The 991,373-nt window shown below is 38.0% G+C and overlaps 10 protein-coding genes across 21 annotated transcripts; 2 read left to right on the forward strand and 8 right to left on the reverse strand.

Annotated features, from left to right (window-relative positions):
* Nucleotides 1–60,704: 60,704 nt before the first annotated feature.
* Nucleotides 60,705–536,953, forward strand: LOC134532271 (uncharacterized). Its single transcript, XM_063368690.1, has 11 exons — nt 60,705–60,812; nt 67,113–67,191; nt 121,875–121,979; nt 122,327–122,379; nt 425,608–425,775; nt 440,644–440,769; nt 444,020–444,134; nt 522,476–522,595; nt 525,332–525,459; nt 534,701–534,852; nt 536,003–536,953. The coding sequence occupies exons 1-11, from the start codon at nt 60,705–60,707 to the stop codon at nt 536,184–536,186; spliced, it is 1,338 nt and encodes a 445-aa protein (XP_063224760.1). The 3' UTR covers nt 536,187–536,953.
* LOC134531834 (uncharacterized) lies at nt 444,400–472,868 on the reverse strand. The gene is made up of 7 exons (XM_063367807.1): nt 472,687–472,868; nt 466,875–466,941; nt 466,411–466,586; nt 465,884–466,045; nt 464,744–464,898; nt 456,667–456,746; nt 444,400–449,259 (listed from the first exon to the last, which is right to left on the reverse strand). Exons 1-7 carry the CDS (start codon nt 472,721–472,723, stop codon nt 449,238–449,240), a joined length of 699 nt encoding a protein of 232 aa, XP_063223877.1. The 5' UTR covers nt 472,724–472,868; the 3' UTR covers nt 444,400–449,237.
* On the reverse strand, nt 476,225–489,050 carry LOC134531836 (uncharacterized). 2 transcript variants are annotated; one of them, XM_063367810.1, is made up of 4 exons: nt 488,810–489,050; nt 487,974–488,272; nt 483,402–483,557; nt 476,225–481,065 (listed from the first exon to the last, which is right to left on the reverse strand). In XM_063367810.1, exons 2-4 carry the CDS (start codon nt 488,245–488,247, stop codon nt 480,827–480,829), a joined length of 669 nt encoding a protein of 222 aa, XP_063223880.1. In that variant the 5' UTR covers nt 488,248–488,272; nt 488,810–489,050; the 3' UTR covers nt 476,225–480,826. The 2 variants fall into 2 exon arrangements, with proteins under 2 accessions (XP_063223880.1, XP_063223879.1); XM_063367809.1 differs by lacking the exon at nt 488,810–489,050 and adding an exon at nt 488,452–488,630.
* On the reverse strand, nt 492,875–507,236 carry LOC134531835 (uncharacterized). Its single transcript, XM_063367808.1, has 4 exons — nt 507,093–507,236; nt 506,594–506,716; nt 504,749–504,901; nt 492,875–496,378 (listed from the first exon to the last, which is right to left on the reverse strand). The coding sequence occupies exons 1-4, from the start codon at nt 507,226–507,228 to the stop codon at nt 496,119–496,121; spliced, it is 672 nt and encodes a 223-aa protein (XP_063223878.1). The 5' UTR covers nt 507,229–507,236; the 3' UTR covers nt 492,875–496,118.
* Nucleotides 536,954–540,400: 3,447 nt separating the features above from the next.
* Nucleotides 540,401–747,873, reverse strand: LOC134531832 (solute carrier family 2, facilitated glucose transporter member 1-like). Of its 4 annotated transcripts, XM_063367798.1 has the most exons (10): nt 747,760–747,873; nt 738,100–738,302; nt 563,651–563,749; nt 558,927–559,152; nt 552,996–553,129; nt 552,056–552,269; nt 549,851–550,038; nt 548,644–548,856; nt 545,288–545,491; nt 540,401–543,180 (listed from the first exon to the last, which is right to left on the reverse strand). In XM_063367798.1, exons 2-10 carry the CDS (start codon nt 738,292–738,294, stop codon nt 543,037–543,039), a joined length of 1,617 nt encoding a protein of 538 aa, XP_063223868.1. In that variant the 5' UTR covers nt 738,295–738,302; nt 747,760–747,873; the 3' UTR covers nt 540,401–543,036. The 4 variants fall into 4 exon arrangements, with proteins under 4 accessions (XP_063223868.1, XP_063223871.1, XP_063223869.1 ...); XM_063367801.1 differs by lacking the exons at nt 738,100–738,302; nt 747,760–747,873 and adding an exon at nt 706,023–706,108; XM_063367799.1 differs by lacking the exons at nt 738,100–738,302; nt 747,760–747,873 and adding an exon at nt 653,877–654,053.
* A 16,099-nt stretch (nt 747,874–763,972) lies between these two features.
* On the forward strand, nt 763,973–779,886 carry LOC134531839 (zinc finger protein 771-like). 2 transcript variants are annotated; one of them, XM_063367817.1, is made up of 6 exons: nt 763,973–764,295; nt 766,409–766,551; nt 768,531–768,601; nt 769,078–769,151; nt 770,803–770,866; nt 774,838–779,886. In XM_063367817.1, exons 2-6 carry the CDS (start codon nt 766,420–766,422, stop codon nt 775,724–775,726), a joined length of 1,230 nt encoding a protein of 409 aa, XP_063223887.1. In that variant the 5' UTR covers nt 763,973–764,295; nt 766,409–766,419; the 3' UTR covers nt 775,727–779,886. The 2 variants fall into 2 exon arrangements, with proteins under 2 accessions (XP_063223887.1, XP_063223889.1); XM_063367819.1 differs by having other exon boundaries at nt 766,412–766,551.
* Nucleotides 779,887–784,338: 4,452 nt separating this feature from the next.
* LOC134532272 (zinc finger protein 418-like) lies at nt 784,339–789,338 on the reverse strand. Its single transcript, XM_063368691.1, has 3 exons — nt 788,851–789,338; nt 784,959–785,098; nt 784,339–784,388 (listed from the first exon to the last, which is right to left on the reverse strand). Exons 1-3 carry the CDS (start codon nt 789,336–789,338, stop codon nt 784,339–784,341), a joined length of 678 nt encoding a protein of 225 aa, XP_063224761.1.
* Nucleotides 789,339–792,597: 3,259 nt separating this feature from the next.
* On the reverse strand, nt 792,598–794,092 carry LOC134532273 (zinc finger protein interacting with ribonucleoprotein K-like). The gene is made up of 2 exons (XM_063368692.1): nt 793,605–794,092; nt 792,598–792,742 (listed from the first exon to the last, which is right to left on the reverse strand). The coding sequence occupies exons 1-2, from the start codon at nt 794,090–794,092 to the stop codon at nt 792,598–792,600; spliced, it is 633 nt and encodes a 210-aa protein (XP_063224762.1).
* Nucleotides 794,093–794,377: 285 nt separating this feature from the next.
* LOC134531837 (zinc finger protein 660-like) lies at nt 794,378–911,360 on the reverse strand. Of its 6 annotated transcripts, none has more exons than XM_063367812.1 (12): nt 911,188–911,351; nt 900,319–900,446; nt 877,284–877,348; nt 876,046–876,101; nt 873,299–873,426; nt 871,578–871,633; nt 867,782–867,831; nt 866,071–866,195; nt 849,203–849,255; nt 842,204–842,253; nt 838,566–838,626; nt 794,378–803,612 (listed from the first exon to the last, which is right to left on the reverse strand). In XM_063367812.1, the coding sequence occupies exons 1-12, from the start codon at nt 911,261–911,263 to the stop codon at nt 802,733–802,735; spliced, it is 1,728 nt and encodes a 575-aa protein (XP_063223882.1). In that variant the 5' UTR covers nt 911,264–911,351; the 3' UTR covers nt 794,378–802,732. The 6 variants fall into 6 exon arrangements, with proteins under 6 accessions (XP_063223882.1, XP_063223883.1, XP_063223886.1 ...); XM_063367813.1 differs by lacking the exon at nt 794,378–803,612 and adding an exon at nt 824,835–826,289 and having other exon boundaries at nt 877,284–877,339; nt 911,188–911,360; XM_063367816.1 differs by lacking the exon at nt 794,378–803,612 and adding an exon at nt 824,835–826,289 and having other exon boundaries at nt 877,284–877,335; nt 911,188–911,350.
* Nucleotides 911,361–936,767: 25,407 nt separating this feature from the next.
* LOC134531840 (uncharacterized) lies at nt 936,768–970,434 on the reverse strand. Of its 2 annotated transcripts, none has more exons than XM_063367821.1 (10): nt 970,376–970,434; nt 968,007–968,145; nt 964,753–964,817; nt 964,486–964,541; nt 960,910–961,884; nt 958,080–958,204; nt 955,383–955,438; nt 954,106–954,155; nt 944,762–944,828; nt 936,768–941,857 (listed from the first exon to the last, which is right to left on the reverse strand). In XM_063367821.1, the coding sequence occupies exons 2-10, from the start codon at nt 968,097–968,099 to the stop codon at nt 940,978–940,980; spliced, it is 2,367 nt and encodes a 788-aa protein (XP_063223891.1). In that variant the 5' UTR covers nt 968,100–968,145; nt 970,376–970,434; the 3' UTR covers nt 936,768–940,977. The 2 variants fall into 2 exon arrangements, with proteins under 2 accessions (XP_063223891.1, XP_063223890.1); XM_063367820.1 differs by having other exon boundaries at nt 970,025–970,434.
* Nucleotides 970,435–991,373: the final 20,939 nt, after the last annotated feature.

Raw genomic sequence — 991,373 nt, forward strand, 5'->3', positions numbered from 1 at the left:
GCGCTCCACTCACTAATGCTACACTGTAAGTTATGCATGCCATTTTGATTTATATGCCGTTATCGTTGCAATTTACGTTATTTTCACCACTTTCGATTCTAGAAATGTTGCTATTTATGTTACAGCTGCGCCTCGAAAATCCGTATTTTTAATAATAAAAATTGGGGAAAAATTTTAAAATTATAAAAAATTAATTAAATTTTAATAAATATAACTTCCGCCATTTTAATTTTGTCCCTCATAATGAAAAACCGTAATTTTTAAGCAATAAATTAAAAAAAAATTAAATTTATAAAAAATATATAAAATAAAATTTTAATAAAAATCACACTTACATTATGGGGTCCTTGGCTCGTACCCGGTGAGCGCAAAATAAAAACAAGGTGACGGATACTTCCTCCACGGAAGCCACCGGCCTACTGACCTCCCACTGCTAATACCAAAACATATTACATCAACCAGTATGATATCATGACGGCCATCTTGTTTTCTTCTGCTGGAGGCTGCTGCCAACATATTGTTTTTGTCTGCTAGAGGACACTGGTGCCATATTAGTTTTATTTTCACCCGCTAGAGTGCAGGAGTAATTTATTGCCAGGATGCTCCGCCATCTTGGCACTTGGCCGGCATCTTGAAAATTTGTAATTATTAAGCTGTAAATTCGGAATGATTTACAAAATACATCAAAAATTGTTTCTTAAAAATGATTGATTGATCGATTACAGTGTTGGTTCGATCCTTGACTGATACAAAAAAATATAATTGTTAGGTGAGAAACTTTAATTTAATTGGAAGTAACAAAAACGCCTGATTGTAAAAAAAAACACCACAAAATAACATAAAAAAATTATAACTTAATTTCTACAAGAACTAAAAAGCAAGCAAATTATTGCCATTTCTTGATTTCTGAAATCTTCTTAAAGTACGAATCAAGTCATTTGCATGCCTTGACAAGTGTCCGCATGACAGTCAATGAAAACCACGTCCAGATGCTGGCTAGACGCACATAGCAAGTTGACCAGGCAAATCCAGTCAGTGGCCAGCCACATCCAGTTGGTTGTCTAGGAACGTCAGATAGATTGGTCAGAGCGCACGTTAAGTCAATTGGTCAGGCTAACACCCTAAACGTGGTGGCAAGATACGCCCAGTCTGTGGCTAGGCTTGTCTGTTCAGTGGACAGGAACATCCAGTTGGTAGCCAGGCGCATCCAGTAGGTGGTCAAACACATCCAGTCAGTGGGGACGCACCACAACGCCGAAATACCACAACGCCGAAATACCACAACGCCGAAATGCCAAATTGATCACAACGCCGACAGTTAGAAAAAACTGCTGTGTACCACAACGCCCAATTACCTCAACGCCGAAATACACTAATGCCGAAAAATATCATTGCAGGACTGCCACAAAGTTTAGGTTAGGTCAGGTTAGGTTAGGTTTATTTCGGCGTTAAGGTACATTTAAGAAAGACACACAATTTCATTCAGTTGTTATTTCGGCGTTGTGGTAATTCGGCGTTGTGGTAATTCGGCGTTGTGGTACACAGCAGTTTTTTCTAGCTGTCTGCGTTGTGGCCAATTTTGACATTCGGCGTTATGGTATTTCGGCGTTGTGGTAACGACCCCCAGTCAGTCACCAAAAGGTACAGTTTATGTACAAAATCATGCTAATAGGACAAGCGTCTCCGAAGCACGAGTCCACGTCATGTACATCATGCGCATAGTCCAAATGTCTCCGAACCAACAGGTATTATTCAAAGATATACGGACGACATTTTAAACAACCCATGTTAAGAGTCAGGCGTATATACAAGTCGTCCCTGTTCCAATATGTCAATCATATCCTGAGTGCAGATTCCATAAAAAAGAAAGCACATTTGGAAGCACACTCGACAAAATGGAAGCATATTTGGAAGCACATTAAGAAAAAATAAGCACATTAAATAATAAGAAGCTTTAATACGAGAACTCTGTATTATATACAAATCAGATTTCGAGAAATTAAACAATCATTTTTGAAATTCTAAATATAATGTTTGTTTTTTTTAATTTTATAGAAAGGAAGGTTAAACAAGTCATTATTGTATGTAGCAAGCTTTTCCTAGTTCTTTAAGTATGAAGGTTAAGGTCAAGTTAATCCAAGATGGCCGCCGTGACATCACTATCCAAGATAGTGGCGACATCACCGACACCACAACCTGGAACCTGTAGCAGTAGCCCCTTTTATATACTACTCTCGAAAAAACATGGATCATAAATGCAAAAAATATCCATAGCCATGTGTTATATTTAGATACAATTTATTTCTTGAATTATTACCAGCTATTACTAGGCAACTGGAATGGTTTGTAAAAGGACAGCAATTTTTTTATGTTTACGTGAAGTATGCCTATAATGTGTAGGACATAGTTATGCGCATTCGAATGATCATGCGGAAAGCACGAACTAGTCAAGTAACTGAGGGAGCTAGTAGTTGAAGTTTCATTCACGATTACTCGCAATTTATCCATGGAGCCCGTGGGTGGAAGGGGACCATTAAATCGCCATATCCCTTAAGAAAGGCGACATCGTACGAAAGGGATCCTCTGATTCGAAGCCCTCCAGGAAATAGGAACGAATCAGACAGAAGAGGAATTGGAACTAGAGTTGATACGCCCGAGCGAAGCTCTAGCAGTGGACGAGATTTGGAAGAGCCGCAGGAAAATAAAAATTGGCTTTGGTGTCTGTAATGTTTGAATCACAATAGCGTGGTGGACGCGATGTGATGGACGCAACACGAATATTTTTATTTTCTTTTAATCAATGAAGTTCGACACATCGACACATCTGTTACGTCCTAGCGGACGATAAAAAAATGCCGGACGCGGCATACTTTCTGATTAGAAACATTTTATATTTCCATCGCGTCACTGGCCTGCAAACATTGATTGATTTAGTATGTTTGATGCTTAAATAATTGCAAAAAAAAACTTTCATTCATTTTTTATGTGTAACAGCTTAGCACTCGTTATACGGCCTTTGATATGAGTAATTTCGTTAATGAAATGGAAGTCACATAGAACGGATATGTGTAACCACGTTCAAAAGCGAAAAAGACTTTAAAAATTACTAAACCCCTGCTTTTAGACCTAAACATGCTATACTTAAAAAAGGGGGGTTATTAATCAGTTAAGAGATACCCCAAAAGTCAATCACATTAATAACTTTAAATCTGTTCTTGGCGCAGTTAGTTTGGCATTTGTTACTTATTCGGGAATGTGATTCCACCTATCGTATTTATGGAATTCGAGAAAAAGTAATTATTCGATAAAACTTTTAAATGTAATCATGTTTTTTTTATTCCTGTGCGCAAATGCTGTCACTTCAGCAGGCAATATCCCTGAAAAAATAGTAAGTCTTGGCAGAGAAACAATGCTTGTTATTTTCGGTTGCATCAGTACAAGTTCTTTACAGCCTTGGGGTACCAAACATCGTAGGAAAAAAGGTCATGGCCAAATGGTTTATTCATGCAAAACGTCTTTCTCCAACTCAATCTTCCAACAAACTCCATTGTCTAAGAGTATACTACCAGACCATGATATGGATGAGTACGGCTAGCGAGATGAATTCCTTGGATTGCGGGTTGGAAACTTGATGGGGATGAACTTGTATCTACCAGTAATGTGCGATGAAAATTTTCCACCAGGCAAACTACTAAAAATTAAAAATTGTATTTGTAAAACTGGCTGCAGTGGAAACCGTTATAGCTGCAGAACAAACTGACTTCCTTGCAGTTATGTATGCGGATCTTGCCAAGTTAAGCATTGTGACAACCAGGATTCACGTGTACTAGAGGACAGTGATGAGGACTAGGAAACAGCGAAGTTTGGTGTTTTATACCAATACACTGCTGCACATTTTCATTAAAATTGGCTTTGACAATAATTGATGTTTTATATTTACAATTGTCATGTTTACATATAGTTAAAATTTTGTTGACAGTAAAAAGATACAATGAAATGACGTGTATAAGTTTAAACTAATAGAAGGTATTTTAGCTAGATTATTCACTGTTGGTAATAATTAGGTCCCATAGGCAAAACTTGGTTCAAATAAAATTCTTGACCACAAAAAACATACGTTTAATAAAAAAAATTGTTATTATTATTAGGTTATAAATAAGAAAAATAAGACTTCCGATTTTGAAGGTTATTGGTGGCCATCTGGAAACATACTTCCGTTTGCCAGATTTTGGTAGAATTTTTTCTGGTGATACGTAGAGACGAAAACAGTTCACAGACTTGTGGTAATTTATTGTAGATCCAAATGTTATATTCACCCTAATAACATTATAATAAAGGAAGAGGTCTAGCAACCTCACATTGCCTTTATAAAAAAGAAACTTGCAAGAATTTGTTCGTAGTGCTTTATTAAAACCAAAATATTATTGCTTAAATAACTCTAGTAGTCATAATCACTTCATTAAAATCGCTAGGAGCTAGGATTTTTAAAATGCAAACTAAATTTTTCAAATTTGTAATCCGTTTAGTCCTTGTTTTATTATGAACTGTCCGCCGAAATGTTAAAAATGTGACGTAGGCAATTAATTGTAAAAAAAATTCTGTGAAACCATTTTTTTTTCAATCATGAATGTATGGTCACTTACAAAAAAAAAAGCAAGTATAACAAGCAATATTACACGCAAATATGAAATAACGAATTGCTTAAAAATATAATCGTCGCAGGTCAGCTAGTGAAAGGGTGTGGTTCGACCTTATGGTTATTCTCCGCGGTGCAATGTCACGTTGAATTCATGCAAATGCATTACCACTATACATAAGATGCACGTCAAGAATTTTGCAGAATTGAGTTTGCCAAACCAAATAATAATTTGAACGTTCCAGAGATAACTGAAAGCTTTTTTAAAAAAAACAATTGATCTACATTACAATGTTACAGGGGCGCCCCCCCTCCCCCCAATATATAAGAAATAAACGTCTCTCAAAAAATAAAAAAATTAAAATTAAAATAAGTTAACTGGTCGAATTAGATATCGTCTACTGTAATTGAAAAACAAGGCAGCACTTCGTTTGACAATAAATATAAAAGGTACTTAGGTACCTCAAAAACAAATATTTATTTTATTTTTTTAAATTTTAAACAAATAAAGAAGTGTGCTGTAAAAAAATCAATTTTATATCTAGTTACTTAAAAATCACCAACATGATTGTAGTATTAACACAATACCTTGTCCTATCCTTTTTAAAATTGGTAGTCTTTCAAACATTTTAGTACTTTCATAAGTATGTAATAAAATTTATTAACTCTTTAATCTATATTTGTTAAGAAAAAGTAAAATTTGTAGAAAAGTTCCCTATTGGTATTGTACATTACCCATAAAATGAATTGGTTATTAACACCATTATTGGTTTATAAACGTTACTAAAATATTTTAACAGTGTAGGATTATATGTAGTTTAATAAGCTATGTCTAAAACACAACATTTTCAGGGACAAAAATATTATTTATCTTAACTTGGAAGTTGTATGGCATTTTATGTGTTTTCTGCATCTAGTGTAGGTAATGTTTGCTATTTTTTTAAATCTAGATTGGAAATTATATCTAAATATTTTTTTTTCTTTCAAAAAATGGACGTTAGTTTTGTTTTAATTTGAGCGTTGCCATTCAGTATAGTTTCAGACGAATAACTTAAACATTGCAGAAACATTTCAATGTTTAAAAATATTTAGTGGCACGTTCATAGACTGTATTAGAAATATTGTAATATTGTAATTACTTTTTTAAAATATTACTTTATTACTTATATTATTATGTATTTACTTATTGAAATATTGCTATTTCTTTTACTTAACACTGAAAACTGGTGTGCAAATATAAAGGTTAAGGAGTACTGAACTACATCCAGAGCTCCTGCACAGAAGTTTAGCTGCCAAGCCAGCTATGCCGAGGAGGTCGGCTGGATTTGTTGAAAGTGTGAGGTATGCGCGTGAACGAAAAAAAAAAAGGCATGTGAGGTATAATTCAGCAGAACATGACTGTACATTTTAGGTATTATGTCGTTGGGGTTAGAACAACGTGTAAGGTCATATAATTTTTTTTTTTCCTTAATGAAATATTTTTCCCACTTTTGGCACAAATTTTGCACATTGAGGAATTCGGCATAAATTTTCCACATATATATTTTATGATCCGTTTAGAAGTAAATTGTGCGACACTATGGCAGCTATCATGTACATAATAATTGTTTTCTACCATTTATAAACTTTTCTGTCGACATTGGTTTTGGGATCCACGGGCCATGAAACATAACAAAAACGTTGAATTAAATTATTTCTGAATGATAGTAAGGAAATTAACATCGCGTCAGAAGTTAGATATTTATTATTCAAAAGTAATGAATGTGATTTATTTAAGTTCACGTATCGTTTGGAACTTTTGGTGAGCGACACAGACTCACGCTTCCCCGGTTTCTGTTTCATTGCTTGTAAAACGAAGTTTGAAATTAGATAGTACCGTTAAAACTATTTTTTTTCCCCCGGTATTTGTTCAAACATTGAAAATATGAAACGTATTCCCGGAATGTTGAGTAGAAAGGCTACATTTTTGTGTTGCTTAAAGTAAACGCGGGAATTTAATCTTGTCCCCAGATTTTTTTTAGAGATATTGTTTTCAGAAATCAGATTTTATCTTCTCTCGAGATCATTATTCAGGCTTCTAAAAGTATGATGTTATAATAAGCAGAAAATAATGAGGAAATATTTTTATGGAGTTATTTCTTTGAGTAGGTATTTAAAAACTTCACAAGCTATTTTACAAGAAATAAATGGCAGCCAACTTAAGATAATCTTAGGCGAAGAAACTCGTGTTGTGTGACACATTCGTTCTTTTTTTTTTTTTTTGCACTGGCTGGTACTAACAGTTTTTTTTCTTTAACTGAGGGAAAGTTTTAACACGAATTACTTAGTATTTGCGAAAGCAATGAAAGTTGATGACAAAGCGAAAGGAAGTGGGGACGAAGAGCCAAGTTTCCCCCCCCCACTTTTCGGCCTTGTTTACCGAGAAGCGAACAATACAACGCCTAGCCTGTGTATTTCCAGGGACAGAAACTTCCTCCTGTTTGTCACGCCGAGGAGTCTTTCCTTCGCAGAATCTCTCCTCTCTTTCTCTCTTTCTGGACCCTTCCATTCTCCTTCGAGACCCAGCAGTTGAGCCTTCGCCTCTCTATCTTTTTTTTTTATTGTTCCACGAAAAACAAAAGCGCAACTTTTCACTAATTTATTTACCTTCGAGGCTTCTGGATAAGTGCACTCCAAGCTGTTTTTTTTTTACTTCCGGAATTATATTTTTTACGAATCCGGACAGTTTCGGAGAACTACGGGGTAAAATAAGCTATATATGCACACATAATTAATTACTGGTGAGTCTACTCACCGTGATTGCTGATAATATCAGCTTTTAATATCAAAGTTAGGTGAAACATGCACATTACTTTGCGGGAATACTACTTTTCGGAGACCTGTACAATATATGATCCTGATACTTTCTACTTTTTCTGTGGGTTTCAAGCTGTACAACAATGATAATTGTCAAGAAGTACTGGTGTGAGAAATTATCGTTTCTTATATTTAATTAATAATCTAACAATAGTCGAAATACGCTTTGGATTTTTTTTTTGTAGAATATATTGTTAAGCAACAGTAGTATATAAATGGGGTTCCGGAAACAGGATGCAGGATGTGGATTGTGATTGTCGGTCCGCCATCTTGGATTGTGACGTCACGGCGGCCATCTTGGATGGTTGTGACCTTGACCTTGACCCCGGCGGCCATTTTGGATCCGCCATCTTGGATCCGCCATTTTGGATGACGTCATTGTGTTCACGAACATTCCGGTGAGGTGTTTTCCGCCATATTGGATGATGACGTCACCGTTGCAATTTTCGTTACGGTCGCCATCTTTAACTTTTTTATTTATTATCCAATTTTAATGAATTTTTTTAAATTCATAAAAAATTAATTTAATAAAATTTTAATAAAATATTTAAAAAAACATACCGTACGACACGGAGCTCGGAGTCCTCGGTTCGAACCCGGTGAGGGCAAAAAAAAATGGCGACCGATCCTTCCCCCGTGGTGACTGCTGGCAGACTAACTCCCACCACTTTTTTCCAAAGCATATATAACATCATCTAGTATGACGTCATGACCGCCATCTTGTCTTCGATGCTGGAAGCCATCATCATCATTGTATCGTCGGCCTGTGACACCCGCCATCTTGTCATTTGGCCGCCATCTTGGAAATCCGTAATTATTTAGCTAGAAATTCGGGAAAAGTTCCAAAATTCATTAAATAAACTGGCAATAAATATACTGATTGATTCGATCGATTCCCGTCCTCGGTTCGATACCCGATCGATGCAATAATTTTTGAATTTCATGTAAAAAATAATAATTTCAATAAACCATGTTCAACATTCGTAAAGAGACTTTAAATCCTCTACTACCGTCATCCTATCAGACATCAAGACCACCATATTGGAAATGCGTAATTTTAATGCTAGAGATTCGGGAAAAAGTTTAAAATTCATTAACTAAATGTGTAATCTATATACTGATTGATTAGATCGACTTAGGTCCTAGGTTCGATCCCTGGTCGATACAAAACAACTTTAATATTTTAAAAAAGTACCACTAAAGTGACAGGTTTGAGAAAATAAAAACACCGCAAGTTCTGCTAAAAAAACGTTTATTACATAAATACAACACTACTACAAGTACAAAACAATACACAGACAAATTACTAAAGTCTTGTGGATTTCTCGACGTCTGCATCTGCCACCCACGAATTAAAGCGAGGTGGAAAGCCCCACCACTTGACGTAGGACAGTCCATTTCTTCGTTTTATAATCTTCTCCACCAAGTACGTATCGGGATACAACGTAGGCTGAATCTCTTCGGCATAGAAGCCGCCATGGATAGGTTTGTGGTCCAAATCTTCGAGGTAGTAGGTCCTAGGCTCTGATTCACGAACATGTGTCACACGGAAAAGTTCGGGACTCCAGTTCGCAGTGAAACCTTTCTCGAAGATACCTTTCTGCTTGGAGATTCGCACAATGTCGCCGACGTTAGCTTTACGCTTTCGTGGATCTTTCTTCTTCGTGTTGGAAAACACTGTTTGAAGCAGGCGATTGTCCTTTACGTCCTTTGGCTTCATTTTCGTGGTAGAATGCACCGTGGAATTATACTCGCTTATTAGTTTCGGCAAGATGTCAAGCCACTTGTAATTTCCGTTAGCCGTGAACTGCCGCCACATCTTGGAACGCAAAGTTCTGTTAAACCTTTCGACAACGGAGGCTTTGACGTTACTAAATGTAGAGTAGTGTTTGATGCCATACTTCTTCATCAAAGCCTTGAAGGTTGCATTGTAGAATTCTTTCCCGAGGTCCGTTTGCAGGTGCGACGGTACACGTCCATCACGCAAAATATTGTTCATGGCCTTGGCTACTTCAGTTGCAGTCTTTGATTTGACAGGTCTAGCCCAAGCGAACTTGCTATAAACATCGATGACTGTCAACATGTACTTGAAACCTTTATTCAATCGGGAATACAGTATCATCTCAACAAGGAGTAGTGATATTAAACTTTTTTGCCTATGGATAGGGGCAGGCATTTTTCGCTAATAATTCTGAGAGATTTCTTTCTTGTGATTGGCGCCCGTCTGCGAGAGAAGTCGTTGCGTTATTTGACCGCGCCACTCAGGGCGTGTTTGCTTCCGCGCTGAGTTACTGTGATTGGTGTTGTAACAATCGATTTGCGCCTGGAAGAAATTCACCCAATCATGAAACACAGACGATGCTGCAGTGTTTTAACGTATAACTAGAGACCCGTGAATTTCGTGGATTCAATGACCTCCAGGATAGACTCCAATATCCTCCAGGATAGACTCCAATATCCTCTACACACTCGGGCAATGCCAACTGTTCATTGACTGTTGACTTGTGAGTCGTCTCGACTGGGTGGCCTGAGAATCGACATTTCTATGAGTGAGGGTCTCTAATTAGCCCTCAGTCCTCCAGATTAACAGAGAACCAATGACAGAAGCAGCACTAAGGTATAATTATCTTAATTTTAGCATAACACGAAATGAATCCGCGAAATTCACGGGTCTCTAGGTATAACTAATCTCAGAATCTTTTCGCGAAATATGCATGGCCCTACCTATGGATTAAATAACTTAATTGTGTATTTATGATTTTATTTTGTAATCACGAGAGATTTTTTTTTTTTAACTTTCGGGTGCTGGCTGCAGAGCGTCGTTCTAGAGCTGCAAGTTCGGATCACAATGGTGTCTCTTGACCTCGCCGCGACTGTCGACGCCCGTCGTCTTCTCTGACACTTCACAGGACGGAACACTTAGCCAGATTAGCTCCCTCTCACCCCCCCCCCCTCATTTTCCACCGCCACTTCCCGTCGACCTCCCGACGAAACAATGACCTTCGGCCGAGAGAACTGTTCCCGCCCGCACCCTGTTGAGCGCGCTTTCAAACTATCCCATCATCGCGCCCTTAAAACAGTTGTGACGCGGAAGCATCCTTTCGCGGTTTGGTGCTTCTGAGCACGTTCCTGGCACCGGCAGGTCATTGCTTCTGGCCGTGGTGCTAGCGGTCTTCAGGAGACGTCATGCACTGTCAGAAAATTTAATCTTACATTTACGAGGGCTCTGCTGGTTACAAATTATCCAGCGATCTTCATAATTTTATGGTTTATCCTCGAAAATTTACGGCAGTGGATTAGCTTATTTTAAACATGAATTAACAATACTTATGTTATTATATTAACAAAACATTCAAACTCTTTTTGAATATACAGCAAAACCCAGCTTCCCCCTGCCCTTACTCTCTTGTTTATCTTATTTACAAAAAACACTAAACTTGAAGTCGGAATCAGGAGTGGTTTCTACAAAGATGCAGTTATCTGAGATTACGAATACCACTTCGTTTATTTCAGGTTCATTTTTCGTTGAAAAGTCCGTAAATATACTGCCATTTCTAACTGTGTGCCTTGATTTGGTTGGCGTCTCTTTCTACCTTGCCATTGCCGTGTTGCGACACCCGGAACATTGTCGGAAATGGTGCCTGTTCGTGGTTGTAAGTACGAATCCGAATCTCCGACATTAAACATGGTAAATTCCATTATATACAGTAATTAAAAAAAAAACTGTTTCAACGACGCAAACATTGCTCTTCAGCCAATGTTCTGGATGTCCCGCAAGCATCTGAATGGATGAAATGCTGCTTCGGGCTGTTTCCATGTAGTAATGCGTGCATTAATTTAATACAATTCCTTTTACATACGCCATTGCAGTTTTGCACTTGTCATGGGAAAAATTCATAAATGCTAAATAATAATAAAAAAACGAAAACATAAACTCACAGAAAACAAGCCTAAATCAGCTGATGCCAAACAGATAGTCCTAACGATGAACCTAAACATATATCATTGGACGACACAATGATAACAACACAGACGTACACATTATAATTTAAATATCAGACAGCACAAGAATTCCGTGGAAGGAATTTAGTCATGAAAAAAAAAATAACAGCATAGTGGGCTAATAGCGACGAGACAGTTTCAACAATAACAGTATAAATTCATACATACAACAAAACCTGGCAACGCAGCAAATATGCGAACACAGCGATGATGATAAACAGATATAATGGACAACACCGACGATACAGTGGGTTTTGTCTAAAAGTAACTTTGAAAACACGCGTTTTTGCCCTTTTCAGTCTCCTAAAAATACAGTTTAAAAAAAAAAGTACGGAAACAGAAATACCAATTTTCTGAAATACTTTTCGTAAAGATGTCGCTCGGATATCCTGAGCAGTTTTCAAATCGCGTGGTTTTTTTCTGAAGCTCTGCGCACAGTATGTGTGGCCGGGTAGGCGGGCCCTTAAACATGTTAAATTTGTTGCTACCATCCTGTTTCATCTTGACGTCTCTTTTCACGTCAGTTCTCAGGAGCCTGCCACTGTGGCGGAATAAACGACGAACGGATAGATGACGTTATTTTAATTTTCATCAACCTTCACAGAATACGGTTCAATCACACCCGCCTCCGGTGGAAACGACTTTCCGCCGCACTCATGTGAACTGCGGCTCTGCGGCGACTACGACCGATCAATGCTGCGAGCGCGCGCGCTTCACATCGGTGCGTTTATGCGCATCACCGTTAACTACAGGAGTATTGCGACTACACCCCGTGTTGATTTAGCATTTTGATGCGAAAAGTCTCATAAATCGGTATGCCAATTTGAAAAGTAGAGTGCTGCGAAAATAGGATGGATTTTAAAACGTTTTGATCTATAAACTGGGCTAGAATATTCGATATGTGCATATATATATATATATATTCATATATATAGGTGTAGTAACGGTTTACGCATGCGTTATTATACACAGTTTATGCATATTTACTGGTCACTACGAGCAATAGACAAGTTTATCGATCGTTCGATTAAGGGTGAGTCATCTACTTTGATCACAGATATTAGACACTCGCATTAACTAATTTAAATGTTTTTTTTTGCAAAAAAATAGTGAACTTTTTAAACCACGATATACCAACTGAGAAAAAAAATTTTTATGAAGAATATTGAGGAAAAAAAAATACATTGACGAGGTATATGGCGAATTTATACAATCGTAATCGCAAGAAACGATGATTAGAATAAAGAACATCTGGTGACGATTCCAAGAGGGTGCCGAACGGTACCAGACTGTGCTAGGAGAGGGAGAAAGTAAGATGGCGGACGGCACCCGGTCTATTACGAGTGCAGGTATTACTGACAGTGATATGAGTTCCAGTGATAACCGCAACGATGCTCTTGTCTCCACTGCTGTCGACCGTTGATTGGAACTGTGTTTTTTTTTTCAACTTCCCCTTTACACGACGTATTCACCTTAAGAGCCCGGTCTACCAGGACACACATTGTGAGCGGAGCTTCAGAAGAAACAGCGTGATTTAAAAACTGCTTGGGACATCCGAGCGAAATCTGTTTACGAAAATCACTTTGTATCACATATTGTAGATATTTTTAGAAGAGTGTTGATGGCTAAAAAAAAAAATCAAGGCATGACACACACAATAACGAAATTTGAAAGATCTTAGTTGTCCGTTAAATGATGTTTTGGTTGTCGCTCAAATACCATAGTTACCCTATTCTCGACGAGAAGACTGCGCGCTTAGAGGCGGCACCGCCTTAGAAGCACCAGCGAGCGTCGTAACAAACACCAACAATTTCCCTGGCTAGGCGGGCACTTTAAAGAGGACGTGTCACAGCAGGCCAACTTCCTTCCAAGTTTCTTTTTTTTTTCCCCGCACGCTTCATTCAAGGTCGTTCAGCTGAGCGAGTGTGCGCGATGTAAAGTCGCTGAACTCGCATTATGAAAAGCACGAGTTCGAATCCTTATCCGTCCGGCCAGGCAGATGGCAGGTGGTTTTTTTTTTTAATGCAGTATATCCGGGACCTCTCTTTACGATTTCTTGTCCAAATGCCTTAATTTGATATGTTTCTGTGTCTGTTAGTAATAACACCGTGTCGATAAGATGTAAAAAAACACCACAAAAAAAGTGAGCGAGTCATTCAGCACTCGCCAGTAATGTGTAACGTATAACCTCTGTAACGAGCAAAATAATGTGTTCTCGTGGATCAAATACACTTAATATTATGAAACTCGGACACAATATTTAACGTATAATTATTTAGAATAATCCCGAGCGTGATAAATATACGCAAATTATGTTTTCAACTATATTTTTATACGCGAATCACGCGTGGTTTCAGCAAACGCCGCTAGAATTTGCTGCCAGAGCAGCTACGTTAACGATAGAAAAATTCGATTTGCAGACTGAAATGTTAATGTATATAATCAAACGGCTCCAATAAAAGCAAAAAAAAAAAAAATTGAAAAATAATGCTTAACCTATTTTTTAACCTGATTTTAGACTAGGAATTTTAAATTACTGTCCATTTTGTTATGATTCATTACCAGGTGCAATATTGAGCGAAAATATAAAGATCTTATATTTTAAACCTTATTTAAAAGATGTCATTAATAAAATAACAAGTATCACTAAAATAATATAACTTTAAAGATTATTGTGGTGAAATCTCTCTAAACAGTCAAACGGTTGGGTGTCTCTTACGCCTTGTGTGCGTGTGTGTGTTTTTGTGTATGTGTGTGTGAGAGAGAGAGAGAGAGAGAGAGAGAGAGAGAGAGACAGAGACAGAGGGAGAGAGAGAAAGGAAAATACCAATACTCTGCCCGTTCCGAGAAGACGGGAACGCCGACAAAAATAGACCCAAACAACCCCTCCCCCCTCCATCCATCACCCAAACAGTTGGTGGAGAGGCCGCAGCGCCCGATACCTTTTTCAGATCAGGATGGGATCCAATCTCGTAATGGACATATCCGCCGCGATATAATGGGAGTTCGGTACGTACGTGACCCGGTCACGAGCGGTCCCAAGGGCAGCAGCTTCCCCCTTCCCCCTCACCCACGTGACGTATGGCCCTGCTGCCTCTTTACTCGTGGAGCAGTTGAGTCCTGCAGTACAACAGCCGAGATAAGATTTTTCATATATATATATATATATATATTTCTTGTGTGCGTGTGTATGTCACTGAACTCCTCCTAGACGGCTGGACCGATTTTGATGAAATTTTTGTGTGAGTTCACGGGGATTCGAGGATGGTTTAGATTCACAATTGGATATTTTATCTCGATTCTGAGTTAAGAAAAAACTAAAAAAACACGCTTTAAAAGCAAAAAAACTAAGCATTGTTGATAATTAGCTTCCTTGGCAACGGGCTTTTGCATTGTTGTTGCCTTCTGCGTAAACATGGGAAAGGCAGTGGCGTGCCCAAGAGGAGGGGTATGTATAATGAGAAGATACAAAATGTCCAGCGTAGAAATACTTACCGCCATATGTACATTTGGGTAGAACAATGTCTGTCGGGTCCGCTAGAAAGATATATAGAGATATATATGTAGAAAGATATATAGAGATAGAGATATAAATAGAAAGATAGAGAGAGTTATAGAGATATACATAGAGGGATAGAGAATTAGAGAGATAAAGAGAGATGCTTAGTATACTTTTAAAAAATTACAAAAAAAAATTGATTGAGGCATTGCAACGCATGCCGGGCATTATCTAGTACCTATATATTTCCGTACATGTAAATAACCCTTTTTGATGTGTATACCTCTAGGTCATTTGGTGGGAGTGTGTACAATGATGCTGCCATCTGTGGCGGATGGCGTAAACCAAAGCACACAAAGCCAAAGGGCAACTTTACAGTATTAACAATTTTAATGAATTTTAACATGTCGGGCAATATTTTAATTAAATTCCTTGTTGATAATCTGGTCCAATTTCGGGGTGCAGTATTTTTAAAAGTATTTTTTTTTTTCGCCTCTATCGGAGTCGTTTCATTATATATTTTAAGCTTTCGCTTTGCAAATCGAATGATTCATTAGTCGACGTAGCTGCTTCGGAAACGAATTCAAAGCGGCGGGTGTAGAAACTACGTGTGATCCGCGTCCAGAAATGTAGCTAATTGAAAACACAATTTGCGTATATTTATCACGCTCAGCATTATTGTAAAGAATTATACGTTAAATTTCGTGTCCAAGTTTCGTATACTAAGGGGGGAGGGGTTTGTTTTCGATTTGCTCGTTACCGTGGTTAGATGTTTCACACGTGTGGCGAGTACTGAAAGACTCAATAAAATTATTTTTTTTTTCTTGCAAACCTGAAGGTTCCGTTGCCGGTAAAAAAAACATAATAAAACGGTAACAAAATTCGTGACCGTTTGGAAACAAACATCAAATAACAAATTATATTTAAGGAAATTTATTTATGCAGACTATTTCAAGTCATGTTGAGGGGAAAGGAGTGGAAACTAAACGATGCCATCTTGGTTTAAATAATTTCCTGTCAAATATTTTAAAAATTCGGCTTAGTTAAATAATACTATAGAATTTTCTTTATTTAATAGTGACTGGCTGTTACAAATTGTTTCCTCCTGTAAAGTTATTTCTGTTTAGTACTGAATTAATACTTAAGGATGACTAAAACTGTAATAATGCTGTCAATATACATTAAGGTTTGATGTTTGATAATATCTTAATGTTTTCTGTATTCATTTATGAGGGACATTTCCCTAATATTAAACATAAATAATTGCAATGACTTCAAAACAGTTGATAATAATATTGAATTCTCTTCCCTTAATCACATGGTGACTTAACTATGTGTCCTAGATGACGAGTGTGTGTAAAATGTCTGTCCTAGATGACGAAAGTGTGTCAAACAGTGTGTCCTAGATTATTAATTTGTGTCCTAGGTGACAAATGTGTGTCCAAATATGTATCTTTTTGTTGAATGTGCATAGTTAATTCTTTAGTCAGGAGTGAGGATTTAAAGGTTTAGAATCTCGTCTTGAAGTAAGTATAAAACTTTTTTCAGGGATGCTTGGATCTATTGTAAGTGTAAAACACACCTAGTCAGTTGGTCTATATGCCCTTAATAGGTTATATCCATACTGTAAGTCTAGAAGTTTGGAGGCTCTTTTCTTGTTTGCTTCAAATTGGCCACGGCTTGTTTGAAAGTCATACTTAGTATTGACAAAGAAATCCGCGTGTTCGGAGAGAAGTTTGGTCCATTGGCCCAACATTGTACATGACCTGGTTGAAATGAATACCAAGTATAGAAAAAGAAAGCCTCGTGTTTCGGATACGCTCGATCTATATGCTTGTAATTGTATTTTGCTTGGAGGTATTGTATACTTATTAGGTACTGACAAAGAATACCTCATGGTTGGAGAAGCTTGGCATATATGCTTGTAGTTGGCACTCTAGTAATTATAAGATGCGCCGAATACAGCCTCCATGGTAGGCATAGTGATATCGAGTAGCTTATTTATTTTGTCGGACATTTGTATTGTATGAAGTCATTTTTGTTTTGTAATGATGATGATTCACAAACTCTTAAAAATGCAGTAGAAAATATTAAATAATGAGTTTAAGCTTCATTTAGTCTTAGCCGTAACTAAGGATTGAACCAAGGACGAAAATCTATCAAGTCAATAATGGTATTAATAAATAATTTTTAAAATAAATTTTAGAATTTTTTATATATTTTAATTTTATTAATTACAGATTTTCAAGATGGCTCCCAATATGACGGCGGCTTACTGGCGGCTGGTAGATGGGGAATTTAAGCCAATTGGGGGACTTATCCCCATATTTTATTAAATAAGAATCTTTAGGCTAAAATAAAAAAAAGTTTTTTTACATTGACAAATACTCGAATAAAGACTGAAATTGATCAAATCAATCAATATATTTAAAGGTGATTATTTCGATGGATTTCAGAATTTTTTTTTCAGAATTCTAGGTTAGTAATTAGACATTGTCAATGTGGCAGCCAAGATGGCCGACAAGATATTTGATGCTAAAACAGCTGATGATCTGGTGATTGGCCCCACGGCACTCTAGCAGATAAAAAATAAACCAATATGGCGGCAGCGATCTGTAGCAGACTATGTATGCTCTACGTGACACTAGTGCTCCTAGTGGCAAGTATTGAAAACTAAGATGGCGGCAGTGCCCTCTAGCATACGATGTGTTTTCTACGCGACACTAGCGCTCCTAGTATCAAGTATTGTGGATCGGCCTCGAACAGGAGTTACTATTATTTCTTCACATAAAAATAATTTACAAGTCCTAATGTGTTATTTTTGTATATATCTACTTAATTCTCAGTTTGGTAAATGTCTCGCTGGCCGTGTGGACTACGGTGTATGTTTTCAATTTCAGAGGTACGCACTGTAATGGTTCGAATCACCTTGCTTCCAATGTATTTTATACAAAAAAATAAATTTAATGTCTATAAGGTCATAACACTGGTAGGTAATGAAACATCGATCTTATGTGCACGAGACAGAACGATGCTGGCGCACTCTAGGAACTACCAGAGGGAACAAAGATGCGGACATTACATCATCAAAGATTGCTATTCCAGGAGAAAAAAAAAACAAGATAGAGGCTGTGCTGTCATCCTAGATGGTGGGCTTCAGCCGACGAAAACAAGATGGTGGCTGTGATTTCAGAATCAAATATGGTGGCTGTGAGATCATAATCCAAGATGGCGGTAAGTTATAGACCACAAAATGGTGAAACTGATGTCATAATTTAAGATGGCGGGTCCCACAATCGCAATCCACACCTTGAACCCTGGTGCCGGAACCACTTTTATATTCTACTACTGTGAGACGACGTTATGAAGATAAGCATGAAAAATTTACAATGTCGAGGTATACAGGTATGGTGAATTAATACAATCGGAATGACAAGAAACGACGATTAGAATAAAGAACAGTTTGTGACGATTCCAAAGGAACCTACTTCTCACCGGTACCGAACGGATCAGACTCTGCAGTAAGAGAAAAGTTAAAACTTACCATTAACACGACGTATTTACGTTAAAAACTTGCAACCAGTTTCGTTTGCCGAATTTCTACCTACCCGTTTTTTTTTTGTTTTTTTTTTTTGTTCAAAAGGCGACAGTTTTGTGCACGTGAATCCACTGTGGAGCTACTCACGTGTCTTCAGTTCAGCCGGCGACGTGTGCGGTCCAGTCTGCGACGTGGCTGGTGCTCGCGGGCGACGTGAGTAGCGTTGCTTGGATCCTGACGGTGCGAGATCTCCGAGTCACTCGTCCTGGCGTGGTGTCTCCTGCAACCAGGACACGTCCTTTCAAAGAAGAAAAGACGAAGATCGTGAAGAAGAGGAAATGATCGTGAAGAAAGGCAGACAAGTATCGTGAATGAGAGCAGACAAGGATCTCGTAAGTAGTGCAGACAAGTATCAATGAGAAGAGAGCAGAAGAGGATCGTGAGGAAGGTCGGACAAGGATCGTGAAGGAGATCAGATATGTCTCGTGAAGACGAGCAGACAAATATTGACGAGAAGAGCCGACAAGTATTGCGAGGAAGGGCTGACAAGGATCGTGGAGAGCAGACAAGGATCATGAATAGGAGCAGACAAGAATCGTGAAGAAGAGCATACGAGTATTGATGAGAAGAGCAGACAAGGATCGTGATGATGATCAGAAATTTATCGTGAAGAAGAGCAGACAAGGCATTTGAAGAGGAGAAAATAAGGTTTGTAAAGATGCACATATAAGTATTATGAAGGTGAGCAGAAAAAGTTTCCCGTATGAAAAATATCTGAGAAGTACAAATAACAGTGGACGTATATTAGATCGTTATTATTACTCTTGTGTAACACACTTCGGGAAAATATTTTACTTATTTTATTGAAATAAATTTTGTCTATATCTTTTATGTGGGTTAGTCTAACAATTAGCCGCACCATCGTTAACAAAGTATATCATTATAATAATCACAGTAGGCTATACACGACTAAGAATAACCAAATAGTTTAATAATAACAATATTATAGTAAAATAATAACCAAATGTAAAATAATTGGTAAATACCTACAACACAATCATAAATATATAGTAACAAAAACTAAAAGATCGCGTGTGTAACACATAAAGATGATACAACATTTTTGCTATCCAGATGGTAAAAGGTGATGGGGCATTAGACTCAAATCATCAACATGGCTAATATTGCACACATCCACTCCCTAACTGCTTACAACCATGGTTTTAACAGTTTTAGTGTTTTATCCGAGCGCTACCACAGGTAGCTGGAAGTCGGAGGTTCGTGCGTCGTCATTCGCAGAGTCTCTTCGGCGACGCCGTTACGAGGCGCCGACCCAGCGGACACACGGCGCGGGAGAGATGCCCGCCCACACGCGAGGAAGCGAGCGACCAACGCAGCTTCTTTATTGAAAGTTGGGGCAAGCTGGCGAAAAGAACTGTGTCAGGTAGCCTGCTTCCCCCTCACACCGCGCCAACCCGGCTGTTGAACGCGCAGGTGTGCTCGGTCCAGCCTCCCAGAGGGTCCACATACCCCTTTTCCGAAGTCGAGAACTTATAGCGTCTCTACATCCTCGTTCGCGACGCCGTGCTCTGTTCATTATCCCCGCCGTTGTGTGGAGAGAGAGAGAGAGAGAGAGAGAGAGAGAGAGAGAGAGAGAGAGAGAGAGAGAGAGAGAGTAGACTTGTGTGCCAGATATACAGGGGCGCACACACTACCCGACCGAACCTCGGTCAAGAAAGTCCAAGAGAGAAGGTAAGTCAATTGAAAAGTGTTCTTTATGGCTTCGCGTGGAGATAAACTTTTAACATTTAGGGGGCCCCGCCTACCTGGTAACACATACGGTGTGCAGAGCTATACAAGGAAAAAAAACGCGTGATTTAAAAACTTTCCGAGATATCCGAGTGGGGACTGTTTACGAAAAGCACTTAGGATACGAAGAGTGGGGATGAGTAGTTCTGTTTCCGTATTTAGTTTTTGAACTGTATTTTTTAGCAGAGTGAAAATGGCTACAGCGCGTGTTTTTTTTATAACAGTTTGAGAGCACAGAATACCTGGTACAGATTCTTGAAATCACTCCTGAATTTTAGGCCAGTTGCTGTTATGGTCACCACTCAAATCTCACATAGTTGCCGTGTGCACGACAAGAAGAATGCCCGCCAGTCCACAGCCTTGTGCTTAGAGGCATACCGCGCTGAAAGCGCCAGTGAGCGTTGCGCTTATCATCTCGCCTCACCAACACAAATAAACTTCTGACTCCGTGGGCGATTGGGCCACAGTGCATTTCGAAATTTGAAAAATTAATTTTTTTACACGCTCTACAAACAGCAATGAATTTTCCAACACTCTTAAAGTTCTTTTAGATATATCATATTATATGTTTAGTCATCCGCATGTTGTGGTGAACATCTATAAAACCAAAAGGGTGGACGGACTTAAAAGACCTTGCCATCTCGTAGCGTGCTGTATTATATGACACGACTGTGACCAATGTTATGTGCCCATTTCCTAATCGTCACTTGCCATGCATAGCGTGATGTCTGTCTAAGAATACTGACAATCACACGAAGTTGCTTAGAAATACTGTTGACGGAACAAGATTTGCAGAAGGAGACGTAAACATTTATACTAATCTTGGAAATTGTGAAATCTGACAAGTTACTTGAAACAGGCTATTGGAAACGTTCGTCTGAAGCAACTACAACTATTTTCTAGTCTGAGCTTCATCAGCTAATCTTTCGGCCGACATTCTTTTATCTTTTTTTTATGTGTTACATATTAGCTCTCGGTACACGGCTGCTGGCACGAGTGATTTCGTGAACGGAACGTAAGTCGCGTGGAACGGAAATGTGTAACCATGGAGCTGCTATGTGTGGCTCAAGGCGCGAACCAAAGTTAAAAAAGGCAAAGGGAAACTATAGTATTAACATTTTAGTTAATTTTAACAAGATGATCAGTAGCTATTATAGTAAAATTCCTCATTAAAATCCAGGTCTATAGTGGGGGTTAAGTTTGTTTCAAGTCTTTTTCACTATTATTGGAGCCGTTTCACTATATATAGTTTAACATTTCGCTCTGCAAATCGAATGATTCGATAGTCAACGTAGCTGCACCGATAACGAATTCTAGCGGCTGGTGATTTCCATCCAGACATTAAGTTGAAAACACCATTTGCACATAATTATTAAGTTCGGGATTATTCAAAATAGTTCTATGTTAAATTTCGTGTCCGAGTTCCGTATTATAATTGTATTTGCAAAAAGTGAACACACGATAATTTGCTCGTTACCGAAGTTGGATGATAGCTACACGTCTCTGGCGACTATTGAAAGATTCGCTAACATTTGTTTTCTTCTTCTTCTTCCTGTAACCTGCATTCGAATGACCGACTTCAAGACTTTGTATGGTTTGTGTTTCTTTTTTTATCCTTCTCAATTTCCTCCTTTTGCTTCTCGGCGGGTTTCGCTTCGTTTGTTTCGGAGATGGCGGCCATCCGCCCGCAGTTCTTCGCAAAGCCACCGCGTCATCTCGTTGTTGGATCCGCGCGGGAGATCTGTATCGAGCGCTCTCTTCCTTCTCCTGGAGCGTCAGTCCGACATGTTGAAGGTCGTGAGGTGACGCGCGGAAACCCGACGGCATCACGGCCGCCCTTGGGTGAAATTGCCTTGTCTTTTCGGAGTTTCGAGTTGATTGATTGCTTCCTTCGAGACCCAGAGAATATTAAAACAAACAAAAAAGGTGTTTTCGAACACACGTAAGACTTGATGGAAGCACTATGCTGTTCAAGAGCATTTAAAATGGATTTCATGCAACAGTTGGTTGTAGGTAATAAACGCTGTAAGTTGACGCCTTTTAAACCGTTCTTGTGTAATATGTTCTGTGGTAAACTTTAAAAAAACGACATATATTAAATTAGTATGTGTGTAGTAGTTGTAAATTACTTGTGTTTTAATTTTTCGTTTAAATTTATTTTACTACTCCGTTATAAGTAGAATGCCAAAATCATGCTGCCGTTAAGGGGGAGATGCAGGAAGAAAAAGGTTTTGCATTGGTTTTAATATTTATTTTTTATTCCGTAAATATGTTTACCATTTAATATTGAAAATTTGCTTTCGTTAAGGCAAAGTCCTAAATTTAAGAATTTTTAAAGTTTTTTTTTTAAACATAGGTTCTATTGACAGTATTAATACAGTTGTATAATTAAAAAAATCAAATACTAAATGCCATAAACTTCACTGAAAAACTATTCGAGTAGGCAGTCACTATTAACTTCAGCCATTCTGCTAAATTATGTATTATGCTTTTGCGAAGCAAAATTTTGAAAATCGAACAATGTACATTCTCATGGCTTTCAAAATGTTAAAACATGATTGTATATATTTGGTTTTCTACTCCTTAATAATTTAGGTTGAAATTTACGAAATACGTGCATGTTCCATGGTAAAATATATTTTGGTTACGTCAAAGTCGTGTTAGAAGTTCTGATTCCACTCAAATATATTTTGTTGCATAGATAATTTTTAATGATTTCCTATAAACATTTAGAACATCAAGCTAAGTTTTTATTGAATTATTGAGACATTGTTTATTTTCAACTTACATTAGAACTCTCTGCTTTACTTATCTCTCATGGATCATCATTATATAGATTTTATATAGGTATGTAATTTTGAAAGTTTTTTTTTTTGCTCTTAGAAAGTGCTCCGAAGTAAGTTCGTACACTTTCAGACATAAACACATTTAGAACATTATATAAGTTTTAACATTGGCTTGAAAATATTAGGGTTAAAAATGCTTATGTTAAAAATAATTTACAAACAGGAACTAAAGATAATATATGTTTACAGATTTATCTAAAGTCTGAGGTTGTCGATCATCGATGAAGCATTTGTCGTATGCTCAATCGGAAATTTTTTCTTCTGCATCCGTGAATCAGGCTAAAATTCATTGACTTCAAGCCAGTCGTCTGAATAATCTTTGTTCTTGCATCTTTTAAAAGGTAAATTAAGCCTTTTACACAAGCAAAGTCCTCAAAAAAATACTTTCTTTTATTTTCCACCAGGTTTTTGCACTTAAGGTGTTCGTAACGGAAATGAAAGGTTCATTGGGTTAGATCAAATACATGAAATATAGAAATTAATTTATTTAATTTTACTTCTTTTGGCGTATTGATGGTGAAATTTTATCATGCAACGGAAATACAATGCATGCGCATTACAAAACGGAAATTTAACACTGAAGTCGCATGTGGCAACATGCACCCGTATATAATCACTTTCGTAAACATCAGGGGATGCAGTAAGCGTGTTGGTGTGCCAAAATAATCTTCAATGATAGTGAAATTATCCTGGAATACATTTTGGAAACTTTAATTCTGATAACAAGACATAATAACAATAATTTAATAGCCAAGGAAATTTTTTGGAACAAACATGGCGTCAAAGATATTAAACTTTTTATTGGTTCGCCATAAAATTACGAACTTGGCATTATCATTTCTATATTTTTTTTAATATAAAAGTTGCAGTCAAATAGATACATTAAAAAAACCTAACTTCTAATGCGTTTACTTAGTTACACACATAATTTTTTTTTTGCTCCACGAGCGAGTGGTGAACTTCGGATGTGTTCGGAGACTGGTCGGGAGTCTGTGAGTCCCTGCTCTTCCTGTTGCAGGCACCCGTCGAGCTCTGCACGTCAATAACGCAGGTCTCGTCCGCGGGTGGAGCAAAGCTTTAATTAGTCGAATGAGGGGGGAGGGGGGGCGACCTAACCCTCTCCCGGGAGGAGGGGGGGAAGGCAGGAGCTCTCGAAACGCGCTTTGCGAAGGCGTCTGGAAGCAATTAAGAAAATTAAAGTTTCCCGTTTCCTCCTGAGCCCACTCCTCTCTCTCTCTCTCTCTTTCTCAATCGCTCTCTCTCTCTCCTTTTTCGGCTTCCGAGGCGATCTCACAAAGGTCAGCTCATGCGAGGATGGGAGGTCAGGCGGGGCTTGATAAAGTTCCCCACGCGATATCAAAATCCATGCGTCCTTTCAATCTCTGCCCCTCTATTTTTTTTTCAGAGACGAGGTGTCGCCTTTCTCCCCCTTTTTTTCTTGTTACGGTTGTGGGGCTCTTTTGAAGTGTCGAAGTGTAGGTTGTTATCACACTGTAGCGCCACGAGCGTCCTTGGTGCTCGCTGCAACAAGGGCTTTCCGAGAGCGTAGTCTGCAAGAGCATAGTGTCAATTTCTTGAGAGCGCAGTGTGCCCTTCCCGAGAGCTGTGTGCACTTTCCGAGAGAAGTGTACACTTATATAAAGTTAAGTGTATACTTACCGAGAGCGCAGTGTACATTTACCGAGGGCTCATTGTACACTTACCGAGAGCGCATTGTACACTTACCGAGAGCGCATTGTACACTTACCGAGAGCGCATTGTACACTTATAGAGAGCGCATTGTACACTTACCGAGAGCGCACTTTACACTTACCTAGAGTAGGCCTACAGTGTACACTTCTGGAGAGCGCAGTGTGCACTTTCCGAGAGCGCAGTGTGCACTCACCGAGAGCATAGTGTGCTAGGTCGAGAGCGTTGCCAACCTCACGGAACTTAAAAAAAATTATCAAATACGCGTTGCCTACTTCAGAGTCAGTTACACGATAATTGCATAAATAACTTCTAGACTGTTTCATAAAATACAGGAATGGGTTAAATCTGAATTTTTTTTGTAAAACAGAAAAATCAATGACTTCTGTAAGATAAAAAATACTTCATGCCCAAATTTATAAGTTAATTATCATACATCCTAACAGTAATGTCAACAAATGTTATTGAAAGGTTTTTTAGAAACAAATCATTATATTATTGGGTAGGAAAAAATAGTGGATTAAGGGTCATAAACCAATAATAACTCCTTCAACAGGCACAGTATCAATTCCATTTAAAGTTACTGCAAACCTTGTAATTATTTTCAAAATCGCGTTAAACATTTTTTTGATACGACCAACCGTTACTGCAAGGGGTGATATTTGGTTGCAAGAGATTGGGTTCCTTTTGTTCCAATGAACAGAATTATGAACCACGAAATACGTCGGCCTAGCCGAAAATAATTTTTTTATTTTCATATCGGCCACCAGCGCACATGCTCCTATTTGCCTGATACAAATATGAAATAAAAATAACATATCTACAGATTTATCTGCTGACTGAGGTTGCCGATCATCGATGGAATATTTGCGTGTGCTTAATCAGATACTTTTCAGAAGGTTCTTTATCTGCTATTTGCAAAATAGTATGATGCTAAAAACTCTGCTGTGATAAACTGAGTTTCCCGATCTACCAAGTTTGGTGTATTTTGCCTAGCGAGTATTTTTAGCTATCTCCATGAAAGCAATATAGACAAAATTGTCAGGTACCTACTCAAGAGTGACTATTTTAGTTCTTGAGTTTATTTTAGGTATACACATCGTCTTTAGTTCTGCAGAAACAGGGCACTGTTACGCATGCTTGTTTTCCACCAACGTAAATTTTCACTACTATACTCGTATTAGTAAACTGAAAAAAAAAAAAATCAAATTGGGATATAAAATTCAGTTTTCAGTTTTGGCGTCAATGATAGTATACTTTTGAAGAAATGAAATATTTATCCTGAATTAAATATTTTTTTTTTACCTAAACGACTTCAATATTTACACAAAAGCACATTATGAATTTATATCAAAAATGTATAAAATACAATCTGTTATTTAACTTACGGAACTTATTTCTTTGCCAATCATGCATTTTTTTTTTTTAGCGCGATAAGAAAACAGTTGGAATTAAAAGTATCGATTACAACTTATTCGAAGTTTTGTCAATATTTAATGTCCACATTTCCTAGTTATGTTGAGGGGTGGAAGGTAATTTGCCCTCGCATTCTTAATTTAATACTAAACTTTTTATTTGGATACATATATAGCCGATGGGTATCGGAGAAAGTTGTCCTCGTAGGTGACTGCTAATGCAGAGAGTTTACTTAGAATTTTGGTCATTTTTTCTTAATGAATATATAATCCCAATTAAGAATCCAAAATTCTCAACTATGGTAATATATATGCATGTATGTATGTATGTATGTATGCATGTAGGTGCAATAAATGTGATTGTATGAACTGCATCGGACTTCGCCGGCCTAAGAACGCTTCGGAAATGGCCGTGTTCGACTTCCTAAGCTATAATGAATGCGAAAAATTCTGTATTTGGTATGTGCCAAGATCAAAAAAAAAATTTTTTTTTTTCACGTTCCTTGGATTTGCGAAACATGTCCAGCAATATAACAGTATTATGTTCACATCTGCTGGTGGTCCCTGCACGTGTTATGGATATGATATAAGTATATCGTCTCTCAGTCCAAAATAATTTCGACACATCCATTCAGATTAAGGTTGAACCGTGAAACTGCCCAGCTTAACATCGTTCAGCCAAAACTAACCCAGCCTTGAAATCGTTCCGCATAGGCCCTACTTTCTTATTTTCTCAGCGTTAACTCATTCTGCCTTAAATTTTTTTTATTTTTTTATTTTTTTAGCACAAGATCATTCATGAGTGAAGTGTGCAGATCGATTTTTAGTGCATGCCTAGAGACCCGTGAAATTCGCGGGTTCATTTCGTGTTATGCTAAAATTCAAATAAATATACCTTATTGTTGCTTCTGTCATTGGTTCACTGTTAATCTGGAGGACTGAGGGCCAATTAAAGACCCTCACTCATAGAAGTGTCGAATCACAGGCCACCCAGTCGAGACGACTCACAAGTCAGCAGCCAATGAACAGTTGGCATTTGCCCGAGTGTGTAGAGGATATTGGAGTCTATCCTGGAGGTCATTGAACCCGCGAATTTCACGGGTCTCTATGCATGCCTGACCTGTCGCAAACAAATCAGACCAGCGAGCGGCGGCGAACACTTAATGAATAAGTGAATTCACGGTTGCGCTGGATGTATGGAAGGAGCAGGCCGCGGACCCAGTGTTTAAGTTGCGGGTGGGGTGGAGAGGAGGGGGGGAGATGGCTATTTGTCTGTGGTAATCCCGGCAGCAAGGGGGGGGGGATACAGGCGGACGGACCCACGTATTACACATTCCTCGCCCCGGCGTTGTGGCGGTGTGCGGTATCTCCGTATTAACCCTATTCCCTTCGGCTACCGCCCAACTCCTCCTCCTCCCCCCCCCCCTCTTCCACGACCTTCCTTCTAAACCCTCGTTATTTATCCACGAACCTCTGCTCTCTTGTAATTACAACCGAGCGAACAGCGACCACAGACCCTCTGCCGAACTACCTTCACGTCTCGAACGCCCCGGCTAGGCACACGTTGAAACGTCTTTCAACGTTCGGAACCAGCACGTTGATGGCGGATTTAGCGATTCTGAAGGATCATCGAACGCCAATATATTGTTAATGGGAAAACTAAGAAAAAAGTGTAAACGAGTCTTTAAATACTCGCCAGTGATGTGTAAACATCTCACCTCGGTAACGAGAAAATTCATGTGTTCTCATGTTGCAAATTCACTTATAATACGAAACTCGGACACGAAATTTAACGTAGAATTCTTAAAAATAATACCGAGCCGATAAATACGCGTAAATTGTGTTTTCAACTACAATTATTCACCAGCATCACACGCAGTTTACGCAATCGCCGCTAGAATTCGCTGCTGGAGAAGCTACGTCGACCATCAAATCATTCGGTTTTCAGAGAGAAATTTTGAAATGGCTCCGATAAAAAAAGACTTGAAAAAAAAATATTAAGCCTCGGATTTGGATTTTATTTTCGACAAGGAATTATATTAAAACACTGCTCATCTTGTTACAATCCATTAAACAGCTGAATACAAAGTTTCCCTTTTTATTTGTGAATTTTTGGTTCGCGCCATCCGCCACAGATGGCAGCACCGTGGTTGTTACACATTTCCGTTCCTTGACTTCCGTCGCATTCACGAAATTACTCCCGTCCAATGTTGCATACCGAGAGCTAAGATGTTACACACCGGAAACTTGTAATACTTTTCTATATGGCTGTGCACTGTATGCACGCAGTTGTTATATCGTGGTGTGACCAGCTAGTAAACGTGATCCTATCCGGCGACTCGGTCGGTCCCGGATCACAGAACGCCGAACCGAAGAATGCCGGCTTTAAGAGGTCCAATTCTACTTACAAATGCTTCGTGTAACTGCGCGAAGCTCTCCTCTCGGGTGTCGCATGTGCAGAAAGCTTTCATCCTGGTCCATCGTCGGCGGCGGTACTCTCTTTTGGCCACGAAGCTTCAGATGCTGAGCCGATAGGGGCTTGCAACTTGCATTGTCCTGTCTCGCATGTTCAGCTGCGCAGTTGTATGAATAACTTCGATGTTCGAATGTAAAAACCTAAGGTGTGCGTTAAAGGCTGGTGTTACAATATACGTTCCTGCCGCTGCAACTAATTATTCCGCGGCGTTTAACTCGGAATATTCTTTCGATCGCTTTTCTATCAGTGCACAGTGCTGGTGGTCTCTCTAGAATGTACCAAGTAAATTTTATGAATATCCAACATGTAACAACTAATCTATAATAAATCACATACACGGAAAATATTTTTTCTGTGCTTTCACAAGGATTCCTTTGGAAACCAGTTATCAAGAAATAGTTTGTAATACTACAAGAAAGATACTGTAACTTTGTACAACACCTGGTTATGGTTATTTTGTGCACATAAGAAATAGTTTTTCGAGATAATACCATTGAATATATATATATATATATATATATATATATATATATATATATACACACAATGATAATACTAGGTATTTTTTACGAAAATTGGTGTGTAATTTTGTATTTTATTTGACCTTTCATTAAAGCACCAAACCAATTGAAAAATAACAAAATATTAAATAATTGGACTTTATTTTGTTTCATTATGCTCTATAATGCGTGCAGTTAATACTGGAAAGCTATTCAGGGAACGATTTACTAATAACTTTAACTATTGGAGGTACTGGGACAGCACAAATGCCTAGGTAAGAATCCGAACCCAAGGTTGCTGCGAATACTGTTTTGTAGTGATGCAGTTGTTTTCATGTAAAAGTTCAAATATCTGTTATTTCACAGGAATTATTCTGCTCCATTTATAAAAAAAAGTTGACAGTGTAGTACAAACTGGAAATCGCTCCGTTTCAACCACACAGTGTGACACCGACCTAAGTACATCGACGTGAAGAGACATCCGCGGTAACGGTTATCGTTACTGTTTTTGTTTTCAAATTTAAAATCGAGCTTTACGACTCGTCGAAAGCGATGCCATCGGAGGCGGAAACACGTGTCTCACGGGACGGCATCACCCGCGGAATACAACAAGGAATCGCCGAGGAATTTGCCTGGAGATGCAGGAATCTAACCAAGATACAGCGGCTTGGATTCCAAAGGAATCTTTTATAAAAGAAATTTTTTTTTTTTTAAATTTTTTAGAAGAGGCTGAAAAGAATTCGCGGTTTCATTGACCGCTAGGACTGATATCCTGCTCAGGCTAATGCCGCTTGCTCTTTGGCCACGGACTCGTGGAGATCTGTGGTTTGACAGTTATCGTGTTGAAGATTTCTCCATTTGCTCAAGAGTCCTTCAGATAAACTTTAGTCGAGTCACTGTACCATCATGAAGTTAAAAATGTCTAGATTTCCAGCCGAATGCGAAATACATTCGCGCCATTTTCCGGTCTCTAGACATAAGGATTGTCACAAAAAGTCACCAATCATCTTTGAGCTCTTCGACGTGGGGGAAAAAAATATGTATATTACTGATATTAATCATCGGGAAATATGGTTATATATAGACTAACTCAGAGAATATTAAAAAAAGATTTATTGTGTCTTAAATGCCGACTAGTTGGTAAGAGCAGGGAGGTGTTATTAGGGTCGGGTTTGGATCTCAGACATACCACGGATTTTCCATCGTGGGCGATGCTTCAGGGTAACGTTATGACGTTGCTGGTCGTCGCGAGAGGTGCTTGATCCCTGCTTCGCACGCCATGTAGCTTGTCAAATGAGCTATCTCGGGCCGCGCAGCTTGTCAGACGAGCTATTTAGGGCCTGTTGCGGCCTTCAGTGACGCCTACAGATCCGCCGTGCCTCTCGGTTGCATTACGTTTGTTCCCGCAGGAATTTAATAAAAGCGGGGCTCTGGCAGGAGGGAACAGATAGTCGGGAAAAACGGGTGTTCGGATAGTGGGGAAAAGGAAGATGAGAAGTTATTCTGACAACTACCGCGCTCAGAGTTTTTTTTTTTTTTTTTTTTTTTAAGAAGGATGGTGAAACCCATTCGTAATCCAACAAGAAAACGCACTTTTATTCAAGAGAAGCTGCTGCGGCTCACATAAAGATGTTAAATATTTTCAGAGTTTCTCTTGTTATACGAATTTTTTTTTTCTCATCTGAGGAAACTCTTGGGAATTCACGATTGCGTTTCAGGTTGGCCCGGGGGGGGGGGGGGGGGGAAAGTCGTATAATTTTGGGTCGTAAAAGAAGGGACTGGAAGCCATGATACTAAGAATGCTAGGTAAGCGCCTGCGCATCTCTCCCCCACTCCTCCTGTGCCCGCTGACGTCACGCGGCATTCACGTCACGAAAGGGACCCCAGTCACGGCTGTCCAGCCAAGCGCGGCTCCAGAAGAACTTCTCAGAGGGACTGTTCGTACAACGTATGTGGATGCAGATGCAAAACACGACATTATTAAATAAGTCAGAGTTCGGCTTGGAATATTTGCACTTTCGTGATTACAAATACTAAACTTAATATTTTAATACAACTTTTGATGTAGTATAAGTTTAATAAGATTTTTATTTAAGTATGTGAGAAAACCTTCGCTTATAAAGCATGAAAGTCTCAAGACATTACCTTATAACTTTAAAATGTAAAAAAATTAAAAAAAAAAAACAATTTATTCCCCCAGATTCTGTTGATAAATGTGTTACATGTTCCCAAGCAGTTTAAATAAACTAAAAAAATTAATAAAATTAATTGGCCAGTTTAACCTCAAGAAATGGAAAAAAAAATTCTAACTAACACTGTAAAAAGTTTTATTGTAAATTTATCATTAAATATTGTAATTATTATGTTCGTACGTAATATAAAAAAATATAATATATGGAATTTAACACACACAATTGAGAAACCAGTTGCCAATAAATAGTTTTTAAAACTACAAGATAGATATTGTAACTTTGTACAACATATGGCTATGGTTATATTTGCACGAATGAAATACGCTTTTCGACATAATACTGAGTACTTTTTTTATATAAAAAATTGCTTATATTTTTATATTTTGATTGATGTTTAATTCAAGAATAATTTTTTTCAAACCATCGAAAACGTTCGTCGAATATTAAACAATTGGTTTTTATTTCGTTTTATGTGTGCTGTTAAAAATCTATCGATGAACGGTTTAAAAATCTTTAACTATTCCGAGGTAATAATTCGAACACATTATTACTGCGAACACTATTTTGTTTTCATGCAAATTTACAAATTTGCTAGAATATTTCTGTTCCATTTACAAAAATAATTTACAATGTGCCATAACAAAAAATATATATATTATTTTAATCATATGAACTATAAAGCTTTGATATAAACTGTATACGCAATAAGGAAGAATTACCGAAAGGAATGTTTTTTATGGGCGAGGGGGGGGGGGGGGGTAGTGTGGGTGTTTGTGACGGTGGATGGGGGCCTTCGAGGGGCTGAGAGTGGAATTCTGTTCGCGAAGCCCCAACGTTCGCATCGCCCCGGGGGCAAGTACGAACGGCGGAAGTTCGACAATGGCGCCGGGTAATGGCGTCCACTGACAGCGATCGCTTCCTGCGAAGAAACGCCGGCGCGCCTGAACGTCTCTAACCCCATGCGCACGCCCTTATGCAATTCCCTGGCGCTCCGAGAATGCGCGAAGCAGTTACACATCTTCTCAACAGATAGAAATTCATGTGGTTTTGGTTTATTTAATGAAGCATTGTCTGAATGCCCAAGACCCTAAAATAACTTTCAAATTTTCCCACTTACGGATGTTGTTTAAAAAAACAAAAAAAAAAACAATTGAACCAGTCTTTCAGTATTTGTCAGTGATGTGTAACATCCAATCTCGGTTATTAAGAAATTCATGTGTTTTCATGTTGGGAAAAAAAAAATTATTAATAGGAACCTCAGACACGAAACTAGACCTTGAATTATTTAAATACTTACTAATTTAATCACTTATTAAATAATAATATAATAATATATGTATAATACAAATAAATAAATACATTTGGGAACAAAACCTTACTCATATAAATACACATAAAAAGTTTATAAACACAATTTATATTAGTAATATTTACAATAACATATGATTTTAATTCTATGGAGCAGTATTAAATATCAAACTCTAAAGTATATGATTTAACAGCACTTATAGTTATAGTTTTTATTTATATATAGCCTTTTATATCCCGTCAAGTTTTGTTGCATTCCGCGCGCGCATCGTAATAATTCATGATCATAATTTTTTATAGCGCGCCTAACTAAGAATAACCTATCGTCATTTATATAAAAACACTTGAAAAGGTTTACTAACACAATTTATACACTAATATTCACAATAAAGTTTTTAATGATATGGACCACTATTCGCTCACTAGAGTATAAGCTTTAAAAGCACATAAGTAATTTTTATTTGCTTGTAGCGGTTTTAAAGTTATACTTCTTTAAGCGCGTTGTGAAGAAAGGATAAGTGAATGTTTTCGATGCGCGCTCACAAGGCAACGAACTTTTCATAGAATACAAAAAAGGGCTACATACAAAAAAATGGGTGCGTGTACTTATGTACGCGCGTGAGAAGTTATACTTCTTTGGCATCATTAAAAAATATTTTTTATTTGCATGCAAATAATTAATTACTTTAAAATAATAAAAGGGCTGGAAAAAGATAGTCAACACAGTAAATAAAGTTCAGTTTAAATTTGAAAAATTAAATAAATAAAATTTAGAGAATAATAATATATATGACATAATTTGTACTAAATATTATAAGATTCGTAATTTTAAATATTTATTATTGATTATTTAAAATTTTAAAAGAAAATTTAAAAAAAAATTCAAAAATGTAATTGCAGTTTATTCATTTTTTAAATATTTTTTATTTTCTTAATTTAATATTCACTTTTCAGTTTTATCAAAAAGTTTTATTAAATTTGTTCATATACTTTTATAAATATTTATTAATTATTTAATTTAGTAATAAATATTAAAAATTAATATTTTAATTTGATGTTCGATTTTAATTTTTATCTCAATTTTTTTATTATTATTTTTATTTCTTTATTTTGTAAATATTAAATAACCAATAATAAATATTTAGCATTAATAATTTAATAATATATAGTATTAATTATATTAAATAATATTTTATTTTATATCAATAAATAATACATACGGATTGTTAACCTCAATTATATTGGAGCACTTAGAAAAGTATATAAGCACAATTTTTTTAAATATTTACGAATAGTAAATAATATTAATCAAAATATTCAATTTAAATCACTACTGAATATAATTTATTAGCACTTGTATGAAACTAAAACACGTATTGTGAATGTATAAACTAGAAACATGTGGATAAATATTATAAATATGAAAACAGTGATCAGAGGCGACGAGCGTGCCAACATGCGCGAGTAATAAAGGTTCTATTTCTATTTTGTTGGTAGATTTTTTTCGAAACTTAATGAACGGTTTAGCGGGCAGTTTCAACCTGTTAATTTTGTTTTACAGTGATGCGCGCGGATCTTAAAATTTCACTCTCATTATTAAAAAAAAAAAGAAGGCTTTATAGTTCATACAAATAACTGCTTCTAGCGGAACGATCAGTAAATATCTGTGTCTTCTTTTTCTATCTTCCGTTTTCTCTCTCTTTCCTCCATTCTCTTTCTCTGTCTCTTCAAACGCCATGGAAGTGTTTGCGCTTGCTGACACGCTGCAGCACAAGCGCCAACTTTAACCCCGCACCGCGCGCTTCTGGCTACTTACTGTTACACATTTCCGTTCCTTGAATTCCGTCGTCCCACCAAATGCCGTTTACAGAGAGCTAAGATGTTACACGTCAAAAAAGTAGGCTGCGACCTTTCATAAAGGTCGCAGCTTTTCGCGACCATTGTGTGAGGTTGCTTGTCTTGCTTTGCTGTTAAGTATTACGGAAAATCCGTAATTATTACTGATTTGTAGCCTACATGGAGTCACGGATTCACGGATTGGGTATTTATTTATAACGATAACATATGGCACGTCAGTAATATTGTGTCTATCGGCATAAATCTTGGGCATATTTTTGTTCGGCTGTACACTGTATATATGGCACAATAATTCTGGTATAGTACACTTTGGTTGAATTCAGTTCATCTTACCATAGAGGAAGACTTAACAAATGCTTTTATTTTTTTGACATTGCAGTCGCCGTCTTCAGGGTAGAAGTTTCTGCAGTAGGAGACTGCTACTTTAAAGATTGATTTTGCATTGTCGGCCTAAACGTTGGTAAACCTTCGCCATAAGCCAAGCAACCAACGAAATATATTTGACTTGAAAAAAAAAAACACAGTATCGTGGCTCACGTTATCTGTAAACTACCTGGGGGTTACTTTGAGCCCAGGTGAAACTCCACAAATTCATCGTGTAAGCCGAGAGCACGCGTCCTCCTTAATGCGAGTTTCCTGCTGTGACGCAAGTCGCGTCGCAGTGTATTAAACCCCTAACTCCCGACGCGGGAGGTTAAATGTGCCCTTTTACCGGCTTTCACTTCGCTTGAAATGTTACCCCCGCGGATGTGTTCGCACACCGCCAACACTTCCTTCCAACTCCCGACCTGGTCCCGTCCCTCGGGTTTACAACTTCACGAGCTGGCTTCGCCGAGCCTCTGAAACATCAGTTTCTGAGACGTAAAACACGTGGCGTCACTAGACGCCGCAAGGGCGCAGGGAGAGTCGTGGTGACTTTTAACTACCGTTGAGCATTCGACATCCATTTTCCAACGTGTGACGTTGGTTAAACAAGCCCCGGGCTTACTCGTTCTTTGACTGATTCTTACAACGAGAAAGAATGATTGAAAAGTTTTTTTGACGTGACAACGTCTAATAAATCGATGAACGCCGGCTGCACGCACGAAAAATCGTCCCGTTGCGCACATTGTCCCGTTACGCTGTGTCACGTTACGCTAATTGTACGCTTGCGCCGCATCTATCTCTCTTCCACTCGATTGGAACAACCATCGATTTGACTTTTTCGAGGTACATTAAACTGGAAACACTCCCATTCGTTTCCTACTTTTCCTATCATCGTCCTATACGTAACAGAATAACACAGATTGTAAGAAGTTAAATAGCAAACATGTATAAAAGTTATAGTTAAAATAATCTCTTCGTTAAAGTAATAAACATATTTGAATTAATGAGTGCAAATAAAAGTAAATTTATAAATTAAATTGTAGATTTCATTTCACTCCTTTGTATCCATACAAAATAGTGATAATTCAATAAAAATGATTCAATTTTATTCATGAAAGTATGCAATCATTTCATAAATGTTTTGTTATGACGTCACGTTAAACTATCGTCCGTAAAGTGACTTTACAGACAACCAAATTTTTTGTATTAACGCCATTGCTGACCGCACTTAACTTCAATAACGGACAAATAGATGAATTCACAGAAACACAGAAAAAAAACCAAGCCAAAATCAGCTTTAATTTACATGCGTAGACTGCACACAGAATTCCGTGGAGGGGAACAGTCAGGAAAAAAGGGCACAGCGCAGAAGAACACAGTGGGCTGACAGCAACAACAGCAAAAAAAGGACAAAAATCGTCCTAGGAACAGCACAGTGGCAATTAGACGAACCCAACATCGATACTGACATATAATTTGGGCACTCAACGACAACACAGGAACGCACAGATTACCTAGCGATGTGACTAAACAGATATGTTTCCGTCATCAGCCACTAACATACTATTTTTTTTCCAGGTATTTATTTCAATTTTATTAATTTGATTGAATTTATACTTTAACAACCGTATTTATAACATCACTCCAGTCATTTTATTATTTTATTTCTATTAATTGTATTGAAAAACTAAAAAAATTAATTTTTTATCTCGTTCAAATTAGTATAACTTCTAACGCGCGTACATAAGTACACCCACGTATATATATATATATATATATATATATATATATATATATATATATATATATCGTTGAAGTTCGGCTATTCGAAAAGTCTACAAGTTTAACAGTGTTAAACGTAAAAAATAAAATGAGGACCTGGAACAGGACATACACCCTTAAGAATTATATTGTACGAGACATAAAAACGCAATAGCGTGGAACGGTGTTTAGGTTCTGTTTCATGCGAAAGTAGCTGAACGGATCGCGGGATCAACAAACGTAGCACTGCACGTGCATTCGCACACGACCTCGCGGGGCGCATTGCTCGACTCTTGTCCTGCTCGTTGCTCACGTCAGCCATGACCGAGGACCACTTCACCTCTTCACCCTCCCCGGCCCCTTTGTGCTCTTCGCAATTAGGGAGCACTGCAGGTGCACCAAAGCCTCGCCCCGCTAATGGATTTGTGATATCGCTGTCCGCTAATTACGCAACCACGGCGCGGGGGAAAGTGTTCGGAGGAGTTTAAGCAGCGTGGGAGGAGCTTCCAGAGGTCACGCCAGGGGCGCTGCGGGCGCACGAAACACAGGCGATCTGATGAGACCGTTCCCCGGGCAGATTCAACCCGCGGAGGCTGATTATAGGCCAGTGGTCCGAACACTTGACTCTTTAACGGGAGAAAATATTTTTAGAGTTATCAAGGCTGACAGTTGTCTCGAAAAAACGAAACCTAAATGAACCACTGGAAAAAAATACACTTACCTCTATTTAAACCTGTTTTTATGTGTGTCCATTGCTGCGTTTAACGGACGTTTGTGGATCACATAAATTGTTGAAATCACGAGGCGCTATATTTTACAGATATTTTTTTTCTCATTCGTATTTTTTCTGGATTTAAATTTATTGTGACCTTAATGATGAAAGCAAAGAAATTATATATATTTATGGTATGACTTTTTATGAGATATAATGTAAATTTGTATACATGATTATATTTCATTTAATTACTGCAATATTACGGCTTACTTACAGCTGATTGTAAGCACACTATTGTGCCAATTCAAGAGGGTTGAGAAACTCTGGTCGGTGGGGTCTAACTCTTATTTCTGTCCGTTAATGTGTGTTACCTAACGTCTTTAGGATTACACTGTAGACTTGCAACAAAAGAAAGTTCATAAAATTAGCAAGGATGTTAGTGATCTTGAGAACTTCAATGTCAAAAAACTTTTGGAAAAGGTGTGTATTTTTAATGAATACATCAAAAATCACGTATTATATTGTATTATCAGACGGACAGTGTTTTTGTTTGCTTTTGTTGCTGCGATTATTATTTTTCCCAAATATAGTATTTATACTCCCATATGCACAAAATTGTATAAAACTATTATCGGGAAATTACAAAAAAATATTTTTCCCAGATTTGAAAGGTTGAGATTATAATTTTTTATCACTATATTGTAGATCGCTAGAAAGTGCTAAAATATTTTTGAGATAAGTTTACGAAACACATAACGAGACTTTTTCATGCATTCACAAGTTTCAATTTCAATTAAGTTTCATTTAAAAATTACTATACCTAAGAAAGTTTTATCCTAGGAAAAAATTAAATATAGTTATTTCGGCACAAAAATTACTCAAAAAGTAACCAAAATAATTAAAAAAACAGTACTTTATAAACTTAACTCAAAAGTGCATATACGTGATAAATTCGAATGAAGGTCGTATCTCGTACGATTGCACACACAGACTTCAAATAAGTCTACCTAAACTAACTACAGTTGCGGCTCGGGAACTCTGATATTGGCCATAACTACGGGCGTAACGCAGCAAATTTCTTTTGGAAGAAGACGAAATTTTCTACGTTATCATTTGAACTTGAATAACCCGAGAGCGCTCGCTGATAGCTATGAATGCGACATTACAAAAATTGAAATCCGCAAACTGGTTTTCCATTTTGTATGTACAAATCAATAATGTACTAAAATTATACTTATGATAGCTGACTTATTCATTGGCGTCACATTTTATGTCATTTCAATATAGCTCACGGAAGTCACATTTTATTGGTGGAATATGGCAAGATCTCTACATGTTTTACTAACGTATGCTTAGTCGTTTATCAGCGTTGTTGTTATTTTTTTACAACTGCGCTAAAACGAACCAAAAAAATCTGAAGGGTCGCGAGAAAGACCTGCACTTCATTCGTTGGCCGCTCCTGATTCAGACAATAGCCGCGCAAATCAGATAATATGCCGCTTCCCCCAAGCATTAATATCTTTGTACACAAGACTTCTCCACGGGCAGCCCGCAGGCCAAGGAGATAACAAGCGTCGTCAAAGGAAGGGAGAGCAAAACGGCCCACGGAGATAGCGTCGATGTACCGCCTTAATTTCCGGGGGCGGGCTGCGCCTCCCGCCTACCTCGCGTGCGTGGCGGGTTGCCGGCCGGGCTCCGGCCCAGGGGCACGCCAGGAAGCGCTGCTCACAATAAGTGGCGGACACAGCAATTCTTTTCGGTGGGGGGATGGGGGTTGAAAAATATAATAAAAAAAATTTTTTAAGCTAAACACATCAAAAAATATTTTTTAATTATTATTGAAGTGAAACTTGTTTGCTGATGGAGCTACAATTTGCGAGTGTTACGAAAATTCCGATCGCACGACCGGAATATTTAGGTACGTGGTAGGGGAACCAAGAGAGGAGGGGAATATTTCGTGGTGGGGGACCGGTAGATGAGGAGACGGCAGGGGTGAGGTATGAAAACTTGCATACTTACGCAATAGCATAATTTAGCGATGGCATACTTGCATATATATATATTTTTTGATCTGCGACTCAGACAAGGATAATTATGTTCCTTATACCTAATATATTAAATATATATAAATTAATAAGCAGAAAGCTTCACTTTGGTCGCGCGTGGACTCCACGAACACATTTTTGTTTTAAATTAACGCCGCACTGACATACGGGCCTACAGTAGTAGCCATATGTGACGTATGTGACGTGACGTCTCACACAGTAACATGCTGTCTTCACTGATATTTTGCAAATTTTTTCATATCATTTGGGGGAGGGTGGATGTGGTTAAATGTTCCCCAGTACTTATGAATAAAATATTCTAAATGATGTCTTGCACCTTCGATCCGACTTTGATAAATAATGGTAAACCATCTCTTTTTAAATGAGAGTTCACATGGGTAGAGTAAACGGGATAACAACTAGGGGCGAGTAACAGGATAGGTTATACGGGTGGAGAAAAAGGGATAGCATTACCTGCCCTAGTTGCTATCCTGTATTTTATACCTGTGAAATCGATCCTTTAAAAAATCCAATCACTATCCGGTTTTTTAAAATCTAATACAGTTCCTGAGATTTTAACAAAAATGTGTTTTGTAACTTCATTTAGGTATATTTATTTTTGGAATATTGTGTAGTTTCAGTGACATGGTGTCAATACTATTTTTTTTAAATAGCCCCATATTAAAAAAAATATGGATGAGTGTATTTATGTACGCGCGTTATAAGTTACATTTAGGTACTTGCCATAATAAAAAAACTAACTTTAATTGTGCATGCAAATAATTGATACAATTACATTAGTAAAATAATTGGAGTGATATTATAAATATAGTTGCTGAAATAAAATTAATTAAAATTAAAAAAACTCAGTATTCAGTATGAACTTAAACACGTTTACAAAATTAATCGTTTTTTTATTAAAATAAATATATTATTTTTAACTAATAAGGAAAACAATAAATATGCTCAACATTAATTTTAATTATTTACTAAATAATTTAATGTATAATTTATAATGCAAATAAATTATACATACGGGAACATAATCTTACTAATAAGTATAAATACACTAGACTATACACTCGAAAAAAATTATAAATACAATTTATATCACATATATTCACAATAAATTTATTTATTTTAACTATACGGACCGTTGTTTAATATCGATCACAAAAGAATATGATCTTAAAGCACACATATATAATTTTTATTTGCGTGCAGCCTTTTTTTTATTCTGTCAGTTTTTTTTTTTGCTGCATGGTACGGGAGAATCGTAAAAATTCACTCTTATCATTTTCCCACATGGTGCCTTAAGAAGTACCGTATAACTTAAAAAAAAAGGCATGGCGCACAGAGCGGGCTGCGGCGCGGCAGTGGCGCGCACGCGCGATAAGGCGCGATAAGGCGGCTGTCTCCTCGCCGCGATAACACGTCGCGATGGTGATGTAAGGACGGAAAGGGAAGGTGGGAGTAAACCAGAGTGATGGCACCCGAGTGGCACACTTACAAGTCGACCGGCTAAAAGTAGCACTCTTCGCAGCGATGAGAGATAATGGCAAGATGGTGAGGGGGATGGAGAAGGGGGGGGGGTGTTTCACGTCTCGCCGTTATCCTTGGGTGGTAAATGACTTGTTTTTACGACACATTAATTTCGCGGCGCCAACAATAGTGCTATACTTCAAACGTGCCTTGCGCAGTCTGCTTTATTTGCGATACATCTAAACTTGAAGATAAAAAGTATTCGTGTAAATTATCACTGTAAGCTAACGATACATCAATTATTTAGGTGCGATGTTTAGTGAACTATTCAGTTCACTACAAAACTAAAACTCTTTGCGTCTGTAATTTAAAACAAGTAGCAATTATTACAAATGAAATATATTCATATGTATTATAGAAGAAAGTAGCCTATGTTAAATATTTTTATGTTCCCCTTCCTTCTTTTGAGTAGAAATTTTTTGGAGTGCACTTGTAACAACCCAGATTACAGCCTTCTTCATACAATCCAGTAATAATAATTTGTTATAAATTTCTTGTTTTTTATATATTTCGGGTTAGATGTAAAAAAAATTCCTTTCGAAGTTATTGTGATCGGGTTTATTGTTTATGAAGTATATTTTATGTTTTGGAGTATATTTTTTGCGGTCTTTTTTGTGTGGGAAGGCGTGCTGACGTAATTCTCCTTCGTTTTTCCATGACCGAGGCTTTGTTTCTCACGCTAGGCGTGTGAGTCACGGTCACGGGAGAGTGTGAGAAAGAGACAAAATCGCTGCGTCGTGGGAACAGAAGTAAGCATTTAGTGGGAGCTTCTGTTGCCATGCGCCGTGATTGGCTGAAAATTACGTCAGCGAGCCCAGGACACTGCCCGCACGAAGGGAAGGAAGGCTGTAAGCTCAGTCATTGTCCGAGCGCCGTGCCGAGCGGTCGTTGTTCGGGCGGCGGATCGAGCAGGCCATGGCAGGGCGGTGGCTCTATGTTTGATCTTGTTTCATGTACATTTCAATTATGTTTTGTGTTCTGTTTGTTCTGTCGATATTTTGATTTTAATTAAATAAAAGAAAAGATCGAACATTGTGTATAAATTTCTTCTTTCTTCGTGACCTGCAACCTGTATGTTCCACTCATCACCTAATTTGAGCTAGCCGGAGGTGGTGAGTGATAACATACTATATAATTTGAAGATTAGATCACTTAGTGGATAATCTCCTTCGTTTCTTTACTTCGATAGTTTGCGTTTTTGCTCATTATATGTAATATATTCGTGATATGACAACAATTTATTGTTTATGAAAAGTTTCCTAGTGGAGAATTTAGATTTCAATCCTGGAATTAAATTATGCCTTGATATCGTGCAGTTTTCGACCAATTAACAACAACGTTTCGAGCGAAAACTTTAGTTCTCGCGTAATATGCGAGTCATGCAGTACGCAACTGCTGATACGCTGGATACACACTGCGAAATGACCGGCGAATTAACTCGTGCTCTGAGTATTTCAACGGTCAGTCAGGAACAGGGTTCGTTAGCGTTGAACTTTGTCCACGCGATAGGAGTGTGCTTTGCTTTTGTTTCGAACCGAGAACGTGGCCCGGCCAATACGGACGCCGCACGCGCCCATCCTTCCATCAAAGAGCGAAACACAATATTCGCTTCCCAATCCGACGGCGCCACACCCGTAGTATGCACACGAATTCCAATGAGACCGGGCGCGGCGTGTTTACACAAATATTTGGACTGGTAGGTACTGAATTATTAATTCGAACTGAAAACCAAAAGGCCGCTAATACTCAACACATTTCAGCTCGCAACAGGCAACTTAGTTTACGAAAAAATATAATGAAAACCACGTAAGCGAGTATTTCAGTACTCGCCATTCAAGTGTAACATCTGACCTCGGTAAAGAGCAAATTCGTGTTATCTTATACTGCAAATACATTTATAATACGAAAGTTGGACGCGAAATTTAACGTAGAATTCTTTAAAATAATGCCGGGCGGGATAAATACAAATACAAATATTAGCCTACTCTATAGAGACGATTATAAAATAGAAAATGAAAGTGTAACTACAGAGTTGCATTTTAATTAGGCTACAGCTACATAAGTGGAACATGCCTCAATTATTAAATTAAAATGATGGTTATATTCAAAAATTTTAATGCTTGTCTAGGCGCCTTATGAATAACTATGCTTGCAATTACTAAAAAAAAGCTTATATCTTAAAAAGTTTAGCTTTAAATGAAAAACGGTGAAAATGTTTCCCCTTTTTGAAATCTAAGTTTGCGTCACTGGGAATCTTTTGATATTTTGCATTTTGTTCTTATGCCATTTCTAAAAGCTTTGTTTTTTTTAAATATATTTGTATCTTTGAATGTTATATTTTATTTTAACAAAAACCGTTGTATTTTTGTATTTTAGATATGTGTGTTTTTACGCCCGAAAGTTATATTGGCAGATTTGTTTTTTTGTAGTAACGCCCTTTTAAATTTTTATACCATATTCTTGATTGTGGTCACTTAATTCTTGCTGCGAAAGTTATCGGAAAATGGCACACAAACTTGAGAAATATTTTTTATTTCCACATTATTAAAACAAATTAATTCTTAATAAAAATTATTAAAAGGTTTATTATATTCATTATTTCTCAATGGTCGCTTTAGGAGCCTTACAACCTCCTAGTTTGTGATAGATTCATCAGTAACTATGGTTTATTGTTTATGCCTGTAAAAGGTTTTATCGATTAAACATATGTTTAATTAATGGTCAAAAGAACCTTAATGGAAATTTTATATTCCACCCCTACCATGAAATTAGACATTGGTATCGTGTGGATTACAGTTTCGAATTAACCGTTCTATGCAGGTTAGTTTTTCATTCGTATATCGACAATATTTTTTTTCCCCCGGATCCTAGAAACCTGAGTTTCTCAATGATTTAGGAAAACCAATTTTTTTTATTGATTTACGAATAATTAAATTAAATTCAAAAATTAATACAGTGTGATTTTGTGATCGCAATTTATGCTAGGATTTTAAATATAAATTATTCTGTACTATTTCACTGGTTTTGTTGATGAAACTTAAAAAAAAAAATGTTTATGTTGTTAATTTATTTCAAAACCAGGAATTAAAATGGCTAAACAATTACCATTCTACCATTTATTGTTTTTTTTGTGCATAACCTGTTAAAGTAAAATAAAACTTATATTTCACTTAAAAACGTTTACGGCTCTGTATTATTTTCACCGCTGATTACTAGATGTTTGTTGTTTAAAATACAATTTACGCCCACGTTCCATGTGCAACTTTTTTATGTTCTTGATATAGACAAGATTTAAGTCCCAATAAAATGAAATAAAAATGTACATAATATGATTAGTATTGGGAACTGGTATGGACTGGAAAATAAAATTAGGTTTGTGAGAACCACGAAGAATTTCCTGATTATTTTCCAGTTATTAATATCTCTCTGTAGTGGTAACAATCCCATAATATCGTACTTGTAGCAAAGTGGTTTGTGAGAGACCACATAATTTCGCTTGGCATTAAAAAATTGTTCTGTATGCCACCAACAAAATATATTCGATAGGATGTGTAGTTAGAACTGATGGACTTAACGGTATTTTTTACGGACGATAGGATGATGCGTCATGTAATATTTTTTTAGCAGCCAAATCACGGCTGTTTTTTTTAAATTTGGTAACTGTGACGTATGTGATCAAGCGCTTGAGTGGGCTAGTCGTTAGTCTTTGCCTGTCTGTCGGCTGCGTGGCGTCGCTCTACCGTTGAGGCGAGAGGCGCGGCACAGCCGGGGCAGTCTCCATGGCGACGTGACGTCACGTTCGCAAGCACCCCCCCCCCCCCTCTTTCGCCCTCCCTTCCCCTTTTAGAACTACCAACCCCTCGCAGCAACCTCTCACCGCCCGGCTGCCCCACAGACGCCGCGCGCCGGCACACACATATATTTCGTTCGACGTGTCTCGAGAACTCTTTTGGCAGTTGCGGTACATGTGCAGCCTTCCGCAGCAGCTGGCGTCTCTTTTCACACGCAACTGCTGTATGGATTACCCCTCCCCCCCCCTACACTTCCCATCTTTCCCCGAAAAAAAAGGGGGGGGGGGAAGAAATATTGGCACGCTGGGGAAAGTGTTGGCAGAACTTTCGTACCAATGACCGCCTCTCCACATGTCTGATGAAATATTGCCGCCGCCTTCCTGGAGCGATTATTGGCAACCGTGTCGTGCTGCCGTACTGAGGGTCTGCGAGTGCTCGCAAAATATTATCATATTCGAGAATAGTTTGATGTTCCGATATTCGTGAATATTTTGAATATTCGATATTCGTGAATAATTTTTGATGTCGATTTGACATTTTGAATTGAATTTTTTTCTTCAAATTATTTGTTACCAATAGATAGGCCTACACAATGTCGGAAATATTCACAAAAAAAGTTTCATTGAAACATTTGGTTTTTTACTGCAACATTATTACACACTATTTTATATTGTACAAATAATCAATGATTACTATTTAAAATTATTAATAATATTATATTTTATCTATGTAACCAGATCAACAAAACATTTTTCGAACTTAAATTGTACTGGTTTAAGAAAAAGCATTTGCCAGGATTATGTTTTTTAAATTTCCTCTATTTTATACCTCATTGATATGGTCCTATATACATTAGTCTCTTTTTATCTTACTGTATTTTGGATCAATTTTTCTTGGATTTATGTTAAGTTTGAAAAAAAAAATCACTATATGTTAAAAATCGATTTTATAAAATGTTCGTTCTTCGTGAATATCGTGATATTCGATTAGAAATTCGATTTGAATTAAGAATAAAACAGCCTACTGCCTACTGCCAAACCGAAGTTAATATTTTATCTGACCGTCGCGAAGACTTGGGTCGCCTTTGACGTAAGTGCGCCAGAAGAAGCTGCAGAAGCTGCAGAAGAAGCCATTTTTACTCCAAGTACATCGTATTTGGAGGGTGTGTTATATAGTTGCAGTCACTCGGGTTGGCAATTGGTTCACCAAAAAACAAACCATAAATATGAATGCTAAAAGTATATTTAATAGCTTTGTGAACAACTCGCTAGGCAGAATAATAAAAAATTCTTTCAAAAAGCGGGTGTTACTAAACAAGATTTTAAAATTGTATCAGGAAATAATTAGCATTAGACATGGTTATAAAAAAAACAAAATGGTTTAACTATCTATTTAAAATATTGTTAGAAAATTCTTATGATATTAAATCAGCTTGACTATTTTTTTTTAGTTTAAAATTTATTTTTGTTTTATAACCCGTTTTCCTACCCTTTTGAATTACTTTTGAATTTAAAAAGAAGAAAAAAAGTCACAATGTTTTCTTGTTATTTTATTAATGCCTTCTTTAAAAAAGCCACTCAAAAGACGACCTACCACTACAATTGGTACACTATTTTTTTTCATGGAACAGAAATATTCATGTAAAATTACAGATATTTGTACATTTGTACATTTACATGAAAACAAATGTATCACTTCAAAACAGTGTTCGCAGTAATACTGGAATCGAATGTTTACCCGGGCCTTTGGGTTTTGTGTTGTCTCAGTCATGGTTTAAAATAATTATGCCTGAATAAAACATCAATTAAAATTTTAAATTGAGTGGAAATTTTCGTAATAAATACTCAGTATCATCTGGAGAAACGTATTTCATACATACATGCATGCAAAGATAACTACAGCCATATGTTGTACAAAGTTACAAAATATTTCTTGTAGTATTGCAAACTATTTATTGGCAACTAGTTTCCAAACGAATCTTTTGCAAAAGCTTAGAAGCATGTTTTATGTGTGCTCTTCTCAGCAACTCTGCTGTCTCGATAAACTTGCGAAGAGCACAAGAGAAGAGAAAGTTTTTTTTTCCTTGGTTGGTGTTTGTCGTTGCTGTTCGAGAAACCGAAATGAGGCAGGAGTGGATCTCAATGCATTCACACGGGCGTATTGTGACTCGTATCACGCGATGGAGGAACGTGGACGAAGATTTAAATCTTCCCGCCACAAAACGCCTAAAAAATCTTGTGGCGAGGCGGAAAAGAAAATTTCCAGATCGCATGTTCTACGGAGAAAAGTCGCAGGAGGCTAAAAGTAATTACTCCAATTTTTTTTTTTCCCGAGCGTGAATTCCGGTTAAGCGAATAAGGAATTGCACAGTGCTTCTGACTTTGCATGTTATTTTTGGAGTGTTAACTAAACCGTATTAGATTCTAAAAACGGAGAGTACGGCCTTTCCTGAGGGTGGTGAGATTATTATTCTTCTCATTTATTTAATTGAAGTTTTAATTTTTTTTGTATGTGTATCATTCATTCTAAACATTTTAACATCAGCTTAATTTTTTTTTGGCAATTTATTTTATATAAAACCCAACTTTCTCATTTTTCTCCCCTTTAGCGATCTAATTTCGAAAAATAAAATAAATAATACATCAGTATTTATGTATGTTATTTTTTTTCTTTTTTTACGCCAACCGGTATGACGTTATGGCGCCAGTTGGAGCAATTGGAAAAGTTGTAGCAACATTCGAATATGATCTGTAAATATTCTTTACTTAAAATTCTATAAAAATTAAATATTTTAATATTTATATTAAAAAATTGTCTTTGTTTTTACTCACATATACTAGTCACTGCGATGAGCAAGTACGTACTAGACTTTTGGGTTCTAAGTTCACCTGTCGCTTTGGCAGAGTGAAGATTGACTTTTGATGATTGTATTTTGTGTTGAGTGACTCAGCATTACCAATTTTTTACTTCGATTGAAGGAGTTTTTCTTTCAACCGAGATATAGATGTTAGCGACACGGACAAACTCGGAGATTTCGAAGGTAGCGGCTTCAACACCGCCTACTGTTTTAACAGCACAGACGACTTGAACAAGTTTTGTGTCGCCTGCAGCTAGGTAACCCTTGTGCCAAAAATGTCATCAACATTGGTGAATCATCGTCGATGACTGTCGGAGGTCCACCAACATCTTCCGAGCATCGATTTCGTCACTGGAAAGATGTTCTCCAGCAGCAACGTCGACGTGAGAAGGAAGAATGTGCGAAGAATCCACCTCGCTTTGGCTGTGAGAAATGCCCCAAGCATTATGCTAGTAAATATAATATTAAAATACGGCTACAGAAAGTAAAGGTTTCGGCACAATAGCATTACGCTTAAGAGTACAACGGGAATTGGTACAACAGCAAATCTACAGAGTCTGGAATATTTAAAACGATATGCAGAAAACTGTAAAGGTGATGTCCATGCGCCTGTTGTAAAACTACCTTCGAACATTTTGACTCCTCGGTTTAGGTTGGAGACTCGTATGCGTACAAGCACACAAGCGGATGTACAGCAACCGATAGAGATGACGCTTGAACATGAATCTAAACCTAAGTCTGTGTTAGATGCATTACAGGTAAATTATAATTGTGTTCCACCTGGCGGAATATGCATTTGGTGGAACATTGATATACTACTATTATCTAGGCCTATATACCTTTAGTGATCTTGGTGATATCAAGCAGAACATAATCCATCAGGTTACTGACGATGTAGCAACATACTTATCTTTAAAATATAACTTGGGGCTGGACTGCGTATGCAGTAAACCAGAGACGTTTGATAGCCAAGTGAATAAGAGTGCTTTAAAGACAATTCATTCTACCCTTTTCAATTCCGACGAAGTGAAGCAGTCTGTTAAACACAGTATAGAGAATCTTTGGCTTGAAGAAAAATACTACATGGGAAAAGGATCTGGTCGGACGCTGTCTGCTGTGAACTGATTGGAACTGAGAATCAGCCAGTTAAAAGTTTTCGTAAAATTTTTCTATTTCTTGTTATCTCATGTAGTATTTATTATAGTATTTCGATTTTTCCCATAAGTTTTAAAAATTAACGGTTCTGAAATCATGATAATAATTTCTGTGAAGCGGAATCATATTTACCACCACCACCACCACCACCGGGGTAATGATAGGGAACACCACCAAGTTGTGCTCACGATCATGCATGGGCCAACAATTGGAAATTCCACTCGGACGTTGTTGCAGGCACGGTAGGTTTATCATAACTTTGTTTACATGGTAACTTTCAATCAAAAGTTTTGTTGCATTTCAGGTGAAGGTGTAAGGCACATATTCATGAGGCACATATTCATTGCTTCGCGATTTGGATGACAGTTGACATTCGAGGGCCACCGCAGATTCTCGCCGGACGGCGACCACGCGCCCCATTAGCCAAAATCGCGCTAAGTGGCTTGCCTGCTGCCTGACCTCAGCCCCGAGGGCAACGGCCGAGTTTATCGACGACGTAAACCCTTGCGTTCGTAAACTAAACGGGTCTTATTAAGAAGCGTAGCGAACCTGAGGATATCGGCTGTTTACGATCGATAACCCATTTTGGCGCCGTCTCGCGTGATGCCGTCGTAATAACCCCAGTAATTTTCGCCACACTCTCCGCCGACGGTAATAACTTTACCTCGCCTGGCGCACCGCTCATAATACATACAATATTTCTTTCACGGAGAATTTAATGCTGTTACCGAAATGCACTCAATTTAATCGCTCTTACAGAGTTACCGCAGACAATGGGAAAATCTGGGGAAAAAACACTCTCGTTAATTTTTCATGCAATGCAGTAATTTGATTTCTTTAACCAAGTATATTTTTAAATCATAAATTCGTATGCTGTTAATATACTTTACTATTATTACCTAATTAAACTTAAGGCATATAAAAACATTCGTGTCGTTCTTTAAATTATTCTTATGGGAAAGTTTGATGTGAAACATTTTTATTGGTATACGGCATGACTGGTTTTTACTGGATTAAAACAGAAACGAATTTACCACAAACAAATAATTGCAAACCAACAACCCTCGCAGCAAGACCCCAGCCAGTAACAGAAGCTCTTAGATGCGCGAAAAATGAGGCGAGTGCTCGTCTGTCATTGGCCGCGCCAGGAGAAGGGTTCATAAACATATTTTTTTTTTTTTTTTTTTTTGTTTTTCAATATCAATGTCAGTCTGTGCCTGATGACGGAACAGATCTCAGTTCCCGAAACGACACAAATGCTTTGTCTTAGGAAGCCTTCTGTGTTCGTCTGTGCCGTCGCCGTTGTGTTCTTTGACATGTTCTTTGTATCAACGTTTGCTTCGTCTGTTTGTCACTTTGTTGTCCAAGGTTGTTGTTTGTCTGTATTTTCTGTTCTTCATACAATGTCTCGTTGTTGAGAGCCCATTGTGTCGTGATATATTTTTTTTCGACTTATTCCTTGCATGGAATTATCTGTTCTGTCCATTAGTTCACACATTCGACATCGGCTAATTTTGGCTTGTTCTTCTGTGTGTTTGTGTACTCAGCTTTCTTGTCCATCATCGTGGTTTCTCTAAGACATTCAGTAAAAAAAAACACTAATGACGTATTTACATAAAAACGTTCTATATCAAACATTTTTATTTTTATATTAGTTTGAAGCACAATAAAAATATCTGTAGTCTTTCGACTGATCACGATCAATAATGTGTTGTTTGAAAACTCGTTTCCTTTCTCAGAATGACAGTGTTGTTTACGTTTAATTATAGAAATAGGATCAGTGCAGACAGGAAACTTAATTTTATAGTCAGTTCTGCATGTTATGTGTGGTTGTAAAGCGTTTTGATAATAACGTGAATTGTAATAAATTTGTTTTTCGATTTTGTTTTACGTGAAACGTCTTTAAAATAACAAGACATACGGGTACCAAGAACAGAAATTTGTACCGCAACGAAAAGGTCTATATAGTCTTGCCTTAATAATTGCCTAACTACTAGTCTTAATTGACGTAAGCTACATGGAGGAAAATTCTAGGTGGGACAGAAAAAACGGGGAGTACTCGGGGAAGTTGTTTGAAGTAAGAGGGTGGTAACTCTGCTATAGTGATCCAACTTACGATAGTGGCTTGCATGTTTTATACTTGCAGAGTTATTCCTGCTACACGACTTTATGAAGAACTAACTGCGCGAATGGAAAATCGAAGCAACCTTGTTCTGTGTACATGATCGTTCTGTGCCAACATTCTATTCCAGCGTGATTTGAACTAAACGGAAATTTGGTTCAGCCTTTTTTTATCCTCTTCTGATTTCAATTTACAAGATTCAAACGGTTACCAACTGTACCCATCTTACTTCATACAGCTAGCGTTGATTTGCAAAACATTAAGTTTGTAAAAACTTCTTCATAGCTAGTACTGTAAGTGATACGATTTCATCAGAGCGTAACGAAGAACCAAAAGTGCAATGTTCATCAGTGGGGCTATAGATGTCGGAGAGGGTAAAGGGGGAGTTAGAACAATGTATAAAGTATAGCGTATGAAAACTGCATGACTCTCTTTAGTTTTTGTTTGCCATTGTTTGTAACAATTTTTGAACATCCTGCAGTGGTCAGGTCCCGCTACTTTCAAACAGCGCGCCGGGGCGTCAACTGCCTCTCCCACCCTCCTTTTCCCTTCCCCGCTGTTGTGATGTTTCTTGCTTCTAGCCTCCCCTCCCGGGGTTGGCGCATGCGCGGTGGTCCGCGCAGAGTAAGAGGTCGCTCAGCTCTTTGAAGGGCTTACTAAATTTTGTTTTTCATTTAGGGCACTTCGTTGATATGCCGAGGGAGCCATCTCCGGGGAAAAATAATGTATGTTCAAGTTATTTCTGGGAGTTAGGCGGTGGCCCTACTCATAATGTAGTTTGCGAACTATAAATTTATTTTGTCTTTTCTAAATTCTCTTTTGGCCGCCACCTCAAAAATTACGTCTGGATATAATGTTTTGTCCGTGGGATGTAAACGTTTCTTTTTGGAAATTCATTATTTTGACTATTCTGCCCCGTGAGGTGGACTCGTTTGCAATTGTTCTAGTCTTAGTATTATTCTCTTTTGGAATTAATAAGACATTGTACACTTATTATTTATTTGTAACCGTTCCTGCGTTATCTATTAAGTATGGTATCGATATTCACGTTTACCGTTTATGGGCCTAGTCCCATTCAATTGAGCGTGATAGGGCTTGATTTCCTGTCGTACTGCTTGCGCTTCAATGTATATTTATAGGGATTACTACGTTAGCTTAACGGGATATGTTACCCTTTCACAGTTAGTTTAAATGTTTTATTATTTCAGTGTTGCTGTATTAAAATGTACTCCTTTGTTCTAGTACACAAACGTACGGTAATAATTAAGCGAAGTATCTTTGTTAATCCGTAATGTGTAGGAAAGTGTAATTTGTACTCGTTATTAGGGATTTCTGCGCTCCTATTCTGTTGTCCCGCGCGCATACACACGCGTGCAAGTTTTGTAATTCTTATTGAAGCTTATAGAGAGTTGTTTTTCTCTAGGGCTGTTTGCACGTCTGTAAGTATTTGTTATTGAGAAGTGCATTAATTAAATGTATCCTCATATCATTAATTTTTTTGAATCTCAGGTTTCTTGTGCGTTCACCTTTAAATGCACCTAAAATACACGATTCGTGCTGAATATTTAAATTCATCCCCTCCCCGTTACCCCTTGATATCTTGTCCTGGCAGTTGAAAGCCATGTCCAGGATCCGCTTAGTTAGGGCTTTGTAAAGGCTTTCAATCCAATGTAATCCTCCATTCTGTACCTTTATATTTTCATACTTCAAGTGATTATTAAATATTCTGTTTTATCGTTCAAGTGAATTATTTATAAGTGATGTTTCACCGTGTTGGTAACGCACTAATTATTCATATTTAACTTTGGTACTATTTTAATTAAATTAAAATATATAGTTATACATAATAAAATTCCAAAATAATTGTTTACTTGGTTATACAAAGAGTCAATATTTTTTGCAACCATTATAATTTATCGAAAGTTGAAAAATGCTCTTACTTTTCTACCATTGCCGTTAAATGAAAAAAGCTTATACACTTGCGTGAAAAAAATTTATCCGTCAGCACAACTAAAAATGTTATCAGTGCAAGTTTTGCAGAATTTTAGAAAAAAAGTGAGTGGAACCCATTTATTTTCCAAAAATATTTTGCGTATTGGATGTCACACATATCAGGATTTCTTCTGTAAGTGGCAAAAATTTGTTGGCTAAATGTTTTCCGATTTTATTTTTTACGTGAAAAGTCTTTAAAATCACACCAAAACATACGGGTACATAGAACATAAATTTGTACCGCAACGAAAAGGTCCGTATAGTCTCGCCTTAATAATTCTCTAACTACTAGTCTTAATTGACGTAAGTATGGTGTCATTACCTAACGTATACAGTCAGCTCACTGATATCTTCGAGCTTGCGTCACGAGCGGGTGAGTTTGTTGGGGGGGGGGGGGGAGGGGAACCGCGTAGATTGGTCAAAACCGGCACACTCGCTCCTTTCTCCTCAGTGCAGTTCTCACTCAGACGTGATAGCGTGGTGATTCATGTGTTCGTGTGTACAGTTAATTCATATAAATCGATTTAATCCAAAAATTGTGTATTTTGGACTTTATTTATATGTGAAAATGTAAAGTAAGCCTATAAAAATGTAATAAAAGACGATATGTCAGCCTCAGCCGGAGACATGAACCCGGCTATCGTCGGGAAGAGCAGGCTGTGGACCACGCACAGGCGCCGAGCGAGCGAGACTGACTCTGTAGTCGCACAGCCGCCGCGGCGCTCAGTGAAGGACGCCGACCCGCGAGCCCCTCCCCCGCTGCTGTGCCTGCACCAGTGGACACAGCGCCAGTGGAGAGCACCCGCACATCTGTCGAACACGTCTCCGAACTGAGGGATACGAACATCAGTCGAAGTGAAGTGATGCAGGTACACTGGCGTGCAGCGGACGAAAGCTACAGTTTTAGTACGCGGTCTACGCCTCGTTTTCATTTCAATCCATTACACTAACAGCGACTCGCTCACACGGCCGTTTCAAATTGGTATACAAATGGCTTAAGGTAAAATAGACAAACAATGATATATTACTAAAAATAATATTCAAAACAAAACTATATTTTTTTATGTAATCACGTAATATTAAAATGGTATGTCATTTTATGTATTTTATTCTTAAAGGTCTAGATTTTTGTCTACCAAATGTACAGATTATTGCAATAAAACGTACTATTTGTTTGATAGAAATACTTTTTAGGTACAAACACAAATACCTACAGCACATGCAGAAATATTTTGTTAAGCTCTTAACTTTGCATATAACAGAAGTCTGCAGTTTTGACACGTGCCTAAATGCTTGAATACATTTAAATTTCTCTCAACAGGTATGGGCACTTAAACTAACAATGTTCAAAAGAACACTAACATAATATATAATAGTTAACGAAAGCCCCCAAGTTTTTCAGTCTAACATTAAAACATGTGTGGGCTTTAACTTGAAATATATTTGCTTTAAAAACTCTTCGTTGGTTCTAAGACCCGCATTACATCTTCACTATCTATACGTCTAAGCATTGTACACAATTCACTTAAAAAAATTTATTTCCAAGGTTAAAAGTATGTTTTTTCTACAAGGCTTTTACGTAAGTATCTTTTAAGCTATGAAGTCCGAAGAAATTAAATTGGTAAACCAGAATCAGTACTATATTTATCCAAAAAAGAGAGTGAGATAAATACTTACGTTCAAAAAAGAAATATTATTTAGAAGAAAAACCCTAAAGGTAGACAATACTTAGTACATTACTACAAGAAATCTTTATAAGTCATGAATTTGAAACAAGAAAAATCCTAATCAATATTGTGGGGATGAGAGTTTGCATAAAACACGTTAAAAATACACCCAATTTAATTAAATTTTGCGGACGCCTGGTAAGGCGGTTAGGTTGACAGTAGATATATATGTATGTATATTTGCCAGGTCAGACTGGGATGTTCTTACGACATTAATATCTAAACACTCTTATTCTTAAAAAAAACTCCCAGTTTATACTTTTTATGCCTTAAAACAAAGAACACTTCCGAATATAAGTTTTATCTTTCAGGGGTTGGTCACAAGGCCCATCTTTGCGAGAAAATTTACGACCTCTGCGGTGGAATATTCTCGGAGGAGGAATAAAATCCCTCGGTTTCCACGATATGACTCTATAAATTGACCACTGAAAGATAAAACGTTGTAAGTCCTGCACGACTGGTGTGAAAGGTTTATAACTTGCTACGCTCTCAACCTTGCCGGGGTAGAAAAAAATCGCCTTGAAATCGCTTTCCTAGCAGTTTTTACACCCAGTGGTCGTAAGACTACCAGTTAATATTAATGAAATACTTAACTGCGTTAAAGAGTCTTAAAGGAAAAAAAAAATCATTGGTCGGAAGAATTTTGAAAGCAACCTATCGTCTAACATTTTGTGTATAATAATTACAGCTTATGATTGACAATCGTCTAACATTTTCTAAGCGTGTCATTCGTGCTTTAACGACTAACAATAGATCATCATCAGATCACGAACATTCGTAGCTACTGATCACGAACATTCGTACCTACTGATCACGAACATTCGTATCTACTGATCACGAACATACTATGAACTGTTATACGTCGATCGAAGTTGATTCCGTGTGATACGTATCGGACGTAAGCACTCATTGCAGTTGAATGACACTTACTTGTTCTTTTAACTGTTTTTATATCGGCTCTACACTTGCGACATTTTTTTTATTTGTTCTGTGGGTGTTTGGGGGATCAACATGCCTTCCCGTATTATGTCTAGAAAGGCTGTTTTAGCGCAAGAACTGTCGATGGGTGAAAAGCAGGAACCCAATAAAATAATGATCCGTGTATTTTTTCCATTGAGTTTAGAGGAATACAGTTTGGTAGATTTTTCGTAACAATCGATGGAAGCACGTAAATATTTAATAGTTGAAGACCTCTAATGGAAATAGTGATACAACCAATGAGCAGAGACCTGTAAAATTCGCGGATTCATTCGGTGATAGGCTAGAATTCAAACACATATACCTCTTAGATAATTTTGCTATTGGCTTACTGTTCATCTGGACGAATCTCAACCAGTTATAAACCCTCAACCAAAGAAGGATCGAATCACAGACAAACCAGCTGAGACGACTTACAAGTCGGCAGCCAATGAACTTGCGTTATTTTCCCGAGTGTACAGGGATATGTGCAGTCTATCCTGAAGGCCATCGAAACCGCGAATTTTTTGCAGGTCTCTACCAATGAGTTATGAATTATCAGGAGACGGCATGTTGTGATATATAGTTGAAGCCATTTTTTTCCTCGCAATCACCATTTTGTTTCGTTCCAAACAATTTGTAAATGGTGTTTGGCCATGTCTTATAATAGTAAGTATGAATTAGAATCTCCGTTGATACTGAAAAAAATTGCGCCACCCGGTTACCATGCAATCAATATTCTTGACAATTGTGGCCATGGTGAAGTCAACTTGTAGGAAATTAGCGATAATAATTTTATTTACGAAGCTTTTTTCTTTATATATTTTGTGAACGAAGCCATAGATAATGTACACCTTTTACGATCAACACTTAAAACGAGAGTTCCTCTCTTTTGAGGGTTATCACTGTTTTCACCCGAGGTCTTCAATTATGTGCTGCCAAATCCTTGCTGAAATTTATAAGTTGTACCTTGGGAACTGCTGGAGTAGACGGCCGCCAATTACAACAAAGAAAATGTTGATGGGGTATACTTTATTGCTGTCTAACGAGCGCTGAGATTGTTTTGCGAAAAAAAAAAAACATGCCCCTACCATAGCGATTGTTCACTGTCATTGACGAAACTTCGCCACGCTTCTTTTGAGTGATCGCGGAGGTAAAATCGTTCCAACTAACATTGCAACAAATTTTTTTTTTTAGCTCGCTCTATGCCGTTAGTATTATTTTATGACGCAAGTGAGATAGTTTATATTTAACATCGTTACACGAGCCACGATTATGCACAGAGACTAAACAGGTCCACCTAGATATGTATGTATTTGTATTTGTGAGGTTATATGATAAGAGTGACGCTCGCTGACGCTTTTAGCACTGTATCGCCTTCAAGTGCTGGTCTGTGGTCTGGCGCGCAGTCTTCTATTCTTTTTTAGTGCAACTATGAGATTTGAGTGGTAACCATAACATTATACGACGTAGAAATCAAGATAAAGGCGTAATGCAAGTCCCATGGGTGCTTTGAATAAATCGATACCGGTTGTCGAATGAAAACATGCTCATTCGCCCTAATTGTATTATTAAATTATTTTCGTAAACAGACTCCACTCGGGAATCTTGAACAGTTTCCAAATCGCTTGATTTCCTCTGAAGCCCTGCGCATCGCATTTGTGACCTGTCAAGCGATTGTATTGGGATCCGAACTACTCCGAAGTCAACGTAGTGCTCGTAAGTTTGAGTCGCGGCCGAGGTTTCCGGGATCGAACCCACGGCCCTGTAGCCACGCGAGCTCGACTCTACTGCGTTCACCGAGGGAGGGACCCAGCTCAGCACACGAGCTTGGTCCATTCATCACTGTCGGGTGAGATGTCCGGGTTGTTTGCGTAACGCGGAGCCGTAGCGGCGGGGTGGTTTTTTTTTTTTTTTGCTGACGGCTGCTCTGTGGGTTTCAGGCGATGTGTTCATCCCAAAACACCCGTGACGTGATTGCCGGTGTGGCCGCCGCGAGCGGATATGACACACGCATTCGTCAAGCATAGTTCGTGACCGCTGAAAGCTGCGTTAATACACCGCAAAAAACTTTCATGCGTGTTAAAAAAGTTACGATATCTTTATTATAGAATTACAAACTGTTTCCTGGCAACCGGTTTCCAAAGAAATCTTTTGTAAACTTACAGAATATATATTTTTTTTATCCTATAACTAGAGACCTGTAAAGTTCGCGGATTCATTTCGCGATAGGATAGAGTCCAAATACTTTTGACGTTATTTTGCTCCAGTGATTGGGCCACAGTTTATCTGAAGGACTCTGGGACAATGAAAAATCTTTAACAGAAGAATTAGCGAATCACGATCATTCCAGTCAACAGGTGTTACACGAGTCGGTAACCAATCTGCAGATGTAATTTGCACGAGTGCGTGGAGGATCATGGAGTCTATCCTTTAGGGATTTGAAATCGCGAATCTTACAGGTCTCTACCTATAACAAATCGCGAGTGCCAAACCGGACCTGTAGTCGCAGCTCCTCGACCGACGAACACAGATATGTCTTCCTCCAGCACGCCGCAGGTAACAGCAGAACGTCTGCGTTACCGAGATCGCTAGTATATTTACACAGTATGTCCAAAAAAAACAGACTGTCCCAGTTATGAAATTCAGTGGTATCAACAATAAGCATTGTAAGGTCACAATTAAAGAGTAGCTCAAGATGTTTTAGACAAGCGCAAGCGCGAATACTTCTTTGTTGTTTTCTAGCTTGCTCGTCTTTCCCCAATTAGTAGAGGCTGAATCTGTAAACTTTATTTATCATCAGAATGTAGGCCCCTCCACCATGGGTGATAACCATGCTTCTTGTATATCCTTGAGTCCGGAATATGGTAGGAAATTTGCTTGAAGTCGATTACCCCGCTCAAGGAAAAAAAAGGGGGGGGGGGGGTGCAAAACCACAAAAAAGAAAATTTAAAAAATCTATTCTATTTCGATTTGGATTGTTTCAAATCCAAGAGGCCCAAGCATGGTGTAAAATGATCCCGGGGGTTCCACTTACCTCCCCCCCCCCCATCCCCAGCGAAGGGTTGTCACTCTCCCGTGATTGTTCGAAATTCAGAAACATTGAAGCCCGTTGATTCTGACGTGCTCCCAAGGTCTTCAGGCGCCACCAGACCCCCTCGGATAAGCCCTCGTGGGAAGGTGTAGGGGAGGGGGGAATCATTTTCCTCCGAAATTTTCGGAACACTGAAAATTGATTTTATGGTGCATTTCGAGGAGTATTACGAAGCGGAACGTCGGCGGTTCAAACCCTCCCCCCTCCCCCCCACCCTGCCTCTTTCTCAGGGTGATGGGTCCTGGTCCTTTTCAACAAAATGTTCTTTTGTTTTTTTTTCTCAAAACATACTTTTAACTGGGTCACTCTTTTGGAGAAACATATAACAAAATTTATAGAATACTAGACAATGCCCGGCATGCGTTGCAATGCCTCAATCAATTTTTTAATTTTTTAAACGTATACTAAGCATCTCTCTTTATCTCTCTAATTCTATATCTCTCTATGTATATCTCTATAACTCTCTCTATCTTTCTATTTATATCTCTATCTCTCTATATATCTTTCTACATATATATCTCTATATATCTTTCTAGCGGACCCGACAGACATTGTCCTGCCCAAATGTACTTTTTGTGAGATATGGATATGGCGGTAAGTATTTCTACGCTGGACATTTTGTATCTTCTCATTATACATACCCCTCCTCTTGGGCACGCCACTGCCGTTACCAAAAACCTTTCCCATGGTTACGCAGAAGGCAACAACAATGCAAAAGCCCGTTGCCATGGAGGCTAATTATCAACAATGCTTAGTTTTTTTGCTTTTAAAGCGTGTTTTTTTTAAGTTTTTTCTTAACTCAGAATCGAGATAAAATATCCAAATGTGAATCCAAACCATCCTCGAATCCCCGTGAACTCACACAAAAAATTTCATCAAAATCGGTCCAGCCGTCTAGGAGGAGTTCAGTGACATACACACGCACACAAGAAATATATATATAAAGATTGACTTACAGTATTATCATAGAGTGATATTGTTTCCATAGAAGTATCATTAGTCTATGAGTATCAACATGCTCTTTGTAATTTATAGTTTTATCCATGCTTCTAATGACTCAAATTGATTCTTGGGCGCATTTCCAGGAAATTATAAAAAATTTAATTAAATATGAACTAAAAAGTAAAAAAAAAAAGAAAATTGTATTTTAAAAACAATAAAACACGCTTTCGATGTTGTATGAACTAAAAAGTAAAACATTATCTTTAATTTAAGTAATTAGTTCAAAAGCGAAAGAATGAACATATCTTTATAACGTAATTTTTGTAATAAGCTTGATATTAGTTGCCTTATATTTTCTAACACTGATGTCCATTCGTTAAGATAGTCATTTAAAAATGAAAGAAGACAGCACACCACGGTTTTTTTATTAAAATTATTATTTATTTATTATTGATTTTTATTTTAAGATTATTAAATAATACGTTATGAAGAGTTGTAGTTCATCCTTTCACTTTTGAACAATATACTTAAATTTAAAGATTTTTTTTAGTTCATACACCATAGAAAGCGTGTTTTTTAAAATTTAATTTTACTAACTTTGGAGATTATAATGAATACTACGTAATTACTTAACATATATTGACGTTATCAAGCAAAAGTTTTGGTGAAAAAATATGGCCTTGCCGAGGTTAAAAAGTGACTTCAGCTACGTCACAGCATGTTATCTCCTGATTATTCCTAACTTCACGGGGGAAACGTGGTATACAAACGCTAACAAAATTGGGTAGGGCTGTTTCGGAACACACTGCCGTTGGCTCAACGTGAGATGTCTGTGTCAGCGAGTCGCTGTTAGTGTAATGGATTGAAATGAAAACGAGGCGTAGACCGCGTACTAAAACTGAGGGTATCGTCCGCTGCACGCCAGTGTACCTGCATCACTTCACTTTGACTGATGTTTGTATCCCTCAGTTCGGAGACGTGTTATACAGATGTGCGGGTGCTCTCCACTGGCGCTATGTCCACTGGTGCAGACACAGCAGCGGGGGAGGGGCTCGCGGGTCGACGTCCTTCACTGAGCGCCGCGGCGGCTGTGCGGCTCCAGAGTCAGTCTCGCTCGGCGTCTGTGCGCGGCCCACAGCCTCCTCTTCCCGAGGATAGCCGGGTTTATGTCTCCGGCTGAGGCTGACATCGTATTTTATTACTTTTTATAGGCTTACTTTCATTTTCACATATAAATAAAGTCCAATATACACATAAGTAATGACACCGCACGAAAACTAGTAGAGAATTATTAGGATAACACATTATGGTACCTACGTCTGTTCTGATACCCAATTGTTTCAGTGTGATTTGAAAGACGTTTTACGAAGAAGAAAAAAGTAATTGCAAAAACTAAATGAAATTTCGAAGAAAAAAAAACCGCTTTGATGTGCCAACGGACCCCGCCTTGAGGATGAACGTGCCGAGGTTCGTATTTATAGGCTTTGCACGTTCCCGCGCTACGCGAAGTACTAACGGACAGACAGACAGGCAGACAGATAGACGAACTCTCTCCTTCATTATTGCACTAGCTGATGTACCCGCGCTTCGCTTCGGAAGTCTACAGGCACTATCGCACTGCTCATTATACATGACATTCTTCTTAGGTATGACTAGGTATGACATTGTCCTTCCTCGTCTTTGCGCCACTGCCATGCCTCAAATGGAATGAAATAAACCAATTGTTAGAGACCTGCAAAATTCTCGGTTTCGATGGCCTTCGGGATAGACTGCACATACCCCTGTACACTCGGGCAAATAACGCAAGTTCATTGGCTGCCGACTTGTAAGTCGTCTCAGCTGGTTTGTCTGTGATTCGATCCTTCTTTGGTTGAGGGTTTATAACTGGTTGAGATTCGTCCAGATGAACAGTAAGCCAATAGCAAAATTATCTAAGAGGTATATGTGTTTGAATTCTAGCCTATCACCGAATGAATCCGCGAATTTTGCAGGTCTCTACAAATTGTGTTTTGAAAATCAACTTACGAAGCAAAACAATCGCTAGAACTAAGATAAACGGGAAGAAAAATTAAACCAAATACCTACCCTTTTTTAAGGGGATTCATAATTCGCATTTATTTAACCAACACCGTGTCGATATGATGATAAATATGTTTACGCAAAGACTTTATTACTATCCGAAAACCAATGAGGCGTCTAAATTGCGGTACCCGTTGCCAGGGAGACGAATAAATTATCATCAACAATTCTACATCCGTTACCAGGGATACGAAGAAAGTATCATCAACAATTCTATAGCATTTACCAGGAACACGAGAAGAAAGTATCAACAGTTCTACGGCGGTTACCAGGGAGACGAAGAAAGAATAATCAACAATTCTACGCCCGTTATCAGAGAGACGAAGAAAGAATCATCAACAATTCTACAGCCATTACCAGGGATACGAAGAAAGTATCATCAACAATTCTACGACCGTTGCAATGAAGACGAAAGAAGCATCATCTACAAGCAACGGCTATTGCCTCGGAGTTCATCGGCAAAACGTGGTTCAAAATCTCTGAAAAATAAAATCACACAAAAATAATTAAGACGAATTTCTAAAAATCATCGTGCCAAATTTCACTGTTCCTGGCCTCGCCGTCTGCGCACTATGCGAGCTACAGACAGACAAACTCTCTCCTTTGTTAACGCTTCCAATTATTAGTCAACTGAAGTGGACAATTTATATATTAATGATACACGGATTAATTAAACTTTGAATGTTTGGGTCATGGTGTAGCCTAAATTCTAGTCGATAGTTGACACCATTCTTTAGGGTTGTGAAAATATTATATATTAATTAATATAATATTAAAATCATATACTAATATGTACTATAATTAGAACTTAATATTATTTGCTATATAAAAATCAACAAAATAGTTTCGTTAAAATAAAAAAAAATGTGAGCGAGCCTTTCACTACTCGCCAGTTTTCTCATGTTGCAAATTAATATACTTAAGAGTTACTTACGTTATTGCGTAGTTTATAAACCAGGTCTAGTAAAATCACATGTCAATGCGTTGCGCTGTTCATTGCCGAGCGTGATAAATATTCTCTTTTCAAGTACGTACTTACTTTCTCCTGCCGCTAGAATTCGCTGCTTGAATCGTAATCGTTGATTGTCACCATCAGGCGTAGATGGCAGCACGAAACAGCACGAAACTGAAGGAAATTTTAAACTATTAGAAAAAGCATCAATAAAAACAACAAAAAAAACTTAAAAAAATTATAAATCCCGGTTTTGGAGCTGATTTTCGACAAGAAATTTTATTAACATACTGTCCATTTTGTTAAAATTCATTGCACAGTAAATACTTTAAAGTTTTCGCTCACTTTAGATGTTATATAATATATATATATAATATATATTATATGGAATTACTAACATATTAACCTGAAACATTTGGAACACTTATTGTAACACTAAGTATATGTTTATGATTAAACAACTGAAATCAGTCTGTAGATAATTACTACAAGCAAGCTTTTATCCTATTGAACTGATTAAACATTTTTATATATAATATATTTCCATGTTATTAAAAAAATTAAAAGAAGGAAATGTTCCACTGACGAGATTCGAACCACGTCCATTGCGGTTAACAAACGTTTGCTCTTCCGCTGTGCTACCGAGCACTTTAACGTAATGAAAGGAGAATATGTATTATATTCATTGTAATGCAAGTTTTTTTTTGTCATTTTAAAACTCGAGATTATTTTTTTTACTTGCACTACTTTAGTTTTATCAAATATATTCCGGGGTAGTTTCACTATAGTAAAGTTTCTTTTGGCATACCAATACGTTTGGTATAGGGTGTCCTATTTTTTTTTTTTTTTTACGAGAGTGACTATAAACGCGTTTATGTTGCTACGCGTAGGTAGGTCTCCGGCATTAATGTGCGACATTTCCGTTCATCGTCTTCCGTTCCGTTTCCACGAAAACACTCCTACCAAATGCCGCGTACCGTGAGCTTGGATGTTTACACATCATTAGTTTTCTTTTTTAATGTTGGCAAGCCGGGTAATTGATAATCTGGCGACAGTGCTCGCCATTTTCTCCGTACAGGCTGTGTGGCTCCCCTGATGAGACAGATCGTGGGGTTGGTGCGTGCCGACTACTTCTTCGCTCTCTGCACGGACAGGTTCTCCCCCCCCCCCACCCCCCCCCAATCACAAGTGAATTAGCATTAGACGATAAGGTCCCAATTAACAACGAATTTGAGGAAAGGTGAGAGACGAAAGCAGGCACACTAAACATTGTATTGCTAATGGAGCTTATTTATCACAGTGAATTGAGTACTGTGTGCTAGTTTATGCTATGCAAAACATATCGAGATGACAGCTAATTAATACCCATAACTATTTGAAAAAAATATATATCGTTAGATCGTTCGAGCGGGCAGCGACGCAGCCTCAGAGGCGGGTGGCTGACACGTCCGCGCGAAGGAGGAGTTGGATAACGGATAGTGCGCCCGTGGGGGGGGGGGGGGGGGGGGGGGGGAGAGCGAGAACCCTCGAGTGTTATTTTGCATGCATGAACCTTCCTTTTTTTTTCTCCCCCTCGTACCACCGCCTCGCTGCAACCCTTGTCGAGAGAAGGGCTCTCGGATATTGCTTCCTTTCGCCGCCACCGGGAAAGAAGTCGGCGAGTGGTTGGAGTGGGGGGGGGGGGGGGGGGGGGAGAGAGGTGATGTTTTAGTAACACCGCTGAAGATTTCTTCCAGCTGTCCGGTCGCATTCTGAGAGCGAAGCCCAGGCTCCTTGCCACGTGGTGCCATGGCTCACCACTTGGCTTTCAGTTATCAGTCTGTGAAAATGGTTAATATCCTCCTCACGTCTTCTTGGCTTCTTCGGAAACGACGGTGGGCCCGATGTTTCGGCGCGCGTCGGCGTAATCATCTTTGAAGGCGATGTTATTGTTTTACGTTTGCACCAAAAAAACAGGCACTCCCCGATTAATGAGTTGGCAGAGTCTGACCAAAGACTACCGATGTCGTAGTCTTACATTGAAAATGTTTTTGAAATTTTGTGATTTTGAAAAGGGGATTAACCGGGAGAGAGGGGCTGGGAAGTATGGAGTAGTCCTCAGGCCCCCATTTTGAAAATTTTCAAGCAAATCTAAAACTCCAATATAAACAATGGTTTTGCTGATTTGTCTTTAACATTTTTGAGAACCTTTCCTAATAAATTATCCTGCGGTTATTTTTATGAATTCCTACGATCAAATTGTGTTACAATTGCTTCACCATAGGAGACAATAAAATATTTGAAAGTTTTTCTAATACGATATTATGTATTTAAAATAGGTATTGATCAGCGCTTTAAATGATACGTGCTAATAACTCTCTAGTTTTTCTGTTTCTTTTCGTGTCCAAATATTTAAAAGAACAGCAGAAAAACAGGGGAAGTAAAAATGAAATTTTCCCTGGCCTGGAGCATGGCTAATCAGATTGGCCTCAGTTTTAGAACATCCCCCCACACTATATAACTAGCACTTCCATGGACTGGTACCTCCATGGACAGCTACACGGCGGCCAGCGGAGGACGAAATGTCCGCGAAGGGGAATGCGGCTGAAATATGTTCTGTAATTCGAGGTTGGGGTGCACCAAACGAGACGGATGGTCGTGGCGGATAGGGTTGTAAGGGGAAAAATAAGGGTGGGGGGCTGGCGTGATGCATTCGCGACCCGCTGGCCTGGTTACATAATTTTTCCCGCGTCTCGGGTAGGGGGTTGGGTGAGGGGAAATGGGGAGACTTTTTGGAAGCCCGCCAAGCAATTTGAATGCATCCGCGGCATGGAACGAATCCTCCAAGGGGGCTCGCCTTTTGTGGAAGAAAATAAAAGTAGTGTGTGTGTTTGAAGAGAATTGGTGGGGAGGGATGGAGGAGGAAATAAAATAAGAGTGGCTGGTTGGGCGCGAATAACGTCATCGAACGGGCTAAGGCTTTTTTCTCCCATAGGGCGTAAGGCCCTCCGAGTGCCGAAGCAAACTCGTGTGCGAGTTGTTCGTCTGTCCTTGCACCCTGGCTGAGAGCGAGGTCCTGAAGTTCCGCTTCCGGTAGTACAAGGGGAGATGTGGCCCATTGTTTTAGGATACTCACCACCTGAACAACACCCTAGAAAAAAATAGAAATAAAATTAATGTTCAATATCTTAAACACTACTGAAACACAGACCAACTGCGCAGTTAAAATTACCAGCCATGCCTCAGATTAGTTATTTTTATAAATATTTTAAATCCTCATAACTTTTACATTTTCAGTAAGAATCTCAATTTTTGTCTATATCCGACTGCTAAACAGAAGCTTGAACAAGGCTCGAAATTCTATTAAAATTATATACAGCTTCTAAGTGAATCAGTTACTTTAAAATAAACTTCTCTAAACCTGACACTTTATTTCAAAACTGGAGGTTGAGAGCGAAATTCCCCGCTGGCGTCGTTTTTTTTTTTCAGTTTTCTGCAGTCCGTCTCACACTTAGTATGCAGTACAGAGCAAATGGCGCGACTGTTGCCAGAATGGTACTATACGGCTTGTTAACATTATCTTTCTTATTTTGTATACTATCGATAATAACAAGGCATTCCGAATTTTTTGGTGTAGAGAAACAGAAAGTTCGCTGATCCTTTTGGTCGCAACGTGGACTGCAAGCACTTATACCTTTGCATTAATTTTACTATTGAATCAAAATTCCCTTGACTCCCCTCTCTACGACTGTGGATCAGCCAGCTATCAGCCAGCAAGAGAGTGACTGAAGCACGTAGACCCACTCAGAGGAAGGGGAGGGTCTACAGTAAGAAATACAGCCAATAGAAAAGAGCATTTGAGTATAGTTTAAATAGGACTTTGGATTTTGAACCTGTCACCAAATGAATACATCGGAATTTTTGGACCTCTGGTTATGTGGTATGGTCAAATAGAGCCACTTTTTATATTACAATATCTAAAAAAAATTGAATGACAAAATTGGTTGAAACCAAGACGGCGTCTTTCAGTTACGTTTCCTCAGAAGAATTTAATATTAGTGATGATGTTCTTAATGAAAAACAACAAGAAAATGTATTTCCAAAATTTTCATTTGAAATTTTTTCTTAACAAAATAAATAATTTAAGTACATTAAACAACTATAAAGTTTTTTAAAACTTTTGTGTTCTTTGCGTGTATCTGTCTCTGGCAACAGTTCACACCGAAACAAGGACAGTACTAACAGCAGAAATCTTCCATTGGAGAGAGAGAGAGATAAAATGCCCATTAAGATGCGCATTGCAAACTGAGATTGAGACGTGACATAGTCCTGAAATTCGGATCGCTAAGTCCCCAACTGCTGTAATGACAATACAGTTTGCGACACACTCTGTCGCATTGTTGCTATTTGAAGCAGCTGGTTCGAGCAAAGGCCCTGAAGGTCATCTCGAGACATGCTGTCAATGTCAAGATGGAGACAATGAGCTGCACACGTGAGTTTTCAAGTCGAGACTTTCGCTCCATCTTTGGATTAGTTGTTAGCTTTAACGTTATCTTGTTAAAACATACGAAACAATCGAATAAGTATTGGTTCAAACAAATAATATTTTCGCTTATGGTCTCAGGTGTGGCTACAATAACCGAATATCAACCAACTTTTCAATGTAACTTTTGATATTTCACATGCATGCTACGATCTTAATAAAAAGTGATTGAAAATTTAATGAAATTTAAATTCAGTGCGAGATTATTTACTTCATTTTTCTCTCTAATTTGGTGATATGTACTGTAATGATTACGTAATCTATACTTATATTATAAAGCTGAAGAGTTTGTTTGTTTGTTTGTTTGAACGCGCTAATCTCAGGAACCACTGGTCCGATTTGAAAAATTCTTTCAGTGTTGGATATTACATTTATCGAGGAAGGCTATAGGCTATATTATATTATCAATAACATTAGGTATCCTTAATAAAAGTCCAATTTAAAATCAAATGCGTTGTAGGGGGTTAGATACAACATGCAGTACACGTACGAAGTGTGTGTTGACAATGCCGCAGGCGCTAGAAGTTTATTAAGCGAAATACCACTCACTGACTCACTCATCACGAGATCTCTAAAACTATACACCCGATTGACTTGAAATTTAGCATAGTTACTCATTTTGTGATGTAGACGCTCACTAAGAACGGATTCTGCGGAAATCCGATCCCAAGGGGAGTTTCGGGGGCGTAATATATCAAAATTTCCAGTTTTTGGTAGGAAATCACCATGGCAACGGCTGTTGCTTTGTTGATGCTTCATTCGTCTCTATGGCAACGACTATTTCATTGTTAGTGCAGTCCTCATCACCGTTGAAATTTTGCGGGTACTTTAAATATCAAAAATTGCCCTTTTTTTCAAGTATGTATATATATTTTACAGATTTGTAACTTCACAGTAATGTTCCTTATGTTACGCAGGATGACATTTTTCGAAAATTAGATCCCATGGGTAGTTAAAACCAGACAACAGTGGGTACTTTGTCTGCATGAAAACAGGATTTTGCATTGTTCATGCCTTCTGCGTCTCCATGGCAACGGGCATCGCGCGGCAGTGGCGTACCCACAAGGAGGGGCATGTGTAATGAGCGGCGCAAGAGTGATCTGCCTGTAGACTGCCGTAGCGAAGTACGGGTACATCAGTTGTACGTTGCGTGCACGAGTCGGGAAACCATCGGTGCTATTCATTTTCTCTCCGGTACATTATACGGCATTGTAATAAATTTTCACGGAATTTTTTTAATTTACTATTACTGTAAATGGGAGATTTGGCTTATTTTTTTCCATTAGTATAGCCGTGCAAAGCCGGGTCGGGCAGCTAGTCTAACTATAAAATACTAACTAAATCTGTATGATGCACAAAAATACCATCTATATCGATTAATTCACTGTTGAATAGTTATATATGCCTAACAGGTAGAGAAAATTAATTGTACACAAAAAGTAAAAGAACGTACCTACTGAAAATTTACCTTTAATTAAAACGAAACCGTTCGTAAAAAACATATTTTTAAAGTATATTAATTTGGTGTATTTATTTTGCACTTTCGTTGTTAACAAATCTTAATTTTAATAGTACGTAGAATACAGCTTATTTATTGAAGGGATGTTTGAAGACAACTGTCATAGTCCAAAAAACAAATCCAGGAAAAGCAAAAATTTGAGAGATATGTATCCTATTAATATTTCCCATTTCAAAGTAGTGCTGTGTTTTGTTTATATTGCTGGAACCTAAAAAAAATAAGCATGATATTAATATGAACCACTTAGAGAAACATAAGCGAAGCCTAATATCAATAAACAGTGTACAATTGTGGTTTTAATTAAAAAAAAATTAATAACCATGTTTCACTTTACATTAAGAAATGTCTAAAATTCATAAAATTAACCTTTAGACCACAGTTCACAAAATTTAATGTTTTTTATCACGGTTATTTGTTATTTTCAGTTCCATCAGCAGCAAACAATGTTTTATTTTATGTTTTAGTATCTCTCTATAAGTATGCAGATTTTTCAGCCATAAACTAAGTACAAAATATTGTTGTTTAATGTACAGTCAATTTTCCATCATAATTAATGTTTGATGCTATTCACCACTACTAATGTTATACTTGTCAATTAGTCTCGTACATCTTCATATCCATGTACGAGAGACAAATTGAAATAATAATTCTTTGTTCACTAATATTGTGCCAACTTTTTAATGTCTCTCAACTTAGCTGGTTTCGGAGGCAACTGTGAAGTGTAGAGTTCCGTTACATGTTAATAACTCCGTAGTTTCTGTGTGCCTTACTTTTACATGTGAATACTCTTCTGAGACTTGCAACATGCGGGCACCTTCAAGCTACTTTGGAAGGCGGCTTTGGTTTAGGAAGAACGGTTTAAATGCACTGCGAAAGTCGTAAAAATCTTCACATGAAGTATTAACTCCATTAAAAGTCTCAGCAAAAATTTTCCATTGCTGTTGACGGTGCATCTCCTTTTACCTTTTTTTTTATTGATTAGTGCTCGTTCTGTTTTTCTCATTATGTCTGTTCCTTGGTGACATTTTTGCAGCTGAAGTCAGTTTAATGCTGCCAGGTTGGCCAAAAAATATTATTTCTTTTTCAAACGTCCCATTTTTATAACTCAACGTTCTTTATAATGAAGAGTGTTACCTAATATTGTTTGTAACGGCGGACGATTTTCGTTTCTTTGATAAAACTGCCATTGTTCAATATAATAGTTCCTTTACTGAAAGTCAACGTGGACTATCATGGTTTTTTTTATCAAAATTCCAATATTTTGAAATTATATAGCATTGGATTATGGTTCTTTTGAATGCTATAGAACATTTCAGTATATATCAATCATATGTTTGTCTCTGTTGGCAAAATATTATTTTTGTTTTGTTTTGAACCATGTTTTTATTTTTCTCTTAAAAAAACCGTCAATCACACTTGGATATTTGTAAACCAGCTGATTTCTCCGTAAATTTACGGGTACTGCTTAAGCGAACTGTACACATGTATTTATAGAGCATTAAAAATCTTGATATGTCATTGGCGGACTAAATGTTACGCTTCCCACGTGGATATTTACGAAGAACCTGTATGTAGGATTTCCAATACGTGATTTATACGAGGTGCCTTCTTTGTTTAAAATATTGTAAAATTTCAGTAATTTACAACAGCGTGGCAAGGAACTGAGATAAATGATGTACACCCCTGGCGAGGGTAAAAAAAACTCAAGTACCGCCGCGGGAAAGGACGAGCGGAGCTCGCCACACTCTTGCGTGCAGTGAAACTGTAGCACGTCTCTTGCGGGAGGAAGGTTCCCTACGCGCCTTTACGGGGCCGCGAGTATGGTTTTACGAGCCGCTGCGGGCTTCATACGCGCGGATAAAGAGGATGGGAAAATCTCGTAGTTCTGTCCTCGAGTGTAGGATGTGCAGGAGAAGAGGCTGATGTAAAATGCTCCCTCACACAGAGGGAAGAAAAAAAAATACATTTTGTACTTTTACAAAGTATTCCACTGGAAACCAGTTGCAAAGAAATAGTACGGCAAATATAGTGTATCTCTGTACAACACATGGCCGTGGTTAAATTTTGCATATATAAAATACGTTTTGCGAGATCATCAGAAAGTTGGCACACAATTTTATATTTAAATTAAGCATAATTTTTTAACCATGCAAAAAAATAATCGACTTTTCAGAAAATTGACTTTATTTTGTTTTATTATGCTTTTTTGATGTGAGCAGTTATAACTGGAAAGTTATTCAGGGAACAGTTTACAGTTAACTTAAACCATTGGAGGTGCTGGGACAACAAGCATAAATGTCCGGGTAAGAATACGAACCCAGTATTACTGTGAACGCTATTTTGTAGCGATACAGTTGTTTTCATGTAAATGTGCAAATTTACAAATATCTGTAATTTTATGCGAAAATTTCTATTCCGTTTACGAAAAACTAAAATTACAGTGTAGAGCTGATTCCCCTTGTTCTCAATCTTTGTCTCTTTGTTTTATGGAAGCCTCATTTGGCGCAAACTACGAAATACTAAATGCGTGTGGAAACTCTTTGGTAGTCGAAGAAAAATTCCCGCATGAGACACTATATACGCAGTGTATTTGCGCATGCATGTCATAGAACTGCAACGGAGTCGGGTCTCCGCATGCAATACGGTAGGAGGGGCGATAGAACCCAACTGTAAAAGCCCAAGTAGAAAATGCATTCCTGGAATTCAACTGGCGAAGCGCTGGAGGGCGGTTTTCCAGCGCGCGCTCGATCGATCTCTCCATGTCTAGACTTTTTCCTGTGGGGTCATGCGAAGAGCCTCGTCTGCGATGGAAGACCCGCCAATTCGGACGAGGACAACGCTACTGGCCCCCACGCGTGTCTCGCCTATGGTCCATCCGCCAACCTACCGGCCATCATTACATCGAGGGCGGATTGAAGCGAGCATCTGATGTTGTGATGTGGTGTTTATGGTTTTTGGAAGTTGTTTGATAATTAATTAAATCTTAATAATAACTTCCGCCATCTTGAACAAAGATGTCACCAATGCACTTTTCGTTACGGTCGCCATCATGGATTCTATAAACGTAGCACTTTACGTTACGCCCGCTATCTTGGATTTCATCGTTGTACTTTTTGTCACGGCTGCAATCTTGGATTCTAGAATGTTGAAATTTTTTTGTTAAGGCAACCATCTTTAAAATCCGTAATTATTATCCGATTTTAAAGGTAAAAAATTTAAATTAATAAATAATCAATTTGATTAAATTTTAATTTTAAAAATTTTCTTGCACCATGAAGTCCATGGTTTAAACATGGTGAGGGCAAAAAAAAATTGCGACGGATCCTTTCTCCTGAAGAGCCACCGGCAGACTGACCTTCCACCCACCACTAATCCCAAGACAGATATTACGCTAGCCAGTATGACGTCATGAGAGTTACCTTGTTTTCGCCTCCTAGAGGCTCACATCTTGGATCCGACATATTGTTTACGTCCGCTAGAGTACGTTACCAACTTATTAGTTTAAATTTCTACCCGCTAGAGTGCATGATTAATTTATTACTGTGGCGTCCACCATCTTGACATTGGGGTCCTATCTTAAAATTATCTAATTATTAAACTAGAAATTCGGAAAAAATATCAACAAAAAAATATTATTACTTGTTAAAATAATGATTGATTCGATCGATATTCGTCCTCGGTTCAACCCTTGAACAATACGGAAAAAATTAATACATTTAAAACACCAGAAAATTGACAGGTTCAAGAAATGAAACAATAAAGTATAAACAAAAATATTTATTGCATAATTTCTACTCTACGACAAGAACCAAAACAAGGAAATTAAAAGCGTTTCACGTTTTCTACAGTCTTCTTAGAAGGTGAAGCGAGTCCTTTACGTGAAATGACCTGTGTTTTCAGAGAATTTTCACATGTAAGTCGATTAACCAGACACGTCCAGTTGGTCGTTAGGCAAATTCCAGATTGTGGTCAGACTAACAAGACCAGTTAGTAGCCAGGCACATCCAGTCGGTGGCCAGACAAATACAGTTGTTGGCTATACACCTCCAGTCAGTGACCAAGCACATCAGTTGGTTGATAAGACACGCACGACCAGTCGATGGGAAAGGCTATCATGCCCAGTTGATGGCAAGGTACGTCTATTCTGTGTCAGGAACACATGGCCAGGAACATCCATTTGGTAGCCAGGCGCGTCCAGTAGGTGGTCAGACACATACATTCAGCGGCTAAGAGGTATTTTTCGTCGATACTCGACGAACATTTTAAACAGATCCCGTACAAAATCATGCACCTAGCCCAAGCGTCTAAGAGGTGCTATTCGCTGGTACGCGACCAACAGACGTATAGACCAAGCGTCTCCGAACCACGAGGCCAATCATGTCCTGAGTACAGACTTGTCGATGAACAATCGTCAAAAAGTATGAACATTGAAAAAAATAAAGCACACATGGAAGCACATTAAAAACAAGCACATTTGTAAGCACTATAGTAAAGTACATTTAGAAGCACATTCGTTAAAAAGGAAGCATTTTCGGAAGCACAGTCAACGAAAAGGAAGCGCAATTTTGGAACCCCATTCAAGAAAAGGAATCAAATTTGGAAGTACATTAAAAAAAAGAAAGCTCATTCGTCAATTATGAAGCCTATTTGGGAGCACATTAAATAAAAGGCAGCATATTTTGAAGCACATTAACGAAAAGGATACACATTTGTACGAAAATTAAACTTGGTAGGATACGATCTCGCCACAGGGATTAGGTCTCATTAGTAGGATACGTTAATACAGGCTTGACTACATACATTTAATGAAAAGGATGTACATTTTCACGAACATTCAACACAGTAGGATGCGGTCGTTAATTTACGGTAGGCAACAAAGCCTCCAACTGTCTTTGACTCCAACTGTCCTTGGCTCCAACAGTCTTTGGCTTCAAATGTCACTGGCTCCAAAACTCATTGGCTCCAAAAGTCTTGACTCCAAAAGTCTTGACTCCAAAAGGATTTCGCTCCAAATGCCATTGGCTCCAAAACTCATTGGCTCCAAACATCCTTGGCTCCAAAAGTCTTTAACTCCAAAAACCATTGGTTCCAAATGTCATTGTCTCCAAATGTCATTGTCTCCAAAAGTAATTGACTCCAAAAGTAATTGACTCCAAATTTCGTTGGCTCCAACAGTCTTTGGCTCCAAAAGTCTTTCTTTGGCTCCAAAAGTCATTGACTCCAGCTGTCTTAGGCCTAACTGCTCCAACAAAATTTGGCTACAAGTCGACTTGGATACGTAGCTACCAGACTACAAAACTACGAGTTTACAAGACTCTAACAGTTTGTCTCCAAAATACCTAGTAGCTATGTGATATGGGTTTACAGCCTTTACACCCCCGTACTCTGCGTTTTAGTAGGTTTTTTCTTAGCTCTCATCATCATAAATCATTCAACCACTCACTACCTCCGCATCCGCTTTCATCTTCGTGCCTGTTCGCCGAGCATAAATTATGCATGACTCGCGTGCGAGTGGCGAGGAGGCCATCCTTAAATGCTGGGTTCGAGGTCACTGGTTTGTGTGTGAAGAGCATAAACTAACCTTTCGACTGTGTGTAGCCTATCTCCAAACTTTCTAATAGTTTTCTGTTAACTGAAAAAAAATTAATGCTGTGATGAATGGTCACTCTTTATTGACATGATTTTTCGTTTGAGAGCAATGTCCTAATTTACATAATTTATGTGAAAATATTTTTGTTGTGTTTTTTTCTTCTGAAATATTTGGTAATATTTAAGTAAAAAAAATATGAGTAGGTACTAATTTTTACTGTGGGAAAAAAAATTTTAAATTACTAATTTAGTTTTTAAATAGGCACAAGTTGCAGGGTGATAATTGAAGATGAAATCTATGACCTCCAGTCATATAAATTTATGGTACATTTTTATCTTCAATCTATATCGTTTTTCACCAAAGAAAATTTAAAAATAAATTTTAAAACTTTACTTTTTCTAGGGGAAATTCCTCATTTTTTCCTGTTTGAAAACTATTAAATGGTACGTCAGTAAAATGAAAATGCGTCGTATGAGGTCATCACCTATACCTTGACACGTCATTATTTTGGGTAAATATTAATAAATATCTAAAGATATTATGTTATAAACGTACTTCTATTTGGACTTCGGAAGTTCTCAGTTCGGGTATAAAAAAATTCCCATGGGGGCTTTCCGCAAACCATGCCATAAACTGCAACCATATTGCATCCAACATATTGAATCCTCTTTTCGTCTGGTAGAGTATACATGTGTCGATCGCAGTTTTACTTCAATTGCTAACCGCTAGAGAGCACTAGCGTCTGTCACTTAATCGTCAGCATTAATAGCTTCCACCATTTTGTCGGTCACCTTGAAAATCTTTAAAAATTAAAGTACGAAATCCACAAAAAAAATTATTTTAACAATATCTTTATAGATTGGGGTTTTTGTTTCAGTATACGGCCAACGCGAAAGAGTAAATGTTATTCAAATTATGTATAAAATTGTATTAAATTAAATCCGCCTCACTGAATGAAAATCCCTTCGTCATATGAAAGATAAGGTCCTGGGTTGTGCACACAAATTATCTTCTAGAGGGTCTTAGCAATCAACGTATACTTCTAGATAGCTGTCGATCTCCTGCATAGATTCTGAAATGGAGTCATTTTAAAGACGACCTCCCATCTTCAAGTGTGTGCAGTGACTTTAACAAGTTTTTATAACAATCAATTGATAAATTGCATCGGCGGCTTTAGTCTCCTACAGTGGTGAAATGCCTTACAATAGTGACTTCCTATTCATCGCTGCGGGCTTTTCCACAAATTAAAAAGGTTAATTCAGATTTAGTTTTCGTAGGGGGAAAACCTGGCTACGCTTCTTGGGGTATCTTTTGCTCTGTGAAGAGTTTAATTTATTTTCAATACATTGTAATTTTTTTTTGTAAATGGAACAGAAATAATGATGCAAAATTACAGATATTTGTAATTTGTACATATACATGAGAACATCTTTATCACTACCAAATAGTATTCGCAGTAATACTGGGTTCGGATTCTTACCTAGGCATTTATGCCGTGTGTTGTCTCAGTACCTCAAATAGTTAAAGTTATTTTAAAACCGTTTTCTGACTAGAAATTCAGTATTAAATGCCCACATATATAAGCATGATTCAACAATAATAAGTCAAGTTGTTTAAACGTCTATTATGTTTGCATCGTTTTAACTAAAATATGCTCGAATGTAACATCACTTAAAATATAATATTATGAGCCAATTTTCGTGAGAAATACAGTATTATATAAAAAAAACGTTTTTCATACATGCAAAAATAACTATAGCCATGTGTTGTAAAATGTACAATATCTTTCTTGTGGTGTTACAAACTATTTCTTGGTAAAAGGTTTCCAAAGGAATCTTTTCTAAACGTACAGAAAAAAAAAATATTTTTTCTGCTCACAAATTTAAGTTCGGTTGAACGCAAGCAGAGAGAGAGAGAGAGAGAGAGAGAGAGAGAGAGAGAGGTTTGAACATGATGTCCCAGGTTTTGGTTCTGAAGGAGATACTTTCAAGTCTCTCGCAGTTTTTTTGGTCAGCTACGTTTGCCACTTGGGAAGATTCTGGGCTGAGCCGCCTTTTGTAAAAAAAAAAAAAAAATCGAAATAATGAAAAATGTAGTCGGTAGATAGTGGAAACGGTTCGTCAGGTGACGCGTCACAGAAGTAACTTGCTCGCAGGTGAAGATGACCGTTTCCGCTCGCTGCTCTCCATGATTGATGACAGGATGCTGCGGCGGTTCAGCCGGTGGGGACCCCCCCCCCCCCCCTCCCCCATCAACTGCGCGGTCGGACGTCGTCGTGGGCAATTCACGACGCGGTCGGCCTCCCCACGGACCAGGCTGGTGAACCATGCAGCGAATGAAGCCTCCCCCCCCCCTTCCTCCCGCAATCGAGGGTCATGGATCAGTTTCTCATCCGCCATCGTGGTTTATTACATTTCATACGTCGATTTCCGGCAGGGAAAAATAAAATTATCATGCTGTCTATAAAAAAAGGTAAACTAAATCATTAAGAGACCCGCCTATATAGGCACATGAAAGTTGTGCAGAGCAAAAAAAAAATCTTATTTTAGCGATTTGCAAACTGCTCGAGATATCCGAGTGGTGCCTGCTTTCGTGTTTCTTTTTTAAACTGTATTTATAGGATTGCGAAAATAGCTAAAAGACGTGTGTTTTCAGAAATTGTTTTTAGAATTCTTGAAAGAACTCAAGGAACTCACATTAAACCTTTATCTTCATTCCTCCGCCACATAATGTTATGTTTACCGCTCAAAACTCATAGTTGTGGGTACAATAAACGACGAGAAAATTGCACACTAGCTCAGTGCCTTGCGCTTAGAGGCGATATCGCGCTAGAAACACCAGCGAGCGTCACACTAATCATCCCACCTCCTTAACACAGATACTACCCAGTCTCGCGGGACCCTTCATTAAATAATTTTAAAATAAAAAATACCGCGAATTCGTTTGGCTTGCGTGTTCTAGCCGCGACGAAGGAGAAGATTTCACCCGAAGTTCCAATCGACATTGCAGTCGCCGTCTTCAGGGTAACAGTTAGTCAAGTACCCTGAAGATGGCGGCTGCAATGTTGACCGAAACGTCTTGTGATATTTTTTCCTTCGACACGGCTTGAGTCCACAAGCCAAGGAATTTAATAGAATGGCCGTGGGAGCCTGCTCTTATTATTAAATAAAAACATTTTTAAAAACAGCAGAGTTTTCATAAAGGTTGCGAAAACGCACTGTGTAGTCGCCTGTGAGACAAGTATAATCAGTCTAGGACAGCGTTCGAAGTATATTCACTGGGTACTTGTGAAAATTGCGTCTTAAGCGACGACAAGTTAGATTGTGAATCTTTGCACTATTTAATAAGTAATTTATATTTTTTATTACGTATTTAATGACTCGCCTTGACAAAAACGAGCCAATGTTATTTTGTACAAGTTGTAGGCCTAACTGGTAGTAATTTATTTGACGGATTATCGAACGTCAACGTAGCTTTAGCAAGAATACCAAAGGAAGATTAATATACAGTAATATGCTATTTAATGCAAGTGGCAAAAAGCTGCTCTTCGATGGTTACTGATTAAAAAATTGTATCTGGTAACATGTTGCGCCAAGGTCAACAAGCGTCCGGATACACCCGCAAAAATCCGAACTCGAGAAACTCGATCGGTGCCGGATTACAGAATGTGCCAATCCAAAGAAAGCTGAATTTAGGATCGCTGAACGTAAGGAAATTATGGCTATTGTGCCGGGTATTATGTATATAGCCTGCACATATATATTTTTTCTCTTTTGAATCTGCAGTGACGTAACTTTGTAGAACTAACTAAATGCATGTTAAAGGCCCCGTCGTACATGCAAAGTATTTTTTTATTTTCATTTTCTCATCATTATTATTGTTTAAGGGTTACTTCTATTCTCTAAGCTCAACACGATATTTTTTTTCTACGTATTCTTTTGTCACAAATATTATCAACAATCATTCACCAACTGAAATATAACGGGTGTAAGATGTCTCGCTAATAATAATAATAATAATTACTAATACTTCACGACATTTTAGACCCGTTATATTACACGTAGCGGATATATATTAAAATTATATGTGAGAGAACAACAAAGTAAGTATAGATTTCGTTTTGAAATATACATGAAGAGCCCCTAGGTCAAATAAATGTCATTAAAATTAATTTATAAACTTTCCCGATGTTTAAGACGCTCGCTGACTTCTCCTCTTTGGCAGCATCTCAAAAGCTCGGACGCCCTCCTCTTCCTTTGGTGACGAGGCGTGGCCAGTTAGAGGCGGCGTCCGTAAAGCATGTTTATCACTGCGCAAACGACCTCGGGGCGATGAGCCGCTGGTGTTGATGGCCGCTTGTTCACGACGAGTTCTGCGGGCGCGAGACGAGCGCATTTACTGCTTTAATCGCTGTGCAGTCAATTAAGATCTACTGTTAGGGTGACCAGTTCAGAGAATTGTGCGTTTTGCAGGAATTACAATAGAGCTAAACAACTATATCTACTTAATAAAACTTTAACACATAATTACAGACAACGCAATGCTTAAACAGGTGTATATATAAGCATGAAATTATGCATAGGATTTCCTTATATAACGTAGATGAGCACTAAGAAAGTACTTTTGAATGTTCGTCCTTTATGGGGGTTAAATAGGGGTTGACATCTTGGAAAAATCCATCGTGCAGAAGGCTATTTATTAGGCGGGTAAAATGTTTCTAGCTATTTCACGTCCACCAATCATACAACATAATCAACGTGTACACGATTATATGAAACCAAAATTCTTGAGATAAGTATTTTTTAGTAAAAATTTAACATTCATTAATAAAAGTAACTGAGTGAACAAATTAAAAAAAATTCCATAGTTAAATGAAATTTAAAAATAAAAATTAAAAAATCAATATTTTTTCTTAAAGTATTAGCAAATAACTAGCCTGTCACTAAAAAAAAAAAATCGTGACACGCATTTCAGTAACGTAGAGCGCGATGGAAATGGAAAAAAAAATCTGTCTGATCTTGTAATGAGGTCGTGCCCGCAAATTCCTCTCGCTGACGTCACAGATGTGTCAAACATTATTGACGAGGAAATTATTTTATTCACGTCGCATCGCTTTTCACCTGTCGCGCTATTGCGATTCTAGAATAACACTGTTATAAATATTAAGGTTAATTTTATAAGTTTGCCTACTTACAGTTTGTTCATGATTATTATCCGATAACTCTTGAAATCAGCCTTTTTTTCTTTAAGAAAAGGCTTTGCTCGTAACCGCATACACCCCAATTTCAACCCAAACATTGGCATTGCTGGCAGCAATTCAATAAAAGTATCTCCACGACTTATCGTCTTATTGGACATGCTACGCGAAATGTTTATGGCCACTGAAATATATTTTATTGTTAGTTATTAACTTGGTGTAGAGTTAATTTATTTGCCTATATTTTTCATTTTTATATGGTGGATTCTTACTTTGAATTTGCCATTTGGCGGAGGAACTAAATGTTTGTCAAGGCTTCCAAAAAATGTTCATCTGTAGTTGAATTGATTGTACTTCAATTTCTGACGTTACAGCTCAGTAATATTTATTTATTCGGTTGGAATACTGTCCGAATGCGCGTGTTGGAGCAAGTAATGGTTCCGATTTAAACTGATCAAAAGTGTGTTCCTCACAATTTGTGTCAAGTTGTAGTTGGTGTGCACGAACATGCCAGCGTTGTTTCTCTAGTCCAGAACATAATCTTGTTTATCCGCGTACACCTGCAAAAGCTATATGAAATATATCTACATATTTATAAGTGAAAGTATAACCACCGAAGCAATACTTGTGTACAGTGATTCAAGTAAAGTAAATAAAGAATGAGTTTTTTTTGCGTTACAAATCTTAACATGTCTTCAAATCAGATTAAAAATATCATACGCGTTAAATTCGCAATGAAATTCGCAGCTTAATTAAATAAATGAATACTTTATTCTCTGTCTCAACTCTCGGCCGTGTAAGAGGGTCTCTAATTTGTCACTGGTGTCAATTTTACTTTCCATGCAAACATGGCTACGCGTAAGCATGATTTTATTCATGCTTATTTTTATGCTTCCCCCATTCTACAAAAAATATAAATAGGTATATGCGTATTATGCTCAATTATTTATTTTTGGTAAGTAACATCTTTGCTCTTGGTATACGGCATTTTGTAGGAGTAATTTCGTGAATGGAACGGAAGTCACGTGGCACGGAAATGTGTAACCACGATGATACAATATAAAATTTCGACTTACTAATGAAATGATTCAACGTAGCTGCTCCGGCAGCGAATTATAGTGACACGTGCGGATTCTACGTGTGATTCGCGAACAGAATTGTAGTTGAAAAACACCATTTGCGTATATTTGTCACACTCGGCATTATTTTAAAGAATTTTACGTTAGATTCCGTGCCTAATTTTCGTATTATAAGCGTGGTTGCGACATGAGAACACGCGAATATGCTCGTTACCGATGTTACACATCTGAAAGATACGCTTACTTTAAAAAAAAAAAAAAAATTAGGTATGGGTATCTGATAAAACGTGACTTTTAACGAAAGTGACCAGATTACCAAACTAACCATCACTTTGAATGGGGTTTATAAAGGTGATATGTGTGGCCAGCAGTCGGGATATGTACTAGTAATTGTCCTGTTTGGGGACGAAGAACCACTCAGGAGGTAACCATTCCTTTTTCAGCGGCTGAGGTCGAGGTCACGACCTCGCTAATGCGATTGGGCACAGGCTGCCGAGGGTAAGAACACGCCTGATTGGTTGCACAGTTGCTAATTTCGACGGAGCGGCGGGTCGAGCGGAGAGATGGGTCTGCTGCCCTTCTGATCCGTCCATTGTACCTCGGAGTTGACTGCTGAACTAATCCGCGAGTACTTCGCTTCGGGAGTCGACGCCAGCCTGTAGGGACGTAGTGAATCAGTAGTCAGCGGCTGTTGATCTCAAGGTGTCTTCGCCTAATGGCCAGTTGCATCATTCTGCTCTTTGATCCACGTCAAAATGAACTGAGCTCAAGAATGATCATTGTCTGGATCATCTAAACGTTGAGCCAAAACTCTCTACGACCACACGATCTTTGCCGGCGTGAACCGAAGTTCATATATTTTAAATCTGCCACAACAGTGTCGAGGAAAGGCTATGTGCATTTCTGTTGGTGGGCTGAAACGATATGAAGTCGCTATATTCGATTTTTACACGGCGAGCAAATAAAATTGATTCGGTTGCCGCAAGATAGCGGGCTATGCGGCCGTTGCCTCATCTCTGTTTATTATTAATAACGACTGAAAACACAAACTGGTATTTGAAAGTTATTAAAAAACGGAGCAATCTGAAATATAAAGCGCTTTTGTTTTGTAAAAGTCTGTTTTTATAATGGAAAGTAATTCTGACGAAATTAAAGGAATTAATAGAGCATTAAACTTAAAAAAATAAACACTTGGGCCCGTTTTACAATGACACGGAAACGGAAACGGATCTCATCTCGGCAATGCTGAGCTCTTCCGTTTACGTTGCTCCGTGCGACTAATATAAGCATAGTACTTGGCCTTGGTGGTAACCATGTTTGTTTATGTTCTAAATACGTTAGAAATTGTTTCAAGTACAATAAAGCTAATTCCAAATTATAACTTTTCCGTTTATTTTTATTATTTATTTAAATCCTGCCCATGCTATGATTTCGAAGCATAACATTTAAAAAAATTAAATTAATATTTTGTATCCTTGAAACGCAATCTCATTGGTTGCCTTTTGTTACGTTTCCATGCATTGTGGAAGCAGCAGATGCGATAGTGAAATGTTCCCGGGGATCCGCCTCCGTTTACGTGATCCGTCTTCGTTTACGTGCCATTGCAAAACTCGCCTTTTAAATATTGGTATTTGAGACACACGTGTCCAGTCGGCCGACTGTCGGTGGTGACGACGTGAAACAGCGCTTGTCCGCAGCTGGTCCGTGCGTTGGCCGTGCGGTCCGTCTCAACATTGCACAAGCTTGCACAGCTTCGGAAAGAAAATGTTGGGAAAGGTTTGCAAATAGTGAATTATGGATGGTAGCACTTGCTTCAGCACAAGAAGAAGATGCACTGGATACCTACTTTCTTTTCCCTTAGATTAATTTTTCTACTTTCATTTTAATATTAATAATATATTTATTATTGACGTGACAACGTCTAATAATTCGATGAACGCCGGCTGCACGCACGAAAAAGGATGACTCATTGTACCGTTACGCACATTGTCCAGTTACGCTTTGTCCCGTTACGCTCATTGTACGCTTGCGCCGCATCGATCTCTCTTCCACTCGATTGGAACAACCATCGATTTGACTTTTTCGAGGCACATTAAACTTGAAACACTCACATTCGTTTCCTACTTTTCCTATCATCGTCCTATCCCTAACAGAATAACACAGATTGGAAAAAGTTAAATAGCAAACATGTATAACAGTTATAGTTAAAATAATCTCTTCGTTAAATAATAAACATATTTTAAATAATGAGTGCAAATAAAAGTAAAATTGTTAATTAAATTGTAGATTTCATTTCACTCCTTTGTATCCATACAAAATAGTGATAATTCGATAAAAATTATTCAATTTTATTCATAAAAGTATGCAATCATTTCATCAGTGTTTTGTTATGACGTTGTCACGTTAAACTATCGTCTGTACAGACAACCACTTTTATTAAAATAATTTAATATTTCAAATAAAATTGAAAGCGAAAAGTTATAGGGATTGAAACTTGGAACACCGCGCCGTGTCCGTCGAGAAGTGAACTGAACTAGTCGATGGCAGTTGCAGCCCCGGCGGTGTCGTCGCGGTAAGGTGGGGGGGGCAACGCGGTACTTTCCCGTTGTGCAGTTCTGTCGCCCGTGCTGTGCCCAGCACTCGGGAGTCGCGCGGTACGGGCGCGGTGCGGTCACGCGCGTCTCGGTGGTGGTGCTTGTTTGCTCTCCTGCTCATTACCCCCCCTCTCCCCTCTCCTCAACGGGACAATGACGCCGACCTCGGCCGTGATCGATGTCCCTCGACGCACTTGGCGACCCTCTCGCTGCGCTGACGTCGTCAAGTCGGAGACCGCTCTCCTGTCTCATGTCCTCGGTGACGCGGAGTTTGTGATCGGCAGCACGCGTGGTTGAAGTCACTTCCAGCCTCGCCGCCGTCGCCACAACACTCTTCGGAACATCGCGGATGGGGCCCCGCTTTACCTCGGCTCCCGTACAGAAAACAACACGCGATTTTGAAAACTACTCCAGATACCGGAGTCGGGAACAGTTTACAAGAAAACAAATTTAAGAATACTTTGAAGCGGATGAGTAGTTCCTTTTCCGGATTTCGTTTACAAACTGTATTTTTAGAAGAAAGAAATTGGCTAAAAAAAAAAAAAAAAAAAAAAACGCGTGTTTTCAGAATAATTTTCGGGCGTGAAACATTCGGTAGAGATTCTAGAAAGCACACGAGGAACTTGTACTACAACTTTAGCAACATTAGTCCGCCATATGTTATGATAAAAACTCAAATCTCATAGTTTTCCTATGCATGACGCCACAAGCACCAGCGAACGTAGACCATATCATTCCACCTCACACAAATACGCCTTGGTCACTTCCATGAAACAAGGTCCTTCAAACCTGTCTCTAAAATTCCGAAATGCGAGCACTACACGTCGCCCGATGTTTATGTTGTCCTGCATAAATAGCGCAGACAATCACCTCGAAAAGCAGCGCCTTCAAGCAGTATACATGTAGCAAGGCTTTAGTGGTCACCCTCCGCTCAGTGATGTCAAAGGTAAAGGTGTGTGGGAGACGATGAGAACCAATCTTGGTGTATTGAGAGTCCAGTTACAGAAGTTTAAAAATTTTATTCAAATGATAACGCACATGTCCCAAGGACAGAAATCTCGCGTAAAGCAAAAGGGCAAAAGCTTGTTTGATCCGACGCTCAGTAAGATTAGGAACTGCGAAAGAACGGCCTATTGATCCTTTTGGCTTGAAGAGTTTTCGGCAAGAGGTGTCAGGACAGGTTATCATAGGCATAACTGACTTGTGGCGGCCAAACGTTCATAGCAATGTCGCTTTTTTGATCCTTCGATGTCGGCTCTTCCTATCATTGTGAAACAGTATTCTGTAGTAGTATATGAATGGGGCTCCGAGATCAGGATGCAGGATGTGGTGCCGGTGCCGGTGTCCACCATCTTGGATTCTGACGTCACGGCGGCCATCTTGGATTGTGACGTCACGGCGGCCATCTTGGATAAGCGTAACGGGACACAGTGTAACGGGACATAACGTAACGGGACAAGTAGATCACGGCGGCCATTTTGGATCCGCCATCTTGGATCTGCCATTTTGGATGACGTCATTGTGTTCTAGAAAATTCCGGTGATGTGTTTTCCGCCATATTGGATGATGACGTCACCGTTGCAATTTTTGTTACGGCCGCCATCTTGAAATTTGGACGCCATCTTGAAAATATTTAATTATTATCCGATTTTAATGAAAAAAATTCCAAAATTCATCAAAAAATTAACTTATTCAAATTCTGATTGATTATATCGATCACCGTCCTCGGTTCAAACCCGGTGAGTCCAAAAAAAACTAAAAATGGCGACAGGCTCCTTCCTCAACGGTGGATGCAGGCAGACTGACTCCTAGCACTTTTTATCAAAACATATATATCGTCAGCTGGTATGACGACATGTCCGCCATCTTGTCTTCATCCGCTGGAGACCACCATCTTGTTTTCGTCTGCTAGAGTGTGCCGATAACATGTAGTATAATTATCTGGTCACCATACTTCTGTCCTCAACTGTCGACATTGAACATTGACCTTGACCTTTGTCCTTGACCTTGAACTTTGACCTTGAACTTTGACCTTGACCTCGAAATTTGACCTTGAAATTTGACCTTGACCTTGAAATTTGACCTTGACCTTGAAATTTGACCTTGACCTTGAAATTTGATCTTGACCTTGAACTTTGACCTTGACCTTGAAATTTGACCTTGAACCTTGACCTTGAACTTTGACCTTGAACTTTGACCTTGAACTTTGACCTTGACCTTGAAATTTGACCTTGACCTTGAAATTTGACCTTGACCTTGAACCTTGACCTTGACTTTGAAATTTGACCTTGACCTTGAAATTTGACTTTGTCCTTGTCGACCATCATGGATACGACATTTTATGTTCAGTACATGCTACCAGGAGCGACCACATGCTGGAGTACACCATCTTGTGCGTGTACTTGTATTATAGAGTACATTTCCATCTGGTTAATTTTATTCTAACCCGCTACAGTACAGTTATCATTTATTACTAAGGTGTCCGCCATATTGAAATTCGGCCGCCATCTTGAAATCATGTAATAATGTAGCTAGAAAAGCGGGAAAAAATCCAAAATTCATCAAACAAATCACTCATTAACTTACAAATCGAATCGATCGATCCCTGTCCACGGTTCGATTCTTGACCAGTGACAGTTGTAACTAATTATTAAATAAATGTTAGGTTCTGTTTTCCATTACCTTTCGCGGAGTTTATTAATCATTCGCTCTACGAAAAACAACTCAAGTCAATATACCTGACCAACGAATTAAATCAGTGCCGATTAGCCTATTATGAAAGTCTAATTTTTCAATAATCTGAATAACATATAAGCCGTTCATGTACAAAGCCACACATATAGATCAATTGTCTTCAGTCCATAAGACCGAGTCATGACATTATCAGACGTATAGGCTAGTCATTTCAGGACCACATGAACTTCGTCGTTATCTAATTATATTCTATTAATCCAACGGGACATTTTTTAAACATACTAAAGGACCAAGTAACCTTGAAAAATATTTTAGTAACACCAAGAGGTTTTAAATTAGTAAATATTCAATCACTACATTTTGTACTACGCGCAATCAACAAAAGGGAAGCACTGACAACGAAAAGACAGCACCACCAACGAAAAGGCAGCACATTTGGAAGCACCGACAACGAAAAGGCAGCACATTTGGAAGCACCGTCATCGAAAAGGCAGCACATTTGGAAGCACCGACAACGAAAAGGCAGCACATTTGGAAGCACCGACAACGAAAAGGCAGCACATTTGGAAGCACCGACAACAAAAAGGCAGCACATTTGGAAGCACCGACAACGAAAAGGCAGCACATTTGGAAGCACCGACAACGAAAAGGCAGCACATTTGGAAGCACCGACAACGAAAAGGCAGCACATTTGGAAGCACCGACAACGAAAAGGCAGCACATTTGGAAGCACCGACTACGAAAAGGCAGCACATTTGGAAGCACCGACTACGAAAAGGCAGCACATTTGGAAGCACCGACTACGAAAAGGCAGCACATTTGGAAGCACCGTCATCGAAAAGGCAGCTCATTTGGAAGCACCGACAACGAAAAGGCAGCACATTTGGAAGCACCGACAACGAAAAGGCAGCACATTTGGAAGCACCGACAACGAAAAGGCAGCACATTTGGAAGCACCGACTACGAAAAGGCAGCACATTTGGAAGCACCGCCATCGAAAAGGCAGCACATTTGGAAGCACCGACAACGAAAAGGCAGCACATTTGGAAGCACCGACAACGAAAAGGCAGCACATTTGGAAGCACCGACAACGAAAAGGCAGCACATTTGGAAGCACCGACAACAAAAAGGCAGCACATTTGGAAGCACCGACAACGAAAAGGCAGCACATTTGGAAGCACCGACAACGAAAAGGCAGCACATTGGAAGCACCGACTACGAAAAGGCAGCACATTTGGAAGCACCGACAACGAAAAGGCAGCACATTTGGAAGCACCGACAACGAAAAGGCAGCACATTTGGAAGCACCGACAACGAAAAGGCAGCACATTTGGAAGCACCGACAACGAAAAGGCAGCACATTTGGAAGCACCGACAACGAAAAGGCAGCACATTTGGAAGCACCGGCAACGAAAAGGCAGCACATTGGAAGCACCGACAACGAAAAGGCAGCACATTTGGAAGCACCGCCAACGAAAAGGCAGCACATTTTGGATGCATCATCGAATAAGGAAGCACATTTGGAAGCTCAATCAACTAAAAAAGGCAAAAAGGAAGCACAAGTTACGAGATCTAAGTCTTAGTAAGAAATCATAATACAAGAAATAAAAACATTACATTCTTATAATTTAAATTATTTATTTTATTGCTTTACATTATACAAATGCAAGTAAAACAAGTCAATATTGTATGTAGCCAACTTTCCTCAGTTCCTTGAGTATGAAGGATATTTCTTTGATGCACGAATAGTTTCCTGCACAAAGCGAACCATGTAGTAGTCTTAGCCGGTCAACCAATATGTTTGGATCTTTCCATGATGTGTAATCATTCTCTTCTACCACCATCTTCCTTGCACCTTTATAATAAATATTATGATCTCTGGTGTCTTCCGTTTTACCACCAACCTCAGGGTAACTTTCATGTTTGAGACGGTGATCATCACAAGCTTGATCAGATTTATTTAATATATCACGTCGTTTCCATCGTTTCGGTCTCAGGACACCGCCACATTCTTCGATCTTGGCAGCTTTAGGTGCTTCATCATAGTCTATGTCTTTGTCAACAGCCTCAGAGTCACTGTAACAATCACCGTAGAAGGAATCGTCTTCACCCAATTTACCGTAATAATTCGATGTTGATGATGTTGAAGTGTCTTCATCGTCTTCGTGCTTCCTTTTTAGGAGTCCATCATTTTTACAAAGTAGGAAAGATCTACTTGAATTCGGCTGGAATATATTCTCACTTTTAACGTTAAGGATTCTTCCATTGTCTTCATTCTTCCGTAAATCATCAACCTTCTTCAATTTAAGTTCTTTGTCGAGATCGGAAGAGCCAAGAAAATTATTGTCGTAATGCAGATCACTCTTCCTTAGGCTAGTAGATTCATCGTTGTCCTCTAACTTGTAGCGCCAAGCCTGCGTACAAGCTAGAGGACAACGATGAATCTACTAGCCTAAGGAAGAGTGATCTGCATTACGACAATAATTTTCTTGGCTCTTCCGATCTCGACAAAGAACTTAAATTGAAGAAGGTTGATGATTTACGGAAGAATGAAGACAATGGAAGAATCCTTAACGTGAAAAGTGAGAATATATTCCAGCCGAATTCAAGTAGATCTTTCCTACTTTGTAAAAATGATGGACTCCTAAAAAGGAAGCACGAAGACGATGAAGACACTTCAACATCATCAACATCGAATTATTACGGTAAATTGGGTGAAGACGATTCCTTCTACGGTGATTGTTACAGTGACTCTGAGGCTGTTGACAAAGACATAGACTATGATGAAGCACCTAAAGCTGCCAAGATCGAAGAATGTGGCGGTGTCCTGAGACCGAAACGATGGAAACGACGTGATATATTAAATAAATCTGATCAAGCTTGTGATGATCACCGTCTCAAACATGAAAGTTACCCTGAGGTTGGTGGTAAAACGGAAGACACCAGAGATCATAATATTTATTATAAAGGTGCAAGGAAGATGGTGGTATAAGAGAATGATTACACATCATGGAAAGATCCAAACATATTGGTTGACCGGCTATGACTACTACATGGTTCGCTTTGTGCAGGAAACTATTCGTGCATCAAAGAAATATCCTTCATACTCAAGGAACTGAGGAATGTTGGCTACATACAATATTGACTTGTTTTACTTGCATTTGTATAATGTAAAGCAATAAAATAAATAATTTAAATTATAAGAATGTAATGTTTTTATTTCTTGTATTATGATTTCTTACTAAGACTTAGATCTCGTAACTTGTGCTTCCTTTTTGCCTTTTTTAGTTGATGGAGCTTCCAAATGTGCTTCCTTATTCGATGATGCATCCAAAATGTGCTGCCTTTTCGTTGGCGGTGCTTCCAAATGTGCTGCCTTTTCGTTGTCGGTGCTTCCAATGTGCTGCATTTCGTTGTCGGTGCTTCCAAATGTGCTGCCTTTTCGTTGTCGGTGCTTCCAAATGTGCTGCCTTTTCGTTGTCGGTGCTTCCAAATGTGCTGCCTTTTCGTTGTCGGTGCTTCCAAATGTGCTGCCTTTTCGTTGTCGGTGCTTCCAAATGTGCTGCCTTTTCGTTGTCGGTGCTTCCAAATGTGCTGCCTTTTCGTAGTCGGTGCTTCCAAATGTGCTGCCTTTTCGTTGTCGGTGCTTCCAAATGTGCTGCCTTTTCGTTGTCGGTGCTTCCAAATGTGCTGCCTTTTCGTAGTCGGTGCTTCCAAATGTGCTGCCTTTTCGTTGTCGGTGCTTCCAAATGTGCTGCCTTTTCGTTGTCGGTGCTTCCAAATGTGCTGCCTTTTCGTTGTCGGTGCTTCCAAATGTGCTGCCTTTTCGATGGCGGTGCTTCCAAATGTGCTGCCTTTTCGTAGTCGGTGCTTCCAAATGTGCTGCCTTTTCGTTGTCGGTGCTTCCAAATGTGCTGCCTTTTCGTTGTCGGTGCTTCCAAATGTGCTGCCTTTTCGTTGTCGGTGCTTCCAAATGTGCTGCCTTTTCGATGACGGTGCTTCCAAATGTGCTGCCTTTTCGTAGTCGGTGCTTCCAAATGTGCTGCCTTTTCGTTGTCGGTGCTTCCAAATGTGCTGCTTTTTCGTTGTCGGTGCTTCCAAATGTGCTGCCTTTTCGTTGTCGGTGCTTCCAAATGTGCTGCCTTTTCGTTGTCGGTGCTTCCAAATGTGCTGCCTTTTCGTAGTCGGTGCTTCCAAATGTGCTGCCTTTTCGTAGTCGGTGCTTCCAAATGTGCTGCCTTTTCGTTGTCGGTGCTTCCAAATGTGCTGCCTTTTCGTTGTCGGTGCTTCCAAATGTGCTGCCTTTTCGTTGTCGGTGCTTCCAAATGTGCTGCCTTTTAGTTGTCGGTGCTTCCAAATGTCCTGCCTTTTTGTTGTCGGTGCTTCCAAATGTGCTGCCTTTTCGTTGTCGGTGCTTCCAAATGTGCTGCCTTTTCGTTGTCGGTGCTTCCAAATGTGCTGCCTTTTCGATGACGGTGCTTCCAAATGTGCTGCCTTTTCGTTGTCGGTGCTTCCAAATGTGCTGCCTTTTCGTTGGTGGTGCTGTCTTTTCGTTGTCAGTGCTTCCCTTTTGTTGATTGCGCGTAGTACAAAATGTAGTGATTGAATATTTACTAATTTAAAACCTCTTGGTGTTACTAAAATATTTTTCAAGGTTACTTGGTCCTTTAGTATGTTTAAAAAATGTCCCGTTGGTTTAATAGAATATAATTAGATAACGACGAAGTTCATGTGGTCCTGAAATGACTAGCCTATACGTCTGATAATGTCATGACTCGGTCTTATGGACTGAAGACAATTGATCTATATGTGTGGCTTTGTACATGAACGGCTTATATGTTATTTAGATTATTGAAAAATTAGACTTTCATAATAGGCTAATCGGCACTGATTTAATTCGTTGGTCAGGTATATTGACTTGAGTTGTTTTTCGTAGAGCGAATGATTAATAAACTCCGCGAAAGGTAATGGAAAACAGAACCTAACATTTATTTAATAATTAGTTACAACTGTCACTGGTCAAGAATCGAACCGTGGACAGGGATCCATCGATTCGATTTGTAAGTTAATGAGTGATTTGTTTGATGAATTTTGGATTTTTTCCCGCTTTTCTAGCTACATTATTACATGATTTCAAGATGGCGGCCGAATTTCAATATGGCGGACACCTTAGTAATAAATGATAACTGTACTGTAGCGGGTTAGAATAAAATTAACCAGATGGAAATGTACTCTATAATACAAGTACACGCACAAGATGGTGTACTCCAGCATGTGGTCGCTCCTGGTAGCATGTACTGAACATAAAATGTCGTATCCATGATGGTCGACAAGGACAAAGTCAAATTTCAAGGTCAAGGTCAAATTTCAAAGTCAAGGTCAAGGTCAAAGTTCAAGGTCAAGGTCAAATTTCAAGGTCAAGGTCAAATTTCAAGGTCAAAGTCAAAGTTCAAGGTCAAGGTCAAAGTTCAAGGTCAAAGTTCAAGGTCAAAGTTCAAGGTCAAGGTTCAAGGTCAAATTTCAAGGTCAAGGTCAAAGTTCAAGGTCAAGATCAAATTTCAAGGTCAAGGTCAAATTTCAAGGTCAAGGTCAAATTTCAAGGTCAATGTCAAATTTCAAGGTCAAATTTCGAGGTCAAGGTCAAAGTTCAAGGTCAAAGTTCAAGGTCAAGGACAAAGGTCAAGGTCAATGTTCAATGTCGACAGTTGAGGACAAAAGTATGGTGACCAGATAATTATACTACATGTTATCGGCACACTCTAGCAGACGAAAACAAGATGGTGGTCTCCAGCGGATGAAGACAAGATGGCGGACATGTCGTCATACCAGCTGACGATATATATGTTTTGAAAAAAAGTGCTAGGAGTCAGTCTGCCTGCATTCACCGTTGAGGAAGGAGCCTGTCGCCATTTTTAGTTTTTTTTGGACTCACCGGGTTTGAACCGAGGACGGTGATCGATATAATCAATCAGAATTCGAATAAGTTAATTTTTTGATGAATTTTGGAATTTTTTTCATTAAAATCGGATAATAATTAAATATTTTCAAGATGGCGTCCAAATTTCAAGATGGCGGCCGTAACAAAAATTGCAACGGTGACGTCATCATCCAATATGGCGGAAAACACATCACCGGAATTTTCTAGAACACAATGACGTCATCCAAAATGGCGGATCCAAGATGGCGGATCCAAAATGGCCGCCATGATCTACTTGTCCCGTTACGTTATGTCCCGTTACAATATGTCCCGTTACATTGTGTCCCGTTACACTGTGTCCCGTTACGCTTATCCAAGATGGCCGCCGTGACGTCACAATCCAAGATGGCCGCCGTGACGTCAGAATCCAAGATGGTGGACACCGGCACCGGCACCACATCCTGCATCCTGATCTCGGAGCCCCATTCATATACTACTTTCTGTATCTTGTGTGGTTTTTGAAGTACAACACCCATTACCTTTCTCGGATTTATATGATATTTGGGTTAATTATATAACATTATTACAAACAGCAGAGCATTTTATGATTGTAATAAAAAGCTCCCGTGTATAGCAGTTGAAAATTATAATTTGCGAGAATATGTAAGGGTATTAATTTAGTTATCAGTAAAGCATTGCCAGTGAAAAAAAAGGAGGGGGGGGGGGGCTCGCTGGCCATTGGTTGGTCACCACAGAATTATTAAGCCTGTTTGCACATTCGGGTAGGTTAAAAAAAAACCAATGGACACGAAAGTTAACGTATAAGTAATGCTTTAAAATAATGAAGAGCGTGATAAATATATACACACAGATTTTGTTTTCAAATACATTTTTTGACGCGAATCACACGTAATCTGTGAATCACACATTCGATTCGCAGAGAAATAATTTAAAATATGTATTGAAACGGCTCCGATAAAAGCGATTAAGACTTGGAAAAGAAAACTAAACCCCCGGCTTTGTACTTGATTTTCGAAGAGTTTCTATAAAATGTTTTGCATAACAGATGGGTTCTAAAATATCTAAGATATTGGATGCAATCAGCCAATCAAATTTCTGTCTGTCTAAAATGGAAATGACATCCGTTTCCGTCACAACAAATCTTTAAAATGGCGAAGACTACATAGGTGTTTAAAGAGGTTATAAAAGTGAAATAACTAAAATTATTATAACATTAATGTCGTATGCGAAACAATCTTATATGTAAAAAGGAAATTTAATTTCTATAACTTTAAAAAACTCTCTGAACTTTTATTTTTATTATGACGCGAATATTATTGCGAGTTAAATTTATAGATGTTAAAAATATATAAAAATGCACAAATACCATAATAATTTTAAAAATTCCAGTACTGTGAAGCGTTATTTAATTCCAAAATGAGATTTAAATTGAAAATTTTGAGATAGCTCATTACCAAAAATAAACATGATTTAAAACATAATTGAGGTTAGGTATCTGCCCAAAATTACTTTACGTAAAAAAAACTAGAAGCAATTTTCTGTCCAACACTGCCCCTCCAACTTTATCGTAAAATATAGTTCGATACTAATATTTGACAGTATGACATGGCCTTTAAGGAACAGGCAAAGTTGCTTGGCAATTGCTCTCCTCACGGACACCTCTTTGAAGGACCAACAAATACTTCTTAATTGGCCATTATTTATATTTAATCAAATAACATTCATGTTGACATTAATGAAATGGTATATTTTGTTCAGTGCTTTTTTTTCTCTCATTTTATTTATGTTTTTTTCTACGAAATTCGAGTTATTATTAGAGTCCGAAATAAAAAAATTGCAAGTTCAGTGACCTCTAGGATATCCACACACGGACAAACGTTTCCTGCTCATTGGTTGCTAACCTGTAAGATCGATTCGGAAAAGTGTGATTCCATACTTCTTTGTCCGAGGGCATCTCATTCATTGGCTCGGAGTCATCCAGATGAACTTTTAACTGAATAGCAGAGAAAGCACAAAGATATGAGTAGTTGAATCTTAGCCTATCGCGAAATTATCGCGTATTCTTCCAGTCTCTAGTTATTATTTTGCCACAGACTTGATGGCATTTTTATTTGTTTGCAGGTTGTTTCAAACACGGTCGAAGGACGATAAAACGATAATAAAATACCTAATTTTTTTCAAGCACATAAAATTCGTGCAAACGGTACAATGTCATCAGCCATTTCACTGGCTTGTGTACAAATATGGACTCTAGCGAATTTCGAAGGTCTGTATTTATCACATACGGAGATTACTAACCTGCCACATAGAACAAGGAGGAAGATATAGAAGTGTGACTCTTACAGTGGAAACTAAAACCATGTTATGCGTGACATGTGGCCCTATCTGTTGGGTGGGCCCATAACTACTAGCAAAAAAAAATAGTAAATATGTTCGGGCGGGAGATTCAAATCCAAAGTTCATAGTGTTAATTTACCTACTTGACGACTTATAGCTTAGTAACAGAGATTTAAACTGTGCGATAAACATTCAATGCTGTTTTGTAATAAAAAATAAATATGTTCTATATAAATTAGTAGGAGATGCAACATTTCTGGTAAGACACACCACAAAATATGTGGCTACTAAAATAAAGTGAATTAGTTTTCAATGGTATGTTTAACTGACAATAAGTTATGCATTACTTCTCACAATCAATATATAATTATTTCAGTAACATATAATGAAAGCTGCTGTCTAGCGGATGGGCCCGAAACTAATTCAAAAGTCTAGGTCTCAGTCTCCGCAATTATGTGAGTTTCTCCCCCCCCCCCCCCCCCCCCCCCCCATGACCTGCCGCAGTAGCTGCAGAACCGGTGAATCACTGCACTGAACCATGCCGAACAAATATCCTGCGAACACGCTTGGTTCCTTTCCCCCCCCCCCCCCTCCTGCCAGTTGCTAAGCAACGCTGGCGGATGTGACGCACAACCTGGCGTGCCCCCAAGCAGCGCCGCGTCACTTCCTGCGCGGCGGGTTCGCTTCCCGCGGCTTCCGTAAACAAGAGAACCTTATTGGCTCGACGACGGACGTGCCGGGGAAGACAAGTCTTCAAACTATTTACCGACGCCGCGATTAACGCTGGGAAATTGCGTGGCAGAAGTTTCAAACCTCCACAGAAAAAAAAATTGTATTTTTACAAAATAGATGTTTGGAAACCAGTCGCCAATAAATAGTTAGCAATACTACAACAACAACAAAACGCGTCGTTATTTTTATTTTTGCATGTATGAAATACGTTTTTTTAAGCAATACTGATTATTTCTTGTCGCGCTTGCGAAAATTGACGCATAATTTTAAAATTTGACATAGAATTTTACAAGTGTTAATTTTTTAAACCATGGCAAATATAACCGAATAGTCAACAATCTATTGTATTTATGAATGTGCGTGGTTAATACGAGAAAGCTATTTAAAAAATACATAATGTAGGTACTGGGAAAACACAACCGGTTAAAACAGTGACAAAGAAATGTAACGTGTATTCCTATTGGTGGGCTGGGACGATATGAAGTCGCTACAATCGTTTTGTGACACAGCGAGCAAATAGTTGTTGCGGTAGTCTCATCTCTGTTAATATATTTATTTAACCACTGACCACCACTAACCAACTACCACTAACCACTAACCACTGGTATACCAAGGTTATTACTAATCGGAGAAGTCTGAAATCTGAATATATTTTGTTAAAAAAAAAAAACTTCATATAATGTTAATTTTGATTCTGACCAAATAAAAAGCTTTATTAAAACAATAAACTAAAATAAAGAACATTTGAAACTCTTGAAGTGTTTGTATTAAGAAGTGATTGTGACATTAGAAAAAATTATAATTTTCCTTATATGTATTATATATTCTCTGAAATTTTGTAAATGATTATCAAATATTTACGTCTGAATACAATAATAATCATTGTCATGAACCGCCAGATTGGTCGGTCCATCTTGAAGTTTTCAATGATCTCCGTTCAGCGCTCAAGAACACAAAGGTGCAACAGAAAATGCGGTAAAACCATGATCATGAAAGGAAAACATGCTTGAACTGTAATGGTGCAACTGGACACGAGGGAACTAAAAACGTTGGCAGCTTAGTGACGGTCAAGGTAAACAATCGCCTTGTTTCCACCCGAGAAAAAAATAATTTCCAAACACGATCCGATCGACCGGTGTCGAATTGCAAAGCACGAGGGATGTTTTGTAAGTAAGCACCATTTTGACATTCGGCCATGGCGGCAGCGCTGCGGTCGGCATTCCGCGCATGCCAACATCTTCTGGAAAGTCACGGAGGCCATTGCGGAATAATTCCACTCTGTTTGCGTTTGTTTGTATTTAAAATTCCCCCGCCGGGGGGTAGTGTTGGACGGAAAATGGCTTCCAATTTTTCCCGTAAAGTAATTTTGGACAGATAAACTCAAATAGGTTTTAAATCATGTCACACTATCAAAGATTATTTTTGGCCTGTGAAATACAAGCTGTAATTAGTTTTGTTAGTGCTAAAGGCACGAAAGAAGCTGAAATCCATCGTCAGATAAGTGAAGTGTACAGAGAAAACATTATTACCCATGGAATGGTACGAGATGGGTTATAGCTTTTAAAGATTGTCGCACGTATGTTCACCATGAGAAACTAAATGGGCGACCTTCTGTCATTACTGAATATTTGGTGCAAATAGTTGAAAATATTTACAATGTCACTCTATGAGTTAGTTCCCTCCATCAATTAAATCAGGTGGCAGATTTATATGAGAGTGGGATTCAATAGCTAGTTTAAGATACGATAAGCGCCTTAATATATGTGGGAATTATGTAGAAAAACATATTAAGGTACAGTACAGGCTTTCATGTAAAATTGAAATTTAAAAAGGATACTTACTTTAAAAAAATGCCTCGTTTACCGAGCCGAAAAAAGCTGGATTAAAGAACGCCGAATGTATATGTATTTTCTAAGTTTTTAAATATTTAAATATGCTCAAGCATAATGATTTTTCAAAGTATATATTAAACTTTGAGCGATAATTTTTTTTTTCAAACATCATTTGACAAACTTGTAAACTCTAATACCTGCGTTTTCACACTACGTATAAGATAGTTATAAAAGTTTACAAGTTTGTCAAACGAAAATGTAAAAATTCCACACTCAAAGTTTAATATTTACTTGGAAAAATCATTGATTATACTTGAGCATATTTAAATATTTAACAAACTTAGTAAATAAAACTTCAAGGACACATGACTAATAGTTGTATTATCCAGGCATCAGTTTAGCCATCGCACTGTAAATCAAAATTTCGATACTCATTTCAGTAACATCGCGCCCGCGACGCAATCGGAATAGAAAAAAAATTTCTAATTCATCCGCGAATGTAGTCTCACTGGCGACCGAGACATGTTGCTTGTGATGGGTTAGAAAACCATTTGATTTCATGTCTCGACCGTCGCATCATCTTGATTCCAGCATCGCATGAATGTTTATTCAAGCGATATCAGGCCCCGCCTTCTTGGCTTTTTTTTTTCAAGAATTATGAATTTGAACTATTTATCCACATTTTTTTGGCATGTCAAGGCATAAATAATATCTCCCAGACCTTCTACACCTGGTTGCAACCACATGTTTACTCACAGGATCTAGTCTGTAAGCGCCGCTTATTTCACGCGGGCGAATACAACTATCATGACATCACACCAGTTCACAACTGTTGACTTTAACAAGTAGCCAAAACTTAGTCATATGCCATGTAAAACGCACGGAAGCTCTATTGCAAGCGGTATTTACAATATTTGAAATTGAAAGGTGGAGAGGCCTGATCCGTCTTAAAGGTGAACCAACAGTAGCAGATGGCGCATTCACAGTAAGACGGTCGGCGTTCTCCGGCAAAGACGATAATAAGACGGCAGCCCTTAAATTTTTTTTGGGTTCAATATTTTTGTGCTGTCATCATTTGTGGTTTTTTTTTCGTTCTCTTCTGTTTTGGAAAACTATTGTGTTTGTTTCGTCTTTTCGTTTTGACGTGTTTTTGTCTCGTTTCAACTGTTGTGCTGAATTTTTTTTCGTGTTCAAAATTTGTGTGCTGTCATCATTTGTGAGGTTTTTTTTCGTTCTGTCAGTCCATTTTTCTTTGTTTTTCTTTGTTTGTTGACCATATTCCTGTTTTGGAATATTATGTGGTGTTTATATCCTGTTGACAACAGCAATTTTTTGCTTCATTTGTTTTTTTTGTATTTTGGGTTTTTTGTAGTTTTCTTCTACAGACATACATGTGCTTAGCAATGGCGTATGTCCAAAAGCTTCCATCAAGTCATGCACTCCCATTGCACAAATATTTCAAAGATAATAGCCCTTAAAAGAGTTGCCTTCCCCGACCATTCCCGCGCCAGTCAACGCATCTGCCAATTGCACGCGTGACCTTTGTGCTGCAAGTCTTCATTCCCTCGAGATCACGTGGTGCGATGGCGCCTGCGGTCCTTCACGGGCCGGTGGGCGGTCCTACAGTCCCGCGGCTCGTCGGTGCAGGAGATCAGTTGGGGGCCGCTCCGAGCAACTTATCATGCAAATGAACGCCTCCTTTCCTGATATTGTTCTTTCCTTCCCTCCCTCCTTCAGTAATCATAGGCTTCTCTCCGTCGCTTTTTTCCCCCGACTCCCTTGTCCCATTTCGTCTTATTATCGAGCGTCAATTGGGTTGTGGAATACGTGCCCTTTTTCAGGGGCAACCTCGATCAGTCCCGCTCGCTCGTGCAACTTCGCCGCTCGTTCGTGTAACTTCGTGGACTGGTTAGAATCACCAATTGGCGAGATTTCTTCCTCTTTAACGATTTTAGAGTATTTTAAATGTTGGCTCACCTATCCTTCCCGGGGGGGTGGAGGGTTGGAAAAAATCTTTTACGATAATTTTAATGTGAAAAAATGTTTTTAAGTATTATTTAAGTAACAGAATGAACCTGAAAAACTGTTTTTTTTTTGTTTTTTTTTTTTAACTTTTATAACAAAGAAAATCTGAAGTTGTATGAAATTTGATTATTTGGGCCTCTGATTCTGTGTCGTAAATTGTAGATTCAACCCCCCCCCCCCCCCTTCATTATTTTCTTGTCAAAAGCCAGCTGCCTGAGTTCTTGCCATAAAGCTGAAGTCTCAATGCCACGACGGACACGACACGACAGGCCCGACACGCTCTGCAGCCAATGAAAGACATGGTCGCCGTGACGTCACACCGACAAAATACGCGCCCAGATGGCCCGCATGGAATAGATTCTATTTTTAATTTAATCGTGTCGGGCTGCCCAACAGAAAGCAAAACGGAAACGGAAATCTTACAGAACTAAACTTCAAAAATATAGGTATACCTACTTGGGAAATCTCTATGTTGAAAAACAAAATTTCATTTTATGTGTGGGTACTTTTTAATATTTGTAGCTTTCGTTCATCTGTTCGTATAAACGTATATCAACGTGTTTATGGACAATGTTGTTATTGTATATTTGTGAAGATTTAATTTAAGAATGGACGAGTTCAGCAAAGGACTACAGAAATCTGCCAAAAAAAATGTTTGGGCTGAGATATCATTTAATTTTTCTCTTATATACTCTGTTTTTTGGTGTATTCTTTACTGCATTTTATGGAATAATTTGTCTTGGAACGATTTGCCGACAGTCAAATCAGAAATCGTCTTGTTAGTGTTGTCGTGGTGTTGTGACCATACGCTATTAAATCTGTCGAGCTGAAACTCTGTACGACTGTTTGTCAGGGTTTGTCGTGTCGTGTTCGTCGTGGCATTGCGACTCCAGCGTAACAGCGACGTTCGCGCGTCCTTGCATCTGAATCAATGGGATGATGATGATGATGATGATGACGACTGTGGACTTCTTTTGACGATCCGTCCATCGCAGGTTAGTTAGTGCGCCTCAGCGGGTCTCAGTTTTAAATGCGAAAAGGTACATAAACAAAATCAGGAAAATTCATTTGATAATACAATTTTTCAGTGAGAAACATTCTGCACTTCAGAACAAATGAGCCTAAGTCATAATTGGATAACTTCACAGGCGTATATAAAAGAAAAAAAAATTGCTCTTTCAATGATGATGTGTTTGCCATCAACCTCCATATGTGGCCAGTAAGAAGGTACACAACATTGTAACTGGGCTTACGTTTGTCTGGTTTAACTAAAGTTTTGTACTTCAGCTCTTATGACTCTCGCTAGAAACTTAAGAAAACGTTTTGAGTGCGTTATATTTCAATACGCAATCTTTAATAAAATAAAAATCACCCAAATTTGCACTACGGCTTATTTGGCCCTTAGGTAGGTGCTTGTTTATAGCAGACATTCATAGATTCATGTGAAGCAAGTCATTGTGTAAGTGCTAGAAAAGAATACATCATGTCTTCAGGTATAATACTTATACACTACAGTATAAATAATTCTTTTGGAGCCATTATATATGGCATTCGTTGAACAAATAAGTTTATAATTTTGCTTCGCAGAGAAGGAAACAGTTTTAAAAGCTTTGTTTTAGGCATAGTTTCAAAATAGTGTCTATTTTGTGGCAGTTTTTCCCTTGTTTAAAAATTGGCGTGACTGATACAATGCTACACTCAGAAATTATCACAGTTACTGTGATTTATTGATTATATCAGACGCCTCTCAAAAAGGTGATCCGTATTCGGTTCCTTGCGGAGTCATTCCAGGATTTCTTTACACAAGTGAGGAACATACGTCTCCGTGAGCTAGTAGGTTGTTCTCGGAGTGCTCCCGTTACACCCACCCGTTAATTCCACCATTAGTCCTTTATCATCTGATAGTGTTACAGCGGAAGTTTAAACTGGATTACTTTACTTATTGAATATAAATGAGAAAGTATTTAACATGGAATACTTAGTGTTTCCATAAAGTTTTTTAAATTTTAACATAGTTCTACAACAGCCGCAAAATTTGTTGCTGTTGTAAAATTATTTAATTGAAAATCTCAATTTTTTTTCTGGCCTGTTTTTATCTTCAATTATTATAATTAACGAGGGAACAAGTTTTGGGGCGGTTGTATAGGTTAGGTTTGACTAAAAAAAATTCAGCATTTTATTGTTGTATCTCAAAAAATTTAGTTTTAATTTTTCAATAAACAAGTTATTCAGCTCCAGCTTCGAGATCCTCGGTAAGAACATAAGGGGTTATGTCCTATTGCAGGTCATTATTTTATATTAATGTATAATACGGTTAAACTTGTAGACTTTTTGAGTGGCCAAACTTCAACAAAATGATAATATGTATGTATGTGTGTATAGTGCAAACCTTTTGCAAAGTCACCTGTTGAAGTTTAATTGCTAATTTTTTTTTACAGTAGATATAAGGAGAACCAAATAGAATAAATAACTACATTTTTTTTAGGTTTGAAAGGCAATGCTAGTGGCTACTGCATGATATGGTTTTAATTTTCTGAAAAAAGTGTAAAATCATAAAAATTCTGAAGGGTTTTAAAACGTTAAGTTAATAATCTTTTTTTCGGAATGAAATTAAACCATATCACATAGTAGCCAGGTAATTTACTTTAAGCTTAACATATCCCTGTTTCATATTCCATTTCATTATCTTTATCCATACTGCAAGAAAACGTTAAATATGCAACTTTTCAAGCTAATTATCGCAAAATGTATGCGACATATATATTTTTTTCTTTGTGTGAAAGTTCAGCTTCTCAAAAATTCGGCAAATTTAACTGTGTGGCACGTAAATATAAAATAATGACATGGAATCGGACGCACTCACTTAAGGCCGTAAGTTTTATAAAGTTTTGACTTGAATTTCCGACAGGAATACAGATGTCTTTAATCGCAGGTTGGCTGTCACTTCTGCCGAGGAAGTTACAGAGTTTGAAATGAATATATCTCATTACAGCAGACTTTGCTCGTGGTCATTACGTATGACTCGCCCGGTTAACATTTGCAGTGAGTGATGTATGATGTAATGAGCGTTGGTGGGGAGCGGCGGGGTGAAGTCGGTGAGAGCTGTGACTCCGGAAGCAATGGACCGATTTGCATGATTTAAACTTAAATTTGCTCGTGAGTAAGCACTGAGTGGTGCTAGTTGAGTGGAATAAATATAAAGTTACTAACTTTGGTTTGGGAGCCATTAATCGCAAAAATGCCTAAGCTGAAACAGTTTATGTTGGAGAAAAGAAAGAGAACAAGTGAAATCGCCCGAGCAGAAGTAATGAAAAATGTAGAGAAGTGTCGTAGATATCGAATGAGAACAAAAATTAGACGAGAGAAACGAACCAGTGGGGCAAAACGAGCCCCCGAACGAGACGCGAAATTGGCGCTCGAACGAGCCTCAGTCGTCTACCTCGCGAGGAGCGACGAGGAGCGATAATGTTGATGTGGAGTCTGTTTAGCCAGTTTGTCGCGGTTCGGAAATTCATGAAACAAATCCCTTTCTTTCGTGACGAGCGCGCAGGCCGGAGCTGGTTGGTGAAATCCTGCCTGATCCCGCGCGTGTGTGCCTTGCCCTGGCGGGTGCAGTCGGTTTGGGGTCACCGCAATGCAATCCCTGCTGGGGCTTACCGCAGATTATGTCCGCGGCGAGCTCTCCGCGCGTGGGAGAGACGCCGTCAAGGATGCTGATTATTTCACAGAGGGATAACCGCCAATCACCATCATGTACTTACGTGAATTTAACGGTTAATGCAAGGCTCCTAAAAGGCGGTCGGAGGACTTAGCGACAGAGTGTGCGGTGATGACGTGGCAGATATTTCTCCCGAAAAACCGAAGTTAAAAAAATACCCTCGCGATATCGCAGTAGGCAAGTATAGTCTGTGACACGTCACTTTGTATCCAACTTTGTTTCATTCCTCAGAAGTATAGTACCAATGGACTACGTTGTTCCGTTTTTGGTAGATTTCAAAGGAATACTACCTATTGTAGCCGTTACCGTTGTGCAACTTTCATAAAATGTTTATATAGTTTTTCTTGTCATGGTCCATAAACCCCAAAACCATTGTCAACTCAAAAGTGTATATATACATTTATATATGTATATGTATCACAATTTTGTGGACACGATAACTGCCGCAATTTTTCACAAATATCTTCCAAACTGATACATAAAATATAATTGTTAAAATTCTCGGTCGTTTTCGTTAATGAAGAATTTCTGACCAAAGGGATAAAAATGGAGGTTTTTTTTTGAAAATGGAAAAATCTGTGTTACTCCCATAATATGGAAAATGTCACATTAATTTGAACGTATTATACTCGTAGGAGCAATACCAAAATCGATTTTCTAAAAACATTTTTGATACTACCAACCATAACTTCAAGGGGTGGAAAAAACGAGGGTTGGAGGACGAAAACGTCATAACTCTGTTCGTAGGCACACCATCTAATTAGTTCGAAGTGTTAGTAAATCTTATATGTTTTAAATAAAACCGTTCCTGAAATAATTTTTGATAAGACGATCCATTGCCTCAAGAGGTTGAAAAAATGGTGTTACAATAACAAAAAATTAATGAAGTCTGTTCCTTGTACACTATTAAATCCATTTTTATCTATTATAAAATAAATTATTTACAACTTTTGTGTGAAAATATTTTTTAAATGACCAACCATTACTGCAAGGGGTGGAAAATAACAGAGGTTGAATGACAAAAAATATCGGAACTCCCTTAATATGCACATTATTAAATCAGTTTGAATTGTTTGTAAACAGAATATATATTATCTAAAACTTTTGTTTGAAACAATTTCTTATATGACCAACCATAACTGAAAGAAGTGGAAAAACAAGGGTTGGAAGCCAAAAAAAAAATTCATAACGCCCACAGTAAGGACACATCTAATCCGTTAAAATTGTTAGTAAATCTTATAATTTTTATCTAAAACTTTTGTCTAAAATTATTTTGCTGCAAGGGGTTGAAAAAAGCAAGGGTATAATTATTGTAAAAAAAATATAATATCCGTATCATATACACTATCAAATTCGTTCTAATTTATTGTAAAATCTTTAATTATTATCTAATACTTCAGTCTGAAATAATATTTATGCGACCTGCAATGACTGTAATGGGTTGAATAAACAGGGTTTGAATGACTAAAAATTCATAACCCTCTTATTATAACCGTTCAAATTTTTTGTAAATCTTAAAATTTTTATCTAAAACTATGTCTGTAACAATTTTTGATAAAACAAACCATTATTCCAAGGGGTTAAAAAAAACCGGTGATAGAATAAGAAAATAAATAAAACTATCCTTCCATGTACACTACCGAATCCATTCTTATTTTTTGTTTAACTTTCTTAATATTGACTAAAACTGTTGTTTGAAAAATATTTTTCTAACAAACAAGTAGATTTGCTATAAAATCCGTAATAATTTATTGTTAAGATCCTAAACTTCATTTAAAGTTTTGGCTGAAACAATTTTTGATGAAACGAATTATACCGTAAAAACGTGGGTTGAAATTAAAAGAAATTCAAAACTTTCTTTGTATCAAATTCGTTCGAATTTATTAAACCATCTTAATATTATCTTAAACCTTGGTGCAAAGCAAATTTTTATGCGACCACGTTATTAGTGGAAGGAATGAAAAACTATGTTTTAAGGTCAAAAAAATTAGTCACCTTTATGGCATATAATATGAAATTCGTTCTAAGTTAGTCAATGATAGATACACGGAGTAAAAATATTCGTAATATTTTCGCTGCATAGAAAATAAGCAAATATTTAATCGTTCATTTTATATTATATATTCTTAAAATGTTTCAGAAGTTTATACAAGTTTCCAATATATTTCCAGAATAAATAGGTACTTCGAAATTTACCTATGCCTGTAGGCTGTGCCAAAAGGGATTTTTTTTTACAGTGGAAGTTTGAATTTGATTATTTTTCTTATTGAATATAAATGAGAAAGTATTTAACATAGAATACTTAGTGACTCCATAATGTTTTTTTTTTTTTTAATTGAACATTGTACTACAACCGCCGCAATGTCGTAGCTATCGGTACTATACCTACTGTATTTGGTGTGAGTGATTTCGTGAATGGAACGGAAGTCTCATGGCTAGGAATGTGTAACCATGGTGTTGCCATCTGTAGCGGATGGCGCAAGCCATAGTTCATTGAAACAAAGGAAAATTTATAGTATTAACTGTTTAATGAATTTAAGAATTTGATAAGATTCTTTGTTGTAAATCAGATCCATGGCCTTCAATGGTAGGCACAGCGACAATGTATTTATTTCGTCGGTATCTTGTATAGAGTAGTTTTTTGTAGAGAGAAAGATTAATAAACTCCTTGGAATGTATTAGGAAACAGAAATTAATTTTATTTAAACTAATTTACTCTTATCACTGGTCGAGAATCGAACCAAGGGCGAATATCAATCGTGTGAATCATTATTTTAATCAGTTTATGATGGATTTTGGAATATTTTCCGAATTTCTGGTACAAAAAATTCGTATTTTCAAGATGGTGACCATATCAGCTTACTGGATTCTAGTAGATGAGGAACTTAAGCTGCCATTAGGGTTTTGAACATGATTTATTTAATAAGTAATTTTTACCTAAAATTAACTTTTTTGAATCAGTGAAGGATCGAACCAGTGATAGGATATCGATCGAATCAATTAATGACTAAACAAATGTTTGTTTAAAGATTTTTTTTAAATTTATAAATTAATAATTTGAGTATGTCCAGATGGCGCCAAAATGTCAAGATGGCGGACACCACAGTAATAAACGATTCCTGCACTCTAGTGGCTAAGAATTGAACGAATATGGTGGCAACAAGCTCTAACAACTGTCGCATGTACTATGTGACACTAGCGCTCCTTGTATTGAATACTGAAAACAAGATAGTGGCAGCGCTCTCTAGCAGGTGAAGTGTGTTAACTAGCGCTCCTGGTAGCAATTGCTGAAACTAAAAATGGCAGCTACACCCTCTAACGGGTGATGCTATTGTTCCTTCATATAAAAAAAATTACAAGTGCGAATATATGTGTTATTCTCTATATGCCTATTTAATTCTCGGTCTGGTAAATGTTTCGATGGCGGTGCGGTCAAATCGTATGTTTCAATCCAGAGGTTAGAGCTGTCATGGTTCATATCACCACGGTTCCAATATATTAAAAAATAATAATAATTTATTGAGTCGATAACAACATTAGCAGGTAATGGAACATCGATTTTATATGCATGAAGTAGTGTGAACCTGGTGCTCCCTAGGAACAAACCGAGTAACAAAAATGACGGAATCCAAGATGGAGGCATCTAGTGGAACAGGAAAAAAAACCAAGGTGTCGGTCTCCAGCAGACGACAAAAATATGGCGGCTGTAGCGTCAGAATCTAAAAAAAAGTGGCTAGACATCAGATACAAGATGGCTGTCATGTTATTAGAATTCAAGATGGAATCCGTAACGAAAATTGCAACGTTCTGAGATTGGGGCGCTCGACGAAAAAATATGGCGGAATCCAAGGTCATTGTCATCAAATATGGCCGCAGTGACGTCATCGGTGATGTAGGTTCTAAGGCAGAAGCCGCCACCTCACACCTCGGACCTACATCAGGCGCAGGACTGCCATTCCTCTACTCAGTACCTCCATTCATATACTACTATACTTAATTGATTTTTTTTTTTCAAAATGTGTTTTTCAATGGTGGTCTGACTTCTTACAGAGAATAAGCACACAATATAAATAAAACTAAAAACTATTAATTATTTAACATTACATATTAAGCTATTTAACTTATCACACAACATGTATAGGCCAACCATAGACAAACGCACATACACACTCGTGCCGAAAGTTGCTTAAAAAATATGGAAAAAAAAGTATCACAATCACTGCTCATTTAAGGTTAATATTTTTCGTAAGTATTTAAAAAAAATACTTTCTGGAAGCTGAGTGTAAATTTTTTTTGCCTTACTGGCTCTTCAATCCCTTACCCGAGATTGTGATCTAGTACCAAGTCGCATGGTACACAGTTGTCCCAGCCGACTAAGTGACAAAGGTCAACTGCGCAGCACTTGTACTACCGCGCCGGTGCAATCAGTTTCTGCGATAACGCGTGGGTAATGTCGCAAATGCATGCTCGTTTATTTTTGCGCTGCACTATGTTCGTGCGAGCGGGCAATAAACACTTCTTCGTTCTCGACATCAACCACAGAAATAATAAGGGTAAACGAATGTTATTTGTGTGTTAGTCAATGCTAATGCTAGTTGATTCATAGACTCAGTTTAAACACAAGAAGAGAAAAGCACTTGAGCGAAATGTGATTAAGATCGTTGTCTCTTTACACTTTAGTATGCCTATAATAAGATAAGATTTTACTTAATGATATAAATATGTGATATTAAATAGTATTCTCAAAGAAAAATCTTATGTACTTTTTACGAGAGATTTCCTTGGGAACCATTTGCTAAGAAATAGTTAGTAATACATTGTAATATATTGTAACTTTATACAACACATGGATGGTTATTTTTACAATCATGCAGTATGTTTTTAAATACAATACTGAGTATTTCTTACAAAAACTGGCACATAATTTTATATATTTATTTATGTTTCATTAAGATTTAAATTTTTTAAACCATGGATTGGATATTCCAACATTAAATAATTTGAATTTTTTATATTTTTTTATGCTTATTAATGAGTGCCGTTAGTACTGGAAATATATTCACGGTACGGTTTACAAATAACTAACTACTGGAAGTACTGGTTCATCACAAAGTATAAACGCCCGGGTAATAATCCGAAATCAATATTTCTGCGAACACTATTTTGTAGTAATACGCTTGTTTTCGTGTAAATGTACAACTTTTCACATATCTGTAGTTTTACGTGAATATTTCTGTTCAATTAGTTAGTCTTCGGTATGTAGAAAGACGCGCACCACTGACCGGACCTTACAAAGACGGTTCGTTTATTGCTAGTTTGTTCAAAGCAATTTTTTATCACGTTTTTAGTAACTAGATTTCTGTTCTGTCTGCTCGTTTGTCTGTTCGGTACAAATTTCGCAATCGTTTTTAAACTAACTTCTCGATAAGCTAGAGACTTGAAACTTTAAACATAGCTCAAAACTAGATGACAATGAACACACAAGACTAAAAAGCAGATAATAATTATTTAAAAAAAAAAATGTTAGTGAGTCTTTCAGTACTCGCCAGTGATGTGTGAACATCTACCCTCGCTAACAAGCAAACTCATGTGTTTTCATGTTGCAAATAAACTTATAATATAAAACTCAAACACAAAATTTAAACTGTAATTCTTAAAAATAATGGCGAGCGTGTTTAATATACGATAAGTCTTCAATTTAAGGATAATCTGTAAAAATGTTTCCCCTTTTTAAAACCTAACTATAATTCTGTTTAACAAGATGGAACTATTTATTTCTCAGAGCTAGCCGAACAATAGGAGTACCGATCGCGTCGCATGTAAATACCTCAACGCAGAACCTGTGACATTTCCCCATAGACAGGAACTATAACTGCCTGCGTTTTTGAGGCTATACGTTTTTAGGCGTGTTGATGGTGGAATTTTAGTATGCGCCAGAAATGCACTGAAATAAGCACGTATTACACAACGAAAATTTGACAGGTTGAAAGTCCAAAATGCATGAATGCAAATATGTTGTAGAAACGAGTCTAAGTCTTCAAGATGGCGAACCCACGTGTGGCAACACGAGAACTTTCGCGAACATCGGGCGATTTACTAGCGTTTTTGGTGTGCCAAAGTAAACTTTCTGGTAGTGACATTACCGTGGAATAAATATTGTAAACTTAAATAGTAACAATATACAACCCAAACTTTACAAATACCAATAATTCATTAACCATGAAAATTGTGTGGAACAAACATGGCGTCAAAGACATTTAACATTTCCTTGGTTCTCAAAATCATTACAAATGCGGCGTTAAAAGTGTTAAAAGTTATACTTGTATCTCATTACTAAAATATTATCCTGAATCATTTAAAAAACACATAATATAAATTATATGTTTGTTTATTTGTTTTTGCTTAAATAACTGAAATAATTCTGTAAATAATCTTTACAAATAAACCTCAACCTTATTGAGCTGATCAACATTATTATGTAAAAAATATTAATATGTTATTGAAAAGTAAAAAAAATCCAGTGACGAGCTTTTAATCACGCGCGTGTAATAACTCTACGCTATCAGGACTATCGAGGTGGGAGGGAGAATACGAATTCTTATTGTAATGCCAGTTTTATTAAGTTTTTTTAAACTTGAGATTACATTTACTGTATGACTATTTTAGTTTAAAAAATATGTTCCAGGATAGTTTCACTATCATAAAGCTTTGTTTGGCACACCAATACGTTTGGAATGTACCACAATTTTTACGAAAATTACTATGTACGGGCTTAAGTTGGTACACGTGGATCAGCCATCTTTGATTAACATTACCGTTCATGATTTCCGTTTCATTGTCACGAATTTACTCCTACCAAATGCCATATACCGAGAGTTAGGATGTTTACACATAATTTTTTTATATATTCCAAGTTTTTAAAACGGATTTAAAAGTATAAAATAATTTCTCCTAGCTCCATTCAGATTCTCAACCCCATACAATTGACCTGAAAATGTTTGGTGGAGAATTTTTAATAACTATATAATACTTGTAGGATTTAAAACGTAAAACGTAGGGAGCATGCATTATGTTATAATTAGTAAGCAGTATAGGGAATATCTGTTGTTGAGAAAACTCACGCCACACTTCAAATAATTTGCAGTGCAATAAAATCGTTAGTGACTTATCAGTTATCTACTGACCGCACCCTTTTTTCGGCTTTAAATCTTACAAGTATTTTCATAGATATTAAAAATGCACAATCACAAAATTTCAGGACAATTTGTATGGGGCTAGGAATCTGTATGGGATTAGGAGAAATTATTTTTATTATCTTTATTCCGTTTTTAAAAACGTGGTATATTGCAATTTTTTATTTAGATAATGTTACGATTTACCTGCGGGTTCGTAAAGGATAGCCCAATTAAAGATTTTTATCACACACACAATTTTATTTATTACCACTACTTGTCACTTACAATTAATCTTCTAAGATGGCAAATAATTAACTACACTTAAAGAAATGTCTATTCCCCAGTTACTCGTTACACACACCTCGCTGGGCCGCACCTCTGGCGCAACTCTCGCCGCAGCACCCCTCGTGGGTCTCCGCCGCAGGACTCCACCGCCACACTCCGCCGCCGCCGAGACTCACTTCCTCTTCACCGAGATCCCACTCGACTCCTCGCTCGCAACTTCGTTCGGGACTCCGCCGCGCCCGCGACTCTATCACCCAGAAACTCCGCTGCGGGAAAACTCCCGACTCCACAACTCACTCACTCCCTGCCCTGGAACCTTCGTCCAAGGACTTCGCCACTCTGCCGCACCCGCGGTACTATCGCCCGGATCTCCGTCGCGGTAGAACTCACTCAGTCTCCGACTCAGACTCTCTGCCCTGGAACCTTCGTCCAAGGACTTCGCCACTCTGCCGCACCCGCGGCACTATCGCCCGGAAACTCCGCCGCGGGAGAACTCCCCACTGAACTCCTCCTGAAGGTCGGCCCAACCTCCTTATATAGCCCTTGGGTTCCCGTCCAGAACAATCGGGCATGTCTCCGAGATATCGCGCGACCTTCGCCGTCGAAATGCCCAGAAACGCGTCGTGAGTCCTCGAAGGACGCGGCGGCTGCTCAAAGAACGCCGATAAACTCAACAAGCATCGGGTTCCCACAAAATGCGCCGATAAACATGTCTAAGTCCTTTTATTCCGCAGTGCGGCCTCTTTTAAGTAACTCGATCTGAGGCAGGTGCGCGCTGCGACGGTCAGGATGTTGCGAGATAGTATGACACGAGATACCAGGGAGAGGATGCGGGTGGAAGGGGGCGCAGACAGGCCGAACGAGCACGGCGATGCCAAGCACTGCAGCCAAGCGCGATCGTAACAATAATTTTGTCGAAATCAGCCCTTTTCAAGCGGCCGTAGAAATGCACTGTAAGTAAATTATGTTCAGGAAGAGGTCATCCATGCATTACCACGTGGACTACACTGTTCGAAATTACAGTAAATTTACTAAATTTTCAAAAAAGAACTTAACTCAAACAAACGAAGAGTTCTTAGTAATTTCAAATATCCTAATATTCGTAGAAACTACACCTTATTTCAACATCCGAGTTTCGTGTTTCGTTCTAAACAAAGTAAACCACACACATGGACAAAATAAGAATGCTGTTAATGTGGAATAATAATTTATTTTAAAGGATTTTTTTTTAATATACCATGAATATTCTTTTCGATTCATATTCAAAGTAAGTAAACTCTGTGTCCGAAAAAAAAATACGAATAAAGCAGTGAGATGATGAAGATCCCTGAATAATTTGTAGCCAGCGTTCTTCGTAAATTTAAGGTCAAATTTTTTAACAGTGTACGTAAGGCCGACCTTTGTCCAGTTGGCGCTCAGCGCCGTGCTTGCGGGACATGCGAGACGCAGTTTAAATGGACTGTATTTTATGGAAGCGACTGTGTTTAACCACGGATACGCCGATTCATCACAGGTGTGGTAAGGAACCATTCCCGCAATGATTTGGGGTGATAGTAAGATGTAAAGTGACTTCTACTAAGCCACAACATGCCATCTCCTGCCATTTCCTAACTTCGAGGTTACATTAAATTTACGCGGCACATTGCATATTTGGTCCTTTTTTTTATTTTTAACTAACAAATGTTTGAAAGGGCTTGTTGCTCTTTAGTTGCATGTCGCTTCCCTTTGACTGTATTTACAATATATATAAGTTAAACTTATTTAGGCGCGTTATGAAAAAATCATGCACCATGCAACGAAACTTTTACAGGATAAAAAAAAGGGTACACACAAAACAATTATAGCCTACATGTGATTTTAAATATTATACTTCAGTGATTGATATTGAATACCGGTTCATATCATTTAAAACATTTATTTATTGTGAATATTAGTGATAGAAATTATGTTTATAAACTTTTTCAATTGTATTTATGTAAGTCCGGTTTTTTTACCGTAAGTATAACTATGTCAAGTTGCTTGTAAGGTTCCACTGTCGCTTGCAGGGAGTGTCTGTGGAAGGTTTAGTAGTCTCTTGGCCGTTTTCATGAGATTATTTGTGAGGTTATTCCGGTTGGTATAATTTATTAGCGTTATTAATGATTAAATTATTAATTGTTGAATTAAAATTAATAAATCAGTATATTTATTTTCATTAAAATTAGATTTTATCTCGATTAATGATATAAATTCAATAATTAATTATATAAACGTGTTGATATTAATATTGAATATTGACTATTTGTTTTAATTTAAATTTTACCAAAAATATTTATAATTTCACTCTAGTCCTGTTTTTTTTATTTTATTAATTTTTTACATTCAGAATTAAAGTTAGTTTTTTAGTACGCCAAGTAAGTAAACTTCTAACGCGCGTACATAAGTTCACGCACCCATTTATTTTTTTATTTTTATGTATTTACACAAAACTATATTTTGTTTGGCTTTCTTTTTCACATGACAAACACTAACATGGTTAACAATTTGCCTATCCTTTTTATTTATAAGATATATAGAAAACATAATTGAGATGCAATTATGATATTGATGATAAGGTTCAACTAAAATACGATTTTGTGATTAATATAATTTTATGCATAGTGTTTTATATTTTCTTCCTTTGATTTTAAATTTAACTAGGGTATAATAAGTATTTTAAAAGGTCGCACATATCGTAAGGTGCGATACATTGACTATTTCTTTTTATTTGTGATGAATATACCTAGAGTTTGGATCTTTTTAAATTTTATTTATTATATTTTGTTTCCATAGCCGCTTCAGGCAGGTACCAGTCGTACATGCCACTGTACTTCAAGATATACTTAGGTGAAATTTTATATTTTTTATGTATTAATAATTATCAATTATTACATTTTCATATTTTATATGTACTAAAATATTTTTAATTGATCAGCAATGTTAGGCCTTGACTCTTGCAGTTATAGGAAATTACAGAAAGTTATAAAATTACAATTAATTCATTGTTATTATAATTTTTTCCCTAGTACTTTAATAAGTAATTAAAGAATAATTCGACCAAGTGCAATTAATCACACGTTCACATTTTCACAGATTTAATGTTTTGGGTTAAATGAACTTGTGATTTGATTCTGGACCATGTGCGCAGTGGTTGAACTTTTGGCTCCTTTTCTTTTTTATCGCTGCACACCACTCCGTTCGCTTCTCAGCCATTTTCTGACCTCAGACCTCTCTCGAAACCTTTCAATTTCCGTGTTCATCTTCCTTGAGATCGTGTGTCCGATTTGCGCGAACGCGCCCTTCTTGATTTATTATTCCCTTAGCGAAGCGCAAAGGGGTAGAGAGGCGTTTTAATTTTGAAGACAGCCTCTGCCCCAGCTGTGTTCCTCAAGCATTTCCTGCGTCTAAAGGGCATAAAAGCCAAAGGAAGACTCACAAATCATTCAACAAATTGTATCTCATAGAAAATTATGTATTAATGAAACCAATATTCATTTTAAAAAAACTACGTTTTCTGTTATTTGTTCCCTTGAATACATTTGACCAAATTTGAGTCACTTAAGGCATAAAAGCAATACGTTTATACTAAAGTATTACATGTTTTACTTTAAAGAAATTTTTACAAGTGTAGATTGTGAAAGTATACCAATACAAAGATAAAGTATGATTAAATAGTAAATTAATTTTAATGTTACGGGTTAAAACAAAATTTATACTATAAAATTAAGCAGGGTGGTCTTGTTGCCTTCTTTCTGCGGTTATAGATTAATTTGTATAAGAGTATACATGTAAAACATAAAAAATAATTTTACAGCTCTTATGTAATTTAATGAGGTTATTTTTATTTTCGAGTACAAATAAAAATATAAACTTTAATATTCTGGTGTAGGGTTAGCCAATCATTTGATACCAAGAACCAGTTAAAAAAATTACAAATCTAGTGGGTCAATATGTACATTATAATCATTTGTCGCAACAACAAACGCCTTGATTGTATGGCAATTTGATTTGCGATAGAACATGAGTATATAAGCAACTGAACGTCACATCAGTAAATCCACAGCAGATATGATTTAAAAAAATTGCATTTAGCAGGGATATGGTAACTTTGTTTGATTTCAATCTATCTACCAGTCGAGTTCCTGTTGGTGTGCCGGGTCTCTGATTAAGGTATTGGTGGTAAAAAAAAAATGTCAAAGCAGTCATGAGGACTGCCAACAGAAGTGAAAACTTAAAACTATAAACAAACAGTTGTTATTTTTGGATATCCAAATTAATTTTTGATAAAAATCAGAGACATTTTCGCAATTTTTACGAAAAAATATTATCACACAACAAATTTGTTTTATCACGTTAGTAAAATATTTCCTAAATTACTATAAAATACGCATTGCATAGTGATTGTAGGTATTAAAAAATAAATAATGATGTTCTTAATTTTTAGGTTATATTGCTACAAATACTCCGTTTTCTTCGTTATTAAAACTATATATCTATATTAGAATATTTTATACTCACTTTTTACTGCATACACACATTCGATTCACATATGCACAGCACTGATGTACAGGGACTGAAGACGCGTATTAAGAAGATATGTACTGTTATTATGTCGTGTGCATTACTTGTCGACCTGTGATATGTGTACTGGTGGCGCGCGCACCACTGAGTGTGTGTGTGTGTATATATATATATACACACATACACACACATTCACAGCTGACGTCACGTGACCATGTAGATGACGACTTACATGAATTTACTCCCTATCCAAACCTTCCTATAGAAGTTTTCACTCCAAAAATCGGTACGCGGGCCATGGGTTGGGCGACAATTACCGTACAGGTGCGTCAGATATTTTTTTTCCTGTTTCCCTTAGGGTTGGCGATGAGAAGTGGTTTGGTTTTCTATGGGGCCAGACTAGTCGGGGGGGGAACGTGTGTAAGTGAGGCTGCTCGCTGGTGCTTCTAGCGCGGTGTCGCCTCTAAAGCCTCGGTCACATTAGGCTGGTTTGCCAGCCGCTGCTTGCTGCTCGGTAACACGAGACACCTTGCAGCGCAGTGTGTACACTCAGCAGCTGCCGCTTCTGCCAGCTGACGAGTGCTTTGTTAGAAAACGCAGTGAATTAACGGACTTCTCAACGAACAATTGAACTCAAATAAACGAAGAGGTCTTCATAATTTCATATAACTGAATCTTCGTAGAAACTACGCCGTATTTCAAATTCCGAATTGTGTTTTTAGTTCTTAACCAAGGTAGACACACACGTGGACAAAAGAACAGTGTTCTCACTGTAGAATTTATAAGTTTTTGAATGTTTTGTGAATACACCAAGAACATTCATGACCTAAATAAGTGAACCCAGTGTCCGTACATTTACGAAGTTAGCCGTAAATTCACGAAGGTCCCTGAATAATTTGTAATCAGCGTTCTTCGTAACTTGAAGATAAAAATATTTAACAAAGTGATTGGCCAGAGCTGTATCAAGTAACGCATGCTCGACTGTCAAAAGCCACGGGTGAACACGAGGTGGTCAGGTGACCGACACTGCTGGTAGCGACCCACCAGTCAGTCTGAGCCTCATCAGAGCACAAGTGGCTGGCCGTGCAGCGCTGCTGGTAGCGCAATTTTTCGGTTTCGTTGTTCGTACCGAAAGGTACATTGTTCCATTTCACGATAAAGGAGATAAAGAGGTCTAAAAATCAAGTTATTTTTTTGAAATGCATGTAAGATGTGTGAGTGCTTATGATGGGAAACTTCATCCAGTGAATACCCTGCATTAAAAGAAATTATAAGAACTCAGCTTTCAAGAACGTGATAAACGAATTAAATTCTTCGGAATTAAAGTTTTAGAAAAGAAATCTTTCGAGAAACATTTGAAACTCTGGTCTTGGTTCTAAAGAAGAAATTTTCCACACCATGCTCGTCACAACTGAATCGTTACCAGCCACTGCTGCTGACTCTAGTTTGCACTCCTTTCAGCTGCAGCAAGCAGTGGCTGGCAAACCAGTCTGATGTGACCGAGACTTAAGCACAAGGCTGTGAACTGGCGGGCTAAGGGCAACTATGACATTTGAGAGGTAACTATAACATTAAATGGCGGAGAAATGAAGATAAAGGTGACTTGTAAGGTGCTTTAGTAAATCGGCATGATTCTTTAATCTATATGATAAAGTTCTCCTAAATCACTTTTTAGTTTTTGAAAGATTTGTGCAATGGTAGTGCATGACTTGATGTAAGCTTTTGGACATACGCCATTGCTAAGCACATGTTTGTCTGTAGAAGAAAACTACAAAAAACCAAAAGACAAAAAACACAAATTAATATTCCTGTTATGGGATATTAGGGGAAAGTCGCGTAAATTGGACCGGCGCATAAATTGGACCACAGGTCTATCTAGCACGTTTGTGGAATGAGGTGGCATCTACCGGCGTCAACATGAATTACTTGCCCAAGCGAGCCCTTCGTTCCTTTGTGAGCGCTGAAATGGACGCGGGCTCTAGTGTGTGAAGGTAAACGTGTTTTCTGTTCAACGAAAGTAAAATTTTATGAGTGTTTCTAAGAGAAAACTACCAACTAAGGTAAGAAATTAATATGATTTTATAAATATTCGTAATCGTCATATATTTTTAATTCAATTCGATGCCTAGTATATAAAAATATTATGCATTCATTTAATTCAGTTATAAACTTGTAAAAATGGCCGAGTTTCCTCATTTGGACTGTTTAAAGTTTCCTAATTTGGACCGGTCCAATTAAAGTAACTTTAAAAAAAACTCATTCTTATTTCTAAACAACTTTGCTGACATTCATAGAACAGTTTTTTTTTAATTTATCTGGGAAAATATAATATACTTATTAGTTTAAATGAGTTCCTTTCAAGGATTTAAACATAAAACTCAAACACATCGACTACAACCACTTGACGTAGCCTTCTTCAAGTCCCTACAAACCTACTATGATCAAGCTGTGCAGAAATGGTTGAGAACCCATCCTGGGCTCACTGTCACCATGTTCTAAGTTGTTGGGCTGTTGGGAGAAGCATACGAACGAGCTGCGGTTATTTCAACAGCTAGCTTCAAATGGTTTCAGAAAATCAGGAGTATGGCCATTCGACCGCACAGTGTTTAGTAACCAACATTTTACGGCATCAGATATTTTAAACCAAAGCAATGGACCAGATTCAGTTCCCTCTACTTCGTCTACAGATAGGCCTATCATTGCTCCAGTAGCAAATACGGCTGCACTTAGTGACAAGCACCTGACCCCAGAGAGAACAGCTGTTTTAAAAGTTACGCTGACTGACATATCGCCTGACCCAGTGGTTGAAAGAAAGAAGGGGAGGGCGAGAAGTTCAGGAATAGCAGGTGAGCTAACAGCAAGCCCGTACAAAAACAGCCTCATCAGTGCCAATAAGAAGCGACTGCGCCCATCAAAAAGGTTGCGCTCTCCTACCCAGTTACAGGAAGTAAAACAGAAAAGAAAAAGCCAGGGTGAAAGTACATGATTCTGCAATTTTCGTGAAGAGGTAAGCATTGAAGACATGATCCAGTGTATGAAATGTAAATCATGGGTACATTCAAAATATGCTGGTGTCAAGAAAGGAGTGAAGAAGTATTTTTGTGGTCAGTGTAAGGACAAAATATAATTTAATACATTCTAGTGTCTTTAACAGAAATTGAGAATATAACTTTAAGGGTGTTTTGAAGATAACGTGAAAATAAACAATTTGAGTATTTTAATATCTATTAAACATTAAGAGTATCACTTGAAAAAGTATTTTGTGAACATTTTGAGAATTGAAAACAATTTAGTTCAATTTAATATCTCTTACAGACATAAAAAATATAATTTTATGAGTGGTCCAATTAGAGATACCAGTGGTACAATTTAAGAAACCGGTTGCCTAAATTGAACCAATTGCAGGGTTTTGGAAAAATATTTTTCCCACAAAATGTATAAATGTTTTTTAACTCTATCTTTATATTATGTTGTAGAAATGTATACTAAATAATAACCAAGTATTATTTTCTTGAAAACATATGTTGGATTCAACAAAATTACAAAATTATGGAAACTGGTCCAATATAGGAGACTTTCCCCTATGTTGTGTACATATCCTGTTGACAACAGCATTTTTTGCGTAATTTGTGTTTTTTGTCTTTTGGTTTTTTTTTTAGTTTTCTTCTACAGACATACATGTGCTTAGCAATGGCGTATGTTCAAAAGCTTACATCAAGTCACTTTTTATAGTTATTGAACGTGTTCCGAAAACACCAGAAACATTCACAAGACAAGCCCTCAGCGCGTTCTTAAATGCTTTCGTAAACAGACACCACTCGGATACCGTGAATAGTTTTCAAATCGTGTGGGTTCTTCTGGAGATTTGCTCACCGTCCGAGTGCCCAGGTAGGTGGGGCCCTCAATTAGAATCGACTGGCATTGTATATCAGTGGTAGAGGAAGGGCTGATGTAAGATCAGACGGCTATGGGACAGCGGGAAACCTGTGGAAACCACCGGTCACACCGCTCCCTTTAAGAGTGTACGTCCCGTTCCAGCTCATTATTTTATATTTGTGTTCCACACGGGTTAAACTTGCCGACTTTTTGAATGGCTGAACTTTCACTATATATATATCGCCTATTTTTCATGTAATAAGCTGGCAAAGTTGCAATTTTAAAGTTTTTGTGGAGTATGGATAAGGAGAATGTGTTTATATTTTATGTCAGTTTTACTGGCTGCTGTGTGATGTAGGTTAATTTCTTTCAGAAAAACATTTCATTTTACCTTGCCTTTGAAAATTACAGAATGTTTATAATTTTAAAAGGTTAAATAAATTTTATTTTATTTTCTAAAGGAATTTTGAACCATACCACGCAGTAGCCACCAGCATTTACTTTAAACACAAAAATTTTCAGTTATATATTTCATTTGGTTCTCATACATATTTTAAAAAAACACTAAAAATTCATAAAGTCTACAAGTTTAACCGTGTTAAACGTAAATATAAAATAACGACCTGGAAAAGGACAAACGCCCTTAAGAACCGCTCAGGACAGATCTTTTCTGCCACGCCCAACTCTTCTACCGGACAAACCTCTTGCCCTGAATCCATCCTGATTGCTTAAATGCAAGCCATGTAGCACCCGGCATGATTTAGCCCAGGGTTCCCCACGTGTCTATGCTATTTTTTCTCTGGGTCCACCTGAAATAGTTATAATATAGAATTAAGATAGAAGAGTTGGCAGTGGCGTCTAATGCTGCCAAGAGTGGTCAGTCTCCAATCGAAGCACACGATGCATACTACATTTCCTGCCTGGTTGATGCCCAGCATGATTAGGTGTACAGACTTTCCCTAACCCGGACCCTTCCTAAAAGTATTACAAATAAGCTTAAACTTAGGCTGGGGGGCAAAAAAAAAACCATGAGTTTCGGGCCCCGAATATTCTGACTGAAGGGAGGCGAATGGGTCTGGGATTTCTATAGTGCATGAGTTTGTTCAAACTAAACAAAAGCAAACTCGAGTGCAGTTCAAGTGTCTCAGAAAAGATTTTTAAAAATAAAATTGATACTTGTGAATTAAACCAAATACAGTGCATAAAAAACATATGCTAAATTTAAAGGCAACAAACACGAGAAACTGTGAATGTCTAAATTGCATGTCTAATTGCAGGGCTCAATTGAGACTACTTGAGCAACCAGTGGAAATTAATCTTATCAATTTAGAGTTAACACTAAATAAACTTATTTATTGAACCACAGGCATATATGTTAAGACGTCACATGAGCCTGCAACCAATGAGCAGATGATTTTTTTTTCTGAGTTTGAAAAAGTATTTCGGAGTCTGTTCTAGAGTTCACTGAAACCCGCAAATTTTTCAAGTATCTATATATAGTCCGTCCAATGAACCAGTGTACATTTTTGATGGATTCACATGAGCAAATTAAAGCAAACTCATTTCTCAGAAATGATGGAAGAATATAGAGGAGCAAAACCAAAAATATTTGATGAAGTAACTTGTAGGAAATAAAAAAAGAAGAAATCGTTCGTGGGATGTGCTATTAAATTATTTCTTCGTTTTAAATCGATTGTGCTGGGTTTTACCCCAGAGCCTGGTTTTATTTATATACTAACTGAGGACAACCCGCTTCTCTGGTTTTCTTTTTAGTACACATCTGCAGTTCATTCCGGTCCAGTTCATTCGAGAATGTTCTGGTACATTCTCACATCAATGACGTGTGTTTGGTGAGCGGTGGTCGCTAGTGGGTATTCGGTGGCCGGTTGACGGGTGATCGGTGGTAGCTGTTCGGTGGCCAGTGGTCGATTCGAAAGCCCCTCAACCCCCTCAACCGCACGCACAAAAACTGGAGAAATCCCTGAAATTATAGGAGAGTGAACATTCTATAGCACACTTTAGTCGGAATGTATGAAAATGCCTGAGTTCGACCACTTTCAACCACCATATCCCCCACATTACCACAGCTAACGACACATGACCACCATAGAGACTCGAAGTTACTAAAACACCCAAACACCAGTGCTCTCCGGTGGGTAGTTGTGTCTGCAAATATATACGGACATATCTCTCTCTCTCTCTCTCTCTATATATATATATATATATATATATATATATATATATAGAGAGAGAGAGAGAGAGAGAGAGAGAGAGAGTTGTGTCTGCAAATATATACGGACATATCTCTCTCTCTCTCTCTCTCTCTCTCTATATATATATATATATATATATATATATATATATCATGAATCATTTGTCGTACTTTTTCATGTGGTGAAGTTAAGGTGCTGACTGCATTGTCTTATACTTAAGCACAGGAAAAATTAACATTCAACTACTTTTACAAATAAAAACCAAAATTAACAAGAATAGTAATACTATATTTCAAAAATATTTCAATTAAGAGAATATCTGACAACAAAGCTGCTGAACTAATAATATATTAAGTATTATTAAATAATAAAATTTGTTGTCAATATTATTTTGTAAACGTCAGTAGGTATAATTTCGCATTAAAAAATGAGATGGTATAATCATAAAAAATTACATGAATAAGGACAAAAACAAAGATTAACAAAAGAAAAAATACTTGTGTAAACTACAGTGTACCACATTAAAAACTTACAAATATATATTCATCATTAATTGTAATATTTTTTTAAAACGATTTTACTTATCTAAAAATAATGAATACCAAACACAAACACACAAAAACTTATTTAAGTTACATGTAATGTCCATTACCCTTTTTTTTAAATTACTTTTTGACGTGACGTCTAATAAATCGATGAACGCCGGCTGCACGAACGAAAAAGTGTCCCGTTACACACATTGTCCCGTTACGATGTGTCCCGTTGCGATGTGTCCCGTTACGCTCATTGTACGCTTGATCCGCATATATCTCTCTTCCACTCGATTGGAACACCCATCGATTTGACTTTTACGAGGCACATTAAACTTGAAACACTCCCATTCCTTTCCTACTTTTCCTATCATCGTCCTATCCTTAACAGAATAACACAGATTGGTAGAAGTTAAATAGCAAACATGTATAAAAGTTATAGTTAAAATAATCTGTTCGTTTAAGTAATAAACATATTTGAATTAATGAGTGCAAATAAAAGTAAATGTATCAATTAAATTGTAGATTTCATTTCACTCCTTCTTTGTATCCATACAAAATAGTGATAATTCAATAAAAAAAATGATTCAATTTTATTCATAAAAGTAAGTATGCAATCATTTCATCAATGTTTTACTATGACGTCACGTTTAAACTATCGTCCGTAAACCGACTTTACAGACAACCGATTTAAAACAGACCTCTGGTAAGCTGAGTGTGAGTGTGAGTGGGAGTGAGACTAAGTGGCTCTTCGAGCAGCCCCAGAGTGGTTCTCCGCCTCCCGGGAGGTCCATGACGTGACTGCGGCGGACGTCGAACCCAGCGACTCCGAGTCGCGGCGCGCGGATTGTCACTTCGCGTCACGTACCCGCAGCTGGCGTCGTCGTCGGGGCGTCGAGCGTAAAAAAAAAAAAAAATCTCGGCCCGCGCCATTACGGAATTGGAGCACGTTTGGAGGAGAAAAAAAAACCCTCCTTCAGGAGGTTGTTGAAACGACGACGTTCGGAGCAGTTCGCCGAGGTACTTTCTCCGTGATGGGACCCCGACACCTAGCGGGCCACTTCCCCTCTCACTCCCCCTCCTCTTCACACACGCGCACACACAGGCTCAAACCCCCCTCTCCTTCTAACAGATGCAGTTCCGCCCGTCATTCTGCATTCCCTGACGTCATGCCGCTGGCGTCTGTTTAGCAGACGTCTCGCGTGCCCCAGTTTTTGTTTCCATTTCCTCTTCGGGGTTGCGTCAGACAACTGTGCTGCGCAGGGTGAGTCCGAATTCGACCGACGAACTTCGGCTGCAATTGCATAACGGGGGTGAAAAAATTATCTCGGTGAAAACGTATAATACCACATACGGTCTAAAAAGCTTCCCAAGGTCTGTGAAGTTGAAGCTGAACCGTTTTATTGCAAACGACAGAGAAAGTCTGCTAGTCGAAAGCTCATCTATCTATCTATATATATAAAAATGAAACCCGTTTTCCTTGGTCACGGCATCACGCGTGAACGGCTGGACCGATTTCACTAATTTTTTTTTTGTTGTGTTTGCTATGGTCAGGAGAAGGTTCTTATGAAAGAAAAAATTAAGAAAATTGTGCGGAAAATTAGAAAATTTAAGAATAATGAATTCCTATTTCCCTTGGTCACGCCATCACGCGTAAATGACTGAACCGATTTCACTAATTCTTTTTTTGTTGTGTTTGTTATTGTCACGAGAAGGTTCTTATGAAAGAAAAAATTTAACGGAAAATTAGAAAATTTAAGAATACTGAACCACCATATATAAAATTATTTCCAAACTAACCCAACACTTTGTACAATATAAATATTTTTAAAGTAACCTTATGACGTTTGACATAGAATTGACAGAATGTTTGCTGCAAATATCTTCAAAGAGGATGCAAAGAAACTGTATCGTTTAGGAAATATTTATCAACATTAACGTTTTACTACATATTGTACCGGTACATTCGGTACAGAGCTGCTGGCACAGGCTATTCTGGCTGTGTACATTCTGCCTAGGCCATTGTCATGCCATAATTCGTTATTACTGTGTTGCAGTTTAGAAATAGAAAAACAAATAAATACATTATGTAAACATTTTCTATGTTTGTTTTTGTGTGATATACTTGCTTATAAAGAAGAATACAACCGTTTTCTTTAATTTACAGTTGAATTTTCATTTTTGAACTTTTTTAATGTAAATTTATGTCGTTTGACATATAATTGTTTTAAAGACTAAGAAGATTTTTGTTTGTTAATAAATGTTTGTTAATCATGGTAAGTTCACAGCTTCATATTGATTTTTAGAACTTTTTGGTGACTACACAATACTATAATTTGGTATACATGGTTATACAGAAAATGTATGAGAGCTTTTTATTTTCAGTTGGATTTTCGTTTTTAACAATGCCACCAACCAGACGTACAAGCTTAGGCCGCAGAACTCGAAATACGGCAAGTCAAAGAAATATACGAGCAAATCAAAGTGATGAGCAACGCGAAGCGCGAAATGAACTTGAACGGAATCGATATCAAGATAGGAATGTTGTGTTTAATCCCCACAGAGCTGCATTCAGTTATAATGTGGCAATTGATTACAGTTCAGAGCAAATTGTTGCTATTGGACTAATGAATATTGTGTGTCCACATTGCAAGGCATTGAAATTTAAAAATGAAGCCCCTGGATTGTGTTGCGCCAGCGGCCAAGTCAAATTCACGCCATTTGTACCGCCACCTAAGATACCTAAGATAGGTCAGCTATACAAAATAAAGTAGTGCATCATTGCTACGCTAAGGCTGTACGAAGTTCGCCGGGTCAGCTAGTAAAAAATAATGAAGAAAAATATTTTTAATTAGTAGATAAGATGTAAGTTTTTAGATGTAACTTATACTAAACTCTGAGTTTAAAAATTAAATAATTATAATATAATTTATTTTTTACGTTTGACATGGTTACAACTTGTAAAATTTTTGAATGGCCGAATTTCAACACAATTTAAGTAAATAAATATATATAGTGCATACTTTTTTTTTTGCATAATTTTATGGCACAGTTAATTTTTTTAACATTTTTTTTGCAGTATGGATAAGGGAACCAAATCAAATTAAAAATGGAAAATTTTTGGGTTTTAAGGCAATGATGGTGGTTACTGCGTTGCATGCATCAAATTTATTTCAGGATTAAATTATGTAATTTTATTTAATCTTTTAAAATTAAAAAAATTCTAAGGATTTTAAAAGACTAGCTACAATTTAAAAAAAAATCTGATAGAAATTAAATCATATAAAATAGCATCCAGTAAAATTGGCTATAAATATAACCTTTTTTTATATATTCCATTTCATTCTCCTTACCCGTATTGCACATTACGGTTAAAAATGCAACTTGGCCAGCTAATTATGCCAGAAGACAGAAAGTTTAACCGTGTGTAACTTATATATAAAATAATGACCTTGGAATATGAAATGCACCCATTAGAAAGGCCATGCCAATAACGAATATGCAATAATTAAAAAAAAAAACACTAAGCGTCTGGGTAAAGCTGTACAGCCACCACCAAACGTTTTGATGTTTGAAAATTATTTCTTTAAAATAATTGGGGGTATGAACTTGTTATAGAATTGTACGGAAAATAATAGTTTATACAAGCCTTAAGGGCGCCGTCTGTTCGGGGTGTTTGTGTGTCAGTGAGGCGGGATAATAAGCGCGACGCACGCTGATATTTCTAGCGCGGTGTCGCCTCTAAGCGCAAGGCTCTGAACTGGCGCGCAGTCTTCTCGTCGTCACAGGAAAACTGTGAAATTTGAGCGGTGACCGTATCATTATATGGCGGAGAAATTAAGATAAAGGTGTAATGCAAGTCCCTTAAGTGCGTTCAAGAATCTGTACCTTCTGTTTTACACCTAAAGATGACTCCGAAAACACGCCTTTTAGCCACTTTAAATCTTCTAAAAAAATAAAAAATAAAAACAGTTTAAAAACTTCATCTGAGATCAAAAGTATTTTTCGGCCCTCAGCGAATTCTTAAGTGCTTTTCGTAAACAGGCCCCACTCGGATATCTTGAGTAGCTTTGAAATGTCTTTTTTTTCTCCTGAAACTCTGCGCACTGTATGTTTGTCGGGCAGACGTCGCCCTTAGAAAGCACTTTAGACCATAAGTCGTACATTAATTTTCTACTTATTTTTTGTGATGAATCTGCAGCCTAAGTGTGTTGGTGGATTTCAGACTCATACTGTACAGTCGTCATCTGCTAGTCGTACGCTCACGAAAAGGACATAGAGTAAATATTTTTAAGGTAGATGATATAAAGAATCAATTTATGTTACTAATAATAAACATTGATGTGAGATAAAAAAATTAATAATAATTGAATTTAATCTTTGCTGAATAGGAATTCTTGATCGCACGAGAAAGGTTGTGCAAATAACGAGAATGTAATAAATTCAGTTCTGTTTTAGAAGGACAATGCCTGAAGATGGTGGAAGTTTCCATGCACCGAAACGTTGATAGATTTTGTTTTGTCGAATAAATTCGTTGTTTATTTTCTTACTTCCTTTTTATTTGAACTGTGTAACTCATGGGATTTGGTTTTTTTCTGCGTTTATTTGAACTGTGTTACTAGTGTGGTTTTGTTGCTGGATTTTATTTGTTTATCAAAGTAATTTTTTTTTTATCACGCTACTGTTCGCTTTATTTCGTTGCTACATTTTTGACAAGGATTTATTGTCTAATCTGTAATTATTGTGAATGTAGATAGCGTTTTAAATTATGTGTTCTTCTCTTCATGAATAATTATTTTGAATGCTAGGGTATCTGCTGAAATCTTACGTCTACGTCTTTTTTACCCTGTGATCTTTTTACTTATTTGGGTTGTTATACGTCGTTCGTAATATTTTTTGAATCGTGTGAGTAAAGGAAAAATACAGTTTCACATAGCAATAAATTTATTGGGAACAACCAAAACAAACAGCATGAAGAAAAGATTGTAAACCCCTTTTTTCATACATATTTTCTAGCTGTACAGGAAAAAAAATGGTGGCCATGAAATCTTCCAAGATGCGACGAAAACAAGATGACGGACATGTCATCAGAATCTAAAAAAAAAATGGGTTGTGACATCAAATCCAAGAGGGTGGTCATACTTTTAGAATTAAGATGGCGGCCGCAACGTTCAGGGATTAGGGCACTCGATGACAAGTTGACGGAATCCAAGATGTCGACTGTGGCTGAAAGTCAAGATAAAAGGTCGAGGTCAAAGTCAAGGTCATTCAATATGGCCGCCGTCTATCAGAATTCAAGATGTGGCATCAGTAACGAAAAGTGCAACGGTAATAATTCAATTGTTCGCCGAGACGTCACAATCCGAAGATGATGTTTGACACCAGCGACTCACCCAGAACCCAGCGCCAGTATCCTCATTCATATACTACTTTTGTCATCATATAATAAAATACAATAATTATATGTCAATCAGGTTTTTTATCGCACAATCGCGTGGATTGACAGCATGGAGCTGTCCGATATTGGTTTCCAGCGCATTTTTAACACAAGCACGCGCGAATAGGAGAAACTGGAGAAAATGCATTCTTTTTTTACGCTAAGCCACCCACGTCGCTGTATATACGACGGGTGGTAAAACTTGTGTCGGTCGTCGGTCGTCACTATCACTAACACTCCCCCCCCCCTCCCCATTCCAGGGGTACGTCAGCCCCGTACACCTCTCATGTCCACCTTGCTGCGGTCTGTTGCCAACGGGTAACCTCCCCCCCCCCCCCGCCCTCCATTACAAACAATGTCCCATACGTCCCTACGCCATCTCCCTAATCCCTGGCCTGGCGGGGTGCTGATATCCGGACGGCAACCTCCCCCCACCAAGCTGTTCATCGTGACCGGTCCTCGTTGCAAGCTGCAACTACGCGATACTGCAGCGCGCTTGCACAATCTCCTCCAAAATATATCCCCCCCCCCAATCACCCACAACACGTATACAGCCATAAATACTAGCGCACATGGAAACACCTCCAACCCCTTTAAACATGCTAGCGCCGTCCCAAACCGATTAAAACCTACCCCCGTCAGCATTACCACTGGGCACAACTCGCGGACACCTAAAACATACATACACACAGATATATGTATATATATCACATCACCCCTTGGTTCGTTAATTTCATCCCAACATGACGGTTCAAAATACGTATACCGTTCTGTACTCCTGCATACTGACGTTCGCAATACCTAGCGCTTTAAAAGATAACACACACATGCATTAGTTTTAGCTCACACCCGCACGAAAAAATTCAATAGGGCTGTTTTCTTGTAAGTCACTTTATGACCCAAAAAATAATTTCAAAAAATTAAATACCAGATTATATGTATATATTTTGCAGATAAGACTCTTACGATGTGCCCCCCCCCCCCTCCTTTCCACCTTTTTAAAGGGGTATTTTATGTGTTAAAATAACGCATTTTTACACGTCATGAATATTGTTCTCTATCAAAATGTGACTTATTCGAAATTCAATTTTTATTTATTTATTTTTATTTTTATAATTCAACCTATCTTTATAAGAAAATATCTACTTGCACTGATTTCCAGGTTATAAAACTTTTTTTTTAACCTACGGTTTCATAGCTTTTCATAGTTTTAAAATTCATATTTAATATTTAAGTATATTTTAATATTCATCGTTTATTCATTTTGAAGTTATCAATTTGACTTAATTTTAACTTCTATGATGAATAGTCAAAAAACGGTTTCTCGCACAATGTGATCGCACAAAGAAACAGTTATAATGAAAAGCTTTAAACTTAAATATTTATTTAAAAAGTAGGCCTAACACATAATATATTCATATGTAAAGAAACATTCTCAAGAGGGTGTGGTAACTCTTAAATTTTCATGTGCCTCATCAATAAGAGCGCACTACTTTATCTCTTTGCAAACCAACCTAAAAACTAATACGGTGCTAGTATGTTAGGTGTCAAGAACAGACTAATAAACTACACTGACCACAAAACTTCTAGGTACTAAACGGGCAGGTTGATTTTCGGACTTGAACTGGACAACTTATAGTGGCACAAACTCCTAAACGGTGGTATTAATTTCCAACCAGGAATTTAATTTACGAATAATTTTATTTTGAGTTTTCCATTATTATAATAAATTAATGTTGTAACCAATAATGATTTAATCAGGGACAACCCGAATAAATGTATCTTTAACTGTTTGATCATAGAATTTTTACAGCAGAAAAATACATATGTGCTTGAGCTCGATTGTATTTTTGTGTTGACAAAACTAAGTAAGCTTATTGTAAAAGTAGAGTTGTTTGAATAACCATACAAACAAATTTTTTCCCTAAATGTAAACAACCTTTGTTTATTTGTGAAATGCATTAGTCTTTATTCTTGTGGCTGGAATCTTTGTGTTAAAAATTATCAAATAGCTACTCTAAGCAAAAATAGCGGACAGCTGTATGTTATTAACAAATGCGAGAATGGGACGAAATAACCTTGCAACGAATGAAGGTGACACTTATTTTAGACATATTTAAAATAAATTCTACATTTGTAGCCGTTATCATGATGCGACTTTCGGAAAATTTTTATATAGTTTTTCATTTCATGGTTCATAGACCCCAAAACCATTGTCGACTCAAAGTTTAAATATATCACAATTTTGTGGACAAGATAACTGTTGCAATTTTTCACAAATCACTTCCAAACTGATATATAAACTCTAGTAGTGGAAAATCTCGGTCAAGTTCGTTAATGGGCAATATCCGACCAAAGGGGTAGAAATGGGGAAGGGTTTTTGAAGAAAAAATAAAAGTTCCGTATCTCGCATAATATAGAAAATATAACATCCGTTTGAACGTATTATAAGTCGTAGGAGTAATACCAAAATCTTTTGTCTGAATAAGTTTTTGATACGACCAACCATAACTGCAAGGGGTTTAAAAAAAACAAGGGTTGGATGACAAAAAAAAAAAAAAACACAACTCCCTTCGTAGGCACAACATCGAATTCGTACAGGTTATGGATTAATCTTATTCTTTTTATCTAAAATTTTGGTCTGAAACAAATGTTAATTGGTGTGATTATATGTCACAAAAACTGGCCGTCACCATGTTCCCGCGCTCCGCAACTTTCCGCGGGAAATCGAGCCCTCCCTGGCCGGGTTGCAAGGGAGTGGAGTCAGTCGCCATCCAGCACTCACCAGGGCCGGCGGCCCCGCGCACGGGGAGCCTTCAACCTTCGCGCCAAAACCAGCACGGAAGATTTCATTAGACGAACCATTGCTGCAAGGGGTTGAAAAAATAAAGGGGTAGAATGAAAAAAAAACACATGATTTTCGTACCATGCACACTATAAAATCCGTTCTGTTCTATTGTAAAATCATAATTATTATCTTCAACATTCGTCTGAAATAATTTTTTTTTCTACGACCAACCATTTTTCCAAGGGGTGTAAAAAAACGGACATTAAATTACAAAAAAAATAAATCGTAACTCCCTCCGTAGGAAAACCATCAAATTCGTTCAAATTGTTTGTAAATATCATAATTTTTATTTTAAATGTTTGTTTGAAATTTTTTTTGGATAAAACGAACCATTGCTGAAGGGTTTTAAAAATAAAGGGTATGATTAAAAAAAACTCATGACTCCCTTAATAGGTATACTATCAAATCCATTCAAATTATTTGTAATTCTTATAATTTTTACCTATAAATTTTTCTGAAATAATTTTTGATAGTACAAACCATTACTGGAAGGGGTAGAAAATGGGTTGAAATGAAAAAAGAAATAAAACTTTCCTATCACGCACTCTTATCAAATTAATGTTTATTTTGTTTAACTTTTTAAATATTATTGATAACTTTTGTTCATAGTAAATTTTATATTACAAATAATTACTGCAGTGGGTGGAAATAAGAAGGGTAGAAAGCCCAAAAGTTTTTTTTCTTTTTTTAAATAAATATAAATATATACCTTCAATCCATAATAATTTGTTGTAATACTCCTACACTTTACCTAAAACCTTTGGCTGGAACATTTTTGATTCAAAGATTTATTACCATGAAAACAGGGGTTGAAATAAAAAAAAATTCAAACATTGTTAGTATCAAATTCGTCGGAATATATAAATAACCTTAATGTTACCTTAAAATTGTGTCGAAAAAAAAATTATGACCACGCATTAGAGCAAGGTATCAAAAATAGTTTTGTAGATCAAAAATAATTGCCTAACTACCTTAGGCATAATACGAAATTCGTTAAGATATGCATTTTTGCATGATATGCATTATGCGTTAAGTTATAAACATTCAAAATATCCTCGCTGCACGAAATATGAGAAAATGTTTAATCGATCTCTTCTTTTTTTAAATTTTGGCAAACATATAGGATGTTATGTTCATTATGTTTTTAATGTGTTCCAGGTGTTTATAGAATTTTACAAAACATTTCCAGAAGAAATAGGTATGTACTTCGAAATCTACCTGCGCCTGTAGGCTGTGACGAACGGTTTTTTTTTACTTATATTAGGCAAAAAAATGTGAAGCACAGTTTTGTTTATATTTAATATAAATTAGTTTAACTATATATATATATATATATATATTTGAGCTAGTCTTTCATTACTCACCAGTAACGTGTAAACATATCATCGGTACCGAGAAAGTTTATATTTTACAAGTTAAATAAACATAAAATTCTAAACTTGGTCTCGATTTGTACCCTAGAATTCTTTAAAATAAATCCGAGAATGATAAATATATACGCAAATTGTTTTCAGCTGCATTTGAAGACGCGAATCACACGTCGTTTCCGCACCCGCCGCTAGAATTTGCTTCCGGTGCGGCTACGTCGAAATAGAATCATTCGATATGCAGAGGTAAAGGTTAAACTATGTTATGAAAAGGCTCCGATAAAAAAAAATAAAAAACTTGAAAAAATTCTAGACCCCTTAAGACCTGATTTTCGACAAGAAATTTTATTAAAATACTGCCCATCTTGTTAAAATTCATTAAACCGTTAATACTCTAAAGTTTTCATTTGGCTTTGAGAACTGAACTATGGTTCACTTCATCCGCAATAGACGGCAGCATCTTGGTTACATATTTCCGTTCCATGAGACTTCTGTACCATTCACGAAATTACTCCTACCTGATGTATACCGAGAGATTAGATGATTACACTTTTAAAAGGTTTTTCTAAAAAAAAAATATATATTTTTTTCCTTTGACATAATGTTTGTATTGTATATTTATTACACATACAAAGTTGATCCTAGCTATACATAATGTCATATTTAGAATTAATGCGATGATAACAAGTTTTTGTCACAAAATCTCTGAAAAGTACGGTATTATTTGCTAGATAATTTGCCTGTACACGCATTCGTCGGGCTTAAGAGGATTATTCAGAATAGAAACCTTGACATATCCTCATCTTTCACAGTAATGCCCTTGCCCCATCATGGCTTCTTCTGACCTCATCAATTCTTTATCTCTTCTGTCTCTCTCTTGCTGACCTTTGACGTGCGTGAGAGATACTATTGCGTACCCTACACATGAAAAAAATTAATGTTGAGCATTATCTTGCGTACATGCGAACGCTATGCAAAGATTTAAATGGCAGCGCGGGATCGTAGTGTTTTAATTTTTTATTCGAACATACTACGTACGCTACATGTATGTTCTTAATCTAGTTTAAGACTTGGTGTCAATCGCATTTGATTTAATTTGTGACTGACTCTTTTACAAATAGCACATAACACATAGCATATATATGGTGAAAATATTTTCTACGTAAAAAAATGCGTTGCTCATATATTATAACATTAGTGTAATTTTTCTAGATAAAAAATAATGGCAAAAGACAGAAGCCTCAAAATGCCATCTTGGATTCAACACTTTGATGGTAATAACAATTTGTTATAATTTATTATTTGAAATTTGAGCTCATTAAGGCATTTAAGGCAATTTTATGGATTGCGTGAAGTTGACTATGAATTAATGCAACGAATAGTTTCCCCCTGTGAATTAAAGCAATGAAGTTCATAATTTAATTAATTTGGAATGATACATATTTGTTATGTTTCATTTATGTATTATCCTTTTTTAAATGTATGGTGACGTTGAGGCGTTAAAGAGCATTTTAGTAACCTCAGCCACAGAATACGCTCTTCAACTGTTCATGAAATGTTCATGAAATCGAACAAAACGTATAGGTTTTACATACATTTTTGCATGATTAGCTTCAGAACTCACTTTCAAATTTTTTCGGCATTAATTAAAACCTACAATGAAATAGATTACATATATTTAACATTATATTTAAAAAGTCAACACTACTAGCTACTTCATGACAAAATCGTTATTTTCCTTAAGAAAACTGAGTTACATACATTTGTTTTAAGCACATAATAATTATTCCATGGTTCTGTAGTACATTCAATCATATGTATGGGTAAGCAGCAAACATGTTTAAAATGGAACTTTGACAGCTAATTTTGTTTAAATAATATAATATGGATTTTTTAAAATTTAATACAAGTGCATAACACCTTTAATGCCTAAGCACTTACTCCATTACGATATCAAAGTTATTCCGAATAGCCCTCACAAAAAAAAATCGAACTATTAAACAGCACGTCACTGAGAACAATGGGTAAGGGTTCCTGTCGATTCAAATGTAAACCAACTCACGCTAAAATTATACAGTCTGCTGCAGCTTCGTTGCATTATATTCTCAGTCAATTGAAAGGATATAAATATGTAGCAATATAGGATAATGTAATATAACAAATACCTAAACGGTTCATAGTCTTAGAGGTACAACATCCTAAATTTTACAAGGATTGAGCCCTATTTAGCAACACGAATTTCAAAGGTATCATACAGCTCAACATGAAACAGGGTTTGATATTGGACACTTTTTGAAGTCAATGTTTTTGGCCTTGTGCAATCATCATTTCTCTCAAAATAATAAAGTATCCAGACAAGTCTCCTAACTTCAGACATTATTAACATCGTAATGAAGCATGGAAGATATTGTTACGAACGTGAGCAAGGCCGGGACACGTGCAGGTGCAGAGCTGGCTGGCGGCTGCCGCAACATAATATGCGTCGCGCGCGCTTGGAAGATAACAAGGATTGTCGCTTTTCCCCCTCCTTCCCACCATTCCCCACGCGGCGCCCTGCCTTTTACACGTAACTGAAACCTGGCAGCTGCGGAGTTACGCGGGCCGCCGAAACGTGTTTCGAGAAATTTCTGCCGTCGTGTCGGTGCGGAATGACGCGACTGGCCCCGGCCGCGCTTGTGAGTTCCAGAAATGGGGGCTGATATATAAAAAGAGGACGTCGGCCTCAGCAAGAGAGTTCAGAGAGAGAGAGTTCAGGCTGGAGCTTTCCCGCTGCGGAGTTTCCGGGTGGTGCGGCAGAGTGGCGAAGTCCTTGAACGAAGGTTCCAGGGCAGGGAGTGAGTTCATTTCAGTGATGTCGGGAGTTTTCCCGCGGCGGAGTTCCGAGCGAAGTTCCGAGCAAGGCGTCGAGTGGATCCTCGGAAAAGGCAAGTGCGTCGGCGGCGGCGGAGTGTGGCGACAGAGTCCCGCGGCGGAGATTCACGAGGGGTGCTGCGGCGAGAGTTGCGTCAGAGGTGCGGCCCAGCGAGGTGTGTGGATTATAAGAAACGAGTGACTAGAGGAAGAAACATTTTTAAGTGCACTTGATTATTTGCCATTTTATAAGATTAATTGTAAGTGACATAAGTAGTGGCAATAAATAAAACAGTTTAGTGATAAAATCTTTAATTGGGCTATCCTATATGAACCCCGTGGTAAATCGTAACAATATTATTGAAAGTTACTTACATGCTCAAAAATATATACGAATATTGCAGAGTAAACGTTCTTTCACAGAACAACAGCATTATCTTGGGATGAGGAAGAAAAAGAAAACAGGAACCTAATCCTGAGAATACGTGCGGAATAAAACCCCACCATCTCCGGAATGCAAGTCTCACTTGTCTAAGCTCACGTACTCTCCTATATGTGGGGAGGATACACGATTCCGAAAAAAAAAACGTGAACTCGGTTGGTATAGTAAATCTGGCATTGGCAAGAAGTAAAGCTTTGGTTGTCAGAAATGTGGTGATTTCACTACACGAGTGACACAACACAAGACAAAGACGTTTCTGGTATAGTATAACTAATTAGTATGATTTCTTGGAAAAGGTACAGCTCCAGCTACCAAGAAGTATTGTAGGCTACTGTGCTAAGTTGTATCTGAAAGCGAACTCCTCCACTTTGTCCTTCTACAAAAAAACATAAACATCCACAAATATTTTGATTATAAATGTGTTTCATGTACGACGTTTCTCACTCCTCGAGTAACGCACGAAGGGAACTCACCTCACCAGCCGTCTAATTAAAGACCCGATTCACCAATTGTTTCAGAAAAACAGCTGAGTGAGCTCACCGCATGTTAATCTGTGGTTAATGTGTAACCATTGAACCAAATGTAAAATCACCTACTACTCAGTTACGTGTGGATACATCAGTTTCATATTAGGTCATATAATGTGTCAGTTACGCGTGTGTGCATCAGCTTAACAATTGGACCAAATCTAAAATTTCATACCATATCATACGTGCATGTATTGGCTTAACCATTGGGTCAAATGCATAATGACAACTATTCAATTACGCGTGTTCGGCGTCAGCTTAATATTAGGCCATATGTGTAGTGATCTATTACTCAATCAACTACACGTGTATGTATTGAGCCAAATGCTTAATGATTTACTACTCAGTTGCGCGTGTATGCGTCGGCTTCACTGTTGGGGGCACTGTTAGAAATTGCAGTAAATGTACAGACTTTTAAACAAAGAATTAACTCAAATAAAGGAAGAGTTCTTCGTAATTTCAAATAATTGAATCTTCGTCGAAATTACGCCTTATTTCGACATTCGAGTTTTATGTTTCGTTCCAAACAAAGGTGGACAGAAGAAGAGTGTGTTTGCTGTAGATTTAAAAAAGTTTTTGAATGTTTTTGTTAATATACCAAGAATATTTTTTTGGTATACTTAACCCAGTTTTCGTAAATTTACGAAGATCGTTGTAAATTTGCGAAGATCCCTGGATAATTTGTAACCAGCTTCCTGCGTAGATTGAAGCTGAAAATTTTTAACAGTCGATTGTGCGCCTGTGTGTGTCAGGGAGTCGTTCAGTCGCTAAATAAGAGCCGACAGGTGCCTGCCGTGACTGCGCCCGCAAGCCACGTGCCGTGGGGAAGGCGGCTTAATAAATCTCCCGCCAGAAAGCGTCGTGCGATATTTCATCTCCCATACACGTCGCATGCCTCGAATTCCTACTTCAACGAGCACAAAAGTGTCGTTCGCGAAGGGATGTATAGGCGGACGTGTACAAGAGCCATAAATCAAGCTGTCATAATTGTTATGCCAAATTGGGTTGGATAGTGACGGAAAAGTGTCTGACAAAGCATCCTCTTTTGCACATAAATCTTGACACGAGATTTCGAATCAATGCAGGCATAAAATTTTTCAAGTATTTTATCATCCAATCTTCCTTTCTGTGGGTGTCAAAGAAGTCATTCATATAACTTTTTTTGTTAACTATATACAGCTTATTTTTTATATATGCCTATTAGGAAATTTGCTTTTAAATTAAAATATATATATATCATTGTCAGATTGTAGACTATTAGCCAGAATTCGAACGACCAACTTCGACTGCAGGTTCATCACGAAAACAGTTAGAATTGAAAAAGAAAGTTTACAATTTATTGTTTAAATTGCTTCCCAATGCATGTATTCACTTTCGAAGGAGCTGAACAATTTTTGTATTGCAAATAATAAAAAAAAGAATTTAAAATGTAACACTGGGCATCTGCATACTTTTTGAATTGAGAAAGTTGTACAATCATGACCAAGCAAGACCTGTCGCTGTCGCAAAATTATTTCATTGTTACTAATAGGGGTTACAATAGCTATGTCGGAAAAATGTATGGAATATAATAGAATTACATCCAGTTATTTCAATCAAATAATTTTAAGAAAGCGACAAGTTTTGCGTTAGTTGTAGAACTTATTTTAATCAAACAATATACAGGCGTTTAGTTTCCCACATTTAATACTTTCTCTGTAATTTGCCATAAAAATAGTGTTATCAACTACTTCGTTTTTTTTTCGTAATGATTCTGCAGTCATAATTTGTCGGTAGAATATTGATTCATTATCTATTAATAGTTATAATTTAAATCCTTATACTATTACCAAACCATCTTACACTCTACCATATGTGAAATAAATATTCAAATAACTACGATTTTTTAAATCTTAACTCTTCAATCAAGGCGTAAATAAAAAAACGTAGCTACTGCTGCTAAATTAAATTGGGTGTCAAGTCAAATTATTTGTAGGCCTGCTTACAAATATGTTTATTTCTAAAGTTTGATTTCAAACGCGTTGAGTAAATCATGCAACGAAAAAATAAATAATTCATTGTCTTTAATTAATAACTATTTAGTGAAAGTTCCAAAATACAGTAGAGCCGTTAAAGCCACTTGCAGGGTCATTTCCCATGCTAGTGGGGCTCCTAAAATAAACCCGAGAGTATGCGGCACGTGAAATCCTGTTAACTAATGGATGCATTAGCCAGGATGCAAGCGTGTTAGCAAGGGCGCAATCCTTTCAAAATCTCTCTCTCTCTCCCCCCCCCCCCCCCCCAATCTTCATCAAGCTACAACTTCCCCCTCTCCCGAGGCTGGCTGTTCCACTGGGCGCAGAGGGACCCTCCACCCTTGCTTTAATGCCGCCTTGCTTGAGTGTACTTACCAACTCGTTCCCACTTAGCTTTGGTTTGGCGGTAACAAAAGCTCCAGCTGGGCTCTCCCTGCTCTCACGAGAAATATCAGTGCGTTTTAAGTAATATTACGCCTCTCCATCTTGCAATTTCAAACGTTTTGATGCCGCTTGCAATAAAGCTTCCGTGCGTTTTACATGGCATATGACTTAGCTTTGGCTATTTGTTAAAGTTAACAGTTGTGAACTGGTGTGATGTCATGATAGATGTATTCGCCCGCGTGAAGTAATAAGTTATTTCCTTGCGGCGCCTACAGACTAGAGCCTGTTAGTAAACATTTGGTTGCAACCAGGTGCAGAAAGTCTGGGACATGTGATTTATGCTTTTAAATGCCAAATAGAAGTCGGGTACTTGGCTGCGGTGGTAGCCATGTTTGTTTATGTTCTAAATGCGATAAAAAATTGTTTCAAGTACAAGAATATCTACTGTTCTATTATTTCTTGGTCGTTTATATTCATTATTTTTAAAAATTCTACCCATTATATATTTTTTAATTAAATTAATATTTGGTAATCTTTAAATGCAATCTCATTGGTTGTCATTTGCTAAGTGTCCGTGCATTGTGGAAGCAGCAGACGCGATAGTGAAATGTACCTGGAGATCCGTCTCCTTTTCCGTGCCATTGTAGAACGGGCCTAATTGTCACTCGACTCTAATAGTATCCATCTATTTCGGCCTTCCTGGAATATACCGTGACGATGTCGACTCTTTACCGTAATCACTTTAATATTTTTCCAAAGTCCTAGTTTGAGTGGTAAAGATACTGAGGTTTTTTTTTTATAAATTGTTTATCCCTTAACACTAGTGTAGACATGACGGCTATTTTTTCCCCACAAGTAAACACGTTTTTAAACCATCGTCAAAAAACTACTCTAAGCCTAGCTCTGAAGTAAGCATCGTGGTTCGTTTACTTGTGGATTCATAATGTGTCCTATAGTTTGCGGAATTCGTACCGATTATTGTTAAAAAATAAATGCAAAGTATATCCAGTATTGCATCGGGAGTTTCTCATGGTTGTGAGCGAAAAATGTAGCCTACTTAAATTTATTGTGTCCTTGTATAGCTATATAAATAATAATGAGGATCACCTGATATATGGTAGGGGAAGGCTATGTCTTTTATTATTGGTTATTATTTTATTACGAGACTTAAAAACTATTGCTTTATTATTAAAATTCCTTTTATATGCAAGAATATTATGAAATAGATTGCATTATTTAAAAAATCTTAAAATTTACTCTATTGCAGAGATTCTAGCCGACGACTACCCTCGATTTTCGAAGGATTACTACAAACATTATCATATTGTTTTGAAATTTTGAATTAAATATTAAAATAAGTTACGCGTTTCAGTAAAATAAGTGGACACGCTTGTATATTTATACATTTTAAGTAAAATTTATTTTTTACGATCATAAAATACTTTATTACTTTATATATAAATATATTAGGGAGTACCTATTTAAAAACTATTTTTCGGTAACTATAAACGTTAACGTCTTAAGGTAAAATGCCCTGGATCGTGTGCTAAACTCCGTCCCTAATAAAAAAAAGTATTACTTTATTTAGACACTGCATTTAAACTCCACATAAAATCTTATTTAAAACTATTATAGTGATATGAGCAGCCAAAACTGAAAATGAAACACAGGAAAAATAATAAAAAGGACTAACTGTCCGTCTGTATACCTACTTAAACTGCAAATTACGTTGGTGAATTTATACCTGAGAGTTAAAAAAAAATATTTATATTATTTAAGCATTAAATATTCTCAATGTAAATACTTCTGGTTGGGGTAGCAGTCAGTAGACCGAAAGTCATTTGACCGGAATGTCTGAGAAACGTATATCGGTCAAATGTTGGGTTAAATTATTGTCGGCCAAATAACTGTTGGTCTATTTGCCTTTCTATCAACTGCCTGTTGACAAGAGTTAAAGCATTTTTACAGCGAAATAAACTTTCGAGTTTTCGGTCGAAAGACTTTTCAGTGAGATTATTGTCGACGAAACGACTATCGGTCTACTGTCTGCCGGTGAAATGATTTTCAGCTGCGTAGACGTGGAGTTTTAGTTCCTGACGGATGACTCCACGCGCGAGTGCGTGACATATTTTCAACCGAGTCACAGATACAACCAACGTGCGTGGCAACACGTTACGCATTACGTTTGCAAAGTGACCCACAGCCATAGACGTACACCAATGGATCGATGCGATACGGAAGCTACGCAAAGACCGACTAGAATCAACACAACTTAGATGACGGACGTACTTTCTGAAGCTGTTTTTTCAATTTGCTATGCGAAAGGATTCTTTCACGACACTAAACGGAACTGTTTACGCGATCACCAATCCCGGAGAATAGATGCAGGTAACCTTCGATTTCCCAGTTGAACCAGGCAGTTCAAACTCCTGACTCGCTTACACTGTAATTTTTTTTTTTGTAAATGGAACATAAATATTCATGTAAAATTATATGTTTGTAAATTCGTACATTTACATGAAAAAACTTTATCATTACAAAATATTGTTCTCAGTAATACTGGATTCGTATTCTTAACCGGTCATTTATGCTGTTTGCTGTTCCATTATCTACAATAAATTGTTAAAGTTATTTGTAAAACGTTCCCTGAATTGCTTTCCAGTATTAACTGCGCACATAATAAGAATAATAAGAGAAAACAAAGTCTAATTATTGAACATACGATTGTTTTTTATGGTTTAAAGAAACTTTAATGAAATATCAATTAAAATATAAAATTATGCGCCAATTTTCGTAAGAAATGTTCAGTATTATCTCTAAAAATGTATTTCACATATGCAAAAAAAAAGTAGCTATGTTTTGTACAACGTTACAATATCTTTCTTGAAGTATTAAAAACTATTCCTTAGCAACTAGTTTCCAAAGGAATCTTTTGTTAAAGTACATAAATGGTTTTTCTGTGTACACGCAGGTTTTTGAGAGGTGATGTGCAGATTTTGTCCTGCGAGTGTACTTGCAACTATGGGATTTAAAAAATGTCTGTAGAGGAGTTTTAAAGTCACTAGTTTTGTATGAATTAATTATAATGTGCAAGGAACAAGAGTAAAAAAAAATCGGCAATTTTAAGATGTCAAAGTTTAGTGTTTAGTACACATGCACGACTTAATATGGTCCTTAGTGCTTCCCAAGGTTTGAATTTGAAGCCAAATTACATTTTTATTTTATTGAAAGTAATAGAGAACATTTTTAAGATGTGAAGTGTCTAAAGAATGTTCAATTGAACGAAATATCTTGATACAATAACAAAAACGTTTCAATGAAATAATCTGTGGTGAAACATTGTTTTTAAACATTTTCTGACGTGTTTTGAAGATGCTCATTAGGCCATAAATCTTGTAGACCTATTTGTTTTGAACTTGTTATTATTCTTGATGAACCTGCGGCCGTAGTTGGTCGTTCAAATTATAATGTGCTTTAAGACTTGCGTATATATTATACAGGATGTATATTTTCTTGTATCATTCCTAGCTTGAAAAAAAACGTGTTTTCAAAGCTTTTTACAAGTACCAACAATTTGTTTCCTTAAAGGCTTAAGATAAACACGAACTAGGGTGGAGGAAAGAATCCGATAACACATCGCTGGTGTTACGGGGTGAGACGAGTTTTGGCATTCATCCAAACTTCCGCCACTGCTGAGTATCCATTTCCGGAGATGTTGCAGCAGCCATTCCCGTCTCCTGTATTGCGCGATACCTTTTGCCTTAAAATATAGCCTAACCTACATCTCATGGATTTCAGTTTGTAGCTGGTGGAGTATTGAGTTTAAGAAACGATATGCGGTACAAACGAAGAATAAATTATTTGAAATCATAGCTATTCCGTAAGTCTTGTGGAAATGTAACACATTTTTTTTTTTAAATTTAACTGTGTTTTTCGTTAGTTAAAGTGATAAATAAACTTGGTCGGTAGATAGCCGTGAGCAAAATGTTTATATTTGCAATATTATCGTCAACTCCACCGAAAGTAAATTATGTATTAGAAAACCAGGTTATTTTCACTTTGTAATTGTATTGTATTGTTTTTGTTTGTAATTTGTTTTGTAAAGCTTGTTCTCTGTTTTACTTTTGTGTTTTTTTTTATTTTTGCTGTGGATATAATTTTTTTTTTTCCAGTAATGTGATGGACAAGTAAAGACAGCGTTTTACGTTTTCTTTTGTGTTAATCAAAAATCTGAAACAGCATTTTTTATGTAATTTTCTTTACAAAAGTAACCTAATAAATCATGTCTTATTGTTGTAATTATAGGTACTGTTTAAAATTAGTATTTTAGGAAGGCTAATATAGTTAAAAATAACATCATCAGATATCAAGCTTAATTTTACTTTAAAAATCCAGTACGGTAATAGCATGTGCCCCATTTTGTATGTTATAGTAATGTAACTCTTTAAGTTTTTAAAATAACAGTTTATAAACTTTTAATCTAAACAGCTTATCGTAAAAATTCACTATAATTTTTTAATAACGCACCTAAAGAAGTATGACTTCAAAAAGTTTTTGCACGCACATTCCATATATTTATATATATAGGATGCATAAATTCCGGGATTCAACATGATATCACACAAAATTAGGGTGTGTTGTAGCCTGATTTGGGGGGGGGGGGGGGGGGCGGAAATCAAAAACGTAGCTTTGCCAAAATACGTTTTAGTAACGTTAAATTTAATTTATTGGAGAAATTACGTAACTAGACTCAAAAAAGACTCTGAACTATATAATTAAAAATTAAATGGTCAGTATTGTGTTAAAAAAAATTCTATAGTTAATTTACGAAGATACTGGTTACAAATTATCCAGGGATATTCGTAAACTAACGGATATCTTCGTGAATTTACGGGCACTGAGTTTATTTACTTTGAACGAGACTTACAAGAATCATCTTGGATTATTAACATAACCCTCAAGAAATTTTCAAGTTACACAAATTCACTCTTCTTCTTTCTACATGGATGTATTCCCTGTCTACAACTGAACACAGAACTAGATAGTCGGAATCGCTTAGCTTCTATGAAGGATTCAGCTAACTGGGACTACGAAGAGAACAATTAGTTTTCTTTTCACTTTAGTTCTTCGACCAAAATTCTGTAAATGTAGCTCAATTTACAACAGTGTGCGTGTGTACGGAAACATTAAACGTAACATAAGAGACAGCCTAGCTAGATGAACGAAGCGGAGAAAAACAACTGAATTTACAGTTTATAATTTTACGCTCGCAGAAAAAAAAATCTATCTAGTATCCTGTAGCTCAGTCAATTTGTAACCCAATAAAGAGTTCGACCTTCGATAAGGTCGTGGAATTTATTTATTATTATTTAATATGTTGTTAGGAAATATGCTAACAGAAAGAGTTAAACGTTTACTTCTTCGAAAGACCTGTGTTAATGCAAAGAAAAAAAAAAAGCAACATTTTTGACATTTTAAGATTTTTGCTCAGTGTGCGTTTATCGAAAACATAATTTTTTTTAAGTAGGTTACATTTTCTACCATTAATTCCAAACCGAGTTCCGTTGGGTCAGAATAATCCAAGATACAGCTCTTAAAAAAATTGCAATTGTCTTCTTTTTCAAGAGAAACGCTCATTTCACGAGGAAAGTCGTAAAAAATGAATTTCTAGTAAATTCATTTAGCTTTAACTTAAGTTAAAAATTACTCCCGTAGACGCAATATTTCTCCCAAAAAGGGCATAAAACAAAAATTCTGGGGAAAAAATTAATATTTTTGGGGGAAAATTAATATTTTTGGGGGAAAATTAATATTTTTGATCTGAAAATTATGTTCACTTGCGAAATAAATATCAAATATTTAAGGATATAAAATATAGTATATTTCGAACCCACGTGAGTGCTAAGGGCCTGCTTGCCTTGTATTGTCGACACGACACGTTTATCATGCTATATCTGTGACAGTTTGAACAGCAGCGTGTGCAAATAAAAGCTATCTATTTGGTGGTTATTCTCCGGTTTTAGTTACAAGCACTGCTCTCTCGTACGGAAACTTATTTTAATGAATAATCACCTATGTTCGTCTGCAATAATATAATTGTGCACAGTTACACAATTTTTAAAATTGGTCCAGTAGTTTTCAATTTTCTTCTTATAAACAAACTAAACTCTTTTTTTTTCATTCTCTCTCTTTTTCTATATATATTATTCGTTAAAACCATATATATAGCACCAACAGATCCATTACGCGTTACAAAAACCACTGACTTTTAATTAAATGTATTAAACGTTTAAAATTTACCAGTAAGTTGTATTCGTCACACCATCTATTTAGATGAAAAATGTAGGGTGGGTTCATAAAACCCTTAGTCACTAAATTATATTTATATAGTTTTGTATAAATATATATTTATTTATTTTTTTATATGAAAGTCTTGTTTTGGTGATGCGATACATTATTTTTACTGCGCACCGTCATCGACATTTTTCCGTCGTGGGCCGGTGTCTAACTAGTGACTTGGGAAGGGGAGGGGGGAAGGTGGAAATATTTCCCATTAATCGCCGACAATAACAACTGGAGGGCTTGTCAGCTTGTCCTGCGGACACGATGGATCGCAAGGATATTGTTTTTGCCATCGTTATTATCATTTCTGCGGCTAGACCTGCGCCGGACACCCCGATTCTGGAGTGCGGTTAATGACCTGCCCTTCGGGGGACCTAGCTCGTCCGTCTTGTCGCCAGTCTTCTTTCCTCCGTGGCCAGCGAGATATGGACCGTGGAGCAGAGTGGCTCGATAACGTCCACCTTCCTCCCCACACACACACACCTCCTTCCTCTCTGGCCACCTCTTTGTCGCCGCGGCCTCTGCCTGCGGCCAAGAGGGGTCGTTGCTGTGTGCGAGCGGGGATACGGGGGAGGGGTGGGCAGAAAAGGGGCGAAATTGCGGACGACCGCAGGAAGAAAATTTCTGGGGGAGCTTAGACACTGATACCTCTTTGTGCGTGCGTTAACTTTCGTGCGCGCGCAATATCAAAGCGACTGCAGGGAATGGCGAGTACCTGGCCCCCTCGTAAACTGTCGGGAACGGCCGGTCGTCAGGTTATTAACAATTCCGTTTTATGTTTTCTTTCGTGAGGTTGGTATTCCGCGCCCAGTTTTCCTCTGGCGTTTCGTACAGGAATGAAATATTTTTTTTTTCTGTGCACGTCTAGAGTAACACATAGAATTGAAAAAAAAAGGGGGGGTTGGGTAATTCTAAAATTTGCACTGTCTTTACTTAAAACATGTGTTATAAAGAGCTAACTCGAATAAGAGAAACCATTTCATTAAGTGGAGATTTTCACATGCAGCAAACGTTTATGTACAATATAAATTATTCCTTTTTTTTTTTCTGTAAAATTATTAAACAATTGTTAAGCATTAGGGCGCATTCCGTTTCGTTTAAATGCAAAAAGGGCCTGTGAAAAATGCATTTGGAGAGAGATTGGGGTCTGTTATTTTGGAGGCACGCTGACTAAGATTATGTGTACGCAAAATCGTTTATGGTACGAGAATAGTAAAATATTGCTAAAACAAAAAAAAATTAAAAAGCACGTTGTCTGATAACGGCATTTAGCGTGGCTAAATGCTAAAAAAATACTTGCATCACACTACACACGTACACACACACCTACACACGCGCGCGCGTGTATACACAAGACACGCACGCACGCGCGCGCACACACATACACACACACACACACATATATATATATATATCGCTACTACGGTTGCAAATTATTTGTTCTTAGATTTGTTGTCAAGTTATTTGTTGCATAAATGTGTTTAAAATGGTTTACAGTTGCTATTGAAGGGTTCTGGCATTCAAAGAATCGTTTATAGTGTATATTCTCTACAGTAGTGACTTAAAATAATTTTAATATAATAACTTCTTTAACAAATATCTTAAATTCCTTACTGCGTACGTAAATTATTTTAAATAAAAATAATACATTATCGTAAATATGAACTCATAACAATTCGTCCCTTAGAATGTTTCTTTCGAGCACTTAATATTAGAGCTATGATTATTTCGCGGATTTAGTTCACTCCAGGCTATACTTAAACTGACTTGATATAGTAAAGCCCTCCAAGAATGCTCATGTATCGATATCAAGGTTCCAGCCTTTGGCGAGGTTACATGTTTTTGAATAACCACTTCTTCTCCTTGTGTATAACTGTCTCAGGGTCGTCAGGAACACAGTAGTCCAATCACCGACGTGGCAGATGTAGATGTGCTCCTCTTCTATTTTGCTACTCGATGAATCCATGGAGTAATATTGGCTCTACTGAATAGTTCTTGTGAAGTCGCAACGCCCAAAGCCTCGTGAAATTTTCAAAAAGTCTTAGAACTGCATCTATCGAACGTATTGTCAAGCTTTATGTCCTCGTGTTATTAATTACATTCGCTCTAGTACTCGTTTACAGGTACAGGACTCTTGTTTCCCTGAGTGTTTTATTTCGCTAAGTCACGAGATAAGTTATTTGTGAAAATAACAAGTTATTTTTGAAAATACCCGCAGTATAAATTAATTACAGTAACAACTCCACATATATGTAATCAACTATTAAAAAAAAACATTTAAAATGTGTTTCATAGATTGTGCATTGCGAAAATGTTTTCACCCGATAAGTAATGTCCAAATATATTAGTCGTTTAGAAATTATAACTCAGTAACAACTTGTAATAAAATAAAATGAAATTAATTGGGCTTCAAGTCATTGTCAAAATCAACGACTTTATAGACGTCGCAAGGTGATGAGATGCTAGTGCAATTTTGACGGAATAAATATGTGCGGGGATGGATAGGGAAACGGCAGTCCCCCGTGAAAACCCACATGCACACTGAAACTTCCAGCCCGTCTCCCACATTAAAGATGTTAAACATTTACAAACATACCTCACCCGGGACTCGAACCCAGAAGGTCTAATAATGAAAAACATATTTATTTGCAAATGCTTTACTAGTAAATATTACATGAACTATCTGCAAATTGAGAAGTTATGGAGAAGATGGACTTAGAGTTTTTCGCCTTAAAGATATTGTAATACACATCGTGATGTAAAACGTAAAGTCCTTTCTTCTAGTGTTAAATCGAAAAAAAAAAAACATTATTAAAAAAAATATTTTGGATATACGTTATTCCTTGTTAACACTGGATAACGGACAAAGAATAGAGAACTACACAGAAAAAAATATATGCATAGACAGCACAGAGAATTTCGTGGAAGGAATTATTCAGAACAATATCACAGCACAGACAAACACAGATGACTGGCAACGACGAGACAGTTGCTCAACACAGACAAACAGCACCTTTGGACAACACAGCGACAGACAGTGGGACTCTACGACAATACGGTTACGAGTGGGAAGACAGGCTTGAAATGGATAGCCCAACTAAATAAATGCAGTTTTTATTTATTAACTACCTACTATTGACACCATTAAAAAAAAACTACAAAACTTAAAGTGTTTGTACACAAAATATTCACTCTTCCATTTAGTCCACAGTTTACTCTCCCCACTGTAGCTCGACTTGACAGTGGCTGTCCCTGCTTTACACCCCTGTCCCAACTTACTGCCTCGCGCTACTCATTCGTCCGCCGCACACAACACAGTTCCGATGCACCAGTCTACGATACACGCGGCCCGTCGCACGCCAATGGGTCACTCGCCCTCTTCACTTCACTGCCTCGGAGGCTGTTTAGCCGTTTTTATACCCCTCAATCCCTTTCTCGAATGGTCTCGCGCCCCTTTGAAGTTTCGTATTTATCAGGGGTTGACTTGACACCCGAAAGCTCCCAGAACAATGGCGTTCTAGTTACGTTACTTCACATAGGTGGGGATCTGGGAAACCTGCCAAAACCCCTCTAGAGCTGCGAAGTTCAATGAAAAAGCTAGATTTAGGTGAGAAGGGCGGTATCTAGGCACCGCCGCAAATTGAATTAGGCATGTAGCGATGATAGACCGCGCCCCACCAGCAGATGAGTGAGCAGGCTGGCTGATAAGCTGGCCTATCTTGTTGCCTTTCAAATACTATCCTCGTAACAATACTAAACAAATAATCTGGACCACATAACGAACCCAGCTATGAAATTAAACAGATGTTCTGGCAACACAACGACGAAAGCCACAGAAGAACACAGTAGGCTTCCTAAGAAAAAAAAACGTTTTGGGATCTGAGTTTAAAACCAATCATCTCTATTGCAACTATCATTCAAGGAACGATATATGTGTTGCTTAATTATAATACTCTTAAATTATTATTAATTTCAAACTATTTGGGGAAAGGGGCCATATCACTACAGGTTAATTAACCTAAGAACGATAATGTTATTATTAATGAGAGGCAAAATGTTCGCTACAAATTTATCGTATGTATATATTTTACCGTAATAAATTCATTTTTTTTTCAGAAACAAGGCTTTGGGGGGAACGCGTGTATCGATCAAATCCTTGGGAATTAAATCATTTCGTCTCTGTAACGCCAGTGTTGGCGAGATTGGGTTTCCAACGAGGTGGGTTTGTGTTTTGCCAGGTGCTAAGCCGCTAGCCATGGAATCAATAGCGCGCGGACGTCCGTCCTATGGGAATGCAAGGGGGCGGGAGGGGGGGAATTTATCCCGTACATCACACCGGGCCCGCGAGATTGGATATATGAGCCGTATTTCACAATCCCTTCCTTCTTTTCTCCCTTCCCCCTTCCTCCATCCATTTTCCTTCCGTCTTCTCGGTTCACGGGTGGTTCCGTAAAGCGACCGCAGTCATTGCGCCGTACGTTCTCTTTTCGGCAGCACAGCCTCTGGGGTAGAGTCCGTCTGACGTAACTTGTCCCAAATTTGACGGTTGTCAAAAGTAGTACCGATGGTCTGCATATTTCTCCGCCACTGTTGTTCCGTCGGCAGTGTTCGTAAACAACTTCGTGTGGTTGTCAACGTTCGCTCAAACGTCGTGCGTTGCTTTGCAAAAGTAACAGTTGCGAAATTGGTTACAACCTACTGGTGTTTCTATTGTAAATTGTCGGTTAATATGTCAGTAATGTTTCAGAGGAAATATTACTTACTACTTCAAGTCATAATTATCGGGTAGAAGATATAAACAGTTTACGAAGGCGCTATCCGACCTGAAACATTACTCTTTCGGCTTTTAGCAATAGATCGTCACCGAACTAAACGTTCTTGGCTGATACTATTGGTTTAAGTTAACTATACGGGAGAAGGTTTTCAACTAGTAATTTTCTTCTAGGATATAATTGATTACTATTGGCATGCACCTTTGAATGGCATTTGTCGGTCTGTTCCCGAATTCGGACCCACAGCTGCAGTCGGCTGTAAGCCTGACGACGGGAAATGTCTCAGTTCTCCAAACGTCGCGACCGTCTCGTCGTATGAAGACTGCCGTGTTTTTCCCGTTTTGTCTCTATTCGTTGTGCTGTCTTCATTTGTGTTTGTACTTGCTGTGTCCGAATTGTTAGTTGTTGGTTACCTATTCTTTAGTTTGAAGGCTGCGTTCAATGTGAGAAAATAGCGGTGAAAGCTTATCAGAATTTTTTTGACACTAATACAACCTGGTGTATTTGACAGTCATTTGTTTGCATTTTCAAAATTTTCACCCTTTTTTTGTCACTTAATTTTCAATGTATACCCGTTTAAGATGATAATCAAAAAAATACCCGTATATATAGAAAGCAATTGATGGCTGGCTAAACAACAGATTACATCTTATCTTGACAACAAAAATGGCTGACATATAATCCTGTAAGACGCAATTTATATAATTCAATTGTAACTACCTAAATGTGTACATTTAATAAGGTAATTTTTTCCTAAATTATTTTACATTTATTTCTTTGTTTATATTCTTTCGTGTGATTTAGAGTGATCAATAGTATAACTACAGTTAATAGTTTAAAAACATTTTTATCACTTCAGTAAGTGCTAATTTATTATTTTGAGTACCTAAAAGCCCAATTTTTATTTCAATCCTAGCACGAATTGAAAGTATTAATACCTGTGGTATATAGTTTTCAATTAAATATTTGTACGTATCTTTTGTAACATACTCTATAGGTATATTTAGGATATCTTTCATGATAAAATAAAAATTCGGTGTTACCAAAACCTTGAAAATCTCAGTTTTCTATGCTTTTTGGGAAATAATTTTTATTTTGTTTACAAATAATAAAATCCTAAAAATAAAGAGTAATGCGATGAAGGCTACATACGAAAGTTTAATTTAAAATCATACAACACGATTAAATACTCTTTGTTCATGCTGGAATCATAATATAAATTGGCCTTAAAGTTTCTCAAAAACATGAAAAAAAGTTATCAAATTGATAAAACCGTTTACAAGAATTTATTCATGATTGTAATTCACAATTATTTAAAATCATGAGCAAAATCACGAATTTATAAAAGCATAGTAATTTAGGTACTACCCTCTTATATTCCCTACTCCGTTGAGTAAACCCTGCACTTCACCACCAAAAAGGGTTTTGTTTTGGTAACGTATAAATCAGTCTCAGAATGAAAACAATAAGGAAAAAAAATAACTTAGTGTTCCCAGCTGCGACGTAAAAAGATACCTCCTTTCATATTCAAGGTTATAGCTACGCCGTTGTTTTCTGCAGATATGTTTTTTTTTTATTCCAAATCGACGCTGCAGTCGGTTTCAAATATTTCTTTATTCAAAAAAGTGATGGTACTAAAATGAAACAACAGTCGCTGGTCGCAGTTTTCCATTTTATCGCTCCGGTGAAACGACACTATCAAAGCTAAACTCACATGGGATCCCTAGCTGGTGTAATCTTATTAGAGCGCATCTTTTATATCTGCGATATATTCAAGAATGTTCTTTGTCTAAAATCAAAGGTCGTTTTTATTGATCGTCTACGCTTGGACAATAACACAAAAAATGGTTTATCAGTGAGTTCTTAAACCATTAAGCTAGTGCTATTACTGAAAAAATTCCTTCATTAAGGCCAAGAGTAGGTGTTGATTAATTAAAGTTCAGATACTGTTAAATAGTAATTATTAATATTTTTATATTTGTGGTTATTCTTGAAAGTAAATAAATATTTTTGTTGCCATTCAAATCATTTTCATGCATTACATATTACGTTACGGTGCTGTCCCTTAATTAAATCAAACTTGCAATAACAAAAGATTAAAAAAAGGTTCTGTGGGCCAAAGAAAAGTTAAATTCCAGTATTTTTGTTTCCATCCCTCCGCCTTGAAGAACGGCAAACAGTCGTATTGGTTGCTAGCTGAATGCATAAAAGAATTCTGCTACGAGCAACATCGGAAACTGTGTTTTCACTCGTGAGCCCGGTTAAAATGAGAGCGTCCTGGTCGGGGTCGGATTACAGAATGTGCCGTACACAGAGAAAAAGGTTTGTTTGAATCAAACAAATATTTGTTTATATATGGGGAAACAAATATTTACTTGGTGGAACAAAATATTTCGTTAGTTTAACCAAACTCGGTAAGTAACAAAAATAATTTGTTAAACTTAACCAAATATACATTTGAGTTGACAAAATCATTTTGTAGAGTCAACAGAATATTTCCTAAAACAAAATATTTGTTTGAATTAACAACATATATTTATTTCACCATATATAAACAGATACTTTGTTGAGGCAAACAAACCTTTCTCTCAGTGTACCAGAAGAATGGCAAAATATATTTTATTTCTCAGAAATGATAAAATAACTTTCAGCTGTGAAACTGAAAGCGTCCAATATGTTACATTTCAGGAAAGTGCATTAGTTTGTGCGATGTGTACTATAGTAGAACACCGGGAGAATCCGCAGATTTATTTGGTGACGAGCTGAGATTCTAACCCACGTAACCTTTGTACTTTATCTATAATCGGCCCCAGAGTTTTTTTTCTTTCGAGAATTAAAAATAAGCAACTATGCCTTTGCGAATATAAAGTATTAGAATAATAAAAGTGAGGAATCTTTTTTTCTACGCAACTTTTTGACCATAGTTTATAAGCCATATTTGAATGAATACATAGACATAATATTCAACTCTAATGGTTACAAATACTTTAAATCAGCTTTACGAGAAGTATACTTTCGAATTTACAGCGAATTGTTTGTAGTGGTGCGAAAAGCTTATTGCTCGCTTGTTTGGTTTTCAACTTAGCAACACATTTCTGGACTACATAAACCCCCAGTCCAACTTCAAGCGGTTCTGCTGACTACTGTGCACACGTTGAAGTATGTTTGTACCCTGAGATGTACAAGTTTATGTTGTGCAATCGATTGTTACGTGTTATTTTGAAACTGTTTTACTACTTTTCGAACACAAAAAAAAATTCTTTTTCTTTCGAGTTGTAAATAAAATCGAATCGAATAATAATATATTTTTTTTTGTTTTCATATTTCGGTGTTTCGAATTTTCGCACATTTGATTCCGCCGAGACTTGCAATACTCAACAGCCAATGAACGCGAGACATCAATCAATCAGCCCGTGTGCGCATTGAACTGTGGTGTCTAACCGTGCAGCCATTTTTCCTACCCTTCACCCCCAAGAGAAAATCACCTGAAATTTATGAAGTATCGTTGCTACAAAAAATTATCTACGGGTCTCAGTGCATTTTTATTTTCGATTTATAAGAAGTTACAAGAACCATACTGGAGTGTTAACAAAAATTAACTGGTTAATTTCACAACAACAACAAAATACACACTATTCCTATCCAATGCACCTGTTTGTGCCAAATATTTACGACGGAAACATAGACTTCCAGAAATCTGAATTCAGCATAGTGTCTACGAAGAGCCAGTTGTCTAAAAAAAAAGTAAATATGAGCGAACCTTTCAGTACTCACCAGTGATGCGTAACATCTGACCTTGGCAACGAGCAAATTCTAGTGTTCTCGTGTTGCAAACACACTTATAACATGAAACTCAGACACGTAATTTAACCTAGAAGTCTTTGAAATAATGCCGAGCGTGATACATATACGCAAATTATGTTTTGGACTCAATTTATGTACGCGAATCACGCGTAGTTTCCACACTCGCCGCTGGAATTCGCTGCCGGAGCAACTACGTCGACTAAGGAATCATTTCATTAGCATACCGAAAATTTTTAACTAAATAATGAAAACGGCTCTGATGAAAGCGAAAAAGACTTTATAAAATCCATCTTGTTAGAATTCATGAAGCAACCTAACTCGATAGGATATATGATATAGTTAATACTATTAAGTTTCCCTTTGTCTTTGTGAACTTTGGTTCGCGCTATACGACACAGATGGCAGCACCGTGGTTGTTTGTTACACATTTTCCTACCAAATGCCGTATACCGAGAGATGAGATGTGGCACATCAAGAAGTCGGACTTGGGGGTGATGACGGAAGTGTTCAGGGCAGCCCGTTAGCAGGGCGCGGAAGACATTCGGTACCTTCTTCGCGCTTCTTCGCCTCGGCGAGAGCACAGTGCACGGTTGGGGGGGGGGGGGGGAGAGAGAGAGAGAGGGGGGGAGAGAGAAAGAGCTGACGGCCAGCGAAGTGCGCAGTGTGCAGTCTGATTACAGAGTGCTGCTTGAGTTCCGAGGAAAGTGCAAGGGGTGGAGGGGTTTTGGTTTGGAGGGGGAGGAGGGTTGCAGGAGATCAATACTCGCGGCCTTCTCTCGTGTCTTGGGGTTGCCGCGCTTGGAAGACTCTGCGAGGCATACTACACATTGCTATGGTCATTTTTGTACCTATGCATGATATACTTTTTTTTTGGATGCTATATTGAATATTTCTTGCCGCGATTACGAAAATTTGCATATAATTTCAAGTATTCTTAATGTTTCATCCATGAAAATATAGGTAATCGAATATTCAGTAACAATATTTGGTGATGCTTATTTGCTAAGAAGGTGACGTCTACAACTAGATCATCAAGGACACATACTGGAGGTGCAGAGCTTCAGGAAAAAAATAATCATGTAAACTGCTCAAGATAGCAGAGTGGTGATGTCGTTTTAAGAAAATCATTTAAGTTCTGTTTCCGTACTTCGTTCTAAAACTGCACATGCGTGTTTTCAGAATTTCTCGAATGCAGTCAGGGGACTTGCATTAACACATTTGTCTTCATTTCTCCGCCATATTCTGTTATGGTTCCCACTCAGATCTCTTAGATGCCTCTGCACGACAAGAAGACTGAGCGCCAGTTCAGAGGAGACACCGCGCTTAAAGCAAACTTGGTTTCTTGGTCTGGCCATATTGTATAGACACTATCTCAGCGGTCACCTGGAGTGATTTCGGGTGAGAGAGAAAAAAAAGGATAATCCAAAATTACGAATAATTAGCAGGGATTCGAACCAACGCCCTCCCGCAAGCAAGTCTTACGTTTTAACATCACGTCGCCTCTCTTGGATCCATTTTCAGTGTCTTTAAGATTCGTTAACAACATGATCGTTAAAGATGAAGACAGTGCAGGAGACCTAACACAATTCAAATAAATAAAACTGTGACGCAGAAAGAAAAAATCTCCCTGAAGCTAAACGGCGGATCCTTAGATACAAGCTCAGTCAATAGTCCATCGGCTGCCCTGGTCTACGGAATAGAGCTTCTGCCTAATTGGCTACTCCGCGCGTTGAAAGTTCTCTTATTGGTCGCGTCAGTCACCTGGCTAGTTTCTCCTCTAGTGTGCCTAGCTGTGCTACTGTTGGCCGGCTCGGCCGTTTTTAATGACTAATGGGCTGAGGCTCGGCCATTTTTGCTGATTTCTGGAGTTAAGCTTTGGCCATTTTTGGTGACCTGTAGAGCTGTGGTTCGGCCATATTTGTTTACATGTGGAGATGTGGTTCGACCATTTTTGTTTACTTGTGGAGCTGTGGTTCGGCCATACTTATTTACCTGTGCAGGTGTGGTTCGGCCATATTTGTTTACCTGTGGAGCTGTGGTTCGGCCATATTTGCAGACATCTGGAGCTGAGCTTCAGCCATTTTCGGTGACGTGCGGAGCTGTAATTCGGCCATTTGTGTTGACCTTTGGCCATTTTGGCGACCTGTGGGGCAGTGGTTCGACCATTTTTTGGTGATCTGTGGGGCTGTTGTTCGTACATTTTTGGTGACCTCAGCTATTAAAACTTTTTTATTTAGATATACTGTGATCAGTGTGTGTGTGTGACTGACACGCTACTTAAATCCATCTCTACCCCTACTCGTGGGTGCGCTACTCTCCTTCCTCGTGAGTACGCCACTGCGACGCTTCGTGGTTCCGCAACTTCCACGGCCCGAATAAAAAAATACTGTATCAAAGTGTTAGAAACCATCTTATAAGAATATATATTTACTTTAAGAATAAGGATAAGTTTTAAATTAAATTATCCTAAACTGTATTCAACAATATAAAGTTATGAGAATATTTAGTTATTTGTATTACACATTAGCCTTTGCTAAGGCAGGGAGAACGCATTAGTAATTTACACAAAAATACCACAGAGAAAGTTTTAAAATATAGATTGCATTTACATTACGTTTCGGAGTAAAAATAGTGTTTACTGCCACACACGACAGCTGTAGAGAAAAAAATTTCACTGTTTTAAATACGCTGCATATAAAACGTTACAATTGGAGCAAACATGGTAGAAAAGAATCTGACATTTGTTTCTTTACTTAATTAAATACTCTCATGAAATATTGTGGAGCGAAAACCGATAGTTATAAGCGAAAATATTAAAATTTTTAAAGTAAATTGAATTTTGAACAAATCACTTTAATGTGCAAAAGGATACGCTCCCCTCTTCCCTCATAATTAATTTATGTACCAAATTTCACGGCTAAGCGAAAGATAGAAAGACGAATTCTCTCCTTTCCTTTATTATATAGATTGTGATATATAATATGCATTGGCTAAAAAATACACCGATTGTAACTTACCAAACAAATGAATAATCTTAAGGGAGGCTTTAGAATATGTGTGTAACGTGCAATTGACGTATCCGCAACCACAAGGACTCGCCACAGCCAGTTTCTCGTTGTCGCCACAGAAGTTCAAATGGAACAGACATGGTTCCAAATAGCAATACTGTTACACCATTCGCATCTTGATCATTACATTAACCGTAACGTACTGAGCGCTGCATTTTTTCTTTAAGGGGGGTATTATCCGAAATTATTTTGCTTCCATAATTTCGGGTTTTTGCTTATTTTTTAAAATAAATTCTTGATATAACTATCTTTAATTGTTTATAAATTATTTTATCAATTTCATTCGTGTTTATTTGATGGATTGTTAGATTTTCACGTCAACCCCAGCATGAACTAGAAGCATGTCATCGTTTTGCATGCAATTTTAAATTATTCATTTGTGTGTAGCCTGTGTTTCATAACTTATTTTGGATTCCCCAAAACCCTGAAAACCTAAGGTTTGTTCAATACTACCCCTTTAAGCTACTTTTCGTTGCGTACTGATGACGTCATCGAATTGACTTACCCTGTGGGATTTAAAATGTTTCACTTCAATATTTTAAAATTAAAATAGAACTTGTAATTAATTTTTTAAAAAAAATTCACTTGCATTATCGTCACAAAACTCAAATAAAGAGAACTGTTGATGTTTACCCAATAGGTAAATTTGGCAATGATGCCTTACTTTATATTCATCGTTTTACTAATAACAATACAATCCTGTTTAGTTTTGTTTTACATGTTTTCAAGTACGATTTGGCAACAATTTATTGACTTTTTTTAATTTTATCGGTTTCGCGTGGTTGACGAATGGATTCACAGTGCCTAACACAAATTATATATATATATATATATATATATATTTCGTGTGGCGAAGGAATATATCTGATGGCACAAAAGCACATTTTAATCAGAGCTTATAAAAAAAATAAGTTCAATTGAACGTGAATCTTTTTTTTTTTGTTTCGGGCGAACAGCGACTGAGTTAAAAACGCGTAAAAGCAAATGACATCCAATGGACATTTGTTCGGTATCGGGCCTGGGGGGCGGTAGAATGGCTAGGGGAAGGGGGGAGGGGGAGACATCGACGGTCGAACGGGAAGCACGCGCCAGTGGCGTGAACTGAACTGAACCGCGGCCGATAGTCGTGTCATCGTATTGCTACAGCCCCCTCCCCCACCTCCACCACATTTCTCGCCACACCATCACCACTGTCTGCCCATTCTCAACTCACCGCCCTTCCTGGAACCCCTGTTCACGCCGACGAGCTCTGGAAGTGGGTCGGGAACAACGAGAAGTTGGGGGAAGGGAGAGGGGGGATGAGCTTTCCGCCAAATGTACCGCTAACGATGGTAGGGGGGAAAAAAACGCAATTTTTATCTCTTTTTTTTTTTTGTATTTTTCATTTTTTCCTTCCGGCAAATGTCAAATCCCTCCCGCCATTGAAATGGTAATAAGTGAATACTTTTTTCTCTCTCTCTCACACACTCACTTCTTCATCCTGCTGTGCGGGCGCATGCAAATTGATGAGTTGCGAACGTTGGCCGGTAAAGAGAAGGATGGCCTTGGGGGGGGGGGGGGGGGACTAACTGTGAACTCTCGACATCTGGAGAACCTCCTACCGCCGCCCTCCCCCCCCGTGTTCCCCTGCTCTCCGGCCCGAGTGCCTCAAGAACCTCGCCTCGTTCCTGTGCTCAGAATTGGTTTATTCCAGTAAATAAGGGGAATGCGGTGCACAGACAAACAAAATTTTCTGTACGTTTTACAAAAAGATTCCTTGAGAAAAACATTTGCCATGAAATAGTTTGTAATACTTCAATAAAGATATTGTAACTTTGCATGTACGAAATACTTAATTTCGCGGTAAAACTGATTTTTTCGTACGATAATTAGCGCATAACTTCTTGTATTTAAATTAATGTTTATTGAAGCATATTTTTTTAAATCACGGATAAGATGATTTTACAATGATTGGAATGGACCTTGTTTTACTATGCTTCTTAATGTGAGCAGTTAATACTTGAAAAACTATTCAGGCAACGGTTTGCAAATAACTTGAACTATTGGAGGTACTGGGATAACATAAAGCATAAATTTACGCGTAAAAACCCGAGACCAGTATCTTATAGTGATACAGTTGTTTTCATGTAAATGTACAAATTTACAAATATCTGTAATTTTGCATCAATAATTCTGTTAAATTAAAAAAAACAATTACGGTGTTGACGAAAAAACACATGTCGTCATGTCGTCGAGTACTTGTTAGGTTTGCAAGGTGCAGTTTTAGAGATGATGAATGATGCCTGCATTAGATTACAGTGTCTGACGCAAGAAGGTGGGGTATAGGGGGTATATATCCCCTCCTGAAGTTACGAGAAAAAAACAGTGGGATCTCGTGGGAAAGGTTCTTTGATATTTTGTGTAATTTAATGTGAGCTGTTACAACACTTGGAGTCACAAACCACAAAGGGTCAAGATGCATCACTGCCTTTGTGGTTTAGTTATGCTGGGACCAAATTTTGTTAAAAATTTAAGAGAGCGAATTATGGTTTTCTGCGCTCACTATCTGTAGGGGCCCGCCTAGACAGGGGTGTAATTTATTTGTGTTAGGCAGGATGATACGTGTGTCGCTTGCTGATGCTTCTAGTGCGGTATCGCCTCTAAGCGCAAGGCTGTGGACTGGTGCGCCGTCTTATCGTCAAGTATAGGGCAATGAGATGGCGAGGAAATGAAGATAAATGTGTAATGAAAATCTCTTAGGTGCTTTCAAAGATGAGTAACGTGTTTTTCATGCCTTAGAAAATTATTCTGTAAGCAAGGTAGTTTAGCCGTTCTCACGCTTCTAAAAATTAATTTAAAAAAAAATAAACTTTTGCCTTCGGCGCTTATTTAAATGCTGGAACCAGTTTTCAAATTGCTGGGTTTCACTTACTGAATCTCTGTACACCGTATTGTCTGGCCAAGTAGGCGAGGCGCTGAAGTTTTATTCTTATACCGGTTATTAATTTTATCGCGTTTCTTCATACGGATAGGATAGCAGGAATTTGACATTAGTATTCAACGGCGTAGCGCACCAGGATTCGCCGAAGGTAGAGCCGAGAATCCCCTGCCGGCAACTTCCCGCTGCACTTGAACCCGCGACCTTTCGAACGATCCGAACGTGACGCCGTCTCAGTTTTCCTGCACCGCGGAAGGCAGTCTCGGAGGACGTCTGTGGGGAAGCATGCACTTTATTGGCCCCCGGTCAGCCCCGAACACGTCTCAAGTTTCACCGCTCGCTCGCGCAACTTCGCGGCGAGAAACAAAAATATGATTGAGTCTTACAGCGCTCGCCGGAGACGTGTGACATCTAAACTGGGTAACGAGAAAATTTACGTGTTATCATGTTACAAACACACTTATAATATGAAACTAGGACACGAAATATAATGCAGAATCCTTAAAAATAATGCCTTGAATAACAAATATACAAAAATTGTGTTTTCAACTAATTCAGGAATGTGCAAAAGGTACCAAGTCCACTTTTTGAGCAAATTCATGTTATGCGAGATTCCGAATCTCCAAAGTGTTCTCTTTGCTGTCAGCAAGAAAAGGAACCAAGTCCTGTATAAGAAATACGATAAACGGACTAGTAAATATATGTGGAACTTGCAAAAGGTACAAAGTCCTGGACTTGGTACCTTTTGTTGAAGATATCAATCTCCAATTTAAAAAAAAAACTTGAAGACATTCACAAGTGTTTGCGGTACATTGCAGTTCATGATGTAGCTCTCACATTCTACGACAATATACATACTACATTGGCCTGCCACAGACTAACAGACATGCCCATGTATGCCACAAGTGCATTATTTTGTTTATGACTTACATTATTGTTTTTGAAGGATCTGTTTTCATGTTGTTTGTAGTTATTTCAATAGCATGTACTAAGGTTCCACTAATCTATATCAATGACACTATGCATTCTCAGATGTGTAAATATAATACTTATTTCTTTATGGGTAAATGGTATCAGGTGGTGGTGTTGTAAAATATGTTTTTGTGTACCCTATCATATTATTAATTTTTCATTATAATATATCAGAACTGTACTATTATCTAACCAAAACATTATGTTTTATGTGCCATTGTTTGTGTACCAAGTCCACTGACTTTATTGATTTTTAAAATATTTCAGACAAAAGTATATATATGTGAATTACGTTTAAAATCATCACACAACCACTATACTTTCAATTGATCCATTACTGATAACCTGTTTCATTACCAGGTGAAAAATAATATGTTTTCTGTTGTTTCCCAACAATCTACTTACTTGGACTTGGTACCTTTTGCAAATTCCTGATTCAACTACATTTCTTGACGTGAATCACACGTAGTTTCCGCACCCGCTATATGTGTGTGTGTGTTAATGCCGCCACATGCAGTGGGATGTCTGGATGACTTCGGAAAGTTGGTATAGCAGAAAGAAACACGCGCTTTAGATTTCGCCGTTTTAAACGTCCGGCCATTGTGCGCGTGCATTTCATTACATTTCCGTTGCTTACATAAATTTCACCTCAAAACGACTAAATAATTATAATTCCAAAAAGCCCCTCTCTTTGGAGGCAACTGTAACTTGTAATGGGAATGATAAACATAATAAAACACAAACTGTTTTATGTTTTATGAAAAACATTTTGAATATTATAAAGTTTTCCGCTTATTGCTTGTCTTTAGCAGCTTGCGGGACTAATTTGTTTGGTAACTCCCACGCACAAAGCCCTTCTCCATCCAAAAATTATTTCACTTTTATAAACCTACATTATTCCATATTGACAAGAGCTATGTTTTCTTTAAAAAAATATTGAAATTTTAAACGTACAGGAAACAAATAAACTCTACAAATATGGAAGCGCAGGTATAAATTGAGTGTGCATTTGATAAATTTTCTTTACTTTTGTTATCTGTTCTAATATATGTATATACCTTATTTGTTTAGTATTATAAAGGATGAATGTAAGTTGGTTCGTGTTTATAAAATAATTCTATAACAAAATCAAAAACATGCAGCAGGAATTTACCTTTTACTATAGTAGCTATTATTCTTAAAGTGAATAGTTTTTAAAGGTTAAAAAGTACCTATAATAATACCTTTTTATAACTTAATCTATTCGTACGAAGCCAGCTACCAGAACTTTTATAATGTTATAATCTTTAAATACTACAAGACAAAGTCGCTATCCGCGTCTGTTTGTTCGCTTACGTCTTCTAAACTACACAATGGATTTTGATGAGATTTACAGCATCAATTAGAGAATTTCTTCCGGAAAGTTTATATGAATAAGACATTCATATTAAAGTCAAATTAAAATTAAAGATGTATAATTAATTTAAAATTGTGTAATGAAGTCGTAAAATGGCGGTTTTAGGACGCTTACATGGCTTACGCTGAGTTATACATGATTGCTAAATAAAATAAATATACTACAAAATTGTAGGTCTTAAAAAGGCTTACAGAAAAGTCTGCGATAGCGTATGTTTATCTTCTAAAGATGACCCGCAGTAACCATTTTTATCTTTCAAAATTGGTTTAACAATAATGATTTATTTGCGAAGCTGTTTTGACCGACATGGTATTAATCCTTATCTAAAAATATGTTAATTACCTTAGACATTTAATTTGTATCAAAATTTACCTTTACACCATATCATATGCGATCAATCAAACCGTGCTTTTTTGAGCAAATATTAATTGATAGGTACCTTATTATTTTTGTTGGTTTATCTGTAGCGTCCGGATTGATATTTCTCAACTTCGTCGCTTGTGACTTCTAAACAAATTCTGATTCTGTTCTCATTAGAAAAAAAAATTAAACCGTGTTAACAAAGAAATTATTTAGTTATGTGCAGAAAATGTTAGGTTGTTCTTTTTTTTTCTGAAACACCGGAAACTTACTTACTAATTAAATCTAAATGACGCCGCATTAGTAAATCGCATCTGTGATAAGCTGATGATAAGGGGGGGGGGATGTTGGTGGTTTGCTAATACATACATACCATGCATACATACATATATGTTACTCATACATAGAACAGTTTTTCTGTACTTTTACAAAAGATTTCTTTAAAACCAGTTGCCAAGAAATAGTTTGTAATTCTACAAAAAGATATTGTAACTTTGTACAACACATAGATAATGGTTATTTTTAATACTGAACATTTCTTACCGAAATTGGCAAATAATTTTTAATTTTAATTTATGTTTCAATCAAGCTTATTTTTATACCATGAAAATACAATCGTCTATTCAATGATTGGGCTTTATTTTATTTTACAATGCTTATTATTTAAGCAGTTAATACTGTAAAGCTATTCAGGGAACTGTTTATAAATAAACTTTAACTATTGGAGGTACAGGAACAACACGAATCATAAACGCCTGGGTAAGAATTCAAACCCAGTATTACTGCGAACACCATTTTGTAGTGATACAATTTATACAGATGCACATACACAAATTTACAAAAATCTGTAAGATTACATGATTATTTATGTTCCATTTACAAAAAAAAAATTACGCACTTCAAAACCCCCACAACCCGCATCGCCAGGCTAAACCAACACTCCTGGCTGCTCTGTCGCGCTGTCTGTAGCTCCAGACGGTTATCGACATCCGTCGCCTGACATCAAGTCACCACGCCTCGCGAGATCCTTATTCTATTTTCCTTCGTGTCTGGCTTCGCGTCTTGCCGACGACGAATATGTCAGAAGCGGTTAAGCTTTGTTCCCACAAGCCAAACAACGACTTTTTTTTTCCCGTCATCACCATCAGCTAAGCGCTAGTTCTGTAAATTTAACAGTTTACCTCTCTTGATTTAGTTGTTTCATCACTAATATTTCCAAAGAAATTTTACTAAGTGTAATATAAAGAGTGTAAGAAGTCGCGCACGTGATAGTGTTTGTATTACACTTGGTGAATATCTGTTGAAAATACTTGTGACAAACAACAAATGCAATTTTTTGAGAGTTACCAAGGATTTTGTATTATGAGCTATCTGGGATGTTGGTGAAAGATGGATAAAACACCAGAAAAAACTTATATTCAGATACCAAAGCAGCATAGCATCTTCTTCAAAGATCATTAAGTTACCTGGGAAACCATCTCTGGAATTACATACCAGACACCCTCCAATTGAGCAACGCTGTTTGCAAAACACTTTACATTTCAAAAATGTTACCAGGAATCATGCCACCTTAACAGAGGCATCGCACTGGCTGTCTGACCCTTTCCGGATATTATTATCAAATATTAAACATATGATGAGGTATAATGTATGAATGCAAAATTTTAAATAGGTAAAAGTGGATTCAATACTTTATTTAATCATTAAGTTCCATAATGGTGTTGTATTGCATATAGTTCAAAATTTTTCATTGTTTATTAACATTTTATTATTTTTACAGTGTAGTAACAACGAAAAAATTGTAAACTGGTTTAGGATAAATTTTTTGTGTATAGATAAAGTGAAAATTTACATAAATAACCATCTGTGGCGGATGGTGCGAACTAAGTTCACAAAGCCAAAGGAAAACTTTACAGTATTAACTGTTTAATGGATTTTAACAAGAATGGCAGTATTTAAATAAAATTCCGTGTCGAATTTAGGTCCAAGGCCATGGTTTAGTATTAATTCAAGTCATTTTCGCTTTTATCGGAGCCGTTTCATTATATCGTTTAAAATTTAAGTCTGCAAATCGAATGATTCAATAGTTGACGTAGTTACTAATTCTAGTAGCGGGTGCGGAAACTACGTGTGATTCACGTCAAGAAATGTAGTTGAATCAGGAATTTGCAAAAGGTACCAAGTCTAAGTAAGTAGATTGGTGGGAAACAACAGAAAACATATTATTTTCGACCTGGTAATGAAACATGTTATCAGTAATGGATCAATTGAAAGTATAGGGGGATTGTGATGATTTTAAACGTAATTCACATATATACACTTTTGTCTTAAATATTTTAAAAATCAATAAAGTCAGTGGACTTGGTACACAAACAATGGCACATAAAACATAATGTTTTGGTTAGATAATAGTACAGTTCTGGTATATTATAATGAAAAATTAATAATATGATACACAACAACATATTTTACAACACCACCACCTGATACTTTTTACCCATAAAGAAATGTTAAGCATTAAATTTACACATCTGAGAATGCATAGTGTCATTGGTATAGATTAGTGGAACCTTAGTACATGCTATTGAAATAACTACAAACAACATGAAAACAGATCCTTCATATATATATATATATATATATATATATATATATATATATATATATATTCGCTTACGTAAACATCGGGGTACGTACCAAGCCTAACGGCGAGCAAAATAAATCTTTGTGATAGCGGAAAAAACTCTCAATACATTTTGTAATAGTTAATAGTCTTACGGAGAAATAATAGCAATTTTTGAAAATACTTTATGATCCTGGGATTACAACATTGAAAACCAAATATTTTCTGCCTGATACTCTATTATTGTGTCCATATATCTCAGTGGTTAATTGTGTGATATCGGATTTACACTTTCTAGGTTAAAATCCCGTCATTGGAGATTTTTTTCCTTCAATTTTTTGCACATAACTTACTATTAATTCCAGGGGGTGGCACCCCTCTACGCCCATTAGCATGGATAAGAAAATGTTTGAAGATCTCTGGATGATTTTTATCGAGTTCCGCTTCGTAAATTTAAAGTAAAATTATTATTTTTTTTACAGCGTGTGGACGGATTCACAGACTCCCAGCACGGAGCTGGGTATTTTTCGCACTGTCACCAAGCCGTCAGCGGGCGGAACGGGCTCCCGTCACCCGGGCCAATCACAGGTGGACGTATTGATCGACGACACAACGTAGTGACGTTGGTGGGTTGGGGGGGAGGGGGGTATGGATTGGGGTGATGTTCTCATGCCGCGTACCGACGATATGCTGCGGTGCTCGGACAACTAGTGGTGGACGCTTAGTGGGTGGGTGAGGGGAGGGTGGGGAGTAGAGGGGGATATACCTCCTCCTCCTCCTCCATGATTGAAGTTTGAGTGATGCAGGGTGAGCTGTTACAACACCTGCAATTACAACTGTGAGATAAGCCACGTCGTCTATGGCTGCTTCTATACCGCCATATGTAAGTGTCAACAGGATTATAAGTTTTTTTTTTAATTCACATTGAAATTAAATTTTTTTTTTTTTTCAAATTTTTTTTACTCCCACTTTCTAAAAAAAATGGACAAGAATTTGTAAAATATCAATTAAGGCAGTAAGTTACTTTGTGTTAGCAAGATGAGCTGTTGTAGCGTCTTCAAATTCGACAGTGAGAGAAAACGTTTCGTGTATGGCTTCTACTGTGGGCCCATATATCAGTGGGTTAGTGTCAGTAGGAATGTAAGTTTTTTTTAATACAAGTGTTCAAAATTTAATTTTATAATCTAGTCATGTTAAATCTCCCGAGAAAAAAAAAATCCTTTATCTATCACTCAATGGAGCTTTATTTAGATCGTAGCGTAAATACTGTGTCATGAAACTTATCCAGAATTTGATAGTTCTCAGAAGTAGGCTAGTACCCTACTCACTTCTTTATCTGTCACTTGCCAAGCGGCACGTGATGTTTGCTTACGAACACTAACAACCGCATGAAGTTGTTTAAAAAACTTTGACGGAACAAGTGACAGTAGGACACATAGCACCGTTGGTATTACATTTGAGGACTGTAAAATTGGAGACAAGTTACGCGGTACAAGCTATATCGTCGTACGAATATGCACGTAGGAAAGAATGTTTTCATTAGGGTTCGAAATCAAGGCAGTTTTGAGCGCGACAAGTAAAAAATTTCTATGTTGTGGACATATTCAGTTTTGACAGGTTTTATTTAGAAATCTATGGCATAATTATGCTGTTAACTGGAAATCATATTGCAAAGCTAAGTGATTTCGTCATTTAAATTAAGTATTTGTCATCGCTGCAATACAAAAAAAAAATCCTTTCCGGCACAGCCTACAGGTTGATTTAGAATGGTACCTTTATTTTGGAAACTCGCATGATCATGCACTGGGATACTTGCATGCATTCTTATACACTCGCATACTTTTAGCTACACTCGTCTTAACACTCGCATACTTTTAGCTACACTCGTCTTAACACTCGCGTATTGGCACGCTTGTACACGTATCTGAATAAATCGATCTGTGAAGTTAGACTTTGAGCGCTATTCACGGCCACGCATCCGACTTTTTATGTATCACACCTTAGCTCACGGTGTACGGCATTTGGTGGGAGTAATATCGTGAATGCGACGGAAGTCACATGAAACGGAAATGTATATGTGGCGGATGGCGTAAACCAAAACTCACAAAGCCAAATTGAAACTTTGTAGTATTGACGTTTAGTGAATTTTAACAAGATGGACAGTATTATAATAACATTTACTGTCGAAAGTCAGGTAAAAGGGCGGGGTTTAAGATTTTTTTTTTCAAGTATTTTTCGCTTTTATCGGAGCTGTTTCATATATAGTTTAAAATAATTTCGGTCTGCAAATCGAATGGATCGATAGTCGACGTAGCTGATCCGGCAACGAATTCTATCGCCGTGTGATTCGCGTCCGGAAATATAGTTAAAAACACAATTTGCTTATATTTAAAGGATTCCAAGTTACATTATGTGTCAAGAGTTTCTTATAGTTGATGTATTTGCGACACGAGAGAGAACACACGAATCTGCGCGTCGCCGAGTTTAGATCTTAACACATCTCCGGCGAGAACTAGAAGACTGGCTCTCACTTCTTTTTTGACGTGACAACGTCTAATAAATCGATGAAAGCCGGCCGCACGCACGAAAAAGGATGACTCGTTGTCCCGTAACGCACATTGTCCCGTTACGCTCATTGTACGCTTGCGCCGCATCTATCTCTCTTCCACTCGACTGGAACAACCATCGATTTGACTTTTTCGAGCCACATTTAAACTTGAAACACTCCCATTCGTTTCCTACTTTTTCCTATCATCGTCCTATCCTTAACAGAATAACACAGATTGGAAGAAGTTAAATAGCAAACAAGTATAAAAGTTATAGTTAAAATAATCTCTTCGTTAAAGTAGTAAACATATTTGAATTAATGAGTGCAAATAAAAGTAAATTCATCAATTAAATTGTAGATTTCATTTCACTCCTTTGTATCCATACAAAATAGTGATAATTCAATAAAAATGATTAAATTTTATTGATAAAAGTATGCAATCATTTCATCAATGTTTTGTTATGACGTTGTCACGTTAAACTATCGTCCGTAAACCGACTCTACAGACAATCTTTTTTTATTTATTTCCGGCTGCACGGTATGTCTGCCGGAGCGAGGCGCGGGCGCGGTTGTTCCACGTGCGCCTGCGACGGCCGAGAGTGTTTTATGCGACAGGTTGAAGTGTAGGTTCCTGGCGAGAGTGTGGGGCCGGCTACACAGGGTGTCCCACACCGCAGCAGCGGCGTGAGCTTATTGGCGCGCGCGCCGCGTGGGGAAGGAGTGGCGTGAATTAAGTCATCTCGGGTAGGCCGACAAGATTGGAGGGCCACAACCCCCCCCCCCGCACACCCATCACCTTAAATGAAATTTATGCCGCCGAGTGGTCGGGTTGGCTGAAGGAGAAAGATCGGCCGAGGTCAGTCAGAGGTCGGGTCGGGCAGAGGGTGGTAAGAAAGGAGGGCGAAGGAGGAAGAGAGAGAGAGAGAGATAGGCCAAGTCGATAGCCTCGTGCGCCATTGTGACGGAAGCTGCCCTGGGAGATTGTGGTGCGCCGTTCGTCGGCCCGGGGGAGGAAAGGGGTCCAGGGGTGCGAAAGAACTGCTCTCCCTTCTCCTGGCTCACCGCGGTCTCTCGGAGGCTGCCTTCCCGCGGCCTTGGGAAAGATCAGCATTTTATATCACCCCCCCCCTCCCCTGCACCAACCGCCCCCAGCACTTGATCTCCGTAAGCCTCCGGTACGACTCTGGTTGCAGTCGGGGACGTATTCCGCTGAGCTGGGCGCTGCTTAAATAAAGCCGGACCCTGGTTTTTATGCGGGGCCTCGTAAAAAAAAAAAGTGCGGCCCACCCCAGTGGGCCATGTTGAGTCCCTTGCCCCCCCTCCCCCCCAACTCCTCCGACTGTACAGCTGCCACCGCACTGACTGTGTCTAGTGCGGAATTATGTTCTTGCAAATACGGCCGGAGGATTTCTCTCCCCCCCCCCTTTTTTTTTTCCCCCTTCCAACACAACTACCCCATCCCCTACAGAAACTTCGATAGCATGCACGTTCCTTTTTCTGTGGATAAATGGAATGTTCTGTCAAACCGTACTCGAGAAAGCAATAGAAAGTTTTAACAGTTTGAGGCTCGATCTCTGACGCCATGTTTATTATTTTCTTTTAGTTTCCTGTAATAATATCCCGATAGCTCACTTGATTTGGTTGTCGGGTCGCTAATATTTTCGCGCCAGATCTTTATTTGCTAAACTCTATTTTAGATCTGTAAAAGGCCATGCAACTGGTCATAACTATTAACACTTGCGTGATGTTTTACCGCTATTAGGTAATATTTAGTACATTGCTGATAATAAAACATGAGGCGAAACGTAAAACACAAGAAAGCTAACGTAATAAATTTAAAACAAGCCCTCTGATAATAGTAACTACAATACTTCTTGAGCAGTTACCGTAACTTTATATTGTGGATAAATGATGATAAATGTATATTACAAATCCTTTTTGCTTTTAAGAGTCTCTGCCAGGAATTTCGTATCTAAATATTGTTACGATTTATAATGTGGCAAGAACTAGTTTGCTGTCTGGCCAAATTGCATCCAACTTACACTAACTTACCAGGCTGGCACCAGAGCTGTTTCGTCGCTTATCGCGTGCTCCCATCAACGGGGAGGGGACCCCTCAGGACTTGCTCTTAGCGATCAGAGCCACTAAGTGAACTGGCATATGTGTCCGTTTATAATCGGCATTCGTCTGAATATCATAAATATTATCCCTGATGTGGGGATCCTATGATTTATTTTCTTTATATTTTGTTTTTCATGTCCCTTGACTGTCTTAGATATTCTTAATAGTTAAGTCTTCCGGGGCTTAAAATAGACGAGGTGTCTAGATATATTATGAACTCTTAATTTCTTTATCAATTCTGACTTTTAATTTATATATTTATATAAATTTTTATTTTATATGTATTATTTTGTTATTATTAGCACACCAGTTTATTACAAACACTATTATGAACGATTTTAAAACTAAGTTTAAATACAATTTTTTTTTTCGTATGGATCAATGATACGATTAAAATCGTATGAAATCGTGTAATATATAGCCTAACCAGAATGTTTGATCACTCCTTTGTGAGAAGAACCGCCAACAAACTCGCAAGGGCAGTTCTAATTTAAACTCATGTACGAGGGTTTCTGAAAAGTTTCAGACCTCAACATAAAGATGAGAGCACTCGTCAACAAAATTGGGGAATGGGTTTGCTCTTGCTTTGAAATATACCCTCTGAAATTTCAGGCATTTTGGAGGAACAGTTGTTGCGCGAGACTCTGCAAAATAGTTGTTTGCGAAGGTGATGGCCTCCTCATTCGACAAAAATCTCTGTCTTCCGAGCGCAACTTCTAGCCTAGGGAACAAAAAAAAGTCAATTGGGTTTAGATCTGGTAAGCAGGAAAGGTGGTGAAGTAGTTCAAACCGCAATTAGTAGATTTTCACCATGGCAACCGCTGAGGCCTGAGCTAGTGCATTGTTTTGGTGAAACATTATTTTTTGTTTCTGCAAATGTGACCTTGTTCAGCCATTTCTGCCTTCATCTTGTCAAGTACTGATGCGTTGTATTCTCCTACCATGTTTTTCATTCTTCAAGATGATTGATTAAGACAGTTCCATGACAATCCTAGAAAAACATTCACCACTACTTTCCCGGCCAAAGGGGCAGTTTTTCCCTTTTTGGAGCTGATTCCCCTTTCGCAGTTTTTGGTGTCGAAAAAGTTCATCGTCACCCACGCTGGTACGGCCATGTTTGAAATCAGCTACCCAAAACATCACTTTGGTAAATGATGGTGCAGAGTCTTAGTACGTTGATTTAGCGTAGGCGTATTGCTTTTCAAAAACAAAAATATTCAATGACAGCTTGGTACTCCATTTTACATTTTTACAAAAAAATCGCATCGAATTACGTAATTTATTGTAAAAAAATTGGTTGTCTGTAAAGTCGGTTTACGTACGATAGTTTAACGTGAAAACGTTATAACAAAACATTGATGAAATGATTGCATAGTTTTATGAATAAAATTGAATCATTTTTACTGAATTATCACTATTTTGTATGGATACAGAGGAGTGAAATGAAATCTACAATTTAATTGATAAATTTACTTTTATTTGCACTCATTAATTCAAATATGTTTATTACTTTAACGAACAGATTATTTTAACTATAACTTTTATATATGTTTGCTATTTAACTTCTTCCAATGTGTGTTATTCTGTTAAGGATAGGACGATAGGAAAAGTAGGAAACGGATGGGAGTGTTTCAAGTTTAATGTGCCTCGAAAAAGTCAAATCGATGGTTGTTCCAATCGAATGGAAGAGAGATAGATGAGACGCAAGCTTAAAATGAGCGTAACGGGACAAAGCGCAACGGGACAAAGCGTAACGGGAGAAAGCGCAACGGGACAAAGCGTAACGGGACAATGTGCTTAACGGGACAATGGGTCATCCTTTTTTGTGCGTGCAGCCGGCGTTCATCGATTTATTAGACGTTGTCACGTAAAAAAAACCGAACGACCAAAATTGATGAAATTTCAGAGATTACATTCCAAAACATAAGCAAACACATTCCGCAGTTTTTTTTCGACGAGTGCTGCCATCTTCATGTTGAGGTCGGAAACTCGCAGCGCCCGAACGCCGGCCCTGCCACCGCGGCCTCCTCGCGGCGGGGAACCTGGTCGTGACAAGCCGTGATGCATAGAGGTAATGAGGCGCCAGGGAGATTGTTAGCCGCGCGGAGACTCGAATCGATACTCGCAGCACGCCCGCGATAATCAAATCAGTTTATCGGTAATTTTCCGAGGCGCAATTTCCACCGAGCGGCGAAAATTTTCACCGCGTCCAAGTTTTTTTTTTTTTTTTTTTTTATACTGAATCGAGGGTGTTTCATTAGTGAGCATTAGTTAATACGTAAGCTGCTGTTTTAGGGGAGGAGGGGGAAAAAAACTGGTACGCCCAATTTCGTGGGGCAAATCTGTTGGTGTTAAACCTGCTCGCAATCGGCAAGAAGCTACTCATGTTTGTTTTTCGTAATACAGTAAACTGAAGTCGCTCGACATAATTAAAATTGTATGTGTATATATAATTAATATATATTAAGGATCCATAGAACAGTCGGAATGTTTTTTTAATTTACGAATTTTCTTCCATTAAATAATAAATATATCATGTCGTATAATTTTGTGATCGTAGTCACTAACGAGTCGTGATCTTGTGGCGATTGTATTCAACACGTTTCTTCAACATGGAAAACACACTCTTAAGACGTTCTGTTGAAATACATTTCTAATTAATTGCGTTTGCTAAGCTTATATTCAATTTAAAGTTACAAAACATATCTCAAAATGCAAATTTTTTAAACGTAAATAGACATATATGACATTTGTGTAGGTGATAATGAACTTTCTTGCTGGCGTTTTCCTTTTTTTTAAAAAAAAAAAAAGTAAGGATTCTCAGTCCTGCAGCTACAATAATTGTTGTAAAATGCTGTAGGTATGCAAATTGGTGCGTCGCACGTGAAATGGATCATACAAATCGTAGCCTATGCCATCCCTAGATTTCCCTTGCGACAATTTGAAAAAATAATAGGTTAGTGGTTTGCTAAAAAAAAATATTATTCTTGTCTTAACGTTTTATAAAAAGTCATACTCTTTTAAAATGATGAATACTAAATTAGATTTTAGGTTTTTACCTTGCCTGGTACACTCTCTTCAGTCACTAGCCTCAAGGCTGTGCTATGCTCGATTTGGCATATTTTCTAGACAATATTTCCGCGTGATCAATTTTTGTAATAAAAATAATTAAATTTTTCGTAAATTCGTTTTTTGCATTTTCTATCTAAAGTAACTCACAAAATAACTGCAAAATTATGGATTTCCTAATTGTTTTAATCTTAAAAAGAATATCCTGTGGATGTATATTACTTTTTTTAACTCTAATTTACGTGTTTTGAACAAAAATAAATGTTAAATGGCAGTTACCACAATAATTAGCATAAATTAATTTTTGCTATTATTTTAATGAAAACTAGTATTTCGGAAATTACATAACTGGTTTTGAAGTATTAAAACAAAATAATTAAATAACACTAGATTCTTGCTGTAGAACTCTTTCAATCTATTTTCAGTTCTTTTATAATAATAATAATGAATCTGTTAGAAATTTAAGAAAAGAAAATTTACGGGTTTTTCAGCTCAAAATGCGCCTCCAATAAACGAGTGTTTTTATAGTCGTAGATAACTGAATGTTCTTAGAAACTACGCCAGATTGCGACTTCTGAGAACTGTTTTAAGGTTTCGTTAAAACTCAGAGTTTAATTTTGTGGGATCATGTTCAAAGTAACTCAAATCAGTATCCATAAATTTGCAAATATATCTGTAAATTTACAAATATCTCTGGATAAAATTGTAGCTAGCGTTATTTTTATATTTATGATTTTAAAAAAATAACGGCGAATGCATCCGAATGGAAAACGGTGCCAAATTTCGAAATCTCAATAATACGAACTGACCAATATTGGAACACTGCCTGAAAAAATGGTGGATCTTCAGCAGAGCTCCTGAAGATGTTCATTTCATCGTGAACCGGCTACAGTTGCGGTCTGCGGTGTAGTGCGTGTGTGCAGGGAATGATACCGAGAGAACGGAAATAAGTTTCTGGACCACCGAGCCGGATAACCCTGCTTGAAGAGGAAGTTAGGTTTGGGGTGGGGGGGAGGAGAGAAAGGAAGTAGAACTCGATAGCAATGTTTTCGGATGGCCAAATGTTTCATCATCATTGTTGTGGATACAGTAGTGGCGAAGTGTAAACGCATCGTCCAATCTCATCTTCATCCTAAGCCTTCAAAGCCCTGATAAATCTTGCTTCTTTCCTCTTTTTTGTGTCTAACTTCCATATTATGTTCTTTGAATGGTTCCTGTAATGTATAAGATTGATCTAAAAACAACGGGAACAGTTCTCAGTCGCCAAAACGTTGCAACTGTTTTGTCCCTTAGGCAGCTTGCAGTGTTTGTTTGTGCTGTGTAGTCGTTGCGGCGTCCAGAATATATGTCTAGTCTCATAGCAGGGGTCTCTTGCACATTTCTTTGTTGTCGTTGTGTGGTCCAGGTTATCTGCTTTAGTATCATCGCTGGGTTCGTCTGTTGTCGTAGTGTTTCCCAAGGTTGATTTTTTTAATTACTATTGTTTTTGCAACTGTTTCGTCGTCTACAGCCCAAGAGGGTCCACCATCTTTGTGTCACATTTCTGTTCATCAACTTCCGTTCCATTTTCGCAAAATTATTCCTACAAAATGCCGTATATCAAGTGTTACAATGTTTACACATTTAAAAAAAAATCCTTACTTTTTTTTAACAAAAGGTATAAAAAAGCAAGTTTCATAAAACATATTAATGTTACCCTACTTTATTTTTTGTCGGAGATGTTTTATGTTGAATTTCGATATCTGTAGCAGTTGCGTAGGTTTTCTTATTAAAATCACCCATAATGCATGGTTTTAGTTCCCGTTGTTTTAACTTGTCGGGCACCTTCAATTCATCTGTCCTATAAAACAATACAAATAATTGGTAGTGGTATATTTTGGTTCCTCCGGGGACTAGGTCTGGCCATCTGGGATTGTGACGTCACTGCGGCCCTCTTGGATGACCTTGACCTTTGACTTTTACCTTACCCCGGCCACCATCTTGGATTCCGCCATTCTGAATTATGATGTCACATTCGCCATATTGGATCTATTACCTTGTATTCAGCTATCTTGGATGACATTGACCTTTGACCATGACCTTGCTCAAATATAGTCAAAAATCGCCAAAAACTCCTCAAAATTTGCCAACGATCCGACAAAATCTGCTAAAATACCTACCTAGTTTTAGGGGACAAAAATTACGCCAAAAATTCTTTAAAAATCAGAAAAATAAAACTTTCCATACAACGAGGGGAAAACACCCTCACCATAAATTCAAAAATTTGGATTTCGAAAAAACTTAAAAGACTTTTGCGTTATAAAATACAAAATGACCTCAAAACGGTTTAAATTCCCCATGGGCAAGCCGCCCTAAGCCGTCGAGGTTATGACCTCGACGTTTAGGATGTCACGGCCGTCATTTTGAATTTTTATGCAATCTTTTCAATTTTCGTTATATTCACCATCTTGAAAATCAGTATTTTTTATGCTATAAAATCGGGAAAAAATTTATAATTATTAAAAAAGTTAATAAAAAGTTCCGCCATTTTGGAATTACGCTATTACGTTGCCATATTGAAAAACCATAATTATTATCAAAAAATTTAAAATGTATAAAAAAATAATTAATTAAATCTTAATTAAACACGCACTTACGTCATGTAGCTTGGAGTCCACAGGGTTCGAACCCGGTGAGGGCAAAATAAAAATTGTTACGGATCCTTCATCCATGGAAGACACTACAGACTGACTCCATGACGATACGTCCTCCATCTTGTTTTCGAATACTGGAGGCACCCATATTGGATTAAGACATAATAGCTGCCATTTAGTTTTTGTCTGCTGGTGACAGCCATCTTGTATTATGACATAATAGCTGCCATCTTGATTTTGTCTGCTGGAGGCAGCCATCTTTATTTTCAGTACTTGCTACCAGGAAAGCTAGTGTAATGTCGTCTCGTCTGCCAGAGTGCACTGCTACCATTTTAGTTTAATTTCTACCTGCTAGAGGGCAGTAATAATTTATTGCCAGAGCACCCACCATCTTGTTGCTCGTCCTGGCTGCCATCTAGTAGTTATGTAATTATTAAGCTAGAAATTCGGAAAAAGTTCAAAATTCATAAAAAAATTCACTTATTAAAATAATGAATGATTCGATATATTTATATCCTTGATTCGATATTTGACCGATGTAAATATTTTAATTCTTAGTAAAAAGTATTAATTGATATCAATATGGTAAAAAAACTTAAATATTATAAATATGGGAAAAGTCCTCAAAGAGGCTTAAATTCCTTTACTACCAGCCTCCAGTAAGCCGATGATGACATATTGACCACCATCTTGGAAATTTGTAATTATTTATATAGAAGTTCGTAAAACATTTCCAAAAGTAATCATACAAATCACTCATTAATGCACGGTTTGAATCAATGGATATACTTCCTTGCTTCGATCCTTGGTCAATAACAAAATATAGATTTAATTTAAAAATACCATAAAAGTGAATGTTTCAAGAAATAAAACAACACAATTATAAACAAAAATATTTATTTCATATATACTACACTACTACAGGAACACTTGCTAAAGTTAGCAATCTAATAAATATTTAGTTCTACATTGGCTTGAACTGAATAAATCTTATCTCAAATCGTATTACTGAAGAAAGAGACCAGCCAAATCCTTTAACTACATAGTATTTTTCTTCCCGACAGAGATTCTTGATACTGTGTTTAACAGACTGCTTTACATCGTTGAAATTATAAATGTGAGTATTCATTGTCTTGAATGGACACTTCTTCACGATGTCATCGAATGGATATGTTTTGCCATATACACAGTCAAACCACAAGTTATATTTTAAAGATCCATACGTTGCTACCACATATATAAGCTGATTATGTTCTGCTTGATATCATCAAGAAAAGTTCAGATGTATTTTGACTCACTAAATGTATTTAGATATTAGTAGACTTTCGACGTTCCACAAAATGCAGATTTCAACAAGTGAAATCCATTATCATTTTCCTGTAATGCACCAAGCACATATTTTTTTGGCTTAGATTCGTGTCCAGCCATTATCGCAATTGGTTTCTGAACATATTATGGTTTTGTGCTTGTACGCATACGAGTCTCCAATCTAAACCGAGGAGTCAAAATGTCTGCAAGTAGTTCAACAGTAGGCACACGGACTTCCCCTTTGCAGTTTTTCGCATTTCGTCGCAAACTGTAATACGTGTAAACCAAACATGGCACTCATCGCAGCGAAACTTCATACGAGAAGGATTCATCACACATTTGCTTCACTCTTGTCTTCGTGCATCATGGGAAAATACGAACGACATACCGCAGTAGCTGCAAGGATGCCTAGTTGATGAAGAACATTTCACGCTCGAACCAGTTGATGATGTAACTGATGTAGTACAAATTTCCATTGTACTATTAAGCACATCAATCATTCGCTGTTGTAGCGAAACCTTTACTTTCTGCCGCGCAGCTGGACCTTTGCATGTCTTCAAGTATCTTTTAGACTTAACATTTCTGGCAAATTGCTTGCGAAATTTTTATAGCCAAACTTTTTGCGAGGTAGATTCTTAGCACACGCTCTCTTCTCGTGTCGTCGAGCATTACTGTTGTTTGAGAAATTCTTGTCACAGTAACGGCATCGATGCTCGCTAGTTGTTGAAGAATCGCCAACCATTGTAGTCTCCATCGACGGCGAAACGTCATTCATCGAGGTTACATCTGCAGCCAGCACTGATGTCATTAAAGTCTCTTCTTCTGGTGGAACCATGCATGTTGAAGTCTCCTCTAAGTGTTGTTGGTGACGATGATACGCATTTCATCGCGATCTGCGTAGTTGCTGACGAGATCTCCGCAATGTATTCTCCAGCGTCCAGCAAGGTCTTCGTGGTTGTCGTCGACGGTGCCAACGAGATCGGCTTTGCCATCGTCGTCGCTGCCGTCGTAGCTGCTGTCAGGGTTCCCGTAGACAATGGTTAAACTTACATCGAGTTCGAAGTTAAAGATGGTAAAGATGCCATCATGATCTCAAAAATAGGTAATTACACGACTTATGCATAGGGGCAGGTGTTTTTCGCGAATAAATCTGATCGCTCGTTAGACTGCAAAAAGTTATGTCCGCGTTAGCGATTGTTTACTTGCGATTGGCTGCCTTCTGCGAGAGAAGACATTGCCCTGTTTGGCCGGGCCAGTAAGAACATGTTGGCTTCCGCAATGAACGACTGTGATTTGTGGACCGACAGGAAACATGCAACGGAAAGAAACACAACCAATCACGGAACACAGACGATGCTACAGTGTTTTAACACAAAGCTGGTCTATAAATCTTTTCGCGAAAACTACATGGCCCTACTTATTCACCATATGAGACACACTAGGTGATATTTACACGGCCATAGCCAGTAACAACCCGAGAGTCGCATCGTATGAGACTTGCTTATATTTCCGCGATTGTCGGAATATTATAAAAGTCACAACACGAACCATTTACATTAATTAATACACGAGTCAAGGAAACATTAGAAAAAAGGAAGCACATTTAACGAAACGACAAAAATTCAACAAAAGAAAAGGACGGGCAATTGACACACAATTAATACAGTACACACACTTGACACGCAATGTGCACACAGTATACATGCAATGGACACGCAATGGACACACAGTACACACACAGTACACGCAATTAACACACAGTATACAAGCAATGAACACACTTTACACATACCAAGGACACACATTTGACTAAAAGGAAGCACATTTAGACAAAAATTCAACTTAGTGTGATACGATCTCATCACAGGGATACAATCTCGTCGCAAGGGTACGAACTCTTGGCAGGGATACAATCTCATCAGTAGGATACGATAATACAGGCTTGACTACGTACATTAAAGAAAAGGACGTACATTTCTTAAAATAGGGCCAACGTCGCCAAAACGCAAGGAGGTTGGATGTTGAACGATGCTTGCGTTGCTTTATTACACGTTCCGTGGTTTTCAAACTGGTACTCTGTAATGTGGTTGCTGAACATTTTTGCGTATTGCGTTCGTTCGTCCTTGCGCAGAGTTCGTAAACCAGGCTTTTGGCGCGCCGTCGAAGGGACCTCATTCCAGGGTCGGTTCGCCTTTGTTCAAGAACACAGTCGACAATCGTCAGGATTCCCAGACATCCCGCAAAGGTCGTACCTACTCCGTGGGACAACTCCCCGCGAGTTTGGCGCCGCCTCCTTCGTGTCGTCAGCTTCCACAAGATGTCTTCCCCCAACCGGCCGAGGAAACGAAGATAAAGGTTCTCGCGTAATTACCTCCGTAGAGAGTGAGGTTTTGCTTCAGGGCTAACTTGGGTCGTTTACCGTGGCGTGGGGCAACACCGGGTTCGTAAAACTACGCAAGAAACGCAACACGCAAAATAATCAATAACGACGTTTTGAAAACACCCATTCGTAAACTACGCAAGACAAAAAAAACGCAAGTATCGTCCAGCTTACAAAATATTGTGATTTTGTTTTGGGTTTTGGCCTTCCAAATTTGAAGTGCAGTGTTCCCAAAGCTTTTAAAGGCGCAGATGTATTATTTACACAGAAGTCCGCGATGTCGTTGTTTATTACGTAAGCCTAGAAGACATTTTCACTTCTTAAAACTTTCGCTCAGTGAAAGAAAATAACACTCCTAAATCAAATTAATCACTATTTAATATATTTTTATGATAAACAAAATATGATTGGTGAATAATTTTATTTCTATGGTTTTTCAATTTTTACCTTTTCAGTTAATTCCTAAATTAGTCTTTTTTCAATCACACTATTTTTGTATATTTTATGTAGTAATAATGTAACGCTAATAACATTATTATGTAACATATTAAATAAATAAATAAACATTTTGTAACTTGATGTAATTTTTTGGACATACGCCATTGCTAAGTGTACCATTGAGATACAAATTATCCACTTCAGTAGACGAATAGTCTATGTGTTAAGACTTGCGTGCTTAACAAACGACCGTGGTTCTCTAGCTTCGGTTTCGTGCTGTGGTATTGCGTCGTCGCGTTCCTTGCGTTGTTTATAAACCCCGGCCTGAATCCGAGCTGGGATTCACTTTCCCTTCCCTTAACCAACCGCTTCCTTTTATCATCTCTGTCTCCTGAGACCTACCCACGCGCGGCCTGGCTAGAAGTGAATAAAATAGAAATTTACGACGTTGCCGCGTTTTACGTGCGCGCGTTGTTGCTTTGTTGGGGGAATGGTCCCTGCGGGGGGAGGGGGGGAGGGGGGTTCCAGAGAAACTGCTATCTCGCGAAAGTGGTCCAACGCGGTCTGAGGCTTTGGGTGCGTCGAATCGCTGAGACTGTTTGCTGAACAACAAGGCAACACTGCAACAGTGAGTGCCGCGGACTGTGTTGTCATCATAGCAGATGCGTGCCTCGTGGCCCGTATGCCTGAACTATGCATCGAACCCAGGGCCTGCGATGAGTCCCAGGTCTACCTACTGGCACTGCCTCTACGCGTGAAAGTACGCGTGAAAGTTTGATTGCAAAGAGAGTGCGGACATTAAGAATTTTTTAAGAAGTAGTTTTTTTTTGTAGCACTTCGAGATGATCAGAACTGAAACTAACGTACCAGTTGTGCGTGCCATTAGAGAATTGGAAAATGCCACGTTATAATTTGGTGAACGTCTGCAAAGCAATTGTGTCCACACTAAACGTACTCTTGTTGAAGTGAAACATTTTTGCTAAGGGGGGCTACAATCTTCGGGCGTTACGAAAATACCGATCGCACGAGGGGAATAGTGACGTACGTGGTGGGGGAACCGGTAGAGGAGGATAGTGTGTCAGCAATAACGCCACTCCAACGCATGCTCTAGCGGTCGAATGGGAATATGGCGTGAGGAAGGGAGGGATATGTACGTAGCGTAGCATGCTATATGCTATTTGTAACGGCCGGAAGGGGAGACGGCAGGGGAGAGGTAGAAATGACGCAGTAGTGATGCTACGGAATTCTAGTGCCGCTGCTTGTGTTTGTCTAATCCTCAGATTTCCTAACGGCTAACGATTAACGCTACCATACACACACATACATATATATATACATATATATAATTTGAGATCATATCAGCATCCTAACAATGATCAATTATTATCTCGTGTTCAGTAATAATTACTAATATGTTATCTCTATCTATACCTAATAAAAAAAAACAGTTTCACTTTTGTCGTGCGTTGATTATACGCACACATTTTTTTTTAATTATTGGATTACCAAATACTTGACGTCGCATAGCGTGACGTTTAGTATAATATAATTAAGAAATCATAATTTTTCAATAGATTTTAATGAATTTTTTAAAATCATTAGGGACCTGCCTAGTGAATTCTTAAGAAAAGTGCTCAAAATAATATTCAGTCAACAAAAAAAATTCTGCGGAAGTTTTAGCCTCAGTGTTAGAGAACGCATAGTTGTGACACTAGCCTTTGTTGCTGCAAAATGAGTGACTGATGTTGGATGTCTTAATGACGAAATGAAATTTGGGCCTTCGGATAATTATAAAAAAAAGAAGAGCCGTGTACATCTGGTGTCAATGATGATATTGTCTCAGAAATCGAAGAAGATAAAAAAAGCCAGTTTGCTTATCATGGATTTTTTGATGTGCATGTTGACTATTTAAGATGGCCAACAGAAAAAAAAAACAACAGGAAATTTAGAACTGAATTTTAGATTCTGCCACCACAACTGCCAATAGCGTTCACACATGCATTCGGAGGTTTTCTTGCAATATGTAACGGGTACAGTAACACGGCGGTAGAACGCACGCTTGTTTATTTCAAGGGACTTGCTTTGAATCTCGTCACTGACTTTTTTACCCTTTTTTTAATTTTTAATAACATTGTAATATAATGATAGTGTTGTATCAGCTCAATAAGGTTAAGTTTTGTTTTTAGTAATTATATACAGTCTGATTTCTGACATGTAAAAAGATATGTAAAAATATACATAAATGAATTTTTGTTGCGTTCGTTTTCTTTTTTTATTTAGATAAAGATGTAGATAGGAATATATAAATAGATATAGATAGAGCGGTATAAAAAGATAGAGATAAGGAGAAGTAACAGATATATAGAGATATAGTGAGGGATATATATGTAGCGAAATATGGATAAGAAGATAGATTGATATATAGATATAAACATAAATACATAGAGAGATAAAGATTGATATAGAGATATGGATAAAGATATATAGAGATAGAGATTTAGAGATATTTTTGTATATATACATAGATTTATAGAAGGACATGCATGGTAGGTTAGAGAGGGATGCTTTGTATATGTGTACCTACTTCAAACAAATTACAAAAAACAAATTGAAGAGGAATAGCAATGCATGCCGGCCATTAGTCAGTATGTATGTATGTATGTATATATATAACTGGGCATCAAGTGCGCTTGTTCTATCTCATCTTGACTCCATGGAATTTCCCCAGCGCCGTCCCTAGCTGCGCGCTGCGCCACGTGAAATATGCATCGCGCCCGCCGACCCGGGTTACGGCGCTACGACTCCGTTCCTCCGGCTTCCCGCCCGCGCGGTGTGCATAACGGCCGCCGCTTCTCGCGCGCATACTTGGACCCAGCAGATTGAATTTATAAACTTCTCTCGGCTCGTTCTTGAGGCCCGTTTCTCTTCACGCTTTTCCCCTCTTCCTCACACCCCTTCCCCATTCATTCGATCCTTTTGTTTCTCTCCGTTGGAAGCAGCCTCTCGGAGTGCCACAGGCTGCAGTCCTCTTGCGCTGCCTCCGTACGCAACCCTCACCAACCCTAACTTTACTTATTTTTGTCCAGTTATGTACGGGCCTTAATGGACCGTTGTAAGCCCATCGATACTGAAGGTAAATTACTCTCTTGTAACTAGTGTGCTTGGCAGTGTTATCTGCAAAAAACTATCTTTTTTTAAACTAATGCAAACCTGTGTCAATTCTTATATTTGTTTGAGCTGTACATTTAGCATTAACATAGCATATTGCCGCTGTAGTCTCTACCGAACAATCGAATGATAGCCGCGCGGATTGGTTCAGGATTCAAGCATACATACGTAACTACAAAAATGACTATTTACATAAATAACTACATTAATTCCTCCATCTCTTCATACCTCCATTCCACCATTCCTTCAATTTTTCATTACGTCATCCCTTCATTCTTCCACTCATCCCTTCATTTCTCCCTTCACTCCCATCATTCCATTAATCTCTCATCCCTCCAACCTGGTTTACTATTCTTCCATCCTTTATTCCCTCTTTTTATCCCACCAACCCTCTATTCTTACCTCTATCCATACCTCCATCATTCCAGACCTCCATCATTCCACTCCTTCCGTCAATCATTTCATCCACATACAACTCCCTCCTTTCATACTCTTTCCATCTCTATATCAAACTCTCCCTCCAACTCTTCATCTATCTCTCTCCCTCCATCCCTCCATCCATCTCTCCATTCCACCATCCAACTCTTCCTCCATTCCTCCATCCCTCTCTCCATACCTCCCTCCATATTTCCACCCATCCCTCCATCCCTTCATCCATTTCTCCATCCATCTCTCCATCTCTTAATCCAACCCTTCATCAATCTCTCCTGTAATTCCTCCATGTATTAATTCCGCCCTCTGTTTTACCTTAATTTCTCCATCCTCTAACCCCTCTTCCATCATCACATCTATCCTTCCATCCCTCCATCCATCGCTTTCTCCAACCCTCCATCCATCTCACCCTCCATCTTTCATCTATAAATTTATGTCTCAATTGCTTTCATCACTCTCACGCCACACCATTTTAGTGATATTGCTTTAGGGGCTGGTTATTTTTCTTTACCATATTGGCAATCACCTCAAATATAACATTTATATAAACCCCCTGTTTCTCAGTGTCCGATATTAGTCTTTTTGTGCTTGATGACGGAAACAGATGCCAGTTTCCGAAATGTAGCAACTGTTTTGTCATAAGAAACCTACTGAGTGCGTCGGTATTGTCGTCGTAGTTTTGTCCATAATACCTGTTTATTTTCATAGTTGTGTTTGTTAGTATAGTTTAATGGACTTTCTTTGATACAAATTTTGTTGACATTAGTTAAATAGTAAATACGTAATTGATTAGCAAACAATCAAACTCACAAAGTTTAACATTTATTTATTAAAAAAGGTTTTGTTTCTCCTAAATGAATCCAGTAATTTTTGTATTTGAATAGTATTATTTTTTAACAAATTAATTAATTAAAACAGAGCTAAATTATGTATTTTCTATTTTTCTTCTTTTCACCATGTGATTTGCACTGTGATACGATATTTTTCTGAGTATTTAAAGGGGGCGTAGTTAAAATACTGATATTAATTGAGAGACTTAGTAAATGCACCATGTTCTTGAATGTGATAAAATATATATTTCAATTTAGATTTCACTAACCATTTAAAATTGGTTTGTCTAAGGAGGAGTCACGAACAAAACATTTTTTTGTTGTTGTTTAGCTTGGCAGGGATTGCATATTAGGCTAAGGTGCATTACCAAAATAACTTTATTCTCCTCTTCGCCCTAAACTTGCCTCCCACTTTTATATTATTTATCAAAAAAAATATTTTTTTTTGGTTCGCCGTCAATCATTCCTTCCCATTCTTTGGTTAGTGAGTAAACCATCTTTTCTATCGCAGTACCCAAATCCAGCTACTCTTTATTTTCCTGATTCACACCGACTGTGCCTTTCTTATGGTACTCTTTTTAATACCTCGCTTTTCACTCTAGTCTTTTGAGTTCTCTATTTTCTTCCAGTCAACACTCAGAAACTACACACACACACACACACACACATATATATATATATATATATATATATATATATATATATATATATATATTCATCTTGCCGAGCCGTCAGTCTCCGACTCTGTGCGTTGCCACATTCCCAACGTACAATTGCTGAGTTTCTCTCTTGGACCTTCGTTGAATGGGAAACATGTTATGATCCTTTTCTACTCTAGGACATAGATTTTGTGCAATTTTTTCATGTTATATTGTTTAATATTTCACAGTATTTAGTTTTTCTTTTGGATAAGGGGGAGAGGTAAAAACCAAAATATACCATAAAGGTTTCAAAATGTTTTATTTCCTCAAAATTTTTAATCGTTAATATTGAACATTTTCCCTCTTTTTTAGGCAGATATCATAACACTTTAAGGCTCTATCTCATACACAATGTTGATTTTTTTTTCGTTCTTACTTTTATTTGAGGGCTATTTATAAATTTTAACTCTATATCCTCCCTTGAATTTGTTATTCTTACTCAAATATTTTCAACGCCAATTTATTCTCATAGTGTAATATACAGGCTTAAAAAGTACGTAAATATGCGCAATTATTATCACTTGGGCGCCTCTTTAGACACATGATATTATACCAAGTGGATATCTGTTGGAAATATTTGTGACAGAACAACAAAGAGAGTTTTCAACTAAACAAGAAAAGTTCTTAAATAAAATTAATGACGAAAAAATGATACAGAGTGAGAGAAACTCAGCCTTAAGATAGTTTCAAAGACTTTAACTAGGTGAATTTTAACGTTAATATTACATTTGCTGACATTCCCAATAATAAACGCAAATAAGTTCACAAGGAAAACTTATTTGTAGCAGCCGTTAGTATTAACTACAACATTCCATTAAATCATACCCTATTATTTAACTATTTACAATTTAGAAAAACAAACGATTAAAAAAAATTTCATGTCTTAAAAATAGTGGAAACTAATATAGCGTCCTGCAGATCCTGTCTCCCCCCCCCCCTTTTTTTTTAACGTTTCGTCGTTAGCGAAGCGAAGTCATTACACAGAAAAAAAAATTCTGTAGGTTTCCAAAAGATTCCATTGTTATGGTTATTTTTGCATATACGAAACACTTTTTATATATAATACTTAGTATTTATTATAAAATCGGCGCATATTTTTTTTATTTTAATTGATTTTTCATTCAAGCTTAATTTTTTTAAACGATATAAAATATATTTGAATATTTAATAATTGGAGTTTTTTTTATTATGCTTATTGATGTCCGCAGTTAATACTGGAAAGCTATCCAGGTAAAGGTTTACAAATAACTTCAACTATTGTAGGTACTGGGACAACACAAAGCATAAATGCTGGGGTAAGAGTCCGGACTCAGTATTACTGCAAACACTGTTTTGTAGTGATACAGTTGTTTTCGTGTAACTGTACGAATTTACAAATATCTGTAATTTTACACTTATATTTCCGTTCCATTTACAAAAAAAAATACTGTGTAAAGACTGATAAACTCAACAACTCAGCTTGAAAATCTGGGAAAGGAAAGTTTTGGTAGGAATTAAATACGTTTATTCCTTAAATAAATTCAAATTATGTCATGAAGTTACAAGAACTTAGCGTTTAAACCTAAAAAAATTTCGTTATTTATTTTTGTTTAATTTTCCTCGTTGATACTGAACTTTGGTAGCTGATTATAAACATTTTTTATTATTTTGTAAAAAAAATACATATTTTAAAGTTTTTAATGATAATATAAAATAATGTTCTGGCATGGGAAAAATCCTCTTCGTGAAATTTTTTTTTCAACTTTATTTGCAAAACTTGTTAAAAGTCTTACAACTTACCATGAGCACCTTCGGAAAACTTTTTTTCTTGGTTTGTTAATTATAATATACATCCGAATGTTACGAATTATTTAGATTGAGATTACAGCGAAACTTTGTCCTAAAAACTTTATTGACGACCAAAATATATATTTTATATGTTAGTCGTGATTCGCAGACCGATAATCTAATTTCTCATTAAGCACTAGGATCAACACATTCGCATTTTAAAATACAACACACTCCCCTCGGTAAATACATTACTCAACAATTAGGAGAGTTATAAGTTATTTGTGCGACGCGTTTGTGTAAATATTTCACGTCATTAAGACTAGTAGGTACTTACAATGCTCAGGTTTATGTCTATCACTCGCAGTCATTTTAAATCCTGGAGAAAAATACATCTTTTCATCTCTGATTCAAGTAGTCGTTTTTATTGTATTTTATGTCTACGTACAATTATTTAATTTTTATGGTTATTTCTTATCTATAACCATCACTCGAACTACGAATCGATATAATTTGCAGTGGGTAATTAACACTATGGAATGATCATAAGATTACCCACCGTAACATTATTAATGGGACCATAAATATGACTACAATTATTTTTAACACCATAAGAAATATTATTGAATAAACTGTGAATAACTGCATATCAAGTTAACTTTTGATGTAAGCATTTCAATTTTTAAACGCTTAACTTTTATAACTGTTGAATTATCGAGCGGTGCCATTAATACTACATTTACATTAACCGTCAGGCACTTTCATAACTGACGATGAACGCGAATCCATGACGTTGCGATAAAAGGTTATTTAGTTATGACGTCTAATAAATTATTCTGCACGTTGATATAAGGCGATAGTAAAAAGTTGTAAAATTAAACTACATATTTTAATCTGATTTAAAGTTATTTACTATCAACATTGTTTTAGGTATATTTCGAAAAATACTGCCTATTGTAGCCGTTACCATAGTGCAACTTCCAGAAAATTTGTATATTTTTACGTTTCATGGTTCATGGACCCCAAAACCATCATCAACTCAAATATATATATAGATATCACAGTTTAAGGAACACGATAACTGCCGTAATTTTCACTAATCACTTCCAAATTGATACACGAAATATAAATTTGGAAAATCTCAGCCGAGTTCGTTAATGGAAAATATCCAACCAAAGGGGTAGAAATGGGAAAGGTTTTTTTTTAAAACAGAATAATCGCTCCAACTTCCATAATATGTTGTATATTACATCCCTTTGAACGTATTATAACTCTTAGGAGTAATACCACAAACGTTTGTCTAAAACATTTTTGATACTGCCAACCATAACGGCAAGAGGTGAAAAAAACTAGTGTTGGAGGACAACAAAATCATAACTCTGTTCGTAGGCACACCATCTAAATCGATCAAAATGTTTGTAAATCTTATTTCGAACTAAAAATTTTAACTCAAACAAATTCTTATAAAACAAACCATTGCTGCAAAGGATTTAAATAAAAGGGTTTTAAAATAACATAAATTCATAAAATCTGGACCTTTTATACTATTAAATCAATTTCTTTTTATTATACAACAAATATATACTATCTACTATTTCCATTCGAAATATCTTTTTTTATATGACCAACCATTACTGAAAAGGATAGAAAATAACAGGGGTAAAAAGACAAAAAAAAATCATAACTCCCTTAATATGCACACTATAAAACCGTTTTAATTGTATGTAAACTGTATGGATATTATCGAAAACCTTTGTGAGAAACAATTTTCTATATGATCGCTCATAACTGAAAGGGGTGGAAAAAATAAGGGTTGGAAGCCAAAAAAATAAATTTGTTACTCTCTTAATAAGGGCACAATCGAATCCGTTCATATTGTTTGTAAATCTTATAATTTTTATCTAAAACTTTTGACTGAAACAATTTTGATAAGATGAGCCTAGGCTGTAAGGGGTAAAAAAAATAACGGTAAAAATTAAAAAATTCTTACTTTACGTACCATTTACACTATCAAATTCGTTCTAATTTATTGTAAAACCTTTCATTATTATTATCATAATCTGCAACTTCGGTCTGAAATAATTTTATATATGACCTACAGTGACTGCTACGGATGTAATAAACAGGGGTTGAATAACAAAAAATTCGTACTCCCTTAGTAGGCTCACTATCAAATCCGTTAATTTTTTTGTAAATCTTATAATCCTTATCTAAAACTTCTGCCTGAAACAATTTTTAATAATACAAACCATGATTGTAAGGAGTTTAAAAATTGGGGGTGGAATAAGAAAATAAATAAACCTTCTCTACCATATACTCTATCGAATCCATTCTTATTTTTGTTTAACTTTCTAAATATTGACTAAAACTATTGTTAAAATAATTTTTTATCTAATCAACCATTACTGAAAGGGGTGAAAATAAAGTTTGAATGTAAAAATTAATCATTACTTTTTTTAATATGTACTATCAAATCCATTATAATGTAATGTATAAATGCTAAACTTCATCTAAAACTTTGGCTTAAACAATTTTTGATGAAAATAAATATTACCGTAAAAACAGGGGTTGACATTTAAAAAACTTCAAAACTTTCTTAGTATCAAATTCGTTAGAATTTATTTCAAATCATCTTACTATTATGTTAATCCTTGGTGCAAAGCAAATTTTTATATGACCACGTTAATTGTGCAAGGGATGAAAAAATAAAAAATTAAAAAATCACCTTAGTTGGCATATAATATGAAATTCGTTCTGAGCTAGTCAATGCTAGATTGCTAGATATACTGTGTTAAAAATATTCGTAATGTTTTCGCTGCATGGAAAATTAGCAAATATGTAATCGATCATTTTGTAAAATTGGAGTAAATGAGTATGTTATGTACATTAATTTCTTAAAATGTTCCAGAAGTTTATAAAAGTTTCCAAAATATTTCCTGAATGAATAGTTACTTCGAAATCTACCTACGCCTATAGACTGTGCCGAAAGGGATTTTTGGTTTCTGTACCTTCATTGGAAGACCACAAATTGAACATTTTTGTGGTTTTTTTAAAAATAATACTTTCATAAAATATTTTATGTATTTCATGTTTTACTGACTTTCCAGTTCACAGTAAACCATTCAAAATTATTAGTGGTGCAGTTTTATGTACAAATTTTTGCAGAATACGTTTTGAACATAAATTTACAGGTTTTGGTTTTTAAAATTATAATTGTTTAAGAAGTTTTAATTATTCCTCACATGTTTTCGGAGTTTCCAATAGAATATGACGCTCAATGAAATAGTACTTGCTAAGGCATGAAAGAAGAACGCGCGGTTTATGCTAATTAAATATACAAATTTGTTTTTGTCCCTTTGAATGTTCGAAGTATTATGTTCTAACAGCAGTCGTGTGTTGGAATGTAAAAAAGAAAGTAAACAACACATGATCTAGATCCGCCTTTCCATTACGCCCCTGAATTATCGGTTCCGGGATAAAAGTCAACACCGGTTTACTGCGCTACGTTTAACAACCGTATTAAGAGCACCTGCTCCTCGGACTGGGAAATTGCTTTCCGTGCCCTATGCCTGCGCAATCCACAATCTCTCCTCCCCCCTCTCCCTTCCTTCACTGTTTGAACTGAGGCGGTGATACCAACCGTGAGCTAGCTGTGAAATTTACGGCTGGGCGGCTACTCGCGCATCGGGCAACGCCAACAAAACAATCGAAGAAACTGTTACGAACGCGTAAATAATTCACATCTTGAGCTATTTAAGGGTGTGTTTCGCACCGCCGTATTTATCTATTTTTGATTCTCTCGTCGTCGCTCTTAATTAAGGGCTATTTCTGTGAATTTTACACTACACCTCTATTGAATTTTTTTTTTTCTGTCGCCAATATTTTCAACGGATATTCACTGAATGTAAAATATCTTATGTAAAAGTCGCGCAAGTGATTATAATAACGAATACTTGCGCCACATTGTACATCCATTATGTTACACGTAGTAAATATCCGTTGAAAATATTTCTGGCAGAAAAACATATACAAGACAGAAATAGTGCTAAATTTAAAGATATAGTTCTTAACTAATAGTAATGACTATACAATTGACAAGTAAACATAGTGAGTGAAACCCAGCCTTAAGGGAGAGAAATAAGAACTGAAAGCCACCATCTTCGTTTCCGCAGTTTTTAAGCTGTAACCGTTTTCCATTGTATAATTTTCGTAGCTTGTCTTCGTTTGTGCATATAATATAAATAGTGGAAAGCCTTAAGTTAATAGCGCCTGTTAGCTACAAATGTTTTTCCCTTGTGAAGTTCTTGGCGTTTAGTATTTAATTGATTTGTTGAAATTATGGCAATGTAATAATTATAAATTTTAACATTATACTGTGGTCTTTGAAGATCTATTGATGTGTCATTTCTATGTTAGTGAAGATAAATTTTCAAGATTAAAATAAAAATGTTATGGCATAAAAGTTGTGGAAAATAATTTTGTGGTCTTCTGATTTTTTTCTCTTCTACTTATAGAATCAGTCCAAATACGCTTCGCTGAAGCATTCAATAAATTCGACAGCCCATAGTGATTTCAATCAGCGGAATGATAATAAATTAAAATCCTGCTAACTGTAAAATCAGTAGGTTTCACTTTAAGAATCGTGATTTATAATTATATCAATCGGAATATAAGTGGAATTCACTGGAAAAATTGCGAAAGCCTCTGTTCATCCAGTGAGATTTAGATAGTGAAATCTTTTGTAGGAATCGAATGATTTAAGTTGAGAAGGGCAAAAAAAAATATTTGCAATCAAAGTCCACTGATTCGGAGCAATTTTAACTGGTTAAGATTTTTAATGCTGGCAAGATTTACCTACCGCCAGTCAGTTAGCTTGCTCGTAGCGACTGTCTTCAGATGCTGTCTTCACCTGCAACAGAAAAAATAAAACTAACATTATAAACATAAATACTTTTGTTCTGTAGATTGTGGCAAACATTTCAAGCACACTTTCAGTTATACATATAAATTTGTATACTTTTTATGTCGCTAAATGTTTACTGCATCGTTACGCGAAACTAGTGAAAAGTCAGCATGTTTTGTTAGTTATCACATACACGTATGTATACAGGCAAAAATTGAGTTAACTTTGTGTAACTTGCCATTAATTTTGGATCATTTTCAAAATAACCTATTTTCTGCGGCAAAGAAATCATTTTATATGCACAAAATAAGCACACAACAACCTTTTCTATTACACGATTTAAAGAACCATAGAAAATTAGCTTTACAGGGTTTTTGGAAAACCTAATTTGTATTTATTTAAAAATGATATACTTAAAAATAATATTTTCAAGACTAAGGCTTTATAAGAAAAGTTGATTATAAACTGTATACCACATGCATGTTTTAATGCTTTCGGTACATCCTAGGTCTGACGTATTAATTTGCCTCTAAGTCATAAGAACTAATAATTAAAGATTTGTTTATTCAATACGACCTTTTATAAAAAAAATTACGTAAGCCTTTATTATAAATTTATTTTAAATCATGAGCAACAACACATAATATTAGAAGCAAAATAATAAGGGATACTCCCATTAAAGATATTTTAAAAATGTTTTCATAGAGACTATTATTACAGTTGTAGTAATTTAAAAAAATCAATACAAAATGCCACTGATTTCACAGCTGAACGTACTTTCCGAAGCAAGTCGCTATTGCTTTCAAGCATTATACAAATTTAAATTACACGCTGTTACGTAGAAAATTTTGAACATTAAACGACAGAAGAATTGTATATCCAAAAATCTGTTTAAACCCATATTGCGTCTTTCGTTTCTTACTCCTTCTCTTTAGCTTACGATAAATTTTTCTCATATTTACAAGCCGAAATTTACCTACTTACATTTGACCTGTAATTTTCCTTAAGATATCGCGTGCTTTTGGCCTTTCAGAAGAAGAAGAAGAAGAACTGTGAATGAAGTTCTACGCGGAGAAAAGTTTGCGTATGATTTCAAAATGGCAATTAAAACTTCGTTAACTCGTTTCACCAGAGATAAAAGCAGCCCCGGGTACGGCGAGCGTGTCATTTTGCGATGAATAATGCGGATTTCGTCAGTCACGAAGCGGTCGGAACTTTGTTCGAAGCCCGAATGTCAGTCTTTAAATCCGCCGTTGTGATAAACACAGGTTCCTAGAATTTAATCAACTGAAACAGTCCGATATTCGATTTGACCAGGAAAGTACCCGTTATTTTACTGCACTAATGTGTAAAAAAATAAACATAATAATTAGCAATTGGGGTTTGTCTATAAGAGGTAATTGCAATTATTCCCCCCAATAGATAGCACCTATTTAATAGCTTTACTAAAGCCTTTCAATAAACCAGAAATACACGTGTACGTATCCCAGCACCATGTTACAAGTAGTTGAAGCGTGGTAGTTCTGCAACACTTGTTTTATCATAATTCTTAAGATAAAATACCGCGCGTACGTTAACACTAGGGCCACGTATTTTTCGCGAAAATATTTTGAGATTGTTTGTTCAAACACTATAACATGGACTTTAGTTCGTGATTGTTGACTTTATTTTTGACACGCGTCTACTGTCGGAACACGAACCACAGCAATTCAGTGCGGGAAATAAGGCAATGGTTTGTCTTGTAGATGGCCGCCAAGATCAATCAGAAACCGCTGGAACGGTCGTATCTAACTGCAGTTTAAATGGGGCTCTGGGATTTTTTTTAAGCGAAAACGTCCTGCCGCTAGTTATCACATCTTTCATGATCCCGCATCCTCTCGCATCCGAGAGCAAGCTTGCGTCCAACTGCCGCAACGCTAGCGGAAACACAGGCGTCAGCACAGGACAGTGGGACAGCGCTTTGTTGCGAGACCAGCCTCCGTTGCCGGAGGGAATGGGAAGGGGGGTGGGGGGCAGGGACGAGATTTGGCAACACCGCCGCGGACCTGAGGATTAAAATATGGCGGCCACGTCCAAAAAAGTGGCTTTTGGGGAGGCCGAGACAACGCGACGGGGCCCCAACTCTCTGTGTTGCCTCTTGCCGCCGCATCCAGTCTCGTCGAGAGTCGGCCGTGAGCGCGACAGAAGAACAGCGAAGATCAGAACTTATATACGGTGTGATAGCAAGGCTCTTAGGTTCTAGACGGGTGAAGACTTCGGCTCATGTAATAATGTGATCATCAAAATCCGACAGCAAAGTTAATGTCGAGCCTCTGTTTAACAGTCTTTGATTCCCCTCAAGACACCAGTGGGAAGAGAAGGACAGCGACATAACAAATCTGCTGCTCGACTGCCGTTGCACCGGAAGCCCGTAACAAGACTCGAGGACTCGTCGATGGACACCCCTGACCAATCACCCAGCCGTGGTGTCGGTAGAGGCGTGGCTGCCAACTCCGCGAAACCTCGCTTCGCCTATCTAGTTTCCCCGACTAACAACAATGCTTTGTTTTAATAATGCGTCCCGCGTTCCCAATTCCACTCGCTTAAGCCTCCCTCAAACACCCCTCTTCTGTACCGCCTCCGCAGGGCCGCCCTTTCGAATTCCATTACCGCTCTAATTTCGTAATGGAACCGAGCGTTGCTACGGCCCGTGTTTTCCCATTTCCTGCATTCAGTCCGGTGGCGACTGATGGATTGCATTCTGGACCGTAGGAGCATCTTCCCCCCCTCAACCCCGCACCTTCCGTAGTGTGTTGTGTGTGATTGGCTGCCGTGGTACGGACAAGCATCCCGTCTGTCCGCAGGTATTCAGCCGCGCGCGATCCTCATGCGTGTTGGTGTGCTCCACCATGCTCGTCGGGCATGCCATTCCGAGTGCATTCTTCAGCTCGATCATTGATTGAACACTCGCGGTGATGACTCCGTCCGATTTCATTTCTCGGGCATGCCTGTCACACTGGACGATGAGTCATGAAAAACTGGAGATTAAAAAAAAAATAAAAAAAACAGGGAAAAAAATTTCGACTGAAATTTTTACTAATATTATAAATTTTAAAGTGTGTTTGTTTGTTCTTCTTTAACGGAGCAAAGGATCGACATGATTTGTTTTGCATATAGATATTTTATGGGCCTGAGAGTGACGTAGAATACATATAACTTATACAATGCCATCCCTAAGGGAGTTAAAAAGTAGTAAATTCAGTTTTATAATAAAAAATAACTGGAGGTTGGTCATAGACACACAGTGAGTTTGTGTCATTTCTCTATGTCCACCACACGGTCATTAATTAAGGTTTGGCAATTACCTATCCTTCTCCTTGGCGAAACCCATCCGCTTAATGAAGATCGCGACTGCTAGCGAACTAAAGGCGTTAATAACAGTTTAGTTTAGAATTTCGTGAATAGATTGCGTTGCCTTGAAACTGTAACGCACTATCATTTGGTGCGTCCGTCACGTCTTGCCTAGGGGTTACTAGCTATTCCACAAAATGAAGCTGAAGATTGGCGTCCCAGTTTTGCTGATGCGTAGCCTTGATGCACAGAGATTGTGCAGTCAATGGGCCTTAAAAATCAAAATTTCTAGTTTTTCAAGTGGATGTCCTACACACTTGAAACTTGGTAGTGATGTTCCTTCTATGATGATGTGTTTAGCCCGGACAACTCCGGGTATTTCAGCTTGTTTATTTATAAACTGGTCAAGCTCTAGCGCACCCGGAATGTTTCGTATGTTACTTAGATTTATTTATTTATTGCCAACCAATAGATATAAAGTCCAAAGCACAATTACAAACATTAAAAAAAACACAAAATAGTTTGTGAAGGGCTGGCGTTACAAAACAGATGCAATTAACATACAAAATAAAATAAATACTACTAAACAATAAGAGGTTAATTAAACTATTAAAGTATGACATCGGGTTTTTAGTGTTAATGGAAATTACCATCCATAAGTGTTGTCAGTACTGTTTTAAATAGATTAATACTAATTATTATAATAAGCAAATCAGTCTGTGTCGGTGGCTAATATAACCTTTATAAATAATAATTTAACTTTGATTTATGTTTATTGTTTTTTCTTACACCTGCTTTTGAATTGCTTTTAACTTTTAAATATAACTTCGTAACTTCGTGGAAATCATATGTTCTGTGAATGTAGCTAGTAAATTTGAATTAAATATCAGAAGGAACATATACTGGATAAACAAAAAATAAGCAGATTTTCTCTCACTGTGAGAAACAAGACAGGCTGTTTACTTGGAAATGCGCTATTGCAAGAATATCAATAACATTTTTTAAGCGTACAGGATGCAGAAAAACAAACACATATGCTCGAGAAGAAGCGTGCGTTAAGCGGACGCAGGCGAAAAGAAACTAAATGACACTTCAAATAAAATAACAGCATTTACTGCTAAAATAGTCGTCTGATAAAACTTTGCATTTGAAATATTAAAAAACGTGCAATCTTTTATCTTTCTGATTCCATATCACATTGTTTAGTGTTTCTCTATAAGGTTTATGATTTTTCTGATTTAAAAATTGTGTTACTGATATAATGGAACATATTCATTCCAACTTTTTTTAACATATCATTTAGTAACAAAACTAAAGAGTGTTTCCAATATTTTTTATTTTAATTTTTACGTCTCCTAAAGTAAGAAATTTTGGCCGGTCGTGTGAAAACGATTTATTAATATTTTTACAGTTAAAACATTTGAATTACCACAGGAAGTTTTTTTTCCGTAACATTTACTTGTAAAATGTTCAATGCGTTATATGTTTTTGCTTGGTTTTAAAAAACGTTTCGTCTATTTAGTTCCGCAAATGTAAGGGGCCCGCCTAGTCATGGATGTATTTGTGTTAGTAAGGCGGGATAATTAGGTCTACCCTCGCACGGTATTGTCTCTAAGCGCAAGGCTCTAGACTGACGAGCAGTCATCTCGTCATGCATTGGGCAACTATGAGTTTTGAGCGGTAACCATAGCATTATATGGAAGATAAATGAGGATTAAGATGTAATGCAAACCTCGAGTGATCTCAAGAATCATTTCCGGATGTTAAATGCACAAGTGTTATTATATAAACACGGTTTAAGAAATTTTCATTCTATAAAACTACAGTTAAAAAACCAAATCAGGAAACAGATCCACTCATCCGCCTTGACTTATTCTTAGATGCTTTTCGTAATCAGACACCACTCGAATATCTTCAGCAGTTTTTAAATGGCTTTTTTTAATCTTTTCTTTAAAAACAGTTTTGTTTGCTGCCGTCGACATATTTGAGTAGTTAAACGTAGAGATCTGAGCGACATTAATTAATATATATATATTTTTATGATAAAAATAACCTGGGACAGTTAAACAACGACAAATAAATGGATAGAATAACTGCAGCGTTTGAGACGCCACAGTTTAAAGACTAACCACTAACACCAAGCGAAGAGGAACTGCAAGTAAGTAGCTGCTACGTCTTGTAGCGTCGTCTTCGTTGCCTCGCCTCACTAACCCGCGATAGCTTCCCGGCTGTGGCTTCGAGAGTATCGGGTTAACTCGATCGTGTGTCCGGGTGGGTTGGAATGGCTAAGGAGATGGAGGGAGGGGGGGGGGGGCGATGTAATTCCCAGCGCTCGAGGTCCACAGGCGGACGTAGAGAAACTGTTCCCCGTACCCGAGATAACTGGGTAAAAGGTCACAGGTGGTAACTCGCTGTTCCCAAGACGAACGAGCCCTCCCCATGTCGAACGCGATCGATACAAACACGTCAGGGGACGTAGATTCATCGGAGTGGCTGCTACGTTGCGAGGAAATGCTGGACAAGCGGATACAATTAGCTGCAAAAAGACTGCAATTGTACCAAAATACATTTTGATATCGTTTTGTCCTTTACTGTGCGCAATCAAGTACGCAAAGAATGGACAAAATAAAGGAAGTGTGTACTTAGGTACACGCGTTATTAAGTTATACTTCTATGGCTTTGCTAAAATATTTTAACATTAAGTATATGCATGTATATGTGTTTTTGCTTAAACGACATAAATTCCACAAACAAACCGTAACCTTATTGAGCTGATTCAACATTTATGATTTAAAAGCGAAAATTTATTCATGAAATTTTTTTCATAGCGTTGAATATATATAGGTTAACAATTTTTTGTGTCTCTACAGTATGGTGAGCCCTGCACCATCTCTACATTCCAATGTTAACTAAGGTTTGTAATGCCAGGATTCTAACGTATGTTTTTGTTGTTATTGTCATTATTTCTTTTTATGATGTAGTTTTTTTTCTTCAATATTATGCTCGGTGTAAATTTTTTGATGTTCACTAAAGCAATATATACGGATGAATCACGTGGGTCGGCCATATTTTCGAAATTTGTAAGACTTCCACAGGTGGTAGCACCGTGGTTACGCATTTCCGTTCATTCGACTTCATTTCCATTCACATTCACTTCCGTTCCATTACTCCTACCAAATGCCGTACGTATACCTAGAGCTAAGATGTTTACAAATAAAAAAAAATACAATATAATGTCTTGTGACACTTTTCTGCGGGCATCGTGAAGATGGCGACTGCAGTGTTCGCCGAAACGTTCGGTGATGAGCGTCTTCCGGACACCCAGAATACTTCCTACGATTGCTATCATACAAATAAAATATGTTGCATCCGAAATCGCTTTTTTTTTTGCACCAATTCGTATTGGTACATTCGCTTTCTTTCTTGGAGTACCACAGGTTCTGCCCATCAAAATTGGAATTATATGCAGTTTCGAATAGTCGGTGCTCGCCTGAACTGATCACAGCACGATGTTCCGTCTCAAGATAGTGGCGTTGGACAGATAAAAAATATATTAAAGGGGATTCTGATGTTTTTTCCCCACTGAAGGTGGAAGTGGTCGCTGTGAAATATGCGAAGACACCGCAGTGATGTATGGCTCGCAGCATTGTGATTCACGCTCCTTGACCATCTTCAGCTGTCTTAAGTCATCCCCTTTCCCCCTCCAGGTTGTGAGTGGCACTTCACCTTTTCGTTCAGGCAGCATGGTGTTGGTAATCAATGGGGTGCATATGTTCTAAAGTTTAAGTTACTCTGGCCAACTCTGGACTACCCGCATAAAGGACAATATGGACTTAAAGTTTCTTTAATATCTTGAAAGGAGTTCTCTAGAAAAAAATATCTTAAAAAAAAATGCCCTCATTCTGAAAGAGTGGTTAAACAAACATTTTAACAACACATAAACAAGGAATCAGCATCAGACTTCATTATAACCACAACTGTTTTGCAATCCACAGTTTCAATCTGAACTTAAATTGTTATATTTTAATTACATGACAAAGATTCCACACGCCTACCACGTCAGGACGCACCAGTCTCTGTACTTGTACTCTGTAACAGTATTTATACGTTAACAACAATTTGGTTTTAAATGTATTTTTTTAATATACATAACACGTTAACATTTTGAAAGAAAAAATACGTTTTAAGATCTGATTGGCTGCACTAAATGTAATTAAAATATAGTAATTAAACAATATGATATTTTTAAAATAGTAAAAAAAAATAATTTACTATGGTAGTGCTTGCAGTAGTACCTACCTACTTACTTACATGAATTCAGTATATTGTATGTTTTCATGTTTTGTGCACACAACTTGATAATATAATTAATATAATAATATAATATTTAGTTGAATTGTTTTCGGGACTGAATTGATTAGTGTGAAATATTTTATAATGTATTAACTCCTAAAGAGGGCCCTAGAAGTTGATAAGATTATGAATTGGAACATTTTATTTTGTCAAAAATATATATAGTAAGTTTTAAATTAACTCTATGTTTCCAAAGGTATGACATACTAACCTAAATATTAGGTTAATGAAATTTTTTTTGGTGTTGAAAGTAAGAATTAGGTGCCCTGAAAATCAGTGAAAATTCACTAACTCTGGTTTGATCCTGTGTTAAGATACACTATTTTAATTCATATTTAATTAAACTTGACAATGATATATATGATATAAGTGTAATTATTTATACCTACATTATGGTTATAATGAAAGGCAAACTTAATAATAAATATTAGTACATTGATACTATGGGAGTCGTCACTATTGTTAAAACTCTAGGTCTGTGTGCACCTGATAAAATTTACTAAATACTTGTACTTACAACTATAGTCACAATTATTTCGCAGGTTATTTTTGAGCTAGACATAATCACGCCATTTAAAAGTGCACATTAACCGATACCAAAGTCAGAGTTTATTCGTCTTTGGATTAAGTAAGCACGTGGTTGGGTCAACAATTATTTCCCTTGTTTGTTACTGACTCAGGGACATTCAGTGTTAAGAGATCTATTGTCAATCACCAAAGAAAAACACACATATATAGCTATGTAGTTGAAGTCTAATTTGCAAAGAAACGGATACACAAATATTCTCGTGCCTGAGCTTATTTTCACTGAATACACGTGCATGCATGATTGAGATTAATGCATTATTAATAGCAATACACTGTTTAGTGAGTTTTTAGTTTGTGATGGCTTGGACATGCTCTAACAACCCGTATGACTCAGAAACATATCGATACCAACTGTTCTATTTCCCGCGCAGTGCGAAAATTACAGTAAATGTAGGGAATTTTCAACGAAGAACCAAACCTGAAATAAATTAAGTATTCTTCGTAATCTTCGATAACTGGATCTTAGAGGTGAAAGTTTCGTTGTAAACAGGTTAAACACAAACTTGAGAGAAATAAATAATATTTTTATAATTGCCGTATATTCAACAAGATTCTGAATTTTTTTTAGAATAATAGGATTGTTATTGTTCATTCATTCATACGTTAACTCAGTTCCGTATATCTTCGAAAAACTCTGGATGATTTGTAACCAGCGTTCTTTGGAAATTTGAGGTGAAATTTGTTAACAGTGTATTTGGGAAATGAAAGGGAACGGGAAGAGAATAAAGTATGCGTGCGGGTCAAGAGAATGACGTTTGTGTCGTGGATCTCATCTGCCAGGAGTTGCGACGCGGCAGGAGGGGGAGAAGGGCAGCCAGATGTATATTTGATAAAACCGCTGCAGCGGTTGGGAGGATCTCTATAAAGCTAGCAGGCAGTTTCTAAAGTGGTCGATACTTTGAGTGTTTGAGGGGGGCTTTTACCCCCTCCTTTTAGCTTCGAGTTCATTTCGGTGAGGGCGTTCCAGACGTCTCTCATGTTCACGAGACCAGACTCCTTCCATCACGGGAGTCCAAAAAATATTAACTGTCATGCATGTGATGCTTTGAAAAAAAAAAACTGTTACAAGTGTTTTAAAAGTATATTCTCAAGGTATTAAAGTCTGCTTTAAAATATATATAAAAAAATTCTGAATTAATTAATCTATAAAATTTTTTTCTGAATTAATTAATCTATAAAATTACACTCTTATGTATTTATAGTTTTTTACTAATTACGACATCAAATGACTCCAGATTTGTTTACATGTAATATCTAAATTCCACCCCCAAAATTACAGAACCATACAAAGAATATATTTTAATTGTTATTAATTGTGCCACCCTCTACGTTCATTGCTTTATTGAACACTGTCCTTGTTATTTTCCTCTCCCCTGGGTGTTCAGGCTTCACTGCTACGCCCCACGTCAGGCCGCGTGGCCGGAGAGCCGTCGACCACTTGACACCCGAGCTCTTCCGAACGAGAGTTCGGAAGATTGTTCTCAGCTGTTCTGGAAGCTGAAGTTGGTTTGGCTCGGACGTATAGCTCTATATATATATATTAATATATACCCCTATGGAAGCTATAGTAGTGCGCAGACGTCTACCAACAGTCCAGCAGTCCACCACCGACTACGCCGTGACTACGCCGCCCGCAAGGAGGTCGTCGTACTGTCCGGGTGCAGCTACAACCGATGCCAAGACCTGGCCTCTACAGGCGCTGCTAACGTACCACGTCATCGCCTCTGGTCCCTGGTGGGCGAAGGAGGCGAAACACGGGGAGTGAAGTTCTGCGACTGACGTTAACCTTGGCAGTGTTCGGAGGATCGGTGTTGGATCAACTGCGCGCCAGTCTCGAGTGGAGGTCGTTATTACCCCAGGGCTTCGTGGTGCGTCCCGAGTCATCTCGTCTGGAGTTGTCATCGAAGACCAGACGTCCGTTCAGAAGGGAAGGAGGATGGAAGCCGGCCGCCGAGGTCTTCAGTGAGGACGTCTTGATGCACTTCGCCGTCGGAGAAGTCGGTGAATGATTTCAGGCGAGTGTGACAACCGCAAACACCCAAGTACAGTGAGGGGTCATCTACAGTAATTATCTTCGGTCGTCACTCCAAAGACACACTTTGCAAAATGCCTAGTTTTGCCACTCACTCATCATTCCTAGAAATAAATAATTAACAGTAATAAAGTTGCTTAAGATTGAGTTGCTGAAACATTGAAATATTTTTGAAACTACTGGTTTGAATAGTTGTAAGAATTTTTCGTGAAGTGAAATATTTTTATCTTTTATTGAAACTCTTCTCTACTTGAATATTTGTTGTGATTTTTAATTGGAATGTTGAAACTGCCGGTAGCAGAAACATATAAATTATATCTTGTTGTAATTTTGGGTAAATACAATATAATTTGTGGTATCATAGCAGGCAATGATTCTTTGTGTTTAGCCACTGATATTTTAATTTTATCGACTTAACCTATTTTGTGTGGTGAAGCTTAGGCTTACCCACACAAAGTATACAAAGTAACGAGAAATAATAAAAATTAACGCGTGTAGCTAAGCTAACCTAAAACCCATTTCTAAATAAATTATTAGCAAATAAAAAAAATGTTAAACAAATTACAAAATTCTTAACTAGGTCAAAGATAAATGTTACCACGCACCAAACACTCAGAGCAAAGACGTTAGCCAGGGCTAATAAGTAAGAATATTAACTTTATATTTCTATATACCTATCTACGAGAGCGAGCTACTCGCCAATCATGAGGGGAAGCTAGTGACAGGAGAACATGTGCAATGTCCGGGTTACATTTCTGTTTGTTTTGTCTGACGCGGACTTTCAAAAAAAAAATTATTTTTTTCTTTGACAAAGTCGTTCTTTAATTAAAAAATATCCTTCTTGTTGTTCCTTCCGAGGTGCAACATGTGTGCATTTATCATTCTTGGTTTAGTTTTAAAAGAATTCTATCTTAAATTTCGTGTCCGAGTTTCGTATTACACGTGTATTCGCAACATGAGAACACACGAATTTTCTCGTTACCGAGGTTAGATCTTACACGTTTCTGACGATTACTGAGAGACACGCTCACGTGTTTTTTTTTCTCTCCCAACGGTGTAAGTATCTGCCAAAACAGTCTCGCCCGACTGCGGCAGTAACTTAGAGGCCGACGTGGAATTACAGTGGCCGACCTTTTGCAGAGGTATTCATGAGGTCGGTCGAAACACGTCCCTCCCCGCCAAGCAACTACTATCCCGGGGGGGGGGGTGGCGGGGGGGGGGGGGATTTGCAGGGAAAAGAACTGCGGACGTGGCTGCTGCCTCGAAGACGTCACGTTTATTCCGGGCGAGAATTTCTCGTTTTCGGAAAAAAAATCTCGAACGCCAAAGCCATTTTTACCGACGTGGTTCCATGTTTCCTCGCAGAGAAGGAGATCGCTTTATCACGAAATAGCCGCAAAGTGCTATGTGAGAAAGGGCTTTACCCAACGGAATTCTTAAGGAGGGTCAGCCAGTTTCCCTCATATTTACAAATTCTGCTGAATTTTTTTTTGCCTATTTTTTTTACACAAAACATAAGTTACAGCTTTTAAAGGCCTTGTGCAATTTTTTGAAGTGCGTACAACTATAAATTCAATTATGCATTTTTTCTGATTTGATTTTATGTATTTTAAGTAAGTAACATCCTAAGATACTTTGAATCTCATATTTTTGAACATTATTTTAAATAAATTGTTAATACAACGATATCACTTATTTTTTTAAGCGAGCAACAGCAGAGGTTACATTAGGCTGCAAAGTATCCAAAATTTGATCCAATGGTTAGTTGAACCATATATGTACTCTTTTTTCTGTACTGCAAACTGCGGACAATTTTTTATGTTTGTAACATCTTAGCTCTCGGTATACGGCATTTGGTAGGAGTAATTTCGTGAATTGAACGGAAGTCGCATGGACGGAAATGCGTAACCACGGTGCTGCCATCTGTGGCGGATGGCGCGAACTGTAGTTCACAAAGCGAAAGGAAAACTTTATAGTATTAACTGTTTTGCGAATTTTAGTAAGAATGCCAGTATTTTAACCAAATTCATTGTCTAAAGCCAAGGTTTAGTATTTTTTTCAAGTCTTTTTATTTTTTATATCGGAGCCGTATCATTATATATTTTAATCTTTCGCTATGCAAATCGAATGATTCGATAGTTGACGTAGCTGCTCCAGCAAAATATACTAGTGGTTGCGGAAACTACATGTCTTTCGCGACAAGAAATATAGTTTAAAACACCATTTGCGTATATTTATCACCTTTGGCATAATTTAAAAGAACTCTACGGTACATTTTTGTGTCCTAGTTTCATATTATAAGCATATTTGAAACATGAGAACACGTGAATTTCCTCGTTACCGAGATTATATGTACACATCGCCGGTGAATATTGAAAGACTCGTTCACGTTTTTTTTATATGAATAAATATTTAGAATATGAGAATCAAACCGGGGTTCAAATGAACTCACAAAATTTTTGTGTCAAGATATATCTTAAAACACTGTCGCTTCTTCGAGTTGACATTGGGCGATAAGTCTATAAGCGCAAATGTTACAGTTGGACTTCCTAAGTACGAGTTGATTGACACGACCTGAAGGAATAGGAGTCACGGAAAAACCCCTAGGAAAACATTTCATCGAATTACGTAGACTCGGAGAGAAGGGGAAACCCTGCAGCATACTCTTGTGAAACTGTATTTTTTTTTGTAAATGGAACAGAAATATTAATGTAAGAATACATACAAATTTAAGTTTGTAAATTTACATGAAAACAATTGAATCACTGCAAAATAGTAGACTCGGATTCTTGCCCGGAAATGTATACTTTGTGTTGTCCCAGTACCTCCAATATTTAAAGTTCTTTTTAAACCCATGAATAGCTTTCCATTGTTAATTGTGCATATTAATTAGCATAATAAAAAAATTAATTCCATGTATTGATTATTGGATTATATTTTGCATGGTTTAAGAATTTACTCTTAAATGAAACATCAAATAAAATAATAAAATAATGCGCCAATTTTGGTAAGAAATTCTCAGTATTATCTCGAGTAGGTGGCGTTTTTCATATGTGCAAAACAAACCTTATCCATGATTTCTAAAAATTGACAATACCTGTCTTATAATATTACAAAACTATCTTTTGGCAACTGGTTTCCAAAGGAATCTTTTGTAAAAAGTACAGAATTTTTTTTTCTGTGCGTAGAATCTGCTTGATCACGCACCCGCGTGTGTGATAGCCTTGCTCCATAAAATAAAACCAATTTCGCAAGTCCTCACAAACTGCAAAAAAAAACATTTACGAGGTAGGTTGACTAACGATGATAAATCCGCGATAAATCACAAACTCCAAGTACAGTGAATGGGCTTTGATCCCGCTGTTATATGTTTCCGCACATTCTGCATCCAGCATCAATCAAGACGCTTGCGTTGGAATTATTTTTTTTTTCAGGAGGATTTCTTTTTTTTCTAGAGATTTAGGGGCGCAATTTTGCACAACATTACAACTGTTCACGTACTTTTTACAGCCATAAAGTACCTTACCTTATTACAACTTGTTGTAAATAATATTTTTTACTGAATAATAAATATATTTTTTTTTTGGTATTCCCGTGGAAAATGTATTGAAGTTCAATAATCCGGTAAATTTTCTTATCTGACCTGACAGTGCCGGATTACAGACATCTCAGCTGTAACTGCGTAATTTGTTTAACGTGCTGGATTTGATGTCGAAGAATCCTTGGTGAGAGTTGATTACCACCAACACGAACTCACTGGAGCCACGGGGAAATGACTTGATGTAAGCTTTTGGACTTACGCCATTGCAAAGCACATGTATGTCTGTAGAAGAAAACTACAAAAAAACGCAAATGACAAAATCACAAATGAAGCAAAAAATTGCTGTTGTCAGGATATAAACACCACACAATACTGCACAACAGGGATATGGTCTACAAAAAAAAAGAAAAACAAAGAAAAATGGACGAACAGAACGAAAAAAAAAAAAAACACAAATGATGACAGCACAAAAATACCGAACCCAAAAAATTCAGCACAACAGTTGAAACGAGACAAAAACACGACAAAACGAAAAGACGAAACAAACAGAATAGTTTTACAAAACAGAAACAAGCGACGTTTCGGGAACTGCTATCTGCTCCCGTCCTCAGGCAGACACGCACATGGTACGAAAACACAGGTGCGGGAAATGGATACGCCGAAGGTTTCTGAGGAGGAGCTACAACGAGAGGCTGAGGCGACCCGTCAAAGCATCACTGCCACCCACTAACCCGTGGTTGAATCACAGCAAACCCCACCCCAGGGAGTAGTAGCTGCCATCAAACCCAGCACACGTCGAACACACGACGCAGCAGTCGCAGCTGGGCTGGCCGTGCCGGATTACAGACGTGTCACGTGAACCGGGCATCAGGGCTCGGGCCACGCCAGCGCACGGTAATTGGCCGGCGACCAGCGGGGCGGGGCGGGGCGGCGCGGCACGAAACACACGAGGGCGCGCAAGGTCGCAGCTATCTGATAACACCCGCCCGGCTTGCCCTTTGCGACCCCGAGGTCACTGCCGTCGGCGGCACAGCCGTGTGCTTGAGCACCGAGTCGGTAGCTGTCAGAGGGGATAAGCAGGCCCGGCGCGTCCGTGCAGGCGAACTAGGCAACCGCCCAGGGCGCCAAGTAGCTGGGGGCGGCGCAGCACGACACACAACAGCTCATATCATATGATTTAACGATTATTTAAACTAGATGAAAATTGATTTTTGTAACCGTTTGGAATGTTTATATTGGTATAAGTAATTATTTAAAGTCCACGGTGACCTGTTTATGATTTGTAATAAGTAAAAAAGTAAAAAAAAAGAAACACAAGCCTGCTTACATTTGATTGTTGACAAAATCTTAGGCTTACGTGATGTATTTTGAGGCAAGGAAATTTTTTTTTTTGGGGTGTCCGGCGGGGGAGGGGGGATTAAGGTTTCTCGCCTAGGGCGCCAATTTACCTTGCACCGGCCCTGGGGATAAGGCCCCGCCATCTATTTTGCTTTAGGTCTAATATTTTTATAGTCATTCCAATTCTCGGTCTGTGAAGGCATAAATAATATCTCCCAGATCTTCGGTACCTTTCTGCAACCACATGTTTACCAACAGGGTCTAGTCTGTAGGCGCCGCGAGGAAATAACTTGTTACTTCACGTGGGCGACCACAACTGTCGTGATAACCACACCAGTTCACTAGAGTTGACTTCAACAAGTAGTCAAAGCTAAAGTCCTATGTCGTGTCAAACCAAAAAGTTTAGCACAGAAGCTTTATTGCAAGCGGTGTCAAAATATTCGAAATAGCAAGATGTTGATGCTTAATTACTATCCTGAATTAGTTACATTTTATTTTTTTGTGTTTTTGCACATGGTTTTATATAAATTCACAATATAACCATGTTATATTTTTTTATAGAAAAAAAGGTATTTCTACTAAACAAGTTCTTAAAGAACTTAAAGGCAATTTTGTATGTCAGTACTAAAATGTACTAGAAAGCATGAAGTCACAGTTTAATCGATTCAGTTAAATTTTTCCTTATGGTTGTGATAACCCCAAGTGTAATGTGTAAGCGTGCATTGAGAGCGAGAAATCACGTGTTGTGCAAGTTTGAGATATCAGTTTGTATGTAGCTTTGGTCGTAAATCTGTTAATTTATAAAATATCATTTATAAATAAAAATCCTGTTTTCCAAAATACCCAAAAATCTTAGGTGTCTAAGTTTTTAAAACTTGTTTCTATTGATTTAATAATAAAGAGTTTTACAACAAATACCGCATGAAAATATTTCATAAAAATATCTGTAAACATTACTATCGGATTCTCTTTCTTAATGCTAAGATTGAAATACAATTTTGCTTTAAAGATTCTCAAAATCATTAAATTTAAATTAGAAACATTTTATAAACGACTAGCTGAAGTAGTCATCGTTACCCAGGCTAAACACATCATAATACAAGGAACATCGCTACCAAGTTTCACGACTGTAGGACATACACTTGAAAAAACGAGATATTTTGAATTTAAAGTCCCTTTTATTGCACAATCTCGGTGCATCAAGGCTACGCATCAGCAAAACCGGCACGCCAATCTTCAGCTTCGTTTTGTGGGAAGGCTAGTAACTCCCTAGGCAAGACGTGACGAGTGCACCAAACGATTTCGCGTTACAAATTCAAGGCAACGCCATCTTTTAGCAAAGTTCTAAACTATATTAGCAGTCGCGAGCTTGACTAAGCGGAAGGGGTTTTCGCCAAAGAGAAGTATGGAAAGTTTTCAGACCTTACTATATGACCGTGTGGTGGAAATATAGAAATGATACAAAATCACCGTTTGTATGTCTATGACCTACTCCCTGTGATTTTCTATTATCATACTAAATTTAAAATTTTTTTCACTCCCTTGGAGATGGAATTTCATAATAGTCTATGTCACTCACCGGTCCATAAACTCTTATGTACTTAAGCTCCGTTGCTGCTTGAAAGAAGGACAAACGGACAAACACGCGTTCGCGTTTACAATATTAGTAGGGATTGCCTGTCGTCAGAGTTAGGGGCATGCATATTTCGCGAAAATATTCCGAGACTAGATGAAAGTTAATTCACCATAGCATCGTCTGTGTTTCTTGATTGGGTGAGTTTTATTTCAGGTCAATGTATATTTTTACAACACCAACCACAGTGAGTCAGTGCGGATTCAAACAATTCCTGATTGGCCCGGTCAAACAATGGCAATGAATTCTCTCGCAGACGGCCGCCAATCGCGAGGAAGAAACCATTGGTACGGGTATACTTTGTTGCGGTCTAATAGGCGCTCAGATTTATTCAAGAAAAATGCCTGCCCCTAAGTATATATATATATATATATATATATATATATATATATATATATAATCATACGTAGAGACCCATAAAATTCGCGGGTTTATTTCGTGTGATGCTAAAATTCAAATAATTATACCTTAGTGCTGCTTCTGCCATTGGTTCACTGTTAATCTGGAGGACTGAGGGCCAATTAGAGACCATCAATCATAGAAGTGTCGAATCACAGGCCACCCAGTCGAGACGACTCACAAGTCAGCAGCCAATGAACAGTTGGCATTTGCCCGAGTGTGTAGAGGATATCGGAGTCCATCCTGGAGGTCATTGAATCCGCGAATTTCACGGGTCTCTAATCGTATGCTTCGCCGCGACGCAGCAGCGTGCTAGTCGGGCAGCTAGCTACCCCGATGAGCGACGAGCATCGCCAGAAGGCGGTTGGCATCGACCGAGGATTGGACCGGCGCCCGCTGGCCTCTGGAAGCCGCGGCGACCGGGATTTCGGCGTGAGCGGGTCCGCGGGAAATGAACCTCCCGGCGCGGCGCAGCGGAAGTGGATTCGCCCGGAGATAAATGCATCCAGGCTCCATTTCGTGCATTAATTCTCGTGACGTTCGCTATGCGACATTGCACCCGGCGTCTGCTCCGTTTCCGTGAAGTTTGATGGATATCTATTAAGTTCATTTGAAATCAGCCCTACGTAGCATGAATCTACTAGTTATTATTATTATTTTTTTCGGTAAATGGACGCATTACAACAGACTAAGATAATTATAAACGTATTCTTTAACCCCCTTCCCAACGAAACTGATTTTTTTTTCTCGTTATTATGAAACATAATCCTATGTAAGATAAGATTTTAACCGGGTGTAACACATTAACGAAATTGAACTTCTATTTAATAACTCGTTTTTTTATCATTTACTCCACAGGCGGTAACAGACATTTAATAACTGCTTGCTGTTCAGTCGACTTTGTTCGACTTGACGGAATAATTCACACAGGTTATTTAACTATAAAATACAGAAAATTTTAGTGTTTTAATATGTACAATAAGTTAAATATTACCTTTAAACTTCCCTGTAAACTAAAGTTTTGTATAAATTTCAGGAGAAAGCACAAAAAAATAATGATTGGAACCACTAAGTCGAGAAAATGATACTTAAACATTTACCCCCAAGTTGAAGGAAAAATTTAATTTTTTTAAAAACGTACTAAAAAGTTATTTTAAAATATGTTACTACTCATGATATTCCATGATATTTATGTATCAAACTTACAGATAAAAAATGTTGTTTTATATATTTATTGGGATGCTTTTTTATTTACAAATTAATCATGTTTTTTTGAAGTGATTTTAAATATAATAAAAAGTGCTAACTGTTAGATTTTAATATATAGTTATTTTATCTTTATAACCGTTTGAGGCATCACAATAAAATTAAGATTGTTTCATTGTGAGATTACTGTCTAACAATTGTTTGAATTTAAAGTCTATAGCATCAACCGTTTTTAAAATAAGTAATTTCGTATGGACAGGCAAATAGCTCTTAACGCTGTATTTGGTTTCGGTATCTAATTTTCTTACAGAAAAAAAATAATAAGGAATACTTCGATAATAACAGACAGAAATTTCCATTTTAATTATTTGTATTGATTTTTTTTAACATGAAACTTCTTGGGAATAGTAACATATAAAGTTATTCTTGCTCGCACAGGCACCGTGCACGGCTGCGAACTAACGGCGCTAGTAGTATTGGAACACATTCTTAACATTGTGTTAAATGGGAGTATCGTATATAATACTTATAATATTAGTGCTAATTTCATCTCAGTTTTTGAAATATTTTTCTAGATTTGTATTTTTAAATTTTGTTTGGGTGTTTGGTAAGTAGCTAATCCGTTCCAGTGCCTTAAAATTTATCCGTATTTGTTGTCATTTAATCTGAAGTTGTGACAGATACGGCTACAGCTCAACACCGTAATTTTTCTGCTAAACTATAATTTTAAATCTTAAACGAAGTAATGAATGGGAATTTTCTTTGGCGTTCATGCTTGAGTTAATAAATCCATGTTGCGATTTGTATATAACTTCGTTGTAAAGTAATTCACCACATGTGTTAGTTTGTATTACAAGCATTTAATGGGTGAACATTTTGCAGCAACCATACGTGAAAGTGAAAAATATTCTAAGTTCTTTACATTTTTTTTAATTATAACCTAATCAAGTTATGTCTCAAAATAAATTTTAATTCTTAAATTACATTCTGGGCACAAAGTACATCATGAAAATGACATAATATAAAAATAACATTCATCAAAGAAGATAATAAATTCCATTAATTATAATGCCTAAAAATGGTATTGTATTAAACGAAGATCTTGACTACAAAGGCTAAAATAAAGAAGTATATATTATCCTTTAGGTTATGACTAAACAAATCTATCTTCTACTTACTTACAATTAAAAGAATTACTGTATTTAAAAAATTACTTTTGAAATAATTACACTTGCTTGAAGATTAAAATGTATAGCCAACGAATATGCTTTATTTAAATACGCAAATAACACTTAAAACATACTTTCTTATGGGAGATCCCTTTTTCTTTTCTTGTATCCACATTATCAAGACGCCAACTTTTAACTCACAATTGCTGCAAAGTTACATGTCATTATTAAGTGTTTAACCCGTACAATGCTTCCAAATAAATTAAAATTCATAAACTTAACTGAAGTTTAAATCTGTACAGGGTGTTTTTTTTCTTTTCAATTTTATGGGTTAAATACTTGGTATTAACATGTAACTTTGCTGCAGTAAAATAAAAGTATTCTAACGTAAAGTGAATAAGTGACATATTCCTTAAGACAGATCGAAGATACCCTGTACCCGCTTCTACTTAAGAGTTAGATGCCATTGCTGATATTCCATGTAATTTGCGTCAAATATTGCAAGCAGAAAACAGAACAAGAGTGTAACGGGAATTTAAAAGCGTAGGTAATTAATTTGTTTTAGTATAATCAGCGGAAAATTCCGTACTGCTAGACGAGTGTAGAAATATAACTACAGAAGTCTTACGCAATCGAAGTAACTATTAACTACGAAATTAGCTCTCAGACCATTGGATGAGGGGGAACTGACATATTACTAAAACTACGTGTGTGTTAGTAATGCAAAGGCACTTACCATTTCTGTAACAACATGCGACCAGGGAGATAAAAGCGAAAAAGAGTTTTATAAAATACTAAACCCCGATTTTGGTCTGATTTTCGCCAAAGAATTTTATTAAAATACTGCCCAACTTTTTTAAATTGGTTCACGCCATCGAGCCCAGATGGCAGTACCGTCATTACACATGTCCGTTCCATGCTACTTCCGTTACTTTCACGTAATTACTCCTACCAAATGCCGTATACCGAGAGCTAAGATGTTATATATTAAAAAAAAAGCATATCTTAAAAATGGTAACCGTATTTTATAATTAGTTTTTTTCTCTCCTTTGTTCTAATACGTAACACATACTTGCTTTGTGTTTATGAGTTCATGAAATAAAATTGAAATTTTATTTTTTACGAAATAACAATTTGTGGTAGTTAAGCCCTTTTTTCACGCGCGTAGGCTGTAGACGATTAGAACGTTTTTACGGTCGTTTAGAAAGCAAAGCGCTATCTTGCAAACACCATTTGTCATGCCCTATATACTCGGTTGAGTGCGAAATGAAGGTGGAGGAAAAAAAAGAAGAAAGAAACGATAAGGAAAAATAACGGGCTCGCTTTGGGGAAGGTGCATGAGGACTCATGAAGCAATAAGAAACATTTTTTTTTTAATGTCGCTCCCCCAGTTTGGAGTACCCACCCTTGCCCGGTGTACCCACGACCCCACGGGGTTGGCCGTTCATTAATCATGGCGCGCCCCGCCAGGTGGGCAGCGAAACGCGCCGAGAGAACAGAAAGAAAGGACGAGAAAGAGCGAGAGAGAGAGAGAGAGGGAGGGAGAGAGGAAAAGTCTCTGAAGCGGCGGGTGCGAGGAGCCGAGGAAGCGTAGTTATAGACCCTCTCACGCTTAGTTTGCAGTAATACACAGCAAATTTGCCCCAATGTTGCCAGATTGACACTACCCAGCTATTTAACGCTAACATTAATATTTTTTATACTAGCAATAACTATAATTCTTTTCAGTATAAATTTTACTATTTTTTGATTTCTTTAAACCAAAAAAAATAGGGTCGTTTCATTGTATGTATTATTATAGTTGTATATATTATATAAGCTACATAATCATTTCACAGGAGTCAAACAGAGACAATATTGAAATACTAAATGATACAAAAATTAATAAAAAAATTCAAACCAAGATAGCGCCTTAATTTTAGGTTTCCTTAGACGTAAGAATTGAATATTATTTGATGGTGCACTAGATAAACTACAAGAAGAAAATGTGTTTCCAAAATTCTTATTACAAATTGTCCTTTTAAAAATAAAATTTTTAAGTACACTTAAAATATTTATTACATTAAGTTATCGCGCTCTTTGGGTACATCTGACAACAGAACACACCAAAAGAATAACAGTGTAAACAGCAGGATTCGTGCTATTGGGAATAGAAAGAGAGGGAGAGTAATTACCCTTTCGAACGCACATGGGTAATTGTTCCTTATTGTGTATGCAGTTTAAATCAAAGTTTAATAGTTGATATTTTCAAATCATATATATATTTATATATAGTTATTGACCCATTCAGCTGTTTATTTATTTGTAAAAAAATTACGTTAAAATACAATTGGATATGTTCCACAGAACGATTGCTCCAGGATACAATTTTCCTCAAAGTTTTTAAACATATTTTCGAAATCAAATAAATTTTGCTAATTACACAACTTTGCATCACAAACACATCCGATTCTTTTCTTTATTTTATACATTTAATGTTGAAATGCAACTGGTTAACGCAACTAGCCGCACTGCAATCTAAGGACGAGACACGCTGTAGGAGAGGCGTTAGCTCAGAGAACACGTTTAGACGCCCCTACGCCCCGACGCCCGCCCGTCCCAAGGCGCCCGGCCATTCGCACGCCGAGCACACGAATTATTTAAACGGTCGGAGGTTGGCACTCCGCAGCGGGACCCCGTATTAAGACGCGAAAAAAAAAAAAAAAAGGACGGTAAGGGGGAATTATGGGGGAGAGGTGGAGACACGATACGGGAGGCTAAGGTAAAATAAAACCCGTCTCGGCAGAGCTCCGAAAATTAAACTGCGCGCCACTCTACTATTAAAGCGCGTTTTAAACACACGTTAAAAATTCAGCGCATGGCAAACAGCTCAGGAAGCGGCGAGTAAATTCGTTAAAAGGAATTTAAAGTCATAATAACAGAAAAAAAACAACCCAGTGCGTGGCTACCCCGTGACATGTTATCATGTCAAACTATATTAGTTATTTACAGACGAGTAAAATTCATAATATTAAGACACCAGCTAGGCATCCAGAACATCTACATATTACTTAGCTCGGCATTCCAAGGCACAAAAATAAGGGTTTGGGTTGGTGAACATGCTACGCCTGTACGCTAACCGTATTCCTAGTGCAAAAAAACCGCTCACAAACCCTTAGATAGGACACTGGCAGTCCCTTATTTTCAGGGAACGGATTTTGGTGTCCCATCCGTGACCTATATGTTGCCCAAACTTCCGCGCATGCGTAGAGCTAACTCGTTGATATGGCGGACCCGCGTCTGGCGCCGTTAACTTGTATTATTGGCGTACCAAACGAAACTTTATGGTAAGAAAATTACCCTGGAATGAATTCTGTTATGCCCATTAAAATGGTCATTACAAGAAATAATCGCTACTTAAAAAGTGCTTGAGAAAATTAGAAAGGTGGTTGGTTCTATTTTTGTCCGATGGTGCTGCTATCTCCAGTATTTTTGCCGTAACAATAATTGTATCGGTGGATGCGAAATGTCTGCTAGAATGTTTTGGTACACGTTTCTAGCCTCGCGCAGTGCCACCGTTTATTTAAAACGGTTGCCGATATGATTCCTTACAGGGATTCGGTTTGGACACGTTTTGGAATAGGTCCCGCGAGCTAAGTTACTGTCGTATCCCAACAAGGCAGTCCTTATTTGCTACCTCACCCGAACGTCTTGGAGTACCACCCAAGTAGGATCGGGAGAGAGAAAAATGAGCTGCGATATATAAATATATGTGTGTGTGTGTGTGTGTTGGTGTGTGTGTAAGTATATTTCGCGTTTAGGTAAGTTATTAAAATGCAGTTTAGAATAATAACCCCACCAATGTCACACCGGGAAAAATATCTTAACTGTACAAAATATTTTGTGTTGACAATAAAATAATTTGGTAGGTACTGACCAAACGATATTGGTTAGAGACCGGAGCTTGGTTTATTACAATGTGACAGTTTTTCTCTGCGTATATTGAGTACCGATAAAGAGTTTATAAATATAGATTGGTTGCAAGTTCAGCTAATGTTTTTTTAAAGAATCCTGTATAAATCTAAGTTATATTTTCAAGTATCGGTCTTGATAAACAGTATTACTCGAGCAACCTGACTTGCACGACCATCTCTGAAATAGCAAAATATGTCCGATAAATCTTCGCTTCAATAGTATCGGATATCTGCCATTAAGTATTTTATGACTGTTCCTCTTTTCTATGATCCAATTAAGAATAATTAAAAAAAGTTCTATATGAAAGCAAAATAACTATTTACCAGTAAGTATTTTGCGACAGTTCCTCTTTTCTATGGTCCGAATAATATTTGTGGCGTGCGAATTTTTTCAGCTATTTACCAGTAAGTATTTGATGACAGTTCCTCTTTTCTATGATTCGAATAATAATGGTGGCGCACAAGTCGAGAGAGGTATAGAGACATAGAGAGATAAATAGATAAAGATATAGATAGAGAGATAGAGATATATACATATACATAGAGATATAGAGAGATGGAGATATATAGAGAGCGATAGGGAGATATGTCGAGAAATATAGAGGGATAGAGAGGTATGGAGAGATTTTGAGATAGCTTAGAGAGTTAGAGAGAAATATAGAGAAATATAGAAATATAGAGGACTAGAAAGTCACGATTTGTATATGTGTACCTACTTCAAACAAATTACAAAGAAAGAAGAACTTCAATGCATTTCGGGCAATAGCTAGTAATAAATAAAATATACTGTGTTACACATTTATGTTTTGTATTTAACGTAATTACTCTTTTGTGTATTATAAATAAGTTGTTCATAGATTTTTAAATAATTTTTTTTGAAATCCAGATAGTACGCATAAAATTTATCAATCAGACCATCTTCTTGTTTGGATTTTTGATTCCTCTAAAATGTTACATATTTTATTTTGTGAAAGGTACGTTTTGCAGTTTATGCTCTCCTACAGCCTTAGTAACACATCCCATACATTGTAAGTAAAAAAAAATAACACTACTATCCTTTACGTCACTGATCTTGGACGTTTGTAAATTGACAAAAATAAATGAAGAACAAGTCGTAGGCTAAGTTGGCCTACTTATTCATTTTCCACCTGGCTGCCATTGTTTCGTAGAGTGTAATAGTTAGTGGTGATGATCAAAATAGAAAGGAAAAGCATCTATTTTGGGCTCATGTGACCGACGCGACGTGTAAAAATATCTCCCAGCATGAATTGAAACAAGTATTTTACGACTGTCTCCATACTTGGCTTATTAGCTAGTGTGTATGGCTGGTGGGCTAAGGGGCCCGGGTTCGATTCTCGGCTGGGGATGAGGGATTTATCAAACCTACTCTATGGGTTAATGAGTGGGTGATTGTGATGTACGGTTCACCTTCATTCCGCGGGAGGCAGGGGTGTACCATCGCGGCATCATCCTGCCTCGGCAAATATAGGGCCGTGACGGCTACCAGCGCCGTGGAGTTGACTGTGCTGACGAAAACAAGTAATGAGTAGAGCCACGGAATTTTCGCGCATTCATTTAGTCGCAAGCTAGAATGCAAACCTCCGCACTGTCGCACTGTGTTCATGATTGAACCGCAGATATTAGGACACGCCCCTCTACGACCGTGAGCCAATGATGCCCAGCTAGGAGAGAAGTAAGCGAATCAGGTAGTGCCAAATAACAAGGATAAAAATGTTCTCGCCAAGAAATCAACCAATGGGAAAGTAAACATGGGTCGAGCACACTTATAACTTTGAATTATATCCTGAGGCCAGAGGAATCCGCGAAATTTCCGGGACTCTAGTAATGGGTAAAACGACTTATTATCATCACATTATTATTGGAGAGAGAAGTGACAATAGATTCAGTGGAATATGTTCACACTATTAAAAAAAATTTATCCGGATAAAAACGTATTCTTTGCATCAAAGACAACCAATGAATTACAAAAATTCTAGTCATATTTTAACTTTTACGTCCTGCTTAGTTCTTCCCTCTAAACCTCGTTTGACCATTAGTTCAGTCTTAGGAAGCCAATGTACTCATACGCCTTTTTTATTAATACAACTTCATATCGTTTTAAGTCAAGGCAATAATTTAAAAAATATATATTATATCACAAATTTTCACATCAAAAATTAATAAAAAAATATTTTTCCCTATTTTATCCTGTCGTTTCTTAAAACTTCTATGTGTTGTCAACATTTTGGAAAATAATTAATTTTCCGTCAAGTGTATTTCCCTTACGATTCTACTGACACTTACATGGCCAATGCAGAAGTCATAACATTTTCCAAAAGTGTTGAAAATTAAAATCTTGGTAATTTATTATCATTATAATAATATGAAATCTTAATCTTATTCGTGGGACCAAATTTTCCCATTAAATACAGAACTAGAAATGACGCGGTGAAATAAATAAAATCACACCAGAAGGAATTCATCATCAACAATATGTAAATAAAAAACCAATTACGTCATGCATTATTTTCCATAGCTGTAAAATTCTACAGATTAATTTTTGAAACAAATTCAAACATATAAAATGCTCTTTAAGGGAAAAGTAATTTGTTTTTCCCGCCTTTTTCAAAGCAACTGTCGCGAGGCAGCGCTGGTGTCTAGTATTGAGCTTCGTAGTATTTTCTGAACGCGAGTAGAGTTATTATTAGTGTAGTCATGCTGATATATAAGTGTCAAAGTCTTGCTGTTTTATCATGTTAAATCCCAATGTTTTAAGCTCTTAAAGATCACATTGATGGATTTCGAAGCAAAATTGCGTAACTCGGAGGTTTCGCATGTTTCATTTAGCCGACATAGAATACCGTTTGAATTTTCCCTATTTTCCCTATTTTCCCTATTTTCCCTATTTTCCCATTTACGTGTAGAGTTTCATGATTTAAAGGTTGTGTAGTAATCGAGCTGCCAATATTTCAAATATTATTGTAATCGGTTTAGTAGAAAATACGTGATTTAGTATAAACCATCCAAATCCACAAACTCACATTTATACATTAAAATAAATTTGTATCGCATATTTATCTGTCATAAAATTATTTTTATTTTATAATAATAGAATATCCATAAAATTCTTGATGATTACTTAAATTATTGCTTTTAATTTTCTGCCACCCCAGAATATATGACAATAGTTTATTTTATTTTCTGATAGGTTTTTTTTTCTTTTAGTAAATAGTGGAGTCGTTTGGGACCACCCTCATTCCTTAACAACCTATAAACTCTGTATTTTATAAAACCTAAACAAATATAAACATCTTTTTTAAAAAAACATGTAGGACAACTCTTATTTATTTGTATGTTTTCTTCAGTGTCAAATATTAATAAACTAATTTTATTCTTGTTAACATTTCGAGATATTTATATTATTGGCGAAGCGTTCCCTGGAGAAAATACGACGATGGTGTGAATAAAATAAAATGTACCTTTGAGTCGTAATATTCTGCAGCAACAGAGTGCGAGGTTTATTCTGAAAGATTGCCCCTTATCTACACGCTTCCCGGCGTGCAGCCCGGTGATGCAGGCGGAGTGCACATTCCTTTCGGGGGCTGCCGCTGCGCGAAGCACAGGCGCAGGAAGAGATGACTCAAACGCCGATAAGCCCCAGAACCCTGAGGGAGGGGTGGCGGGTGAGAGAAGAAGGGACCGCGACAGTAATGAAGGGATTACGAGGGGGTGGACTTGGCGTAGAAGGGAGGGGGGCTGAGGGGAGGTTCGGAGCTATTCGAATAGCGCCGGAGGCGGCCCAGATAGGAGGAATTTCAAGGCGGGCTTCGACGGCTGAACGGCGAAACTTGGATATTATTAAGGCGAACGCCCCGGGTCTACTTCGTCACTTTGAGGCGCAGAAACAGCGGGGTGCTAAGGGCAACATTAGCGCGCGCATCAAATGCTCCTAAGTGCTTTACCGTCGGGCTGACACTTTTTTTGTCTACCTTTGTGCAACCCTGCAATTTTACTGGAGCAGATAATATCAAATTACAGGTAATGCGGTCAGGTAATGCGGTAAAGGATGGTTAATATGACTATTATGCCAGAGTAATGTATAGAAACCATGTGAAGTTTGAACTAATATAATACTCATGCCATTGCTTTGGTTCATTGTAGGTTGGAGAAAAATCTTAGAAATTATGTTTCTTCAAAAATGATGGTATAATGTTTTCTGTGAATCATTTTTTTCTAAACCTTTTCTTTATTCTTCTGTCTTAAATCCTTTCAAGTTTGATACAGTATAAAATATTATGATTTTGAGTTACATGTGTATCCATCCTGCAATTTTATTTTTCAATCCTTAAAAATAAAAGTGTCCCGGATTTAACTTTATTTGAATTGTATTTAGAAGTTATATAAATTTGTGTTTGATTTTTATAATAATTAGATCGTTACAAACATCTTTATTGCAAAGTGTAAACAATTATGGCCCCTTCAGGTTTGTAATACTGAGGCGCGACGGTAGACATGTGGAGTGACTTGAGCCGGCCGGCGGCAAGACACTAGACTCGCCTTTAGGACGCCCAAGGTTCGAATAACGGTCCGACCATGCTGTCTTCGGTTTACCGTGTTTTCCAGAAATCGCTCCAGGCAAATTCTGGGATGGCTTATTGCTACAGGCCAGGCCTTGGCCTATCCACTTCTTCCAGTTTCCTTGAACGGTGAGATTTGGTGTGTCCGTGTCTAATGACATCGCCTTCGACGAAACCTTTAGCATGAATAAAGGACAAATAATCATAATATTATATGTCTAGCCAAGTTTGAGGTTTTAAAACAATTACGAAGGTCCAGTGCTTAAAAAAATAGATGTCTTGATAACTGTCTTTGCTATCATGTTACTAACACGCGTACATTCAAACACCCTTCAAAGCACTCTGGTTGGAGTCCACATAAGAATTATGGTGTGTTATAAACCTTTATCGACATTATTGCTCCCCCTCCGAAGAGAAAAAAATAATATTACTGTTTCAGCACACATTTAACAATAGTGCACATAAAAGAGGACATTTAGTTCTCAATTAAACTTTGTCAAAAAAAAATCGAGATGGGAAACAAAGAATGGTGGCAACGCTGGAAATTACGAGCTGTGCCTATTCTATCTCTCCCTCCTCATTTCTCTCTTACTATTTCTGTATATTTGTCTTACTCCCTCTCTCTCTCCCTCTCCCTCTCTTCACTCTACATTTCTACTTCTACCTCTCTATCCCTCCCTCACCATCTCTACTTGTCCCTCTCCATCACTATCTCTCCCTCGTCATCGCTATCTCTCCCTCTATCTCGCTATCTCTCCTTCACCATCTCTATCTCTCCCTCACCATCTCTACTTGCCCCTCTCCGTCGCTATCCCTCCCTCTCCGTCGCTATCTCTCTAACTCTGCCTCTCCCCTTCAGTCTCGACACCGCCCTCGGTGTCCCTGGAGTGCTGCCACGCGGGGCGAGCGCGACCCCGCGACACGGCGGACTGATTGATCGGGAGGCGCGCAGGGACACCAGGTGTCCTTGGCTGGCTGCCAGCGCCGGTCCGGGCTTGCTGTCCGTGCGCCGGCCTCAAGCCAGCGGCCAATCAAACGCTAATGATCGCATCTAATTAATGGCTGGGCCACCAGACCTAATTGTTCGTCCGTGCGTCTCTGTCCGCGCGCTCGATAAACATTAACAGTCGCGCGCCGCGACAGGCGGCAATTACACGAACGTATATTTATTTTCCCCATGCGGTTCCACGTCGCGGCTAGTTTATCATCACCACAAACAAATTTAAAAACATGGGTTAAGAGAGAAACTTCACGGTTAGAGGATTAGGAAACTTGCAGAGTACACAAATATTTCAAATGCGTGTAAATGTGTGCAAGTATAAAAGCTTACAGGTATGCGAGTGTACAATAATGTATGTGCGGGAGTATGTGAACGAGCAAGAATGTGAGTGAGCAAGTATGAAAGTGTGCCGGAGTACAACATGCCATCAAGCGCTGTTGCTGCTGGCATCTATGTGCACGTAATTTGATAGCAATACGGTACACGGCGGAGTTTGGCGTCGAAGGTTCACAATAGTTGTAACAAACATGGAGACAAAAACCCTTCAAAGAATTCTTACAATTTTGTCTTTATTCGCTCTGGGCGTTAGGGGAGAGGGGGGAATACCACGCATCATAGTTTCTCAGAAATGGCGGTCAATGTCATTTGGTGATTAGTGCTGGTAACTATTACCCGTTCCGAAAAGCAGCAGTCATGTAAAGAGACACATTTTTCTTCTCCATAAGTTTAAAATTTTACAATTTTTGTTTTTATATGTTACGCTTTTTATTGTTTTAAATTTAACGTAATTTTTATAAAAGTTTTATAAAAGTTTTTTATGGTTTATAATTTTTATATTTTAAATTGACACGGTATTTGTTTTAAATTCAAAGAAGCTATAAATGATCGATGGATACCCCACGTCACGGCTTTGGAAACTCTCTAGATCCATCCAAAGGTAAAATTCATTACCACGCCTGAGGAAAAAAAAAAATAACTTTTCGTTTGTCTCGATTGCACGGCATTCTTGTGTTCGAATCAGAACTGTTTGTCTAACGATGTGTCCTTTACCAATAGAGCCTTAACCAAAGTAGCATTTAATTTCAAGCTTACGTTCAGTGTAAAACTAGCCGTGAAATGATATCCTAAGTCTTTCGACGTTAAAACAACCTCATGTATCAACAAATAATTTTTATTGCCTCAGTGATTAGTTTCGTTAGCAAGTTTTTCACACTAGCTAATTTGTTTTTGTGTATAAACATCTTACGTAGCTCTCGCTATACGGCATTTGGTAAGAGTAATTTCGTGAAAATGGAACGAAAGTAGATAAATGGAAATTTCTTACAAAGATGGAGAACGCACGTGTAGTAACATAAAAAAGTATATAGTAATTTCGCAAGCATTCGGAGACATGCCAAACATATTGGTGTGCCAAATGTAACTTTATGAGAGTGAAACTGTCCTGGAATATATTTGGTTAACTAAAATAGTCAAAGTAAAAAGTAATGACAATTTTAAAATACATGAAAAAACGGCCATTACAATGAGTATAATATATATATTCTCCTAAATGCCTAAGAGGTGTACTAGCTCAGCGATAGAGCGCGTTTGGTAACTTCCAAGGGGTGAGGTTCATATCTCGTGACTGTATTTTTTATATATTTTAATAAAATGATAATTGAATTATAAAATAATGTTTTTTTTCAGCTCAATAAGGTGAAAGTTTGTTTCTAGGAAGTATTTATAGACTTATTTCAGTCGTTTAAGCAAAAACAAATGTACAAACATTATACTTAGTGTTATAATATGTTTTCATATGTTTTAGGTTAGTATTTTAGTAATGACATAGAGGTATAACTTCCAACGTATATGGAAACTTTATAGTATTAACTGTTTGATGAAAGTTTACAAGGTGGGCAGTATTTTAATAAAATTCCTTGTCGAAAGTCAGGTTCTAGCCAGTGTTTTATTGGAGCCATTTCTAATAGTTTAAAATTTCCTGTTGTTTCGGGCTGCTAATTGCTATCTGCATTTGATGGTGGCAAGCAACGTTTACTATTCGGGCAGCAAATTTTAACGGTGGGCGCAGAAAGTGTGTGTGTGATACATATCTAGAATTTTTGTTATTGAAAAGCGACTATTTTATTTATCAGTTTATTTATCAGGCTCGGCATATTTTCAATGAATTACAGTATCCGAGTTGCTTATTATAAATTTATTTGCAACATAACAAAATGAGAACAAATGAGTTTGCTCTTTACAGAGGTTAGATGTTTGTTTACATATCACTGGCCAGTACTGAAAGACTTGCGCGCTTCTTTTTACGTTCAAGTCAATAATTTTACATAAATAGATAAACATAAAAAGTTGTAGACATCAGTTGGCTGACTAAGCAACAGATTACAGTGTTACTAAAAGATAGCGCCACAAACCCATCAAAGTCTACAAGGAAAAGGAACGTCGCTCATCCTTTCACGAAAAGCTGCATCGGTGATTCTGTAATGACCCTTGCATCTACTCTGAAGGTCAACATAAAATTACTGACATACTTCAAGATGGACTGATGAAGAGATTTAATAAATATTACGTAACTTTAAAGTTTATAAAAATTAATGTAAGATTTCTTAAGTATATTTTGTTTGTTATTTGTCAATCATTACAAGTTTTAAAATGTTCAAATTAGTCAAGATACCGCACGTAGATTAAAGGTACTATTAGATGCACTTACACACAGGCTTGTTTTGTCAGTGCTAAATTTTCCTATTTATCCTAGTGAATTGTAGTCAAAGTGTAAAAAACGAGGGGGAAATGTATAATTATTATTATTACTTTTCGAGGATACCTTAGTTGAAAGGAACTTTTAAGGAAGTATTCGGAAACGGAAATGTTTAGAATGTAAGTGGTTGTTTATTTTTGTTTCGGTGATGTGACGACTGTATTTTTTTTTGGTACGTAACATGCTCAATTGTTCTTTTGTGATAAGCGAAAGCTTTACTTACTTACCTTAATTTAATACATTATAAGATTGTAATTGTCACTTGCTCAATAAAACTATATGCCCCAATCAATTACGAGCTTGACACACGTTAAGAGCTCGTGACAATGTGTCCACGTCAAGCTGTTACAGGTAACCTAAACAGGGAGATAGAGAAAATACATTATTTTCAGGCAGTTTTCACCCGGTTAGATCAGCTAATGAAACAGAGCTTATTTTGATTGACAGGTACAGTTTTAGTACACAGAAAAAAAATTTTTACAAAAGATTCCTTGTGAAAACAGTTGCCAAGATATAGTTTGTAATACTACCAGAAAGATATTGTAACTTTGTACAATAAATGGCTATGGTTATTCTTGCATATATGAAATACGTTTTTATAGTAATACTGAGTATTTTTTACGAAATATGGCGCATACGTTTGTATTAAATTGATGTTTCATTCAAGCAAAATTGTTTTTAAACAATTGAGAAGATAATCGTATATTCAATAATTTTATTGTATTTTGTTTTATTATTCTTATTAATGTGCGTAGTTAACACTGGAAAGCTATTCAGGGAAGTGTTTACAAATGACTTTAACTACTGGAGGTACTGGTACGGGTATTAATCCGAATCCAGTATTACTGCGAACACTATTTTGAAGTGATACAGTTATTTTCATTTAAATGTAAACTTTATAATTTTACGTCAAATATTTCTGTTCCATTTACAAAAAAAATTACCGTGTTGCTGATTCATTGCCAGAGCTGCCAGGGGAAGAAATACAGTCAGTCACCCCAGGTTGTACGTGTAACAAAGATACAGGAAATGATTGATTAATCGTCCGTCCACCATCTGAGATCAACGTCCCAAACCTTTTTCTGCGTTGGTGTTTGTTGTTAGTCCGTTGTCAGTTCCGCGATCCATTGATGTCTATCTTAAAATAGCTTTTTATTTTTATTCACGTCGAAATATCATTTATTCCTTTGATCCTTTTTACGTCAATTTATCACCCTACGGCGCTTTGATTCACTCTCTCGCAAATACTTTTTAAGTAATCAGTGTGTTTGCTATTGTAAGTTTCCGATACACATTCGTTCTTATATTTATTCTTATAAGATTAATAAAACAAACAACTTACTATTATTAATACCTTTAGTTATCATACATAGTGTCTTCTTTATGTCTGGGTTTTGAGGTTTCGCAACTTAAGTTTATATAACTGGTAGAGCCGTGGCTTCGACGCAAAGTTAATAAAATGTCACCGTTTATCCCGGTATTGCCCTCATTAAGTGCCCCGCCTTGTCACGGGTGAATTTGTGTTGGTAAGTGCGACGCTCGCTGGTGCTTCTGGTGCGATATCGCCTCTAAGCGCAAAGCTGAGAACTGACGCGCAGTCTTTCCGTCCTGCATAGGGCAACTGTGAGGTTTGAGTGGTGACAATGAAGCGAAGCCTAATGGAAGGATCTGTACTGGATGTTTCATGTGTGAAATTCATTCTTAAAAGGTTTTAAAACGAAATACGGGAACAGAACTGCTCACCCGCCCTCGATGTATCCTTAAATGCTTGTCTAGAACAGATGGCACTCTGATATGTTTCCATTCCATCCCGACCACGCTTCATTCTCATCTCGTCACTCCTCATTCATCAACTCATTCAAACTAAAGAAGTGTCGAAATGATGAAAGACAGGATAATTTGAAGACCTGGGTTTCAAATATCCAACATTCTTGTGAATTTCGGCCAAAATAAAGTTAATATTTAAAAATTATGTGAGTTAAAATGTCTTATGAAGATTTGTTCTTTGTATTTTTGGGAAAGACATCGTAGATAATGTACTTGCCTATCCTCCCGGTCAACACTTGAAACGTTAATTTAATTATTTTGGGGGCGTACCACTATTCACACACAAGGTCTCCCATTAACGATTTATGATACTTATATATGCAGTAATACAAGGCAGCACCAAGCCTTCTACCCGAAGATAAAAATTCGAAAGGCAGTAAAAGACCATTAGACTTCTCATTGTTCTGAAAAAAAAAATGTTCAAAGCGACTATCACAAACTCTTTTATGACTAATGCAGTCAATGATTAAGTGCCAAGTGTCTTCATTTTTATTTAACCAAGTCGTGCTCCTAATACGCTGTAGGTACCCTAAAGTACTCGGTCGTAAAAAAAAAGTTGTCTCTCGATGACCTTTGCAAACCACCTGGCTGTTCCGTCGGCGAGGTCGATATCGCCGATTTATCTGTGTCGCGGCGGGTTTGGGCGGCTTCTGGGACGCCCCAAGACCATAGCGCTGCAGTGGACGTGTTTGTTCGGGGTATTGCAGTCACCGATGGCATCGATTCATCTTTAATTTTAAAAATTTCGGTATAGCAGGTCAAAATGTCGTTATTTTGGCGTCTATATTTCAAAGTCCATATATTTTTACTATTGATATTTAGTTCCGATGATATCGAATTGCAATAAAATAATAATTTAAAAAGTTTTTAAACAATATGGAAAAATACAAAATCTCACATCGATTCTACAAAAGGCGTAAAGATAGTGAGACTCTCAGTCTCAAAGGCAGCTGTTCAAAATTATATTTTCTTTGTGAAAATACTTAAAGTAATTAAAAATCATTAAAAAAATACTTTAAAACTAAACAGAAACTTGGCACAAAAAAAATTGAAAAATTGAAAATTCTGTTTTATTTGCTACTTAGAGCCAAACGTTTACTAGGTAATTTCATAACGAAAGTTTTATATGTATCAAGAACTTAATGTGACATATACTCAAATATTATTTTATGGTAATCAATACAAGGGTAAAAGTTTCTAGAAACTGATTTAACACATGGCTAGTTATATTATATATACTAGATATGTCTAAGCCGATATTTTATTGTCATCAATATCATTAAAACAATATATTGATGGACCGATGTATCGATCTGCGAAAATATTTTGCCATCCCTAATCGCAATTCCCTCACGCACGGTCTAACTCAGGCTTAACAAAAGACAGTTAGGACCAAATAAATATTTTAACTGGTGGAAATATTGGTACGTAAAGGATATCCCAATTAATTAAATACAATTTTATTTATTACCTAATATTAACACAATTCGTTTAGTTATAATAATTAAACGTTCTGTCCATAAATTAATCACTCTTCTATTAAGTCCACAATTTTCTCCCCCCACTGGAGCTCGGCTCGACAGTGGCTGTCTCTACTGCTCGTCTCTTACGACGCACCTCTGTCCCAACAACAGTAGTGCCTCGCACTACTCGCTCGTCTACCGCAAATACAACAATCGGATGCTTCAGTCCCCGATGCACCTGCCGCTTGCCGTCCGCTATCGCTCACCGAGAAGTCACTCATTCTTTTCTCTTCACTGTCCCTGTCGCTTAGTCTCTCCCTTTCTGTACTTGTCAAGTCCTGCTCTGGAACAGTCTTGTAGCTCTCCGAAGCGTCGGGTCATCATAATCCCCGAATTAACGCCCGAAGCTCCGAGACCAACGGCGGGCTAGTTACGCCACTCCACGCTGACGGGGACTCTGGAACGTGCCGAACCCTCCAGATCCGCAGAGAATTATCCGACATCAATGGGAAAGCGCTGAGAGGCTAATAGGACTAAGCGTGTAGCGGTAATGGAGGATGGGCAGGCTCGCGGGATGGCCGGCCAGCATCGTCGCTAGAGTCCTCGTAACAATATAAATGGACATACTATAGACAGAGAGTCCCACTCTTAGATTGCATTGCGGAAGGAAATGGGCAATTTCTTTCTTTTTCTAACACATGCCGACTGCCGTAAGCGCTGTCTTTTTTCTGCTTGCGCTTTTGCCATGTTTACGAATTTTTCATTGAACTTTGGACTTAAGCGGTTTTTTTTAATATTAATCTGAATTGATATATTCGTCAGGCAATGCATATTCCATACTCCAGGCCATTCTAAGGGTCTCTAAAATTAAAAAAAAAGTATCTTTTACACCGGGAACAGTTTTGATGAATCCCGAATTGTATCACACAAAAAAAAAATAACCTATCGGTAAAATCCATCCAGATTTTTTTTTCTGTTTGTAAATTTATGTTTTTGGACGCCACTGAAAAAAAACCTACAGACAAAAACTCTCATTGTTTCAGTTACGTTAATTTGTTTTAAATCCTAAATGGTATTTCCTCATACACTGTCACATAAAAATGTTTATCGCTCCAACCATATTCTTCTGGTCAGCCTGCGCTACTCTTTTGAAAGGAGTATCAACTTGGTCAGCGGTATCAACAGTTACTGAATATGTGTTGATATTAATTTCTTAATCAAGTGTACATTACAATTTTTGAATGAATTCATTTCAATGGTTGTGTGTGTGTGAATTGTCTAGTGTTGTAAGTTAGAGGTTTTTAAAATGCTATTTATTTAAAGATTTATTAGCGTGCTATAACGTGCATAAAGTTTCATAAATTACTAGTTCTTGAAATGCTTCTTGTTCACTCATAATTCCAAAGAAGCACGTCTCCTGAGCTTCTTAACGTGGTAGATATCTGGCGCAACGCGCTACATAAGTCGCGTTCTGCAATCTAAGCGTGATACGATATAACATAGCGCTCAGTTTGTGTATTGTATACGGGGTCAACGACCGACTATTTTCTCGGATTTAGATGACCTTGACTTTGACCTTGACCTTGAAATAAAATACTTCAGCTAAAAATGTTAACACTTAGGGTGAAATTTGGTACCATAATTACGTTTTCACTATAAAAAACTGCATATAAAAAGTTATTTGTTGCAGCCATGTTTTGGTCGTCATCTTGAATTACACCATTTTGAATTCACCGTTTGCTGGCGGAATATATCTTTTTTCGGGGTGCTCCTGTTTCCTACAACTACACATTCCCTCGCTGCTATCACTTCACGCCACTCTTTAGGCTCCCAGTCTTTATGTTTTTTTCACACCACAATACTTGGCGATAGTAGCGACCAAAATCACCAAAATCAGACCCAAGTCATAATTTGGTGATTCTCACACCTTCACACGAATATATACGTATGGGTTGTCATTCCATATAAGTTACTATAGATATTTAAGTAGAAAAAATTCAAGGATATATTTTGTGCGTAATAATAACTTATTTTAAAAAACGTACTGCAATGTTTCACGTTGGTGCTATAATTATGGTAGCTATTACAATAATTTGAAATTGGGAAAAATAATTTGAAGCAGTGGACTTACTCTGTAAAGTGACTAAGTTAACTACAACATGTTGGTTTAACGACGAAGTTTCCAAAAATAATTTTTTTTCGTAATTATTTTGAAATGTGGACTTGTAGCCACGTGCATAGAGACTGTTACCCTGATGATGGCGCCTGCAATGTCGACCGAAACGTTTATGAACTCTTCACTTTTGACGCGGCTAAAACCCACAAACCAAGAAAAACCAGCCAATGGCCGTGAAAGCCTGCAATCATTATTAGTACATGCATTTTGAATCAGTTTAAAGACCAAGGTCCTGTACAGCTTTTGAGATTGAGATACGTAAAGCGTATTACAAACTTTTAAGAACTCATTTTTTTTATGGGAGAAATATTAATTTGTAAGCAATAGCCATAAAATCAACATAAAATAAAATACTTCTGTACAAAACATTTTTTTATGTTTGCTCTTAAAAATAAAATAATATTATAAACTGAGAGCTGAGTTCCAACCCGGTACCGGGGATTTCATAACACGTGATACTTGTAGAGAACATGTGGGCGAATGCCAAAGCTATGATATTTATTCTCTTTGGCATAACAGTTTGTTCGTTCAAAGTAGAAATTTTAACAAATTCTGATCTACTATTTAAAAAAAAATGCTGCTAAGACTTTTGGAAGTTTCACATTGGTGGCGTCCCTCTAGAACCTCGATGCGCGCGCACGTCACAAACACACCAACACACACACACACATCGTCTACTCCTGGAGTGCGTACCATTTTTGATTGGCTGTTAAAAATACCCTTATTCCTGCTTATCAACTGCTTTCTTGACGCAAACTAATTTGGCTTTTAGTAAAATAAATATCATACATAATACACATAGAATATGATATGGTTAAAAAAATAATCTTGTATAAGTATTTTAAATTTTGTGTACTAGGTTTTTTATTTTATTTTTGTAGACAATGTGTTTATAACCAACTAGTTTGTAGTTTTAACACAAGAAATTGTATAAAATTTGGTCAATAATATGAAAAACAATATAGAGGTTTTTGCTTGTTCGTGATTCATTGGTTAATACAGTATCATAATTTTGTTTTATATGTTTGTGAGAAGGCGGGTGGGAGAGGGGGGAAATTGAGCGATTTTGTAGAAAGCGACACCTTTATAGTTAGCTTCGTCGTACAAACCCGAGATAACGAGAATAGAAAATGGGGGTTGGGGGGGGGGTAATATCGAGAATTGAGGAGAATAGCAGGCTTTTAAGATAGGTAGAAATGATGTTATATTGCACACAAAAAATCAAGGGAAATTTTTTTTTTTTCACCGGACGATCAGTTTGTGACATATTGCGTCAATCTACGTGAGACATTCTAACAAACGCACTATGGGTTCGGGGATGTCAACGGTTTCAGTACGTCTGTGACGAATGCTTATGCTGGCACAGATGATTGTTAAGCGATTTAAAAGTTTGGCCTCTGTAATCATCCGCTTCGAATGTTCTTATCAATCACGAAGCAAAGTGTTACCGTGTTGGCGGCAAAGGAAATTGTAACTTTGCAAAAGTCATGCTTATCCAGCAAATGGCGTGCACCTTACGCCAGGGTAAGAAAAAAATATCTGGATGAACAAGGTTTTTTTTTTACGAAACTGGAATCTGGCCGAAAACTGGACGTGCGCTCAATACATCATTCCTCTCCGTCGGCAAGTTATTTCCGGTCTTTGAAAAGCTTTTTCCTCGCTCTCGCCCGATTCCGAGTAGCAGAGCATTTTCAGCACTATCGTATTACGAAAATCGTTCATCCGAACATGCCGTCTTAAGAAGTATTGTTTCTTCCTAAGACTCTTAGAACAATGCGCAGAGAATAAAATAAAATAATCCTGGAATGTCTTTACATAGTTAAAAATTTTCACCTTATTTTACGAAGAACGCTGGGTACAAATTATCCAGTTGTCTTCGTTAATCTACAATTATTTTCGTTAAATTAACGGGAATTATTTTATTTGTACTGATCACCGATCCCCAAGGATAATTTCGGTACAACACAAAAAAAAAACATTAAAAATATAGTCAAGTAAACAGCAAGACCTTCCTTGCACTTTCCTCTTTATCATTTTTATAGCCGAGCACGGAACTAGGATATCGGAATACGGAGTAGTTATCTGAAATAACGAAAAACGCTTCGTTCATTTCAGGTAATTTCTTCGTTGAAAACTTAGTAAATTTTCTCTATTTTCTAACAGTATCCTCGATAATTGTGAGTGTAGAGTAGTAAATTTACTGCCAAGACACTCAATAGATTCACTAGACACACCTATCCTTCACGCCGAAATAAATAACTTAATTTTATAATTTAATAAAATATCTTAAACTATGACGATTTTGAGACCATGTCTAAAACATCTTTGTAAAATAATTCATAATTGTACTTCTAACTAGGTAGCGTTTGAAATTTTGTCGATTGCTTGCTACACGAATGAAAAATTCATGACGGATAACTGAACGTTGAATTAAAAGTCAATTTTTTTTCTTTATGAATGTGTTGCTCGTTTTTTAAATATTAAATGAAGAAAAATATTTGATACGGCTAAAATTTACGTCGTAAAAATTTAATGGTCGGTACTGCCCAGTGATATATCCGTAAAATATCACAATTTGCCATTTGGCTTAATAGCCGATGGTGTATAGTGTGAGAGATTTAAAATATGTTTTGTGTACATTCGCCATTGCTGGGTTTCATTGTTTGTCACAGAGCAACCTTAAGAACGGGAAGAAAAAGTTGGATACACAAACACACAGAAAACAAGCCAGTATCAGCTGATGTTAAATGCATAGACAGTATAGAGAACACCGTGGTAGTAATTAATCAGAAAAATATCACATACAGCGGGCTGACGACGAGAAAGTTGCAACAAGAACAGTAAATACAGACAAACAACAATCTTGGACACCACCGCGACAAACAGACGAACACAACCCGATTCATTTAAAGTACGTTTAGTGGGATGGATGTGTGTGATAAATTAGCGAAATGAAAGGCAGAAATTATCTGCGCATGTGCATGTTCTGCTCGAAGTACTTACATCTTATTCTGTATTTATTTTGTACACGGTCCGCGCCAAAACAGTGCCAGAACGCTCTGGTTCATGAAAGAAGCATCATTGGAAACGTTCACTGCGTCACCGCCGGGACGAGTCTTTCTATCTTCCAGACATTAGCCCGGGCGGCACGAAACGAGATTAGACCAGCGAGTAAATTGCCAGGGCTATGGTGGTGGTGGTGGTGGTGGAGGGGATGAAAGGCGCCGATCTACCGCAGCGGGAACGTTTCGGCCCTGATTGTATCGCTCTTTGAAACCAGATAGACGCCCTGCCCGCGGTCACCCCGTGGGGCGATCGGATTGGCCGCTGGAAAACCAATAGCCGTGCGACGCCACCTGCTCGCACTCCCTGCCCCCTCTCCCCTTCTCATCCCTCCTCATCCCAGGGAGGACTTGACCATCCGGACCTCCGAGCCGTGACATCTCGTCCCGTCGGCATCGCCGCACGCTCACGTAAACCACGGGAAGCCTTCTTTTCACAGACGAGAGAGCCAAACGCTCGATCGTGCATCTTCGGTTGTTTTTTTTTGTTCATTGTAAAAGGTTAGGTTAGCTACATTATAAATACTTTAAAACATTGTGGACGGTTGATTTGGTTAGGATAGCTACAGTAAAGATACTGTGAAATCATGTAAACGGTTTACTAGCTCTGGATAGCTACATATTAAAAGTTATTTGCTAAGCAACCATAAAATGATTTTACAGTATTTTTAATGTAGCTATTCTTACCTAATATAACCAACCATCCGAAATTTTTTAAAAGTATTTATAATGTAGCTAACCTATCCTAATCGACCGCAAAATTTAATGCCGCACCGGTTTATACAATGAGATAGAACGGGGGAAAAAAGCGAGTATGAACTTCGGGGAACTTCGGGTGTGGCTCTCTCGTCTGTGAAATGAAGGCTTCCCGTAAACCACAACCCACGACGCACGCACATCGACAACAGGGCGACCTCTGATGGGAAGTAAACACATCCCCGGCTGTGGTCCCGGCACGCCGAGCACATGGAGCATCCCAGCTCCCTACCACTGCAGCTCACCTCCAGGGTTCTCCCCCCTCCCCCTTTTTAACCATAATTCCACACTCGGCTTGCCTGCGCTGCGCGCGCCGCCCTACAGCCGCGAAGAGCTGACACACTACGACACGCCTATTTGTCAGTCACATCACACACACCAAGAAAAGGCCTCGCATCAGTTCATCCACCCCCTCCTCCTCCTCCCTCTACTCAGTATGGCCCCACAGACTCTCTGCACTCACCTCCATCAAAACCGAGCAGACACATCTGATAAACAGAGGAGACGGGTGGCTTTCCGCGGCCTGAAGCTCTTTGCGAGCCCCCCCCCCCCCCCTCAACCCCCAGCTCACCGACCCATAGATTCGAGGCACACGATGACACCACAGCTGGTGACGCGTGAGCCGCTGATCCGAGCCACCTAGCTGCTCGGAACTGCAACCCTGGTAGCCTGGTAGGTAGTCGCGCTGTTGAATCCCCGAGGTCGCCGGGCATTATTTAGCACCAATTCCACTGTTCGATTCGCAGGCTCTCGCTGCCATTTTCCGGAGTTGCTTGGCTTCTGGGTTCTGGCTGTGTCGAAGACGACGCTTCGGTCGACCTTGCGGTCTCCATCTTCAGAGCTGCGTTCGACACGGCTAGAACCCAGAAGCCAAGGGACGTCAATAATTGATGGTCATTTGTAAAGATAACTTGAAACTATCTCCGTTTCAACATATTATTAATAGATTTGTATTAACAATCATACTAATTTTGTAGCGTAATTTTTTTTTTAAATTTGGATTTTTTTTGAGGTTATAAAATGGTTTATCTTTAACCACAATATATTTTGTGGTTGACGCAAAAGTCCCCCCCCCCTCCAATTGAAATAAAGTGTCAGAATTTAATAAATTTCTTTTTTAGTACTGAATTACATTGATATAGTTGCGTGTAGACATTCCCCACAAACTTTACTCAAGAAAATAAACACTGCTACCAATGTAAACTATCCATTTGCATGTACGAATTAAACTAATTAAGTGATTTCCAACCCCCCGCAACGGAGTGGCAACGGCGTATGTAGTCCAGCACGATAGCTGGCTCTGCTAGCGGCGTTGGCACGAGAAGCCTTTCGACGACGGTCCCTCGTTTGCTAATTGCCAGCGTGCGGATGAATACGTTACCGCCGCGTTAGCCAGGGCGCGCGCGGGGTGTCCATTACTGACTATATCCGCCGCGCCGCATTCGTACCAGGACGTGGCGACGGCTGAGTTATCGATGACTCACAGCTAAACATGCAGAAAAAAATTTACATCGTTACCGCAACACGAGATAATTACGTATACATTTCAGTGCCGAACTCCGAATGGTAATGATACCACATCTGCATTTGTTAACGGGGTCTACTTTTTTCTCTTCATATTATCGGAAACAGAAAATTTTGCCTGTCCCTGTATTTCATGAGCCCCGAGTAACTTGATTATAAAAAATTTAAAAAAAATTAAAAATATGTTTTGCCTAAGAACTGCCTAGGAACTGCAGGGAATACTTGCATTTGATTACGCTCATAAATCTTAATTGACAATTCTGATCGTCATGTCTTCTAAAATTATATCTTGCATTCATAGTTTTCATAATATTGAAATTTTCCTGTTTAGTATAATATAGACACGGCCTTCCTTTAAACATACTTCTGGGCCCAGTAGTATACAGCTTTTATTGAAGTTGCCTAACAAACTATCTTGGCTTTAGAGTTTGAGCTGTGTCGAAGTGGTGGATTCAGTTTATTTCTCAACCCTGAATACACCTTCTACAATGCATATAAGGGTGGCAGAATGTTTTTATATACGATATATCGATACTGTGATTATCGTTTGAATGATATAGATACTGATGCAATATTGGTTTGAAAATAATTTCTATCTATCGGTTTATCATGATACAAAAAATTTTACCCTTGCTTTACATTTTATAAAATAATTTAATATAAAATATTGAGTTGTTTACATATATAAGCTGTTATAATGAAATTTCCTCAACCAAGTCTGGCTCTTACTAGCAAAAAATTCTAACAAAAATATTTATTTTTTATGTCTCTGTGTGGGTTTTTACCTAAAGAATATTATTTTATTTTATTTCGTTATCAATTTAAACAAGTTATGATTGTTTTTGTTTGGCCATGCGTGTTCGCTTTAAAAACAAATAATTTCAGTTTTATTTTAATCTCGTGCTAAAAAACTTACATCGAACCTTTAATGTTTAAATTACCTACTCCAGATTCTACTACAGACTGTATTAGACTAAAAGTTACATCAAAGGCATAAATATTATTGTTAAGCCAAATAAAAGCATATTTGCGTGAATTATATGTATGAATGACGTGAGCCAAACAGCTAAACTCCATGAGTTTTTTTCTTTAGTTAAAACTTAGTAAAATTAGTTAGTTTTATTTATAACTTATCTACACTTTAGTCAGTATGCATCAAAAAGACCAATTAAATAAACACCCACGACATTTTTTGGAGACATAACTCAGACTTTACGCACAGCAAAACTAATCTTTAAAATTGATTGTGTATGTCTGGATTACTATGTAATTTGGTGTAAATCACATCTTTAAATATGATTCGTCTGTAAAATCATGTTTGTTATATAACAAGATATTTTGCAGAGTGAATAATACAAATATTCGTTTTCTAGCCATTCTGCTGCAATGTGGCAGCAAGAGTACACTCTCAAATAAATAAAAAAGTGATTAGCTGCAAAACTATTGGAAGATAAACTATTCATTATCAGAGTGAGAGAAAATGAGAGATTGTGTGAGAGGAGACATTCGCCAGTTTACTTTTCTTCCTTCGTATAAAATTGTAATTTATTTTCTGAGTTCTACTGGCAAATTGAATTATTCGGAAATATGTGTTTATATGTACGGGTTTCATTATGTATTAATTATAAATTGAAAAAATATATAGAGAGTTCGTGTTAATTATTCATATCGAGAAGAAATGTTCTTTGACATATCTCATGAATGCAGAATTGATTATTTCAAAGTTTTTATTTGTGTCCTAACATTAAAATTAAAATTTGTTGGGAAATTAGTTGTGAACAATTGAATTTCGTGAGAAATTTTGTTGTACAGTAATTGCTACAATGCGTTTTGGTATACGTCAAACATAAGCATATTCTGTATAGTTTGCCGGGAAGGATTTCGAGTAACAAATCTAATATACTCCAACGCCACAACTTTTTTCTCGCCTTTGGCTAGCGAAATATATATCTTCGGGATGCTCCTGTTTCCAACAACTACACATTCTTTCACTGATCCATCACTCCACGCCTTTCTTTAGGCTTCCAGCTCAGAAATATGCCACTCAGTGGACAATACTACACCCCAAACAGACTTGAGGGCTTTTTTCACGCCACAATAATTGGCAAAAGCAGCAACCACAGTGTGCATAGAAATACACACGTTAGTTATATTGGGTTAAGGAGGGGGTTTTCTCACACCCTCACACGAATATATACGTACGAGTTTTAATTCCACATGCTATACCTGATGGAAAATATATACAGAATAATTTGTTTGTGAACTATAACCATAAAAAGTACCATAACATTTAACGTTTGTGCCATAGATATGGACCATCGCACGGTAATTTAAGGTGTCATACCTTAATTATGATACCTCTCTACATTTATCTACACCTTTTACTTTCCATCTCATTCAGAACGCCATTATTATTATAATATCCAAATTTAATAAATAATAAATGACTTTCAATATTATAACTAGAAAGAATAGCTTAATAAATACGTATGTTAAAAATTATAATACTTACTGTCACAAACTTTTACTGGAAAGAATATCAAACACAAATAAATTTTAAAACTATTGTAATATATATTTTTAGTTGGTTTTTGTCATTATAATTTAATATATTAGTATTCTTGTCATAATTTTGGGAAAGCTATTAAAAAAATTAAACACGAATATTGTTTTAAAAATTATTATAATTAACGATTTTAGTTTTATTTTTACGTAAAAATTTCAAATATATTTGTATTATTATCTTAATTTTTAGGAAATCTTTAAAAAATTAAATAATTTCTGCTATAAACTTTTTTTACATACGTGTATTTGTCCGTGTGATGTGTTGTCACATGAGTTGTTACTGTAGACATATTTTAAATGGTACGTTTGTTTAAACAGTGTTTTTTTTTAACTGTGTGTTTTGCATGTTAGTGTATGTCTTATATGTTTGAATTTCTGTGTCATTCTGTTAATGGCCGTCAACTGTTGGATGGCACATAAACTAAACCAAATAAAATATATAATTATTACTATTTATGGGTGTGGGAAAGAAGGGACAACAGAGGAAGAATATTAGCTTTACTTTGACTTTCCAATTTAACTCGCTATAGGTTCCTATCTATTAGTAAACTTGTGAGGTTGCAGCGAACTCCTGGTGCGGAGAAGGGAGGAGGGGTGTTGGGTTTGAGTCCTAAGTAAGGCAGGTGCATAAATTGGCAACTGTCTAATTAAGTCACAACACTTTTAACCGTCACTTAAATTATAAAAATACAAACTAAAATCTTCAAAAATTCGTCATTTAAAGGAATGGTTGACTCGTTGGTAGTGAAATCATTAACCAGCGAGCCGATTATTCGACGGTTTCAATCCTGAAACACTAAGACACACACCTTTCTGAATAAAGACACATACTAAATTATGTAGATCAATCATTATTTTCTGTTTATAACCCAAGCTCAGGCAAATGTATTAACCTTACATTGGTTAAGTTTCAATATGGTAATTATGCAAATCAGTTTGACCGTCTGAAAAATGGAAGTTATAAAATAAACAACTATGATCAGTAATTTTTTTAACGGATCACATAAATATTAATATGATTTATTTTAGCATTAGACACGTTTTACGTACTTATGATTTGTTATTTCTGCATTTCCATAACAAGTGTAGGCAAAATACTTTGACTATAAACTCGCGTTTGTACGTTGTTTTTGGTTATAATTTTTATCAACTTTCTCCACATATATACTGAGGTAATACTTGAAAAATGTGTAGTCATATTTTTCATTTCTGTTTGTTTTTTCCTTCACTTTCAATGTAATTTATCCATTTTATATTATACCGTATAAATTTCAAAGAGTAGTTATACCTATGTTTTTACTTTTGAATAATTTTTTCCATTACAAAAAAAATGTAATTTTGGTTTGAACCCTAAGAAAATATTTACATGAGCAAAATCTTTTTTTAAATAATCAAAATTTTAACTATTTTTTTTTATATTTTGGTCCTGAAATGTATAATGTAGAAATAAATGTAAAACATGAACGGTAAAGGCTAAAAAATAAAGGAGGTTTCAAATGCGAGGATAAATACGTAAACTAGCTACGTAACAAGCTTCTAGGCATTCGTAAAATGAAGCTAAATGGGGTTTCGCGATTAATGTGGGTCATTTGTTTGCACTGCGTCGATTATCACCGGGAAGTATTTGCATCGTGCAATCAACGTTAAGCTGCAAAGACCCGCTTTAAAATGTTACGCAACACATTTGCATGAACCAGAAACAGGCCATTTTGGGTTTAACCTGTTCGCACGAACGTAAATACCCTAGTCCATTCGTAAACAGTCCCTTGAAAAGAAAATATATTTTTACAAAATAATTTTCGCTTATAAACAGTTGCTAAATTTATGCGTGATAGTTATCTGTGATAACCGACGGGCCGATAAATATTTTACCACGGAAAGTTTCGCTATAAAAAATTAAATATAAAATTCATGTCAAGTAGCAAAAAAAAAATTCGTTGTCTGCTTTTCAATTTGAAATTTATTTAACCAATGCTGTGTTGATATATTCTCAAAGATAATTAGATTAAAAATGGATTTAGATATTAAAAATTCTGCTTACTTGCAAGATATAAATTATGTAAGGATAAAACATGTGTTTGCTCGCGTGGCAATGTTTAGTTTCTGTAACGTTGTCATCGATGTAACCAAACAGTGTAGTCAATTTTTTTCTCCGGTTTTAGTTAGAAAGGTTACTAAATCTTAAAGATTCATTATATTTATTAAAAAATCAAACATAGCATATGTCTCTTTCGAATAATGTAGCTTTATAACAATAAAATAATTTGTGCAATTGTTCCAATAGTTGCCAAGTTAATTTCTTACAAACAAACCCATACTATATCTTTTGTCTACCGAACGAAGCAAGTTATCCGTAACAACTAAAGCGATTGGCGTTTGTATGTTTGTATGTGACTTTTTCCGACGAGTACTTTCGAACCGTTAATTGGGTTTTCATAAAATTTTGTAGGTAGGTAGGTGTGGCCTTTGGAATTTTTTTAGCGCGTGTATGAGCAAAAACTGCAGAGATATTTTTATAATATTTAATAAATACACATGAAATTTTCAAAATCAAACACGTTACTTTAATTATTTCTGGCTTGGAAGCCAAGTATAATAGTGTCCACAGATATCATGACACTGCATGCCTCAAAGTGAACTAAAGAAAATAACAAGCAATTTAATGTAATTGAATTATTTATATCAATTACTTTATAACTCTATAGTTATATATTATTTCAGTGTATCCATTACTTCTTTTGGACTGTTTTTATTGAAAATTTTCCACAATTATCTTGGTATCATATTATTTCGTCTGTAGGCTGTCGATTGCATTGTAAATATTAGTTATTAGTTATAAGGTTAAAATTTACAGTCTCTAAAAATGGAACATAAGGTCTCAGTTTGTGGCGAATCACTAGTTTAGTTAGTTATAGGTAATATCTAGATTATTCGTTGCACTGTGATGCCATCTATGAAATCATCCGGCTGAATTTTATTGCACATGAAATTGGCTTGTCACTGTGAGAGCGAGGACTGTGCATTTCAGAAATTCCGTGAGTCCTGATAAGCCTGATAAGCACGAATCCAATAAATCCAGATTTGCGGGCGAGAATGTTCAAACCAAAATTACACAGGCTGGCGCCCTTAACAGTTGAATATGAGCCCCGGGTAAAATATTTTTACATCGAGTACAACATAATTAGGATTTACATGATTGAGTCTACGGAGAGTGAAATAATAAGCGTTCTCTTTTTTGAATGCATTCTTTCAACTAAATGAAAAATATTTGTAATGTAACGTAGTCAAATAACAAAACAAATCAGCACTCAAAAAAGGAAATAAAATAACCTTTATATATATTTTAATTTTTATACCTACAGAATCTACAAGTAAAATTTTTGAAAGGTATACTGGTTTTTTAGCCTTTGAAGTGCATAACAATGTTCCGCAAAGCAGTAAAAAAATTTGCGTTATTCTGAGCACAATATTAAAAAACATTTGACAAATATTTATGGTTGTATGTAAGCACGAAAAAAATAGGATGTGGTCTTCCTGGAGGATTTTGACATTCGCTTTATTGCCATCGCATTAACACAGGCAATGAAGAACCAATACGGCAGGTCCCTCGACGGCTGCCTATAGAAAAGTTAGAGGCCAAGAAGATGATTACAGATATGATTATGGGTGGGGAAATAGAGCCATCAGCGAGTTCCTGGACGTACCCAGTCGTTCTGGAAGTAAAAAAGGATGGCAACTAAAGTTATGTGGGAACTTCTTTAAGCTGCGTCACATTATTTCAGTAAAGTATGTAGTAAAATATAAAACAGTTTTTTTTAATCTTCCAATAAGTAGAATTCTCCTGATTTGCAGTCGTTTTAACAAATAATTTTTAGAGTTTACCTACTAAAAAAAAAATTATAGACACTGAAATTAAGTTTGAATCGCGTAAATCCCATTTGATAGAAACAACATTTTCACATGAATTATGGAATAGCATTACTATAATTTTATTTTGTGACACGTGGCTGATAAATACATAAATAGTAGGAAGAAAACCTTTATCAGAAATTCGGGAATTGTTCATGTGTTAAATTTAGGTGTAAATATCCACCACCTTGTTTTTTTTCTTCAAGTTTATATATTTATAATAGTACAACATTTCATTGGCCCTAGCTTTGTAATATGCTGAAGTCAACTTTCGTCAACTAGTGTTTAATAGGACACACACAGGCGCCCGCTTGAAATAATCTTTTTTTTTTACTTTTGACGGTTTAACCGGAGCCTTTAAATTAAAAATTGTTACTTAATTAAACTTAGCCCTTTTTTCACAACTGAAGAACAAAATATCCATATTAATAATTTATTGTATCGCAAAATACTTGAACTAATAGTTAGAAATACAAACTATAGAAAAATTAATACAAATGAAAGACCAGGGATCTGAATCAATAACATGTAGACACACAAACAATTCACCGGTTTGTTAGGCGTCATGATAAACTGGATAAGCAGATTCTTTTTGTTTTGTCCAACACCTTTCTTTACTGCATTAGCCTCTTTTTTTAGAAATCAAGTGGCTTTTTTTTACTGTTGAGGTTAACGTTATTTGGCCACTATTTACAAACTTATTTTTAAAATCAGAATTCAGCCACGAAAGAATAATATACGTGTTAGTAGTTCGGGATGTACCTCTACCAATTGAATTAACAGAATTTAGGTTGCCAATCCCATGTTTAACCTCGTCTTGCATAATCGGCAAGACAGTCAAACGTTTGACTTGGGAGGAATCAGATTATAACTACGGTGCATTCACCTGGATTTAAGTTTTCCATGGTTTCTTGCCCCAGGTCATGGAAGATTCCCTCTCCTTATTCCCCTGACACGTACAGGGTTGTCCATCTCCAACTACCCGCCTTACCGGGCAACACATAGTGCGCAGAGCTCCACAAGTAATCACGTGATTTGAAAACAGAATTGGTTCTCTTCAACAAAGCATTTAATAATTCACTGAGAGCGAATGAGTTTTTCCGTTTCCGTATTTGGTTTTCAGACTGTATTTTTTAGGAGAGTGAAAAAGGCTAAAATGCTTGTTTTTAGAATGATTTTTAGGCATGAAACTCCCAGTACAGATACTTGAAAGCACTCAAAGGGCTTGCATTACTCCTTTATCGTTATTTATATATCATCTATTGTTATGGTTACCACTCAAATATCATAATTTCCCCATGCACGACGAGAATACTGCGCGCCAGATCACAGCTTTGCGTTTAGAGGCGATACCGCGCTTGCAGCACCAGCGAGCGTCGCACTTATCACCACGCCTCACTAACACCGATACAACCCTGACCAGGTGGACTCCTTAAGGGGTCTATGGGACCTTAAGCAGTGACCCTATAATTGTATGCAGGGATATTAAAGATAAAGGCTCCTTGCACTGCCCTATACGTAGGGACTGGAAAAATTTACACTTTAAATGACTAGGATGGACTCCACTAGCTTGTGTATACTCGGTAAACTTACACCTGCTCGCTGGACGCTGACTCGTGACACCTGTTACCTGGATAGCTTTGATTTGATTTGATTCTTCTTTTCGTGAGGGTTTTTCATTGGCACGCAGTCCTACAGGTAAGCTGTGACCCAATCACTTGAGCAGCAAAAAGGGAAACATATTTTGATTCTGGTATATAGCGAAATGAAACCGCGAATTTTTTAGGTCTCTGCCTATACCAATTACAACACTGTGTGAAGAATTTTTCACACCTAAAATCATCCGTGAAAACACCCTTTTAGCCTTTTTCACTGTCCTAGAAGTACACGTTATACACTAAACCACGGAACGAAACTTGACAAGTGCAATGAATCTTGAATGCTTTCCATAATCATACATTTGAATATGTCTTGTGTGGTTTGTAAATGGTACGTTAACACCCGGGGCTCTGCATGCCGTGTGATTCCCCAAACAGGCGGACACTTCAAGAATATATTAATAATGATAAATTAACTATTTTTTATGAGGGATTGAAACAATAGAGGCGCCTCTCAGCTCTCGGTGGGATCACAACAGCGCGACGAGCACAATGCGATGAATGCGATGCGTATTACATTTTTTTCCCCTAAGCAATCACGTTCCATACATCTCTATATTACGTCAGCGCGACATAAAGGGTTGGCGTGAGACTTGCATTTCTATTTCCATTGCGTTTCGGGCGCCACGTTTCTGAAATAAGAGCGAGAATATTTGATTTTCGAATTTTGATTAAACTGGCGCAGTAGTAAAAAAATCATTAGTTATGTATTTTAATTTTTTTTTTCTTATTTTGTTTTGAAAATATATTTAATACGTCCACGTAGAGTTAAAGGGATAAATATTAAACTAAGATCAAACTAATTTTTCTCAAACGAGTCAGTTTTTTAAAACTTGTACCTAAACATTGATCGCTGTCGAGTATGGGTTGCGTGTTTTGATTGCAAGAAACATTATATATATATATATATATATATATATATATATATATATATATATATATATATATATAGGTTTGTTTCCGTTTTGTCGCGCGTTAAAAAAAATGGCAGTTTCACAACAACGCTATGTTTTCTGTCGCTTCTGTCACGGTGTTGTTATCCCAGCATCACACGCATGGCCCTCGACTCGGCAATTTACGAAAGTGTCCAAGGTAGGGACAAGACAGTTTGTCTCCCCCCTTCCCCCCTGTCAAACCTTTTCCCTGAGGTGGTCCAGTGGTTATACGTGACACCGGCAGTGTTTTAGCCGGCATCACCGCCACCTTAATCCTCTCCCTTATCACCCTTAATGACTTGGTGCTTGTTAGCAACTGCCCATCCGTCACTTAGACTCCCCTGAGTCACATACTTGAGCCTATAATCATGCTGACCAATTAAAAACATTCAAAAATCTAGCAGGCCAGGTTTTAACTTGCGTTTTAGTCTAAATATAGAATAACACCCTCACCTTGTTCTCACCCCCTAACCACTTACATAATTTAATTATGAATTATAACACAACAAAAGTGTAAACACCTATCTTTAAAATCTTAGTTATTTTCCGTAGCAATTTAAACGTATGATTTTCAAATGTAAACTTTCCAAGAATGTGCAGAATTTTTTTTTATTGAAATGTGTTTGAGCAGTCAATCAATTATTGATTGCTGGTCAGGGATGTATTAGTGTTAGTGAGGCGGGATGATAAGTCTGAAGCTCGTTGGTGCTTCCAGCGCGGTATCACCTCCAAGCGAAAAGCTGTGTGTAGACTGGTGCGCAGTGCCGATTCATTATATAGTGTGGTACGCGTCAAGGAACGTAGTTGAAAATACCATTTTAGTGTATATTTAGAATGCTAGGCATTATTTTAAAGAATTCTACGTTAAATTTCGTGACTCAGTTTCGTATTATAAGTGTATTTACTCGTTACCTAGGTTATATGTTACACATAACTGGCGAGTACTGAGGCACTTTTTTTTTTTTTTTTTTTTTTTTTTACGGATATGGATGCAAAAGAACTGGGAGCAAATTATGCCGGTAGCTAAACTACATACATTCAAGCTGGCCTTTCAAAGTGACACTCGCTTTGCTCGAGAAGAAAACATATTTAGAATAGAGGTTTCCCTTAACAAATGAACAAGAATATTTTAATTAATCTCTACATCGTGCACCCGATGACCTGGTCTACACAAGAAGACGTATGATTTGAAATTTTATAAGTCTAGTACTATCTGAGGAAACTGACCAATTACAAGATATGCGACGAAATTTCGGCATGGCTGACTAAGGACAATTTGAATTAATTATAATATTCAAAGAGTTTTTATTACATGTCATTTAATATTTCAGTATAATAGCATATTAAAAATTTTATAATACATTATATGAAGTGATACATCATTCTTTTCACAAACAGTAGGCTACATACATGAGCTCTTAGTTATTTAGACACAAATGACTCAACATGACGCCGCCTGAGTATTGGAGTGTTCTATGTCCACTTTTTTAGGTTTTTTATACTATGGACACGAAATTAATATTAGTATTCATTTGTACTATATCCACACACGTCCACGCACATAAAAATGTTTGTTCTTAATTTAAGACCAATATTATTTTGTTCTATGTCATGCTATTCATAGTTATTTGAACTTTCAAATGCTTATATCTCAGTTCCTACTTCAATGGACATAGAACACTCCAATTCTCAGGCGACGATGGTGTTGCCATATTTGTTTGTAAAAATCATGTGTGCTATGACCACAAATATGTGAGCAGAATCGCGATTTCCAAATCGAAAAATATAGTTTTAATTTTAAACAATTTTTTTTCTTCTTATTTCCTAAAAATATTTATTCAGTCGCATGGACTGTTTTCTGAAATGAATTATTCAAATGTGAGCAGAAACATGTGACAACTTAATTACTACATTATCTTATCTAGTCTAAAGAGTAACGAAAAGTCAATAATATCAAGAATTTAAAATATATACATTATTCATCATTGTGTTGTATGGATGATTTATACTTCATTTGAAATATTTTTGTTATTTTTTATTTTATTATAGTTATTTAAAAGTATACTATTTAATATCGCATAACATAAACAAATTTCTTCTAATCGATAAATATCTATGATTTTAATATTATAAAGCTAGTATGACATTCTTATTAATTATTATAGTTGATTTCCTCCTAACATTATATATAATTATATAGTCTACTTACTACATTAAACCGAAGAGTTACACATTAAAATTATTACAAATAAAAAATTACAAATAAATTACAATTAAAAAAGGTTCACGTAGTCATTTACGAGAACAATTATATTTCATCGCCACGTACAACTAAGTTTAACATTTAATATACTTATATAACTTATATCGCAGAATTCAAATGTTAAAAAATATTGTTTTTTAATCGCATTAAAGGTTTTTAATAACAATCATTTAGGACTCTTCAGCAACAAACCAAAATTTCAAAATATTTAAATTTATCATTTAAAAATTTGTCGAGGTAGATAGCGAAACATGCTATTCAAAAAAGCTTTAGCTTTATACTTTATTGGTTTCCTTCGAAGAAACGTTTTCGGAACATCAACCGTACGTCTTTGACATTTCAAAGTAGCTTGTGCGTTGCAGCAGCTGTACTCTTTCTGCATGGATGTCGACATCTGGATTGGCAGCAGAAACACCTTTTCCTTTCTTTTTATCTTCCTCTCCCTCTTCACGAGTGTTGTTTTCGATTTGCGAGCAATTGTTTTTTTTTCCTTGCATGCGCTTTTCGTTTTCTTCTTATATCCCCTCGCGAGAGAGTTTCGGGCGCTCTCGGGAATAGCAGGTTGGCAACCCTGTAGTCCTGGCACGTGACGTGAACTTAAAAGAAAAAAAAACTTCTTTTCCTCCGCGGGTAGAGTCTGTCTCATGAAACTTGCCTTATATTTAACATTCCCCAGCTGTAGCTTGTCAGAGCAACACATGGTTAGACATGCGGAAATAACGTGGATTTATTTAGTGCCAGACTAAAAGGCACTGTCCTATAAGTACCGTACCCTAATATATGTTCCTATTGGTTGGTTTATTTTGTAGAACCTCCCCTTTTCTTGAGTGGGTCGACATGGTTTCGTCTCTCTACTGCTAGCTGGCAGTTGACCAGCCCCACAGTCGTAGAGGGGAATGGCGGAACAATTATTGTGAACCTATCGTTAAAGTCCGGCTGAAATTAAAATACCTATATATTTGTGCTTCTTCTGTCATTAGCACACGGCTTTTCTGGGCCAAAGAAGTGTGGAGGGGATATTCGCTCATATATGCAGAGGACTGTGGAGTATCTCCTGAAACAGCGAATTTTTCCGGTTCATACCTATCGTCAAAGCAATGCTGAGGTATAGGTGTATGCAGTTTAACTGTTGACGAAAAGAATCTTCAGAATTTCCGGGTCCTGACATATGATTTTAGTTCTTTCAAATGCTGACAATCACACGAAGTTGTCGACAGAAAAACAGTTGCAGAGGAACACACGGACCTTTGTAACTACTTTGGAGAACTGTCAAATGCTCAACAAGCCACGTGACACAGACTGTACCTGCACGAACGTATGAGCTGCACAGACATTACATTTCCTGCGCGGAGCGTCTACATTGTCAAAAATTTTCACCTTCAATTTACGAAGGCGCTGGTTAGAAATAATCCATGGATCTTCGTAAATTTACTGACACTGACTTCACTAACTTTGGACACGAAAACAAAAGAATATTCGTGGTATATTAACAAAACATTAAAAAAAATGGTAAGGTCTACAGCAAGAACGCTCTTATTTTGTCCATTTGTATGTTTATATTTGTGTTGCAAGATAGTTTCAGTTCCAATTACAATAAAAAATTACAGTGTGGCCACCGCCCGTTTAAGGGGATGGAAACAATTTTCCCCAAGCGGCAGACGGGGTCCGGTCGAACGATCATAAGTCTGCGGACTAAATAACTGTCTGCCAGGTCACGGGTGGTTGGGTGCAGACTTCTTTGACCCCCGCTGGGGTTGTGCTACCGTTCCGCTTCCGTTCCCCTGCTCTTCCCCAGACATTGGTTCGACTGTGGTGTCCTCTGGAGCTGGGGCGGAAACACAGCGGGCATGTAGTCCAGGAAACGAAGACATAAAAAGGCACAAAGCTGTGAAAAATTTGTCAAAAGCTGGATTTTTGCACAGTGGTAGAGACGACTATGCTTAACAACATACTGAAAGTTTACTGCTTTCGACATTGTGCATATCACTGAAAACGAACAGTTAAGTCCTAGGTAACAGTGACTTACAGCAGTCCATCAAACTTTCGGTATGTTATTAAGCTTAGTTGACTCTAGTACTGTGCAAAAATTCAGCTTTGGACAAATTTTTCACAGGTTGAAACCTTTGTTACCTGGGCTAATGGTATAGTCGTCAGTACCACGGACGTTGTAAGATTACAGATATTTATACATTTACACGTTTACAGGAAAACAACTGTACAAAATAGTGTTCACTGTTATACTGGGTTCGGACTCTTACCCGAGCAGTTATGATTTATGTTGTTCCAGTACCTCCAATAGTTAAAGTTATTTGTAAACCGTTCCCTCAATAGCTTTAACTGTGCACAGTAATAAGCACAATAAAACAAAATAAACTCCTACTATTAAATATTCTATTATATTTTCCATGGATTAAAAAAATGCTTGAATGAAAATATACATTAAAATATAAAATTATGCGCCAATATTTATAATAAATGCTCAGTTTTATCTTGAAAAACGTATTTCTTATATGCAAAAATTAACCATAGTTATGTGTTGTACAAAAATACAATTTCTTTCTTGTAGTATTACAAACTATTTCTTGGGAACTGGTTCCCAAAGAATAATTTGTAAAAGTACAGAAGGTTTTTTTTTTTTTTTTTTTTTTTTTTAGTACGGTGGGGTTTAACGGGACATGATTTCGTGGTTTCAACCACCAAATGTTGGACATGAAAGTTATGATGACAAATTAACTACCCATTTTCAAGGTGCACACTTTGTAGACAGTATTTGGGATCCGAGGTTTTATTTTATTAGAGCACCAGCGGTCAAGTGACAGAAAACATACTTTATCTTAAAACCTTCCAACTGAGTATACTTGCAAAAAAAACCCAGTGTGTTCTTTCAACAAGTTTTGCATAAAGGAATATTAATTAAAAATAATTTAATGGACATACGCCATTGATTGTTTTCACTGGTTGTCAAAGAAAAAAACTTTTCTGTGCCTGATGACGGGAACAGGTATCAGCTCCCGAAAAGTTGCAACTGTTTTGCCACAGAAAGCCGCTATGTTAATTTGTGCTGTTGTCATTGTTTTGTTCACAATATCTGTTTATTTTCATCACTGGTTCCTATGCGCGAGTCTCTGTGTTTTTCAAGGTTGTTTTGTTGCAAATGTATCGTCGTTGTCAGACCACAGTGTTCGTCTGTGTTGTAGTTTCTTCCTTTCACGGAATTCTCTCTACTGTCCAGGCATGTAATATTTGAAATCAGGCGATATGGGCCTATTCTCATACGTGTGTTTATTTCTTCATATTTTTGTTAATTGTTGCTGTTTAGTCTATGTCTACCAATGTAAAGCAGCAATGGCGTATTTCAATTAAACTATTTTAAAATAAACTGTCTAGGTCTGCGCATTGAACTCTGTGCTTTGGAAAAGACATTTGAGGGTTGGTAACCGATGGTACTAGGTTTGAAAACTGTGAAATTTGAGACAAGTTACAAGATAAACACAATTTATAATTCAAACTATAAAATATATTTTATTTGGAATTATACTCATAAATTTTTTCTTGGCATTAGCAATGCTTGTTGGTAGTTTGTTCATGAGTTTTGAATTTAATTTTTTTGCTTGAGTACTAATAGTCTGTTTCGAGAAAATATTGAAGACACGTGTAATAAACCACTTAATCATACCTGTCCTTAAAGGCATAAAAAGTAACTTAAATATATATTGGCTTACACTTCTACATCTGATAACACATAAGGACATATAGTTCAATATTTCAGTGGAGTAATCACTAGAAAGAGACGACCAATATTAAAAATATATATATTAGCTGAAATGCACTGGAGTGTTTCGAAGAAAACAGTGTGAGGAAGAATTGTACTTTCGCCGATTTGTTCATTGTCTTGCCCGTAGAGACGACTGGGAACTTGACGTTTATACCGGTGTCGCCCTTTGATCTTACCTGAATCTTCGCAAGTCACAATAATAGCAACTCAAGGTAGACGGGCCAGATATCCAAGATCATAACGGGCTCCGAGCTCGGTGATTGTAAACCTGTGTTTTCCAAAGACCCGCTGGGAAATTGTTTTTGTTTGAAATTCAGATTAATTTATTTTTATTGCGTGGAAATAACAGTTTTGTGTCTGCCGTTATATGTTTTTTTCTTTATTTACCTTGTAAAAGTTTTTGGTGACAACGAAATATTTTGTAACATCCAAAACGAGTATGATGTGTTAATGTATTAATTTGTTACAAACGCGGCTTTTGCATATAAAATGTTTTGAAACGTTTCTAAAGCTAATTTTTAGTTTCTCTAACTATTCTTGTAGGTCTTTAAAACAGTATTGCGGCATTTCAAAATATTTACGGTAGAACTGTAGTTTTCCTTTTAATCGACTGGTAAGACTAGGAGCATTAAAAAAAACTAAATGCTGCTTTGTGGGACATTCAGGGTATATTAGCTCAAAAATAACATTTTCGAGTTTTTGTAATTTTTTTTTACGCTGGTGTCTTTATGTTAACAAATCACATTTTATTTGTGTCACAAATGAGCCTCTAGGTAAACACTACGAAATTATTATGCTGACAACACACTACATTTGGTTAATTCTATGTTGAAGATTTTATTTCATGGCGGCAAAAAAAAGAAAACTTTTTGTGATTTCCTGTTCCTTTTCCTCGAATGCAATCTGCCTGTAAAATTCCACTCTTTCTTCGGCCGCTGGCCACTTAATCGGGATGCCTTTTCCGCCGACGTTGAAAAAACCAGCTGATTCGACTTCGGAATTAATTCGACAATTGCAGGCGTTTCAAACGCGCGGAACGTTCTTCCATGAGAAATGGGGATTGGTGAGGGAATGAATTAGTGACGGGCATTAGAAGGAGAACACTATCCAGCGTCAGCGCTTTTAATTAGAAAGTACAGACGCTTTTAAACCCCCTTCGAGGGGTAATGGACGGGGTGGGGAGAAAAGGGAGGTTGCGCGACAAACGGCTTCCTTTTTTTTTCCTCCACTCCCTCATCGACACACCATACATACACACACACACACACACACACACACACACACCGCTTTTTTCTCCCTCATCTGAGGACTCTCTTGTGCGCCGTTCGACTCGACGCAGATCTTTTCAAGAACTTGATGTAGGACGGTCGGTCGAAGGCATTGTCCGTCCCCACAGACGCAAGCCGGGGCCCAAAGTGCTGTGCATTAGAGGAGAAGCATTGTGGGTTTATAAACTTCCTTTGCCCCTTCATTTTCTTCCTTTTTTTATTTGCTTGTCCTTTGCCGCCAGATCACCAAGTACCGCGAATTTTTCGCAGCATCAACGCACTCTTTTGATCGCCGTGGGAGTTGGTCCATGTTGCTCCAATTTGACACTTCCCAGAAGTAGACTAGCGGTGTCTGATTCACAACTGTCGCTTACGTGTTTGCAAAGCAACGCATGATGTTTGTTTGCTAACACTGACAAGCACATTAAGGGCGGTATTCCAAACCGAATCCCAGTAAAGAAACAAATCTGCAACCGTTTTAATAAACGGTGCCCTGCGCGAGGCTAGAAACTGGTTCCAACGCATTCTAGCGATCTTTTTACAACATCGATACAATTATTACGTCAAAAATACTAGAGAGAGCAGCATCATCGCACAAAAATAGAACCGCTTTTCTAGTTTTCTGAAGTACGTTTTAAGTTGCGTTTTCTTTTTTTATGACCATTAAAGTGTACAAAATGTATTCAAGAATAGTTTCGCTATCTTAAAGTTTCTTTTGGCACACTAACACGCTTGGTACGTTCCCCGATGATCACAAAAATGACTACATAAGAGTTAATGGCGCCAGACGCGGGTCCGCCTCCTGGACGAAATCAACGAAAAAGTGAGCTCTGCGCATGCGCGAAATTTAGGCAACAGATCTGCAACGGATAGGACACCAAAATCCGTACCCTAAAAATAAGGGACTGGCCGTGTCCTATCGTGCACTAAGAATACGTCTATGCTACAGATGTAGCATAAACAACGCCTAAAAACTTATTTTTGTATCTTGGGATACCAGCCTAAGTGAAACACTTTTGACAGGACAACAATGACAGAATGATACGTACATCATTGCTTCTACTTCTGAGAACTGTCGATTTGGAAACGTGTTAAATTTCACAGACAGTATCCTAGTTCCGTTATCCTTGCACGGGAGTGTTCCTTTATTTAAAATCCTAATTCATACGATAGGATTTTGTTCAAGTGTGTTAAACCTTCACAACATCAATTTAAAAAAAAACTGATAGAGATAGTTTTTAAAATTTTCTCATCAGTTTTAAAATATTTCCAATTAACAGTTTTAAAGTTTTCCAAAAAAAATACCTTGGTTATTATGGATCAGAGTGGCCAGCATCAGGGAAATTTGGAATGGTCAGAGAATTTTTATATTCTGGAAATATCATGGGCTAGTCAGTTATGTCAGGGATTCTAAATAAAATTTTTGGATAGAGGCTGAGGTTTATTCTGTGTCGCTAGCTCATTAACTTTGCACGTGCATATTGGATTCGGGTTTAGGTTTTGCTTATTGCAATACCGTTATGCGAAGTAATTTTAGCTACGTTGTAAAGCTGGAATACGTTTTTGACGGTGCCTAAGAGTGCAGCGTAAGAAAAGTCACTTTGAGCTTAGTTTATAGGCTTTGTGTTACTGTGTAAACAATTTTGTCCCTACTCTGAAAAATTCGTAAGAATGTTGTGGCTAAGGTAGTGTTAGGAAGAATTGCAAAAATCTAGATTGATTTTTTCCATAAAAATTTAATATTACATATTATGGTCAGTAAAAAATCTTTTTAAAAAGACCAGGAGAAGTCAGGGAAAACTCACGAAATTCCGTTTGAGAATTTTTCTGGACATACATAGCTGCTAGAAGCTTACAGAAAACATTTCGGTAGCCTCGCGTTAGAAAACAATATTTTTCAGTCCCTTACATAGGCCGTGTGTATATATATACGTGTATGTATACGCATATTTATATCTATGTATACTGCTCCGAAAGAAAACTGAAATGCGTAGCTTAACACCTTAATTGTCTACTTATCTAAAGAAAATGTAAAAATAATAATAAAGAAAAATAAAATATTATTAAAATCAAACAAATGTTTTATTTATATTTATACTTATTCGTTCTCCCCACACACTTGTTATTGCGGCCCTTGTCAAAATACTTTATTTTTGTAAATTATTTTTTTATTGGCTATTCCCTGAGCAACTATGCGTATTTACTGAATCTAAAGTACCTACTATGTTTTAATTCAATGCTTAAGCTGACTGTTCTAAATTTAGTCGTATTCGGGTTAGTAGTAAAGACAAGACTGAAAGAACACGCATAGAAGAATGGAATTTTTCACATAATAATGGAATGTATTAATCCAGTGCATTTAATATTTTTTTTTCTATTTTATTCGCTTAAGAGAAATGATTTTTGTATTAAAATATAACTTATATCAGTAACTATTTTATCCTGCTAAAGATCTAATTCCGGTAAATGAAAAAGACACTCTACGAATATATTCATGCTTAGTTTCTTATCTTTACCTTTAGAAGATTTGATCAATTTAACTTTTATTTATAAAAATAAAACAACCCTATTTTCATGAACTCATGGTTGTAATTTCATAAATTGGCAAAGAAATAATTGTAGTTTTAGTGTGTTCATCCACGTTCTACAACCTGATGGAATATCAATCTATCTGACATGATATGTTATCAGATAGAAAAGTGTAAGCCAGGATATTTTAAGTTACTTTTTTTACATTATGGGATTGCAAACGTTTACTCTAAGTGTTTTCATTTGCTGGAACAAACTTTTAACATTTATTTTTAGTCAAGCATGAAAACAAAATGCATAACTAATGGGGTTAGTCGTGTATACCAAACTATTGACAAAAGTTGCAAATGCCAATAATACAGTTCAAGAAAATTGTCAAGAGTGGTATTAAAATAAAATATGAATTTTTAGTACGAATGAGTTTACGAAAATTTTGAATATAATATAAATAATACGAAAAAAAATATATAGGCCTATTGTATGATGAAAATCTTGTGATATTTAGTGTGATTCAGTCAACACTTGTATGTGTTATGTAACGTCGCAAACGATAATAGTTTTCAAAAGTACTGTAGGGCCGCGACGTCTTGGCGTGTCGTTTTGCGGGGAAGCGGGGAAGAGTAAATGAGAGGGGAAGCAGCTGCGCGCGCACATCAGCCGCTATGCGGTTCATAGCAAAAACATCAGGCGCCACGCTCTCAGTCTGAAGTGAACAATGGAGCCCGACGCAGGACGTTCAAGATACAATAAAGTAATACATAGTGGGGAGAGGGAAATTAGAAGTAGTGTAATCCAGTGTTGTGATGAAGAAGCTGCCAACATATGTCTGCTAGTACCTCTAACAAATGCAACCGAAAGAGCTGCGCGATACACAGGTATAAGCCAAAGATCAGTTTCGCGCATCCGAAAACACAACAGAGAGACGCCAAATAAAAAACAAACAACAACATTATAAGTTTTTCAACGCATTCCCCGTAATTTCACCCGCGGTTTGTTTGTTTTGCATTTGGCAATTTTCCAAACTTTCTGCACCGCTTGTTAGAATATTTTTTATCTACAAGTGTAGCCGATATTGCTACACATTATATTGCATTATATTACATAATATTATATTACATTATATTCTTTATATATTGCATTATATATTTTATGATATATATGATTTTATGATATATATTAATGTATATTATATTAATACATTATTTATTTACAATTTATATGTTTATATTTACATATATATATCACTCCTTTATTTGACCGTTAAACAGCCTCTCATGTTTAATTATTCATTTCAAGCCAAAAAAAAAAAAACTGGGAAACGTTTGTTGTCAGTTGATGACTTTGATAGAAGAGTGATCAGAGACACTAGCCACGAATTTTATGCAGTAAAAAAACGACAAGGAAACTACTGCCAGATTTGAAAGAAAAAATTCGGATGGAGTTAGGGAAAGACATCGCTGCGTAAAATACTCAAAGAAATGGGTTTTGTGTGGAGAAGAAGCCAAAATAAGCGAATGCTTCTTCTCGAAAGATCTGACGTTGTTGCTTGGCGATAACGGTAGCTGACTCAGATGAAACAGTGCAGGGAGACTGGGAAGAATATATTTGACATGGATGAATCCTGGGTTGACACTAATTTAACCTTTCAGAAATGTTGGCAAAAGAAAGGTGACGTTGAAGGTGTAGGTAATGGCAACAGGAAATGCAGCGCACAGGCTGATAGTTTTAAGCGTTGGTTCTAGGCAGGGTTTCCTTCCTGGAGCCTCTCTTGTTTATAAAGCAAGCACAACAACAGGAGACTATAAAATACGCGAGGATGGTTTGTTATAAATATGGTTTTCGGACCCCTCGAAATTACTAAAATGGTTCTTTCAGAGTGCTGTTATGGAAAAAATACCAACCCGTGTTAAGGTTCTTGAAGTGCGTGAAAGTGTCATGTCGATCGTCTTCACATTTCAGCCAAACCAAATGGAAAAGTAAGCATCAGCGAGGGAGTTACATGCAAGTCTTAATTAATTGTGTTTCCTACAGCAACCCACAATTACAAATTTAGTTCTTAACTTTAAAGAATTGTATAGCTATGTTTAACTATGTTTAACTAAGCTGTCCAGTCGAGCAAATGGTGCACTACCTTTAAATAATAAATTACCGTAAAGCATTATCGCATCTCTGTATCATTAAGATCTGCGCTGTGTTGCACCGTACGTGAGATTGTTCTCGACCAATGTTTTCGGAACGGCATGGAGACTTCCAGGCCGTTGCTATCAGCGGAGCAGACAAGGCGGGACGTGTCGATTACAAGGTCGCTGAGCTCTAGGGAGTCGACCCGCCAAGACGTCGCGGCCTTACTATAGTACCAGTAGTATCCTACACAATCTTCGTTTGTCATCTACAGTACCACATAGTGTCTGGTTGTGAGCCCTGATAAACACATGAAGTTGTTTTCAAGCATTTTTGATAGAACAACGGCACAAGGATAAGTAGAACATTGGTACTGTTCTCTAGAACTCTGGCAAATTTCAGACAAGTCACGTGACGTATAGACTATAAAATTGCGGCACAAGGCCGCTGCTGTTCCATTTGCCTGTCAGTTCCCATGGTTATATCCCCTTGAAAGCAGCGCGTACGTAACACAGATGGGTTCGTGCCTGCGTTTAACGTTCATCTGACACGAAACGTGAAGTAACGGCGACGTACTCACGTTTCACGAGCACGTATTTCAAACGAATGAAATAAAAATTCTTTTTTTTTATTGCCTGGTGTTTCATCCGTGACATATTCCGTCTGACATCATGCATCATACTCGTCGAATCGTTCGTTACGATCGTGGAGGCATTATACCGTGTCTATTAAGTGTCTATTTTAATTTGGGGTCTTTCCTGTAAGCAATCGGTTAGCAGAGCAAGTCGTAGCTGTATGAAAGTGTAATCAACCGAGTAGAGATAGGTCTCTTCCAAACAATTAGAGCGTTTGGCGTTTGTATTTTTGCATGTATATATATGTATGTATGTGAGTTCGTCTGACTATAACTTTCGAACCGTTGGTTGAATTTTCGTGAAATTTTGTAAGTAGTAATGACGTTTTTAAGTTTGTGTATGTGCAAAATCGGTGTAGGGGTTTTTGATATCTACTTCATACTGCAGACAACGGACAGCTTAAACCGGTGGGGATAGAAGAATTAAATTTAGCATAGGAGTTCCTTATATAATGTAGGTGAGTACTAAGAAATTATTTTCGAAAATTCGTCCCTTAAGGGAGATAAAAAGGGATGAAAGTTTGAATGGAAGTATGTCATTTTTTTAATTTACAAATATAGAAATTGGAGCTTCTATTTATAAATAAAAGTCAATCGTAGTTTTAGTACATTATCGAAAATGGGTATCAAATACTTTTGAAAAATTGTATGGCTTTAATCAGAGGAAATTCATATTTCATGGTGTTTCTTCTAATTTAAGAAAAAAAAATTTCTGTAAAGAATTTTTGTCAATGTAAGGTTCGTGTATTTGTCAGTCATTTCAGGTATTTTTCAGTCGGTTTGTATACACATATTTGTACACATAAAGTTGTACATCTGACACACAGAAAGTATTTAATAAATACAAAAATAACTTTCAAAATTTGATAAAGTTTTTTGGACATACCCCATTGCAGTTTTACACTGTTTGTAATGGAAAAATTCCAGAAATAAAAAAAACATAAAAAATATGAAGGTGATATATTTATTTTTTATTTTCGTAATTTTTCCATGAGAAACAGTGCAAAACTGTAATGGCTAGAGACCTGTAAAATTCGAGATTTCAAATCCCTAAAGGATAGACTCTATGATCCTCTACGCACTCTTGCAAATTACATCTGCTGATTGGTTACCGACTCGTAACACCTGTTGACTGGAATGATCGTTATTCGCTAATTCTTCTGTTAAAGATTTTTCATTGGCCCAGAGTCCTTCAGATAAACTGTGGCCCAATCACTGAAGCAAAATAATGTCAAAATTATTTGGAATCTATCCTATCGCAAAATGAATCCGCGAATTTTACAGGTCTCTAGTAATGGCGTATGTCCATAAAACTGCATTAAATCAAAATTCTCCGTTACATAAATAATTTAAAGAACTTTAAAAATTAACATGCATGACGTCTTGGAGTCTAAAGACAGTTTTGTCCATGGAAATCATGATACTACATGTCTAGAAGCGAACTAAAGCGAATAGTAAGCCATTAAATGTAAATTCATTTAATTTACGGCTTGGAATCCAAACAGGTTAGTGTCCATAGCGATCATGATAGTAAGGTCATTACAATATGTAAATTTGCGAGGTCTCCGTTTGGGGCGAACTACTAGTTTAATAGTGTTAAAGGAACTCGCTAGGAATAATCGTAAAAATTTATGTTGAAGTGAGTATTGTAAAAAAGCGTTTTGCTATTCATATGGGTTGGTCGTTTTAATTTTTACTTCAATTATTAACATGACAATAATTCCACACAACAGTGCCCTAACTTAACTCCTTGATTCCGATCGTACCTATGTTACGAATTTTCAGTTCCGATAACTTTTTTAGTTTTGTTTCGGTCACGATAACTATTGACAAATTTATTGAAGTTCTCGGAGGAAGTTGTGTTGCATTGTACAGGCTATCGTAAAAACATTTCTACTCCGTATTTCGTGGTAACTTTATGTACCTGTCGAACTTGATTTTTTTTTATCTGATACAAGACAAACAGGGGAAATATTCTTTGAAAATTTTTGTGAATAATCTGACAGTTTCTTCTTGGAGAACCCACATAATATTCACATGATAAATGATTCAAGCTCGGCCAGGTTAATAGTTTCAGACAATTTTCCAGAACTGATAAGGGTCATTCACAAGGATTATTGTTAGGATTTTATTAAAATGAGTTCTGTTGTTATCTCGTATTTGCCTTTGAGGAATTAGTGTCTTCCAATGTTTCAACTTATAAAAAATAAAAAGCAATTTGCAGGCATTTACTTAAAGTAGTTGTAGCTTATTACTCTCATTATTGCTATACACATTTCTGTATATTATTTAAAATATTTCTAAATACATTGTGTTATGGAAAGCTACTGATCTAAAATTATGGCCCAATTTGCAAAACCAAGTAATGTCGAACTAAGTCTAATTTTAACATGAGTCATTAGTAGTGATGTGATTGAGAAAATGTTACACAGAAAATCTTCAGTTCGGAATGTTTTATCCATTACTAACACGGCTTTTCATTATTTAAGATAGGTTGATATACGTTATACAATATTTTTATTTTTCTGCATATTGGTAGGTGTAAAAAAATTATTTTCCTATCTGTTGGTAGAGGGTAGTGTGGGTCCTTCCCAACCCTCAAATATTAGGAGAGCCATTGGGTGATAAATAAAGACAAATTGTTATGTTTTATTTGGTCCTTTTTGTACAAAAGGTTTATAAAAAAATTTCCCTGTGAAAAATATAACTTGTACGAAAATTTTCACAAAAAATAATTTTTCTCCCGGAAATCTTAACATCTCTAGTCAATAAAACTCACTAAACACGTTGCGATGCAAGCTGGCACCACTAATTGGCTGCCTCCATAGTGTAGTCGGCAACGCCCCGGGTTGCGGTGCGGGGGGCTCCGGGTTCGAATCCCGGGAGGCACAGGGATGTCCTTATCGTCTCCTTGGCACTTACTCGTACACCAACATCTACAACCACAATTACACAACGACTAAGGGTACATAAAAAAATACAACATTAAGGTACGGTGGAGGGGGGAGGGTTGTTAGCTCACTGGTGACTGTCAAACTTTCCAGTGTGCCACTTATCGTTAATAAAAAAAACCGTAAAACTTCCTACTCGCGTTCTCTGAATTTTTTGTTTTCCATGGTTTGTCGAAATCACTCCAGTTTAATGCTGGGTTTGGTTACTTACCGTATGCTTAGAGACCGAAAAAATTCCCTGATTGACTAAAATTCAAATACACATACATACCTTTGATCTGCCTTCGCTTTTGGCTCATTATTTACCTGGAGGACTCTGGGCCAATGAAAAACCCTAAACCAACGAAAAATCCAATCACAGGCAGCCCAGTTAAGACTGCTCACAGAGTCAGCAACCGATGAACTGGTGTTATTTTCCCGAGTATACAGAGGAATGTACAGTCTACCCTGAACGTCATTATATCCGCAAGTTTTTCCAGTCTCTCCGTATGCTAGGGTCCGGTGGTAGTCAACTGGCGGACCGCGGGCCACATCCGGCCCACGACATCATGTACGGTCCGCTTCAACAATCTTTCAATAAAGAAATATCATCAAGTTGGGTATTAGCCATGAGTAGAGACATGCAAAATTCGCGGATTCATTTCGCGATAGGCTAGCATCAAAACAACTATACGTTTGTACCGCTTCTGCGATTGGCCCACATTTTATCCGGGCAACTGTGAGCCAATGGGAAACACTAAACCAAGAAAGTGCCGAATTACGGACAGCCTAGTTGAGACGTCTCACGCGTCAGTAGCCAATGAACAGGTGTCATTTCCGCGAGTATTTAAAGGACTGTGGAGTCTATCCTAGATGTCAATGAATCCGCGAATTTTGCAGGTCTCTAGCCATGAGTGTTTGCAAATGTAGACTTCTTTAACAGCAGAAACTCTTTTTAAGTCACTTTGTTCTCACAGAATAATTGAAAATTATTATTTTTATTTTTGTAATCCATGTCAACTATTTAAATGGAATGCAACTTTATTGTAAAGTATGTACTTATAAAAATGTTGCTGTATATATTTCAAACATTTACTGTTTTTAAATTAAATGAGATCAATAAAATATAAGCATACCTTATTTAAAGAATTCAGTAATGGACTTTTGTTTTAATTTTGTCAATCTTGACTTTGCAGAAGTGTCCCTCCACTTTTTTGCCCACAATACGTCCATTGGGTTTGCATTTGGATGTTGCTCAATGTATTTCAGCGCAACTTCGAAGGCGTCCTTAGCAGCAGAATGACTCACTACGTTGTCACCGGTGGTTTCGTCTTCATCCGAGTCGATATCTTCTTCCACGGCTTTGTTCTGCACAACAGCGATAATTTCGTCGTCATTTACTTCTTCATTGGTGTCTTCCGAAACATCAGCTTCAACAAACCTCTCTTCTACATCATTCATCTGGAGATCATGCTGAAACTTTTTCCAAGCCTTCTGAAGGGTAGTTTGATTAATTTCGTCCCAGGCTGCAGCAACGGTGTAGATTGCGTCTTTTATGTTGAAACTTTTCATCCCCTCAAAAAGGTTACCTCCTTCTTCTGTTTTGTCCAGCAGAGAGCCGACATATTTTCTTCTGTATCTTCTCTTTAACAACTCGATGACGCCCTGATCCATAGGTTGTATTAAAGGTGTAACATGGGGCGGTAAAAATAAAGCCTTGATGTTTCCTTTATTTAATTCACATTCAGAGGGGTGACTAGGAGCGTTATCTAACAGCAAAACAGCACGAGCAGGTAAGTTTTTAGACTTTAAATGTTTTTTTACTGCGGGGACAAATTCGCCAAAAAACCACTCCTTAAATAAATCGCCATCCATCCAAGCAGATGATTGATTCCGATAGAAAACTGGAAGTGTTGCCATGTTTAGATTTTTGAATGCTCTTGGTTTCTTAGATTTTCCTATGACGAACAGTGGCATTTTGTGGCTTCCCGTGGCATTGCTACAAGTTGCAATTGTGAGCCTGTCTTTAGCCAGCTTTGTTCCTAACACAGGTTCATTTTTAGCAGCTAGAGTGGTTTTTGGAAGCATTTTGTAATTTAGGCCTGTTTCATCTACATTGTACCCTTGTTCGGGTACAAGTTTCTGTTCTGTGACCAACTTCTCAAATGTTGCTACAAATTCTGTAGCAGCATTATCATCAGCTGAGAGTTTTCCCCCCGCAATAATAAGATGTCGTATGCCATGACACAACTTCCATTTATGTAGCCACCCTTCGCTAGCGCTAAATTTTTCTAGATCACCTCCCAGCTTTTCATGCAATTTTATGGCTTTTTCCTTTACGATGGGGCCTGACAATGGTATTCCCTTGCGCCTTTCCTGACAAAACCAAACCCATAATGCTTCATCGACAAGTTTAAGTTTTGGTTTTTTCAACATTTTTCTACTTTTTAAGGCATCTTCTGTCTCAACTGTTGTTGAGTACGTTTCCAGATCTTTACGGGTTTTTTTCCCAATCTTTTATCGTAGTCACCCCTACACCCAACTCAGAAGCTAATTTAATAACAGACTCTCCATGGCCCAATCGTTGTAAAATCTCAAGTTTTTGTTGCAGAGAAACACAAACACTATTACGTTTTTGAGTTGCCATTGTCACACACGTAAAGCACTACGTATTGCACACTTTAAATTCTGTAGTCGTGAATAAATAATGGGGAAAAACACAAACAGTATTGACGTTAACAAACACAGAACTGTACAAGATTATAGTCAGAGCACATTACACATCAAGATTCACGGCTGAACTGACAGTTTTTGATACGAAAACAAAGCATATCGTAGATGAGAAACTCCTTCAAGCCTAACAGGCTCACCAACCGGAAGCGCGTGTGAATCACCGACAGTCGGACACTAGGTCGGATATCGGGAGGAGTCGGTTGTGGGAAGGTCGGATATGCGAGGTTCTACTGTATATATATATATATATATATACACACGCCATTTATTTATAAAAGAAACTTGCAGTGAATAAAATAATTGTCCTGGAAAAGGGAAGGAGATATATGTTTCTGAAGTGTCCCTGTCAGACCACTTAAGGGGCCCGCCTAGTCAGGGGTGCATGTGTGTTAGTGAGACGGGATGATAAGCGCGACGCTCGCTGGTGATTCCAGCGCGGTAAAGCCTCTAAGCGCAAGGCTCTGAACTGGCGCGCATTCGTCTCGTCGGCACAGGATAACTGTGAAATCTGAGCGGTGACCGTAACATTATATGGCGGAGAAATGAAGATAAAGGTGTTATGCAAGCCCCTTAAGTGCTTTCAAGTATCTGTACTGATTGTTTTATGCCTAAAAATTACTCTGAAAACACGCGTTTTAGGCATTTTAACGCTTTTAAAAATACAGTTTAAAAACTTAATCCGAAATTAAAAGTACTTTTCGACCCTCAGCGAACTCTTAAATGCTATTCGTAAATAGGCCCCACTCGGATATCTTGAGTAGTTTTGAAATCGCGTTGTTTTTCCTGAAGCTCTGCACACCGTTTGTGTGCCCAGGTAGGCGGGCCCCTTAATAACGCCTACCAATTTTTTTTTTCACAGTATGGTTGAATATTCATATCTCACCTCTCTTCCAAAGTCTATCAGAATTCGCAGGGATTTCCGAAGCATGCAAACGCAAATGGACGATGCCGCGAACCTTGATACTTTAACACACAACCACCCCCCCCCCCCTTCCCAACCCCCCAGTACTCCCTCCACCAACACACACATCAATTCCCCAAGGCCAAAGCTTTTTGTTCGCTGTTCTGTCTTGTTGTTTCGATCCCTCATCTGTCTCTATAATTATCTAGCTGTCGGCGCCGTGGCACAGAGTCAGTGACTGATACAGGAATTTTTTCGGGGTGGGGGGGGGAACAAATTAATAAAAATATTTATTTGAAGCAGTGTATATTAAAAACTGACACACTATTGACACCAACACACTGACATACGGGCCTTATGCGACGTGGCTTCTCACACAGTAACATACTGTCTTCGCAGACTTGTTTTGACGTGAAAACGTCTAATAAATCGATGAACGCCGGCTGCACGCACGAAAAAGGATGACTCATTGTCCCGTTACGCACATTGTCCCTTTACGCTTTGTCCCGTTACGCTCATTGTACGCTTGCGCCGCATCTATCTCTCTTCCACTCGATTGGAACAACCATCGATTTGACTTTTTCGAGGCACATTAAACTTGAACCACTCCCATTCGTTTCCTACTTTTCCTATCATCGTCATATCCTTAACAGAATAACACAGATTGGAAGAAGTTAAATAGCAAACATGTATAAAAGTTATAGTTGAAATAATCTCTTCGTTAAAGTAATAAACATATTTGAATTAATGAGTGCAAATAAAAGTAAATTTATCAATTAAATTGTAGATTTCATTTCACTCCTTTGTATCCATACAAAATAGTTATAATTCAATAAAATTGATTCAATTGATTTCATAAAAGTATGCAATCATTTCATTAATGTTTTGTTATGACGTTGTCACGTTAAACTATCGTCCGTAAACCGACTTTACTGACAACCAATTTTTTTTTTCAATTGTTTCATAACTTTGAAGGGAAGTTATGAAAAAATTGGAAAAATGCGTTTGCCACTGCACCCAATGAAAAAAAAAATCAGCTCTCGCGCCTTCGCGTCAACGTTCCGATGGGAATGTTAGAAATTTACCGGACATTTTCCACGAAATTGAACAGTAAACACCCAGGCATTGCACAGTATACTCCCAGAAATTTCGTAGTAAACTTCCAGGCATTGTAAAGTAAACTCCCAGGAATTTCACAGAAAATTCACGAAACACTGAGCCTCAGTGTCAAAAACCGGATTTTAGCTTTGTATTTTTTTCGGATACAGTACCTACTGTAAGCTTCGGGAGTTGAAGACAAAAATTCCGAAGGAACACGAAGCCATCCACACCCTAGTGTAGTCTGAAAATTGATCGTTCTATTTGCATTGCAGAAAACCACACTACTTGCATTTATATTTTGCAGTATAAAATTGTGGCATAAACCACCAGGAATAGGTTAACAAACTTGAATGTCATCAACAAGACAGAAAACTGCTACTTTTTGGAATTACATTTGTTCGGATTTTAACTTTTCGACTTACACTGTATATAAAAAACAAATGGTAGCAGGTAGAGTATGGAATTAATGTTAGTTTCATTCAAGTTAAAACCTGAACCATTTAAAAATTAATCTTAGTGAAAATAAAACGTTTTTGCATTATTTCATTTAATGAACCACAAAAATTAAAAAAAAATTAACGTTTCCTAGATCTGCGTTATCGCTTGTTTAACTGAAATTTCTTTACTTTCGTTAGGGTAAGGATTAGTCGAGGCAATGGCATGGTCAGAGTGTTATGAAAAGTATAACGATCAGGAAAAAGGTTTTTATTTGGCGGCATGTTTGTTCCACTCACACTTCTATTGCAACACCGAGCAAGTGGTTCTGTTTCCGTAGTTTAATTTAAAAAAATAATAATAATAATCGTGAGAGTTGAAACGCGCGATTTCAGAATAATTTGGCTACGCATGAAACGCCCGTTACAGATTCTTGAAAGCACATAAAGGCCTTGCATTACACCTTTTGTGTTCATTTCTCCGCCGTGTAATGTGATGGTTACCGTTCAAGTCTCATAGTTGCTCTATGCACGACGAGAAGACAGCCTTGTGCTTAGAGGCGACACCGCGCTTGAAGCACCAGCGAGCGTCGCGCTCACTATCACACATACATGCCTGACTAGGCGGCGGCCCAGTGGCGTGCGAGGACCCCTTGTCGGCCGAGCAAACACCCAGGCAGGGCAACAAGTGCCGGAGAAGACACGGCTACGCCATTAACTAATTTGGCCGGTCGCACGGGCCGGCCGTTGAAGAGTAGCAGGGATACTTCGAAGCGAAACTGGTTAGAACCGTGCATTTTTCACGGGAAGGGAAAAAAAATATATTTCCAGACCAGCTGTACGTTAAACCTTTGTGGCGTTGTCTGTGTTTCGTGGTTGCCTTTTTTTTTAATTTCAGGCGCATGTCTGCTGCCAGCACGACACTCATAATCATCCAGTGAGGCAAACGCGTCCTGAATGCCGTGGCCAAACAGGGCCATTGCTTCTCTTGCACACGGACGCCAATTACAAGGAAATAATCGCTAGTGCGGGCATACCTTATTGCAGTCTAATGAGTAGAGACCTGCAGAATTCGCGGATTCATTGACCTCTAGGATAGACTCCACAGTCCTTTAAATACTCGTGGAAATGACACCTGTTCATTGGCTACTGATGCGTGAGACGTCTCAACTAGGCTGTCTGTAATTCGGCACTTTCTTGGTTTAGTGTTTCCCATTGGCTCACAGTTCCCCGGATAAAATGTGAGCCAATCGCAGAAGCGGTACGAAGGTATAGTTGTTTTGATGCTAGCCTATCGTGAAATGAATCCGCGAATTTTGCATGTCTCTACTAATGAGCGATCAGAATTTTTTTTCGCGATAAATAGGTATAGTGAGTCGAGGGGATGACAAGTGCAACACTGAAGGGTGTATTGCTCGATGACGTAGGTGAAAGGGAATAACGAATAAATTATAAAGTCAGACATGTGTAAGTCTCTTTGCAGGTTTATCGTCGCAATGTTTGTCACAATTGATAACCTCCGTTGTGTACTTTAATGCGTAGTTTTATTGTTGAAGTAAATTATTAATTTTTTTTTTTAATCTTTCAAATATATTTTCAAAGTTTGCAGTTTCACTTTTAACGTGCTTGGTGGTTACGCAACTATTTCACTCACTCACACACACACACACACGCACACACACCTACACACGCACACACACCTACACACGCACACACACCTACACACGTACACACACCTACACACGCACACACGCACGCACACACACACACACACCTTTTTTAATTTGATCTCAACCTTTATTTTAGTGAGGTTACTTAAACGGTAAAACAGAACCAAAAATGATACGATGAACATTTTTGAAGGAATCATCCACTTTTTTAAAAAGTATTATCCCGAATTTGTCTGGGAGTGTTCTCGTGAAACCATTAGACAATCTAAATCTGCTCCATTTGACTGTCGAATCCTGCAGTTTATTTATATCCATTATCGTAACAAATTTTTGATTATATTTTAAAATTCCCTTATGTGAAAAATTCCATTCTTCTATGCGTGGTCCTCAATAATGTCTTTACGACTTAATTTAGAACAATCAACTTAAGCACTGCATTAAAACATATTGTATTTTAAATGTTTAAAACTAAATTAAATAACGTGCGATGTACAGTGTACATATCAATATAACTCACACTTGCTGAACGAAATTTAAAAAATTCTGATAATATTATATACACTTTTTCATGATAATATTTATAAATTTACATGCGTTACTGTATGTTTACATTGACGTCAAATAATGTTTGTCCCGCGGTTCATGGCTGTTTTATGAGGGTACATGGTACCATAGACTATAAAATTAAAAACATTAATATTATATTAATTTTTATATTTATTAATATTAAATAATTGTCGTTTTCGAGTTAAGCATTTTTTCAAAAGATTTCTAATTCTTACCCTCCACCATATTATTAGTTACGTGATTAAAAATGTTATATTTCACATTCATAAATAACCCTTATATGGATAACAATTAAAAATAAAATCAAACATGCTATAATTTTGGAGGAAAAAGGTTTTTTATGCTCGACTTATGTTGCAACCGTTTTTAATCGGGAAAGTTTTACTGTTTACACTGTAAAAAACTTGCTAACTTAGCAGGTTGTTTTTTATTAATGAGCCATCTTTTCAAATAACTTGCTACGTTAGCAAAGCATTTTTTTTTCAGTGTGAGTAGTCAAATTTACCGTTTATAATTTTTTGCCGCATAAGTCTCCCAAATATCCCCCCTTAAAATATAGCATGTTTAATTTTATTTTGAATAGTTGTATCAAATGTAGATTTATTTATTATTGTGGAGCAAAATTTTTTTAATGACATTATCTAATTATTTGGTGCAGTGCGGGGATTTAAAAATGCCTATACCTTGAAAACTGGCACTTTTTGAATTTTAGGTTTTTTTGTTTAAGTACCGTTATTTACTGACCTATCAACCATTTTTGTAGCAAAAAAATTTATAGCTACAGTATCTCATAATTTCGTAAAATGAGGAGAGTTAAAACCTTTTCAATAAATGCTTATAACTCGCAAAATACGACATTTTTTTGAATTTTTGGGGTTTTTGATTCAGAACCGTAATTTACTGTCCTTCAACTGTTTACGGCCTGTCGTAGTTTTATGGGATATTCTGTACAGTGTAGCAAGTTAAAGTGTTTTAGTTAAGATAAGAACTGCAAGGTCAAACCTTTTTGTGACATGCTATGAATATTCAAAAACCCATACTTCCTCCAGCGCTCATTAGAAATATTCCTCCGGTGCATTTCATATCTGGGTTCATAATTCTTGCTATTTTGCATCTTTACCCTGCTAAATAATCCTGAGTTTTACTAACTAAGCAAACATAGCTTCAAAACGCAACTTGATTAAACTCAGGGGATCTCACAGTGCTCGGCAATCGTCAATTAAGACTTAAGGCGCCGACTCGGAAGGAAAGTGTAAAATCTTAATTAAAGAGGTGTATAAACCAGCAGTTAAAATGTCTACATGAGTACAGGCTGCGTAATTTTAGACCAAAATTTGAGCTGGTAGCGTTACATGACAAAATGAACAAAAAATAAATTTGGTTCTTGGGTAAATTGTTTGGATGGAAAATTTTACGTTCTCTTTGTAATTAATAACTCATCACCTACTCACAAAGAAAAATTAATCAAATAAGTTGTACGTGCATTGCTAGTAGGACCAATTTGGTTCAGGGACGTATAAATTTGTTATGCCCTTTTTTCTGTCTATATGTGTTTGTAAGCGGTTGTGTTTTTGTAAATATTCTCCCGCTCGACCAATTTAAATGGAAAATCATATCGATAATTTTTTTCTGCTTCTAGATTTGAATATTGTTTATTTTGACATAATTGGTTTGCAAACAATATATATTTTTTCTTTTGTCCTAAATTGAGAACTCTACAGTAACTTGGCGAATTAAGCGCCGCATGAACAAAATTGTGTGGAATAAAAGTTTCTCATTTTGTTTCTTTTCCGTAACAGCATCATATTTTATCGAGGATGCAAACATTTTGCCTTTTTTTTAGTCAAAAATAATATTTCAACTCTTCTTGTTAACAAAATTCTAATTAATTTCCTATCTAGGAATTTTTCAATTTAAATATTGTAGTTTTATATATAATTTTTTTTTTTAATTTTCACTTTACCTAGACCCTAAATACCCAACTCTGCAATAATTTTCCTAAATATTATTATAATAATTTTAATAAATTTCGGTTTTCTTCCTGTAATGCTGGTACTATCCCCATTTGCTCCACATAATTTTCGAAAATAAAGGTCATGGTCTTTTCTCAAACTTTTAATCACAACACGTTTCTTAAATTCCACTTGGTTTCATAAAGTTTTACCTATTATATATTTTAATTTATAGTCAAAATCACTGGCACAACAAGACATTATTGATTACTTCCCGAGCATTTTTTTACTGTCATTGTCTGGGTATAAATTGCAGTATGAAATTATTGCGTAACACAAAGCCACAAAAGTTGATATCAGAATGTTTTAAAAGCTAGGTCATGTGGTTTGTCGATCCATATAGTTAAGTAATTAGTCATTTCAGGTGTGGCTGATATTTTAAAAATATTAAGACGACAGAGCTCGACTCTGTTCAAGATAGCCTTATCATCCACTAAGATGAACTGCTTTTTTTTGTCAATTCCAGATTTTACACAGAAAAAAAATTGTATTTTTATAAAATATTCCTTTGAAAACAAAGTTCAAGCAATAGTTTGTAATATCACAAGAAATACATTGTAACTTTGCACAAAACATGACTGTGGTTATTTTTGCATATTTTTAATACGTTTTATTGAGATAATACTGAGTGTTTCTTACATAATTTGGTTCATAATTTTATATTTTAATTGATGTTTCATTCAAGAATAAATGTTTAAACCATTGAAAAGGTAATCGAATATTCAATAATTTGACTTTATTTTATTATGATTATCAATGTGCACAGTTAACACTGAAAAGCTGTTCAGTGAACGGTTTTCAAATAACTTGAACTATTGAAGGCACTGGAACAACACAGAGCATAAATGCCCGGGTAAGAATCTGAACCCAGTATTACTGCGAACACTATTTTGTAGTGATACATATGTTTTCATGTAGATGTACAAATTTACAAATATCTGTAATTTTACATGTAATTTTACTGTTCCATTTACAAAAAAAATTAATGTATGAACAAATGTTTACTGGAATATATAAGTAAATATGTATGACTTAACTATTTATTAACTTGGTGGGGAGGTGGAAATGCAACCATTATTCTCTACATATTTTTTTTGGCGAGTTATTGCCCCAAATTATTTTTAATAAATCATCCATTTTGCGATCGCAATAGTTTTGCGGTGTTCAGTATTCCATCTGAAATACTTCATCTCATATTTGTAATAAAAAAAATATTTTTCAGCTCCAACTTCAATGTCGTGTTTATACCAGAATTGAGGTACTAAGGAGGGGGGAGGGGTGGTCCGTTTACACCTCGAAGACATTTTTTTTAAATTCCACTTAGATTTTTTGAGTCTTTTAATTATTATTGATAAGTAGTTAGAGCTGCTAGCTAGTGAGCCGAATATTCCGGGTCATATTCACGGCCATGTCAAGTTTTTTTTCAACACTAGAGAAATATTTATTTTTCTGGGTCCAGGAATGGACGTCAACGTCGTCGTTCGCCTTCGTACTGCGAGAAGGCAACAAGAAGCCTCTGCAGCATCGCCCAGCGCGTGGCAGGCTCGGTGCGCCGCGGCTGCGACCGCACTCAGAAATGGCAATCAGTCAGGAGTCGGAGCGAGAAAAATCCGCAGGGGATCGCTCTAAAGCACAAAAAAAAAAATTAATTGAAATTAAACAATGGTGGGGAAAATTCGAATAGGGGAAGAATTTTTTTTTTTAATTTTTAAATAGCATGGCCCACCGAATTGAAATGAATGTCCTCACGGGATTCACTTTCCGCCAAAAGCGGAAATCTCACGCGCCTCTACGGAGGCCTCGTGGATAATGGAACGCGCGCATAATGGAGGGGACTCTCGCTTTGCCGCCTGCCTCGAGTTGCTCGGTGTCGGAGCGTCAGACCGCAGACTTCTCGGGGCTGGTGCATCCCTTCTCCCCCGGTCTCTCTCCTCGCTTCAACTCACAATCCCCGCAACCCCCTCTTTCTCTCCAGCAGCCTCCCCCCTCTCCTCCCCCATGAGACACCGCGACTACAGTCCCGACCAACGACATACACATCACAGACCCAGCATGGCACAGCGAGCTCGAGGGAAACTTGTCTCTACGATTTATGTGGCATAGTGTGACGAAACGGAGATAACACCGAACTGCCAGCTATCACATCCATAGAACACCGAAATCCAACTGAAATCACTAAAAATCAGTATTCTCTTAAAGCTTAACTAAAATATTTTTATATTTTAATGTAATAGATTAGGTAAATGTCATTTATAATCAGTGGGTTTTGTACCGAAATTTATACACGAGAAATATTTTATATCTTTTTTTACGTTTCACTGACTTGCCTGGCTCATTTTTACATTACTTTACCCTAGGCATTTTTGCAAATTAGTTTGTTTTAAAGTGCATATCGTACCACAGACACTTTACCCTATTTTTGTGAAATAATTATTGTTACGATTTGTTGCGGGTTCGTAAAGGATAGCCCAATTAAAGATTTTTATCACACACACAGTTTTCTTTATTTCCACTACTTATGTAACTTACAATTAATCTTCTAAGATGGCATATAATTAACTACACTTAAAGAAATGTCTATTCCCCAGTCACTCGTTCCACACACCTCGCTGGGCCGCACCTCTAGCGTAACTCTCGCCACCGCACCCCTCGTGGGTCCCACCTCCTTATATAGCCCTTGGGTTCCCATCCAGAACAATCGGGCATGTCTCCGAGATATCGCGCGACCTTCGCCGTCGAAATGCCTAGAAACGCGTCGTGGGTCCTGTCGAAGGACGCGGTGGCTGCTCAAAGAACGCCGATAAACGCAACAAGCATTGGGTTCCCACACAACGCGCCGATAAACATGTGTGAGTCCTTTTATGCCACAGTGCGGCCTCTTAAGTAACTCGATCTGAGGCAGGTGCGCGCTGCGAAGGTCAGGATGTTGCGAGACAGTATGACACGAGATACCAGGGAGAGGATGCGGGTGGAAGGGGGCGCAGACAGGCCGAACGAGCGCGGCGACGCCAAGCACTGCAGCCAAGCGCGATCGTAACAGTATTAATAGATATTTCATTCTTTCATTTTGTTAAAACAAAAACAATATTTTGCGAATAAACAGAGTTCAAAAATATTCAACCGAAAGATTTTTAAAAATAAATTTGCCCAAAAATAAAACCATAAAATCTATACAACATTCATTAGGTTATCTAAAAAAACTACAGTAAAAAAGGTTAATCATCTTCCTGAAAAAAATTAGAATGAGAGGTATGTATTTGACTGCGTTTCTATTACAGCAACATTCTAAAAAAGTAACGCTTCACCCAGCATACATTGTGCTGTGACTTGTGCTTGTCTAGTTGCGTTCTATCAAATACATTTGAAACATATACCAGACCGCTTGATACTAACAACACAGGGGAGTGTAAAAAAAAATAACCTAGCGGTAGGAGGTGTGCCTATAAAAAATTTATAGATAATTTGTTAAATTATGTATAATATCCTGTGTAAAACAAGATTATATTCTTTTTTAATAAATTCGTACCATTGAAAGTTTAATTTTTCCCCATAAACATCTATAATTATTTTTTTTTATTTTTTCCAAGACAAAAGTTATTTTCGTTGTCATGTCTTACGTATCAAACATATGCATTGTTCGTACTGGACATACCGTCTGCCATCTATCGGACTGACGTGACAACAACGCCAGGTTTTCACACGGAAATCTTGGAGCGGTCCGGTTTTAGTCTCTTAGTGTATTTGTTTCCATCGCCACCCATAACGTATGGATCACGTATTTTGAAGCAGCCCGTGTGCACGTCGTCGGTCCCGACGGCGAAGCCGGAACACCGCCTTGTTGAAGTGCCCTCCTGCCCGGAAGACTGCCGCGGCGGCAGCGTCGTGATGGGCGGCTGAGATTATAACATGAATAGTTTACACCGCTGCCACGCGCGGCGCTAGCGTGCGTCTGTTAGCGGGAGGCTAACGAATATAAATGTGCTCGCGTGCACGCCGGGTTGCCTGCCGGCTCGGGGCTACTACCCTTTATCCTCCTGCGGGCGCGGGCAGAGAGCGTGAATTAATGAACCGGTGTTGAACGTCTGGTCGACAGATTAGTCTTTTAGAGGCTGGAAGAGGGGGTGGAACGATGATTTGGATTGTCGGTTTTTGGAAATGATCGGAACGGCGTGGGGTAGGGTGGAATGAGACCATCCCGATAAAACCTATTGGCTTACGGCAAATTTTTCCCACGTGCAAAAAAAAAATTTGTCTGACTTCAAATTCCTCCTTTACATTCAAATTATTTTTTCTTTCTTTTTCTGTCTGTATAAAACTGGTAGCAGGCACTAGACGGAAAGTCATTTGACCAAAATTTCGGAGAATTGCCTTTAGTTTTAGTGCTTTTAGGTCTAGTGAATTTTGGTCTACTGCCTGTTTGGTCTATTGCCTTTCGATCTAGTGCCTTTCGGTCAAGTGCATTTCGGTGTAGTGCCTGTTCGGTCTAGTGCCTTTCTTTCTAGGGTCTTTTGGTCTGGTTCCTTTCGGTCTCGTGCCTTGCGGTCTAGTTAATATCTTTAAGGAAATTATTCTATCGTCCTCTCGAACGTTCTTGAAGTTCCTGTGTGAACGTTGCACATTTTCCATCATATTTTCCTATTCTAGAAACTTTTCAAGGGCGGCTGTCGGTCGACGCGGTCACTGCGTCAAGACGTCGTGATAACGAGGCTCCAGTTAAGCCCGCAACGCGGCGAGCGCACGCGGATAGACAGTCAGCAAGCGAGGGGGTGTGTCCGTGTTGGTGAGGCGGGATGATAAGGGCGACGCTCGCTGGTGTTTCTGGCGCGGTGTCGCCTCTAAGCGCGAGGCTGCGGAGTGGCGCACAGTCTCCTCTTCGTGCACACGGTAACTACGACATCCGAGTGATGATCTTAGCGTTCAAAGGCGTGTCTTCACCCGGGAGTGTCATGCGTAGGAACACGCGTTTTAGCCATGTATACTGTCCTAAAAATACAGTATGAAAACGAAATAATATAACAGAACTTCTCACCCCTCCTCAGCGTATCCTTGAGTGTTTTACATAAACGGACCCCTCTCGGATTTCTGCAGCAGTTTATAAAAAGCGTGGTTTTTTCCCCCTAAGTTTCTGCACATCGCATGTTTGCCCGGGTAGGCGAAGCCCTTAAGACACGGCCTCTCAAGCCATGTTGTCTTTTCCGTTTTTTGTCATTGATTTTTAAGGGCTTTTTCTAAAAATTTTAAAACTATTTCTCCCTTGCATTTATTGTTCTTCCACAAATATTTTACATATATATTCACGTAGTATATCTTGGTTGTAAAAAATTCACGCAAGTGATGATAATTACGAACACTTGCGCGCCTCTTTACACTCGTGGCATTACACTAAAATAACTAACCACAATACTTATTAAGAAGTGGAATCGAGGTGACGTGCCAGTTTTATTTACTAGCTAATGCCTGGCATGCGTTGCAATGCCTCTTCAAATTATTTTGTAATTTGTTTGAAGTAGGTACACCAAAAAAATCAATTTTATATTTCTATATATCTCCCTCTATATCTATATATATATCTAACTCTCCCTATATATTTCTATATCCCTAACAATATATCTTATCTATACATCTCTATACATATCTACATCTATATACACATATCTCCATATCACTCTATCTTTCTATATTTATCTCTATCTCTCTATTCAGCTCTATCCATCTCTATTTCTCTATCTCTCTATATTTCTCTCTATATAGGCCTATGTCTCTATTTCTCGATCTCTCTTTGTCTCTCTCTCTCTCTCTCTATCACTTTCTATTTCTCTTTATATCTTTGTCTCTCTCCCTATCGACTCGCGTGCCACCATTATTATTCAGACAATATAAAAGAAGAAAATTCATAAAATACTTGCCGAATCAATCCGATGTGCCACCATAAATTCTTCTTTAAGGGTTTTCTTTTATAAAAATCGCACCTAGACAGCGACTTTCGTGTTTCAAAAGTCAGGTTGCAAAGGTTGCAAAATTTCATCTAGATCGGATGAACGATGCGCGAACGCATAGAAGACTAACACACATTCATGTATACACACACACATTTGTTTAAACGACTCGCGCGCAACATATTCTTTATGTCACACACGAACTTAAATGTTGCTGTTTGTATCTGATTCATTTCAATTATGTCATACGTGCACACTCATACCCCGAAAACGCACGAATAGCATCTAAATTTTATGAAATACACTCATTTGTAGAAACGATTCGCGCGCCAACTATTGTAAAATGGTTGTACTGATACACAAACCTACGCGGGCATGCACATAACAACTCACCAAAGTTTTATAGCAATCGGATGAATAGTTTACGAACGCATACAGGACAAAAAAACATTCAAATATATATATATATATATATATATATATATATATAGAGAGAGAGAGAGAGAGAGAGAGAGAGAGAATTTGTTTGGCGATATTGTTCTCGACTTAACCACACAAATGTTTACAAAGTACATGAAGAATGATGATAAAATAAAACTTATACAACTCAGTTAACCCTAATGAAAGTAGCCACAAAATACAATAACTTACTTATGTAATACAATGTAAATAATCAAACTCCTGGAAAATTTCAAACTTAATAAAATTTGTAACCTATAGGACACTAAACATGACTTAACGTATGAGATACAAAAAAAAACGGAAGTTTAAAAAACATTACGTTATTACAGACAAGATAAGTAAGAGTGGAAAAGTTTTAAAGTCTATCTCATTCTTTGATTTAAACTCCAGCCAAACATATTTTGTGATAGAACATTTTTATTTAAACAATCAAATAAAGACTGAACGGCCAAAGATTAAAAGTACAAAATACAAATGGACAAATATGAATAGGCCCTACCTACCACAGGGGAGTGTGAGTGGAAAAAGAAGTGGCTGTTTGATAGTCAGCATTTGTTTCTATTGACGTCATCGCCTGCATGTTATATTGTATGCAGAACGGTTAGTTTTCACCGTAATAAAAAAAAGGTCCATCATAAAGCTGTGTGTTTTCCTACAACCCTCTGCTAAGCGCCCGTGTTTACCGACGTGAAGTAGGGGATGATAAAATTTGATTGCTTTGCAGTTGCTGAACGTGTGTGGTTTAAACGTAGTCGAGTGAAAGGCTATTAAACTGAAAATTCTAAAAAAAAAAAAATACTGTGTACATAATACATAAAACGTGAGATCCACACAAATAATTTATACCTAAACGTTTTGTATAACAAAGGGGGTTTTCTTTATTGGCTTAATGTCATGTATTTACATATGTCTCAAAAGTAAAGACGTATATTAAAAGAGGTTATTAATGTTGAGAAAAGAAAACTTATTTAAAGTTTCTGCGCTCTTTTTTTTTAATTACTCTACGTTAGAGATAAATCGGAAACTTGTCGTGTTCGGGTGCCTATCTCTTATAGACAAAGACCGATGGAGGCAAAAATTCAGAGCGAATAGGCCCTACCACTCTCGTAAAAAGTCGTCGCATTTAGCTGAAAATCTGAAACGTGAGTTATTTTTTGTTTTAAATTAAGGCACTAGAGCACTGTCGTTCCTGAGAGCAGTGAATAGTTTATCACCGTTGTTAAGGTATCTGTGGAATTACATGAACAATTCAGCCAAAATATGCTGTTAGTTCCAATTCGAGGTTCTGTGTCTCAATCCTGAGGATGAAATGCGAAAGGCAGACTCCAAACAGTAAATGTGTAGTTGATGCCTTGTGTAAATATATATAAAAAAATGTATAAATTTTTAACCATCAAGGGAGGCGAACACATTGACTCCAACTTAAAGTTGAAGACCAGCGGTAGGTTTAAGATAATGTTTTGCTTACAAACTCCGGGTACAAATTACTTAATTTCAATAATTCCAAAACATTATATGTTAATGTGTTTTTGAATGAATAATTAGTATAAAGTATTAGAATTAAGTTATTATTTAATCACGAAAACATCAATCATATTTCTATAAAATCTTTACTTAAAAGACATAGTGTATTTTTTAATTGAAACTGTATTTATTTTTGTATATTTTGAGAAATCTGTATCTAGTAAAAAATACCTCTCGTAAGAATACGGTTTTAAAAATCGTAATTTGTAAGGAAAGTTAGGTACATTAAAAAAGCAGTCCGAGAAAATAAATATCGCGTGCATTTAAGTTTAACATGTAAATCCCTATCCAGCCATTTGACTGGCGCGGGCATGAACCTAGCCCTTAAGAAGGCACTCTCGGTAGACAACTAATGGATGGTCGTTCAGAGATACAAAATAAAAAGGTAAATGGGAATCTTCTAGAAGCCTTTTAATCCACCTACATGAGTTTCTTTTTTTTTATTGTATGTTTTTGAACAGTGAATATTGTTGAATGGGATGATTTTAGATGTGAAAAAATTTTACACGCAATATCTTAAGTGACGTAGGTACGTAGACCGTAGATGACATAATTATAGGAGTGTAGTTTGAAGTCTCGTAGGGGTGCGTTACCGACCTAAAGTCTGCCTTGTGCCAATTTAGTGCCTCATGCGTAGAGACGTGTTGATACGCGCGCAGCAGCCGGTGTTGCCTTTTATAGGCTCGTAAGCCCGGCAGGGATTAACTGTGGACCAATCGTCCAAGCGCACAGAAAAAAAATATTTCCAGTGCTTTTATGACAAAAGAGTTCTCTTTCGATCCAGTTGCCAAGAAATAGTTTGTAATACCACAACAAATGTATTGCATCTTTGTACAATACATGCCTATTTGCATATATGAAAAACATTTTTCGAGATAATACTGAGTTTTTCTTACAAAAATTGGCAATTCATTTTTATTTTTTACTTTAACTTATCTTTCATTCCAGAATACTTTTAAAACCATGTAATAGATAATCGAATATTCAATAATTAGAATTTATTTTGTTTTATTATGCGTAATTAATGTGCTTAGTTAATAGTGGGAAGTTACTTAGGAAACGGTTTGTATAAATAACTATTGGAGATACTGGGACAACACAAAACATAAATGCCCGGGTAAGAATCCGAACCTAGTATTACTGCGGACACGGTTTTTTAGTGATACAGTTGTTTTACAATAAACGTACAAATTTACAGATATCTGTAATTTTACAATAATATTTCTGTTCCAATAATCTGTGTCACGGGACTTAACTGTAACTAAAAACTTCTCGAAAATAGTTTCAATGGTCCCCACGTATCCTTTTTGTCACTCTTGTTCTGTCGACAGTGTTTGCACACAATTTTTCATGCGATGATTCGCAAGTGACAGTTTTTAGGAATAGGTAACACAGGAACTACTTTCGAGAACAGTCAGTTTCGAGACACGTTACTTGACACAGACTGTATACGCTGAAGAATGCGGTCGCGTCCTTACGTGCAACATTTTCCCTTCGCAAATGCCACCGGCGGAGTCGTAACCTTTCACGTGGCGCGCACCTCGTGCATACGTCAAAGGCGACGTGCTCGCGACTCTGACGCCCAGACCAACCACATTTCCGAGAAGAGAGTGGTCCTCGGTGCTTTCTGTCTTACGGCGGACAATCACACAGAAAGTAATTGCTCTACTTTTACAAAAGATTCCTTTGGAAACCAGTTGCCAAGAAATAGTTTGTAAATACTACAAGAAAGATATTTTAACACATGGCTATGGTTATTTTTGCACTTATGAAATACGTTTTTGGAGATAATACTGAGTATTTGTTACGAACATGGACGCATAAATTTATTTTTTAATTGATGTTTCATTGAGGTATAATTTTTTTGAACCATGGAAAATATAATTTAATATTCAATAATTTGAATTTATTTATTTTGTTATGATTATTAATGTGCGCAGTTAATACTGGAAAGCTACTCAAGGAACGTTACAAATAAATTTAACTGTTGAAGGTTTTGGGACAACACAAAGCATAAATTCCCGGGTAAAAATTTGAACCCAGTATTACTGCGAACACTGTTTTGTAGTGATACGGTTGATTTCATGTAAACTAATAAATTTTCAAATATCTGTATTTAAATATGACTATTTATGTTCCATTTACAAAATTATTACTGTGTACTATGAAATGGCTTATGTTCATAATTTTTACACCACATAATATTTCCTTAAAAGGGCAAAATAGCTTTTTCAGTACATCTTTAAGTCAGTTATTTACAGCTACGTAATGTTATAAAAATATTTTGATATAAACTCTGTGCCGAAATACTTAAGCACCTTCAGATCTCGTAATTGGTTGAGTTTATTTCAGGCTCATGTCTACAGTCGGCACTCGAACCACGTCCGTTCAGTGCGGAAGCAAAACGCATCCTGAATGGCCTGTCCAAACAAGGCAATAGCAGCAAACCTTGTTGCAGTCTGATGATTGTTCGGTTTTTGTTTTTTCGCGGAAAATGTGTGGTATCATAAATTCGTAGTAAATACTTGTTCTAAATTGAAAAAAATTGTTGTTATTATTACTTTTTACATAATCGCAGTCAGACTAAGTTTTTATGGAATTTAACACTTACTAAAGCAGGCTTGTGTGTGAGTGTTACTAGTCTCTTTATGCTTCGTGCGGTGTTTTAACTATATCATCCATGTAATAAGATTTTTTGTTTTGCTTCGTTGTTGTATTTTTTAACTATTTTTAATTAATTTTTAATAAGCAAATATTTTTATTATTTATGTTAAGTATTTAATTTATTCATTAAATAATACATTACATTTAAAATCACAATTAAAGTTAAAATAGATATGTGTATGATACCAGAGAAGAGAAAACCACATATATTATAGGGATCTTGTCATCAGTTAAATTATCCAGCCAAAGATTGATAAGTGAAATAACACTCACTGACTCGTTCTCCACGAATTCTCTGGCGGCACACTCTTCGTGCAGAGGGTAGTAGCGGGATCGTAGCGGGCTCATTCGATTGTGTGCCAGGACCTCGGAGCACCGCCTTTTCCCCGCCTGCACAGGGCGTCAATCTCTTTAAATTTTATTTGAGATAACTATTTAACGAAAAAAAATTGTTTTGCGCCCTTATAGGTTGCAATCCATAGTTATTCTTCTTGCTCTTGTAATTGGAAGTAATATATACATAGATACTTATTTTGCGACGTAGGTATTGTACTACGAACCACCGACGTTCTATGTTGCAGTACGTGTTTTCCCATTGGCTGAGTTAAATGCGAACAAACTTCTTCCACCGAAAAGAGCCAATAGTACAATACGTGTTTAAAAAAAAATACGGACACATTGCGTTGTAGTATATAAACAGTCAGATTTTTCCCGCTACAAATCATCAGCTGCATCTATTATTTATAAATTGAAACGGTCACACATTTTGCTACACACTTAATATGATTGTGTTTCGAATATTCACCATTAATTTAAAACATTAATGCTATTGAATGAATTTTTACTAAAGCTGTAAAATATATTTCCGTCAGAATTTGTTTTGAAGTAAATTTAGCAGGTTTTTTCCAGTGACATACCAATGATCTGTAGTATTTTCCATACTTAAAATAGTTTAGAGTGTATAATTTACCTTATCACACGTCTCTTGACAAGTAACGTACAAAAAGACCTCGCAACACTGTTTGCAAAAGAGTCGTTCCCATAGTATCGGCAATTGAACTGTTTCTTTTTTGTTTCGGATCGACAGAAAGGAAGCTCTAAGGCTCGGTGGTGATGTATACTGCCTTTCGGTGATGAAGGGGAAATGTTGAGCTTAGAGTCTCCCGGACTTCATTCAGGTTTTGTTCCCTTTTATTCCATTTTCCCTACAAATTTAATTAATTTATCTAGTTCCCTTCCCAGCCCTCCCATCTTCGCCAGCTCATTGACGTGTATTTTTGTCTGAGGTAATTAACTATTAATTATCCGTGGGCGTACTTTCTTCCTTGGTTCCTGGGTGGTATTAATTTCCGTTCTTACGTCAAGCCGGGGTGGCTGTGCCACGGAACAGATATTTTCGCTGACGCACCTCGGTAGGGTTGTATTTCAAGGACGCTAAAGTTGGAACAAAATTGTTACTATCTCATGACGTAATTTTATACTAGTTGTGGAACCCAGCTACTGGCTTTTTTTTCGCAGATCAAATTTTCCTTTTAAGAATTACTGTAAAACCTGGTATCTAAATTAAAGACAAATGTCCTATCCATTGTTACTCCACAAGATGGCTCGCAAATTTAAAGCATGCATTGCTGTTCTTCGTAACATACTCTTAGCCTGCTGTCATGGACAGTCTAGATACGTAACGGTATTTTATGCCCGTACATGGGTTACAACAGTGTTCCTTTTCTTGAATATTTATAGCACTGTAAAAATCTGTAATCAACAATTCAGTCGATTTGGTATTTTTTCTTTAGTTTTTACAAATAATATTGCTATAGCTTAAGGAACCATAATATTTTTAATACATACCAGTCAATGCCCATCTAAACTAATGTAGACTTAAAACAGTGAAATAACTTTTTAATCGGTCCAGTAATTTTCAAATTAAATTCTTATGAACGAACAATTAAACGCACACTCTGTTTTTGTAATATTAGAATGGGTTATTTTTGTTTGCTGGAAAATATCGCAAGGCTATAGAAAAAAATCGTAGTCAAATGTCTTTTAATCTGGTATTTATTTACTGTATAGTTCATATTTATTTTAGCAAGTATAGTTCTGTGTCATTTAAGAAAGAGAAATACTTTTAACTACATTTTTCTATTAGCCACCAACTAAGCTTCTTCATTGCTGCTTTTGTGTGTCTTCCTGACACTCCTTACTTTGAAAAATAAAATGTTTGAATGAAAAATTTCAACTACCTTGATTTTAAGTAGTTTTTTTAATTGCGAGTGCTGCGTGCAGTGGTGTGTTTTCTTCGGAGAGAGTCAAACTGCTTGTCAGCTTCTGGATTGGGGCCACGTACGTATGTCAAACATTTAAGGCGTCGTGACCACATAGGCGGATCATAAGGCGAAGTCAAGGGGGTGTGTCCCGTCCCGGATCAATATTTCACATTTACGTTCCACGCGGTTAAACTTTCCGACTTTTTCAAGTGTCCGAACTTTCACAAAATGAAAACAATGTATAGTGCATATATATATATATATATATATATATATATATATATATATATTGCATAATTAGCTGGCAAAGTTGCATTTTAAACTTTGTGTGTGTGTACATCAGTATGGATAAGGAGAATGAATTGGAATATAAAACTGGAAAGTTTTAGGGTCAAGTCTGCTATTTGTTGGGGTTAAATTTTTTCAGGAAAAAAAATTAATTATTCATGGTCTTTTAAAATCATTAGATATTTTATGATTTTAAAAAGTTAATAAAATTTAATACATTTTTGAAGGAATTTTAAAGCTTTCCACGCAGTATCCACTAATATTTCCTTTAAATCCAATAATATGTTATTTCATTTGGATCTCCCTATCCATATTGCACAAAAATGTAAACAATTTTACTTTACCAGGTAATTATACCAAATGTATTCATTATTTTTGTTGAAATCTTGCCACTCAAAAAGTCTACAAGTTTAACCGAATTAAACGTAAAAATAAAATAATGATCTGGAACGGAACATACATCCTTAAGAGGCCACTTCAGTGTTTCAGGGGCACTACGCAACCCGCGTTAACCTCATAAGATTCAATGCTATTTTCATTTTGCTTATAACTAATTAACTAATGTAGATTTCGAAATGATGCTTGCTTGATATGTAAGACAACGATGCTCTTATCAAAGCCCCTTTCTTCAAAAACGTGCATAAATTATGGTTCAAACCTAGACAATACACGTTTGCATATTAGTAAAGATTAGTATAAAACCATAATCTATGCACCTTTTTGAAGAAAGGGGCTTTGATAAGAGCATCATTGTCTTACATATCAAGCAATCATCATTTAGAGATCTATATTATTTAATTAATTATAAGCAAAATGAAAATAGCATTGAATCTTATGAGGTTAACGTGGGTTGCGTAGTGCCCCTGAAACACTGGAGTGGCCTCTTAAGGTATCTAGCCACAGAAGCCTACGATATAGAATTAATAGCCTTTGTTTATTCGTCGCTAATTTGTCTGTAAACCAGTAAAATATCAGGGGAAGGGGCAGTTGGGAGTCGTTTGTCGTAAAGGCATTTGTCCTAAAGTCTTTTCACCGGAAAATCAGCCCTAAGCGACCGACATGTATTCGTGACAACGGGGTCTCTTCAGGATCATAATTGTTGACTTCCGTAACTGGAGTACTTTCAATTAAATTATAACTTTTAAATTAAACATAATGAACTCGTTACTTCTGTTATGTATATATTACACGATTTTTATCATCTTTACATTAACAATTAGTTTCAGTCTTTTTAGTCTTTTTATGATTTTACAATTTTATTTTGAAGGATAAAAAACATAATTCGCTCGAAGCTAGTCAAACTTAATAAAAGTCTTGCATCATGACCTGCTTCTTTATGGCCCTAGTTAAAGACTATACAATGAACTCTCCACTCTTAAACTTGCTAAAAATGAAGGTTTAGCGTACCGTTCGGAACTTCGCAGTATACGTGAGCTACCTAAAAAGGCGACGCTATCCCGTGTTGCCCAGGTCTCACCAGGGTCACGCGTCATCATGGCGTCCCGACGTAAAGTCGGAGCGTCCTTCTCTTACGTCCATCGAGAGACAGTCGCCAAAACTCTTTCTTGGCCTCGTACAGGCCCGTCAGGCCCACACACCAGAAATTTCAAGATTTGTATTAACGTGTGGGCCTGGTCTATTATTAATAGAATTCATAGGAAGCGGTAAGATCACGTTTACAGTAATGCTCACATATTTATGTATTTTTAATCATGGGATTTAAAATATGTACATTAAATAACAGGGAGGAATCCCGACAAAAATGTTTTGCCCCCCGGGGCCCTTAATTTTCTTTCGACGGCCGTGGTCTGCTCATCTCGTAGTCCTGCGCCTCAGCATAACACTTGCCCTCTTTATCCATCTCTGTCTCTCTCACACTTTTACTCTCTCTCGCTCTTTCTCTTTCTCTATATCTCCCTCTCCTTCTGTCCCTCTTATTCTCTCTCTTTTCTTCACTCATTCTCTCATCTTATTCACACATACTGACGCATTCGTGCACAGCTGAAACACTGACTTCCATGTAACAATCCCCCAGTACTGGCTGCCCTCGTACCAAAAAAAAACAGTTGGGACCATCAAAAACTCGTGAAAACGAGTGACCAATGTGAAATCTTGGCGCTATCGCAACTACTTAATTTAAAATCTAACTTGTTTCAAACTAACTATAGATCTTAAGAAAAAAATAAAACTAGAATTTAAACCTAAAAAATTTACTTTTTGACAATATAATTATATAAGATTTAATGATCACTCGTTTTACACCTATTGAAAAAAATTATTTTTCTGTAATATCTTCTAAATGTGAATTTTTTAATTGGTATACGCTGAAGATTATTAATTTGACGATAATAGTATTAAGTATTTATTTTTCTAACAATCTCACACACGATCATAACTCCCCTAATTTACACTTCAATCTTGTGACCGTACAGTAGCGCCAGTAACGGAATAACAAATATCGTGTTAGAATAGTACGAGAAACTTAGGCGAATAAGCTTTGGCAAAGTGCGATTCACGTTAAGTGCATTGTTTTCTAGATATTTTTCACTCCACGCCGCTAGATGCCACTATTGTTAACTAGTCTCACTCACTTTGGACACGTGTTTAAAAAAAAGGCATATTCCACACCAACAGGTTTGCTAACATCAATTGTCTCGCATTTTTTGAAGTGAAACTTATTTACAGCCGGTAGGGTAATATTATAATCGCAGGGTTACGGACGTGAGCAGGGAACGGAATTTAACTTGTGTAACGTATGTAACGAACATTGCTCTATGGAGCGTGGTTTAAACAAAAGTTTTCGAATGGGAACATCTTTACAGCCGGTTACAGACGGCAGCAGCAGCGCATGATTTCGTATACTTTCCAATATTTTTGTAAACGTTTACATACATTTGAATACTTTTGTATACGTGCGCATACTTCTGCATACTTTTGCAGCTCGTAATTCGCAACTCTATAACTTTCAACGTTGAGTTTTGGATCCGGTGTTAGCATTAGAATTCTAACAATTGTATAGACTTTTTCAATATGGTTATATATCATATTTTAGCTACCATTAACCCATTAATCATTCTTAGATTCTGTTGAATAAATGGACAGACACAAGTAAATGAAGGTCTATTATCAACCCATGAAAACTCATGTTTAAAATATTAGAGAACTATAAGATATCCTATCCTTCTGCTCCAGGAAGTTTCACTTCTAAAACGCGTGGCGACCACGCAGCCATTTTATTTTTTGCGTGTAATGTCTTAGCTTTAGGTACACGGCCTTTGGTGGGAGTAAGTCTGTAATGCGACGGAAGTTGCATGGAACGTAAATATATAACCACGGTGCTGCCATCTGTGGCGAATAGTGCGAACCGAAGTTCACAAATTCGAAGGGAAACTTTATAGAATAAGCTGTTTGGTGAATTTAGATAAAATGGGCAGTATTTCAGTCAAATTATTCATCGAAAATCAGCCCCAAAACCGGGGGGGTTAATATTTTTTTCCATTTTTTTTTGTTATCGGAGTCGTGTCCTTATATAGTTTAAAATTTCGGTCTGCAAATCGAATGATTCAACAGTCGACGTAGCTGCTCCGTCAGCGCATTCTAGAGGCGGTTAGGGAAACTACGTGTGATTCGCGTCAAGAAATGTAGTTGAAAACACATTTAGATTTATCACGCTCGGCAGTATTTTAAAATATTCTAAATTAAAATTCCGTGTCCTAATTTCATATTATAAGTGTATTTGCAGCACGAGAACACATGAATTTACTCGTTACCGAGGTTACATGTTACACATCACTGGCGAGTGCTGAAATACTCGCTCACTTTTTTTTTTTTTTATATAATTTCAGATGATGTTCCGCTTGTGTGGCGTGCAATGGAATGTTGAGGAGTTAAGGTTTGATTGAGACTTGCGCACCGAATGTAGGTTCACCCGTGTGATGAACGTCGGCGCTGGGGATGTTACAGAATCCTCTAATCAGACTCCCTCAAAGGGGGGAATCGTTGAAACCACGCAGATTGTGGCTTCCTTGTGATTTCCCTTCGCGGGCGCTCAACCTCGGGTCCTCTAATTCAGGCTTGGTATCGCGCGCCATTTGGTTTTTTATTACGTGACAACGTCTAATAAATCGATGAACGCCGGCTGCGCGCACGAAAAAGGATGACGCATTGTCCCGTTACGCTCATTGTACGCTTGCGCCGCATCTATCTCTCTTCCACTCGATTGGAACAACCATCGATTTGACTTTTTCGAGGCACATTAAACTTGAAACACTACCATTCGTTTCCTACTTTTCCTATCATCGTCCTATCCTTAACAGAATAACACAGATTGGAAGAAGTTAAATAGCAAACATGAACAAAGTTATAGTTAAAATAATCTCTTCGTTAAAGTAATAAACATATTTGAATTAATGAGTGCAAATAAAAGTAAATTTATCAATTAAATTGTAGATTTCATTTCACTCCTTCTTTGTATCCATACAAAATAGTGATAATTCAATAAATATGATTCAATTTTATTGATAAAAGTATGCAATCATTAGTTTCATCAATGTTTTGTTATGACGTTGTCACGTTAAACTATCGTCCGTAAACCGACTTTACAGACGACCAAATTTTTTTTCATGCTTTCGTCATTGCTTTTATTTAAGGTCTATTTTTAAAACGTTAACTCTATTCCTCCCTTGCACTTGTTCTGTCAAAAAGTATTTCCAACATATATTCACTTAGTGCCATTGATTGGGAGTAAAAGGTTGCGTAAGCGTTTGTAATAATTTATCACTTCCACAAATGTTTCCACCCATCATATCACACTAAGTGAATATCTGTTGAAAATATTTGCGGCAGAACAACAAATTCAAGTGAGATTTCGATACAAATTTTAATATATAGCCATTTAATTAATGTTATAACAACAACAGCAAAAATTCGGCATTGCGTGCAAGACCGGATCCGAAGGGCCTCGCCTACCTGGACACACGCAGACGAAACTCAGAGCTCCAGAAAAAAAAACCAAACGATGTTTTTTTAATAATGTGCTAAGATATCCAAGAGATGTTTGTTATGAAAATCATTTAATAACACGCTTATATCGGATGATTAGTTTAGTTTCCAGATTGCGTCGCTAAACTGTATTTTTTAAAAAGTGAAAGTATCTAAAACGTGTTTATATATAATATAAAATTATTTATGATAAAATTTTTACTGTTAAATCTGAAAAGTTGAATCAGCTTAATAAGGTTAAGGTTTTTTTGTAGGAAGTATATATAGGCAGATTTCTGTCGTTAAAAATATATACTTGCTTATACTCAGTATTTTTATAAGTTTTAAAAATTTTAAGGTTAAGTTTTTTTTAATGATCTATTGAATTGCAGCTTTAAATTTTGAAAAATACTTAAAATATAGCGCCGCGTTGAATTGTTTTATAGAACCATCAAAATGTTAAATATCTTTGGTGCCATATGTGTTCCAACAGATTTTTTTTGCTAATAATTTATATGTAATTTTTAAGTTCTGTACGATAACATATGGCACAGAATATACTGAAAACATTATTTTATTGTAAATTCATTTTATTGTCAGTTGGCCATACTCGCCGTTTATTTATATTGACATACACCATTATAATATTAATCAGAACTCGTATTTTCTAAAATCCTTATCGATGCTTGTGTAATTTTCGAGGGGAAAAACAAAGCCAATGTTCGATGCCGCACTCACGACACCAGCCGATAAAAGCGCGACCTCACTCGATGGCGTCTACGGTAGAACTCTACAGGAATGAACTTGACACGGTGTCGCCTACACCCCTCCCTCCCTCTGCTCCCTCGCGTAGTTGGTTTCCGCCGGGCTTGTGGGTCGGTCGCGACCGCCCGCCAGGGACCAATCAGCTCTGCGGTCTCGATAGGAGCGCGAGACCCTGATTGGCCGCTGCTGCTGCTGCGCTCCGGCGCAGCGGTCTCTCTGCGACCACGCCACTGCCGGTCGCCGACTGCTTCGCTACAGTTAGGGACACCCGTATTTCGCGAATACATTTCGTGTCAAGGTATGTCACAAAACACTGTAGCTTTTTCTTAGAGTAATGGCGAATCGTGTGCGTGCAGCAGTACGGTATCCACATTCCCATTGGCCCCGTCAAGTGCGGGAAAACACCTCTCGCCGACCACAGCCAATAACTACAAGAAAAAACTACTGTGTTTTGCGATTTACCTAGACACGAAATGTATTCGCGAAATACAGGTGTCCCTAGCTATAGTCTGTGCCACGTCACTTTGTCTCCACCTCGACACTTCCCTTAAGTACAGGGTGTCCTTGGAAGAATGTTCCGGTTTCAATGGTATATTATAACAGGTTATTTTAGACTATTTGCGACAAATCATAAATATAATTGAAGTTAAACTAACCTAGTTTTTCTTAAAAATGTTCAATATGTGCACTTTTAGTTATACGACATGCATCCAACTTCCCACAATTTGTTCAACAAGTCCGAAGTAATGGAAGCAATAGCCTCTTCAATTTTGTCTATGAACTCGGGATAATCATTAGGTAGCGGAGGAACGTAGACGCGATCTTTTATAAAGCCCCAAACATTGCATGGCTTTATGTCAGTTGAACGTGTTGAACGTGGAGCCCAACGGAAAAAAGCTCTGTCTTTTCAAATTGCAAAAACTATCGGCGAATATTTTTGTCACATGGGAGATCACAATTAAAATTTAAACGAAACGCACGTTGAACTTAAACTACCTATTCACTCTTTGCAAATTGCAGAACTCAAAATGCTTTACGCTCAGGAGTCGCCATTTTGCGCAGGTAGCGCTACAAGCCAGAAAAAAACAACGCAGTACTTGCGCTTTCGCTTATCTAAAACTATGGTAATTACTCTTTAATTGTGACCTTGAACCAATACTCTACACCGCTTACAGTTGATACTATTAAAATTTATAACTGGGACATTATTTTATGGACACACTTTAATATTAACGAATGGTTTACATATCCTTCTGTCGCAGTTGTTCTGTTGGGAAGACTACTGTGTTCATCTGTGCTATACTCGTTTTGTTATCCAGATTATCTGTTTTTATATATCATGGGTGGGTCTGTCGGTTTTGTCGCCGTGTTGGTTGCTAGTCTGTATTTTCTCTTCTTGTTACAACTGTCTCGTCGTTGCCAGCATACTGTTCGTCTGTACCTTGATTTTTTATTTTTATTTTCTTATTCTTTCGTGGAATTCTCTGTGCTGTTCTGCATTCATATAGTTGACATCAGCATATTTTAGCTTGTTTTTTTACTGTGTTTTTGTGCATTCATTCGTTCATTCCTTCTTGTGTATTTTCTATGACATACGGTGAAAAGCAGCAACGGTGTACGTTCACAAAATGTTCTTAAGCAATTGTATCACTACAAAAAAAATGTTCGCGGTAATACTGGGTACGGATTCTTGCCTGGGCTTTTATCCTTTGTAATGTCCCAGTACCAGCATAAAAGTTATTTGTGAACCTTTCCCCGAATAGCTTTCCACTATTTACTCCTCTCATTATTAAGCATTATAAAACAAAATTAAGTCAAATTGTTGAATATTTGATTATCATTTCTATGGTTTAAAAATTGTATGCTTCTATAAAACATCAATCAAAATTTAATATCAACGAAATTCCGTAAGGCTCCTTTCACACTGTTTTATATATCGTCCGGAAACCGGAAGACAATATTGCCGGACAAAGTAAATTGTTTCGTCACTGTCGCACTACACCATATTCGTCAGGTATTTCATCGGTTATTCCAATCATGGACAGCAGACAGTAATTATGCACTGTGCTAAGTTTGGCCCAAAGGCATATAAAACCGAATTAGACTGTTTTGGTTATACATCTTCTGTTAGTGAGATGTGATTAAATAGGAGCGTTTCTTATATTCCAAGAAATATAAAGATAAATTTAATCTTTTGTAAATTTCTAAAGTTTTACTCCACAAGTCAAGCCTTTCTTAAGCTAAACAGATCAATTTGCCGACATCAGTGTCAAGTTAACTCATATTTTGTACAAATGTGGAACAACACTTCACTCGTATTGAAGGTTATCGCCGGACGAACAGCCCGTTAAACTGCCGGCCCAGTATTCTGCTACACAGTTATCCGGATGTTTCGCCGTCCGGTTACCGGACGATTGCAGTGGCAGTCCCAGCGAGTCTTCAGGCAGGCGGACGGCGAAACTGTTGGTTGTTCCAAGTATGAACGCGCTCATGCCCCTCAATGTATCTCGCTGCCATCCGGGAATCGGACGGCAAAAAAAAAACCGGATGTGTGAAAGGACCCTAAGCGTGACAATAAATGTTCTGTATTTTTTCCACAAACGTATTTCAAAATAACCATAGCAATATTTTACACAAATTTACAATATTTTCCTTGTAGTGTTACAAACTAATACTCGGCAATTGGTTTACAAAGGAATCTTGTGTAAAAATACAAAAATAAATAAATCTGAGCCGTGTTCAAAACGAACATCATGGGACGCTTTGCAAATGTCTTCTTTTTTTTGTAAACTGTCAAAAGTCTTTATCCATGCATCGCAAATCTCTAACCATGTGTACACTCAATGCACAAATAATAAAATAAAACGATGTTTTTCGTTTGTTCTGCAGGAATAGTTTTAAAAAAATAGTCGTGTTTCTTTTATGTGTTTATAAACGTTACATTCAGGAGAATAAATACTCAAAACAAGTCAGTCAATCAGAGGCCAATTAAGCCTTTAGATGAATTGGCGCCGAACTATTGATGAGCCGCTTTACAATTTGCTCCCTTTCACCATCCTTCTAACACCTCCATCCCCCAATCAAGCTTCAAGCTCCCGCTACTCGGACTGCACTGGAAACACACGCTGATTGGATGCAAAAAGAGTGGTAGGGGAGGTGAAAGAGGAGGTCTTTTCAGTTCCAGAAGCCGCTTCTGACGCACGGACACGTGCTTATTTCCGTGCTGTGTGAGAACACGGACGAGTGGGCGCTCTGTGTAATGTTTTGTTTCGTATGCATGAGGCAGGGACCGTGTATCGACGACGCGTGAAAAGAAAGAGGGGCTGGAGGGTGACAGCTCTGAACATCCCGACACACTCGTGTCACTGCGAGGTATTTAGCGAATTGTCACCTGCGAGACGGAACATGCGACGTGGCTCAGGAACTTCAGCATGCAGTTCGAACAACTAAACATATATGCACTGCAATTTGAAAACTTGTACATTTTCATTAAATAAACTCTATCGCTACAAAAATAGTGTTCGCGGTAATGCTGGGTTCGGATTCTTACCCGGGCTTTTATGCTTTGTGTTGTCCCAGCAGCTCTAATAGTTAAAGTTATTTGTAAACCATTCGCTGAATAGCCCTCCCGTATTAACTGCGTATATTTTAAAACAAATTAAAGTCCAGTGACACATCAATAAACATCAATTAAAATATAACATTGAACGCCAATTTTCGTATTAAATACTCAGTATTGTTATTAATTAAATCACCACACTTAATGTATGTTCACAAATCACTAAGTATCTGTCAAGTCCACAGTTCACACTCCTCACTCGAGCAGTGGTTCGCCCCTTACCTCGCACCTGTCCACACACACACACACAGTCTCGCGCCACTCGGTCGCACTTGCACGGTCCCGTCGCTCGCCCAACTCGCACTTCACTCTATCGTCTGTTGGAAAACCCGCGGAGGCCGGCGTCGCCGCTTTTATACCCGCTGGCCATCTTTCTGGAACTGACTGGAGTGGTTGTGACGTGTCGCGTCATCCCGGGCCGGCCCGACGCTCGAAGCATCCAGAACAGTGGCGTGTTATTCACGCCACTCCACGCGGTGGCCTCTGTAAGCCCGCGGAATTCTCAGGCCGCTAGGGGATAGATGACAACTCTGAGGAATGATGGCGTGGGGGATGACGGTGGTAAGGTCGGGCCGCTGTAATCCCCGAAGGTATGCGCGGGTGACGTCAGAGGCCGTGCGGGGCCGCCAGCCGCCCGGGAACCACTGGCTCGGCGGACTGACCAGCAGGCACCTGGCTCGCACCGCGGCCCTCGTTCCAGCACGCTTTGTAATAGTATTATCTCGAAAGATGTATTCCCCCTATGTAAAAATAACAATAGCCACGTTTTGTACAAAATTAATATATATTTCTTGTAGTATCACAAACTATTTCTTGGCAACTGGTTTCCGAAGAAATCTTTTGTAAAAGTATAGAGAAATTATTTCTGTGTTGTTGATTCGCCTATTTACAGTGTATATATTATAATATATAACTGCTGTGTACATAAATATATCTTGGCTTCTGGGTTTAAGGTGACGTCCGTGGGAATAATGGTGTGACTTATTTTTCGTCATGTCTTGCTACAGCCATCATTAAGGGCCTTTGATAATCATCCTTTGTTAATGACTCCAACAATAAATACCGAAACGTCAGGCACACCTCATGACTCTGCCATGAAAGCCTGCGTTCTGGTTTGCGGTGTGCATAACCAACAAAATTATTTCGCATGGTTTTTTAATGGTTCTTGCATTCGGAAAATCGATTTTATCTGTTTGTTTTTTTTTTCATACTCCATTGCTGGTTAGACTGTGTGTCATCAGAAACGTCAATAACGGACAAAAATGACTATTTAGACAAACAGATAACAAGTTAAAATCAGCATTTGTCAAAAAATAAAAACAAAATAGCAGAAAATTCTGTGGAAAGAATTAGTAAAACAAAATTATTACAGCACAGATAAATGTAGTGGGGTAACAACGACGAGACAGTTTTAAAAATAACTGTAAATAAAGACAGAAAACCACCCTGGACGATAATGCTAAGCAGATAATTTGAACAACGAAACTACATAACAGACTGGAAAACAGGTGGTATTTATAACTCCAAACTCCCTCAACTGGAGCGGCCAATGACAGGCAAGCAGTCCTCTGATTGGCCGGGCACCTGAGAGCTCATTTTACTAGCTGGTGTCTTGCTGCAAGGATAGGTTTGCTTTTTTTTTGTGTGTAACCTAGTTTCAGTTGTGATTAAAGTTATCTATATGTATTTTTAATTTAATACTTTCTTGACTGATAACATTTTTATTGCTGACAATAGAGGTTGATTAATTTTTTCCCCTTTTTCTTATTGGGTGTTCTTCCTGTTTGAGTGCAGTAGCATTGGCTCAGAGTATTTCATGACCGTGGTCTCATGTATGTTCGATAATTCCAGATTTTTGAGTTCCGGCTTTTTGTCTGTTATAGAAGGTTTCTTATTGCATACAGTGTAATCATCATTAGTATGTAAAAAAATACTTAAATTTACCTTGCATGATTTTTAAATCCATTTTTCATTTAACTATGTATGATATAACTATACATTGTATTGATAGGGCTTATATCAGCGTTATATGCGTTTTTCAAAAATAAATTAAACCTGCTGGCTAGTAACTTCAAAGCAGTCTTCAAATCAGTCTTCAAAACAGTCTTGTTACATTTCATTTTCATCCGGCTTCTAAATGCTCAGTTTTCTTTTAAAAACTATGTTTCTTTTGGAATGTTGGGAAGGGCGAAGAGGGAATTCAACGTCGAAGATCTATTTTCAGTATTCATGTTCTGTTTATTCCTTAGTTTAACAAATCGAAATTAAATTTTAATAAACAGAATTTTGAGAGGTATTAAATAAAAAAAGGGAACTGTCCAAATAATACAGTAGATCATATACACGTCAAAACACGAGCTACATATTATCTCATATTTATAAACTACAGAAATGAATTGTACTCGATCTGAATTGTTAAGATAAACATAAATTCAACTATTCAAAAAGCAATGCCGTCTAAATGTTTGCTGTGGTTCTGAAATCACTAACACACAAACCTTTCAGAAAGGCACACAGAAACATTTTTCTTAACTCGCAATTTGTCTTATAAGTAGAGACCTGAAAAATTCGCGGGTTAATTTCGTGTTATGCTAAAATCCAAATAATTATACCTTAGTGCTGCTTCTGCCGTTGGTCCACTGTTAATCTGGAGGATAAAGGGCCAATTAGAGACCCTCACTCACTGAAGTGTCGAATCACAGGCCACCCAGGCGAGACGACTCACAAATCAGCAGCCAATGAACTGTTGGCATTTTCCCGAGTGTGTAGAGGATATTGGAGTCTATCCTGGAGGTCATTGAACACGTGAATTTTTCCGGTTTCTACTTATAAGATTATATTATAAAATGTGCCCGCAAGATGATTATTTTAAAAATTCGCTACCAAAACTTATCACAAAATTATAATAGAAGTGGATGTTATGAAGTTTCAAACAGTCTTTTTCAGACTAGTTGGTTATGTGGGTTACTAAATTGTGGGACTTTTGGAATAAATATCACTATTTTAAATATTTACGCAAAAAAAATTTTTTTAGCTGATTTTGTTCTGACTGTAAATTTTTTCCCGTGATTGGTGTCGGAGAAGTTTCGATGTCCTTGATCATTGATTATTTACTCACAACAACATTAAATCAAAATGAGTTATTGCTTGAATAAATTGTGCAAGCAAACCTAGGTTTATTTTTGCGCCACTTGTTTAATTCATTTTCGAAAACACTGCGTTGTTCTCCGGATTACAACTAACAGAAAAAAACCTTTCAAAATATTGGCCCATGTCTTTTTTACTCTTCTACTCCTGCGCGAAAATTTTTTTTACCCCGTTTGAGGAAAAACCAGTTGCATAAAAATAATTAGCTTTCAGATCAGTTCAAGGCAGTGCTAAAACAAAAAGTAAAAATAACAATTACCATGAACTGGAAAGAGAGAGAGAGAGAGAAAAAGGAAATAATGAAATCGAAATTTGATATTACCTGCTCTTTGGCATATAAAGATAAATTTTAAGTTTGGATAAAGAACGAATGGTTACAAATGTGTTTTTTTTTTGCCATCTGAAAATAAAAAATATTCAGACCACGAACTCAGTTCATGTGACCTCATTCTAACACACAAAAAGAATAAAATTACAAAACAAAAAAAAAGGCGCAGTTCGGGTCGCGCCGTAGATTTTTCGTGGAAACGTTGGGATGGAGTATTAATATGTAATTTAATTTTGGGTCTTAGCAGTGCTCCGAAAGCTCCTCACAATGACACTCGCATGAATGTCTTCGCTAGACGCGTTCCCACACTACACCAATTTGTAACTATACACAAAGCTTATTCGTCACAATCACGCAAATGCGCCTACACTAGTACGATGACTAGGCAGATCAAATACTGCGCCACAAACACCTACAGATATGATCTATCTGTTGTGGGCTCAACCACTGTTTACGCATTATTAGTCTCGGAGTTATTAACGATTCAATTCTGATGGTATTTTGGCACACAAGAAAGTTCGACCGACCATCACTGTAACAAAAAAAACACTTTGTGTGTTTTTTTTTTATTCTGAACTAAATCTTCAACTTTTTTTGTACAAATATTCCTCATTATTCTAAATGGCTGCGAACACGATAGCTTTCAGCTTGCACGGAAGCAGGCATTAAAATTCCATGAGCCCTCTGACAACCTCCATCCGCAGCTTTCAGAAAGTAGCTTACTCGCAACGAAAATAAAACATTAAAAATATAATTATAATTTAACAGTAAATGAATTTAATTGATAAAAGGAATTTCTTTGAAAACCTGTTGCGAATTTTATTTGTAATTCTGCGAGGAAATTATTATACATTTTCTTACGCATTGCAGTTGACGCATAACATAATTTGTAACTCCGTGTTTATTATGATTTAGGTGACTAAAATAATTGCAAGTTCACTCCACAGGAGAGTACTGTAAAATGACTATTTATTTCAGTTTATTATTAAACGTATATGTACTTTGAACGGTCTGCAGGCTATAAAACATTCTAGCGAAATTGTTGAACACGGGTTAAAATTATTTTTGTAACGTTGAAAAATATGCATGGAAAGTTACAACCTGTACAGTGAGTTTCATGATGAAACAGTTACGACTTTTGCAATAAACCATATTTATATTTAAACTTCATTTTAATCGACTATTTTTCTTGGTGTCAGCAATAATCATGGAGGTAAGAAGTCAGGGAGTGTGTGTTAGTGCAGTAATTGCAACTGTTAACAAATGACGTCAAAATGAGAAAGACTCCCCTCCTCTGTCCCACCCGGAAAGAAGTTATTTTTATGAGTAACGTCTTAGCTGTTGGTATACGACATTTGGTAGGAGTAATTTCGTGAATCGAACGGAAGTCTTGTGAAACGGAAATGTGTAACCACGGTGCTGCCATCTGTGGCGGATGGCGCAAACAAAAGTTCACAAAGCCAAAGGGAAAGATTATATTATTTATAGTTTAATGAATTTTAACGAGATGGCCAGTATTTTAATAAAATTCCTTGAAAATCAGGTCAAAAACCGGTATTTAGTATTTTTCAAGGCTTTTTTTACTTTTATGGTAGCCGTTTCATTAAATAGTTTACAATTTTGGTCTGCTAATCAAATCATTCATTAATAGATGTAGCGTCACCTGCAGCGAATTCTAGCGGTGGGTGCGGAAACTACGTGTGATTCGTGTCAAGAAATATAGTTTCGTATTATAAGTGTATTTGCCACAAGAGAACGCATGAATTTTCTCGTTACAAAGGTTAGAGGTATTCATATCTCTGGCAAGTACTGAAAGACTCGTTCACATGTTTTTTTTTGTTATAGTGATCCTCTTTGTAAAACATTACGTACTTAATGGTTTTCACTATTTTTCCAAGTATTTTAATTTTAATGTACTAAACAAACTTCTAGCATTAGTCTTATACTTCGTTTTACTAACCACAGTGACTTCAACTGTGGAACAGACATCCACTCCATAATCTAATACCTCCATTCAATAGCGACATTCCAGCGAGGTCATGGCCACACTGAAGCAGGTATACTTCAATTGTACTATTCAACCAACCAATTAGATTACTTGTGTACAGTAACCGGTGTTTCTCAGCTTTTCCTAACTTCCAATGTTGGTGTGCGACTCGTTTCGGGTACCAAACCTTTAGTTGCCTAACCAAAGTTCCCCTGTGGACCTGGCTGCCTTAAGAAATGTTTTCCCCTACAATTAGGATTGAACTTTGTGGCGGATGAGTTTAATTAAACTCGTAGTTCCCGTGCCCCGAAAACTTCCCTCGGCGTCCGAACTTCGACCACAGAGTGTGCTTTCGCCCGCGATGAGTTATTTCCCCGCCGCCAACAAAATTAAATTAAAACGTGGAACAAGACCAGGGTGTGTGCTCGAACAGACTGAACGTTAGGTTTGTTTTGGCTCCAAGCCCAGCCGAGATTTATTTAGTGGAGTTTCAGACCTGCGATGGTCAGGTCTTCTCGTGAGATAATTAGAAGCGTGATTCGTCCTCTTTAATCCCTGCAACCTGTATGTACATTGTAAAGAGTCCATCCATGTCGGGAGATAGATATTAGAATTTTCTAAATGAATCATTAAACACAGGAAATAATTTTCTGTACTTCTACAAATATTCCTTTGTAAACCAGTTGCCAAGAAATAGTTTTTAATACTACCAGAAAGATATTGTAAGTTTTTACAACACATGGCTACGGTTGTTTCTCATATATGAAATACGTTTTTTTTTTCTTCAAAATTTACGAAAGTTGAAGCATAATTTTATATTTTAATTGATGTTTCATTCAGTCATATTTTTTTTTAACCATGGAAAAGGTAATCGAATATTCAATAATTGGACTTTTTTTTCTTGCGTCATACTTATTATGTGCGTAGTCAATACTGGAAAGCTATTCAGGGAACGCAACGGTTTACGGATAACTTCAACTACTGGAAGAACTGGGACAACACAAACAGTAAATGTCCGGGTAAGAATCCGGACCCAGTATTACTGCGAGCACTACTTTGCAGTGATTTTTTTTCTAACCCAACTAAAACTAAGTGTATTTTGGAGGGGTCCGGGTTAGGGAGGGACCTAGGTGCGTCTCAGGCCGAAGCCTATACGCCTAGTCATGCTGGGATTAGCCATGCAGGGAGAGGGTCGCATGCATCATGTGCTAGGAGGGGATTGGCCAGCCATGGCAACGATTGGCGCCATGACTAACTCCCCTCACTCTTAAATCTAGACTATAACTAGAGATAGGTTGGGCCCAGGTAAAACCTGCATAGACACAGGGAAAACCCTGGGCACATTCATGCGGGATGCAAATTGGCATGCATTACGTGTAGGAATTTACAGGAGACAGAGGATGGTCTGGATGAAGTGTTGTACAGAGTAGAAAAGAGTCTACCATGCGGGGGTTGGGCACTTGGACTCGTGGTCCGCTTTGAATTTTATTTGTATCTGGAATATTTGACTAGGGACGCAAGCGCCACTCCGCCGCTAGTCAGCACCTAAAAAACTAAGAAACTAAAACAGAAAAAGATAAATGACTTACAAACTAGGCATTTCGTTACGAAATATGCAAACACCCAACTCAGGGTTGGGCGTGCAGTGCTTAAGATAAAACTAAAATAAATAATAACTCTTAAGGTAGCCAAATGCCGCGTCATCTAAAACAAAGCATCGAGATGGCCTCAACATGGTGATTTCTGCCCAGTGCCCTGAATGTCAACGTGAAGAAATTCAAGCAAGCGCGGGTAAACAGCGGGAGTAACTATTGTGCAGTGAGATAGTAGTACAAATTTAAAAAAAAAATGCTGTAATTTTTCAGGAATATTTCTGTTCCATTTACAAAAAATAATATTACTGTGTACCTCTTCATTCGCACGCGCGAGGCATTGGCGTAGCTTGCAGTCTTCCTGTCGGCTATTCCGCGGGGCAGCGCCCGCACGCATCACTGAATGTAGGCCGTGGGAAATATTTCACAGCTGGATACGTTCGTGAGTGCACGAGTCCTAGCTCAGTTCACTGTAAAAAACGTATATTTATTTAAATTTCAGCTTAAAATTAAGGAGCCTTCGAGCAGTTTTCAGACGGCACTTAGAACACTACAAGCTGTTTGCCGTCTCTTCCTGGCGTAAGTAGGCTCGCAGAAAGTCTGTTTTGTGCATGACCGTCAACCAGCTATATATATATTTCAGATTTAGGGTAAGAAAAAATTCGCAGAATAATTTCGTGATGGGATACAGTTAAAATATGTGTACTACATATAAGCTGCTTCCGCTACTGGCACACAGTTCATACAGAATACTGTTGGCCAATGATAACTGCCGAATCACTAGTTGCCAAGTTGAAACCATCTCGCCATTCGGCAGCCAATGAACAGGTGGCATTTGCTCGAGTATGCAGAGGATAATGGAGTTCATTCGAAGGATCATTGAAAACGCGAATTTTTTCCGGTCCCGACTTATGGTATTTCCATAAAATACGTTGAATTAAAAAAAACGTGCCTCTTCTCTACGTCTTCCCCACGACAGTAAATTGTAGATTTGTTTATCAAATACAACTTATAATGTTTCAATAAAAAATAAATAATGGCACGATTATTTCGCTGATTCGTTAGGTAGTATTCGTCTGCTTCACGATGATGATAGAACTATACTTCTCTTTGACACCTCCCTAGACGACCCTGAGACAGTTATGAACAAGGAGAAAAGATGCTTGTCCAATCGCGTATAACCCGCCAGGGGATGTGATCTTTCGACGGACCAGTCTTGATCATGCAAGTTTCGTCTAGCCTTAAGTGAAATGAATTTGCGAAATAATCGTGCCTTTGAGCTTAACTTGATTACAGTGACGCCAGGGATTGCATGAGAATGCTGCGATTTTTTTTGACGGAAGATGTGTCGGGGCGTCGGCTCTTTGGAAAGGTTACGTTTAACTTCTTCACAATGATAATATTTTAACCCCATTTTCTGGTTTTCAATGCAGGGCGTAGTCTCTGCGGTCTGATAGCTTCGCGTGCAGCCATTTGACTGCCGGTGCGGATGGCACATCGGCCTATCATCTTCACCTCCCGGGACAGCCGTCGAGTTGTGTGAACAACCGTGTCATGCAGCTGTGTGCACAGAAAATAAAATGTGCTTTCGCAAAAGATTCCTTTAGAGACCAGCTGCCAAAAAAAAAAATAGTTCGTGATACTACTAGAAAGATATTGTAACTTTGTACAACACGTACATGTATGAAATACGTTTTTAGAGATAATACTTACGAGTATTTATGTCTCATAATTCTATATTTCAGTTGATGTTTCCTTCAAGCATAATTTTTTTGAACCTTGGATAATATAATAAGTATTCAAAATGGGACATTATTACGTAGATTTCGAAGAAAAACTACCTGTTTTAGCCGTCACCATGGTGCGACTTCCGGAAAAATTTAATATAGTTTTTCGTTTCATGATCCATATACCCCAAACCCATCGTCATCTCGAAAGTATGTATGTGTGTGTATATATATGTGTGTGTGTGTATATATATATATATATATATATATATATATGAACTCGACCAAGATTTTCAGTGTTTATATTTTATTTAACAGTTAGGAAGTAATTTGTGATCAATTACGGAAGTTATCGTGTCCACAATAATGTGATATGTATAATTATATATAACATATTATTATGTGATATATATATAATTTTATTTATATAAATTACTAGATAATGCCCGGCATGCGTTGCAATGCCTTAATTTTTTAATTTTTTAAACGTATACTAAGCATCTCTCTTTATCTCTCTAATTCTCTATCTCTCTATGTATATCTCTATAACTCTATCTTTCTATTTATATCTCTATCTCTCTATATATATTTCTACATATATATATTTCTAGCGGACCCGACAGACATTGTCCTGCCCAAATGTAATTTTTGTGAGGTATGGATATGGTGGTAAGTATTTCTACGCTGGACATTTTGTATCTTCTCATTATACATACCCCTCCTCTTGGGCACGCCACTGCCGTTACCAAAAACCTTTCCCATGGTTACTCAGAAGGCAACAACAATGCGAAAGCCCGCTGCCATGGAGGCTAATTATCAACCATGCTTAGTTTTTTTGCTTTTAAAGCGTGTTTTTTTAGTTTTTTCTTAACTCAGAATCGAGATAAAATATCCAATTGTGAATCTAAACCATCCTCGAATCCCCGTGAACTTACACAAAAAATTTCATCAAAATCGGTCCAGCCGTCTAGGAGGATTTCAGTGACATACACACGCACACAAGAAATATATATATATATATAAAGATATATATCACATTATTGTGGACAACAAAATAGTATCAAATTTACCTGAATTTATTTATGACCTTCTTAATATTACCTTAAACCTTTGTCCAAAAATATTTTTATACAACCACGTATTAGTCCAAGGGATGAAAAATAGTGTTTGGAGGTCAAAAATAATTGCATAACTACCTTAGTAGGCATATAATGAGATTAGTTAAGGCATTAAATGCTGGATACATTAATTAAAAACATTAAAAATATTTTCGCTGTATGGAATATAAGAAAATTTTAAATCGATAATTTTTTTTTTAATTATGGTGAACATATAGGATGTTATGTAAGATACATTAAGTTCTTAATATGTTGCTGGAGTTTTAGGAAGTTTCCAAAACAGTTCCATATTAAATAGTTACTTCAATATCTACCTACGCCTGTAGGCTGTGTCGAAAGGGATTATGTAGTTTTACAATACTTATTATGTGCACAGTTAATATTGGAAAGCTATTCAGAGAACGGTTTACAAATAACCTTATCTATTGGAGGCACTGGGACAACAAAAATCATAAATGCCCAGGTAAGAATCCGAACCCAGTACTATTGCGAACACTATTTTGTAGTGATATAGTTTTTTTCATGATAATGTACAAATTTACAAATATCTGTAATTTGATATGAATATTTCTGTTCCATTTACATAAAAAAATTCTAGTTTATGATTGCTAGTCAGGGCCGTCGGGGGAATCCAAGGTACGGGGGTAAAAAATTTGGTTGGGCCGCCTTCGTATTGCTTTATGTACAATTTTTTAAAACCCTATAGTTTTAAAAAAATTGGCTGACTGTTAAGTCGGTTTACGGACGATAGTTTAACATGACAACGTTTGCATACTTTTATGAATAAAATTGAATGATTTTTATTGAATTATCACTATTTTGTATGGATACAAAGAAGGAGTGAAATGAAATCTACAATTTAATTGATATATTTACTTTTATTTGCACTCATTAATTCAAATATGTTTATTACTTTAACGAAGAGATTATTTTAACTATAACTTTTATACATGTTTGCTATTTAACTTCTTCCAATCTGTGTTATTCTGTTAAGGATAGGACGATGATAGGAAAAGTAGGAAACGAATGGGAGTGTTTCAAGTTTAATGTGCCTCGAAAAAGTCAAATCGATGGTTGTTCCAATCGAGTGGAAGAGAGATAGATGCGACGCAAGCGTACAATGAGCGTAACGGGACAATGAGCCTAACGGGACAATTATTCATCCTTTTTCGTCGTGCAGCCGGCGTTCATCGATTTATTAGACGTTGTCACGTCAAAACTATAAATGCTGTAAGCGTTACCGTGACCAAACTCTGAAGTAACCTATTGCTACTGGTACTGCATAACTTGTAAGAAGAGGTTCAGAAATTTCGCCGATTCTTGGCCCTAAGGTAGACTGCAATTGTGTATAACTTACATGATGCATTGTTTCGATGATTGGATCGCAATGCTCTCGACACTTCCCTTCCCGTCTGTGAGCCAGTTAGCCACCAGCCAGCAGTGGAGTGGCTGAATCATATAGACCCACTCTAAAGAATGGCAGTTTCTGCAGCAATGAATCAGCCCACAGGCAAGCAAATGTGGGTTGGGAATACACATGACAGTGAATTTTGAGACGGGAACCAGATGGCTCCGCGAAATTGTCGGGTCTCTACTTGTAAGATTACCAATGAATTCTGTTAGCGATTGACGTGAATTCTGACCCTAATATCAGGGTGATAACCCATACATTAAAAAAACATAATTGCATGGCCCCCACCACGTGCGTTAGAAGTGAAACTTCACAGATAATAGGGACAGGAACTGTTTAGGGTACTCTGACATTTTAAAAACGCGTAATTATGCGTTGAAAATATACAGTAAACTCCCTATTATCCGCGCATGCTACGAAAAAATACAGCACATATGTAAATCTGTATTTTATTACAAGTGAGCAAATTTGAACTCTACTGACGAGTGTATGAGTGTATTGTGTGCAGTATACAGTAAAACGCCACAGGCCTTCTCGGAACTCACGCAGTAGGCTGACATGTGTTGCTATTTTTGTCTCTGTCGCACTTTGTTTCTAGTCGTATGATTGAGCACTTTTATGTTTACATTACTGAAATGTATTGTATTGTAATTATTCAGTAAAATACTAAAATTTTAGCACCATTAAATTTTTTTACTGTTAATTGTAATAAATGTTTAGATTTTTAAGTTGAAATTAATGTTTCCTTTTTTGTTTCCCATTTTTGGCTCTTTTGCGGATTATCCGCGATTTTCACTATCCGCGGTGGCCCTGCCACTTAATTTCGCGGATAATCGGGAGTGTACTGTACATTTATTTACTTGTGTCTTTCCATGTGTTCAAGGGAAACTAGTAATTATTAACGGGTTTAAGATAGCTGAAATATGATGCATAACCCTATTTGATAGGTATATTAACCTGTCACAATTCTAATACTAACACCGGATCCAACCTCGGAGTTCAGAGTTTGGAAATGCGAATTATGAGTTGCGAAAATATGCAAAAGTATGCAGTAGTATGCGAAAGTATGTAAACGTATACAAAAGTATTGGAAAGTACACGAAATTTCTGAGCTGCTTTTGCCATCTGTAACCGGATGTAAGGTGTTTCAATTCAAAACTTTTTTTTTACTCCACGCCATCGAGCAATATTCGTTACCTAAGTTAACTCCATTACTTACAATGCTAGAAATTACAATAAATTGACGTACTTTTTAACTAAGAATTTAACTTAAATAAAGGAAGAGTTCTTCGTAATTTAAAGTAACTGAATCTTCTTGGAAAGACTATGTATTTCGACCTTCAATTTGTATGTTTCGTTTATAAAAAAACTAAACACACACGTGGACTATAAAGAATGTTCTTGCTGCATATTTAACCAAGTTTGGATGTCTTCTTAATATGCCAAGATTATTCTTTTTGGATTCAAGTTCAAAGTAAGTGAAATCTGTGTCCGTAAATTTACGAAGATCCCTGGATAATTTGTAACTACACTGTTAAAAATTTTAAGCTTTAATTTACGAAGAACACTGATTACAAATTATCCAGCGATCTTCGTAAATTTACCGACACTAAGATCACATTCTTTGAACATGAATCCAGAAGAACATTCTAGGTATATAAACAAACCTTTCAAAAAACTTGTTAAGAACACTCTTCTTTTGACCACTTGCTAGTTTATTTTTGTTTAGAACGGAACATACAACTCGGAAATCAACATACGGTGTACTTCTAAGAAGATTCAGTTAAATATTTCGTTTGTTCGAGGTTTATTCTTCGTTGATGAAGTCCGTAAATTTCCCGTGATTTTCTTACAGCGCAGCAATCTTCGCGAATTGAAAGTTAAATTTTTAACAGTGTACTCACTACCGTTAACATGTGATTCTAATATTACTCTACCGGCTGTGAAAATTTTCGTAACCGAACCGGGGCCTGGGATGTTTCCCCCTCCCTAGCCTCTAGCCGCCCCCCTCACGACTCCTGCTGATAGTGAATGTTACGTCCAACCGCTACGCCCCACGCACGAGGCACCCTGTTTGCCGTAACAAGGCCACCGGAGCCTGCGAGGGGGTAGGGGGGGTTGCGACCCGCCTCGTTAGCGAACAGCCTCAGGTAAGGGAGGCGTGTGGCGTTTCAGCGGCGCTGCTATTAGGACTTACTACCCCCCCCCCCCCTCCTCTAACCCTTTCATATCATGCCATTACCGCGCCGGCCCTCGCGCTTACTGGATTACTGATGATGACGTCATACACTGTCGATTATTATTATTTTTTGCAAATGGAACAGAAATATTCCTCCATCCCCACGAAGTAAGTTTAAATTTAAATTTCTTGAAAAATGTCTCCCCCTTCCCCTTTTCCTACCTGGGTTCTAGCCTGTGAACGGGTGAGGCATTAAATTTATCATTCTTTACGATCTACCTAATTTAGTATATAAAAAAAATACTTGGTTTTCAATGTAATTTGTCTAGCCAACTGTTCTTTGGTTCGGCTGGGTCGGGATCACGGCATTGTCGGACTATCGTAGGGCGCTTTGGTTTTAACGGGTAAAGAACCAAAGTAAAATTATTTAACGTACATTTATATTTAAAACATGTTGTACTTCCATGGAAAATAAAAATAAAAAGTCTCTGATATCAGATTGCTTCCGAGGTCATCAAATGTCTTAAGTGGGGTTGCTTGATCTGTGCCGGATTACAGAATGTGTTATAACCTGAATAATGCCGAATTAAAGAGCGCCAACTAGCCCAGTATGTTTAGCAGAAATAACGGAAGTGTATTCACCGGTCAGGCTTTTTTTCGAAATAAAGTACACAGTTATGCACTTGCGAATCCGTATACTTAAATTACTCTTGTGGTATACTCGTTTAAGGCTTCTATAAAATATGGTATTAGCTAGCGAAGAGGGTTTATTTATTACTTCAATAAATAAATTTAATTAAAAGAAAAAAATTATTTTTAAAAAATAGTTTATTTTTACATTCAGTTACAAACGCATCCATATAATATAATTTTTTGTAAATGTAACAGAAATATACATGTGAACTTACAAATATTTGTGAATTTTTACACTTACTTGAGTACATCTGAATCACAAAAAAATAGGGTGACAGTTATACTGGGTTCTGATTCTTACCCAGTAATTTATGCTATTTGTTGTCCCAGTACCTCCAATAGTTAATGTTATTTGTAAATCGTTTGTTCAGTATCTTTTCAATATAAAATGCGCATATTAATAAACAGGGTTAAAAAAAATTCAAATTGTTGAATATTACATTATCTTTTCCATTGTTTATAAAATTGTGCTTGAAGGGAACACAGATTAAATTATAAAATAATTTATTAAATATACTCAGTATTATCTCAACAAACGTATTTCATGTTTGTGTTGCACAAAGTTACAATATCTATCTGGAAGGATTATAAACTATTTCTTGGCAAATGGTTTCCAAAAGTTTTCGTGTTTGTGTAAGACAATTTGCTTGGTTCCCTATGCCTTTTTTATTTGTAAGATACAAGCGCATATGAGTAATATTTTGTTTAAGCTTTGCTATAAACCTGTTAAGAGATTGATTTTTTATTCATTAAATATATAAATCTGGGAATTATAAAGCTGTACCAGTCTTTTTATTACTAAAATGTTCAAAAAATATAACTTACCTAATGCTTTTTTTATGGCACTATTTTTGCCTCTAAGTACGCAGATTCGTTACTTGCATACCTGCATACATCACTTCCGAGTCTTCGTAGTGTGACTTCCGGGACAAGTACACACAAGAATATACTTCAAGTGAATTTTGAAACGTCCTGAAAATTTTCGTAAATGTACTTGTTAGTGGGACATTTTGCATGGATTTATCCAATTTTACGACGCGTACGGATGTAAGCTAAATTGGGAAAATATTTGAGTGGTTAATAAATAAGCCTTGCAAAAAAGTTTCACAAGAAAAACTTCTATATATGTTAATTTTAATTGAAACATTTAGGTCAACCAAACTTTCTAAAACCAACGAAATAGTGTTAAAGGGTTTTGTCGTGTCAAAAGTCCATGCACATTTAATGAGCTTTGAACCTGATTGCAGCTAATTTGTTTGATGAAGTACGAATGTTGTTGCGTTGTCATTACATGCACACTTGTTTGCATTGGCCAAAATTAATTTCCTTCTTTTTTTTCTTTTTGTTTTGTACATTGTTCTCTCTCTCTCTCTCTCTCTCTCTCTCTCTGTTTAACTTGTGCGATTTTGAATTTGATTGCACTTAAATGATTTAATTTTTTTTAGTCCTGCAACAAAACACACAAAAAGGCTTTCTGCATATAAATTTAAACTGAAGCAAAGAGTTTCATTAGTAATTTTTAATAATACTTATTTTACACTTTTATTTAATAGTTTAATGAATTCCTTTTTTGCCCACGACTTCGTTTGCATGGAAAGAATTATTTACACGGATTATTTAAATAGAAATATGGGTAGTTATTGTTCATTGCTATGTATTGTACACAGATGTTAAAGTTACATTAAAGCTTTCCTGTAAAATATTTTTTTTACGTACAAGAGCAAGCAAAATATAGTGTGCCGTCACTAATTTGAAAAAATGCTACATATCCTAGTTGATTTAAACACATTTCCAGGTCTACGACAATACTGAACAAATTTAAAACAACTTAAATAAAATTTTATTTAAAAAGACATAATTCTTAAGTTCGTAAGCTATTTCACGAGCTTTATTTATCAAACTTACAAATCAATCGTCATTTTTTTTAGTTTTCTAGTTAATGTACTTAAGGGATTTACTTATTAAATTACAAATCAATCGTAAGTTTTTTACTTTACAATTAAATATAAGTAATTATACTCGCTATTCAAGTTTTGTATGTAATTATTATCATCATGTTCGGAAACGTTTGAGATATAACAATAAAATTAAGACTAGGCTATCTAAAACGTGTTTAGATTTCAAGTCACTAACATGAGAAAGTTTTAGTTTTTGGTTTAGGTATATAATTAGCTAAAAGTAAAAAAAAAAAAAACATTTCATATGTAATAATTCGTAAACCACAAACAGACATTTCAATGTTTTTTTTTTTTTTTTTTGCATTGAATTGGCTATACTTCTACTACGCTAGGCTTTGCAAGTTCTTTTACTTAAGCACAATGTGTACTGACCTGACATATTTGATAAACAACAAAATTTGTTTCTTTAAAATCCTTATATCTTACTCTAATTAAATTCTTCTTTCTTTTTGTTTTTGAAAGTCGCATCTTGACATTAAATTAGTATTTGTTGAAGCAGCTCTTTAAATTTGTTTTCGACTATTCTAACAAAAATACTTTACTTCGGTTTAGTAACTCAGAGTGATTATTATTTATTTCTGAGTTTCGTAGCAGAATTTTATAATGTGTGGTAAAAGTGTTGCATCGCGGTGCGACTGACATTAACATCGTTAAAAGACAGAAGGTACAGATGGTTATGTTTTATATAATTTGCTACTCGTAGTTAACGTGGAATTTTTTTGTCTAACCCGAGCGTTGTGTTATTCAGCCAGCTCCAACTTCGTTTTGTCCTCCAACCAGGAGTCTCTGCTTTGCGCTGCCACCTTTATCTCTTCATTATCTGCTGGCCCCTCTAGGTCGTTCGTCATTTTAATTCCATTTGCTCCCCATTTCCGGCGCCGTCAACACAATCCTCCAGAACCACCCCCGACTGCCCGCGCCTACTCAAAACGTAACCATTTCCGTAGCTCTTCTTCCGTCTCTTGTTTCTAATATCTCTGTTTATTTTGTGTGTTTTTTTTAAAGTGATTCTCATCCTTCACTTATACATTTTAAACCACTCTTTTCTTTTTGTTAATATCTACATTTCAATAGCATCACAATCTGCAAGGAATAATATTTTTTATACGTTTATTTGAGCAAACTCAGGTTTATTTTGCTGCATAACAGATTCTTCTTTATAATGAATTCTTTCATCATCCTCGCATCTGTCCTAATAGTTTTTCGACCGCGTCTCTCAATCAGTTTCACGTTATTCTTTCACCATTTATTTTACCCGCTTCGTGAATCTTTTTACCTCCTTCAGTTCTTGTTTATATTCTACAGTAACGCATTATTCCTACAAAAAAAAAGCGAAATTATTTTATTTCGGCCTTTATTTTCACTTGATTACCAGGTCTAAATTTAAAATTCCACGAAATTACGATACATTTCATGAGAAGATACCTTTGTGAGTGATATTTGCTTAAAGAACAATAAACAAGATTTTATTAATCTCCAGAATTTAAAAATCCTAATTATGCAATAATGTCGGTGTAGGATAAATGAGACAAAAATACAGAATGTCCATAAAATAATGTCCCAGGTTCAATGGTAGCCTATATTATAACAGTTTAAATTAGACTACAACAAATACATCAAATTGAAGGTAAACTAACTTTTTTTTTTACAAATGTTCAATAAGTGCGCCTTTAGTTATACGGCACATGTCCAACCTAAAGTCCAGTTGATCCCACACTTTGGTTAACACGTCCGGAGTAATGAAAGCAATAGCTTCTCCATTTCTGTGTCTCATCTCTGGCAAATCATTAGGTAGTGGTGGAACGTAGATAAAATCTTTTTTAAAGCCCCAAAAGAAAAGAACACATGGCGTTTTGTCAGGTGAACGTGGAGGCCAGTGAAGAAAAGAGCTCTGTCGTCTCGATCATTTCTACCTATCCAACGGTCATGGGTTTCGACGTTCAACCGCTCTCGTACAAAGAGATTCCAAATAAATTTCACAGGTTCACCCTCTGCTAGTTGGCGAAAGAGCCATTTTTGTCGCGCTGCAAGCGAGAAAACAACAAAGCAGTTTTCACACATGCGCTTATCTAAAACTATTTTAGTTACTCTTTAATTGTTACCTTGAACCAACACTCTACAGCGCTTACAGTTTGGGACATTCTTTTAATGTACAGTAAGAGTACATTCAGCACCAAAGGAAACAGAGAGCTGAAGAAAGGTCGGGTCAAGAGAAAGCCAAAGAACGAACGATCTATTACGGGAGCACGGAATACGATTGGCTGAGGCCTTTTCAACCGCAAGCGCGCCCACCGAGTCCGTATTGATATTGAAACAAAATACTTGCATTTCTTTCCCTAAAGTCCCACAAGTTAATCAAGATCGTCGCCCTAAATCACGGACACGATCGAGCCACCCTAATCTTTGTTCAGACAATCGAACAGTTTCCTCGCTGCAAGCCTATACGTTGAACATTGCCGGAAGAGGGGAAAAAAAATATTCTTGAATAGCACCTCTGTGTCTGTCGTTCTTTCCAGTTGGTTGTGTTCCATCAGTAACTTTCCTCATTTCACACGAGTGAGTTTCGAGCTCACTGAAGCATGAATGTGATTGAATCTTTTTTCTTTAGGTTGCTCTCAGCCTTCTTTAACTCTCCAACAGTATTTCTTGTTTCGGATCCACTGCTAAATGTGTAGGGATTACGTGTTATTTTGTTTAAGCCGGTAAAAAGTTATTGTATGTTCAGTATAATAATTCTGGGACAAAAGTCTCTATTTTCACAAAGAATAATTTTAGGATTCATAATTTTTCTTCATGTAAAGGTTTTTTGACTCGTTTTTATTATATTCCTTGTTTGTTTGTTTGTTTTTTTCATACAAATTTTGCACTCTATTTTAAACTAACTTCTCGATGAGCTAAAGACTTCAAACTGTAATCATAGCTCATAACTGGATGAAAATGCATACCCAAGACTAAAATGAAGAAAATAATTATTTATAGAAAATTTATTTAAATATACCACGTTTTTGAAACTGACTGAAAAGTAAAATATAATTTATCCTACCCCCAATCATAATTTTAATTTTTAATACCTATGAAAATACTTGTAAGATTCAAAACGACGAACGTGGGGCGCATACAACGGATAATAGTAACGAGTGTAGGGAGAATATGTCGATGAGAAAGCTCTTGTATTTTTAGTGACTCAGGTGAATTATTCATACATCAACTATCTATTACATGCGCTCGACGTTTTTCGTTTTAAATCTTACAAGTATTTTCATAGGTATAAAAAAATTCACAATCACAAATTTTCTGGACAATCTTTGTGGGGTTAGGATCCTGTATGGAACTAGGAGAAAAAAATTTATATTTTTAGTCCGTTTTAAAAACGTGTTGTATTAATTATTTAAATAATTTTTCTTTGCAGCAATCTGAACGGATGACAGTAAGCATACCGGAAGTAATTACGTAGAGACCTGAAAAATTCGCGGTTTCGATGGGCTTCAGGATAGACTGCACATACCCCTGTACACTCGGGCAAATAACGCAATTTCATTGGCTGCCGACTTGTAAGTCGTCTCAGCTGGTTTTTCTGTGATTCGATCCTTCTTTGGTTGAGGGTTTATAACTGGTTGAGATTCGTCCCAGATGAACAGTAAGCCAATAGCAAAATTATCTAAGAGGTATATGTGTTTGAATTCTAGCCTATCACCGAATGAATCCGCGAATTTTGCAGGTCTCTAGCTAATTAGTCCAAAATGTTGGAGGTCAAATGAAATTTTTGTTTCAAATGACATTGGGCGCACTGCCTGTCAGGCTAGGCCTACAGCCGTGTCACCTCGTGACGCCGCAGAATCATGAGCGCATAAAGTGACGGAACAACGTTTCGCAGTTCCGCCCGTTATTGCGGTCCGTGCAGGAAGCGGAGTCCGCTGGGGGCAGTACACAGTCGGCTCGACATTCCTCTCTACTCTCTGCGCCTTCCCCTCGTTTCCACTGGCTGCTGGAGGCGCGGTGCTGGGAGGTCGCGACCCCAGCGCAATTAGTCGCCGACATGAATCTCGTAATTTGTTTTTTTTTTATCTGGATCCTGCGGTGTTCGCGTGTGTTTGTGAACTCGCCCCTTCTGGTATTTCCCTTGAGGGAGCATCGCAAGATGGCGCCCGCCCACAGCCGACCCGTTAAGGTGGGTTTACGGTTGAACAACTTTAACAATTACAAACCTAACCTGTGTGCCGATGAGCTCACGGTTAAGTAACACCGCGAATATACAGTTTATCATTGACTTAGTGCTGGTAGTTAATTCTAGCCAATGAAAACTTGCGAGAATTCAGCAATGTTATTTAAGCTGAATCTTTGAATTTGTGGGTATCGTCTGCATTTTGAGTACATTTTGGTTAGGAATCGTTGCTGATCGATAATTTGAAATATCATACATATGGCTTTAAATTGCATTTGAGCTCGTAACCTAGAATTTGAAAACAAAACAGAATCATATAAATACTATGTCATGTATTCCGAGCCAATATAAAATTGCCACACAGTTAAAAAAAATTAATTAATTTTTAATTAGTACATTTTATAGACAATTACAATAGCCCAAAATTACCAGAAACAACTCGGAATAATAATTCCCATAAAAAATCCGGTCAGATTTTTAAAAAAAATACTGTGCAATTTTATTCTAATGATATTTTCGTTTCGTAATAATAATAATAATTCCTTGTTTCCTACTTCTTTTAGTACTATCTCACAAACTACTTTCCCCAAGGCAACAAAATTTCTGACCAACAACACGTTCTACTATGCTCTGATTGGTGCTTCCCATAGTTCTTAAGGAAAAATAGAAAATATAACCTTCTTCTGTATTGAAGTCTTAAGACGAAATATGATTCTCACACGACCTTTCAAAGCTCCTACACGACAAGTCTTTTTTTTTTAAAGACTCCATTTTAGTTGTGACAGGTTTCTCTTGACTACCTGGCAACATGTCATCATCATCACTGTTGTCACTGTCGTTCTATATTTGATGTTGATTCAACATCAAGTTCCATGTTTTCAGTACTAGCCATACCAGCAGTCACTTTGGGTACGTCTTCCTCATCACCTTCTATGTCTTGTCTCTTCACGTTTTCATCTATAGTGCACGTAAAAGTCATATCGTAAGTACACGACGGACTAATTCTTAATTCCTAATTTACAATCGTAAACCCGTTTCAGGGAAAGTGGGTTGGTTGTTTGTAATCTAGTCTCTTGCCCTCAGCTTATAAGGATTTTCAATATGGTGGCCGTAACGAAAAGTGCAACGTTCCAGAATCCAAAGGCTTGGTCGCACACGCCGAGTCGTTTACTTAATTTTACTGTCATTACTATTAACGAACTGAATTTCCTGCAAATTATACCCGACATCCCTAATGCATATGTTTTTGAGTCGCGAATTTTTCTCACTAGATATTTACTGAACGTTAATTTTGGAGTTGTAAAAGCTCACGCAAGTGATAATTACACTTTAAAAAATTTAGTAAGTTGAACTGAAATAATCATGTGAAATTAAAGATATTTGTAAGTTTGAACATTTAAACGAAAGCAACTGTATCGCTACAGTAAAAAAAAAAATCGCCGTAATTCTGGGTCCTTATTCTTGCCCGGGCGTTTATGATTTTCTTTGTAGTCCCAGTAGTGTACTTACAATAATTAAAGTTTTTTGTAAACTTTTCCTTGAATTGATTTCCAGTATTAACTGCGCACATTAAAAAAAAACATAACAAAACAATATAAAATCCAATTATTGAATATATTATTGCTTGAGTAACACATCGATCAAAATTTTAAATGATGTGACAATTTTTGTAAACGTGGCAAGAAATATTTGGTATTGTTTACAAAAGGTATTTGAGATATGTAACAATAAACATAGCAAAGGTAAACTTAGCAAAGCGTTGTACAAATATAAAAATATTTTCCTAGAAGTATTAAAACTAGTTTACAAAGGTATTTTTTTGCAAAAGTACATAAAAAAATGTTTTCCTGTGTATGAACACCCGCGTAAACGATTTTTTTTATGTATTGAAAATAAATATTATTTGGTAAATGTTAGTTGAGAAAATTTGAGAGGAAACGTAAATGAAAGCAAGCTATTGTAAAAAAGTCACAGTAATAGTCGTTGAATGACATTAATGACAAGAAGATGAAATAACCAACACGTCGCGAGAGATTGACTTGTATGGCCCGTTCGTTCCAAAATGACGCGTAAACGTATAAACGGAGACGAATCACAGAAATGCAAGATATTTACGTTTCGCTATCCGTACGCAGCATCCACAATTCAAGCCAATATAACAAATGGCAAACAATTATATTGAATTGCACTGTTACAAAATATTGATTTCATTGAGAAAAAATCTGTGGCATGAAAACATAACACTGTCGTCGGAATTTGCATTTATCATACAAATAAACCACGAATAAATGACATAATAGTAGATATTAGTGACATTAAACATTTTTTAAGGTATTTACAACGGAAATAAACATGACTTCCACCGTGGCACATTATTGAGCTTTTATGTAAACGAAAAGCTGGGCGTTTTCGAGAAAATGCGTACGGGTTCGTGACCGCTTGCGTGCCATTGTATACACTCCGTTCCGTGAGATAGGCACTTTTCCGTTTACGTGATCCGTCTCCGCTTCCGTGTCAATGTAGAACGGATCCTAAGCGAGATATTAGGCCCAACCATCTTGGAGTATCAAATATTTTGCCGCAGAATGCTATCAAGTTTTCATATTAACATTTTTATTCTTGACACGGCATTTTAGTTTTCTTTGGGCACTTATTGTAGTCAAAATTTGTGATTATCATCACTATTGTAGTAACTCCCCCCCCGTGAATAAGTCAGTTATTATCTGCCATTTATTACGAACTGAAGCTTTAGTAAATCACATATTTATGAAGGTGGAATATCTTGTAAATACATTATGCTTGCCTTTTCATGCAAAACGAAACTGGGATAAGTATTTCAAAGGGAAAATTAAAACAAAATACGTTGACAGGCACTCGTTCCCTTATAAAAAAAAAGTTCATACTAGGGTAGATACGGGTGCGTGCGGGTTTGTGACAGTAATGATAAGTGCGACTCTTGCTGCACATTTAGATTTTTTGCATATTTAACAAAGGTGCAGTTTCCTTATTATATGTCACGGCTCTTTTTTTATATGTGACCTAGTTTAGGGATCTTTTTTTTTTTAGTCTGCATTCGTATGACTGGTGTAATCAATGTGGCTCTAGACCTGAACAGTTTGCGTTATTATTTGGAAGGAGACTGTTCTGTATAACAATAATCACATGAACTGCGTCCCGATTGGACCATAGGTAGTTTTTACCCGTCCTCAAAATAAAGAGACCAATAACAGCATTACAAAATTCAAATGACCCTATAACATGTTATCCAGCAGCCAATATACAATAGCAACCCACTTGTTTTTGTACAATTGTGTGGAGATCATCCTGGTATCTGAAAATAACGCGAATTTTTCAGGTCTCTAATTATGACAGTTCTAGTTGATGTCTTGGTGGGTACGTATAATTAATATTCCACGGGGCCTCTTTTAAAAGTGTCACCCTGGATATGAGTTATGCCATAATATGCGAGAGATCTGGATGTATAATTTCAAAATGTAATTACTGCAACTAAGATGGAAAAAAATGCCATGATATCCTGGCCTAACACCCTGAAGCTACACCTAACACCCTGAAGCTACACCTAACACCCTCCAAACTACACTGTAATTTTTTTTGTAAATGGAACATAAATATTCATGTAAAATTAATTTAAATTTGTACATTGACTGTATCACTATCAAATAATGTTAGCAGTAATACTGCGTTCGAATTCTTACCTTGGCATACTGTCATACTGTTGTCTCTGTACCTAACAGTTAAGGTTATTAGTAAACCGTTCCCTGAATAGCTTTCCAGTATCAACTGCGCACATTAATAATCACGGTAAAACAAAATGAGGTATAATTATTTAATATTCGATTATCTTTTCCGTGGTTTTAAAAGAAATATGATTGAATGAAACATCAATTTAAATATAAAATTATGGACCCATTTTCATAAGAAAAACTCTGTATTATTTCGAAAAACATATTTCATGTATGCAAAAATAACCATAGCAATGTGGTTATTTACAGTAGTTTTTTTTCGTGTATTATAAATTATTTCTTGAAAATGGTTTCGAAAGGAATATTTTGTAAAAGTATACTTTTTTTTCTGTGTAGCATGTGTGGAACTTTGAATGTTGCATCTCTAACAAGTCGTATAGGTTGGGCGTATGTATATTATATATTATGTCACTTATCTCTATAGTAGTACAAAATGTCGCGTATCATTCCGCCGCTGTTTTTCTGTCAACAGAGTATTTTAACAACTTCATGTGTTCTTAAACATGCGTTGTTTGTTGCAAACTACATGTGGAAAAGGTACTAGTTGTTTCAATACTTTTGAGAACTGTCAGATTTATAACAAGTTACATGACACAGAATACATGTTTTACAGTCTCTAAAGACCCCCCTTTAGAGACGACCATCCCAACTAAATACATATAGTCCATACATAGTGAGTCTGGATTCAACCAACAAACTTCGAACTGCTGGTTCATACACGACAAAATAAGTTGGGTTATGGTTTATAGAGCTTTTCAAGACTGGTATACGTCTTTGAAGTTGGGGCTGAACAACATTTTAAATGGAAAATAATAAAGAAATTTCTAAATATGTAACACTACTAAGCGCCTAGGTAGTGGTTAACTGAATGAAGTTCTACAAACACCGAGAAATTTGTCGTTGTCACAAAATTATTTCACTGAAATAATTGGAGTTAACTTCTTTAATTTTCTCAAGCATTTTTGACGTGTTACTATCCGCAGTTATTTAATTTAAATAATATTTTGGCAGCAACAAAATAGGCGCTGGTTGAGGATAGTCATTCAATGAGCATAATCTGTTTTAAATACTTTCTCTATTATTGCAATAAAATCGGTGTTCAGCCCCAATTTCCAAGACGTATACCAGACTTGGAAAGCACTTAAGACCATAAGTCTTATAGAGGTTTTCAACTTATTTTGTCGTGATGTCGAGAAAGAAAATTCAAAGAAACATATTAGAGGAAATAAAGGAAATAAAAAAAATTAACATTGATAACCTCTAAAATTTACAAGTTCAATATTTTTCTTCATACCTATCCTGTTAGCATACCCCAAGATATTGGGTTTTTAATATGTAATTCTATAAATAAAATTAATTCATGAATTAAGCATTCAAAAGGTTGAATGTTTCAACACCATAGTTAATATCTTTCGTTTCTTATACGTACATTATTTTTAATGTGGCCCCATGTGACCTACATTCGGATTCCAGGGGTATATTGAAGTACTCTTTGGGATTCTAATTCGAGTTTGGAATTTGACCCATCACTAGTATAAATGTAAATGTATTCAGACTTATCGTGTGTATACATATATGCGTGTGTGTTTTGTTATTTCTTTTGTGATTGGCAACAAAAAAAACCGGGCCAAGTTTACATTCGGATGTCCACAGACGTATCGTCTCTACAACTGCCTCTGTCTTATTCATGTGCTGACGAGTATTGATGGTCTGGTTGCCATGGCGACCGGTCCCACAGACGAGGAAGTCTGGTGGGGGTGAATGTGGGAGTGAATTGGGGAGGGGGGGAGGTGGGAGCCCCTCACACACACGCCAGTCGTTCCGTTTTATTATTGGAGCGAGGGCGGGGGAGACAGTTGCTAGCAAAAACGTGTAATTACGTGCCCTGCGATCATGTGCTGCTCGTGTGTGGGTGTGGCCGCCGGCTGCGATGACGGCAGTGCGATGCTTTTTAATTGCCAGTGTTCAGCTTTAAGTTGTTAACTTCCCTGCGTTTAAGGTGGTGCTTTTGGTTCAGTGTACACGTTGCGTGATTCCCTCAGACAAGGAAAATACTGAAAACGCGAAACACTTGGGTAACGTGGCAAACACAGTGAGAAATTGACAATTTCTTTTTTTCCAACGTTAAGAAATGTTTAAATATATTCTTACCAATAATAATAATAATAATAATAATAATAATAATAATAATAAACGCAAGGTACAGTCATTCAATATTAGTTTGACAAAGGAAACAGGGAGTATTCAAATAAATTGGCTGGATTAGAAGTGTGGAAAGCTGGTTAAAACCGGTTAAAACCATGCAGGTTAATTTTTGAATAAAGAATGTGAGTGAGTCTTTCAGTGCTCACCAGAGATGTGTAACATCGAACCTCGGCAACGGGCAAATTCATGTGTTCTCATGTTGCAAATACACTTAGGTTTAATATGAAATTTTACGTAAATTTCTTTCTAATAAATGTGACATTGCGTGACAATAAACGCAAACTACATTCTTTGACACGAATCACGCGTAGTTTCCGCACCCGCCGCTTGAATTCGCTCACGGAGCAGCAAAATCGACTATTTAATCATTCTTTCTGCACGCCGAAATTTTAAAATACATAATGAAACGTCTCTGACAAAAGCGAAAAAAATATTCAACAAAATACTAAAACCCGACTTTGGCCATGATTTTTGACAAGGAATTTTATTTAAAATATTGCCCATCTGGTTAAAATTCATTAAACAGTTAGGCCTAATATATTAAAGATTCTCTTTGACTTTGTGAATTTTGGTTCGCGCCATCCGCCACAGTTGTCAACATCGTGGTTACACATTTCCGTTCCTTTTCCACTTTCGTTAAATTCACGAATTTACTCCTACCAAATGCCGTATGCCGATACTTAAGATGTTGCAGATCAAAAAACACTTTTCCGTGATTCTATATTATTTCAAGTTTGGTCAGAACATTAGTACCTTCAATAAACCTAGCATTATGTCAGTAAACTTACAACTAACTCTCTTCTATAGAAACTAGAAAGTACTATTTGCAAGTAGGAATTTCTGCAAAAGTGTGCTATTAAATTTATTTAGCAATCTAATTGTGATTTCTTGTTAGTGTGTGGTGCCATAAATGGCCCACAGTCCGAGGGGTACGAATGTTCATTCGCACAACACCAGGGGTGCATGTAGATAAAAATCCAAGCAACCAACCAACTCATGGTAGAAACTTTTCTGCCCAGCCCAACTCTTCTACTGGACCATCATTTTGTCCCGTACATAACCTGCCTGATTAATGTATGCCCTTTGGCACCCCACGTGACTAATATGATTTACCCAAGTGTCTGTGCAGAATAGGATACGGGAGAAGTCTCGCGACTTTAATCGCTGGCGTGGCTGGCCACTCCCCGATTAAAGCACGCGATGCTTGTTGGCTTCGTCCTGATACGCACCTAAAGTCTTCCCTAACCAGACCTCCCCCAATACAACACACTAAGACTAAGTTAGATTAAGAAAAAAAACCACACGCTGGAATATGTGGACGGTAGGCATCAAGTTCTGGATAACCCATCGCATGTTGTCGGATGAGGTGGTGGTGGTGGGGGAGGGAGGTGAAATTTTGGTTATGGAAAAGGAGGACATTATGTTGGACTATCTTCGCCCGCTGTGATTAACAGGACTGGACCAAAGTTTGTGCACCGTCAAGTTACAACAGTCATTCTAACAGTCCAGACCTTTTTGAGAGACCGCGTATCGGCACCACCAGTCAGGCACTGGGGACACCCTTCTTTGACGTCAACAGTGCCTCCACCGGAGCATTCCTATGTGGGGAAGGGGCTGAACCTCTGGCTGACCAAACCACCGGCCAGCACCGACCCATTGTACTGGCCCTTACACCTACCACAGGTCAACTACGTCTTCTCAGGTCTCCCAGTCCAAGCCTCATCCAGAACAGAAGAGGATGTGGATCATAACTCACCCACATGCGGAAGGAGACACGAGGTTCATGCAAATATAAATTGGAATTCCGTTCGTTCGACTCAAGTAGTGACGTGAGAGGGGATTCGGTGGCGGGAGAATTGAGAGGGGATAGACACCACGGCCCTCACACTCACGTCCGTCATATCAGTGTCGCTGCGATATCATCAGCGTCAGGGTGCAACCAGTTTTTTTTTTTGTTTTCCCGCCAAAGAAGGTGTGAAATCGAGTGAAATCATGACGTTTGGTGCTACTACGCTGAGCGAAATCCAAGTGTTCGATTGGGCCCAGAAATTTCGGAATGGTCATGATAAAGTAGAACATCAAAGCCATGAACGGCGTCCGGCGACCAGCGTCGATGAAGACACTATTCAGGCCGTGCGTGAGCTTGTGGAAGGTCCGTTGAAGGAGGCGTTAGGAGGGAAACGATTTGAAGACGACGTTGTGGTCAAATAGTGCGTACGCAGTTGGCTACCGGGGCAACCATCTCTATTTTTTTTTCATGACGGAATCAAAAAGTTTCATATCCGATGGATAATTTGTATTTCTGTAGAAGGGCAACTTAGTAGGAAAAAAAAGGCATTTCATTTTTATTTTCATTAATCTCCAATGAATCTGTTTAAAAAACAATTTCGGTTTTTTATTTGAATTACCCCCGTACACATTCCACTCACAATCGGGTAAGCCGTTAGAGCCCCGGCTATGAGGCTACCCATCCCAGCATCATCACCACCAGGAAACCCCCCTAGCTCACTCAGCTAACCCTAGGGTCACCAGTACTGCTGGCGCACACCCCGATCTACCTCTCCATTCTGGGACCCCTCAGTCACCCAGGGAAGCCGTGGTCCGGTTCGGGGCCTATCCAACCTCTCCTAGCTGTCCGGGCTAGTGTCGCTACTCACTGCGTCAGCTCTCGACAGGGCCGGGGAACTCCGTCAGCTTGCTCCAAGCGATATCAGCACCGCTGCCTAGTGCGAAGCTGACACCGATCTGATCCAGGGCCAGGGGTAGGGGGGTGTCGGTGACCTCCCCTCGCCGGTGCCACGGCAAAAAAAGAAAGAAAAAAAACTTTTTACCTTCTTTTTTTTTTTATATCGATCCGCCGTTCGGCAGTCGCTCCGGGGGGAGCGGATAACATCGGCCGATCTCAACCCTCCGCTGCGTGACGTCACGCAGGTATCCGCGCGGCGATTGGTCGATCCGGGCGGGGCGCGGGGCTGCGATCTGCTCGCCGTGGTCCGCGCCACGTCACGTCACGTCACTTCGTCTCGAACCTGACAACTCTCGAGAGTGTTTGTGAACGGAACTGAAATGATCATTCAAGATTACAGATATTTGTCAAATTTGTACATTCACATGAAAGAAAATTATTATCTTTGAAAGATTTGTGCAATGGGAGTGCATGACTTGTAAGCTTTTGGACATAAGCCATTGCCAAGCACATGTATGTCTGACTGTTGTGCTGAATTTTTTTGGGTTCAATATTTTTGTGCTGTCATCATTTGTGGTTTTTTTTTTCTTTCTGTTAGTCCATTATTCTTTGTTTTTCTTTGTTTGTTGACCATATTCCTGTTGTGGAGTATTGTGTGGTGTTTATGTCCTGACAACAGCAATTTTTTGCTTAATTTGTGTTTTTTGTAGTTTTCTTCTACAGACATACATGTGCTTGGCAATGGCGTATGTCCAAAAGCTTACATCAAGTACATGAAAGAAACTGTAACGCTACAAAATAAATGTTGGCAGTTGTGCTGGGTTCGAATTCTTGGCCGGGCATTTGTGCTTTGTGTTGTCCTAGTTTCTCCAGTAGTTAAAGATTTTAGTATACCGTTCCCCGAATATCTTCCAGTATCATCTGCGCGCACTAATAAGCATAATGAAACTAAATTAAAGTCATATATTTGAATATTCAATTTTCTTTACCATGATTTAAGAAAATTATATGCCTCCATAAAAAATCAATTAAAATATAAAATTATGCGTAAATTTTCTTGAGGATGTCAAGAAATATTCAGTATTGTTTACTAAAACGCATTTCATACATGCAGAAATAACCATAGCAATGTGTTCTACAAATTTACAATATTTCTCTTGTAGTATTACAGGATATTTCTTGGCAACGGGCGACGGGTTTCCAAAAATATATATTTTTTTAATGCAAAAATTTATATTTTCTGTTTAGTAGGTAGGGATAGTTGAAAAAAAAGGGGGGGGGATGGGAGGAATTAATGGGCAACTGTACTATTGATGAAATATTGTGTACAATAGATACATAATACTTTAAGTGTCACTGGTTTTCTTCAGCATTCTAAAAAACAGAAATAATCAAAAGTATATCATTTAAAATAATAATGGACTTTTTATAAATATTATGAAATTCAATTAAAATAACTTTTCACTAGGTAATTATCGCATTAAAAATGGTGTAACTCGATTCTGTCTAGTTTGGGTTTATGACGGTATTGTTTTTGGGCGTGTGATGTAATATTGGTGTTTATGAGAAACTTAGGTTTAGAAGACAGTGTTGAAGGAGCTGGAAAATAGCCTACTATCTTAATGTAGATCGTGGTGTAATGAATTCAGTGAATTCCTCAAGTTTATAATTTATGACGAAATTATTCAACCTTTTTAAGCCTCTGGGTCGTTAGCATTCAACCAGAATGTATAACAAAGTTGCTGTGCTGTATTTCTCTCGATAGTTTTAAAAGTTTAAATCCAGCAATATTTCCCAAGATTCTGCAACATTTGATTATGAATTTATTTCTTTATACTAGCTTATGTATCGGTGCTTCGCTATAGACGATTACAGGCAGAACATTATCTCGTCTCGCTCTACAAACATGAGGTTGTGAAAAAATAACCTTATTGTTAACATGATATTAAATTGTACTCCTGTACAGTTTTCTTCCAAAAAAGTTTAAAATGAGAGATTTCTGACTTTATTTCTTGACCTAATTCAAACATTTTAATAGCTGAAGGATAAGTTGTCAGCAAACACTGTTATGAAGCCATGGTATTTTCATAGCAATATAGAAATAGATTTTACTATAATATTGTTTCGTGGTAATACTGTTTACATGAAAACGTTTTCTTTATTATTTATATTTTCTAAATACTATGCTATAAATAATAATATTTCATTTATTCGTGACATGCACAGAAAAAAACATTGTCTGCAATTTTACCAAAGATTAGTTTTCAAACCATTTGCCAAGAAATAGTTTGTAATACTAAAAGAAAAGATATTGTATTTTTGTACAAAAAAATGGCTATGGTTATTTTTGCATATATGAAAGACTGAGAGATAATACTGATTATTTATTTCAAAAATTAGCACATAATTTTATATTGTAATTTATGTTCACTCAAGTATAATTTTATAAACCGTGGAAAAGACAATTTAATATAAAATAATAGGAATTTATTATTTTACTATGCATATTGTGTGCGTATTTAATACTGGAAAGCTATTCAGGGAACGATTTACAAATAAATGTAGCTAATGTAGGTACTGGGACAACACAAAGCATAAATGCCAGGGTAAGAATGCGAATCCAGTAATAGTGCGAACACATTTTTTGTTTTTTTGTACTTATACAGTTGAATTTACAAATACCTGTAATTACATTATTATTGTTCCGTTTTTTTTAATAATACAGTGTGCCCCGTCTGTATATTTTGGTTAATTTTCAGGATAAAACAACAAGAAAATCTTTTTCAGAAACGTTCTGGCTCTCAGATTGTTTTGAAAAATGATTTCTGGCTCTCGAAAAAAGAGAAGTTGGCCATCACTGTCTTAAATCGTGGGACATTGTTATATTTCAACTTTTTATTTCGCATAACCATCCTCTACAAAGGAATGTAGCAGGAAATTAAATCTGGCGAACTTGGCTCGTCTTTGGAGTTCAAAGGGTTTTGAAACAATAATAGTGAAACAGAGACATTTTATTCGCTGATTGCGCTGCACTTTGATCGGGAAGATGTTGGCACAGAGAGAGAGAAGAAAAAGAAGAAAATAAATAAATTCGAGGAAATAAATCACGGCGGATAAAGAGGTGATAAGTGGACTGTCGACTATCATTCACGGGCTGTAACTCCGCCGCCGCAGTCCGCATCTCCGACACGGCGATAAATCACAAGTCGACACGTCTGCGCGGTCGATAGCTTTTACAGGCGGCCGGCTGTTTTCCCCTTCTCCACCCCTCTTCTTTATCCATCCGTCTGGCTTGTTTGTTAAAAGTGAAAAAGCGGACTGCTGCCCTTGTTTTGATGCATCAGTGGACTGTATGTGTAGTAGCTTAGCTTAAATTGCGATCGATTGAGCAATGCATCATTCCGATATATATATATATATATTTCTTTCCCCTTGTTATGAAGTGTTTCGTCTCTTCTTTAACTCGACTGTTGGGCTTTAAAAAAAAGACGTTTCTCAACAGCAGATAGTAGTTTTGTAGTTTCGTTCGTCTATCCCACAGATAACACTGAAAGGACCGTAGCACGGCGAATGGCAGAACGGCCTAACTTGTGTTAAAAGGTTTTGGATGAGAGACAGTAGCCATTTTGAATTTATATAATTTTCGTAATTTTTTTTTCTAACTCTAAGTAATCAAAAATATTGTTTAGAGTGTGACTATAGATAATTTTATTGAAGTCTTAAAATATATTTTTTATGTTCGCATAATAAATGAAAAAATACTGAAGCCAATCACAATCAATAGAAGAATCATTTCGCGGATTCATTGGGTGGCTACAAAGCTCTCGACACGCCCTTGACGACTCTGAGCCAGTTACAAACAAGAATAACAATTGATCACCCAGTCACGTGTTTAGAATTAGCCCGTGTTATCGACCAATGAGCACTCTAAGAAGGCTTGCTAATATGTATAGGCGAGTTGTGTCTAGCCTGGAGTGAAATGAATCCGTGAAGTAAACGTAGCTCTTGTTATCAAGTGTTTCTTCTCGTATTGACTCGTCTGTTGAGATTTTTTTTTTCCAAGTCTCAGGAGTAAATAGTGGATTCATTCGCCAACAACACAGGCAAAACAGAGAGGGGGCAGCGCGGAGAATGGCGTAGCTTGTGTTTGGCGGTTAAAGGGGATGTTCATTTGCCGTTTTGAATTTTAACACTTTTCTTAATTTATTCAAACGTACCTAGACAAGAGATTTTTTTCTTGAAGATTGGTCGCTCACGTCGTGTTATTATTTAATTATCTTGTCATTACTCTATTAATAAAGGGTTTTTCCTTTTAAATTTTGTTCTGATAGCTCTCTTCGATCTGTTTTGTTGCGTCACAACTTTCATCACAATGTATTTGCTACACGTTATTTTGTTTTTCTTTTGGAAGGTCACACAAGTTATTAATATTGGGATCTCGGCGAAGGGTGTGACGGCGGCGGCGGAGTACGGCGACGGAGTCCCGCGGCGGAGACCCACGAGGGGTGCTGCGGCGAGAGTTTCGCCAGAGGTGCGGCCCAGCGAGGTGTGTGAAACGAGTGACTGGGGAAATGACATTTCTATAAGTGTAATTAATTATTTGCTAATTTATAAGATTATTTGTAAGTGAAAAGTAGTGGTAATAAATAAAACTGTGTGTGTGAAATAAAATCTATTAATTGGGCTATCCTTTACGAACCCCCGCGGTAAATCGTAACATTTTGGTGTCAGAAGTGGGATAGCCCTAATTAATAGATTTAGGATTCAGTTTTATTAGAATAAAGTTAAGAAATAGGATTTAGTTATTTGAGAGTAAAGTTAGCATTTAGAACTTCAGTGAATTTGTAATTTTCTAGAGCTAGTTTGAGTATACTGTAGTCAGTGTTAGTTTTGAATGTAATAGAGTTATTGTTAGTTTAATTAGAAGGTTTGGCTAGGTCATTTAAAAATTAATAACAGTATTAGGAAAAATAATTATTTAGGTTGTTTAATTAGTAAATGCTTTAGAGAGATGGCTGATGAAGAGTTTAGTGTCGAGCAATATAGGGAGATAATGGTTGCCCTGGAAGAAATAAGAGCCATTTGGAGGAACTATAACAAAGAAATGTTAGCCAGTATGAATAACTGTAACGAAAAGTTAGCCAGTATGATTAACTGTAACAAAGAAATTGTAACCAGTATGAAGAACTTTACAGAAGAAATGAAGAGTGAAAGGAAGAAGAGTAAGAACCACCATGAAGAAGAAAATAAGAGTGAGTCAAATAATAGCCTAGAGGAAATGAAGAAGGGACAGGAGGAAATAAAGGGTCAGGATGAAATGAAGAATGGCCAGGAAGAAGTAAATAATGAAATGAAGACCGAATTGAAGATAAGCATAGAAGAGAAGAACAGCGAACAGAAGACCGGTCAGGAGAATAACAGCGAAGAGAAGAACAGAGAAATGAAGACCAGCCAAGAGGAGACCAGCCAAGAGGAGACCAACCAAGAGGAGACCAGCCAAGAGAAGAACAGCGATGAGAAGACCAGTCAAGAAGAGAACAGTGAAGAGAATAACAGCGAAGAGAAGAACAACAAAGAGAAGAACAAAGAGAACAACAACAACAAAGAGAAGACCAGTGAAGAGAAGACCAGTGAAGAGAAGACCAGTGAAGAGAAGACCAGTGAAGAGAAGACCAGAGAAGAGGAGACCTGCCGAGAGGAAAACAGTGAAGAGAACAGTGAAGAGAACAGTGAAGAGAACACCGAAGAACACTGCGAAGAGGAAATTAGCCAAGGAGAGGATAACAGCAAGGACATGAAGATGAAAGAAGAGCTGAAGAAAAGCACAGAAGTAGTGAATATGTGTTACAAAGTAAGGAACATTGAACAAGAAGAAATGAAGGTAAACGAAAGAGAGAGGGGAAAATGCCACGAAGAGCTGAAGAAAAGCCGACAAGAGATGTACATGAGTCAAGAAGAGATAGAGAAGCGCAAAGAAGAAACGAAGAAAGACCAAGAAGAGACACAGGAAGACCAAGAAAAGGTGAAGAAGGACCAAGAACAGGGGAAGAAAGACCGAGAAGAGAAAATGAGAACACAAGAAGTCATGAAGAGGGTACATGGAGAAACTAAGTGCAGTCCAGGTGAAACTCAGAAGAACCAAGAGGGCACGAGTAACCAAGAAGAGTCGAAGAAGAGCCGGGAAGAAATGCTGCACGAACAAGTAGCTGCGAGAGAAGAAACAGAGAGAAAAAGGGAAGAAACAAGCGAACCATTGGGAGGCAACGAGCAATGCTCTCAAGAGTATCGGGTCCGTCCAAGGCAACGGTCGGCCTGTCTCGGGCAGCTGACTGAACGACATTGGGCATCAGCAACGCAGAAGTGTCACTGGGTGACGAGGGAAGCATTATCTACTGCGAGAGAGGGTTACCTGGTGAGACTGTACAGCCCACGATGGAGAAAAGGCAGGAGGCCTAAACTTCGAGTAGCATGGGGACCTCCAGGAGGAGATGCATTACCTGTTCGGGACGAACAGGTTTAAGGAGGAGGCAATGTTACGATCGCGCTTGGCTGCAGTGCTTGGCATCGCCGCGCTCGTTCGGCCTGTCTGCGCCCCCTTCCACCCGCATCCTCTCCCTGGTATCTCGTGTCATACTATCTCGCTACATCCTGACCGTCGCAGCGCGCACCTGCCTCAGATCGGGTTACTTAAAAGAGGCCGCACTGCGGAATAAAAGGACTCAGACGCCTTTATCGGCGTTCTTAGAGCAGCCACCGCGTCCTTCGAGGACTCACGACGCGTTTCTGGGCATTTCGACGGCGAAGGTCGCGAGATATCTCGGAGACATGCCCGATTGTTCTGGACGGGAACCCAAGGGCTATATAAGGAGGTTGGGCCGACCTTCGAGGCAGTTCAGTGGGGAGTTCTCCCGCGGCGGAGTTTCCGGGCGATAGTGCCGCGGGTGCGGCAGAGTGGCGAAGTCCTTGGACGAAGGTTCCAGGGCGGAGAGTCTGAGTCTGAGAGGGGAGTTCTCCCGCGGCGGAGCTTCCGGGCGATAGTGCCGCGGGTGCGGCAGAGTGGCGAAGGCCTTGGACGAGGGTTCCAGGACAAGGAGTGAGTGAGTGAGTGGAGTCGGGAGTTTTCCCGCGGTGGAGTTTCCGGGCGATAGAGTCGCGGGCGCGGCGGAGCCCCGAGTGAAGTTGCGAGCGAGTCGTCGTGTGGGATCTCGGCGAAGAGTGTGGCGGCGGCGGAGTGCGGCGACGGAGTCCCGCGGCGGAGACCCACGGGGGGTGCTGCGGTCAGAGTTGCGCCGGAAGTGCGGCCCAGCGAGGTGTGTGAAACGAGTGACTGGGGAAATGACATTTCTATAAGTGTAATTAATTATTTGCTAATTTATAAGATTATTTGTAAGTGAAAAGTAGTGGTAATAAATAAAACTGTGTGTGTGAAATAAAATCTATTAATTGGGCTATCCTTTACGAACCCCCGCGGTAAATCGTAACAATATGCATCGGTACTTATAGATGATGGTTAGTAAATACCTGTGTTTGTGACTGTTGATAATTTTACTACAGTTGTAATCATTCTTTTAAAATATAGCCAACCGCGATCAACGTGTGCCCTTAACGAAATAAAGTAATAAATTGTATAAATTATTATTACCAAAATCACCTTGATCCAAGATGGCATCCAACATTTCCTCGTACGGGTTATTGCATATTTACGCGCACCTTTAAATTTGATCCAAGCAAATTTCTTCTGATGTACCAGTACGTAAACATTATTTTTTTTTTTATCCTAAAGCACCTTTCTGTCAAACATACGTGACTACTTATCAGCTTCTTTTTAAAAGCCACGCAATTATTCATGACCGAAATTTTTCCCCTGACTAATTGAGTTGTACAAACTCGCTAAAAGTTCATTTTCTGAAATTCCACACCTGGATAACGCATACAAAATTGATTGCATAATCTTTGACTTACCGAAATACCAAAAATGAAATTCAACTTCATTGTTTTAAATGTCTAGGCCACCTCCGACACGTTTCCGAGCAAAAGAATACGAGATAGCTTCGGTGTGACTACTTCGAGGATGCGTGCGACCGGAATCTACCAATCGCACATCGCACTGCTTGTCGACGGGTCGATATCATGTCGAGGGTCAACATGAGAAGCTCGCTCAAAACTGTAGTCTGTGTCATGATGGTTCTCAAAATCAGTGCAACTGTATCCAATTTCCAAGTGCCGCTTACGAAGCCACACATGAGTTTGTTTGTGAACACTGACGATCATATTTACGATCACTGATTATAGTGACAGTAGACACATGGGTACGTAAAGCATTGGCAGGCACTTCTTCCTAGAACTGTTTAATAGACAAGTTATATGTCACAGACTATATACAACTTCTGCTTGCGCGTGAAAGTCGTCAAAGTCCATTTATTTACATATATGGCATTTCTCTTCAAAGAAAGGCTTTTTCAAAACTTTTGGGGTTTTTCCTTGTGTGTCTGTGTTTACATTAAACTGCAATTAAAAACAATTTTGACCTTTGAGACTAAATATCTAAATATCACTTTACTACGAACATGCAGTTATCAACAAACCAAAAAACAAACAACTGTATAGGCATATTAAATGTTTTATGCCTTTATAGTGGCCCTACATATACGACAGCCATAAAATTTTATAATTTGGTTTTAATTGACCGTTTAAAAAATTAAGTTTTTAAAATATTAAATATTTGTGTGTAAAAAGTCATTGTACGTAATGTCATTGGTTAGAAATTTGTACATTTTTCCGAAATGAGCCCGAAATGTTTCAATCTTGCCACTGTGTTATTCGACCTTTCCGAGAGTGGGTCTTTGAAAAGATTTTGAAAAATAGGGGGAGGGTTTGATGAGGGGGGGATGTGAAGACAGTGGGCAGAATCGTAAAATAGAAATAGAAAAGAAACGCTGACTGTTACTCGAAGGCAACAGCGTCTGCAGATGTGCTGATCTCTTATCTCTATACCTCTCTTCATATCTTCTTCTCATCTTTTTCTTTTTCATCTTCATTCATCCTCCTTGGATCGCAGGCTGCTGACGGTTGCAGCGCATGAAAGAGGTCCGTGGGAAAGAGGGAAAAATGGGGGGGGGAGGGCGAGAAGTGGATGGCGGAACCGTTATGCCGAGGCCGGTTTTATTAATTCTTTCACTACGCCGCGCGTTCGGGAGCGAGGAAAATGTTCCGCTTTCTATGCAATCCCCGAGATTTCTTGGTCGGAGGGGAGGATGGGGAATTATAAAATAGCATCGCGGGAGCTAAAAAGTTTGCCCTCCTTAATTTCTTTGCTCCGCGAGATTGCGCCCATGAGTCTCACAGTTATAGAGTTATAACTCTCTTTAAAAAAAGAAAGAAAGGATACGTGGTGTCTGCTCCATTGAGCCGGGCTCTCGCTCATTCAAAAAACATTGTTCGCGTGACGTCGAAGTGACGAGAGTTGACACGGGCAGTTAACTAAATATTACGGAGTGATTATATAGAACATAAATAACGCAGAATTGCACCATACAACACCGAAATGCCAGTCATTATGCCACACAGAACCGAAATGCAACCAAAATCATAAAATAATTTGAATAATGTAATAATTTTAAACACTAAATTTGTTTATTTTTCTTCCAAAATATGTATGGTGCACATTGAAAAAAAAATAGTTTTACTTTGTTTGATCTTGCACCTTTTACCGACTTATTTTATATAACTGACGTTCGTACATTTTTGACACAGAGTTGCATGTTGATTTAATTTGCTGTTACAGTTACAAATTATTTTATCGTTTTAATTCATCATGTATTAGCCAAAATTACAAGTATTTAGATTAAAATTGTGTTAATTATGTGTCTTATTTGTTGGATACAACACTGGAATAAAACTTGTAAAATTAAATAACATATAAAAAATTCAAAAAATAAATAAATTATTATAAGAATAAAAATTAAAACAATAAAATTTCTTGTTTAAAAAAACTAAATATTCCTAAAAATAACCATAAAATATGTTATCTACCTTTAATCCTTTTATTATCTGTGTGATAACATACATGTAACGTTGCTTTTACAAAGCAGTGGAAATAGCTAACATTGCGACACTTGGATTTTTTTTATCATTTACAAAGTATCGAAGTATTTTTACAAGGATTTAATTGAATTCTTTGAAGTACTTATAAATTGTGTCTTACTAATGCTATAACACATGTATTATAGATTAATGCTAACTTTTACGTTGCTTGGTTATTTGAGGCAAGCGTCCAGGATAATTTCAAGGTTTTAAATACTTACACGATTACGTGTTGCTCTTAAATGTTTAGTCATACCACAAGCTTAATGTTGTACAGCAAACGAATTTTAAAAAAATTATTTACACGAATAAAAACCTAAATGAAAACGTAATATCATGAGGTTTTCTGTATCGTAGTTGCATAGCATTTAACATGCGGGGTTCTTGCGTTTAACATTTTCTTAACTTGAGGGTGTTGGCTACGAATACGAATGCGAGAAAGCTCGCAATATGACTTTGAAAATCTATCTGATCATTACAATTATTTGAAGGCTTTTTCTGTCTTGCATATTAAGATTCGCCTCAAATTTTATCAACTTATATTTACCAAAGATTACCTAATAGCATTATAAAGTCATCCAAGCGTTCAAATTCATGATTTTTTTATAGTTTGAAAATAACAAAAATATATTGTGAAAAATTTTTCAAACCAATAACAAAATCAAGAGTTATTGGAATAAATTTATAGGAAAATGCCTTGGTTAGTAGTAAAGACAAGACAATGTAGTAAGCAACGTGATGCGAGAAGAACTCTCAAAAGACGCGTTAATTTACACGGAATCTGTGTACTTTTATCCCTATTTTGAGTTTTTAGAATATCAACCTACATTATGTGTAAAATTACACAATGGTGTGGTAATATTTTGCACAAGAAATATTGCCTGATACACACACACATATAAGTAAGTAAATTTACACTTTCAATCATTGTTTTCAAATGCATACTCTTTGTGTAAAATTACACACACTCCGTTGGTGTATAACTATCAAAAAATAGCATGTTATTTTATGTTAAATAATTTTATTATGACACTGTGGGTGTAACATTTTCAGAAGAATCGTTAATTACAGGGCAACTGAGAATTTTAATTAAATGTAATTTTTTTACAATATCAACCTACAGAGATTGTAACATTACACGATGTAGTAGTAGTTTTTTTACACAAAAAATATGTTAATATATACAAACTGTATATGTTTTGCGAATAATACGACAAAAATTAGCAAAATTTCCTAATTGTAAAACAGCTGCAGCCGATCAGGAAACACTCCACTCTAAGGAGAGAATAACTACAGGATGATTTTTAAGAAATCCAGAAGATAACTGCTACCCTGAAGATGGCGACTACAAGGTAGACCGAAACGTTGGTGAAATCTTTGCCTTAGACTCAGGTAGAAGCCACAAGCCAAGCAACTTTTAAATTATAATATCCTTCAAAATTAATAGTAAAACTGGGGCTTGGTTAGGGACTGTCTCTTTATTCTTTATTCACACCCCCCCCCCCCTCCCTCCTTTTTGGAGTCGCGTTTGAGCTATGTCCGTTTCGCGTCTAAATGAATTCTTTACTGTTCATCAGTGTGAATCCTTCCGCCGCATAACAAAAAAAAAAAGCAGGGGCTTGGGCGTCGAGGATGTATAACGCGAAACGGCGATATTATCATAAACATATTCTTGCTATACCAATTATTATATGTACAAAACGAGTCACACATTAAAATAGTCATCAAATAAAACGTGTCATTTTTTTTAAGGTGTCAAGACGTGACATTACTTTTGTAAGGTTGCTGGCATGCTTTTAGAACGAACCGAAATTTTAAAAACGTTTCAATAAACAAAATGTACTTCAAATAAACAAAGTGGTGTTTGTTCGTAGTTCCAGGTTAAGTGGATCCTCGTAGAAACCACTCTGGTTCCGACTTCTGAGGTGTTCTGCACGCAGTACATTTTTTTTTTGTAAATGGAACATAAATATTCATGTAAAATTATAGATATTTGTAAATTTGTACACTTGCATGAAAACAATTGTATCACTACAAAACAGTGTTCGCAGCAATACTGGGCTCGGATTATTACCCGGGCATTGTTACGCTTTGTGCTGTCCTAATACCTCCAATAGTTACAGTTATTTGTGAACCGTTACTTAATAGCTTTCCAGTATTAACTGCGCACATTAATTGGCATGATCAATCACAATTAAGTCAAATAGTTGAATTTTCGATTGTATCTTCTGTGGTTTAAAAAAGTTATGCCTGAATGAAACATCAATTAAAATATAAAATTATGTGCCGATTTCCGTAATAAATACTCAGTATTTTCTCGAAAAACAATTAGCATATGTGCAAAAATAAACATTGCCATAATGTACAAAATTATAATATATTTCTTGTAGTATTACAAACTGTTTCTTAGGAACTGGTTTCCAAAGGAATATTTTGTAAAAGTACAGAAAATTCTTTTTTCTGTGTGTTCTGTATTTGTGTACGGAGTGAACATCCAAGTGCAAATCATTAGAGCAGGCCTTCTCAGTTACATTTACCTTCAAGCCACTTACATTATTATTAAAATTGCCTAAGGTTCTGGGAGACGAAAAGAAAAAAAAAAGAGCGAGTATTTCTGTATTCGCCAATGATATGTAATATTTTACCTTTTACCTCGGTAATGAGAAAAATCCCTGTTACGTTACGAGCAACTTTTCACTGCCTTACGGCTCCCGTTGGCAACTTTTTCTCAAGCTTACGCTGCCTGCATTCTCGCTTGTGCTATGCTTTTGATTTGCCCATACAAATAAATTAAAATATTAACCGACTATTATCGATTCAGGAAATTATTTTTAAGGAAACTGTTTGTTTCATAATTAATTCGTTAATTTATTATGTACGAATTTTAAAAGTATTGATTTACACTTTTTAAAAGGATTGAACCTCTAATTTTAAAACGGCATAACATCAATTATACAACTTATTTATTATCACTCACTTTACACAAATAACTTCCAGTAACGAATTAGTATCACAAACTATGCATTAACACAGTGCGTATTTTAATACAACACTTATAAAATTATTGCATTTATTATATATATTAGATGTTATTATTTCACCACGTATTTATAACGTATACGAAAAGCCAAATGGCAATGCGTCGCGCTGGTCAATACTGCTGTTCGCGGAACGAACCGTAAAGAATGTGTTTTCTCTCGCTTTCTCCCGTTCTCTCTCTCCCCCTCTCTCGTTCTCTCTTTAAACGCCATGGAAGTGTTTGCGCTCGCAGACTCGCTGAAGCACAAGCGCTGACTGTAGGCCGCACCGATAAATTTAATGGCGCGCGCTTCTCCCTAACTCCTGTTTCACATTTCCGTCGCATTCACGAAACTACTTCTAACAAATGCCGTATACCGAGAGCTAACACGTCACACATAAAAAAAACAGTCCAGTCACTGCTGTCTCGAGCGCTGGCTCACAAAGTCACGTGGTTTACTAGGACATGTTTATTATGCTTTCTCGATAATAAAGGGCAACAATTTATCAAGTACTTGTTGAATGCAAGCCGGTTACTTACCCCAGTAATAAAGAGATCATCAATTGACATTTAAGTAATATTTTCTTTGAGCTAATGTCCTCGCGTTAATATTTTCATGACGGGTCAACATAAATTCAGCCCGGTCGACCGCCTATTCATAAGGCCTACATTAGAGTATCTTTGCTTTGTTAATTTTTTAAGTTTGGTTAATACTTCAAAATAATTATTGCGGGGTTCGTGTTCAAAGTGAGTAAACACTGAAATCATAAATTTACGAATATATCCATGAATTCACCCAAGTTCCCTGGATAATATTTAACCATTGTCCTTCGTAAATCCAATGAGCACATTCCTTAAAAGTGTGACTAGTGGTAAGTTGTTTCCTAGTCAGTCAGCTTTAGAGGTGCTCGGCTGCAGTACTTTTTGTCCGTTTTACAGGGAAATTCCTGGGGAACTCAGTTGCCAAAGATATCATTTGTAAAACTGCAAGGCAGAGCTCTGTAAAACTGAAAATGGTACAAGGCTCTGCCTTGTAAAATTGCAAATGGTACAAGGCTCTGCCTTGTAGATTTACAAATGATATATTTGGCATCTGAGTTTCCAAGGACTATCCTTGAAAAAGTACAAAAAAAAAATTACATTGTAGCTTAGGGGTCGGTCTCACTCACGTGTTGATTCTTCCGTTTGTTCCACATTACCTTTCTTAAGTGCTATTTATAAAATTTTAATTCTATACCTCACATTTGTGTTCCACCACACGTATTATCAACAAATATTCACTTAGTGTAATATCATGGGTGTAAAAAAAAGGCGCGCAAGTCATCGTAACTATCATCACTTGCATGCCTTTTCTCACCATTATTTTGCACTAAGTGAACATCTTTTGAAGATATCTGTAGGAGAACTACAAATACATGGGAAATATGGAGTGAAAATTTTAGAACAGTCATTAAAAAAACATGTTAATAAGTTTTTCAGTACTCGCCAGAGATGTGTAACATCTAACCTCGTTAACGAGCAAATTCACGTGTTCTCATGTTGCGAATACTCTTATAATACGAAACTCATACACGAAATTTAACTTAGATTTCTTTTAAAAATATAATGCAAAGCGTGATGAATATTTACGAAAATTTGGTTTGCAACTACATTTCTGGACATTAATCTCACGGAGTTTCCGCAACCCGCCACTAGAATTTGCTGCCGGAGCAGCTACATCGACTATTAAATCATTAGCAGATAAAAAAATTTAACTTTATAATGAAACATTTCCGACATAATTTTTGACAAGGAATTTAATTAAAGTAGGTACTGCTCATCTTGTTAAAAATTCATTAAAACAGTTAATACTATAAAGTTTCCCTTTGTCTTTGTGAACTTTTGGTCGCGCCATCCGCCACAGATTACAGCACCGTGGTTACCCATTTCCGTTCCATTCGCTAAATTACTCCCACCAAAAGCCGTATACCGAGAGCTTAAGGGGCCCGCCTCGTCAGGGGTGTATGTGTGTTAGTGAGGCGGGATGATAAGCGCGACGCTCGCTGGTATTTCTAGCGCGGTATCGCCTCTAAGCTCAAGGCTCTGAACTGGCGTGCAGTCTTCTGGTCGTCAATTGATAACTGTGAAATTTGTGCGGTGACCGTATTTTTATACTACGGGGAAATGAAGATAAAGGTATAATGCAAGTCCCTTAAGTGCTTTCAAAAATCTGTACCACTTGTTTTACACCTAAAAATTACTCTGAAAACATGCGTTTCAGCCATGTTAACTCTTCTAGAAATACAGTTTAAAAACATGATCCAAAATTAAAAGTACTTTTTCTGGCCTCAGCGAACTCTTAAATGCTTTTCTTAAACATACCCCACTCAGATATCTTGAGTAGTTTTGAAATCGCGTTGTTTCTCCTGAAGCTCTGCACACCGTATGTGTGACCAGGTAGGCGGGCCCCTTAAGACGTTACACATCAAATATAAAATGATGGAAAAAAAAACGGGAGTTAAAACTCAACATGTCGTGTTTGATCGAACTCTGAAGTTCACTTTGCACTCGAGCGACGCACGGCGTCGTCTGTGACTTCGCCGCTCGAGGGGTTGCGTCGCGCCGACTTGTGACGGCCGCGTTGCCAGGCAACCGGCTCTCTGACGGCGGAACTAGGGTTCCCTAGACGGCTTCGTTGATTCTCTCCCTCCCCCCCCCCCCCCCCACACTTGCTCTTATACAACCTGCAGCCGCCTCTCCAACAATCTACCTGGTGCACCAGGGGACACCACTGTTTAAACAATTTCCACTAAAGGCTTGGATTCACACCCCACCTGATTTGTTTTAAATTGTTCATCATTACCTTTATTTAAGGGATACTCTTTTTTTATACGTGTATTCGGCATTTTGGTATGAGTAATTTAGTCCGAAAATGGAACGGGAATCGACGAACGGAAATGTGACTCAAAGATGGCGGACCCACGTGTAGCGACATAAACCCGTGCATAGTCACTTTCGTAAACATTAGAGTACATACCAAACGTACGTATTTTGGATTTGCTAAATGAAACTTTATGATAGAGAAACCACCCCGGAATATATATCTTGTAAACTAAAAGAGTCATAGTAAAAAGTAATTTAATGTTTAAAAATACCTATGAAAATTGGCATTTTAATAATTACATACTATAATACGTATTCTCCTTGCGATATGTAAACGGGTCTTGGTATGCTATCCATTTTTGTAACTCTCCATTAGATGGCGCTGCAGCGTAACAACTTCTTTATCATTAACCGATCGCTATGGGTAAATTCATTTTTATAAAAGAAAACTGTAGTTCATAGAAATATAAACAGTGAGTATGTGTCATTTCTCTGTGTCCGTCGCACGGTCATATAGTAAGGTTTGGCAACTTCCTATCCTTCACCTTGGCGAGACACGTCCGCTTAGTGGAGCTCGCGGCGGCTAGCGAACTAACGGCGCTAATAACAACAGTTTTGATTTGAACTTTTTAAATAGATGGCGTTCCCTTGAATTTAAAACGCACTAAAGTTTGTTGCGTCTGTCACGTCTGGCCTTGGGTTTTTCCTAGGATCTCGATATTTTCTTTTTTGATCGATTTGTGTTATCTCTTTTTCCAACAATTGACTTTTCACCACGCATTTTGGATTAAGCTGATTTTGTTAATTATCGATCTAGATAATCAATAATAAATAAGACAATTACTATCAACATCCGATATCGAAAAAAGTCCCCTTCACCTTGTGTTGAGCCCGAAGAACACAGGGTACTGCAGCTAGTAATATTATATAATAATAATAATGGCGAATCATCTCAATGAGGTTAATGTTGGTTTGTATTAATTATTTACAGACTGATATCAGTCATTTTATCTATATATATATATATATATATATATATATATATATATATATATATATATATATTCAGTTATAATGTGTTTTTTTTAATGTTTAAGGATAATATTTTAGTAATACTATATAAATATAGCATCTAACGTTTTGGGAAACTATAAAGTATCTTACGTTTTATTAAATTTAATAATATGGACAGTATTTTAATAAAATTCTTTATCAAGAAGTTATTTTAGCAACATTAACAACATGAGAACACATGAAATTGCTCGTTACTGAGGTTAGATGTTTACACAGACTGGCGAGTACTCAAAGACTTGCCTCACAATTTTTTTATTTTTTTTTATTTTAACTCGGTAACCCTCGCGCATTTTTTATCGTCACAAATATTTTTGACAGATATTAATTTATTTTAATACATTAGGTGTAAAAGTAATTCTTGAGTAATTATTTGTAATTATTATTACTTGCGCGACCTTTTACACCCACTGTACTTCAATAAATGAATATATGTTTGAAATATTTGTGACAAAACATTAAATGTCAGAAAAGTGTCAAGCTCAAATATCAAAAAATATCCTTTAAATAGAATAAATGAAAAATGAAAGGGGGAAAAAAAGGCATTGCGTGTGGGACGAAGCCTTCACTCTTACACCAGGTTGGTGATCCGGTTTTCTTGCTACATGTTTAAGGGATGTTCCGGTAAAATCAATGAGTTTGCTTGATTTTAAAATAAACTTTTAGGCGTCATCTTGGATTGTGAATATAGCCTTCTTAAAAATTTTTAACATGTGTATGTTTACCCTGTTTACAACGGAAATCTTAACTTATTAGTCGTAATCAGTAATGATTTATACGAAGATGATTCTGTTACTTGATTTAATACCTATAAAAACAGTAGCGCTCATAATTTCTTTTTCTTTGGGGATGTCCAGATAAAAGACAGTATAAATTATTCCACTTCTATTTTAAATCTCACACTAGAGCCAATTGCTTATTGGGGGTATTTAGAATTTTATGTATGTGTACTTTAATAATAAAAAGCTATTTCAGTAAACTACTTACGTTAGTTTTAGGCTGTTTGGTATTATATTTCGAAGCCGTTAATGGAGTGTATGAATCCATTGAAAATTAGGGCCTATCCCCTTTTTCCTTTGTTTATGCGCTCCTAACGAAGACCTCTTTTTTTTATATAAGCTGCATTCTACATTAAAAAGTACTTTTGCGTACTAAAGTATGGCGAAGAAAGTGCGAGCGAGAATTCATGCAGTAAAACTTATAATTCTTCACTGTTAACTGTTATTGTATTTCTACTGAGGCGTGGTTTATGTGATTCTGGAGATTTTTATTTGCTTATTAATTTATTTATTTATCTACCGAGTTCTGTTGACCCCTTATGGAGTACTTGCTCTTGAATAAAGAATATATTAATATAGTATGCTACGTCCTACACTAGTTTTACACAAACACTTATGGAAGTCACAAAGCCGACAAAAAGATTTTAGATTTCAAAAACATATGATACAAAACAAAATAACAAAAATGCTATCTCGCTGAACTACAGAAGTTATATGTATATATTTTTAAATGTAAAAAACACTGATAATAAAATTGCCTGTAATAATTATTTATAACAACCACTGAACACTTTACAAAATCAGCTGGGACTGACTGTGGTCAGATGGCGCAACAGTGAAACGATGAAATGATACCGGTGAGATTCTCGATCCTCAATTCCTTGCTTCGGGTTTCCTTGATTTTTCCAAAATCATTCCAGGTCAATGCTGAGATTTTCCTCAAATTTCCCTGTATTTTATTCGTGGCATGTGTACATTTATAACCACTACGCAAGCATAATAAATTTCTTCAGTGGTTCTAATCGTTTGAAAATACTGGAAAACAATATGTTGGCTATGCAAAGAAAACAATTAGGTCTAAAAAATGATATTAATAGTTTAACAAAACCTAATAATCTCCTAAAATGTAGACCGTTATTTATATTTTTTATGGGAGTCACTTAAATATGTTCCGTATGAATGAAACACTCTGCCATCATTAGGTTTTGAGTGTTTCAAGAATCGATGTGATGATAAAAAAAATATTAAGTATTAATTCACTGTTGACTGCAGCAATATGAACTAGCTTTTATATGATCTGCACCGTAATTGGTCATTTTATGTTTAATTGAGTGTCAGGGCTTGCATTGTATGTTACTATCGTAAGATTATCGTTTCATGATTTTTTATGATTCGCAATCATTAAACAAGGATATACTCTTGGCGTTGTTATAATTTCATCTTTAATATAGAGAAATATTGATTTATAGAGTTAATATTACGTTCTGGAAATAACACAAATGAATCTGTGTTATATCTGAAAACGAAATCTGTTACATATTTTTATCACATGACTACAATACTTACAGTAATATTTAAAGAATATTTTCAGCTACATTTAGGAATTATTTTTGTATCACGAAACACCTAAGTGTCCTACAAGATGTATTAATTTTTACCAGGAATCGGAACATTGATATTTCTAGAGGCTGAATTAGAGCAAAAAAAATTTGTTACATAATATAAGGAAAAGGGCGTGGCCTATCCTTTTGTCTTATTCACGGTCTGCGAAGTGATCATGTCATCACGTTCTCAACACGTTATATGGTCACAATGTTTCATTTTTGTTCTGTTGTTCGGTTAACTTCATACCATAGTCCACAATATTATGACAAAGCCTTCATAACACACTATTTCCGAGTCACTCAAAAGTACAGGTAGTCCCAAAATGTCCGTACACACTACACCGATTTATTTGTATTGTGCTTTGTCTACCTATAGAAATATATGTCACCGGGAATTAAAAATTGACGGTCTTTTTTTTACTATTAGACGATAGTACTTTTATATCCTCACGAAGCCTGAATAATTATTAAAGCAATACAATATTTTGTCGTAATAACGTGAAGGTTAGATACAGAATAGTGTTTTAAATTGGACAGTTATTTATATACGTATTAGTAATAATATTTTGAAAAGCAGGAACAGCAGTCTCGCAAGGTTCTGTTAGAAAATTGAAGTTAAAATGAGAACGACCCCCCATATGAATAGCAAAACCTCGTTTTTATTTTGTTTTAATGATGTTTAATTACCCATTTCTTGCTGTTGTTCAAATAGCTTTTTTTTTAATTATAGCATTTTTCTATTCTTTCTAGCAATCTTGCTAACCAATTGCTAACAAAAGTGAACTCGAGTTCAGAATAGACACCCGCTCCATAGACCAATGCCACAAGGGTTTTTTTCCCCTCCTCTCTTCGTCCTACATCCCACCTTCGCTTTACAACCCCTCGAGACTTAACACGAGTTTCATTTTTTTCCCCTTCATGCAAGTGTGAGGAGAAGGTGGTAGAAGGTTGTGTTACTGCAATAAACAGGTTTACGACCGAGTGTACTTTTTTATCAACGCGAACTGTATCGTGAAGGAGGTGGTGCAAGTGTTTTTTTTTTTTTTTTTTTTTGGTGGAAGGGGGAGAGGTGGGGTTAAGGAAAGAGGGCAGTCGTGTAGGTTTCCACCCTTGACCTTGTGTTGGGGTGGGAGTAAGTCGAATTACGGTCATAAATATTAGAACCCTGACCTGGAATCGGGGCGCCACGCTATTGTCGGTGGCTAGCAGGGAGGGAAAGTGGTGAGGGACCTTTATCGGCCGTCGCGCGCGCTCGCCGCCGCTGCAGCGCGTGTCACGTGATTGGCGGCTGCCGAAGGAAAAGTACACGTGGCTCTCGGGGGGGGGGGAGGGGGGGGTGGAACTGACAACCCATAGGCACATGCGAGTACATATCAGGCCGATCACCACCTGAACAAAGTCGCTTCGCAATTGAAATATTACTGTTTATTTTTGGCCATTGAAATTTCGTGATGATGCCGACATCTGTTGGTAGTGTCAGTAAATGAAATAGGTAGTACTAAATGATTGTCCCGTAACATCTGACCAGCACATTGTGAGCACATTTTCCCAACATATAAATAATATATTTGGGTTATGTAAAAATTTTTTTTGCTAACAATTCTAACCACAAAACAATTATTGTGATGTGAAACATCTGAGCTCTCATTATACGGCATTTGGTGGGAGTGATTTCGTGAATGGAACGCGTAAAATTCTAACAACCACGGTGCTGCCATCTGTAGCGGAAGGCGTGAACCAAAGTCCACAAAGCCAAAAGTAAAATGAAAAAATTATAACAATAAATTGTTATTGAATTCTACGAAGTTGGGCAGTATTCTTACAAAATTCCTTTGTCGAAAATCAGTTCCAAAACCAGGGTTTAGTACTTTTTTTTTCCAAGTCTTTTTCGCTTTTATCAGAGCCGTTTCATTATACAGTTTAAGTTTTCGGTCTAATAATCAAAATATTTAATATTCGACGTAGCTGTTTTAACAATAAATTATAGCTGCGGGTGCGGAAAATACGTGTGAGTTGTGTCCACAAATGTAGTTGAAAACACAATTTGCGTATATATTTATCACGCTCGGTATTATTTTTAAGAACACTGCGTTAAAAATCTTGTCCAAGTTTGGTATTATAAGTGTATGTACAACATGAGAACAGGTAAAACTGCTCGTTACCGAGGTTGGTACTGAGTGCTGAAAGACTCGCTCACTTTTTTTGTATTGCTAATGACACAGAAACTTGGTTTAACTGCAAAATGCTTAAAGTGTAGGGCGACCTCTGTACAAAAAATGTGAACTATAATTCTAACAACATTCAACATTTGCATCTGTGATTGCTTTCATTTGTATGCTCCTCTTTACATCAGTCTTAGACTGTACTATTATTATTATTATTATTATTACCAAACGTTTCACTTAAATGAACATAACTCATTGGGTACTTGACAAGGAAAACAAATATTAATTTTAATGATTAGAATTTGAATATTTTGAAAAAAAAAATAAAATATACTGGTTTTAACGATAGAGTGAGAAATCAACAACATTCGAAATATTAGTACATTTACAAAACATGAACACCTGACAATCATGCGTTAACACACTCTTGGTTATTATCTAATTTTAATACATAAAATATTACAATCATAAAATTACTCCTATCTTTTCCTTGTAAAAATAATTTAGATGGAATAATAAAATCTCTGACCAGCATGGCCAGTATGATGGGTACACATGAAGCAAGTGTTCTAACCTGTCGAAAAGTTCTCAAAATAAATGTTTTATGTTTCAAATTTGTAACAATTGTGTCTCAGGGTAATTTTATTAAAAGCTCCTGCAAAGTTCAGGCCAGTATCGTAATAAAATCATATACTTTAGACTTCAAGACCTGTAATACTCGGTAGTATAAACATTTAAAGTGACTTTTAATATTTGGGCAGATATTTCCACATATATCTAGTGACAAAGTATGCGTTGAAGATTTTATTACACATTAAATCAAGGTTCAAATCGCTAAACACGTAATATAAGCACAAAACCGCGATGGCGTCACTACATTTTGTTACCTGGCTGAGTCAACTACATACTTTTTAAGATGGCCTACTTAGAGATGCAGCTGATATGAACCATCTAATTACTTAAGTAATTTTGCATCACAAGCCAACTACGTCACACAAATACAAAAATTCTTGGCATATCACCACAGTGCGTCGTTTGCACATTAATGCATGTACCACAGCAACGTTTTCGCTGTAAATCGGGCCAGGTAACCCCACCTGACAGGTGACGCTTAAACGTACCGGTATAGACCCGACTCTCTCCAGCATTCCAGTTCCCGCGATGCATCGCCCATGACGCTTGAAAGATTCAAACAATCGAATTGTTTAGTTTTTTTAACGCCGCGCCATCGATGCAGCAGCCAATCATATGATGCCAACTGAAAATTGGTAAACAAACAAAAATATTATTCCCGAAACGGTCATTTAGTATAGTTTTAAAAAAACATAAATAAACAATGTTTCAGTACTATGTGATAATGTTTTATTAAAGTCTCGACCATTTTATGTCACACTGTGATTGACAACTACAAACAGCTCTCAATTCCCGCCAAAATGCCACCCTACTCTTCTCCCGTTGGCTGTTGCGCTATGCTTCCGTAACAGAATAAAATATATTGTTACGAACGCGAGAGACCAGGCCTAGATGCCAGGTTCGGAGATGGTTGGCGGCCCTGCACGTACACTGGCGTCATGCGCCGGGCCACGTGCGGTCCATTGACGTAAGGCATGCCACGCATGCCTGGTCAGATTACAAGGGTCGTCGCTACCGCCCTCCCCCCTGTGCACCAAGATCATCGCCCTCCCTCGGCGCGGTTATCTATCGCTGAGTGGCCTTGGAAATTCCGCGGACCGCCGCGCGGAGTGGCGCGAATAAACGCCTACCCTTCTGGACTGTTCGAGCGTAGGGGCGTCCCGGGATACGCGACTCATCACAGCCGCGCTCGTCGGTTCCAGCAAGACGGCCCTCGGGTACTTAAAGCAGCGATGTCGGCCCCCGCGACAGTTGCACGACGAGTTCCGTGCCCCCCCCCCTCCCCCTACGAGTGCCGCGACAGTTCCGGAGTTCAGGGAGTTCCGTGAGCGAAGGGAAGTGCGACATCGGCGAAGAGGGTGAGAGAGAGAGACAGCCCCCCACCCCCCTCAATCCCGAAAGTGGCGCGACGCGAAGTTCGACTGGATCGTGAGAGTGCGACTGAGTGGCGCGAGGCTGTGTGTGTGAACAGGCGCGAGGTAAGGGGCGAACCACTGTCGAGCCTAACTCCAGTGAGGATTGCGGACTTCGGAACTTGAAAGACATTGGGTGACTAGAGAATAAACTTTTTTTTAGTGCCAGTGATTTGTGATCGGACTTTTAAGTACAATTATTTGTTATTAATGTAAATATTATTAATTAAAATAACTGTAATACAACTTTATTGGGCTATCCCTTACGAACCCAGTTCTCCCCAAATAGGTCGTAACAATATTTATAATATTTGACCTGTGCGCACGTCTAATCTGTGTGTTATTGTGAATCGGTAAGTTTGAAGACATGGCGATCAGATCTAATTCACATTAATGTTTTTTTTTTGTTTTTTTTTCAATTGTGAACCTACATTTCACTGACTCCCGGGTCGGATGCTCGATATATCCGCGTCCATGCATTTCCGTTGTTTTGAAGTGACAATTGTTTACAGTTGACACCATCCCCACACCCCTTTGTGAGCATGAGGTGACGTAGTTAAAATCATTTTTTTTTCTTTTTACTTCTCCGTCGCCATATTGTTCCGCCCGAAAACATTGTTGGAAATGTTGCTTGGCCAAGTCTGATGATGGTTAGTATCTAAGTATAAATTATAAGCTCCGTGGTTGAACAGTGTTTGTCGTCTGACCAACATGCTGAAAAGAAAGGAATCATCATTTATGCCATCTTGGCTTTCGAAGATGTACCGCGTACACGTAGTTTCGCTCTGCACTGCAGCAGGCATCCTCAGGACTGACAAATCAGCTGATTATCAGATGTTAATTTCTCAATCCTGATGATACCTGCTGCAATCCAGAGCGAATTTTCAGTACCTACCACCTAATTCATCGGTACGGCTCAACTTTTAACGCTAATATAGATTCATTTTTTATGCGTTTTCTCATGACTTGCGAGTTACGTGTTCTTAAGGCTCGCTCTGTCACGCCATGTTGATAATTTTTTTGTTTGTTTTTTCGTCATCACAATTTTTTAAAGGCTATTTATAAAAATTTTAACTCGATACCTCCCTTGAATTTTTCATTCTGCCACACATATTTTCAACAAATATTAATTTAATATCATGGGTGTAAAACTTGCAAGTGATAATAATTAAGTAGATTTGCGCACATTTTTACGCCTATGATATTTCACTAAGTAAATATCTGTTGGAAATATTAGTGGCAGAATAACAAATGCAAGGGAAGTATCTATTTTAAATTTTAGAAACAGTCGAGCCTTAAGGGTCGGCTAAGCCTCAACGTTATAGATATTTGCAATTTTCTCAAGTCATTAGCTTCATTTAAGGATAATTCCCTACGACATTGGTTGCCGAGTTGGTTGCCAGCTGTACGTACATACGCAACATTGGGTGTCCACTGTCCATTGAAGTCTCCGAAGAACTAACGAAATTGAATGACTGGTCACAAAAGTCATGAAAAAAAAAACCGTTAATAAACAGTAACTTAGTGAAAATTCTTGAAACTTTAATTTCGAGCGGCCTTTTTCTGAACTTTCGTTTTGTTTTTATGCCGCTCTTCATTTTATAGTTTGAGCCAATTCACCTAAATCATCCCATCATCACAGGTATATGAAAGACGCCGCTGAAATACGGTGTCCAACCGGCGATAGCAGTAAGAGAGAGGAGGATGAGCGGTCCTTTGGCGAGCGATAGCGGACGACGAGAAACGGGCTTTGTGCGCGAAGATTAATGCATCCGTGACGGTGTTGTATGTGCGGCGGACGAGTGGGTAGTGCGAGGCAGTGTGTTGTGACAGAGGTGCGCGGTAAGAGGCGAGCAGTAGGGAGAGCCCAATGTCGAGCCAAGCTCCAGTGGGAAGAGTAAATCGTGGATTTAATGAAAGAGCGATTAATTTTTTGTCAGAATTTTATATTGTTATGACACAACATATAGTGTAAATATCAGCTGATAAATAAAAATGCAATTAATTAACTAGGCTATCCTTTTCGAACCTTTTCCCCCACTCGTAACAATATGTACTTATTTGTTATTTTACTAAGCTATCCATAAGCTTACGAAAATCCCTGAATAATGTGTTGCGAATTTTTTCTTGTAAATTTACGGTGTATTTGGAAAGAATACCAATAACAGTTGTGAATCATTCCATGTTGCCATCAGCACTGTATAGGTATATTTTTTTCTAGATTTAAAATAAAATACGAAATTAAAGTGTATTTCTTGGATTCAGTGTGACACATGAGATTGTATAGCGGCTTATGAAGCGGAAATCTTCCTCCGACTCTTATCGGCTTTGAATACTTCGTTTTACTTCGCAAACGATATTTTCCTACGCTGAAGGGTTCAGACACAAATCCTCGTAAGCGAAATCCCTCGTTGACCTTACAATAAAGCTCTGTTTGTGAAGCGAATATAAATAATCTCGTCAAGTTTTTTCCCTCAAAATGTAGGCATATATATATGTGTATATATATATATATATATATATATATATATATATATATAATTCTTTGCTTCTGAGTAAATAACGTTTCCTACTTTAGAACACTCTGTCTTGATTTATTGACATTTCAAAGTTAGTAGGTACGTTGTGCGTGAAGAGGTAGAGTCCTGATTAGACGTCTGAATATTGTCTCTAGTAAGTGTGTGTGTGTGTGTAGATCCATCACATCTTCTAGCTCTCTTGCTCATTTCTCAAACCTGTAGATGTCTGGTGCAATGCAGAGTAAAAAACGCGTCAGTACAATCTACCACTTCGACACAGGCTCAAACTCGAAAGCCAAGAAAACTCGAAAACTATGACATTTTTATATATATATATATATATATATATATATATATATAAATTAATTCAGAACCGTGATTAATTGGCGTATTCGCTGTTTGGGTTTGACGTTGAGCCACAGGGGACGTCCTGAATAACGATGGCGCTGTTTATGGGAAGAATCACGTTCGGTGTGGATGATTTCGCCCCGCTGGAAATGTTTTGGCAGTCAGTCACCCGTGCACATTTCCGAGCGAACGACCTCTGAGCGAACCCTGCAGGCACCCACTCAGCTGTTCTCGGAAGTTCCGCGCAACCGTCCGCCTGTGATGGACGCCTCCGGGGCCAGTTCTCCGGCGCCAGTGTGCGAGAAGTTTTAATGGCTGCCCTTTCTCCCTCTCCCGTTCGCGCTGGGCCGATATCCACCCTTCGCCCCAAGGGACCGGTCAGTCCCAATCAGCAGGGAAGGGCGGGGCTAAAGGATGGTCCTCCCCCCCCCCCCCTCACCCCCACCCCCTCCTGTCAATTAGGCGGGAAACATGTTCCGAGGAATGTTGCGCTTACTCTCCCGCCCTGCTCGGCGGCCAATTAACGCGGGCCCGCTAAGCCTCTTACCTGAGCTCGCTCCAGGGTGGGGGGGGGGGGTCTCTGTCCCTTCCTTGATTACCGAACACGGGCCGGGCGAGTTCAGGATCCCAGCGCGGCCAGTAATCCCTCTCGCGGCCGCTGCTTCCGGTGCCCGACACCCCACAGGCCACAGGCCCGGTATTCCAACACATAAGAATAAGGGATTAGGAGAGGAGTACGCTGCACGTGTACCCTAACAGTATTCCGGGTGCACGATGGGACACGGGGCCAGACCGCCCATGTTTTTATTTTTAAGGGACGGATTTTGGTGTCTTATATCCGTTGCCGATCTGTTGCCCAAGTTCCGCGTATGCGCGGAGCTCACTTAGTAGTAATGAGATGCTGCATATAATTTGTCTTAAATTTTATATAACTAATTTTAGGATAGTCATTACGGAAATGGTAGGATATTTACAGTCAAACTAAGATTTTAGGACACAGTCATTACGAAAATGAAAGAAGAGAGAACCCCACGCTTTTAGCTTATACAGAGATGTGGTGCATTATTCGGCTGTTGGATAAAAAATTAATTTTTTATTTTCTTCCCGTGCTTTTATCAGCCTCACCTGTATGTATGAATGAACTAAAAATATTATAAATGTGGTTGAGAATAAAATGTATAGTAGTTGAGTTACTTTTTAAAATGTGTAAGTATAAATTGTAGTTACAATTGTTTTCGTGCTACAGTTGGGGTCCTGAAAATCTTAATATAACATTTTTAGGTGTGATTATTTTAACAGTGAGTAATATTTATTGTTAATTAATCATTATTGATTGATCAAATAATTATTGATATCCTGAGCAGTTATTTTAAAATGAGTAATAATTTTGTTAATTCATGTTTATTTAGAACAATTGTCTTCTTACCCTCTTTTTCTCTTTCGCCGTTTTACACCTTACTATATACTTACGAGTCAAGGTTTGAATTGCTAACGAAGTTTCACTTCTATCACGTGTACTGAGTTACACGCGCTCTTTTATTATTTATTTTTTAAATTTTTATACACAATTTAAGTTTTATTATTTGCATAGCTATGTACCTATAGTATAAACGATGATAATTGTATCTGGCACCAATTGAACCGTGCGTGAGCAACGTGTATGACCTGACGTCACGAGGAACTAGCCAGTGGAGTCCGTCCATAAGCCATTCGTCCGTCAGTCGCCGAGCGATTTACAACACTCCGCTCATCCGTAGAGACCGGAAAAATTCGCGATGCCAATGTCCTGTAGGATATACTGCATGATCCTCTATGCACGCGGATAAATTACATTTGCTCATTGGCTAATGACTCGTGACACCTGTTAACTTGGACGCTAGTGATTCGATACTTTTTTTGTTAAAGGTTTTTCATTGGCCGAGTATCATTCAGAAAAATTGTGACCCAATCACTGATGCAGCAAAAGGGCAAACGTTTTTGGATTCTAGACTATCACGAAATGAATCCGCGATTTTTTCCGGTCTCTACTCATCCGTCATAACAGTTTTCCATTTAAACTCTGACAACTGTTGAGAAAACCTAAATCTTGAAGAAAGTATTTTTTCTTATTTAATCAGATTAGTTAATCATGTAAACTAAGCACTTATAATTTTTTTTCATTTTGGTATGTATTTAAAAAATTTAGAGTTAACATGCGTAATAATCACACTTCTGTGACTCGGACAGTTTTTGTTTAAAATGAAAAAAAAAGCAGGCTTTTAAAAAGTGTTCAAACGTAAGCTAAAAAGTAAGCAATTAAACAAACGTCAATACCTTCTAATATAGATTTGACGTGCACAAATATAGCTTACATTTGGAGTTATAATTTCATCTTTCCGTCCGTAAAAAGTGCGAAGTTAAGCCGGAATTACAATAGCCCGTCGTCTCCGTATGTCATCCGCCCATCCGTCAATTTTTGGTCCGTCAACGAAACGCAGCTAGCCAAGCAATTTGCAACATGATTTCATCCGTTCGTCAAAATATTTTACCGAAGTAAGTGCTACCAACAATCAGTGTTTTTTTTTCTTCTCAGATACTTATTTCGATGTTGTTTACTATTCATGTCGTGTTTTTTTTGTACGTGTTGTATTAGCTCATCCTCTGAAAAATTCAGAGTCACGAGTGAAACTGTATCGACATAAATTTTCAGAACAGAAATGTTACTACAAAACATCTGAACGAACTAATACAAACACCACACACACACAGGCCTGTATTCTGGTGACAGTTGACTGCCGCAGCTGAAACATTTGACGGGGAAGCCTTCTTTTCACAGACGAGAGAGCCAAAACCCGAAGTTCCCCGAAGTTCATGGTTTTTTTTTCCGTATCTTTAGTGTAGCTATCCTAACCAAATCAACCGTCCACAATGTTTTAAAGTATTTATAGTGTAGCTAACCTAACCTAATTGACCATTAGTAGGGCCATGAAAATTTCGCGAAAAGATCCCGAGAGTAGCTGGAAGTTAAAACACTGTAGCATCGTCTGTGTTTCGTGATCGGGTGAGTTACTTTGAGGTGCATGTCGATTGTTACAACAACCAATCACACTAATTCAGTGTGGAAGCAAACTCGTCCTTAGTGGCTCGTGCAAACAAGGCAACGACTTCTCTCGCGGACGGCCACCAATCACAAGGAAGAAACCGCTGGTGTGGGTATACCTTGTTGCAGTCTAGTAGGCGTTCAGATTTTTTTCGCGAAAATTTCCTGCCCCTAACCATTAGTATCCTTTCATCAACACCGTCATATTTATTTACAATGAACCAAAAAAAACCGAAGATGCACGATCGGGCGTTCGGCTCTCTCGTCTGTGAAAGGAAAGGCTTCCCCATTTGACGGGCCGACGGATGAAATTTTTTTTTCGGGCGCTCCGATTGGCTGCAGGTCACGTGACCGACGCGACGGACTATATTTCCGGAGCCTCGCGCAGGGAAGCGACAGCGAGCTGGACGCACCAGAGGGGAAGCCTACAACTCACGTAGTTTCGGTTCCCTGTAAGAATTTCCGAAGATTTCCGAAGTCTTGCGTTTTGGTACTAACGCCACTTCAGCCGCTAAATCAGAAGTTTCCAATGAAAACAAACATGTCGAGACTGACCTAACCTAACCTAACCCTTCGATATTTTTTTTTAATTTCAATTTTTTGAGAGGAATCCGAAGTTGCACGAACGTGGTAGGGAACCGAAACTACGTGAGTTGTAGGCTTCCCGCACCAGAGAGCGCCCCTCGGGGCAACAAGGTCGTGTCCGCCGCCGTCAGCCGTCGGCGCAGCGAGCCGCCGGCGGGTATTTTCGGCGCGGTCGATGCAAGTTTTAATGATCGCCCACTCCCGCCCATTGTTCGGACAGGACGCGCGCGGCTCCACGGGGTGTCCTGCCGGACGTCCTGACTATACCCGCGGCATGTCCTGTGCTTTCACACAAGGCAGTTGCCGAGAAATAGTTTCAAATACTATCATAAACATACTGTAACTTCGTACAACACATGTCTACGGTTATTTTTGCATCCATGAAATACCAGACCTGTAAAATTCGCGGATTCATTTCGCGATAGGATAGAGTCCAAATACTTTTGACATTATTTTGCTTTAGTGATTGGGCCACAGTTTATCTGAAGGACTCTGGGCCAATGAAAAATCTTTAACAGAAGAATTATCGAATCACGATCATTCCAGTCAACAGGTGTTACGAGTTTGTAACCAATCAGTAGATGTAATTTGCACGAGTGCGTAGAGGATCATGGAGTCTATCCTTTAGGGATTTGAAATCGCGAATTTTACAGGTCTCTAGAAATACGTTTTCCGAGATAATACTGAGTATTTCTTACGAAAACTGTTGCATATTTTTTTTAAACCATGGAAAATATAATCTTATATTAAATAATTGCACATTATTTTGTTTTATTATGTGCGCAGTTGATTACTTTAACTATTGGAGGTACTGGGACAACACACAGCATACATGTCCGTGTAATAATCTGAAACCAAGTATTGCTGCGAACAATATTTTGTAGCGATACAGTTGATATCGTGTACATGTACAAATTTACAAATATCTGTAATTTCGCATGAATATGAACCCTATTATGGGTACAAGATTCTTGCGTGTAAAAAAAAGTGTTAAGCGGCGTTACCATTTGTCACTTGAAAGATATCACGTGATGCTTGCTTACGAACACTGACAACTGCATGAAGCTGTTTAACACTGTTGACGTGACAACAGTGCCTGTAGGATGCGTATACCGTTGATACTTATTTTTAAGATATGTCGTATTTGAAACAAGTCACACTGCACGGACTGTAGACGAAAATTACCTACCAAATTCTATCGTGAAATATTCATATTCAGCCGAGTGCCCTGTGAAAGAGCCGATTGCAAAATCACCCTTGAGGCAAAAGGAAAATTTACTCCATTTACTAACCTGCAAAGTTTTCCCTTGGATTTTTTCGCTACCTGACTGCGAGCATGGAGGTAAGAACACAGAAAAACATTTACTGTACTTTTACAAAAGATTTCTTTGGAAACCATTTGCCACGAAATAGTTTGTGATACTACATGAAATATACTGTAACTTTGTACAACACGGGGTATAATTATTTTTGCATGTATGAAATACTTTTTTTTTCCAAGATAATACTGAGTATTTCGTAGGAAAATTGGCGCATAATTTTAATGTGCGCAGTTAATACTGGAAAGCTATTCGGGGAATGGTTTACAAATAAATTTAACTATTGGGCGGATGGGAACAAAACAAATCATAAATGTCCGGGTAATAATCTGAGCCCAGTATTAATGCGAACACTTTTTTTGTAGTGGTATAGCTGGTTTCATGTAAATGTACAAATGTACAAATATCTGTTATTTTACGTAAATTTTTCTGTTTCATTTACGAATAAATATAGTGAAGATAAGGGACTTAATACGTGCAATATTTGACAAGTTATTACTTGAAGTCAAAACCAAAACCTCTCTCTTCTACCTAGCAATACATTTTTTTTGTTATAATTAAGTACTAATCTAAGTCCTATGATATGTTTTATTATAATGCCTGTTTCACATTACTTACATTATCGCATTGTTACGATTCTCTTTAGTGAGTTCGTTTCAAGCTATTAAACAAACTTCTAGTATATTAGCCTTTATGCAGCTACGATTTGTTTTGCTATCCCGTTGCTATTTATTTGACTCTAACATCGGAACCTCGATGTCTGCAAGCGGCCGTAAGTCTAGATGTTATCGGTCAGGAATACTTCACTGTAACCTCCACCGACGCGACGTGACACGACTATAAAACATTATAAATTTTTGATGTGTAAACATTTACCTCTCGGTGTGCGGCATTTGGTAGGAGTAATTTCTTGAATTATTGTACGGAAGTCGCATGGAACGGAAATGTGTAACCACGGTGCTGCCATCTGCCACGGATAGTGCGAAACAAAGTTTATAGCGACAAAAGGAAACTTTATTAAGTGTTTAATGAATTGTAACCAGATTGGCAGTATTTTAATACAAGTCCGTGTCGAAACTCACGACCAAAGCCGGGGGTTTAGGGTTTTATTTTTCAAGTATTTTTCGCTTTTAACCTTTCGCTCTACAAATCGAATGATTCGATAGTCGACATAGTTTCTCTGGCAACGAATTCTAGCGTCGGATGCGGAAACCACGTGTGACTCTCGTCCAGAAATATAGTTTGAAACACAATTTCCTCGCGTTTATTACGCTCGACATTATTTTAAAAATTGTATGTAAAATTTCGTGTCCGAGTTTCGTATTATAAGTGTATTCGCAACATGAGAACACATTAATTTGCTCGTTACCGAGGTTTAGATGTTACACATCTCTGACGAGTACTGAAATACTCGCTCACTTTTTTTATTATTCGGGAGAAACCGGGTTCAAATCCTCAGCCCAACTATTCAGATTTCGCTTTTCCGTGATCTCATGCAATCACTCCCTTGCATAACACTATAGCCTATTTCCTCCCCGAATCCTCTTGCAGGTACTTTATTTGTTCGTCTTTAATCGGGTAGTTTCCCTCAGTTATATATACATCTTCTATAATTGTGGAAATTTTTAATTTGTGTAGTAATTAAAAAGGTATGACATAGGTTTAATGTTTGTAATTTTGTTTTATCTTTTCGATAAGTATTTACTTAATTGTTTTGTATTTTAACCCTAGTATAAATTGAGAGCATTAAATAAACCGGTGCATAATTTTAAACTAATCGTTTGTATGTAACCGTTGTGAAACTGTCTATTTTTAATAAATCATTAATAAATTAATAGAAATTGGTTTTACCCGAAACACTAAAAAAAAGGAAATTTTCTAAGATTTTAGTAAAAACCAAATGTTTACTCATTATGAAAAATGTCCTAAAACCAAAGAGTATACCGACAAAATATACATCCCAATGGCTAATTTAAATCTGTACATCATTATATTACGTAATTTCTAAAAAAAATCGATAGTACACATTTATATAAAATCATTGAAATATTTACTAATAATAAGATGTACTTAAATTGTGAATTTATTTAAAATCGTGGTCAAAACCACGTAATTTTAGGATACTACACCCCTTAATGACTTTAACCAATTAGCTGGTTTCTATTGAAATTTAATTTACCTGAAGCTCTTTTAAGGTTTACTTTTAGTGTATGTTAAAGGAGATTTGCTTGGTTCATTTATGTTTTTTTTTTTCCTTGGAAAATTATCGATTATTTTTCGCTTAGTGAGGGAGTGCGTTCGCGATCAGACCACCCCCGCTTGTCGTCCTCACTCGCGCCGGGGCCGAAGCTTATCGGGCGAAGAGCGATGGCGGCGCTTAATCCCGAAGTGTTCCGAAGTCTTCTCCGCCGTATCGGTAAACGCTCGGGACATCAGAGTTCGCAAGCGCGCAGGAAACGACACATGCATCATAAACCCCAGCCTTTCACGGCCTGTGCTGCCGACATTCCCGTTCGTTGTCGTCGCCCACCATGGCTGAGGGTGTTATTTTACTGTTTTTGTAACGCCACAAGCGCACGCATCTTTCGATGGGGGAAAAATATTTGTTAGTAATTGTACTGCGTTTGACTGAACATTTTATGGAGATTTTAATCTAAGGAGTGGGTTTATGTTCGAATGTTGAAGTCACACTATTTAGCGATTTGGCTAGCAGAACAAACCTTAGATGTATTAAGACTAATACTAGAAGTTTGTTTGATAGCTTTAAAAGAACTCCCGAAGTAGAATAGTAAAAATTCCACCATAAAGTGAGTAGCCTATTATGAAACAACACTTCAGTAGGGTATTAGCTTTAAACTTCATTGTAACCAAAAATCTTTTACTTTCCAGATGTAAAACTGGGTGGGTGGTCGTTTTCATTTTTACTTCAATTGTTAACATGGCAAAAATGGCACGAATCCGCACCATAACGCCCTACCTAATAATAAAGTTTAAAAAATAAAATTCCTAGCAGTATCCTTAATGCAGCAACGGTTATGTTCAAGGCCGTCGAGAAAAACCAAGAGCCCGAGGGCAAATAATTTTGTAAAGACTTATGGTTGCCGTGGCGATAACTGTAAACATGATCTGGAAAAAAAATTTCATAACTTGTAAGGTTTCCAATTAATTTTATTAGCAACAGAATTGTAAACTCAAAAATTAAATAATATTTCGGAACTCAAAACTTGTCCCGTAGGTGCTCGGGCCCCAGGGATTATCCCCCCCCCCCCGGCCCGGGCCCTTTATACGCTTTTTCACGTCGGCCTTGGTTGTGTTTTGCCGACCAATTTCTGACCAGGGTGACTTCAACTCAAGAACAGAGCCCACTGCAAAAAACTTATTCCTCCGTGGGTCACGTCCTCGTCATCGCAGAAGCGGTGGTTGGTGGATCGGCTAGGGCAAGGGGGGGGGGGGATTTAGAGAGAGACAGAGAGAGATAGAGTCTGGAATCAATAGCAAGGCGTCCTCGACACGCTCCAGCCGGGATGACATCTCTTTGGCGATAATCCTCTTTGCCGAGTGTCGTCATTTCCTCGACGAGGGAGTCAGCGGCGAGCAAGAGAGAGAGAGAGATACAGAGAGAGAATGTGCTCGTGCTCCAATAGCTGTCGTCCACGTGAAAAGGACGAGCATCCGGTACAACAGTCTTGTCACTGTTATATGTGTGTGGATGTACGCCATTGCTGGTTTGCACTGGATGTGATGTCCTCAAGAATGTACGACAAAGATGAATTCCTAAAAAAAACCCGCCGAAGTAGAAAAAAATGGGGGAAGGCACTCTGTGGGTCTGGTTAAGATTTGAGGCATTTTTTGACGCCTGAGTTTACACACATATATTATAAGTCTTATTCTAATAAAATTTATTGAAAACCTTACAAATTATGAGAGATACACTCGGATCACATTTATGGCTATGGCCACGATCTTATATGTAAATTGTGAAGGGTTTGAAAATATGTGCCTAGTGTTATGGGGAGGGGGCCCGAGCAAGTTAATTACCTGCTGTCCCTTAGTTTCTCTGGACGGCCTTGAACACCCAGAGAACAAGCCAATATCAGCGATTTCAAATTTTAATGACTATTAGAAAATTGTAAAAAAATAAAATGAAACCGTACATACCAACACAGTATTATGTTTTCGTCTTTGTAGTCCATTCTTGAATGTTTTCTGTGATATCCTGTTCAAACCAACACAGTCATCCCCGTCACTATGGCCGTTCAAAGGGCGAGTCTGCTGTCGTGTGTCGTTATTAAACTCAATAACTTGCACGTCGTTATAAATTACATTCAATTTACGGACATCTCAAACAAGAAAGCGCTTCAAAGAAACAAAAGGTTCTTCGTAGAAACTACAACGTGCTATGACTTGGGGAAACCTTCGATTCACAATTACTTTCGTACACGCACGAATGCTTGCTTTCGTGTGACTTGGGATTTTTTTTAATTTCACGTGTTATTGACAGTTTTAACGTTTAGCTGTGTAGTAAGGCGGGCATCGCCATGCGTGATTCCCTACACAGAAAATACCTTCTGCACTTTTACAAATATTCCTTTGGAAACCAGATGCCGAGAAATAGTTTGTAATATATACTACAAGAAAGATATTGCAACTTCGTACAACACATGACAATGGTTATTTTTTCACATATGAAATACTTTTTTTTTTAGCTATTACTTAGTATTTCTTACGAAAATTGGCGTATAACTTGATATTTTAATTGATGTTTCATTCAAGCATATTTTTTAAACCATGGAAAAGAGAATAAATATTCAATAATTGGACATTTTATTTTATTATGCTAATTATTAACGCAGTTAGTACTGGAAAGCTATTCAGGGAACGGTTTCCAAATAACTTTAACTATTGGAGCCCACGTATTGTGCCTGCAAACAGCTTGCCTCAATAATGACAAGATACTTTAAAATCTGAACCTGTCGCGTATAGACAGGTATCAAGTGACGTAACAAAGATACTTGCTGCAATTAACAAATCAACATTTTTTCTCGTTTTTAACTTTCTTTGTTACGTCACTTGGTACCTTTAATCGTGTTTTTAACCTATGTGTTTTTTCAACTTAAAAGAAAATTCCGGAAGTTACATTAGCACAATTATTCTGGCGTACTAAAGGATTTTTTAATCGTAGGCATAATTTCGACTTCCGCATTACCTTGTAAGCAGGTTAAACATACACGCGAAGGGAATAAAAGTGTGAACTCAATTTTTAAAAGGTTTCGTTAACAAACCAGGATTATTCTTAAGAGTTAGTGTTTAAAAAAGAACCCCCTAATAACAAAAAAAGCAATTGTAAATTTGCATAATTTCTAACTAGTAGACTTTGTAAATTTCCTATGGAAATTGTGAACAGTGTAAAAACAACACTGAATGTTAGCTTAAATGTAGCCTGCCTTAGCTTTTCAGATGTTCCAACTGACCAGGTTTTAGGACCAACTGTTTCATAGTTTGTGTCACGTAAAAAAATATATATTGAGCAATGATTTTAACTTGTTCAAATTAGCTTTAATGCGGTATATTTTTTTTTCTCACATCAATCACTCCACATTATATTCATACAACAGTATTGCAAACACACTTTTTTTAATGGTCTGTAAATAAAGATAAGTCTGTGTACTACAGTTTTGTGCAAAGTTGATCACACGAATGAGAATCGCCTGAAAATGTCTTACTTACTGTCTTGCCTTCATTAATTTCAACAAACGTGCCACCATATATTCTACTTCCGGAAAAATCTCGGAACTCTGTGAAGGTAACAGAAAGATTGTATTGAGTACAATATTCATCCGCTGGAGCTATGGTGTATAAATGTAGCAAAAACAAAGTATTTTTAATTTACTAATGACAGCTTCTTTGGAGATCTATGAAGACTACAGGTCGCGTGGTTATTACTAGCTATTTCAGTGTAAGAGGAACAAATTAACATTGGTAGCGCCTACTGTACCCACTGCCGGGAGTTACACATAACTTTGTAAAGCCAACATAATTAATGAAGTTTTAACTGTAAGAGGTACAAAACAACAATAAGGCAGCATCGAAATGGATGGTAAGGTCTTCTGTACCGTACTTCTAGGAGCTATACGCAGGGTGAGTCTGAATTCAACAAACAAACTTCAGCTGCAGGTTCAACACAAAAAAAAATTATCGGAAAACATTACTAATCATGGCCTAAATTACTGCCCAAGGCTGGTATACTCCTTTAAATTTGGAGCTGAACTACGGGGTTATTGCAAATAATACCGAAAATATCAACACTAAGCGTCTGGATAATGTTTAATCAAACAGAGTTTGCAGTCTCCGCAAACTTGTTGCTGAAATTAATTTATTTAATTAAAATAACAGAGGGTAGAAACATGTCATGCATATGTTGAGGACGTTCCCTAAATATTTCAGCAAGGTGGTTAAGCTACTTGTACTTGTTTCCTCGTGTCTGCAGTGTAACCTATCTCTCTTCGGAAGATGTCTTTGTCCATTAGCTAGATTAACAGAAAAACAACACGCTAGTTTTCGGGCTGCTGCACTTGTGATCAGCAGCAAAATTACCGCCCGTTATAGTTAACTAAAACACTGAATGATTGCGCTGTTATTTAGAGCCATCACCATGTTAATTATCGCTAACCACTCATCATGGGTGTGTCCAGTTCAAAGACACAGATGTCGCAATACCTCAAGTTCATAATTAGTTTCTTTCACATTCTTTGAGTACCAACAACCAACCTGTTAATATTTTTATTACGTAAAGAAATTATCCTGTTTATTCTTCTTTTTACACTTCGGAAGAATACAACTTTGCCCATATAAAATAAATCTATTTTCTTGGCTGTAAGCAAGAGTGTTGTATGCAATATCACTAGAATACAAGAAATGTTTAAGGTTCTGAATTATTTTTTTTTCAGAAGATTTTACCTGCTTGCAGTTTTGTTTGTATGATAAATTAGTTTGTAGTTGCCAGATATTAAACTTCCAAGCAACCACACTTGCCGATTGTTCTGCTCAGGGGGTGGTCACATCTGCGGGTACACAGGTAGAGCCGTTTTTTTTTCCAGCTCTTGGCCTGCGCCATGTCGGTTGGACGCCCAAAACATTGGCTAAAGTTTAGTGTTTGCATCGCAGAAACAAGTCTTAAATGGCTGTATTTTAGAGGAGTGGCGGTGTTTAACCACGGAGATTCTAATTCATATTTACCAACCTTCATCAGACTTGGTCAAGCACAATTTCCGCAATTTTTTAAGCGTGACAATATGTTCACGTCGAGGTAAAAAAAAAAGTGACTTCAACTATACGTCACGGCATGCCGTCTCCTGACAGTTCCTAACTCCGTGGTTCTGCTTCTTCGGCATGTCTCGTTTTTGTTCCAAAAAGCGCAGCGATACCCCGAAATTTAAGACCGCGACACTAACCCAAAAACAACGTCCGCAGCTTCGAACGGGGTCGAGCTGACTGTCGGCATTATCGCGGCAGGGCAGAACTCCGCCTGCAGTCATGCCGCCGAGACACGCTTCCTAGAGCTGTTAGCATAGCGCCGTAGTGCAAGCGTCGGCAATACCTTGAAAAAAAGAAAAGATAAAGTCACCTTTCAGAAAAGAAGTCGTGTTCGTGGGCGAGCTACTTACGATAAGTATCCCCATTTGTCATAAGTCTTTCTGGGTTATGATCCATTTGCATTTTAATATCTAGCAGTTTGTACTTTGCATTTTCCTGCCGTTTTCTTGGCAGACACGCTCTTCCCCATCTCCAAAAATCGTTAAAAGAAAAGAATAGTTGTATGAAAAAAAGCGTGAAATCATGAGGAAAAAGAAATGAAAGGTAAAGCTAGGCAGACTTTTACGTCACATGGTAGGCACATAGGCTTATGTGACGGAACGTTCAAGATTTATATTAGACTTCGTTATAGAACCGGGAGGGAGATATAAAAGTGGAAACTGAGACCATGTTTTGCGCGACATGTGAAGCTGTCTGTTTGGTGGGCCCATAGCTACTATTAAAAAAAACTCGAGCGGGAGAGTTAGTTTTATAATGATGATTCCACCAGATATCGAAATAGGACAATATGGGAAACTCTGGGCAATTATCATTGGCGAAGCGCTCGAAAATTTACTGCATTGCTTTCAAGCTATTTTCACTCCACGCCACTAGATGCCATTACTCTCACGTACTTAAAACACATTGTAAAAAAACGTAGTTACACTCCACGCCACCAGGTTCGTTAATATCACTTGTCTCGCGTGTTTCTTACGAGTTTCCTCTATTGCCCTGATTACAATATTTGATTTAATTTCTTGATAACTAGTTGCCTAGGAGAAGAAATTTAAACTGTACAAAAAAATTTAACACGGTTTTGTAATAAAACGTCATCCTACTAATATTATAAATGCGAAAGTTTGTAAGTATGGATGTTTGTTACTCTTTCACGTAAAAACTACTGAATGGATTTTAATGAAACTTTACAATAATATAGCTTATACATCAGAATAACACATAGGCTACATATTAATATGAAATTACATTCTTAAGAAGTGAAAAAGTGACAATTTCATTTTATAACAGAAAAAATCATAGGTCTTAGACATACAAATAGTGAGTGAGTGTCATTTCTCTATGTCTACCACACGATCATACACATAGTAAGGTCTTGCAAATTCATATTTTTCTCCTTGGTGAGACCAGCCCGCTTAGTGGAGCTCGCAGCGGCTAGCAAAATAAACGTGCTAATAACAGTTTGGTTCTTAACTTCGTCAATAGATAGAGTTGCCTTGAATTTTAAACGCACCTTCGTTCGATGCGTTTGTTATGTCTTTAATTTTCGTTTGTTTGTGCCGTATGCGTTCCTATACCATTTATCCGATTTCGATTAAATTTTGGTAAGTTGTTATGCGGATGCCCGTGAAAGTTTCTGAGACGGTATAACTATTTTGCAATAGTTGGAGCACGAATCGTTTCAAAAAATATGTTTATTTCATATTATATAGCGGCACTTAGTCTGTTTTTGTTGTCTAAGTGCGCACGCATGAGACAATTTATTTCAATATAAAAGAGAGACAGAGATAGAGTGATATATATACAGAGTGAGAATGAGAGAGACAGAGATATAAGTTGAGATAGAGCTAGGTATAGAGAATGAAATGGGTTAGATAAAGAGATATATAGATGTATAGCGCTATATAGAGATTTATATATAGAAGAGATAAAGATAGTGGGAGGTTATATGTATATATGTAGATATAAAGAGATAAATAGAGATAGAGAGATACATATATATAGATGTAAATAGAGATAAATATATATTTAGAGATATGGATGGATGATTTGTATATGTGTAACTACTTTAAACATATTACAAAACAAAACTGAATGAGGCATTGCAATGCATGCTGAGCATTAGCTAGATAATGGAATCATTTCAATATTAGTAATCTCTTATTTTTCAGTTTTTTTCTATAGTGCTTTATAAAGTCCAGATTACATACAGACCACCAATTGTTCGATATATACAGGTAAATAACTATACACTGGCAAAACAACGTCTGTCGGGATCTGAAAGTGATATAAATTATTTTGCACACTTGACATTCAAATTAAGAATACAATTACTAACTACGTCTGATTTCGAAAAAGGTCCCCTTCACCCTGTTTTCAGACCGGGCAACGCCGGGTACTGCAGCTAGTATTCTATATAAATGAGTAGGGTATGCGATATTTCTGGTACCACAAAATATGTGGTATCTAGAATAAAGTGAATTATTTTTCACTTTTCTTTTCTGATAACAGCTGATGCATTTCTACTTTCAATCAACGCAGATATGTATCATTATATTATTAAAGCCACCATCTAGCGGGTGGGCCCAAAACTAGGTACTTCAAAAACTAGGTCTCTGTCTTACAATTAGAGTTTTTCCCCTTCGTACTACTTGGCTAACCAACACTCATTTCATTCGCTCGTGCGGAAACCACTGGCTTAATCATTCCTGTGTGTTCAGAGAGGTTATAGTTTGTTTCATGCAACTTGTCTCAAATTTTTACACTTGGTAAAAGTATTACTAGTGAAACCATTTCCCAACTGCCACCTGCAAGGCATCACGTGACGTCTGGTCAGGAACGTTTACAACCACATGAACCACACGTTTACACGGTTGACAGAAAAACTGCTGCACAAGGATACGTATATCACTGGTACTACTTTTGAGAACTTTCAAATATGAAACAAGTTACGTGTTAAAGAATATAGGTGGTAACCGAAGCAATGGTTTCACTGGAAAAGCTGTGCCATTTAAATATTTGCAAGATAATCAATTAATGTGTGTTTTTATATCCCAATGAACTTAATTCCAAAAAATATATTTACCTACAGATGATAGTGCAAAACACTCTTTGGACACTCTCGTATCGTAGCTGAAAGGTTTTGGAGAACATACTGATTGGTGAATTCAGACAACCATGACGGCACGTGAAAGCTGATAGGTTATAATTTATTAGGGGCACGTATTTTTCGCTCATGAGACTGCAATAAGGTATGCATGCTCAAGCGATTGTTCCCTTGTAATTGGCGGCCGTGTTAAAGAGTGAAATTTAGAACGCATTTACTTCCGCAATGGTTTGCTATGATTGGAGTGCTGTCAGTAGACATGTCCCTGAAAAACCCAGCCAACCACGATACACAGGCAATGTTACAACGTTTAAAACATAACTGGTCCGGAAATCTTTTCGCGAAAAATACATAGGCACTAGTTATTAAGTTATTCGAAAAGAAGTGCAGCGGTAAGTGAACCTACATACTTGCAAACCATTAGTTTATAACAGAAACAACAACAAAAAGAGGGATTATTTTAAAATTTGCATCTTAGTGTCAGCAACTTTCCATCCTTCTCACGTCCACCTCATTTTATTCCTTTTTGATTTGTGATGGAAATCCGGTGCAAACAATTGATCAGTAGACCTATAAAATCATAGCTCTCGTTAATGAGAACTGTAAAGTATATTTTGCAATATGAAATTTTGCAAAAAAAGTGTAATAATTTTTAATTAAAATTTATTTAGTATAACGTAGCATTTGCTGCTAGTGCGTCATGACACTGGTCTAGCCTTTGGGCCTAAATTGGCTCACTGGCCATGGGTTGGTCGTATGTTTCATAATCTCCGACAAATCCCAGTTACTTGCAACCAAATATGCAGTTCAGAGGGAAGGAATATAAACTAAACCAAATTGGTCTAAATCGTTCTCATGCCATTGCAAATTTCTAACGTTTAATGTTGAAAATAGGTCTGTTTTTAAGGCAGAGATCTCGATTTGGAAGATTTTATAAACTCTGGTGTAGAGTATTGTTGACACTATAATTACACTGTAAAAAAATTCCATCTTCACAAGGATAGTCCTTGCAAACTCAGTTGCCAAATATATCACTTGTAAAATTGCAAGGCAGAACTTCGTACCATTTGCAATTTTACAACGCTCTGCCGTGCAGTAATTACAAGTGATATCGTCAACTGAGTTTCTAAGGATATTCCTTGTAAAAAGTTCCAAAAATTGTTTACAGTGTATAGTTGTAGCCGTGCCCGGAGATTAATTCAAAAACTAAACGTCAATGACTTCACAAGGAAAAATACTATTAATTGCTACCAGTCATTATTAACTTGTGGCATTCCATGGAATTATATAACTACTAGCTGGAGTACCCGCAATTCGCTACGGCAGTGAACAGGCACTGCTCGTTACCCATGCCCCTCCTCGTGGGTACGCCACTGTCGTTTCTGAAGCATTTGCCATGGATACGCAGAAGGCATCAACAATGTAAAAGCCCGTTGCCATGGAGACGTAGAAAGCATTAACCTCGTAATTGCAAAATTTCGTCAAGAATAATTAAATTCTACTTTAAGGGTGGTTTCCTCCGGCCCCATATGTATAATAATTTTTTTATTTTAATCATAAGCTTTTAAACACAAATATTTCATCAAAATCGGTCAAGTAATTTTCGCGTGATGCTCGAATAAAAAAACAAACATACAGACACACACTTATATTACAGTTTTATAATAATAAAAGTTAAGTTTTAACGAAGCATATTTTTTGAAGATTAATCGATAGAGAACTACGATTGCTTTAAAAAAGTTGGAACCAAGATGCTGACTTCAGGTTCCTATCTATCCGCCTTAAACAATTTGAAGATCCATCTAGCGCATAGTTTAAGAGTGACTCCTAAGAGTAGCTCTACTGAGCACTCAGTGTGAGCTAGAGATAGTTCGTACACGTTTGCTTATTCCTTTGATTATCTACTTTTTCATGTGCCATTTTTGTAGTTATATTAAGGGTTTCGTTCATCTTACACGTAACTCAAATTGCGTTTATTTTCGCTTACGCCACGTTTTTCTAGCATACCTCATAAAAATTATAATGTTATTATATTTCTCAGTCTCATCATCGTCCTCTTCATAAACCTACAACCCAGTAGCAGGAAGGGAAATTGCTACGAAAAAAAAATAAATAACAAGCATCCGCCTGGAATAATTATGGAAAAATTACGTGGGAAGAAATATTCCCATCGCAGCCGGTCTAAAACGAGGCCTTAGCCACCGGAATGTGAGTAGCCAGGGGAAATAGCAATTATCATTTAAAAAAATCCCCTTGCTGGATGTTTCGTTGTTAAAGCTCCCGTGCTCACAACGTAAGCCGTAAATTTTTTTTAAGGGCACGTAGGTATGTGTATATTTTTACTTTTTTTTCCTGGAAACATATCCGTGTTGGAAAAATACTTCAGAAAAACCTTAAATAACTATTCTGGAGAGTTTTATTCCAGCTACAAGACCTGTTGTTGTGAATGTATTGTGGCCTGCGTGGTGGCTCTTTGCGACGTTGTAAAATGTACCTTATTTACAACGGCTATGGGGGATATGAAGTTGCTAGGGATCTGGGTTGTATCCGCGTCGAAGGCGAAGATTTTCCCGACGTTTCAGTCGATCTTGCTGTCTCCATCTTCAAGAAAGCAGTTGCACGGCCAGTAGGTACTAACTAGCCCGTGAACTGCTACTCTGAACGTGGCGACTGCAAGTTTTGACTGAAACGTCGGTGAAATTTTCGCCTTCGACGCGGCAGAACCAAACAACTTAAGACAATGGCTGCGAAAGCTTGATGTCCTTACCAGAAATATATTTCCTTCAAAGTAAGTACTAGATCTTGTACATTGATAGATTTTTACTGTTTTAGTTTAGTCACCCATAGCTGTAGTAATTGTTTTTAATTCAAAAATTTTGCAGTAGAGCAAGATGTTCTGTGCCTTCTTTTCATCAACAGCAACTGAAGAACATTTTCAGCAGTGATACTAAACAAAAGTAAAAAAGAGAAACAAATTTCTAATTCCATTGGGCGGATGAGCATTTGCGTTTCCGTGTTTAGTTTTCAAACTGTATTTTTCCTAGTGTGAAAACGGCTGAAACGCGTGTTTTAATTTTTAGACAAGAAACGCCCGGTACAGATTCTTAAAACATTCCAAGAGACCTGCATCACACCTTTATCTTCATTCCTCCGCGATATTATGTTATGCGTATCTCTCAATTCGCATAATTTCCGTATGCACAAGATAATACTGTGCGCCAGTTCAGAGGCTATACCTTGTCCAGAAGCATCAGCGAGCGTCGCATTTACACCAACACAAATGCACCTCTGACTAGGCGGGTCCCTTAAACAGTATCCGCGCACCTTACTCTGAGAACAAACCGCCCCACCCCCACCTCCCCTCATATAGTACTGACTGTGGGTCTGCGCACAGCCTTCCAGCCATGCGGATTGACACCCTTCCTAGCTATAGCGTGTGTCTCATCCATAGATTGCAGTGTGCATGCAAATGGACATTTAGGGCGCGGTTACACGGGACTCTTGAACCACTCCAGGTAGACATCTTAAACTTTTGAGTGCGGCGTTACGCACAGTCTGAACATGTTCCTCAGTCTGCATAAACAAGCTGGCAAAGTAGTAGTTCAAAACGACATCTCGTCTGCATGAACCCCTAGTTGGCCGTTGAGTGTTGGGAGTGTAAACAGTCCTTTGCGAAAACATTGGAGGATGGAGAATGTCCCTGACACATGTTCGTGTGATATTTTACCGACTGCAACAAAAATATTAACAGGTAAATTTTTTAGTGTTTTAAAATTAACGCTTATGGCAATTCTCTAACAGAGGTACAATTGCCCAGATAAAAATAGGATATACAACACATTCTTTAGATGACAGTAGACAAACTGTTTTAGAGTTGAACATCATGTATACAAACTGCCGTGTGACCATACACTTAAGCGTTTATAAAGATTTTTTACTTGAACCTGTTCACCTGAAGTAGTTCCGGTGTTACGTGTAACCACGCCCTTACACTCGCTGTCCAACGCACGATTAATGCCATTAGCGCTGTCCTTGTTTCGGTGTGCTCGGTTGCCAGACAGATACGCCAAAGAGCGCAGAAGTTTCAGACACAACTTTGTAATGTAATGAATAAATTTTAACGTATCTGAAAAATTGTATTTTGTAAAGTAAATTTTGGAATGAGAATTGTGAACATACGTTTTCCTGTTGTATTTCATCAAGAGCATCATCTGATAATATTCTCTTTTTATATTTCTAAGGAGACGTAATTAAAAGACGCCATATTGTTTCAACCGTTTTTTTTAACAATTTGTTTACATCATTCTATTTTTTTTTTCAATTGGCAATTTTGTGTATAGCGCGTACTTTCATGAAATGCCTTGTTATAGATAGTGACTGAATGCTTCAAATAGTTTCTCCTGTGAAATCATATTTAAAAAAATTGTTGAACCTTATTATGAACAACGTGGTATACAAAATATATTTTTAAAGTTAATAAGCCGGGTATTATCAATCTGGCAACAGTGCTCGCCGCTTATTCTGAACTGAATCCAAGCTTAAGACATTCTATAGACCCAACTTTGACAGCAAGCCATGCGGCGACAACATGCCTCTTGTAAAATTGTGACCTTTTTTGTTTTATGCCAATCGGTATGTCAATCCTCAGTTTATACATATATCCAGTTGTTATCTTGGGAGTGGGCTTGGGTACCATCCCTCCCTCCCATTTTTTTATTCGCTACTGCCCTGCTATTGAGTATCCCCGACAGACAAACCCTGCAGGTAGCTCGCAGTGACAGTCACAGCCGGCGCAGAAGGGCTTATAGCTACTTGGTCTTGAGGGTTTGAAGGGGGGGGTAGCAGAAAGGTATAAGGGCACAGGAATATGCAGGGGGAGGGGCAATATTTATGGGGTCACAGGGCACACCGCTGGAGGGCTGGATAGCGGGGTGAAGAGGAGGGAGAAAAAGAAAAAGAAATTTCGTGCCGTAGAGCATTCATGAATAAGAATGAGGATATATTATTGAGCCCAGGACTGCGATTCCGTTCCCAATAGCGCATGGGCGCACGGCTATTGGCGCTGCTACTCACTATAAATAGGCGGCGCTGTGCCTTTCCTTGCAGCACACCGGTTCTGTTTTTTTTCTTCTGATATTAGCTACTTGCGGAATTAGACGCGTGGTACAAAAAAAGGTTTCTGAAGGAGCGAACGAAGGCCAAATTAAGGGGGAGAGTTATGAACAGAATGGTGCCAACTTAGTTTCTACAGTTTTTTGGCCATAACAATTGGTTCTCGTTTATTACTGAAAAAAAAAATATATATATATTAGGGCAGAGAACACACATTGAGAAATGTTATGAGACTACATATAAAATAAGTGGATATTGACAGTATTACTAAAACTATAGTCCTTCCAAAAAATGAATTCAATACTAAACGTCAATGACTTCTCAACGGTAGCTATTTGTGGCAGCCAGTAAATATTAATTTCAAGCATTCCTTTAAATAATGCACTATGCGTTAACAAAGCCAAATTTTCAAAGCTAAAAATAAAATTTTTGACGCCTTTAAAAACTGTTGAAACTAAGATGGTTGCATTTCGATCCTAATCTCTCTCCTTTAACTTCTATATAAAAACTACGCGAGGAATAAAAAAAAAATTTGATAGACACTCGATAAGTTATCGCGTGTAAGAAATAAAATCATAGATACGTACCACAAAGTGAAGTACATAATGTTAACTTTTCTTTTAAAATATTACCACACATTTACACCAACCGTTACAAGTGTCCCAAACCATTAACTCCTGACGATCAGTGGTACACATAAATTAGCAAAGCAGTGGATGACCCGTTGAAAATATTACAAAAAATTAAACAGTACTTGGCGTCACAAAAATCGCACGTCTTCGAAAATAAGTTTCAGTGTTAAGTTTCCCCGAGCCAGTAGCCTACATCTAACCCAAACAGGTTTCCCAATTGTTTCAAGAGACCCGGGGCATCGTCCGGAGGCACTATTAGATGCCAAAGCTGCATTTTTAACTTATTTGCAGCATTGATAAGGAGGGCCAAGTCAAATAAATAACCGCTATATTATAGATTTAAAGGTTCAAAATTATTTCAGAATACCTATTTAATGTTACCTTACCTAACCTTTTAGAATTCTCAAAATATAAGTAACATTAATTTTCTCTATGAAATTTAAACCATATCACTTCTGTAAATCATACTGCACAAACACGAGAGACATTCAACTTTGGTAGCTAATAATGCAAAAAGTATGCAATATATGTTTTTATTGTTTTTTTCATTAGGATAAAGTTAAGCGACCCCAAAAATTATTCAAGTTCAACCGTGTTCAACGTAAATATTAAACAATTACCTGGAACGGGAATACCCCTTGAACCAAGCATGTGCATTCCCCATGATTTTAAACTGATTTTTACTAGTTTAAACATCGAGAATGTCAATTTAAAAAAAATTATCTTAGCTCTTGGTATACGGCACTTGGTTGGAGTAATTTCGTGCATGCGACAGAAGTGTGTAACAGAAGGTGCTGCTATCTGTGGCGGATGACACGAACCAAAGTTCACAACGCCAAAGAGAAACTTTATAGTATTAACTGTTTAATGAATTTTAACAACGCGGGCAGTATTTTATTCAAATTCCTTTTTTTTTTTCGAAATCAGATCCGAAACTTTGGTTTAGTTTTATTTTAAGTCTTTTTAGCTTTTATCGGAGCCGTTTCATTATATAGTTGACTTTCGCTCTACAACTCGAATGATTAATGATCGACGTAGCAGCTCGGGCAGCAAATTCTAGCGTCGGTTGCGGAAATGTATTTGAAATTCACAATTTGAGTATATTTACCACCCTCGGTATTATTTTAAAGGATCATAAGTTAAATTCCGTGTCCGTATATTCGTATTATAAGAGTATTTGCAAAAAGAGAAATTCCTTTACTCGTTAAGGGGGATCAGGCCCCGCCAACTTGTATTTTCACCCATCTTTTTTGCCATAATTCTAATTTTGAACTAGTTATCCCGATTATTGTCATGTCAAGACATAAATCATATCTCCTAGACCTTCTGTACCTTGTTGCGACCACGTGTTTACTAACAGGTTCTATAGTCCGTAACCGCCGAGAAGGGGAAAAAAAAACAACAAACTTATTATTTCACGCGGGCGACTGCAACCATCGTGATGATCACACCAGTTCACAAACGTTGACCTCAACAAGAAGCCAAGGCCGTGTTCTATGGCATGTCAAACCAAAAGCTTTGGCCCGGGAGCTTTTATTGCAAGCGGTGTCAAAAATATTTGAAATATTGCAAGATGGAGAGGCCTGATCCACCTTGACGAGGACAGATGTTGCACTTCGGAAGACTCGCTGCAGGACCTCTGGAGGGGTTCGGACCTCACGCTGCGGTCTGCCGGTGTGAGCGCAGGGTGTCCACAAGGAAAAAAAAATATTTCGTACCAACTTAGGCGAGAAAAAAGTACTAGATTTGAAAAAAAAAGCACTAAATTATAATTTGTTAAGGTTTTAACAATATAGGAAGTTATAATGAAAATGCAACGCTCTAACTTAAATGTCACACCACACACACATACATTCCATATATTTTTTTAAATAATTACGCTTAATAATAAAACATATTGGAGTTACTGTGATATTATTATATTAAAGAAGGAAAAAAGTACTAGATCTGAGCGTAAATGTACTAGACCACTAAAAAAAAAAACTTATAAAAGGACTAGATCTAGTAGGAAAGTACTAACTGTGGACACCCTGTTGTGAGGAGCTGTGACCGCGAACGAGCGAGCGCTCAGCGCCGGAGCGGCGATTGTGACGTCACTCCCCCCCCCCTCCCCAACCAACCACACCGCGCGGATGCGGTGTGGGCGTGACGCTGCGCCGTGGTCGTCACTCGGTGGGGTTGGCAGCACTGCCGCACCCGCGCACCCGCCAGGAACGGCAACATTTCCCCACGTATCGAGACATCGGCAGTGTTTTCAGGGGCGTAGCCAGTGGGGGGTTTTAGGGGTTGAAACACCCCCCCCCCCCTTAGCACCAAATCTTTAATTAATTTCTTATTCATCACTCAAACAAATTTCATATTAAAATTAATAAAATATTTACCATTACAATATTTAAATTTAAGTACCGAAAACTGCTAAAATAGCACTATTTTACACCTTAAAATTCTAATTTTCCCGGGCCCCCGCTTTAATACGGGGGACCATGCTTCTTAACACCCCCCATACACAAATCCTGGCTACGCCACTGAGTGTTTTTATATTGTTCGAATTATATCGACGCCGACAAAACATCCGTTGAAAAATATCGATATTTTCGACGTGTCTTATCTTAATTTTCGGCTCTACAGGTTTATTTACACACACAGATCTTAATATGAACAACCACAATTGTACATCAGATTGATGATGTCACTTAGACATTAAGAAAAATTAGGTCGTGTTAATTTTAGTTTTAATTTATTTTGACGTGACAACGTCTAATAAATCGATGAACATCCGGCTGCACTCACGAAAAAGTGTCCCGTTACGCACATTATCCCGTTTCGCTGCGTCCCGTTACGCTCATTTTATATTGTAACATTTTCATTGCTCTTTGCTAACCCGTTCCTCCTAGCATTGCTGCAGAGTCCGTGGCGCAAATATATTATTTTTGACTGAATTTTGGAGTTGGGTAAGCCATTTTCCTTCACATCATCCTTGAAACACTCCCATTCGTTTCCTACTTTTCCTATCATCGTCCTATCCTTAACAGAATAACACAGATTGGAAGAAGTTAAATTAGCAAACATGTATAAAAGTTATAGTTAAAATAATCTCTTCGTTAAAGTAATAAACATATTTGAATTAATGAGTGCAAATAAAAGTAAATTTATCAATTAAATTGTAGATTTCATTTCACTCCTTCTTTGTATCCATACAAAATAGTTATAATTCAATAAAAATGATTCACTTTTATTCATAAAAGTACGCAATCATTTTGTCAATGTTTTGTTATGACGTTGTCACGTTAAACTATCGTCCGTAAACCGACTTTACAGACAACCAATTTTTTTTTACTTAAATATACTATTCTATTCAAAATCGATATATTTGGAGCAAAATATCGGCGTAAACTGTTCGGATGTGGCTCTCATCCCTGTGAACTTTAGGCTTCCCGCAAATTTCCGCGTCGCTCTCAGCAAAACAAGCTTGCCAACTTAAAGGGCCTCCCTAGTAGCATCGAAATTTAGTTATCACTATATTTTTTTGGAAAATGATAGAACATTATTTATCGACACTATGAATCTCAAAAATTTTCTCCCACGAAAAGAAACTACAACAATTGTGGGTATTTATTATTTTTTTTATTTTATGTATAAAAATATAAAATAAACCAATGTTCAAATTTCAATCAATTTTGTACTGTTTGGGCGAATGAAAGAAAGAATGTAGAACTATATGCAGAAAAATAATTTTTTTCTGAAGGAATTGATGTATTAAAAACCTCTAGTCATCGCTTTAAATTTCGAGATTTCTTTTTCACTGTTTCTGAAAATACGTATAGTAGTTTCCACCCGTCTCGTGCTGCAGCTCGGCGAAGCCAGTCAGGGAGCTGGGTGGGGGAACACCGGGGCAGAGGGGAGGCAGGTTGTGTGTGCGTGCGTGGGGGAGGAAGATAACAAGATAACGGGAACGAAAACGATACCCTTGTAACTGAAATGAATTCTCAATGATAGCTCTCGGTATGCCTATCCTCAGTACTGTAGGGCCGCGACGTCTTGGCGGGTCGACTCCCTAGAGCTCAGCGACCTTGTAATCGACACGTCCCGCCTTGTCTGCTCCGCAGATAGCAACGGCCTGGAAGTCTTCATGCCGTTCCGAAAACATTGGTCGAGAACAATCTCACGTACGGTGCAACACAGCGCAGATCTTAATGATACAGAGATGCGATAATGCTTTACGGTAATTTATTATTTAAAGGTAGTGCACTATTTGCTCGACTGGGCAGCTTAGTTAAACATAGTTAAACATAGCTATACAATACTTTAATGTTAATGTACGTACCCTACCTACTAGGTCTCTCAGTTATTAATCAGTTTATATTGTGCAGTTACTTTAACGGCTATGCCATTTACTTGTATTGACACATAGATAGGTATACACATACATTTATAGGTAGGGATACAGTTGGCAATAAGTAGATTACAATATCATAAAAACACAATGGTAATTTTAATTATTTATTAATGAAAGTCAAAGTATCTCAGGTTTATATCAAAAAGTAAAAATATTTATTCCTTTCAAAATCATAACAATTGTTGGCACTGCAGAACACGTATATATTGGAAAATGTCTGGAGTGACGATGCGCACATTTATTAAATAATGAAGTGTTTCTTATGTTCGGGTTCGAAATCTTATACACAGATTCAGTATATAATTATGATTTACATAAGTTTTACCTCGGCTAGATCAAAGTAATTTAAGTTGGTAAAGCTTTGATGCTCTCTCTCCCAGACCACTGGGTAATTACAGTTGTGTGTTAAAATAGAGTGCCAAATTAGATTCACGTAGTTAATTTAACAATATTTCAGTTTCTCAATGTTTTCCTTGAAATTAGGCCGCATAATAACTAAGTATGGATGTGATACGTGCTTCGTACTAACGAAATGGAGTAACAGACACAGTCATTTCTTACTCACGTATTTATACACTCCTAGTATCTTTATCCTTTTGGATAAAGCCCTATTACTATACACTGACACTTAAACAATCAGTTCCTTTCATCCTTTAGTGCGGATGCCTAATTCTAATTTGCTATTTTTCAGGATAAATTTCCGACGATGTCTGATACGTGTCCATTCATTAATAGGCCATTACATACTTCTTAAAAACCTTCTTAATTTAAGTAATTTAACAATGCGTGCCACATTAAAAATACTTCTCCTGATTGGCCAAGAACTAATGATAGTTATATTATTTTAAATAAAACACATCAATCCCGCGCGCAACAATAGCGCGGAACACAAAATCTCACATTAAATTCAAAATAAAATCATATAGTAATAACATTTTACGTTTATAAACACGGTGTCAAATTAGCAATTTACCGTTTAAATTTCAATTGTTCCTAGAGGGGTCCTTGCAATTGCCCGTCTCAAACGTTCGTTTTAGTCATAGTTTCAATTAGGTACATAGATATACCTACGTATTAAATCCAAAGAGTTTTCAAATAATAAAATATATAAATAGAACGAAGAAATATAAATTAAAATAAATGATTAGCTTAATCTGGGCTGGAAATATACATAGTTGTAGTACATTAAGAACTAAATTTGTAATTGTGGGTTGCTGTAGGAAACATAATTAATTAAGACTTGCATCAGGTAACTCCCTCGCTGATGCTTTCTTTTCCATTTAGTTTGGCTGAAACGTGAAGACGATCGACATGACACTTTCACGCACGTCAAGAACCTTACCACTTTTATGCACTCGGTTGGTATTTTTTTCCATAACAGCACTCTGAAAGAACCATATTAGTAATTTAGAGGGGGCCGAAAACCATATATCTATCAAACCATCCTCGAGTATTTTATAAAACATTGACCCATAGATAAACGTATATTCTTTTCATGTACAATCCTACTGACAAAACGTTTAGTACTTTGACTCAAAAAATAACACGAATGACATGCTATTATAACACTTTTTAGCAGCCTGTAGAGAATTAAGTTAAGATGAATGACAGCAGTGTTAAATAATGTTAACATTAAAAACACGATAATAGTAACATTGTTTGGCAACAATAGTATTAAAACAAAAAAAATAACACTATCATAACACAATAGTAACATAATATAATAGTTACAGCGTATCCTAGCAGACAAAGCCGAAGTACTCTGAAAGAAACACCTTTTTTGACAAATATGTTTTAAAACATTTGTATTTAGATTAATAGAACTCTCTCAAACATAAAAGTATGAATTTTGGCCATTATATTTGAAAGATTTGTGCGATGGGAGTGCATGACTTGATGTAAGCTTTTGGACATATGCCATTGCTAAGCACATGTATGTCTGTAGAAGAAAACTACAAAACACAAATTAAGCAAAAAATTGCTGTTGTCAGGATATAAACACCACACAGTACTCCACAACACGAATATGGTCAACAAACAAAGAAAAACAAAGAAAAATGGACTAACAGAACGAAAAAAACCCCACAAATGATGACAGCACAAAAATACCGAACCCAAAAAATTCAGCACAACAGTTGAAACGAGACAAAAACACAGCAAAACGAAAAGACGAAACAAACACAATAGTTTTCCAAAAACAGAAGAGAACGAAAAAAAACCCACAAATGATGACAGCACAAAAATATTGAACCCAAAAAATTCAGCACAACAGTCAAAACGAGACAAAAACACGACAAAACAAAAGACGAAACAAACACAACAGTTTTCTAAAACAGAAACAAGCGACGTTTCGGGAACTGCTATCTGCTCCCGTCCTCAGGCAGAGAGGCACATGGTACGAAAACACAGATGCCGTTTAGAGAATCTGAAATAAACAGTTTTGACTAGCAGCATGTACATGAATGTCACAATGGGACAGCAAGAACAGATTCATCACTACTGTCAGTAGTTGCGTCACTATTTTCAGATGCAGTGTCATCGCTGTCATTACACACATTTATTATAAAACCTTCCAATACATCCTCCATGACACAGTCCTTTTTCCAATACTCATCCTCTTTACTGACCACGTGTTGACAGTAACCTTCCCAGTCGGTGCTTGTGATGGAATCTAAGGCCCTGGTGGTTTGCGACTGCAACGCTTGCAACGAAAGTTCGCCAGAAGTATTGTTCTCACGAATTAAACGCTTCATTTTGGCCCACGCGAGCTCAATAGCATTTAATTCACAATTATAGGGAGGCAGACGAATTACACGATGACCATGTAGCTCAGCTAACCTGTCTACTCTGAAACGTTTTTCTCTTGGTCGATGTTTTTCAACCAGTTCGGCAAGTGTTGTTTTCCGCATTTTATCGTCACATTCTATACCTTTTCTCTGCAACCAAGCTATCATTGCACATTTGCTGTCGTACTTGGATGGCGGTTTGTCTTCCTGCTTGCAATGGTATGGAGCATTATCCATAACCAAGACTGAAGCCGGTGGCAAATTTGGAATCACTTTTTCCGTAATCCATTTTTCAAAGTTTCCAGAGTTTATCTGGCCGTGGTAGTCTCCTGTTGTTGTGCCTGCTTTATAAACAAGAGAGGCTCCGGGAAGGAAGCCTTGCCTAGAACCAATGCTTACAACTATCAGTCTGTGCGCTGCACTTCCTGTTGCCATTACACCTTCAACGTCACCTTTCTTTTGCCAACATTTCTGAAAGGTTAAATTAGTGTCAACCCAAGATTCATCCATGTAAAATATCTTCTTCCCAGCATCCCTGCACTGTTTCATCTGAGTCAGGTACCGTGATCGCCAAGCAACAACGTCAGATCTTTCGAGAAGAAGCATTCGCTTATTTTGGCTTCTTCTCCACACAAAACCCATTTCTTTCAGTATTTTACGCAGCGATGTCTTTCCCCAACTCCATCCGATTTTTTCTTTCAAAACTGGCAGTAGTTTCCTTGTTGTGGGAACCACTTTTTTTACTGCATAAAATTCGTGGATAGTGTCTCTGATCACTCTTCTATCAAAGTCATCAACTGACAACAAATGTTTCCCAGTTTTTTTTTGGCCTGAAATGAATAATTACACATGAGAGGCTGTTTCACGGTCAAATAAAGAAGTGTAATATATATGTAAATATAAACATATAAATTGTAAATAAATAATATATTAATATTATATACATTAATATATATCATAAAATCATATATATATAATAAAATATATAATGCAATATATATAATGTATATGTATCTATGTATAATGTATGTAATGTAATATAATGTAATATAATATCATGTAATATAATGCAATATAATGTGTAGCAATATCGGCTACACCTGTAGCTAACAAATATTCTAACAAGCGGTGCAGAAAGTCTGGAAAATTGCCAAATGCAAAACAAACAAACCGCGGGTTAAATTACGGGGAACACGTTAAAAAACTTATAATGTAAGTATAATTATTTAAAGTTATAATTACCTTTTTTTGCCTGGTGTTGTTTGTTTTTTATTTGGCGTCTCTCTGTTGTGTTTTCGGATGCGCGAAACTGATCTTTGGCTTATACCTGTGTATCGCGCAGCTCTTTCGGTTGCTTTTGCAAGAGGTACTAGCAGACATTTGTTGGCAGCTTCTTCATCACAGCACTGGATTACACTACTTATAATTACCCTCTCCCCACTATGTATTACTTTATTGTATCTTGAATGTCCTGCGTCGGGCTCCATTGCTCACTTCATACTGAGAGCGTGGCGCCTGATGTTTTTGCTATGAACCGCATAGCGGCTGATGTGCGCGCGCAGCTGCTTCCCCTCTCATTTACTCTTCCCCGCTTCCCCGCAAAACGACACGCCAAGACGTCGCGGCCCTACAGTACCACGTGCTTGATGGGGTAACCATTTCGGAACTACACTGCTCACTATAATTGTCACGCGGCATTCATGGCGGCCTGCCGCGCGCGCGATGCCACAGGAAGAACACTGCTGACACGCGCACAAACTGACACAACTCGAATGGGTTTCCATTGCGTGCGCGCACATTTGTACCTAATAAGAACATGAAAAAATAATCAACACATTTCTGAGTTTCTAATAAAATATTTAATCATCCAGCCATGATTTTGCAACTCTTTTTTCCTTGTGTGTTTTCATAAAAATAATGTAACAAACTTATTTTTAATATATGTAATTAAGAACAGTATTTCATTTATTACAAAAATTATTAACCATTTTAAAATTAGCTGTAGGTATTAACAGTTGGTATGTTCAATAAAAATTAAGTACACTTTCATAGACTTATTCCTACAACTCTATTAAGTAATAAAAAGGCAGGAAATACATTTGTTTAACAGCAAAGTATGTAATATATAGTTGAAAGTTTAATTGACTAAAATTGATTTATTCAAAAACCAAATTAAATCAATATTGCCAATACATCAAAACAGGCAATAAATAACCTTGCAAATAATTTGAATTAAATGAGTTATTTTGCATTCAACTTTTTAATTTGTTTAATACTTCATCTACTTATAATAATTCTTGAATATTTGCTGTATGGTCCTGTACGTCCGATTAAAGCGCCTGTATAAGTTAAAACGCTTTCTGTGATCAAGTTTCTCGTCTGTTGCTGTAGCTGCAAGCCGGAGGGGTATGAAATAAATGATTTTACACTCGTGACATTATAAATAAATATAAATATTCATGAGTTAAAACAACATGCAAGTATTCTGAGTAACTTTGTCCCAGTTCGACGTCCCGATGCCGAGAGTCGGCTACGTGGAATATCAGCGTCTAGGATAGCGCTGTACGACTACGAGACCGTTTACGAAATGATGGATTATCAGGAAAGTTAAAAATTTGTTTAGATACTTTGAGCCCCTCTTCAAAATTCATTTTAAATTGGCTACCGCTAATACCTGGAGGTAACTTATCTTCCGTATTCTACCAAGAGAAGCAAACTCTAAATTAATTACTAACCGAGGTATAATATGTTAACGCAGAGTCCAAGAGCGAATTTGGTTACTTTCCTCATGCTAGGTTTTACAAGATTTTGCAAAAGTCAATTAGATTAATCAAAATCGTGTATTTTTGCTGTTCCCGCATTGTCGATATTGATTTTTAAGTTAACATGAAATACCAAAGGATTTTCATGCGATAATGTTTTGATAATCGTGTATGTAGTTTTAAGAAACTGTATTGTGATTTGTATTATATTCACTTCACGTAATGAATTAAATAAATTTAATGTTTTGAATGCCGTTTATTCGTTTCGTCTTTCTGTGATCTGTAGAGTCTGTAGTTAAAACTGAATACATATGCCCTTCCTCTTTGCTAACTCATGTGGCATAATTGACATTGAAATATAGTTAACGTTGTTTGAACATATGAAATACTTGTTTAATAAAAATTATAAAGATTTTATCCATTTAAATTTCTGTTAGTGTCGTACAGAAATTTCAAATATTATGCAGCATTCCTTAATTTTATGTATATTGAAATTTGTTCGTTTGTGACCTTGTTCGCAGATAACGCGGCAACTGGTATCCAGCATATACAACGACAAAAGAGACTTCCCCTCCAACCCTCCCAACAGTCTTGCCCTTGCTTCTCTCCCCCCCCCCCCCTCCTCCCAGGAGAAGCACAGATATTTCGCTCCGCCCATCCACTAGCTACAGCACGTGGCCAGTAGCCCCGCGCGCTAAATGTTTTTGGGTCTCACGCGCCAAGTTTTGTTTTTCATTTTTGACGTGACAACGTCTAATAATTTCTATGAACGCCGGCTGCACGCACGAAAAAGTGTCCCGTTACGCACATTGTTCCGTTATGCTGTATCCCGTAACGCTCATTGTTCCGTTACGCTGTGTTCCGTTTCGCTGTCGGCGAGTGCAGTAATAATAGGTTATGTTACAAATGACTAAAAAATTATGGTGATTCATATAATTGATGATATATATTTGATTACAGTTTATTTATATGAAAACTTGTTCATAATTATACTTAAACTTTATAGCTAAACGCTAGTTTTTAAAATTAATTACAAGTCATCTACACGTGAGCTGTTTCGTCGACTGTTTATAAAGTGAAGTGAAAAGTTAATGTGGTTTTCATTGCTTATTACAACAACAATTTCGGCATTAAAGGTTAATTAATCTTGCATTTTAAAAATCTGATTACTAGTATAATTTAAAGTATTTATTATTTTATTATTAAAATTAAAATGATTCAATTTTATTCATAATAGTATGCAATCATTTCATCAATGTTTTGTTATGACGTCACGTTAAACTATCGTCCGTAAACCGACTTTACAGACAACCAATCGTTTTTTCTCGTCATCGCTATCAACAGAGCGAGTTTCCTGTGAGTTCAGTCTGAGAGCTCGCTGGCATTTGTTGTCTGATCCCAAATTTCCTCACCAGATTTTTTACTAAACGTTATTATCGAGCTGTAACATGTTCACGAAATTCAACATGATTATGAACATTTGCGTGATTTTTTTTTTCTCCTGGTATTAGGTAAAACTTATTAAATGGCTGTTGAGGAAATCTGAAACTAAACACAAAATGCAAAAAAGCTGCCGGAAAAAATTTGCATGATTTTCCCTAAATTATTAGTAGTGACCAGAAAAATGATACAACCAACATAACGTACGAGACAGAACCTTAAAACCTTTATATTTAAAAACCTATTTAATTATAAACTGTAAATAATTACTATGGTTAACTATAATATAACTACATCAAAGACCAATCATTTCTATGTGTTAAATCATTTACCAAATTGTGCTGGCCAAAATATTTTCGTAAGATGACTAAAATGACGTGTTCTCCCATTGGTTGACTGGAGGTCTTTGAAGACCCCATCGAGATATCCGAGTGGTGTCTCTTTACGAAAAGCATATAAGAATACCCTGAGGGCGGATGAGTAGTTCCGGTGTAAGGACATTTACATTGTAGACTATCACAAATTATTAAAGCGAATTTTTCTCTACCAACGAGACGTTAAGTCCTGGAAGTACTTTCATTGATTGGTTGATTTCAATGGTGTTCAGTTATGTCAAAATGGACTGTGCACTTGAAGCGCCCGCCGCGCTTCTGTGACGTCATCTCCGTGCCGCAGCCTTCCTTTCCTTCTCCCCTCTTAACCCCTCTCCGCCTCAAGGTGCCAATTTCCCCTTCCCTTTCTTTCCCCCTAGCCTCTCCTCAATTGTAGCGACTGCAACGCCATCTAGCGAATAGTATAAATGAGCGCGTATAACTTTTAATTGTCTATTTCGTGGGTCTCTCTTGGTGGAAGCAGGTCGTCTCTGGCCCGGTCGAGGGGCAGCTCGTCTAGGTAAAATTCTTCAGGAGACGGAGTTAGTGTGTGCACACGATGGCCGTGCGAGTAACGTAAATATTAAATATGCTTGCCAGCCTTGATTTTCATGTAGCCATCCCTTTTGACTTTGACCTTCACTTAATTTATTTTCTGTGTAATATTTTCTTTTGTTTCTTCTTTCTGCTGGAAGCATTTGCTTACTCCCTCCTGCATGTGGTTTTGATTTTAGTTGCTGCGCGACTTGCATTGTCGGCAGTGGACTCTTAACTTATTTCAACGGCATCCAGACCACGCTTTGATTGCTTTTGGTTTAGAAGTAAGCACGTTAAGTGCCCGATGCCGCCCTTGTATTTTTTTTTTCATAAGAGCTTTCAGCTCCGTATGACGTAATTTTACGCATCGTTTTGCCCTCTTTCTTTTCCTCCCAGCTGTACCCCCGACCGGAGCCATTTGGTTAAGGCATACCCCCCGTGATCTAGCATATTTTGTTTGAGCGCTTCTCTGTATTACGCTTACCTAGCCTTGGCAGTGAATGTCATCATGACGAGACCCACTGAAAATTGTAGCTGTAACAAACCATGTAACCGATCCCTCGCTTCTCTCTTGGGCTTGCATTTCTGTCCGCGGGACTACGCTCTCTATGAGTAATAGATATTTAATATGTTTTTTTCGAGGAGTGCACAATTAACGTTATATTAGGTGTTGGTTTATTTTGTAGTACATAATTCCTTGCCCCTACACGTGTTTGGACCGCTCGTATAGTCTGTATGTATATTGAGTCAGTTCCTAAAGTTGTTAACAGCAACGTACGTCTTGTGAATCACGTGTGTAATGACATAATGTTCACTATGATTTTGGTCTTCGCTCGCCTCCGGGCCGTAACGTAATGCGTACGCACGTATACTTGAATATTGGTTTCTCTCCTCTCTTATAGTGTGTGGTAACTGAGTCATAATTTCGCACAGAAATTGAGAAAATGTCTATCCCCATTGTCAGAGGCGACTGTTTTATACTGCATGATCCAGGGCATGCCTAGGAAATTCAACTTGTAACGGAGAGAGAGAAAGAATATTAACTTGTTGCTTGTTGCTTGTTGTTTCGTACGACTGTAAGAGATACGCAGTAGTAGTTTGTTTGTTGAATCAGAGTACATTGGGCACAAGGTTCACCCTAGTTTTTTCCATAAGTAAGGACTCAGTAAAGACATAAGGAGTGAAAATCATTGTGAAGCGAATAAACTTCATTAAATGTATGCTAATTTGTATTTGCTACGCACATGCCTCTAGCTGGCATCGAATCCGTTGACAGTGTATGTATATGTGTTAAGTTTGCGAAATTATAACGTTGTTGAGTGCGACTCATGTTCTTTATTTGTATTTATGATTTATCACTTTCTGCTTAACTGTCTTTTCTAGCAAAGACCCCACACACGATTTTCTTGTGCCCCCATACACTTCGCTTGCATGAGTAGGATAATCAGTAGGAGTGTTTGGTGGCGCATGGATGCACCCTGGTGGTATGCTTAACTGGATACCCCCACGCTGCACACTGTTAAAAAGTTTTCATCTTAATTTCACGAAGGACGCTGGTTACAAATTGTCTAGAGATCCTCTTTAATTTGCGGTAATCTTCCTACATCAACGGGTAATTATTTCACTTACAGTGAGCAAGAATCCACAAGCATAATCTCGGTACATAACAAAATAACCCTTCATCCTTACGTTTGCCTGTTTACGCTGTTTACAGCGGAGCACGGAACTAGGAATTTGGATCTGTGTGGTTTTTACGAAGCTTCAGCCGTCTGTAATTACTAAGAATACTTCATCTCAAGTAATTTCGTATTTAAAAAAAAGGTCCGTGATTTTAATGTTTTTTTCTAACAGTGTAGAGAATTATTGGTTTGTGTCATCACAAAGGTAGTAAACGGTTTACGTACAGTTGGGGTTCTGCTGTTCCGTCAAAAGTTTTTGTAAACAATTCTGTGTGTACGTAAACAAACTTCATGAGATAATTTGAAAGTGGTAGTTTGAGAAATTAATACCGTTGCTACTACTTCTGATAACTGTTAAGTCTGGAACGAGTTGCGTGACGCAGGGTAAGGGTGTGGGAGTATAGAGCCGGAATTATTTCCATGCGATAACAAAAAATATAAAATCTGTCGTACTTGGAGTTATCGTTTTAACCGGGATGTTTCCTCGCCTTTGCGACGAGTATCCGTCAGGGGTTACGCGTCGTGTTTTGAAAGACAACATTTGTGCAGGGGCTGATTCCCGGAGACTTTGTGAAGCGGCTTCTGTCCCGCTCCTCTTTGTGATAGACATGAGACCCGACACTTACGATATATATATATATATATATATATATATATGTGTGTGTGTGTGTGTGTGTGTGTGTGCGCGTGGATGTGTGTGTGTATTAAATAGAACAGATATTTTCATATAAAATTATAGATATTTTTAATTTTTCAACATTTACTGTATCACTAAAAAATAGTGTTCATAGTAATTATGGGTATGATTTGTGTTGTCCCATTACCTCCAATTATTATTTGTAAACCATTCCCTGAATAACTATCAAGTATTAAGTACGCACATAATAAGCATTATAAAACAAAAAAAAGTTAAGTTGTTTAATATTCGATTATCTTTTCCATGGTTAGAAAAATTCTTAAATAAAACATACATTAACATATAAAATTACTCGCCGTTTTTTCGTCATAAATACCCAGTATTATCCCGAAAAATGTATTACATTTATGCAAAAAATAACCATAGCCATGTGTTGTACAAAGTTACAATATTTTTCCTGTCGTATTAAAAACTATTTCTTGGCAACTGGTTTCAAAATGAATCTTTTGTGTAAGCACATAAATTTTTTTTTCTGTGCAGAGTGATCTCGCAGGAAGAAATCTAGTGGAATTTAAGAGGGAGAGATAAGAACTTTAAGACAACTGGTTAGTTATAACAGTTTTAATAATAAATATTATTTGGATTAAATTATTTTTAACATACACCATTGCGTGCTGCACTGTATGTCATAGAGAAACCTCAATAACAGACAAAAAAGACGAATATGCAAACACGCAGGCATCAAGCCAATGACATCGGCTGATTTTGGCTCTTTTCCTGTGTGATTGCATATTCATCTTCTTTGTTTGTTATTAGGGTTGCTCTATGACATGCTGTTTAAACAGCAATAGCGTATGTCTAAATAAAATATTTTTAAATCATTCTTCCCCACTGCGAAAATCATTCAAAAATCGTAATTTTTTTATCGTGTAATATTGGAAATTAAGGCAGATAACACACTTAAAAGTTTTGCAAAGACAATGCATATTGTCTATTGGCAGTATTGTTGTAGTTATACAGTTCTAGAAAATAGATTCAGTACTAAAATGTAATAACTTCACAGGGGAATATTTTGTAGCGGTCAAACACTTCAGGCATTCCATTGAAATTATACTTTAAGCTTCGACAAGGCCAAATTTCATTGCCAAAAAATGGAAAACTGTTTGTCTCCTAAAACATGTCGAAACCAAAATGGCGTCTCTGGTACTCCAAACTTCGTGATGAGCTGCAATAGAAAAAATTTTATTCGAAAAACTGTTCCAAAGCTTTACAGAGATGTCTTATTACGATAAGCTTTCAAAATAATTTAGACACATCCATACAAATTATTTTACTTAAATTTATATGCAATTTTTATGTATTTTTAAAGTTATTAAAACTCATGTTTTCATAAACAAATTCATTACTAAATAATTAATGCGAGTGAAATCGATAAATGCTTATACTTAGTTACCAATATCAAGGGCACTACTCAAAGTCCCAAATTTAAAAAAAAAAAAAAAAAAAAAAAACCTTTCTTTGTTTCAATGTAAATCAAATATCAAAAATTTTTTGTTCAACTTTCATAAATATACAATTAAATTAACTATAATGAATATTTTAGTAATTATTTATATGTTTTATTTATTTCATTAATAATATTTATTTCGGTTACAGTAGTTTGTCTTGTAACACAATGTTTTCTTTATTGCAATAAGTACTAACTTCGGCACTAAGAATGCTCTTGCACTATTTATGTCAGTGAAATTTTACTGTAAACTTAGACATCAAACAAACATCTACTTGCATGCTGGAGGCGAAGGGGCATGCGACTCGTGAACTAATGTATTTAAGTCTTTAGGCCCCACATGTCCAGCCGTTCGTTTGTTACAAGAGTTTTATCGTCTCTAATAGATGATTGTCGCATTGCTGCGGAAACATCCAGAATTTTCAACTACAAATAAAAAACAATTTATATAATTTTATATAAGATAACTTTGGAAACCAGTTGCCAAGAAATTGTTTGAAATACTACAAGAAAGATACTGTCACTTTGTACAACACATGGCTAAGGTTATGTTTGCATATATGAAATACGTTCTTCTAGATAATACTAAGTATTTCTTAAGGAAATTGGCGCATAATTTTATATTTTTATTGATGTTACATTCAAGCATTTTTTTTGTACCCATGGAAAATACAATTGAATATTCATCAATTTGACATTATTTTGTTACATTATACTTATTTGTTGTGCAGTTAATACTGTAAATTTATTCAGGGAACTATTGCCGGTACTCGGACAACACAAAGCATAAATGCGCGGGTAAGAATCCCAACCCAGTATTACTGCGGACACTGTTTTGTAGTGATATAATTGTTTTCATGTAAATGCACTAATATACAAATATCTGTAATAATACATAAATATTTCTGCACCATTTGCAAAAAAAAAAACAATTTACCGTGTAACGATGAAATTATTAAATTTGTCTCCAACTGCTTGTATGTTTTTTTAACAGCCAATTTTTTTTTTCTGAAAATTATTCCCTCTTTTAACTTTTCGTACTCCTGTTGAAAGATTTTATATTATCATTTTGAAATTACGTAGCTTGGGTAGTTGTGTTTACAACATGAACCTCAACCCGTATTATACAACACCCTCTTCATAGTAGATAAATTACGTCGTGGATGTTCTAAAACACGTGTTTATAGAATAAACTGTAACTTGAATTATATGAACTGTACGCGTATGAAGCTTGCCTCTAACTTCACCGAATAACGCAAACACAATTTACGCCAATGAATGCTCAGCACCACTGCCTAGAGTCCCGCAGTTGCGCAAACATAAATAAAAGACTGCAAGCTGGTCCACTGTCTTGTTTTCTATTTGTGTCAGTTATAGTCTACGAGATTAATGCTCGAGACCTCAAATTAAAAGAAAAAAGCTTATAGTGACCTACTTTTAGTTAGTACTTACGAACTGAATGGACGTTAAAATCATAATAAGAAATTAAATTAATAATTTTTATTTATTTCTTTTTTATCTTGTCATTCCAATTAATGTGCAACAGTTCTAAAACGAGCCACATGATACACGTCTCGATGTCGAAGAGTGAATGTTGACGTTAGCTCAGGTTTGCAGCGCTTCTGCCAGCATTAGCAACGAATAAGTAAAGACAGAAGCGTCGTCTGGTGAATGTAGCTGATTGGTTTACCTTGGTATCAGCCATCAGCAAGTGGGGGAATGTGCTGATGACCAATCAGAGCGCGCGCTCGCTGAAATCAACGAGACATACACTCCCCGTAGCTCATGTCCTTACTTATTCTGCGGCATTAGCTCGTTGGACGGTAGCGCACGGGGGGTGGCTGGAGGTAGGAGACATACCACCTCGCATCTAGGTCACGAACGTTGGAGCCTGGGAGACAGTGGAGAAAGCGAGAAAGTGTTTTATGATAAAACGCTCCCTATTTATGTTGGCGTAGCCCCCAAGGCGTGGGTTATAACTTTTCACGTCACGCATATTGCTCCAGGCATCCAACGACTCGTGTAATTTGTTCGTTCCGGATGGCTGATATATCACTGAGTCAGCAACCTCCCTCCCCCTCTCAACCTTATTTTAAATTAAGTATTTCACCGGCATTTTAAAATCTCACACTCAGTGTATTATAAAATTCTCGCCATCTTTTTTTTTGGGTTGTTTCGAAGATCAAACTTTGAAAAAGTAAAGTATCTTTCTTGCCCATGACCACACCGAATGTAACTTGGCATTCGATTAACTCATAGAGTGCCTAAGTTTGCCTAATCAGCAAAGCTCAATGTTTCATTTTTTCTGTTAATATTGTTTCTGCGGACAAGAACATCATTAATCTATAACTGCACCACAGGGTCTATGTAATGTGTATATATATATTTGTTTTATTTCTGTTGTGATAATACTAAACATTGAAGTACACGCCCTATTAATCTATGCAAACATGTACATTAAAAAGAGTTAGTCCTTGTGAAGTAGCATTAATGATTTGTTAACGTATTATTTCTTACACATATATATAATACCTTAAAAAGTGTTATAAACATTCACGCATTAGCTGTTGTTTATATTGCTCAACAGTGAGCAAACATTACTGTGTAAATCATAAACCCAGTGGTAAAAAAAATATTTCAGTCAATTTTATTTCAATCGTATTACAGGAATGAACGAGATAGGCATAAGAAAATAGTTCGGCCAACCTGTCGTAAAACACTTTCCGTTATCCTGCTCTCGACGTCTGTGGCCCGTGATGCACCATCTCGAGGTTGTTTGAATGTCGCACCAGCGACAACGAAATGAGATTGGATCAACACAATGAAAGGGTGAGGAAAACAGGAGTACTCCGAGAAAACCCATTGGCTCACGGCAACACCCGTCACGTTTCCCAGCTTGCGTAAACTCCGGATCGGAATTATAAAAATTGAAAATCTAGCGTTTTTTTTTTTTTTTTGTCAGGCTAGAACCCACTAACCTGTATGTAACCAAGTCGATGTAATGTGTTCACTTGCTACTGGCACGTGTCACTTTCCGGGGTCGTAAAGTGGTCGATCAGATTTTTTCCCTTGTAAATTTTCATTTGCTTGAGTGATTCAGGGAGTGTGAAATAACCAGGACCCAACGATACAGTCATTCCAGTGTACCAACATTTGCATTATATACTGTCACCAAAAAGTAAAATTAAATTTTCTCTATAAATGAGACTTTAAAAAATGGAAATATTTTTCATGAATTGTTACATAATGACAAGGTCTAAACCTGGCTATGCCTTGGATTATAATATGCAGTTAAGGACATTGAATTTTTTCCAAGGTCGATTGCAATAGTGTTCACATAGAAAAAAATTGTTTGTAATTTTACAAAAGAGTCCATTGGAAACCGGTTGCCAAGAAATAATTTGTAATACTACAAGAAAAAATTATTGTACCTTGAACAACATATAGCTATAATTATTTTGGGATATATGAAATACATTTTTTCAAAATTATACTGAGTATTTCTTACGAAAATTGGCGCATAATATTTTATATTAAGTTGTTTTTAATTAAAGCTTAATTTTTTTAAACCATGGAAAGATAATCGAGTATTCTATAATTTAATTTATTTTGTTGTGTCATGTTTATTATGTGCGCAGTTAATACTGGAAAGCTAGTCAGGGAACGGTTTACAAATAACTTTTAACTATTAAAGGTACTGGAACAGCACAAATGCCTGGGTAAGAATCCGATCCCTTTATTACTGTGAGTGATATTTTGTAGTGATACAGTTGTGTTCATGTAAGCGTAAAAATTTACAAATATCTATAATTTTATATTGATATTACTGTTCAATTTACTAAATAAATACAGTGCAGTTACCCCTGAATGGACTGTGAAGAACTATAGTTTGTGTCTTCTCATAAGTAGTATCAATAGACAAAGTAGCCTTCTTCCCCTGACGTTGTTAACAGAGTTTATGAACAACCTCCTGGTGTATTCAAGTGTTCGTGAACTAACCTCATGCGTTTTTCTGCAAGCGACAGTTAGGAAACGACTACCTTTGGAACTGCTCTTGAGAACTGTCGAATTCGTGACGAGTCAATTCAGACAGGCTTGAAGGAGTATCCTAAATTATTTATCTTCCATAATTTAGTGTTTTTACTCATTATTTTAAATAAATTCTTATAAAATATCGTTTATTTTTGTATAATGTTTTGAAAGTTTAATAAGTATAAGTGTAATGCTTTTTAGAAACTTAAAAGCTAATTTTGATGTCAACCTTAGTATGAACTAAGAGCAAATAATCGTGTTGTACACAGTTTTGAAATAATAATTTGTGATAACCTTTGTTGTGTGTTAGTTAATTTTTTATACGGTATCATTCATAATACAATTTTTTTAAAAGATGGGTTTCCCTAATCCCTTTCAGCGTTTTCTGAAATTGAAATTTTGATTGATTTCTGAATGATATACAAAAAATTAAGTAATGCATGTTAAAGGCCTTTAAGGTTCTAAAAACCTTTAAATCAATAAAGCACTGAATAAACAATAAACGATATTTATATTACGTGTTTATTTTAAATAACGAGCATAAACACAAAAGTATGGAAGCAAAATAATTGAGGTAGGATACCACCCCCTCAAGCGCGGACCAGTTATAGACGTCGCTGCGGCCACGTGACGCACGCCGGAGGGGGTTTTCTTTTTTTTTCGGGGGGTGGAGGAGGAGGAGGAGGAGGGGGTGTGCTATCGACCCCCGTGCGCGACCGTCCGCTCTCGCGGGCACAGAACGAACCACGTGATACAGAAGCGGAACATGGCGGCGCTCGGATCCTTCGATGCGAGCGCTCTAGGGTAGCCCATCGGGACTCTGAGATACCGCATCGCGTCTGTTCATCCCCGCTCAGTAAAAATAAATGGGCGCGTGTTAAAACTTACACTTACTTGGCTTCATAGAAAAACTAAGTTTAATTTTGCATCCAAGTTATAAACAGAAATAAAATATTAAAAATATTGGAGTGATATTACAAGTACGGATGGTATATTATATATTCAATCGAATTAAAAAATTTCGTAAAAGGGCATACCATGGTCCGATGGACTCGGGAAGTTGCACCTAATGCCAACATATGGCAGTTAGTGTTAATTGCAATCCAGGCATTTGTATTGTAATTTGTTGTGCTCGTCACCACCGAAACCCAGTAACTTTATGTTCGCTATCTGGTCTTAGAAGGTGTGTTTGCCAAGTCATTAACTGTTCCCCCGATGATTATTTATATTTCCTCTGCGTGTGTGCGTACCGGTCGAATGTAAGGTACTTTAGTACATTATCATGACAATATGATAATTTGTGAAGAGTTCCTTCTTCATTTTAAATTTTAAAAATCGCATTGGTGAAACTTTGTTGGTTTTAAAGTTGTGTATATTGTGTTAAACCCAGGGAAATTTTACGGCAGATAATTGTTACCGGCTAAAAAAATCTGGGAGGAAAAATATGACGAATGGCGAGGTTAAAAAGCGACTTCAACTACGTCACAGCACGCCGTCTCTGAAAATTCTCAACCCCGTGGCCTTGACAGCAGCGACGACAGCGGGTACCCAGAGAATTATGATTTTAAAAAAAATTGTGTCGCTTTTGTGGCAAAATAATCCAAAATGTCTCGTCCGAAACAAGTGACATCTGAGCGGCGCGGCGTTTAAAACAATGTGGAAAACACGTTTGCCAAGCAGAGGGGAGACGGAAAATGTATTTCACATCCCTGTGGTCTTTTGACATCCACGATCCTCCTGTCACGCAGTACAATGGTTCCCGCAATAAAGTGGACACAAGGGGTTAAAACTAATAAAAAATTGCCACGTTTCTGTGGGCTGTGTCATTTCAGAATATGGAATCCATAAAAAAGTTGAGATTAAAATATAAAGGTTTTTTTTTATATTTCGTGCTGTCAATTTGTTTTCTCTAACTATGTTTTACAATAAAATTTGAGGTGTAATATTGGGCGCATTATACCTTTAAAATTTCTCCAACCTCAAACATGTTTTAAATTCTGCCACGCATTATCAAAGCTTATTATTGGATTGAGATTGTTCAAGCATTTCCATTTTGGTCTTATTTCTAAATTAATTAATTTTTACAGTAGTCTGCTGCATGAAATACTAAAACACCAATATATTATACATAACACATTATATTTGTATGTATTTCTTAACTTTTAAAAAGATTGTAAATTTAAATTGCATTTACATTTGTACAGAAAAAAATGTATGTTCTGCATACTTTAAATAATATAGAAACTACATTAATTTGTTTTCCAGGTGAATTACTTTACTTGCGACATTCATATCAACATCATTAATTTCCCCTGTGACTTTCGCTATTTTAAAGATTCGTTGTAACACCAAAGTCCGCCATTTAAGTTTCAGCTGGGCATTGTTCTGATCGGCTGATTCTGTCAAACGTTCAAATTAATTAAATTCAGTTCTTTACTAAAAATATTTTTATGGAATCTTAACTGCGTTAGTGACAATTTCTGTGTCGTCATAACCTTCCAACATAATTTGATAAACTTAATTGGAAGGTTTTTTTTTTCAAATAAATGACGTGTGATTGTGGTACAGTATCCGTGTCAATCTGAAAACGTTTGAACACAACTTGTAAAAGAAAATTCTCAGTTTGTAACTGTAGCTTTTATAAGCCAAATAATATTAACGCTGTCCCTTATATTGTATCAAAACATTTAATAAATTATTTCCGCACCATAACTTTGAGTTCTTTATAGAAACAATTTCTGGCATGACACGATGTATATTTTATACTAGGCTTTTAAATTTAGTTAAAGCATAAAATTTACCAACATGTGAGAGACTGGGAACTCCAAAATAAAATTACTAAACGGGAGCATCTACAACTTTCTTAACCCTTATAGAATTCCCGAATTCTGACATAAGTGTTTAAAAATCCGTAAATTTAACAAATAAGCTGTACTTAAATATTTTCCATAATATTTTAAAAACAAACATTATGGGCCTAGTCTCAATTAATGTTGTGGCATTTAATTATTATTTTTAAGTTAAAATACCTTATAGTGGTAAGATAAGTCAAGAGTAACGGAAAAGAACGATCAGAAAGAGAGTGGTCTGACGTGACTGCATTGCTATTTGGCGCCATGTTTGTTCCACTTGCACTTCTATTGCTAATGGATGTGGCTAGGCTTTGTGTTCTGCGGATACTATATTTCACATTAAACGCACTATTTTGAAGATTTTTAACAGTTCTATAAACTGAATCTTCGAATTTATATAAGTTTTAAAACACGTAACCTGCAATTTAACTGTACTATCATTAACCGAAACTCGACTCGTGAACTATTTGATATCAAGTTACTTTCCGAAATCACATATGGCAGTAGCAACGGTGCCTGCAGTGACGTTGGTGAACTACAACCAGTCTGTGAAGTTTCACTTCAAATGCATGTGGCGGCCAAGAGTCTTTTTTATTTTATTTATAGCAAACTGAAAATAACCGTAACCTTAATATGTTTGTGTTGATTATTTTCTTGGTTCCACATTATCAGCGCATGTCCTCGCATACATCACAAAAAGAATTAAACTTTAAAGAAACGTCACTATTGTTTTAGTTTTACCTCTTCACGCGAAACAAAACCGAGTGTTATAAGTCGCCACCAACCTAAGCGTTGCATTGCAAGTAGGAGGGTGATCGTGGATGTAAGGGGGTATATTCGTAATTCGTATATTTGGCATTCGATTTTCGCTCCGTTTGATCATTAAAAAAAATTATCTGGCAAGAAAAAAAAATATTATTGACGCTTTTAGTTTACAACATATCTACTTCACATGTTCACGTAATCGACATTCAGTTCCAAGCACTTTTCGCAACTCTCTACTAGTTTATTTAACCCCTCTGCATAAAGTTCGCCGCCTGGGAATGGAACGGACGCCTCAGCCATATGCATAATGGACTTCGAATTCGCAGTGCGTGTAGCTTAAGTACAGGCGCTTAGCAAACATTTCCGGAAAACATTTAAGCAATCTCCGTAGAATAATGGCTACGTACTTTTTTTGGGACGTAAAGAGCGTCATTTTGGTTGTTTTAATAAAACGTGGATCAACAATTACAGCAAACACTACCAAAATTACGATTGTCAACTGGTTTAATTTCCAGGCGGCGAACCTCTATGCAGAGGGGTTAAAGAAACTGGTGCAGCGTTGCGGGAAGTGCTTGGAACTGAATGGCGATAATGTGAAGATGTAATGTATGTCTGTAGTATACTAAAATTGTCAGTAAAAAACTTTTTTCTTTCTTGTTTATTCTTTTTTCATGATCAAACGGAGCTTACTTTACAGATATCTCTCGTAATTGGTTGTTATCCTGAGAAGTTCGTTGGTAGAGACAGAGAGCAAATGCATTATGCCGATTTCTTTGCGGCTGTTTTATCTTGCTAATTTCAAACGTGTTTTTTTTGTTCGATATTTTCTGGTTTGTTGTTTGCGATTCAATTTTATGCATTCCTTTGTCCTGTTTTCACTAATTTCTTTTATTTTTTGCGTTTTTTTACTGATAGATGGTTTATCTTTATTTTCACTCGTTTTTTCAGTACTTGTTTATACTTTTTCACCTTCAGTTCTGATATTTTTGTCGATGTGTTTGTCACTGCTACGAACGTCTTAGCTTGCAAGCTCTTCAATGTTTTGTTCTGCTGTCGTATTAATGTGAGTTGTTCTACATTTCAGTTTATCTGGTTGACTAGAGTTTGTAAATGAAAGAAGTCCGATTAAATTCGTATAGTGTGCATTTATGGGTTTTTATTTGCCAAAAATTATTTTTGTTGGTGTTTACAAGTCAACGCCCGAGTACAATTACATATTTTAACTGGGGATTTTTTTTTTACTTTACAATAATTAACAGTGAAATAAATGCACTCACGTCATTAAGAAGTTCGTTGGTTTTGGCCCTTGGTCGTCTATCGGCAATGAGTCTGTTAATTCCCTTTGAATCGTTGTTCTATAGCTCTTGTCCACTCCGAGAGGTGCAATGAGGAATATTCTGTTGTTTAGAGGAACAGCATTATAGCTGGCGACCCGCAAGCCGGATACAATCAGCGACATTATTTAATACGGTCCGCTTAAACAATCTTCTAACAAATAAATATTATTACAGACGTATGAAAATTATTACACTCAAGATGTTTTTTTTTTTTTTTTTTTTTTCATAAAATGAAATCATTTGTACCCTAAGATCATATTTTTTTTAACTCTTCAGGGAACGGTTTACCAGTAACTTTGACTATTGTAGGTTCTGGGACAACACAAAACATATATGCCTTGGTAATAATCCGGACCCAGTATTATTGCGAACACTATTTTTTATTGATAAAGTTGTTTTACAATTATCTGTAGTTTTACATGAACATTCCTGTCTTATCTACAAAAAGGGTCACAGTGTGGTGTGGTGGAAGGCAGTGTAGAGGCGGCTCGCAGGAGTGAGCGACTCGCCGTGTCGAGCAGATGAAGAACCCATCGGAACGGAAAAAGAGATGATTGTTCCTGACCGCCGTCACGTCCGGAGCTCGCCAAGCGCTGGCCTGGATAGACGCCCCGTTCATACGGAAACAATCCCCTTGTACATTAGCGCCGTGCTAAAGTAGGTTTGCGGAGAAGGGGGGAAATACCGTAGTCGAGGTCAGGTTTTCTATTTTAGTTTCCTTATGTAAGTATTCCTATTTATACTCCAAGCTAGCTCTGTTTGCCCGGCTTCGCACTGGTGGATAAAAAAATGTGTATGACTGAACAAATTTTTGATATGTAACATCTTAGTTCCCGGTCTGCGGCATTTTATGGGAGTTATTTCGTCAGTGGAACGGAAGTCGCATGGAACGTAAATGCGTAACCACGGTGCTGCTATCTGTGGCGAATTGCACGAACCAAAGTTCACAAAGGCTAAGGGAAATTTAATAGAAACCATGCTGGGCTGCGTTTTAATAAAATTCCTTGACGAAAGTCAGGTCCAAAGCCGGGGTTTAGCACTCGTCCAAGTCTTTTTTCACTTTTATCGGAGCCGTTTCATTATATATTTTAACATTTTTTTCTCCCTGCAAATCGAGTGATTCAATAGCCAACATAGCTGCTTCGGTAACGAATTCTATTGGCGGGTGCGAAAACTACGTGAGATTCGCGTCAAGAAATGTAGTTTAAAACACAGTTTGCGTTTATTTATCACGCTCGGCATTACGTAAAAGAATTTTACGTAAAATTTCGTGTCTGTGTTTCGTATTATAAGTAAATTTGCAACATTAGAAGACACGATTTTGCTCGTTACGAGGTTAGATGTTACACATCTCTGGCGAGTACTGAAAGACTAGCTCACGTACGTTTTTTTTAAGGAATCTATATTAAAAACTTTTATAAATGAATGTCAAGCTCCAACAATTTTTTATTGCGTCTGGCCTTCAAACTCATATTTATTTAACCAACACTGTATTAACATGGTGGCAATGCTAATAACAGAATGACTGGATGAAGATACGATAATCATGATAAATTGCCAGGTATATATAATATACATAAGATATATGAGGTACATAACATAACATATTTCGAACACACGTGTGCACCACATGTCGGCGCGACATGGATGTTTTGTTACACCTTTAACGGTTTAACCAGTGAGAGCCAAGAAAGTAAACAATTTGGTAGGTTTTTTCCGCTCCTGTTTTACTCAAAAACATTGCTATGTCTTACGAAAACTTATTTTTAATAAATAAAATGTAACCCTTGTCAATTCTGAATATTGTAGCATTATAACAGTGAAATCATTTGTGAAATCGCTTCAGTATTTTTTATATTTTACTTCTTACAATTAAACAAACTCACTCTCTCTACTCTCTATCTCTTTATAATATTAATATATATGTGAGCCTGAATACAATACTCGAGTTAGAAGCACAATTAAGATGTATATTTTAAGCCCGAAAATCACGGTCTTTTGAATTCCATGGTTGTATGTTTTGAAAGTATTAAAAAAAAAAGACAAGAATGATTTTTTTTTAAATTTTCTTCGTGGAATTGCAAATCATACATTTAAATTCCTCGAGAGAGTTTAACTGTTGTTGTTTCATTAAAGCTGTATTTGCACGCGTAGCATTTATTTTGTTTGAATCACTCCATTGCTTGCGTTCTCATGAATATTGCTGCCCCTAACGATTGCGACATAATCTCTTTGTAAACTGTGAGTGTCCTCAGTGGCCTTGATTGCTAAGGCGCCGAGTTTCCGTTGTTGGGAATAAAACCACGAATTGGAAAAAAACAATCAAATGCGCATCATTAAGTATCACAAAATAACTTAAAATTCTATTTTCAGCCATACTTGAATTTTTTTTTTTTGCTGAACTACTGAAACGTTTTGGTAAAGAATTTTATAAACCTCCGTTAAATTAAAATAAATCTGTACGTTATTCATTTTATTATTTTATAATGTTTTTTTTAAAGAAATTGAATTTTAAAAAAGAAGTTTAATTTTCGTGACCAGACAAGTGCATTGTTCAAAAATAAAAACGTAATTGTTTGAAGTGGTTTTTCACACAAATTATTTGTCTATCGCTTCTAATTATTCCCCTGGCACTCATGCATGCATGAGTGTGAACACGTCGAACTCGTCCCAGGGAAATGAGAGGTGCGAAGGCCACCTCATTCAAAAGTGTCCATGAGCTATATTGTATTAAAGCTCTGGGGATGTCCCCCTGAAATTATTGTGGGAAACCACGCCCTCTTCCCCCCCCCCCCTTCTCTCTCTCTATCCCCCCCCCCTCCCCGTAAGGTGATAATTGGACTTGGGATAATTTTCGCAGCTGGTATTAATTGTGGATTGTGCATAGTTGTGGTACGTGTCTTACATGACATAGCAAGTATAGTATACATTTTAAGAATTAGCCTATTATTAATAAAAAAAAATAGTAGCTGATTGTGGTTGTATTGAGGACATTGAAGCGTGTTCGTGTTTGTTTTTGTTTTTTTGTTTTATTTTTTTGCCACATTTTCATACTTCAACATGTATGTGCAGGTAAATGCATTTTGACCACGCTGCAATAGCGACAGGCATGGTCAAACTTCACCGGTGTGAGGACGCTTCGTGTACTCTCGACAGTGTTCGTGTTCCTGGCTGTGAGAAATACTGGAAGTAGGTGCCGTATTTGTGAATTGTAGAGATCAATAACCTTTTTTCTTTTAATTAAGGCCCAGGTTTCCGAAAGGTTACGGGAATTCCTTACGTTGCTAACTCGTGTTCACCTGGCATACTGTGTGAGATTCTAATGGTGTACAACACCGAACCCGCACTTGGAGTGCTTCGGGGTCGTCGCGTATCTCTGTCTAACCATTCTGATCTGTACTTACCGAATGGTTTCCTAAAATTACACCAGGCAAACGGTTTCTGTTTAGGTTTCTTATAATAGGCCATGGCCCACCTCTTCACAAATTTACCCTAATTGCGTTCCTGTACGTGTCCCTCCCTAAGGACTTCGCTATGGAAGTAAAGTAACTACCCCTCCCCCACCCCCACCCAAAAAATTAAATAATACCTAACCGTTTTATCGATAAAAAGATATAAATTAGAAGTGTTTCTATGTGATTTAATAATTATTGCATATTTCCTTTTTGCAAATTAGATTTAGCGTTAAAATTATTCGTACGTCTGTACAAAATGATTAAGCGTTATAATGTTTTGTATTTCTGTACAAAATGATTTAACACCATAACTGCTGATGATATTAGCTTGAAATTCAAGAAAGGTTTGTATAGTAACCCCAGAATGATCATAGTCTTTTTCTCTTATTTATGATATATCAAACAGTTCAAAAAATATGATGATAAATTAATTTTAAAATCTTATAACAAGTTTCATTATTTATATTTTTAACTAAAAATTTAAAAAATGACAATTTATTTGAAACTGATAAATAAATCTCGTTCAGTAACTTAAAAAATTTCAATTTTAATATAATTTTGGTAAATAAATACTATGCAATAAATTGAATCATTGTGTATTTTAAATAATTTTTAATTTTTTAATCTATTCACTTTTGTCGTCAACTTGATAGTAAGTAGGTGAATTATCAGGTATACATAGCATGTTTTCGAGTTAGCAACTCTACTTAATTATTTTTGCTTGCTGCTTAGTGTTGTTTCAACTTTAGTGTGCATATTAATAAAGGATAACTTTCCAGCTCTTCTCTCTAGATAACCTGTGTGAATTATTTTGTCCACGCGCACGAATTATCGGGGTCAGCATGTAGTAAATATAAAGTTTTTGACCCACGGTTACGCCCAGAGGCTTAAGGGGGAGATTTAGGAACTGAAATAAGCCAAATTTGTTCCAAAACCTTTTTTTTATACCGTAACGATTTTGTGTCATCAAGATTTGGCTTCGTTGAAGCATGTTATTCAATATGTTCGCAAATTTGCGGGGTAACAATTTAATGGATGACAGGGAATGAAAAAAAAAAAAATAGTAATTTTTGTTAAGGGACATACGTCCGGAAACGAAACCCTGCAATGTTACAAGCACGAAGAGTAGCGTGCAATTTTTTGAATGTTGTGGGCTTCAGGGACTACTCCAATGTGACTTGAGTCTCCAAAAGTTCATCGCAGACTTCCCGCGGAGCGTCCAGTTTGAACGCCACTGCACTGCGATCCCGCGTCATCTCAGCCAATGGAGTAATCCCCTCAAGCCCGCCAAATTCAAATTTGAGCGTTACTGTTCGCGCCTGTAACTATGCAAGGTTTAGTTTGCGAAAATATGTTCCTCAACAACTCTAAATGTGTGTGTGTGTGCATCTCTTGCCGTCCATTAAATTTGTGCTCCGCAATCCGCGAACATTCGGTATAACTTATTGGAATGCCAGAAGTCAATAGTAGTTGGCCGCTACAAAAAATAATTTCCCCCTTTTAAGTCACTGGAATTTAGCATTTAATTAAATTTTTAGGAATGACTGTAACTGTAATGGCACTATCAGTAGACACTATGTTATGGTATTTTAAAATCTTTAAATGAGTTTTCTTTACCGTGACGAATAGAAATTATGATTGTTCTTTACCGTGACGAATAGAAATTATCAGTAATAAAGGTCAAAGGAATTATTATGGAATAACATAAATATGGAAATCAATATGGCGTCCTTATCTTCATACCCTTCCGATGACATAGTGGTGTCAGGGCTACTTGGAAACTGACTCAGTTATCATGAATTTAGGCCATGTCGGCGTGCAGGGATCTAAAACCCGACTCTTATCACACGAGTGTGATTAGCTATCGATCACTGCCACCGAGGAACTTAAACACCCTTCCGCACGATCAAATGTTTATTGAATTTGATTCATTGAATTCGATCTATTGACGCAAAACTAAGAGTCGATGAGAATTGGAAATGGGTTTTGAAATACATTTCACACACTCTTAGAGTATATTAACATATTTAGTAATTATAATTTACCAATTACACATTTATCTTGTTTTCAAAAAAATATATATGTACAAACTTTATCATTTTATTTTCGTTAGGCCACCAAAAAGGGTGTTTAAGTTCATTACTCAAAATAAATTATATCGTTTTCGGGATACACAGGCCTACCATTGTCGTGAGTACACTAAAACCATTATATCGCATTCAAGAAAATTTAGAACATGCCCGAAACGAAAATCTCTTTTAATCTCTTGAATGAAAAAATGACTGCCGTTATTACGTTAAAGGACGTCATCTGGTTTTCAAGAAGATTTCATTTAATGCACTTTGACTGAGGTTACCAGCAAAATTTTATCATGTCAATTGGTATTTAAATTATTTTTCTTCTGTAATTTAGTGTTTTATTAATGATTTAAAACCAATTTATAATATAACCATTGTGGCTGTTAATAGTTTTGATCAATTTAACTATAGTTTATCTAATGGTTTTAACCCTACTATAAAGTTTACTTTTTTTAACCTTTCGTATGTATCCTTGTTGTAAACAATTTCTTTTTGACGTGATAACGTCTTATAAATCGATGAACGCTGGCTGCACGCACGAAAAAGAACCGGCCAACAACCGTGCGAGAAAATTTTCTATAATATCAAGCAGGTTAAGGCGGGCTTTTTTAAAGCAGAAATTAAATTTTTTTATTTATTTGTTCAATTTCGTCATTTCAAATTAACAATTATTGACATTGATTTCAGTTTATTTCTATAACTAATTGTTCGTGATTTTATTTAAACAAATTATTTAAATAAAATTTGCAAAAAAAGTAAATAATATTTGAAAATTAAAAAGTATGCAATTTTTCATCAATGTTTTCTTATGACGTTATCAAGTAAAATTATCGTCCGACAACCCTTTTTTTTAGTTTATCTTTCATAAATCGATAAACATTCGTTTTTCCAAAATAATGTATAGGCCTACCTTAATTTTTTTGAGAGTTTTAGAAAACAAAATTTGTATCAACTTATGAATTATATAATCCGCCTAAACTAACAAAATTTAAGTCTACATACCATCGGTTCATTATAAACTACACAGGTACCATATTTTTTTAATATTCAATATGTATGCCAATATTGAAATAAAAATTAGCCTTTAATGTTTTCAAAAGTATTGATCGAATAAACACATATTGAATTTATGTAAACATTTCATTAACTAATGCAAATAATAATGTTATGATGTTTTTTTGAAAATCGTGAGAAACTTCGTGAATTTATAGAAGCAAAATAATTTAGACACTACCCCTTAAAGCACGATCTTTCACGTCGAGTTGGTGATTTCACTTCGGCATTGCCATTATTGGCTATTCCTTTAAATTCATTACGTTACTCTTCGTGCAAATTGTGCTTCGTCTCAAATGTTCTCAACAGATATTTACAAACAATTGTTTGATAGCTGTAAAAATGTACACAAGTAATCATAATCATTACGAGGCGCGTTCCAAAAGTAATACGAGTGATTTTAAAAACTGCGTAATTATTGAAAAAAATTACAATTCAATGTTATCTCCTTTAAATTATGATCATTGAGAAGTTGTGCAGTGCTTCCAGAAATGTTTCCACTCTTCGTAGCAATGGCCGAAGTCATTTTATGTAAGTCTGTAGAGAGTGCTCGTATAGCTTGTTAAATGTTTTCTATTGTTCCAAAATGAGTAGAGACCAGAATAATTCGCGGATTCCTTTCAAGACAGGCTGGAATCCAAACTCTTTTAGCATCTTTATGCTGCGTCAGTGATTGGACCGCAATTTATCTGAAGAACTATGAGCCCAATGGCAAACACTCAACAAAATAAGTATCGAATCATAAGAATCGCAGTAAACAAGTGTCCCGAGTCGGTAGCCAATGACCAGGTGATAGTTGCCCGAGTACATAGAGAATTGTGGAGTCTATCCTAGTGGTCATTGAAACCGCGAATTTTTCCAGTCCCTAAAAATGAGTCCCCTGGACTGTATGGAGCGACATCTGGACTGTAGGGTGTCTGCGGGGGATTGTTGGTACGTTTTTTTTTTCAGAGGCAAAAATTTGCGTACGGTCAGGGAAGTGTGGCAGAGCGAGTTGTCGTGATGAAGTATCCATGAAGAGGCCATCTCCGGCCTAGCCCTCAAAGAACTCTACCGCAATAGCTTAAGGATTTCTCGGTCCAGATTGATTGAGTTCCACGCGAAATTTAATTTCATAACTGTGTTGGCGGGAGAAAGCTGCATGCTGCCTTGTGACGACCAGAAAATAAGACCACACACGCGCGCAATGGAAAATCACTCGACTGAAGGTCGCAGAACTACCGACGGGTGGCCGGAATCTCTACCTGAAGACCCTCCCCCCTCTCAGACCACCTCGGTGGGACCTTTGAATATATATACTGTATATAAGTCGCCAGCCCAGGTTAAAAATTTCTAATACTGTTTGAGGTAGTTGGTTAATTCACCCCCGCAATCGCCACCATCTCTAGGGCATCGACTTGTGGTGGTCCCTAACGGAGAAGTGTCTAACTCTTCAAACACCCCTTCCCCCTCCCGCTGAACGACCTTGAGCTGCAGTGAATGATGGATGGGGGGTGCGGGGAATGACAGCGAGCGACAGTGCTGCGCTCTAACGGGTAAATAACAACTAAGACGATACAGGGCGTTACGGCAGCGCACTGCAGCGGTGAAGTTCCCAAGCTGCTCATCATACGCTCCTGAAAAACGTAGAGTAAATCCTATCCACTCGCGACTTCTTTACAGTATATATATTCAAAGGTGGGACCCGCCACAGCGCGTAGTGGACGGTACTGAGATCATCCTCATAACTTTTGGAACGCACCTCGTCTGACCACTTGCTTGACCTTCTACAGCTCGGAAATAACGTTTGGTAAATGCGTGTTTGGGAAGACCGTGACCATGTAACAAATGCTAGAGAGCCATCGGAATAGATTTACTTGGGAAATCCCTCGGTGGGTATTGGTGACAAGAAAATGAGGTAACCCAGTCGACGTCCTAGAACCACTCTTCAACGTGAGCTCACGCTAGGAAGGCTAGGGCAGCAATGGCGGACGTCGTGCGGGGGATAATCACCCGCGCGGATACGCGACGGGGAAAAGCCCCCTTGAGGCACAAAGTGTGTGCGTGCGGCACGCCAACACTGCCAAGTCAAACACGCGACACGGTGACATATCGTCACGGACTCCGCCAGGCGTTGTCGTTTATTGACCACCGGGTAGCGCTACCCATCCCTGGCTTTGAAATAAGCTCTGGGTAAATGTGACCCCTTTTTTTAATGAAAATTATATCATGGACACACTCCGTTAAAAAAAAAAGTCCCTTTTGGCAGAGCCCACAGGCGTAGCTAGAGTTCGTAGTACCTATTTCTTCTGGAAATGTTTTGGAAACTTCTATAAAATTATGTAACATTTCATGAACTCAATGTACATAACATTCTATATTTATGTTCTCCAATATTACAGAACGATTGGCGTAATATTTTCTCATATTCCATGTTGCGAAAATATTTTTAATATTTTTAACTCAATGCATCAGGCATTAAACTAATATCATATTACGCCTATTAAGATGTTATGCAATTTTTTTTTACCTTGAAACACTACCTGTCATCCCTTGCACTAATTTGTGGTAGTATAAAATTCAAACCAAGGTTTAAGGTTTAAGAAAATTATAAAATGGTTTAAAATAAATTAGATAAAAAAATTTTTTTTAGTTTCAACACCTGTTTTTACGACAGCAATTTGTTTCATCGAAAATTGTTTCAGCAAAAGGTTTTATATAAAGTTGAAGAATTTTACAAGAATTTATATCGGATTTTATATTTTCTATGTAAAAAAGTAATTACTTTTTTGTCTTTCTAACCTTGATATTTCCACCCCTTGCAGTAATTTTCTGCTACATAAAATGTAATGTATACAAATTTTTCAACATTATTTAAAAAGTTAAACAAAAATAAACATTAATTCGATAGAGTAGGTAGGTACATGGTAGGGAAGTATTGTTTATTTTCTTATTTCAACCCCAAGTTTTTTCCACTTCTTGCAGTAATGGTGTGTGTTATCAAAAATTGTTTAAGAAAAAGGTTTTAGATAGAAATGATAAGATTTACAAATAATTCGAATGGATTTTATGGTACGTTGATGGTACGCCTTCTAGGGAATCAATAATTTATTTTTGTATTCTAACCCCTCTTTAAACCCCCCTTGCAGCAGTGGTTGGTTGTATCAAAAGTTATTTAAGACAAAAGTTTTAATAATATTTATAAAGTTTATAAACAATTTGAACAGATTTTATGGTGTGCCTACTAAGGGAGTAACTTTTTTTTGTCATTAAAACCCAGTATATTCCACCTCTTGCAGTAATGGTTGGTCGTATAAAAATTATTTCAGAGGAATGTTGTAGATAATAATTTAAGTGTTTACAATAAAACAGAAAGGATTTAATAGTTTACATGGTACGGATATTATGATTTTATTTTAATTCTACCCCTTTATTTTTCTACCCCCTGCAACAATGGTTCGTCTTATCAAAAATTGTTTCAGACTAAAGTATTAAATAAAAATTATAAGATTTTAAACAATTTGACGTATTTGATAGTGTAATTACTAAGGAAGTTATAATTTCTTTATATTATACCCCTCATTTTTTTCAACCCCTTAGTTCATCTAATCAATAATTGTTTCAGACAAAAGTTTTAGATAAAAATTATAAGACTAAGAAACAATCTGTACGAATTCAATGTTGTGCCTACGAAGGGAGTTATATTTTTGGACTCCAGTCCTTGTTTTTTTTCAACCCCTTACAGTTATGGTTGGTCGTAACAAAAATTTATCTAGAAAAATATTTTGGTTTTATTTCTAATTGTTCAAAAGGATGTGATATTTTCCATATTATGGAAGATACATCGATTTTTCGGTTTTTCAAAAAAACTTCCCCATCTCTACCCCTTTGGTCGGATATTGTAAATGAACGAACTCAGCCTAGTTTTTCCACTATTAGTTTTATGTATCAGTTGGGAAGTTATTTGTGAAAAATTGCGGCACTTATTGATTCCACAACATTGTGATATATATGAACTTTTGAGTTGGCGACTTTTTAGGTATTTATGGACCGTGAAACGAAAAACTAAAGAAACTTTTTCTGGAAGTCGCACCATGGTAATGGCTACAATAGGTATTATTTCTTTGAAATCGAACTAAAAATAATTTGATTGCTCATTAGACTGCAACGCGGTATGCATGCGCTAGCAATTGTTTCCTTGTGATTGGCGGTCGTCTGCAAGCGAAGCCATTGCCCTATTTGGCCGGGCCATTCAGGACGCTTTTGCTTCTGCACTGGATGGTATTGATTGATGTGCATTCAGTAGACGTGTACCTGGAATAAACCTAGCCAACCACGAAACACAGACTATGCTACAAAGTTTGAACGCACAAATGATCTCAAAATACTCTCGCGAAAAATACGTGGTCAAAGTTATTTCTAGAGACTGTATAGATAAAATCGAAGTGTCGGTGTGTGATTTTTGAATTATTTCATATCAAATAATTTTCCTACTTGCAAAATTATGTATCTAAATGCAACAAAAAATGTTTGGGTCTGTACGAAATTATGAACTGAAAATCTGTTCATGTTATTCAAACAAGTTTTATACAGAAACCCAAATATTACGAGGTGTGATAAAAAGTACGGTGAATGAATTTTTATAGCAGCAACTGCTGAAGCCAAATATATTTGAAGCAGTGAACCCGATGGCTGATCCGCTGAGAGAGTCAGTGTCAAGTTTTAACAAGCTGTGATTTGTCAGTCGGCTTCCAAAGCCGGAAGAGTGAGATCGTGTTTACAGTGTCTTGTCACGCGTCATAAATAGAGACCCGAAAATTTCGCGGATTTGTCTGGCCTCAGAGTATAATTATTCAAAGTCATAGATGCGCTCAGTCAAGGTTTGCCTTCCCGTTGGTTGATTTATTAGCGACAACCTTTTTATCCGTGTTAGTTGGCACTACCCGATTTGCTTACTTTTCTCCTGGCTGGGCATCGTTGGCTCACGGTCGTAGAGGGGCGTGTCCCAAAAACTGCGGTCCAATCATGAACACAGTGCGCGAGTGTGAAGGTTTAAATTCGAACTTGAGACCAAATCAATGCGCGAAATGTCAGTTTTTTTAACCATGAGTAGGGACTGGAAAAATTCGCGGTTTCAATGACCACTAGGATAGACTTCACGATTCTCTATGTACTCGGGCAACTATCGCCTGGTCATTGGCTAACGACTCGGAACACCTGTTTACTGCGATTCTTATGATTCGATACTTCTTTTGTTGAGTGTTTGCCATTGGCTCAGAGTCCTTGAGGTAAATTGCGGTCCAATCACTGACGCAACATTAAGCTAAACGAGTTTGGATTCCAGCCTGTCTTGAAAGGAATCCGCGAATTTTTCCGGTCTCTAACCATGAGTTTCGAACAACGCGTTTGTTTACGAAACGGAGACCAGAAAAATTGGGTCAATGGCTTCCTTCTTCGTGACGACAGCGTGCCGAGACACGCCTCTCTTCTGATACCGCAAGTTTTTGGTCGAACCAAAGGTTCCTGTCTGTCCACGTCCAGAAATGCTTCCAAACATTAATACATTAAAATAACATGGGAATATTTCGAATGAGACTAGTTCAGATTTGATGTAGGCCTATTACTTTGTTTGTAATAAAATTATTTGCCATATTTTTGATCACATAACGTAATTTTATTTTTTTATTGTGTTATTTCAAATTATTCCGAGGATATAACAATTATGTACCAAAGATTGATTTATTACTGGGTTCTGGAATCGAATCATTGACTCTTGAGACACTTCAATTTTCAAACTTAGTACGCAAATTTTAAGTTGTTTTTTTTATGTATTTTTTTAACATCCTAGCTCTTGGTATACGGCATTTGGTGGGAGTAATTTCGTGAATGGAACCGAAGTCACATAGAATGTAAGTGTGTAACCACAGAACCTACTGCAATCTGTGACGGATGGCTTGAACAAAAGTTCACAGAGCAAAATAGGAAAGTTTAGAATATTTACTGTTTAAGTAATTTTAACTAGATGGGCAGTATTTTAATAAAATTCCTTATCGAAAATCAGGTTCAAAGCGGAGGGTTCAGTATTTTTGTCAAGTCTCTTTTTTTTTGCTTTTTATCGGAGCCGTTTCATTATATAGTTTAAAATTTCGTTCTGTTAGCCAAATGATTCAGTAGTCGACGTATCTGCTCCGGCAGAGAATTCTAGCGACGAGTGTGGAAACTACGTGTGATTCGCATCCAGAAATGTATTTGAAAACTCAACTTGCGTAAATTCATTATTTTAAAGGATTTTATATTAAATTTCGTGCCAGAGTTTCGTATTATAAACGTATTTTCAACATGAGAACACATAAATTTGCTCGTTACCAAGGTTATATGTTACACATCACTGGCGAGTGATGAAGGACTCGCTCTCATATTTTTTTTTATCTCGAACCGTTTCGGCGCCCGCATCTGTCCTTCGCTGCTCGACGCCAGCGCTCCACCGCGTGGCGGCGAATGAGCGAACTAGCGGGTACAAGCGCGAGCGACGTCAGTAACGAGCGAATGCGGCTGAGTGCGGAATGCGTCGTTATTTCCTCGATGCTTCGCTGATTCTCTGCGATATGTTATCGTGTTCGCGTTAGCACGGCGAGAAATCGTTGGCTGGGACTAGCTGGATAAAGAAATTCGCTGTTGCAGCCATGAAATTATAAAAAGGGCCGTTTCATAGTTTTACTTCTGTGATTTTCTATTCTTGCTTGTGAATTAAATTGAATCGATAACGTAACTCCAGTTAATATATTATATATGGATTTATAATTTCAATATGTGCTATTTAATGGTTTCGATAACCTTTAAAGGCCAAATTATATTTAAATTTTTTAGCATGAATTAAAATAACTGAAATCGTTATTCATAAATATATAATAATTCTGTGTTCCCAAAACCTGAATATCTCAGGTTTCTGTTTTTTTTTTTTAATTTCTTATTGGTCAACGAAAAATATGTAAATTTGTTACAATGTATACATTCTAACGTTTGAATAAAAAATGTATATATCACTGTTGCATGCTCTTAATTCATACTAGAATTGAAATTTAATTGGCCTTCAATACTCTAAACCATTACCAAACAAAGACATATTAAATTTTGAAAAGACTTCATAAACATCAAACGATATATATATCGAAGAAAACACAAACACAGATGCAAAAATATTCATGATACCGCACCCTAAAGGCAACATGTGTAAGAACCCACAAAATTGGCGTTCCTATTTGGCGACTGACTATAGTGAAAATGCTTGTACACCTTAATAATCTATCTCAGTGGTTCACAGGTATTTCACTCCCCCTAAATTGCTAGAAGCTAATCACACACCCATGAGTAGAGACCCGGAAAATTCGCGGGTTCATTTCGTGTTATGCTAAAATTCAAATAATTATACCTTAGTGCTGCTTCTGTCATTGGTTCACTGTTAATCTGGAGGACTGAGGGCCAATTAGAGACCCTCACTCATAGAAGTTTCGAATCACAGGCCACCCAGTCGAGACGACTCACATTTCAGCAGCCAATGAACAGTTGGCATTTGCCCAAGTGTGTAGAGGATATTGGAGTCTATCTTGGAGGTCATTCAAACCGCGAATTTTCCGGTCTCTACCCATGAGGAAACATCATACCTAATCGACTTGATTAATAATATGTTAATGGAGTCTAACTTGACACCAGAAAATAACACAAATTTCGCAGGTGTCCTAATATGTGCTATCGTCACATTTTATCTGTGTTATCTTTTTTGTTTCATTTACTGTCAAAGTGCTTGATAATAGAATAATTAATTGAACAATTTATTAATAACTGTTAATGCGCGTAATGAAATTTCAATGCTTTGATTATTAACATGAATGAATTCACATGTTAATATTTTTAATACTTTTTTATTCTGTTGTATAGATGGTAAGAGTTATTTTGTAACTGGTAAATTCTTTTAAGTTCACCACAAAGTTTTTTAATTCTTATTATTTACTTTCACTTTCGAAATTCCTGGTAAGAGTCTATGTGGAAAACTTTCATATTTAGTTAAAAAACGTTATAGAGTTGGTGAAAATGCTAGCCTTCTATGTTTTAAAAGTTGCTTTTGTAATGTAGTAACTTGGTATGAGAAGGGATCGGAAAAATTCGCAGGTTAATTTCGTGATAGGATAGCATAACTTTCAAAAGTACATATCCCTAAGCTGCTTCCGCTATTGGGACACAGTTTATAGGGAATACTCTTGGCCAATGAGAAATCCTCAACTAAAGAATTACCGAATCACAATCTATCCAGATGAATCGTCTCACCAGTCGGCAGCCAATGATCAGGTGACATTTTCCCGTGTGTGCAGAGGACTGTGGAGCATATCCTAGAGGTCACTGCAACTGCGATCCCTATTTTTGTACTCGTTGGTTCGTATCATGGTTATATTATTTGGTGGGTTATAAGTTATAGGATAAAAACTTATTTTTTTTTTTTGTTTACAACTGTCCGAAAGTGGTCAAGGGTATGTCAAGAGCACTGTAGTCCAACCATCAACGTGAAGCAGATGTGTCTACTTTTTTTTTCCTTCAATGAATGCGCGAAATAATGTATCTCTAGCTATTAAAGACTATTTAGTAAATATCTACTGGCTAGACACCAGAAGAATTCGCGGACACATTTCGCGATAGTATAAAATTCAAATAAGCACATGTTTGTGCTTCTTCTGCCATTGGCACACGGTTTACCTGGAACACTCTGGGCCAATGAGAGATCCTGGGTCAAAGAAGTGTCGAATCACAAGCAACCCAGTCTACACAACTCTCGAGTCAGCAGCCAACGATCAGGGGATATTCGCTCAAACATACAGAGGACTGTGGAGTCTATCCTGAAGGTCACTGAAACCACGAATTTTTCAGGTCCTTAACTATTGAAATATTGATCAAATCTGCGACAAAACTTGAAAGTGCAAGAGGCAGGGACTGAAAAGAAATGCGCGTATTAAATAACCTTCAGGACCCTCTCTACATTCGGGCAAATAACGCCAGTTCGTTGGTAGCTGACTTGTAAGCAATCTCTACTGGGTTGTCTGTGATTGTATTTTTCTCTCGTTCAAGGTTTCTCATTGACTCAAGTGTCCTCCGGGTAAATAAATTAGCCAAAAGCGAAATCAGCTGAAATGTGTGTATTTGAATTTCAAACTAACGCAAAATGAATGCGCGAATATTTCCTGTCACTAGCAAGAAGGCTATCGAGACAAGAGTTCAGGGATAGCCCTATAACCAAAGAAATGTCATTAAAAATGAAACAACCAATATGGTGCGTGAGACCGAGACTCAAGTGTGTATCTGCTTGGTCGAGGACATTTAGGCCATTATTTAGAACCATGGAGTTCCGGGTTTAAATCCAAGACTGATGATGAGTATTTGTGCCGGTTTTCGGAAGTAAGTTCAAGTTGATTTTTTTTATTAGCCGCTTTCCATTTCTCCCAAAACCCCTAACATCGTTATCCAATTTTAAACAGGGTTATCATTAAGCCTTGTAAGATTTAAATAAAATATATAAGAAATATTCTGGGCATTTTTATTATTATTATTTCATTACATTGTGCTGTCACCTACAGTGTATTTGCTTCAAGAGAATGCAAAATTCGCCACGGACTTACCGCGAAGAATCTGAGTGTAAGCCATGTTTCAAAAACCATATGATGCCACCAGCAAATATCGGCTTTACAGCTGGAAACGTTGTATTTTGCAGGATATTCTGACTGCCTGTTAGACACGAAACTTTATCAGTTGCCAACGGTGAGGAAAATTCATTTTTGACCAGACAGTTAAAATGTACTAAGATATGTTTTACTGAAAGTTCGTGATACGCCTGATAACAACAACACCTTGTTAAAAATGAGTCCACCCGTCCAATGTATTCCAACAAATCTATGGATCAAATAGTCTAAATTCGCGACAAATTTCTTTGTTCTATTTTCGTTATAAATCAGTAAACTCTAAGTCAGCTCGCTATTGATAAAAAAAAGAACACTTTTGTAAATTCTGTAATTCCGTTAAGATTATAATCGTCTTTCTAATTGGCACTGAGGCACTAAAAAAATCATTCGAAAATAAATCGGAGATTTATCATCAGTATTACAGTGAATATTTTCGAATTAAAAAGAACTAATCTAGCTTACTTTGTTTGTTTATTTTGTCGGAGTTTATGTATTCGTATACCTGAAACAGTGAGGATATGCTTGCCACTTTAAGTGTGAGTAAATGTTCAGTTTTTTTTTTTTGCAAGTCACTCCCTGATTAGCAACAAATAAAAATACCGCGGATAGGCCAATCAAATTCTCAAATCCTCAGATACAATACAATTTTGGTATTCTAAAGATTTGATGTTCGAAAAAAATAACATATATTAAGAAAAGTATTTTAGGAAGGGAAATCAGATATTGGAGTATAGTTGACAAGAACTGTATAATTTATCACTTGCGAAGCTACCAGTGAAATGTCTCTTTTCTGCCACCAACTACAATGCACTAGGAAAGTTATTTTAGTTCTGCAGGGAACTTTGTGATACAATAAAAAAAACAAGAATTTGTTTTCATACTAAAGGTATAACTAGCCCTTTTAATGTGTTTTAAATTTAATTTTACTTCAAAACTTAATCATCTGTCTTTTTTCTCAAAATATTATTTCATCCCTGACTCTTTAGATCTATATTTGAATTTGAGGAACTCTTTTAAGAATATTAATTCGATATTTAGATTATAGAAAACGTGGATTCTACTCATTACTTAAAAATATCTACATTATTAATTTGTGGGCCTTTTCAAAAATAAACTTAGAAAATGAGGCACTGTTCATGGTAGACTTATTTTGAAGATAATTACAGACAGAATATGTTCGTGAGTCCAAGATTAAAGTGTGCATATACTTTAATTATACTGATGCAACTGCAGAATTATAATTATAATAGCCTACATTTGTATGAACAAGTGTTAAATGAGTCGTGGTTGAATCGTTTAAAGCCTTGTAATGGTAAAGTTAAAGAAAAAAGATCAACTTAAATTAATTCTATCATATGTCAAGTGTACATTCTAAAACCTTTTTGTACTTTGAACAGGGAAAATTCGCGGAAACCTAGTTGCCAATGATATCACTTGTAAATCTGCATGGTAGAGCTTTCTAAAATTGCAAATGGTACAAAGCTCTGGCCTTGAAGTTTTACAAGTTATATCGTTTGCAGCTGAGATCCCAAGGACTATCCTCGTAAAAGTAAAAATATTACAGTTTAGAATCACAATCGCATATAACGCGACGAGAGCCAATTAAATTTCGTCTACTTTAAGTTCCATCGTTATATGTATCGCTAGTCCAACTCTTGGGTTTTTGGGGTTACAGCAGCTTCTGGTAACGTAGGGCGAATGTAAAACCAGTTTCGTTTGTTTGTCATTATAGTTTCAGGAGTTCATTCAGCGTTTGAGACTGATAGACATGAATTTAAATTGTAACGGAGCGTAACGTAAGGGCAAGCAAAAATTAGACGTTACAAAAGTTGTAAATTGGTGAAATGGTGTTTTTAAAGTCGCTATGTTTCACTATCGGTGCTTCCATAACATGCTCGTTATCATGTCACCTGTTTCTCGGATATAAATCACTATTAGGCAGCAACTTCAGGAATCATCGTGCCTCCAGCCCACGATTTCTCGCAATGTTATATTATAGAGCATCTTCCATTTTCTCAAAGCCATAAATAAGCAAATGCATCATTTCAACACAGCCGGGCATTTGCTATTCGGATACTCCGTAATTAGTAATTAAGGGCTCTTGTGAATAAAATTTCTTTAGCGGGGACATTTTGTTCATGTTTGTGAAATAAGTATATGTTTGCGTCAAATATCAAATTTTTATTTATATGTTTAATGTGAAAGTAAAAATGCTTCACTTAGCATACTTTTGATATGCATTACATTCAAGTGACGATTGATTTTGTACAGCGTTATTTTCGCGTAGAGTTTTTTTTTTTCTTGAACGTCGAAAATTTCTGGTGTGTGTGTCTCTGTATATATTTATTTAACAGTGTGCTTAACTGAAAAGTAAAATTCATTTACTGTTCAAAATATACTGCAGTTAACTGTCTTTTGAAATTTTTCTGTCACGATGAAGAGTTGTATGTCACATTCCGGGTCATTATTTTATATTTACGTTAAACTCTGTTAAACTTGTAGACTTGCTGAACTTTTTCAATTTTACAAAATGGAAAAATGCATATTAGCGTATATTGCGTAATAAGCTGCCGAGGTTATGATTTTAAAGTTTTTGTGCAGTACCAATGAGAACAAATTTTCTTACAGAAGTGACTGAAATTACTTTGGTTTAAATGCTTTTATACTAGCTACTTAATATACTTCAAAACATAATCCAATGTATATTTTTTTCGAAAAAATAAATGTATTTTACTTTCTTCAGTTGTCAAAATCTTTGTAATTTGAAACTTTGAAAGGCTAATGAAGATTTCAGAAAACTGTGGAAGAATTGTAAAAAAATAATAATAATCATGCAGTAATCAGTAGCATTGCCATTGAACACAAAGTCTCGGCTATAATACATAAAGTCCTTCTTCATCGGTACTAGACGAAAACTTTTAAAATGTAACTTTGGCAGCTAACAACGGAAAAACTTTTGCAATATATATATATATATATATATATATATATATATATATATATATATATATATATATATAATTTTGTAGAAGCTAAGCCATTAAAAAAGTTTACAAATTTAACAGTGTTTAACATTAATATGGTAAGGTGGGGTGCGTATACGTGGTAGAGTAAATCGGAGATGAAATTTTCAAAACGTTTCGCTCACTTTTACGTTACATGCATTAATTTTAAAACATGCCAACATGTATAATTTATAAGCAACTTTTTGGCATATTTTTAATTAATTTAAGTACCATATAAGCGTTGGAAGAGAATATTTGACAATTATACCTCAGATTAACCCCACCACCAATCTACCCCATTTTACCCTATAAATTATTATCTGTAACTGAACTATTTTCCTCCCCACCCCATTTTTTTTCGTAGCCCAGAAAATAATTATTCAACCTTTACCACATCGTAATTGGTTTTTAGTTATTTTTTCTGTCTTCATCCACACGATGATAAAAAAAAAAACATTAACGGTCATCAAAGTGTGAAGGAAAGTAGCCATAATTGCAGTTCGCCTAACTGTTCGTGCAGCGCGCGTTCATTTTAACAGTCCATTGATTTTTTTCTTGGCGACCCACCCGTGGTAATTGATCCATCGCAACCCCTGCCCACCTGCACTGTCGCGAGCGGAAGGCCAATGATTCCGTTGGGCATATGCCAGCAGCGCCGACGGACAAAATCGGTACCTCCGCTCAGGGATCTGTCTACCTTGGGGGTAGACGCCGATGGTTTGTAAACACGTCAAATGAACCGTTTTCGGCAATCGATTTTCTTCGTAGCGATTGTGAAATGTATTTTCGTCGAGTCGAAAATTTCGCGACTCGAAAAAAGGTGTTGTTGATTATATGTATGAAGAGCCTGTGCAAAAATTTTCAACGCGTTGGCGTTAGTTTTTCAAAGCACCAACCAGTTACCCCGAGAACCACTTGGGTTAGCGAAGATTATTTTTTTTTTCGTGACGTCAGTAAAGCTGCTCGTGTTGTGGTTTTGGAAGCTGTGAGTGGAAGGGCGCGGGTCGAAATCCTCCACACGGTCCGCCACCGCTGAAGACAAGTGCCTGCGGACGCCGCGGCGCACTCACCTCCCGAGACGTCCGCGGGCTGTCTCCTCCGGCAGGCAGGGTCACTCGTGGCACACCCCGCGTCAAAGAGAGAGACGGAGCGTGGGGGGGTTGTGGTGTGTCAAGACGGCGAGAGGAGCTAGAGAGAGAGAGAGACTGGAGGTACCGGCGCGCCCACGGACCACCGCCGAGCTACCCGGTCGCGCAGCTGCTGCGCCCACACTGGCCGGTCGGCACGCCCTGCCGTGTTGCCTAGCGACCGGGCGGCGGCGGCGCTGGAGTCACCTGGCGGCCGGACCCCGCAACTAGCCAAACACCCCCCCCTCCCCTCCCCGGTCACTCCCTCCCTTCCTCCCTCCTATCGGTTATAAATAACTCTCTGGGTACCGGCTCCCGCTAATAAGTGCAACCTGCATTATCGCCCACGTCGACCAGGGGAGGGCTGTACAGTCTGTCTCGCCTCTGATTTGACAGTACTCAAAATTAGTCTCCTTCCGCCATTGTTGTTCTTCGTCGTGTGATGATTCAAAACAATTTGTTTTTATGGTCATACGCCATTGGTGTCTTATAGAAAACACAATAATGTACAAGAAAGATGATTGCACACACGCAAAGAAAGACAAGACAAAATCAGCCTATGTAAACAGTTAAATTCATAGACAGCAACAGATGATTTCTGTCGAAGGAATTATTCGGGGAAAATATATATATATATCACTGCACAGACGAACGTATTTGCCTGACAATGAGGAGAAAGTTACGACAGGAACAGAAAACTACAGACAAACAAAAATTTTGAGCGATACAGACACGCGCAGGTGAACCCAGCTATGTGACTAAACAGATATTCTGGGCAACTCAACGACGACGGCACAAACACAGCGGGCTTCTAGGATGAGATGCTTTGCAAGTGAAAGCTGAGAAATGGGCGCCACTGATAACTGTCAAATTTGAGACAAGTCACGTGATACAGACTATATAAAATGCGAGCTCCCTTGCGTGACGAGTGAAGCAAAGCGTCAGGAGATTTCGTGGATGAAACACAAACTTTTTTTTTTAAGTAACTTATTATTGTTTACGTGCATTGCTGAATAAACTTGCGAACTGCTTCACTCAGACTTATTTGAGGTTTGGTCTCGCCAAATGTTGGTTATTTCATTTACTTGGCATTTTTTATTAGGTATATAAGGCATTTTCCTGTGCTTTTATTACAACAGCGCTTTCATGTTTCGTCTAAAACTTTATCACCACGCAGAAAAAAAAATGTTCTGAACTTTTACAAAAGAGTCTTTCTTACGCAAGTTACCAAGAAATAGTTTGTAATACTACAATGAAGATATTGTAACTTTGTACAACACATTACTATGGTTATTGTTGCATATAATAAATATGTTTTTTTAGTGATAATACTGTTTCTTACGAAATTTCGCGCATAATTTAATATTTTTATTGATGTTTTATTCAAGCATAAATATTTTAAACTATAGAAAAGATAATCGAATATTCAACAAATTGACATTTTGTTTTTGTTTTACCGTGCTTATTAATGTGCGCAGATAAAATTGGAAAGCTATTCAAGGAACAGTTTACAAATAACTTTAACTATTGGAGGCACTGGGACAACACAAATCACATGTTCCCGGGTAAGAATCCGAACCCAGTATTACCACGAACACTATTTTGTAGTGATACAGTTGTTTAATTTAAATGTACAAATTTTCAGATATCTGTAATTTTACATGAATATTCCATTTTAAAAACATTTTTTTCGGAAGTTATGGTTCCATCAGTTGTCTCGCTCGCTCTCAAATAGCCTACTCAGAAGAAGATGTGAAAAACAAACTCAATTTCTATATCTTTTTTATTGTCATTACTTCGACTATATATTAAAATTTATTGTAGTGCCCTAAATGTAATGGCTACGATACCAAAACTCCGTAGGAATGTAACCATAACGCGTCTCATCGTTAGTTTTCAGTGGGTACTGTAATGGAATACACGATTTCTTCACTAGCGTTGTCCTTGTTTCGGTAAGGAACATAGAGCACAAAAAGTTTAGACATAGCTTTGTAATGTTTCAGAAAAATTATGATACTGTAAGAGTTCATGAAACATTATTGAAAAACATCTGAATAATTGTATGCTGTAAAAAAGTTTTGTAAGTTTAGAGAATAATGAAAGTTCTTGTTGTATTTCGTCAAAAATCGTTAAATAATTTTTACTTCTAAGGAAACAACCGAAAGTGGTCATCTTGGTTTTAAAGGCATTTGTTAATGCCATTTTTTATATTTTATATTGAATACAATTTTAATTCAAATTTAATACAGATATACCTAATATTCAATACAATTTTAATATTAATATTTTAAACCTGCTCGAGCATAGCGCATGGTTAAATTTAATGCCTGAAATTAATAGTGACAGGCTGCTACAAATCGTTTCTCGCGTAAAGTAACTGGCATTTAGTATTTAATTGGTATTTTCGGAATGACTACGACCGCAATGATACTGTCAATATACACTATATTTTAGACATAAAAAGATTGAAAAAGTTTTAATTTAATGACTATAACTTTATATGTAATTTAAGTTGGGGAACAAAATTAACATTTTTAGGGTGTATAAGCCATGTGATAAATTAGTGGGATGCAATTAATCTATGTCGCCGAGTATAATCAATCTGGCAACTCTGTACTTCAAACCAGGGCCGCAAATCTGTAGGATTCTCAAGAGGGGCCCGTGGAAATTTCCAGGGCGGGTGGGAGGGTGGCCCGAAATTTTTACACGTGGGGTTAACCGACTCGTCATCTTTGAATTGTATGCTTGTATGTTGTATACTGCCCATATATTTTGGCCTACATGAATGTAATAAGCAGAAAACTTTTAAAAAATCGGTACAGAAAGTTTTCCATAAGATATAGTTTTGACATCATAACCTTTTTATAGTCACGCTTTTGCAAGTGCAGACAGGCCCCCTTCATTGAGGAGCTTCTTAATTCCAGGGTGGCCGGCCCCCGGGATCTGCCCCCATACTGCAAACTAAGCGTGACGTCATGGTGGCAGCATCCTCTAGCAGATGAAAACGATATGTTGGATCCAAGATGACGTCCTCCAGTAGACGAAAGAAAGATGGCTGGCGTGACGTCATACTATCCTACGATATATCTACCTTGGTAGTGGTGGTGTAAGGTCAGTCTGTCATTGGCTTCTGTGGAGGAAGCATCCGTCGCAATTTTTTTTCTCTCCGAGTTCAAACCGAAAACTCCATGACGTGAGATCATTTTTAAATTAAAATATTTCCTGAGTTTCTAGCTAAATAATAGCGGATTTTCAAGATGGTGGATATGACTTCATGATTTTAAATTTGTGGACCGTTTTTATTAAAATTTTATTAATGAATTTTTTTTTAATTTTAGAAGTTTTCCCAGTTTCCAATGCGGATTTTCGAGATGGCGACCGTAACGAAAAGTTCAACGGTGATGTCATGATTCAAAATGGCAGCCGTGACATCTTAATGGTCGAGGTCATGACCTCGGCGGCTTAGTGCTGCTTGCTCATGGGGAATTTAAGCCACTTTGGGGACATCTTGAATCTTTCTTGGATGATAGTGTTTCTCAGCCATCTCAAGACATATAGTAATTGGCTCAGTAAGAATCTCTTTTGTTTGAAGTTCCGATTCTGGCAACAGTTGGTGCCACATGCTGTGTTGTGCAGACAGTCACTGTTTTTATGTGGGATGCGGGATGCTCACTCACGATCGCAAGAGGATGGGCTTCGCTAGACGTCAAAGAGAAGTGAATTCGACTAGAATGAAATCGGGAAATTTTCCCTCAAAACAGTAATTTTTTTCTTCGAAATAGGGAAACATCTAGGAATTTTGTGTCATTATTTTTGAGGTAATTTGATACCAAAATGGCCGCCGTGATGTTAGAGTGCAAGAAGGCGGTCGACATCACCTCCACCACACTCCGACTTCTTGCGTAGGAAGAACATTTACATACTACACATAGCTACGTTCATAATACTTAATATATTTCTAATGATTGCTTAGGAATTACTAATTTACGCTGTATCCACCCTAACCTAACCAACCGTTCACACAATTTCACAGTATTTTTAATGCAGCTATACTAACCTAATCAAGCGTCCACACTTTTTAAAAGTATTTTTAATTTAGCTCGACTATTCTCTAATCTATCCTTCCCCATTAGTCTATGAAAGATGAACGGCGACATGGACATATTTCATGCGCGTATTTATCCCGAATAATGTGCTACTGAATTGCTCGTGCAAGCGGTGAACTTCGGTAATCTTCGGGGAACTCCGGAACTATTCGGGCCTGGGAATGGACTTGTGTGAACTGGTTGCTACGCTAAGTTTTAATTCCAAAGCAACAATTAGAAATAATTTTACAGTATTTTAAATGTATCTGTACCAACCTAACAGTCCACAATATATTAAAGTATTTTTAATGGAGCTAACCTAATCCAAACGACCATTCTCATGATGTAACAAATTTGTGACATTTGTGCCTATTCTGTGATTCTCCACGTATACGAACGTAAAACAAAATGGCGACGGCTGCATCAATGCGTAGGTATTATAATGTTATCTTTAAATGGTGATTTTTTTTAGAAACCAGTTGGAAAAATAAAGACACTGTTTTCAAGGTAAATACAGGAGCGTTTCCAGTTTTCGAAAGAAGTATTTTCTGAATGTAATTATGAATTTCCGTAAAAGCCGCGACATGAGAAAATTACCCTGGTTGCTCGTAAGCGCCAACGATTGCGGCCCTCCGCAACTGCTGCTTCCCGGAACACAGCGAGCAACGCCTGAACTCGTTCCTCCGCACTCGCCTAACCAGCAGGACGCGAGTACGGTTGCCACTCGCCCCCTCGTGTTCGTCGTCCGTCACTGACGATGGCGACGTTTCAGGTGCGTGTCACCTTTGAATATTATATACTGTATAGAAGTCGCCAGCCCAGGTTAAAATTTCTAATACGGTTTTGAGGTAGTTGGTTAATTCACCGCCGCAATCGCCACCATCTCTAGGGCATCGACTTGTGGTGGTCCCTAGCGGACAAGTGTCGAACTCTTCAAACACCCCTTCCCCCTCCCGTTGAACGACCTAGAGCTGCAGTGAATGACAGGTGGGGGGGTGCGGGGAATGACAGCGGGCGACAGTGCTGCTCTCTAACGTGTAAATAACAACTAAGACGATACAGGGCGTTACGGCAGCGCACTGCAGCGGTGAAGTTCCCAAGCTGCTCATCATACGCTTCTGAAAAACGTAGAGTAAATCCTATCCACTCGCGACTTCTATACAGTATATATATTCAAAGGTGTCACGATTAGTTTTAAGTTGTCGGCCATTAGGTGGGGGCCGCCTCCCAGAGAACCACGACAGACACAGCGACCAAGCCACTGTCTTCCTCGCCTCCAGCCGTCCCAAACTCCTTGCCCACTCCGCGCGATATTGCTATCCTGTATGAGTTTAGTTTTCATTAAAAAAATTTTTATAAATGCACATAAATATGCGTTATAATAAAATTTGTATTGTGAACCGAAAAAAAAAATCCGAATTCAATTTCATCATGAACAATATTGTTACGATTTACCACGGGTTCGTAAAGGATAGCCCAATTCAAGATTTTATTACACTACACAGTTTTATTGATGGCCACTATTTATGTACCTTACAATTAATCTTCTAAAATGGCAAATAATCAATTGCACTTAAAGATAATGTTGCTTCCAAGTGCGCACGGCACATCTCATGTTACGGCGGCATGTGATGCAGCCCAGCTAGCTCTGCACCTGCGCGTGACGTGGCATTGCTCACGTCCGTAACAATATTAATAATTGTCGACAAATCGCAGAGATTAAGAAAGTGGCATACACAAACTATTTTGATATCTGTTAACTCGCGTATTTTTACAAGGCAAAAATATTACTGAGGAAAAACACATCAACTTTTTAATTTTTTTCCCCCAGCTTGTGTGGACATTAGGGATTTCGTGTCTGTGTTGTCGATATGCGTTTTGGTTATTAACTAGAAAACATCTAAGTTAACAGCAGATATTACGCTGAATTTTTCGTTAGGTAATATTTCCTACGTTTGAAACCATAAAATACTTCTTATATTAAATATTATAATACGGTTGCAATAAACCTAGTTTTTATTATTATCATCACCTCTTGTTAAAGATTACTTACTTTTTTTCTGTGAAATTTGGAGAAATCGGCAAGACGTTCATGTGAGTCTTGCTTCTGACAAAGTAAAAAACGGCATTCACCCTTGTAACGAATGAGGTTGTCTTCACCGTCACAATTCTTTAGCATCGTTGATAAATATTATTTATTTACTTCCAAACGATAGGTTCCTTCAACCAAATGAACATAGCAACAGGTCGGTGTGGTTCAACTATCGCTGTTTGCCGCACACAAAAGATATATATGCAGAGCAAAAAAAAAAACTCATTGCATGAAACCACGTCGTTAGCTTCCTAATTGCCTTGAACTCATTTAAACTTTTAAAAATTTGCAGCCATCTGGTACTTAATTAGTGCAAAAAAAATACGCTACAAGGAAATGCTTCTCGTTCTACCGAGAAATACAGCTGTTCCACTGTCACTTTTTATTTTTTATCTCAAAATGCCTGTACTTTTTTACGAATAGTTATCCAACAGAAGCTAAGTTTTTCAAACCCAACAACAAAAGAAAAGTTTAAAAACTTAAATTGTAAGTCCCAAACAATTTTACTAAATTAGCATACAATTATTTTTCTGTGTTATAACTTAAAATTTATTAGGTTTTTCAAACAATTTTTGTTATTATTACTAGTATTTAATGGCTTTTGATGCAAATCTACCATGGAAGCTATTTCGTGATTTTTTGGTTGAAAATTGTTCCACCAGAGTTTTAATGAACGTGGTTTGCCGGCTCAAAACATCACCCAAGTGATCGTTATTACGAACACTTGCTTGTTTTTTAACTGGGCTGAGATGTCTTAGTATTGTTGATGAATCATAAAATAAAAGAGAGAGCTATTGTGACGAACATACCGGAATAAGTAATGCAAATAAAAACAAAATTACTATCTTGAGCATGCGAGACAAATTTTTAACGGCGTAACAGCGTAAATTCTTTTGCTTCTATTATTTTTGCTATTGCTCATAATTTTAAATTATTTTATAATATAATCATAAGTTCTTTATAAAACGTTTTTCTACTAACCAAGTCAATTTTGAGTGGCTTTTATGCACTTGACATAAACATTTCCCTTTGAGTTCATAAAAACTTAAACTAAGAACGTATTTAGTAGGAAAAAAACTTTTTTTTAAACAATTATTTGTGGTTGTATTACGAATTTATCTAAAACCATCTGCAGAAACACGAATTTATGTTAGGATACTACCTCCTTAAGAGTAATGCAACAGAGAGAGAGAGAGAGATACAGACAATGCCGCATTACCGTGTCGCCACGCCTGGTGTGGGCGAAGAGGAGTGCAATGTGTCTAGTTTATGTATCACGTATAATGGCCTCTGACAACCGTATAACGACTTACCGCGTCCTCGCAGGACCGAATCTTTCTCCTTCTTTCCATACTGGCCATCGGTAAATGGAGTGTAAAAATATCAGGATAAAAGGTCATTGGTCTGTCTTCGATGAAATAAGAAGGCCATTTCGTGGGGAAGTCTGTATGCCTGCAAAAATTGAGTCCCAAGTATCTACCATTTGTGCAGGAAAAGGTGGAAGGAGGAAAGTATTCGGTTTTCGCCCACAACGTACTCGGCTTTATCTCAAACACCAAGTTTGTCATATTTTTTTTCGTCACTATTATTCAAGGGATATTTCCATAAATTTATTCCAATTTGTTGTTCGTTCGCGTATTTTGAAACTAGATTAATAGAGACCGGAAAAAAATTTCGGATTTATTTCGCGATAGGCTAGAATCCAAACGATTCACCTTCATGCTTCTTCGGTGATTGGATCACAGTTTACCTTAAGGACTCTAAGCCAATGAGAAACCCTCAACAAAAAAAGATTTCAGTTGACAGGTAGTGTTCAACAGGCTGCTCCCAACAGCTACAACTAGTATTCAACAGACTGCTCCCAGCAGTTGCAACCAACCCGCGCTCGCTACGGTAGTGGTTTTCTCTGACGTCACGCGTATGTTACATCCCAATGGAGCGAGCACCCCCCGCATACTACTATTTGGGAGTATCTAAAGCATGTGACTCCTCATGCCAAGGGGTGGGATTACGTTTATTATTCACTTTTCACAGTTAACGATTTTGCAAGCGCCTATTTTCCCACACAGTGAGTTATTTTTAATTCCAGAGGGCACTTCCCCCTGCCCCCCCCCCCCCCCAAATCACACACGCAATTCACAATTCACGCCAATCCCTCATGTGCATCAAATAAACGAGCTACGAGAATAAAGTATTTTCTATGCTGTCTGTTTGTTCCCAGCAGCAGTCAATAACTGTGCGTTTTCCCGCCATGAATACTGTGCTTAAGGCCGTGTTACGCTGTCAGTTTTTTTTTCTCCAACTATATTTGACAAGAACGTTTGAGAGAATATTGGTAGAAATATAGCTTCAAAAATTTTTTCTACCAAATAACGTTGTACGGCTAGATAATTTCAAACATGTTTTGAATCCGGTCGCAATTTCAAAGTTATTATTGATCTGAGTTAACTCAAACTTTTCAATATTAAACTAATTAAAATTAAAATAATGCTTCACGTGCTTTGATTTTTATGCATTTCTTAAATTTCAAAACGTTTGTAAAATTTTATCGCATGATACTCGTTGCACTCTGCGATCTTAAAACGTTATAGATAAATTGTTCCTATTTACAGATGAATTACTTTAAAAACAACATTCATACTAACCTTATTTTGCCTTTACAACTTTAATAACCTCCCTTGCATTATTTGCCATTTTAAAGATACGTTCTGACTAAAACGTCTTTTTCGTTTTCGTTTGGCATTATTCTGATTGGCTAATTCCGTCAATCATCCAACATTGTTAGAACTAGCCACATATACACAATATTTAAGGAAACTCAAGAAATCAGACGTTTCCAAAAAAAATGGCTTCGCTAGTGACGTTTTCGGTGTCGTCATAAGGCCCCACATCACCTGACTAACTTTATTGGAAGGTCTTGAAAGCGAAAGTTTGACTGTGTTGCCTACATTAGGACGTGGTGGTGATAAAGTCCCGTCTTATTCTTCACTATGTCTGTATAGGCCTAATCCAGTACGTTCGGTTAGGTCACGTTATATTAGTTGGTGCGAGCGATTCGGAAACGCTGGTAATATCAAGCTAGTAATGTCTTACTTTACTGTGTTGTAGTCCAATTGTGTACTTTATGTATTTAGAAAAACGTTCATCTACTTAAAATTTAAACACATACTGTAAAAAAAAGTTTGTACGGTAGATTCTTGCACGAAAGCCTCAACATTGCATTTTTTTTTTTTTAAGTTCTAATAGCAGATGTGATTATAAATAGAAGGTTTGGATCTGCAATGAGATATTGAGGAAGGCAGGGCAACAAAACTGAATAAAATTCACGGTCACCAGAGCTTTCTTGAATTGTGAGTTATAACCGCGTTGTAGGCGAAGAGTTCGCCGACGTTTCGGTCTAAATCACAGTAGTCATCTTCAGGAGAGCAGTCTCCTACTGAGGGTTTTAGAAGTTTATATTACCCTAAGATACTTTCGCCTGATAGTATTTTAAAGCAAGAGAACTTCATGAAAAACTTCAATAGGAGATAGATACCCTGAAGATGGCTATTGCAATGTCGAGTAACAGGCGATTTGCCTAACGGCGGTTTGCCTAAACATGAATTCGTTACGGCGATTTGCCTAAAGTCATTTCGCCTAAAGGCGTTTTGCCTGACGGCGATTTGCCTAACGGCGTTTTCCCAAACGGAGTTCTGCCTGACGGCGATATGCCTAACGGCGTTTTGCCTAACTCCGATTTGCCTAACGGCGTTTTGCTTAACGGCGATTTGCCTAACGGCGTTTTGCCTAACGGCGTTTTGCCTAAACGGTGTTTTGCCTAAACGGCGTTTTGCCTAAACGGCGTTTTGCCTAAAATTAGGCAAAACGCCTTTAGGCAAAACGACACATGCCCGCAATGTCCACCAAAAAGTCGGTGATTTCTCGACTTCAACCCACAAACCAAGCGACCTCGGACAATGGGAACGAAAGCCTTCAATCCTTATCCACAGCTTCTAAATCAATTTTGATTTATGATTTGAACGAACAATCTTTAGCGTACCTACTTGGTTTGGAATCGGACCCTTGATAACCGAGTAAAAAATATCCATAATATTTTAAAGGAAGTGGCTAAGTTTGCTGATTCGTCATAATAGAATCCACGCAGAGTCAATACCCGGATTTTTCGCAAGAGGGAAACGTGGCGGACGTTGCCTTGATACGGTGAAGTTTCTCGGGATACTCCCGTTTTGCCACAATTATTTCATTCCGTCAGTGCTCCATTCTCATCTCATCACCTTTCATTGTCTCTGATGACCCTCGATTAGAAGAACATTCATTCGTTCGGTCATTCTATCGTTTGTACTGAGTCTCCCAGCTCAAAGATTGGTCATGTATGTAATTTATAATATGTTTACGACGTTATTTAGTTTAAGGGATTCCCCTGTATATTTATCTCTATACCGCTCTTGATTTTTTGTTGTTTGCTAACACATTTTTTCCACGAAATAATTTACCAAACGTAATTTACGTGTTGTAAAGTGTCGCGTAATTTATCATAATAATCATGACTTCTGGCCGCTATTACTTACACACTTAAATTTACGGCCAGCCTGAAAAATGCACCAGGTGAGGCGATATGGGTGAGCATCGTGGACCGAATGCAAATGTTGATGGATAAACGGGAGCATACCGAGAAAACCCATAGGCTCACAACAGAATGGTGTTATAAATTTTTCAAGCGGCATAAACTAATAAATGTTTCTATTTTTTTTACAAATTTTCTGAATTTGATACCGGCAATAAAACTTTGTAATAGGTAGTCATTTAATAATTAACATATATATAATAGCTTACTGTTAGAGACAATATTTTATGGTAAATTACGACAAAAAATAAATGCTAGTTAATACACCATATTATAATATCTAAATGCATGTTAATATGCGTTGCAACACTGAAATTCACGTTATCATGAAATAAAATCTAATTAAAAAAATTTAGTAACATCTAAAATTCAATTATTGTCATTTTTTACTATGTAGTTTGTAAATAAATGTACAGACCAAGAGGATTGTAAAAATTAATTATCGTCCCTGATTGATGACATAATTAATTTCAGTTAATTGAAATTGAAGTACCTAATGGTTTTGGTTCGAACAGTTACTGAGATTCTAATTATGTGGGCCATCATAAATATTAAGTTAAGTTGAACCACTGGATTTGAAAGCATACCTAATTCTATCATCAAAGACTGTATTAACATATTCACACTACTATTAACACATATTTTCTGCACGAGCCTAAGAAATAGCACTTTTCCTTATACGTGAAATTAAAATTAACTAAAAATAAACAATTAAGTAATGATACCACAACTGGTCATATAAAAAACATTCTTGTAATTGAAAAAAAATTTAAACGTCTCTCCATCCTTAACAAACATGACTTCTACCGCGGTCAAACATTCGGTTTCTGTTAGTCACGCGGAGTAACTTAAACGTGAATCCGCACGCGTCTGTGTATTCATGCTTGCCAATGGACAAACTCTGTTCCAAGGGCGTATCCAAAGGAGATAGTTTCCACCCCCCACCCTTTCTCCCTTCCTTTCTAGGTGGGAAAGCAAGGAGGAATGAGCTGTAGTTAGAAAAATTGTAACTGAATCCTCACAAAATATTGTTCAAAAAATTATTATATAAAATATTTTAATGTTTTTATTATTATTGTATGGCACCACGGACTGAATTCCAGGAGAGAAAAAAGTCTCCTTGCTCTGTCCCGTGATTCACATATTCCTTTACGTCATTCCGTGTACGTCATCCGTGTCCTCACTTCAGAGCGGACCGTACGACCGGGCAAGCCGGGTTCTGAAACTCAGCTCCCTCGCGCCCGCCTCGGAAGCCGTGTGACGTCAGCTGCCGAAACGGCCCCAGACGTCTTCGTTCGGGGGCTACACCGCCGCAGATTTTCGGAGGGGCGGGCGGGGCGTCTGTCTTTGTCTGCTGGAGCCAACAGCTGTCTGTTCCTGGTCTCTGCACCCCTTCCTTCGCTGGGCCGTGTTGCCCCCGGCCCTCCGCGCCCGACCCCTCGGGTCGATAACCCCCCTCCTCCACTCCCTGGGGTGAGATATGGAGCGTAATTAGGGCGAGGGCCCCGCCGCCGTCAACTGCTGGAGACGGCCTGCTGCGAAAATTCCACCGCTTCGCCGTGGGAGGGTATAGCCGGGGCTGGCGTCGCGAGACATGTCTCGCAGTTTCGAGAACTGGTGACAACCGGGCCTCGTAAAGTTAACCGTGCTGTACGATTGCTTCGCGTGGAAGCTCTGCGCCGGTCGCCATTTTGGATTTATATTTCGTTGTTTCCCTTTTTTTTTATTCTCGGCGTTTATGAAAGAAACTAAAAAAAAAACTTTAATTACAAATATTTGTCCAACTTTTTTTTTTATTATTTCACTAATAAAGCTGGACTCACAATCATTTCGTCCCATCCGTCCGTCACCAGTCCGTCCGTCAATCACGTGACCTGCAGCCAGTCAGATGGACCGGAAAAATTCCATCCGTCCGTCCGTCAAAACCTTGGCCTAGCTTTAACTTTCGACGGACGGATGAAATAACCTCCAACACATAAGCAAGACACCTATTGCCGGCGACCTTTACTGTCTTGTAAGGTTTTTAGGTATATTTATTTGTTTAGCTGCTTCCATTAAATGTTATTAACATACTTTTAATTACTGAAATTATTTTAATAAATATCAGAGCGAAAAAAAAATAGAATTTAATTATTTATTGAGTGCTTAACCTAGAGATCAGAGCTGCGATGGTTCGAATCACAGCGCTTCCAATGTATTTTGCATAAAAAATTAAATTAAATATGTCGATAAGGACCATAATAGCTATGGTAGGTAATGGAACATCGACCTTATGTGATGAGACAGAGCGACGCTGGCGCTCTCTATGAACAAACAGCAGAAACAAAGTCGATGGTATCCAATATGGCGGCCTCCAGCAGAACAGAAAAAAATCAAGAGCGACGCTGGCGCTATCTAGGAACAAACAACAGAAACAAAGTCAATGGTATCCAAGATGGCGGCCTCCAGAAGAACCAAAAAAAATCAATATGGCGACAGAGACGAAAATTTCATCATAATGAGTGGGGCGCTCGATTTAAAGATGGCAGATCCAAGATGGCTGATACAATATGGCCGCCGGTGTCAAGATCAAGCTCAAAGGTCAAGGTCAAAAGTCAAGGTCACACTCATCCAAGATGGCTGCCGTGACGTCACAATCCAACATGGTGGTCGGCACCTCAGGCACCTCAGCCTTAAAGCCTGTCCCCGGACATACGTTTACATACTACTTATGTAGTATGTGAGTTAAAATAAAAACACTTTTAAACACGAATTATAGTTGTTTGCAACTCACGGATATATTCTTGAGTGCAACACTAATCATATTTTTCAAATGAATAAACACTGTTTGAAAAGCAAGCAAGGCGATACGAGAATTTGATCCTGCTGGTGTATGTAGCGGTAGGCAGCTCCCCACCTTGCAGATAACGCAGTAACTGGACTCCAGCAGATACAATGACAAAAGAGCCTTCCCCTCCAACCCTCTCATTCAGCCACGCCCTTGCTTCTTACCCCCTCCCCTTGTCCATAGAGAAGATCAGATATTTAGCTCCGCCCATCCACTAGCTGCAGCACATGGCCAGTGACCCAGCGCGCTAACAATTTTTATTAGGGAGTTCCCTTAAGGGGGTGCCTCCCATTTCAGGTCATGATTTTGTATTTATATTAATCACTGATCAACTTTTAGACTTTTTCAATTGTTTAACTTTCACGAAATGAAAAATATATACAGTGCATACTTTTTGCATAATTAGCTGCCAAAGTTACATTTTTAACGTTTTTGGGTTGTACAAATAAGGAGAATTTAATTTATTGCAGAACTGAAACTTTTTAGGTTTAACTGCAATGCCACTGGCTACTTCATGATATGGTTTGCATTTCTATCACAAAAACTCATTTCATGTTTCTTGGCTGTCAAAATAGTAACAAATATGAGAATTTTGAAATGCCAGGTAAAATTAATTAATATTTTCTGAAAGAAATTAAAACCATTTCTTGAAGTAGCCAGTAGCATTGCAGTTAAACCTAAAAAAAAAAAAAATAAGTTCTGCAATAAATTAAATTCTCCTTATTTGTACAATCCAAAAACGTTAAAATAATAACTTTGGCAGCTAATTATGCAAAACGTATGCGCTGTATATATTTTTAATTTCGTGAAAGTTAAACAATTGAAAAGTCTACAAGTTTATCTGTAATTACAGTAAATATAAAATCTTTACCTGAAATGGGAAGCACCCCCTTAAGAGTCGCACTTCTATATCTACTCCTTGTTCTATGATTCCTCCTCCCTCTCCAACCCTCTCCACCACCCCACCATCTATCGCCCGATTTTGAGCGTTACACTTTTCATTACGCTCCGATGATTCAACAATCTCGACTTTACCTACCGCCTATAATGAAGTTCCACTTCAAAAGTTAAAAAATAAATTAATTGCACGGACTGTTGGCCGGCTCGTAACGCGCGTGGTCGCGGTTCTGTCCGCCGCAGGTAGATGGCAGCACGCACCGCGGCCTCGTGAAGCAGTCGGCCGGTGGAGTGGGCAGGAACATGGCGGACGCTCTGGGCAAGATGAACGTGTCTCCTCGGCCGCTGCTGGTGACCGCGCTGGGGGCAGACGCGATGAACGCAGTCGTCCTCCGCTCTTTGCGGCATTTGGTAAGCTCTCCCGTCGTCAATTCCCGCACCATTAGTGTATTTTTTTTTATTGGGTGGAGAGTGCTCAGTGGCGAAGCCAGGGGGGGTTAGGGGTTCAACCCCCCTCCTTAGCCCCAAATATTTAATTAATTTCTTATTCATCACTCAAACAAATTTCATATTAAAATTAATAAAAATTTTACTATTACAATATTTAAATTTAAGAACCGAAAACTGCTAAAAAAATCACTACATATTTTACACCTTAAAATCCAAATTTTCCCGGGGGAGGACCCCCGGACCCCCCGCTTTAATACGAGGGGGGGGGGATGCTTCTTAACACCCCCATACACAAATCTTGGCTACGCCACTGACTAGTGCTTAATAATTAGGGGCAGGCATTTTTCGCGAAAATATCTGAACGCATATTAGAGTGCAACAAGGTATAACAGCACCAGCTGTTTCTTCCTTGTGATTGGCGGCCGTCTGCAAGAGAAGTCGTTGCCTTACTTGACCGAGCCATTCAGGACGCGTTTGCTGCCTCACTGAATTATTGTGATTGGTGTTGTAACACTCAACATGTTCATGAAAGAAACTCACCCAATCTCGGAACACAGACGATGCTAAGGTGATTTAACTTTTAGCTATCCTCGGAATCTTTTCGAGAAATATGCATGCCCCTATTAATAATACATTTATTTCATGATGTGAAAAATCTTAGCTTACAGTATACGGCATTTGACAGGAGTAATATCGTGGATGGCAACGGAAGTCATTGGAACGGAAATGTGTAACCAGGGTGCTACCATCTCTAAATGATGGCAGACCCGCGTGATTCATCCATATACATATATTAATTTCGTGAACATCGCAGAATTTACACCCCGCATAGATTTAAAAAATAAAACTTTATAATAGTACAACTATTATTTCATACTTTATGTTATAATTTATATTCATAAAAGGAAACAGTGACAACTTAAAAAAAAATTTATAAACCTATCATTACAATTTTGACAACCCTTAGTTAACATTGAAATGAAAAAAAATAGCGCAGTGTTCATAATACTGACACAATGATTTTTTAACCCTACGTATGTTCGATACCATGAAAAATAAAATAATTTCGTGGTTCAATTTTTACAGTTAAATCTTAAATGTTCAATCAGCTCAATAAGGTTCGGTTTGTTTGTAGGAAGTAGCATATTTACAGACTGATTTATGTTGTTTAAGCAAAAACAAATACACAGACATATGCATAGTGTTATATGTGCTTTAAGATGTTTCAGGTTAACATTTAGTAATGCCATATAGAAGTCTACCTAAGTGCAAACTTTTTTTTTTACGCGTGTAAACATCTTAGCTCTCGGTATACAGCATTTGGTAGGAGTAATTTCGTGAAAATTGAAAGGAAGTCGATGACACAAAGATGGCGGACCCACGTGTATCGACATAAACCAGTTTAAAGTCACTTTAGTAAACATTATGGTACATACCAAACGTATTGGTGTGCCAAATGAAACTTTATGATGGTGAAACTACGCTGTAATTTTTTGAACTAAAATAGGCAGGTATAGTAAAAAGGAATCCCAAGTTTTAAAATACATAAGAAACGGGCATTACACGATACCCCCAATAGTCCCGACAGCGCAGTTTCGGGCGGGTCGACGCCGAGTGCACATTGTGTTCCGAACGCGGCGCGGATCACTCGAGTGGCAAACGGGGTAACGTCTGTGAAGGAGACGTGAGTTCCAGTTTGTGTCACTAATAGTGTCAAGTAAACACGTCAAACGCTCGAGTCAATTCTTTGTCGAAAGGCCATCTGCCCATGAAATAAGCGAGGTGCTAGATATGCTGTTTTTAATGCGTAACGGAAGACCAAATTGAGGCGTTGCAGCTTGACGGTCACCAAAACTGTATATTCTTGACATTTGTTCGGTCGGGACCACGCGAAGCCATTCTGCGTTCCACCAACGGACTGTCATCGTTTATCACTGCCGTCCAAGAACGGATCAGCGTCACCACTCTACTGCTGCTTACTGCTACTCTTGTTGGTGTATGCTGTGACTACTGGTTGTTTTTATTATTATTTATTTGATTTTGATTTGACTTGTTACTGCTACCAAATTATAATGAAATAAATATTGATATTATAAAATTATTTGTTTATGTAAGTAAAATGCTTGACTGGAAACGTGTCAGGATAAACCAGCCTCACAACAGAATACACCTCATTACTTATAATTACTTAAGTCCAGAGGAACTTAGTTTAGTAAATTACAACAACATACGTATCTTCATCTATTAGTGGTGATATATTTAGTTAGAAAATACGTTTAAAGCTAAACAAAAAAAACAATGACTCATCTGAAGAGGTAAACAAAAGTCATAAAATTATAATTAAAATGGAATATTTGTTATCAATAGTAAACCTAGGGTGCACCCAAATTACAGGCTAATAATGTTAAAAATTACTTTATATTAGTTATTTAGTTTTTATAATAAATTTAAATATCATGTTATATCCATAATTAGGATTTTACTAATTGAGTCTATAACTTTAAATGTAGATTAAAAACTTATTCAGGAACAAAACAGAACATATAACAAAAATACTTCATTTAAGTAATTAAAGTCCTTTTTTGGAAACATTAGGTAATTAAAATTTTTTTGCCCAACATTAGACGACGAAAGTCTTTTTCTTTTGTAAGCGTTAGGTGACGAAACGTTTGGACGACAAGCAATAATAAAAATTCATTAAAAAAAAGGAACGGACTTAGCTGAAGATGAGAAATATCCATGACATGTTCAAGACGAAAACTTGTACAGCAGCCGGCGCAGAACCGTGCTTCCCGGGCCGACAGGACGTAGATTCAATACATAATGTTTGAAGGTAGGTTAAAGAATAACCCAAAACGTAAAGAACTTGAAGAGGATCCAAAACGATAACCTCCTGCAACATAAGGTTGCAGAGAAACAAAAATTAAATAAAAAAAGGCAACAACAAAAAAACACTCTCACTCTCTCTCGTGCTTTCTCGTGACTTACCGAAATCGGAGGCTGAAGAAATTTACACTGAACTTCACGTCATCTTTTAAAACCAAATAAAAACACCACTTCTACGTGAGATGTCTACCAAAAAAAAACTTTGGTGCGAAAAAATGCATTAATCAACCACCATCACTGACTGGAGCCATCTTGGCGAATGCCGAGAACAACGGACGAAGCGGGTAAGTAATTATAAAACAATGGAGCATCGGAAGCTTACCGAACTGCCACCAGGTTGCGTGGACGGTACTAAAAAAAAAATACTCTAGGAAAAAAAATTGTCTAGAGTACAGATTTTTTATATGAAATCACGTGAAGAAGCGAGGAGAAACTGCAAGCAACTGCTGACAATGACGTGGACAGCACGCCGGGACACGGTGGACAGGCGGGCGTTACTAGCACAGAACATCCGGCGAACAAATGGAAGGTTTTGACTGAAGCCAAACAAAAAATAGAATTGTGTGCTTAATGGAATATAATACAAAAATTTAAAGTAAATATCATTAATAAAATTAAATTAAAAAAAACTAAATTAGGTTTAAAATGTAATTAAACACAAGTAAACATTATAAGACTCAATATAAAATAATTATTAGGTACAGAAAACAAAAATAATTTTACTATTTTACGAGTGCCGAAACATGAAACGGCACAATGCTTACTGCTGGCGCCAGTACCATTAATTGTACTCGTTGATTTATAAATAGACCCTTTTGTTGTGTGTGTGTTGTCGGGACGATATACACTGGCTGTCACTATTTTTCAAAAAAATATATATATATATATATATATATATATATATATATATGCATATTTACATGTGTCAATTGTACTGTTATGCTCTTGTACTGTGACCCTTAGAAACATGCATAAAATGTTATTTATCATAAAACACACACTCTTGGACACAGGTAGCTAGGAACATATATCAACACATAGGGATAGAATTCAGGTTTTTATTATTAAGAATAAAATGGCTATTCATCAGGGACAACTAACATATGTGTAGATAGAATCAATATTAATATAATTAGATAAAAATCACAGAAAAACAATCCTAACGATACTGAACATGACTCGTGGATATGCGCTTATGTAAATTAAACATCAGGATTATACGTAGCACACATGAATCGTTCACAAAAGTTCGTTAGTGTAAGTTCAGAAAATTAATCAAATAATGTTTTTACGGACGCATTCTTACGTAAAAGAAAGATGTTTGAAATCTTAGCACAATTTATTAGTTAGTATGATTACTTGTAACGTTTATATTTGGGTCGTATTTGCCTTGGCTTAACTCAGTTTATATGGTAGAGACACGAAACTAGTACTCCCGTTTCACCTCTGGGTATCACAAAATAAAATAATAATTTAAATCTTTTAAATAACAATTCATGACGTAGTTCATGATAATTGACAAATTTTACGTGAAAACTAATCAGTTTGTAGTCAAATCGGAGTGATTTACGACGAAATTACATACAGCTGGGTCTATAGGCGATACGAAATGCAAGATCTTTACTTACAGATTTTCACTCCTAATAACATATCCGTCAGAATATGCCCTTATAATCTTACACATTATTTATTTATACGCCGATTAAGCTCATCCTGAGTGTCGGGTGGCATAATTTAGCTAGCTATCTTTCAAATTTAAAATAGGCCTCGCGCCTTTGCGTCGGCATCAGACGCCTTCATACAACCATTCTTTCTTATTAATTAAGACGTTCTAGACGCCTCACCTTTAAAACACGGCCTCTCATTGGCCGAAACCAAAATCGGTTAGCGTAATTTACAATATAAATACCGTAAATAACACTGATTAATACAATTGAAAACACAGAAATGCGGTAAACTTAAAACGAAAATTTCCAACAATGAAAATTTCTTAAAGTAATACCCCGAATAAAATCATCGTTCATTCGTTAAGTTCATTAGTCCTTAGAGGGGTATACTCAATTGACTGTCCATATAAATCGATTTCAGGTCATAGAGCATAGCTCTCGTAGATATACATAATTAATAAAAATATATTTAAATAACTTTTGCGGGCGAACAATATACAAATTAAATAATAAAATTTCATAATAATAATAATAACAATCTAAATAATAAGTTTTATAAATAATAATATCATTAAAATAAATCATTACTGTGCATTCTGAAAATAGTAACAGCACACCACTGAACACGCCATTTACAACTTAAAAATGGTAAGAATCCTCAACCTCCCTATGGAAATCGAAAATCATAAAATTCGTACAGAACTAGCAGGATACGGCCGTGTTGTAACTTTGCAAGACGAGGTTTGGAGCACGAAATACAAGTATAAAGTAAAAACGGGAAATGGAAAATGGAAATTAATAAAGATATTCCGCCATACGTAACAATTGACGGTTAATATCGTGGTGTAGTCATATACCCGGGACAACCGCAAACGTCTAGCTACTGCCAGCCCACTGCGCACGAGCGCATTGCTTGCCCGAGCCTCCAGGAGGGATACGCGCGTGTCACGCGTCGGTGGGGCGCACCGACCACAGTTGAAGACAGATCACGCAATCAGGCTAACGTGACTGTCATGTCCTCTGGAGAAGAGGATTTTTCCTCCATTACACTCGCGTGACCGGGAACCACCAGTGCAAACGCCTACTGCGGAACTGCGGTTGAAGGGCGAGCTGTCAACCGTAACTAGCTTTTGACCGATGCGCATAAGGCAAAGACGAGAGAAACAATAGACCCACACTCCATACGAAACGAAAAAACAGAAAACACACAGGTTGGTTCGATAATTGTTAACATATTGTTACGAACGCAGACAGGACCATGACGCGCGCGCAGGTTCGGAGCTGGCTGGCGGCCCCGCATGGCCACTGACGTCACGCGTTGTCCATTGACGTAAAACGTGCCACGCGTGCCTGGCCGGATTACAAGGGTTGTCGCTAACACCCTCCCCCCCTCTTTTCCCACCCGCTCCAAGCGCACTGTCTTTCCTCGGCGCTGTTGTCTATCGCCGAGCGGCTTTGGGAATTCTGCGGGTCGCCGCGCGGTGTGGTGTTAACGAGCGCCGCCTTTCTAGATTGATCGGGCGTCGGCGTCGGCCCGGGATGACGCGACTCGTCATGGCCGTTCTCGTCGGTTCTAGAAGGGCGCCCAAGCACTTAAGCAGCAACGCCGGCCTCCTCGAAGAGTACCGTGACGAGTGCCGCGACTGAGTGCCTCGTGAGTGCCGAGTTCCGAGCGAGTCCCGCGACAATTCCGAGAGTTCCGAGAGTTCGGAGAGTTCCGCGAGTGAAGTGAAGTGCGACATCGGCCCCCTCGAGATTGGCACAATGCGGAGTTCGACTGATCGCGAGAATGCGACGGCTGAGTGGCACAAAACTGTGCGTGTGTGGATAGACGCGAGGTAAGGGGCGAACCACTGTCGAGACTGGCTCCAGCGAGGAGTGCGGACTATGGAACTTGACAGACATTGAGTGACTTGAGAATAAACATTTATAAGTACCAGTGATTTGTGATCGGACATTTTTAAGTACAATTGTTTATTATTAACGTAAATATTAGTAATCAATAAAACAGTATTAAAACTTAATTATGCTAGCCCCCACAAACCCAGTTCTCCCCACATTATAAAACGTAACAATGTTGGGAAGTGGATTGTGGGCGGATGACATGGACTTAGGTGAAAATGTAAACACGGACACACGAAAAATGATTAAAAATACTGCGCGAGATAAACGACCTCACGAACGAGACAGAAGAACCGGGAGCAAAAGCCCAGAAAGGAAAGCAATGGCACTGTTCCAATCCGAAAAACCCGAGCAAACGGACCGATAAGAATCTTTAGAACTTGCCAAATCAGTTATTGAAAAAAAATGTGTAGTTCAAAAAGAAAAGGTATTCCCGCAAACAGGCATAAAAAACAAACATTACGGAGATAAACAAAACTATATAACTATTTCCTCAAATCTGCCGGACTGGTTCATGTTTACATCAGTTACGAGAATTTTTGTGTATTTATGGATTTTGTGTGTGTGTTTTTTTCTTTTCATTCATTCATCATTACAGGTCTAACCATAGTTACCTTAAATATTTTTGCATTCTCAGTCCCTGCAAAAATGTCAGCTCTAGAAACATTTCTTAGAACACATGCAGTCGATATTGCATTCTAACAAGAAGTTGTGACACACTTTCAATATGTCTACAAATGGCGATTGGGGTCAGGGAACAGCGATAATAACTCGCGCTGGACTGGAAATTCAAGACCTCCGTTCCCATCCATCAGGCCGGGTGATTGGCAGGACGTACCAACGATGTACTGCTTCTGAACATTTATGTGCCCTCCAGAACTCAAACGAGACGGGAAAGAACAATATTCTTCGAAGTTGATTTGGTCACTTTCTTTGACCCTGCTTGCAACCAAATCTTTTTTGGTGGCGATTTCATTTGCATCGCCCAAGCAGATTATCACCACGGAGGCGTGTATGCAACAAAAGCGGCTCTCTCCACAGGTTCAGTACAATTACAGGTTGTTTTTAAGTTTTGTGTTTTCAAATTTATATACAGCTGAAAATCCAGTTTATAGAATTTTCAAGAGGCTTCAGAGTAATGTGAGTAACGTACAATTGACGCAGCCACAAGGTCTCGCCATAGCCAGTTGCTCGTTGTCACCACAGAAGTTCAAATGGAACAAACATGACGCCACTATTAGTTCACTCCGCATATCTTCTTGGTGCGCAGATACCAGCTCGTTTCACATATTAATGTTTACATTTTCCGTGACAATATTGTTTTTAAATACGTAAACACCTTAGCTCTCGGTGTACGACACTTGGTAGGAGCAATTTCTTGAATGGAAGTGAAGTCGACTGGAACGGAAATGTGTCACCACGGTGCTGCCATCTGTGTAAGTCTCAGTAACCGGGAAAATATGGCGGACCCACGTGATACATTCATGTATGTTAACTTTCGCGAACATCTGTGGATTTACTAAGCGTTTTGGTGTGCCAAACGAAACTTTATAATAGTACAATTTAATTCAGTATTTTAGTAATTTATAGACATAAAAAGAAATAATCACAACTTAAAAAGTTTGTTAGAATCCTTGCATTAAAACATTGAAATGTAGAGACAGCGTGGCGTTCATCATACTGTGGAGACACAACACATTGTTAGCCTGCATATTTTCTGTGCCATAAAAAATAAAATAAATTTTCCTTATGAAATTTTTACTGTTAAATATTAAATGTTGAAATGGCTCAGTAAGATTAAAGGTTGTTTGTAGGAAGTATAAGTATTTATAGACTAATTTCTGTCGTTTAAGCAATAACACATATACATAGGCCTACATGTACTTAGCTTTTGTTTAATGTATTTATTTGACTGCAACTTTTAGTTTGAAAAATACTTAAAAGATAGCGCCGCGTTTGTAATGCTTTAGAGAACCAACAAAATGTTAAATATCTTAGGTGCCATGTTTGTTCCAACACAATTTTTGCTAGATGATAAATTATAGGTATTTTTAAGTTGCGATTATATCTTGTTATGACTATTCAAGTATACAAAATACATTTCAGGATATTTTCACCCCCTTAAAGTTTCCTTTAGCACACAATATGCTTAGTATATCCCAAAATTATTCGGTGAATATCGATAGTTTGTCATGGCATCCATTGCTGCCATGGCTGGCCAATCCCCTCCTAGCACAAGGTGCATGCGACCCTCTCCCTGCGTGGCTAATCCCAGCATGACTTCGGCCTGAGACGCACCTAGGTCTCTCCCTAACCGGGACCCTTCCAAAATACACTTAGATTTAGTTAGGTTAGGGAAAAAAATTGAATATCGATAAAACCGAAATAGGAGCGAAATTGAAGTCAATCACCACCAAATACCGAAATGGAAGCCAATATACCCGATAGCACTGAAATGCAAGTCAAAACACCAAATAAAGTGAATTTCGCCTCAATAAGCGCATTTTAACTATTCAAATATTTAATTATCAAATTAATTTCATAACTCTTTAGTTTAGGCTTTTATTTAAAAATCTAAACTATTATATGGCCTACTATATAAAGAAAATTAATTTAGTTTCTCTGTGTGATTTTTTAAGTAAATTATTTAAAAGAAGTCTATATAGCTGATACCATGCAGATAAGGTCTACAGAAAAAAACATCACAAGAAAATGTAAAAGTATAATGATTTTGGGCTTTAAAGTTTGTTTGTGGATGTATTGTTTCATACTAATAACATTGAAATAATAAGACAGAGACAAAAATCCAAATCATAATTTGAAAATATGTAGCCACCAGAAATAAAATTAAACGGCACAATCGATAAAAGTTTCTATTTAACTTACTCTCATAAAAATATATACCTTTGTACCTAGTATTGGTTTATCTACACATTTTAAGTCTTACCACGAATTTTTGAATCAGTTTGTCAAACGTAATTTAAATATTCTTATTGTTAGATATGTTTTAATTTTCGATGACGATAAAGAATATGTCCACTATTTTTTAATGACGAAATTTTCTTTTTGATAACACCTTAAAATCTTGACTTTGGTGGTATGTGAACCAGCCGCAACTTAAGCGCCCCATACACTAGCGGATATGCCCGCCGACTTGGCTCGACGAGCATATCCGCTAGTGTATGGGCTGGTCCGGCCTCTGTCAGACCGAGCATGCTCGGCTCGCCGTCCGATGGCAGTTCCCTCCGAGCCGAGCCCCGGACCGAGCATATCCGCCAGTGTGTGGCAGGTCCCAACATGCTCGCCCCGAGCCCACAGGGAGTGTGCTGTCTGTTGCCGCAACATCATGTCTTCTAATTACAATAAAGTTTTTCTGGGAGGAGTTCATAAATTTACATCGCACTCTTCGACAAGTGTGGGATATAAGGAGTAAGGAATATGTCAATAGGCATATCAAACGAGAGTGCTACGAACAGCTAGTGAAAAAAGTCCGAGAAATGTTTCCAGACGCCGACCGACGTCGACTTTGTGAAGAAGAAAACAATTTGACAATTTACGTGCAAGCTTTTGTCTTGAACTGCGAATAATTAAAATATCCTAAACAACAGGAAGTGGAAGTGATTATCTTTACCAGCCGACATTGTGGTATTTTAATTTACTACATTTCACTGTTGGCCAAGAATGTGTGCGCAAAGTAATTTCCTCATTGCAAAGAGGAGTGCTGAAGACTATGTTGCAGAGACAGATGATGATCGAGAAACTGAAGATGTATACAACAGCCCAGTAAGTGTATATATTAATTTCAATACAAATACTATAAATATGGCGAAGCAGGTCTCCGGAATATTTCGTCCAAGTAGCTGAGGAGAAACAGCACAGCTGAACTTCAAATCTTCGTAACTTCTGCCAGTAGCTAGGAAGCGCAGGGTAGCAATTAGTCGTTCTTCTGGGCTTACTGAATCTCGTAGCTTAGTGTTCATTTTTCTAATTTTTTTTAGTTACAAGATTTAACGAAACATTGACTGTATGTACATTTATCCATCCTCAAATAATTATGTATGTCTGTTGGCTCTGATATTTCCAGCTCTCTCAGCATTGACATGTCACTATAACGATTTCGTTCCCACAAGCCACATTTTAGACCAAACTCTTCGTTTCTTTTTTAGTGGCTCTTCATCCAAACAAAAAAATCCGCCAAACAGTGCAGTGCTACTTGCAGCCATTGTGCAAGTACAACACCGACTGTCTTTATAGGGAAAGAGACGATCATACTCGTGTAGTGTGTGGTAGCGGCCATGCGCCGAGCATGCTCTGCGAGCATATCTGCTAGTGTATGGGGCCCTTTGTGTGTAGTCGTTATTGCAAGGTTTGCGACCAAATATAAGTTACTGTTTTGTACACAATACAGTCCTGCGTACATGTTGCGGCTATTTTAAAGCTATGTACTATTAAATTTGGGAAGACTGTGACTCAGTAAAGTAAAAAAAAAGTACATGCAAAAATAAAGTGTAAGTAGAACGTGCGAAACGCAGGTAGAAACTAACCGGACCTAATCTTAAATGCGGGTAAGAGTTGGCACTACAGATTGAAGAAGGATGCTTTTAATTTTGACCCGGAGACATCCGTTTGAGACGTTGTGTCTTGTGATGTATGTAGGGGTGGGAGTGCTAATGAAGTACCCAGTAATACAAGAACTGAGTTATATAAGTTCCTAAACGAATGTTAGCATAAACAAATATTTGTACACAATGCCACCTTGAGGGACGGGAAAAAATATGGAGGGGGGAAGCAAAATCCCCGGAGACCCGGTTGAGTTTTGAGATTTTTTTTTTTTTTTAATAAATGAGTTGACGCTGATAATATGTTGAAATTACAAGTTTGTTGCTAATAGAACTCATTGGGAACCTTGACAATACACACACGCCCACTTACAGTTATGGCGGCTGTACGTTTAATTTTTTTTTTTGTTAAATTGTGGGGTTTGAAAAAATTATTAATTAATGGAAAGGAGGTCTGACAAATTTATTTTACCCCGGCTCCTCAGTTTCTCTCGATGGTTCTGTTTGATGGTTTCATTAGTAAAAGAGAGCCGTTTTTACGAAAACCTCACTTTAGTACCCCCGACTACTGCCTACCTTTTTTTTTTAACTCGTTACCCGCGAAGAGGGTTTATTTTAATTTCTGACTTGAGGTTTCCATTTTGTATGACGGGGAGGCTTCATTAGCGGCTGCTGTTTTATTCATCTTCTCCCCTTTCACATGCCTTGGTCCTTGTGACGCAGGCATTAGTGCGCTGCATTGAGAAACACAGGCTTTGGACTGTGGGCATTGGTGTTGTGTTGGATTATATGTTCTGTTGGTGCATTAAAAAAAAAACCTATCCAGAAATGCTTAGTTTTCCTTCGTGTGCTAAATTTTTATTTAAAGATAATAATATTATATTTGAGGCCATAACTAGGGACTGTGATCCATCGAAATATCTTTTTATGCCAAGGTAGTCTTCAACACACTGTAACTTATTGTCGATCACACAGTTGGAAAAAATTATTTTTAAGTTGTACTTCTTTAGGCGCGTTATGAAAAAATGAGTGAAATTTTAAGATGCACGCGCATCACTGCAACACAAAATTAACAGGTTGAAGCTGCCAGCTAAACCGCTTATTAAGTCTCGAAAAATAGCTACCAACAAAATAGAAATAGAACCTCTATTAGTCGCGCATGTTGGCACGCTCGTCGCCTCTGATCACTGTTTTTATATTTATAATATTTATCCACATGTTTCTAGTTTCTACATTCACAACACGTGTTTTAGTTTCATACAAGTGCCAATTATATATGTGCTAATAAATTATACTCAGTAGTGATTTAAATTGAATATTTTGATTAATATTATTTACTATTCGTAAATATAAGTAAAAAAATTGTGCTTATATACTTTTTCAAGTGCTCCAATATAATTTAGGTAAACTATCCGTATATATTATTTATTGATATAAATTTAAGTATTATAATTTAATATAATTAATACTAAATATTATTAAATTATTAATGTTAAATATTTATTATTGGTTTTTTAATATTTACAAAATAAAGAAATAAATTTAATAAAACATTTAATAAAAAATTTGTGATAAAAATTAAAATCTAACATCAAATCAAATATGTATTATTAAATTGAATAAATAATAAATATTTATAAAAATAATTGAACAAATTTAATGAAAACTTTTTGATAAAAATGAAAAGTGAATATTAAATTAAGAAAATAATAAATATTTAAAAAATTAATAAACTTAAATTAATTTTTTGAATTTATTATTAAATTTATTTATTTTCTTTTAAAATATTAAATAATCAATAATAAATATTTAAAATCAAGAATATTATAATATTTAGTAAAAATTATGTCATATATTTATTATTCTCTAAATTTTATTTTTTAAACTGAACTTTATTTACACTGTTGACTATCCTTTTCCAGCACTTTTATTATTTTATTGTAATTAATTATTTGCATGCAATTAAAAACTATTTTTTAATGATGCCAAAGAAGTATAACTTCTCATGCGCGTACATAAGTACACGCACCCATTTTTTTTAATGGCATAGTTATCTTGTGGCGCACCATGGACGTTCTTGAATGCAGCGGTCACATCCTTATTGTGGAATGAGCTTCTTTAGCCAATCAGATCACGACACTAACAAAGTGTTTTGAAGTCAAGCAAACAACCCAATTCTTCCGCACAAATATTCATTAAATTATGCTTAGGCCATGTACTTTTCGCGAAAAGATTTCCAGACAAAATTGTGTGGTAATAATTTGTATCATTCATTGACTTTATTCCGTGGTTTGATGGGCTTATTCAGGTTCATGTCTACTGTCAATACACCAATCACAGCCATCCAGTGCGGAAGCAATCGCGTCCTGAATTACCGCCAAAATGACATCCATTGCAGACGTTCGCTAATCACAAGGGAACAATCGCTAGCACGGACATACCTAATTGCATTCTAATGCGTGATCATATTATTTCGCGAAAAATACATGCCCCTAACTATGACTGGGAAATTTTTAATGTTTTATATAAGCTTCAATTAGTACACTGTAAAAAATTTCCATCTTCAATTTACGAAGAACAGTGGTTACAGATCATCCAGGAATCTTCGTAAATCCGATTGTTTTCAAATAAATTAATATTATGGAGACTGTACATATGTATTAAAATTTATTCATAAAGGCTTTACCGCAGTTGTTATTATAGTAAATGAATCTACAATATTATTGAATACATCATCAAATATATTAATACAATAAGAACTCAAAAGTATTTGTCCCCTTTTAGCAAAAGCCACGCTTTAAATCTGTATAAATTTGGTATCATTATATAGATATTTTCTATTATTGAGTTAAAAATAATTGATTAAAATAGTTTATTATTAATTATTTTTATTGAATTTATATATTTTTATTAAACATTTTTCTGTTTGTTGGTTCGATTATAACGCAAAAAAAAAAAAACTACCAGACCAATTTTGATGAAACTTTTTGTGCTTAAAATCTCATGATTATACTTAAAATATGGTGTATATTTTATCTCGCTATGATGACGGGAGCCGGAGATATAACAATAAAACCACAACATTTTTCACAACCAAGTGCAACTAATATAAAGTGAACTCCCATTTCTGTCACTACTACTATGTACTACTTACTTAATCTTATTTATACTATCACAATAACTATTTCACGAGTGATAATTTTTGTATCACACGCTGTGGTAATTAAAGAAAACAATTACCGTGCGATTATTTGCACGAGGACACACGCTAGTGAATATATATCCTTACAGTTTAATTTAATAATGCCCTTCTTTAACACCTTTAAACAAGGGCGTAGGAACCGGGGGGGACAGGGGGGACGTGTCCCCCTGAACGTTTTGGGTGGACGGGACTGTCCCCCCCCCCCCCCCCCAACTTTCTAGACCATGATATTTTTATTTTATAATATTATTCTGCCCAACTTTATTTGTAATTTCTTCACTCATCAAATTTTATCTTAAGCAAACAATAATAATTTTAACATCGATGTATCCAACGGTTAGATACAAAAACTGCTTAAAAACCGCTATTTTGCACTTTTAAAATCAAAATTTTCCGGTGGAGGATCCCCGGACCCCCCGTCTTAGTAGGAGGGGAATGGGTTTACATGACATCAAAAATCATTATTTGTCCCCCCAACTTTATGAACACAGCTACGCCAATGCCTTTAAAATTAATTTTTAATTGCCGAGTACAATCCCTGCTTGTAATTATGTAACTGGTACATTTGCCCGTTTTAATTCTGCCGGGAACGTTTATGGCTCCGTGTCAACAGGACCAGGAAGGCGTCGCCGTGCTCGAAGACGAGCGCACTGCGTCTTACGCCCTCGTGCTGAACAGTAAGGGGGAATGTCTGTTCGGAGTGGGCGACATGGACATCCACAGACGCTTGGATCAGCAGGTGAGTACACGTCAGCCGTAGGTTGGGCTGATTCCACTGCAAGGTCGCAGGGAATCATAACAATGCTTCCTGTGCAGCGGAAACATGCGCGAAGTCATGCTGGAACCACAAAAACGCGACGGCGAAGATAGCATGCGACAGTAGATATCACGTTATTGTGAACGTACGGTTTTTGCAGCGCGAAAACCAAAAATAAACGATTGTATACAACATTTTTTTTTGCTGTTACATAGGTACCCTACCTTTTTCTAAATTTATTTTGAAGATAGGCCCTTAATGGTTACAATAGGTACGAGGACTATATTTTTTTTAAATAAGTTCCGTTTGGTCATTAAAAAAATTGGTTGTCTCTAAAGTCGGTTTAACGCGACGTCATAACAAAACATTGATGAAATGATTGCATACTTTTATGAATAAATCATTTTTATTGAATTATCACTATTTTGTATGGATACTAAGGAGTGAAATTTAATTGATAAATTTACTTTTATTTCCACTCATTAATTCAAATATGTTTATTACTTTAACGAAGAGATTATTTTAACTATAACTTTTATACATGTTTGCTATTTAAATTCTTCCAATCTGTGTTATTCTGTTAAGGATAGGGGATAGGACGATGATAGGAAAACTAGGAAACGAATGGGAGTGTTTCAAGTTTAATGTGCCTCGAAAAAGTAAAATCGATGGTTGTTCCAATCGAGTGGAAGAGAGATAGATGCGGCGCAAGCGTACAATGAGCGTAACGGGACACAGCGTAACGGGACACTTTTTCATGCGTGCAGCCAGTGTTCATCGTTTTATTACACGTTGTCACGTCAAAAAATAAACAAGTGGTGAAAAGGTTTTATTAACAGTTTTAGTTTACTACATATCTACTTCACTTTTCCGCGTAATCGTAATTCAGTTCTAAGCACTTTTCAGAACGCTGCAAACCCCTCCGCATAGAAATTCCCCGCCTGGGAACTAAACTAGCCGGGAAGCGCGGCTACTCGCAGTGCATACGAGTGAAGCGGAAAGCCCGCACACAGGGGCAGTTATCGTAGTATCCCAGGTCCTACGACGATTAAGCCGATGGCATCTTGGCGAGTCACACGCCAGACAGGCATGGCTACTCGCCGGCAACCCCAGGTGACAAGGAGAGGACGCGCGTTGTGATTACATTCACTTGCTCCTGGGTACTGCCCCTGTGTGTGTGGACTTCCCGCTTCACTCGTGTGCACTGCGAGCAGCCGCGCTTCTGGCGCGTGACTCGCCTGCTCGCTTCTGCGGTCCGAGTATCTGGCTGCTGTTGTTTGCTGGACTGCCTTTGTGTTGCCGCGGCCGCTTTGTGGGTGACTGCGAACTGTCCGTCGTCAAGCTGACTACGAATAACTCAAGACTGCCTTGTCACCTGGTTTATGGTTTAATACCCAGGCGGCGAACTCCAATGCAAAGGTGTTAAAGAAACTGGCGCAGCATTATGAAAACTGCTTAGAATTGAATGGCGATTGTAAGGAAAGATTAAGTAGATATGCAGTTAACTAAAACAATCAATAAAAACCTTTTTTCACTAGTTTATTTTTTTTTAATGATCAAATGGACCTTTTTTGAAAAATTGCCTTCATTCATATTTACTAATACCAACTTGCCTAATTATCTCACTAAATAATAATTAGTTGTGAAGTTACTTCTATACCCTGGTATACCCTGGGTACAAATAAAGCCTTAAATTTTAATAGCAGTTTTTTTTTCTGTGTTCTGAACCATAAGCCATTTGGTTAGTTCATTTTCTTGTCATAACTGTTACGTGAGGGCTTTCCCTGAAAATTCATCACGATAGCTTACTTGCATTTTGATTTCACTTCAGATTTTCTCCACGGTTATGTACCAAGAATTAGCAAACAGCTGTAAAAACAATTCATGCAAGCATCCATAGCTACTAACTTTTGTATCTCAAAACACAAGAAAAAAAGTTAAGGAAATATTTGGTGAAAATTTGTAACCCAACAAAAAATGCAAACAAATTAACAGGAAAAATCCTTAAATCAATTGTAATCAAAGAAAATTAGAACCAACTTGTCTTGGCTACAAGAACTGACACAATTGAGACAAACAGGAAGGTTAAATGGTGACACTCTTTAGGCCTGATATTCCGCAAGTGGGAAATGTGGCAGATTTTGCAGTGAGCTAGCAGGTTTTCTTGAAGGTGCTCCTGTTCTCCCCCTTAATATAATATTCATCCCACCCTTTTAATCTCTTTTCCTGCTACTATAATCTCGTTCTCTAATTTTTAAGGATGATCTAACCCTCATAGGCATGTACTAATGATCCAATGTTAACAAAACTTTAGTCCCTTAATTCACTCACTGTGGCCCCATAAAATTTTTAGATACTGCTTGTTTTTAGGTCACACAGTAATGAAATCTGCAATTAAAATTTACCCGACTTTATCCCAAACAGAAATTTTAAATTTACTTGACTTATTTTATAAAAAAATATAAAAAGCACCAATGCTGCAATTAACTGAAAGGAAAAAAACTGATTTTCCACCATCCCCATATCTAGCCTAGTTCTCTCTCCACTTTATTTCATACAGAACCTTTATACACCATTTTGTAGTGTACCCTATTTGAGACACTGCACTATAACACCATCTGGAAAAAAAAACTTTCATAGTCTGGGTGATAGCTGACATGAGTATGGCATTTTCCCCTCAAATCATTTATCCCTATGAATTTCCATGACTTCTCCAGAATTTCAAGTATAGTTGGTGGGCTAATTTAAGTTGTGATTAAAATTCATACCATTTTTAAGAAATTAGATAATGCCTAGTATGAATAATTACTGAGGGAGCAGCGGTTAGAACACTCTCCTCCCACCAAGGCAACATGGGTTTGATTATCTGTGGTGGGGTAGAACCCGGATTTTTCACAAGTGGAAAACGTGTCGGACAATGCCGTGGCCAGTGGGTTTTCTTGGGGTACTCCCGTTTCCCCCACCAATTCATTACGTCGCTGCTCCATACCACATCTCATCTCACGCACTCTCCCAGCTGGTCAGAACATCAGGTCTGTCTCACGGGTAGGGCAGCCTGCTCCTAAGAGTGTCAGTCCCAATCCATCCATGTAGACCCTGCATGTCGATTTTCATGTATGGTAAGGTTTCCCCCCAGGTTATTTAGACAACTTTTAAAATTCCTCTATTCTCAGTTTTCTACATTCTTCCCTGTCAGAGGGAGCCCTACTCACCCTCAGATGATTGCTTTCAGGTAAAGAATTTTGAGCAGCAGCTGACGCACAGTCCTCTGGTGGTGATGGATGGGAACTTGCCAGAGAAGACCATTCACCACGTGCTGAGTGTCTGCAGGGGTGCCAGCGTGCCAGGTAGGGAACTGCTTCATCGAGCGTGACTTGTCAGTAATTGGTTCCCAGAAACCTCAAGCACACCCAAAAAATAGGCATAGGGAATCGTCTGGTAAGCAGTGGCGGGCCTAGACTTTGCGGGGTCCTGATGTTTTAGACAGGTACTTATGGGAAGAAAGGAGGGGGCGAATTAACTGGGGACATGGAAGAACTACCAGAGAAAAAAGGGTTTCAGGGGGAGGTGGGAGGAAGAACGGCCAATAAATGAACTGAAATCAACCTGCAGCTTCAATTCCGACAACGGTTTTGCTTAATTATCTTAAGAAATGTTTATATTCTCTCTAATAAATAAGACACAAGTTATTTTTATAAATTCTAAATCAGGTGAAATCACATCAAGAGGCTATAAAAATCTTTACAAATTTTTTAAATACAATAAAATAAATAAAACAATTGAAATCTGAAAGATTTAATTACATGCTAAATATTCAATTCTTCTTTTACCCATAAATGTGCACATTTTTCAAACAAAACTAGACACAAAAAAAAAAAAAAGGAACAGATGGCACACAGCCTTCACCGGTGCCCGACCTTGGTCTCAAGAGGCAAGAATATAGCTACAGCCAGCACAATCTATAATCCCTGCACCGTTAAAGTCACTCCTGCAGATATTACCTGTGTATTTGGGCATACCTATCTTGAAATCAGAGACTTTCTTAAAACACCAACACTCATGTATTTTTTCTTGCATAGAGCTAGCTGCTTATGACTGCTTGTTGTGCAGCTGTATAAGAGCCAACATGTACTAGTTTGTTCTCTTAGTAACTCAGATTACAAGTTATTTAAATACATCAGATAATACGGTTTCATTAACATGATATATCTACAAGTCATGTGATTCGCATGTTGACAAATCCATAATGGCACTTTTTTTTTAAATATTAAGGGTTTTTTTAGGAATATAATGAAGCAACTACATACCTATTTACAATATCTTATTTTAAAAAAATTGCAGATGATGTAATTCAAATACTAATGCTAAGTATATGTGAACAACCTTGCCAGGATAGTACAAATTACGTAAAATGAAACTACCCAGAACTGCAGTCGACTGCAGTTTATTTATACTGCTGCATGAAACTGTATGCTATTAGTAATTACCTATAATAAAGCCAAAATTTAAGGGCCTCAAGCTATCTGGGCACATACAGTGTGTGCAGAGCTTCAGAAGAAACCATGCAATTTAAAATTTTTTTTCCAGACATCTGAGTTGTATCCGTTTACAAACATGGCAGGTGGATGAGTAGTTTTGATACCGTATTTAGTTTTTAACTTTCTTTTTAGGAAAGTGAAAAGGGCTGCTAAAACAATTTGTTTTCAGAATAATGTTCAGACATAAAACATAGGGTAGAGATTCTTGAAAGCATCCAAGAACCCTGGATTACACCCTTATCTTCCATTCTCTGCCATCTAATGATGGTTACTGCTCAAACTTCATAGTTTCACGCTGGGAACACCAGCGAGTGCCGCGCTTATCATCGCATCTCGCCTCACACAGATACACCCCTGACTAGGTGGGCCCCTTAAAGACCTATTGCTTTTAATCACAATTCTCCACGAGACAGATTTTGTGTTTCAATTTGCCCCTTTTTATAGTTATATGCACACACAAACAATCAAGGCTTTACCTTTTATTTACGTTATCATGGATGTATGAAGGAAAAAAAAAAAGTACAAAAAAATTCCAAGACCCCCTTCATCCCCTCGAAATTTTCAAAATTCAGACAAATTTCATGCCAAATTAAAATAAAACATTTCTGTATGAAAAATAAAAAGTATTTTTAGAGCAAAATTTACAATGAACATTAATAAATAATTAAATAAGCAATTTATGATTGAGGCAAACAAACAAAAATGAAAAATATCTAAGAATTCGTAATTTTTGTATTTAAAGCACACAAAAACCTACTGCTAGAAATCTTAAGATTTTACATTGAAAAAACATCCTCTTTAATGCCTGACTCATCAATGATTGAACAAAGGGCAAAACAATTAAAAATTTAGTTACTATACAGTTGAATAGTTTGATTTTATGGCCAGGGTTAAATAATTTATAAACAATCCAAGTCCATTAAAATAATTTTGAAAGTATGCATGTGGAAACATTCGAAGACACGTAAAATATTCATCACTTTAAGATGGAAAAGCATCATGCTGTACTTAAAACATGTTAACTGATTTTTATTTTGTTTAATTACATAAGTATGATACTTATTACTTATAATTTGCACTAAATAAAAACACACACATTTGATATGTTTGTTTCATCATTAATATATATGCACTTACATTTGATAAACCATGCTGTGTAAATAATACATAATTAAACAATTTCATATACAATTTTAAATTGTTCACACATACACAAACTTCATTTTATCAAAACATAAATCTTTAGGCCTTAAACATGAAACACACACAATTCAAAATAAATACTGCTGAACAGATATCTATAAAGTAAACTATCACATACAAGATGAAATTCTTCTAAGCTGCCAAAAAGCAAGTAAAATAGCTATGATAAAAAATTCTGTTTCCTTAAAACAACTGGACGACACAAGATCAACTCTCAACAGAAATCTTTACAATACCCGAGTTCATGAACAGAGAAAACATATTTCAACTCAAAATATAACACTATGCATATAGTATATAAACGTTTAGCAATTTTCATTTATAACAGCATACATAAGCTCTAAACATACCAATAGGTTAAACTGTATATAGTTAATAATCATAAAATGTAACAGTAATAATTCTACCTATTTTCAGTTAAAATATTTGAATTCATTTTAAAAATGGTACCCACTAAACACCAAATTTAAATTTTCTTAAATTTCTATCACGAGATTAGTAAAATTTCCTTGACGAATCTTACAGACTGCCAAAAAGCACCATGCATGTTATTAAATTGTAAGACATTGAAAAATTACAAACAAAAAATATACATCTGGAATTTCAGGACTTGATATATAATGTAAATGTTTAAAAACAATTGAAAAGAAAATGCTGATGCAATAAGAAATGAGAATTAAGAGGATACAAAAGGTCACATCATTAATGAATGACAAGAATATAAAAACAATAATAGAATCTGAATGACTTGACAGAATTAGATGGGGTTGGTTTTGTCTGCTAGATATTTTCATTACGGACACCTGAATGTACAGAAATAGTCAATACAGTGTATATATTGGAAAAAAAAATGCAAACAGTTTTTCATAAAAATTACTTGAAACAAAAAAAAAAAATTATGAAAAAAGAAATTATTCAAATCACAGAATAAAAATCTAACCAAATCTTAGAAACAAAATATATTTCAATTTAAAGCTAATTTTAACGTATTTAAACATTTATTATGCAATTGTAAAAGAAAACCATGTGTGTCAAAACTACAGTGATACTTACTTGCACCTAGCAATGTTAAATTTCTATGCTAACAACAAAATATCAATCATCTGTAAACTAATCTGGTGGATTGTATACGAAATACTGCAGGTAAGGATAGTGCTGAATAAGTGATTAGTATTGGCTAGCTCAGGGCAAAGGACAGTCCAACATAGATTACGAAGTCCCGACTTTCACAGCTATACTTGTCCACATAAATTTCAACGTTCATTTGCAATTAAATAACTAAGGATTTGAGATAAAACTGTTCATTCATAGCATCGTCCAGGATGAACTTGGTAATGACAGAAAGCCAAACAATAATGAAAATATCTTGTCTAGAAGCATCGGGTTAGAATTTTTCAGCCCCTCAAAAATCTAAAAATAGAGCTTCAGAGACAAGGAGTGCCTACATCGATCACAAAGCTATAAATTAATTAAGTGAAAAATATTATTTTGGTGCAAGTTATCAAAAGATGCAAAAGTAGCCATTGCCGAACATTTCTCACAAATTATCATGAGTGAAATAAAAATTTCAATAATGAAGTAATACATTACCCTATTTCAGAAAGGAAAAACACTGTTATATTAAAGCATACTATATATTTATACATATATTACAATAAGAGAACTTTTGTTTAATGTACATGGTAGGGAAAACATATTTCATAATATAGTGTTTGTTTCAATGTTTTTGATTGCTTATTTTCCAATTACATCCCTTCGCTGAACAATTGACTGATTTTCGATAATGTGGGTACCATGTTTAAACTACATACATTAATGACCTCAGTCATTATTACTAGTCTTTATAAAACCTTAAAATACTATATGGAAAATTAAATAGCATTAATAATTTAATGGCTTTTAGAAAACATGTCTGAGTATTACTGCCTCCACATCCAAGTATGTACAATATTACAGCACATTAACTGAATATGTAACTATTAATGTATAACAGACTGAATTATTGAGTATTTAAATTACACTGAAGCAGTTAGAAAGAATATATATTTTACTCATCCCCATTTCTTTAAAAGAAAAAAAAACTAAACCTAGTGCTGCCTAATCATGCAAATCACACATATTAATATTATACTTTAAGTGAAAATACTTTCAACCAACATTGTGCGTTAAATAGCACCTATATAGTACCTACAATTAAAAACCTCTAGATTCTAAGACAAGATTAGTTTATGATTAACACAGCTATCAGAAGATATAAAATACTACGAATTATCACCCCATACTGGCAACTTTGCTCACACCACAAACATATACAATGATAAAACAAACAGCATGGACATTCAATTTTTTTTTTTAAATCAACAACATTGTTTCTCAAAATCTCATTTTCTGCACTTTGGAAAAAACTATGATACTAGTGATTGTCTAAAAGTATAAAAATAGTAAAATACACATTCTATAAAGTATAAACCACAGTTTTCAGTATTGCTAAGAAATGGTTGTAGACAATTGCATCCCTGGATACCACCATCATAATTATCTGGACAGCTGGCAGTACAGTATGCTCACATAAAAACCCATACAACTATAAAAAGTAAAAGTTGCAAGCAGTATATTAATGTTGCTAGCTTAGGTTTGCCTTCCCCAAAGCTTGCATGTCATTGCTGCCAACATCTTCGAAGCAACTGGCAAAGATTTGTCCGCCCACGTTCATGCAGCAGGTGTCGAATGTCTGAGGAATGGAACGTGTGTTAGATCAAGCGTGAATGACAAACCTTCCAATGGGCATCCATGTTAGCTACCATCACCATATTACTGACATACTAACAACTTAATTTACATACAAAATGACCACACTTACCCAATGTCAGTCTCTTAACATGAAACCCACTAATATTAGTGCCATGTATTTAGCATTTAAAATTGTTTTCCCTGATGCCCATCATATAATTATTCAAATTCAGCCTGCTAGTTACTGTGACCTGACTTTTGTTCTGTCTACCCAATCTACACAAAATAATGGCTGACAAATAGTGTTAAGACCAAGATTAGTGTTGGAGGTTTTTACCATCCAATGAAATAAGTTGTTCCATTAACAGTCATTAATGAATGTTTAGCATAGTTCAAAATTCTAAGTTAAAAGAAGTGTAAGTTCTAGGTGTATTATTTCTATCTTATTACTTTAGTCAAATATATTTAATTTTGAATTTAAAAAATAAATACTGATTTGCTGATTAACAGGGTTTTTTCAGCCATCATTAATCTTATCTGCTGTTAAAAAAAAGTCATAGAAGCTAGTTCCCACATTCAATGAACATATCAAGTTCCAGTATCCTTAAATTTCCTTTAACCAAATTATATGCAAAATATAAAAGAATCTTATGTAAAAGTACATGTTATTAATAGAGTCCATTATGGCACAAAATGCTACATCAAAAAAAAGTAACACAAAAATATCTGATAAAAAATATAAAAAAACACCAGGGTAATGTTATAACTTTGACTTTTCTCAGCAAACTACAGTGAAACTCATTTAAAACATTCCCGCACAATACAATTATCTGTCTCAAATGATCAAATGTTTTGGTTCCGCCATTTTCTCCATGTAATGTGGGCTATTATTTTTCATGTAAGAGTTCCTTGTAAAATTAGTTTCCAATATAAAACAATGTTTTTGTTAAAGTTAAAATACATTAATCTTTAGGGAATTATAGTTTTATTCTTTAATTAACAAAAACAAGTAATTTTTCGATATGAAAATTATCTTTAGGACACTTTTCAAACGTTACGACCTCTATTTGTTCCACGTCCACCGCTGTTGTGCAGCGCATATAAAAATGAAGTCAGCGCTGGTTGACATCTTGCTAGTTAGGTTGATGCCTGTACAGAGTGCGTGCACGAAGTTGATTATTGGTATCGATAGCTTGCTGCTGTGCAGCGGTAGTTGGCATCATGTATGGTTAGGTTGATGACCGTATAGAATGCGCGCATGTAATTGACTATTGATACGGGTAACTCGCCGATTGCTGCACCAAGTGCACTCGGTCGTTCGCTGAGCAGTATTATTTGACTGCTCATTACATTAGTACCGTCTTGCACGGGTGTTTCAGTTTTTGTTGATTTAAAGGTGCTACAAACTATTGTTTTTTTCCGTAATAATGGCGTAAACTAAGAGTGCAATTAAATGCAAAGAGTTTTCAGTACAAGAAAAGCTGGACATTATAAACAAAGTTTATTCCAACCACAAGGTTCCAAAAGTGACAATCGCTAAAGAGCTGGGAATACCACCATCAACACTGAATACCACTGTTGCCAAATAAGATAAATAATCGTGCAAAAAACATCCCATTGAGTGGCATGATTTTAAAAGAAAAAGCAGAACAAATTGCTTTGACACAATGTTGAATTCAATGCATCAAATGGTTGGCTTGACAGATTTAAGAATAGGACTGTAATTGTGTACTGGGCAATACGTGAAGAAACTGAGAGAGTGAATGGAGAATCAATAGATTCATGGAAAGTATTACTGCCTCAAATTCTATCAGAGTAAGAACCAAAGGCCATTTTCAATGTTGACGAGTTTGGCCTATTTTTCCAAATGCTGCCTGACCAAGACATTTGTTTTGAAAGGAGAGGCTTGCCATGGGAGTAAGAAAAGCAAGGATACACTGACCGTTCTTGTGGGGGCCAACAGGGAAGGGTACGAGAAGCTTCCACTTTTTTTTAACTGGGAAAGCGAAAAATCCATGAAGTTTTAAAAATGTGAAAACTTTAGCCTGTAGGTACAAAAATAACAAAACAGCATGGATGACTTATGGCATCTCTGAACAATATTTGCACTCCCTGGATACCAAAATGGGAGTAAAGAACATAAATATTGTGTTTATGGATAACTGCCCTGCCCATTTGAAGACTGTAGTAGCAAACTTGAGGAATGTGAAGATACAGTTCCTTCCTGCTAATTCCACATCAGTGTTGCAACCCATGGATCAGAGTGTCATCAAGTTACTAAAGCAGTATTACCGCAAGAGACTGGTGTGCTAACTAATTAAAAAATTGAATCACGCAACACCCAACTCTCCACTATACAAAGTGTCTATTTTAGATGCACTGCATTTTCTTTCAGCTTCTTTTCAACTGCTTTAAGAAGGCAGGCATTGGAGGTGACATTGTAGCCCCAACTGATGAGGGTGCATGCAATAATGCATGGAAAAGTTTGCAAGGCGAACTAAAAATCACGTGTAGTTTTGACGAGTATGTTGAAGCTGAAAGTGACGTCCTGCCTTGTGAGCCTCAGAGTGCTGAAGGAATAGCAAGATGCAGCAACCATGACATGGTTGCAGTAGAAGATGACGATGATGAAGAGAATGAGGAAGTGAAGCAAGAGCACCACCAAACGAAACTGTTCTGACACCTTAATGCATCTGGAAGGACTGTGGGCCTTAATTCAAACAACTGCAAATGTGCCAGACAATATTTGGCAAAGTTTCTGGCACGTTGAAAATTTCATAATGCAGAAAACTGAGAAGTCTAAGCAGACAACATTGGTGCACTTTTCTCGAAAAATTTTATTCAGAATATGTATTATTGTATTTTTTATGCACAAACATTTATTATTTAATATATATGCAAGTTAGAATTAGTTTCATTCAATAAGAAAATTAATCTTGATTTTGTTATATGGTCTTATTCCTATATTTTCATAAGAAATTGTTACCATTTGTAAATTTGTTCAATTATGCTATTCATAAACTATGAAAGAGGACATTTTCCTTTTCCCTTCTAATAAGTTTTCCCAGCTACGAAGTTTTTTAGACAGTCCCTTGAAAAACATCTTAAGAGTTTCACTGTATATCGTAACCAATCCACAAGTAAACAGCATGCACACGAGAAAGTCCTAAAATCTAACAGGCACAAACTCTTGGAACAAATTCACAGTGACAACGAACAACACCTCCAGTAGCAAACATGGCACAGAAAGTAGGAGAGTTAATGTTTACATATTTTGTTCCAAAACTTAAAAATTAGCTAGAAAGCTTTTGCAAGGTGGTGAGGACAATTTGAATTGAAAAGATTAAGTTTTTAAGACAAAGGTAATCATGCAGCATTAATGATTAGCAGAAAGCAAAGTATGCTGGCACATGCAAGGTCATTTCACCCAAACCCAACATAATTCATGCTAAGATACCGTCTTCTCAAAGTAAAACAAAACCCGAACAGGTACACTTACCTAGGCTGGTCCTCTTTTCTGCCTACCACACACAACCCAAGAAATCAGTTTCTAGGAGATAAACAAATTCAAACTATACATCAATAGCAAACCAATCATCATATGTGTACAGCTGAAATAGATTTGCAAAATCATAGCTAACAAGAGTAAGCAATATTAACAAAGCACATACAGATAAGACTTGGCAATAAAATATTACAATAGTCAAGTAAAAAATTTTCATCAAGTTTTAATGGAATGACTTGAGTGGAAATGAAAACAATTTTCTTGCAAAAAATTACTTGCAATCATTGTACGAAAGAACGTAGTGATGGTCTATTAACACACCAATTAAATAAACTTTCAATAATATTCTCTCAAATTAAAACTAAGAAATTTTTTTGGCGTTTTCACAGCTATTTCAATTAATGACCAGTGTAACCTAACTTTTGGCAACTTTAATTTTCTTTAATGTGCAGATAACCAAGGTTACCAAATTTCCATTTCACTATTTATTTTATATTAAGCGATATTTCATACATCAAAAGACATTGCGTCCTATTTACGGTAAAACCCTAAGAACATTCCACTTAAGAACATTTCCTGCATAATAAGTTTAAAAAATTAGTATATAATTAATAATAGCTATCTCACTTATAAAATCTGAACTGGGTTTACTGGATCCTAAATTACCTCAGAACAAACTTTAAAGAGCAAGAAAAGCAAACGAAATCAGTGTAAAAGAAAGAGCGAGAAAAAAAACTAAACACTTGTTGATGGATAAATTATTAAACAGTCTTATGATTTAATTTTAAAGGTTTCTAACAAATGCAATATATTAAATTACCTCTTAAAACCAAGGCAAACAAGTAAACTTAGTCACATGATACGAGTAAATATATTTAACCCAACAAATTGGGCTTTCTTTTAAATATTCCAACAAACATGTTTACAAATGCACAACCATTGAAGGACAGATATTGTTTGTATGAGGAAATGTGACACTTCCCGGGAAGTAATCTCAATTATTGAATCCGATCTGAAAGTTAAAAAATAGTACATCATGTCTATAACTAATTGTTTTGTGTTAGTGATAATTAAAGTTCTTTACATTATCCTAAAGTCACATAATAAAAACCAATTACAAGTTTAAGTTTCACTATAATACTCACTTCATTTTATAAAGTTCATTTGATCTATATTATAATTGTCTTTTTAAATAATTATAAAAAAACACTTTCAAATTCAAAAATTTAAGAATTCTGCATTCAGCATGCACACCACAGATAAAACAAACTTGCACTAACACTTCCTATACATCTGGAACATTACATTTTCGCTTTGACTGACCAACTGACCAACAATCCGTTTGCATCATAGACCCAGCATGGCACTGGCACCCACATGTGTGTCAAAGATGTCTCTACTCATTCAAACATTATTACCCATTAATTCACATAATATTGACAAGAAAATATGTTAACTATTTCCCTGGATAAAAAAAAGACAGCAAAAAAACAAAACATCTCTTAATTTTATCAGACTGTTTTTTTAATGTTTATATAATCAGCATTGTAAAAATTTCCACGTTAGCTTTACATCCACATGCAACACCATACTGGAAATTTTTCATAACATATGATTAATTCGCCTCCTTGCGACATTATCATCACAAGATGCCACACTGTTCGATGGATACATCAGTGCTGAGGGCAGTTCCATGAATACACTCATTACCATACATTCCATCCATTTTGAGAACAGCAACCATGCAGAATACCATCAACTTCTCCAATCACTGCACACCCTGGCACAAAATTGGCTCGCAACATTTCAGTAATTTTTTATCATGAGCTCCAATGTACATGCACAGTATGAGACAACTAAAGCTAAATAAACACTTCTCAACTCTTGAAATTTCTTAAATTGCCTTAACCTGTGAAATGTTTTTACTTTTACACTGCAATCAACAGCTCATCGCAAGTACTGTAACATATCATCATTGTAAACTGCTTCCAGCCTGTGGCCGGGTTACTAAAAAAACTCCATCTTCCTCTGTCTCTCCACCATTTCCTCAGATTTCACTTTATTCTAGTTTTCTCCTCTCTCCTGCACTTTAACTATCTGCTCTTCCCACCTTCTTCCTTGCGGTCTTCTCTCTATAACTCCATTTTCCTAGCCTCTTTTCCCATAGTATGTAAATGGGGCTCCTGCGCCTGGAGTCTGAGTTTGGTGTGTGTTTGTCGACCGCCATCTTGGATTGTGATGTCACGACGGCCATATTGGATGGCCTTGACCTTGGTAATTGACCTTGACCTTGAATTTGACCTTTAAAACTTGTCAAAATTTGCCAAAATTGGCCCAAAAATCGACAAAATTTCCATTTTTTTTGGAAAAAAAATCTTGCCAAAAAGTCTCAAAAATTAGGATTTCGAAAAACCTCAAAAGCCTTTTTGCCTTAGAAAAAACTCAAAATCCTGCAAGCGGCTTAAAAGTCCTAAGAGCTAGCTGCTTTAAGCAGCCGAGGTAATGACCTTGAAAATGAGGATGTCATGGCAGCCATTTTGAATCATGACATCACCATTGCAATTTCTGTTACGGTCGCCATCTTGAAAATCTTTATTTATTATCCAATTTTAATGAAAAAAAAATTAATTTATAAAAAATTCAATTAATAAAATTTAAATTTTAAAAAAACATTTCCCCTCATCCCAAACATGAAGTTTAGTGGAACACACTGCCATACTTGACTGTAGCTGAACACTAAAAACTTATTTTTCTGGAGTTGCATTATCTTAAATACTTAAAAATATAAAAGGAGGTACTTCCTCACAGCCTTTCTGTGCACAGAAAGGCTGTGAAAAGTACATTCTTATATATTTTCTTCTTTAGGCTGCCTTGTCTTCCCCTTGTGAGCGGTGGATGTCAAAGTATTTTATTGTCCGACAACAGCTTTGGCCACTTTACAGGTAAGATGTGTTCTTGACACATCAAATGAATGACCTGGCCACAGGTTGGAAGCAGTTGATAATGATTAAAATGTTTTTTTTTCCTTCACACCAATCCTACAAAGTGATTCTATAGCTATGTTAACTGATCTCTACACTTATGTTTATATATTGATTAGAAGTTTAATTTTTTATGGCTTGAAAACAAGCTGACTTCTAATATCCTTTACATTTCAAAAGAACTCTTAGCTTTGAACAAACCACCTAGCCTTTTCTCACATATTTACTAGTAAACTTAACCCTCTTTCAGGTTTTGTCAAATTCAATCAACAGACCAGTAATAACAGCACACCACGAGACTTGTATTTTACTCCATTTACTGTAACATGTAAGTTCATTAAATAAAATTGTAAAATGCATTCAACAACATTGCTGTCCTCACATTTAATTACAAAGAACAGAGCAATAAAACATAATTAATTATACATAGTTAAAATAAATTTATGTTTTTAACACACGTAGAACTTCCTTAGCTTCAAATTTAATGAATCATCAATGCACAGTACCGACATGGTGAGATTCACTTCCGCAAATATTTAATTATTTTAGGAGTCATTCTTAAGGTTTTTTGCTGAAAAATTGCATCCCTGTTAATTTTAGGATGGTATCACTAAAATTGACAAAAAAGTACTAGAGTAAAAAAAATAATAATATGAATGGAACTTTACACAAGAGACATAGCTCAGCATTTTCCCACACTATCAGTGACCCTTTAATCATCTAAGAGCACAGGTTTTTCCTTATTCAGATTGCAAGCAGAGGAACTGGCGGTGACCGAAGAACGTGCTATGTACACGGCAGAGTGACGGAAGCATGAAGAGAAACCAGACAGAGAGACGTGGGGGGGTGCGCTCGCTAGAAGTGAGGCAAAGCATATGGATGGTAGAGATCAGGCGCAGCCGTGTCGGGCTGTTAGACGTACCCGTTCCTGCCGGGGTTCGGGTGCATCTGCACCACGAGGTTGTGGCTCTCCTTGCGCAGCTCCCAGCCCCTGCGGGCGTCCTGGAACCACACGTCGCAATCAGCACCCCGGCCGACGACTACGTACATCAGACCACGATCAAAAGCACGATCACCAGAGTAAAAACCAGCCACAGGCAAGTTTCAATGCCGGAACATCCACATCATGTGAACGTGGATGCATGCACAATGGAGAAACTGGCAGAGCTCTTGCAAAAAAACCATTAAAGAGCACTTAAGCAATACAGTAGAACCTAGTTGTTACATATTTCAAGAAACCAGGACAAAAATATGTACAAACCAGCAAAAAGTTTTAAAAAGTTTTATTGTCTCACTAAAATGTAAACAATAAGCAAATATAAACCATACTAAATGAGATACTACTTACAGTTTTTATTTATTTAGAACGTATTTATCTCACAAATGATAAATCCATCCAACCTTGCAGTTTTTTTTACAAAGATTAAAGTTAAACATGAAATTTTCAGTTTTTGAGAAGAGATGTGAATGTTAAAGCATCTCAAAATGTCCACTTTTTATGATAAGATTTTCTTACATAATTTGTTTTTTGGACTAACTGTATAATTAATTATATTAAACAAACAGAACTACTATGAAAACGATTGTTTACGTTTAGAAACAGAAGAAATTCAAAACGTTTTGTTGCAATGTTTGGAAATTCAGTGCTGCCAACTGCCTTTCCAACATGCTCAAAGATGCCACATTTGCATGAATTTGATAAGTTGCTTATAACTAGGGGTGTGCGGGATCCCGACGCTTCGGGAAAAAAGTCGGGAAAATAGGCTTCCCGAAATGCCGGGCGGGAATTTTATTACTCCCGAATTTTTCGGGAAATTTTTTAAAAATTTACAAATGTTTACTAATCATGTGAAAATGTTTTCTATCAATTCAAACTGTTTTTACAACAATATTATTTATGGATTCGTACATTTTTGAAGGGTTTCCGTACTATTTAAACGCAAAACATCTTTTAAAGGTATGCCGATCGTAGCGACAGCTATGGTGTGCAGTGAATTATGATAATCGTTTACACATATCTAATTGGAATATAAAAAACGTACATGGAGTACCGTAAATATTGTATGCGTTCATAAATATATTTCTTCAATGGTACAAATTTGCAAGATACGTGAATAGTCAGTTATATAACGTTATTGCCGTCACCATCGAATACTTAACCTAAAACCACTGTGTGTTCTTAGACACAAACAAAACACATGCGCAATCCAATCTTTTCGCCAAAGATATAAGAAATACTAGACTTGTGTTTCTTAACAAAGCGTAACCCTTCTCATTACTTGATAGCAGTGGCGATGTAGAGAACTGTATTGGCACTTTGAAAAATATGAAATCACGTAGTTTTACACCACTGCTCACGAGTATCTAAATATCTATGATTTTGCTTTGGGAGAAAAAAAATAGTTGTTTACTGTTTAGTTTGGCGGGCTTTGTCGGCTGACGTTACGTTATTAAGGCTTGTGCAAAGTATCTGTTCCTATATTAAAACAAACTAGCAACCTAGAAAAAATGGATGTCGCAACCGATCAGCTTGTTACTTGTAAACCTAAAAGTGTTTGGATGTATTTTGAACGTCTGACAGTAAATCCCTGGCAAAGTGTGTCCCGTGTGAAAAAAGTTTTGAGATACGAGCATGGTAGCACGTCTGGCTATAAAAAAAGAATTTGAGGATGCTAAAAAATATGAAGTCGCCGCTGAAAAAAGGGCAAGTGAAGCAGACAAAAGAAATAGCAGCAAAAAAAAAAAACTATCTTTGCAAGAAACGTTTAAATGGCCATCTTATCATATTATAATTAAAAATTTGCTTTTTTTTTTAATTTTCCCGATCCCGTCCCGTTTCCGCGGGAATAATTTATTTTTCCCGAAAATTTCCCGCAGTACAAAAACCTATTCCCGCACACCCCTACTTATAACTTATTTTGATAAGGGCACAGTAATCCATTGTTTGTTTATGTAAAACCCACACTTAAAACTTTATTTTTATTTGGAGATAAATCACAATGAACTTAATTTTCACTTTCACATCACCAAAGATTGGGTTTATGGCCCTATGGTTTACGATGGCACAAAAAATATTTATGTTTTTTACAATTTACAATGGCAAACAAAATTGCAGTGACCACACGCACACGCAAGAACATGTAATAAACTTCACACTATTCACTTTAAACTATCATGGTTCCGTTTAAACTTAATGAATCATCAATGCACAGTACTGATGGTTAGCTATTAAATGCAGCGCTAATGCAACGTGAATTTCAGGAAATTGTTTCAGATAAAGCAGAAAAAATGCATTAATACATGGGAAATGACAGTAAAAGTAAAAAGATACGTTAATCACAAGAACTCATAAATCATTGGTACGTAAAAATGAGGTTCTACTGTAGAGAGTGAAACTATCTAGACTTGCCGAACATGCCTGGAACAACAGTCATAAAATACTCTGGGACAATGCTACTCCACACGTACAGAAAGAACATTCAAATTAAAAGGAAACTAAAGGAATCAGCAGGGAGATATAGCACTATGAGATACCATACTAGTTTCACAAGTTCATGTCATTAATGTTTTGTACAGATTATTAGTGGAACCTTGTCTACGTTAAAGCAGTAATCGTTAATGTATTGCTACGAACGTGAGCAAGGCCGCAACACGTGCAGGTGCAGAGCTGGCTGGCGGCCCCACACGGCCACTGACGTCACATGGACGCCGCAACATGAAATGTGCCGCGCGCGGTAGATTACAAGGAGCGCCGTTTTCCCCCCTCCTTCCCTTCGCTCCCCGCGCGGCGCTGATATCTTGATATCTGACACCTGACAGCTGAGGAGTCCCGCACGCCACCTGGCAGCCGCCGACACGCGTTTCGAGAGATTTCTGCCGTCAGGTCGGTGTTGAATGACGCGACTGACCCCAGCCGCGCTCGCGAATTCTAGAAGGACGCCCGGGCCAATATATATGCAGAGGACGCCGGCCTCAGAGTCAGTCAGAGTTCAGTCGGGAGTTCTCCCGCAGCGAAATTTCCGGGGTGATAGTGCCGCAGGTGCGACAGAGTAGCGAAGTCCTTGGACGAAGGTTCCAGGGCAGGGAGTGAGTCAGTGAGTGGAGTCGGGTGTTCTTCCGTGGCAGAGTTTACGGGCGATAGAGCGGCAAAGTCCCTGGACGAAAGTTCCAGGGTGGAGAGTTCAGTTCCGGGCGATAGTGTCGCAGGCGCGGCGGAATTTCGAGCGAAGTTCGAGCGAGGCGTCGAGTGGAACCTTCGTGAAGGGTAGTGCGACGGCGGTGGCGGAGTGCAGCGACGGAGGTCCACGAGGGGTGCTGCGAGAGTTGCGCCAGAGTTGCGGCTCAGCGAGGTGTGTGGTGTATAAAAACTAGTGACTGGGGAAACAACATTTTTAAGTGTAATTAATTACAGTATAATCCCGCTGATGCGACCCCTCACGGTTTCCGGAAAAACCGACTTATAAACGGAATGGTCGCAATAGAGAATTTGGGCCAATTCCCCCCCCCCCCCCCCTTTTCCCACAAATATAAAGTGAATTTGCATCACGCGAGTTCTGCTATGCTATCCGGCTGGTTGTTATTTTCGTTCAAAACGTGGCGAAGGAACTTGTGTGGATCAGGTAGAAAACATTCGGCTATAAACGAAAGATATAATAACAATGCTATCCTGAAATGCTGTGACATGTTTTTGGAGTAAATAATCACAGCAACAGACCGACAGGATGCGCTCCCGCCCTTGCCGTCAGCGATGTTTATTTTGACAGCTCAAGCAATTATCTTTTCCACGTCCCTTCGCAAAGTAAAAAAAAAAAGAAAAAAAAAACACGGAATGCAGATGGAAAAGTAACTATGCAGTAAAATAAATATATTTCCGGCACTGCTAAATTTTTCTATTCAAATAATTCGAGGTATTTGTGATTTTTCAGCAGAAACTGCTGTGTGACTAATAAACAAATTGTATCATAATAACTTAAAATTATAAATTATTTATTAACGGCGAAGGACAGTCGTATAAGCCCATAAAAATATTTATTTTACCGAGAATGGACTATACAACCTGGTTTTTGTCGCACGCGGTGTGGGAGGGGAGGAGGATGCTGACAGTTTCTCATGCAGAAGGTTGTAATAAGGGAGGGAATGTGTTGAAATGTTAGTTGGAAAAGGGAGGGGGGGGGGGGGGTGTTTTTACATGGATTGTGGCTCTGGGAGGGATGAGCCTTGAATAATTAGCAGGGGATGGGAGAGTTAAGCGTCACGTCACGTAATGACGTCAAGCCGCCGCTACCGCCAGCCTGGCTGGACAAGTTTCTTACGCTCTCGCAGAAGCTACCACAGCGGCTTTTCCTGCGGGGCGGGTTAAGATAACATGACAGCTGAGACGGCTTTTCGTGCGATAGTGGACGCGCCGAGCTCGGCTAGACACTGCAGCGTGGACAGTCTAGAGGGGTGGTATCTATTTTTAGCCGTCTTTTGTATGCCTGCCTGCTTACAGTACAGCTCTCGCCAAGATAAACGTGAACACATGGCGCCCAACAAAGTGTAACAGACTTGTTTTTCAGCCGATTTTACTCAAATTTTCGACTTTCTCTGCTCAAATTTTTCACGGTTTCTCAAAAAATGGTCATATAAACGGAATGGACGCATCAGAGGGGGGTCGCATCGGCGGGATTCTACTGTATTAGACATTTTTAGAAGAATATTTGTTAGTGATGTAAATAGTGGCAATAAATAAAACTGTGTAGTGTAATAAAATCTTTAATTGGGCTATCCTTTACGAACCCGCGATCGCAACAGTATTAAGAAATTTACAACAACCATAACATAGAATCCATTAACAAGTATCAATTACGAAGCTAAATCGTTTAAATTAAATCAATATAAAATTGTAATAGGATAAAACCCATTCAAACCATGATGGCATCTTTTTATTCTTGTGTACCACTGAATGGACTCATTAGTAGAGTCCCGTAAAAATGGTTTTATTTTTCCTTAAATTTCGTTTTGAAAAAATCAAATTTCGGTTTTATTTCGCTGTTTTGGTTTTTCATGTTTACTTTAACTTTTGAGAATGGTTTTATGACCTACAAGTTTTGCTTGGCTAAATAATAGTGGCACGGCGTATACTCGTATACTGCACTCTAAAGTCAACACTATTGGCAAATAAAAATTGTAGGCTTGAAACAGCTCGGCACGGCCCGGTGCCGCCTAGCGCGCTGCCTCGGCACGGCCCGGTGTCGCCTAGCGCGCTGCCTCGGCACGGCCCGGTGTCGCCTAGCGCGCTGCCTCGGCACGGCATGTCTCAACTTAGTATTCTTTTAATATTTCTTGCTGCTGTTCTTTGTCCCGTTGACGCCGTATTCACTTGCTCTGCGGTCGTATTGCATTTGCTGAGAAGTGTAGTTACAGCAGTTAAAGGTCACTGATTTTGCTTATCAATCGGCGTAGTGCCATGTGTTCATGTTTACGAGTAGTAGAGGTGTAAAAGTAACGAAAAAAAGTGTACCCGTATGTATTCGTTACTATAACAATTAGTACTCGTTACTATCGTGTCGCTACGTTACTCGTTACTTCTGATACCGCATAACATGCAATGTTATGTTGCAGCAACGAATCGAGTCGTATTGCGTACGCGTACAGTATGACGTCACGTAAATAATAATAAATAGAATATAAACAATTAACAATATTTGATAATTAACAGTTTTTGTTAACCAAGAAACAATTAAATCTCATTAGAGCGGTTTTATTATATTATCTCTTTTAAGATAAAAACAACAAAAAACGTGAAAATACGCGATAATAAATAACAAAAACATACATATTTCTAATTTGTAAAAAATACTTTCTTATAAACAGTAAAAAACTTGGACGACAAATTTCCATATTATACTTAATAAACAAACATCGTTCTTTGTAACGTAAATTCATCGAATATGCGCGCGCATGCGTAAAACATACGAAAAATGCGAGTAACGAAATCCAGCCGTGTGTAACGTTTCGTTACTCGATACTAGATGGCGCACCCGTTACTCAGTCAGTACCGAATACATACGGTTTGCTACACCTACAGCTCTAACGAGTAGGTTGCCAAGCCAGTCAAACGTAGTTGAAAGCATGAGGTTGTTAACTGTTCAACATGAAAGGAAGAATTAAAATTTTATATTTCTCTACAAGATTAATGTGTAAATACAGCGGGTTGAAAATCATGGCAGCTATATTGTGTTGAAAACATCGCCGGTATTTTTTATTAACTTTGTGTTGATGCTCAGGTACATTTTTCTCTTTTTAATTAGTTTATGATTGCAATTACTGCTTTCGTTTCAAATTGTAATGATTACGTGACGGGAATACTGTAAATCATTATTTACTTTCATTACTACAAAGCGGCCATGTTGAAACTTAGAAAAATGGCTATGTGCCGTCAACGTCGTGTTTACTTGTTTTTCGCGATGTCTTGCATGGATGGTCTAATTCATTATTATCAGTTTTATTTCTCGATGCTGTGCGATTTCGGTGTTTTGTCGCGAATTAAGGTAAATTGCGGTGTTATTTCGCGATATCGCGATTCGCGAAATTTCCGTGTCTCTACTCATTAGTTCACTATATTATACAGCACAATTTGTGTTCTAGATTCCACCTTTGACACAATTTCTATGACTTTTTTTTATATTTATCTATGAAAACAAGCATTGTTATTTCTGTTATAGTTTCATTCCACGTGCTGGTTTAAATTAGGTACATGAAGTTTTTTTTATTTAAAACATTAATGTTAATATGTGTTTTCCTATGAAGTGAACATGGTGGCAATGAGGGGAAAATAATTATCAATAAAGGAAAAGTTGGAAACACTGCAAAAAGTGGACTCAAATCCAACAGCATCACATGTAAACATTGCTAAAAAAAAACTTGGTTTGCCAGCTGCAACACTGAACACAATTGTACTGAGAAATGACAAAACTGTAGGTGAAGCAGCAAACCCATCTTCACAGTGCAAAAACTAGAAGTTGGGAAAGTATGAAGACATTGAAAAAAACTTTAATAGAGTGGTTTAAGCAGGCCCAAAATATCCCACTAAATGGCACCCTTCTGAGAGAAAAAATTGAGCAGATAAAAGTTTTCTATAACATTCTGAAAACACTTAGTTATATGTTTTTTTCTTCGGCTTGCTGACAGTTGCCATTATTAAATTATTTTAATGACAAATTCTTGCAAAAAACACCCATGGCATAAGCAACTGCAAATGATTGCAACTGCAAACTTTTCTTAATCACGTCTTTCTCGCAAATACACACTCACAATGTTCAATACGTCCATCGTTCGATTACCAACCGCAAGGTTCCCAATGGAACTTGTGGTATATGGCATTGCCGTGCAACATTGTCAAGTTGTGATGCTTTGTCAGCACTCATTTTACAAAAAATTGTGTGCAGTTTATTTATACATTAGTTACATCCAAAACAAAAACCACATGAAAAAATTACTATTTCTGGAAGAAAAACACACATGATCAGTACAATAGGGCAAAATATTGTACACTACGAGAAAATCTTAAGAGTTGGCAGCTATGCAAATCAGAAGTTTGCATTTTAATTTTATATTTAAAAAAATGCACCAGTCATAAATAACTGCTCATAAAATCAAACCAAAAAGTAATGGCTCATCCACCAAATAAAACCAAAAATGTTACTGATTCCAAAAAAAAAAAAAATAAGCATAATACGCCTTCAACAAACAGTAATCAAAACCTAGATAGATAAAAAAATTGCACAAACTCAAGTCTTAACAGAAGCAGAAGAGATGTTTACTGCGTCACGTGCAGTACAGTGCTCACAAAGAGAAACACAGTGCAACATGCTTCAAACTAATTTTCTGCTGCTTTCCTTCAAATTTTCCACATTGCAACAACATTTTTAGTGCTCCACGAAAAAGGGTTGAAATAGGTGGTCGCAACAACTGGGTTTTACTGTATTGGCCGATTCACATGAATGCACATTACTCACCAAGTACAAGAAAAGGGCTGCAAACGTGTGGAAGAAGAACGACAGCACTGCAAAGCCGTAGGACCAAGACAAGTAGTTGTAGTTTGGATACATGAGCCAATCCCGACGCCAGCACTGCCCACCAAATATGGAGACTGCCAGGAACAGCAAGAAAGCTAAAACAGACATAAACTCTCTTAAGAAAATATTCAACACGTGTAGCCTGCAAAAATTAAACACTGTACCGCAATTGCTTCATTTCAACATACTCCCTGCAACTACATATTTCACAAAAAAGTTGACTTTTAATAGTGATGAGTGATACGGATAACAACCGATAGTGATTGAATTGTAGATATATTTTTGTAACATATACAAAGCCTATTAACACATTAATCACAATCAAGTCCCCAGAAATACAATATTGTTAACTAATCGGTCAGTATCTTAATAGAATACTATACTACAAGGATTTTTGGTGGATGACAAAAAAGTTTTTTACTGCATAAAATTTGTGCTTAGCACAATATACATTATTCCTTTGACAAATTAAACTCAACATTCAACTACAACCTTAAATTTCTAAGAAATTAAAGTCAAATATACCTACAATACTATAAACAAGTAAATATAAAAGATGGGTGACATCTGAATGGATGTAATTGTACTCTTTTCATCTGTATCATATTTTACAGATTGGTTAGAAACAATTTGTACATTGAAAATAGAAAATTAAAAATTTCAGAATATAACGATACTAAAACAATTACATCAGTCCATCATTACTTGTAATTATATGAACTTATTTAACAGTAAGTTATCATAGTTTTTTTAATGAATTTTATTATGGTTATAGAGATGGTGTATACATCAAAATTTTAAAGAAATTTATGAATAAAGTTTCAGATACTTAAAACTTAGATTAAAAAAATATTCTTAAATTTTAATGCATAGGTGTTAGAATACAAATTTTAATTAAAAATAGGGAAACATTTAACATTTGGTACTGAATTATTTTCTTATCACTTGTACGTTTTTAAACATAAAATTTTACACTTAATTTGCCTAATTTTAAAACTACTTGAATTCAGCAGTCTACATGACTATTTTTTGAGGTCCAATTTTTATGCTTAGTCTAAAAAGCTGTGCCAAGTCACGAACCAGCCACTGCGTTGCAAACGAAGGCTATCGCAGACAGCAACCACTCGTACATCAGCACAAACTCCAGCGGCCAGCGGATCAGCTCCAGAGCAATGATGCTCTGCGAAGCGAACGACAGCATGAGGGCCAGAGTGACGAATGCTTGCACCACCATCAACCAGCCTGCAACCACAACACGAGGCATCACGTCTTAAAAAAATACTTAAAATGCAATTCTGTGCATTCCAAAATGCATATCATTTCAAGTCTTATTTCCAGCCTAAGTATGGTAAATATACTGTTTCATGCATTAAACAATCATAATAAATTACTACGTAACGTACCACAAAAATATTTTCTGAATGCTATTTAATCTTTGCAAATCTTCAGCATTAATTGATCCATAGCTATAAGAAGTCCATTTAAACAGAAGCGAATATACTCATAATAGAATAAATTTTAAATAACAGTAAATAAATAAAATCTATTAGGCATAAGTTTAACAGATTAATCTTCAAGAAAAAGACAAAAATGTTGGTAAAACAAACCTGGCAGCAGCCATTCACGGATCACGTAGTACTCTTGACTGAAGATGTAGTGGCAGCCATCAAAAAGCTTGTCGAACTGGTAGTACGGGTAGCGGAACTGCTCGAAACAGTACTCCCACAAGCCCATGTGTTTGAAGTCGTTGAAAGTTTCTTGGTAGGACTGGATCCAATAGGGGCTGTGAAATGCAATTTGCATTAGGCTATATGCAGATGGTAGCTTTTATAGAATGCGACTTACAAATTTCTGCATACACTATGCAATTTTAGTAATGCTAGTAACTTTTCAAATTGAAACCTATAATCAATCTTTTCAAATATTTTGCACATGCAAAACAAATGACCTTCAGAAATGAAACTATAAAAACCAAAATATTTGCTCTGAAATGATTAAAACAAAAGAGTAGCTCAAAAGCAATTTCAAAAGAAAAAATCCAGAAAAAAACTTAAGATGGTATACGTCTCACCTTGCAAATGACATCACCAGCATAACACCAGCAAAGTACGTGATCATGCCACCGAAAACCAGCGCATCTACAACAAGTAATAAAAAAATTATCTCGTTTTATTATTTCCAACATTGCACTTCTGTTGCTGAAAAACAATATTCAAACAAGGATCGAGAATTTACTTCTGCAAGTGGACATTTTTCAGTACCAACTTTAAAATTTTATTTTTTAAAAAACTTGTATGTAGCCTATGTTCAAGTCCTCAAAAAAATTGTGAATGTGGAGTTAGAGGCTCTTAACAAAAAATAAAATATAAAAAAAAGAGAGGCAGTTTTGAGTATGCTATTATGTCGTGGTAAAGGCTCTGAACACCCAGGGAAATTGTGTTATAAAAATCATTAAAAATAAAGAAAATCTACAAAGAAAATTGCTTGAATAGAATGAAATAACTTAAGAATGAAAAAAGATTTGAATGTAAGGCATACTAATCACTCCAACGCTGCTGAAAGTAGGCAGATGTAGCTGCTGTAATCACTCCACTCAAGCTGCGAATCCAAAAGGCTGCAGGATTGTGATAATAATGTAATCATTGTTTGTTATTCCATATTAATTTTTTTTATTTCTATCTCTAATTCACCTATATTTCATAGATAGGTTTAATAACAGCGAATTTAAGAATTTTTACATTATATATGCTGGATTTTAATACATCCAAAGTTTTCCAGAATTCAGTCCGAATTAAAATAACACTTTTGAGAGCTTTTAATATTTAAATGACAGTTTTAACGTACATACTTCAAAAGTGGCTGGCCCGACCTAACCCCACCTGTATCTTCAATGAAATTGGGCAGGCAACTGCAATCAGCCATGCCTGCAAATGCCTAGCCTTTGTGAAAGAATCACTGAAAACTAGTGTAGTGTGCATAAAAAGAATTAATTTAAGAAAGAGCAACACAAGGAAAATAAATGCAAAAACTAACCTATTCAGTGAAATATTCAAACAATGGTGGGAATCAAAAAAATATTCACACAAAAATTCCACGAAAATCATAATGAAGAAAATTTTTATAAATTGCACATTCATAAAACCAAATTCAAAATTTTTCACCCCTTACTGACATCATAAATCAACAGCAACTACATTTTACTGAAAAATGAAGGGAAAACATTTTTGCATACTAAAAAATAATATTTTCAGAATTTTATTACTGTATGTACTTACACAAAAGTTGCAAATCTCCAGAATTATCACTGAGAGGTGTATGTAAATGAAAGCATTTAGAGAAAATGTCCAGATCGAAATGGTGGTTTTGTTTCCTAATTTTGTTTAATGGAGATCAAAAGGGACTAAAATTAATGTTTTCAGAATAATTTTTAGTATAAAACTCAAGTATATTCTTGAAATCACTATATTATGTAATTGTATTATACTAAACCTTTACTCAGGTCAAGTTCAAAACACGATACCGTGCTTTACAGATTTTTTTTGTTCTGTTGAAATAATTACGGGAAATTTATGTCATTAACTCATTACAGAAGCAGGCCAAAGAAAGCGAGACTATTGAAGCAACGTAAAGTTTGTTATATTTGTATCAGTGGAAAAGAGAATGAGTATGCTTGTTATTCCAGTTAGTATTGTTTGTAGAAGGTTAAGAATGGTGCCCGTATGACAAGTTGTAGTGAAATAAAAAAATTAGTAATTAAAACAGGAAAACATTGTTCAAGATGTTAAACATTGTTTGATAAAAGGGGTAATAAATATAAGTAGAGGTTAAAATAATATTTTTATTAAAAATTTTTTTGTTAAAAGTTTTTAATTTAATATGTGTGTCATGTGTGAATGATGCAAGTATGTAGTTGTAAAACTAAGTGTAAAGGTTGGTAGTTGAGAGACGATAGACATATGTTTCTGAGAAGTTCGAGAACCAGTTGTGTCACAATGCATGTAATTTGAGTGGTAATGAGTGTAATAGTCACGAAAGATATGAAACTTCATGTTTCATTAAGTTGAATTATTTAATGGTACGGTGTAGAGACATGTGTGGTTGTGATAATAGTAATGACGAGGGAAGAGTGACAGTTCGTGTTTTGCGATATTGAATGAATTTAACAAGGGAATCATTTTTTTGGCATAAATATAATAAATACAAGAGTAGGTAAAATTGATAGTAGATGATTATTGCCATGAAGCCAGGAAATGTAAGTGTTCATTATATGATTTTTAAAGGATTTAGTGACTAGTAGTAGGGTTTTATTTGCATTTCTTTTCCTGTGTTAGGTAAGAAGGGTATAGTAAGTTTTTTTATTTTTATTTATTCAATTTTTGTTTTGTAGATCCCATATGGAGGTAAGGACTCCGGGATATAAAACAAGTCAATTAGCCTATTACAAATATATACATATATACAAACATACTGTACAACCACAAAAACTAAATATAACAGAGTACTTTTACATTTCAAAAGTAAGAAAGAAAGAAAAAAAACATGGGTACATAAGAAATGGTATAAACTCAAGTCTAAAGCTCAGAGCGAAGAGTTAGTTTACAAAACTCAATATTTTTCTCGTTTTGTGATGGATTTAAATAGGATTTACCAGAGTTTAGTTTTCTTATCTGTTATTAGGTCAAAGAATTCTATCAGAGAGTAGGAAGGATGTTCTAACAGAACTTGTTTGATTAGCGACGTTATTAGTGCAAGAGATTAAGGTAAAAAAAAAATTAAATAATTACCTTAGTTGGCAAATAATATGAAATTCATTCTAAGCTATTCAATGCTGCATTGTAAACTATTGTATGCTGGATACATTGAGTTAAAAATATTTGTAATATTTTCTATAGGTACATGGAAAATGGGAAAATATTTAATCAATCATTTTTTTAATATTGAAGAATATAAATATTTTATGTACCTAATTTAAGTTCTTAAAATGTTCAAGAAGTTAGTAGAAGTTACCAAAATATTTCCAGGATAAATAGGTACTATGAAATCAACGTATGCATGTAGGCTGGGCCAAACGGGATTTTTTAAATTTTAATTAACTAAAATAATTTAGAAGTAGTTTGGCTTCTGGGTTGTAGCCACGTCCCTGGCGAATAATTCACCGACGTTTCAGTCGACATTGCAGTCGCCATCATCAGGGAGCAGTTACCTACTGAAGTTCGTACAAGTTATCCTGCCTTTATATACTCTCACATGAAGGGAAGGTGCTTCCTGATTGGCTGCAGCTGTGGGCCAATCAGAGCCTTCCTTTATTCTGGTTGGCTGGGCTGTTTGCCAATCAGGGGCGATCTGTCTGATGTTGGATGTGGAGCTATGTTCATCCGACATCAGACAGATGCTATTTCAATCTACTTGTGAGGTCTGTATAGTTCTAACTTTCTACTAGAGAATGACAAAAGTCTTATTTTCAATAAATTAAATACAAGTATCGCAAAATATAATTGACCGGGTGGGACTGTCTTCTATTTCATGACACCAAGAAGATATTGTATCGAAAATTCTCACTTTCATAAATTTAAATACCAGTATCGAAAAATAGAGTAGAGCGGGTGGAACTGTACTCTACTTCACGATAATGAAAAAATATTACAGATATACAGGATAATTATAAAGTCAGTGAAACATTTCATAAAATCGGTACAGCGAAATGGAAAGGAAAAACGTAACAAATTATATGCCGCGTGAAAGAACAACTCTCAAAGTTTTTTTGAATGTAGCACCAAAACGCTATTTTAAAAAACAACCGACAGGGGTGCTAGTTCATGTAGTTGCTGAAAATGGCTGCGAACCAGGCAGAGAAAGCCTTTTGTGTGCTTGAATACGCCCGTAGTGAATCGGTAGTGAGTGTCCTAAGAGCTTTCCGCGACAAGTTTAACAAAACACCACCAGTTTACAATAGCATAACGAAGTGGTACAAGAAATTCGAGGAAGACGGCTGATTGTGCGACGCAAAACGGTTGGGTCGGCCATGCATGTCACAACAGACAGTGGATTGTGTACGGGACATGATGTTGCGAAGTCCCAAGAAATCAACTTATCGGGCTAGTGCAGAATTGAACATCACACAGCCAACAGCGTGGAAAATTCTTCGTAAGCGATTAAGAGTGAAGCCATACAAATTACAGCTTCTGCAAGCCATCAGCCACGATGATAAATGCTCTGACTGCAGTTCTGCATTGCCATGCAGAACCGTCTTGAAGACGATGACTTTGCAAGCAAATTAATCTTCAGTGATGAAGCCACTTTTCATCTCTCAGGAAGAGTCAACCGACACAACACACGCATATGGGGAACAGAGAATCCACATGCAACTCTCGAACACGTCCAAGATTCGTCAAAAGTTAACGAGTTCTGTGCCATGTCAAACAAGACAGTTTATGGCCCCTTCTTCTTCGCTGAGAGAACTGTCGCTGGTATCACATACCTCAACATTCTGCAATTGTGGCTTATGCCACAACTTGAAGCTGATAGCAGGGACTTCATCTTCCAACAAGATGGTGCTCCACCTCATTACCACAATGTGGTATGAGATTATCTGAATGAGACGTTGCCACATCGCTGGATGGGCCGTGGGGCGGCCGCTGACCAAGTGCTACTCCCGTGGCCACCACGATCACCGGACTTGACACCTTGCGATTTTTTCTTGTGGGGATACATCAAGGATAGTGTTTATGTTCCACCTCTACCACAGAACCTTGACGAATTGAGACACTGAATCGTAGCAGCTGCTCTTACCATCACTCCTGATATTCTGGGTCGGGTATGGGCAGAATTGAACTATTGATTAGATGTGTGTCGTGTGACGCAAGGTGTACACATAGAACATTTATAACTAGTGAAAAAAAAACTTTGAGAGTTTTTCTTTCACGTGGTAAATAATTAGTTACATAATTCTTAGCCATTTCACTGTACCGATTTTTTGAAATGTTTCACGGACTTTATAATTATCCTGTATATATAAATACTATATATTAGGTACTATAGCTATGGTACCATGTTCTATACTAGAATAGATGGATATATAGTATATTTTACGGTATGTACCCGAGGCACTACAAAAAATCAACTGAACATTAATAAACAAATAAATTACATAAAAGTGGAATTGCAAAATATACTAAATATGGTGGAATTGTAGTATCGAAAATACGATATAGTTTTTAATATTTGTTCGGTATCGTGTTCTAAACTAGAATATGTAGGAATGTAGTACCTATATAGTATAACCATAAGTTAATTTCATTAATAAATATACTTTGTGCAAAACAAGCATGTGAAATTCCCCATCCAAAACCCACGTGTTCCCGCACTTCTTCCATACGAATGCAGTGGTAATGACATGACGCCATCATGTTGGTGACATCATCAATATTGTTATAGTATCGGGATCTAATGGGGCCTAAATAAAACATAATATAAATAATAATGCAAAATTAACTATACATTCCTGCCTTGTACACATGTTATTTAAGTGGGTGTGTTAATTCCTTGCTAGGAAACGAAACATCAGTATGTCAGCCTGCTTAGCTAAATAATTTCCAATATTTGATTGGGGCGTTTGATAAAATTCTAATTAAAGCTGTGGTCGAGAATTGCCAATACTGCTCCTTCCCTTAATTTTTTTTTATTTCCTAATTGCGTAGGCCACCAACTTCGCCTAATTTTAGCCATACTCTGCAGTGAAAACAATATATCGGTTATTGTAAGCAACTGTCAGATAAACTGACCTTCCTTTGATGGCAATGAAAAGTGAAACATTATCAACGTGATTAATTAGACAAAGGACACAATGGTCTTGACATTATTTCGGCATACCGTTACGCACTTACTTGATGCCTTTGGATAATCCTGATCTTTAACAGCCATATTTTTCGAAATTTTGGTCGGTCGATTATCAGGAATAAGCGCACTTAAAAACAAACAAACTTTAATGATGAATTAATAAAACACTGCCATGTTGTCTCAACATACAATTAATGCCACGCCTAAAGGGAAGAAAAAAGTAAACAATAACTATTTACGATGCTTAAGTGTTAATCATGCAATGATTTAAATGCAGATATATTATTTTTTTTATACAGCAACGTGAATTCATAATCTGTATTTATTATCATCTCATAAATGTAAAGTAACGTATCTAGCTTATTGAGAATGATATTCAGAAATGTCTACAAAGTTGGTTAACATGTCGCGCAATATTTAAAATAGTTGCTGTCCGTCGTCTTATCTGGAGTGATGAATCTTTTTATGTGGATGAAACAGAAAAAAGTAAATCAGACGTAAGTTATCTACTTGGTTTTAATGTTTTATAAGTATTGAACAGTACACATTTTTATGGCATGTATTGCAGTAGTGCCGATTTCCGCAACATAAGACATGCACCTCAAGAGGTTACGTCATATTTCAGGCCATTATTTTATATTTATGTTGAACAATGTTAAACTGAAAGTTTTTTGACTAACTGAACTTACACAAAACTATATATAATATTTTTCCTAAATAACTGTTGAAGGTACATTTTAGAGTTTTTTTTAATGTCAAATAGGAAAAATTTAATGGTTTACAATATTTTATTTAAAGCCAATGCTACTGGTTAGGTTACTTTAATATGTAGTTTTAATTTTTTTTAAAGTATTTAATTAATTTTACTAAGCCTTTGAAAATTCTTGAAATTGTGATTCTCACAGCTAGATTAAATATAACCAAAATATATCTAAATGTTTCTGAAAGAAATTCAAACTAGCCAGTTTTATTTCTTTCAACTCAAATAGTTAGTTTCAGTTTTTTAATCCTTTAATTACACTAATTTGTTGCACAAAAATATTAAAATTTATCTTTGACATTAAATTTTGCAAAATGTATATAATTTTATGAAAGCTAAGCTACTAAAAAAAAAATCTGCAAGCTTAAAAGTGTTTAACGTAGGTACATACAATATAATGACCTGAATTGTGTTGTAGGCCATACCTCTAAAGGTAAATAATGGTAGGCCCCCAGACTTGCACCTTGGGCGTTGAACTTTCTCTATCTCAATGAAAGTTACTGTGTGACATACTGTTGTAATTTCCGGTAACTGCTTGAAGATTATAATTTTGCATTCAGTTTTTAATATGGTCAAAAATACGGGGCTATATCGATAAGTAACGCACGTAGTCAAAATAAAAAGAGCAATTAATGCTAAAATGAAATAAAATTGCCATTTTACCTGTGACTGTCGTACGCTATCAGTACATGGAATCATGAGAGCTTGCATTGCATCCAGTTAATATTCTTAGTAAATAATTTCATTTTTACTAATTATTTTCCTTCTTAATAATTGACATTGCATTATATATTGATACACCCTCGTAAATGTTTAAAACAATAAAAATGTAATTCATCATGTTTTGCTATTCCGATTTGCTCGATAATTTATTTTTTAATTTGATAGTCTATACCTGTAGGAAGGTACCTATCTATCAGCTCTATCGGTACCAACGAGCAAAGTGTCAGAAAAAAAATAATATTTGTGATATACTCCATGAAAACAACACTTTGGAGGACTTCAGGGCTCCTGGGAAAAGCTGTACGATGGTTCACTCTAAATTGAATTTTTATTGATAGTAAACACATGTATGTAGGTCACCATGTAACTGCTCGAACGTTATGAATGCTCATTCTCTTGTAAAAATATTAAAACTTGGTTGGAAATTGCTGTATTTCCTTGGAATGACACGCTGTTTTTTTCCCAAGCTCACTGTCCCGGGCGGCCGGATAGAGCCGGTGGATAGAGCTAAGTTCTGCTCAGTTTTAAATCACCTCCGAAAAAAATTCATTTTTCTGCCACTGATGAAATATCATTAGTCATATTGTCACGTATAAACCATCTTTGTTTACCTGAATGCACGATGTTGTCAGCAGTCACTGTTATTAAGCCATGGCATTTATATTTTTTTTTATTTATTTAAATGTGTACCATGCCTACCAACAGTCTTAGAGGTGGGTAAAACAAATAATATACACACACACATAAAAATACTTTAATTTGGACCTGATCAGTGATAAATAAAGAGAAAGGATAGACTCAAGATTAGTAGCATGATAAGTGATTAAGTTGATCAAAGCTAGAGTTACTTTAGAACTGGTGATTAAATAGTTTACAAGCAAATGAAAATATAATTTATACTCAAGAATAATGTCCAGATCTTTTAGAGAAAGTGTTTTCAGAATAAGAGTATTTTTCAGTTTGTAATCAAATGTTATTGTAAAATATTTTCAAGTGAAATAAATTATTTTTGTTTTATATTTGTTTAAAGATACTTTATTGCATCTACACATATGTGATTAATTGCTTTAATGTCATTCTGAAATAAAATACAATCATACAATCATAGGGAGATTTTGTATTTCTACCAATTTTGAGATCATCTGCAAAAGGAACCCCTGTGGAGTGGATGGAAACACGTGAGATGTCATCAATAAATATATTAAAAAGTAAGGATGACAGGTACCACCTTAAGGTACACTGGAACTAGCTTTAAAAAGTGAATAATTGCAGTTGTTAATTGAAACAAAAAAAAAAAATTTATTATTTTGGTAACTAGAGAACCAGTTTATCACATTGTCACTTAGATCAAATTTAGTTAGTTTGTCAAGCAGTGTAACATGGTGAACGGTATTAAAAGCTTTTGCTATATCAAAATTACAGGCATCGACCTGACCCCTGTTAGTGACTACCGTAAAACGGGGTGAATAGAAACGGTCCATTTAGAGATTCAGAAAAACTAAATCTTCAATGAAAAATCATTCTTAACAATGTTGGCAAATTACTTTAAAAATATAAGGATTAAAAATTAATGGTTTTATTCATAAATACCTTCTTAGCAGACTGTTTCTATTCGCCCCGCTTTACGGTATCGTAGATGGGTTTTAAAAAAGTAATGAGATTAGTAGCTGTTGTCAGGCCAATTCTAAAGCCATGTTGGTAGAGAGAGAATCTATTTTCAAGAGGAAATTTATAATTTTACAGATAATTTTTTCAAAAATTTTTGAAAAGCCATTAAGAGATATTGGGCGATAATTGGTGTCATTTTATTTGCTACCACTCTTATGAATAGGGACAACCCTGGCAATTTTCCATTTGTCAGAAAAGCAATGAATTTTTAAGCTATTTTAATAAATTTTTAAGGAGGGAGTTAATGTACATGAACAACCTTTAATAATAAAATTGGTTATTCCATTCCATGGAAGACTGTAAAGACTTAATGTTCCAAAACTGAGATTGTATCATAACCTAAAAAGGTTATTACTTTGGTACCTATCATTAAAAGATACATAAATACTGGATTAATTTTCAGCACAAATAATAGATAAAGATCTGAATTACTAGATAAAACACCTTTTATTTTCAGTGAGTGTTGTTCATGGAAATCATTTCTCATTATTTTAACACTGCACAAAAATTGTTTGGAGTTGACCTTAATCTGCATCAGTTTATTTTGCTACACTTAATAATATTTTTGACTTTCAACTTATTTTCACAGAAATATTATGTATATTTGTAGTCCATATGCTTCATGGTAGTTCTTCTTAGATGAAAATGTTTGCCTTCTTTTTTTGTTGAAACTGTGTTTCTTCATGACATGATTACAGAATTACAGATACAGTACATTACAGAATAATACAACATTAAAAAATCTTTGCCCTCGAAAAGCGTGAAATTGTCCTTCATTGGCTCCCACCTTTCAGTCACACTTTGTCAATTCCTAAGTTATGCCTAATTTTAATTTTTTTTGTGTGGTAAGAATCACTATGATTATATTAATGTATAAATATTTTTTATATTAATTAATAAAGTAAAATAAAAATTTCATAGCCATAAAGTATGATGTCCACTAGGATGTAGGCACACCTTAACCCAAACATTCAAGATTTAATAAACTCCATATATTATTGAGCTGTAAATTGTAAACTTCAGTGGATGAATAAATTGAAAATGGTTAAGGCAACATGATCTTCAAGCTTATGGCGTGATATTTTGGAAAGGGGCCTTATTAGGGGGCATGGGCGGTATGGAATAGCCATCCTACAATTTGAAGAATAAACTATTTAAAACCACATTTTTAATCCAACCATGAACTTAAATTTCGGTGAATTTTTTAATAATTAGTCTTAAATAATTGATATTCTTTTGTACTTCTAGATTATCTTTTATATTTCACTACAAAAAAACATTTAATATTTCCATCCTATGTGTGTGTGTTCATGTGTGTGTCAACAAGAGCACACTACACACACACACACACACACACACACTCTCTCTCTCTCTCTCTTCCCCCCCCCCCCCTCGCTTTTTCACTCTCGAGAAAGACAGTGAGATTGAGTACATTAGGGAGCAAAATAAAGTTTTGCACCAATTTCTAACACTGCCATAGGCAATAATTTAATTAATTACCTAATTAATAAATGTAGATCTTCAGTGTGGTGACTAAACTGTTTATACAGCAATAAAAACACTAGAAACTATGTACGAAGTGCTGTTGCCTACATCGCACTCTGAGGCACCATCACAGAATTCAGCCCCACACGCCAAAAATACTTCTCTGCGCATCATTGCAATAAAGAATGAACCTAAATACAATACGCATGACACAATGAATAAATAAGCAATACAGCATGAACCATTGCCTAACCATTCCGTTTCAATTCCATTACCCGACGTACATTTATCCACAGTTTTTTCACAAATATAAAATTCCCTGAAGACACCCAGTTTTCCCTGATGCCAGACAGCATATCCATAACTCTAAATCTCACCTGCCAGTGCAATTGTCCTGCTCGGCTGTCACGGATAAGCATGTCGGACACGGGAAGCAACAACTCGCTGGAGCTCCTACATTCGGCACCTCACAGCTGCTATTCTGATGCAAATAGCAGCAGTCTAGGCAAGTGAGCTAAAACCCTCTGGCCAGTGCATACTGAAAAGTTCCCAGGAGCAAAGCAGTATATTGAAGTTCAAATCAAAATACTGTTATGTTAACTAATACTCAAAATACATAGTGAATTAAAATAATATTTTATTTAATTTTAAAATATGAAACTCTTTATTTCCAAAATAAAAGGTTCACATACATCACATACGTACTTCATTAAAATGTCTTGGAATGTTAAGTGGAAAAGTTTGTACATTGTGTAAAAAATGTACAAATATTTTTGCTAGTCAGTAAAAAAGGCACGTTAATTCTTTCATCTTGTCTTTGTGCTGTTCCTTTTACTTATTTATGAAACAATAACAGTTACTGCATACAGTGAAACCTTGTTAAGAAACTATTACCTAAAGAAGTTTTTCTGCTTAACAGGTTTAAATCATTTTGCACTTGACCAATAAACATTACAAATTATTTAAACCCCTTTAAAAAATTCTTGTAAAAAATAATACAGATTCAATTCTCCTGAAAAACTTCTTAACATATTTTTACTAACCTAATTATCTCTTTTTCAACATTCTACAGTACAAACAATAATTCAAAAATATCAAACATGTGCTGTTAACAAAATAACAAAATAACAAAATCAAACATTTGTGCTACTGTCATAAACATAAAAATAATAATAATAAACCATAGCTTGTAGTAAATTATCTTACATCTTCAAGAATAAAATTATCTTGCATTAAAAAAGTGTTTCTCACATTAAAAATTCTGCTCTCATCTAACACAAATATTATATGCACATTTCCTTTATAACCCTTTAAAAAAAATTGTTTACTTCCAAGCAGAACTAGAGTCATATGTATAAAACAAGTAGTACTCAGCATTTGCAATATTAATATGCTGTCTGCACCAAATGCCATGGAGGGTGATAATGCAGATTATGGGACATGAGCTGAGCTGCTGCTCATGCAGCATAATGCCGGCGCAGAAACTTTGTTTACACCATGAAGTTAGAAAACGTTGGTATTAGATGCTTTCCTGCATATAACTAAGCCAATGAAATTGTAATTACTGTACTAATCAACATACAGGTGTCTCCAGTTATCACCTATTACGATCATATTTACCAATGCTACAGGATTATACATGAGCCACTGCAGGAAATTTTCGTGGCGATAAATAGTAGTAAGATTTTTTTACAGCAGTCAGGTCATCTTGAATTTTAGCTACTCGAGCCGAGCAGTTTGATTACCAGACTGTCGACAACTAGAAGGGCTAACCACCAAGATGTTCGATGCAGACAGTTCTTTTGATGCCAAAAATTTTATCACTAAACTAAATCCATTTTGCATATTTACAATATGCAAGTACAAAAAAATTTCTCAGTACACATGAAATGACAATTTTAAGGGAAAAGTTGACTGTACAACAAATTATTTCAACTAAAGTAACAGTCCCTTTACTATTAAAAATATTTTGATGTTATCTCAACAGTGCCAAGAGATTCAGAAATAATTAACTAAAAGTTGTTTATTTAATACAAATTAACTGTACTGAATTAGATAAATTTAATTCAAACAGAAATAAACTAAAGGAAGCAAAAAAAAAAGGGAAATAAATTATCATACAAATTTTCCACTGCTGTGGTTGAAGTACAAATTTAATTCGTAAGAATCCGCTAGTAGTTTCCACTAGGTAAGTTTTATTAAATGCAAAAAATGTGGAAAGAAATAAAGTCAAGTGTTCATATTTTGGTAGAGGCGGAGTTTGCAAAAAAAATATTAACCACAAAATCTGTTTAAGTGACTTCTCTGACCCTTATGTGCTATGTAAATTTATGGAAGACAACAATTAAAACAATTGGCAGTCTTATATAAGTGAGAAACTGCTGAAAAATCTCCAAGGTAATGGAAACAATACATTTAAGTCTTAACTGGTGCACAATTACATGTTTACAACATACATATTTAAAGAAACATAAAAAAAATTTTTTTAAACAAAATACACCTCTCAGGACTTCTTAACATATATGTATTTTTTAAATGTATTATTCAATTTTTTAAAAGCAGTAATACCTAAATAAATAAAATATATACCTATAAAATAATGCTGCCTCTGAAACTTTCAAAAAGACTAATGTAAACCCTATAGCAATGTTGTGCAACTACCTAGTGTTCTTTATGCTTTTAAGGCCAACAAAATGACTAGGAAATATAAAAATAAAACAACCCTATTGGTTCCACACAAGTAAAAAACAATATGCATTAATTTCTGGATGTTACTTTGTTGACAAAATAGTGAATTTGTGATGCATCACTTCCTAAACTGCTTGTTGCACATAAATCAAAATAAAGGATTAACATTTAACTAAATGTTGGTGTGGGTTATTGACCAAAATATTGTAGACATTAAAAAATAAACTTCCAACTATGGATATATACTTGCTTGATTTTTTTATGGCATCAGATCATTACATAAAAGGGCTATGTAATGAAACATCTGTACTAAATACCTTAAATCAATAAATACTTGAAGGCTAATTACTGTCTACAATTGAACTTCATAAAAACTGCAAATTGTGCTGACGCTTTATACTACAAAGCTGACTAATCTATCATTGAAATTGATATAGGTACGTAATTAAATACTAATATGTGGAGCAAAGAACTATAAATAAAACAAAACAGTATTGCGATCACAATATAAAACAAAGTACCATCACTCAAACAGGATGATGATATAAGTTACGTAGCATTTTTTTTTTTGGTCTAGTTGACATTTTAACATCACACAAAACGGTAGATGCATGGTTGTAGCTCTCTACATATAATATATAAAACACAATTGCTATAGAATGCCAAACCCTGCATAGATTCTGTACACTCAACATTTTCCTGAGAGACATTTTTAAACAAATGTGTTACATGTGTAAACACAGTAAAATTATGTAATGCTATCTAGGTATTTGACTCTTCAGACCTGTTGATGAAAGACTAACAAACGTGATCAGATCTGAAACTGGACGGATAATGGTTGAAACAACTGAAGTAAATGGGGCTCAAGCCTTGGTCTCGTGCTCCATTTCAAATCTTGTCTGGGACTCCTTGAGGTACTTCTTCTTCTTCTGCTGCACGACGGACTCGACAACGAACAGCGTCCCAGATATGAACGCCATTACAACCCCCACCACGGCCAGGCCGAAGGCCCACCCCAGGTAGTTGTTCTCCTGCTCAGGCATCCACCCCTTGCCGTTGCCCAGCGATGCGAATATGATGACTGCGATGCCACCAGAGAAACCTACACAAATAAACCAGCCCCATGAACAAATTTTTAATCAATTTTCGTCAAGTTCAGTTTGGTAGCCACTTTCAAAATTTAAGATGCAACAAAATTATGATACACTTCACGACAAGATAACTCTGTTGGTAATGAACCGACAGCAAGTAACTGGCTAAATCCAATTAGTGTATACTTTTAGGATTCTGCTAGCAAGGTCTTTGAAGCAACTGATGCGTAGGCACACACATGGCGGACACATGCCAAAGAGAGAGAAATGTAGGGGTACGCATACCTTTTGGGCAGTCTATTTCAAGACCACTTGAAGCTACGATGTTTATTGAGGTGCTGGTGGTAAGCCCATTTGCAGGGTTGAAGAATCCAAATTTTTTACAAGAATGCCCGTGTATAAGCGACGAAAATACCTTCAGAACCAATAGAAACTGCAAGCCGAAGAAAGGGAGGATCAAGAACTCAAAATAAAAAGCTATTAAGAGGGTTAACTGCAAAGTTTCCTACCTCGACATGACAATGGCAGCTCTCGTAAAAAAATAATTCGGGAATGTGTTTGCTCATGCTTTGAAACATACTCTCTGAAATTTAAGCCATTTTGAATGCACAGTTGCTTTTTAACAGTTGTTTGAGTGAGTCTCTGCAAAATAGTTGTTTACGAAAGTAATGGTCTCATTCGACAAAAATCTGTCCTCCTAGTGCAATTTTTACCTAGGCAACAAAAAAAAAGTCTAATGGGTATAGATCTGGTGAGTTAGGAGGGTGGTCAAGCAGTTCAAACCATAATTTGTAGATTTTCTCCACGGCAACCACTGAGTGTGAGCTGGTGCAATGACTTTGTGAAACTAAATTTTTCGTTTTTGCAATTGTGACCTTTTTCTTAAATTTCTGCCTTCAGCTGGTCAAGTAATGATGCATAGTATGCTCCTGTTATGTTTTTCCTTTTTCAAGATGATTAAAACCATTCCATGACTATCCTAGAAAACAGTCACCTCCACTTTCCCAGCCAAAGTAGCAGTCTTTGCCTTTTTTTCGAGCTGATTCCCCTTCGCAGGTTCTGATGTCGCAAAAGTTCATTGTCACCCAAGCTGGTACGGCCATGAACCAAAATATCATTGTAGTAAATTATGGTGCAGAGTCCCAGTACATATAGCCAACATCGTCTTTCATTTAGCATAAGCATATTGCCAATCAAAAAAAAATATTCAGTGACAGCTTGATACTCAATTTTCCATTTTCACAAAAACACGCACATAGACTCACACAAACGATTGTTAAAATAATCAATTCATGTCCAAAATGGCAGGAATTTAAAGAGAGTACATTCCAAAGCACGAGCAAACACATTCCTTAATTTTTGTTGACGAGTGTTGCCATCTTCATGTTCAGGTTGGAAACGTTTCAGACAACCCTCGTAAGTGAAGCATCAAATGACCGATACAGCCACAATAGCGCCAAAAATGATCAGTTTCAACTGCCAGTGCACACAGCTATCCCGCACCTCCCAACAGCGGGGCAGCTTCAATTAGCACAAGTGTTAAAGTGCGTGACAAAGTGAGTGCATTCCGAGGAGGGTCTCAGCACCGTGGAGAAGCCAGAGCATGCCAGAGACTACCAAGAGCAACAACTGGAGGCAAACAAATATGGTTTCATTCAGTATGTGCAACGGTCTTTGGTTTCAGCACAACCTGAAAAATGGGACGGGCTAAGAAATGTTCAAATGTAAGCTAATGTTTGTACAGACAATATATATAGAAACTAAAGACATGTATTTTTTTTTACTAAAATCCTGCACAGAAATTGAAGACTGTCACATTTTCAAGTAACCCCCTACGGCTCCTACACATCTCTCTCTAAGCCCACACCAATTTTTTTGATTTGTGATAGGTGGGGCACGCTGCAGGATGGTCATGGGAGATGGAGATTGGATGGGTTAGAGAACATGCTTGCAGAGGATCAATAGTGATGATTGGAAGCTTTGAAGGATTAGGTGGAGGGCAGAAATATGGAGGCTGACACTATTTCTTAGTGATTTCTGGTAGTCAAATTATCTCGAGGAAACTGTAATAGAGGTGAAAGGAGTTTGTGAGTAAAGGAGAGTTAAGTATACGTTTAAATTGAGGTAACCCCTTTTGCCACCACACATAACACCAGGAAATTTGAGTTTGGTTTTAACCAAATGGGGATAAACACTACTTTTTACTACCACGACATACAACAAACCTTAAGAATTATATTTTTACAAGGAAAATAAAGTGTGTGCCTAAATCTTTACAATTATTTTTTAAAAAAAAATTAACAAAACTAAAACATTTAACAAATAAGTATTGAGAACAGATACGTACCAGCAAACAACAGAAGTGCAGCAATTACTCTGATGAGAAGAATGAAGTGTTTCTGGTCTGGTCCAAAACACAAGAAAAATACCAAAACCATAATGGCTGCTACCAGCACACACAGGAAACATAATGTAAAGAAGAACTGTGTAGCAATCATGAATGCTGAAAAAGAAAAGAAAAACAAATGTTCACTACAATTAAATATAATTAACATAACACAAACATTAAATCACTATATTTCTCTACTGTTAGGTCAAAAAAAAAGGAGCAATATTTTTCTAATGAATATTAAATCATAAATTGTTCAGAAAATTAACTGAACTATTCAGGGATGTCATTTCTCAGTGGAAATTAAAGCAGAATACATATCATCTACTTATTGTCTAAAAATGATCACAAGCACCACACAGCATTATACATAACAGTTAAACTTCACGTAGGCCCCTAATTCAATCTAACTAGCTACTATTGTACATTTTGATACACTTTTATACAAGCACAGTATTACTACTAAGTAGAGTTCGTTATATAAGCCTACCCTTGACACGATTATTTTCCAGAAGCACGTTCATGGAATAATATGTTTTCCGCCACATTTAATACTGGGTACAATACGTTTACATGTAGTTTGAAATGTTGTTGATGTGAGCGGTTGGAGTAGTTTCAAATGTAAGTTATTTTTTAATTCTTTGTAGTATTAATATATGTTTCCGAGGTAAAATTTTTGCATGTGTTGCTCATTATTGGAAAAAAAACCTTGTTGAGTACCTAATGTCTGCTGCATTAAAAAAATGTAATTAATACATAGATAATGAACACATAATAAGTAATTAATGTAAATAACATAACCTAATCAACCATTCACTCTTTTTTTACAGCATTTTAAATGTAACCAACCTAACTACACCATTGAAACGGTTAACTACTTGAAATATTGCAATGCAACTTACAGAATGATTAGAAAAAACATCCGGAAGTAAAAAAATTGATCATTTTCTGATAATTTATATTTTTTTCAGATTCTCTCTCTTCTAGATAGTTACCACCAACTATAGCAGTATTAATTTCTCACAAACTTACACAATAAAAATAAACAAATCTGTGCTGAAGTTAACTATCCGACAATGGATTGATCCGGTCTATTGAAGCCAGGCCTCTGTGCTTATTTTTAAGTGCTTATTGCTGTAACTATCTATGTGTACATGTTTATGTTGAATGTGTCAGGGCCTTTACAGCCTAGGTCAATCCATATTGGTGGTTTACACCCTATAAATAAAGGTTTAGAAAGGTAATTATTCTGTATCATAAATAAATGCTTACCCCTTGATTCTAATGGCATGATCCTGCATAATTGAACTGAGCAGAACTTAGCTCTATACTGCAGCTCTATCCAGCCGCCCGGGACTGAGTGCTTGGGACAACAACAGCCCAAGTCATTCCACACTGTGGTACGTGATGCTTGCTGTTTTAATTTAGTACCACAAAAGATCTTGCCCAAACAAAACCACCACAATACACACAAACAAATTGTCAGGTCTTGTGGAATTTTTTTATTCAACTTATATAATTATAATTCAATGTTACATAACAAGTTTTAATTATACCCAGGATCTTTTGAGATAATAAATTAAAACAGCAATCATTACTACTTACAATAGGATCAATGTATACTGGATCATGCCATCAATCTAAGGGATCAACTTGGATACATGATACAGAACTTTTAAAGGTTTAGAAATATTGACAAAATTGGATATTGACAACTACTTAAAATTAAGCTACAATTCTTGGGATAGTGTTTTATTCCAATGAGTTCTTCATACTATAAAGAAATAATAATAAAAAAAAATTTATAATTTTTTTTACCATTAAATTAATATGAACTGGTACATTCTTATTTAATAAAAAAATGTTTTCCTTTATTTTTTGCCATTATGGAGAGAGACCATTATCAAAATTTGATTTCAATAGTGTTAAGATAAGACTACATGGACTATACCAGTGATGGCCAACTTCGTTGACTTCAGGGGCCACATAGCACTTCAAAGTACACTCAAGGGCCAAACCACGCACTGACATAATTTTTACAATTATACGGAATTCTAAAAAAACACATGTTTTGTATGTTCTGCTTACTTTTACTTATGAACTCTATTACAATTGAATAAATAGAGAAAAATAATTCTAACAATTATTAAAAAAACAGACACCTTTTATAAATACGCTTATCATTTTTTGTTTTGTTTTCTAGTACTTAGTGAGAGCACTGTGGCTTTTGGACACTGTTCACCGACGACTTAAAATCCACATCTATTTTTGATGTTGCCACACTAAGCAAATGTGATAACACATCATCGGAAAGTCTATTCCTACTCTTTGATTTTATGTGCTTCAATGCTGAAAAAGCTGCTTCGAAAATGAACGTACTTGAGAAAATTGAACACAGTTTCAGGGCCCAATTCCTTATCAAAGGATAACGTTCATGCGAAAGTAGTTTCCAAAACTCTACTCCAGTTGCTGTGGACATTTTACCAGAGCGATCACACTGGAGTTCACAGTGTTCTAGCTGCAGTTCTCTTGGCTGACACTGAATGTTACACTTCAAAGCATTGTTGAATAGTTCCATGCTAGGACGGAATGTTTCAAAATCTTGAAATCTCCTGTCGAATTCTGAAGCCAGTTGGTTAATATTTTTTTACGAACTGCATGAAAGTAACCATTTCTTCACATGAGAGATTTCTTACAGTTTGGAAAGTGGAAGCAGTCATTTTGTTCCAGTGCAGACTTAAATACTTGAAGTTTTTTTCGAAATCCATCAACGAAACCCATCATCTCGAAAACAGTCTGATTTTTTTCCCTGCAACTGCAATTTCAAAATATTCAGATGTTGGGTGATATCTGTGAGAAAAGCTAAATTTTTCAAGAAATCAACATCCTTCAGTGCAGTGGAGATCTGTTGAGTGTGGAACATTGTCACTCAAAAAGGAAAGTATTTCATTCAGCAGTTCAAAAAATCTGACTAGGCACTTTCCTCGACTAAGCCGTCTAACTTCCGTGTATAATAACAAATCACCATAAGCACAAACCAATTCTTCTAAAAATGACAGAAATTTTCTGTGAGTTAAAGAACGGTTCCCCCCTCTTATCAAATTGGTGATCTTGGCAACAGTAGCCATTGTGCCTAACACACTTACTGATTTGGCACACAATGCCTCCTGATGTATAATGCAATGCAGAGTGGGCAGGGTAGCTTGTTTTTGTTTTAAAAGTCCAACAAAGCCGCATGATGTTCCAACCATTGCTTTAGCATCGTCTGTGACAACTGAAGATAGTTTCTCATAACCTCCATGTTCTTCAACTGCATTGTTAACTTCCTTAAAAATATCTACACCTTTAGTTGTGTTATGCAAAGAACATACTTTTAATAGTTCTTCAGTAATACTGAAATCTTTTTAGATGGCTCTCACAAAAATTAACAACTGACTAGTGTCGGTAACATCTTGTGCTTTCATCGAGAGCTAACGAAAAATACAAACAGTCAGAAATAGAACCTTTCAGGTGTCAGTATTTGATTGCTAATATCTTCAACTCTCCTAGTAAGAGTTTGTTTTGACAGAGATACAGAATTAAACTCTTTTGCCACCTTACCTTCATTAAATGATTCTGCCATTCTTACTGCACAGTTTTTGATGAATTCCCCATCACTAAGTGGTTTTTTCGCTTTCGGTAGCTCGTAGCTAACAATGTACGAGGCTAAAGACATGCTTCTTGGTTTCTTGACACACTGGTGAATACACTCTTTGCTGAGAAATTCCCCCCCCCCCCCCAGTTGTTCAACAAGATGTTTTCTTGACTCGCCTGAACAATTTTCATATTTGTGTTGATGATTTGATAAAAAGTGCCATTTGAGATTGTGTTCTTTTAATACAGCTAGCACTTGAAGGCAAACTAAACACTGAGATTTCATGTCCTTATTAAGTATAAACAAATATTTGTGTTCCCATTCTTCTTTTGAAAACACAATTTTCACAGTCTACTTTCCTAAATTTGGAAAACATTTCAAACTAACTACAACATCAAATAACTTGTGAAACGTAAACGTAAACAAGTACATACATAAGCTGTGTGCCGCGAGTTACCGTGCTATTCTGATGCCATATGAGTCATGGTGCTGCACACTCTCGACATTCGAAATAAATACGTAAGGTCGCTGGCTCAGCCGGTAAACTGCTACGCTTCTTTGTCACACAATATGTCAACCTCTCATATTTACTCGGCAGCTGTGTTCGATAAAAATATTAATTTGGTTGGAGCTATGACATTTGTACAGTTTGTAATGAAATATAAGCCAATGCAAAGCAAAATGAGTGTAGCGACGACTGTCTATTTGCCAGTATTTTAAATTAAAATTTTCCAGCTATTGTACAGTGTACAGTGTGTTTTCGTCTCGACGGATAGTTTTTGCGGGTCACATAAAACATTACCACGGGCCGGATCTGGCCCGCGGGCCGCCAGTTGGCCATCACTGGACTATACTATAGCCTAATTAGAGCTACATTATCTGACAAGTATACTTACATGGTAAAAGAAATCCTCTTATCTCATCATATCCAGTAGTGAAAGGATCATATACCCAGCGGCAACCAACAAAAAATCTTCTTTGATATTCATCACTGGGGTCTGCCAAGGACCTGAAGCAGTGCGACCAAAGCCCCAGTTTGTCTAGCTTGGCCCCTGTGATGCGGTAGTCGCTCACAAGCCACGCTGGGGCGCAGAATGACACAAACACACATACCAGTGTAATCACGAACACTCCAATAGCACAATTTCCAGCTAAACTTCTTTGTTTCATGGTTCTTCTATTGATCGAGCGATTTCTGAAACACAAAATATCTTATTGCTATTTTAACAATTCAGTAACAATTCACTTAGGTGCCTTCAAGTTTAAAATTTAAAAAAAAAACACACTAACAAATTGACACCTGAGGCACGCCCTAACGAATTTTAAAACGCGTGGAACTTGTAAGTATAAGATGATATTTGCGTCTATACTTACACGTGTTTCAGTTCAATAAACGTCTAAAAAAATTTTCACATAATTTTATCGTATGGTGTAATTAACACAATTGTATATCTATGCCTATATAAAAACACAACTTGAAAGCATAATCGTAATAGTACGTTATCTAGTAATGGTCGTACGTCATCTGTCAAACTTTCACGCATTCAAACCATAGCCAACATTGGAAGATTTGCATTATAAGAAATAAAGACAACTTAACCTTTTCACAAGCTATTTAAAATATTCTTTAACATTAATAAATGTAATACCTATAAAAGAATCAAATACATAAGATAATATACTTTAAATTCTCCAACGTAGTAATATTATTACTCGAGTAAGGTTAACTTACCTTGTTTGAAATTATTTTCGTGCGCTTGCTGTTCGTAGTCGCAGTTGTCACTGATATCATAATAAACATTCAAGGTGTCCCCTGCTTGTTACTAGAGGGGAGAGATTTCTCAGCCTTCACCATCTCCCACGATAATTTTCATTGTGCGAATTCTTAGTTGGCGCAGCCATGAAGAAATTTCCCACGTGTTGCAACACCGTAGTGGAACTTGTCCACCTCCCTTTCATTTCTACGGTTCTTTGGGTTCACTGCTAAGCTCGGCTGTGTTATACTAGACGCTTAGCTTTTAAAAAGTAATTTTGACATAATACTTTGTAAAAAAAATTATATGACTCATCTTAGTTCTGATTTACAAAAATGGTAATGTTGGTTTTGAGTTCAGGCCCGCTATTTTATTTTTTATTTTAGTCTATACCTGTAAGAAAGGGGGGCTCCTGGTAAAAAAAATGGTGCCATATCCCCCAATTCTGGAGGTTGTGTGGTGTAACCAAGGGTCTCCTTAAACGTTTGCAAGCCAAATGTTGCACCATAAGCTAGTTTATTTATATATATCAAAATTATGCTTCTTTTCAAATTCGAATCTCAGTTTTGAATCTTACTTATCCTAATTAAACATTTGTGTTTTTATTTAATTTTGAAGAACGGTCTTGCAAACCATTTAATTAACACGTATAAGTTCATGAACATGTATATATAATTTTTTTTCCTGTTTTATACGCATTATTTTAAGGAATTGACTTAGGCTGTTGTTGCACGAAGGAGTTTCTGTGTTTTTAAGGTGTGTACGATAACTATGGTACTATCCGGTAAGTTTTCAAATTCGAATCTCAGACTCGAATCTAACTTATCCTCAGTGACAACCTGTACGATGGTTCGCACACTAAATTTAATTTTTATTGTTAGTACACACATGTATGAAAGTCGCCATGTAACTGCTTTATCGTTTTGTTTGCACATTTTGTTGTAAAAATATAAAAACTCGGTTGGAAATTGCCGTAGTTTGCGTGGAATGACTTAGGCTGTTGTTCCAAGCTCTCTTTCCCGAGTGGTTGGATAGAGCTAACTTCTCTCAGTGTATTCTTTCCCTAAACTTCCGTCTGCGACGCGAATTACAGTTTCTAACGACTGTTGAGACGCAACAACTAATTTTCAAAAATTATGCAATTTGTAATGTGCAAAAAGTTAACATTTCCAAATACCTGTTTATTAATTAACAAGCAGAAAAATGCAATGTAAGCATTGGCCAGCTTTTAACTTCTTGCATTTCTGCGTGAGTTTCCACCCTCTATATTTGAAATTCCTCTATATTTGAAATTAAGTGTCTATAAATTTAAAGATGCAAATGTACTTTGTACAGAATTATAACGTTTTCTTTTTATTACATACATTATGTTTTCACTTACTAAATTATTGTGCACTGAAAACAAACATCTTTAAATTAAATTATTAGGTAGGTATTGCATAAGTTTCTGTAAAAAAATCATTATCTATAAAAAGCACTTTTTCTATATTTCTTACATTTTCAAGTTGTACTGTTGGTGATTTGAGCAACTCACATGTGTCGTTGCATTAGTTACATGCTAGGACCTTGCACTTCTTGTGAAGTTTATACACCTGGCCAATCTTTCAGCCAACCCACTACTCAATCAGTACCACCAACTTTTGAGAAAAATGAAATAAATTTTGTATTTAGAGCAGAACAGTAGAGCATTTCATGACCTCGCTAACAAAATTTAATTCACAAACAGTACTGCCTTTTACCTGTTACCATTTTGTTATTCACATATACAGATCTTTAGGAGTGGTAACCCAGTGCTCCTAGGTATATACCCTTGCTACCCTGGGGCCCCCATGGCACGGGAAAAGGGTACACAATTTCATTGCAATCAGAAAAGTATGTAGTCGGAGACTCGAATATGACGAGAGGCTGAGGCTACCCAATCCAGCATCATTAGTATCCTCCTAGTTCACTCAGTCAACTGTCTGGTTAGCAGAGTCCTTAGACCTTATCAGTTCTGCTGGCACCTACCTCGATCTACTACTTGCCTTTGCCCAAGGGCAGTTACAACCATCGCCAGTTTTCAGACAGCCTGCACTGGGAAAGTAAACATCTTACCAAAGGCTAAGCCATAGCAACCTGTTTAATCAAAAACTTGTAACATGTAGTAGCATATGGTCACACAGCTGACAAAAACAAAGCTAATCCAAAATTTTGTTTTAACACCAACAATTGAGAAAAACCAGCAGTTCCTGGCAATTTCATTCACAAGATGTGTACGCATCTTTCATTTCATTAGTAATAGTGAAGCTGAGGATAAAAATGACTCCCCACTACAGAGTTTACTAAATTTTTGAGACTTTCTGCACTCCGAAAACGGAGACCATCTTGCAGGCGATGGTGTCCTCCAGTTCCCAAATTTACTTGATTATACAACCTAGCTTTGCTACAACTTTCCACCTATGAAAATGTGGTGGATGTAAAATAAATGACACAGTAAAAACTCAACATCACTGGGTCAAGTTTAAATACAGTAGGTTCTTCAGTCAAGTGGCAATTCTGGGTGTTGGTAAAGTACCTAGGTAATACTCAAAGATACAGCACCTGAAGTGGTGGGGGCTTCACAATCTTAAAAATTCTCTCTCAGAATTATTAAATCCAGGCAGTATTTTGGTCCAAACACCTTGTCCCTGTTTTCCCATCCCTTACCTAAACCACAGCACCTCTTCTGTAACAGCCCGTATCGCTAAAGCACACAATGCATTTTCCTGCAATTTGTGTACGCAAACAGCAAGAATTAATCTGCCTGAGAGAGTATGTTGTTTTCTCTCCTTAAAACATTCAAATACTATGTCTGGGGAAAAAATTATTTAATTTAAATAGACACACTTTTGACACAAAAAGAAATTACTACTTTGCATAAAAAGACTACAAATAATCATAAAATTTTATTCACTCCTTTTTATAATACATCCCAGAGCAGTGCATTGTACTTTGCAATATCTTTACAACATAGAAAAATATACACATAGCTAACATTTTTCCTAACAAGAAATGGACGGCTTTTTCTCAGTCCTTATAGTATTCTTTTTTTTTAACAATTTTAACATACAGAAAAGTTTTAATTGGTTTATAACATGTAGTACATGAATGTTTATTGCTTAAAAAATAGTACTATAAAATACATATTTTCATAGCAATGAATTTAAAAATAGTTTACATATGAATTTCTATTCTTTATAATCTCTTTAAAAAATACATACGTATATCTATGTGAATGTCAGTGTGTGAAGACCTGAATTTAAAATAGTGCACCTAATGCCATAATGTTACAATTAATTTCAGAAGGTAACTGTCAGTATAAGTATACATATTTACTAGTAGCTTTTTGCGACCTTTTTTACACTAAAAATGGAGTCCATCTTACAATCTATTCTCCAATTCACAGATTTACTTGGTTCTAAGACATACCTATGCTTTGAATTTCGAGTTCAGAAAATTAGGTGGTGCATACAATAGATGATATCACACATCTACAGGCAAACTGATCAGCATCACTAGATTAAGCACATTATTTAGTGAGGTGGCAATTCAGGGGTTGATGCCTAGTTAATACTCACATTAGAATACATTTTTAATAATTAAAACAGAGGTGCCCACCCCCCCCCCCCCCCCCCAAACACTATGACTCACCCCCCCCCCCCCCCCCCCCGAAATGTTTTGTGCCATTTTCTCAATGATTTTATAATATTATACTTTTTTAGTATTATATTTTGTCACATTTTGCATTAATTAAAACTAATTTTCTAATAATAATAATTTTGGTCATATGCGTGTGTGCGCTTATTGTCGAAGCGGGGATAGGGACCATCCTGAACCGACAGATGCCAAACTGCTTTTGTTGAGGAAAGTGCGGGGTTGCCAATTTGATATACAAGATCCCTTTCAATTATCAAAGTACCAGAAACGTATTTTCACATTAGAAGCTATAAGTATGTAAATTATATATATATTTTCTCGTCTTTTGACAAACACCCCCCCCCCCCCCCCCCCCCCGGCTGAAATTTTAATGACGCAGTCTGCGTCGTTAGCCCCCCTTGTGGGCACCCCTGATTAAAAGTACACTGTAGTGGAACTAATGCTAATGTTAATTTCAGAAAAACACTTCACTTAACATGTCCAACATTTCTATTTAAGTTTGAAACTGTGAAATACGTAAATGCAGAAAAAGCAATAAAATCAGTGCCCAAAAACTGATATTTAGCACTATAGGATTAACTAACTATTGAAAATAATTAATGTACCAAAAACAAACATTCACCTTTGCAACATCTTGGATTGCACAACTGTAATTACACATAATAGGATAAAAATTACAATTTACACTTCTCAAGACACAGTGTGTTGTGAAATATTTACTAAGTGCAGATATGTATATACTTGAGAAAACTATAATTTTACTGCAACACCACGGTACGTTACAATGCACGAATAAAAAATTCCACTATTATAAAGATTCTGCCAAAACATCATTGAATAGAAATTGTTCAGTAACAACTATCAAAAAATATGCCTTAAAATAATCAAAAACATTTTTGAATTACAATAGCTTCCACACTACTATAAAAGTAAATTTGCTTACTAGCACTGAGTGAATGTCTTTCAGATTTATGCTGTATTATGAAATCTCATATAATACACTGTTGAAGTAGTTTGCTTGCTAATATGTCACTATGACTGAAATAGCAGTGAGCCATGGCTCAAAACTGTTATTTAACAATGAAGCTTCTTTAAGTCATGACAAATAACTACACTATAAGTTAAGTCATTTTTACAGACCTTAAAAACTATAAAAAGGTTATGTATGGACACTTACTGACAGGTTGGACTTATTTTTCTTTTTGGGAAACTGAAGAATTTAGGTACGTGTTTCTTTAGAGTTGCAACAGTCAAATGACCATCACATCTTGGAAATAAATAGGTTATTCACGAAATAAAAAGATATAACTAACCTCTACACTAAAACATACAAGAATTCAGTAAACATTCTTGTTTGCATCCCGTCGTTAAGCAATACTAGTGGAAATAATGATGAATTCAATGTAAAAAATTACTTAAATATACCGTAACTTTCATGTTTATTAAGAAGGGTTATTTAATTAAAACATACCTCCATTTTTGTAAATTATAGAATTAAAATAAGAAATTTTGAGCATGATAAAAACATTTCAATGGCTGACATACTGATACGTAAATAAAATACAAATCTTAAGATTATGGAATGTAACTACATATTAATAATACTACAAAATACTTTAAGCATTGTTTTTTATAACTGTCACAAATTTAGTTCTATTCTTGTAACTATTCCAGGATAAAGTAATTAAAAATAATATGTTTTGAGAAATCAGGAATACAACTTAACTATCATGCCATAAAATCTTTTGGCATGGTTTTATCATTGAAATATCATGAGTAATACAATTACAGTGATGTAACACTGTCTAAATAACACTAAAACATAACATACATTGAATTAACACACAATTACAAAATTGCACAGCAAAATACATGCAAGAAGTAATATCAGATCAATAATGAGATGTAACAGTTCCTGTAGAAACTAATATACTAATGTATAAAAATATAAAGTAAAACACTAAAACCGGTTGCTGAAGACAGCGGAAATTCGTATCAAAGATACAAGCGTAAATTAAAAGAGACAGAACTTTCAACATTGAAATACTGAAGTGCAGCTTTGGAAGTAAAAAAAGAAACGTTGGTTGTCGATACACAGACAGATGACGGAGGCAAAACCTCTCAAGTTAAAGGGGTTAATTTTTCATGGTGAGGCGGGATTATATGTACGACACTTGCTAGTGTTTCTAGTACTGTATCACCTATATGCTCGAGGCTCTGAACTGATGTGCAGTCTTATCGTCGTGCATACAGAAACTACGAGATCTGAGTGGTAGTCATAACATTAGATAGTGGAGAAATGAAGATAAAGATATAATGAAAGTCCTTTTAATGCTTTCAAGAATTTGCACCAGGCATATTGTCTCTAAAAACTTATCCTGAAACCACGTGTTTTAACCATTTTCACACATCTGAAAGTACAGTTGAAAAACAAAATACAGAAACAAAACTGATCATCTGCCCTCAGCACAATCTTAAATGCTTTTATGACACAGATACCACTCGGATATCTCGAGCAGTTTTCAAATTGCATGGTTTCTTACGAAGCTCTGCACTGAGGTCTGATGTCACGTGTTTTAATGATAAAAAACAGTAACAATGACAGCAGTATGCTGAACGGCACGCTGGGATAGGTGACATCTTTGGTGTTTGCTTATCTCCACTTATACCCAGGTACTAACAGAAGTCAATTAGCCCCTTCCAGTGGCCCAGCAATGAAGTGTCCAAGTGATGCAGAACGAGTAGTATTATCAACAAAGCTGTTTTGAAAAGCAGAAATATGCACGAGGAGACTAGCTTAGCATGGTGTATGGGTGCATGTGAGGCAAAGTGATAGGGTCTTATGATTCGAAAAATCCTGATGTCCAATACTTATTTCATGGTTTATAAGTGATAACACCTTTCTTACTATCAAAAAATATTATCTTAATTAAAGCTTTTTTTTTTTTCTAATTAGTAGGCTTCTCAAATGCAATGAAACACTTTTCAACTATTTTAATTTTGCATTGTTTTAATATCATGCAACACTTATTATTATATTAATCTAATAGATAAAATATAAATGCTACCAGCAGGAATTATTAACTCTATTTTCCACTGTTTTTACTTATTGCTATAAATTAGGAAGACATAAATATGAAAATAATATAATTTGTGCATAGACTTAAGTTATAGAAGAATTCTCTTGAGTTACATATGAACTATCAAAATCTGTCTGAAATATTGAAAAATCTTCCAATCCCTTTTCTGCTTCACAGTGCCTTTTGTGAAAGACAATTTTAATTTTATGGCCATGCTTCCTTCCTGCTTACAATAGCTAAACAGTTTAACTAGCTACTAATAAAAACAGATTCACTTGACTTAGCTACAATGATAAGCATTCAAACGACACAAACCCACCATTAATGTGCGTTTTTAACTTATTATGCTGATAAAATATATGTATCTCCACAACAGCCAATGGGGCTGCCTTAATAAACAGTGTTGCAACACTAAGTTCCTCTTGCTAACAAACTAAATGTTACTCATATTGTCATGCATCGCAAATGAAACATATGACGACAACCGCGGGAGGGATGGGAAGAACGTCGCTCGGGGCGGCCGCGGACGCGCTCATATGACAGTGTGGCCCTTGCGCTGCTCCATGGCGTAGGCGGAGTGATGCGGGGCTAGCTGCTGCTGAGCCTTGCGCTGCCTGGCCCGGTGCCTACGCCCCTCCACCACAAACAGGATGCCTCCCGCGTACAGCAGCATCACTCCCAGCACCGCCAGGGCGTACGACCACGACAGGTCGTTGTGCTCCCAGTTGGGCATCCAGACGCGACCGTCGCCCATGGCGCCGAAAACCACGACGGCGATGGTGCCGGATCCCGCTGCGCAACACACACACACACACCACCCCCGCTGACTAGAATCCTCAAACCATGAACCTGCGATAAAAAAAAAATCCCCTGATTTTCCATCGACTTTTCCAGGCTCGGGAAAAAAATATTTTCTTGACCACTAAAATTTTTTCACCGATAAACCAAACATCCTAATTCAAAAATGCAACTCGTGAACCACACTTCATTATTGCAACAGGCAACTATAAATTATTTTATTACACTACTGTCAATAGCACTGACGTCAATGCACACGAAGCCAAAGCTGATATGCTTACCAGCAAAAATGAATGGGAGAAAAATTAAGATAAGGGAATTAATTAAGATAAGGGGAAAATGTTTTTTGACACTTATATAAGGGTAGCAAAGAAAGAAGAAAGGATGTGCATCTCTGCTGTAAAAAAGGATAATCTAAATTAAATATTATGAAATGTTGACTTGCAAGCTTGCAAGGATAAACATTATGAAAATCTTGATCATATAAATAACATCTACGAATCTGATTGCTATTCTGCAGTTCCCATTTCATATAATCAACACATCATGACTAATTAAGTCTTTCTAAATTCTGACTGCAATATATTATTATGGTAATTATTATGGTATTCTATATAAACTACAAAAACTTAAAATTTGTTTACTAATGTGGGTGATATAAGTATTTTATATTTCCGTATATGTTCAAATTGTTATGTTTATGCATGCCTTTGCTATGCCATTTAGGCACCGCAGAGTTTTCATATTTTCATATTTAAGTAAACTAAAAATGAACAAATAGAGTAAAAGCGGACAACAATGTTTGAATTTATGTTTAGATTAATCATAATATAATAACTTACTGTTGTTAACTAAAACGTACAAAAAAAACTAGAAAGAAAATCTTAAAATATTATTAATGTATCACGTATCAGTCCTGCTTTCAAAGTAAAAAAAAACAGTATTTCATCTATTATTTTGCAGTGGTAATGAATGTTTCTTTGGCACTGACAAAATAGTCTTCAAATTGGTCTCTAATAGCTTGCACATTATCATCACAGTATTTTAGCCTTGAATGTTGCCTATTATGCGCACGAGATAGATAAATGTTGCTGTACTCATTCGGAAGTACCTAGTTTAAAAATTTTGTTTCGTCACCTTCAAGTTTATAGAAACTTTCTTTACTATTTATCATCACTACTATACACTGAAAAAAAATTGTGCTATTGTGTAAAGAAACGATTGCTATGGTTTAAGAAAAAATATCATAATTGCTGATGTGTTTTTATGCATGCATGTGTATTTTTACCACAACTGACAATTTTACTGCAATGTTAAGTAAATTAAAAATAACAAATTTGAACTTCTTCAAGAAATATTTTATTTTTTGTACCTTTTAGCTGCTAAAGAACAATGCATACTATAAACCGATTTTTAATTATATTACTTTATTTTAAGTGAACACCTCTAACAAACAGAGTGACTTAGCGAAGTAAAGTACCCATGACACTGTGTAATAAAAATACTATTTTAATAACATAATGTAAATTAAATGGGGATTTGTATGTGTAATTTTCAAAAACAATTTTTTTTTTCCAATTCCTGTGTAGTTGTAAATTTACAATTAAAATGTATTCAGTCAAACTTCTCTGAAACGACCCCTCACGGTTCCCAGGAATAGGGTCATAATAGAGGGGGGGCGTAATAGATGTTTTCCGAAATTTTCAGTTGAATTCAAGCAATTATCATTTCACGTCCCTTCACAGCGTAAAAAAAAAAATTAAAAAAAAAAAAAACACTTTGGAATGCAGATGGAAAAGTAACTATGCAGTAAAATAAATATATTTACGGCCCTGCTAATTTTTTGTATTTAATAAAATTCGAGGTATTAGTGATTTTTCAGCAGAAACTACTGTGTGACTAATAAACAAATTGTATCATAATAACTTAAACTTATAAAGTATTTATTAACGGCGAAGGACAGTCGTATAAGCCCATAAAAATATTTATTTTACCGAGAATGGACTATACAACCTGGTTTGTCACACGCGGTGTGGGAGGGGAGGAGGATGCTGGCCGGACGAGTTTCTTACGCTCTCGAAGCTACCACAGCGGCTTTTCCTGCAGGCGGGTAAGATAACATGACAGCTGAGATGGCTTTTCGTGCGATAGTGGACGCGCCGAGCTTTGACTAGACACTGCCGCGTTGACAGTGCAGCTCTTGCTAAGATAAACGTTAACACACAGCGCCCAACAAAGTGAACAGACTTGTTTTTCAGCCGATTTTACTAAAATTTTTGACTTTCTCTTCTCAAATTTTTCACGGTTTCTCAAAAAACGGTTGTATAAACGGAATAGACGCATCAGAGGGGGGGTCGCATCGGCGGGATTCTACTGTACCGAATAAAATCAAGCTGCTGTCACCAAACAAAGCATAAAACGGCCCAATGCGTGGTCGCTGCGTTATTGCTCGCGCGAGAGGCGAGACGTGGAATGTATGAAGAAAGATAAATGCGAGGGAGACAGACGGCAGCCTGTGTAATTCCTACGTGGGGAATAAGTGGCGTAGCCTTTTTTTTTTTGCTGGGTGAAGAGACCTTTTTCTATCAACACACGGGAAAAGATAATTGCTTGAGCTGTCAAAATAAACATCGCTGCGGCAGTTAAAACAAGTCGGCACTCGGCAAGAGAAACGCAGTAACACGCTACTCACCACAAAAAACTTATTTTCTGTCCGATTTTCGGCAATATTTTCACGGTTCCTCGAAATCGGGTTGTAATAGAGGTGGTCGCAATAAATGGGGTCGCAACAAAAAGGTTTTACGTAATATGTTAGTTATTTTAATAACATGTGAACATTCATTTATTTTTCAAAGAAACATTTGTATAAAACTACACAAAATGTCAACAGATTTTTTTTTTAAATTACAGAACGTCAACAAACAAAAATGTAAAATTACTAAACCTTTGTGCATGTAATTTAATGGATTAGTTTTTACAGTGTAGATTGTAGCTAATGCTGTCTTTGATGAAAGTTGTGATGCATAGTTGTTTCTTGTTTCTTTATGTATTTGTGTATATTTTGTATACGTCGTGCCCACCACTAAAGTCCCCGTACCGTTGGTGCGCATGTAACAAATTCAACTAAATAAATAAATAAAATTAATTCAACTAAATATTTACGGTGTAAACGTGCAGCAAATAACTTACGTGCAACTTGTGTTCCAAGGGAACACATGTTTCTACCGCTGATTCTGTAAGCAAACCACCAGCTATGCCTTGCTGGTGCGCGTGCAAGAACCCTTGCCGGCGCAAGATCCGTTTCCGGAGTCGGCTTCGCCAAAACACCGGTGCACGTGCAGGCGCACTGATAGCCAAATGAGTTTCATCATTACCAACTGATTGCATAGCTCTGGCCTCCCAAAATACTTCATTCTTACCTTACTGAAACCAGTTGCATTGCAGTGGCATTTCAATCTATAATTTTTTTTTTATATTCTGACCAAACATGACTTCCACTCTTGACTTATTGATACTAGTGACATAGCTGTGGTGCAACAATATTAGTTACAATTTAATGAATTGGTTATATCTGCAAAGTTAAGAATTATACAAACAGAGTGTATACCAGATCTAGTAAATGAAATTCCCTGATTTTTCCAGGTTTTCCAGGAATAAAACTGAATTTTTCCAGGTTTTCTTTAACACAATTACGACATTCCACAAAACTGAAAAAACTGCATAACAGTACATTGACGGGTTTCAAAGTATTTCAACTCACTTAAATTAGTAAAAAAATTACCTTCTTCCAGATGTGGCCAAAGTGACTAATTGATGGCAAATAAAACATGCTGCTACAAATATTTCACATACTTACTTTAGCAAAAACATTAGTAAAAGGAAGCTCCCATCAATTTCGCAGTGACTCAAATTTGTGTATATTGCACTTGCTTCAGAACGAGCCAAATCCAACACTCGAGCCTTCTTCAACTGCAAAGCCTTGATCTCCTCTTCAACTATTCTTTTTTCTGCCTTCTTCTTGTCTGTAGCTTCCTTTTCTTTTTGTTTTGTTTTCAGGGCTTCCTTACGCCTACAACTAGCATTTATTACATACTGTAACTTGGACTTGGTGATATCAACATGCTCTACACCTCCAGAACGTTGAACAAAGTCGTACACTTATCTTTGTGCAATCAGTGTTTCTTCCTGCAAGTTTTCAGTCAGCAGATTAGAATTCACTGAAAATCCTCTTTCCAATGATGCATGTCCATGGGAAAGTACCAACATCATCCTCACAAACTTTCGAAGGCCTGTTTTGGCAGCTACTGTATGTAACTTAAGAATGAGCATCCACAAGTGATCAATGCGCCCGTCTTCTCGAGAAAAAGACGAGAACAGTGCTTCAGAATCTTGCGAGGAACATACCAACTGATATGATCACTCAATGTTATTAGCTTCTTGTGCTGATATCCACCTGTTTTGAAGACAACATTCTAAACTGTACTTCACACACTGTTTCCTCACACCTGAAATTAAATCCACAGACGGAAGTAAGCAGGAAATTCCCTTGGTAAGTTTGTACTTGAGGGGACTTTTGTCTTGAAGTTTTTTTACCATAACCTTTAGACAAGTCCTAACATCATTTTTCAGTAACAGACTAACTTTTCTGGTACTTTCTCTTTCTTGATGGCATGGTGTACTGCATAACCCAACTTGATATTGTTAGCAGTCAATAGATTTTCCTAGTTATCTACATCCAATCGAGATACATGGTGTTTCTTCCTACAGCTCTTCAGTACCTCTGGTTTCACAAACTTTCCTGCCAAAGCTAATAAAATGTCTACCAGTGAATCATAGAGAAAAGGTGCCATGGGTGCTTCACTTTGGAACATTGTAAGAAACAATTCCAACTCTGATGCCAAAGAGTGGAAGAATGTCAATTTTACTTCTAGAAGATTATCTTCAAGAGCACTTTTCACTACATTGGAAGAGACAGATGAAATAGAAACTTCACTAACAAATTTCTTTAGGTGGGGTAACGTTTTCATGGCATGCTCAGCAACTGCAGTACCGTATTCACTCGCGTAATGTCCGCCCTCGTATAATGTCCGCACCCTTTATTTGTATATCCTTAAAAGAAAAAATTAAAAATTCGCATAATGTCCACACCAGTCATCTACGGCGGGCAACACAACTTTGGCCACCCCTAAAGGACGCAGTAGAATGGAAAGTTGACGGCTCTGTAAACAAAGCCGTGACCTTGAGCTGTCCTTTCTCTCCTGTCCTGGAAGGGTGGGAAAATTCATTGAACTGAACAAAGCACGGTAACTGTAAACACAGCTGACCAACACGCACGCAAGTTCAAGGCATGAGTTTCGCGTCAAGTACAGAATGGGTAAATATAAATCCTTCACTGCGCTGTTTAAATTAAGAGTTGTTCGTTATGATGAAGAGCATGGGAACAGGGCTGCTGAAAGAAAGTTTGAAGTGCACGAAAAAAGTGTTCGTCAGTGGCGGAAAATAAAAGAACAGTTGCAGTCAACAAATGCAACACGGTGTGGATCAGTCTTGTTTTCTGTTGAGGTAAGACGCGCAGCGTAAAAGAAACGTCAACTTTAATTAGTGTGTACCCTGTTTTACGTGTCAGGACAGAACAGAACCCCTCTTTGTTTACATTTGGTTGGAATCCCTCCCTTGGCCATTCTCACGCTCTAAATGTTTCCTTCCCCTTCTTCCTTCTCTACGTCACGAAGGCCATCAGATTGCCGGGAGGGAAAGACAGTGCGCAGCAGATGTGGAACTGGTGAGTCACTGCGCTGTTGCCAGCTCGCTGGTTCCCTACGCGCCGCACGTAAGGATATGGTACGGCTAAAATATTGCAGCTGTGCCGTTAATAGCCGTTTTGATCCATCACATATTAATCACATTAATAAGGCACACGTAATAACACTTATTTCAGTGTAGCGCGTAATTTTTTTTAATGTTCCGGCGGGTGCGAGACAGTTACCGGTGGCAATTACAGCAAAGTAAACATTGTCTAAGCCGGGTTGTTTGCAAGCGATCCCGCAGCAATATTCTTTTAAAATACCTAGCTAGTGAAATCCAAATTGATTTTAGATACGTTTTGTGCCTTTTTAGTAATAATTAAGACACAAAATTTTGTATTTTTGTATTTTTCCTCGCATAATGTCCGCACCCCATTTTTTTGGCAAAAAATGTGGTCAAATTACTGCGGACATTACGCGAGTGATTACGGTATTCCATCAGATTGCACAAAATCTTCGGGGAAAAGCTCTGATCCAGTTATTCTAATGTAATCTGCCCTCCTTGCAGGTACATGCTTAAACAAATAGTAACTGTGCCTCAAAAAACTAACAACGTCCCATTGTGTAGCAGAAATTCCAGTTTTGAAAGAACCATGGACCATATGAAGCCCACGGCTACCAATTTCTAGCAATGATGGCGAATCTTCACCATAAGTGTCTGTGATACGTATTTTCAAAGCTAACAAAAATGCCCAGTTTACGTTGAAGGCATCCATAGATACTTAATATTAAATGCACCTGTCGGTATAATCCGAACGTGGGAAGCACATGCTGCAGCACATCACATCAGCAGGATAACAGACCAGTTTGAACTACAGTAGAATCTCGTTATAGCGAGCACGGTAATAGCGAGAACACGGCTATAACGAGGTATTTTTGAGGAATTTACGGCGTGATCGCTTGAAGCGCGCTTTTGTTATTTGTCTGCTTTATCTCCACCCATCTCGCTCGCCACTAGACATCATGCCATTGACGCCTGTCACATTCTTCAGCCGTGCAGTCGCCACCTAAGTGCGTGACTTTAAAAATAGAATCCCATCCTTTCTTTCTTTTATCAAACTTCCGTTAGCTATCTGTGCCGTGTGTAGACAAAGTTTGAGATTGGAACAGAAACAATGTAAGAAAGTATTTTTTTACAAATTAGAAATATGTATGTTTTTATTTTTATAATCGCGTATATTTTCACGTTTTTTTTTTTATCTTAAAAGAGATAATATTAAAAAGACGCTCTAATGAGATTTAATTGTTTCTTGGTTAACAAAAACTATTAATTGTGTATATTCTATTTATTATTATTTACGCGACGTCATACTGCACGCGTACGCAATAAGACCGGATTCGTTGCTGCAACATAACATAGCAAATTATGCGGTATCAGAAGTAACGAGTAACGTAACGATAGTAACGAGTATTAATTGTTATATTAACGAATACATACGGGTACACATTTTTTCGTTACTTTTACACCTCTAGTAGGCACTACCGTATTTATTTCCGAATCGGTAGGACAGTTTTCTTGTAACTTTTGTTTTGGTCAGTTGTTGGGGTATTTGTCCGGGAAAGGGGTGGTGATGGTTTGAGTTTAATCCCAAATTTATTTTCTAAAAAAGTTGACAGGTTTCTTGAAATGAAAAAATGTATAGTTTTCCAGCGACTATTTCGTTTGAGGCGTACGTGCGTTGCCGCAGCCGCACTCCTGCTTTTTTGTAAGGAATTAAATCGTCAAATCGTCGCGCTACACTAGCACCACCTGTTAGCAACATCCCGAACCAACATGGCCGCCAGCAGACAGCCCGCGTCGGCAATAGATAGCAGGACAATGCTGCGTCGGCCGCGGTACTTACGTGGCGTGGTAGGGTATTCTGGTTATTTTTACGCAATCGGTGATCGCATCTGTACTTGTGGGGTATCGTTTTAAAGAGAATTCACACATCTGCTCTCAGAAATTAAGATTTCGTTAATATAACCTGTTATTTTCCAATTATACAGGTTTAAACACAATTTTTATGCTATTTTCAGTTAATTTTTATTTTTTGGGGGCCAAAATCTGTCCAATTCGGTTATAGCGAGGACACGGTTATAGCGAGGATCAAACCCCGAACCGTGACACCTCGCTATAACGGGACTCTAGTGTAGTTTGTGTCAGGTGATTTGACGCCACTTCCGAATCCGATGGCGATGGTAAATAAAAGAAAATGGACGTGGGAACTGTTCGTTATTTGCCATTCAAAAATAAAAATGGGAGGGGATACACTTGATGCTACGTCAATGCAAGCTGATCAATAAACAAAAAACGTATTGCCAACTACAACCTACCAAACAAAAATTCCCTGATTACAATATTCCCTGATTTTTCCAGGGTCGGTAGACACCCTGTATAAAGTATCCATATGAAATGAGACCCAATACAATTTTTCATTCATTAATCTAACAGGGACATAATAGTAAAGGCAATATTTCACCACAAACGTCTCCGTAAATAATACTAAACTGACTATTCTTTACACCTCACATCACTTGTTAAGAAGTAATCACGAAGAGCAGGCAAGAAAAGCCTCACCGGCAATCAGCAGGTCACCGCCGATCACCCACAGCAGCAAGACGAACCTATCGTGGTGACGACTGCAGCACAGATAAAGCGCTGTCAAGAAACTGGCAACCAACATCAGTGTGAAGGTCATCGTGAAGAAGAACTGCGTCGCCACAAAGAAACCTGCAACAAGCAAATAACAATCGCATATTATATCGTGAGACACTACACTTTTCTTTCGCATCCGGTTCACACCGACTAGAAACGGCAACTATCAGGGTTCCCACAGAGCTACTCTAGATCAGTGATGACCTACTTCACTCTTTTCGAGGGCCCGGTATCGGTTTTAAGAATTATCCGATATTATAAAGTATTTGTAATTTCTTATTTCCGCCGGGTTTTATAAAAAGAGGAAGTTAAAAAACATAGAATAAAAGTATTTTGGAATTTAATTAAATTTTTTTTTTTAACACAAATTTCGCCCAACTACATATTTATCCTGAAGAGAATGGTATTTGTTCCATCTATCTAGCTCAGACCTGCCAACATTCAAATTAAAAAAATCATGAGGTCCTCGATAAAAATTTTTAGGCCCATAAATACAGGTTAGATATAAAAACCAACAAATGAGAATCATTAAATTTAAGTGACATACCTGTACACATGTTACATGGTCTGTGCTTCAAAATATATTTCAACAAATTATAGGTTGCAGATTTAATTTAGTTGAACATAATTTAGCGCTGTCGTGTAGTGATCATGCAGGGCCGCAACTAAAAAAGATGTAAAATAACATTCTGCTCGTGTAACACTATTATCACTGTTCACAGCAAAATTAATTTTTTTATTGGAAGCAATACACTTCACGTGTTAGTTGTGTTTTTTGTAGCGACATGTTTCACAATGTCTCCTCTTCCACTATGCGAGATAGAAAAATCAGCACGGCACACGCTACAAAATGCAAAATTGCTTCCTTTACGTGACTCGAGTATTGCTGGAAACTCATTACTGTAAGCTTTCTTAAAACTTGTTTTGTAACTTTTACAAACAAAATCTTGGGGCTCCAAAAAATCGTGAGGAAACACTATTTTGGCGTGAGGGCGTGAGATGGACCTTAAAATCGTGAGCCTCACACCAAAATGGTGAGAGTTGGCAGGTCTGCTAGCTCAATTATATTTTAAGATAGAGCCATTTTAACATTTTAAAACACTGATAAAGTTAAGCTATTTTTGATTTTATGAAAATTAATAACTCAAAAATAGATATTTAAAAAAATCTTAAATTTTATATTTTCATCCTTTTAATTAGTTAAACAAATGTTGCATAAATTAAATTAATTGGAAACATAGTTCCAAAATTATTTTTTTATTTGTTGATTGCATATGGAATGACACGGGCATATCCGCTTGTTGACGTAAATTTATAATTCTCATTTTTGAGATTCTGCCTGATAACTGTATGTTTATGATTTGTTTTTAATCTCCAAACCAAACACAGTCATTGGCCTTATGATTTTGCATTTGGAAGTTGTTTAAAAAAGGAAGCTAATGAGTGAATTTTAATCAATAAAAAATTACCTATCATTACTTAAAAAAAAAAAAATGTTTCTACATTACAATAAATTTGGTGTGATAATATTCTGCATTATTAAACTGAAAAATTTATTATTTCTACCAGCTGTGAAGAATTTTCTATACAATAATATTGGTCCTAAACAGTACTTTATTTTTCTCTTTTTCTTCATGGTATGACTATTATACAGTACTATCAAAGCCATTATAATGCCTTAATTTTATAACTTTCGGGGCTGATTTGTAGTTAGCTTTGATATGGTGACAGAAGCTTTGTGTCAGATCTAAATACAACTAAACTCACCTGGCAACAGCAGATCCCGAATGATGTAGAACTCCTCTTCAAACACCCACCAGCAAGCAGTGAATTTAGTGTCATACCAGTGGTGCGTGTCTTCGAAGTTTCGGAAACACACCTGCCACAGCCCTGTTGTGGAAAAAAACGAAAAACACCAAGTTGTCACAAGTTTTCGGCTACAATTGCGTAGTACACCCTTTTTTTTTTTATTTGTTCTAGTATTGATCATACCATCTTTACCATAGCATTTAACTATTTTACAACGATTTTCCGTATTATAAATGTGACATAACCTAGCCCACCTCTCATTTTAGATATTATTCTTATTTACCAGATGCCGATATTCAATTATTTTTTACATATAACGTATTAAGAAATTTGTTGTAAAATAACATATTATACACGCCCGATCGCAGATTAAAGAAAACTGACAATTCGAAACACACACATGCAACGCGTTATTCTAGCCACACCTATCCATCAATTGGCTAAACCATTAACTCACCTATTCTTATAAATTTAGGACGCTCTAGCTGCCCATCAGTTTCCAACCAGTAAGGTGTCACAAACGCTATAAAAATAAGCACGAATGCTAATACTGTAAAAGTAGTAGCAGTTAATCCAGTTTTAGTTTTCCCCATACTTATTGTTAATGGCGAACGCCAGGCAACGAGTGCTACGTCGGCGGAAAGATCCGGCCGGGTGTGGCATATCCCTCCGCCGCACTACAACAAATTATTTTATGCATATTTTTCCAAGGGTTTTTATTAAACATTATTTTCATCAATTAATATTTCAGTCCTTTCAAAATCATGTTTCACTGTGCGCTTTGTCCCGAACCTGGCTGGTTCAGTTTCCCGCGAAATTCACACGTTTCCGCGGGAGGACTGGCGGGGGAGGGGGGTCGCGCGCGGCGACACCGGCATCCTTCAGGAGCTCGAGGAGGCCGGGAGCCTTCGCGCTCGCGCGACGCGGAACCATCAACTCTTGCTTTCGACATGTAGTTTCAATAGTATAATCTCTTCTTAATCTTTTACGTACAGTTCCGCGGTCGGCCTCAATTTACCATGAGGTATTTCACTTAATTAAATCAGTGCTCCAAGATGAGTGTTCAACGTATTACGTAAGTACTGTGGGAAGTTTACGAGACGTTTCGAGACTTTACGTCGGCGCTTCACGCCCCAACTTAGCTTCCCGGCTAATTAGTTATGGCCCGCACGGGGCAGCCAGAAGGCGACACGTGCCACCGAACATACTAACGAATCAGTCTCTGGGACACATCTAGGAATCACGTAGAGTCGCCGGAGACCCGGGCCTACGTGCCACTAGCCCAGTATAATAAGTGTTGTGTAATAGTGAAGTGTTTGTTCGTCAAAGTATAATTTGTCATGTTAGAGTTTAATTGTAACCGCCGCACGGTATCGTGCCACCAAACGTACTAAAAATCAGTCCCTGGGACACATCTAGGAATCACGTAGAGTCGCCGGAGACACGGGCCTACGTGCCGATAGCCCAGTATAATAAGCATCACGTAATAGTGAATTGTTTGTTCGTCAAGGTATAATTTGTCATGTTAGAGTTTATTTTGTAACCGCCACATCGTGTGTAAAAGTACGTCCTTCACTCGCATTAAAATCGTGAGCCGCCACTGAGGAAGTGGGCTGCGCGTGTGACTAGTCGATCAGGGACAACCGTTACGGCCAGAACGGGCAGCACTATGTATAGGGCTGTGCCGTAGTAAATTCATCACATATCCTCCAGAAACTTTGTGTTCTTCTTCAGGCGTCTCGAGTGGCCATAACAGCTCGGGGGGCCCTACTGCGTTAACCCCTACCTCTAGCCACAAGGCCGAACCCTCCCTGAGATCTCAAACCCAAACCAAAATCACGTAAAAATCATAGGAGGTAGCGGGGACGGCGTCAATATTATAGAAGATTTTCTCGCACGGTGGTTGGCCGGTTCTTGCACGCTCGGCTCAGGTGGAACGTGACAATTTTTCGTGCGTGCAGCCGGCGTTCATCGATTTATAAGTCGTTATTACGTCAAAATTAACAATTAAAAAAATAATCATGATTGACTTTATAGAATCACGTAGAAAAAAAAATAATTTCTTGAAAACTGGAAAAATCTGTGTGAATAATAATTATTAAATTAAAATGTTAATGTAAAATATGCACTATCTTCGTCCAGACTCCTACATCCAGCGCAAAAAAATTAAATATCAAGAAAGGGAGGGTGTAGTGATTTTAGGAAGGAAGGTGTGTGCCACCTGGTAGTACCAAATACCTTGGGAGCGAAGGGGATAGAATGATGTAATGTGACTAGGATTTTATTTACTTTATGGGTGACTTGAAGATGGAAATTGTATAGAAGGGTACTTGCTGTGAAGTGCACTTGCGCCATATGTGTAACTATATAAAGGATAGAATTATTAATATGTGGGCTATAGCTTTGGTAGAGAGTGGGCACAAAGTTGCTGCAGAATCAGTTCATGTGGGATGTGTAGTTTGGAGCATGATTGGGAAAGTCAAAAGAAGGTGGTAGGCTTGAAGTGCAGTACTTATGGGTTGAAGATGCAATGAAGGAGATGGGGAGATGACATTGGGAACAGCTACCTCAAGATTGAGAGAGGGGTCAGGGAAGTACCTATGTAGATATTTGAGGTTACTATGTGCAGTCCCTGGAAGATACCAAGCCAATGGAATGAGTTAGTGGTAGTGCCTATTTTCAAGGGAGGGGGGGACAAGGCAAACCCTGCTTGCTATGGTCCATTGTCAACCTGATAAGTTAGTGGTAGTGCCTATTTTCAAGGGAGGAGGGGACAAGGCAAACCCTGCTTGCTATGGTCCATTGTCAACCTGATATATAGGTAGTATGGGTAAGGTAATGGAAAGACTGAGACAAATAAGTGTTGAGGGAAGTAAATAGTGTAGGATATACAGATGACAGGCAACATGTTTTCTGAGGTGGGACACAGATGGCTGGGTTGCTGGAAGATGTATTATAAGCAGGAGATGTGAATTGATGCTTCGTGTACTTCATAAAGGCCTTTGATGAAGTGCTGCATTGGAGGCTAATGGAGAAGGTTGTAATGTTGATATGTGATAAGGTGGTGAAATGTGTGGGGAACGTTCTGAGTAACAGGCGTGGGGGATTGGAAAGTTTTGTAATAGAAAATTTGACACCAGAGCAACGCACCAGAGGTACTGCAGGGTAGTGTCCTGTGACTTGTGCTGTGAATGATTGTGATGAACGATATAGGTAAAGGAACAGATTGTAAGTAGAGGATTACTATGTGATGAGAGAGACATAAAGTAGAATTTGTACAAGTTGGAGCTCTAGTTGGTGCCAACAGTATGGGAATAAATGTTGTAGCAAGGTTCAAACCATGCTAACTGCTATTATTTTTGTAGCAGCAAACCACGGTCTGATTACCATCTTTGCTTGCTGGGTGGATCTTTAGGTTTCACCAGTTTATTAGAAATGAACAAAAACAAGGTGTGATTCCGTCTGAAATATAATTACTCCATACTGAGGAAACTTATAACAGATACTAGCTACCCGACCCGGCTTCGCACGGCTATACTAATGGAAAAAAATTAAGCCACATCTCCCATTTACAGTAATGGTAAATAAAAAAAATTCAGTGAAAATTTATTACAATGCTGTATAATGTACCGGAAGAGAAAATTAATAGCACCGATGGTTTCCCGACTCGTGCACGCAACGTACAACTGATGTACCCGTACTTCGCTACGGCAGTCTACAGGCAGATCACTCTTGCGCCGCTCATTATACATGCCCCTCCTTGTGGGTACGCCACTGCCGCGCGATGCCCGTTGCCATGTAGACGCAGAAGGCATGAAAAATGCAAAATCCTGTTCTCATACAGACAAAGTACCCACTGTTGACTGGTTTTAACCACCCATGGGATCCAATTTTCGGAAAATGTCATCGTGCGTAACATAAGGAACATTACTGTGAAGTTTCAAGTCTGTAAAATATATATACTTGAAAAAAGGGCAATTTTTTATATTTAAAGTACCCGCAAAATTTCAACGGTGATGAGGACTACACTAACAATGAAATAGTCGTTGCCATGGAGACGAATGAAGCATCAACAATGCTACAGCCGTTGCCGTGGTGATTTTCTGCCAACTCATACATACATCACATTAGAAAACTCTAAAATTATTAGATTAAGACCATTAATCGAAATAAAAACTATCCTATCTCTCAAGTTGGAAAATATTACACCTAAATGCCAATTTTCATCGAAATCGGTTAAGTGGTTTAGGAGTCCATTGAGGACAAACATTGTGACACGAGATTTATATATATTAAGACAAGAAAATATTAACGTACAATATTAATTACATTCTTAAACAGCTCTCAGGTATATTCAAAAAAAATAATTGGCCGGCCGTACATGGAATTATCAGAAGTTTCATTTACTAAAAATACATAAACCAATAAAAAAAATACAAATATGTTTAAACGATCCCAGGATATATACTTAAAGTCCAGAAATTATGTTTATCTAATTAACTGCATCTGACGACGTAATTTAAAGAAAGTTCAGAAAAGGGTCAAAAGATACAGAAGCACTGGAGGTCGGGGCTTCGTTTCCCGGAGATCACGCGGGTACATGATGCCAGGGCACTTGTGTCCTGTTGTGGAAGGGAGATGAAAATGCCAAATCGGCGTCCGGCTCTCGGACCCTGTCAGACAGGGGAGTTGGCTTCTGTTTACTGATGCGTCGCCCGCCAGGAACTGGATCCCGCGATTACGCGGCTGGGCGCGGTTGATTTCTTCATTTCAAAAAAAAATTTAAAATAAAAAATAACTATTACACTTTGTACTACGCAGACGGACTAAACTACTTAAAAAAAATTATAGGGATAGCATCCCTTATTTAGGCGACTACATAGTCGGTTGCGGCTGGATGGAAGTCTTGCAGTGTCTCGTCGATCCGCCGATTTTCGCAAAACGGTCCGTCTGCAGTCGCGTTGCGAAGTGTCCCGCGACGAATCGCGTCTCGTAATTAAAAGTCAATCTTGAATCAAAAGTGGAGGGGAGGGGGCTGGGAGTCCGGACCGAAAGGTCCCGAAGTTCCCTGAGTGGGCATCATAAAAAAACTCTCACTGATGTCTCGAAGTTGGTAGCACTGGCCGACTTTAGCGCTACCTGTTGAGGGGTGTCTGAGATAAAAAAGAATCGACTTGCCCAAGGCGTCTGCTTAAACCAAGGGAATAAAGGGCGCAGTCTAGTGCTACACTCTGGCGGCCTACAGGGTAAGTTGGCTGGGCGGTTAGCGAGTTTGCCGCTAGGTATCGTGTGCGGTCCATCTTGGCACACACATTTTTTTATGCGAGGCGTCCTTGGAGACGGTCGCTGTCTGCTGGGGTTTCTGACCTGTCATTGGCCTTAGGCGAATTCTTAGAACTGAGTGGGAAGAGGGGTGGAGTAAGGGGGGGGAGAAAACGCAATGACGCTGGGAACAAGCATTCATGACGTGCTTCCAGGGGAGTGAACCTAATACGTATTCGTGACAGTAAAGGCTATGGTCAGCTCGTCTCTGAGAAATGGTAACAGCTCGTCCAGAGCTGCTGTAGGCGGTTTTAGTCATGAAGTGAAGTAACGTTACAGTACTGGGACGTGCCTGTAAGCGAGGGAAATTTTAAGCTGGCTGCCAGCAAAGTATTAGATCTGCAAAATATCCGATACGTCTCTGGGAAAGGTGCTTCAGACTATTGGCACAAAGTTTAACTTAAGGGAGTACACCAGCCTAACAAAGTGTAAATCGCCCTTTAGTAACCAAATTTTAAAGCAAATAAAATTTCCAAAAATAATTTAAAATTATAATAAAATTATAAAGAAAAAAAAGTGTTGAAATTCCTAATTTCCGGCACAATGTGAACATAACAAAGATAGATTTACAAAGAAAAGTAAGTTAGCAAAGGACTTTGATTGTTGGAAGGGGCAGCAGATAGGGGAGATGGTACTGACGACAGTCGTCGTACCCTCCCAGATACAGAGGCCGTACCTGGCCACCGACGCGGGCCTGAGGGGGCCTATTTTCCCCCCCAGTGAACCCCAGTGTGTGCGACGGCCAGGGACGCACCCGCGTGCGCCCTAGCATGCCAACGAGTGTTTTTTCTATGTGACTTTATCTTTTATTTCAGTGTGTATATATTTGTAAACGATTAAGGGATTTGAATGTGTGTAATTAACTTATTTTATTTATTATTCATTGTGCAAGTTCGCTGTGTAATTAATGTCTCGTGTATGTCTTTGTAAATAATTCAATAACTTTTTCTGAAGTGTTTCGCCGTAGTATGTAATTGCAGCCTGGCGCGCCGCGGGACGGAGCTCTCTCCCACGCCGGCCGATTTTCCCCTCCCTCCCCGCCACCCGCGGGCGCCGGCCCGCGGGCGAGCGGGGAGAGGCAGTCGCGTCCTGGTCTCGAGCGGAGACAGACGTGTTCGTTGCTCCGCGAGCCGCGCACGTTGCGCTCGGGATTGAACGTTCGCTCAGTCCGCAGTCGGTCACGGCAGCTGAGCTGCCACCGCGAATCAGCTTAGCATTGTTAACTTACGAGTCATCGGGAGACGTGTCTAGCGGGCAGTTTCTACAACGCGAACGTGGTGCTTCGGGTCTCTGAACTTTTCGCCGTCCACGGAACATTACGTAACGGGCCGCGTATGTACAGCGTTCCGTCTTCGGGCCCTTTCTCACTGGGTCAGCCTAGCATTAATAAACTTTACGATTCGCGCCGAAACGTATTTGAGAACCGCCCCGTCATCAGGGAGTCCGTGTCGCCGTGGTAGGGCACTTGTTCCGCGACGGTTCCGCCAGGCTGCGGCAGGACTTTATAAGCGTTAATAAAAGACGGCTCGTGAAATTCGTTAATGCCGTGTTCTGCTTGCGACAACCTACCAACATTCCTCGCAATCACTTCACTCTCCCTCCAGGTCCCGCCTTTCCCGGTCCCGGCCACGTTGGCCTGGACCCACACCTCTCCGACGAGGGCAGTACGGGCATAACAGGACATTTATTTCAACGGGAAAACGGGGACCTGAAGCCGAGGGACGTCATTTGGCGCCCAACTAGTGTGGCCGTAAGCATACGCAAGCGCACGCAAGCGCACGCAAGCGCACGCAAGCGCGCAGGTGCAGGACAGAACGGAAGCAGGTGCGGCTGCGCGGCGTGGGAGCGGCTCGAATTCGAGACGTCGCGCCGGCGCGCCGGCGGGAGATAACGCAGCGCGGGAACGGCGCGAACACGAGACGTTTCGGCGAGAGATAGCGCGTCGTGGGGGACAGAAATACAAGACGGCGGTGCAGCGGTATCCCGGACTGAAGATAACGCGCTGGGGAGGATCGTATTGTATTACTGGGGGAGATTGTGTTCACGATCCGCGGATCAGTAGCACAGGAGGACAGGATGGCGTGGAAACAGGCGGGACAAGAAAGATACGATCTAATCAGTTTCGAAACGGACTTGTGTGAGGAGGGAGACTCCGCGAAAATGGACGTAAAAAACGAGGTTTGCGGGTCCGGCGGCGCGGCCGAGGGCGCAAACAGCACGGACAGCACAGTTGAGGACAGTAAACGGGAACAGGGGGACAGGCACGCGGACGCAGATGGGCCGGTAGTGCGGTACGTGAGCACGCAGTTTGAGTTGCCAGAGTTTGCGGGGAGAGACAACGAGGACCCGCGGGAGTTTTTGCGGGAGTGTGAACACCTCCTAAAACTGTACGAAGTGCGACGGGCGGAGTGGACGCCGCGAGTGGCGGGACAGCTCCGCGGCGAGGCAAGGAACTGGTGGTCAATGGCCGGGAGTTTTGATACCGAGTGGGGACATTTTGTGCGCCAAGTCAAAACTAGGTTTGATAACGATCAGGCGCGGGCAATGTGTTTGCGGACATTTTATTGCCGAAACCAGGAGGAGGACGAGAGTGCAGAGCAGTTCATTTACGAGAAGTTACGCATGTTCCGCCGATTGGGGACAAGTGGGGACGTGAGTGCGGCGTTGCCAACCATTGTCGAACAATTGCTGCCAGAGTTTCGCCCCTTCATGAGGACGGCTGCTGGTCGTGACACGGAGGAGTTCGTGGCCCTCGCCCGCGTGATCGAACGTGACATGTCGCAGTGGAGGACGGCACTCAGGGGCGCGAGAGCTCCCCGTGCTCGCTCGGGGCCGCGAGGGGTCACCGTCACAGAGGTCACGGACAGTGACTTGACCGTGGTGAGCTACGCCGGCGGCGCGGGACCGCGCAGGACAACAGACCGCGGTGGCACCAGGGAACGCCCGGAACCAGCTGCGACAGGAGGAGGACGTCACGAGCGGACAGATACGAGAGAGAGGGACGAACGTCCGCCGCGATGCCGTTTTTGCCCGGACGCGTACCATTGGCATCGCCTCTGCCCCACCAGAGCCGCGTGGGAGGAGGCGCGCGAAGGCAACACGTCGCAGGCGGGAAACGCAGGACCGGGGGCGGAGGGACAACTGGGTGCCGCTCCCCGGCCCGCCAGCCACCGGCAGTCCCAGTAACTGACAGAACACGTCGACCACCACCGGCGCCTACCGCACTAACGTCCTGTATGCCGCCGGGAAGCAGGGGACAACGGGACTACTCCTCATCAGCTGTCCCCATGCCGAGGCAACTGCGGGGACAGCTGACTGCCGGCGCCACCACCGCGGCCCTGAGGCCGGGTATACCAGGGCCGGACCAGCCGCCTCGTCGACACGCCGTCGACGGGGTGGACAACCAGAGCGTCAGCGCAGGCATCCCGCCGGCCATCTCCGTGCAGGGACAGCTGACTGCCGGCGCCACCACCGCGGCCCTGAGGCCGGTTATACCAGGGCCGGACCAGCCGCCTCGTCGACACGCCGTCGACGGGGTGGACAATCAGAGCATCAGCGCAGGCGTCCCGCCGGCCATCTCCGGACAGGGACAGCTGACTGCCGGCGCCACCACCGCGGCCCTGAGGCCGGGTGTACCAGGGCCGGACCAGCCGCCTCGTCGACACGCCGTCGACGGGGTGGACAATCAGAGCATCAGCGCAGGCATCCCGCCGACCATCTCCGGGCAGGGACAGCTGACTGCCGGCGCCACCACCGCGGCCCTGAGGCCGGGTATACCAGGACCGGACCAGCCGCCTCGTCGATACGCCGTCGACGGGGCGGACAACCAGAGCATCAGCGCAGGCATCCCGCCGGCCATCTCCGTGCAGGGACAGCTGACTGCCGGCGCCACCGCCGCGGCCCTGAGGCCGGTTATACCAGGGCCGGACCAGCCGCCTCGTCGACCTGTCGTCGACGAGGTGGACCACCGGAACGTCAACACGTCGGCGCCGGAGCGAGCCGCGGACCTCGCCGCGAGTTCCCCACGCCCGGACGGCCAGGTGGCCGGGGGCGGTGGGGGACAGACGACTGCACAGCTGGGGCAGGTCGGCCCCGAGGAGCCGGAGCTGCTGCGAATTCCTGTCCGCGCTAACGGGCGGGAGATGCTGGCCCTGGTGGACACCGCCGCCAGCCGAACCTACATCGCGGCCCACCTGGTGGGAGCGGAGGCAGTGACACCGCGGAGGGAGCTGGTGCAGCTGGCCACCAGGGATGCCGTCGTTGCAGCAGGGGGCATCACTCAGGTAACAATGAGCATCGTTGGTCACGTTAGCCACGTCGAGGCCTGGGTGGTCCCCGAGCTCCGCGAGGGGCTGATTCTGGGGGTCCCATGGCTGCACGAGGTCGACGCCACCGTGGAAGTACGAGCTGGCCGGATGCACTTCGGCACCCAGGGGCGCTGGACGGTGTACGGCGTGCACCAGGTTCCCCCCAGTCCCCCTCAGTCAGTCATTCGCCTAGAAGACCTTCAGCACGGTGTTCCAGAGGAGTACGTCGATGTCATCAACCATGTCCTCACCTCTCAGGCACAGGTATTTGCGGCCGCGGACCGGCTACGACGGACAAACGTGACGGAGCACCGGATACCGATGGTACCGCACCGCCCTCCCTTTGAGAAGGTATACGGATTTGGCATCCGGGAACGGGAGGCCATACAGACTCAAATTGACGAGATGTTACGTGACGGGGTAGTGGAACCCAGCACCTCCCCGTATAACTCACGGGTGGTGCTGGCCACCAAGAAAGACGGAAGTCTACGCTTTTGCGTAAACTTCAAGGCGATAAACAAACTGACCATTCCCGCCCCGCCCCCGCAGATCAATATCACAGACGCACTGGCAGGACTGGGGGACGCCACTATTTTCACGACACTAGACTTAAAATCAGGCTACTGGCAGGTGCCGGTATGTCTGGAGGACCGCCCTAAGACGGCATTTACGGCACCAGACGGTCGACGTTACCAGTTCTGCGCCATGCCGTTTGGTCTCATGGACGCCCCTGCCACGTTCCAGGCCCTGATGGTACGTGTTCTGGATGGGTACATTGGTGAGTTCGCCAGTGCCTATCTGGACGACGTTATCATCTGGTCCAGGACGTGGGAGGAACACGCGCACCATCTGGCATTGGTGCTAGAACGTATGGCCAGACACGGACTGACGTGCGCCCCAAAGAAATGCCACATTGGGGCCACGGAAATAGAGTTCCTAGGACACATAGTGACGGCGGAGGGGTGCCGCCCCCGACCTGAGCAGTTGGAGCTAATAGAGGGAAAGGGGGCACCGAAGACCAGGAAGCAGCTCCAGAAGCTGCTGGGGCTGCTCAACTGGCTGCGGTCCTTCGTCCCCGACTTCGCCACGGTGACGGCCCCGATGACGGACCTACTGTCGCCGAAGACTAAGTTCCGGTGGACCCCCGCCGCGGACGAGGCCTTGCGACAGGTGAAGCGCCGGTTCAGGAACTGTCACACGCTCTCACGCCTGGTGCCCAGCCGCCCCATCTTCATCCAGACGGATGCGAGTCAGGAGGGGATGGGGGCGGTGTTGTACCAGATGGATGACCGGGGCGAGAGGCGCGTGATCGAGTACGCCAGCGCCAAGTTTGGGCAGGCTGAGCGGAAGTATCACGTGAATGAGCAAGAGTGCCTTGCGGTGGTCTGGGCCCTACAGAGGTACCGTCACCACGTCGAGGGCCGCTCATTCACGCTGAGAACCGACAGCCAATGCCTCCGCTGGTTGGACTCCGCTCAGGGCCGGAAGTCTAAGTTCACTCGGTGGGCCATGCTGATCCAGGAATTCTCGTTCACGGTCGAGCACATTCCTGGACGTGAAAATCAGTTGGCCGACGAGTTGTCCCGGAATCCGGACCCTGAGAATGAGTTCCACGACGACCAGGGCTGGGAGGAAGTGCTCCTCCCTGAGCGTGAGCGCGGGGTAGAGGACTCGGTGCCGCGACCGTGCGCGTTGTACGCGCTGACAAGCCCCACTGCTCCTGCACCTGACGCGCGACCCGAGACTATGACTGACCTGCTGGCGTGGGTCCACGCGGCGCAACTCCGGGACCCCGACACCCGGACCCGACTGACAGAGTGTGGGGAGGGGGTGATACCGGGCTGCCGGAGCCTGAACGGGGCGCTCCAGACCAGGGGGGCTCACAGGTCGAGCGGGTGGCGGACCCACGTGCCGCCCGAGGCCAGGCGCTGGGTCCTGAGCTACCTGCATGACCACCCCCTGGCGGGACACCCGGGCGCGGAGCAGACGCTGCGTGAGGTCAGACGGACGTTCCGCTGGCCTGGCGACGCGGCAGAAGTAAGACGCTACGTGCGGGCCTGCCTGCGTTGCCAGGAGCGGAAGTCCAGGCGACCCGACGGCAAGGAGCAGCAGGTCCCACGACGGCCCCGGAATCCCTTCCACACTGTGGCGGTGGATATTATGGGGCCGTATCCTCGCACGTCCCGTGGTCGGCGATTCATTGTTGTGGTCACGGATGTCTTCACCCGCTGGGCGGAGGCGTTCGCAGTACCAAACGTGAAGGCCGGCACCGTGATTGCCCTGCTCGAGCGCGAGTTCTTCCCGCGATACGGGTACCCCGCGGTCCTGCTGACGGACAACGGGGTGCAGTTCACGGGGAGAAGCTGGCGAGTGTCCTGCGCGGGTTGGGGGGTGGAGCATCACACGACGCCCACCTACCATCCGCGCGCGAATCCGACCGAAAGGCGGAATCAGGACATTAAAACTCAGCTGCGCATCCGGTTGGACGAGGACCACACCAAGTGGGACCTGCACCTGCCGACGCTGCTGTTTTGCCTGCGCCGTCGGACGAACGCGGTCACGGGCCATTCCCCCGCTGAACTGGTGCAGGGCCGGAACCTCGCCCTGCCCGGGGAAGCGCGCGCAACCCCCGACTTGCACAACATGACCACGGACGATCTGCGCGAAGACGCCCGACGTCGCCAAGCTGACTACCTGACTAGACGTACGCCGCAGACGCACCAGCCCCCAGCACGACTAGAGCCTGGCCAGCAGGTGTTTGTTAAGTGTCATCACCTGTCGGCTGGCGAGCGGGGCTTTTGCGCCAGTCTGGCTCCTAAGTGGGCGGGGCCACAGGAGATCGTAGACAGACTGGGCACCACCTCGTACCTCGTGCGTCGCGCCGACGGACGGACAACTAAGGTGCACAGGGACGACATTCGACTGATAGGCGACCCGCACGACGAGTACGACCACGACGACAGCGGACCAGTGGACGGTGACGAGGCCGAGGATGACGTCACCGAAGGTGTACTGGCCGACCTCGGCGCCCCTGTGGTGGTACCGCCGGAGCCGGACCTGGGACGTCGACGGGGACACGCCCACCCCAGGTCACTGCGGGGGGTTGGCAGGGACGTTGACAGGGACGACGACACACGGGACGGGACCGATGACAACGTCGCAGTAGGAGTCCTGGTCGACCTCGATGACCCCGTGGTGACGCCACCGGAACCGGATCAGGGACGTCGACGGGGACACGCCTACCCCGGGTCACGGCGAGTGGCAGGCGAGAACGCTGACGGGGACGGTGACACACGGGACAGGACCGATGACAACGTCGCAGTAGGAGTCCTGGTCGACCTCGGTGACCCCGTGGTGACGCCACCGGAGCCGGATCAGGGACGTCGACGAGGACACGCCCACCCCAAGTCACTGCGGGGGGTTGGCAGGAACGCTGACGGGGACGGTGACACACGGGACAGGACCGATGACAACGTCGCAGTAGGAGTCCTGGTCGACCTCGGTGACCCCGTGGTGACGCCACCGGAGCCGGATCAGGGACGTCGACGAGGACACGCCCACCCCAAGTCACTACGGGGGGTTGGCAGGAACGTTGACAGGGACGACGACACCTGGGGCACGACACATGGACGGGCCCCCACGACGACACCGACTCAGCCTCCTACGGGGGGACAGCAAAAGGGGAACGGTGGTTGGCAACTGGCAAGAGGGGGCGGGGAACGGACGCCCGTCAGAAGGGGCGGAAGGGGTCCGCGTGGCGCAAGCATGGCAGAGCTGGAGCGCTTTGTGGACCGGGTGCTCCCGCCTGATGACGTCAGCGCCTACGCCAACGACACTGATGGACCGCTCATCGAGGACGTAACACATGACAACACTGCTCAGGGCGACCTGGTCGACCTGAGTGAACCAGTGGTGACGTTGCCGGAGCCTACCCAGAGACGTGGACGGAGGTACGTCCACTCCTGGGAACGGCGGGTGACGGGGACGGACGTGAGCAAGGACGTGACAGACGGGGTAACGGTCCGGCTCCTCAGTGGGGAGGGCGATGTCGACAGGGCCCAGCAGGTGGTCCTGGACTTGCCTTCCGGGGAGCCGAGGATGACCGCTCACGCGGGGAGGGGACCGGCGTTGCGCCGGTCCACGCGTGAGAAGACGGCCCCCCACTACCTCCGGGACTACGAGTGGGGGAGTCAGCGCAAACCCCGCGACGTAAGACAAACGACCGACGGGGGGTTACGCTGCAGCGTGATGCAGCTCCTGCCCCAGTTTGCCCGACCCGGACGGAATGACGTGACGAGCTCCGACGACCAGACAAGTGGCCGGACGCGGACGCAGCTGCCGGTCTAGGTCGGCGTCGGGGGCCAGGACGGCCTCGGGAGAGGGGGGGCATATGACGACAGTCGTCGTACCCTCCCAGATACAGAGGCCGTACCTGGCCACCGACGCGGGCCTGAGGGGGCCTATTTTCCCCCCCAGTGAACCCCAGTGTGTGCGACGGCCAGGGACGCACCCGCGTGCGCCCTAGCATGCCAACGAGTGTTTTTTCTATGTGACTTTATCTTTTATTTCAGTGTGTATATATTTGTAAACGATTAAGGGATTTGAATGTGTGTAATTAACTTATTTTATTTATTATTCATTGTGCAAGTTCGCTGTGTAATTAATGTCTCGTGTATGTCTTTGTAAATAATTCAATAACTTTTTCTGAAGTGTTTCGCCGTAGTATGTAATTGCAGCCTGGCGCGCCGCGGGACGGAGCTCTCTCCCACGCCGGCCGATTTTCCCCTCCCTCCCCGCCACCCGCGGGCGCCGGCCCGCGGGCGAGCGGGGAGAGGCAGTCGCGTCCTGGTCTCGAGCGGAGACAGACGTGTTCGTTGCTCCGCGAGCCGCGCACGTTGCGCTCGGGATTGAACGTTCGCTCAGTCCGCAGTCGGTCACGGCAGCTGAGCTGCCACCGCGAATCAGCTTAGCATTGTTAACTTACGAGTCATCGGGAGACGTGTCTAGCGGGCAGTTTCTACAACGCGAACGTGGTGCTTCGGGTCTCTGAACTTTTCGCCGTCCACGGAACATTACGTAACGGGCCGCGTATGTACAGCGTTCCGTCTTCGGGCCCTTTCTCACTGGGTCAGCCTAGCATTAATAAACTTTACGATTCGCGCCGAAACGTATTTGAGAACCGCCCCGTCATCAGGGAGTCCGTGTCGCCGTGGTAGGGCACTTGTTCCGCGACGGTTCCGCCAGGCTGCGGCAGGACTTTATAAGCGTTAATAAAAGACGGCTCGTGAAATTCGTTAATGCCGTGTTCTGCTTGCGACAACCTACCAACATTCCTCGCAATCACTTCACTCTCCCTCCAGGTCCCGCCTTTCCCGGTCCCGGCCACGTTGGCCTGGACCCACACCTCTCCGACGAGGGCAGTACGGGCATAACAGGACATTTATTTCAACGGGAAAACGGGGACCTGAAGCCGAGGGACGTCAGTACCTGGGGGTATTAATTGGAGAACGACCTAGGGAAGAGGGAACAGGTCCAATGAGAGGTCAGTGTGGGTTGGAGAGCACATGGCTGCTTAGAAGAACACAGAAGTTAACAGGAAGAATGTATAAAGCCAAAGCACATTGATCAGACAGATGCTGGAGTATGGAGCGGCAGCACGGGCTCCGTACTCGGTGATAAAGGTATGCCTGCTAGAAAAAGTACAATTAAAGGTAGTGAGATGGGTTTTGGGTATGTGGAAGGGGAAGGAAGGGGAAGAAAATCTTAGATGGTCAGTGATCGGTGGCGGGAATTTGCAGGGGCGAATGCTGTTAAAAATGCTGGCGAGGATCTTAAAGATCTAGAAGTACTTGAAAACTCAGTAAAATTAAAAACATTTGATGTATTTGGTGTAGAAAAATTGAGAATGTCTGTTTTTTGCACAAAATACATAGCTATGAATCCTAATTTATCATATAAATCTGTAAGTTACATCACTGCAATTAATTTTCCTTGCTCAAATTTTTATTTGTATGGTGGAACTTGACATGATTTGGATTTCAATTTACTATTTGATTTCACAGGGCCAAGAGATGTATGGATTTTGTATTTTGACCTTTATTTTTTAATTTGCTTATTATTGTTGCTGTCATCTTATATAAATTTTCGTACTGTGTAGGTCTTTTGAAGTTCATGTCTTAATGGAAGCAACTATTTCATTTTGTTATTTCAGTCTGGTTTGAACCAACCGACATCAGGAAAGCTTCTCTACCGTTCAGCAGCGACTTGTGGAAAGGTCTTCATTTTGTTTCACCAAACATCAATGAACTTCGCATCATGTGCCAGGCTGCAGGTACAGAACTTATACGCTTGCTTTTAGTTCTTATTAAAAAGATTAGATATGTCATTAGCCTTAGTTTCTTTTTAATAGTGCGTTTAGGCATGACTCTTCTTGTTTGACTATATCTTCTGAACTTGCTTCAGCTTGGTCACAGATAAAATATTGATATCTCAGTAGCAGTGGGGAGGGTATGTGGAGTTTGGAGCCCCTCTTGCAGATCACAGCTTGCACTGAATAAATAACATTTTATGTGAAAAACTGAGAAAAATAGTTCTGGGACACACGAACTTCCCCACCCCTCCTCCTTGAATCTGCCACTGCTTAGGTATGGAGCTCATCAAATCTAGATGAAACACAGGCCCTATAATTGTTTTCCAAGTATAATAAATTATGGGTCTCCGTCTCAATATTCATGGTGATGTGGACCAATGTCTACGTCACTCCTATGAGCCCCATGTGTACCCATTTACACCCATGTGTACAGTATCCCTTCCAGTCCATCCCATAGTGCTGAAATCGCCTGCTTACATGTGTGTACGTGTTACATATTTATTATGTAAAGACTGCCACATTCACTCAATTATAATTATAAATTAATATTGTAAAGTGTTTCTCTTTATTCACTGAGAATAATAAAAATGGAGCAGTGCTATGCACATTAGTTTTGGCACAAACCCCATTACGAAATTTTTTAAAACTTTCAAATTGAAATCCTTATATAACTAAATATTATTGTAAAAAGATCTGTTTTATTACAAGAGTATAAGTAAAGGGTTTATTTGTTTTGCCATTGGCACGGTATTGAAATAGACTTAGTTCAGCAACTGGACACCTTACTGTGGCTATTGTGCACTGCCATTGTGTGAGGTATCCACCCATGGTAGGACGCTGATCGCATTCTGAGGGCTTTGACGCAGGCTTGCTTCCCAGCAGTGCTAGAAACATGGCGGACGTTGCTCAGTGATTGGTAATAGACTGGATTGCCAGGTACCAGCTCTCTCGGAGAGCGGCCTCTCTAAGGAGGTGGAGTGTGATCCGTGTGGCCTCTGTGACCATTGAACATGTAACTGTGTTCAACAAACTATGGTAGCAGGAAGCTGGCAGGTGCGACTACCTGGCTGACACGTTTGGGCCCGTGGGGATGCCCCTATGACGTCTCCTGCCCACACGGGGACAGGGAAAGGGGAAAAGGAGGGCAGATCAATTAATTTAGATAAAGTACTCACAGTTGTGTGGTGATATGGCAGGCCTTTTATTGTTGTCAAGGGCAATTAGAAGTGCCGCAACAAAACACACACACACACGATAATAACACTGAAACACTGTCACTCAGTCCTTGCCTCCAGCTCCGTGCCGTAACAAACAATGTACAAAACTAAACTAATGAAGTGAATAAGTAATGATAAAAGAAAGCAAAGAAACAAAAGATGGCGGAGCATTTCGCGACTGTGTCTGGTCTTGGCGGTGGCTCGGACTAGACTCGAGGCAAGGACGCTAGGTTCGCCACTTCCGCGCTTATGGAGCAGAAGTGACATCATGAACACAACTAAATTACAATATTACTGCAGCCATTCTTTCTCAAATAGCCTAGAAAGAAAACATACCACAGAGTATTAACTCCATCCATCTTCCTGTTAATGGTCTTGAAGGAAACTATGAGCGATGACAAAACACTGACGTCTGACCACGATGGAACACTCTGCTAGCGCAGCATGTTGCAGGTGGTACAGATAGATCTGGGACCCAGGCTTTAATTAAAGTCCGTGGAGGTACGACGACAACTTCAACTCTTTCATCACTGATCTGTTAGCATCTGCCATTTACCTAAAGTACTTTTGTCTCTCCTTGTGGCCTACTTCCATTGATAGACTGTTTGACTTAAATATTTTTGATTAAATTTACGAAATTTCATTAAATTCAGATCACATGGTCAGTGTATTCCGATCCTGTGCCATTGTGTTTTTTCAAATAGTTTTAGTTTTAACTAACTTAACTCATTAATGTACGAGAGCTGCACTTAATAAAACCAAATCTTACCAGTTAACATGGTGTATCTTTTGAATGACCATGTATTCGATGCCACAGGGGCTGAGGCATATGGAACGCTTGAAGAGCCCGCGTGTTGAACATCTTTTCGTAAAACTCAAGTATTGTTCCAGATGCTGAGAGAGGGCCAGGTCGTGCTATCGGATGTATTGAGGTATTGAGGGAAATTAGAGTCTTGCATCCGCACGGGTCACGTCACGGTCCTCTAGAGTCTCCATCGGGTCCACTTGCAGTTCCACGCGGTGGTACCCTAGAGAATTAACCGCCTGCATTATGAGTAATATCCCCGGCAACCCCGTGGTCATAACCACAGAGTTTTTAACATTGCCTTTAAGTATTTCAAATTTTGATCTTACTGAATATATTAAAAAAGGAGTAAAATTAAATTTTGAATATAAATTAGGTGTTTTACTTATAAAATTACTTAAATATAAAGCCTCCATCATTTACTAACCAGCTCTGGAAGAAATCTTATTTCTCTTCGAAATCGAGGTGATATCATAATGTTAGGTTTGTAATTGAGTAATTCTCTAGGACTGTCAAAAGATATGGGAACAATTTTATTATTCAAGATGGTTTTGACTTTGTTAACTTTTTACTCAGGCCTAATGGCAGGTTTATTTGGGTTTATTTATTAATAAAGGAGGTATTAATACAAAACTAACACTCAGGTAATGAATTTTTTCTTCTTCTCCGTTTCAGGAATAGCAGTTGGAGAAAGCAGAAGTTGTAACAGGGACTACCTGCTAGAAGAGGCGTGTGCTCTGTCAGTAGCACTAGCAAAACACATCGCCGTTGTTATTGTCACCCTAGGAAAGTTAGGACTGGTGGTGAGTTATCTTCTTATGCTTTGCCTATTGTGGGTAGAAAGGACTACTATTAAAAAAGAAACTGCGCTGACCTCTGATGATTTTGACATAAAGCAATAAATATTTTGTGTAAAAACTGTTCAGGTTCCTTTTAAGAATTTACTTGATCATTTGGTGTGATAAATTGCTAGGTACATTTGTTAACGTTCTTATACAAGGACTGATGGTGTATGCCCTACTTCATTTTGTAGCAATGTAAGGTACCCAATTTGTTTAAACCCTACCAATACCATTAACTACTTATCTATTCATAGCTATGCAATATAAAATCTTACCTTTACCTGTGACACCAGCACAATGTGCATTTTTATCTCTCTTATTTTGGGTAGGTACTGTCTTTTTCAGCATATGTGGCCCAAATAAATACTAAAGTTTGTGCAGTGCAATTTACTAATTGTGTTGTAAAATTTCTACCAGATTATTTTATATCTGTGTAAGCAGACATATTTGTTCAGTGTAAAACAGCTTGTGTTTTGCATGATTAGATCTGCCTGTTATCTTTAAAAGATTTGTGCAATGGGAGTGCATGACTTGATGTAAGTTTTTGGACATACGCCATTGCTAAGAACTTTTTCTGTTGAAGAAAAACTAATAAATAAAATAAATAAATAAAAATAAAAATACTCAAAAAAAGTCGCACCTGTGTTTCCGTACCATGTGCGTCTCTGCCTGAGGACGGGAGCAGATAGCAGTTCCCGAAACGTCGCTTGTTTCTGTTTAGGTAAAACTATTGTATTTGTTTGTTTTTTCGTTTTGTCATGTTTTTTGTCTCGCTTCAACTGTTGTGCTGAATTATTTTGGGTTTCAATATTTTTGTGTTGTCATCATTTGTGGGGATTTTTTCGTTCTCTTAGTACATTTTTCTTTGTTTTTTCTTTGTTTGCTGACCATATTCCTGTTTCGGAATATTTTGTGGTGTTCATATCCTTGTTGACAACAGCAATTGTTTGCTTAATTTTGTGTGTTTTTTGTATCTTTTTTTGAGTATTTTTATTTTTATTTATTTATTTTATTTATTAGTTTTTCTTCAACAGAAAAAGTTCTTAGCAATGGCGTATGTCCAAAAACTTACATCTAGATCTGCCTGTTACACAAACCCTAAAATAGCACTTTGAAATATTTTAAAATTAACTTTTAGTAAGTTATTGAGATATTTTCATTGTATTTAAAGTGGGGTGTTAGAATCACCAGAAGCAAAAGCAAATTCCAATAAGAATAACAGAAATACAGCAGTAGACTTGCAAAATGTTTCTGAACTTATCAAATATTTAAGTTATTTAAAAATATATATTATAAGGTGTTAAATAATGTATTTGTGTGTTTTTTTAATGCAATTATAACTAGGGACAAGTTTATATGATGAATTGCAATGAAGCAGAAATAACACAGAAAAGCATAACTTATCCATACACCAAATAACACCGAAATGCAAATTAATACACTGTAAAGCACCAAAATGCAACAAAAATGTCATGTAATTAATTAGCATAGGTATTGTACTAACAACTCAAATCAGATTACCTACAATAACATTGCCTTTTAATGTTTTAATATAGGCCTAAATATATATAGAGAGATGGATAGATGATTTGTATATGTGGAACTACTTCAAACATATTACAAAACAAAACTGAATGAAGCATTGCAATGCAGGCCGAGCATTAGCTAGATAATGGAATCTTTTCAATATTAGTAATCTCTTATTTTTCAGCTTTTTTCTATATTGCTTTATAAAGTGTAAATTACATACAGACCAGGTAAATAACTATAAACTGGCAGAACAACGTCTGTCGGGATCTGAAAGTGATATAAATTATTTTGCACTCTTGACATTCAAATTAAGAAGACAATTACTAACTACATCTGATTTCGAAAAAGGTCCCCTTCATCCTGTGTTCAGCCCGGGCAACGCCGGGTATTACAGCTAGTTAAAAATAAATTTAAAGTTAAATCATTTCTCATTTAAGTTGTGCACAAAGTAGAAGTTAATTAACTAATTGTGGGACTCTTAGTCCTACATTATCCAGTATATATGTACTTCCAGGTAAGTTTTAACCTTTAGACATTTTTAATGAAAATAGCATCTAGATGCGCTCTGCGATCAGAAAGATTAGATACATCAGGGTGGAAAGATTTTTGAGATTAATTATTTTGAACTTATGTTTTGAATAGATTCTATTTTTAAACTATCAGAAGAGTTAATTCATTCCAGATAACTGAAAAATACTGTTATTTGGACCTGATTAATGATAAATAAAGAGAAAGGATAGACTCAATATCAATAGCATGATAAGTGATGAAGTTTATCAAAGCTAGAGTTAGTTTAGAACTGGTGGTTAAATAGTATACATGTTACATGCAAATAAAAATATAATTTATAGTCAAGAATAATTCCTAGATCTTTTAGGGAATTGCTTTTCGGACTTAGATCATTGTTCAGTTTATAATCAAATCTTATTGGAAGATATTTTCAAGTGAAATAAATTATTTTTGTTTTATCTTTGTTTAAAGATAGGTACTTGATTGCATTTACACCTGTTATTAATTTCTTTAATGTTATTCTGAAATAAAATACAGTCATAGGGAGATTTTGTATTTCCACTAATTTGAGATCATCTGCAAAAGGTACCCCTGTGGAGTGGATGGGAACACGTGAGATGTCATCAATAAATATATTAAAAAGTAAGGGAGACAGGTACCCCTAAGGTACACTGGAACTAGCTTTAAGAAGTGAAGAATTGCAGTTGTTAATTGAAACAAAAAAAAAAACATATTTATTATTTTGGTAGCTAGACAACCAGTTTATCAAACTATCACTTAGATCAAATTTAGTTAGTTTGTCAAGCAGTGTAACATGGTGAACGGTATTAAAAGCTTTTGCTATATCAAAATTACAGGCATCGACCTGACCCCTGTTAGTGACTTTATCGTAGGTGGGGTTTAGAAAAGTAATGACATTAGTAGCTGTTGTCAGGCTAGATCTAAAGCCATGTTGGTAGAGAGAGAATCTACCTATTTTCAAGAGGGAAATTTATAATTTTACAGATAATTTTTTCAAACATTTTTGAAAAGCCATTAAGAAGAGATTTTGGGCGATAATTGGTTACATTTAATTTGGTGCCACTCATGAATAAGGACATCCTTAGCAATTTTCCATTTGTCAGGAAAGACTTGAGATTTTATTCTTATGTTAAATAAATGATTAAGGAGGGGAGTTTATATATGAGAACAGCCTTTAATAATAAAGATTGGATGTTCCGTCAGGACCAGAAGACATGGAAGACTTCAAAGACTTAATAACCCAGAGCACTGGGCTTTCCAAAATAGAAGAAACTGAGATTTTATCATAACATAGAAAGGGGTATTACTTTGGTACCTATCATTAGAAGATACGTAAACACTGGGGGAAAATTCAGGCATAAAATTAGATATGAGATTGGATATCAGGCCCATAACACAACTGTATGCTATGTTGGCTGCTAAGGGGTTCATCCATTAAGGCGATTGGTGCACGGTAAAAAACGGTCACAGGCCCGAAAGCAATGAATTTTGTATCATATGATCATTAAAGAGTCTAGATGCCTATGTGGGTGACTGTTACTATGTAGGGAAGTCAGGAGCTTAGTTCCAGCTCGTCAGTGGCGAGATGGCCTTCATACGGAAAGGGTGTCGCTGTTGGTCGCTCTGCGGCCTGCCATCTAGGAGGAATTAACAGAACCTCGAAGGTTTTATCTCCCTCTCCCTCTAACACACAGCCGATACGGTTCTATCGTGCCCGGAGGAGGGGAAGGGGTTAGCAGGTTTTCTCTTTCACTCATACTTCGCCATGGAGAGGCTGAATGGATTATTTATTTGTTCGCAACTGCGCACGTCATGTGGCTGAGAGCGCACATCTTCTCACTCAACTCACTCGATCTCTCACACTATTTCAATAAATCTTTTCAAATCTTCAACATCAATACTTTAAACCATTGCGCTTCCTACGGATTAATTATATTTCATGCACGTGCCCGAATTCAGCTGCAAAAAAATAAAACGGGTAGTCAATTTTTTTCTTCAAAAACCTTCCGAAACACTGTGTGTTAAAAAACATTCTGAAAGCCCATTTTTCTAGATAAATGGAAATTCTAAATCACCTACGCCACAAGGAAACATTGTGCTTTAATATTATGTAAAGAAAACACCTCTTAGTTTTATAGTTATGTAAAGGTGGTGTGATATGTTTTAGATGTCGCACCATCTTATCATCCATGTAGAAGAGTTACCCGAAAAGCTAACAAGACTATTGCCATGGAAATGGAAATATGGTTAAGGAAATATTTTTCAAATGTTTGTAAACAGTAAACAACATATAAAAAATCTTATAACTGTAAAATTAAAATACAAACAACCCTATAGCAAATTTAATTTCAATATGAAAAAGTCTACAATAATGTTTACAAGAAACGAAATTGCAATAGCAATACAAAAATATCGCAATTTTGTTACATTGTTAACATATATATTATTTTTAATAAAGGCAATAAAAATGGCATACTCAATATTTGGAATACAATAAATACCTTAAGCCCTACATAATTGCTGCGATATTCACAATAAATGCTTTTCTTAAATATAGTAATTAAAAAACATCGTAAATAAATTATGAACATACATATTATGGTGAAGGAAAGTGGACAATATCACACTGAAAAATCTTAGAGGGTAGTTTTCCTCATCTTATTTCTTTCTTTGCGTTTTTGGTCTTGTTCGTTAAAATATTTCATGTTCAAATACTTGATACGCATATACGTTCTTGTCCTGACAAAACAGTATATAACTTCTTCTGGATATTTATTTTCAGTAGTTCCGCAAATAATTTTAGTCAGTGATTCAAAAATCCGCTCTTTTTTGCACAAATTGTTGCCATGAACATTATCAAAACACATTTCAGCGATCTTTATTAATTCCAAAAATTCATTAGTGGGACATTTTAAGTTACCCTTTGATTGTACATGTATCCAGCTATCGTCCTCCGAATTGAAATCCGTAGGGCCAAGGTCAGGATATTTATTTCTGAAACGATGAGCTATATAGCCAGAAACATATTTCAGCCCTTCAAGAGAAATTTCGTCACTTGAAAGGGATCTGGCCTCTAAATCTAAGTCTATTTCTTCCATGTCAGCAAGATCTATTTCATTTAAAGGTGATTTCTCTTGAAATGTCTTTGTAAAATACATTTCCTTGCACAAAAGTAGTTCTGTAATTTCATTCTGATAAGCACTGTCCTGTTCCATTTCATTTGACGAAAAATCACTTACCAAACACATTTCGTCTGTCTTCTCATCCGTGTTTTTCCGTTCAGCAAAAACTGCTGCAGAATGTTTTCACAATATGTAGTTTATAATTCTGTATTTAAAGTAAATGGGCGACAGATGCGTATTTTATTACATGCTTTATATTAGCTTCACCTGTATGTTTGTTTGTCTGTCCGTCTGTAACTCTTTCGACTAAGAGTGAGTGACTTATCAGTGTAAAATGTCCCACCAATTTCATCACGTTCGTTAGCCGAGCGGTCTAAGGTGCGTGACTTCTGAGGCGTCAGCTTTCGTATTCAGCGATCGTGAGTTCTACTCCCGGCCACGCTGGAAAAAAAATTTTTTTTTTTCTGGTAAATTCTAGGATTATATCCATACATCTAACTGTAAATGATTCGGAGAGACTTTACCATTTCTTTGTGACGTTGCAACTCCAAATAGTTATCTCAGATGGTAATAGGTAGTGTCGGTAACTCATTTCCCTATGATAATTATACATAAATATAGTTTAAAAAACTAAAAAAACATGCTTTTAAAGAATATCAAACTAAAAAGTTAAAAATAAATATAGTTAAAAAAACTAAAGAAACATGCTTTTAAAGATTATCAAACTAAAAAGTTAAAAATAATTTTAAAATTTAATTTATGACAATAGTATTGCTTATATACTATTGTCATAAATCAAATTTTAAAATTATTTTTAACTTTTTAGTTTGATAATCTTTAAAAGCATGTTTCTTAAGTTTTTTAAACTATATTTATTGATGTTCCATACCTCTAATATACGGACAGAGAAAAAACCACTCTAACACATCTTAGTTCAGTTTAACTGTTAACAAATATTTAGGTTAACAGGTCCTATACATATTTCCGAATGTTTTACTGACTGAGTTATACTGGACATTAATTAAATTGATCGCTGATATTTATACTTTTAAACGAAATTTTGAATTTATCATTTTATGTGAACTCTAATGCGTTAAAAAGTGTAACGCAACACTACACACAGGTAGTGATGTCTAGTGCACTGCCCTATGCACATTAGTTAACAAAAAAATAAAATGAAATATTAATTACTGATAAATAATACCTTGATGTCGTGATACAAGTAACACATGCTTATCTGATATTTATTTCAATTAGAATACGAAATAGGAAGATAAAATAATTAACTGATTTTAAGACTGATTTATTACTTACACAGTACAGTGCATTTTGAAGACAAATGGGTCTTAAGAAGCGAAAATCGTACTCGATTAAAGGATGGTATGGTGTTCGGTATATTAAGGTTTCCCTCAAAGTAACGGTTTCAGAATGCTTTTAAGATATTAGTTACATCCCAACATAAGTTTAAAACATTTCTCTTAAGAGTGTGCTTCGTAGCATTAAAAAATGTGCCTTAATTATTTTGCAAATTTATCATTGTTATGGTGACGATGTCAGGGGTTTTCGTAATTTTTTTTTAGAAATATAGTACAGTATTAGCAACTACGTTAAGAACTGTTATTTTATTCACACAGAGAAAAGAAATACAAAATGCTAAAATTTGGTGTTTGTCTTTTTATATACTATATAGGTTTGTTATTATATGTGTGTTGTAACATGTATAAAAATGTTAAATATATTCAACAATATTTGGTAATCAGTAGCAGATCCAGAGGGGGGGGCTAAGGGGCTCAAGCCCCCTCCAAAAGCATTTGGGTCCACTATTGTTTTAGTGTTTGCCTTGATAAAGCCTAGCCTCAGCTGGGTCAAGCCCCTCCCAAACCAAAATCCTGGATCCGCCACTGTTGGTAATTATATATATTAAAAAACTTTTATGTACGCGACTTGAAACTGAGTGAAAGGTTTTCAGTCTATAAAGGCCTATTCTACGATTTTTTTAAAATTATTAATTCTTATGGAAACAATTAATAAAATTGGAAGTTTCTTACATTGTCAGTATATGCATAGCATTACAGTTATTCCAAACAATTCTCTACCAGTGTTTACCTAAGGTTTGCATGTTACGTTGGTTCTTCTACTAATACACGTATATTACAAGAGGTTTTTAATAGATTAAATGAGGTAAGTAAGAATTCGTTTTTATAAACATTGTGTATGAAATTATAAATTTTGAGATGTATAATAACAAAAAGAAGTGCGTTCCGAAGACATATGTCGGTAGTGTTACCCACTGAAACATTATTCCCACTTCAACTCTCTGTAAAAATAAAAGTATGGGGTTGAATGCGTCAAAAGGGGTATATAAATAAAATTTGAGGCTTCTTCCTTATTTCATACGCTAGTGTCCCCCACTTACAATTGCAAACAAAAAATTTTCCTCGATGTTGTAATTTACTCTGCGTAATCACAAAAAATGTTGGCAGTAAATAAGTATTTAATTTTTAAAAATGAAAGCATTCATGTTTCGAAAAAAATATTAAAGCGATGTGGGGAAAAATGTTTATAGATACTCCAGTAAAATTTTCAGTTTGATTGTTTTGATAGTTTCGGAGCTGTTGCGAGTTTAGTTTGGAGGATTCTCGGCCGCGCGAGGCGAGTTTGGCTCTTTTTCATTTTCTTTCAGTGTAGGAAGCCGATACCCGGCATCCTCTGCTGGTCTTCCCTTGTGCTCTCCAGATGTATTACTGTATATTAGCTCCATGAGCGCGACCTTGACAGAGCCTCCTCTCTCGTATTCCCTCTACACCCCATTCTTCCCCCTCCCCACCCGCAGGCTGCGGCCCGCCGGCCGGAGCTCCGCCGGACTACCTGGTTCCGACAAGCGCCGCCCTCAGCGCCACGTCGCGGGGACATTCTTCCCGGCGGCGAGAGTTTTACACGCAGCACTAGAACTGTCACTCCAGAGGGCATGTTTTGAGTCGGATCGTATCAAAAACAAAAGGATATGAAAATATATACATAACTCAATAGTGTTCTGCCAATTATGTTTTCATTTTCATTTGAATTTATTCTTTAAATCGCTCCTGAAGTAGTCCAGCAGTGATCAATGGAAATTGTCAATATTAAACTGTAATTTTGACGATGAAAATTTTTTCTTCTTACTTTTATATGTGCAGAAACCTATTCGTACACTCGTTTCTTGAACTATACTTAAGTTTAACATAATTATGTGTTTTCTAAATAATTCTGACTTGGAATAAAAATTAATGCATTTAAAATGACATAACTCAGTAAAAAAAAGTTTATTAAAAATATCCTAGGTATATTATGTCTTAAAAAGAAGCATCAAAAATAAATATGTACAGTTAAATTAGTTTTGTCGTAATATTTTCCATGCACCAATCGCCTTAATCACGTGATGTTTTTATAGCAAATTTTTAACCCCCCCTCCCCCCTAGTGATTTGTGGTGAGGTTTCAGACTACTACCCCCCCCCCCCCCCCCCAATAAATCACGTGTATATTTTTGGCACCAAATATTTTTAAAAATTTCAAAATATTATCTTTAAATATAGGTATAATCTAATTTAATTCTGGAAAATTAAGCACAGTTATAAAAATGTCCAGACACACATTAAGGTTGAAGGTTTATTCTCACTGGCATAAAAATAATAAAGGAAAGGCTTATATGTGATTTACGCATGTATTCGGCGCCAAAATCACAGTCTTACTAGCGACTGGCAAGCCGAGCCGGGTGGTTCATGTTGTGGCGGGCGGGGATATTGTTGCCTGGCTACGGCGAGTCAAGGTCACGCGTCGCTTTTCGGTTTAGTAGAAATAGCGCAAAAAAATAAATACACGTGATATCTCTCTACACCCCCCCCTCCCTCCCCCCTTGTGATATTTCGTGATTTTTCCCGATCTTTCCCCCCCCTCTTCCTTTCGAGCCTCACGTGGTTAATGGACGATCCCTAACAAGAGGAAACGAAATGGAATCCCGGCTGTGTGTCGTGGGTTGCAGGTAGCTCGGCGAGGAGATGCTAGGGACGTGTTGATGCAGGAGGGAGGACGCATGCGCGGTCGCGGAGATGACGCGCTAGCGCCCGTGTCCGCTCGCGTGTACTCGGTTCCCGAGGCCCGTGACGTGGTCAGTGTGTCTGGTGCCGGCGACTGGTGAGCTCATCTTCTCTTCCGCGTGTCATCGCTCAGCTAATAATACAGCTTAATTAACATTTCAGTAACTTTGCAGAGGGGTCAAACAACTGCTTACTTTCAAGAACTTATAGTATGTATTTAATGTAATGCCATTTTTTATATTAAAACAACATTTTGAATACTTTATTTTACTATAAAGCAAGAGTAGCCAATTACAATCCTACTACCTCACCAAGGAGCCTACAGCAGTGTCAGTGTATTTAGGCAGTTCCATTTTGTGCAATGGTGCTGCTGTTTCTTGTATTTTTGGCATAAAACTTGTGTATCAATGGATGTGAAATGCCTGCTGCTAGAATACATTGGAACCAAAAAAGTCAATTTAGTTGAAATTTTCAGTTAGGCAGTATTGTTTGCTAAGCGAGAATATCCTAGATAGTTCATATAATGGCAAGGTTTATACTTGTTTTGTTGACATTTGTTGGTAGGTGTTACCAACAAATCTATTTTGGTCATTTTGAGTGAATGCAGATTTTAATCGGTTTACCTATTGCAAGTTTCCCACTGACAGGGAAAATCTGGAGAACAGGAAAAACTAAAGGAATTAAAAAAATTTTTGTCTACAACCTGGAAAACACAAGAGTTACCCAACTGGATTAACAGTTTTTAATTCTGGTATGTTCCTCTACTAATGTCTTAAATCCAGCTAGTATTTTAATCACAAATTAATGTTTAGTTGAAATAACCCACCTGTTTATATCATTAATTAAATTGTGTATTGTGAATCATTTGAACATGATAAAATGTTGTTAGCCATACAAATGCTGACAACAATCAAATTTTGTGGTTTAATATTACAGACGGGTGCATTTCTTCATGGCATTGATAGAAAAAGATAACAGTATAAACTGTGTATTGTGTGGGAAAATATTTTACGGTCAGTTTGACATGTTAGAGTATATGTATTTGATACAAATTAATTGGTTAAGATTAATTGGTGAAGCAAAGATTTATTGGTGAAGCAGGGAAAAAATTGTACATATTTGGTTGAACAGGAAGAAGAGGAAGAGTGTGGGCACCGCGCGTATGATTTGAACATTAGTTGATTTTTTTTTTTTTTTTGTTGAGCCATTGCTTGGCGGAGCAGAACTTGTATGTTTGTTTTGGCCAGCCTGGCGGCCGGATTCATCGCGGGGGTGCTGTCACGCCTGTCGGAAGAACAGTGCGTAGCCGTGGGCGTGTGCGCAGCCAGACTGTCACTGCGGAGCGCGTCTGCCGTGCCGGCGAGGCTCTTCGATGTGCGGAAGTGGGCGGGACACGCTGCCTCGGTACCCTACTATACTCACACAAGCTAACAAGAGTTCTTTCTTAGCCTCTGGACCGTTGGAGCAAACCACTGATTTTTTTTTGTCCTGGAAGGCTCTGGGGTATTTGAAGCTGGACTCACAGTGATCCATCCGTCACGTGACCTCGATTCAGTCAGGTGCCCGAAAAAATTCCAACCGTCCATCCGTACTTTTGTCTAAAGCTTGCCTGGTATAACCTTCGATGGACAAAATTATAACCTCTGAAATGTTTGCAAAGTATTGCTTATCAACTCTTTATCTTAAATTTTTTTTTCAGTTTACTTATTGGTGTAACTGCTTCCAGAACATGTTTTAACTTGCATTAAAAAAAATCTTTAAATTTTGATATCAGATACAAAAATTGAACGAGATACTACATAAGTGTAATTATTTCCGTACAGTATCTGAAGCTGCATAAATAATGTCAGAGAGAAAAAATGGAGTTAAAAGATTTAAAAGTGCTTGCTTTCTGGAATTCTCAAACTAATCTACCTTTACAAAAAAAAAATTTTTTTCACTAAATTTAAGACTTCTAGTCAGTTAGCAGCCTTAAAGGGAATATTATAATGACAAACGGATAGAGTGAATTAAATTGCTTGAATGGTTGACGAACAAATGGGTGGCATAAGATTGGTCATTGAGAGTCCACCTTACTGAAGTGTGATCATTAAGAAGAAAAAGATTTTGGCACTTTTTAAGAACATTTATGAATTTTAATTTTAATGCATTTACATATGTATAATGGAAAATAAAAACAAATGGCATTTTTCTGTTTATTCTGAATTTTCAGTGTTATACTGAAAAAATGCTCACCATTCCATTCATGTAATAATTTTCAGTAATGAAGAAGGTTGGATACCAAATGATACCAAATGATAGCATGGAAATAGTACCTAAATTTCAAACGAGTGAGGTGATCTAGTGGTAGAACACTGGCCTCGCATTACAGAAGACCTGATTTTGAATTTTAGTTTGGCCATTCTGATTTTGGTTTTCTTTGGTATCCCAAAATCAGTCCAGGTGAATGCTGGTCTGGTGCTTTACTATAGGTCATGGCAGATTACTTTCGCAACATCTCTTTTCTGAGTACCTGTATGTAAATGGGTCTATGTCTTCGCTGGTGATGAGACATTGGGCCAAAATAATAACGATGATAAAAAATAATAACTACAATAACTCAAATTTTGAATCCCAGAGAGTACAGCAGATATAACCCTGGAATCTGAATCTGGTGTCAAGGGTCAAAATAAAATAATATATTATAATAAATGAAAAAAATAATTACTACTAACATGTTGAAACATTTAACCCTTTAAATGTTTGTTTCCCAAACTAAGTTTCCAGAATCAATATGTATTGTAATTTTATTTATGTTGTTATATATTAAAAGTACAATATCTTGGGGGAATGGTAACAGTATATATAGCAACAAAAATAATTGACCTCGTAAACTTCAAAGGTTATCAGTGTTGAATTTTTCATGTACATTATTTCCTTAAATATTTTTCTTCAAATAATTTTTTTTTTTTCAAATAATTCTTTAAATACTAAAGATTAATGGTATTTGAGGATTCGACTGGCCCACCCCTAATAATTATAATAATAAATTAACAACAAAAGTTCCAGTTCTCCAGGTAACTTTTTGAGGTGGCATGTATTTTGTACTCGGCCATATAGACCTGATACAAACTGTTTACTGTTCTGCTGTAATTCTCACCAAATTGTCCACGTATAAATTTTTTTTTGGGGTGGTATGTTCTTCAAAAAATTTGTGTTGGGCTTAATCGTTTACCTTTGTCCGTTATTTCCAAACAGAGCAGCGTTGAGATAGTTAAGTATGTAATGAAAATCAGTGTTTGGTGTTGGCGGTACTATGATGTCTGTACATGTAGCTAAATTATTTTAATTGTAGGCTACTTTGAAATGATGATAGTGTGGTGCATGAGCCATTTCAAATTAAATTTTAAAACTATGTTCTGTATAGGCATCACTTTTATTGGAAGCTTTGTTCAGGATTTGGAATGGATTGTACTTCACACATAAGAATCCTAGATGGCATAATGTGAAAATATATTGATAATATTTTGATTTTGATTTTTAACCTTAAACATGTAGGTGTATGAGGGCCTGAATGGGTTTGGTACATGAGTGCCTTGGTTTCATTGTATTCAATGCACAGGTACATTTAAATCTTACTGGATATTTTTATGAATATACATCAATTGTGAGTGTAGAATAATATGGACAATCTTTCAAAATCATAACTCACCCTTTCTTCTAAGTATCTGCTGTAACTTCTCTAAGCTCCTTCTCTGCGTAACTTTACCCAAGTACCCTACTTTACAAAGTCTAACAGTCCTTTTTGGAAAAAAAAAAAACCCAACTGAAACACAAAAACCTGAATTTTGGAATCTTCGCAAGGTCTGTTACTGAATAGTTGTGCTTGGACTAGTCAGCCCTCTCCAGCACATTTGCGACAAGTTTATTTGTAAAAACTTGGGCTCTTATAACTCCTCTTATGTAAATCAAACTGGAATGTGTTCAAGCTCATACTCTGAAATCTTGAAACCTACCGCCTTAAGACTCAGTCTGTCATGCAGAGCTGGGTATTTCGTTTTTTCCTTTACTATTATTTGAGGGATTTTCCTGTAAATTTATTCCGATAGTTCTCTTGCATTTTTGGTTGAACCACAAATTTTATTGAGGCTGTTTTAAGTTCACACAAATGATCATAATATTGAACACTGTGACCTTTTACCATGATTAGATGATATTTAGTGAATTTGATTAGAGAAAATTTGAATCAAAACATGAAATGCAAGAGAGCTATCACTATAAATTTACAGGAAAATCCCTCAAATGAAAGTAGGTAATGACAAGATAATTAAATGACCAAATTGGCATGTGAGACGGAGTCTTAAGTGAGAATTGAGTGATATCTTGAAGTAAACCTCTTTATCATCTGGCCCCGATTTACAAACGAGCCAACCGGGCGTTTGCCCAGAGCACCAGTTTTTGAAGGGGCGGCACCACAAAAAGGTGTGTAATATCCCTAAGCTTGCCGTAAGAAAAACATATAACCTCTCATTTGTAGGGTGGTTCTAGTATTTGTAAAAAAATAAATAAATAAATAAATTTGCTTCCATAAAGTACTGCCATGGACAAACTCAAGGGGAAATGTTAGTTTATACTAACTATTGTAGGGTGCTTAAAATATTAAGCTTTAAACCAAATACTTAATAAATAGATAGTTATAAGAGTTATTAGCAAGTTATCGGTAGTTAAAACAGCTGTATAAAACCGCAATGACCATTTATTAAATTTAAATAAGAAAAAAGAAAAATAGCCGGTAACTTTGAGAAAAAAACTTACTGTATTTAGTGGCATAATGAGCTGTTTTAAATTTGATAGTAAATAAGCTTGGATTTTTAAGATTTTATGATGTTTGGGAGGAACAGGAAAAGTAAGGGAGGTGGCTAAAGATTATCTGCCCAGAGCGATAGCTGCCTGAAATCAGGGCCTGTGAAACATATACAATAGCAAAACATTTCGATAATCAAAGTGATGTAAAGGAGTTTAAGTAAAACTAAATTTTGGCACATTTATGTTTTATTATAGTTTTTTTTTAACTATATAACATTCATATATTTACAAAACTGCACAGTGACATCACAGGTACATATATATGCATCCATTCATACATGTACAAACATATAAAAATCAAAATGTACACAAGCAATTCGTGCTCAGTACTGCAGTATATACATCAAAAATAAAACCACAGTTGGTAAAAGCATGTGATTTCTTGAAGTAATTTTAAAGTTCTTTAAAATGCACTGTATGTACCACAGATTATATTGGACTCTTAGCCATAAAGATACACTTTAGTTTCAGAGTGGTCACGAGCAAATTTTAGATATTACATATAATTGTAGTTACATTTCCAAACATTTGTGCTAGCAGTGTTGGAAACTGCAATGTACTTGAGGTTTTCTTTGGCAAGGTGATTCATTGATAGTTTCGTATTGCCTTACATGGTACGAAGGTGAAGGTAAAATACACAACACCCAGTCCTTTCACGTAGGACATTTTTTAAAGATTTTATAAAAACCATACCTGGTCTAGGATTTCATCTGGAATCTCAATCACACCCGCCAGGCATTCTGACTACTGGACCAAACAGTCAGACCTTATTACGTAAATAAAGCAGTGAAAAATTAAAATAAGCTGGTCATCCTCCATTTATTTCGATACATTAGTATTATTTTTAATCTGAAATAATATAAACCTTTTGGTAAAAATACAGGAGACAACACCATACACACACACACAATTTCATCTCAATCATTTATTTGCAAGCACTTAATTATTTGCATCAATGCAATAATTGAACTATGCTCAGTGACTAGCTGTCTTGGTATTACTGGATTTTATTTATTTCATTTACGCTACCGACTTTGTTAGAGTTTTGTTTGGTTGTAAGTTGGAGTGTCAACACGCTGTGGAATGTTTTGCCATAGCTAAGACAAACATTTGGTTACAATGTTTAATAATAATGTCAAATTCTGTGGCAGTGAAATTTTCTGTTAGTTAAAAAGTAACCAATGTGAAAAAATAATTTCAAGTAAATCCAGTAATATATAATTTTTTTTTCATTGTTTTCGAATTTCATTTGTTATATTCTGTTTCATGGTAAATAAAATCATAGTTGCTAAACGAAAATCACAACCTGAATTTTCACAAAATATATAGATACCTTTTTTTTTGCTTCATCAGTAACATTAAATAATAACATCAAACAGCAATAAATACAACACATTAACAGATAACACAAATACACTTCTACAAGTTGAAACATATTTTACTGACACTATTGCTACACAGTTTGTAGAGTATTGCGGGCACACAGGTACTGCAAGCTGCATGAGAAACTATTGTAATCAGCTGTCAAGGATTACCTTCTTCAGCAGTTATTTCCTTCATTTTTCCATCATCGTACAGCAAACATCTCAATCTCATTGTGTGCACAAATGGTTGTGAAGCACACCAGTGCACTGTGAATTTACTATTCTTGTTAGTCAAAGGAAAAGTGTGATGAATCTATGTCAAAGAAATGGCTGCTGCAGAAAAATAACACATTTACTTTTTGTTCAGGCGTTTTACAAGCTTAGTATTAGAAGCTTTGGACAGGAAGGGTTGTAGGTAATGCTAGCCCTGCCTCAAGCATTATAGAATGTTTGCCAGATGTCCTGGAGACAGTTTGTTTTTTCTCATTTCAGTCATAGATTTTAGGTTCATAAATCATTTGAGGACTCTGATGATATTCTTAAACTATAAATATTCTGCATTTGTTTCCAAAAGTTCTGAGATTGCTGACTAGATACATTTAATTTCTCAACTCTGTGATCAAGATGAGGCTTGGATTAATGCAGAAGTATAGTATGTAGTACTTTTGTCTTGGGGGAAAAAAAATATATATATGTGTATCGTATGTATATTACAGCTGGAATTTTGGTTCGTATACTCTGACTGACTTAATAGCAAAGTACTGTATCTGTGAAATTTAAAGATAATGTCAAGCAGCATTGCTATTTTTTTAATATTTTATTTATTAAGTAAAAGTGTTATGTTGTACTAACGGTGGGACAAAAGATAAATTTAATTTACGATAGGTTATCATTCAGTAATGATTCACAAAGCACCGACTTAACCCGCTTATAACTAGTCTTAATAAAATTCACTTACCTAAGGCTTGTCTTTTAACTTCTCTGATGTAAATATAAACCTAATTTATATATTTTAGCATAATATGCTAGAACTTCTGATTAATTGTAGATTTAAATGAAATAACTGAGTTATAATTCAAATTTGAGAGAACACAAACCATGCATCATCATTTAGTACTCGCACCTATACTAAATGAAAATCCTAATGCACCCGTTTCTAGTTCTTATCTAGCTCTAGTTCAATACCAAATTCTTGTAGTGCACACCACTAACTGATCTACATCAGTGATGTGATTTTGAATGATGTAACTAGTGATGTTCTGGTTTCATTACATTTCTCTCTATTTACTACATGTTCTTGGGTTGCATAACAGTATCAACTGCTTTATCAGGTAAACTTGTTTGTTCTCAATTAGCTGTCGCAATATTGTATATATATTTTTTCACAATGTAAAAAATGAAGGAATATCATCTTTGCAAGCAGAAAAATAAAACTGACTTGGCCGTATGTAACCCTGCTCAACTGTAGCTATTAGGGGAGCTGATTACAGTATTGTGAAAACAGTACTCTAAAATAATGCACAACTTCAGAACTCACACCTACTATATCGTTTAAGACACAGCATCAATGCAAATTTTCACTAACATTAGGACTTTTAAAATATTTCAGACATAAAAACAATATCACAATTTTATCATTTTAATCCAAAAATAAAATGTAGGCCTACCTTCAAAATATTTAGGATTACTACACTTACAACAAATTTCTTAGTTCTATACAAAGATATGTTTGATTTCATTCTAAAAACCAATATTCTATGGTACACAAATAAAATAACTAATATTCACTAAAAATATACTTAATGTCCACATGCGTTTAGTTTTTTACTTCTACAATGTCATCTTAGTCGACAAGCACTTCATCTATAAAACACATTACACTGTACTAAAAAAAATAGCCTGTCATGTGATAGCCATCGAGAGATATACAGAACAACCCGACTACACTAAGTTGCATCTTTTGCAAAGCGGTACTGTAGTACTTGCAAACCATAAACAAGTTTGGCATTGCTCCAAGTTGTGTCTTCTGGTACAGAAGTTCCTTATAATATCATGACACTAAGCCCTACGGTTCACTCGTAAGATCGTTGCCTGAACATGGCTGTTATTTCCTCCATCGTCTTGTTCTTGGTTTCCGGGACTTTCCTGTAGACGAAGAGGACGAACAGTGACAGCAGTACCGCGAAGATGATGAACACGTAGCCGTGAAGGACTTGCTAAAGGGAATAAAGAAACAGTCATGTCATGTTCCACTTGAATTAGGTATGCTGCATGCAATCAGGGAATTATGTAATTGAGTAACAATTATACTCTGTTGCACACTAGGACTTATATTAAGGAGGTTGCACAGTAAGTTTTATGTGTAACAAATAATCTGTGATTGTGAATACAAATTATTAAAAAGACTCTTTTTTTATTTTTATGTAGGTATATAATCAGTTGAATCAACAAAACAATTTTCAAAATAAATTTTTTTGTTGATTTAAGAAAAGGCATTTCCAAGTTTTTTTTTTATTTCTTGCATTTATATTACTCTAATTATGGTTCGCCATGTATTTTTCTCCATCAATTTTTCTTGGACTCATGTGAAGTGTAAAAAATGTCATCACTGTATGTATTAAATATATTTGAAAAATATTTATATTTAATTTAAAATTTGATTTAAATAAAAACAACAAGCTTTGCAAAACCTTAATTACTAGAGACAAGATTTTTATGGTTTTATTTTTGGGGCCAATTTTATTTTTTAGACACGAGATTTTGGTGTTATTGTTTTTATCTTGTATGAATTCTGTTTATTGAAAAAAATAGCATATTATTGAACAACTATTACATTTCAATGTTTCATTATACTTATTTCACCATAAGAGTGCCATTTTGACCAAAATATGACACACTTGTACAATATAATAATTTGTAATATGCATGTCGAGGACAGAACTACTTGGGACAATAAAAATAAATCTGCAAGTATTTGTGTGTTTAAAAATGTGCCAAAGTCGCAATGTCAAAATGAGTTGCTAATAACAGTTGCAAGATAAAAAAAATTAATTTTTCTTCCCAATCTATTTTGTTCATAAATTTAGGTACAATCTACAACAAATTATTATAGTTGAATTTAATGTACAGGTGCACCATCCTTTATCCGAAATTCCAAAATCCGAACAGCTCTAAAATCCGAAATTTTTTTCAAAACTTCAACGTCCGCGATATTGTTCGCAGTTGTGTGGCAAACTTAAGTCGCGATCGCGTGACTAGTGCGAGCGAGTGACTTGGCAGCACTGCGTCAGCAAGGCAGCATGCAATTTGGCAACGCCGAGGCGCTGTTTTTACAGTTTGTCCGGCAAACTAGCGCCAGTTACAGCTTGCTGCTTGGCTACGATAGGAGTTGTTTTATCGCATTTAGTAGTTAACCGTGTTGTTACGTGAACGTATTGCCATATTTGAAGACGGCAATGGCAAAAAGGCATTCCGATATGAAGATGGGTGGTAGCGAAAAAAAACGAAAACACTTAACATTATCAATAACTCAGAAGGTGGAATTATTGCGGAAACTGGACTCGAGCAATGTTCATTTGTAAGTGCGCAAGAAGTAATGTCTGTGTATGCGATTAAAGTAAAATTGCTTAGTCAGAAGCCTAAACCAAAACAAGTGACACTTCAAGAGGCATTTAAAAATGCCATCATTCGTGCTGCTATATCTCAGGAGAAGGAAAATCCTGCTCCCAGCCGATCACGAGACGTACGAGTTGACGGCGATATCGGCGGCGATGACGACGCACCATAAACATTCTCCAGATGTTTTACAGTATCAGATGTTAAAAACAAATTATTTTGGTGATTGTTTCAGGTATTTATTTATGCTGCAGTGTTTATTTACGTTATGTACTTTGTTGTTTTTTGCACTATGTTGCTTGAAATCCTTAATACATCTGACATAACCTAATTTGGCTTTACTAGGCCTCCTGTATTAAAATTCCGAAATCCGAAAAATTCCGAAATTCGTAATGCTGCTGGTCCCGACCATTTCGGATAAAGGATTGTGCTCCTGTATTAAAATATTAAATTTTTTTAACTTAAATTTTGATTAAATGTACTGATTAATGTCATGATTTTAGTTAGTTACATTTTGTGGCTTTGTGGTATATTAACTTGCATTTCAATGTAATATGGTGTATTGACATGCTGTGGTGTTATTTCACCATGTAATCTTGTCCCTACTAATTACAGTTAAATCTATATTAACAGTTTAAAACACAATGATCTGACGAGATCGCCAATCGGGAACGGTGCAGTGGACACAGCAAAGCGGGCGGGACTCACCTCGAGCGGCAGGAAGGTAATCCCCACAATGAAGTTGGCCGTCCAGTTGATGGCCACTGCACAGCTGGTGGCGGCCGATCGCGCCGACTGGTTAAACAGTTCGGAGACCAGGAACCACGGGATGGAGCCGGGCCCGATCGCAAAATTCACCACGAAGAATATCACCAGGAAGATGGCGAAGTAGGACACATGCACCGAGTATTCCTGGCAACCAAACACAGTCAACACTCTCATGTTCTGTAAATTTTCAACTAAGAAGTCAAGTGACATGGTTTCCAAATATTTACCTACTTTATTACGTTCTTTTGTTTTGATAGGCAAATTTCAGAATCTGTGCGAGTTATTCTGTCCATGCAAAACCAGTCAGAAACGGTTAGTTTTCAAATATATTTTAACACAGTAAGGTGATCTGTGTGTTAAGTACCACGTGGCATGGCCCAATCATCTCCATGTAAACCAAATGTGTGTTGTTGGGCCTTTTACTGTTAATGATTAAGTGTGTGAACTGCATAACTGGCAAGCTGTTCTATATCAAGTATGAGCATGTAACGAAAGTAAGAGGTTTGTAATTTGCCACGGGGCAGTACATGTCTGGATCTAAGCATTAGGGGTTGCCATAAATCCAAGTGCGGGCCATTCACCAAGAGCGAAAGCATGTAATAAAAGGTAATCTAAAAGTATGGGCTAGGAATTGTTTAAGTTCTTCACAAAATTTTCGTGTGGGGGGGGGGGGGGGGGGGGGGTTTCGAATCGGCGTACGTTTATACCTTGGACGCCACCACGTGGACCCGGCTACCGACTCTGTCCCAGGGCCGTGACGTGACCCATGTGGAGCTAGGCTCGACTTCCCCCCCGCTAGCACTCACCGGCCCGCTCTCAGCGGCGGGCACGCTATGTTACTGCTCGTGGGGTCTTGAGGCACCCCACACACCTCCGTCTCTGTGCTGGGAAACTCGTGGTCAGGAATTGAGTGTAACGAGTCTAGTGAATATTGAGCTTTATTGGCGCCGACACGTACGCTGACGACGCACACAGAAAACAGCACATAGTCCAGCTTTCATGCTGACCAGGACACAGCGTGGCCCGGTCCTGAAATTATAAGTCCGCCGATTAATCCAAAACGCTCCGGGGAGCTTTAATTCATTAATTTACACAGTCTGCCGCCGGGGTAGGCCTCGAAGGTTGATTAGAAAAAGGTTTAAAAAATTAGTTAGGACGGCGGATGTTAACGGATCGGTTACGAGCAAAAGTTGAAGTCGACGAGGTGCTGAGATGCGTCCTACCTCGCACGGCGAACGGAAGAGACTGCCCCGGGCCCTGGGTGTCATGGCCGCAGGAAGTGTTGAACTTACCGTTAGTAAATTTATATTAAAGACAGTTAAACATAACTATTAAAACCTTTTAAAAATTACAAGTTAATTAAGATTTAAGGATTACATATTATAGATATTTAATAATTACATTATTTAAAAAACATGCAGTCTCCACTGCTCCAGTTAGGGTGGGCGCCGAAAGGGTTCGCGCAGTGCGACCGAACACACGCACTTGTTGGCGGGAGTTATGAAATAGAGGGGGTCGGTGGGAGGAAAGGGGGTCGGCAGTGGCATGAGGCACGTCGGGCTTAGGGAGGGCGTAGCACTGGTCAATGTCAAAATTTTGAATCAGGTACAATAGAAGTTTTTGTTGTGTGTTTTTATCTAGAACTGTAGATTTTAATGAAATTAGAATTGGATAGTAATGGTTCCGTACTATGTATAAACCATAGCTAGAGACCCGTGAATTTTTCAGATTCATTTCGTGTTATGCTAAAATTCAAATAATTATACCTTAGTGCTGCTTCTGTCATTGGTTCTCTGTTAATCTGGAGGACTGAGGGCCAATTAGAGACCCTCACTCATAGAAATGTCGAATCACAGGCCACCCAGTCGAGACGACTCACAAGTCAACAGCCAATGAACAGTTGGCATTTGCCCGAGTGTGTAGAGGATATTGGAGTCTATCCTGGAGGTCATTGAATCCGCGAAATTCACGGGTCTCTAACCATAGCTAATTCCTGTGCCAATGTTCCTGGTCTGTGTTGTGCATCACTGTCTCTAAAGACTCGTCGGCAACAAGACGTTAAGGTTGCCGTCTGGCTCGGCACATAAGCTATAAAAGCGTGAAGGCACTAAGGGTTACACTGGCTAGCAATTCAGATGCCACTTCACCTCAAAGCACCATGCACTGAACTGGCGTGCAGTCTTCGCATCTGTATCGCGCCTCCTGGGACTTCAAGTGGCGACCCAGTAACTTTATCTATCCTACTTGCAAGACTGTGTAACAAATTTTTCATTCTTAAATTCACCCTTGAAAACAGCCAATTAAACATATTCCTCTGTCAAAAAAAAAAACTCATGTTTAAAACAAAACCATTTAACAAAACTAACATAGGTAATGGCAATGGCTCTTAGCTGCTATTCACGATCAGACATCTTTCTTAAATCTTGGTGCATTAAGCCTGGCCACCTTACATTAACGTTGGTTATTCATTTCCTTATCTTTTCTATTATTTGATGGAGTTTTCTTATACATTTATCATGACAGTGCTCTTACAAATTACAATTAGTCTCAAATTCTCAACAGATAGTTACTAAGGATTATCAGATAGTGCAAGTGTGTGTAATTATTATGATTACATGTGTGATCTTTTTTAACGTTAAGCAATGAATATGTAATGACAAAATTTGTGACTTATGAACAAATGCAAGAGAGCTATCATGATTTAGAGACCCGGAAAATTCGCGGTTTCATTTCGTGTCATGCTAAAATTCAAATAATTATACCTTAGTGCTTCTTCTGTCATTGGTTCACTGTTAATCCGGAGGACTGAGGGCCAATTAGGAGACCCCCTCACTCGTAGAAGTGTCGAATCACAGGTCACCCAGTCGAGACGACCCACAAGTCAGCAGCCAATGAACAGTTGGCATTTGCCCGAGTGTGTAGAGGATATCGGAGTCCATCCTGGAGGTCATTGAACCCGCAAAATTTCCGGGTCTCCAATCATGATATAAGTTTGTAGGAAAATACTTTAGTCAATAACAGGGGCGCAATAACAGGGGGGGAAGGGGGGCAAGGGTATTTTGCCCCCACTTCTGAAACCTGGAAGTGGGGGCAAACGGGGGCAAAGAAAGTGCTGTGTAATCAATTTTTAGATAATAATACTGCTTAAATAGCACCATTTTCCACCTATATTGCCCCCCCCCCCCTTTTGGAAATTTAGTTGTTGCGCCCCTGGTCAATAGTAGTGACAAGAAAACGAGATTGATCGTGAGGAGGATGGCCCCGGGAAGCCAGGTTGCAGGAACAAGGTTGCTCACCACGTAGACGAGGCAGATGGTGAGCAGCACGGTGCAGACGCACATCCCGGAGAAGCCGACCAGCAGCAGGGTCTTGCGGCCGGCCCGCTCCACCAGCACCAGCGACACCAGCGTCATCAGCACGTTGATGGCGCCCATGCCCAGCGTGGCGTACTGGGCGTTCATGTCCGACAGCTTGGCCATCATGAAGATCTTGGTGGAGAAGAAGAACACCTGCGACACGGCCAGGCGCCGCCGCGGTCGTTAACGGCGTCCCATCGAAACTCCACTTTCACCCCACAATGCTGCAGACTCCTCGTCATTGGAGGAAAAAAAATAAAACTACCCCAAAAGATAGAACTTTATTTTATGTTTAGAGGTGTGTGAAATTCGCAATTGCGATAAATGCTAAATAGATGCGAAATTTTTTCAATTGCCGCGATTATTTGCGAAACTTCAACATTTATTAAATAATTTCAAAACATGCAACTGAAATCCCCAAAAACCGCCAACTCCATTTTATAATTCACTCTGTCATTACTTCATAAGTTATAAGCTAAGATAAGTAGTGCTGTAGGCATTAAAAACTTTATTAAGTAGCCGTTGTACATATGCTTTAATTATTTACAACAACAAAATCAACAAAAATAAATGCGAGTAAACAATTTTTTTAAATGCTACAAAGTGCTAAAAATCACAAAATGGAAAATGCTATAAAATGCTAAAAATCACATAATAGATGCTATAAATTAAATTTTTAAATGCTCTTTTCATACACCTTTAGTTATGTTTATTCAATATATCTTATTATCTGAGCAGTTTGAGTAGTAAATACTGTATTGAATTAACCCTTTCAGTTACCCACTGCATACAATTCCGAAGAATGTAATTATCTAAACTTAAATTTTTTATTGCAACATAACTATATTTTTTTTTGTGTGGTAATAATAATCTTATGCTATAATTATAATATTAATTTATAATTAATAAAAGTAAAATAAAATTTGTCTCATAGCCACAAAGTATTATGTCCACTCGAATGTAGGTACACCTTAAAACCCACACATTGAAGGTTTGATAAACTCCACGTATCATTGAGATATGAATTGTCGACGACTTCAGGGGATGAATAAACGGGAATGGTCACACATTGGGTTCAACGGGTCTAGCGCAATAAACACTTGACTGTGCGACAGGCCATTAGACTCCGTCGCGGAGGTGCACTCACGGCGTTGATCCCAGACAGCTGCTGGCAGATCATGACCACCACGGAGATGAAGAGCGGGATGCGCAGCGCCCGGTTCATGAACATGTCCCGCAGGGTGACCTTGGGCACCGACTTGGCCGCCTCGTACTCCCCCCGCATCTCGTCCATCTCGTCGTGCACCTCGATGGTGCCGCGAAGCCAGGCCAGAGCTGCGCGCAAGCACACAACACGCCGTCTTGTCACAGGCTTCCTAGCCGACAAGCGCGATGAGACGGACGGGAAGATGTGTATATACATGGGAAGCCTACAACTCACGTAGTTTCGGTTCCCTGCAAGAATTTCCGAAGATTTCCAAAGTTTTGCGTTTTGGTATTAACGCCACTTCAGCCGCTAAATCAGAAGTTTCCAATGAAACCAAGCATGTTGTGACTGACCTAACCTAACCTAACCCTTCGATTTTTTTAATTTCAATTTTTGAGAGAAATCCGAAGTTGCACAAACATGGTAGGGAACCGAAACTACGTGAGTTGTAGGCTTCCCGATTTTCATAGAATACATATGGCATTTTACAGAGGCAGAGCTAGGATTTCATTTTGCAAGAGAATATATATATGTATGTGTGTGTGTGTGTGTGTGTGTGTGTGTGTGTATATATATATTTATATATTAATTAGGTATCTGCCAGAAATGTATCTCTGCACTTTTTTTTTGGACTTATTTTAATTCGGCAGCTCATAAATTGCTATTTTAACCTATAACTCAAGAAAAGAAAGTACTTATTCTACGAATTTCAGGGGATGCGGAATATATCCTGTGTACTTTATACCTTGGCTATACCTTTGGCTTTGTACTAATACTAAAAAATTTATTCAAAAAAAATTTTTTTTTAAGGCAGACTTGATTTATGGTTAATGGTAGTTGAGATTTGGCATAGAAATATTGTTCAGACATTTTGAGTAACACATAACAAAGTTTCTTATAGGTGAATTATATGGAGTGAAAGGTGAACTACGAAAAGACTTTTCATTGCGGTTAAATATTGCTGGTTGATCAAGGCTGCCGCAAGGGGAAGTAGGGGTAGGGAAGGGGGACAAATGGGCCAAATGCTCAGGATCCGTTAGCCTAAAAGGCCTGGCTGGAAAATGTTAAATGGCTCAAAAAAAAATTTTTTTTTTTGCTACAAACATCTTGTAGTCATTTTACTTTTTAATGAGTTTCTAAAACACCTGTCGATACCACAGCAACCTAACAGAGGAGCACTAATTACGTTCAGTTCATATAAAAGTACTTGCAGCACAGCAGAAATGGAAATGCTAGCTAGGTATGACCACAATATACACGACCAAAATTGCTTTGGCCTGTGCTGCGCAGCATAATATTTATAAATGTATTGAATGTTTGAAGTTGTATTGCATAATTCTAAATATATAAATTTTATTTGTAGAAATGACTGTTTTGCTGTAAAGTACCTATTTTGAAGTGTATCTTAATGTATTTACACGCAATCTTTTAAATTGATGTGATGCAAATGTACAAAGGTGTGATTGTCATTCATAGACCCATGCTATTGATGAATGTTGTATCAAATAGGGCAACGAAAATTAATTTGGATAGATCAACATTTATTAAAAGTTTTGGATGCAAGAGAGCGTGGTTCTCTGAAATAAATTACATGTGTTTTCATGTTAAAATATTAAGTAAATTTTAGTTTTAGTTAATTTTAGTATAGGTACCTACTTAAGCACACGAATGCCTTTTTTTTTCTGTAGCTAGGGAATGTTATAGCTGTGTATGCAGGGCCGCAACTAGAGTCTCTGGCAACCGGGGCATGAATGGATACATGCGACCCCCCCCCCCCCCTCTTTTTTTGCACATACCACACCAATAAAGCGGATGTCCGGGGGCCCTCCCACGGAAAAATGGTGCTATTTAAGCATTTTCCATACCTACATGTAACAGTTTCTGTGCTACAGTAACTTCCATGCAAAGACTTTTAACCAGTTTCGGCGCCCCCCACAGCTTTGCGCCCGGGGCGTATGCCCTGCTCGCCCCCCCTCCCCCCCCTAGTTGGGGCCCTGTGTGTATGTTCGAAGGATCGCAGCAACGTTGCAACGTCCTTCGCATGTATATTTTTGCCTAGGGGCCAATGAAATGCCTGGTTGGCCCTCGCTGCGAAAGCCACACCACGCAGGTATACAGGATCTGGAAGGGTTGCCGATGGCGCACCTCGCTGGGCCTCGATGTCCAGCCCCTTGCTGAGCAGCAGGTACTTGGGCGACTCGGGGCAGAACGGCAGCGTGAGCACCTGGAAGATCCCCGGCACGATGGTGAGTGCCAGCAGGATGGGCCAGCCGTTCTCGCTGCCCAGGATGGTCTCCAGCCCCAGGATCTGGGATATGAGGATGGAGATGGTGATCACCAGCTGGTACACCGTGCCTATCTGGAACATAAAGTCACCACAGGCGCATGAGCTAACTGGAACCACCAGGCAGTTTGCAATCCTGAAGGCAGAAGGAAAACTCGCCATAGTTACTAACATGTTAAATGAGAGTGTTATTAGTTCAGTTAGTCATGTACATTGGCACAGCACTTTCAAGCAGCTTGTTTATAAAGACAACCTGGGCCATGAAGGAAAAATGGGTGCAAAAAATTTTTTTGGGTCCTTCCCCATTACTTAACAAAAAGGGTTTTAGGTACCTCAAAATATAAAATGAAAATCTAAAGACTGTAAATGTGATATGTGTGTATCACATAACTTCTTAAGTTTAAAATGAGTTATTTTAGCATTATATTTGTAATTTTAGCATTATTATCAGGAAATAAATTCATGCAACCCCCTCTCCTGCCCTCCCACACGGCCTGCCCTTCTAGACAACCCTGAGAACAACTAAAATGAAATGTCATTTTAAATAGTTTTTATAAGTCTTATATAATCTCTCTTTTTTAAAGAAGTAAAACTTAAATGTAAAACAAAGTATGAAGTCTGAAAGACTTTTTGAAATTAATGGAGCCGTCTAATGTGTTACATCTTTTGCAAATGAACAGCTGCAAATAATTTTAGCTGATTTAGCTTAACACACAAAAATGCTTTGCACAACTTTCGTTATATGCACACAGGCATACTAAAGAGTAAAGTAATATTAAACATGGCAGTTTTGGTACTTACAGCTCCTTTTAAGTGTGCCGGTGCTATTTCAGACAAGTACATCGGAACGAGGCCAGCATTTAAACCGGAGTTGATTCCAATCAGGAATCTGCCTATGATGATCATCTCATAAGATTCTGCAGACTTAGAACATCCTGAAAGAAAATACATACACCAGACATTAATAATGTGTTTCATGGTAATTAAAAAAAAAAAAACTTTTACAGTAATTATTAATTTGTGTACCTATAAGCTGATTTTTTAACTCCATTTATAAAATGCACTGTGTTGATTCCTTATGCTCAAAATGAGTTAGGAAAACAAGACATGTCAAGGCTGTGGATATCAAGGGATGTATGTGCCATTGGAAAAAAATATTCAAATAACTTATTTTATTTTAATAAATCAATGAAACCACTTGGGATGAAACATGACATTTCAGAATAGTGTTATCTTTAATTAAGACCTGCAATTGGTGAAATGTTTGGAAGGTGATATTGCCATTCATTCAGGCTTGATCTTGTATGTCATGGTAGTTATTTCATTTTCATGTTAGAGACACCAAAAAACATAGGTATAAATAAATAGTGTAATTATCTGCATAGGTTCTTGAACCTAACTACAGTTTTCATGTAAACAATACTTCTGAATTCTTAACTGGTTTAAAAATAAAGATGGTAAACTGTAAACAGATTATAACTGTTTAACACTGGTTTGCTTAAGTTGTGTTCAAACCATTAGCTTTAACAAAAACAGGTAGAAAAAACTTTACTTGTAGATAATGTAATAATGAATAAGACCCAAAAATGTTTATCTGTACACGACGATTAGTTTCAGAAATACAGCCAACGATAGATGACTGACTAAAAGTTATCTTTTACAGGGTTATTCCTATTATAAAACATTAATTTACTGCAAAAGTTATCTTTTACAGGATTATTCCTATTATAAAACATTAATTTACTGCAATATACCGCAGTGACGAGTCCATAGATGTAGGTTCACCCTTCTGCAGCCTGGGGAGTGAGTCATAGGTCCAAGGTTAACAAACAGGGTATTGCTGTGAATAAATTGAAACATGTACCTATACTTAAACTTTTGCCTAAGAAATATTTCTGAATTCTTAACTGCCTTAAAAAACTACACATAAAAAATCATTAAAATGGCACACAAAAATCCACTAATTTGAAAGTTATTTCATAAAATTAGAGCTAAAATGTTGGTGTTATAAAAACTTTGATAATAAAGTGTTTTATATCATTTAATGAAGAATACGCATAGAAAAGCTCTCTCTTTAGGAGATACAGCTGGAGATTTGAAATGCTGCAATTCCCAAGTTTAAATGAATGAAGGAACAGGACGCAAGGGGAGTAGGATCGGGGACTTTTGAAAGAATACACTACCGACAGTCGTCTGATAACTGACCAAAGTTCATCTTTTACAGAATTATTCCCGAAGTTTGGTCATTTCCCCGGGAATGACACGGTGACAAAGACAGATCATTTAAATGGAAACGGATCTCCCGGAGTAGAGTTGCTTCAATAGCATGCAGACAGAAATTCTTAATGCTTCACATAATTCATATGTCAAAGTCTCAAATTTTGTTGTACAACCTATCAAAAATGTCACCTACTATGATAGGATGATTATGTGGCTTTTTTTACATTGAAAGTTTTTGTGCATGTAAATTAACTCTGCAAACAACTCTAGAATACAGAGAAATGTTTTTTGCAAGTGTTTTATACACCAAACTTAACTCAAAGTTACTGGGCCCTCATTATTTGGAAATTATAAAGATGATAAAATAGTACGTATAATCATTTGTTTGTGGTATTTTTATTTACTTCCACCTATTTTTAATTTTTTTTTTCTGACTTGTTATGCAATTTAATGCACTGTGTTGTATAATGCTCCTGAAGGAGAATTTACAAACCTTACTTCTGAAAAGTATAGGTAGTAAATATTTTCCCCAACGAGTTTCTTGTGTTATAGCTTAATAAAGTTTTTATGAATGTATGACTAAGTTCGTGCACAGATTAACACTGATCAACCATATATATAACAGTGTCTGGTATTTTATAATTTCCGCTTTTCATGCATTTGGTTTAATTCATATTAGAATGGATTCTTTGAAGTATTTGAATTAATTTGGTGAATAAAATATTTATTTTATATCCAATTGGATCAATTTTTATTAAAATACAATAATTATTACACCATCTGGAATCAAACACCCATGAATTACTGATTTAGTGGCTGTTTTTAAATAATTGTGTAATATTTCAAGGAATTATTTTTTGCTTTCGGTTCTTTAAGCAAAATACATATGTGTTAAATATATTTACGCATCTTTTTGACAAGCATAACCACCCGCCTTGTCAATGTGCTGGCCCTCCACACAGCAAGGGAAACAAAATACAAAAGAATGAGAGACAGAATACACGCGCGACCCCTGAGACAAGCGATACTACAGCGCTCTAGCGTCGGAGACAGTAACCACGAGTGCCGTCTTTTCGAAAGCAGAGCTGTCTGGCGGGGGAGCTTCTAACTACCTCAGTTTGGATTCCAAAACCAGCAGAATAAATCGTATCCCCTTGTGACTTCTATACGTTATATATATTCAATGGCAATGCCGAGCTCTTCCGTTTACGTTGCTCTGTGTGACCAACAGAAGCGGTGGTAGCCATGTTTGTTTATGTTTTAAATACTTTTAAAATTGTTTCAAGTACAAGAATATCTTTTCAAGTACAAGAATATATTGTGTTCTATTATTACTTTATCGTTGATTTTTACTGCTTACGTAAATTCTGCCCGTGCTACGATCTCAAAGCATATCATAATATTTTTTTTTTTTAAATAATATTTCGTAACCTTGAAACGCAATCTCAATGACTGCCATTTGTTACGTTTCCGTGAATTGTGGAAGCAGTAGACGTGATGGTGATACCGTTTTGTAGAACGGGCCTTAGGCTTGGTTCATAATTTAAAAACAATAATAATAAGCAAGCGCATGGCAGGCCATATGCACGACTTGTGCGAAGTCGTTTCACAATTGAAATCATACTGTCAATTTCAGCAAATGAATTTTGCGATGTATCCATCATCTGTTGCCAGTGTTAGTAATGTTACGATTTACTGCGGGTTCGTAAAGGATAGCCCATATAAAGATTTTTATCACACACAGTTATATTTATTGCCACTATTTATATTACTAGCTAATAGTCTAAAAATGTCAATTAATCAAATGTACTTAAAAAATGTTGCTTCCTCGAGTCACTCGTTTCTCACAATCCACACGCCTCGCTGGGCCAAAACTCTCGCCGCAGCACCCCTCGTGGTCCTCCGTCGCAGTACTTCGTCGCCGCACTCCGCCGCCGCCGTCACACTTACCCTTTGCCGAGATCCCACTCGACGCCTCGCTCGGAACTTCGCTCGGAACTCCGCCGCGCCCGCGACACTATCGCCCGGAACTGAACTCTTCGTCCTGGAACCTTCGTCCAGGGACTTCGCCACTCTATCGCCCGGAAACTCCGCCGCGGGAAAGCTCCCGCCGGAACTCTCTCTGAACTCAGACTCCTCGGCCGGCGCCCCGGGCACATATATATAGGCCCAGTCACGTTCCAGAACTCCCGAGCGCGGCCGGGGCCAGTCGCGTCATTCCGTGCCGACCCGACGGCAGAAATCTCTCGAAACACGTGTCGGCGGCTCGCGTAACTCCGCAGCTGTCCGGTGTCAGTTACGTGTCAGCGCCGCGCGGGGAGTGGTGTGAAGGAGGGGGGAAAGCGACAATCCTTGTTATCTTTCTGGCGCGCGCGGCGCATATCATCGTGCGGCAGTGGCCAGCCGCTCTGTACCTGCACGTGTCCCGGCCTTGCTCACGTTCGTAACAGTAACTATATTAACAACCAAATTATTATCCCGTGTCATCTGACCAGCAATTTGTGGCCACATTTATAAATAAATAAGGGTTGTATAAAAGCTTTAGCTACCCAACCGTTCTAAGCACGACACAATTATTTTTATTTACAATTTTTTCTGGTGTCTCATGAGTAATAGTATTAATTAATTCTTGAAGCAGGAATTACACCTGAGCATTGAAATATCTCGTCAATTTATTGCCACAATATGATTGATATATATAAACAGCTCTCTAGTCCCGCCAAACTCAACTCTCATTGGTTGCTGCGCCATGCGTCCGTAACAAATAAAAAAAATATTAATTCTCTACAATGCGCACGACCTCTCTCACATACACACGACTGTTCTGTGTATCGTGAATCAGTAGGTTCGAAAACATGGCGGTCAAATCTTGTGAGCACGACCGACTGTTACTGCTGCTATTGTTTTTTTTTTTTTTTTTTTTCAATGGTGCAGCCAGCGTTAGAGCACCGCTTCTGTCGCAGCGACTGAACGACATAAAGTCGCGGCTTCAGGTGACAGTCGCTTGACCTCGCACACGAGCGTCACTTCTGTCGCAGTATCAAGATGGATTTCGTATAGTAAGCTTGCCTTCCTGTACGCCTTGTTCGGAACGCACGAGTTAATAATAAAAAATAAATGAAGACAGCAATGGGTGCATCCATTGGCGTCGCAACCGGGGGGGAGGAGGGGGGACGGGGGGGACACGTCCCCCCCCCCCCCAAATAATAAAAGTCTTCAATTTCGTCCCCTCCAATAATATATTTAGTTTCGTAGTTTCTCCTGATGTTTAAATTAATGATTTTGTGTGGATATAGTACCAGCAGATATGTTAACTGTGTTTTTACAAATTTGTTCTCTGAAAATTATTTCATAAAAAATAAATTATATATTGCAACCAACTACAATTAGAATATTTAGGAAAGAAAAATGCCTAAAAACCACCTTTTTGCACCTTCAAACCCCAAATTTTCCCGGGGGAGGACCCCCGGATCCCCCGCTTTTATTTTTCTCTAGGGGATGGATATTCTTCAAACAACTAAATCAATTGAAGTCACCCCCCCCCCCCCAAAAAAAAAATACATCCTTGCGACGCCCATGGTGCATCCGCTAGTAAGTTAGCGACTTTTTAAAATCTTTTGATAAATAAATTGTTCTGCCTTGAATGCCGTGTCGATGCCCTACGAGGCCCGAGCGCCCTGCTCCGGCGAGTCGGTTCACGGCAGTCGCTGCTACAGTTGTGTCACCCGTGTGAAGGGACAGGTTTAAACATGCGTGTTTCATTGTCCTCGGCGGTCGCTCGGCGACTGTTTGGACTCGCGACAGAAATGGAACCAGTTGCTTCTTTTTAGACGCGGCGATATTTAAAAAAAAAAATTGGTTGTCTGTAAAGTCGGTTTACGGACGATAGTTTAACGTGACAAAGTCATAGCAAAACATTGATGGAATGATTGCATACTTTTATGAATAAAATTGAATCATTTTTATTGAATTATCACTATGTTGTATGGATACAAAGAAGGAGTGAAATTAAATCTACAATTTAGTCGATAAATTTACTTTTATTTGCACTCACTAATTCAAATATGTTTATTACTTTAACGAAGAGATTATTTTAACTTTAACTTTTGTACGTGTTTGCTATTCAACGTCTTCATATCTGTGTTATTCTGTTAAGGATGGAACGATGATAGGAAAAAGTAGGAAACGAATGGGAGTGTTTCAAGTTTAATGTGCCTCGAAAAAAGTCAAATCGATGGTTGTTCCAATCGAGCGGAAGAGAGAGAGATAGATGCGGCGCAAGCGTACAATAAAGCGTAACGGGACACAGCGAAACGGGACAATGTGCGTTACGGGACACTTTTTCGTGTGCGTGCAGCCGGCGTTCATCGATTTATTACACGTCGTCGTCACGTCAAAAAAAAGTCGCCCGTGTGCGCGGATGTCAATTACAAGGCATTGGTTCCATCAAGAGCGACCAGAGCGACAGAAAGTCGCCCGTGTGCAATGGGCACTCGCTCGCCGTGTGCTCACCTTGCAGTATGGCGGACAAGAGCACCAGCACGTTGTTGGCCAGCAGGCCTCCCTTCCGCCCCAGCCGCTCGGCCACGATGCCGGTGATGGAGCCGCCGATCATGCCGCCCACGCAGAAGATGGACACGGCTATGGACCACACCATCGTCACCTTGGTCTTCTCCACCTCCCACGACTCGATGTCCGAGCGGTTCGCCTCGATGTCCCTGATCCATCCCTCGATCAGCTGGCGACACACACACCGTCCCCGCGTCACCACCAGAGTCCCGTTAACATCACGTATACAAGTTTATCCTCTGATAACCGTGGTGCATGACGGTTGCTTTTTTTAATTTAGTACGTTGAAAGATCCTGGATATAACAAAAACATGTGCCATAACTTAGGGGCGCAACAACAGGGGGGGGGGAAGGGTATTTTGCCCCTCCCCCCCTCTGAAACCTGGAAGTGGTGGCAAACGGGGGCAAAGAAAGTGCTGCGTAATCAATTTTTATATAATAAAACTGCTAAAATAGCACCATTTTCCACCTTGAAATACAAATTTTCCCGGGGGAGGACCCCCGGACCCCCCGCTTCAATAGAGGGGAATCGATGATTCTTTATAATAAGGTATATTGCCCCCCCCCCTTTGGAAATTTTGTTGTTGCGCCCCTGCCATAACTGGAAACATGCAAAATTCGTGGATTCATTTCGCGATATAGGCTAGCATCAAAACAACTATACCTTCGTAGGTACCGCTTCTGCGATTGGCCCCACATTTTATCCGGGGAACTGCGAGCCAATGGGAAACACTAAACCAAGAAAAGTGCCGAATTTCGGACAGCCTAGTTGAGACGTCTGACGCGTCAGTAGCCAATGAACAGGGGTCATTTCCGCGAGTATATTTAAAGGACTGTGGAGTCTATCCTAGAGGTCAATGAATCCGCGAATTTTGCAGGTCTCTAGCCATAACAATGAATTACGATTGTAAAATAAATAAATACAAAAAAAAATGTGTGCGTGGAATCCACACGCAACAGTAGTGAGACTTTTTGCTTATTAGGTATAGATAGATAAATTATTAGTATGTTTAATTGAACAAGAGATAATAATTGAGAATAGTAAGGATGCCGGTATGACCTACAATGAAAAAGAAAAATGCCTTTTTTCCGCGTCCTGTACTCTTGCATCCAGTCACTGGCAGTTTTGGTGGTTTATTCCCACGTTACCTGTAATAATACCTCTTATCTGCTTCAGCTTTTTTATTAATTTTAGGCATTATGTTAAATCACGAAATAAAATGAAAGAACAAAGAAAAAAACACTCCAATCGATTATAAATCACACATAAAGTCTATCTCACAAATCTATACGTCCTTTTGACATTTCAAAAAACAGTGTTCACACCAAAAATAAATTACGTTTATAAAGAGGGAGGCGACGGATCATTGTAATTCCTGCCTGAGGGAACCAACCATCCCAGCATCTGCCGGGAGTACTTCAGGGAAACCATGAAAAACCAAAATCAGGATTCGAACCCGGGTTCCCTGGAATGCGAGTCCAGTGTTACCACTCACTGCGCAACCTCGCACCGTGGTAATTATTTTATTGAACCTTCGTTGCAGTTCACCTTCTCCCCTGACTGGTCACTAGCCTACTAACCTGCCGAACGGGTGTTTGCCAAGTTGCATAAACACAGTTTCGTAGGCGCCAGCCAGTGCTAGATTACTTTTGTGGCGTAACTTGCAGACTTTCTACAGTTTTTCCTTAGCTATTTTGCGTCCTCAAAATGCAGAAACAAGCGAACACCGAGGTAGATACTGGCACGCACTTAAGTTCCAGCTAGCTTATTGCTGCAGATTTGCGTGATTAACATTTCAATTTTATTTTAGTATGAGTTACAAGTACTTTAAAGAGTTTGCCTGATTTTCCGTAATATTTGTTGACTGGTAATACGGTCACCCTGTAACTGATAATAAAATAATGTAACTGAAACTTTTCGGTTGAATACGGTTTCATTAAAAATATACTAAACGATAATTCTACATTTTTATAATAGCAATAACATATAAGTATTTACTCGTATGTGTATCGGTTTATTTTTAACAAATTCAGTAAGAAGTACTGCGTTTTGTTGACATTACCATCGCACGAACACGTGTAAAATTTACCTTTATAGTTAATATACTTTCGAATTTTAGTTATTATAATCGTAACATCTTCGTATGACGAGAGCTAAGATGTTAAACATTAAAAAAAAAAAAAAAAATAGCGATGCAACCAAAGAGAGTAAACAAAGATGTTTGCCACGACACTCAGCTGATGGACTGATTGTTTGGACTCGAGGGACGCTGTTCTCATACGCGGCAGTTCCAATTGTTAAGTTACGACTGTAAGTCCAAACTGACATTTCGGACATTATGTACGGGGGGGGGGGGGGCCTTAAGAGGCCCGCCTAGTCAGGGGTGTATGCTAAGCGGCATGGGCGTAGATCCCGGGGGGGCCAGGGGGGCCCGGGCCCCCCTGGAATTAATGGGCCCCCCCCTTGGGGGGGCCCACTTCGTGATTTTAAAGTTAATGGCGTACACAACATATATATCAGATTATTATTTACAACGACGACAGACACTTTGACATGCTTTACATTCATACCTTCGAGTTCCGTAGTTATTTTCCCTTACCCCTTCTGCGAAAGCCATGGTATGGAGTTTTCCAGTGAGAACTTTGAAACCCTTAATTCCTAGAAACCGTTCATTCCAAAGGACGAAGCTAGGGTAAGGTTCCGTTAGCATTTCCTCCCCATTGTTACCCACACTACCTTGTGCTCTGAATCGACAGTATTATAGGTTTCAGGTAGTCTGTTTTTAAAGTGGTTTTGCTCTCGTGTGCGCCAGTCTTCTGCTTTCTTGGCAAACATCAACATGGATAAGTTCGTGACGCGGAAGACACGGAAAACAGAATCTCACCTGGTAAGCTTGATTGTTTTATAAGTAGTGACTATTATTTAGGTAATATATTTTATTTAAGTGATTATGTAATATTTTTTCCAGTAAATAAACAACTTAATACTTTAACAGTAATTATAGCAGAATTTAGTTTATTTACGAACTGAAACTTATATACCATTTTCTGGAATTTTTTAGCTCATCTTCATTCTGTAAGGCTAGCTGCTCTGTACGTTACATGTGAATATACAGGGAATAATTTTTTTCCTCGTCAATATGGAATTTAAAATCACTCCCCTTTTATTATCAATCGATAATTTTCACAATTCATGGCCGATAATCACTTTATAACATTTGTTATTTGATAACTGCAACACTGCACGAGTAAACAGAAGAGTGAGAAAGAAGTATTTAAACGTTACACATACGTATTTAAGTTAATAAGGAAGCAAACGCGTCTCTTTAATAACTAATCAAGCGGCATATTTTAACTAAATAATTCACTTCCAAAACACTGATTATACTAAATATAAGCCGAGAAATGTATGTAGTTTAATTAGCTGAAGGATAAATTTCATAGTTCTATCTCCGAGATTTTTCATTTGTATCATTAAGTTTTTTTTTTCTTTTTTACCTGGTTGATGCCTTTACAAAATAAAATATTCTTTAAGGGTTTTAATATGATTCGATCGTTCATTTGATGTTGATTCGTTTATTAGCTTTGGCGCTTTGGGTTTTTAGGGCGCATCAAAAACTGTGAACAAAGAATTTCACGAACAGCATTTGAATCGCAGTAATTATGTGATGTGGCATAAAAAAAACCCGACAAAGTGCGAGTCTAACTCGCGCACGAAGGGTTCCGTACCATTATCTATAAAAACGGCAAAAAAAATCATGTCTGTTGTATGGGAGCCCCACTTAAATATTTATTTTATTCTGTTTTAGTATTTCTTGTTATAGCGGCAACAGAAATACATCATTTGTGAATTTTTTTCTGTTTTCACGTTTGTTGTATGGGAGCCCCCCCTTAAATATTTGTTTTATTTTAATTTAATCATTTATTTTTAAATTGAAATTAGAATAAACACTTTTGTAAAATGGTAATGTATCGGTGGGGTGTTATATATTTGCATTATATTCACGTATATTATTATTATATATTTTTTTCATGGATATTTTATGTACTTAGGTTAACAAATTATTCAAACATGTTTGAGAGATCACTGCTTATAGTCATGAATTAATAATTACTAAAACATTTTGCTCTGCTTTATTGTTAATATCACTTACGTAAAAATAAAGTGTATAACATACGAGCTTATCATCCAGAGAAGACTTGTTTCGGTTGACCTCTAGCGTAAAATTCTTAAACCACAGAATTCACGGGCCCCCCCTGGAAATCCTACAGATTTGCGCCCATGCTAAGCGGGATGATAAGAACGACGCTCGCTGGTATTTCTAGATCGTTATCGCCTCTAAGCGTAAGACTCGTCGTTTCTAGAACTATGGAATTATATGGCGGAGAAATGAAGATAAAGGAGTAATACAGATCCCTTAAGTGCTTTCAAGAATCTGTGCCGGTTGTTTTATGCCAAAAAAAATTACACTGGAAACAAGCGTTTTAGTCAATTTAACTCTTATAAAAATAGTTTTAAAACTTAATACGGAAACAAAACTACCTATCGGCTATCAGCGAATATTTAAATTGTTTTCGTAAACAGATCCCATCCCACTCGGATGTATTGAGTACTTTTTCCTGAAGCTCTGAGCACGTGTGTATGCCCGGGCAGGCAGCGCACTGACCTTCTGTGGCGCGTTCACCACTCCGGTGTTGTAGCCGTGCTGGAATGCAGAACCGAGGGCGCCGGCCGCGATGGCGAACGCCAACCGACAGTTGAAACCCTGGAAAAACAAAAGACAGACGAAAATGTTAACCTCCCGCTCTGCGCCCGTTTTATGGGAGTAAAAAAGGGGTAAATGGTTGCGGACAGTGCAGATAACTTGGCGAGAAGCGAGCTCCACGTGGCGGCGCGCGGCTCAGGTTGAACCCTGCCATGCTGCAGGGATAGGCTGGTCGCACAGGTTGAAACCCGCCTGCGCCTGACGCCACCACGACTTGGGCAGAGGGCAACACAACGGGGTTTGAGGTTATTGTGCACCGCGCCACTGGCCATCATCGCAAGAAAATGGTGTTCTTTTAAGTACGTATTATCTTAATTAGGCTACTTGTGTAAATCAGTATTGTTAATGTTAAACAGTGTTATATGAGTATTGTTTTAGCTGTGTAACTAAATATATTTTGCTAGGATATTGTTTTTCACGCTTTAGTTTGACAGGGTAATTATTTGTCGCGTATTATTATTTGATTAACTATATCACACACCGTATTATAATTATCAGCCCACGAGCGTGTAAATATGTTGAGTCCAACTGAGAATAAGGGAGTTTAAAAAAAGTTTTAACATTTCCCGTACGTAGAATATTGTTTTTATTTTCGCTTTGTGGCAATATGGTTATAATGTAACATGTAAGGAATTACTGTGAGGATGGACCGTGCCGTTTAGTTTTCGCGTCGCGGAGCGGCGGTCATGTTCATTGTTCATTTATTCAACGGCAGAACATTATCAATGCCTATGAATACATTGCAGTATGTCTATTTAGCTTATTGGTAAAATCTGTTGCACTATAACTCAATGATAAGATGATATTTGCAGAATTACAATATTAGTCTAGAAAAATGCTCCATCACATCTAATCTAGGTATACATAATTTAAAATTAAATTAAAACTAAGTAATTTACTACAGTAAATCGTAGCTCTAATATTTACTGAAAAATAATATGTATGGTTTGAGTATTTCAACAGTAAAGTAATAATTATTTTTAATTAATCAATATTGATTGATCAATAATTATTGATATCCTGAACTGTTATTTTGAAGTGAGTAATAATTTTTAATGCATGTTTATTTATTTCTATTTGAAACAATTAATAATAATTACAAAAATATATGATTCCTAAATACTTTAAAAAGAAATGAAAGCCATAATTCCCGCGCTGTGTTGTCTTAATATTAAATTGTATAAATGGGTTTGCTGAGTAATACTAAGTAATATTATAAATGTGGTTGAGAAAAAAATTTTATCGAAGTTAAGTTACTTTTAAAAATGTGTATGAATTGTAGTTATAATTTATTGTTTTCGTGCTATAGTTGGGGTCCTGAAAGTCTTAATATAACATTTTATGGTGTGATTATTTCATCAGAGAGTAATATTTATTGTTAATTAATCATTGTTGATTGATCAATAATTATTGATATCCTGAGCGGCTATTTTGAAATGAGTAATATATTTTTTTATTCATGTTTATTGAGAAAAATTGTCTTCTTTCACTCTTTTTCTCTCGCTGCCGATTTACCCCTTACGACATGAACAACGAGAAACGACAGGACTGTGTGAGTGTTTTATTTGGTATTATACATGCTCATACTTATGTTTTGTGAATTTTCACTTTTAACGTGCATGGTGGCCTTGCACGATAGTTTTTTAAACCACAATGAAGTGCGTGTTTTTATGAAGTAATTATATTCCAAGTGCATTGTGTGAGAACATTTTGCTAGTCACCTCGCATCATACATTATGACACAACTGAGATGTTTTTAATGAGATGAAATTCAAGAACTCGTAAACACAGTGCATTGACACAACGATGATACTAGTTACCGCGATAAAGCCTACTGCTTATCTTGTTTGTCGCGACTGCATTTACTTACGGCAGCCGACTCTTTAAGCGGGTTGCGATAATGTTTTACGACAAGAAAACGCCGTAAAAATGTTTATTTTTGTCTCGTTATGTGACTTCGCAAGTTCTCTCCAAGGTAGGTGCGTGCCATAGGTTCATAAAGACAACTTAACACGGTTTCAGTACCAATTCCCTAGCACGTGAACCATGGAGAATAAAGGAGAATAAATTCTGAATTTCGAGAGCAATTTTCTTCACACAATTGAGGATAAATCGTTGATTAAAGAAAAGAGCTACGCAGCTTCTTAAAATTCTAATATTCACCACAAACAGTTTTAAAACACTATCCAACACACTGTTCCCGTAAATTCCTCACAAAACCAACAATAATATTATTTTCGTCACCCGAACAAAGAAAATACTAACTAGCGGCACCAAAAACAGAATAAATAATCTTGATGAAAATGATCTTCGAAAACCTGTGCCACAGTTAATTTATGTACAACTTTGTACAACATAAAATTGGAAATTATGGTAAAATAAAAACAAACAAAAAGGTCTTCGAATTTATAAACCCTAATGCTCATTTAAATTTTAAAAAAAATTAAAGTAAACTTTGCTAATCAAGCAAAATAATTTTACTAACATAAATACAACCTTATTTTTACGAATATTCAATAAATTTTTTTATTAAATTTTCTCTTAGAAAATATTGTAAAATTAATGATATGTTTCTGTGAAAAATCATTAAAATTAGGTCTCAGTTGACCTAACTAAAACTTTTGTGTAAATTCTTGTATGATTACGAAAAATGTGTTAACTTCTTTAGTTTGAGTTTATATATAGCAATCGAGTAATGATTTTCTGTAACCGTGAGCCATGGGTTATCTACAAAAAAAATTGCATATTTTTCAGTTAAGTTAATTTTGATTAGAGAATAATCAAATTTTCTGTACACTCAAATTACAAATTGTGATTAAAAAAAAAAAAGAATTACGTATTTTCAAAAACTGAGCTTGTGTGTTTTCCGTGGAAGTAAAAGTTATAGTTGAAGGATTTTGATGAAAATATAAATGCAGGTGTAACTTCAAGCGAAAAAAAAAAATTCCTAAAACCCGGGATACAACCAGGGAAGTTTAGAGATTCAGTCTAACGCTCTCCAGCTGAGCTACTTCAGCAATTAAAGTTCGTTATAGTAGTATTTTGAGAAATTTAATATAAACTGTAAAAATTAGAGAATTATTTTTAGTACTTATAAACTTTATATCAGTTTTAAAATATGTCAGCTTAAATAATTATGTATAAATTTCTTATATTAAATAATAATAAAATAGTAAAGAATGCAACTATATAATTTGAGAAATGTATTTTAGTTCAGAAAAATAAAAGGATTTAAACATCGATTCTCACGTGCCATGAATATTTTTAAAAATTTCAAAGTTATAGTAAATATACATCACACTGCAAAATGTTATGTTGAGTAACGCCCCTATTCACCATTAATCTTTTGGACGAGTTCTTTACCTTCATTATTTCAGTGAAATCATTTCACGGCAACGACCAATTTTTTAGGTGTTACATACATTTGTTCAATTAAACATCATCCATGCGCTTGGTGTTCCATCTTGAATACGTTCTCTATTATTCACGATAAACTAGTTGTTCATCTCCACTGTTATACGAGTATACCAGCCTAGAGAAACACTTAAGTACAATAGTTGAATATATTTCGAAATTATTATTTTTTTTTTCGTGATGAACCCATAGCTGGAGTTTATCAAATACAAACTCATCCTAATGTATAATTCCACGTAATATTATAAATTTGTATGGCAAATCTGGCCATCTCAGTACATGGATAAAACTGAAACTATAATTTAAAACTCACAATGTTTAGCTTAAATAAAGTCCTACACTTGTAATCATTGCAAAAAAAATTATTATTTTGTCCTCTTTTTTTTTACTAAATTTCATTCCAGTTTTCACTTGAGCTGCACCAATACAAAAAAAAACTGTTATGGGATTTCGTTTGCATATTAACTATTTAGTAGTATGAAAAGATACAAAAATATAGGGATTACTCTTACGTTAAAGCACCGGAAGAACAGATATTCACAGACCCCCAAGCAGCTCCTGAACACACCCAAAGTTCGCCACTCGCTCGTGCATCTTCGTGGTTGTTTTAAAATGGAACGTACATTTGCTAGGATTCAAATACGTTCATGACTTAAGATTATTTTAAATGTCGCTGACCTAACTCAACCAACCTGGCCTCTAAGTTAAGACCAGGGGCGGCTCAAGAGCCCTGCTACTATTCGGGCCTCTCACCGACCTCTTTCTTTTCTTTTCAATTTCGTTGTTAGAAGTATATGGGCTTATTGGGAAAAAGTAGCATTGAGTGGTTTTTTTCTAGCATCCAATTTGAAACGCTGGTCAATTCTTTCTTCAGTGCATGATTTCGTGTAAGAAACGCTTTCTTAGATTTTATTGCCTTAGGTACATAATAACGCGAATTTACCGGAATTCGATCGTAAGAATTTAGAAAACCAACCCGAAAATAATTTATCAGAAAATAATACAAAAATGCAAAAAAATAAATTACAAGAATACAAAACCACAACGACGACAACACCAACTAACACAGTGGGTTTCCTATGACAAAACAGTTGGGTTTATTTGTTTGCCATCAGATGATTTAGGTTTGTTTTCTGTGGGTTTATGTTTTCATGTATATTTCTAATTTTTTCCATAACAAACAGTACAAAACTGAAATGGCGCATTTCCAAAAACTTGTGTTAAATCAAAATTCCCCATTGCATTAATAATTTAAAGAACGAATATATAAGAATGTGTGCAAGTATTTGAGTGAACATGTATGCGAGTGTGCTATAATGCAAACAACCCATCGAGCGCTGCTGCTGCCAATTTGTTCTCTCCCCCCCCCCCCTTTTTTTCGGCAAGTTATTTTATAGCTAAAACATGATATATATACTAGCGTTGCTTTTCTCGTTACCATCTGAGCGTTACACTTTCTCGTTACGATCTGATGACGCATCGGCTCAACTTGCTGTCGAGAATTGTAGGCAAAACTTTCTTGCCCAGAGGAGGCCTGACCTGCATGTTATAGGTATTTTCTAAAATACACATCAACATTAACAAAAGAAAATTATGGAAAACAAAGTTAAAGTTTGCATTGAGTGCCTTGGTTGAGTGGGACCGGCCTAATTTCCTCTAAATTCGAGGTATATATGTAAACCCTCCAAAAAACTTCCTTCTCTTCTATTGCCCCTCAAATGCCCCAGAAAACGTCCGAGACGCAACTGAAAGCTTCTAGAAGGAACTAGCTACACGCGAACAATCGATATCGATGAAGACTATCGGATATATTCCTTTTTTCCTAACGTGGTCCCAAATCGTATTCGTCAGGTTGGTACCCTTGCGTCTGTTCCAAGTGATTAATTGCACAAAGTTTAATACCGCACCTAGCCTACAGTCTATGATGTTTACATAATTGGTTTATATGACTCGTTCAGGTAAGAGTTAGGGCGCGGTTTAAGTAAACATGTATACAAACGCGAAAGTGTACGGTTACAAGACAGTTGATATAAGGTGTGTTCAACTCCAAAACCGATTGTCTACTGTCATCGAATGAATATGTTGTGGATCCTATATCATTTGTGTCTAGTAAAACGTGGGCGTACCTCTGTTAGAGAATTACCGTTATCATCAAATTTAAAACAATAAAATATGTACTTGCTGATCTTTTTTTTTTGTTGTTGTTGCAGTTGGTAAAATATTACACGAACTTGTGTCAGGAACATTCTCCAGCTTGCGTTTTTCGCAAAGGACTGTTTGTATTCTCAACGCTCAACAGACAATCAGATGCTTATGTAGAAGAGATGACGTTCTGAACTGTACTTTGACTATGTACCTGTTCAGGTTGAATGAAACATGTTCAGAAGTAGTTCAGAGTCCCGTGTACCCCCGCCCTTAAATATCTTCTTCTACGTTTGAACTCAAATACCCGTTACTGCGATCAAACAATGTTCGTTAAAGTACCTTACAAACGGTCATAGACTTGAAAGAAAAAATCGTAATACGCACGTACGCGGAAGGCGGAATGTTCGGGCGTCTGACACGTGTCCACGTAGGGCTGACTTGTTCAACCAGGATGGGAGGGGAGGGGGGGAGAAAGGGGAGATCAGTATGAACCTAGGGAAGATCGCAGACGGCGGGTCCGAACCAGCGACCGCCACGCGACGGATGCGCATCTCCCACGCGCGCGCCCAGGGTTATCGCCAGACGCAAGACGGCTTGAGGATGTTGTTTGATGGGGTTTGGGGGGGAGGGGGGAGGGAGAGTACCGTTATCACGCCCCCGCTTCCAGACGCCAGTCTAGACTGTTCAGACCCACAGCCCGCGCGCGACGAAGCAAGGTCGGGAGCACTTAGTCGAGGTGTCTAGGGGGAGAGAAATTGGCGATTCTGTAAGGACCCTTGCAACTACTAGGAAGGTCAACAAACATGTCTGACCTCTTTTAAGGTGAACTTTGGAAATAACCTTGGCTGTCCTTCGAGGGATGTATTCAGAACCATCAACTGTCTGTCTCACCAACGAGTGCACATTTCTCTTAGATTCCCGCGAGGCACTAAGCTGTAATTTTACTCAATTTATTCAATTCAATAAATTTAATTAAGTACACTAGTTTCCAAAGAATTGGGCTAACCGATAATTTAATGGTAGGTATTTTTCTCAGAAATGACGGAAGAATATTCAGCTGTCAGACTGAAGATGTTGATCAAGTTACCGGCCAGAAAAAGTATTCTCGTTCATGGGGTGTGTTTCAACATCTGCCACAAAAGAACTGGCCACACAATGTTTTTTTCTAATTATTTGCTTGCCAGACAGCTTCAGCACTACATTATGTTTTGTAGGCTTTATAATGCATGGACCTGTGATAAGACAGTCATAAAATAAATGTAACTTTTATCTTAATGTTTTTAGGCAAGACATAAATGTATTGAACCGAATTTGAACTAACTGTAGCTGTAAGTTTAACTTTCGACAGTGAAAATGCAATGTAGAGGCGGAACAAGTTTAGATTTTTGGAAGGTTTTTTTTTGGGGGGGGGGGGAGGGGGGAGGGAGGCGGAATACCGAAGATTTTTGGTGATGAGTTTTAATATGTGGGGTCTGAAATCTAGGCTAGTTTCTGACGTCTTGAAAAATCATATTATTTTATATCTCCCGTTATTTTTAGTTCTGGGTATTATGTGTGAGAATTACGGATCACACCCATCACCCCTCTCATGTGACCGTGACTGATATTTATATATATTCCTAATTGTGGAAAAATATAGCACGGGGAGGGAATACACCAGCGAAAAAAAAAAAAAAGTTTTATCTCTTTGTGGAAATTGTCCTTGCTCGTCTCCAATGCAAGACGGGGCTAGTGTAAGAAGTGACGTTGTTATTCCCGACAGTTCTGCGCACGCGTGTCTGCTGTAGCGGCGATTGCGTGACCTTCAGGCTTCAGACACGGCGGAAGACCACAATCTCGACCCCAAGAGACCGGGTTAGAAGGGGGGGGGGGGGGAGCACGCCGTACGCCCAGTCATTCGAGTGGGGGAAATGAACCTCTTCCTGGGTCACGGAGTAGTGATGCCCTGGGGTGGGGGGAGGGGAGGGGATGGAGTTTCCATTTCCGGTAAGGTCGCGGCGCGAGTCGCTAAGGCTCGTTCTACTATGACACGGAAACGGAGACGGAACTCAAGGAACATTTCACTATTGCTTCTGCTGCTTCCACAATGCACGGACACGAAAAATAAAATAAAAAATAAAACGAGATTGCATTCCAAAGTTTACGAAATATTAATTTAATTTAAAAAAAAATCCCTTTCGGCACACAGTCTACAGGCGCAGGTAGAGTTCGAAGTACCTATTCTCTTCTGGAAATATTTTGGTAACTTCTATGAACTCCTGAAAAATGTTTAAACACTTAATGTAGCCTGCATAACATCCTTATGTTCGCCAACATTCGAAAAATCGATTTAACATTTTCTCATATTCCATGCAGCGAAAATATTTTGAATGTAGGTATTTAGCTTAACGCATCAAGCATTGAATGTCTTAACAAAATTCATATTACGCCTACTAAGGTAGTTATGCAATTATTTTTGACCTCCAAACATCATCCCTTGCACTAATACGTGTCGTATAATTTTTTTTTTGCAAAGGTTCAAGATAATATTAAGATGGTTATTAATAAATTCCAAAGGATTTGATATTAAGAAAGTTTTTTTTTTTAACAGGAATAGTTCGTTTCATCAAAAATTGTTTCAGCCAAAAGTTTTAGATAAAATTAAGGAGTTTTACAATAAATTATAATGGATTTGATAGTATATCTATATATTTTTTAAAGTAATGACATTTTGTCTTTATACCCATGTTATTTCCACCTCTTAAAGTAATGATTTGTGATATAAAATTCACTTTAGACATAAGTTTTCAACAATAATTAAAAGTTAAACAAAAATAAACATTAATTGGATAGATTACATGGTAAGGAAGTTTTATTTATTTTATTATTTCAATCCCAAGTTTTTTCAACCCCTTATGGTAATGGTTTGTACTGTCAGAACTGTTCAGACAAAAGTTTTAGGTAAAAATGATAAGATTTACAAACAATTTGAACGGATTTGATAGTGCACCTACTAAGGGAGTAATGAAGTTTTATTTAGGTAGATTTCAAATAAATACTACCTATTGTAGCCGTTACCATGGTGCGTTTAGGAAATTTTTTATATACTTAGTTTTTCGTTTCATGGTCCATAGACCTCAAAACCATCGCCAACTCAAAAGTTTACTTGCCATTGTAGTACGGGGCTAAGGCCGGGTTATTAACTTTGCAAAGAACGCAAGACCCACACTCAACCAACGCAAGAAAATCACGATCTTTTATTACTCACGAAAGTCGCAATACGTTACCAACTCTACATGTAAAATTGTAAAGCAGAAGAAAATAAAATTATTATTCCCCCGCAGGTTATCGTTTGGTGGTAGGTACATGCTTATCATGAAAACATATAAAAGTGTCAATAATTTCACTTAAAAGTTGTATTTTCCATTACTGTGTGAAAGTTTTAACACGTTAAACGTAATGTGCGAAATAAAGTCCACATCGTGGCATTACGTACACATAACATCTGAGTCTTTAAAAATTTTTCGAAAACTTAAATTTAAAAATGGAAAGTGTAAATGCAAGCAGAAACGTAAGAAACTGAAAGTAGGCCGAAGCTTGCGTTGCGTTTGTTCGTCTTGCGTAGTTAAGAGCGGATATTTGACAAATTCGTTAGTGAAATTGTTTTGTGTTTTGCGGGATTATTAGCGTGGAGGCGAGTCAATATTTGCTACGGACCTTTATAATTATAAATGCTTTTATATTTAGCGTAAAGAGCTGGACTGTTACAACTTCTTTACTATGTAAGCAAATACTCCTCTACATAAATCACGCGCTCGGTACGTTTGCGGTTTTAGCAAATACCGACCGGAAATATTTGCTAATATATTTCGAAGTAGGCTAGAATTCAAATTGTCCTGATCCTATGATTGGCCCGCAGTTTATGTGAATGACTCAGTCAATGACAATCCCACATCAATAGAAGTATCGAATCACTGGCTAGAAACCCAAGCTAGAAATCTTTTAAGCCAGTTACCAATGAGAAAGGAACTTTTTTTTCTCCCAAGTGTGTACAGTACTGTAGAGTCTGTCATACAAATAGTAACCTCTAGCTTTAATTCTGCTCACAGTGAAGACAAATATTAGCTAATTAATGTGGATATAAGTAGCCTACAATCACTGGATAGTTTACTTTATTATAAATCGAATATTGATTGTTTTTCACTTTTTTTTGTTAAAACCTTTTAGTATATGTGGGATTATAAAATCTCCCAAAAGGTTTAAAACCCTTAAAATTATCTTTTTTAAAATACATTAATATTTTATTAAATAAAATTTGAGGCCCGTAATTCGACATAACTGAGTAAATTTTGGAATGCTAAGAATCGAATGCTTTCAGTTTCTTCACGGCTAGGTCTCCAGTTAGCCAGGCCCCTGAACAGTTTCAATATCCAATTATTTTGACTTTAACATATGTACATACATAAAAACTGAAGAAACACCTCAATATCTTAGTACAGCTAGTTCTTTGAATTCATGCCAATTTACTGCGCTTTAAAAATGGGATTGTAAAATATATCTAGAGATGAAGATATTGTTACGAACGTAAGCAGATTTGGCTGACATCATGTGGCCGCCGCAACGTGGACGTGCCGCGCGCGTCTGTAGATTACAAGGGTCGCCACTTTCCCCCCTCCTTCCCTCCGCTCCACGCGCGGCGCCGATAGCCTGACACTTGACACCTGACAGCTGGGGAGTTCCGCGAGCCACCTGGCAGCTGCCGACGCGTGTCTAGAGATTTCTCGCGTCGGGTCGGTGCTGAATGACGCGACTGGCCCCAGCGGCGCTCGAGAATTCTAGAAGTGGCGCCTGTGATATATAAGCCCGGGACGCCGGCCTCCGAGTCAGTTCAGCTGGGAGCTGGGAGTTTTCCCGCGGCGGAGTTTCCGGGGCGATAGTGCCGCGGTTGCGGCAGAGCGGCGAAGTCCTTGGACGAAGGTTCCAGGGAGGGAAGTCCGTTCATTTCAGTCGGGAGTTTTCCCGCGGCGGAGTTTCCGGGCGATAGTGTCGCGGGCGTGGCGGAGTTCCGAGCGAAGTTCCGAGCGAGGAGTCGAGTGGACCCTCGGCGAAGGGAAGTGTGACGGCGGCGGCGGAGTGCGGCGACGGAGGTCCACGAGGGGTGCTGTGGCGAGAGTTGCGCCAGAGTATTCAGATTAGCGCGAGTGTCCGGATGAACGCGAGAGCTCTGCTGAATACGAGTGCTCAGTTGGGTGCAAGTGCTCGTATTAGCGAGAGTGATCGGATGAATGTGATTGCTCAGTTGGGCGCAAGTGCTCGGATTAGCGAGAGTGATCGGATGAATGTGAGTGCTCAGTTGGGCGCAAGTGCTCGGATTAGCGAGAGTGATCGGATGAATGTGAGTGCTCGGTTGGGCGCAAGTACTCGGATTAGCGAGAGTGATCGGATGAATGTGATTGCTCAGTTGGGCGCAAGTGCTCGGATTAGCGAGAGTGATCGGATGAATGTGAGTGCTCGGTTGGGCGCAAGTACTCGGATTAGCGAGAGTGATCGGATGAATGTGATTGCTCAGTTGGGCGCAAGTGCTCGGATTAGCGAGAGTGATCGGATGAATGTGAGTGCTCGGTTGGGCGCAAGTACTCGGATTAGCAAGAGTGATCGGATGAATGTGATTGCTCAGTTGGGCGCAAGTGCTCGGATTAGCGAGAGTGATCGGATGAATGTGAGTGCTCAGTTGGGCGCAAGTGCTCGGATTAGCGAGAGTGATCGGATGAATGTGAGTGCTCGGTTGGGCGCAAGTACTCGGATTAGCGAGAATGATCGGATGAATGCGAGTGCTCGGACAAGCGGGTGGCTGGTTCGCAACGGTGCTAACGTCGCGGGTGTCGCCGGAGGGCGCTAAAGACCTGCCGCCCGGCCGCTAATTGGCCAGCCGCGACAGACGCGACAAACTGCGACGCGACATAGAGCGACCGACGGCCTCGCCAGTGCATCATCGCGCTCCGACTCGTCAGGAAACTGACCCCTGCCGCATTGCGAGTTAAAGGAAAATGTTTCCTTCATAATATCTCAAGGTTGCGCGACGTTGCAATAGTTAACTATTACAGACATGCTATTTGTTATCTTTGCACTTTCTCTACGTAATCATCTTACTTCAGTTTCTAAAAATTAGGGATGAGCCAGTCAAATCCTCAAATACCATCAAATCATCAGTATTCAAAAGATTCGATATTCGAGGAAACAAATTCAATAAAATGATTAAAGGGAAATATTGTAAATTAAAAAATTGAACTCAAACAACACTTTAGCTCAGGAAACAATATTGCCCTTGATTCGAAAACTTTGAATTAATCACTGATCCATCAGGTCATCAAATCGCTCCGAAACATTATTTACCTATCATCAATTGTCTGTTTTAAGGGTTTCACAACTGCTGCGGCCTGGACTACTGCGCGAACTGGCTCATGTTTGTGTCTTCCACCCAACCACCTCAGGTCAGACATGTCCGGCTGTGTCTCACCGATTCGCCACGCCTACTTTTCTGAAGGCTACCTTTGTGTAGGGCGCATTAGAGGCAACGATGCACTGCTGTTATTGGAACTGGCTGGAATTGAGGTACAGGCTGAGTCAAGTAACTTGTCTCAGATTCGACGGTGTTCAAAAGTGGTACCAGGGGCACCCATTCACCCAACTGTGTCGACTCTAGGCAATAGTGCGGGTCAGCCCTTGTTTATGCCGGGAGTCCCCGCTGAGGTTGCCTTTTCAGCCCAGTTTCTCGCTTCAGAAAAAAAGAAACACGTGATAAGACAACTTCTTAATATTTCAAAAAAAGTTTCTGTTAAAAAAAAATTAAGATAACGCTGAGGACACTGTTTCCGGATTCCGTGTTTAAACTGTATTTTTAAGTATAGCGCGTATTTTCGGAATAATTTTTTTAGCATGAAACAACCGGTATAATCTTGGAAGAACTCAAGGGACTTGCATTACGCATTTATCTTCATTTCTCTGCCATCTAGTATTATTTTGACCACTCAAATTTCATAGTTTCCCACTGCACGACGAAAAGACTGCGTGCTAGTCCACAGCCTTGCGCTTAGAGGCGATACCACGTTAGAAGCACCAGCGAGCGTCGCACTTATCATCCCAAATTGCTAACACGAATAGTCTGTCCCCTTAACCAAAGAACCCAGACGTTCAAAGACAGGACAATCCGATTTTCTTTCGACGTCAACATAACCTGGTGTATCAACATATAATTATATTTTTTTTTCGGAAATCATTTGTTTGGGTTTACGAATTCCTCAAGCTCTTATGTAAGGAAATTATACATTTTTACACGGCCAAGTCGATCGTTTGACAGTAATAGGCAAACATGAAAGAGTTTATACAGCAGTCACAAACCCTCTCAAAAGAACCAACGGATGCATTAAATGATGTGGTATAATCGGCAATTATGATCCTAAGGATCCTTGTAACTATTCGGAAGTTCAAAAAAAAAAGTCTGATATCATTTAATATGAACTTTACAAGGATCCTCGATTGTCCATGAGGGAGGCAAGTATTCGGGAGTTATCCATGCAGCCCAGGGTCGTAATGTGAGGACTCGCGCTGGCAGTTGGTCGCTCTGATTGCTTAGAGCACCCCGCTGCGCTGACAGGCGGACTTGTGAGCGGCGCTAGCCTGGACGGTTAGCAGAAGCTGGATGCACTTCGGCCAAATTGCAGGCTCTCCGGTATTTCTGATGGGTCCCAGAGATGTGATATACCTGGATAATCGCCTTTTGACACTCTTAGGGCGGGGACTTCTTTGAGCCAACCACAAGTCAGCTGATAGATTAAGGGAAAGGGGTGGGGTATGAAATTATGCTGGGATTGGTAGCCTCAGCCTCTCACTGTATCTCCTCCTCAAACACCTAAAATTCGCTTAATAGTGCGTTGAAAATATACCTTTATTTACTATTGTCTGACCGTGTCTTCAATGGAATCTAAGAATGCATTGTTACGATTTACTGCGGGTTCGTAAAGGATAGCCCAATTAAAGATTTTTATCACACACAGTTTTATTTATGGCCACTATTTAGATTACTAGCTAATAATCTAAAAACGCCAATTAATCAATTGTACTTAAAAAATGTTGCTTCATCCAGTTACTCGTTTCTCGCAATCCACACGCCTCGCTGGGCCACACCTCTGGCGCAACTCTCGCCGCAGCACCCCTCGTGGTCCTCCGTCGCAGGACTCCGCCGTCGCCGCCGTCGCACTTCCCCTTCGCCGAGATCCCACCCGACGCCTCGCTCGGAACTTCGCTTGGAACTCCGCCGCGCCCGCGAAACTATCGCCCGGAACTGAACTCTTCCCCCTGGAACCTTCGTCCAGGGACTTCGCCGCTCTATCGCCCGGAAACTCCGCCGCGGGAAAACTCCCGACTTCACTAAACTCACTCACTCCCTGCCCTGGAACCTTCGTCCAAGGACTTCGCACTCTGCCACACTATCGCCCCGGAAACTCCGCCGCGGGAAGGCTCTCGCCTGAACTCTCTCTCTCTGAACTCAGACTCTCAACTGAGGCCGGCGTCCTATTTTATATATATCAGCCACCATTTATGGAACACACGAGGGCGGCTGGGGCCAGTCGCGTCATTCCGCGCCGACACGACGGCAGAAATCTCTCGAAACACGTGTCGGCGGCTCGCGTAACTCCGCAGCTGTCAGGTTTCAGTTACATTCAAAGGCAGGGCGCCGCGCGGGGAGTGGTGGAAAGGAGGGGGGAGGGGGGGGGAAGCGACAATCCTTGATATCTTCCAGGCGCGCGCGGCGCATATCATGTTGCGGCAGCCGCCAGCCAGCTCTGCACCTGCACGTGTCCCGGCCTTGCTCACGTTCGTAATAGTATTAATGGGTTGATTATAGATATCCTTATCGAATGTGTCTTTACAAATTGTCACAATTCTGATGCTAACACCGTATTCAACATTAGAGTTGAGAGTTTATTAGAGTTTCTAAAGTATGAGTTCGTTGAAATGTCCATGAATTCACCGTAATTTGTTACAGTGCGCGAACGGCAGCTAAAGTCTCCAGGACCTATGGTCGCCGGCTCGACGTTCCGCGGAGAGGTTAATTGCGTAATTGTCGCCAGCGCTATTAACACCGGCACGGCGCTGGTCCAAACAATGTCGCCCACTTATCGCGCGGGCCCTAATGGGGTCCGAGGGACGAGCAGGCGTCGCCCGATGTCCCCTGCGCTTGGCTGGACTCTGCCGCCCGTGTCTTGGCTGTAGGAGGAGGAAACACTCTCGCTAATGCCAGCTGTAGTCTGTTGATTACTGTTTACTTAAGTTCTGTTGATTCCAAGGACACCAGGGGAATGACTTCCAGGATAAATCATCTCAACGAAAATGGAGGGATAGGGAATATTTCGTGACTGCTTGGTGTGTGATTCAACCCGCTAACACACTTACTTCCTACGATAATTTAATGATTATTGCAATGGAGAAGATTAGTTAACAAAATATTCTGGACATACGCATATGCTGGTTGTCATAGAAAAAAATAAACTACCCTGGATGCTCGTATATGCTGTCATTTTTGAAGTGTAAACCGTCTTGGCTCTCGGTATGCGGCGTTCGGTAGGAGTAATTTCTGGAAAATGCAACGGAAGTCGATGAACTAAAATGTGTAACCAAGATGGCGGACCAAAGTGTAGCAACATAAACCCGTATATAGTCACTTTCGTAAACATTAGGGGGCATATAAAACGTATTGGTGTGCCAAATGAAACTTCATGATAGTGAAACTACCCAGGAATATATTCCGTAAACTAAAATGATTATAGTAAAAAGTAATCTCGAGTTTTTGAATGCACAATAAATCTACCATTACACTGATGATAATACATATTCTTCTCACTTCTCAACATGCATAGCGGTAGAACGCGCACTGATAAAACTCATAGGCGAATTTTTGACGTAGGTAGTACAAACCTCATCACTGTAAATATTTGTTTTAATTTTTAATAACATTATAATCAAATATACAAACATATACTTATTGTTATATGTGTATTTAAAAATGTTTCAGGTGAAAATTTTTTAGTAGCATTACTTCTAAAGTATGCGGAAAATTTATAGTAGGCCTATTCACTTTTTAAAGAATTTCAACCAGATGGACAGTAATAAAATTCCTTGTCAAAAATCAGGTCCAAAGCCGGGGTTTAGGATTTTTTTCAAATCTTATCTTTTATCAGAGCCGTTTCTTATAATTTAAATTTTTCTGCTGTTTCGTGAATGAAGTGTGTGATTCGCGTCTTGAAATTTCGGTACTTGAAAAACGAGTAATTATTTATTAGTACATTTATCACTCTAGGCATTATTTTAAAGAATTCTACGTTGAAATTCGTGTCGGAGTTTCGTGTTATAGGTTTACTTGCAACACGAACAACAGTGGAACACACGAATTTGCTCGTGGCCGAGTTTAGATGTTCACACATCACTGGCGAGTACTGAAATACTCGCTGACATTTTTTTTCTAACTAAATTCCTTGCCTGGTATTTTCTGTGTTGTCTAAGCATGTAACATTTGACATCAGCTGGTATTTATTGGCTTCTTTTGCGTGTGTTTGTGTGTGAAATTGGTTTTCCGTTTCTGAGATTTGTTGCAATTATAGCGAGTTTAAACCAGCAATGACTGGGGATTGGAATATTTCGCGGATTCAATGACCCCCCAAGATATCCTTTACAGCAGTTCCTTGCGTAATCAGGTAAAAGTCACCTGTTTATTGTTTGCTGACTTGTGAGACGTCTCGACTGGGTATCCTTTGATTAGGTGATTCTTTGTTTGAAGGTTTTTCATTGGCCAAGAGTATTTCCTACAAACTCTGTTCCGATAGTAGAGGCAGCTTAGGGGTATGCACATTTCAATATTATCCTATCACGAAATAAATCCTCGAATCTTTCCGGTCCCTATTTACTTATATGACATATTTTACTCCAAATAAGCTCAGTGATTTCTGGCAACTCCTCATTGTCCATCCTGTATGTAATTATAGTCACGAAATGTTAGCACCTGATTTGATTTTACGCCGTACGTATTTAACTTGCCAATATCATTATTTTCTCATAGTTTGTTTTAAGTGACCATTCTAGACTGTCAACAAAAAATAAAGCTTATTTTGCTGTCTCTAGGCATTAATGATTTTTTTTTAATTCAAACAAGAACAAAACTCAGAATGTAGCCGGTTGGCTATAGTTATATTTTAACAGCGAGCAATCAATAACTTTAATTAACACTGAAAATATTGTAGCATGCTATATATATCACTAAAACACTAAGAGAAAAAGAGTGTGCAAAAACGCAATGTAAAGACTATAACACCACAAGAATGATGTTAGTAGAATAACTTAAAAAAAAAATTCTTAGAAATTATTTTATGTCTTCAGTATATCGCTTCTTATAAAATATAGATGGTCATAATCGGCTGGTGGGGGTTTACATAAAATTAAAATCAGTTTGGGATGAAAGGTCAATATCGTAATTGTGTCTATTTATGTTCTCTTTTATATATATATATATAATTCAGCAGTAATGTGAGTACAAACTTAGTTGTAACTAGGACACTTGGAAACATTGAAGGCTGTGTACCTCAAGAAAAATAATCTACAAATGTCGAGGAGACTGGTTTATTGGTTACTCAACCAACCTTTGCGTGCGGCTGCACTGGCCGGGAGTCGCGCGAGACCACAAATGTCGGGCTTTAATACCCAGTGTTAGAGACCGGAAAAATTCGCGGGTTCAATGACCTTTAAGATAGACTCCAATATCCTTTGCACACTCGGGCAAATGCCAACTGTTCATTGGCTGCTGACTTGTGAGTCGTCTCCGACTGGGTGGCCTGTGTTTCGACACTTCTATGAGTGAGGGTCTCTAATTGGCCATCACTCCTCCAGATTAACAGTGGGCCAATGGCAGAAGTAGCACTAAGGCAGGGGTGCCCACAAAGGGGGTAACGACGCAGACTGCGCCATTAAAATTTCAGGGGGGGGGGGGTGGTTAAAAGACGAGAAAAATGTATATATTATTTACATAATTATAGCTTCTAATGTGAAAATACGTTTCTGGTGCTTTGATAATTGAAAGGAATCTTGTAAATCAAATTGGCAACCCCGCACTTTCCTCAACAAAAGCAGTTTGGCATCTGTCGGTTCAGGATGGAAATATTACCTGATATGACCAAAATTATTATTAGAAAATCAGTTTAAATTAATGCAAAATGTGATAAAATATAATACTAAAAAAGTATAATATTATAAAATAATTGAGTAAATCATTGAGAAAATGGAATAAAAAATTTCTGGGGGGGGGCACCTCTGACTAAGGTATAATTATTTGAATTTTAGCATAGCACGTAATGAACCCGCGAATTTTTCAGGTCTCTACCCAGTGTTTATCGTGCCTTAAGTGAGATGGTGACGTCACGTGTGTTGTGTCGGAGAGAAGCGCGCGCGTCCTCCGCGGTAGGCTGATGGTTCGAAGGAAGACCCGCGGAGAGGTTGCGCGGAAATAGCGACCAATGGGCGCCCGGTAATCCTCTTACGTCCTCGGCCCTGACGCAGTCGAGGACACTTTCCGACTGCGGGGCCTGCGGCGAGCGATGACTAGAGACCGGAAAAATTCGCGGATTCATTTCGTGATGGGCTAAAATCCAGATAATTACGCCTTTGTGCTGCTTTTGCTATAGGTTCACTGTTAATCTGCAGGACTGTGTGCCAATTAAGAGACCCTCAATCATGGAAGTGTCGAATCACAAGTTGCCCAGCTGAGACGCCTCACAAGTCAGCAGCCAATTAACAGGTGATGTTTGCCCAAGCATGAACGGTATCGTGGAGTCCATCCCGGAGGTCATCGAATTCGCGAATTTTTCCGGTCCATAGCAATGACACAGGCTGTGCGTTAAAACGTTGAAGCATTGTCTGTGTGCATAGTGGTTCTTTCGAGTATCTTTCAGCGACATGTCTACTGTCAGCACGCCAATCACAGCCAACCTGCGCGGAAGCAAACGCGTCCTGAATGGCCCGGCCAAACAGGGTTACCTCGCACACGGCCCGCCAATCACAAGGGAAAAATCGCCAGAGCAGGCATACCTTATTGCAGTCTATCGAGCGGTCAGATTTTTTTTTCGGGAAAAATACACGACCCTAGGTGTTAGTTAATTAGTTGAACTCATTCTGGTTAGAATTTTTTTTTTTAGCTCAATAAAGGCTAATGCCAGAAGTGTGTACATTAGCCAGGAATGAACTAGTTAAAAAGTATCATACCATCATGAAGGGAGTGTTATTAAACGAAGACTTTAAAAACATAGCATGCAACTTTATTATAGCCATAGATGTAAGTGAACGGCAGTTGATCTCACGTGGACTTCATTTATTAACACAACAAAGATTGCACACTGCCACTCATTTACTTTCGTAACTATACATGGTACGGACCACGTATATATCATAGACACAGTTTTCTTTACGCTGCAAACATTGCCATTTGAAGTCAATGCGGAGCAGTTGAGACTGGTTGTTATGTTCATCTCACAAGTTTTTACATTAGATATTTTGGAAATGTGGTTCATATTTGTGTTGCGTGTGGCCGAGAAGACTCAACAGTAAAATTAATAAGTTTGTTACGTTCCAGGAAGATTATTTAACAGGTTTTAACGGTAATTTTACATTTCCCAGTAATGTATAATAATTGAACCATTGAGGTAAAAAGCAAGGGAGTGGGTTGTCCATTTGCATGATTCTTCCTAACGGTTAGCCTTTATACAGCTTCCAGTCGCTAATAGAGTGACTTAAACTTGGAAACAGACACCCACTTCATAGGCTAAGAACTCCATACAATGGACAGTTGATTATGGAACTTATCTTAAAATGGTTCTCTATGTTATTAAATATTCGTGTAAAAGAAATTCCTCCAAATAAAATTAATGCTTTTAAGGTGAGACGTTTTTCTAACAGGTGCTGCTATGAACTTTCAGACTTCGATAGTTAAGTATTTTGCTGTAATAAACAAAGATGTATTCATTTTGCACTAGACAAGTAAAACATTCATCAGTGGTTATTTTTTTTAACTTTATTAAAATACTCCTCTGTCAAAGTCTGAACGTAATTTTACCTCGCCTCATCTTGAACAGTGTACTGATAATTTATAATTTCCTTTTACAGAGGCTGCATTTAACTAGAAAAACTCGCGGAACCTGAATAATTCAGTTTAACAGCCCGGTCAACCTTAAGTTCCTTTTACAGTAAAATTAACTGCACGACTTATGCATAAGCGCCAACTTTTCAGGACTTAAAATATAAAAATAATAAAAGCACGGTTGCTCAAGAGTAACGGACAAGGCTTGACCAGTGACAGGCGAATTGGTGGAAATGACCACGCCTTGAGGGGCGTTAATTTGCGTGGCGGTGTGTTATGTACCCGGGGGGGGGGATAATTGATGTATCTAATGCAGGAAACACAATAGCACAATGGGCGCGACGCAAATAAAACTGTGTTTCCCAACCAATCGCCGGTAATTGTTCCTTGTTTCATATCCTGTTTGTATCAAAGTTCATTCAAAATTTCTAAATTAAATAAATGTTGGTTGTAGTACAGTTCGCATCACAGACACATTTTAAATGCATACTTTATTTTAATATTTTACCTTAAAATACAATTGGATGCGTTACACGGAGCAACTGCTTCAGGGGACAATGTTTCTTATCATTATATCGCGTATCGGGTTTATATCATAGCTTTGTAATGTATCCCTCAAAATAAAAATAAAATAAAAAATCTTGGTAATTGTGCGGATCCAAATCATACACAACCAATTGCTTACCTTAATTTTTTACGTAAATGCAATGGGATATGCTACACAAAACAACTGCTGCCGAGAACAATGTCCCTCAAAGTTTACGTATTTTCAAAATCAAATATATTTGGGTAATTATACAGCTTTTCATCACTAACACAATCAATTTATTTCTTTATTTTAATATTTTATTTTAAAATACAACTAGATACTCTCTCTCTCTCTCTCTCTATATATATATATATATACATATATATATATATAATTTTCCATGGCGTCACTGGTTACTGAAATTATTATTATATTGTTCCCAAAAGATTGTTAAACTTGTACGTTGGTAATACAATTATATCTAGTGCATTTAGGAGTATTTTTACTAAATTATTTTTAAAAAATACTTTATATACGGTTACGTAGTTTTTTCCGACCAAATATAAAATTTGGATTAAACAAATTCCCTCAAGCAGGTTAATATCACCAACTTGTAAACACAGATAATGGTCGTACATGTAATGGCAGGAAGCATTTTACATATATAGTACGTCTCACGCTTAGTTTGCAGTACAGAGCAAATGACGTCTGACGTCCACTGTTGCCAGATTGCTACTACCCGGCCTGTTATCATTACAATTCTTATTTGGTTTACAAGCGACAATTTTGGTAAGATTTTTTCTAATTAACTATTTGTCGTATTTTCTAACGCCATAAAATAGTTCTTTTGACAATATTATTAAAAATGTATGCATTACGATCGAAAAAATATATAAATATTAAAAACAATTTATTGTTTAACAGGAGAAACTTATTTGCAGCAGTCGGCCACTATTATAACAAGATATCCAATTATGTAATGTGGTCAAACACAGCCAAAATGGTTATCATTAAACCATATAAAACAATGGCAAAAACTGTTGAAACTAAGATGGCGTCTCTCGTGTACGTTTTCTTTACAGTAAGAAATGAATATTACTTATCATATTATGCTCTTGATTAAACACAAAATGAAAACGTATTGACAAAATTTCCCATTCCAAATTATAATTTTTAAAATTTTTCATCACATTATAAAGTTGTATCTAAAACTCTTTCGTGCTCTTTGCGTGTATCTGACAACAGAACACGCTGAAACAAGGACAGTGCTAATAGCAGATACTGTCCACTGGAAAAAGAGAGTTAAATTGCACCCTGCAATCCACGGATGAAACACGCCATAGCTGTTTGTCTCTGCTTGTCACAGAGGTTACAAATCGCATGCACACTACACTGCGATGTTTTGCTGTTGCATCGCATCTCTCGCGCTGCGTCTGTCGCGCTATTGCGATTCCAGCGAAATGCGTTATCGCCTCAGGGTACTTACGACACCCCGAGCTGGAGTGGTGTCTTCCTATCAAGCAACATGCAACTACAGGGATATTAGGCTCAAGATAGTTCGTTCTTTGAAGATTTATTTTTATGGACATAGGCCATTTCTGGTTTTTACTGCATGTCATAGAGAAACTACCAACATGCACAAGAAAGGTGATACACAAACATTAATTTCATCCACGGAATTATCTGTTCTGCGTATTCATTTAACAGTGAAATCGGCTGATTTTGGCTTTTTTTTTTTTTTTTTTTCGTGTGTATGTGTATTCATCTTTCTTGTCCATTCTTGTATTTTCTCAATGACATACAGTGAAAGCCAGCAATGGCGTATGTCCACAAAAATGTTTTAAAGCTTAAATGTGGTATAAAAGGTCAGTGTTATCGTCTGCCTTAGTTTTATACCTATTATTGAATAATTTATTCAATGATTTTGGCTACTATGGTGAGCTAAAAATTTACAATTTTTTACACCCGTAAAGCCTTGAAATTCTCCTTATATAGTCAACTAATGATGTTATTTCTTTCAGCAATAAACCTAATAATTTTGCGAACACTTAAAAGTAGTTTTTGCAAATAACACGTTCCAAAGCAGCTGAAGCACCAGGTGATTACGAAAGGGGGGGGGGGGGGGGAAGGGGAAACTTTTAAGGTCCCAGCTTGATATTTTTTGTTTTTGAACTGGACTTTCCACATTACCTTGCTTTGAGTAGTAAGGCGGGTGGGTCGAAAACAAAAATAAAACACGCATTAAACTATAAAATAGGCGAATAAGAACTAAACCAGGTGAATTAGGAACTTTATTTCCCAACGGGAATATTACACGTTCAATAAAACGTCGTGTTGCTGCAGAAATCCCTCCAACATTTTTTCATCCCGAACTTTTAACGAAACTCGCTTGTGAAAACTGTTTACGAGACACTTAAAGGATTTCGGATGCCTTCCTAAACTAGTCTTTACGCGTTGTGTTTTTAAAAGTAAGATTAGCATAAGCTAATCAGAAGTTTTTCTTGTCCGAATTTCAAGGGGTGAAAATGTTTCACAAGAGCACTTTTTAAACTAAACCTTGAATAAAAATTAATAATAAAAAAAAATGGTGTGCGAGTCTTTCAGTACTCGCCAGAGATGTGTAACATATAACCTCGGTAACGAGCAAATTCGTGTGTTCTCATCTTTAAATACACTTATAACACGAAACTTGGGCACGAAATTTAACGTAAGATTTTTTTAAATTAACGCTGAGCGTGATAATTATATACGCTAATTTGGTTTTCAACTACATTCATTGACGTGAATCACGCATACTTTCCGCAACCACCGCTAGAATTCGCTGCCGGAGCAGCTACATCGAATAATGAATCATTCGATAAGTATACCGAAATTTTAAACTATACAATGAAATGGCTCCGATAAAAGTAGAAAAGACTTGAAAAAAATAATAAACCCCGGTTTTTGACCTGATTTTCGGCAAGTAATTTTAATTAAAATACTGCCCATCTTGTTGAAATTAACCTCAAAGTTAATACTACAATGTTTCCCTTTGTCTTTGTGAACTTTGGTTTTCGCCATCTGCCACAGATAGCAGACCGTGGTTACACATTTCCGTTCCATGCCACTTCCGTCACATTCACGAGATTGCTCCCAACAAATGCCTATACCGAGAGTTAAGATGTTAATATTAATAACAAATAATTCAAGCATCTGAAAGCGAAAAAACGTCAGTAAGTCCAACTTCGTTCTGTAAAGTCTGGCAATTTCAGCTTGTTTGTACTCAGTGAAATATCGGGTATAGTCTGCAACATTTAAGTAACTTGCCTGAAATTTAAAGTTCTCGAAAGTAGTATCAATGATCTACGTATCATGACAACAGTGTCTGAAAACAACCACGTGTGGTTGTCAGTGTTTGTAAACAAAAATCATGAGATGCTTTGCAAGTAACAGTTGGGAAATTGGTAGCATTGGTACTTATTTTAAGAACTGTCAAATATGAGACGATTTACTCGACACGGAATTAAAGCGATGATCAATATGACTACTGCCATTCATATTGTCATTTCTCCATTTGCGGGACTTCGATGTCTAAATCGCCAAGGAACACATTGTAGTTTTTTTTTAATGGAACATAAATATTTATGTAAAATTACAGTTATTTGTACATTTGTACATTTACACTACATAATAGTGTTCGCAGTAATACTGAGTTCTGATTATTACCCGGGAATTAATGCTTTGTGTTGTCCCAGTAGGCCTACCTCCAATAGTTAAAAGTTATTTGTAAAACGTGTTCTGAATAGCTTTCCAGTATTAACTGCGCGCATAATAAGCAGAATACAACAAAATAAAGTAAATATTTTTTGAATATTCGATTACCTGTTCCGTGGTTTTTTTTTAAAAAAATACGATTGAATAAAACTTCAATTAAAAAATAAAAATTTGCGCAAATTTTCGTAATAAATACTCATTATTATCTTGAAAACGTATTTAATATTTATGCAAAAATAACCAAATAACCACAGCCATGCGTTGTACAAATGTACAATATCTTTCTTGAAGTATTACAAACGGTTCCTTGGCCACTGGTTTGCAAAGGAAACTTTGTAAAAGTACAGTACTGCGCAGGTGTCACGCTTACGTGGCGAAGAAAAGGGCAGCATCTCGAGGCTGTACCAGGTGGTTCGGAGACCACTACGATTGATTTCTGTACACCCCTTAAGGCTCGATCTCACACGCCATGTTAATTTTTTTTGTACTTCCGTCACTGCTTTCATTTATGAGCTGTTTATAAAAATTTTAACTCGATACCTCCCTTGCCAAAATGATATTTGGCCTCATGTTGGTACATATCCTGTAAAAGCTGATCCATTTAGATTTGATATTATACTCGCTTGATTCAATCGTCCAGGTGTTCCATCAATTCTAACTCGTTTTGATGCCACGAAATCTTCTCAGAAGGTTGTTCACCGAATGCTGCGGCCACACTGTCGCACGAACTTCCGTGCTGGGCTGTCGCGATGAGAACTCTGTGTTCGGTCATCGACGGTGCTACTGCGCACACAGGCGTCGAACCAAACCGCAATCCGCTCTTGTGGTCTGCGCGATGATTCGCGCGTAGCATAAGGGCGTATGTCCCGTTCCAGGCCATTATTTCTATATTCACGTTCCACGCGGTTACACGTGCCGACTTTTTTGAGTGGCCGAACTTCCACAGAATGTAAAAATATAAGTACATAGGTATATGAATAAATGGCGGACAAAAGAAAAAAAAATCATAATGGTATATGAGTCCGAGCCTTAAGGTGTGTCTGTCCATACGATATTAAATACTACATTTACCTCTCTCCATTCTCCATATCCGATACGCCACAGATAACTAATAAATATTAGATTTTTTAAATGGTGTATAGTTGGAAGTGTAAATTTTTGGGGGAGGGGGAGGGGTAAGGAAACGAAGCTCTTAGAGTAGATCTACGTAAGAATTTTTAATGGAGAGCACCGTTTTTTTTACTTAAAAGTTATACCTAATTAGTAAAAAAATCGCGTAACATATTTCAAGACTTGAAATCAAGATGCCATGATCGAGGATTGAACCCCGAGTTTTCTGTAATCGTGTGGAAGTTAAACCAAAGCGTCAATAGGCAGTGTTGTAGTAAACAGGCAACGTTGTAACAAAACTAAAAACGTTGGTTGAAACCATCGGGTAATTTGCGGTAGTAAAACTCCGTGGTCGTGTAAACGCAGCTTTAAAAAGAAAGAAAAAAGTCCACGTAGACAGATAAGCCCTGTTATCTGTTATCTGGCGGCGCGCCTCCCGAGTGGGACTACCAACAGAAGACTGGACTCTTATCTCTGATAAAACGCCAACGCCTTCAGAAAGTGTACAGAACATAAAGGGGCCCGCCTAGTCACGTCTGTATTTGTGTTAAGTGAGGCGGGATGTTAGTGCGACGCTCGATGGTGCTTTTAGCGCGATATCGCCTTTAAGCGCAAGGCTCTGAACTGGTGCGCTGTCTTCTCGTCGCGCATAGGGCAACCATGTGATTTTTGTGGGGACCACAACATATAGTGGAGAAACGGAGATGAAGCTGTTTTCAAACAAATAAATGTCTCAAGTTTAAAATGAGCGTAACTCAGTTGCTGGTAGGTGGGCAATCCTCAACACTCTTACGTCATGCGCTTACGTCATGCGGGCGTGGCTCCTGGTAGGTGGCAACCCTTATCGCTTCGATGCCCTGACACGACCGCCCGAGATGTCCGACCACAGCTGACTGCGATGCATCTGGTTCGCGTGTTAATTCACAGAGAGCAGCACGGTATACGTCTGTGGATGTTTTGTCTAGGCTTCCCCCGTTCTTACCTACTTATATTTGGAAACGTACATTTTTTCAGGTACTTCATGTTCCGTTTCAAAGCAACGTAGTGGAAAACAAAAGCAAATTCAAGAACATGGTGCCCAATAAAATTTAAAAATGTTTGTCGGTAAACATTTTTTGCGCGATTCTTACCTACTCATCACACTTCTCATTGGCGATTATTGTTAATGACGTCAGATGCACACGTCTGACCTCTAAAGTTCAAATTTGCCAGCTCTGTTCAGACAGATCAGCACCTAACGTCATAGGGCACGTGTAGGTACACTATACCGGTTTGAAATTATCGATACTGTACTCATGAGTAGTTTAATTTTAAATCATCGTACTCATAAAAGTATCGAATGAAAAGTTTTATACATTGAGGTTAATGATACTTTTCCTTAAATACTTAGCGTTGTTTTTTAAAATTAAATAATCCTCAACAGACAACCATTCTCTTAACTTATTACTTCCATGAGTCAAACCTACTATAGTTTGTTTGAAATTTTGATTAAACAAAAGAATGCTTAAATTACTACGTTGAATCAAACTAACAAGAAATGAACAAGACAAGCAAACGAAACGAATGCGAGGGAACGAAACTCACTAACTCGCTCAATTTTAAATAAATAAAAAAAGGCAATGGAACATTGTGTTACTGTCCCGTAAAGCCAGATTTAAGATAAATTCGATCTCGTTTTACAAAAAAAAAGTTGATTAGTCATTATTCGATGAGATACGTGTCGTAAAGGGCTTACATGGGTGGAAATATAAATTGAAACAAATTATCAGAACAAAAGTATTGATATTGAAAGAAAACTACTCGTTACCAAAGGTATCAATACTTTTCCCTAAGTACAGGCGCTGCACACGAAGATGTGATTACGATCAGCATCTTTGACGCAGCGACAATTACTTGAAGCCAGTCACAGAACATTTATGCTCGTACTCCGCGATCTTTGCCTTCAGGAATCGCGTGTTTTCAAGTGTCATAGACACGGAAGAAGCGCTCAGAGCTTCCGTGCAGGAACTGTTTGGTATCCTTCCTACTGAAGTTCTTGTGTATAAATACAAATATTACACACGATAGGTGTGTGTGTGTGTATGTGTATATATGTATATACATACACACACAATCCACGCAGAATTGGACCGGCAAACACGAAAAAATAAGTTAAAATCATAACGACTTATAGTCTAAAGTGCTTTGCTATACGCCTTTGAATTCGGAGCTGAAGAAGATATTTTATATTGCAAATTTAAGAGAAAATATTTAAAATGGAACGCTCACCCCAGCAAAACTTTGTCACTGACGTAAAATTATTTATTTGAAATAATTGAGGGTAGTTTACACGTCAAAAAATGTCTGGAAAATAATAGTGTTATCACAATTATGAAAAAAAAATTCAAAATAAAAAAAGAAGTTAATAATATTTTGCTTCGAAACGTACCTTAAGTTATGTCAAGTCCAAATAAAAAGCAAAAAGCCCAGAAAAATCCACATGCTGTGTTCCCAGACTTCTCTGAGAGTTCTCCGGGTCTTTCATAATTTTTCGCCGACAAATATTGAATATGTCTTAAAAACAGCTACTATTAATTTTTGCTCAACTTATTAACACTGCCAAAGTCGTCAATTACGGAATATTCAATTTCGCAACAAAAATGTTGAAAGAGGTACAAGAAGCCTGAGAATTATGCAGTGATGATGTTTCTTTCCTCACAGAGGCGCCATAACAGATGGAGTTATGTATCACATGCAATGAAACACGAATGAGCTCAGAAATACTTAGCACAACAGCATTGAAACATATCAAAGTCTGAACTCTAACACTCTATGCATGAGTGCATGACATGATGTAGTTAGTGGGTAAGCGACACAGGATGAGCCTCTTTCTGAACATTTAATTGAAGCATATAATTTAAATCCCTTACTATTGCAGATTTTCTCTATTTTCACCGATGCTGGGTATCCCTGCAAAAATCACCCCATCCCCATCCGATTGCTTTAATATTTAAATATTCACACATAGGCTAACATAATTATGTAGCATGCTACTACGTCAATGAAAATGTTCGCTGTTACATACATTATTCTCATTTTATGATGTGATAAATAAATCAAAAATGTATTCAAGTTGAACAACGTATAATTGTGTTACTTTAAAAGCAACGACCAATTATTGTATATGCCTGTATTAAAAGGTGTGATGAAGGGGGGGGGGGGGGATTTTCTGCTAACATCATATGACTACATTCAGGAGACAGCGATTTATAACTACACTACACACAGAATACCTTAAAGACTGGCGACAGATAAATTTCTTCTTGAACAAGGACAGCAAAAAGGAGTCAAAGTTTGTATTTCGTTCACATCAGTTATGAAACTCCAATCATATAAAAAAAAAAGTGTTTGTAAACTAAAAGCTAAAACAGTGTCCTTGTTAAAATGACTGTTTCATCGTTCGACAAAGCTTTCAGAGATCCTGCGCCTTCTATAAAGATCCTGAAACGAAAATACGTGGGACTGCCTACGCACGTAAATAACAAAGGGCAGGATTTCCGACACTCCAAACAAACCGAGTTGTGCATCAGCACTGATAGACTCACCGTTCTCGTCACGAAAGGCATGCTGGGAACAAGCTGTCAAGTCGAGGAGAGGAAGCGGTGACGTCACCCGCAGAAGAACCGAAGCCGTATCAGAGTAAGTAAAAACCTTGCCAGCCCGTGTCCACGCTACTACGACACTACACGAGCGGAGAGCAGAGACTAGGCACGCGCGCACCTCCTCTTCTGAATTAAATAACCGACGGAGGCTCGGCCGGTTGGCGGGCTGCTATTGGTCGGAGTGAGGGGGCTCGCCGTGCCTTCCCCTCCACACCCCCATTCCCCCCTGGGACCCCCACCGTAGAGACGCCTTTCGCTCCCCCTCGCTCGTGCGAGCCCGCCACCCGCGAGGGAACAGGGCAAGAAGGGCCCAAAGCGCCCGTCCCTTCCGCCATCGATCTATTTATTGCTGGCTTCCTGACGCTTCGGAACTTTCAGCCGTCACGCTGGTATCACAAAGCCGCGACGGACGCGATTTTTCTGACCGATCACGTTCGCCGCATCTGTGAAGTCAGCGCAACAGACTTTCCAATCAGATCTCAATTTGGAGGGAGTAATTTCTTGAATGGAATGGAAGTCGCATGGAACGGAAAATGTGTAACCACGGTGCTGCCATTTAAAAAACAAAGGGAAACTTTATAGTATTAACTGTTTAGCGAATTTTAACAAAGTGAGCAATATTTTTTTTAGGTGCCTTTTTCGCTTTTATCGGAGCCGTTTCGTTATGCAGTTTGAAATGTCGGTCCGCTGATCAAATGATTCAGTAGTTGACGTAACTGTTCCGGCCAAGAATTCTAGCGGTGGGTGCGGAAACTACGGGTGATTAGCGTCAAGAAATGTAGTTGAAAACACAAATTGCTTATTTATATTTACAACGCACGGCGTTATTACATTTCAGGTCCCAGTTTTGTATTAGTGTATTTGCAGCATGAAAACTCGTGAATTTGCTCTTTACCGAGATTAGATGTTACACATACGTAGCAAGTACTAAAATACAAGTTTTTTTTTTTATTTCCGTCACACCGCGGGCGCGGGTGATCTATAAAACATGTAAATTTAAAAAAAGTTTAAAAAAAAACTATCTTATGTTTGGTGACTGCAAAAATAATTATCTACATAAAATCTTTTTTTTTTTCACGCGGGCGCTAGTAATCACAGCATGTTCAAAATGACGCTATATTTTTCTGTCACCACGTGTACCTCACGTCGCTGTTTTGATTCCAGTCCGACAGTGCGAACAGTACCGCCCTGCTAAAAACGTAGCGAATGGTCTTTTGAGAGCTTGGAATGGAATAATTGGGTTTCTACGGGCTTTACATGGAATTAATGGTGTAATAAGTACAATTACAATTAAAAAGGAATGAATGTGCTTTTAAGGACTTTAAATGAATGAATGGGCTTGTCAGAGCTTGGAAAAGAACGAATTGGGTTTTTAGGCTTGAAATGGAATTAATTGGGCTTGTAAGGGGTTGAAATGGTATTAATGGTCTTGTAAGTGCTTGAAATGGAATTAATGAGTTTGCAGGTTTTTTATTTTGAACAAATGTGCTTGTAAGCGCTTAAAATGGAATTAATTGGAATGAATAGGCTTGTAAGGGTTTGAAATTGAATGAATGTTGTTGTAAAGGATTTAAATGGGGAAAAAAAAAAGGTTTGAAAAGGAATGAGTGGGCTTGTAAGGAATTTTAAATGGTTATTTAGGATTTGTAAATCAAATGGAAGCAATAACTTGAATATCTCGCCGACATCGACGTCATTAAAGACGACCAAAAGTTATTAGGTCCTAATGTGGTCAGCGGGAACGACCCGAGATCACCCGCCGGCTCACGGCAACGTTCGCCACGGTTCCCACCCGCGGGAACATTCCGTGGCTTGACTCCGTCGGGAGTCGACCCGGGACCTGCTCGGCGGGGGGAGGGGGGGGGGGAGCTATCTGCCCACTCGAGGGCTCGAAGGCGCTCAGTTCATCCCCTGTCGGGGTGCGTTCCAAGACGTCACCCTGCGAGCGAACTTCCTCGAAACAGCGCGACTGTGATATATACCTCTAAGCATCTTCCGGCGAGCGAAATATTTACCGTCGTGATTTTGATTGATGACACAGAGCAACCAGCTACCTAATAATTCTCGTCATGGCCACAAATCACAAAACCATAAAACTGAGAGATGTTATAAAGGTTTTCGACACAAAGTGTACAAATTCATGAATGCACGAACATTATGTCTGTTAATGGGAAGGTAATGGTGCGCATTTAATCACATTTTTATTTTAGTGAAATTTCTTGTATTAGAAATGCTCGCAATTTATAAATGTATCATGTCACATTAATAGGCCTACGCATAAGCCAAGCTAACTACTACTATTATTATTAATTTTTTATTTTTACATTATATTTACACAATTACACTAAGTTTTTCAGGAAATTTAGCACTCACAAAAATATATATTGTGCGCGCTACTTGTCTCTTTATGCTACGTGAGTTATTTTAACTATTATATTATCCATACAATGAAATCTTATGGGTTCTGGTTTGTAACCGTGGCAGCCTTCCAAACAAGCGAAGAATAACGGGCATGCCACATTCACGCAGTACCTTTCCCGACAACACATCATATCGCCACCAAATATTAATTCCAGTATTCAAAAATTTTAAGATTCAACTTAGATGGTAAATAAGTACGTAGCTTTATTTGCAGTCGTTTCACTTTTAATACATCCCAAGTTGGACAGTACGCGAAAAATTACCAATTTTTAGGTATTTGACGATATAAGTCTCTCTATATGCACATTTCAATACATATAATTCAGTTCATCTACTCTCAAACATTTTTTTTTTGGTGTTTAAAATTACGATATTCAAGTAAATATCTATAGTAAAAATTACTCTGCCAGTTTAGCAGCGCCCCAATTGGAGGCCTCGTCTCTCCCCCCCCCCCTTTTTCTAATTACGTCCATGCGTCGGGGCTGATGGTGCGGATGTGAATACAGCATTCGTTCGAATCACGAGACCTGTGACGTCAGCTGCTGATGGTACAGTCGCGCGGAGCGGTCTGACCATAGCTGGCGAACTTGAACTCCCGTCACCAGACAGGTCAGAGCAGCACCATCTGCATCTGACATGAACAATGATCACCAACTGTAAAATCGCGCGAAAATAATTATTTAAAAATAAACTTTTCATTGTACGTTTTTTGTCATTTTTTTTCCTTGCAGGCCTAGTTGTTTGTGTTAAGTTGCTTTGAAGCTGAAAACGAAGTACCCAAAATAGTAGATAAAATCATAAAAAGTGTGTAGGCGTGAATATAACATGTTTGGCCCAAATATGTATTAAACTCTTGGTTAAATTTAAAAATTGGTTGTCTGTAAAGTCGGTTTACGGACGATAGTTTAACGTGGCAACGTCATAACAAAACATTGATGAAATGATTGCATACTTTTATGAATAAAATTTAATCATTTTTATTGAATTATCACTATTTTGTATGGATACAAAGAAGGAGTGAAATGAAATCTTCAATTTAATTGATAAATTTACTTTTATTTGCACTTATTAATTCAAATATGTTAATACTTTAACGAACAGATTATTTTAACTATAACTTTTATACATGTTTGCTATTTAACTTCTTCCAATCTGTGTTATTCTGTTAAAGATAGGACGATGATAGGAAAAGTAGCAAACGAATGGGAGTGTTTCAAGTTTAATGTGCGTCGAAAAAGTCACATCGATGGTTGTTCCAATCGAGTGGAAAAGAGGTGCGGCGCAATCGTACAATGAGCGTAACGGGACAATATGCGTACCGGGACAATGAGTAATCCTTTTTTCGTGCGTGCAGCCGGCGTTCATCGATTTATTAGACGTTGTCACGTCAATAAAAGTATCTGAATTCAATTAATACTTCCATTAGTCTCTAGTTTGTATAAAGCTATCGGGTGACGCCAAGATGAATACCTATCCGTGCATCGGACAAGTGAACGTGGCACGCTGCTACAGCATCGTCGGACAACACTGTCGGACAACACTGTCGGACAGGTCGGACAGATGCGACTGCGCGGATGTGTGCAGGGCCTCGCCAGAATAACAATTGAACGTCGCGAACCGCGCGCCGTAACCGTAACGAGGACACGCGTCACTCCGCGGCGCACCTATGACGAGTGTGAATAGAGGAGTTGGGAGGGAAGTGGAAAGAGGGGGAGAGGGGAGAAAAGGGAGGCAAGCGCGCGGTCGCGCACTTGTGCAGGTGACTTTGACGTCACGGAATGTTACTCCCGAGTCTCAAGACACAATACGGGTGGGTGTAAGCTCCTGCGGCGTTGGACAAGTCATTGTCCGCGGGCAAAGCACACACACACACACACATACACCGAACACGACCTGGTCACAGGCTACAATATAGTCCGTTACACGTAACTGATATGGGTAGAGACCTGCAAAATTCGCGGATTCATTCGGTGATAGGCTAGAATTCAAACACATATATACCTCTTAGATAATTTTGCTATTGGCTTACTGTTCATCTGGACTAATCTCAACCAGTTATAAACCCTCAACCAAAGAAGGATCGGATCACAGACAAACCAGCTGAGACGACTTACAAGTCGGCAGCCAATGAACTTGCGTTATTTGCCCGAGTGTACAGGTGTATGTGCAGTCTATCCTGAAGGCCATCGAAATCGCGAATTTTGCAGGTCTCTACTAATAAGTTGACAACTAGAGCCACGATCATTTTGCTGATCCATTTCTTTCAAGGGCCGAACTCAACTTTCGTGTGACATTCTAGAGCGCTGACTGGTCGATGACACGGTTAAATAGTTTTTGGTGGGTTACGCGAGATTGGGTAACCACTTCTTATCCTTGATTATAATTGGCTAAGGGTCGTCAACGGCGTGCCAAGAGCACTGCAGTCCAATCATCGACGTGAAGCAATGATGTATATGCGCTTCAAGCCTTCGTGGTCATAAGGAGGTAGTATTATTAGAGACCGGAAAAATTCGCGCTTTCGATGACCTCTATAGGATAGACTCCGCAACCACCTACAAACTCAGGCAAATGCCACCTGCTCATTGGTTATTGACCCGTGACACCTGTCGACTGGGACGCTTGCAATTCGTTACTTTTTTGGTTGAAGGTTTTCCATTGCCTCAAAGTCCTTCAGATAAACTTTAAGCCAATCACAGAAGCAATATAAAGGTACAGTTGTTTGGATTCTAGCATATCGTGAAATGAATCCGCGAATTTTTCCGGTCTCTAAGTATTATTAATTATTTTGTTTCCAATATTTCATATGTTTGAGCACGATTTTAAATAAATTCATAATATAAACATATTTGATTGATTTAAAAAGTTTTTTTTCTGTTGAATAAGTCCTTATTTATTTTTTTATTTTAAAAGGAACATTTGTATGTCAGTCCTAGCATGTACTGACAGCTTGAAAGTCATGAGGTATACAGTTTTGGATTAACCTTTCGTATGCAGCCTTCGTCTTAAAACTCTTCAATTTGTTCGTATATCATTCATAATTCAATTAAAATCAAGTTTTCTCAAAACCCTGAGAAACTTGGGTTCCGGTAGTTTACAGCTATTGCGATAATCACACCAGTTCACAAGTGCTAACTTCATCAAGTAGCCAAAGCTAAGTCCCATACCATGCGAAACCAAAATACTTAGCACAGAAGCTTACGTAACTGTAAGCGGTATCAACACATTTGAAATTGCAATATGGCGGGGCCTTATCACCCTTGAAGTCGACAGTTCTTGAAAGCAGTGCCAGTGGAACCAATTTCCCAACTGTCATTTGCAAAGTAACGCATAATGGAATAACAATATATAGACCATTGGTAAGCACCAATTCCGAGAACTGTCAAAGTGAAATGTTACATAAAAGACTGCCAATGGGGCTCGGGATAATAGGCACACACTTACTCCCAGTGTTACAGTGTCTTACCTTATTGCGGTATTAACATGAACAAATCTATTTGCTGTGCAGGACCTGATATGGTATGTAGGACTCTTTTACATGTACTCAAGATGTAAGTTTCAAAATCGTCTAGTGTTAAAAGGTCTATCTGAGTTGACCCGGATACAAGCCCGGAAATGATAAAACGTCTGTGGTGTAGTTACTTCGTGCAGGAAGCGACCGATAGCATTTTTCAATTAATTACTTGATGTGTAACCACACCCCTTTCCCACACCCAAGCACCTAAGGGTTTGCCATTGGCTCGAGATATTTTATTTAGGGCGTGTCAAAATAAATATGGTCCAAAAAATAACCAAACACTGAAAAAATAATTACTGATTCAGTTATCTCTAGGAATTACTCCATAGTCCTGTACTTGGCTGGAAAATGCCACCTTTTCATTGACTACTTATTTGCGAGACGTTTCAACTGGGTAGCTTGAGATTTGATACATTGATTCAAATAGTCCTCCAGTTAGACCATAGGTAGGGGTAAGCATTTTTCGCGAATAAATCTGAACGCCTCTTAGACTGCAACTAGGTTTACCCGCACCAGTGGTTTCTTCCTTGTGATTGGCGGCCGTCTGCGAGAGAAGTCGTTACCTTATTTGACCGGGCCACTCAGGACGCATTTGCTTCCGAAATGAAATACTGTGATTGGGGTTGTATCAATCGACGTGGAACTGAAATAAACTCACCCAACCACGAAACACAGATGATGCTACAGTGTTTTAACTTTCAGCTAGTCGCGGAATCTCTTCGCGAAATGTGCGTGCCCCTAACCATAGGCTGCAGCAGGTTATGTGTCTATAATTGCAGTGTCATTAATATGTGTCTATAAAAGCAGCAGAAGCAGCGAAAAAACGTATAAGTTTTTAAATTCTAGACTATCGTGAGGTGAATACGCGAATTTTTTTTTCTTTTTTTTTTTTTCAAATCACCAGGTATTTCTTCTGTAACTGGCTTGCCATTGGCTTTAAGAACAGCGAGGCGTGTCAGACACCTCCGTGGTCCAATGGCGGTCGTGTTCAATGTTGACAGGTGTTCGGAGTTTAAATTATGTCCGCAGAATTCCGAGAAATTTCCCTACAGTGTAAAAAAAAAATCATTGTTTTAAGAACCGAAATTGTGTTAATTTAAGGACACTTGGATAAAGGTGAAGCAATGGCAAGACACTGGATTAGCATTGCAGAAGTCCTGGGTTCGACTTACGATCCAACCGTCTTGATTTCGGTTTCCCATGATTTTCCTAAAATTATTCCAGTCAAAAATTTCGCGGATCTATGAAGTGAAATCTTCAGAAAATTTTTAAAGACGGTGACGTTACCTGCATAGGAGGCCACGATGTTTCTTTTAACATACAAATCACTTTTTGTTTACTTTGTTACACGCTTGCACAGTAAAAGTAACTGATCAATAGTAATAGTAACAGCACTATCAATAATTATAGGAGCAAAACCAGCAGAATTATTCTTATATTGCTATAAGGCAAACATAACTATTATATATTTTGCTTAATTTCTACATAATATATAACATTATCGAAACCACATGAGATAAAATACTAAATTACCTAATAACATTATAGAAACATATAGATTTTGAAAACATAAACATTTATAACTTCTGTTAGTTTATAATAAAATTAATTGAGTATATAAATATTAAAATAATTAAAAGTTTAAAATCCATAAATAAATAATTTAATGATAAAGTTAATTAATATTTCCAAGACAAATATATGAGCTGATTGTGTGTATATATAAATAATATATATATATATACGCTGAGCTGATTACCATTCCTATTGACACTGAAACGGTTCCTTACCATAGGCAAAGGCTGAGTATAGAGATATCTCCATAGAAGAGACGTTCAGAGCAAACCAATAAAAATTATAAAAGTAACAATAAAATCGGTTGGAAATACCAAACAAGTCGTCCTGCAATAACCGGATCACTTAAAATTACCATTTAGAGAATGTGTTATATATATAGTTAGGTTACTGCCAGTGGCGCATTCAAACGGGGTGAGGGAAGGTGACCTTCAAGGACTGATTCTCTTTCCCCCTCCTCACCCTAAATGAGACCGTAACTTAAAACTATATAAATGACGTTTTCAGGGAAAAGGAACCACAATTAACCACAATTAACGCCTTATCAAGTTTATGAAATCGCAATTGGTATACTGCTGTTTTGTCAGGGCCAACGAGGTAAAACTGACACAGGAGAAACTAATCCTACTATCATATATATATATATATATATATATATATATATATATATATAAACATAAACTCGTAAACTTTACCGTGTCTATAACTGTAAATGTAATTTTCGCGTATCGCATTACTTGTAAGCTTTCCTATGAACCTATTAACAATAACTTTAACATTTCGCCCTATCAGGGTAAACTCAAGCATTAGAAATAAGCTCGAAACTCAAGCTTTCCCTCTGGAGCTCGGACCAGGATAATTTAAACACAACCTCCCTCCCCTCCCCCCCCCCCCCCATCTGGTGGTTAAAATCTATTAAAGAACATTTATGTTGTCTTTTCCTCAGCTTGCTTCTTTCTCTGTGTGCCTTTGGCGATTGCACAACTTCAGGAACTCTGAGCGTGTTCGTGACAGGTGCGTCGACACCTGGGTCCTGTTTCATAAACCTACAAGTCTACAAGTTATTCTGAAACTAAACTGTTTCATAAAGAATATTATTTCACTTGTAAAAGTTTGCACACTAATAAAACTGAATTATTAGTCTACGAGTTAGCTGGGATTGCTTATAATTGGAGGCAACATTGTATTGAGATCACAAATTTCATGTTAAAATATAGATATTAGTTTAAAGAATTCGAAAATGCAAAGTAAATTATATTTTTTTCTGCAAATTAATAATCACTATAGTGGTTCATTTTCTAGATTGGCAACATTTCCGAGAAAAAATATATCGGAAATGGAATTTTAATAGTTCTGATTTTTTCGAGGTATCTGTAAACATTATTTGATCCACTAAACTGTTAAGTTTATAAAGTTTTTTTTTTTTTAAATAGACATCAACGCTACGAGAGTCAAGTATTGATAAGGTTGTGTTAACAACATTTAAAAACGGTAAAATCATGCGAAAGGTTGTTTAGGTTAAGTAAGCGACATTAAAAATACTATAAACACGTATTTAATGTTATTTAGGTTAAGTCAGCAACATTCAAGCATTTCGGAATGTGTTTTTTTTTCTTCCAAGATTGCAAAGGTACATTAGTAGGTTTAAACATTTTAATTTCAGGATATTTTATTTTTCTCATAAAACTCATACCTCTTGAAAATCAGCCTATAGTTTGTGGCATAATTATTTCCTTAAAATGAATGCTTAATATGTATCTTTATTAAGGTGAAAATAAATGTACTTTATATGTATAAACTACTCATGTATTTTTTTAAAATATGATAACCCAAGAGTCACTGGACAAAGATTATTCACGCTGTGTCGAATGTTCCAGTTCGTGTCCCATATCATCACAAAGTCTGTCAAATGCAAATAATTTCATTCGGTACCTCTCTCTGTACAGTAAAATATTATCACTTAGTACACATTAATCTTGGGCCTAAATATACAGGCTGTCCTAACCTCAATATCATCTCCGTAAGCGTAAGTGAATATTATAATAAGTTAACTTATAAATTAAGAATAAAAATTACACTTGCAAAATGTTTTTATTTAGTTTTAAGACTAGTAGAAATTGTTACAAGCCCATATAAATAACATGTAACTTTATTGAACATGAGGGTAACTTTGTTGGTTGAAATAGTAAATCTGCACTTGTAATTATAAACCTGTACTTGAAGATATAAGCTTATGAAACAACTTCCTAGCTTTTTCCTTAGCTAAACAAGATAATTATCTATTGATTTTTTTTAGAATTGTTGTTTGATGATATAGGGTACTGGGGCCCATTTCACAATTGTACAAGTTTGTAACTAACAAGTTTTTTTTTTAATTTTGAAAAAATGTACATTTACAAATGTTTCACTAGAGCACTCTTGTAAACTTTTAATGAGTACTGAATTTTCACAAGTTTGAGAGTGGTTTACATGTAGGCTACCAAAAAATCGCGGCTTTATGAAAATTGTATCTGACACTTGGTGCTTAACTACTTCTAATTTTCCACCAAAAATTAGGTAGGTTACAACTACAAGTTTACTTCTAATTCTCCTAGAAAGATGGTGTGGTCTAGTTCTTCCCGTACTGAGTTAAAATAAAAATGAACACTGATGAATTAAAATCATAAACAAATTATGCTGCAACATAACACTAAAAACAATTACCAGTACATTATTTGAATGAGGTTATTTTGCCAAAAATTGTTAGTTACAAGAGTACCAACTACTTACTACACTTGATTACGCACAATTGAAACTCGTACCTGTCTGTGACAATTTTTTAGCAAATCTCTGTAAAACGAACGTTGGTAACGAGTTGTGAGTACAAGAGCTTAGTAACAAGAACTGTGCTCTCGGGAAAATGGGCCTCTTGGATGCCTGCGCGCTGCGCAGTTGGCACCGCCGGGCCGCACGACAGGCGACGACGTGTTGACAGTGCAAACAGCTGCGCGTGAGGCGGCGGCGAACACAGCTGTCAGGTAAGTGTGCTTCGTGTCACGTGACCCGTCTAGGACATTTTTAAAGTTCTCAAAAAAAAACCAGTGCCGGCGGTCCCCATTTCCCAAAACGTCACTCGCAAACCATCACGTGTTGTTTGGTTACCGGCACTGACACACACATGCAACGTGCACACAAACAAACACACTCACGTGCACACACGCATACACACGTGCACGTACACATGCTCGCACACGCCAATGCCCTTGCACATCCATGCATGCACTATTGCACACGCACACACGTTCACACATGCATGTACGCTCACAACCAAACATACATACACACACACACGTACACACACATGCACGTACACACACATGCACGTACACACACATGCAAGCACATGCACTACCACTGAGAGCTATCAACATTTAAGACAATCTGCATGACACTTAACCACTCACGCTGGTATCGTGGCTTCCCGGCAGCACATATGTCGTTGTAGAGTAACTCTGCATGAATTTAAGTAAAATATATTATTTTCGTGCGAATAACATGATTTCCACATAGTCTGGGCGTAAATTAACGGAAATCCTAATAGTGCAGGCCCCCATTTTTGAAAAACTTTGGCGTATACTTTGTAAGAAGTGTAGGCCTTCAGCTTGAATCCACAAATTTTGTCGTTCATCTTCAGTTTTCCATTTGGGAATGTATAAAAAACACTTTTTGATTATGTGATTCTTTAAGCAATGTCTGCACCAGTTTATAATCGTAATTTTGTACATTTTGCTGTAATTGTTGACTCACGTTTCATTAAATCAACCAAAATTAAGCCCTTTTAATCTAAAAAAAAAAAAGCTGTAGCCATCATTTTTGACTCGAGTGCGGAGATTGCTTAAAATTTTCCGGAGATGTTTGCTAAGCGCTTGTACTTAGGCTACACGCATTGCGTATTCAAGTCCATTATGCATATGGCCGAGGCGTCCGTTCCATTCCCAGGCGGCGAACTTTCGAACTTTACGGTTAAATGAACTGGTAGTGCTTTGCGAAAAGTGCTTGGAACTGAATGGCGACTATGTGAAAAGGTAATGTATATATAAAGTCAACTAAATCTTTCAATAAAACCTTTTTTTCATGAGTTTATATTTTTAATGACCAAACGGTACTTACTTTCTGGACATTCGTAGATACCACATTCGCCTCCAAAGTAGCGCGCAAGGTGCCTACACTGTAAAAAAAATTGTAATTTTACAAGGGAAAATCCTTGTAAACTCAGTTGCCAACGATATCTCTAGTTAAACTGCAAGGTCTACTGATACTAACCTGCAAATGTCGCGTTGAGTTCGGGTACCGGGATGATCTGAACTCACTTGTGTACGAGAAAAGCGTGTGCATCTTGTACGTGTTAGCTTCCGGCCTGAACGAATACGATTGGATAATTTTAAAATTTGTTACTTTGTTATTGTTGTTTTTTTGTCCTGCGAGGAGTGTCGAAACTACCTACGGTCCAATGACGTGTATAATTGCATGAATTCAAGCGTCTCTCCAGTAAACAACGCAAATCTCCCGAGTCGCTACCTATTGATCTGCAAAAGCGCAAACATACATTATTATAGCTTTAGAGAATTTAAGAACACAGCATATAAACATGATAATTATTATACTTAAAAAAAAGACCGAGCAATAGGTCAGTCCAATTTCCAGAAGATGAAATTACATATTCAAACATTTATATGACTGTTGAGAATAGTCTGTTCGAGTAACTTGAGCTATCTGAAACTTTTCAATTCAAACCACATTTTAAAATTAAAATAATGCTACCTATGCTGGGTGTAATTTTTGAAGTTGTTTTGCTATTTGTGCATTTTTAAATTTTTTTAAAAACGTATAAATTTAATTCGTAATATTATTCGTTTCAAAATGAAATAAATCTTCAGAAATTTTTTTTTGGATTAAAAAAATCATAATCAAATTTTTGGACATTAATTTTTTTTGCATACGACATTTATATTTAACAGTATTTTAGTTATTTCACTTTTATAACCTCTTTAATCGCTCATATGTTCGCCATTTTAACGATTCGTTGCGACGTAAACGGATATCATTTCCGTTTTCGATAGGTACGATTTTGATTGGCTGAGTGCATCCAACATCCAACATATTTTTGAACCCGTCCTATATGGAATATATTTTATGAAAACTCAAGTCATCCAACTTTTCAAAAAAAACATGGCTCCGCTGGTGACATTTTCGGTGACGTCACAACCCTCCAACTTTAATGGAAGGTTTTGGAAGAGAATGTTTGACAGTATGGCAGGGCCTTAAGGGGCCCGCCTACCTGGTCACACAGACGGTGTGCAGAGCTTCAGGAAAAACAACGCGATTTCAAAACTACTCAAGATATCCGAGTGGGGCCTATTTACGAATAGCATTTAAGAGTTCGCTGAGGACCGAAAAGTACTTTTAATTTCGAATTAAGTTTTTAAACTGTATTTTTAGAAGCGTTAAAATACCTAAAACGCGTGTTTTCAGAGTAATTTTTAGGCATAAAACAAATCAGTACAGATTCTTGAAAGCACTTAAGGGGCTTGCATAACACCTTTATCTTCATTTTTCCGCCATATAATGTTACGATCACCGCTCTAATTTCACAGTTATTTTGTGACGACGAGACGAATGCGCGCCAGTTCAGATACTTGCGCTTAGAGGCTATGCCGCGCTGGAAGCACCAGCGAGCGTCGCGCTTATCATCCCGCCTCACTAACACACATACACCCCTGACGAGGCGGGCCCCTTAACTCCATGCACGCTCTTCTTATCGCCCGTCGTGCTTGCCGCTGGCGACGGCGTACTCGCCAGGTAAGAGTTTGTTCACCGTGACCTTGAGCCGGGCTGTGACGTCACGAGTCACGCCTCCCCTGCGTGTCACGTGGAGACGCTGCTTTTTTTTTTTATCGCCGGTACGTGACTGCCGGGCGCGTGACGCAGAGCTGATTTTGAGAAAGTGCATTATGTCCCCGAGAAAACGTCACACGGACGCGAAAGCACTGATGTACGCACAAGAGAAAGTCGTTCTGTTACTAAACTTATATTAGTAAACTAATATATGTGCGTGATAAGAAACTAGGAATGGTGGAGATCTCTTCCGTGTATCCATGGTGTCTCTCCTACATTCACCATATTTCTATCGTAAATTTAGAATTACAACGTTTAAGTTAAGAACTTCTGTTATTATGTTTTAAAACGTCACCAAAAGTATTTTACTACCGTAATATTCAAGTACGATCACTTAAGATGTTCTGGTAAAACCTAACGCTTGAAAAAATAAAATGTTTCGGTTACATTAACACGCAGTTGAATTTTAAGCATGTTTTATTCAATAAAAACTGTATGTTGCATAAAATAAAATGACAAATTATATTTACATCGTGAATTAAAATTCACGTAAGTACCTTAACTGGACAATTATTTTTAGATAAATTAGTTGGTTAAAATTGTCCGAAATCTCGCAAAAGATATATTTGTTCCAATTTTTTTCGTTTTAACTCGCTCTTGTGAGTATATAACCTAGAGCTGCTTATGTAATATCTGCACTTTATTTCGCAACACTGTAGGGAAAATGTGCAGTAATTCCTTTAGAATAGCAGCATACGTGTAATGCAGAAAGCTTAGTAAGTGCTTTAGGGTAGATGGGCAGGGCTTGAAAAAGTTTCGGGAAGTAGCATCACGTCTGTGAACCATCCTTTTCAAACACCTTCATTTAATAAGTGAATTTTTTTTTGAAGTCTCCATTTTGTCGAAGACGATGTTAACTTTTGGCAGTTTTATGCACAATAGTGAGCTAGATGCAATTGATGTCAAGGGGCAGTGCACAGAAGAAAACGAGAATCAGTTACTTAAATCAGTGAAATATTACTCACTGAAAATTATGTTAATTCTGATAAATAAGTAGGATTCATTGGGAATCTGAGCTTAAAGCAGAGTAATTTACAGTGAAATCAGTACACATTTCTGATACATCTACGAGCTTACGTCACGGAAATAAATAATAGAAATAAAAATGAAATAAATCTGATGATCAAAGCTGCAATGACTGCCGAAACGTTGCAAGACAATTACCTGACAAGGCTTAAACCCAGAAGCCAAGAAAATGCAAATAATAGAAACTTAACTGGAAATAAGTACTTAAATTAGTTTAATCCACAGCCAATTCTGTGGCAACCCATTGATGAATATGTGACTTTTAGTGTAGCTGAACTGAATGGTAGAAACTTACTCACTCAAGTGGAACAGTTTTAACAGATTTGCTATCACATCAAGATGATTTGGATCAGCTTGCGCTATTTCAAATTCATATTTGGAGTGACAACGCAGTAGTTGAAAGCGACCGAAAGCGCCACCAGGCTCTGTAGGGGTCTTCCAGCGTACAGTCCCTCCCTGTGCGCTCTGTGATTCACTAGGTTTCCCCGACCTGGGCGCCATCGATTTTTAAACTCATGCGACATCCACGCCATAGAGTAAGCACAGCACTACTACAGAGTGGACACTCAATGCTATCGAATGTTCAAATTTTTTTCCCTTCGTAGCCAACATAAAAAATTCGCAATCTTGTCAAAGGTGCAAACTGTAGGAAACAGAAATTAGGACGGGTTTCGAACCTGGGACCTCTGGAATGCGAGTCCAGTACCTTACGCTTGAGCTTATATCAGAGTTTATATCTAAATTCATATTTTTTGTCCGTTATTAAGGTTTCTTATGACATGCAGTGTAACCAGATATGACTCATGTAACAAAAAAAAACCAGGTTAAATCACTCTTCACCATTGCAATAACTCTTAAAGAAACCGTATCTGACGACCTTATCTCTCCATACCAACACCTATTCTTGAAGCACTTCGCACACGAAAAGTATTGCATCATACTTCACATGCGACATTAACACGTCCTTTTTTTCTGGAATTTCGTTTTTTTTTTTGCCTTAATAACTAACGATAAAGTGATTACTCAGCAAAAACGAGCAAGATGGGCTCCAGTGGAAAAGGTGTGTGTGTGTGTGTGGGGGGGGGGGGGGGGGGTAATTCAGGGGGCGATAGCCCCATCCCGACCCCAAAATTTAATTTTAAATTTAATTTTATAGGTTACATTATGTTATATTAATAACTTTAATTCATGTTTAAACCTTTATTACCCTTCAAAAGTTGTTTGAAACTATTAAATAACGTATTTGAGATCATACATTTGTAAATATTCCAAGCCTATCTCTGACTTATTTAGAAGGGGGCCTAAATGTCATGTTTTGCAACTGAGCCTTTATTAATACGATAGTGCCTCCCGAGAAGTCTTTCTGGAGCCGCCCCTGAAAATGAAATGATTTCGATATCCCACCAACCGCCAGATCAATTGTCAAGGTAGCCAACATTATCTGATCGATTCCGTCGACATTGAATAAAAATACATTATCATCGTGATGAGTGTGCTATTCCATAATTGTAACCATGGAGATAAAAAGTTAGGGAGTTATGCGTACATTGTGTGCCATGTTAACAATTTAAGTAGAAATGAAGAAAGAAAGAAAACAGGAACCCAGTTCTGGATAGCAGAACATTTGTTGTTATGATAGAGATAAAAGCTAATCCCTTGCTATGTTCAACAGTGCACACCTCATGATGACGTTTTTTTACGATTATTCCTAGCGAGATACTTTCAAGCTATTAAACATACTTATATCATTGGCCGTTATACAGCTACGGTTTGTTTTGCCAACCAGTGCTAACCAGAGTCGGGGGCGCGAATCTGTAGGATTCACAAAAGGAAGGGGGGCCTAAGTGTTTTGCGCTTGGTTTTAACCGACACGAGTAATCTCTGAACAGGATGATTGTTTGTTGTATACTGCCAATATTTTTGGCCTATACGCATACAATAAACATGAAACTTTAAAATACACAGAAAGTTTTCCATAAAACATACATAGTTTTGACGTTTACGTTTTACAGTCACGATTTTGCAAACGCAGAGGACCCCTTCAGCGAGGGGCTTCTAATTCCACCCCCCCCCCTTCACGGGTCTTCGCCAATGACCAGAGTGACTTGTGACTTCAGCTTCAGAACAAACATCCCCTTCATGGACACCTTCACGCATCAACCTAGCTTATTGTCCCTATATAAACAGTCTGGAAGTTTTGCGGGTAAATACATTTTGGTTCCTACAACAGCATGATTATCTCGGTGGATGGAGATTTTTAACTGAGCTACCAGAGTGTTAACGAATCTCTACGGTATTCTGTTTTGGAAATTAAAGAGAGCCTAAAACCAAAGCTTTAGCAGAGCCAGACAAACATGAGTTCAGTTGCAATGTTATGGACCTTTAGTTATTCGAAAAAAATTCCCCATTTGAAAGATTTTAATCATGGGTTTCTTCTTGTCAGCCACACGCATGTGGAGTTGATGGAAAACACGGTATCATTGAAAGAGTAGTTTTTTACTCTCCAGTAAAGTTGCCCAACGCTCTTTTGGTTCTGAGGTTCAGAAACATGCATTATCTTCACACCCGAGGAATGAAGCAAATGATGCTTTGTGAAATCGGTTGCTCTTAACCATTAACACATTTGTGAATCGCGACTACCTTGGATAAAATCGTGAGTTGAGGTGAGAGATACATTTTCTTTGAATGTTTCTTGCAACGGGGAAGATTGATTAAAATTATTTTTGGGCATACGCCATTGGTAGTTAGACTGTATGTCATAGATAAACATCTATAACAGGTAAAAAAAAAAATAAAAAAGGATGAATACCCACATAAAAACCAGCCAAAATCAGCCGGTGTCAAAATTTGATGTGACTAAAAAGATATTATCCACCCTCTCCCCTTGCGCGGCCAATGACAGACGAGCAGTCCTCTGATTGGCCGTGCACCTGAGAGTTGAAGTTATTGGCTGGTGTTTTGTTGCAAGGTTCGTTGGTTGGCTAGGCTGTTGTTTTTGTTGTTGTTGTTGTTGTGGTTGTTGTTGACTAAGCTGCGTCTTTCACAAGGGGTTCGGATGCACGACAATTTTCAGTGTGAGGAGTTCTGGGTTCGAGTCCCGGGTAATGCATGGGTGTGAACGTTTACTTGTTTATTCCAGTAAAAATAACATTGAATGTGTAAAAAAAAGTGTATTTCAGTACTCACCAGAGATGGTAAAATCTAATCTCATTAAGAAGAGCAAATTCATGTATTCTCATGTTGCAAATACACTCATACTGCGAAACTCGGAGATGATGTTTAAAGTATAATTCTTTAAAATAATGCCGAGCGTGATAAATAGAGACCCGGAAATTTCGCGGATTCCTCTGGCCTCAGGATAGAATTCAAAGTTATAGGTGTGCTCGACCCATGTTTACTTTCCCATTGGTTGATTTCTTAGCGAGAACATTGTTATCCTTGTTATTTGGCACTACCTGATACGCTTACTTCTCTCCTAGCTGGGCATCATTGGTTCACGGTCGTAGAGGGGCGTGTCCAAACAACTGCGGTCCAATCATGAACACAGTGCGAGAGTGTGAAGGTTTACATTCTAGCTTGCGACTAAATGAATCCGCGAAATTTCCGGGTCTCTAGTGATAAATGTACGTAAACTGTGTTTTCCTTGACGCGAATCATACGCAGTTTTCGCACCCGCCGCTAGGATTTGTTGCTGGAGCAGCTACATCGACTATTGAATCATTTTATTAGCATACTGAAATTTTAAACTGTTTCGTTAAGCGGCTCCGATTAAAGCGAAAAAAAAGATTTTAAAATACTAAACCTCGTATCTGAATCTGATTTTCGACAAGGAATTTCACTAAAATACAGCCCATTTTATTAAATTTCATTAAACACTTAATACTAGGTATAAAGTTTCCCTCTGGCTTTGTGATTTTTGGTTCGCGCCATTCGCCACAGATGGCAGCACCATGGTTACACATTTCCGTTCCATGCGTACTTCCGTTCCATTCACGAAATTACTGTTACCAAATGCCGTAAACCGAGAGCTAAGATGTTAAATTTAAAAAAAAAATGTTATCGAAGTAAATAATGGTTCTTTAAATGGGAAAATGTTTGTTCATCAACGAGCTAAACATTAAAAAGGGGATCCCTCACCATTACTCAATAGGGCAATTCGATTCCAGGCAGGGTCAAAACACGGAATCAAATGTAAAATTATTTGTGTTTCACGCAATAATTGCGACCTCGCAAGACAAACCACGCAATACTTCGGGTCGGCGCACGACAGCCGGACTAAACCGATGTTGTTAGATTTGTGGTCGCTATGTAACAAACATGCGCGCGGCTTTCGCTGATAGATCTTCTCTAGACGTACTTTGCATCCGCCGAGATGGGCGAACTTGACATGCTCAGCCCGAGATCAGTCTGCCATTTGCCCCGGTTGACATGTTTGTTATCTGTCGTGCGTCCCCTGGCAGAGGACTCTGACCTGACCCCGACCAAACTGTTGGTTTTTTTTTATTTACTTCGCTAAGTCACCAGCTGGGCGGTTATCGAAAACTTCGATTTAAAAAAACAAATGGCGCAGAAACTGTTTACGAATAATAATCAGTATCTGCAGGTATTGCCCGTAAAAAAAATATCTGAACGCTCATTAGACTGCAATAATTTGCGCCCGCCCCAGCGTTTTGCTTCTTGTAATTATTGACGGCCGTTTGCAAGAAAAGCCAACGCCTTATTTGGACAGGCCAGTCAGGACACGTCTGCTCCCGCTCTGATTGGCTGTGGATCGTGTTCCGACGGTAGTCACGTGTGTACGAGAACCTCAACCAATCCCGAGATAACATGGTCGTAGATCTCGGGGGGGGGGGGGGGGGGGGCTGGAATTAAGACGGGTCCGCTGGCATACTTGCGCTTTGCAAAATTGATGATATCACATTTATATTTGGTGGAAAACTTTCGGTATAATTTAAATTCTGTTGTGCTCATTGCATGCTAAATATGTTAAAATATGTGCAGTATACAACGTACAAGCACCGTATCCAGAAATGACTTATGTTGGTTAACCACACGTACTAAACTCTTGAGTCGCGCGGGCCCCACTTTTGAATCCTACATATTTGCGCCCCTGTTCGATATTGTAGTGTTTTGAAACACCGTTTAGTCACGAAATCTTTTCGAAAAATAGGTACACGGGCCTAAATATCAGTTAAGAATCTTCTCACCTCCGTTGATTTATTTTCAGTTACACTTAATTTCAATATTTGATAGCACATTTGCATTCGTAGCCATTATGGCAATCGATATTGGTGAAATTAAAATTTTTAAATCTTCTTTACTCATTTTTAGCGTGAAATTACTAATGTAGAAGCAACACTGCAACCCATAATTATTTTTTACGAAAAAAATTCCTTACCCAATATTTAAAAAAAGTATCTATTGCGTGAAACGTGTATATATATATATATATATATATATATATATATATATATATATATATATATATATCTGTGTGTGTGTGTGTCAAGAGATAGCCATTGAGAGAGAAAGAGAGAGCATGTACATCGCATGATCACATGCTCGACAAGGTGAGAATCGCAGCCGAAATAGTTTTCTATGTTGGTAATATCGTGGATATTCTCCGGCAACGAATATGCGAGGAAAATGTTCCAGGTACAACTTTATATTGTGCGATGCTTGCCACGCATAATGTGTGCTAACACAAGCAAGACGTGAGTTACATAAGCCTACGAAGCTCAGGAAATGTGTTCTTTTTTTAAATTGAACTGGTATAATTCTGTGACACGTAGTATACGTTCGGTATAGCTTCACTCACAGAAGTTTGAAGGCAATTAAGAAAATGTGTTACATCTTTCTTTGTAGATATACGTTTCTTTGATACAAAGTGGCGCTTATAATTTTCAGAAATCTGGGCATAATAAAATAAAACAAGAAAATGTTAACTGCTAAGCAACAATGCCGTAAAAAATTAATGTGAAATATGGAATGACGCAGTCTATGAAGGAGTGAAAATGAAATGTTTTCAACGTCATCTAGTTCAAAGTTTGTCTTTAACAAAGTGAAGGTCAAGTGAAAGATATCCCAAATCATATATTTCGACGTATTCGGACTCATTGCGGTATTAGTCTTATGTAGTAGTGGGTGTCTAATCTAAAATTTAAGTCACTCTTGTTAACCGGTGGTTATCAAAACAAAACTTCAGACAGTTTTTAAGATTCAATATGAAAAGATAATTTCAAGCGAATAGTTTAAATCATTATCTGGTTGAGAATTTAATTTTTACGCCTCATCATCGGTTTTATTAGGCCCTGCTGATGAAATAAGTTTGCACACGTGACATTAAATGTCAATTTATTAGATCTATACTTTCGTGACAAATTTTAAAGTGGTTGCTCGTGTTGTGAAATATCTGAGCCTATGTAAATCTGCCGAACACATCACTGAAAAACTTAGTACTCCTCTACGGGTCGTTACCACAACGCCGAAATACCATAACGCCTAATGTCAAAATTGACCACAACGCCGACAGCTAGAAAACATCTGTGTACCACAACGCCGAAATAACAACTGAATGAATTTGTGTGTGTTTCTTAAATGTACCTTAACGCCGAAATACCACAATCAAACCTAACCTAGCGTAATATAACCTAACCTAACAACCTAGCCTATCCTAGCCTAACCTAGTCTAACCTAACCTAGTCTAACTTAACCTAACCTTTGTGGCAGTCATGCAATGACATGTTTCGGCGTTAGTGTATTTCGGCGTTGTGGTAATTCGGCGTTGTGGTACACAGCAGTTTTCTAGCTGTCGGCGTTGTGGTCAATTTATCATTTCGGCGTTGTGGTCAATTTGTCATTTCGTCGTTGTGGTATTTCGGCGTTGTGGTGCGTCCCCTTCCTCTTCAACCTAGGATGTAATAGACATTGTCGTAGGTTGGTGAACCTGCAAAGATCGACTGCAATGATCAACTGAAGCACAAGACGAAAAACATCAACTGCGAACTTTGATCTTCCAGAAAGTTTATTATTGTTGTTGTTGTTCGACAGCAGGGTACAAAGTATTCTTCGAAGCGTAACCTTTATCTGGGAGACGTGACCGCGACTATTTGTGGAAGATAGCCGATAGTCGAGGCGCTTATTGACGAACTCCGGCGACCTGGGCGGTCGTGTCACGCGACACGCCGAGGAAAAGAAAATGTCAGCGAGTCCATCAGCACTCCCCAGTGATGTGTGAATTATATCCTGGGTAACGAACAAATTCATGTGTTCTCATGTTTGCATACACACTTCTCGAACACGAACTTTAACGCAGAATTCTTTAAAATATACGCCGAGCGTGATAAATATACGCGAATTGTTTTTTTCAACTACATTTATTGACGCGAATCACACCCGCCTCTGAAATTCGTTGCCGGAGCAGCTACGACGACATTCGAATCATTTTATTAGTTCATAGAATTTTAAAACTACATAATGAAACGACTCCGAGGAAAGCGAAAAAGACTTTAAGAAAATACTAAACCCTGAATTTGGACTTGATTTTCGACAAGGTATTTTATTAAAATACTGCCCTTCTTAAAATTACCTACCAAAAATAATATTATGTTTACCTTTGGCTTTGTGAACTTTGGTTCGCGCCATCCGCCACAGATGGCAGCACCGTGGTTGGTAAACATTTCCTTTCATTGACTTCCATGGTCCTAACAAATGCCGTATACTGTGAGCTGGGATGTTACACATCAAACAAATATTTATAAAGACTTAAAAGTTACCGTTTCCATAACTGTAAACGTAATTTAGGAAAATTTGCAGAACTTATAAGGTTTCCATTTAATTTTATTAGCAACAAAATTGTATTTTTTTCTACTATCAGGGTAAACGCAAACTCAAAAAATATTTTGGAATTTCAAACATCACCCCCCCCCAATCACATTTGTGCTTGGGCCCCAAACATTTTGATTGATTCCTTACACCCCCCCCCCCCCCTCCTTGTCATCCCTTCCTCAACGGCTCTGGCCGGCACTATGTGATAAATGCTAAAACAACATTTTTTTCATAGTAACAGATATATTTTTTTCGTTGTATTTGAAAATAGCCCTCCCAACATTCTTGTTAACGGTTTTCACGCTATCGTTCGTGACACGGAGACCTCGACAACGCATGTTTTTGATGATGAAGTGGTTGTAGCACGTAATCAGTGACATGAGCCGTGATTGGTTGTCGTGTTTTGTCAACACGTCCAACCAGAGAGCAATAATGTGGGAAGGCCCTACAAAGGCTGAACTTCGGGGCAGAATATATATGTATATATATATATATATACATATATACATATATATATGTATATATATATGTGTATATGTGTGTATATATATACACATATACATACACACACACATATATTATAGTCCATTCCGTCATATTGTTTTTATATGTGCATTGTTAAAATTAATATATATATATTATTGTTTAAGTTGTGTTAATTAAATATTTTAAAAATGTATATACTAAACAATATTTGTTGTACAAACGAATAATTTTCTTTCGCGCAAAAATTTTATCACCTAAAAATATTTTACATGCCAGAAAAAAAATCATCTTTGCCATTCATTTAAATTTCGTAATTTAAAATAATATTTTACCTTTGTTAGCACCATCCGCCACAGATGACTGCACCGTGGACACACTTTTCCGTTTCATGCGACTTCCGTTCCATTCACGACATTACTCCTACCAAGTGCCGTATACCGAGAGATAAGCTGTTACACATCAAAAAGTGTCTTCGAACCTAGAACCCCTCGAATTTAAAGCCGGCGCGATTGACTACGCTACGTATGTAGGTCGACTCCACGTTGCTAGCTTTCTCCGTAGGTGTGCTAATACACGATGAAAAGTTTTTGACTGAGACATAATTTATCTTGCAGGGGCAAGTGTGCGCGCATTAGTAATAAATACTGTTTCAGAACCGGTATGCTTTCATAAAATAAATTGAAATGGTAGTTCTTTGCCGTAAGATTCAACGATAATTAAATGTGAGTATCAAATGAAAACATACTTTTCGGTGCATTATAATGTACTGAGATCGAAAATGTAAAAATGATTACCTACAGACTCATAATTAACATGACCCTCTCACCCATAACGATTTGGAGAGGGGGGGGGGGGTTGGCATGGGATAACTAACGTTTATCGTTCCCATTTCACAGTTACAATTTTGCAAGTGCAAGTGGACCCCCTCAGAGAGGGGCTTTACGATTTCAAGAGGGCCAACCCCCCTCTGAAATATATACTCATGCCAACAACAATAATCGTTCACTCAAACTTGATTCAGATGCATTCATAGGCACCCGCAGCGCATGACCAAGTATTTGGAAACCTAACTGTAAGCAGTGAAGGGATATGTACAATTTTTAAGACCCGGTGATTATGGGTTTTATGTGCACACAAAAAATGGTTTTCTTCTCTGCGTGCTTAAATTGTGCAAAACGGCACGTTAAAACGTCAAGTAATAATTTCAAAACATAAGTGGCGCAGAAGCTGTTTAATTAAGCAAGTCGGTATGGTCATGTTTACGTAAAAACAAGGACCGTTTCAATATGTATTCTTCCACAACGTGTAAATTGGCATGTAGGTAAGAAGTTAGGGATTATTACTTGAAGTCGAAATGAGAACAACTTTCCCCTTCCCTCTTTCCATCACCCCCCAATACCACAAATTCCCCGTCTGCACAGCATAACTTTTCTGGTTATAAAGAAGTTTAACGCTAATTACGTATAGATTTTTTTGTCTAAATCTTTGTTTAGCAATACTCACTTCAAGATGGCAATTTCACGATTCTTTCGAGCGAGTGCCTTTCAAGCTATTGAAACATCTTTTAGCACTAGCCTTTAGGCAGCTCCGGTTTGTTTTCTTACCAATTGTCAACCATAGTTACTGGAACTTGGGATCCATAGATTATACCTACATGTTAATTACTAAAGTCAACATGACACATGGGTGGACACAGCATATATGTTCTCTCCCCCCTCATTCGGCCAATCGGCATACTATCTGTATAGTCGCTTCAAAGGAACTACAGACACGCAGTAGCTGTATCACAAGTGGAAACATTTCAAGTGCCTGGTGCGGCAGGCGTTGACCTTGGACAGTCTACACCCTTTCCCCTCCCCCCCCCTTCTCGAAGCATGAGCGCAGTTCCATTGCTTGGCGACAAATCGTTAGCGGTTCCCCGATAAATGCTGTCCGCTAATTCAAGAAAATTGTTCGGGTCGTTTTGTAAAACCATATGGTGATCCACTAATAGCCACGAGAGAAGCAATTCGGACGGCTCGCATCCGGGTCAGAATAGTTCGGCGAGAAACTGATTAATTTCAGGATTAATTAATAAAGTGTAACCGCACATGCTTGAATTTCAATTGTTCTGCTTACAAGATGGAGTAACATTATTGCTTTGAGAATTGTGGCATGGCAACAAAATTACTGTTTTAATGCCGCCTGTACTAACTGTAGTAATTTTCTTTGTAACAGTAAAAAAAAAATAACATTTCAGCAGAGACATGTAAAATTAGTTTTGTTTTCTGTTAGGCTGAACTTCACAAATTCTCGCCTAACCAAGACGATGCCATGTGTTCATTGGCTGCTGCCAGAGTAGTACATGATTCGTAGGAGAAAGCATACTTCACGGAAAGATGCCGCGAACTAAATGAGAGTTAAAAACACTGCAGCATCGTCTTTGTTCCGTGATTGGGTGAGCATCTTTCAGGTAAATGTCTACTGTTAGAACACCAACCACAGTAGTTCAGCGCGGAAGCAGACGGGCCCTGAGTGGCTCGGTCAAATAAGGCAACGACTTCTCTCGCAGACGGCCGCCAATCAGAAGGCAGCAACCGCTGGTGTGGATACACCTTGTTGCAGTCTAATGGGCGTTTAGATATTTTCACGAAAAAAAAAACAACCTTTTTGTGTGCTTAAAACATCCAGTTACTTAGAATTATCTATATATTTAAGAAGGTTAACTTTTCTGACTTTTTTTGCACAGTTTAAATAATTGTCCTTTTTTTAAGTCTAAATGCTTTGCATGTAAGACAAAGTTATAAAAGAACATTAAGGAACAGGATTTTAATTTTTTTTTTTTTTACTTTGGTCACTTTGGGAATTTGGTTTCTTTGAAGAATAGTATAAAATTGAATTGAATACTTGAATTTAATGATGACTGGCTAATACAAATATTTGGGCATGTGAAGTCATTGGCATTTAACTATTCAATTAATTTTTGGGACTTATTACAATTTAAATAAACCTTCCAATATACACTATGTTATGGCCTTTGAAACCCCTAAATGTATGATCTGTGCTTTTATACGAAAGCAAATTAGATATCAAATATTTAAAAAAAATTATGGTATCTTTGTTGAAACAGTGTGAAGTCTCTCCCCCTATAGCCATAATTGTTTAAAAATTTAATTTTTAATTTTCATAATCAACTGCCACTTAACTGGCTATGTCACGTTTTTCGCACCTCTGTATTCGACTCCTATGGTTGGTTGTTAGTGTTACGATTAACAGTTTTTCGTCTGGAAACAAATTTTCTGAAGACACCTACATAGTTACTTCACCTTATGTTAGCTCACCCCCGCGCCTGGTGGGTAGGCAGTTAGGACGCACAATAAGGTTACTATTTGCCCTCCTCTCAGGGGTAAAGTTTATCGACAAACTCTGAGAAGTGCGAGTTAATAATTTTGCTCCTTTGCATATGCTTTACCTTTGGGCTTTAAATTACTTTCAGCACTTAGCGCATGTTCTTACAGTACCACAGTATGAAGGTTACCAGTCTGATAGCAACCTTTTCAATTTCAGTGCAGAGACTTTGTTTGTAGCTACGTTGTTTCATGGAATACACGGAGTTTATTAGTCTGCATTGCACTAATTTAATCATCGTATTGTAAAAAAGTAACAAATATATCGGTTTTTACGATTTACTGAGGTTGCTTCTAGATACGACACAATTATTGAAGCTTCAGAAAAATGTAATGTATAAGGATGCAAATATATTTTATCAATAAGAAAAAAAATATATTTTTCAACTACCAAGAACAAATAAAAGTAATTCAGCAAATTTGCGTATTACTAAATTATTTATTTTCGCAAAATCTATAATAATTACGGTTATTTTGTTCCCCGACGTCACACGGACATTCACAAGAAGTTACCACCATTCATTGGGCTAATTACTTTCATCATTTGGAATATAATCTATACTAATATTATAAAGCTGAAGAGTTAGTTAGTTAGTTAGTTTGTTTGTTTGAACGCGCTAATCACTGGTCCGATTTGAAAAATTCTTTCAGTGTTGGATAGTACATTTATCGAGGAAGGCTATAGGCTATATAATATTATCAATAACATTAGAATCAAATGCGTTGTAGGGGGTTAGATACAACATGCAGTACACGTACGAAGTGTGTGTTGACAATGCCGCAGGCGCTAGAAGTTTATTTTCTATTGCCTATTAACATTGTTGCCACGCACTAGATGCCTTATCATTCTTAATTTTCCCATACAAGTAAAAAACACCTGTGTGATATTAACAACGAAGCAATCAGTACCCTCATAAGAGTTCAATTAGTATTTAAATACTTTTTATCACTTTAAATCGCAAACCTAAACTATTGTTTTTTTCCTCTCTCTGTGTTTAATTGGTTTTTTATTGCCCTTTTTTTTCAAGTATATATATTTTACAGACTTGAAACTTCACAGTAATGTTCCTTATGTTACGCAGGATGACATTTTCCAAAAATAAGATCCCATGGGTGGTTAAAACCAGGCAACAGTGGGTACTTTGTCTGCATGAGAACAGGATTTTGCATTGTTCATGCCTTCTGCGTCTCCATGGCAACGGGCATCGCGCGGAAGTGGCGTACCCACAAGGAGGGGCATGTATAATGAGTGGCGCAAGAGTGATCTGCCTGTAGACTGCCGTAACGAAGTACGGGTACATCAGTTGTACGTTGCGTGCACGAGTCGGGAAACCATAGGTGCTATTTATTTTCTCTCCGGTACATTATACAGCATTGTAATAAATTTTCACTGATTTTTTTTATTTACCATTACTGTGAATGGGAGATGTGGCTTAATTTTTTTCCATTAGTATAGCCGTGCGAAGCCGGGTCGGGCAGTTAGTGTTTTTTATAATTGGAGGTACTTTCCCCAGTATTTACAGAGTAATTAGGAAGATTATAAAAATTAAGAATTCGATAATAACGCATTCAGAGGTAAATGCAGTGTTGCATTTTCAGACCACGTTTTTTTTTACTGATAAGCAAAACACAGTTGCTTGTGACAGGCTTAGAAAAGACATTCATGAATGTTTCCGTCCGTTACCACGCGCTTGGCCGTAAGACCCTTGTCGCTCTGCGTGGCGGGTCACGGCTATCTGATGACTGCAGCGGCTACGTGTACGCGTGTGTGTGGCGCTCGGGAGAACAACGTACTACATCCACCCCCAGGCGCTACAACCCGTCCATCGCAAAGCAGCTGGCAGATACTGGGGAATAGGACCCACATTTATGTGACAAACTCTGCACCAACGGATGTAAGGAATAACCACCGTGAGTGGTGATAACTCTTCGACATACATATCATTTATTTATTCATACGTTTATTAAGCGCCGGCCAACATACATAGTCGAAAATAGGCTGTCACTACATATACAAGTATAAAACAAATACAAATAAACATAGATATAGAAAAGAAATAAGGGGGGAAAATCAAATGTGAAGTGTAGACGCAATATTACACAATTCTTTGAAAAGTAAATACATTCAAACTAAAATATCAAATAAAAATACTACCACTAAAAAAATAAAAATAAAGGAATTCACTATTAAATTCACATTGAAAATACAAATATTCATAAGATATCATCTATGGAAATTAATGATTGTTATTACTAAGTGTGAATTGCAATTTGGATTGTTATTATAAATAAGCAACTAAGGGCTGACAGAGCAGGGCTCGGCTGGGACGTCAGAGCGATCCCCCTTTACGCCCTTTGTCAAGAGACCACCAGCTCCTTCCCCGAGTCACCCCCAGGCCGTCTTAATTGATTATATCGTCGGCTTACTATCAAAACCTCGTTAAATCTAAATGTTGAGACTTTGGTGGTTTGGATGACTTTGGTTAATAAATTACCAACCCACAGGCCTGAAAAACCTCCGAAGTGGAATTATGATGCAAAGACATCTATCGTACTTTATTGAAACTTTCATGTCTTACTTTTTTCCTTCATTTTATTGTTCATTACCTTCCATGACTTAAACAATAAAAAAAAACATTTACGCAATGTATTTTCTTTATATATAATTAAATATCACTTAATTTTTATATTTTTATTTATTACGGCATATCTGTATTTTCCATTAGATTTCAAACAAAATGTTTTTGCCTCTTCTGTAAAAACTTGTGTGTTAGGCTTATGAGCTTTTGATAGCAATATAACTATTGGTTAAAATACCTAACATACGAACATGAGTCCGATATGCTAACAGGTATTTTAACCTGGTTGAACACGCATTGTGTTTCCTCACGATGATACGCCATGATTTCACGCTAAGCGCAGAGAGACATACTACTAATAATTATTACGGAGCAGTTTTTTTTTTTTTTTTTTTTTGCTGAAAGAGCCTGAAGGCTTAGTGTAGCATGACCCTGTGTGCACACAGAAAATATTTTTATTAACTTTACAAAAGATTCCTCTGAAAATCAGTTGTCAATAAATAATACAAGAAAGATATTGTAATCCTCTACAACAAATGGCTATGGTTATTTTTGCATACGTATACGAAATAAGTTTTTTCAAGAAAATACTGAATATTTCTTACGAAAATAGGATAATAATATTATATTTTAATTGTTGTTTCATTTAAGCATATATTTTTTAAACCGTAAAAAAGATAATCCAATATTCAACAATTTGACTCTATTTCGTTTTATCAAGCTTATTATGTGCGCTGTTAATACTGGAAAGCTATTAAGCGAACGGTTTACCAATAATTTTAACTACTGGAGGTACTGGGACAACACAAAACATAAATGCCCGGGATCAGAATCCGAACCCAGCATTACTGCGATCACTATTTTGCAATGATACAGTTGATTTTATGTAAATGTACAAATTTACAAATATCTGTAATTTTACATGACTATTTCCGTTCCATTTACAAAAAAAAAACATTTACAGTGCTCGCCAGTGGAGGGGACTGCGATACGAAATTTCCCTAGGCAGGGCCTGAAGTGTGTTCCAGCCGATGATCTGGATTTGTGTGTGTGTGTTGGGGGAGAGAGGGATAGAGAGTGATAGAGAGAGAGAGAGAAAGAGAGAGAAATATTTATGTGGTAGAAATGGACTAAACGTTTCCTTCAGAGGCAGGCATACCTGGTGGTGATGACATTAACTTGGAAACATATACATATTTTGTAAGCTTTAAGTTTGGCCAGTTCTAAAAATTATGGTTCTAACTTTTTATGTATATAAGTTTTGTATTTCTAGCTTTTGTTAGTTCTAAGGTGTAATTTATATGTTATAAAGGTTATAATTCTGGAATTTTAAATTTTAATAGTCTTAACTCATGATTTTATAAATTACGGAATTTACAAGCTGTGCGAACCGGCATTATGTTTCTAAGTTTTAATTTTGTAATTTATGACGTTTCTGAGTAGCATGGTTCGGTGTTGTTTGTTTGTAAGTTTTGATAGTTCTAAGTAATAAATTTATTAGTTACGTTTTTTAAGTGACGTTGTTCACCATCTCGTGTTTATAAGTTACTTATTTTTAAAAGTTTGAAGTTGTGTGTATCTAAGCTGTGATAGTTATGTCATAATTTCCTAAGTTGTGACATATCTGGTTTGGCTTTATGTGTTTCTAACATGAGTTTTAAGTTATAGTTCTAATTTTTTAAGCATTGATTTTTTTAAGTTGTATTTTTCTGATTGATGATGGTTCTAACTTGTGTATTTCTAAGTTATGATAGTTTTACGTTATGTGTGGATTTCTTCTAAAATCTCCCAAACTACTTAAAATACAGCGTACCACATTATTTTTAAAGACTCTATGCAGTCCTTTGACCCGTAACAAAAACCATTTAACATCGAACCTAAAAAACATTAATCATTTATGGGGCCCTAATAGTTCTTAAAAGTTTTTTCGGAAACAAATAACACTCATGTCTTATGTTGAGTGTGTAGTAGATAGGCAATATGCAGCTATGGCGCGTATTGCGGACTGCCGCGCTGTCAGGCGTGAAGGAATTCACAGATAACGACGTGTAGTGTTGTAATCAGCATCTCATGAGACCGGTTTCCTGCCCAGAGATACTTGTCACGACACGAAATGCTGTCATTAAAAATTAACTACCGCCATTATAAATATGACGCAATGCTCCGGAAACGCTCAGGAAAATTGGTAAATTTGTAATAACGTAAAATTGCAATAACGAGGAATCAGTTATTTTTCATAAGTTTACATTAGCGCAATATGCAGGATGATTCTCGAGGAGCTACCGGATTTATTACGTAATTACGTCATTACGTCATTTGGAGCATCATATTGCAGGGACAATTGGTCAGAGAAAGTCAAGGAATTCATTTGAAATCCTGTAATTGCCGTGGAAATTGGCCAGTGATAGGAATTTGAGAGAAAATGCCATGCTCCAGTCTGCCATCAAATAGATTTTTTTTTTACAGATGGTGTTTTGATGCGCAGTTATTCACACATTAAATGGTGTATGAAATTTTCTGTTTGAACTACATAGACCAAGATGGGAGTGGTGGAAGATTTATTTGGTTTTATTTCTTTCAGAAAATGGCAAAATAGGTAAGTTATTAAAAAAAATTAGGGATATTTGAAATTTTTTTTAAAGAAAGTCAGGGGAAATTGAAGGAAATTTTATCAGAGAACTGTGTGGACAACTTGCATAATGGAGTTGCTTGGATCCTGGGTTGAAGTCGCGTCTAAGACGAAAATATCACCGACGTGTCGGTCGACGTTGCAGTCGCCATCATCAGGGAGGAGTTACCGGTTGTTACAAGTTCTCCTGCCTTTTAATACTCTTGCCTGCGAGGGGAGTGATTCCCGATTGGCTGCAGTTGTGAGCCAATCAGAGTTTTCCTTTCTCCGGGTTGGCTTCTGTGATTGGCTTTATTTTTATGCTTTGTGTTGTCCCAGTCAGTACCTCCAATAGTTAAAGTAATTTGTGAACCGTTCCCTGAATAGTTTTCCAGAATTAACTGCGCACTGTAACACAAAATAATGTCAAACTGTAGAATATTCGTTTATCTTTTCCATGGTTTAAAATAAAAAATTAAACTTGAATTAAATATTAATTAAAATATAAAAATATGCATCAATTTTCGTAATAAATACTCAGTATTATATCGAAAAAATTATTTCATACTAGCTGACCCGACAGACGTTATCCTGTCATTCGATTCAAACTGGAATACTATACTAATAATAATATTTCTATTGTTGTATATTTTGATATAGTATATGTTTGTAAATGTTTATTATCTCTATAACGTATTGTTTATTGTAATGCTTGTTGATACACAACATTGTTAGTTTTATTTCCTGGCGCGTAAATAAATAATGCTAATGGTTTTCCGACACGGGAACAAGCGACATACAGTTGGCCATGTGAAAAACATGTATTTTCATAATTAATGCCACAAACACTTAACGACTGCCCTTGCGATTTAATAATTGATATTGCAAATGCAAGTCACACTGGAAATTGTAACCGTTATGCCTCCAAAGACTTTTTGTGTGCCATCGTGCATTCATCCCAAACGATTAATCGGCTTTGCTGCAACTATTTGGCCATCCCAGAATTCCTCGAAAGGTTGCAAGTTGGAGTTTCATTAACTTGCATGTTCAACGGCAATTTGAGTGCTGAATGAGCTGTTCGACCGCCTTCCAAAGAGCAAAGAGTATATAACGCTGGGGCTAAGGTTACATTAAACAAGTTTATAATAAAGGTAGTCGTTAAGTTTTCTTAAATTTCTAAGTTTCTGCGCAATTTTCTTAATTTTTTTAATGTAAGAACCTTCTACGAAGTATTAAAAAACATAAAAAAAAGATGAATGAAATCGGTAAAGCCGTTCTCAAGTTATAGCATGACCAGGAGAAATAGAAATAGGGGTTCATTTATATATATATATATATATATATATATATATATACACGCAAAAATAACAATAGTGATGTGTTGTATGAAGTTACTACATTTTTCTTGTATAATTATAAATAGGGCCATGCATATTTCGCGAAAAGATTCCGAGATCAGTTATAAGTTAAAACATTGTAGCATCGACTGTGTTTCGTGATTGGGTGAATTTCTTTCAGGCGCATGCCGATTGTTACAACACCAATCACAGTAATTCAGTGCGGAAGCTAACGGGTCCTGAGTGGCACGGTCAAATAGGGCAACGACTTCTCTCGCAGACGGCCGCCAATCACAAGGCAGAAACCACTGTTGCGGGTGTACCTTGTTGTAGTCTAATAGGCGTTAAGATTTATTCGCGAAAAATGCCTGCTCCTAATTATAAATTATTTCATGGCAACTGGTTTCCAAAGGAATCTTTTGTAAAAAAAAATACAGATTTTTTTTTTTATGTGCGGCGACTAGGCGAAACATCTTTTCGCTGCTCGTTCATTCTCTGGGTCGTCAACTGCTGGACTGAGACGTGTTACATTTACTTGCAACGCAGGCCTGCCCACGTGACGCGACAAGGCGGACAGCCGTAACTGTATCCGAACGCACCGGGCGGCCTTGAGAGACGGCGTCGCGACAGGTTCTTGGCCAATACCGTCGCGGAGGGGCTCGCCTGCAGACAGCCAATGGCATCGCGCCAGACCGCGCCACATAGCTTTCACCTTCTTCCCCGCCTGCAGGTCCGAAAATACTCGCGCTGTCCCGTCGCTGGCTGCCACGGCCGCCTGCCGGTCGACGAAGTAGTAGGTTGTTTCCTCGCCTACGGACTAGAGCCTGTTAGTAAACACGTGGTTGCAACAAGGCGTAGAAGTTATGGAAGATATTATTTATGCCCTGACATGACAAAAAAATTGGATAAATATTTCAAAATTAGAATTGTAGCAAAAAGATGGAAAATCCAAGAGGGCAAGGCCTATTAGTAGAGACTTGCAAAATTCGCGTATTCGTTTCGTGATATGCTACAATTCAAATAATTATACCTTAGCGCTGCTTCTACCACTGGTTCACTGTTAATCTGGATTAATGATGGCTAATTAGAGACCCTCGCTCAAAGAAGTGTCGCATCGCAGACACTCGGTCGAGACGACTCACAAGTCAGCAGCCAATGAACAGGTGGCATTTTCCCGAGTGTGTAGAGTGTAGTAGAGTCTATCCTGGAGGTCATTGAACCCGCGAATTTTGCAGGTCTCTACATTACACCTAAACGTCCCGTCATCAACTAAGTCGTTAGAGATGGGCAAACAAAATAACACAATCCATGTGTGATGGGGAAGTGATTTAGGGGAACCATGGATAAGTGAAATCAGGTTGAATGTACGAACAAAAGACGAACGAAACATTACAATTCGATTCATCACTCAATGTTTTTTTTGTTGCTGAATCCACATTTTTATTAAGAAATTTTAGAAATTTGGGGTTGAAGACGTAACGTTTTATGCAGTATGCGTTGCACAGCTGTGGGAAAACACAGGAAATTATCTGATTCACTGTTATAACACTGGTTACAAATGATCCTGAAATCTAAATTTTATTACGGATATCTAACCTTCAAAAATTTGTTAAACACACAAAAAAAAACTCGTCTTTCTTCTTGGTTCTGTGTAACGTGTTTACATCGGAGCACATAACTCGCAATTAAAGAATCCGGCATAGTTTATAAGAATACTCAGTTATATGGAACTACAAAGAACGTTTCGGTCATTTTAGACGCATTCGTTGATAAAGTCAGTAAATTTACTGACATGTAGCGAGTGTACATGATGTAACTAGGCAAAATATTTTTTCACTAAGAATATTTGCGTGACTGTTTAAGTATGGCAGGTAACGTGTGGAAATATAAAGAAACAAAAGATTTTGCAATACTTGTATAATGAAACACCCGTAAAAATTGCAATAAGATAAAATATAATGTCGTGAAAATGCCATGACCCAACTTATATGGTCAAGTTGAACCTGGCTGTAATAACGAGCTCTAGCAGCGTGAGGTACCTTAGGGGCGACTCTTGTCTCTCATCACACGTCTCTTCGCCTCTATGTGCCAGGCACTGAACTGGTATGCAGTCTTTGCGTCGGTGAAGATTCTTTATGAGACTGGTGGCCAAATAATTCAAAGGGAAAAGTAAAAAAAAAAAAGGCTCCATACACGTACATATCCTGCTTACAAACTGTGTACCGAAATCTTTATACCTAAAAACTCTTTCGTGAAACACAAAAACAAAGATTAATAAAACTTGTAAATTTGAAATACTAATTCTGGATTTTACATACGTTGGAACTGTCAAACACAATAACCCGCAAAGATGATAAATATTATATCATCACCAAATATCTAAAATTTCAGATATGTAAGTATAATATAAACTTTTAATTTTTTTTTTAAATCAAAGATATTAATTGACAAAGTGGAAAATCAAGTTTACTTCCTACACAGTCATTTATTTTTGTAAATGAACATATATATATTCATGGAAAATTACAGACATTTGTACTTTTGTACAGTTACATAAAAACAACTGTTTCATTATGAAATAGTGTTCGCAGTAATACTGAGTTCGGATTATTACCGGGGTATTTATACTTTGTGTTGTCCCAGTAGGCCCACCTCCAATAGTTAAAAGTTATTTGTTTAACCGTTCCCTGAATAGCTTTCCAGTATTAACTGCGCACAAACTAAGCATGACACAACAAAATCAAGTCAAAATTTTCAATATTCGATTATCTTTTCCATGGTTTAAAAACATTTTGCTTCAATGAAACACCAACTATATTATAAAAATACGCGCCAATTTTCGATAAGAAATACTCAGTATCATATCGAAACACTTATTTCATATGTGCAATAATAACCATTTCCTTGTGTTGTAGAAAGTTACAGTATATTTCTTGTAGTATTACAGACTACTTCTTGGCAAATTTGTTTTCCAAAGGACTCTTTTGCAAAAGTACACACAGAGAAAGGTTTGATTGCCTCAACAAAATATTTGTTTTTATATGGCAAAATAAATATATTTTGTTGATTGCAACAAATATTTTGTAGTAGGAAAGATTTTGTTGAACCAACCAAATGCTTTTTTTTTTTTTTTTTTTTTAACATAACTGTATATTTGGTTAGGTGTAACAAATCAATTTTGATACTCAAAAAATTTGGTTACGCAAACAAAATGTTTTGTTACGGCAAGTAAATCTTTGTTTCGCCATATATAAACAAATATATTTGTTTGATTCAAACAAACCTTTTTCTCTGTGTACAGAATACGTTTTTTTTTCTGCTGGCGGGAGCTGCAGAAGAAAATATTCAAATAAATAAATAATGCTGCGTCGCCTTGTGGCCTGGTGCGACGACCTGACGTTTCGTCTTCGACCATTTCGTTGAACCAACAACTGCGGCCTGCTTCTGGGCGCGGCAGACCGGTTTCGGGCGCGACGCGGTCTTTTCGGGGAGCTCATGCATGTATTCACGATCTCCGTCCTCCGGGAGATGGGATCTGAGGCTTCCTGCATTCCTCCGAGTCGAGACTCGGCCGCGAAACTTTCGACAGCCACCGCAGCGGCAGACGAGAGCTGCATTCCTTCCGGTGAAGAGTGCCCTCGCGGCGGTTTTAACAGTCATCACTAGGGACCGGAAAAATTCGCGGATTCAATGACCTCTAGGAAAGCCTCCATTATCCTCTGCATTTCTCAAGTAAACACGCATGTTCATTGGGTACTAAATTGTGAGGCGTCTCCACTGGGTAGCTTGTGATTCGACGCTTCTTTGGTCGATGGTCTCTCATTGGCCCAGAGAGCTCCAGTTAAACTGCGAGCCAATAGCAGAACCAGCAGAATTGTACACATGTTTGAATTTCAGCCTATCACGAAATGAATCCGCGAATATTTCCAGTCTCTAGTCATTAGCGAGAGACCTGTAAAATTCGCGGATTCATTTCGCGATAGGATGGAGTCCAAATACTTTTGACATTATTTTGCTTCAGTGATTGGGTACACAGTTTATCTGAAGGACTCTGGGCCAATGAAAAATCTTTAATAGAAGAATTAGCGAATCGCGATCATTCCAGTCAACAGGTGTTACGAGTCGGTAACCAATCAGCAGATGTAATTTGCACGAGTGCGTAGAGGATCATGGAGTCTATCCTTTAGGGAATTGAAATCGCGAATTTTACAGGTCTCAAGTCATAACTGACCCGACCGAATAGTTTTGTTTTTTGACGACAAAACAATGTTTTCTTCTTTTTTGTGATCATGGAGTGGTTTATTAGTAGGGGCGTATATATATATATATATTTTTTTTTTCGCAAAATAATTTCGTGACTATCTGAGAAGTTAAAAAACACTGTTTGCATCGTCTGTGCTTCATAATTGGTTGATTTTATGTCAGGTACACGTTCAATGTTAGTACACGAATCACAGCCATCCAGTGCGGAAGCAAACGCGTCCTGAATCGCCCGGCCGAATAAGGCAGCGGCTTCCCTCGCATACGGCCGCCAATCACAAGGCAGGAACAGCTGGCGCGGGCATACCTTGTTGCAGTCTAATTGGCTTTCAGGAATTTTTTTCACGAAAACTACTTGCCCTTTTTAAATATAGGATATTAAAACAAAAACCGTTTCCATTTTAGTCAGTTGCCAAATAAATAACGCGAATTGTTCCGGTGTTTGCTGTCACTAATGAATGGCTTTGTTAAGACTTCGGGATTATTTGGTTGTCACCACAACATACTTGGAATGATATATACTGGCTAACATATTTGTTGCGGCCAAGAAAACATTTTTTGTGTGTTGAGACTGCCTGAGGGTCACCAAATGATAAAATAAAGCAAGGTATCCATATGTAGGTACCTTGTGCAGAATTGTGCTGAAGAATTTTAAAAAAATCCACATTAATGAATAAACTACTAAACTTATTAGCCAACTGTTTTCGTACGAAAATAAAAAATGGCAAACTAAACCACAGGCGAATAAAGGAACAACAAGGAGTTTAGACTGTTGCATTATAAATCTCAACATGAGCCACTTCCTGTGTTGTGATAGCTACCCCTCCGTCACCAGAAATAACACACCGTCTTCACTGAAATACAGAAATAATTTTCATAACTTTGAGGGAACTGAGGTATAACCCCCCCCCCCCCCCATCACCCAGTTCCCTCCTTTCTTTTCTTGAACCGCCACTGGAATAAAGCAATGCGAAGTCTTGCAAAGCGTGGAGTGGCCAATGAAACACACAGCGGTTGACGTAGCCAATAAATGATCGCGGAACACCGACTTCAAAGGACCTTCCACAACTGTGTCACCTCTGTGGGATAATGCATTCTGTGGCCTAGCCGACACCATATTTGGTTAACTGAGTGTCTTTGGAAGCCCTGCCTGATTTCTTTATTTGCCCATTACTAATGCTTAGTCGTGAGTGGCAAGTGGAACGAGAAATTTGCATTGATTTTTAGTCCTCCGCGAGCCGACTTGGGCAAACACGGAACGCAACGTCTGTGCACTTGCTCGCTGAATGGTTAACAAGAGCATTCGAGGCGGAGAGAGAGAACAACACGTAGTCACGCGCATCGACAGTGTTCTATCATGCAAATTTTCACCCTGGGCGTCGTTCCAGTGTGTGCCCGTCGTCGCTCGCTCCTTGAGCCATCGCCTTCTCACTGTGCTCACACACAGCACACACACAGCTCACACACAGCACACACACAGCACACACACAGCACACACACCAGCCCGTCAGCCAAGGAGTGTGACGGTCCAAAACTGCGCGGAATGGTTTCTAGGAACTACTACGTCAGCCGGAACAAACATCTCGTTGCCTAGTCATCCTGAGTAACTTGAAAAGCTAGCGCGCAAAAGAATAAAACACATAAATCACACCTGTCTTCTACTGTTGCACGAAAAGAACACAACAAAGATACGAGCTCGCAAAGGATTAGGTGCAACATGTACGCACACAGGCCTGCTCTGTATTCTCCAACTTTTTTTTAAATATTTACACTATAAATTTTTTTCTGACTTTTTAACTAAGATAATTTTCATGCAATCAACCAAAATAATTATACGGTGATTTATAGTGGAAATATTTCAATAAGTTTTTTTCATCAATTTTTTTTTTTCTATTCTAAAGACTTCGATTAACCAAGATTCAGTTTTATCCGAGCCGACCTAAAGCGTCAATCCCGGCGAAGATCGTTGAAACATAGAAAGTTAATAACCTCAAAGATGTACTTCACTGATAAAGTGAGCCATGAAGTGACGTGAAAGAATCTTGTCTGACGACTCTGTTGACAGTTGAAACCCCTAGCTAGGCACACGCCTGCTATCTTCAATGGGCCAGAGCTGGCAATATCGGATGACCATGTGGTAGTAGTACCCACCCTTCCCTGAGAACAATACCATTGACTCATCCTCTGTCTTTCGCGCTATACTTCACCCGAGCACTACCTAGCAACCTGGAAAACTGTTATCCCGAAAATTGATACCACCGAGCCAAATGTAAAACACGACGGTTTTCGAATTATATCCGTGTTATTCGAAATTTTTGCTTATCCAAGCTTGCCGCTGTCCAAATTGACCCGGTTATTCGGGACTCTACTACATTTACTCTCTTATTGTCTCTTATCAGCGAAGAAGGCTCGTTCCGTATTTACCTCCGCCAATGAGTTAAATGGGTATGTCCCGTTCCCAGTCATTACTTTTATGCATGTCTCATATTTCAGCCGCAAACACAGATGACGGCAGCAACACTCGCTGGCATATTTGCACTATAGCATACTTGCACTGTCGCGCACTTGCATACTTACGAACCTGTATACCTGCGTACTGAGGCACTCGCATACTCGCGCAGTCGCATACTTGCGCACTAACATACTTGCTGCACTGTGCATTTTTTTTTTTTTGTGAGTGGAACATATGTATTCAAATAAAATTATAGATATTTGTAAATGTTTGTACATTTACACGAAACCAACCGTATCATTACAAAATAGTGTTCGCAGTAATACTGGGTTCAGATTCTTACCCGGGCAATTATGCTTTGTGTTGTCCCAGTACCTTCAATATTTCAAGTTATTTGTAAAGCGTTCCCTGAATAGCTTTCCAGGATTAAATGCGCACGTTAATAAAAATAATAAAACAAAATAAAGTCTTATTATTGAATGTTCGATTATCTTTCTTCGTAGTTTAAAAAAATTATAATGCTTGAATGAAACACCAATAATTAAAATATGAAATTTATGCGCCAATTTTCGTAAGAAATTCTCAGAACTATCTCGGCAAACGTATTTCATGTATGCGAAATAACTTTCCTGTGGTATGTATTACAAACTATTTCTTGGCGACTGGTTTACAAAGTAATATTTTGTGAACTTGCGGAACGGCCCGTGCCCTCGTACACTAGCGCACTCGCGCACGTGTTTCAAACATTTGTCGTTGTATGGTTGTGTGTGCGCCAGGGTCAGATTTACTGCCTGTGGGCCCCTAGGCTGAGTCTGTGGTGCGGGCTCTCTCTAAGGGGAAGGAGTATCCCCTTCCAGTGCCTCTTGCCCGGGTCTGGGTGGGTAGTTTATTTTAATTGACCTACAAAACTCATATGATCAATTTTATATTTTGAAAAAAAAAAGTTTATTATTAAACTAGACATTTAGTATTTAGATGTTAAGGTATTAAGTGACACCAAAACCAATGAAAATAATCGAAAATTTCTAAATGCTGACACAACTCATATATCAGCTTTCCACAGAAGAGTTTAGTTCGGCGCATTTAGTCCACACAAAATAACTGGACATACTATGTCGACGCGTATTTTAAGAATATAAGAAGATCCACGTCGCAGTATAATTTTTTTTTTTTTCGCGCCGTGTGGTGCGGGCCCCCATGTGTGGTGCGGGCCCATAGGCTACAGTCTAGATAGCCTGCGCGTAAACACGGCCCTGGTGTGTGCGTGTTCACGCTCGCAACTCGGCCGGGCGCGGTCCACGCTCGGCCGGGCGGAACAGCCACGGCAATTGCCCCGAGTGCCCCCCGCCGGAGCGCGCGGAACCCGAGTAGCCGCGCGGAACTCGACCCACGAGTCAAGGTCGGGGCGAGGCGACGCGACGTCTGTGCTTAGAGTCTGGGCCGGGACCTCCTGGAACCTGTTGTCGGTGTCTTACTGGAGTCTTGCGCGCGTGCAACCCGTCTGGAAGAGCTCGGCGCCGTCGAGAGAGACTAAGAGACCCATCGCAGCTTTTCGACACCCCCCCCCCCCCCCGGCCCTTCGCCGTTAAGGCCCCTGCCTACCCGGGCTCACACACACACACACACACACGGTGTGCAGAGCTTCAGGAAAAAAAACAACGCGATTTCAAAACTACTCAAAATATCCAAGTAGGGTCTGCTTAAGAAAAGCATTTAAAAGTTCGCTGAGGGCCTAAAAGTACTTTTTGTTTCGGATTAAATTTTTAAACTGTATTTTTAGAAGAGTTAAAATTGCTGAAACGCATAGTTTCAGAGTAATTTTGAGGCGTAAAACAACCATTACAGATTCTTGAAAGCACTTAAGGGACTTGCATTACACCTTTATCTTAATTTCTCGGCCATATAATGTCACCGCTACAATTTCACAGTTATCCTCACGCCTGTTCATAGCCTTGCGCTTAGATGCTACACGTGTATCGCTTTAACTTGTAATGTTTCCAATTAATTCCATTGTAATATACGTGTCACCAACGTCCTGCTATCGGGTTGGAATATAAACATAAAATCAATTATCAAATAAACGAAAGAAAAAAAAGGGAATTTCTCTCCCTAGCCCCTTTTTACCCCTCTCTACAAGCCTACTCAAACTTGACAGTTCTCCAAAGTATGTTCGTTTAACAGCAATATTTTGCAAAGAATCAAACGATGATGTTTCTACGAACATTGAAAACCACATACAAAAAACTTTTTCGGTACTTCTACAGAAGATACCTTTGGAAAACCAGTTTCCAAGTAATAGCTTGTAATACCTGCTACAAAAAGGATATTGTAACTTTGTATAACCCATGGCTTTGGTTATTCTTGAATATATGAATTTTGGGATAATATTGAGTATTTCTTACAAAAATTGACGCACAATTTTATATTCATTAGGTAGCAGCGGAATGTAGACACGATCACTTACAATGCCTCAAAGGAAAAAAAGAATATCGCATGGCGTTATGTCAGGTGAACGTGGAGGCCAGCGGAAAGAGCTCTGTTGTCTCTAATTGCGAATACCATCGGCGGATGTTTTTGCCACAAGGGGAATCACAATAAAATTTTAAACGAACGCACGGTCAACTGAAATTACAGATTCACTCTTAACAAATTGTAGAACACAAAACGCTTTACTCTCTGGAGTCGCCATTTTGCGTAGGTGGTGCTGCAAACGATAAAACAAAACAAAAAGTACACGCGCATGGGCTTATCCAAAACTGTTTGAATTACTCTTTAGTTGTGACCTTGAAGCAACACTTTACAACGCTTATTACCTGCGACATTCTCTTATGGACGTACTGTACTTTATATGCAGTTAGTAATAAGATATGTTCTTAGACGTAGCGTAAACAATTATACATAGATATCGCATAAATGTGGCCACAATAGTAGTACATCGATTGTATATAGCTGCATACCAAAATAACATCCTCAAGACACCCTACATGCGGATATCAGGAAGCCAGAGGACGCTTTGTGAAGCACTCGTCAAACATGAAGAATATGCCCGAGGAATATCCCAACATCCCAAGATATTCACGTGCTATGTGGGTTGCTTCTTAAAGCAGAAGTCGATAATAATTTGGTCTCACGGAATTTCTAGGATTGATTAAGCGACAACATAAAACTTGAAAAAATTTCTGTACTTTTACAAAAGATTTCTTTGGAAAACAGTTGCCAAAAAATAGCTCTTAATGCCTACTACAAGAAAGATCTTGTAACTTTGTACAACACATGGCTATGGGAGTGAGAGTGAGAGTGACAGTGAAAGTGACAGTGACAGTGAGAGTGACAGTGACATCTGTGTTCCAATCTATGTTCGGCATCCTTCACCTGTCCTCCCAAATATGCGCCCTTTAGGGTAGATTGGGAGTCAGCTTACAGATCAATTTAACATGCCATAGCAAGTAATATTTAGACAAAGATTTCAAGAGATTACTCCCCCCCTTTGATCAGGAAGGTGTTAGAGCTTCAGCCATGAGTGAGAGTGACAGTGTATGTTGAAATGCTCATGTATATTTTTGTTGGTCTGCTTGACTGGAGAAATAATATTCTAGAATGCGCCAAAACAGTCCCAGCCGGAAACAATTTCGTAGCAAGAGAAGGGTCTGATCACACAGTTACCCGTTAAGAATCAATAGTTTCCTACAAGGAGAACAGCACCCAACGAACAAATTACTTTCACTCGAGCGAACACAGAAATGTGAAAGCCCAAGTTGTTGTCACATCGAGGTCATTAGAAACTGGTACACCGTAGTGCAATAATATTCAAGGATGCTGATGAACGAATTGTTGACAATGGGTTGTTGTAACCAACCAAACCAGAATTTTTGTGGAGTGAATCAGAGAATTTGGCAAACCGAAATAAAGATGGCCGGACCAGGATTCGAATTTGCGTCCTCCGAAACGCGAGTCAAATGTGTTACCACTGCATCAACTTGCTCCGTCCTGGTAAGTTATTCTTGTCGAACGATAACTAAATCTTGAACGGACTTGACACTGTGTCTATTAAGGGAGTTAAGTTGTTTTGTCCTCAACCCATATTTTTTCCACCCCTACAGCAGGCTACATGGTTTCTCTCAGAATTTTTAGTACTATTCTTAAGAGGTATAATACCTTAAACTGGATGCAATATGTATTGTTTATATTAAGGGATTATTAATCATATTTTCTATTTTAAAAATATCCATTTATACCCCGTTGGTGTAACTCGACGGAGATTTTCCATGCTTATACTTTATGTATCAGTCTGAAAGCGATTTGTGCAAAATTATGGCAGTGTTTATGAAAGTAATATATATATATATACATATATATACACACACACACACATAAGTAGACTTTTGAGCTGACGATTGTTTGGAGTCTCGTAGCTATGAAACGAAAGATTTCATGGAAATTTTCTGAAATTGCTGTATAGATACCGTAAAACGAGGCGAGCCGTAATAGCGGGATATAAAGAAACAGTTCGCTCAAGGAATCTTTAAGTACAAATTCTCAAATGGAATCCACTTTAAATTATAATGGTAAATAACTTACAAAATATATAAATATAAGCTAAAGCTATAATTCATAACTATTCTTTGGGAAAACTGTATCTATTATTTCCGACTGCGATAAGTGGTGTTTCTTTGAAATCGACTTAAAAAAAAATAAAAAAGAGTAGAGAGGTAGTAAATAGATAGAGACCCGGAATTTTCGCGAATTAGTTTGGCGTCAGGCTAAAATTCAAATTCTTATGTTTGCTCTACCAACGGTTGCTTTCACACTGGCTGACAGAGAGAACATTTTTGTTCTTGTTAGTCGGCGCTACCTGATTCGCTTACTTCTCTCCTGTCTGGGCATCGTTGGCTCTCGGTCGAAGAGGCGAGTGTACAAATAACTGCGCTCTGACCATGAACAGAGAGCAAAGAGTATGCAGGTTTGCATTCTAGCTTGCGAGCAAATGAATCCGCGACATTCCCTTAACTTTTAACGATGGTACCGAAACGGCCGATGTGTCGCTGTAACCACTCCTCTCTCGCCAACACCCGCTGACTCACAAAGCAAGGATAGTAGAGAGTCGCAACTCAGTGCCGTAACAATCGATCTTATTTTCTGTCGATAAATGGAAACCATGCGTTTTTTGAGAAAAAAAAACAATATTTACGAATAAAGACAGTTTAAATAAGTTAGTGATTGTTTTTGTTTAGGCCGTATTCGCACTATAATGATGTTTTATAATTTAAGCATTAAAATGTGTAATATTACCACTTAGTGACGGGAAAAAACCCTGGCAAAACGTGCATTTTTTCCCTTGATGATTTAATGTATTATTTTAGAATATTAATAATTATTTGTTATGAAAATTCATGCACGTTAACCGTAATACTACAAAACTACTAAATTTTTTAATGGATGTTATAAATTTAATTAACAACAGCTTCACTAGTATACATTTGGGTACCCATAAACTCACTTAACGGCTTTTAACACCGAGGTACCTAATACTACATCAGCGAGAGTACGGCGTGGTGGCTACGTGCGTGTACCGCGTCACCCCCCCCCCCCCCCTTCACATCACGCCGTCACGACCTGTTTCCCCTCTTACACAACGTCCGGGCTGTTAGCCGTTCCCGAATGCAAATGCCGGCACGACCCCCAAACCCACGCCAACAATGACCATTATCGTTCTTCGTCGCAACCTTGCTTCACCCATCGGCCGTAGGGATTTCGGTCGACTGGCGTTTCGTGCCGCAAGTACTTCGTGACGGAACAATACCCCCTGGACCACCGATATGAGACTCGTGGATGGCCGATATAATACCCTTGGATGGCTGATTTCAAACCAGCTGGAAGGCAGTAGTATATAATAGCCGGTACTGCTACTGGAGTCGGAGTGTGGTGTTTGTGTCTGTGTCCGCCATATTGAATTGTGACGTGGAGGCTGCCATATTGGATGGCCTTGACTTTTGACCTTTAACTTCAAAATTATAACAAATTCGCCCAAATTTATTCAAATTTCACGTTTTAATGAAAATATTTTCACAAAAAATCTATATATATATATATAAAACAGAATTCAAAATTTTCCCATTTCGAGGGAAAATTTTTGTTCAATAATTCCAGTTATCTTCTGGGAACCTTTGACCTTGACCTACAAAATTCACCAAAATTGGCTAAAATTCACTTAAAATTTGCAAAAATGTACTCAAAACTCTTCAATATTACTCATAATTTTCAGTTTTATGAAAATATCATTACCAAAATATCACAGAATATCTTAACATTCAAAAATTCCCATTTTCGAGGGACAATTTCCCATCAAAAATTCCAAAAATTCTAAGTTCTAAATTCTTAAAAAGGGTTTTTTTTCTTTAAAAGAACTAAATATCCCCTAAGCTTCGTAATTTCTTTATCTTACAGCCACCAGTAAGCCGCCGGAGACCTTTATTTTTGACATTAACCACGGTCGCATTTTAAATTCCGCAGTTTTGCTTTCTAAAAGTTTTCGCCATTTTGGATTACGTCATTTTAAATTATGACGCCAAGTCTTCGTTATTGTAAACCTAAAAACACTATAAAAATTAAAATTAAAAAATCTTTAATTGAAATTTTAGTAATATTTTAATAAAAACGCTCTTACGATATGGAATTTGGAGTTATTGGTTCGAGTCCCGTTGAGGTAATTTGATTAAATATGGTGACAGGTCCATCCCTCATGGTGGCTAATGGCAGACTGAACCCCCGCCACTAATGCCAAGGTGTATATATATATATATATTACGCCAAAGGTATGACGTCATAGCGGCTTTCTTGGATCCGCCATCTTGTTTTCGTCTGCTAGAGTTCACTGCAGCCATTATTGGTTTCCTTTTTACCCACTAGAGTGCAGTAGTGTCAACTAACAGACCGCCATATTGTTGGCCATTTTGGCCGCCAAATTGAAATTCTGTAATTGTTAACCTAAAAATAAACAAAAATTCTAAAAATAAAATTTAAAAATTAATTATTATTACATTTATTAATTATATCCATTGGTTCTTGGTTCATCCTTGGTTTATTAAAAATGATAATGTAGGCTTTAAAATAATTATTAAAAATTAATCATTCACTTTGCAAACAAGACCTCAATACATGATAAATACCAGGCTGAATAAGTTTTGTTATTATACAAAGAGAAACCAGAGGAGACTACTAAGGCGAAAAAAATAACACGCGCATAAATGTTAGGATGGAACTTGAAAACAAGCCATAACCAATGCAGTTAGATTTATTCCCTGTGATTTTCATGTATTCAATTTCTGTTTAAACAAACTATTAGCAGAGTCCACTACATGCATGCCTGAGATTAAGGAATTTTTATCTGTTTTCAAAATTAGGTATAATAATTATCTCTGTCAAAGATAAGGCAAAAATTGTACTTGCCAACAATTTTTGTATCAGATACTTTATGTATCAGTCTGAAAGCAATTTGTGCACAAATACGGCAGTGTTTATAGAAGTAATATGTATATATATAATATATAGATACATAACTATACTTTGGCCTGACGATGGTTTGTGTCTCCGAGCTATGAAACGAAAGACTTCAAAGAAATTTTCCTGAAATCGCAATATAGATACCGTAAAACGAGGCGTGTAGAAACAGCTTCTCACTTCCTGACTTATTCTGGACAGGTATGTCGTGTTTTCTTCGCCTTGGTTATTGAATAACACCAGATTTCAGAAACTGGAATCACTATTTTATTCCAATAACCCCACGTCATATTATATATATATGTGTGTATGTGTGTGTGTGTGTGTTAAGTGTGGATGAGGTATTGCGCTCTTATGGATCTTAAGTCGATAACACAGTTCTAGTCCAACCTCTAGACTGGTGCAATATTATGAGCAACTTATCCCCATATTCCAGCAACTTGATTTTTAGCCCTCTGGGATTTTATCCATACCTCTTTAGTGTTTCTACAAGGAACAATTCAAACTGCAAAAAATTAGTTAAAATGATTTCTTTTTCAGGCATAAAACATTACTGGCTGTACTCTATGTCATAGAAACCCCTTAATAATGGACAAAAAAAAGCATTTTAAACTAATCTTGCCAATTACAAGAATCATTCATAGAATGTACAGTAATTTAACAATGGTTTCCGTAAATGTGATTGTATGCTGCCAATAAACCAGATATATATTTTTTACTTTAACTTATAAGGAGAGAAAATCTTGAGGTGGAAATGTTTCAATATGTTTCGCGAACTACCTGAATATCACTTGGAGACTAGCAGATTCCGTTGGAGACGAGCGATAGTCTGGTTAATTCCTGCTGCCTATTTTCAAATGTTCAAACCTAAATTCAAATATCAGTGAGTAAATCAGTGTCCGTTACTGACACGACCGCGATGTGATTATCTGCGAAGCAAACTTCGTGACTCACACCCCCCCCCCCCCCCCCTCTATCCGCGCACGCGGTGTCGGAGTGTCTGCTTCAGAAAGAAATACACGCGATAAAAAAAAAAAGGTACGTGCAAACAAAATAGGCAAACATGAATAGCGCTGGGTAACGTATGCGCATGAGATTACAGCTCGCCACTTACACTGGTACACTTACTCTGTAAATAGGTACAATATACTACTTGTGACAAAGTAAGATAGTTTGATGTTTCTATCGGATTGTGGTTTATAGCCGCGTCGAAAGTGAAGGGTTCGCCAGCGTTTCGGTCGACACTGCAATCGCCATCATCAGAGGTAACAATCTCCGCAGACCTCTTGCCATTAAACACTTTCGCCCGAGAGGAGATCCTCTGATTGCCCCACGGCTGCAGCCAATCAGGAAACACCCGCCTCTCAGGCGAAAGTATTTAAAGCCGAAACTCTCATTATGGGAGACTGTTAAGTACCTCCGATGGTAGCGACAGCAATGGCGATCAAAACTTTAAGTTAACTGTTTACCTTTGACGAGGCTAAAACTCACAAGCCAAGAAACCTCAGAATATGGCAGCGAAAGCCGGCGATCCTTTTTAAAATAGTTTGGTCCAAAATTCAAACAGCGTTACCTGGAATCGATCTTGGTAACGTTTTAAAAATAAATTTCTACAAGATCTAGCACAGGAACTAAAAAAACGTTTAAGTGTATGCAACACTTCCTCCAATGGCTGAAAGAAAATTTAAATCGAAATGTCATTTTGTTAGGTAAGCTCAATTAAAAACAATCCCGTACAGAAATTTTTAGAAAGCATGCAGTATTTAAAAAAAACTAACGTGCTCAGGACTTAACTAATGGTATGAAATTCTTGAATTTGATTTACACCTCAGTAGGAGATTTATAATATTAAAAAAATATACCTATATTGGGTTAGAAGATTTAAAAAATACCCACCGTGAAAGGCAACTACGGAATAAACTTAAAAAAAAAAAAAAAGAGCTAGTAGTCAGACTTTTAAAATGGTTATCCTTAAAGTTGCACAACTTGTTGGTCCTGCTTCTTCACGCTTATTTGAAGAGAAAGTACTGCCCCGAACCGAAGAGAAATATGGCGAACCCTCTCGACATGCAAGAACTTTAAACCTCAAGACATAACATTCTCACTAATTATTGCGTTGCAGATACGTCAAAGTTTTATGGGAATCTCACACTTCGTATTTTAAATTCCTAGAGACAACAACACAGCCATCAATAGCAGCGGAACATTGCGCAAGTCGTCCTTCAGCTGAGTAGGTTTCGTCACAGCGCACTGAATATTTAATTTTACTCTTCCCTCTGTTGTCAGCGTTTGTTGAAATATTCGCCTCAACTAGCCTCTTCTTTCGCAGCTTATCAACATATTGCCACACGCAAGACCAAGCTATTTATTATCAAAGGAAATATAGAAATTAGGTATATAATTTACGATAGTACCCCCTTAAGGCCATGAAACAGTGCCTATTAATTAATAATAAACATTAATTCAAGTCCAAAAGCAAATGACGTCACAAGGAAAACTATATGTAGCAGGCAGTCATCATCAACTTCAGGCATGAAAATAAATTATATGCCAGGCTACAACGAAGCTGAATTTTCAAAATTAAACGATATGGATCATTTATGACCTGTAAACTGATAGAACCAAGATGGCGTATTAAGGTTCCTATATCTTTCCCTTATACCCGGAAGTCTGTGTCAGTGGCAGAGAGAGGATTTCCGAGTAAGGAATTGGGTCTCGTTGGTGCCCGAGAAGCGTGAGGGCAGTGAGAGAGAGAGAGAGAGAGAGAGAGAGAGAGAGAGAGAGCTTGTTACGCGGAGTTATCTGGTCATCATCTCATCTCGGGATTGGACACTTCCTCATCGCGGGCTCACCCCATGCGACGAACTAATTGCTTCCCTCGTTGCACTTTGACTTGCGACGAGCTCGCACGGTGACTTGGGGTGACCTGGGTACATTAAGGGGGGTAGCATACTACGTTGTTTTGCTTCTAATAGTGCTTTATTTTTTGCGCGTGATTTTTATTTATTTATTTATGCATTTACTAAGCGCCGGCCAACAGACGTAGTCCAAAACAGGCTGGCGTTATACAAATATAAAAAATTAAAAAAAAAACAACATAAATGTAGAAAAGAAATAAGAAAAAATTAAATGCAAAGTGCAGACGCGGATTTCCAAGCAATCATTGGAAAATACTACTACCAAAAAAAATTAACACTAAGGAACTCACTATTAAATCCTAATTCAAAATACGTGTACCCATAAAATATCATCATTAATAATAATATAACACTTATTAATTGTTTATAGAAGATTTTTCTACTAAAAAAAGTTCTTATTTAATGGTTTTTATGAGCTTAAAGACAATTTTTATGTCATAGTATCATGTGCTGAAAGCTTGAAATCATGTGTTATAAAGTTTTGGATTGACCGTTCGTATGTAGCCTTCGTCGTAGAACAATTGAATTTTAAAAATATCATTCATTATAAATAAATAAAAATTAGTTTTTCCCAAACCCCTGAAAAACTCAGGTTTCTTTGATTTTGGGAAAACCCAATTTTTCTTATTAATTAAATATGTACTAATAATAAATCTCGGCATTATTTGAAAGAATTCTACGTTGAATTTCATGTCCGAGTTTCGTATTATAAGTGTATTTGCAATATGAGAACACATGAATTTGTTCGTTACCAAGGTTAGATGTCATACATCTCCGGCGAGCACTGAAAGACACGATCACATTTTTTTGTTATTCAGAAGGCGAAGTTGCACGAGCGAGCGAACGGAAAACTTCGGATATGTTCGGGAACTGATCGGGGGTGAGTGAGTCGTAGGCCTGGCCACTATCCGGAAGGTTGTGGCCGAGATGCCAATCCAGGCCACGGTCGCGTCCGACGCGACCCCCAGACTCGAAGCACGCGACCCGCGTCGACTGTCGCATAGCTGCTGGAACGGGCGCGTTGCGACTTGGGCCTGGCAAGTTGATCATTTTCAATTGTAGGGGCCTATGTCATTTTCATTCTCATGCGGCTATTTACGTGAATTGTCACACGATACCTTTCTTGAAAATGGTGGTTCTGTCACAAACAGTTTAATCTGCTGTTCAAAAATTTTAATATAATGGATGTTGCAAGTCACGAAAGTGTTTGTAACTATTATCACGACCGCGATTTTTTTTCCCCATTTACATTACACTTAGTGAATAACTGTATTGTAAATATTAGTCACACAACAACAAATGTTAGAGAGGTATCGTGTTTGAATTTACATAAATATTCCTTTAGAGTACAGTAATGCCATAACAATAAAATTATCAACTTTCGTGTCAGCCTGAGCCTTTAAGTACCGTCGACGTTGTGCACGAAGCGAACTCACCACAACCGACAACCAGCAACCTCGGCAAACACAGTACATTCCAGGTAATACGAGGACTTTAATGTCCTCTCCAAGATTCCTTTTTTTTTTAAACTAGTCTTGTTTACAGACGGTAGTGTAAGTCTAGGTGAGACTCGTCGGAGCGTAACTAAAAGTGCAAACTCGGGAGTGGGGCGCTAGATGGCCGGAGAGGGGTGGAGGACACGGAATATTTGGCTCACTCTCTCTTTTCAAACGAGACTTGTTTACAGAAAGGTAGTGTAAGTCTAGGTGAGACTCGTCGGAGCGTAACGAAAAGTCCAAAGCTCGTGAGTGAGGCGCTAGATAGCCCTGAACGGGTTGAGGGGGGAATATTTAGCTCACTATCTCCTCACTTTCGGGTAAGCGTAAGTGATGCGACGTAACAGCGCTGCATCCCCCCCCTCCCCTCACGGTTGCGCTACCTGTCACACTGCGACGCACTCGTCCTGTTGATCACCGCTCCTGGCTGGAAACACGGGGACGTAACACAGGCAGTCTCCCAGCTGCGCACAGTTCCTAGACATGGTGGTATTTAGATGGTTGTTTTGCGCTTTATGTTTAGACCTATCGTTCAAGTGAATCGTCGAATATTTTGTTCTATCACTGAAAGTGCACAGAAGAAAAAATTACCGTATTTTTACGTTATATTACGTTGGACACAAGTTGCCAAGAAATAGTTCGTAATACTACAAAAAAAAAACATTGTAATTTTGTGCAACACACGGTTATGGTTATTTTCGCATAGATGAAATTTATTTTTCGATATTACACTGAACAATTATCACGAAAATCGGCGCATAATTTTATGTTTTGCCTAATGTTTCATTCAAGCATAATATTTTTTTTAAGCCATGGAAAATATAATCGAATACTCAACTATTTGACTTTATTTTGTTTTTCCGTGCTCATTAATGTGCATAGTCAGTACTGGAAAATTATTCAATGATAGGTTTATAAATACCTAACTTTTAACTATTGGAGGTACTGGGACAACACAAAGCTTAAATGCCCGGCTAAGAATTCGAATCCAGTATTACTGCGAACACTAGTGATACATTTTTTTTATAATGTAAATGCACAAATTTACAAATATTTGTAATTTTACTTGAATTTTCTGTTTCATTTACAAAAAAAAAGTTTACGGTGTAGATTACTGTAGTGTGAATATGTTTTCTCTTCTAACTACGCATGACGGCCACAGACACATTTCCCCTCCCTCGGAAGTCATTACTATTAGTCAGTGTGGCTTCTTGTCTAATTTTATATATCGCAGGCTTTCGTCACCAGAGTCTCTGATTACTTCTTGGCTTCTAGGGCAAGACGATGCTGTCGCCTAGTTTCCTCGAGGTGGTTCAAGGTCGTACGTCCCGGTCCAGGTATTTACGTCATTTTTACGTTTAACATGGTTACACTTCTAGACGTTTATAGCGGCCGAACTTCAACAAAAAAAAAAAAATAATGATATGTAGTGCATACTTTTGCATAATTAGCTGGCAAATTTGAATTTTTAACATTTTTGTGCAGTATGGATACAGATAACCAAATGGAAAAAATTTAAAAAAAATTGGTTTTAAAGGCAACGCTGTGGCTACTGCGTGGTATTTTTAAAATTTACTTAATTTTATTCAAAATATTTATTCAATATATTTTATTTCTGTTACGGACACGTAGCACAACAACTAGTGATAGTCGAGTAGGAAGCCATTCTGGAGGGATTAGAGAAATGTTTATATTTATTAATCATATTATGAAAAAAATTGTCGAGCTATAACAATGCTCGGGTGTAATTCCTGCTTTAAAAATTAATTAATGCTATTACTTATAAGTCATTAGCAAAAATTGTAAAATAATTGTGCCGTGGTTAGATTGGTTAACTGCAAATTTTATATAACCCTTATTTATTTATATGTTAAAAAAACTATGCTCTCAAATTGTTGATCAGATGTTACTGACTAATCGTTTGATAGTTAATATAGTTACTTAAAAATACTGCCAACATATGTGGGACACATCGCGAAATTTCTTTGGCTAAAATCAACAGTAAGATTTCAATTGTGAACCTACTTTGCAAAGGCCGTGTGCGCAGTCTTGCACATGGCCTGCCATGCACTCGCTTATGTTTTTTTTTTTTAATTGGGAACCCAGCCTTAGACTATACAAAACCGACACAGCAACAAAATGCAGCGCGCCCATCACGTGGTTGTAATATTAGCATACAAATTATTTTTTTACATTCTTTGTCAGAATTGAATCAGTACAGAAAATAAAACGTAATTTATTTAATGATCAATTGTCACCATTAATTAAATTTTTACATTTTTCAAAATACCGCACGTATATTAAAGTGATTAGATGCACTCAACCATAAGCTTGATTTTATGATTGCTAACTTTCCTGTTTAATTAAGTGAATTATTATTACTAAAGAAATAAAAGAGGAAAATAAATTTTAAAAATAGAATATTTCCCTTTAGTTCTTTCGGAAAACGACATTACATCCAGAGCAAGTTTCGATCAGAAAAGAACGGCTTGAGACTCCATATCCCCTATGGGCGTGGCGAAGCGGTGGATGTGAAGATATGTGCCCTCTTGGGATTTCCGTGGAATAAAAGTACGTTTCCATTGGTATTCTGTATTCGCACCAAAAGTTGTTTTATTCTGTGTTTCATGTTGTTTGTCTTGGATTATGCGTAAGTAAAATCGCATTTATGAGGCTGCTAAAGTAAAAAAAAAAAATTGTGTAAAAAAATAATTTTATGATCTACTCTAAAGATCTGGGAAACCTAACAAAAACAAAAATAAAACAGTACTTTCCTCCTACTTGTCTAAGCATTAACCCCCCCCCCCCCCCCCCATTTTTTTCCACTACCGCCATATCACAGGAAAGTACTGGTTATATTCGGGAAAATGCCAGAATGTATATTGTTGTATATTTTAACAGCTTTCTCTTTGGATCATGGGTGATTTTACAAACGTCCCATTACCCAATCACAGGGCCAACGAGAGACTAGGGCAGGGGCTGGGAGAGGGGGGCAAAATACCCATGCACCAGGGGGGCCCGGTTGAGTTTAGACTTTTTTTTTTAGTTTTGATGCTTGGGTTTACTTTGATAGGACAAAAATAAGAAGTCCATTTTCATTATAATTCATAGGAAACCTTACAAATAATGCGATACGCACAGATCACGTTGACAGCTATGACCACAGCAATGTTTACAGGCTTTGTATTTTTATTTTCAACTGTATGGTTTGAAATTTTGTACGTATAACAACGGGGAGGAGGCCCGACAAAATTATTTGCTGCCGGACCCTTGGTTTCTCTCGATGGCCCTGCGATAGCCAATGCTATCCGGCCGGAAGGTGAAGATTGTGCAAGCAGTCAATGAAGACAACTACAGACACCGACTTATTCGTGAAGGAGTGGGCGTACAGTTCATCCAGGAACAGGAAAATAACGCTACATTCGCAGGTGTATGCTGACTGCATGCGGGCGACATGGCGCGGTATGAGGTGAAACTGCGGATAGCGGTGACGGCATGGGGGGAGGGGAGAGAGAGGAGGCGGGATGACGACCTCGCCTGGAGAACCGGCGGGTGCGGGCGACAGTTGCGCAACTCTGCCGGCGGCGGTATCTGCAGCGAGGAGAAATAAAGCGCGGGGGAGACTACACTACACTACAATGCACTACAATGCACTACTATACACTGCACTACTCTGCATTGGACTACACTGTACTACACTACCCCGCAATACACTGCACTGCACCACACTATCCTTCATTACACTGCGCTGTACTACACTCCACTGTGATATACTAAACTCACTGCGCTACACTACACTGCACTACACTGTATTACACTGTACTACACAACCCTGCACTAAACTACACTACATTGCACTACCCTGCACTACACTACACTACCCTGCACTACACTACCCTGCACTACACTACCCTGCACTACACTACCCTGCACTACACTACCCTGCACTACACTACACTGCACTGCAAGTCACAGCTGCTGAAGGGCGGGTCGTGGAGCCGCAAAGAGCCAGGAGCGGCTCTAGGAAGACTTTTCGGAAGGGACTGTCGTTCAAAGAATGCTGCAGTTGCAAAACATGACATTAAATAATTCCGATATGGTCCTTGGCATTATGTACATCTAAGGCATAACACACTTTGTCACAAAAATATAATTTTTTCATGAGAGCAGTTTACAGTTTTTTAAATGGTGCCTCACTTATTTACTCAACTATTTTCTGCCAAAAAATATTTTAATTTTTGTCGTATCGTAGATATTAGTGTGGCACTCCACTAGAAATAACGTCGTACGGTAGTCAAGTTTATGGTTAGAGGAGCATTCTGCCCAAAAGTGGACATAGTGTCTTATGCTTCCGAGGTACAGATATATATCTATATGAAAGAAAAGTTCAACACAAATTAGTTATTCAAGTATACGTAATGATACACTCCAAAAATAACTCAGACTATCGCCCTACCGCTTCTCTGTGGAGCCGCAACCGGTGCCAACTCGCGGTTACTCTATCGAATACAGCTTCATTTGACACAGCTAAAGCGACATTATTACGCAGATTCAACGGGTAGCAAAGTAGACTTGAAGCACGTATACATCTGCTTCACGTTGATGATTGATAGGGGTCGTAAAAATCCCCGGAATCATTCCGCGATAGGATAAAATTCAAATTTTTGAAGTGAAACTTCTTTGCTGAGGGGAGCTACAATTTTCGAGCGTTACGAAAATTCCGATCGCATGAGGGGAATAGTTAGGTACGTGGTGGGGGAACCGGTAGAGAAGGAGAGTGCGTTAAGCTGTGACGCCACTCCAACGCATGCGCTAGCGATATAACGGGAAGACGGCAGGGGAGAGGTTTAAATGAAGCATTAGTGATGCTGCGGAATTCTCGGAACGCTGCCTGTGTTTGTCTACTCCTCAGTTTTTTTTCTAATATGAGATCATACCCTCATCCTTACTATTCTCAATTATTTTCTCGTTTTCAATAAAAAAATACTAATTTTTTTTTTCTATGTATGCCTAATAAGCAAGAAGTTTCACATCGGTCGCGAGTGGAATCCACGCACACACTTTTTTTATACGTCTGAGATGCCTCTGCTATTGGCACACAGTTTATTGTAAATACTCTCGGCCAATGAGTAACCCTCAACTAAATAATTGTCGAATCACATGCTACCCAGGTGAGACGTCTCACCAGTCGACAGCCAATGAACAGGTGGCATTTGCCCGAGTGTACAGGGGACTGTGAAGTCTATCGTAGGGGGTAATTTATTGAAAACGCGAATTTTTTAACGGATTTTATAGTGTCTCTACTAAGAGAGTTATGATTTTTTTTTATTTACGACCGTGAGCTGAAATCAACAGTAAGATTTCAATTGCCAACCTATTTCACACAGGTCGTGTGCACAGTCGCGCGCTTGGCCCGCTATGCACTCACTTGTGTTTTCCACCCCTCATTTTTATAGAGAGAAACTTTTGAGTTGATGGTGGTTTTTGGGTCTATAGACAATGGAACGAAAAGCTGTATGAAAATTTTCCCGAAGTTGACGGCTACAACAGGTAGTATTTATTTGAAATGTACCTAAAAACAAGAACAAATAAACCAAGTGATAGAGAAAGAAAATAAGGAATATAGCCACTAATCCCTTTCAAGGTTTTGAATAAAATTGTGTAAATGTTGCATGTTCAGATACGTAGTTACACTACATAATAGAGAGTTCAATAATATTTCTATATGTAACTACGCAAAAACTTACAGATTTTCATATCATTCTAAGCCACCTCTGAGACTTAACACACTTTTTTTCAAGCTTGCCTCAAACCCCTTCCCTCCTCGCGCTCATATTATAAATCTACTAACCTACAGTAAGGAAACATCCCATAATTTTATTGGCGTTCTAACAAGAAATCATTTAAAACAGAAGTCAAGATGGTTTTCTGTTTCGTTACCAATGTCTTGTTTCATTTTTTGTCTTTATTTTCCCCTCGGGCTGAGAAACAAGAAGCCCACGCTGAAAGCAAATGAGCTAAGCAAAAAAAAATATACAAAAAAATTTTTAGTCTTCTAATCACGTGGAAAATACCTTTAGAAAATTACCCATACTTGCCGTGGTATGCTTGGAATCTCGCTCGTGGAAAGCCGGTCAGCTAAAGACTGAACGACACACGAGCATAAAATAAAATTGGTGCGATGTAACAGGCAACATTCTATAAATAATGCAAACGCTGTTAGCGGTAAGAGTAAATTGCGTCGGAATTATTAGTTCCAGTTACAGGAGCACAAATAGCTACCGCTGCCCAAGGCGGTGAAACAAAGCTTCGGAAAACCAGTGTGTGAGAGAGGGGGGGGGGGGGGGGTGGTAAAAGGGGGGGGGGAGAGAAATAACTGTTTTAATTAGAAAGTTACCAAGTATGGCTGCAACACAGGCGCACATATTTGCTATCCCAAGGCCTTATGTGTCTACGCCGTTATAAACCACAGTGCATTCACGGAATAATTTTCAAAGAATAATGTACTGCAGATAAACTAAGATTTCTACGTATCTCCAAGTAACTACATCTTCATAGAAAAAAATTCCCAGTATAATGTTCCGCTATAAAAAGGGCAAACACCGCCATAAAAAATGTGGAACTTACACAAAATGTTTGGGGCAGCAGTTTCTCAACTGATATTAGTGTAAATTTACACACACACGAATGCAGATGTAAAGTGGTGTATCACAAAGTAAAAATACACCAACAGCTATGGAATATTTACCCAAACATAGCAATTTTAATTTTTACCACTTTTGATAGTATTTTTTACTTTAGCACAACACACATAAACATATATGTGTGTGTGTGTGTTGGTATGTGCGTTTGTTGTGCTCAAGTAAAAATACTATCAAAAGTGTAAAAGTACAATTGTTATGTTTAGGTAAATATTTCATAGAAATTGGTGTATTTTTACTTTCTGATACATAAATTTACATCTGCATGCATGTGTATACATACCACAAATGTCATCACCTTTAGGTAAATTTACAATAACAGTGAACATGCTAATTTGTATTACTGCCAAAAAAGATTATTTTTTGTAGCTTGAAGCTATTAATGAACAACATGGACTTAAAATACATTTTTAATGAACTACCACTTTTAACAATCTAAGTGACTTACTTACCAGAGTATCGAACTCACGATATTATGGTTATAAATCTATCGTTTTAACCTACCGTCCATCGTGCACATTATATATAATTATACATCATTACATTATATATCATTATATACCACTATCGAAACTAATGTAAATGAAATTGGGTTTTAGAAGAATAAATGTAATTTTTTTTCAGCTCCTCGGTAGTTGTAAATTTACTCTGAACATATTATGCACTTTTACAATTACATGTATGTGAGCCTACAATTACAGCTGAATGACAAAAGAAAAGGGTTCTGATTAATGAATTGTAATGAAAGGCTTACATTCGTGTATTTTTTTACAATCCTATAGCATTATTTGCTTTTGTTTTTTAACATTTGTGTATAATTACAACTGCACTAGTTTTTTTTTTTAAAAAAACTACATCACAAAAATTACTAAATTTTGTATAGGTAATTTTTTACGATTTTTTTTACAGCTTGCATATGCTCCCGTTAATTTACGAAAGTCCCTACTTTCACTACAGAGCGAAAGCGTGCGCAATGGAAAATATATAAATAAATATAATATCTCGGACTGGCATTCAAAACAGCTGTATCACTACAAAACAGTGTTCGGGGTAATACTGGGTTAGGATTCTTACCCAGGCATTTATGCTTTGTGTTGTCCTAGTACTTACAATAGTTATAATAGTTAAATATATATATTTAATTATATTATAGTTAAAATTATTTTTAAACTGCTATTCACTGAAAATATTCTAGTATTAGCAGTGAACATATAAGCACAATTAAACAAAATAAAGTCAAATTATTGATTTCCTATTCGATTATTTTTCCATGGGTTATAGTAATAAATAATGAAACATCAATTAAAATATAAAATTTTGCGCCGATTTGAGTGATAAATACTCAGTAATATCTCAAAGCACGTATTTCAGATATGCAAAAATAAATGTAGCCATGTGTTGTGTACAGATTTACGATATCTTTCTTGTAGAATTACGAACTCTTGGCAACTGGTTTTTAAAGGAACCTTTTGTAAACCTTCAGAACTTTTCTCTCTGTATATAGTTTCCGGAGATAGTATGTTAGGACACTTCCTTAAAATAGGCGATCGTCGAATCTTTCCCCAGTTTCTCTCACGTGTCCTACTCGGGTACTCATACGAGGTGCAGAGCTTCAGAAGAACCCAAACGATATGAAAACTTCTCGAGTTATCCAGTAGCGTCTGTTTATAAAAAAAAATTAAGAATACGCTGAAGGCGAACGGGTATTTCTGTTACCGTACTTCGTTTTAAAACTGTATTTTTTTGGAGAGTGAAAATGACTAAAACACGTGTTTTCAGAATAACTTTTAGGCATGAAACGCCCGTAGAGATTCTTGAAAGCACCCGAGAGCCTTGCATTACACCATTATCCTTCATTTCTCCGCCTTCTAATGTCACAGTAATCTCTCAAATAGTATAGTTGTCCAACGCACGACGAGAAGACTGAGCGCCAATTCAGAGACTTGAGCTTAGAGGCGATACTGCGCTAGAATCACCAGCGATCTTCGCACTTATCATCTCGCCTCAGTAAAAAATATACACCCCGGGCTAAGTGGGCCCCTTAAAGATTTCTCGACGAAACGTAAAAAAAAAAAAAACCTGTACATTTATCATAAAACTTTGAAGAATCTGATTTTCCTCTGTATGCTTATTTAAAAAAAAAGCCATTTATTACATTCATTAAAGAATAAATATTTACAACTATTTTAAAATTGTTTTTTATTTATGCTACTTATAAAATTAACCAATATTGTTAACCTACTGTATTTTATCCTAGTGGTACGTTATATTTAATTGTCAATTTAAAAAAATTATTTCGAACTTTAAAGATAATGAAAAACATCCTTTTTAATCTACAAACTCCCCATATGATACTAGATACATTTTCTCAAATGCTTCTCGTGAACAGAGACACCGATCTGATATCTCCTAAAGCTGCGCACCACTGGCATGCTAGGAGTTTTGAACCAGTTGCATGTCGACACGGTGTTCGTAAATTACCAACGCGGTCGGCGGTGGGTACAGTAATGACAAACATGTTTTAACCCCCACATTTTTACCCTTCTAGCTTCTACGAGAGGTAACTTACGTTTACTAGGTAATTTACCTTGATTTAATTATAAATTTTTTCCAGTCCATAAATCGTTTAACCAGGACAGTGGATACTCAATAGTGCAGAATGTCTTTCCCCTGTAATTTTACAAAATATGTCTTTAGAAACCAGTTACCAAGACATAGTTTTAAATACTACAATAAATTTATTCTAACTTTTTACAAACACATGGCTATGGTTAATTTTGCATAAATGAAATACCTTTTTTTTCTTCGAAATAATTCTGAGTATTTATTACGAAAATTGACGCATAATTTTATGTTCTAATTGATATTTCATTCAGGCATAATTTTTTGTAATGTTTGGAAAATATAATCGAACATTAAGTAATTTGACTTTATAGCTATTGTTGTATCATTAGGTGCGCGGTTAATACTGGGAAGCTACATATTCAGGGAACTGTTTACAAATAACTTTAACTATTGGAGGTACTGGGACAACGCAAAGCATAAATGCCCGGGTAAAGAATCCAAACCCTTATCACTGCGAATATTAAGTTCTAATGATACAGTTGTTCTTATGTAAATGTACAAATATCTGTAATTTTCTATTTCATTTACAAAAAAAAATTACAGTGTAGCTAATTTCTCAGTAGTAGGGATAATGGTCCACGTATCTTTCTGCCGCTGTTGTGCTGTCTTGTCGGAATTCGCAAACAGCTCCGCGTGGTGGTCAGTGTTTATATAAACAAGGGACGTTTCGGGAAATGGGCATTTTACCGGTACTATTTTTGAAAAGCTTCGACTTGGAGAAGAGCGACGTGTCCGTACCTTCAAGCCGGGCCTCTTCTTCTCCGACATGGTTGGGTCGTGGTGGGGGGTACGTGCACAAGCGCGCGACGGGGCGGGCAGCTGACGGCCGAGCGACTGGCGAATAACGGCCGCGACGCGCCGCGCCATACTCGACAGAACCGCCGGCTTCCCCCTCCCCCTGACCATACCCCCTTCCGCTGCACCACGTGGGCAGCCAGCTGACACTTGCCCCACTTCACTTACTCCCTCCGTCCTCGAACCGGCAAATAGAGGGGGGGGGGGGGGGGGGGGGAAGAAAAAAAAAGACGGTTACGCGGGGAAAAAAAAACTCTATTCATCGGCCTCGAGTTCTGATGCCCGAATAATTCGCGTTCGTGAATCTTTAATATTTTTGAAGTGAAACGTCTATGGGCGCGACGGGAGTTTCAAGGCCGAATCTTAATTTTTTTCCCCCTAACCTAGGGTCGAAGCCCATACGCTCTATTCATGCAGGGGTTTAAGCCATGCAGGAGAGGTAGCATGCATATTGTGCTAGGAAGGGATTGCCATGGCTACGATTGGCGCCATGACAAACTCCCCTCACTTCTTAACTCTATACTAAAACTAGATAGGTTGGGCCCAGGTAAAACCTGCATAGACTCAGGGAAAATCCTGGGCACTTACATGCGGGATGCAAAAATTCAGGCATTAATTACAAGCAGGTTGGTTACGGAAGACAGAGGAATGGTTCAGGAAGAAGAGTTGGACAGAAGAAATAGTCTACCATGCAGGGGTTGGGTGCTTGGACATTATGTCCGCATTCTAACGCAAAAAGAACGGATAATAGGTTGCAGACGCCTTCCAGGACTCCCCAGCGCGGCTGGGGCCAGTCGTGTCATTCCGCGCCGACCCGACGGCAGAAATCTCTCGAAACACGTGTCGGCGGCTCGCGTAACTCCGCAGCTGTCAGGTTTCAGTTACATTCAAAGGCAGGGCGCCGCGCGGGGAGTGGTGGAAAGGAGGGAGGGGAAGCGGCGACCCAGATGCGCGCGGAACGTCTCATGTTACACGGCTACATTATGTCAGCCAGCTGTGCACCTGCACGTGTCGCGGCCTTGCTCACGTTCGTAACAATATGTATAAATATTTAATATTGTTACGAACTTAATGTGGGGGGGGGGGGGGGGACTGGGTTCGTAAGGGATAGTCCAATTAAGTTTTGTTAGAGTTTTATTAATTACTAATATTTGCATTTCTAATAAATATTTGTATTTAAAAATGTCTGATCACCAATCACTTACACTTAAAACTGTTTATTCTCAAGTCACTCAATGTCTGTCAACTTCCACAGTTCTCACTCCTCACTGGAGCCAGTTTCAACAGTGGTTCGCCCATTACCTCGCGCCTGTCCACACACACACCCTCGCGCCACTCAGTCGCCGCACTCTCGCGGTCCCGTCGCTCCTCTTCGCGCCGCTCTCGAGGGGGTCTCTCAACCTCCTCGCCGATGTCGCACTTCCCTTCGCTCGCGGAACTCTCCGAACTCTCGGAACTCCCGCGGAGGCTGGCGTCCTTCTCGAAGGGACGAGAGCGGCTGTGAAGTGTCGCGTCATCCCTGGCCGACCCGACGCCCGAAACACCCAGAACAGCGACGCTTATTCACGCCACTCATCGCGGCGGCCTCTGTAAGCCTGGAATTTTCAGGCCGCTAAAAGTGACAATAGCTCGAGGTAGCGAGGACCCTTGTGATCCTGGCCAGGTACGCGTGGCATGCCTTACGTCAATGGACGGCGCGTGACGTCAGTGGCCGTGCGGGGCCGCCAGTCAGCTCCGAGTCTGGCGCGCTTCGTGGTCCTGCCTGCGTTCATAACAATATATAAACTATATTAAATTTGTATGCTTAGCCTATATGCTTGCTGTCGACACTGCAGTAGTCGTAAAGTGCGTCGAATACGATCTCATAGGTAGGTGTAATGACAGTGCCATATTTATTCCGTCGGTTAGCTGCCTCGTATAGAGTCTTTGTTAGTAGCGGAAATGATTAGCATGTTCGTCGAAAGGTAATTGGAAAAAATTCATTTAAATAATTATTTATAAACTTCAATTACTTTTAGCACTGGCCAAAAATCTAACCGAAGACGTTAATTTTTCATATTAATAATTTATATTTGTATGAAATTTTAATTGATAGTTAAAGATTTTCAAGATGGAGCACAATATAGCCAACAAGATGCTATGACAGCTCACGATTTGGTGATTGACACCAGTACGCTCTAGCGTGTAAATAAATAAACCATTATGGCAGACGCAAAGCGAATCCAACATGGTGGATCTAATATGGCTTCAATGACGTCACAATGGTAGGAGTAATGCACGGCTTGACAGTGGTAATGGAGGTAAGTCTGCTGGTAGTTCCCATAGATCAAGGATATGTTGACATAGTTTACTGGAACATTCGCCGGGAATCGATCCGAGGGCTTCGGACTTGATAACGTAAGTGTTTTTATTAAAATACTTTATATCATTTTAATAACTTTTCTGAATTTTTAATTGTTTTTAAAATTAAATTGACTTCATAAACTAATCGGGTTCGAACCTAAGACTCTGGAGTTCATGATGTAAGTCATTTTTTATTTAAACATTATTTTATAAATTGTTTATATTTTAAAAATAAAATACCTATATATAGTTTGAGATTATAGGTAAAAATGTTATACATGATTCATATTTATTCTGATGTGTAAAATTACATCTGAGTTCAAGGCCATGACCTCAGAGGCTTCAGCTGAAATTTTTAAGTAAACTTTAGCTTCTTTAAGGAAAATGCTTTCTTTCCCCCCCCCCCCTCCCCTCCACGGATTTTCTTGAGGAACTTATATATATATCCTTCAAAATGGGAATATCTTCCTCAAATTTAGAAAATTTGATAATTTTAAGATTTTTAAATATTTTTGTTTTGGGACATTTTTTTCGAAACTGTTTTTTTTTCCAGAAAAAATACGGATGTTGTAAGACTTTTTTTTTTTTTTTTTTTTTTGGGAATTTAAATCATTCGAGGATTTTAAAGGTCAGGGACACCCAGGCGGCAGCGATATCACAAGACTAGTTGCCGGTCGGCAACAGGCACCGGCCAATACATACCTACTACTCAGAAGACAACTATTACTTTATTCTGTGATTGCTACAAAGGTGTTTGTAAGCTCTTCAGGCAATGTTATTTTTATTGTTGCAATACAATTAATAGCTTCTCAGTGTATATATAAGATATGACTATAAAATTATAAGAGGGCTATATTCAGGAGGAAAACAGTTTAAAACAAATGCTATAGTTGTCAATTGAAAATAATGGATTTTATAATGTTTACTGGAAAAAGAACTTGAAATTTTAATTTGGCATTGCCATAGGAGTATATATCACTAAACTTTACATTTTTTCGGTATCTGTGTACGAACGAGACAGCTTCACATAAATTTGTTTTTGTAACTTTACAAACACTTTTACTTTAACAAAAAATACTTTAATTCTAATCACAATTTTTTTTACTGAGTAATGGTATTCACTACGATAATATTTACACGTGTGTTTTTTTTGCTTACAACAAAAATTTAGACGCAGTTTCATGCACGTACAGCATGTTAATTTGCAACATGATGTTGCAAATACAGCACTAGCCAAGTCAACAGCTTATCTAGAAACACTAAACTGTTTGACTGATGACGTAAAGAAGAATTTGTCATGTTTTAAAATAGTCAGCTTTGCTTGACGGTTAAGCAGAGTAGGGGTCAAAAGGCATTTATCTTAAATGGAAAAATACTGGTAAATAAGCCAGTTCGATAGGTTTAACCAATAAAAAATAACAAAAAGAAAAAAAAACATGGATGCGACTAGACTTTTCACAGATAAGAAAATATCGGAAAAATTCGCAGAATTATTTCGCGGTAGGCTAAAAGAAAATTAATCTTCTTTATGCCTCTGTGCTGCTTCTGCTATTGGTTCACAGTTTATCTGGAGGACCTTAGGACAGTTATAAACTCTGAACCAAAGAAATGTCAAATTACGGGCCACCCAGTTGAGACGTCCCAAAAGTCAGCAGCTAATGAACAGGGGACTTTTGCCCGGGTAGGCAGAGGACTGTGAAGTCTCTATCATAGAGGTATTTTAACCGCCGTTTATTTTATCGGTCGCTTTTAATAAGAAACAATTTCATAAAAAGCCATGAAAAAATTTTACCTTAGGAACCATGCACCAAAGGGTGGCTGGAATTCTGTGGTTCGTAAGTTACACAACGTCCTTCTAGAAGACGTAAGGAATATGTGATAACAGCCGGTGAAGTGTTTGCCGAGTGATAACGTCGGCACGTGACAACACGTCAGGCACTTGAAAGGTTCGCGCGTCATCATCGCTCTGTTTGAACTGCTAAGACACGCCTCTGGAACTGATTTATGTGGTCGCCATCGACCAACAAATATTCTAGTTTTGAAAACTTTGTGAAACACTTTCTACACCGTAAAATTTGAAGCGGAATACCACCGAGAAAAAAAACTGTCAATGCTGCTTTAAACAGATTTAAAATGGAGGACTTTCTTCCACTGATTCACGGCAGTTTTAACGGCTTCATGATCATAGTGTGCACCTTTAAAAACCACGCTTATCAGAATAGTTATGATTCATACCAACCAGTGATCCTACTTAAAAATAAATATATCTAAGCTTCATTTCTTGGAACTGAAAAAAAAAATTCGCAGGTTCAATGACTTCTAGAATACATTGCACAATCTTCTGCATACTCTGGCAAATGCCACCTGTTCATTGGCTAATCACTTGCGATGCTAAGCCTGATGATTCGACAGTCCTTAGGTTGTGGTTTTATGACTGATTCAGAGTCCTTCGCATAAACTGTGAATCAATAGCAGACGCATTAGTAAGGTGTAAGAATTTGATTTGTAGCCAAAACGGAATGAATCTAAGAATTTTCCCGGTCTTAGTTCATTATCTTGTCTTCTTTTTCCCTCTGTTTCGCTCTCCTCCCTCTTCTCTCTCTATCTCTCTTCTCTCTCTACTCTCTTATATCTTATATCTAATTTTCTCTCTCATTTCTTCTCTCTTCTCTATTTTCTCTAACTTCTCACTTCTCTCTATTCTCTCTCTATTTTTGTTATCCCTATTCTCTCGATTTTCATTCGTGATCTTCACTCTCTTCTCTACCAGGTTAAAATACTGGTCTGGGCCATTCTTTATTTTTTAATTGTTTCCCAAAATCTTTCCAGTAAAACGGTTCATTTATATATGAACTACATACAAACATTAAGGATAGTATTACTTAAAACATAATGTTTCACACTGTACTAGTTAACTTTTATATGTGTCTAAAGTTGTTCAGAAATATGATTTTAATTCTGTTATAACTTTTGGTATTAAAAAATAATAATAAAATTAAATCGCCTACATAATTAACAGACATTAAATATACAAGTGGTGGAGCACATCTGAATCGTATTCCTGGCTAAATCCCGGCTATATACATACACAAACGGACAACCCGAATACTTTTTTAATCGTTGTCACTCGAACAATTGGACACACAAAAAAAAAAAGAACATTCAAACAATGGTACATTGGACAATCGAACAGTTGGATACTCTGACAGTAGTACCTACGTTCAAACATCTGGATAATCGAACAGTATGATAGCAGCAGAACAATAGAACATTCAAAACGTTGGACACTCGAACAGAAAGACATTTAAAAAGCTGGACTTCAGTGAACAACCGTGTATTTATGACTTCGATATGTTTAGGAATGTTACCAAAGTTTTAATCGCAGTGATAAATTTTAAGGTATGTAAAACTTTACTATGAAAGCAGTATGAAAAGGGCGTGGGAGAGATGTGTGGGGGTATCAAGGGGGGGGGGGGGAGGAGGAGAAGCTGTTGTAGTCCCTGAATCCCTGAAGACGCAATTTCAGAAATACTGCCTACCTGCGCCCCTCGTTCCCAGTGTTTTCAATGGTGCCTTTAAGATTCGGTCTCACACGCTAAGTTGATAATTTAATTTTTATGGAATTTATTTGCTATAAGGGCTATTTCTGTAAATATAACACGATACGTGATAACTCTATTCGTTGTTTTATCACAAATATTTTCAACATTTATTCACTTAGTTATAACCACATAGGTTTAAAAAGCAGCGCAAATGTTTGTGATTATTATCACTTACGCGAAATTTCACACACATTGAATCACACTTTGTGAATATCTGTTGATAATATTTGTGACAGAACAACAAATGTAAGAGCGATAAAATGTATTAGATTTACAGAAATAAATCTTAGAGCAAAGTGATAACATAAAAATTAAATCAACTTTCCGTGTGATACTGAGCCTTAAGAGGTCCGGCTAGTCAGGGGTGTATTTTGTATGAGTGAGGAGGGGTGATAAGTGCGACGCTTGCTGGTGCTTCTAGCGAGGCATCACCTCTAAGCGCAAGGTTCTGAAATGGCACGCAGTATTATCGTCGTGCGTAGGGCAACTGTGAGTAACGCCAAGATCTGTTCCTGGTGTTTTATGCCTAAAGCATTATTCTGAAATCACGCACTTTAGCCATCTTAACTCTCCTAAAGATACGGTTTTAAAAAAAAGAAATATGGAAACAGACTACTCATCCACCCTTAGCGTATTCTGGAATGCCGTTCGTAAACAGACACCGTTCGTATATCTCGAGCAGTTTTTCAATCGCGTGTTTTGTTTCTGAAGCTCTCCACGCCGTTTTTGCGGGAGTCTTGGTAGCCGGCAGATGTCCCCGCAGGTCAGGCCTGTGACCTTGTCCAGTGGCGTAGCCAGGATTTGTGAATTGGGGGTGTTAAGAAGCATGGCCCACCCCGTATTAAAGCCGGGGGGGGGGGGGGTCTTCCCCCGGGAAAATTAGGATTTTAAGGTGTAAACTAGTGCTATTTTAGCAGTTTTCGGTTCTTAAATTTAAATATTGTAATGATAAAATTTTTATTAATTTTAATATGAAAATTTGTTTGAGTAATGAATAAGAAATTAATTAAAGATTTGGTGCTAAGGGGGAGGGGTTTGAACCCCTAAACCCCCCCCCCCCTGGCTTAGCCCTTGACCTTGTCACGTGCCACTGTTCTCGCAGGTTTCCCGCCGGCCACTCCGCCAAAGTCGCGCAATCACGAACGGACCGGCGTCAGCCGCAGCCGCGCCTGCGCAAAGCGTCGGTGACGTCACTCCAACTAAGGTGGCGTCGCCCACGCAACTGTTTTTTTTTTTTACTCTACGACGCTGAAGCGCGCGCGCGCATGCGTCTAGCGTGAGAACCGCACCGCGCCGCGCCAATGTAGCGGCGTGCGTGAATCGTGACGCAAGAAGACTGGCCGCCGGTTCAGTGACCTTCAAAGGACTTCAGGGGAGTAACGCCCCCCCCCCCCCCCATGTTTTATCCCTTCCCTCGCTGAAACCCTAAACAATCTACAAGGGCGTCTATTTTTCGCTAAAAGATTTCCAGACCAGCTGTGTGTTAAAACTGTTTAGCATTGTCTGTGTTTCGCGGTTGGCTGTGTTTATTTCAGGCACATATATGTCTACTGCCAGCACACCAATCACAGCCATCCAAGTGCGGAATGGCCCGGAGATACAGGGCAACGGCTTCTCTCGCAGACGGTCACCAATCACAAGAAAACAATATCTAGCGCAGGCATACCTTATTGCAATATAAACAACAGGCCAACCAGAGTATTAGGTAGGCTCTGATTGGCCCACAGCTTCAGCCAGTCCGGAAGCACTCCCCTCTCAGGCAACAGTTAAAAGGCAGGAGAACTTGCAATAACCTCAGTAGGTAACTGCTACCCTGATGATGGAGACTGCAACGTCGGCCGAAACGTCGGTGATATCTTCGCCTCCGACGCGACAACAACCCGGGAACAAGGCAACTTCAGACTATGGCTGCGAAAGCGATACTTTCCTCAAGTGATCTTGGGAAGAACATAGAAAACCGAAATCAGGATGAGACGTACTACGCGAAATTTATGTTGGACAGATAGATTTGTGTGAGGGAAAATTAACTTGAATAGTTCACCCTCGCAACGAACCATCTGTAATCAATCTTGCTATGTGATTGACAACTAAAACATTTTCTTATTCACTATATATATATATATATATATATATATATATATATATATATATATAGAGAGAGAGAGAGAGAGAGAGAGAGCTACGCAAGATCGGGTGAAATTTCCTGTAAAGCATAGAAAGTTTCGAATATCAATTAGGTCATAAAAAACCTTAATTTCAGTTTATATTTATAAATCACCATAACGTAACTTACATAATCTACAATATTAACATATTTCTGGAAGACATTCTTAGTAATAATAGGTGGGAAAAACTTTTTATCAAATTCGTATCTCGAATTATATTCTTAAGTGAGTGATTCGAATCCGAAATCTAGATCTAAAAATTAAGGAATAAAATATTACATACGAAAAAACACAGAAATTCAAGTTTTAAAGAAACTACCCATCGAATTTGTTATTTATGTAATAAAAAAACTTGTATTAATGTTTAAGGTACAAACCATATTTTGTGTAAAAAAATGTTAACCGAAGTGCGAAACCAATTTTTTCCAGAGTATCGTTGCTGGTGGAAAGTACAAACTTTTCTTTTGTAGTTTTTGTAGAGATAAATAATGTTGTCCTTGTAAATTACACGGGTCCTCGTGTTTAAAATTTTGAATTTCTCTTCATCAAATATTTTTCTTCAAATCTTGCACCTCTTTAATTCAAATGTTTCTAATACCAAAGATTTAATGAGGATTTGGTTGGCCATTACTTCATTTTAGAGCCAGCTTAAACACAATTTAATTTATGAAATAGTACTGCCACAAAGACGAAACAAATTTGGCCTCGAGAAACTCGCATGCGCAGATGAGTAATGGGAAGTCTGCTTAACAGCTGTGACCTTGGACGCAGCTGCCATGGTGCGAATTAATTCGTAAGCTCTGTTTTGCTGGAGTAAGCTATTTTTTTCTTATTGTGGGAGGTGGCAGTATATCCTGTAGCAAGTGACAATTTACATAACACCCGTCCAATGAATGATTCAAGACATATACTTATATGTCAACGTGAACTATAAAAATAAATACCTTCCAGATTATGAGCCTAGATAACATGAAGTTTTCTCGAAAACGACGTGTTATTTTATGTTTCCAATATTCATTTTTATTTCAATGGCAAAATGCTTTATAACTTTAAAAAAAGGATTCTGAAAAAAGTTAACTTTTTCTAAAGTGTGAGGTATGTTTTATTCCAAGTGGAAATGCTTTTATCAGCGTCTATTTCAGAAGTACTCGTAACTGTAACAAACTATTCTTGCATTTACGAAATGTATGATGCGCCAATCAACATTTATACACCCAAGGCGCAGGTGGAAGTTAATGAAGTTGGTGCTATGTACCATAAACGGAAAATTATGTGAAAAATTCTTGAAATAAAAATTGGTGATGCGTTGTTAGTCGTGAGAAAGGTTTTTTCCTAATTCGTGTGGCCGAGTGGCCCAAAGCATTACTATTAAAAGTTCTAACGATTAACTACGTTAGAACAAACGACTGCAAAACTACTTTTTTCACGATAAAAGACTAAGGTAGGGTGTTTTAAACAACAACGTTTAAGTTAAATTAAGTCAGCTTAGGGTAGCCTAGCTTGCAATCGCTGTTTGTCATTACGCAAAGATATTGTTGTAACGTTGTTCGTTATATTTTAATTTGCCTGAAAGTAGTTAATTCTACCGTCGTTTATTATAATTAATGTCTTCAAGTCGATTATATGGGTTGCAACAACTTCATTCCTGGAAACATCAGTTTGTCCTGATTTTAGAAGAAACTATGTCAGTACGAGCTATTATAGGACACACGAAAGAAATGCACTATTTTACTAACTACTTATTGTGTTTTGGATCGAGGCCACGTTCATTCACATCATGTTTGTCCGACGCGAAGTTTCGGCATGCCTTGTTGCAGCCATCTTCAAGGGTGATTAACAACTGAAGGCGTTTTGTTCTGGCACAATATTTATTGAAGACCATTAACAGCTGAGCTGTGTTTCATCCCCGCAGGCGACCATGATTGGAGGAAGGTCTGGCCAATCAGGACGCGTATGCTTATTAGGTGCTAATTTACATCCAGCTGCCTGGTACCAGCAACTATCTTCTCCCCATAAGGAGACTTAAATCTTGATCGTGGGCTTTCGAGCCAGTGCTCCAGGGTTTGGTTGTTAATCGCCCTTTGAAGATGGCTGCGAGAAGGCATGCCATGGACGTCAGGCAAATCTTAATGTTACCACGAACGCGAACTCAACCCAGAAGCAAAAAAAAAAAAATAATACTGGTCAAATGATTAAGGAAACCGACAAAATATATGAGCGAGTCTTTTAGTATTCGATAGGGATATGTAACATCTAACCAACCTTGATAACAAACACGTTTATGTGTTTCCATGTTGAAAATACACTTATAATACGAGTATCGGACACGAAATGTAACCTAAAATTCTTTCAAATAATTCCAAGCGAGATAAATATACGCAAACTGATTTTCAACTACATTTTTTCTTGACGCGAATCACATGTAGTTTCCACACCGGCCGCTATAATAAGGCTACTTAATATTTTTTATCTGTTCACTAATATTTTTGTCTGATTACCTAATAATTGTCCGTTTCCTAATATTTTTTTTAATATCCTAATGATTTTTTGATTGATCCCGGAATTATTTTTGTTTGATCCCTAACAATTTCTGTCTGATCTCGTAATTATTTTGACCACTTTTGTTTGTTGTTTGTTACTCTGGCCTCGAAGGCCCACGATCAGAAGCCGTGTGGGTACTCGCAGTCAAGCGACTGTGTCCGTGAATTGACGCCTGGGGTTGTCACTCCGCCGCGTGCGGGTGACAGATGCCGACCTCGAGTGGCAGGACGGGTTCACGAGGACGAGGGCTGCCGGGCACGCAGTGAACTGTGCCAAGTGCAGGTCACTTCGCGACCCGCCAACCGCTTCATCTGATCCTCTCAGTCCGGGCGCGATCGCGTTAGGAGGCGTTTACCACTTGAGATGCGATGAAGCCTGTAGTTCGGTATTCTTCACCGAGCTTCATCAGTGATTTTCCATCTACTTAACCTGAAGTTACAGATGATCTAGCTCATTCCAATGTTGTGTCACCTCTAATGAGTCCAATTTTCTTTGTTTTCCTTTGTTTGTTGACCATATTCCTGTTATGTAATATTATGTGGTGTATATATTCTGTTGACAACAGCAATTTTTTGCTTAATTTGTTTGTTATTTTGTCTTTTGGTTTTTTGTAGTTTTCTTCTACAGACATACGTGTGTTTAGCAATGGCGTATGTCCAAAAGCTTACATCAAGTCATGCACTACCATGGCACAAATCTTCCAAAGATAATATCAAATATTTATCTCCATATTCGTTTGTTATCTATATCTATTGAAAACTAAACTATCTGCTTACAGAAATTCAACATCATATCGACAAGATAAAAAGTAATTGGCAAGATATTTATGCCACTGGCCAGATAAATAAAACATTTTGAAAAGAGGTGTGATGATGAATTGTTCCTCGCGCATTTGTACCCCAAAAGAGTTTTAGGCCTATAACAGGAATTTTTTCATAGTTTCTGAATAATTGTACCTATGTATGTTCACGAACACGCAATTCAATTTTTTTAAAGGTTTTACGTCATGATATGACGTGTAAGAAAAAGTTCTTAGGCGACAGAGATTCGATTCAGTACACAGAAAAAAATTCTGTACTTTTACAAAATATTCCTTTGCAATTCAATTGCAAAGAAATAGTTTCTAATGCTACAAGAAATATACTGTAACGTTTTACAATACATGGCTATGGTTATTTTTATATATATGAAATTTGTATTTCGAGATAATACTGAGTATTCCTTACGATATTTAGCACATAATTTTAAATTTCAATTGATGTTTTATTCAAGCATTATTTTTTTAAACCATGGAAAAGATGATCAGACATTCATTAATTACATTTTATTTTATTATGCTTATTAATGTGCGCATTTAATAGTGAAAATCTAATCGGGGAACGGTTTACAAATAACTTTAACTACTGTGATAACACAAAGCATAAATGACTAGGTAAGAATTTGGACCAAAAATTACTGCGAACACGTTTTTGCAATGATACAGTTTTTTTATGTAAACGTACACATTTACAAATATCTGTAGTTTTACATATATTTATGTTCCATTTACAATAAAAAAATTACAGTGTAGGGTAACCTTGAAGTGTCTGGCAGTATGTCAAGGTCACTGCAACGCGGCCAGATACACGATCTGCAAGTGTATACATTAAGTATGCATAACGTGGACGTGGTGACGTCACGACACCGCGTCGGTGGAGGACGTACCGTGTGCGTTGTTCGTGAGTGACCCGCCTGGAGCCAACTTGGTGATTCACAACACTTTCGATTGAGGATGGGCCAATCGAAACCTCGAAGTCTCAAGCCCCAACCAATTATTTAGTGTGCGAAATATTTCATATTCGAGGCGAAGTATTTGAAGAAACGCACTTTGAGGAAAGGAATGTCTGAAATTAACGCATTAGCAATTAATGTAGTTCGTAAGAACTTCGTAATTAATCTCTACAGATAGTGGCCAAGAAAGATTTGTACCTGCCACCAGCTGCGATGGTCTCGGGATGTTTACTTAGCACTTCAGGGAAAACTTTAGAATCAATAAGATATTGTTAATATAATTTACATTTAAATATGTTTTCATACCAATTAAATAGATTGAATATTTCTTTACAACTTAATTTTATGTGTTTTTGCTCAAATATTATATATTTCTGACTACTGAGATCTAGATTTGAATTCAAGCCATTACCTTATGAACCGAATGCGAGATTTGGATTTGAGAAAAAGTGGACTTTGGCTTATGATTGTTTTCGACAAATCTACTTAGTTTCTTGCATTCAAAATATGCACATAACAAATAGTTCATCTTTTAATGTTTTTAATATTTAGTGTTTAATATTCTGGAACCCAACCGTGTCCGACATATTGCCAGTGGATGGTATTCCTGCTGGGGGATCAGAAGTTCCCTGTTGTATTTCCGAGAGGGGGGGGGGGGGGGGATGTTCACCAGTGGAAAATTTCCTTTCCAAGTTCAGGACTGGTTGCTGTGTTGTCACCTAACCTTCACACTGCAGGAAGAAATGACAAACCCCTGTGGCACTACAATGAAAAAAAATTTGTACTTCTACAAAAGATTCCTTTGCAAACCAGTTTCCAAGAAATAGTTTGTAATACTACAAGAAATATATTGTTACTTTGTGCAACACACTGCTATATTTATTAATGCCTATATGAAATACGTTTTTCGAAATAATACTGATATTTCTTACGAAAATTGGCGCATAATTTTATATTTTAATTTATATTTCATTCAAGCATTAATATTTTGAGAACACGTAAAAGACCGAATATTCAACAATTTGGCTTTGACACAATTTTATATCGTAATTGACATTTATTATAATAATTGTGAAACATTGTATTTTGTTAAGATGATTTGGCATTAGAATTTTGTAAATACATTTTCTTGAATTTCATCAAACGCTTCGTATTATTGAATTAAATTTTTACTTCTTAAGGGGATTGGTGCAGGACAAAAAACAGTCATTCGTCAGAATTTGTTGGAAATGATCTTAAGTGTTTAATAAATGCTTGTTTATTACTACTGTAAGGCCAGCCAGCACGTATATAAGCTAGCGGGTGAGATTTGGCAAGTTAGTGGCGAGAGAGCTTCCGTGAGGGGAGGTTGTCGAATATTGCAGCTCTGAGGCCTGCCATCTAGCGGGAATCTTTCGAAGGTCTTCCACAATATCGCCTTTCTCTCTCTCTCTCTCTCTCCAACACGGACGGAAAGCGAACCGCGATAACCAGCTATTATCTTCGCTTCCCATCTCGCCCTTTCCTTCATTCTCGGATCAGGTAGCCGTCCTTCCCCGCGTAGACTTTCGTGTTACCAAGAAACCAAGACTTAAAAAGGCACAAACCTGTGAAAAATTTGTCCAAAGCTGAATTTTTGTACTGTAGTAGAGTTGACTATGCTTAATAACATACCGAAAGTTTACCGCTGTAGACCTTGTGCGTTATCACCGAAAATTTGCATTTAAGTCCTAGGTGACAGCAACTCACATCAGTCCATTAAAATGCTACCCATTTATACAGTTTTTAATTTTGACTGTCCGTAAACTTACCAAAATAATCTGGAAACTATAATACACCCATTAATGTAAGAAAAAATTAAAATTTTTAATATTTAAGATATGATATAAAGCGATTAATTCACGACATATATTTTTTTTATCTTTGCCACCCAGATAAAAATACGATTTACATCGATTTGAAGAGCCCGATGCGAAAAAATGTCTAATTAAATGTTTATAATTGTACTTTTAGCTTTAAGATAGTATATTTATAGAGAGTGTAGCATAATTAGTTGCCTCATTAAAGCTGCCCGAGCGTTGCAGTGTACTGCGGCCGTACTGATCTTTCACGGCCGGCGTGCTTTGAAACACGCTGCGTACTGCGACACTCAATAAACTTGGTCTTATTTAAGGATTACTTAAAATATATTTAATGCATATGATAAGGTGTATTCATGTTACATCTATTGAGATATACATATTCTTTTTTCTTATATGAATGATTTTTGATACAATAAAATTAACAATAAACAATTTCTGCTTGGAACTTGTAAATCAAAATTCTAGAGGACCTCTGGTTTTATATATGTGTGTTCGTATTTCGTTACAAAAATTTTATTATTAAAAATTATTTTAATACCAAAAAAATATAATTATTTTTTATTTCTAATACATTATATTATTTTCGATCAGAACTATGCAAAATTTTAATGTAGCCTATATTATAAAAATATATATTTTTAATTGTATAAAGTTAGTTTACTACATAACAATTGAAGAAAACGATACACCGTAAATTTACTTATTGAGTTTTGTCACTTTTATAACATAATTCGTATGATAATTTTTTTTTCCAGAAAATAAATAAAACATAAGTTGTGTTGTAAAATGTATTGATAGAATTACATATTTAGTATTTTTTTTTCTAATTTAATTTATTGGAGTGCTGCGCCTAGCTGACTTCGTTGAATTGCTAGTGGCAAAGAGCGGTGGTGGATGTTTTTGCAAGAGTTTGACCGTATTTTATGACTCTAGCTGTGAGAGGGTGTTCGTCCCAGAAATCCTAACGGTCAAGGAAAATAGCCTTTCTCTGTAGTCACGTACGGGTCTGCTACTCACGCAATATCGTCAGTTTATCACAACTTTCTGGGAAGTTCTATTGTTGTTATTTATTTATAATTTAGAAATTAAAGAGTCGATCATACTAACATTTTTACCTAAGGAAATCGCATCCTGGAAGATTTTTATCTACGTTTGCAGCAAAAATCACTTGTAGTTAGGAAACTTTTATTCTTTCAGAGTAAAATTCAGTCTGGAATTACCATACATTAAAAACCGCAGTTTTCTGGAGCAAAAAACGTCCCAGCACGAGCGACTTTAACACTGCCGCACACATACTACGCAGCTTGAAATACATCAGTGGTCAGAATATTGTACCAGACACTCAAAATATACACATTTAAACCTTAAAAAAACAGACAATATTTATGAAGTGATTTTGACGCTACGCTCAACATATTTATGTAACATGTAGTCAAATTTCTATAAAAAATATATTTTTTCTTACTTTTTATGATTAAAATTACCAATTTAATAATAGGACGTTTAAACTTTGAGGTGTTTATCGCAATTACCATGTAGGACATTCTTTTATATTACTTTGGTACCATAATGAGAACCGACTTAAAAAAGTATTAAAGTTATTAAATTTACGAAACATTTTTGTGGATCATTGTAGAAATTATCATTAAGGACTCAACTGCTCATTATTGGTGTGATCACAAGGTTTCATCGGTAAACTTTTGACGTGTTACTAAGAAATGTTCATTCTACTACTGTACAAATTTTCGGCTTTGGGATATTTTCCATGTATTAAAAACCTTTGTTTCTTCACAGCGAAATTCGTCCCGACCCGAGCCTACTTCGGCAACCTCGCAGTAGTATACACTACGCGGCTCGGATCGCTTTAGTGGTCAGACACATTGTACCAGGCTCTCAACAAATAAACTAATTTAAAATTTAAGAACTAAATCGTGATCGTAAAATGGCCGCCATGGTGATTTGCGATTTATGGAGAAATAACAGCAGTTAAAATCTTATGTAGTCTCCAAGAGACATTATTACATCACCAATCATCTAAAGTAACAGGTTTACAAAATTTCAACATATTCAGTAACTAGTCAATTTTTTTCATATGTGTTAGTATTAACAATCTGGACCATATCTAGTCGGTGAGGTCTGTATTGTTACCGACTATCTGTATTCTGGTATTTGGATTTTGAAGCTACTTAATGATTCGCTTTCAATGTCTATTAAAATATACCTAATGCTAATTGCAGGAATATTTATACTCGATTTCAAAATTATAATTCCTGAACATTTGTAGCGGACACATTTCAATGTAACACTTACTGATTTTCGAGTTGTGTTGAGGTTTCACATGCGTGGCCCCTGCTCTGGTAACAATGAGTCATCACAACCGGTGCCGTCTGTACGAGCGTCTACATAAGTTATCCTGAAATATGTTCTTAAATATTAATTCAAGTGAATTCTTAAAATCCTACACACCTTATCTTAAGTGTCGTAAATGAATCGTTATATTTTGTAAATCCATATAATATAGGAGCCACCATGGCGCGAAGCGATGGACGCGATACGAATAATATTTTTTTTACCAACCACTACATCAGTAAATATTTGTGTTTTCCATTCGCTATGAATTCAAGAATGTAACATTTGTACTGCTTCTTCAATTCGGCCACAGTTAAATGGGAGGCTCTGAATCCCTGAAAACTCCTCAACAAAATCAACGATGAATCACAGGCATTATAACAAACAGTTGTCACAAGTCAAGTAGCCAATGAGCAGGTGACATTTTTCGAGTCCGTAGAGGATTGACTATCGTACAGGTCATTGGCAACACGCCCTTACGCGCATGGTTAATACCCGCATGAGTAGAGCAGAGGTGCCCACCTCCCCCCCCCCCCCTAAACTAATGATCCCCCCCACCCCCGGAATTTTTTTATGCCATTTTCTAAATGATTTACTCAATTATTTTATATTATACTTTTTTAGTATTATATTTTATCACATTTTACATTAATTAAAACTGATTTTCTAATAATAATTTTGGTCATATCAGGTAATATTTCCATCCTGAACCGACAGATGCCAAACTGCTTTTGTTGAGGAAAGTGCGGGGTTTCCAATTTGATTTACAAGATCCCTTTCAATTATCAAAGCACCAGAATCGTATTTTCACATTAGAAGCTATAATTATGTAAATAATATATACATTTTTCTCGTCTTTTAACCACCCCACCCCCCCCCCCCCCCAAGAAATTTTAATGACGCAGTCTGCGTCGTTACCCCCCCCCCCCCCCCCTTGTGGGCACCCCTGAGTAGAGTGTAAAGGCGTAAGCGTGATACACATCTGGTCCTCATCTAACCGCGCACACTTAGATTTAACTCAGGATAGGGTGAAAAATGTTTACTAATTTAGCAGTCCTAACAGTCACCAACGAAACGCCAGCAAAATAAATAAATAAGGCCACGAATATTGTTCGTGAATGAAGGCGAAGCTGATACTTTGGAAACGTTACCAGCAGATATTAAATAATGTTTAACTATTATTTACGTAGCTTACTTCTTAAAACTGCATTTATGTAAACTGATTTTGTGTGAGACTATGTTGAGTGTTTTCTGCTACACTTATTTTTCTGAAAAAAAGTATATTGTGGCTTAATAAACTTGTTAACATTGATGCCTGTCATAAAAAAAAATTCAAACGTAATTATACGGATACATGTTGAGTATAGTTTATGAATGGTTCACGCATTGCTGGAAATAAAAGAAGCATGTTTACAATTTTACACATCTTTTTGTTGTCGCATCGCGTCCATCGCGTTGTACATACGCAACTCTGAAAAATAAATGTATGGTAAAAAAGCTATAATGAAATAATCTCTTATCTTTCTTTATTCTTTTTTCTAAGCGCTCTAATGGCTTTCGATAGTTTTGTTCTTTTGTGTACTATGCTTGGTGGAGGTTTCTTCGGCATTTTATTCCTGAATAAATCTCACGCTTACAACAAAAAACATCTAGCTAAATCACTGTGCTAAATAATAACAGAGAATAACCATTCAATTATACGCCGAGCTAGACCAAACACGTTCTCTTATCTACTGAAAATGAGTACGTTGACCTTCATATCAGTTTCGCGCGAAATCCCGTCTCTCCTTCGTAAACAGCAGACAGCTGAGGCAGGGTGGGAACGAGAGAAAACACTGGCTGCAAACAGTTCGGGAAACTGTCGCAAGGTGTCACTACTGTCCAGCGCGCTCCATAATTTCTCGTATCCGAGCTTGCACGCTGCTCAAACTTCTACAGCTACGTTTTTACTTTAGGTCCGACTGCAATAAGCTAAAGACTAAAATAAAGTCAATAATTCAGCCGACAGATATATTGGCGTTTGAATTACAAATGAAAACGCGAATGTTATTAAATTCGCAAATGAATATCACGCAATTTCGTAGCAGCTCATTTATTAAAATTCAAATTGTAAATACGTTAAATTAATAATGATTACAGATAAAATAATGGTCACAGTCATATCTCCCGTGTCTGAAAATTTATCTGCGAAAGTTTTACCACTGAATTCTTTATAGTTTATTAATAAAGCTTGAATTTAAAAAATTCCCGAAAATCAGCAATAACTTAATTAAAATTAAAAAATTAAAAAATTAATTTTACACCAGAATGGTTCAAATCTTCTCTAGTAGCTGAATCATTAACAAATATATTGTTTTTTTTTAATACGATGCTGGTGCACCAATCCCCTTAAGAGACGTAACTGCAAGACACCGCCTTGGTTTAAACCGTTCCTGTCAACAAAGTTTTATATGATTTCATACTATATATTTTGACTCCATTTGAGCATAGCACATTATGTAATAGAATGCCTTGTATAAACATTGACCGATTGCTATAAATAGTTTCTCCATTAAAGAATAATATGTGTTTATATCTGATATATTTCTTTTTAGAATGAAAATTGTTATAATACTGTCAATAGACACTATTTTATTGTCTTACAAAATTAACATACATTAATATTTAAAAATACTTAAAATTATTATAGTTAATGACAGTATAGTATTTGTTATGTTGTAAGACAATTTAGTATTAATCTGACCACAGAAGGTGCCATTTATTCTGTACTACAAACCCAGAGTGTGACAGACTATAAACGCGAGCACGCTAGCGTTCCCGGAGGCGCTCAACTTACGAAAAAAAAAAAAAAACTAAAAAAAGGGGGGAAACCCAGCCATGGGGGAGAAACTCTTAATAACCGAGACTTTGACCTAGTTTTTGAAGTAGTTTTGGGCTGACCCGCTTGATCGTAGCTTTCACAATATTGTTACGAGTATAATGTGGGGGAACTGGGTTCGTAAGTTTAATAAAGTTTTATTAGAGTTATATTGATTATTAATATTTTCATTACTAATAAATAATAATGCTTAAAAATGTCTGATCACCAATCACTGGCACTTGAAAATGTTTATTCGCAAGTCACTCAATGTCTGTCAACTTCCACAGTTCGCACTCCTCACTGGAGCTGGGCTCAACAGTGGTTCGCCCCTTACCTCGCGCCTGTCCACACACACAGCCTCGCGCCACTCAGTCGCACTCTCACGGTCCCGTCGCTCCTCGTCGCGCCACTCTCGAGGGGGTCTCTCTCCCTCTTCTCCGATGTCGCACTTCCCTTCGCCCGCGGAACTCTCGGAACTCCCGCGGAGGCCGGCGTCGTCGTTTATATTTCCATGGCGTCATTCTCGAAAGGACGAGAGCGGCTGTGATGTGTCGCGTCATCCCGGGTTCGACCCAGCGCCCGAAAAGTCCAGAAAGGCTGTGTTTGTACGCGCTACTCCGCGCGGCGGCCTCGGGAAACCCTGCAGAATTCCCAGGCTGCTCAAAGTGTCAGTGACAATAGTCTGAGACCGACTGTAATCCGGCCGGGAGCCCATGGCATGAGTGACGTCAGCGCCCGTGAGGGGCTGCTGGCCAGACTCGCTGGAAGGCCCGCTCAGGTACCTGCTACCTGGCACGTCGCGGCGGGTCGTTACCACAACGCCGAAATACCACAAAGCCGAACGTACAATTACGCCGAATACCATAACGTCAAATGCCAAATTGACCGCAACGCCGACAGCTAGAAAACTGCTGTGTACCACAACGCCAAAATACAGTAACGCCGAAAAATGTACCACAACCTAACCTAACCTAGACTAGCCTAACGTAGCCTAACCTAACCTAACCTAACCTTACCTAAGCTAACCTTTGTGGCAGTCCTGCAATGACATTTTTCGGCGTTATGGTAATTCGGCGTTGTGGTACACAGCAGTTTTCTAACTGTCGGCGTTGTAGTCAATTTGGCATTCGGCGTTATAGTTTTCGGTGTTATTGTATGTTCGGCGTTGTGGTATTTCGGCGTTGTGGTGCGTCCCCCGTCGCGGCCTGACCTCCTAGCATGCATGTAACAATGTATTACTAACATAGCTATATTGATTGTGAGAAGGTTTGCATCAGTTATTATCTGGCAAACAAAGCAGTAAAAATTTAGTTAAATTTATTTTGGTAGCCCTACATTTTGTGGTGTATGGCGTACTGAAAATATTGCATATCGTACTCATTTTATAGCTAGTGCTTTTTTTTTGCATAGTGCATAATTAGACGTCAAGCAATTAAGTTACCATTATAAAGATAACACTTCGGATCTGAACCTCCCGCCGCAGGATCTGTTGCTAGTAGGTACGGGTCCACCCAACAGATTAGCGTCACATGTCGCGTAAAACATGGTTCCAGTTCCAACTGTTAAGAGTCGCTCTTCTGTATCGACCCAGCTACGACCACGCCCGTCGCCGTGACGTTTAAGGGTCGCGCACTTGAGCTGAGAGGCCGCTGTCCGCGGGCTTATCTGCACAGCAGTCTCGGCCACCGCGCGGTGGGAGGGAAGGGATCCTCCGTCGATGCGCGACGGCCCCCTTTCCGACCATCGGAGGACTGCGAGAAGGTCAGGGCCCCGCGGTTACGCCATGTTCGATAATGATTGACTTAGGACCGAGCGCGCTTGCTGCTCAGTGGAAAAGTTGCGGCGCCAACATCTGACAGCTCATTTGCAGATAAAGTCCGCGTCGAGTAAAATTATCTCAAACTGGACAGTTATGTACAAACAGTGGTATCCAATGGTCTACGTAACTTTCTTCCGCTGTTGCGTCAACAGTGCTTGTAAACAACTTCTGTGTGGTTGTCAGCTAACATAAACAAACATTACGGAATGCTTTGCGATGACAGCCAGGAACGTAACTAGAATATTTTACACCCGTAGCAACCTCCCCACTCCCTTGTTTTTTCTTTCAAACCAACCAAACAAAAAAAAAACCTTTTCCAAAAACCTTTGCCACCACATGTATATTCCACTATTCAAAATATTTTTTTAAATTCAATTTAGATGAAAAATAAATATTTTTCTTTGCAGTCATTTCATTTTTAATACATCGCAAGTTGGATAGTACGCGAAAAATAAGTTTTTTTTTCTAATATTTGACTGTGTACATGTATTTATCTTTCAATACAAATAATTAAGTTCATCTGCCCTCCAAAACAATATTTCTTTTTTTGTTTTAACACTACGATATTTAAGTAAATATTTTTAGGAAAAATTACTCTGCCATTTTAGCCCCCCCCCCCCCCCCCCCTCCCCAAACAAAAACGATGTCCGGGGTACAAACCCCGTCTGTCCCCCTCTAGTTAACAGTTACGTCCCAGGTGAAAGCTGGTATACTACTTTTATGAAAATCGTCAATTTTGAGGCCAGGCATTGTAGCCGACTGTCGAAAACGCGCCTGTAGTTGAGGACGTTGTTATTGAATTGTCGAGGTTATAAATTCACATAAGCTCTCTGAATGTCCGAGATTCAAAACAGCACGTGTTTGATATTTCGTTGCTAAGTGTGTTTAAAAGTCTTCGAATCAAATTGCAGTAGAATATTAATCGAGTTAGTGTGGATCGCGGTAACCTCGAATAAGCGAAATCTCAGAACAAGAAAATCATCTTGCTTTTAAGTTGACCCAGTGGTATCATTTTTTTTATTTTTTTTTTTTTTTGGTTTGATGTTTCCTAGCTCTTATTGTGTGTAGATTATTTCACGCCACTACATGATTTGCCCAACCAGTAAATGCATTCTTTGAGGTTAATTTTCTTTAGGCTTTCGACAACAATGAGATTTTTTTTCTAGGTCCTCAAGCAAATGTTTCAACAGTCTTTTCCGGTAATGGCACTTCAGATCGCATCACATAAGAACCTCGATTAATCGAAGCTTAGTTAATCGGGGCTCTACTGTACCACATACATTTGATAATTTCAACATAAATACGTGTGTCTGTTGGAGAACCATTTGTAAGGAAACACACAATGGCATTGTTTACATAGGCTGTTTTTTTTTTCAACAGTTCTGCTAGAAAATCGTAAGTTCGTGCGCAGAAAAGACTAGGTCTTTGCACATGATTAATTTATTTGGTTGAACACTACGTACACGTCATAGGGCTGTCCGTCATTTCCCCTGCGGACTGCCGGCGAATTGTCCGTCCGCCTGTCTAGGTCGCGTCCAGAACATGGATCGGACTCACAAACTAGACGGTGTCCCTTGCCTGGTAACTGTGTGAAGCTTATTGTTGCGCCAATTTTGATTACGCGCCCAAAACATTGGAAGTGCAGTGATTGCATTGCGGAAACAGATTAAACAGACTTTTATTTTTATGGAAGTGGCCGTGTTTAACGACGTGACGGAGATATTAATTCATAACTATTAACCACCATCAGACGTTAGCAAGCACCATTTCCGCAATGTTTTGGGCGTGACAATATGGCGATAGCGAGGTAAAATAAGTGACTTAACTACGTCACAACATGACGGCTCCTGATAATTCCTAAACTCCATGCCTAAAGCGCGTCTGCCGCGAGCAGACAGACGTCTCGCTCTGGCCGACAAGGCACCCGACATAAAACAAAGCAGTAGGCACACAGTTTCAAACTACAGTAAAATTGCACAATTCCGTAATATTCAGTGGCCAGAGTCATTCATTACTTCTTGGCTCCTGGGCTGAGGCAACGTATGTGGAAATGACGGCGCGACCGACGTTTCGGCTTATCTTGTTGCAGCCATCCTCACAGGGCTATTAACCAATAGTTCTACGTAATGATTCCCACGGCCTCAATAGAAGACACTAGCTGGTTCTACAGCAGTTTTTTTTCTATGCGCACGATAATCATGGCGCGCCTCACAATAATTAACGTGATGTGGAAAGGAAAACAACACTATGAATTATCGTAAATTATTTTCAATTTTATGGTATTCTCTGAATATACCATGTTGGAACTACGGTATGCCCTCCTCCCATCTTCACACCCCAAACATCCTGGGATTACCGAGCAAATAAACACGGTGACGTCGTAAAGGGAAATACAACTTGCGAATTTCTGGCTGTGAACTATTGGCGGTGATGGATGAGCAGAGGTGATGTTGCAGATAATGTGGAGTGACTTAACACTTCGCGTCGATTGCCCAGTCATTGCCAGAAGCCTTGGAGTTTTAGTAAGTCGCTAAAAAAAAAAAAGCAAGCTTAGTATTTCAAAGGCTGACACTGCAGTTTTCCTAACTGATTTTTTTTTGCAGACAACCGCGAACTATAAACTACCTGACCTCCAAAATCGAGATATTTCTCTTCTGCGACAGCTGGTGGGGAAGCGTCTGAAACTAAACTCAAGCGTGAACACTTTCAAGAAGTAACTTTTAGAAACATAAGTGCGAGTCGTACTCGCGTGATTGGATACCGTTCATAGCGTAAAGGGAAGGGAAATTATTGATTTGGGAATGGGAGGGGAGAGAATGTAATTTAAACTTTAGAGTAGACGATGGTTTTGGAGTAACGAACGACGAAATATAAATTTTCTGGAAGTCGCATCATGGTTACGACTGCGATGTGTAGTTTTTTTTAATATATATTTTTTTAATCTATCAGAAACGAAAACCCACATGAACAGGTCTCCCAAAATTAGGTTGTTTTTTCATATAAATCATAAAAAAGAAAATGCAATTTCGAAAGCTGTGCTGCAAGCATTGTAGTAAAGTCGAGGTATATTATTGCCAGATTCACTATGGTGGGCACTCTTTAAGCCCTGTCACATTCGTGCAGTCGCGACTGACTGATCTGTCCGACCGTGTTTTCCGACCATACCGTCTGATGCGTGTTCAGTAGCAGCGTGTCAAATTCGTTTGTCTGGTGCATCTGGTTCACATAAAAATTCTTAGAGGGCAGCTTGGTAGGTATCTATAGATATTTATTTTGGCTTTACTCTAGAGATTTATACAAAATATATATTTATTTAAATTTCTATACAATTCTTGAAAATTTAGCTAAGAGTATCATATATACATATATTATATATAAACCCTATTATTTTCATTCGTAAATACTTGCATAATTTTTATTTACATTCTCAGGTTCTTCGTTTTACGTTGCAACGAAACTTATCGGCTAAAAAAAAATGCAACAAAATTGTGTCCAAGGCGAAATGATAAAAACCATAAATCAAACGTTCGTTGTAAATATCTTCACGCAATGCTACTGTTTGTTCGTACTGATGATGCTTCTCATTGGTGATTATTGCTCATGACGTCAGATGCAGATGTTACTGTCTGACCTCTGAAGTTCGGGCTCGCTAGCTCCGGTCAGACATCAGATCCGCCCCACGCGACTGTACCGTCAGCACCTGACGTCACAGGTCACGTGAGCCAATCGAATGCATTTCCGCGGCTGCACCATCGGGAAGCCTATGATGTACATTCTATATTGCACAGACCCGAATACACACGTTGGCAAGCCTTCTTTTCACAGACGAGAGAGCCAAACCCGAAGTTCCCCGAAGCCTTCTTTTCACAGTGGAGAGAGCCAAACCTGAAGTTCCCCGAAGTTCATGCTCGCTTTTTTTTCCCCGTTTTATCTCATTGTATAAACCGGTGTGACATTAAATTTTGCGGTCGATTAGGATAGGTTAGCTACATTATAAATACTTTAAAACATTGTGGAAGGTTGGTTATATTAGGTAAGTATAGCTACATTAAAAAATACTGTAAAATCATTTTATGGTTGCTTAGCAAATAACTTTTTAATATGTAGCTATCCAGGGCTAGGAAACCATCTACATGATTTCACAGTATCTTTAATGTAGCTGTCCTAACCAAATCAACAGTCCACAATGTTTTAAAGTATTTATAATGTAGCTAACCTAACCTAATTGACCATTAGTTATCATGAGTTGTATATTTATTTACAATGAACCAAAAAAAAAAAAAACCGAAGATGCACGATCGGGCGTTTGACTCTCTCGTCCGTGAAAAGAAGGCTTGCCAACGTGAGTATTCGGGTCTGTGCAATATAGAATGTACATCATAGGCTTCCTTGCACCATCGGCTCCGGACACATCGGACGAACGCTGCTTGGCTTCGCACGGGCGGGCGGTGCAGCTCCAGGTCAGGCATGGTCCTCTTCAAGGAGATAACGTGACGAGACTGATCGATGCGGCGGGCTATCGATCCCTCGCGAGTGGGTCGCCGACCTCTCGTCCCCCCTCCCCTTCAGCCTAGTCTGGGCGGTGAGGATGTGGGGCGAGACCTATACGCCAGACACCTAACCACTTGGAGGTTGCCACAAGTACCAGGCACTCATTAGTGTTTTTTAAAACCAGGTACGATCGAGCACCATTTTTGGTCTTGCGCGAGAAGGGACGCCAGCTATCTGCCAGCGCAGCAGCACGCAGCGGTTAACTAAACTCGTCACTGTTGAGTAACCAACAAACCAAACTTTACATAAATTTTAGGTTCTGTTGCTTAACGTTTATAGCCGCCTATGTTTTTAACACTTCAGTTGCCATAATACCGCAGGGAAGAAAAAAATTCATCACGCAGTGTTTTTGAGGCTTGTCATGTGATTTCGATCAGTTATCGTTATCGAAGAATTTTTTTTTCCTAACAACCGTAGGTGTATAACCTTATGTAATGCGCATTAAAGGTCAAGTATCTACGTTTACTAAACATTAGTAGATACAGCCGCTTCCTCACAATCGTCTGGTATCGCGCGTGTGCAGTGGAGACGCCTCTCAGAACTGCGGTCTCGAAAAAATACTCTTGATTTTTTTTCAATTGTGATATTATTATGAAACGCTCTATAAAAGTCACTGGGCCTAGTGACATGTACATTTTTGAATAAACAAATATCTCGTGTACATTTAAATTGTGTGTTAATGTTCAAATAAACGAAAACTTTCTGCGCTGAAAGTTTTTATTTGACATGGCATAAGACTTAGCTTTGGCTACTTGTTGAAGTCAACACTTGTGAACCGGTGTGGTTATCATGACATCTGTAGTCACCCGCGTGAAAAAAAAAATTTGGTTGTCTGTAAAGTTGGTTTACGGACGATAGTTTAACGTGACAACGTCATAACAAAACATTGATGAAATGATTGCATACATTTATGAATAAAATTGAATCATTTTTATTGAATTATCACTATTTTGTATGGATACAAAGGAGTGAAATGAAATCTACAATTTAATTGATAAATTTACTTTCATTTGCCCTCATTAATTCAAATATGTTTATTACTTTAACGAAGAGATTATTTTAACTATAACTTTTATACATGTTTGCTATTTAACCACTGCCATCTGTGTTATTCTGTTAAGGATAGGACGATGATAAGAAAAGTAGGAAACGAATGGGAGTGTTTCAAGTTTAATGTGCCTCGAAAAAGTCAAATCGATGGTTGTTCCAATCGAGTGGAAGAGAGATAGATGCGGCGCAAGCGTACAATGAGCGTAACGGGACATAGCATAACGGGACAATTTGCGTAACGGGACACTTTTTCGTGCGTGGAGCCGGCATTCATCGATTTATTAGACGTTGTCACGTCAAAAAAGTTATTTCCTTGCGGCGCTTACAGACCAGAGCCTGTTAGTAAATACGCAGTTGCAACAAGGCACAGAAGGTCTGGGAGAGATGATTTATTCCTTGGCATGGCAAAAATTGGAATTAATAGTTCGAAATAAGACATAGCAAAAAGAGGGGAAAATCTAATATCGTGGGGCCTAATCCCCCTTAAGTCTAACAGAGGCGTGTAACCGACGAGAAGACTACACGCCAGTTCTGTGCCCGGCGCGTAGAGGCGAAGAGGCGTGTGATGTGCGAGCCAGTGTCGCCCTTACGGCCCCCGCGATCTCAAAGAGCTTGTGCGCCCAGCCTAGCAGCTCCCTGTAATTCCTAACTTATTCGTTCATAAATTCATTCATTCATGCTTCAATTAATTTTCTTTACTTTCCTCTTTCCCATTCACCTTTGTACACATTTCCCGTGACCGCGAAAGGCAGCGAGCGCTACGTGACTGTTCTCACATCCCAGCATCTCGCGCCGAGAAGAGAGAGAGAGGGAGAGAGAGAGAGAGGAGGAGGAGCGGGCTTTCAACCCCCTCCCCTCACCCTCAACCACCCCCGTACATTCTTGCTGGGGTTGCGTTCCGTTCCCTGCATAAACGGAATAACGAGCAGTTCCACCAAAAGTAGCTACGCATTTGGCTACCCCACTGGCGGCTGGTTTTGTATGGTGGGTAGAGAAATTTACAATTTCATTATATTTATATTTTATACGGTTAATGCAAAACTCAATATTACACGAATACATGCTCGCAGTTCACGCTAGCGTTGAAATATAAATTAACCTTTAAATTAACTTGGCATAATCATTTAAACCTGCAGCTGTAGCTACTTTCCTGTTTCAACTGTCCCGTCGTTGTCAGCCTATTTTGTACGTCTGTGCCGTCATTCTTTCACAGTAAATTTCTTCCACGGGTTTATCTGTTTTGCCTAATATTGAAACACATGACATTTATTGGTTCTCCGGGTCTTTATGCATTCGTCTTTGTTGTCCTTTGCAGGCTTTTTTCTATGCCAGTCAATGTAAACCAACAATTACGTGTGTCTATTAAATTATTTCATATAAATAAGTTATTGTCTATTTCATGTTCTGAATGTCACCTCCACAGCAACAAAACACAGAGGAAAACTCGCTGAAGTTTGTAAGAATACGAATACAGTGATAAAACCTTCATTATTACCTTTGATATTTTTTGTAATATAATTTCATGCTGGTGTTTTTTCACTTATCATTTAATAATGTATATTTTCTCTATGTTACGCATTTTAAATTGTTTTATCACTTTAATTAATGTTTTTATGTTTTTATGATCCTATAGATATCATTTTTATATCAATAATAGCATGCACTTTAAAAATAAAATCGTGTATTATATAAGTTTTATTTTTAACAGTTTTTTTATACAGCCTTAGTCGTAAAACCCTTAATTTTGAGGAGAAATAAATAAATATTCTGTTTTCCCCCCAAACACTAAACACTGAAAATCTCCGTTTTATAGGCTTTACGGTAAACCGAATTAACATTTGTTTGCGAATAGTATCCAATAGTATCCTAAAAATAAAGAAATTTACGACAAAGATCGCATACAAAACTGCATAGCACGCGATCACGTGATCTTTGTCCATGCTAGGATAGAAATATAAATTTACCATAGATATTTTTTTAATCTATTAAAATAAACAATATATATATTTAATTGGTAAAACCATTTATGAACAATTCATTTAAATCGCAAGCAAAATTATCGTTAAATGCCTGTGTAGGTTTATTCGAGAAAAGAAATACTGTTTTAACTAAATGGCAGGTGGTTTAGTAGTTTTTCGGTGCCCCTATAGCCGGGTTGTAGACCCCGGGAAGCCAGCGGCGGTGTAAAAGCGGCCAGCGCATAGTTTATTACTTGAGCGGATGATGCGTGCGTGGGTGTCTGGCCGCGCTCTTTGAAGCTGATAATAAACCAGCGGCCAGAGGAACGGGCGGAGTTGAGCTCAAAAACACACAGGTACAGCCTACACCAGCGCCCCGTGACTTCTCTTCGACAGTCCGCCTGAACCATCTTTCGACAAATAAATGTCACTAGGTACACCGTATCGTACTAAACATCTTCTGTTTGCACATCTGTGCTAGTAAAAAAAAAAGGGAAAGTTGGTCCGTCGGTAGTTCGCGTAGCGCGAAGATGTCAAGGCCCGGACCGTGAACTTCGGCACGCTGATTCGTTTACATCTCAATATAATATATATTTTTTAATTTTTATGTTTTTATAGGTAATTTTGATCACGTTTATCCAACAATCTCCAAGACAGCGGCTATTACATTTTTGATGATTTATTCACTGTCTTATCTCAATCCAATCTTTCTGTAATCCTTATACTTGCCATCGTATCGATACAAAATTGTTGGTTAAATAAATGTGAAATTTAAGGCAATTATAAAACTTTTCAATTCTAGATAGATTTTTTTGGTTTAAGTTTCTTAGTTCTACCAATTTTTTTTCATAGGTTAATTTTCAAAATTCGATTCAGTTAATTTTTTTCCATTCGACGCGCTGCACTAGCGTACTCTCGAGGTTGGGCATCTATACACTGTAATTTGTTTTTGTAAATGGAACTGAAACTATCACGTAAAATTTCAGATATTTTTTTACTTTTATACATTTACACACGAAAGCAACAATATCACTACAAAATAGTGTTCGCAGCAATACTGGGTTCGGATTCTTGCCCGGGAGTTTATGCTTTGTGTTGTTACAGTTCCCTCATTAGTTAAAGTTATTTGTAAACCGTTCCCTGAATAGCTTTCCAGTAATAACTGTGCCCATTAATAAGCATTATAAAACCAAATTAAGTCACACTCATAAATATTTGGTTACTTTTCCGTGATTTTAAAAAAAATTATGCTTGTATGAAACATTATCAAAATTTAAAATTATGCGCCAATTTTCGTAGGCGCAACAATAAATATTCAGTATTGTTTCCGAAAACATATTTCATTTATGCAAAAATAACCATAGAAATGTATTGTAAACCTTTTTAGTAGTTTTCTTAAACTACCTATGTCAAATTATTTCTTGGCAGCTAGTTTCCAAAGGAATCATTTGTAATGGTTATATATATATATATATATATATATATATATATATATATATATATATATATATATATATATATTCTGTGTAATGGGCAGTGAGAGAGCGTACAGCCTTCAGACTGCCGTAGCAAAGTCCCGATGCATCAGCTGGTGTAGAACAAAGTAGTCAGTAGACAGTGTTCAGTAGCCACAGTATGTGCCATTATTACATTATTAGTGATTTCAGTTGCAATAATATTAGACTTTACATTAAGATTTTCCAGACGCTAATTCAGAATTTCCAGGTCATCAGAAGTTGCTGTTCTAAAAATTAACTTAAATGACTTTACCTCCTATATTATCGTTAACTGCTGCATTTTACCAAAGGTGATCAACTACTTGTTGTAGAAAATAACATACAATTGAGGTTTTTAAAGAATTATAAATATATTTCCTTTTTTTAATAGGTATAAAGTGGTAGATCTATCTATATGGTTTTGATTTTTTTGATTGTCTATTCCCCCGAAATGTGGAACAGCTTTGTTTTTTTAAGTTTTCTGCTTCTGCTGTCTGAACATCCAAAAACGGCACTGAATCACAAACAGATTAGAGAAATCGCCTAAACTCCGATTACGTCAGAAGGTAAGAGGTGAAACGTGTTTTTGGTGAAACAGATTTTATGACCAAACTAATCAACGCGTAAATTTTCGGTGGGCATCGAACTATGCGTTGCGACTTTGCGGGCAATCCGTTCCAACCTGACTATAATGTATCGATTGAGAGAGACGCTAGGCCCAAAAGTGCGCTCAATAATATTATTTACAGCCACGTAATCTAATGGAGTTTGAAGTAACAACATAGCTAAGGTGAGCAGACGGGCTGAAAGTCGCCCAAGGCCTTTAAAAGAGCCGTGCTGCGATCCCAGAAGCAGCGCGGCAGGGCGCGCACATGCTTCCAGTAGTCTAGATCGGGGAAAAGGGGGTGGGGGCATGCCTACCTGGAATAAAAAAGACCCTCACTGAAGGGGGGAGGGGGGGCTGTTTGTGCTGGTGACTGTGCGACTGTGAAACAGCTTTGATAAACATAAACGTCAAAACTATGTTTTATGAAAAACTTTGGGTATATTTTTGCTGTTTTCTGCATTTTGCATGCATATAGGCCAGAATTTGGGCACCCTATCCAGAGATGACGTGTCGGTTAAAACCCACGTTCAAAAACTCTCGGATAACCCCCCTCCCCTCCCCGCCCGGAATTTCCCCGGGTCACTAGTAGGTAATTATAGTAGGTCCTGGGACACCGGAGGCAGGAGGGGGAGCCGGGGAGCCACGGAAGCCATCTTGGATTACGTCACTTCCGGCGGCCATCTTGGATTACGTCACTTCCGGCCGCCATCTTGGATTACGTCACTTCCGGCGGCCATCTTGGATTACGTCACTTCCGGCCGCCATCTTGGATTACGTCACTTCCGGCGGCCATCTTGGATTACGTCACTTCCGGCCGCCATCTTGGATTACGTCACTTCCGGCCGCCATCTTGGATTACGTCACTTCCGGCCGCCATCTTGGATTTGACTTTAACCTTTGACCCCGACGACCATTTTGTTTTCTAGAAGATTCCACCTTATTATGACGTCATGTCCGCCATCTTGAAAATTCTTATTTATTATCCGATTTTAATTAAAAAAAAATAAAAATTAATAATTTAATTTTAATTAAATGTTACAATTATCTAGCACCACACTCCTATACATTACGTTTACATCATCGAGCACCCCACTCTTCTACATTACGATTACATCATCGAACACCCCACTCATCCCTGTTACAAGTTTTCGTTACACCGCATTATTTAAAATAAATTTAATATCAAAATAAAAAATATATACCATCGTTGTCTGCCGGAGGCAGCCATCTTATTTAGTGGAGACCGCCATCTTGATTTCATCTGATGGATGTTATCATCGGGTGTAGGTTTCTAAAGTACGTTAGTGTATGTAAGGTCGAGTTCCTATCCCGTACCAGCATTATTATGATCCTTATAGACAAAAATCCACAAAATCCACAAAAATCCACAAAAATCCACAAAAATCCACAAAAATCCACAAAATCCACAAAAACCACAGTCATTTCGTTGTTGTAACCATAATTTTTTCTTAAAGTCTTATCATCTATAGGTTTAACTAAAACATATGTTATCAATACTATCGTTGTGGATGTGATGGTTAAAGTAATGATAATTTAAAAAAAAACATTTATTACTCCATCTTAGCGGACCAGAAATGTTTCCGAGTCCTAACTCACAAGTAATATTCTCTCCTCATGTTTGCGTACTAGGTTTTTAAAAGTTGCATGGAAGCAGATATTTTTAATGCCTGCATATAATTACGTTCCTAAACCAGTTCATGTTTGCGGACTCGTGTTTTAAAGCTGCATGGAAGCAGATATTTTTAATGTCAGCGTATAATTACACTTTACCATTCTCTAAGACTTTTATAAGTATTAGTACCTTGGATGATATAGGTGTTATGTTAAAATAATAAACAATTTGACGGAAGCACATTCATAGAAAAGGATGAACAATCGGAAGCGCAATCAACAAACAGGAAGCACATTTGGAAGCACTATCTACAGAAAAGGAAGCACATTTGGAAGCACAATCAACGAAAAGGAAGCACAACCGAACATGTTACGTTTCAACTTAATGTCTGATCACTATAGTGTATATGATGCACTTACAACACTCACCTCAGGCATTACCTACTGCCACTACGAGTTGCACTTCATATCAAATGAAAATAGTATTTTTTTTAAGTCGTGGCAAGAAGTCGAAGTAAATAAAATATCAAAACAATATTTAACACTATTTAATAAAAAAAAAACACACAACGCTCCGCAGTACTTTCCATACTAGCCATCAATTACTCTGCCCACACAACTATACAAGCATCACGCAGCTCCAAAGTCGATATCCCCCCTCCCCTTCACAGCAGCAATATCCTCCACCGTCAGAGTGGAGGTGTTCACAGGTACATCTGCGATGTCTTCCCTGGACTCTTCGTCTTCATCCATCGCAAGAGCTTCTTCCTGGCCGCTAGCCTCCTGACAGCACGCATATAACTCATCATCAACAATCTTAGGTGGCCCGACACATCTTACTAGCTCTGTTGATAACTACGAATGATACATCCTAAGGCTGCAATTGTTAAACTGTCCCCACCCCTCTACCCTTTCTATTGCAGTCCTGTTCGTGCGTGCCAAGCACACACGTCACTGACGCACGGCCTTTGACGTCAGCAGACCTACCCCCTCCCCCCTCACCCTGAACCATCCACACCCCAAATAGCTGAATCATTTAGACCTGTCGCCACGCGTCCCCAGCCCCCTAATACCATTTTAATCACCTTCGACGAACATTCCGACCTCTGGTAACTAGTGAAAAGTTTCAAACAACACATGAATAAATACTTTTTTTATTTATTTTAGACTTGCATTTGTTAATATAAAAATTTACATTTCAAAACATTAAAATTTATATGGCATCAGTAGATTTTATCCAACTGATTTTCACATTTATCGAATCCTAGCCACTTCACAAACAAGGCATCATCTTTCTAATCTATCAATTTTTCTACTTAATAATCGCTTGGGTACTTGGTAGGCTGAATTTATTCCCCATAGAATCCGCCACGTATCACCGAACCTCGTAAATCTTCCAAGTAGTAACATCACGGAATATTTATGTCAACCATTTATAAATACATACAAAATATTCAATTTTAGCTCTAAGTTTTATCACACCTAGTTTATTTGCATCAAAATAAACAGTTTCCAGGAGTGAGTTATCTTTTACATTAACAGGCACCATGCCAGTTTTTCTGTATTTTCTGTAACTTATAAATCCACATGTAACTCCCTTTTGCTGCGAACTCCCTTCACATGACTTCCTTTAGAGCAGGAATAAATCAATCATCCGCCCATCCTTTATCTCGGTGAACATAGTTGAATTATTTATTTCGAACAAGGCTACAAGACTTCTTGGCTACAAAGCTACAACCTACAAGGTTACAATCGGCTACGTGTCTACAATACTACCAGGCTACAAGACCACGAGGCTACAAGGATACATCAAACACATAGAAAAAAATCTGGGTATAAAAATACCAACTCAGCAAATTTAAAGCCTACTGTAGAGCAGAAATATCCCTGAAATATGTATTTTATGCTTCCTACAAGACCAAGGGGTTTTGAACCATTACATATTCAGCCCTGGCTACAGGCTTGACAACAGACATTCAATGAAACGGACACACATTTGCATAAAACATTCAACTCAGTAGGATACAATATCTAGGATACATTAGCTAAAATACTAAAGGAAACGATAGGATCCAGCTCAAGCCGGCTACAATGCCTCCAACCACATTTGGCTCCAAATGATTTTAGTTACAATGTAGCACGTACCTGCCACAATTGACGGCAAGACGTTATTATGACTCTCCATTTTGTTAGTCATTTATTACGAATTTTACATCTTTAAGTTAGAAGTTGTTCTACGAGAACCCAACCTTAGCTAGAAATTAGATTACAATAAATAAAACAAACTTTTTTATCCAAATTATAATTTGGTTTTTCACTTTTATACACATGCAGACAAAACAAGTTATTGTTGTATGTAGCATACATTTCTTATTTCACGAAGTATAGAGCATATTTGTTTGGTATTGGGTAAATTTTCTTCATTTTTGCGAGGCAAGTAGAAGTCTTAACCTATCTACCAATAGGTTAGAATATTTCCATGTGGCATAATAAATATCTTCGGCTTCTAACATCTTACGTAAATTTTCATTAATAATACTTTTAAGACCTCTAAAGTTCCGTTTTTAATACCAGCCTCAAAGCCATTAAAATTGTAATCACCCCACTGACCATCATAGGCCTAATCTGAATAATTTAGTTTAATAAGTCGTTTCCATCATTTTGGTCTCAACACTTTATCACAGTATTCGATCTTGTGAGCTTCAAGTTCTTAATCATAGTTAGTTCTTGTAAGCTTCAGGTGAATCATAGCAGTCTTCGACCTTTTCAGCTTTAGGCTGTTCTATAGTGCTCTCAATTTCATGGAGGCGACTAGAACTTGGTGTAATTTTTTTAATCCCCCATGAAAATGCTACTTTCTTCGTTAACTTTTAATTCCAAATAATTAACAAGACCTGGGATAGTACATACTATTAGAATCATCATCTTCACATTTCTCGTGATCATTATAGTCGTCTAATATTTTGCTACCATTTCACTTCCTTGCTTTTATAGACACACAATTCTTAACATTAACCAGCCTTGTTTAACCAGACCTCAAGGGGGAAGAGAATCATGTTACAAACGAGTGTTTCTCGGCTGTACTTAGCCTATTTAACGAATGAGTAATGGATATTTTTATTCAAGTACTACCTGATTAAAATGCGGAAATTTCTTATTTGGTGTCAGGAATTGACAATACAAACGGATATCTCTCAATATATTCCAAGACCAATACAAAAAATAAAACTCAATAAAAGATATATGACTCAAGAAAATCTGGAAGCACATTCCATTAAATTAATTTATTAACTCAGAACCATTCCTCTAAAAGAATACATACGTGTCTATTACTAATGTGAACACACATTTAAACACTAATACTCCTATTTCAAACATAATTCATCATATTTCAAACACATCTCAGCATATTTCAAACAATTATCCACACAATCCACAAAAACTGCATATTTCAAGACTAAGAAGAGAAGTTTGAAAGATGTTCTTTTCTCTTCTAGAGCGACTCATGATGTTACAATCAACTCGTTTTCGTCGATGCTATAGATTTTTATGCAGGCACAAGGATTCTGTTTCTCTAACAGAGGTATCTGGCGAAGTGGATTGGGAAACTCGTTGTTAGTGAAGTTGAACTTCCCCTCCAAGTCATTGTAGCACTGACTAACATGCTCAGATGCTCACCCGCATTTAACTTGACCAGAATTGCACACTAAAACATATGTGCTCATCTAAGTATTTACAGATTGACCACCGCATATTTTTCTTTGATGCAGGTAGGTATTTCGATGTAGGAGCTAGCTCGAAGTGGATCAAGCTTGTTAATGTGTAGTTGTAGTCGCCAGACAAAGACCATCCGGACCCCTTTCATAATTAGTATTCTTCCTCTTTACATATCTTAAATATGTATTCAGTAATGACATCCTCCACTTCACGAACTGCAAAGAGTGGAACATTCGTGGTTTTGAAGGCCTTCTTGTCTTCACACGTACCCATTGGCTTTTCACAATTGCACTCAAGCACAATGTAATACTTGAGTGGACCATCCTCTTCAATTTCCTCTAGAAGTTGACTTATTAGTTTAACCTTGATAGAGTCCAAGTATGTACATGTGTCCTTGACAGAACTGGTATTATTTTCTACCACACACAAGTCTTCAAGTTACCCCAGATTCCCACTTCTGCAATGATGAAGTCGTGGATGTTGGCCAAAACCCGCCTCTGTCACCAGCAATGTTCGGCTGGTGCTTGGCTTAGGTATGACTACAGGCTTAAGCGCGGCCATTCTCTGCTTCTTAGTTGATAGTGGATCAGGACCCTTGCACACTTTGGTATGTGCTTTCAACTTACCAGCCCTGACGAACACTTTAGCATAGTTCCCACACAAATACATTTTATGGCTAGGTTTGAGACCGCAAGCCGTCTTCTCATGATGTGTGACATGGCTGGAGTTTTCGAAGGTTTTGAAGCAGAAGCTACACCAGGTGACTGAAGTCGTGAGGGCAGCACCAGTACATGTTGTAAGATATTACCGCAATTTATCACTGCGAGCAACCATCTTTCCACACAGATGACACTGCTTGAGGTCATGCTGCTGGTTGTCAGCACACTGACGTTCATAACGGTAGCAGTTATTAGCTGCCGTATAGGTAGTAGGGCAGAAACGTCATTTCTGCATGGTTGATGTCATCACAACAATCGGTAGTCTGTGCTCAATGCACGGAACACACGAAGGAAGCCCGACGTACGGAGAACTATAACAGAAGTCTTAAGAAAACAATGTAGCTACCCATTACATGAAAATGTTTGCATACATAACCTCAAACCTACAAACTACAGCTTCAACAAACCAATCCTTAAGTTAGCTATACCTTACCCCGAACAAATCTAAAAATCACTAAAATGTTAAAGTACTGTAACTGACAAGTTACACAGAAGTAGTCAAAAAATATTCAAAGTCCTGGTAACTGGTAACTTTTACAAATTTTTAAGTACAGAGAAGCATTTAGCTGAAAAATATTCAAAGTCCACACAACCCCCTCTCCACACAAATGTTTAAGTACAGAGAAGCATTTAGCTGAAAATATTCAAAGCCCTATATAGTTACATTTTCAAACAAAATATTAAGTAGGTACACAGAAGCATTTAGCTCAAAAATATTCAAAGTCCACACAAATGTTTAGTACAGAGAAGCATTAAACTGAAAAATATTCAAAAGCCCGCACAGCTACATTTTCACACAATAGTTTTAAGTACACAGAAGAAGCTCGCAGAAAAAAATGTTCAAAGTTCTGATAGCTAACAAAATTATTTAAAAGATCATATAGATAGCTATCTAAAAAAGGAAAAAAATGAATACACAGCCTCAAATCCACTCATTTACTCGAAATCCAAAAAATTAACACACAAACTACAACTAATCATACTACCCCTCAATATAACAAAGAAGCCCCTTGCTTGAAACCAACCAAACATAAAAATTGTTACAATTTTAGCACAAAACGTAGCTCATGTGCAGGTTTTCATAGCTCCTGAGTTTCGGTAGGTCTGTGATGTGTGCAGGGGTATGGGGTAAAAACATGTAGCAACCATGCAATAAGTATGATTAACCTTTATAGCTTGGACCAAGTACAACCACTTTTGGCTTTGCCAATTAGAGATGAGGTCGCGAGGTACTTTCACAATCATGACTCATCTCTAAATAATGTCTGAGAGCCTGAGCTATCCACAACAGTCTCAAGCAATTCACGGCTTCGTGGACCCAAGAGTCCCTCAGCACACAACCATTATCTACACACACAGTTATACTTCTACATGACAATACCTGACATGGTAAATGTTATAGTTATGAAAGGAAACAGAAAAATTGAAATCCAATACTTTTTTGGATTCAGAACATACACATACATGTGTGAAACTAAGCATGGGACTTGAACGAAAACATTAGTTGCTCACGAAACATTTTGTGTAAATAACTTCATACCTACAAACCCACATTAAATTCATAATTCATGGTGATAAATTATCAAACCAACCCACAGCACCATCAAATTAATCCGCACATTAGCATATTGCAGCTACCCCCACCACCCTTTAAATTCAATCTAACATAAAAATCACTAAAATACCCCCAATGTAAAAATTACAAGTCGAAAAAATATGCATGAGTTCAAGTATGGAGGTGATCTCATCCATGTCAGTATAGGCTCCTACACAAAAAGAAACAATTAAATGTAACACCCCGGCCACCAAATCATTTACACCATCCCTAGTCACATATAATATCTCTTATGCTGCCATTATTCTGAAAATCACAAGATTCTTTGTTTTTAACACCAGCTACATAGTCATTATCCTCATCATCTTCTCAGATATCATCGACACAGCAATCATCATGATCAACATACTCATACAGATTACTGTCATATTTCTTCATCATAGGCATCGAAGCTTCTTCTTTGTCTTGAAATATCCTTTATAAGTGTCCATCCGTTCTCAAAGTTCGAAGGCTCTGGAGAAATGGGCAGAAACATAACCTCACTTTTCACAATAATGATACTTCCACCGTCTTCGGTCTTCCTTGAACCTTTAACATCCTTAATTCCAAGTTCTTTGTCGAGATCAGAAGAGCTACAAACATTCATCCCAAGGAATAACATTCATCAGTGAGCATAACTTTACAAGTCTTGCAATGTCTTTTTAAGCTCTCTCTTAGAGCAAAATACCTGTCACACCGATCAAAACTTAACATTTTATATAGTTGGTTTTTGACATGATCATTTTTTCTCAAAGTAAAACCCCCCGTCACAATAACTACACCAGCGACCTTTTCATGACGTTAATAGCACCGATCCAGAATCCATATTAGTTTCTACGGCAAAAGTCAGAAGCAACCTGAAAGTTCAAACACGAATATTAAACTTAAATAGAACATTAAAATAAACTATCAGCTTAATTCCGAATTTTAAATAATACATGGTTAAGTAGTTCCGCTTCTCACCAACATATTTTGCAACATCTGATTTAAAGTACTTAATTATTTCTTTCTAATGAAGTAAACCTTATACAAAGTACATAATATTAGTTAAGGAAACATAAATGTTACCCACATATGACTACAAATGTAGTCAATTCGGCAGCAAATGTAAGCAATTTTCTCCATCTGTCTACAAATGTAACCCTGTAGCCTATGTATTCCGATCTTCAACCCACTTCGTTTCAGAGTATGATGGGTGTATTCATACTGTTTATAAAGCTATGTTATTATGTAGCATGCAGGATGTATACTTGGTGTTCGCAAGAGAAGTAAGGATTCGATAGGTCTCAAGGGAAATAAAATAAAATTTGTGTTGTCCTCGTAACAAGCTATCTTTTGCTTATATGTAACAAAATAGTGAATTTTAATCAAGTGTCATCGTTATTATCATTTGTTTAAACTAACCGAAATTCTCAGCACATAACCAGTCACATGTAGAAATAATCTGACTATGGTGGATTATTACCCCAGAATTCACTGAAAAATGCTATGTGAGAATCAATTTTATTTCTAAATAAGGTAACATTCGTCAGTTCTAAGAGTGAACATTATGGAGGATGTATACTTAGTGTTCGCAAGAGAAGTAAGGATTCGATAGGTCTCAAGAGAAAAGCATCAAATTCTTGTCAGGTAAAAAAGCAGAACACACAAAAAAAATTCTGACACAGTAAAGTTGAAGCAAAAGTAGAAATCCATCGAAATTTCACGTGAAAAAATAGGAGCACTCAGAGAAAACCATTAGGGAAAGATGTCGTTTATAAACATCATAAATTAACAATTGTTTTAAAAAAGCCCAAATTAAATCCTGTTTAAGCAACATGAGAGTTCTAGCACAAGTCAGCTTGTGAACTCTTTTGTTTAAGCAACATGAGAGTTCTAGCACAAGTCAGCTTGTGAACTCTTTGCTTAAGCAACACGAGAGTTCTGGCACAAGTCAGCTTGTGAACTCTTTGCTTAAGCAAAATGAGAGTTCTGGCACAAGTCAGCTTGTGAACTCTTTGCTTAAGCAACATGAGAGTTCTAGCACAAGTCAGCTTGTGAACTCTTTTGTTTAAGCAACATGAGAGTTCTAGCACAAGTCAGCTTGTGAACTCTTTGCTTAAGCAACACGAGAGTTCTGGCACAAGTCAGCTTGTGAACTCTTTGCTTAAGCAAAATGAGAGTTCTGGCACAAGTCAGCTTGTGAACTCTTTGCTTAAGCAACATGAGAGTTCTGGCACAAGTCAGCTTGTGAACTCTTTGATTAAACAGGATTTAATTTGGGCTTTTTTAAAACAATTGTTAATTTATGATGTTTATAAACGACATCTTTCCCTAATGGTTTTCTCTGAGTGCTCCTATTTTTTCACGTGAAATTTCGATGAATTTCTACTTTTGCTTCAACTTTACTGTGTCAGAATTTTTTTTTGTGTGTTCTGCTTTTTTACCTGACAAGAATTTGATGCTTTTCTCTTGAGACCTATCGAATCCTTACTTCTCTTGCGAACACTAAGTATACATCCTCCATAATGTTCACTCTTAGAACTGACGAATGTGACCTTATTTAGAAATAAAATTGATTCTCACATAGCATTTTTCAGTGAATTCTGGGGTAATAATCCACCATAGTCAGATTATTTCTACATGTGACTGGTTATGTGCTGAGAATTTCGGTTAGTTTAAACAAATGATAATAACGATGACACTTGATTAAAATTCACTATTTTGTTACATATAAGCAAAAGATAGCTTGTTACGAGGACAACACAAATTTTATTTTCTTTCCCTTGAGACCTATCGAATCCTTACTTCTCTTGCGAACACCAAGTATACATCCTGCATGCTACATAATAACATAGCTTTATAAACAGTATGAATACACCCATCATACTCTGAAACGAAGTGGGTTGAAGATCGGAATACATAGGCTACAGGGTTACATTTGTAGACAGATGGAGAAAATTGCTTACATTTGCTGCCGAATTGACTACATTTGTAGTCATATGTGGGTAACATTTATGTTTCCTTAACTAATATTATGTACTTTGTATAAGGTTTACTTCATTAGAAAGAAATAATTAAGTACTTTAAATCAGATGTTGCAAAATATGTTGGTGAGAAGCGGAACTACTTAACCATGTATTATTTAAAATTCGGAATTAAGCTGATAGTTTATTTTAATGTTCTATTTAAGTTTAATATTCGTGTTTGAACTTTCAGGTTGCTTCTGACTTTTGCCGTAGAAACTAATATGGATTCTGGATCGGTGCTATTAACGTCATGAAAAGGTCGCTGGTGTAGTTATTGTGACGGGGGGTTTTACTTTGAGAAAAAATGATCATGTCAAAAACCAACTATATAAAATGTTAAGTTTTGATCGGTGTGACAGGTATTTTGCTCTAAGAGAGAGCTTAAAAAGACATTGCAAGACTTGTAAAGTTATGCTCACTGATGAATGTTATTCCTTGGGATGAATGTTTGTAGCTCTTCTGATCTCGACAAAGAACTTGGAATTAAGGATGTTAAAGGTTCAAGGAAGACCGAAGACGGTGGAAGTATCATTATTGTGAAAAGTGAGGTTATGTTTCTGCCCATTTCTCCAGAGCCTTCGAACTTTGAGAACGGATGGACACTTATAAAGGATATTTCAAGACAAAGAAGAAGCTTCGATGCCTATGATGAAGAAATATGACAGTAATCTGTATGAGTATGTTGATCATGATGATTGCTGTGTCGATGATATCTGAGAAGATGATGAGGATAATGACTATGTAGCTGGTGTTAAAAACAAAGAATCTTGTGATTTTCAGAATAATGGCAGCATAAGAGATATTATATGTGACTAGGGATGGTGTAAATGATTTGGTGGCCGGGGTGTTACATTTAATTGTTTCTTTTTGTGTAGGAGCCTATACTGACATGGATGAGATCACCTCCATACTTGAACTCATGCATATTTTTTCGACTTGTAATTTTTACATTGGGGGTATTTTAGTGATTTTTATGTTAGATTGAATTTAAAGGGTGGTGGGGGTAGCTGCAATATGCTAATGTGCGGATTAATTTGATGGTGCTGTGGGTTGGTTTGATAATTTATCACCATGAATTATGAATTTAATGTGGGTTTGTAGGTATGAAGTTATTTACACAAAATGTTTCGTGAGCAACTAATGTTTTCGTTCAAGTCCCATGCTTAGTTTCACACATGTATGTGTATGTTCTGAATCCAAAAAAGTATTGGATTTCAATTTTTCTGTTTCCTTTCATAACTATAACATTTACCATGTCAGGTATTGTCATGTAGAAGTATAACTGTGTGTGTAGATAATGGTTGTGTGCTGAGGGACTCTTGGGTCCACGAAGCCGTGAATTGCTTGAGACTGTTGTGGATAGCTCAGGCTCTCAGACATTATTTAGAGATGAGTCATGATTGTGAAAGTACCTCGCGACCTCATCTCTAATTGGCAAAGCCAAAAGTGGTTGTACTTGGTCCAAGCTATAAAGGTTAATCATACTTATTGCATGGTTGCTACATGTTTTTACCCCATACCCCTGCACACATCACAGACCTACCGAAACTCAGGAGCTATGAAAACCTGCACATGAGCTACGTTTTGTGCTAAAATTGTAACAATTTTTATGTTTGGTTGGTTTCAAGCAAGGGGCTTCTTTGTTATATTGAGGGGTAGTATGATTAGTTGTAGTTTGTGTGTTAATTTTTTGGATTTCGAGTAAATGAGTGGATTTGAGGCTGTGTATTCATTTTTTTCCTTTTTTAGATAGCTATCTATATGATCTTTTAAATAATTTTGTTAGCTATCAGAACTTTGAACATTTTTTTCTGCGAGCTTCTTCTGTGTACTTAAAACTATTGTGTGAAAATGTAGCTGTGCGGGCTTTTGAATATTTTTCAGTTTAATGCTTCTCTGTACTAAACATTTGTGTGGACTTTGAATATTTTTGAGCTAAATGCTTCTGTGTACCTACTTAATATTTTGTTTGAAAATGTAACTATATAGGGCTTTGAATATTTTCAGCTAAATGCTTCTCTGTACTTAAACATTTGTGTGGAGAGGGGGTTGTGTGGACTTTGAATATTTTTCAGCTAAATGCTTCTCTGTACTTAAAAATTTGTAAAAGTTACCAGTTACCAGGACTTTGAATATTTTTTGACTACTTCTGTGTAACTTGTCAGTTACAGTACTTTAACATTTTAGTGATTTTTAGATTTGTTCGGGGTAAGGTATAGCTAACTTAAGGATTGGTTTGTTGAAGCTGTAGTTTGTAGGTTTGAGGTTATGTATGCAAACATTTTCATGTAATGGGTAGCTACATTGTTTTCTTAAGACTTCTGTTATAGTTCTCCGTACGTCGGGCTTCCTTCGTGTGTTCCGTGCATTGAGCACAGACTACCGATTGTTGTGATGACATCAACCATGCAGAAATGACGTTTCTGCCCTACTACCTATACGGCAGCTAATAACTGCTACCGTTATGAACGTCAGTGTGCTGACAACCAGCAGCATGACCTCAAGCAGTGTCATCTGTGTGGAAAGATGGTTGCTCGCAGTGATAAATTGCGGTAATATCTTACAACATGTACTGGTGCTGCCCTCACGACTTCAGTCACCTGGTGTAGCTTCTGCTTCAAAACCTTCGAAAACTCCAGCCATGTCACACATCATGAGAAGACGGCTTGCGGTCTCAAACCTAGCCATAAAATGTATTTGTGTGGGAACTATGCTAAAGTGTTCGTCAGGGCTGGTAAGTTGAAAGCACATACCAAAGTGTGCAAGGGTCCTGATCCACTATCAACTAAGAAGCAGAGAATGGCCGCGCTTAAGCCTGTAGTCATACCTAAGCCAAGCACCAGCCGAACATTGCTGGTGACAGAGGCGGGTTTTGGCCAACATCCACGACTTCATCATTGCAGAAGTGGGAATCTGGGGTAACTTGAAGACTTGTGTGTGGTAGAAAATAATACCAGTTCTGTCAAGGACACATGTACATACTTGGACTCTATCAAGGTTAAACTAATAAGTCAACTTCTAGAGGAAATTGAAGAGGATGGTCCACTCAAGTATTACATTGTGCTTGAGTGCAATTGTGAAAAGCCAATGGGTACGTGTGAAGACAAGAAGGCCTTCAAAACCACGAATGTTCCACTCTTTGCAGTTCGTGAAGTGGAGGATGTCATTACTGAATACATATTTAAGATATGTAAAGAGGAAGAATACTAATTATGAAAGGGGTCCGGATGGTCTTTGTCTGGCGACTACAACTACACATTAACAAGCTTGATCCACTTCGAGCTAGCTCCTACATCGAAATACCTACCTGCATCAAAGAAAAATATGCGGTGGTCAATCTGTAAATACTTAGATGAGCACATATGTTTTAGTGTGCAATTCTGGTCAAGTTAAATGCGGGTGAGCATCTGAGCATGTTAGTCAGTGCTACAATGACTTGGAGGGGAAGTTCAACTTCACTAACAACGAGTTTCCCAATCCACTTCGCCAGATACCTCTGTTAGAGAAACAGAATCCTTGTGCCTGCATAAAAATCTATAGCATCGACGAAAACGAGTTGATTGTAACATCATGAGTCGCTCTAGAAGAGAAAAGAACATCTTTCAAACTTCTCTTCTTAGTCTTGAAATATGCAGTTTTTGTGGATTGTGTGGATAATTGTTTGAAATATGCTGAGATGTGTTTGAAATATGATGAATTATGTTTGAAATAGGAGTATTAGTGTTTAAATGTGTGTTCACATTAGTAATAGACACGTATGTATTCTTTTAGAGGAATGGTTCTGAGTTAATAAATTAATTTAATGGAATGTGCTTCCAGATTTTCTTGAGTCATATATCTTTTATTGAGTTTTATTTTTTGTATTGGTCTTGGAATATATTGAGAGATATCCGTTTGTATTGTCAATTCCTGACACCAAATAAGAAATTTCCGCATTTTAATCAGGTAGTACTTGAATAAAAATATCCATTACTCATTCGTTAAATAGGCTAAGTACAGCCGAGAAACACTCGTTTGTAACATGATTCTCTTCCCCCTTGAGGTCTGGTTAAACAAGGCTGGTTAATGTTAAGAATTGTGTGTCTATAAAAGCAAGGAAGTGAAATGGTAGCAAAATATTAGACGACTATAATGATCACGAGAAATGTGAAGATGATGATTCTAATAGTATGTACTATCCCAGGTCTTGTTAATTATTTGGAATTAAAAGTTAACGAAGAAAGTAGCATTTTCATGGGGGATTAAAAAAATTACACCAAGTTCTAGTCGCCTCCATGAAATTGAGAGCACTATAGAACAGCCTAAAGCTGAAAAGGTCGAAGACTGCTATGATTCACCTGAAGCTTACAAGAACTAACTATGATTAAGAACTTGAAGCTCACAAGATCGAATACTGTGATAAAGTGTTGAGACCAAAATGATGGAAACGACTTATTAAACTAAATTATTCAGATTAGGCCTATGATGGTCAGTGGGGTGATTACAATTTTAATGGCTTTGAGGCTGGTATTAAAAACGGAACTTTAGAGGTCTTAAAAGTATTATTAATGAAAATTTACGTAAGATGTTAGAAGCCGAAGATATTTATTATGCCACATGGAAATATTCTAACCTATTGGTAGATAGGTTAAGACTTCTACTTGCCTCGCAAAAATGAAGAAAATTTACCCAATACCAAACAAATATGCTCTATACTTCGTGAAATAAGAAATGTATGCTACATACAACAATAACTTGTTTTGTCTGCATGTGTATAAAAGTGAAAAACCAAATTATAATTTGGATAAAAAAGTTTGTTTTATTTATTGTAATCTAATTTCTAGCTAAGGTTGGGTTCTCGTAGAACAACTTCTAACTTAAAGATGTAAAATTCGTAATAAATGACTAACAAAATGGAGAGTCATAATAACGTCTTGCCGTCAATTGTGGCAGGTACGTGCTACATTGTAACTAAAATCATTTGGAGCCAAATGTGGTTGGAGGCATTGTAGCCGGCTTGAGCTGGATCCTATCGTTTCCTTTAGTATTTTAGCTAATGTATCCTAGATATTGTATCCTACTGAGTTGAATGTTTTATGCAAATGTGTGTCCGTTTCATTGAATGTCTGTTGTCAAGCCTGTAGCCAGGGCTGAATATGTAATGGTTCAAAACCCCTTGGTCTTGTAGGAAGCATAAAATACATATTTCAGGGATATTTCTGCTCTACAGTAGGCTTTAAATTTGCTGAGTTGGTATTTTTATACCCAGATTTTTTTCTATGTGTTTGATGTATCCTTGTAGCCTCGTGGTCTTGTAGCCTGGTAGTATTGTAGACACGTAGCCGATTGTAACCTTGTAGGTTGTAGCTTTGTAGCCAAGAAGTCTTGTAGCCTTGTTCGAAATAAATAATTCAACTATGTTCACCGAGATAAAGGATGGGCGGATGATTGATTTATTCCTGCTCTAAAGGAAGTCATGTGAAGGGAGTTCGCAGCAAAAGGGAGTTACATGTGGATTTATAAGTTACAGAAAATACAGAAAAACTGGCATGGTGCCTGTTAATGTAAAAGATAACTCACTCCTGGAAACTGTTTATTTTGATGCAAATAAACTAGGTGTGATAAAACTTAGAGCTAAAATTGAATATTTTGTATGTATTTATAAATGGTTGACATAAATATTCCGTGATGTTACTACTTGGAAGATTTACGAGGTTCGGTGATACGTGGCGGATTCTATGGGGAATAAATTCAGCCTACCAAGTACCCAAGCGATTATTAAGTAGAAAAATTGATAGATTAGAAAGATGATGCCTTGTTTGTGAAGTGGCTAGGATTCGATAAATGTGAAAATCAGTTGGATAAAATCTACTGATGCCATATAAATTTTAATGTTTTGAAATGTAAATTTTTATATTAACAAATGCAAGTCTAAAATAAATAAAAAAAGTATTTATTCATGTGTTGTTTGAAACTTTTCACTAGTTACCAGAGGTCGGAATGTTCGTCGAAGGTGATTAAAATGGTATTAGGGGGCTGGGGACGCGTGGCGACAGGTCTAAATGATTCAGCTATTTGGGGTGTGGATGGTTCAGGGTGAGGGGGGAGGGGGTAGGTCTGCTGACGTCAAAGGCCGTGCGTCAGTGACGTGTGTGCTTGGCACGCACGAACAGGACTGCAATAGAAAGGGTAGAGGGGTGGGGACAGTTTAACAATTGCAGCCTTAGGATGTATCATTCGTAGTTATCAACAGAGCTAGTAAGATGTGTCGGGCCACCTAAGATTGTTGATGATGAGTTATATGCGTGCTGTCAGGAGGCTAGCGGCCAGGAAGAAGCTCTTGCGATGGATGAAGACGAAGAGTCCAGGGAAGACATCGCAGATGTACCTGTGAACACCTCCACTCTGACGGTGGAGGATATTGCTGCTGTGAAGGGGAGGGGGGATATCGACTTTGGAGCTGCGTGATGCTTGTATAGTTGTGTGGGCAGAGTAATTGATGGCTAGTATGGAAAGTACTGCGGAGCGTTGTGTGTTTTTTTTTTATTAAATAGTGTTAAATATTGTTTTGATATTTTATTTACTTCGACTTCTTGCCACGACTTAAAAAAAATACTATTTTCATTTGATATGAAGTGCAACTCGTAGTGGCAGTAGGTAATGCCTGAGGTGAGTGTTGTAAGTGCATCATATACACTATAGTGATCAGACATTAAGTTGAAACGTAACATGTTCGGTTGTGCTTCCTTTTCGTTGATTGTGCTTCCAAATGTGCTTCCTTTTCTGTAGATAGTGCTTCCAAATGTGCTTCCTGTTTGTTGATTGCGCTTCCGATTGTTCATCCTTTTCTATGAATGTGCTTCCGTCAAATTGTTTATTATTTTAACATAACACCTATATCATCCAAGGTACTAATACTTATAAAAGTCTTAGAGAATGGTAAAGTGTAATTATACGCTGACATTAAAAATATCTGCTTCCATGCAGCTTTAAAACACGAGTCCGCAAACATGAACTGGTTTAGGAACGTAATTATATGCAGGCATTAAAAATATCTGCTTCCATGCAACTTTTAAAAACCTAGTACGCAAACATGAGGAGAGAATATTACTTGTGAGTTAGGACTCGGAAACATTTCTGGTCCGCTAAGATGGAGTAATAAATGTTTTTTTTTAAATTATCATTACTTTAACCATCACATCCACAACGATAGTATTGATAACATATGTTTTAGTTAAACCTATAGATGATAAGACTTTAAGAAAAAATTATGGTTACAACAACGAAATGACTGTGGTTTTTGTGGATTTTGTGGATTTTTGTGGATTTTTGTGGATTTTTGTGGATTTTTGTGGATTTTGTGGATTTTTGTCTATAAGGATCATAATAATGCTGGTACGGGATAGGAACTCGACCTTACATACACTAACGTACTTTAGAAACCTACACCCGATGATAACATCCATCAGATGAAATCAAGATGGCGGTCTCCACTAAATAAGATGGCTGCCTCCGGCAGACAACGATGGTATATATTTTTTATTTTGATATTAAATTTATTTTAAATAATGCGGTGTAACGAAAACTTGTAACAGGGATGAGTGGGGTGTTCGATGATGTAATCGTAATGTAGAAGAGTGGGGTGCTCGATGATGTAAACGTAATGTATAGGAGTGTGGTGCTAGATAATTGTAACATTTAATTAAAATTAAATTATTAATTTTTATTTTTTTTTAATTAAAATCGGATAATAAATAAGAATTTTCAAGATGGCGGACATGACGTCATAATAAGGTGGAATCTTCTAGAAAACAAAATGGTCGTCGGGGTCAAAGGTTAAAGTCAAATCCAAGATGGCGGCCGGAAGTGACGTAATCCAAGATGGCGGCCGGAAGTGACGTAATCCAAGATGGCGGCCGGAAGTGACGTAATCCAAGATGGCCGCCGGAAGTGACGTAATCCAAGATGGCCGCCGGAAGTGACGTAATCCAAGATGGCTTCCGTGGCTCCCCGGCTCCCCCTCCTGCCTCCGGTGTCCCAGGACCTACTATAATTACCTACTGTCACTCCTTGAGAATCCCATAGCTTCGCGCCCCTGTATGCTTCAACTACAAAATGCAATCGAATGAACATGTGAAATTTTCGGACCCTCCATACATCGACACCGCGTTCAGGCGAGAGCTGGTGGCCGTCAAGGGACACGTTTCTACAGTGCTGCCAAATTTATAAAACTGAATGTCTTGAAGCTTCGGGTTATTTCTGACGCGAGGACAAACACGCGAGATGGCATCAACGGAAGAGGCAAAACTGTTGCGAACAGTTGCCAACAAAGTCTCCTTAAATAATTCTCAGCAACTTCACCAAGACTCCACTTGTTCGAAAAAAAAAATAGCAGAAAAATAATTGTACTATCATATTTTTTTCATTAAGTTTGGAAATGCGTTTGCGTAATTTATAAACAGAGAAGTGAGTATTTCGTGAAAACATTTCGTCTTAAGATATTCTTTAAAACTCTCAGTAACTGCATTTCAACTAGCCCAGTCGATTTTGGGAAAGCACTTATCAACAACCATAGCCAATAGTAAACACAAATTATTCAAAAGCATTAAAAAAACACACTGTATGAAAATTCAACAAATGTTCCCCTCGAAATACAGGTTTCTATATTTATGAGTGGTAAATGCAGACGGAAATGGAATCTCTTGAAGACCTAAGAAAGCACAATTTATTTTCAAAGAAGGCTACTGCAAAACAATTAATCGCAAATGAATACAATCTCGTTCCTATTTTTTTAAGCTTAATGGGCAATATAAAAATGTTTTAACTCTGTTGTGTTCAGTTGATTGAAGTTCAGTTAAGTGTTTATTTCAAGGTAAACACTACCAGAGAAAACAACTGATTTGTGGTACGTGACTTTTGACTTACAAATGTGAAGTTCACTTTTTTTTCGTCTCAGTTCAGAACGTAGGACGTATCAACCCAGATTTTTTCATTAAGGAATACTCTTTAAGCATATTATCACATCACCAAAAACTTCCATTGTACACAGGGTAGTAAAGCAACATTTATTGTGCAATTCATAGAAATGGCTGTTCATATTTAATAAACGTAGAACTGTGTTCTTGAAATAATTATAAACCATATTTTTTTTAAATTTTATTCCAAAAAACTCAGTATGGGAGTTTTCGGAAAAGCGATTCCAAAAATATTTTACATGTTCAGTAAAATATGTCCTACTTATGTTTTATTGCTATATATGGACTTTGTCGGTAGTTCACTAACAGTACTGTCCTAAGCATTCAATCAGTTTTTACACACGCTACTACAGAATGTTCAAAAAATTATACTCACACTTGAAACTGCAATAAATGAACTCTTAAGTATTTGTTAAAACTCAGGAAGTTATTTTTTCAATAAAATAATTTTAAACCCAGAAATTTAAAGTCAGCAAATCTGGTGAAGTATGGCCCCTGATGTTCAAAATGTGCATTTATTGTCATTCCAAGAGTGAGCACATATTTTGGGACACTTTGTATGTTCTCAGGAAGGGACAAGGGAAACTTCTGTCTTCCATTGTTCATGACTAAGAGGGGTTACTGTAAAAATTTGGTAACTATTGAAAACAGTGTTGTTGAAAAAAGGAGGAAAAATTAAAAATCCTGGCTACAATTTTCTAATTTCTGAAACATCCTTAAAAAATGCGCTTCTAAGACCGGTATTCCAAGACACAAAAATAAGGGTTTATGTGTTGAATATGCTACACCTGTACTCTAACCATATACCCAGTGCACTATAGGACACGTACTGTCCTTGAGGAACGTATTTTAATGTCGAATCCGTGACCTATTTGTTGCCCAAACTTCTGCGCACGCGCAGAATTCACTTTTTCGGTGATTTCGTTCAGGTGGCGGACCCACGTCTGGCGCCATTAACCCGTATATAGTCACTTTCGTGATCCTTGGAGGGACGCACCAAGCGTATTAGTGTACCAAATGAAAATTTATGGTAGCGAAACTATCCCGGAATACATTTTGTACACTTTAATGTCCATAACAAGAAATAATCGCAACTTAAAAAAATACTTGAAAAAATTAGAAAGGCGGATAATTTTCTGGTATCCAAAGTATTTTTTTGCCATTAACAGTTGTATCGATGGTTGTTAAACGACCGCTAGAATGCGTCGGAACCAGTTTCTAGCCTCGTGCAGGCCACCGTTTATTTAAAACAGCCTGCCGATCCTGGGATTCGGCTGGGACACGTTCTGGAATACGGCCCGCGATTTACGTCACGGTCGTATCCCAACAAAGGGACAGTGCTTACTCACTACCTTACCCCGAACGTCTTGGAATACCTCCCTTTTGGAACCGTTTTCTTCGCCTCGGTTGTTGCGAAACGCCATCATGCACTTTGAGAAGCTGGACTTGACCAGTAACCCCATCACGACACAAGCACCGGCACGAAAAAAAAATAATTTTTTTTTGAACCTACCCTCATAGCGCGGGGTCGTTCGCGGGATGTAGCTGCGACTTGCACGCGGACTGCGACCGCGCTGCGGAGGAGCGACAGCTGCCCGAGGGACTGGCCGTTATCTGCGGGCGAGATACGGCCCCGCGCTCGAGTCCCCTTGCCGGGCAAACAAGCCTCTCGAGTGGCCGCACCGGCGACCTGTAGCCTCGCGCCCATCGATCACTTTCACATTAACAGATAGTGGCTCACTGTGGATTAATTTTAAAAAAAAAATACGCTCCGATAAAGTAAAAATTGCAACACCTAAAATAAATTGATTAATTAAAAAAATATAAAATGATCATAAAACTTATGCAGTTAAATCTTCCCAATTTGTATGATAGTAAAATAAATTATATATTTGAAAAATATAAGCCTTTCTTACCGAAATCGAAGTAAATTCCCGAAATGATTAGTTATTTATTACTGTTCTGATATTACATATATATAGTTATTAAGTTATGCTAGAGTGAATTTGACAGAATCATAATTTTCTGTTTATATTCTAATTGTAATTTTTCTTTATTAAATGGGCTTCGTTCCGTTGCTAAAACTACATATATATATATATATATATATATATATATATATATATATATATATACACATATATAAGCAGTGATGGCTAGGTTGGCTACTTACCGCATTTCCTGGGTTGGTTTTCTTCAGCAGCAAAAGAACAGAAAAAAAGCCACCATGAATACGTTTGAATTATTTCAGTGTGACTTAAAAGCTATAAAATTTCTCCAGCTTAGAATTGCTATACAGATTTTTAAAGTAATATTATTGTACCAAGATACAATTATTCATCACTACACAGTCACGAATTGTAACTTATTCTTGCAAAAGTGTCTACTATAACTTCCACGAGTACTCAACATGCAGTATATAATATGCTGTATTTGTGTGATTCACAAATGTCTCACTAGCGAGAAAGATGTTATATAGTGATATATTTGGCTGCATGACTTCGTTCAATAAACTAAATGTGCATTATATGTTGCTTATTATTCAACTAACGTAATTTTCCTTTAATACCATCTTTAATAATAAATAACCTGTCATGATACAGAAAAATCATAGTAAATCGAGAAATATTTGACGTTATTTGTTAAAAGGCTTCATCACTATAGCAACATCAGTTGGTCTATCAAAGGAAATATACCTACATTGTATTTTCTAAAATGTCTGCTGTAAGAAATACTTTTTTTTAAATACTACAGCAATTGACTGATAGGCACAAAATGCTGTTTCAGTTGTGTTAACATAAGAACAGAATTCATAGTGTTAACTAACACTACTAAACATGCCCTTACAATATCCTTTATAATCTTAAAAATAATAAATATGAATAACATGTGAACTTTATTTTCTCAAAACAGTTTAGCGTTATTTTTATTTTGAGAAATTAAAAAATTCACAATGCACAAAAATAGATAAAAATACTTTTGTAAGAATGTGGTCTTGTTAATTTTATAGTAATTTCTCCGTGTTGCTTTTTATTTTTATTTTATAGTTTTTTATCACAGTACCTATAATTTTATTTGTTATTTATTTTTCTTACATATAACCATTAACGTTAATACGTATTACAACAAACATTAAACAATTTCCGCAACGATAAATGTAAAACAATTTCGTCTTGCACTGTAGACATACTAAAATAGTCAAAACCATCGTAAAAGCTATTGATTTTTGTTTTAAAGTTAATTTTAATAGTAAATAATTGCAAGAATGAATATATTTTAGAGATACATTTTCTCTGTCTTCATATTATAAAATTTATGTCATATTTTTGTGAGTTTTACGTAGGTTGTTGAAATAATTTTCGATAGGGAAACTTAAATTTCACTGAAATGTAGTCAATAATAGAACCGAACACATACGAAACTCAACTGCTCACTCGTGCAACTTCGTGGTCGGAACAAAAACACAATTTTCGTGACATCTATTTGCAATATTTTAGACTGAATTATTTTGTAAAGTGGCTGGCTTAATTCAACCAAACTTTCATTTAAGTCACGATCACCTAAACGAACGAAAACCTACCCTCCCGAAAAAAATAAAGATAGAATTTATGCGAAAATGAACTAACGCGGGTTATTTGAGCGCCTGAGTCCATATCAGTGATTCTTAACTTTCTCTAAGCATTGCGTGTTTTGTATTGCTTGAGCGTACCTAAACGTAAACCCACTCTGATTATACTTTAAGCAAGAGTTTAAAAATCGCCACGTTGTGAGTGGTACTAGTAATTCTAGATAGTTAAGAGTCCCAGAAATTTCGCGGATTGGTTTTTTTTTCACACAAGGTAAACTGAAAACGTTTATACATTTGCATTTCTTTGATGATTGGAGCACAAATGTTTCCCTCTACGACCATGGGCCAGTCAACTTAACTACCAGCTAGCAGTGGAGTGGCCGAATCACATCGACCCACTCAAAAGAAGGGGAGGTTTTACAATGATAATTCAGCCAATTGGAAAACATATGCGGGTAGAGTATACACAGAATGTGTCTGAATTCTACCAAGAAACTTCGGCTGCATGTTTATCCTGACAAAATAGGTTGGAAACACCTATACAACTTACGGTCTAAAGTGCTTCCCAAGAAGAGTGTACGACTTTTAAGTTGGGTCTGAACAACATTTTTATTCTAAATTAAACGCTGAGTGTCAGGATTATGTCGAATATTGTCGTTGTGGCAAAATTATTTCATTGAACATTTGGGGACAGCACCTTTATTTTCCATATATATTTATATAATGTGTGTGTGTAGCGTGGCGTGTTACTAATCACCATTATTTTAATGAAATTATTTTGCTACAGTGACAAAATTCGTAGTTGCTGTTAATCTTCATTGAATTAAACACAATCCAGACGTTCAGTTCAGACCCAACTTCAAAGACGTATAAACCCCCCTCCACTCCCCTAAGGAAGCACTTTATACTCTAAGCCGTATAGATATTTCCAGCTTATTTTGTCGTGTTTAACCTGCAGCCAAATTCGATGGTGAATTTTCAGATTATTCTGTATAGGAGTGTGAATTTCAGCCCGACGACAACTAACCGGCGAAATTTCAGGAGCACCGGAGACAAGTGTTGAGACACTAACGTTTCTCCAAGTGCATACTCACCCGAGGCGTCTCTGGAGCGGCGGGTTTCCCATTCTCGCACTGCGCATGCGTGAACAGAGGGGGGAAAAAAAAACATTTTTCAGATGAGGCATTTCGCACGCAGCTATAAGCGTTAGCACTGATCAGTCTTATCGCTACGTCGAACCTTGGTGGATGAACGCAACAACACTGTTCCAGGAAACTGAGGGAAGCCTAACATGGCCAGAGCCTCTAGAGAAACTTTCTCCACACGAAAAAAAAGTAATTAACTGTACTTCTTTACAAAAGATTCTTGGAAACCAGTTGCCAAGAAATAGTTTGTAATACAACAATAAATATATTGTAACTTTGTTCAACACATGCCCATGGTTATTTTCGAATTGTCTAGACAATAACGAGTATTTCTTAAGAAAATTGGCGCATAATTTCATATTTTAATTCATTCAAGAACGATTTTTTTTAAATCCATGAAATAGATCGTTTAATATTCAGCAATTAAATGTTATTTTCGTGTAACATGTTTTTTTCATGCACAGTTAATACTGGAAAGCTATTCAAGGAACAGTTTACAAATAACTTTAACTGTTGGAGGTACTTGGACAACACAAAGCATGATTGCCCGGGTAAGAATCTGAACCCTGTATTACTGCGAACACTATATTTTATTGATACAGTTGTTTTCATATAAGTGTACGAATTTACCAACATCTATAGTTTTACACGAATGTTTCTGTTATTATTAGATACAAAAAACAGTGAGGGGTCAAATAAAGTATACTTTATTTAATGTAAAACTCAACCCTAAAATTAAAAATTATAATCTAAAGATTATAAACGTTTGTAGCAATAACTAGAGACCTGCAAAATTCGCGGATTCATTCGGTGAAATGCTAGAATTCAAACACATATACCTCATAGATAATTTTACTATTGGCTTACTGTTCATCTGGACGAATCTCAACCAGTTATAAACCCTCAACCAAAGAAGGATCAAATCACAGACAAACCAGCTGAGACGACTTACAAGTCGGCAGCCAATGAACTTGCGTTATTTGCCCGAGTGTACAGGGGTATGTGCAGTCTATCCTGAAGGCCAGCGAAACCGCGAATTTTGCAGGTCTCTAGCAATAACCCTAAATTAGATCTGTGCGTATCGCAATAACTTGTAAGGTTTACAAAGAATTCTATTGGCAATATATTTGTTATTTTAGCCCTACTATCAAGGTAAACTGATGCATTAAAAACCCTCCCCTGGCTATTGCCTGTAGTAAGGAACCATCTCATGAATTCGGGATAAACAAAATAATAATGGCAGACTCTGGGGTTCGTACCTCGGGCCCTCTTACCTTGGAAACGAGCAAATTCGTGTGCTCTCATGTTGAAATACGCTTATAATACGAAACTCGGACACGAAACTTAACGTAGAATTCTTTAAAATATTGCCGAGTGTGATAAATACATGAAAATTGTGTTTTCAACAGCAATTCACATTTAGTTTTCGCACCCGTCACTAGAATTCGCTGACGGAGCAGCTACGTCGACTGTCGAATGATTCCCTTTGCAGTCAGAAATTTTAAACTATATAATGAAAACGCCTCCGATAAAGGCGAAAAAATTCTTTAAAAAATGCTTAACCCTTGAATTGAACCTGATTTTTGACAAGGAATTTTATTAAAATACTGCCCATCTTGTTAAAATTCATTAAAAAGTTAATACCGCAAAGTTTCCCTTTGGCTTTGTGAACTTTGGTTCGCGGCATCGGCCACAGATGAAAGCACCGTGGTTATACATTTCCGTTCTATGCGGCTTCCTTTCCATTCACGAAACCACTACTTCTATCAAATGCCGTGTACCTCGAGCTAAAATGTTACACATCAAAAAAATTGGTTGTCTGTAAAGTCGGTTTACGGACGATAGTTTAACGTGACGTCATAACAAAACATTGATGAAATGATTGCATATTTTATGAATAAAATTGAATCATTTTTATTTTAATAATAAAAGGATAAATACTTGAAATTATACTAGTAATCAGATTTTTAAAATGCAAGAATAATTAACCTTTATTGCCGAAATTGTTTTTGTAATAAGCAATGAAAACCACATTGACTTTTCACTTCACTTTATAAACAGTCGAGTGGAAGAGAGATAGATGCGGCGCAAGCGTACAATGAGCGTAACGGAACAATGTGCGTAACGGGACACTTTTTCGTGCGTGCAGCCGGCGTTCATCGATCTATTAGACGTTGTCACGTCAAAAAGGTTTCAGGCACATTCATGCAATGTAGAAACATTGTAACATTTCAGTGAGCTGACGTTACGTTTGTTAATTGCATCTGCAACGCGACGCGGTGTTCGGACACTGTGTTATCACGCTTCGCTTCGTGAATAAAGGAAATTTGACGCCGGGCCCGAGGAGTGACGACAGCCTTTGTCTGCCTGGCCGCGTCACTTTTCCTGCCGCCAGCGCCGAGGTCGCTGATTGGCGGCGGACTAACTGTGGACGTCATTGGTCAGTCAGTGATCTCAAACGCTTCTCAGCAATTTCATCGATGGTGTTGATGTTTGTTATCTCCATCGGTTGTGTGTTTTTACACCGATGCGCAGAGCATTGACTTTTTTTATTAAGCCACTACTTAATTTTTTAATATTCACTAATTTATAGGTACCGGGAAAAATTCGCGTTTTCGAATACCTGCAGGATAGACTCCACAGTCCTCTAGATACTCGTCAACTGTTCATTGGCTGATGACTGGTGAGGCGTCTCAACTGGGTAGCCTGTGATTCTAAGATTCTTTAGTTGAGTGTTTCTCATTGGCCAAGAATATTTTCTAAAAAAAAAAGGTGTGCCAATCGAGAAATCAGCTTAGAGACATGCACATTTGAATTTTATCACACACTAAATTTTTTTTTAAATGGAACAGAAATATTCACGTAAAATTTAAGGCATTTGTAAATTTATACATTTACATGAAAACAAACGTATCAGGGTATCACTATAAAATAATGTTTGCAGTGATACTGGGTTCAGATTATTCCCCTATAATTTATGCTTCGTGTTATCCCAGTACCTTCAATAGTTAAAGTCATTAGTAAACCGTTCCCCGAATAGCTTTCTAGTATTTAAAAAAATAGTCAAATTGTCGAATTTCCAATTATCTTGTCCATGTTTGTTTTTAAATCATGTTTTAATAAAATATCTATTAAAATATAAAATTATGCGCCAATATTCGTAACAAATATTCAGTGCTATCTCGAAAAACGTATAACCATAGAAATGTGTTGTTCAAAGTTACAATATCTTTCTTGTAGTATTACAAACTATTTCTTGGTAACTGGTTTCCAAAGGAATCTTTTGTAAAAGTACAGAAACATTTTTTTTCTGTGCATATCACGAAATAAATCTGTGAATTCTTCCGCCCCTAACAATTTAATCTAGGAAACATGTGCATAATATGACAGTTTTGAAATTTCATTCAACTCGGTCGTCAACCACATCTAGGGATGACTTAATTACACGCGTCCCAATGTGGACGCCAACTGTTGCCAACTGAATAGCGGCTACAACCGGGCCGTGTTGGACACGGGTACCTTATTTCTAGTGGCATTTCAAGTTCGTGTTATTCTCTCATGCTAGGCTGGACTCCACAAGTGCGTGGATCATGAAGTCGATGTTATGCTGCCACCTTTCACCTTCTACAAGACTCGACGAGATTCGGCCAAGGTTTTTTATTTTATTTAAAGGATTTGTCTCACAGGCCGTGTCCAATAACCTGTTTGGTAAACATTTGCATTCTAGACTCTGGTTATTGGTACCGTCAACAAATTTCAAGCTCTGTAGCAGTTTGAAAACCGCACTATACTTCTTCTATAATAAAGTGTGGTATAGAGTCGCATGCCGTCCCGGCCTTTCCGCGTCGACGTCCCCTGCTGATACTCTCTAGACACGTCGCTCTCCAGCAGTTGAAGCATGGTTAGAGACCAGTAAAATTCGCGGATTCATTTCGCGATAGGATAGAGTCCAAATACTTTTGACATTATTTTGCTTCAGTGATTGGGCCACAGTTTATCTGAAGGACTCTGGGCCAATGAAAAATCTTTAACAGAAGAATTAGCGAATCACGATCATTCCAGTCAACAGGTGTTACGAGTCGGTAACCAATCAGCAGATGTATAATTTGCACGAGTGCATAGAGGATCATGGAGTCTATCCTTTAGGGATTTGAAATCGCGAATTTTACTTGTCTTTAAGCGTGGTTCGTAGTGACCTGCTAAATTCGCTATATTATTTGACGACAGTCTAGAATGCAACTGTTCGAACACTTGAATGTCCCTGGTCGTTGGGTCAAAGATTATTTGTAGAGACCGTAGAAATTCGCGGATACATTTATCGATAGGCTTTTATTCAAATATTTATATATCTGTGTGTTTCTTCTGCCATTGGCACACGGTTTACTCTGAACCAATCAGAAATCCTGGGCTAAAGAAGTGTGCGAATCATGGACAAACCAGTCTATACAACTCTCGAGTCAGCAGCCAATGAGCATAGGGGATACGTGCTCAAGAATGCAGAGGATTGTGGAGTCTATGCTGAATGATCACCGAAACCACGAATTCTTCCAGTCGCTAGTAATATGTAAGGACTTGGAATAAAGTCCTTTGGGATGTACTCCACAATCCTCTACATATTCGAGCAATGGCACAACTGTGATTTATTGCTTCTTTGGTAAAATGAGCCAATCGCAGAAGTTAACATGTGTAAGTATTTGTTCTGTAGTCTATCGTGAAATGGTTCCAATTTCCTTTTTCAATCTTTAGTTATTTTACACACCATGTAGAACTAGAAACCAATGATAAACACCTAAAGATATATATATATATATATATATATATATATATATATATATATATATATATATATGTATATATATCTGTCCGAATCGTGTGTGGCCTGAGAGAAGGTGAAATGCGGCAGCAGTCAATGAAAACATGGCATTGACTTGGTTACGCACATGTAAGTCTATTTTATTCTGACATGTTATAATAAACGCGAATATGACAGGTCTCTAGTAATACGTCGACAGCTGCTCAGCAGCTTCTGGGCACAAGGGAAGCTCGCCACTGATCTCAGCTGCTGGCATCAGGTAAAAGGCTCGTAGCTCCTGTGAATGCCAGGGGTCATTCAGTCAGCGCGGAGGTATACTTCTTAGCTAGTAGTAGTCGTAACTAAAATAATATACCTTTACACTTGTATACATAGAGTCATATTGAAAAGAGTGAATTAATTCTTCCAGTTTATCATTAAGTACTCAATCGTCAATTATCCTTTAGCATAGTGAAGTCATAGGTCGTAAAACATTTTCACTTTACAAGGAGTAAAAGGTCAACAATTTAAATTACTGAAACACAAATCAAAACGGAAATAAGCCTTATTCTGGACATTTTTTAAAAATAAGTGTCTTGTACAGTTGCAGGTATTTGTAATTTTTTTATATTTGTAAAAAATACAAAAAATTTTTTAAACATAACTTAGTTGAATAAATGCACGTATTATGAAAATCAATTTCGCTACATACCTTTTGTGGTAAAGATTCCTCGTCTGGCGTTTTCTGTTAGCATGCAACAATAAGAACCACATAAGTGACGAAATTGTTATCACAATTTAAAGAAAATATTTGATCTCCTAACTTACATTTATGAAATAAAACTACGGAAAATTACAGAAGCCTACGGGTAGAATGGCAGATTAGTATTAATTAATTAATTAATTGCATTAAGTTGGGGCGTTACGCTACAACGCTCGGACCGTTTTTTAATAATATTTCAGAACGCGCATGGAATATGTATGAATTAAGTCTATAACTTCTTTTACGTGTTAAGAAATATTACCAAAAAATTGTGAGCAAGACTTTCAGTATTTGCCAGAGAGTGTAACATCTCACCTCAGTAACGAACAAATTCATGTGAACTCAAGTTGCAAATACACTTAAAATACGAAACTCGGGCCTCAGACACGAAATTTAACGTATGATTCTTTAAAATAATGCCGATAAATATACGCAAATTGTTTTTTCAAGTAGGTACATATTTGGACGTGAATCACACGTAGTTTCTTCTCTCGCCGCTAGAATTCTCTGCCGGATCAGCTACGTCAGCTATCGAATCATTCGATTTGCATAGCGAAATGTTAAACATATAATGAGACAGCTCTGATAAAAGCGGAAGAGACATAAAAAAAAAAATTCTACACTCTGGCTTTAGACCCGATTTTGGACAAGGACTATATTAAAATACTGCCCTTCTTGTTAATTATTTACTGAACCGTTAATACTATAAAGTTTCCCTTTGTCTTTGTGAACTTTTGTTGACGCAATCCGCCACAGATGGTAGCACCGTGGTATTTACACATTTCCGTTCCTTGGTTTTCGTCGCATTCACGAAATCATCCCACCAAATGCTGTGTACCCAAGGCTAAAATGTTACACATCAAAAAAACATTTTTTCAAACGAAGGCTCTATGAACGGAATATAGTGACGGGAACTCTAATTGCTAAAAACCACTTGGATTCCAACTCGATGCCGGCGAATGTGGTCATTCTGGGGATCGAACCCGCGACCCTCACCACGTGAGAGCTATTCAGCGAGCACTTTTAAAATTTTAAATATAATATTAGTTTTTAAAGGGATTTTAAAATGTAATACTTACTTGTTTCTCCATCCTGCAGCAGCAAGAAAACCAATACATTTAATTAATAGTGCAACACAAAAAATAATACATAGAGTGAAAAACCAACAATGGCATTTCTCTATAAAAAGATCGCTTTGAATCACATACAATTTTTAAATAACCTCGTAAATGGTGCCTTACAATTTTTTTTCAAATAAAGGTAAACATAAACATAGGAGGTAACGTAAACACAAACGATGGTCACATGACAAATTAGCCTCAACCGTAAGAAAAGAAAATCTGCTCTATTACCCAAATTGTTATTTGGTTTAAAAATTATAAAGTGTTTGAAATGTAAATCTGCTCATTATTCTTGGTCTAATTTTTTGTATTTTGTAAAATAAGAAACAATATTGATTTTTAACTTTGAAATAAAAATTTAACCCCCGAGAATATTTTTAACGTCTTCCTAGTAGAGCCGTGATTCCCTACAGTTCGGACCAAGTGGTCAGACTCGGACCAAGTGGTCAGACTATCCGGGAAGCACGACGTGTATGCAATTTTCGAACCAATAAACGAGACTGAGCGGTCCGTCAACCTCAGAAGAAGGCAAGACTCCAGCTGAAAATCTCGCCGGAGTTAAAAGGGCTCCATGTTCATGAGGCGAAAGTGTGCATAAGAACTGGCAGGCGAACCGTCGCCAGGAATAGACAACATACCAGCGACTACAAAAAAAGTAAACCTATACAATCAGCCATGGCAGAACACACCATGGAAAACCAGCCACAGCAATGTATTTTACTAGTTTAACACCTTATACAATACCCCCTTCCCTTTCCCCTCCAAGAAACTACACATTCAAGAAGCAATAAAAATATAAAATACGAGAAGAATCTGGGGAACCTTCAGACACTTTCCAAACCAAGCTCTGAATTCAGCAAAAGACAGATCGCCTCTGACTGGTAGACCCCGTACAGCCCAGCCAGAAAGACTAGAAGAGGCCACTGATTGGCCAGCTGTCGCAACCAATAACAAAAGCCCATCTCCGATTGGCCAGAAGGAAAGAAAAAAAAACCTTTTGATTGTCCCCGCAGTTGCGGCCGATCAGGAAACAACTCACCTCTCTCGGACGAAAGTACTTCAGGACAAGAACACTGCCAATACTCTCAGTAGGACACTGTTACCCTTAAGATGGTGACCACATTGTCGACCGAAAAGTTGGCAAACTTTTCAATTTTCGACGCGGCCAAAACCGTAAGTCAAGAAACCTCGTACAATGGCCGCGAAAGCTTGCGATCCTCATCATCCAAACCATGTCCTACTTCGACAGGGATTAAACTCCCGAGGAGCCAGCTGGAGATTGGTGGGACCAGCGGTGTACCTGTCCCGACGGCCGGATCTAGCAGCCAATCAGGTGCTCGGAACACGCGACGCGCGAGACACGGCTGCTCCCGCGGACTCGGACTCGGACTCCGAGCAGCTGACGCACAGGCGCGGACGGCGGTCGCACTGGCGCAAGGACATCTGGACGACCGCCACACCGGCGGGTGGACCGACGTTTCACCGACCCCCGATCAGTCCCGAACTCATCCGAAGTCCCCTGCTACCTCGTGCAATCCCGCGGTCGGAATTTAAAAAAAAAATAAAAATTGTGAGAATTCATTTGTTTACATTATTTTAGAGTACTTTTAATGTCACTGACCAAACGCTACCAAAATTTTTATTTTATTTTTTTTCCTGAGAATTCTAATACTTAAACAAACATTTTACGTATTATTTATGTACCCGATCTAAATTAATAATTCACTTACTTCACCAACAAAAGTGAAATAAGTAATCCGAAGATGCAGGAACGTGGGTTATTCGCGGGTCGGACTCTGAGTCAATGAATGGTGGGGGTTTCTCCAGACCGGCCGGCTCCTGCGCCTGGCTGCGCGCGCATCTCCTCTGTGACACCCTCCCTCCCCACCGCCTCATATGGCGCGCGGCTCTGACGTCACGGATCGTTACCGCCGCGCTACCCTCCGCCCCCGCCACAAGGGTGCCGCCGCCCACGATAGCCGTGGGAGGACAGTGGTTCGATACCGGTTCGATACCATCTGAGCTGCAGGGCCAGCTCTTACCTACAAAATAATAATTCATCGCTTTAAAAAAAACATTTACGTACGCCATTGCTGATTACACTGTATAGGAAACCTCAATAACAAACGAAAAAAAAAAAAAAAAAGATAAATATGCAAAAACATAGAAAAGAAGCCAAAATCAGGCAAAATCAATTTGTTTGTGCCTGGAGACATCAGGAACAGATCTCAGTTCCCGAAACGTCGCAACTGTTGTCTTAGTAAGCTTTCTGTGTTTATCAGTGCTGTCGTCGTTGTGATTTCCATAATATCTGTTTAGTATCATCCTTGGGTTATTCCGTTTTGTCGTTGTGTCTTTTTTTTTATTGTATTTGTCTACTGTCCTTGTTGCTACTGTCTCGTCGTTGTTAGTGCACTGTGCACGTCGGTGTTGTAATGTTTTGACTAATTCCTTCCACGAATTTTTCTGTGATGTCTATGTTTTTAATTTTTTTTTTTAACATCGCCTGATTCTGGCTTGTTTTCTGTGTGTTTTCATATTTACAATACCATTATTGTCTGTCATTGAGATTTCTTATGACATGCAGTGTAATCAGCAATGGCGTATGTCCAAAACTGTATCTTGAATCAATATTCCCGAACGCAAGAACCATCTAGAAAACGAAACATTTACAGAGAAGGCGCCTATTCCCATACTAGAAACAACAATTTTAGAAAAAGAACTATCAGTTCTGTTATTAGTGGGTATGTGTCAATTGTCAATAATATTTTCAAATCGTCAAACAGACAGGGCCTACGCGGCGCTCATTGAACGATTCCGTTTGAAAACAAACATCAGAGCATCATTCGCATCCAAAACCGCTGTATACTTACATTTTTAATGATGTGACTAGTAAGCAAACTATAATGTTACTTTTTTAAATATAATTAAATTTGGCTCGTTAAACTTATTAATAAGTTACGAATTTGGTAAATGTACTTTCCACGAGTCCATTGTATCTCTGATACATCGGTTTTGTGTGGAAAAATTTCCTGTAAGATGTAATGCTTCAATCATCATCCACCTAGGTACAATACCAAAAAATAATAATATTTAGTGTGTGTATGTTTACTAGCGTGTGATCAGATATTAGAAATCATGACTCCGTTGTCAAGTAAAAGGAAACCCTGTTTGATTCCCAGCACTGTTTGTGAGAAGGTAATCCTCCGGTGCTGGCAAGTGAACTCGGAATGGAGCTTGATGGGTGCTTCCCGGACGCCTCGTGACCTTTGCCCCAGTGGGACTCTGTCGCGTGCTCGGGACTGGGTTATCTATAGCTCCTGCCCGCCCGCGCACGCAGGCCTGGCGGTTTCTTACAACTTACCCCATCTTCCAGCAGAGGAGTCCCCTTCAATAGTTCCGCTTTCCCTAGCGGCAGTGGCTGTAAGTGGCCCGAACGCCTTCTACGACCTCTTTTATGTAGAGCATTTTTGAGTTTCATTAGATTTTTTTTTACGCGTTTTATATATTTTAAAGTTATTAATCTGTTTAACCATGACAAACACACATGAAATATAATTGTGATATAATGTACTTTTGCTTAACATGGCCCACCTAAGGTTTATAATTTTACTTAAATCTGATTATTAAAACATCTATGGATGCATTAGTTGCACACCTCTGACTACTCTGTGGATATTATCACATGCGGGTGCGAGGGTTGAGCTGGTCCATATTACGAGCATATGCCTTAGGTATATGCCTACTTGCATCGCTCGTTGGAGGCTTCGACCCCGAACGAATTTTTGGCAAATTTGGGCATTTTTTTTTTTTTGGCCGATTTTGAAGGTTAAGTTCAATGCCAATGTCATCAAAGATAGCGGACATCGGCACCTGGCAACTCAGCCTGAAGCCTGGAGCCGGAGTAACTATTATATACTACTTCTACAATTTATTTATTCGTGTGGAAAAGAGTTGTTTCATTTGAGATCATACCCGCGTCTTTACTATTCTCAATTATTATGTTTTGTTATATTGTAAAATATTAGTAATTTATCTCTATCTATAACTAATAAGCAAGGAGTTTCACTTCTGTCGCACGACGACTCCATGCAACATTTTTTTTTTTTTTGGTGTTTACTATTTATAATAAGTTCTGTTTGTATTTTTTCTGGGGGTATAGTGCTCATTTATTTAAATACTGCTATTTTAATTTTTTTTAATATGAATCAGCTGGTTTAGAAACGAGCTTTCGCGATGATTTTGCCAAACATTATGTAGTGAAGTGGAGTATCTTCGACCGCTACGTTCTTTGGATGAGTGTGTGTTTCGGGGGACGGTCGCATGCGGCGCTAGGAGTCTCCTGGAGCACTCGGCGCTAGGAGTCTCCTGGAGCACTCGGCGCGGGAAGACACGCTCTTTGACTCGTGGCCCAAAGCTCTGCGAGGCGATAAGTGTGTTTATTCGCGGCGAACAATGATCAGGTCTCTCCATATCGCAATTTAAAAATATTTTAATACCATTTGCAATAAATCTTTCGTGCTAAATATTTGGTTTGACATGGCATAGGCATTATATGGCTTTGGCTACTTGGTGAAGTCCAACACTTGTGAACCGGTGGGCTTATCAGGATAGTTTTAGTCGCCCGCTTGAATTAATATGTAGGGACCGGAAAAATTCGCGGGTTCAATGACCTGTAGGATGAACTCCATAGTTCTGCGTACACACGGTCGAATTTCACCCACTCATTGGCTGCTGTCTTGTGAGACGTCCCAACGTAGCAGCCTGTGATTCGATACAGCTTTTGTTGAGTGTTTCTCATTGGCTCAGAGTCATCCAGGTGAGTTGTGAGCCAATAGCAGAGGCAGCACTGAGATATAACTATTTGTATTTTAACCTATCGCGAAATGAATTCGCGAATTTTTCCGGTCTCTAGTATAAGTTATTTCCTCGCGGCGCTCACAGACTATAGCCTGTTAGTAAACATATGGTTACTACAAAGTATAGAAAGTCTAGGAGTTATGATTTATACCTTTATGCCCAAAAAAAGTTGGGATATATATATGTCAAAATTAGTATTATAGCTAAAAGATGAAATAATACAAAATTGCCAGGCTTAAAATCCCTTAATTGGGAGAGATATAAACCGGAAGATGCCGTCTTTGTTTCGAGGCTATAACGATTTCCTTTCGTTTGATTGGAAAAACTTGGCTTCGTTAAAGCAAAGTAACTTAATGGAATTCATTAAGATAATAGCGACTGGCTGCTACAAAAATTCTCCCCAGTGAAGTTGTTAGCGTTTAGTATTAAAAATATATATTTGGAGTGGTGTTAGGGAAAGAATACAACTATAATAACACTGCTAATAAACATTATTTTATAGTATTTGTAAATCTCCTAATCTAAAATATATATTTTAAGTTTCGGTGTTACTAGCAAATTTTTTTAGATCATTTGCGTTATATCTTTTATTTATAGAATATCAAATCGATGCTTCTCTTGCATTTTTTTTTTGTTCTGCCTCAAATATGTTCAACAGCTATTCGCTTAGTGTAATATCTTAAGTGTAAAAACGCGCGCGAGTCTTCGTAATTATCATTATTTGAGGTTACTCATGATAATAAACTAAAGAAATAGCTGTTTAATTGTGGCATGACAACAAATGCAAGGGAGTTATCGAGTTAAAATTTTAGAAATAACCCTTAAATAAAAGCAATTGCCAACAAACGTAAAAAATATATATATATATATATATATATATATATGTCATGTGATATCGAGACTTGTCGAAGCAAATGTTTAATATCAAAAGATAAAGCAATCAAAAAACCTAGCCAATACCAAACACAGGCTGAAGAAAAAAATCTACGGAACACCTACTTTACATAATGAATTCCCGGCTTACATGCTGCTTGAATCAGTGTGAGAATGTGCGACTGTGTTTTTTTTTTTGTAATAATACTTATTATCTTGTTTAGGCAACGCAGAATTTTTAAAGTGTTAATTAGTTTTCAGCATGTGTATTCCATGCTTAATTTTTAGCTTCTTGGTTAAATTTTGTAATGGTTACCTCATATCTTTCAACATTTAGTTAGAGCTTGATTCTGGTTTATATCTAATTAACCTATTTTATTATCTATTGTTTTTTGTTATTTCCTTGTATGATGGGAAAAAAACATGAAATGAGGTTAAGTGTAAACAAGGTGTGTCGTCTTAACTTCACCGCCAATAGAAACGATAATATAATAAATTATATAAAAATAATGGTTATGGCTAGAGACACGGAAATTTTGCGAATTAGTCTGGCCTCAGGGTAGAATTCAAAGTCATAGGTGTGTTAAACCGATGTTTGCTTATCCATTGGTTGATTTCTTAGTGAGAACAGTTTTATCCTTGTTAATTGGCACTAGCTGATTCGCTTACTTCTCTCCTAGCTGGGCCTTGTTGGCTCACGGTCGTAGAGGGGCGTGTCCAAATAACTGGTGTCCAAACAGTGCGAGAGTGTGAAGGTTTGCATTCTAACTTGCGACTAAATGAGTGCGCGGAATTTCCGTGTCTCTAGTTATGGCGTAAAAAAAAAACGTAGAAACCAATATGGCTTCTTTTTATTGAGTGTGTTCGTGCTGCGTTACGTCTGAGCTGGAGTGCCTGGTGAGTCATACGCCACACGCTGGCCTCTTGAGTCACGTTCTTTCCGCCCCCCTTGTTTGAAGGCATCTCTGCTTACAGTGGCGCGCGCTCGGGAAGTCAGGCATTCCGGTCTCTTCCCCCCCCCCCTCTCCAAAGGCACGCCGTGTCGTCATCCGGACACACCCGAGCCGGCTGGCCAATCACGAGCCGGCTCACCTTCTTCCTCCTCCTCCCCCCTCGTGCATTCAACGTGACCCGGTTTTTTTTTTTGGTGAACGTGGAGGGAGGGGGGAGGAGGATTACGTGAGTCCACGCGCTTGCGGTGACCTTGGTCGAAGGTCGCCGAACGCTCACGCTAATAATTACATAATTATATAGTGCCGTGTCGTTTTTTAGTGAAAATATTTACACGTAGAGACCTGAAAATTCGCGGATTCATTTCGTGATAGGCTAGAATCCAAAAACTTTTGCCTTTTTTTACCGCATCAGTGATTGGGCCACAGTTTATCTGAAGTACTCTTGACCAATGATAAACCTTTAACAAAAGAAGTATCGAATCACGAGTATCCCAGTTAGCAGGTGTCACGAGTCAGTAGCCAATGAGCAGGTGTAATTTTCACCGCGTGCATAGAGGATCATGGAGTATATCCTACAGATCATTGATATCGCGAATTTTTCCGGTCTCTATTTATACGTCGTCATGTGTTTCGTAATCGGTCGAGTTTCTTTCAGGTGCATGTCTACTGCCGAAACACCAATCGCAGTCATTCAAGTGCGGAAGCAATCGCATCCTGAATGACCAAGTGAAATTAGATAATGGCTTCTCTTGCAGACCGCAGCCAATTAATTACAAGGAATAAATCGCTGGCGCTGGCATACCTTATTGCAGTCTAGTGAGCGTTCAGCTAAAAATAGGCTTATTAGGATAATTTTTCGTGGTGATACGTCCTATATCGAAGCTCGGAATCAAAGAAGTCACACCTTGTTGTAATTCGCTTGAATATTAAGGATAATATTAGGAAGAAAAACAATTGTTGATAAAATATATACATATGTACTTAATCGTGAACAAACAGTACGACAATGTTAGCTAATGACTTTATAGCTATTCCCCTGATTGTACTCGAGGATACGTTTACAGTATTTTGTCGCTATTCAGCGAGAGGCTATAGATACATTCCAAATGCCGGCAAAACGTTTTTTTTTTCTTTTCATTTTTTGCAACCAATTTCCAGAGTTATGAAGCACCTTTAACTATTTTAATTTAGGATGTTCTTATAGGCCATATTATTGTCCGCAAAAAAAAAAAGTACTGCAAGCCGAGATGACGAAATACTTGCGCGCTGTTGAAGGCACCAACCAGCTTCAGTGCAGAGTCACGTATGATGCAATAACCGGTCTTCGCGAAATAAGGCACCGCAGCCACCCGTGGCGAAGAACGAGACATCGATCCTAGGTTCGTGTCTCAGTGTGTGAGCAAGTGCTTGCACCGTGAATTTACTTGTAAATTTGTACATTTATATGAAAACATCTGTATAACTACAAAATTGTGTTTGCAGTAATACTGGTTTCGGATTATTATGCTCCGTGTTGTCCCAGTATCTCCAATAGTTAACCGTTTCCGGAATAGTTTATCAGTATAAACTGCGCATATTAAAACAAAATAATGTCAAATTGTTAAATATTCAATTATCTTCACAATGGTATAACAATTATGCGTGAATGAAACATCGATTAAAATATAGAACTATGCGCCAATTTTCGTAAGAAATATTTAGTATTACCTCGACAACAGTATTTCATATATCCAAAAATAACCATAGCCATGTGTTGTTCAAAGTTACAATATATTTCTTGTTATCTGATATCTCAGCATAATTAGCTTGTACACAGAAGAAAGAAAAGTACTTTTACAAAAGATTCCTTTGTAAACTAGTTACCAAGAAATAGTTTGTAATACTACACGAAAAATATTGTACATTCGTACAAAACATAAATATAGATATGTTTGCATATGCATAAATTGTACGTTTTAAGCTACGTTTTCCAAGGACCACGCATGCGCGATGCGCGATGCGTCATGCGCGATGCGTGATCGCCGCATGCGTGATGACTGACCTGGGTCTGTTTTGTTAGAACGCGGGAAACAAGTCTGCGCGATGGAAGCAGCGATCTCTGCCGTCTTGTTGGAGGAAGATGCTGATGATGATTTATTGCTCTCCTGCTTCCTAGAAGATGACAGCGATATATTTAGAAGGAGAGAAGACGAGGGATGTTATAGTGTGTTGATATTACGTCACTTAATTGATAACGAAACTAAATTTAGAGAATATTTCAGAGTGTCGACTGAGATATTTGATACAATATTAGGCTTTGTTAAAGAAGACATCACGAGATTGCAGTGCAACAGAGTCAAAAGGCCAATATCTGCTGAACAGAAGTTATGTCTTACTCTCAGGTAAACAAATTTAACTAAGCCTCTTTAATGTAATGTTTTTCTTTTTAATGTTTCATATTTATATACACAAAGTACTTAAACGAAAACAAAATATAAAAATATTTACTTAATTATATTGAAATTATAGGTTTAATAAAAATTTAAATGTCCATGTACTGATGAATTTCCTAAAATGTCTCTGACTGCATTCATCTACTCACAGAACTAATACTGGTTATTTTCTAAATTAGTCTCACGAAGCCACTTTCTTCCACATTAGCATCGTTACCACTAGAATTACAGCTATCTGTTGAATGAATCAAGCTATTACTGCCAGTAGATTCACAAATTTGGGTGGGATCTATGACAGAGACAGGAAAACCGCTGCCAATATCCACATGTTGATAACATTGTTGGTGATTAGGATTAGTCTGGTTCTGATGCTCCATCAACGATCTCAGTTCCATCTGAGACACAACTTGGCACACTTTTAATCTAGTTTCCGCAATGAGGTGTGGGGGGAATTGCTTAACAGTTTCAGACATGCTCTGGAAGAATATGTCTATCGGATGTTGCGAACGATCTTGGCCGCGGTTTTCAAGTAGATCTTTTAATATTTTCCCTCTTTCTTCACGACCTTTTCTTATTTCATCTAACATTTTTTCTTTTACTGTAATTTTTCTTTTTTTAATGGAGCTGTTTAACAATTCTGAAGAACTTGTTTGCTCGCTAGGCCAATTTGTAGATTCTTGAGCGCTTTCTTCTTCTTGAAATTGGTTGCACTCTTCAGAGGGACAGTCATCCACCATTTCTTGTGTTTCTTGATTATTTTCAATTATTTCATTTATGCTGATGTTTGATTTTGATCTGAAAAAAAAAAAATTTAAATCAACAGTGCCATCAGCTATGCTATGTTGACACACACGCGTGCGTGAGTAGTTTGATCTGGTGTATTTGGGTTTACACAAACTTTTTTTTGATAAATTCATAAGAAGTTCTTTCAACTAATAAATATATATTTCATTTGAAACCTACCAAAAAAATTGCAACAGCTCCAATAATTTCAATAAAGAATATATAATTTTTAATAAACATTCAACAATTATTATATTGTTTATACAAATTTTATTTAATACATAAGGTAAAGAGTACTTACGCTCTTTCTTTGAAGGTTTCATCAAGGAATTTCAGGCTTTCTGTGTTGTATTTCGATTTTGAAAATGCCGGTGAACCTGTCTTCGACCCAGTTTTCAGTTTCTTGTTGCTTTTTCTGTAGGAGTCGCGAATGGTTCTCCATCTCGTTTTGCAGTCTTCTGCTGTAAAATTTAAAAATCTGTGTAAATAAATGATCAAACTTTTTCTTAAACATATTTAGTGAGGTTTTTATGAGCAGCAAAAAATTAAAAAACGTCAACCTAAGTGCTATAAGAGTCGTGAGTTAGGGTACTGGTATTGTTCACGTCCTTAGGTTTATTGGGTTTTTACGATTCCCCAAAAAGGCCTCCAAAATAAAATAAAATATGTTTAAATAGCTAATGTTTTTACACACAGATATACATCTCACAGATTTACTCTTCTAGTCTAAGGTGACGGGATCACTAAGTTAATAGTGGCCTCGAACTTTCTGGGTACCGACTCGGTGCCAAGATAGCCTGAAGCAGTTAAAATAAATAACTACATATATTTTTTCTCTTTTAGGTTTATGGCCACGGGAGAGAGTTTTCGTTCACTGGCGTTTCAATTCAGAATATGCCCTAGCTGGGTAAGTATTATTATAAAAGAGACATTGCAATCTATTTGTTCAAAAATGTTGAATTCTTCAATACCATCACCTGACCAAGATGTTTTAAAACGTTCTTCCATTGGTTTTCATCGCAAATGGAACTATCCCAACTGCTGTGGGTCGATAGATGGAAAACATATCCGAATAATCAAACCTAAACATTCTGGATCTCTGTTTTATAATTACAAAGACTATTTCTCAGTTGTGTTACTTGCGCTTGTAGACGACAACTACAAGTTTTTAGCAATAGATGTTGGTTCCTATGGAAAAGAAGGTGATGCAGGCATATTTGCTAAATCTGTCTTAGGACAAAGACTTTCAGAAGGAACATTCAGATTTCCTGAACCAGCTATACTTCCTGGAACTGACACTCTAATGCCACACGTTATTTTGGGTGATGAAGCTTTTCAGCTGACTTCCTCAGTAATGCGTCCTTACCCAAGGGCACAATCTAAATGTGATGAAGAAAAAGCAATATATAATTATCGCCATTGTAGAGCTAGACGTACGTGTGAAAAACGCTTTTGGAATACTTTGCCAATATTTTAGAGTATTTTTCACTGCCATCGCCATCAAGCCTGACACAGTGGATCTTCTGGTCATCGCATCATGCATAATACATAATCATCTAAGATCTGCAAGAATTCCATGCCCGGGTGAAGAAGAGGACCGAAATGTGTGTCTCCCTACTGAAAATATGATACCCATGGCAAGACAAGGACGTAATTCTACTCATCTTGCGTATAGCATACGAGACAAATTTAAAAATTACTTTTGCAGCCAAGAAGGACAAGTAAGCTGGCAATTATATCATGTGAGGAAAACAAGTTAAAAAGTATTTTTCACGTGAAGAAAGGGTAAATGCAAATGTTATTCTTTTCTTAAAAAAAAAAATTCTCTTTGTGCTATAGTAATGCTGTGTATTTTTGTATTTGAGTGTAAAATTTGTAAATATTATGTCAAAATAGATAATTTATTAGCAAATGTGCCATTATCCTTAGTATTGACATAAAATTAAGTAACTATAAATAGGAAAACATATGATTATAAACTTCAAAAAACATAATTTTTGTTGTGCATTTAGAAGAATAAGACATAATATTATCAAACTTAAAAAAAGATAGAAAACAATTTATTGTGATAACTTGCCCTAGGCTCACCTACTACTTCAAAATGGAACATATTTTATTTCCACATTTCCTGGTGCACACCGACGTAAATTATTTTTGGTTTAGTTTAAACACTGCATAAAATATTTTTTAAACTTGGCCTATTTTTAAATAAGTAACAACTATATAGAACCGTAAGTTGTTTTTTTTAATGCAGTAAGAACTTTTTTTAAGACTACGTTTTATGAGCCTTAGTATTTATTTTATTATTAACACAGATATTAAAATCTCTACTTACCACCTTTGTTTAAAGAAGCTGCAATTTCCTTCCACACATTTTCTCGAACAATACTGTCTTTGTACTTGCAGTGATGCAAATCATATAACACACGATGCTCCCTTACTAAATCAATCAATTTCTCGTCCTGTTCTGCAGTAAAACTCTTTGACTCCATGATAAATCGCATGCGTGATCACGCTGAAGTCGGGGTCCAGGCAACTGCTGCGCGATGCCCATCCGCGACACGCAGCCGTGGCGAGCGGGAAACCCCCGCTTGCGCGGCCTTGGAAATCATCCCCGTTTCAACACACAGGTTCAAGTGCTGCGTGGTCACGCAGTGACGCATCACGCATCGCGCATCGCGCATGCGTGGTCCTTGGAAAACGTAGCTTCTTTCGTCGGAATTACAAAAATTGGTGGATAATTTTGAATTAAATTGATATTTTATGCAAGCATTTTTTTAAAAAACATCTACGTATAATATTCTCGGTTATCCAAACATTGAACTTATATTTTGTTTTATTACGCTTATAAATGTTTGTAGTTATACTGGGAAGGGTTTACAAATAATTTTAAATGATGTAGATACTGAGACAACACGAAAGCCTAAATGCCCGGGCAAGAATCAAAATTTAATGCTACTGCGAACAATATTTTTTGTAACGATATATGTAAATGTACAAATTTAAAATATCTGTAATTTTACATCATTATTTCAGCTACATTTACAAACAAATTTTACAATGTAGCAATATCGAAAGGAAAAGCCTCAGAACTTGAAACGAACTTGAAACGAGGTTGAATCCGACCCGCTAGTCTCCACAAGTCCAGCTTGCTACGGCGAGACTGAATCAAGCTTGGAACTTTGAATCAAGTTCGACATGGCGAGCTTTAGCAGCATGCGAGTTTTTAATGTGCGAAGTATGTTTGATTGTGACGTTAAGTCAGAGAACAGAAATAAAAATTAGTTCCTTTCCCCCATCCCCTTAAAATTAAGTTATGTAATGTTTACAAGGGTCGACAATATTTTGTGTGTGTGTGTGTGTGTATATATATATATATATATATATATATATATATATACATACATGTATATATAAATTTATCCGTGATATGCTTTTAAGGTTTGGTTTACTCGGTATGTTTGGAACTTTTGGGCATTTTCATGTCCTAATTTTTATTTAGTTACAGTATAATCAATTAATTTCATGTTTTGTTTCGAATTTTGTCTAAGTTAATTGTAAAAGAATATCAGGGACATATTCATGATTGAAACACTTTTGACTAATTGTTTCGAGGTCACTCACTTAAAATTCTCTTTATATTGTGTCCAATTTTAAAATATTTCTTCGTAAAATATGTAATTTGCAATAATAAACCGTCGAAGAGTGCATATATGTTGACGAATAATGCAAGCCACTTAATGTGAATCACTTTCTGAAAGTCATTCCCGTAAACCATTGTACAAAACTCATACGAGACCCATTATTTATTGCATTTCTCCCCACTTACAAAACCTTAAAATAAGTATATTTTGTATATTTTAACACTTTTTCGAACGAAAGGAATCACTTAGCAAGAATTTAAAAGTGTTCACATCACCTGGTGAGTACGATAAGTAGAGCCAATAATGCTCTGCGGATTCATTGGGTAGCAAAGTAGACTTGAAGCACATATACATATGCTTCACGTTTATGATTGGACGACACTGTTCTTGACACGCATTTGATGACCCTGAGCCAATTATGAGCAAGGATAAGAGTTGTTGCCCGATCACGTGTAACCCGCCAAAAGACATGTCCTAGTTATCGACCAATGAGTAGGAAGGGGCATGTATTTTTCGCTAAAAGATTTCGAGACTGGCTGAGAGTTAAAACACTGTATTATCGTTTGTGTTTCGTTATCGGGTGATGTGACTTTCTTTCAGATACACGTCTACTGTTGAAACACCAATCACAGTAATTCAGCGCGGAAGCAAACGCGTCCTGAGTCACTCTGTCAAATAAGGCAATGTATTTTGTGTTGTTTTTCTTTATCATGTATTTATTTTTAAGCACGAAAGAGCTGAGTCAGCTGGAGCGTGCTATTTTCTTTGCTGTTGTGTTCTTTGTAACTATGTATGTTATTGCTGAAATAAATGAATTTAAAAACTAAAAAAAAACTTCTCTTGCAGACGGCCGCCAGCTGCAAGGAAGACCCCGCTTGGGTGGGCAAACCTTGTTGCAGTCTAATGAGCGTTCAGATTTTTTTCGCAACAAATACATGGCCCTACCAATGGGCACTCTAAAAAGGCTTGGTTATGTATAGGCAAGTTGCGTGTAGCCTGGAGTGAAACAATCGTGACTATAACTCTAGGCTGGTGGGAGGTACATAAATGAAAGTTTTCTCGTCTGCAGTACGAACATAGAAGAATGATACGTAAGAGGGAGGGAAAGAGGAAAGACACAACGAGGGAATTACACGGGTGTAGATACCTTGCACTCTTCGCTGCCGAGGCAGTCGTAGCTGTGGAACGGATATGATAAACGCAATAACAACGCATAAACTATGTTTTAAGGAAAACATTTTTGAATACTATAAAGGTTTCCGCTTGCAGCATGCACACAGGCAGTGGCGGCCACAGAATTTGCGGGGCTCTGATATTTTGGAGAGCGTTCTTACCATACCCCCCAGATTAAATGCGAAAAAAAAAAAAAAAACTATCTTTAACAACGTATTTAAGTCAATAAGGACCTCAATTTTCAACAACGGTTTTGTTAAATTATTTGTAAGTTTAAAATATAAAAATAAATAAAAACATTAACAATCAGTTAACTCTAATAAATTACGTTTACGTTATGTACCTCCCGGTAAAGAAGGTAGGGTCTGGCGGGAGGAATAGGGAGGGTGAAAAAGGGTGGATCTGGTGATCCCCACAGTCGCCCCGGGGGTAAGTCTTGTTTATGAACAATGCCTTGGCGATGGAGGGGTGGTGGTATCGGTCTGGACGTAGTCCAACTCCGCCCTTCGTTGCGCATCGTGACCTGGCTATTCTCGGAGAGACGACGACAACGTTGCTGCGTTCCAACTTCACCTCCCCCCCCCTTTTTTTTTTCTTTCGCCCCTCACAATCCCCGCTTTCAATGTTAGTTAGCCCCGGCCCCATCTGATAAATAACTTTGTAAGAGGTTGAACCGGTTTGGTTGCCTTTCTTGACACATATATAATGTATACCTCTCCCTCGCTGTAACACACACACACACACACACGCACGTGCACTGTTGACATCAAATAATCATGTCAGAAGCAGGCTGGTGAAACGTTGCAAGGTGCAGACTCGTAGTTAACCAGTGAAATTGTATCTCGTATACATCCCAGACAAGGAAGCAAATTACTAGTTTAAGTACGTTATCTGCTTGTTACAGATTCCCTCAAAAACATCTCAGGGGAAACTTGTTTGCAGCCGGTAGGGTAATACTGGGCGCAGGCAACGTGCCAGAAAAACGTACGGAATTTTAAGGTGTTGCCTACAATTATATCAATGAAATCATTTTACGACAGCACAAGTTTAGCGCTGGTCATAAAACTTTGTTTATTTTATAAAAATTATCTTGATAGTAAGTACTCAATCTTAAAAACTTTCACTATTATTTGCAATAAAATGTATGTTCAGCTCCAACTTAAAAGGCGTAGGCCTATACCGGTTTTGGGGAGTTCTTTAGACCGAATATGCATGGTACGTGTTTTATAAAATTGTGTTTTTGTGATGAACCTGCAGACGAAGTTTTTCGGTATTATTCTGAGTGTTATTTTAATGTTTAAAACTAGAAACACAAATCGTAAAATAATTTTTTTTGTGGAAATATCCTTTATTCGCCACCCACATTATTTTATTAATTTTTTCGTTTGTTTTTGAAAGCGAAATTGTAAAAAAGTAATTGAATTGCATCTCACATAATATGAAATGTTTAAACCATATCTTAGCTCATGGCTACGTCTCTAGGTAGGCTGCTAATTAGCATAATTATGACTAGAGACCCGGAAATTTCTCGGATTCGTCTGGCCTCCGGGTAGAATTCAAAGTCGTAGGAGTGCTCAACCCATTTTTTCTCATTGGTTGATTTCTTGGCGAGGACATATTTATCCATATTAATTGGCACTACCTGATTCGCTTACTTCTGGGCATCGTTGGTTCTCTGTCGTAGAGGGGCGTGTCCAAATAACTGCGGTCCAATCATGAACACAGTGCGAGAGTGTGAATGTTTGCATTCAAACTTGCGACTAAATGAAGGCGCGAAATTTCCGTATCTCTAATTATGACCTAGATCACATAAATTATGCTCATAAATGCCAGAAATGTTCTTTTTTGGCTTGCATATTCTGTAACCGAAGGCAAGATCACATGCTTTCGCTTTTATGTATGTGAAATTAAATAAATATATATAAATATAGGTCTCCTTATATTTTTATATGACAAAAAAATATCTTGTAGGGACAATGCACTTACGGAAACACTCGTAAGAATAAATAATTTAACAATTCTGTAAAGACAGTATACAATAATAATAATAATAATAATAATAATAATAATAATAATAATAATAATATTTATTAATGGAAGAATATTCCCGGTATAGTTGATCTATAGATACACTGTAAATAATTTTCAATAACACGGGTTATATATCACCCAAGGGTCATTTCACACTTAGGGACATCTTCGTAAATTTACGACGGAGGTTACTTTGAACATAAACAACAAGATTAAATTTGGAGCGTAAACAGTACCTTCATAAACTTGTTAAGTCCAAAGATGAGGTGAACTTTTCAAAGAAAAACCCGTAAATTTACTTTGATTACTAACTGTGCTCAGCGCACTGAAAAATATTTAATTTGAGGAGAAGTGTCATATCTGGTTAACGTTAATAATTTATCGAATCCAATATTTTTCAGGGTTTTTAAGTGCTTTTCACTCGACACTTAAACTATTGTTAAACACTGTATATTGTCGCTCGATTATCCGGAAAAATCGGCATTCCTTAGTCTTGAAAGTGCCGGACTAAAGACCTACTGTAACATTGGCTGTCTAGGTAATCCTGTCACTCTGTGTTTCTTAGTTACGATGTGTCTAGTGTGTGTGGTTCGTTGTTGTTTGTATCTAAGTAACGCAGTTGTAAGTCACGACAGAAATAGGTTGTCCATATCCAAGTTATGTGTGGATCCCGATTGCGACAGCTCGCTTGTCCGCCTTACAACATTCCTGCTCGATCAGTCGGCGCGTGCCGCGGCGTCGACAGCGCCTGGTGGATATGCAGCACGCACTTCGCCGCTGCCGAGACGGTCACCTGAGATCGCCTGTCTGCATTGGCGTAGCTGTGTCCATAATGAAGGGGGGGGGGGGGGGGGGGGGTCCTCCACCGGAAAATTTTGATTTTAAAAGTGCAAAATAGCTCTTTTTAAGCAGTTTTTGTATCTAACCATTGGATACATTGATGTTAAAATTATTATTGTTTCCTTAAGATAAAATTTGATGAGTGAAGAAATTACAAATAAAGTTGGGCAGAATAATATTATAAAATAAAAATATCACGGTCTAGAAAGTTGGGGGGTGGGACAGTCCCCTCCACCCAAAAAGTTCAGGGGGACACGTCCCCCCCTGTTCCCCCCCCCCCGGTTCCTACGCCCCTGCCTGTCTGTGAGTGACCGCTACTCGCAACCAGTCATCTTTCAGAAATGGTGAGCGGTCGGTAAACGGCGCGTTTGGCGACCCAGCCAGGTGGCAGTAAAGATTAATTATCACCGCCATCCAGTTCGCCGTACTTATCACACGCAGCGAGGAAGAAAAGTATAATTATGGGGATAAAAGACGTAGGAGGTATTGGCTAAGGGAAAAAAAAAATGTGCGTGATTCTTTCAGTACTCGCCAGTGATGTGTAACATGTTACCTCAGTAACGAGCACATTTATGTGTTCTCGTGCTGCAAATACACTTACAACACGAAACTCACAAACACGGAATTTAACGTAGAATTCTTTAAAATCTTGCCGAGCATGATAAAGTACGCAAATTGAGTTTTCGACTACAATACTGGATGCGAATCACACGTATTATCCACACCCGCCGCTAGAATTCGCTGCAAGAAAATTTTCGTCGAACTATCGAAACATTCCGTTTGCAGACCTGGATTTTAAACTATATAATGAAACGGCTTTGTTAAAAACGAATAAAATTTAAAAAAAATACTAAACCCCGGATATGGACCTGATTTTCGACATGGAATTTTATTAAAAAACTGCCCATATTGTTAAAATTCATCAAAACGTTAATACTGTAAAGTTAACATTGTGAACTTTGGTTCGCGCTATCCACCACAGATGGCAGCACCGTGGTTATTACACCTTTCCGTTCCTCGACTTCCGTCGCATTTACGCAACTACTCCCACAAAATGCCGTATATAGAGAGATTGATGATACACATCAAAAATAACATAGTTTTCTAAAGTATAATGACAGAAACTAGTTTATAAGGTTGAAAGGAACTCGTCAGGAAAAAATCGTAAAAAAGAAGTAATCATGAAGAGAGTTAAAGAATGACGTTAACAATATGTCAGCAAGTAACAAGCGTTAAAATTAATTATTACCAAAAAATTTGTCACTCCATCCAGATGGGAAAAAGGCGGGCAGGGGTTCGTTCTCATTCAGACTTGAATTACTAACGAGGCAAAGATTCCACACGCCGACTCAAGGACTTCTCACCTCCACGGGAGGGAATTGGGGAGTGGGAGTGAGAGATGTTGGGGAAGGAGGAAGAGAGAGAGAGAGAGAGAGAGAGAGCTACTCGAGACAACCTGAAGGCGCCGGGAGGCGGGCAGCCGGCCAGCAGAGCCGTGGCTATTCTCAGCGCGGCGCTAATGTGGCACTGCAGCGGCTGCCATTATCTTCAACCTCACGGGCTTCCTAGTATCCAACCCGCCGCGCTCCGACTCGCTCACATTCTTTTTTTTTTTTTTTTCCTTAACCAAACCTCCTACGTCCTTTCTCCCCATAATTATACTTTTCTTCCTCGCTGCGTGTGATAAGTACGGCGAACTGGATGGCTATGATAATTAATCTTTACTGCCACCTGGCTGGGTCGCCAAACGCGCCGTTTACCGACCGCCCACCATTTCTGAAAAGTGACTGGTTGCGAGTAGCGGTCTCTCACAGACAGGCGATCTCAGGTGACCGTCTCGGCAGTGGCGAAGTGCGTGCTGCATATCCACCAGGCGCTGTCGACGCCGCTGGCGTCTACAGGTCCCGCGAAAAGTACATTCCATCGTCGGATCACTAGCCACGTCCGTGGTCACCGGTGTACCTGTCGGCATCGGAGGTCTAGGATCAGAGTATCTGACTTCCGGACCCGAAGGCTCTGGAAATCAGCATCTCTGTCCGTCAACATCTCACACACATTTCATGCGCTGCGAACTAGTTCCTAAACTACTAAAACCATCGTACATTAAAACGCGGTTCCAGAAGGAGGGGGGATATATGGGGTTGACAAAATTGTATAACATAAGATATTTATGCTCTCAATTTATGTTAGGATTTAAATATAAATTGTACATTAGATGTCTCAAAATTCTATAGGAAAAACTTATTTAATTTATAAAACCATTTATAAACAATTACACACTGTTAAATTAAAATAAATTGAAATCACGAGGAAAACACGAATTTATAAACGCACTATTATTTAGGATACTGCCTACTTACGAAGACTCGGTTTTACACCATATTAATTATTATTATTTAAGTAATATCAAACATTGTAGAAGACAATGTAGGAAACTCAGGCCCGTTCACATGGGTGAGGCACATGGCACATTACTATAGCGATCCTAGCGGAGTGAGCTGAAAATATACGCTCGAAGTTCAGATTTTTGTACGTATGTGTCTACCCATCACCACCTCTATGAATTGTCAGCTGGAATTCGTGAAACCTTCACTTCACCAAATATTGTAGTACAGACGCCTTAAAGAATACAAATTATTGTAGCAAAAATTTAAAATACTTGTAATTCATTAGTTTAAAACCCATTTACGCATTAAATCGCAATTAAAGTGAAATAAAAAAATTTGGTTGTCTGTAAAGTCGGTTTACAGACGATAGTTTAACGTGACAACGTCATAACATAACATTGATGAAATGATTGCATACTTTCATGAATAAAATTGAATCATTTTTATTGAATTAAAACTATTTTGTATGGATACAAAGAAGGAGTGAAATGAAATTGACAATTTAATTGATAAATTTAATTTTATTTTCACAAATTAATTAAAATATGTTTATTACTTTAACGAAGATATTATTTTAACTATAACTTGTATACATGTTTGCTATTTAACTTCTTCCAATCTGTGTTATTCTGTTAAGAGATAATAGAAAAAGTAGGAAACGAATGGTAGTGTTTCAAGTTTAATGTGCCTCGAAAAAGTCAAATCGATGGTTGTTCCAATCGAGTGGAAGAGAGATAGATGCGGCGAAAGCGTACCATGAGCGTAAAGGGACACAGCGTAACGGGACAATGTGCGTAACGGGACAATTTTTCGTGCGTGCAGCCGGCGTTCATCGATTTATTAGACGTTGTCACGTCAAAACTCAAAATCTCGTAAACAACATTGATCACAACACTAAGTACATCTCATGCCGCCAGCATCACTGAGCATCACTTGTCTCGCGGATTTTCGAAGACTTCCTATATTAACCTACTGCAATATTTGGTACCATTTCCAAGATATTTTAACACGACTTGCAATTGTTGTTATGTAACAGATATTATTTCAACAGCTGTAGCAAGTCGCGCAAGTGATAAAAATTACGAATAATGGCACAACATTTTTTACAGCCATTACGTTACAGTAAGTGAATGTCTGTTTAAAATATCTGTGACGAATCCAAGAAGGCGTTTCGCGATTTCAGTTTTAGCCCTTGAGTAAAACAGTAGTATGTCCATAAAATAACGTCCCCGTTCTAAAAATTAATAGTATCAACTGTAAACTTTGTAGAGTGTTGGTTCGAGGTCGCAATTCAAGAGTAACTCAAACAGTTTCAGAAAAGCGTATGCTCGAATACCGCTCAGTTGTTTTCTCGCTTGCAGCGTGAAAGAATGGCTCTTTCCCCAATTAGTAGAGGGCGAACCTGTAAACTTCATTTGGCAACGACAGGATGAAGCTCTTTCCCATAGAAACCTCTTGGTACGAGAGTGGTTTAACGTCCAAGTCCCTAACCGTTGGATCGGTCGTAATTTTCGAGACAACAGAGCTGTTTTTTTTTTCCTGGCCTCCACTTTCACCTGACATAACGCCGCCGTGCGATTTTTTTCCCTTCGGGGCTTTTTAAAAGATATAGTGTCTACGTTCCGCTGCTACCTAAAGATTTGCCAGGGTTTAGACACAGAATAAGAGGATATTGCGACCATTGCTCCTGATGCGTTAACCAAAGTGTGGGAAGAATTGGACTTTAGGTGCACATATTAAAAATTTGTAATAAAAAAAGGTTAATTATGTTAAATTTGATGTATGATAAGTAGAGACCCGGAAATTTCGCGGATTCATTTAGTCGCAAGCAAGAATGCAAATCTTCACACTCTCGCACTGGTGTTCATGATCGGCACGCATGCAGTTGTTTTGGAAACACTCCCTCTGCGACCGTGGGCCAACGATGCCCAGCTGGGAGAGAAGAAGTATGTATGAGCGAATCGGGTAGTGCCCGAAATAACAAGGATAAAAAATGTTCTCGCTATAAGAAATCAACCCAGATGGCGAAAGTTAAAATGGGTCGAGCAAACACCTACCTATATAACTTTGGATTCCATCTCCCGAGGCCAGAAGAGACAGCGAAATTTCCGGGTCTCTGATGATGAGTAGTATTTGCTGATGTATCAGACCGTTGAGACGGGGACCTGCAGGGACAGGCTGGAGCGACGAGGTGAGGAGGGCGGGGGGAAAGTGGCGGCACTCACTTGTCGCTGGCGCGGCGGCGGGGTGGACGTGTCCCGCACGAACATGGGCGCGTCCAGGTCCGTGACGCTGGACGAGATGGACACGTTGCGTGAGCGCTGTCCGGGCACCTGCAGCAGCGCGAGGGACTGCACCGCCGCCTGCGGCCGCAGCGGGTGGTCGTCCAGCAGGTCGTCGGGCGAGCCCTCGCGGTCCATGGCTGAGCCTGCGAGCAACACGGGCGCTCCTGCACTCGTCCTCCGGAACATTACAACAATTAACTATTTAAAAAAAAACGTTTTAAATCCAACCTTCAACACGGATAACTCTAAAGACGATAGTTTCCCTGGAAGAAAAAAAAAAATTAAATAATTCGTGAAGGGTTTTTAGAAAAAAAAATTGGTTGTCTGTGAAGTCGGTTCACGAACGATAGTTTAACGTGACAACGTCATAACAAAGCATTGATGAAATGATTGATCCAGGAGAAAAGGAAATATCATTTTCGGCCTGAGACTGAGCGGTGATAGGTTTTTGCAACCAAACCATTTAGACATTAAAAATATTATATTCTTTGAGGAAGAATTTTTTTTTTAAATTTTTCTATCTTTTGTATGATAAAATCTACCCCTGCATACTTTTATGAATAAAATTGAATCATTTTTTATTGAATTATCACTATTTTTGTATGGATACAAAGAAGGAGTGAAATGAAATCCACAATTCAATTGATAAATTTACTTTCATTTGCACTCATTAATTCAAATGTGTTTATTACTTTAACGAAGAGAACATTTTAACTATAAATTTTATACGTGTTTGCTATTTAACTTATTCCGATCTGATGTTATTCTGTTAAGGATAGGACGATGATAGGAAAATTAGGAAACGAATGGGAGTGTTTCAAGTTTAATGTGCCTCGAAAAAGTCAAATCGATGGTTGTTCCAATCGAGTGGAAGAGAGATATATGCGGCGCAAGCGTACAATGAGCGTAAAGGGCCACAGCGTAACGGGTCAATGTGCGTTACGGGACGAAACTTTTTCGTGCGTGCAGCCGGCGTTCATCGATTTATTAGACGTTGTCACGTCAAAAACCTTTTTAAATCCAACCTTCAACACGGATAACTCTAAAGACGATATTTTCCTGTAAAAAAAAAATTAAATCATTCGTAAAGGATTTTTTAAAAAAAATTCAACAATAATAAATTATTAAAATTCGCTATTCCAATAATGTAATTTTATGTGTGAATATTTTGAAGCTACGGGCATTTACGTGAATGTAAATGGACTTTTTTATGCATGGTGCAAGAAAACCATTTTTTTTGGTTTTATATGGATTTAGATAAATAGCATTAAAAAAATAGTTGTCTTGGTTACCCCACACGTTCGCTATTGCGGCTCGTGTCGTAAGTTATCTTTAGGCATTGAATTTAATGGCAATTTCGAAAGTAAAAGGGTTTTTTACAGGATGAAAATAACTTTGTATTATGCCAAGAATTTATTTTTTAACAATTCAATAAATTTTTGTAAATCAGTTCATTAGTAAAGACGACTTTAAGTAACAAACATAAAAATGCATATGTTTACTTAGCTATAGTAGCATGTGCTACTTACTATAACACATCCAGTAACTACTACCTACTACTCGATTAGCTTTAGAATTATGACTTTTTGACAGAAGCCACAACTTACCCCCATTTCATCATCTCAGCGATTGAATATCGAAAGGTCAGCGGGTGGAAACTGAACTCGTCCATATTACCAACCAAGAAGAAACAGGGGTTAAGAGGTGCCTGACGTCTTCACAAACGCACGCGGCTGTTGCGTCAGAAGGTCAGTGGTTGAGTTTTTAGGGGATGGAGGGGGAGAGAAGGGGTGTGGCGCGGCGAGAATAAACAAGGTTCTGCAAAAAGGTCGAGTCCCGAAGCGGTCTGTAAATAGAAAGCAGCGCCTCGGCTAACCTGGCTGCGGTCTTTACTGACGCGCGTCGGACGTCTTTGGCCGAGGTTTATGTTCCCGTGCGCCGCGAATGGCACAATGTTGTACTGTGCGGGCTGCCAGTAGTAGTCTACACAGCTAACACCCCTCACTAACGCTATTTTTTTAACGATCGCAAACTTTTCGCGGCCGTTGTATCAGGTTGGTTGGCGTGGTGGTTCAGCCGCGTCGGAGGCTAACAGTTCTCAGACGTCTTCACGGTAGCAGTCTCATGATTAGTATGAGACAGTAGGGAACTGCTTCTCTAAAGATGGCGACTACAATATCTACCGAAACGTTGAGCATCCTCACTACACTTTCTCGTAGGTGGGTTCATCTCTGCGCCGTTCGCATCCGAGCAGTATTGCGTCTGTTCACAATCAAACGTGTTTGAAGCTAATATAAACAAATATATAAGCGAAACTTCTTAATATAAACGTATTCTCTCCATCAAGTCAACCTGTAAACTATAAACCACCCTACTGCTATAATGACGCATTAAATGTGATTGTGTTAAGTGGAAAAAATTACAAAATTTACGAATTTAACGGAGCTTTCTGGATCCCTTGAGCAACCAGTGCAACTGTGGTGTATTCATTATAACGTTATAATAAAATATAATTACATCAGGAAATATTGAACTGTCCAAAAATAAATGTTTATGATATTAATGCTAAGAAATATATTACTAAAATAGGAAAACATTTACATTATTAAACACTATTTTTTAATAATGGTTTATGCTAAATTGCTGAATAGAATAGATATAAGCTGTTATGTAATTATCCAAAGCATGTCCCTTTAAATTGATAACCAATTAGCGCTTCAAGTTTTCTTGATGTACATAGCCTACATTCAAGCGTTTTGCATCGTTTTGGTGAAAATCGCAATTCGTTTCATGTTGTTAGAATGGTTAAATCGGTTTATGAAGTGCTATGACCGATACCTATTCAGGAGATTTGCAAGCTGTCATAATTTACTGCGTAATTGTTTCTTGTGCTAAATGTTTTTTTCTTACTTTCTTCAAGTAATCTGTTTTGAATAAAACGTAATAATTTTAAAATGTCTAAAGAAATCTTTATTTGATGTGCTGAAATAATCGGCATAAATTGTAGTAGATAAATTAGCTCTTAAATTTATTTATAAAGTCGTGATTACCTAAAGTTATGACGTTTTTAGTTAGCGGGATGTGGGAATGTAAATTGTTTTTTCTCACTTAAAGGTTTTATGTTTTATAAATAAACTAAATGTTGAAAATTTTAAATGATGATATAGATTTCTCATTTTGTGTCTCACAGCATTCTCAAGCACTCAGCTCCGGATGTACGTATCTGTAAATATTTATTTATTGGAACGTACATTTATATCTCTAACTGTTTACTCAACCTAAGTCAAAGAGGGAGTCAATTTAGTTGATTTTCTACGTTATAAGTTTAAATTTTTTTATGTGTTATGAAATCATAATTATTTTTTTAAATTTCAACTAGCTTATGTACAGACCATCTACGTACCGATATAATAGCTAACGCGTATTTATAACAGTGAAATAATTATTGAAATCGGTCCAGTAGTTTTCGAGTTATTACAAACAAACTCATATTTTCTCTTTATAATATTAGTACGGATATTATTTATGAAAGTGAACATCGTTAATTGTTGGCAACTTCTGTCTAACCTTTGGCACATTAGGGCAAAGCTTAACCTAGTCCATCATTTCTTAGCCTGACCATCGTCACCACATAATCAATTTTGAATCTGTTATTTGAATCAGTGAAATGTTAGTGACTGACATTTCTGCCAACAAGAGGTCACTGGCTGGTGAACCTTCACGTGAACCTGAGAAAAAAAGAGTGTAATTCACTGGGAAATCAATGAAATACACTGACGAAATAGTGACTTTCAGTTACAGAAACAAAACCGTAGGAACATATCGATTCAAGAGATGGCGCAGTCGAGGTAGAAAATAACTTCAACTACGTCACGGCATGCCATCTACTGACGATTCTTAACTCTATGCACGTGATTCGGCTTTTATTTAGTGGCAAGTTTGTAACTGGCGCAGAGGTGTCTGCGTGAGCTGTGAGCAATAAAAAGCGTTTGAATTCTAGCCTGTCGCGAAATGGATCCACGGTGGATTCCGGTTTCTTCCTGCAGAGTTAACCTCTGAATCCGACCGATAAACTTTTGCTGCGTGATTATCAAGGCAAAATAAATCGAAAACATAATATGACATAGTCTATACTGCTTCCCAAGGTTCCCAAGGCTGATATATGTCTTTGAATATAGGTTTGAACTTATTTTTTACTGTAAATAATAGGGAAAATATTTGAACTGGAAAATTGAACGTCTGAATAATGTTTAATTGAACAATGTTCTGTAACCACCGCTAATCGTTTTCGCTGTAGCAAAATTAATTCGTTGAAATAATTGGTTTTCGTAAAACGCCACAAAAAATTGGGAAACTAAAGATGTTACCTCCAATTATTTCAATGAATAAATTTAATTACAACGACAAAATGTTCGGTAGTTGTATAACTTTGATGAATTAAACATAGTTCAGATTTCAGACGCTCAGTGTTCTATCTTAAATAATTTCTCTATTACGAGGTGAGATCAAAAAAACGGTGAACTATTTTATTACTTACAAAATAATAAGCTTACATGAAATTCAAAATACTCTCACCTTTGCTAGTGATGCGCACGCAACCCGATGTTCATTCCATGATTGGAAGCATTTCTGGATGTGGACAGACAGGAACCTTTAGTTCGCCCAAAAACTCGTGGAACAGAAGCGAGATGTGGCACCGCGCGTTGTGATGAAGGAGGAAGTGGAGACATTGATCCATTTTCTGGTCTCCGTTTCGCAAACAAAACTTAATACTAACGCTTTGTTCGAAATCCATGATTATATATGCGGAAATTTCACGCATACATTTAGTCGCAAGTTAGAATGTAAACTGTCACACTCTCGTACAGTGTTCATGATTGGACCGCAGTTATTTGGACACGCCCCTCTACGACCGTGAGCCAAACATGCCCAGCTAGGAGAGAAGTAAGCGAATCAGGTAGTGCCAATCAACAAGGATAAAAGGTTATCTCTAAGAACTCAACCAATGGGAAAGGAAAAATAGATTGAGCGCACCTATGACTTTGAATGACTTTGAATTATACCCTGATGCAAGACGATTCCGCGACAGACACGCTGAACACACCCTCACTCTTCCGGCTCTGGAAGCTGACTGACGAGTCACAACTTGTTCAAACTTGACACAGACTCTCTCAACGAATCAGGCTATCGGGCTTATTGCTTCAGATAGATGTATCGTTAGCAGTTGCTGCTATAAAAATTAAATAACCGTATTTTTTTTATCACACCTCATATTTTTATAATAAAAAAAAGTTGTCATCCCCAACTTCAAAGACGTATACCAGCCTTGGGAAGAACTTTAGACCACAAGTTATGTATATGTTGTCACCTTATTTTGTCATGAGTAGAGACCCGTAAATTTCGCGGGTTCAATGACCTCCAGGATAGACTCCAATATCCTCTACACACTCGGGCAAATTCCAACTGTTCATTGGCTGCTGACTTGTGAGTCGTCTCGACTGGGTGGCCTGTGATTCGACACTTCTATGAGTGAGGGTCTCTAATTGGCCCTCAGTCCTCCAGATTAACAGTGAACCAATGACAGAAGCAGCACTAAGGTATAATTATTTGAATTTTAGAATAACACGAAATGAACCCGCGAATTTTTCGGGTCTCTAGTCATGAGTAACAAGCGGCCAAAGTACGTCGGTATAACTCAGACTAACCTCGTATAATGTAATAGTGCAGTAGTCAACCATGTCACTCGGGCCTACATGGTAGTCGTGCTTGTAAAGGAGTCGGGGCTTCGATACGAGACTCGGGGCTAGGAGAAGCGCGTGCCGGGGGGGGGGGGGGGGTAATCTCTGGGCGACACGTGTTGCTGTTGAGTTTACGAACCACGTGTGCCTGACGTAGTCCAGATCTCTCGGCACACGTGGCTCTCAGCCCACCAGAACTCCTGGGACCGGAAATACTTTGTCGTAAAGAACACTCTTCTTGCTTTTAAGGGCATACTCGTACAATAAATTGCATCGCTATTGACATAGGTCACAATGACGTTCTGATGCATGGGCATAGCTATGACAAGAATAAAATTTGTGGTAGGCATGTTTTTGGGGGTCTGAGGTGAGTCGTATGGAATGTTCCCTTCCCTCCCTCTCCCAATCAACTTTCGTCTAGTGTTCCTCATTCAGAACATTTTTCAAAAGATTATTCTTTTTTTTACGCATTTGGCTATCTGATGACCTTCATGTGCTTTTTTTTTTTAAAAAAAGTGAAATTTTTTAATAAAAAGTGGCACTTATGAACGGTAGATCCTTACACTATGCACTATTGCTTATTATTGTGTTCTAATACGTGTTCAAGCAGAATGCTACTTACTCTACAATTTTTCATATTCAGTGGCCATAAATTGAGCCGTACATTCGTTATTTTAAGCTGGTTAATGAGTTTTTTGGAGTCACGTCACGGACTGTCCCTACCCCTTCCTGACTACGTCCTTGGCTCTGAAATACATTCCTTTGTTTTTAAAGGGTTGAACAGATAACCGATAGATTACATTGGTATTTTGTAACAGTGCAATATAAAATCATTTTATTTGCCACAGCAATGAAGTTGTTTAAATAAAGAGACACTGCAACATTATGCTACTTCTCACAACATTTTTTTGACAACATTAAAATTACATTAATTATTAGTGCAAGAACTTTCTTAATTAACGAGGTTAGTTACTATTTCTATAAAGAAAAAGTTTGTATTACAAGCCAAACTATTGGAACCACAAAGCCATATAATCTTAATCAACCAAACACAAAAAAAAAAAAATACTAGCAATAATCTTTATATCGTTGATTTAATTTTAGGTTTGTCTGAGTTAAACAAATTACGTGTTTGGATGTTTTATTTGTCATAAGTTGTTTTACAGTGAAGCCTGTTGTTAAAATTAAATTACTGGTTTAACGAACTGATTTGTGAACCAGATTCATATCACAATGATCAAAAATTACTTTCCGATTAAATAAGCTACACTTAAATCACACAAACCATTCGAATGTAGATCTTGTAAATGTGTTCATGGTTCAGATCCTACTAACGTATTTCCGGTACTTGGTCACGTGAAGATACTTGTATTGAACAACTCACCCACTGTTTGAAACTGATAACAACAGAACCTATGACGTGGCGTACGTGTGGATTGGATTGAAAACTGTACCATTTACGATTTTACCAATACCTGTGACATTTTCTTGACTACCTAAAACATTTTTTTTGTAATAAACATGCACTAAAACTTTGCATGCTAGTTTCTATTAACTCTTTGTCGAAGCCGTGATTATATTTTCGGGGTTGTTATACGATGATAGTGCTACTTCCTCTTCAGCTTAATATAAAATTTAATGTGAGACGTTTATACTTGGAAAATTAAAACAAAATACGTTTGCAGAGCCCTTAAGAATTATTATTTTTTCCACCTATTGTGTTTTATTTCACTTAACGTTTTAGTATTTTTGTGATGTTTCTGGGGAAAATGTCTTATGAACCCCACATCCTCTCCTCCGCCCCCTTTGCTACGAACCTGATTAACTATATTCATTATGTGTGTTTTAATTGTATGCAAACTGCAAGGAGTTTTTTTTATAAAATAAATAATTTCCATAAGATGCTAGATAAGAAAATATATACAAAATATTTGTGTCTGCGATTATGTTAAGTTTCCTTAAAGCCGGACCGTGTTCTCGGAAAATAACAGCTTGACTGTTGAACAACAGGTTATCTCTGAAAACATCTAAACACAAGTGTTCCCATGTGTGTGTACTTCAAGCCATCCAATACCGTTCAGGTCATCCCAGGAAACATATACTAATAGTGGAAGATTAAGAGCATACAGCATTGACGTAAAAAAAAATACACTCGGAAACTTTTCGTTTGCACTGAAGTTACCAGGTAAAATGGGATATTTGTGGGTGAGCTATCGTATGAAATTTAAAATATATTTTTTTTAGCAGTATCGAGTTTAAAAATGGGTACACATTGTTGAAAAAATAAGATTTTTTTTTCTAGAAAAATGTATTGGCTCAGTAAAGAACTATGTAGTAAAACATGGCTGTGTTGTTTATGTTCCGTTATTAGTTAAATATCTCTCAGGCACATGTCTCTTGCAGGCACACGAATCACAGCCATCCAGTGCGGAAGCAAACGCTTCGTGATTGGCCCGGCCAAACACGGCAATGCTTCTCTTGCAGACGGTCGCCAATCGCAAGGAAGAAACTGTTAGAACAGGCATACTTTTTTTTACAGTCGAATAAACGTTCATATCATTCTACGAAAAATAAGTGCCCCTAATCTTCACGTCTGTATCAGTTCTCAGCGTTGTTTGAGCTGGATCAGAAGGTACAGTCCTGCCAAGAGGCCAGTAGAGGCTTGGTCTAACATACACACTTTCCAGTGCTGATAAGGTTCGAACCATCTTTCGGGTTGAAGGCCATACATATATTGGAAAGAATCGATAATGTGAAAGAGTTTTTTCCCCCAAAATAATTAACTTAACCGAATCACTTTAGTTTTATTGTATTCAAACATTCAAGACACGGCAATATTTTCGATTTTTTTTTGTAAGAGAGGCCCCAAGCAATAAAGGTTGTTGAACTGCATGCTGGTCTTGTATGTGGCATATAGTTGCAAGGACTTTCGGACTTGTAGTGAAAAAAAAAATCGTTGCCGCCTCAAGACATTTTTTTTTTAGTTTAAACTCTTAAATTAATACTTTGTGGTGGCAACAAAATATTTTTTTAGTAAAGAAAAACAGTTATTTTGTACAAGCAAAAAAAAATATCGTCAGTAAAACGTTTTGTGGGCACTACGATATTATTATTTTTTGCTCACCTATAATAATAGTAGAGTGAGTACTTAGGAAATAATTTGTTGCAACACTTTTTTTTTCCTGTGTACGCACAGTGAGGGGTGCTGTCATAACTTTTGAAACACGCAACTTAGAAATACGAGTTATGCCTGTTCTAAGTTGTGTGTGTCTAAATTATGATAGTTCTATGTTACGTGTTTCTAATTTATGATGTTTCTTAGTTACATGGTTCGACGTTGTGTGTTTCTAAGTTGTGACAGTTCTGAGTCGTGTGCTTCTAAGTTGTATGAGGCTCCACTGGGAGAGGTGCGGACCCCCCACTCCCCGCTCCAGGGGTGAGGCACCCTAGCGCCACGAGGCCGCCGAAGACCTGTGGCCGAGATCTTGGTTCGTGAGGAGCCAGGATTACTGGGAGCATTACGTCGTCATGAATTAAAAATATTCTTTGATTAAAAGTTTAGAGGGGGAAGTGTTTGTTCCGTTGGGATAAAAAAGTAGGAAAAAAAATAATTTTTTTTTTTTAATTTATGTAGTATCTTTGCCACTTTTTGTGACGCAAAGCGTTGGATGTAGTACTAAAACCTTAACATTTTTTTTTTTAATTTATCGGGAATAGCAAGGTTTCCTGAAGGAAGTTTTTCTCCTATCCCTACGAACACTTGAATTTATAGCACGAAAAATTTTAGAGTCGCCCTTTAAAGTCTCCCAGAGGAGCGTAGAGGCTGTGGGACCAGCGCCGCCCTTAGCACCGTGACACTCACCTGGTGCGCGTCTCCGCCGGCCTCAGGGGGTGAGTGGTTGAGTGGTTGAGTGGTTGAGTGGTTGATGGTCGCGGACCGCGCACGGCAAGGCTGTCGCGGAACGACTACCCGACTGATGGCGCGCGCGCGCCTGTCTCCCTCCCTTCCCCTCGTCGACTTCCGTGCCAAAAACACCCGCCCGATATACTGGCCCCCTCACCTCCTCACCCTCTTTCCGAGTCACGCGCTTGCCGCCAAAAACATCTGCCGCGGCCTTTTCTCTAGATGACTGCCACCTACAACCTCAGTAGTTCGTGTTTTTTTTTGTGACAAGTTGTTTTACTTTACTTAGTCTCACTCGTAATTTTTTTTTTTTTAAGTGAAAATTATTTTTGGCCGACAGGCTATAAGTCGATGCGATGAGTCATCAAAGCATGACGAAAGTGCAACGCTCGGAGGACAACGGAAAAGTGCAACGAAAAGAAGTGGGGCTGGGTGGACTCAGGAGCCGGGTATCGATGGCATGCTTGTATTATTATAGCACACTCGCATACTTGCACGCTTTCTTATACATTATTATACCCCTGCCTGCGGAGATACACTTCTAACTCTCGTGGCGGCCATTTGCCGATGTGGTTCTTTCCTTTTATTTCTCTGTCTGGGGGCCTGCCTTCAAGCCTAAGTAGAACAAATGAATAGGCTAGGACTCACACGCCATTTTGTATATTTCATTTTCTTGCCATTACTACTATTAGAGAGCTTCCCCTGTAAATCTATCCCGATAGCGCTTTTACACTTTATTTTTCGTCTCAAATTGTTCTTAATATATATACCTATATATATTTACTAAATGTTAAATAATAGCTGTAAAACGTCACGCAAGTGTTGGTAATCATGATCACTCGTGTGACATTATAACGTTTAGTAAATATCTGGTGAGAAAGTATGTGGACCGACAAAACATGTGATGGGAAACTATGGGATTTTAATTTACAGGAAAATCACCTAATTAATAGTAATGAGAAGGATATGAAATAACCTTCTCGGGCACACATATGTACTGTGTGCAGAGCTTCAGAAGGAAAAAAAAACACGCGATTTTAAAATTACTCAAAATATCTGAGTGGAGTTTATTTATTTACGTAAAGCATTTAAGAATACACTGAGTAGCTAAGATTTTATATTGAGTTTTTAAACTGTATTTTTAGAGTAATGAAAATGGCTAAAACGTAGTATGTTTTCTGAATAACTGATTTTTTTAAAGCACTCGCGGGACTTGCGTCATACCTGTATCTTCTTTTCCCCGTCATATAATTTAATGGTCACCGCCTGAATCTCATAGTTTACTCATGCACGACGAGAAGACTGCATGCCAGTCCACAGCCTTGAGCTTAGAGGCGACACCGCGCTAGAAGCACCAGCGAGCGTCGCACTTACCATCCAGCCTCACAAATACACCCCTGGTTAAGCGGAACCAAGGTCTCGTCATCTAGGTCATGCTGTGACGAGACAAGAATGGTTCGCTGACGAAATTAACAGGTGGGGGAAACGCGGGAGCACCCCGAGTAAACCCCGGCGGCTCTCGGCAACGTCCGCCACGTCTTCGTTTCGTGAAAAAATCCGGCTGTGACCGCGCTGGAAGTCGAACCCGGTCCGCAAGCATCCTGATCACGCAACCGCCGTGGGCCCCATACGTGTAAGTATATAACTGAATATATTACAGTATGCTGCCTACTTCAAGGCATAACTATTATTTCACTCACATAAATTTATTTTAATAGATACGGAAATTTCGCGCAATCATTCAGCCGCAAGTTATAATGCAAACCTTCCACACTCTCGCACTGTGTTCATGATTGGGCCGCAGTTATTCGGACACGCCCCTGTACGACCGCGAGTCAATGAAATGATGCCCAGCTAGGAGAGAAGTAAGCGAATCAGGTAGCGCCGACTAACAAGAACAAAAATGTTCTCGCTAGTAAATCAACCGATGGTAAGGCAAATATGGGTTGAGCACACATATCCATGTCTTTGAATTTTACCCTGAGGCAGGAAGAATCCGCAAAATTTTCAGGTCTCTATTTATTTATCTTAATTTTGGAGTGCAAAAACAAAATAGATAATTTTGACATCAAATTAAAGTTTCATTAATTTCTAGAAATAATAATTTGTTTCGTCATTAAGTTTATTAGTATATGTTACTTAACCAATTCAGAGATTTCCCTGTTTGCTAATTATCAATATCCCCCCCTTTTTTATTTTTAAATGAATTAACTCCTCAGTGGTGTGGTGAACAGACAATAATTAAAAAGTTCCTGTTTTATTTATTATGTTTTTGCTATCGGCAAGGCCGCGTTACATAGTTGACCCTACGTTACAGATAAAAAAAATAACAAGGTGATATATGTAGTGACATAGCCGTATCGTTCAACCTGTTTTCGAGTGTTTATATGAATGTATGTGTGTGTATGTGTGTGGAAGATAAATACACTTGCTTAGAAACATTTGATGGCTATTCCCAGTTGTTAGCATTGACACATTTCTTTCTCTGACCCTGTTCCTTAAAAGTGATAAATACATACACTGTTAGAAATTACAGTAACTTCACGGTCTTCTTCAAGAAAAAATGCACCTCGAACAAACGAAAAAGGTTCTTTCATGGTTCCCGGAAACCAGATCTTCGTAAGAACTACACCATACTTCCGACTTCAGATTCTTGAGCTGAGTTGAAAATAAGTTACCTAACATGAACGTGGAAGGGAGAAGAAAGTGTTTCTGCTGTATACTTAACAATACTCCGAGTATGATTCTTATGAGTTCATGATTGGAGGTCTGTACATTTACAAAAATGTAATTACATAAATGAACTATGATTCTGGATAATTCGTTACGGATATTATTCGTAAATGTAAAATAAAAATTTACACAGCGTATGGACTAAAAAAAAAAAAAAAAAAATACTGGTTCAATGGCCTCTAGAATAGATTCCACTGTGATATCGTATATTCTGGTAAATGTCAAATGATCATTGGTTGTTGACTCGTGGGACGACTTCTATTGTTTAGGGTCTCTCTGTTGGCTCATTGTCTTCTAGATTTGCTGTGGGCCAATATAGTCCTGTCATCTTAGTAAGTTCACCTCGGAATTTGAGATACCAAGCTATAAACTCGTATAAACTTGTATTTTGACATCCTAAAAGTTGTCTCAAAACCTACATATGGTAGGGTGTACGCGACTATTAAAATCTATGGTCAAAGGTCACAAAAATCGATTTTTTGCACATTTGTTTTGCAAATATCTAGTTTACTATGGGTTTTTAGCTATTTGTATTTATTATCAATATTGTAGAGTATTAAATTCCCTACAACTTTGAACTTTTGTTCGAAAAAGGTTTTTATACGTTGAATCGTTTTCGAGATAGAGGGCGGAGGGCGCGCGGTTAGAGCATCATTTGTCAACCGAGTTCCGGTCAAAAACACGCCATATAAAGTTTATTAATTATTGATAAATACATAATTATTAATAATTTTTATTTCTTATTTCTTATACAAACTACTAATGATCATCAGAAGTTATCAAGTACCATTTTCACAATGTTTTTGGCTGGAAAATATGGCGACGGCGAGATTACAAAGTGACTTCGACTATGTCACAGCATTTCGTATCTGACAATTACAATCTCCATGTCCAAATCAGCCGATGGCATGTTAAGTGCATTAGACAGAACAGAGAATTCCGAGGAAGGAACTAGCCGGAAAAAAATATCACGGCACAGACGAACACAGTGATCTGACAACGAAGAGACATGTCCTGTCACTTATTGTTGTTTCTCTATGAAATACAGTGAAACTCAGCGATGGTGTATGTCCATGAATATGTTATACGTTAGTATTCCTCATTGCAAGAACCATTCAAAGAGTGCAAACTAAAAGGCTTACAATTCTTCCTTTTAGGTTATCAGGAACATTTTTCACATAAATATCTGTTCTCTTTTTCTCAATGCAAGTCCTCTTTCTATATATAAAAAAACTGACGTCTTACATCAGAGCAGCGGTGACTCTGACCAATTACATGAAAATCTCTGTAGGTGCGACTAGGCGCAGAGTAGTTTCCGCAAATAAATAAATAAATAAATAAATAAATCTGAATGCTCATTAAACTGCATTTAGGGTATGTCCGCGCTGGCTGTTTCTCTCTTGTGATTGTCGAAGCCATTTAAGAGGATGGGCTTTCCTCCGCGCTGCATGACAGCGATTCGTGTGCCGGCAATATAGCCTACATGCGCCAGAACACGAAACACAGGCGATGCTGCAATGTTTTGACTCAACAGCTAGTCATGAAATGCTCCGTTAGGGCATGTATTTACGCCCCCACAAGGGCGCACGCAGGGGGTTATGGGAGATATCCCCAAACAAACAAAAATCGATCATTCCCACTAACAAAAGTAAATAATTACAAAATAAACAGCAGGAGGGGTGGTTCTAACCCCCTCCCCACCTTTACCGAAATGAAATTCTATGTTCGCTCCTGGTGTCACGCTGGTTGGGTCCCACACGAACCAGAATGTCTGTCGGCTAGGTACGCTGCTGGTGCGCACAGTAGCCGGCATGTTTGTTCTTCGGCGCTCGACCGGAGCGTCATTCTGGAGTGGTTATTTTTAACCGGCCCCGGCGCGGCGCTGCCATTGGTCGACCTGGGGCCGGCGGAGGCGCGGCGCAGCGCCGCCAACCTGGGCTCGCGTCACGGGAAGTACGTATTTATAATACCGGCGAGGAAGCCACCCGCTTGGCACGCGCCGCTTCGACACCACAACGCAGCGGGGGGGACGTCGACAGTATAAAAATAAAGGAGGGCATTCTCATCGGAAATACTTCATTTTTTTATTGTTCTCAAAGTCAAGTCAATTCTGTGGACATGAACGGTTCTTAATATTTATAACGAAATATCCATATTTATTCCTTCGATACTCAACCTCCTTCAGCGCTGTTATAGCTCGTTAATTCTGATAAGATTATTGATTCAAAAGATTTTTATGGACGTACGCCATTGTTGGTTTTTAATGTATGCCATTGAGAAACCACAAGAATGTACAAGAAGTATGAACAAACACACACACACAAAACAGCCGAAATGTTAAACACATAGACAGCACAGAGAGAATTCCGTGGAAGGAATTAATCGGAAAAAATTATCAGATCACATACAAACGGAGGCCTAACAACAACGAGACAGTTAGCCTATAACAAGAACAGAAAATACAAACAACAACCTTGGACAACACAGCTACAAACAAACGAACCTAACGATGAAACTAAACAAATATTCTGGTCAACACAACGACGACGGCACAGACGAACACAGAAGGCTTCCTAAGACAAAGTTATGCGACGTTTCGGGAACTGAGATCTGTTCCCGTCATCAGGCACAAACAAGATGATCATTCCGCGAAATTCCCTCCGTGCTGGCTATGCGTTTAACATTTGACATCGGCTAATTTCGGCTGGATTTTTGAAGTTATACTTCTTTAGGCGCGTTATGAAAAAATGATGAGAGTGAAATTTTAAGATGCGCGCTCATCACTGTAACACAAAATTAACAGGTTGAAGCTCCGTGCGCACCATGTAACGACATTTTCACGGGAAGATGGCGGACCCACGTGTATGAACATAAACCCATATTAGGGGACATACCAAACGTATTGGTGCGCCAAATGAAACTTTATGATAGTGAAATTACCATGGAATTTATTTTGGTAAACTAAAATAATCATAGTAAAGTAAATTCCAAGGTTTAAAAAAAAACAACATTATTTTGGTATTATATCAAACATAATACACGTTTTCCTCGTAACTTTCTGTCAGAGCAGTGGCTATACTGCGCGGTCAGTATGCTTGAAGGGCCGTGGTTCAAAACTCGGCGGTAGTTTATTTTTACTTGTTTTGAAGTTATACTTCTGTAGGCGCGTTATGAAAAAATGATGAGAGTGAAATTTTAAGATGCGCGCGCATCACTGCAACACAAAATTAACAGGTTGAAGCTGCCCGCTAAATCGCTCATTAAGTCTCGAAAAAAGCTACCAACAAAATAGAAATAGAACCTCTATTAGTCGCGCATGTTGGCACGCTCGTCGCCTCTGATCACTGTTTTCATATTTATAATATTTATCCACATGTTTCTAGTTTCTACATTCACAACACGTGTTTTAGTTTCATACAAGTGCGAATTATATATGTGCTAATAAATTATATTCAGTAGTGATTTAAATTGAATATTTTGATTAATATTATTTACTATTCGTAAATATTAGTAAAAAAAATTGTGCCTTTATACTTTTTCAAGTGCTCCAATATAATTGAGGTTAACTATCCGTATGTATTATTTATTGATATAAATTAAAAGATTAGTATTTAATATAATTAATACTAAATATTAAATTATTAATGTTAAATATTTATTAATGGTTATTTAATATTTAAAAAATAAAGTAATAAATTTAATAAAACATTTAACAAAAAAATTGTGATAAAAATAAAAATCGAACATCAAATTAAAATATTATTTTTTAATATTTATTATTAAATTGAATAAATAATAAATATTTATAAAATTAAATTAACAAATTTAATTAAAACTTTTTGATAAAAATGAAAAGTGAATATTAAATTAAGAAAATAATTATTATTTAAAAAATGAATAAACTTAAATTAAATTTTTGTAATTATTATTAAATTTATTAATTTTCTTTTAAAATAATAAATAATCAATAATAAATATTTAAAATTAAAAATCTTATAATATTTAGTACAAATTATGTCATATATATTTATTATTCTCTAAATTTTATTTATTTAATTTTTCAAATTTAAACTGAACTATTGACTGTGTTGACTATCTTTTTCCAGCCCTTTTATTATTTTATTGTAATTCATTATTAGCATGCAATTAAAAACTATTTTTTAATGATGCCAAAAATTGCACATAATCGACCGCCTATCTACCTGCTACATTAAGAGAGCGAAGTGTCTTGGGTTGCACAGACTAAGAAAAAAGTTAATATTACAAAAAAAGACAGGCAAGACTGTGCAGATGGGGGAACACAGACATACCTCACTGTTTTATCGAGTCACCTCACAAAAGTAGTTATTTTAAATAATATATTTAAATAAATCACGAGTCAATAAATCCATAGGTTGTGTGCTTTCAGCATCTAACACACAATATGCAGATATGTTTAATCATTTTAAAATTATATATTTCAATAAGAAACATAACTATATAACCGCTAAAAGGCGAACAATCACTGAAAATAATAGTTATTTTGTAAAAGAAAAGATATTGGATTCAAGACACACAGTTCCGAGTGCAACCCTTAACCATACATAAAGTGTGTTTACTCGCGGCAATATGTAACAGCTACAGACATAACTATACAGTATATTAATTAAAACCCCCGCCCAAGGAAAGTGCGACGCAGGAGTGCCCGAGTCACTCACGTGTGAACTTACCATAATGAGTTTGTGAGTGCCTGCTTTGCGGCCTTCAGCCTTAATTAATTATAGTGTTGTTTTAACGTAAGTATTACATCCCCGTTTTTTTATGTACAACTAGCCATTGGAGCAGTCAGCAAGCGACGAACAGTCTCTGGTGTGACTCTTAACATTTAAACTTAATTTACGTAAATTAATTAACCATAATTATTAAAGAGCATCTGCCAATCGGATTAATTAGGAATAATTAATGTATGAATTTAGAGCTGCTCTCAGCTTCTTATTATTAAAATAATTTCCGAATAACGGAACTTTAGCAACTTTGGCGCGAGAGAACGCTGAGACCTTCCCTCGTGCCAAACGCCAGTATCGAGCAACTCACGGACCGGGGCGGACGTGCATTCCACGGGGAGCCATCATCCTTTGTAGACACTGAACAGTATTTACAACCCAAACCTATTTTCTTCGTTTACGTTAACTCCCCGTGCGTCCCCGGTCATTTTACGGTGTAGGGCCTAACCCAGCCGCTTAACTTTAAACTCCCCGCACGAGACATTACGCGGGGTAAATCACCTTACAGCACGGTCCGACTCCCGCTACAAATGTACTTTTATTCAATGTCGAGTGCACAGGCGCCGACGACAACTACGTGTAAACTTTGTTTCTAATTTCACTGCCTGCCGCGGTTCACACAGGTGAATACGGGCGCCGCCAAATTAGCAATTTTCGGGATTGGCCGCCTCCAATCAAATTACCCCCTTAACCTCGGCTGGCGTGAGGGCTTAACTAGTGACAGTGCGTCAGAGCACTCATATTGAATCAAGTGTAATTTTGTAGGGTAATTCCTTGTGCGCTGTGCAAGTGGAATGTCAGTGTAGTTTGCGACTGTAATCGTTCACCTGATTAAACGACTACTCCGCACCCTCCGTGCGCGAAGTGTCAGAGACAGTATAAATCTCGAGTTCGTGTTTGTTATTATATTGAGCTTCCCTACCCCAGCTAGGAATCAGTGTACTATTCTGCACAGGGCCTGTGATGTGAGACCAGCTAGGGACCCCTCCAGCCACGTGCCTCGCCGACGGTCCTAGTGGGCCACGCAGGGGCAACACACCCACGAAACCCAAATTTGGTTAGACGCAGAGCTAACCTGGCGCCCTCCCGGAACACAATTTCAATAAGAGCCAGTTTCCCGCTAGGATACACGCCCGGTCTCGAACACGAGAACCCGGACGACGGCAAACTGTTATAATATATTTAAATATATAGCTAAGTCCATTAGTTTGGTTATTTTATACTCGATAGGCTTTGTGACATATGTTTTGCTTCTAATAAGATTCAATTACAGGATCACAAGTATCTTGAACAAGAAGAATTAACCTATTATATGATGAAATGAATGACTAATTTTATTGATGAACTAGCTGCCCGACCCGGCTTCGCACGGCTATACTAATGGAAAAAAATTAAGCCACATCTCCCATTTACAGTAATGGTAAATAAAAAAAATGCAGTGAAAATTTTTTACAATGCTGTATAATGTACCGGAGAGAAAATGAATAGCACGATGGTTTCCCGACTCGTGCACGCAACGTACAACTGATGTACCCGTACTTCACTACGGCAGTCTACAGGCAGATCACTCTTGCGCCTCTCATTATACATGCCCCTCCTTGTGCGTACGCCACTGCCGCGCGATGCCCGTTGCCATGGAGACGCAGAAGGCATGAACAATGCAAAATCCTGTTCTCATGCAGACAAAGTACCCACTGTTGCCTGGTTTTAACCACCCATGGGATCTAATTTTCGCAAAATGTCATCCTGCGTAACATAAGGAACATTACTGTGAAGTTTCAAGTGTGTAAAATATATATACTTGAAAAAAAGGGCAACAAAAAAACAAATTAAACACAGAGAGAGGAAAAAAACAATAGTTTAGGTTTGCAATTTAAAGTGATAAAAAGTATTTAAATACTAATTGAACTCTTATGAGGGTACTGATTGCTTCGTTGTAAATATCACATGGGTGTTTTTTACTTGTATGGGAAAATTAAGAATGATAAGGCATCTAGTGTGTGGCAACAATGTTAATAGGCAATAGGAAATAAACTTCTAGGGCCTGCGGCTTTGTCAACACAAACTTCGTACGTGTACTGCATGTTGTATCTAACCCCTTCCAACGCATTTGATTCTAAATTGGACTTTTAGTAATGATCCCTAATGCTATTGATAATATAATATAGCCTATAGCCTTCCTCGATAAATGTACTATCCAACACTGAAAGAATTTTTCAAATCGGACCAGTGGTTCCTGAGATTAGCGCGTTCAAACAAACAAACAAACAAACAAACTCTTCAGCTTTATAATATTAGTATAGATAAACGAACACTTGATAGGAAATTAACTGTGTGCCTGTTAGCCTTACATTAACGCAAAACCAAATTCACTTGTATCCTTTTAATGTTATGTAACTGGAGTTTCAAATTCAATCTCGTTAACCCTAAATCTAATATTTTTTAAATACTAAGACAACTTAGTTATTTTTTTTAAAGTGACGCGCAGAAAGTTAAATATCAAAAATGTATTGTATGTTACATACTTTTAGAATAAATGTCTGAAATTTTATAACATTACACATTTAATTCAATGGACAGCAACATGTTTACAAACTCCCTTAAAAGACCAATACATATCTCATCTGTATGAAGTTTTTACAACTCGTTAGAGCAAAACAAAATCATTTTCGTAATATATTTTAAATATGACCGATTATAACTGCAAGGGGTGGAAAAAGCAGGGTTTAAAGGAGAAATAAATTCATAATTTCCTTCACTATTAAATCAGTTACAGTTTATTGTAAATCTTCAAATACTAATTAAAACTTTCTTTTGAAACAATTTGTGATAAGACGAACCATTACTGCAAGGTATAGAAGAAAAAAAGTTCGGAATGAAATAAATATTGCTTCTGTACTCTGTATAGGTACTATCAAATCCATTCTTATTTATTTTTAATCTTTTAATATTATGTTGAACTTTTGTCGTAGATAAATTTTGATACAAGCAATTATTACCACAAGGGGGGCGAAAGTACTCAAACACTATTGAAAAAATTTGTCTGAACAATTTTTGAGACGAGATATTAATTACTGTTGGAGGTTGTAGTAAAAAAATGGGAATATAATTTTTTAATTCCTTCCTACGTAGCCTACACTATTAGATTCGTTCGAAATTATTGTTAAATTTCTAGACAAATTTTTCTTATTTAATGTTAAATTTTATTTTGCTGTGTAGTAAAATATTATATTTTTATTAAACTAATATTTATGGTACCTTATCCTGAAGCTGAAGCAGAGTGACATTTCCACAAAAAAATACAAAGAGCAATTTTTCAGTTTTTCATCATCTGAAATGTTTTTTTAATCATTTTGTAAATGCCCGTTGCATAAAAAAAAGTAGTTATTCAATAATAACAGTTATGGAGATGATAGTTTAGGGTAGTTATACTTGAAAAACGGTAATACCAAGTTAATGGTTAATTAAGTTAGGATAAATACATTAAAACTATAGTGGAAATGATTGATTAGTTTAGGTTAGCTACATAAATGATATGGTAAAATGTGTTAACTTGTTTCTTATGTCTTATTAGCGAAAATAACTGTAGAAATGTAGCAGTGTAATTTTAAATTGTATTGCCGGGAAGTACCTGATGGGCGCTACGGGCGTCGCGGTGCTGCGTTGTCCGGGTGTGTGTGTGTGTGGGGGGGGGGGGGGGGGTGCAGGCTAGTGGGACACTAGGGCGTTGGTGAGGGTAGCGGGTATGCTGCCCCCGCATGCCCCGCCAGGTACGCGGCTAGGAATCTACCCTGAGACTCCCTACTTGGCTGTGGGGTCGCTCGGCTGCGTGGAGGACGGAATGGTGCGGAATAATCGTAGACGACACAGTTTATTTTAAATTGGCTTTTAATCCACGGACTTCTCCAGTGGTACACATGGGTACGCTGTACTCCCTACACACACACTACGCGGTGGTAGAACCACTACAAAAGCTAGGACAGTGTGCTATGCGGCGTCTGAGCCATTGTACTATTACACTAACACACGCTGATTACAAAACAAAACACGACACTAACATAGCACTGTGAATTTGCCGCGGCAGTCTCGCGGGGACACGATTACTAGTTCGCAGGAGACGGCCAGCGCCGAAAGTTAGTTGTCTTAGGAGAGCTCAATGAGCATGGTCGTAAATTCGATTCTACACAGTCGTGAGGTAGTAGCCGGCAGGCATATGCGCGGCGATCTTAACGAAGACGAGTTGGCTGGAGTCGGCCAGTGCCGTAAATTGTGTGGTCCGCGAAATACACGCCGAGTCTATGTGAGCAGCAATGAATTTAAATGGTTTGTTTATTAAATCAAGTACAGAGTGAACGATCGGTGGAACAAAATTGAAGGCTGCTCATGGACACTTGTCTTGACCCGGTGTGGAGTAGTTGGAGACTGCCGAACATGGCCTCCTCACAAGGGAGGGAAACTTTCACCTCCTTTGTGAGTCGGCGCCAAAAACTTATATCAACTTAATTTGCTCTATTATAAGCTAAAACACGTTCCAGGTGCTCATTTAAAAGGTAGCACCTGGTAATTGGATGCTTAAGGCTTAACAACTGTTTTATAGTATTTAATTATTTGAATTGTGGCATCAAGTTGACGACTGTAAATTTATTATCATATTGTCTCACTGTGAACTGTTTTAGTTGGATTTCTCCTAATTTGACTCAATCATTGTCACGGGCACTTTAATTAAGGCCAGTGGCCGCGGTGACTGGTAATGAGATTCGTTGTCTACTCCGTGCGTGGGGTGCTCAAGGGTGTAGCCAGGGGGGGGGGGGGGTTTAGGGATTCAAACCCCTCCCTTTGCACCAAATCTTTAATTAATTTCTTATTTATCACTCAAACCAATTTCATATTAAAATTAATAACATTTTTACCATTACAATATTTAAATTTAAGTACCGAAAACTGCTAAAATAGCACTATTTTACATCTTAAAATCCAAATTTTCCCGGGGGAGGACACCCGGACCCCCCGCTTTAATACGGGGGGGGGGGGGGTGGCATGCTTCTTAACACCCCCCATACACAAATCATGGCTACGCCACTGGCGGTGCTCGCACGGAGTAGATACGATGCACTTGTTTAATGCCTGTGAATTAATAATTGTGTCCTACTGTCTTGTTCCTTAATTGTTTTATGGGTCCCCGGGGTTTCGTGCCCTGAAGTTTATTTGAGTCTAGTGGGGTCACGCCCGAGGCGCTCGCCTGACTTATTCCCGCTGGGCTAGGGGTGCGCTCCAAAAACGGGATCTGGTACTAGCAGTGCGGAGCACGGGCTTAGAGGCTATGGTCGGGACGACGTCAGTATATTATTAAATCGTAGATACATAATGTCTTAACGTTCAACTTGCACAGGAAAGACAAAAGTATAGCAAGTTCTTAATAGAAGGTGTGCATCATTGTGGTTGCAAAACACCTGTGTTTTCAGGTGTGATTCAAGAGTATTGAAACAATAAAAACTCTTCCTCACCTCAACGTACAAAAACATCTCAAATTAATAACGAACGAGTCAAGTCGGCAAGATTCGTATATGCTCGTGTATTTTCGGCTGTCTTAAGCGATGACTTCGTCAAGTCGGAAGTACGTCTGACGCCGTCGTCGGTGCTCCCTCTGAGAGCACAGGCCGTTATGTGTCCTCAACACCTGATCAGTGCTGTGCCACGAACACGCCCGTGCGTGCAACGTAGTGCCACGAACGGCATGACGTCAGTCACGCAGTCACGGCCTCCTACGCGTGCTAGGCGCCCGGCCGGGTGTGGCATTGCGCAACTAGGTAGTCTGTGTACATGCATTTGATAAAACAATCAAAAATAAAACTTTTAAAACAGCCAATAATTATTGTTCATTAACTAATCATTTTGTAAACCTATATCGTTCACAAAACTGGCCGGAATCACCTTACCGCGCTCCGCAGTTTCCCGCGGATTTTTCCCCCTCCCTGGCCCGGTTGCCAGGGAGAATAGTCAGTAGCGATCTAGCTCTCACCTGAGCCGGCAGCCCCGCGCACGGGGAGCATTCATCTTTCGCGCCAATCTCCACGTTAACATCAATAGGTAACTATCTTCAAATCTTTATCAACAGCTCCCCGGTCGGCCCTAACCGGCCGTACGATATCTCGTGCGGTCTTTCGTTAAAATGTGTGACTCGCCACCGAGTCTTTCCAGTGCTACGTAAGTGTAATTATTCAGGCGGCCCGCCGTGGTGCCTGCGCCTCACGCTATTAAAACTCCCCTCTGAGAACTAGTTCATCGCCCACGCGGGGCAGCACTGTGCCGAACGCGAAACAGAGTTTAATAACGATTCATCACCTGGGACGTGCAACGGTCGCGGACGAGATATCCCGTCGGATTCCGCCGCGCCCATCCCCAGCTTAACATGGCCCTCGCCACCACGCGAATTAGCCGCCTTTGTGTGACCACCTGAGTGGGACACTTGATCTTCACCCCGAACTCGGGACTAGCCCTTAGTGACTCTAGTGTAATATTGCTTTGTTAAGTGTACTTGTTTACCCGGCCGTTAGTGTACCCCGTGTTATGTCGCGCACAAACAACCACGTGTGCAGAAACGGGCTTGCCGCTCACCCGAGTCTTCGTCTCCGTAGCTCGCCGGGTTACCTACCTCTCTTAAAGTACTAGCCGCCGGGCTACCGAGCGACCGTAAAGAGTACCGCCAGCTGAGGGAGGTGTAGGCTGAGTGGAGGTCAACGATTATGCGGCCAGTCACGTGAGAGTGCCATATGTGACGTAGAGAAGTGTAACGTGTGCGACGTAATAAATCTGTTAAACGTACGTGTGTGTTTTCTCTAATACGGCGTCCTGAGAGGTCATAACAGCCTGGGGGGCCCTTTGCCGACGCGTCCCTGCCTACAGCCACGAGGCCAGGAACCCCGCCCTTGAGATCAAAATTCTTTAAACCTTTTCAATTAACATAATTTCAAAACAGGCAGCAGGGACGGCGTCACGTCAAACAAGCTGTTGCTTGAGCACGGAGACTTCATGAAGCTTATCCTTTTCACGGACTATGAAACATGGATATTGAAATCGCTGCCTTGAGAAACAAGACGGTCTTCGCCAAGATTGACTCAAGAGATTGTTCAAGACACGACTATTAATACCAGCCTAGGTGTCAAATTTATTGAAAGTGAAACTACTCGATAAAATATACTCTCGATATCTTGAACTAAGATAGAGTTCCACCAGTCAATTCTATTTTGCGATACCAATGTTTAATTTTTTTAAGGTAAGACTTTTCGATATAATATTTACTCAGTATCGTGAACTAGAATACAGTCCCAATGGTCAACTCTATTTTGCGATTTCGTTATTTAGTTTATTGAAAAAATTTTTAAGATATTTTCTCAGTAACATGAACGAACTAGACTACAGTCCCACCTGGTTAACTATATTTTGTGATACCGGTATTTAATTCCTCATAATTTACCTTTTTTCACACAACTTTTATTTTTCAGCAAAATTAATTTTTATAATATATAGGGCACACTTTTAATTTTCCCGATACCACTATCAGTTGTAAGGTCTACAGACATAATTTTATTAATAATGAAAAATCGGTACTGCTAAATAGAATAGGACTAAGGGGACTATTGAGCTAAGATATTAAAAAAATTAGTTGCGTGAAAAATTGTGCATTTATATTTCTCTCCCCAAAACTCCCATATTCCCGCACATGTGCTGTAAGAAAGTAGGGAGTGATAATGATGTAAGCGTCCCCATCTTGGTGAAATCATTGGTATTTTTATATAAATATCCGTAATCTGTGAGTACGAAAAGCAATTTAGTATATTGTGGTATCCTGCAAAAAATACAGGATAAAATATTAGGTGTCAAATATAATCCCATGCTTTTGTTAGGTAACTTGTCCTGTCTGCAAACATAAGCCCTACATAGCATTTTATCGATTCTTATTTATGAAGGCTATAACCACCAATAGTTTACATCGTCTGAGAAGGTGTGTACCAACCCAAAATGACTTCAACATCCAATCCAGGCAACTTCTCCCTAACTTCTTAACTCCATGAAACAGAGCATTATAATAATTCATTTGTAAACAAATACCATAGACTAATTACATTGAAATGTGGTCAAACTAAGGGCAGTATTCCAAGACACAAAAATAAGGGTTTAGGTGTTGAATATGCAATACCTGTACCCTAACCATATTCCAAGTGCACGATAGGACACGGCCAGTCCCTTATTTTTAGGGCACTGATTTTGTGTCCTATCTGTTGCCGATTTGATCCATGACTATATATATATATATATATATATATATATATATATATATATATATATATATATTCCTTTTTAAAGAACTTTAACGGAACTTTTACGATTACAATTTCCCCCCCCCCTCTAATATCTTAAAAAACAGAAAACATTAATACGGCCAAAAATTCATCGTTTATTTTTGTATAACCAAATTTAAATATTTTATTTCACATTATAATTCCATAGCTTAAAAAAAAAAAAAAAGCTAAAATTACGATGGATTCCACGAAGTACAACTGTTTATAGCCTCGCACAAGTCTTCGTTTATTAAAACGACTGCCGATCTGATACCTTACAGGGGTTGGTTCAGTTAGAACACGTTTTGGAATATGACCCGAGAGTTAGGGTACGGCAGTTGCCCAACAAGGCAGTGCATATTCGCTACCTTACTGAAACGTCTTGGAATACCGCCCTAAATGTCATAAGTTTTTCTATGTATAACAATTTTCTAGGTGCGCCCGCCACTGTACTATTTTGCAAGTTGTGAAGGCAAACAACCAGTTCAAATTTTTTAACTGTACAACTTGCAGTCCTAGTCTATGTTAATACTTGGTCAATGGTTTTCACAATACATATGTAAATATGTTGATTATGTTATCATATTTAACCATCAGCTGACTGCGAGATTATATTTGAATTGTGTTTTATGTAAAATACAGCAAATATTATAATACAGGTAATTGTTGAGATGATGATTAGTATGTAATTGTATTTTAATGATCCCATAACCTCAATTACAGCACACTAACATAAGACCCATTTAATTAATTACTTATTTAATTTTTGCGAAACACCTAAAATTGATGAAGTAAAATTGTATTTCATGAAAGGAAAATATATTGGATAGTAATTAGACTTTATTTTTAATTTACCTGAGAGAAATTGTGGATGGTCATTTTTAAAAAATTTTAATGTGTTGCTTTACTGCGAACATTGTGCGAAATATAACGGGGAATTTTGGTGTTAAAAATGGCGAGCCTCTTCGGAAAAAAAAAAAAGTTAAAAATGTTTTCGAATCATTCTCTTGTAAAGGCTTTGTAATGCTACAAGTAGCATTTAAATTTGGTAATGCTTAACCAACAGTTCAGATGATTTTTGCAGTATTTGTAATGTTTCTAACCTAGCTAATCATCCACACTATTTTAAAGTATTTTAGGTAATGTTGTGTATCACATATCTAGGTTTATTTCTTGATCCTAATAGCATGATTGTGTACATATTGATCCTTTGGTACATGATGCTTCATTTATTTATTTATCCAGATTGAAAAGATTGTTGGAATGTGTCGTAATATCTGAAAACACACATAAAATGTGCTTAAATCCCAAAATATAAAATTCAAGAATTGTTGTACATTTAAGGCTGTGATTAAATATTGAGAGAGCCTGAACAACAACCAGCAAATATTACAACAGTTATTAAAATATGGCTCATGAAACAAAAGGTGCTCATGTAACAGTAAACACTTGAAAGCAAAGATTTTTAAAATGGAACTCCAATAAAATTTCTAATACTTATTGCTTCCATTTTCCATTTACAGAGAATCTACAAACATGAAGCTGGAAAAAAATGAGGAAAAAATGAGCACATTAAAAAATTTATTCAAAAGAATTAACAGCCTTCAATCATAAAAACGGGTCATATACAAGGTTGTAATTCACCTTATGTAATTGTCCTCCAAGGAAGCGAGTACTTATGAGTAGCGTACTAATTGGAGCGTTGACAGTATGAGTGGATTGTCCCACTCGGCTGCTCATTAGACTTCAAATTACTGAACCCCCATGACCAGCGTACTGTACTCTCTGCAGTGTTGTTAGCACGAGCTGCTTGGCCCGCTCTCCGACTTGCTCGGTGCCTTTGTGAAATCTCTGACAACTGCACCCTCTTTTTCTCTTCTCCGAGATAGCTGCCTCGTTCTGGTTCCTTGCTGTCTCAGTCTTGGCAAATAGCAGAGGATACAACACAAGTCTGCAATTTTACTGGTCATTGAAAACTACTTTGTCAGATACATTATCTTTATTTTTCATTAGCGGACATAAATAAAGCAGGACAAAGTTTTTTCTCTGATTAATAGTTACATAGTTATGGGTAACTATCTCCCATAAACAAACCTCACCATCGCCGCCACACTGCCACGTTAATAAATGCTTTGTACCAAGTTCCAACTTCAAATCCCAACATGAGTTGCTCTTCCAACTCGCCAAGCGAATTGGACTTTGTGAGACGTCAAACTAAATACCGGCCTTCAACGTATCTAGTAATTAATCTTGAAGACGATGCGGCTTGCCCTCGAAGATGACCAAGTGTGTACTCGTAGTTAAAGGGGTTTGGCGGGCGTGGCATCACTGGCGATGGCATCGTCTCCTTCACTCTGAGCCGAGGGGGTTTATATGCTATGAAATTTTTTGTAGGCAAAGGGAATTTTTTTGGTCCCAAAGGGATACGTGCGTGCTCTAAGATTTGTGCTGACATGTAGCAAGTTTTCGTAAATTACTTTACAAAATTTTTATGCTCTTTGAGGCGGCTTGTTTTCTCAAAACCATTGTATATTCACTTACACCCCTTTGATTCCACCGGATCTCAACTGTGAACTTCCATTGTGTACAATATTGTTTAGTTTTATCGTTCGGGTGAATTAGTGAAAGTTTTGTTTTGAAGTTCAAGCTGATTATTCAAATGTGAAGTTTCGCTTTTAACGCATGTAATGTTCAGATATCCATTTTTTTTTTATTTGTACTCTTAGTGGTATCAGCGATGTTGAGAATGACGATGGTTGTGTTTGGTGCCAGCAGTGAGCGGGATGGCGGATGAGCCGGCACTTGCTCGTCTGCAGGCTTCATCCGGTGCTGTCGCTGCGCTCGTCACGAATGGCGAAGGTTATGTTGGCGTGACTTGTGACGTAGTTACCCTGATACCCAAAACAGAAATAAAGGTAAATATGTACTTGAAGCTATGTGGATGTATTATTAGTGTATAGGTGACAGTGGAGCCCCGGTTATCTGAACCAATTGGGGCAGATACCTGTTCCGGATTAACACATTTTCAGATTAGCAGAATAATTGCCATAATACAACAGTGTGTTGTAAAATACATCACTATAAGTGTTTAATAATGATATAATACAGCCTATATCATTTTGACAAGTACTAAATCACTAAACATGTTAATTGAGTTTAGACTTAACAAATAATTTTTAAAATATAAAAAAACATTAAATTTTTATTAAAAAATTTTTGTTTTAAAATTATTTGGATTAGCCAAATTTTTTATTTAACGGGGTTCGTATTAGCAGCTGTACTCCTTATTTTGTTTATTCAAGGGTGACATATTTTTGAACTATGCATGCTTACTGTTTAAATTAAATTAAATAGACAATAAATACATAATATTAAGGTTAAGTAAAAATGTATGATTTGTTCTAATGGAATGTTCATTTAAGAAAGTAGCTTCTATGATAGAAATCTTGAAATTTCTAATGAATAACCTGTATGCCTACTGTTTTGAATTGTGAAGTCGGGCCATATTTACAGTGAAAAGTTCTTTAATTTGGCACGTTCGGGATAATGGAATGGTTCCAGGTTACAGTCTGTGTTGAACCATAGACTACAAAATTTAAGACCTTTAACTTTATCAAGTTGTTACTGTGTTAATAAGTTAGTAGATTTTAACACTTGGGTTGCTTATGCAACAGGCTCACAATTTGTGTGGAGGACTCTTGAGTCTGTAATGAATCTTAAACCAATTGGGAATAAAATCATGGGCAACTTGGTTACTTCGCATATCAAGGTAGCACCCAATGAAATGGTCACATTTGCTCAAGTATATTAAGTTCTCAGGGTCTATTGTAAAGGTCAATTAACTTGCAATTTTTTTTATTTACTGAATACCTACTTTAAACCTAAATACAGTTGAAATTAATTAGTAATGACTTTTGTGTGAAGAAGTGTGGTTGATGGGTTGTGTTGGGTCTATGTGTTTGTACAAATTTTATGGTTTGTATTTTTGTTAATTTCTATGTGTGCTTACTCCTAAAGTCTTAGGACTGTTTGTGTGCATGCCACAATTTATAAATAAAAAAGAATATACATATAAAGTATATTTTTAATCACCATACGATTAGCTAGTGTCTTTATGTATGTCATAATATAATACTTCAGGCAGACACGTTGATGCATTATATCTGCGGTGTGGCAACTACGTGTTGTGTTATAGTGGTAGATGCATAAATCAATGCCTCTCTATTGTACGGCACATGCACCTTGCCATGCCTTAGAATGCCTGTTGACTTCACACGTTAGACCTTAAGTTTATTGAGTCAATGGATTGTACCAAGTTGAAATTCTGTGGTTTTATACCACAGCTGTACTGATCTGTGTATCTATCACAATATTGCGGGGGTTTTTCAGAAATATAATTTTGAAGGACAAACTTGGCCATTTTTGCTCAAAGGATAAACTTTATTCTTCATGGCTGCGTACACATAGAACAGAAGCTTTAAAATCCCTGGGTCATAGTTGATACAGTGGTAGAAAGCATTGCAGTCTTTTGTGTGCTTTAAAAAATTCCACATACTAGGAGTAGCACTTTTACATAGCAGATACGTGGAGTGGTATTTTGTGCACACTGGTTATAAGTCAAGAAAAAACCTTTTGGACCAAATATTAATTAGGTTTTATTCCTGTTTTATATATATAATTATTTTTTTTTTACTATTTTGGGGAGGGAGATGGTTTCAATCCCTCTACTTCCCTACCCATTTAAATTTGCCCTTGATTGTAAACTGACATTTTTTTATGATGTTAATTATGAATGTTAGTGTGTATGTATCTATTATGTGATGGAGTTAATTTTTTAAATTATTTTGAATGTGTACATAAGATATATGAAATAATTTTTTTTTTCTCCTCTTAGGAAGAAGCAGATTTTTCTGTAGATGAAATCTGGAACCTGGAGAATGGTGCAAGGTTCTTAGATGACTTGGTGTAAGTTTAATATTTTTCCATCTATTCTATATTAATGTATTATAGCTAATAACATTTTAAAATAGCAAGCATACAGCATTTCTCAGATGACAGTCATCCATCTTAAGAACTGAAACTTTTTTACAGCTATCATAGTTGTATTTTTTCTTGACAAACAAGGAAATAAAACAAATATGTTTATTAAATTTACCATTTGTGAGTATAAGTGGTAGCCTAGTAAAATCTTGATGTGTTTTGCAAGAATGGAAATGTTAATTGACATACTTCCCTGATCAAACTAAAATATCTGTTATCAGTGCAACCTTACCGTCTTGCAGTTTGAAATGTGTGACCAATAGCCATGCTGCCGTGCGATTATTTCTGCCGTTTAGTAGCAATGCCACTCCCATATAACGGGTTGTTCGGACATGTATTCTTAAACCAAAAGTCTGAAGTACTGAATGTCTAATGTGTGTGTTCTTTATTTCTCATCTCAGGAACTTGCAAGATAGCGAAGCAGATGTTAAGATTGATAAAGGCTTACATGTTAAGCTTGAGGAAGATATTGAAGGTAAGAAAATGTTTTGTGTCTAGTTATCTAACTGTAGAGCATGAAAGGTGAATTCTACTTTCTTGATTTTGAAATCTAGAACATAAAACTGGTGGCTGATAACCAAATTAAATTTGTTTGTTTTGGTTTTTGAAACCTACAATGATTATGGGTTGGAGATCCCCAAACTTGTCTGCAGGGAAATGACTGCTGCAGACGAAGAAGAGTGTTTCTGCGGTGGTTTACCAAAGCCTTCTGAAATGTACTAGTGAAGTGACGAAACAACATTCGGTTCTGAATTGGGAATCGAACCTGGGAACTTTGGCCCACATTCAGGTGTCCTTACCACCAGACCATGTGTTTGCGATGTGTGAATTGATAATCAAAAGAGGCGAATCTTTGGTTATAGTTCTGATGTACTTTTATCCGGATGTGTCCAGAATGGGCAGAGGAAAAGGAGAACATGCAAATAAAACCTAGCTAAATGAATTTAAGAATAATTTTAAAAATTGTGGATATGAAGCAGTTTAGTGTAAACCCTTTTCTGATTCCAACTTGCATAATTTTGTTTTGCAATTATAAGTTCATTTGCCTTAAGGATGGAGTATTTTCCTTAGTTGTGGTAGTAAGATTAGATTAGAAATACCTTTTTTATAAGTTGTTAGCATTTTGACAAAGTACTGTTAAAAGTGTCTACTAGGTTGTATGAAATAAAGTATTAGAAAGCCCAAAATCAAATAAAATATATTGTACAATTAAGTAGGATACTGATTCAAATCAGCTGGTTTATTTGTATTAGTTAACAGTCTAGGTAATCAGCAAAATACTGGTCATAGATAACTTATTAAACTGTAGGAAATATCTAGTATAAGGAACTGAATGGAAAAGGAAACATAATTTTTATTTTTTATTTGATGCAAATAATGGTAAATTTCTATGTGCAGTTGGAGCTTTTTAATCTCGGCCGGAAATACTTATGTTTTGCACTTTCGTTCTTGAGTCACGTGCGTTTAGATTTTTTAGGTGGTGATTTGGATGTTTGTTAATGTTAACCGGTATACTCTGTTGCCCTAGTTTTTAGTTCATTCTGTGTTAATCTTTCTTGCCTAAGCCAGGTTATTACTACTTATTTAGATAGCATTGTAATGTATTTATTTTTCACTGATATTCCCGTTAAAACTATATTGACATTCAATAATCCGGCATAATTGTTAATTGGGCACGACTTATTCCGGAACGTGCCAGATCAAAGTGGCATTACCCTATGTACTGAAATAATAATTTAAAACTGGTGCTTCGTTTCACGAACTCTAATGTTCAGGTTCTCTATTATTTTCCATGCTGTTTAATAATCTGTATAAATGTGTAATTGGTTGCATCTAATGAAGCTGGACAGTCAGTAATGCATATTTTGGTACTGGTACCTCACAAGTATAATCTGCAACTTATGTGCATCTTGATGCTTAATTTAAATTGGTTATTGTTCAGTTAATACTATTTGTAGGGTACAGGAAAAAAGCTCCTAGCTACTGAAGTTTTGTTTACTAATTGGTACTATTAATCTACCACTGTCAGGATTATCATTCAGAGTGGTTTTTAATGCTGAGTAGTATGTTGCTGCAAATGAGGAAGCTCAATTAAATCTGTTCTTTTTTTTTTCTGTTTGTTCAAGGTTCTTCGACTCTGCTACCTGACGAGGAACGGCTACAAGAAAATGAACTACAGCTGCCAGAAAGGTACAGAATAGATACGTAATTAGTATATGTTTAAATACATGGAAGACCATCATTACTTTTTTTTTACATTCAAGGTTTTATATTTTCCTCCTTAATTATTTTCTGTGGTCTTATTAAATAAAATGTTTTAATTTACAAATTATAGCATTTTCTAGTTGCTTGGGGGAGGGGGAAGTAGACATATGATGTTTAGGCTGTACACTGTGTAGGTAATGATCATGTAACATTTAGTGAGGACCAGAAGTCTTGTGAGCTTGGCCTCATAGTTCTATGCAAAATGAGTTGCTATGAACAGACAGGCATAATCAAACTGTGTGTGCCCGGGTACACATAAACAGTTTTAAAAGCATTTACCATCATAATGATAATGCTGATTTTATCTGTTAAAAATAATCTGTCCACAAACAAAAAAAAAACTTTATTTTTTTGGCCAGGTAGATTAACTGAGTTACACGTGCAGAAATAAAGCATTGTTTCAGGTCCGAAATGTTTTTATTTCGCTGATTTTATTGTTAATGTCTGTTTTTATTTCAGTACGGTGCAGTCTTTCCGGTTTTATAGCGAGTTACATTTCACAGGTGCATTTCCATAATGAATTTTGAAGAATACATGTACTAACACTGTGCCCAGATGATTATTTCTTTCTAACTGGTTTAGCTACACAAATGTACATGTGCTTTTGAGGATGTGTACTGGTACAGAGTAAAAAAGTAGTGAGCACAGTAAATTTTTTTGGAGGCATTTGTGCCTATGTAAATTTACGGTATTAAGGTGTACATGTATGTTTGTACACACAGCAACATTTACTTTTTATATAATATAATGTTTAACTTGATTTATGAAAATTTGTAATAAAATATGTTTGTCTGACAGCATTTTAAGTAGCGTGGAGATGGGACTGCCGAGATCCTATTACAGTTTTTTTTAGCAATTTTTCACTACATTATCCCATTTATCTCAGCTTCCAAAGTTCATATTATGATCTTTATATCATTATATAGACTTTGAAGGTATCTGTAAAATAACGTATATTTTGAAATTTCTATCTCAATTCACTGATTTTTGGTGAAATTTATAACTTTATATATACATATAAACTTTATAGTTTTACAGTTTTATTCTACGTTATATTACATCTGGGAAGCTTACCATGAGAATGTCTTGAAATTTTCAGAAAATGTATCATCTGGCCTTCGTTTAGAACAAGAATGGTGTAAAATATTAATCAGACATTTTTCTATAAATTTTTTAATGAAAAACCAAGTTATGGCAGCCCAGTGTAAGTAATTTTTATTTTTTTTTTAACTTTACATAAAATGGACTAAAACACATTTTCCCCTTATTTTCAGATCCAAAAAGCCTAAGGAGCTGAAATTTTGTGATTAGGTTTATCTTAGACTTTTTAATCGCACAAAGAAAGGTTTTTTTTTAGCTTTAGCGCTTAAATAATTTAATTTGGGTTCATGCCAAAACAGTGATCTCCAATTTGTATCATAGACTCAGTGTAGATCATAAAGTAGAACTAAAGGTTGAATTACAATAGCCCACCGCCTCTGTTCACCCGTCATCCGTCCATTGGTCACGTGACCGTCAGCCAATCTGAGAGCCCGAAAAATTTCATCCGTGGGCCCATGAAAAGTTTGGCAAACTGATACCTGTGATGGACGGACAGATTATAGCTATGTTTTTAGGTGCAACAGTTAATTGTTACTAGAATACAGGCCTGTGGTGTTTTATTAGTTTGTTCAGATGTTTTGTATTTTAGTTTATTGTAGTTCATAAAACTCATGTCCGAACTATTCAATCACGACTCTGAATTTTTCCAAAGGTATGCTAATACAATATGTACAAAAACACCAAATAAATAATGAACAACATCAAAATAAGTCTCTGAGAAAAAAACACTTATTTTTGGTAGCACTTACTTGGGAAAATATTTGATGGACAGATAAAGTCATATTGTAAATCACTAGGCTAGCTGCGTGGCATTGACAGATGAAAAAGTGACGGATGTAGGCAACAGGCTATTGTAATTCCATCTTAAGAAATGATATTTCATGCCCTTCTTATCTAATGAGCAGTTAGTAGTAAGACGAGGGTTTTCCTGTAGACTTCCATAGTGAAGTACAGATATATCAGCTAGTATGATTATAAGGTTAAATAAAAAAGTAATTCTCTTTCTATTTATAATGTAACAGTATAAAAACAGTACGGTGAAGATTTATTTCATTTGTATAGTTTTATTTCATTTGTTACTTTATTTTTAAAGTGATACTAATTGTTGTAGGAATTGTTCTTTGTGATATGTATGTCGCTATTAGGGATGGGTCGGTACCGGTTCTCGGTTCTCGGTTCCTACGGTTCTCAGCATTTTAAGCGGCACCGAGAACCGCAGCTAAAATGTCGGTACCGGTACCGGCAGTATAGCAAAACCCTTTACGAAAATAGTCCTTCACTACAACTTAACTGCAGCATGAAATGGCTCAACTCACGTTCAATTCACTTATGAATTATTTTTTTGGACTTCTGTGGAATAATATTTATCTCTAACTATAAAATAAATTACACGTGAAAATATTTCATGTTCTCGTCACATCTGTAAACAAAGTACGTTATACAATCAAAACATAACAGTTGAAGGTGCCATTATGTAGTTCATAGATGTGTGCAACTCTATACCATGCCTCAGTAGAGATGTGAGAACAGAAAGATGCCATGTTTGTTTCAATTTGTTTTTAAAAATAGGCAGTTAATTGAGTCGTTGACACGTAAGTAAGGGTGACTGGTGTATAAACAATTAAAAGTGCAAAATTCCACAGAATATTTGTTTAATAGAATTAATGATTTAAAATTTTCCATAATAACTTTCGGTATTCTAAAATTTTATGCTTTTTGTGCAGTGCTTTGGACTGTAAGTTCACTGCATCTGCAGCCATCTAGCCTAATGGCTAGTAACTTTCTTTTTGGTAAACGGGATTGCTTTGAAGGGGAAAGTTTTTTTTTATAAATATAAAAAAATTAAAGTTGTGTATGGATGTAGATGTATTTTACTATTGGCTGGTCAAACGAAATGCATGTTGACACTTCTAAAGTATAATTATTCTGGCCAAATAGAGCAAATTGTGTAAGAAATGGCATCAGAAGTGTGGCAGTAATTTACTGTTGACTGTGCAAACAAACTGAATTCAATGTAGGCAATAAGTTTGATGGACAATTTAATGTTTTAATTCTTTGAAAGTTCACCATCATTGTATTTATTTCCATTATTGTACATTTTCTTTTATTCCTATGTTTTAAAGGAGGGTGTATGTAGATTTCTTGAGGTAATTACTAGATTGATATAGTAAATTTTAATTTAATTAAGTGTTCTCTATATTATTTCGAATTAATTTTTTTATTAATACATATTACATTTTTAATAGGTTGGTGTGTTTACTGTAGCTTAAAACAGTGCTTTTTTTGTAGCCAAAACAATAAATAGTTTATTAACTAAAACACCTCATAAATAATGTGTGTATAATATCTATTTTATTGTTGAAGTCAGAACCGAGAACTGATTTTTAAGAACCGGTAACGAACCGAGAACCGGGAAAAAAACAGGAATTGACCCAACACTAGTCGCTATTATATAGATATGTCTACTATGCATGTGCTTAAATTTGGACTTACTAACAGCTTGTTTGAATTTGTCAATACTGTGGGGAAAATATGCCATGGGAGACATAGCTAGTGCATTGTTGAGGTTGTAAAAACTCATAGCCCTTTGCATGTCCGAGTTTCAATTTGGAAAGTGATATTTCAGTGGTAGTATGTTTAAAATATTTTTTTAGTTATAATTTAACTCTAACACGTGTCTATTGGTGTACAGTTAGTCAGAAAACCCATATGGTTTTGTTGTCTGCAAATCGTGAGCATATGATGACTGTGTGCACCGAAGAAGAGATGGTTAGTTGTGTGGTTGATGTGCGCAGCGACGAGGCATTCGTGCGGATGCTGCACGACCAGCGCAACACGTGCCCCGTGTGTGAGCGCAAGTTCCGGCCCCCGTCGAGGCTGCGGCGGCACATGGCGATCCACAGCGACGAGAGGAAGCACAAGTGCAGCGAGTGCGGGGCGGGCTTCAAGACGCTCAGCACGATGCGCACCCACGAGCTGACGCACCGTGCCGTCAAGCCCTTCAAGTGCAGTCTCTGCTCTTCCACCCAGTGCACGAGGAGCGCCCTCCAGAAGCACTTCAACAAGAAGCACAGCAACACAGACAGGCGCGTCACCTGCGACATCTGTGACATGAGGTTCCAGTCCAGGAGCAGCCTCAAGAACCACGTCTTGCGCCACTCGGGCAAGACGGTGCTCTGCACGGCCTGCGGCCGCATGTTCTACTCCGAGAAGGACCTCCGGACCCACGTGGCCAGAGCCCACGAGCTGACGAGCAGGGAGGCCCCGGAGCTGTACGAGTGTCTGCACTGCGACCGCGTGTACACCTGCAAGCCCACCCTCGCCAACCACATGCTGTCCGTCCACCTCCGCGTGAAGGAGTACGAGTGCCCCGTGTGCGACAGGGCCTTCGCCGTGAAGGCTCACTTCCAGAAGCACATGGCGTGCCACTCGGGCGAGAAGTTCAGTTGCAACTGTGGTCGGAGCTTCTCCACCAAGACCAGCTTGGATAGGCACAGTCTGACGCACGTCAACTACAGACCCTACACCTGCGCCATGTGTGGTCTCACCTTCACGCAGAAGAGTTCCGTGGAGAGGCACATTGTCACCAACATGGAAAAAGAACACTATAAAAGGTTTGGTACTTGCAAACCCATTACAGGAGGGCGGGGAGGATACTACACTGGTCAAGAAGATAGTTGGTGAATGGGCTGTGAAGGTGCTCATTTGTATGGAAATACATTGGGTAATATTTTGACTTCTCCTGTGCCTTTCAAGACAAACTTGAAACTATATTTCATATTTTTCTAAATACTTGTATTGGTTACTTGATACACTGTGAGGTGATATCTTATAAACATGGGTCAAGAATGTTTGGTGGTCACATCACTCGCTTCGTACCAAGACAATCCAGGTTCGATTCCTGGTGAAGTGTAACCTGGATTTTTCATAAGTGGAAAATGTGGCAGAGATTGGCACAAATTGGTGGGTTTTCATTCTCTTCCCTTCCCAGTGTCACCACTCTATCTCATCTGTTCAGGCCTTAGCTGTCTAATGACATCCATGTTGAAGAGACATTAAATATTAAGTTATTAATTCATTTTGAACCTTCAGTAGTCATGAGGTGACATTTTGAAAGGTTTTGTTGTAAACTGGTGATTAAAAGTACATAGTTTAATATTTTAGTGTGCAGTAGAACCTCGTTAATCCAGATCAACTGGGGCCGGGGCTGATCCGAATTAACGAAATTCCGGGTCATTCAGAGAATGAGGGGAAAATCATTAAAAATAACGTGTATGTACTTACCACAAATATTTTTAATGGAGTTTATAAATTATTATTGGCACACTTTCACCTAAAAACACTCAGTATGTATTTACACTGTACGCAATGTAGGTACAAACTAGTCGGTAGTAAGAAAAGGCAGTGAGCTTTTGCTGCCCTAGTTTTATGTATTGCTTGTACAAGTAGTGTGATCTCTCATCCGCTTTAGCATTAGAAGCTCGTTTAGCGATTTTTCGGCTGGACTCTCGGAATAAACCATCAATTTAACAGTTAACTGTGTAACAACAGCAGGTGGGTGAGTGCAGTGAACTCACCTGCTGGCAAGTGAATTTATGATTTATCATCTGTAAAACAAGTCTTCATTTACTAACAAATCAATTTTTTTTCCAAAACTGATCCGGGTTATTCGGACGTCTGGTTTAACAAGGTTCTGCTGTATTTTATACTTACCAGATGTTCAGTGTGTGTTAATAAAAATCACAGACTTTTGTGGCCATTGTCTGGAGTTAATTAGTTTCTGGGTTGTAGCTGCATTGAAGGCAGGGCAGCAACTAGAGCCTCTGGCACCCGGGGCATGAATGGATTCGTGCGCCCCCCCCCCCCTCTTTTTTTGCACATACCACACCAATAAAGCGTGGGGTCTGGGGGCCCTCCCACGGAAAAATGGTGCTATTTAAGCATTTTCGGTACCTACATGTAACAGTTTCTGTGCTACTGTAACTTCCATGCCTGAACCCACTAGTAGGAATTACAATGCAAGCTATTTCGGCGCCCCCACAGCTTTGCGCCCGGGGCGTACGCCCCGCTTGCCCCCCCCTAGTTGCGGCCCTGATTGAAGGTTAGCAGGCTGTAGTAACAAACTTTCCCTGAGGTGTTTGGACACAAGCACAATATTTGTGAAGATGGAATACAATCACTGCCCCATGTGTATGTCGAAATCTTTTAAAAAAACTATCTACTGTTGTTGGCAAAGGCTCTCCATGTTCCTCGTTTATAATTTGTTTTCTTGTGTTGCATACATTGTGTCATCTGTGTTATTTTTGATGGCAACCGAAAAATTGGTGAAATCTTCACTTTCGATGCAGGTACAACCCAGAAGCCAAGCAAGTTCATTGTGTGGTTGGTTGGTTGTTTTTTTTTTTTTTTTTTTACAAAAAATGTTTGTGTAAACATCTTAGCTCTTGGTATATGGCATTTGGTAGGAGTAACTTCATAAATGGAACGGAAGTGTTTAAATACGGTGCTGAAGGCTTCAAGATGGCGGACCCATTTGTAGCAACGTAAAGCTGTATATAGTCACTTCTGTAAACTTTAAGGAACATACCAAACTTATTGGTGTGCCAAATGAAACTTTATGATAGTTAAACTACCCTGGCATATATTTGGTAAACTAAAATAGTTATAGTAAAAAGTTATAACACATTTTAAAATATGCAAGAAAACTGGCATTACAATTTTGATAGTACATAGTCTCCTTTCGAATAGTTTCGGTAGCGCTGCGGCAGAGCGTACATTTGAAAAGCTTAGGGGGTAATTCTTGATACGATTCAAACCTCGCCACTGCAAAACGTATCACTTTTTTTAAATAACAAATTACTGGATTATACTAATTGAATCACCCTGAGGTGAAAGGGACTAAGTTAATTTTTATGAGTTCTTCAGGAGACACATAAAAACATGTTTTAAAACACAGACATAAAATATATAAATAATAATTTCTGAACAATTATATACCATTTTAATTTCTCTGCAGTAAATTAAAAAAAAATTCTAAAATATTAATGAACAAAAAAATTTTTTTTTTTTGATTTGGTCCCTTCATGTCAGGGTGACTCAATCGTGTTTTAAACAAATATGTATTACATTTTGTTTTCTTATTGCTATAATATTTTTAAATACATAGCTCAGTCCATTGGATTATTTCATGCTAGGCAGATCTTAATCCTTTAGTTTTACTTAAAATTATATTAGGTAGGATACATATGCTTAAAAGTAATATAAACAAAAAAAATCATTCTTAATATATATTACCCCTATATTTTTTAGGAAATGAATGTCCGCATTATTAATGAATAAACAAACACCACCCCTGTTCGCCTAAATAAAAATGTGAGATGGTTTTCCTTTACTTCAGATATGATTTGCCAACTTCATTACGTATATATTTTGCAAATGAAGTGTAGAAGATAAAAAAAAAACATTCACCAGGCTACATAATATTTTAAATAAACAGCTGCAATTTTTATATATTTTCAGTTTTGGTTAAATGGACAGAAACATGTTTATCCTACCCTGATATGCTTGCTTTGATCAGCAACTGTGTATGAAGTAAGGATTATTTCTTCTCTGCTGCTAAACAAACTTGTATGCCCACTATTATATTCATGGCTATAACAGAATGTATAGCAGAAATTGGGCATTGTGTGCAGTGGGCTTAGCTGTTTAATGAATTTTAACAAGATGTGCAGTATTTTAATAAAATTCCTTGTCTAAAATCAAGTCCAAAGCTGGAGTTTTTTTTCCAGTGTCTTTTTTGCTTTTATTGAAGCTTCTTCAAACTGATATCTGTACATGATAGTGGCAAGCCACGTATACGATTCAGGCAGGTGCATATAGTACATGTCTTATTTGAATCCAGAAATTTTGGTACTTGAAAACATTTTGTGAATATTTATCATGCTCGGCACTGAACAGTGAGAGACGCATTGCCGTGCTTTTATAAGGCCAGGTTTATAAAATACGCAAGCTACGCAATAACGTAAGAAACGCAAGACACAAAAAAACAACACGATTATTGTTGAATTTCCAACTTTATTGCATTTTGACTTGCATTTTCTACGGACATGTTGGAACTTTTGCTTAGTGAAAGAAAATAACACGCTTGGAATAATTTTTTTCAAGAATTCTACGTTAATTGTTATGCCAGTTTCATATAAGTTTATTTGCAATATAAAAACAAATGAATTTTCTCATTACTGAAGTTAGATGTTTACACATCTCTGGTGATTACTGAAACACACATTTTGTTTCTTATTGAGATCATGCTCATTTATACGAGGCAGAGATGGGTTGTGAACTCTTTGCAAATGGCACACATTGTGTGACTGATTCTTTGAATCAGGGTGTTTTGTTAACTTTATTGTAGAGAGAGCCAACTGTATAGAGAGTCAACGGCATTTTAAGTGTTTCATGACAGGAGGGAGGTTGAAATAAGAATGTGGGGCAATATATCACCATTTAAAAATGTTGAAGTGGTACAAATGATGTTACTGCAAGGTATTAGTACAAAGAGCCTTTGAATAAGGACAAAAATGCATCAAATATGCATGGTGTGTGTGTAAATTTGCTAAGTTTTGTTTATTTGTGTAGGCTGTTTTTGAGTCACATTTATAACCTGTGGTTGTACACTTCTGAATTGATTGTTAAGCTGTTTATTTTCTGTTTGGGTGGATCACTGGGGCTGTGCTTTCTTGGTACTATTTGTTATAATGTACTTCAGCAGTGCTGCTTGTCTGCAGAAAAACGATGGCATTGTAGAAACTCTGGAAAAGATATAATCGTTAATAAAATGTTGATAAAAATGTTTAAGTACTTTATCTACAGGTCATGAATATTTAAAAATGGAGGGGGGGGGGGGGAAAACCTTTAACCTTTTTTATGTTGCAGCTCACATTAGCATAACAAAAAAAAAAAAAACTCTAATATAAAGTAAAACCCTGTAAGAAATTTCTCAAGGTAGGTAATTAAAAAAAATAAGAATGCTGAAAAACTAATCAAAATGTTTTTTTTTGTTTTTTTTTTTTTAATTATTTTAAGTCGAGTACAAAATTTTTTTAAACCTACTATGCACGACAATTTTTGAAGTGGGAAGTTAAAGTGGGTGGTTAAAGAGTATTTTGCTGTGTGTGCATTACAAAAAAACAGAAGCTTGTTGAGCTAGTGAGTGCCAGATGCACTTTCAGAAACTTAAGATGTTACATGACACTAATTATGAGTTTTCTTAAGTATGGTTACCAAAGGTTATATGTAGTGTGTAACTATGACAAAATTGGACCCCCCCTCCCATCACCAGATTTATGTGGATCCTGCAAAAATATTCAATTAAATTGTGATAAATTTGTTTATATAATAACACTGACCATGAAATTCAAAACTCTATGTGAATCATCGCAATGTTAAGTGTTTAGAGTGTAATTTTTCATTATGTTAATCTATACTTATAATCAAAATGTTCAAGGTAAAAATTCTACATTGGATGAAATTATGAAAGAAAAAAAATAGAAATGCCTAACAACAATATTTAGAACTCAAAAATATAGTTTTTAAAATTTTTGGCTTTTTGTTTGTTCCAGTATCACTTGATCTATTTTGATGAAACTTTTTTATTAGTAAGGTATTTGGCTAACTAAAACAGTAGGCTATATAAAATTAAAGAATTTCAACCCCTTAGGGGGTGAGAAAGAGGTAAATATAGTTTTAGGATAGTTAATTATATCTCCAAAGCTAATCAAAGATAATAAACTGTACTGTGTTCAAATAATAATCATACAAATAATAAAAACCACAATTTTACCATTCTACGATATTGAATCCCTAAGGGATGGTGAAAAAGGGGTCAATATTTTTTAAGATGAATAATGTATCTCCCATGCTAATCAAACATTATTGGGTACCAATAATAAACATACCAAAACTTCACCACCATTTTACCATTTCATGAAATTCAACCTCTAAGGGGTGAAAAAGGAAAATAGAGTTTTCCTGAATTAAAACTTAATTATAAGAAAAAATCATATCTCCATAGCAAATTAAGCTGGATGTAAGGAACTGAGCAAGAATAAATGAAATAATTAATTACGTAAAGTGAATTTAACATTTTTTTAAATTTGACCCTTAATGCAGTGAAATGGGGGTACATTAGTTTAAATAGTAACAAATTATCCAAGCAAATTAAGCTGGACGTAAGGAACTGAGTAAGAATGTAAGAATATTAGAAAGGTATATTATTTTTTATCTTAATCATTTTCTATACTCAACTGCAAAAGGAGTGAAAATGTGGTCAATTTTTTTTTATCTAAATATATATAACTCAAAGGTGACTGACTGACTGACATAGTGATCTATCAACGCACAGCCCAAACCACTGGACGGATCGGGATTAAATTTGGCATGCAGGTAGATGTTATGACGTAGGCATCCGCTAAGAAAGGATTTTGATTAATTCTACCCCCAAGGGGATAAAATACCACTCACTGACTCACTCATCACGAGATCTCTAAAACTATACACCCGATTGACTTGAAATTTAGCATAGTTACTCATTTTGTGATGTAGACGCTCACTAAGAACGGATTCTGCGGAAATCCGATCCCAAGGGGAGTTTCGGGTGCGTAATATATAAAAATTTCCAGTTTTTCGTAGGAAATCATGGCAATGGCTGTTGCTTTGTTGATGCTTCATTCATCTCTATGACAATGACTATTTCATTGTTAGTGCAGTCCTCATAAACGTTGAAATTTTGGCGGGTACTTTATATATCAAAAATTGCCCTTTTTTCAAGTATATATATTTTACAGACTTGAAACTTCACAGTAATGTTTCTTATGTTATTACGCAGGATGACATTTTCCGAAAATTAGATCCCATGGGTGGTTAAAACCAGGCAACAGTGGGTACTTTGTCTGCATGAGAACATGATTTTGCATTGTTCATGCCTTCTGCGTCTCAATGGCAACGGGCATCGCGCGGCAGTGGTGTACCCACAAGGAGGGGCATGTATAATGAGCGGCGCAAGAGTGATCTGCCTGTAGACTGCCGTAGCGAAGTACGGGTACATCAGTTGTACGTTGCGTGCACGAGTCGGGAAACCATCGGTGCTATTCATTTTCTCTCTGGTACATTATACAGCATTGTAATAAATTTTCACTGAATTTTTTTTTATTTACCATTACTGTAAATGGGAGATGTGGCTTAATTTTTTTCCATTAGTATAGCCGTGCGAAGCCGGGTCGGGCAGCTAGTTATATTATAAAAGTCCTCTAAAGCTAATCAAACAATATATAACTTATGTATTATGATTTATAAACATGCAACATCTACTATTTTTTACTAACTGCTCAATACTACTTCTTAAGGGAGTAAACATTAAAAAAATATCTTCTGATCAAATCAAACTTTATTTAAGATATTGGAAATGATTAATAATCATAGCTCAAACTCCCTTATCTTATTCAATGTTTTCCATAATATAACCTCGTATGTTGAAACAGGGGTGAATATTATTTTTAAAAAAGTTATGGATTTATTAAATCAGTATTGGCTGGATAAATGTACATTATTAAAATTTATTTTGGATTTAATTTCTTTGGTAAAAAGTAAGCAGATGAGATGGTTTTATTTGGATAATGGATATTGCCATAACTTAGAATTAACTAATTATTTTAAAATTTTTTAAATAATTTTGGTATATGTAAAAGGTGAAATTATTTAATTATTGTTTTAACCAAAATATATGAAAGTGTAAGTATAAATGATGGCATAATCTTAAGTAAAATAAAACAGGTGCATGTTTTACTTTTTTTTTTTAAATTGGCTACCTCATGAAATGAAAGAGAGGTGTGATTTCATCAAGGTAATATATGTAAATCCTATAACACACTAAAGGGGGAGTTATACAATCAGATTCTTGATTCATACTAAAAATTAAAAAAGTTTACACACAACCACTTTAGGAAATAAAGTTTTTAACGGTTTTGTCATGAATTAAATATTTTTTACATCTGATGATTCTTTGGTAAAACCTTTTGGAATTTATCACATACTTTCCTTACAATGGCAAAATATCAGCAATACCCTGAAATTACGCTAGCAAAGCCGCAGGTTATTAGCTAGTGTGATCATTAGCAATTTAAAAAAATTGAATGTGAAGAATCTTGTAATAATTCAACAACTTTTGCAGTCAATCTCAAATTGACAAACACACTGGATTATATCTTTCATGCCTTGTTTGGACAATTCTGCAAATTCACGCAGCACTGAAAAGGATAATGGAAGTTTCATGTTGTACAGTTCTGCACAGCTGCATGATGTGATAGAACCTTAAGGGTTTCAGGGTGAACTAATTACTTAGGTAACAACTTGCTGGCCTAGAACTAAAGTGGTCTATGTCACATTTTTGACAAAAAAAGGTTATGGTAATTAAATGGTAATTTCATCCGTTGAAGCTATGGCAGTGAATTCAAATATGCAGTTATGTACTTGTGACTCCGCTTAATTCTTTTGTCCTTGAAGTGTACTAGAGAAATTCAGATGGGTACTATATTTGACCTCTTCCAACTACTTTACCCAGTCAAATTGGTTGTTTACAAATCTAATTGTAAAAACAATGTTCAGCTGAAATTAGAAACTTTGAACACTTCATTACTGACAAACAATAATTAAGTTTATGTTTCATAGTTATGACCAGTATGCATGTGCATGTATTTATTGAAACTTTATTTTATTAATATGAAATATAATTTTTTTATTCAAGTTATTATAACCAGTAAAATATGACAGGTAATTATTTTTTGAGTCTTTAAATTACTTCTATACTTTTATCAGATATAACCTGCAAAACATTTTATTTTTTTCAAAATGGCAATGGGTTTTTTTTGTCTAGAAGTACACAATAAGTACACCGATTCGTCCTTGCATACTTCACTTCCAAGTCAGTCGGCCGGTATGATTTCCGGGAGCAAGGACATATAAGTAATTATATACTTCAGGTGAATTTGGATACGGCCTCAAGTCAGTCGGCCGGTACGATTTCCGGGAACAAGGACATATAATTATATACTTCAGGTGAATTTGGATACGGCCTCAAGTGGTCTATGCGTATTTTCTCTCTGGTAGGTAAACCTAGTTTAAATAAAGCTTGTATAAGTGACTCTGTAATTCTGAGGTTATGTGCTGTTGGCCAACATTACTATGTGAATATGAATTATCATAGCAATAAAAATATTTGTCACTTATTACTGTAACAGCAGTTACTGTTACTGATCCATGAAGTTGGCAACACTGCAGGTACCAGCACTGTTGCAAGCTGTCAGTATCACCATAGTTTTAAGTTAGTTGTATTACAGTTAAGTGTGAAAGGGCATGTATTAAAGTTTATTTTAAACTAACTGGTAATGGTTTAGTACTAAAAGAGAAAGGCATAAACATCAGACAAGCACATGAAAAAAACCTCTGAATAAAAGAGAAATATTTCATAGTGCTGAAATGACAAAGAAATCAACTACATCAGATAACAAGCTAAACTGATAATGAATACTTGTATATACCTCTACCTGAGTGCATTTTTTGTGAAAATGAAGGTATGTATATAGCTTATGTTGAAAATAATGTATACTCAAAAGTTAGGTTATGTGATGCACTACGTGGTAATTTAAGTAGCTTTATTTTGCGGGAAAATGGGTAAGCTTGTCAAACTAAAGCCTTTCTTTTTAACATTACAGGTACAAGAGATTCAATATGTGAACAGAATTGAACTACTAGTCTTGTATATTTGGGCAAAGATGAAGCTGCTGCATATGCAAAAAAAGACAATAATCTGTCATAAGGATGAAAGAGGCAGAGGCTAGAACATAGGGCTGTGCAAATAAGTCCTCACAGCACGTGGAGCACTCGCTTGCTGTCTGTACTTGTTCCGTGATGTCCTCGCTGCCTTGGCCGCGCTCGTCACTGCAACACACCCGGGCGCCGGCCTCCGGGTTCTCGCGCCGCCCCTCGGCTGCTGGTCCACTCGACGATCTTGGTAATGGCGAGTAGAACTCAAAGTTGCACATTCTCCAACCAATCCAAGTGAATTACCTGGTACTTGATGCTTGTGTTTCATACAGCAGCAAACACAACTCCTTGGGAAGACACTCAGTTCGCTTGTCACTCGTCCTATGTAAATCCTGTAGTTAATAGAATACTTTTCAGCTGCCCACACCTTATGCCGGCTGACTTATTTACACAAATGCCATACATTTCAATGTTGAATGCTACTTAAATAGTTTCCTTGGCTTACATGCTATCAAATTCTCGAACTATAGTCGTACTGCACATACGTGTCCATTGTAGACGTAACTCGTACAACTCCGCATCCGCGTTACTTGTAACCTCTTCACTCGTTCCAGGTTCTGCACTCATCCTTGGCAGAGATAGGCCAAGTCCTTGTTGTAAGATAAAAATAGGGTGACTGGAGCACTCCTGGTCGCAGGGCATCGTTTGTCAATCTCTTGGTCTCACCCCTTCTCCTCCAGACTGCTATGTAGCTCTGCGCTTGCATGGGTCTGATTGCAATGCCTTAATCAATTCTTGTAATTTTAAAATTTTTATCCATATTACACATTTTGGTTGCCACCAAGTAATATATAGTTTCGCCACAGTCTCTTTGCTGAGGTCTGTTAAACTTGACTTATGTTTCCTGAAAATGATGAACCTTATCTCTCTTTTTTTTTTTTTTTCCTTCACAAAAATGGTTCACACTACAGAAAAATACAGAATGACCTCGGAAAATCTACTGCTTTGAAAATCCCCATTGGAAAATATGGTAATGATCCAGGTGTGTGTCTATGTTTGTTCGTTTACAAAATTTTCAAAATATCAAAATAATTTCCTTGCTATGAAAAGAGCTTGAAATCAATTAATTTGTATGAGACACAGAGCAAGGCCATTGTATGTTAAAAGTGAGACAGAAAGTGAAACACATAATAAACTAAGCATTAACTAAATTATTTTATTAAATTTAAGTTAATGTACAAAGAGTTTGCCATAGCCCTAAATGAAAGTTCTACATGGCCTTTGAAAGGACTGCTTTACAAGTCCTGCATACCTATGAAAATTAATTTCCTCAACAGCTTTGCTTCTTTGATGCAACTCGGCTGTGTTTAAAAGTGATGTACCATTTTGAAATCTTGCTTCAATGAGCCATCTTTTAAAATAACTTAAGAAGTTACTTCAGCACTTTTTTTTTTTTTTTTTTTTTTTACATTATGAATAGCCAAATTATTTTGGCTGATTAAAGAGTTGTTTTATCTCCCCTCTTGCATGAAATGAAATCTGTGTATGCCCATGACTGTACATTAACTGAAGTATAAAACTACTATTGTGGACTCATCCCTACTAATATTATAAATTTAAAAGTGTGTTTGTTGGTTAGTCCCACTTTCACGCAGAAACGGATCGACTTAAATTTTTGCATAGAGATAGTTTACGGGCCGGAGAGTGACAATAGGCTACTTTTCACCCCGGAAAAATGCACAGTTCCTGTGAAATAGATCTGGAGCGTAATACTGCAATTACCTCTTCATGCCAAAATTGCTGAACCAAGTGCAATACAAACAGTGGGTGTTTCTCTATGTCCTCCACATGGTCATATAGTAAGGTCTGGCAACTTCTTATCCTTCTCTTTGGCGAGACCCGTCCACTTAGTGGAACTCGTGGTGACTAGAGAACTAATGGCAATAATAATGAGGTTTTTTTTTTTAAATTTCATCAATAGATAGCGTTGCCTTAAAATTTTAAACGCGCTATCGTTTGATGTGTCCATGTCTTGCCTAGAGGTTACCTGCCTTCCTACAAATGGAGTTGAAGGCTGGCGTTCCGGTTTTGCTACTGCATAAACTTGATGCACCACGATTGTACCAGGTTGTTCAACACAGAGCTGGGGAGAAAAATCTTCTCACCAGAGTAGCTAAAATAGAGAGTTAGTTAGTTACTCCAAAACCAATAATTTGGCATTACAGATTAAGAGGCTACTATTCCTGCTAAAGATAGCATGTGCAATGACGATCAGTCTCAGTGCCAGACATCGATGGTGGCAGGAATTCATTTGGGCACCCATACTGCTCGCATAGTTAGCTCTATGTTGGTTGTTAAAGAGTATCGAGTGCCCAAAACTTATACATACTGTTGGAAAATAAAGCATATAATAGTGCCTAAAGAAATATATTGCAATAAATTAAGAGTGAGAAATAATATAAATTCCACAACTACCATGTCCTTTAAGTGCAAATATGAGTTATAAATCACACTCATCTATCTTTTTTATACCCTCTTTAATTATTCTCCTCTGTGTCTAATCCTAAAGTGGCTGGCAAAAGCATGTTATAAAGTCAGATAGGTATTTAATCTTTACAAAAAAACTAAATAAAAAAGGCCTATGAATAACCACTTATAAAATTATCATTCTTAAACAGTTTTGTTACTACAGTAGAGCACCCCTCAACCTTAATTCCCAGAAACGGAACTCCCGATATCCGGAACTAATTTTCCAAAAAATATTAAAACATTACAAAACATCTCCAAAACATTTCCGCACTGGAACGAGGCGTTTTTGCTTTTGCCTGACTGTACATGTCTGTCAAAGAGCTAATTATAGCCAGTCTTTCCTGCACATTGCGTAAATACACCGCTGGTTTTCTCGTCAGACATGAATTACTATAAAGATGTTTATGCTATAAGTAGTTTTATTGTTTCACTATGTCAAGTAAACGGAAAAATCCGGCCGGCCCGAGAGTATGTACACCGACTCCCACTACACACGCTGACACGTGATAGCGAGTCACATTTACTTCCAACGTGTGTTGCTTTCAGTTTGTAGACAATAATTTAGTGTACATATGTATTATGTACATATTTATACGTTAATATATAGTTAAACAGTCTACATTTACCTGTATTTCTCTATCTCTGTGTTTTTAAATGAGATGCTTGAAGTGTTATTCTTGTGTATGTGAAATGTAAACTGTGCGTGGCAGTGACTATACACTCTCCGGAAGTGTGAATCACTAGCACGTCAACACAGAAGTAACACAACACTGTAGCTGTAGACCTACTACCTCCCCCGAACCCTCTTCAACGTCCTCTTCGCTCACGCACGCACCCACCCACAGAGATAAGAAACACGTGCCTGCAATATTGCTTGAATGAAGGTCTTCAACCGGCCCGGAGGCCAGCCCTACCGCACCTCCCCTTACCCGGAATTTTCCCATAACATGAATAGACCTCCCCCCAATGATTCCGGTTGAGGGGTGCTCTACTGTAATATACCTTGCTTTGCTAAATTTATATATGTAGTAATATGATGGTGTTCTATTTTTTTAAATTTTTTCCATAAAGAATTTTTTATCTCAAAAAGCAGCTATCAGTGAAATAAAGCAACAGACAGACTTTCTATATAGTAAGCAGTCAAACATCCAGCACTTATAATATGTTTTGTAAGAAATGTATTAAAACAAAGTACTCAAGGTATATATTTTATTTAAAGCCTTTTTCTGCAATACAACTTAAGGGTAGTGAAATGTGATAAAACTAGTTGTGGTCGAAAAGTTGGCCAACAATCTCTGAACAGATTCCGTTATTCAAAGAAATAATGATTAACATGACCAAAACAATAATTGCTTTGTTATCAACAAAGATACCTAAAAAATTGTTTTCAACTCTGTTTGTGACGGACATAATATCCTCCCCGTCCTCTTGTTACAGGTCGGCAAGTACCAGTTCTCTTGAAGTACCTTCCCCTCATGCTCGTCACTATGTGCCTCAACACCGAGCCCTTCTGCGTGAACGTCAGCCCGCACATGTCACACACGTACGGTCTGAAGTTGACGTGCGTCATCTTGTGTCTGTATAGACCGCCCTTGGTCACGAAACTCTGGTTGCAGTCGCACCAGAACTTCCTCTCCTTGTGACTGGCAACGTGTCTGTTCAGCATATATTTCAATGCAAACTTAAGTCCACACTCCTCACACTCGTAGGGCATCTCCTTGAGGTGCTCTATCATAATGTGGTTTCTAAGGGCGGCTTTAGTGGCGTACTTGTGGGAGCAGTGCAAGCACTCGAAATTCTCGCTGGGCTCCTTGGGCGTGAGGTCATGATGCCTGGCCGTGTGCTTTTTGAGATGTGATACTGTGTAGAACAACTTGCCACAAGCTACGCACAAAACATTCTTGCCCGTGTGGCGTTGGATGTGATACTCCAGACCATTGCTTGTCTTCAACATTTCACCACAAATGTAACAGATATAGCCATCAGCACCTACACCGTGCCTGTTTTGTTTGTGTCTCTGAAGAGCGCTACGCGTACACTGGGTGGAAGGACACTTGTCACACTTGAAGGGTTTGTCCATGCTGTGTGTCAGAAGGTGACTCTGGAGGGCAGAGTTTACTTTGAATGCAGCTCCACATTTATCACACTTGAAATTTCTCTCGCGGCTATGGATGATCAAATGCTGTCTCAGCCTACAGTATCGTGCAAACCTGCGGCCGCAGAAGCTACATACGTACACGTCCAACACCTCCTGTAGGAACTGGTTTCTGCACAGACAACAGGTAAACAATCAAACACTTTACTGCTTGTAGTACCACAATACATAATGCAAATATAAAGCGAAAAACAACAAATTAGCCCAGTGGCAGATCAAAGAAACCCGGAAGTGAGGTCCGCCCAATGTTTTATGGCATTTTCTGATTCTTTAAGGGATACTTAATGATATTCTATAGGGTGCCACTTTGACACCCTTAAGTAATTTAAGATATTCAAGATGGTGCCTTAGATGGCTCAAAATGTACTTATCGGCCATAAATTTGTATATAGAACACACGTGATAATCATGTTGGTGTCTAATATAATGATTTCAGTGTCTGGCAATACTAACAACTATTTATTTTGGTGATTAATTTGATTTTAAAGCTTTAACATATGTATTATGCAGATAATTGGGACAACCACTGCCGATATACAATTTTTTTTTATTTCTGTTTCAGGTGATGTGAACTGCAATATTTGAAGTGTTAACTGGTTTAGTGTGTAATAATCTAGTCAATGCTGATGCATCGGTTGCAATTGGGTTAACAAGCATGATTCAATTTGAAGAAAGTTGGCCTGCAGGATTCAATCAAACGTTGTTCACCAAAGTTAAAACTATGTCTACAGACAAGAAAAAATTGGTATTGGGAACAAAAGATGTTTGGGATACAGAAATTATATTTTCCGATTCATGGTTCTAGTAGGTTCACGTGGACTTAATACAGAAGAAGTATTTCGTCATGAACTCTCTCCTGTGCCTACCTCAATGTTTGATAACAATGGTAACACGAGGGATAAAAAAAAATATCTCAACTCTGAAAAACATGCTTTAAGTGCAACATTCAACGATAACTCATTCATAAAGCAAGTTACCAGCAGTTATCCTAAATGATGGTTGTGCTGCACTGTGGGCAGTGTTTTATCCTTCATCAGGCACTGTGAGTGACTTTGTGAATGGCTTCGTAACTTGTGTTTTGAATGAATTAAGAAAGGCTGATGTACATTTAATATTCGACCGATACCAAGACTTCATTATCAAAAGTGTGACAAGGACATATAGAGCTGGTAAACAAGCTAGCCGTTAACATAAATTGACTCTCAACACGCCTCTCCCATCTCAGAAAGTTTTATTAACTGTTACATTCAACAAGATTCAACTAATCAAAATCATTTGTGAAACATTCATAACAGACGGTGGCAAACATGCTGCAACATATGAACACAAACTCATCATTAGAGGGTTGGACTCAATACCAGTTCAAATATACGAAGGGGTTACAATATTCAGAACAGACCTACGAACAACGCATGAAGAAGCGGATATTATTATCCCACATCAAATGGTGTCCTGTGTTAATGAAGGTTATAAACTTATAACAATTAGAAGTGATGATGTCTTTGTTCTGCTGCTTCACTATTACAGACATTGTGCACTCAATTGTACTGTTTTAATGGAAGGAACTGCATCCCAGCGTCAAGTTATTGATATTAGAATGACAGCTCATAAGCATTGCGATATAATTACGTATCTTTCGGCAGCCCATGGTTTATCAGGTTGTGATACTGTATCCCATATTTATGGTATAGGAAAGGCAACTGTTGTGAGAGCATTCCAAAAGGGCTTAAAGCTATCGCTTTTAGGGCAAATAAGAGCCAACATTAATGATGTAATATATGAATCTACTGCATTTATAGCATCATGCTATGGGTATTCTATTGCCAAAATTAGGTCTATGTCAGATATAAGATACAAAATGTGGCTTAAAAAATGGGAACTGACAACACCAACAAGGCTGTGAAACTGTGTACCTTGCCACCTACTACCGAAGCCTTTGCCGAACATGTGAAGCGGACTCATTTCCAAATGTGTATTTGGAAATCTGCACTTGAGGAAAATCCACCACAACAACTGGCAACAGAATTGGGCTGGGTAGAAGATGTTGTCAACAAAAGCCTAATTCCTGTAACTGTACCAAGTGGAGTTAATCTGGCTCCACCCGAGATACTTCATATGGTACGCTGTGGTTGCGCAAAAGAAAACCCTTGTTCTAATGGAAGATGCAGCTGTGTGTTTTCTAAATTAACATGTACACAATTTTGCCATTGCTATGGTGAAGAAACCTCTGCGTAGGTTGAAGACCTCTATCTTATTTATATAGGCTTCAATGTCACAGAGCACTGTTCCACCAGTTTTCCTCCTTCTGTACTTTTTTCAGGCAGACAAATGACGCATCCATTACTTAATAAATGGGGAATCCCTAGTCCTTTCCTCCCTCAGGATGAAATCTCTCGCGATGCTTTGTATAATGATATATTGAGTAATTTTAAAAGAGGTCATTGCTAAGCGCCATGATTGTAGTCGTAGTAATATTGAACACAACTTTCGTGTTGGAGCTGCAGTCCTGTGCAGAAATTTTGTCCAGTCCGTTGCAGCTGATAATGTGGGAAGGAAGTTTATACCTAAATATGTGGGTCCTTATCTTGCAATGAAGCTGTTGGAGCAAACACTGTGTTTTTGGTTGATCACAAAAGTGGCCCAGAGCATCAGAAGGCCCACATGTACCAGCTCAAGGCTTTTGTAGAAGAATAAACATTGTAAATGGCATGTGGGCGTTGGTTGCAACAGTGTAGAACTGACTTGTGCAGTGTAAACATGCTGTTTTCGCCTCTAAGGATCATGTGTGTATACTAGTCATGTGTGACCTTTAGTGGTTCTCGAGTTCAGTGTTTAGTTTTACTTAAAATATTCATTGTAAAATTGAATGACAAATTTGTAAGATGAGGAAATGTTTGTTTTGTGTTCCTTAGGCCTTTGCTGAAGTTGAAAGGGTTAGGTTGGATCTTGTAAGTTTTGTGTTGTGTCAACTTGTTCTGAAGTGTTTTAATTCCTTGTAACTGTTTACTTGTTATGAGTCTGCATAAGTAGGTTTTTGTTGCTGTGTGTGTCGAAGCACCTAAGCAATCTTGCCATGTTCCTTTAATACCGCCGCTTGACAATGCTGAGGCACGATGGTCATAGGCATGTTGGACTCCAGCTTGCTGGCTTCAGACTGCTTGTGTGGAGCTTCAGCACCTGTCATCAGCTCCCCCACTCTCGTCCTGTCAGACCCGCCGAATGTATCGACTGCTTTGCAAGGCTGATATTGGTTGTTAAAGAGTATCGAGTGTCCAAAACTAATACATACTGGCGGAAAATGATAAAGCATATAATGGTGTCTAAATAAATATATTGCATTAAATTAAGAGTGAGAAGCAATATATATTTCAAAACAACCATATCCTTTAAGCACAAAAATGAGTTACAAATCACACTCGTCACACTCTTTTTAATACCCTATTTAATTATTCCCCTCTGTGTCCAATCCTAAAGTGGCTGCAAAAGCATGTTATAAAGACAGATATATATTTAAACTATACAAAAATCATAAAAACTACTGTCCTATGAATAACCACTTATAAAATTATCATTCTTTTAACAGTTTTGTTACTAACATAAACTTGGTTTACTAAAATTCATATTGTAATATGTTGGAGTATCTTCTGTATTTTTTTAAAATTAATTTCCATCAAGGAATTTTTTATCTCAAAAAGCAGCTATCAGTGAAATAAAAGCACCAAACAGACTTTCACCTAGATTGTAGGCAGTCAAACATCCAGCACTTATCATATGTTTTGTAAGAAATGTATGAAAGCTAAGGACTCAATGTAAAAATTTTATTTAAACCCTTTTTCTGCAAAAGGTAGTTAAATGTGATAAAACTAGTAGTTCTTGTAAAGATGGTCAACAATCACTGAACAGATTCCATTATTTAAAGACTTAATGATTAACATGACCAAAACAATAATTGCTTTGTTATCAACAAAGATACCTAAAAATTGTTTTCAACTCTGTTTGTGACGGACGTAATATCCTCCCCGTCCTCTTGTTACAGGTCGGCAAGTACCAGTTCTCTTGAAGTACCTTCCCCTCATGCTCGTCACTATGTGCCTCAACACCGAGCCCTTCTGCGTGAACGTCAGCCCGCACATGTCACACACGTACGGTCTGAAGTTGACGTGCGTCATCTTGTGTCTGTTCAGACCGTCCTTGGTCACGAAACTCTGGTTGCAGTCGCACCAGAACTTCCTCTGCTTGTGACAGGCAACGTGCCTGTTCAGCCTGTATCTCAATGTAAACTTAAGTCCACACTCCTCACACTCGTAGGGCATCTCCTTGAGGTGGACTATCATAATGTGGTTTCTAAGGGAGGCTTTAGTGGCATACTTGCGGGAGCAGTGCAAGCACTCGAAATTCTCACCCGGCTCCTTGGGCGTGGGGTCATGATGCCTGGCCGTGTGCTTTTTGAGATGTGATACTGTGTAGAACAACTTGCCACAAGCTACGCACAAAACATTCTTGCCCGTGTGGTGTTGGATGTGATACTCCAGACCATTACTTGTCTTCAACATTTCACCACAAATGTAGCAGACATAGCCATCAGCACCTACACCGTGCCTGTTTTGTTTGTGTCTCAGAAGAGCACTTTGCGTACACTGGGTGGAAGGACACTTGTCACACTTGAAGGGTTTGTCCATGCTGTGTGTCAGAAGGTGACTCTGGAGGGTGGAGTTTACTTTGAATGCAGCTCCACATTTATCACACTTGAAATTTCTCTCACGGCTATGGATGATCAAATGCTGTCTCAGCCTACAGTATCGTGCAAACCTGCGGCCGCAGAAGCTACATACATACACGTCCAACACCTCCTGTAGGAACTGGTTTCTGCACAGACAACAGGTAAACAATCAATCACTTTACTGCTTACAGTACCACCATACATAATGCAAATAGTATAAAGCGAAAAATAACAAATGTCTTGCTCCATAAGCTATATATACATGTGAGGCAGGCATTTTAATGTTTTTTTTTTAATTTAGTTTACCAACAAATTAAAAATATTACTTTTAAACATTTCCGCACCATAAATTTGATTTCAGGTAGCTATTTTGCATGAATATGATCAGCTTGGTTTCATTCGTTCTTCAATAAAAATTATTGATGTTAATTAACCTACCTCATCAAGTATAGGAAAATACTAAAGGGCATGGGAATTCCACCAGACATTAGTCGGTACTGTTTTAAATCACCATTGGAAGGAAATGTGGTGATGGTCTAGGTGTCTGCAGGCATATTAGTAATGAAGCTTATATGTTATGTGTGAAGAGGCAGATTAAGAAGTCTTATTTGCTAAGTGAGCAGACATTGTGCTCTGCTTGTTCTTGTCAGTTGAAAAGACCACCCTGCGTCGTCGGCACACGCAAGCTCACTTGTTTTCTTTCCTTCTACCACTGTGTTCCCCTTCCCAGCCTCCTTTGTGTGCATGCAACGTGTTGTGTGTGTGTGTGTGTGTGTGTGTGTGTGTGTGTGTGTGTGTGTGTGTGTGTGTGCACGCACGCACACACATTTTTGTCTCTTGGGGGTTTTTTTTTTGGCACTCGACTGGGCAGCTTAGAGGGATGGTCTTCTGGTTGTGGGCTCGGTCCTGCTAATTCTTAGCAAGGGCAGCGTAAGTCATGAATGTTTATTTAGTAACATTAATGTATAATTGTATTCTAAATTCTGTTTTGGCCCAGCTCCGGTAAATTTCTTTTGCTAGAGTTTTATCTGCGCAGGATAGATTGAAGTTGATAAAAAATGAGTTCCAGTAGAAGTTGTATAAATCATACTGATTTGTTTTGCTACATATGTAGAGAATAAACATTAAAAGAAAGACTGTCAGTGACCTTGTAAAGACAGCTTATCATGGCTACTTTGGTGTTATAGTCGGTGATCAGGATAAGTCCTGGACACCGCATCAGGTTTGTAAAACTAGTACACAAGATTTACAGCAGTGGACTAGTAGGAAAAGAAAAAGTTTGAAATTAGGTGTAACAATGGTTTGGAGAGCACCCAAAAACCACATCAATGACTTATTTTATTTATTTATTTATTTAATATTGTAATATGCCCACCAACAGCCGAGGGCTTTAGCGGTGGGCACGACACATATATACAAGGACAACATATAAAACAAACAAAATACAAACAAGCAAGTAAAGTTAAAATAAGTATAACTATTAAAAATAAACATCATAATATAAAATAAATAAAAAGAAATACAAAACATAGACATTACAGTATAATGAAATTACTAATTGCAGGCTTATGAAAAAATTAATTAAAAAAAAAAAGAAAAATACATTATATACCTAGCTACACTTTCACAGATTAAGATGATCAATTTTATTTAAATTATAAATGAGTCGAAAAATTATATCATTCTTTTTATGGCATGTACATAAGTTAGATGTTAAACGGCTGTTAAATTGGGGAATTGTAATGCCAGTATTATTAAGAATGGACTTACAATTTAATTTTTAACAGTAACAGTTTTTAATAAATACATAATCCAGATAGATACGGCATTCAGAAAGAGAATCTATAGTAAGCTGAGAGAAGTTTTTAACTTTAATTATTTTATCAAATTTATTTTGAATGGATTCCAATTTATTGCTATCGGAAGGATTAATAGAATTCCAAATAACTGAACAATATTCTAACTTAGATCTAACAAGTGATAAATAAAGACAAAGAAGAGAGTCACTGTTTGTAGCATAGAACGTAATATATTTGATTAATGCTAATGTTCTATTTGAACTAGTAACTAAGTAATTTACATGCAAGTGAAAATATAATTTTGAGTCAAGTAGTATACCTAAATCTTTTATAGAAGAAGTGATTGGGATTATTTTATTGTTAAGAACATAATCATATTCTACAGGATGATATTTCCTTGTGAAGGAGATAATTTTTGTTTTACTTGTGTTAAGAGTTACTAAATTTAATAAGCACCATTTATTAATTTCATGCATTTCAATTTCAAGTAACAAGCAGTCATTGATAGAGTTAATACTTCTGGAAATTTTAAAAACATCGGCAAACAATACACCACTTGATTGTTTAGGTACAAATGTAATATCATCAATGAAAATATTGAAAAGTAATGGAGAGAGAGTGCCACCCTGCGGGACCCCAGATGGAACTTTAAAATATGAAGAATAACTGTTGTTGATGGAAACAAAAAATCATCTATTATGAAGGTACTCAGAAAACCAGGTTACAAAATTGCCACATAAACCAAATTCAGCAAGTTTACTGAGTAAAATATCATGGTTAACAGTGTTGAATGCTTTCGCAAGGTCAAAGTAGTAGGCATCTACCTGACCCCTATTCGTTACCTCATAATAAATAGGATTTAGAAAGGACACAAGGTTGGTGGCTGTGGTCATACCAGTTCTAAAACCATGTTGTGAAGGAGACAGTCGGTTTTTAATTGGGAAAATAAGAATTTAAAGATAATTTTTTCAAATATTTTAGACAAACCATTAAGGATGGAAATACGACGGTAGTTAGATACCTTTAATTTAGAACCGCTTTTGAGAATGGGAATTACCCTTGCTATTTTCCATTTAGTGGGAAACATTTCACTTTTCTAACTTACGTTAAATAAATGTTTAAGAAGTGTGGTGTTAATATGTATGAACAGCCTTTAAGAACAAAGTTAGGTATTCCATCAGGACCGCATGACATAGAAGATTTTAGGGTTTTAATACCCCAAAGCACAAGACTTTCAGAAATAACGGGGACCAAAATGGTATCATGTTTTGACGTTGATAAATTAACATTATGATTGTGATTAGTAGATGAATATACATTAGAAAAATATTCAAAAAGGTATTAGATACCAAAACAGGGTCAGAAGACACAACATCATTAACCTTGATAGAATACTCTTCACGGTAACCAATTCTCATTATTTTTACATAGCGCCAGAACTTTTTAGGGTAAGACCTTACTTTGTTATTAATATGTTGAGTCCAATTGATTTTGTCACGTTTGATTAGATATTTAACTTGCTTCCTGTAGAATGAAAATTGGGAATAGTAGATCATGTTTTTTTTCTGTAATTTATGGAAGTGTTTTTTTAGCTTTTAGATTAAATATTAATTCAATAGAGAACCAGCAAGGGTATTTAGAAGATTTTTTAGAAATAACAGGAATAAATTCATTCATACTGTTACATATGCAGTTAGAGAGTTGATCCACTAAAAAATTAACATCTGTAGATTTATAGAATAAAGACCAATCAAAATTTTTTATGAAACTAAAGAGACCAAGATAATCCCCATTTTTATAATTTTTGAAATTAGTCGATGAATTAGACATATATGGTAAAGAGTCTAAAATTAATTTTATGAATAATGCTGGATGATAGAAGTCTTCTTTTACGAGTGGATCAGTTGCTTGAGACACTTCACAGATTGATGAGTTAGAAAAAATTAAAACTAAAAAATTAGGGGGAGGCTGAGTGTTGTTGTATTGGATAAGGCAGAGGCTATAAGCGAAATTTAGAAGACTCTGTGCCTTACGATTAGTGTTCACTTGTAAGTTATAATTGGACCAGTCAATACCAGGAACGTTGAAGTCACCAAGGATCAGTATTTCATCTGGAAGGGACGAATGTTTGTTTTCAAGATATTCAAAACACGCCAACTAGTAAATATTACTGGAATCAATCGAAACAACCAGAGCAAGTGGACTTATCATGACAAAGTCTCTGCAAGATGCCCGGTCCTTTACTCAGAGGATATACCGAATTCCCAGCATTTTACTAGTTTCCAGACCTCACGTGGCTGTTGCAACATTATCAGTTCGGTCTACTGGGTTGATGGATACAGATTCTCTCTCATTTTAGGTACAAGGTGCACCATGTTACGGGTTCACACAATGTTGTCGTTGAAATGTTGTTGAGGATGTTCCATCTAGAGGAATTCAACTTGGATGAAAGACTAGAGCGAGAGTTGAGTGTGGCAGCCATCCTTATGGTAATTCCTAAGTCTTGTCAACTTAAAGGAGGCTCAGGGGTCGGACTCTCTGTTCATGGAAATCAGGGATGGATTTGTGAAACAAGAAGAGATTCCTTACAGTGTTCATGAGGAACTGGTATGCTTCACAGGACAGAATGGTCAGGCGAAGAAGGTACTTGTTCCTGCCTCGCTTCAGCTGACGATTCTTCAGTGTTTGATGGACATTTAGGCATTAAGAAAGTATCTCTTAATTTTTCTTGGTCAACCCTTGTATCCAACATGAGGGATTTTACTAGGCATTGTGTCGAGTGCCAAATACATAGCTGCCAACCCTGAGAAATCCAATATCTTGATGAATTTTAATTTGTGAATTTTTTGTGTGGTTTTGTGAAAACACTTAAATATGGCTAAAATACGATATTATGTGCACTGATGTGTATAAATGCATATATCACGTCAATCACTGAAATCTGTTTCCAACAATCACTAGGAACTAATGCAAACAACTTACATACATTAGAAGATCATAAATGGAAACCTCCACAGATTACACATAGGTCTGCATACAAAATAATGTTATTTTAACTCGGTTACATTTGTAGTTTGTTAGAGGAAACCTCCTTATAATGTAAAATAAATAATGTAACTTTAAACTAATTTTGATTATGAAATTGGAAATTGAGTTTGAGTTAGTATTTCAGCACATGTATAGGGCTACAAATTAAAAGCAGATAATTATCACTTCTTCAATGCCATGCATGTTGAAGATTTAGCCTTCTTTAAAAAATTTGCATCAAAATTCTGTTCATAACAAAGTTCTCTCTGTGATGATTTCAGTTTGGCCAGTTTTTCTAGAGTTGCATCACACATTGATGCTCTGAATTAGGTTTTTTTTTTTATATATTTATGAAAAATTCCTTTCACACTCTGCATTGCTGTGTGGGATACAGAGAACGGCAACCATTGGCCCGGAAAGTCTACCATATATTAAAGTATTGTCTGGAATTTTTATTTGTCAAAACAATGACCACTTCATATCCATTCTGCTCTGTTTTGCCACCTCTTCTGGAATATCTTGCACCTGAAAAGAGCAAAATTCTGTTTCCAACCAGTCTACTTCTGAATCCATATCTTGGTCTTCATTCTTCACCACAATGCTGGGAAACTTTTCAACAAAGAACCTTAGACTACAGAAAGAAGCAGTACAAATAGAGTTCATGTCTGCCTCTTCTGCGTGTTTCAATATGTCACTTTGTTGCAGAAAGTAACCAAGATAGGATACAGCTTTGCATCATCTTGATCACTTCCTCCGTCGCCACTGAAAAAAACTTCAATTTTAAAGATCTCAACATTAGTTGCATGTTACCTATTCCATTTCTGCTACTATATCTGATGTTTTCGTTTTTGCACAGCTGTATTTTTTTTCTTCCAATTTCGCTGTCCGGGAACATTTTCCTGAAGGAGCCCGCGTGATCAGCTGAAGTTATTGACAAATTGTTTTCAACAATATAAGACGTAAATAAACATTCTGCACGAATTTTACGGTTCTCAGACGTATCAGAAACATAATTCAGCTTCTTATTTGAATCAATGCACTTTACGCTATCAACATATTTTTTTTTTGTTTGGCAGTGTCTAAACACGTCGTTTCAGCCAGCATGTGCTAGTGAAAAATCACAGCGGCATTCAACATAATATGCATAGTTTACACCTTTACAAGATGATATGATGTGCGGAAACTCTTCTACATATAACTTGTTGAAAGTTGTTTTGTAGGGTTTCTTCACGCCGCACTGCTGCGACATCATAATAACATAAACAAAGAATATATACGTTAATCCATTACATAACCAACAACACAACTAGAAACAACCATGGCCGCCATTAACAATCAAAAGCAACAGGTCGAAGTTATTTGATCTCGAATCGAGGTCGCAAGCGATAGGTATACATCCGACCAATCTAGTGCAATACGATTGTATCGATACAGTTACAATCTATTGACACGAAAACGTACAAGGTATAAAAAAAATACTAAAAATCGTGAGGAAGGGATGTTCAATCAAGAGGGCGTAACATATACCTACAAATAGTGAGCCTCGCCAAAATCGTGGGAGTTGGCAGCTATGCATCTATGTAATCCTCCCAAACATGCCAATGTAGGGCTGTATGTGGCAGATCTCCCTGAATCACCGTGGCACACCTTTCATACTGATGTGTTCGGCTCTCTGGTGGGTTTGTGTAAGAGCAATGTTGGTGTGCTGATAGTGCTAGATATTTTTACTAAATTTGTATTTCTTTTGTCCGTAAGAAATCTCAAGGCTACCTCAATGGTCAAAGCTCTGTCGGAGCATGTTTAGAAATTATTTGTTCTCCTGTGTTTGCAATCGTAACCTGAAGACCTGTCTGAAAATATTTTACAATAAGGATCACTCTGCGTAGGATGAAGACCTCTATCTTATTTATATAGACTTCAATGTCACAGAGCACTGTTCCACCAGATTTCCTCCTGTACTTTTTTCAGGCAGACAAATGACGCATCCATTACTTAATGAATGGGGAATCCCTATTCCTTTGCACCCTCAGGATGAAATCTCTCGCGATGCTTTGTATAATAATGTATTGAATATGTTTGAAAAATTGCCAAGAGGTCATTGCAAAGCACCATGATTGTAGTCATATTGAATACAACTTTCACGTTGGAGCTGAAGTCCTGTGTAGAAATTTTGACCAGTCCGTTGGATTATGTGGGAAAGAAGTTTATCCCTGACTATGTGGGACCTTATCTTGTAAAGAAGCTGTTTAGAGCAAACACTGTATTATTCGTTGATCATAAAAGTGGCCAAGAGTATCAGAAGACACACACTTGCCAGCTCTAGGCTATTGTAGAAGAATAAACATTGTAAATGGCATGTGGTCGTTGGTTGCAACAGTGTAGAACTGTCTTGTGTAGTGTAAACATGCTATTATCGCTTCTAAGGATCATGTGTGTATGCTAGTCATGTGTGACCTTTAGTGGTACTTGAGTTCAATGTTTAATTTTACTTAAAATATTTATTGTGAAATTGATTGAAGAATTTTTAAGACCGGGAAATGTTTGTTTTGTGTTCCTTAGGCCTTTGCTGAAGTTGTAAGGTTAGGTTGGATCTTGTTAGTTTTGTGTTGTGTCAAGTTGTTCTGAAGTGTTTTAATTCCTTGTAACTGTTTACTTGTTGTTATGGGTCTGCATAAGTAGGTTTTTGTTGCTGTGTGTGTCGAAGCACCTAAGCAATCTTGCCATGTTCCTTTAATACCGCCGCTTGACAATGCTGAGGCATGATGGTCATTGGCGGGTTGGACTCCAGCTTGCTGGCTTCAGACTGCTTGTGTGGAGCTTCAGCACCTGTCGCCAGCTCCCCCACTCTCGTCCTGTCAGACCCGCCGAATGTATCGACTGCTTCGCAAGGCTGATATTGGTTGTTAAAGAGTATCGAGTGTCCAAAACTAATGCATACTGGCGGAAAATATTAAAGCATATAATGGTGTCTAAATAAATATATTGCATTAAATTAAGAGTGAGAAGCAATATATATTCCAAAACTACCCTGTCCTTTAAGCACTAAAATGAGTTACAAATCACACTCGTCTCTCTCTTTTTTATCCTTTTTTGTATATATTTCTTTAATTATTCCCCTCTGTGTTCAATCCTAAAGTGGCTGGCAAAAGCATCTTATAAAGACAGATACGTATTTAATCTATACAAAAAACATAAAACACTGTCCTATAAATAACCACTTATAAAATTGTCATTCTTTAACAGTTTTGTTACTAACATAAACTTGCATTGCTAAAATTCATATTGTAATATGTTGGAGTATCTTCTATATTTTTTTAAAATTAATTTCCACCAAGGATTTTTTGATCTCAAAAAGCAGGTATCAGTGAAATAAAAGCACCAATCAGACTTTCATCTAGATTGTAGGCAGTCAAACATCCAGCACTTATCATATGTTTTGTAAGAAATGTATGAAAACTAAGGACTCAATGTAAAATTTTTATTTAAACCCTTTTTCTGCAGAAGGTAGTTAAATGTGATAAATCTTGTAGTTCTTGTAAAGTAGGTCTACATCACTGAACAGATTCCATTATTTAAAGACATAATGATTAACATGACCATTACAATAATTGCTTTGTTATCAACAAAGATACATAAAAAAATTGTTTTCAACTATCTTTGTGACGGACGTAATATCCTCCCCAGCCTCTTGTTACAGGTCGGCAAGTACCAGTTCTCTTGAAGTACCTTCCCCTCATGCTCGTCACTATGTGCCTCAACATCGAGCCCTTCTGCGTGAACGTCAGCCCGCACATGTCACACAAGTACGGTCTGTAGTTGACGTGCGTCATCTTGTGTCTGTCCAGACCGCCCTTGGTCGTGAAACTCTGGTTGCAGTCGCACCAGAACTTCCTCTGCTTGTGACAGGCAACGTGCCTGTTCAGCCTGTATCTCAATGTAAACTTAAGTCCGCACTCCTCACACTCGTAGGGCATCTCCTTGAGGTGGACTATCATAATGTGGTTTCTAAGGGCGGCTTTAGTGGCGTACTTGTGAGAGCAGTGCAAGCACTCAAATATCTCGCCCGGCTCCTCTTGCGTGAGGTCATGATGCCTGGCTGTGTGCGTTTTCAGATGTGATACTGTGTAGAACAACTTGCCACAAGCTACGCACAAAACATTCTTGCCCGCGTGGCGTAGGATGTGATACTCCAGACACTTACTTGTCTTCAACATTTCACCACAAATGTAACAGACATAGCCATCAGTACCTACTCCGTGCTTGTTTTGTTTGTGTCTCAGAAGAGCATTTTGCGTACACTGGGTGGAAGGACACATGTCACACTTGAAGGGTTTGTCCATGCTGTGTGTTAGAAGGTGACTCTGGAGGGCAGAGTTTACTTTGAATGCAGCTCCACATTTATCACACTTGAAATTTCTCTCACGGCTATGGATGATCAAATGCTGTCTCAGGCTACAGTATCGTGCATACCTGCGGCCGCAGAAGCTACATACATACACGTCCAACACCTCCTGTAGAAACTGGTTTCTGCACAGACAACAGGTAAACAATCAAACACTTTACTGCTTGCAGTACCACCATACATAATGCAAATATAAAGCTAAAAATAACAAATGTCTTGCTCCATAAGCTATATATACATGTGAGGCAGGCTTTTTAATGTTTTTTTTTTTTTTTTTAAATTTAGTTTTCCAACAAATTAAAAAGATTACTTTTAAACATTTCCGCACCATAAATTTGATTTCTGGTAGCTATTTTGCATGAATATGATCAGCTTGGTTGCATTCGTTCTTCAATAAAAATTATTGATGTTAAGTAACCTACCTCATCAAGTATAGGAAAAAACTAAAGAACATGGGAATTCCACCAGACACTAGTTGGTACTGTTTTAAAAATCACTATTGGAAGGAAATGTGGTGATGGTCCAGGTGTCTGCAGGCATATTAGTAATGAAGATTATATGTTATGTTTAGAAGAGGCCGATTAAGAAGTCATATTTGCTAAGTGAGCCGACCATGTGCTCTGCTTGTTCTTGTCAGTTGAAAAGACCACCCTGCGTCGTCGGTCGCGCAAGCTCACTTGTTTTCTTTCTTCCATCCACTGTGTTCCCCTTCCCGCCCTCCTTTCTCTCCTCCTCTCTGTGCATGCACCGTGTATATATGTGTGTGTGTGTGTGTGTGAGTGAGTGTGCGTGCGCGCACAAGCTCTTTGTCTCTTGGGGTTTTTTTTTTGGTATTCGACTGGGCAGCTTAGAGGGATGGTCTTCTGTTTGTGGGCTCGGTTCTGCTAATTCTTAGCAAGGGCGACGTAAGTCATGAATGTTTATTTAGTAACATTAATGCATTAATGTATAATTGTATTCTAAATTCTGTTTTGGCCCAGCTCCGGTAAATTTCTTTTGCTACAGTTTTATCTGCGCAGGATAGATTGAAGTTGATAAAAAATGAGTTCCAGTAGAAGTTGTATAAATCATACTGATTTGTTTTGCTACATATGCAGAGAATAAACATTAAAAGAAAGACTGTTAGTGACCTTGTAAAGACAGCTTATCATGGCTACTTTGGTGTTATAGTCGGTGATCAGGATAAGTCCTGGGCACCGCATCAGGTTTGTTAAACTAGTACACAACATTTACGGCAGTGGACTAGTAGGAAAAGAAAAAGTTTGAAATTAGGTGTATCAATGGTTTGGAGAGCACCCAAAAACCACATCGATGACTTTTATTTTATTTATTTATTTATTTATTTATTTAATATTGTAACATGCCCACCAACAGCCGAGTGCTTTAGCGGTGGGCACAACACATATAAGGACAACATATAAACAATACAAACAAAATACAAACAAACTAGTAAAGTTAAAATAAGTATAAGTATTAAAAATAAACATCAAAATATAAAATGCATAAAAAGAAATACAAAACATAGACATTACAGTATAATGAAATTACTAATTGCAGGCTTATGTAAAAATTAATTTAAAAAAAAAATACTTTATATACCTAGCTACACTTTCACAGATTAAGATGATCAATTTTATTGAAATTAGAAATGAGTCGAAAAATTATATCATTCTTTTTATGGCATGTACATAAGGTAGATGTTAAACGGCTGTTGAATTGGGGAATTCTAATGCCAGTATTATCAAGAATGGACTTACAATTTAATTTTGAACAGTAACAGTTTTTAATAAATACATAATCCAGATAGATACGGCATTCAGAAAGAGAATCTATAGTAAGCTGAGAGAAGTTTTTAACTTTAATTATTTTATCAAATTTATTTTGAATGGATTCTAATTTATTGCTATCGGAAGGATTAATTGAATTCCAAATAACTGAACAATATTCTAACTTAGATTTAACAAGTGATAAATAAAAACAAAGAAGAGAGTCACTGTTTGTATCATAGAACGTACAATATTTGATTAATGCTAATGTTCTATTTGAACTAGTAACTAAGTAATTTACATGCAAGTGAAAATATAATTTTGAGTCAAGTAGTATACCTAATTCTTTTATAGAAGAAGTGATTGGGATTATTTTATTGTTAAGAACATAATCATATTTTACAGGATGATATTTCCTTGTGAAGGAGATAATTTTTGTTTTATTTGTGTTAAGAGTTACTAAATTTAATAAGCACCATTTATTAATTTCATGCATATCAATTTCAAGTAACAAGCAGTCATTGATAGAGTTAATACTTCTGGAAATTTTAAAATCATCGGCAAACAATACACCACTTGATTGTTTAGGTACAAATGTAATATCATCAATGAAAATATTGAAAAGTAATGGAGAGAGAGTGCCACCCTGCGGGACCCCAGATGGAACTTTAAAATATGAAGAATACTGTTGTTGATGGAAACAAAAAAACATCTATTATGAAGGTAGTCGGAAAACCAGGTTACAAAATTGCCACATAAAGCAAATTTAGCAAGTTTACTTAAAAAATATCATGGTTAACAGTTTCGAATGCTTTCGCAAGGTCAAAGTAGCAGCCATCTACCTGACCCCTATTCGTTACCTCATAATAAATAGGATTTAGAAAGGACACAAGGTTGGTGGCTGTGGTCATACCAGTTCTAAAACCATGTTGTGAAGGAGACAGTAGGTTTTTAATTGGGAAATTTAAGAATTTAAAGAAAATTAATTTTCAAATATTTTAGACAAACCATTAAGGATGGAAATACGACTGTAGTTAAGATACCTTTAATTTAGAACCGCTTTTGAGAATGGGAATTACCCTTGCTATTTTCCATTTGGTGGGAAACGTTTGACTTTTCAAACTTACGTTAAATAAATGTTTAAGAAGTGTGGTGTTAATATGTATGAACAGCCTTTAAGAACAAAGTTAGGTATTCCATCAGGACCGCATGACATAGAAGATTTTAGGTATTTAATACCCCAAAGCACAAGACTTTCAGAAATAACGGGGACCAAAATGGTATCATGGTTTGACATTGATACATTAACATTATGATTGTGATTAGTAGATGAATATACATTAGAGAAATATTCAGCAAAGGTATTAGATAGCAAAACAGGGTCAGAAGACACAACATCATTAACCTTGATAGAATACTCTTCACGGTAACCATTTCTCATTAACTTTTTAGGGTAAGACCTTACTTTGTTATTAATATGTCGAGTCCAATTGATTTTGTCACGTTTGATTAGATATTTAACTTGCTTCCTGTAGAATGAAAATTGGGAATAGTAGATCATGTTTCTTTTCTGTAATTTATGGAAGTCTTTTTTTAGCTTTTAGATTAAATATTAATTCACTACAGAACCAGCAAGGGTATTTAGTAGATTTTTTAGAAATAACAGGAATAAATTCATTCATACTGTTACATATGCAGTTAGAGAGTTGATCCACTAAAATATTAACATCTGTAGATTTATAGAATAAAGACCAATAAAATTTTTTTATGGAACTAAAGAGACTAAGATAATCCCCAATTTTTTTAATTTTTGAAATTAGTCGAAGAATTAGACTTATATGGTAAAGAGTCTAAAATTAATTTTATAAATAATGCTGGATGATAGAAGTCTTCTTTTACGAGTGGATCAGTTGCTTGAGACACTTTACAGATTGATGAGTTAGAAAAAATTAAATCTAAAAGATTAGGGGGAGGCTGAGTGTTGTTGTATTGGATAATGCAGAGGCTAGAAGCGAAATTGAGAAGACTCTGTGCCTTACGATTAGTGTTCACTTGTAAGTTATAATTGGACCAGTAAATACCAGGAACGTAGAAGTCACCAAGGATCAGTATTTCATCTTGAAGGGACGAAAGTTTGTCTTCAAGATATTCAAAATACGAACTAGTAAATATTACTGGAATCAATCGAAACAACCATAGCAAGTGGACTTATCATGATAAAGTCTCTGCAAGATGCCCAGTCCTTTACTCAGAGGATATACCGATCCCAGCATTTCACCAGCTTCCAGACCTCACGTGGCTGTTGCAACATTATCAGTTCGGTCGACTGGGTCGATGGATATTGTGTCTCTCTCATTTTAGGTACAAGGTGCACCATGTTACGGGTTCACACAATGTTGTCGTTGAAATGTTGTTGAGGATGTTCCATCTAGAGGAATTCAACTTGGATGAAAGACTAGAGCGAGAGTTGAGTGTGGCAGCCATCCTTATGGTAATTCCTAAGTCTTGTCAACTTAAAGGAGGCTCAGGGGTCGGACTCTCTGTTCATGGAAATCAGGGATGGATTTGTGAAACAAGAAGAGATTCCTTACAGTGTTCATGAGGAACTGGTATGCTTCACAGGACAGAATGGTCAGGCGAAGAAGGTACTTGTTCCTGCCTCGCTTCAGCTGACGATTCTTCAGTGTTTGATGGACATTTAGGCATTAAGAAAATATCTCTTAATTTTTCTTGGTCAACCCTTGTATCCAATATGAGGGATTTCACTAGGCGTTGTGTCGAGTGCCAACTACATAGTTTGCCAACCCTGTAAAAGCCAATATCTTGAGGATTTTTAATTTGTGAATTTTTTGTGTGGTTTTGTGAAAACACTTAAATATGGCTAAAATACGATATTATAGGCACTGATGAGTATAAATGCATATATCACGTCATTCGCTGAAATCTGTTTCCAACAAACAATAGGAACTAATGCAAACAACTTACATACATTAGAACATCATAATTGGAAACCTCCACAGTTCACACGTAGGTCTGCACACAAAATAATGTTATTTTAACTCGGTTACATTTGTAGTTTGTTATTGGAAACCTCCTTATAATGTAAAATAAATAATGTAACTTTAAACTAATTTTGATTATGATATTGGAAATTGAGGTTGGGTTAGTATTTCAGCACATGTATGGGCCTACAAATTAAAAGCAGATAATTATCACTTCTTCAATGACATGCATGTTGAAGATGTAACCTTCTTTAAAAAAATTTGCATCAAAATTCTGTTCATAACAAAGTCCTCTCTGTGATGATTTCAGTTTGGCCAGTTTTTCTAGAGTTGCATCACACATTGATGCTCCGAATTGGGTTCTTTTTTTTAAAATTTATGAACAAATCCTTTCACACTCTGCATTGCTGTGTGGGATACAGAGAACGGCAACCATTGCCCCGGAAAGTCTACCATACATTAAAGATTTGTCTGGAATTTTTATTTGTCCAAACAATGACCACTTCATATCCATTCTGCTCTGTTTTGCCACCTCTTCTGGAATATCTTGCACCTGAAAAGAGCAAAATTCTGTTTCCAACCAGTCTACTTCTGAATCCATATCTTGGTCTTCATTCTTCACCACAACGCTGGGAAAATTTTCAACAAAGAACCTTAGACTACAGAAAGAAGCAGTACAATTAGAGTTTATGTCTGCCTCTTCTGCGTGTTTCAATATGTCACTTTGTTGTAGAAAGTAACCAAGATAGGATACAGCTTTGCATCACCTTGATCACTTCCTCCGTCGCCACTGAAAAAAACTTCAATTTTCAAGATCTCAACATTAGTTGCATGTTACCTATTCAATTTCTGCAACTATATCTGATGTTTTCGTTTTTGCACAGCTGTATTTTTTTTTTCAATTTCGCTGTCGGGAACATTTTCCTGAACAACGAGCCCGCGTGATCAGCACAAGTTATTGGCAAATTGTTTTCAACAATATAAGACGTAAATAAACAATCTGCACGAATTTTACAGTTCTCAGACATATCACAAACATAATTCAGCTTCTTATTTGAATCAATGCACTTTACGCTATCAACATTTTTTTGTTTTTTTTTGGCAGTGTCTAAATACGTCGCTTCTGCCAGCATGTGCGAGTGAAAAATCACAGCAGCATGCAACATAATATGCATAGTTTACACCTTTACAAGATGATATGATGTGCGGAAACTCTTCTGCATATAACTTGTTGAAAGTTGTTTTGTAGTGTTTCTTCACGCCGCACTGCTGCGACATCATAATAACATAAACAAAGAATATATACGTTAATCCACTACGTAACCAAAAATACAACTAGAAACAACCATGGCCGCCATTAACAATCAAAAGCAACAGGTCGAAGTTAATTGATCTCGAATCGAGGTCGCAAGCGATATATATCCAACCAATCTAGTGCCATACGATTGTATCGATACAGTTACAATCTATTGACACGAAAACGTACAAGGTATAAAAAAAATACTAAAAATCGTGAGGAAGGGATGTTCAATCAAGAGGGCGTGACATATACCTACAAATAGTGAGCCTCGCCAAAATCGTGAGAGTTGGCAGCTATGCAACTATGTAAGCCTCCCAAGCATGCCAATGTAGTGCTGTACGTGGCAGATCTCCCTGAATCACCATGGCACACCTTTCATACTGATGTGTTCGGCTCTCTGGTGGGTTTGTGTAAGAGCAATGTTGGTGTGCTGATAGTGCTAGATATTTTTACTAAATTTGTATTTCTTTTGCCCGTAAGAAATCTCAAGGTTACCTCTATGGTCAAAGCTCTGTCGGAGCATGTTTAGAAATTATTTGTTCTCCTGTGTTTGCAATCGTAACCTGAAGACCTGTCTGAAAATATTTTACAATAAGTATCATTCTACGTAGGATGAAGAGATCTATCTTATGTATATAGGCTTCAATGTCACAGAGCACTGTTCCACTAGTTTTCCTCCTTCTGTACTTTTTTCAGGCAGACAAATGACGCATCCATTACTTAATAAATGGGGAATCCCTAGTCCTTTGCTCCCTCAGGATGAAATCTCTCGCGAGGCTTTGTAAAATAATGTATTGAATATATTTGAAAAATTAACAAAAGGTCATTGCAAAACACCATGATTGTAGTCATATTGAACACAACTTTCATGTTGGAGCTGCAGTCCCGTGTAGAAATTTTGTCCAGTCCGTTGCAGCTGATAATGTGGGAAGTACATAAGTTTATCCCTGACTATGTGAGTCCTTAACTTGTAAAGAAGCTGTTGGAGCAAACACTGTGTTATTGGTTGATCACAAAAGTGGCCCATAGTATCAGAAGGCACACATGTACCAGCTCAAGGCTTTTGTACAAGAATAAACATTGTAAATGGCATGTGGGCGTTGGTTGCAACAGTGTAGAACTGACTTGTGCAGTGTAAACATGCTGTTTTCGCCTCTAAGGATCATGTGTGTATGCTAGTCATGTATGACCTTTAGTGGTTCTCGAGTTCAGTGTTTAGTTTTACTTAAAATTTTCATTGTGAAATGATTAAAGAATTTTTAAGACCGGGAATTGTTTGTTTTGTGTTCCTTAGGCCTTTGCTGAAGTTGTAAGGTTAGGTTGGATCTTTTAAGTTTTGTGTTGTGTCAACTTGTTCTGAAGTGTTTTAATTCCTTATAACTGTTAACTTGTTGTTATGGGTCTGCATAAGTAGGTTTTTGTTGCTGTGTGTGTCGAAGCACTTAAGCAATCTTGCCCTGTTACATGTTCCTTTAATATCGCCGCTTGACAATGCTGAGGCATGATGGTCATAGGTGGGTTGGACTCCAGCTTGCTGGCTTCAGACTGCTTGTGTGGAGCTTCAGCACCTGTCATCAGCTCCCCTACTTCCGCCCTGTCAGACCCGCCAAATGTATTGACTGCTTTGCAAGGCTGATATAGGTTGTTAAAGAGTATCCAGTGTCCAAAACTAATGCATACTGGCGGAAAATGCTAAATCATATAATGGTGTCTAAATAAATGTATTGCATTAAATTAAGAGTGAGAAGCAATATATATTTCATAACAACCATATCCTTTAAGCACAAAAATGAGTTACAAATCACACTCGTCACTCTCTTTTTTATACCCTATTTAATTATTCCCCTCTGTGTCCAATCCTAAAGTGGCTGGCAAAAGCATGTTATAAAGACAGATATATATTTAAACTATACAAAAAACATAAAAACTAATGTCCTATGTATAACCACTTATAAAATTATCATTCTTTAACAGTTTTGTTACCAACATAAACTTCTTTGCTAAAAATCATATTGTAATATGTTGGAGTATCTTCTATATTTTTTTAAAATTAATTTCCATCAAAGATTTTTTTAGCTCAAAAAGCAGCTATCAGTGAAATAAAAGCACCAAACAGACTTTCACCTAGATTGAAGGCAGTCAAACATCCAGCACTTATCATATGTTTTGTAAGAAATGTATGAAAACTAAGGACTCAATGTAAAAAATTTATTTAAACCCTTTTTTTGCAAAAGGTAGTTAAATGTGATAAAACTAGAAGTTCTTGTAAAGATGGTCAACAATCACTGAACAGATTCCATTATTTAAAGACTTCATGATTAACATGACCAAAACAATAATTGTTTTGTTATCAACAAAGATACCTAAAAATTGTTTTCAACTGTCTTTGTGACGGACGTAATATCCTCCTCGTCCTCTTGTTACAGGTCGGCAAGTACCAGTTCTCTTAAAGTACCTTCCCCTCATGCTCGTCACTATGTGCCTCAACACCGAGCCCTTCTGCGTGAATGTCAGCCCGCACATGTCACACACGTACGGTCTGTAGTTGACGTGCGTCATCTTGTGTCTGTTCAGACCGTCCTTGGTCACGAAACTCTGGTTGCAGTCGCACCAGAACTTCCTCTCCTTGTGACTGGCAACGTGTCTGTTCAACATATATTTCAATGCAAACTTAAGTCCGCACTCCTCACACTCGTAGGGCATCTCCTTGAGGTGCACTATCATAATGTGGTTTCTAAGGGCGGCTTTAGTGGCGTACTTGCGTGAGCAGTGCAAGCACTCGAAATTCTCGCCCGGCTCCTTGGGCGTGAGGTCATGATGACTGGCCGTGTGCTTTTTGAGATGTGATACTGTGTAGAACAACTTGCCACAAGCTACGCACAAAAAATTCTTGCCCGTGTGGCGTTGGATGTGATACTCCAGACCATTACTTGTCTTCACCATTTCACCACAAATGTAGCAGACATAGCCATCAGCACCTACACCGTGCCTGTTTTGTTTGTGTCTCTGAAGAGCGCTACGCGTACACTGGGTGGAAGGACACTTGTCACACTTGAAAGGTTTGTCCATGCTGTGTGTCAGAAGGTGACTCTGGAGGGCAGAGTTTACTTTGAATGCAGCTCCACATTTATCACACTTGAAATTTCTCTCACGGCTATGGATGATCAAATGCTGTCTCAGCCTACAGTATCGTGCAAACCTGCGGCCGCAGAAGCTACATACGTACACGTCCAACACCTCCTGTAGGAACTGGTTTCTGCACAGACAACAGGTAAACAATCAAACACTTTACTGCTTGTAGTACCACAATACATAATGCAAATATAAAGCGAAAAACAACAAATTAGCCCAGTGGCAGATCAAAGAAACCCGGAAGTGAGGTCCGCCCAATGTTTTATGGCATTTTCTGATTCTTTAAGGGATACTTAATGATATTCTATAGGGTGCCACTTTGACACCCTTAAGTAATTTAAGATATTCAAGATGGCGCCTTAGATGGCTCAAAATGTATTTATCGGCCATAAATTTGCCCATAGAACACATGTGATAGTCATGTTGGTGTCTAACATAATGATTTCAGTGTCTGGCAATACTAACAACTATTTATTTTGGTGATTAAATTGATTTTAAAGCTTTAACATATGTATTATGCAGATAATTGGGACAACCACTGCCGATATACAATTTTTTTTATTTCTGTTTCAGGTGATGTGAACTGCAATATTTGAAGTGTTAACTGGTTTAGTGTGTAATAATCTAGTCAATGCTGATGCATCGGTTGCAATTGGGTTAACAAGCATGATTCAATTTGAAGAAAGTTGGCCTGCAGGATTCAATCAAACGTTCACCAAAGTTAAAACTATGTCTACAGACAAGAAAAAATTGGTATTGGGAACAAAAGATGTTTGGGATACAGAAATTATATTTTCCGATTCATGGTTCTAGTAGGTTCACGTGGACTTAATACAGAAGAAGTATTTCGTCATGAACTCTCTCCTGTGCCTACCTCAATGTTTGATAACAATGGTAACATGAGGGATAAAAAAAATATCTCAACTCTGAAAAACATGCTTCAAGTGCAACATTCAACGATAACTCATTCATAAAGCAAGTTACCAGCAGTTATCCTAAATGATGGTTGTGCTGCACTGTGGACAGTGTTTTATCCTTCATCAGGCACTGTGAGTGACTTTGTGAATGGCTTCGTAACTTGTGTTTTGAATGAATTAAGAAAGGCTGATGTACATTTAATATTCGACCGATACCAAGACTTCAGTATCAAAAGTGTGACAAGGACATCTAGAGCTGGTAAACAAGCTAGCCGTAAACATAAATTGACTCTCAACACGCCTCTCCCATCTCAGAAAGTTTTATTAACTGTTACATTCAACAAGATTCAACTAATCAAAATCATTTGTGAAACATTCATAACAGACGGTGGCAAACATGCTGCAACATATGAACACAAACTCATCATTAGCGGGTTGGACTCAATACCAGTTCAAATATACGAAGGGGTTACAATATTCAGAACAGACCTACGAACAACGCATGAAGAAGCGGATATTATTATCCCACATCAAATGGTGTCCTGTGTTAATGAAGGTTATAAACTTATAACAATTAGAAGTGATGATACAGATGTCTTTGTTCTGCTGCTTCACTATTACAGACATTGTGCACTCAATTGTACTGTTTTAATGGAAGAAACTGTATCCCAGCGTCAAGTTATTGATATTAGAATGACAGCTCATAAGCATCGCGATATAATTACGTAGGTATCTTTCGGCAGCCCATGGTTTATCAGGTTGTGATACTGTATCCCATATTTATGGTATAGGAAAGGCAACTGTTGTGAGAGCATTCCAAAAGGGCTTAAAGCTATCGCTTTTAGGGCAAATAGGAGCCAACATTAATGATGTAATATATGAATATACTGCATTTATAGCATCATGCTATGGGTATTATATCGCCAAAATTAGGTCTATGTCAAATATAAGATACCAAATGTGGCTTAAAAAAATGGGAACTGACAATACCAACAAGGCTGCATACCTGCCAACTCTCACGATTTTGGCGTGAGGCTCACGATTTTAAGGTCCATCTCACGCCCTCACGCCAAAATAGTGTTTCCTCACGATTTTTCGGGGCCCCGAGATTTTTTTAACGACATAATTATATTGCATCAGCAAGGGGGAAAATTAGTGGCAACGCAACTGTGAATAAGATGTTAAGGTTGCATTTATTTTGAGGTTCAGCTATGTAAATACTATGATTTATTTGTGTTAACTGTAACAGTATTGTTATATTTGAACCTGTTGCTGATATTTTACACGGCTACGTTTCGCCTCCGGCCGGGCCGTGCCGAGCTCATGCTCTTTGGCTGAGCCGGGCCGTGCTGTTTTCCGCAGCCGAGCCACATACCATGCTCTCGCCGTGTTCGATAGTCGATAGTAAGTGAGTAGTTGGTGTCGAAGTCGAATGTTTATTTTCGTCTTGCGTTGCTCCCTTTGTTGTTTGGCAAATGGCGGCGGTGTTTGTGTCTAGAGCAACGTGAACATTTCTGATAGAACTGTTTGTAAAAGTTACAAAACAAGTTTTACGAAAACTTACAGTAACGAGTTTCCATCAATACTCGAATCACGTAAAGGAAGCAATTTCGCATTTTGTAGCGTGTGCCGTGCTGATTTTTCTATATCGCATAGTGGAAGAGAAGACATTGTGAAACATGTCGCTACAAAAAAACACAACGAACACGTGAAGTGTATTGCTTCCAATAAAAAACTAAATTTTTCTGTGAACAGTGATAATAGTGTTACACGAGCAGAATGTTATTTTACATCTTTTTTAGTTGAACATAATTTAGCGCTGTCGTGTAGTGACCATGCAGGGCCGCTTTTTAGAAAGATGTTTCCCGATAGTGACATTGCCAAAAAATACGGCTGTGCGAGGACCAAATCTGCAGCAATATTGGGACAAATGGATCAAAGCTCGCATGAGAAACTTGTATCTGTGTTACGTAATACACCATTTTCCATCGCAACCGATGGTAGTAATGAAAGTGATTGCAAACTTTACCCCATTGTGGTTACTTTCCACAGTAAAGACAAGCTCGAAATTCAAAATAGGCTCTTGGCAGTACCAGTTCTCAAAGGCAACTCAACAGGAGTAAATATTGGTAATCTTTTACTTGATACCTTAAAAGAAAACAACATTCCGTTTTCAAACTGTTTGGCGCTAAGCGCTGACAATGCGCCAGTGATGATGGGACATAAAAGTGGTGTGGCTGCTGTTATGAAAAGTAAAATCGAAAATTTGATTGCCGTTGGTTGTCCATGCCATTTGATAAACTTATGTGCTGAAAAAGCTGCTGCTTGTCTTCCATCTAAAGTGGATGACATTTTGATTGATATATTTTATTACTTGGAAAAGAGTGTAAATAGGAAAGAAAAGCTAAAAGAATTTCAGATTTTGCATGACGTAGACACTAGGAAAGTCCTCAAACATGTGTGTACACAATGGCTTTCGTTAGGAAAATGCTTGACAAGGTTGGTAGAACAATGGCAGCCATTAACTAGTTTTTTTTTTGGTAGAATGTCGGCCTGAATTTGCAAATGAAAGCAGGAGCACACTTCAGAGCTACAAAATCCCCAAACTAGTTTCAGAAATAGGTGAATGTTCAATTCCATCTCAACAAGGTAGTCAAAGTAACCTCACAGTTTTATCCAGTGCCACAAACACAGAAAGTAGTAGTAGTACAAACAGTAGCCATGCAGTGTCTTCAAATGATAAAAAAAACATTTCCAAGTTCACTTTTCCCAGTAAAATAGCTTCTAAACGTGACAGTTCAAAGAAGCGCAGTTCTAAAATGGATGTGACCAGCTCAAAGAAAATCAAGTTAACACACAGACCTAAAATGAAAACATCAGTTCCTCAGGTACCAGCAGAAAAATGTAGACCTATGTCATCCCAACTTACTAGAGAAGAGAGGCTATTCATGTTTTTATCAAGTGATTTAAACAAGGCATTTTGCATGTTTCTCTTAAATGTAATCCCTATGTTCGACAAGACCAATGTACTACTACAGTCGCAAGAACCTCAGATTCAGAAACTGAAATCCACACTTTACGACCTGTTGCGAAAATTGATGTCAAAATTTGTGTGTGCTGATTTAGTAAAATCATCTACTTCTCTTTTGGAGATTGATTATCACACTCATGATAATCAAAAAAAGGATGAAGATTTGGTTATTGGTAGTGCGGCATTCAAAATTGTGGGTGGCTTGAGTGTTGAACAGGGCAAATTGTTTTACAGTTCAATTAGGCAGTATTATGTGGCTGCATGTGACTACATAGTACACAAATTTCCATTAAAAAGTACATTTCTAGCTCATGCAGAAGTAGCATGCATTGAAAACATAAGCCATGCATCATTTTCTAGTGCAAGATATTTTGTTGATAAATTTCCAAATATTATAATTATGGAAGGACAAGATATAGATGCTGCAATTGATGTTTTGGAGTCACAATTTTCTTCATTTCAAATAGAAGATATTCCTGAGGAAATATTGAAGCAGGAAAGAATTGACTCTAAGTGGTCATTGATTGGACAGATGAAGACTACAGATGGGAGTTTGAAGTATGACAAGTTAGCTCAACTTATGCTAGGTATTTTATCCATTCCTCATAGTAACGCCGAGTGTGAGAGGATCTTCAGCCAGGTAAAGAAGACAAAAACCCAATTCAGATCGTCATTGTCGGAAAAATCGCTTGAAAGTTTGCTAAAAGTGAAATCTGCACAAGAGGGCGTGTGTTACGAACAACTCTTCGACGAAAAATTTTTGAAGGCTGCAAAATCTGCAACCTATAATTTGTTGAAATAAATTTTGAAGCAGAGACCATGTAACATATGTACAGGTATGTCACTTAAATTTAAAGATTCTCATTTGTTGTTTTTTATATCTAACATGTATTTGTGGGCCTGAAAATTTTTATCGAGGACCTCATGATTTTTTTGATTTGAATGTTGGCAGGTATGAGGCTGTGAAACTGTGTACCTTGCCACCTACTACCGAAGCCTTTGCCGAACATGTGAAGCGGACTCATTTCCAAATGTGTATTTGGAAATCTGCACTTGAGGAAAATCCACCACAACTGGCAACAGAATTGGGCTGGGTAGAAGATGTTGTCAACAAAAGCCTAATTCCTGTAACTGTACCAAGTGGAGTTAATCTGGCTCCACCCGAGATACTTCATATGGTACGCTGTGGTTGCGCAAAAGAAAACCCTTGTTCTAATGGAAGATGCAGCTGTGTTTTTTCTAAATTAACATGTACACAATTTTGCCATTGCTATGGTGAAGAAACTTGTTGCAATCCGTGGACACAGTTCGTACCAACTGACCCTGCTGACGATTTGGATGATTAAATAGTTGACTTATTAATTGTTTAACATTGTAAATTTAATTTTATTACTTAAAGAATTTTACATATATAGGTGTAAATGTAAATACATATGAAATTTGCTTGACATAAATTAACTCCTGGTTAAGATTTTGATATTTATGTCTATAATTTTCAGAAAATTGATAATATCAATGCTAAATTGTCGCCATAGTTTGGCACTTCATGTGAAAATGAAATGCTAGAATGATCAAGTCTGGACTATAAGACATTTTGAATCGTCTTAAGAATGTCATGTATACATTTATGACTTATTAGAATGATCATAAAACTTAAATCAACTTTTGATATGTTGTTTGATATGATATCCATAGTGTGAGTGCAAATGTTTTTTGGTAATGAAGTTACATTCCATTGGCCTATTCAATATAGTAAAGTGAGACTGCAAGATAGTTTATTTTAGTAATTTTTATATATAAAAATTACAACTAAGGCCTTCACATTTATACTGGATGTTAATATTTGTTTTTTTACTTCTGCAACAATAAAATTAAATACGTAATATTTAAAATTTTGATACTAATCCTTTGCATATTAAATCAAATGCTTGTAAATGTTACAGGTTACTTATAACATTGATTACAGCATAAATTATGTATATAAACGTTACAGCTGGCTAAAGATATTTCACGCCACATACAACTTCAATTAATTTTACAGTCCATGCTTTTAAATGTATTGTAAATGTATGTGTTAATGATTTAGTATTTAATCAAAGTTCACTTTCCTTGGAATCAAGATATTCCAAATATATCATTATCAATTTGCGAAATATTTTCTGCTATATTTTATAAAAGTATTTAACTGCCAAAAAAATTTGTTCTTATATTTCCTAAGCCCTAAAATCATTTTATACACCACAATGATTAAAAAATGTGTCTTATACGCGCATATATGCCCAATGAATGAAGTTTAAACTATCTTGGTCACCGTCTTATCTAAAATTGCTCAAGGGTGTCAAAAGTGGCACCCTGCAGAATATCATCAGATATACATTGAAGAAACAAAAAATGCCATAAAACTTTGGGCGGACCTTACTTCTGGGTTTAGGTAAAAAAATGCCATTTGGCAACCGGACTAAATGTCTTGCTCCGTAAGCTATACGTGTGAGGCAGGCTTTTTAATGTTTTTTAAAAATTTGTTTACCAACAAATTAAAAAGATTACTTTTAAACATTTCCTCACCATAAATTTGATTTCAGGTAGCTATTTTGCATGAATATGATCAGCTTGGTTTCATTCTTTCTTCAATAAAAATTATTGATGTTAAGTAACCTACCTCATCAAGCATAGGAAAATACTAAAGGACATGGGAATTCCACCAGACACTAGTCAGTACTGTTTAAAAAAATCACCATTGGAAGGAAATGTGGTGATGGTCTAGGTGTCTGCAGGCATATTAGTAATGAAGCTTATATGTTATGTTTAGAAGAGGCAGATTAAGAAGTCATATTTGCTAAGTGAGCCGACGTGCTCTGCTTGTTCTTGTCAGTTGAAAAGACCACCCTGCGTCGTCTGCATGCGCAAGCTCGCTTGTTTTCTTTCCTCCATCCACTGTGTTCCCCTTCCCACCCTCCTTTCTTTCCTCCTCTCTGTGCATGCACTGTGTGTGTGTGTGAGGGGAGGGGGGGGGGGGGGGGGGCACAAGCTCTTTGTCTTTTGGGAGTATTTTTTTTGGCAATCGACTGGGGAGCTTAGAGAGATGGTCTTCTGTTTGTGGGTTCGGTCCTGCTAATTCTTAGCAAGGGTGGCGTAAGTCATTAAAGTTTATTTAGTAACATTAATGTTATAATTGTATTCTAAATTATGTTTTGGCCCCGCTTCGGTAAATTTCTTTTGCTAGAGTTTTAGCTGTGCAGGATAGATCAAAGTTGATAAAAAATGAGTTCCAGTATAATCATACTGATGTGTTTTGCTACATATGCAGAGAATAAACATTAAAAGAAAGACTGTTAGTGACCTTGTAAAGACAGCTTATCATGGCTACTTTGGTGTTATAGTCGGTGATCAGGATAAGTCCTGGGCACCGCATCAGGTTTGTAAAACTAGTACACAACATTTACGGCAGTGGACTAGTAGGAAAAGAAAAAGTTAGAAATTAGGTGGATCAATGATTTGGAGAGCACCCAAAAACCACATCGATGACTTTTATTTGTCTAGTAAATATTACTGGAATCAATTGAAACAACCACAGCAAGTGGAATTTTGTCTTTGCAAGATGCCCGGTCCTTCACCCAGAGGATGTACCGATCCCAGCATTTCACCAGCTTACAGAGCTCACATGGCTGTTGCAACATCATTAGTTGGGTCGACTGGGTCGATGGATACTGTGTCTCTCTCATTTTAGGTACAAGGTGCACCATGTTACGGGTTCACACAGTGTTGTCGTTGACACGTTGTTGAGGATGTTCCATCTGGAGGAATTCAACTTGGATGAAGGACTAGAGCGAGAGTTGGGTGTGGCAGCCACCCTTATAGTAATAATTCCTAAGTCTTGTCAACTTAAAGGAGGCTCAGGGGTCGGAAATCAGGGATGGATTTGTGAAACAAGAAGAGATTCCTTACAGTGTTCATGAGGGACTGGTATGCTTCACGGGACAGAATGGTCTGGCAAAGAAGATACTTCTTCCTGCGTCGCTTCAGCTGACGATTCATCAGTGTTTGATGGACATTTAGGCATGAGTAATACTATTAAGAAAATATCTCTTAATTTTTCTTGGTCAACCCTTGTATCCAACATGAGGGATTTCATTAGGCGTTGTGTCGTGTGCCAACTACATAGTTTGCCAACCCTGAGAAATCCAAAATATTGAAGATTTTTAATCTGTGAATTTTGTGTGTGGTTTCGTGAAACTTAAATGTCTAAAATACGATATTATAGGCACTGATGTGTATAAATGCATATTTCACGTCAATCACTTAAATCTGTTTCCAACAATCACTAGGAACAAATGCAAACAACTTACATACATTAGAAGATCATAAATGGAAATTTCCACAGTTCACACGTAGGTCTGCACAGAAAATAATGTTATTTTAACTCGGTTACATTTGTAGTTTGTTAGAGGAAACCTCCTTATAATGTAAAATAAATAATGTAACTTTAAACTATTTTTGATTATGAGATTGGAAATTGAGGTTGGGTTAGTATTTCAGCACATGTATGGGCCTACAAATTAAAAGCAGATAATTATCACTTCTTCAATGTCATGCATGTTGAAGATTTAGCCTTCTTTAAAAAATTTGCATCAAAATTCTGTTCATAACAAAGTCCTCCCTGTGATGATTTCAGTTTGGCCAGTTTTTCTAGAGTTGCATCACACATTGATGCTCTGAATTGGGTTCTTTTTCTTTTCTTCTTAATTTATGAAAAAATCCTTTCACACACTGCATTGCTGTGTGAGATACAGAGAATGGCAAGCATTGCCCCGGAAAGTCTACCATATATTAAGTATTGTCTGGAATTTTTATTTGTCCAAACAATGACCATTTCATATCCATTCTGCTCTGTTTTGCCACCTCTTCTGGAATATCTAGCACCTGAAAAGAGCAAAATTTTGTTTCCAACTAGTCTACTTCTGAATCCATATCTTGGTCTTCATTCTTCACCACAATGCTGGGAAACTTTTCAACAAAGAACCTTAGACTACAGAAAGAAGCAGTACAAATAGAGTTCATGTCTGCCACTTCTGCTTGTTTCAATATGTCACTTTGTTGTAGGAAGTAACAAAGATAGGATACAGGTTTTGCATCACCCTGATCGCTTCCATCCGTTGCCACTGAAAAAACTTCAATTTTCAAGATCTCAACATTAGTTGCATGTTTCCTATTCTATTTCTGCAATTATAGCTAATGTTTTCGTTTTTGGGCAGCTGTATTTTTCTTTCTTTCCAAATTTTGCTGTCCGGGAACATTTTCCTGAACAACGAGCCCGCGTAATCAGCACAAGTTATTGGCAAATTGTTTTCAACAATAAAAAACGTAAATAAACATTCTGCAAGAATTGTACGGTTCGCAGACATATCAGAAACATAATTCAGCATCTTATTTGAATCAATGCACTTTACGTTATCAACATATTTTTTTTTGTTTGGCAGTTTCTAAACACATCGTTTCTGCCAGCATGTGCGAGTGAAAAATCACAACGGCACGCAACATATAATGCATAGTTTACACCTTTACAAGACGATATGATGTGCGGAAACTCTTCTGCATATATCTTGTTGAAAGTTGTTTTGTAGTGTTTCTTCAGGCCGCACTGCTGCGACAACATAATAACATAAACAAAGAATATACCGTATTTACTCGTGTATAGCGCGCCCTCGTGTATAGCGCGCACCACGATTTTTGCAACAAATTCCAAAGAAAAAAAAATTGAAAAATTTTTTTCCCATAAATAAATTTTACTAACATTTTGTGGTACCTGATAATTTAAATTGATGTGTGGTGATGCGTCAGGAAAATACTTAAACTCTGCTGTGTAGACGGAAGATAATGAAGCGTTGTATCGTCACAACTGGTTGGTGAGAGGGAGGGAGGGAGGCGTGCCGCGCTACGTTGCTAAGCTGGCGCGGAGAACTAGATGACTCACCGGTCGCTGGCTGCTGGGACGAGTAATGGAGGAAGCGAAGAAAATGATCGGGGGAGGGGGGGGGGGGGGGAACTGGTGACAACATTCTCTCTCTCTCTCTCTTTTTTTTTACTAGCTTCTGAGCTGGCTTTCTGTTAAGGGGGGAGGTCTAAAAATAAACAAGAGACCATGACGTGCGAGCTTGCGCTCGCGCGCGCGCACGTGTGTGTGTGTGTGTGTATCTGTGTGTGTGAAACAGAGGCCTTGTTGCTTGTGCGTATGTCTGGGGGCTGGCCAGAAACGTCACCCGTCACCCGGCAGTTAACGACTTCCACTCCTCCCCGCCTCCCCCCCCCCTCAAACTTTTTTTTTCCGTGTATAGCGCGCATCCTTATTTTTTTCCTTTACTTGAGGGGAAAAAAGGGCGCGCTATACACGAGTATATACGGTATACGTTAATCCACTACATAACCAACACAACTAGAAACAACCATGGCCGCCATTAACAATCAAAAGCAACAGGTCGAAGTTAATTGATCTCGAATCGAGGTCGCAAGCGATATATATCCAACCAATCTAGTGCAATATGATTGTATCGATACAAATACAATCTATTGACATGAAAACGTACAAGGTATATAAAAAAAATACTAAAAATCATGAGGAAGGGATGTTGAATCAAGAGGTGTCGTGACATATACCCACAAATAGTGAGCCTCGCCAAAATCGTGAGAGTTGGCAGCTATGAAACTATGTAAGCCTCCCAAGCATGCCAATGTAGTGCTCTACGTGGCAGATCTCCCTGAATCACCGTGGCACACCTTTCATACTGATGTGTTCGGCTCACTGGTGGGTTCGTGTAAGAGCAATGTTGGTGTGCTGATAGTGCTAGATATTTTTACTAAATTTGTATCTCTTTTGCCCGTAAGAAATCTCAAGGCTACCTCTATGGTCAAAGATCTGTCGGAGCATGTTTAGAAATTATTTGTTCTCCTGTGTTTGCAATCGTAACCTGAAGACCTGTCTGAAAATATTTTACAATAAGGATCACTCTGCGTAGGTTGAAGACCTGTATCTTATTTATATAGGCTTCAATGTCACAGAGCACTGTTCCACCAGTTTTCCTCCTTCTGTACTTTTTTCAGGCAGACAAATGACGCATCCATTACTTAATAAATGGGGAATACCTACTCCTTTGCTCCCTCAGGATGAAATCTCTCGCGATGCTTTGTAAAATAATGTATTGAATATATTTGAAAAAATAACACGAGGTCATTGCAAAGCACCATGATTGTAGTCATATTGAACACAACTTTCATGTTGGAGCTGCAGTCCTGTGTAGAAATTTTGTCCAGTCCGTTGCAGCTGATAATGTGGGAAGTACATAAGTTTATCCCTGACTATGTGAGTCCTTATCTTGTAAGGAAGCTGTTGGAGCAAACACTGTGTTATTGGTTGTTCACAAAAGTGGCCCATAGTATCAGAAGGCACACATGTACCAGCTCAAGGCTTTTGTAGAAGAATAAACATAGTAAATGGCATGTGGGCGTTGGTTGCAACAGTGTAGAACTGACTTGTGCAGTGTAAACATGCTGTTTTCGCCTCTAAGGATCATGTGTGTATGCTAGTCATGTGTGACCTTTAGTGGTTCTCGAGTTCAGTGTTTAGTTTTACTTAAAATATTCATTGTAAAATTGAATGACAAATTTGTAAGATGAGGAAATGTTTGTTTTGTGTTCCTTAGGCCTTTGCTGAAGTTGAAAGGGTTAGGTTGGATCTTGTAAGTTTTGTGTTGTGTCAACTTGTTCTGAAGTGTTTTAATTCCTTGTAACTGTTTACTTGTTATGAGTCTGCATAAGTAGGTTTTTGTTGCTGTGTGTGTCGAAGCACCTAAGCAATCTTGCCCTGTTACATGTTCCTTTAATATTGCCGCTTGACAATGCTGAGGCATGATGGTCATAGGCGGGTTGGACTCCAGCTTGCTGGCTTCAGACTGCTTGTGTGGAGCTTCAGCACCTGTCATCAGCTCCCCCACTCTCGCCCTGTCAGACCCGCCGAATGTATCGACTGCTTTGCAAGGCTGATATTGGTTGTTAAAGAGTATCGAGTGTCCAAAACTAATACATACTGGCGGAAAATGATAAAGAATATAATGGTGTCTAAATAAATATATTGCATTAAATTAAGAGTGAGAAGCAATATATATTTCAAAACAACCATATCCTTTAAGCACAAAAATGAGTTACAAATCACACTCGTCACACTCTTTTTAATACCCTATTTAATTATTCCCCTCTGTGTCCAATCCTAAAGTGGCTGCAAAAGCATGTTATAAAGACATATATATATTTAAACTATACAAAAATCATAAAAACTACTGTCCTATGAATAACCACTTATAAAATTATCATTCTTTAACAGTTTTGTTACTAACATAAACTTGCTTTACTAAAATTCATATTGTAATATGTTGGAGTATCTTCTGTATTTTTTTAAAATTAATTTCCATCAAGGAATTTTTTATCTCAAAAAGCAGCTATCAGTGAAATAAAAGCACCAAACAGACTTTCACCTAGATTGTAGGCAGTCAAACATCCAGCACTTATCATATGTTTTGTAAGAAATGTATGAAAGCTAAGGACTCAATGTAAAAATTTTATTTAAACCCTTTTTCTGCAAAAGGTAGTTAAATGTGATAAAACTAGTAGTTCTTGTAAAGATGGTCAACAATCACTGAACAGATTCCATTATTTAAAGACTTAATGATTAACATGACCAAAACAATAATTGCTTTGTTATCAACAAAGATACCTAAAAATTGTTTTCAACTCTGTTTGTGACGGACGTAATATCCTCCCCGTCCTCTTGTTACAGGTCGGCAAGTACCAGTTCTCTTGAAGTACCTTCCCCTCATGCTCGTCACTATGTGCCTCAACACCGAGCCCTTCTGCGTGAACGTCAGCCCGCACATGTCACACACGTACGGTCTGAAGTTGACGTGCGTCATCTTGTGTCTGTTCAGACCGCCCTTGGTCACGAAACTCTGGTTGCAGTCGCACCAGAACTTCCTCTGCTTGTGACAGGCAACGTGCCTGTTCAGCCTGTATCTCAATGTAAACTTAAGTCCACACTCCTCACACTCGTAGGGCATCTCCTTGAGGTGGACTATCATAATGTGGTTTCTAAGGGAGGCTTTAGTGGCATACTTGCGGGAGCAGTGCAAGCACTCGAAATTCTCACCCGGCTCCTTGGGCGTGGGGTCATGATGCCTGGCCGTGTGCTTTTTGAGATGTGATACTGTGTAGAACAACTTGCCACAAGCTACGCACAAAACATTCTTGCCCGTGTGGTGTTGGATGTGATACTCCAGACCATTACTTGTCTTCAACATTTCACCACAAATGTAGCAGACATAGCCATCAGCACCTACACCGTGCCTGTTTTGTTTGTGTCTCAGAAGAGCACTTTGCGTACACTGGGTGGAAGGACACTTGTCACACTTGAAGGGTTTGTCCATGCTGTGTGTCAGAAGGTGACTCTGGAGGGTGGAGTTTACTTTGAATGCAGCTCCACATTTATCACACTTGAAATTTCTCTCACGGCTATGGATGATCAAATGCTGTCTCAGCCTACAGTATCGTGCAAACCTGCGGCCGCAGAAGCTACATACGTACACGTCCAACACCTCCTGTAGGAACTGGTTTCTGCACAGACAACAGGTAAACAATCAAACACTTTACTGCTTGCAGTACCACCATACATAATGCAAATATAAAGCGTAAAATAACAAATGTCTTGCTCCATAAGCTATACATGTGAGGCAGGCTTTTTAATGTTTTTTTTAAATTTTGTTTACCAACAAATTAAAAAGATTACTTTTAAATATTTCCTCACCATAATTTTGATATAAGGTAGCTATTTTGCATGACTATGATCAGCTTGGTTTAATTCTTTCTTCACAAAAAATTTTGATGTTAAGTAACCCAACTCATCAAGTATAGAAAAATACTGAGGGACCTGGGATTTAACCCGACATTGGTAAGTACTGTTTTAAAAATCACCATTAGAAGGAAATGTGGTGATGGTCCAGGTGTCTGCAGGCATATTAGTAATGAAGATTATGTGTTATGTTTAGAAGAGGCAGATTAATAAGTAATATTTGCTAAGTGAGCCGACCATGTGCTCTGCTTGTTCCTGTCAGTTGAAAAGACCTTCCTGCGTCGTCGGCACGCGCCAGCTCACGTGGTTTTTTTCCTCTGTCCACTGTGTTCCCCTTCCCAGCCTCCTTTCTTTCCTCCTCTCTGTGCATGCACCGTGTTCTCTCTCTCTGTGTGTGTGTGTGTATGCTTTGTCTCTTTTTTTTTTTTTTTGCTTTCGACTGGGCAGCTGGGAGGAATCTTCTTTTGTTTGTGGGCTCGGTCCTGCTAATTCTTAGCTAGGGCGGCGTAAGTCATGAAAGTTTATTTAGTAACATTAATGTATAACTGTATTCTAAATTCTGTTTTGGCCCCGCTCTGGTAAATTTCTTTTTCTAGCTTCTTTCATTGCTTGGCTTTACGAGCTGTGTGCATACCTAAGTTTCCATTATTGTATTTGAACTATTGTGCAGTGAAGCGACTGTCTCTTGGCATCACATGTTGTTTGTTCAATCTTGCGAGTTGTAGATTACACAGCCCAACAAGGAAATAATTTTTTTTTTGGTGTCTAGGATTTTGAAACTGATTGAGCTATGTTTAGGATGCTGAATCTAAATATGATATTAGTTTTTTTTTCTATCAGCACTACTTTTAGACATAAGTGTGAAAAAAGAAGTAAAACTGCCTGTTTGACTCAAGCCAAGTCATCACAGGGATACCCCAGGATGGGAATCCCATCCTTCATTTCAATGCTTTATCTAAATTTGAGGTCAGTCTGTGAGTTTTAGCCAAGCAGGATCGATCGAAGTTGATAAAAAATGAGTTCCAGTAGAAGCTGTATAAATCATAATGATGTGTTTTGCTACATATGCAGAGAATAAACATTATAAGATAACAGAAAGACTGTTAGTGCCCTTGTAAAGAGAGATTATCATGGATACTTTGGTGTTAAGCTCGGTGATCAGGATAAGTCTGGGCACCGCATCAGGTTTGTAAAACTAATACACAACATTTACGACAGTGGACTAGTGGGAAAAAAAAAAGTTTGAAATTCGGTGAACCGATGGTTTGGAGAGCACCCAAAAACCACATCGATGACTGTTGTCTAGTAAATATTACTGGAATAAATCAAAACAACCGTAGCAAGTGGACTTATCCTGATTTAGTCTCTCTAAGATGCCCGGTCCTTCACTCAGAGGATGTACTGATCTCAGCATTTCACTAGCTTCCAGAGCTTTCTGAGGACGAGTGTTGTCCCTATAACCACCCTTCTGATACTAATGAAGGCGACAGTGATTATGAGGGGACGTCAACAATTCCTCAACATTTCAAACAGGATGAGTTAAATGACCTCGCCAGCTATCTTAACCTGTCAAAAGAAGCTTCTGAATTACTTGCTTCCAGTCCGAAGGAAAATAATTTACTGGAACAAGGAACCAAAATTTCTTTACAAGAGAAAAGGATCTGCTACCATTCTTCTCTCAAGAAGAAAAATCTTGTATTTTGTCACGATAGTAGAGGACTCCTGGAAAAAATTAAGACTTCCTGAATATTTTCTAGATGATTGGAACCTATTTATTGATAGCTCAAAGCAAAGCTTGAAATGTGTTCTACACAGTGGGAACAAAAAATGGTTTAATACCAATTGCTCACTCAACGAAAATGAAAGGAACATATAGCACCATAGCTTTGGTCTGGGAGAAAATAAGGTTTCGTGAAGATAAATGGGTGATTTGTGTGAAATTAAAAATGGTTAACTTTCTCCTCGGACAGCAAAGTGGCCACACTAAATACCCTTGTTCCTTCTGCCTCTGGGATAGCAGAGACAAAATACACCACTGGGTTAAACAAGAGTGGCCCAAGAGAGAAGACATGGTCATTGGAGAAAAAAATGTTATTAACGAACCCTTAGTTGAATGTAGGGACGTGCAAAGCTTCGAAATTTTCGAATCCGAAGCGAATATTTTTAGGATTCGTATTCAATTCGTTGAAAAAAATAATATTCGTAAATTTTCGAAGCTTCGAAGGCAAACGAATATAAATTAGTCTTCTTTAACTTGCCATTTAGTAGAGCTAATTATTAATTATTAAAATGTGCACAATTTCTGCTAAAAACTTCAGGAAAATTGTTTAAGGATTCGTATACTTATGTTGAGGTTAAACATACTGACGGCGTACTTGTACAATTGCGTCATACAGAAACATTAGGTACCATAACAAATATGAACGCCATGACTATTACTAGTGCAGATATTCATTACAAAATCTTTATTTATGCATTTCCATCCACAAGACAAAAAAACACCACGTTATGCTTAAAATTTAATTTACGTTTTCTAATGTTTGTTTACACGACGATATTTCCGCCATTTTGCGGCCAGATGCTGCCAACTAGCCGAACTACGCCAGTCAGTTGCACAATGCACACAAAGTTGAGTATTAACATGATCACGGAAATAATTTGAATGGAAATATGTATCTTAGTTTTTCAGATATACGCCGCACGTTTTTTTTTAAATTCTTGTTCGGAAAGGAAAGTGCCGTGGTTGCCAACCATTACATTTCACAGATTGATATTGGCTTGGTGGTAGCCAAGTAGCCTGAAATTGTCTTCGCTGTATTAACTGCGCTCATTTATACCCTCTCTTTTCTATGCCTCGACGTCACTTTTTTGTTTACTTGTTCACCACGTTGGTTGAGTGTGGCAGCCATACTTTTTGCAATTCCGAAATTTTTTGTCAACTTAAAGGTGGCTAAGGCGTCGGACTCTCTGTGCATGGAAATCAAGGATGGATTCATGAAAGAAGATATTCCTTACAGTGTTCATAAGGGACTGGTATGCTTCACAGGAAAGAATGGCCGGGCGAAGAAGTTATTTGTTCCTGTGTCACTTCAGCTGACGATTCTTCAGCGTTTGATGGACATTTAGGCAGAGTAATACTATTAGGAAAATATTACTTCATTTTGCTTGGTCAACCCTTGTATCCGACATAAGTGATTTTATTAGGCGTTGTGTCAAGTGTCAACTATGTAAGCCTACGTAACATGGCAGATCTCCCTGAATCACCGTGGCACACCTTTCATACTGATGTGTTCGGCTCTCTGGTGTGTTCGCATAAGGGCAGTGTTGGTGTGCTGATAGTGCTAGATATTTTTACTAAATTTGTATTTATGTTGCCCGTAAGAAATCTCAAGGCTACCTCTATGGTCAGAGCTTTGTTAGAGCATGTTTAGAAGTTTATGTTCACCTGTGTTTGTGGTCTCAGACAATGTGCGTTATTCTCAGTCAAAAGTCTATTACAACACTTGCTTTGAATGGGCCATTCAACCTTTTAAGCTCTTATTATTTTTCGAAACTAAATATGTTGAGTAGTTCAATCGTAACCTGAAGACCTGTCTGACAATATTTTACAATAAGGATCACTCGGCATGGGATGAGGACTTCAATGCCACAGAGCATGGTTCCACCAGTTTTCCTCCTGTACCTTTTTCATGCAGACAAATTACGCATTCATTATTTAATAAATGGGGAATCCCTAGTGCTTTGCTTCCTCAGGATGAAATCTTTCGCGATGCTTTGTAAAATGATATATTGAGTAATTTGAAAAGAGGTCATTGCTAAGCGCCACGATTGTAGTCGTAGTCATATTGAACACAACTTCCGTGTTGGAGCTGCAGTCCTGTGCAGAAATTTTGTACAGTCCGTTGCAGCTGATAATGTGGGAAGGAAGTTTATACCTAAATATGTGGGTCCTTATCTTGCAATGAAGCTGTTGGAGCAAACACTGTGTTTTTGGTTGATCACAAAAGTGGCCCAGAGCATCAGAAGGCCCACATGTACCAGCTCAAGGCTTTTGTAGACGAATAAACATTGTAAATGGCATGTGGGCATTGGTTGCAACAGTGTAGAACTGACTTGTGCAGTGTAAACATGCTGTTTTCGCCTCTAAGGATCATGTGTGTATGCTAGTCATGTGTGACCTTTAGTGGTTCTCGAGTTCAGTGTTTAGTTTTACTTAAAATATTCATTGTAAAATTGAATGACAAATTTGTAAGATGAGGAAATGTTTGTTTTGTGTTCCTTAGGCCTTTGCTGAAGTTGAAAGGGTTAGGTTGGATCTTGTAAGTTTTGTGTTGTGTCAACTTGTTCTGAAGTGTTTTAATTCCTTGTAACTGTTTACTTGTTATGAGTCTGCATAAGTAGGTTTTTGTTGCTGTGTGTGTCGAAGCACCTAAGCAATCTTGCCATGTTCCTTTAATACCGCCGCTTGACAATGCTGAGGCACGATGGTCATAGGCATGTTGGACTCCAGCTTGCTGGCTTCAGACTGCTTGTGTGGAGCTTCAGCACCTGTCATCAGCTCCCCCACTCTCGTCCTGTCAGACCGAACGTATCGACCACATGCAAGGCTGATCTACCCTTTAGAACCTGCTCCCTGGAGGGGTCCTCCTAGACTCTTGGCATTCTAATTAGTAAGTACCGAGTTGGTGCAGTTGACAAGACTTACGTGGCAGCCTTTGCCACTCTGTGTTTACTTTATTGTGGAGGTTTGAACTGGTTTCTATGGTTATGTTTTTCTTGACTTTGTGCCTCACTCTTCTCATTTCTTTTGGATTTCTTCATTTCATATATCCTTGCTTGCAAACGATTTGCAACTTTTGTGACGGACACACAAGGTAGAACAGTTATTCCTGGTATGCAGAGCCTATGTGTTTGGTAATCGGTACTTTGGGCGAGAGACATACATAATCCCGATCCTGAATTTTAGTGAGGCAAACTAATGCCTGTGCGAAAGTGGCGAAAGCACGAAGAAAAATGTGGTGTGGCAGTGATAAATGCATGAAGAAGGGCATAGGCGGATATAGCAGCATAATCCTTAGTCATTAAATTGTTTACTTGTATGAATGGTTGGACGGTGTATTAACTGTCTTATTTATTTTTCAAGAATTTAAATTTTGGGTTAAAATACTTAAATTTTTTGTTAATGTGATGAGAAGATCATGTAGATCTTAATTTAGTTAGTTGATTGTATTTTTTTTGGTTTTCATTATTTAAGTAAATTTTTTTTGGGGTATCAATGCAATAAAATTAACCTTTTATTTATTAATCATTAATTTGTGATTATTTGACCTTTTATTAATGTTATAAAATGTAGATACCTCAGGAATAACAGCGTAATTCTATTTGAGAGTTCATATTGACAAAGGAGATTGCAACCTGGATGTTGGATTAAGATTATAAATAGGTGTAACAGTACTATTGATTTTTTGCCCCATTCATGCATACTGAGTACTACCAGTACCCATCCATAGCAATGGACTGGTAAATAAGCAAGTTTTAAATAAGCCTAACTGCCAAATGCCTCAATGATGCTGACATTGCCTTCTAGCACAAGACATTGTCTATTCTCCGATGGACACAGACTGAATATGGAAGCCCCCAGCATTCCGACAACTTAGATTTCAGTGATCATGGTTTATATTAATTCTGAAACTTAATTCATACAAAAACCACCTCTTTCATCCATTCTCAGGGCATACCTTCGGAAGGAAGACGGACTGCATTTATCAACTTGTTTTTATACATTGCTTGCCGGAACTTTGATTACGAAAAATTAGCAGACTGTCAAAATATGTGGGTGGCCCGTACCTCACATAGGCTAATTAAGTGCCATAGGACCTTTTCAACAATAACACGTGTGTAACAGGGATCATCTGGGGACACATCGAAGGCAATAAACACATTTTTTCAATGCCATGTATTTTTGTTTAACCGAATATGGGTACATGAACACGTCGGGGCATATGGGACGCCTTAGAGGCTGTGTGGTTTTGTATTCTTAAGGGGCCCGCCTCGTCAGGGGTGTATGTGTGTTAGTGAGGCGGGATGATAAGCGCGATTCTCGCTGGTGCTTCTAGCGCGGTATCGCCTCTAAGCGCAAGGCTCTGAACTGACGCGCAGTTGTCTTGTCGTCACAGGATAACTGTGAAATTTGAGCGATGACCGTAACATTATATGGCGGAGAGATGAAGATAAAGGTGTAAGGCAAGTCCCTGAAGTACTTTCAATGATCTGTACTGGTTGTTTTACGCCAAAAAAATACTCTGAAAACATGCGTTTTAGCCATTTTAACTCTTCTAAAAATACGGTTTAAAAACTTAATCCGAAAACAAAAGTAGTTTTCGGCCCTCAGCGAACTCTTAAGTGCTTTTCGTAAACAGGCCCCACTCGGATATTTTGAGTAGTTTTGAAATCGCGTTGTTTTTCCTGAAGCTCTGCGCACCGTATGTGTGTCCGGGTAGGCGGAGCCCTTAAGGGGCCCGCCTACCTGGGCACACATACGGTGTGCAGAGCTTCAGGAAAAACAACGCGATTTCAAAACTACTCAAGATATCCGAGTGGGGCCTATTTACGAATAGCATTTAAGAGTTCGCTGAGGACCGAAAAGTACTTTTAATTTCGGATTAAGTATTTAAACTGTATTTTTAGAAGCGTTAAAATGCCTAAAACGCGTGTTTTCAGAGTAATTTTTAGGCATAAAACAATCAGTACAGACTCTTGAAAGCACTTAAGGGGCTTGCATAACACCTTTATCTTCATTTCTCCTCCATATAATGTTACGGTCACCGCTCAAATTTCACAGTTATCCTGTGACGACGAGACTAATGCGCGCCAGTTCAGAGCCTTGCGCTTAGAGGCTATACCGCGCTAGAAGCACCAGCGAGCGTCGCGCTTATCATCCCGCCTCACTAACACACATACACCCCTGACGAGGCGGGCCCCTTAAGTGTGCTTGATGGTAAGAATGGGCCACATCTTTTTGGAAACATACAGCAGGGAGACTCCAGTATAGCACTCTACGCAGGCAATATCACATCCTGAGCGAGTCTTCAGCTGGGTAACACGAAGGCGCACATTCATAATGATGAGCTGCCAATGCATTTCCTGGTTCGACTCTATGACAGCAAAATGCACAGCTTTGTATGAATTTTATTTGAAACTTCTTAATAAGTTTGATTCTTACTGTTTTAATTTATGAAAAACTTAAATCATCAAATTAATACTGATATTAAATCCCTTCATATATGCAAGCTATAAACCAAAAATCATTTAAATTTAAGAGGGTAAGGTAGAATATAAGCGCTGATTTGATGTAGAATCTCCTTATGAAGTAATTGATGGAATCAAAAATACTTCATGGATGGGTCATGCCAAATTGTCACAATGTTATAACTGTGATCAGTTTCTATAGATTTCAAACATTAAAATTGCTAGATAACGGTTAGTATATTGTCATAGAAACAATGTTATATAAGAGTGCCTAATAAATGAAACATATAAAAGTAAGTAATAATACTTAAAAGTTTTTGTGCAATAATATAAATGAGAACTTTATTTCTCTTAACGTGTACTTTTTCTGCATTTTCTTCAATATTGCTCAGTTCGATATGATCATCGATGGTGTTGTCGGAGAAATAAAAATGTTTTGTTCTTTACACTTTTTACAAGTGTTTTCAGATTTAAGAATTTCTAGTTTTATGGCAATATTAATGCTATCTCTCTCTTGTAAAGTATGGCTACTGGCATGTCTTTGGGCGGCATTAATAAAAGAGGGGAAGCGAAAACAAGTGGCCAACTCGCGCATGACAGCAGGGTACCAAGTTCCAGGTTCATACGCTGTGGCTGGAGGTTATTTATTTTGTGGTATTAATTTTACTTACAATTTAATAGTATTTTATTTATTAGACCAAAACACACAAATAATACCAGATTTAATTAGTTCAAAAAGTACAAACAATATTTTTCTTCAGGATGAGGGGTCAAAATGGGACACCTTCAATTATACGAAGGTAACAATTTTATGAATGCCATCCGTGGAACCGTGAGCATATGTATATTGGGGTTGTAGTGTAAAAGGAAAACAATATGGATGCCGACATCATTGAAGTGCAAGATATTTCAGGGTTTGTTTTCATATTCTTACTTCAACCAATTTACATATGTTTTTCCTGTTTAAATGATGCATTATTGTGACAATACGAAAGAAAAAAAGTACCGACACACACACATGTGCACATGCAAGCACACACACACACACGCACGCACGCACATCTTGAAAAGGCAGGAACTACCGGAGAGAAAAAAAACATATCAAAACCACAAGGGACTATAGTGTGTAGTTTCTGTTTCTTGGAAGATATAACAAACTTAGTGTAAATTTTCGAAAGTGAGTAAAGAATATTTTTTTGTAGTTTGTAATTACAGCACTAGCAACATCCAGGCATGCCCATCAGTAATCACAGTTATGCATGCAATGAAACACACTAAAAGCAAACATGAAAACTGTTACACTTGATACTAAATTTTACAAAATAATTTCAAGCTAATACATAAATGAGTTAAACCATCTATTAAATAGTTTTAAAAATGCACAGGTCCAAAAACTATTTTTAAAAAATCTAGTTTTGATACTGCAACATTTGCATGTCTTGTTTCTTGACTGTTCTGGGAGGTAAATTTGTTTTTATAGCATACCCAATAATCTAAACTGAAACAAACCAATTGGTTTTTATATATAAAAAAATTGGTTGTCTGTAAAGTCGGTTTACGGACGATAGTTTAACGTGACGTCATAACAAAACATTGATGAAATGATTGCATACTTTTATGAATAAAATTGAATCATTTTTATTTTTATAATAAAAGAATAAATACTTGAAATTATACTAGTAATCAGATTTTTAAAATGCAAGAATAATTAAACTTTATTGCCGAAATTGTTGTTGTAATAAGCAATGAAAACCACATTAACTTTTCACTTCACTTTATAAACAGTCGACAAAACAGTTCACGTGTAGATGACTTGTAATTAATTTTAAAAACTGGCGTTTTGCTATGAAGTTTCAATATAATTATGAACAAGTTTTCATATAAATAAACTGTAATAAAATATCTATCATCAATTATATGAATCACCATAATTTTTTAGTCAATTATAACATAACCTATTATTACTGCACTCACAGACAGATGCTACTTTTTTTTAATAATAAAAGAATAAATACTTGAAATGATAGTAGTAATCAGATTTTTAAAATACAAGAATAATTAACCTTTATTGCCAAAATTGTTGTTGTAATAAGCAATCAAAACCACAGATTAAAATTCGTCGAGAATATTTTACATTTTTATGTCTTCCAGTGCTTAAAATGATATGCAATTGTGGCCCCGGGTAGGAAAATTTTATTTATAATTTGTTAATAATAACGCCCATCGCGATAAACAAAGGAAAATATGTATTAACGAGTGCCTGGTTACCGCTGTAGCTGATAGAGAGCACGATTCGTTCGGTTCGCGTCCGTCACCGTAGATAGCAGCACCATAGGGGAATAATATTATTTCGTTATAATAATACAATTTTATAACAAATACGCATCCCAAATACACCAAACTTATTTATAATGTGTTACAATATTTTTTAAAACATTGTGCAAAAGATCCCGGGTGTAATTTGAATTATTATATGTAACTGTAAAACACCATTGTTCGTTAAAAACGTATTTGAATATTCAACATTACTTTTAAATAACAGTACCGATTGTGCTGAAAATCGGTGGACGATCGTTAAATTATATAATATTAAGAATTCAAACGACGAAAACATGATTGAAAAGTCAAATCGATTGTTGTTCCAATCGAGTGGAATAGAGATACGGCGCATGCGTACAATGAGCGTAATGGGACACATCCGTTGTGGGACAATGTGCGTTACGGGACACTTTTTCGTGCGTGCAGCCGGCGTTCATCAATTTATTAGACGGCCGGCGTTCATCGATTTATTAGACGATGACACGTCAAAAAATTATTCTGCTAAACATATGCAGCCGACATGTCATTAAGTTTCTATGTTTCCATAATACATTAAAAATTTACCTAATCCCGTAACTGTAATCTAAATCAGTAATAATATTTGAAAATCAGTAATACTTGGTAGCACTGAAGTTAGTAACACTTAGTTTTTTTAATATATAAATAAATAAACCTAGTGACCGTAAAATTCATGCTGGCCTCTTTTTGTCCCATTCTCCCTCATAACTATATACAGTCGTTTATGCCTATGCTGTTGGAACTCCTACGTCTTACTGAAAAAAAGATAGTAAATCATGTTACCTGGCATTATATTTCTGTTTTAAATGTAAATGAGTAAGAATATAAAACATTTACATCAACAAATAAAAAAAATTAATAAATAAAAAAAATTAAAAGTGATACATATGTATTATCAAAGTATAAAACATTAAAACTAAAATTAACTATAACTCTTTTATAAAAATCAGTTTCTGTTATCCCTCATCATCTAAAAACAATGTGGAACATTGACAAACAAACATAGATCTTTAAAATTGTCCACAGATTATTTTACATGATACTGTATAAAGCTGGAAGTGAATGTATTTATTTACTTTTAAAAGATTTTCATTTTCGTTCCAAACACGCAGTGTAATCACATATTAAGATATTTATGTTAATCATCTACCGTATTCACCCGCACATGTGTCACACATTTTATGCAGATTTTTTGTTTCGTAACACGTACTGCAATGCTTATGCAATTTTTTTTTCGATTTTTGATAAAAAAAACAAAAAATTAACATTGCCTGTGCTGGTTTTTAATAACTATCTCACAAGTAAGTACAAGCTGTTTAATTAAAATAGCTCAGCGTGTAAAACATCTGTCGGGCCGCTAGCCGGCTGGTGCCCTGGTAAGTGAGGTGGCTGTGAGGTGGCTGTGTGCTGCTGGGCTGGTGCTAGACAAGGGTGGAAAATGTAAAAATTACCGGCCAGAGACTGTGAAAGTGGGGAGGGGGGAGTGGGAAGGGGTGCATGTGTGAGTGAGTACATGTAGGCAGGGAGTAGTTTTTATGGTTCTCCCTCCCTCTCCCAGCATTGTTAAGTACGTGAACTGAACTTGAACCTCTACACATTAATCACGTCTATTTCGATAGGTTTTTGTGACGCAACTTTATTCAAACATTATTTTTAGTGTGAGATTGCAAATGTTTTCTACATTAACATTCCTAACAAAACTGCAGAAAAGGGAGGTTTTTTTTAAATACGAGGAACACAAATTGAGCAGTGTGCAGTATTTTCTGTCTTGGGGAAGGATAGGGTACAAAAAGTAGTTCCATGGATGGGAGGGAAACAAAAGTATAAAAAATAGTATTCATGTACCATAAAGGATGAAAATGGGAAGACACGAGAAGAACCACTTGTATTCTACTGGAGGCAGATTTATGGTGCAACAATATTCAAGGGCAACCCTTATTTTGAAATTTTTTTTTGCCCAAAATCATAGATGTGATGATGCGATCCATACAAAGTGGCGACTTCTGCAGGTAATTACAGTATTCGATTATCCGTCACAGCCATAGTTTGGGCAATTATTGTTTAATTAAACTTTACTGCATTGAAGGTAAAATTCAAGGGAAATTTTTTTTATATGTTATATTCAAATGTACATATCTAAGGATGAAAAAACCAGAATTCACTGAAGTTACATATTTTTTTTCCATTAAAATTTGTTTTTTATATAGTCAACCAATACCTTTTTCTGATATGAGATAGTACTGTTAAACAACAAACATTATAGTGCCTTCAGAAATGTATTAAATGAACAGCATTAATGTTTTATATCAATTAAATGCAACTACATATCTAAACCAGTAATAGTTTTAAAAACCAATCTAGATACCCATGACTGCAGCATTAAATTTACTAACAAACTAAATAAAAATTGGAAGCTTTATAAAATAAAATAAATCTGATATGAAATATGCACATACCTGTTGAGCAATTCCACTACATTGTTGGACTCAAATATTTCTTTAGGCAGTGATGAGGCCTCTGAAACAAAATTATGTATAAATATAGATATATTTAAAATTACTAAATATATTAAGTGCACTTTGTTGTTCAGCATTTAATAAATCAAGGGAAGGGGATTAAGTCAGCTTACTCCATTATGGTTACATGACTACAGAGCACAAATGAGTTAGCATGCATGCACTTGGAAAATATAATTTCAGACTGCCAAAACAAATTTTTGAAACACAGAGATAACAAAAAAAAAGGAAGAAAAAAAAAAAGAACAGAAGTTTTTGTTTCAACCTAAAACTTAAGTTAACTGCTATCCAATAAAGTATTAGGGCCGGCCTTCATAATGAGGTGAAGAAAAATCCAAAATAATTTTGCAGGTTAGTTTAAAAGTAATCACTCTTCGCCTTAAATCACAACTGTCATAGGTAGCTCAGGTATCCCGGCCAGTCCATTTTAAATCAACCAAGGCTTTCATATTTCAGAATAAAGAAGTAGTGTGTAAGTTGGTGGAATTCATTAATTTTAAAATTCCATAGTTAGAGGGCTTGTATTTTTGCCATTCTCTTTAGATTTGCATAATCTTTTAATATGGTAAGCAACTTGCCTATAATATGATTAAATTACATGTAACATTGCAGAATTCACGCCCCCTACTATTCTTCACATTTATATAAGACTATTTTTATGTTTAATGTTTTTGTGAATATTTTTATAATTATTTTTTGTAATTTTGTTGGTGTTTTAATGATTATTATTAATTTAGGTTATGTTTAGGAGTGTTTTATTATTTGTTTAATTTATAATTTTAAATTAATATGTGTATTATTTAAATTTTTTATATATTTTAAAGCATAGTATGGATAGTTAGACGGTCATTTTCGAGAACAGTCTAGAAAGAGTGAAAAGAAAGAAAAGACATGGGCGCGACACACTGTCGCCATAAGGTCATTTGTCACACCTCAAGATAGTGCTTAGTTGGAAAATCCCAGCACGTGGACATGTAACTGCGTAGCAACAAACTGGAACTTTCGCTGGGTGCAGTCTCGCCAGCCAATCAGAGCAAACTTTGAGGTGGCGTGATGTGTCTCCCCATGCCAGTATTTTTAGGGAAATAAAAAATAATGTGATTGGTTGGTTGGCCCACGGGGTCGCCTCCCTTTGTTTTGTTCTTGTAAATGGATGGTAACTGTGTGGTGGGTGTTCAGTAACTCAGTGTCAGTAGCTGTCGTGAGTTGACAGTCTACAGTCATCGGTAGTCATAGCTCGTATTGTTTAGTATGCAGTTGTCGTGTCGTCGTCGGACCGGTGTGACATCCGGCTGCGGCAATTTGCAATGATAAATTGTAAAATGCAACAAGATTTTTTTTTAATTCAAACAAAACTCGTATTAAAGTGTTTATAATTGTATTTGTTATTATTCCGGGTTGCCTTGCCGGGCCAACCTGGAATGTAACAACTTAAATTTTTTTTTTTGTTTTAATATATTGCCTTCATGAACCTTATGATAGCATAGGTACCAAATTTAAAGATGGGATGACTATCAGTTCACACTGAAATAAGCATTTGTTAATAGCAGTGTGCCTACAGACAAGTTTGATACTCAATACACAAGTGTTAAGTAAGTATGTAAGCAAAAGCACGAGACTTCCAAATTTAAAGTACAGTTTTAGGTTGTTTTTTTTATCAGATTGTAGCTGATTAGTTTTGTTCATAAATTATTATTATTTAAACTGTGGCTACATAATTATTAAACATATATGATTTGTTATTTTAAGTTTTAATAACAAACTTAGTAATACAATAATTAAAAATATAACTGGTTTTAATAAATTAATTAGACCTACCATTTGTCAGTTGTTATGCATAGGTTTACACTTGTACAATGCTATGTTCATTCTTTATAATTTTTATATTTTAAAAATAAATGGGTTTAACTTACTTTACAACATATAATATAATTTACACTTTCAGTGATAAAATGTTATGTTTTGAACAAACTATTGAAAAATAAATACTTGTATTTTTAACAGAGTCTGAGATGCCATGTATTTCCTTTACAGTTAGTTTGTATTTTCTCCCAGTAAATGTTGTTCGATTTAATTTGAAAATCACAAAGTTCTTTATACAGGTAGAGTACTTAAAATATCCGCTCTTCTCGGGTAAGTAAATTTTATGTGACCACATAAGGAATTTTTATTATTCTCTTATGGAATATAAAGATTTTATGTAAATTAGACAATTGTCAACAAAATGCAATAATGTAATGAAAACAATATATAAGTATATTATTTTACTTTTAACATTTAATGTTAAAAGTAAAATAATATATTGTTTTCATTACATTATTGCATTTAAGATGGATTTTTCTTCAAAATAATTTTCAACACCACAGTAATAAAATAATTTCATCACAAATTGTATTTACCAACTTCATTATTGTAATGGTAAAGTTTTGAATGATAATTTCTTTTCTTTCCCAAATTTTACAGAAGCTTTAAAGCAGGGATTGTTTAAGACAAAATTATTATTTCAGCATGTTATTTTATTAATTATTTAATTAAATAAAAACTACACAGCCTTTTATATAAGAGTTGGAATTTAACATGATAGCTTATACAAGTTCCAACATTTTAGTGTATTACTATAGTATAACTTTAGCAAGAGTTTGGCAGTCACATCCAGCCACCAGGAGTGCTAGTATCACTTTTTGCAGTCTTCACCCATGCTTTAAGATATAACTTCCCCATGTTGGTGTATTTGGCTACACCACCACCTATTAACTTTGATATAATTGATCATTTTAAAAGGCTGATTGAGGAAGGAACTATTTGTAAAATAATGTATTTCAACACATAATCATTTTCATGACATAACCTTCACAACTAATTTTAAATTTAAAATATCATTACATTAAAATTGCATGGTAGATTTTGTACTGAAACACATGCTGCTATGACACTGCACTGTTGCATGGGCTGATTCCTGCTACACAGAAGGTCGGGACAATCATGATCTTTAATGAATTAAAAAACAGGCGGTGGCGTGTTGTCACATAAAGGTTGTCACTGCCCCCTTCGCCAGGTGAAGCTATTCAGTAATTTGTCCCATGGACTTACAGGTTAAATTTATATGATGCTCGATTGTTTTAAGTGGACACTAGGAAGCCAAAAGTGAAATTACAACAGAGCATGTCTCACGAACAGGAAATATGAAAACTATATTGCAGGCTTCAAGCGCAAAGTTGAATTGTAAACAAAATAACACAGTAACTGGACGGCTGAGACTGAATTTTAGTGAAAAATAAGTTCAAGACTAATGAAAAATTTTATTTACTTTTTTTTTTCCTGATTGGCACAGATGTGACCTCAAGTATAAATATAATGCATTTCAATAATAATATGTTAAATTTCTAAAAAAAAAAATGCATACTATAAAGACTGGAAATGTAACTAGTATGTAAACAATATTTTTACTACATTTATTGTTTAACTCACATAATGGTCACACCATTACTTTTCTTACCTAAATTGTGACTTAAAATGGGCAACAATTATGTGACAAAATAAAATACTGATGAATTTATATAAGTGAACAAAGCACCCACCTGGAATGGTCGTAGCAGGCTTTTGAGCATCGTCTTGGCTATTGCTGTGCCTAAAACATTGCATCCAGCAGTTAGTTGAACTGATTTGACTTTATAAGCTATCAGCATAACCACATATATTCCCAGAGAACTTAGTAAAGAACACCTTGTAAACAAGTTTACTTTAAAAATCAAACCTATTTATTTTAAAACTGCTGTAAAAAAAACTTTTCTGAGTTTTATATACAGCAGTTTTTATAAAGAGGTAGAATGAAACAAGACTAGCAAATCTACCATAAAGAACTTTCCAAAATTCTTGAACACAACACATCAATGTTTGAGTGTTGTCACAAAAACTGCTATGTATGTACTTGTTATCAGGAATTGTTTTTGAAAGAAAAGTATTTATAATCTATTGCAAATTAATAGACACACGCCAAATATTGTCAGTCAACAAGCACATAAATATGCCGTAAACACAAATCTTTGTCTTTAAGTAAGCGAGCCAAATTAAGCAAACTTACAAGAATACATACATGACTTAATTTCATAAGGAATTAAATAATTACGTATTTCTCTTGTCTATCTTGCCATATTCAGAATTTTAGTTAGTATTTAGGTATGTTAGTATTACGGTACTGTTTCATTAAAATTTCATGTTATTTTTGTTAAGTTTCAAACATAATTTTAAATGCAAATAAACCATTATTATTTTTTGCAAAAATAAAAGGAACTGATATTTTTGTTTCTGTTATAAAGATTTCCCTCCAAAAGAGAAAAATTATAATTTACCATAACATGCCAACTGATCACACATAGTAATGTTTCATTGCTAAATTATTTCTCATAAGCATTAAAACACTTCTATTGGGTATGCATGCTATGATGATGGTGTTAACATGTATGTACATCTGCACTTTTAAGGGGGTTTGACCACACCATTTGGAATTTTTCCATTCTTGCTATAATTATAATTTTTAACAATTTATCCCAATTTTTTAGCACATAGATTTTCATACCTTTCGTACCTTGTTACAACCACATATTTACTAACAGGCCTTAGTCTGTAAGAACTGCGAGGAAATAAAAGATAATTTCACTGGGGCAACAACAAGTTCACAAGTGTTGACTTCAACAAGTAGTCAAAGCTAAGTACTAAGCAATATCAAGCCAAAAAATTTAAATACAGAAGCTTTATTGCAAGGGGGATAGAAATATTTGAAATTGCCAGCTGGCAAGGCCTATTACCCCATAACCAGAGACATGCAAAATTCGCGGATTCATTTCGCGATAGGCTAGCATCAAAACAACTATACCTTCGTACCGCTTCTGCGATTGACCCACATTTTATCCGGGGAACTGTGAGCCAATGGGAAACACTAAACCAAGAAAGTGCCGAATTACGGACAGCCTAGTTGAGACGTCTCACGCGTCAGTAGCCAATGAACAGGTGTCATTTCCGCGAGTATTTAAAGGACTGTGGAGTCTATCCTAGAGGTCAATGAATCCGCGAATTTTGCAGGTCTCTACCCATAACATAATATTTTAACCACAATACCTCTAAAAGAAAAAATATAAGATTACACTGCCGCGTGCCCACACCATATCAAAGGGCACTGACGTCAGTTCCCCGCCGCAAAGCCCTATGTGCCAGCGTCTGGAGGCTGGCAACCCGCCGAACACAAAGCTGCTCACCAACCCCTCCGGACCTTGGTAGGAGGGTGGGCCAAGCCACGCCGAAGCCCTTCATCTCTATGCATCCCCCATACGGCCAGGACGGTATAAAAGGTTGACCAAGTAGTACCACGACTGCATGCCCTACACAGCATCCTGCGCTCGGTCTGCCCATGCCCTAACGCCTTGCACCACCTCCAGACGCCTTGCACCGCTACGGTCAAGAGATGGGGTAGTTTGGCAATACAGGGCAAATATTTAAAGATAGTACAGGGTAGGTGTGGTTGGCGAGTTGTAATAAACCCCTTCGCCTTGTCACTACTAGCTTCTTGCCTTTCTCTGTTTGGTAGGGAAATTTACTTCTCTCACTACTTACTGACTGTACTCTGTCTTTCTCTCGCTTAGGCCCTTTACTGGTGCCCTGCCAAACTGGCTTGGTGACTTGCGTACGACCTTCAAACCCTGCCTTTTTCCTAGCCAACGTAGCAGTGGGGTTGTTCATCAGTGGCTGGAGCACTCCGCAAAATTGATCTTCCAGAAAAAAACAGCCCACTGTGAATCCACCGCCCACAGCTGCTGCGACCCAAACAGTCGGGGGCGGGCGATCAGGAATGCGACCACAATACACTTTACCACTGCAGGCCAGGTGTTACCAGCTACCTTCCTTGTGCCCTACTGTAACAAGGAGGGGGTGTAAAGCCTGGCTGGCTGAGAAGGGAAGCCCCGCCACCTAGATCACCGCCACGCGGTAGCCGATGGTACGGCCTGCCACCTGACCGAGTCCAGCAGCGGCCAGCTGAGCCACCCACCACCCAGCTGCCCTGTGGCAAGGCAGCGCTGCCACCCTTCAGTGGGAGCCAAGGAGGACAACATCTCACAGCTTCACTGCAAGACAGTGCCTTAGGCCAATGTAACAATCGGTGACGGACTTCTCTCTTTTCGAGAATTACAACTCATAAATAAAAAACAACTATACCCAGCATCAACAACAGAAATAAAATAAGATGCACAAGAGAATTTAGTCTGGCAAAAAGAAACAAATATGTTAAATGTGTATGGAATAGAAAGGACTAGTTCATTTAAAGTTAGGAACCAATATTTGAGATGGCTATCGAAAATGTTCGTATTTTCAAATCCCCTCTGCTCAGAAATGAATTGGTCCATGCAAAAAGGGCTTCAGTCCATTTTTTCCGCAATTCCAGTTTGAATATGCAACATTACCTAAGAAGGTAGATACACATTTCTACGCCAAAAAGACTTCAGTCCAATGCACTGTTACCGTAGTAACAGACTGTTAATTTCACTGTTCCATGCAGCAAGGGCTTCAGTCCTGGACTGAAGCCCCTTTTGCATGGAATAAAGTTTGGGAATTTTTGTTGTAGCGGCGCACTATTGAAATATTCTGTGACATTATGTTTCCTAACCTGTTATTCAAAATGTTTATAACAAAAGAATGTTGAATATGCAGTTTGTTTGTTAAATGATGGTAAATTAGTAAGTTTTATACAAAGATATTGTTAAATAATGTCATCAGAAAGTGAAGGCACAGACAATGTAGAAGAAAGAGGTATAAAGAGGAAAAGTACACCATCTTCTTGGAAAAGAAATATAAGAAAAACTGCAAGATGTAAAGGGGAGGAATACCTAACCTCCAAAGGCAATTTGATTCCAGCCAGAACAACAGGACCTCCATGCAGGTAGGTCTATAACTACCAATGTTATCTAAAGCTTGTATTTGTTATATACATTACAATATTAGGCACTTACTTATGTATTTCTGATATCAAGAGAATTAGTTTTAGTAGGCCTAAATCTCTCAATGCACTATATATATTTCCTTTATTTTCCAACAATCACAAAAATATTTATCGTTTTGTTTTCAGATGTCAGAGAATGAAGTGTTTTGAGAAGATCTCAGATGATGAAGCTATTGATGTGCTAAGACGTTTGCATGATTTGCCTACAAAAAATCAACAAGACACATTTATTCAATCTCTGATTGATATACATGATGTTGATCGCCGTCGACCTCGGAAGAAAGAGGGGGCAAGAATTGTTGACAAAGTTTACAAATACTATGTTATTATAGGCCATGTAAAGAGAGAGGTATGTTACAAAGCTTTCTTATCATTGTTTGCTATTACTGATAAACGAGTGAAGAGGATTAGAAAACTTGCTTTATTGGGCAAAAGTCCCGTTGATGAAAGAGGGAAAACATCAAGTGCTAACACACTTCCACCTGAAGTTCGGGAAAAAATCAGAAACCACATTCTTAGCTTTCCAGTTAAATGCACAAAATACACTGGTAAAACAAAATCATATCTCGATGCCAGACTGTCTGTAAAGTCCATGTATAATCTATTCAAAGATAAAAATCCTGACATTAACTGCAGTTATCAGTTTTTCATTAAGTTTTTCAATGAAAACTTTTCTCTATCATTTGGCAGACCCCAGGTTGATTGCTGCTGTACTTGTGAGGAGTTAAAACTTAAAATTAAAAGCCCTCACATAAATGAAGCAGCCAAGAGGTGTGCGGCAGCGGAACTAATGATTCACAGAAGGAGGGCAAAGAAGTTTTATAATGAACTTAAAAAAGAACGAGACTGCAAAACTGAACCACACGTTCTGTCCATCTGTATGGATTATATGCAAAATATTCAATTGCCACGAATCCCAGTTCAAGAGACTTTCTATATGAGGCAGTTAACAGTCAATGTTTGCTGCATACATAACATAAAGGAACATAGTGCTATGTTATACCTTTATCATGAGGGTACTGCCAACAAAGGCCCAAATGAAGTGTGCTCACTTTTAACGGATTATTTGAACACGGTTCCTCCAGAAATTAAGGAGATAAGGATTTTCTCTGACAACTGTTCTGGCCAAAACAAAAACCACTCACTGGCACGTTTGTTATTGGCTTTAACACAAACTGGTCGATTTAATAAAATAGAACAGTTCTTCCCCATCAGGGGTCATTCGTTTCTCCCCTGTGACCGAGATTTTTCAATGATTAAAAGACAGCTGAGGAAACATGACCGTTTATATTCCTTAAGAGAAATCACTGAATTAGTAATCAAGAGCAGTAATAATAATAAGTTTATGGTGACACATGTGAAATCGGAACACATTCGATTACAAAAATTGGTGGCCTCAATATTACAAAAAGTCTGTCGTTTCAGAAGAAACGCGCCCGAGATCAGTTCCGAAAGATGATAAGCAACAGTTTGGCATAAGTTCCTTCATGCATTTTTCTTTTAGTCAAGAAATGCCTGGAACAATTGTTGCACGAAAATTTATCAATGGTATGGTACTACATACTTTTTGTTTGCGGCAAGCAATGACGAATGACGAACCCCGAATTTCCACCATGCATTGCTTATCCAGAAGGGAAGGTCCCCATTAAAAAAAAGAAACTAGATGACATACGAAAACTTCTGCCCTATATTCCCGAGGAGCATAAACAATTTTACATTGATATTTCTAACTGGCCAACAGCTGAAAACATTGATTTGGAAGTACAAGATGATTAACTGGAGAACATTGATTTGTAGGTACAAGATGATTAACTGGAGAACATTGATTTGTAGGTACAAGATGATTAACTGGAGAACATTGATTTGTAGGTACAAGATGATTAACTAACTGTATATAATTTAATTTTTGACATACTGTACATGAGTAAATAAACTAATATGTAGTAAAATATAACATATTGTATCTTCTTTTCTACCATTTGGTTGGATAAGAAACAATTAAAATAATATATATACTAAAATAACAATAAAATATAAAAGAGTGTTTAATAAAATACTTTTCCATGCAAAAATGGCTTCAGTCCAACATATTTTATAATTTTTTTTCGACAAACTATATACAAGAACAGTAATATAGATAATTCATATGAGTGGTGAAATTGTTAGGTACCATATTAAAAAAAAGGTGTTATTATATTATTAAAATCTTCTGGCGCAGACAGTTTTTTGTGTTTTTCTCAAAAACACTTATTTAGGACTAAAGACCTTTTTGCATGGATCGATTCAAATGGTTCTTGCCAGCTGGCAAGGCCTATTAGCTATTACCCCATAACATAATATTTTAACCACGATACCTCTAAAAGAAAAACTATAAGAGTACATTGTCGCGTTCCCGCACCACATCAAAGGGCACTGACGTCAGTTCCCCGCCGCAAAGCCCTATGTGCCAGTGCCTAGAGGCTGGCAACCCGTAGCACCAAGCTGCTTACCAGCAATGTTGGATGTCACTATGAAGTAGCACTCAGAATCATAATGTTCAAAAAGTACAAATAACTGCTCATCATTTAAGAATTCATCTAGTATTAGTGTGTTTATTGGTGTAATCCTAGCACTTTCTTTGTAGTTAGTAAAAGGGACTCCCCTACCTTTTTGTATATTTTATGGGTACCATCAACCAAACATTACTGATTTACACATTTATTGATTAAAAGTTTAAAGATCTCAGTAGAAGTTCTCCATTTTCCTTTCCAATCACCAACATTTTCATTCCCCCTCAACACAATATTATAGGTATTATTATGAATAATCCTAAAGGTTTCTCACTCCTTATATCCTTATATCCCAAAGAGTCTACAGATTCACTGAATGTAATAAGATTCGTGACACAGACACTAATGTGGACTACGCAGTACAAAAACAATTATCTACCCTTTTCTCAAAATTTTCTCCTATTATAATTGTTAAATTCAAACATGCACTGATTGAAATAATTTTAGTAATTTACGTTGTTAATTTATAGTGTATATAACCCTGAGATTTCTTCTAAGAATTTTCTGTTTGGAACTACAACTAGATCCACAATTTTTAGGATCTTTAAAAGGAGAGATGATATGTTGAAAATCTACACAAGTGTTTTATTTTATGTTTCAAAACTTTTGATATCATACACAAAAATATTTATTAAAACATGCCAAACAAAAAAGCAAACATCAAACAGCAGAGCACTATTCAGCATTACTCAGTAGCCTAATTTATTACATCAATACTCTGCACATGTCCCTCCAAAAAGACTTTTTATTTCTCAACTTCTTCCTGTTATTATCTGCATAGTTGGCTATTATTATACTCAACAACATTCCAACTTTCAGAAAGTATACATATTTTGTATAACAGACCTAGTGGATAAAATGAGCTCTGATTTCACAATTTGGTCCTATATTTACTTTCAACAAAATGTATTGATAATTATTCAAAAATTTCATACTTTTGTAAGATGAGAGAAGACTATACAAGCAGGTGGTTACTATAAACAAGCAATTGTCATGCATATCATATTTCTTCTAATCCATTTGCTTATGCTACAACTTACGTGCTAGTTTGTGATGTTTGTGCACTTGGAGCCTTGATGTAGTTCAATTTCATCTGCAAGATAAAAATTACTAGTACAAATGAACAAATTTACAGATCATACTATATAGGTACATACCATGTTATATATTAAACTACTAAAGATTCTGGGAAACACCTCAGGCCGTCTCTGAATTTACATTTAAGCAAAAATAGAAGAATAAAACAAAAGCAAAAGAAAAAGTTGATAACAAGCAGCAAAACAAAGAGACAATGATGCCCAAATTATCATCTATCTGAACCAGCCAACAGAAAACCTAATAGAGCTCAGAATGTATGATGCTGCAAAATAATTAAAAACAGAATACCTTTAGGCTTCAGATAATGTTTCAAAGGTTTTGACATTCCTGAAAGATGTTTCAAGTATAATTGGATTTAAGAAATATGGCTTGTCATTAGGGTCTCTACGAATCCTGTGTTTATATTCAAATCAAATCTTTAATTTAATATCAAAGTATCAAAATGAATTTCCAATATTTTTTGAATTGAAGTTAAATATACAGAGGCTTCCCATAAGTCCAAAAAAAATTATGCGAAATACAGTAAATTAATAACAAGAGAAATATATACTGGAGGAACTTTATATGGAACCATAACAGCGTGGTGTAAAATGCAAGAAATAATAATACACCTATCCCTCACTCAGCACGTCTTCAGATAGCACGGATTCATTTAGGGCGATGTTAATTTTACTGCCCCAGTCTTGAATAGCACGTCTGTAAATTTCAGTTAGCGCAAAATCTCCACAGGGTAAAAAAAAACGGGCACGACAGCATGGAGTCTGTTTCAACTTTTGTAAACAACAGATGTGCCGTGGGATACAGTTAGCCAAACAAGGGGGAAAGAGATGCGTGCGCAGGTCTGACTACGCTAGCGGCTTTTGTACAAACATCAGCTATGGCAAGTTAAATCGCGGTTATGAGTGTAAAGGACCAAATTTTTTACGTCCGCGCGTATGCCGCCGTGCCGTACCATTGTCGCCTAGCCACAGACCCGGCCGTGAACTCAGTCTAGCCAGTGGCAAGGAATTCACACAAACAAAAGCAATGTCCGCCCATTCAGCTGCCGGTAACTATGTGCCTGATCACTCATAATGCATCGTGTTCAAGTATTTGAGACAAAACTAGAAGTATTACGGCGCACAGATTGACATGAAGGCTACGCTTATGTTGGTCGCACTTTAGTTCGAAGCAAGTCAACTGTGCACACAATTTTCTTTTAAATACTTTTTGAACATTATAACCTTTATCCGTTAGTCTGTGTCGCCACGGTGAACCGTTTATAAAAATTTAGCCGTGCTAGTTGGCATCATTCATGTTTGGCTATGTTGCTTCCCATCTAGAGCGCGCACACGTAGTCGAATATCGATAATTGATATTGCGCCAATTGTATACAACATGCGCTCTCTGTCTTGTGCCGAGTTTACTACATTCGATAGCCTGCACTATTTCATGGTAAGTGTGTACTACAACGATAGTTATGAGTTAGTTCAGGCTCGCATTTGGGTGACAGATTTTATTTTTCTATTTAAAGTTGAAGAAAAGTTTTTGTTGCATGACTTATTAATTTAAATTGTGGCGTGCTTTTTTATACTCTACTTTTTAAATAAACTGTACTTTCCATGAATGGGTTATGGTTTAATGAATAACTTTACCTAACAACAATTTTTTACGCATAAAAATCACACCCCTACATTTGAAACTTGATCTTATTATAAATTGTGTGAAGATTATGCGATAAAGTAAACATTTTAATTTTTGAAAAATTAAAATGTAATTATCCAGACAGTAATATTGGTTTCACTGTCAGTAAGGGATGGTTTGGAAAGGTACTCTACATGAGTTGAAGGTCACGCCCGGACGGGCAAATCAGCCAGGCGACTGACATAAAGTTCATAACCACGTATCGCCCATTACGCAGTGTTGTATTTGTCATACAAAGTGCGATGGGAGGCATATAAAGATAAATGGTGTGACATATTTATAGTTGAGTGTCATCAACACATTTATATTACGTAAAGTATGTTTTCCTACACAATTTTGGACCAAATTAAATAAATTAGCGTTTATATTTATGGAAACTAATGCTTCAGAATACGCAATTTCAAATAAAACGAGCATTTTTAGGAACGAATTAGTCATGCTTGTAGCATTGCACAATGAGGATTTGTTATATACTACGTATATTTTTTTTTGGGTCATAAGAATATTGATTAAGAGTAACTTTGATATGAAAGATAATAATTATTTAATATTTAGATAAGGATTGTTCAGATCCTTTAAGAATTATTAATATAGGCCCTAGGCGTCGGCATCGGCCCGACTTCGTGAGATTACGGTCCGCGATCGACGGTACCTTGAGTTATGTAATTAATTAACCAAGGGACATTACTAAGTTTTTTTTTTCTTTGGCGAGTGACAAGACTCCTCGACCATCAACGGCAAGATGTATGGTGCTGTGGTATGTATTTAGACATCGTTAAAATTTGTATAAGAAAAGACAAAAACTGTACAAGTAACGAAGTTTTTCTAACTAAATTCATTTGTAAAATTGTGTACTGAGGCCATGTAACAATGAGAAAAAACATTTTTTTTTAAAAGAAATAAACAAAGATAATTTAATAAACTCTTTTATTTCCAAATAATGCAGAACCATCGTAATGAAAAATTCCTCAGGAACATTGTTTGTTTTGTTTTGTTACGTTTCTCTGTGTGCTTAGCCGGGCAAAACATACAACGTAAAATGCTAAGTGAGGGATAGGTGTATCTGGCAATGCATTTTCTTAAACCTGTAATATTTGGGAAGCCTAAGATGCACATAAAGTTCACCCATTCCCGATTACACCCGAACAATTAACTTTCGGCCAACCTCAGGTTTATTTATATATATTTATATTTCACTGTTTATTTTAATGTAGCTATACTAACCTAACTAATCGTCCATAGTGTTTTAAAGTGTTTTAATGTAGCTAACGTAACCGACCACTTTTAATATTTGAATTCAGTTTTCCTGCGCAAAAATAAAACAAATCCTGAAGTTGGCCGAAGGTGAATTGTTCGGGTGTAATCGGGAATAGCAGAACTTTATGTGCATCTTAGGTCTCCCGTAATATTTTAAGTTTGAGAATTGTTTTGTCAATTTAATTGATAAACCAAAAAAGAATACTATAATCAGTTTTAATTATAACCACAGATTATTGGTTACATATGCGGTTATTGTTTCATAAAAAAAATTCCACATTTTTCATTAAAACTTCTTAGCTTCAAACATCCTATTACTTTTTTTTTGCAAATGAGTTTCACATGCTGTATCTATTAGTAACAAATAGGCTTAAAAAAATTTGATTTGAAATGTTGAATTGAATATAAAAGTATTCACGAACAACAAATATTTTTCAAATACTCTCCAATCCCTATGTGCTATGCAAAATGCTCAATATAGTAACCATTATGTACTGCTACAGCATTACAGACATTAAATGGTTTATTTTATTTATAATAAATAACTGTTTAAATAATATTGATACATGTTGCAAAGCATTGTGATACAAAAATGAGAGACAAGCAGCTAATGAATTGTATTCTTTGGATCCTTCCAAAGACATTAGTTATGCCACGAAATTATGAATGTTTCTTATATCATAGGTAGAACTTTACTAGATGTGTTAACTCTGAAATAAAGGCTTGTATGTATTTTATCCCTGAGTATTTACATTAAGAGTATTCTATTGCTGTCATTGACTTGAGCTGAGAGCCAATGAGAACATTTTTCGAGAATTTTAACAAATATTTCAAACAAAGTATTATGACTATTATGAGTAAAATGGATAGTTCAGCAAGATTCGTAAATCCTGAATATTAATGGGAATTTGATTTTGTCATCCAAGTTATGATACATCATTATATTTGAAGTAAGTCAAACTATTCATATATTTCAAATATTGCTATTAATTATGGAATAAGCACATAGGTGCATAATGGTACATAGGTAAATAATGCTTTGTATGATAAAACGTTTTTACAACATACATTTTGTAATGTCAAGAATATAATTAAAAAATAATTGAATAATTAACGTTTTTGTGTGTTAAAATTGAAAAAGGTATAGTTTATTTTGTATTGAAAGTAAAGACATAGAGTAAAGAAATAGGCCTATGTTGTCATTAAGGACACTATTTGTGCTTTAAATTAAAGTCATCATTCAATCAAACCATTTGTAACTCAGTTGTCTTGGATTTTTTTTAAATCTTAAGTGTTGAGTTTACTGATACACATTTTATTCCTTATTGTAGGTATTTATTTGCCAGTTTACAACACAACACAATACATAACGAACGCCATCATGCGCCATCACTCAACTGTCCTCCACACAACAAGCACACCAACTCCGCCTCCTAAACAGTGGTGCCAACACACCACATTTGTCACCAGTCCACAATTACCCTACATACACAACACCCCTCCCCTTTTACATGACACAGTCCTTCATCCAGCCTGGCTTAACAGATTCTCTGGCCGGTCTGGTCCGTTTTGGTGTACGAGCTTCGCTTGTTTCCCTTGCAGCTAGTGGAGACTGGAAGGTGCTTTGTTGTTCTGCAGCCATGGGTACTCTTTGCGAAAACCCTTTGAAGTCTGCTTCTTCACCTGGAGACGGTGGTGGTAGGTCCTGACTTGCTCTCTCCTCCGCTCCCTGGCCTTGTACGGCCTGGTCCTTTTCTTCCTCTACTGCCATTGGTGACCTTACTTCACTGCCTGCATATGGGGTCATTTCTATGGCTTCTTCCGGAGGGTGGGCATGTCTGGACCGTAACTGGTCAATGTGCCGCCTCATCAACACCCCATCATTGGTGATTACCTTGTATGATAATGGACCGGTTACTTCAATGATTCTAGCAGGCAACCATTTCTGCCCACGCCCCATGTTTCTGACGTACACCAGGTCCTGTGGCCTGAACTTCCTTGGTGGAGATGTAGTCATGCTGTCTTCTTGTCTTTGCTTCATGTCCTCTGCCAGATCTGGGTGCACTTTATCCAAGCATGTTCTTAGCCGACGCCCCATCAGCAGTTCCGCTGGACTTGTCCCTGTAACTGCTGTAGGTGTTACATGTTGTGTTATCAGCATCCGAGCTAAACGCTGTGAAAGGTCACTGCCGCTCATCCGCTTCAACATCTCTTTTGCCGACTGTACCATCCTTTCTGCTTGTCCGTTGGATGATGGATGGTACGGGGCAACTTTAATAAGCCTGATCCCATTGTTATCTGCAAAGGTAGTGAATGCAGCCGAACTGAATGCTGTTCCATTGTCACTCACAATCGTGTCTGGAATTCCATGGGTAGCCATCAAAGACCTCATTGCTGTGATAACGCTTCTAGCATCTGTGGATGGCACTGGAAGCACCTCTAGCCATTTAGAATACGAGTCCGACGACGACCAGAAACACCTGCCCCTGAACAGGGCCAGCAAAATCTACATGTAGGCGTGACCATGGTTGCCTGGTCCATTCCCAGGGGTGGTTTGGGGCCCTTGGTGGCGCATGGCGCGTGGACTGACAAACCTCGCATTGCTGTACCATTTCTTCGATTTCCTTGTCCAGTCCTGGCCACCACACATAACTGCGAGCCAATGCCTTTGTTCTTACTACTCCCTGGTGACAAGCATGTAAAGTTCGCAGAAGGGGATTTCGGCCCTCACTTGGGATGACTACCCTCGATCCCCAAAGCAAACATCCACGGTGCAGTGATAGCTCATGCTGCCGCCTCACATATGGCTGGAATTCTTCCCCTAACTTGTCACTTGGCCAACGAGTTCCCACCCACGAACAAACTCTAGATAGAATGGGATCTTTCCTAGTCATACCTGCAATGTGATGTGCCCTGAGGGGGGGAGTGTCTAACACTTCCAGAAGCAGCACTTCCATGGGTGCTGGTACCTCCATCTCTGGGGTTGCTCTTGGTAGCCGACTGAGGCCATCCGCATTCGCAATACTAGATCCTGGCTTGTACACCAACACAAAATCGTACCCACTTAGTATTACACTCCAGCGAAGCATTCGGGGCGAGATTATGTTTGGTGTGACTTTATCGGTCGTGAACAGTCCTAATAATGGTTTGTGATCCGTGCGTATTTCAAACTGCCGACCATAAACATAATTATGGAACTTCTTGACCCCCGCTATAATGCTTAAAGCCTCCTTGTCAATTTGGGCATACTTCTGCTCTGTTGACGTCATGGTTCGTGAATAATAGCAAATTGGCACTTCTTCCCCCTGATTATTCGGTTGGCTAAGAACAGCTCCAATTCCATACTGAGATGCATCACACGTTAATATAAGTGGCTTTTGTGGGTCGTAGTGAGCTAGTAAAGAGTTTGAGGTTAACAGAGCCTTTGTAGCCGCAAAAGCTGCATCCTGCACCGTGGTCCATTCCCAGCGAGCGTCTTTCTTCAAAAGCTGATGTAAAGGTTCTGCTACACTAGCCTTATCCAACAGAAATGCATGGTAAAAATTAAGAAGACCTAGATATGCCTGTAATTCATCTCTGTTTGCTGGTGTTGGTGCATCGTGAATGGACTGCACCTTGTCGGGGGTGGGCCGTAACCCATGTTGATCCACCACATAGCCTAGAAATGTAACTTCTGAAGCCCCCAGCACACATTTCTCTGCCTTGACATGTATACCAGCATCTCTGAAACGCTGTAGTACCTGTCGCACATTGATGAGCAACTCTTCCATGGATGTGCCCTTCACTAGTACATCATCAAAGTACGGCACGACGTTCTCTAGCCCCGCCAGTAGGTCTTCCATGAATCGTTGAAACTTCCCTGGTGCTACTCGCACCCCAAATTGCAGACGATTTACTTTGAATGCCCCCTTATGTGTGATGATAGTTTGCGCTGCTGCCGCACTCTCATCCACTCGTAACTGTTGGAATGCTTGTGCCAAATCAATTTTTGCAAATACTTTGCCTCCACATAGTTTTGCAAGCAGTTGGCTGATTGGTGGAACAGGATATAGATCCTCCTTCAATGCCTTATTCAATGTGCTTTTATAATCAGCGCATATTCGCACATCACCATTTGGCTTCAAGACTGGACAATGGGTGTGGCCCAGTCTGAGTACGTGACCGGCGTATATACCCCTTGTGTTACTAATCTTTCCAGTTCTTTTTCAATTTTCGGTAGCAGGGCGTATGGTACTGCACGAGGTTTTAACCTCACCGGAGCCACACTAGAGTCTAGTTGGAATCTTATAGGTTGTCCCTTAAATTCGCCCAATTCTTCACTAAATACCTCGGGAAATTCTGAGACTAACTCTGATAGCACCCCCGTTACTTTTAACACCCCCTTCACTTCAATCCCTAACGATTGCATCCAGTTTCGGCCCAACAGAGAGCGATGACGCCCCTTGGAAACTATCAATGGAAGCATGCATCTCCGCCCACCATATGTCACCTGAACCCTGCACGAGCCTAATGTCTCAATAGAATTTTTGCTATAGTCATACAGCACACAAGTGGTTCTAGACAGTGCAGGTTTTCTGTTTGCATAAATTGCCTGGAAAGTCAATTCATCTATAATTGACACCGCAGCCCCTGTGTCTAATTCCATTTCAACAGCCTGACCATCTATTAATACAGTTGTGCACAATTCCTCACATCCTGCTGCTGTTATCTTCCATAAGTTGTAAATATCTGGTTTAGTACTACCTGTCACTGTGCCCAACTGCACCTCCGGGACTTCCTCCACTGTGTGAACATTACCCTTAGAGTTCATCTCACGTACCTTCTGTCTACATACCTTTTCCAGATGGCCAGGCCGTTTGCAAAAATAGCATTCCACGTTCCTGAACCGACAAGCAGCTCGTAAATGTTGTCCACCACATCCAGTACATCTTACCCCTTGATTGTATCTGGGAGGTTGCTTAACCTTGCTCACCCTGTCGACCCCCGCTGCTTGTTGCACCCCATTACCCTGTGGTGCTTCTTGCCCTACGTAGTCAGTGTACACCGGCTTGGACACAGCCCCCCGGATGTCTCTGGTATTTTGGTTTGCTACCTCCGCAACAAGGGCTTTCTCCTGTGCCTGTGCGAATGTCAATGCCGTTTCTGCTAATAGCCGACGTTGCACTGTCTCGTCCTTCATCCCGCACACAAATCGATCTCTGAGAGTTAGGTCCAAATTAGCGCCGAAGTTGCAGTGTTCTGCTAGCCTACGCAATTCTGCAATGTACTCTGCTACACTTTCATCGTCCTTTTGATCGCGACGATGAAATTTGAACCGTTGGTAAATCTCCGACGGCCTAGGGGAGAAATGATTTTTCAAAATTTTCATAATATCCGCATATGATGTGGAGGCCACAGAAGCTGGAGAATTAAGCGATCTTACTACCGCATACGTTTCGGACCGCACACACTAAGAAGCACTGCACGTTTCTTCTCTTCGCCTATAACCTCGTTTGCTTGCATGTAAAACTCAAGACGCTCTGCATAGGCATCCCAACCTTGCGGATTTGCCACATCAAATTCTTCTATGTTGCCTAACAAAGAAGCCATTGCGGAGATGCCGATATAACGACTCGTTAATTAAATACTAGGGCGAACCGACGCATGCATTAAGCACTGGGGCACTTCAATCCCATCCTCGTCGCCAGATGTTGAGTTTACTGATACACATTTTATTCCTTATTGTAGGTATTTATTTGCCAGTTTACAACACAACACGATACATAACGAACGCCATCATGCGCCATCACTCAACTGTCCTCCACATAGAGTAAGTAAAGGGAGAGGCGCCACTCCCATAGTAATGATCGTTTGCTTAAATTTGTAAACAAAACCCTTGCGATCATACCATTTCTTTGCAACTTGACAACTAAAAAATTACAGCCAGATACAACCTGAGAAAGGTTTAGCGTGTTATAGTAGGCACCGTTGGCACCTCTGTAGTCGTCATATTTTATATTTTTTCGATAAAGGCTACTGATATTGTAAAATTGCTTTATGTTAGTCCTTATAATAGGACGTTAAACTATTTCCGCAAAAGAAAAAAAAGTTTTGAACCTAGGTAGATTCGAACTCTCAATCGCCAGTTTCAAGATATGACGCCTTTACCCACAAGACCACCAATCTAACTTGAAATAGGTTTAACAAGTGTATTTACTTATATAATATTTTTCTGCACTAGTAAAGTCCAAATTAATTATATACAGCCAGATTGAAACTGATGATCGTTTAGTAATTAATTTTATTTCTGTTTATTATATTTATTTTCCATTCCATTTTTAATTTTTTTTTAATTTTCAACTCCAAAAACTACAGTAGCAGCCCTAGCAGGTAATATGGAGAATGACAGGCCAACGTGCTCTAATTTTCGGTTTCGGCAATATGCCACGCAGCATCTAGTTTTCAGTGACATTTAAAAAATATATACTTTTACTTTCAAATCCCATTATTACCACGAGACAATACAAAGATGGCCGTATATAATTATAATAACTGGATATGTAATAAACTAAAGAGATCAAAACTTGTAACTTTTTTTTCCGATGTTGGTGAAACATGGTATGATCTCATTTTTAAGGATTCAGTTTGTCCTATCTACTGTCACCCCCCTGGTCCTCCACACAACAAGCACACCAACTCCGCCTCCTAAACAGTAGTGCCAACACACCACATTTGTCACCAGTCCACAATTACCCTACATACACAACATTAAGCTTAAAGATTGAATTTGCTACCGGACATTTATAATATTAATGATTCCTTTTTAAAACCAAGTGAGACAAAGCAATATATTTGAATAACATTGAAACGCTTGTTTAAGACACTTATTTGACGTATTTTTCACACACATAAAATATTATTCAATTATATTGTTTAAGTATTTTGGATGTTTTCTAATGAATATTTGCTATTTTGCATATCAAAAAAATTGTAAGTTTATGTGTAAAGATAGTAGACCCCACATAAAATTGTGACATTATATACAGTAAGTCCTCTATTTACGTCGTACCGATTTACGTCGTTTCGGATTAACGTCGCTAAAGTTTGAGTACTCATGTTTCAATTTAAGTTGTCGCCGATTCACAATAACGTCGTTTACAATGACCGTAAATCTTTATTTTAACCAAAACACCGTATATAATTCGTTTATAATTCTTTGTTTCCTTCGGTAGTTAATTTATGCTACGTAGCGTAAGCTACACGTTCACCGCCTTATCTTATCATACATCATGAGGGACGCTTCCTGCTCTCCGCTGCTCTCCGCGCGGTGATGCAATACTACCAGCCCGCCCGCTCGGCCACCCACGTATCTCGCACGTATCCCGCAACGACACAGCATTTTCTCCTACCCCTTTTCGTCCAACTCCTTGGCACTTCAGTAGAGGTGTAAAAGTAACTAAAAAAAGTGTACCCGTATGTATTCGTTACTATAACAATTAGTACTCGTTACTTTCGTATCGTTACTCGTTACTTCTGATACCGCATAACATGCTATGTTATGTAACAGCAACGAATCGAGTCGTATTTCGTACGCGTACAGTATGACGTCGCGTAAATAATAATAAATCGAATATAAACAATTAAAAGTACAGTAAACTCTCGCAAATCCGTGGGTGTCGGGGATTTATGACCTTCGGATTTTTGAAAACTTCGGATTTTTGAAAAATTTTCATTAAAATACAAAAAAAAATTCTAAAAGATAAGATGGTAGTCAATGAACATGTAATACTACCACAGGACGTCATAATAAACAAGACACTTGAGAAGTTAACAGAATGGTACGTAAGCAATACCAGTATAGTCCATTCATAGTAAATGAAGCACCCGAGAAATTTTTTTTCCTGAAAATTTACAGCCTGGCCTGATTAAATTTAACACACCCATTTGTTCAAGTTGGTAGTAAATTGTGTAAAAAGTAATTTAAAGTCATCTTAAATTAAATTAATGGCACCCGAAGTCGCACTTTGATGTGAAAGAGCTAGGCGTAGCAATGTGGCGTGCGCTGAAACGGGAAGCCCCTTGATAAGGGGAAGTGAATTTAGGAGGGGCGGTTGAGAGAAGCGATACGTAGCTGGCAAGAGACTCAAGGCCACTCCCTCACAGACACACGGCCAGTCCAGTTAAACTAAAGAGAAACGGGAGAAATAAAAAAAAATCATTTGTTAATTGTACACTAGAACCATCAAAAAATCTGAAATTTTGGCACAAAACAAAAATAATCGGGGAAAAAATGGTAAAACTCACAATAAAAGCTTATACAAAGCTATTATTTAACATGCAGCATATATTTTGTGTTGGTTTATAGTGCACTTACTAATGTTCGTATAAGAAGAGAAAAAAAATTGGACAGTCCGTTTAAAAACACGGCAGCAGTAGCTTGTGCGACGTAAGTGGGAGTGCGAGAATCTCGTCTAGACAGGCTGGCGGCTGCAAAGGCAGCGGATGCATGACGTCATACGGCTTACCTCTCCCTCCCAGACAACAAACCATCTCTCTCCCTCTCTCCAACCCTCTAGCCATTTTCTGCGTGTGAAACTGTCAACATCCTTCCTCCCCTACTCCACACTGCATGCGACGAAAGCCAGGTTGTATAGTCCATTCCCGGTAAAATGAACATTTTTTTAAGGCCCCCCACGGCAGCCATTTACCGTTAATTTTTTGATACAATTTGTTTGTTAGTTACAGAACATTATTTCTGCTGGAAAATCTCTGAAACTTCAAAATTTCTTTAATGGAAAAATTTAGCAGGGCGGTTAGAGTATTTATTTTTACCGCAAATGAACTATACTCACCTTCCCTCCGGCCAGCATTCCCGGCGTGTGACGCATGACAACTACAGTCGTGTGCCGCGCACAGCTAGGAAACTTGTCACTGGCAACATGTTTCACACACTGACACACGGTGCCCAGAGCTTCAGGAAAACCTACGCGATTTCCAACCTACTCTAAATATCCGACTGGAGTCTGTTTACGAAAAGCATTTAAGAATTTGCTAATGCCCAACTGTTTTTTTTATATCGGATTAAGAGGAGTTAAAATGGCTAAAAGGCATGGTTTTGAAGTTTTAGGTGTAAAAAACCGTTAAAAAATTTCTTGAAAGCACCAGAGGAAAAGGCATTACACCTTTATCTTTATTTTCCCGCCATATAATGTTTCGGTCACCGCTCAAATTTCACAGTTATCTGACGGGAACGAGATGACTGCGCGCCAGTTCAGAGCCTTTTACCGCGCTATAAATATCAGTGAGCGTCGCTCTTATCATCCACTGAGAATAGTGATACATACATCTAAACAGTAACGATCATGTCACTTCGGAAATACCCCGGATTTCTGAGAACTTCGGATTCTCGGGCCACGGACTGGCGAGAGTTTACTGTATTTGATAATTAACAGCTTTTGTTAACCAAGAAACAATAAAATCTCATTAGAGCAGCTTTATTATAATATCTCTTTTAAGACAGAGAGAGGGCGGAACACCTTCCTGGTGAGGACGGGGAGGGAGTGGAATGGGCTGGGGGAGGAAATGGTGGAGGTCAGGGATGGGAGGGAGCTGAGGAGAAAGCTGATGGAGGGGGGGGGGGGGAGAGGGGAGTGAGTGGGAGTTCTTGCCACCGGGTGAAAGCCCAATTGCAGGTTAATAAGTAATAATAATAAGATAAGAACAAAAAACGTGAAAATACGCGATAGTAAAAAACAAAAACATACATATTTATAATTTGTAAAAAATAATTTCTTACGTTGTTTCTGTTCCAATCTCAAACTTCGTCTACACACACAATACCTTTAATAAACAGTAAAAAACTTGGACGACGAATTTCCAAATTATACTTTTCTTAATAAACAAACATCGTTCTTTGTAACGAATAAGCGCGCGCATGCGTAAAACATACGAAAAATGCGAGTAACGAAATGCATTCGTGTGTAACGTTTCGTTACTCGTTACTAGATGCCGCACCCGTTACTCAGTAACGAATATATACGGTTTGCTACAGCTCTACACTTCAGTCGCTATGATATCATTGAGTTGGCCGGAGTTTTAAACGTGCCGTTGTTAACTTTATCGTGATTAAATGCGTTTTTAGTAGGCCTACAGTATCAGCTCACTGTAATTTATGATTTTTTCTTCATAAGATGTCTTCCAAACGACTATATATCTGTTTTTATATTTAAATCAATAAAGGTAATAAAGCAGCTGGTTAAATAACCATTCTATAAAGCTGAGAAGTACTAGTTGGACTTGTTTCCCACCAGTGGCGTAGCCAGGATTTGTGTATGGGGGGTGTTAAGAAGCATGCAACACCCCCCCCCCCCCGGCCCGTATTAAAGCGGGGGGTCCGGGGGTCCTCCCCCGGGAAAATTTGGATTTTAAGGTGTAAAATAGTGCTATTTTAGCGGTTTTCGGTACTTAAATTTAAATATTGTAATGGTAAAATTTTTATTAAATTTAATATGAAATTTGTTTGAGTGATTAATAAGAAATTAATTAAATATTTGGTGCTAAGGGGGGGGTTTGAACCCCTAAACCCCCCCCCCTGGCTACGCCCCTGTTTCCCACGCTGTCGGTTGTCATTTGCTGATAAAATTGCCCATTGTCACGTCTGCATGCCAGCGCTTCCGGCCGACCTTGGGCCGTGGTCGGCCGGTGGCATGAAACATGGCTCATTTTGCGTCGTTTCTATTTACGTCGCGGTTTTCAGGAACGTAACCCCGACGTAAACCGAGGACTTACTGTATGTTCATTTACATGAAAGTAAATATTTATCCATTAGTAAAATAAGTTTAAATTTCAATATTTAAACCATTGGTTTTGTCTTTTACTTGACACAGCTACTACAATATTTCAAATTAATTTTGCTATACTTCCCAATAACAAATATGAACTCTGTGGTGTTTCTGTTAGGCTAATTTAAATATACAGAAATACACATACAGTAAAACCTCGATTCTACATACACTCACGGTTCTCCAAAATTTGTCCGTACGACCGAGTTGTACGTACGAACCAGTGAGGCCAAATCACGTCCATTTGTGGCTACTCCCCTCCCCCATCCTTTTTCCCTCTGCTGCCGCGGGAAATGAATTGCCGTTGCCGTGCCTATAAGGTCATGTACATGTGCCTTTGGCAAACAAGTAAGGTTTTTTACATGTATGTTTATTATGCTGATGTATTTTCGATCGAAATGATATCCTATTCATGCAGAAGCAACACTTGAGCTAATCAAACATAAAAATAAAAAAAGACTTAACAATATGTCTAGGCCAAATATACAGCTTACGAAGGTAGAGTTGTACACCCCGTTTTTACATTTTTGATATTTTATATCTATAAAATAATAGTAATTAACACTTAATATATTTGCTTGAATAAAAAAAATACCATGGGTTCTTTATAAATGTAGATAAGATTAGCTAGTAAGCCTAAAAACATCGTGAAAAATGTAACGTTTATTGTCGACAATGAGCATTTTAAATTTATATATATATATACATACGTATATATATATAAATAAATATATAAAATAGAAAAGTTTCATTTATTTCTAAACATGTATTAATTTAAGCCTAGGCGTGTAAAAGAAGCATAGCAATGAGTATCACACGCTATACAGCAGAATATTACGTCGCACTTTAAGGCCATGCCGTAATTCTGGTACGTATGAGACATAATCTTCACAAAATAAAATGAGCGGAGTCTTGTAACTGTTGTATACGTATTTTATAATTTAAGAAGTATTACACAGTTGATGCATATTTTTTAACTAACCATTTCTTTCTGGGGATTGTAAATAATTAATCATTGGTATCAAGACATCAATATGAACGTAAACTTGAACATGTCACGGCAGTGAGAAAACTGGTGCGTATACCAATAAACTAGTATTAGAACTGGACAAAACTGGAACACAGGCGGTGGAGCTTTTATTTTTTTCCGCTAAGCTCGCGTCTATTGGCTGGCTGCTGATGGAAGGGCATGAGTCTGGGCAGAGCGTAGAGTGAGTTATACTGCGCAGTTCAACGAATAAAGAGAGCCAGCCGGCGGCTACGCCGCGCCATAACAGCAGCTGATCGAGTACAATGACCTTTCTTCGCGTACGGCGCGCTATTGACGATAAATTTCCATCAATTTGCGGCCTTTTTTTTTTCTTTCATTTTTTACTGTGACACAATGTGTATGTAGCCTTTATTTGTTATACACGCTGCAGGTTGCAACTGTATTTTAATAAACTTTAATATATTTCTTACACTTTTCATTTTTTTTTTGCCTCATTTTTCACGGTTTCTGAAAATCTGTACGTACAACCGAGGTGTACGTACGAACTAGGGGCCGTACGAGCGAGGTTTTACTGTATGTATCTATATGCTAAGGTGGGTATCTTAGTAGCGGCACCCAACCATATTCTAATGTTACAGTAGGTTTTCACCTTACACTTTCTTGTATATGCACCACAGACAACACTCTGCTTAGTATACAATCTAAGTGTGTTAACAGTACAATCTGTAATTTCCCACAAAAAATATGCAGTACATGTGTTTCGTTTCATTGGATTTCTATAAATTTAATGAAAAATGGTTTCCCTGAATTTCTTCCTGCACTTTTGTTTTGAACAAGACAAAGATTTTTTTATTTTTATTTTTCAAACTTGTGTGACAAAGTAGCAAAGTAAACTTGTGTTTAATAATAACTGAACATGAAAATTGCCCTTCAACTGTACACAATCTTAATATAATGTTAGTGAGGTTGTTAATGATCATGCATCAGCACACATTAAGTTCTCTGTTATAAATGAATAAAAAGTTAACTAAATACAATAGACTTTGCTTTATTGTTAAGAGAAAACATCCTTCCCCCCCCCCCCCCCTTTTTCCCAAATCATTGCTTTTTTTTTATCTTTTTGTTATAATTTTAATTTTGAAATATTTATCCCAATTTTTGCCATGTTAAGGCATAAATCATATCTCTAAGATCTTTTATACCTTGTGACAACCACATTTTTACTAACAGGCTCTAGTCTGTAAGTGCCTCAAGGAAATAACTTACTATTTCACTATCGTATTAATCACACCAGTTCGCAAGTGTTGATTTCAACCAGTAGCCAAAGCTAAGTCCTATGCTATGACAAACAAAAAATTGCACGGAAGCTTTATTGCAAGCAGTAACAAAATATTTTAAATTGCAAGATGGTGAATCCTAATCCCTCTTAAGACTACTATACAAATTTTTATCATATTGTTAGTTGGTTAGGGGGACAACCAAAATATGCATGCTATACTGGTTTCAACTGCTTTTTTATACAATAAAAATTTTTACTCATTTCATTTTAAAAATGTTTGCTTCGTTAAAGCATAGTTTATAATTTCATGAAATGCTAAGTTGATAGTGACTAGCAGCTACAAAGAGTTTTCCTTATGTATTGAATTAATATTTGAGAAAACTACTACTGCAATAATACTGTCAACAGACACTATGTAAGTCAAACTTACAAATTCAAACAAAACAAAAATAAATATAATATAATAAACAAGTATAAATTGTATTATCTTTTTGAGCTAAAACTAAATGTATATATAATGCTTCTTATTTGAGAATAATTATACATATAATACATTTTGTTTGCAATTAAAATTTTATAATTAAATAAACTATTTTGTTCAAACTGTTGAAACCAATGTGGCATCTTCAAGTACCAGGACTATGAGTTTCTTTCAGTTATGCTGCAACAAGGTTTCAGAGCAAAAGGTTACAAAAACATAAAAAAACTTGGAGAAAAATATTATATGTCTGATTCCATCTTAAACAGGACCTTCTGCAAACATACAAATGTTTTTCTTACCACTCCTTGTTCATAACAGTTCATAAACTCTTTTTCTGAAGGCACCAGCTTAGGACCCTTATTTTCCTCTATGCCTACAATATTTTTTGTAAAATTAGCAGGAATAACAGCCGTCACGCTTGATCCTGCAAGTGTGAATACATAGCAAAATCAGTAAAAACTGGATTAATAATACTGGTGTCCATATGCTATAATATGATAATAGCTAAAAATTATGAAACATCTGTAATTTGTATTACGAGAATTAGTGATAGGTTGGTCCCGGTTCTCATTAAATTTACCGGCACCAAAAACCGTTAATATAATCCAGGTACCATGGAAAACTTAACAGCCAAACCTTTCCTGGGAAAAATACAGTAGACTTGCGGTATAAAACTATTAGGACATACTGTGTTGTTGGTGTGACTAAAAATTGTATGGTGGCGAACTGAGAATCAATTATTAAGAACCGGAACCAAACCAAGAACCGGGGAAAAAAGTAGAACCGACACATCACTTATGAGAACAAACATAACAATAACTACAAAAGTGCTTCACAATAACATATAAATTACAAAACAGCACAGTACAGAAAGTGTAACACATATGAATATTTTCTCGTAATATCATTTGACCTTTGTCTTAATTCTGAAATTCTGTACTTCCTCCCTTCACCTTAACTCAGTTATACATTTTTTTTGCTAAAATAAGTCATCTCGCATAAATGTTGCCAGCTTCAATTAATGCCACTCCATTTCAAGATCAGAACCACTTATTACATAAATTACAGTTAAAAAATTCACGAGGCTATTGTTATACATGCAGTTCTGCTAGTTTATGACATGGTTTTAATTTTTAATGTAATGATGTGTAAACATCAACTATGTATTTTTTTTTTTAAGTAGCTGTGGAATTAATATGCATCACTAGTTAATAATTTTCCCTATTGAATTTTTCAATATTAGAATATAGGTAGTTGTTTAAGCAAAAGAGACAGAGAGAGAAACAGAGTGAGTGTGAGTTGAGTGTGTGTGTGTGTGTGTGTGTGTGTAATTTAATACATTCAGCGATGTATCACTTATCCGTCACAAAAGAGCCACTACATCAGATAAGCAAAAACATCAGATGATGGTGATAATATAAAAGTCTATTTTATGTCAAACTATGATATAATTTTACACATTACGGACCTAACACTCATGTTTTACAACAAAACAAAAAATTATCTGCAAAATGTACATACAGTTACAGAGTTGTCTTAAGTTATATGCATACAAAATTTTAAAGTTCAATCCTGTGAGATTTAAAGAAATTTTTTATTTTTTTGTTGTTTTTTAATACCGTATTTCGGATAAGTGAAAGTCAGATAAATGAGACTTTAATGGATATATAAAACATTATTTATCTATTAATTAATCTACGAGGATCACATCACACAGAACATAGCATAAAAATAATTAAAAAAATCACTTGGTAGATTGCTGGAAGAGCAGAAAACTCATGCTGTCCCAAATTGCTAAAAACCTGGCCCTTTTAGACTCGTCTGAGAAACCAAATTTCATCATAGTAATAATTCTGATAACCAAGTGTCATGAAATGAGAAAAGACCATTGTGTTACGTGTATTTATATAATGGCCACTTCAAAATGTGGGCAACAATGTAACAACTTTAATGTCAGAGCAGTTGGTAGTTTCAAGAATCTAGTGTTACACTATGAAGCACACAGCTTACCTGATGTGTGTGTACTGCTTTCAGCAGCTTTATTTTTTCTATAAGACAATCTGAAAAGAAAAAAATAAATTACATTTAGGGTGCTTTTAAATAACAACAGAAGCAAAACAAATTTTTATAAATTAAATTTTACAGCTTTTATCTTGTAAGCACGTGTACTGTCTTTTATCAAGTCACTTAGGAATTTGCAAGATTTTAATATTCAATATCAAGAAATCTTCCCTCAAAATTATTTTTATTCTCATACAGTTTGCTAGCAAAACATCATCACTTAAACAATTGTTTTAAAGTTCATACTCAAACAAGTAATTTAATATCCAATGGTTTAAAACTTACAATTTCAATTTAAAAAAAAAACTATTTAGGTAATTCCATTGTTTTGATAATGAAAACGTTTCAATATTTTGTCTAGTATGGTTTGATATTCCCTAACTTCAACTATTACAGTTTGATATTCCTTAACTTCAACTATACATTTTAATCTGAGTTATTTATCCAGTACAATTACATACTAGAATTTAAAAAAAAATGTACTGCACACACAGGTTTCTGTATGATGACACTGCCAGTGTGTTAATAAGATGTAACATCTGTATCAAACTAGTATTTATTTTTCACCAATTTCTCAGGTAACCCAGACTTTGTTATAGTATACTATTATATAGTATATTGCTGCAGTCCCAATAGGATCAGACTTAAAAGGTTACACTATAATAATTGCACTCCAATGCTTGTCAGTTGAGGAAAAAAATGAAGCAATTTGAAATGCTTTAAGTGTCATTGATATTTTTACTTGGGCCTAACGTCTTGTCTTCAGCGAGATCTTTAGAGAAGGTAAACCCGGGTCCCTTGAAATGAGAGGCCAATGTCTTACTACCTGCCAACTCGTTTCATGATTCCCATTGATAACATATGGTGGCTACTTTCTTTCATTTTGCCTATTTTTACATACAGCCTGACAAAAACGTAACAAGAAAGCAATAACAAATTCTGCTGATTCTATACCGTTTTCCGATGAATGCACCAAGTGCAAGCCCAAAACTATAAAAGAACACGTGTCACGTGACTGCTGTGCAATTTGCTCTCACAGCAACAAACTTAACTCAACTAGAGAAATAGGTATGCAGAAAAACCGGGGTGCAAGGTTTAAATCTAAGGTTTTATAAGTGCAGGAATTCTGATTTTCAGCATCAAGGGGATGGATATGAAACCATCCCGAAGAACACTCACTGACATGTGGAAATTAATTATTTTTCTCTTAAGGCACAACAGCTCGATTTTGTTTGCATAACGAAAAATTGCATCAGCCACATAAATATTTTGGATGTAGTATTTTGATGTTTCAAATTTTTTTAACGAAAGTCATATGCTATTTTATTCATCTGAACCTAATCTCGAGACAATTTTTAGAATTCTTATATTGTTTTCGTTTTCTCATATTTATTGCACTGACTCTGAGGCTAGCTGCAGATATATCTCTCTCTCTGTGCACTCTTATCAGTGCAATCCACTCCTATCATGAACCTGATACACTCAGCTAGTGTGCACACATTGTGCATGTCAGTGCAGTTGCCAGAATTCACCGTAAAATGTGTAATTTTTTGTTTTCCCTCTGAACTGTTTGGAGATTTATGAACTATTATGACACTAATTTGGTGAGGACTTGCCATACAAAAAACCCACATGAATAGTTTATTTAAAAAAATTGGTTGTCTGTAAAGTCGGTTTACGGACGATAGTTTAACGTGACGTCATAACAAAACATTGATGAAATGATTGCATACTTTTATGAATAAAATTGAATCATTTTTATTGAATTATCACTATTTTGTATGGATACAAAGAAGGAGTGAAATAAAATCTACAATTTAATTCATAAATTTACTTTTATTTGCACTCATTAATTCAAATATGTTTATTACTTTAACGAAGAGATTATTTTAACTATAACTTTTATACATATTTGCTATTTAACTTCCTCCAATCTGTGTTATTCTGTTAAGGATAGGACGATGATAGGAAAAGTAGGAAATGAATGGGAGTGTTTCAAGTTTAATGTGCCTTGAAAAAGTCAAATCGATGGTTGTTCCAATCGAGTGGAAGAGAGATCGATGTGGCGCAAGCGTACAATGAGCGTAACGGGACACAGCAAAATGGGACAATGTGCGTAACGGGACACTTTTTTGTGTGTGCAGCCGGCGTTCATTGATTTATTAGGCGTCACGTCAAAGATTAATAAATGATTACCAATTATTTCTTTTGAGCAGAATTATTTGCAACTTGTTAGTTTTTAGTGACTATCTTTTTACCTATATATAGGCAATGCCTGTTCTGAATGGATTTGGTAAAAGTTCTCCCATCTGGAATGTTTGAGTTAACAAATCTTGGTGTCACACTGTTCACAATCCTCCACTTTTGGGGCCATTGTGATTGAGTTTTCAGGTCACAATCAAACCTAGTTGTTCGACAAAAGGAAAACGTTACTAGGTACTGGTGGGTTTTCTCTGGATACTCTTGTTTTCCCCAACATTTCTCAACACTGATGACCTTCACATTGACTAGACTGATTAATTAAATCATTCATCCATTCCACTAAAATTCTTAATCTATTTAGAATGAAGTCTGCCACTACTATCAGTTTTTAGAAGCCATTAATTCCTAAAATTATACCCCTCATTGTTTAAGAAAATTCCAAAAATGTGAAGATGCTGCACTTTAGTTGCAGATACGTATCAACAAAGATTTAAGCTATAGGAAATATGAATGAAGAGGAAACTCACTGCTGAACAAGTAATTTACTATTTAACCAGAATCACAATAATGGCAAGAGATCAATATTCCTACAAATTTCACCTAAAAAAGATAACACATTTAAATGTCTGAAACAAGTAAGCCATCCAAAAATGTTAACTAGTATATTAAGACTTTAAATGAAGTCCTTGGCATGGGCACACTTTACTATTAAAAAACACAAACTTTAAGAAAAATATAGGATAATGCAACTATATCCCATACACCTACAAGAGCCTGGGTTATCAGTCAACAGGAGCATATTCTAGTTCTTCACGTGTGCTTCATATGGACTCCACAGTAAAATATGTCCAAACAAAATATGCCAAGGCCTAAAGTAAATGCAATCATCTACAAGTGACCACATTAATTTTCCAGTAAAAAAGTTTATTTTAGTGACTTGATGTTATGAGCCCTGCTAGTGGAAAAATATTTATAGAAAAATACTGGAGTAAATGTAATGAAATCAAAAATTCAACACTTAGGTACAATTCTTTAAGTCTTATTACAGTTTCCCAAAATATTTTGTTCTTTTAGTACGTAATTATGTAAATAATTTTCCAATGTTTATTGACTCAGGAAACTTAGTAAAATAAATATTTCAACAGTTAAATGTTTCAACACCATAGTTTAATTTATTGATTCAAGAAAATTTGGATTTGACCCACTGCTATTCAAAACAAATAACATATTAATTGTGTTAGAAACAAAAGCAAATGTAAAATGTAATCGCCTCAATTATAAAAATTCTAGCCTTGAACTGAAAAAGTACTAATCATCATAACAAATGAATATATATATATATATATATATATATATATATATATATATATATATATATATATATATATATATATATTCTTCCATTGTTTTACAAACTTGTCAGATAAGGAAAATTATCATGTGACCAAAAATATTCTTCTAAATTTACCTGCAGAGAAAAGTAGGTTTTTAAGTGAGTCAGTTTATCACAGAGGATTAAGATGACGTGCTTAGCACTACTCACACTGAATCTATCAAGCCTCCAACATAACTCCTTACTTTATCTTGAACTCGTTCAGTCTGTACAAAATAAAATAACAAAATACTTTAAAACACTAGAATTTAAAAACATTGCTGACATAAATTTAAAAGAGTTAATCTCTTTAACATTAAATATCAATTCCTTCACTCTAGACGTGCATTAGCTCTATTCTTCAAAAAAGTAAAAGAAAAAAATAGCATGGATATGCAAATATAACTTTCTTGTTGCAAACTGCAAATTGAATATATCAGCTCATATTATGGGAAAATTAAAAAATTCTTTATTTTATTGCCAACTAAATAACATAAAACTTGCATACATATTTTATTGATCTAAAATGTCATATGTCCTACTTTATTTATAACATTATAATGTTTTCATCTATTTATTAATTTTTATAATTTTTTATTGTACAATTGTTTGAAGGTCTCAGTAGTATTGCCTTCAAAGTGAAAAATATTTAATGTTACAAAAACATTCAACAAAGTTTCATCTAACAGTATTAACATCAGCTTGTTGCATCTGAGCTTTCATTGGTACAGTAATACTACTATAAATAAAAGGCCAATTAAGTTTCATGAATCAAATTTTCCATTATTCATAGACACAAAACGTCAAATTTTGAGCGTGACTTTCACAAAAATTACAGTGCATTTGGTATGACAACAATAAAGATCTGAAATAAAATTATTTATAGAAGTATTCTATTTATATTAGAGATGCGCAAAACTTTCAACTGCCATTAAATTGTGCAAGTAATAAACACATAATAGGCTGTGGAAATTTATTTCATTACAGAAATGAGCTAAACTGATGAGCATTTACATTTTCTTCTTCATTTTCCCATTACTTTGTCAGCAATTTTCAGTATTTTTAGCACAGTTTTGCAGTATTCTATTTCTGCTAAGAAATTTTTTGCCTCCCCCGGGAAAATTTGTATTTCAAGGTGGAAAATGGTGCTATTTAAGCAGTTTTATTATCTAAAAATTGATTACACAGCACTTTCTTTGCCCCCGTTTGCCCCCACTTCAAGGTTTAAGAGGGGGGCAAAATACCCTTGCCCCCCCCCCCCCCCCCCTGTGGTTGCGCCCCTGGTGACCATGACAGCTTCGAGCCAATTTCAAGTTTTCAGTGGGTTTGTTATCAAATCATTTAATGAATATGGTTGAAAACAGAGCTCAAGATATCATTTAACCAAAACTGCTGTGCAACAACATGCTAATAACTGCTCACACCAAATTGCAACACTTCGTTTTTTCGAATTTACAATTCACCATTAATTGTTAATTATGTACTGGTTCTTCACGAAGTTTGACAGCTCACGGAAAAAAAAAATGTTTGTCATGTTACGAGCTGTCAAATACTTCTCTCATGCATTAAGGATTTTATTCATTTCGACACATTGCTCTGTGACAGCTGTTTTTGCATGCACAAAACTCTGCAAAAATTAAATCTTATATGATTAATTTTTTTTGTCATGAAAATAAAATAAGCTAACAATAGCGCATGTCTGTTAAACTGTACAGTTTCCAAAATATTGCTAAGTGTTTTCTTACACTTAAAATATGTTAGACTAGGACACTACATTATTGACCTAGTATATTGACAGTTAAAACAGAGGCATGTAGCGATTCAAAAATCTCAAGAAAAATCACAGAAATTATAAAACACTACTGAATTTAAAAAAAAATTAAAAACTTCACCTTGATTGTTGTGTCTGAAGGAAATGTAATGTCACAAGGTGGTTCACTCTTGACATCACATGTGACTTTACCCATGACTGCAGACGATGGTTCACGTCCAGTAGCTGATTCATTCATATGAGTTCTGCCTGGTGTGAGACACAAACAAAACAAATATTAAATATATTCCAATCTACAGACAAAAGATATTTAATCCAGCATGTTCGGGACCATGGCCAGGCCAGATTATCAAACATCAATACACAGTAGGACTCTGTTAAGATGTTTCTCAAGGTACTCAGAAATTCAGTTTTATTAACACTTCACTTTGTAGACAAAGCCCGAGAGAGACTCTGGCAAGGGCGTTTACGAAACGAACTAAGCCCGGGTGTGACTCGTTTTGCACATAAAAACACAGTTTGAAATGCTACATGAGTCCAACTCAGGTGCTGTAATGTTGCACTACTGTATAGTAGTGTTATCTGTTCCTGTAGTTTAGAAACTCTATTATGTTTATAGGGTGACTCGCAAGATCGAGCATGCTGTCAGTTTTAGTCACATAGAGACACCATCCTCTGTTTTTTTCCTAATTTTTAATTTGTCTTTTTGTCATTGTTATTTTACCTTGGTTTTTTTTCTTTTGAAAACGTATTTCTCTCTTGAGCTTTGTGCAAATTATTTTGTAACGTACACAAGATTCAGACACCTACATTTTTATATAGTATATTTAAATGTTTTTATTTTTTATTTATTTTGGATTTGTGACATGCCCACTGTGACACTTTAATAGTGGACACGGAAAAAAAAAAAGCTTAAACAAAAACAGGACAAGTACATAAGAGATATGATAAATGCATGCCGCCAGGCATCGCAAGCAGGTTTGCACTCTGCAAAGGTGATCACCACCATATCAAACAAACCATTAACATGCTGGGGCCTGAAACAACACAAACTCAGATATATATTAAAAAAAATACAATTACAACAATAACAAAACCAAATAAAATTATGACAAAAAAAAGGTCATTAACAAAAAAAATACAAACATAATTTATACATAATTGCATACTAACAAAAGTACGACAAATACAACAACATAGGAGAATAAAACATTATGATGAAGCATATTACTGTTACGAACGCGAGAGACCAGACCGCTATGCCAGGTTCGGAGATGGTTGGCGGCCCTGCACAGCCACTGGCTTCACGCGCCGGGTCACGTGCAGTCCACTGACGTAAGGCATGCCACGCATGCCTAGCCGGATTACAAGTGTCGTCGCTACCCCCCTCCCCCCTGCACTCCCCGTACATTGTCCTTCCTCGGCGCTGTTAACTATCGCTGAACGGCCTTGGGAATCCCGCGGGCCGCCACGCAGAGTGACATGAATTGACGCCACCGTTCTGGACTGTTCGGGTTTCGGGTCGGCCCAGGAGAACGCGACATCACAGCTGCTCTCGTCAGTTCGAGAATCACATACCGATAAATCCGGTGATCTTGGAGGCTAAGGAATTTCACCGAATTTTGAGATGAGACAGTTACCAAACAATTCTCGCACAGCTGCAATGGATTGCCTTGCAGTGTGCGATGTCACACCATCCTGCTGGAACCAGGTTGCCGTTTTTATGTGTCACCTTGAATTAAGGACCCCCCCCTCCGCAACCCTCCCTTAGGAACTGATTTTCGTAAAATCCATTCTTAGCGGATGCCTACTTAGGAAAAATTTCAAGCCTGTTGGTGAAATTGTTCCAGGAAAATATGAAAACCCCACATTTGTTGAAACAATTTGTGTGCCACCTATTGTTTATGTCACACACTAACTAAAATGTCGCTGTTTGCATCCGATTCTTTTCAATTCTGTCATACGTGCGTACTCATACACAGAAAACACACAAACTTCCGCTAAATTATGTGAAATACGCACATCTGATGAAACAACTCGCGTACCATATATTTTAAAATGGTTGTACTAATTCAGAAAACTTGACAGGCGTGCACACAACAATTGGTGCAGGATTACAGAACATGCAGAACCATAGAATGCCAGATAACTGTATTAGTTATTTTGTGTTTGATGAAACATTTTTAACTAGACAGGAACAAAATTACATACTAATATAATATCAAGTTGATACTAATAGCCAGACACACACACACTTCAAGAACACACATCTTTGTACAGACTACATTGATGTTTTGCTGGGGAGATAACATTTGATGTCTAACCAGCTAAACATCACGGCAGCATCTGTGCAATAATGTATTTTCATTATGTGCATTAGTATCAACAGCCTGTAAGTACGTACTTGTGTTCCAGTCCATTTATCTCCTGGTCAATATTTTCCTTCAGCCATGTTTTGTGATTAAATACGTATATACAGTATGTTACAACTAATATGGACACTTCTGGATAATTTATTGTCGTTCAAACATTGGTTTCCAGAATGTCTTATAGGCAATATTGTGCAGTTGGTTAAGAGAACAATTGCTAGAAGTCTTTAGTATATTCTAGCTGTGTAATAACACTATCAGACTACAAGAAATTTAAAACAAACTTGTTTTGGTGGGAATAAACATCTTCATCAAATCAATAACAGCAGCCATACTTTAAATTTACCAAAATGTTAATAACATTTCAAATATAATCTAATCTTATCAAAATTAAGATACTGAATGTCTTCACTTTTAACTCATTTTAAAAAAAAATTGCATGCAAGATAATACAACAAACCAATCAGAGATGCTTTACTTTGTGAACATAAACACTTACCTGGAATGTGTGCACCATTTTTATGAGCTTGATTTTCTAAACTGGCAACCAAAGATCTGAAAGAAAAAAAAATGTGAGCAAATCTTTCAGTACTCACCAATGATGTGTAACCATCTAACCTCAGTAGTTAATTCATGTGTTCTCAAGTTGCAAATTAACTTATAATACAAAACTCGGACATAAAATTTGAATAATAAAAGTCTTTAAAATTTTGCCTATAATACCTATAATTTATTAACCAGGAAAATTTTGTGAAACAAATGTGGTGTCAAAGATATTTAACATATTCATGGAGCTATCTTTTAAGTATTTTTTTTTTTAACTAAGAGTTTCAATCCAATAAATTAATTTCCAAAAAATAAACTTGAAACACATAAAAACACACATTATTACACTAAGTTTGTGTATGTATATTTTGTTTTTGCTTGAACGATAGAAATTTGTCTGTAAATACTTCCCATATACAAACCTTAACATAACTGAGCTGATTCAAAATTTAAGATTAAACAGTAAAAATTTCATCAGAAAAATTATTTTATTCAACATGGCATTGAATACATGTAGGATAATCATTTTTTGTGTCTACAGTATGATGAATGCTACTCTATTTCCATTTCAATGTTAACTCAGCATTTGTCAAAATTGGAATGGTAGCATTTTTACGTATTTATTAAGTTGTAATTAATTATTTTTATGACTATAAATCATAAAATTCAGTAATAAATAGGATAGTATATAGAAATAGTATAGTGTAAATAGTATTAAATAGTATTAAAAGATAGGCAGTTGTAATATTATAAAGTTTTATTTATTAATTCCTATGTGTGATGTAAATTTCTTGATGTTCACTAAAACCATCTTTTCAAAATTTGTGAGACTTCCATATCTGGCTGCACAGCGTTTACATTTCCTCTCACAAAATTACTCCTAAAAAGAGCTGTATACCGAGGGCTAAGATGTTTACACATCAAAAATATATAACTGCGTGCAATGTAAATTGTCAACTTATGAAATGGGACTAGTTTCAGTAGTACTAAACTAATCTGCATTAACATTATTAAAACATGATTGCTGCTTAGCATTTTACATATCATGTAACTTTATAATGTAGACAGATATTTAATTAGAATACTGGATATATTATTGGCTTAAATTAAAAAAATTATCAGGTTAAAAAAAAATTAAAAAAACAATTAATGTAATTTTAATTTTACAAATGTGAGCAACAAACAACTTACACTTCTTGGGTACAGACTCCAGGTTCTCTGCCAACACCATGCTCAGCAAGTTCTGCCTGCGAAGACTGCATGTTACAAATTTTTCCATTCTTTTTTTGAAATCAGAGCAACACAATGAGCAATACACTTAACACTGGATACAAAAGGGATCTATGGATGGCAGCTGTTCATTTGTGCAGGTGGGTTTTTCTCTGGGTAAACTGTTTCCCCTCTAAGTAACCTGTAACTGCTCCACTTCATTGTGTAACTCCTTATCTATAACACTGTAACCTCAACGCTGATATGATTAACAACTTGTAGGGACTTGTAAAATATGTGATCGCGATAAACTCGGTGGTTTTAACTTAGGCCGTGTAAATAATAACTGTTATCAATATTTAAAGTCGTTAATTGCTTCACATGAAAAATGCCAAAAAATGTGATTAGTGCAAGGCGACATGCTGACGAGATTTTAAATGTCGGTGTTTATGCAGCTGATGCCGTTACACTCATGTGTAAATGCTGCCAACTGCAGAGTTATGTTTGAACGAAATGTAATCAAAATTCTCTTGCAAAGCACGTAAAAAGTGACAAAAATGTAGTGCTACTACGCACTCCAATCTGTGTATGTACGTGGTTACAAAAATATAAACACTCTAATGTTGTGATTTTAACAATATCAACAAGATAAATGCTAGCAGTAAGGTATGAACATACTATATAGGCCACTTTATTGCACAGAACTAAATGTAGGTATGTTATTACCGCTCTTAAATGATACTGCAGCAAAGGACAAATAATCAAAATTAATATTACTATCTGTTAGGCACATAAACATACACTATAGTTATAACGGTTCGTTATATACAAAATAAACAGTTCAACGCAGATTGTAAATTTTGATGTTTTTTATTTTATTTTAATAGAATGTTTCACAGACGATTCCAAACACTTTCAAAAGAGGTTACTCATTCAGTCCACATACATCTGCCCGTCGAAAAACTGCTGGTAGCTCGCATGACGAGAAATTACCGGAAAATAATCGCGTAGATTGAGTCCTTCAGTAATGTTTTACTGCAAGTACAAAAAAATGGGACGACCTCGAAGAGGACCGCACCCAGCGAAAACGAATTCCGCCCCGAGCCAACATGCCTACGAAGGTGGCCGCAATTTCTAATTCAGTTATATCCAAAACGAAAAAAAAGAAAATTAGGTTGATTTAAATATAGGCCTGGCTCCGACCACCAACGTGAAATGATCTCTTCGCAAATTACATGATAATTTAGCGAGAAGCCATCGAACGCGACCTACTCGTCCAGCGTTCGACAGACGACTGGTGAACTCACGAACTCGTCTCCTCCACGCAGGGAGTAGACGTCACATGACCTCACCGACCAATCACACGCACTCTTCATTCACGCTACAGATATCAGCCAATCACAGAACAAGTTACAATACATGAAAAAACCTTTTACACACAGAACTCTGGGCTTCCCCTGATCAGTCTCTTTTCAATTTCACATCGAAATCGGGGACTTCCATTCTCGTTCTCTCTCCCACACCGTGAGAGAGCAGTTATCACCCAGTTCCCATGCAGGGGGGGAATTACCGTCTTTATCTCGGTTGGCGAGGAAGCACTGTTCCTTTCTCACTCCCACTTACAGGCCTCTCATGCCTCTCTTTCTAACCATCACTCCAGCCCAGACACAGTCCCGTGATTTATAATAATATTACAACACGTTAATAAAATTTAAGAACAATAATTATAATACAAATTACTTTACAACATTAAAATCATTTAGAAATAACCTGAAAAAGTAGGCCCAAACATGCAAAAATCTAATACAGCGGCTCATTTGTGAAAAATTACATAAAAAATAGTACTGATTGAAAATGTCTAATAAAATAATCAATACCTTCTTAAAAACATAGCAAGTGAAAAATATCAACCCTAAAATATATAACAAACAGTAAAATATCATTAGAAAGACTTTTTAAGAAATATTTACATGCATAAAAATAGTTTAAAAGAAAAATTATTTAATTAGGAGGCCAGGGTTCTGCAACATTACATTACCCCCCCAACTTTTCAATTAAATTAACACTACATTTAATTGAAAAGTTACAAAAGTGAAAAACTAATCTGTACAAAACAAATACAAAACATCCTCAGAAATAAATGCATCCAGTCGTTACTACCCTTGTTTATATAGAAATACAAAATGTTGTTACTTAAAAACTGCAACAACCTCAATTCTTTTGTTAAAAAGCCAAAATTTGAAAACATACCTCTTACTACAAAATGTCAACAACTCTTCACCAACGGTTATCTCTCTCTCATCAGTGCAAAATACAAATAACTTTGAAACTGGTCTCTCTATAAGCTTCAAGCAGACACCCCCTGGTCAACGAAGAATCTTCAATAACAACAAAAAACTCTGAACAACTTACTTTTACAACTGTGGAAACATCAACACCAGCTGCAATAAACTTCATAACTACCTCAATGACGACGAAAATCTTAAACTCCAGGAATTACGTCTCCATGACTACCTCGATGACGACGAATACAAAAACTTCAACTCCAGGAATTACGTCTCCATGACCACCTTGACGACGATAAAAACTTCTCAACGACGATAAAAACTTCTAACCTCAATGACGACGACAAATAACCTCAAAACAAATTATCTCCATTAAAATCCCTTAAAAAAAAACCGCTGTTACTCTGATTCTCTGCTGCTTCTGACAAACTCCTCAAATCCCACGAAATAACCACTTTAACTCACAAATCCACCAATATCTCCACTCCTCATATCTGCACCAACAAAACATTGACAACACTATCGCTTCAAAACTGTTGACACCAAATTTTCCTAAATTCCCTCAAAAAAAATAACTTATCAAATTTTAAATATCTTCACAATACCACTATCATAACTTCAAACCACTGGACAACACTTATTTCAAAATTAGAACTAGTCTGCTCAACCTTGATAACCCATGAACTACAACTTCTACTAAATGCTTCAACTTCCTAACACACAGAAACTCACATAATAAATCTTCCACAACAAATACAACTCCAGAAAACATTAAATTAGTTATTGAAATTTTAAAACTTTTTCATAACACACTACATCATCACTTATCATATTCAAAATTTCTTATTAAAATGTTACACCTCATAACATTTATACCAAATACACACAAACTTAATTCTGCATCAACACACTGAATTTCCATTTGTTGACATTATTCACTTACATCTCTTAGTATCATTAACCATTATATAAAAAATATATTAAAAAAAAAACCATCATCATACATAAAAATACACAAAGTTCCTCCAACTTCCTTCTCCATCATTCCTAACTCCTGAGCTAGCCGAAAGGTAAGGGACGCCCAACTAAAACCCTTTTAGCTGCTAGTCAGCTCGGCCAACCTATTAATGAAATTTAAAACAAAAAATAATACAAAGCTATACACAAATATACACTGCACTTGTCAGTACACATCAAATTTTAAGCTTTAGATATCTCACTTAAATTTCCACAAACAACAAGTTGACAATTCTACAGTCATGGCATGACAAATACTTCATCAAGATACAATCGTATGTTTCTATTCTTCAAAAACAAATTACATGAACTAATGCCCTTCCTTAGGTTTCAAACCATATCTCCCCTTTCAGCAACAATCGCACATAAAATTAACCTTGATGAGGGGTGGGAGCGACCAAGGAGAAGGGACATACCCTTGCAAAAAAAAAACATCGGACTCCATGCCGGCAAACCTATTTAAAATTAACCTCCTGACCCCCCAGCTGCCTCACACACAAAAACAAAACATCTGCTGCTTATTTAGGACAATACAAAAAATTCACCTAAACTCTGGCCATCATGAACACACAACTGCTTCTGCAGCTTCAAAACTCGACGACTGTTATGCATTAACGTTTAGTATTACCTTTCATACCTTTAATATAGGATGTTGTCACCCTGTCATTCAATCCACAACAAACAATATGTGTCATTTTCATTTAAAATATTTAACTATTTCAAAATTATGTCATTTTCCAAAAAAATTAACTCATAATAAATTTCAGTTAACATCTTCCCATGAGACATAACATTAAACAACCAAAACATTACCCAAGTGCAATGCAATTCTCACAATGTAAAGTATTTCTTCACATTATATTTAGTAATTGTCTACTTAAAAGGAATTTATACCATTATTATTATTATTTCAAAACAGAAAATATTCACATTAACATAGTTATTTATCTTCCTTCTCTCAAAGAATCTTGTAAAAATTTGCCATTATAAATCTCATTTGTGCATTCCTATATTATACTATAACCATTCATCAAAAAATAATACAAAAACTCTACAAGATACCAATCATTATTAAAAGTATACAATTCAAAAAATACCAAAAAATTCTGAAAAACTTAACAAAAAAATGGCAAGAATTGCAAAAAAATTTAAAAAACATCAAACACGACAAAACTGGTTTTGACTCTACCCTTCCATCTTGGCAGTGGGCCAAACAAGTCTACATACACTGTTTCCAGAGGTTGCATCACCCCTGTCCATTTACCACTCATTTCTTCTGCCTTTGAACAGAACAAAAAACTGTTTACTATCTCGGCGATAGTTCTGTACACATGCTTCCACACAAAAAACCTCTGATCATGTTGTACATTTTTTCTCACATGTAGTAGTGCGAAAGTTTTGGTTTGTACACTATCCAATACACACAACCCACATCTTCGTACATTACTGCTTACATTTGTACAAAATTTCCCCTTTATCGTTTCTCTGCAATCTGTCAAACTCAACTCACTGAATACTTCCTCATCAAATTCGTCCTTAAGTGTATTTGAGAATGCTTTCATCTCATTCTCAACTCTTTCCATTTGTTTACACAAACCCCTGATCCTGTGTGTATTACCTCTGAATTTACTAATTTTTTCAACCACATTGTCCAAACATTCCCTGTTTCCCTCATCTAGGAAATTTTCACATTCATTCTCAATGTTTACCTGCTCATGTACATCATGTACAACAACTTCAACATTTTCTTTCGACACTATTATTTCCCTATCACATTTTCCTACATTTGCTTCATTTGCACATTCATCTACTTTGTTCGTACACGTGGCTACCTGTTTATTCATTTTAATTTCAAAGTTATCGAATTTGTTCTCCACCCTGCCGAATTCCTGTCGCAACTGTGTGCCTATTTCACTCCTTAACTCAGCAATCTCTTGTGAATTTACCTCAATTTTGTTGTTGATTTCTTTTCGTCCCTGAGAAAGTTCATTCTGTCCCTGTTTCATTTCCTGTTTTAATTCCTGTTTTAACTCCTGTTGTCCTTGCTTCATTTCCTGTTTTAACTCCTGTTTTAACTCCTGTTGTCCTTGCTTCATTTCCTGTTTTAACTCCTGTTGTCCCTGTTCAATTTTCTGGTTCATTGACAAAAGTAACTGCAAGATTTGGTCTGACCCCCCCATAACCTCAATTGGGCTGCTAATTGTGCGGGGTTCCATATCCTGACCTAGTTCGGCAGGATGTTCCATGTTTACAGGATTTTCCTGTCAACATGAAAAATCTTGCTCTATTAAACTTGTTTCCAAATTTGGATTTGACTGTTCGGAATTTTCTACATTTTCCTGAAAACCCATGAAATCTGATTCGCTGCTGTTGGTACTAGCGTTATCCATGTTGACATACACAAATTACCAAATTTTACACAAATACAAGTTAAACTCTCTAAACCAATACAAATAATACAGTTTTCTTAAATTTTCCACTTGCTATCATCGGCGATTCATCCCACGTTGTCCCGCGAAGTGACGATCTCGAAGTCCCGCGATGCGACAGGCCTGAAGTCCCACGGTGCCTTGGGTCGCTGTCCCTCGAAGTACCGTTTTCCGTCGTTTCTCTGGAACACTTCACTCGCTGAAACAGCTCGTAGACACTCGTCGCGAAGAAAAACCGCCTTCGCCGCTCAGCTGCGCCGATAATTCTGGAAACACTTTGCCGTTTTCTTCTAAACTGTTCACTATTTATCGTAGATTGTTGTTATTTGAGGTTATCGTAGTCGCAAACTTGTTTTGAGAATGTTTATATTTTTTATTTACTGCCGAAAATGTCCGTCTTAACCTCAGGGTCGTGTCCAAATTCAAGCCGCGCGGCCGGGCGCCAAATATAACGGTTCGTTATATACAAAATAAACAGTTCAACGCAGATTGTAAATTTTGATGTTTTTTATTTTATTTTAATAGAATGTTTCACAGACGATTCCAAACACTTTCAATTCTGATGTCTCTTTATTAATAATTGGTGATTTTAATGTTCCAGGCATTGTCTGGCCTCAATTACATACCCAAAATATAGTTCATTCAAATATTAAGTCGAAAGCCAGATCATTAATCAACTTTGTATCAGCAAGAGGTTTAATTCAGCTTAATCAAACTCAACCTTCGGCCCAACTCTTGGACCTATGTCTCACTAATATTGAATCATGTCTGGTTAGCAAAGCTCTGGAACCACTAGTTAAAGAAGATAGCTTTCATCCTGCATTAGAGATAAACTTCCAATTTGATATGTCAATAAACGATAATACACCGTCTTCATATAAAAACTATAAGATTGGTGACTATCTCAGCCTTTTTATTGCTCTTAGGGACCATGACTGGTCAATTTTATACAATTCTAAAAATATAAATACCATGGTTGACTACTTAACGTGTACAATGAATGATCTTATAGATTTATTTGTACCTACTACTATTAAAAAGGCTAAAAAATATCCCCTATGGTATTCCAACCAACTAATAAAATCTCTTAAGAAGAAATCGCACTATCATAAATTATATAAACGAAATCTGAATCCTTTTTACTATTTATTATTCTCAGATTACCGTAAGGAAACTAAATCACTTATGTGTAGGGATAAAACAAACTGGCTTTGTAATATTAACAATAAAATTAAGCAAAACCCTAAAAAATTTTGGAATTATGTTAAAATAATGAGAAAGGGTTATAGTCAGCATCCCTCAATTAAAATTAATAACTCAATTACAGATAATAATTATTTAATTGCAAATTCCTTTGCTGAATATTTTTCAAGTGTCTATGTTACTACAAATAACACAAATAACCAAAACATATCTCCTTGTTGTTCATACAATATTCCAATGTCTAATATCTCGATTAGTTTAGTCCTATGGAGTATAAAAACCTTAAAATCTACATTGTCCACAGGACCTGATAACATACCAAATTTTATCATCAAAGGTTGCTCCTTAATCCTTGCTCCTCTCTTACAGCATATATATAATTTCAGTATTCTAAATAGCATCTACCCTGATAAATGGAAAATTGCCAAGGTTATTCCTGTACACAAAAAGGGCAAAACTTCTATTGTTTCAAATTATAGGCCTATATCCCTGTTAAATGGATTTGCCAAAATTTTTGACAAAATAATATTTAAACACTTAGCGTTTAACGTAAATAATAGATTGTCTGATTCACAGCATGGGTTCAGAACAGGTAAAACAACCATGACAAACTTAGTCTCCTTTCTTAATCCTATTTATTCAGAAGTCATCACACGTGGTCAAGTAGATGTTTGTTACTTTGATTTAGCTAAAGCTTTCGACACTGTTACTACTAAGTAAATGTTCCAAAATTGGGCTAAGTGATAAATATTTATCATGGTTAACAAGCTATTTAAATAACAGAAACTTTTATGTTTCAGTACAGAATATAAGTTCAGATCTCCACCCAACTCCTTCTGGCGTCCCGCAAGGTGGCACACTATCTCCTTTACTTTTCAATATCTACATTGATGATATAATATCTGGATTAAAGAACTCAGTTGGCACTCTTTTTGCCGATGACTTAAAGATATATAGAAAAATCTCTTCATATCATGACAGCTATCTTCTACAATGTGATATTACAGAAATTGCAAATTGGTGCACAAATAATTTGGTCAATCTAAACATGGAAAAAACTGCTATCATTACCTTCTCTAGAAAAACCTACCCATTGCAATATGAATACAAACTTGATAACTCACCTATTAAAAAATCTCAACATGTCAAAGACCTAGGAATTTTACTGGATCAAAAACTATTTTTTCATCTTCACATTGAAAACATTATCTCGGTATCTAACAAAATACTTGGTCTAATTAAATTTATCACCTTTAACACCTCCAATATTGACTCTATTCTCTCCCTCTATACAGCTCTAATAAGATCAAAACTTGAATATGGTTCTATTATATGGAACAGCATCAATAACACTGATATTGAAAAGCTTGACAGGATTCAATCTAAAGTATCTGACTATATTAACAAAAAATTAAATACCATCAATAACATAGATTTAAATTCCCTCCTTGGTTCATTATCAACTAGAAGAAAGATCTTAGATGCCATTTTTGTCTTCCATTGTTATTATGGTAATCTTATATGTCCTCATATATTTGATGTTACTGGCATTAAAATTCCTTCTTTTAATAGCCGTAACCCACCTTTTTTGTGCACACTTTTAAATACAAATGATATTATATATAGACTTGTTAACAATTTTAATATGTATGTTAATCACTTACAACCTACCAGAGAGAAAAAACTTGGTAAAAAAATTATTATTTCGGCATCCAAAGATTAATTATCTTTATGCTCTAATGTTATTACCTAAATTATTTAATACCAGATGTATTAATCTAAGGATACCAACTGTATTTTTCCACATAATATTATATGTTCTGTATTTATACATTTATTACTCTCATGAAACATTTTTGTTATTTTAAGTACTTTTCAGAAGTTAAGCACTCATATGGATATTTGTATGTTATGTTGTCTTGTCTTTGTTTGTCCTACTTTTTGTTGTTCTTATAATTTATTGTTCTGTTCTGTTACTGTATTTGTTTTTTTTACATGTCTTACATGTTGTGCCCACCGTTGGAGCCTTGTGCTGTTGGTGTGGCATGTAACAAATAAATAAATAAATAAATAAATAAAAATAAAAGAGGTTACTCATTCAGTCCACATACATCTGCCCGTCGAAAAACTGCTGGTAGCTCGCATGACGAGAAATTACCGGAAAATAATCGCGTAGATTGAGTCCTTCAGTAATGTTTTACTGCAAGTACAAAAAAATGGGACGACCTCGAAGAGGACCGCACCCAGCGAAAACGAATTCCGCCCCGAGCCAACATGCCTACGAAGGTGGCCGCAATTTCTAATTCAGTTATATCCAAAACGAAAAAAAAAGAAAATTAGGTTGATTTAAATATAGGCCTGGCTCCGACCACCAACGTGAAATGATCTCTTCGCAAATTACATGATCATTTAGCGAGAAGCCATCGAACGCGACCTACTCGTCCAGCGTTCGACAGACGACTGGTGAACTCACGAACTCGTCTCCTCCACGCAGGGAGTAGACGTCACATGACCTCACCGACCAATCACAAGCACTCTTCATTCACGCTACAGATATCAGCCAATCACAGAACAAGTTACAATACATGAAAAAACCTTTTACACACAGAACTCTGGGCTTCCCCTGATCAGTCTCTTTTCAATTTCACATCGAAATCGGGGACTTCCATTCTCGTTCTCTCTCCCACACCGTGAGAGAGCAGTTATCACCCAGTTCCCATGCAGGGGGGGAATTACCGTCTTTATCTCGGTTGGCGGGGAAGCACTGTTCCTTTCTCACTCCCACTTACAGGCCTCTCATGCCTCTCTTTCTAACCATCACTCCAGCCCAGACACAGTCCCGTGATTTATAATTATATTACAACACGTTAATAAAATTTAAGAACAATAATTATAATACAAATTACTTTACAACATTAAAATCATTTAGAAATAACCTGAAAAAGTAGGCCCAAACATGCAAAAATCTAATACAGCGGCTCATTTGTGAAAAATTACATAAAAAATAGTACTGATTGAAAATGTCTAATAAAATAATCAGTACCTTCTTAAAAACATAGCAAGTGAAAAATATCAACCCTAAAATATATAACAAACAGTAAAATATCATTAGAAAGACTTTTTAAGAAATATTTACATGCATAAAAATAGTTTAAAAGAAAAATTATTTAATTAGGAGGGCAGGGTTCTGCAACATTACATAGTGTAGGTCAACCGGGAATTTATCTCAATTAATAGTATATAGTCATGATGTTAGGTTCTGATACTATAAATAAATAGGCTCTTGGGATGAATTCTTAATAATATTAATAGGGATGGACCAATCAAATCATCAAATACCATTAAATCCTTAGTATTTGAAGGATTCAATATTCGAGGAAAAAGATTCAAAGAAAAATACTAGAGAAAATGAAATAAATTACAAAATACAAAATTGATAACCTCTAAAGTTTAATACATTATTTTTTTCTTCATACCTGTCCTGTTTACATTCCCCAATATATTGTACTTTTAACACGTAATTATATAAATAAATTTGCAACAAGTATTGATTAAAGAAACTTAGGTCATGAATAAAACATTTAAAGGTTGAATGTTTCAACAGCATACTTGATATTTTTCATTTCTTGTATATTATTTGATTTTGGACCCTTGAGACCTAGATTCGAATTTCAGGGGTATATTCGAAGTACTTTTTGGGATTCGAATTTGAAATTCAGAATCGATAAAATTAGGATTCAACCCATCACTATATATTTTATAACTATTATATATGTCGAAACAGTAGCAAGCAGTACAATTTGTACTCATAATATTTTAAACAAAAAGAATGAAAACTAGTGAAGTGTTTTCAGAATTTTCCCTTTTCTTCTGTTATTTTTCAGACAGCTCCAAGGATGAGCAACCAAAATTTCAAAAGGGTGTGCCACCGTTGGGTGATCAAAAATTCTATAAGTATTTTCAGAATTACTCTATGGAGTATATTTCCTAAAATGCCAATATCTATAATGTAAAATGTGTTCTAGTTGGGCGCCGTGAAAACTCTATAAAGTACTAGTGCTGTGATTGTGTATGTAGCACAACTACTAACCTCTACAGAATATTAACTAAAATATGTCTTGTTATGTTGATAGTGAAAATAAATTATTCTCAAGTTGTATGTACTGGTGTAGTTTGACTCAGTGTGAATACCAAACAATAAAATGTCGTATAATTCCTTAGCAGTATGTCTCCTTCTCTTTGGTGTAAGTATTCTGACCTTAAAATCAACAAATATAAGTAGTGTGTTTAAAAACATTAACTTCTCTATGACTGCTGATCTCAGTGTAATAAAAACTAATTATTCTTTCAAGACAATCCAAGCTAAATATTTCTGTCTATCTGGTTTAACATACACATGATATGTAAGTATGGATATCAATCGGAAAAATAAAATATAATGAAAATTTAACTTTTTACTAGGGTCAAAATCATGGTTGTATGGGTGACAATACTCTTTTGCAACATATCCAACTGTAACATGAAAAGTGACAGAGTCAATGATTAGCAAGCAACATACAAATACCTTTGAGACAATTATTCATGTTTAAATAGGTTTTTCATTAAACAAAATTTCAATATCCGTTATACTTAAATGTCTTTCAGAACTAATTACGTTTTACGTAATTGTATCACTGAATAATAGTTTGGTTATCAGTCAATATTTTAAATATTATTGAAACACATTTTAACTGGCAAATTAGTCTTTTCTTTGTTTTTACTAGCTCAGTCTCTTTCGGTAGATCAAACTGTCTCAAGACTTCTGGACCTGGGGATATTCTTTAAACATTCAAGACAATTAATGACTTTAACAGATTTTAACTTTGATATCGTACATATTACTGATCAATGTCAGTTAACCAGGTCCAGTATGTACAAGCTACAAGTCTTTACGTAGTTAAGTAGTATTAAGTTGTTTTGCGAGTTTCAAATTAGGTCTTGATCGTAAACATCATAGTTTAAGATATCTTGCCATTAAAATAGGACAGGTAACTTCTCGCTGTTCTTGTTAATTCGGGGATGGGGCAAACAAACCTCGTCGCGTCGTTACAATACCAAGAGGCTGTGGAAAACCTCTCCGAACCCCTGTCTCTCCTCCGATGTTGCTGGTTAGATCTCACTCTCCTCCGATGTCGCTGGTTGGGTCTCCGTCTTGATGCACCTCCTCTCGTGCTGCTGGTACTCCAGCAGGACTGGCGTCGGTCACCTGGAGTCGTCTAGAAGGATGATGTCCTCCGGTACACCGTCTACGATGCCGTCTACCGCTGTCGAACTCCTTCCATATCGAAGATTGATAGTCCTTTTCTTCGTTTCTTCTTAATTCGTCGTTGATCCAGTTCTATTTATGCTGTTAGTCAAAACTTATCGTCGTCGTCGATTCTTTAGTAGAGCTTCGAACATCGGTAACTACCTCTTCTTCATTGTGTAGTTCCGGTATTTATTATAAAATCATCAATTTCACGTAGATTCTAGCTATTCAGTCGTCGTACCAATGTTTTACGTGATATTCTTACATTCATTTATGACTAAATCACGGAGCTCTTTCTCTCTAATCCTTCTCCCATGATAGTAGAACAGAAACTCCAGTTCCAATTTGTTTCAAACAGTCAAAGCTTTCTCTATTGAACACTCTCCGAAATCACACTGGAAATACTAAATTCTTTAAATAAAATATATGCGCAGTCGAGCGTCCAATCACATATACTCTTTCCTCAGTAATGACCCAAAAACAATATTAAAAGGTGTAAGCTCATTTCCTATTCGTCGCCGTTTAACAAATGTTTGCAAAGACATTTCATAAAATTATTACTTAGATAAAACATGAAAATACTTAAAGAGTAAAACCAAATTGACCTGACCATAGAGATACAATACTGGTAAATATAATTCATAACAGGACTAAGACAAAGTCATAGAGGTAAGAAGTAAAATAATAAACATAAAATTCATTTCTATTGAGGGCTTCTCAAATACCTCTATAGAATAGTCCCCTTCAGAAATGTGACTAACGAACTATACTCTGATATAGGTCTTAGGACCATTTCTCATCATACAAACATCTCATCTATATTCTAATTATTTGCAGAAAATTTACATTTCATATTATTGACCTTATTTACATACTTACTTGCAAACATAGAGTATTGTCACCGATATATGTCTTCAAACGGACATATGTGTAACAGTGTATACTATTCTACAGGAGTGTAATATTTCCTCAACTGCGTTATATTATAGTGTCCTATTACTTGTTTCGTTTTAATGTCAGACAGTTCGTAACAGTTACTTCTAATAATCTTCGTGATCATATATGGTCCATCGAAGAGTAGAAATAGCTTCTTAGTAACGTACTTCCAAAATTGGCTTACTGGATTCGTTCTCTTGAGTACTAAATCTCCACAATTAAAACTCATCTTGCTGGAATCTTTCTGGTATTTTCTCCGAAGATCCGCCGTGGATGTCAACTTGGCTGCGACCAACTCTTCAGTTTCCTTCTGTATCTCGACTAATTCTTTATCTTCTGCGGCCAGAGCTTCATCGTGATGTCTCGGTAGTAACGATGACGGTATTATCAATGATCTTTTTCCTGTTAACGCTTCATATGGAGTAACACTGGTAGAACTGTGTACAGTATTATTCAAAATGCATTCAATGAACGTTAATTTACTCATCCAGTTCTGCTGTGTATCGTGGCAGAATGTCCGCAACATATTACCAAGTGTGCGCATTTGTCTCTCCACAGGATTACTCTGCGGGTGTCTCACCGAAGACGTGGTGGGTACGATTTGCAGTTTTCTGAGTCCTTCTTGCCAAACTTGACTCATGAATTGTGTGGCATGATCTGAAATAATTTTCTCCGGTCGACCCACTTCCGCGATAAACTGTTTAACTTTCTGGAATACTATCTTGCTGGTGGCATTGACTATGGGATACAACTTGGTGTATTTTGTAAATAAATCTACCATCACGAACACATATTTCACCCCGGCTGTTGATCTAGGTAATGGTCCCAATACATCCACTGATACCAACTGCAGTGGTCTCTCCGGAAGGATAGGTTTAAACTCACCTTCGAGATTTTGTTGGGCATGTTTCGCTTTCTGACACAAGTCGCACGATCGAGTAATGGCGGCGACTGACTTGTGCAGATTCGGAGAGTATAGCTGCCTAATCAATGACTGTGTCAGCTTCTTTGAACCAATATGCCCGCAATTCCTATGAACCTCCCAAATAATCGAGTTGATGTTTCGCTTCGGTATTACCGGCTTCCATGGCTCTTCAAATCTGGCTTTTCCCTTGCTATGATTGAACAATACTCCCTCCGACATGCAGTATCTCTCCTCTAACCTAGTTGGAACCTCTGAACCCTTCAATTTATCTATTATGACCTTGCAGAATTCATCTTCCTGTTGCAGTTGAGCTATCTGGTCAAAAACATTCTTGATTGTTGCGTTATCTTTAAGTTGTTGTGTCACAAGATTAGCTACCAAAAATTCCTTGGAGTTCTTCCTCGGTGTCAATTCATCATTCAATACATCGGGTATTCGACTTAGGTAATCGGCGACTACATTCTCTTTCCCTTTAATGTGGCATATTTCCAAGTCAAACTCTTGCATCAGCAAGCACCATCGTGTCAGCCTGCTACCAAAAATTTTGCCTGCTTTTAGACACATCAGGGCTTGATGGTCAGTCATTAGCTTTATATGTTCTCCCAGAAGCAGGTCTCGAAACTTCTGCAGAGCCCATATTATTGCTAGTGTCTCTTTCTCCGTGACCGTGTAATTTCGCTCTGCCGAATTCAATGTTCTACTCGCCATCGCTACGGTACGTTCTACTCCCTCATCGTCCATTTGCGCGAGCTTCGCCCCTAAGGCATAATCAGATGCGTCTGTGTATAGTAGAAATTCCCGACCTAACATGGGATGATAGATGACTCGTTCTTCGAGAAAGACCTTCTTGAGTTCTTCAAAAGCTTCCCGCTGTTCTGCTTCCCATTTCCACAGCTTGTCCTTCTTGAGTAGATCAAACAATGGGACTGCGATCTTGGCTATCTTGTCGCTGTAATTTCGGTAAAACCCGATAACTCCCAGGAATGTACGTAGTTGTTTAACATTCTTTGGTGTAGGGAAGTTGGAAATACTGTTCAATTTTTCAGGATCGGTATGAATTCCGGTCGGTGTCAGAATATGCCCTAGAAATGGTAACTCTTGTCGGCAAAATACGGATTTTCGCAGCTTCACCGTCATTCCTGCGTCACGTAGTTTCGTTAGGACAATGCCGATATGCTCCAGGTGTTCTTCGAATGATGACGATGTAATCAAAATGTCGTCGACATATGCTCGCGCGAATCCTTTGCACTCAGATCCTAGCGTTTCGTCCAGACAACGAGTAAACTCAGCTACCGCATTACATAAGCCGAACGGCATGACTTGGAACACATACTGCGAGTTCTTGAATAGGAATGATGTGTACTGTCTAGATCTTTCTTCTAAGGGTATTTGCCAGTACCCTGCCGACAAATCAAGTGTGGTTAGAAACTTGACACCCTGATATAATCGCAGAATATCATTCGTTGGTCTCGGACTTTCCCGATCTCGAACAGTAATTTTGTTGATCTCCCTCGCGTCAAGGCATAAACGTACTGTTCCGTCTTTCTTTCGCACACAGAGTATCGCATTCGTGAATGGGCTAGGCGCTCGCTTTATTACATTCCATTCCAACATTAAGTCTAGATATTCTTCAGCCTCTTTCAAATATTTCGCCGGGATGGGATACGACTTTTTATGGAATGGTTCACCGGGTATGACCTGAATACTAGCTGTATATAATTTGTTTAACCCAGGTTTTTCGGAAAATATATTTTGAAAATTTCTTAAGACATGAAGAAGATTATTTCTACCGGTTTCATTTACCATGGTAATTCCCTTTACAGCTTCTATTAAATCAGCTCCGGTCGCCATCAAATTTATGTCACTATTAATACACGAAGTTTCCTTATGAATGATTGCAATGCATTTTTCCGAAACTTCCCAATTTTCAGTAGTTTTCGTATTTTCTGTGTCATCCATAGCAGTTACCATCCAACCTGCAAAATTCAAAATTATTTTATGGCTAGTTAGAAAGTCTACACCGAAAATTACTGGTTTAGCCAATCCTTTTACGATTAATACATTAATGTACTTGGTGCTACCTAAACCTTCTACTTCCAATAAGGTCTGACGATTAATGATGGGACTAGCCCTTGATGTAACCCCTAGAATCTTTAAACTCGGTACTGGCATTCTCGGTAATGATATTCCGGTGCTCTCTATCATGGCTACGCAGTCTTCGCTGATGCAGGATATCTCTGCGCCGCTGTCTAATAGTACAGGCACTTTAACTCCGTTTAAAGTTAACGATATCTCCGGACATAGTGCTTGTTTCGCTTGAACTTCGGTTTCTGTGGGCTCGCTGAGTAAAAATTCACGCTCGTTTTCTTTGAACATAATGGTGTGTATGCTTCGACAATTATTCTTGTCATTTGCGTCGGGATCCAATTTTATACTAGCCCCGTCTAACTTACAATTAGGGACTGACGTGCGGAGCGGGTTTTCGCCATCCCTAATTAGTTTACCGCACTGTCCTTAAATCCTCTAATTTGCTCTTGTGACAAATTAGCAAATCCATTATTTGCATTCGGTGAAATCAAAAATGTGTTATTACCTCCTTGGTTTGTATCTGAGCGTCTGCTAGATTGCATGCGCGGCCATTCCGTGTTGCTTTGCTCGTGACTTGGCGCTATAGAATATGAATTTCTTTCTCCTTGTCGCGCGTCGTGAATGGTGGTGCTAAAGCTGTTCCCTTTTTCAGACGGTACAAACGTTTGTGCATTTATGCTGTACTGACCTCCGGAATGATTATTGTAATTTGCCGATCGTTCTTTCGTTGTTCGATTTTCGCCTGAATTCTCTCTGAAATTAACTGTCCCCTCCTGACGTTTATTCTCCCACTGTGATTCATTTTCGCGTCTGTCTTGTCGCTTCTCGTTTCTACGACGATAGTACTGTGGTTTATAAAATCCGTTACCATATCGCTGACCTCGATATCTATTGTGATACCAATTACTTCCGCAGTTTTCAACGTTCAGTGTGTGAATTTGAGGTTGTTTGTGTCCGCTGTTCTGCCCTTCATTTCGGTTGCGCCAGTTATTGTATAACGGTGTCTGTTGGTTCGTGTTCTTGCGCTCGTTAGTTTCTTTATGCGTTACCGTTTTATCGAGCTTAACGAGTCGTTCATACGTTAACAGTTGTTCCTTGAAATCTACAATATTACTGTATTGCCGTCCACTAAGTTGTAATTGATAATTGAGTGGTAATTGCGAAATTATCATGGCAATAAACTCTTCGTCTTCCATACGGCAATCAAGATAACGAGTTCTCTCGTACATATCGCTGATATGCGCCTCTAAATTTTGAAATTTACGATTTTCGAATTTTTCAGAATGCAACTGTATTCGCAAATTGCTTTGGATACGAGTATTCCAAAATTGGGATATGAAAGCTTTCTGAAACGATTCGTATGCGTGTACCGAATCTTTCGCCAACTCCCACCAATAATATGCCGTGTTTTTCAAGCAGTGGCTAACGCATTTCAATTTTTCTGCGTCTGTTAACTTAAATGTGTGGCAATATTCTCCAAACTGATTTAAGAATCTTCGAGGGTTTTCATTACTTTTCCCTGAATATGTTGGAACGTCATCCAACCATTTCTTAGAAGGGTGGTGTAGTGTAAGTACCGGATCTGCTGACATAATTGCAGTACTAATATTCGCGGGATTTCGCTCGGCTTCTATCATTATCGATTTGTTTACCGGCGTGTCTTCCTTGTCGGTATTACATTCGCTAGTGTGGTGAGTCGTTAGTTGGGGCGAGAATGTTGCGATGTGTCTGGATTCTCTTTCTATTTCCCCTATTTTCGCCTCTACCATATCTAACCTTCCTGTTAGACGCTCGCTTAAGTGTACTACTTTATCGTCAGTGCGTTTACTGAATATTTCTACACCTTCAATACGAGTGTGTACACTGGAAAACTTCTGTTGCATCTCGTGCTGTGTTTCAGTTAAGTCATGCCTGATTTCTGCTGTTTCATCTGCAATCCTGCCTAAAGTGTTATTTAAGACTTGCACTAAATTGTCTAGTCTTTCGGCGTTTTCTCGCTCCTTTTGTTCCCTTTCTAACTTCTCCTCCTGTTCTATACGCTCCCGTTCTTGTTTCTCCCGTTCCCGTTCTAGTTTCTCCTCCTGTTCTTTACGCTCCCGTTCTTGTTTCTCCCGTTCCCGTTCTAGTTTCTCCTCCTGTTCTTTACGCTCCCGTTCTTGTTTCTCCCGTTCCCGTTCTAGTTTCTCCTCCTGTTCTTTACGCTCCCGTTCTTGTTTCTCCCGTTCCCGTTCTAGTTTCTCCTCCTTCATGAACTGGAACAGTGCATCTAGGGTAACAGTTGGTGTCGGCGGCGAATGACCCAACTCCATTTCCTGCTGTGACTCCATACCAGTAGTCTCGATGTGCTGTTCTGGTACTACTTCTCTAGGTTCTCGTTCAGGACTAGAGTCAGAAGTGTCATTGCTACCTCTCAAAAAATATGACTTCCTACCTGTGTCTGTCATCTTGACAAAATAAAATTACTGTCTGTATTTTTCAAAGTGTCTTGAGTTGTTCAAAAAAAGATCATAAAATAGTCCCTAACGTTGGCTTACACGTTGTGCGCCAAAAATTCTGAAGTGTTTTCAGAATTTTCCCTTTTCTTCTGTTATTTTTCAGACAGCTCCAAGGATGAGCAACCAAAATTTCAAAAGGGTGTGCCACCGTTGGGTGATCAAAAATTCTATAAGTATTTTCAGAATTACTCTATGGAGTATATTTCCTAAAATGCCAATATCTATAATGTAAAATGTGTTCTAGTTGGGCGCCGTGAAAACTCTATAAAGTACTAGTGCTGTGATTGTGTATGTAGCACAACTACTAACCTCTACAGAATATTAACTAAAATATGTCTTGTTATGTTGATAGTGAAAATAAATTATTCTCAAGTTGTATGTACTGGTGTAGTTTGACTCAGTGTGAATACCAAACAATAAAATGTCGTATAATTCCTTAGCAGTATGTCTCCTTCTCTTTGGTGTAAGTATTCTGACCTTAAAATCAACAAATATAAGTAGTGTGTTTAAAAACATTAACTTCTCTATGACTGCTGATCTCAGTGTAATAAAAACTAATTATTCTTTCAAGACAATCCAAGCTAAATATTTCTGTCTATCTGGTTTAACATACACATGATATGTAAGTATGGATATCAATCGGAAAAATAAAATATAATGAAAATTTAACTTTTTACTAGGGTCAAAATCATGGTTGTATGGGTGACAATACTCTTTTGCAACATATCCAACTGTAACATGAAAAGTGACAGAGTCAATGATTAGCAAGCAACATACAAATACCTTTGAGACAATTATTCATGTTTAAATAGGTTTTTCATTAAACAAAATTTCAATATCCGTTATACTTAAATGTCTTTCAGAACTAATTACGTTTTACGTAATTGTATCACTGAATAATAGTTTGGTTATCAGTCAATATTTTAAATATTATTGAAACACATTTTAACTGGCAAATTAGTCTTTTCTTTGTTTTTACTAGCTCAGTCTCTTTCGGTAGATCAAACTGTCTCAAGACTTCTGGACCTGGGGATATTCTTTAAACATTCAAGACAATTAATGACTTTAACAGATTTTAACTTTGATATCGTACATATTACTGATCAATGTCAGTTAACCAGGTCCAGTATGTACAAGCTACAAGTCTTTACGTAGTTAAGTAGTATTAAGTTGTTTTGCGAGTTTCAAATTAGGTCTTGATCGTAAACATCATAGTTTAAGATATCTTGCCATTAAAATAGGACAGGTAACTTCTCGCTGTTCTTGTTAATTCGGGGATGGGGCAAACAAACCTCGTCGCGTCGTTACAATACCAAGAGGCTGTGGAAAACCTCTCCGAACCCCTGTCTCTCCTCCGATGTTGCTGGTTAGATCTCACTCTCCTCCGATGTCGCTGGTTGGGTCTCCGTCTTGATGCACCTCCTCTCGTGCTGCTGGTACTCCAGCAGGACTGGCGTCGGTCACCTGGAGTCGTCTAGAAGGATGATGTCCTCCGGTACACCGTCTACGATGCCGTCTACCGCTGTCGAACTCCTTCCATATCGAAGATTGATAGTCCTTTTCTTCGTTTCTTCTTAATTCGTCGTTGATCCAGTTCTATTTATGCTGTTAGTCAAAACTTATCGTCGTCGTCGATTCTTTAGTAGAGCTTCGAACATCGGTAACTACCTCTTCTTCATTGTGTAGTTCCGGTATTTATTATAAAATCATCAATTTCACGTAGATTCTAGCTATTCAGTCGTCGTACCAATGTTTTACGTGATATTATTACATTCATTTATGACTAAATCACGGAGCTCTTTCTCTCTAATCCTTCTCCCATGATAGTAGAACAGAAACTCAAGTTCCAATTTGTTTCAAACAGTCAAAGCTTTCTCTATTGAACACTCTCCGAAATCACACTGGAAATACTAAATTCTTTAAATAAAATATATGCGCAGTCGAGCGTCCAATCACATATACTCTTTCCTCAGTAATGACCCAAAAACAATATTAAAAGGTGTAAGCTCATTTCCTATTCGTCGCCGTTTAACAAATGTTTGCAAAGACATTTCATAAAATTATTACTTAGATAAAACATGAAAATACTTAAAGAGTAAAACCAAATTGACCTGACCATAGAGATACAATACTGGTAAATATAATTCATAACAGGACTAAGACAAAGTCATAGAGGTAAGAAGTAAAATAATAAACATAAAATTCATTTCTATTGAGGGCTTCTCAAATACCTCTATACTAGTTGAATTATTATTTACAACCCAAGATTTTGTTAGAATAAATAGGCCTTTCTGTGTAGGCCTAAGCTTGGAAAATTGTAGGAAATTAGAACGGGCACAATATCCAACAAAAGAATTATTGTGTTAAGATCTTTTCACGTACTATATGATGCACAACATTATTTAAGTTTATTTGATACAGTTAGTTTTTTTACAGGCTCCAACCAGTTAGAATCAGTGGATGGCATCACAATTGTACAAACAAGACCACTGGGCAGACGAGTGTTAGTTTTATGATAAATTACACCGTAATATTTTATTGTTCAAGTAGTTAAAGTACTTATCTTTTATTTACGTTACAATTCAGTGCTCTTGATTCGCTTGAATTTAAATAAGCGACTGAGCATCTCCGAACGGTCGCCAACAGTGGTGGTAATAGGTCAGGCCAAGGACTTACTGGAATTTTTTAAATGCAGTAATTTCCTATTACTCATACCTTGTAGTATTCGCCTATGCACCCAAGCATAAATAGAACATACTCAGCACTCTCAAACACTTTATTTTATTTGTAAGCTATTTTATTTAACTGATTTATGCGACAAAGCTTGTGAGCAGCGTTAAGGTGCACTTTTACAGAAAACTAATTTTTTTTCTATTATTGTTTAAATATCAGTTCGTTCACTAGAACGTCCGTGATTGGTGCTACCACCCCGGTCACCAAAGTCAACAAACACACACTATACAAGATTAAAACAATAGTTGTTTATTAAAAGTTTTCAAAACATTAAATGATTACACTTTAAAAATTAGCTGTGAGAGCAATAATTGCTCCTAGAGGCTCACTCCGTGATGTCATAGAGTATAATTGATACAGAGTGATAGTTTGTTTTACTGGGCCAAACACTGTTGATGCTCCCATTATAAAAGCATTGTTTAAAATAATTTGTAAATAGATGTAGGCCATCTCAGCTGTGCTGTTATTTCAGCACAATTTGCATGCCAGGCAAAACTACTCTAGTGATAATGATGTTGGACAATGACCCTACTGTACCAGTATTCAGGACTTTAAATGTTTCAAACCAAAGAACACCATCCTTAACAAGTCAAAAGATGGTATTTCACTAATGAAAACCATTCTTGAACCCCACATCATTTTGAGAACACCGAACTTTTCAAGGGTTACGAAGACCTTAAAGAAGATGTGCAAAATATTTGCAAGACATAATAGTACATTATATGTTGGATTCATTTAGAATCAGTTGCACTAGCAGTCCTGCATGCTGTTTGTACATCTACAAACAATGTTGACAGTGAACGGTTACTTAGTCACTACAACTTATCATCACAGAAGGCAGAACCTGAAAGAAACGAATGAAACTATGCTGTCTTTTGTTAACTAAATTCAACACTTACATTTTGAATTTTTTATGCACCTTTAGTTTTAAATGTAGGTAACAAGATGAAACAATCATGAAATAGAATTTCTGTTATGGTTTAATTTTTTTTTTTTTAAATTAAATGCCTTCAAATAAAACAGGCAATATCTGTCTAACTACAATACTTTAAAGCCATATAAAGTTTAAAAGGGTTTGTTAAAAAATCATTTAATGAATGTGGTCAAATACAGAGCTCAAGATATTACTAACCACAACTGCTGTGCAACAACATGCTTTTAAATGCTCACACCAAAATGCTACACATCTTAATTTCTAATTTAACATTTACCATTAATTATTAATTATGTAATGGTTCTTCACCAAGTTTGACAGCTTTTTATAAAAATAAATGTTTGTTGTGTGTGAAAGGTCAGTTACTGCTCATGCATTATGGATTTGATTCATTTACAAGCATTGCACTGAGATTGCCCAGTTTTGCATGCATACAACACTGTGCAATGATGAGCCTTACATGGTTAATTATTTTTGTGATGAAAATAAATAAATGCATGCTTGTTAAACTTTACAGTTTCCAAGTGTTTTCTTACAGTTAAAATGTCTTGGACTAGGACACTACATAATTGAACTAGTAAATTGACAGTTAAAACAGAGGTATGTAGCAATTCATTAATCTCAAGAAAAATCACATTAATTACAAAACACTACTGAATTTAAAAAAAATAATTAAAAACTTCACCTTGATTGTTGTGTCTGAAGGAAATGTAATGTCACAAAGTGGTTCACTCTTGACATCACATGTGACTTTACCCATGACTGCAGACGATGGTTCACGTCCAGTAACTGATTCATTCATATCAGTTCTGCCTGGTGTGAGACACAAACAAAACAAATATTAAAATATATTCCAATCTACAGGCAAAAGATCTTTAATCCAGCCTGTCTGGTACCTTGGCACCATTGTCAGGCCAGATTAGCAATTTGCTGGTTTATCAAACGTCCATATACTGTAGGACCCTGTTACAACATTTCTCAAGGTACTCAGAAATTCATACTTATTAACAGGTAAAACATATTAAAAGGGCATAATTATATGTGCCTATACATAGGCCATTGGCAAATTTTTGATATGCAGGAAATGTTTTAAGTGGGATTTCCTTAAGAGGGTATTACTGTATTTTAACGGCAATACTAAAGATAAATTAATATAAAAAATAATTATATTTAAAGTTAAAACAATATAAGCTACTTCATAGAAAAAAAATTCGATGAGAATTTTTCATTTTTTTAAAAAAATCACAACTGTGATGCACCAATGGAACATGAAATGTAACCTACATGTAAATACTGTACTGGAATGGAAAACCACAGTAATGATCAATTCTTAGCTAAATGAAGATGCCTTCAGCGCAGAATGCGACCTGCCCACCGAAGTCAAGAGTTGGTGTCCACATGAAAGAATCTGAATGCCAGCGGCTCGATTGGAGCCGGTTTACAAAATGTGCTGCACCAGTGAATACCAGATTAAAGACCCAGCACTGTATTAGTTATTCTGTGTTTGATGAAACTTTTTTTAACTGGCCCGAAACATAAATACGTACTAAAATATAAAATAGTCTCGAGCTGATACTAATTGCCGGACACAAATACACTTTAGACTAGAACTCCTATGCTACGAACCCTGGATTTAAAGAAGCGGAGATTTTACGAAAACATTGTCAAAAACCGTTGAAAAACAGGAAATTTTGACACCAAAATATAAATAATCAGAATAAATCTGGAAAAAAAATTTACAATGAATGTTTGTACAAATTAATACAGTGTATATTTTGAGTGGGTTTTAATACTCTCGATTACGTTCTAATAAGGAAAAAAAAATTGGTTGTCTGTAAAGTCGGTTTACGGATGATAGTTTAACGTGACGTCATAACAAAACATTGATGAAATGATTGCATCCTTTTATGAATAAAATTGAATCATTTTTATTGAATTATCACTATTTTGTATGGATACAAAGATGGAGTGAAATGAAATATACAATTTAATTGATCAATTTACTTTTATTTGCACTCATTAATTCAAATATGTTTCTTACTTTAACGAAGAGATTATTTTAACTATAACTTTTATACATGTTTGCTATTTAACTTCTTCCAATCTGTGTTATTCTTTTAAGGACAGGACGATGATAGGAAAAGTAGGAAACGAATGGGAGTGTTTCAAGTTTAATGTGCCTCGAAAATGTCTACTCGGTGGTTGTTCCAATCGAGTGGAAGAGAGATAGATGCGGCGCAAGCGTACAATGAGCGTAACGGGGCAATGTGCGTAACGGAACACGTTTTCATGCGTGCAACTGGCGTTCATCGATTTATTAGACGTTGTCACGTCAAAAATCGGACATTCCCTTTAAAAATGCTGCGACGGTAGCTTCCGCGAAGTAAAAAGAGGCGCTTGAAACTCGTTCGACAAGCCTGGCAACAGCATCATGACGTCCTAAGGCTTACCTCCCACTAGCTTGTTTACGTTCTTCAAGGCTAAACCAACGGAATTTCGTCCCTCCCCTCTTTCACGACAGCTTTCCCGCTCCTTGAATAACTTTCCCCGTGAGAAACTGTCAACATCCTCCCCCACACTCCTCCGCCACGGCGCACACTGGTCCCAAATCCTAAAAAGCTGGCCAAAAGTCAATGCCTTTATCAATTTCGATGAAAATTCGTATCTGGGGGTTTTAAAGGTCGCTGATTATGAATCCAAAGTAGAATTAAGAAAAAAATCAAAATGGCGACTATATCATAGCTCAGAAATTATTTCTCGCATATTATAGGCCTATATTTCACAGTTGAAAATAAAGGTGCGGAGGCTTCCGCGAACAAAACAATAGGGCGTCCTTCGTTAAGTTGGGACGATTTGAGTGAACGGTCAAAACGGAGGAAGACAGAAAAGGTTCGAGAAGAACATAGTGTCAAAGCACTGGCCTACGCTACACAAATGTGTCTCCGGCCTTCAGGAAATGTGCATGCTTCGAAATTAATTAAGGATGTCACAGAAGGCAGTCCATCAAAAGCATCAAAGTACCAGAAAGCTTTGCAACGTTTTACAGAGAATACACTGCCAGGCAACGAAGCATTATCATTTCTTATAGAAAATAAACTGTCCAAAAGTCAGTATCACAGAATACGTTCTTTAAGCGTACAAAAACATTGTAAATTGTACCCGCCTTATAAATATGTATTGGATTCTAAAAATAAGTGTTACCCTGAAAATTCAGAAATTTCTGTAACTGAAAGTGAAGCTACAGTTACACTTCAAGCATTGTTAAATCATACAGTTGAAAGAATTTTAATGGTACAATCAGATGAAGTTAAAATTATTCCTGAAAACGAAGTTGTTAATTTAGAATTAGTATACAAATGAGGATGTGATGGCACTTCTTATCAAAGCACCTACAAACAAACATTTAGCGATGAAGATGGCCATAAATCGGATGCCAACATTTTCGTTATTTCACTCGTTCCGTTGCAAATCTATGATAAAGTCAGTTCACATGTCCATTATTTGGAAAAATCCTCGACCTTCATCGCCAATATTTTGCCGCCCAATTAAAATTCAATTTATGCAAGAAACTGCCGAAGCTACCAGACACGAAGTTGATAGTATCTAAATTCAAGAAAGAAACCTTGCGCCCTTTCAAACTGTAATGAATGGAAAACAAATTAACATCAATTTCAAACTTGTGTTAACAATGGTAGATAGAAAAGTTTGTAATGCTATGACGAATACATCGTCGAGTATGCGTTGCTACCTTTGTCAAGCTACATCCAAAGAATTTAATGATATCGACAGTATTTTACAAAAACCCATCAATGAGGATCACTTCGAATTCGGAATATCGCCACTGCATGCTTGGATACGGTTTTTAGAATGTTGTTTGCACGTGGGTTACAAATTAGAAATAGAAAAGTGGCAAGGGCGCAAGGACGATAAGGAAAGTGTTGAGAGAAGAAAAAAATACATACAATGTTTTCGTGACAAATAAGGGCTTATTGTTGATCAACCAAAACAAGGATATGGAAATTCAAATGACGGAAATACAGCTCGGCGTTTTTTTCGAAAATTCTAAAATTTCTGCTTCAATAACGGGAATTGATGAAGATGAATTGATTAACCTTTCTCGTGCAAGAAATTTCTTTGGTGTCGTTTGCAGATTTTGAAAATTAAGAATTAAAGGTGTTTTAAAAGGAATATATTTTTACCAATTTATTGTAAATAATATTTCATAAAAAAAACGCAAAACTTAATTGAAAAATGCGGGTTTAAAAGCGCATCCATATCATCGAATAAAAATCATAACAGAAGCCAAAGCTGCAGCTAGCTGCAGCTAATTTTTTGACATGTTTTAAAAATATCAATGATCTACAAATGCCATTTGGTTTCAGAGTGGGATCTTGTGGGACTTTTAACTTATGGCTTTTATTAAAAACTTCTTCTTCAAAAGTGATATAGAAATCACGTCATCATTTTTTAATAATATGTTATTAAATTTATTAATAATATAAATTAAGGGCAACACATCTGAAATTCACTTACGTTCTGGAGAATAATACATTTTGCAGAATCCTAATCGGTTCACTTTTCACTTTTCTATACGTGTTTGAACTTGAGGAATGTTTGGGTACGTCACACGCTAACAAAGCGACACGCTCGACGCTTCGAAACAAACTGAATTCCTGAGCCAGGTAGAGACCCTTAACCTTCCATAACGGTGTTAATACGTGCTAGATGTACCACTACTACTATTCCAACAGTCAAATGTTCCTAGAAAGAAAATATTTTTTTCGACTTTTGGCCAGCTTTTCGGGATTTGGGACCAGTGTGCGGCGTTGTTGTATAGTCTATTCCAGGTAAAATGAATATAGTTAACCTACGCGACAGACTTTACCGATAATAAATACTGTATTAGTAATTTTGGCATCAGACCCGGGGCGAATATTCTGTGTAAGCATTGCAAACAGCGCTTAAAGTTGGAGAATATTATACAATGCTACATTCTGAAGGGACACGTTTCAATGAACCATGATTGAATAGCGAGCACATAGTCACTCCCATAGCACGCCTCTCTCTCTCTCTTCCATTATGACTCTCCGCGATCTTTTATTGTAATTGCTGGACACCCCTTTCTCTAGCTCGAGCTGCCTACTCGTTCTTTTTCCTTGTGCGGCAGCGCATCACAGTCGTGGACACCCCTGTCAGCACTTCTCCTGAATACAGGCAGCTGCGAACTCTTATTGGCCGGGCCGCTTCCACCACTCTCGACAGAGGGTGGATGGAGGCCCGCTCAGTTGGGCATCCCGTTACCATCCGCCTCCGCAAGACCCAAGCGCCCAACCCCTGCATGGTTGAATCTTTTCTGCCCCGCCCAACTCTTCTTACCTGGACCTTTTTCCCTCTAGTTTGGTAGTTATCTTGCTTGCTTTAATGCATTTTTATTTTATCCCCGCATGACCCGGCCCTTGTGTCCGTGTTGGTTTTACCTGGGTCTCTTTAGTTAGCTTTTAGGCTAGACAACCAAAGAGGCGCCAGCCATGGCTACAATCGCAGCGATGACTGGCCAATAAATCCCAATAAGCACACGATGCACGCGCCCTTGTTCTGCATGGTTAATATTCCGTATAGGCTTCGGTCTGACACACACTTAGGTCCTCCCATAACCTGGACCCCCCCCCCCCTCCCTTTTCAACAAACACACTTAGATTAAATTAGGCTAGGGAAAAAAAAATATACCTGGATGTTGACAACCTAGCTGTACGCGCTGGAAGCAGACTTTCTCTTGCTTGCAGCTAGTATCGACCGACTGAAAATTTGAGGATGCCTTATGCGTATACGGTCGGAGGGAGGGAAGGCAAACAATATATTCACAACAGTGTTGGAAATATTTAAGTGCGAGGTCTAATAAACATATTGCGAACAAGGTTTTTTTATAAATACTTTTCGTGTAGTTTTAGGAATGTCGAGTGCAGCTTGATTCTTGTATTTATGGCAGTTTGCTAACATTGCACATGCTAGTAGTAAGTTTGTAATTTAAGTAAGGACAGTTTGATTCATTACTTACTCGTACACTCAATCCACGCCTTGCCACCTGATTAATTATTATTTATTTTTTAAATATGGACTAGGACACTTTGTTCACACAGAAGTATTTCTGCAGGAAAATCACAAACTAAAATTTTCTTGATTGAGCCGTAAAAATATTTATTTAACCGCAAATGAACTATACTCACCTTTCCCTCCGCATTCCATTTCCGGCGCGCGAAGCACTGCAACCACAACCATGTGCAGCGGTGAAAGAAAGGAAAGCAACTGAGAAGCGACTTCCTCCTCTTTCGACCATAGCAGGCAACCCGTAGTTATTTAGAACACATGTCGCAGTACTCGCGTCCGTTAGGGAGGTTTTCAAGTAAACAGCGCTCAAAAATGGTATAAGTGACGCTGTTTGTAGGCAAAGAGAGCAGTTTTTCAACTAATCTCTTTTCAACTTGTTAGACAAACAAATAATTCCCGACGGCTTTCACAAATTTCACTGGTTCCTCTCACAAAAATGTACAGTATTTTTTAATAAATGTGTCATTACAGCAGAGTGTTTTTTTTTAACAACAAAACGCCTACTATTACCAAAGGCAGATCCAGAATGATGATCTGGGGAGGGCCAAATTAAATTGTCTAATAAAATTTTAGTACATTTAGAATTGAAATGTTTAGTAGGTACATTTTATTTGCGTTTCAAAAACGTCCTGTTACCTATAGCACGGCAGTAAAATAATAATTAAGTTTTGTAAACAATGATAATGATTTAGGAGAAAATTAAAAAAAATTATTCAAAGTTCACGGAAGAGCCATAGCGCTAAGCCCAACCCCCCCCCCCCCCCCCCCCTTTCCATTTACCGGATCCAATAGTGATAATCACTTTTATGAAACAGTATAGTGTACACTGAACTATATGCTTGTTTCCCTTGATTCTGGTAATGAATGTGCGTTCGTAAACATTTTTAACGGCGAGCTGTCAAAGATTTTAACTTATAAAGCTAATAAGGGGACGCGCTTAGAATGCAAGGCAGTACATTATTACAGCATATCACAAGGCCCTGGGCAAGTCTTGTCAAACTAACCAGTAGTACTTCTGTTGCTTGTTTCTGTTTAGGTAAAACTATTGTATTTGTTTGTTTTTTCGTTTTGTCATGTTTTTTGTCTCGCTTCAACTGTTGTGCTGAATTATTTTGGGTTTCAATATTTTTGTGTTGTCATCATTTGTGGGGATTTTTTCATTCTCTTAGTACATTTTTCTTTGTTTTTTCTTTGTTTGCTGACCATATTCCTGTTTCGGAATATTTTGTGGCGTTCATATCCTTGTTGACAACAGCAATTGTTTGCTTAATTTTGTGTGTTTTTTGTATCTTTTTTTGAGTATTTTTATTTTTATTTATTTATTTTATTTATTAGTTTTTCTTCAACAGAAAAAGTTCTTAGCAATGGCGTATGTCCAAAAACTTACATCAAGTCAAGTTAATATTAAGTTAAGTTAATATTAGGCCCCAATTATATATAAGCACACATCATCCCAATACACACTGCACTACACAAACTATCAGGCGATTCAAATAGTCGTGCTTTGGCCCAGCGGGGCCCTAATGGAATAAATAAATTATCCTTCGAAGATAAGAGCGTAGATGCTAGGCTAGAGTCTTTCAATGACAGGAGGTGGCAATTTCTCTAACTGACAGACTGCCTTTTGCTGGCAACAGGTCGACCTGAAGCTATGTCACCATTCTGGAGTCTGACCCGATGCCCTGCTCGCGACCGCAGCTCACACAGCGTAGTACTGCAGCTTAGAATTTTCAATGACAGATGGTGGCAATTTCTCTAACTGACCGACAGCCTTTTACTGGCGACAGGTTGACCTGAAGCTCTGTCACCACTCTGGAGTCTAGTCCGACGCCACAGTTCGCGACTGCCCCACTTGCACGATCATATCACACAGCCACAATGAGTGCTAACTGGCAGCACGACGGGAAACGGCATAAGCAGCCCCCAAAAGACCAGACCTGACCAAACCAATGCGGACTAAAAGTCCAAGTGCCCCACCCCTTGCATAGTAGAACTTCTACCACGCCCCACTCTTCTTCCAGGACCATCCTTCTATTCCTGTAATCCACCTGCTTGTAATAATGCATGACCTTTGCATCCCGCATGTATGTGCCCAGGGTTTTCCCTCTGTCTATGGAGGTTTTACCTGGAACCAACTTATCTAGTTTTAGTCTAAAATTAAGAGTGAGGGGAGTTAGTCATGGCGAAAACGTCTGCCATGGCTGGCCAATCCCCTCCTAGCACATGATACACATGACCTTTTCTGCATGGTTAAAAACCCGCATGTTTAGAGCGTATAGGGCTTGCCCTGAGACGCACTTAGATTCTTCCCTACCTAGACCCCTCCATTACACACTTAGTTTTAACTTAGGTTAGGAAAAAAAAAAGCCTGATGTTATTTTTTCATTGCATTATTAATATTTTATGGTATTTGATTTACTAAGACCAAATATCACAAATAATACCCGATTTATATCACTAAAAATGTAAAACAACATTTTTTAAGTTATACTTCTTTTGATGCTTTATGGAAAAAATAATAATTTTTACTATGCACATGCATCATGCAACAAAAGTTTCACAGGAAGAAGGTGGACTCAAGTGTATGAACATAAACACATATATAGTCACTTTTATAAAATTTAAGGGGTATATCAAATGTATTGGTGTGCCAAATGAAACTTCATGATAATGAAACTACCCTGGAATATATTTGGTAAAGCAAAATTTTCATATTAAAGAGTAATTTCAAGTTTTAAAAAACCTAAGGATACTCATACTATAACAATTATAATACACATTCTCCTTACGATCTTCTGTCTGACTTCATAGCACAGTGGTTATAGGGGGCAGTTAATAAGCTAAAGGAATGAGATTCAGAACTCAGAAGTGAAAATTTTTTATACTTTTTTTTTTAATTACAGATTATCGAGCTTTAAGCAAACATGCATGAATACATTTTATAGATTGTATTGCTATTAACATTATTAAATAAATAGCTTGGTCTTTGGATTGATTATTTCATACTAGGTAAACCAATATTCTCTCTTTTTACTTAACAGTAATATTAAATTAATTATGTTAGGAAGTGAATTTCCATGTATTAAAAACAGGTAATAGAAAATAAAACTTTATATTAGTACATTCAATACTTAATAATTTATAGTCATATAACATGTGCAGAAACTATATAGTATTAACATTTTAATTAATTTTAACAAGGTGGGCAGTATTTTAATAAAACTCATTGTCAAAAATCAGATCCAAGCCAGGGTTTAGTATTTTTTCAAGATTTTTTTTCCATTTTTACCAGAGAAGTTTCAAGTTTAACCTTTCACTCTGCAAATTGAATGATTTGATAGTCAATATAGCTGCTCTGGTAGCGAATTCTAGCAGATAATGCAAAACTATGTGACATATTGAATACTAGTCCATATAATTAACATTTATTTATTCTGTATATTATTGATATAAATTTTGTTTATAAACTTTTTGAAGTGAATTTTAAAGTGTATTTATTCATACAAGTGAGGTTATGTTCCAGTATGTATAATTTATTTGCATTATAAATTATTACATTATTAAATAAAATTTATCTTGATTATTTTACTAAATAAAATAGTTAATTTTATATAGGTATTCATGTTTATAGTAATATTGAATACTATTTTTTGTATTTTCTTTATTTATTTTCATACACTAGCCACATACATTCACAGTTCTTGTCCGCCATCATTCTTACTCCTACCCTCTACAGTCCTGCCAACCTGGCCCTCCTTACAGTCTCTCTGCACAGTCACTTTCCCTACACTTATACACTACACTCCATCTTCTCTTAAAACTTTAACAACACAGTACAACACTAATACCAACAACTCCAATGCAGAACTCACACCTTACCATGTCAAATACCCTACTTATAAATCAAGCTTATCTGGAGCCTTGACCATCCTGCCAGAACGCCTGACTACACCCCTTTGTGGTAGCTCGTGGGAGAATCCTCGGGAAGGTGGAGCAGGTGTGCTACCAGTACCCCATCCTCGGAAGGGCGAAGAAGGCGTACTGCTATCCCTACTACTTGACCTCCTTTCTCTAGTGGGCGAGCTGCTACCACTTCTCTCACTGCTCCCTATCTTCTCTAACACACTACTGTGAGGAGGAGAGTGTTTTATCCCAGTACCACAAGTCCCTGCCGAGTCTAGTGTGGGAGGGTAGAAGAGCAGAAATATTGGAGTTGTAGATCAGAGGATGGGAGGGACAAATAAGGTCCCTGGCTGTGTACAGACCTCCAGGGCAAGGGGAGGAAGCCATTCTGGTGGGAAGGCTGGGTTAGACATGCTGGGTGAAGATAGCTGGTTGATGGTGTATGTGGCAGCAATTTGGGACCCAAATACGAGCACTGAAGAAGGTAGGCCTACAGCACAGGGCAGCAAGATGGGTAATGAGTATATGTGGAGAAGGGAAGGGGAAGAGCGGGAGACACTCAGACCAACAGTGATGATCAAGGAACAGGGGTAGAAAACACTACAGGAGAAGAGGCAGTTAGGAAGGTTGGTAAGACTGTTCAATATGACAAGGGGTTGGAGGAAGCTGAAAACAGGTTACACAGAGGTAGGTGCAGAGTGGAATGGACTTCAGGGTGAAATATAAGAAGTGATAGATGCAAAGGAAAAAAAAAAAAGAGGAAGGCTCAAAGAAGAAAGAAGAAAATGGAAGGACTTCTTACCACCGAGTGGAATCCCAATTTCAAGTTCAAAGCCTTATAAAAAACCTAAATCCTTGCCGCTGACAGGAAAATATATATAAAATAAAATGAGTACAAATAAAAATAAAGTTTAAAAAAGTGAACAAGAGTAAACTAACATATAGATAGTGTATTTTGAACAGTAATTCTACAGGGAGCTAAGTTTCTGAAATATAATAATCAAGCATTCCAAAATAATTAAATTTTTACTTCCTGTCATAACTAACAATCATTCTCTAAAAGGGTATTGTGATACTTCAAATGGTTGACCAATCCATTCACAATTTAAATATATACTGTGATATTGAGATAATGGTCGGTTAGATTTAGATAGATGCATAAAAAATATTTCATGATAGTATGGACTGTTGATTAGGTTAGTTACACTACAAATAATGCATTAAATCATTGTACGATTACTTAAAATCACTGATTTAAAAATAACCGTCAATACACTATCTTTAGTACTTTTAATGTAACTAACAAACGTTTCATACAGTTTATAAGTATAACTAATGACGGTAATTTTAATGCGCCAAACTATATAAAATAGTGTAAAATAAATCATTTTGTAATATTTATACAGCAATCATGAAAAAATGGCACTCCTTCACAATTACCCTTTCCACAATTTGACACAGAACAAATCAACTCCAAAAAATACGATTAGCAGAATAAACAGATTATTTAATGAAAGTACGCTACTTAAATTTTTAACCAACAAACCTTGTTTGAACTCAAACACAGCGGGGAGGTGGCAACCACAGATAATACACCTTACATGTGTCCAAATCACGGTCATAATAGTATATCTGACAAATTCATTGCATTATCCATCCTCTTAGAGAAAACTCGCGGTTGCCTGCAAACTAACGCACTAGTAATAGTTGATCCCATTATTTACAAGGTATTAAATAGGAAATTCGTTTAAGTGAAGATACTTTTTAAAATTATTTTTCGTTTGTAACTAATTTTAAAGTATATGATTTTGACGTCGTACAGACCATGGCCTTTAAGCCCGTGCTCCGCACCGCCAGTACCGTATCCCGTTTTCGGAGCGCGCCCCTTGCCCAGCCGGATTGAGTCAGGCGAGCGCCTCGGGCGTGACCCCAATAGACAACAAACCTCATTAACAGTCACCGCGGCCACTGGCCTTAATTAAAATGCCCGTGACTATGATCAAGTCGGAATAGGAGAAGTCCCTCTAAAACAATTCACAGTGGGACATGTTAGTAAATTTACAGTCGCCAACTTGATGTCACAATTTAAATAATTAAATACATTAAAACCATTGTTAAGCCTTAAGCACCCAATTACCAGGTGCTACATTTTAATTGGGCACCTGGAACATGTTTTAACTGGTAATAGAGTAAATTCAATTAATATAAGTTTTTTGACGCCGACTCACAAAGAAGAGAAAGTTTCTCTTCCTTGCGAGGCGGCCATGTTCGGCAGTCTCGAACCACACCGCGCCGGGAACAGACGTGTGTCTGTGGGCAGCATCCAAGTTTTCTTTCTTTGATTATTTTATTCTGTACTAAATATTTAAATTTAAACCTCTTATTAATTCATAGCTGCCCACGTCGACTCGGCGCGTATTTTACGGAACCGGGCCTATCTCGACCGTCTTCATCGTTATACCGCGCTGCAGATCGTATCACTCACGTAAGTGTTTCACCGAACTTAGGAGCCCGCTCATCGACCCCCCCCCCCCTGCACTCGTTAACTTTCGGCGCTGGCCGTCTCCAGCGAGCATCGACCCGCGTCCCGCGAGACTGCCGCGGTAACCATTAGTGTCGTGTAGTGTTATGTTTTTTCTGTGTTAATTGTGTAACGGCTAGACGTCGCCAAGTGCTGGTGAGAGTGTTTTGTAGCGGGACTAGATTAAAGGTAATTCTCACCAACTCATGTACACTAATTTTCCGGAGTCTCCCGTCCTCCACACGGCCGAGCGGCCTTCACAGTCAAGAGAGAGCCATTCAGGGTAGATTCAAACCGTGTACCTGGCGGGGCACGCGGGGTCAGAGTACCCACGACCCAACACCAATGGCCTAGCAGCCCGCTAGCCTGGCGCCCCTCCGGACAACAAGAGCACCGCGACGCCCGTACCGCCCGTCAGGTACCCCCCGGGCCTTTCACAGAGGTCGGGTGACGGCAAATGGCGCCCTTGCGTTAGGCATAACTACAGCCGAACATCACAAAAACACAGCAAGATCAGACAAAGGGGACAGAGACGGCCATTTTGGACGCGCGCAGTGGAATTTGGCGCACAGAGGAACAGCGACAAAGGGACCACCCGGAAGAGCACGTCACCGCCCGCGTCGACCCTCGCAAACTTTTACTTTCACCCCCACCCTCCCCTTTGGGCCTTCAGCGAACATCCTCGCCCGCCCCCCCCCCCCCCACAAGCCATCACATCCTCGCGCTCTCCGCTTTGTGCGGCTGTCCGGGCGCTCTCGGCTGCCGCTACACACGGCTATCCGCATCCCCCCTTCGCAGTGGCGAGTCTCGGCTCTCCCTTTTGTGCGGCTGTCCGGGCGCCTCTCGGCCAGCGGCCCGAATCAGCGCGCGCGCCAACCCCCCTCACCGCACTTCATTCGCCGGGAGTCTGTTTGTAAACAGAGCCACGTGCGCGCACGAAGCGACTGTTAAAACCGACGCGCCGCGCGACGGAATGGCAGACAGACACAAGATGAACACCTGTCGAGTCTGCTACTGGCCACAGGGCAGGGACCTGGTAACGGGGAAAGCGAACCCTCTACAGACATGTAAATGCGCACCGGATTACAACTTGCCGGCAATCAAGGTCGAAGCGCTCATAGAACCATGGCACGACAGCACGGAGACGGAATTACAAGCGCGAACACCACCGGTGGACCACACACCCCTACCAAGCCATACCACCCCGGCCATCACCACCCCCCAACCTCCCATGCCAGCGACTGGAGCTCGCACCCTGGCCGCGCGACGCACGCGCTGGACATCACCGAGGCCAAGTTCGTGTGGCCCGGCCTGGAAGACCTGGCAGGAGCCCTGCCGCCCCGCAGAGCTTCTCTGCCAGAGTTCGCCGGAGCCCCGCACGAGGACCCAGGGGAATTCCTGACGAAGTGCGAGGCGCGCCTGACCGGGTGCCGGACGCACCAATCAGAGTGGGCCGAGCGGGTCAGCGAGCAGCTGCGAGGGACCGGTGGGGCCATGTGGGGCCGGTTTGCCATGCCATGGGGCGAGTTTATGGACACGTTCCGACACCGGTTCGACACAGGATCGCCCCTCGTCGAATGTTCCGCCTCATTCTATGGGGTTCGGCAGCGAGGCAGTGGAGGCGTTCATAGCCACTAAACTCCAATTGTTTCGCCGCATCTCGCCCGGCACCTGTCCGGGGCACTGCCCATCATCACGGGCTTAGTGAGGGACGAGCTGCAGCCCTTTCTTCGTCGCTGCCACACCGGCGGTGTAGCGGAGTACGTGCAGGAAGCACGCGAGACGGAACGCAACTTCCAGAGAGCCTGCAAGCGTGGCCCGACCACGAGCACCCGAGGGGGTGACAGCCCACCAGAAGCCCGGCGGAACACCGCACTACGGGACTCACCCTCACACCAACACCGAGGACTACGAGCCATCGAGGCGCCGCCAACTTGGCGAGCGGAGCGACCGCGGGACGCCGGAGCACGGGAGCAAGTCCCCCTGTGTCGCTTGGGATGCCCGCGTGGCGAACGTCACTGGCACAGCGAGTGCCCGCGGGGATTCCGAGCAGCGCGACCCGCCACACCGCCGCGCCAGGAGACGCACGTGGTACCACCTCCGCCACAGCGCACCAGCCCGGCCCGTCGGGAAACGACCCCCGGGGGGACCGGGATTAGAGCCCCCTCCCCCGCACAGACCATCAACCCCGCGCCTGGCGGGGTGCGCGCCCTCCCGACCTTGGGACAGCTGGGCCGCCCGCGGCACAACCTGTTCCGCATCCCCGTGGAGGTCAACGGCTGGCCAGCTGCCGCGCTCGTCGACACCGGAGCGAGCGACGTGTTCGTACGCCCCGCGTTCGTGCCCGCAGGTGCATTGCGTCCGGGCAGCGGCAAGCTGCGCCTGGCTACCACCACACACACCGGGCGGATGCTGGGGCATGCTGAGATCGTGGTGAGTACGCAGGAATTAAACAGTAGTGTGTCCGCAGTAGTCGTGCAAGACTTGTGTGAGGAGGTGGTGCTAGGACTCCCCTGGTTGGTCCAGCAAAATGCGGTCTTGGAGCTAGGACCCCCCCGCCTCAACCTGGGAAGAGCCGAGAGGTACGTGGTGTACGCACTAGGACAGACGCCCCCCCCCCCGACAGGACGCGGTGCTGACCCTGGCGGACGTGCACCACAACGTCCCCCCCCTCTTACCAGGCTGAGGTAAACAAGGTCCTCGCCGCCCGAACCGAAGTGTTTGCCGTGGACGGAACCTTGAGGCGGACCACTGTCACCGAACACTGCATCCCCACCCTGACTGATGACCCAGTGTTCGACCCGCCTCGCGGCTACGGGTTTCGCGAGCAGCGAATCATCCGGGAGCAGGTGAACGAGATGCTGCACAACGGAGTCATCGAGCCGTCCTACAGCCGGTACAATGTGTGCATTGTGCTGGCCAACAAGAAAGACGGGACAAGCCGATTCTGTGTGGACTTCCGGCCGTTAAATGCCGTGACCGTCAGCGCCCCGCCCCCCCAGATTAGCGTCGAGGCCGCCGTAGCCGGCTTGGGAAGGGCCCAGGTCTTCAGCACCTTGGACCTGAAGTCCGGGTACTGGCAAGTGCCCATACGACGCGGGGACCGGGAGAAGACGGCGTTCACGGTGCCAGACGGACGGAGGTTCCAGTTCAGAGCCATGCCGTTCGGCCTAAAGTGCGCCCCGTCCACCTTCCAGTGCATGATGACCCATGTGCTGGAGGGCTACATCGGACAGTTCGCCCTAGCATACCTGGACGATGTCATAGTGTACTCAGACACCTGGGAGGACCACTGCCGCCATCTGGCCTTGGTGATGGAGCGGTTGGCCACCAACCCCCTGACAGCCAACCCAGCCAAATGCCATCTCGGAGCCACCGAGGTCGACTTCCTGGGCCACGTGGTCAACGCGGAGGGGAACCGCCCCCATCTAGGTCACCTCCAGCAGAACGCAATGGCAGAAGTCCCACGCACCCGGAAGCAACTGCAGCGCTTCATTGGGCTGCTGAACAGGCTCCGGAACTATATTCCGAATTTTTCACAAGTCATCGCGCCTCTGACGGACCTGTTGTCGCCCCAAGTCCGCTACCACTGGGGCTCGCCCGCCCAGACGGCATTCGAGGCCGTCACGAGCGCGTTCACTCGGTGCCACACACTGGCCCGCATCGACCCCGAGCGCCCACTCGTCCTCCAGACGGACGCAAGTGCCCTGGGAACCGGAGCCGTGCTGTACCAGGTGAACGACCACGGAAAACGGCAGGTGGTGGACTACGCCAGCGCGAAGTTCGGCGCGGCGGAGAGGCGGTACCACAGCAACGAACAGGAGTGCTTGGCGGTGGTGTGGGCCGTGAAGAAATTCGGTCCACACCTGGAGGGCAGGCATTTCACCCTCCGCACCGACAACCACTGCCTCACCTGGCTCCACACCATGCAGGGGAGGAAGGGGAAGCTGATACGCTGGGCGCTGCTCCTACAGTCGTTCGACTTTACGGTCCAGCACGTGCCAGGTGCTGAAAATCAGCTCCCCGACCTGCTCTCGCGCGAGCCAGACGGCAGACGGGAGGTGCTGGACGAGGAGGAGTGGGATGAAATCCTGCCTCCATCCCACACCAGCACGACTGCCAACGGACACCCTACCTGCACCCGCCTCACGCTCGGCGTAGAAGGGACCGAAGACCCTCCCAGTACCGAAGCCGACCTGGAGCGGCGCGTCCTCACGGCCCAGCGCCGCTCGGCGGACGCAGACCGGCGCCACGAGACAGCGCGCGGAGGAGACCACCCCGCCTGGCAGCTCCGGAATGACCGGGTCATGAACAGACCGCCGGGGGAAGAGGACGAGTGGAAGACCTACGTCCCACCCGAAGCGCGCGAGGCAACACTGCAATTCTACCACGATCATGACCTCGCCGGACTCCCAGGCTCGGACCAGACCCTGAGAGCCGTCTGCCAGTACTACCACTGGCCGGGGGTGAACCGGGATGTCTGGGTCTACGTCCGGGAGTGCGAGATCTGCCAGTGCCGCAATGCCCGCAGAGGCGACGGCACGCAGCAACAGCAGCCTCGCCAGCCGTCAACACCGTTCCAGACACTCGCGCTGGACGTGATGGGGCTGTACCCCCCCTCGCCGCGGGGTAAGCGCTTCCTAGTGGTCGTGACCGACATGTTCACCCGCTGGACAGAAGCTTACCCCTGCGGCAACGCACGGGCGGCCACCATCATCGAAGTCCTGACGCGCGAGTTCCTCACTCGGTTCGGCTACCCGGAGTCCGTCTTGACGGACAATGGCAGCCAGTTCCTGGGGGCCCGGTAGAGAGGGTGGTGCAAGAGGCACACATCATCCACCACACCACACCCTCATACCACCCCAGAGCCAATCCGACCATGCGCAGGAATCAGGATCTGAAAACTCAACTGCGGCTGCGCCTAGGGGAGGACCACACCCAGTGAGTCTGCCACGTCGCCGACGCACTGTTATGCGTCAGGCGGCGCGTGAATGCGGCCACTGGGATGACCCCCGCGGAAATGATCCAGGGGCGTAACCTGCCGCTGGCCGGCGAGCTGGCAACACACGGTGTACCGCACCCAGGAGAGCATCCGGAGGAGCGCGACAAGCGACGAACCCAGGAGCACGACACGGCACATGCAAGACAAGCCCGCTTAAGTCAGGGAATCACGCCCCAGACATAGACTGTCTAGGGGTTTCCCCCCTTTTAATTTGTTAACCCAGCGCTCTTAGCATACGCCTTACCGCCCTGTGGCCCCCACGGGCGAGGATGTGGATCACGCCGCATATGCAACCAGGAAGAGCGTTAGAGCTTTTGGCTATGCAAAGGGACTGAGGCTACCCATCTCAGTTTATGCACCACCTCCGGCCTCCTACTCCACTCAGCTGACCAGCAAGTTGGATGCTCCCTTAGCCCTCTGGAGTTGTCATCACTTCTGGCGCCTACCCCGGCCTCCCGCCTCACACTGGGACTCCTCAATCACCCAGCGAACCCGTGGTCCGGTGGAGGCCTACCCAACCTCTGCCAGCTGTCCAGGCTGGTTACCGGAGCTGTCCTCGTCGCTCACAACGTCGGTACTTCAATGGGCTAGGGAACCCTGATACCTTCCCCTAAAGCACTCGGGGCACCACTCCCAAGTACGAGTCCTACCTCACCAAGAATCCTGGGCCATAAGAAAACCTCAGCGGGGAACCATTATAACATGATGGATTCTTCCCGTACTACGACCAACTTTTGGTCTCGTCGGTAGACTGTTCGCCGGTAGTTTAACCAGACCACCGCGCTTCAGAGTGCAGCCACGAGGTGTCCTCGTCGCCTCGGAAAACCCTCCGACCCGCCGTACCTCGGCCCGGCGGGTTTACAGCCGATTAAGGCCCGGATGCGACTGCACCCCTCCGGCGACGACCGCCATCAACCCCGGCTGGAAAATGGCAATCACAGTGCCCGGGCAGGAAGCACCTGGGGGTTGCCTCAGTACCTTCACCGACTACAAGGCTAAAGTGGAAACCTCGCCGTGCAGTTTACAGCCCGTTTTTAGGCCCGGGCGCCCGACACCGTAACCACCATACCCAGTCGAAATCCTTTACCATGGGGCCTGATCCATTCACTATGGGGCCCTTTGGGACCGATGCACCGAGGCTCGGCCGTCGAACCCCCCGGAAAGGTTTCTATCGCATCTGCTGTTGCCCGCAGATTCAGCCCTTTCACCATTTCCGGTCTCATACATGCAATTGAGGATGCACTGTGGCAGAATTTGACCTGGCAGCGCCCTCTTTAGTTAGAGAGGTGCTATGACCAGAGGTTGGGGAAACCCTCCTAACATAGTCACCACGATCCTCCCCCAACAGCGGTGCCAACGTGGAGGCAGAGGGTTGCCACTTGGTGTGGAGAGGCTATATAATCGCGTCACACACCCTTTCCGCGGACTTGGTGGTTCATGTCTCTGATACTAGAACCGGCAACAGTTCCGACACCTCAAACGACAATCACCTTCCTAGCGGTGTGTGGAAACCTTAGAGCAGGCAGAGGAGACCTCGGGGTTGCCTGAATCTCCTCACCGACTGCGCAGGAATCAGGATCTGAAAACTCAACTGCGGCTGCGCCTAGGGGAGGACCACACCCAGTGAGATCGCCACGTAGCCGACGCACTGTTCTGCGTCAGGCGGCGCGTGAACGCGGCCACTGGGATGACCCCCGCGGAGATGATCCAGGGGCGTAACCTGCCGCTGCCCGGCGAGCTGGCAACACACGGTGTACCGCACCCAGGAGAGCAACCGGAGGAGCGCGACAAGCGACGAACCCAGGAGCACGACACGGCACATGCAAGACAAGCCCGCTACAGTCAGGGAATCACGCCTTAGACAACTAATCCATAAGGCTAGATAAATAATAAATAAATAATAATGCCTATTTCTTATTCTTCTTCAAGCTCTAATCCCCTGTTGGGCTTTTCTTGAAGTTTGAGGCTGTAATAGTAATAAGTTCTTCGGTGGTATCTTTTTTCTAAAATATTTTTCCTTAATCATTTTCCGGGGTAAGCTGGGTCGTCATCAAAGCTTCATGATTAATAGACATCAATGAATATATATATATATATATATATATATATATATATATATATATATATATATATACACACAAACACAGTAGTAATATAATATACTGTGATTTAAAATTAACATAAAATCTCAAATTTTTTAATATTCTATCTCCGACGGTTCGATTACGGTTATGCAAGAAGAACCGTCAAAGAAACTTGCATAAGTTTTCGACCGCGGCGGGGGCTATATAACTCTGCATACATATTGTACCTTCTAGTCTTCAGTTTCCTTAGTATCTTCTGTCTTCATATCTTCCTACTTTATATTATTTACATCTTCTCATCCTCGATCTTCATTGTGGTGGCTGTCTTCTTAATATATATTATTGTCTTCTTCCCTGTATCTTCTAGTTGTTCAATTTATTCTTCTGAGTTCATTATTGTTCTTCATCTTCTTCTTCAGCATCTACAATTACATGCTGTTGCATAGCGTGCCAGCTATCAAATTCTTCTAGTCTTTTACCTAAGTCCTTGGCCAGCGATTTCCATATATTAAATGTTTTAGAGTTGTTCATAATCTTCGGTAAATCGTCGTACGCACAGTTCTCTTCTTGAAGTCTATAGGTATAGTGTTCGCGTATGTCCTCAACCTTGATACAGTCATGCAAAACGTGTTGTGCTGTGTCATCAACACTGCATGTTTGACATAATAGTGACTCAGTGAGTTTCATTGAATTTAATTTGGCTTTAAAATTGTCATGTCCGGATAAGTACTGTGATGTATAATGGTCAGTGTACATCCATGTGTTTTTTAGCCGTTCTCCAATGTTAGGGAGTATATTGTAGGTGTATCTTCCTTTTATACTGTTTGTCCATCTATTTTGCCAGGCTGTTAAAGTGTTGTCCTTTATCTTCTTTATCTCTTGTGAGAGCATTCGTTTATCCAGTTGTTCATTTTTCTTTAAAGTTATTGCCGCACGTTCTTTAACTAACAGATCAATTGGGGTAGCTCCTGCTATAACTTGCAGCGCATCGAGGGATGTCGTTCTGTATGCCTTGGTTACAGCAATTAAGGCTGTTCGTTGAGATGCATTAAGTGTTCTTAGTACATGGGAGTGGTCAGCTATTTCGTACCATACTGTTGCAGCATAAGTTAATATGCTCACATATACTCCTTTGTATAAGATGGTCAGTGTTCTGGAATTGAGTCCCCATGATGCAGGGGAGACACTTCTTAATTTGTGGAATAACATCAGTGATTTTTGAGATGTTATACGGACGTGATCATGAAATTTCAGTCCTGTATTTATATGTACTCCTAAATATTTGACTGTACTATTTAATTTGAGTACTCTTCCTGCAAATCTGACGGTTGGAGGTCTTTTTGGACTTAGCCTTCCTTTTAACAAGATGCATTCCGTCTTCTCAGGTGCTATAGTGAGCTTTACATCAGTGGCCCATCTTTGAATTGTTCTTAGGGCACTTTCAGTCTTATGCTCTAGTTCATATCTAGAGTTTGCCGGAACAAGTAAAAGGCCGTCGTCCGCATATCCAAATATGCTACATGCTTCTGTTAATTCCAGTTTTAATAGTTCATCAAACAGCACGTTCCATAAAATGGGTCCCAATACTGATCCCTGGGGACATCCTTTTGTGAGTTTCTTAACAGCCGTTATATGTCCTATCGTACACTCACAATATCTTTCATTGAGAAAATCACGCACGATACAGTATAGATTTCTTGGTGTTCTCAGTGCGACCCCTGGATACAACTGCGGGCTGGCGATCGGGTGTACGCCCGAGCATAACCCATGTTGGCAGCGCCGCGCAATTACTGCGCCGGACTTGCTCCCCGCTGGGAGGGGCCCTACACCGTGACGTGGTGCCTGCGGGCGACTTCTTACAGCCGATCAGAGGTTGAAAAAAAAATAACCCTCGTATAAGATCATAGGCGTGCGCAGGACTTCAGTATTGGTGGTACCAGATTACACAACAGCCCTGTCATTCACGGACCCCGAGCCTAAAGCGGGGGGTCCTCCCCCGGAAAAATTTGGATTTGAAAGCGCAAAATGGTGCTATTTAAGGTGTTTCCGAGCAAAAACATTAAATACACAGATGTAAAAATTTTAACACTTTTTTGACAAATTATGGCTTTGAACGTTATAATCACCAGGAAAACTACTAAACTATTTAAAGTTTTAAGCTTTGTTGAGCCATAATGTTGCCGTCGTCCGGGGTCTCGGGCTCGAGTCCCGGTGTGGCTCCTAGTGGGAAAAGGCGGTTCTTGATCTGTGTTGTCCGGGTGGGCGCCAGACTAGCTCGTTTCTAGTCGTGAATTTGGGGTCGTGGATGTATGTGCCCCTGCGTGGCCCACTAGGGCCGGCGGCGGTGTTGCGTGAGATGATTTTAAATAAGAGACGTGGAGTTGAGGTGGTGGTGTCGTACCTTTTATTCAGAGGAGCGAGTCGTACACAATACAACACTCTACAGAGGTCCCCGGGGGGTTTTTACTTGTTATTCCGTGGCGCCTTATTGTTTGTGTTCCGCGTTACGTGGCCTCGGATGCTGTTATGTCTCAGACGTCTCACTGGGTACGTAGGTAACGTAATTTCGTAACACAAAGGCGGGACACAAAATACACTGAATTAAGGGGGCGCGTACAGGTTACGTGGCACTCGTTACTCGGGTAACGTAAGTTAGCAGTACAAAATACGGGATACAAAAATACACTGAATTAAGGGGCGGGCGATTGGAGACGGCCAATCCCGTATGCAAATGTCTCGGCGCGGGTGTTGTGCCCACTGTGGTGAAACACGCACCGCAATTAAGTTTGTCCAAGTTCCCTTGCGGGTTTGTGGTCAGCGCCGTGCGCGTGACCTTAAACAAAGTTCTGTACGTTGCGGGAGACGGCCCGTGCCGTATGCTGAAGAGCAGCCCCACTGACCAAGTGTGGTGCGGGGTGTCCTTAAGTTGATGCGGCCGGATTAGGTCCTGGACCGTAAAAAGGGACCGGGTACTCACGGAGAGGTTAAGTAATAAAAGGGGTTTGGTTAATTAGTGACTATATTTACCGGACGTTACTTTCAATGTAGACAAAGGATGTTGCCTCTCCGTGGGACGTAGGTCCGCCCCGGTCCATGAGCTGCGCTGAACTGCCGAACTGGCATGGCGTCCGAGGGAGGCTCGGCCTCTCTCGCGCCAGGCGTGACCTCATTACGCTAGACTCCAAACGGGTGTCTCTGGAAGAGATTTTATTGTCGCTAAAATCCTCATTTAATGTTTCAGGAGGAATGGGTACGGTTCTTCTCTTGTCTACTCAGGCTTCCGTGGCTTTGTCTTTAATTGCTGTTCGGGTCGCCTGACTCGGGTGGGCCATGGCCAGGGGTGTGTTCCGTTAGCGGGAGCGTATACTGGCGGGTGCAGGTCGGGCTCTGGGGTGGTCGTCGGCCAGACGACGTCAAACGCCCCCCCCCTGTGAAGCCCGACCTTGCGCCGCTTATGGTCCCGCTAACATGGGGCCACCCCTAGCTCCGGCCGCTCCATCCCGGCGTGGTTCGCGGCTCAGCAGCTGGTTGGCTCCGCGTACTGGACCTGGTGATCAAGGCCGACTGGGCCAACGTGCGCGCCGCCCCGGTTGCCGTCGTGGCAGGCGTGCCGGGGGCGGCGTCGTGGCGCCTGTGCGGGGTCAGCGGCTGATAGGGTCAGCGCACTGGACCTGGTGATCGTGGCCGACTGGGCCAGCGTGCGCGCCGCCCCGGTTGCCGTCGTGGCAGGCGTGCCGGGGGCGGCGTCGTGGCGCCTGTGTGGGGTCAGCGGCTGATAGGGTCAGCGCACTGGACCTGGTGATCGTGGCGACTGGGCCAGCGTGCGCGCCGCCCCGGTTGCCGTCGTGGCAGGCGTGCCGGGGGCGGCGTCGTGGCGCCTGTGCGGGGTCAGCGGCTGATAGGGTCAGCACACTGGACCTGGTGATCGTGGCCGACTGGGCCAACGTGCGCGCCGCCCCGGTTGCCGTCGTGGCAGACGTGCCGGGGGCGGCGCCGTGGTGCCTGGGCGGGTTCAGCGGCTGATAGGGTCAGCGCACTGGACCTGGTGATCGTGGCCGACTGGGCCAGCGTGCGCGCCGCCCCGGTTGCCGTCGTGGCAGGCGTGCCGGGGGCGGCGTCGTGGTGCCGGTGTGTGGTCAGCGGCTGGTAGGGCCAGCGCACTGGACCTGGTGATCGTGGCCGACTGGGCCAACGTGCGCGCCGCCCCGGTTGCCGTCTTGGCAGGCGTGCCGGGGGCGGCGTCGTGGCGCCTCCTAGCTCCGGCAACAGCTCCACCCGGGTGGTGCTCGCGGTTGCCGCAGTTGGTAGGGCCCGAGCACCTGTCCCGGGTCGTCCCACGCCGAACATCCGGGGGTCGACTCGTCGAGGTGGCCTGTTGACGTTGGCCCTCAGCGTCTGGTACGGCGTGGATGGGTACAGCCTCCTCTCCCGTTCCGGTGTGCCGGGCGGGTTTGGAGTAGAGGCCTCCTCGTCCCCGTCGTCCAGTTCCATCATCATGAGGGTGGTGTCGGCGTGGTCGTTGTGCGGTTGTGCCCTAAGCACCTCCCCGGACTCGTTCTCGGGGGGTGACAGTGGTTCCGAGTGTGGCTGCGGTGTGTCGCAGCGAGCGGCGGTGCGGTGGTGGCCAGGGTGCCGGCCGGCAGGGGCGGCGGCGACCAAGGTCAGGTGGCTCTCGGCAGGCGGGCAGCAAGCGCGGGCGGCGCTCGGCACGGCCCGGCTCAGCCTTGCTGACATGCGGGCGTTTCGCGGCTCGTCTTGCCAGACGGATGACAGGTGTCATCGGCCGAGTGACGGTCACGTGCGGTGGTGGGGCGGTCGGGCGTCCAGGTGCCGTGGCGTCGACCTGCATTGCGTCAGGCAGATGCAGGGAGCTCAGGCGATCCGGTAGCCGCGGTGACGTCACGGTGTTGTGGCGCGGCGCCTGTGGCGACTTGAGCGCGCGTCGCCTCGGCGGCTGCTGTGGCAGGCTGACCGAGGGGCGGCGTCGTGGCGCCTCTGGTGGCTTGAGCGCGCGTCGCCTCGGCGGCTGCTGTGGCAGGCTGACCGAGGGGCGGCGTCGTGGCGCCTCTGGCGGCTTGAGGGCGCGTCGCCTCGGCGGCTGCTGTGGCAGACAGTCCGAGGGGCGGCGTCGTGGCGCCTCTGGAGCACAGAGTGCGCATCGCTTCGGCAGCTGCTGTGGCAGACTGTCCGAGGGGCGGCGTCTTGGCACCTCTGGAGCACAGAGTGAGCGTCGCCTCGGCGGCTGCTGTGGCAGGCCGGCCGAGGGGTGGCGTCGTGGCGACTCTGGCGACTTGAGCGCGCGTCGCCTCGGCGGCTGCTGTGGCAGACTGTCCGAGGGGCGGCGTCGTGGCGCCTCTGGAGCGCAGAGTGCGCGTCGCCTCGGCGGCTGCTGTGGAAGGCCGGCCGAGGGGTGGCGTCGTGGCGACTAGCGACTTGAGCGCGCGTCGCCTCGGCGGCTGCTGTGGCAGACTGTCCGAGGGGCGGCGTCGTGGCGCCTCTGGAGTGCAGAGTGCGCGTCGCCTCGGCGGCTGCTGTGGCAGGCCGGCCGAGGGGTGGCGTCGTGGCGCCTCTGGCGGCTTGAGCGCGCGTCGCTTCGGCGGCTGCTGTGGCAGGCTGTCCGAGGGGCGGCGTCGTGGCGCCTCTGGCGTGCAGAGTGCGCGTCGCCTCGGCGGCTGCTGTGGCAGGCCGGCCGAGGGGCGGCGTCGTGGCGCCTGAGCATCGAAGCCAGGCGGGCACCGCGGGGCGAATCCAGGCGGCGGGGCCTCGCACAGGCGTCTCGGCGTCGTGGCCATGGGCGTTGCCTTGTCCAGCTGCTGTTTTGAGACCGCGTACTCATGTGGCAGTGAGGCCGGCTGCATGACGTTGAAGCTAGGCGGTGGCGACGGTGTGGCGCGACGTGTCGTTGTCGAGTCTGGTGGCGTCCCGGATGAGGCGTGTGTCGGAGACGATGCGGGTTGCGTCGGAATGGTCCTTCGCGGCACGGTGACGGTGGTCAGGTGCGGTGGCGAGGCCATCCCGGCGTCGTGAGTTGCCTCCGACACGAGGCGGGTTCGTGACGTCGTGACAGACTGCGGTGGGACGGTCGGCGTCATGCGTCGTTCGGTCGGCTTCGGCGGGTCCAGCGTCGTCACAGTCATGTTGAGTGGCGTCTGGTCTGCGAGGGGTGTTGAGGCTGGTGGCTTTGGGCCCGGGGGTGGATGGAGCAGGATTGGCGGCGAGAGGTTGACGAGCGTCGGCGTCGGGACGGAAGGCGTCCTTGGTGAGGCGTAGTGCGTCGGCGTGAGTGGCGTCAGGTTGATGTAGCGTGGTCTCGCTGGTGACGGTGTTTCCGGACATGGGTCGGGAGGCGTCAGGTCTACGAGGGATGCCGAGGTTGGTGGCTCCGGGACAGGAGGCGACGGGAGCGGGATTGTTGGCGGCATGATGAAGGTCGTCGGCGTCGGGACGGTTGTACGTGACGGTGCGGATGTCGTCGGGGCGTCAGTTCGTGATACGTCTTGCGTCTGCGTGAGTGGCTACTCGATGTCGTGAATTGTCGCGGCGTATCGTAGGGGAGGAATTAGTAGCGCTGCTCCCGAATACTGCACTTGGGTGGCTCGTTCTGCGGTACATCGCGCGCACGTGAACGTGAAGGACTCGCGCCTCAAAGTACCTTCACGCTCGTTGGTGCAGTCACGATGCCATAGGTCGGTACACTCGTCGCAGTGGTAGCCCATGCTACTTCCTCCAGGACACGACCGGCTTCCACACATCGTCATCCCGTATGTGCGATACTCTTGACAATAGCCACACTCGTACCCCGCGGCGATCCTGCCGTTTAAGTACCATCTCGGGTAGAGGTGGTAACACCCGCTGCATTCGTCTGCATCCATCTCTTGTTATCGTGCGTGTTCAGCTGTGTCGAGTCGTGTTTTTCACTCGTGGCTCTGTGCGCGCTGTGCAAGTCTGCGCGCGGGGGTCGCGCTCGCCGGCTAGGCAGGTGCCCGGACAGCCGCACAAAACAGAGGCCGAGAATGGCCGCGGCATCGGCGGGGGTGCGGATGGGCGTGTGAGGCGATGGCCGAGAGCGCCCGGACAGCCGCACAAAGAAGAGGCGAAAACGGTCCGCGCGGGGTGGGGGTGGTGACGTCGCTCCGTTGCTCGCCTCGCCGTGATGACGTGTGGAGGTGGGGGTGGTTGGAGTGTCCTTTGTCCGCTCGCCTCGTCGCGCCGGTCTGTCTGGCCTTCGACCCTTCCTGTGTCCAAAATGGCCGTTTCGTGTCTCCGCTGTCGCCTGTTGGTGAATTTATCTCGAAAATGTCCAGGAGGTGGAGAAAAAAAAAAATTTTCACGTTATTTTCTGCCCCACGCAGCGGGCGCCAAATGCCGTCGTCCGGGGTCTCGGGCTCGAGTCCCGGTGTGGCTCCTAGTGGGAAAAGGCGGTTCTTGATCTGTGTTGTCCGGGTGGGCGCCAGACTAGCTCGTTTCTAGTCGTGAATTTGGGGTCGTGGATGTATGTGCCCCTGCGTGGCCCACTAGGGCCGGCGGCGGTGTTGCGTGAGATGATTTTAAATAAGAGACGTGGAGTTGAGGTGGTGGTGTCGTACCTTTTATTCAGAGGAGCGAGTCGTACACAATACAACACTCTACAGAGGTCCCCGGGGGGTTTTTACTTGTTATTCCGTGGCGCCTTATTGTTTGTGTTCCGCGTTACGTGGCCTCGGATGCTGTTATGTCTCAGACGTCTCACTGGGTACGTAGGTAACGTAATCTCGTAACACAAAGGCGGGACACAAAATACACTGAATTAAGGGGGCGCGTACAGGTTACGTGGCACTCGTTACTCGGGTAACGTAAGTTAGCAATACAAAATACGGGATACAAAAATACACTGAATTAAGGGGGTGCGCACAAGTTACGTGGCACTCGTTATTCGGGTAACGTACGTTATCAATACAAAACACGGGATACAAAAATACACTGGATTAAGGGGGCGCGCACAAGTTACGTGGCACTCGTTACTCGGGTAACGTAAGTTAGCAGTACAAAATACGGGATACAAAAATACACTGAATTAAGGGGCGGGCGATTGGAGACGGCCAATCCCGTATGCAAATGTCTCGGCGCGGGTGTTGTGCCCACTGTGGTGAAACACGCACCGCAATTAAGTTTGTCCAAGTTCCCTTGCTGGTTTGTGGTCAGCGCCGTGCGCGTGACCTTAAACAAAGTTCTGTACGTTGCGGGAGACGGCCCATGCCGTATGCTGAAGAGCAGCCCCACTGACCAAGTGTGGTGCGGGGTGTCCTTAAGTTGATGCGGCCGGATTAGGTCCTGGACCTTAAAAAGGGACCGGGTACTCACGGAGAGGTTAAGTAATAAAAGGGGTTTGGTTAATTAGTGACTATATTTACCGGACGTTACTTTCAATGTAGACAAAGGATGTTGCCTCTCCGTGGGACGTAGGTCCGCCCCGGTCCATGAGCTGCGCTGAACTGCCGAACTGGCATGGCGTCCGAGGGAGGCTCGGCCTCTCTCGCGCCAGGCGTGACCTCATTACGCTAGACTCCAAACGGGTGTCTCTGGAAGAGATTTTATTGTCGCTAAAATCCTCATTTAATGTTTCAGGAGGAATGGGTACGGTTCTTCTCTTGTCTACTCAGGTTTCCGCGGCTTTGTCTTTAATTGCTGTTCGGGTCGCCTGACTCGGGTGGGCCATGGCCAGGGGTGTGTTCCGTTAGCGGGAGCGTATACTGGCGGGTGCAGGTCGGGCTCTGGGGTGGTCGTCGGCCAGACGACGTCAATGTAAATTGCACAAATTGTTTGCACGGAATTCATGCTGGTGGCTTTGAAAAAACGTACTTACATTATTTCTGAAGATGCCAAATAAATGCTAGAAAAAACATTATCAAATGTTAAGTTTTAAAATCAACAAATCAAGGGAGTTTTTGTAACATAGGTACCTTAAATATGTAAAATATTAAAATAATATACACTGCCATCGTCCGGGGTCTCGGGCTCGAGTCCCGGTGTGGCTCCTAGTGGGAAAAGGCGGTTCTTGATTTGTGTTGTCCGGGTGGGCGCCAGACTAGCTCGTTTCTAGTCGTGAATTTGGGGTCGTGGATGTATGTGCCCCTGCGTGGCCCACTAGGGCCGGCGGCGGTGTTGCGTGAGATGATTTTAAAAAAGAGACGTGGAGTTGAGGTGGCGGTGTCGTACCTTTTATTCAGAGGAGCGAGTCGTACACAATACAACACTCTACAGAGGTCCCCGGGGGGTTTTACTTGTTATTCCGTGGCGCCGTATTGTTTGTGTTCCGCGTTACGTGGCCTCGGATGCTGTTATGTCTCAGACGTCTCACTGGGTACGCAGGTAACGTAATTTCGTAACACAAAGGCGGGACACAAAATACACTGAATTAAGGGGGCGCGTACAGGTTACGTGGCACTTGTTACTCGGGTAACGTAAGTTAGCAATACAAAATACGGGATACAAAATTACACTGAATTAAGGGGGTGCGCACAAGTTACGTGGCACTCGTTACTCGGGTAACGTAAGTTAGCAATACAAAACACGGGATACAAAAATACACTGGATTAAGGGGGCGCGCACAAGTTACGTGGCACTCGTTACTCGGGTAACGTAAGTTAGCAGTACAAAATACGGGATACAAAAATACACTGAATTAAGGGGCGGGCGATTGGAGACGGCCAATCCCGTATGCAAATGTCTCGGCGCGGGTGTTGTGCCCACTGTGGTGAAACACGCACCGCAATTAAGTTTGTCCAAGTTCCCTTGCGGGTTTGTGGTCAGCGCCGTGCGCGTGACCTTAAACAAAGTTCTGTACGTTGCGGGAGACGGCCCGTGCTGTATGCTGAAGAGCAGCCCCGCTGACCAAGTGTGGTGCGGGGTGTCCTTAAGTTGATGCGGCCGGATTAGGTCCGGGACCGAAAAAAGGGACCGGGTACTCACGGAGAGGTTAAGTAATAAAAGGGGTTTGGTTAATTAGTGACTATATTTACCGGACGTTACTTTCAATGTAGACAAAGGATGTTGCCTCTCCGTGGGACGTAGGTCCGCCCCGGTCCATGAGCTGCGCTGAACTGCCGAACTGGCATGGCGTCCGAGGGAGGCTCGGCCTCTCTCGCGCCAGGCGTGACCTCATTACGCTAGACTCCAAACGGGTGTGTCTGGAAGAGATTTTATTGTCGCTAAAATCCTCATTTAATGTTTCAGGAGGAATGGGTACGGTTCTTCTCTTGTCTACTCAGGTTTCCGCGGCTTTGTCTTTAATTGCTGTTCGGGTCGCCTGACTCGGGTGGGCCATGGCCAGGGGTGTGTTCCGTTAGCGGGAGCGTATACTGGCGGGTGCAGGTCGGGCTCTGGGGTGGTCGTCGGCCAGACGACGTCAACACAAATAATAGTGGGTAAAAGTTTTAACTTTTGGAATACAACAAAAATGTTATGTTGGCGACTGCATATAAGTCATCGAGTAAGCCTATCCTTTTAACTAACTAAACTATCGCTCTCTCTTTTTAAATAAACCCTGGCGGACGGCGGCTATTATTCCGTGCGCCTGCCGAGTGGAGTTAACAGTGGACACCGAGCGCGCATTCTATGTAATTCGAGGAGAACTAGGAGAAGTATTTACATTTCAGAAGTTTCGTAGCTGCGGCCCGCGTGTACAACACAAGTAATTGCAGCTGGCTTGTTTCCGTGTGTATAGTTGGTTCGATTGATAATTGATATACTGATAGTGTTATGAGCACATATCTGTAACTCGACACGATTGGGAAACATATTTTTTTTTGGAAATAATACAGATTTTTGTAAGTATGTATTATTTCTGCTTCTAAAAAACCAAATAACGTTAACCCTAATGTTGGTGCCAAGGCACCTGTGGCACCTACCGTGCACGCCTATGTATAAGATGCGATGTCGATAATTCGCCGAAGATCGCAGTTACAATAGGTACTGACGCCAACCATTAGTGCACCTCGAATCCGCACAGACTGCTATGGCGCATCGCCGCCTCGCCCCGAGCGTGTGCGACGTGAACGCACCTGGGTGCAGGGTGGTGCAACGCCTCGAACATAAGCTGCCCTCCTAATCGACTGTCGCCCGCGCGAAAGTCGTCCACGGGGGTTCTGTTAGGTGACCTGATTATCTGGACTTTGAAATTAATTTTCAGCACTCTTAAAAACAATATTAATTGAGTAATGGCTATGTTTAAATATTATTTGTAATTCTGGACTTTAGCGCGATCAGGCGGCGTGCATGGCCCGGGATTACTTTTGCACACGACACGTTTTCGCGGGAGCGAGGCTGGGGAGTCGTGCGGACGTCACAGCCATCGCCAGTTAATCACCGCCCTCCAAGGAGACTAGTCGCGAGTCGCCCGCGGAGCCTCTCGACCTCCGCCCTTGCCATCTCTACCGGAATTGCGTGAGTTTTCAGCCCATCAGAAACGTGTCCTGTAGAGTGCGGCTCCCAGTAAGCGGGTCATGCACGACGCAGCACATGTATAGCGTGCCTAACAATAAATCACTTTAAATTGAGTCTCCGCGTATTTGTTACAACGCCCGTAGAATAGCGTCCCTGGTGGCTAAAACAGCCGGGGGTAACTCTGACGGAACGACCCTTACTGCCTGCCGGCCACGTGGCGACATCACGTCCTGAGGCAAGAGTCTCGGCTACGCACTAGATCGTAGTTATTATTGCTAGTTGGTGCCCAAAAGTAACTCCACACCCTCAACATCACCTCGGCAGAAGGCAGAAGGCGTCAGTACCAGTCAGCCAGGTGGCGCGCACCGAAGTCCCTTCAGCGCGGGATATCGTCAGTATATCATAAGCGCGGGATCTCTAGAGAATGGGAGGGGGGTTAGGCTCTGAGCCGAAAATTACCGAGCCCACCCGAAGGTGTCCGGCATAAAATATATTAGATCTTACTGGAGTGACTGCGCGACTGAGGCGCTATCTTTTGGCGGCGAGAAGAAGTACTAAGGAATCGACTTGTGGATTATGAGTGTGTCACGGCTAGGGGTTTATGGAGCAACCAGTGTTGCCACCTAGCGGCCCTGAGATAGAAGGGGGAGAAAGGTTGTCGTTAACTCCGCGCGAGTACGTTAGTGTCGGCGCTGCAGACGCCCACAAGTGGCGTTAGTGACCACAGCCGTCACTAGATGTCGTTAAAGACCAGAATCATATTTGTGGCTGTCAAGCCTGAGATGGCCTTGAATTCGGTTACCGTCCCCAGGAGTTCACAAGAGGTCATCGTTCCTGGCTTCAATTCTGTGAAGAAAGGGTGATGGTGCAGGGGGGGGGGGGGGGTGGGGGGGGGGGGTGGCTTCAAAAAACGCATGGTCTGTGGGACGCAAGGCCCACGGGATCCTCCTATCGTGTCTTGCTGCTAGTGAACCTTATAACGATTCGTGACAGAGTTAGCAGGGCTCAGCACTGCTCCACAAGCTGCTGTAGGCAAAATTAGTCATGCGGAGAAATTAAGTTACCGGCCTTCGACGTGCCTATAGGCGGGAGAAATATTAGCCAGGCTGCTAACCTAGCATTAGGCTGGGCAAAAAAATCAGCTCGCCTCTGAGAACAGAGGCTGAGGGCCTGGTCGTAAAGATATAACTTGAGTAAAAAAAAAAAAAAAAAAAAAAAAAAAAAAAAAAAAAAAAATTATTAACAAAATTTTAAATAAAACATCCCTAAAACCCTAATTTTCGGCACAGGTCCCACATATACACCAATAACGCCAACACGAACGACTTCCAGGAAGCTTATGAATCGTGGACTAGGACGAGCTACTCGGAACTTGTTGACAATTGTGAGCACACAACAAATTACGAGAGTGGGTGTTGTTTTGAACACCGAGCTTAAGGCACGAGGTGCGATGCACCTTCATGTACCGGCGGAATGCCTGAGAGGTTATGCTGTAATGAGTGCAGGAACTTGTGGCACTCTGACTACTTACATCCTGATGCCCTTGAAGGGGAGGAGACTTGATCTTCACCTGTGACCCATGTTTGGCGGTACTGAGAGGAAAAAAGGCAAGGCCCGACTATCAGCAGCAGCTGATAGGCACAACACAGCACTCATTGACATCACTCTGCTATACACTCCCCGATAACACATCCTTACACTCACCACTGCCATTATCTCCACATCACATCACAACCTCTTCTGCAAAGATAGACATTTATGCCACCCGACATGGACTTGCCTCGAGACTATCGCATGATGACTGTCTCTCAGCTGTACTACAGCACAGCCCACACCACCGCCGCCACGCATGGCTGACCAGCATGCTGCTGTTACCATCACAATGCCACCCATACAAAAGATAACTGAAACATCTATTTGCATTACACCACCACTCCCAGCTTCCAAAAAGGATACTGGTGTGGCCACACGGCCAAAGTGGCCACATTGCCGAACTTTCCGACGGTCCATCAGGTTGCCAATGCAGGGCCAAACTTCTCCAGAACAGACATGCCACTGCCGATGCCACTGCCGATGCCACCACCCCCGTAAGCCGAGAAGGCTGTTGACACAGTGTGGTGTCGCCAAGTAGCCATTTCGCTGCACCATCTGGTTGGCCAGCAGGCCGCCGAGGTTATGACAGCCTCCACCAGCCTAGCTGCGCCACCTTCGATGCCGCCACTGGCCCTTATTCAGACTGCCAGCTGGGCAACACCATGTGACTCCACTGTCCAAGTTCAGCTTCAGGTCGGACAGCAGACTGCAAAGATACTGATGGACTACACCTGCACAGACGTGCTACCCCCAGGTTCTCTGCAGGGAGCAGGTTCAATGTCGGACCGCTTCACCATAGTATCCTCACATGTTCAGGCTAGCCAACAGGCCACCATCGTGATGCTGGCCTATCACAGGATGAACCTGCCACCCCCGACAGCTGAGAAAGCTGCTGGCGAGGTACAGCACCATAACTACGCCATTTAATTACACATTCCGCTTCTGTCCAGACATATCGCCCTTGATGCCACTGCCCACAGGTTCCCCGCAAGTTGCTGGTGCGGTGTCAGGCTGTATCGCCATCACTGAGCCGCACTGCAAGGTAAGCTTGCAGGTCCTTGATGCAGTGTTGGCACAAATCGCCTCCAATGATCTGGCGCCGATGATGCCGCTTGCCCCAGCTGCCGAGAGGGGTACAGTTGCTGTGCCGCATCGCAACACTTCGCTGTCAACACGCTATTGCCACCATCGATGGCCTCCTTCACCCCCCCCCCCCCCCAATCCGCTGGAAAAGCTTCTGGCGCAGCCACGCATCCCGAGGCAGCCACTTTGCCACATTTTCTGGTGGCCCACCAGAGTAATGACACAGCGACGGCCCACACCCAAGCCGGCATGCCGGCATGCCGCCGCCGCCGCCGCCGCCGACAGCAGACCCAGCTGCTGAAAAGGATGCTGGCGTGATGCAGTACCCCAAAAGCTGTTTTGGTGCAAACCTTATTTCTTCAAAAGGTCTATAATTCAGAGCTGGGATAAAAAAAAATCACTCCACCCAATAGTTATGTCTGGTGTGAACAACCAGACCGAGTGTTGAACTCAGTGATTCGGATTGCTTCGATGGAGAGAATAATGGTTTAGTGGGGAGAGGAGGTTAGTACACTTAACATAACGCCAAGTACTGATGTACAGTAAACAACTGTACCTCAAAGGGAATGCGACACTGCAACACTACGACTCACGGACTGACCAGGCCAGTATGCTGGATAGGCGGAAGTCATTCAATACTTGCCAGTAATGTGTAAACATCTAACCTCATTAATGATCAAATTTTACATGTTTCTTGATGCAAATAAATGTATAACATGAAACTCGGATGCAAATTTGAACGTATAATTATTTTAAATAATGCAGAGCATTGTAAGTATAAACAAAAAGTATTCATTTTAGGGATAATTGTAAAAATTTTTTTTTTTATCTTCTTAACCTTACTATAATTCCGTTGAACAAGATGGAACCTTTGAATTCTCAGAGCTAGCTGTACCGGAGTGCCAAACACATCAGATGTAAATACCTGAACACTGAACCTGACATCTCACCCTACCCTGAGAAAAAAATTATAATTACCTGCTTTTTTGAGGTATACCTATATATATTAACTTTCGCGAACACCAGGGGTTGTACCAAGCGTATTGGTGAGTCTTTGTAGTAGTGAAACTATCCTGGAATATATTTTGTAAATTTGAATAGTCTAAAGATGTAATTGAAACTTTAAAAATATCTATAATTTATTAGCCAGAAAAATTGTGTTGGAACAAACATGGCATCAAAGATATCTAACATTTCGTTGGTCCTCCAAGACATTTGGAATGTGGCGCTATCTTTAAGGTATTTTTAAAACTAAAATTTGCAGTCCAATATACATATAAAATCAAAATAAACCTGAAACATTTTAAACACAGATAATAACACTAAGTATATGTATGTATATTTGTTTTTGCTTAAATGACAGAAATCAGTTTGTAAATACTTCCTATATACAAACCTTAACCTTATATAGCAGATTAAACATTTAAAATTTAATATTAAAAATTTAATCTCAAAATTATTTTATTCAATATAGCATTGAATATATGTAGGCTAAAAATTTCTTGTCTCTCTACAGTATGACAAACACTGTGCAATCTACATTTCACTGTTAACTAACGACTGACAAAATTTAAAGGTGCATTTTTTTAAACTGTCAACATTTCTTTTAATGACACTAAATTACACAAAGTATTAAATGATAGTTGTACTATTATAAAGATTTTGGCACACTAACACACAAAGTACATCCCGCAATTTTCACGAAATCTAATATATATGGATGGATCATTCAGGTCCACCATATTTTCAAGATTTCTGAGTTCCATTCACAAAACTACTTATACCAAATGCCACATGCCCAGATCTAAGATGTTTACGCATCAAAAAATATGCCATTCTAACTTGGCAAGATAATTTCACAGATGGCTTATTTTAACAATATTTGAAAATGGAAATTGTTAGTTACAGTATCTATTAAGTGGATGCAGTGAGAATAATAATAAAACTGTAAATTCAAAACTGCAAACTTTTTTAAGTTTAGACCTTCATTAATTGGCCTATAAACTGTTCGCAGCTCGCACATTAAGTTATGCATTTGTTTACTTGCTAAATTATTCCCAAGATTGTTGTTATTTCAAATATAATATTCAGGATGTGCTAACTAAACACACACTCAAGCACTTGTGTCTATGGTTTTTTCTCAACGTAGCAAAATATTAAAGTGAACACCAACTTAGTCTTAAACTTCTATTCAAGTTGAAAAAATGGCCTTAGCACTCCCCTACTAGTTAATACCTGTATATCTTTCGTTAAAGAATTTCGATTATGATTTTGGGATACATTTTATAACATTCTTACAGCACATATCACATTATTTTTTTCATTATATTAATACCTTCAATGTAAATTGTATAAACAAATTATCGTGATGACTTATAGTTAGGGGCAGGAATTTTCCGCGCAAAAATCTGAACGCCTACTAGACTGCAACAAGGTATATCCACACCAGCGGTTTCTTCCTTGTGATTGGCGGCCGTCTGTGAGAGAAATAGTTGCCTTATTTGCACGAGCCACTAAGGACGAGTTTGCTTCTACACTGAATTAGTGAGATTGGTTGTTGTAACAATCAACATGCACCTCGAAGTAACTCACCCAATCACGAAACACAGATGTTGCTACAGTGTTTTAACTTCCAGCTACTCTCGGGATCTTTTCGCGAAATTTTCACGGCCCTACTTATAATTGTACTTATAGTGTTACAATTCACACAAACTTAATATTTTTGTGGGTACATCCTAATAACTGCAGAACCCTCCCTCCCCAACTTCTATAAGTATTTTTTGAGATGAATAAATACAGTGTTTTTAGTAGTCCAGATGGATGAGCTGTTTGTATTGGTTTAAGGTCAGGGTAACCTAGTTTTTCATCTTTGTATTTTATTGTTTTACTGGTTTTCACATTGTTTGCTAGGTTAGTATTTGTGTAGTATTTGTAGTATTTGTGTAAAAACCTTTTTTAGTATTTTATTTACTTAAAATGTTTTTATGACTATATTTTAAGGTTGTGTTCATTTGGAAGTTTTCAATATGTTTCTAGAACATTGGGAAATGTTTTGTTACAAAGAAAACTAATTAAGGGCAGATGTGTAATGCTTTGGGCCCCAAAGGTAGTTTATCAATTAAAGAGACGTTCTGGCACTTTCTGGGTGCATTTCTTATAAAAGAAACAAACTGAGACTTAACAATCCTCACATTACTGTATGAAAGTCTCATTGCATCAACTCTCTTTAGTACACATTTATAGGTAACACATGCTTCCCAGGGTGGAAGGGGTGGGGGAGGGAGTGAACTTGGGGGGGGGGGGGGGGGAAGTGAACTTACATAGTAATCTTTAAAGGAATAAAAACATAAAAAGAAACATGAAATAACCTATGTCATAATTGAAGGGTTGCAGAATATTATAAACAACAAAGTTGGGTAATCATTTAGATTTATTGGTTCATATCTTGTTTTCTTTTTTTCATTTTATAGAAAATACAAAAATAGAAATATTAGTTTCAGTACATCCAGATACAACGATTATAAAGTGAAAATATCTCTATTTAATAATTATATTATCATTAAGTAACCATAATATATATTTCTCTTATTTTTAACCGTGATACCTATCCTACAATTACAAGTTTCAAATTATCAAGTACTCTTAAAACTCATACAACTGTTATTACAGTGCAAATATTATCTTTTCAAAACTTATCAGAGTGAACTATATTGTAAGAGCAAAATATTATGTATTACAAAACTGGGAAAAAAGGCTGTAAAATCAATGCAAAAGGTGCACAAAAAGGAACATTCAAAATACATATTAATAACCAACACTGATATGACAACTTATGCACCAAATCACTGCATAAAAGACACGAACATCACAAAAATGAACCATCATTATGGCCATTAAATGCACCACAGCAAAAAGGCAATAAATATACTACTGGCCATTACAAATAAATACACAGTAAATACTTATCTCTCAAATACTGCATGTTTTTGAGTTTCTCTCTCTCTGTTATATCATCCAAGCTCCCTCTCTACTTATCTGCTACCTGCTTTCTGTTCTCTCTCCTCCCTGCACGCTGCTAAAATTGTATGTCAATATGTTTCAGAAAAACACGTCTGAGAATTAAATGAAAGTTTCTAGAATGCTCGTCGCTAGTCTGAATTAATTTGGCTACACAGACAATATTTGATATCGGAGGATATTTCTGGTAATATATCTTTACCCATATTGTGGTTCAAATACTTCACCTGTTAGGTTAGCACCCATGTCTTTACTAGCAAATATTTGTGTCAAGTCCACACAAAACCCAGCCTACAAAATTTATGATGTTTACGTAATAGAACACTTTTTCTCCAAGACTCGGTTCACATAAGATTTAATTTTCTTTCAAAATTTTAACCTACACCCTGTAATTCACAGTAACACAAAACAAGTCTATAATATATAAAGCCCCCTTACGAACAGATGAAAAACGTGCAAAATACATCTATTATTTACCACTCAAATAGCTGAAAAGAATGGTGTGAGCGTGCATGAAGATGAAACAAACAGTGAGTGATGACAAGTACAGTATGCACCTTTGAGAAACTATTTCCTGTTACATAAGCTTGAAAGGAACATGCAACAAAAACAGTTTTCCTGAACTATTCAAATAGGAAAAATAAAATATTCTCTTGCACAACTTGGCTCACATTAAAATATGCAATATATTTACCCCTAGGTGAAACTAGGCCTGTGTGGTTCTCCAAACTATTCAATTTTGGTCTCTTTAAAATACTGATCTGAAAATGAAGTTTAAAATTTTTGGTTTTGGATATGAATTTTTAATTTTATTTAAGAGAAATGTTATTAGTACAATGTAATTGTTGCTTAAATAACACAGACATTATGCTAAGAATATGTCTTAATTACTCTAATCATCATAAATATGACAAGTCTAGAAACAGTTTTGTAAAAGAGCTACATGGAAGACAATTGGGTTCTTGGTAACGAAAATAAGTTGGTTCTTTAGAACATTCTAAGAAGAATATTTTGAGCAACGGACAAAACTGCATGTGATGCAGGAATTCTTTGAGTACTACGTTAAGTTTTAGTACCTAAATTTGTTTGATTTATGAAGTAATACGTTGACATTCCTAAAAGAGAACAACTATTTCGTCTACTGATAATTTTGCAAGATTTCCGTAGGAAAGTCCTACGTATTATAGTCCTGGACTCATTGAAGGAGGACTAGGTCTTCAATTACAGCCCTACTGTCATTCCGAGGATTTCCGTGCAGATAAGAAGAGCTAGTAAGACCCGAGGATCAAACTTTAACTGTTTGGTGTAAATTAGTAAAAATCTTTGTTTCAGGAAAGTTTTCGCAATTAAGACATTCTGTAAACTTCAATAAGAATAACTATGTCTACCAGTGTTTTACGGACTTTTAAAGGTGAATACTCTAATCTAGAGACGCCGAGTGGAGTCAATCTAAATGCGTGCCATCGGTAGGTTGAAACAGCCTGCACGTCCTGATATTTTTACCTCGTCGACAACAGATGTCACCCCCAAGTCTTATTCATAGTAACTACGGGCCACAACATGCTGTTGTGGCGAAAGGACACGTATTTACGTAGGTACTGTAATCTACAATGGTATGTACAAGGGTATATGATTGTTCTAAAGTTTTTTGGATGTTTGTTTTATTGATAGTATCCAAAACATATTGGAATTTCATTTCATATCTTTTAAATATGAAATTATGTTGTTAATTTTTATTGGGACCAATTTTCATAATACTTTCTTTACTTTTACAAACTATTGATTTTTCGTTTGCTCAATGGTTTCATAAAAGAAAAGGGTTCCTTTGATTTGTTCTCTGACTGATTATAGTTTTCATTCATGCATTGATAATTATTGAGAATATTGTTTGTTGATAACAAGAGATATTTGCATAATTGATTTTGAATTTTAACATTATAATTTTCTAGTAAATAGCTACTATAATTAGATTTTGGTTATTATAACTTCCATTATACATATTATATTTTATTTAAAACTTGAGTGTGTTGTGAATACTGTCACAGTTATCATTCCAGAGCAGTATCTCGTTCACTTGAATGAATTACAGTTAAAGATTGCTAAAAGTCACGAGTTATTATTGGATATAAATATAGATAAAAATAATCATCAGTATCCTGAATCAGTTAGGCAGTACTAGTTGTGCCCAGGCAAAAACCTACAAAGCAATTACTCCGTATGAGATGTTTTTTGAAACTTTCAGATGGGTATAACTCTATCAAACCAGTAGTAATTAAACATATATTAGAAGGATTGGTTATGTATGGTGGATACACTTAAAAGGTGCAATTATCCTGATCCACTAAAGTATTTTTATACGTTTCTGAAATTTCTGCATTTGTAATGTTTGTAATGTTTACGTAATATCTTGTAAAAAACACGTTCCTTGAAAGTTATGATTTCTGGCTGTTATGCACATTATAAGGCCAAAAATATAAACAAATCATGCAAGAAAACGTATTGTGAAACTTAATGCTAGTTGTAGACTTTTAAAAATAAATTATATTAGAATTGTAGCAAAAATATATAAATTAGTGCAACGAATGCAATTAGTGCAATATTCGCTTAACTTAAAATTACAATGCATCTTTGTCATGAAGATCTGGAAGCTCGCATCAATTGCGCTATTGACATTGACAAGAATTTGTAATTTTGTTTTCAAAACATGAGGTTTGTGTTTTTGTTTTTATTTTTTATGAACTTTTTATTCATAAATATACAATATTATTTTAAAAAAAATTATGACACTTAAATGTTTCATAATACTTACTTCACTAAACAGTTTACTGTGACTGATACATGATTCTCTTTAATAATTTGTAATAAGCATTTCTAACTACTCGGAACAATAAAAATAAATTTGCAAGTAATTATGCGTTTCATAAATGTAAAAATGAGTTACTAATAACAGTTAAAAATTAATAAAAAGTTTAAAAAAAGAATAATTATTTTTTGTTAATTTTTTTTAGTTCAACTTTTATGCTAAATATATATCACATTCCTTGAGTTTAATAAATTAAAAAAATCAGTTTTTGGGTTTTGAGTACAATTTTTGATTAAAAATGCTGTTTATTTTGTTCTGCCAGTTGCATTTTGGTGTTATACGGTGTTATGGCATGCTTTTCAATGCTATTTCGGTTTTATCGCAATCCACCATATAATCTTGTCCCTTGCTACTGAAAAATTGAGGTTGGTTAAAAAAAACCTTTAGAAAACTATATATAAAAAAAAAAAACTTTTAGGCTAGTTCAAAAACTGTGTTCTTTTTTCCGTGATATAGAATTGCTTTAAATAATTTTTTGAAATACAAAACCTTATCAATGATATTAATTTAGCACTAAAAAATTGACTTTTTTTCTGTTATCAAAACCAAAACAGGATTTTAAAACCAGAGTATTTGATGTTAAACTGAACCAAGATTGAAAAATAAAACCCATAACCACACAGCTAATGGTAGCGTATGTAAAGATGGCCAATGATTACTTGATCACTTCCATCATCTACAAAATTATTCACCATTATATTGTGCACAACTCAATAATTGCATTTATACAAACAACTACTGAACTTCTGATTTCACCTGTTTTTGTGATAGAGGTAATGTTCTTCCCGCCCGGCGATAGGTTTGCAAGTACCAGTTCTCTTGAAGTACCTTCCCCTCATGCTCGTCACTATGTGCCTCAACACCGAGCCCTTCTGCGTGAACGTCAGCCCGCACATGTCACACACGTACGGTCTGTAGTTGACGTGCGTCAGCTTGTGTCTGTCCAGACCAGTCTTTGTCACGAAACTCTTCTTGCAGTGGCACCAGAACTTCCTCTGCTTGTGACTGGCAACGTGCCTGTTCAACTTATATTTCAATGCAAACTTAATTCCGCACTTCTCACACTCGTAGGGCATCTCCTTGAGGTGGACTATCATAATGTGGATTTGCAGGGAACGTTTGTCGGTGTACGTGCGAGAACAGTGCGAGCACTCGAAATTCTCGCCCGGCTCCTCTTGCGTGAGGTCGTGATGCCTGGCCGTGTGCTTTTTGAGATGTGACACTGTGTAGAACAACTTGCCACAAGCTACGCACAAAACATTCTTGCCCGCGTGGCGTCGGATGTGGCATTCCAGACGCTGACTTGTCTTCAACATCTCACCACAAAAATCGCAGACGTAGCTATCAGTACTGTCTCCGTGCTTTTTTTCCATGTGTTTCTTGAGAGCGCTACGCGTACACTGGGTGGAAGGACACTTGTCACACTTGAAGGGTTTGTCCATGCTGTGTGTCAGAAGGTGAGTCTGGAGGGTGGAGTTTACTTTGAATGCAGCTCCACATTTATCGCACTTGAAATTTCTCTCGTAACTGTGAACGATCAAATGCTTGTTCAGCCGGGACTCATACTTGAACCTACGACCGCAGAAGCTACATACGTACACGATGTCAAACATCTCCCGTAGAAACTGGTTACTGCAAAAACCACAAATTAAAAATCATACACACTTTACTGATTGCAGTACCACCACACTAATAAAATTTAAAAAAAAATATGTGAAACAATTACCAAAATTAAACTCTTCATATTCCATTAATGTTAGACTGGCTTCTTATGTATATTTAAGCTTAATTTACCAAAAAATTAATTAAAATTTAATTTTTACATTTTTTTCAACATACAGTTTGTTAGATTCCAAAATTCAGATACTTTGATATAAATTTGTATTGGATGCAGCTATTTTTTTACCACTGTCATAAAACACTGTCTTCCCCTCCCCCCTTTCTTTTTTTTACAAAAAATGATTGATGGCCAATTACTTGTCAATAAAATACACAAAAATTGTAAAATACAGAATGACAAGGGAATTCCACCAGGCTATAGTATTGTGTATGTCCTTAATGATTATTTAAAAATCAACACTGGAAGAAAAAATGATAAAATTATGGTTCAAACCTAGACAATACACTTAAGCATATTAGTAAAGATTAGTATAAAACCATAATTTATACACGTTTTTGAAGAAAGGGGCTTTGATAAGAGCATCATTGTCTTACATATCAAGCAAGCATTATTTCGAAATCTATATTAGTTAATAAGTTATAAGCAAAATGAAAATAGCATTGAATCTTATGAGGTTAACGCGGGTTGTGTAGTGCCCCTGAAACACTGGAGTGGCCTCTTAAGTGTTCTAGTTCTACCTGTGGACTAGCTCGCAGGGTCTACCATCAAAGTTAGTTGGCACCCTCAGCAACATCATCATCTACTCTGCAGAAGGCGGAAGAATGTCAGTTCCTATCACTTTATTCAGTGAGTTACCGACGACTCAACCGCACCCGGCGACGATTGAGCGACAACTGGTTGGAGAGCGCAGCTGCCTTCTTTTACAATACGTGAAACAGAGAATGCAGCCCCATGGGCCATCTCACCAAACACAGCAAACTAGACCTTATATGACAAGAGGCCATACCCTCTAAGGATCAATTAAACCAAGGTCAGCTCCCTCAGGTTCAGAAATTCAGTAGATGTTCCACGATGCTTGATAGTGAAATTAAAATACATAGTTCACAAAATACTTTACTGCTAACGTTATTCTACACTGCACAAATGTGCTGGGATTTCCTGCTTACAAACTCTCCAAAATGTGTGCCACTTTCAATTACAACGTTGGCAGAAGACAAAAAATGTTGTAACTACACCACATGCCTGCGTACCTGTGGGATTTTCCAATGATATTCTGGTGCCAGAGAAATATTCTCTGTAACCAAATTAATTTTGAAGTTCAATGGTCATATTGATAATTAGTGAGATATATAAATTAAAATTTACAAAATAAGTAACTTTCTTAACCTAACCAACAAATTTAAAATATTACTACTTTTATTTAAAGTAAACAAAATACCTCTAATGAATAAGCCTGATACTACATGACAAATAATCATCAAATATATATCATCACCTTAAAAGAACATCTGCATTAGCAGCCTATCATGCCATTCCAGTTACAGTAAGGTTAATTTTCTTAAGTTAGTGGTTATGCACTGTTACAATCTGGCCGAGAAAATTAAATGCACAGTCTCATCATTGTATTTATTTCTGTATTCATGCATAGCACAAATATTGTTAGCAAAAATCCCTAAAATAATGTGCACTTTTATTTGGGATAAAATTTGTCTGTTTTTTACTCAATGAGATCCAGACCTATTATTGGAAATCATTCATATTTACACACATTGCTTTATTTTGGCGATGTAATTGTTGATGATGATTGCTAAAACCATTTTGAATAAGCAGTGTTGGAATGCATAAATAGGGGTAATCTGGAGTACTCTTAAGAAAACCCAGACTCACAGCAATGTATACTGTCATTGCTATACTCCGCCAGTAATAACCTCAGTCGTCTTGGTCGGAAGCAAGTCGTCTCAATACCCATAGCCCCATTTGTGTGTGAACAAACAAGTCAAGATAGTGTGTATGCATTAATAATGAGCTGCTGCAATAAGTGATCCTGGAAAATAATGGTCCTTCAGTATATTCACTAGAGAAAACAAAACTACACCCCTGATCAAGCAGCACCACAGAATAAAATAAATTTTTTAAACAACTACACAATTTTGTAAATGGTAAACAAATGAAGACAGAAATTTAAATTTTTCAGCAACTGATCGAAGAACATGTCTAGATAATGTCATTACAGGAGAAGTTATCAAATTAATGAAAGCATATTAACTGTTACATCAAAGTTAACAAATGTCTGATAGTCAACCAATTCAATAATGTATATTCTCAAAAGCAGAGGCAAACTCTCAGATGTGGGGGGGGGGGGGGGAGGGAGGGAGGGATGACGACACTAAATGGCCTCAAGCTTAGAAGGCACACAATTGATGTCAATTTGTTTTTATAAGAAACACACACTATAAAATACTTAAATTTTATTTTATACATGAAATTTTAGCCACATTTACTGTTCAGACTATTTTATGGCAAATTAATTTTTTAGAAAAAAACCTTTTTGCAGTTATACTTCTTTAGGCGCGGTATGAAAAAACGATGAGAATTAAATTTTTCATTTTTACTACATTTGGTAAAAGTAACATTTTTTCCTTTTAAATAATTTAGATAGTCAATCAAGTCCTATCCCTAAACTAAGAAAGAAAAAATAAGCAACATTAAAAAAACATAGTGTTTTCAAATATTTACTAAATGTACAAAATCAATGTTTTATAAATCAATGAAATTTAAATAAATACCACTACAGAAGATGTTTTATAATTAAATTGACATACACAGTACAAAAAAAAGGGGGGGGGGGGAATTTATCTTGATAAAAAATTAAATAAAATTGTAAACTTTATAAAATAAAATTTATGTAACATTACCTGTCGAGCACCACCACTTCATTGTCGGCATTGAAAATTTCTTCAGGCAGTAATGAGGCTTCTGAAACTAAATTATATGCATGAATATAATTACATTCAGATTTACAAAACATATGAAGTGACTTTCTTTCTCAGTATTTAAAATAAAGGAAGTGAATTTGGTCAATTTAGTACATTATGGCTGCACGGCTATAAGAGCACAAAAAGATGGCATGCACTTGGAAAGAATAATCTTAGACAGCCAAAATCAATTTTTGAAACAAGAGATAAAAAAAATTGAAAACAAACAAAAGTTTGAGTTTAAACTCTAAATTTGAGAAAAGTATTAAGAATGGCTTCCATAGTTAGGTAAAGAAAAACCTAAGAAATAAATTTGTAGGTTGATCAAAAATGATTCTTTGCACAAGTAACAACTGTGACAGCTAATAATTGTGGGCTTACTGTACTTGGGTACTAACTCTGTAGTCATAAATGTTACTAAATTGTCAAATGGCTGATCTGAAACCATCACTGACTTTTCCTCTCTACCACATATTCTGATGCCTTAGAAACCATGGCCATTAGGAATTACAGGAAGTTTAGACAGAAAAAGGAATGTAAGAAGCAAAAAGAATGGTACAAACAAAAAAAAAATGGAGGATTAACTGGGAGAGTCAAATGAACCTCTTTGCCATATCACTAACATAGTGTTGACATGGTCGGGGGTATTGTAAATGAGGCGTACGAGTTTATTGGGCGCCACCGTGTCAAGGGGCACGGACCCGGCGGAGACTCTCGCCTCAGGGCGTGACGTTGCCCGTGTGAGGATGTGACTCGACCCCCTTGCTGCAGTTCTCGGCGACACCTGAACCTGGCCCGATCTCAGCGCCGGGCACGCTCTGATGATTAGATGGGTGGGTTCTTAAAGCGCCCTACACGCCAGACGTTGAGGAGGCAAACACGTGATCCGGCACTCAGACAACACGCACGTGGTAGCACTGAGCTGACTGTCACGGGCGCGCGCGCACAGATTGTCCACACGTTTAGTTACAAATTCACCTCTACAAGGTAACTCATACTCGAATAAACACTCCGCGGTACGTCACTTCCTCTCACCGCGATGACGAAGGCGAACTGTCGGGAAAAACATGGCCGCCGGGTAGCCTCAACAAAAGCCATTCGCGCCATCTTTTCCAGGTCCGTGGCACTCTATCCCCCCACTACACACGCGGCGGGAGGTTTGAATGCCGTGGCTGGAGGGGAAGGTGGGAGGGTACTGGCGTATCGGGCTCGGAGGCTCGGACGATGTCAGTGTTATGAGAAGAAATTACCAGAGATGGCCCGTGTAAACTGCGCCTGAGGGGTACATCGCCCCAGGTAATTGCAAAGCAATCTAGTGTCTTTTGTGGCACACCATGCAGTGTCACCCGACTCCGAGACACTGTGTCTTCCAGATATAATCCCTTCCCCATGTCTGTTTCCTCCGCCGCTTATGGCTACCACATCTCAAGATTTCTGGCTACTTCCGGCCCAAACAACATGACCTTGAACACACAAAAATACACATTAACAAACCATACTCTGGCAATTTCTAGGCCACAGACAAAGGACGTTACGCCTGTGTGAATCTTCGACTAAGTGAATCAATCGAAGCTCTTTTTAATATTTGATTTTACTTTGTGAAGAAATTTGCTATTCTTTCTGTCTGAAGCTTCGGTTGTGATACAAAGCTTTGTCTTCACATTTGTTGAAAAGCTTTAAAACAATGAAATTTTATGATTTGCTTATGAATTTTTTTTTTGGGGTTTTGTATGTTTTGCATAAATAAAAATATTATACATGGGTATTTAATAATTTCATTAAATAATGTTAAATATAGGGCCCAATTAGTTAACCTATCATTTATTACAAATATTTAAAAAAAATTTTTACTTTAATTTTTTATTTTATGAAATAAATGTAATGCAGCTACGCCGAGAACAATATTCACAATTCAATTCCACATCACTAATATTTCAAACATTCAAGTTCATATTCGCTTCCCATCAAAAAACTAGTATTCACATAGAACTTAAGGACATTCATTTACAAATCATTCTGAAAGGTATGAGATCTTCCCTCACAGCCAATTAAGCACATAGGGTGACTTAAGTTGGCTAAGGTTTAGTGATAAAGGTGAGCAAGTTTTGGCGATGACTACGATCCTGAGGGGAAGAGACGACCATTCAACTGGCAGGGGAAACTTTGCAGCTGAAGAGACAAAGACCACAAACACATTTACAATGCAATGTGTCGGAAGGTAATGGTGAAAAAGTGTATGGGGATAACAGTGCACCAACAAAGATGACAGAGTGAGTTACTGTTGAGCCATACTCAAGTGAAATATGTAGAAGTTAGAATAGTAAGAATAATATTCCTATTTGGATAGTCTTAAAACCCAGATATATAATTGAAGGTTTGGTGTGCTATATAACAAAACAGTGATTAAATACACGTATATTAAAAAAAAATTGGGCTAGCCTTTGAATCCAATATCACCCACCTGTAGTAATAGACAGAAAATTCTGAGTGGTAAAGCCAGCCCTACATGATATCTTCTTGGTAATATCTTTTTTTAAGAGAACTATAAAACATTTACGTTAAAAGTGCTACAACTAAACAACCAATATGGCGACCACAAGCAACAACATGCAGTATTTAATGTTCAACCATGTCATGGCGAAGGTAAACGAAGCGAGTGGATTATATGATGCAGCGATTCAAGATGACACGAAGTGGGATGATTTCATGCTAATTTACGAAGAAATCGCTGAAGTTAAAACTGAACTGTTTTCAAATTATTTAATATTGTGTGCTAATCCTCCCGAAGGGACATCGGTTGATGCGTTAAAACAACAATTTACCTCGTATGAGGCTGTATTTTGGCAACTTCGCAAGGCCTATTAATGTCTTCAAACGAAAGCAACGGTAAATAGTACAGCTCCAAACATGTGCAACGACCACATTACTACTCCAGCTACATTGCCGAGTATCCCGCTACCTACCTTCGCGGGCGACCGGGTAGAGTGGCCAACATTTGCAGAATTATTTGTGTCCATTATTAACCAGACACCAGGTCTTAGCCCAATACAAAAGTTACACTATCTGGGCTGTCTCAGGAGTGAACCTCGTGACATGGTCAGTGGTCTTAGTTTTACTAATGAAACTTTTGACACAGCATGGACCTTGTTGGATAAAAGGTATCTAAGTGTGCGCATCGTTGCCACCACTTATGTGCAACGTTTGTTACATTTGCCCACTGTTCACTCAAGTTCGCCTGAGTCATTGTTAAAATTTGTTAGTGCAGTCAATGAGTTATTAAATGCTCTGAGTGCACACAAGTTTCCAGTAAGCCAGTGGAGTTTTCTCTTGTTAAATATTTTGTTGGAAAAGTTGGATACTTCTACTAGACAATCCTTTGAAATGACCTTGGACAAGGACATACCTACCCATGAAGAACTGTTGAGGTTCCTTGAAAAGAAAGCCCAAGCTACAGTCAACGTCAACCTTGTTACAACATCTCACTCCCAACCTGGGTTCTCCAAGTCTCAACCTTCGAATTTCAAATCCCGTACAGGCGATACAAGTGGGTACAAGAGTGTCAACACACCACGTTCAACGTTAGTGTCGGTGAACTTGCCACTAACAGTGAAATGCTTATTTTGTGATGGTTCTCACTGGATTCAGACATGTCACAAATTTTTGTCAAAATCTGTTGCAGAGAGAGTGGAATGGGTGAAAACAAATACCCTCTGTTTCAATTGTTTGAGACCACATCACAGCAGTAGCAGGTGCAATTCTAAGTATTCACGTCAGCAGTGTCAGCGTAAGCATCATACACTACTTCACTTTCCAGACCAACGTTCAGAAACGACACAGTGTGACGAAACTACCGCATCAGAATCTAGTGTGCAGGTATCAATGTGTGCAGCAGAAGTAAGTCCACCTACTACCAGTCCGGTAGCAACCACAATACTCCTTAAAACTGCTATTGTGCATGTACGTGATGCATCTGGTAACTTTCAGCCTGTGTGAGTATTATTAGATGGAGCTTCGCAGACCTCTTCCATCACCGAGTCATGTTTCAAGCGCTTGGGTCTCCCACGACAGCAGTCATTAGTATCAGTGTCTGGAGTTGGTAAATCTCATGTTCCGAACAATAAGGGTCTAACAGTGTGTAAAATCAAGCCAGTAGATCAAGATGATGTATTGTTTATTATTGACGCAATCATCCTAACCACCATTACCCATGCACATCCATCGGTACCCATTTGCACTACACAGTTAAATCATTTGCAAGGCCTTACACTTGCAGATCCAGGGTTTGCAGTACCAGGACCTATTGACATGTTGCTGGCAGCTGATATCGTGGCGGAAGTGATGACTGGATCTCGCCTACCGGGTAACCCTAGTGCTTTTCATTCCTGTTTGGATGGGTCATCACTGGGCATGCTGGTTGTGAGAGCAGTTCTACTGAGTTGTCATCCTGTCTTATAAGAACTGACTCATCTCTGGATGCAACTCTTAAACAATATTGGGAAATTGAAGAAGTTCCTAACAAGTGCAGAAGACTTGATATGTGACTTGATATGTGACTTGATATTTTTCGTCAGCACACTCGAACTACAGCTGGCCGCTACATGCTTAGACTCCCCTTTCACAATCTGCTAATACCATTAGGGGAGTCTCGGAGACATGCCTTGACTCGCCTTAAAACAGTTGAATCAAAACTACAAAAGGACCTAGACCTGCAAGATCAATATAGATCCTTCATGAAAGATTATGTTGAACTTGGACACATGACTAGTATGTCATCAAATCATGATGAGAACAGTTTGGTGACCCCGAAGTATGTAATTCCTCATCATGCTGTGATAAAAGAAGCTAGTACCACAACAAAGGTTCGAGTTGTGTTTGATGCATCTGCCAAATCCATCGGAGGTAATTCGCTCAATGTTGCTCTCCTGTCAGGCCCTAAGTTGCAAAAGGATATCCTTGATGTTATTCTGGGATTTAGGCTATTCCCTATTGTTCTGACCGCTGATATCGTAAAAATGTATAGGCAGATTTTAATCCACCCTGACGACAGATCGTACCAGTGTATTTTATGGAGATAAACTCCTAGTGACCCACCTCAGATCTATCAACTGAACACTGTTACATATGGTGAGACATCTTTTCCTTACCAGGCACTCCGCGTGTTACAACAGTTGGCAGCAGATGAAGGTAACGACTTTCCATTGGCAGCTAAGGCTATTGCTCATGATACTTACATTGATGATACTGTAACTGGTGCATCAACACTTCAAGAAGCAATTCAGTTGAAAGAAGAATTGGTTTCCTTACTGAAGAAAGGGGGGTTTAGCTTGCACAAGTGGGCTTCTAATCATCCATCCCTATTAACTGAAGTTTTAGACTTGCCTGATTCCACCAGCAGAAGTTTCAGTGATGGAGTATGTCCCTCCGTGAAGATATTGGGTCTTCAGTGGTGTCCCAAGACAGATTCCTTCAGCTACAATTGTCACTATGCCTACAAAACATGGACCTCCTACAAAGCGAAACATGTTATCAGCTATTACTCGCATCTATGACCCTGCTGGCTGGTTGGCCCCTGTCATAATCCTGGCCAAGGTGACATTACAGCAATTGTGGACAGCTGGGTTATCATGGGATGACCCAGTCCCGGCCGATATAGCAGAACGATGGCAGCGATACATGTCCGACCTATCATGTGTTGCCCAAGTTAAAATTTCTCGTTGTCTGCAGGTCAGTTCTGCATCCAACATTCAACTTCATGGATTCTGTGATGCTTCCTTAACTGCCTATGCTGTTGTCATTTATGTTCGCTGCATTGGACCTGATAACACAGTTACTGTTCATTTGCTGGTTGCTAAAACAAAGGTTGCACCACTCAAGACAGTGTCAATTCCAAGACTGGAACTGTGTGCTGCTCTACTACTGTCTCGCTTGTGGCAGTATGTTCACAAGCTCTACCAAAAGTCGCTTGGTACATGTTCTATGTTTGCTTGGTCTGACTCCACCGTTGTGTTGAACTGGCTCCGCATGCGCCCATACAAATTGAAAACATTTGTGGTTAATAGAGTTTCTGAAATTCAAGGAGTGATTTCTCCAAACAAATGGTTCCATGTCTCATCCGACAACAATCCTGCCGATCTCGCTTCAAGGGGAGTCAGTCCACAAGCCTTGGTAACCAACCGTGGTTTTCTGGCCCAGCTTGGTTGACAGAACCACAAGCTGACTGGCCAACAAAAGCACCCATGGACAGTGTTGAAGATACAACAGAGCTTAAGAAAATCCAACCGGCATGTTTGACGGTGCAGCAAGTATCAGAGGATCCAGCTATACCACTGAAGAAGTATTCCTCACTGTCACGATTGAAATGAGTCACAGTCTGGGTGTTGAGAGCAAAAGTTGGTTGGCTAAATAAGCCTGTATGTACTGGCTCACTGACAAATGTAGAACTTCAGGCAGCTCTCCTATTTTGGGTCAGACACATTCAAAAGGTCCACTTTCAGAATGATATTGACAGGGTTCGTAAGGGTGTGCCATGCTCTAAACCTCTTCGACCTCTAGCACCATTTTTGGATTCCCAGGGTGTGTTCAGGGTGGGCGGCCTGTTACATAATGCTCCTGTCTCGTTAAATGCTAAGCACCCTATCCTGTTACCTAGAAAATGCCATTTATCCACCTTGATTGTAGATCATTACCACTCCACCTATTTACATACAGGCCCCTTAACAACACACAGTTTGATCCAACGGGAGTTTTGGATATTGGGAGCTCGAAAATTGGTCCGACAGTGACTTCATCAGTACATTTCATGTTTCAAGGTTCGGCTCACTGCAACATAACCAATTATGAACACCTTGCCATCTTCTCGTCTTTCCAACATCCGTGCATTTCTCCACATGGGCATTGTTTTTGGCGGACCCTTCCTAGCCAAGCCTATGCGACTGCGCAAAAGCCAAGCTAACAAGACATACTTATGTCTTTTTGTCTGCATGTCGACTCGAGCAGTACATCTGGAATTGGTAACCGATCTGACTGCTGGTGCCTTCCTAGCCGCATTCAAACGATTTACTGCACTACGAGGATTGCCCTCACATGTCTACAGTGACAACGGTACCAATTTTGTTGCTGCTCATTGCCATATTCAGGATTCCTACCACCAGCTGTTCCAGGCCGAAAAGGATCCTCATGTTCAGGCCTATATGGCAGCCAATAACATCGAATGGCATTTCAACCCCCCTCTCAGTCCCAATTTTGGTGGGCTATGGGAATCTGGCACCAAGTCTGTGAAACAGCACCTGAAGCGAGTGGTAGGTGAGACAACTCTTACCTTCGAAGAATTAGCCACCCTGTTTGCTCAGATTTTAGCTGTATTAAACTACAGACCCCTATGTCCCCTGTCTACTGATCCTGGAGAACTTGATGTCTTGACTCCAGGACACTTTTTAACGGGAGCACCGCTCGTTAGTGTTCCAAAAGCAAACTTAACGGACTGTTCACCCTCTCGACTCAATCGCTGGGAGCTGATCACTCAGTATTATCAAGCTATTTAGAAACGATGACGATACGAGCACCTCCATACGCTCCATCAACGGTTTTAGTGGAATGTTCCCACTGTCAACATCAAGGAAGGGCAGATGGCTATTATTAAAGAACCTAACCTACCAGCATTAAAATGGCGATTTGGACAAGGATGGCGTCGTCAGCGTTGTTACAGTAAAAACAACCCACGGAGACTTGGTTCGACCTGTGTCAAAGCTCTGTCCCTTACCAAGCAAGCCTTGAAGACTTCTACCGCCATCCCTGAACAACATTAGCTCTTAGAACAAAAATAATTTTGTTGGTGGGCGGAATGTTCACGCCTTAGTTATGTTTTTTTTATAATGTTGGTGTCTCTTTTTTATTGGTACAGACTATCATGTAGCATGCTGGTCAGTTGAAAACATGGCGGCGCGTGTGTGCGGTGTGAAGACGTTGGTAACCGGATTTTTGTGAACAATTATCTAATTGTATTAACAAAAACACTGAGCCATCGTTCGGTCACTGCCTGCTCGGCCCGTCGCCCGAACAACGACCGCTCGGCCTCGGCTTCGGACAATGACTGAATTACAGCCTTCCTTCCCTTTGTGCGGGCAGTGGGCAGTGTCCTGGGCTCGCTGATGTAATTTTCAGCCGATCACGGCGCATGGCAACAAAAGCTTCCACGAAATGCTTACTTCTGTTTCCACGACGCAGCAATTTTCTCTCTCTCTCACACTCCCGTGACCGTGACTCACACATCTAGCGTGCGAAACAAAGCCTCGGTCGTGGAAAAACAAAGGAGAATCACGTCAGCACACCTTCCCACACAAAGAAGCCAGCCAAAAAAAAAATTAGTTAAAAAAATTAACTTATGCATTTTAAAAATAAAAACAATAAACCTGGAGAATTACGTTTACAATAACTTTGAAAGGAAAATTTTTACATCTAACCTGAAATTTGACAAAAAAGTCTATAATAAATTATTATTACTGTATTGTATGAGGAAGGCCGTAATTTGGGTTGTTACAAAGTCCTCTCACATCAAGGCTTCTAGGCTAGAGCCACTTAGAACATAAATTTCAGTAAAAATTCAGGGGGCCATAGATACTACTGTAACAACCACTTGATACATATGCAGTCCTGCAAACTTACATCACAGTTCCAATAAAAATTTTACTTGTACATAATTTATTACTGTTTTATTGTACATTTGCAATCAATCTGCATCACTACAAATCATATTTTCCTTGGAAAATTATTTAGAATACAGTTGTTTCAGTATAAGTATAAAGTAAATTTCTTTATTCAATTATGCAAAAGAGCCATAAATGATGTATTGTGCTTTACATATGCACCAACACAAAGGTAATATACTTTTTTCACCTCGTTTGTGTAGAAAAAATTTACAAGTGGTGTACACAAAAGTGAAAATGTGCAAAAGAATGAAGGAGTGCATAATTAAGAAAATGCTAGGGTAAAAATTGAACTTTTCTAAAAGAGAGAAATTTTTTTTTTTTCTTCATAATAACCAATATTTGCTAAAACTTGACCATTCTTAGTTCAAGCTCACCTGAGAAAGATATAAAAAAATTAGCAATAATGCTGATGACCAACAAGTTATCAAATCAGAACAGGCCAAACCCAACTGTATTATAAATAAGTATGTATTTATCCAATGAACACACTTGAATGTGGTCAACATTGTACAACTTTATTGCGAGAGCAGTTGGCAGTTTTAAGAGTCTAAGTGTTACATAATGAAGCACACAGCTTACCTGACACACGTGGGTTGCTTTCAACAGTTATATGTTTGTTCGGAGAATATCTGAAAAGAAAAAGAAATATTAAATTTAGTGCATCTGTAAAAACAATAAGAAGCAAAACTCTATTAAGTATAAATTGTATCACAGTTCCCACCTTTTAAAACCATTACTGTCTTTTATTAGTTGACTTCCAGATGTGCAAGACTCAAATATCTGATTAAAAAAAAACTATTTTATCACTCTTGACGCAGATCTCAAACAGTGTGCTAAACCTAACTTCATGTCAACAGCAGATTTGTTAGGTTCCTAGATATGAGTAATAATTTAATAAACAATGTGCTTACAACAAGCATTGTATTGTATTATATAAATGGCTAAAACACATCATTTAACATATTTCTTAGGTATTTATTAAAGATGGGCCAATGAAATCCTCAAATACCATCAAAACCTTAGTGGATTTTCTATAGAGGTAAAATATTCACAGAAAAATATTAGAGGAAATAAAGTAAATAAAAAAAAGTCTACACTGATAACTTCTGTTAGGTTTACTAGGGTCAATTTTTTTTCTTCATACCTATCCTATTACCATTCCAAAAGATATTTCACATTTAACATGTAACTATACAATTAAATTACAATATGCATTTATTCTGGAAACTTAGTTTGTGAAACAAACATTTAAAGGGTAGAATGTTTCAACCTAATAGTTAATACTTTATTGTACATTAAATAATTTATTAACTTAGATTCTGATTTGAGGGGTATATTCAAGGTACAGTACTCTCTGGGACATGAATTTGAGATTTGGATTCGAGAAAATTGGGATTTGACCCATCTCCAGTATTTATAAATTATTACAGGATACTCATCTACCAAAAACTACATTTGAATAGTAGTTTAAAACAAATACTAAAGTAAGGGAATTTTAACCAATTACAGAAGACACAGTTATTGTAATGCTATTTTTTAACATGGTTTACAATAAATATAAAATGGGAATCGTGTACGGAACAAAAACAGATTGAAGATTATCTCCAATTCTAAAAAAAAAAAATTGTTCTCCAATCTTGGATCTGTAAAAATTCTTTTTGCTAATTCAATAACCCTACAAAATGTTACAAATATTTTTCTACAGTTAGAAAAATTTATTAAATGAGGTAAAACCATTATGGACCTTAAAATCAGAGAAATAAGACTTTAATCAAAATCTACCTAAATGAATTGTCAGTTTTTATATCAGTCATTTATGCACAGAGGATTAAGGTGGAAGGCAGAGCATTACTTACGCTGAATCTAACATGCCTCCGAAGTACTCTCTTACTTCATCTTCAACTGGTTCAGTCTGTACACAAAATACACAAAAAATACTTAAAACAATTAAAAATACTACATTTAAAATGAAGATTTGTATGCATCTTTAAAAAGAATTTTTTTTACACTAAGAAAAAAATCATTTTGATAAAGATGTGCAACAATGCTTACTACACCACATAGCAAAGTGTTCGCATTAGCTCTACACTTCAAGATGGTGTTTTAAGAGAGAAATGATTTACTAGTAGCGACGTACAAATCTCATTTTCTTATTGCACATTTAATGTGATGATTTTTGAATATAAGCACATGTTTTGTGAGAATAAAAAAAGATGAGTTAGAAAATGTTAGTAGTCTAACCAAGCTGAAATCAGTAATTTCGTAATTTGGTTTATCACATTTTTAAGAACTAAGAGGCTACCATAATTTTGAAATTGTGCCACTACTTAATTCTGTGTCAATAGTTTCTGTCTGCTTCAGTATGTTTTTTTTCTTTTGTATTCTTTTCAAATGCTAAATAATACATGAAAACGCAAAATTTTACGAAGTGCAAAACCTTTATTTTTTAAATGCTACAAAATGCTAAATTTCAAATTTAAAGTGCTAAATGTAATGATTTTAAAAGTTATAAAACACAAGCTCTAGCCATACTGTAAAAAATTTTCACTTTGCTAACTTAGCAAGTATTTGAAAAGATGGCTTACTAAAGCATATACATTGCTAAGTTAGCAAACAAATTTTTTTACGGTGTGAAGTGCCTAAGTTACCAGATTAAAAATTGTTGCTGCAAAAGTTGTGCAAACAATTCCCCTCCCGCACCCTTAAAGTAAAGCATGTTTGATTTTATTTTGATTTATTATCAATAGTAAGGTTATATTTATGATTGCGTAGCAAACATTTTTATCAAAAGTATCTAATAATTACGTGCAAGTGGGGATTTTAAAACTTTTGAAAAAAAATTCTAACTCTAATACTATGACAGTTTTTGAATTTAGTTTTTGATTTATAACCGTATTTACTGACCTATCTGTTCTTGGCTTGACGTTGAGTTATAGTTATGTACTTAATATCAAGTTTTAAAGAAAATTACGTGAGTACAATGAACTTAACTTGAATTTCCTTGTATCAGTTTATCTTAAAAATCTGACATTACGTATTCTACTGCTGTATAATAAAATATATGCGTACATTATTCATTTATTTAAATTTTGTCTTAAAAGAACTATTTTTTATAATATGCTAAATTTTTTATTTTATTATTTTTTTCTTTTATCGAAAAAATTGACTCAGACGGATAAGTGAAATATTAAAAACACTGTGTGGGGTGATCATGAGTGGTGAATGATTCAGCCATAATGTGATGCAAGTCTAAAAAAATACAATGACTTTGAGCCTTTTAAAGTTTTCAATGGGTGTGTTATAGTTTGGTTGAACACAAGCTCAAGATATTACCTAACCACAAGTGCTATCTGACAACATGACATTAACTGCACACACCAAAAATGCTAGTAATTTTTTATTATAATATTTACCAGTGGTTATAAATTATTTGATAGTTTGTTACCAAGTTTGTCTGAACTACTCAGTGCAAATGTACGTCCGTCATGTACTACCTGTTCAGTTACTGTTCATGCATTATAGAGGACGTGTGTCGCACAAGCAACTAAGACAGACATCAATCCCATCACTCATGTTCCCTGTTTTTGCACAAGGCACTGTCTGGCCATCTCTATCAGCACTCGAAAGCATGCAGGTGTACAGTTACCATCCCATAATGTGCCTTGCTCGATGCTGCGGTGACCATCGTGCCACACTGACTGCACGAAGGAAGCAACACATCACCTACTTAAAATGCATCGCCAATCAGCGCCTCACTCTTTACCCTTCCTCCCCACCAGATGTACGATCAAATTGTGACTGCAGACGATTGAAATGTTAGTTTACTGATGCTTTGTTTTTACTGCCTTCAGCCCATTTACGGGCGCACCATCTGAAAGGTTTTACAATTTTGAGCTGTTTAAAGGTAAACTGCTGTTGAAGTCTCAGTACAGACGTGTGCCCTCTGTCTGTTTGTAAGCACCTCTAAATGGCAGCCCGACGTGACTAGAAGACTGCAAGAACGTCACAATCAGTACAGAGAAAATGTGTCAAGAAGGCCAGATTCGGTTATGATCTGGTTACTTGATAACAGCTTTGCACTTACCAAAAGTTAACTTAGAGCATACTCTGGCAGGGAGCCCTCGATTGAGACTCTGCTTCATCTCCCGCAAATCTAAACTGCACCTTCCGCAACTATGCCATGCTTTCTGCAACTCCACCATCATGTGGCTGACTGACCCTTCCTTAGGAGGAGAGTTACCTATTAAGAGAGATAACATCGAGAAAGGCATCTCATAGGTTTTATAAATTTACAAATATTTTGCTATAACACTGCACAACGTTGGGCTTAAGTGGAAAATATTTTAGATTGTGATGTAAATGGATAAGCTATATATGTATAGTGCATGCTCGTAAAACGGAACACTTTCTAAGGCAATGGAAAACAAAACTACTTGCCCTAATACATATGTCATCAGTTGGAACAGCTGTATGAAGAATTTCATTAATCTTGAGAAAATCACAGAATTTTTAACACAGTATTGAAATTAAACAAATAAAAGAAAATACTTCACCTTGATTTTTGTGGTCGACGGAAACGTAATGTCACAAGGTGGTTCACCCTTGAAATCAGATGTAATTTTACTAACAGCAGACAATGGTTCATGTACAGTAACCGATTGATTTGTATCAGTTCTTCCTGGTGTGGGAAACAAACAGTTAATTAATAGAAAAACAAACAATTTTATGGAATTAAAGTTAAATATTACAAGAAGGTTTGGTTATCATTTGTCTTTTGTTACATACTAAATATATTCCATTTTACATCTTAACAACTTAAGTATTTTATGTTTACGTGATGTAAATATACACATTTGGTGATTTAGTTTAAACTAATATAGATACTTATGGATACTAATTTATTGTTTTCATTCAGGCAAAAAGACATTTATATATAAACCAGCTCCTTTAATGTGTTGTCCATTAGAACATAGTAGATGTATAGAACACGTATGAGTGGAAATATTGTACAGTTATTAACAGAAAAAACTGCTACAATTCTATTTCAAATTGTTCAAATAGCTTTAAAGCACTATGAATAAATTATGATCATTAAAGCGTAAAAACTTGTTTACATTGGGGGCAAGTATGCAAGTTGTTTTCCAGGAGAAAAAAAACCTTGTCAAATAAATAAAGGCAGTCACACTTGCATTGCATGAATATTTCAATAAAATTAATAATGAAGATAATTTTATTCAACTTAGTTAACGTACAGATTATACTCAGTGTACACACTACCTATTAATTAGCAATCTGGATGATTGTAGTACATACTTCTGGCAAATCGCTTTATTTACTCGAGTACATTTTGAATTTAGTTCACCAGCTTACTAGGCCATCACATCCTACACCAGGCTGGTGGGGTCGCTGCCTATAGGCTGCCAGGTGAGCCTGTGGTACAAGCAGTGCACCAGCCATTTAAGATACCTCGCCCATGCCTGCTACTATCTGAACGTGAGCTTTGCCAATGTCATTTATCTTCAACCTCACACCAGTAACGTCAGGAGATGGTATTCCTCCCTCCATGCTGAAGTTTCCAGTAGCATTTCCTCTACTGGTGGGCTCATCAAACTCATTCAAGGTCTCCTACGCCCGAAACAATTACACCCTGTAGGGAGTAAGGTTATTTATCGCCGCCCGATACTCAGCATTGAGTTACTAGCTGTAAGTCCTCTCCTTTCCCGTAGCGATTAACCCCGGCCAGACACGATGTAACACAAGAGTAAAATTATTAACGTAAGAATTAACTGCACTGAAGATGCCATTCTAAACCCTTAAAGAAGAATACCCAGATAATAAACATGCACTACTCGAAATTCAATATCAATAGAATTTTTTTTCCATCTCTTAGTTCCTGCCACCAGGGTATTATTTTTTGTAAATGTTTTAATGCCAAAACTCTGCTCACATTTTTAGCATATTTTAAGCATGAGAAGGAATTGAGGCTAATATTAAGTGATTTGTGACTTGATATCACGACAAGTGTTGCGATAATGAGTCTTAATGCCTTTATTCTATTTGTTGTATCATTGGTTGGTACAAAAGTTTTTCCATTAATCATCCTGTTATGTAACTTATTGAAAAAATTAAAAAAAAAAAAATATCTAACAGATTTAAGTATATCTGACTGTTGTTTTAACCTGTGTTCAATTGAATCTGAAAATCAATACATTCCCTGACATTCGACAATGCTTGAATAATTTATATAACACGTTTTCAAAATTACAGTATTTACCAGCAGAAGAGTCACCCCTGCATATGGGTTGCAGCTATAATTTGGGTCATAAAATTCCAACTTTTTTGTCATAAGGGTTGCCATCGCATATGAATCGCACCATATATCTGTCTACAGTAGAATACAAGTTAAGTCTTTGTTCCATGTCTCAGCTTATAGGTGCGTAAAAAATACGGCATTGGTGTTAATCCTCGTGCTCTTTTTGTCTACTTTCTGTGCTTCTTTATTACTGTAGAAGGGAGTGAGAGCCTCTTCACTAAAGCTTTATGACCCCTCCTAATAACTATTATATTTTTTCAAACAAATCCTCTTCCAGAATAAAAAAAAAAGCAGCAAGCTACACTTAGTTTCTTTAAAAACTAGCATGCACGCAACAGTTAGGGAGAAATTTGCGCGAGACATTTGTGCGCAAACTCAATAAACGAAGAAAAAAAACCGGGCTTTGAAGTGAGGATTTCAAAGCACCAACGATAGCTGCAGTTTTTCCATGGAATGTTGCATTTGAAAGCTGAGAAATCAGATGCAAAAAAAAAATGTTGGGTCACAGTTGCACTTTAAAAACCTGTTCGAAATAGACACGTTGAGATTGTGCCATTTCACAGACATTAAAAATTGTGTGAGGGAGGAAGAGAGAACCGACACCACCACTACATGGCCATTCGCACTCACAGAATGCACACACTCAAACACAAACAGGCTTGCTTATTTTAGATTTCCCCTCCAGCAGAATGCCAGCCCAGCACAGGCTGGGCGTCTTATGCAGCAACCAGGAAAATAAACACAATGGTGCCTTTCACGCGCTGCTTAGATATTTTAACTTAACAATTTATACTTACTCAAAAATATTTATTAAAAACCAACCCAGGATAGTTATCAACACACATACACAAAGCCAATTAAATTAATTTTTTTACCAAAAATTATATATTCACATAATAATTGCATATTTTTAAGAACTAAAAATGTGAGACATACGAAAGTAAATACGGTGTAAGTAATTTAGTAAATCATATTTTTAGAAAGTACTAATGTAATCTGGCTTTAGATAAGAAGCATGCGATGCCAGCAAATGAGGAAGTTGGGTGGAAAGGGGGCGAGGTGGTTAGTACCTGAAGCCAAGGTTCCCACCACCGGGGAGCCCACACTGCCGTAGCCGGGTGTGGTGGCGAGAGACGGGAAACCACCACTCGCACCCACACCAGTCTGCAAGCCACTGATCGTGGACCCGCCGGCCGCAGAGGAGCTGTACAGCGACTGCTGTGGCGTGGCACTGTACAAGGTCGCTGAGGGCGGCGTGCTTATCTGCCGGGTCTGGCCTCCCAGCAGGCGCATGTTGCTGGCAGGGGTGTCTGTGTTCACTGTGACTGGCGCCGGGGTGCCGTTGCCGATGCCACACACGTCGCCCATCGTGACGGACCTGTTCCGGTCGTAATACGCCGGCATCGTCTGATACTGCCCCTGCGAGAGATTCCGAGTGCCGGTGGAGATGTCCTTGATCGAGGAAGGTGTGAGCGGTCTCCTCTGCTGAGCAGCTGCTGCTTCTTGCTGGATGATGTTGGTGGGGTGCATGCCCCACGGTGCCATCCCGTGGTAACGAGGGATGACAGTGGGATCCAACCGTTGCTGCTGCTGTGTGGCCAAATACCGTCGTCTCTGCATCTGTGTGGCCAAATTCCGTTTTTGCTGCATCTGTGTGGCCACATACCGTTGCTGCTGCAGGAGCGGAGTTCCTTGATGCTGGCTGTGATACAGTTGCTGCATGTGGGGCAGCATCCCCGTAGAGTACTGCTGCTGCTGCTGCTGCTGCTGCTGCTGCTGCTGCTGCTGCTGCTGCTGCTGCTGCTGCTGCTGCTGCGGGGCGTAGCCGACGCCTGCCTGGTCGAATTGGCTCTGGGACTCTAGCGCCGTGATGTGTTTGAAGCACATCGAGTCCAGGCTGAGAAGTGGGTCTCCTACCGGCCCTGCCTTGCTGCCCACCAGCACTGAGCCACCCTTGGTTGGGGACGGCTGGTGGCTGCCTGGCGTCCGGTTTAAACCTTCATCGTTGTCCTCGAGGCTCTTCTGCACGGTGCCGTTTTGCCGTCCTGTTGACCAACATCAACATATTTTTTTGCTGCCAGTCACTGGCCCCCTCCTCTTTCCTTTCTTTGTTGCAATCACTTGCATTCTCTACCGGGCCACGCATCCTAGGCTCTAGTGCCTTGCTGGTGAGAGAGGAACCCAGTACATTCATAACCATTTTGGCAGCATGGGTTCAGAGAAGGGAGGTCTACCACAGACCTGATTTTTGCCATACGAAAACTGATGGAGAAATAATACGAATTTGGAAAATATCTAGTAATGATATTCCTGGATTGGAAAAGGCATACAACAGTGTGAAAAGACAGTGTGTTAGGCAAGCTATGGAAAAAGCTGGGATTAAGTGTTAATAAGTAGAGTGAAGAATTTGTATAATGGAAACAGAAGCACGTGAGGACTGGAAGAGGGATGACAAATTGATTCAAACAAGCCAACAGAGTGAAGCAGGGCAGTGCATTGTCCCCTATTGCTATTTAGTATAGTGCTGCAAAGAATTATGAAGAGAGTGGAAGAAAATATCAGAGACAGCAAGATGAATTCCATGCTATTTGCTGATGATTTGATGGTGTAGGGAGAAAGTGAAGGTAAGGTGCAAGTGCAACTGTGAGGAAATGTGATAAAAGATCTAGCACTAAAAAAAATGCAGTTTTGGTCATGACGAGGAACAATAATGGAATTAGATGATGCATTAAATTAGATAGTGTTGAGTTAAAACATGTAGAATCCTTCAAGTATCTAGGAAGTGTATTGGACGCAGGGAGAAAAAACAAGGACGGGAAATATAAGGGCAGAACAAGAAGCTGTATTCTACAGGTGTGTGAAAGATTTGGTATGGAAGAGGGAGGTACCATTAAAATGGAAAAGTAGTGTTGGAGCAAATACTTGGACTGTAGATAAGAGAGATGCTGGGAAGATCACAGAGCACTAGGAATGAAGTTTATGAGGAGTACGTTGGCAGTTACGAGGTAGACAGGATCAGGACTGAGAAGGTGCCAGCAAAAGCAGGAGTACAGGACTTGAATTAGATCACTGAAAAAGCACTGCAGCGATTGGGAACAGAGGCTGCCTAGGAAAATAATGAGCTGAAGTACACAGGAAGAAAACCGAAAGGAAGACCAAGAAGGAGGTGGGAAATGTAGATAATAAAAGGAGTGCAGGAGAGATTAGAAGACTGGGATAAAGTGAAGTATGAAGAATGGTGGAGGGGCACAGGAAGATGGAGGCATTTGACTTTGCTTACCCAGCCACAGGCTGGAAGCAGTTGAAGAGTGATGATTGATGGATGATTACTGAAGAATGATTGACATTGATAATGATTGATTTTTGATGATAATTAATGATGATTATATTATTGATAATTATATGATTGATGATGATTATTGAATCAATCAAGACCACCCAGATAACGATGGCCTGAATTGCACATACATAAAGCACTCTCAGAAATATGAAAAGTTTTTGCAGTTATTTAACTTGAGACTGTTCACCAAGATAAAAACTGAGATTATTACTAAATTTGGAGTAACGTTTCAAATAAAAGAATTTATAGCTAAATACAGTATTTTTATTTTTTCTACATCAACATATTTTTTAAATGTCCATTAATATACAAAAATGAACACTGTTCATGGCTACTCATCGCTCGGCATATAAAATTTGTTTGAGGTTAGGCAAAAAAAAAAAAAAAGAAATTATTCCCAGTATTATTTCCTTACCAACGAAAATGTTCCACGGTCGCTTCTGAACACCAAGGAAACACAATGTTCTTGGGACGATGCAAAAGGTAACTACTACCCCGTTATGGGTTCTGCTGAAGACTGGTTAGCAAAATTTTAAATAAAATGTTAGAAAAAAATTGTTTATCCAAACAGCCCAGACCACAGCCGTAATAATCAGTCTCTCACTCACATTAAAATAATAATTTTGTTAGTCATTGACCAGCACAACCTCACATAGCAATGTCCGAGCAATGAGTAACCAGGCAAAGCACAGTACAAAAAAAAAAAAAAAGAAAAAAAGATGAACTGAGAACTTCCCTGAGAAGATTGCTTTCCTACTGGCTACAAAGTTTGTTCTTACAACTATAATTCTGCGATTCTCTGGTCAGAGAACTTTCACAAGGTCCTGGCAAACATCTCTTTCTCTCCAACACAGGATGTGATAAACATATCATTTCGGTGCCATGACATGGCACATTTTTATTTCTTTCACAGAAAATGTCTTTAAGTTCTAGAAAATTCTACCAACACACTATGAAACTTATATGAAAAAAATTATAGTTATAAAAAAACATTTGAATAAAATAAAACATCGAAAATCACACTTACATTAACAGTAACCTAGCCTTACTTATGAAATTAGTAAAATCATATGCAAAGCTTTTCTAAATAAAAATAAATACCAGAACTATTATAAAAATATTCCAAACAATAAAATACAAATACAAAACTAGGTCACCATGACCAACTTAAATAACCAGCAGATACACTAATTACTAAGAAATCATGTCATAAGAACACAATGCAAAGCTGGGATGGGCAGGGGTCAGTGACACAGGATACAACTCACAAATCAGCTGCTTTACTTTGCAACACAATCACACTTACCTGGAATATGTGCATCACTGTTATGAGTTTGATTTTCAAATCCATCGCATAAACCTCTGGAAAAATAAAATAAATAAATAAATAATTTATGTGCAGTAAAAATTGTCAACTTATGAAGTGGAACTAGTTTCAGCAGAATTAGGTAAGCTCTGATAAATAAAAAAAAAATTTTTTCTTGTAAGTATTATAAATTTTACTTTCACATTTAATTAGATAGTTTGATTATTTTTACTGGTTTAATTTTTGCAAATGCGAGGAAAAACTTACACTTCTTGGGTAAATCCTCCAAGTTCTGCCCTAAAACCATTCTGAGCAGGTTCTTCCTTTGAAGACTGCAACATTGATAAAAACCCAATCACTACTATTAACATTTTTAACTTTCACACACAATTCATACATATGTTACAAATTTTGCAAAGATATTTTTTTTATTTAATCAGAAAAACCAATTGGGCATCCTGTAAATTAAATTTGTTTTATTAGATCTCTATTTTTTGCTTTTAACTCTAAGGGCACTCTGGTGTGTTTTACCTGCCCAAAACAGTACGGTGTATGGTGGTTGTACTTTACAGGTCAAGATTCTCTAGTGTCATTTAGTTCTAGCTATGGATGCTCCTCTTCTCGAGGTAGAGTTGTCTGCCCTGTTTTTTAGCACAACATTCTGCTTCTACATTGTTTCTAGTGTTGAATGTTTTACAAACTTAGGGCAATGGCTAACTTATTTTATAGAGTTATATTTAACTATGACAAACCAATTTTTATATATATATTTACAAGTGATTGTGTTAAGTTAATTCTAAAAACAAACTCAAGTAAAGTTACAGTAATGTGCAAAATAATTAACTGATTTATGTTAAAATTTATTGTTCTAAAATATTAACTGATTAAAAGTTAGTGCATGGGAATAATTATTAACTGTTAAATGTTTAAGATACGAAACAAAACATCAATCATTTGTAAATATGTGCTATCATTTATTACCATACATCAATCAATGACCAAGATAATTAAACTCCATTTTAAAATATAATGTAACAATCAAAAAATGACACCCCAACATGTTTACCTGAATATAAATGCTACGGTTTTTACCAAAACTGTGTAAACTAAAAGTGGGGGTTGCATTAATGACCACTAACTTGCATCTTGCAATTGGGAATAGCTTAGTTGAAAAACTACAGGCTCTGACTTAAACGTCTCACGCCACTTTAGATCATTGTTAATTACTTCTCCTAAACCTCCACTTAGTTGAAAAACTGCACACTCTGCCTTAAAACAGCTTCACTTATGCCACTTTTTACCGGGGCTTCCTGAACCTCTGCACAGGTAAGACAGACAGATGGAGGACTGAAAGGCTGCAAATGGAGTTTGTCACTGGATTCTTTCTACTTTTCTTCACCTCTCCCTCCTCTTTCACCTCACAGACTACCATTGTACATCACCACATTCCTTGCTTTCTGAACAGCAGCAACTTTCGAACTAGTCATAAAAAACAATATTTTTTCTAACTGCAGCTTGGTATTTGAAAATATAACATGTAAACACTCTCCTGAAAGTTGCCCCAGAAAGTGTGTAGTAAATATAGAATAAATTAAATAATTTAAATAATTTCGACTTGCTATATATACTTGAATCTTGTGATTTTCAATCCAAAAGTCTTTTTTTATAAGCTCATAAAGTTTGGGGTTGCATTATGTTCAGAGTTGCAATAATTTCTGGTAAATACGGTACTTTTTTTTAGTTCAGAAATATTTCAGAAAGTTTTATCATTAAATTCTAAGCTGCTTAATAAAGTTAAGTCGCAAACATTTTCGTCACACAATTTTCCTAATTTTGCCCCATACATGCCTAACAATGCTAAACATTCTTTCCACGGAGGCTGACGATGTAACTGGTATATTAAACTCAATGTTTAATGTTTTTATTATTGGTGATTATTCACGAAAACTAACTTTCAACTTATCTAAAAATCAGTTATTTTTCAGCCAAATAACTAGTTTAAGTTAAAAGTTATTTACTTCCAAAATTATCAATTAAAAATATTCCAAAAAAATAAGTAGTTATGTGTGGTTTATTTGTATTAAAATTTATTACCACTAGAATGTCATGAATCTTACATACATTTTGATGTAAAAACACTTTATACAACCAAATTTTGTTTGGACCTCATCATTTATAGTATTACCAAAGCTGTTTAATCATCAGATAAATCTTGGTTTTTAAATTCATTTTTCAAGGCATCTGTTCTTCTACCAGGATTTAAAAAAAAAATCATAAAGTTATCAACCATATCTGAACCAGGTCCATTTCCCCAACCCTTACAACTCATAGGGATCAAAAGAGACAGCAAGAAAAACCAACCTAGTTTGTGTTTAATGATTTTGACACTGATATGTTCAACTATAATTCACTCACTAAAGCCCATTCTAAAATGACACGGAAACGGAGACGGATCAACTAAACTTAGACGGATCTCAGTGGAACAAAGATTCTACAATAGCATGGAGACGGAGACAACCTGTACGGATTAGCTAAGAATTGCTCAGCTCTTCCGTTCACGTTGCTCCGTGCGACCAATAGAAGCAGAGTATTTGGCTGCAGTGGGAGCCGTGTTTATGTTCTTAATACGTTAAAAATTGTTTCAAATACACGGATATCTAGTATTCTATTATTACTTTGTGGTTTACTTCTATTATACATGTGAATTCTGTCTTTGCTATGATCTCGAAGCATAATATATATTTTTAATTAAATTAATTTTTCATAACCTTGAAATGCAATCTCATTATGTAAGCAGCAGATATGATAGTGAAATATTCTGGGAGACCCGTCTCAGTTTCAGTTAGCAGTTAGCAGAGGTTACCAGCAATATATATGAAAAAAATATTTGAAATTATACAACTACTATATACCAGAATGAAGAAAGTGTCCTATTAAATGTTTTACATTAACTATCTAAAATAATTCCCTTCAGCACATAGGCCTAAAAAAAACATACAAACTGTTGAGACTCATAAATTTAAATAGTTAAAACAGAAAAAAATATACAATAAAATATACCACTAGGTGTCCTTAAGATGCATGGATAATATTTTATTCAAAATATTCAAAAATACATTGCAAATAGAATCAGTTAGCACAGCTACGAATCTCAGATTTGTAAACTACTGCAAAATAAAATAATTAGAAAGTAGTAAGTTTACCTGTTCGCATACATTTTCGCAAGATACGTGTTGTGCAATCTAGTGTTACAATGTGAAAGGTTCAAAAAGCCCTCCGACTCAAAAGAAAAGATCATAAATATGAAGCCATCTGAAAAGTGATTCTACTTAAAAGAAGTTGGATATTATAAGGAAACCTGAACTAAAACAAGTCTTTCAAAATACGTGTGAAGATGTAAAGTGGACTTTTTTAAAATGATATAGTGTCGAAGAAATCTTGAGCATGTCACGGAAGGAATAATGTAAGGATTTGATGCATAAGAGTTACGAATGTTAATAAAATTTAAATGTTCTCTTTACACGGGTCGTTGCCTGGAAAGACCTGCTGAGCTGCGACAACCCGAGACTACGGCCACCTTCACTGCTGACGGGATACGGACACACAGCAGCCATGGACACTGCTGCTGTACTCCTGGGAACAGGGAGTCTCGGGTATTCCCTGAAATATGAAACACAACCTGGGTATCAGTGCCTGGTGATAATTAATAAAACACATATGTATATATCTAATGTACATATTAGTTGTACATTCTGTTTATGACAATACTCACAAATTACACAAAAAATAACCTTTAAAGCAATACCATACCAGTACATATCTTAAAATTATTAATCAGAACACAAATCTTCAGTTTAATTGGATGTCTACTAGTTGAGAAAACAAAATATAAATTTATAAAATATGGCACTCTTTGAGAAAAAATGGTTCCTATCTAATTTGCTCCTACAATATATGCATATTGTGTATGATATGTACCTATACATTAATAGGTGCGTGTGCGTGTGCGTGCGTGTGTGTGTGTGTGTGTGTGTGTGCGTGCGTGCGTGCGTGTCAGTGTGCGCGTGCGCGCGTGTGTGTGCGCGTGTGCGTGCGTGCGCGTGTGTGTGCGTGTGCGTGCGTGTGTGCGTGTGTGTGCGTGCGTGTGCGTGCGTGTGTGTGTGTGTATATAAAAACTAAAATGTACTTTCATATACATAACAATTCGTATCATACCAAGGTCCTCTGTTTCTACAATTGCCAACATGCCACACCACTAGGTGAAGGCCGCAGCTATAATTCCCCACCCACCGCATGAAAACAATTTACGGGCAATATGAGTTTGTACACAAGTGGTTTAGAAAACATAAATATTAAACTGCACAGACCTAGCAAAAAAAATGTGTTTTGTATGTTAGTTTACCTTTCCTTAAAATGGTCCGTAAAATTTAGGATTACATACCAAGTATTAAAAAGCATTTGAAAACTTACAATGGAATGTACACACAAAAATACATGGCAAATAACTGCTTTATAAAACATCAAGGGTAAAGTATGTATGCTCTTCACTATAATGATGAACGATATAGGTGAGGAGATAAAAGGGCATATCAGGCTATTTGCAGATGACTGTGTAGTATACCTATATGGATTCTGAGAGGAATGGGCTACAGGATGATTTGAATAGGCTGGAAGAGTGGGTGGAAAATAATGGCATGAATATAAATGTGGGTAAGACAAAAGTGGTCAGGTTTACCGGGAAGAGGAAGATTGTCAGGAGGGAATATCGCTGGAGGGGAGACTTGATAAGTGAGGCCACAAGTTATAAATATCTAGGGGTGGTGCTGCAAGGTAACCTGGGGTAGGGGGAGCAGGTAGACAAGGTAGTCAAGAAGAGCAGACAGGCCCTGGGCATGTTGGGACAAGTGCTCAGGGGTGGAAGCAGCATCTTGCTTGATAAGGCCTATAAAACTATGGTCCGCCCCATGCTGGAGTATGCCGCAGCAGTGTGGGACCCATATACAGTAGTAGGTACTTGAGAAGAAGCAGGAGGGGGTGCAGAGGAGAGCAGCTAGATGGGTGAGATGATAGGAATGAGATGGGAGAGCTTAAAGTATAGAAGACAGAAGTAGAAACTGGTCAAGATATACCAAGTGCTGAGTGGAGTGGGAGGATGGGGAGAGCTGGGGAGAAAAGTCAAAATGGGAATGCCTAGAAGTAGGAAGGAAAATACTAGAAAGGTTTTCAAAGAGAGAAGGAGGACAGAAAGGGGAAAGAATGCGATGGTCGTGAGGATGGTATGGGAATGGAATAGGCTGGAGGAGGTGTGATGGTTGGGAGTGTGGATCAGTTCATAAAAGGAGAGTGCGGAGAAAGTAGGGAGAATGCTTGCCACCGGGCACTTCTGTACCCAATTGCAGATATAATAATAATAATAATAATAATAATAATAATAATAATAATAATAATAATAATAATAATAATAAATACATATGTTGTACACTATGTAGCTAAAGAATAAAACTGTTATTTTAAAACAAATGTTTTGTCACTATGTTACCTGAAACTTTAAACAGGCTTCATGGAAGACTTCTGGTGAATTACTGAAATCATCTGAATCCAGATAAAACTGCAGTAATTATCGGACGCCACGGCTTTTTAGGACGGAAAGAAAAAAATAATCGGAAAACGTGGTTTTCACACACTACACACATCCATTAATTTACTACGAAGGGATGGCTTTGCAATTCCTACTAGTTTGTGAAAAAATAACATTTTATCGCCATTCATTGTTTACCCGTGATAAATATGAATATAAGTTTTCCATATACTAAAGACGTTCCTTAATTAACCCCGAAAGGACCGTTTTTTTTAATTCCAACTGGTTTGTGGAAACACAACATTACAATACCTAGGTATTCACCAACGAGTATTCACGCAATTGCAGACATTCGTTGTTTACGTTTACCTGATTTTTTTTTATTTTTTTTAAATTTTATGTTGGATAACTTAAACAATGTAGGTGTTGTTTTAATGAAATTCGTTTAAATAACAACAGTATTGCAATCGTAATAAGGAATTTTTTATGCCTGCATTTAAATTTTGTTGTTTTATTAGAATATATAATTGTATTATGAAATGTTTGTTTTATTACATTGCATTTAAAGTACGTACTATTTTGAGTCACGTTGTATAGGAGTCTAATGGGAGCCAAAAATTTGAATTGAATTGTTAACGTTCATTTTCTTTGAGGAATACATATTACATACTGTGTACCGAAGTAGCTGAAACATTTAATTTTGCAGTCTTTCCGGGGAATTCTTTAATTAAAGCCGTCGTATATTCTGTGTTTGATGTGGCAGGTGTTTCATGTACTTATTCAAGTTTATCCCTGGATCCTGAAGGCTTGATCCTGATTCAGTACGTCGGAAGATCCTGCACATGAAAGAAATGCGAAATAAATATTATAAATGTACGTTGAAAAAAATCCTTTTTATTTGACTTACGATCATAGTTCATTATTATATGACAATATTTTTTTTATGTACAGGATCTTCTGAGGTACTGAACTAAAACGGCAAGCATCATGTACCACATGATCAAGCCTTCAGGATCCAGGGATAAACTTCACTACATGAAACTGAAGAATTAGCGTATTTTTAATTATCCACAGTTGGCTACAGTTGTGCTTAACTAAGAGATATGTACACGATCGCGGGCAAGCGACGGTGGCAATCGTCTCGGACCGTCGCGTCGCTCGTTGGCTCGTATACATTCACCTCCGGGCGCGGTGCCGGGCGCTCACTGGGGACAGGCTCGCGGCGGAGCGGGTCCACAATGTGTCTTCACTGTCTTCTCTCTCCTTTCAGTCGGGATCCATATTTCCGTACACACGGAACCTATGTGCCACCTCATCCATTGTCCCTCCCGTGGGCAAGGGGCCGCGAGGCCTTTGCGAGTCCCCTGCCCAGAAGGCGGACCTGCTGTCGGACTCTTTTCACTCATCCTTCACCCCTCACATACCGCCAGTAGTCAAGTCACTCATTCCGACGCACTATACCGCAACTCCTCCGCCAAGGACCGACGATATCCGTTTGACTACTCCGGGGGGAAATACATTTCATTGCCACTCAACTCAAAGTCAATTACGCCCCCGGTCCTGACGCCGTCCACCCGCGGCTCGTCTTCTCCCTTTCCACGAAGGCGACCTTCCATTCCGCGTGGCAAGCTGCGATCGTCGTTCCCATTCCGAAGCCGCGTGCCGATCGATATTCCTCTTCATTCGGGCTATCGGCCCATCAGTCTGTTATCTGTTCTATCCAAAGTGGCCGAGAGAGTCATCCTCCGTCGGCTGGAACATCGCCTCACACCTCTCGGCCCCCCTTCCTCCATTTCAGTTTGGGTTTCGGCGCGGGCTGTCGGCGCAGCACGCCGTGGCACGCGTCGCGGTCCAGATCACCGCCGGTTTCACGTCATTTCAGCACACCGGACTCATGTCCCGTCAGGGTGCTATACTCTCGCCCTTGTTGTTTTCCATCTTCACTTCCGATATCCCTACTCCTCCCCCATTACTCTTTCACCCTGTATGCCGATGACACGGCCATCACAACTTCCTCACGTCATGTCGCGGACATCCCTTCCCGCCCAGCGGCGGTAGTGGCGTCCATCACCTCATATTATCACTCATGGGGGGGGGGGGGATCCGGGCGAATGCCGGCAAATCACAGGCGGCGCTGTTCACCCGCCGTTTCCCTAGGCCTCCGCACCCCCCGTCGTATCCAGGGGCGAGCCGATTCCTTGGCATCTGGTGGTGACGTAGGTACCTTGTTGTCCGCCTGGATTCCGGCCTCCGGTGGGGAGCTCACCTTACCGAATCCATTGCCTCGGCCCAACGTGCTATGCGTGTTGCACCCCCCCCCCCTTCCTTCGGTCGATCTGTCCTCTCCCCGTTCCGCCCGCGTCAACCTTGCCATTCTTCTCTATTGCTCCCCCATCTCTGGACAGGGAGTCCAGTTCCCTAGTGCTGCGCCACTTCGCTCCATCGCTGTCATAGTATGCTTTGAAACTACGCTGGTGACGCCGTTACCACGATAGCTGGCATTGGAGGGACTCTAGCACAAGCGAAGCGTAAGGCCGGCCGTCCACTGCAATCGAATTGAATTGAAAATTATTCGACCGTCTGCGTCCGAAAGATCCGATAGCAAGCATAGGAATTGGAACGCCACCACTACACACTCCCTATTCGGCCGTTTACGGCCGAAGACGGCTGACTGACGGCCCGATCCAATGGAGATGGGATTTTCCGGTCCCGTTCGGCCAAACAGTACAACTATCCTTTAATACTTATTAATTTATAGTCGTCGAACGTGTGCGGAAACTATGTAGTAATCACTTTTTAATGAATTTTAACAAGTAGGGTAGTGTTTTAATAAAATTTCTGGTCAAAAATCAGGTCCAAGCCGCGGTTTAGTATTTTTTTTTTAAAGTCTTTTTCGTTTTTATCGGACACGTTTCATTATACAGTTTAATATTTCGCTCTGCAAATCGAATGATTCGAAAGTCGACGTATCTGCTCCGGCAGCGTACCTATTCTAGCGGAGGGTGCGGAACTACGTGTGAGTCGTATTGAGAAATTTATTAATTGTGCTTATAAACTTTTTTAATAATTAAACATAATTATTATATTATATACCCGTATGTATAATTGTCTTACATTAACTATGAATTATTACATCTTTATTTAATAAATAATTAAAATTAATAATTTAGAGTCAGAATTTAGCATATTTATTGATTTTAATTCTTATTCATATCGATTATTTTTCTAAATTAAATAATTCCTTTTTACACGTGTTTATATTAATATTGAATACTGAGTATTTATTTAATACATATTTTACTGTAGATTTCAAATTAGTTCAGTGTCTTATTTTACTTTTGTAATATTTATAATTAACTAATGGCTTGCTGTTGTTTGTTGTCAGTCTTGGAGACCAAACATAACAAAAAAGTAATTTGTGACTGCAATGCATTTAAGTTTCTTATTGCTGCTGCGGCTATACTCTAATAAGAAAATGGAATATAAACAAAATATAAAAAAATAAAAAAAAGTGAGCACTGTATGATTGCTGATAGTATTTCATTTGGTTACAAGGAACTAAGTCCTTATTTTAAAATAAAAATTTAGAAAGTATGTGTATTAAATCAAAAAAGCCTAACGTGGAAGCCATAAAATATTTATCTAACCGTGAACTAGATAGAGGCTTTACCGTCGACAACGAGGCTGACGAAGCATGGAGAAATAGAGCTCATAGCGACGTGTTTAACGTTCGGCGTAACAATGCCGGGAAGGAGAACAACGAGCCAGATTGTTGACGTCGTCACAGAAGCGCAAACGTTCCGAACGAACTCCGCGGGCCTTTAACCGCGCGCGGACACAAAATTGCCAAGTACGCCAGCGAAGTATAGTCGCGGTTGTGTTGCGGACCGGCGAGGGAACGACAACCTCACCTGAAACCAAGATGGCGTGTCACGAGCTGGCGGCGAGCGCGGCCGCCAAGGCGGCGCAGTGCTCGGAGCGGCGCGGCGGCGCGGCGGGCCCCGGCGACCAGTACGCCGACCGGCTGGAGGACTGCGAGCAGCGCGTGCTGGAGCTGGAGGCGCGCGTGCGCGAGGCGCAGGAGCGGCTGGACGCGTGCCGCGACGTGCAGGACGTGAAGCGGCGCGAGCAGGCGTGCTGCGCCGAGCTGGCCAAGACGCGCCGCGCCGCGGCAGAGCTGGAGGCTAAGCTGGCGGCGCCGCCCGTCGACCGCGAGGTGCTGCGCACGAGACTGCGCGCCGCGCAGGTGCGTCGCCCGCCTCCGTCAACTCCCTCCCTCCCCCTACCGCCCCGACAGTTGCTTCCGCCAGGCCAAGGCGGTGCAGGGAGGGCCAAAATCCCCGTGGTATATTATTTTTTTTTCCTTCAAAACTACCAGACAGCTACTCTCATTTCAGAAAATGTATTTAAAACATTTCCACAATGAAAAGGTTACACTTAAGTTATGTTTCGGGCGGCTAACCAAAATGGTGCAACAAATAGCGGAAGGGGGAATAAAACGCTTCACACACTAATCATGTTAATGTGCATACATTGCCACCTCTCTCCCCCTTCAACCACCGCCCCGACAGTTACTTCCGCCAGGCCAAGGCGGTGCAGGGAGGGCCGAAATTCCCGGGGTTTTGATCCGGTCGAGTTTCGAAATTTTTTTTAATACTAAAGTTGACAGCGACAGTAGAACGAAAATTATAAGTCAACAGGGGCGCAACAACTAAATTTCCAAAAGGAGGGGGGGGGGGGGGAAATATACATTATTATAAAGAATCATCGATCCCCCCTATTGAAGCGGGGGGTTCCCCCGGGAAAATTTGTATTTCAAGGTGGAAAAATTGTGCCATTTAAGCAGTTTTACTATCTAAAAATTGAATACACAGCACTTTATTTGCCCCCCTTTGCCCCCCACTTCAAGGTTTCGGAGGGGGGGGGGGCAAAATATCCTTGCCCCCCACCCCCCCTGTTGTTGCGCCCCTGATTGTACATATAATTCACAATTCACATGAAACCTTACAAGTAATACGTCAACGCAGATGACGATACCATTCGTAAGCTTTCTTTTTGAATTGCGGAGTAGTAAAAGTTGAATATTAATTAATAGGGAGGCGGCCCGACGAAATTATTCGCCCCCCCCCCCCCCAGGGTCATGGTTTTTCCTTATGGCCCTGTTGAGAACTGTCAAATGTGTGACAAACTACATGCTCCAGACTGCATGGATACCCAGAATTTTAAGTTTCTTATAATATCGGGGGTGGGGAAAGGAGATATGTGCCCCTTCTCCCCTCCTAAATCACCAGCCCTGTGTAAAGCAGACATAAAGCTGATGGTCTGCACGTGATTGTGGGGTACGAAAAACCGTTGACTGAAATATTGTGTTTGATTCGTGGAAACAGTTTTATGGAACGGTGTTAGATAAAAGCTACAAAAAACTCTAAAATACGAAATTCGTAAAAAATTTTCAGGTTACAGAAAAAAAAAAAAAAGAGAGTTTTGGGGGGAGGGGGAGGTAGAGCGATGATAGATAAACTTACACTCACTAACAGGAAACTGAATTTATAAAAGTATTTTCTTTCCTGCGGAACTGAAGCACTACATATATTGCTAAACTATATATTACCAAGATAGCAAAATAAAGATTTAAAAATGACAGGGAGAAATATTTTTATGCTTAAAATAAATTAATGCATTTATTATGGAATATTGTTTAGTTATTTCGTTTGTGGTAACATTTTCCCCTCGACCGTCATCTTGGAAAGAACGTTTTTCAGGTCGTTGTCAAGCAACGGTCCGGTTTGTTTGGCTTTACTTTCGCTTTCATTTGCCGTATCTGGAATCAGTCCTTGGACAATGTCATTGGTTATGTCATGGATTAAGGGTAGAGATAAGTGGGGGAAGCTAGGTTGATGTCACAAACGTGATGCCAAGGCCGTCTGCTTCGGCCATCTTTGGATTGGCAGAAATTGCATGGTCTGTAATGTGTACCTGGGAGGTTTTTTCCTGTTGTATACTTTTTTTTTTCGCTTCAAAAACTACCAGACTGCTACTCTCATTTAAGAAAATGTATTTTAAACATTTCCACAAATAGCGGAAGGGGGGGGGGGAACGCTTCACACACTAATCATGTTAATGTGCTTACATGGCCACCTCCTGTGTAATGTACTATTGGGTTCAGTTTGTTCTTTGATGTGTAACATTTTAGCTCTCGGTACACGACATTTGGTATAAGTAATTTCGTGAATGCCACAGAAGTTCCATGGAACGAAAATGTGTAACCACAGTATTGCTATACGTGGTGGATGGCACGACCCAAAGTTCACAAAGCCAAAGAGAAACTATATAGTATTAACTGTTTAATGAGTTTTAACCAAATGGGTTATATTTTAATAAAATTCCTCTGTCTAAAATCAGGCCCAAAGTCAGGGTTAGTATTTTTTTTTCCAAGTATTTTCGCTTATATCGGAGCCGTTTCATTACACAGTTTACAATTTCGCTCTGCAAATCGAATGATTCTAGTCGACAAGCTGCTCCGGCAGCGAATTATAGTGGTTGGTGTGAAAACTACGTGTGATTCGCATCAAGTGATGTAGTAAAAAAAAAAAAACACAATTTTTGAATATTTATCACGCTCGGCCTTTTATGTAAAGAATTCTACGTTAAATTTTGTGTCCAAGTTTCGTATTATAAGTGTATTTGCAACTCGAGAAGACGTGAATTTGCTCGTTACCAGGTTAGATGTTACACATCTCTGGCGAGTACTGATGGACTCGTTCACTTTTTTGACGTGACAACGTCTAATAAATCGACGAACGCCGGCTGCACGCACGAAAAAGTGTCCCGTTACACACATTGTCCCGTTACGCTCATTGTACGCTTGCGCCGCATCTATCTCTCTTCCACTCGATTGGAACAACCATCGATTTGACTTTTTCGAGGCACATTAAACTTGAAACACTCCCATTCGTTTCCTACTTTTCCTATCATCGTCCTATCCTGAACAGAATAACACAGATTGGAAGAAGTTAAATAGCAAACATGTATAAAAGTTATAGTTAAAATAATCTCTTCGTCAAAGTAATAAACATATTTGAATTAATGAGTGCAAATAAAAGTAAATTTATCAATTAAATTGTAGATTTCATTTCACTCCTTTGTATTCATACGAAATAGTGATGATTCAATAAAAATGATTCAATTTTATTCATAAAAGTATGCAATCATTTCATCAACGTTTTGTTATGACGTTGTCACGTTAAACTATCGTCCGTAAACCGACTTTACAGACAAAAATTTTTTCTCTGGACGGTTGGCAACGGTGCGTGCGCAGGCGGAGAACCTGGAGCTGAACCAGGAGCTGGCGCGCTTCCGCCACGAGCAGTGCGTCGGCGCGTGCGAGAGAGACACGTGCGTCGGCTACGAGGAGCGCATCGAGCGCCTCACCGCCTTCTTCCGCGGCGTCATCAAGGAGTTCGCCGGTCGCTTCCAGGCGAGTCGGCGCGTCCGCGTTCCCGACCCGGCGTTGGGATCACAACGAGCGAGACGGCGCGAGCAGGGACGTCGGAACAGGGGGGGCAGAAGGGGCGAGTCGCCCCCGTGCTGTTATGCATGGGGGCGCGAGATTAGCATTTCACCCCCTTCCTTTTCCCAGAATAAATATTTGGTCTAGTAGTATTTTTCTCAACCAGATATTTTAATCCATATTTAACACATACTACGTCATCAAATTCTTGGAATGGTATATTTAATATTTTGGTTCGGAAACTCATTAAATAGCACAATTTTGCATCTAAAATTCCAAATTTTTTCGGGGGAGGGCCCCCGGACCCCCCGCTCTAGGACTGAGGTAAGTGTGATAAATCTTTTTTGTGCGGCCCCCCTTCCCCACCCAACTCATGAAAACGTTCCGACGTCCCTGGGCGTGAGTATACAATCTGGCCAATCATGTTCGGAACATCTGTGACGTCATCGTAGAAGTGTCAAAGGCTTTTCCGATCACGATTCATATTGTCATTTCTATTTTTATCGCGTCGCGAACACGTGACTGAAATGGGCGTTGGAAATTTTTTTTTCTATCTAGGACATGTTGGAAGGATCTTCAGTCGGGTATTTTCGAAGTTTTTTTTTTTTAAGCTAAATCCATTTTTTAAAATCTTTTAATATGTACGTTCACATACATTTATAATTTTTCTAATAATTTTTTAGTTTAGTATTAAATAAATACAAATGAAACAATGATGTGCAGTGCGACTGTAATTGCAAGAAACATTTTAATGTATAGTTGTTTGTTTTTTTCACGCAGTTAAAAATCGCATGTTCACAAAGACGCAATAAGAGCGATGCTCGATGGTGCTTGCTTCAAGCACGTCTTTGAAATGGTGTGAATTCTTCTCGTCGTGCACAGGTCAACTGCGAGATTTGACGCTGCAACCATAACATTATATGGCGGAGAAATTAAGAAAAAGGTGTAATGCAAGTCCCTTGAGTACTTTCAAGAGTTTTTTTCATGAATTTTTTTTTCTGAAACCACTCGTTTTAGCCATTTTATCTCTTCTCAATATATAATTTAGGAACAATACGAAAACAGAACTACCCATCTGCCCTCAGCCAGTGGTGCCCCCCCCCCGTCCCCTCCTTCCCTGAGAAGGGTAACATATTCACTGGATAGTACGACTTCTGAAGACAAAACAGGTATTTTTCTATAGCCGGATCCAAAAGTCAATTCTGGGTCCGCCCCTGCCCTCAATGTAGTCTCAAATGCTTTTCGCTCTGAGATCTTTAGCAGTTTTCAAATCACGTTTTTCTATGAAGCTCTGCACTCTAAATGTGCTCCTGGGCAGGCAGGGGCTTTAACATCTCGTCGATGTCGGGGTCTGTTAAAGACGATGAGGGACGAACAGATGAGACGAATGGGCAGGGGGAAATTTCGAGTACCTACCCGGAGAAATCCCACTCTGGCAAGTGGGGAGCACTTATTAGCCTTGGACTGCAAGTCGCTGTCGCGGTTCGGTTTCCATCCACCGTGTGGTGTTGATGCATTTTCATGTCATTTTTTTGCTTCATATCCGAGACAATATATTCAGATGTTCCAAAACATATAAGCATTGCCATTGGTGCCATGCAGATGTGTGTAACTGGCATTATCTGCATTCAGGTAGATTGTTGTATTGAAAAAAAAATATTGCCTGACAAAATTTGCGTCGTGGTATGTTCGCTAGGTTCGTTTAAAAGGATTTCCCACAGTTGGCTGGTAGGTACTTACAAAAAAAAATGCTTCTATGGTCTCAGTGTTCATTGATTCTCGGCATCACTCGCGAATCAGTGGCGGATCCAGGATTTTGGTTTGGGAGGGGCTTGACCCAGCTGAGGCTAGGCTTTATCAAGGCAAACACTAAAAACAATAGTGGACCCAGATGGTTTTGGAGGGGGCCTTGAGCCCCTTAGCCCGCCCGCCCCCCCTCTGGATCCGCTACTGCTCGCGATATTGTCTGTGTCATGGGAAATGTACCGGGGAGGTGAGACAGGGGAGTGTCGACAGGACCCGGAGGCGACGGCGCAGCGCGTGGTGGACACGCTGGTGGGCGCCGCCAACGTGTGCACGCTGGACTGGCTGGAGGCGCTGCTGGCCAAGATGCAGTGCCGGCAGAGGCGCGCGCTGCGCTCCGAGACGGTGTACGTGGCTGACGTGGTGCTGCTGGAGCGGGCCATCCTCGCCGAGCACCGCGGCCTGCTGCTGGAGGAGAAGGAGCTGCGGCAGCGCGACGCCGAGGTGCGGCGCCAGGTGGAGGCGCTGCGCATGGTGGCCGGGGAGCGCCCCGGGGACCAGCCCCCGCGCCCCGCCAAGGAGCAGGCCGCCTGGAAGCCCCTGCCCAAGGGCGCCGGTCGCCGCCGCGCGCCCAAGAAGCACCCGGCCGAGGGGCTGCTGCGGCCCGTGCGCGGCCAGCTCGCGCACCCGGCCATGTCGCCGCCCACGCCCTGCGACCCGTCCTCGAAGGCGGCCCGCGGGCCTCAGGGCCCCCCGCCGCCCGCGTCCCCGCCCACGCCCTGCGACCCCCCGGCGCCCGACGGGCCCCCGCGCGGCGGAGTCATCCCGCAGCGCCGCACCCCCAAGCGCCAGTGAGCGACACCCCCTGTGAGCCTGGACAATAAACTAGTCGAGCACCGTCTCCGGTCTCTTTATTTCTTTCCCCCCACCCACCAGCTGCGCCATCTACAACATGTCCAGTTAGCTATAGGCAGGGCCGGCGCGTCCGTACAGGCGAACTAGGCAACCGCCTAGGGGCGCCAAGTAGCTGGGGGGCGGCGCAGCACGACACATAACAGCTCATATAATATGTTTAACGATTATTGAAACTAGATGAAAATGAATTTTTGCAACAGTTTGGAATGTTTATATTGATATAAGTAATTATTTAAAGTCCGCGGTGACCTGTTTATGATTTGTAATAATAAGAAAAAAAAAAAACCAATACAAGCCTCAATACATTTGATTGTTGACGAAATCTTAGGCTTACGTGATGTATTTTGAGGCAAGGAAATTTTTTTTTGGGGTGTCCGGCCGGGGGGGGGGGGGGGGGGGGAGGATTACGGTGTTTCGCCTAGGGCGCCAATTTACCTTGCACCGGCCCTGGCTATAGGTACATTTTTTAAATTTTCACTTTATATGTACGAAGAATGCTGGTCACAAATTATCCAGGGATCTTCATGACTTTACCGTTATTCCTCGTGGATTTACAGGTACCAAGTTCACTTGCTTTGTACATGAATCCACAAGTTAATTTTGGTATATCATCAAAACATGAAATTACTTGTTATTAACCCTGGCACACTGTCAAATTTTTACTTCCAACACCTCCAAATATTTTGTGTCAAATAAAGCTGGATGGTTATGACGCTACTGAAAACGTCACTAGTGCAGCACCCCCCTCCACCCCCATCCTAACCCCTTATACAAACCCGTATACTCTTATATGCTTAGTAATTTATGGTCTTATATACAGTTGCAAGCCAACTTTTATTTTCACTCACAAACAAAAACACATGTATTAAACATCGTACTTGGACTGCACTGCAGGGGCGAAGCCAGGAAGGGGGGGGATTTAGGGGTTCTAACCCCCCCCCCCCAGCCCCAATTCAATATCTGAAAGCAGGTTAGCTAATAGCCTGGGTGTCTTACTGCTATCACCGGCCACTGCACTGGAGGAGAAGAGTAAGCGAGCCCTACCGATTCTCCTTCCCCTACCCATGTCGCGAGCAGAAGCTATAAGGTTGTGACGCAGTGACGGGTCCCAAGCTTTCAAATATCCTACACCTACTGTATTTAACCAGCGCGGTAATTATAAGCAGGCGTAAGTGTAAGGATCGCTGTGTGTGTATAGAATTGAGACAATGACATGGTGTCATGTAACTCTTCAAGCTAAAGCTAATTGTTTCCAGGAATAGATCAGTTCTGCCAAAACTAAACCCTTTCTATTCCTTTTTTTTTATTGTCGAGCTTCGAGCATGATTTATGATTTTGAGTGGACATTTTAGAAATGGAGTGACTTGTTTTAAATTAGACGACACAGTTTATATTAAATTGGCGTTTAATCCACGGACTTCTCTGGTGGTACGCATGGGTACGCTGTACTCCCTACACATATACTATGCGGTGGCAGAACCGCTACAAAAGCTATGATAATGTGCTATGCGGCGTCTGAGCCGTTTTACAATTACACTAACACACGCTGATTACAAAACAAAACATGACACTAACACAATACTGTGAATTTGCCACGGCAGTCTCGCGGGGACGTGATTACTAGTTCGCTCTAGACGGCCAGCGCCGAAAGCTAACTGTCTTAGGAGAGCTCAATGAACGTGATCCTAAATTCGATTCTAAACTTATTTGAGGTTGTAGCCGGCAGGCGTATGCACGGCGATCTTAACGAGAATGAGTTGGCTGGAGTCGGCCGGTACCGTAATTTGCGTGATTCGCGAAATACACGCAGAGTCTACGTGAGCAGCAATGATTTAAAAAGGTTTGGTTATTAAATCAAGTGCAGAGTGATTGATCGGTGGAACAAAATTGAAGGCTGCTCACGGACACACGTCTTGACCCGGCGCGGAGTGGTTGGAGACTGCCGAACATGGCCGCCTCGCAAGGGAGGGAAGCTTTCACCTCCTTTGTGAGTTGGCGCCAAAAACTTATATCAACTTAATTTGCTCTATTATAAGCTAGAAACACGTTCCAGGTGCTCAATTAAAAGGTAGCACCTGGTAATTGGGTGCTTAAGGCTTAACAACTGCTTTATAATATTTAATTATTTTAATTGTGGCATCAAGTTGGCGACTGTAAATTTATCAACATATTGTCTCACTGTGAACTGTTTTAAATGGATTTCTCCTAATCTGACACAATCATTGTCACGGGAACTTTAATTAAGGCCAGTGGCCGCGGTGACTTGTAATGAGGTTCGTTGTCTATTCCGTGCGTGCGGTGCTCGCACGGACTAGCTACGACGCACTTGTTTAATGCCTGTGAATTAATAATTGTGTCCTAATGTCTTGTTCCTTAATTGTTTTATGGGGTCGAGTCCCCGGAGTTTCGTGCCCTGAAGTTTATTTGAGTTTATTGGGGTCACGCCCGAGGCGCTGGGCTAGGCGTGTGCTCCGAAAATGGGATCTGGTACTAGCGGTGCGGAGCACGGGCTTAGAGGCCATGGTCGGGACGTCACTATTGATATTGTGACTATTCGAAAAATTATACATGAAAATTGGATTGAACAAATTATAGTTTGAGGAAAACAAAAAAAGTGATTATTTAATTTATTTAGGTGTACCCACAGAAAAAACTGTAATATTTCCCTAAAAATTTAAAAATAAAAATGACATTTGTGGACAGGACTAATCAATTCACATGTATAAAAACATTATACAGTAGAACTTGGATAATTCGAACCTCAAGGGACCAGTCAAAAACTTCGAATTATCCAAAAATTCGAATTAAGGAAGTTCGTAATATAAATAGGGCCAAAACAATAAAAAATCATATTTTCTATTAAAACTCTTTATTGGTTGACATTTTTTGAATAAATACATCGATTAATGCCTAAACGATACATACATATTAAAATGACCTTAAAACTATTGAACTGAAACATAAAAACAACCTATTGTTTTTGAAAAAAGATGATATTTTGGCCTGTTTTCTCGAATTAAGGCTCTCGGCCATTACAAAAGATTCTAACTTATTCAAAGAGATGAAGTATGAATCACTTACATTAATTCGGCTCTCAAAAAAACGTCTAAGTTCTTTTATGTGATTCATGGCGTCAGCTGCACTCGGCACCGGTTCTTCTTCTACTCCAGCGATCTCTTCTTCCGAACCTTCCCCGTCATCGTCTTGCTTCTCACTGCCGAGCACCTCTGCGATGATTTCGGTGTCAGCGACGTCACCGCACACCGCAACATCTTCATCGACATTGAGAAAGTCTTCGTACGAGATGGTCGGGTCGGCTCCCACATTCTCCCAGCCGTCGACTGCTGCTGGAATGGCTTCCGCTTCAGTGGCTTCCACAGTTTCGTCCTCGGTTTTAACAAAACCTGCCTTTTTAAAACAGTTTTTGATTGTTTCTGGCTTCACTCTGTCCCACGCTTGCTTACACATTCTGGAAGCTTGCAGAATATCGAGCTTTATTTTCAGGGCGTTTCCATCTCCGGACAGTATGTTTTCTACCAGCAAGGTTCTGTAGAAATGTTTCAAATTTTTTATAATCCCTTGGTCCATTGGCTGGACAACAGATGTCATATTGGCTGGGAAAAAAACCACTTTAACACATTTCAACACTGGTATGGTGTTATGCGCAGTACAGTTGTCGATGAAGAGGACCACCTGACGCTTTTCTTTAATAAACTTCTTGTCCAACTTTATTAGCCACTTTGAAAACAGGTCGCCTGTCATCCAAGCGTTTGAGCTGTTAACGTAATCCACCGGTTTCGACTTGACATTCTTAAAACAACGGGGATTAGCCGATTTTCCAATCATCAACAAGGGCAGCTTTTCTGAGCCGTCCATGTTTGCTCCGACTAAAAGCGTCACTCTTTCTTTGCTTAGTTTTCCACCATGACATTTTTCGCTTTTAAATGCCAATGTTTTGTCCGGTGTGCATTTAAAAAAAAGGCCAGTCTCATCAACATTGAAAATATTGTTTGGGTCTCTATCTTGGATCATCTCTTCTAAATCTCGCTTCCACTGGCCGGCTTCTTGCTGGTTCACTGCCCCACTTTCGCCACAGACTGCTTTGAACGTAATTTTATTACGTTCTTTGAAACCATCCAGCCATCCAGTGCTAGCTTTGAAATTTTGTTTGCCCAATTCTTTAGCGAATTGCTCGGCCTTTACCCTTATTAGGGGACCACTCAACGGAATTTTTTTGTCTCTGGCTTGCTTGAACCACTTAAGAACACAATTGTCGACGTCTGGGTTATCTGGTTCTCGTAGTCGTTTTCGGTCTTTATCAAATTCCTCTGCACTGCTGAGAATTTTATCTCTATTCTTCAAGAAAGTGGATAGAGTGTTGGGTGGAATCCCAAAGTCCTTCGCGATTTCCAATTTCTTTTTTACGCCTTTGTCCACTTCCCTAATCGCCGCTACTTTTTCAGCTAGAGTCAAAGTTTTATAAGCACGGGATTTTGTAGACGAGGTCGACGCCATGGTTGCTACTCTCACAGTTCACTCACTAAACGTCACTGTACGTAAAAACTACACGTAATCACACATCAAAAGACAATTTTAAATAAGCTACAGTACACTGTATGTTACAAAACAGACGATACACAGAACGATGCACAGTTGTACAGTACGGAGTGGAGAGGGGTGAGTGTGGGGAGGGGTGACCTTGGAGACACTACTGCTGCGTGTTGTTGCTACGCGCAGGCGGTCGGCACTCGGCACAAGTGTGCGGGAGGGGAAGGGTGAGTCATCACACTACAAGCTACCGCGCATTTGGTCAAACGCTTAACTTTTGCCGAGTATTGTTTGTAAAACGTATTTCCCGATAAATTTACAATTTTTTGAGCCGTAGTTTATAATTTATTCACTAAATTAGACGCACCAAAAATTCGAATTATCCAAAATAAAATTCGAATTATCCACGATTTTTAGCATTGTTTAGATACAAAATGCTAGGGACCAAGAGGAAAATTCGAATTAAAGAAGATTTCGAATTAAAGAAGTTCGAATTATCCAGGTTCCACTGTACCTACATACCTATATGCCAATTGTTTCAAAAAATTAATGGCAATGAACATTTATTTACTTATGATGACAATACGGAAAAGTAGATTTCCTGTTGGATGTCTAATAATATTTGATGTGGTTCAATGTCAGGGGTTGGCCATGCATCCATCACTACAAGGATAATGCTTGCAGCTGCTAAAGTCTAGCAGATGGTCTGAGCCATGTTTTACGGACACCCAAAACATTTTCTGAAGGGTAGTGTGCACTGCGTGTTTTCTTATTTGTTGGATCACTATAATTATACTTCTACAATAATAACAAACTGTCTCTTATTAACACTGCTTTATTCTTTATTATCACTTCCTGCATTGTTACATGTTATCCACTCCAATTCGTCTACCTTATATATCACTGCTGCCAACACTCTCTCTTTTAAAGTCCCAAGTCTTTTATCATACACTGCGGGAACAGTTTTTAACGACTGCATTTTAAGGACATGTCTTTGATTAATGATATAAATTATTGATTTGTGCTGATTAAACATCAGGAATGGTCAAGAAAAATATCCACAATTATTTGGGTGTTTCAATATAATGATGATGAGGTTAAACAATTGACTTTAACTACATCACCATCCTCATAGCTGGCCTAGGTAAAACATAAACTTGAATATGCCATTTTACAGTGCATAAAACCTACTTATAAAAAAAATGCTTTCCCAGACTAGGTGATGGCAGATTGGAGCATAACATTTTCCTTTCTAATACTAACAAGTGAGTTCCCTGACTTTTCCTTACCGATTCCAACCTCCCTGACTTTTCAGAATGTAGACCCAACTGTTTACAGCTTCTCTACAAACTTCTACATTCATCAAACACCACCATAGGCGTGCCCAGACATTTCCATTAGGGGGGGCCCTGCTAAATTTTTAAATCAGAAGCTGAATTTAGAATGTTAAATAGCCTAAATATATTCACTCATCGCCGTGTTTATATTTTTGTGCAGTATCAACGAGATGTGTTTACTAGTTAATATTTATATCCGTATAATTTCAAAAATCTTGAAAATAAGATTTTTTTTAATAGACAATGTTTAAAGGGTACTTACACATTTTTTCCCCTCGAATTTTCCAATAGCTTGGTCCATATCTACCTTGAAATGAACTTATTTTTAGTGAATGCAAACACAGCAATTCAAACAACAGAACTTTAACAAATCTCTTAAAAAAAATTGTTTTTGCTTGGCCATTTTAAGGGACCTCGTGTTTTAAATAAACTAAGGCGGCTGTATTTCCAGAACGATAAAATGTTAAAAAATATTGTTAATTAGCATGCTGCAACACTGAAAAACAGTTTGAGTGTCACAGTGCCAGGAATATACGACTATTAACGAACGCATTAGAGAAAATGCCGATCTGAGTGATTACATTAGGGGGGGCCATGGCCCACCTGGCCCCCCCTGTAGGCACGCCTATGGTTTAAAAATAGTTAACATGCGGTGAATCCAGGTTGTGCTATTTTCACGCCCAAGACCAAGTGGTGTTGTCTGATAATGAATGTCCAAATTATTGTTCCATATATATTTATTTTTTATTTTTTCTTATATGCCAGCCATTACTGTACATAACATATATTTTTAATATGTCTTTGTTTTGTATTTGGATTTCTTACTGTGTTATTTTGACATTTCTCTTCCACAATAAATTTAAAAAAAGGCAAATTACATTGCACTGAGCTTTCTAGATCAAGGGAAGTGTTATAATTGATTCAAGCAGGCTTACATTACCTACATAACAATCAGGAACGTTACATGTAGAAAGGAATATTTTCTGCAAAGAATTTTGGTACATTATCTTATGTCCTCAGTTGAAATAGCACCACATAAGTAGGCCAACAAATTTAATAGCATGCTTTCACTAAACATATTAAGAAAATAAATAACTGAATAAACTAAAATAAATGTAACACCAGGGGTACTTTATCAATGAAATAAAGGTATTGGTGCCCAGTAATAATCACCACATTTCACTGAATGCATTTCAGAAGAGTTTAATTTGAAAACAGAGTTCATACACTACTAATGCAAAATAAATATGAAGTAATTTTTAAAAATATACCATTTAATCTATAAATTCTAGTGGTATTTTTATATACAATATATCTTTTTTTTTCTCCTTCACATAATCACAGGATTGTACATAACAGAAATAATACACTGAACAGTTTTACTTACAACACAATTTGTACAGCCAATGTAACTAGACATAACATTATTTGTACAGGTAACTGGTCACATAAAGTTGCATTAAGCAGAAAGCACCACAATATGAAAATAGATGTAACAAAGAATGTTTTGTTATAAGATACAAATTTTTTTATTTACAGATATGTACAGTTACATATTCATAATAATATGAAGTAAACTAGTTTTCACAAACAAACACTGCAGATAACATTCAGGGTTGATTCTGTTTATGCAAGTTATACATATACAATTTGATATTTTGTCCATTCAAAACAATTTTGAAACTTAATTCTAAGCACACATACAGTGTAGACATGCTTCAAAAATACAAAATATTGCATTTTAAATACTAACATTATTTAAAATGAAAGTAGGCCTATGCGCTCATAATTTCACAGTTAAGTACACAAATAATATGTAAACATGAAACTAGAGTATTATAAAGAATTACTAGTTTATAAACATTTAATCATAATAAAAAAACTCACAAAAGGTAATTAAATTTTTTTAAGAGTGATTTCTGAATGTATATAAAGTTTATGACTTTATGGTTTAGAAAAAAGTCATTACTGGCACATAGAAAAACAATGAACATGACACAGTCTTTATGTACATATGTTTTCGATGTATGGTGCACCATTTTATCCACTACACAAACAAGGCAAGATCAAACTGCAAATGGGCTAATATGTGGTTAAAATGTTTTCAAGATAAGGAAGAATGTAAAGTATTCTTCAATTTACTTTTATTTTACTGTTAAAATTTCAAACAAAATTAATGACTATAGTCATAAACATAATCAAAATTTTATTTTAAGTTGTAGATTTTTAGTCTACCAATTTTGTATGTTTTAGTACAATTTCAATAAATTAAGTATTTTATACAAACTGAGTTGGGTACAACTTTTAAAAAACTTTTTGGAAAAAAAAATCTAGTCCATTTGTTGGTGCTGATACAGTATTTTACAGTTTTTCACCGTGGTAGACTCCATAAATATTAAACATTCATCAGCACATTTGTATACCTCTAACTTCTAGTAGTACATAGTTTATTTTTACTACATAGTAATATTAAGTAAAAAGACATTTGTAAGTATAAAGTTGTAGGCCTGAAGTGATACAAAGCAAACTACAGTTATCGCATTAACAATACACACTTCCTTCCGGTGACTGGAAATACTTCATGATAGTTTACACTGTTTGCACCGGACAATTATTGAAAGCACTCATGATCGTGAAATTTGCTTATAGAAAAATAAGAAATAAAAAAATTTCAAAGTAATTGGAGAGGAAAATACATGAATAAAAAGCTAGTTTTCTGGTACATACACTTGCAAAATTGACACAAAATCAGTTTGTATTTCTTACAACGAACTGGCCACTTAAAGTCAAATCTGTTTTGCTATAGTAAAAAAAGTCTTCAGTAAGCAATTAATAACCTGTCTCTTTTTGTGCCTATTGATCTTCCAAGCACAATGATCTTTGTGATCAGAATTGGCACTCCGAAGAGATTAAAACAGTACCTTTTTGGGAAGTTGTGCACCTCTGACATGCCTCTATAAATCACTACACAGCTTCATAACATTATTATGGCACAAAGTTTCGTCAAAGTGGCTGGTGGGTACATAATTACTAACAAATATAAAATCCAGTCTTTACAAAATTCAGTTTCACAATTATTCATGAACTTTAAATCGTCACTGTTATCACAATAACTTTCTCTTGAACAAACAAAACCCACAAGTAGTCTATTTACAAAAGTGACATTGGAATGTTCGTGTGTCATAGACGAGTATAGTGAATTACTTTCTATACATATACACATAATAAGTATGTACAGAAATCTGACAGCTAAAACTCAATTAGGCCATTTTTAAAATAAAATATTTTATGAGATATATTTGAATGTTTGTAGGCAGAGCTCAGTAACTGTAAATTTGTCATTTCAGAGTGTGCGAATGTAAGGAAAGCAATCTTCTATACCTTTCTTAAATGGAATAAATCACACTTAAAAATTAGTATAAGACCTTATTCAAATTTCATATAATATGATTTCAACCATTAATGCAAATTTCATGAAAATTCTCATACAGATATTAACAGAAAGAAAACAGTTAGTTGGAACAGACGGTAAGTTACTAAATCATAATCAGTACCAATCTCGTTAGCTGAGGAAATAAAAAATCCCTTTGGGCACAGCCAACAGGTGTTGGTAGATTTCGAAGTACCTAGTTATTCAGGAAAAATTCTGGAAACTTCTAGATCATTAAAAAAAAAATGGTAATAATATTATATATGTCCTGCAATATTCCAAAATGATCGATAAAACATTTTCTCATATTCCAACCAGAGAGTATGTTTCAAATTTTTTAACTCAATGCATCTAGCATTGAATAGCTTAGATCGATTTTTCACATTATGCCTACCAAGATGGAAGTCAATTTTTTTACCTTCAAACACTATTTTTTATCCTTTGCACTAATACGTGGCCATATAAAATTTTTATTTGAATCAAAGTTTAGATTAATATTAACACGGTTTAAAATAAATTTGATGGTAAGGATTTTCCAAATTTTTAAATAATAACTCCCCCTGTTTTTACTGTAATAGTTGAGTTTACTATGGATCATGAAACGAAAAACTATATAAAAAATTTTCCGGAAGTCGCACCATGTTAACTGCTATCAATAGGTAGTATTTCTTTGAAATCTACCTAATATGATGTCTAATGGATAGCAACCATAAAAATTTGTGACTTTTTCTCAAACTTTTAATGCATTTTTGCGATACAGTTACCTAAGGTAACATAGCCAATGTCTGTCAATGATTTTATATTGATTACTTACTAAAAAAACTTATTTATAAATATCTTTTTTTTAAATGTGTGTAGCAGAACTTAACAAACAAAAGTAACCAAACAAAAAAAAAACACTTTTATTTTCGACAACATGGTGGCTACACCCTTCCGTAAGCCCAATGTGCCTTAACCTTCTTCTCTCCACACAACCCCCCCCCCACTCCTCCAACCACCACCCTCTTTCATCGGTGCTTTTTGAACCTCCCCCCAGCGATGTGCGTGTGTTTGTTCCGACCACGTCACTGCAAGAGGCAAGTATAACGTCAGTACCCCAGGGGTAATTAACACAAATAATAACATTGCTAATTTTGCTTTTTGTTTCACGCCCCAAGTGTTTGTTTTATTTATCAGTTTGATATAAATAAGGACAAAGAAGGGCTAACCTAAAAAATTTATGACTGCAGTTGAGAGGTTTAGTTTTTTGAACTGTAAAACTAAAAATGTGAATATGTATTAAATAATATTATTTCAGTCTTATCCCAAATGGCACAAATTCAAATACGTATCAGTAAACTGTCTTTAGAAAAGGGAAAAAGGGGGGAGACACTTCCCTTGCGGCTGTGACAACTTGACCAGTCCCAGCATTTCTCTGTCGCAACCCATGATAGGACGCCATCACTGTACCTTGAGGAGTTAAACTTTTGTACAACTGATCTGTTAGCATCCACCCCTCGACTAAGTATTTTTAAAAACCTTTATTTTAATCTTCGAGGCCTGCTCTGGGTGGCAGACTGTTTAACATAATTAATTCAATGCCATTTATGGATGGTTTTACATTAACGACAAGTTGCCTTTTCCAGACCAGGGGCTCGATTCTCAAAATGTACACTGCGAGAAGCGCTAGGTGTGAGCGTTGTCGGGTTTCCCACCTGTGGTGGGTGGTGTGGCATTCTGAAATACTAGTGACAAGCCACGTGTGCTCTCTACAACCAGAGAGTCATTTTATAGTCTCCCCAGATGCGAGGCTATGCCCATTAATGGTAGTGCCTGCAGAAGGTTCCA

The sequence above is a fragment of the Bacillus rossius genome, chromosome 5 (assembly GCF_032445375.1).
Source record: "Bacillus rossius redtenbacheri isolate Brsri chromosome 5, Brsri_v3, whole genome shotgun sequence".
Lineage (NCBI taxonomy): Eukaryota > Metazoa > Arthropoda > Insecta > Phasmatodea > Bacillidae > Bacillus > Bacillus rossius.

What these genes read in the sequence shown, in the direction of transcription:
- LOC134532271 (XM_063368690.1), top strand. Translation starts at nt 60,705, where the DNA reads ATGTCCACTGGTGCAGACACAGCAGCGGGGGAGGGGCTCGCGGGTCGA. An exon ending in AGACAACTGTGCTGCGCAGG is followed by an intron (nt 122,380 to 425,607) that starts GTGAGTCCGAAT and finishes TGTCCGCCGCAG; the next exon opens with GTAGATGGCAGCACGCACCG. An exon ending in GTGTCTGGTGCCGGCGACTG is followed by an intron (nt 534,853 to 536,002) that starts GTGAGCTCATCT and finishes TGTTTTGGCCAG; the next exon opens with CCTGGCGGCCGGATTCATCG.
- LOC134531834 (XM_063367807.1), bottom strand. Translation starts at nt 472,723, where the DNA reads ATGGCTGTTAAAGATCAGGATTATCCAAAGGCATCAA. An exon ending in CTGGTGATGTCATTTGCAAG is followed by an intron (nt 466,587 to 466,874) that starts GTGAGACGTATA and finishes TGCATTTCACAG; the next exon opens with CCCCTATTGGATCCAGTCCT. An exon ending in CGTTTGCAACGCAGTGGCTG is followed by an intron (nt 464,899 to 465,883) that starts GTTCGTGACTTG and finishes TGTCTGTTTTAG; the next exon opens with CTTTCTTGCTGTTCCTGGCA.
- LOC134531836 (XM_063367810.1), bottom strand. Translation starts at nt 488,247, where the DNA reads ATGAAACAAAGAAGTTTAGCTGGAAATTGTGCTATTGGAGTGTTCGTG. An exon ending in AAGAGGATTTCTTTTACCAT is followed by an intron (nt 483,558 to 487,973) that starts GTAAGTATACTT and finishes TTTCTTTTTCAG; the next exon opens with CATTCATGATTGCTACACAG. An exon ending in TGCACTTCTGTTGTTTGCTG is followed by an intron (nt 481,066 to 483,401) that starts GTACGTATCTGT and finishes TTATTTGTGTAG; the next exon opens with GTTTCTCTGGTGGCATCGCA.
- LOC134531835 (XM_063367808.1), bottom strand. Translation starts at nt 507,228, where the DNA reads ATGGGGAAAACTAAAACTGGATTAACTGCTACTACTTTTACAGTATTA. An exon ending in TCGGGATCTGCTGTTGCCAG is followed by an intron (nt 504,902 to 506,593) that starts GTGAGTTTAGTT and finishes TGCTTGTTGCAG; the next exon opens with GTTTCTTTGTGGCGACGCAG. An exon ending in CGGTGACCTGCTGATTGCCG is followed by an intron (nt 496,379 to 504,748) that starts GTGAGGCTTTTC and finishes TGTGTTGCGCAG; the next exon opens with CGGGATCCGGCACCATCGCC.
- LOC134531832 (XM_063367798.1), bottom strand. Translation starts at nt 738,294, where the DNA reads ATGGACCGCGAGGGCTCGCCCGACGACCTGCTGGACGACCACCCGCTG. An exon ending in CGGCACACTTAAAAGGAGCT is followed by an intron (nt 552,270 to 552,995) that starts GTAAGTACCAAA and finishes TTTATGTTCCAG; the next exon opens with ATAGGCACGGTGTACCAGCT. An exon ending in TTACCTTCCTGCCGCTCGAG is followed by an intron (nt 543,181 to 545,287) that starts GTGAGTCCCGCC and finishes TATTCCCTTTAG; the next exon opens with CAAGTCCTTCACGGCTACGT.
- LOC134531839 (XM_063367817.1), top strand. Translation starts at nt 766,420, where the DNA reads ATGGCGGATGAGCCGGCACTTGCTCGTCTGCAGGCTTCATCCGGTGCT. An exon ending in AGGTTCTTAGATGACTTGGT is followed by an intron (nt 768,602 to 769,077) that starts GTAAGTTTAATA and finishes TTCTCATCTCAG; the next exon opens with GAACTTGCAAGATAGCGAAG. An exon ending in GAACTACAGCTGCCAGAAAG is followed by an intron (nt 770,867 to 774,837) that starts GTACAGAATAGA and finishes TGATGTGCGCAG; the next exon opens with CGACGAGGCATTCGTGCGGA.
- LOC134532272 (XM_063368691.1), bottom strand. Translation starts at nt 789,338, where the DNA reads ATGTTGAAGACAAGCAATGGTCTGGAGTATCACATCCAACGCCACACG. An exon ending in GTGACGAGCATGAGGGGAAG is followed by an intron (nt 785,099 to 788,850) that starts GTACTTCAAGAG and finishes GCCATTACCAAG; the next exon opens with ATCGTCGAGTGGACCAGCAG. An exon ending in AAGCGAGTGCTCCACGTGCT is followed by an intron (nt 784,389 to 784,958) that starts GTGAGGACTTAT and finishes TGATACTGACAG; the next exon opens with CTTGCAACAGTGCTGGTACC.
- LOC134532273 (XM_063368692.1), bottom strand. Translation starts at nt 794,092, where the DNA reads ATGTTGAAGACAAGTAATGGTCTGGAGTATCACATCCAACACCACACG. An exon ending in GTGACGAGCATGAGGGGAAG is followed by an intron (nt 792,743 to 793,604) that starts GTACTTCAAGAG and finishes CGGGTCTGACAG; the next exon opens with GACGAGAGTGGGGGAGCTGA.
- LOC134531837 (XM_063367812.1), bottom strand. Translation starts at nt 911,263, where the DNA reads ATGACCGTGATTTGGACACATGTAAGGTGTATTATCTGTGGTTGCCAC. An exon ending in CTTCAGACACAACAATCAAG is followed by an intron (nt 871,634 to 873,298) that starts GTGAAGTTTTTA and finishes TATTTTGTACAG; the next exon opens with ACTGAACGAGTTCAAGATAA. An exon ending in AAGCAGTACACACACATCAG is followed by an intron (nt 866,196 to 867,781) that starts GTAAGCTGTGTG and finishes TCACACTTGCAG; the next exon opens with GATCAAGCGTGACGGCTGTT.
- LOC134531840 (XM_063367821.1), bottom strand. Translation starts at nt 968,099, where the DNA reads ATGGCTGCTGTGTGTCCGTATCCCGTCAGCAGTGAAGGTGGCCGTAGT. An exon ending in GGAGGCATGTTAGATTCAGC is followed by an intron (nt 954,156 to 955,382) that starts GTAAGTAATGCT and finishes TTTTCTTTTCAG; the next exon opens with ATATTCTCCGAACAAACATA. An exon ending in GAAGTGGTGGTGCTCGACAG is followed by an intron (nt 941,858 to 944,761) that starts GTAATGTTACAT and finishes TGGTTTTTGCAG; the next exon opens with TAACCAGTTTCTACGGGAGA.